Source organism: Pleurodeles waltl, chromosome 4_2 (genome assembly GCF_031143425.1).
Source record: "Pleurodeles waltl isolate 20211129_DDA chromosome 4_2, aPleWal1.hap1.20221129, whole genome shotgun sequence".
NCBI classification, from domain to species: Eukaryota; Metazoa; Chordata; class Amphibia; order Caudata; family Salamandridae; genus Pleurodeles; species Pleurodeles waltl.
Window position 1 is genome coordinate 41,340,671 of NC_090443.1, and position 989,233 is coordinate 42,329,903.

The 989,233-nt window shown below is 47.6% G+C and overlaps 3 protein-coding genes across 8 annotated transcripts; 1 reads left to right on the forward strand and 2 right to left on the reverse strand.

The window, feature by feature from the left end:
- Positions 1-4,716: 4,716 nt before the first annotated feature.
- COQ10A (coenzyme Q10A) lies at positions 4,717-203,197 on the reverse strand. 3 transcript variants are annotated; one of them, XM_069230554.1, is made up of 6 exons: positions 203,131-203,197; positions 179,117-179,262; positions 27,645-27,800; positions 27,238-27,430; positions 25,959-26,060; positions 4,717-6,431 (listed from the first exon to the last, which is right to left on the reverse strand). In XM_069230554.1, exons 2-6 carry the CDS (start codon positions 179,125-179,127, stop codon positions 6,264-6,266), a joined length of 630 nt encoding a protein of 209 aa, XP_069086655.1. In that variant the 5' UTR covers positions 179,128-179,262; positions 203,131-203,197; the 3' UTR covers positions 4,717-6,263. The 3 variants fall into 3 exon arrangements, with proteins under 3 accessions (XP_069086655.1, XP_069086653.1, XP_069086654.1); XM_069230552.1 differs by lacking the exons at positions 179,117-179,262; positions 203,131-203,197 and adding exons at positions 60,662-60,688; positions 117,356-117,593; XM_069230553.1 differs by lacking the exons at positions 179,117-179,262; positions 203,131-203,197 and adding an exon at positions 117,356-117,591.
- Positions 203,198-259,019: 55,822 nt separating this feature from the next.
- LOC138292149 (putative nuclease HARBI1) lies at positions 259,020-308,405 on the reverse strand. Its single transcript, XM_069230559.1, has 3 exons — positions 308,265-308,405; positions 259,869-260,250; positions 259,020-259,142 (listed from the first exon to the last, which is right to left on the reverse strand). The coding sequence occupies exons 1-3, from the start codon at positions 308,287-308,289 to the stop codon at positions 259,136-259,138; spliced, it is 414 nt and encodes a 137-aa protein (XP_069086660.1). The 5' UTR covers positions 308,290-308,405; the 3' UTR covers positions 259,020-259,135.
- ANKRD52 (ankyrin repeat domain 52) lies at positions 308,095-972,561 on the forward strand. Of its 4 annotated transcripts, none has more exons than XM_069230557.1 (28): positions 308,095-308,299; positions 355,035-355,118; positions 368,045-368,123; positions 369,070-369,140; positions 378,007-378,207; positions 378,410-378,497; positions 378,581-378,723; positions 380,267-380,479; positions 386,502-386,580; positions 387,838-387,952; positions 401,924-402,006; positions 402,111-402,228; positions 442,494-442,562; positions 501,983-502,123; positions 502,631-502,708; positions 503,422-503,533; positions 504,051-504,122; positions 526,861-527,062; positions 629,872-629,959; positions 659,043-659,160; positions 659,733-659,952; positions 660,668-660,755; positions 707,990-708,073; positions 708,380-708,525; positions 750,829-750,911; positions 833,320-833,402; positions 969,987-970,078; positions 971,211-972,561. In XM_069230557.1, the coding sequence occupies exons 1-28, from the start codon at positions 308,273-308,275 to the stop codon at positions 971,483-971,485; spliced, it is 3,252 nt and encodes a 1,083-aa protein (XP_069086658.1). In that variant the 5' UTR covers positions 308,095-308,272; the 3' UTR covers positions 971,486-972,561. The 4 variants fall into 4 exon arrangements, with proteins under 4 accessions (XP_069086658.1, XP_069086657.1, XP_069086656.1 ...); XM_069230556.1 differs by having other exon boundaries at positions 308,124-308,299; positions 971,241-972,561; XM_069230555.1 differs by lacking the exon at positions 308,095-308,299 and adding an exon at positions 308,522-308,722 and having other exon boundaries at positions 971,241-972,561.
- The last annotated feature ends 16,672 nt before the right edge of the window (positions 972,562-989,233 follow it).

The following is a 989,233-nucleotide window of genomic DNA, read 5'->3' on the forward strand; positions in this document are numbered from 1 at the left end:
ATTCGCTTCTGGAAATCTTTTGTAATAGTCCTTAATCAGGGGTCTCAAGTCAGTGACTAAAGAGATGGGCTCTGAAATAGTATCTTGCCCTGATCCCGGATGCTCTTCATAGGACCCTTTGTCCAGATACTGAGTCATATTGTGGAGACACAGCATGCTGCTGTGACGAGAAAGAATATTCTCCTTCTAGATAAGTAGAAGTATCCCTTTTAGGATCATACCCTTTCTCATCCGAATCCTGGCACTTTACTTTTAGCTGTGAAGGGCTTACACTGGAACAAAGAGTCCTTCATCTCCTGATTCTTCTATATCTAGTAAATGCAAAGGCAGAGGAGAAATATTAGTTAGGGATGTCAAGTCCGGTTTGAGATGCAGAGAAGACTGCTCTGCTGAAAGCGTATCAATTTTCTGTCTCGTCGACGAGGAGGTAGACTTCTTTGTGGAAACAGCCACTGAAAGCGTTGACGACGAAGATTTAAAAGTTGTCAACGATGGGATGTGCATCGTAGACTAGGTCATCTTCACAGGTGCGGTGGGCGATGCTGTCGACGTGGTTAGAGTGATCGTCATCACCGATGAGATTAGAAGTGATCGCATACGTACCACTGACGCTGCTGTCATTGACAACGGGTCCATGGACAATCTGAGTTTCGACGACAATGATTTTTCCTGGGAAGTGACAGTACAGATTAGGTGGAAGGCCTCTAGTGAGAAGAAACTGAGGACGATTCTTTATAAGAGGTACCAGATCTAGGTAGTTTTTCAGCAGACCATCTTTTTGGGTCTGGAAGAGCCCAAGTCGAAGAGCAGAGCTGCTGTGGCATTCAGCTGCGGCGAGTCCACCATGAGCAAGATTCTCAACAGATGTGCTACACCACTGCTATCATCTTTGTGAAGATATTGGGTGCCAATGTTAGTTCAAATGGGAGAATTACCAACTAGTAATCTGTGGAGCCTACCACAAACCACAAGTACCTCATGTGAATCTGCAGGATTGCTATGTGAAAGTACGTGTCTCCTAAAAGTTGAGAGACACCATCCAGTCTTTTGCTTCCAGCGCCAGATAAACCGAAGCCAGAAACAGAATCTTAAACTTCTCCTTGCACAAGTAAAAGTACAAGACCCTGAGGTCCAAGATCAGATGCGGACTTCTTTCCTACTTGGGAATCTCAAAGGACTGTGAGCAGCACTGCCAGATCTCCTGCTCCAAGACCAACTTCTCCACCTCTTTTTGCTGAAGTGCCCCCACCTCCTGTAAGAGAATTTAGGTGTGGTTTTGTGAATGGAGGGACTGAGGTGAGGTAATGGGGGCTCCGTTGAAAAGGAAAGGCATACCTCTTTTCTAAAATTTGTAGGACCCAGTGGTCCGTCGTAATGGCCTACGAGGTCTGCAGAAAAGACAACAACTTTTCCCCCAAAAGACTGCACATGATCCAGTAAGGGTAAAGCATGTTCCCAAGTGGTATGGGGGAGGATGAAGTGGAGAAAGGTTGCTGGACTTGTCTGCTGTGGTGCTTACCCCAGCCTCTATATTGGTTAGCCCGTTGGACGGGCTTGGAAGGTTAGCAGTGATGAAAGGGCAACCTTTTTTAATAGCCCCAAAACGTCCTGTATTCTCTGTGAAAGTTTTGAGCTGGAGACCCTAAGCCCAGTGACCGGGCTGTCACCCTGTATGTCTTAAATCTGTGCAGAAGAAAGACTGCTTTGTTGCCAAATGAGTGAAAGCCGACAAACGGCATACCCATCAGGCTAACTTGTACATCACCTTTAAGTCAAATGTATCCCCTTTGGGCAAACAAATAGCCTCTATCACAGAGTAATCGGTGACTAGGCCTGCCCTGAGGATTTGTCTGGCAGCATCTTGACCATTTCGGTGAAATGGAGATGGTAGGCTCAGCACCACCATGCCTGCCATACTCCAAACCATGCGGATGTACATAGGTATCAGGAATGTGGTGCTCATGGACTGCAGCACCATTCTCCCAGTCTAAAACAACTTGTTACCCATGGCCTCCAGTTTCTTGAACTCCTTATCTGGAGACAGTGGGAACTACTCCTGTGCTCTGTTTGGAGCGGAAGAAGTTTGGAGTACTTGCCGGCAGTATCTCAGTCGAACCCCCAAACGGAAGCAGGGGCCTGCAGATGCACCAGAGAGAACCACTGCGTTCCTGCACAGTGCCATCATGTTGGGCAGAAATTGCTCAGGATTGTCACCAGAGATTCTGAAAAGACCAGAGAGGGTGCTGGTATTGGAGCAGGGACTGGCACCGGATCTGGAATTGGAGCCAGGGCCGGGGTCAGCTAGGGACTAGAATCCATAAACTAGCTTATTAATAAATAAATGCTGACCATGACACGTGGTGCTCATCCAAGCTATTATAGCAGGCCTGGCGGAGTGGAGGTAATTTGTAGCATATTGTGAGCATCTGTTACACAATTGAGTCCAATAAAAGCATTTTATTCACTCATCCACAGGGGTGGCAATTCCTGGAATACTACGGAAATCCGTGAAAAAGTGATGGTTTTACTAGTTTGTTGAGAATTTTTGCCATATTGAAAGCAACCACTGTACAATGGCACTCTGTGACAGCCACAGCACATGTAACTCCTGTAACGCCGCCCCCTACACCATGGTGGTAATTCATTATATCTGACGCATGGCATGATGGTACCCACCCTAGCAAGATGCTGACCCCGAGTTAAGGTTGGGAATTATTAGCATATTGTTGGAAGCCACAATATGAAGATGCCAATGCATTCAAGTTCAAGCAGGCTTGGAGAAGAGCAAAGCCAGTGCAAGTAAGCATACGTGTACATCAGCATACTTGCTTACTCAATCCTCTCTCCAAAATTTAGGAGGGATAGTGTCTTTGCCCATACCCGGTTCAGGGAGAGGGTTAAGCAAGATTACACCTACTGCATTTGTAAATGATAGTTTCAACTGGAACAGTAAATTAGGGCCAAAATAGTCAAGTTGGTTGAAACTAGATTTCATTTGAACTGGTTAAACAAAACACCTCAGAAAGTCTGGTCAAAATGTGTTTTTTTATAGTTCTTTGAGATTTCTCACCTAGGCACTGATAGTCTAGTGTTAATCAATATAAATGGCAATTCTATTATAAAGAAATTCTAACAGGCAATGACTCACGCTTAAAAAAAAAAAAAAAAAAAATCGCTTGCCACGAAGGATCCCTCAGTCAACCTGACGGCACGACCATATTCACAGTTTGTGAACTGAAAGACGCCTGTGCTGAAAAACTATTATTATTGGGATTTAACACGGTTTTATTATTTGACTGAAATTATAAACAATTTAAGATGAGTGGCCCCAAAGAGAATCACTGTCCGAAGTGGCACTATTCCAAGCTGCTTCAGAATACACCACACGGTGGCATGCAAATCAATTTACTTAGAAGATAAACAAAACAATGTCCTCGCTCATCTACCAGGAACATCGTCCATAACCCATCATTTTCGAAGTCACCAGCACACAAAAAAATCCTTCCTGACAAATCTGCCAGCAGCGGCTTAAAAGGAAACAAATCAGCGCCGTGGTGGCATGTACAGAATCAAGCAATATTATATTTCTATTTAAAAACAGCATATTGAGCGCCATTGAATCAGCCAGGCCTGTGCAGGTTGTCTGTCACAGCTCCTAAAACCACCTCCATAGCTAATTTGGACTTAATATTGTTATGTTCATCCTATTTTATTCCTTTGCAAGTAAAAACAAAATAACTAGCATTTAGAGTGATATATATATTTTTTTTTTAACGGATGCAACTGTGGCAGCTACGAAACACAAGGGCTAGACCACTGCACACCTTTCTAGCATTCAGAGAGACTAGCTTTTACAAACTAACTTTAAACCCAAAAAATACATATTGGGTCTAGAAAGTGTTTTCTGCTAACGAACACAGGCAACAATATGGCTTAAAATGAGGCAACTGCACCCTTGTGTGACAAACAAGAGTCCATCTTCCAGAAGACCTAGGGGATGCTTGCATTACTGAGATATACGCTACATAACAGCAGCAGGATAGCACACAAGAACAGCTGAGGTGTCTTCTAATGAAGACTGATAAACGCATTCAAAGGCTAACTTAACGGAGCCCATTCTTGCACGATAAAGTTAGATGTTGATGACGTGGAGCATGTATGTGAGAAAAAGGGGGCTGTGCCGAATCGGGGCTCGGAGCTGCCAAGTGCATGCTGGGTGGACACGTACCACGGCTCTGCTCATGCATGAACTGGAGCGGCAGCAGCAGAGTGGGATCATGCTAGGTGTGTAGACGTGATGGGATACCTGCCCTATGCATGCACTGCTGAAGTGCATAAACAGTAAAGTCAGGTCTAAATACCGAATACTTCACACCCTCACTGTTGGAAATAATTGATGGCTAGAAAATCTGGCTGAAACCAACACTCCCTCTCTAACAGAAATATGGAGCCACGTCTTGTTAAAGTGTATACACTGGTGCCCTGAGTGAGTGCTAAAATGTCGCTGCAGCTGAAGTAAGACAGTCTTATTCGTCAAAGGAGATAGTTTGCCGAAGAAAGCTCTCCAAAGCATATTTTAGAGCAGATAGCTGGGTGTACAAGAGCACGTACATATATAAAGACAGATTCAGAAGAGTCAGGAAAGGTTTCTCCCTCATCCTCGTGGTGTGCAGGAATGAGAGACACAAATTAAAAAGTACAAAAGGTGAGAGGATCTCACGGGAGACAACCATATTTATTCTCAGTCCGGAGTGTGCAGCAGAGGTTGTGGCCACGGCCTCATTACAGCTTGCCTCTTCTGTGTGTACAGACACCGCCTTCTCATGCCCAAGGGTTTGCACAGCCCTCGCAACTTTCAAATTCCCTTAAAACAGTACCCCCGCCTTCTTCACTGCAGCATCTGGCTTTAGGTGCAGGATTTGTGCTCTGTTCCCATAATCTACGGCTCTGACCTCGTTGGCACATGTTTTGAAAGTCAGTTTTTTGGGCATTGACCCAGGATTCGTATACAATTGCAATTTCTTTATCCTATGCAAATGGCAACCAAATCGTTTGTCTTTATGCAGATGATATGCGCCAAAAGTAGAACGGCCCTTACAGTTTTTATGGAGAACCAACTCGCAACTCCCTTTACCTCAGGCCCCTTAGGAATCCATGCTGCTTGGTGTACTCATGCACAAGTGAAAGATTGATATTGCACTTTGTCAAACCATACTTCACTCCCCCGTGCAATTAGCATGCTTAGGCATTCTCTCAGGGTACCAGCCCTTAAATCTCTTTGGTTTCAGGCACCCATTCTATTGTCAAAGTCCTAGGAGCCTTGGGCTACAGGATTAACAAAATCCTGGATAACTCGCATACCCTTCAGTTGGAATATTTCAAGCGCTTGGCATACTTCGTGTTTTCGCTCCACTAATAAACAAGTGTACATACAGTCAACTGCTGAGCTAAATGGTACATCCCTCGTTTGTTTTTGTTCACCTTGGTTTCTAGACCCATAACCACCTATCCCTCCCCCACCACGCCAGTTGGATAGAGCCTCCTTGTTGCCTCTGCCACAGCTCTGTTAACGCTTGGCTTTTGAACGGTGAGTAAGCTCATAGTCCCTTCCCCCGCAGATGTCTCTGATGGTTCTTTCAATCCTCCATGCAGCTACATCCCCTGGTTGTCGAACCCACATGAGCACCTAGAGTCATAACATGACAGCATCTGGAAAATCCACTTGGTTGCATGATTTGGAGTTTACAACACACGTTAATTAATTAGTGGTCAGTCCTTCCTCCAGATAACCGCGCATGTTCAAAAAACCACACCCGGTGAGGAATGGTTTCTATAGGCAGAAACTGGGGTCGGCGTTCTTTCTTCAGTGCAATGCTGCACCTGATAAACATCGGTCCAAAGTGAACTAAATTCCAAGAGTGCATCTGGCTGTGCGCGGGTCTCAATCACGGGTTGAACACTTTATACCAATGCTGGTCCTTGGGGCTTTTGAGCAGGAACTGCAATGCGTTTGTGTTACAACTTCAGCAAGTCAGTGATGTGGGTTTCTCCACCAAGTGTACAACAGTTCACAAATCTGCATATAAATTATGTACTTTCATAACAACCAGAAGGGATAATCAAATAAATAATATTTTAAAAGTGGGTGCTCGCGCACCACCTTTCTCAGCTCGTATGTCCGTAAAGGTTTCCCTGCCCTCCCCGTTAATTATTGGACTCGGCCTTTGTTGACATGCTTTGGCAGCGTCCTTCGAGGCCTAACATCACGTCTGGTGCACCTCGTGGAACATCAGCTCACGCGGGATGTTGGTTTCCGGTCCAAACGTCTTGCCAGCACGCCGCTCAAAAGCAGCTACCATCTGCTTTACCACTTCGTCAAAGAAAACTGTGGCCAGCTGGGAGTGAAGCAGCGATCGGAACTCAAAAGAAATCTGAGGGGTGAGTAAGAGGAATGACACATTAGTGAAAGAGAAAAACACAATGCAAGCATAACAGGAGGTGGGGTCAGGAGAGAGACGCTCTCTCACAGGATCATGCACCTGCATCACTACCAATGTTAACTGGGCCTTTTGGACCAAGCCCCCTTTTCATCAATATTTTAGTTTTTTTTCTTTTCTCGCTCTCTCTCTCTCTCTCTATATATATACACACATATATATATATATATATATATATATATATATATATATATATATATATATATATATATATAGAAAATGTCACTTACCCAGTGTACATCTGTTCGTGGCATGAGACGCTGCAGATTCACATGCTGTGCACATCCCGCCATCTAGTGTTGGGCTCGGAGTGTTACAAGTTGTTTTTCTTCAAAGAAGTCTTTTCGAGTCACGAGATCGAGGGACTCCTCCCCTTTCGGCTCCACTGCACATGGGCGTCGACTCCATCTTAGATTGTTTTCCCCGCAGAGGGTGAGGTAGGAGTTGTGTATCTAGTAATAGTGCCCATGCAATGGAGTAAATATGTATGTACATAATGTGTTTAAAAGTGATATATTTACAAATTTACAAGTCTAATTTTTTCTCAACTTAAAACGGCTACAGGCTCCCGGGGAGGTGGGAGGGCGCATGTGAATCTGCAGCGTCTCATGCCACGAACAGATGTACACTGGGTAAGTGACATTTTCTGTTCGATGGCATGTGTAGCTGCAGATACACATGCTGTGCATAGACTAGTAAGCAGTTATCTCCCCAAAAGCGGTGGTTCAGCCTGTAGGAGTTGAAGTTGTTTGAAAAAGTCTGTAATACTGCTTGTCCTACTGTCGCTTGCTGTGTTAACACATCCACGCAGTAATGCTTGGTAAATGTATGAGGCATAGACCATGTGGCTGCCTTACAGATTTCAGTCATTGGTATGTTTCCTAGAAAGGCCATGGTAGCACCTTTCTTTCTAGTTGAGTGTGCCTTTGGTGTAATAGGCAGTCCTCTTTTTGCTTTTATATAACAGGTTTGAATACATTTAACTATCCATCTGGCAATGCCTTGTTTGGATATTGGATTCCCTGTATGAGGTTTTTGGAATGCAACAAACAGTTGTTTTGTTTTGCAAATTTGTTTTGTTCTATCTATGTAGTACATTAGTGCCCTTTTAATGTCTAATGTATGTAATGCTCTCTCAGCTACAGAATCTGGTTCTGGAAAGAATACTGGGAGTTCCACTGTTTGATTTAAGTGGAACGGTGATATGACCTTAGGTAAGAATTTAGGATTTGTTCGTAGAACTACTTTATGTTTATGTATCTGAATAAATGGTTCTTGTACAGTAAATGCTTGTATTTCACTTACTCTTCTGAGAGATGTGATAGCTAGCAGAAATGCTACTTTCCATGTTAAGTACTGTATCTCACATGAGTGCATGGGTTCAAAAGGTGGACCCATAAGTCGTGTTAAGACAATGTTGGGATTCCACGAAGGAACTGGTGGTGTTCTTGGTGGGATAATTCTTTTCAGACTCTCCATAAATGCTTTTATGACTGGGACCCTGAATAATGAAGTTAAGTGCGTAATTTGCAGATAAGCTGAAATTGCAGTGAGATGTATTTTTATGGATGAAAAAGCTAACTTTGACTTTTGTAAGTGTAGTCGGTAACTTACAATGTCTTTAGCAGATTCGTGTAATGGTTGAATGTGATTATTATGGCAGTAATAAACAAATCTTTTCCACTTATTTGCATAGCAATATCTTGTGGTTGGTTTTCTAGCTTGTTTTATGACCTCCATACATTCTTGTGTAAGGTCTAGATGCCCGAATTCTAAGATTTCAGGAGCCAAATTGCTAGATTCAGCGATGCTGGATTTGGGAGTCTGATCTGTTGTTTGTGTTGAGTTAACAGATCTGGTCTGTTTGGTAGTCTGATATGGGGCACTACTGAGAGGTCTAGTAGTGTTGTGTACCAAGGTTGTCGTGCCCAAGTTGGTGCTATTAGTATGAGTTTGAGTTTGTTTTGGCTCAATTTGTTTACTAGATATGGAAGGAGTGGGAGAGGGGGAAAAGCGTATGCAAATATCCCTGACCAATTCATCGATAACGCATTGCCCTGAGAGTGAGCCTGTGGGTACCTGGATGTGAAGTTTTGGCATTTTGCGTTTTCTTTTGTTGCAAATAGGTCTATTTGCGGTGTTCCCCACCTTTGGAAGTAAGTCTTTAGTATTTGGGGATGAATTTCCCATTCGTGGATCTGTTGATGATCCCGAGAGAGATTGTCTGCTAACTGGTTTTGAATTCCAGGTATGAATTGCGCTATTAGATGAATGTGGTTGTGAATCGCCCAATGCCATATTTTCTGTGCCAAGAGACACAACTGTGTCGAGTGTGTTCCTCCCTGTTTGTTCAGATAATACATCGTTGTCATGTTGTCTGTGGGTTATTATAGGTTGAAATGCTTTCAGCTCTAGAAATACTGCTAGGAGTTTTAAGTGATTTATGTGAAACTGTCTCTGCTGAGTGTCCCATTGTCCTTGGATGCTGTGTTGGTTGAGGTGTGCTCCCCACCCTATCATGGAGGCATCCGTTGTGATTACGTATTGAGGCACTGGGTCTTGGAAAGGCCGCCCTTTGTTTAAATTTATACTATTCCACCATTGAAGCGAGGTGTATGTTTGGCGGTCTATCAACACTAGATCTTGAAGTTGACCCTGTGCTTGTGATCATTGTGATGCTAGGCACTGTTGTAAGGGCCGCATTTGCAATCTTGCGTTTGGGACAATGGCTATGCATGAGGACATCATGCCTAGTAGTTTCATCACTAATTTTACTTGTACATTTTGATTTGGGTGCATGGCTTGTATTACGTTGTGAAATGCATGTACCCTTTGTGGACTTGGAGTGGCAATCCCTTCTGTTGTGTTGATTGTTGCTCCTAAGTATTGTTGTATCTGACACGGCTGTAGGTGTGATTTGTTGTAGTTGAGTGAGAAACCTAGCTTGTGAAGGGTTTCTATAACATACTTTGTGTGTTGTGAACACTGTTCTTGCGTATTGTTTTTGATTAACCAATCGTCTAGGTACGGGAACACATGTATTTGCTGCCTTCTGATATGAGCTGCCACCACTGCCAGGCATTTTGTAAAAACTCTTGGCGCTGTTGTTATCCCGAATGGCAAAACTTTGAACTGGTAATGTATTCCTTGGATTACAAACCTTAAGTACTTTCTGTGGGAAGGATGTATAGGTATATGGAAATACGCATCCTTGAGGTCTAGTGTTGTCATGTAGTCTTGTTGTTTGAGCAATGGGATCATGTCTTGCAGTGTCACCATGTGAAAGTGATCTGATTTTATGTATATGTTTAATGTTCTGAGATCTAGTATAGGTCTTAGAGTCTTGTCTTTTTTGGGTATGAGAAAGTACAGGGAGTAAACTCCTGTTCCTTTCTGATGAATTGGTACTAGCTCTATTGCCTCTTTTTGCAACAACGCTTGGACCTCCAGTTGTAAGAGATCCATGTGTTGTTTGGACATGTGTGTTTTCGGTGGGACATTTGGAGGGAATCGAAGAAATTCTATGCAATAACCATGCTGGATAATGGCTAGGACCCACGTGTCTGTTATTTCTTCCCAGTTGTTGTAGAAATTGGTTAGTCTCCCCCCCACTGGTGTCATGTGTTGGGGATTTGTGACGTTGAAGTCACTGTTTATTTTGTGGAGTTTTGGGGCTCTGGAACTTCCCTCTACTCTTTGGGAACTGTCCTCCTCTGTATTGTCCCCTAAAACTTCCCCGCTGATATTGACTTTGATAAGTGGGTCTTGTTTGTGAGGGTGAGGGTTCTGTGCTCTGTCCCCGAAACCCCCCTCGAAAATGTGTTTTCCGAAATGTGCCTCTGCTCTGTGGGGAGTAGAGTGTGCCCATGGCTTTGGCCGTATCTGTGTCCTTTTTAAGTTTTTCTATGGCAGTGTCCACCTCCGGCCCAAACAACTGCTGTCCGTTAAAGGGCATATTCAGGACTGCTTGTTGTATTTCCGGCTTGAATCCTGAGGTTCTTAGCCATGCGTGCCTTCGTATGGTCACTGCTGTATTTACAGTCCTAGCAGCTGTGTCAGCTGCATCCATTGCTGAACGTATCTGATTGTTTGTGATACTCTGGCCTTGCTCCACCACTTGTTGTGCTCTTTTTTGGAACTCTTTGGGCAGGTGTTCTATGAAATGTTGCATTTCGTCCCAATGAGCCCTATCATATCTCGTCAGCAATGCCTGTGAGTTGGCAATGCGCCATTGGTTGGCTGCCTGTGCCGCAACCCTTTTCCCCGCAGCGTCGAACTTGCGACTTTCTTTGTCTGGAGGTGGGGCATCTCCTGAGGTGTGCGAGTTCACCCTTTTACGAGCTGCCCCTACTACCACTTAGTCTGGTGTTAATTGCTGCGTGATGTACACAGGGTCTGTTGGTGGTGCTTTGTATTTTTTCTCCACCCTTGGAGTTATGGCCCTGCCTTTCACAGGCTCCTGAAACACTTGTTTGGAGTGTTTGAGCATTCCTGGTAACATAGGGAGACTCTGGTACTGGCTATGTGTAGACGACAGTGTATTAAAGAGAAAGTCATCCTCTATAGGTTCTGCGTGCAGTGTGACATTATGAAACGCAGCTGCTCTTGACACCACCTGTGTGTAGGCAGTGCTGTCCTCAGGTGGTGACGGTCTTGCTGGATAACAGTCGGGACTGTTATCAGGTACAGGCGCATCATAAAGATCCCATGCGTCGGGATCATCCTGACTCATCCCTGTGTGAGTTGGGGACTGCATCATTGGTGGAGTGGCTACTGGTGATAGTTGTGGTGAGCGTTGTGGAGATGGTGGCGGAGTCACTTGTCTTGCCACCTTTGCCTGTGGCTGCTTGTCTTTCTCTTGGAAGGCAAGTTTTCTTTTCATTCGTATTGGAGGGAGAGTACTGATCTTCCCTGTGTCATTTTGAATGTGGAGCCTTCTTTGAGTGTAATCTGGCTCCACTGCCTCTAGTTCCTGTTCGAATCTGTGTCCTTGCATCTGTGAGGACAGGCCCTGTTTCTCGGTGTAGGAACTCGATTTTGGTTCCGAGGCCAGATGTTTCGGTATGGAAACTTTTTCGGCAGTCTTTTTCGGCTCCGAAGACACTTTTTGAATTTTCTGCATACTGATCTCTCGATGCCGACTCAGTTCGGTGCCGCCCTCTCGGTGTCGAGATTGCTCTGACCCGGTGTCTCGGGGTCGAGTCTGCTCTGACCCGGTGTCTCGGGGTCGAGTCTGCTCTGACCCGGTGTCTCGACTGGAGTCGAATGACTTCGACACATGCATGCCCTTTTTCGGTGCCGATGGTCGGTCACCTATTTTTCGGGTTAAGCCATGGCCTTCTGGCGGTGGCGTCCCCTGGGCTTTAGCGTTTTTTCCGTGAGTTTTGTGTTGTGACGTCTTACTCACGGTTTTCGACGTCTGTTCGGGATCGACCTCGTCGGAGTCCGAATCCGCAATGGAGAAGGTTTCTTCCTCTTCCGCCAAGTGTCGTTGTCCTGTCGGTGCCGACGCCATTTGTAGTCTTCTTGCTCTTCGGTCTCTTAACTTCTTCCTCGACCGAAACGCTCGACAGGCCTCACAAGTATCCTCTTTGTGTTCTGGAGACAAACACAAATTACAGACCAGATGCTGATCTGTATAAGGATACTTGTTGTGACATTCGGGGCAGAAGCGGAATGGGGTCCGTTCCATTAGCCTTGAAGACGCACGTGGTCGGGCCAACCAGGCCCCGCCGGGGAATCGAAAACCCCGAAGGGCCACCGGAGCTCTTCCGAAATCGGTGTCGATCTGTTGTAACTAGCCCGATACCGAACGCAAACGATACCATCAAATTTTCTGAGATTTTAACTAACTTTCCGAACCGAGACGCGGAGCGAAAAGGAACACGTCCGAACCCGATGGCGGAAAGAAAACAATCTAAGATGGAGTCGACGCCCATGCGCAATGGAGCCGAAAGGGGAGGAGTCCCTCGATCTCGTGACTCGAAAAGACTTCTTCGAAGAAAAACAACTTGTAACACTCCGAGCCCAACACTAGATGGCGGGATGTGCACAGCATGTGTATCTGCAGCTACACATGCCATCGAACATATATATATATATATATATATATATATACATACATACATACACACACACATATACGCACAGGGGGCATAGGTGTTGTCACCATACACTACCAGTCTCATATGGAGTTCTGCGTCCAGAGACAGTCCAAGGGATTGGCAAAACAATACATGGTTTAAATCGCTAGTCACATGTATCAATCTCTATGACAGAAACAAACAGTGAAAAAGCGCTATCCCAACTAAAAGGCAGTGGAGCAAAGACACAACTTTTTACTCACCAAGTCCGCAAGGGCACAGAAAAACCCAGTTGCTACAGTGTATTGATAGTCAGGACTAAGTTAACATAGTAAGAGCGTTTTTGGCTTTGCTAATAACTTCGGTGCCGTTTGAGGAATCTTCACAAAACTTTCCAAAAACGAAGTTCACCTACCTCAGTTCCATCTTTAAAAGTTTCGGGATGATCCATCATGTGGGGGCCAAGAAAAATGGGGGTCCCAAAATACAATTTTCCCAACCAATTTCTACAGGGATATTTGAACTGAGCTTCAACCCAAATGGCTGAACGTAATGACACCAAATTTGGCAGAAAGCTGTCTCTTTACACAGAAAGTGTGCTTTTGGATTTTTGTAATCGGGTAATATTTGAAAAATTAAGGTTCAAAATTTATGTTGAAAAAGAAAACAAAGGTTTCAGTGACTGTATGGTTAGGTGAAAATGTCAGTTTAAAACCTACTGAAATTCTCCAGTTATTTCAAGTAACTATAACTTGTACCCTTTGTATGTGCCATTTATGACCGGACATATTACATCACTCATGACATATTCAATTACATTATTGATAATATCGATACAGCATCTGAAAATGACATAATTGAAAACAATACTGTGCATGGCAGGGTGCGAGAAAACTGAAATTTTCACTTAACTATGACATCACATTAAGCTTGAATTGGGATTTTATTAATTACACCACCCAGGTGGTTTCCCCCCAACAAACTTTTGGCAAGTTAAAATTGGTGAATTTATCCACACTGGACTAGGGGTGACAGCAGGAAGTGGGGGAGTGGGAGGTAGGAGGTATAGAAACATGCTGTATTACCACTTATTTCCAATTCAGAGGGGCGGAACTTGGTATGGTGCATATTACTGCACCTGGTAAATGGCACACCCTGCAGATTTAATAAGTGTAGGTTGCAGAATTCCTGCATAAAAGGAAAACTCGGAATGAGCCCCTGCACAGACCCTTTTAGAGGATCTATGGGCTAACTAATGCAATAGTGGACGCATGCTTTCCAATTAGGTGTGTGACAGACATGTGAGGTGGGTCTAGGATCCTCTCTCAGGACCTGCACACGCTCCTCCAGATGCTAAACAAATTCTAAAACCGCTGGTGCATATGCCTAAATTGATCTGGGTGTCTGAAAGGACTTTGATGCTGAATCAGAAGATCAGTGCCCAGCTGCAGTTTTTCTTGTGAATGTACACCCATCTTCAAAACTATAAAGTACCAAGACTGCCTTACCCACTATGGCGCTACTAGGATGAGGGTCAGTGACATTTGCCTCACTTTCCTCACCATATATGGGATAGAGGGAAGTGGAGGAAAAGCATAAGTAAATATTCCTGACGAGGCGATCTATAGCACAATGTCCAAGGACAGTGGATGGGGGTACCTGGAGGCAAAGTTTTGGCATTATAAGTTTTGAGTGGAGGTGAACTGATCAATAGTGAGAGTGCCCCGTTGGGTAAAATCCTTTTGAAAGACTTGGAGATTCATCGCTCACTCAGACTTCCTGATGCACCCAGCCCGGAAGGTCCACAAAGTAATTCTCTACGCCTGGCTTAAGCTCCCCTAGTAGCTGGATGTGGTGCCAAATAGCCCCGTGCCAGATGTCCTAGGCTAGTGCAGACAGCTGAGGAATGTGAATGTCCTCCATTTCTTGATGTAATGAATTGCTGTCATATTGTCCAGCTTTTTTGAAGGCTGTTTTGACTCATACAAGGCTTTAAAAAGCCAGAGAGCAATTCTGATTACCGTGTGTTTCAGGTAGTTGATATGGCAACTTTGTTGTTGTGTAGTCAGATAGAGAAGGGAGTAAACACTGTGGAGGAGTCACAATTATTTTTAATAAGTTCATTTCCTTCTCTGTTTTTATGTCTCCCCATTGCCAGATTCCGAGGTCCTTGCAATTCAGCTTCCTTCTAAAAACTGAGAGACTATAACTCTTCTGCTAGTTTATTGTTCTTTCCCGGTCTTTCCTTTTAAGTTCTTATCTGAAGCCACTGCAGTATTTCCGACCAAATTCATTTTTTGGTTCATATAAACCATCACATTTAGTTGCCAGATCGTCACTAAATTGGTCCTAAATAAGAGCAGGCAAGCTTTCTTCTCTTTTCATCATTAATGTAGGAATGATTAACAATCCTTCTGCCAGAGTGTCTATTCCTTCCCTATTACTAAGGTTGTGAACTGTGCCCCCTTTGAATATTCAGACTACAATATTAAAGATAATGATATCTTCAGCATGGTTTAACAAGCTCATAGCTTTCAAGCAACTCTTGAAAGCTTCTGAAAGAGGTTAGAGGCACTTCTATGATTCAGGTAAACAAGTAGAGTATAAATAATCCTCTAGGTATGAGAACTTGATCAAAGTTCTGAAAGTTCTCAATTTTTCTAATAGGATTCTTAATGCTCACAATTTGCAAAAAGAATTGTTTAAAATTATTAAAGCCTCCACAAAGGTCCCTTCAGCTATAGCTTTTCCCAGTGTTTCTGGAGAACTGCTCACTGACTTTGTCCCATCACTAAATTGGGCAAAATTAGAAATTACAAAGTCTCACTTATTCAACCTGTTCTAGGAGAGATGCCTGGCAACTTAATGGCTACCTCAGCACCCAAACGGTTGGAGTTCACTCATCACATTCCTCGTGAAGATATGGTATTGCTTATTAGCCAACGTAGATCAGGGTCATTCATATCATCTTGTTCTCCAAGCTATGTTTCTCTGACTATACCATGGTTTTGCCAGAGAAACATGGTTTTCCTCTCTACCTGATGGATTGGTTCCTGAAGATTTGAAAAAGGGTCCAATGGCACATTTGTTGGAAAAAACCTTTTCTCAATCATATGCCTCTGTCCCATTATTGTACTATATTTTTGGTTCTGGCCAAAAAAATTGGTATCTTGGTTTGCCAAAGAATTGATTCTTTCTAGAATCAGTTATCATCCGAGACGATTCCCAGATTGAGGTCCACTCCAACAGACGTACAGACTAGCCTTTATGGCTGTTTTGTTTGATCTGTGGTTGGCTGCAATGAAAACATCTCTTTCTTCGTTCCCAATTTTATTGGACATTTAATCCACATTCAACACCATCAATCATCACATCTTGCTTCCATAGTGACAGACTGGTATTGGTGGAACCACTCTTGGGTAGCGTTCATAATTTTTAAATATTAGATCTTAAGAAGTGTTATTGTCCTAACAGCCGTTGGTGCCAAAACAAATCAAATACGGTGTTCCCAAGGCAATATACTTCACTTGTTGCCTTGGGACTTTGATTCATTCTTCTGTGATAGAACTGTACACTTACAGTGACAATACTTAGCTCATTTATTAGCTGAGAGCCCCAGCTGTAAGCCTTTCGTCCATGCAGAACTGCTTATCAGCAGTTCTTGGATGAATCAGAAATAGCTCAAATTAACTATGACTAAAACATAGATCCCGATGGTGGATCCTAGAACTGCATCATTTCTGCAATCACCATGGATATCTACCTGCGACATCTGTTATTCTGTCTTTGACTCTGTCAAAACTCTTAGGGAAAAAACTGATGCTGTCCTTCAAATGCACACCCAAATTGGTTCAGTTATCTTGTCTTGCGCCATCCACCTTCAGCAGCTTCAAGCAATTTTGCCCTCTAACTCCTGAGAGCAATATTATGGTGGCCTCTAGACTGGGCTTTTGTAACAGTCCCTGTCTGAAGTCAAGAGTTGTTACACTGGCTGCAATCAATCCATAATCGGGCAGTTAGAATACAGAAGGACCTCCAGAAAATATACTTTTACTTCTAATATTTTAAAGGCCCTTCACTTGCTCCCCATACTTAAACGTGTAATCTTTAAGGTCTTTTACACTGTTCATCGTTCAATACAGGGCTCTTCACCTTCCATTTCCCAAAGACTTGTTTGCTTAACTCCAATTAGGACTCTTTACTCATACCCAAAAGCTTCATTACAATTATTACAGTCAGCATACTGAAAAAAGAAGCACCAGCTCTTGGCATGCATCACCCTCTGCTTGTTGGGGGGTATGCTTTCATTATAGCAGCATTTACTACCAAGCCTGAGAAAGCCTGAAGGTGAGACTTTTTGGGGTTTACAGTGAACCCTAGGCGTTGGAGCAGGGTTAGAGCAACCCAAGTACTTTCTAGGCACTGCTGTCCAGTGCTGCTCCTAATCAGTCAGTCATTGAGGTATGGGAAGACCCAGATGTCTACTCTGAGTAGATGTGTGGTCACCACCACCAGACACTTGGTGAAGTCCCTTGGAGCCATGGTGACTACGAAGGGTGGTACTTAATTTGATTGAGCTGGCAACTTACAGCAGACCAAAAGTTTTAATGATGGGTGGGAATGTGGAATTAGGCATCCTTGAGGTCTAACGCCTTCATGAAGTCTCCTTAGAGCAGCAGAGGGATAACGTCCTGCTGGGTGGTCGTATTCAAGTGCTCCAAGAGGATGTACCAATTCAGAGCCTTTCGGTCTAAGATGGGCTGGGGGAACAATCCTTCTTTTTAATGAGGAAGTACAGTGACTGAAAGCCATCGCCTCATTATTGTGAGGATACAGGCAGTTTTGGATGAGTGCTTGGAGCTCTTCCTCTGAAGGAAACAGAGGTGATCTTGTCTGAGGATGTGTTGGCATAGTGCTATGTTGGGAAGAGATGTGGAATTTTAAGCAGCAGTCCTGTTAAACTATTGCTAGCACCCACTGATCTCAGGTGATTTCCTCCCAGCTAGGGTGTAAGTCCTTTAGTCTCCCTTGACAAGTGTCGTATGATTGGGGGGTGAGGAGACATGAGCTAAGGAAACCAGCAGGAAATTGACAGAGCAAAACACCTAAATGGTTTATGGCAGACCTACAGGAACTCAAGCACTCCTGCAGATGACTGGAACGTAAATGGAGGAACAGCAAATCAACCGAAGGCCGCACAGCCTACAAGAATGCAGTCATCACGCACCACCAGAACATCAGAGCTACCAAAAAAGCCGCCATTCAAGCATGCCTCAACACCAGCACTCACAACAGCAAAAAGCTCTTTGCCATCATCAAAGAGTTCACAAACCTCGGGACAGACACCTCATCTATCAATCCATCCCTCTCAAGACCTCGGCAACGACCTCGCCAACTTCCTTCACTGAAAAATTCAGGACATTTACGAAGGATTCAGGAACCAAAACCCGCCAGCATCGTTCACCACCACGGTCCTTGCACCTCACCAGATCCTGAACTCCTGGACCCCCATTGTCAAAGAGGACACCCAAAGACTGATGAACTCCATCCACTAGGGAGCACCCTCGGATCCATGCCCTCATCATATCTTCAACCTGGACAGCACCACCATAGCACTGGAGCTCTGCCGAACTATTAACTGATCCTTCGAGACCGCCACCTTCCCATTAGAGTGGAAGCTCGCCAAGATCAAAACCACTGCCCAAGAAACCCACAGCGGAATCAAGGGAGCTGAAAAAGTACAGACCCAACTCTCTGCTCCCTTTCCCAGCCAAAGTAACGGAGAAAGCCGTCAACCAACAACTCACAAAATTACTTGACACACCAAATCCTAGACCCATCCCAATCCAGTTTCAGAAGCAACCAAAGCACTGAAACCGCACTTCTAGCAACCACTGACGACATACACATCATACTAGACCACAGAGGCATGGCCACACTCATCCTCCTCGACCTCTACACTGCTTATGACACTGTCTCCCACTCCACCCTCTGCAACAGACTACATGTTGCTGGCATCTGAGATAAAGCACTGGACTGGATCAGGTCCTTCCTCACCCGAAGTACACAGAGTGTCAGACTACCACAGTTCATGTCAGAACCCAAAGACACAAGCTGCGGAATGCCCCAAGGATCTTCACTCGGCCCGACAATTTTCAACATATGCATAGCCCTGCTTGCCAAGATCATCAGACAACACGGGCTAAACAGTCTCCTACGCCGACGATACCCAACTGATCCTCTCCCTGTCCAAGGACTCTGCAATGGCCAAGAGAAATGTCCACACAGGAAGAGAGCAGTCGTCGCCTGAATGGAAGCCAGCTGCCTCAAACTCCTCCTGGACAAGACAGAGATCCTCATAACTGGCTCCACCCCCTGCTGCCTGGATGAGTCCTGGTGGCTCACTGCACTGGGAAACGCCCCTGCAGACCATGTACGCAACCTGGGCATTATCCTGGACTCCTCTCTATCCATGACCTGCCAAGTCAACGCCGTCTCTTCGTCATGCTTCCACACTCCTGCGGATGATTTTCAAGTGGATTCAAGGAAGATAGTCACCCACGCCCTTGTCACTAGCAAACTGGACTATGGCAATGCACTCTATGCCAGCATCACCAGGAAACTTCAATCAAGACTACAAAGAATCCAGAATGCAGCAGCAAAACTCATCATGGACATCCACGACGTAGTCACATCTCCTCCCACCTCAGAGACCTACTCTGGCTCCCAGTCAACGAGCACATCACATACTAACTCTTGATCCATGCCTACAAGGCCCTGCACAACATAGGACTGGCATACTTCAACCACTGCCTCACATTCTACGTACCCAACAGACATCTACTTTCTTCCCAGTTCACCCTTGCAGCCGTCCAAGATCTGGAATAGCACAGCAGAAGGAAGATCTTTCACCTATCTAGCAGTCCAGACATGGAACACGTTACCTCTCAAGCTCAGTATGACTGCATCATTGAAACAGTTCAGGAAGAACCTCAAGACCTGGCTGTTCGACTGAGCCACACACCCATAAACAATACCTTGAGACCCTATGGGTGATTAGCCACTCTCTACAAATATCTGATTGATTGATTGATTGATGAGCGAGTCAGTGTGTAGGAGTAAAGGCTCATTTACCAGAGATGCCCCTGTCCTTGCCCTCAAAGTTTTGCCCCTGTAAACTCTCTCCATTAATATCCTCTTCCTGTCTGTGACTCATGAAAGGCGTGTTGCTGGCACTGGTAGGTTTGCGCCAGGCCAGACAGTGTGACCTTGTTCCTGCCCCTGGAAAGTCATCTATGAAAGATGCCCCTTGGAGGAGCAGACTGCAGGGTGCCCTTGGACTTAGAAAAAATCTGAAAGAATGCCGAAATTGCAAACATCTCATTCACTTGGAGTCCAAAGGGATGTTCCCTTTCGAAAGGGATACTGAGACGAGAAGCCGTGGGTGGCTGCAAAGCAGGATATTGGTGTTTAAGCTGTGAGAAGCAGTATCCACAGCATCACATGTGTAGCAGATGTTCAGTTTGGAAATAAGCCTTCCCTCAGCAACTAGTTCTTCCCCTCTCTTCTTGTATGTCTCAGGGAGAGGCAGGGAGGCTGCACAAGCGCCTCCATCTCCTGCCACTGAAACCTGTTGTATCACAACAGCAGATCAAAAAAATTGGAGAACTGAATGGCTGCACCAACTACTACATGCTTGGCAGTGGCATCAAGGCGCTTGCTCTCCTATGGGGGAGGGCGTCTTCTTTGCCTGAGTTGAGACCCAATTTCTTGCAATATGTACTACCAGTGAGTCTCGGGGATCTGACCTTGATATAAAGAAGGTTGATGGAAAAAGACAAACTTCTTCTCCACCCACATAATGACCACCTTACCCCTGAAAGTGTCTTCGAAGTTGCAGGCCTGGGAAAATCATAAATTTTTTTACTAGACCTGCAGGTCGAGTAGCTTGAACAATCTAATTGACCTAACTAATGTACTTGACCTATAAACGGGTCTCAAATTGTGTGATCCTATGCAAATATTGTATTTCACAGTCACCTTTTTCTTTATTCTCACATGAGTGCACCTTCAAATATGCAATTTCAGCATTTCTGCTGTAAAAAGCTACACTTTTGTTTGATTAAAAACACTAAACGTTTGCTCCATGTATAATACATCTAGCCCACATATAACATGATCCATGCATGACTTGCCCCTTAATTTACTAATAGCTTTGCCATCAGGGCAGGAGTGTTTCTCAGTTTAAGTGTAAACACTTGCTTTTAATATGTATATTACTAAAGCATGATGTGGTAGTGCACTGTCATTTACAGACAGTACATTTCCAAGAAATGTCCAAAAACCTTCCCACTAACTTGTAGCTTTATTGATAAAACTATATAGTGTATTAACAATAACCTGTGAAAATTAGGTTTCAGAAAAAATATCTAGCCATTTGCCCATCACCAAGTAAAGTGTTCTGACTTTCTTTCATCCTATTAAAATATTTTTTTAATCACACAAGTACAAAAAAAATGGTCTTTCACAGCTACTAAAATATATTTTGAAATGTTTGTTAAGTTGACTTAGTTATATAAATGTTGTGCGTTAGGAAAGACCTGATGCCCACAGCCTTTCACTTCACAAAATCCTGGAACTCTGCAGTCACAAGGAAAAGTATTTGCATTGCAAGAAGACAAACTGACTATTGACCCCGGTCTCTGAACACAGAGCAAATGTGACAAGAATAAGATTTAAAGGCATCTTAATTGCTAATTCAGTTTCTGTCTGAACAGAACACCTGTTCTTTGTCCAATCACCAGAAGGGGCGAGTAGGTTCTAAAAATAGCTCGACCTCATAAAAAATGACTTGCAATAGCAAGTGGTCGAGTAGGTTTTTCAAGCCCAGAGTTGACAGGGGTTGACGAATAGGTTGTTGAGCACAGGCAGGAATTAGGATGATGTGTTTAGTCTTGGAGGGTCTCCAACTAAATGACCTCCTCGCTCTGTTGGACATGTATGTATGTAGCTGTTATGGTGGTGGGCAGCTCTCTGAATGACTGCATGATATGCATGAGTATCAGCCAGCAAGCTGCGTTGGCTTGGCTCTGGATCATCCAGAAGGTCAATGCTGTAGTCACCCAGGGGTCGTCCCCATTCCTTGCCCCAACAGGCTGGCCATTAGAGTCTCCTTCCTACAGGAGCTGCCTGTGTCATAAAAGTAATGGACTGATCACTCAGGAGCATTTGGTGGAGGAGATGGTGCATATGGCTGTGGTAATGGTGAATGGCTTTGGTGATAGTGAATGCCTGGGTGCAGGAGACTGGGGAGGAGCGCTTGTTGCCTTGTTCTTATGCCTCTAGGGCACAAGGTGTGTTGGTGCATGAAAGGCAGGCTCATCCCTGAAAGTTAATCTGTTTCTTGGAAATCTAGGACAACGTAGTTGATGGCTTTCCTGGGGTGCAACTTAGGGATCTTGCTATTGTCTGAATGCCTAACAATAGCCATGTCTGTGTGGCGTAAAGTTCTTCTGTCAGTCTCTTCAGGATGGCAGCCTAAGTCCAGAAAGCACCCTCTGTGTCATTTTGGAAGATTTGGTGTGCTTCCAGCATGGGCAGGGACTGAGGATTGGTAAAGAGCAGCAACATTGGCTGGGAGCTTTTTCCGCTCTGACACCTTCTACTGATGCCAAACGGAGTACAAGGGCAGTGGTGGTTTGGAGGCACAGCCAGGACTGAGGCTCAACACGAGACTGCCACGGAAGCAGTGCTCAGCTTCAGCTTACGGGTGCTTAAATGAGCAGTGTTTGGCGCCCTTGCTTTACACTTCATTGGTACTTGCACCCTCAATATCTTCTTGGTGCATGGCCTTGCCCGTGTTGATGCTGGTGCGGAGTTTCTTCCTTGGAGGAGCTCCAGAACAAGGTCTCCTCCTCCTGAATACCATGCGTATCCTGTTCACCTAAGATGTCGGGCATCATCTCAGAGGATGTCTGCTGCTGCTCTTTTGAGTGCACTCGATGACTTTCTCTTCAGGACCTTAAGGTATTGTTACACTGTAAGGCGATGCAGAACTCACATCTCTCAGTATGGACAGGAGAGAGGCAGCGGTTGGAACAGCGTGCTGATCCACCTACAGATATTCTGCATTGCATGGCACCTTGGACACAATGGAAAGGGTTAGCAATCCATCACCCCCTCCTTCCTGTCTTTATTCTCAGAGGCGAGCTCTGCAGAGATTTAAAAAGACTTGACTGAGTCAGGGAGCCAGTCCCCACTATGACCAGACAAAGCAGTTGATAGAAGTAGAATGGTGTTCCCACTGGGAAGACTGTGGGATAGTTATGCGAGTCCCGGTCTCGAAGAGTCGAGCAGTTAGGCCATAAAATGTCACAAAGAGCACATTTATCTTGGAGCCGCTGCTGAACACATTTGAACCAAATGGCAGAAAAACAATAAAAGGTGGAGTTGATGCCCATGTACATTATGGACCAAGGGAGTCACAGCGTATACCATGACTTGAAGCTACTTTCAAGAAAAACAAGCTGTAATGTCTGAGCCCAACACAAGATGACAGGACTATGCAGAGCATGTGATTCTACAGCCACGCATGCTGCACACATGGAGATAATGTGCTTAGTTGCTTTCATTAGCCTAGACATTATGGAACCTAAAGATGTCATAATCTGCAAAATTGTAGATAAGGCTCCAATGAAATCTGTAACACTGAATGCCTAACACGGTGATGCAATAGATTTGCTCTTTGACAGAATCCCACTCTGGAATGTGATTGTACATGTTGGGTTTCTTTTGTTTTCACTACCAAAACTCCTTTAGAGGAAGAAGCTTCCTAATATGAAGAAAGTACCTGCTCAATATCAGTATTAAAGAAGAATGACTATCCATTTCCGGTAGTGTACATTGAGATGAAGGATCATTTGGATAGAAGTCCTCTGGTGTAAGTGCCCCATATCGGTTGACCTCAAGAAGGGAATACTTTCATCTATAAACTCCTGTGGATCTGGTAGAAGGTGAAGATCTTGACTGTGAATACGTTGGTAGCCATGGTTAGGTTAATGTCAGATAGGTCCTCAATATGATGAGTCCTAACCTTTGTGCAGGTGTTCTTAGAGATCATTGGGTCAGTCTTGAGGTTGACCACTTAAAGGAGAGTGGAAGGAATAACAGAAATCACACACACTTTGTCACTCCTAAATCACTCTTGTTTGGGATCAGGTAATAACAATATTCCCTGCAGTAAGGGAGCACAGCACTTCCCTGAATGAACCTTTTAAGAGTAATACCTTGTGTAATTCTCCTTTTGGCACAAAGAGTAACGCTGTCAGTCCTGGGGAGTAGTTCTGTTAATCTTCTGGCAAATTAAACATCCCTTCATTAAGCGTGAAATGCTCTGTCGCACCACACAGACCAAAAGGCTCCTTTTTTTGCTTTCCTCTTACAAGGAGACTCCATAAAATGTGAACAGACCCTGCTACAATTGGGAAAAGACACCAAATACCAGCTGAAATTGCAACTTTAAAAAGAAACTGAAAAGGTCATATTGTTGTCCATTATCAGACAGTACAATTGCAGGCTGTTTTTATATTTTTTTAAGACATCTGACTTTGTTTGATTGGAATAAATATATACACATACGTGTGTGTGTTATAGTTAGGTGGATATGTCAGTTTAAAAAAATCAATTTTCGTTATTTTTTTTTTTTAATGAAATTCACGAGTTACAGTTATCTCAAATAACTATAACTCGCTCCCAGCCAGTGCACAGCATGGGGTTGATTGCAGAGCCATGCCTGTGACCAGACATGGGCGTGCCCCCCCCCCCCCCCGCCATGTGTGGGCCAAGGTCCCACAGGCACCCCAACTCCCTGTTGCGCTCAGCTGCAGGTGTGAGGTTCGGTGCAGGGCCTCACTGTCTATCCTTCCATGGGCAGCAAACACCCTTTTATTTCTTTTTTGTGGTACTATGGTTTCGTGGATTCACATGGGGTGGGTGGGGCACATGGGCCAGGGGATTAGGGCACTTGACACTCCATCCTTTCGTGTTGTTTGTTAATTCATTTTAGGACAGAAGGACCAAGTCCCAAGAAGGCGGCTGCAACATTTTCCTCAGATTGCGGTCAACCAATGAGATTGCCCATTTTGATCTTGCGGTTTCTTCATGGAACTACATGTCACTATATACACATATACATTTTGAAAATTAATTTCTCAAAAACTACAAAACTGATATACACCAAATCACAAAAAGTACACTTTCTAAACTAATATCTAGCTTTCTGCCAGATTTGATGCAATTTTGTTCAGCAGTTTAGCAGTATTGAAAATTGCACTGGGAAAAGGTGCTTTGGGAACCCCCCCCTTTTCTCAGTCCCCGCTTGACAGAACATCCCAAAACATTCACAGGAAGGAGTTGAGGTCGGTGAGCCTTATTTGGAAAGTTTTGTGATGATTCATCAGACAGTGCCAAAGTTATTAGTAAACCAAAAAATCCAGTTTCCATGGAAACATTGTTCTAACTACAGCTACACAGTAGCAACAGCCACCATGTAATGCAAATATATACAGATATGAAATCATATGCTTGTTCATAGGAGCTTTCAGCAAGCCTTCTTCATCCATTGGTCTTTCATTGTGTCATTCACATTTCTTCTTCTGCCCACTATGCAGACAGTATGAGACAGAAGGCCAGCCCACGTCAGTCATTGATTAACTTCACTGTGACGGCACTCCACTCTTCCACAAGAAGCACATTAGTGACAGAGTACAATGGCAATGTGTGCTTTTTGAGATCAAAAAAATAATTTTGCTTTTACCCAAATGTTGTTCATGTTGGCAAGGGCCCGGCAGCCCATTCAACAATAAAGTTTTATAGATAGCATCACACAACATAACAAGCATTGGCAACGCCAAAAGTCTGTCTGCTAAACCCAGACTTCTTGGCTTTGCCAATGTTCGTTTTAAATGACAACTACCTAGAACACCCATATTTTTCTATTTTTCCAGAAAACTATATTTTCCTATTTTGGCTGAATATTTTTTCTAAGAAAGGATAATTCAGTTCAGACTGGATGGAGTTAAACAGATCAAAAAACTGGAAGATAGTTTTTTCAGCAAAAGTGCTCCATGTGGTAGCCGTGTTTAATGTGAAACACACTCAAAGAAGATCCATTATAGTGAATAGCACTGATAAAGTAGGAGCCACATCGGAGACCACGTGGGACACTTTGTCAATTAAATGTACTAGGCAACACAGGCCTCCAGTCTCGAACTGCCTCCAAAAAACGTGTGCGTCCACTCAACAGAAAAAGAACTATGGGCCGAAATAAAGTTAACTTCTAAGTGTTGGAAATGAGGCACTGCATGCACTGGCTACTTACTGAGAAATCTACTGTGCAAGTACGTGGATATCCGGGGATGCCAGGGCTGAAGCGCCAAACTGTTTCCAGGTGATTAAAGAGACGTCCGTCAGTGCAAACAGCCTGGGACAAAAAGTGAAAGCAATTCGAAACAAGGTTAACTAGGACAAAGGCAGAGCCTGCTTCCAGGCAGGCACCCAGTTATGTAATCTCAACACCCAACAAAAATATATTCAGTCTGTAGAAGGATCTTATATTAACAAGCACTGGAAAAGCTAACAGGTCTCGCCTATGCAAGAGATATTAGCTTTGCCAATATGTTTAAGCTATGCTGTACAGCGGTGTGGTTGATGTTCAGCATGGCTAAATGTTAGTGGAATAAAGAGGAGTGGGCGTGGAGTGCAGTAGAGTGGGATAGCAAAGAGTGTTGTAGAGTGAAGTGGCATAGAGTGAAATGTATTTGAGTGGGATAGAGGTGTATAGAGTGGCATACAGTGGATAAGAGTAGTGAGGACTGGCGTAGAGTGCTGCAGAGTATAGTCACATAGAGTGCAGTGGCAAGGAGTGAAGTGGCGTACAGTAGAATGGCAGAGAGTGCAGTGGCGTAGAGTGGATTGATGCAGAGTGGAGTGGCGTACTGCAGTGACGCAGAATAGTGGCAGTAGAGTGCAGCAGTGAAGAGAAGAGGGGTGTCGAGTTCAGTGGTGGAGAGTGTAGGGTTGCAGAGTAAAGTGTCATAGTATGTGATGGTTTAGAGTGGTGTTGAGGGCATTGGTGTACAGTACAGTGGTGCAGAGTAGAGTGCAATGGCGTAGAGTGCAGAAGTTTAGAGTAGAGGTACAGTGGCATACAGTGGAGAAGCATAGGGTGGAGTAGGGTTGCACAGAGTGGAGTAGGATGGAGAAGACTGCTTCAGGGTAGAGTGAAGTGGCGTAAGGTAGAATGGCGCAGGGTAGCATGCGCTAGCGATGAGTGTAACGGGATACAGTAAAGTGGTGCAGAGTAGATTAGAGTGGTGTACCATGGACTGGAGTAGAGTGCAGGGGCATAGAGTTGAGTGTTACAGAGTAAAGTGCATTGGCACAGAGTGTATTGGAATAAATTGCAGTGGTGTAGAGTGCAGAGTTACAGAGTGGCGTGAAGTGGAGTTGTGCAGAGTAGACTGGATTGGCCAAGACTGGAGTGGTGTAGAGTTCAGAGGCAAAGAGTACATTGGTGTAGAGTAGAGTGGCGCAGAGAGCGTTGGCATACAGTAGAGTAGAGGCATAGAGTGAAGTGGCATCCTCTTCTTGGAACATACCTTTACCAGATGCGGCCGGACTGTGGTGATGATTGAGGTATACCGCTCAACAATGGGGGGGAACCCCACCTCGAGTTGGGCTTTGGCATGTCCAGTACGCTTGGAGACAACTAATGATTTCTTGCACCATGGAACAAACTCTTTGTATGCATCCACATTGGAGACCACCTCGTACATCTCAGTCATGGAAAAGCTAGTGGAGAGTGGGGAAAAGAAAAATCTTAGAAATCAAGATAAAGATTTTTTTTTAAACTGACACTGGAGAGACAGGTTCAAGCTGCCCATCAACAGGTTTCCAAGCACTAGGGGTAGGTGAGTGCAAAAAGATGGGGAATGCTGACAGTATGAATGCAGACAGTATGAAAGAAATGCCAATAGTATGGGAAAATATGGTCAAGGCGGGTTACCCCATGATCCTCCTCTCAGAGTACTCCTTCCTCTTGTTGGTCAGTGGTCCTGTGAACCCAAGGAAGCTTCGGCTTTGTTGGATGGCGGGATCAAATTCTACATTGCAGACTGCTTGAGGACTTCTGGTCATCAGGATACCACAAGAGGAGAGGTACCTAGAGGAGAGGAGATGGGGGAGAATGAGTGCACTAGATAATAAATACAGTTGTGTAATTAATTTGTACAGCAAAAAACGTAAAACCTGTGGCCTGTAGTAAAGCACACGATCTTACTATATTTGGCCAAATCAGTATTCAGACAAATGTATTTAGAGACTGAACACTGCTATCATAGAAAAGGCCATGTTGTGAGCCAAGCACTAATGCACCATGTGTCAAATTTTAGAGATCAAGAAAATAAGAGAAAGGGAGATGCGTTTACCAGGTAAAGCTATGATAACTAGCAGGGGCTGGAGTCTCACGGTGAAAGGAAAGCATAACAGAGTTCTGGTGGCAGAGATGCAGGTCGCCCATGAGTACTAATTCCATCCACTTCTCCCTCTAAGGCCCAAACCATCTTCCAAAAGACTCTTCCTCCATACTTCATATCCTCTCACCACCCCCTTGCTTGTGGGGCCACAACCAGATTAAAAATTAATAAACGGAAAATAATCAATCTTGCAGGTTGTAATTTCTTATGCAAAGAAAAAGTTCCATAAACAACAGCATTTATCAAAGACCCGATATTCTCGCAAGAAACAAAGTACATCTACAACAAGCACTGCAATATCAATGTGTCTGGTTTGCAATGTAATGTATCCTGGTAATACATAAAAGTACCCTTATTCCATGCAAGTGACATTTTGAAAAGTAAATGACTAAAAACTACTTGCAGTGTGTAACCGTCTGCGTTGTGCCCTGCTACTATCAGGTTTAGTGCTCACTACAGTCATCTAAAGCATTATGTACACAGATGCTAAAAAACAGGAGTACTGTAAACCAGCAATTTGACTATGCACAGCTTGCAGGGAAATTGGCATTGTATAGTGACTAAACTCTGAAAACTCCTGGGGCTGGATTACAAAAACTGCGCAGGGGGGGCGCAATTGGCATGTGGCCCTTCCTATAAAATTGATCGTGTTGGTGCACATTTTGCACCAGCGCTCTCATGAGTGGGCATTCACTCCATCAGAAATAAAGGAACCCTTTCCCTCGGATCCTACATCGGTAATCTGGTACAGGGGCAAAGGGAAAGAAGCAGACAGGACGTGCACTTACTTTAAGAGGTGGCGCATAGTCACTGAGCCCCAACCCAACCCCTCCAACATGTGCTCCTTTGGAGGGGTTCACAGGCATCCAAAGGACAATCGAGGCATTTCCCTGCAGGCAGATGCAGTCACTTACCACACCCGCCTGTAGGGGGATCTTTGCCCGGCTTTGAAATGCAAGCAGGCTGCAGTCTGCACAATGAAAGGCAGACAAGCAGTTTGGTAACACGCTATTCCCAGTGCAGGAGAGTGTTTGTGCCAACTCTGGCGACAGCACATTTATTTTGGTATATCGCGGTGTCCCAGTCTGCGCCTGGCACAATAAGGGCACGTCGTGGTACAAAATGGTACATTGCACCTTATCAATAATATGGCGTCCTATGCCCACTACAGAGAAAAGTAAACAGACAAACAGCAGAAAGTACTTGGCAAGAATTTCTGGATTAGAGGAAAACAAAAGTGTGAGAAGACTCAAATTATTTACAGGCACTAACTGGAAGAGTAACAAAAGGGAAAGGAGATCCAATGCATTTAATGGAAGAGCTGTGTCTCTTGTGTTAAGCACTTTTACGTTGTGAGGGTTAAAAAAATGCTTCTGCTAAAATTATTTCGCAGAACTAACACTACTGATCCAACGTAACATTTTTGTTCCAGAGTTACTTTCATTAGAGTATAGAAATTCCTACAGGTTGAGAACCAAAGCAGAGTTCATTTTAGGGATGTGGCATAAACTGCTGTGGGCACTTTTCTTGTAGCTTTAATGTACTGTTGCTCCGCACTCCAGTGCCACTACGAAAAACCTAACGCATGTGTGCTAGAGAGGGGGGTGTTATAAGGCCCACTTCCGAGCTATACGAAGCTTGGGAACCAGCCGTGCCAACCCTACAAACACACTCTCCATTCTGGGGCCATCTAGGTCTTCCAATAGCACCAGCAGGACAGTCCATGGGGTATGCTTTAGTGTCTTGTCCAATACCAAGGACAGTTCATGCTCTATCTTCTGCCAACAGCAAGCCAGACCGGAACAGGACCAAAATACATCGATGGAATCTGCTCCTTGAGCTGCACAGTGAAATCAGGTGGGCTGGGGGAGCCTGCCAGCCCTGTGCAACCGTATGGGGGTCATGTTCGTGATGTGTAGATAACTAAGCTGAACCAGGCACAAGCGTGTGGATATGACTCGTTCACTGAAGGTCATAAGGGCCTTTCTCCAATCTGAATCATCCAGCCAGGCCTCCCATTTCTGTTTAGTTTAGGAAAGTGATGGGGTGAGGGTGAGGGGGGGGGGGAGGGGGCGTGTCAGAGAGAAAATGTATGCCGCAATTGAAGGTATTTGTGAAACTGGGTGTCAGATAGTTAGAACCCTTCCCATAGTTCCTGAAATGTCAATTTGTGGTTTCCAGCCCATACGTCGCCCACGTGGGTTATACCTATCTTGTCCCACTGAGAGAATCATCCAGTGCAGCAGACTGGCGCAGACATGTGACCTGCCGAGAGGAAAGGGGGAAGGGGCAGTTCTGTCAGTTTCAGAACCCAGCATGTAAGGTGCAGTGTGGCCCTGCAAGCCGAAAACACCACCTTCGTAATCTCCGGAAGGGAGCAGAGAACTAGGGGTCCCATAAAGTACAGCCAAAATCTTATCAAGACCCATAACAGTGAATTCAGCCATATATGCCGGATCATCCCAGCCCCAAAGTCATTAATGACTATTACAGGTGAGGTTAAGTAATAGCAGCGAAGATCTGCCGTTCCTAAGCCTCCATCATAGGGTGACAGTCGACAATTGGTCTGAGCAATGTGAGGATGTCCACCCACCTAAGGGAAAGTGCATATAGTAGAGTTCAAACTATGAAAAACAATGTTTAGGAAGTGGCAGAGGGAAATTCTGGAACACGAGAGGAACTGAGGTAGCACCACTTTTCTAGAGAGGGTCACTTATCCCATCAAGTGAAGATGGACAGTGCCATTTCTGAAGGTCCCATTTCATAGAAGTGAGATGGGAAGATAGGTTCAGGGTTCAAGTCATCTCCAGGAGCATTGAGACATAAATGCCCAGGTAATGGAAAAAAAGACTAAGGGGGTCATTCAGACCCCGGCGGGCGGCAGGAACCGCCGAATGACCGCGCGGCCATTCTGTGTTTCCCGCTGGGCTGGCGGGCGACCGCCAGAAGGCCGCCCGCCAGCCCAGCGGGAAACCCCTTCCCACGAGGACGCCAGCTCCGAATGGAGCCGGCATAGTGGGAAGGGTGCGACGGGTGCAGTTGCACCCGTCGCGAATTTCAGTGTCTGCAATGCAGACACTGAAATTCTATGTGGGGCCCGCTTACGGGGGCCCCTGCAGTGCCCATGCCATTGGCATGGGCACTGCAGGGGCCCCACGACACCCCTCACCGCCATCCTGTTCCTGGCGGTCGGAACCACCAGGAACAGGATGGCAGTGAGGGGGTCGGAATCCCCCATGGCGGCGCAGCATGCTGCGCCGCCATGGGGGATTCCTCAGGGCATCGGGAGACCGCCGGTTTTCCTGTTCTGACCGCGGCCAAACCGCCGCAATCAGAATGCCCTGCGGGGCACCGCCAGCCTGTTGGCGGTGCTCCCGCCAACGGGTCGGCATGACCCCCTAAGTATGGAGTTGGTAGTCAAGTCGCCTGTAACGCAGAAGTCAAGTATTTGAAAGCACCTCGGGCCCAAAAACTGCAGCTCCCCCAAGAAGAGGAGTACAGCATCAGCGTGTAGTGCTATTTGCTCTTCAGGGCGGAATCCCAGGCCCATTCCTGAATCCACGCATCACAGAGGATAATATGTACCAATGGTTCTATGGTAATGGCAAACAGGAGAGGGGAGAGAGGGCAGTCCTGTCAGGTGCCTCAACAGTTCGGAAAGGGGTCAGAGAGTGTCCGTTTTTTCTGAAGCTGTGCTGAGGTGAAAGTATAGAAGATTAGTGAGTTTAAGGAAATGAGGCCCCAAACAGCTCTCACAGGACTGTGCTCAGGAAGGACAAATCAACCGAGTCAAAGGACTTCTCAAAATCAATGAAAAGTAAGGCAGATGGGTGACTCAGCTGGCTTGCCTGACAAAGTGCAACTAGGACCATTTGAATACAATGGTGAGTGCCTCAAGCTGGCATAAAACGGCATTGGTCAAGGTGGACCAAATACAGCAGGGTACGCTGTAGTCGGTTAGGTAGCACTCTGGCAAATATTTTGTCAGTATTTATAAGGGAGATCGTCCAGTAAGCAGCACAGTTCTCTGAAGGGTGGCCCAATTTTTGTATCACCACAATGGTGGCCTTGTCAAGGTCCGGAGGGAAGGCACCTGTTGTTGTAGAGCCATTTTTGTGATGTCTGTGGGCACGTTATTTTAGCAACTAGGCCTGCTGCCTCTGCCCTTCAGCCTAGTAACATTTCATTCTATTCTTTTAGAACCTGCCAAATTTGTGATGATGTTTTATTTTCCTTTATCTTGCTGTCCTTTCACCTAAGAGTGTTTAATTTCTTACCACAACATTCTTTTCCCTCTGTGTTTTTTCCAAAGCTGCAAACGAGTAGGACTGTCGGCACAAGTGGTACACTGAATCTCTAACACTTCACAGTAACATATGTATTTTTATGTACGTGGGAACACTTTTCTCAGAATGCTATCTGCTTTATTATAAAAACATCTCTCTGTCCCATGCACGTTAGAGGGAGGTTCCAGTCAGATGACCATGACTGCAAGCTGTCTGACTTTGTTACAGCTGCTCACTGAGACAAACAGTTCCCTGGCCTACATGGAGATGGTGTCTCTATAGACAACAGGCTTCTCCGTTATTGTCATACTCCGGTATGGGGGGAGGGTGTCTTCCTGGGGGGCATCCTGGAGGGCAGATTAGGGGTTATCCTGTTTTGCTCTAACACAGAACATTAGTAGCATAGGTAGGAATCACATACATTGTGCATAGTGACAGTATAGTGAGACTTTTCTTGTGTTTCAATTTCCTTGTTTCCATTTAGCATCTAGTATAGTTCTTCATCCTAATTCCCACAATTTAGGTCATGCTGCTGCCCAAATCCAACAGCCTCATTGGTACAATGAGAGCCAACGGGACATGGCTCCCCCAATGTTTGGTCAGGCATTGATTTTCAGATCCTCCCCAGTATCTCAGTCTCACTACATGCTAAAGGCACCTCGATACTATATACGGAGAAGTCCATGGTATTGAGGATTTCTTCCTTAGCTAGATAGGTAGTACCTATTCGATGCTGTAGGTTGTTCAAGCTTGAACCTTAAAAGTAACAATCCCCATTTGGTGTTCTTATTTCTGAACAGGCATATCTACCATGGGGAACCCACAACGGGTGGTATTAGCAGTAAAACTGCGACCTCCCCTCACTGCTCACTTATTAGCTAATAGCCTTACAGCTCAGTGGGGTTCCGTTACATTTGTAGTTAAGCCTCACCCACCCAGCCTATAGAGCAGAAACATTTTATTCTTGGGTCAACTTTTTAGCAGCCGATGGGAACACTAATACATTTAATCATTATACACTTGCTGACATACCTGCACAACACAGGGCACACGCATATTTAGAGATACCTATATCTTTTCAAGATCATAATAATTGGCTTGATGGCGCCCATCATTTGTGTTTGTTTGCTTTTGTTGCCATAAGTGCGCCGGGTATGCCCAGACGTTGGTCCCGGGCTCACTGTGCCACTGGATTCAAGCTAGCCTGGCTGATGAAGGGTGATAACCTGAAACTGGTCCCAGGATGCTTGTTTCCGGTCCAGGGAGGACTTGGCCTGGCAGTTTGGGCTGGACTGTACCCATGGGGAACAGGGTCAAGACTGATTTGCATATGGCTGGGTCCAAACTGGGGTGGCATAGAGAGCAAAGAATTGATGGATTAAACCCAGATCTGTGAATGGGGTGAATAATTGATTGGTTCCGCATTCCGTTCATCATTTGTGCTTGTTTGCTTTTGATGGCGGTATATCCCACACAATACTACACATTAGCTTAGGTCCTCTGAACAATGATGGTCCTACCTGGTCTTTACTGGCCACATATACACCACATCCTCATGCAGACACACCTTGGCGGTAGCCGAGGTTCATCACTTGTACAATGAACTTGCAGCAATATATAGACTCATAGTATAGTTTATAATGCAAACATTAAATACCAACCCAGTACAAGCTGCCCCAGCACAACCACATGCAGTCACACCAGGTAATTATCCTGCGACTGTACATTAGATCCTGGGTAAGGTACCCGCCATAAGATTCCGTTTCGGTTAGCTAAAAAAATAAATGTGCTTGAAGAAGTATCTCCGCATACGGGACCCCAAAATAAACAGAACTCTCACTATGTGCTTGTCATTTGGGATGGTTCCCACAGTAGATAGCTGCACTATTCGGCGCACAGTATTTGCCAAGTTGTATACTACCGCGCACAGTACACCAACACTTGCCAATTTTCTGGAAGTGTTCAAATTCAAGATGAATACAGGACTGCCCTGGCCCTAGATCTGGGGGTGCAATTAATGGGCAATTTTGCCTCTGTGCCTTCAAAAATATTAAGTAGTTTTAAAGGGGAAGCAGTAGCACTAGTAGTGTGCATGCAGCTCAGGGGTGTTCTTGTACAGGATCAAGAACGCGAGCAGCCAAAGATTATCGCTGAGACCTACTGGAGTATTGGTTGGGATAGTCTGGGAGCCAGACCTAGTTAACCGCAATTACAGAATAAATCCAATAAGTATTCTACCAACCAAGCACCTGAGGGTTCTAAGAAACGCTCTGATAAACAAAACAAACACCCACAAAAGAAAGGGGAAAATTTCCGCCTTCGGAGACCCCTCCAAATCTCTATAATCTTAGAAACAGAGAGAATATAAAAACTCATGACAGTTATCAAAATACTGATACACGCCAAACTCGTTCCTTTCAGGACTTACGGGCTAAATGCAGTTAGAGAGGTGGGTGGTCAGAACAGCGAACTGAGTACATGAAACCGAGACAGGAGTCACCATGCTCGTCAGACGTTTCTGTTGAGAAAGAAGAGAAACTTCCCCAACAAAAACCTCAATTCAAAAAGAATGTGGCAGCGATTTCTTTGCAAAATGCCACTCAGGTTGAGAGCTTTACTAAAAGAACAGGAGGTGGGCACGGCAGAAGTCAAAATAAACCTTTTACTAGTAGAGACTGCGGACATGTGTGTCTCCACACCCAATAGGGTGTATAAACTAAAAATACAATTAGAAGGAAACATTGGGCGCACAATAGACGCTATCTTTGGGATCGCTTAGTTACCATTCATGATATTTTATTGGCCGAAAAAGATTGACCACCAGAATTTGTCCATAATCTCCATAAGTGGGAAGAGGTAATTGAACCCTCTTTCTCGTCCCTTGTTACAAGAGAGTTCAGGGAGGCTTGCGCCATTGATTGGGTGAAGGCACAGGAACCCACGTTAACTCGCAACCATGTAGAGTGGGATAAAGATTCTCCATACCATATAACACCAATTAGGTTCCAACCTCAACCCCAACTGCAAAACCCAATAAAGCATGAAGCTAGAGTACCCGTGAGGGAAATCCTCACACAGCTTGAGTACCAGGGCAATATTGAACTCTGTGTCTCACCAATGAACAACCAGTTGTTCCCCATAGCTAAACCAGACCATTCATATAGAATAGTCTTAGACTAAAGACATTTAAATAGTCATACACGCACATCTGCCATTCAAAATGCACACAGTACTGCACTTATTAACAATATAGTACGCAAAAAATACAAAACAACTTTTGATATTTCCAATGTTTTTTTTCTGCCAAAATATACACTTGAAAAAAAAGTTCTACAGACTCCCACAGGGGTAAAAAAAAAAACAGTCCACGATGGTTTTCAGCTCGTGTTACTTCATTTTTACACGACACTGACCCTCAGACACTGTCCCACTTAGATGATATCTACCTTACAAATTATGATTACGTTCAACATATAAGACAGGTGAGCTGCAGTGTTGTGGGATTTGCTGAAATGGGCTACAAATTTAATTTCAGAAAAATAAAAATAGCCTTCTTAAGTGTTCTATTTTGGGGATACAAATTATCAGATGAAGGCAAGAGCTTAGTGCACCAATTTCTAGAAAAATTGCACACAGCTGCAACCACCAAACATCATCAAAAAGTTCTAGTAATTGTTGGGCTTTTTAAACTTTGGCAGAACTTCCATTTCTGATGATGCACAATGCATTAAACCATTATGTAACCCAATACGTTCAGACTTCTCAAGTAAATATTGGACAGTTGAACACACGCATTCTCAGAGCATTGCAACAAGACATGATTGCAGCTAAACACTAACACACAAGAGACAAAACACATTTGGTCATCAGAGTAATTGCTGGTGCTATTGGCTTTACCTACGTAATGTTCAATGAGGTCAATATTGTCCCTACTGCAAACAAATCACATCTGTATTCCACAGCTGAACAATGTTTTGCTCCCACAGAAGAAGTTCTGACTGCTTTGCAGTAGGCCCTCATCAAAGGGAGACCTCTGGCCCAGGGAAAACGCATCATTGTTGTATCTCCAATCCCAGCCCTCAAGGCGGTCACAAAAGTCAGTGCCCCCAATGCCATGGCACTACATCTGAGTTGGATTCAATTGGCAATGTCTCTGACAGCCACTGATGTTGATGACCCTAAATTACAAACTCAAGAACTTCTCCAATATTAACTAGAATACCCAGTTCCAGCAAATGCATTGCCTATTGAACAATATCAAAGAAATTATGTACACTGGTGGCTCAGCTCAACCAGTAGTAGGCACCAAACACCAATACTCCGCCGCCTGTGCGGTTGTGAGTGGCCACATGAAGGATGGTGAATTTCATCCACAACATACCTACAAACAGACCTTAGGAAACTGCACTGCGCAATTAGCAGAGCTCTCGGCCCTGTTGATGGTACTAGAAAGCACAGATCCAGAACAGTTAATGGCACTGGAACACACAGATCCAGAACAGTTAACATGAATCGTGTGATTCGTACTACTGTGTCCCGTCCTTCAATGAATATCTGCGCTAGAATGGTTTCAGAGATTCAAAAGGCAACACCATCAAACACAGAAACCTGTGGGGTAAAGTAGCGGATCTGAAAGAAACGCTACCCAATATCCATGTAGTTCGTACATCGAGACATCAACGTGTTGTAATACAAGTTAAAAGTGATACCTTTTGGCTGATGAAGCGGCCAAATCAGCAGAAGCCACGACTTCTGTTGCTGCAATAACTAGTTCACGGACAAGGTTGGATGATGAAACATTGGCTGCTGTGAAAGCTTCAGCTGAAAGCAAGCCTATGCCAAAGGAATATCCTGCCAAGTATTCCTACTGCATACCTAGCCCAAACACTGCCCTAGTAACAATACCAGGGGTGGGTGATCGTGTGATCACCAACCAAGATCAAAGACCCGAGTGGATCAAAGTGTGGCAACTACTATTACAAGCACGTTACAGGTGGCAAGGTCTAGGTAAACAACCAAGCAGTATTTCCTTTGCTGTGATTTCGGTCTGCAAATAAAAGGGTCCACTGTCAAATGCTCACAGCAGACACCCCTCCTAATGTCCGACAAACCTCTACAATGTGTGTACCTAGACCACTGTGGTTTTTTGACACCTCATGGTGCATACAAATACATCCTAGTCGCGGTCGACTCATGCTCCCGATTTCTATGGGGATGGCCACAACGCTCATCTGACGCCCAAACTATTATTAAAGATTTGCAAGTCTTTATCGCAACATATGCAGTTGCGGCTTTCCCCTCGGACCAGGGCCCTGCTTTAGCCTCAAGGGCATTCAGGGACACCATGGCTTCATTAGGGGTCCAACTGTATTATTTGTCTTTGTATTATTCAGAGGGAAACAGCGTTGTGGAGCAAAAAAAAAAAAAAAAAACAGGACATGAAACAATCCCTAACAGCGAGAGTATTAGGCACGGATCGTAGCTGGCTTAACCACCAGTATGGAGTGCAGAGAGCACTTAATAATCTGCCCAGAAGGTCCATGGGAATGCGTACCCCAAATCAATATCTGTTTGGGACAGAAATGTATGTTCCAGATCTTGATGTCACAAAGGCGGCAAATACACCTTTTGACATAAATTAACGTGTCACTGTCTTGCAGGACTTACAACAGTTCTGCGACGACAACACATCTGCCAGTGCCACCTCCTTGGGAAAAAGGGATACACCAGTAACAGATGCCGGCTGGATTCCAAAAGTTGGGGATCTAGTGTGTGTGAAAAGATTGCTGTGAAAACAGTTTGGTCCTTCTTATCATGCATCAGTTCCAGTCCTGGGAATACATGGTACCAGAACTGTTATTCTACCACTGCTGCCTGGTTCTAAAGAAAACCGCTTTGTCTCCATCGACAATGTCAAGCTACACCATATGGCCGATCCTGCACAGCAGACCTAGAGGACTCCTGGATAGTCCCATACTCCCTCTCACTACAGACCAGGATGTTCCTCCACGGGTTTGAACAGCAACTGGCTCAAAATTACCTATTTAATTAGTTCATGGAACTATCTGTGGCTCTTACTAACTGTGCTTACCTTCCTTCTTTGTACTCAGTTTATTATCATCTTTTTCTTATTAATACATGGTCATTACCTTCCTGAACGCTCTACAGTTGAACTGGTGGATGGGGCCCTAAAACCACATTTTGTCTCCCATAAGGTCCGCAGAAATTTTACCCTAGCGAACATTTCAGCTATACCTATTCCTGATGGGATTGTTTGGGATAAAGTATCATTTGATATATATATATGGCCCGACAGAGGTCTTTCATATTCCATATGTTTTTAAGCTTTCAATGAATGATGTAACAACACCTGGAGTAGTTCCTGTTGATTGGGATGTAAAAACTGTTGATTCTATGTTATCTGAACTAGAGTATTTTACCTTATTTGAAAGTGAAGATGATTATCAAATCAAAGACAATTATGGAGATATGTTCTGTTATAATTATTATGGACATCATTTGATTCATAGAGCAAGTACCCCAAAGACTATTTTTTAATTACATACAATAGGAACACTGTCCAACTTCGCCAGTGGGGAGTTCTAAACATACTCTGAAAAGTTTGCATATTTCTGGGCACAATGTTAAAAATGCTAATTCGTATTATTTTAATTACCAATAATGGCAATGCACCATATTTTGACTGGCACAAAACAGATTTATTTGTATTCCTTTGTTTCCCGGTTGGCTACAGAAGGCTATGAATACTGGCTGAAATCAACTGACTTAAAGAGTGTATGGGGAACAAATATTTGGCAAATAAGGGAAAGGGAAGCTTTATTTAGATCATGCCTGATACCTTTTTCAAATTATATTTTTAAATGAAACTGTGCAACAGACAAGTTGTTTAGGCTTGGCAAAAATTAAGGAAATTAATGCACCCAGTATCCCTGCTAAATTCTATAAATGGCAAAAGTACATGAATGCAACTGAAGATCAGCTGAGGTGGGTCAAAAATGGTACACTTAATACATCACTTTCACATCACGGCCGGTGGTTATTGTGGCCAGTAGATACAAATGGTTGTCATGCGCGTTTTGTAAACTCCACGGGGTTTTAGAACGAATAGGCCAGACGCTCGCTATACGTCATCAGAACATTCGGGTATAGTAACAACATACAATGTAGAAAAACTATGTCAGCAATGGTTAAAAAGTTCCTCACTAGATGCTGTTAAAGAACACCTCAGTCTCCTGTCTTAACAACACAGACTTGCAGAATTTCCTGTTAGGCCCCAGAAGACAACGTAAAAAGAGCTTTTTATATGCAGTTTATAATGAAATTTGGAAAGTTTCCCAACAAGAAGCCACTGCCCGGTTAAGGCAAACAGATCAGGAAAATTTACAGACAGCATTAGCCGTTGTAGATAATGGGATTAACACCTTGTCTGACCGTATATACACTTTAAACAACAGTTTCACCTGCAATAGGCATCGTACAAAGTGACATGTAATTTTTACAACACTGACAGGGCCAGCATAGGTCCATTGTGCAGGTAGGATGGACACTACAAACATTGAAATCGGGTCATGTTCCCTGGCAACATGTCAGTGTGAAGGATATATCTTTTCAGCATTTGATTTGACACAACAGCAACAAATAATGGCTATGAAGGAAGAGACTTATGTTAAACATCGAAAAGTTAGAAAAGTTGCCTTTTACTGTGGCTGAAATACTACCTGCTGGATGGTTAATACACAGGGTTTTCAATCTGCCTCTTTCAACAATGCAATTCATAACCTGCTTAAAATACATTCCAGTGGGCAGATATGAGAGCCTAGGAGATAGTTCCATCCATGAGGTATGGAAGCTACCCTTTTTTGCACAAATGTCTCAATGGCATGAAAGAGGTCTTTCTTAGTGGCAGCAAATGCAAGACTTCTGTGAGCCATTCGATGGTTTGTAAGTAGTTGTCTTTGCACGGGGCATGAAATGCTTCAGCAGCAAATTTAGCTTGCTATCTGAAGGAAGTTCCGGTCCCCTTGATTAGACCAGCGTTCCAGGGGCTCTCTAATAGAAGCTCTGTGCTTCTTAATAGTGAGAGCTGTTGCGGAATGTGAGCTGGAATTGCTTATGTAGTTTTGGCCTCCCAAAATGTCACTTTTTGCGGTAACGTTCTCTCCCCCACCATCCCCCTCCCTCCACACAGGAAAGTAGCAGATTTTTGGCCTCACATTGCTACTTCAAATATGAATCTTAACACTTTGGTGAGCTTGTGGGATGAAATTTTAACTAGTCTAGTACTACAGGGATTGTACATTTCTTTAAGGATGCGGGTTCTGGTTTTGTTACCACTTTCTCCTCTATATTCGGCATAATACCTTCATCCTTACAGTTGATATTTCAGAGTATTTTCGGGGGATTTCCAATTACTTTGGCTATAATAGGAGGCATCTTGCTATTTTTTATTTGCAATGGCTGTCCCATCCCAACAAGGAGGATTGATGGTACCTCCACCAGCGCAACTGTGCCGGAAGCGCATGATGCAGTATTTTGGAACACCACTCCAGGAAGAACTGGAGTGTAACTGGTCTCTGTCATTCAGACCAGTTTCAGATTGTGTGCAGCCCGTGTTTTGAAGCCTCTGGTACCTTTTCGAATGTGCACTGGCTCATTACCAGACACGCGCATTGACGGTGCGTTTGCTATGGGAAGCCGTCTATGAGCTACTGTTCGCTGATCATGCAGCTCTTGCTTCAACATCTGGCACAACACGGAATGCTGCTGCCTCGGTTGGAGCTCAGGCTTTGTAACATGAGTGATCTTTGATTTTCCTTGGCACCGATTTGGTCACAATACCCCCTGCCGTGGAACATTTCCTTGCTTTAATTGGAGATTTTAAAAATGCCGCTGACTTAAGTTTGGCTTCAATGGCGCCACTGCTAAGATTTTCAAAATTGTCCACTCTTAAAACATGCTCAAAGTGTGTTTTGACTTGTCACTGTTGACATTTATGTATATATATTTTTAAGTATTGCCTTTTAGTTGCTTTAAACTTAGGAACTAGGCTGCTTTACCACTTCTGAACTGACAAGGGGAGAGTGTTGAGAGCCATGTTAGTGATGTCTGTGGGTACATTATTTTAGCAACTCGGACTGTTGCCTGTGCCCTTTTGACTAGTAACATTTCTTTTTATTCTATTCTTTTAGAATCAGACACACTTGTTGTGATGTTTTATTTTCCTTTATCTTGCTGTCCTATCGCCTATGACAGTTTACATTTCTTAGCACTACATTGTTTTCTGTTCTTTTTCCAAGGCAGCAATGCGATAGGATTTTTGGCACAAGCTGTACACTGCTTCTCTAACACTTCACAGAAACATACGTATTTTTACATGGGGACACTTTTGTCAGCACACTAGCTGGGGGGGGGGGAGGCACCACACACCCTAAAGGGCAGATTAGGGTTTGCCATGCTGTGCTCTAACATACAACATTAGTAGAGTAGGTAGGAATCACATATATCGTGCATAGTGACAGTATGGTGGGACTTTTCTTGTGTTTCACTTTCCTGGTCACCATTTTGCTTCTAGTATGTTTCATCATCCTAATTATTGCATCTCATGTTATTTTATCTAAGACGTAGCGGATTCAATACATTTTATTGAACCATTGCCTGCTTCCGTTCGTCTTTGCATGTGTGAGATGAATGTAACTCAAGACAAGTGTAAGGAAATGCCTCCTTGGCATGGTTGCCCCCTGACTTTTTGCCTTTGCTGATGCTATGTTTACAATTGAAAGTGTGCTGAGGCCTGCTAACCAGGCCCCAGCACCAGTGTTCTTTCCCTAACCTGTACTTTTGTATCCACAATTGGCAGACCCTGGCATCCAGATAAGTCCCTTGTAACTGGTACTTCTAGTACCAAGGGCCCTGATGCCAAGGAAGGTCTCTAAGGGCTGCAGCATGTCTTATGCCACCCTGGAGACCTCTCACTCAGCACAGACACACTGCTTACCAGCTTGTGTGTGCTAGTGAGAACAAAACGAGTAAGTCGACATGGCACTCCCCTCAGGGTGCCATGCCAGCCTCTCACTGCCTATGCAGTATAGGTAAGACACCCCTCTAGCAGGCCTTACAGCCCTAAGGCAGGGTGCACTATACCATAGGTGAGGGTACCAGTGCATGAGCATGGTGCCCCTACAGTGTCTAAACAAAACCTTAGACATTGTAAGTGCAGGGTAGCCATAAGAGTATATGGTCTGGGAGTCTGTCAAACACGAACTCCACAGCACCATAATGGCTACACTGAAAACTGGGAAGTTTGGTATCAAACTTCTCAGCACAATAAATGCACACTGATGCCAGTGTACATTTTATTGTAAAATGCACCACAGAGGGCACCTTAGAGGTGCCCCCTGAAACCTATCCGACTATCTGTGTAGGCTGACTGGTCCCAGCAGCCTGCCACACTAGAGACATGTTGCTGGCCCCATGGGGAGAGTGCCTTTGTCACTCTGAGGCCAGTAACAAAGCCTGCACTGGGTGGAGATGCTAACACCTCCCCCAGGCAGGAGCTGTAACACCTGGCGGTGAGCCTCAAAGGCTCACCCCTTTGTCACAGCCCAGCAGGGCACTCCAGCTTAGTGGAGTTGCCCGCCCCCTCCGGCCACGGCCCCCACTTTTGGCGGCAAGGCTGGAGGGAACAAAGAAAGCAACAAGGAGGAGTCACTGGCCAGTCAGGACAGCCCCTAAGGTGTCCTGAGCTGAAGTGACTCTAACTTTTAGAAATCCTCCATCTTGCAGATGGAGGATTCCCCCAATAGGGTTAGGATTGTGACCCCCTCCCCTTGGGAGGAGGCACAAAGAGGGTGTACCCACCCTCAGGGCTAGTAGCCATTGGCTACTAACCCCCCAGACCTAAACACGCCCTTAAATTTAGTATTTAAGGGCTACCCTGAACCCTAGAAAATTAGATTCCTGCAACTACAAGAAGAAGGACTGCCTAGCTGAAAAACCCCTGCAGAGGAAGACCAGAAGACGACAACTGCCTTGGCTCCAGAAACTCACCGGCCTGTCTCCTGCCTTCCAAAGATCCTGCTCCAGCGACGCCTTCCAAAGGGACCAGCGACCTCGACATCCTCTGAGGACTGCCCCTGCTTCGAAAAGACAAGAAACTCCCGAGGACAGCGGACCTGCTCCAAGAAAAGCTGCAACTTTGTTTCCAGCAGCTTTAAAGAACCCTGCAAGCTCCCCGCAAGAAGCGTGAGACTTGCAACACTGCACCCGGCGACCCCGACTCGGCTGGTGGCGATCCAACACCTCAGGAGGGACCCCAGGACTACTCTGATACTGTGAGTACCAAAACCTGTCCCCCCTGAGCCCCCACAGCGCCGCCTGCAGAGGGAATCCCGAGGCTTCCCCTGACCGCGACTCTTTGAATCCCAAGTCCCGACACCTGGGAGAGACCCTGCACCCGCAGCCCCCAGGACCTGAAGGACCGGACTTTCACTGGAGAAGTGACCCCCAGGAGTCCCTCTCCCTTGACCAAGTGGAGGTTTCCCCGAGGAACCCCCCCCTTGCCTGCCTGCAGCGCTGAAGAGATCCCTAGATCTCCCATTGACTTCCATTACAAACCCGACGCTTGTTTCTACACTGCACCCGGCCGCCCCCGCGCTGCTGAGGGTGAAATTTCTGTGTGGACTCGTGTCCCCCCCGGTGCCCTACAAAACCCCCCTGGTCTGCCCTCCGAAGACGCGGGTACTTACCTGCAAGCAGACCGGAACCGGGGCACCCCCTTCTCTCCATTCTAGCCTATGTGTTTTGGGCACCACTTTGAACTCTGCACCTGACCGGCCCTGAGCTGCTGGTGTGGTGACTTTGGGGTTGCTCTGAACCCCCAACGGTGGGCTACCTTGGACCAAGAACTAAGCCCTGTAAGTGTCTTACTTACCTGGTTAACCTAACAAATACTTACCTCCCCTAGGAACTGTGAAAATCGCACTAAGTGTCCACTTTTAAAACAGCTATTTGTGAATAACTTGAAAAGTATACATGCAATTTTGATGATTTGAAGTTCCTAAAGTACTTACCTGCAATACCTTTCGAATGAGATATTACATGTAGAATTTGAACCTGTGGTTCTTAAAATAAACTAAGAAAAGATATTTTTCTATATAAAAACCTATTGGCTGGATTTGTCTCTGAGTGTGTGTACCTCATTTATTGTCTATGTGTATGTACAACAAATGCTTAACACTACTCCTTGGATAAGCCTACTGCTCGACCACACTACCACAAAATAGAGCATTAGTATTATCTATTTTTACCACTATTTTACCTCTAAGGGGAACCCTTGGACTCTGTGCATGCTATTCCTTACTTTGAAATAGCACATACAGAGCCAACTTCCTACATTGGTGGATCAGCGGTGGGGTACAAGACTTTGCATTTGCTGGACTACTCAGCCAATACCTGATCACACGACAAATTCCAAAATTGTCATTAGAAATTGATTTTTGCAATTTGAAAAGTTTTCTAAATTCTTAAAAGACCTGCTAGGGCCTTGTGTTAGATCCTGTTTAGCATTTCTTTTAGAGTTTAAAAGTTTGTAAAAGTTTGAATTAGATTCTAGAACCAGTTGTAGATTCTTAAAAAGTATTCCAACTTTTACAAGCAAAATGTCTAGCACAGATGTGACTGTGGTGGAACTCGACACCACACCTTACCTCCATCTTAAGATGAGGGAGCTAAGGTCACTCTGTAAAATAAAGAAAATAACAATGGGCCCCAAACCTACCAAAATACAGCTCCAGGAGCTTTTGGCAGAGTTTGAAAAGGCCAACCCCTCTGAGGGTGGCAACTCAGAGGAAGAGGATAGTGACTTGGAGGACAATTCCCCCCTACCAGTCCTATCTAGGGAGAACAGGGTCCCTCAAACCCTGACTCCAAAAATAATAGTCAGAGATGCTGGTTCCCTCACAGGAGAGACCAACACCTCTGAAATCACTGAGGATAGCCCCAGTGAAGAGGACATCCAGTTAGCCAGGATGGCCAAAAGATTGGCTTTGGAAAGACAGATCCTAGCCATAGAGAGGGAAAGACAAGAGATGGGCCTAGGACCCATCAATGGTGGCAGCAACATAAATAGGGTCAGAGATTCTCCTGACATGTTGAAAATCCCTAAAGGGATTGTAACTAAATATGAAGATGGTGATGACATCACCAAATGGTTCACAGCTTTTGAGAGGGCTTGTGTAACCAGAAAAGTGAACAGATCTCACTGGGGTGCTCTCCTTTGGGAAATGTTCACAGGAAAGTGTAGGGATAGACTCCTCACACTCTCTGGACAAGATGCAGAATCTTATGACCTCATGAAGGGTACCCTGATTGAGGGCTTTGGATTCTCCACTGAGGAGTACAGGATTAGGTTCAGGGGGGCTCAAAAATCCTCGAGCCAGACCTGGGTTGACTTTGTTGACTACTCAGTGAAAACACTAGATGGTTGGATTCAAGGCAGTGGTGTAAGTAATTATGATGGGCTGTACAATTTATTTGTGAAAGAACACCTGTTAAGTAATTGTTTCAATGATAAACTGCATCAGCATCTGGTAGACCTAGGACCAATTTCTCCCCAAGAATTGGGAAAGAAGGCGGACCATTGGGTCAAGACAAGGGTGTCCAAGACTTCAACAGGGGGTGACCAAAAGAAAGGGGTCACAAAGACTCCCCAGCAGAAGGGTGATGAGACAACCAAAACTAAAAATAGTAAAGAGTCTTCTACAGGCCCCCAAAAACCTGCACAGGAGGGTGGGCCCAGAGCCTCTTCACAAAACAATGGGTACAAGGGTAAAAACTTTGATCCCAAAAAGGCCTGGTGTCATAGCTGTAAACAGCATGGACACCAAACTGGAGACAAGGCCTGTCCCAAGAAAGGTTCCACTCCAAACTCCCATCCAGGTAACACTGGTATGGCTAGTCTCCAAGTGGGATCAACAGTGTGCCCAGAGCAAATCAGGGTCCACACTGAAGCTACTCTAGTTTCTGAGGGTGGGGTGGATTTAGCCACACTAGCTGTCTGGCCGCCTAACATGCAAAAATACAGACAGCAACTCTTAATTAATGGGACTAGAATAGAGGGCCTGAGGGATACAGGTGCCAGTGTCACCATGGTGACAGAGAAACTGGTTTCCCCTGGCCAATACCTGACTGGAAAAACTTACACAGTCACCAACGCTGACAATCAGAGAAAAGTACATCCCATGGCAATGGTTACTTTAGAATGGGGAGGGGTCAATGGCCTGAAACAGGTGGTGGTCTCCTCAAATATCCCAGTAGACTGTCTGCTTGGAAATGACCTGGAGTCCTCAGCATGGGCTGAGGTAGAGCTAAAAACCCATGCAGCAATGCTGGGTATCCCTGAACTGGTGTGTGTGAAAACAAGAGCACAATGCAAGGCACAGGGTGAAAAAGTAGAGCTGGAGTCTGGAAAAATGGCCCAGCCTACCAAGAGAACAGGAAAGTCAGTTGGGAAACCAACTGCAACACAGCAAAAGAAAGGGAACCTCTCTTCTCAGGAAGAAGTTCTGCCCTCTGAGGGAACTGAGCCTTTGGAGCTTGAACCTTATCAGGTTGAGCTCTTAGGCCCAGGGGGACCCTCAAGGGAAGAGCTGTGTAAGGGACAAGAAACCTGTCCCTCTCTTGAAGGCCTTAGGCAGCAAGCTGCTGAAGAGTCCAAAGGCAAGAAAAATGGAACACATAGGGTCTATTGGGAAGATGGGCTCCTGTACACTGAGGCCAGAGACCCCAAACCTGGTGCCACTAGGAGAGTGGTAGTGCCTCAGCTGTTCAGAGAGTTCATCCTAACATTGGCCCATGACATTCCCCTTGCTGGACATTTGGGACAAACCAAGACGTGGGAGAGGTTAGTCAACCACTTCTACTGGCCCAATATGTCCAACATGGTTAAGGAGTTTTGCCTCTCCTGCCCCACCTGTCAAGCCAGTGGTAAGACAGGTGGGCATCCAAAGGCCCCCCTCATTCCACTTCCAGTGGTGGGGGTGCCCTTTGAAAGAGTGGGTGTGGACATAGTTGGTCCACTGGAACCTCCCACAGCCTCAGGAAATATGTATATCCTGGTAGTAGTGGATCATGCTACCCGGTATCCTGAAGCTATTCCCCTTAGGTCGACTACTGCCCCTGCAGTAGCCAAGGCCCTCATTGGTATCTTTACCAGAGTGGGTTTCCCTAAGGAGGTGGTGTCTGACAGAGGTACCAACTTCATGTCAGCATACCTAAAGCACATGTGGAATGAGTGTGGAGTGACTTATAAATTCACTACACCTTACCATCCACAAACTAATGGCTTAGTTGAGAGATTCAACAAGACATTAAAGGGCATGATCATGGGGCTCCCAGAAAAACTCAAAAGGAGATGGGATGTCCTCCTGCCATGTCTGCTTTTCGCTTACAGGGAGGTACCACAGAAGGGAGTAGGGTTCTCACCCTTTGAACTTCTGTTTGGTCATCCTGTAAGGGGACCACTTGCCCTTGTTAAAGAAGGCTGGGAGAGACCTCTCCATGAGCCTAAACAGGACATAGTGGACTATGTACTTGGCCTTCGCTCTAGAATGGCAGAGTACATGGAAAAGGCAACCAAAAACCTTGAGGCCAGCCAACAACTCCAGAAGTTTTGGTATGACCAAAAGGCTGCACTGGTTGAGTTCCAACCAGGGCAGAAAGTCTGGGTTCTGGAGCCTGTGGCTCCCAGGGCACTCCAGGACAAATGGAGTGGCCCTTACCCAGTACTAGAAAGGAAGAGTCAGGTCACCTACCTGGTGGACCTGGGCACAAGCAGGAGCCCCAAGAGGGTGATCCATGTGAACCGCCTTAAGCTCTTCCATGACAGAGCTGATGTGAATCTGTTGATGGTAACAGATGAGGATCAGGAGGCAGAGAGTGAACCTCTCCCTGATCTTCTGTCATCAGACCCAAAAGATGGCACAGTAGATGGAGTGATCTACTCAGACACCCTCTCTGGCCAACAGCAGGCTGATTGTAGGAGAGTCCTACAACAGTTTCCTGAGCTTTTCTCCCTAACCCCTGGTCAGACACACCTGTGTACCCATGATGTGGACACAGGAGACAGCATGCCTGTCAAGAACAAAATCTTCAGACAGTCTGACCATGTTAAGGAAAGCATCAAGATGGAAGTCCACAAGATGCTGGAATTGGGAGTGATTGAGCGCTCTGACAGCCCCTGGGCTAGCCCAGTGGTCTTAGTCCCCAAACCTCACACCAAAGATGGAAAGAAAGAGATGAGGTTTTGTGTGGACTACAGAGGGCTCAATTCTGTCACCAAGACAGATGCCCATCCAATTCCAAGAGCTGATGAGCTCATTGATAAGTTAGGTGCTGCCAAATTTCTAAGTACCTTTGACTTGACAGCAGGGTACTGGCAAATAAAAATGGCACCTGGAGCAAAAGAAAAGACAGCATTCTCCACACCTGATGGGCATTATCAGTTTACTGTTATGCCCTTTGGTTTAAAGAATGCCCCTGCCACCTTCCAAAGGTTGGTGAATCAAGTCCTTGCTGGCTTGGAGTCCTTTAGCACAGCTTATCTTGATGATATTGCTGTCTTTAGCTCCACCTGGCAGGATCACCTGGTCCACCTGAAGAAGGTTTTGAAGGCTCTGCAATCTGCAGGCCTCTCTATCAAGGCATCCAAATGCCAGATAGGGCAGGGAACTGTGGTTTACTTGGGCCACCTTGTAGGTGGAGGCCAAGTTCAGCCACTCCAACCCAAGATCCAGACCATTCTGGACTGGGTAGCTCCAAAAACCCAGACTCAAGTCAGGGCATTCCTTGGCTTGACTGGGTATTACAGGAGGTTTGTGAAGGGATATGGATCCATTGTGACAGCCCTCACTGAACTCACCTCCAAGAAAATGCCCAAGAAAGTGAACTGGACTGTGGAATGCCAACAGGCCTTTGACACCCTGAAACAGGCAATGTGCTCAGCACCAGTTCTCAAAGCTCCAGATTATTCTAAGCAGTTCATTGTGCAGACTGATGCCTCTGAACATGGGATAGGGGCAGTTTTGTCCCAAACAAATGATGATGGCCTTGACCAGCCTGTTGCTTTCATTAGCAGGAGGTTACTCCCCAGGGAGCAGCGTTGGAGTGCCATTGAGAGGGAGGCCTTTGCTGTGGTTTGGTCCCTGAAGAAGCTGAGACCATACCTCTTTGGGACTCACTTCCTAGTCCAAACTGACCACAGACCTCTCAAATGGCTGATGCAAATGAAAGGTGAAAATCCTAAACTGTTGAGGTGGTCCATCTCCCTACAGGGAATGGACTTTATAGTGGAACACAGACCTGGGACTGCCCATGCCAATGCAGATGGCCTTTCCAGGTTCTTCCACTTAGAAAATGAAGACTCTCTTGGGAAAGGTTAGTCTCATCCTCTTTCGTTTGGGGGGGGGTTGTGTAAGGAAATGCCTCCTTGGCATGGTTGCCCCCTGACTTTTTGCCTTTGCTGATGCTATGTTTACAATTGAAAGTGTGCTGAGGCCTGCTAACCAGGCCCCAGCACCAGTGTTCTTTCCCTAACCTGTACTTTTGTATCCACAATTGGCAGACCCTGGCATCCAGATAAGTCCCTTGTAACTGGTACTTCTAGTACCAAGGGCCCTGATGCCAAGGAAGGTCTCTAAGGGCTGCAGCATGTCTTATGCCACCCTGGAGACCTCTCACTCAGCACAGACACACTGCTTACCAGCTTGTGTGTGCTAGTGAGAACAAAACGAGTAAGTCGACATGGCACTCCCCTCAGGGTGCCATGCCAGCCTCTCACTGCCTATGCAGTATAGGTAAGACACCCCTCTAGCAGGCCTTACAGCCCTAAGGCAGGGTGCACTATACCATAGGTGAGGGTACCAGTGCATGAGCATGGTGCCCCTACAGTGTCTAAACAAAACCTTAGACATTGTAAGTGCAGGGTAGCCATAAGAGTATATGGTCTGGGAGTCTGTCAAACACGAACTCCACAGCACCATAATGGCTACACTGAAAACTGGGAAGTTTGGTATCAAACTTCTCAGCACAATAAATGCACACTGATGCCAGTGTACATTTTATTGTAAAATGCACCACAGAGGGCACCTTAGAGGTGCCCCCTGAAACCTATCCGACTATCTGTGTAGGCTGACTGGTCCCAGCAGCCTGCCACACTAGAGACATGTTGCTGGCCCCATGGGGAGAGTGCCTTTGTCACTCTGAGGCCAGTAACAAAGCCTGCACTGGGTGGAGATGCTAACACCTCCCCCAGGCAGGAGCTGTAACACCTGGCGGTGAGCCTCAAAGGCTCACCCCTTTGTCACAGCCCAGCAGGGCACTCCAGCTTAGTGGAGTTGCCCGCCCCCTCCGGCCACGGCCCCCACTTTTGGCGGCAAGGCTGGAGGGAACAAAGAAAGCAACAAGGAGGAGTCACTGGCCAGTCAGGACAGCCCCTAAGGTGTCCTGAGCTGAAGTGACTCTAACTTTTAGAAATCCTCCATCTTGCAGATGGAGGATTCCCCCAATAGGGTTAGGATTGTGACCCCCTCCCCTTGGGAGGAGGCACAAAGAGGGTGTACCCACCCTCAGGGCTAGTAGCCATTGGCTACTAACCCCCCAGACCTAAACACGCCCTTAAATTTAGTATTTAAGGGCTACCCTGAACCCTAGAAAATTAGATTCCTGCAACTACAAGAAGAAGGACTGCCTAGCTGAAAAACCCCTGCAGAGGAAGACCAGAAGACGACAACTGCCTTGGCTCCAGAAACTCACCGGCCTGTCTCCTGCCTTCCAAAGATCCTGCTCCAGCGACGCCTTCCAAAGGGACCAGCGACCTCGACATCCTCTGAGGACTGCCCCTGCTTCGAAAAGACAAGAAACTCCCGAGGACAGCGGACCTGCTCCAAGAAAAGCTGCAACTTTGTTTCCAGCAGCTTTAAAGAACCCTGCAAGCTCCCCGCAAGAAGCGTGAGACTTGCAACACTGCACCCGGCGACCCCGACTCGGCTGGTGGCGATCCAACACCTCAGGAGGGACCCCAGGACTACTCTGATACTGTGAGTACCAAAACCTGTCCCCCCTGAGCCCCCACAGCGCCGCCTGCAGAGGGAATCCCGAGGCTTCCCCTGACCGCGACTCTTTGAATCCCAAGTCCCGACACCTGGGAGAGACCCTGCACCCGCAGCCCCCAGGACCTGAAGGACCGGACTTTCACTGGAGAAGTGACCCCCAGGAGTCCCTCTCCCTTGACCAAGTGGAGGTTTCCCCGAGGAACCCCCCCCTTGCCTGCCTGCAGCGCTGAAGAGATCCCTAGATCTCCCATTGACTTCCATTACAAACCCGACGCTTGTTTCTACACTGCACCCGGCCGCCCCCGCGCTGCTGAGGGTGAAATTTCTGTGTGGACTCGTGTCCCCCCCGGTGCCCTACAAAACCCCCCTGGTCTGCCCTCCGAAGACGCGGGTACTTACCTGCAAGCAGACCGGAACCGGGGCACCCCCTTCTCTCCATTCTAGCCTATGTGTTTTGGGCACCACTTTGAACTCTGCACCTGACCGGCCCTGAGCTGCTGGTGTGGTGACTTTGGGGTTGCTCTGAACCCCCAACGGTGGGCTACCTTGGACCAAGAACTAAGCCCTGTAAGTGTCTTACTTACCTGGTTAACCTAACAAATACTTACCTCCCCTAGGAACTGTGAAAATCGCACTAAGTGTCCACTTTTAAAACAGCTATTTGTGAATAACTTGAAAAGTATACATGCAATTTTGATGATTTGAAGTTCCTAAAGTACTTACCTGCAATACCTTTCGAATGAGATATTACATGTAGAATTTGAACCTGTGGTTCTTAAAATAAACTAAGAAAAGATATTTTTCTATATAAAAACCTATTGGCTGGATTTGTCTCTGAGTGTGTGTACCTCATTTATTGTCTATGTGTATGTACAACAAATGCTTAACACTACTCCTTGGATAAGCCTACTGCTCGACCACACTACCACAAAATAGAGCATTAGTATTATCTATTTTTACCACTATTTTACCTCTAAGGGGAACCCTTGGACTCTGTGCATGCTATTCCTTACTTTGAAATAGCACATACAGAGCCAACTTCCTACAACAAGGATGAGAGCTGATCCACCACGATTTCCCAGAGTCATAATGTTATGCGCCCGGTTGCCACAAATCATCCCTGCTCTTGTTTTAGGTGCTGCTAGCTGGCGGTAAACAGATTAGGCCAACAGTTAACAAATCGTGTGGGATTGGACAATTCAGGTGATGCTGCTGCCCAAATCCAGCAGCCTCATTGGTACAATGACAGACAACACAAAACTGTCTCTGCCACAGCCTTGTACATAGCCAGAAGGTGAGGAATCTGAAGCTTTCAGAACCTCTAGTAATGCTCAACTGGAAACCCATTGGGGCGTGGAGTTTTGCCATATCTGAGAACACCTCTGTAATCCCCTTGGCTATGATGGCCTGAACCAATTCCTTAGTCAAGGAGCAAGGGATGGAGGGCAGTAGGATGTCGTCCTGTAACAGATGCGCCCGCGCCTTGTAGTAATCTGCAGCATTTACAATTTCAAAAGTAAGGACTATGGAGTGTCCCTCAGCTACCAGAATACACGGTATCAGTGTGGCAGCAACTCTCCAGTTGCCAGCCACTAGACTAGCTTCCCCAATTTATCACCAAATTCATAAACCCTCCAAGTTGATACCCTCCAGCACTGCCAGGACTCCTCCATAAAGATCTGCCTTGCTGTCAAACCTGACAGCTACCAGATTCCGCTCAAGTTCTGGGGTGCAGTCTGATCGGCTCTGAAGATCCAGAATAAATTTGAGCCTCCAGGTCTGTAATTCGTGTGAGCTTTTGTTTCTCTTGGCCATGGATGAACCCCTTAGCATGGCCCTGGATCGTAGGCTTGCTGGCCGTCTATAGCGTGCACGCCAACTGGACGGTACCTTGATTTTCTTTAAAGTAGGTTTGTATCTCAGAACTCACATGGGCCGAACAGTCCCCGTTGGGTGTGTATCACGAATTAAGGCACCGCATGGGACAGGGTCTGAACACCAATTGCACCATCAGAGGTGCATGATCGGAGAGATGCTGTGCAGCAGGATAATGGCTTTGGTTACCTGAAGGATATCCGTGGCACACATCCAAAGAAGGACAATATCGGCTACAGTACTGTGGGCTGCCGATGCATGGGTATAAGTACTGTCTTGTAGGTGCCATGTCCTCCATGTATCGCAAAGCCCCAGACAGTCCACCCATGCGGCAAGCATTCGGAAATGAGAGTGGCGTCCCGGACTCGGATGGTTCAATGAGTTACATCTGTATCGGGGACTGCATTTAAGCCTTCTCCCAGCACTGTGATGCCCAGTGCAAACATCAACAAAAGGGAGGATGTTTGCACATATTTTGTCTGTGTATTAAGTGCAGGTTTATGTAGTTGTGTGTATTATTAGGAGGTTCAAATCGTGAAAATTGCTTAGGCAGGGCAATTCGTGGGGTAAGCTTTAGTGTCTTGTCCAATACCAAGGACACTTCCTGCTCTATCTCCTGCCAATAGCAGGCAAGCAAGGGACAGGACCAAACAAAGAAATCTGCTCCTTGAGGTGCGCAGTGAAAGCAGGTAGGCAGGTGACCAGAGGTTTTGAAACCTTTTTGGTCACTGGCAGAAGCTCCAATCCTCGAGTATGTGTAAGTAAGAAATGCAGTCTAAATGTGGATCATCTGCAAAGTTCTTTTTAAGGTCACAACTTTTACAGGACTAAAAGCATGACCCTTTAGACTTAGCAGAAAGCCATGCATAGTAATATTAGAAGCACAGCAAATGCAGATGAAACCGTTCTGCCATTTCTCAACCACCCCGTGATCACTTCAGAGATAGAATGGGGTGTGGGGAAACCAAGGGAAAGAAATGAAAATGAACATTTGATTTGTGACAGAAGCATAAAATGAGACTACAGTTTCTACAGCTTGGAAAAGCAATAGAAAAATAGTGAGAAGAGAAGAGCTCCAGGAATGCCTTTCACAAAACTAGCAGTTGTGTGAAAAGTTGAATGGACAAGTGTGGCCTCGGGGGAAGAGAAGCTATTATCCTTTCCCCCTCACTGGCTGCAGCCTTAGCAAGAACAGTATTAAATGTGTGTATGTAACATTTTACGAGGCGTTCCCAGCCATATAAATGGAAATAATTCTAAGCATGGACAATCCAACACTGAAGAACAAGTGATACATATCCAAGCGATACTCACACGTGCTGTTCGCTGTGAGTAGTTCTGGAACAATCTCACGGTAACAATGTGCACAACAGGAAGAAAGGGGTTAACTGTGATGCCCTACGTTTGTAACCAATTAAACAAGAGTTTAAATCTCATAGCCACGGTCAACAAAAACAAGCATTTGCAATGCAATAAGTCTCACATTTGTGAGAGTTAGAGCTATTGGCGTTGTAAATGACAATATCTTTTACCTATGTGTTTTGGTTTGGAGTGTAGCAGCTGTATGCCAGGTGCCACAGCAACCCTCATAGGCCTGTCGCTGCAGGAAAGAGGACACAACAAGGCCGCCATTTTTGGAGTGTTTTTGCCTCATTACTACAGACAGGCTGTGATATTATACACAGGAGTTCAGAGGTTGATGAGTGATGGGGATGTGCTCTGCGCTTGTGATAGAGACTGTGGGGGGTATCTGAGGTGGGGCCTCTTCAAACAGGAAGCAGTGTTATTTGAGCACTGTTTTAGAAAGCTATTCCAGAAGTGGCATCTGCAAGGTCAAAGTAGCGGTGAGGGGACTGTGAAAGCCATGACACCAGTGAATTCTGAGAGGAGGAAGTGATGGAGTTTGCTCTACTTCTGTGCCCTATGATACGCTGCTCCTCTCACTGTGGCACACTGGTGTTAGCTTCTTTGTGTTACAGGGTTAGGAAAATGGCTGCCTCTACTAACTGAACTCTATTTGAAGAAGCCTGATATACATCCAAAGGCTAGATGTTTTTGCTATCAAGCTTGAGGCCGTGAAGTGCTTGGGTCCAGAGTCACGACTCCTTTCCCACCATTTTAGATACAACTTTCGCCATCTTCTTGCTTAGAACTAACCTATGTGCTTGGTTGGTGACCCTCCGGACGTTATCAAGAGCAGGTGCTATCGCCTATTGTTAAACTCTACTCAAGTCAGTTGGTTTATGCACCCACTGCAGTGGTCTTGACAGAACGAGAATTTCATAGATTACAATCCTGATATAGCCTTTTCACCTCTTCATCCCTGCAAGGTTGATGCAAATGAATTATAGCAATTTTGTTAAGAATGGCACCTGCTTTACAGCGCTATGAAATGGCAGAACCTGTATTACCAGGCGCTACAGAAAAAGAAAAAAAAAAACTAGTTATTCCCAGACTGCCCCAACACTCACCAAACAAAGAACCCTTGGGGATAGGATGTGGCGTAAGGGCCGGAGCTGCAGACTTTGGAGCTGGGGAACACGGTTCGAGTCTCGGCACTGGCTCAACATCCTGTGATTCTGGGCAAATCACTTAATCTCCCCTTACTACCAAAAAATTCATGTGTTCTTGTGTAATGTAACCAGTGCTCATGTGAAGCGATGTAATTAATACCTTTGTATCAAGTTTGCACTATATAAAACTGCAACAAAAAAAACAAATATAAAAGACCCCACAGAAATCACAAAGAAACAGCAAGATGCCCAAAAACAAGGAAGAGAACGAAACATACAGCCACGCACCGCAAAGCAGCGAGGCAAAAGAAACAAGCATTTGCAATGCAATAGGTCTAACATTTTCTTGAGTTAGAGGTATTGGCATTGTAAATTCATAACTGGACTTTTCTTGCCACATAAATTGGTCAACCCAGCCTCATAATTTGGTCTTTCCAGCCATATAATTCCAGTGGCCCAGCATTTAACTAAAGCACTTCCATTTACCTTCTTCCTCTATCTTAAAATGTATATAAATCATAAAAACCTTCAGAAATAAACTTTTGGCATTAGAGTGTAATGCTCAAAACACCATAACAAAAATATCATTTGGGACGGATCGGAGGGTAAAAGGAAATAGGGAGTTGGGAGTAAAGATGGAGAGGACAAGTGGCCTAGTAACAGTTCAAGGGTCCTGGAGTAAGAAATGAAAATGGTTGACTGGACTTTTGGTAGGAAAATAGAGCAGTAATTGGAGTTCAGTGAGGTCTGTAGGTCTCAGGCTCCGGTGCCACTGCACCTGTTGCTCCACTGATTATTAGGTCACAGGAGAGAAAGCGGATGGGGCAGAAAAAGAGAAGCGAAAGGAATACAACAGACAAATGGAAGAAAGAGAAGGGGTCACAATGAAATAAAGAAAGAAGGGAAAGAAAGAACGAGAAAATGAAAGCACAACGAAGAGAAAAAATAGAGCAAATGTGTGACACAAAAGAAAAAAGGGAAGGAACCTAGCGAACAAAAGATTAACTCTCTCCAGTTGCCATTTCATGCTGTAGAAGGGCGTACGAGTGAGTAGCTCTGGCTACAGAGGTTTGTTTTTCTCCAGACCAGGACCATAGCCATTTGGCTCCTCAATGGGGCTTCAAAGATTTGACTTTTCCAAACTCCATGTCATGTTAATATCCAGAAGCCTACCTCAATCAGCAAGATTTGGGAGGTATGGGACACAAATTTCTGAAAGGGTCAGATGGCAGAGTTTAGGAAGTATAGTTTCCATAAGGAACAAGGTCAGTAATGATTTGCATTAGGTGAGCCTCTGTCTAGAGTGGCACAGAGGACGAAAAACGATGAGTTGAAATCCTACGCGAGCAACTGCCACTGGTTGGTTTGGATGTTTGATTCCAGTAGTATTCCTGGAATCTTGAAACTGGCACAGCTTTCCATCGCTACTACTGCCACTGTTGGTTGGTGAATTCCAAAAACTAATACATTTGCAACCATTAAAAGAGTCCTTGTTTGGGTGCAGATTTACTACTTTTTGGGAAAACAGGCCACTACATACATTTAAGATACCGATCCAAAAAAACATGAGCGAATTAAAAACTTATTGAAATGCGAAGGATAAGAAAACCAGACACAAACGTAGCTGATCTGACTCAGAGACCCCAGGTGAAATATCAAAACAAGCACACATTTGAGGGATGTCACACTCCGAACAAACTTGCTGAAGCTACGCTCCTGCCTGTCCCACCTGGGACTGGTAGTTATTAATGGGAACCCGTGACTATGGTCATGTACAATATAACAGCCTGGAGTCCCTAGCCTCAGATCACCTATTTTAAATGTTTTTCCACTTTATGCATTCTTCTTTCTCTCTGGTACAAGAATCCTTGATTGTAGAGTTGTCAAAGCTGTGCATGTAGGCAGTGCTCCATGTATCTAGTCATCACTTTTTACAAATAGTTTAATCAAGTGATTGACACTTGGCTGGTAGAGCCAGTGCAAGAGCTGCGCCAGAACATTTGAGCTGAATATAGTGCAAATAAACAATATAAAAATATAATGCAATTGCTTCAAAATTCGACAAATGTTTTTCTTTACATGCACAAGTGTTTCACTTTTGTATATCACACTATATCACTGTATATAAAGACATTTATTAAAATTGAGAGTAGTTTTTAGAAACATTCATGGTTCACCCCCTCCCCACCCCTCTCAATGACAATGCCAGTAGTGATCTAAGAGGCAAGTCAATAGTCATGTAGACTTTAAACATGGCATAGATTTCCATTATAGATAGAGAAACATAGTCTATTAAATCAAACATAAGATGTGCTTGTACAGCGCACATCCAAAACTCAAGTATTTTGAAAGTGCGCTCATATGTAACAAGCACTTGCAATTGCAATGCAATAGGTCTTGCATTTGCCTGAGTTAGAGCTATTGGTATTGAAAATTCATAACTGGACTTTCCTTGCCACATAAATTGTTCAACCCGGTCTCAGAAATTTGTCTTTTCCTGCCATATAATTCCACTCGCCTGGGATATAACTAAAGCACTTCCATTTACCTTTTTCGTCTATCTACAGCAGAAATGAAAATGTTGCCGTTGAACATCCTAATTTGAATCTGTCATGTTAATTCCAATAGAATACAACTTTCACCATCCCACCATCAGAGATGTTGGCTGGGTAACAATTCCCCCCCCAAAAAAACACAAGACAGCAACAGAGGAGAAATAAACTACAAGGGTCACTCAAACACATCAAGAGTGTTCAAACAGTCATAGTGTAATAAGGGTGTTAAGTTTGCCTGAATCATGGTCATAACTGTAATAAGAAGATATTATTAAAACATATACAATTATCATCTAAACCTTTATCCAAAATAAACTTTTGGCATTAGACTTTAATGCTCAAAACAGCCTCTGGAGAGTACCATAACAAAAATATCGTTTGTAAGAAACAGTCATGTAACCATGTTGTTAGTCCCTAGAGGACATAATTCCATTAAAAAAAACAGGAGAAAGTAATGCATTGTAACCATAGAGTGTTATTAGGGCTCGCAGGTCTAATGCAATATTACAAACAAGGCATTTAAAACAAAAGTTCTAGCCATAAGAAAGCTTAAGATGCTGAATGTTGCGAGTGGTTATTAGTTGGGGGTCCCCACTAACCTAGTGTGGGGATCCAGAGATGATGTAGACAGATGAGCATTTTGAATGTGGCCCCATTGTCCTAGGACCACCACAGGCTGAATTATGAGCAAAAATATTTCGTAAAATTAATGCCCTGCAAAGCATTATGGGGCGAGTTTTCATGCCACAAATATTAAAGTAGGTTGACTGCAATGCTCAGAACAGCCCCTGGAGGACACCAATATGAAAACAGTATTTGTAAAATGAATGGTCATATAACTATATAGTTAGCCCCTAGAGAGCATAACCACTCAAAATGAAAATAGCAATAAATAACCATGTGCTTATTCCCTAGAGAACATAGTTCATTACACATTTTCAGGGGTAGCAGGCCTATAGCAATGATATTACAAACAGGGCCCTTAAAACATAAGCTATTCCCAGCTTTAAAACAAATGTTCGAGCAATGAGAGCTCTCAGAAAGACACTGAATGGTGGGAGGGGTTATTATTTTGGAGCCCCCACTAACAGTCCCGGAGATTATGGAGACAGAAAGGGCACATTGTGGTCAGTGTTTTAAAGGTGGTCCCATTGTCCTAGCACCACTACAGGCTGAGTTATGAGTAAAAATGTTTTGTAAAAGTAAAGCCCTGAAAAGCATTAGCATCTTTCCATGGCACAAATATTTTAGTATGTTATGACTGGAATGCTTAGATCAGCCCCTAGAGAACACCACAATGAAAATATGTTCGTAAGAAACATGGTCATGTAACTATATAGTTAGAACCTAGAGGGCATAACCACACAAAAAGAAAATGGCAATAAATAATGCAGTGAAACCATATATTTAGCCCCTAGAGGGCATAGTGCCTTAAATATTTTCAGAGGTAGCAAACCTACAGTGATGATATTACAAAAAAGGCCCTTAAAACACAAGATACTCCCAGCTGTAAAACAAATGCCACGAGAGTGCTTAAAAAGAAATTGAATCGTTGGAGGGGTTATTATTTTGGGGGCCCCACCAACCTAGTGTGAAGACCCAGAGATGATGCAGACAGAAAGTATGTTGTTGTGAACGTGTTGGTGGTGGTCTCATTGTCCTAGTACCATCACAGGCTGAGTTATGAACAACAATGTTTTGTAAAAGTAATGCCCTGCAAAGCATTATGGGGAGAATTCCCGCAAGTGCAGTGAACATTGTAGTATCGGTTCTCCCGCTGTGCCGGGAGAGCCACTTTCACTTTGAGGATTTCTGTTTTATGTAAAGCATTTACCAATTTCAATTGTTTTAAGGGGAGAGCCACAAGAAAGGACTGATAAGGTAACTGAACAATGTGACCAGCACTCCAATACTTCCAATCGAGTTCCCGCTGTTGTGCCTGTTCCAGCTGTGAGAACTATGGCCTCTATGCAGCAAGAAGGGGAGAGACAAAAGAAAAAAAAATAGTTTGCCCATGCTGTAGTATATCGGCAATTGTGCAATTATCCACGTAACAGGGATAGTCTGCAAGGCGGTAGCAAAACCACCCCAAGGCGGGATAAACGTAAAGCATTTATAGCAAGTGATTTTTGAAGGACAAGCCCACGAACAAGTGAAAATGATGGGTGTGGTTAAAAGCCCACAATACTTACAACAGGTCAAGCGCTTGCGCCCTCGTCCTAATAATAAAGAAAAAGGAGGCTCTGTGAATTTAAAATATTTGCCTAGGATCACAAATTTGGACAAGCAGACAAGTCAGTATTTGATTCCAGGTTATCTGTTTTCAAATTGTGAAATTCAGTTACCACATGGTTATCTCTCACTCTCCCCCAGTTTACATAAAGAGTCAGTTTTGTCTTTCATTCTTGGTCCAGGACAAGAAAAACTGACACGAACATAGCAGACCTCACTCACTGCCCCCAGATCCAAATACCAAGCCAAGAACGTATTTATTTGGGAGTGTCACTCCCCAAACACCCCGGTTCCCCCTAAAGCTATTCCCCAGTTTGTATCATTCAAAACCCTCCAATGTAACATATATAAATGTAAATTAGAGTATTTTGTTCACCTCATTTCGAAAGTGGGTGCATCAGACCCCAAAACGGAAAGGGGGCAAATCCACCTCAGTCAATCAGTAAGTTTTTCATTCACATATCTTTCAAAACTGCAACTCACTTGGGCTAACAAACTCACTTAGCAGAGGCTCACCTCTGCACTTCACTGACTGCACTTTTCCACAAACCAAATCAGACTTAGAAAGTGTGGAAATCATTTTCAAAGTTGTTCCATAATGTGAAAATGTGCTGCAGTGTCAAAACAGAGGAAAACTGTGTGCTAAGCATATAACAAAATAACAACAGCTACAACCCTGAAACGTTTGGTGTAAATCCTTCTAGTAGTTTGTCAGGGTTAGAAAGCAAGAGGTTGGTCCACCTGGAAATACTGAAGGTGTCTGCTGCAAATCTGCAATGCAGGACTCTGTGGGTCCCACCTTTTGAGTTTGCCAATGCTTTTTGTTCAGCTTCGTCAAAAGTTAAAAAGAAAAATATTGTATTGCCAATGCTGAACAACACTGAGCAAACACAAAAAAAAATTACAATGTATATACAAGAATACATCTCTGTGGCCACATATTCAACATAAGCCATGCTTTTTTCTGTAAATTATAAAAGCATAAATAAGTGTGTAAAAGTGCACTGTTTTGAAAAATGCATAGCAGCTGCAGGACCCACGAAAAAAGGAAATAAAAATAAACCCAACATGAGTGGGACAGACAGGGAGCAACGGTGAAACAGACTCGGTGGGGGAGGTGGGTAAGTAAATACACCTGAGCACTGAAAGTAAGTGGGAGCATGGAGAAAACAAGCAAAGCCAGCAGATCTCTTGGCTTTGGCAATGTGTTTTGTCATGTTGTACACCAGTGTGGCCTCTGTCCAGCATGGATAAATGTTAGTGTTGTGGAGTGTCATAGTGGAGTGGGGGGAGTAGAGTGTCACAGAGTGGATTTGCTAAAGTATAGTAGGAGGATTAGAGTGTCGTGGAGTTGAGTAAAGGGGAGTATAGTTCAATGGTAGAAAGATTTGTAAATGGAGTAGGGTGAAGTGGGTTGAGGTACTGGGGTGGTTTGGAGTAGAGTGGGTTGTAGTGAATTGAGGTGGATTGGAATAGAGTGGGGTGGTGTGGATTGGCGCAGAGAGGGGTGGACTGGATTGGGGTGGGGTGGACTGAAATGGGGTGAGGTGAATTGGATTTGGGTGGATTCGAGTGGGTATATTAGACTGAATTGGGGTGGGTGGCTTGTACTGGAGTGATAGGGCTGGGGTGGGGTGGACTGGATTGGGGTGGATTTGATTTACTGGATTGGAGTGAAATGGACTGGAGTTGGGTGGAATGGAGTGCAGGGGATCAGACTGGAATGGGGTGAATTTGAGTGGACTGGGGTGGATTGGATTGGGGTAAGGTGTCTTAGATTGGGGTGGGGTAGATTGGACTGGGCTGGATTGTGGTGGTGTGGGGCGATTTGGGATGGAGTGGGGCACACTGGGATGGAGTGGGACAGATTTTTTTGCATTGGTGTGGGTCAAATTGTAGTGGAGTAGACTGGAGAGAGGCAGACTGTATTAGGGTGGATTGGGTTGTGCGGAGTGGATTGGAGCAGGGCCAACTGAGATGGAGTGGGTGGAATGGGGTGAGGTAGATTGGATTAGAGTGAGGCGTATTGTTTTTAATTGGAGTAGGGCAGACTAGAAGGGGACAGATTGTTTTGGATTGGAGTGGGGCAGATTTTTCTGATTGAGGGGGCGAATCGGAGTGGGGTAGACTGTTCTGGGCTAAAGTGGGGCAGAATTGAGTGAGGCGGATTGGAATGGGGCATAATGTTTTGAATTGGAATGGGGCAGATTGTTTTGGATTGCAGTGGGGAAGACTGTTTTGGATTGAAGTGCAGCAGAGTGCAGTGGGGCAGATGGTTTTGGATTGGGCAGATAGGAGTGAGGCACATTGTACTGGACTGGAGTGGGGCATGTTTTGGATTGCAGTGGGGCAGATTGTTTTGTAGTGGTGTAGACTGTTTTGGGGTGGGGTAAATGGAGTGGGGCAGTTTAGACTGGGGTGGTTTGGGAGGATTGGAGTAGGGTGGGTTGATTGGTGCGGGCTGTATTGCAGTGGGGCAGATTGGGGTGTACTGCACGATTTATGTGTTAAAGCATCATTTCAGAAATTACACATTATAAGGAAACAATTTGCAATATTTACAAGATAATTGTTATCTTTAGAGAGCAGTGCCCACGAGCAAAACCAAAAAAAAAAAAAAACACAAGTGCAAAGTGAGAAAAGACGACTTGGCAAAATAAAAGGAAGTTTACTGTAGGAGGCTGGCTCGGTTTATGGTGTACAGCTATGGTGTGGCACTCTATATTGATTCCAGGCAAACTTTAGTGATAGTGTTTATGCAGTTTATAAAATTTACCACAACCGTTGCTAGAAAATGGATTACGTCCTTAAGCTCTTTTCGTACCACTACCTCCAAAGGAGGAGATTTAATTGGGACAATTCTTAGATGTTACTGTTGATTACATTCGTTGTTTTTTTGATTTTGTGTTGTATGTGATACAAATGATTTTTTTGTGTTTATGCGAGTCCTGATTGTTTGATATATAGGGACAGTTTGTCTTGTTGGTGATTCTCTTTGTCCTATGTTATTGTATAAAAATAAATTTGATAAAGAAATATTTTTTCCCAAGAAAGTATTCAGTACTTTTCTTGTTAGAAAATTGAAGTAATCTATCCCAGCCTTTTGACCAATATTTAATGCATATATGTTTCCTTACCCAGGTCAGGTAGGTTTTTTGGGTAAACCTCTTTTCATTGTTTGCTTGAGTTAGACTCATCAGCAGGAGGGCAGAACAGTGTCTGGGGTCAGCAGCAGCGTGGGTTGGCAGCACAGGCAGACTGAGGTATCCTCTAAGGAACCCCCAGAGTAGATGGGATCATGTAACTAGCACAGGAATCGGTGTAGTTAAATGATTCCAGCATGTTTGACACCAAACATGCCTAGGTTCTGAGAAGCCATTAAGTAGTTGGACCACTTGTGTTGACCAGTGTCCACTACATACCTTAAGATGGCTTCCCCGCACTTACAAAGCCCAAGGAATGAAGTCTGGGGTTTGTCCAGGGACCCCCGCTCATGCAGGGGTACCCTTACACTTAGGGACATGCACCCTATTGCATGTCCATAAGTGCCTACCATAAGGGTGACTTACAGTGTCCAAGTGCTGTGACTGTGATATAAAGGTAAGCCTTATATCTGAAGTGAAAGGTGCATGCACCATTTCACGCAGGCTGCAATGGCAGGCCTGCGGACAGTTTACATGGGCTCCCAGGATGGCATAATACATGCTTTAGCACAGGGGAGAGAGACCCCTGGTGCATCAATGCCCTGGGTACCTAAGTATCATAGGCTAGGGAATTACATGTGTACACCAGTATGGCAATTGTGGCTGTAAAATGTTTACCAGCAACCAAATTTAGAGGAGAGAAAATACAGGCATTGGGGTCCAGATTAGTAGGATACCAGTGTACTACAGTCTATTACACACTGACACCAGGCAAAAAGTGGGGGTAACTATGTCACAAGGATGCTACTTTCCTACATTCACTTTAAAAAAAAATGAAAGGAACGGAAATGATGCTAGGCCTGCAGCGATGAATTATGAGGTTGTAAAGCAGACTGCCACACAAGCCAAAAAATCATAAGCGACACATGGGCTCCAAGCCCTTTACTGTACATTACAGAGTCTCACAAGTGAGACAGACATGTGCTACTGCATGCACTCCAAGGCTCGACCCTAAAAATAGGGACAGAGAAAGCAACAATGGAGAACGTGGAGGCGTTAAAGTGAGGGAGAAGCACCACAGGGGTAGAAAGCAAGAAAAGATATGCACTCCTATGAACTGCTGAAAGAAAAGGCAAAAAAGTAATTTATTGACGTGGAAGGATGTAAATTATCCAATCAAAGGGAAGGTAAATAAGATTCCCTAGAGGCGAGGGGCAAACACAGGAATAGGAAGGAAAAAAACAAACATGGAAAAGGAAGCAAGCGAAACGCACATGAAAGCCAAACAAGCATAAGCAATATGCTGACCCAAAGTCCACTCAAAAGTATTAGTACTGTACACAGTAAGTTTTCAATAACAAACAGATAAAATATATCTGTACATAAGATCTAACAATAGCTATCTGGCTTAAATAAAAGTTGAGGTTACTGTTATCTATACTTTTAAGTTTGCAAGTGGATTAAGAAAAGCATTTTAAACAATTCAAACCTGATTGACCAAGAAGTTTTTGTTGTTTAGAAATCTAGAATATCGACTTGAAAATCGCAAAGGCCCAGACTGGCAGCAGATTAGCCAATTGTTTGTTTTCCATTGCAGTCAACATTATATAATTCTCGAAATGGCAAACGAGATAAAACAACCTATTTCTGTTTTTAAAAAAAGTCTGCATTGCAATGTCATTCAAATCTAACAAGAATAACTAGTGTGCACTTCTGCCCTTGAGAAAAAGCACAGCCTTGCACCGAGTAAATAACAAGCCACGTTATGTCCACTTTTCCAATGGAAAGTGACCTAGGAGTTAAAAATACCCGAGTGGTATACTGATAGTCTTGTGTATCTGTACAAAACACTGTGGCAATATATACAGGTCGGGACTGTGCAGAACAATATGGTCTATAACTGCACTAATGCTACAGCTCATTCAGTAAACGCACGATAGCCACTGGTTCAAAATTCAACCCTAAAGTCCTCGGCACAGTATCACAATCAGCTACAATGCCAAGAGGCCAGCGTCGGTGTAAGTAAAGGGGGCAAGTATGAGATTCGCACACCGGATTAGGATGCCCTAGTTATCCTGATCAAAGCACAAACAGGAGTTTGCACTAGGCTGGGTGAAATGTTAATTACGCCAGAGTAATTTTGCATTACTCTTGTGATGCAAAATTGCAGAATAATATGTGAATACTCCCGTTTGCCTAGCTTTGGGTAAAATGCCTACCCAAGAGCACAGGAACAGAGTGTGAGCTGCTGCTGACCGCTGTTGCTCCACTCCTGTTGCAGTTAGCACTAGTTTCTTCGTGCAAAATACATTCTCATCTCCATTTTGGATGTGAGGTTGCATTTAGCAAAAAAAAAAAAAGGGCTAAATAAAGGGTTAATTAAGCTCCTCGCGTGAACTAGAGAAATCTTGCCTGATTTTAATGTAATTACACTAGATCAAATTAAGTGAGTTACACCCTCCACTAATTTGTGCCTGAATCGAGATTACAAGATGTGTGCAAATGTTATACCTCGTGGTCCCCTCCCCACAAATTTAACCGGGGAGTAACAGGTCCAAAGTGTTTTGCTTGTGGGGGCGCGGAGAAACCAAGGGATCGTGGTTTTGGCGATCAGGTTGGAGGAAAATGTGCAGTAGTACTATGTGAGTCCACACTACGACCTGCAACATTCTAATTGCAGAGAATACTGTACCGGGAAAATACCACAGTATCTGCAAAGTGGTGTGAAAGTGCCTAAAAAAAAAAAAAAAGTCAATTAGAACGAGGCACACAGTGGGATTACAAGGAAATCAGAGTAGAAGAATGGACACTAAGGTAACAACAGTATTAGCTCCAACCTCCATATTACTCTCCACAACTAAAAATAGTTACTGTTCCTGTTCATGACAGCAACAAACCTAAGCAGAGGGAACCCTTGTGCAGCATTCCCCATTAACGAAAACAAGGCTCATTCCATTTTCTACAACATCTTTTAAAACAGCATGAAAGAGACTAGCACTGGTAAGAACTGATTCCTACTGCCCTCTACTGTTAGTACGACAAGAAAGTAGGTGTTGCCAGTCAGGAACCAGTTCTGGGTGTAACCAAGCAGCTGCATTGCAGGACGTCAAGCAGTCAGTAACAGTCCTCCAGCGGGTGGTGGATATCAGGATGGAATGGGATTCCTGTAGTCATGCTCTTCCGTGTCAGACAAGGGCACAACTGACAGACAGTGCACCACGTAGCCCAAGGGCGTACACTAACTAATACAAGCGGAAGGTGGTGGTGCCATGTGTATGGTATAAATGTGTGCCGATAAAAAGCAAACGGGTACTAGAGGGTCAATCACAATCCATTTAAATACAAACAAAGGTAGTGTGCCCCAAGTATGCCTAATTGTCAGGATGTATTACGACTAAGCATCAGCTGCTATTCAGAACATATCAAACATCTTCTGCAAAATGATTTTCCTGAAAATTCCTTCAAGTACTGAGAGTAAGAAAAATCCATCCTGCCTCCAGCGGGACTCCAAAAGATGTATTCGCACCCTGAGCACAATTATTTCCTTCCCATTCCCTGTGCACGACAGAGGCTAACCTTGGGACTTTTCTGTAAAAATGAATGAAGTGCTACACTTGCAATTAAATAACATGACAAGAATGGGAGTTCCCAACTACTACTCAGCACAACCGTAAACCAAACTCCTGGAAGGATGACGGATCACCCTCTCTTCAATTCGATGCTGATCTCCTGAGGTGGTGTGATTACATATGCAGTGTTGTTCCCCTGCTCCGTCTTGCTTTGTTCTACTTCCCTTATGTTCCTTCAAAATCCCTTAACACACACGAATGAAGAACAGAAATACGCCTAAATTTATAAACGCGAAGCAAGTCCTGAGTGCGGAGGTCTGCTTTTTAAAAAAACGCAAATATTCTGCCCCTTAAAGCAGTGCAGGTTTGATAGGATGCTGCAGGGTCTGTCTCGGGCCACTACCTCCTCGCCCACCCTGGTCAGGGTAAGAGGCCTGGCCCTGGCTCACGTGAATACTTAAAAAATAAAAAAAACATAACGACGGATATACACACCATCCTGTAGTTCCCGCAGTAAGTAGCGTGTAGCATTCTTTAAACTGTACGAGGCTTCATGAAAACCTGTGTGAAATTTCATCAGCATGTTCACTGAGGGTACAAAGAGGGTCCTCGTCAAAGGCCCCCTTTACACAGCCCTGGAGGGCGAGATGTGTTCTCTTGGGGGCTTCTACTAATAAACAAAGTCCGTGGCTCTGTACCCAAGCCTCAGATCCAGTTCAGACCTCTCTGCTCCTGCGCAAGGCAGAGAGCTTTTCTGAGCACTGGCCTCGGAAGGAATGTTTCGCAGCTCCAAGTCCCTCCGGGCCAGGGCGGAGTCCGCAGCAGTGCGCACGCGAGCTGTCTGCTGGGCCCCGACTGGCACAGTACTATCCTTTTCCAGTCTGTCTGCCTACAGGGCAACGCAGCTGAGATGGAATGCTCAAAGAATACCCTAGCTAAACTAATACTAAACACGCCTTGCTGCCGATTTGAGAAGCGCCTCAAGCATCAAGAGATCACATCCATGCGGATGCAGAGAGGAAAAAAATGATAGGAGAGGGTTTGGTGTGGACAAGGGGCCGACTGCTGCGGAGGCAGAGCGATAGTGTACACTGGGTACCCGCAATTAAACATCCATAGACGTCAGTTCAGCAAAATGCCAGGGGTAGCAGAAGTAACATCAGGCGTCCTTTGACCTCCACTTTCTCACAAACACATTAATACAAATTCACACTTACACACACACACGCGAACAAACACCCACAAGCACGCAAATAAAACAGCTATTGCACTATAAAATCTATTATATAGATTGCTCGTTGACCCTTGACTGATAATTAAAATAAACAAAAGCGGAAAAAAAGAAGGAAAAAAAAAAAATCACATTAGCCGACATGGAGGAAGCACTTAATAGGTATTTTCTCTGTGGCCTCTTTTGCTATTACTGGGAGGGCCAAAGGCCATGTTTGGGCAGGCCTGGCCCACCTGCTAGAACCAGGCCTGATATGCAGCAAAAAATGCAAATGTTACCATTTAGCCTCCTCATTTAAATCTGCCATGCTAATTCCAAAAGAACACCACTTTCACCACCCCACCATCAGAGTTGCTGGCTGGCTAACCCAATTCCCCCCAAAAGACACAAGACCGCCACAGAGGAGAAATAAACTAGAAGAGTAACCCAAACATATCAAGTGTCCAAATAGTCATAATGTAATAAGGATGTTAAGTTGGCCTGAATCATGGTCATAATTGTAATAATGACAGATTATTAAGACATATACAATTATCATATAAACTTTCAGATATAAACTGTTTGCATTAGACTATAGTGCTCAAAACAGCCCCTAGAGGGCACCATAACAAAAATATAATTTGTAAGAAACATAGGTGGTCATGTAACCATAATGTTAGCCCCTAGAGGGCATAACCGATAAAAAGTAATGCAGTGTAACCATACTGTTTGCCCCTATAAGGCGTTTTAAGGGCTAGCAGGCCTACTGCAAGGATATTACAAACAAGACCTTTAAAACAAAACTTCTCCCAGCACTAAAACTAAAGTTCTAGCAATGAGAAAGCTTGAAAGACACTGAATGGTGGGAGGGGTTATTATAGCCTTAGAACCCGCCGTAGCGGGCTCTACCGGCTATTAAAGGCCCGCTCCCGAGTTAAATGCCCGAGCCGAAGGCGAGGGCATTTAACAAGGGAAAGGGCCTTTAATAGCCGGTAGAGCCCGCTACGGCGGGTTCTAAGGCTATTAGAACATTCTGCCACTCAGGGCAGAATGTTCTCTTAAAAAAAACAAATTGTTCACGGAGCCCGAGGGGATTAGAATCCCCTCGGGCTCCGTGAGGCTTTGTTCACAGCTGCTGCTGTGAACAAAGCCCATTGGAATGTTGGCGCTGCGGGCTTTTACCGGCCAGTAAAAGCCCGCAGCACTCCATTGTTTTCAATGGAGCTGCCAACGTTCCAATGTTCTAATATCTTAGGGTCCACACTAACTCAGTGTGGGGACCCAGAGATGACAGACAGAAAGAGCGTTTTGAAGGTGGTCCCACTATCCCAGGACCACCACAGGCAGAGTTATAAGCAACATGTTTTGTGCCCAGCAAAGTATTATGGGGTGTGTTTTGTTGCCGCAAATATTATAGTATGTTGACTGCAAAGCTCAGAACAGCCCCTATAGAACACCACAATAAAAATAACATTTAGAAGAAACATGGTCATGTAATCATACAGTCAGCCCTTAAAGAGCATAACCACATGAAAAAAGAATGGGAGAAAGTAGTGCAGTACAACTATATAATTAGCTCCTAGAGGGCGTAGTGCATTACACATTTTGAAGGCTATCAGGCCTATTGCAAAGATTTTACAAACAAGGCCCATAAAACATAATTTCTCCCAGCTGTAAAACAAAAGCTCCAGCCATGAGAGAAATTAAAAATATAATGAATTGTGGTAGGGGTTATTATTTTGGAGTCCCCACTAACAGTGTGGGGACCCAAAGATGATGTAGACAAAAAGAGCACATTGTGGTCAATGTTTTGCAGGTACCACCATTGTCCTCGGACCACCACAGGCTGAGTTATGAGCACAAATGTTTTGTAAAAGTAATGCCCTGCAAAGCATTATGGGGCAAGTTTCCGTGCTACGAATATTTTAGTATGTTGATATGACATATATTTAGAACAGCCCCAACAGGACACCACAATGAAAATAGCATTTTTAAGAAACATGGTCATGTAACTATATAGGTAGCCCATAGAGGACATAACTACACAAAAAAGAAAATGGCAGAAAGTAATGCAGTGTATCTATATATTGAGCCCAGAGAGGGCACAGAGCATTACACATTTTCAGGGGTAGCACCCTTATAGCAATGATGTTACAAACAAGCTAATCCCAGCTGTAAAACAAAAATTCCAGCCATGAGAGCGCTTAGAGTGTCACTGAAAGGTGGGAGGGGTTATTATTTTGGGGTCCCCACTAACCTAAGGTGGCAGCACAGAGATGACCTAGACAGAAAGAGTGCATGGTGCTGTAAGTTTTGGTGGTGATCCGATTGTCCTAGAACTACCACAGGCTGAGTTATGAGCAAAAATGTTTTGTAAAAGTAATGCCCTGCAAAGCATTATGGGGCCAGTTTCCACGAGTGCAGTGAATATTGCAGTTTCGGCTCTCCCGCTGTGACGGGAGAGCCGCTTTCGCTTTGAGGATTTCTGTTTTACGTAAAGCATTTACCAATTTCAAGTGTTTTAAGGGGAGAGGCACAAGAAATGATTCTGGCTAGGTAACTGTGAACAATGTGACTAGTGCTCCAATACTGCCAAACGAGTTCACGTTGTTGTGCCCGTTTGCACTTTGAGCGCCATGGCCGCATGTAGCACGAAGGGGAGAGACAAAAGATAAAATAGTCAGCCCACGCTGAAGTATGTCGGCAATCGTGCAATAATCCAGGTAACAGGAGCAGTCTGCAAGGCGAGACAAAAACAGCCTCAGGGCGGGACAAACGTAAAGCATTTATATCAAGTGATTTTTGAAAAGCAAGCCCAGTAATGAATTAAAGTGATGGGCGTGGTTAAAAGCCCACATTATTTACAACAGGTTAAAGCGCTTGCGCGCTCGACATAATGAGAGAAACACTTTGCCTCTGCGCCATTTATGGATACGGGCACAGAGGGAAAATTTTATCATGAAGCGCATTGACTATGTGCTGCAAAAAGGTGGCACTGTCAGTGTGCCCTCTCATGGTAGCCCTATGGAAGGGGTAAAGGGAGTCCCATGGTGGACTCCTAGACATCCTCCTGCAAGGAGGTAGTCACCAACACCACCAGCCTGCAGGGCAATGTCTGTCCCCCTTTGAAGTACAGGCAGGTACTGCTTGCACAGTAAAAGAATGAGTGGCTGCTTCAGCAAGGTTGCGGTTGTCCTGAGCAACACATTGATGTAATAGGGTACACTGCCCGGTCTATACCAGGAGCACCTTGTTAAAGGTGGCACTGCACATGCCAGGACAGTGCACTATTACCATACTGTAGCCCCTGGTTAGCAGCTAGGAATTAAGAGCGGAGGAGCGAACAGGAAGTCTGTCGGAACCAATAAATAAGAGCCATGAGGTATTCCTGCACATGTGCCCTTAGGCACCATGACGTAGGCACACGTGTGTCACAATGTGGGGTGAGGGAACAACAGAGGAAAGAATGGGGCAGAAGTCAAAGTGGGCGGGATCGGAGGGGCACATTGTGCCCATTATTTTTCTGATTTATGAAAAACCCTTCCCCTACTTTTTGTAAAAAGACAACCGTCCTGGGCTTTCGCTGAAGTGTTATTCAGTGAGCCTCTTGTGCTTTAATACCGAAGCCGGACAGACAGCTGAAGAGCCTTTCTGCAAGGGCGCCTGCTTGCCTGAAAGAAATGCAAATATGCATGATCAGGTAATCTGCAAATGTAAAGGATGTTTGGGAGACAGTACGGGCTTTAATTGATCAGAATCGCTCAAAGCTTTGTGATGATAAAGATTTATTCCTTTTGAGTGGTAGTGCAAAGGAGTTAACAACGGAGTCGTGAAGTGTGTGCTTTTAACTGTAATTGTATTTATATAGCTTTATGTAGTGCATACTACCCCGAAGTGTTGAAGGGACAATTATGTAAAAAAAAAAAAAAATGCATTATCTACAGTCTGGGTATTATCTTAAACATTTTGGGCACTTTATAGCAGTTTATCTTATACTGTGTGCAATGCAAGTTTAAAATAATCACATATTCACATTGCTTTCTGTCAAAGGCTGTAATCTCGTTGCACTAAAAATACACACGTCACTATTTTCCACTGCACCCACCAAGATTTTGGACCAGATGTATCAAAGGTTTTTTACCCAATCTATGTCTATGGGAAAATGTGTTCAAACATATGGCCCTTAATTCTGTAGCTCTCTGGTTACACACCGACCTCTGCAGTGCATTACCTAATAGAGATTTCAGTTTTTTTTTAGTTTTATATGTAGCTAGCTATTGGTGGAAGACCCAAAAAAAAGTTACAGAAAATTCTGTCTTTTTTTTTTAGCCACACCTTTGACCACAACCCAATTGACTTCACCCCCATGCATGCAGCATCAGTTCCCATACTTTTTAGGTTGAGCATAGCAGCCCGCAAGGGCTGCTCTTCGACCTGTTGTCATCTACCCTGTGGGCTTTAACCACGCCCATCTCAGGCCCTTCACTTTCATTCATTCCTGGGCCTGCCTTTCAAAATCCCCTTGATTTTCAAGGTAAATGCTTTCTGTGTCCCGCCTTGAGGCTGCTTTCTTACGCCTTGCAGACTGACCCTGTTATATGGGTTACTGCACAATCGTCCAGATACCTTAGTGTGTCGCCCTTTTTTTTTTGTGCCTTGCTGCTTTGCTCTTCCTTGTTTTGAGCATGCCGTTGTTTCTTTGTATGGTTACACTGCATTATTTTGAGCCATTCTGTTTTCATGTTCATCATCATCATCATCATCATCTTTATTCGATCAATTGACCATAAAAGCAACATAAAACAGAAATAATAGATAGTACATAAATAGATAAATACAAATCTATAAATTAGTTTAAAACATTAAAACAATAATAAACTTGAATTACACATGAGACTCTAGAACTTCTCTATAAGAAAGGTGAAGCCTTAGGTTGCTTTTTGGAAATGACATCGTATACGCCAAGCTGTTACTAAATACTTGCTTACTGAAAGAATTACATCGGCTGAATTATGGCTTTTTAGAACCTGTAGAGCCAAGGAACAGTTCTTAAATCCCATAGTCCTGCAAGTATTGCGAATCCATTTTGATCGCGGAATCGCATAGGCTGGACAAAAGAACATAAAATGCTCAGTGGTTTGGAAAGTGCTGCCACAAGCAGGGCATATATCGGGATGATTGATCGGCCCCCACCTATGAGTCAGTGAAATCAAGGGCAGGGAGCCAAAAGGAAACCTTGCATATAAGCTTTTGCACTGCGAATCCGGTATAACATCCAGATAAGATTCAAACTTTGGAGACCATTTAAAATCAATAAAAGAATTGGTTAAGCGACCGTGAGATTTGCAAGTTATATTGTTGTCCCTGACATAAGACCAATAAGTTAACTTTAAAACATTTTAATGCTGTCTCTCTAGTTTGTGGGGATTTTCCCAATAGTCACCCAGACCCAACAACCGAAGCCGATAGGATCCAGGGAAAAGTATTAGCATTTTAATAGGTCGAGTAATGAGGTCTTATATATATCTAGTTCAGGGGTAATCCATAACCTAATCCAATAAAGGAGGGGTCTTAAAATAGCTATATCTGCTACTCGACTTAACCCCAAATCTAAGAATAATGGAAGCAGGGGTGTGGTGATTGGACATGCTATTAAGGACCTTGCAAAATTGTTTCCCCCTACGGTGATCTTGTTACAGTTAGAGGAACCCCATACTTCCGCTCCGTACAGGGCTGCACCTTGTGCCTTAGCTATATAGATATTTATTGCTGGGGAAACAACTTTTGTAGAGGTGCTTTGATAAAAACGCAGTATGATGAGGCTCTGTGTTGTAGGAGACCTGCACTTTTTATGATCTGCTCTTCCCATGATAGTTTACTAGTTAGCCTGATTCCCAGGTAGTCTATAGAGCTAACTTCCTTCAGGGGAACTCCGTCAATGTGAATGGAGCATTTTTTGCTGGGTCCTTTGGATAACACCATCAGTTTAGTTTTGTTAATATTGACCTCCAACCCATGATCACTACAGAATAGGTTAAACCGGTCAACAAGGATTTGCAGCCCCATTGGTGTCTTAGAAATGAGGAGCGAATCATCGGCGAAAAGCAGAATAGGGATTTTTTTGAGTATTCAGGGAGGGAGCATCATTCTGGCATATGGACACAGCCTTTACTACTTCATTAATAAATAAGGTAAATAGTAAGGGGGCTAGCACACAACCCTGACGAACTCCCCTTCTGATTGGAATCTGTTCTGTCAGTTCGCCTTGTTCGCCCCACCTCACTTGGGCATAAGTATTATCATGTAATCGTTTTAACAGGAGTAGTAGATCCTCTGGGACTCCCAATCTGCCCAGCACTTCCCACAGTTTGGCTCTTGGGACCAGATCAAAAGCGGATTGCAGGTCTATAAATACTACATATAGGCACTGCTTGGCAATAAGAACATATTTCCAATACGATATGGCCAATCGAAAGACCTGGTCTACCGTGCTAGTTTTAGCACGGAACCCTGCCTGTAAATGGGAAAGGATTTGGTGCTCCTCAACCCAACTGGTTAGCCTCTGTAAGATTTGTTTAGCGAAAATCTTTTGTAAGTTGTCTATAAGGCTAATTGGCCTGTAGTTAGCTGGAAGGTTAGCCTTTCCTTTTTTATAGATGGGTATAATTTCTGCCCCCTTCCATGTACCTGGGATTTGTCCCCCTGCAGCTATGCTATTTGAAATGGCATTAATATACCAGGACCAGATATTTGGTTCCGATCTATAAAGATCTCCAGGAAGATTGTCCGGTCCAGGTGCTTTGCCAGGTTTCAGGCTATTTATAGCCTCAAGGGTTTCTTCTACTTTGAAGATAAGGTAACCCTTGGGAACAAACTGGGCCCCCACTTGGAGGGCCGTGCTGGGGTTCAAATCCAACAGCTTTGGTGGGGAATGGACCACATTAGTGTCCATTAAGCCCTCTGGTAGGGCATAAAGGGTGGTAAAATGCTCTACCCAGCTTTCTGGTTGTATATGGTTGCTGGGGCACCTCCTACCTCCATTTTCTCTTTTAGACAGAAGTTCCCAAAATCGCTGGTTATTCTTCTCTCTAGAGGCATTTATCCTCCCACCGTTTTTTTGCATTGGACAGGGTTTCCTTGTATAGAGACCTAGCTTGTTTGATCTCCCCCTGGGAGCCAGACATTACTGCTGCTTTTAGCCCAGACTTAGCCTTTAAGCACCTCTCATCGAACCATCCCTTACGTGCCCCTTTCCCTTCGCATGGCTTTCTAAAAGAACCCCCGCAGCTGAATAGCCATGTTGTCGTGTATTTTAAGAAACAGAATATTCCCCACAGCCTGGTCTTCGTACTCAGCCAAACTGTTTAGAAAGATTTGGTATATTGCTCTAATGTGATAAGGATTGGACATCACTTTTGGCCAAGTAATCTTAGTGAATTTATTATTCCAGCATGGAGGCAGGGTTATTGTAACATGGTTATTAAGTGTTCTCCTAAACATTTCCCCAGAGAGGGTAAGAAGCAGGGGGAAGTGATCGCTATCACATCTCACTTCTACTTTCATGTCTGTCAAATGGGGCCACAACCTGACATCAACCAAAAAGTAGTCAATAGTACTTATAGACATGCCCCTTTTGCATGTTGGTGCGATGTTCATATCAGATGGAGTTCTACCATTACAGGCCCTAAGGCCATGTTTTAAACATAGTGTAGCTAATTGCATGGCCGACCGAGATTTTTTGCAAGGCCGAGTGGTGGATAATTGTGGGATCCCCCACAGCTCATCCTCTTCATCGGTTAAACCACTTGTGAGGGTAGAGGGTTCGAAGGTACAATTAAAATCTCCAGCTACAATTAAAATAGTCGAGGGGTGGAGGCTTTCTACAAATTCGGACAAAATAGCCAAGGTGTGGGACTCAGAGCTGCATGAAACCGATCGTATATAGGCATTAACAATAACAATTGATAAACTTCTTTTGAACGTAATGCACATGGCTTTTAGATCTGCAGAATCAATTTCCAGAAGCTTATAATCACACTGCAGATTCTTGTTAACAAGTAGTAACAGCCCACCTTTTGCCCGACCCATCCCCTTCTCTGGAGGTATAGCAGGAGCACTAAATGAGAGAAATCCATCTATATTGGTAACGTCCTCTGCCCAAGTTACCTAAAACAGCCATATATCTATATTTTTAATAAAGGAGGCCCATTCGCTATCGTCTAGTTTCTTTGCCAAGCCAGCAATGTTCCATGACATGAGATCTAACGTGCATTTGCCTTGGTTAATCACCATGGTTGTACAGCCAGCATCCACCGGGCCCAAGTCATTACTACAGATGTCTATTGATGGTACTTTATCATCCCCCGTTGGATGTAGGACCTTGGAGCGGGCCGTCGCATGAGTCACTGATTCAGTAGTCAGTCATACAGAATTAGGCAGCAACCCAGGATCAGTAGCTACCTTTCGTACAACACCTCCACGGGAATTATTTAAACCATCTAGTCCATCCGATCCCATGACTGGTCCAAAATTTTGTGGGTATATCATGAGTCTTATTCCCCCCCTAGTTGTTACATTATTCGAGTGGGTGCGAAAATCGAAATCCATTAATTGAGTCACCATGGTCTTATCTTCAAAATAAATAGTAATTATATCAAAATTGGTCCCTGGGATACTGCTTCTATTAGCCGATATTATATCAGAGCGGATAACAGAAAGACAACTTTGTCGGGAGCGTATCCAGTGTATGACTTTGTTAATCAAAGAGGCTTGGTTCTCAGCTGACCTTGGCGCTAGTTTTGGAACATTGGTCAAATAGATTTTGTTTGTTCCTTGACTTGTAAGCAAGTCCTGTTCTTTAATAACTATACTCTCAATATTGTTTTGGGAGGGAGTAATGTTGTTATAGGGGATTTTATATGGCCTGTTAGAGGATTGTGTAAAACTGTCCTCTTGGACGGTTTCCGGGAGGTCAGGTCCACTGGTCCTACTTCTGACTATCACCAGTTGAATTACTCGCCCAGATATCTTGACGATCTCCATGTCTGGGAGCATTTACAAGCCTCCTTCTGGGCCTCGGGTTGTCTTTATTAGAATCACAACGGTAGTCTTCCCTCTCTTGTGGAGTTGTCCCTCCTCTAATGGGGAGACAGAAATTAGCCCTTGACTCAGCCCCCTTTGTTGGGGCAGATGGTGAGAAAGCTTCATTCCCCCTGGTCTCCCCACAAACCTTGCAGATCCCTTCAGAAGCACAGTTATTTCCGTGCTGGTGCACAAGGTTGCTCTTCATAAGCTCTATTAATACTAAAACCAATCCCTTGACTTCATCGACTCTCTGGAGAACTGTAGCCAGGTTGTCTCTAGTAGCTGCAGGTTCATTGACTTCCGGCTCAGACTGGGAGATCAGTGGAAACACACTAGGACTGGATATTCCAACTACTGGCTTGGGCTTGGACACACTCGCAGACGCGGGCGAATCCTCTATCACTAACAATGGTTCAAAGCGGTTAGTACAAAGTAAGGTTGGTACCACCTTAATCACTGGGGTCAGCGGAAGAAGAGTGTGTGTGAGGTGCATCTGGGAGACCCCCTTGGGATACTGGAGGACTCACTATACTGTAAGTGGGTTTTGGGGTGGAGCCCCTACAGTTATGCGGGCCCCCAACCCCATCAACCTCTGTTGTAGTATCTACAGAATTCCTCGCCCCCTTCTTCTTAAATATCTCCGAGATTTTCCTATCCTCAGGGGGGCCTTTCTTTGAATTGTTTACCCCTGTAGTTGTTTGTGTACCTAACATAGACTCAACTTCTTTGACTAAGAGGTCTATTTCATCCAATGGGTTAGACCCATTGGGTGGGCCCAAATTCAAAGGCCTACTTGGGCGATTTTTCACTATTTTTGTACCCTCGGTTTGCGTTGGTAAATTTACAGCCTTCCTTTTCCCCATGTTAAGAAAATGCTCGTAAGATCGATAAATACAAAATACAAGGGGAAAAAATACAAAAAAGGAAAAATAGCTCCCTTACTTGTGTGTTGAATATCCTGCCACTGGAGTATCTGGCCCTGCCTGCCAAGCCTCTTCCGGGGAATAGCAGTGTCCCACTCGGTTGAATACTTGTTTAAAAACAGCCCTCCAGGTTATAACCTCCGGATACCAGCAGAAGAACTTGTGGGAGAGGATTGTTGCAATGCAGGATTTAAAGGGCTCCTGCCCTTGCCGCGATGTCGTTTCCTCCTTGGCCCCTAGGTGAGAGTAAGCGCGCGTCCCGCGAGGCGGGAGCGCTGTTCAGGATTTAAAGGGCAGTTTTCATGTCTTTATGCCCTCTAGGGCTAACTGTATGGTTACAGGACCATGTTTCTTACAAATGTTATTTTTATATTGGCGTCCTGTAGGGGTTGTTCTGAGCATTACAGACAAGATACTACAATATTCGCTGCACTCGGTTTGCAGGGCATTCCTTTTACAAAACATGTTTGCCCATAACTCACTGCACCTCCTGCTCTTTCTATCTAGGTCATCTCTGAGTGCCCACATTAGGTTGGGGGGACCCCAAAATAATAATATAAAAAACATAATAAATAATGGCAATATTTTCAGATTTTGCTGCAGAGAGAGGAAGAAGGTAAATGGAAGTGCTTTAGTTATATTCAAGGCCACTGGAATTATGTGGCAAAGAGGACCACAGTATGCAACAGGGTTGATCAATTTATGTGGAAAGAAAAGTCCAGTTATGCACTTACAACGCCAATAGCTCTGATTCAAGCAAATTCAAGACCTATTGCATTGCAAATGCTTATTTTTTAATGCACTTCGACCGCTTGGTGGGGGAGCAATAAAGGAAGGGGTGGAGGAGAAACAGTAAGTGGGCAGGGAGAAACAAGAAGCTAATTAAAAAAAAAGCTGATTTGGGATTCAGGTAAGCAGCACATGAGGAAAGGAGCAAGAAACATTCACTCTCTTGCAGTGCTGAAAGAAAAGGAAAACAAGTATTGGCAAAGCGAGAAGGTTCCGCCTTTGGCAACTACTGGCTTTGCAGTACAGCATTAGCAATATGCTGTGCAGGATGGCTGTAAGCTAAATAAATAAAAATATAAGTAAAAAAGCAAGCCAAAGTGGCATAATAACTGTCATTTTGTGGGAGTGAATGCATACGTGCCTACAAAATGACTTGGGTCCCATTATTATTTTTACATTTACAGATGAAACTGGATTGGTAAATTTATAAGTAAAAAGTAAACAATGAGACGCACCCCAAAAGTGTTTTGTTTTTTTAAAGGGAGAGGAGCAGACAGTAATTTGCTGTCTGTTCATCCCCAACCCCCTACAAAAAAACAGCAAAAATAAAACTAATTAAATGAAAAAAGGTGATAGGCATGGGCGTCAACTGAGGAGAGGGTAGAGAAGGAAGCAAAGGGTGGTAGGGACAAATAACGCAGAGGAAGAGCAACATGGGGTTAGGAGCACACAAGCAAGAAAGCAAACAAAGCTTTGGGGGGGGAGAAGAGTTTGGTGAGGGAAAAGCACACAAGGGAGCATAGAAAAGAAGTGAGACAGCAACAAGCAGCACGAGGGCAAGTATTTGGCAGGATGACAGAGAAGCAAATGAGGCAGAGAGCTGGAAAACACATGCACTCTCATGAAGTGCGTAAGCAAAAAAAGAAAAAAGGTAGTTCCCTAAAAGCGAGCAGTGGAAGAGTAGAAGCCAGTTAGAGAGACAGTAAAGAGGGTACTCTTTGCTGAAGGGGAGAACACAAAATGGACAAGCAAAGACAAAAAAAAGTCATTGACTAAGAAGCAGGTGAATGAGTAACAAAGTCAATTAATGGTAAGCAATGAGATGCTCCTAGGTTATTGATAAGAATGCAATAGGTTTTTTGCGAAGAGCCTGCTCTATCTCGTAAACTCAACCTAAAAAGTAGTTTGTTGAGTGTGAGTGGTGAAAGGATACAAATCATCCAATCAAGTGGATGGTAAATAAGCTGTATCCATGAGGAGCGGGCAAACACGAGAATAGGAAGGAAAGCCATTGAATAAGAAGCAAGCAAATAAGAGTGACAAAAAGCCAACCACTGACAAGCAATTTGCAAGCCCAAATCTTCCTGCGTGTTATGGTATGATCCAGAAGAACAAGTTACCTTCGGTAACACTTTTTCTGGTGGATACACTAGCTACCTGTGGATTCCTCACCTTATGAATTCTCCCAATGCACCAGCATTCAACTGAAAATCTTCTTCCCAGCTCTAAACGTCGATGAGGACGTCACAATTGCATGGCTCCACACGTGACTCAGTCTGACGTCACAGTGACAATAAGAGGTACTCGCCAGCGTGCCGATGTCAGTTTCACCCATTTTTTACGTGCCTTTGAGGCAAACAGCTGAAAACCGACCTCATAATAGCACAAATGAATACATACATAAAACCACATTGATGTAACACAAACATTTATATATAAAATTATCAAAACATAAATACACCTGTAATACAGAAGTCTTGGTATGACCAGACAGGCAATGGCGGTGCGGGTGGGACGGTGAGGAATCCACACGTAGTTAGTATATCCACCAGAAAAAGCATTACCGAAGGTAACTTGTTCTTCTGATGGATACAACTACCTGTGGATTCCTCACCGTACGAATAGAGTCCCAAAGCAATACCGCACCCAGAGGTGGGAGCCTGACCGGTCAAACCAAGAAATCCTGCAACACAGAACGTGCAAAATGTCCGTTCCTCCTAACTTCCGCGTCCAAGCAATAATGCTTCGCGAAAGTGTGGAGAAAAGCCCAAGTTGCTGCCTTGCAAATATCCACCACCGGAATACCTCTAGCCAGGGCCGAAGTGGCAGATTTAGCTCTGGTAGAATGGGCTCAAATACCCACAGGAGGAACCTTCTTTGCCAACGAGTAACAGATCTTAATGCAAAGAATAACCCACCTGGATAAAGTTCTTTTATGGACCGCTCTGCCCTTCCTCTTTCCTGTACAGGGAGTGCAGAATTATTAGGCAAGTTGTATTTTTGAGGATTAATTTTATTATTGAACAACAACCATGTTCTCAATGAACCCAAAAAACTCATTAATATCAAAGCTGAATATTTTTGGAAGTAGTTTTTAGTTTGTTTTTAGTTTTAGCTATGTTAGGGGGATATCTGTGTGTGCAGGTGACTATTACTGTGCATAATTATTAGGCAACTTAACAAAAAAAAATATATACCCATTTCAATTATTTATTATTACCAGTGAAACCAATATAACATCTCAACATTCACAAATATACATTTCTGACATTCAAAAACAAAACAAAAACAAATCAGTGACCAATATAGCCACCTTTCTTTGCAAGGACACTCAAAAGCCTGCCATGCATGGATTCGGTCAGTGTTTTGATCTGTTCACCATCAACATTGCGTGCAGCAGCAACCACAGCCTCCCAGACACTGTTCAGAGAGGTGTACTGTTTTCCCTCCTTGTAAATCTCACATTTGATGATGGACCACAGGTTCTCAATGGGGTTCAGATCAGGTGAACAAGGAGGCCATGTCATTAGATTTCCTTCTTTTATACCCTTTCTTGCCAGCCATGCTGTGGAGTACTTGGACGCGTGTGATGGAGCATTGTCCTGCATGAAAATCATGTTTTTCTTGAAGGATGCAGACTTCTTCCTGTACCACTGCTTGAAGAAGGTGTCTTCCAGGAACTGGCAGTAGGACTGGGAGTTGAGCTTGACTCCATCCTCAACCCGAAAAGGCCCCACAAGCTCATCTTTGATGATACCAGCCCAAACCAGTACTCCACCTCCACCTTGCTGGCGTCTGAGTCGGACTGGAGCTCTCTGCCCTTTACCAATCCATCCACGGGCCCATCCATCTGGCCCATCAAGACTCACTCTCATTTCATCAGTCCATAAAACCTTAGAAAAATCAGTCTTGAGATATTTCTTGGCCCAGTCTTGACGTTTCAGCTTGTGTGTCTTGTTCAGTGGTGGTCGTCTTTCAGCCTTTCTTACCTTGGCCATGTCTCTGAGTATTGCACACCTTGTGCTTTTGGGCACTCCAGTGATGTTGCAGCTCTGAAATATGGCCAAACTGGTGGCAAGTGGCATCGTGGCAGCTGCACGCTTGACTTCTCAGTTCATGGGCAGTTATTTTGCGCCTTGGTTTTTCCACACGCTTCTTGCGACCCTGTTGACTATTTTGAATGAAACGCTTGATTGTTCGATGATCACGCTTCAGAAGCTTTGCAATTTTAAGAGTGCTGCATCCCTCTGCAAGATATCTCACTATTTTTGACTTTTCTGAGCCTGTCAAGTCCTTCTTTTGACCCATTTTGCCAAAGGAAAGGAAGTTGCCTAATAATTATGCACACCTGATATAGGGTGTTGATGTCATTAGACCACACCCCTTCTCATTACAGAGATGCACATCACCTAATATGCTTAATTGGTAGTAGGCTTTCGAGCCTATACAGCTTGGAGTAAGACAACATGCATAAAGAGGATGATGTGGTCAAAATACTCATTTGCCTAATAATTCTGCACTCCCTGTATATCCAACGAAGAGTTGGTCCTCCAACCGAAAGTCCTTTGTTCTATCAATATAAAAACTGAGAGCCCTTTTGGGGTCTAAACGATGGAGTCTCTCTTCCTCCTTCGAAGGATGAGAAGGGTAAAAAGATGGAAGGGTAATAGATTGAACAGATGGAAAGTGACAACTTTAGGGAGAAAAGCCGCCCTGGTTTTCAGCTCCACTTTGTCAGGAAAAAAAATTAGTAAAGGGATGTTTAACATTAAGGGCCTGAAGTTCATTCACACCTAGCAGACGTAATAGCTATCAGGAAAACTGTCTTAAGGACTAATAACCTTAAAAGGACAAGAGTGCATGGGTTCAAATGGTGAACCCATTAAAAAAAAGTCAAAACCAGATTTAAGTCCCACTGAGGAATAAGAAACGGAGTGGGAGGAAATGTATTTGTTAAATCTTTCAAGAACCTAAGAACAATAAGTGATTTGAACAAGGAAGCTTGATCGGGAAGGCAAAGAAAGGCCAACAGTGCCGACAAATAGCCTTTGACAGTCGCAAATGCACAACCCTTCTGTGCTAAAGTTAGCGCAAACAGAACGTCAGACAGATGGGCCCTCAAAGGATCAATTTGTTTTTTTCCACACCAAGCCACGAATTTTGCCCACCTGCCAGCATAAAGAGTCTTAGTGGAGTGTCGCCTGGCCGATAAAAAAAAACATCCACTACCTCTGGTGGGATAGAGAAAGAACTCATACTGCCCCGCACAATCTCCAGGCATGAAGGTGAAGGCTCTGGAGGTGGGGGTGTAGAACCTGCCCCTGCAAGAGGAGATCTGCCCTGAGAGGGAGACGGAGCGGAGGGCACAGTGAGAGTTGGAGAAGGTCCATGTACCACACACTTCTCGGCCAATCCGGAGCTATTAAAATGACTTGAGCCCGATCTTGGTGAATCTTCCTCAGAACCCGAGGAATCAAGGGTTTGGAGGGGGAACGCGTAAAGCAACTGGTCGCACCAAGACATCTGAAACGCGTCCCCCAAAGCACATTGCACCGGATACTGCAGAACGACGGGCAGTGAGCATTCTCCCGAGTGGCAAATAGGTCTATCTGCGGAAAACCCCACATCCAAAAGATGTGAAGGACCAGGTCTGGATGGAGACGCCACTCGTGATCGGCCGGGCAATGCCAACTGAGACTGTCCGGACGTACGCTGAGAGCTCCGGCCAGATGATTTGCTACCAAGCAAATCCAATGGTCCTGAGCCCAGGACCAGAGCCACAGAGCCTCTCTGCAGAGAAGGTAGGACCCCACTCCTTCCTGCTTGTTGATGTAACACACTGTTGTAGTATTGTCCGTCAAGACTTGAACTGATGGACCGTAAAGGGACAGGAGGAAGGCCTTGAGAGCCAGACGTATCGCCCGCAATTCTAAAATATTGATATGAAAAGTCTGTTCCACTGGAGACCAAAGACCTTTGATCTCCAGGTCCCCCAGATGAGCTCCCCACCCTAGAGTGGAAGCATCCGTTATGACCGTGGCCACCGGAGGCGGTAGTGAAAACGGCCTTCCTTGGGAAAGGTTACCATCCACAGCCCACCATCGTAGATCGGCTGCAGCGTCTCTGGAGATCGATATCGACTCTTCGAGATCTCCTTTGTGTTGAAACCACTGCCTGCGGAGGCACCAATGAAGAGCCCTCATGTGCCAGCATGCATGAGTGACCAACATAATGCAAGAAGCAAACAGACCGAGCTGGACCTTGAGGACTGGAACAACTGCTCCATTTTGAAACATTGGAATCAACGCCTGAATGTCCTGAACCCGCTGAGGCGGAGAATAGGCCTGATTCAATGTGGTATACAGTACTTCCCCTATGAACAGGAGGCGCTGAGAGGGCTCCAGGTGAGACTTGGGCACGTTTATCAAAAAACCCAGACTGAACAACAACTGAGTTGTCGTTTGCAAATGATGCAGCATGAGCTCTGGGGACTTGGCTTTGATCAACCAATCGTCCACGTAAGAGAATACAGATATTCCCTTCCGCCTGAGACTTGCCGCAACCACCGCCATCACCTTCATGAAGACTCTAGGTGTTGAAGTAAGACCAAACGGAAGGACCGCAAACTGGTAGTGTTGCGACCCCACCACAAACCGGAGATACTTCCTGTGTGACTTAAGAATAAGGATATGAAAGTAAGCATCCTGCAAGTCAACAGACATGATCCAATCCTCTTTGTTCAACGCCAGAAGCACCTGCGCTAGAGTCAGCATCTTGAATTTCTCGTGTTTGAGGAACCAATTCAAAATCCTCAGATCCAGGATAGGTCTCAATCGACCATCCTTCTTAGCGATCAGGATATATCTTGAACAACAACCCTGACTCCTTTCCTGCTCTGGAACCAACTCCACTGCACCTTTTGATAACAGGATTTGAACCTCCTGCTGCATCAACAGGAGATGGTCTTCTGAACAAAACAAGGGACGGGGAGGAACTCCTGAAAAGGAAGAGCAAATCCTTTCCTCACAATATTTAGAACCCAGGAGTCTGATGTGGTTAACTCCCACTCGCGGACAAAAAGACGTAATCTTCCCCCTACAGGAGAGGTGTGGCTCAAAATGGGCAGAAAACTATGGCTGCTTCCCTTGTTGTTGTCCCCCAGAGAAAGAGGATGATGCAGGGTGCTGCTGGATGGCCCCTCTTGTCCGAACCCTCCCCCGCCCTCTAAAGGATCTACATGGGAGGCTGGCAGGCTGTTGGACTGGGGTCTCCCACAGTAAACAGCTCCACGTCCAAACCCCCTGAACTTCCCAAAGGACCTAACGTGGAAGACTGCAGACCCAAAGACTTTGCTGTGGCCCTACTGTCCTTAAAGTGCTCTAAGGCAGAGTCCGCTTTAGTGCCAAACAGCTTTTCCCCATCGAAAGGCAGGTCCAATAGAGTGGTCTGGACATCCGAAGAAAGGCCAGAGGACCTCAGCCACGCATGCCTCCTGGTAGCGATACAGGTACCCATCGCCCTGGCCACTGAGTCTGTAGAATCCAGACCAGACTGGATAATCTGCTTAGCCGCAGCTTGAGCGTCTGACAGGAGCTCACAGAATTGTCCTTGTATCTCCTGCAGCAAGTCTGGAACCATAGCTTTAGCCCTGTCCATCAGGGTGTGCACATATCTACGTAACACAAAGGTAGCATTTGCTGCTTTCAGGGCCATACTACAGGAAGAAAAGGTCTTCTTGGCCGACTGTTCCATTCTCTTGGACTCCCTGTCCGAAGGAATCACAGGGAAGGAGCCGGATGCAGAACGTGTGGAACATGAGGCCTGAACTACCAAACTCTCCAGGTGGGATGCTTTGACAAAAATCTCAGATCTCCAGGAGCCACCCTATACCGTCTTGCCACAGATCTGTTCACAGCTGGGGATGACACAGGCTTCATCCATACCTCTAAAATAAGCTCCGTAAGAGCATCATTAAATGGAAGCAAGGGTTCTGCTGATGCCGAAGAAGGATGCAGGACCTCGGTTAAAATATTCGTTTTAACCTCAGCAGCCGGCAACGGAAGATCCAAGAAATTTGCCCCTTCCTGACCACGGAATGGAAAGAGGCCGTTTCCTCTGTAAACTCCCCTGGAGATGAAAGATCCCACTCAGGGGAAGTGTCTTGCCCACTGGCAGAGTCTAGGCCTTGATAATCCCCCAAGGGCTCCGCAATCTCTCCTTCTTCCAGTAGCTGTCTTTGGTACTCCTGTTCCTCTAAAAGCCTCAGTGCTTTTCTGCCCGACCGCAACGTCGACAGAGTTAGCTGACGTCGATAACACCGGCTTCAAGTCTGAAAGACGCGGACCAGTAAAAGAAGGAGGCAGACTACGATCTAATCCGGATCCATCTGGTGCCGGAGCTGAGCTCATTGGTGCCGTGGACACCTGCGGCAACGTCATTGGCATCGACTGATGAGGCGATGTCATCGGTGCCGCAGGTCTATAAAGGCGAAGTCATCGGCGCTGAACCGGCACCCTCAGTCGGATAAAAGGGCATGAACGGCGCTGCCTTATAAGGGGCCGGGGAGCCTAATGTAAATGCCAAAGGACCCTTGGGACCAGTCGGTGCACCAGCAGGGGCCATAGCATTAAACATGGCATTTAAAATTGCCACAGGATCTGCTCCCGGAGCCGACAAGGCAGGATACTGCTGATCTTCATGCAGCACTTCACCGGCTGAGCATCCGAATCCTGCACCCCAGGCGAAAAGCGAGGACACCCTTGAGGCGCAACCACTTCGAAGACCGATGGCGCCAGAGAAGCCTGAGGGCTTTGAGGCTGTGGAGTCACCGTAGTACTAACCTCCCACGTTGCACGGCGCCATCTAGGTGGAGACCTGGACCTAGACTGTCTTCGAGCCGATCGACGCCGAGAGTCGAGGTGACGCCACTTTTTTGAAGAAGTGTGAGAAGACGATCTACGATGACTTCTGTGTCCTTTCTTCACCTTAGCCAAAAAGAGTTTGGCTTCGCTCTCCTTCAGCGCCTTCAGATTCATGCTTTCGCAGGACACACACTCCTTGATGTCATGCTCTGAACTTAAGCACCAAAGGCAATCATCGTGAGTGTCTGTAACCGACATGCGACCCCGCACTCCCGACAAGGCTTAAACCCCGACTTTCTAGGAGGAGACATTGTAACCAGAGACAAAAAGGAGAACACCTTCGAAACAGTAACAAGAGCTAAGAGAAAACTGTTAGCGTTGAAGGCACGGAAAAAAGGGAACCGACGTCAGCACGCCAGCGAGGACCTCTTATTGTCACGGTGACATCAGATGGAGGCGCGTGCGGAGCCGTGCAATTGTGACGTCCTCATCGATGTGGAGAGCTGGGAAGAAGATTTTCTGTTGAATGCTGGCGCATTGGAAGAATTCATAAGGTGAGGAATCAACAGGTAGTTGTATCCATCAGAACACATCTTTCAACAACAAACAGCAATAAGTTGTCTGTAGGGGAGACTTCAAAATGTAAGAATCTTCTTTGATCAGTAGTTGTCCTTTGTATAACACATATTCAGAGCTTAAACAGAAACTACTAAGATTCCATGCTGAAGAAAGTCTAACCACTTTTACACGCTAACTACTTCAATGAATTTACAACAGTCTTAGTTTTATCAAAGGTGGGCTACTGTAATATCATCTGGGAGGGCCTACGAACAATAATAATCATAATCACTGCGTTGTCTACACTTATTACACTTTATTTATTGCACCTCTTTTTTGAGTCAATCATTGCATGACAGCCATTATACGGACACTAAAGTTTTACTTGATTGATTCCATTACCTTAGGCTAAGTACGTAAGGTAATGTAGGAAATGAGTCCCACAGGACCACTGGTAAGTGTATTTTGATTTCCTTGGAAGGTTGTATTCTGGGTTAGTACATAAAATATCCTCAATTCAGCAATAGCATCTGCTATTTCAGAACTAACACCCACAAACTGCAAGCTAGTGTGCTGCTCATCACACAGACTGCCACTACACATAAATCAGCCGGTTCAGTAACATTCTCTGATATTTACCTGCTTCCTGACAAACCCAGCAGCAGTGTGACACTCCAAATAACATCTATGTTTACTACTAGTCATGCTGTCAACAGTAAACAAAACGCATGTTTATATTGCTGCCTTATTTACAGTTCATTTTTTAATCTTTGTATCCAGAAACACAAAATGACACATATGTTTTACAGTTTATCCATTTGCAAGTTCCACAAAAGATGTTTAAGCTGAAGCAAACTAAGCCTTCTAGTTCCTAGGCATTTTCTCAAAAGAGATTCCCCCTTAATCACAGAAACACTGTTCTCTGCATATAGCTGAGACACCACAGACGTGCTCTTTGTAGTAACATGTATCTATGAAAAAGTGCTTTTGGGGAGACTATTCTCATACAGTCTATCAAATGCAGCTATTATACCAATAACAGAAACAAATATTCCACTATTAATATTTTTTAAATGGTTTCAAAGAGATTTCTGGTATTATGCACATATTTCATAAGCATTGCTGACACTGGGGTTAGGCAAACTACCGTGTTCTAGACTTCCAAACCAAGTAAGGGCATTTTTAGGAAAGAAATAGAAAAATAAGATCACCATTCTTTCAAAGATTGCCATGGTAAATCATGCAAAAACCTATATATGTTATAACCGTGAGCATTGCATACACCTCTACAACACCCAAGGGCACTCTGACGTGTATAGTTAATGATGAAAAGGGAAAGGAAGGGTGCTGGGACTGGAAAACAGCAATACATTATTTAGGACTACTCTCCTCACATCTGTGCTGCTGCTAAAGAAAAAGAAGCACCGTAAATGATATACTTATCTAGGACACTTTGTGTGTACCTCTAAAAAGATCAGCTCAATCTCAATGCAAGCTTGATATTTTATGCACATTAGGAAGACTTTGATACGCACAGGAAACTAGAAACTCAAACAAAATAAGCACTGCTACAAGAAGGAGAAGTACTACTTCTGTGGAAACACACAACTTATGCCCAATCAAAACATGTACGTCTGTTCACCAAAATGTGGGTGGAGCCAAAGACTCTGTAGCACTTCTGAATGCTCTGTTTTACAGTGATCACATAAGATCTGGCAACAGCTGTGCAGAGAAGCCATGCCTACAAAAGCCTTTAGCACAACAATGTCTGAATGGGACCACTGCCCCCTTCCCAGGGAGGACCATTCCCACTCATGAATAGGCCCTCTCCTAAAACCAGTATCTCAGATATTGCTCTGACTGTTAATTTCCCCATTTGTCTAGAAGTCTCAGACTGAACAGTCCGAAACTGAATCCACCACCAAAAGGTCAGAACTGTAAGCAAAGTGACATGCTTTACCTCCATACTAAACTCTTTAAACAGAAATGCTTTAAAACATTAGGGCTGGGGGGATTTAGGATGGTGGGCGTGTCGACAGGGTGACAGACAGCCGAACATGGCAAATGCCTGAGGCTGGAGCTTCGGCCAGAGACCAGCATCCCTCCCCATTTATTAGCTCTGGTGGCGGCTCACCTTTGAAACCAGACCCTGCAGGAGGCAGTGACGCTGCCCACTACTCAGCCCCAGATCTGTGGTGCCTGAACAGAGCAGAGAGATAAGTGGTGAGGCAGTGGTGAAGAGGCTTAAGTGCAGCAGCACCTGCTAAGAGCATATGGGCTCCAGGACCGGAGCTGGGTACCCACCAACTATGAGGAGACCACACCCGGAGGAGCTGATGTTGATTCCTGCCCCCCCCCCCACCCAGGTGAATTAAAGGAAAGGGAAAGTGGTGCGGCTGTGGTATCATGGCTGTTTAGGACATAGTTGGGCCACCCTTGGCTACCACAGAGGGCCCTACAGCTCAGCCAAGGGCGGGCCTGAAAGTTATCTGCATTGAGTACACCAGCAAACAAACACTTAGCTGTAGCACTATGAGGTGAAAGCAGCGAGCGGGTGCACCTACGCAACTGCGACAGGCCCACCATATGGGAGCCAGTCTCACAGGGACCACTGATATAGGTTATTGCCTTGCTGGCACCGAGAAGAGTACTCCTCCCCGGCACTCTGGGCCATATAGAGATGTACATTAACCCCCGAGCTCGCAGCAGGACCCACTAAGCTGCACGGGTCGTCATGGCCAGAGCCCCCCTCTCAGCAGCTCTACAGCAGGAGCACAGACCACTGCACAGGGTGGGCCCCTGAGACCAGTGGCAAGAAAGACACCTCTATTAAGTCCATGCAACAGTAGGTCTCCACCTGCCGGCCAATGGGGAACTCCTCAAAATGGGTGGACCATCGAACAAACAATAGCGATCGGGATGCCTACCAGGCAGACTCAAATATAAACCAAGGACTTTCTCCTAGTGGCATTCCAAGACCTTAAGGATGAGATCCTTATGCTCAAGTCGGACTTCCGCAGCGACCTATAAGGAGATGCGCAGAAACGACTGATCTGGGCTCTAGAGTGGAAGTGGTGGAGAAGGATCCACAAGTACAGGTACACACAATAAAACTATTTCAGGATTTATTGCTGATCACTCCAGCTAAACGCAGATTCTTTAAGCTCATCACTGACTTTCTGTGGATGGTGGAAACAAGGGAGGACCACCCGGACACACAAATAACCCAGTGAGACTTTGACTACACTTCTCCCTGTGGATTTATGGTCTGAAACGGATATGACCCATGCAGGATCTTGCCCATCCTCACATGTCGGACTCTAGTTTTTGGCATTTGCTAGTTTTTGTTGTTTTTGTTTTGGTAATAGAGAGAGATATGACACCTCCCTATACAAGATGCATGTACAGACCCATACATGGTGCCAGGGACCCAGCTTATCTAGCCAGAACCACCAAATCACCATGACCATAACTCCCACTTTACGGGTTTTAACATATAATGTCTGGGACTTCAACAGCCCTAACAAAGAGGCTTAGTGTTCTGGGGGGATGGAAAAGCAGGAGGGCGGACATTTGCCGTCTTTAAGAGACATCCTTACTCAAAGGGGACCAACACTGACTAAGCTCTAGATCTTCTCACTCCTATGTCATGCCTCGGCCACTACCAAAACAGCAGGGGATGCAATTTTACCTAGCAACCCCACAAGATTCTGTGAGCAAAGGGTCCTGACTGATGACTCTGGGAGATAGCTGTTGTTACTGGGCAACTGAGAGGGCACCCCCATAGCAATAAGCAAAATATATTGCCTGAACACTGCCCATGAAGTGTTCTGAATACCCTTGGTACAAAAAGATAGCCGTAGCCACAGAACACTCTCTCTTAATTGGGTCGACCCCAGTTTCATCATGAACACTAACCTTAACAAGTCACACCAGAAGGAGGGAGGTAGGCCTGCCTTATGCCAGCAGGCAAAACTAACCTCCACAAACTGGGCCTGACTGATGCCTGGAGATACCAGCAGCTACTACTGACAGATTATTCCCATTACTCAGCAACTTATAACATCAATGCCAGAATTAAATATTTGTTGTTTGACCAGTGTTTGACCAGTGGCTACTGTCCCAAGTAAATTACATTTACCAGGAACCAATGGCACTCTTTGACCATGGTGCAATCCAGAGTTTCCTGTCCTGGCCTAGCACCAACCTGATGCATAAGCAGGGTGTCTGAAGACTGAATAACTCTCTCCTGAGGGACCTGGTGGTAGGCATGAGGTGACATCCCCCGTACAAGAGTACCGCAAATTCAATAATACAGGAGAGGAGAGCCCCTGAATTTTATGAGACCCTCTCAAAAAAGGTGGTGACAGGGGTGCTCATCAAAGAAGCTAGCCGACTTAAGCAGATGAGAGAGGTCAGGCTCCTCCAACTCAAAGATTAATTGCTCCGAGTGGATCACTTTCATAAATCCAACCCCTCTAAGAAATTATGGCGGAACCTTATCACATTCAATGGCCAAATACGCTCTCTGGAATACGACAAGGCCAAATACATCTTAGCCTGATCAGGTACCGGATTCTACGAGGGGGGGGGGGGAATAAGACAGCTTACCTCTTGGCGAACAAATTGCGTGCCCAGCGCACCAATGCTGTATCTGTGAAGTTCTGAATACAGCTGGCACCCTGTGCTCAGAGGAGGAGTAGGCGGACGCCTTCAATGAATTCTACAATGCACTGTATAAAGCAGACTACTCTGACACAGAGGTCCAGCATGCCTACAGAGTCTCTCACCCTACTACACTTCTCTGGCGATGACAGAGGCTTTAGATGGCCCATCTCAAAACCAGAGGTTGATGGTTATAAAACAACTGAAACTGGGAAGGGCCTCAGGCCCGAGGACCTTAACAGCTGTTTCTCATAAGAACTGTGCCTCACCGATAGCTCTGCTAATGAGATCTACAACCAAATTTCCCAGACCCGCAGAGTGCCCCAGATGATGGCGAAGGCCATGATAGGACTGATTGCCAAACCAAATAAAGACCCAACCCAATGCCAAAGGTACTGGACAATCTCACTTTTAAACATATACACCAAAATCATGGCTAAAATCCTGGCGATCCGCCTAGAGATCTACCTTCCCAATATGATCCACGCAGACCAGACAGGCTTTGTGTTGTCCAGATCTACCACTGACAGCCCCAAACGTGCCCTACATGTCATATCGGGTCTGGAAACACCATAGGGAAGAGGTTCTGCTTTTTCTCGATGCTGAGAAAGCTTTCAACTGGCCTATGCTGAGGGCTACGTTAGACAGTGCAGACTTTGATGTATGTTACCAGGTTTGGACTGAAGCGCTTTATGAATCCCCCTGGGCCAGAGTTAGCGTTAATGGTACCAAATCACAGATGATCGGGATCAAAAGGGCACCAGACAGAGTTGTCCACTTTCCACTCTGCTCTTCACCCTGTGTCTGGAGCCACTTCTTCAGAGGATTCAAGAGCATGAGGAAATCTAGGTAGTGCCTTTTCTCCAGTATACCTTCAAGGTAGCGGTCTGTATAGATGATTTCATCCTTTCTTTGATGGACCCGGCCCAATCTCTACAGAATCTTTTGCCACTACTGGCAGAACACAAGGCACTGGTAGGTCTTAAGGTTAATCTGGGGAAATCACTGGGCATGGTGGTGTCAGGGGGAGTGTGTTCCTCCACAAGCTTCAATGAGGGATCCCCATTTGAAGGACGCCTGACTCCCTTCCATACCTGAGGGTGAGTCTGACCCCAGATCTCTACACCTGCACAGGAACCAATATCAAACAAATATCGCTATCACTTAAAGCACTCACCTCATCATGGCGCCTTTGTGCCATTCTTTGGGTGAGGAGAATAGCCTATTTTAAAATGACGACCTCTCCCAAGATACTGTACATCTTCAAGGCCACCCCACTACTCCTGCAGAAGCCAGAAACAGAGCAACTGATTGACATTTGCAAATTCTTTATTGGGGCGGGAAAGCCACCTCAACTTAATTACATGACCAGTGGAAAAGCCCCTTTTTGCATTCAGACGTAACCAGAATTTGAAAAATAGATTGGTCCATACATATAGAGAGGATCGGCAAACTGGACAGTTGGGGTTAACTGATAATATAGTTAGAAGTAATTACAAATGTGACAATTGTAGTTGTTGTGATCAATGTTTAGAGAAAAAAGGCATTGAATACAAGGGAGTAAGTATTACCTCTAAAACCCTTAACAACTGCCAAAGTAAGAATGTGGTGTATTTGATTCTTTGCCCCTGCGGATTAGGATATGTGGGAGAGACGAGGCGTGAATCGCTTATGTGCACATAGATCCGCCATTCGAACTAAAAAGGTCAATGCACCTTTGGTGGAACATTTGATGAGAAGTGAACATTCAGAAACAGAATTTAAGTGGTTCATTATAGAGAAAATATTTCAGAAGAAGAGAGGTGGAAACTGTGAGCTACTTAGGAAAAAACGCGAATGGTGGTATATCACTAGGTTAGATACCATTGAATCTGGTTTAAACTGCAAAGAGGAATGATTCTGATTACGGTAAGGCTGTCTTGGATAGATCTGGATGGTCATGCATACTTTACCCCTTATTCTTAGTACTCAGGAGATGGCTGCCTACATATAGATTAGGGTGCATATACAGGCTCATGTGTAGACACAGAAAATATGTTTTAACAAGTGAGGTGGAGGTTTTTAGCCCTTTATATTCTGATCAGTGAGTTATCCTGTTCTGTATCATATATTAATTGTATAATTTTGGTATTGAGCTGCTCCTCCTTCTTTGATTAGTATAGTGCTATTGTGACATTTATATTATTGGTTTTATATTTTGTATATACATTCTTTTATATATTTACAGCAGAAATAAAACAATGGAGGGGGTGTGGGTCCCTTCTACATACGGATGTAGTAGATTAGTGAGGCGAGCGCTTTGTTGTAATTATTAGGTACCCTAAGATGGCGCTTTGGATAGACCAGTGAGGCGGGTGCCTTGTTGGAAGTATCCGGTCTTCCAATATGGTGCCGTTGTGGTGCCTCCAGTAACACTCGAGAGGCTAGCGTTCCGTGCGGTGCGGGCGGGAAGTGAATTTGATGGAACAGGAAGTGATTTCACTTCCCGTCCTACTCCGTCTGAAGTGAGCACTCGCTATAAATAGGCGGACGTTAGGTCAGCCTGGTTTCTTCATAAAATAAACGTTAAGCGGCAGTGAAAAGAAGAAGAAATTATAAAAACGCCGTCTTAAAGGTAAGGTTACGGAACCTGCTAGATTAGAAGGGGCCTTTGGGTCTTTCTTAGCATGTTTAGTTACATTATAGGACTACATAAAATGCGAGTAGTCGATACATGAGGATTAAGCAAACAGGTTTTTTGGTATAAGAATGTGATGTAGTGCAGTAGTAGGGCGATTTCTGATCTATAGTTTTATAAACACTGAGAGTACTGTGCAATTTTGTAATTTTAAATGTTTGATTCTCATTGTAGAAGTAAGGCTTGAACCAGTTGATTTATATTCAGTTCTGACCTAGTTATAGATTTGGAGTCCATGGTAAGTCTTAGGACTATGACCAGTGCATGCCATGAAACTAAAGATATCATGGATATGTGATAATATTAAAAACACTATTGAATTGCATGAGGGATATTTATAAACCTTATCTCTTTCTTACATCTAGTGTAACATCTTCTTTAAACCTGGTGTGCACCTATGGGTGAAAGACAGCATGGATGAATTTCCACCACTATGTGGGTCACCACATGTTGTTTGGGCCTTTGTTTAGTGATGAATAGTGGATTTATGGTCTTTTATTCTATTTATATAGAAATATACTTCATAAAGTCTGTGGATGTGAAGGAAAGTATCTATATGTATCAGTGTGGATGGTTTGAATTGACCTTTATGGAGGTGAGTGATGCGGACTGTCTCCATAGATAGTTTTTTATAAAAAATAAAATTTCATATGAAGGAAAAATCTTTTTTAGAAAGGTTTTTAATGTAAATTGGGGGTATATTCTGGGGGTAGTAAGTGTGGAGATATATACATATATTTTGAATTATGATACATTGACATTCATGTATATATACACACATGTATGTCGGCGTAATTATGTTCAGGGTCCGATATGGAAGGGGTTCAATGAAATCTCTATTTGTGATAATAAATATTAAAGGAATCTGGGTGGAATCTGGCGAATGAATTAGCTGTCTTGGGGAATGAATGGTGTATTTGGGGGTATGAAATGCGAAAGTATATATTTAGTTTATTGTGTTGTTATATGTAGGTTTTATCGAACCATCTTGGGGAGCATAATATATAGTCCTGAAGAAGGTGGTGAAAAAGCTTTGGAAGCCCATCGAAACGCGTCAACGCATTACCCTTACTGGACCCACAGAAGGAGGCTCTTATCGAATAAAGAGTGTTGATAATTATCGATAAGCCTATTCCTATCAATATTGGGACAGTTCTGTTTTATAGACTATTGTACATGTCTTGTGGTTGTCTCCCTTTTATTGAATTTTACTTGATGTTTATTTTGTGCTATTGATGTTTTAGTATTTATGTGGTTGTCTTGTCTTTGTATGATTTGGGATTTTACTTGGAATTTTATTAAAAACTTACCCTTGATTCCTTTGATTTTAAGCTGATCAATAGAGGGATTCATTGTTTGTATGAGTGAGGTGTGATTGGTTTGGTTTTCCCGTAGGGGACCACTTTATGATTTTACTGGGTATTTCACACCTTGCACCGGCAGCAGCCACAATACCCCTCACATATTTTGAGACACTTTTGTAAGGCCTAACCTCCTCATGACACTTGATCTCTCAAATACATGCTCCCTTGCTCCTTCAGGCTACTCAAACAGAACTCCCACAGGAAGGGTTGGAATGAATATCTGGGGGTGGCAGTGGATTACAAGCAATGGGGGCCATTCACATGCACAACAAACTTTGTCAAATACGCTCAGGGCCGAGAGGTACTCTATAAGATATTATATAGATGGCACTACATACCAGAGCAAATCCATATCATGGACAACAGCAAATCTAGGGTCTACTGGAGAGGATGTGGAGGGACAGGAACCATCTTCCGCACCATGTAATCTCACCCAAACCTGAAGGAGGAGGTACTGGGAGGAAGTCCTGGCTACTGTAGCAGACATTGAAGTGCTGGTCCTAACTAGTGACCCAGCATCAATCCTCCTGTGCCTACCCCAGGGGCAGATGTACTCCCATTATTAATGGCAAGGAAACTGAACCTCTCACATCCTGCTTGTGGGGGAAAAGGCCTTATTTCGAATACCATGATGTGGCTACAAAACATTTTGCTGCTTACAGCATGTGAAAAGATAGCACATGACCTCCAGGTTGCACCTGCAAATAGGCGAGAATATGGGACCCCATCCTTGAATACCTCAACCTAGATAAGAGAGACCATACATCTACGGGCCTTCAGACTGCTCTCCCACAGCAGCGCCGCTGTTATGGACGAACTCTGAATGAAGCTCTGTTAACGGTCACTGACTTATTCTCCTGAACTGAGAGTGGTGCTGAGGGGAGCGGCAGTAATAGTGACCTTTTCTGTTCTGGCGACCTTTTCATCTTAGTGTTGTATACCTTGAAAAGAGTAATAGAAATCACTAAAACATTGTCAAGAAATCAAGGATACAATACTTTATTTCGGCTATTGCCATAAAAGTAAATAAAACATTTTTAAAACAAGCATTTACAATGCAACGGGGCTCGCATTTGCTCGAGTTGGAGCTATCTGTGTTGTAAACTCCTAACTTTTCTTGCCACACAAATTAAAAGAAAAAAAACACAACGCGATCACGCTATGTAAAATGCAGCGCGATCGCACTGAAATTGAAAACGAAAAAACGGAGCGCAATCACGCTATGTAAACCCCAGCGCAATTGCGCTGCGGGTAAAATTAACAGATAAAGTAGTCCAGAAACCAGGCTCAAAACATCGAGCCTCGTATGTTTCTAGTAGTTTACCGATGCTGTGTAGGCGGTCTAAACACCAGAAAAGGCATGACGTATGCATGCCTTTCACAAATGAAAGCAAGCAGATTTTAAAAAGCAAGCCCAGGAACCAATGAAAGAGACTGACGTGCCCTGGGTGTGGTTTGAAGCCCAAAGAGAGATTACTTTATGGACGGAGCGCTTTGCGCTTGCCCATAAAAAACAGTAAATCATTAAAAGATAAAATCCATAAAACATGACAGACAAGTAACTAAGATAGCACAAAAGCATTTAGTCTAGCAGCATATAGAAGCAGCATCACACGAATAAAACAGAAGACCTCCAAGACATAATTCCATACAGTGGCATAAGCCAATAACCCCCTTAAAACACAACATAGAATTAACAAGAACTTAAAAACAGCAGGACACAACAACTCCCATGAACCTTGGTGACTATACAGGGAGTGCAGAATTATTAGGCAAGTTGTATTTTTGAGGATTAATTTTATTATTGAACAACAACCATGTTCTCAATGAACCCAAAAAACTCATTAATATCAAAGCTGAATATTTTTGGAAGTAGTTTTTAGTTTGTTTTTAGTTTTAGCTATGTTAGGGGGATATCTGTGTGTGCAGGTGACTATTACTGTGCATAATTATTAGGCAACTTAACAAAAAAAAATATATACCCATTTCAATTATTTATTATTACCAGTGAAACCAATATAACATCTCAACATTCACAAATATACATTTCTGACATTCAAAAACAAAACAAAAACAAATCAGTGACCAATATAGCCACCTTTCTTTGCAAGGACACTCAAAAGCCTGCCATCCATGGATTCTGTCAGTGTTTTGATCTGTTCACCATCAACATTGCGTGCAGCAGCAACCACAGCCTCCCAGACACTGTTCAGAGAGGTGTACTGTTTTCCCTCCTTGTAAATCTCACATTTGATGATGGACCACAGGTTCTCAATGGGGTTCAGATCAGGTGAACAAGGAGGCCATGTCATTAGATTTCCTTCTTTCATACCCTTTCTTGCCAGCCACGCTGTGGAGTACTTGGACGCGTGTGATGGAGCATTGTCCTGCATGAAAAACATGTTTTTCTTGAAGGATGCAGACTTCTTCCTGTACCACTGCTTGAAGAAGGTGTCTTCCAGGAACTGGCAGTAGGACTGGGAGTTGAGCTTGACTCCATCCTCAACCCGAAAAGGCCCCACAAGCTCATCTTTGATGATACCAGCCCAAACCAGTACTCCACCTCCACCTTGCTGGCGTCTGAGTCGGACTGGAGCTCTCTGCCCTTTACCAATCCAGCCACGGGCCCATCCATCTGGCCCATCAAGACTCACTCTCATTTCATCAGTCCATAAAACCTTAGAAAAATCAGTCTTGAGATATTTCTTGGCCCAGTCTTGACGTTTCAGCTTGTGTGTCTTGTTCAGTGGTGGTCGTCTTTCAGCCTTTCTTACCTTGGCCATGTCTCTGAGTATTGCACACCTTGTGCTTTTGGGCACTCCAGTGATGTTGCAGCTCTGAAATATGGCCAAACTGGTGGCAAGTGGCATCGTGGCAGCTGCACGCTTGACTTTTCTCAGTTCATGGGCAGTTATTTTGCGCCTTGGTTTTTCCACACGCTTCTTGCGACCCTGTTGACTATTTTGAATGAAACGCTTGATTGTTCGATGATCACGCTTCAGAAGCTTAGCAATTTTAAGAGTGCTGCATCCCTCTGCAAGATATCTCACTATTTTTGACTTTTCTGAGCCCGTCAAGTCCTTCTTTTGACCCATTTTGCCAAAGGAAAGGAAGTTGCCTAATAATTATGCACACCTGATATAGGGTGTTGATGTCATTAGACCACACCCCTTCTCATTACAGAGATGCACATCACCTAATATGCTTAATTGGTAGTAGGCTTTCGAGCCTATACAGCTTGGAGTAAGACAACATGCATAAAGAGGATGATGTGGTCAAAATACTCATTTGCCTAATAATTCTGCACTCCCTGTACACTATGGGTAGGTTGGGCAAGCACTTTATGTCTATGCCTCCACGTTGTTTATGAGAAAAAGGGAGACAGCATATACAATAGGTTGGGCACTATCTGCTTTGAATAACCTAGTAGCAAGTTTATAATACCCAAATTCTGGCAAACCAGCAAAATCCACTTCTTCCTGTATGCACTATAGTGCAGACAGAAAATACAGGACATGGTCTACTGTTACCCTGGCCACAGGACAGAAAGGACAGGTTGAATCTTGTTTGACATCAACAGTGGGGCGTTGCCACTTCACAGTAAAAGATCGGAGTCACAAGGTTACCACATGGAACTTAAAATAAAGAGATCTAGCGATCGGGGGGGGGCTCAATTGCATCCATATATTCTTCCAGACGATAGGTATCTTTATATTTCAGGAAGCTTAAAGATAAACTACCAACCCCCTCAGACCTGTGCAATTTACTATCTACATGCCTCCAATACAGCTCCTTGAGCATGGACTTAGAGACCCCACATAACATTCACGGATGTGCGCACAGATCCCCGCACCCAATTTCTTCAAGGCTGTGCCTAATGAACCGCAACCATGGAATCTTGGTGGCCCCTTGAAGTTTTAAAATCTCATCCAATCCCGCCCAAAAGGTAATAATTCATATGAGGACAAAATCTTCCTCCAGTATAATAATGGTCTAGGTCTAACGCTGGAAGTAAGAGAGAGAATGCCAAGATCTAATCTAAGTGGCACTAGTGGGGTACTAATAGGAAGATTATTAAGGAATTGGAGAAAACGAGTTTCCACCACTTCTAAATCATGAAAAAGTATTGTGCCCCCAGAGTTCCCCGCCAAACAGGCCTCCCCTGCGAAAGTCTGGAGATTATAGATTTGCAATGCATGCGTTATGGGGCGGAAGCTGGATCCCTTCCGAGCTCTCAGAATGCCACCAAAACAGTGTTCCAGGCGGAGTTTACTCTTCTGGATCTGGGATGTCCATCTAAAATGCTCATTAAGGGTAAGTCCCAGGTACTTAAAAGGTCCGAATCCTCTCTAGGTGAAAGCCATTAAGCACTGGGTTGGATCTTGCCATTTGGCAGGGGTTTAAAACCATGTATTTGGTTTTGTTAGGGTTGATCGCCAACACCTTCTGTGTGCGGAAAACACAGAACTGGTCCAACAGGTTTTGGATGCCCATTGGTGATTTAGAGACCAGCAAGGTGTCGTCTGCAAAAAGGAGTGCAGCATAGCATACATATTAGCTACCACAGGGCATCATGGTTACACAGTTCTAGGGTAGCTACCAGGTCATTAATATATAGCAAAAGCAGGGTAGGGGCCAGAACGCACCCCTGCCTCACTCCCAAGGACAATGAAATGGGGTCCCCAGCAGGGCCATATCTGATCTGCGCATAGTTGCTTATTTGAAGCCTCCTAAATATGTCAATCAAATATTTCAGGACCCCCATATTCACTTAAACTCCCCATAACTCCTCCCTGGGAACTAAATCAAAGGCTGACCTAAGGTCAGCAAAAATAACAGAGGCACCCACCCCCCAACGTAACATACTTTCAACAGATAAGTTGAATTTGGAGCATTTGATCAATAGTGCTTGTCCCAGTTCTGAATCCTGCTTAAAGAGGGGTCAGTGCTCCTACATCCTCAATCCAGTTTTGGAGTCTACTCAGCAAGATACAACTGAAAAGCTTCTGTGGGATGTCGATTAGGCCAGTGGTTCCCAACCTTTTGATTTCTGTGGACCCCCACTTTAACATTAATGGAACCCAGGGACCCCCATTGAATCATCATTGGAATCCAGGGACCACCGCCTGAGTCATTACTGGAAGCTGGGGACCTAGTTTGTCAATATTTGTTAATATTTTTTTATTTTCTTAGCAGTCGCGGACCCCCTTAGAAGGCTTCGCGGATCCCCAGGGGTCCCCGGACCACAGGTCGGGAACCACTGGATTAGGCTAATTGGATGATAGTCTGATGGGGCTGACCTAGGGCCCTTCTTATAGATTTCGGCCCCCGCACAAGACCGTGGCATGGCCGCCCCGTTCAAGATGTTATTAAAGAGAAGGTAAAAGTAAGGGCACCAGATCTCCCTTTCAGCTTTGAAAAAATCCCCAGGCACCTTGTCAAGCCCTGTCGCTTTCCCTGGTGTAATCCAATCATTATCCAGTTTTGCACAATTTTAGAACTTGGGTAAGGCAAGAAAATATTTTACCATCTAAAATAAAAGCATTAAATGAGTTTTAGCATGGCTGTGTTCAGGCTCCCCTGCTATTTAGGATGAGCATAGCAGCGTGCAAACGATGCTCTTTACAACCGCTTGTAATCTATTCTGTGGGCTTTAACCACGCCCATGACTTTCATTTGATCCTGGGCTTGCTTTTAAAAATTCCCCTGATTTTGTAGGGAAATGCTTTACGTTTGTCCCACCTTGAGGCAGTTTCGTTACATGAATTATTGAAGGGTTGGCGAGATACCTTAGTACAGCGCACTATTCTTAGGTTGAGCATAAGTGTTTGACCTTGTGGATAATGCTTATGGCTTAAAGCAATTCCATTTGTTGGTTGCAGTGTCCTTTAAAAATTCTGGCTTGCTTATAGTCAGTTCTGCCTTTTTCTCCCTCCTTTTTCTGTTTCAGAGCAGTGACCAACTACGGTATTATTCCACTTTGGTTTCTTTATCTGTTGCTGTGACAGACTATTTTTGTTATTTCTCTGGTGATCCCTTTTCACTGTGGGTTTTAGGCTGTTAGCTGCTTGCATTTTATTACACCATTCCGTTCCTCCCACCGCCTCCTACGTCACGGACATTTGTTTTGGCTTTATTCCAGTGCTATCCTTGTTAACCTGAGGCTCCTAAAATAAGCTCATTTTACAAAAGAAATACCTGACATTTTAGGTCAGTGCTCACAATAGCCACAACATGTCCTTTTTGGTAGAATGTAGCTAAACCTAGAAGCAATTATGAGAAACTTGCTTAGCCTCGCAGATTCTCTGTCTCTCTCCTGGGCCCCTCCCTGCTAGCACCCAGGACATGCACACAGGGCATTGCTCATCTCTCTTATTGGGGCCATAAATCTTCTTAGGCTGCTCTGCTATTGTTATCTTCATTAGAGCTTTGTTGAAATGTGAGGCAAGAACTCTTGCAAGACTTTTCATTCTGTTAAAATAAAAAGTAAATAATTTTCCAGCCTTATTTTCCAATTTCTGTTCAGACGTTTCTGATGTCAGCTGCCGCCAGTGACCACCAAAACATGGCAGAAGACAAAATTATGAGACAGGGTTGACCAATTTAAGTGGCAAGGAAGGTCCAGTTCTGAATTTACAATGCCAATAGCTCTAACTCAAGAAAATGTGAGACCTATTGCATTGCAAATGTTTGTTTTATTTTGCCTCGACACTTCGCGCTGCGTGGCCATATGCTGTTTCTCCCACTTCCTTGTTTTGGGCATGCCACAGTTTCTTTTCTATTTATTTCATTTTTTTTAAAGGTTCATAGAGTGCGAACTCAATTGGAGAAGCGATTTACATAAGTAAAAAGTTTCATATAGCGCAAATTCGTTCTAAGGAGCATTTTACATAACTACCACACATTTAGCAGCTGCAAATATACAAACTGGAGTAGTTACTACTGCAAAAAACACAGAAATCCTCAACATGGCTCTCCCGGCACAGCAGGAAGCAGGAGGGCAGATACCACAAAATTCACTGCACTTGGGGAAACTCGCCTCATAATGCTTTGAAGGCATTTCTTTTTCAAAACATTTTTGCTCATAACTCAGCCTGTGTTGGTCCTAAGACAATAGGCCCACCATCAAAACGTTCAGCACGACACGTTCTGTGTCATCTCTGGGTCCCTTCACCAGGTTGGGGGGGGGAGGAGGACACCTCAAAATAGTAACCTCTCCCCCAATTCAATGTCTTTGAAAGCTCTCTCGTGGCTGGAACTTTTGTTTTATACCTGGGAGTAATTTGTATTTTAAGGGTCTTGTTTGTATCAGTATTGCAGTAGGCCTACTAGGCCTCAAAATGTGTAAGGCACTACATATATAATTATACTGCATTATTTTCTGACAATCTGTTTTGGCCCTCTAGGGACTGACTATACGGTTACATGACCAGGGGCCATATGTACGAACACTTTTTCCCATAGACACAAAATGGGTAAAAACGTTTGCTACATCTGGCCCCAGGTTTCTTACAAATGCTATTTTTATTATTGTGTCCTCTAAGGATTGTTCTGAGCATTACAGTCAAGCTACTACAATATTAACTGCACTTGGGGAAAGTCGCCCCATAATGCTTTGCAGGGCATTTCTTTTTCAAAACCCGTTTGCCCATAGCTCAGCCTGTGTGGCCCTAGGACAATAGGACCACCACCAAAACATTCAGCATGACACTCTCTTTCTGTCTAGGTCATCTCTGGGTCCCCACACTAGGCTGGGTGGGGGCGGCAAAATAGTAACCCCTTCCACTATTCACTGTCTTTTTAAGCTCTGTCATGGCTGGAACTTTTGCTTTACAGCTGGGAGTAGTTTGTAATTAGAGGGCCTTCTTTGTAATAGTATTGCAGTAGGTGTGCTGGGCCTCCAAATTTGTAAGGCAATATGCCCTTTAAGGGCTACATATATGGTTACGGTGTCTCACTTTCTGCTATTCTGTTTTCATGTTATTGTGCCCTCCAGTGGCTAACTATATGGTTATATGATCATGTTTCTTACAAATGCGATTTTTATTAAGGTGTCCTCTGGGGGATGTACTGAGCATACAAAACGTTTTTGCCCATAACTCACTGCACAACATGCTCTGTCTAGGTCATATCTGGGTCCCTATAGTAGATTTGCGGGGGGCAAAATAATAATATAAATAGACTTCTCACATACTGGCATCTTTTACTTTACGAAAAAACTGCACCTCCCACCAAGCACAATTGCCTCAGAAAATGCTGCTACTCCTCTCAAGTTATCTAGACTGCCACTACTGCTTTCTCAGAAAATGGATTTCAAAACCGGTATGGAAAACTGTACTTTGTGTCATATACATTTTTTTTATTTTTTTTTTAAAGGCACATAATAGCCTTTACAATAAAAAAAACATTATTGTCATATCTGACTGAAAGTACATGCTGACAAAGCGAGATATTTCAATCTTCTCAACTAAAAGTGTCTAGCAAAGGTCCAGGAGGGGGGTGGAAGTGGGTGGGGGATCCATGCCTCAACTGCAGACCAACCACTGACACCTTAAATTAGTTTCCTGTAGTGTAGTTTATTCTTATGTCAATTTATCTTACTTGGATAGAGCGGACAAAGACCGTGCCCTCTTGGACCCATTGTGGACAGCCCAATTCGAAATCATGCGTTGCATGACAATACTGGTGATATGGTCGACAGACATCCAAATTTACAGTGGTTAGCCCTACATCATAAAGCCAGGAGAAAATGATAAAAATTCAACACTTCTGAATCTTGCTATGTTTCTGATTACGACAACTCTGCATTTCTGGTGAGGAGCCCAGAATGACAATAGCCTCATCAGACTATAAGACTTTCAGAGAATAGTTCTTCAAGCATGTTGTGGACATGACAGATTTACAGAGGTAGACTGGTCGTGAACAGATCAGAATACAGATCATCACTTAGTGCTGTTAGCAGCAGTGCCAGTGTATAGCAACAAGGATCTACCAGTGTCCCTAACCTCACACCCCTCGGCCTAACTTTACACTGCTCTTAAAGATCCTTTTATGACACAATGTCAGGCCCTTCTGAAGCGAGCTCTACACTGTCAGCGTGGTATCTGAACACAAGGTGCGGTCATACTGATTTTCAAAAACTATAGAAGGCCTTGCCCTTCTCAGTTTCCGAGTAGGCCGCAGAGAGTGGTACCCTTCATGTTACTCGACAGAACATGTTCTCATTTAGAGGCCTGTTTCGGCATCGGAGAAGCAGGATACTTACAGTGCAACCCCTAAAAGTCTCATCAGTTTTGAACTGATACGACTGCTGCGAAGTTTAAAGGACACACTGCTTTGGAAAGATTTTCTTAAAATGCTCATCACCCTGCATTATAGCCAGGTCTCCGGGCGCTAGAGGAAGCAGTCACTTCACTTGTCTAGGCTGACTTCTTCGCTGTTATGGCTGTAGTGTAGGTGACTTTTTCTCACCCATTTGCCTGTGCCTACATCCTCAATTTCACGCTTTACTACTTCTAGTGGGTAAAATGGTTAGCACGGATAGAACTTATGAGGCTCCGACAGGTTTCACCTTGATTTGTATGCTTATACTTTGTTACATTCTCAATTTGTTTGAATTTAGTGCACGTGCAGATTAAAATACTGCTTATTCATGCGTGTCTGGCCATCAATTTTAAGGGAAGACCTTGGCCTTCGGTCTGCTACCACTCAGACTGCAGATGTGACCCACTGTTCATTCTCAGTGCCAGACTCGCTTGGGTTGACTGCGGAAGTCTGCTACTGTGGTCACTGAAAAAGTTGAAACTGCAATTAAGATAAATTCAGACACTGACAATTCAGTGGAAATACCAGAGGCATGAGACCACTGGTTTATTAACTAGGTCCGCAAGAAGCAGCCCTATAGAGTGCACACATTCACAAACCAATGATCTGGGGCTGTTCCGTGAATCAGAAAATAATGAAGCATCATCTGACAAAACTCTAGTCTACACCACAATTAACTCGAATATTTTCGCGAGTCCTCCAATTGAAAGATTACACATCAACACATGCCCCAAAGAATGGGCTATTTGTGAATGAACCAGATAGAACTGCCAATTTACTCATATACGACCTGCAGGATAAAACTGATGTATTTTTACAAACATGGTCACCCTTCCTACCCAACTTGACGAAATAAGTCTACCCTACGACGGACCACAACCACCTAATTTATGCAAACAAAAGATTACCATCTCCCAATTAATTCATGTAATATTACCCTCAGCTATACTATATCCCCCCTTCCATTCCCTTGATAGAACCACCTCAACAATGATGTCTCATCAATGACGTCCTTTTCGACTACTCCCCCGCAGCTCAACTCAATTCTGCACAGATGCTTTATTTTTTCAACCACAACGCTCCCTTGCTTCCCCACCTCCTCTTCATCACCTCCAGTAAATTATCATCATCACCTTCCTCCCTACTGCTTAACAACATCACCTCGCCTATAATAGAATCTTGATTCTATTGGTGCCACCCTTACCCCCCTCAACCACCCCTTCCCCCTTTTTTTTCTTCTTCTTCTATACCCTTGCTCACCATCGCTACAGCCACCACTGTCATCACCACGATTATCATTGTCATCCTTTTTATTATTACTACTATTATCATAATGGGTGCTATTATCCTCATTGCCCCTCTCATCCATCCTTTCCTTCCCAGGATTAACCTCATTATCATCCTCTCCAGTGTTATTCAACTAAGTTGAACACCCCCTAATCATGGGAACATACCCCTTCTTAGCAATAGATCATCTCATCACCACTCTAACATATACCGTGAATTGCTTTCCTACACATTAGGATAGAACAACACACCTATCTCCGATCAACATTCCTTAATCGGAAGCTGCCCGAATTTATTACCCCCGCATCATTACTCACTGAATCTTTATAATCCCCTACGTGAAACTGCCCTCCTTGTGACCCCCTGAACTCATTAGAGGGGGGCTACTACTAGGGATAGAAACAAATAACCTCACAATGACCCAACTCCGTTAGAGATATAGACCATGTTAAGGAGAGATTATTAAACATTTGCTAAATACACCTATTAACATACTGGTACTGTAATACAGTAACTCTACGATATGGATATACCCGACACCTATGGCTATATCGTATATTGACAAAGTTTGAATACTCTCCAGATCTATACACCTTGACTGTTTGTTGATATGAGACCACTATGCTAACAATACTGGCTCCTAAATGTGAATATTAATGCTGGTTCAAACTGCTTTTTCGTTTGGTATATCTGTATACAATGACTGTAGACTGAAAAGATTGTATATTCCCAAAAAAAGAGGATTTTGTTTGCTTTATGTACATGACTAATGACACGAAATAACAATAATAAAAAATTACAACACAAAAAAAAAAAACTGCCAATTTACGTGTGTTAATTTTACATTTACAATGTATAGATATGGTTGCTGTGATTAACAGCACGAAGTTGCATCTTTTACTAAAACAATTAATTATTTAACAACGAGCACTGTATGAATGAGGGATGCATGTCAATGTATAGGAAGCATTGGATAAGGGGCTGTGATATATTGGGTTTACAATTAATGTCATTTACACAGTCTAATGAATTAGGTAAAACACAATATAAAGACTCACAAATACCCATACGAAAATCCCTTTTCAGTCAATAAAGTATTTTAGATTATACAATAAATGTGCGTGCCTCGGACACCATCGGAGTACAGGTGTTTTCCACACGACGTCCACATATTGAAACTGGACTAGTATTGACCTTTTACAAACCAAGTTGGTGTAATTAGCCCTTGGTCAGCTGTCCTTCCTAGAGAGCACTATATTTAGTTGCATTAACCGAGTACATGCAGGCAGGGGTGGATGTTCATGCCTTTGGTAGTGTAATCATCTAATTTTATATACCAACACGTCAATGACTTGCGTGCAAACTAAGAACCTCATACCGACAAAGTCTTGCTTTTATTATGACAATGTGGGTTTGTTTCTCTAGCAAAGCAGTATTAGTCTCGTTCAGACATACTAATGCATCTACTCCATTGTAGACCGCAGTCGACGATCAACAGAATACGATACTTCATGCACAGACTATAACAATTTTCAAAATGAACAACATTAATCAATTACTCGTCGAATTTTAAATCAATTGTAAAATATATGAAAGACCACTGTAAAACAGGCAAGAAAACAAGGAAGCTGAAACATATCAACCGAACATGCTCCCATATAATCCTGTTCAAAAGATGTATGCAAGACTAGGCCTAACTAAAAGAGTGAGAGGAGTATGTTGTCCACCTATACGTATAAATAAATCCATGCTAGGATTACTGTCAGGCATCCTTACAGCTACCAGTATATTCCGGTCATGGAAGCAACCTTCTGGCAGCTAACCAATTGTGTCATCAGACGTTATCGCCTACACCCAACAGACTGCCTATCAATAGGAACCTAAACACCTAGCAGAGAAACCGCTCAAAGAATTCCTTTCATGTCTATTAAACTAACAGTAGTACAGCAAAATCTTCACACCTGACACTTACTTCAAGAAACTAAAATACCATGTTGACTGCTACTTCCGAAACGAAACCACTAAGTAGACACCACCTCTCAGTAACCCAGAGAACCTTCAGGTTAAAAACACTAAAAAGAACTCCTGCACACCTGCCAACTAGCCACTTGGAAAGGTAACCCACCATATCCAGCAGAATACCACCTCAAAATGAGCACACATCTAACATATTGCTACTGATACTGGGAACACAATACAGCTAGCACATCTCCACCATGGAAGGAACACACAGCATAGCATCACCTTGGACGAAACACAACACCTAGCAGAATGAAACATTTGAGAGAAACATTAAACTGGTTAGACTGCCACGTCTAAAGATATCACTCCACTGCCTGTCAAATATTTAATTCCATCTTGTTCTTCTCCCACTGTTTATGTTAATTTTGAAGTACCCTGGTGTGCCTTCACTAAATGTTTGGCTTGGAAACACGACTAAAAATAAAATACAGGGACCTCAACAAACAGCAGATCCCACATCTCACGAACCACAAGGGCCAACAGATTGACATCTCAGAACGAACCCAAATGGTATGTTTCAGAGTTCCAAAGGTCTTATTATTTGTATTCTAGGGGCAGCCCTTGCTCGAGAAGATACCTGTTGCATACTTTCATGGCCAGACTGGTTGGTGACATATGTGATATTTGGTGTCCAAATTAATGCAACAGACCAGGCAGGGTGTGGTAGCGGTATCAACCTAGAATTACTGTTATTGGAGGACTTGGGAGATAAAGGGCATTTAAAAGTTGACCCACTCAGTCAAAGGATCCCCTTACGTATCTTTCATCTTGCGTGACAATGATAAAATACATTTAAAAGAAATTAGTTAAATCACCCACTCTAAATGTTCCAGAACGGTGAGCCTAATAGAGGATGCTTTGGGGTCTAAGAAGCTCACTGTAGATGCAGTGATGCATGTGGTAAACGCCTGTGTATGGTATTTCACAACAGTCTGGAAAGCTTTGGGAGGCGGGAGAAGTGCGTTTTTGCAATGGGAGAACGGAGAATGAGTTGACATTTTTAATAATGTATCTGTTTTTCACATTGCCATAATTTTCTGTTGTCATCATGAGACCCTATCCATTTGCAAAATTATAAAATGGTTGAAAGCACTTATCCCGGTTGTGTAATTAGCCATTTTGCTTGAAAAATCCAATAAAACTCTGAAAAGTAAAACATGACGGAGCCTAAAACTACCAGAAAGCCAACTCGGACTAGTCCCCCACCCATTCAGAAAAACCCTGAACACCTAAGCGGAGAAAAACCTCTGAAGAAAGGAGGCAGATGGCCACTTTATAGAGAACCACAATACAAAGCAGACCACCACCCAGACCAACTCTTCTACTACTTAGCAAGAACCCATACCATTTTACAGACAGCTAAATCTGAAGTACATTTTAAGATTGCCATCAGGTAGCAATCTCAGACACCTAGCAGACTTCTAGTTCTGAATGGTATACTTAACACCTACCAAACTACCATCACTGATAAAATTCAACCCCTCAAACTAAGAAGAAAAAAAAAACATCTCTAAAAATACAACTGACACCTGAAAGATTGCCGACCCTGACAGAATTCCCCTATATTTAGCAGATCAGCACATCTGCCAGTCTGCTGCAGAAATGGCCTTCTATATGTCCTTTGCGTGCCCTGTGCAACGATTTGATCTCCTCTTGCCTTGTTGCTAGTTACCAAAGGCCTTTTCAAAGTCTAGCTTGAAATACAAACAGCAGCCTAAACACAGGGCGCTGACAGCACAGTACACAGCAAGTCAGGCAAGTGCCAACAGGAAACTCCAGAGGGCCATGCGAGGACATTCTCAGCGCCCACAGCCCTGCAGACATTCTTACTGTGTGAGGATACCAGGACTGCCACTTCAAACAAAGCAGTGGACTCAAGAAGCATTCTCCCAAGTTGAAACTGAGCAACAGCCCCCTGCCCCTTTGTTAATCCCGAGGGGGAATGGAATTCTGCAACTATTAAGTGTACACATATTCATACATATTTATGATGCAATCGCCATTTACTCTCCGGGATTTCACTGTTAAAAAAAAAGAAGGACACAGAAATCCTCATTGGCACCTGCTGGCTAAGAAGAGGAAAGGTGACTGAGCTCGAGATGATCGCAGTGAGTTAGCTGATATTCACAGTCCAGTCAACTTGACGTGCCCCTCAGAGAAACTATGAAAATCACAAATCATGAAAAGAAGTTCAACACATTGAGAATGACAGGATGCAGAATCCAATTGACCATGTGCCACAAGAGGAACGACAGGGTGAGGCGGCTAGGAAACTAGATGAATTAAATCAATGCATTTATTTTGATTATTTTTGTAAAACAATATTGACACAATTGAAAATATGGGAAATCCTCTCCATCAAATGCAGGTCAATAAAAGTGAATAGACTGTAACTCTAAAATATCACACAGCCAAAAACAAGATTCCAACTGTCCATGTGCTCCAGTTCTTCTCTCGTTGCTACCACACTCTTTCCTCACACGTTTTAACCGTTCCACTTCCATTTCCCCAGACAGTACACTGTGCCCAGCCTGCTACCCCAGACCAACTGGTGGTCAGTAGGTACAGGTAGAGGCAGAATAAAAGGGTTGGGGAGAACTTAAGAACTTCATCCGTATCCTCATCTCCCGACCCGACCCCCGGACACTCCTATATCAATCCCCACTTAAAGCCTAATCTGGCAGTCACTGGGTAAAAAGCACCAAATACAGAGTGGCAAAAGTCTAAAAATAAAAACTAATCGACACAGATCAAACCACAAGCTCACTAGGGATAGAATTTCACAGTATTGTAACTTGGAAGTAGAGATACTGTCTCGCCTACAGAGACACTGCGCTACTACTTCTGTACATTCTATAAAGAAAAGTAAGTCTTCACAATAAAGCCGAAGGAAAGTACCTACAAGAAACAGCAGAGTGCAGCAAAACAAAAGTCCATGGACGTCACCATAAAATACACAGTGCATGAACTTTGGACAATTGTACATCCATACAGCTCTACACATGGCATGACCATTCTAGGACACCCGTGTCACGTATTCAAAATGTATAGTATTTGGCATTATACCATCGGCAGCACGTATTTAACTTACCAGTACTGTTCTCTGCACTTTACTACATAGACCCGGGACAAGAAAGGTAGCAGGTAAGACTGTCAATGGGATAGCAGGGATGTGGCAGGAAGGCAGTCACTCATCCACCACTCTCACAGGATATGTACAGCCATACCTCCAATTAAGCAAATCGCAGTCAGCTGAATAGAGTGAAAGCTGTACCGTGACTGTGCCAGCAGGCAGGGAATGGAGTACGAGCACCCCCCCCCCCCCCCCTTCGGACAACTGTCAGCTGGCCGGCAGGGTGTGGGCAGAGCTGTTAACTGGCAAGGCGGACGGTCCCCTCAGCCCCTGCCAACCCAGCCCTTCATCCTCTTGCAGCATAAAACTGCAAAGAACCACCAGAGCTACATTATTTCCTTTCTGGTGTTAAGTCAACAAGGTAGAACTGAACGTGCCCTATGTGACAATGCCAATATTTTCTAGCAAAATTTACTGGGCATCAAAGATGGAACAAGAGTTGTGATCTACACGTACTCACCGAAGTCTGTGAACTGGATGCAGCCTAAATACGTGTAAACAAGTTCACTGTCATGCAATTGAAGCTACGGCAAGGGAGGGGGCGCATCCTAGCAAAGTTACTAGATTCAAAACAAAAGGTGACAAGATGGGTGCCAAAGAAATCCGTGCACTGACTAGTGATCCTCAAATCATGCTTAGGTAATGCCGCTGATCCACAGGATAAAGCCCATAGCAATAGGCAGCTACTAAAAAAAAAAAAAAAGAGAGAATCGCGATTTAGAAACACTGGAGTGGTCTTGGCGTGATAGCTGCAGAACAATGCGGCAAAGTCATGGATCAGTGGTACTGAACAGCAGAGTCTATTAGGGTTCATCCACTTGTGATGTATAGCGAGGCTTGATCACAGAGCCTCAACATGTTCACATACAGAGACCGGCTGAAGGGAGAGCAAGAAGAACAATGCGCAGTACAAAATGTGAGCAAGAACAAGGTCGTGCTCTTTATTTATTAACGAAGCATCTTGACCAGAAAGGCATAGATGTTAGAACAAACAGCATTTAACAGAGAGGCAGGTTGTAAAGAGAGCCAGCGGTTGGAAGATTGGGTACAGCATGAGACATTATAAGGTTATTTCAACAGAAATATCCCTCAGCAGACCGAGAAGGTTCACGATAAACTCTGTGCAAGAATCAGTTTGTATTTAGGAAGAGGAGGAGACTCCATATTCAAGGCTTTGGCTTTAGGCGCTCGTTTTGAGGATGCTTAGACTGGTAGCACATTTAGAATAACAAGAAGCTTGAGTTGAAGAGTCCCTCAAGGGCAAAAGTTCATAATCTTGAAGACGTGTAAGGAATATTTACAAATGGTGGCTGTCCTTGGGTTTATTATAAAAGGGGAATAGACTGAGATGCCACGGCAAGCCAGGAGGGTCAATAGGTGGAAAAAGCAAGATTGTTGGATCTGAAGAGTAGAATGAAATCGAGTGTACTGTGAACAACTCTTTCTACTTGTGGATCTCAAAAACATATTTTAAGTTCTACTGCTGTCATGAACATGCTGTTTTAGGGCTCCGACTCACTAGGTTTCCTTAGCAGATGGCTATTCCCTTTGAGCTATACTCATTAAAATTTGGAAGATGTTATGAATCTGACAGACCTGCCAGAACATTTTTTGCTGAGAATAAATAAGGAGCCATATCATGGATCGCCCTAAATCATTTTACACAACACACTTAATAATTAAATAGTGCCCACTATGCGCTTACCAAATAGATATATGCATATATATTATTACCATAATAGGGGAAATCTAAGCAAGAGGGTATATTAATTGCCTGGGAAAATATGTACCTCAAACTTTAACACAATACTAACAAGTAAGTCTATTCTCTTCATCTGCCATTTGGAACGTGTGATTCTTTGCTGCCTGGTTGCTGGCCCATGCAGAAACACTGCCCATACCTGCTCCAGACCTGATGGTCATCAAGGTAATGTCCCTTTGGGCAGCACTTGGAGTCACTCCCCCAACACTGTAACTGAGGGGAGTTTATAAACCATTTGCCCCCACTGCAGGTGTATGCCGTTGTAGGGGCAAGGACCCTCAACTGAGGCATATTTTCAATTAGCCACCTTTGAGGCACACAGTGCTTTCATTCTAAGAATTAGAATCATTAGTGTATGTTGCATTTGAAACCTAATCGTGCAGAAACCGATTTCCTGCAAACATGCAGTAATAATTTGTATATTCAAGCTGTGATCAACAATGAGTGGTGTAGAAGCTGAAAGTTTTTGTCCATTCAGCCTAACCAACACGTGTGGAAGCGAAAGAGCATGCAGCAACATATACACAAATAAAACAGCATTCACTGTATTATTCAACAAAACAACGTTGTGTAACAAAGGGACATTCACAAGTATAGCAACACAAATCATGTACATTTATGTAAAGGCCTATACTGTATACTACTATTATCAAGAATAAATATAGGCCCATCACACCCCTTTTTGCAGAGGATGGAACAGAAGTACATATTTTCACCAACAGACTGAATTGGTACCTTTTCCCCAACCATTTCTGAGGGACTGGTCAGCATCAGCTGAAAAGACAGTCTGCATTGCTTGAAGCTTCCTACTTTACAAGGCTATGTCAAAAGATAAGCATCCTGATATGTCCACAGGTCGAGTTCAGCAAAAGACATTTGAAAAGTTGAAAAGCACAGGGGTGACGCAGTGTAAGGGTGCTTCCAGAGGTTGGCATAGTCAAGAGGTTTTTTTTGGATGGGGGGGCACGGATTTAGTTTAGGTCCATCTTATTGGGGATCCGACAATGTGTCACTGCAAGAGTCTTGGAAAAGAGGGTGGCGGTCAGAGGGTCTTAATCAGAAACAGTAGTCGGGGTTACAACAGAAGGCGGCCAATTTCACAGCAGAACTGAAACTCAACTATATTGGCAATACAGAGGGGAGACTAGAGTAATGAAGGAAAATAAAAAGGATATATTATGGTTTTCGAATCGATGAGCAAGGCAAAATAAAAGCCACAACATTGACAAAGTTCAAATAAAAGCAACATACAACCATTCAGTATCAGATGTCAGAGAGGCAGTCCATCATACAACTTTGTTATGGGCGAGCGCAAAGCGCTTCGTCCACTCTGTAATCTCTCTTTGGGCTTCAAACCACGCCCATGCCACGTCAGTCACTTACATTGGTTCATGGGCTTGCCTTTTAAAACCCGCTTGCTTTCATTTGTGAAAGGCTTGCATATGCCATGCCTTTTCTGGTGTTTAACCCAATTACACAGCACCGGTAAAGTACCAAAAACATACGAGGCTCGATGTTTTCAGTCTGGACTACTTTATCTCTTTATTTTCCACGCAGCACGATTGCGCTGCATTTTACATAGCGCGATCGCACTGCGTTTTTTTTTTGCTTTACAACGCTAATAGCTCAAACTCGAACAAATGCGAGACCCGTTGCAGTGAAAATGCTTGTTTTTTTTTTTTTGTTACTATCAATTTGTTGACGAAACTTCAAAAACCTAGAAGACAGGGCAAAGAGGTTGCATGCAGATAATGTGAGGAGGCCTAGGGCAGGGTCCTGGAAACACTTACAGATAATGAAGTAGACTTAGAGCTCTATCGCCAGGCAACAAAGTGAGATGAATTTTTAAAGTAGAACAGCTCCAACCATGGCTAAGGTAGATGTAGTAGTCACACGTATGTTTTGATCAATGGCAAAGTGTTTAAGTGGGATGTCTGTTGAATGGTACTCAATGGAGCACAAATTACGAAACTGACTGCACTGACAAAGTTGAGGTACTTGATTAGACGACATGCATTTTAAGAAGTTAAAGAAGGGGCATCAACGAATGAAGAACAAGGAGTGGGAAGCAGCTGAGGATTACCAACGTTTTCTTTTTACCGATGAAATGGGGCAATTATGGAGGTGAGGGTGGAACCACTGCTGATGAAATTGAGATGTTGAAGGGGGAAAGTGAGAAGACAGATCAATTTGGAGTTTAACAGAGAAGAAAGTAATAAAGTCGCATATTGAAACTGCCCATTTCTTAAGTCGGTATGCTTGAATAGAAAAGCTGTGTTTGGACCACATCAGATAAAAACGTCCTTTACTAGGTTTTATGCTAGACAGTTCGTGTTAATGGATACTTTTTCTAAATTAGTCCATTACTTTTATTTTAATGTGGGGATGATAAATGTATCTGGGTGATACTTGTGTAAAAATAACTCGTGTACAGGAGTTATTTTGTGCAAAAAAAGCCTATTTGGGTCATGTTGTGCAATAATTGTCCATATGTCAAAATCATTTTCTGGAGAAATGGTTCTTGCTTTTGTAGAAGTATGTGCAGACACACTGGGGAATCATTTTTTGTGTATAAAGGTAAGTTCTGTGTTTTATGGCGTGTAGAAACCAGATATACAGATAACTTATCTATAGAACCTTCAGATCTGTTTAACTTTCCCATAGAAACGTATATTCTCTGGGTCACTCCCTGTAAACACATCAATATACAGGGTTATGTGGTGTTCACTTTTCTTGACTAGATTTAACATCCTCAACTTCTTAAATTGGGCCGAATTGCACACCAAGGAGCACGGGTTTTCGGTGGTGTCTCGTGCCAATGTCAAAACCGATAACCTGGGAAAGTCTCTTTTGGGTCACTTTGTTAACGCTATGTGTAGGCATTCGCCTGGGTGTGCACAATGCAGGTCATTCTGGTGAAATCTGAGAATTTTCCACTTGAACTGAAAAAGGTAAGACAGGCATTTACATATCAAACGCCCTTCCTGAACTGCGCCAACCCACAGAATGCCGGTTCGAGCGCACATGCGCACTGCTACTCGCGCCTCTCCCCGGTCAGCTCACCTGATTGGTTGCTGCGCTCGGGTCTGGCAGCCGCCACCGCGGAGCCGTCGAAACGTGGCGAGCTCGATGAAGTCGCTGAGAGAGCGCGCACCTAGCTGGAGCCGCGTCCGTGCACCCAACGCCGCGGCCATAGCGTGAGAAAGAGGAGGGAACGCGTATCAGCCGCCTCCGAGCGCAGACTGACTGACCCAACTGGGGAGACACCGGTTCCAAAGCTGTCACTCAATCTACGTCACGTCGTTGCCATACCGACAGAAGCAACGTCATCTGTGACGATGTTGTGATATCAAGCTAGTAACCTTGGGGGAAGGGAAAGCGGCGACATAGACAGTGAAAGAGGACTTTCACTTAAACTCTATTTCATAAGGAGTTAGACATGTGAGTAGAAGGGGTTATTAGGCATTGAATAAAGTCGTGACCCGTAATGGTTTCCTCAAACACGTATCGATAAAGCCAACATATCCGTTTTCCAATGTGCTTTCCACTGATCGGTCAGTTTGTGCGTAGGATCGGAAGTGAATGAGAGCATTGACGGACGAGTGACTGAGTGCATGAGAGCTGGTATATATATATATATATATATATATATACATATACATATATATACCAAACGTCCTGTGTTTTTAAGGTTTTTCTTTTAATTGTGACCTCTTGTCCCCTTCTAACCGAACGTATGCACCACAGGGTGCCCATAGTCCTGCATTTTGGTTCCCTACCACTTTTGCCCCGTTCAAAAACCCTCACCATGTCAACCCTTTCCCGAACTGCAAAAACGGTAGCCATACGGAGGTAGGAGGGAAAACTTGCAGCACTGGAGGGGGGCTTGCGAAATGCCGCTTCAGGAGCAATTCAGCTATTGAAATGAAATGGTGCCTATAAAGAGCACTGAATGCATGAATGTAAACCATGCCTTTGTCCTGGGAACATGCCCTTTCTGTTGATTTCTTCTATTAAGGCCATTTCAGAATGATAAATTGTCAGCATTGAGGTTTGTTTAGGACCAATAAGTTTGTTATAAAGTAGAAAACTCAGTGGCGGATAGTGACCTTTAAAAGTGGTGGGGTGTAATATTTGACTCAAATTCCAAAGAGCTTCTTAAAGGGTTCTCTCACACCTTTTTGCACTAAATATACTGTCTCACTCTGACTCACTTAGTCTTACTAATTCATGTAGTCTCAGTCATTCTACTCGGGCCCACTCTGTCTCACCCATTCCCACTCATTCTCACTTAGTCTGAATTACTCAGGCTTACTGTGACTCAGTCTCACACACAGTAACACTCGGTTACACTCACTGTCATTCTCCCTCACTCACTCACATTCATTCTCACTCGGCCTTAAAGTCACTCATTCTTACTCAATCTGACTCATCCCTTCACTGATTGTCTCTCACTTTAACTCACACACATTCACACAGACATGCTCACAATGCTGCGATTTCACCAGATCTGACCAGTATCTCTGATGGCTGGCGCAAGCACCTTCATGCACCTGTGTCATCAGTCAAACAGTGTCACTAGCTGCCTCAGGTTATTGCTGGACCCGAAGAGGTCTGCATTTTATTTTTATTATATCAAGAGTGAATAAACTCTTGATACAATAAAAAATGGACCACAAAACAAGAAGGGTGTAGTGTAGCTGTGCTGTGGAGTCCATAAAGGAGAGCTGCCACTGGTCCAGGGACACCTATCCATCAAAGCAATCCATCCACCCACTTATCCATCCTTACACTTATCCATCTCCCGTTCATCCATCCATTCATCCTTCTCTCACCCATCCACCCTTTTGCTCCATCTATCTATTCTTTCACTCCATCCCACCATTCTCCCTTAGGCTCATCCATCTATCCAGCCTTTCATTCAGCCATCCATCCTTACACCCATCAATCTACCCTTCATCCAGTCCGTCCATACATCCCTCTATTTACCCTTTCACTCAGCCATCCATCCTTTCTCACTCATCCATCCATCAATTCACCCTTTCACCCATCCATCCTTTCATCCAGACATCCATTTACCCTGCCTTTCACTCATCCAATGTTTTACTAATCCATCATTATATGAATCCTTTCGCTCATCCATCCATAATTTCACTCCATCCATCCACTCATCTATCCACTCATTCATCCATCCTTTCACTCATTCTACCATCCATCTTTTCTCTTCATCCATCCATCCTCGCTATCCATCCTTCCATCCACCCTTTCATTCATATACCCTCCCTGCCTTTCGCTCTTCTATTCTTACTTCCATTTATCCATCCTCCATTTCATCCATCCATCCACCCATCCTTTCTTTCACTCACTCACCCTCCCAAGTTAATTATGAGACAGAAGAGGCCCATCAAGAACCCCATCCCACTGTAGCTGCTAAAGCTGGACAGACAGTCTCTCTTTGTCTCAGGCTTGCCCCACCCCCAGCCATTGAAATGGATGTAGTTTTTAAACTCTTCACAGGGCCACTGTTTTTGCACCCCACAAGCAACAGGATCAATTGCTTCCTAATTCAGCACTCCCTGTCCGATGATATTTCTGCTGTAGCTTGTGCCTGCAGGTCGAAGAAAACCTCGCCTTGCTGGTACTTGCACAGTAGGACATGTGCAAAGTTCACTAAAGTTTATCCAGGAGTGCATCTCCAGGCGTTGGATATCTTCGTCCCGGGCAGTCGCGGTCAGAGGGGGTCCTCGGGATTCCATCTGCAGGCATCGTCGTGGAGAGGTCAGCCATGGTGGACACTTGGTTGGAATCACCGGGGGATCCTCTCTGGATAGTTGGGCCACCTGGACACGGGCCGTGGGCATCGGGTGCAGAGTGGTTTAGGACTCACACTTCTGGAGTGCGGTGGGAGTCGTTTAGAAGCAGTTTCTTCTTCTTTCTTGTTGGACAGGTCTGTTTCCATGGGAGTTTTTTGGTCCTTTGTGATGCAGGCAGTCGTCTGGAGGCTTTTCAGGGGTCGCTGGACCTGCAGAACACGTCGCTCTTCTTTTGCAGCTTTTTGAAGCAGGAGACGGGCCGGTAGGGCTGGGGTCGAGTCAGTTGTTGTCTCCTTCTCTTCTCTGTAGGGTTGTCAGCTCAGCAGTCCTTCTTGCTGTGAGGTCATCAGGAATCTGATGAGCTGAGTTCAGGGAAGCCCTTAAATACTAAATTTAGAGGTGTTTTAGGGGTCAGGGGGCAGTAGCCAGTGGCTACTGTCCCTGAGGGTAACTACACCCTCCTTGTGCTCACTCCCTTTGGGGAGGAGGGCACATTCCTATCCCTATTGGTCCCTCTCCTCCAAACCAAGAAGGATGATTCTGCAAGGAGGGAGTCACCTCAGCTCTGGACACCTTAGGGGTGGTCCTGGCTGAGGTGGTGACTCCTCCTTGTTTCCCGAAGTTTCCCTCCGGACTTGCTGCCAAAAGTGGGGCTGTGTCCGGGGGGGGCATCTCCACTAGCTGGAGTGCCCTGGGGCAGTGTAACGCGAAGCCTTAGCCTTTGAGGCTCACCACCAGGTGTTAAACTTCCTGCAGGGGGCAAGTGTGAAGCACCTCCACTCAGGTCAGGCTTTGTTTCTGACCACAGAGTGCACAAAGGCACTCACCACATGTGGTCAGAAACTCATCTGAAAGTGGCAGGCTGGCACAGACCGGTCAGTCCTACACTAGCAGTTTGGCTAACATACAGGGGGCATCTCTAAGATGCCCTCTGTGTGCATTTTTGTAATAAATCCAACACTGGCATCCGAGTAGGTTTATTGTGCTGAGAAGTTTGATACTAAACTTCCCAGTATTCAGTGAGGCCATTATGGAGCTGTGGAGTTCGTGATGACAGACTCCCAGACCATATATTCAATACGGCTACTCTGCACTTACAATGCCTAAAAATTGACTTAGACACTGTAGGGGCATATTGCTCATGCAGCTATGCCCTCACCGATGGTATAGTGCACCCTGACCTATGCCACAGGCAGTGGTTTGTGGGCACGGCACCCTGAGGGGAGTGCCATGTCGCCTTTGTCTTTTCTCCCCACCAGCACACACAAGTTGCAAGGCAGTGTGCATGTACTGAGTGGGGGGTCCGTTAGGATGGCAAGGTACATGCTGCGTCTCTTAGAAACCTTTCCTGGCTACAGGGCCCTTGGTACCTTTTACAAGGGTCTTATCTGTATGCCATGGGCTGTGCCAATTGTGACAACAAAGGTACAGTTTTAGGGAAAGAACACTGGTGCTGGGACCTGGTTAGAAGAGGCCTTTACCTACACCGGCCTGTGCACATGTTGCAACAGACAGTTTCTTCACACAGAACAGGTGAAATTGTTGTTTTCTCCCACCCACTCTGCCTATACTCTGGACACCATATTTGGTGATTTACATCTCTTGGCACCCTCTTTGAGCGTGCCTGTGCCTTCTGCATTAGTTCAATCCTCAGGGTATTGCTGGTGTTTAACATGAGTTATGTTAGGGACCATGCATTCTTTTTTGTCAGGATGCTGTGGAGGAAGAATGGCCCCCAGAAGAACACTCTTTCCCTAAGCAGGCTTCTGTAGTTTAGTTGGAGAGACCAAATTTACAAATTTGTGACTTTAAGAAATTGGATTAATATTACGGTTGGGCGATTATCCACCTCAAGGAATAATCACAACCCTTGTCAGGGTGAACCGTCAAAATCATCAACCTGAGCTCCATCCCCTGGTAGCTATGGCACACAGTAGGAGGGCTTAACTTAGGACAATCTCTGAAGTATTTAAGCATTACCAAAACAGTAATTAAGTCAAAATGCAAAATAATAAGAATCCAAATTTGAATTAGAAAAATAGAGTAGAGTTTACTAAACAAAATGGCAAACATCTAATAAGGGGACCTGGAGGTATTCGTTTTTAAAGTTTTAAGTAGAAATAGTGCCATAGAGCACAAAGTCCGAGTGTTAATTAATGGTCATGGTAGACTAAGACCCAGGCGCAATTTGAGGCTAACAGCAATGGAACACAGGTCTAATACATTGAACCAGGTTTGTCCTGGCAAAGATTTTACCTTCTTACATTCTAAATGTGAAAGTGGACTGGAATTCTAGGTTTAAATGGGACACAAGGATTGGATGACCGATCACAGTGTCTTTCTAGCATTCATGAATCACTGGGGTCCTTGCAAGACAAATCTATTTGCGTCCAGATTTAACAATCAACTGGCGTAATATTTTAGTTAAAGGCTGGATCCCAGAGTGAGTGTAATGAATGTGTTTCTGCAGGTATGAGGAGGAACTCATATATATATATGTTCTCTCTTTTTGGCATGATAGCCGGTGTACGCAATCCACCTTTTTAAAGTGTCACCCTGTTTTTTTTGCCTATGCTGAAATCTATTTTTGTTGCCGCTTTTAGAACTATGTACATTTTATCCTTGCTAACCAATAGTAAAGTGATTGTGCACCCCCTTTTAAAGATGGTTGAATTGGTAAGCTTCTAAATGACATGTTTAACCTGTCTATAAGTTCCTACTGTATGGCACAAAATGTACCCTGTGCCTGGAAGTTAAATGAAATTAGTAGAGTGGACCACCTATTGTGCCATCCACTACAGTGGCAGTGCAAACATGGCTTTAGGCCTAACGTTGTAACTGATTGTAGCAGTGTAAAAACTGCATTTCGACCTGTCAAAACAAACTGCTTTGACAAGTCAAAACCTCCATTATAAATACTAATAAGTCACTCCTGTTTAGGCCTTGTAGCCCACAAGGCAGGATACATAGTACTTAAAAGTAGGACATGAGGAAATGTATTGTAAACATATCCTTACAATGATTAGCACCCGAAAGCTATTTCACTATGGTAAGGCTGGCAGGGCCATACAGAAACACTGGGAAGTGATATTAAATATTAATATGAGACCAGCTAGAAAAATAATGAATTAACCATTTTTAATAGTTATTACAAATCCCATCCAACTTTGGAGTCAGATTTTTAGTAAGTATTAAGGAAATGTAACTTTTAGAAAGTTATTTTTTTCCTGACTGACATTCCTGGATGCTGTCTTTCATTGGCTCTACAACGTCTCCCAGCAACTGATCAGCCTTGAATAGGTGTGAAATGATTATTAGAAGCAAACAATAGGCTGACCTGAATGGGCAGAGATTGCTCCTCTGACCTCTCAGAACCTGCAGTGTGGGCACTGTGGGCCTCCTTTTGACAGCACACTGTCAAATTTTGCTTAACATATCTGTTGAGCCACATATAACACTAGGAGCACACTTAAAAGGGAGAAAACAGGGTGTCAAAACAATTCTTGCATATCGCCTGACTGGTTACTTAAGCACCCTGATTTTGTTCTACCAGATTTCTATCTCTGGATTTACATATAACACTTGGGGCACACTTTCGCATGTTTGAGACTAGTGTTACTGAGAGAAAAGGATGAGAAGAACGAGTTACTTACCTTCGGTAACGACTTTTCTGGTGGATACATTAGCTACCTGTGGATTCCTCACCTAATGAATACTCCCATGGCGCCAGCATTCGACGGAAATCTTCTTCCTAGTCTCTGCACGTCGACGAGGACGTCACTCTAGCCCACGCGACGCCGTCTGACGTCATACAGGCAATAAGAGGTCCTCGACGACGTGCCGACGTCAGTACCAACATTTTTTACGTGCATGAGAACAACCACCCAATGCAATGAAAGAGCAAGGCAACATCCCATAACCTTGTAAAATACACAATATTGCAATGAATAGCTGTAAATTTAATATAACGAACAAATATATGCAAATCATGTATGTACACAAAGATATATACATATATATATATATATATACAGATAAATATACACAAGTATCCATATATACAACGTCTATTGCAACCTTGAAGACCAAGAGGAGCGCACTCAAGGATTACTTGGTAAGACCAGAAAGGCAACGGGGAGGCGGGTGGGACTGTGAGGAATCCACAGGTAGCTAATGTATCCACCAGAAAAGTCATTACCGAAGGTAAGTAACTCGTTCTTCTGATGGATACAACTACCTGTGGATTCCTCACCTAATGAATAGAGTCCCAAAGCAGTACCACGCCCGGTGGCGGGTGCCTAAATGGTCAAACCAAGAAATCCTGCAGCACTGACCGTGCAAAATGGCCGTCCCTTCTGACCTCAGAGTCCAAACAGTAATGTTTCGCAAAAGTGTGAAGGGACGACCAAGTTGCGGCCTTGCAGATGTCAACCACAGGAACACCTCTGGCCAAGGCCGAAGTGGCCGACTTAGCTCTGGTGGAATGAGCTCTAATGCCCTCAGGAGGGTCCTTCTTTGCCAAAGAGTAACAGATTTTAATGCAAAGAACCACCCACCTGGAGAGTGTTCTCTTGTAGACTGCCTTTCCTCTCCTCTTGCCCACGTACCCGATGAACAGCTGATCCTCCAGCCTGAAATCCTTTGTTCTATCAATAAAGAAGCTCAACGCCCTCTTTGGGTCCAGACGGTGCAGTCTTTCTTCCTCTTTAGAAGGATGAGGCGGAGGATAGAACGTGGACAAAGTAATTGTCTGAGCCAAATGGAAGGGTGAAACAACCTTCGGGAGGAAAGCAGCCTTGGTCCTCAACACCACCTTATCCCCATAAAAAGTTGTATAAGGGGGCTTTACCGATAAGGCCTGCAACTCACTCACTCTCCTTGCAGATGTTATAGCTACCAGGAAAACTGTTTTTATAACCAAATACCTTAAGGGGCAAGAATGCATAGGCTCAAAAGGGGACCCCATAAGGAAAGTCAGGACCAAGGACAAATCCCATTGCGGCATAACGAATGGTTTTGGAGGATATTTATTTAGAAGACCTTTCAAGAATCTGATAACAATAGGGGATTTAAATAACGATGGTTGGTCTGGAAGACAAATGAAGGCTGACAAGGCCGACAAATAACCCTTAATGGTAGCCACTGCACAACCTTTCTGTGCTAGAGACAGAGCAAAAGACAAAACGTCCGATAGATGAGCATGTAAGGGATCAATCTGCCTCTCTCCACACCACGCAACAAATTTAGACCACCTATTAGCGTAGATAGATTTAGTGGAGTGTCGCCTGGCCGCTAATATAACATCCACTACATCAGGCGGGAGAAAGAAGGAACTCAGGTTGCCCCGTTCAATCTCCAGGCATGTAGGTGCAGACTCTGGAGGTTGGGGTGTAAAACCTGCCCCTGCGACTGCGAGAGGAGGTCTGCCCTGAAAGGGAGACGGAGCGGAGGGCACATTGAGAGTTGGAGAAGGTCGGAGTACCACACCCTCCTTGGCCAGTCCGGAGCTATTAAGATGACTAGCGCCCGGTCTTGGCGAATCTTCCTCAATACTCGAGGAATCAAGGGTATGGGAGGAAACGCGTAAAGCAACTGGCCGCACCAGGTTATTTGAAACGCGTCCCCCAACGCTCCCTGCATCGGATACTGGAGGCTGCAGAATAACGGACAATGCACGTTCTCCAGAGTGGCAAAACAGATCTACCCGAGGAAACCCCCACCTTTGGAAGATCAAACGGGCTTGATCTGGATGGAGACGCCACTCGTGGTCTGCCGAGAATTGGCGACTGAGACCGTCCGCACGTACATTCAAGACCCCGGCCAGATGATTTGCTACCAAGCAAATCTGATGGTCCTTTGCCCAGGTCCATAGTCGAAGAGCTTCTCTGCAGAGAAGGTACGACCCTACTCCTCCCTGTTTGTTTATGTACCACATTGTGGTAGTATTGTCCGTCAGGACCTGTACCGACTGACCACGAAGGGAAGGGAGGAAGGCCTTGAGAGCCAGACGTACAGCCCGTAACTCTAACAGATTGATATGAAACATCTGCTCCTCTGGAGACCAAAGGCCTTTGATCTCCAGATCCCCCAGATGAGCTCCCCACCCTAGAGTGGAAGCATCCGTTATGACCGTGGCCACTGGTGGCGACTGCGCGAACGGCTTTCCTTGTGAAAGATTGTTGCTCGCAATCCACCACTTCAAGTCCACAGCAGCATCTCTGGAGATCTTGACAGCACCTTCTAGATCTCCTTTGTGTTGAGACCACTGCCTTCGGAGGCACCACTGAAGAGCCCTCATGTGCCAGCGAGCATGCGTGACCAACAGAATGCAGGAGGCAAACAGACCGAGCAGACGAAGGACCTTGAGGACTGGAACTACCGCTCCATTTCGAAACATTGGAACCAATTCCTGAATATCTTGAATCCGCTGAGGCGGAGGAAAGGCTCGACTCAATGTTGTATCCAGTACTGCCCCTATGAACAGGAGGCGCTGAGAGGGCTCCAGGTGAGATTTGGGCTCGTTCACCGAAAAACCCAGGTGGAACAACAACTGAGTCGTTGACTACAGATGATGCGACACAAGCTCCGGCGAGTTTGCTTTGATCAACCAGTCGTCCAAGTAAGGGAATACTGCTATCCCTTTCCTTCGGAGCTCTGCCGCAACCACCGACATCACATTCGTGAAAACTCGAGGTGCTGAAGTAAGACCAAACGGAAGGACCGCAAACTGATAGTGCTGCGATCCCACCATAAACCGGAGATACTTCCTGTGTGACTTGAGTATCGGGATATGAAAATAAGCATCCTGCAAGTCTACAGACACCATCCAATCTTCCTTGTTCAACGCCAAAAGCACCTGAGCTAGGGTCAGCATCTTGAACTTTTCCTGTTTGAGGAACCAATTCAAGATCCTCAGGTCCAGGATTGGCCTCAACCGACCATCCTTCTTGGGAATCAGGAAATACCTTGAGTAACAACCTCAACCCCTTTCCTGCTCTGGGACCAACTCTACCGCGCCCTTTGAAAGGAGGACTTGTACCTCCTGTTCTAGCAACAGGAGGTGTTCTTCTGAACAATAAGATGGGCGGGGCGGGATGAGGGGCGGGAACTCCCGAAAAGGAAGGGTGTAGCCTTTTCCCACAATACTGAGAACCCAAGTGTCCGTTGTAATAGTCTTCCACTTGCGGAGAAAATGCTGTAATCTTCCCCCTACAGGAGAGGAGTGAGTGGGAAATGGTGGAAGCCTAAGGCTGCTTTCCCTGCTGCACCCCTCCAGAGGACGAGGAAGAGGCAGAGTGCTGCTGAGAGGCTCCTCTGGTGCGGGCCCTCCCTCTCCCTCTGAAAGATCTATAGGGATGGGAAGAGGTAGGTTGCTGGAATCTCCCCCGAAAGGAAGAGGAGGAAGAGCCACGCCCAAATCCCCGAAACCTCCTGAAAATCCTGGAAGAGGAAGAAGGAGCTTGGAGTCCTAGCGATTTGGCTGTGGCCCTGCTCTCCTTAAAACGTTCCAAGGCCGAATCTGCCTTGGCGCCAAACAGCTTGTCCCCATCAAAAGGGAGATCCAATAGGGTTGACTGCACATCTGCAGAAAACCCCGAATTACGGAGCCAGGCCTGTCTCCTTGCCACCACAGTTGTGCCCATTGCTCTGGCCACCGAGTCGGTCGTGTCCAGCCCAGACTGAATAATCTGGGTCGCGGCAGCCTGGGCATCTGAAACAACACCCAAAAGACCCTGGGGAAGCTCCGTAAATGATGAGGAAATGTCATCCATAAGAGCATGAATATATCTCCTCAGGATACAAGTTGCGTTAGTGGCCTTCAACGCCAGACTGCAGGACGAAAAGATTTTCTTGGACTGCGCATCCAGTTTCTTCGAGTCCCTGTCCCCAGGCACCGTCGGGAAAGAACCAGGCGCTGATTTGGATGAACAGGAGGCCTGCACCACCAAGCTCTCCGGTGTAGGGTGCCTAGAAAGAAAGCCAGGGTCAGTTGGTGCAGCTCGATACCTCCTGGCTACGGCTCTATGAACCGCTGGGGAAGATACTGGTCTCTTCCACACCTCTAGCACCGGATCCAGCAAAGCGTCATTAAACGGCAATAGAGGCTCTGCCGCAGCTGAGGCCGGATGAAGCACCTCTGTCAGAAGGTTCTGTTTTGTCTCTGCCACCGGCAAAGGCAGGTCCAGAAAACTAGCTGCCTTCCGTACCACTGCGTGAAAGGAAGCAGCCTCCTCCGTGTATTCCCCTGGAGATGAAAGATCCCACTCAGGGGAAGTGTCCAGCCCACTGGCTGTATCTAGACCATGCAGTCCATCACCCGAGTCCTCTAGTTCTCCTTCTTCCAGGACTCGTTGGTACTCCTGCTCCTCTAATAAACGGAGAGCACGTCTCCTCGAATGAAGCCTCTGCTCGATACGCGGAGTCGACAAAGCCTCCGCCGAAGCCGAAGATCGGCGCCGATCTTCAGAAGCCACCGACGCCACGTCCGGCGCCACAGGTAGCTTCGGCGCCGATGAAAGAGCACTCGGAGCGGATGGACCCACCGGAGTCACAGGACGAAATCCGGACGACGGAATGGAAATCTCCGGGACCAATCCCTCCGAAGTCACCGGAGCGGCCACCGGTGCCGACACCTGCGCCGAGCCCACGTTCCCAAAAGGGAGAAAGGGCATAAAGGGTGCCGGCCGTAGAGGCGCAGGATCACCCAATGAAAAGGCCAAAGGGCCAGCCGGAGCACCCCCTGGAGCCATCTGTTGGAAGATGGTATACATCGCATTTAGGAATGCGGTACTATCGGCTCCAGGGGTGGGAAAAGCCGGATACTGGGGTGCCTGTATCGAAGGCGACCCCGACGCCGGCCTCGACGTCTGCGACGCCGGAGACAACACCAGAGGCTGCACCACTTCAATCACCGACGCCTGTCCAGGTGAAGTCGGTGACGCCGGAGAGGGCAACGGCGTCGATGGATGCGGCGTGACCGTGGGACTGACCTCCCAAGTCCTCCGGCGCCGATCCGAAGACCTGGAACGAGTCTCCTTGCATGAATGGCGCCGTGATTCTCTACGGCGCCGGGAGTCTCGATGACGCCGATGCCTTGGCGAAGAAGACTTCTTATGATGTTTTTCTTTCTTCGACTTCGCCATAAACAACTTCGCCTCACGTTCCTTGAGGGCCTTTGGATTCATGTGCTGGCATGAATCGCAAGTCGAGACGTCGTGGTCGGAGCTTAAACACCAAAGGCAGTCGGAGTGAGGATCCGTAACTGACATCTTGCCCCCACACTCACGACAAGGCTTAAAACCCGACTTTCTCTGCAACATTATTACTGCAGCGAAGGACTACGCAGCAAAAAATACACTGTAACCACGAAAGTAACAGTTGCTCCCTCGAAGATAACCGTTTCGAATGCACGGAAAAAAGGGAACTGACGTCGGCACGTCGTCGAGGACCTCTTATTGCCTGTATGACATCAGACGGCGTCGCGTGGGCTAGAGTGACGTCCTCGTCGACGTGCAGAGACTAGGAAGAAGATTTCCGTCGAATGCTGGCGCCATGGGAGTATTCATTAGGTGAGGAATCCACAGGTAGTTGTATCCATCAGAACTAAACCACCACGATTTCTCTGAGAAGTCACAATGTCATGCGCCTAATTGCCACAAATCGTCTCTGCTTCTTGGGCAAATGAGGTGGCCAGAAATGGGTTAGTCCAACAGTTGTCGCATGGTGTGGGATTGGACTCAGTTCCCCACAATTCAGGTGATGCTGCTATCCAAATCCAGCAGCCTCATTGGTACAATGAGAGCCAACGCAACGCAAATGCTGAATATCCCTGCTTTTGTCCTGCCAGACTCTGAGTTCAGTACCTGTTCCAAACTGGATTTTAGTGTAAAACACAAGGATTATCATACTATACTCCACCCAACCCCAACTTCACTGCCATAATTCCAGATATAGCTATTCATGAATTCTGTGAATGCCTTTATAGAATTCTTTTGCCCTTTAATTTTGATTTTACTGAGAGTAATAACATTATTCCTCATACTGGGCATTCAAATTTCCCTTTCTTAGCTTAGTTATCATATGCCAAATAGTCCTCAAACAGAGAACTTTGTTTGTAATGTTTCTTGCAAGGGTGCTATTGTAATTTCATTTTTTCCTCTCTGATTTCCAGTTTCATTTAGTTCCTGCAATATTCCTGAAGAGGACACTCAAGATGTTTGTATCAGTAGTCAAAAGGTTTTGCTACCACCTTTGTCATGTCGATTGCTATAAAATTCCAATTGGGTTCAACTGTTGTATTTGTTTTTTCCTTCATTATATCAGTATATAACCCCCCTCTATTATTCTGTTTCGGTTACGTACATTCTTTCATCCATTTTGTCTTGGAATTTGAGGCTACTAATCTGATCAACAACTATTTATTTTCTATCCTGTCATAACATGTCATTACACCAAGTATCGATCTGATAAAATCGTAGGTACCTCGCATTTTCAGAAATTTCGTATTAATCATAATCAAGGCATCTTACTTCATCTATAGCCTTTAAAACCTGATCAACCACCATTCTATAGTAAAAGTGCACAATGTAGATTTTCCTAGTAAGTTATGACAGAAAGTCTTAATTTTATTAAAGACACGGAGGTGAATATTATGCATTCTTTTCTTACTTTATTTGCAACAGCAGCAGTCAAGAACCACAGCTCCCAAAAGGCTTAGCAACAGGCTAGCCAATGGGAGCAAAAAAGTAGTCATGCGATAGACCAATAGGGAGTCACCACAGGCCATAGAGTACACCCTTGACTGCAAGCAGCCTTCTTTTCTTGTGTGAGCAGGTCAAACAGAGTCATGAAACAAAGGAAAAATCTGTCCTATAATTGCCAAAGTGAGAGTGAAGGAAAGAAAGTCTTGAACACAGGAAATAAGCCAGGCAAAACTTGGGGAAGAGCGAAGGTCTTGAGGGAGCAGGAATGGAGAATATTGATGTCCAACGTCGGCAGAGGCGGCTGTAGACAGACTGGAATCATCCAGATGAAGGAGGTAATGCTGGAGTCGCTGGGAGGGAAAGAAAAAAATATGTATTAGTAAAAATAGAGGCGGGATAATATTCGCCTCCGTGTCTTCAATAAAATTAAGACTTTCCATCATAACTTAATAGGAAAATCTACATTTTATGTCAAGACCGGAGGCTCTTATTATGCAAGTTTAAAGCTTGTCAATTACCAAAGAAGTTGCAGTTTTAACAGGTTTGCAGTAAAAAGTTCTAAAAACATTATCATTAGACCAATCGGCCGACCTGAGAATGTCCTCTAGACTGGAGCCCAAAGAAAAAGCTTTAGAAGCCATGGCTCCCCTGGAAGAATGGGCACCAAAGATGGAAATATCTATACCCGCTAAGGACATAACCCATTTAACCCAACGGGCTAATGTGGCTGAATAAACTGGTTTATGGGGCTTTTGAAAGGAAATAAAAAGTTGGTGGGAAGAGGACATTCTTAGGTTAAGAGTTGTTTTCTCATATTCCTTTAAACAGAGACCCACACAGAGTTTTGGTTTGTCAGGAAAAAAGGGGTAGAAGACAGAATAGAGATTGGTTTTGGTGCGTTTGGAAATTTGAAATAAAACACCCGTAGCCATGAATTGTCGGGAGAAAACGTCCAAAGATTTAACGTCAGAGACCCGTTTAATAGAGATTAAACACGACAACATTGTTAGTTTAGCAGAAAGCATTTTCAAGGAAAGGCCCGAATTATCCAGCCAAGCGAGAAACAGATTCAATATGAGAGATACATCCCAAATATAAGAGTATTTAGAAGCCGGAGGTTTCGACAATTTTACTCCCTTCAAAAGGCGACAGATTAAAGGATGTTCTCCGATTGGTTTGCCATTAATATAACAATGGTGCATGGAAATAGCTGATCTATAGAGATTTATAGTTCTATAAGACTTACCTGAACTTGCCTGGGCCGCTAAAAAGTTCGTGATTAAGTTTAGATCTGTTGAAAAGGGATTGGCACATTTTCCCACACACCAGGATGATCTGTAGGCCTTCTTTGTGCCAGGAGCCCAGGCGTTACTAATGAGTTCTGAAGCTTCTGCCGAAATTGGAGAGGTCTGTTGGGCAACCCCGAGACCCTCCAAGCTGAAAGGGTTAACTAATTGTTGAGAATTAGATTGTGGGGAGATCCGGATGGATCCAGTAGGAGAGAAGGGAACACTGGGAAAGGTAGAAGAAAATCTGTTGATAATTTGAGAAGAGGAGGGAACCAAACCTGGGACTGCCAGAAGGGAACCACGATGACCAGAGAAGCTTTTTGACGTCTGAGCTGGGCTAAAACCCTATTGATTAAAATGAAAGGAGGAAAGGCATAGTTGAGCGACTGGGACCAGTGCTGAAGAAAAGCGTCTGTAGACATAGCTAGAGGATCGGGACGCCAACTGAAAAAGAGCGGAAGCTGAGAATTGAGTCGAGACGCGAAGAGGTCTATGTGAGAGGGACCCCATTTCTTTAAGAGTTTTTGAAAGACTGACAGATGCAGTTTCCAATCGCTGGTATCCTTGAGATGACGGGAGTGCCAGTCCGCTATAGAATTCTGGGAGCCTGGAAGATATTCTGCTAGAAGGGAAAATTTGTGGGATAGACAGAACTCCCAAAGGCTCTTGGCTAGAACAGCAGAGGTCTGGATCTGGTGCCTCCAAGATGGTTTATGTAACGTACCGCGGAGATGTTGTCCATGCGAAGAAGAATAGAACACTGAGTCCTGTTTTTTGTAAAGCTTTGGATCACAAAGGAGCCTGCAAGAAGCTCTAAACAATTTATGTGCAAACTGGACTCCTCTGTGGACCATATACCGCCAGTCGATATTGGACCACAGCGGGTGCCCCAGCCCGTGAGACTTGCATCTGATTCTAAAACAAGATCGGGCACAGAGGGGAAGATAGATCTGCCGTTCCAGGCATCTAAATGGGATATCCACCATTGACTTTCCATCCAGGAATCAGCGTCCAGAGATATGAGGTCGGAAAAGGCAAGACCTTTGCGAAGGTGAAGGATTTTTAGGAGTTGAAGAGCACAGTAGTGAAGGGGGCCTGGAAAAATGGCCTGAATTGAGGAAGAAAGAAGACCTACCACTCTTGCAAGGGATTTGAGTGAAATTAGATCTTTTTGGAGCATTAGAGAAAGTTATTTTTTGATTGAAGAAACCTTTGAGGGAGGAAGATGGAGGGTGGCTGAAACGGAATCTATTTGAAACCCTAAAAACTCTATTTGTTGAGAAGGGACGACCTTGGATTTTTCGTGGTTTATGAGAAAACTGAGGTCGATGAAGAGCAAAGTTGTGGTGTGTAGGTCTGAAAGGAGAGAAGGCAGGTTCTGATGCATGATGAGAATGTCGTTGAGGTAAATTATGAGTCTGATACCTAGAGATCTGAGATGAGCCACTACCGGTTTCAACAGTTTTGTGAAACACCAGGGAGCAGAAGAAAGGCCGAAAGGAAGGGAGGAAAACTGATACGTTTTTGAGAGCCACTGGAATTGTAAGAATTTCCTGTGAGAAGTATGAATAGGAATAGTCAAATAAGCGTCCTGAAGGTCTAGACTGACTAGCCAGTCGTTTTGAAGTAAAATGTCCCTGAGGTGGAGTATAGTTTCCATTTTGAAATGGCGATATACTACGAATTAGTTGAATGATTTTAGATTGATTACTGGCCTTAGTTTCTTGTTCTTTTTGTGAACCAGAAAGAGGGAACTGGTGGATCCCAACAGATCGGGAAGTGAGGGTTGGAGAGCGTTTTTGTCTAAGAGCGACTGAACCTCTGAAGTAATAAGAGAGGACATCAGGAGAGAGAATTTTGGAAAAGGAGGAGGAAGAGACTGAAAAGGAGGGGAATAAAGTTCGATGTGATAACCCTGAACAGTGTTTAGAATCCAAGGGTCTGAGGAAATTAACCACCACCATTTTGGGAGGAAATATTGTAAACGTCCTCCCACGGGAAGGCCAGAAAACCGGCTTACCTTGTGAATTATTGGATCTGGAATGACGTTGTCCACGATTGCGGAAGCCTCTGGTCCTTTGAGGGTAGAATTGTGGTTTGTACTCTTGGTTATAAGAGTTGAAGGAGCCTCTTGTACCTTGGTTTCGGTAAGTGCGGCCGGTAAAGCGGCTCCTGCCTCTACCGGCCCGTGCATAAACACGTTGATTGAATACCTTTTACATGGATTGTTGAGCTTTGTCAAGCGAAGAAAAAGTAGAGACATAACGACTGAGGTCTTTGATGAAAGAATCACCAAAAAGCTTTCAGTCGGCCTGAATGCCGGGATCCAGGGAGGCTAGGTTAGCCAGCTTAGGGTCCATCTTTAGTGAAAGACCTTTCCTTCTTTCGTGAATGATCGCCGAGTTGGCGTTTCCTAGGAGACAGAAAGCTCTTTGGATCCAGAGGGAAAGGTCTGAAGGGTTGATAGACGAATCATCCAGTCTGGCTGATTCCGCCAGATCGAAAATACGGGCAAGAGGACCCACCACGTCCAAAAGCTTGTCCTGGCAATTCATCCAGGCCTTGTCAACCCCTTCACGGGGATCCTTACCAAATTTGGTGAAGAAAGTTATCAGGGACTGATCTATAGAGGGGGTGGCGGTAATGTTGGAAGCTAGGGAAGGCCTTGGGCACTCCAATCTAAGTTTTGCACAAGTTTGCTTGTCCAAAGGGAGATGAAGACGGGACAAAATATATTCTCCCACATGAGCAGAAGGAAGCCACTCAGTAGAATTGGGGTGATGGATCAGAGTGGGGTCAAACATTGGAACACCATCGGAATCGACAATGTTGGATGAAGCACCGGTGAGAGAAAGTTTGAGACGGTTAGGTGGAGGAGAGGAGGTTGAAAAATTATCATTAGGAATGTCAGAATTATATAAATCGTCCATGTCATCGTCATCTGTGTCCAAAATATGAGAAATAATTATCTTTTTTTGCACGTCATCAGAATTTTTAAATTTAAATTTGCATTTGGAATGAAGGGTAGAGGAAGAGTTAAGATTTTTTTTTTATGTATTCCCCTCCTTAACAGGAGGCCTTGGAGGAACCAAGTCCTCAATCTGTTGTGAGGCAACCTCACTGTTCATTTCAGCGCCTTTAGAAGGTCTATTTATAGACTGCTTTTGTTTTCTGCTGTCCCCCGCAGAATGGGCCAGAGAATTGGACACCATGGACTTAACAGTATTTTCAATATTTTTCAAAAGATTTTCCATGGAAGCTTGTAAAGCATGTTTTACCGATGACTGAATAAAAATATTCAAATCTTGCTTAAAAACCTCCTCGTCCTCATTTAATTCAGGCATGACAGGAGAACTGTCTGAATCCATATAGCCAAAATGAAAAAGGGGGAAAAAATAATATTTTTTGTGGAATCATTAGGGAAGGTTCCCTGTGCCAAATTGTAAAAACGCTGAGGAAAAAACCCTTGGCTAGAAAAGGGTTAACTAGGAGAGACTCCTAGGCAGGAGAAAACACTCCCCTGAGGGTTGGGGCTATGAGCACCACAGGCCGGGAAAGGAAACGCGGAAGAGACGAGAGGCAGCGCCCCCAAATGAGGCTGGAATTACCGCAGAGGAGCGATGCGGTCAAAAGGCAATAATTTAGGGCAGAACGCGCTCCGAGGGAAGTCCTAAGGAAACGGAGCGGTAAAGGATTCCTCCGAGGAAGGCTGTAAAAGAACGCGCATCGGTTAGGAACAGAGGCAGAGAGTCGTGCGCAAGCGGAACGCCTGGCGAGGGGGGTGTGCATTGTAAAACGGGAAACAGCGTTGGGAATGAAACGCTTCAATGAAAAAACACAAAAGTGAAATATTTAACAAAAATATCCAATAATAGACAATAATGCAATAACATAGATATGAAGAGAAATAATGAGAGTACTTATCTTGACTGCGAGCAGCAAGAAAAGAGGGCTGCTTGCAGTCAAGGGTGTACTCTATGGCCTGTGGTGACTCCCTATTGGTCCAGTGCATGACTACTTTTTTGCTCCCATTGGCTAGCCTGTTGCTAAGCCTTTTGGGAGCTGTGGTTCTTGACTGCTGCTGTTGTAAATAAAGTAAGAAAATAATGCATAATATTGCATTTGGCCAATCAATTGCCGGCTCCAGACCATTTGGAAGAGGCTAGAAAAATATCTCCAGTCTTTATTTTCCTGAAGGATGGACAGGATTTTAGAGTGCTTTTGAGGGAAACTATGTTCAAGTTCAGAAAATATATCTACAAATTGGAGTGAGGATGTTTCTTTTACACACCCAACATGGCCTAAGTCTCTTCCTACCATTCTTAAAGCTCCCTTTTGATTACCTAGCTGAATATCCTACTTCTCTCCCTTAACAAGTTTATTTTATTCTCCAGTTAATTTACTTGGATTTGATTCTATTTCCTTGGTCACTTGAACACTTTTATTTTTTGTTTCTTTTTGCTTTTCCAGATAATCATCCTTGATTTACACATCCATCAAAATAGAGGAGTTATTTCCACATTTACAACATCTGAATTTATGTTTATCACAGTCGAAAGGCTATCTGCCAGAGGATTAAGATTTGGTGTCTCCTCCGACCCTTTTGAGCAGGTCTTATTCCCGAAGTTATTATCAAAGCGGATCAATATCTAGATATTTTTTTCTAATTTTCATTTTCCTCCTTTTCTTAATTCTGGAACAACCAATTTATAATAGTTTTTATTAAATATAGACTTTACAGCCTTAGAATATTTATTCTTGTCTTTATGACTTGTATTAACATTGTCATCTGTGTCATGTTTATCCAGGTCGATATTCTGGTGATTATCATTATAAATATTAGTATCCTTAATAATCTCACTAACATTCTTATATATGTAATTATATTTAGTAACCTCTTTTATCGTAGCATTTTCACTCTCTTCCCTCAAGATCTCTTTTTGAGCCATTTTAACAAATCCTTTAGGGCTATGAGAATTATCTTCACTATGTACTTGACATTTCGTCACAACTATTACCATTTCCTTTTTTCAAGAGCATCACCTGGATGTCTTTTAGATTTTAGTTCCAATAATTGCTGTAGAGTATCTCTGACAGTATCCATAATATGGTATAATATACTGCAAGAAAGAGGTGACAAACCAAGGGTTCTATATCTCTGGGACAAAGCTTTAAATTATTTGATCTGAAGTCGAAACATATACGTGGCCAGAGTGACGCAATACTATACGAATGTAACATGATGTAATGTTGCAATATGTATATATATGAGCGTGTCACATAATATGACTTGGATAATATGAATATGGTTGTACCAATTAAATGCCTAAAAATACGAACAAAGAGAGTTGAAAAAAAAACATATATGTGCACTATGCCCCTAATCTAATAAAGGTAATAGAACAATGTGTAAGGTGATAGGTTAGTGAGAACACCAATTTAAGAACAGTCCAGTATTATTCTTGATTTTCTCTCTATCATAGTAATTTTTAGTTTGGTCAATTCTATAAAGGGACTATACAGAAAAAAAGAAAGGGGAACCTTTCTTTCTTTTACTTTTTTTTGTACGCGGCCTTTACAAAATTTACAAAACTAAGAATTGCAGTAATAAAGAAAAAAACAAGATGGAATTGGAAACAAAATAACTTCTTACCAAAACTGCTCCAGTGAAGAATACTGAACTCATCTTAAATTATCGTACTGACTAAACTATAAATATATAAGTTGTTCAATATTATGGTCTGAATCTTTCACCACTCACATTAGAAGAGTCATGATGGATTCCAATATACTTCTAATTGCGAACATCACTGATGACCCTAGTTTTGAGTTGATTTAAGTGTGAGAAGATTGCTTCCTGTTCCCAATCTCTTTTCCTTGTGGACATAGTTTCTTCCATTCAGATACTATACGTCCTTGTTCACTCAGAGAGGTCAGCCATATACGGTAAGGAAAACTATCCTTGTTTTGCTGGTAACTTATTGCGAATAACCAGATTCTTGTTTCCAACAAAGATTAGACTAGATGTTGCTTTAGCATTGAACAAAAGAGCAATTCCAGCTGGCCCTTTTGATCTAAGTCACCTAAATTGTTTCTAAGATTGATTTATCACTAACTATATTGTAGTCAAAAAATGTTCTCTTCATTTACAACATCTTCTTTACATTGTGGTTTATCCACTAAATTGTTATCATACACTTCCCCCAATTTTCCCCCTATTTCAATTTCTTCATCATCTTTATATATGTCCTTTTCGCCAGGTTCATACTGTTCATGAAATAACTTTGGCCCTCATTATGACATTGGCGGTAAGTGCCACTTACTGCCATGCTGACTGCCCCCAACATACCACGACCGTGGCGGCATATCGCTACCCGTATTATGACCCACACATAGAAATCCGCCACTATACAGACACACACACAAGTCCGCCAGACCAAAGGTCAGTGATAAACTGGTGGTACCAAAACCCACACCGTTACGCCAACAAAACTACGCCCAGAGCATTATGACCCACGAATGACCGCAGCGGACATTCAACCGCGGTAAACCATTGGCGGTACATACCGCCGCGCTCAAAATACCCACACACTAACAAAACACCACCACTTTGGTCAATACAAACTACACACACCTGACACACATACATACACCACACACCACTATAAAACACCCACCCACATTACCCACAACCCTTTACCACTACAAACAATTTACAACAGAGAGAGAGGCACACCAGGAGCACCCACAGAACCAGAGCCACAGAACACCATCACCTATACACCATCCACGCACCTCACAGCACACACCTCAACACATCACCCCACACACTCTACATCCATGGCACTACAAAGACACCCCAGGTTTTCAGAGGAGGAGCTAAGGTCATGGTGGAGGAAATCATCTGGGTAGATCCACAGCTATTCGGATCACAGGTGCAGCAAACATCCATTGCAAGGAAGATGGAGCTATGGAGGAGGATCGTGGACAGGGTCAATGCCATGGGACAGCACCCCAGAACAAGGGATGACATCAGGAAGAGGTGGAACGACGTACTGGGTAAGGTGCGTTCCGTGGTTGCAAGACACCAGATAGCTGTACAGAGGACTGGCGGTGGACCCCCACCTCCTCCCCCACAACTAACAACATGGGAGGAGCAAGTCTTGGCAATCATGCATCCTGAGGGCCTGGCAGGAGTAGCAGGAGGACTTGTCTCTGGTAAGTCAAATCTTTAGTACTTTCACCCCCCTACCTGCATACCATCACATACACCCACCCCTACCCTCACCTCCATCACCCCACCACCTCACATACACCCCACCATCACAACCCACCCATCCCAGTACCCAGCAGTGCATGCAACAACAATGAATGGACACCACTCACAGCCCTGCATGGACACCCATCACCACAGCATGCACAGTAGTGACAATCACTTAGCCAACCAAATAACAACTCACACAAGCCAAAGCTGCCTTTGTAATAACAACCATAGAGAGAAACATACCCATGCACAAGATGTCACACGCAGAAACAATAACAGTGCATTTACAGCCCCACAGGACCCCCACACAAAGTCGCCGGAGAGGAGGTGCCAGAAACATCCAGTCCCCCCATAGAAGAGGCCCAAAGTGATGACAGCATCTCTGTACGCCTGGATCAGGATGACCAACCTGGCCCATCAGGCACCTCTGGACAGTTGGTTACCCAGGCACAGTCCCATCCCACCACAGACCCTCCCCACTCAGGAAACACCAGCACAGCACCCACCCAGCGGGCCCATACCACTGTCCGCACGACACGTCAATCAGCAGTGTGTCCACCACTACAGGGACCCCAGGCAACCCCACAAACAGAGGACGATCAGGGACCTGGGGTCAGTGGCAGTGGGTACACGGTTCAGGGGACAGAGGCACAGGACAACAGGGAAGCTGGGAGGACTGCTGTGTGACAGGGGGAGGACAGGCCCAGGGAACCGACTCTCCACGAGGCACTCACCAACATCCTGGGAGCATACCACCATTCCCAGGAGACCATGGGCCAGATACTGGCCAAGTTGCAGGAGACGCAGCGGCTGCAGGAGGGACAGTACCTGGGGATCAGGGAGGACCTGAGGGACATCCAGACCACCCTAACCACCATTGCAGGGGTGCTGACAGACATGGCCAACACCATTAGGGAGGCAGTGGCAAACCAACTTGCCCCTGACACTAGCCACACCGATGAACAGCCTTCCACCTCCGCTGACGCTAGTGGACAGGAGGCCCAGCCACAGGGACAACAGGCCACCAGCACCCCACCCCCTGCAGAAGGAGAACCACCCCGTTAATGGACCCTGCGATGCAGGCAGAAGCCAGAGAACATTGCCAAGACCCTGCCAGGAAATAAGACTCTCCTGATTGTCACCCTTGTGTCCCACTCTGTCACCCTGTTCCTTGAACTGACATTGCTCCCCTTCCTGTGCCCCCTTGGACAATGCACCTGTGATACCAATAGACTGGACTCTATCCTCGACTTTCCTCCACCATCACCCAAGCCCTTTGCACATCCCCATTTATTTATCAGCACTGAAATAAACACCCTTGGAAAAAACAAGTATGGAGTATGTCAAATGATTTAAGGATGTAGTTGTTTAACAATCTGTAGACATTGCAAATAGACTGTACAATGATGTATACATAGTTATGACCTGTAATGTGCTGCAGTCAATACACCAGAAGCCACAGGAGGGCACAAATATCTGCAAATAGACATGTTAAAGGGTACAATAAGTGGCCTTTGTAGTGGGAACAGCAGCCAGCCAGAGAAAATTCACTTCACAAAACAGCAATGGAATGTGAGGTTACAGTGTCTAACCTGTGTGTCACTGGAGGTACTGTTGTATTATAGTTGTTCTGTTGTCCACATCCTCTTCCTCTGCCTCCTCTTCGTCACTGTCCACAGGCTTCACCGCTGCCATACGACAATCTCCAGCCTCATCCTCCTGCAGAAAAGGCACCTGGCGGATTAAGGCTAGGTTGTGCAACATGCAATGATGATCTGGCAGACCTCCTTGAGTGAGTAGCACAGGGATCCACCTGTCAGATGGAGGCACCTGAACCTGGCCTTCAGGAGGCCAAACGTGCGCTCAATGATCCTCCTTGTTCGCCCATGTGCCTCATTGTAACGTTCCTCTGCCCTTGTCCTCACTGGGGTCAGTAGCCATGAGAGGTTGGGATAACCAGTCACCTGCAAATATCAAGGGATACCTGTTCCAACCCCACACCCATATACCAACATACACATGGGCTCACCTATTAGCCACATCCGGGGCCTCTGGAGTTGAGCCATCACATATGGGATGCTGCTACTCCTCAGGATATAGGCATCATACACAGACCCAGGATACTTTGCATTCACATGGGAGATGTACTGGTCTGCCAGGCACACTATCTGCACATTCATAGAGTGAAAGTTCTTTCAATTCCTGTACACCTGTTCATTTCTCAGGTGGGGGGGGGGAGGCAATATGTGTACCATCAATAGCACCAATGATGTTGGGGATATGTCCCATTGCTTAGAAGTCAGCCTTCACTGTGGCCAAATCCTCCACCTGGGGGGAAAACAATGTAACTGTGCATGTTTCATCAGGTATGACAACACTCTGGTCAGCACGTTTGAGAACATAGGCTGTGACATCCCTCCTGCCATGGCCACTGTCGCTTGGAAGGAGCCACTTGCCAAGAAATGGAGCACTGACAGGACTTGCACAAGAGTGGGGATCCCAGTGGGGTGACGGATAGCTGAGATCAGGTCTGGCTCCAATTGGGCACACAGCTCTTGGATTGTGGCCCTATCAAGTCTGTAGGTGAGGGTAATGTGCCTGTCCTCCATTGTTGCCAGGTCCACCAGGGGTCTGTACGCAGGGGTATGTCTCCATCTCCTATTCATCCTCAGCAGTTGAGCTCTAGGATGAAAAACGGTGAGCAGATGGTCATATTCAAACATAACCTCAGAGTAAAATGCCTTGCATGTTCTGACAGAAACAGTATGTTAATGTATAGTCCCGTAAATGTGCCTATGTCTGCTGTGACGCAGTTAGGTGCCATGGCCTGTTCCCCCCCTGAAATGGCGGCTGCCTAACCTATGTGAAGGGACAAGTGGAAATGAGGTAATTCCGCTGACGTTGTGTGCCGTTGCGGGAGGCGGTTAAGGACCGCCTTGCAATACCTCATTGGTTATCATTGGGCCCTATGGGTTTCAGTAGCCAATGGTGATGTACGCCGGCGGTGACTACCTGACCTTCAACAGGAGAGGACCTACACTGCAAGTGCTGCTGTGACCCGTGTCTGGAAGCGACCATGGCTCGAGTGTTTGGGGAAAGGGCCCCTGCCTTCACTTCGGAGGAGTTGGAGAGTTTAGTGGATGGGGTCCTACCCCAGTACTGTTTACTTTATGGTCCACCAGACCAACAGGTGAGTACACTGTGAGCACGATGCATGGGGCATGAATGCATGGACTGCTGTGTGTGTAAGCCTTGTGTAAGGGGGGGTGGTGGCTGAGGGGTTCTGGGCAGAGTGCTGCATGTATGGTGGTCAATGTCTGTGCGTAAGGGGATGGCAGGGATATGGTGGGCCATGAGTGTAACAGGCCGGATGGTATGGCTGATCCCATTTCCTATTTATCATTGTCTGCAGGTCAGCACCCATCAGAAAAAGGGTATTTGGCGTGCCATCGCCAAGGACGTGCGGACCCTGGGGGTCTTTGACCGGCGGAGTACCCACTGTCGCAAACGGTGGGAGGACCTGCACCACTGGGCAAAGAAGAGGGCGGAGGCCCAGCTGGTGATGGCCTCCCAACGAGGAAGGGGTGCCCGTCGAACCCTGACCTCCCTGATGTTCTGCATCCTGGCGGTGGCCTATCCAGAGTTGGATGGGCGCTTGAATGCATCACAGCACCCTCAAGGGGGTGAGTACAGTTTCAGAATCAGAAAATTGCGCGTGGTGAGGTGTTAACAGGGTGGGGGATGTGAGCCTACGGGTGCCCCTAGGCCAGGACGAACATGGCAGGGTAGGTTCCATGTTGGGCAGGGTCTGATGCACTCCAGCCCCAATATGCTAGTGGGCATCTACTACTGGGCAGGGTCCTGTGGGTTTCAGGTCTGCTGCTATTGGCGTTAGGCATTGTAATCCATGGCCTGGTGACTAGCATTGTAACTGGTAGTGCATGGCCTAGTGCATAGGGCTGTTCCCTGTGTGTTGTGTACGCCAACGGTGGTGTTGTTGCTAGCATTGACCAAGTGTATCCTCTGTCTCTCCCCCCTTTTTGTTTTGTCACCCTGTCCTTGTGTGCATTAGCATCATCTGGCGGAGGAGCAGAGGCACCGGCGACAGAGGGAGCTGCGTCCCACTTGTCTCATGAAGCCGAATCCACTGACGGTGAGGGCACCAGTGGGACGGAGGGCGAGGGGAGCACCACGGTGGACACTGGAGAGGACAGTTCGGACAGCGACACCTCCTCCGATGGAAGCTCCCTGGTGGTGGCGGACACCTCTGTGGCCACCCCAATTACAGGTACAGCTACCCCCGTACCAGCACCGCCCTCCCAGCAGCCCCTCAGCATGTTTCCCGTGCCTGCTCACCCAGGAGGGTGGGCACCTCCTTCGCCACAGGCACCTCAGTCCCTGCCCCAGGCAGCCCTGCTGCCCTCAGTGAGGAGTCTATTGACCTCCTGCGATCCATCTCTGTTGGGCAGTCAACCATAGTGAATGCCACCCAGGATCTGGCAGGGCATTTGCAACAAACAAATGCATTCCTGGAGGGCATTCACTCTGGTGTGGCGGCCCTACAGAGATCATTCCAGGCTCTGGCCAACTCCCTGATGGCAGCCATTGTCCCTGTCTCTAGCATCCCCCTCCAACTTCCTCTACCCAGTCCCATTCCCCTCAACCCCAGCCTATCCCAAGCAAACCATCAGACCAGCATGCACCCAGATCAACACACAGAAGTGGCTCAGGCAAACACAAGCACCACACTTCATCCCACAGGCACTCACACAAGCACCATCCAGATGCAGACACACCAACATCTACTGCCTCCACAGAGTCCCCCTCCTCCTCCTCGTCCACCTTCTTCCCAGTAGCGTCTCCACTTACACCTGCATGCACTACATCCTCATCCACTACCCCCCTCCACATCACGCCTATCAGTACACGCCCCTCACTGGCAGTCACCACCCCCACATCCATGCACACATCCCGTGTCCTCTCCCACTGTGTCTGTGCCCCCCTCCTCCCAAAGTACACAAACGCAAGCACTCATACACCTCACATCCAGCCCATGCACCTGCCCCCAAACACTCCCAAACCTTCACCCTCGTCCAGCCCCAGTGTCCCTAAAAAACTTTTCCTCTCCACCCTTGACCTATTCCCTGCTCCCCCCCCCCCCTCGCCCCCTGTCCTTCACTTCGGGCCAGGGTGGTCAGGACCCAGGCTAGCACCTCAGCCACCCAGTCCAAGGCCACTGTCGTTTCTGCAGCCACTGCAGTTGTGAGAGGCTCTGAGAAGACATCTGTCTACACAGCCAGTGTGCCAGCACCAGCTGCCAAGGGCAAAAAAAGGGAGCACCAGCTGCCAAGGCAAGGATGCGCCACCAGCTGGCAAAAGCAAGGAGGCGCCACCAGCTGGCAAAGGCAAGAAGGGGCCACCAGCTGGCAAAGGCAAGAAGGGGCCACCAGCTGCCAAGGGCAATGACAAAGGCACAGATGCCGCAGGATGGATATGGAGCCTGGTGCTGGAGCAGCATCTGAGCAAACAACACCAGCCATGGCACTTCAGCCGTTCGAGGATGCAGGGGATGGGCTGGAGCCTCCCCCCACCAACGGCAGCACCGCCAGCAGCACCACTACCTGCACTGCCACCAGCACCACTGCTAGCAGTAGCAGCCCCAATGGGCAGCCGTCCAAGGATGCAGGGGAAGGGCTGGAGCCTCCCCCACCACAGGCAGCACCGCCAACAGCTCTGCCACCTGCACTGCCGCCAGCACTGCCACCTGTACCGCCACCAGCACCACTGCCAGCAGCAGCAGCCCAAGTGGGCAGCTGTCCAAGGCTGCAGGGTAAGGGCTGGAGCCTCCCCCCACCACTGGCAGCACCGCCGCCAGCACCGCCACTGCCACCACTGAGCAGCCGTCACTGCCACCGGGCAGTGTGTATTCGTGCCTCCATGGGCTGTAGTGCGTCCTGGCCCCTGCAAAAACTGTAGGTGTGACACCCAGGTGAGAGACTGTGACCTTGCACTCCCCAAGATCTGCATCACAGGGCACAAACCCCCCTCTAGAACCAGTGGAAGAAGGCATCCACTCACCCTCTCCTTGCCAGGATGAAGCACACTGTTCACAAAGCCCCCTCCAGAACCAGTGGAGAAGGCATCCACTTGAGAGACTGTAGCCCTACACTCCCCAGGACCAGGCAGTGGGCAGACCACCGACTAGAGAGACTGTGGCTTTGCACTCCCCAGGACCAAGCAGTGGGCAGACCATCCACTAGAGAGACTGTGGCTTGGCACTCCCCAGGACCAAGCAGTGGTCATACACCCACTAGAGAGACTGTGGCTTTGCACTTCCTAGGACAGAGTGATGGGCATGTGGCCCCCTCCAGGAGCAGTGGTGTTGTACCATCTTCCGGCTGTGGTGCTCCCCGTCGCCCTCCCCTTCCCCTGAGAAGCCTGTGTATTTTCGACCTGATGCCCCAGCAGTGTCCTCTCCGTATTGAGGCAGGAGTCAAGTGGGGCCTTGGCCTATGTGATATGGCCCTGTGGCCCACGGACATTATGGACTGGGAAGTGTCCCTCCATTTGTATATATTATAGATACTGTTTTGTGCTTTGAGGACATATTTCTAGAACTTTATATTATTACACTGACTTTACTCACTTCCTTTTGTCCTTGCGTTATTCCTGAGGGGTACGGGTGGATATGTAATGTTGTTGCATGTGTGTATGGTGTTGGGAGTGGGGGTGTTGTGTGTGTGTGTGTCACTCTCCTTTTCCTCCCCCAATCCCTTGTGTGCTAGGTGCGGTACTCACCGTGGTCGTCTTCGCCGCCATTGGTGTTCCTGGTGTAGGAGGAGGTAAACCAGCATGGGTAACACCTGTAGTTCGGGCTCCATGGCGTTGTGGTTCTTCCTTGAGTGTCCAGAGGTGAGTCGTTTCCGTTCTGTGTACTGTTTCCGCCGTGCTGTTGATGGCATTGGTACCGCCCCGGAAAAGCTGGCGGATTGGCTTCTTGTAATAGGGTGGGCGGTACATTGTCTTCTGCCTGGCTGTTGGCGGTTACTGCTGCGGTGCTTGTTGCTACCGCCGTGGCGATCGGTGTATTAAAGTGGCTGTCTGTGTTGGCGGTTTCCGTCGTGGTCATAATTCAATTTTTTTTTTTACCGCCGGCCTGTTGCCGGTATCACCGCCGCTTTATCAGCGACCGCCAGGGTTGTAATGAGGGCCTTAATCTTTACATCTAAGATCAGAGTCTTTGTGTGAATATATTTTGCTTTTATAATATGTTTAGTTGCTAGCACAAGGCTAGGTTTAGGGCAGGTCTTCATTAGCACTAAAACCTTCTCTTCGTCACCAATGCTCTGTGCATCGTTTCCTGATATTTCATTATCCTTTTATCTAACCACTATCCTTCATCCAATTTGATTTTCAACTTTTTATATGTATCTAGGATTAGACAATAATTTATTTCTCCTTTTATATTTTCTAAATTATCAGTATAATAAACCTTTTAATTCCTGTCTTTCTTTCTGTGTTGGATTTGTGTGGGAGGATTTGGTCATTATGTACAATATTGGAAATGCTTACAAGAATAGTCTCATTCTCCATTTTGGAGAGTTGTGAGTTGACCAGCTTGTTCTGCATCACTAAGCTTTCAGACATTATTATTTTACTTTTGATTCTGGCATTTTCTTTTCTACTTTATTTTTTTTATAATTGCTGACCTCCAGGTTCATAACAGATTTACTACTTCAGAAATAACCTTTCTCCTAGAGCTTCCTTCATTAGGAGAATCAACAGATACTCTCATTTTCCTAATATAAACATGGGTACTTGATCTCCTTAGTTTTTTTTTACCCATAGTAATCTTATTGCACGCTCACAGTGATAAAAAATATTTTTTAATTTAATCAAAGATGACGTTATAATATGAATGTAATAAAATGAATAGGTTCCCATTTCAGTCTTAAATTCTCTTATGTTCACTTTTACTGCAAGAAGTTGTGGTCCTTCACAACTTTGATATGCTTAGAACTTTGTAAACAATTCAGTTATAAAGTTCAAAATCAGTTCAATACCAAGTAATACTTCAGTGATTCATTTCAATTTAGTTCTTGTCACTCAATCTTCTCTCTTGCATCACTAGTAGATAATTTAAAAAAAAACATAGTAAAAGTAGAGATCCGAGTGACCAAATTGTATATTATGCCAGCTTATTAAATCTCCCTTGATAAAGCACTCATGAGTACTTGGACATCTCTCTTCTATTCAATGTGCAGATATTAATGTTCAGTATTTGTTTAGTGATTGTCACTGCTATAATGCTTTTAATAAATTCAAAACCAGTTTATCTCAGAGAAATGTAACTAAAAAGGCTGCCACCAAGTCCAGGACCAATTCCGATTTCATTTTGACCCAGACTCCTATTCCGTCTGTAGCTCCCAGGTAACCAACAAAAACCAGCGCCCAGCCTAAAGTACAGCTTCTGGAAAATCAACCTTTGCCAACACTGCAAACACTACTGTCACTGCACCACAAGTCACACTGAGCTGCTAAACTGCCAGGACTGGGTCCTATACCATGCACTTCTGCCTAGGATCCTCACAGCTGACTCCCGGCACCAACTACATAACACAGTTGCACTAACCCCCATCGACTCTTACCTACTTGTTTCAGGCACCAGATTGCAGCTCTCCGTGTGGATTTCTCCTACGTAAGTGTACACCGTTAGGTAGGCAGGGACTGGGGCAGGACTCACTGGCAATTTCGATCGCCCAAATCTCCATCAGTGTGATAGAGATGGGAGTGAGTAGGCACACAGTCGATTAAACAATATTACCAAGGAGGGCAAGCTGAAACAGCCTGGAGGGCCACGAGCACCGACAGCTTCTGATCACAAGTATAATCCTAGGTGCTTGGGCTTCACAACACTCTTTTTAGCCCTCCTATCACCTAGGGAAGGAGGCTGTGTCCAAAATCAAGTTGGGTTAGGACTGGTTTATAACATGCAGCTGCACGTCACATATAACATGTTGCTGGTCTCCAAGTCTTCCGAGCCCCGCATTGTGCCACTGGTCCTGAACGCGATCCTACTGCTCGGCGTTGCAAAAAAGAGACTGTTTGAGCATGCAGCTCCTCCTCCTGCATCACACTCGCACATAACAGAACAGCTTGCATTTGCTTTCTCATATAACAAAACCTTTATGTTTGAAAACTCCATATCCTATGTGAGGAAATAGTTGTGTGACGTGCACAAGTAATGGGTCCATGTTCATGCTTTCACTGGGAACCAAACACATGATTGTAGCGCTTGACTCTCAGTGTAGCGAATTAGAGCAGACCAAGGTCTACTCAAAGGAAATGGTGTGGCTGGTGATCGCCATTCGCTGGTATGCAAACACTCCATAAATAATTTAACTACCACACTTGGAACGCTCCAGTCCCTTTAAGGTACATCAGTATTATCTTAATATGCAAAACTCTTAGATATTTGTGGGCTGTAAAAAGACCGCAATTTTTATTCAAGCATGCATGATTTCAAATGCAAATGTTAGTTATCAACTTTAGTGAGCTTCAAAGCTAAATTAGTAACATTAGCCACTCAATTCATAAATTATTGCAACAAGGTCAAAAATCAATCATAAGTGACAGGCCATCAACATTATACATTTGCTGTTGGGTCATAACCATAAAGGTGACATATCTCAGTCCAGTCCTAACATCTACTTGGCCTGTTTTCTGCCTCTTTCCTTGTTAGGCAATCATACATGCCGCTTGAGGAGATCTCCTTGGCGGATTGTTGGTTTTGTCCTTGTTTGAGTGAGGGGGGGTAGCCTGTTTTGTTTAGGCTCAACTCGCTACCATGTTTTGTGTCTGTGCCCTGCCGTCCATCCAGCGGGTCTGGGCTGCGAGTGCTGTGCTCCACATACTCCCCCAGCTGGCCACGTTCACCCTGCCGTAAGGCATCCCCAGGTGAGTGACCCACTGTTTTGGCCCACCGCCTTATTAGGTGGGCCTTAATACCAAGAATTCTTCCCCTTTCTTTCCGCCAGCATTGCAACAACTGCTGACTACCTGGCGTGGGAGGATGGGTTTCTGTTGATGTATTGCGCGCTGTCCCCGGTCTTCCTGCATGCAACTCCTGGTGGGGTGCAGTGCTCCTTAAACCCCGTGAAAACCCCCTCAGTCCACTTTTCTGCCCCCTTATTAGGGGATTTAAACCAATACCTATTCTCCCATTTGCCCCCATAACTTGTTGCCGCTTTTGGCGCTCAAGGGGGGGGGGGTTTGAAGGAAGTGAGATGTAGGTGCCATTCCTTTTGAAGTGCCTATCGGCGGCCAACAGGCCGGTCAAAACGGTTCTTTCGAGTCCCAGGTGGCCGTTAAGGCCCTGGCCCTCTATGCCCCCTTTGGGGCGGCCTCTGCCCATCCAGTCTGTGTTTTTTCCTTAAAAAAGGACAAGTACATTAATGGCACACACAAACACTGCTTAATTCTATGCAGTAATTTACAAATCTACATAAGGTTGGTGGAAATAGTTTTTTTTCAACATTACATTTGATGTAACAAATCACAGTACCCCCCTCCCTTGTACAATACAGCACATAACCATATGAGGGTGTCACCTTACATCAGGTCAGAGTTAGCACACTTCAAGACCAGAGTCACATGTCATAATATCTCATTCTATCACTGACTTCAGTAACCATAATTCCTCTGCAATTATTAAGAATAATAAAACATTGCAGCCTTTTCGGAATAAGCACTATTGCCAGCAATAACAACATCTTTAAAGCATTGTAAATAATATATTTACATAAAGCATTTTAATAACATTGTGAATAATACTTTTAAATAAAGCATATTATCAAACATAAAGCACCTGTGTCTCTTTTAAAAACCTTAAGATCGCCGGGGGCTTGACAAGCAACAAGATGGCTGCGAGTTAATTCGGTTCCCGCGGCCACAACGCAATCCTACATAATCCTACAGCCGAACTAAGACTTTGCACCCCCAAAAAAGGCACAATTGATGTCTCTGAAGTGCTGCAACATGATAGGGAGCTGAGTTTGCAGTTGAAAGCGTGGCAGATGAGCGGTGGCGGAGACGCGTCCTGTGGAGGAGGAGACTAGCCGGCCGCCCGCAGTGGCTTGGCAGCCTCTGCTGGATGGGCTTCCGCCAAGACTGGGATGCAGCGTGAATCAGAGGACTGCCTAGACTGAGGAGGAAAGTCGGGTGGGCGTGTGGGCTATGACCGCTGGCAGGTGTTGCTGGGTGGCAGAATAGGCGCAGAGACCTGGCGTGGTTGCGGCCTACGCATTTGCGGCGTACCCAGTTGGAGACGGTGGTGAGTGCACTGGAGGCTGACTAGCGTTGCTGCTGCTCCGTTGCCCAGCCACCTCCAACACCCCCCACCCACCCAGTCGGAAGCATTCGAGAGGTGCAGGTCTTACGCACTCCCTCAGCGCTGTGAGCCCGACGGTGGCTTGGGCCATGGGGAGCCTGGGCGGCCCTCCTTGGCAGGGATAGCCTGGGGGAGGCGATTGGTTAATTGCCCTGTTGGCTGTAGGACCTGCAGCGAGCGCTGGTGGCGTCGACGGGGGGGTGCGGACTGAGACGCTTGGAGCAATACGAGCTACGCCCAGATGTAGATGAGGAGTCCCCTGCTCCACGGATTGCAAGATGGGGAAGACAGATAAATTGCAGACTAAGCTGCAGTTTGAGGCACAGAAGACACCTAGAAGCAAAGACTGGCGCAGAGAAGAGCTGGGAGCAGTCTTGGAAGACCAGGAGTCAGATGCTGAACCTGAGCTGCATCATATCCTAGCGACAATGGAGAGCAGCTTAGCTACGATCAACGGTAAAATCGACTCACTATCCTACAGGATGGATAGAATGACTGAACGACTGGATAACCAGGTGGAGCTTGTGGATGAGGCTGAACGCAGAATCTCTGCGGTAGAGGACAAATGTAACAATGTGTCACAGGCGCAAACGCAGGCGGACAGGACAGTGGCTGCGCTGCGGGCGAAGGTTGAGGATCTCGAAGCCCGCTCTCGCAGAAGCAACATACGAGTGGTGGGCATAACAGAATCGACAGCTATCGACAATATGGAACTTTTCGTGGAGGGGCTCCGGATTAGACTACTAGACGGGAGACTTTTTCAGACTTTTTTTGTAGTGAAACGCACCCACTGCTCATTGACGTCCAAGCCGCCCCCGGGATCGCCCCCTCGTCAGGTGATAGCCAAGCTACTCAATTATAGGGATTGCGATGCGGCCCTACAGAAAGCACAATAACTTAAGACATTGCAGTATGAATGGTCGGACATTTCCCTATGCCCGGACTTCACCCAACAGGTACAGGAGGCTAGAAGATTGTTTGTGTCTTTGAAACGCCTTCTCCAAGAACTTAATTTGGAATATCGCATGCTTTATCCAGCAAAAGTCAGAGTCACAGTGGATGGTAAATCGATGCTGTTCACTGACCACAAGCAGCTACAATAATTTCTTAAATGAAGAGACGCTTCTGGCGAGCAATAAAGTACCCAGGCCCCTATGCCTTAGGGGGCACACGATCATGGATCTGGCAGATTTGAAGTTAGGTGCTTTGAAATGTGCCTTCATTTGGAACGGTATGCAATTGCACTGATTCTGATTCGCTTTCAAGTAACTATATGAAATATAAGTAATTTATGGAACTATAGAGTATCAGGTTACGCTGAGTATATAAGACTTAAGGTATAACACAATTTGTTATAGCCGCAAAAGAGATTGGTCACAAGTGGGGTGCAATAACACACTATTATTAAGGGATACTGTTGTCCAATTAATCTAGGGCTGTTAATGCGGTGTACAGCGGCATACAGGAGGGCTTCTGTAAACACTGCTAGGCAACATCTGCCCTTGTGTGTACTCCACGGAGTTTGTTTACATAAATTGGGGGGGGGATGGGGGGGATTGGGAAGGATTGTATAACATTCGATATGCCAGTTGTGGGTTTGCTTGTTGTGGGAGGGGGGTGGGTGATTGGTGGTGTTTTGTAATTTAACTTTGTTTTCTCCATACGATTATGGTTGACACTATGCCAGACATCGAGGAGACCATCACAACACGCACACACTCCACATGGCGAGGGTTGAATCAGAACAGGGTACTACCACTTCACGCATGTCCTCTAAGCTTCTGAGTGAAATGTTAGGAGCCTCAATGACTACAGAAAGGTGAGGGCAGTTGTCACATATCTTAAATGCAGTCAAGTGGACATAGCAGTTCTGCAAGAAACACATCGAGCTCCCAACAGCCCGGTGCTTACCACTCGTAGACTACAGGGCAGTTTTGTGGCAGCAGGATTTAACTCGCACTCCGGCAGGGTTCTGATAGGGACTAGCAGACATTCAGGGGTACGGATCCAGGAACTCGCCTGGGACACAAATGGCAGGTGTATTATTGTCCGCTGTACAAGTAAGGACTTAAAATTCATCATAATCGGTATTTATGGCCCAAATTATGACAACCCCCTTTTCTATAGGGACCTGTCAACATTACTGGCAAGATGGGGCGGGGGCACACCACAAACTTGAGGTGGCGATTTTAACTGCATCTTGAACCCGGCGGGCCCCTTCGGCGACTACCCGTGCATTGCATATAATTGCAGCAGAAATGGGATTGACGGATGTATGGCGATATAGATACCCCACATTAGGCGGCTACACACATTATTCAGCAGTTCACAATATACATACACAAATACATTACTGGCTAGTGTCCAGAAACTTAGTCCCTAGAATATACTGATTGTGTAACGATGTGTTAGAAATGGGGTCTCTAGATGGGCAGTCCGTTTGCACCCTGTCCAAGTAGGGACCCTCACTCTAGTCAGGATAAGGGAGATACCCGCTCAGATAACCCCTGCTCACCCCCTTGGTAGCTTGGCATGAGCAGTCAGGCTTTTCTCAGAAGCAATGTGTAAAGCATTTGCACATAACACACAGTAATAAGTGAAAACACTACAAAAGGACACCACACCAGTTTTAGAAAAATAGGCAATATTTATCTATAGAAAACAAGACCAAATGCGATAAAAATCCAACATACAGTAAGAAAAATATGAATTCTGCAAGATGTACTTAACAATACAGTTCCTTGAAGTCGATAACTCCACCTGGGGCTATCACGGCGCCGTGAACAACAAAACCAAAAGTTCAGGCTGGCCTCTGCATCGTGGGCCAGCTGTGGTGTCGGGAAGACCCACAAACGGTGCCTTGGATTCGCAGGGTGACGTGATCCTCGCGGTGAGCTCCAGAGAGCGGCGTTGGTTCTGGAGTCGGTGCAGGAGTTGTCGGGCCCTTAAAGTCACGCACCTCGGGGATCGAACTCTGGGTTGATGAAATCAGATGCGCTGGGGGGGATGGCGTCGGGGCTGCGGTGCGAAGCTGGACGATGCAATGTGCGGTGCCCACAGGCCATGGTGCAGGCAACGGCTCGGTGACGGCGTCCAGTGGCGTCGGTGAGACCAGGGCTGCGGTGTGAAGCGGGGCAGTGCAATGTGCGGTGTCCACAGGTCACGGTGCAGGCAGCGGCGTCGTTGTTGCGGAAGCGCTGTCATCTGTAGGCCCAAGCCAGCGGTGCGGGACGGGACGGTGCTTCGTGACCCTCACGAGCGGTGTCCACAGGCCACGGTGCAGGCAAGGATGCCTGGTGATAACACTGGAGCCGATGGTGCTGGCGTCAGTGGACCGGGACTGCGGCGCGGGACGGGACGGTGCTTCGCGCTCCTCACGAGCGGTGTCCACAGGCCACGGTGCAGGCAGCGGCGCCGGTGTCAGCAGGAGCGACGTCGTCGGGAATGCCCAGGCTGCAGTGTGAGCGCAGGTGATGCCGGAGTGCGGGGCCCACAGGTTGCAGTGCGAGCAGCGGCTCGGTGAATCGTCCGATGACGGTGTCGGTGAGACCAGGGTCATGGTGCGAAGCGGGGCAATGCGACTCCGTGCGGCGGCAGCAGGTCACGGTGCAGGCCAGCGGCATCGTTGGCGGCGTCGCAGTGGTTTCTCCTCTTGGACAGCACAAAACACACAGATCCCAGTGCTGCAGGTCGAGGAAACTGAAGTCTTTGGTGTCCCTGAGACTTCCAACAGGAGGCAAGCTCTACTCCAAGCCCTTGGAGAATTTTCTCAAGCAGGACATACAGCAAAGTTCACCCTTTGCACTCTTTTCAGGCAGAAGCAGCAACTGCAGGCCAGTCCAGCAAAGCAACACAGCAAAGGGACAGTACTCCTCCTTCAGCTCTTCAGCTCTTCTCCTGGACAGAAGTTCCTCTTGATTCCTGAAAGATTCTAAAAATCTGGGGTTTTGGGTCTGCTTCTTATACCCAGTTCTGCCTTTGAAGTTTGCAAACTTCAAAGCAAAGTCTCAAGTGTTTGCAAGATCCTTCCTTGTCCAGGCCAGGCCCCAGACACTCACCAGGGGGTCTGAGACGGCATTGTGTGAGGGGAGGCACAGTCCTTTCAGGTGCGAGTGACCACTCCTCCCCTCCAGCACAGATGGCTAATCAAGATATGCAGGCTACACCCCAGCCCCCTTTGTGTCACTGTCTAGAGGAGAGGTGTGAACAGCCCAACTGTCAAACTGACCCAGACAGGGAATCCACAAACAGGCAGAGTCACAGAATGGATTAAGCAAGAAAATGCCTACTTTCTAAAAGTGGCATTTTCAAACGCACAATCTTAAAATCAACTTTACTAAAAGATGTATTTTTAAATTGTGAGCTCAGAGACCTAAACTCCACATGTCCATCCACACCGAAAGGGAATCTACACTTTAATCAGATTTAAAGGTAGCCCCCATGTTAACCTATGAGAGGGACAGGCCTTGCAACAGTGAAAAACGAATTTAGCAATATTTCACTGTCAGGACATATCAAACCCATTACTATATGTCCTACCTTAACCATACACTGCACCCTGCCCTTGGGGCTACCTAGGGCCTACCTTAGGGGTGCCTTACATGTAAGAAAAGGGAAGGTTTAGGCTGGGCAAGTGGGTACACTTGCCAAGTCGAAGTTACAGTCAAAACTGCACACTCAGACACTGCAGTGGCAGGTCTGAGACATGATTACAGAGCTACTTATGTGGGTGGCACAACCAGTGCTGCAGGCCCACTAGTAGCATTTGATTAACAGGCCCTGGGCACCTCTAGTGCACTTTACTAGGGACTTACCAGTAAATCAAATATGCCAATCATGGATAAATCAATCAACAGTACAATTTCTAGAGGGAGCAGTTGCACTTTAGCCCTGATTAGCAGTGGTAAAGTGCGCAGAGACAATAAACCAGCAAAAACAGACCTGAAAAAATAGGAGGAAGAAGGCAAAAATTTTGGGGATAACCCTGCAAAAAGGGCCATTTCCAACACGATGCCTAGAATGCTTTCAGATCACTCACCAGTGCTGGTAACGCTAGAAACATGGAGGCAAGGTTGGCCCATTTATGTGGCTGTTTCCACCCTATTCACTACTAGACACAGGATTCAAACACGATTTAAAACAGGCAATAGAGGAATATTTTCATAATAACATAGCGGTGCGGTCAGTCACCAAATTCAGCGTAGTTTGGGAGGCATTTAAGGTATTCATCAGAGGAGTCACAATAGCTATGCATGCAGGGGTCCTGAAATCTATACGGGAAAGGTTACGTCGGTTAGAGGAGGAAATAGCCAAATTAGAAAGGGAACACCTTAGAACAGCAGATGCAATAACACTGGGTCAGATTAAGGATAACGTCTCTGAATACTGTGATACTGCTCAAGCTGAAGTGAAACACATGGGCAAATATGGAGTAGCTCGTACTTATGGAGAAGGGGAACGCCCTAGGGCGGTGTTAGCGGCCCTGATGAGACCTAACAGAGACTTGGAGGTGGTTCTGGAAGAGGAGACAGCAGAGGGACAATGTATCAATGACTCTCAGAGAGTTCTAAATAGATTCAAAAACTACTACAGGGAACTACACACCACTAAGAGAGCACATATTGATTCAGGCATTATAGATTATTTAGCTAGTATCACGATGACATGGCTAACTAACGAAGATAGAGAGCACCTTATGTCTCTGCAGCAAACGGCCGAGATTCAAAAAGTGCTTCTTATTCCTCAGTTGCAAACTTTGTTTAGTGAGATCGCTACTGATGCTATTATGCCATCAACTATGAGGGAAGCTTTGATTGTCACACTGCTCAAACCTGTAAATCTCCTCAGCACTGCTCATCTTATAGGCCCCTATCTTTGCTAAATGTAGACATCAAAATTTACGCTAAAATCCTTGCAAAGAGGCTGGCACCCCTTCTTCCCCGACTGATCGGTCAAGAACAGTCGGGCTTTGTCCCAGGTTGCTCCCTCACAATGAATCTCAGGACAATTTTTCGTACACTGCAACAAATGGATCTGGCGGTCCAGGCAGTTGCGGTATTCCTAGACGCAGAAAAAGCTTTTGACCCTGTAGAATGGAATTTCATGTTTGCGGTGCTGTGACACATTGGAGTGGGAGATGTGTTTCTACAAATGGTGAGGACCCTTTACACTAAACCTATGGCCCGGGCTAGGGTTAACGGCACTGTATCCAACACTATAGAAATAACGAGGGGAACGCAACAGGGATGTCCCTTGTCTCCTCTGCTCTATGCCCTAGTGGCAGAACCACTAGCATGCGCCATACGCGAATACCACGAAAATAGAGGTATCTGCTTCCCTGGATACACTTTGGCGATTTCCACTTATGCGGATGACACTTTGTTGTATATACGAGACCCAGAGCACACCTCTTGCCCTCCACGAGATAGTCCTATTTGGAGATTACTCTTGGTTAAAGGTAAATTGGAGCAAGTCACTAATCTTCCTTCTCACACCTGCCATGACCCCGGTACAGATAGATTTCCCACTTGAGTGGATGGAGGATCCCGTCCGATACTTGGGGAGTCGGCTGTATGCTGATCCATCAGTGGCTTTATTGGGGAATTATGGCAGAGCGATACAAAGGTTGTCAGAGGCAGTAGATAGGTGGAGCAGACTCCCACTTTCCCAATTGTGACGTATAGCCCTCATGAAAATGGTGGTCCTGCCGAGATTTCTTTTCCTTTTCCTCAACATTCCTATACTGCTCTCCAAAACAATATTTAGGATGCTGAGATCACTGCTGATTGGATTGGCCTGGGCGGGAAAACAACCCAGAGTCAGATGGGATGTGCTCACGTTATCATATGAGCTTGGGGGATTAGATTTACTACGAAATCGTGCTGGCAATGATGATGCATAGTTGGATACATGGGCCACATGATGCCCAGTGTGCATATATTGAGTATGACATTTCACAGCCACACCAACTACCACAGCAATTGTTCATTCCCCCCAAGAGACGACACAGGGTTATAGACTCAGTGAACACCACGGTACACACTTGGCATAAACTACTGGCCAGGCAGGCACTTCCTCTGTTATACTCCACTCAGGCAAAGATAGAGTGGTGTAGTTGATTCCGCTGAGCCACGATAAAGGTGCAATGGAAGACAATCAGAAAGCTTGGACTTAATGAAGTGAGTGAGTTTTTTCAAGATGGTAGAATGCTTACTTGGGAAGAGTGTGTTGCAGACATAGAGGTGAAGACCCCACTTATGGAATATCAATATTAAAGAGCTAGACATGCCTTTCATGAGATAGTCGGAGACGATTTTACCGAGCCCCCCGAGCTGCCTGCTCTCACTTGTGTGATACAAAGAACATCGGGAAAAAATTGGTGACTAGACTGTATGCTCTTGCACAAGAGGCACGGAAACCTGGGGTACTAAAGGCCAGATTAGATTGGCAGAGGGATATGTCCCACACATTATCTGATGAGCAATGGCACTACTGTTGCTTGAAGACCCGTACTATCTCCTTAAACGGGAGGCATAGATTGATCCACTTTAAATATCTTAATAGAGTTTATTACACCCCCGCCAGGCTAAGGAAATATGGACTCGGAGACTCCGCTGAGTGCCAAGATGTAAATAGAGGAGATGGACTTCCTGCATATGGCCTGTGTCTGCCCAGGCATCTAAAAGCTCTGGTCAAAGGTAATCGCTGAATTGGAGCGGATCGCGGGTATAAGGCTCAGGTCTGCACCACTGTTGGCATTGCTAGGCTACGACAGATGTGGCAAAGGAGGTCAGGAAGCCAGTTGCTATGGATTTGCTGTTGGCAAAGCGCTGTGTGGCGAGGCAGTGGGATCAGGGACCACTCCCTACAATGAGCGAATGGCATCGGGATATGACTATTGTAATACCCAGACTGATACGCACAATGAACTCTCTCCGCCCAAACAACTACTGGGGACCATATCAAATTAATTTAATTGGTAAAGTGACAGGGGAGACAGAAGGCGACATTTCGGAGAAACTACCATGAGCATTAATTCAAGTCACCTCTGTTGCACATGAGGGGATCCGGGAGGGGGTCATGGGGAGGTGGAGGATGACTAAGGATGCCAAAAATGAGATGGATTAAGGTACCTTGCTAAACTGTGGATGTGTAATAACATGGTATGTACGATTCTTTGCCTGTAAAATACTGAGACACTCTGGATGGGATTGCCATAAAGCATTGTAATCAATGTACTAACTGCTGACATATGAGTTATATGTGGAAGATTTGTTACTTATATCCTGTAATTGGAATTATGGTTGGAATTGCAAATAAAATTCAACTAACAAAAAAAAAAAACAACCTTAAAAAGGTCACCTAAAATGCAGCCGTAGAGTTCACGCCTAGAGCCTGTTACACTCAGCGCTGTAGAGCAAAAGTTCCAGCCTTGGCAGTGCCTAAAACTGAAAAAAAGCCTTGGGTGGTCATCCTTTTGTTGACTATTTCAACTTAAGGTCTGTCCCTTACGTGAATTTCCTTGGGAGGGAGCTGCTGCATTACTGCAGGCCCTCATACACTCTCTTTACATTGTTGGTGGTGCACCTGCCATCCCGGTGTTACCACATTGCACAGAATTATGAACTGAGCAAAGCTCCGCAAGGCATTATGTGGTGCTCCCTCTGGGGAGCGTGAATATTTAATTAGCGGCTCCGGGCGCTTCTTTTGCTGTTGCTGCGTGGTCTCACGCAACACAGATTTCCTTTTCTTTGCTTATTTCCTTGGGGGGCCTGGTCCCACCTAGGAACCCCACATGCCTTTCTTTTGTTGGGGGCAGCTGAACTTTATTTACATTTCTTATGAGTGCATTTTAGGAACACTGTTTTCTTTACATTTGTTAATACAACTTTACATACTTTTTTTATTTAATCAAATGTTATTGTTTTAATTTTGCAGCAGTTATACAGTCTTATCATATGCTGCACAGCAACAGAAGGAAGAGGGGAGGAACACATCCCCATACACTGCTGATGGAACCAGTTGCGATATATCATAATGAAGCGCACAAAAGAGATATACATCTGTACAGATCAGTATGTGGTCATATCCGTGTGACCAATACATTTTAGTTACTTTTGTAACTTGTTACTTACTACTTTGATTTATACCATGTTAAGTCTGAAGTGCATTTCCTACTTGGGATGTGATACCATTATATTTTTTACATTTCATTTCTGTTAGGTAGAGCTCTGTCACTATTGTGCCATGTGCTTCACCTCCGGAAATACTCCATTCTGTTTGGGTGACAGGAAATCTTTCAAGGATTAGCAACCCCTGTTTGCTCAGTGGAGTGGCAAACACTGAAGTGGCGTAGGTTGGAGTTGCATACAGTGTAATAGCATAGAGTGGAATGGTGTAGAGTGGAGTTTTGTATAGGGTAATAGTGTAAAGTGGAGTGCTGTACAGTATAGTGGCATAGATTGTAATAGCGTATAGTGGAGTAGTGTACAGTGGAGTGGTGTAGACTGAAGTATCGCACAGTGGAGTGGGATAAAGTGTAGTAGCGTACAATTGAGTGCCGTATATTGGAGTGGGGTCTAATGGAATAGCATAGAATGAAGAGGTGTCGAGTGGAGTGCCATACTCTGAAGTGGAGTAGCCTATAGTCGAGTGGCAAACAGAGGAATAGAGTAGATTGGAGTGTTGCGAAGTGGAGTAGCATACTGTGGAATAAAGTAGTATGGAGTGTTGTAGAGTGGACTGGCATACAGTGAAACAGTGTAGAGTACAGTGAAATGGCACAGAATGGAATAGCATATAGTAGAGTACTATCCAGTGGAGTGGCATAGACTGGAGTAGCGCAGAGTGAAGGTGCGTACAGTGTAATGGTATAGAGTGGCACAGAGTGGAGTCTCGTACAGTGGAGAAGTGTAGAATCAAGTGACGTACAGTGGCATGGTGTTGAGTGGAGTTGCATAGAGTGGAGTGATGTACACTGGAGTGAGGTATACTGGAATACCATAGAGTGGAGTGGTGTGTGGTGTACCGGCGTACAATGATTGGTGTACGGCTGTATGTGAAATTTATCAGAAAATTTTGACTATGGTGTGCAGGGTAACACAAAACAGCGAACTGCACTGCCTTGCGTTTCTCCAGATTTACCATCAATGCAGGGCCATGCATAGTGGCCTTGAATTGCTATGTAAATCTGACTTAAGTATTGCATTGCCCATGCAACAGTAAGTGTGGCACAAGGGTACAGCAATACAATAACAAAGCTAGGCCTTAGTTATATTTTAGGCCATGGTATACCATGGTAACTTTGCAGCATACCGTGGTACATGGCGATGACAAGACAGTTTATAATTGGGTAATGACTGTTTTTAGCAAATGAAAAGACAGTCATATTGTGTTTACTGCACTTGGGCTGTGTTCTCTGTTAGGGTCTTAGATGTAGGCAGGTAGTAGGTTTTATTGTAGTTCCCTACCTATTACCACTTTATTAAACTGTTAGTAAGCAGGGAAATGTATTTATATTTTTTACATAATTTAAAATAATTTTAAGCAGCACTGCACTAGTACCTAGCATGTACCATATTTTTTAGAAAATTGTTTAGGTATTTCGGTTGTACTCTAGACTTTATTTTACACAATTAAATATGTTAGCATTGTAAATACACTGTACTACACTCTGGGGGTCATTACAACATTGGCGGTAAAAGCCGCTTACCGCCGTGCAGAAGACCGCCAACACACCGCCGCGGCTGCGGAATTCCGCCACAGCTATTATGACCCACATCTCGGAATCTGACAAAAGTCAGACACCCACACAAGTCCGCCACACCAAAGGTCAGTGATAAACTGGCGAAAACAAATCCGACACCGTCACGCCAACAGAAATACGCCCACATTATCACAACACACGAATCCACGCGGCGGTCTTTCAACCGCAGTATTCCATTGGCGGTACACACCGCCGCGCTCAAAATACACACACTCTTACAAAACACAACTACATTGGACAATTCGAAATACACACACCTGATACACATACACACACCACTCCCACACACCCAATACAATATAAAACACACACCCACAAACCCCTACGACCACAATTACAGAGAGAAGGCCAGAGAGAGACACCACCATCAACAAACTAGCATCCACAGGCACATAACACCATCACCCACACAACTTCCACGCACCTCACACAACACACCACTACATATCACCAAACTTATCACAACACACACCACCCCACACATCACCCACACCACCCCATGGCACGGCAAAGACACCCCAGGTTCTCGGAGGAGGAGCTCAGGGTCATGGTGGAGGAAATCGTCCGGGTAGAGCCACAGCTGTTTGGATCACAGGTGCAGCACACCTCAATTGCAAGGAAGATGGAGCTATGGAGAAGAATAGTCGACAGGGTCAACGCAGTGGGACAACACCCAAGAAATCGGGAGGACATCAGGAAGAGGTGGAAAGACCTACGGGGGAAGGTGCGTTCCGTGGTCTCAAGACACCACCAGGCGGTTCAGCGGACTGGCGGCGGACCCCCACCTCCTCCCCCACAACTAACAACATGGGAGGAGCAGGTCTTGCCGATTCTGCATCCTGAGGGCCTCGCAGGAGTCGGTGGAGGAATGGACTCTGGTAAGACAAATCTTAACTATTACATCCCCCACCCTACCTGCATGCTATCACATACCCCCACCCTCGCCCCCACCCCTGTCACTCCAACTCCTCACAAATGTACCGCTATCACAAACCACACATCCCAACACCAAGCCCTGCATGCAACAACAACGCATGGACACCCATCACTAAAGCATGCCCACTGCACATACCCATACAACCCCCTAAACCATCATCACACAAGCTCACACACAGCAATGCCAGCACTGGGGTACACGGTCACCCACCCATTGCACACCATGACACACACAGATGTAATAATCATGCCTTTCCACCCCTGCAGGACCACTACCCAACGTCACCAGACAGGAGGGTCCAGACATGTCCACTCCACCCACAGAAGAGGCCCACAGTGATGACAGCAGCTCTGTCCACCTGGATCTAGATGACCAGCCCGGACCATCGTGGGCCTCAGAACAGTCGGTTCCCCTCACAGAGGCACAGGCCACCACAGACCTTCCCCCCTCTGGAAACACCAGCACAGCACCCACCCAGCGGGCCCATACCTCCGTCCCCAGGACACGTCAATCAGCTGTGTGTCCACCACTACAGGGAACCCAGGATAACCCACCACCCCAACAACAACAGGGACCTGGGGGCAGTGGCAGTGGGCACATGGTCCAGGGGACGGAGGCCCAGGAACACAGGGGAACTGGGACGGCTGCTGTGCGACAGGGGGCAGACAGGCCAAGGGAACCCACTCTCCACAAGGCCCTCTCCTCCATCATGGGAGCCTACCACCACTCCCAGGAGACGATGGCAACGGTACTGGCCAAGTTTCAGGAGACCCAGCGCATGCAGGAGGAACAGTATTTGGGGTTCAGGGAGGAACTCAGAACTATCAGCTCCGCCCTGGGCACCATCGTAGGGGTGCTGAAGGAAGTACTCAACACCAGGAGGGACACTGTGGCACTACAAGGGGCCCCTGACACTAGCATGGACAATGAACTGCCCGGCGCTAGTGGACAGGAGGCACCGCCACAGGACCACCACACCAGCACACCACCCCCTGCCGACGGAGAACCACCCTGCAAACGGTCCCTGAGATCCAGGAACAAGACAGAGCACGATGCCAAGACCCCGCCAAGAAATGAGACCACCCTGATTGTCATCCCACTGTCCCACTTTGTCACCCTGTCCATATTGAAACTGCCCCAGCTCCACTTCCTATGCCCATATGGGCAATGCACCTGTGAGACTAATAGACTGGACTCTGCCATGGACACTCCTCCGCCATCACCCCTCACCATTTAACTTCCCCCTCCAATATTTTGTATTGAAATAAACACACCTAAAGCACCAAAAGTTCTGGAGTCTGTCTGTGATTTCGAAATCGTGTATTTGCAATTACAGTGACAAAATGTTCATGAAATAGCAATGTCAACATACCTATGTCACACAGCTCTAGTCCATGAGGAATCTAAGCAGATGACACACGTTGGGACCCACACCTGTGAAACCGTAAGGGAAAGTGACAACTCAGTGACCATACACTGGGTGAAATCGACAGACAGGATAGAGGTAGAAGTGTTAAAGTACATGTAGTAGGCAGGAATGTATTCTCACCTGTGTTTCACTGGAAATATTGCTGGATGACTGAGTCCCTGTTCTGCATGTCTTCTTCCTCTGCTTCCTCCTCATCACTGTCCACAGGCTCCACAGCTGCCACAACACCGCCATCTGGACCATCCTCCTGCAGAAAAGGCACCTGGCATCGCAAAGCCAAGTTGTGAAGCATACAGCAGGCCACGATGATCTGGCACACCTTCTTTGGTGAGTAGAATAGGGATCCACCTGTCATATGCAGACACCTGAACCTGGCCTTCAGGAGCCTGAAGGTCCGCTCGATCCCCTCCTAGTTCGACCATGTGCCTCATTGTAGCGTTTCTCAGCCCTTGTCCTAGGATTCCTCACTGGGGTCAGTAGCCATGACAGGTTGGGGTAACCAGAGTCACCTAATAGCCACACACGGTGCCTCTGGAGTTGACCCATCACATAAGGGATGCTGCTACTCCGCAGGATGTAGGCGTCATGCACTGAGCCAGGGAACATGGCATTCACATGGGAGATGTACTGGTCGGCCAAACATACCATCTGTACATTCATGGAATGATAACTCTTCCGGTTCCTGTACACCTGTTCACTCCTGTGGGGGGGGACCAAAGCCACATGGGTCCCATCAATGGCACCTATGATGTTGGGGATATGTCCCAGGGCATAGAAGTCACCTTTCACTGTTGGCAAATCCTACACCTAAGGGAAAACGATGTAACTCCACATGTGTTTCAGCAGGGCAGACAACACTCTGGACAATACGTTGGAAAACATAGGCTGGGACATCCCTAATGCCATGGCCACAGTTGTCTGAAAAGACCCACTAGCAAGGAAATGGAGCAATGATAGCACCTGCACTTGAGGGGGGATTCCTGTGGGATGGCTGATTGCTGACATCAGGTCTGGCTCCAACTGGGTACACAGTTCCTGGATTGTGGCACGGTCAAACCTGTAGGTGATAATCAAATTTCTTTCCTCCATTGTCTACAGGTCCACCAGCGGTCGGTACACCGGAGGATTCCGCCATCTCCTCACATGTCCCAGCGGACGGTGCCTATGAAGGACAACAGCGACCACAGAGTCAAACAACTCAGAGGTATGTACCCACAGTCTACACAGAACACCATTCATACCCAAAATGTGGCCTGTATGTGTGTTGAGACTAGGCCTAGGTATGTGTGACGCAGTTGGTAATTAGGCCATGTGGGCCCCTGAAATGGCAGCTGCCTGACCTCTAAAGTGGGACAATGGGATGTGAGGTAACTGCGCTGGCCTTGTACACCGTCGCGGTAGGCGGTCGGAGACCGCGGCGCAATTCTGCATTGGTTAACATTGGACCCTATGGGTCCCAGGAGCCAATGACAATGTACGCCGGCGGTGATGGTACGCACCGCCGCGGACGTGACCGCCATTTCCTATCTGTTGAATCACTCGATACATGATCTTCGACAGGAGAGGACCAACACTGCAAGTGCTGCTGTGACCTCGGTCTGGAAGAGACAATGGCTCGTGCGTCTGGGGAAAGGGCCCCTGCCTTCACTGCGGAGGAGTTGGAGAAGCTCGTCGATGGGGTCCTCCCCCAGTACACGCTACTCTACGGTCCTCCAGAGCAACAGGTAAGTACACTGGGAGCATGTTGTATGGGCTATGCCTGTGTGGAGAGAGCTGGTTGTAAGAAGGAAGGGGGCAGAGTGCTGCGTGCATGAAAGACGGTGGGTGCATGTGCCACATGGCAAGGTTAGGGATGGGGGCCACTCACTTTGACGGCGCAGTTAGTAATGACTTCTCTTCTTCCCCTGTACATTTCATGTAGGTCAGCGCCCACCAGAAGAAGGATATTTGGCGTGCCATCGCCAAGGACGTCCGGACCCTGGGGGTCCACCACAGACGGAGCACCCACTGCCGAAAAAGATGGGAGGACATTCGCCGCTGGAGCAAGAAGACGGCGGAGGCTCAGCTGGGAGACGTGCCCGTCGAACCATGACCCCCCTGATGTTCAGGATCCTGGCGGTGGCCTACCCTGAGTTGGATGGGCGCTTGAGGGCATCACAGCAGACACAAGGGGGTGAGTACACTCTCATTCAGCTGACTTTGCGTGCAGTGGGGGTGTCTGGGTGGGGGAGGAGGGCTGTGGGTTTCCCTAGGCCAGGGCGAGTTCCGTAGCCTAGGCCCCTCCGTAAGGCATGGCCCTGTGGCCCCCCACCCCACCTCTGTAGAGTGCCAAGTACAGCTTTTCATGCCCCTGTGTCATCTATGTGTGCATATGTCGTCCACAGCCTTGTAGGCCATTTCCCAGGATATAAACTGTAGAGCCCAACAGCGCGACGTAGTGCAGGGGGCTTCTGTGTCTGTCTTGTCCGCCAAAGGTAGCGGTAATCCATGCACTCAAAATGTCTTTCTTCTGTCTCCCCCCCCCCCCTTTTTGTGGTCTCCCTGTTCTTGTGTGCATTAGCATCATCAGGTGGAGGAGCAGTGGCACCGGAGCACGAGGGAGCTGCATCCCACATGGCCATGGAGGGCCACACTACGGACTCAGAATACACCAGTGGGACGGGGGGCGAGGGGAGCACCACGGCGGGGACAGGAGCTGAAACCAGCGACACAGACTTGTCCTCCAATGGGAGCTCCCTTGTGGTGGCGGCAACATCTGTGCCCCCCACTTCTACAGGTACAGCTGCCACCCCCCCTACCATCACCGCCCTCCCAGCAGCCCCTCAGCCTTCGCCCGTGCCCGCTCACCCAGGAGGGTGGGCATCACCTTCGCCCCAGGCACCTCAGCCCCTGCCCCTGTCACCCCTGCTGCCCTCAGTGAGGAGGCCATTGACCTCCTCAGGTCACTCACTGTTGGGCAGTCTACCATTTTGAATGCCATCCAGGGTGTAGAAAGGCAGTTGCAACAAACTATTGCATTCCTGGAGGGCATTCATTCTGGTCAGGCGGCCCTTCACCGATCCTTTCAAACTCTGGCCTCAGCACTGATGGCAGCCATTGTCCCTGTGTCTAGCCTCCCCCTCCAACTTCCTCCACCTAGGCCCAATCCCCTGTACCTCTGCCTATGCCAAGCACACCATCAGACCAGCCTGCACACACCTCACCACACAAGGGAAGCTCAGGCAAACATAAGCACCACACATCCCACAGGCACTCACGCAAGCATCACACACATACAGACACACCAACATCCACTGCCTCCACTGGGTCCCCCTCCTCGTCGTCTCCCTCCTCCCTCCCAGTCTCGTCTAAACTCACACCTGCATGCACTACCTCTACAGCCACTACGTCCCGCACCAGCACACCCACCAGCACACCCCGCTCATGTGCAGTCACCACCCCACTACCATTCACACGTCCCCTGTGTCCTCTCCCAGTGTGTCTGTGACGTCCCCTCCCAAGGTACACAAACGCAGGCACACACCCACCCAACAGCCATCCACCTCACGACAGCCTCCAGCGCATGCACCTGCACCCAAAGCCACAAAACGTACACCTCCTACAACCACCACCTCTTCCTCCACTCCCAAACCACCTCCAGCTACCCGTCCCAGTGTGTCCAAACAACTTTTCCAGTCCACCCTTAACCTATTTCCCCCCACCCCCGTCCAACTCATAGGTCCCGAACTAGCACCTCAGCCACAACATCTCCGGGACCAGTGGTGCCTGTTGTCACAGGTATGTGGAGTGCACCGGCCACCAGGCCAGCCAGTGTGGCACGGAGCCACAGCACAGCCAGTCCCCCCCCTATGAAGCACCAGAAGTTGGCCAGTGCCCGGCGGGAGAGGGGGAAGACTCCAGCCACCCAAGCTGCTCCCAGGGGTCCCGGTGGGAGTGTGGACTCAGCTGTGACTCCTCCCAAGGTGGTGAAGGGCCACAAGAAACCCTGCAAGTCTGGGAGGAGCAGCACGCCGGAGAAGACCGCCATAATCCCCGCTGCCCAGGAGGGACCCGCCAGCCCCATCATCCCCGCTTGCCAGGAGGGCCCCGCCAGCCCCATCGTCGCTGCAGCCCAGGAGGGCCCCGCCAGCCCCATCGTCGCTGCTGCCCAGGAGGGCCCCGCCAGCCACAGCCCAGCTGACCAATGAAGGACCGCCAGCCCCAGCCCAGCTGGCCAATGAAGGACCGCCAACTCAAGTACCGCTGCACAGGGCAAGGACCGCTGCACAGGGCAAGCACCGCTGAACAGGACAAGGACCGCCAACTCAAGCACCGCTGAGCAGGGCAAGCACCGCTGAACAGGGCAAGGACCGCCAACTCAAGCACCGCTGAACAGGGCAAGGACCGCCAACTCAAGCACCGCTGAACAGGGCAACGACCGCCAACTCAAGCACTGCTGAACAGGGCAAGCACTGCTGAACAGGGCAAGGACTGCCAACTCAAGCACCGCTGAACAGGGCAAGCACCGCTGAACAGGCCAAGGACCGCCAACTCAAGCACCGCTGAACAGGGCAAGGACCGCCAACTCAAGCACCGCTAGCCCATGAACGGCAGGGGCACTGACGCAACTGGGACCGTCACGGGGTGAGTGATGCACCCTGGGCACCAGTCCCCCTCCAGAACCAGTGGAGACATGCATCCACTACCTCAGTCCTTGGCAGGATGAAGCACTCTGGGCACCAGTCCCTCTCCAGAACCAGTGGATTATCACATCCACTACCTCAGTCCTTGGCAGGATGAAGCACTCTGGGCACCAGTCCCCCTCCAGAACCAGTGGAGACTGTTATCAACTTGAGAGACTGTGGCTTTGCACTCCCCAGGATGCAGCAGTGGGCAACCCACCCACTGTATAGACTTGAGAGACTGTGGCTTTGCACTCCCCAGGATGCAGCAGTGGGCAACCCACCCACTGTAGAGATTTGAGAGACTGTGGCTTTGCACTCCCCAGGATAAAGCAGTGGGCAAACCACCCACTGTATAGACTTGAGAGACTGTGGCTTTGCACTTCCCCATGATGCAGCAGTGGGCAACCCACCCATTGTAGAGACTTGAGAGACTGTGGCTTTGCACTCCCCAGGATAAAGCAGTGGGCAAACCACCCACTGTATAGACTTGAGAGACTGTGGCTTTGCACTCCCCAGGATACATCAATGGGCATGGAGCCCACTCGTGGATCTGGCATTGTGCACTCATCCGGCTGAGGTGCCCCCCCTTGCCTTCCCCCTGAGGTGTCTGTTGTATTTCTATCTGATGCCCCTGCAGTGTTCTCTCGGTTTTGATCTGGTATCGTGTGTGGGCCTCGCCCATGCAGTGTGGGCCCAGTGGTCCACGGACTATGAATGGTGCAATATCTGGACTACTAATCTTGGTGTATATTTTGTTAATAGTGTATATATGTTTATTTTTGCTTACTGAATTTTGATATATTACAATGGTTCCACTCATTTCCTTTTGTCTTTGCATTCTTCCGGGGGGGTTGGGGGGTGTAACTATAATGTATAGATATGTATTAGTGTGTGTGTTGTAGTGGGTGGGGGTGTTGCGTGTGTGTGTCCCTGTTTTTCCCCTCCCCCTCCCCTGTGTCGTAGGTGCAGTATTCACTGTGGTCTTCGCCGCCGGCGTTGGTGCTCCTGGTACAGGAGCAAGAAGACTATCGCAGGGAGGATTTGGAGTTCCGGGTCCATGGTGTCCTCCTTCCTCGTGGAGTGTGTAGAGGTGAGCGTTTTCCCTTCGAAATTCCTGTTTCCGCCGTGTTTTTATCCACGGTGTATCCGCCCCGGAAAAGGTGGCGGATTTGCCTGTCATAATAGTGTGGGCGGTACATTGTCCTCCGCCTGTCTGTTGACGGTGACCGCCGCGCTGTTTGTTTGTACTGCCGTGGCGGTCGGAGTGTTAAAGTGGCTGTCTTTGTTGGCGGTTTCCGCCACGGTCGTAATTGCAAAATGTTTACCGCCGGCCTGCTGGCGGTCTTACCGCCGCTTTAACACCGTCCGCCAGGGTTGTAATGACCACCTATATTTGTGAAATATAGTGTAATACAGTGTTTTCTTTCAATTGTTAAAGATTATTTTTAACAAAAGATTTAAGGACCCCTGTTCCTCCTAGTACGTTCTGCGGTACTCTGTAACATTTTTTTTAAATATATAGCAACTTATAATTTTTTTCCCTACCTATAACCAGTTTACTAAAGTGATAATAGGTAGGTAAAATATAAAACCTAATACTTGCCTATATTTAAAGCCATAAGCCAGAACACTGGCAAAATGGCCTTAAAACAACATGGCCACCTTAAACTTTTGTAAAGGCAGTCATTATCCAATCAGATAATGACTTGTCATCACCAAGTACTGCAGTACTTTCACAAAGGTTTGCAAAATTCACCGAAAGTTCAGTTGTCACAGATATCACTAAGTTTAAATGCCTTATGTCCTGAAAAATATTTACCATACGTACCTACAGTACCCAAAAAGGATGATGTGTGAACCATAATGTATAATCCTGCCAAATTTCATGTAAATTTGTTCAGCTGTTTTTGTGCTACGTCAAATACAAAAGTCTATGAAAAATGCATTGGTGAAAAAAACAGTTTTGGGAACCCTCCCCCCCTTTCATCTTTGCATCCCCTTAATGATACATCACAAAAATTTACATTATTACAAAATGCCTCAAATTCTGTATGTCTGGAAAGTTTTGTGGTGATTTGGCAAATGGGTGGAAAATTATGAGGGAGCAAAAATCTGAGGAATTCCTATCTTTGGGAATCCTAAGTATATCTTTAGAGTGACAATAACAAATGGGATTTAATGGGATTTCTTTCTTTTTATCTGTTGCTTTGGTTAAGTATTTGTTTATTGATTTAAATAATCATGTGACCATAAATGTGCCTTTTAGTTGTTTGTATATTAACTGTGAAACTTTACACATGCAGTCTAGATTATTTTTTGAGCTTCCTTGCTACTTTTAGTAGGATTGTCGTACACAGGGAAAGTGAATGAAAGTCAATCGTTGTTATAAAAATTCAGATTTTTTTTTTCTTTTTTTTCCTCGTAACCAATTATATTGTCCTTCATATAGCAATTTGTGTAGCTCACTGCTATGTCACTTTCCCATTTTGTGGCATAGAAGTGCTTAAGAAAGATGTTTTTTGTTTGGCTTGTTAGGCACAGTATTGTGTTGTGAGCCACAGACCATGCAAAGAAAATGTATGTAGATTAGGATGTATTCTATTTGTATTACAGGGATATGGAATTCCTATCGGGACATATTGTTTGGGGTCAAGGGCAACAAGTTTTCATGTTTATTTTGTCCTTGGGACAAGTAGGCCCAACCCCCTGCAGCACAAACTCTTTTGCTGCCAGTTTACAAAGAAGGGAACTGTCTGCAGTGAAGGTAATATGTATGTCCATATGTTAATGATGTTCGAACTTGTATTTATGGTTCATTACTTAAAAGCCTTCATTATTAGGGTGGGCGCCGTAAATAAACGTTTTAAGGTCACACTGCAATACTGACAGTAGTTCTAGTAAAAAAAAAAAAGTGCACAACCATTTAAAACTTTAACAGTATGAGGCTTAGTAAAATTCTCCCAGAATGCTCTCTGATTAGATGCAAATGTTTGCAGAAGCTTGTGAGCAAGAGTGATGCAAGTAGGGAAAAAAGTGCTTCGCTACAATTAAATTTTAGGTGCTATTTCTTTGAAGCGTCATTTATTAAAATGTGTTGGTGATAGTATTTAAAAAAATATTCCTAATGGAAAATCAGTGTAACGATTTTCAACACGATTTTGGGAAGCAAGAAAATAAATAAGCTCTGGCAAAGCTAAGCGATCCGACATTTTTTTCTGAGTCTTTTGGCTTCGTCAATGAGTGTCTTGTTTTGACATGGCTTTTGTAACACTTTATTGTTGTGGTAGCTTCCAGGCCCTCACCATTGTATCAAACACTGGCAAAAAGAAAAAAAAGGTTTTTGGTCTCAAAAAGCACACATTGCAACCAGTGTTGTAATAAAGGCCCAGTAGCCCCCCTCCAGGGGGCTCCCTCAGCACAGCATCTGCCCTGAGTGGGTTTGGAGGGCAGGGGGCCTCCATGTTCTTTGCAGGGGGGCCCCTGCAGTTCCGTTACCCCACTGATTGCCACAGTAGTTCCTGGCACTGAACAAAACTACTTTGTGTGCCAATATGCTCCTTGTGGAAGAGCAGAATGTGCTCATCTACAGTAAAGCCAGCCTACAGGGCGAGAAATAGAAGTTTAATAAAAACAAAATGTCTTTGTTAACGCCAGACCTAATTATGGACCCAATTCTTAAAGAAATTCACAAAAGTGCACCCATTGTATACGTCTTTGAATTAGTGGCTTTTCATGAATTCACAAGAGCTTATAGAAGTAGACCAGGAAATCGTACCCCTAGAAAATATTTGTGAACTGTACTTTAGCACAAACAAATACACATGTGTAGATTTGCTTGTGTGAAAATCTATTGAGCGTTTACAAGTTCACTTTTACTCCATCCACTTTTTTTCCCCACCCTGGAAGAACTTCTACTTCTGCCATTGTCAGGAGTAAATTTCCAGCGTTTCTCATTATGGGAAAAGGTTAGAGAAGAGCTGGTGAAAATTCTTAAAACATGCAAGTAAGTAGGTTTGCAAGCTCAAAGGCAAACCAGTCCTGGGACTGTTGCTTACTGCTTCCTCCAGCCCCAGTATGTAGATCTGCGGAAAGGTGGCAAAATAAGGAAATTGCTAAAGTAGGGACTGAAATTGCAAGTATTCAAGTCCTACTATAGTAGTAGCCCTGGCATAATCAGAGAGGCTATTATCAGAGCTCTTACATAATGAGATTGCTGCCATAATTTGTCGCCGCACTACATGGCACCAAAGGGACAAGTAGATGTTTTTACAGGACAAGTAGATTTTAAAAAACAACCTGTCCCATGGACAAGTAGATATTTCATTAAATTCCACATCCCTGAATTATTACTTAATTGGTTTCCATTAGCATGTGGCCATAAATGGGTCTTTCAGTTGTTAGTGTAGCAAATCTGAAATTTTACATATGCAGTCTAGTTTATTTTTTAGTCTTTCTTACTAATTTTATTAGTACAGTGCTAAACAGATACCACTATGTTTTTGGCCCTTATAACTTTATAACCACTTCATAACATCACTTGCAATAGCAAAAAGGATAATCTACATAGTCTAATATACATTGCCGTGAAATTTCATTGCAATCCGTTCAGCTGGTTTGCCGCATTGTGCAATACATAAAATCTTTGTAAAATGCACTGGGGTCAAAACCTGTTTTGGGACCCTCCTTTTTTCTTTGCATCCCCTTGACCAAAGGCAGCAACACTTTCCATCATCTGCAAGTGTAACAGGGGCAAAAGGTCTGGAAAGTTTTGTGGCAATCTGTAAAATAGGTGTAAAGTTAGTAAGGGGCAAAAATCCAAGGAATTCCTATCTCCGGTAACCCTAACCATAATTACAGAGTGGCTACTGCCACTCTACAATTCATAAGTTTGTGTGTGTATATATGTGCGTGTTTCTGTTTACATACATATATGTATATTTTCACAAAAATAAGTATAGTTGGGGATATTACATCACAACCACAACACATTTAAACTACACAAACATTAAACATACCGTAGTTATAGTTTCCTTTTTTCAAGCTCTGCTTATACATTTATATAATGATACTATGGTCCATATTCAAACATTACATATAACATTACATATATACAATGAAGATTTGGAGCCGCTGCTCAGGGAGTTGCAGCTCCTGCTGGCTCTTTTCCCCACACTGAGGGGAAGTCACAAGGCCGCCGCTCGCATCCACTTGGCACAGCTGTTGTCTTTCCCAAAGCATCACCTTCCATGAGTAGCATGTCTGGAGCCCCACAAGGCCTCCTGGACTGCTACCTTCTCTCTCTTGGGGCAACCAGGTTCAGTGAAGCCTCCAGCATCTGCGTCTGGTAGCCCCTGCTCTGTTTCCTCAGCCCAGATCACGGTGGTGAATTGACAAAGTAGGGGCAGGACAGGGCATGCTTGCCTGTGGTCCCTCCCTTCTCCTTCCCAATTGTTCCTCACGGGGGAGGGGAGCTTTACAATGGAACTAGGGGTGCTCACCCCGCACTCCACAGAAAGCTGTTCGTAGTGCTCACCAGGTGCTGCGTAAAAACATACGGGACCTCCGGCAGCATCCACCTCACATTGGTGCAATTATGTTGAAAGTGCTTTTTCACGCGCTGACCAGTCCTAGGCCAAGAAGCAGAGCTCCTGGAAAGACACCAAAGGGGGGGCACAAACAGAACTATAACTATGGTAATGTTAGATTTTATAGCTGTAAAGTAGTAGTAGTAGTATAGGAAGCAGGTTGTATAAAGAAAATAGGCAGCAGTATGTGCTTTTTTGGTGTTTTGGCAGTACTGTGGTACTTCTGATACGAAGGATGGTTTGTATTTTGGCTCATTTCTGCTGTAGTTTTGAGCTGATCAGAACTTACACAGGTCTACTGCTGCTTCTGCTTTGTTGGTGGAGATTTTGAGGACATGGCTGTAGGAGGTGAACCTGCTGCTGTTGCTCAACATGCATTAAAGGAGGAAGAGAAGGCTATTGCAATGGAGGAGCAGGAGCTTAGGCACTGGAAGTAGCTCAAGGAGTCAGTTGTGTGACAGTTCTCTATTCCACAGGGGAGAAGAAAGTCAACATCCGACAGGTGACTTGTTGCTTGTGCAATAAAGTCATCTCGTGAGGAACAAGACAGCAGTAATTCCTTGGGAAAACAAGTATGAGGAAGCACCTGAGTGCCATGCATGCCACCTGTTTAGCGTGGGCAGTAAGGAGACGAGAGTTTGATTGATCCTAACTGGAGGAGGGAATTTCTGTGACACCTGAGAATGTTCCACTGCCTGTTATACCTTCCAGTTCCGGCGTGTAGGAAAGTACCATCTTGCCTGGCATGTTACCCCCATTTTCACTGTATGTATGTTTGTTTTTCCCTATGTGTCACTGGGATCCTGCTAGGCAGGCCCCCAGTGCTCATAATGTATGCCCTGTATGTGTTCCCTGTGTAGTGCCTAACTGTATCACTGAGGCTCTGCTAACCAGAACCTCAGTGTTTATGCTTTCTCTGCTTTTTAAAATTGTCACTGCAGGCTAGTGACTAATTTTACCAATTCACATTGGCACACTGGAACACCCTTATAATTCCCTTGTATATGGTACCTAGGTACCCAGGGTATTGGGGTTCCAGGAGATCCCTATGGGCTGCAGCATTTCTTTTGCCACCCATAGGGAGCTCAGACAATTCTTACACAGGACTGCCACTGCAGCCTGAGTGAAATAACGTCCATGTTATTTCACAGCCATTTTTCACTGCACATAGTAACTTATAAGTCACCTATATGTCTAACCCTCACTTGGTGAAGGTTAGGTGCCAAGTTACTTAGTGTGTGGGCACCCTGGCACTAGCCAAGGTGCCCCCACATTGTTCAGGGCAAATTCCCCAGACTTTGTGAGTGCGGGGACACCATTACACGCGTGGACTACATATAGGTCACTACCTATATGTAGCGTCACAATGGTAACTCCGAACATGGCCATGTAACATGTCTAGGATCATGGAATTGTCACCCCAATACACCCCAATACCATTCTGGTATTGGGGGGACAATTCCATGCATCCCCGGGTCTCTAGCACAGAACCCGGGTACTGCCAAACTGCCTTTCCGGGGTCTCCACTGCAGCTGCTGCTGCTAACCCCTCAGACAGGTTTCTGCCCCCCTGGGGCGTGGGCAGCCTGGTCCCAGGAAGGCAGAACAAAGGATTTCCTCTGAGAGAGGGTGTTACACCCTCTCCCTTTGGAAATAGGTGTGAAGGGCTGGGAAGGAGTAGCCTCCCCCAGCCTCTGGAAATGCTTTGATGGGCACAGATGGTGCCCATCTCTGCATAAGCCAGTCTACACCGGTTCAGGGATCCCTCAGCCCTGCTCTGGCACGAAACTGGACAAAGGAAAGGGGAGTAACCAATCCCCTGACCAGCACCTCCCAGGGGAGGTGCCCAGAGCTCCTCCAGTGTGTCCCAGACCTCTGCCATCTTGGATACAGAGCTGTTGGGGCACAATGGATAGCTCTGAGTGGCCAGTGCCAGCAGGTGACGTCAGAGACCCCCTCTGATAGGTGCTTACCTTTCTCAGTAGCCAATCCTCCTTTTTGGGCTATTTAGGGTCTCTCCTCTGGGCTATTCCTCAGATAACGAATGCAAGAGCTCACCAGAGTTCCTCTGCACTTCCCTCTTCGACTTCTGCCAAGGATCGACAGCTGACTGCTCAAGGACGCCTGCAAAACCGCAACAAAGTAGCAAGACGACTACCAGCAACATTGTAGCGCCTCATCCTGCCGGCTTGCTCGACTGTTTCCTGGTGGTGCATGCTCTGAGGGCTGTCTGCCTTCACCCTGCACTGGAAGCCAAGAAGAAATCTCCCGTGGGTCGACAGAATCTTCCCCCTGCCAACGCAGGCACCAAACTTCTGCATCACCGGACCTCTGGGTCCCCTCTCATCCTGACCAGAGTGGTCCCTGGAACACAGGAGCTGGGTCCAAGTGTCTCCCACAGTCCAGTGGCCCTTCTGTCCAAATTTGGTGGAGGTAAGTCCTTGCCTCCCCACACCAGACAGTAATCCTGTGTACTGCGTGATCTGCAGCTGCTCCGGCTTCTGTGCCCTTTTCCAAGGATTCCTTTGTGCACAGCCTAGCTTGGGTCCCCAGCACTCCGTCCTGCATTGCCCAACTCGCTGAGTTGGACTCCGACGTCGTGGGACCCTCCTTTGTGACTCTGAGTCGACCGCTGTCCTCAGATCTTCTAAGTGCCTGTTCCGGTACTTCTGCGGGTGCTGCCTGCTTCTGCAGGGGCTCTCTGAGTTGCTGAGCGCCCCCTCTATCTCCTCCTCCTTCCACCCGGAGGAAGCCCTTTTACACCTTCATCCGGGGTTTAGTGGGCTACTGCCCCCCCCAGGACACTTGCGTGACTCTTGGACTTGGTCCCCTTCCTTTACAGGTCCCCAGGTCCAGGAATCCGTCTTCAGTGTTTTGCTGGTGGTTGTGGTTCTTGCAGAATCCCCTATCTTGACTATACTGTCTTTCTGGAGTAGTAGGGTAACTTTACTCCTACTTTTCAGGGTTTTAGGGTGGGGTATCTTGGACACCCTTACTGTTTTCTCACAGTCCCAGCGACCCTCTACAACCTACACTAGGCCTGGGGTCCATTCGTGGTTCGCATTCCACTTTTGGAGTATATGGTTTGTGTTGCCCCTAGGCCTATTTCTACCTATTGCATTCTATTGTGATTCTACATTGTTTGCACTACTTGTCTTACTGTTACTTACCTGTTTTGGGTTTGTGTACATATAATTTGTGTATATTACTTACCTCCTAAGTGAGGGTATCCTCTGAGATACTTTTGGCATATTGTCACTAAAATAAAGTACCTTTATTTTTAGTAACTCTGAGTATTGTGTTTTCTTGTTATATAGTGCTATATGATATAAGTGGTATAGTAGGAGCTTTGCATGTCTCCTAGTTCAGCCTAAGCTGCTTTGCCATAGCTACCTCTATCAGCCTAAGCTGCTAGAAACACCTCTATTCTACTAATAAGAAATAACTGGACCTGGCACAAGGTGTAAGTACCACAAGGTACCCACTATAAGCCCGGCCAGCATCCTACACGGCATGCTGACTCAGCCATGACCACAAGGGGGTACTTCAGCTCCATCCACCATTCCAGCACCTGGGTCACAAGCTGCTGTCAAGAGGCTCCGGCAACAATGCAATATTGTAGATTCCTATGTGGGGACTGCTACTTACTGTCTTTACTGCCAAACAGTTATCATCACAGGGGAGAGTGACATGTATCCACCACAAGCTGGTCACTGCTCACCACTGTATTCCTCAAAACCTATAGTATTTTTGTTTCGGAGCTGGTTTCATGGTGCCCTGTTGGATTAACCTACAGTTTATGGACAAACACAAATAAAAAACAAAAAAAACACAAAACAACAACAACAAAAAGTTCTGTCTAGAACTATTTTGAAAATCTGTATAATAAAGAGCTGGGTATTATCACTAACTTTGAACTTACAGGTAGTGGTAGTAATATGCAATCAAACAGTAAAGGAGAAGGTAAGTGAATTGTAAATCTCATAAGGTATGTACTTATATTATGTTAATATTATTGTTACTTTCTAAAGAAACAAAGTGTACACATATACATGATTTATCATTCACAGATATAAAAACAAACATGTTTTATTTACTGTGGGTCAGACTGTAGTAACTGGAAAGTCACTAATGTATGCTAATCCTTTATCACCCACCAGGGTGCAGAATAGCATTACATTTTGTTCATCATGAAACACTAGGGGAAAACACAAATCAAATGAATTGTGAAAAAGCCAATATAATACTGTGCTTGTTTAACTGTGCGCTCCACTGTAATTGGTAAGGCTGTTCTTAAAACTAACTACATTTCTTACCTTAAGCAACAGATTTCCTCACAAGTCATTAACCATGCTAGGTCACGTAAAGATGTATCTTTTGTAGGTAGTATGTAGTATACATAGTCCATATTTTCAGATCCTGTTTCATGTGTTCTGTTACATTTTTCACCTTTTTCTCTGACCCAACAACGAACTGATGCATAACTTCATAGCAACACCCTTCACTGTTTACAGATAGTACCCAATTAGAATATGCAATGGTAACCTTCTCCATGAAAGTATGGTTCAGTACTGGATGTGTGTCTATACCAACCTCCAAATATGTTAGAGAAGTTTAACTAATTCAAAGTTCTTTTGGCTTACATATAGTTTATAGCTAAAAATTAAATGTGTGAGTGTTTCCATGTGATTCATTGTTAAAATAAATTATTTTCCTTTCATAGCAAAGGCTTTTTCTACAAACAACCGAACATATATCATTTATCTTTAGGTTTTGCAGTATGGTTTTTGCAACTAGGAACACTTTTTAATAAATTACCAAATACTCTGTTTGTAAACTGTTCACAGATAATATTTCTAATGGCCTCCTCCTTGTACAGATGTAAACAACGAACATTTCAATTGTTTGTTTTTATAGTTGTGTAGGTTAGAGATAGTAGCCTTTGTGGCAGGCAGAAGCGTATTATAAGTACAAACAAATGTCTTACTTTACAAGCATGCAAAGGTATTCTTGCCATTGTCCTTTTTACATCATCCACTTTGTCCTTTTTGAGGTGTGGTAAGTTTTTCTCAAATATATTTTCATTTTTTTGCTGATAATTTTTTGAAGGCATTGCAGTAACAATAGTTGTCCCTGTACATAAAAGGGGAAAAAAGGCAACAGCACTATTAGTAATAACTCCAGGATAGTATAACTCAAACAATAAACATAGGAAATGTTCTTTCTAATAAATATTATAGCACTTTTTAAAATTTACCTTCCATCCAAGGAAACAGTATTATTCTTTTCCTAACAATAAAAGAAAAAGGAAATAACTGTATCTCAAGGCTTTACTTGAACTACAGTTCTAGTAGAGCAATACAACAAATATAAATACTGTTTGCATAAGTCTAGTAATATTGTGCTATGCTTTTTGCCTACTGCTAAATGTAATGCAATAGCAGTTTCTGTTACATCCACATTTTGTTTTTAACAAGCCATAATTTTGAGTATTTTTCTCATGTGGTTACATTTAGTCTTGGTTTCACAGCAGTTTTCTACCAACCACCAAATACATAGCAAATCATTGGTGGATCACCCTTCTAATGCTATAGTCTATTGGTTTACATAGTCATATGACCTTAAATTGTTATGAAATAGCTGCAGCTACTCCATAGTGTGTTTAAAGTTTATAGTCTAGTCTTTTAGGAATGAATATGCTTCTCTAGTACTGTTTGGGCTATGTTACCAGCCCAATCTCAAATACAATAAATCGGACGGTTTATTTCATAACTATCATATATTACATATAAGGTGATTCTCCAGTGCGTCAATGTTTTGTTTTACTACATTCACTCACTGTTTATTGGAGGTTTTTGGTAGTGTTGAAGAAACATAGTTTGTGTGTGGATTATTAAACACAGCTGTATCTTTTGGGCTAGAGAGTATGCCAAGAAGAGAGGAATTGAACATAATTTGAGTATGGCAAATGGTGAGATCACATGGGTGGCTGAAAGAGGTTTAAGTTGGAGTAACATCCTACCTCTTATTTAATCTTTAAGTAATTGTGAGCATCCCCATTTCCTAATTATTAATTGCAGAGGAAATTATATTGGTCACCTTACTGTTGACCAATACTGTACAAATTGAAATAGAGATGAAAGCTACTTTCAACTCTCTAATGAATTTATTTCCTCACACCCATTTTATATATTCTGATATTTGCCAAAGGATTAAATGGAAGTACTTAGTTGAGAAAGCAGCAAAGTATGAAAAACCCTGAAAACTGTTTCTGCCTTCCTAAGATATCACATCATGTCTTCCATATATCACCTGAACATTGTTTTCCAATTCTTACGATTATCATGCAGATGGTGTACATTTTACCACAACTGGCTATAACATCTTTATTTATAACATCCACCAACTCCTATTAAAGCACACATAAATCCAAAATATTATTTTGGAATGAAAGAGTCTGTGACGTTTTTTGCGCTACGAGAAATTCAAACGTCAATGCAAAATGCATTGGATTTCAACTCCATTTTGGGACTGCTCCCTTTTTTTTGCACCCCGTTGGCGAATAGCCACTAAACTTTCAGGACTCCAAAAATGAAACAGGGCTGCCGGTTTGCATCGTTTTGTGGATATACGTTAAATGGGTGCAAAGTTATTAACAGGCAAAAATACCAAAAATACCTATCTCTGGTCACCCTAACTATAACTACAGAGTGGCTACCACCACTCTGTAATATATAATATAGATAGATAGATAGTGTTAGAAATTGAGTTTCTAGTTGGCTAGGGTATGCACCTCAGCCAGGCAGAACCCACCCCTCGGGGCAAGTCAATTACACACCAAAGATAACCTGTGCTCACCCCCTGGTAGCTTTGCACAGAGTGTAGGAAGGTAGATTTTTTGTAGCCTTGTTACCCTCACTTTTGGCCTGTTTGTGAGTATATTTCAGGGTGATTTCACTGTCTCACTAGGATCCTGCTAGCCAGGGCCCAGTGCTCATAGTGGAAACCCTATGTTGTCAGTGTGTTTGTTATGTGTCACTGGGATCCTGCTAGCCAGGACCCCAGTGCTCATAAGTTTGTTGCCTGTATGTGTTCCCTGTGCGGTGCCTAACTGTATCACTGAGGCTCTGCTAACCAGAACCTCAGTGTTTATGCTCTCTCTGCTTTCTAAATGTGTCACTGCAGGCTAGTGACTAAATTTACCAATTCTCATTGGCACACTGGTACACACATATAATTCCCTTGTATATGGTACTTAGGTACTCAGGGTATTGGGGGTTCCAGGAGATCCCTATGGGCTGCAGCATTTCTTTTTCTACTCATAGGGAGCTCAGACAATTCTTATACAGGCCTGCCACTGCAGCGTGAGTGAAATAACGTCCACGTTATTTCACAGCCATTTTTCACTGCACATAAGTAACTTATAAGTCACCTATATGTCTAACCTTCACCTGGTGAAGGTTGGGTGCCAAGTTACTTAGTGTGTGGGCACCAGCCAAGGTGCCCCCACATCGTTCAGGGCAAATTCCCCGAGCTTTGTGAGTGCGGGGACACGATTACACGTGTGCACTATACATAGGTCACTACCTATGTATAGCGTCACAATGGTAACTCCGAACATGGCCATGTAACATGTCTAAGATCATGAAATTGTCACCCCAATACCATTCTGGTATTGGGGGGACAATTCTATGATCCCCCGTGTCTCTAGCACAGAACCCGGGTACTGCCAAACTGCCTTTCCGGGGTTTCCACTGCAGCTGCTGCTGCTGCCAACCCCTCAGACAGGTTTCTGCCCTCCTGCGGTCCAGGCAGCCCTGGCCCAGGAAGGCAGAACAAAGGATTTCCTCTGAGAGAGGGTGTTACACCCTCTCCCTTTGGAAATAGGTGTGAAGGGCTGGGGAGGAGTAGCCTCCCCCAGCCGCTGGAAATGCTTTGATGGGCACAGATGGTGCCCATCTCTACATAAGTCAGTCTACACCGGTTCAGGGATCCCCAGCCCTGCTCTGGCGTGAAACTGGACAAAGGAAAGGGGAGTGACCACTCCCCTGACCAGTACCTCCCAGGGGAGGTGCCCAGAGCTCCTCCAGTGTGTCCCAGACCTCTGCCATCTTGGAATCAGAGGTGTTGGGGGCACACTGGACTGCTCTGAGTGGCCAGTGCCAGCAGGTGACATCAGAGACTCCTGATAGGCTCTTACCTTTCTTGGTAGCCAATCTTCCTTTCTTGGTAGCCAAACCTCCTTTTCTGGCTATTTAGGGTCTCTGCTTTTTGGAATTCTTCAGATAACGAATGCAAGAGCTCACCAGAGTTCCTCTGCATCGCCCTCTTCGACTTCTAACAAGGATCGACCACTGACTGCTCCAGGACTCCTGCAAAACCGCATCAAAGTAGCAAGACGACTACCAGCAACATTGTAGCGCCTCATCCTGCCAGCTTGCTCGACTGTTTCCTGGTGGTGCATGCTCTGAGGGTCGACTGCCTTCACCCTGCACCAGAAGCACAGAAGAAATCTCCCGTGGGTCGACGGAATCTTCCCCCTGCTAACGCAGGCAACAAAAGACTGTATCACTGGTCTTCTGTGTCCCCTCTCATCCTGACGAGTTTGGTCCCTGGAACACAGGAACTCTACCCAAGTGACTCCCACAGTCCAGTGGCCCTCTAGTCCAAGTTTGGGGGAGGTAAGTCCTTGCCTCCCCACGCTGGACTGCAAACCTGTGTACTGCGTGTTTTGCAGCTGCTCCGGCTTCTGTGCACTCTTCCAGGATTTCCTTCATGCTCAGCCTAGCCTGGTTCCCCAGCACTCCGTCCTGCAGTGCTCAACCCGCTGAGTTGGCCTCCGACGTCGTGGGACCCTCTTTTGTAACTCTGCGTGGACTCCGGTTCACAAATCTTCCAAGTGCCTGTTCAAGTACTTCTGCGGGTGCTGCCTGCTTCTGTGAGGGCTCTCTGTGTTGCTGAGCACCCCCTCTGTCTCCTCCTCCAAGGGGCGACATCCTGGTCCTTCCTGGTCCTCAGCAGCACCCAAAAACCTCTACCGCAACCCTTGCAGCTAGCAAGGCTTGTTTGTGGTATTTCGGCATGGGAACACTTCTGCAACCTTCATCGCGATGTGGGACATCTTCCTTCCAAAGGAGAAGTTCCTAGTCCTCTTTGTTCTTGCAGAAATCCAAGCTTCTTCCATCCGGAGGCAGCTTCCTTGCACCTTCATCCGGGGTTTCCTGGGCTCCTGCCCCCCCTGGACACTGTCACGACTATTGGACTTGGTCCCCTTGCCTGTCCTCAGGTCTGGAAATCCGTTGTCAGTGCACTGCTGGTGTTTGTTGTTCTTGCAGAATGCCCCTATCATGACTATTGTGCTCTCTTGGGGTACTAGGTGTACTTTACTCCTACTTTTCAAGGTCTTGGGGTGGGGTATCTTGGACACCATGACTGTTTTCTTACAATCCCAGCGACCCTCTACAAGCTCCCATAGGTCTGGGGTCCATTTGTGATTCGCATTCCACTTTTGGAGTATATGGTTTGTGTTGCCCCTAGACCTATGCTTGCCTATTGCAACCTATTGTAATTCTACACTGTTTGCATTACTTTTCTGACTCTTACTTACCTATTTGTGGTTTGTGTACATATAACTTGTGTATATTACTTACCTTCTTACTGAGGGTACTCACTGAGATACTTGTGGCATATTGTCATAAAAATAAAGTACCTTTATTTTTAGTAACTCTGGGTATTGTGTTTTCTTATGATATTGTGCATATGATATAAGTGGCATAGTAGGAGCTTTGCATGTCTCCTAGTTCAGCCTAAGCTGCTTTGCCATAGCTACCTTCGATCAGCCTAAGCTGCTAGAAACACCTCTATTCTACTAAAAAGGGATAACTGGACCTGGCACAAGGTGTAAGTACCTTTGGTACCCACTACAAGCCAGGTCAGCCTCCTACACAGAGGAGTCAGGCTTATCCTCAGAGGACATGTGTAAAGCGTTTGCACAACACACACACACACATCAGTGACACAATAAATAAACCACAAAGACACTTCACAAGTTATGTAAAAATAAACTGTATTTGCAAAATAATCATAGACCACACAACATAAATCAGTATTACTTTGCTAAGCGTGTTGTTGCCAAATCATCATCACCAAGAGTGTAAATAAAAAACATTGTACACGTCATGAACATGACCCCAGCCCCAGTGCACCATAGGCAGAGCGTGAGAATATTCACAGTATGATATATCCCATTACATCAGACCTGCAAACTCCATAGAAATACCGAGGGCAAAAGACACAGGGGCAAACTGAAGATTATGCGGTCATCACCAACAGCGCACTCTAAACGAAACTCATAGCATGTCTGCACTTCCTTCACAGAGTTTATGGTGGGAACAAAACCCACCCCTTCAATTATATGTGCTCTTGTCACCATAATTACGGTAATCTTCACACAGGAAAGCGGTCCGTTCCTCTAACAGGGGCCGCAACTGCAGAGAATACCTCCCAGCTGGGTGAGTCCCCGGCAAGAGAATGATGGAGGAGACCCTCCCTGGGCTTCCCCAGACAAGACTCCTGTAAGAAGGCCGCTGCCCGCGAAGATGCGGCGCCGTGGCTCAGGGAGTTGCAGCTCCATCCGGCTCCTTCTTCCCACACTGAGGGGAAGACACAGGCAGCCACCCCCATCAGTGCGCAACAGCTGCTGTCTTTCCCAAAGCATCACCTTCCAGGAGTAGCACTTCTAGAGCCCTCCAGGGCCTCGTGGACTGCTGCCTTCTCTCCTTTCTGGCGGCCTGGTTCAGTGAAGCCTCCGGCATCTGCGGGCGCAAGCTGGCTGCTCTGCTTCTCTCGGCCTGGGACATGGTGGTAAACTGACAAAGTAGGGCTCCTGCGTGTGCCCTGTGGGCATACGATAGGGTGTGCTTGCCCACAGTCCCTCGCTTCACACTGGAACCAGGGGCACTCATCTTGCGATCCACAGAAAGCTGTTTGCAGTGCTCATCACGCGCTGGGTGAAAAGATCTGGACCTCCGGCAGCATTCACCTTACACTGGTGCGATTATGATGAAAGCGTTCTTCACACGCTGGGAAGACATAAGCCAAGGGGCAGGAAACAGGGCTCCTGGAGAGACACTCAAGGGAGCACAAAAAGAAGGGGTGGGCAGGCCAGCACACAACAAGAGGTTCAAGTGGCGGTTCCTCCTAGCTGCCCCACAGTACCTTGGCAGTCCAGAGTCAGGGGACAGGCTGGCAGCAGGGCAACATACAGAAAAGCAATCTAAATGAGTCCTTTTGACCACCCAGCAGACACCAGGCAGCAGGACAACAAACAGAAACAATCCAAATATGTCTTTTGTGCAGTCCAGCAGTCCCTTGGCAGAGGTTTGGTCCCAGTTCCAAGAGTGCTCTAAAACTCAGGGGGCAGAGACCCTCTACTTAAACTCAAAAGTGCCTTTTTTCAGGAGGTCTTCAAAAGAGCCCCTTCAAGTGAAGCACAACACCCTTTCAACGCAGTCCTTTCTCTAGGCATCAGTAGGGGGTTAACCAGTCCATTGTGTGAGGGCAGGATGCAGGCTATTCACATGTAAGGTGTGAACGACCCTCCCTCTCCCCAGCCCAGGAAGACTATCAGTATGCAGATGCCTCTTCTGTCACACCCAGCCCCTCCTGTGTTATGGCTGTTCGAAAGTATGCACCAAGTGGAGCTGTCACTCTGCCCGAGATGTGGATTGAAGTCAGGCTGCAAAGCACTAGAGATATAAGCACAGAGAAATGCCTACTTTCTAAAAGTGGTGTTTCTAAAATAGTAATGTACAATCTACCTACATCAGTAAGTAGGATTTCTCACTACCATTCCAAACATTATAAACATGGCCACGCTACTCCTTATAGATCAGAAGATACCGCATAGACATATGCCAGGGCATTTCCAATGCCATCCTATGAGATAAGCAACACTCTTAGTAGTGAGAAACTAAATAGGCTGTTTGTCACTACTAGGGCATGTAGTACATAAAGACATAAGTCCTACCTTTTATATACACAGCACCCTGCCCATAGGGCTATCCTAACTTAGGGGTGACTTAGGTGTAGTAAAAAGGAAGTTTAGGCCTTGGCAAGTAGTTTGACTTGCCAAGTCAATGTGGCAGTAAACTGTGCATGCAAGCCCTGCAGTGGCACGCCTGAGAAATGTTTGAAAGGCTACTTCTGTGGGTAGCACAATCTGCGCTGTAGGCCCACTAGTAGCATTTAATTTACAGGTCCTGGGTATATGTCATACCCCTTTACAACAGACTTACTTGTAAATTAAATAAGCCAGACAGGCGTTAGCCAATTATACAAAATTGTAGGGAAGAGAGCACATGCACTTTAGCATTGATTAGATGTGTTAGAGTGCCCAGAGTCCTAAAACCAACAAAACACACACTAAAAAGCTTAGTGACAAAAAAGTCTAGCTGCAATACTTAAAATTATTGTGCAATGAAACATGTATTTTTTATTTTTATATATATATATATATATATATATATATATATATATATATATATATGGATGTTGCTGGGCACTGTGTAATTACTGCTTGATAGAAGATGATTTGGATGGAAATGTACTTCAAAAACCTCTCAAAGATATTGTGAGGGAGGAAAGATCATAAATAAGTGGTTTATTATTCACTCCGACTAATATTTGGTCAATAATATACTAAAAAGGATTGATGGAGGCGTGGCCACGCCAGCGACTAAGATGGCCGCTTGGTGCTGAAGCTCTGGCGGACCCAACCCTTGAACCAGATCTGATGGGTCTGCTGTTGGTGGCTCCAACTGCTGCAACTTACCTTTCAATACCTGGGCTCTAGGGAGGCAGCCTTCCCCTACATCCCAGAGGCTGCCGAGGCATGAACGAGGGGCACGCATTCAAGCACCGCCTTGCACTTTGAAGGACCCTTGGCGATATATATATCATATCCAGTGTTTGGGCACATGGGACACAGGCTATGTCCCATGTTGTGTTTTCACTTTTATCTGCACCAAAACACACAGCCTGCAATGGCAGCCTGTCATGTGCTTGGGTCCCTTAGGGTGGCACAATTCGTGCTGCAGTCCTTAGGGATCCTCTTTAGTATACTAGGTACCAGGGGTACCATTTACTAAAGACTTATAGAGGGTACTAAAGGTTTAGCCAACTGGGGAAACAACTGTGCAGTTTGGGGGAAAGGGATCTGGCATTGGGGATCTGGTTAACAGGAACACAGTGCTCTTTCAGTTGAAATTACAACAAATACCATGCAAAAAGTGGGGGTTAACCATGCCAAAAGGAGTGCTTTCCTACATCCCCCCCCCCAACCTAAGAGGATGAAACTAATCTTTCCCAAGGGAGTCTTCATCTTCTAAGTGGAAGAACCCGGAGAGGCCATCTGCATTGGTGTGGTCAGTCCCAGGTCTATGTTGCACTAAAATGTCCATTCCCTGTAGCGATATAGACCACCTTAACATTTTGGGGTTTTCACTTTTCATCTGCTTAAGCCTTTTGAGAGGCATGTGGTCAGTTTGAACAAGGAAATGAGAACCAAGCAAGTATGCCCTCAGCTTCTTTGGGGACCAACCCACAGCAAAGACTTCCCTCTCAATGGCACTCCAACGCTGCTCTCTGCGGAGTAACTGCCTACTAATGAAAGCAACAGGTTGGTCATGGCCATCATCATTGATTTGGGACAGGACTGCTCCTATCCCATGTTCAGAGGCATCTGTCTGCACTATGAACTGCTTGGTGTAATCTGGGACTTTTAGAACAGGTGCTGAACACATTGCTTCTATCAGGGTGTTAAAGGGGTGTTAAAGGCCCTTTGACAGCTCACTGTCCAGTTTACTTTCTTAGGCATCTTTCTGGAGGTCAGTTCTGTGAGAGGTGCCACAATGTTGCCATATCCTTTCATGAACCTCCGGTAGTACCCAGTCAAGCGAAGGAATGCCCTGACCTGGGTCTGGGTTGTAGGAGCTACCCAGACCAGAATTGATGGATCTTGGGTTTTAGTGGTTGAACTTGGCCTCCACCTACAAGGTCACCCAAGTATACAACCTGGCCCTGCCCTATCTGGCACTTGCTTACCTTGATAGTGAGGCCTGCACTTTTCAGAACCTCTAGGACCTTGCCAAGGTAGATCAATCAATCAGGGAATTTGTAAAGCGCACTACTCACCCTTGAGGGTCTCAAGGCGATGAGGAGGGGAGGGGGGCTGCCACTGCTCGAACAGCCAAGTCTTGAGATGTTTCCTGAAGGTGAGCAGGTCACTGGTCTGGTGCAGGTGGGTTGGAAGAGTGTTCCACGTGTTGGCGGCGGAGTGCAAGAATGATCTGCCGCCGGTGGTTGTTCTGCGGATGCGTGGGTCGGTGGCGAGGGCAAGGTCGGCGGAGCGAAGCTGTGGGGTCGCAGTGTAGAAGGAGAGCCGTCTGTTGAGGTATTCTGGTCTGGTGTTGTGCAGTGCCTTATGAGGGTGGGTGAGGAGTATGAAGGTGATTCTCTTGTTGACGGGGAGCCAATGCAGGTCTCTCAGGTGGGCTGTGATGTGGCAGTAGCGGGTGATGTCCAGGATGAGGCGTGCCGAAGCGTTCTGGATGCGTTGCAGTCTTTTCTGGAGTTTGGCTATGCTTCCTGCTTAGAGGGCATTGACGTAGTCCAGTTTGCTGCTTACAAGGGCTTGGGTGACTGTTCTTCTGGTTTCAGTGGGGATCCATTTGTAGATCTTCCAAGGCATGCGGAGGGTGTTGAAGCAGGAGGAGATGGCGTTAACTTGCTGGGTCATAGATAGTGAAGAGTCCAGGATGAATCCCAAGTTGCGTGCGTTGTCGGAGGTTGTCGGTGCGGTTACCAGTGTGGCATGCCGCCAGGAGTTGTCCCATGCAGAGTGGGTGGAGCCGAAGATGAGGGCCTCAGTTTGAGGCAGCTGTTCTTCATCCACTCAGCGATGGCCTTCGTTCCTTCGTGGAGGTTGGTCTTGGCGGTGTCCTTGGTGCGGGAGAGAATCAGCTGGGTGTCATCGGTGTATGAGATTACGTTGAGGTTGTGAGATCGGGCAATGTTAGCGAGCGGAGCCATGTAGACGTTGAAGAGGGTCGGGCTGAGGGATGAACCCTGGGGTACGCAGCAGATGATTTTGGTGGCTTCAGTGCGGAATGGAGGGAGGCAGACTCTCTGAGTTCTGCCGGTGAGAAAGGAGGTGATCCAGTCCAGGGCTCTGCCGTGGATTCCTGCATCACTGAGGCGTGTGCGTAGGGTGTGGTGGCAGACAGTGACGAACGTGGCTGAGAGGTCCAGGAGAATGAGGGCCACGGTTTCGCCACTGTCCATTATGCTTCTGATGTTGTCGGTGGCGGCGATGAAGGTAGTTTCGGTGCTGTGGTTGCTGCGGAATCTGGATTGGGATGGGTCCAGAGTGCTGTTCTCCTCGAGGAAACGGGTCAGTTGTTGACAAGTTTCTCTATGACTTTCGCCGGGAAGGGGAGCAGGGAGATAGGCCGGAAGTTCTTGAAGTCCTTTGGGTCTGCCTTAGGTTTCTTGAGGAGGGTTTTGATCTCAGCGTGTTTCCAGCTCTCCGGGAAGGTGGCGTACTCAAAGGAACTGTTGATGATCTTCCGGGGTTGGGATGCGATGACGGATCCTGCTTTGTTGAAGATGTGTTGAGGGCAGGGGTCTGATGGTGAGCATGGTGTTCATGATTTCAATGGTGGTGTTGTCGTTGAAGTGGGTCGAGGAGAGCAGGAGGCTGGTGGGTGGTGAGTCTGTGGTGTAGGTGGTTGACAGGGGGTCTGAGTGCTGAAGCTGTCATGGATGTCTGAGATCTTGCAGTGGAAGAAGGTGGCTAGGGAATCGCAGTGATCTTGTGATGGCGGAATGTCGTTGACATTGGAGCTGGGTTTGGAGAGCTCCTTCACGATGTTGAAGCGCTCCTTGTGGCTGTGTGCGTGGTTCTTGATGCATTCCTTGGAGGCGGTTCTCTTGGCGGTTCGGATGAGTTGGTCATGTCTGCGGATGGCGTTTTTGAAGGCTGTGTGGTTGTCCAGTGTCTGATCTTGGTGCCACTTTTCGAATCTTCGGCATGTTTGCTTAGATTCTTGGAGGTCGGCGGTGAACCAGAAGGCCTTTCTGACGGTGCGTCTGTTGGAAGGATTTTTGACCTGGGTGAGAGCGTTGGCACAGTCGTCAATCCATTGCCTGAGGTTGCAGGCTGCTGTGTCAATGTCGGTGGTGTCGGTTGGTGGGTCCGGGAGGGGGTAGTGATCAGTTGGTCTTCGGTGACCTTGTTCCATCGGCAGTGGGGAATCCGTTGCGGGTGATGGTGTGTTTTGGGTTTCTCGAAGGAGAAGTGGATGCAGCGGTGGTCGGTCCAGTAGAGTTTGGTGGTGTAGCTGAAGGAGACGTGTTTGCTGGTGGAGAAAATGGGGTCGAGTGTGTGTCCTGCAGAGTGGGTGGGTGTCATGACGAGCTATTTCAGGCCGAGGTTGGAAAGGTTGTCGAGCAGGGTGGTAGAGTTGTTATCGTTGGTGTTCTCGAGTTGGAAGTTCAAGTCCCCAAGGAGTATGTAGTCTGTGGATGCAAGAGTGTGCGTGCTGATGACATCAGTGATGGGGTCGCTGAACTGCTGTCAGGGCCGGGGGGGTCTGTAAACGAGGGTCCCTCGGAAGGTGGTGTTTGGGTCGGTGTGGATGTGGAAGTGCAGGTGTTCAGCGGTGCTGAGGGTGTCTTCGGTGCTGGTCGTGATCCTGAGGGTGTTCTTGTGGATGATGGCGATACCTCCTCCTGGTTTGTTGGAGCGGTCCCTGTGGGTGATCTTGTAGCCGTCCGGGATGGCTATGATGATGTCTGGCACTGAGGAGGGGTTCATCCAGGTCTCGGTCAGGAAGGCGACGTCTGGGGAAGCTGAGTCGAGTAGATTCCAAAGTTTGACGGCAGGTTTGTGGACGGAGCGGGTGTTGAGTAGGAAGCATCTGAGATGGTTGCGGCCTGCCTTGGCAGGTGGGTCATTGGCGTGAAGGCTGGTGAAGGTGCAGTTCCAGTAGGAGAAGGGTCTGCAGGTGAGCTGTAGGGTGGCTTGATGGCAGGCGAATGAGCGGCCGGTGTTGAGGGCGTGGAGGGTGGTGGCGTCTAATGAAGACGGGTGTAGTGGCAGTGGGGGGGCGAGAGCCAGGGGTTCGATGCTGGGCTCACTCCAGGCGCGGACGGGCGCAGGCGGGCTTGCCTCTGCGGCTCCCATTAAAAAGGGGGGGTGAGATATGACAGCTGGGAGGCGGGGCAAAACGGCGGGTAAAAAGGAAGCAGGGCAGCAGGAGTGCAGCTCAAGAGAGAGGAGGGGGCGGGGCAGCAGGGGCAGCAGCGGCAGGGGAGAGAAAGAAGGGGGAGAGAGAGCGAGAGTGGAGAGAAAAGCGCAGGAGTAAAGCAAAGTCAAAAAGAGCACAGAGGAGAGCGAATGGCAAAAAGGGGCACAAGGGGGCAGACACAGAAGAGAGAGCACACAGAGAGCGAAGCAGAGAAAAGGAGGAGAGAGGCAGCCTAGTAGGAAAGCAGAGCTCTCTGACTAGACACCAGGGATGAGGCGCAGACAGAAGCCTGCAGGTGGAGGATGGCCTCAAACTCCTGACACGGGTCAGGAGTTCAGAGGAACGAGGGCTCTACTCAGCAGGTGGAGCTACGGGAGGTAGAGCAGTTCAATGACCAGGTCAGATCAGATGATTCTGCCGGGTATTTCTCAATACAGCAATATCATCAAGATATGCTGCACTAAAGTCTTCTAACCCAGCAAGGACTTTATTCCCCAACCTTTGGAAGGTGGCAGGGGCATTCTTCAATCCAAAGGGTATAACAGTAAACTGATAATGCCCATCAGGAGTGGAGAATACAGATTTCTCCTTTGGTCCAGGAGTCAGACCTACCTGCCAATACCCTGATGTGAGATCAAAAGTACTGAGATATTTGGCTGCCTCTGACCTGTCAATCAGTTCATCAGCCCTAGGAATTGTGTGTGCATCTCTTTTGGTCTCATCATTGAGGTCCCTATAGCCCACTCAAAACCTCATTTCTTTCCTTCCACCGTGGGAATGAGGCTTGGGGACTAAGAAAGCTGGGCTGGCCCAGGGGCTTTCAAAGTGCTCAATGACTCCCAATTCCAGCATTCTGCTGTCTGCAGCTTTGATGCTGTCTTTGACACAATTAGACTGTCTTTAAATTTTATTTTTGACAGGTAAGCTGTGCCCAGTGCCCACATCATGTGTACACCAGGTAGTCTGACCAGCTGACTAGGGGTTAAAGACAAGAGCTCAGCATTTTGCTGCAAGACTTGCTTGCAGTCAGTCTGTTGTTCGTCAGTAAGGGTGTCTGAAAAGACCACTCCTTCCACTGAGCTATCTTTTGGGTTGCTGGAGAGGAGATAAGGGAGATGTTCACTCTCAGCTTCCTGTCCCTCATCAGTGAACATGAGCATGGTCATCTCAGCTCTGTCGTGATAAGGTATAAATCAACTGACATAGATAACTATTTTGGGGTGCCTGCAAGAGCCAAAGTCCACCAGGTAGGTGACTTCCCCTTTTCTCTCTAGGATAGGGTAGGGTCCACTCATTTGTCTTGGAGGGCCCTAGGAGCCACAGGCTCAAAAACCCACACCTTCTTCCCTGGTTGGAACTCCACCAGTGCAGCCTTTTGGTCATACCAGAGTTTCTGGAGCTCTTGGTTGGCCTCAAGGTTTTTAGATGTGTTTTCCATGTACTCAGCCATTTTGGAGTGAAGGCCAAGTACATAGTCCACAATATGCTGTTTGGGTTCTCTGAGAGGTCTCTCTCATCCCTTCTTCACAAGACAAAGTGATCCCCTTAGAGAATGCCCAAACAGAAGTTCAAAGGAGGAAAAACCTACTTCCTTCTGTGGCACTTCCCTGTAAGTGAAAAGCAGGCATGGAAGTAAAACACTCCTAAGTTTTTCAGGGAGTCCACCAATCATACATTTCAGTGTCTTGTTGAATCTCTCAACAAGGCCACTGGTTTCTTGCTGATATGGGGTAGTGAACTTATAGGTCACACCACATTGAGCCCATGTCTTTCAGGGAGCCAGACAGGAAGTTTGTACCTCTGACTGACACCACCTCCTTTGGAAAGCCCACTCGGGTAAAGATACCAATGAGGGCCCCAGCTACTACAGGGGTAGTAGTAGTCCACGGGTGAATTGCTTCAGGATACCTGGTTGCATGATCCACTACAACCAGTATGAATCTGTTTCCTGATGCAATTGGCGGGCGAGTAGAGCGACAATGTCAATCCCTACCCTTTCAAAGGGAATTCCAACCAATGGAAGTGAAATTAAGGGGGCCTTTGGGTGGCCACCACTCTAGCCACTGGTGTGACAGGTGGCACAGGAGTTACAAAATCCCTTCACCTTCTGGGACATACCTGGCAAGTAGAAGTGGTTCACCAACCTACTCCATGTTTTAGCCTGGCCAAGATGCCCAGCTAGGGGGATTCCATGGGCCAAAGTGAGGAGAAACTCTCTAAACTCCTGAGGCACTACCACTCCTAGTGGCACCAGGTTTGGGGTCTCTGGCCTCAGTGAAAATTAGTCCCTCCTCCCAATAGGTCCTGTGATAGCCACTGATATCTTTCTTCTCCTGATCAGCAGCTTGTTGTCTCAGGCCTTCAAAAGTGGGATAGCTCCTCCTCTGCCCCTGGCACAGATGCTCCCTAGAGGGCCCCCTGGGCCCAGGAGCTCTGCCATGTAAGGCCCAAGTCACTGGGCCTCAGTTCCCTCTGGGGCTTACAGGTCATCTCCCTGAGGAGAGGGGACCTGATCTGGCATCTGTTTTGAAGCTTGTTTCCCAAACTTCCTGCCCTTTCTCTTGGTAGGTTGGGCCATTAGTCCAGACTCCAACTCTACTTTTTCACCCTGGGCTTTGCTTTGTGCTCTGGGTTTGATGCACACCCAACATAGCTGCATGGGACATTCATTTACACCAGATCATTGCCCAGCAGACATTGTACAGGGAATGCAGGAGATACCACCACCTTCTTCTGGCCAGTAACCCCACCCTATTCTAAAGATACCATCACCATGGGATGCACCTTAGCTTGATTAAAAGCATGGAAGACTGTATCTGTCTCACAAGTCAAGTACTGATCTGAGGACACCAGTTGCTCAGCCACCATGGTGACACTAGCACCAGTGTCTCTCACTGCTCCAACCCTAATCCCATTAACTTGGGGCTGTTGTCTGTATCTCTCCAAGTTACCAGGCCAGACAGCCAGGGCAGCTACATCTACCCTATCGTCTGAGACTAAAGTTGCCTCAGTAGGCTCACTGACATGGTCAGGGCTTACCTGGAATCCCATCTGGAGACTTACCACTGCATGTATTACGGATGCACTAGAGGCATTCTTTTTGTGGGGACAGGTAGGGTCTCCAGTTTGGTGTCCAAGAGCATTGCAGCCATGGCACCAAGCCTTTTTGGAAACCCTTTTTTTCCTTTTGTACCCACCCTGGAATTCTGAAGAGTCTTGAGCCCACCCTCCTGTTTAGGTTTTTGCAGGGTTTTAGAAGACTCTTTGCTTTTATCGTTGTTCCGGTTACCCTCTTTCCCTTTAGAGGGGCTTTCTGGCCTCGTTTTTGTGGTCTCCCCCACCAGTGGATGTTTTACTCAACCTTGTCTTGACCCAGTGGTCTGCCTTCTTCCACAACTCATGAGGAGAAAGTGGACCTAGGTCTACCAGGTACTGATGTAACGTCTCTTGAATACAATTACTCAACAGATGCTCTTTCATCAATAAAATGTAAAGCTCCCCATAATCATACACATTGTTAACTGTTAATCAGCCACCTAGTGTCTTCACTGAAAAGTCCACAAAATCTACCCAGGACTGACTCTGGGTTTTTCGAGTTTCCCTGAATCTGATTCTGTACTCTTCAAGAGTAAGCCCAAAGCCCTCAATAAGGGTGTCCTTCATGAGGTCATAGGACCTACCATCTGCCTTGTTCAGTGTCAGGGGTCTATCCCTGCACTTTCCTGAGAATATTTCCCAAAGGAGAGAGACCAAGTGCTGTTTCCTAAACTGTCTGGAAACACAGGTCCTCTCAAAGGCAGTGAACCACTTGGTGATATCATCATCACCCTCATATATGGGGACAGTCCCTTTGGGGATTTTAGGATCAGAGTACCCTACTCTGCCCATAGTTAAACAGTTGCTGCAACCATTCATGGGTGCTAAACCTATTTCAGCTCTTTCCCTGTCTATTGCCTGTATCCTGTCCTCCATGGCAATTCTTTGAGCCAATCTTTCTAAAAGAATCTCTTCTTCAGAGACTTTGAAGGACTTGAGCCAGCTCTAGACACCTTGGGGTGTCTGAGAGGTGCAGGAACCTCTCTGTCAAGTGGTTGGGGGGCCATGCTCCTCCTCCTCACTCAATCTGCCCTGATCCTCAGTGTTGGTGACCTCGTCAGTAGGATGGGACTGCTCATACTCTGCCACTAGCTTTCAGAGCTTTTCAGTGGTAGGGTTTGAGCCAGTTTTGATCCGGTACCCTTTGCAGAGGGTCCTTAACTGCTTATGAGAACGTTGGTGTTAAGGGGTAAGGTCGAACTCCTTATCCACACCCTCTGGGGTACTCATTATTGTACTAAAGTTGGAACCTTTTTTGGAGCTAGAAAACAATTCCTAACAGATTTTATAATCCTAACTAAAGTATATATATATTTTTGTAACTATTAAAATTACAGGGACCTAACCAGAGCCCTAACGGTTACTTTTAAGAATTTGGAAAAAATAAGCGATACAAAAATGCAATTTACCTAAAGGCAATTTTTGGATTTATTTGTGTAGTCATTTATTGACCAAGTGGTATCAGCAAACGCAAAGTCGCAGATCCTACCGCTGCCACCAATGTAGGAAGCTGGCTCTCTATACGGTGCACTAAAAAGAAGTACACCATGCAGAGAGTCCAGTGAATCTCCAATTGATATGCAGAAGCAAAAGTAGATAGTATTAACACTCTATTTTGTGGTAGTGTGGACGAGCAACTAGGCTTATCACTGGGTAGTGATAAGCATTTGTTGTACTCACAGAGTCATTAAATGAGAGACACACTCAAAGAATAAATCAGAGATCAATTTAGAAAAATAACATTTCTTTTTATATATATTTTAAACCCAAGAACTTTGTTATAAGGTAAGTACGTTTTTAAGCGCAAATTCTTTTCACTTGCAGAAATGGAGAGTTCTTCAATGTTAACCTATAGGAAGCAAACACATTCAGCAAACAAGCACTTTACAATGACTGACGGGACCAATCTTGTAGACTCAAGGTAAATACTGGGCAAGGGTTAGGACCACACCAATAGGTCACTCCGGGCAGCCGGGTGCAGAGGTGTAGTACGGCGTCAGGTGCCCAATGTATTTCAATGAGGATTGGTCTCTGTGGATTTAGGCAGCAGGCTCTGGGTGGGGGCCTGTTGGGGACAACTAACCAGTAAGACACAAACGTGGGGTTCTCGGGGACGTAGATGCACATTGGTCCTCTTCACTAGGGCCCTGTGGCGACGGATGTAGGGGTGTCCTTTGGTGCCTGGTTTCTTTGTCCAGGAGCTCTCGTGGCTGTGGGGTCTGAGGCTACAGGTGTCATCGTCGAGTCCAGGAGGGGTGAAACCACAGTGGACTCGAGCTCAGGAGTGCTGGGGGACTTCGTTGATACCAGAGGTCCACTTCAACTAGTTCAGCAGCGACGGGTGCAGTGGTTGCTTGAGGTGTCAGGTTTCTCTCACCACAGAAGCCGCGGGAGAGGGGGTCTGCGTGCAGAGGCTGCAGGCTACTTCAGGGAGTCTAGGAGGGGTGAATGTCCATCCTGTCTGGAGGAGGTGGCAACCACCCAGTGCAGGCTTTTGTCTCTGAACCCCAAGAGCGCTGGCTCTCACCTTAGGGGGTCAGAAACGTGGCTAAGGTGGCTGAACTGCTCAGGACCAGTCAGTCGACACACCAGAAGCTGGTAGGTTTTCAGGGGGCACTTCTAAGGTGCCCTCTGGGTGCTTGAATTGTTGAACCAAACACTGGCATCAGTGTGGGTTCACCAATACTAGATGTTTGATACCAAACATCCCTATGTTCAGTGAAGCCATCATGTAGCTGGGGAACTCGTAACCAGCACATGTATTGGCAATGGCTTCCCTGCTCACTTACTATGTCTGAAAATCGACAAAGACATAGCAGGGGAATATCTGTCCATGCAGATATTCCCTCACATGTAATATAATGCACCCTGCCTTTGGGCTGTAAGTCCTGCTAGAGGGGTGACTTAAATATATGACATGCAGTGTTAGGGGACAAGGCAGACAGGCTGTATCATGTGTTTTCACTTTTGTCCACACCAAGACACACAGCCTGCAATGGCAGTCTGTCATGTGCTTGGTGAGGAGTCCTTACGGTGGCACAATTTGAGCTGCAGTCCTTAGGGACCCTCTTTAGTGCCCTAGGTACCATGGGTACCATTTACTAGGGACTTGTAGAGGGTGCAAAAGGTTTAGCCAATTGGGGAAACAACTTTGCAGTTTTTGGGAAAGAGATCTGGCATTGGAGATCTGGTTATCAGGAACCCAGTGCACTTTGTTGAATTTACATCAGATGCCAGGCAAAAAGTGGGGGCTAACCATGCCGAGAAGGCTGCTTTCCTACACCAGGCACCTCTGCACCAGCTCAGTGTACTACTGCATCGCCCCTCTCCTTTGCAGTGGGGGCAACACCTGGTAGCACAGCGCAAAGAGTTGGCACTGAACTGACCCAGAGTCCCCCCTAGAGTGGGCAGCAACCAGAACAAGCCACACCTGCAAACTTGCTGTCCATCTGGGGACTATACGCTAAAGAAGACAGGCAATACCTTTGGGCCCAACGAGCCTACACTGTTGTTGGGTTCGCGCAGGGATAGCTGTTCTGTGCCTGCCTCTGTGCGGGGTGACCCTAAACAATGCAAGTTACCCTTCGAGAAGCTTAAAGTAGCCAATGGCTCGTGGGCAGCACCAGTTATGGAGAGTGGCGCCACGGGGGAGCCTCGGACCGGACAGTTGACAGGTATGGATTCGATCATAGCTGAATGTAGGTGGACTTTCGAGCAATTGATGCACGATTTGATATACTCATTTGGACGGAATGTGGGAGCGCGTTGACAGGCAGAACACTCGGCTGGAAAGGCCCAGAGGAATGCATATCCAGGCTGCAGGATACCACTGCATCAACAGTGAAAAGACTAGATAATTTGGAATCACGACTCAAGACAGTAGCCATCTAAAATGAAGACCTGGAGGCCAGGGGGGCGTTGTAATAATATTTCTATCTTGAAAGTAGCGGAAACAACAAACACAGGCCACCTTGATCTGTTTGTTGAAAGACTACTCTCTGAAATGTTGGGACGTCCAAACTTTACATCCACCTTTAGAGTAGAACAAGTTCAATAGATCTCTCGGTCCGCGCCCTGCACCGGCTACTTCACTGCGACTGATCGTCAGCCGTCTTCTCAATTTCAGTGACTGCAACTCAGAGCTACAGTTGGCACGTGAAATGGTCTGTAGTTTCCCTTTTCTCTGACTTCACTATGGTAGTCCACGAAGCCCAGCCCAAATTAATATAAACTAAAGCTGCACTGCTCAAGTTAGGCCTCCGCTACGGCATGCTGTACCCAGCTCACCTTCGAGTGGATGTCGATGGCAAGGCCTGCTTCTTTGACACTCCAACGGCTACCCTGGTGTTTTACAAGCAACGCCCCAAAGATCTACATCTCCTGGACACAGAGCACTGGACCACTGCCCACTGGACTTGCAGATTGCTGCCAGCATGGACCTATTCACCCGAATTGAGTTGCTTCCCTATTGCATACAAACACCTATGATCTACACAAATTTCCTAGACTGATCTGTTGAACACTACCACCTACCTTTACCATTACTATTTCAAAGACGCTTCAAACATTGGGGGTTATTACAACTTTGGAGGAGGTGTAAATCCGTCCCAAAAGTGACTGTAAAGTGACGGATATACCACCAGCTGTATTACGAGTTCCATAGGATATAATGGACTCGTAATACGGCTGGTGGTATATCCGTCACTTTACCGTCACTTTTGGGACGGATTAACACCTCCTCCAAAATTGTAATAACCCCCATAATGTTCAAATATGACTCTTCTACATTCTTAAACAATGTTGGGCAATCCTGCAAATAGGGCCATCTGCTGCAGCGTTGCTACTCCACCGAGGTTTATACCACGCCAAGCTCTAGGGGATGTTTTTGTTACTCTCTTGGGATTCACTTGGCATGTTCTAGCCACGTGTGGGCGGGGGGAGGTAAGATTGTATCTGTTAGCATGTTTGTTTTTGTCTTAATAATTTTGTCCACTACAGCATTCATGTACCATACATAACGCAACCCCCATTCGCCTATAACCATAGATGACGGACAAACACATTAATGGGAAACCTACTGTGGACATCACCTTACTATACTGGAATATTCGGGGCTTCAACAATCCAGGCAAGGGTTAGTAAGTCCTACAATATTCAAACAGACAGGGCGTACAGATAGCCTTCTTACAGGAGACACATCTGCCGTCCAATTCCGTGAACATAATTTGCAACTGCATGCAGTCCACACTGCTATTTTTCTAGCTACAGCACTTATTCATAGGTAGCCTGCACGTTGAATCATAAAAACTTAGCTTTTCACCCCTCTGCCAACTATGCTGACAAAGGGGGCAGATACATATTGGTGGAAGGTTCTCTAGCGAGACAGCGCATATTACTAGTCAATGTCTACATCCCAAACACTGACCAACCAATGGCCTGGATAAGAGCGAATGGCGTATAACCGCTTCCTTTGCAGTCATCAGGGGAACTTGTCAAGGGTGCCCTCTGTGACCGATGCTTTTCAATGTAGCGATAGACCCACTCATACGACACCTGCAGGAGAGGCACTTACACCGGGGATTGCAGTTTAAGCCAGGCCCACTTCTAATTTCACTTTACGCTGATGACATATTATTATTTGTATGGCACCCTGCCAAAAACTTGGCACAATCATCTGCAAGATTGTTAGATAATGTGTTTTTCCGGCCTGCGCGTTAACTGGGCTGAGTCCGAGTTATTTCCACTTACAGATGCATCAACTCCAGTGCATTGCGAGTCCCTTCTGGCATGGTGCGATGGCCCCACCCGATACCTGGGTATTTACATACACCGAGACAGAGAGCAAGTTGTACGCCTAAATTATGGTCTGGCGGATTATGGTCGGGCGGTGGACAGATTGACTGTCCAATAGAACAATGGATTCGCCTTCCGCTATCTATGGCAGAATTATAAAAATGGTGGTACTGCCCCACTTTTTGTATCATTTCCTGAACGTTTCCATCCCACTCACCAACTCTTTTTTTCAACACTGAGGAGCATATTGCTACGGCTTATATGGGCAGATAGACAGCCCTGACTCAGATGGGATACCTTAATACACCCATATGAGCGCAGATGGTTTGGTGTTCCCTGCCTACATTTGTATCATCTGGTCATGCACTGCCAGTTTGCTCGTCATTGGTACGACACAGATATACGTCTTCCCTACTCCAAACCCCAAAAAGACATAGCGTCCCAACACCATTGCAGGCCCTGCTGCCTCCAGGTCTACCATGAGATCCAACACATATACAAACCCTATCCACAACCAGTTGGGCATGCAGAAAGGGGGCTCGGATCCTGTGCAGGAGAACTCTATGGTCCCCTTTAATACCACGGGCGAACAATCTAAGGCTTCCCATTACCGGAGAGAAGTTGCTCCAATGCATGATAACAAAATATGCTCTACACACATTTGGTGTTCTCTTCCCAGAAGGACATATGTTTTCCTGTACAGAAGACAAAAAGTTTCAAATAGCCACCCACATGGACCACTTCGTGCTCCGACGGCTTCATAGTGCGCCCACGTCCCTTCTTATCCACTAGCCTCAGATGAATTCACACCGCTAACACTTGTGATTACTGATAGCGAGGGAAGCAGATTAGTCTCCAAATTATATCACTCTTGCTTAGACTTCTTACAGCCACGCAACTCCAAACTCATAGATGCATGGGAAGCAGATTTAGAACATCCTTTAACTGATAAGATTTGGTTTGCTTGCTGTGCACAGACACACCACATCGCCTTTCATCTTCGCCACAAGCTCATACACTATAAGTTCCTATGAAGAGAACATGTCACTCCTGTTGCATTGGCACAAATAAACCCTACACGATCCTCTGAGTGCCCAAAATGTTGCACTGCTGAGGCAGAATTTGCCTATCTGACAAGGACATGTAGTAGTATTGCATATATATAGGCCCTGATGACACGCGACAAATGTAGATGTACCTGGTGCTTCTCTGTGTGCTCCGGTCTCCTTATGGGGAGGGTCCGCTACTTCTCTCATATCCATATTCCATATTGCGTGTAAATGTTCCTACAAGCTACCCATTCAAAAAAACAATGGAAATAGGGCTGACAAGGGGTAGAGTCCTGTGGGCTACTTCTCTCAGTCTTTCCTCAATGACGCTCCGGCCTCCTTCCGTAATTCCTCCTGGAATTAAAGAGACCTTTAATGTGCACAGAGGATGCTCTTCTTGCCTTCCTTCAGAGTGTGCTTCCACCCCACCCCAAGAGTGTTAGCAAAACACATTTCCTGTCAGGGGATGCAGTGCTCACCTCTCCTAGCTTTTCCAGGACCTGTTTTTACAAAACTGAATCCACATACCTCTGTGTTATGTGACATACACTTGCATGCCAATATCTCAACACACAAGTTTCACACTCTGTCTGGTGCTACACTGCATACAGCCCAGAGAAGAGTTAAGTACACAGCCACAGGACTTTATATGAGAGGTCAGTAGGCATCACACCAGTGACACAGGTAAAGAGGCATGTTCACACTACTGATGACTATTTAACACAGAATGGGTATGCTTCCACCACCGTGCTCATGTCACTTAACTTCCAGTAGCCCTCTACTACTCTAAGGGTAGTTCAGTGGTGCGCCTCTTTCGGTCTGACAAGAACTAATTTCCATGAGACAGGCCTTAGTCGCACACATGGATGGACCATTACCAAAAATAATTGCCAGGGTTCCAAATATCCATGCAACTCGGGCACAAAGGGCAGGGGTGCATGTCGGTCACAATGCAGGGGACTTTCACATCCCAACAAATACTCTTGAAGTCAATAATGTAGTGCTGGGGAATTGTGGCAGCTCTGTACTATAACATGCAAGTGCCGGTGTAGTTTAATAATCGGAGGGGGGGGGGTGACAGGTAAACGGCCTGGAGTACACGAGGGGAACGGGCGGAGGAGGCCCGGCCCGGCTCTAAAGTCCCCCAGGAGGACTGCTAAAGGAACAACAGCGGTATGAGTCCGCGAGCGGGCTGACATCAGGGAAATGAAAGAAAAGACGGACGAGGAGAACACGGAGGACGCCAGGACGAAAGGGAAAAGAAAGAGACCGGACGAGGAAGTCAAGAAGGGACGCAACGGAGAGGCGTCGCTGAAGGTACAGCGAAAAGCCTCAACGGGAGAAACGAGACCCCCACGCAGTAAGGCAGAAAGACCCAGGGAGACGCGAAGGGGCCAGCTGTGTCTCAGGCGGGACATGGCTCGGTCAGGTACGTGATCGCTTACGCGGTCAAATACACCCACTATTGAGGAGGGTGGGGAGTGCAGGAGTAAAGGTGTGGAGGGGCAAAAGCCTACCTGAGTAGACCACGGAGGCCTACTCTATTTCCCAAGTGCACATAAACTCATGAGAGGCCCACTATACACGAGAGCCACCTGGAGGCGAAGATAGAACCGAGTGGAAGAAGGGGCACAAAACGGTGACAGTACACAAATTGTGGTGGCACATAACGAACCCCTCATCAGCACAACCCTTCCCTCTTTGCATGCCTGATTAATAAATGATATAAAAATTAGACAGGACACTTATCTGACCCAAACGTTTTCTTCTCTTTTCTGCTCCCGGAGCCTGCCCGTCGCTCGTTGCAGAGAACTGAAGAACCTGAAAAAGAAGAGCCACATAAATTTGGAAAATACAAATAAAGGGAAATGACTAGCCAAGAGAAAAAAGGGGAAAAAGTCCCAGACAATTATGTTCAGAGATTCTGTGAGAACATCAGAATAAAGAGTATTGTTGGCTATAGATTGCCTCCTAGCTGTACTGAATCTATAAATATAGTATAGCACTGTGTCCTTTTAAACACGACCCTATCACAGGGTGCTGATTACTTTATAAATGAGGCAGTAGAAAATGATTAAATCTTCTGTGGACTTTAATACTCCTCTTTGCTATGGATAGTTTTTGCTTCTTTGAAGTATTGTCTTTCGTATTTGAATCACATCTTTTTTTGATTGGGGCACTCACTAAGTGATGTGTGGGTTTTTCTATTACTACTTCTACTGTGGGATCTTGCTTCATTGAACTGCTGTGCTTGCGGTTTGGTGCTCCTGAGCTATTTGACATGCTTACTGTCTGTTTCGTTTGAGGACCTTGTATATCACTTTTAGTCTGATGGCAGATGCTAAAAAGGGATCTAATTCGAACCATGTCTCTGGCCCTTCTGAATGGTCTGGGAGGCTTGTGTTGAGGAACACGCATTCTAAAAGGAGGTGGACAACCATAACTCTTACTCCTCATATTCTCTCTTCCTTCCAAGGTCTTCTGCCAATTCCCATATGTAGGTCTCTCTTAATCTGGGCATTCCTGCTGGTCCTATGCATATGCCTGTGGCCTTTATGACTTCTTTGCAGCGTCAAACTCTGATTAAGGCCACTGTGCAGGCAGTTCTGTATATATGGTTGCCTGTCCTGTCTCCTTTTCTGCATTGATCTCTAAAGACCCTAAATATAAAGGGATCCACCTGTGCTGGCTGAAGAGGTTGAAAATGATGTGGATTATGATTCTTTGTTCTAATATATGTAGGTAGAAGGGTTTTCCGAGGTAATGGCTCACATTCAGGATAACCTAGGGCTTAGGGAAGTAACTGCAGCCTCTACTTGAGAGGCTCCTCTGCAGCAGGCTGTGATGCTTTCAGTGGGTACAGCTGGTATAAGACCCTGGCCTCACTCACTCGTACAGCTTTTGTTCAATGAACCAGAATTAGTTAGTGGTGCCAGAGACACTGGTTGTTCCTAGAGCCTAGCAAAAGAATGTCCCCTCCTGGAGTTTGGGGAACAATTTCCTGTTGCCTTAAACATGGACTCCATTTTGCCTCACCTTCCGGAGTTTGTGACTGTGTTACCCTCTATGATCCTGTGGACAAGAAAACTGCACTCGACTTAAAGATGGTTCATTGCTCTGCCCTGCTATCACTAAAAACTGGCATCTATCCTGATTATACCTGATAGTGGCTATGGAGGAGGATGAGGACTGGACTCTCTTCTAGAGTTGATGAAGAAGCTGCTGCCCCTGTCTTCTGTTGTAGTGCTGTAAAAGCTGCAGGTCTAAAGGATGTGTTGGCAGTGGCTGGCCATAGACAATTTTGGTTAAAAGCCTGGGAGGAGGGGATTCTGAAAAAACTTTGCTTCTCAGACTTACTTTTTTGGGTCAAACACTTTTTTGTCTAAAGGATGCCAAGTTAACAATGCCCTTTCATCCAAATCTTTCAGTAGTGTTCTGGAAGCATTATATTCACAAAAATCAGTGTGCACAGCATTTTGCTTCTACAGGTAGATTCCACTTATGTTTCAAAGGCTGTTTTAGGGGCTCCCACCAGACGTCTAGTGGTCACTCTCCCATCTTGCAAAGCAGGAGCTAGTTTGCCTTTATAAACCCTCATCAGCTGAATCCTGGACAGTTATTGTGCTAACAGTTGCAAGCTGTCCCCCAGCATTCATTCATGTTTAGGATGACTTTAAAAAAAAATGTGTGGATGTTTGAAGGGAGGCGCAACGGCTACTCCTAAGCTTTTGTGGCAGTTCTTCTGGATTCAGGGAGTCTCTGGACTCACATCAGTAAGAAGCCTTATAGAAGAGTGTGATGGACCTTTTTGAGGGAAGAAGCGATCATTCCTGTCCCAATTGAGGAATACCTTCCTACCAGGTGTACTCACACCTTTCTAGTCCACGAGACTAAGGGAACCTTTTGGCCAATCAATCTAAACAGAGTAGACCTTTTTATCAGGAATGTCATGTTTCTGATGGCACTTCTTCAGAAGATCATAACTGTAGTTTCCTCTGGCTGTTTGCTGCTTTTCATATACGCAAAAGACGCTTATTTTCCAGTACAGATTCATCCAAGGCATCGGAAACTCTTAAAGTGTGCCGTCCCATCAGGGTTCTTCCAGTTCCTTCCCTTTAGATTACATTTTGCCCAAGAGTCTCCACGAAAGTCCTACTTCCATTAGTAGGTCTTGTTAACCTGAAACAGGGTTCAGCTGTATCTATACTTAGATTATTAGGTGGTGAATGCATACTCTCCTGCACACACAGATATGGTGTGCAGGCTGCTCCAGTCTTTCAGGTAATCTTGCCAGCCGAGGGAGTCCATTGATGACCCGTTCAATAACTGTGAAGGGTGTGTATTTCTTCCCACTGACAAGGCTGTGAAACTCCAAGACTGAAATCTACTCAGAATGGAATTGGCTCTGATCCATCAGTGACAACATTTGCAAGCATATATCAGGAATATTTTAGAGCATTAGTATCCACTGTCTCAGGCCTTTGATTTCCGTATTCCTGTGATTCCTTACAGTGATTACTACTATAAATCTATCTCCATTTGACGGGTCACATTCAGTACCTCTAGACCTGACAGCCAACGCCAGATACAGGACATGTGGTGCCACTGAGTCCAACAAGCCTTCCAGTTGGACAAAACTGAAGACAGTCTGGCTAGGGTGCAGTCCTTTGTGGGCACGAAGAAGTCCAAACTACTTTTTGGTCAGATGGACAATCAATAAATCTAAATCCACAGGCAGGTGCAGTGGCGGGCACCACGCATCACGCCTCCCTCCTAGGTGCGTTTGGCACATCCCTGTTGAAGTGGGCAGAGTCACACTTTCACTCACTTGATCCAGGCCCCTTACTTAATAGCGGTGGAGAATGTGCAAGCAAATCCACTGAGTTGAATTTTTCCATCCTTTATGAAGTTCCCTTTCAGTCTGAAGGTCTTTCAAGATCAAGAATCATTTGGGGATTCCATGGGTTTATTTGTTTGATGATCTGCCATCAGAATTTGTTCAAAAGAAAAAGTGACAGGCGCACAGGAGTGCGTTCTTTCCAGTGACCTAAGCCGCACTTATTTGCCTTTCCTCATTTAATCTTCTGCCTGTGGTTCTTCACAAGATCCTGAAGGAGGTGCCCTTTGTAATTCTGGTGGCTCACTTCTAGCCTTACATGTCCTGGTTCCTCCTTCTGCAACTGTTGGCAGTCAGACCTGCATGGTCTCTTTCCATGTCTCTCCTACCAATCCGGTGGGCAGTCCTGTCCTTTAGCCAGTTGTTACATTTACGGTTGATGGCTCGGGGAGTAAATGGGTAGAGATTTTGATAATGAGCATGTCTAAGGGGCACCCTGCTGCTGTTTAAGTGTCTTTCTATGCTTTGAGTGTTGTGACAACACTGAAGGTCTTTCTGTTCTTGCTGTGATACTTGTAATATGCCTTAGTTTGCTTACAATCAATTGAAGATTTGCATTTTTTTCAAAATGATTTTGAGATGAAGTTGCCTACCTCTTATTTGTGTGTCCAGCCAGGCGCCATCTGTGTATTTACTGAGCACTGGAGTTGTGTCTTCAATTGAGGTTTATGATTTGTGGCTATTGAGAGTGTTTGAGTGGGCGCATACTGGGGCTTATTCTTTGGTTCTATCTTGGGATCTTCCCATGGTCCTTGGGAGTCCTGACATGCACATTTTGAAACATTAGAGGAGGTAATCCAAAACATTTCACCTGCAAGGTGGCATTTTTCATGGCTATTACATCTACCAGAAGGTTGATGGAAATATGGGAGTTTTATGTAGGAAGCTTTATTTGAGATTTTTCTCTGAGTGTTAATGTTAAGGTTGTCTCCTGTCAGACTAAAATGTTGCCTCAGTTTCACCTTTCTGAGGGCATAATTTTCACTAATTTGGGTTGTGAGATGATTGGCCAACGTGGTCAATTAGTTTTTTCTTTGGATGTTGATTATACGCTGCATCGAACCTGGTGGGACTCCAAGTCCCAGGCTCCCTTTCATTCCGCCCCTCACCTGGGGCCACTTGAATGTTAACACAGGCGCTATAAAGCGCACCGCACGTCACCGCTGTTGGTTCCTGCATCGAGCCTGGTGGGACTCCAAGTCCCAGGCTCCCTTTCCTGCTGCCCCTCACCTGGGGCCACTTGAAGTTTAACGCGGGCGCTATAAAGCGCACCGCGCATCACGGCTGCGCGGGATGTGCCCGGGCAAAGCCCGGGCCAAGGGCGGGCCCGTCCGTGCCCGTCAGAGACCGAAGGAGGCCGGGCTGGGCCCCCCCTCTGGGCTCTAAGGTACGGCGTCAGGCTACCTAGTGCTGGACATTATTTGAAAATCTTCTTTTTACATCGTTTTGTAGTCTAATTCTCTAATGGGGAAGCACAAGGCGAAAGGCAGCCCTGCATTGGGCTCCGTAAAATCTAAAATACCTAAAACAAATAAGGCCATGCTACCCCACACTAAGGGGGTCATTCTGACCTCGGCGGTAAAAGGCCCTTACCGCCAGTCAGAAGTCCGCCATTCTACCGCCGCGGCCGCGGTAACCCGCCACAGTCATTCTGACCTCCAACTGTGAAACCGCCAAAAACCCGACATCCACGGAAGGCCGCCTCATCAGCGGGCAGCGATAAACTGGAGATGACCAAACCTCCACCGCCACGCCAACACAAACACGCCCATGCCATTCTGACCCACGAATCCACGCGGCGGTCTTTTAACCGCTGTATTCTATTGGCGGTACACACCGCCGCAGTCAAAATACACACACTCTTACAAAACACAGCCACATTGGACAATTTGAAATACACACACCTGAAACACATACACACACCACTCCCACACATCCAATCAACTATAAAACACACACCCACATCACCCACAAGCCCCCACTACCAGAAATTCTGAGAGAAGGCAAGAGAGAGAGAGAGAGAGCACAGCTATCGATAACCCCAACACACAGAGGAACACAACATCATCACCCACACCACATCTACGCACACATCACCACGCACATAACCACAAACACCACCCCACACCTCATCCACACCACCCCATGGCACCCCAAAGACACCCCAGGTTCTCGGACCAAGAACTCAGGGTCATGGTGGAGGAAATAATTAGGGTAGAGCCCCAACTCTTCGGCACACAGGTGCAACACACCACAATAGCCAGGATGGCAGAGCTATGGCAAAGGATCGTAGACAGGGTCAACGCTGTGGGACAGCATCCCGGAAATCGGGAAGACATCTGAAATCGATGGAACGACCTACGGGGGAAGGTGCGCTCGATGGTGTCAAGACACAACATCGCTGTGCAGAAGACTGGCGGCGGACCCCCACCCACTCCACCCCAATTCACAGCATGGGAGCAAGAGGTAGTAAACATCCTGCATCCTGATGGCCTCGCTGGAGTACCCGGAGGAATGGACTCTGGTAAGTCGATTCTCAACTACTTCACCCCCCCCAGCATGCCAAACCTCACCAGCACAACCCACCCTAAACAACACCAACCCCTGAATGCCAACACAAACCCTAGACACCCATCACCTATGCATGACCACTGCACATACCCATCCCCCCCCCCAACCACCCTCACAACACCTCCCACAAGGGAATGCCAGCACTGGTGGACAAGGGCACTCACAAAATGCACGCCATGGCACACACATAAGCAATAACCATACTCTTTTACCCCTGCAGGGCCCGAACGCCAACACACCGCCACGGAGGGTCCGATTTGTCCATCCCACCCCCAGAACAGGCCCCCAGTGAGGACAGCAGCTCTGTCGACCTAGAACCTGATGACCAGCCCGGACCATCGGGGACCTCTGGACAGTCGGTTCCCCACACACAGATACAGGCCACAGCAGACCCAACCCCCTCTGGGAATATCAGCACAGCCCCCACCCAGCAGGCCCATGCCTCTGTCTCCAGGACGCGTCAATTAGCGGTGTGTCCGCCACTACAGGGCACCCAGGCTGACCCAACACCTCAACAACAACAGGGACCTGGGGGCAGTGGTAGTGGGCACACCGTCCAGGGGACAGAGGCCCAGGGAAACAGGGCAACTGGGAGGGCTGCAGTGCGACGGGGGGGGGGACAGGCCCAGGGAACCGACTCTCCAAGAGGCCCTCACCACCATCATGGGAGCATACCACCACTCCCAGGAGACGATGGCGACGGTACTGGCCAGGTTCACGGAGATCCAGGCACAGCAGGAGGAACGCTACATGGGGTTCAGCAATGAACTCAGGAATATCGCTACCGCTATGGGGACCATAGTCCAGGCCCTCAACCGGATAGAAAACACATTGCGGAACCATGTGGCACCCCAAAGGGCCCCTGTCACTAGCCAGGACCAGGAACAGCCTACCACCTCCGCCGGCGCTAGTGGACAGGAGGCCCCACCACAACGACAGGCCACCAGAACCCCACCTCCCTCTGAAGAACAACCACCCCGCAAGCGGAACCTGAGATCTCACAGGAAGACAGAGTAGGATGCCAAGACCCCCGCCAGCCTAAGATACCCCCTGATGTCATCCCACTGTCCCACATTGTCACCCTGTCCAACCTTAAACAGCCCCTGCTCCATCCTTCCACAGGCATATGGACAATGCACCTGTGAAACTGAGAACTGGACTCTGCCATGGACATTACTCCACCCCCACCCATCACCGTTTTAATATCATGTACCAATATCTAGCACTATAAATAAATCTCTCATTGCACTGAAATCATTCAGGAGTCAGCCTGTATTTTTTACAAATGTATTACACATTACTGTTCAATAATGTTCAGTCAATTTGTGATGACAACATACCGATGTCAATAAGCTTTAGTCCATGGGCTAACCAAGCAGAAGTCACGCAGTGGGTCATACAGCACTGAAAAGGGAAGGGAACATCAAAAATCAGTTAAAAAGAACTGTGGGGAAATACACAAAGTAGAGATGCAGGAGGCTTTAAGTAAATGTTAAATGGCGTGGGTGATTCTTACCTGTGTGCTACTGAAAATACTGTTGGATAACTGTGTCCCTGTTGTCTGTGTCGTCCCGTCGTCTTCCTCCTCTTCACTCTCCACAGGCTCCACAGCTGCTACAACACCACCATCTGGACCATCCTCCTGCAGGAAAGGCACCTGCCGTCGCAATGCTAGATTGTGCAGCATACAGCAGGCCACGATGATCTGGCACACCTTCTTTGGTGAGTACATCAGGGATCCACCTGTCATATGCAGGCACCTAAACCTGGCCTTCAGAAGGCCGAAGGTTCTTTCTATGATCCTCCTAGTTCGACCATGGGCCTCATTGTACCGTTCCTCTGCCCTGGTCCGGGGATTCCTCACTGGGGTCAATAGCCCAGGCAGGTTGGGGTAACCAGAGTCACCAATTAGCCACACACGTTGTCTCTGTAGCTGTTCCATCACATAAGGGATGCTGCTATTACGCATAACATACGCGTCATGCACTGACCCAGGGAACTTGGCATTTACATGGGAGATGTACTGGTCAGCCAAACAGACCACCTGCACATTCATAGAATGGTAATTTTTCCTGTTTCTGTACACCTGCTCATCGTCTTTTGGGGGTACTAAAGCCACATGGGTCCCATCAATGGCACCAATGATGTTGGGGATATGTCCAAGGGCATAGAAATCACCCTTCACAGTGGCCAAATCAGCCTCCTCAGGGAAAACAATGTAGCTCCGCATGTGTTTCATCAGGGCAGACAACACTCTGGACAAAATCTTAGAAAACATAGGCTGAGACATTCCAGATGACATGGCCACTGTTGTCTGGAATGAGCCACTTGCCAAAAAATGGAGGACTGACAGAACCTGCACTAGAGGGGGAATTCCTGTGGGTTGGCGGATGGGGGACATCAGGGCTGGCTCCAGCTGGGCACACAGTTCATGTATAGTGGCACGGTCAAGTCGGTAACGTAGTATGATATGGCGTTCTTCCATTGTCGACAGGTCCACCAGCGGTCGGTACACGCGAGGATTCATCCTTCTCCTCGCAAGTCCCAGCGGACGGTGCCTAGGAAGGACAACATGGAGTATGGAGTCAAGCAAATCACAGGTACGTTCACCACAGCTTGCATAGCACACGGTTATCTATGTATTGAAAGGCGTGTATGTGTGGCAATGCAAGGCCTAGGCCTGTGTGACGCAGTTGAAATTAAGCCATGTGGGCCCTTGAAATGGCGGCTGCCTGACCTGTGAAGTGGGACAATGGGATGTGAGGTCAATGCGCTGGCGTGGCACACCGTGGCGGTAGGCGGTCGAAGACCGCTGTACGAAGACGCATTGGTTGACATTGAAGCCTATGGGTTTCAGGAGCCAATGAGGATGTGCGCCGGCGGTCGCGGTACGCACCGCCGCGGTACGCACCGCAAGAGGTGGGAGGACATCCGCCGCGGGACCAGGAAGACCGCCGAGTCACTGCTGGGGATGGCCTCTCAACCTAGGAGGGGTGCCAGTCGTACCCTGACCCCCCTGATGTCCCGGATCCTGGCGGTGGCCTACCCTGATTTGGATGGGCGCTTGAGGACATCACAGCAGACACAAGGGGGTGAGTATCAGCACATTCTGCTATCTATATGCGCAGTGGAGGCGTCTGGGTGGGGGAGGAGGGTTGTGGGTGACATTAGGCCAGGGCGCTTTCTGTAGTGTAGTCCTCTCCTTTAGGCATGGCCCTGTGCCCCCGCCCCCCACCTCTGTAGGGTGCCAAGTACAGCTATCCATGGTCCTGCATCATCCATGTGTGTATTTGTTGTGCATAGACCTGTAGGCCTGGTCACAAGTACTGAGTAGTATACCCCGATTGCGCAGCGTAGTGCATGAGGCTCCTGTGTCTGTCCTCTCCGCCAACGGTGTTGACATTGCATGCACTCAACCTGTATTTTTTTTCTCCCCCCACCCTTTTTCTTAATCTTCTTAATCTTCTTGTGCATGTGTGCATTAGCATCATCAGGCGGAGGAGAATTGGCATCGGAGCACGAGGGAGCTGCAACTCACAAGGACCCGGTGGGCCGTGGTACAGACACCGAGGGCACCAGTGACACGGAGGGCGAGGGGAGCACCACAACGGGGACCGGTGGTGACACCAGCGACACCGACACGTCCTCGGATGGGAGCTCCCTAGCGGTGGCGGCAACATCCGGGCCCCCCGCCTCAACAGATACAGCCGCCACCCAGCGCACCAGCCCCGCCCTCCCAGCAGCCCCTCAGCCTACGCTCCGTGCCCGCTCGCCCAAGAAGGCGGGCGTCTCCTTTGCCCCAGGCACCTCAGCCCCTGACCCTGTTACCCCTGCTGCCCTCAGTGAGGAGGTCATTGACCTCCTTCAGACCATCATTGTTGGGCAGACTACCCTTTTGAATGCCATCCAGGGGGTAGAAAGGGAGGTGCATCGGAGCAATGCCTACCTGGAGGGCATTCATTCGGGTCAGGCTGCCCATCAACGATCGTTCAATGCTCTGGCCTCAGCACTGACGGCAGCCATTGTCCCTGTTTCCAGCCTCCCTCTTCTAACTGCCTCCACCCTGTCTCTGTCTCCTGTTCCTCAGCCTATCCCATCCACACCATCAGACCAGCCTGCACACACCTCAACACCCAAGGGCCGCTCATCCTGACACAAGCACCACAGATCCCACAAACACTCACCCAAGCAACACCCAGATGCAGACATGCCAACAGTCACTACCACCTCTGTGTCCCCCTCCTCCTCGTCTCCCTCCTCCCTCCCTGTGACGTCTACACTCACACCTGCATGCACACCACCATCAGCCAGTGCTTCCATCACCACCACACCCTCCAGTTCAGTCCGCACACGTGCAGTCACCACCCCCACTGCCATTTACACGTCCCGTGTCCTCTCCCACTGTGTCGGTCACCCCCTCTTCCAAGACACACAAACGCAGGCAGCCACCCACCCAACAGCCATCCACCTCACGACAGCTTACGTCACAATCACCTGCACCCAAACACAGCACACCTGACTCTCCTACAACCACATCCTCTTCCTCCACTCCCATCACCACTACTCCCACCCTTTACCTTGGTCCTAAAAAACTTTACCTCTCCAATCTTAACCTCTTTCCCTCCCCTGACCCACCCCCTCCATCTGCTAAGAGTCCCAAGAGCACCTCAGCCACCACCAGCCCAGCTACAAGTGTCACTGTAGTGCATGGGTTCTGGAGTCCACCCTTTGGCAGCAGTGACACATCTGTCAGCAGCAAGGGGACAGCCAGCCCCCCCCCTGGCAAGAGGACCCGGAAACTCAAGGGCCGCCGTGAGAAGACTGACACGGCTGCCCCCAAGGACCAAAGTTCGCCCACTTCACCTGCCACAACATCCAGGGGAGGCAAGGCCCAGAGAGCCTCATCTAAGGAGCGAAAGGGCAGCAGGGCGGAGAAGTCAGCCAGCAGGAGCGCAGAGCAGGAGGGCCCCACAAGCCCAATCCCGGGTGTAAGGGAGGACACCCAAGGGCCCAGGACTCCGTCACCGAAGGGTCCAGCAACTGCACGGTCGGAGGGCGACTGAGCAGGGAGTCCAGGCCAGGTCTGGCTCCCTTGAATTACTGGACAAGCACCGCTGAACAGGGCCCCGCCGTGCAGAAAAGCTCCGCTGAACAGGGCCCCGCCGTGCAGAAGAGCACCTCTGAACAGGGCCCCGCCGTGCAGAAGAGCACCGCTGAACAGGGCCCCGCCGTGCAGAAGAGCACCGCTGAACAGTGCCCCGCCGTGCAGAAGAGCACCGCTGAACAGGGCCCCGCCGTGCAGAAGAGCACCGCTGAACAGGGCCCCGCCGTGCAGAAGAGCACCGCTGAACAGGGCCCCGCCGTCTCAAGCACCGCTGAACAGGGCCCCGCCGTGCAGAAGAGCACCGCTGAACAGGGCCCGCCGTCTCAAGCACCGCTCCGCTGGGCCCCGCCGTCTCAAGCACCGCTCCGGTGGGCCCCGCCGTCTCAAGCACCGCTCCGCTGGGCCCTTCCTGTCAAGCACCGCTCCGCTGGGCCCCGCCGTCTCAAGCACCGCTCCGCTGGGCCCTTCCTGTCAGGCACCGCTCCGCTGGGCCCCGCCTTCTCAAGCACCGCTCCGCTGGGCCCTTCCTGTCAAGCACCGCTCCGCTGGGCCCCGCCGTCTCAAGCACCGCTCCGCTGGGCCCTTCCTGTCAAGCACCGCTCCGCTGGGCCCCGCCGTCTCAAGCACCGCTCCGCTGGGCCCTTCCTGTCAAGCACTGCTCCGCTGGGCCCCGCCGTCTCAAGCACCGCTCCGCTGGGCCCCGCCGTCTCAAGCACCGCTCCGCTGGGCCCCGCCGTCTCAAGCACCGCTCCGCTGGGCCCTTCCTGTCAAGCACCGCTCCACTGGGCCCTTCCTGTCAAGCACCGCTCCACTGGGCCCCGCCGTCTCAAGCACCGCTCCGCTGGGCCCCGCCGTCTCAAGCACCGCTCCGCTGGGCCCCGCCGTCTCAAGCACCGCTCCGCTGGGGCCTTCCTGTCAGGCACCGCTCCGCTGGGCCCCGCCGTCTCAAGCACCGCTCCGCTGGGCCCTTCCTGTCAAGCTGCGCTCCGCTGGGCCCCGCCGTCTCAAGCACCGCTGGCACAATGACAGTGCCGGTTCTGTGTCGAGCTACTGTTCACGGTTCACTGTGCCCACCATGCCTCCTCCATGACCAGTGGTCTCTGTAATCCACCTGATGGACTGTGGCTTTGCACTCCCCAGGATTGTACAGTGGGCAACCCACCCACTGTAGAGACATTGAGAGACTGTGGCTTTGCACTCCCCAGGATTGTACAGTGGGCAAACCACCCACTGTAGAGACATTGAGAGACTGTGGCTTTGCACTCCCCAGGATGGCACAGTGGGCATGGTGGCCCCTTCGTGGATCTGGCGTCGTGGACTCATGTGGCTGTGGTGCCCCCCCTTCCCTTCCCCCTGAGGTGCCTGTAGTTTTATCATCAGATGCCCCAGCAGTGTTCTCTCCAACGGACTCAGGTCTCCTGTGTGGGCTTTGCCCTTGTGTTGATGCACTTTGGCCCACGGACACTTGGCATTTCGTTAAATGTGCAGGACTAATTGCCTCGGTTTATCGATTGCACAAAATATTTATTTTCTTTTGTATTATTTTTATTGCTATTTGACCATGACTTAACAGAGGCTATTTTTTACATAAATTTTGTTTCTCTATTTAATTATGTCTTTGCATTTTTCCGGGGGGTTTGGGTGGTGTCACTGTGACTTGTTGCTCTGCATTGGTGTGTACGTAGTTTGGGGGGGTGGGGGTCGCATATGTGTGTGCCGTAACCTTTCCTCCTCCCCCCTCCCCTGTGTCGTAGGTGCAGTACTCACCGTTGTCGTCTGCGCCGGCGTTCGTACTCGTGGTAGATGAGCAGGTAGACGAGAGCAGGTAGGATGTTTAATTCGGGTTCCATGCTGTCCAGGTTCCTCATGGAGTGTGTATATGTGAGCGTTTTCCCGTTCGTAGTCTGTTTCCGCCGTGTTTTTATCGGCGGGGCTCCCGCCCCGGAAAAGGTGGCGGATTGGTGAGTTGTGATAGGGTGGGCGGTACATTGTCTGCCGCCTGTCTGTTGGCGGTGACCGCCAACCTGTTTGTTTGTCCCGCCGTGGCGGTCGGAGTGTTAAAGTGGCGGGCTGTGTTGGCGGTTCCCGCCAGGGTCAGAATTCCATTTTTTGGACCGCCGGCCTGTTGGCGGGTTGGCCGCCGCTTTATCACCGACCGCCAGGATTAGAATCACCCCCTAAGTGTGTTGCTAAGGAAATTGACGACTTGATTGAAGAGGTGGAACAGATTTTAAATAATAAGGAGAGAGTTTGACGAAAGGAGCCGAAAACCGGTACTCTTATTCCGTTTCTAACTTCAAGATCGCATAATGCTCCCAATTCGCAAACCGCTACTTCTCTGCTAGCCTCCCAAGGCTCTACTCAAACCGCCAGTTCCCCTACTCTCTTTGCATCCCATATCGAACCAGAAGCATTAAAAGCCAACGCAACGAATTTCACAATTCCCTGCACTAACCGTTTTTCTCCCTTGGCCCACCAAGATCTGGAAAATCCTCGATTAACTCACATGACTTTGTCACATACGGAGAGCGTTCCCCTGCAAGACGACTTGTTAGCACTGGTGTCTAGCCTCAAGAGCGAAGTAGGCGAGCTGAAATCTTTATTGCTTGAAATTACCACTCTTCTCAAAAGCAAACATTTCCTCCTTACCTGTGAGCCTAAGCCAAATCCTGTGACAACTAAACATCCGCCTGTAAAAGGAGTTTTGTCAACTGGGCCCCCGCCACCGCCAGCAAGTGCAGCAGGCCCTATGGAAAGGCAGTGTCTCTACAGCCGGCATGTGTCCCCTTCCGAAAGTAACACTTCTCTTTCCTCTAACGTTCTTTTTAAATGGGATACCACAAAAGCTTTTTGTCGGAATCCATATTCAACTAACAACAACTATATACATATGCGTAACGTTCCATCTTTGCCTCCAAACACACGGAAAGACAAAGCATCACTTGCTAACAAGGTCTTGCACTGGCTGAGACATGTCAGAGGCTGTGGCTCAGTTATCCAAGATGATATTCTATCTGCCGAACGAGTAATTGGCCTACCTGGTAGCTCGGACTTCATAAAACTAAATTTTAAAAATCCCCATCTGGTAACAGGTCTTCTAGATATGGAAGCACGTAACACAAATAGGAAGCCTTCTGCTATCTTTCTCAGCAATAGCCGCCCTCCTGCTGGTCACATGCAGCGGAATCCTTCTTCCAGAACAGCCAATTTGGCTCCGAGCCGTTCTGAAGTCTATCAAGATTCCAGGCCATCAGGCCTTCAGGTTTTCAAAGGCACACCATCTGATTCAGCTCCTACGACTAGCGCTGGTCCTGTTCCCAGTGGCCCAACACCATGCGAACTTGATTTCCAGGGGGCTACCTCTGACATTGATTGACTATGTCTTCCTAACTTTTGCACTTCCATTTTTAGCCCAGACCCACCGGTTACAGGTCCTTTACTCAATTTACCCAGTCTAGGTGTCGTACCATCTCTGGAATCACAATTTGATATTACTAATAATTCTACAAATTCACCTCCAGTAGAGCTCATTGATAGCCATCTCCCAGATGACACTCTTAGTAAATTAAGTTGTTCCACTGCTCAGGAGACAGCAAAATTTCTGTCCTGGAATGTGGCTGGCATCTATGGCAAACTCGCTGACACTGAGTGGGGGGCATATGTTGAACATTTTAATGTCTGTATGTTTCAGGAAACTTGGGCAACTCATTGCACGTATAGACAGGGGTTTAGCTCCTTTTTTAAACCAGCTAAGCCATCCTTAGCAGGTAGGGCAGTAGGGGGCTTATGCACCTGGGTAAAATCGACAGAGGTGGGAGGAATTAAGGAGGTATATGTAGATTCCCCAGATATCTTGGCCATTGCTATTCAACCAATCTCAGGCTCCCCTGTTCTCTGTATAAATATCTGTAATAGGCTGGGTCCTTCCAACCACCGTTCAACTACTATTGAACTATTGAATATTTTAATCCCGGACCTCCGTTTAAAATACCATATTATAATAGCATGGAATTTTAATGTTCAATTTGAATTAAACTCAGACCTCATAGAGGTTATGCAGCCTGAAGACAGCATATGGAATATTCCTCCCCATCCCATACAACAAAATTCACATAAACCTTGTGTTAGGGCTACGCAGATAATAGACCTTATGATACTCCATGGTCTTCGTCTTGGTAATGGCCGCTTTCCAGCTGATACTCCTGCCAGACCAACTTTTTTCAGGGGCTCATATAGTAATAAACTGGATTACATTCTCCTTGATTTAAGAGTTTGGCACCACATATTAGATGTGGAAGTGGGTAATCCACATACCAGCGACCACGCCCCTCTCCAGATTATGTATAAGAGATCTTTTTTAGTAGGAGCTGTATTTTCTTCTGCTCCTTCTGGTGACATGGAGTTGTCTAGCAATAGGCGTACGGTAAGATGGGACTCCTTTCAGAGATTGAATAAGCTTCAAGTTAAACTGTGTGCTCTGATTTCTACTCACCAGTTATTCGACGATAGCCTTATATTTGCCCCATCTGAAGTTACGTCTTTACACTCGGTCCTCTTTGCAACCCTGAAAGATCTGTTTTCTAAATGTGTGAGGCCATCGACTAACTTCTGTGCCCAACCCTGCAACAAATGCTTCAACAAGAGGTGTAGAGAGGCTAAAAATACCTTGGTTAATGTGTTAAGGACAAAAGACAGACTAGGAATTATTAATGCTAGGCGCCATTATGTTTCTATATGTAATAAGAGCAAACATGAGTATGAAGAGGGGCTTTGGAGAGAATTATTTGAGGCAGCTAGGGTCCACGACTCCAAACGGTTCTTGCTTCTGGTCTCTCGTAGCGATCAGAACCGAGCACCTTATCTGGAGTCCCATATTTCTCCTGATGCTTGGCTTTCCCATTTTAAGGAACTGTATGGCTCCCCACTGGCCTGCGAAGTACCAGGTTTGGAAGAGTTGACAGCATCTCACTCGCCTATGTCCTCTTTGCCTCCCTTCACACTGAATGAAACTGCGCTGGCCATTACTGCTCAAAAAGCAGCGAAGGCCCCAGGGTCGGATGGGATCCCCTCAGATATGTTTAAAGCGGACCAGAACATCTGGAGTCCGTATATTAATAGGCTTTCTAACGCCATTCTGACTACTAGATCCTACCCTGACTCATGGAAAGAGGCAATTACCGTGCCCATCTACAAGAAGGGAGAGAGGAATTCCCTGTGAAACTATAGACCTTTCAGCCTTCTCGATAATCTTCAAAAAATATTCTGCCATCAATTGTTGAACAGACTGAGGAAATGGATAGTGGAAAACCAAATCCTAAGTCACCTCCAAGCGGGCTTCAGGGAAAAAGTCAGTACAATAGACCAGATTTTCCATTTTATCTCCATTAAATGGAAAGTTGTCGATGTGGACTCAGGTCATCTATTTGTAGCATTTGTCGATTTAAAATCAGCTTTCGATTTAGTACCCCGCTACAAACTGTGGGAGGTCTTGACTAAACTGGGAGTCCCCTGCTCTATTTTAAATATCATTAGAGATCTTTATACTGGTAACCATGCCAGAATTAGATGGGGTCAGCAAGGCGAATTAACTGAAGAATTTCCTACTGTTCGTGGCGTGAGACAAGGCTGTGTACTCGCCCCTACCTTATTCCTTCTATTTATAAATGCATGCATTCCCTATCTTATGGAGTGTTCAAATGATGCCCCCAAAATCGAGGGCAGAAGGTTCCCTGCCTCCTATTTGCCGATGATACCTTGCTGATATCCCAAACAGCTACAGGCCTTTCAACCTTGCTTTCTAGGTTCATGGATTTCCGTAATGACCATGGCCTGGAAATCAATCGACTAAAAACTAAATGCATGGTGTTTGGGGACAAAAAAGGCAGGATGCGGCGACCTATTTACCTAGAGGGTGCCGCGCTGGAAAGAGTTGGTGATTTCGACTATCTAGGTCTGAAACTAGAAGATTCACATAAGTGGCATTCTCATCTCCAGAAAGCAAACCTCCGCTTGAAACAACGGGCGAGTGATATCGTAAGATTTGGAGCTAGGTCTCCTATCTTCGCCATGACGCCTGCTATTGAAATTTATAAATCGCAAGCAAGGGGGGGGGTCCTTTATGGAGCTGAATTGTGGGGCCATTGCAGTCTAGACGATTTGACAAGGGTGGAAAACTCTTTTTTAAGGTCGTTGTTAAGAGTTCCCCCCAGTACCCCAATACTTCCTATTCGAATGGATCTAAATATGCCTCCCATTAGCCAGATCACCGCTCTCAGGCCCCTGTTGTTTTGGATTCGCCTATGGTCACTAGATTCTCTTACTCCCTATAGATGCAGGCTAGCTAATCTGACGGTTAACAACATTAGTCCAAAAATTAAGTGGTGTGCGTACGTAGAACGTACCTTTGTACTACTTGGTCTGGGGTCATACTGGAAGGATCCGTCATCTATTCCAAAAAATGCAACACAGACTCTGAAGGATGCATTTTGGCTCAATGTTCAACTTACACAATTGTCTGCAGTCTCATCATCATCTATGACTGGCAGCTTTCTAAAAATCAAATGCCACTATGAAACTGAGCAATATATGGACACAGTACTTTCTCCACGTGCATTGTATACCAGATTTAGGATAGGTTCTCTTCCTTTGCGCATCCTGACACACAAATGGACTAATACTAGTTGTACTTCTAAGATGTGTCCGATGGGCTGTGCTAGGGAAGAATCCATAACCCATGTCCTCTTTCAATGTTCTGCATACCATAAACAAAGGGCTCGTTGGATTATTCCATTATGTAGGAAAATGGGTTTTAGGAACTGTCTATTGGCTCTGAGAGTTCTTAAATCTGACCCTTCTGTTTTAGTGGCTTGTTGTTTGGCAAAATATTTAGATTCTATTTGGCATCGCAGATTGAATATGCTTAAAAAAATAGGGGAAATTTTAACAATAGACTTTGGGAGTGGCCACTGATGAACTCACTTGTGAATTTTAATGTATGTATTTATTAATCTTTTATTGTTCAATGAATTTTTTATGTCCATATATTCTTTTACTTTTTAAATAGAAATGTTTTATTCTTATTTTATCTGTTGTGTCTAGTTAGGTATGTATCTGACTCCTGATACCTATTATGGAAAATCCTGCACTTTTGCACGATCCCATAATATGGTATGAATTTTTAGAGGGAAAAAGTTTATGTTCAAAGTTTTTTATGTAGTTTAACATTTTACTTCTGAGGATTTTTATACATAGCTTGTTGTTTTGTAAAATTATGACTTTGCGATTTGTGGTGCGCTTTTATGGTATTTATCTTTACCGAAATAAAGCTAACGAACAAACGATTATACGCTTTATTTACAACAGAAGCATTTTATAAAATGGTTGCTTCTTTTGTCTTTTTTCCTTTGACTTGGGTCACATATGTCTTCTGTTCCTGCTACTAGTGGCTAGATATGTTTTGCAGTTGCCTCTGCTTAAGCTGCTTTGGGGGTTCCCCTTCCCTTTTCTGTTCAAGGACTATCTAGAAAGGAATGGCAGCCAATTGCCCGACTGCAAGGTAGTGTTCATGATTGATATTTTAGGACAGCTACTGAGGCTTCCCCGCACATTTATTTATCACTATAAAACTGATGTGTCTTCAGCTTCCCTTGGGCCTGTTGTGTTGGGTGTAGCTTCTACCTCTCCTCAGTAGGAAATGTTTGCTTTTTGAAAATATTTCTTTAAACTGCATTAAACTTTATGTGACATGCCCTCTCTATATGACTCTTGCATGTATGATTTCTGGACACCTGTTTTGTGATTGCTACATCCTCAAAGTGATGAATGAAATGAAGAACAGTGGACAAGGGAGTAATGCACGGATTACTTACTGGTGATCTTTGTTACACCAAGTTCTATGCTTCCTTATCACAATCCTAGACACCTCTAGTTCTCTCAGGAGGAGGGGGGTATCCACTGGTCAGGTTTTTATTAGGGTTTGCTATATACAGTAGCTAATATAGGTGAAGGTCTCATTAAAGATGAGGCGCCAAGTGGGTGAAGTTTACAAGGGCTTTATTCTCTCTGCTTTTTTAAATGTTTCATGCACGGAAGATAGAACCTCCTTAGTGAGGACTGTGACAAGGAGTGAAAAAGATTATTAGCAAATAATCCTTAAATGTACCACCAGCTCTTACATCGGCAAAACAAGAGCCACTATAATTGACCTAAGCTTTTCATAGGCCCCGTGCCAAAATGGCACAAATAATGTTTTGGCACATTTTAGCAATACCGTATGAAACGTTCCATATACCTAATAAACTAGGTTATAATTTAGGTATAGAAATAATTTTGTTTGCTAAAAGGAAGGTGTGGTGTCCTGGTTTATAATGTGCATTTTTTCTCTTTTGTCCAGGGTTTATCTACGCTGTTGTAATATACCTGAAGATGTTAATACTGTGACCTTCTGACTGCGATGGAACACATTGTCACCTAGTTTGTGAAGAACTGCATTGTTCAGAATATGACTTCAGTGTCCTTAGTAGTAGATTGTAGTCTTCAATGCACAAAAAAAGAATTAGAGGGTCATTCTGACCCTGGCGGCCGGTGGCCGCCAGGGCCACCGACCACGGGAGCACCGCCAACAGGCTGGCGGTGCTCCAACGAGCATTCTGACCGCGGCGGTTCAGCCGCGGTCAGAAGCGGAAAGTCAGCGGTCTCCCGCTGACTTTCCGCTGCTCGTTTGAACCCTCCATGGCTGCTGCGCGCGCTCCGCAGCCATGAGGATTCTGACCCCCCCTACCGCCATCCTGTTCATGGCGGGAAAGCCGCCATGAACAGGATGGCGGTAGGGGGGGTCGCGGGGCCCCTGGGGGCCCCTGCCGTGCCCATGCCAATGGCATGGGCACGGCAGGGGCCCCCGTAAGAGGGCCCCGCAAAGTATTTCAGTGTCTGCCTTGCAGACACTGAAATACGCGACGGGTGCCACTGCACCCGTCGCACCTTCCCACTCCGCCGGCTCGATTACGAGCCGGCATCCTCGTGGGAAGGTCGTTTTCCCCTGGGCTGGCGGGCGGTTTTTCAGCAACCGCCCGCCAGCCCAGGGGAAAACTCGTAATACCCGCCGCGGTCTTTTGACCGCGGCGCGGTATTTTGGAGGGCGGCATCCTGGCGGGCGGCCTCCGCCGCCCGCCAGGGTCATAATGAGGCCCTTAGTGTCGGGGATCAAGAGCTACTCAAGAGGGGCACATCCGACTGCTTCAGTGGGCGCCACCAACAGTCTTCATTTCTTGCACCAGACCAGCCTGCAAGCGGTCACTGTTGGGAAACATTTAAAGTAGCTGGGTTCAAATACCTACCACGAATAGGACCATGAGAGTGAAATGAGCGAGCCAGACATTTTAGGACGCCCGGTGGACTTGTCCACTGAGAGCTATTTGAAGAAAAATAATATTGCCAAATGGTAAATCTTAAGTTCAATTTTCACATACATGGACCAAAAAGCCAGAGGTTCCGAAGGAACACTGATAAAAATATTCCAATAATTTTGTGATATGCCAAGGGTTATGAGGGTTACCCTTCTGGGACAGTCTATGAAAAACAGGGAGGTACAAAAAGGCATTTCCACACAATGTCCCTCTGAAATAGAGCAGTGGTTCCCAACCTGTGGTCCGGGGACCCCTGGGGGTCCGCAAAGCCTCCTCAGGGGGTCTGCAAATGCTTAGAAAATGAAATAATATTTAACAGTTTCGGTCCCCAGTTTTTAGTAATGACTTAGTGGGGGGTAGCTGGATTCTAATAATGATTCAGTGGGGGTCCCCGGGTTCCAGTAGTGATAAAATGGGGTTCCACAGAAGTCAAAAGGTTGGGAACCACTGAAATAGAGTAAGAGCTACGAATATTACAGGCAGTTAAAAAATTGTATTATAGAATTTCACTGACCTATTGTTTATATAAATACATATGTCACCTTTCTTCACTTTGTTTTTACTTTCCGCCCCTTTCAAGTAGATTCCAAGAATCTGTTTGGAAGTTGTAGACTGGACAAATTAAGGCCCTCATTACAACATTGGCGGGCGGCAACCGCCGCCCGCCAAGTTGTAACCGCCATGCGGCCGCCAATGCGGCCACACTCCCGCAGTGCCCATTATGACATCCCCGCCGGCCCAGCGGGGATGTGGGCGCAACATGGGAGCCGATTTAGTGTTACCGGTTTAGTGTTAGCACATCGACACCGAAGAAAGAAGCGCTCCGGTGGCCCTTCGAGGCTTCCACTCTCCAGCGGGGCCTGGTCGGCCCGACCGCGTCCATCTTCAAACCTCATGGACCGGGCCCCCTTCCGCTTCTGCCCCAACTGCCACGCAAAGTATCCTTATACAGACCAACACTTGGTCTGTAATCTGTGTTTATCCCCAGAACACAGGGAGGATACTTGCGAGGCCTGTCGGGCATTTCGATCCAAGAAAACACTACGAGATCGAAGAGCTCGAAGACTCCAGATGGTGTCGACACCGGCCGAGCAGATCGATGTTGAGGAAGAGGAGAGGTTCTCCATTCAAGATTCGGACTCGGACGAGTCCGAAAGTGAGCAGCCGAAGAAGCAGCAAGAAACTGTGAGTAAACCAGCCCCGGCAAAGACTCACTCAAAGATAATGAAGACCAAGGGGATGCCACCGCCAACAGGCCATGGCTTAACCCAAAAACACAGTGACCAAACATCGGCACCAAAAAAGGCCTCCCAGCAGCCGAAGACATCCGACTCCGGTCGAGATACCGGCTCCGAGATAGAGTTCGGCACCCCTAAAGTCAAGAAGGTTTCTTCGGAGCCGAAAAAGACTGTACAAAAAGCTTCGGTGCCGAAACATGCAGCCTCGGAGCCGAAACCAGGCTCCTATACAGAAGAGCAAGGTCTTTCAACTCAGTTGCAAGGGCACAGATTTGAACAAGAACTGGGCATGGGAGAGCCAGACCATACCCAGAGGAGGTTGCATATACAAAAGGACACAGGGAAATTTCAAACTCTTCCTCCAATAAAATCAAGAGGAAGTTCGCATTCCATGAGACGGAAATGCAGCCAAAAGCGAAAGTGGCTAAAGAGAAAACACCACCAAGGTTCTCGCCACAGCAATCTCCATTACATTCGCCACAACTGTCCCCGGTAGCAACGCCACCAATGATGCAGTCGCCGACACACACGGGGATGACCCAAGATGACCCGGATGCATGGGACTTGTATGATGCACCGGTCTCAGACAATAGTCCCGATTGCTACCCGGCAAGGCCGTCACCACCTGAGGACATTTCATAATGTAGTAATGCATGCAGAGCCCATAGAGGACGACTTTTTGTTCAACACCTTGTCATCTACTCACAGCTCATACCAAAGCTTGCCAATGCTGCCAGGCATGTTAAAACACGCCAAACAAGTGTTCCAGGACCCAGTAAAAGGCAGAGCCATCACGCCTAGGGTGGAGAAGAAATATAAACCTCCCCCAACGGACCCTGTGTTTATCACTCAACAATTAACTCCTGATTCGGTGGTAGTGGGAGCAGCCCGAAAGAGGGCAAACTCCCAATCCTCAGGAGACGCACCACCGCCCGACAAGGAAAGTCGGAAATTCGATGCAGCAGGCAAGAGGGTGGCAGCACAGGCAGCCAATCAATGGCGGATTGCCAATTCTCAGCCTCTACTGGCTCGATACGACAGGGCACATTGGGGTGAAATGCAACATCTCATTCAACACCTTCCCAAAGAGTACCAAAAACGTGCCCAACAGGTTGTTGAGGAAGGTCAAACTATTTCTAACAACCAAATAAGGTCGGCTATGGACTCAGCAGACACGGCGGCAAGGACAGTGACCACTGCAGTAACCATTCGTAGGCACGCATGGTTACTGAGCTCAGGATTTAAGCCAGAAATCCGGCAGGCTGTGCTGAATATGCCGTTCAACCAACAACAATTGTTTGGGCCGGAGGTCGATACGGCAATTGAAAAACTCAAAAAAGACACGGACACAGCCAAAGCCATGGGCGCGCTCTACTCCCCACAGAGCAGAGGCACTTTTAGAAAGCCGCACTTTAGGGGGGGGTTCGTTCCCAAACCACAGAGCCTTCCACCTCACAAGTCAGACCCACATATCAGGGCCAGTATCAGAGAGGAGGTTTTCGAGGACAATATAGGGGTGGACAATTCCCTAAACCAAGAGGGAAATTCCAGAGCCCAAAAACCCCACAAACCAAACAGTGACTTCAATGTCACAAACCCCCACCACTCAACACCAGTAGGGGGGAGACTTACCGCATATTACCACAACTGGGAACACATAACTACGGACGCATGGGTCCTAGCCATTATCCAACATGGTTATTGCATAGAATTCCTACAATTGCCACCAGATGTGCCTCCAAGAGCACACAATATGTCCAAACAACACTTAGCCCTGTTACAACTAGAAGTCCAAGCATTGTTACAAAAACAAGCACTAGAACTAGTGCCCAACCATCAAAAAGGAACAGGTGTCTACTCCCTGTATTTCCTAATTCCAAAGAAAGACAAAACTCTGAGACCCATATTAAACCTCAGAACACTGAATCTTTACATCAAATCAGATCACTTTCACATGGTGACACTTCAAGACGTGATTTCCTTGCTCAAAAAACAAGACTACATGTCAACATTAGATCTCAAGGATGCTTATTTCCACATACCCATACATCCTTCCCACAGGAAATACTTAAGGTTTGTAATTCAAGGCGTGCATTACCAGTTCAAAGTGTTACCATTCGGGATAACAACAGCCCCAAGGGTATTCACAAAATGCCTTGCAGTAGTAGCCGCTCACATCGGGAGACAGCACATGCACGTATTCCCTTACTTAGACGATTGGTTAATAAAAACCAGCACTCAGAAACAGCGTCTTCTACACACACACAATACGTCATAGAAACCCTACACAAACTAGGGTTCTCTATAAACTACCAAAAATCACATCTACAACCGTGCCAAATACAACAATATTTAGGAGCAACAATCGACACACAAAAGGCGATTGCCACTCCAAGTCCACAAAGAGTACAAGCCTTCCAAAATATAATGTCAAACATATACCCAAACCAGCACTATCAAGTAAGGTTTGTAATGAAACTTCTATGCATGATGTCTTCATGCATAGCCATTGTCCCAAACGCAAGACTACACATGCGGCGCTTACAACAGTGCCTAGCAACACATTGGACACAAGCACAGGGTCAACTTCAAGATCTAGTGTTGATAGACCGCCAAACACACCTCTCGCTTCAATGGTGGAATCCTATTAATTTAAACAAAGGGCGGCCATTCCAAGACCCAGTGCCTCAATACATAATCACAACAGATGCTTCTTTCATGGGGTGGGGAGCACACCTCAACCAGCACAGTATACAGGGACAATGGGATGTTCAGCAAAAACAACTGCATATAAATCATTTAGAACTGTTAGCAGTGTTTCTAGCATTGAAAGCATTTCAACCACGAATAGCCCACAAACACATTCTTGTCAAAACAGACAACATGACAACAATGTATTACCTAAACAAACAAGGAGGGACACACTCATCACAACTGTCTCTTAGCACAAAAGATTTGGCATTGGGCGATTCACAATCACATTCGCCTAACAGCACAATACATCCCCGGGATTCAAAACCAGTTGGCCGACAATCTCAGTCGAGATCACCAACAAACGCACGAATGGGAAATTCATCCCCAGATACTACAAACTTACTTTCTACACTGGGGAACACCAGAAATAGACCTCTTCGCAACAAAAGAAAATGCAAAATGCCAAGACTTCGCGTCCAGGTATCCACACCCTCAGTCCAAGGGCAATGCGTTATGGATGAGTTGGTCAGGGATATTTGCTTACGCTTTTCCCCCTCTCCCACTCCTTCCTTATCTGGTAAACAAATTGAGTCAAAACAGACTCAAACTAATACTAATAGCACCAACCTGGGCTCGCCAACCATGGTACACAACACTACTACACCTGTCAGTAGTACCTCATGTCAAACTACCAAACAGACCAGATCTGTTAACTCAACACAAACAACAGATCAGACACCCGAATCCAGCATCGCTCAATCTAGCAAACTGGCTCCTGAAGTCTTAGAATTTGGACATTTAGACCTTACACAAGAATGTATGGAGGTCATTAAACAAGCTAGAAAACCTACTTCAAGACATTGTTACGCAAACAAATGGAAAAGATTTGTTTATTACTGCCATAATAATCAAATTCAACCACTACATGCTTCCGCAAAAAACATTGTAAGCTACTTATTACACTTACAAAAATCTAAACTGGCATTTTCTTCTATTAAAATACATCTCACAGCAATATCTGCCTATCTGCAGATTGCACATTCAACTTAACTTTTTAGAATCCCAGTCATCAAAGCATTTATGGAGGGTTTAAAAAGAATCATACCCCCGAGAACACCACCAGTTCCCCCATGGAACCTCAATATTGTATTAACACGACTCATGGGTCCACCATTTGAACCCATGCACTCTTGTGAGATGCAATACTTAACCTGGAAAGTAGCCTTCCTAATAGTTATCACATCTCTTAGAAGAGTAAGTGAAATACAGGCATTTACTATACAAGAACCCTTTATACAAATACATAAACATAAAGTGGTTCTCCGTACAAATCCCAAATTCTTACCAAAAGTTATATCCCCGTTCCACCTAAACCAAACAGTGGAACTCCCAGTCTTTTTTCCACAACCAGACTCAGTAGCCGAAAGAGCCTTACATACATTAGACATTAAAAGAGCACTGATGTATTACATTGATTGTAGGAGGCTGGACTGGCTTGTAGTGAGTACCAAGGGGTACTTACACCTTGCACCAGGCCCAGGTATCCCTTATTAGTGTATAGGGTGTGTAGCAGCTTAGGCTGATAGATAATGGTAGCTTAGCAGAGCAGCTTAGGCTGAACTAGGAGACGAGTGAAGCTCCTACAGTACCACTAGTGTCATATGCACAATATCATAAGAAAACACAATACACAGATATACTAAAAATAAAGGTACTTTATTTTTATGACAATATGCCAAAAGCATCTCAGTGAGTACCCTCAGTGTGAGGATAGCAAATATACACAAGATATATGTACACAATAACAAAAATATGCAGTATAGTATTAGAAAACAGTGCAAACAATGTATAGTTACAATAGGATGCAATGGGGACACATAGGGATAGGGGCAACACGAACCATATACTCCAAAAGTGGAATGCGAACCACGAATGGACCCCAAACCTATGTAACCTTGTAGAGGGTCGCTGGGACTGTAAGAAAACAGTGAGGGTTAGAAAAATAGCTCACCCCAAGACCCTGAAAAGTGAGTGCAAAGTGCACTAAAGTTCCCTAAAGAGCACAGAAGTCGTGATAGGGGAATTCTGCAGGAAAGACACAAACCAGCAATGCAACAACGATGGATTTCCAAACGAGGGTACCTGTGGAACAAGGGGACCAAGTCCAAAAGTCACAAGCAAGTAGGAGATGGGCAGATGCCCAGGAAATGCCAGCTGTGGGTGCAAAGAAGCTGCTACTGGACAGTAGAAGCTGAGGATTCTGCAGGAACGACAAGGGCTAGAAACTTCCCCTTTGGAGGATGGATGCCCCACGCCGTGGAGAGTCGTGCAGAAGTGTTTTCCTGAAGAAAGACCGCAAACAAGCCTTGCTAGCTGCAAGTCGTGCGGTTAGGGTTTTTGAATGCTGCTGTGGCCCAGGAGGGACCAGGATGTTGCCAATTGCGTCAGGGGACAGAGGGGGCACCCAGCAGGACGAGGAGCCCTCTCAGGAGCAGGCAGCACCCGCAGAAGTGCCGGAACAGGCACTACGAAGACGAGTGAAACGGTGCTCACCCAAAGTTACGCAAAGGAGTCCCACGTCGCCGGAGGACAACTCAGGAGGTCGTGCAATGCAGGTTAGAGTGCTGTGGACCCAGGCTTGGCTGTGCACAAAGGATTTCTGCCAGAAGTGCACAGAGGCCGGAGTAGCTGCAAAAGTCGCGGTTCCCAGCAATGCAGTCTGGCGTGGGGAGGCAAGGACTTACCTCCACCAAACTTGGACTGAAGAGTCACTGGACTGTGGGAGTCACTTGGACAGAGTTGCTGGATTCAAGGGACCTCGCTCGTCGTGCTGAGAGGAGACCCAGGGGACTGGTGATGCAGTTCTTTGGTGCCTGCGGTTGCAGGGGGACGATTCCGTCGACCCACGGGAGATTTCTTCGGAGCTTCTAGTGCAGAGAGGAGGCAGACTACCCCCACAGCATGCACCACCAGGAAAACAGTCGAGAAGGCGGCAGGATCAGCGTTACAGAGTTGCAGTAGTTGTCTTCGCTACTTTGTTGCAGTTTTGCAGGCTTCCAGCGTGGTCAGCAGTCGATTCCTTGGCAGAAGGTGAAGAGAGAGATGCAGAGGAACTCTGATGAGCTCTTGCATTCGTTATCTAAGGAAATCCCCAAAGCAGAGACCCTAAATAGCCAGAAAAGAGGGTTTGGCTACTTAGGAGAGAAGATAGGCTAGCAACACCTGAAGGAGCCTATCAGAAGGAGTCTCTGACGTCACCTGCTGGCCCTGGCCACTCAGAGCAGTCCAGTGTGCCAGCAGCACCTCTGTTTCCAAGATGGCAGAGGTCTGGAGCACACTGGAGGAGCTCTGGGCACCTTCCAGGGGAGGTGCAGGTCAGGGGAGTGGTCACTCCCCTTTCCTTTGTCCAGTTTCGCGCCAGAGCAGGGCTGAGGGGTCCCTGAACCGGCGTAGACTGACTTATGCAGAAATGGGCACCATGTGTGGCCATGAAAGCATTTCCAGAGGCTGGGGGAGGCTACTCCTCCTCTGCCTTAACACCATTTTCCAAAGGGAGAGGGTGTAACACCCTCTCTCTGAGGAAGTCCTTTGTTCTGCCTTCCTGGGCCAAGCCTGGCTGGACCCCAGGAGGGCAGAAACCTGTCTGAGGGGTTGGCAGCAGCAGCAGCTGCAGTGATACCCCTGAAAAGGCAGTTTGGCAGTACCCGGGTCTGTGCTAGAGACCCGTGGGATCATGGGATTGTGCCAACAATGCCAGGATGGCATAGAGGGGGCAATTCCATGATCTTAGACATGTTACATGGCCATATTCGGAGTTACCATTGTGAAGCTACACATAGGTAGTGACCTATGTGTAGTGCACGCGTGTAATGGTGTCCCCGCACTCACAAAGTCCGGGGAATTTGCCCTGAACAATGTGGGGGCACCTTGGCTAGTGCCAGGGTGCCCACACACTAAGTAACTTAGCACCCAACCTTTACCAGGTAAAGGTTAGACATATAGGTGACTTATAAGTTACTTAAGTGCAGTGGTAAATGGCTGTGAAATAACGTGGACGTTATTTCACTCAGGCTGCAGTGGCAGGCCTGTGTAAGAATTGTCTGAGCTCCCTATGGGTGGCAAAAGAAATGCTGCAGCCCATAGGGATCTCCTGGAACCCCAATACCCTGGGTACCTCAGTACTATATACTAGGGAATTATAAGGGTGTTCCAGTATGCCAATGTAAATTGGTAAAATTGGTCACTAGCCTGTTAGTAACAAAATGAAAGAAATGAGAGAGCATAACCACTGAGGTTCTGGTTAGCAGAGCCTCAGTGAGACAGTTAGGCACCACACAGGGAACACATACATATAGGCCACAAACTTATGAGCACTGGGGTCCTGGTTAGCAGGGTCCCAGTGACGCATAACAAACATACTGAAAACATAGGGTTTTCACTATGAGCACTGGGCCCTGGCTAGCAGGATCCCAGTGAGACAGTGAAAACACCGTGACATACACTCACAAAAAGGCCAAAAGTGGGGGTAACAAGGCTAGAAAGAGGCTACTTTCTCACCCCCCCCCCCCAAATGAAGGACAATAAGGCTAACCTTGGCCAGTTGAGACTTTATTGTCTAAGTCAGTGGTCCCGAAACTTTTTTTACCCGTGGCTCCCTTGACCTATTGGCAGTTGGCTGCGGCTCCCCACTGTGTTATTTTTGTTTTAGGGAGTGGGGTAGAGGGGTGGGGGTCTTATAAGCCCGCCCTCTGGAGTTCTTCCATTTTGTTCCCTCAAAAATTCTTGGTAGAAACTATGAAGGTATTATAATCATAGATGTAGCAAAATAAAAATAATCTAACAGTTGTTTAATAAGAAAAAACATTTCATTGGTTAAGACAGAAACAACGCTCTTCAGCACTGTGGTCTGCATAATGATTTTCTTTAAAACTATTATTTTGTTCCTTAAAAATTGCCTCCAGCACAGGGAGCTCTCCTTCAAGTCATTCTAGTTGTCAAGGAGCCACTTTTGATATATAATAATTCAGCTCCACTAATCAGCACTACTATATTTCACTTTCAAGTACTTTACTAAAGTACTTTACTAAAGGTACCAGCAGCCACCATTATCTTAACTCTGCTTCTGTCCCTTCTAGTGTCTGATGGAGTCTTTGCACTCTCCTGTCTCAGACCTCAGTATTTGTCTGCAGTCTCTGATTCCTTCTCACTACTGTCGTGTGTCACAGTCCCTGTCAATTCAGTTCTTATTATGGTACAAAACTCCGATGGAGGTCCACATAACACCATATCAAAAAAGTAAAAACACATTTATGCATTAAACATGTTGCATACTATCATAGTTATAAGAACTTTTTCCTACACTACAAAAGATATTAAAAAGTCTTCCCACCAACTAACATTAACAAGACTAAAAACAGTGCCCTTCAGGATTACATAAAATATATTATTAAAACAATACCACAATTTCCTTAAAAGTGACACCGTAAACATACTTAAGTCCAACACATGCCTCTGTTTTTATTTCTGCATTGCTCATAGTTTGTGTTAACTGTTCTGACAGATAGGAGCAATTCCTGTGCTATTTTGCATGTTGCACTGCCATCTAGTGGTACTAGAGGGAGTTTCAGCTTAGCAAAACATGTTTGAAAGCCAGCTTGAAAAACGAAAGAAATTACACTCGGAATATTTAGGTCGTGGCGCCCCTGGGTAGTTTTGGAGGCGCACCAGGGTGCCACGGCGCACAGATTGGGAACCTCTGGTCTAAGTGGTGATAAGTAGAGAGTAGCTCTGCAATAGACTGGTTACTCCCTTTATCATCCACTATATGGTTACTTCCCTGTGGGGATGTAAACCACCCTGTTTGAAGTTTTTTAGCTAAGCAACAATGTGAAGATGTATTTTCTGAGTTTCTATCAGTAAGTTTTAGTTTAGAGCAGTGGGAATTGTCCACTGAACCTATTTGTAGTGATGGAAATGTCAGACAGGGATGCTGTTTCTCTTGAGTTGGAGCAGGGCAGGGATGCTGTCCTATGAGCTCCACACTAGGGCAGGGATGCTGTCCTAAGTGTTGTGAGGCAGTGCAGAGTTTCTGCACTAAAGTTTCTCTGGGAGGGTTGGAGGGATGCTCCATGTTAACTAAAATGGTGCTCTTTTTCTCACCAATGTTAGTTATCCCACAGAGAGGTACTTCTACCTCAGGGAGTACAGCTTTGCCAGCTGATGCTTCCCTTGGAACAGGTGCCACTCCAGGAGAGGTTTCTCCCACCACAGGAATGGTATCCTGAATGGCAGGGTGGTTAGGGGATACTGTGATACCCATTTTACCTGTTGATGGAGAGGGATCCTGAGTTTTCAGGCCTTCTCTCCTTTGCTTTTTCATTTCAGTAGAAATGAGAGGGAACAATTCCTCTGGGGTGCCCAGCATGGCTGCATGGGCATAAAACTCTACATCAGCCCAACCTGAGGCCTCTAGGTCATTACATAAGAGACAGTCTACAGGTAAGCTAGGTGATACCACCACCTGCTTAGGGCCAGTAACTCCACCCCAACTAAACTGAATTATAGCTAAGGGAAGAAACTTAGTGGAGTTATGGACATCAATAATTGTATACTGTTGTCCAATGATGTGTTGTTCAGGAGCCACTAGGTTTTCAGTCACCAAAGTGATACTGGAACCTGTGTCCCTGTAGGCCAAGGCCTCAACACCATTTATTGAAACTGTCTGCCTGTACTTATCCATTGTAAGGGGACAAGCAGCCAGTGTGGCAAGGCCAATGCCACTAGGTGTGACAGAAACTGTCTTGGGACTGACTACCCCAGTTTCTATTATGGACCCATAAGTGAACCCAACTACACCCTTAACTTGACTGTTGCCAGCAGTCCCACCACTAGTACCACTACTGCTAGGGGCACTAGAGCTTGATGTATTAGTGGTGGTAGGCTCAGGGGGTTTACCTGGACAGGACTTATCCCCTGGCCTATGGCCTCTGTTTTTACACACAAAGCACCAAGGCTTTTTAATGTGTGCAGGTTGAGAAGAAGAGGAAGAATTTGTTTTATCCCCACCCTCTGAAGAGTGTTTAAGATTTGAAGTGGGATCTTTGGTTTTACCCTTATCCCCATGCTTATCTTGAGATTTTTCACCATCTTTCTTCTTGCCATCCTTGTCACCACCTGTATGAACTTTTCTGTTCACTCTTGTTCTTACCCATTTGTCTGCCTTCTTTCCCAATTCTTGGGGAGAGGTCAGATCTGAGTCCACCAGGTACTGGTGCAACAAATCAGACACACAGTTATTAAGTATATGCTCTCTCAGGATTAAGTTATACAGGCTTTCATAATCAGTAACTTTACTGCCATGTAACCACCCCTCCAAGGCCTTCACTGAATGGTCAACAAAGTCTACCCAGTCTTGTGAAGACTCCTTTTTGGTTTCTCTGAACTTCATCCTGTACTGTTCAGTGGTTAAGCCATAACCATCTAGGAGTGCATTCTTAAGAACTGCAAAATTATTGGCATCACTTTCTTTCACAGTAAGGAGCCTATCCGTACCCTTTCCACTAAATGATAGCCATAGGATAGCAGCCCACTGCCTTTGAGGGACTTCCTGTACAACACAGGCCCTCTCAAGTGCAGCAAACCACTTGTTAATGTCATCCCCCTCCTTATAAGGGGGAACTATCTTGTGCAGATTCCTAGAATCATGCTCTTTTGCAGGATGACTATGGGGAATACTGCTGCTGCCACCATGGGTTTCTAAACCCAATTTCTGTCTTTCTCTTTCCACCTCTAAGGACTGCCTATCCAAATCCAGCTGTTGCTTCTTGAGCTTCAGTCTGGTTTGTTCCACTCTCAATCTATTGAGCTCCCTTTCTAACACTCTGTCATCAGGGTGGGTGGGTGAGGCATGTCTAGAGACAGAAGTATGCTGAGATTGTACAGAAGGAGACCTGGCCCTAACAGATGGCACCCTAATAGCTTGACTAACAGAAACAGCACTTCTACTATGATGAGAAGGGATACTCTTACTGTGATGTGAGACAACACTATCAGTATGGTGTGACTCTACATCAGTACCAGCTATGCTAGGTGGCTTGCTAGGGGGCAGGCTTGGAAGTTTCCCTCCCACATCTTTTGCTAGGGGTGCCCCAGAATCAGAGTGGGAACCATCAGCTAACTTTTCAACAGGAGTGCCAGCTTTGGCCTTATCCTGTTCAACAAGCATATTCACCAACAGTTCTCTAGGGGGATTCTTCCCTACACTTAAACCTCTTTCTATGCAGAGACTCCTTGCTACTTTCCAGCTAAGGTGATCATAAGCAAGTTTGGACAGATCAACAGTTTGGCCTGTGCCAGACATTTTAGAAAGTGTTTAAGTGATAGAAAAAGGAAGAAAAAGCTTTTCAGAACTTTTGTAAAGACAGAGAAAAAACTTTTTTAACTTTTTAAGAACTTTTTAGAAAGTTTGAGGTACTTTTCAGCACTTTAGAAAAGAAGTGAGAAAAGAAATGCAAAACTTTTTGGTTAGGTGTACATACACTGAACTTGTTTTGTATATTTTTCTCTTATGAAAAGTACAATGACAAAAGTGGTAAGTAGTTACAAAGTACTTATCCCACCGCTGCACAACCAATGTAGGAGGCTGGACTGGCTTGTAGTGAGTACCAAGGGGTACTTACACCTTGCACCAGGCCCAGGTATCCCTTATTAGTGTATAGGGTGTCTAGCAGCTTAGGCTGATAGATAATGGTAGCTTAGCAGAGCAGCTTAGGCTGAACTAGGAGACGAGTGAAGCTCCTACAGTACCACTAGTGTCATATGCACAATATCGTAAGAAAACACAATACACAGATATATTAAAAATAAAGGTACTTTATTTTTATGACAATATGCCAAAAGTATCTCAGTGAGTACTCTCAGTGTGAGGATAGCAAATATACACAAGATATATGTACACAATACCAAAAATATGCAGTATAGTATTAGAAAACAGTGCAAACAATGTATAGTTACAATAGGATGTAATGGGGACACATAGGGATAGGGGCAACACAAACCATATACTCCAAAAGTGGAATGCGAACCACGAATGGACCCCAAACCTATGTGACCTTGTAGAGGGTCGCTGGGACTGTAAGAAAACAGTGAGGGTTAGAAAAATAGCCCACCCCAAGACCCTGAAAAGTGAGTGCAAAGTGCACTAAAGTTCCCCAAAGAGCACAGAAGTCGTGATAGGGGAATTCTGCAGGAAAGACACAAACCAGCAATGCAACAACGATGGATTTCCAAACGAGGGTACCTGTGGAACAAGGGGACCAAGTCCAAAAGTCACAAGCAAGTCGGAGATGGGCAGATGCCCAGGAAATGCCAGCTGTGGGTGCAAAGAAGCTGCTACTGGACAGTAGAAGCTGAGGATTCTGCAGGAACGACAAGGGCTAGAAACTTCCCCTTTGGAGGATAGATGCCCCACGCCATGGAGAGTCGTGCAGAAGTGTTTTCCTGAAGAAAGACCGCAAACAAGCCTTGCTAGCTGCAAGTCGTGCGGTTAGGGTTTTTGGATGCTGCTGTGGCCCAGGAGGGACCAGGATGTCGCCAATTGCGTCAGGGGACAGAGGGGGCGCCCAGCAGGACGAGGAGCCCTCTCAGGAGCAGGCAGCACCCGCAGAAGTGCCGGAACAGGCACTACGAAGAGGAGTGAAACGGTGCTCACCCAAAGTTACACAAAGGAGTCCCACGTTGCCGGAGGACAACTCAGGAGGTCGTGCAATGCAGGTTAGAGTGCCGTGGACCCAGGCTTGGCTGTGCACAAAGGATTTCCACCGGAAGTGCACAGAGGCCGGAGTAGCTGCAAAAGTCGCGGTTCCCAGCAATGCAGTCTGGCGTGGGGAGGCAAGGACTTACCTCCACCAAACTTGGACTGAAATGTCACTGGACTGTGGGAGTCACTTCGACAGAGTTGTTGGATTCAAGGGACCTCGCTCGTCGTGCTGAGAGGAGACCCAGGGGACCGGTGATGCAGTTCTTTAGTGCCTGCGGTTGCAGGGGGACGATTCCGTCGACCCACGGGAGATTTCTTCGGAGCTTCTAGTGCAGAGAGAACAGTCGAGAAGGCGGCAGGATCAGCGTTACAGAGTTGCAGTAGTCGTCTTCGCTACTTTGTTGCAGTTTTGCAGGCTTCCAGCGCGGTCAGCAGTCGATTCCTTGGCAGAAGGTGAAGAGAGAGATGCAGAGGAACTCTGATGAGCTCTTGGATTCGTTATCTAAGGAAATCCCCAAAGCAGAGACCCTAAATAGCCAGAAAAGAGGGTTTGGCTACTTAGGAGAGAAGATAGGCTAGCAACACCTGAAGGAGCCTATCAGAAGGAGTCTCTGACGTCACCTGCTGGCCCTGGCCACTCAGAGCAGTCCAGTGTGCCAGCAGCACCTCTGTTTCCAAGATGGCAGAGGTCTGGAGCACACTGGAGGAGCTCTGGGCACCTCCCAGGGGAGGTGCAGGTCAGGGGAGTGGTCACTCCCCTTTCCTTTGTCCAGTTTCGCGCCAGAGCAGGGCTGAGGGGTCCCTGAACCGGCGTAGACTGGCTTATGCAGAAATCGGCACCATGTGTGCCCATGAAAGCATTTCCAGAGGCTGGGGGAGGCTACTCCTCCCCTGCCTTAACACCATTTTCCAAAGGGAGAGGGTGTAACACCCTCTCTCTGAGGAAGTCCTTTGTTCTGCCTTCCTGGGCCAAGCCTGGCTGGACCCCAGGAGGGCAGAAACCTGTCTGAGGGGTTGGCAGCAGCAGCAGCTGCAGTGAAACCCCTGAAAAGGCAGTTTGGCAGTACCTGGGTCTGTGCTAGAGACCCGTGGGATCATGGGATTGTGCCAACAATGCCAGTATGGCATAGAGGGGGCAATTCCATGATCTTAGACATGTTACATGGCCATATTCGGAGTTACCATTGTGAAGCTACACATAGGTAGTGACCTATATGTAGTGCACGCGTGTAATGGTGTCCCCGCACTCACAAAGTCCGGGGAATTTGCCCTGAACAATGTGGGGGCACCTTGGCTAGTGCCAGGGTGCCCACACACTAAGTAACTTAGCACCCAACCTTTACCAGGTAAAGGTTAGACATATAGGTGACTTATAAGTTACTTAAGTGCAGTGGTAAATGGCTGTGAAATAACGTGGACGTTATTTCACTCAGGCTGCAGTGGCAGGCCTGTGTAAGAATTGTCAGAGTTCCCTATGGGTGGCAAAAGAAATGCTGCAGCCCATAGGGATCTTCTGGAACCCCAATACCCTGGGTACCTCAGTACCATATACTAGGGAATTATAAGGGTGTTCCAGTATGCCAATGTAAATTGGTAAAATTGGTCACTAGCCTGTTAGTGACAATTTGAAAGAAATGAGAGAGCATAACCACTGAGGTTCTGGTTAGCAGAGCCTCAGTGAGACAGTTAGGCACCACACAGGGAACACATACATATAGGCCACAAACTTATGAGCACTGGGGTCCTGGCTAGCAGGGTCCCAGTGACACATAACAAACATACTGAAAACATAGGGTTTTCACTATGAGCACTGGGCCCTGGCTAGCAGGATCCCAGTGAGACAGTGAAAACACCCTGACATACACTCACAAACAGGCCAAAAGTGGGGGTAACAAGGCTAGAAAGAGGCTACTTTCTCACATTGATAGAACAAAATAGTTTCGCAAAACAAAACAATTGTTCGTAGCCTTCCAAAAACCTCATGCAGGAAATCCAATATCCAAACAAGGCATTGTCAGATGGATAGTGAAATGTATTCAGATCTGCTATATCAAAGCAAAAAGAGATCTACCTATTATGCCAAAGGCGCACTCCTCTAGGAAGAAAGGCGCCACAATGGCTTTTCTAGGAAATATACCTATGACAGAAATCTGTAAGGCAGCCACATGGTCTACGCTTCATACATTCACAAAACATTACTGTGTAGATGTGTTAACAACACAACAAGCCACAGTAGGACAGGCTGTACTACGAACATTATTTCAGACAACTTCAACTCCTACAGGCTAAGCCACCGCTTTTGGGGAGATAACTGCTTACTAGTCTATGCACAGCATGTGTATCTGCAGCTACACATGCTATCGAACGGAAAATGTCACTTACCCAGTGTAAATCTGATCGTGGCATGAGACGCTGCAGATTCACATGCGCCCTCCCGCCTCCCCGGGAGCCTGTAGCCATTTTAAGTTGAATAAAACCTGTAAATTTGTAAATTTTGTAAATACTTACTAGTTTTATACACATTATGTACATACATACTTACTCCATTGCATGGGCACCTTTACTATATACACAACTCCTACCTCACCCTCTGCGGGGAAAACAATCTGAGATGGAGCCGACGCCCATGCGCAATGGAGCCAAAAGGGAGGAGTCCCTCGGTCTCGTGACTCGAAAAGACTTCTTCGAAGAAAAACAACTTGTAACACTCCGAGCCCAACACTAGATGGCAGGATAATGCACAGCATGTGAATCTGCAGCGTCTCATGCCACAAACAGATGTACACTGGGTAAGTGACATTTTCCATATACACACACACACACACACACACACACACACACACATACATATTGAAATTATAAATGCATTTATATAGAGCTTACGATCCATGACAAGGCAATTAATTGCTTTTGCAGTGAGTAGCACGCTACCCCAAAACCCATGCTTTGTAATTAGTAGGTAGGGGTTAGGGTAAGGGTGTTTTTAGGGTTTAGGGGTGAGTAAGGGAATATGGTGGTAAGGGTCTTTTAGGGTTTAGGAGTGGTTCAGGGAATATGGTGGTAAAGGTGTTTTTAGGGTTTAGGGATGAGTAAGGGAATATGGTAGTAAAGCTGTTTTGGGGTTTAGGGGTGGGTAAGTGTATAGGGTGGTAACAGTGTTTTAGGGTTTAGGGGTGGGTAAGAGCATAGGGTAGTAAGGGTGTTTTTAGGGTTTCGGGGTGCATAAGGGCATGGGAGTAAGGGTGTTCTTAGGGTTTAGCGGTGGGTAAGGGCATGAGGTGGTAAGGGAGTTTTTAGGGTTCAGGGGTGGGTAAGGGTATAGGGTGGTAAGGGTATTTTTAGGGTTTAGGGGTGCATATAGGTGGTATATTTTTTATAATAATTAAAAAAGGAGGGTTTGAGGGTCTCCCCCCAATTAAACATTATATAGGGCCCGGGGATCCCACAGGGCCCAACGTTAATATATTTATTTTCTGTGGGTAGGGGGCCACATGGCCTCCCTTCCCGGGCTGATCTTGGCCCCAGAGACCCCATCCTACGCGGCCCTGCGTTAATATATATATGTTTTTTGGGGGGGAGGGGATCTGTGGAAGCTTCTCCCTGGGCTGATCTTGGCCCTGGGGACCTCATCCCCCAGGGCCTGGCCATTTCACCTTGGTGCCCCCCAAGGCACCCAGTCAAAATGGTTGGGGAACACGGGGAGCCTGAAGGCCTTCGGGGTCCCAGCCGCCTCCCTGTCTCCTGCAGGAGCTGGCATTGATAAAGATGCAGCTCCTTCTCTGTGACAGCAATAGTTTCCTCTATTTTCCTGCCTTCATGTCTGCAGGCAGGGAAACAAGGGAATTCTCGGATTCCAGCAAGTGGGAGCTGTTGGACAGCTCTCACTTGCTGGAACCGGAGTGTTGGCTCTGACTTGATAGGAGCTGTCAAAGCTCCCACCAAGTCAGAGCAAATAGCTACGTCCTGGGGGTGGGCACATTATTGGCTCCACAAGGCCACCTCCAACATTTCAATTAGCCCCGCGGAGGTAGCGGTCCCCGAGGCTGCATGGGGGATAGGCGGGCCCCCGCATTTCATTCTAACTTCAGCCTGAGGAGGTGGACGACTCCACAGCTGCGAGGGAGGGGGCAGAGGCCCCCTGCTCTTTAATTGAATATGTGCCCCGAGAAGGTGGTGGTCCCCGGAGCTGTGGGAGGGGGGAATGGGTGGCCTCCGCATTTAATACTGTATTTGCCCTCGGGGAGGTGGTGGTCCCCGGGGCTGCCGGGGGTGCGGTCCCCCCCCCACATTTAATTTTATGTTAGCCCCGGGAAGGTGGCAGTCCCACATTTAATACTGTGTTTGACCCTAGTGAGGTGGTGGCCCCTGGGGCTGCAGGGGGATTGGGTGGCCTCCGCATTTAATACTGTGTTTGGCCCCGGGGAGGTGGCGGTCCCTGGGGCATTCAAAATTTCAATGCCCACGTGACCTGGCCCACCTGAGGACTATTTACAAAACGAGCACGCTTTCTGGACCAAGAGCTACCTTTCTGCCAAATTTGGTGTAATTGCGTCTAGTGGTAGGGTGCTGTTCCTGTTCAAAATCCCTATGGAAAAATGCATGGGGAAAATCATTTTGGGACCTTTCTTTTCTTTTTTCTCTGCCCCCGCTTGATGGATCACCTCAAAACTTTCCAGACAGCAGGTGACGGAAGCTTTGTATTTTTGGGGAAACTTTTGTGAAGATTCATCAAACGGCACCAAAGTTATTAGCATAACAAAAAACACTTTTTCAATAGAAACTAGGTCCTAACTATAATTAGCTAGTTTGATCACCACTAGGTAATTACTAGGCTCCCTGGGCCCAAACACAGTATTAAATGCAGGAGGGCTCCCCGCTCCCCCCCACCAAGCAGTCAACACAGAATGAAATGCGAAGAGCTGCTGGTCCCCCGCAGCCCCAGGGACCACCACCTTCCCGGGGCCAAACACAGAATTAAATGTGGGGGCACCCAGCACCCGCAACCCAAGGGACCGCCACCTCCATGGGGCTAACATAAAATTAAATGCAGGGGTGCAGGGGGCCAGGTGGCCCCCTGCAGCCCCAGGCACCGCCACCTTCTCGGGCTGAATTTAAATAAGATAAAGGGTCTTTTGCGGATCCCCTGCCCTGGGGACCACCATCCCCCGGGGCTAATTGAAATGTTGGAAGGGGGCCAGCCCTCTTTGGGAGCCAATAATGCCCCCGGGGCCCGCCACCCCCCCAGGGACAGCTCCTGCTACAAAGCTGTTTGCTCTGACTTAGCAGGAGCTTTGACAGCTCCCACCAAGACAGAGCAAACACTCCAGTTCCAGCAAGTGAGAGCTGTCAAACAGGGGAGCCCACTGGGACCGCCAGCCACCACCTGCAGTCCCCAACCATTTTGACAGGATGCCCTGGGAGGCATCCAGGTGACATGGCTGGGCCCAAGGGGATTGGGTCTCCAGGGCTGAGATCGGCCTGGGGAGGGGGGGGCCGCATGGTGCCCCTATCCCCCAAATAAAATAAAATGTTCTAGGTTGGGCCCTGGGGGATGTCATCAGTGATGTCACTGACCATGTCATGAGTGATGTAATATGTGAGGTCATAAGCAGCGCATTGAGCTGAGATAACTATAACTGCTGAATTTCACTGGTTTTGTACATGTGAACTGTGAGCCTAACTATAACATCGCAGTAACCTTTGTTTTTTCCAGTGAATTTCCATGTTTTTTTAAATGTAAAGTAATTTTCATTACTGTACGTTAATCCAACCACTGCCGAGCAGCGGGAGTTGGCTGCAGGGTCTGGGCTGCAGCCAGGCCCTGCAGCCAACCCCCAATAACCACCCAATCACGCTCCACGCATGGCCTGTCTCTCTGGGTGTAAGAATAGGTGTTAGAGGGTGCATCTGGGTGTGAGAGTGTCTGTTTATGTCTGTAATTGGGTGCCTGAGTGGGTCTGTGAGTGGGTGCATGAGGGTCTGAGTGGGGCTGTGAATGGGTGCACAAGAGTGTGAGTGGGTGCGTGACGGTCTGAGTGGGTCTGTGAGTGGGTGCATAAGAGTCTGAGTGGGTGTGAGTGGGAGAAAGAGATTGAAAGATAAATTGAGAGAGAAAGAGAGTGAGAGTGATAGAGAGTTTTTTAGGCTTTGATGAATGAGAAACTTAGAATGAGATATTTCTGGATAAATTGAAAAGAAAAATATATTTGTCAATTATAAAGAGTGAGATTGCCTTTCAGTATGAACCTTAAACTTTTGAAGTTTAAAAGAAATTAATGAGGAAAATGACCACAGGCACACCTGGAGTAGAACTCTCAACTTTCAGTGCGAGGGTCTGTGACCTTAACCGTTAGGCCATAGGTGACTCCTTACTTTGATGCTTCCAGACATGCCTATGACAGTGAACCCATGTATGTGACTGGAAAGAAACATGAATGTTCCATCACTAGGAATGTTTAACAGTAAAAACACTAAAAAAATAAAACAGACACACTGCCAAGCAATACTAGAATTAGAACCTTCAGCCTGAGTGACAGCACAATACCTTGACCATTAGGCCAGAAGTGACTCTGTTCTGCTCTGCATCCAAACGTAACTCTAACATTCTTATCAAACATTTTCCTAGTCTGACTTTTTGGAGTCATTGTATGGAGAGACCATTGTAATGACAATCTCTTTCCCTCTTTCTCTTCCACCACCTTATGGGATGGAAGAGAGAGGGAAGACCATGGGGGGAGCCTGAAGGCCCCGCGGTCCTAGCTGGCTCCTCACGTCCTGCGGGAGCCAGCATTTTATTGCAGCTCCCTGCTTGCGCATATTTGCATACAGGGAAACAGATGAAGTGTTTGCTCTGACTTGGCAGGACATAGCAGGAGCCTGCCTTGGGGGGTGGTGGTCCCAAGGGCCATTATTGGCTTCACAAGGGGGGCCCCATGGCCCCCCTGCAACGCAATCTAGCCCTGGGGATGTGGTGGTCCCTGGGTCTCCGCAACGGATTCCTTTCATTCTTTTATTGTAGCCCTAGGGAGGTGATGGTCTGTGGGGGGGTCCGCGCTCCCTGCCTGCATTGTATTTGATTAAAGCCCGGGGAGGTGGTGGTCCCCCGGGCTTCATGGAGCACACACCCCGCATATATTTCTTTAAATGCCCGGGGAGGTGGCGTTCACCTGGGCTGCGAGGGGGCTGGTGGCCCCCCACCTTTATTTACTTAGATGCCCCAGAGTGGTGGTGGTCTGCAGGGCTGTTGGGGGGGGGCATGTGTGCCCTCGCATTATATTTGTTTAAAGGCCCGGGGATGTGGAGGTCCCCTGAGCTGTGGGGGGGGCTGTATGGCCCCCCCTCCCAGCATCCATTTTCTTTAAAGCCCCAGGGAGGTGGCGGTCCATGGGGCTGCGGGGGGTGGTGGGGGTGGTACCCAGAATATCTTTGGCCCTGGGGAGGTAGTGGTCCCTGGGGCTGCAGGGGGCCAGGCCCCCCCAAACCCCACATTCAAAATGTCAATGCCCTCGGGACCTGGCACATCTTTGTGAAATTGTGGCAAACTTTTTTTTTTAAATATGTTTTTTACCCCAAGGGAGTTCCTCTAGGACCCTAGCACCAGAGCTAAGGGGTCAGGACGATTCTACCCTGGCCCCTTCTCTTATTTTTTTTACTTTTTCTGAGGAACTTTGCTGAAGCAGAGTCCCAAAATGGCTGCCAACACTTCCTAGTTTGAAGTGTTGGCAGCCAATCAGAGCACTACAGCTTTGTGCATGAGGTCTTATTATTTGCAAAGTTGTCAGGGAGGATCCACAGCCCTAGATGTACAAATGTATTTTCCCTTTAAATCTCAGAAACTACTGAACTGAATTACACCAAATAACCAAAAGCAAAATCTACATACCAACTGGTAGCCTTTGCTTTTACCCTCCTTTTTTCTTGGCTCCTGCTTGATGGATTACCCTGAAACATCCATACGCAACAAGGATCACCAACACACTTTTCTGGAAACGTTCATGAAGATTTGTCAAACGGTGCCAAAGATATAGACAAGTCAAAAAATGCTTTTTCTATGGAAACATGATTCTAACTATAACTACTTACTGTCGACCGCCAGTATATTAAAGTGCCTTTTTTTACATGGTCACCCCCCTCAGCTTTTTGCCTGGTTTCTGGTGCAAGTTCGACTAAAAGTGCACTGGGTCCCTGCTAAACAGGTCCCCAGTGCAAGATCTCTTTCCCTAAAACGTTTTTTTCCCAATTGGCAAACGTTTAGCTACCACTATAAGTTCCTACTACATGGTACCCCTGGAACCTAGGGCATGGGGTACTAAAGGAAGGCCCCTGAGGGCTGCAGCATGAATTGTCCACCCTCAGGGACCCCCTAACTAAGCGCACACAGTGCTGCTTTCACAGGCTGCTTGTCTTGGTGCAGAACTGAAGTGACAACACAACATGGCACACAGCCTGTATGCCCTGTCCCCTTTACACTGCATGCAATATATGTAAGTCACCCCTCTACAGGCCTTCCAGCCCTAAAGGCAGGGTGCATTATATTACATATGAGGGCATACCTGCATGAGCAGATATGCCCCTGCTATGTCTTTGTTGATTCTCAGATATAGTAAGTGAACAGTGAAGCCATTTTAAGTACATGTGCTTGACATTGGTCATTATGAGTTCCCCAGCTACATGATAGCTTCACTGACAATAGGGATGTTTGGTATCAAACATCTCATATTAATAATAAACCCTCACTGAATCCAGTGATGGATTTATGAATACATGCTCTCAGAGGGAACCTTAGGGTGCCCTCCTGAAAACCTACCAACTCCTAGCGTGGGCACTGACTGGTGACTGGTCAAAACCTGTACAACCACCTTAGACAGAGTTCTGGCCCCCTGAGGTGAGAGACAGTGCCTTCGAGGGCTCAGAACAAAGGCCCCTCTGGGCAGACGTGTGACCTCCCCTCCCAGGTAGGAAGCTTCAAAGGCCTTGCTGCCATTAAAATGCGACCCAGAAATCTCCAAATGTTGGAGGGGGCCGAGCCCCAGTCCCTGATCCCAATTTTGGCAGCAGGACTGGAGGAAAAATTTGTTAAATTAGGAGGAGTGCCCACTTCATGCCAGTCCCACCCCTAGCGTGGATGAGCTGAGGTGGACCCTACTTTTTAAATTCCTCCATCTTGTGTGGAAGGAATTAGGCCAAAAGGGTTAGGGCTATGCCCACTTACCAAAGGAAGGGTGTAGTCACTCTAAAGGGGAGTAGGTCATTGGCTACCACCTGGCACTCCCTGCAATGCCCCAGAATTCAGTATCTAGGTGGTACCCCTGGACCCTAGAATCAGATTCCTGTCAACCTAAGAAGATCCGGACAACACAGAAGTCGCTCAGCAGATTAAACTGAAGACACCAACTGACTTGGCCCCATCCCTATCGGCCTGTCTGCAGCCATCAAAGAACTGGCACCCAGAAGACGACTTGTCCTGCAGCCCAGTGACCTCCAAAGCCTTGGGAGGACTGCCTGCCTTCAATAAAGACTAAAAACTCCTGTGGACACCGGGCCTGTCCAAAACAAACCATCTCTCAGAAAGAAGTCTGCCTGAGGAACTGCCTAACCACTGCCTGGAACCACCCTTGCACCCAATGCCCCCAACCCAAGTTCAAGTGGCCCACCAGTCAAGTGCTTCTGACCACGCATCCACCGTGGGCTGACCCCTGCCGGCCTACACATTGACATCTGCAGCCTAAATCCGAGGACTCCCCCTGACCGTAACCAGCCCGGTAAACGGTTTCTGATGCCAAAAGACACACCTGAACCGGGAGCCCCTGGGCCTCGGGGAGCTGGACCATCAGTGCCCCTACAACCTGTGGCATCTCTTCTTACTTGGGCAACTTTGGGTTGATCTCACCCGGCCTCCTGAACATAGCCTGCAGCCTGTTTCTGAAAGTGATCTCCTACTTTGAGTAACATTGGGCGCCTGACGCTGTGTTGGCACTCTGCACCCAGCCGCCTCTGTGCCGCTGAGGGTGTAAGTTTTGTGCTGCCTTGTGGCCCCCCTTGTACTTGCCTCAACTCCAGGACATCGACCCCTGACTCTCTTTACTCACCTGTGAACAGCGCTTCAGCGGATACACCCTGTCTCTACAAGATAGCATTGGGCGACTGACACTGTGTTGGCACTCTGCACCCGGCCCCCCTCTGTCCCGCTGAGGGTGTAGGTTTGGTGCTGCCTTGTGGCCCCCACCCATGGTGCTCGCCTCTTCCCCCAGAGACCAACCTCTGACAATGCTTGTACTTACCTGAGAGCAGCACGTCTTCACTCACCCCCCAGTCTCCACTGATTAACAATGGCCACCCGACTCCGACTTTGACCTCTACACCCAGCCACCCCTGTGCCACTGTGGGTGCACTCTTGGTACCAACCTGAACCTTGCCCGGTGCTTTTCTAAAACCCTGAAGACTGGGATTGTAAGTTGTGTACTTACCTGTGAAACTGCATTCTTGTTTTCCTCCTATAGGTTAACACTGAAGTCTTTGAAAATTGCACCGCTGATTTTTGAAACAGCAAAGTATTTTTAACTTAAAAACTGCCTACCTTATAACTAAGTTCTTTGGTTCAAAGCATATATAAAAGCAACTGTTATTTTTCAAAATTAGTCTCAAATTTATTCCTTTTTGTGTGTCTCATTTATTTTCTCAGTGAGTACAACAAATGTTTAACATGACTCCTTGATAGCCTAAGTGCTCACCCACACTAACACAAAAGGAGCCGTAGACCTATCGATTTCTGCCTCTGCAAGCTTTTGGGGATCCTCTGGACTCTGCACAGTGTGCTTCATTTTAGTGCACTATATAGAGAGCCAACTTCCTACATTGGTGGAACAGCGTCGGGGTCTGTTACTTAACATGTGCTGATACCACTTGGTAAATAAGTGACTACATGAGTAAATCCAAAAATTGCCTTTAGTTAAGTTGCATTTTTTTAACTGGCTATTATTATAAATTCCTAAAAGTAACAGTTAGGGCTTTGGTTGGGCCCCTGTAGCTTAACAGTAAAACTTAAAAACTTACTTCAGTTAGGACTGAAAAAATGTGGGTTAGGATTTTTTCTCCAACTGCAAAAGGTCCCCACTTTAGTAAAATAATGAATACCTCAGAGGATAGGGTGGTGGAGCTCAACGCCACCTCTTTCCTCCAGCTTTCCACAAGCAGCTAAGGGCCCTCTGTAAAGGGTACATAATTAAAACAGGCTCAAACCCTCCCAGTGCATGGCTCCAGGAGCTACTGGCAGAGTATGACCAGGCGCATCCTTCTGATAAAGCCACTGATCTTGTAACTCAGGTTCAGGACAACTCAAGTGTGGAGGGAGAAAGGGACCATCCTAAACTTGAAATAGAGGTACCTGTACCCCAGGTATCTAGGACACCTCCCTCTAGTGAGGACGGATCAGGTTCCTCAATGTACAGAGATATAATTTCTGAGGAAGATGCCCTCTTAGGGAGGTTAGCTAAAAGACTGGACCTGGAACACAGGATCTTAGACAGAGAAAGGGAAAGCGCAGAAATGGGTTTAGCACCCATGAATGGAAACAGTCATATCATAACTAGGGACAGAGTAAAGCACAGTGACCCTAAAATCCCCAAAGGGATTGTCCTAAAAAATGAGGAGGGTGATGACATCACCAAGCGGTTAACAGCCTATGAGAAGGTCTGTGTTTCCGGAAAACTTAAGAAAGAGTACTAGGGAACTCTCCTTTGGGACGGGTTCTCAGGAAAGTGTAGAGATAGACCCCTCAGACTGAATGAGGCAGATACAATCTCCTATGATCTCATGAAGGCTACCCCGACTGAGGGATTTGGATTGACTCCAGAGGAGTACAGAATTAAATTCAGGGAGACCTGAAAAATCCAGAGTCAGTCCTTGGTTGATTTTGTGGACTTCTCAGTGAAAATTCTAGGTGGCTGGTTAAAAGGTGACAATGTGCATGAGTAAGAAGTGCTTTACAATCCACTTATGAAGAGCATCTGTTGAGTAATTGTGTTCAAGATAAGTTGCACCAGTACCTGGTAGACCTAGGTCCACTTTCTCCGCAAGAGTTGGGGAAGAAGGCAGACCACTGGATCAAAACAAGGGTGACCAAGACTTACACTGGAGGAGGGACCACAAGAAAAAGGCTAAAAAGCCCCCTCAAGGGAAAGAGGGTAACCAAAACAAGGGCAAACACAAAGGCGGTCATTCTGACCGCGGCGGGCGGCAGTAGCCGCCCGCCATGCGGTTACCGCCATTTGGCCGCTCCGCGGTCAAAAGACCGCGGCGGCCATTCTGGCTTTCCCGCTGGGCCGGCGGGCGCCCGCCAAAGGAGCGCCCGCCGGCCCAGCGGGAAGGCCCAGCATGAAAGGCCCTGCAATATAGAAGCCGGCTCCGAATGGAGCCGGCGGTGTTTCAGGGGTGCGACGGGTGCAGTTGCACCCGTCGCGATTTTCACTGTCTGCTCAGCAGACAGTGAAAATCATGCTGGGGCCCTGTTAGGGGGCCCCTGCACTGCCCATGCCAGTGGCATGGGCAGTGCAGGGGCCCCCAGGGGCCCCACGACACCCGTTCCCGCCATCCTGTTCCTGGCGGTAAAAACCGCCAGAAACAGGATGGCGGGAAGGGGGTCAGAATCTCCATGGCGGCGCTGCAAGCAGCGCCGCCATAGAGATTCAGCCCAGCCAGAGGTAATCCGGCGGGAAACCGCCGGATCCCCTTTTCTGACTGAATGGGCAGGAAAGCACCGCCAGCCTGTTGGCGGTGCTTTCCGTCGGTCACGGCCCTGGCGGTTTTTACCGCCAGGGTCGGAATGACCCCCAAAGTGTCTTCTAAAGGCCCCCAAAAACCTGCACATGAGGGTGGGCCCGAGACTATTCGCACCCCAAGGGTGGGTACTAGGGGAAACTTTGGGATCTCAGAAAGGCTTGGTGCTTTAACTGCAGAACCAATCACACCAAACTGGAGATCTTAGCCATCCTATCAAAAAGAATTCCTCCTGTGCACTTGCAGTAAATGCAGTGGTACGTCTCCAGATGGAATTCCAAGTAGGCCCTGACCATGTCAGTGAGCTTACTGAGGCAACTTTAGTCTCAGAGGGTGGGGTAGATGTAGCTGCACTGGCTGTGTGGCCCAGTAGTCTGGAAAAGAACAGACAACAGCCTTATATAAATGGGGTTCATGTTGAAGCACTGAGAGACACTGGTGCCAGTGTCACCATGGTGGCTGAGCAACTGGTGTCCTCAGACCAGTATTTACCTGGAGATACACATACTGTCCTACACGCTGACAATCAAGCTAAGGTCCATCCCATGGCAATGGTCTCTTTATAATGGGGAGGGGTTACTGGCCAAAAGAAGGTAGTGGTATCTCCTGCTATACCTGTCCAATGTCTGCTACGAAATGATCTGGAGTCCTCAGCATGGGTTGAGGTAGAAAGAAAGACCCATGCAGCTATGCTGGGTATCCCTGAGTGGATTTGCATCAAAACCCAAGCACAGAGCAAAGAACAGGGTGAAAAGGTAGAGTTGGAGCCTGGAATAATGGCCCAACCTACCAAGAGAAAAGGCAAGAAGACTGGGGAACTAGCTTCCAAACAGATCACAGAGCAGAATCTCACTCCTCAGAGAGAAGACCTAACTGCCCCAGAGGGAACTAAGCCTCAGGGGCTTGGGCCTTACTCAGCAGAGCTCCTAGGACCAGGGGGACCTTCTGGGGAAGGTCTGAGCCAGAGACAACACACCTGTCCCACTCTTGAAGGTGTGAGGCAGCAGGCTGTTGCACAAGAAAAAAGATGATGTTAGTCGGAAAGGGGATCCTGTATACTGAGGCCAGAGACCTTAAACCTGGTGACACCAGGAGACTAATGGTGCCTTAGCAATGCAGAGAGTTACTCCTAACATTGGCCCATGAATCACTTTAGCTGGGCACCTTGGCCAGACAAAAACCTGGAGTCTGTTGGAAAACCACTTTTACTGGCAAGGCATGTCCCAGAAAGTAAAGGAGTTTTGCAACTCCTGTGCCACCTGTCAGGCCAGTGGCAAGACAGCTGGACTACCAAAGGCCCCCTTAATTCTACTTCCAGTGGTTGGGGTTCCCTTTGAAAGTGTTGGGATTAACATTGTTGGTCCCCTTGACCCTCCAACAGCATCAGGGAACAGATTTATACTGGTGGTAGTGGATCATGCCACCAGGTACCCTGAAGCAATTCCACTAAGGACTACTATTGCCCCTGCAGTAACCAGGATCCTCATTGGTATTTTTAGCAGAGTGGGTTTTCCTAAGGAGGTGGTACCAACTTCATGTCTGGCAACACTTCATAGAAGTGCCACAGAAGGTAGTGGGTTTCTCCCTCATATGAACTTTTGTTTGGGCAACCTATTAGGGGACCACTCTGCCTTGTGAAGAAAGGATGGGGGAGACCTCCCAGAGAGCCCAAGCAGGACATGGTGGATTATGTGCTTGGCCTTCTTTCAAGGATGGCTGAGTACATGAAAAAAGCAAACAAAAACCTTGAGGCCAGCCAAGAGTTCTGGAAGCTCTGGTCTAACCAAAAAGCTGCACTGGTTGTATACCAACTTGGGCAGAAGGTGTGAGTGTTGGAGCCTGTGGCCCCTACGGCCCTCCAAGACAAGTGGACCCTACTCCATCCTAGAAAAGAAAGGGGAAGTCACCCACCTGGTGGACTTTGGCAGTTGCAGGAATCCCAAAAAGGTAATTCATGTAAATCGCATGAAACCCTACCATGACAGAGCTGAGCTAGCCATGCTCATGGTCACAGATGAGAGACAGGAAATTGAGAGTGAGCCTCTCCCTGTTCTCCTCTCCAGCAATCCCAAAGATGACTCAGTTGAGGGAGTATTCTTTTTAGACGCCCTCTCTGACCAGCACAGAGTGACTGCAGGCAGTTCTTGCACAAGTCTGCCGAACTATTCTCCTTGACCCCTAGCAGAACTACCTGGTGTACCATGATGTGGACCATGGAGACAGTTTACCTGAGAAAAACAAAATATACAGACAATCCGACAATGTCCAGGAGAGCATCAAAGCCGAAGTCAACAAGATGCTGGAATTGGGGTCATTGAGCACTCAGAGAGCCCCGGGGCCATCCCACTCGTGCTAATTCCCAAATCTCGTTCCCAGGGTTGAAGGAAAGAGATGAGTCTGTGTGGACTATAGGGGTCTCAATGCAGTGACCAAGACAGATGCCCAACTAATTTTAAGAGCGGATGAACTCACTGACAGATTGGGAACAGCCAAGTATCTGAGTACTTTTGATCTCATATCAGATAGGCCTGACTCCAGAAGCAAAAGAAAGGTCTGCATTCTCCACTCCACTCCAGATGGGCATTATCAGTTCACTGTTATGCCTTTTGGTCTGAAGAATGCTTCTGCCACCTTCCAGAGGTTGATGAATAAAGCCCTTTCTGGGTTAGACTTTGGTGCAGCAAGTCTAGATAGTATTGCTGTCTTCAGCTCTACCTGGCAGGATCACCTGATCCATCTCAGAAAGGTCCTTAAGGCTCTGAAAAGTGTAGGCCTCACTATCAAGGCACGCAGATGACAGATAGGAGAGATCAGGTTATATACTTGGGACAACTGCTAAGTTCACCCACTCCAATCCAAGATCCAGACAGTTGTGTACTAAGACGCGCCAACAGCCCAGACCCAAGTCAGGGCATTTCTTGGCTTGATTGGGTATTACAGAAGATTTATGAAGGGCTATGGCACCATTGCAGCACACCTCATAGACCTCGGATCCCAAAAGATTTCCAAAAAGGTATACTGATAGTCAGTTGTCAAAAGGCCTTTGACACCCTGAAAGAAGCAATGTGCTCTGCACCTGTTCTAAAAGCTCCGGAATAATCTAAGCAGTTCATTGTCCAGAGAGATACCTCTGAGCATGGGTTAGGAGCAGTCCTATCCCAACTCAATAATTATGGCCATGATCAACCTGCTGCTTCCATTAGGAGGAGGTTAACTGCCCGAGAGCAGCGTTGGAGTGCCATTGAGAGGGAAGCATTCGCTGTGGTTTGGTCCCTGAAGAAGCTGAGATCATACGTGTTTGGGTCTCACTTCCTTCTTCAAACTGACCACAGGTCTCTCAGATGGCTAAGCAAATAAAAGGTGAAAACCCCAAACTGTTAAGGTAGTCCATCTCTCTACAGGGAATGGTCTTTACCGTGGAACACAGACCTGTGACTGACCACGCCATTGCAGACGGCCTTTCCAGGGTTTTCCACTTAGAAGAAGAAGACTCGCCTGGGAAGTGTTAGTTTCATCCTCTTTCATTTGGGAGGGGGTCCCTAAGTGCACACAATGCTGCTTTTGCAAGCTGCGTGTCTTGGTGCAAAACTAAAGTAAAAATATGAAATGGCAAACAGGTGCCCTGCCTCCTTTACTCTGCATGCAATATATGTAATTCACCACTCTAGCAGGCCTTAAGGCAGGGTGCATTATATTACATGTGAGGGCATACCTGCATGAGCAGATACGTCCATGCCATGCTTCATCAATTCTCAGAAATAATTTAAGTACATGTGCTGGACACTGGTCATTAAGATTACCTCAGCTACATGATGGCTTCACTGACAACAGGGTTGTTGGTATCAAACATCTTCTGTTAATAAACCCTCACTGAATCCAATGATATATTTATTAATTAATAGATGCTCTCAGCCCTCCTGAAAACCTACCAACTACTAGTGTGGGCACTGACTGGTCAAAACCCGTACAGCCACCTTAGACAGAGTTCTGTCCCCCTGAGGTGATAGCCAGTGCTCTCCAGGGCTCAGGGCTCAGAGCAAAGACCTGCTCTGGCCAGAGGTGTGACCTCCTCTCCTTGGCAAGATGGACATTCCGGGGTGGGAGCTTCAAAGGCCTTGCCTCCTTTGAAATGCGACCCAGGCCTCTCCAAATGTTGGAGGAGGCCGACCCCCAGTTCCTGACCCCATGTTTGGTGGCATGACTGGCTAGAAAATTAGTTAAATTAGGAGAAAGTTTCAAATGAGGCTGCCAGGTAGTGGGATCTGAACCCCAAACTATGTCTTGGCTGGATGGGAAAGGCTGGAGGATGCTAATTGATGATAGGGAGAATGGTGAAATTGCGGAAGGGATGAAAGGTGAAATATGATCAGAAAAAAGAAGATTTTTAGAAGCGAGGAAGATAATCATGGATATGGTGAATTCATAGTCACTGCTAAAGAAGTAATTGTCAAATTCCAGATACTCAATGGGCTTATGTGGAATGGTGATAATAGTGGGTAAGGATACTTCTCTTTGACTGTGACATTAATTGGGGGTGAGATCCCATTTCTGTGTACAGTTTTTCAAAATAGAGAACTGATGCATAAACATGTTCTTGTGGCATATTACTCCAATGAAAACAAAGTTTACAAAATGTATGTATGAAAATACAGGAGGGAAATGTTGGAGGAAATGTGGCCAAGATGGGGAAACTTTGCACATGTGGTTCTCAACACTACAGACCTTTTGAATTAAATACTAAGGCCCTCATTTCAACCTTGGCGGTCGGAGGAGCCGCCGGCCCAGTGGGGATGTCGGCCGTAACATTGCAGCCGGCTCCTAATGGAGCCGGCGGCAATGTGGCAGTGAGGCGGGTGCAGCAGCACCCGTCACGCTTTTCACTGTCTTTTCACGTCTGCATCGCGATGGGGCTGTGCCTGGGGGCCCCTTCACTGCCCATGCCAAGTGCATGGGCAGTGCAGGGGCCCTGCGACTCCCCTTACCGCCAGCCTTTCCATAGCGGTGTCTACCGCCATGGACAGGCTGGCGGTAAGGGGAGTCAAAATCCCCAGGCAAGTACTGCAAGCAGCGCTGCCCAGGCAGATTCTCACTGTCGGGACATCCATGGTGGTAAACCGCCGGTCCCGGCGGTGTGACCATGGCGCTACCGCCGCAGTCATAATATGGCGATTCGTACCACCAGCCTGTTGGCGGTACAAACGCCACTTTTTTGTAATGAGGCCCTAAGTCATGTAAGGAGCATTCAGGGTTGCCCACTCCATACCGATCCAGGAATGATCATATTTAACTGCACCCTACTGAGATCCAAAGACTGACCAGAGTTGATTGGAGACTTGGGGCCACATGTACGAAGCTAATGAATTCCGAATCAGAAATAGCGACTCCTTGCGAATCGCTATTTCCGACTCGCAAAACGGGATTGTAGGAAGTTGGCTCTGTATGTGCTATTTCAAAGTAAGGAATAGCATGCACAGAGTCCAAGGGTTCCCCTTAGAGGTAAAATAGTGGTAAAAAGAGATAATACTAATGCTCTATTTTGTGGTAGTGTGGTCGAGCAGTAGGCTTATCCAAGGAGTAGTGTTAAGCATTTGTTGTACATACACATAGACAATAAATGAGGTACACACACTCAGAGACAAATCCAGCCAATAGGTTTTGTATAGAAAAATATATTTTCTTAGTTTATTTTAAGAACCACAGGTTCAAATTTAACATGTAATATCTTGTTTGAAAGGTATTGCAGGTAAGTACATTAGGAACTTTGAATCATTTCAATTGCATGTATACTTTTCAAGTTATTCACAAATAGCTATTTCAAAAGTGGACACAGTGCAATTTTCACAGTTCCTGGGGGAGGTAAGTTTTTGTTAGTTTTACCAGGTAAGTAAGACACTTACAGGGTTCAGTTCTTGGTCCAAGGTAGCCCACCGTTGGGGTTTCAGAGCAACCCCAAAGTTACCACAGCAGCAGCTCAGGGCCGGTCAGGTGCAGAGTTCAAAGTGGTGCCCAAAACGCATAGGCTGCAATGGAGAGAAGGGGGTGCCCCGTTCCAGTCTGCCAGCAGGTAAGTACCCGCGTCTTCGGAGGGCAGACCAGGGGGGTTTTGTAGGGCACCGGGGGACACACAAGCCCACACAGAAATTTCACCCTCAGCGGCGCGGGGGAGGCCGGGTGCAGTGTTAGAACAAGCGTCGGGTTCGCAATGGAAGTCAATGAGAGATCAAGGGATCTCTACAACGCTGCAGGCAGGCAAGGGGGGGCTTCCTCGGGGAAACCTCCACTTGGGCAAGGGAGAGGGACTCCTGGGGGTCACTTCTGCAGTGAAAGTCCGGTCCTTCAGGTCCTGGGGGCTGCGGGTGCAGGGTCTTTTCCAGGCGTCGGGACTTAGGTTTCAGAGAGTCGCGGTCAGGGGAAGCCTCGGGATTCCCTCTGCAGGCGGCGCTGTGGGGGCTCAGGGGGGACAGGTTTTGGTACTCACAGTCGTAGAGTAGTCCGGGGGTCCTCCCTGAGGTGTTGGTTCTCCACCAGCCGAGTCGGGGTCGCCGGGTGCAGTGTTGCAAGTCTCACGCTTCTTGCGGGGAGATTGCAGGGTTCTTTAAAGCTGCTCCTTTGGATAAAGTTGCAGTCTTTTTGGAGCAGGTCCGCTGTCCTCGGGAGTTTCTTGTCGTCGTCGAAGCAGGGCAGTCCTCAGAGGATTCAGAGGTCGCTGGTCCCTTTGGAAGGCGTCGCTGGAGCAGAGTTCTTTGGAAGGCAGGAGACAGGCCGGTGAGTTTCTGGAGCCAAGGCAGTTGTTGTCTTCTGGTCTTCCTCTGCAGGGGTTTTCAGCTAGGCAGTCCTTCTTGTTGTTGCAGGAATCTAATTTCTAGGTTCAGGGAGAGCCCTTAAATACTAAAGTTAAGGGCGTGTTTAGGTCTGGGGGGTTAGTAGCCAATGGCTTCTAGCCCTGAGGGTGGGTACACCCTCTTTGTGCCTCCTCCCAAGGAGAGGGGGGTCACATCCCTAATCCTATTGGGGGAATCCTCCATCTGCAAGATGGAGGATTTCTAAAAGTTAGAGTCACCTCAGCTCAGGACACCTTAGGGGCTGTCCTGACTGGCCAGTGACTCCTCCTTGTTGCTTTCTTTGTTCCCTCCAGCCTTGCCGCCAAAAGTGGGGGCCGTGGCCGGAGGGGGCGGGCAACTCCACTAAGCTGGAGTGCCCTGCTGGGCTGTGACAAAGGGGTGAGCCTTTGAGGCTCACCGCCAGGTGTTACAGCTCCTGCCTGGGGGAGGTGTTAGCATCTCCACCCAGTGCAGGCTTTGTTACTGGCCTCAGAGTGACAAAGGCACTCTCCTCATGGGGCCAGCAACATGTCTCTAGTGTGGCAGGCTGCTGGAACCAGTCAGCCTACACAGATAGTCGGTTAAGTTTCAGGGGGCACCTCTAAGGTGCCCTCTGTGGTGTATTTTACAATAAAATGGACACTGGCATCAGTGTGCATTTATTGTGCTGAGAAGTTTGATACCAAACTTCCCAGTTTTCAGTGTAGCCATTATGGTGCTGTGGAGTTCGTGTAAAACAGACTCCCAGACCATATACTCTTATGGCTACCCTGCACTTACAATGTCTAAGGTTTTGCTTAGACACTGTAGGGGCACAGTGCTCATGCACTGGTACCCTCACCTATGGTATAGTGCACCCTGCCTTAGGGCTGTAAGGCCTGCTAGAGGGGTGTCTTACCTATACTGCATAGGCAGTGAGAGGCTGGCATGGCACCCTGAGGGGAGTGCCATGTCGACTTACTCATTTTGTTCTCACTAGCACACACAAGCTGGTAAGCAGTGTGTCTGTGCTGAGTGAGGGGTCTCTTAGGGTGGCATAATACATGCTGCAGCCCTTAGAGACCTTCCCTGGCATCAGGGCCCTTGGTACCAGAGGTACCAGTTACAAGGGACTTATCTGGATGCCAGGGTGTGCCAATTGTGGAATCAAAAGTACAGGTTAGGGAAAGAACACTGGTGCTGGGGCCTGGTTTGCAGGCCTCAGCACACTTTCAATTCAAAACATAGCATCAGCAAAGGCAAAAAGTCAGGGGGTAACCGTGCCAAGGAGGCATTTCCTTACAGGGATGTATGTAGAAATCGCAATACCATTTTGCGGTACGGTGCGGAGTCGCAACGCAATTTGCGATATCGCAAATTGCACAAGGGTGTGGTCCGGAGTCGCAAATTGCGACTGGCTCGCAAATTGCACGCAGGTGCAAGGTGAAAACACACTTCCTGGTTCTGAGTGATGACATCAGAACCAGGAAGTACCCCCATGGAACAGAGAGGAGCTTACCCAGCACAGACAGCAGAGGCTCACCCAGCTGAGAGGAGCAACTACAGCCATGTCAGCTCAGGACAAGGACATACCCACTGCTGGGAGGAAGAGAAACTTAAGTTTTCAGAAAAGGAGCTGGAGGTCCTGACTGAGGAGTGCTGCCTGTACCATGATGTCTTGTTTGGCAAGGCATCAATGAGTGTCCCTGACACACAAAAGAAGATCTGGCAGGACATCCCGAGTAAAATCAATGCGATTGGAGTCAGCCATCGCACCATCGATGAGGTCCGCAAAAGGTGGTACGACTTCAGGTCCAGGACCAAAGAAAGGGTGGCAGAGTGGATGAGGGAGGTGCACGGAACTGGAGGAGGACCATCAACAGTACCACCTTCTACAGCCATTGAGAGCATGGTGGAGACCACTCCGGAGCCAGAGGCTGTGGTAGGAATCGGAGACCTGGACAGTTCTGCACCGGGAACATCCAAAAGTAAGTAGCAAAAATCACTTATTTACACCACTCAATGCACCATGCACACAACCACAGTACACAAAAGCATGCATCCTCCAGAGTTGCTCCATCCCTATATTGCAACCTACAGAACAATGCATTATGGGCAATGTAGTACAGTAGTCCAACTTTTGATGAATATTTATTGTGATACACCAAACATATGAGAGTCACTGACAGTGTATCCCCTGTGTCCCACAGGCCTCCCACAATTATCCACCAATGACCCTACTGTGCAGGGAGAAGAATCTGCCACAGCAGACGAGGCAGCCAGTGTAACAGCAGGGGAGTGCATGACTACACCACTTGTCCACCATGCACGTGAGACCACTGAGGACACAGATATCGATCTTGAGATAGGCAACCTGACACTGGGGCCACAGATGAGAGGGAGTCGGCCACATAGGTCCGCTGGGTCTGGGCAGAGATGGCAACATCAAACACAGTCAGCAGGTGAGGAGGATGTCACAGGTGAACAGTTTCTAGGACTGGAGGCACCCTTACTGAGCAGTCACCGCCTGCAAAATAAACATATGCGGGTTATGAACAGGAACCTGCACAGACTGCAACAGACCCTCTCACAGGGTTTTGCCAATGCTGACACCCAATTCACTGCCATGAACAACAACATGGCAAACCTCACCACCTCCATCAACGTCTTGGTCAGGGAAAAGGTGGCAGATAGGGCCCATGCAAGGCGCAGAGAGCGCAACACTGCTGCCCGTTTGGACCGACTGAGTCAGTCGATTGGCTGCCTTGCAACCACTACTACCTGCCTGTAAAGGTGCACCGTAAAGCTACAGGTGGAACCTGGGCATTTTGCTGGTGATGTAGCAAGGGGACTAGGGCGCATCAGTTATGCAGTGGACCTAATAGAGACCACCCAGGCAGCAAGGGGCATTGGCGATGCCCCTCAGGATAGTGAGGACATCTCCAGCGTGAGCAGTGTTTCAGCCTCAGATGCACGCATCCTGTGGAGTAGCAGTGCCTGCCAAGGATCAGGGGACCAACCAGGATTGGGCCATGGTGGCCGTAGTCGCAGGAGGGTGTGATATACTTATTCTGGGATTTGCCTGAGGCACATGATGTAAATGTGTCAGACATTACATTTTGCTTTTTTCTTGCTGTTGAGATGTCAAAAGTTCATTATTACACTGCTGACATTAAAGGGATTTTATTTTTGTACTGCACAACCTGGTTATGTGTGTCTTACATTTGTGCGTGTTGTCACGGTTGCCACGTACCTGCCAAAGTAGTGAGTTGCAATGTGGTCCCGTCTCTGTCTGCCCTCCAGTGCGATGCTACTACCCCCAGGCTGTCGGTGTGGTAGCTCTTGCTCCTCATCCTCCGAATCTGTGTCGTCAAAGGTGAGATGTAGCCCACGTCTGGTGGCGATGTTGTGTAGGATGGCACATGTTGCCACGATCTTGCATGCAGTCTCTGGGGCATATTGGAGTGCCCCTCCACTTTTGTGCAGGCATCGGAAACGTGATTTCAACAAGCCAAAGGTCCTCTCACTGACAGTTCTGGTCCGGCGATGTCCTATGTTGTAGCGCCTCTCATTCTGATTGGCAGATGTTAGGTATGTGGTGAGTATCCATGGCCTCAGAGCATATGTACTGTCTCCTGTGTGACAAAAGAGCAGATATGAGCATGGTGTCACATGGTTATGCAGTGACATGTATTTAAGACATCAGAGTGTACTACACAGTACCAAACTCCCCAAGTTCTAGGCGTCGGTGTATCCCACTGTGCCTGAATATGTATGCATCATGTGTACTCCCTGGAAATTTAGCCACTATGTCAGTAATGACATTATGGGCATCACATACCACCAGGATGTTTAGTGAGTGGGTACATTTCCTATTGTGGAACACATATTCCAGATTTGCTGGTGGGCAAATTGGTATATGTGTCCCGTCCACACACCCTATTACATAGGGGAAGTTAGCAATTCTGTAGAAGTCCAACTTGGTGCTGTTAATTTCCGCCTCATTCCTGGGAAAGTATTTATATCTGGACATGTGTGCGAGTATGGCATCTAGGAACCGTCTAAAGAATCGTGACAGGGCACTTTAGGACACCCCACCAGCAACAGCAATCACCCCCTGGTAGCTACCCGAGGCCAAGAGGTGCAGTGAGCAGAGCACTTGCACATGTGTGGGGATAGAGCAGCTGTGCATTGTCTGGCGTTCTAGCTGAGGTTTCAGCAGTTCAATAATCTCTAAGATAACTGCTCTGCTCAGTCTGTATTTATCATAAATCTCTTCATCAGTTTGTTGAAATAGTGTCTGCCTGGTTTGGTATATCCTCTCCTGTCTCTGCCTCCTCCTCCTCTGCTGGGCAGCCTGGATTCTCCTCCTCCATGCTATCACGTATAGTGCAGCCATTTTGAGAAACCCTGATGCCTTCTGGGTCTGCTTTTCAACTTTGGTTCTGGTTAGTACCTGTTTAGAATCAGTGCTAATCTGGGTGTGCAAAACAGGCTTTTTGCTACTACTCGCAATTTGCGACTGCCTTGTGCATACGGTCTGCGACTCGCAATTTGCGATTTCTTAATTGCGAGTCGCAATTCTAAGTCTCAATTTTTGCGAGTCGGTAATGGGTCGCATCACTATTTGGGACTCCGAAATGGCATTGGAACATTCCATTCCACATTTTTTGCAAGGTCGCAAATAGCGCTGCGACCGATTTGCGACTCACAAAACTTTCGTACATGTGGCCCTTGGAGACTTGTGAAAAATATGATTTTGACAACCAAACAGTAGATAGCCCAGAAGTGGAAAACTAAAGACATACTGAAAACTCGGAATGGGCTTGTAAATTGTGGTGACTGCTGCCAATGAAAAAGTTGACTTGGGACTTAAACAATCAAGGATGAAATTAGGGAAACTGGAAGCCATTGCTTGTTTATTGTCCTGGTGTGGTCACCAGCCCTAGCATGCCTGAGGTTGCTGAAGTTGTTAAGGCTAGGTATATGTAACTACAGCTAAGCGTATAGAGATATGATGTTTACTAAAAGAGTAGGCTGAAACGATGATGTAGCCCATTGAAGACTTTTTCTGCACTCCTTGGACAATATTGGTGGCAGATCCTAAAATAGGTAGGGTGGGTGGGAAAGAGAGGTAGGCCAAGTGATAAACTGAACATTTCACTGTAGTTAATGGGATTTTTACTGATGGCATATTCATGGAGGGTAATTTAAAAAAAATCAAGAAAAAAACCTTTGAAGGAAAAAAAAGCGGTTGTCAATATATTCAGATCTTATTGAGGTTGTGGAGGTGTTTGGTTGGTTGGGTGGGTGGGTCATACCACAAATACATCCATAGTGATGCAGAATACTTTGACTACTGTGGGTCTGTGGCATGTAATATCATGGTACCACATGGCATTGGTTCTGCCCCTAACTAGATGCCCCAGACATCTGCCATTCTTTCCTCTCTTGGATTTGAAGACAGTGATGAAATAGAGAAACCGGTAAAGATGGCAGCTTTGTGTTTAAGGGTCGGAGGGCCATTGCTGGAAATGGATCTGCTAAGAGTTCTTTCTTCCACGTTGGGTCTGCTCCAGAAGCACCTCTTTAGAGAAGCTGGCATCTTAGAGAAGCATGGACATTTCGATAAAGTGGTCTAGTTGTATGGCCTCATTGTATATTTGAGGAATTATGCAGATGCCATGAGGCACTTCCTGATACAGAATATTGTTTTGTGGCAATTCCTCTGAAGTGCGAAAGTTGAAGATGTTGAAAATGCACTCCAAACACTAAGAGAGTTGTGTCATTTGCTCCTGCTTTGTTTGCATTCAGAGGAATTTCATATATTGGTATTGGCAGCCAATATCCCTTTCTCTCCTTGTTCCAGGCATACAACAAGGTAAATACTGAATTACTACTGGTGACTGAGTGCAGTAATTCTGCTGGATCTCACTTCATGGATTTTAATAGGGATCAATATTTGAACTAGAAATACATGGCCTTTGTGAAAGTAATAGATTGAACTGTTGTGGATAACGTAGGTGTGTTGCAAAGCTCCAAGAACCTTTTTCTTACTGCTGTATTAAGTTTATTCTATGAGTAATGAAAAGAATGGATGACTAGGGTTATCTGTCTTTAAAGACTATCAGGAGATCCTTGATCTACCATAATTGTTTCTTATGTGTGATAGGAAGGATAAAATCAATGATCTATCTATGACTGAATGATCTATCATGGCCTATCTTTACAATGTGAGCACTTTTCTTGTTGACAGAGACAGAAACAAATCAGTCAGGGAAAGATCAAGAATCAAGAGTTAGTATAGTCAGAGAATCGATTTACCAAGGAGAGATAGACAACAGCACCTTAATGTAGGCTTTAGTACAGGTAGTTCCTGTTTTCCTACATATAGGTGAAGGGCAGCTGTGGTTCAGCACTTTTCCTCCAAAGACCATCTGTTATTTTTCTTCAAATAACAAAATCTTGTAGGATTAGAACATTAGGAACTGCTGGATAAAAAGCTTGTGCAGCTGGGAGGTGCTGAGGCCATGTTGGAATATGGAGCTGTGTCCGTGGGGCAACATAATAAGAGAGCCTGGTAATTTATCATACTGGCTGTGTGACTTCCAGTAATATTAATTTCATCTATGTGATGGGATGCCCCAACAACATTTATGGACCCTTTTGACCTTGGTTGGACCTTGCTGTCCTTGATCTACCTTTTGGACATTTTGTAGTGACATACAGGTCTGGTTGCTACTTTCTTGTCCTGAGGAAGATCCTGTTTAAATTATTTCATGTGGTCATGATATTGACTAATTGGTCTCAGTTGTTTGTGCTTTTGGTGACCAATGCAATCGATATCTGAAAAATAATTTCTGAATTTGATTCTGTTTGTCCGTTTGATTACGACATTTATTTATGTGTTAATGCAATTATGCTTTCTGCTTTATTTTGTTTTTCACTGTATTTGGACTTCCACTGCGCTATCACTTTTAGCACCTATTCTTTCATAGGAACTGTAACTGCTTTATATGTATATGGGTGCATATACATGTCCAACCAATGTGCAATCAATGACAAAGGATTTACATTTTTTAATTCATGAATCTGTAGCACATTGCTTGTGTTAGCAGCGGCGTTATGTCAGGTAGCCCCTGCAGTAGCATCAAATATTTCCCGCAAGGGATTCCTCTGGAACTGTTCCCTCGTGTGTGGATGAAAAGCCAGGTCACTTTACCAAAGTTCAGAAGGCAGCAGATTCACATTTAAGCATTCTGAAATGTGTGGAGGCCCAGACTGGAAAAGAGCCACTGCTGAATCTAATCTTTCTAAAACTGAATTTTCAGGATTGCTTAGTAGACTGAGAACTTGGTATTTCATACAATTTGTGATACAAAGTCATTCTAACATAAGCGGGTAACAGCAATTAAATATTCTTTCAGTGGTACCTCATTACAGCGCTCTACTGCTAAAGTCATATTTTCATATTTTTTTCCCAAGGAGAGCTATTCATGTCATCTCATTGAAGTGTTCATCCTTAACTGTTACTAACAAAAAGATGCATACATAATAACTTTTCTGCATATTACACACATTAGGTCAACTTCCTCACAGCGCCCTAGCCTGCTGCTAACAAGTGACAGGATTCGAGCAAGCTTGTACACAACCAAGGATCAAAGATCAAAGAAGATGACCCAATGTTTTATAAGAACATTCATGGCTTGCTTGTTCTAGTAGGAAATATTTCCATATTCAGTGGTTCTAAATGATTCAGAGACTCACTCTTTACATGGGCATCCTACGGTCAGAACTAGACCCCATGAGTCTCCAGTGGCTTTTAGACTCTTTTTAGGAACAGCAAAAGATTTAAACTCAAAAACCTAACTATCCTACACACAAATAATGTCATTTTTATTTATAATTTAAATTTACATTTTATTGACATTTCTAAATTATTTTTCTGCTAATTTAGAAACTTATCTAGTGCTTGTATTGAACCAATCCTAATATCAGATCATTTCATTTAGTAACTGCAAAATGAATTGTAGGAAAACTTTATTAAATAGTGGAGAAATTAATTCAGAGATTGTGCTTGTGGAGTAAAATTAGGATAAAATGCTTAGTATTTTTAATGATTATGAGATGCATCTCTGGTACCACAGTGGATGTCTTTTAAAGTAATCATGGGCCAGATGTACAAGGCATTTTAACAGCTGCAAAAAATAAAATTCAGCATTTGCGACTGTTCAAATGCTTTTTTTTATGAATTAATTACATTTTTGGGGTCCTAACAGGGATTTTGAATGGATACCTATTGAGTATCTGAAACGTTCATGTTGTAGGCATTCCTTCCTAATATTGAATCAGACCCCAGCAGGCCACCATTCCTGTGATTTCCAACGTAGTGACTCGCAATTTGCAACCTACCTCATTATTATTCATGAAGTAGATCTGATTCTGATTCAATACAATATGCATGTTTAAGAACCAACCTATTAGTACATAGGTTGGTTCTTAAAAATATATGCTGGTCTCAAAAATCTTAGTCTTAATTTGCAACCAGTATTTTGCGACCAGATATTGGTACATCTGGCCCCATAAGTCTTACTTATTATATTTATTAAATCATTATATACACAGCCATTTCTATTTGCATTTTGTGGTTTGAACCTATCCTTGTTTCCCTGAGGGAAAGTTCCACATTTATCGCAAGTCTGATTAATGTAATTCGATGCTGAATAAGAGGACTAGTTATCAAGTATCCAATGAAAAAGCTGAGGAAAACCTCCAGGTGAATATGTCAAGAAAGTGTTTAACCAATTATGAATACATCTGAAAGAATAGAGTACAGGTTGGTTTAATAACGAGTGAAAAATGGTCTTGTCCTCAAAAGAAGTTGCAGGTTAGTTTAATAACAAGTAAAAAACGGCCTTGTTGTCAAAATAAGTTGCTAATGATTTAAAATCTGCCTACAGTCACTGTAAGGAAAGGGCTCCCTGTTGCAATTACCCCCCACTTTTTGCCTGATACTGATGCTGACTTGACTGAGAAATGTGCTGGGACCCTGCTACCCAGGCCCCAGCACCAGTGTTCTTTCACCTAAAATGTACCATTGTCTCCACAATTGGCACAACCCTGGCACCCAGGTAAAGTCCCTTGTAACTGGTACCCTGGTACCAAGGGCCCTGATGCCAGGGAAGGTCTCTAAGGGCTGCAGCATGTCTTATGCCACCCTAGGGACCCCTCACTCAGCACAGACACACTGCTTGCCAGTTTGTGTGTGCTGGTGGGGAGAAAATGACTAAGTCGACATGGCACTCCCCTCAGGGTGCCATGCCAACCTCACACTGCCTATGGCATAGGTAAGTCACCCCTCTAACAGGCCTTGCAGCCCTAAGGTAGGGTGCACTCTACCACAGGTGAGGGCATAGGTGCATGAGCACTATGCCCCTACAGTGTCTAAGCAAAACCTTAGACATTGGAAGTGCAGGGTAGCCATAAGAGTATATGGTCTGGGAGTCTGTCAAAAACGAACTCCACAGCTCCATAATGGCTACACTGAATACTGTGAGGTTTAGTATCAAACTTCTCAGAATAATAAACCCACACTGATGCCGGTGTTGGATTTATAACAAAATGCACACAGAGGGCATCTTAGAGATGCCCCCTGTATTTTACCCAATTGTTCAGTGCAGGACTGACTGCTCTGTGCCAGCCTGCTGCTGAGAGACGAGTTTCTGACCCCATTTGGTGAGGGCCTTTGTGCTCTCTGAGGACAGAAACATAAAACGTCCCTGGCTCGACTTGTGGAGAACAAACACCACAGGGAGGACTCCCCGGCGACTACGAGACCGTGAGTAGCCAGAGTTGACCCCCCTGATCCCCCACAGCGACGCCTGCAGAGGGAATCCCGAGGCTCCCCCTGACCACGACTACCTGCTTCAAAGACCCGACGCCTGGTAAAGACTCTGCACCCGCAGCCCCCAGGACCTGAAGGATCCGACCTCCAGTGCAGGAGCGACCCCCAGGTGGCCCTCTCCCTTGCCCAGGTGGTGGCTACCCCGAGGAGCCCCCCCCCCCCTTGCCTGCCTGCATCACTGAAGAGACCCCTTGGTCTCCCATTGATTTCTATTGCGAACCCGACGCTTGTTTGCACACTGCACCCGGCCGCCCCCGTGCCGCTGAGGGTGTACTTTCTGTGCTGACTTGTGTCCCCCCCGGTGACCTACAAAACCCCCCTGGTCTGCCCTCCGAAGACGCGGGTACTTACCTGCTGGCAGACTGGAGCCGGGGCACCCCCTTCTCCATTGAAGCCTATGCGTTTTGGGCACCACTTTGACCTCTGCACCTGACCGGCCCTGAGCTGCTGGTGTGGTAACCTTGGGGTTGCTCTGAACCCCCAGCGGTGGGCTACCTTGGACCCAAACTTGAACCCCGTAGGTTGTTTACTTACCTGCAAAAACTAACAAACACTTACCTCCCCCAGGAACTGTTGAAAATTGCACTGTCTAGTTTTAAAATAGCTATATGTCATTTATGTGAAAACTGTATATGCTATTTTGCTAATTCAAAGTTTCTAAAGTTCCTACATGAAATACCTTTCATTTGAAGTATTACGTGTAAATCTTGAACCTGTGGTTCTTAAAATAAACTAAGAAAATATATTTTTCTATACAAAAACCTATTGGCCTGGAATTGTCTCTGAGTGTGTGTTCCTCATTTATTGCCTGTGTGTGTGTACAACAAATGCTTAACACTACTCCTCTGATAAGCCTACTGCTCAACCACACTACCACAAAATAGAGCATTAGAATTATCTCTTTTTGCCATTATCGTACCTCTAAGGGGAACCCTTGGACTCTGTGCATACTATTCCTTACTTTAAAATAGTGCATACAGAGCCAACTTCCTACTTATGGGGCCAAAATAATGCTGGGTAAGGAAACAGCTTTCTACAACCGAATTCAAACAAGGGCCTACTAAACAGTGTTCCAGATCCCATGTTCAGTCTCTCCAGCTCAGGTACGCTTAGAATTTGGTCTGAAAAACTACAAGCAGCAGAGTAAATGTGCGTATATTTAATCGGAGACTGTGAGCAGCAGAGACTGGTACCATCAATATGCTGGATTGAAATTGAGGAGCTGCATTGTAATGATAAAGGCTCATGGGGTCACCACCTAAACATTTCCATAAAGGATCTAAGCTTGCAAGATGCATGGGACATGAGCCTGGGTAAAGTGGAGTTTTACCGGAGGGCAAACGCTTCCACTCGGTTACTGTCTTTAATTACTGATACAAATGCGCTCTCTACAAGACGACATGCCTGGACCATATTATCATCATACAAAACTTTACGGGCTTAGGAAAATCTAGCAGTACCCTTCACTCAGTCATTGAAACATCAATTTATGCTACTGCGTTTTGGAATAATGGAAACCAAAGACATGGTCCTTTCATGGAGACAGCAATCACAGTCACAATCTTGTTGCCTTTGTGGGTATAAACAAGTCACTTGTCCATGTTTTTTTAGTGTGTGTCCGGCACTGTCAGAATATAGGACAAAGTACCTGAAATACATTCTTAGGTCACTGAACATACGTTTGTGTAGGCTGGCCATTATTAGCTGGTTAAGTGGTATCGCAATCCCGTTTTCTTTTCGGGGTACTAAATTAATGGTCCAGTCCCACAAAGAAATTACGAAAATAGCGAGTAGGTAGAAAATAGATAACAACTGAATGGCACAGTTGCTGTAAAGATTTACGGGTCCACGTTAATGAGTACTCAAATGGTAAACCTTGGTATATTGGGTGGACGGAGAAAACAAGGCCTATTTTTAGACTTGAAGGGTTAGCGTGCACTATGGGGGAGTCTTAAGCCATTTAGATTGACAAACAAGTTTTAACATGTTTTACTTGTCTTTTTGAACTTGATTGTGTTTTACGTTAGTAATTAGGATGCACTGTCACTTTGTCTATGGCTGCAAGTGAGAGCTCGAACTTAAGACCCCATTTTTAGCCTAATATTTTAAGAAAAAGACTTCGTATTATGACAAGCCGAAATGGTAACCTTTTTATACTGTGCGTAAACAAATGCTAAAAAAAAAAGTCTGTATTAACTATTGCGGACTGTTTTTATATTGTGTGTACTTAAAGTTTAACTTAAGAGCATATTTGAGTGATTATAAGGCACGACTATGTGATTAGTATTGGTTTTAATTAACTTTGCTAATAAACTTATTATTACAATAAAGGATTTAAAACGTGTTCATTATAAATTATGTGCAACACATTAATAAGGCCATATTATTTCCAGCCAACGGTTCATTACCTGACTTATGGGATAGGAAATTAGATTCAGACCACTCTCACGGAAATTAGGGTAAAATCTAGCTTTTTATAATACTTTACAAATTTTAAGGGGTCATCTTAATTGAAACGCTATTTGATTGCCACCACAACATGGCAAGAAGGCCCCACAAACAGATAAATGTTGTAAGGTAACTGCAATATCTGGACATCAACAATAGCCTGTTAAGCAGGCTATCATCCTGTTCCTGCTTTTCCAGTAGTTAAGTGGCCCTTTCTATTGCTCCTTTCTTGGCCCTTAACCTGTCATACATCAACCGCATTTTTATGTTGTTTTATATTTTACCTCAACAGTTAACACCAATTTGCATAATGTAATAATTTATCTTTAGGTCAATGCTCCTGCTTATCCTGAGAAGGTGCATTTTTTTTAACCATCAGAACCCCTTCCTGGCCTTAGGGATCCCAAACTCTGTTGGCACGTCTAACTTAAGCCCACCAGCATGTGTCTAACCTTGGAAAACTGGACCATCTTCATATGGTAGCATCCCTTTCCTTGCTATGCACCTATGGCAGTGCACCTCCTCAGATGCCAGGGTCGATGCACCACGTAACCTTGCGAATGCTTTGTTTTAAGCAGGGAAAGAAACTGACTCTGCATGTTCACCCATCTTGTTCGCCATACAAATTTTGAGCTAGTCAGACTAAGGCCCATTCCACAGCAGCTTCCAGCTTGAAGAATCTGCAACAGAGTCTGACAAGCTACCGGGAATGCCTGCCATAGTCTATAGGATTACTTCTCTCTCCTAAGGATAAAGGTATGATTTCACAATTATGCAGGATAACCGTTTTGAGCAGTAAAAAAGCCATTTCTGGTGTTATTGTGAAAACGGAAGTACTATCCTGCCTTCTCTTTCGGTAGCCTTTAAAAAAGGATTACTGAAAGGTAAGATATCAAGACGGCAGCAGGCTTATGGCCGAGGAGGCACTTGTAGATTGTAACTTTACATATTTCTTATTTGGTGAAAGCTCTTACGTATCTTTCTCAATAAAAGTTCTCATTATCTTTATATTTAATTTATATCATTGAGTAAGCCATTCATACCTTCTAGTAAGCCTACTTAGGCTCTTGCTCCCTTCCCACTAACTTCTGTAGACCTTTCTTCAATACTTCATCAAATATATAGCATTTGATTCATGTTTTATAAAATGCCACTACCTACTAACAGACTGTACACCAAAAGGGCACAACTAAATCCCCTGTGTCCTCTGACAAGCTTATACTTACAAGATTCATGAAAGTAGGAATTACTTTATTTTCATTCCCAGGGTGGCCAGGTTAAGATCTTATTGTGTAATATGTATGGTAAGCTTCTGTTTTCTATTTAGGATTAGACCTACAACCAATGGCCGGTGGATATGAAAAACGATTGCAAGGAACCAAACAGAATGCTTTCTAGTACCTGTACCTTAACGTTACTGCAGAGCCTGCTCATCATCCCCCACTCGCGTGGGCCAACCTGTCAACTTAACGCTTTGTCTGTCATCGCAGTCGGGCATTTGTCTGAACTAGTCAAGCGCAGAACGCGTAAGTAGCGCGGGCATGTCAGCTTCCTGAATTCATCAGAGAGGTAGGAAATACAGGGGCCCATATTTTATCAAAAGTGGGCAGAGATCCCGTAGCTTCTGCAGTCAGTTTTTCCATTCCCAGTATGTCCGATAACTTATGTAGCCAGTCAGTGTGTGAGGGAATCACCTCGGTACCCCATAGGGCTAAAGGCAGCTGTTTAGCTGCTCCGATCGCCGGTGTGATGGCTCTAACATTCTGGCTTTGAGAGGGTATGTGTGCAGGCTCGAGAGCCCTAGTAATATGTAGCTGGGGAAACGTGGTATGGTTGTGTAATATATTTCATCGATTGTGTTCAGCATGTTGTCCCAAAAGGGGAGTAGTGTGGGCATTGCCATAAAATGTGAGTGAGTGTACCAAACGGTGCACACTCCCGCCAGCAACGATCTGAGGTGCCCTTCCGCCATCCGGCAACCCGTGCTGGTGTAAAATACCAATCATGCGCTATTTTCAAGAGTAATTCTTTGGTGTTCATGTTGCGGGCTGTTACTCGTGCTCGGTGTAACACATCTCGGCATTCCTTGTCTGTAAAGGAATGGCCACATTCGGCTTCCCACCTACGCCTCCCAGATGTCTGGGGCAGGTTTGGCGGCACAGTCAGGAAGCCATAAACATCTGAGATAAGCCTCCTATCAGTCATACATGTTAGCAACCAGCGTTCAAAGGGGAGGAGGGGTCTACTCGCATGGGGACGCATTGTCGGAGATAGCACCCAGTGTCGGATCGCCAAGAACTGCCAGTAAGCTTCCTGCGGGAGGCCTTATGCCTCTCAGAGCTGAGGGAAATCCATAATCCCCTGAGCGTCAAATAGATCTCCAATTCTTTTACAATTGGAGTCCTACCAAATCTTAAATGAGGACCCCGTGAGTGCCAGGGGGAAGTCTCGATTGCTGATAATCTGCGTTTGCGGGCACATGGGCGAGGACAGGGCCTTATGTGTCTGCACTTTGTCCTATACCTCTGTTGTGGCTCGCAAAACCGGGGATACATAGACCCCTGAGGGCGGTGCGCCCGCAGGAGCCAGGGGACCTTCCAGATATGTTGTCCTCAACAGCCTGATCAATAAAGCACCAGTGCTTCTCAGTGCTCATGCTGGACCACTCCACCAGATAATGCAACTGACCAGCTTGATAGTACCCAGCCAGGTAAGGGACTCCCAACCCCCACTCCAACTGTGGCAAGTAGGCCTGCTCTCTCACCATTCTCGCCCTTTTCCCAGCCCAGGTGAATTCCCATCAGCCTCTGTATAGTATCTAGTACCCTAGACGGGGGATGTAGTGGCAGGGTCTGCATAATGAACAGCACTTTGGGTAGGAGCATCATCTTCACTGCCACGATACGGCCCAGCCACGAGAGGCCCTAACCCTTCAACCTAGCCAAGGCCCCACGGGCTTCACTCAGCAAGGAGGCATAGTTACATTCCGCTATAGTGGCTGGTGTAGTGCGGATTTGTAAGCCTAAGTATTGCACTTCTTGTTTGGCCCAAATAAATGGTAAGAGGGGTTGCAGTGCTTCCTCTTCTGTCTCTGGCACTGTCAAGTTAAGATTAGAAGATTTAGACAGATTAGCATTGGAACCTGCCACCCTGCCAAAAGCCCGCAGTTCATCTAACACTGCTAAAAGCGATCTCTTTGGTTGTGTCAGGTAGAGTGGGGCATCATCAGCATATAGTGCTATTTTATGACATCTACCCCCCATCAGGATACCACTGATGCCCTGGTTTTGCCGTATGTGTTCCACAAAGGGTTCCATATATAAGGCATGCAGCAGTAGTGACAGTGGGCAACCCTGCCTTGTCCCCCTGGCAATAGGAAAGGAATCTGAGAGGCTGCCATTAACGCTCACCCTGGCCTGAGGGAGGCTATATTTACTCCGCACCCATTTGCAGAATCTCGGTCCCGAGCCACACCGGGAAGGACCAAAAACAAAGTCCCAGTGGACTTCTCCGCTTCGATAGAGACTAGTATTGATGGGATATTGGCCCGCTGCGCTTTTTCTAAAAGATGACAAAGCGTCTTGGTATTGTTAGCACATGTTCTCAGGAATAAACCCAGTCTGATCCGGGTCTATCCATTCCTGCATTTGGGGGGTGAGCCTATTCGCCAAAATGCCAGTAAAAAGTTTGCCATATACATTCAACAACGTAATCTGCCGGTATGACACACATAGGGTAGGGTCCTTGCCAGGATTCGGGATAACCGTAATCATGCCCTTCTGCATCGACTGGGGAAGCGATCCCTTAGAGGTAAAGCCATTAAATAGCCATGCCAACACTGGGGCCAAAAGTTCCCCAAAAGTTTATAGAACTCGGCCCCAAGCCCATCCTGGACCACTGTGCCTTGCCCGTGCAGAGGCGCTCTATGGCCATTAAGACTTCAATAGGGGTGATATCCCTGTCCAAAACATTGGCTGTTACTTTGAGATTTGGGGCCAGGATACTGTATCTAGGTATCTCGCTATTGCCCCAGCTTCTAGTCGCTCTGCTGATAAGAGGGAGGCATAAAAGTCCTCGAACTCCTTCAGGATCAACTCCCCATCGTTAGTGACGTTGCTTTTCTGTGTCCGAATTGAATTTACCCGGCGTTGTGCCCCTGTGCACGCAGCTGATATGCCAAGAGTCATCCCACCTTATTCACCCCTACATAGTACATTTGCTTGGTGCGCAGGAGGGTGTGTCTAGGGCTTTCAATTGTTTACGATTCACAACAAGTTGTCATTTCACTTCCTTTGCGCCCATTACCCCATGTTGCCCCTCCAGTTATTTTATCCTGGCCTCTAATTGCTGATGCTTCTCCTTCAGGAATGCGTTAGCGCATGCCGCATTGGCCCCTGACCACTGCTTTCTAAGCCTCCCAGACCACTGCCACCGAGGTCTCCGGTGTATTGTTAATGCTCAAGTAGGATTTAATTGTATCCATTATTTCTGTGCGCACCTCGGCGCCTGCAAGTAGTTAATATTTAACCGCTAAAACTGAATTTTTCTGCTTGGGGTCGGTAGTGTGAGTCATAGTGAGATCGGAGCATGGTCGGACAAGGACGCCATTCCACTCTCTGGTTGTGTGATTGTGTGCAGGAGGCCCGAGGTGGCCAGGAAGAGGTCAAGTCTGTCATACGTCTGATGTGCAGCTCAGAAGAATGCCTCTAAGAGTTGGGTTGTGTGCTCGCGAAACATCCGTTAGTCCACCCTCTTCCAGCCAGTTTCGAAAGCCCACAGAATAGGTCCCTGTCTGTCCATATCGCTGCGCTGATCTGTCCATGAGAGTGTCGGGGACTATATTAAGGTCTCCCCCTATGAGAATGTCCTTGTCTGAAGTAACCAGCACCCACCCAATGGCTTCTCTTAGAAACTCCTCTTGATGCTCCTTGGGGCCATAAATACAAGCTACCGTAATTTTATACCCATGTATGTCTACGCATAAGGAAATAAGCCTCCCGGTCATCTCAGCTTGGATGCCAATCACTTTCCCTAGGAAATGTGTAGCTAATAATATCGCCCCCCCTGCCTGTTTCCCAAGACCTGATGAGTGATACTGTCTGTCAAACCATCGCGATCTCAGCTTCTTCCAGTCTGCTCTCATTTCGTCAGGTGCGACTCTTGACTCAGACATAAATCACCTTTGTTTCCTGAGCATCGATGGCAAGGCTTGCCTCTTCACCGGAGAATTGAGGCCTCTGACATTGAGACTAATTAAATTAACCAACATGCATACTGGGGAAGTTAAAGTGTGTGGGACCTCAGGAGTCCAGACTGCATCTGAATGAGCCGGTTACTAATGGTGCCAGAGGTAGCACCAGGAAATAAGGCACTGAGAGTGTAATCAACCTAACAACAAATAAAACTGTTAAACCAGTATAAACAAAACTAGTCCCCTGCCCGGGAACCACGTAAAGGCCCTCGGGGGGTACATCTGAATGTACCAAGTCATTCTCCTTTCAGCTGCCGTTCTCTGTGTTGGGAGCTCCGCCGTCATTTCTCTCCATTCTCCTCCCTCCAGCTGCCACATGCCGCCCCCACCATCCGGCGGTTTGCGCCTAGGAAGCTAGTCTATGGGATAGGGCGGGCATGGTCTCCATCGTTGATTCCCCCCCAGTTATGCCTGTCCCAGAAGGCACAAGGGATCTTGTCCTGTTCCGGGTACGCCTTCTTGGTGCTGTAAGCGGCCCAGCAGGTCTGCCCCCTCCTTCCTACTTTCCTTCTCAGATGTTTTTTGGGGTTTCCTCTTTCATTGTTGAGCTATGCGACCATGATTCCCAGGCTTCGCCCAGGAGGTCTGGCCCGGGCCCCCAAGAGGAGGCTCACTCTGCCCCAAGTCCATGTCTGGGAGAGATTTCGCCTCCTCCAGCGTGCGATTAGTGCGCATCTCATTCTGCCAAACAGTATGTAGATGGAAGGGATGGCCCCACCTATAGCGAATTCCTCTCTCCTGAAGACTGGCCGAAACAGTTCGCATAGCACGACAGCGCTGTAGTGTCCGCGAGGAAAGATCCTGGTACAAATATATTTTGTGGCCCTCAAAGTCGATGGCGTTCAAGTCACGTACGCTGTTAAAATTTGCTCCTTCTGTTTGTAGTAATGAAGGCATGTGAGTACATCCTGCGGTTGACCCGGGGTCTGGGACGGGTGCCCAGTCCTGTGTGTGCGGTCCAGTATTATCTCCTGATCCCTAAGCGCCAGTGCAACCTTTCGGAACAGGCAGTTCACAAAGTCCTCAGAGGCCCTGCTGTTGCCTCTGCTGGCACTCCTCTAATGTGGATGTTGGAGCGCTGGGACCTATTCTCCAAATCTTCAAGTCTATATTGCAAGTCCCAGTTACTTTCTTGGAGGGTGATAATTTCCTGTCTGTGGTGGTATAGTTCTTCCTCTTGAGTGTCACATGTGCGCTTCACTGTGTTGACCCGCTAACCCAACTCGGGCGACCTTTCCTTTTAGCTCCTTTGATAGCGGTGGCAAGCTTCTGTCCAAGGGTGGCAAGATCTTAGCAGAGCACCCCAAATAGTTGCTCGATAAAAGCTTTCATTATAGGGGTGGTATCTTCTTCCCCCATTTCGCCACTGCTGGCCCCCCTGGGATCCGCCCCTACCCTGCGGGTGAGTTCCTGTTTTTGGTTGGGGTTTTTGAAAAAAGGTCTTTCAGGCTACCTTCTTACTTGCCATATCTTTGTGTCACCATTGCCTTCCAGTGAGGGGGGCACCTCCTGCGACTGAGTCGGTGCGCTCTCTCATAGAACACCCAAGCGGTTCCGCAAGGACAAGGATCTGTCAACACTATCTTCTGGACCCTGTCTCCAGGCCTCCAGCTCGTTGCTGTCAGTGAGAGTCACCTGTTATCCCTACCGCCCTGTGCAAGTTGTAGTCATCTTCTTAAGCTCTAGAATCACTTTCTAAGGGAGAGGGCCACCAGCCCGGCCGTTTCCCCAAACTTCCTATAAAGCAGCAGCCATCCACCTCTTCATCCACAGGTTGGTCTTTGCTGTGCTCTCCACCTACCTACAATGTAGGTCATGCTCCGCTGCTCGTCTCCTCGCTTTAGGCGTGCTCCTCTGGGCCTCACCCACCTCGGGCTCTCCTCTTTGATCTGGGGGAGCATCATCGCACCACTTATATCCACCAGCGGGAATGCTCTCCTATCGCCCAGTTCACAGCCGTGTTATCGATGCTCACGGCCTCCAGTCACCGCGCTCACGCTGCACCTGCAGGAGGAGGTGGGGAGTCTCCAAGCCTCCCCCTGTTGTTGCTGGTCCAGATCTTGGTGCCCCCGCAGCCCGGCACCACCCTCCGTCCATCCAGCTGGTCTTTCTGTGGACAGCTCCGCTGCTGCCATCTTGTCTGTGCCTCATCGGCTTCTTCTGGGTCCACCACGCACCTCTCTGTCTGTTACTGGGACTCCAAGTGGGCTAATCTGAGCCCTGAGTGTCTCCTGCAGTCCCCTGCCGGAACATCGGGCACCTACGTGACTCCAGACGCTCCCGGCCTAATTCTGACGGCGAAGCTCCGCAATGGTGCTCCGCCATCTTGACTCCGTCCCCCTGTTTTCTATTTACCAGACATTTTGCTGGCTTTGTGAATCCAATATAGATACTTTATAAGTACGCATTTTGAATAAAGTCGGTGCTAGGAACATTGAAGGGGCGTTACAAAAAGCAACCGTATTGAACCTCCCTTTTTTATTGGCATTTAGTTTAACTATGTGTGTTTTCCAAACAGCAAACAGTCGTACAAACCTAAGATATTACAATATGTATTAAAATGTAGAACCATACCTAAGTCCAGCACCAATAATGAACTAGTTTATCAGACCTAGTCAATCTGCTATATAATGATTAGTCATCATCTAAAAACTACTGAACAAAATTATTTGACTTCATGATGTCAGTCAGAACTAATTCAGTATGACTCATTTTGCGGCTACTAAATTCTTTCAGTGCCTCCATGCTGGGTTTAAATATGGATCAAATGTTTCTGTTATTTTACACCCACAATATGTTTTCATACTGAAATTTAGACCCCAGTTATATACGTACCTGCAGTCATTGGCCAACTCCACCCCTTGAATGATTCTGCATTCTGATATGTGGATATACATCTATGTATTGCAATAACTACAAAGATTATTTATTGAATTATCAGTGCCTATATAGCCTCACTTGTGGGGTCCCTGGGAAGTAAGCGGTTATTGGGCAGTGCCTTGTGTGTGGCATGCCATTTACCACCGTTATCTGAGGCCGACAACTACTATAGCAAATAAATTAACCAAGTTACTTCTTTTACCTACTCGAATCAGCATAGGCAGTTGTGTCCTAGTGTTGTAAGAAGATGGGATTAGAAAGTCAGATACAGCATGATAGAGTAAAGAACATTCAGTAAGCTCAAGGTCCAGCAGGTGCTTTATCTTTGACAAAGAATAGGACTTCTATTTATAGATAAGTTAAAAGAATAGTTGAAAGTATAATGCACCAAGTATACTACAAGGCTCTACAATCTTGTGTTGCTGAAATATGACCCCATATATTTTATGGTACTTATGGAGGTATGCTAGGTGTTGCTGTAAACTGGTATCCTCACAGAGCCTGTGTTCTGCAGAGCAGATGCTGAGCCTGCTCTTCTACAGGACCTGACACTACAATCCTTTGTGGCTGAAATATGACCCCAAACATTTTATCAATATTACATGATAAACGCAAGATTTGTTTGACATGTGGCCTTCATGGCAATGCCATTTTATAGGGAAACGTTTCAGGGATTCTTGGATGTTTTTAGAAATCCTCAGATTATCTACTTTTTCTTATGTCCAGCCAGCTGATACAACACAGACAAACAAGAACAGTGTTAAAAATTAAGTAGAATGTCAGACCATTGCCAAATTTCACTGTTATACTAGATGCAGAGTGGGAAACATCAATGGGTTTGTGCATGTGTGGTTGAGTTTCTCCACAAAAACAGTGAAAAATGCAAAACGTCAAACGCCACTGACCATAATCGAGCAGGTTCACACACAGCCTCCAAAGAGGTTTGTGATACTAACAAACACCTGGTGTCTAGGTTTAAGGAGCTACCAAAAAATATATATTTAGCATTCCTGTGCGCTGGTAATAGCCACTGGAAGGAGGGGTGTTATACCTCTAACTGGTCCAAGATATTTGAAAAGAGACTGGGTACAGCTTGTGGGTGCTCAAATAACAGTTGCATGTGATATCGAAATGCAGGGGCCGAAATCTTGTAATTGGCCTAACACAGTCCCCATGGCCCTCATTTTGACCCTGGTAGTCTCCTGACCACCAGGGCCACGGTGGCGGTTTCATGGCCAACAGGCCGGTGGTGAAGACCACCACATTCTGAGTGTGCCGGGTTGGCCTCTACCAACCCACCACATCCCCACTAAAACCGCCAGGGCGGTTGGAGCCACCGGGCCGGAGATGAGCATCTATGACCCGGCGGTCCACAGAAGACCGCCAGCGGTATTTTGAGCCGGCTTTCCACCCGGGTTTTCACAGCGGTAGCACAGCCATGAAAACTCTGGCGGAAAGGCTATCGATGACAGGGAATTTCTTCCCTGTCACCGGCAGACGACTCTCCCCCCACACCCACCCCTCCCCTTCAAGCACAATACCAACCCCCCTCCATACCAAGACCCTCCTCCCCCCTTAAGGTACAGCGCCCCCCTCCCCTGCCCCCTTAAGGTACAGCGCCCCCCGCGGAATACATGCACACAGACACCCACACGCATCATCCATACTCATTCACCTACACTTATATAAACGCATTCACTCACACGCATCCATACACACATTCAACTCAGCACTCATACTCGCATTCAACCACGCATGCACACACCCATACAAACATGCATACACACACCCATAGAAACATTCATACACACACGCAGACACCCACTCACACACGCACACACAACACCTCCCCCCCCCCACCCCCCCACCCCTCCCCACTGTCAGACACTCGACTTACCTTGTCCAGGGAGGAGGTTGTCTGGCAGGGAACGGGAGCAGGCGCTTCCACCACCGGCAGCGCCTCGCCATCAGGACACCGTCATGCCATATTAATGCACATAATACAGCGGGTGGAGTCCTTCTGGCGGGCAGGGCCGGTGGTGGAACTACCAATGCGCCTCCGCCCGCCACCACGACTACTGCAGGATTTCCGCCAAAAATGTGGTCGTAATAAGCGTAGGTCTGCACAACCTTTCTTTTGTCTTCTTGGTCAGAGCTTTGCACTTCTCTCTCTGGGTATTCCAGCTACCTCTTTTTCCAAGTTAGAGCACAACAGTACAGTTTATAATAGACTTTGAGGCTTGTTCACAGCCCATGTGCAAATCCCGGATTCAGGAGGCTTATATTAATCCTAGATTGGGGGCAATGTTGGGCAGCCATTGCCAATTAAATTAGAAACCTCATTTAAAAAAATCAAAAGCAAGGAGGCTGCATGGATCTGCCGCCTAAGTAACGAGGAACTGGGTCATAACACTGATTAGGATTTCCACTACTTTTTATGAATCATATTTTTATGATTCCTAAACATGGGCCAGTGACATACCTTGTGTGGGAATGCATCATAACATCGCTGATGAATTATATGATTTTCTATGAGAAAAGATATGACCCTTGGTGCAGGTCGGGAATTTAGATCTCTTTGTATCGGCTATAACTATAAGATTTAAGGGTTAAGGGTTATGATTTGCCTAGGGTATCTCCTCTTGAACATTGTCATCTTTTTTTATGTCATCTTTTTGATGTGGGTCAAGAAATTGCCAGAGTTGACAGGAGCGAAGTTGTTGAGAGTATGTTGGATGAATTCCAATTTCTTTGTTCTTTGCTACTTTTTCTGAGAAAATACAATGTTTTATGGTGAACATGGAATTATTTGCAGAGACATTTAATTGGTGACTATTATGGAATGTGAAGATTCCATGTGGTATTATGTTTTGGTGGGCACGTTTTCCAGTTCCCAGGTGGCCGACACAGCCCTGCAACTGGCTAGAGGACCATGTTACTCTCAGCTGGATATATTTTAGAGATATCTCTGATGCACAGATCAGTGCCTCACTGAAGAGACTATTTAATTCCAAGATGGCCGACACAATCGATAACTGCAGGTGGACGTCAGGATTTTGATGATGTCTTGTATAAACATGATTATTATCTTATAGTCGATACAGATGAGGCGATTTGCTGCACTTATCTTTAGACTGTTTAGAGATGGTTCAGTAGTGTAAACATGGGCTTAATCTGAGATTTCAGTTCATTTCAAGAGAGCCGACACAGCCGATATTTATAGGAAGAGGACATAACTAATTAAGAAAGCGAAAAGGGAGTAAAAAACTCTTTGTTTGTATCTGGTCAGGTAAACATGGGCATCTGGGGAGGGCGAAATTCTTAATGATCAATATATATGGCTTTGACTATGATTTTTTATTATGTTTTGTATAAACATGGTTATTATTCTTCAGTCGATATGGGTGAAGCTAATGTGTTACATTTATCTTTAGATTGTATGGAGATGGTCCAGAATTGTAAATACGGGCTCAATCTGAGATTTCAGTTTATTTCAAAATAGTCGACACGGATGGCATTCATAAATTATGGTCTGGACTAGTCAAGAAAATAAAAATGGCGGAAAGACTTTTGGTCTTCATCCGGCCCAGTACCTTTGGGCATCGGATGCCAGAATTCCTGAGGATTAAGGTGTATGACTGTGAACTCTTAGTACAGGAGTTTTTGTGACTATGGTTATAGTGAAATTGTGACTAACGCTGCACACTGCTCACGATGTGACATGATTAGTGCATGGGTGAAATATGTTTGTATGGCATTGTAGTCGGTTCTAAGATAGCCGGCGCAAACCTTACCGGGACCCGCGCTGCTAGTAAATAACATTTAAGTAATGGGCAGACTAGAGTTGTATCTAATCCTGTGGGGCAGTGGTTCCCAACCTGTGGGCCGGGGACCCCTGGGGGTCCGCAAAGCCTCCTCAGGGGGTCCGCGGCTGCTTAAAACATTTAATAATATTAGGTCCCAGCTATCAGTAATGACTCCTCGGGGGTCCCCGTGTTCCAATAATGATTTAGTGGGGGTCCCTGGGCTCCACTATTGATAAAATGGGGGTCCACAGAAGTCAAAAGGTTGGGAACCACTGCTTTGGGGTATTTGTTGCAGGTTAAATATGAGGCAATATTTACATTCTGGTTTCCTGACTGTCTTACCTCGCTAGCGGGGACGGAAACGGGTGTACGCAGCTTGCGGCAAAAATTGGAGTAAGCATTGGGTTGCTCTGAATATGGCCCTTTTGGCAATTGCAATTGATACACTCTTCATGCTGTATGGGTGTTTTATTTGGGGACATGCTCTCTTTACGTGGGGGACCCTTGTGAGTGTGATTCTTTATACAAAATATTTGCCCACCTATTTTATGGTTGTTTCTTTGCCCGCGTCTCCCTCCCCTAAGTCTCTCATGTCCATCGTGATTTGGAAAGGGCTTGACAGTCTCTGTTTCACTCACCTGCAGCATGTTCATAATTATGCTCACTCACTGGGGTCTTTTATGTCTTTTTCTTTCATTTATTTCTTGGCTTTATTCGGGCATATATGTGGGGCTCATAGCCCGGTACCAGTTGTGGGGGCATCGAAATGTCGTATTATTGATGGCTTTTGTTCCACTCACCCATTGCGTTCTGTTTTTGGGGGCTTGTTAGCCATTTGCATGGGTATTGTAATGCAGTATGTTTACAATTATGCCAAGAGATATGACATTAGCCTGGATATTAGGAGAATATTTATTTTTGATAGCCTTCCCTTTCTTGTATAATTAGGTGCCACTTTGGGGCAAATTGACCCTTTCCACTCACCTGATGGGTTCTATCTGTGGCAATCTCTACAATGTATTTATTAAGCTTTTTTGGGGCCTATGTGTGGTGCCGGTTGCCTTGTACTGGGTATGGGGGCATTGTGATGTTGTATACTTGAAATCTCCTATTCCACTTATTTTTAGGGGTCTGGTTGCGGATTTCTTAGCCATTTGCAGTAGCATTGAAATGCAGCATGTTTATAATTATATCCAGAAATCTGGCATTAGTCTTGAAATCAATAGAATGTTCACTTGTCATCCTCCTTTTATGTACACCTAAGTGCCCCTATTGGACAAAATAGGTCCGCATCTAACCCGTAATTATTATATTTTTGCATTACTATCTTTGCATAGTTATCGTGATGGCTAAGGATAAATTGATGAAGGGAACCCATTAGGGTCATAAATCAAGCCCACTATATGTATCTGACTTGGAGAAATATTCATTTCTAGTGTGGTACGCACTAATGTGGTTGTCATTATATTTTTTTCTTTCTTCTTTGCCGGTTGTTTTAAGGGTTAACATTAATATGTGTGGATTACACTGAATGTTAAGGACAGTATCTTTGGAGAAACACCTAAGGGACAAGTCCCTAAGTGAGCTTGTCCACTATTCTGTTGTTTTTTGTTCATTGTCTCTTCCCCTTTTTTCAGTCACTGTAATCTAAGAATTTCTGTTTGTAGTCATTTAGCTGACTTATGATGGAATTTATTGGAGGTATTTGTTTAGTGTAACATCTTTTTATTTTAAATTCAACAAGCAGCAGGATAACAAATACATGTATTCATGAATATAATCATTTTGAAACCAACACTTCTGCGTCTATGATGATCACCCTCACGTCCTACCGCTTCCCACATAACACCCATATTGACGTTTCCCTCAGGGGTCTCCTTCCGCAATGCGGAGTTCAGTGGCAGTAGCACCGGTGCTTCCTCTATAAATGTTCCACTTACCCCCTTATCCTTTCCCATTTTTGGGGGGCAGCCCTGGCTTTCGTAAAGCACTTTCTTGGCCACTATGCACCAGTACATATTCCTTTCCTAGTCTGTGAGAAGAGGAGCTGTCACAGCCCGCCAAAGGCGTGCTATGTTACATTTGGCAATCACCATACCCAAAGTTAGCCAGATCTGTTCCATGTGATTAAGGTCTGTAGCCTCCCACACATTTAGAAGGCACAGCTTGGCAGATGTTGACATAACTACACTGCATCAGTGTCCCAACATTCCCTCAGGCGCTGAAGTGTATCAGGTGAGCTATGAATCAGCTTCTGGTACATGAGGCATGTTGCTCTGCAGTTTATATGGTCTTCTAGCATCATAGCATCCAGGGCAGAAGACTTATGGAGGACCCGCCCCCCCACGAATCGCTGCTTGGAGGGCATGACATACCTGCAAATAACGAAAGGTTTCTAAGGCTGACAATTCATACTGTCTTAGCATATCTGGGAATGGGATCACCCTGCCCTGAGCTCAGAGGTCCCCCACCCGAGAGAGAGACCCAGAAGGTCCCATTTATCGAAACCTGGCTGGGTCCCTAGAGTGCCCGATCTCTCAGAGTCCTACAATGACATGGCTTGTGTGATTGTTTCGCTCCAGCCCAGTTTTTGGAGTGTATTGTGCCAGATCTCAACCATGAGTGCTGTGGGCCCCATGAAGGTTTGGTGACTTGGGTTGGTGTAGAGAGCACGCAAATAACCCAGTGGTTGTTGGATTAGGCGGTCCATATGGGACGCTGGCTCGTTGTCTGGTTGATTAACCCATTGGTTAATAACCTTAAGTTGAGTCGCCCAGTAATATTTCTGGATATCCGGCAAACGTATTGGGAGTATTAAGTAAACTGGCTTACAATGTTTTAATTAACATATACAAAGGATTAGGATGTTATGATGTACACATTATACTTTGAAGTATGTGTTGAATAGTCCCTCTGGACTTGTAATTGAAAGTCTTGGGTATTATCAATTTTCATTCACAGAAACCGTAAGAATAACCTATGTATGTGGACCACTATTCTTATGTGTCTATAGGCGTATGTCACTTATATTTTTTATTTTTGGGCATATGCCTTCTTTAAAGTGTGGTTGTTGCTGTCCTTGGATAAAGCACTGTATTGTTTATCATACATGTATAAACTCTTGTATTGTTGTTATATTTGATGCATTTAAGGTTTTATATACATGGTATGCAATGTCTCATTATGTGTGTATTTGTATGGTATCTGTATCTATTAAATTACAGCCCTGAAGAAGTCTTTTTGAGGAAAAAAACACGTTGGCTGTTTCCAGTGTAAATGTGTGACGATTTTAAGAAAATAAAATAAAGAGAAGAATCTCACAAGCTTACATATTTGATTGGGACTTTATGTGCTGTTACTTTTGATGTGGTGCACCTCTCTATTTTATATTGTTGTTTTAGCCCTCTCACCTTGGCAGCAGGTGTTTGCAGTGAGTGCACACAACCAGACATTTGAAGGTTAAAAATTTACAATTTTGGGGCGTGGCTACGGACGTCAAGATGGCGGTCGCACTCTAAGAGTGCTCTGGACCCCTCCGTCATCCGTCCGAAACCAGCCACTAAACAGAACTTCTTTAAACCCCATCCGAAAGGGGGGGGGTTGCCTTGGTGCCTCTCGGAGCCGGCCGGCTTGAATCCAGAGATCCGGGGTGCCGTGGAGACCTAGAAAGGGGCCGGCCCGAAGACCGGGCCGTGCCTTGGAGGGGAGTCGCCTGATACTCTGGCCTGGAGCGCGAGACCCCGAGCGGACGTTGCTGCACGAGAGCCGCCGGAGCCGCGGAAGTGCAGCGGGGGAGGCCTCCCCTGGATCCTCGGAGGGAGAGACGCGGCTGAACTCGTCCAGGCGGATGCCGAGTGGAGCCGGAACGGTGAGGCTCCGTGGCCGTTTGGCCCTGGGGGTGTCCGGGTCCTCGGCGCCTGGAGGGACGGGTACCGCTTGAGGAGACGTTGCCCCGAGGGGGGAGGCGGAGGTGGCTGCGCCCTTGGTGCCGGCGCGGCCCGCGAGGACGACACCCAGATAATAAGAGATGGAGGGAGCCGTGCCCTCGGAGCCGCGGCCCCCGGAGTCCCAGAGAAAGCTGGCGAGGTGATGCGGCTGGACCGACCGAGAGTGGGTCGCAGATGAGGGTCTCTCCCTGACTAGGAGCACCGTCGGCCCGCCACTTGAACAGTGGGGCATCTGGAGCGCGCCCGCCTCCCCGTGGTGACCAGAAATGAGGAACTGAGGAGCAGTGAAGGTGAAGAAGCGACGAGGAGCGGTGAGGGGAAACTGTGGTCTGCAAATGGTACCGCTTCAGTGAGTGATTCACCAACCAGAATTAATCCCGACTCGGCTGGAGAGACATTGGGAGCATCGGAGGACTCCCCGCCCCCCACTCAATGACTGAAACAAAAGAGACCTGAACGTTGGAGGGGGTCGTCAACGGACCTGTATCCAGGTGAGATAATAGCCTCCGGAGATCTGCCGCATAACTCGTTGAGAGTACAGCGGCAGCATTGGGGAGACCTGAAGAGAGGCAGTGGGGCCCTAGAAACCTGCCGCCCCCCCTTGGCCCTTGATCCGGAGGGAGAGGGACCCCCATTGGTCAATCTGACCCCGAGGTCACAGTGAACTGGCACAACTGACTCAATTTCCTCTGGGAGATATCTGGAGGTCAGGGGGCCCCCCCTGGTGGAGGCTGCCTGCTCCTTGACCCCATGGTGGATCAGACTTGGCTCGGAGCCGACACACCCAGACCTCAACCCAACAGGGGTGTGGGCACACCAGCCTTGCACCTCGATCGCCATGGGTAAAGACAGAGCTTCCAAGCAGGCACAGCCATCCCAGTAGAGAATAGATCAATTTACCACGCCGGCAGCTTCCCGGTCCGGGGGCTACGCTCCACCCACAGATCAGAACGCAGAAGGGGTCAACACTATCCTACTTGCAATCCAAACCTCACAACGAGCAGTGGAATCAAAAATTGGAGAGGTGAGAGAAGAGATGGGGCTCGTGAGGCAAGACCTTAGAAATGCAGTGGGCCGAATTACGAAAGTGGAGACCCGAGTCTCACAGACGGAAGACGACCTAACAGAATTGAGATCCAAGGTGGCCCAACTGCAAACGCGAACTGGAGAACTCCATCGCAGAGCTGAAGATGCTGAGAACCGCTCCAGACGCAACAATCTGCGCTTCGTTGGTGTACCGGAGGGAGCCGAGGATGGAAAGCCGCCGACTTTCTGGAAAACTGGATTAAATCCTGGATGCCGGAGAACTCTCTATCATCATGGTTTGCGATAGAGCGAGCGCACAGGGCCCTGACTCTGCGGCCTCCACCGGGGGGTCCCCGACGGCCCATGATTGCACGTTTCTTCAACTTTAAAGACCGCGATGCCGTCCTCGGGGAGGCTAGACGCTCCCCTGGCCTCCACTGGGACAATCAAAGGATCCTGGTCTTCCCGGATTACACCCGTGAAGTCCAAACTAAACGGCGATCATACGAGCAAGTGAAACAGAAGTTGAGAGCGATGCAACTCTCCTACATGCTCCTCTTCCCAGCTCGCCTTAAGGTAATCCTGGCCGGCAAGGCACACTTTTTTTAAACACCCGAAGAGGCGTGGGACTGGCTGACGGCGGACGGCTTGAGGAACCGCCGAGGCCCAACCGGTCCGCAGGAGAATTCCCATTCGACAAGAACAGTCACACGAGTGGATACGCGCAGGAGCCGAAAACGCACCAGATCTAGGCGAGGGGGACTCAGAGGCTCCAACACCCAACCGGAGGGGGACTCCCACTCTGCACGAGATCCTCCAACGGGCGGTCTGCCCGGGGGACCAAGTCACAGAAGAGATAAAGATTGACGATCGCCTGAGCCAGTCCCCTGACCTTGCCTGAAGGGGACTCCGCCTATGTCGGGCTCCGGATCGCTGAGACCGGCCGATGGCGCCAGGCGCCGCCACCACACAACTGTAACAAGGTCAAGTTGATGTTGATTCTCCGTTATACTCTTTGGCGATTTCACTAAGGAGGGGGGGTTTCTCACTATCGTATTGTAATTGATCCGACATACAGGAGGGGTCCATCACTCCACTCAATGACAGTCTACATGGCTGTATTGCCCCGGTTGGGCCTTAGGGCGACAGATGCTTCGAGGGTGGAAGTATGGGGTGGGGGGAGGTTGGGGTGTTTAAAGCTCACGTTCGAGCTTAGTGTAGTGTTTATGATAAGTTATTGTAGTATTACCAACATATATCGTACAGGTCCTTTTCAAGCAGCGCATCTACCGACAGGCCCTGAATCGAAGCCCAATTTCCACCACACAGACATGGTACAAACAGCCCCCCACTGACAAAGATTCTGTCATGGAACGTTAATGGCCTCTTAGATAAAATAAAAAGATCAGCAGTGTTTAGTACATTGCGCAGATACTCCCCCTCAGTGGTTCTCCTACAGGAGACACATCTACTTGGAACTAAGTGCCCCATGCTGGCGCGGGGGGGTTTGATAGGGTGTTTCACGCAGGCTTCACAAGAGGCTCTAGGGGGGTGGCCATTCTACTCCATCGCTCTCTACCCATAGTAGTTGCCTCCACTAAATCAGACCCACAGGGTAGATTTGTAACGGTGACCGGTACACTACACAGCTCAACGGTTAACTACATATGTGCATACGCCCCCCCAGCCGGCTTCGATACCTTCTTACTAAGCCTCCGCCGAACTCTCATTGCCCTCCCGCAAGGGCTTACACTTGTTGGAGGTGATTTTAACGCTGTCCTAGACCCTAAATTAGATGTATCCGGGCCCATCTCCTCCGTCCGAACCGGGAGAGCATCCAATTTAAACGGTTGGACGACAGAATTGGGACTATGTGAGGTGTGGAGGACATGGCACCCCAGGGCACGGCAATACACACACACACATCGGCAGCTCACCACTCTCAGGCAAGAATTGACCTGGTGTTTATGCCTGCGCTAGATGTCTCCAGGGTTACCGGTGCTGAGATACTCCCCCGGGGAGTCTCAGACCACTCCCCAGTACAGATCCGATTGGGAAGCGCGTCCCCCTATCAGCGCCCCACGTGGCGCATGAATACATGGTACTTGCAAAACAAGGACTATACTCTTGAATTAAGAGACCACCTCACCCAATTTTTCAATCACAGCATGGGGTCCGTACGGTCCCCAGGCACGGTCTGGGCAGCATGTAAAGCCACGCTTAGAGGCTACGCCAAACACCGAATACGTACCCGTGAGAGAGCCCGGGACCAACAAGTAACAGAACTGGAGGCTAAAGCCCTGGCATTGGAACGGTCCACGACCACTGCTACATCTGCCTCAGCCTTAAGACGTCTAACGGCGATTAGAGAAGAGATAAAGCAACTGGTGCTTGAAGCCGCAAAGCATGCCTGGAGAGCATCGGCAGCTCGTGTGTATGGCTGGGGGGATAAGAACGGCAAACTCCTCCACTGGTTGGTCACGTGCCCACTAGCCAACAGAGTTATCCCTGAGATCACGAGTGAGACGGGCTCGATAGGGAGAACCCCCAATGAAATTGTAGGGAGCTTCGCCTCCTACTACACCCAATTATACGCGGTGCGTCACCGTCCAACAGCTGAAATGGAGTCTCCCCTCCTGGAAGACATTACTCTCCCCAGTATTCCACAGGCAACCAGGGTAAAAATGGATGAAACCATAACCCTGGCCGAAATCGCAACAGCCGTAGCCGGCCTGGCGACAAATAAGACGCCCGGACCAGACGGTTTTCCGGCTGAACTCTAAAATAAATGCGGTGACATATTAGGCCCTCACCTACTCAGCATGCTCAATGAAGCAGAGGAAAACGGCCACTTCCCCACTGGAATAGACCAAGCCACAATAGTGGTGATCCCAAAGACCCAACCCCCCTCGCGTGACCCCTCAGCCTATAGACCAATCTCCTTGCTCAATGCCGAGATTAAGATATTTTCAACCCTACTCGCTACAAGACTGAAAGCGGTGCTCCCCACACTGATACATCCAGATCAATGTGGCTTTATGCCCGCTCGTAGCACCAGACACTGTATTAGGAGGCTACAAGTCGCACTGGCTCAGCGCGGCACCCTGACTGGGTCCCCCCTTGCCCTCCTCCTAGTAGATTTTGAGAAAGCCTTCGATACAGTGGACTGGTGTAGGAAGTTGGCTCTGTATGTGCTATTTCAAAGTAAGGAATAGCATGCACAGAGTCCAAGGGTTCCCCTTAGAGGTAAAATAGTGGTAAAAATAGATAATACTAATGCTCTATTTTGTGGTAGTGTGGTCGAGCAGTAGGCTTATCCAAGGAGTAGTGTTAAGCATTTGTTGTACATACACATAGACAATAAATGAGGTACACACACTCAGAGACAAATCCAGCCAATAGGTTTTGTTAGAGAAAAATATCTTTTCTTAGTTTATTTTAAGAACCACAGGTTCAAATTTAACATGTAATATCTTGTTTGAAAGGTATTGCAGGTAAGTACATTAGGAACTTTGAATCATTTCAATTGCATGTATACTTTTCAAGTTATTCACAAATAGCTATTTCAAAAGTGGACACAGTGCAATTTTCACAGTTCCTGGGGGAGGTAAGTTTTTGTTAGTTTTACCAGGTAAGTAAGACACTTACAGGGTTCAGTTCTTGGTCCAAGGTAGCCCACCGTTGGGGGTTCAGAGCAACCCCAAAGTTACCACACCAGCAGCTCAGGGCCGGTCAGGTGCAGAGTTCAAAGTGGTGCCCAAAACGCATAGGCTAGAATAGAGAGAAGGGGGTGCCCCGGTTCCGGTCTGCTTGCAGATAAGTACTCACGTCTTCGGAGGGCAGACCAGGGGGGTTTTGTAGGGCACCGGGGGGGACACAAGCCCACACAGAAATTTCACCCTCAGCGGCGCGGGGGCGGCCGGGTGCAGTGTCAGAACAAGCGTCGGGTTCGCAATGTTAGTCAATGAGAGATCAAGGGATCTCTTCAGCGCTGCAGGCAGGCAAGGAAGGGCTTCCTCGGGGAAACCTCCACTTGGGCAAGGGAGAGGGACTCCTGGGGGTCACTTCTGCAGTGAAAGTCCGGTCCTTCAGGTCCTGGGGGCTGCGGGTGCAGGGTCTTTTCCAGGCGTCGGGACTTAGGTTTCAGAGAGTCGCGGTCAGGGGAAGCCTCGGGATTCCCTCTGCAGGCGGCGCTGTGGGGGCTCAGGGGGGACAGGTTTTGGTACTCACAGTCGTAGAGTAGTCCGGGGGTCCTCCCTGAGGTGTTGGTTCTCCACCAGCCGAGTCGGGGTCGCCGGGTGCAGTGTTGCAAGTCTCACGCTTCTTGCGGGGAGATTGCAGGGTTCTTTAAAGCTGCTTCTTGAAACAAAGTTGCAGTCTTTTTGGAGCAGGTCCGCTGTCCTCGGGAGTTTCTTGTCGTCGTCGAAGCAGGGCAGTCCTCAGAGGATTCAGAGGTCGCTGGTCCCTTTGGAAGGCGTCGCTGGAGCAGAGTTCTTTGGAAGGCAGGAGACAGGCCGGTGAGTTTCTGGAGCCAAGGCAGTTGTTGTCTTCTGGTCTTCCTCCGCAGGGGTTTTCAGCTAGGCAGTCCTTCTTCTTGTTGTTGCAGGAATCTAATTTTCTAGGGTTCAGGGTAGCCCTTAAATACTAAATTTAAGGGCGTGTTTAGGTCTGGGGGGTTAGTAGCCAATGGCTACTAGCCCTGAGAGTGGGTACACCCTCTTTGTGCCTCCTCCCAAGGAGAGGGGGTCACAATCCTAACCCTATTGGGGGAATCCTCCATCTGCAAGATGGAGGATTTCTAAAAGTTAGAGTCACCTCAGCTCAGGACACCTTAGGGGCTGTCCTGACTGGCCAGTGACTCCTCCTTGTTATTCTCATTATTTTCTCCGGCCTTGCCGCCAAAAGTGGGGGCCGGGGCCGGAGGGGGCGGGCAACTCCACTAGCTGGAGTGTCCTGCGGTGCTGTGACAAAGGGGTGAGCCTTTGAGGCTCACCGCCAGGTGTTACAGCTCCTGCCTGGGGGAGGTGTTAGCATCTCCACCCAGTGCAGGCTTTGTTACTGGCCTCAGAGTGACAAAGGCACTCTCCCCATGGGGCCAGCAACATGTCTCTAGTGTGGCCGGCTGCTGGAACTAGTCAGCCCACACAGACAGTCGGTTAAGTTTCAGGGGGCACCTCTAAGGTGCCCTCTGGGGTGTATTTTGCAATAAAATGTACACTGGCATCAGTGTGCATTTATTGTGCTGAGAAGTTTGATACCAAACTTCCCAGTTTTCAGTGTAGCCATTATGGTGCTGTGGAGTTCGTGTTTAACAAACTCCCAGACCATATACTCTTATGGCTACCCTGCACTTACAATGTCTAAGGTTTTGTTTAGACACTGTAGGGGTACCCTGCTCATGCACTGGTACCCTCACCTATGGTATAGTGCACCCTGCCTTAGGGCTGTAAGGCCTGCTAGAGGGGTGACTGACCTATACTTGCATAGGCAGTGAGAGGCTGGCATGGCACCCTGAGCGGAGTGCCATGTCGACTTACTCGTTTTGTTCTCACTAGCACATACAAGCTGGTAAGCAGTGTGTCTGTGCTGAGTGAGAGGTCTCCAGGGTGGCATAAGACATGCTGCAGCCCTTAGAGACCTTCCTTGGCATCAGGGCCCTTGGTACTAGAAGTACCAGTTACAAGGGACTTATCTGGATGCCAGGGTCTGCCAATTGTGGATACAAAAGTACAGGTTAGGGAAAGAACACTGGTACTGGGGCCTGGTTAGCAGGCCTCAGCACACTTTCAATTGTAAACATAGCATCAGCAAAGGCAAAAAGTCAGGGGGCAACCATGCCAAGGAGGCATTTCCTTACACAACCCCCCCCAAACGAAAGAGGATGAGACTAACCTTTCCCAAGAGAGTCTTCATGTTCTAAGTGGAAGAACCTGGAAAGGCCATCTGCATTGGCATGGGCAGTCCCAGGTCTGTGTTCCACTATAAAGTCCATTCCCTGTAGGGAGATGGACCACCTCAACAGTTTAGGATTTTCACCTTTCATTTGCATCAGCCATTTGAGAGGTCTGTGGTCAGTTTGAACTAGGAAGTGAGTCCCAAAGAGGTATGGTCTCAGCTTCTTCAGGGACCAAACCACAGCAAAGGCCTCCCTCTCAATGGCACTCCAACGCTGCTCCCTGGGGAGTAACCTCCTGCTAATGAAAGCAACAGGCTGGTCAAGGCCATCATCATTTGTTTGGGACAAAACTGCCCCTATCCCATGTTCAGAGGCATCTGTCTGCACAATGAACTGCTTAGAATAATCTGGAGCTTTTAGAACTGGTGCTGAGCACATTGCTTGTTTCAGGGTGTCAAAGGCCTGTTGGCATTCCACAGTCCAGTTCACTTTCTTGGGCATTTTCTTGGAGGTGAGTTCAGTGAGGGCTGTCACAATGGATCCATATCCCTTCACAAACCTCCTGTAATACCCAGTCAAGCCAAGGAATGCCCTGACTTGAGTCTGGGTTTTTGGAGCTACCCAGTCCAGAATAGTCTGGATCTTGGGTTGGAGTGGCTGAACTTGGCCTCCACCTACAAGGTGGCCCAAGTAAACCACAGTTCCCTGCCCTATCTGGCATTTGGATGCCTTGATAGAGAGGCCTGCAGATTGCAGAGCCTTCAAAACCTTCTTCAGGTGGACCAGGTGATCCTGCCAGGTGGAGCTAAAGACAGCAATATCATCAAGATAAGCTGTGCTAAAGGACTCCAAGCCAGCAAGGACTTGATTCACCAACCTTTGGAAGGTGGCAGGGGCATTCTTTAAACCAAAGGGCATAACAGTAAACTGATAATGCCCATCAGGTGTGGAGAATGCTGTTTTCTCTTTTGCTCCAGGTGCCATTTTTATTTGCCAGTACCCTGCTGTCAAGTCAAAGGTACTTAAGAATTTGGCAGCACCTAATTTATCTATGAGCTCATCAGCTCTAGGAATTGGATGAGCATCTGTCTTGGTGACAGAGTTGAGCCCTCTGTAGTCCACACAAAACCTCATCTCTTTCTTTCCATCTTTGGTGTGAGGTTTGGGGACTAAGACCACTGGGCTAGCCCAGGGGCTGTCAGAGCGCTCAATTACTCCCAATTCCAGCATCTTGTGGACTTCCACCTTGATGCTTTCCTTAACATGGTCAGACTGTCTAAAAATTTTGTTTTTGACAGGCATGCTGTCTCCTGTGTCCACATCATGGGTACACAGGTGTGTCTGACCAGGGGTTAGGGAGAAGAGTTCAGGAAACTGTTGTAGGACTCTCCTACAATCAGCTTGCTGTTGGCCAGAGAGGGTGTCTGAGTAGATCACTCCATCTACTGAGCCATCTTTTGGGTCTGATGACAGAAGATCAGGGAGAGGTTCACTCTCTGCCTCCTGATCCTCATCTGTTACCATCAACAGATTTACATCAGCCCTGTCATGGAAGAGCTTAAGGCGGTTCACATGGATCACCCTCTTGGGGCTCCTGCTTGTGCCCAGCTCCACCAATTAGGTGACCTGACTCTTCCTTTCTAGCACTGGGTAAGGGCCACTCCATTTGTCCTGGAGTGCCCTGGGAGCCACAGGCTCCAGAACCCAGACTTTCTGCCCTGGTTGGAACTCAACCATTGCAGCCTTTTGGTCATACCAAAACTTCTGGAGCTGTTGGCTGGCCTCAAGGTTTTTGGTTGCCTTTTCCATGTACTCTGCCATTCTAGAGCGAAGGCCAAGTACATAGTCCACTATGTCTTGTTTAGGCTCATGAAGAGGTCTCTCCCAGCCTTCTTTAACAAGAGCAAGTGGTCCCCTTACAGGGTGGCCAAACAGAAGTTCAAAGGGTGAGAATCCTACTCCCTTCTGTGGCACCTCTCTGTAAGCAAAAAGCAGACATGGCAAGAGGACATCCCATCTCCTTTTGAGTTTTTCTGGGAGCCCCATGATCATGCCTTTTAATGTCTTGTTGAATCTCTCAACTAAGCCATTAGTTTGTGGATGGTATGGTGTAGTGAATTTGTAAGTCACTCCACACTCATTCCACATGTGTTTTAGGTATGCTGACATGAAGTTGGTACCTCTGTCAGACACCACCTCCTTAGGGAAACCCACTCTGGTAAAGATACCAATGAGGGCCTTGGCTACTGCAGGGGCAGTAGTCGACCTAAGGGGAATAGCTTCAGGATACCTAGTAGCATGATCCACTACTACTAGGATGTACATATTTCCTGAGGCTGTGGGAGGTTCCAGTGGACCAACTATGTCCACACCCACTCTTTCAAAGGGGACCCCCACCACTGGAAGTGGAATGAGGGGGGCCTTTGGGTGCCCACCTGTCTTACCACTGGATTGACAGGTGGGGCAGGAGAGGCAAAACTCCTTAACCTTCTGGGACATATTGGGCCAGTAGAAGTGGTTGACTAACCTCTCCCACGTCTTGGTTTGTCCCAAATGCCCAGCAAGGGGAATATCATGGGCTAAGGTCAGAATAAACTCTCTGAACGTCTGAGGCACTACCACTCTCCTAGTGGCACCAGGTTTGGGGTCTCTGGCCTCAGTGTACAGGAGTCCATCTTCCCAATAGACCCTATGTGTTCCATTTTTCTTGCCCTTGGACTCTTCAGCAGCTTGCTGCCTAAGGCCTTCAAGAGAGGGACAGGTTTCTTGTCCCTTACACAGCTCCTCCCTTGAGGGTCCCCCTGGGCCTAAGAGCTCAACCTGATAAGGTTCAAGCTCCAAAGGCTCAGTTCCCTCAGAGGGCAGAACTTCTTCCTGAGAAGAGAGGTTCTCTTTTTCTGACTGTGTTGCAGTTGGTTTCCCAACTGACTTTCCTTTTCTCTTGGTAGGCTGGGCCATTTTTCCAGACTCCAGCTCTACTTTTTCACCCTGTGCCTTGCATTGTGCTCTTGTTTTTACACACACCAGTTCAGGGATACCCAGCATGGCTGCATGGGTTTTTAGTTCTACCTCAGCCCATGCTGAGGACTCCAGGTCATTTCCAAGCAGACAGTCTACTGGGATGTTTGAGGAGACCACCACCTGTTTCAGGCCATTGACCCCTCCCCATTCTAAAGTTACCATTGCCATGGGATGTGCTTTAGTTTGATTGTCAGCATTGGTGACTGTATAAGTTTTTCCAGTCAGGTATTGGCCAGGGGAAACCAGTTTCTCTTTCACCATGGTGACACTGGCACCTGTATCCCTCAGGCCCTCTACACTTGTCCCATTAATAAAGAGCTGCTGCCTGTATTTTTGCATGTTAGGCGGCCAGGCAGCTAGTGTGGCTAAATCCACCCCACCCTCAGAGACTAGAGTAGCTTCAGTGTGGACCCTGATTTGCTCTGGGCACACTGTTGATCCCACTTGGAGACTAGCCATTCCAGTGTTACCTGGATTGGAGTTTGGAGTGGAACTTTTCTTGGGACAGGCCTTGTCTCCAGTTTGGTGTCCAGACTGACTACAGTTTCGACACCAGGCCTTTTTGGGATCAAAGTTTTTACCCTTGTACCCAGGATTGTTTTGTGAAGAGGCTCTGGGCCCACCCTCCTGTGCAGGTTTTTGGGGGCCTGTAGAAGACTCTTTACTATTTTTATTTTTGGCTGTCTCACCACCTTTCCCCTGGGGAGGTTTTGTGACCCCTTTCTTTTGGTCACCCCCTGTGGAAGTTTTGGACACGCTAGTCTTGACCCAATGGTCCGCCTTCTTTCCCAATTCTTGGGGAGAAATTGGTCCTAGGTCTACCAGATGCTGATGCAGTTTATCATTGAAACAATTACTTAACAGGTGTTCTTTCACAAATAAATTGTACAGCCCATCATAATTACTTACACCACTGCCTTGAATCCAACCATCTAGTGTTTTTACTGAGTAGTCTACAAAGTCAACCCAGGTCTGGCTCGAGGATTTTTGAGCCCCCCTGAATCTAATCCTATACTCCTCAGTGGAGAATCCAAAGCCCTCAATCAGGGTACCCTTCATGAGGTCATAAGATTCTGCATCTTTTCCAGAGAGTGTGAGGAGTCTATCCCTACACTTTCCTGTGAACATTTCCCAAAGGAGAGCACCCCAGTGAGATCTGTTCACTTTTCTGGTTACACAAGCCCTCTCAAAAGCTGTGAACCATTTGGTGATGTCATCACCATCTTCATATTTAGTTACAATCCCTTTAGGGATTTTCAACATGTCAGGAGAATCTCTGACCCTATTTATGTTGCTGCCACCATTGATGGGTCCTAGGCCCATCTCTTGTCTTTCCCTCTCTATGGCTAGGATCTGTCTTTCCAAAGCCAATCTTTTGGCCATCCTGGCTAACTGGATGTCCTCTTCACTGGAGTTATCCTCAGTGATTTCAGAGTTGTTGGTCCCTCCTGTGAGGGAACCAGCATCTCTGACTATTATTTGTGGAGTCAGGGCTTGAGTAGCCCTGCTCTCCCTAAGTAGGACTGGAGGGGGGGAATTTCCCTCCAAGTCACTATCTTCATCCTCTGAGTTGCCACCCTCAGAGGGGTTGGCCTTTTCAAACTCTGCCAAAAGCTCCTGGAGCTGTACTTTGGTAGGTTTGGGGCCCATTGCTATTTTCTTTAGTTTACAGAGTGACCTTAGCTCTCTCATCTGTAGATGGAGGTAAGGTGTGGTGTTGAGTTCCACCCCAGCCACATCTGTGAAAGACATTTTGCTTCTAAAAGTTGGAATACTTTTTAAGAATCTAAAACTGGTTCTAGAATCTAATTCAAACTTTTACAAACTTTTAAACTCTAAAAAGAAATGCTAACAGGGACTAACACAAGGCCCTAGCAGGACTTTAAAGAATTTAGAAAACTTTTCAAATTGCAAAAATCAATTTCTAATGACAATTTTGGAATTTGTCGTGTGATCAGGTATTGGCTGAGTAGTCCAGCAAATGCAAAGTCTTGTACCCCACCGCTGATCCACCAATGTAGGAAGTTGGCTCTGTATGTGCTATTTCAAAGTAAGGAATAACATGCACAGAGTCCAAGGGTTCCCCTTAGAGGTAAAATAGTGGTAAAAATAGATAATACTAATGCTCTATTTTGTGGTAGTGTGGTCGAGCAGTAGGCTTATCCAAGGAGTAGTGTTAAGCATTTGTTGTACATACACATAGACAATAAATGAGGTACACACACTCGGAGACAAATCCAGCCAATAGGTTTTGTTAGAGAAAAATATCTTTTCTTAGTTTATTTTAAGAACCACAGGTTCAAATTTAACATGTAATATCTTGTTTGAAAGGTATTGCAGGTAAGTACATTAGGAACTTTGAATCATTTCAATTGCATGTATACTTTTCAAGTTATTCACAAATAGCTATTTCAAAAGTGGACACAGTGCAATTTTCACAGTTCCTGGGGGAGGTAAGTTTTTGTTAGTTTTACCAGGTAAGTAAGACACTTACAGGGTTCAGTTCTTGGTCCAAGGTAGCCCACCGTTGGGGGTTCAGAGCAACCCCAAAGTTACCACACCAGCAGCTCAGGGCCGGTCAGGTGCAGAGTTCAAAGTGGTGCCCAAAACGCATAGGCTAGAATGGAGAGAAGGGGGTGCCCCGGTTCCGGTCTGCTTGCAGATAAGTACCCGCGTCTTCGGAGGGCAGACCAGGGGGGTTTTGTAGGGCACCGGGGGGGACACAAGCCCACACAGAAATTTCACCCTCAGCGGCGCGGGGGCGGCCGGGTGCAGTGTCAGAACAAGCGTCGGGTTCGCAATGTTAGTCAATGAGAGATCAAGGGATCTCTTCAGCGCTGCAGGCAGGCAAGGAAGGGCTTCCTCGGGGAAACCTCCACTTGGGCAAGGGACTCCTGGGGGTCACTTCTGCAGTGAAAGTCCGGTCCTTCAGGTCCTGGGGGCTGCGGGTGCAGGGTCTTTTCCAGGCGTCGGGACTTAGGTTTCAGAGAGTCGCGGTCAGGGGAAGCCTCGGGATTCCCTCTGCAGGCGGCGCTGTGGGGGCTCAGGGGGGACAGGTTTTGGTACTCACAGTCGTAGAGTAGTCTGGGGGTCCTCCCTGAGGTGTTGGTTCTCCACCAGCCGAGTCGGGTCGCCGGGTGCAGTGTTGCAAGTCTCACGCTTCTTGCGGGGAGATTGCAGGGTTCTTTAAAGCTGCTTCTTGAAACAAAGTTGCAGTCTTTTTGGAGCAGGTCCGCTGTCCTCGGGAGTTTCTTGTCGTCGTCGAAGCAGGGCAGTCCTCAGAGGATTCAGAGGTCGCTGGTCCCTTTGGAAGGCGTCGCTGGAGCAGAGTTCTTTGGAAGGCAGGAGACAGGCCGGTGAGTTTCTGGAGCCAAGGCAGTTGTTGTCTTCTGGTCTTCCTCCGCAGGGGTTTTCAGCTAGGCAGTCCTTCTTCTTGTTGTTGCAGGAATCTAATTTTCTAGGGTTCAGGGTAGCCCTTAAATACTAAATTTAAGGGCGTGTTTAGGTCTGGGGGGTTAGTAGCCAATGGCTACTAGCCCTGAGAGTGGGTACACCCTCTTTGTGCCTCCTCCCAAGGGGAGGGGGTCACAATCCTAACCCTATTGGGGGAATCCTCCATCTGCAAGATGGAGGATTTCTAAAAGTTAGAGTCACCTCAGCTCAGGACACCTTAGGGGCTGTCCTGACAGGCCAGTGACTCCTCCTTGTTATTCTCATTATTTTCTCCGGCCTTGCCGCCAAAAGTGGGGGCCGGGGCCGGAGGGGGCGGGCAACTCCACTAGCTGGAGTGTCCTGCGGTGCTGTGACAAAGGGGTGAGCCTTTGAGGCTCACCGCCAGGTGTTACAGCTCCTGCCTGGGGGAGGTGTTAGCATCTCCACCCAGTGCAGGCTTTGTTACTGGCCTCAGAGTGACAAAGGCACTCTCCCCATGGGGCCAGCAACATGTCTCTAGTGTGTCAGGCTGCTGGAACTAGTCAGCCCACACAGACAGTCGGTTAAGTTTCAGGGGGCACCTCTAAGGTGCCCTCTGGGGTGTATTTTGCAATATAATGTACACTGGCATCAGTGTGCATTTATTGTGCTGAGAAGTTTGATACCAAACTTCCCAGTTTTCAGTGTAGCCATTATGGTGCTGTGGAGTTCGTGTTTAACAAACTCCCAGACCATATACTCTTATGGCTACCCTGCACTTACAATGTCTAAGGTTTTGTTTAGACACTGTAGGGGTACCCTGCTCATGCACTGGTACCCTCACCTATGGTATAGTGCACCCTGCCTTAGGGCTGTAAGGCCTGCTAGAGGGGTGACTGACCTATACTTGCATAGGCAGTGAGAGGCTGGCATGGCACCCTGAGGGGAGTGCCATGTCGACTTACTCGTTTTGTTCTCACTAGCACATACAAGCTGGTAAGCAGTGTGTCTGTGCTGAGGGAGAGGTCTCCAGGGTGGCATAAGACATGCTGCAGCCCTTAGAGACCTTCCTTGGCATCAGGGCCCTTGGTACTAGAAGTACCAGTTACAAGGGACTTATCTGGATGCCAGGGTCTGCCAATTGTGGATACAAAAGTACAGGTTAGGGAAAGAACACTGGTACTGGGGCCTGGTTAGCAGGCCTCAGCACACTTTCAATTGTAAACATAGCATCAGCAAAGGCAAAAAGTCTGGGGGCAACCATGCCAAGGAGGCATTTCCTTACAACTGGTCATATCTGGAACAAGTTCTGAGAAAGAACGGATTTGGACCCAAATTCTGAGGTCTAGTAAAGCTACTTTACTCTAACCCAACTGCCCGTATCCTGGTGAACGGAGTGATCTCAGACCCCTTCCCTATCCGTCGCGGAACCCGTCAGGGGTGTCCGTTGTCGCCGCTGCTCTTCGCCCTTGCGATCGAGCCGCTGGCCACAATGTTGAGAGAAGACCCATTAGTAACGGGATGGGCGTGGCCCACGAGCCCGGAAGACCGGATAGCTCTGTATGCGGATGACGTCCTTATTTACCTTTCCAACCCAGCGGCAAGTGGCCCACGTGTACTAGAACTCTTGGACCTCTTCTCGCAGGCCTCCGGCCTAACACTAAATCCCAGCAAATCCATATTGATACCCTTACACCCCTCCAGAGAATGCATAAGCTGGCAAGCAAACATACCAATCAGCCGAAACAGCTTTAAATATTTAGGGGTGCATATAACCCTGCTCCCTGAGCTAACATGGGAACTCAACATCACACCACTCATCAAAAAGTCCAAAAAAGATCTTCAACGTTGGCGGAATTTACCACTCAACACGCTGGGCAGAGTCGCACTGTACAAGATGATGATACTCCCCAGCTTCCTATACCAGTTGCAGAACTCCCCACACCCAATCCCTCGGAAATGGTTCAACGAGATTGAGACAACTGCACGCCAATTTCTGTGGCACGGTTCTCGACCCAAACTATCCCTCGCCACATGTCAAAGAGACATCTGTGAAGGGGGATTTGGGATGTCTAATATATATTTTTACTACCTGGCCATGCGCCTACTGGTGGTTAACGATTGGATGTCGGGAGGCTGGACCGACCCGGCATATAGGTTAGAACTCCAGGCGATTGGGTACAATGGAGTCTTCACAGCTCTATACGGGGAGTGATTTCACAGACCATCCCCGAGATTACCAGAATGGTGCTGGCGGGGTGGCGAGCGGCACAGAAGGTCACGGGGTGGTGGCCCCGGCTAACACAGCAAACCCCTCTTTGGCATGGGGGATGGCTGAGGGAAGTCTCCGCACTAGAGGGATTCCGTAAGTGGGACGCCATAGGAATATCTACACTGGGTGACATTTGGGGTGACTCACAAATCCGATCCTTCGGGGAACTTCAGAAAGTATACTCTCTAAATAATACACAATTTCACAAGTACCTACAGCTTAGACATGCTCTATTAGTACACTTAAAACCAGGGGACAGCGTACCAGAATACAGTCCACTCGAGGCGAAGGTCATGATGGGACACCTAAACAAAGGAGGGATCTCCCAGATCTACTGTGCTATCCTGGCAAACACGTCCCCCCCTTGAGAAGCTACGTCAGAAATGGGAGGGATGGGTGGGAGTTATAGAAGATGTAGACTGGAGAGAAGCTCTAGCAGCCCCCCAAACACTGGCTATATCTACACGTTTCCAGTTACTGCAAACCCTTTACTTACACTCAGCCTATCTCACCCCCAAACGACTTCACCTGGCTAGTCTTCGCCCTACAGACGAATGCCCCTGATGCTCCCGTCCTGGAGGCGACTTCTTTCACATGACTTGGGCTTGTCCAAATATAGAGTCATACTGGGGGTCAATATTGGAGGAGATCTCTGAGGTCTTGCAAACTAAGATAGAGATGTCCCTGATACCACTTTTATTAGGGGCCATGGGCGAGATGGGCCTGAGCAGGGCGAATCGAATCTTCCTGGGAATGGCTTGCATGGTTGCAAAAAGAGACATCATGTCAGAGTGGAAAGCCGTAAAGGCGCAGACCCTCGCCAAGTGGAGACGAGGAATGGACTGGTGTGCAAGATGTGAAAAACTAGTGTACGAGGTGAGGGGGTGCCCAGACAAATACAATAGAGTGTGGGGGAACTGGGAGAGTTCGCTCGACACTTGATATAATAGATGTCTCCACTAACACCTGAAGATATTGCCTATCGGGAGGGAGGTAGCCTAGTCAAATAGCTATGATCCTTGGGCATCAAGAATAGGAGAGTTAAACCTACAATGTACGAGGTGATGGAGACGACGCTGAACTCATTCAACCAGCACAACAGTAGAGACCACATACCGTGTGCTGTGGTGGTGGGTTCATACTTAAACTAAAATTTTCATTTCACATCTCGTGGAACTCACAAAGGTCCCATGACCAAAAGGATGAACGACTCAGATGCGACACATGACATAACTCACTATGGGCGCCAGGATGTCGGTATTTGTTTTAGTATCGGTACAAGTAATTGTAATTGTTGGTATAGTGTGTATGTACCTCTTTCCCTTTTTTTTTTTTTTTGTGTTTTGTTACTGTTCTTTCTATTCAAAATAAATAAAAATCGTTATAAAAAAAAAATTACAATTTTTGGAACATGGGTTAGGTGTGGTATTCTATAGTCCGCTGCCTCCTCTTTACACTATATTAACAAAAAATCAAGTGCTCTTCCAGTAAAGGGGGAGTTCCTTTGATAGGCTTTGAGATATTTTTTGAGGAATCCACTCAACTGTCATTTGCACCCACTGCTAGGACAGTTTTTGCGCACATGCATTACGATTTTACAAAGATTAAGATTCAGGGTTTACGTCATTTGGATTTTCGTCCCATTCTGTTACTCTGTTATGTTCAAACCATGTGATCAAGGCTGACAGGGGTGTTTCTGTGTCAGCTACAGCACGAGGGTAAAATGGAAGCCCCCGGGGACCGGAGTTGGTGTGGTTGGGTCCTGACGTCAGGACCGAGGAAATAAAGTTGCTGGAGTGTTGGTGCGAAAGCAGTAGTTAACCGAACAAAGTGTGTGGTGTACTTATTGACCCAGATGTTTTCCCCCAGGTTGAACAAAATCAGCTGTCCGTTACTCCCTCGCACATAACAAATTGGCGATGAGGGTGTGCAACGGACCTAGCTCGTACCTGCCCTGGCGACCTGTACGCAGTGCCTGCAGCCTGCGAGAACACGCTGAGTCGAGCGGGCGGCTCCAGCAGCTTGTGATTCCGGCAAAGGCCGGGCTGGAGAGTCACGCAATCGCGCACCGGCATTCCGTTTGGCCTTCCGACTGGTGTTCGTCGGAGGCGGCGTAAGCGGCTGGTGCGTCTTTTGCCGCAGGAGGCAAGCGGACCGGAGAGGATGGCGCGCGCACAGAGCCGACAGCACCATCAAACGGTGAGTCGGCGATCCAGAGCGGGGAACAGGCCACGCCCAGAACAGTTTATTTACGACGTCCTGCTTGCAACCAGCTGGTCGGAGTCAAAGTAAAAGACTCCTATTTTACGTGACACAACGGCAAGGGAAGATTATTCCAATTCTACAAAAAAAAAAGTGAGCCTCATAAGTCTCATTTCCTACGCTGCACTGACATCAAAGGGAACACTTAAGTTGTCTGTGTCACCACAATTACCTAGTCTCTTGGTAGACGCTAACGCACATAACAATGGCCACATTTCCAGCGCTTGAGCCTTTGCTGGTGGAAGGGCACCCATCAGCTCAGGCAGCAAAATGGAAGTCTTGGGTAGAGCGCCTAGAAAATTACTTTGCAGCAATGGCGCTGGACCTCGACCAGCGACGACCCATGCTCCTACACGTGGGCAGGACGGCAATCCACAAGATTAGCAAGGCGGTGGTTGAAGAGGGACCGCCGTTCACATATCTAACTCTCAAAAAAGCAATCACAGCTCATTTTGAACCCCTGGCCAATCCAGACTATGAGCGTTTTCTGCTCAGGCAAGCAAGACAACTACTGGAGGAATCAGAAGACGTCTTCTATGCGCGATTGAGAGAACTGGCCAGCACGTGCACCTTGCCTGACCCTGCGGATGAAATAAGAGCGCAATTCATTCAAGGGTGCCATTCCACCAAGTTAAGGGAACACATACTACAAATTCCAGGCATGACAATGGCAGACATGTTGACTATGGGTCGATCAAAGGAGCTATCCAAAGTACGGGCGGCACACATGGAATCTGCGCTTGCACAGTCCTTCAAGGTAGAACCAGTAAATGCCATCACATCTGCGGCCACAGTAAGAAAAAAAAGACAAACCGAAGTCTACCAGCACGAGTCGCTCCTGCTACATGTGTGGAGGGTCCTACCCACACCAAGGCAAATGTCCAGCGTTAGGAAAACAATGCACTAACTGTCGGAAGCTCAATCATTTTGTCAAGGTGTGCCATTCCACAGCAAGGCCCAAGGGAGAAAGACCCAAAACAATGCACACCGCGAAAACAATTCAACAACAAGAGGACACCACAGACATGGATGATGATGATGAGCCAGAAGGAACGGTATACATTATTCATGCAACTGAACCAGACAGTCGGATTAGGAAGAAAATTCCCAAGTGCAAAATACGGGTAGCAGGTCATCAGGTGACTGCACTCATCGATACGGGGCCCTCAATAAACATACTGGCTCAATCCGCATTCAGCCAACTACCAAATCGCCCCCAACTTCGTCATACATCAGTGCAAGTGTTTGCATTTGGATCTGCCACGCCCATTCCACTGGCCGGGGTGTTCACCACGGACGTCACACATGAAGACACAACCACCTGGGCAAAAATATATGTGATAAAAATAGGCACAGGAATGCTACTCAGTTGCCGCACAGCGGAAGAGCTAAAGTTGGTGGTGTTTGCATTCAGTATACATCTAGGGGCACTGGAGTGCCTGGAAGAAGAGTACGCTGATCTGTTCAAAGGGATTGAGTGTCTGAAAGATCGTCAGGTAAAACTACACATTGATAAAACTATCGAACCAGTGGCCCTCAAACACAGACGCATAGCATTTCACCTTTGACCCCAGGTGGAAGCGGAGCTACGGAAGCTAGCAGAGGCTGACATTATTGAGAAAGTGGAAGGACCAACGCCATGGGTGTCACCGATTGTGGTCACATGCAAACCAAAACAACCTGGCGAAGTGCGTATCTGTGTTGATATGAGGCTACCAAATGTGGCTATCCGGAGGGAACGTCATCTCACCCCCATGGTGGATGATATTGTAGCGGAAGTCAGTGGCTCAAGTTGGTTCTCGAAAATGGACCTCCGTGCAGGCTATCATCAGCTGATGTTGGCACCGGAATCCAGAGCCATAATGACATTCTTCACCCACGTTGGGCTAAGAAGGTACCGGCGTTTGAGTTTTGGGATCGCCAGCGCCGTAGAAGTATTTCAAGACACTATTCGAGGGGTGCTGGCTGGTCTGGAGGGTGTCATCAATGTGAGCGATGACATCCTAGTGCACGCTCCCACAGTTGAAGTGCACTTAAAGAGACTTTGTGCTGTGTTCCACATGCTGCACCTAAATGGTTTAGCGCTACACAGAGAAAAATGTGAATTCTTGAGACAAGACATTGCATTTTTCGGGTATCACTTTTCAGAAAAAGGAGTTCGGCCTGATCCCGAGAAAGTGGTTGATATCAAATCGGCACCCACATCTGTCACAGGAGTCCGCAGTTTCTTGGGTATGGTAATGTACTGTGGAAGGTTCATTCCAAATCTGACCTCCCTCACGACTCCTCTGAGAGAGGTCACCAAGACCCACACCACGTGGGAATGGAGCACGATACGAGAGACTGCATTTCAAGCAACCAAGCAAGCGCTATCGGCAGACACCACGTTAGTTTATTTTGACCCTGCCAAAGACACAGAACTGTCGATGCCAGTCCCGTGGGGCTGCGGGCTGTCCTGTCACAAAAGGGTGATGATGGCGAATGGGCACCGGTGGCGTATGCTAGCAGAGCATTAACAATGATGGAGAGACGCTATTCCCATATTGAAAAAGAAGCGTTAGCTGTACACTGGGGATGTCGTCATTTTCATCTGTACATATATGGTCATCCTATTGTTGTATCCACGGACCACAAGCCACTGATACCTTTATTCAGTAAAATGGGGTCTCAACCTCCACCCCAAATATAAAAATGTATTCTCCAGCTGCAGGGATACCAACTTTCTGCGGTGTACAGACCGGGTGCACAAAACCCAGCTGACTACCTCTCAAGACATGCCAGACCAGTCAAGACTTGGGAGGAAGATGAGGCTGAAGCAGTTGAGGAATACGTGAGGCTGGTGGTGGAAAGATCCAGGCCACTGCCGATGTCACTGAAAGAGATACAAGAGGCCACCAGGATGGATGAGGCCTTGCAACTGGCAATGTCGTGTGTTCGTGATGGTAGGTGGCATCTGTTGAAACAGAATTCGTCTCTCAGAACGACAGAAGCCAGTGCAACACTGCAGTCAGTGTTCGACACAAACTGGCAGTCTCCTCCGAGGATTGTCTCTTGCGGGGCAGTCGTTCTATCAGGAGATGGTGAAGACAAAGGCAAGGTTGCGAAGTAAGGTATGGTTTCCTGATTTGGATGCCTGTGTGGAACAGACCATACAGCACTGTCATGTGTGTCAAACCCTGAGCCCAGCGGAACCTCCATCGCCCATCATCACAGAGCCGATTCCCTCTACTCTGTGGCAAAGGGCCAGTCAGATCTAGGCAGTTTGCCCGACAGACGACACATGCTAGTTTTCATTGATGTTTTTTCAAAATACCCCGAGGTGGGAGTTCTGGAATCCACCATCACACAGAGAGTGATACCATGTCTGGAGAAAATAATGGCTACCCATGGGATCCTGCAAGAATTGAGAACAGACAATGGTCCCCCTTTTTCAAGTCACGAGTTTGCCTCCTACCTAGTTTCGCATGCCATTCATCACAGAAAGATCACTCCCGGTGGCCCCAAGCCAACGGGGAAGTGGAATGATTTGTGAGGACATTAAACAAGGTGCTGAGGATTGAAGTAGCCCAGGGTAGGAACATGGAGTGTGCCATTTTTGAATTTCTAAGGGAATACCGTCTGACGCCACACTGCACGACGGGAGTGGCCCCTAGTGTGGTTTGTATGCGCAGGAAAGTAAGAGACACGATTCCTCATGTGAGCATTCCCACTCCGCTCCAAGATCATGTGGCTATCTGGCTATGCCATCGCAAAATACAGAATGATCGAATGTCTCAGAAGAGACGAGCTCGCATCAGAGACCTACAAGTAGGAGAATTGGTGCTGATGAAGAATCGACATCCGGGGGGGAAATTCAGACTTTCGTTTGAGCCCATTCCATGGACCGTTGTCCGAGTAAAGGGCACATTGGTGACGGTGAACAGAGGTACTGAAGTGGTAACGAGAAATGTTTCCTGGTTTAAGCGATACTATCGAAATGAGCTGGATCAGGGGTCACCTGAAATGTCAGAGTGTGGTGTCGGTAATGAGGAGGAGGGGGAAATGCCTTTTCCTGTCAATGATGAATCCTTACCTGGTCCTGACAGATCCTCCACGGAAGCCCAGGATGTGCTGGGGGCAATTCCGAACCGTGATCATGATTCTGATGCTCGTGGAACAAACTCAAATGTTTCCCTTACGGATTCTACAACAGATGCAGCACTTCGAAAAGGAATGGGCCGATATGATCTACGTCCCCAGCCTTCTGCCATCATAAAGCTCAAGGACTATGTATGTTCATAACTGTGAACTCCTGGTAGAGCTCATACAGGTTTAATGGTAATTGTGTTTTTTGTTTCCATTGTTGGGGAAGTGACACCAGCGCATGTGTTGACAACTAGTTCGGTTTCGCGTTTGTTTATTTTATTTTGAGTTAAGGAGGAATGTTATGTTCAAACCATATGATCAAGGCTGACAGGGGTGCTTCTGTATCAGCTACAGCACGAGGGTAAAAGGGAAACCCCCAGGGGCCGGACTTTGTGTGGTTGGGTCCTGACGTCAGGACCGAGGAAATAAAGGTGCCGGAGTGTTGGCGCGAAGGCAGTAGTTAACCGAACAAAGTGTGTGGTGTACTTATTGACCCAGACGTTTCCCCCCAGGTTGAACAAAATCTGCTGTCCGTTACTCCCTCGCACATAACATTACTCTAGGTTTAGTTTTTGATCCTGAACTTCACCGCTATGGAATAGGATTAAGGAGATGACACCATCAAAAGCTGTAGTATTAGTTCTATTACCTGGTTTAAAAAATATTGTGATGATGCCATAAAATAGACGGTGTAGTTTTTCTTACATTGTTTTATTGCTGGGGTAAAAATTACGTAAGAGTTTATTCTAATCCCAAATAAAGCCTACAGATCCCACAGACCCCTAGTGCCACTCAAGAAGAATGATTTATACATGTTTTCTAAAATACCACCTTTTTGCATACAAGCTTCGTAGTTATTGCTTGACATACTCGCCCAGTTCTATGCTTTAAACAATAAACTTTGCAATCTAAGGCTTGTTTCGTATTTGGCGTCATATTGTTTTCATTCTGAGCCATTCGGCATCGGCTACGGACCTGGGCTTTCCCATGGGAATGCTGCTGTTAAAGGTTATGAACACAGTTGGGCGGAAAACGGCAAAACAAAATACAAGGAAAATAACAGAAAACACGAAACGCAAAGGAAACCGGTGGATATAGTGTCATGGAAGCATTACTTCTCGCAGCAAGTGTACTTTACCTCTGAACACTACGTTTGGCTCGTCACGCTAGGAAAGTATTTTTGTTTTGTGTATTTGAAGCTGGCGTGCCTGCGCTCCCCCGGCTTTCCGGAGGGGGCGCTGGGTTGGCTCTTCGTGCAGTCTCACCAGCTCTCCGGCGGGGGCGCTCCCATTCCTCCCCCCACACGGCCCCCGCACTTCCCGCGGATCTCGGAGCTGGCCTGTATCCCTCCCTGCCCGGGGCTAGCTGCCCCCCATGCCGCGCGCCTCATGCTGACTCACCCCGGGAAATGGGGATCCTCGGCATCACTGACCAGGTAGGACGCTCTCGGCTCCGGCGGGAGAACTACGCAAGCCCGGTGATGCAGCGCGGCCTACTGCGTCTGCGGGGAGCGGAGCCAGGCGATGGAGGCGGCAGACGGGGCCTTGCGCTGAAGGGGAAGGCGCAGTGGGCTGCGGAGCAGGCCCGGAGGGGCAGGGGCTGCACCGAAGGTTATTGTGGGAGGGGATGTTACCCCGGACGTGGAAAGGGTGCTCTTGCCGCAGGCTTATTCCCGGCGCAGGAGGCTCTCTATCCCGCCCCTGTGTTTCGCTGGGTTGCACGAGCTGGAAAGGCGACTGTGAAACCCGGGCAGACCTAGAGAGAAGTGGGGGAGAGGAGCCCACGGCGGCGGGCAACGTGCGGGGGTGTGACGCGTTCGATGGCCCCCATGACAGCGGGTACAGGAGGCACCGAGCGGGTACATGGCTTCGCACGGCGGGGGGAGGGGCAGAGGTCCCTGTGCAGTGGCTTATACTGCCGGGTACAAGGGTCTTAGTGGCAGGAGGGGTGCGCTTCGATGGAGGTGGCGGAGGCCCCGGTACAGAGCACATATACCGGTACATAGTAGCAGGGCCCGGTACAAGGTGCATGAAGAACACAGGACGGTATCATATGTACCATCAAAGACGTATTGGGTCTGGTACAGGGTGCACGGGTTCCGGTGCCGCAGAGACTGGAGTGGGGCTGAGCTCCTGGTACAAAGCTTGGTACACCATCTGCCACAAGGTATTTTAGGAGAGAAAGGCTCCATTTGTACACGCTTCACCAGACGGGCCTAATACTTGGGGCAAAGGACTGGTCCAAGGGAGACACGGTTATCTGTGCTACAAGGTGCACATATAGGGCCAGGGTCCAGTGGTACAAGGGTCATTGCTTTGATGACAAATGGTAGTGAATAGATACAGATGACATTCTGTTCTTTTAAAGGGTGGCAGCATATAAGGGTCGCTAGGATTGTCAGGTGAGTGCACAGCAGCAGTGGGTCCGGCTTGTTTTATTTTGGTTTTGTACAGTGTACTGTTGACCACAAACCGGCATCCTGGTACAGGGGTGTGGAATTGAATAAAATACCTACTTCTCCATGGGACAGGTTGCTTCTTAAATATGTTTCTCCTGTTTAAAAAAAAAAAAATCTACTTGTCCCTTTGGTGCCATGTACTGCAGCAACAAATTATGGCAGCAGTCTTATTATGTAAGAGCTCTGATAATAGCCTCTCTGATTATGCCAGGGCTACTACTATAATAGGACATGAATACTTGGAATTTAAATCCCTATTATAGCAGTTTTCTTATTTTGCCAACTTTCCATAGATCTACATACTTAGGCTGGAGGAAGCAGTAAGCAATAGTTTCAGGGATGAAATGCCTTTCATTCTGCAAACCTACTAACTTACATGTTTTAAGAATTTTCACCAGCTGTTCTCTAATCTTTTCTCATAATTAGAAAGTTTGGAAATTTACCCCTGACAATGGCAGAAGTAGAAGTTCTTCCAGGGTTGGGAAAAAAGTGGTTGGAGGGAAAGTGAACTTGTAAACCCTCAATAGATTTTCAAATGAGCAAATATACACATGTATATCTGATCGTGCTAAAATACACAGTTAACAAATATTTTCTAGGAGTACGATTTCCTTGTCTACTTCTGTAGGTTCTGGTGCCTTCATTAAGGCCACTATTTCAAAGACATTTACCCTGGGTGCACTTTTGTGACTTTTTTTTTTTTTTTTTAAAGAATTGGGTCCCTAATTAGGTCTGGCATTACAAGACGTTTTGATTTAATTAAACAACTATTTCTCTCTTCACTCAAATTGACACACAGAGTAGTTTTGTTCAGTGCCCGGAACTACTGTGGCAATCAGTGGTGTAATGAACATGGAGGGCCCACCCTCCAGACTCACTGCTGGTCTGAGGGAGCCCCGGGGGGCTGCAAGGCCTTTGTTACACAGCTGATGGCAATGTGTGCTTTTTGAGACCTAACAATTTTTTTTGTGCCAGTGTTTGTCACAAGCATGAGGGCCTGCAAGCTCCCACAACAATAAAGTGTTACAAAAGCCATGTCAAAACAAGACACACATTGACGAAACCAAAAGACTCACAAAAATGACGGATCAGTTGGCTTTGCCAGTGCTTGTTTATTTTCATGCTTCCCATAATCTTGTTGAAAATGGTTGCACTTATTTTCCATTAGAAATATTTTTTTGAAATGCTAGCATGCATCAACACATTTTATTAAATGACTCTTCAAAGAAATAGCACCTAAAATGTCATTGTAGCGAAGCGTTTTTTTTCCTACTTGCATTTGTTTTGTTGAACATTTTATTCTGAAAGCAAAGAATCATCACACTTGCCTACAAGCTTCTGCAAACATTTGCATCTAATCAGAGAGCATTCTGGGAGCATTATACTTAGCCTCATATTGTTAAACGTTTGAAACGTGTACACTTTTTTTTTGTTTTTTTTACTGGAACCACTGTCAGTAGTGTAATGTGACCTTAATCATTTATTTACAGCGCTCACCCTTATAACGAAGGCTTTTCATTAATGAACCACAAATAAAAATTGGAAAAACATTGACATATGGACACACATTAACTCCACTGCAGACAGTTTCCATCTTTGTAAACTGGCAGCCAAAGGGTTTGTGCTGCAGGGGGTTGGTCCTACTAATAAACACGAAAACCTGTTGCCCACAACATATTGTTGCATACAATATGTCTGGGGCATCATAGGAATTCCACCTTCCTGCTGGTACTAGAATTGTACAGAGTTAATCTGGAACTAGTAGGCAAAACCAGTTATTTGGTGAAAAAAACAAATTTCAGTTTTTTTTTCCTGAAAATTGTTTCAGGCACTAAGCTTCGCAGTTTCACTGGAAGAGTGTTCCATAGAGTAGGAGCCAGAAAGCGAAAGAAGCACCCACCTTGAACGGCTTTTCTTATCTGGGGATCACAAGAGGTTTTTTGTAGGGATATTTGAGATCATGGGCAAGGCTCAGCTTCACAGACCCTTGTTTTTTTTTTTTTTTTTGTGGAAACAAATGCCCATCAGACCTTGAATTGTGAGCGCTTTGGAGTGGGAAAACAGAGGAGAGGTGGCAATTGTCTGAAGCTATAATGACGGTACAGAATATTGTAGCGAAAACTAACAGTGGCACTCTAGGTTACCTGCAGATGGTTTAGGAGGAATTTCGATTGGAAAAGATAAAGGGATGTTCCTGTAGCGAAGGCAGGAAGTTTTCAGAGCATGGATCGATGTCTTACAGGCAGGAACTGGCAATAAAGGTAGAACTTCTCTAAGTGACCTATGCAGGGTAGAGAGGGGGCAACCACTGTAGAGATCTGGATGGAGAAAGAACATTTGTCCTCAAATCAGACTGCTACGTTGTTTTTTTTTATTACTGAAGATTTTCATGAGCTCATCCGGTCACCTACTCGATGACTAGGTATGGGCAGAGAGGTAGAATTCCTGTAGCCTGTCGCCCAGGACATATTGTTCTGAGTCGAGGGCAACACGTTTTCATGTCTATTATGTCTTTGAGACAAGTAGGCCCAACGTCCTGCAGTACAAACCCCTTGACTGCCTGTTAACAGTACATTACGGGTTTGGGAAGGGTATTGTCTGCAGTTAAGGTAATTTTTGTGTTCAGATGTCAGTGCTGTTCGAACTTGTATCTATGGCTCATCATTGTAAAGCCATTATTATTAGGGTGAGTGATCTAAAGAAATGTAAGATTCAGACTACATTACTGACGGGTTCCAGTATTTAACATTTATACACACATTTGCAAAGTTTAACACTATGAGGCTACGTATAATGCTCCCGTAATGCTCTCTTATTAGATGTAAATATTTGTAGAATCTTGAAAGCAAGATTGAGGATTATTTGCTTTCAAAATAAGTTGTTCACACAAAAAATGCAACTAGAAAAAAACGTGTTTCGAAAATGTAGATACAATTACTTTGACGCATTTTATAGTAAAATGTGTTGATGCATGCTGGTCTTTCCAAAACACCTTCCTAATGGAAAATCAGGGTTACAAGTTTTAGCAGGATTATGGAAAACATTAAAATTAACAAACACTGGCAAAGCTAAAAGGTCTGACATTGGTGGTCAGACTTTTGGTTTTGTCAATGCATGTCTTGTTTTATCACGGTCTTTGTGCCACTTTATAGCTGTAAGCGCTGCCGACCCTTCACCGTTACAATAAAAATTGGCCAAAAAAAAAAAAATGTTCTAAAAAAGCACACATTGGCACAGCGTTCCTGGCACTGAATAAAGCTATTTTGTGTGCTGATATGCTCTTTATGTAAGAGCTAAATGCTGTTGCTCACAGTGAAGATAGTCTATAGATTGAATAGAGATTGAGAAAGATAGAATTTTGATTAAAAACAAAAGGTCTTGGTTAATGCCAAACGTAAGTAGGGGCGCAATTCTTACGGTCACAAAGGTTCACCCAGGTTAGTGCAGATTTTCGGCTCCCATGAATTTGCAATAATTTACAGAAGTAGTCCAGGAAGTCCTACTCCTACAAAATATTGGTAAACTGCATTTTAGCAGAATGTATATTTGCTAATGCGAAAATCTGTTGAGATTTTACAATTTCACTTTCCTTCCAACCACTTTTTTTTCCCAACCCTGGAAGAAATTTTCTCTCTTCCCCATGTCTGGAGTAAATTTCCAACCCTTCTCAGTATGGGATAAGTTTAGAGAAGAGCTGATGATAACCTCTAAAACATGCAAGTTAATATGTTTGCACAGACTCAAAAAGGCATTCCAACCCTGAAACTAATAGTTAGCAGTACATCCAGCCCCGATATGTCGATCTGCGGAAATGTGGAAATTTAAGTGAATTGCTAGTTTTCAAAAATTACTATAGTATGAGCCCAGGTATTTTCAGAGAGGCTTTAATCAGATCTCCTGTATAAAGAAATTGCTGCAATAAATTGTCACTTAACTATGTGGCATGAAAGGGACAAGTGGATTTTTTTTTTTTAAACAGGGAAAGTAAATTTATGAAGCAACCTGTACAAGTAGATATTTTATTAAATTCCACACCCCTGCATGGGACATGGGTCCAGAAAGAAGTACCTCAGTATTTTTCCAGGTTACTTTAAGACAGCTTTTGGTCATCCAGGTAGCCCCCATCTTCATGGGATCTTAAACGTAAGTCTGGCTTGTTATTATTATTGTAGATAGATACAGTAAGCTGAATATCATCCACACCGGACAACATTTCCAGTCCAAAAGGTTGGGGAACATCAGCGGAATGGGGGATATAGATATTAAAAATAGCTGTGCTGAGAGGAGACTGAGGAACACCACGAAGGAGCAGAGCTGAGTCAGTTCAGCGTTGAGAGAGCGAGAAACACCCTGGCATCAGGGCTAGAAAAATCATAAAAATGTTACTAGAACTGCAGGTCGAGTAACTTAAATAATCTGTTTCACCTAACTGTAATGTACTTGAACCGTAAACGGGTCTCAAATTGTGTGATCCTAGGCAAATAGTTTAGAGTCGCCTTTTTCTTAATTCTCACATATGATTGCACCTTCAAATATGTGAGCTCAGCATTTCTGCAGTACAAAAACTATTTTGTTTGATTAAGTAGACTAAAGTTTGCTGCATGCATCACAAGGGTCTAGCCCACATAACCTAGGACTTCTTTTAGTTTACTAACACCATTGCCATCAGAGCAGGAGTGTTTCGCAGTTTGTTTAAGCACTCAGTTTAAAAACATATATTACTAAACCATGATGTGGTAACATATTGTCATTTACACACAGTAACTTTCCTAGACATTTCCAAAAACCTCTCCACTAACTTGCAGCTTTACTGATAAAAATATATAGTGTATTACCTATCTGTGAAAATTGGGTTTCAGAAAACATAACCTTTGCACATCAACATGTAAAGTATTCTGATTTGTTTTCATCCTATTTAAATATTTTTTAATCACACAGAAATATAAAAAAGGGCTTTCACAACTACTGAAATATATTTTGAAATGTTTGCACAGTTGACTTAGTCATTTAAATGTTGTGCTTTAGGAAAAACCTGACACCCTATATCCTTATATGTTACAAGTAAGCAGTAGGTCACACAGTTCACCTTACAAAGTCCTGGAACTCTGCAGTCAGAAGGAAAATTAATTTTAAGAAAAACTGACTTTTGACCTCTCTGTGAACACAGACCAAATATGATATAAGAACAAGATTTAAAGGCATCTTTTATTGCCCCTCCACTTTTCAACTGAGCAGAACACCTGTTCAGAGTCAACTTGCCAGAAGGGACGAGTAAGTATTAAATATACCTCAACCTGATCAAATAAGACTTGCCAGTTCGAGTGGTCGAGTGGATTTTTCGAGCCCTGGGCATCTATTTGACAGAAAGGATGCAAACCATTTAAGGCATGACTGTCATATGCCAAGATGTGATAGAGGTATAAAAGGATTAGCCTGCTGTGCCTCGCTGTTCAAGATTCCTTATTGGAGACTGTAAGGAAATGCCTCCTTGCCATGGTTACCCCCCTGACTTTTTGCCTTTGCTGATGCTATGTTTTGGGTTGAAAGTGTGCTGAGGCCTGCTAACCAGGTCCCAGCACCAGTGTTCTTTCCCTAACCTGTACTTTTGATTCCACAATTGGCACACCCTGCCATCCAGGTAGGTCCCTTGTAACTGGTACCTCTGGTACCAAGGGCCCTGATGCCAGGGAAGGTTTCTAAGGGCTGCAGCATATCTTATGCCACCCTAGGGATCCCTCACTCAGCACAGACACACTGCTTGCCAGCTTGTGTGTGCTGATGAGAACAAAACGAGTAAGTCGACATGGCACTCCCCTCAGGGTGCCATGCCAACCTCACACTGCCTATGTAGTATAGATAAGTCACCCCTCTAGTAGGCCTTACAGCCCTAAGGCAGGGTGCACTATACCATAGGTGAGGGCACCAGTGCATGAGCACTGTGCCCCTACAGTGTCTAAGCCAAACCTTAGACATTGTAAGTGCAGGATAGCCATAAGAGTATATGGTCTGGGAGTCTGTCAAACACGGACTCCACAGCACCATAATGGCTACACTGAAAACTGGGAAGTTTGGTATCAAACTTCTCAGCACAATAAATGCACACTGATGCCAGTGTACATTTTATTGTAAAATACACCCCAGAGGGCACCTTAGAGGTGCCCCCTGAAACCTAATCCAACTACCCGTGTAGGCTGACTGGTTCCAGCAGCCTGCCACACTCGAGACATGTTGCTGGCCACATGGGGAGAGTGCCTTTGTCACTCTGTGGCCTGTAACAAAGCCTGCACTGGGTGGAGATGCTATCACCTCCCCCAGGCAGGAGCTGTAACACCTGGCGGTGAGCCTCAAAGGCTTACCCCCTTTGTTCCAGCACCGCAGGGCACTCCAGCTAGTGGAGTTGCCCGCCCCCTCCGGCCACGCCCCCACTTTTGGCGGCAAGGCCGGAGGAGATAATGAGAATAACAAGGAGGAGTCACTGGCCAGTCAGGACAGCCCCTAAGGTGTCCTGATCTGAAGTGACTAACTTTTAGAAATCCTCCATCTTGCAGATGGAGGATTCCCCCAATAGGGATAGGAATGTGACCCCCTCCCCTTGGGAGGAGGCACAAAGAGGGTGTACCCACCCTCAGGGCTAGTAGCCATTGGCTACTAACCCCCCAGACCTAAACACGCCCTTAAATTTAGTATTTAAGGGCTTCCCTGAACCTAAGAATTTAGATTCCTGCAACTTACAGAAGAAGACTGCTGAGCTGAAAAACCCCTGCAGAAGAAGAAAGAAGACACCAACTGCTTTGGCCCCAGTCCTACTGGCCTGTCTCCTGTCTTCTAAAGAAACCTGCTCCAGCGACGCTTTCCCCAGGACCAGCGACCTCTGAATCCTCAGAGGACTGCCCTGCTTCAAGAGGAACCAGAAACTCCAGAGGACAGCGGCCCTGTTCCAAAAAGACTGCAACTTTGTTTCAGAGGAGCAGATTTAAAGACCCCTGCAAATCCCCGGAAGAAGCGTGAGACTTGCCACACTGCACCCGGCGACCCCGACTTGACTGGTGGAGAACCAGCACCTCAGGGAAGACCCTCCGGCGACTCCGAGACCGTGAGTAACCAAAGTTGTCCCCCCCTGAGCCCCCACAGCGACGCCTGCAGAGGGAATCCCGAGGCTCCCCCTGACCGCGACTGCCTGACTCTAAAATCCCGACGTCTGGAAAAGACCCTGCACCCGCAGCCCCCAGCACCTGAAGGATCGGAACTTCAGTGCAGGAGTGACCCCCAGGAGGCCCTCTCCCTTGCCCAGGTGGTGGCTACCCCGAGGAGCCCCCCCCCCTTGCCTGCCTGCACCGCTGAAGAGACCCCTTGGTCTCCCATTGATTTACATTGCGAACCCGACGCTTGTTTGCACACTGCACCCGGCCGCCCCAGTGCCGCTGAGGGTGTACTTTTTGTGTGAGCTTGTGTCCCTCCTGGTGCCCTACAAAACCCCCCTGGTCTGCCCCCCGAAGACGCGGGTACTTACCTGCTGGCAGACTGGAACCGGGGCATCCCCTTCTTTCCATTGAAGCCTATGCGCTTTGGGCACCACTTTGAACTCTGCACTTGACCGGCCCTGAGCTGCTGGTGTGGTGACTTTGGGATTGCTCTGAACCCCCAACAGTGGGCTACCTTGGACCCCAATTTGAACCCCGTAGGTGGTTTACTTACCTGCAAGAACTAACATTACTTTACCTCCCCCAGGCACTGTGAAAATTGCACTGTCTACTTTTAAAACAGCTAAATGTGTTTTATGTAAAAAGTATATATGCTATTGTGATTATTCAAAGTTCCTAAAGTACTTACCTGCAATACCTTTCAAATGAGATATTACATGTAGAATTTGAACCTGTGGTTCTTAAAATAAACTAAGAAAATATATTTTTCTATAACAAAACCTATTGGCTGGATTTGTCTCTGAGTGTGTGTTCCTCATTTATTGCCTGTGTGTATGTACAACAAATGCTTAACACTACTCCTTTGATAAGCCTACTGCTCGACCACACTACCACAAAATAGAGCATTAGTATTATCTCTTTTTGCCACTATCTTACCTCTAGGGGGAACCCTTGGACTCTGTGCATGCTATTCCTTACTTTGAAATAGTGCATACAGAGCCAACTTCCTACATTGGTGGATCAGCGGTGGGGTACAAGACTTTGCATTTGCTGCACTACTCAGCCAATACCTGATCACACAACAAATTCCAAAAATTGTCATTAGAAATTGATTTTTGCAATTTAAACTATTTTTCTAAATTCTTAACAGTCCTGCTAGGGCCTTGTGTTAGTCCCTGTTTAGCATTTCCTTTTAGAGTTTAAAAGTTTTGTGAAAGTTTGAATTATAACCTAGAACTAGTTTTAGATTCTTAAAAAGTATTCCAACTTTTAGAAGCATAATGTCTAGTACAGAGATGAATGTGGTGGAACTCGACACCACCCCTTACCTCCATCTTAAGACGAGGGAGCTAAGGTCACTCTGTAAAATAAAGAAAATAACAATGGGCCCCAGACCTTCCAAACTACAGCTCCAGGAGCTTTTGGCAGAGTTTGAAAAGGCCAACCCCTCTGAGGATGGCAACACAGAGGATGAAGATAGTGACTTGGAGGAAAATTCCCCCCTACCAGTCCTAACTAGGGAGAACAGGGCCTCTCAAGCCCTGTCTCCAAACATAATAGTCAGAGATGCTAGTTCCCTCACAGGAGGGACCAACCTCTCTGAAATCACTGAGGATAATCCCAGTGAAGAGGACATCCAGTTAGCCAGGATGACCAAAAGATTGGCTTTGGAAAGACAGATCCTAGCCATAGAAAGGGAAAGACAAGAGATGGGCCTAGGACCCATCAATGGTGGCAGCAACATAACTAGGGTCAGAGATTCTCCTGACATGTTGAAAATCCCTAAAGGGATTGTAACTAAATATGGAGATGGTGATGACATCACCAAATGGTTCATAGCTTTTGAGAGGGCTTGTGTAACCAGAAAAGTGAACAAATCTCACTGGGGTGCTCTCCTTTGGGAAATGTTCACTGGAAAGTGTAGGGATAGACTCCTCACACTCTCTGGAAAAGATGCAGAATCTTATGACCTCATGAAGGGAACCCTGATTGAGGGCTTTGGATTCTCCACTGAGGAGTATAGGATTAGATTCAGGGGGGCTCAAAAATCCTCGAGCCAGACCTGGGTTGATTTTGTATACTACTCCGTGAAAACACTGGATGGTTGGATTCAAGGCAGTGGTGTAAATAATTATGATGGGCTGTAAAATTTATTTGTGAAAGAACACCTGTTAAGTAATTGTTTCAATGATAAACTGCATCAGCATCTGGTAGACCTAGGACCAATTTCTCCCCAAGAATTGGGAAAGAAGGCGGACCATTGGGTCAAGACTAGGGTGACCAAGACTTCCACAGGGGGTGACCAAAAGAAAGGGATCACAAAGCCTCCCCAGGGGAAGAGTGTTGAGACATCCAAAAACAAAAATAGTAAAGAGTCTTCTACAGGCCCCCAAAAACCTGCACAGGAGGGCGGGCCCAGAGCCTCTTCACAAACCAATTTTGGGTACAAGGGTAAAAACTTTGATCCCAAAAAGGCCTGGTGTCGTAGCTGTAATCACCCTGGACACCAAACTGGAGACAAGGCCTGTCCCAAGAAAAGTACCACTTCCAACTCCACTCCAGCTAAAACTGGAATGGCCAGTCTCCAAGTGGGATCAACAGTGTGCCCAGAGCAAATCAGGTGTCACACTGAAGCTACATTAGTCTCTGAGGGTGGGGTGGATTTAGCCACACTGGCTGCCTGGCCTCCTAACATGCAAAAATACAGGCAGCAGCTCTTAATTGATGGGACAAGTGTAGAAGGCCTGAGGGATACAGGTGCCAGTGTCACCATGGTGACAGAGAAACTGGTTTCCCCTGGTCAATACCTGGCTGGACAAACTTATCCAGTCACCAACGCTGACAATCAGACTAAAGTACATCCCATGGCTATGGTAACTTTAGAGTGGGGAGGGGTCAATGGCCTGAAACAGGTGGTGGTCTCCTCAAATATCCCAGTAGACTGTTTGCTTGGAAATGACCTGGAGTCCTCAGCATGGGCTGAGGTAGAACTGAAAACCCATGCAGCCATGCTGGGTATCCCTGAACTGGTGTGTGTCAAGACAAGGGCACAGTGCAAGGCTCAGGGTGAAAAAGTAGAGCTGGAGTCTGGAAAAAGGGCCCAGCCTACCCAGAGAAAAGGAAAGTCAGCTGGGAAATCAGCTGCAACACAACAACAGAAAGAGAACCTCCCTTCTCAGGAAGAAGTTCTGCCCTCTGAGGGAACTGAGCCTATGGGGTTAGAACCTTATCAGGTTGAGCTCTTAGGCCCAGGGGGACCCTCAAGGGAGCAGTTGTGTAAGGGGCAAGAAACCTGTCCCTCTCTTGAAGGCCTTAGGCAGCAAGCTGCTGAAGAGTCCAATGGCAAGAAAAATGGAACACATAGGGTCTATTGGGAAGATGGGCTCCTGTACACTGAGGCAAGAGATCCCAAACCTGGTGCCACTAGGAGAGTGGTAGTGCCTCATGAGTTCAGAGAGTTCATACTGACCTTGGCCCATGATATTCCCCTTGCTGGGCATTTGGGACAAATCAAGACGTGGGAGAGACTAGTCAACCACTTCCACTGGCCCAATATGTCCCAGAAAGTTCAGGAGTTTTGTGTCTCCTGTACCACCTGTCAAGCCAGTGGTAAGACAGGTGGACATCCAAAGGCCCCCCTCATTCCACTTCCATTGGTGGGGGTCCCCTTTGAAAGAGTGGGTGTGGACATAGTGGGTCCACTTGAACCTCCCACAGCCTCAGGAAATATGTACATCCTAGTAGTAGTGGATCATGCTACTAGGTATCCTGAAGCTATTCCCCTTAGGTCGACTACTGCCCCTGCAGTAGCCAAGGCCCTCGTTGGTATCTTTACCAGAGTGGGCTTCCCTAAGGAGGTGGTGTCTGACAGAGGTACCAACTTCATGTCAGCATACCTGAAACATGTGGAATGAGTGTGGAGTGACTTATAAATTCACTACACCCTACCATCCACAAACTAATGGCCTTGTTGAGAGATTCAACAAGACATTAAAGGGCATGATCATGGGTGTAGGAAGTTGGCTCTGTATGTGCTATTTCAAAGTAAGGAATAGCATGCACAGAGTCCAAGGGTTCCCCTTAGAGGTAAAATAGTGGTAAAAATAGATAATACTAATGCTCTATTTTGTGGTAGTGTGGTCGAGCAGTAGGCTTATCCAAGGAGTAGTGTTAAGCATTTGTTGTACATACACATAGACAATAAATGAGGTACACACACTCAGAGACAAATCCAGCCAATAGGTTTTTATATAGAAAAATATCTTTTCTTAGTTTATTTTAAGAACCACAGGTTCAAATTCTACATGTAATATCTCATTCGAAAGGTATTGCAGGTAAGTACTTTAGGAACTTTAAATCACAAAAATTGCATGTATACTTTTCAAGTTATGGACAAATAGCTGTTTTAAAAGTGGACACTTAGTGCAATTTTCACAGTTCCTAGGGGAGGTAAGTTTTGGTTAGTTTTACCAGGTAAGTAAGACACTTACAGGGTTCAGTTCTTGGTCCAAGGTAGCCCACCGTTGGGGGTTCAGAGCAACCCCAAAGTCACCACACCAGCAGCTCAGGGCCGGTCAGGTGCAGAGTTCAAAGTGGTGCCCAAAACACATAGGCTAGAATGGAGAGAAGGGGGTGCCCCGGTTCCGGTCTGCTTGCAGGTAAGTACCCGCGTCTTCGGAGGGCAGACCAGGGGGGTTTTGTAGGGCACCGGGGGGGACACAAGTCCACACAGAAATTTCACCCTCAGCAGCGCGGGGGCGGCCGGGTGCAGTGTAGAAACAAGCGTCGGGTTCGCAATGTTAGTCTATGAGAGATCTCGGGATCTCTTCAGCGCTGCAGGCAGGCAAGGGGGGGGTTCCTCGGGGAAACCTCCACTTGGTCAAGGGAGAGGGACTCCTGGGGGTCACTCCTTCAGTGAAAGTCCGGTCCTTCAGGTCCTGGGGGCTGCGGGTGCAGGGTCTCTCCCAGGTGTCGGGACTTAGGATTCAAAGAGTCGCGGTCAGGGGAAGCCTCGGGATTCCCTCTGCAGGCGGCGCTGTGGGGGCTCAGGGGGGACAGGTTTTTGTACTCACAGTCTTAGAGTAGTCCTGGGGTCCCTCCTGAGGTGTTGGCTCGCCACCAGCCGAGTCGGGGTCGCCGGGTGCAGTGTTGCAAGTCTCACGCTTCTTGCGGGGAGCTTGCAGGGTTCTTTAAAGCTGCTGGAAACAAAGTTGCAGCTTTTCTTGGAGCAGGTCCGCTGTCCTCGGGAGTTTCTTGTCTTTTCGAAGCCGGGGCAGTCCTCAGAGGATGTCGAGGTCGCTGGTCCCTTTGGAAGGCGTCGCTGGAGCAGGATCTTTGGAAGGCAGGAGACAGGCCGGTGAGTTTCTGGAGCCAAGGCAGTTGTCGTCTTCTGGTCTTCCTCTGCAGGGGTTTTCAGCTAGGCAGTCCTTCTTCTTGTAGTTGCAGGAATCTAATTTTCTAGGGTTCAGGGTAGCCCTTAAATACTAAATTTAAGGGCGTGTTTAGGTCTGGGGGGTTAGTAGCCAATGGCTACTAGCCCTGAGAGTGGGTACACCCTCTTTGTGCCTCCTCCCAAGGGGAGGGGGTCACAATCCTAACCCTATTGGGGGAATCCTCCATCTGCAAGATGGAGGATTTCTAAAAGTTAGTCACTTCAGCTCAGGACACCTTAGGGGCTGTCCTGACTGGCCAGTGACTCCTCCTTGTTTTTCTCATTATTTTCTCCGGCCTTGCCGCCAAAAGTGGGGCCTGGCCGGAGGGGGCGGGCAACTCCACTAGCTGGAGTGTCCTGCTGGGTTGGCACAAAGGAGGTGAGCCTTTGAGGCTCACCGCCAGGTGTGACAATTCCTGCCTGGGGGAGGTGTTAGCATCTCCACCCAGTGCAGGCTTTGTTACTGGCCTCAGAGTGACAAAGGCACTCTCCCCATGGGGCCAGCAACATGTCTCGGTTTGTGGCAGGCTGCTAAAACTAGTCAGCCTACACAGATAGTCGGTTAAGTTTCAGGGGGCACCTCTAAGGTGCCCTCTGGGGTGTATTTTACAATAAAATGTACACTGGCATCAGTGTGCATTTATTGTGCTGAGAAGTTTGATACCAAACTTCCCAGTTTTCAGTGTAGCCATTATGGTGCTGTGGAGTTCGTGTTTGACAAACTCCCAGACCATATACTCTTATGGCTACCCTGCACTTACAATGTCTAAGGTTTTGTTTAGACACTGTAGGGGTACCATGCTCATGCACTGGTACCCTCACCTATGGTATAGTGCACCCTGCCTTAGGGCTGTAAGGCCTGCTAGAGGGGTGGCTTACCTATACTGCATAGGCAGTGAGAGGCTGGCATGGCACCCTGAGGGGAGTGCCATGTCGACTTACTCGTTTTGTCCTCACTAGCACACACAAGCTGGCAAGCAGTGTGTCTGTGCTGAGTGAGAGGTCTCCAGGGTGGCATAAGACATGCTGCAGCCCTTAGAGACCTTCCTTGGCATCAGGGCCCTTGGTACTAGAAGTACCAGTTACAAGGGACTTATCTGGATGCCAGGGTCTGCCAATTGTGGATACAAAAGTACAGGTTAGGGAAAGAACACTGGTGCTGGGGCCTGGTTAGCAGGCCTCAGCACACTTTCAATTGTAAACATAGCATCAGCAAAGGCAAAAAGTCAGGGGGCAACCATGCCAAGGAGGCATTTCCTTACACAACCCCCCCCCCCCCAAACGAAAGAGGATGAGACTAACCTTTCCCAAGAGAGTCTTCATTTTCTAAGTGGAAGAACCTGGAAAGGCCATCTGCATTGGCATGGGCAGTCCCAGGTCTGTGTTCCACTATAAAGTCCATTCCCTGTAGGGAGATGGACCACCTCAACAGTTTAGGATTTTCACCTTTCATTTGCATCAGCCAATTGAGAGGTCTGTGGTCAGTTTGAACTAGGAAGTGAGTCCCAAAGAGGTATGGTCTCAGCTTCTTCAGGGACCAAACCACAGCAAAGGCCTCCCTCTCAATGGCACTCCAACGCTGCTCCCTGGGGAGTAACCTCCTGCTAATGAAAGCAACAGGCTGGTCAAGGCCATCATCATTTGTTTGGGACAAAACTGTCCCTATCCCATGTTCAGAGGCATCAGTCTGCACAATGAACTGCTTAGAATAATCTGGAGCTTTTAGAACTGGTGCTGAGCACATTGCTTGTTTCAGGGTGTCAAAGGCCTGTTGGCATTCCACAGTCCAGTTCACTTTCTTGGGCATTTTCTTGGAGGTGAGTTCAGTGAGGGCTGTCACAATGGATCCATATCCCTTCACAAACCTCCTGTAATACCCAGTCAAGCCAAGGAATGCCCTGACTTGAGTCTGGGTTTTTGGAGCTACCCAGTCCAGAATAGTCTGGATCTTGGGTTGGAGTGGCTGAACTTGGCCTCCACCTACAAGGTGGCCCAAGTAAACCACAGTTCCCTGCCCTATCTGGCATTTGGATGCCTTGATAGAGAGGCCTGCAGATTGCAGAGCCTTCAAAACCTTCTTCAGGTGGACCAGGTGATCCTGCCAGGTGGAGCTAAAGACAGCAATATCATCAAGATAAGCTGTGCTAAAGGACTCCAAGCCAGCAAGGACTTGATTCACCAACCTTTGGAAGGTGGCAGGGGCATTCTTTAAACCAAAGGGCATAACAGTAAACTGATAATGCCCATCAGGTGTGGAGAATGCTGTTTTCTCTTTTGCTCCAGGTGCCATTTTTATTTGCCAGTACCCTGCTGTCAAGTCAAAGGTACTTAAGAATTTGGCAGCACCTAATTTGTCTATGAGCTCATCAGCTCTTGGAATTGGATGAGCATCTGTCTTGGTGACAGAATTGAGCCCTCTGTAGTCCACACAAAACCTCATCTCTTTCTTTCCATCTTTGGTGTGAGGTTTGGGGACTAAGACCACTGGGCTAGCCCAGGGGCTGTCAGAGCGCTCAATTACTCCCAATTCCAGCATCTTGTGGACTTCCACCTTGATGCTTTCCTTAACATGGTCAGACTGTCTAAAGATTTTGTTTTTGACAGGCATGCTGTCTCCTGTGTCCACATCATGGGTACACAGGTGTGTCTGACCAGGGGTTAAGGAGAAGAGTTCAGGAAACTGTTGTAGGACTCTCCTACAATCAGCTTGCTGTTGGCCAGAGAGGGTGTCTGAGTAGATCACTCCATCTACTGTGCCATCTTTTGGGTCTGATGACAGAAGATCAGGGAGAGGTTCACTCTCTGCCTCCTGATCCTCATCTGTTACCATCAACAGATTCACATCAGCCCTGTCATGGAAGAGCTTAAGGCGGTTCACATGGATCACCCTCTTGGGGCTCCTGCTTGTGCCCAGGTCCACCAGGTAGGTGACCTGACTCTTCCTTTCTAGCACTGGGTAAGGGCCACTCCATTTGTCCTGGAGTGCCCTGGGAGCCACAGGCTCCAGAACCCAGACTTTCTGCCCTGGTTGGAACTCAACCAGTGCAGCCTTTTGGTCATACCAAAACTTCTGGAGCTGTTGGCTGGCCTCAAGGTTTTTGGTTGCCTTTTCCATGTACTCTGCCATTCTAGAGCGAAGGCCAAGTACATAGTCCACTATGTCCTGTTTAGGCTCATGGAGAGGTCTCTCCCAGCCTTCTTTAACAAGGGCAAGTGGTCCCCTTACAGGATGACCAAACAGAAGTTCAAAGGGTGAGAATCCTACTCCCTTCTGTGGCACCTCTCTGTAAGCGAAAAGCAGACATGGCAAGAGGACATCCCATCTCCTTTTGAGTTTTTCTGGGAGCCCCATGATCATGCCTTTTAATGTCTTGTTGAATCTCTCAACCAAGCCATTAGTTTGTGGATGGTATGGTGTAGTGAATTTATAAGTCACTCCACACTCATTCCACATGTGCTTTAGGTATGCTGACATGAAGTTGGTACCTCTGTCAGACACCACCTCCTTAGGGAAACCCACTCTGGTAAAGATACCAATGAGGGCCTTGGCTACTGCAGGGGCAGTAGTCGACCTAAGGGGAATAGCTTCAGGATACCTGGTAGCATGATCCACTACTACCAGGATATACATATTTCCTGAGGCTGTGGGAGGTTCTAGTGGACCAACTATGTCCACACCCACTCTTTCAAAGGGAACCCCCACCACTGGAAGTGGAATGAGGGGGGCCTTTGGATGCCCACCTGTCTTACCACTGGCTTGACAGGTGGGGCAGGAGAGGCAAAACTCCTTAACCATGTTGGACATATTGGGCCAGTAGAAGTGGTTGACTAACCTCTCCCACGTCTTGGTTTGTCCCAAATGTCCAGCAAGGGGAATGTCATGGGCCAATGTTAGGATGAACTTCCTGAACAGCTGAGGCACTACCACTCTCCTAGTGGCACCAGGTTTGGGGTCTCTGGCCTCAGTGTACAGGAGCCCATCTTCCCAATAGACCCTGTGTGTTCCATTTTTCTTGCCTTTGGACTCTTCAGCAGCTTGCTGCCTAAGGCCTTCAAGAGAGGGACAGGTTTCTTGTCCCTTACACAGCTCCTCCCTTGAGGGTCCCCCTGGGCCCAAGAGCTCAACCTGGTAAGGTTCAAGCTCCAAAGGCTCAGTTCCCTCAGAGGGCAGAACTTCTTCCTGGGAAGAGAGGTTCCCTTTCTTTTGCTGTGTTGCAGTTGGTTTCCCAACTGCCTTTCCTGTTCTCTTGGTAGGCTGGGCCATTCTTCCAGACTCCAGCTCTACTTGTTCACCCTGTGCCTTGCATTGTGCTCTTGTTTTCACACACACCAGTTCAGGGATACCCAGCATTGCTGCATGGGTTTTTAGTTCTACCTCAGCCCATGCTGAGGACTCCAGGTCATTTCCAAGCAGACAGTCCACTGGGATATTTGAGGAGACCACCACCTGTTTCAGGCCATTGACCCCTCCCCATTCTAAAGTAACCATTGCCATGGGATGTACTTTTTTCTGATTGTCAGCGTTGGTGACTGTGTAAGTTTTTCCAGTCAGGTATTGGCCAGGGGAAACCAGTTTCTCTGTCACCATGGTGACACTGGCACCTGTATCCCTCAGGCCCTCTATTCTAGTCCCATTAATTAAGAGTTGCTGTCTGTATTTTTGCATGTTAGGCGGCCAGACAGCTAGTGTGGCTAAATCCACCCCACCCTCAGAAACTAGAGTAGCTTCAGTGTGGACCCTGATTTGCTCTGGACACACTGTTGATCCCACTTGGAGACTAGCCATACCAGTGTTACCTGGATGGGAGTTTGGAGTGGAACCTTTCTTGGGACAGGCCTTGTCTCCAGTTTGGTGTCCATGCTGTTTACAGCTATGACACCAGGCCTTTTTGGGATCAAAGTTTTTACCCTTGTACCCATTGTTTTGTGAAGAGGCTCTGGGCCCACCCTCCTGTGCAGGTTTTTGGGGGCCTGTAGAAGACTCTTTACTATTTTTAGTTTTGGTTGTCTCATCACCCTTCCCCTGGGGAGTCTTTGTGACCCCTTTCTTTTGGTCACCCCCTGTTGAAGTCTTGGACACCCTTGTCTTGACCCAATGGTCCGCCTTCTTTCCCAATTCTTGGGGAGAAATTGGTCCTAGGTCTACCAGATGCTGATGCAGTTTATCATTGAAACAATTACTTAACAGGTGTTCTTTCACAAATAAATTGTACAGCCCATCATAATTACTTACACCACTGCCTTGAATCCAACCATCTAGTGTTTTCACTGAGTAGTCAACAAAGTCAACCCAGGTCTGGCTCGAGGATTTTTGAGCCCCCCTGAACCTAATCCTGTACTCCTCAGTGGAGAATCCAAAGCCCTCAATCAGGGTACCCTTCATGAGGTCATAAGATTCTGCATCTTTTCCAGAGAGTGTGAGGAGTCTATCCCTACACTTTCCAGTGAACATTTCCCAAAGGAGAGCACCCCAGTGAGATCTGTTCACTTTTCTGGTTACACAAGCCCTCTCAAAAGCTGTGAACCACTTGGTGATGTCATCACCATCTTCATATTTTGTCACAATCCCTTTGGGGATTTTTAACATGTCAGGAGAATCTCTGACCCTATTTATATTGCTGCCACCATTGATGGGTCCTAGGCCCATCTCTTGTCTTTCCCTTTCTATGGCTAGGAGCTGTCTCTCTAAAGCCAATCTTTTGGCCATCCTGGCTAACAGGAGGTCATCTTCACTGAGAGCATCCTCAGTGATTTCAGAAATGTGGGACCCTCCTGTGAGGGACTCACTATTTCTGACTAACAAAGTTGGAGACAGGACTTGAGGGGTCCTGTTCTCCCTATTTAGGACTGGAGGAGGGACATTGGCCTCCAAGTCACTAATTTCTTCCTCTGTGATGTCATCATCAGAGGGGTTGGCTTTTTCAAACTCTGCCAACAGCTCCTGGAGCTGAATTTTGGTAGGTCTGGAGCCAATGGTTATTTTTTTGATATTACAGAGAGACCTTAGCTCCCTCATCTTAAGATGGAGGTAAGGTGTGGTGTCGAGTTCCACCACCTGCATCTCTGTATCAGACATTAGTTTGCTAAAAGTTGGAAGACTTTTTAAAGAATCTAAAACTGTTTCTAGAATCTAATTTCAAACTTTTAACACACTTTTAAACTCTAAAAGACAATGCTAAACAGGGACTTAACACACAAGGCCCTAGCAGGACTTTTAAGAATTTTGAAAAATTTCAAATTGCAAAAATCAATTTCTAATGACAATTTTGGAATTTGTCGTGTGATCAGGTATTGGCTGAGTAGTCCAGCAAATGCAAAGTCTTGTACCCCACCGCTGATCCACCAATGTAGGAAGTTGGCTCTGTATGTGCTATTTCAAAGTAAGGAATAGCATGCACAGAGTCCAAGGGTTCCCCTTAGAGGTAAAATAGTGGTAAAAATAGATAATACTAATGCTCTATTTTGTGGTAGTGTGGTCGAGCAGTAGGCTTATCCAAGGAGTAGTGTTAAGCATTTGTTGTACATACACATAGACAATAAATGAGGTACACACACTCGGAGACAAATCCAGCCAATAGGTTTTTATATAGAAAAATATCTTTTCTTAGTTTATTTTAAGAACCACAGGTTCAAATTCTACATGTAATATCTCATTCGAAAGGTATTGCAGGTAAGTACTTTAGGAACTTTAAATCACAAAAATTGCATGTATACTTTTCAAGTTATGGACAAATAGCTGTTTTAAAAGTGGACACTTAGTGCAATTTTCACAGTTCCCAGGGGAGGTAAGTTTTGGTTAGTTTTACCAGGTAAGTAAGACACTTACAGGGTTCAGTTCTTGGTCCAAGGTAGCCCACCGTTGGGGGTTCAGAGCAACCCCAAAGTCACCACACCAGCAGCTCAGGGCCGGTCAGGTGCAGAGTTCAAAGTGGTGCCCAAAACACATAGGCTAGAATGGAGAGAAGGGGGTGCCCTGGTTCCGGTCTGCTTGCAGGTAAGTACCCGCGTCTTCGGAGGGCAGACCAGGGGGGTTTTGTAGGGCACCGGGGGGGACACAAGTCCACACAGAAATTTCACCCTCAGCAGCGCGGGGGCGGCCGGGTGCAGTGTAGAAACAAGCGTCGGGTTCGCAATGTTAGTCTATGAGAGATCTCGGGATCTCTTCAGCGCTGCAGGCAGGCAAGGGGGGGGTTCCTCGGGGAAACCTCCACTTGGTCAAGGGAGAGGGACTCCTGGGGGTCACTCCTTCAGTGAAAGTCCGGTCCTTCAGGTCCTGGGGGCTGCGGGTGCAGGGTCTCTCCCAGGTGTCGGGACTTAGGATTCAAAGAGTCGCGGTCAGGGGAAGCCTCGGGATTCCCTCTGCAGGCGGCGCTGTGGGGGCTCAGGGGGGACAGGTTTTTGTACTCACAGTCTTAGAGTATTCCTGGGGTCCCTCCTGAGGTGTTGGCTCGCCACCAGCCGAGTCGGGGTCGCCGGGTGCAGTGTTGCAAGTCTCACGCTTCTTGCGGGGAGCTTGCAGGGTTCTTTAAAGCTGCTGGAAACAAAGTTGCAGCTTTTCTTGGAGCAGGTCCGCTGTCCTCGGGAGTTTCTTGTCTTTTCGAAGCCGGGGCAGTCCTCAGAGGATGTCGAGGTCGCTGGTCCCTTTGGAAGGCGTCGCTGGAGCAGGATCTTTGGAAGGCAGGAGACAGGCCGGTGAGTTTCTGGAGCCAAGGCAGTTGTCGTCTTCTGGTCTTCCTCTGCAGGGGTTTTCAGCTAGGCAGTCCTTCTTCTTGTAGTTGCAGGAATCTAATTTTCTAGGGTTCAGGGTAGCCCTTAAATACTAAATTTAAGGGCGTGTTTAGGTCTGGGGGGTTAGTAGCCAATGGCTACTAGCCCTGAGGGTGGGTACACCCTCTTTGTGCCTCCTCCCAAGGGGAGGGGGTCACAGTCCTAACCCTATTGGGGGAATCCTCCATCTGCAAGATGGAGGATTTCTAAAAGTTAGAGTCACTTCAGCTCAGGACACCTTAGGGGCTGTCCTGACTGGCCAGTGACTCCTCCTTGTTTTTCTCATTATTTTCTCCGGCCTTGCCGCCAAAAGTGGGGCCTGGCCGGAGGGGGCGGGCAACTCCACTAGCTGGAGTGTCCTGCTGGGTTGGCACAAAGGAGGTGAGCCTTTGAGGCTCACCGCCAGGTGTGACAATTCCTGCCTGGGGGAGGTGTTAGCATCTCCACCCAGTGCAGGCTTTGTTACCGGCCTCAGAGTGACAAAGGCACTCTCCCCATGGGGCCAGCAACATGTCTCGGTTTGTGGCAGGCTGCTAAAACTAGTCAGCCTACACAGATAGTCGGTTAAGTTTCAGGGGGCACCTCTAAGGTGCCCTCTGGGGTGTATTTTACAATAAAATGTACACTGGCATCAGTGTGCATTTATTGTGCTGAGAAGTTTGATACCAAACTTCCCAGTTTTCAGTGTAGCCATTATGGTGCTGTGGAGTTCGTGTTTGACAAACTCCCAGACCATATACTCTTATGGCTACCCTGCACTTACAATGTCTAAGGTTTTGTTTAGACACTGTAGGGGTACCATGCTCATGCACTGGTACCCTCACCTATGGTATAGTGCACCCTGCCTTAGGGCTGTAAGGCCTGCTAGAGGGGTGTCTTACCTATACTGCATAGGCAGTGAGAGGCTGGCATGGCACCCTGAGGGGAGTGCCATGTCGACTTACTCGTTTTGTCCTCACTAGCACACACAAGCTGGCAAGCAGTATGTCTGTGCTGAGTGAGAGGTCTCCAGGGTGGCATAAGACATGCTGCAGCCCTTAGAGACCTTCCTTGGCATCAGGGCCCTTGGTACTAGAAGTACCAGTTACAAGGGACTTATCTGGATGCCAGGGTCTGCCAATTGTGGATACAAAAGTACAGGTTAGGGAAAGAACACTGGTGCTGGGGCCTGGTTAGCAGGCCTCAGCACACTTTCAATTGTAAACATAGCATCAGCAAAGGCAAAAAGTCAGGGGGCAACCATGCCAAGGAGGCATTTCCTTACAATGGGGCTCCCAGAAAAACTCAAAAGGAGATGGGATGTCCTCTTGCCATGTCTGCTTTTCGCTTACAGAGAGGTGCCTCAGAAGGGAGTAGGATTCTCACCCTTTGAACTTCTGTTTGGCCACCCTGTAAGGGTCTTGTGAAAGAAGGCTGGGAGAGACCTCTTCATGAGCCTAAACAAGACATAGTGGACTATGTACTTGGCCTTCGCTCAAGGATGGCAGAGTACATGGAAAAGGGAAGTAAAAACCTTGAGGCCAGCCAACAGCTCCAGAAGTTTTGGTATGACCAAAAGGCTGCACTGGTTGAATTTCAACCAGGGCAGAAAGTCTGGGTTTTGGAGCCTGTGGCTCCCAGGGCACTTCAGGACAAATGGAGTGGCCCTTACCCAGTGCTAGAGAGTAAGAGTCAGGTCACCTACCTGGTGGACCTGGGCACAAGCAGGAGCCCCAAGAGGGTGATCCATGTGAACCGCCTTAAGCTCTTCCATGACAGGGCTGATGTGAATCTGTTAATGGTAACAGATGAGGATCAGGAAGCTGAGAGTGAGCCTCTCCCTGATCTTCTGTCATCAAACCCTAATGATGGCTCAGTAAATGGAGTGATCTATTCAGACACCCTCTCTGGCCAATAGCAATCTGACTGTAGGAAAGTCCTGCAGCAGTTTGCTGAGCTCTTTTCCTTAACCCCTGGTCAGACCCACCTGTGTACCCATGATGTGGACACAGGAGACAGCATGCCTGTCAAAAACAAAATCTTCAGACAGTCTGATCAAGTTAAGGAAAGCATCAAGGTGGAAGTCCACAAGATGCTGGAATTGGGAGTAATTGAGCACTCTGACAGCCCCTGGGCTAGCCCAGTGGTCTTAGTCCCCAAACCTCACACCAAAGATGGAAAGAGAGAGATGAGGTTTTGTGTGGACTACAGAGGACTTAATTCTGTCACCAAGACAGATGCCCATCCCATTCCTAGAGCCGATGAACTGATAGACAAATTAGGTGCTGCCAAATTCTTAAGTACCTTTGACTTAACAGCAGGGTACTGGCAAATCAAAATGGCAGCTGGAGCAAAAGAAAAGACAGCATTCTCCACACCTGATGGGCATTATCAGTTCACTGTTATGCCCTTTGGTTTAAAGAATGCCCCTGCCACCTTCCAAAGGTTGGTGAATCAAGTCCTTGCTGGCTTGGAGTCCTTTAGTGCAGCTTATCTTGACGATATTGCTGTCTTTAGCTCCAACTGGCAGGATCACCTGGTCCACCTGAAGAAGGTTTTGAAGGCTCTGCAATCTGCAGGCCTCTCTATCAAGGCATCCAAATGCCAGATAGGGCAGGGAACTGTGGTTTACTTGGGACACCTTGTAGGTGGAGGCCAAGTTCAGCCACTCCAGCCTAAGATCCAGACTATTCTGGACTGGGCAGGTCCAAAAACCCAGACTCAAGTCAGGGCATTCCTTGGCTTGACTGGGTACTATAGGAGGTTTGTGAAGGGATATGGATCCATTGTGACAGCCCTCACAGAACTTACCTCCAAGAAAATGCCCAAGAAGGTAAACTGGACTGTAGAATGCCAACAGGCCTTTGACACCCTAAAACAAGCAATGTGCACAGCACCAGTTCTAAAAGCTCCAGATTACTCCAAGCAGTTCATTGTGCAAACGGATGCCTCTGAACATGGGATAGGGGCAGTTTTGTCCCAAACAAATGATGATGGCCTTGACCAGTCTGTTGCTTTCATTAGCAGGAGGTTACTCCCCAGGGAGCAGTGTTGGAGTGCCATTGAGAGGGAGGTCTTTGCTGTGGTTTGGTCCCTGAAGAAGCTGAGACCATACCTCTTTGGTACTTACTTCCTAGTTCAAACTGACCACAGACCTCTCAGATGGCTGATGCAAATGAAAGGTGAAAATCCAAAACTGTTGAGGTGGTCCATCTCCCTACAGGGAATGGACTTTATAGTGGAACACAGACCTGGGACTGCCCATGGCAACGCAGATGGCCTTTCCAGGTTCTTCCACTTAGAAAATGAAGACTCTCTTGGGAAAGGTTAGTCTCATCCTCTTTCGTTGGGGGGGGGGGGGGGGGGGGGGGGTTGTGTAAGGAAATGCCTCCTTGGCATGGTTACCCCCTGACTTTTTGCCTTTGCTGATGCTATGTTTTGGGTTGAAAGTGTGCCGAAGCCTGCTAACCAGGCCCCAGCACCAGTGTTCTTTCCCTAACCTGTACTTTTGATTCCACAATTGGCACACTCTGGCATCCAGGTAAGTCCCTTGTAACTGGTACCTCTGGTACCAAGGGCCCTGATGCCAGGGAAGGTTTCTAAGGGCTGCAGCATATCTTATGCCACCCTAGGGATCCCTCACTCAGCACAGACACACTGCTTGCCAGCTTGTGTGTGCTGATGAGAACAAAACGAGTAAGTCAACATGGCACTCCCCTCAGGGTGCCATGCCAACCTCACACTGCCTATGCAGTATAGATAAGTCACCCTTCTAGTAGGCCTTACAGCCCTAAGGCAAGGTGCACTATACCATAGGTGAGGGCACCAGTGCATGAGCACTGTGCCCCTACAGTGTCTAAGCCAAACCTTAGACATTGTAAGTGCAGGATAGCCATAAGAGTATATGGTCTGGGAGTCTGTCAAACACAGACTCCACAGCACCATAATGGCTACACTGAAAACTGGGAAGTTTGGTATCAAACTTCTCAGCACAATAAATGCACACTGATGCCAGTGTACATTTTATTGTAAAATACACCCCAGAGGGCACCTTAGAGGTGCCCCCTGAAACCTAATCCAACTACCCGTGTAGGCTGATTGGTTCTAGCAGCCTGCCACACTCGAGACATGTTGCTGGCCACATGGGGAGAGTGCCTTTGTCACTCTGTGGCCTGTAACAAAGCCTGCACTGGGTGGAGATGCTATCACCTCCCCCAGGCAGGAGCTGTAACACCTGGCGGTGAGTCTCAAAGGCTTACCCCCTTTGTTCCAGCACCGCAGGGCACTCCAGCTAGTGGAGTTGCCCGCCCACTCCGGCCACGGCCCCACTTTTGGCGGCAAGGCCGGAGGAGATAATGAGAATAACAAAGAGGAGTCACTGGCCAGTCAGGACAGCCCCTAAGGTGTCCTGATCTGAAGTGACTCTAACTTGTAGAAATCCTCCATCTTGCAGATGGAGGATTCCCCCAATAGGGATAGGAATGTGACCCCCTCCCCTTGGGAGGAGGCACAAAGAGGGTGTACCCACCCTCAGGGCTAGTAGCCATTGGCTACTAACCCCCCAGACCTAAACACGCCCTTAAATTTAGTATTTAAGGGCTTCCCTGAACCTAAAAATTTAGATTCCTGTAACTTACAGAAGAAGAGGACTGCTGAGCTGAAAAACCCCTGCAGAAGAAGAAAGAAGACACCAACTGCTTTGGCCCCAGTCCTACCGGCCTGTCTCCTGTCTTCTAAAGAAACCTGCTCCAGCGACGCCTTCCCCAGGACCAGTGACCTCTGAATCCTCAGAGGACTGCCCTGCTTCAAGAGGAACCAGAAACTCCCGAGGACAGCGGCCCTGTTCCAAAAAGACTGCAACTTTGTTTCAGAGGAGCAGATTTAAAGACCCCTGCAGATCCCCGCAAGAAGCTTGAGACTTGCCACACTGCACCCGGCGACCCCGCCGACTGGTGGAGAACCAACACCTCAGGGAGGACCCTCCGGCGACTCTGAGACCGTGAGTAACCAAAGTTGTCCCCCCTGAGCCCCCACAGCGACGCCTGCAGAGGGAATCACGAGACTCCCCCTGACCGCGACTGCCTGACTCTAAAATCCCGACGGCTGGAAAAGACCCTGCACCCGCAGCCCCCAGCACCTGAAGGATCGGAACTTCAGTGCAGGAGTGACCCCCAGGAGGCCCTCTCCCTTGCCCAGGTGGTGGCTACCTCGAGGAGCCCCCCCCTTGCCTGCCTGCACCGCTGAAGAGACCCCTTGGTCTCCCATTGATTTACATTGCGAACCCGACGCTTGTTTGCACACTGCACCCGGCCGCCCCAGTGCGCTGTGGGTGTACTTTTTGTGTGAGCTTGTCCCTCCCGGTACCCTACAAAGCCCCGCTGGTCTGCCCCCCGAAGACGCGGGTACTTACCTGCTGGCAGACTGGAACCAGGGCATCCCCTTCTTTCCATTGAAGCCTATGCGTTTTGGGCACCACTTTGAACTCTGCACTTGACCGGCCCTGAGTTGCTGGTGTGGTGACTTTGGGGTTGCTCTGAACCCCCCAACGGTGGGCTACCTTGGACCCCAATTTGAACCCCGTAGGTGGTTTACTTACCTGCAAGAACTAACATTACTTTACCTCCCCCAGGAACTGTGAAAATTGCACTGTGTCCACTTTTAAAACAGCTAAATGTGTTTTATGTAAAAAGTATATATGCTATTGTGATTATTCAAAGTTCCTAAAGTACTTACCTGCAATACCTTTCAAATGAGATATTACATGTAGAATTTGAACCTGTGGTTCTTAAAATAAACTAAGAAAATATATTTTTCTATAACAAAACCTATTGGCCTGGATTTGTCTCTGAGTGTGTGTTCCTCATTTATTGCCTGTGTGTATGTACAACAAATGCTTAACACTACTCCTTTGATAAGCCTACTGCTCGACCACACTACCACAAAATAGAGCATTAGTATTATCTCTTTTTGCCACTATCTTACCTCTAAGGGGAACCCTTGGACTCTGTGCATACTATTCCTTACTTTGAAATAGTGCATACAGAGCCAACTTCCTACAGAGACTGCGAGCAAAGCCGTTTGAGTGTTGGACGAAGGTTGGAATTCTGATTGGTAAAGGCTGAGTAGTCAGTTGAATTTCAAGTAACCCAAAAGCTGCGAGTTAAGGAATTTCTCCTTCATTTTTACTGGGAAAGGGAGGAGAGAAATGGGTCAGAAGTTAGAAGAAATGTTCTCTTGAGGAGAAGGTAATGGTAGCTTTCCAGACAGTGGGCACTGTAGTAGTCCGTATCAATAGATTAGTTAGTGCAGTCAGATATAGAAAGATTAAGGGCGCAACACTTTTAGAGATAGAAAGAGGGCAGTCGTCTAATGGGGAGCGAGATTTGATGGCAACAAGGTGTAGGTCTCAGTGACTGTGATCAATGCAACGTTCAACAGAGACAAATCATTAGTTGAATAGACACTCCCAGTGTATATTTACTGACCAACATGTGTCAAAACTGGAATATATTTCAGCAATCTTCTATTGAAAAAGTAGGCTGAACTGTTAGAGATTTTCAAAGACCGACAAATTGTGTAGTTGTTGACTTTGGGCTCTAGAAGAATTGAACCTCGGAGAATATATCTTTGGGTGAATAGGGGCAGATTTAATCTTGTCTACTACATAGGCCGTACTAGCTGTACCAATAGCATATTGATATGACTTAATGGTGGACTTATAAGTAAATGTAGCAGTCTTTGTGGGTGGGTCCCCACTTGAGTTCAAGCGCTTCGCACTGCCATTTCAGGAAGCACAGGTTATCATGCCAGGGGCCAGATAGACTTTTTCTGTCTGACCTTCTTGAATTATGTGAGACCACTGCTATGAGTGACATGCTAATGCATGTGTTGAAGACTTCTGCAGAAGCAGATGGCTCTGTGGAGTTATTAGGAAAGCACTGTTGAGTGCTGTAAAGAAATGGCTCCCTGTTGCAGTTACCCCCCACTTTTTGCCTGATACTGATGCTGCCTTGACTGAGAAGTGTGCTGGGACCCTGCTAACCAGGCCCCAGCCCCAGTGTTCCTTCACCTAAAATGTACCATTGTATCCACAATTGGCACACCCTGGCATTCAGATAAGTCCCTTGTAACTGGTACTTCTAGTACCAAGGGCCCTGATGCCAAGAAAGGTCTCTAAGGGCTGCAGCATGTCTTATGCCACCCTAGAGACCCCTCACTCAGCACAGACACACTGCTTACAAGCCTGTGTGTGCTGGTGAGAACAAAATGAGTAAGTCGACATGGCACTCCCCTCAGGGTGCCATGCCAGCCTCTCACTGCCTATGCAGTATAGGTAAGACACCCCTCTAGCAGGCCTTACAGCCCTAAGGCAGGGTGCACTATACCATAGGTGAGGGTACCAGTGCATGAGCACTGTGCCCCTACAGTGTCTAAGCAAAACCTTAGACATTGTAAGTGCAGGGTAGCCATAAGAGTATATGGTCTGGGAGTCTGTTTTACACGAACTCCACAGCACCATAATGGCTACACTGAAAACTGGGAAGTTTGGTATCAAACTTCTCAGCACAATAAATGCACACTGATGCCAGTGTACATTTTATTGTAAAATACACCACAGAGGGCACCTTAGAGGTGCCCCCTGAAACTTAACCAACTAGCTGTGTAGGCTGACTGGTTCCAGCAGCCTGCCACACTAGAGACATGTTGCTGGCCCCATGGGGAGAGTGCCTTTGTCACTCTGAGGCCAGTAACAAAGCCTGCACTGGGTGGAGATGCTAACACCTCCCCCAGGCAGGAGCTGTGACACCTGGCGGTGAGCCTCAAAGGCTCACCCCTTTGTCACAGCCCAGCAGGACACTCCAGCTTAGTGGAGTTGCCCGCCCCCTCCGGCCACAGCCCCCACTTTTGGCGGCAAGGCTGGAGGGAACAAAGAAAGCAACAAGGAGGAGTCACTGACCAGTCAGGACAGCCCCTAGGGTGTCCTGAGCTGAGGTGACTCTGACTTTTAGAAATCCTCCATCTTGCAGATGGAGGATTCCCCCAATAGGGTTAGGATTGTGTCCCCCTCCCCTTGGGAGGAGGCACAAAGAGGGTGTACCCACCCTCAGGGCTAGTAGCCATTGGCTACTAACCCCCCAGACCTAAACACGCCCTTAAATTTAGTATTTAAGGGCTACCCTGAACCCTAGAAAATTAGATTCCTGCAACTACAAGAAGAAGGACTGCCTAGCTGAAAAACCCCTGCAGAGGAAGACCAGAAGACGACAACTGCCTTGGCTCCAGAAACTCACCGGCCTGTCTCCTGCCTTCCAAAGATCCTGCTCCAGCGACGCCTTCCGAAGGGACCAGCGACCTCGACATCCTCTGAGGACTGCCCCTGCTTCGAAAAGACAAGAAACTCCCGAGGACAGCGGACCTGCTCCAAGAAAAGCTGCAACTTTGTTTCCAGCAGCTTTAAAGAACCCTGCAAGCTCCCCGCAAGAAGCGTGAGACTTGCAACACTGCACCCGGCGACCCCGACTCGGCTGGTGGAGATCCGACGCCTCAGGAGGGACCCCAGGACTACTCTGATACTGTGAGTACCAAAACCTGTCCCCCCTGAGCCCCCACAGCGCCGCCTGCAGAGGGAATCCCGAGGCTTCCCCTGACCGCGACTCCTTGAATCCAAAGTCCCGACACCTGGGAGAGACCCTGCACCCGCAGCCCCCAGGACCTGAAGGACCGGACTTTCACTGGAGGAGTGACCCCCAGGAGTCCCTCTCCCTTGACCAAGTGGAGGTTTCCCCGAGGAACCCCCCCCTTGCCTGCCTGCAGCGCTGAAGAGATCCCTAGATCTCCCATTGACTTCCATTACAAACCCGACGCTTGTTTCTACACTGCACCCGGCCGCCCCCGCGCCGCTGAGGGTGAAATTTCTGTGTGGACTTGTGTCCCCCCCGGTGCCCTACAAAACCCCCCTGGTCTGCCCTCCGAAGACGCGGGTACTTACCTGCAAGCAGACCGGAACCGGGGCACCCCCTTCTCTCCATTCTAGCCTATGTGTTTTGGGCACCACTTTGGACTCTGCACCTGACCGGCCCTGAGCTGCTGGTGTGGTGACTTTGGGGTTGCTCTGAACCCCCAACGGTGGGCTACCTTGGACCAAGAACTGAGCCCTGTAAGTGTCTTACTTACCTGGTTAATCTAACAAATACTTACCTCCCCTAGGAACTGTGAAAATTGCACTAAGTGTCCACTTTTAAAACAGCTATTTGTCAATAACTTGAAAAGTATACATGCAATTTTGATGATTTGAAGTTCCTAAAGTACTTACCTGCAATACCTTTCGAATGAGATATTACATGTAGAATTTGAACCTGTGGTTCTTAAAATAAACTAAGAAAAGATATTTTTCTATATAAAAACCTATTGGCTGGATTTGTCTCTGAGTGTGTGTACCTCATTTATTGTCTTGTGTATGTACAACAAATGCTTAACACTACTCCTTGGATAAGCCTACTGCTCGACCACACTACCACAAAATAGAGCATTAGTATTATCTATTTTTACCACTATTTTACCTCTAAGGGGAACCCTTGGACTCTGTGCATGCTATTCCTTACTTTGAAATAGCACATACAGAGCCAACTTCCTACATTGGTGGATCAGCGGTGGGGTACAAGACTTTGCATTTGCTGGACTACTCAGCCAATACCTGATCACACGACAAATTCCAAAATTGTCATTAGAAATTGATTTTTGCAATTTGAAAAGTTTTCTAAATTCTTAAAAGACCTGCTAGGGCCTTGTGTTAGATCCTGTTTAGCATTTCTTTTAGAGTTTAAAAAGTTGTTAAAAGTTTGAATTAGATTCTAGAACCAGTTTTAGTTTCTTAAAAAGTATTCCAACTTTTAGAAGCATAATGTCTAGCACAGATGTGAATGTGGTGGAACTCGACACCACACCTTACCTCCATCTACAGATGAGAGAGCTAAGGTCACTCTGTAAACTAAAGAAAATAGCAATGGGCCCCAAACCTACCAAAGTACAGCTCCAGGAGCTTTTGGCAGAGTTTGAAAAGGCCAACCCCTCTGAGGATGGCAACTCAGAGGATGAAGATAGTGACTTGGAGGGAAATTCCCCCCCTCCAGTCCTACTTAGGGAGAGCAGGGCTTCTCAAGCCCTGACTCCACAAATAATAGTCAGAGATGCTGGTTCCCTCACAGGAGGGACCAACAACTCTGAAATCACTGAGGATAACTCCAGTGAAGAGGACATCCAGTTAGCCAGGATGGCCAAAAGATTGGCTTTGGAAAGACAGATCCTAGCCATAGAGAGGGAAAGACAAGAGATGGGCCTAGGACCCATCAATGGTGGCAGCAATATAAATAGGGTCAGAGATTCTCCTGACATGTTGAAAATCCCCAAAGGGATTGTAACTAAATATGAAGATGGTGATGACATCACCAAATGGTTCACAGCTTTTGAGAGGGCTTGTGTAACCAGAAAAGTAAACAGATCTCACTGGGGTGCTCTCCTTTGGGAAATGTTCACTGGAAAGTGTAGGGATAGACTCCTCACACTCTCTGGAAAAGATGCAGAATCTTATGACCTCATGAAGGGTACCCTGATTGAGGGCTTTGGATTCTCCACTGAGGAGTATAGAATTAGATTCAGGGGGGCTCAAAAATCCTCGAGCCAGACCTGGGTTGATTTTGTAGACTACTCAGTAAAAACACTAGATGGTTGGTTAACTGGAAATGAAGTGTGTGACTATGTTGGGCTTTATAATTTGTTTATGAAAGAACACATTTTAAGTAACTGCTTCAATGAAAAGTTGCATCAGTATCTGGTAGACCTAGGTCCAATTTCTCCCCAAGAATTGGGAAAGAAGGCAGACCACTGGGTCAAGACTAGGGTAACCAAAACTTCCACTGGGGGTGACCAAAAGAAAGGGGTTACAAAAACTCCCCAGGAGAAAGTGGGTGACACTAGAAACAAAGAAAAAGAGTCCTCTGTAGGCCCCCAAAAACCAGAACAGGTGGGTGGGCCCCAAGACACAACCCAAAACAAAGGTGGGTACCAGGGTAAGAACTGGGATGCCACTAAGGCATGGTGCCACAACTGTAAACAGTCTGGGCACCACACCAAGGACACTTCTTGTCCCAAAAACAAACCCCAGAACAAAATTCCAGGGGTAACCAGTGTAGCCATTGGAGATGACTCCTCAGATGAGGAGGTCTTCATAGCTTTCAACTGGAAAATGGGCCCAACAGGTGAGTTGGAGATTCCAGAGGGAAGTAGACACTTCCACCACCTACAGGTGAATGGAATCCCAGCCACTGCCCTGAGAGACACTTGTGCCAGTCACACTATTGTGCATGACAGGCTGGTGCTCTCAAACCAGTACATCCCAGGTGAGATGGCCAGAGTAAGAGTTAGCCCAGACAGGGTCACTAATAGGCCTGTGGCTCTTGTGCCCATAGAAGTGGGTGGAACTTTTAGCTGGAGAAGGGTGGTAGTCAGTACAGACCTCCCCCTTGATTGTCTCCTTGGAAATGACTACCCAGAGGTTAGTCAGAGCCTAAGAGAAGAACTGGTCCAGGGCCAGTCCTCTCCCAAGGATTCTGGAGTGCCTGCCTCTGCAGTAAATGCAAGTAGGCCCCAGAGGAAAAAGAAAAGGAAACAGAGTAGGAAAGGTGGACAACCTTTAGCCAAGGTTCCAGCAAGCCAAGGAGATTCTGCTCCAGTAGGGGAGAACTCCAAAAATGGCTCTGATAAAGTCCAACCTGACCCACAAGAAGTCCTGGCTAGTCAGGCAACTGTTAAGCCTGAGTGGGTGGCTCCTCAGCTAACAGAAGAAAGAGTGGAAGAAGGGTGTTTACTACAAGATGTGGTAACCCCCCACTCTAATACAGCAGACAGGCACCCTGAACCCAAAGAAGCCTGTAACTTAGCCCCTTCCCTTGTAGGTGAAGAGCTAAAGGTGTGGTTCTGGGCACTGACAGCTGTCAGTGGCCTCTGCTGGGTGTTAGCCTTTATGGCTGCACTATCCTTGGCATGGTGGTCTGACCCCATGCCAAATAACAAGTTAGGCCCCCTGACCCTGTTGGTCATGGTGGGGTTACTCCAGCTCTGGGTAACCTCTTTGGGTAAGCTAGGGGTGACCCTGGCTAAGATAAGATTAGCAGAGGTGGATACCTCTGACCTCAAAATAGAGAGAATGGGTGAAGACATAAAAAGCACAGACAAGAGGCAGTTCAGACTAGGTCCTATCACTGTGGAAGTGGGTCAGTTCCCCAGAGGGAATGACCTGAACAGGAGGATGTAAGGCAGAGTAGGCCCTGCAACAAACCAGCCATTTCCTCTACTCTTCCTCGCCTGACAGACTAGGAAGACTCTTCCAGCGTTGGCTGAGTCTCCTGGCCTGTGGGCTGGGGGGGGCTTGTGTAAAGAAATGGCTCCCTGTTGCAGTTACCCCCCACTTTTTGCCTGATACTGATGCTGCCTTGACTGAGAAGTGTGCTGGGACCCTGCTAACCAGGCCCCAGCCCCAGTGTTCCTTCACCTAAAATGTACCATTGTATCCACAATTGGCACACCCTGGCATTCAGATAAGTCCCTTGTAACTGGTACTTCTAGTACCAAGGGCCCTGATGCCAAGAAAGGTCTCTAAGGGCTGCAGCATGTCTTATGCCACCCTAGAGACCCCTCACTCAGCACAGACACACTGCTTACAAGCCTGTGTGTGCTGGTGAGAACAAAATGAGTAAGTCGACATGGCACTCCCCTCAGGGTGCCATGCCAGCCTCTCACTGCCTATGCAGTATAGGTAAGACACCCCTCTAGCAGGCCTTACAGCCCTAAGGCAGGGTGCACTATACCATAGGTGAGGGTACCAGTGCATGAGCACTGTGCCCCTACAGTGTCTAAGCAAAACCTTAGACATTGTAAGTGCAGGGTAGCCATAAGAGTATATGGTCTGGGAGTCTGTTTTACACGAACTCCACAGCACCATAATGGCTACACTGAAAACTGGGAAGTTTGGTATCAAACTTCTCAGCACAATAAATGCACACTGATGCCAGTGTACATTTTATTGTAAAATACACCACAGAGGGCACCTTAGAGGTGCCCCCTGAAACTTAACCAACTAGCTGTGTAGGCTGACTGGTTCCAGCAGCCTGCCACACTAGAGACATGTTGCTGGCCCCATGGGGAGAGTGCCTTTGTCACTCTGAGGCCAGTAACAAAGCCTGCACTGGGTGGAGATGCTAACACCTCCCCCAGGCAGGAGCTGTGACACCTGGCGGTGAGCCTCAAAGGCTCACCCCTTTGTCACAGCCCAGCAGGACACTCCAGCTTAGTGGAGTTGCCCGCCCCCTCCGGCCACAGCCCCCACTTTTGGCGGCAAGGCTGGAGGGAACAAAGAAAGCAACAAGGAGGAGTCACTGACCAGTCAGGACAGCCCCTAGGGTGTCCTGAGCTGAGGTGACTCTGACTTTTAGAAATCCTCCATCTTGCAGATGGAGGATTCCCCCAATAGGGTTAGGATTGTGTCCCCCTCCCCTTGGGAGGAGGCACAAAGAGGGTGTACCCACCCTCAGGGCTAGTAGCCATTGGCTACTAACCCCCCAGACCTAAACACGCCCTTAAATTTAGTATTTAAGGGCTACCCTGAACCCTAGAAAATTAGATTCCTGCAACTACAAGAAGAAGGACTGCCTAGCTGAAAAACCCCTGCAGAGGAAGACCAGAAGACGACAACTGCCTTGGCTCCAGAAACTCACCGGCCTGTCTCCTGCCTTCCAAAGATCCTGCTCCAGCGACGCCTTCCGAAGGGACCAGCGACCTCGACATCCTCTGAGGACTGCCCCTGCTTCGAAAAGACAAGAAACTCCCGAGGACAGCGGACCTGCTCCAAGAAAAGCTGCAACTTTGTTTCCAGCAGCTTTAAAGAACCCTGCAAGCTCCCCGCAAGAAGCGTGAGACTTGCAACACTGCACCCGGCGACCCCGACTCGGCTGGTGGAGATCCGACGCCTCAGGAGGGACCCCAGGACTACTCTGATACTGTGAGTACCAAAACCTGTCCCCCCTGAGCCCCCACAGCGCCGCCTGCAGAGGGAATCCCGAGGCTTCCCCTGACCGCGACTCCTTGAATCCAAAGTCCCGACACCTGGGAGAGACCCTGCACCCGCAGCCCCCAGGACCTGAAGGACCGGACTTTCACTGGAGGAGTGACCCCCAGGAGTCCCTCTCCCTTGACCAAGTGGAGGTTTCCCCGAGGAACCCCCCCCTTGCCTGCCTGCAGCGCTGAAGAGATCCCTAGATCTCCCATTGACTTCCATTACAAACCCGACGCTTGTTTCTACACTGCACCCGGCCGCCCCCGCGCCGCTGAGGGTGAAATTTCTGTGTGGACTTGTGTCCCCCCCGGTGCCCTACAAAACCCCCCTGGTCTGCCCTCCGAAGACGCGGGTACTTACCTGCAAGCAGACCGGAACCGGGGCACCCCCTTCTCTCCATTCTAGCCTATGTGTTTTGGGCACCACTTTGGACTCTGCACCTGACCGGCCCTGAGCTGCTGGTGTGGTGACTTTGGGGTTGCTCTGAACCCCCAACGGTGGGCTACCTTGGACCAAGAACTGAGCCCTGTAAGTGTCTTACTTACCTGGTTAATCTAACAAATACTTACCTCCCCTAGGAACTGTGAAAATTGCACTAAGTGTCCACTTTTAAAACAGCTATTTGTCAATAACTTGAAAAGTATACATGCAATTTTGATGATTTGAAGTTCCTAAAGTACTTACCTGCAATACCTTTCGAATGAGATATTACATGTAGAATTTGAACCTGTGGTTCTTAAAATAAACTAAGAAAAGATATTTTTCTATATAAAAACCTATTGGCTGGATTTGTCTCTGAGTGTGTGTACCTCATTTATTGTCTTGTGTATGTACAACAAATGCTTAACACTACTCCTTGGATAAGCCTACTGCTCGACCACACTACCACAAAATAGAGCATTAGTATTATCTATTTTTACCACTATTTTACCTCTAAGGGGAACCCTTGGACTCTGTGCATGCTATTCCTTACTTTGAAATAGCACATACAGAGCCAACTTCCTACAAGTGCCTTGATGATATGGATATTTAGGCCAAGATTTCTTTGTAAAAAGGGAAGGTAGAGGAGCCTTAGTATGAGACTGAAGTTCAAAGGAGAAAGGTACTGCATTGTGATCCGACCACAGCAGGGGGATAATGTCATTGTCTCCTAAATGGAAAAATTAAGAGTGCTTCTGTATAAACAGAGCAAGAACTTTGTTTAATCAATGCTGAAATTGGCTTTCGGACCTAGTAGTCATTAAATGGTGCTCCTGAGAATATGAAAGTGCTATTGATTTGTAAAGATAACAGTAAACGCTTTACCCCAGGTAGGGAAAGGCAACGGAGAAGGTTCAGTTACTTCTATAGTGGAATCTAAAAATAATAGTAAGCCCCCCGCACCCCCCACTACTGGGTTTGTTGGGACAGTCAGTGTAGCGAAACCTTTGGGAATGACTGTTCCTTTGTTCTGGCCAGAGGATGAGTTCATCCACGTTTCAGTTAAGAAAAGGGCATCTGTGCTGTGCCCTTTTAAAAACCCATAAGTCAAGACTGTGATGCGGTACAGATCTAACATTAATTTGATAGCGTTTGAGAGAAGACTGAGGGGTGTTGATTAACAGCAAACATTTAGTGTGATTAGAGTTTGGGCTCTGAACTATGAAGTCACATGTTTTACAGATGAAAGGACCAGTGATAGCAGTCGGGTTGAAAAGTTACATGCTTGGAGAATTACCTGAATTATTAAGATTATGTAGTATGGAGAAGTATGTTAAATGTGAAGACAAGTCCCTCAAAGCACAATCAGGCTTGATATTCAAAGGCCCCAATTTTGTAACATGATTCTAAGAGGAAAACTCTAGATTACTGATTTACGTTAGTGGTTGTAGAAAATGGCATGAACGGGTATGGTGGTTGCCAGCTCTGGGGCAAAGGGCCCCACAAAGCAATCATAACTTGTGGGCATAAGAGTGGCCAACACTTGTGAGAACACATAGTTTTCAGGCTTTGTATGTGTAGTGACGGGTTAGTGTAGGCGGGAGCTGGTCGGGACCCACCAGCTCATATTGTTTGTTTCTGTGTTATTTTTCGTTCATCCATGTCACTTTTTTTTGCATTATCAGTTTGCGAAGCTGCACTGGGGAACAGTTCCAGAGACTGCATGGGCTGGTTCTGTAAACTGTCCTTTGGAACTAACCTCTGAGAAGAAGATGGGGTGCACGGACCGGCTTTGGAACTGATTTAGCGGTTGCACAGACTGGTTTTGGCAACTGATTCCCAAAGGTGGCATGGGCTGACTGCCAGCTGAATCTAGATGCTGCATGAATCTGGCAACTGACCCTTATTTGGCACTAGACATTACTTCTGTTGGGCACAGCTTATCAGTAGAGTTGCTCATGAAAATGGTACAGGTGGGTATGGGCTAATTGCACCGTCAAAAGCTTGAAACTGCCATTAACTGCAAGGTGCGGACAGATTATTCGTTGCCTAGGGGTTGAACATGCCCACTTTCTGGGACTTAGTTTCTTTGCATTTGTATAACATGCGCATGCCAGTGGTGTGGCCATTCTACTCTGTTGCGTCTGTGGTTTGTGCTTTGCAGCATGGGTCCTTCTAAAGTTACATGATGGACATGAGGTATTCTTGGCAGGTGGCATAAGAACTGGGTGGCGGATGTCCAGGCGGTATGTAGCACGTTTTATGTTACTGTTTGTTCCAACAGCCTCCCATGTCCTCAGATGGCCCTAAGAGAGAGAGCTGACATCATGTGCTGGGGTCTTTGCCAAGCAGTGTATTGATAGTGGAATAGCTGAAAGACTTGCAAATTCAGCCATCTCTGTGTTGTGAAACTCTCAAAATAAAAGTATTGCAACAGCTGTTTCACAGTGGCTGGCAGCAATTTTTAATTCACAAGTGCAGAACCCTCCCCAAGCCAACACTCTTAGATACCCAAGTCTCTAAAAGATTAGTAGATTATTACAATGTTCATTTTTGTGTCCATTGTAGTTACGTTGTCTGGGTTAGTACATCTAAGTGAAGCCAAGCACACTTATCATGTAGTTTCTACCTTTAATCAACTACCTGCTGTTACTTCCCTCGATATGCTACTGATCTTAATAATGCACAACAAAGAGTATTACCCATTTGTACTGATCGGGTTAAGTCATTAACATATATATCAAATTATCTTCCTTGGGTGGGGGGTGGGATCTTACTTTTTAAGAAGATACCTAAATAATCTAGACATTCAGAGGACAGATTGTGAAAGGGGCTATCAGCAAGTGCTCCATGTACTTATCGAACGTATTATCTTTCTCATAGTTAATGAGAGAAGAAAGGTGATGTTGGAAAACTATACATTTCTGATAAAGTATACCAAATTCTGAATTCAGCCGGGGGGTTATTTCATTTGTGAAGATCCCTCAAGGTTTTCCCAAAGAAACAACCCGGTGAAATAAAAAAAAATAATGAAATGAGCAGGAAAAAAGATATTTGTAAGAACAACTTAATCTGTAACTTCTTGTCTCGATGTCTGATTTACAAAAGCAATATACCGTTACATCCACTAGACCCTTTTGTTGGTGGGGATATTTAGGATTTGTAGGTTGTCCAAGAACCCGCGGTATGTTCTACTATTCTGTGTTTCAACATGTCTCCTGATAAAAATGGTACCTCACTTGTGTGGCTGAGCCTAGCCCTTAGACCATTCACCCTAAAGTGTGTCCTCGACGACATATTTTACCCAGCAGAAGAGATTTTTTTTTTAAAATTTATTTATTTATACAATGTGGGTAGCTGCAGATTTTGGGCCCTAACTCAGCTGCCACCCAGAAAAACTTACCATACCATGAAATTTCTGAAAACGAATCACCTGGTGGTATCCAGTGTGATGTGACTTGTGAGGGTCTAATGTTTTTGTATTTTTTACCCAGAAGTCCTTGCAAAACTCACAGTGCCTAAAACACACATTTTCCATGCGTGTCTTTGAGGGCAAGTTCTGGAATCTGCGGGAGTCACAAGTTTCCTACCACCCAGCATTCCTTGAATCTCCCGATAAAGATGGCGTCTCAGTTGTTTAGGTGGGCCTAGTGCCTGCGACAGGAAAAGCCCCAAATCTGACACTAATAGATCACATTTTTCCACCCACAAAATAGCCTTTTTCTGCAATGTTTATGGCTGTGGAGTTTGCCCTTACTCAGCCGGCACCCTGGGAATCCTACCTAACCTGTACATTTCTGAAAACTAGACACCTAGGCTAGTCGAGGGTAGGATGGCTGTTGACAGTTTATTATTATTATTATAATATTTTTAAAATATTTTTTTTAGCCCTGAAGCTCCTGGAAAGCTCAAATTTAGTTTACAAGGGACATTTCCTCATATTTCTAGGAGGGAAAATTCTGAAATCTGCTGGGTGCCACAAATATCCTACCACCCAGCTTTCCCCCAAAGTATCCCCATAAAAATGGTGCCTTTCTTGTGTGGGTGGGTCGACTGGCTGCAACAGGAAAGTGGCAGAACTCAACATGGACGCATCAAGTTTTTTTCCACTGCAAATACTCTTTATTGTAATTTGTTCAACCGTGGATTTTGGGCCCTAGCTCAGCTAAAACCCAGGAAAACCTACCAAACCTGATCATTTCTGAAAACTAGACACCTGGAGCAATGCAGGAGTGCATGACTTGAGTGTCTCCCACAAGGTTTTGCCTGGAGCAGATCCCTGCTTGAGGATTGTGTGCCCAGTGTGATTCCCAAGTTGGGATCCACTTGAGAAAGGCAGCACTGGAAATGGGAGATTGTCCCATTTCCAACATTACCTCTTCCATGAGGGTGACTGGTACTCTGGGGCAAAGTTACGCTTCCCCCTCAAACCAGCACCGATGAGAGTTGAAAGTAGATTTCACCTTTAACTGTGACATCATCGCACTGTATATGCTGGTGTTGCAGCAAAAAAAAAAAAAAAAATCAAACTGTGGAAGACATTCCTAATGTTCCGGCTTAGACCTTGAGAAAGATAATGCTTCTGATCAAGAAAATCAAGCCATTTTCTTTTTCAGTGCGGAGGATGACCTGTTAACATCCTCACCTCTACAGAGGTAGTGCTGAGGATGTCAGTGGGTTGTCCTCGCCATTTGAGAGGTTAGTCAGTTTGGTGCGTCGGACGTCTGGGAGCTGTCAAATGCTGCAGTCCTCATGTATGTCAGACGGCTCTCGGCCGTCCATGCACATGGCACTTGAAATCCCTCTGGTGTGGGCACCAGAGGGATTTCTTTTACAAAGAAACAGCCTCGATAGCTGAGGTAGAACTTCCCAAACTCCTGACACTGTTTCTTTGTTTTAATTGAAATGACGATCAGCGTGCATGGTGCGCTGACATAATTTAAATGAAAACGAAAGTGAAATGAGACGATCTGTTCCACTCCCCAAAGAAATGGCAGTCTTTCGGGGCAGTAGCCACTAATGAAGCCCACTAGGCACCAGGTTTTCTTTTTTCTTTTTTTTTTCGTGTAGGTGTTGGGGGCAGCCCAGTATGGATATGGCAATGCCCCCCACCCTAAAAAGAAAATGGGCACAATCTCTGTGCCCAGGAAGGGGAAGGGGTCAGAAAGCCTACTTAGGTACCAGGGACTATTAGGAGTGGGGGCTGCCCAGAATGGGCATGGCAATACCCCCAACACCCAAAATGGGCACAGTCTTTCTGCTCCCAACCCTGCTGACTAAAGCACCTCACCCAATGGCAAGGAAAAGGAGAGTTGTCTCTTGGGTGTTGATTGCAAATATGGGCTAGCAGAGCTTGGCTAACACCCAATATTGTCCCACTTGAGCGGCTGCACTTTTGAGGTTTCGCCTACAGCGCGCCTGCGCGGTCAGCTGAAGCTGTTGTGAAAAGAAAGTTTAAAAACAGGCTTGGAGCCCACCCCATACTTAACTTTACTTACTTGGTTGGCTCCCAAGCAGCTCTCATTTCCTTTCTTCTCATTGGTCACTGCTCCTCCTGCTTCCACTTTCTGTTCTTCCCTTTCGGTCGTCCATGGAGTTTGGATGAAATACAGTTTCCTGTCTATGCGGCCAGTATCCTTTCACTATTGCTTCTCAATAGTGCTTGTTTTTGCAGACTCTCTCTACCCCCCTATCTCGCGTGCTCATTGCTTTCCCCTGTCTCTTCAACTCCCTCCCACTTTGTCGTTGCTATGCATTTTTTTGTTTTACTATGGCGCAAACTTGACTCAAAGGTATGGGAGCGCTGCATAGTTCTTTTTCAGCCACTCACCTTGCCACTGTTGTTTCCCACCCTCCTCCCTCTTGCTCCTTTTTATTTGTTATTTCATTTGCAGAAGCTTTATATAGTGCACACTGGTCCCGAAGTTATTTGAGCACTTTACATAAGCAATATTTACTTCACACAAGGACACGTTCTTTTTTATTTTTAGTAACAGGGAGTTTAAGTGATTTCCTCCGGATCTCTGTATGTTGATTCATTGGCGAGACTCAAATCTGGTTGTCCACTACTGCAGGCGGCAGTTCTGGCTGTAATCCCACATCTCTTTTAAAACACATTACCAAGCCAAATAGCTTGTCCAGAGCTATTTGACTTTCTTAATGTTTTTTAAAAGTCGCACTGCGGCTCGGGCTACCAATGCTAGTTGGTAGGAATTTTGTGGATTCCTGCAGATTCCAGAAGTTTCCATCACAGAAATGTTAGGAAAATCTATGATTTTAGGAGAAGTTTGAGGTTTGCCGGGCATTCTGGGTAAGAAAACCTAATGGGATCCATGCAAGTCACACTGTCTTGGATTCCCCTAGGTGTTTAGTTTAAAAAAATGTACAGGTGTTCTAGGTTTCCCAAGGTGCTGGCTGAGCTAGGGTCCAAAATCTAGAGCTAACCACATCAGAAAAATATGGTCAGTTTTGGGTGGAAAAATGCGCGGCATATATGTTGTGTTTTGGGGTGTTTACTGTTGCGGGCACTAGGTCTACCCATACAAGTGAGGTACCATTTTTATAGGGAGACTTCGGGGAATATCTGATGGAAGGAAGTCTGTGGCTCCCCACAGTTTCCAGAACTTTCCATTGCAGAAATGTGAGGAAAATGTTGAAGTTTGCAAGGCATTCTGGGTAACAGAACTTGGTGCGAGCCACACTAGTCACCTCATCCTGGATTCCGGTAGGTGTCAAGTTTTCAAAAATGTACAACTTTGCTAGGTTTCCCTAGGTGCTGGCTGAGCTAGAGCCCAAAATCCATAGCTAGGCACACTGGGTCAGTTTTTAGTGGAAAAATGTGCTGTGTCCACATTGGGTTTTGAGACGTTTCCTGTCGCGGGCACTAGGCCTAGCCACACAAGTGAGGTGCCATTTTTATCGGGAGACTTAGTGGAACACAGAATAGTAGAACAAGTGTAATTACAAATTGTCTTTCTCTGAATTTGCACCTTCCAACTGTAAGACAGTGTGTAACAAAGAACTCACTTTGAGAAATGCCCCCTAATTTACATGCTAGTATGGGCATCCAAAAATTCAGAGATGTGCAAATAACCACTGCTTTTAAACACCAAATCTTGTTCCCATTTCTGAAATACGTAAGTTTCCTTGATACCTGTTTTTCACTGTTTATATTTTACCAAATGAATTACTGTATGCCCTGTGCACAATGAACAACCATTGCAAGGTGCAGCTCAGTTATTGGCTCTGAGTACCTATGGCTTTTGGTGACCCTACAACCCTTATATATCCCTGCAACCAGAAGGGTCCAGCGGACGTAACAGTATATTGCTTTTGAAAATCTATCATAGTTAGAAGTTACAGATCAAAACGTAGACACAAATGGCTGTTTTTTGCAATTTTTATTTTTTATTTCAGTTGTTACTTTGTATAAGAAAACCTTGAAGGATCAACACAAATGACCCCTTGCTAAATTCAGAATTTTGTCTATTTTTTTCAGAAATGTATAGCTTTCCGGGATCCACCATTGGTTTCACATCCATTTCTACCACTAACTGGAAGGAGCTTGAAAGCACAAAAAAATGGGAAAATGGGCAATGTCCCAGTAAAATGCCAAAACTGTGTTAAAAAATTGTTTTTCTGATTCAAGTCTGCCTGTTTCTCAAAGCTGGGACAATGGTCATTTGTGCACCGCAAACCCCTCGTTGATGCTATTTGCAGGTGAAAAACAGACTTTCTTCTACAGCACTTTTTTCCCATTTTTCCCAAAAACCCAACATTTAGCTGTATTTTGACTAATTTCTCGGTCCCCTCCAGCGAAATCCACAAACCCCTGGTACATTTAGGATCCCAAGGGTGTTGGGGGAAAAAAGGACATAAATTTGGTGTGGTTAGCTTATGTGGACAAAAAGTTATGGAGGCCTAAACTCGAACTACCCCACATAGCCAAAAAAAGGGCCTGGTGGGGGGGCTAGCAGCAAAAGGGTTGAAGGTTTTTGTTTGCTTTTATTTAGTTTACTTATTTATTTTATAAATTAAGTGTAGCCCACTTGGGCAACACTGCTGCAGTTTCCCATCCTTAGGCATATTATTATCTGGTCAGCTTAGTTAGGTTGCATTCTTTCAGGGAGATGTCACATTGCACAACAGATTTCAGAATGTGGAATCTGGAGGATTCTTTGTGATTGCTTTAAACCTTCTTTACCGGCTAAAGATTGACTTCAGTGAGTTACAATGGCATTTTAAGATTTTTTTAATTTTTTATTTTAATCTGGTCTCTTATCTAGTATCTCTTTCCTCCCTGAAGCTTTGCCATACATGTTCTCTAAAAATAAATATAAAAACCATGCAATACAATGCTGTATTCATACAAAGAAGGGTTTTTTTGCAGCCATGTATCAGAAATTTATTTTTTGTTATTTTTGTGATCCTGGACATACATTCCAGCTATCCGTTTTCATCTCTTAACAGATGAGGAGACACATAAAAACTCTTGGCCAGTTAGATATAGACAGTTGAACATGGACATGGAGATAAGAAGACACATAGACTAAGAGGGTACACTAGAGAAGGTAAACACAAATGCTGACCTACAGGGCGTCACATGAACCACAACTGGGAGGCAAAACCTCTGGACTAGGAAGGCAGCAGAAGATGCGGCAAGGAGAACATGTATACTGGGTGAGGGAAACCTGAGCAATTGTACTGGAACAAAGGCACCCGAACCTCGAGAGATGTGACCACCAGAAAAACGGGCTTGAACACTGGGGACGAAACTGGGAAATGTAAAACAAGGGCTGATAAAACAAGGATGCTGGGATAACAAAGACAAGTACCCTGGGACTGCAAAAAGACCAACACAAGTGGGATGGAGGGCAACGGTAGGAGGGAATACTATAACCAAGTTAGGACTTCGATTCTTAGAGACGGATATCAGGAGGAGATATGGGAGAGGGGGTGCCAGTGTGTAGCCCTCAAGAAGTACTAGGTGAACATATGTTTTTTTTTTTTTAATCCCTCGTTTACATTTCCTCTGTGTTCAAAATGTGAGCACTTCAATGAACAGCTTATTTAACCCAAAAAAACAACACTGACACAAGGGCAGGAAGACCTGAAGTAGGGTAGTGGGATAGAAATGCACTTTCACCGAGAAACCAGGCACTGGCAATAACACTGGGACAAGTGACACACACATACTGGGGCCCCTACACACATGTTGCTGTTTAAGGTCACAAGAGCGAAACCACCAGTGATTGTTTTTCCCTAGAGAAATTCGCAGTTAGCAGTTGATGCTGTGCAAATAAGACAGCCACCTACACCAAGATGTTAAGTAAATGGCAGATATGTATTATTGGATGAAATCTTTCACGTAACGTAAAAAAAAAAACAATCTTCAAGTGTCAGCTTCTGTGTACAGGTTTGTATCCTTGGTAGGCTGGCAAAACATTTTCTTCTTAACTGAATGATCGATCACCACTGAGCTGGGATAACAGCAACTGTTGTTATAATAGGTGCCTTTATCCAAGCTCAATACATTTGTTAAAGGCCCTTGAGAAAACAGTCTGTGCACTGTTAAAGTGGTTAGTGTATTATAAGAGGTAACTAAAGAAGCAGTGAGGTTGCAGGTGGACCACGTTGAGCCTGGTCTGGGAAAAGGAGAGACATTTGAAGGTGGAAGCTGTACAACTTTAAATGCTGAATCAATCATTCAGTTGCGTCAGTTTAAAAGTAATTTTTTTTAACAAAAGAAGTTCTGACTTCCCAAAACACCGAATGCTCCCATTTCTTATCTACTCTGTCCTTTTATTTTTGTAGGTTTTTTTTTCCCACCCACAAGCCTTCATCTTTATTGTTTTGGGCACACATTGATGGTTTTGTTGAAGGCATTCCTACTTTGGAGGGTCTGTGCACCTTCTCAGATGGGATAAAAATCTGGATATAGGTGGCCCACCTGCCCTTTGTAGTCTGATGTACACTGTAAAGGGTTTTGAGATGTCACTTTTTGGAACTGATTATAAGCGAAGAACCTGTTAATAGTAGGTGACAGGTGAACAAAATCTGTTGTAAGTGCAAAACGAATACAATTTACCTATAAACCTTTTTACTGTATCACAAGAGAGGAAAGTTGCTTTGGGGGAAGGAAGGGAGGTAAATAAATACATTGATGGTTGGTGTATCTGGCTGAGGTAGGGAGAGAAATTTGTGCTTTTTGTCCGTACCTGATGCTTCGGTGTAGTTGTGTTTCGTAAAGAAGTCAATACTGGTTAGGTGTGCATAAATATTGTTTGGGCATTTGGGAGATCTTTGTAAAAGTAGGCAAGTGTCGTTGGCATCACGTTCTTAGCTTCAAATTGTATAATTGTTTCGTTTTTTAAGTATGTAACACGGGCACATTTTTGTGTAGGAACTTTTTATTTCCTGGCTTAGTCTGTAGTGTAAATGAGAAGCTCTGGCGTCATATAGTTTCCCAGGTGGTGTAAGAGGGTCAATGTCACATTGGACGTAACTTTCGACTACTTTCAGGAACAGCTTTTGTCAACATTATAGGTTAAGATGTTAGCTGAGTTCTGTATCCACGGCTATGTTTTGTAACTTGTCTTGAGCTCAAGGTGGTCAAATGAAATATATGCAGCTTTTTCAGCTCTTTCAAGGAGCTTCAGTCAATAAAGGCTGGCACTACTCAAGAGTGTTGGTTGTGTCTCCACAAGCACAAGAAGGAAAGTGGGTGTTTTCCACCATCTAAGCTGCCATTTTAGCATGAGCAAACCCCAAAGAAAATCCTGGAACGTTCTTTGCAAGCCTTTAATTTTTGTATTAAATTGTAGATTTATCCTAGCTTCTTTAACTGTTTTTGGTCTCTTTCGGCAGCCGCCTCTGGTCCAAGCAATATTTAACAGAGATGTAGAAGAAGTCCAACTGTTGCTCAGCCAGAAGGAGAACATCAATGTGCTGGTGAGTTCATGTTTTTATGATCTAAAATCATCATGTAACAGTTTGATTCTGCATTTCTAAGCTAATGTTTCTCCATACAGCCAAGAGCCAGTTTGTGCATGCAGATGTTATCTTGTGTCTGCAAGGGCACACTTGTGCACATTAATGTTATCCAGTGTCATAAAGATTCATGCAAATGTCACCCTATACCAGCAAGAGTATGCTTGGCTGAAGCTACTGTCACCCTGTACCAGCAAGGGTCAACTTGTCCAAGGTAATGGTATTCTGTACCATTAACTGTCCTTGTTTCCTAACTAATGACCTATATGCCAGCAAGAGCTTTCTTGGCCACTTTAATGTTATCCTGTACAGCAAGAGTACTCTTGTCTACACTAATTTTGTGTGTCCATCAGCATGATCCCTCTTTTTGAAGCTAAGGTTACCATGTAGCAGCAAAAGTATGTTTTTTTTTTTTTTTTTGCGATTGCCCTCCTCTGCCAACAAGAAGCCGCTTGTGAAGTTACTGTTCTGTTATGTGTATTTATAGAGTGCACCATCACCGTAAAGGTATCCTGGCGATGTGCTGGTTGTGTGTGCCTAGCCCTGCCTGATGTAGATTGGTTAATTGAAAATCTAGGTCTTCAGCTTCTTGCTGAGTTCAAGAAAAGAGGAGGAGTCTCTGACCTGGAATGGGAGGTTGTTCCATGTTTTAGGAAAAACGTAAGAGGATGTCCATCCCCTTGATCTGCTTCTGTGTACATGTGGGATGTGTGCGAGTAGGAGTCCGGCAGAGCAGAGGTGGCTGGTGGAAGAAGATGCGACTGCTCAGGTAGGTGGGGCCGAAGTTATGTAGTGCCCTGAGTGTGTGTTGTGAGAGGACTATAAAATAAGCATGTTTGTGTATAGGGAGCCAGTGGAACTCACTCAGGTGTGATCTGGATAGTTTGGGGAAGGTTGAGAATGAGCCTGGCTGACTCGTTCTTGATAATTGTAGTTTTATGGTGAGTTGCTTGGTGATTCTGGTGTAGAGGGTGTTACTGTAGACCAACTTACTGTTAACTAGGGCATTAGTGATGATATTTCTGGTGTTGCTTCGGAGCCATTTGAAGATCTTCCTCTGCGCCTTCAAGTTGTGTAAACTGAATGCTTTGACAGCCTTGACTTCTGCGGTCATGTCCAGTTTGCTTTTGATTATGATTCTGAGGTTCCTGGTGTTAGTGCAAAGTATGAGTTTGAATTAAGCTGCCCACAAGTTGGAGTCCCATGGCGAGATGTTCTTGCCGAAGATCACTACTTCTCTCTTGTTGGTGTTGAATTTTAGACAGTTGGCTTTCTTTACTGATTTCGGTCATGCAGGTGGTGAACTTGTTTCTTTTGCTTTTGATCTTTTCTATGAGGGAAAGTAACATTGCCCAGAGGGATTATACACGCATTGACGAGGGTGGGACTGAACAATGAACTTTGAAGCACTCTGCAGATGAGTTTGTGGGCTTCCAAGGAGTAAGGTGCCAGACTGGTAGCTTGTCTTCTGTCTGTTAAGAAAGGGCAGATCTAGCGGAGAGTGGGGCTTTGGGTGCCAATCTCACGCTGGCGCCTGATTAAGATAGAATGCGAGTCTGTGTCTAGTGCTGCAGAGAGGTCCAGAACAATGAGGGCTGCTGTGTGTTCTCTTCCAAGAATCATGCAGATGTAATCTGTGGCAGCGATGAGTGCTCTTTATGGACTTGGGTTGAGCCTGAATCTGGACTGTGTGACATTGAGGAGCTGATGATTTCGGAGGAGGTCGCTGAGGTTTCAGTTGCATGTATGGTTTTTCTTCATACCTTGGCTGAACATAGTAGGAGGGAGATGAGTCTGTAGTTGGTAAGCATTGCAGGTCCAGCGGATGGTTCCTTGAGCAGGGCTTGATGGCATATTTCCAGGTATCTAGGAATGTGGCCGAGCACATGGAAGCATTGAGTATAGGTGTTAGTGCTTCACTGATTGGTATGAGTCTTTTGATGGAGTGGTGGGGCAGTGGGCAGTCATGGTAGCTGTAATGATGGCAAGCCAAACTTAAGGGTTTGTTGATGAGGTCTAATTGAAAGTTGAAGTTGCAGTATGAGGAGGTGATTTTGTTGTAGAAGAATTCAGAGAGCTTGTTGTAAAGGCCTTGAAAGAGGTTGATGTTGCTAGCAGTGACCGGAGACAGTGAAATCTTTGATGGTGAAGATTTCCTTGCAGCTGTTTGTGCCAGTCTCAGTGTGGTCTGCAAGAGCTGCGTACTTGGTGTTCTGTATCTGCTGGATGTAGCGTCTTAGGGTAGATTTGAAGATGTCTTTAGATGTAGTGCCTTGACTTGTTCTCCATTTGCTTGCAGTGGTGTTATTCAGCCTAAGTTCCTCTGTGTACCAGCTAGCATGAGGTTTAACTCTTGCCTTTGGGTTGTGCTTTAGGGGAACCAGAATATGTTGGCACATAAAGTAATCCAGCTGTTTAGATTCTCGATGACTTTTGGCAAGTTGCTGGTGTGCTCTGGCCAGTGCACGGGGAGAGGGCAGAAGCCCAGTCCTGTTCTGTGATGCCTTTCCAGCTGCGGCGGGTTGGTCGGATGGTGGTAGATCTGTGGTGGTGCAGGATAGGTATGCTGAAACTGATAAGGTGTGGTCCATCCAGGTCATAGTTACTACCACTTGTCGACTGTGATATTCCTGAATTAGGAGAAAAGGTTTCTGTACTGTGCAGGGGGAAGGACCAGGTTTTCTAAAAAGGCCGTAGAGTTTGGGTCGGTGAGGTCTTCTAGGTGAAACTTAAGGTAGGACAGGAGAGTGAAGGTGCTGGTGTTGATGATGAGGGATGCGCTGTAGTCCATGATGTTGCTGGTGATATTGGTGGAGCGCCCGGTGGTCTGTATAGAAGGGTTCCAGCTATGGAGAAGTTGGCTGTGATACATATCTTGAATGTGAGGTGTTTCGTGTAGCTGGTCAGGTTGTTTGTTTGGATTGTGCAGCTTATGGTGCCTTTGAATATGATGGTAACTTCACATCTGGTCTTGTGCTGATGGTCTTGTGTGGCAATATTGTAACCAGCAGAGATGGTTGCAATGATGTTTGGGTTTAGCCATGTTTCCTTAAGGAGGAGCAGGTGCAGACAGTGGTCATGCAGTAAGTCCCATATCTGTGTCGTGTTTTGTGAGGGAGTGTTAAGGAGCATGCATGTGAGTGTAGTGTGTTGTATGGGTAGTGGTTGATCAGTGTGAACGGGTGGCTGGTTTGTGAGAGTGGCGCTGATAGGTTCTGTTGGTGCTGGAGCAATGAATGTAGGGTGTGGCAGAGAGCATGAGAACGTACACAAGGACCATGTAAATGTTGCCTCAGTGTTATGTGGTGTGGCTTGGCAACAGTGCGTCAATCGGCGGCTGGGGTTGACAGCGTGAAGGAGCATAGCAGATTAATGGTGAGTAGGGGGGACGGGGATTCCTGGCACTGGACCGAGTGCAGGCGCAGGCGAGCTTGCCTTTAGCGTGCCTTCAGAATGCCAGAGGCACACCAGCTGCGCATCCTGCCTGCAGCCTCCATTTATTAGGTCCGGGGGGGGGGGGGGGCATAAGAGGTACTGAGTGCAGGGGGTGGTTTGTGGTGTGCAGATGAATTGTGGGAAATTGTCCTTTTGCTTGGCTTCTTTTAAAGATTGTTTTGGCAGGAGGCTAGAGATGTCACTGTGGAGATGGATGATGGGAAAATATACTGTATCCTGTACCAATAAGTGTCCACTTGTCTAAGCTAATGATATTGTGTACTAGCAGGAGTCCTCTTGCCAAAGTTAATGGCACCCTGTACCAGCAAGAGTCCATATGCCCAAATTAATTCGTAGTGTACCAGTAAGAGTCCTCTCGTAAAAGCTGATGGTATCTTGTGCCAGACAAGCCAGCTTGTTTATGCCTATGTCACCTTGTACCAGTAAAAGCTTTCTTATGCTATATTATCTCTGATACTGTCATGTTCCAGCAAGGGCTTGCTTGTCCACTCTTAAGTTTTCTTGTCCCAGGAAGTAGAGGTGGGTGAGCGCTGAAAGCTCGAACCAAGCCCAAGCCTGAAACCTGGCTATGGCCCAGCTTAAGGTCCCATTGGAACCTCAATCCCATGACAAGCCAAGCTTTTGTGGCTTCTGCCCTACCACCCTCTGTCCTACTGAGGATGTGGTGCTTTGGTCAGAGCTATCAACTTTGAAACTGGCCTACACCTAGCAGTGTGGAAGGGAAGGAAATAATATATTGGAATACTTTTAGTGCCCACCAAGATTGGAGGGAGAGGATAGTAACCACCATTCCTCCCAAGGAACTGCATCAGAGGTTGGACCTGGGAGGGCTTTATGACTCTCCAATTAAACTCCTATCTTGGAATGCAGCAGGTCTGAGATCTAAAACAAACAACCCAGAATATGCTATACATATCCTGATATCTAGGAGTCTTTTGAAGAGGCTAAGCAGCAATACTATTCCAAGAAAAATTCTGCAGCATGGAATTGCTCAAAATTAATATTTAAAATCTTGAAGAAGGCGAGTAATTTCTAGCACATCTAGTCAAGACTAAACCCCAGATGCACCTGCTAGGATCCAGAGATACTGTGTGCAGAAGCTTGAGTCTCTGCTGGACTGCGTCTTCACAACCACATCTGGCCATTGCCTACGTTGAAAATCGATAGTCCATTGCCAACATTTTCCATTGAATGATGCTGTGAGCACATTAATAGTAGTTTTCAGGTTGAAACACGTTTCTTCTCCAGACTTTGACTATATCATAGGGAGTCAGAAAGGCATCTAGCACCAAGAGTGACCTTTGCTTCTCACTCAGAATGAAAAACTGTGTGGTTCATTTCTCAGTGACAGCCAAAGTGATTAACACCACTTTGTAGAAAAACATTTCCCAAATGTTAAAAACAACCTTACATCATGCTGTTACGAAAGTTATCCCTAATTTGGCATACCTTGCATGCTTTGGCCCAGTTTCTCGAGTCCCCTTCTCAAAACTCATGAAGAAAGAAGTGAAACTACAGATCAATGAAAGGACATTACTCTTTGGGGAACAAATTGACTGGTGCTAGACCTGGCAGAGGTAACAACCCTGTATGTCTTGAAGTCAGAGAGCAGTTACTTTTCCTTGAAGATAGGGGTTCAGTAACCACACTAGTGCTGTTGGTCAGTCTTAAACATGATATTTTGCTTGAAGGCTAGCTGAAGTGCTGAACTGTAATACTCCCCAGCTTCTCTGCAATATTGTTTTAACATCAGGAGGCAAACAGTGTGTGCCTTAGTGCTGCTGATGGAGGGAAAAAGTTTCATATTTATGTAGGTTTAACTCCCATTATGGGTCACCTCGTTGAAGGCACCAGAACACACAGTCTACAAGTGGAGGCTCTTCATAACTGAATGAAAGACAGTTAGCCAACCCCTTACTTTTACAAAAAGAAGGGCAGAGCAGAAACTTTGTTGGATACTAGTGTGGTGGTCATCTCTATTACAAAGAAAGTGAAATCGTGTTTTGTTTTTTTAAAAATCTTTTGACTATCAGGTAACAGTGTGGCCAATCAGGGGTGTGGAATATCTAGTTGTCCATGGGACAGGCTGCTTCATAAATCTACTTATCCTATAAAAAATCTACTTGTCCCTTTGGTGCCATGTAGTGCAGCGACAAATTATGACAACAGTCTCATTATTTAAGAGCTCTGATAATAGCCTCTCTGATTATACCCGAGCTAATACTATAGTAGGGGGTGAATACTAGCAATTTCAATCCCTGCTATAGCAATTTCCTTATTTTGCCATCTTTCTGCAGATCTACATACTTGGGCTGGTGGAAGCAGTAAGCAATAGTTCCAGGTCTGGAATGCCTTTTGAGTCTCTGCAAACTTACTAACTCGCATGTTTTAAGGATTTTCACCAGCACTTCTCTAATCTTTTTCCATACAGAGAAAAGTTGCAAATTTACTCCTAACGAGGACTGAGGCAGACGTTCTTCCAGTGGTTGGGAAAAAGGTGGTGGAGGGAAAGCGAACTTGGAAACACACCATAGATTTTTGCATAAGTAAATCTACACATGTACATATGCTCCTGCTAAAATACGGTTCACAAATATTTTCTTGCGGTATGATATCCTGGTCTACTTCTGTAAATTCTTATGAATTCATGAAAACCACTAATGCAAAGACATACACCATGGGTGTACTTTTGTGACTTTATTTAAGAATTTTGCCTCTAATTAGGTCTGACGTTAACCAAGACATTTTGTTTTTATCAAAATTCTATTTCTCGCTATCTGTCGACGGGCTTTACTGTGAGTGATAGTCTTCTCCTCTTCCACAAGGAGCATATTGGCACACAGAGTAGTTTTGTTCAATGCCAGGAACTACTGTGGCTATTTGTGTTTTTGGAGATCCCAATTTTTTTTTTTGCTTTGCTTTTTGCCAATGTTTGTTACCATGTCGAGGGATTGGCTGCTCCCACAACAGTAACGTTTTACAAAAGCTATGTCAAAACAAGGCACACATTGACAAATCCAAAAGACTGATCACCAATGTCGGCTCAGTTGATTTTGCCAGTGCTTGTTTAGTTGCGTGTTTCCCATAATCTTGTTGAAAATAGTTACACTGATTTTCTATTATGAATATTTTTGGAAAATACTAGCATGCATCAACACATTTTACTAGATGGTGCTTCAAAGAAACAGTACCTAAAATTTCCCAGTAGCAAATGTTTTTTTTGTTTTTTGCTTTTTTTTTTTTTCCTGAACATTTCCTCGTGAAAGGAGATCATCAATCTTTCTTACAAGCTTCTGAAAACCTGTGCATCTAATCAGAGAGCATTCTGGGAGCATTATGCATAACTTCATATTGTTAAACTTTTCCAATGTGTGTGTACACTTTTTTGTTGGTTCCACTGTCAGTAGTGCAGTGTGACCGTGTGACCTTACAATGTTTATTTAGATCACTCATCCCAATAATAAAGGCTTTGCATTAATGAACCATAAATACAGATTTGAACAGCATTAACATAAGGACACAGATATTACCTCCACTGCAGACAGTTTCCTTCCCTGTAAACTGGAAGCCAAAGGGTTTGTGCTGTAGGGGATTGGGCCTATTTGTCCCAAGGACAAAATAAACATGAAAACATGTCCTTGATCCCAAAAAATATCTCCTGGGCGTCGGGCTATAGGAATTTTCCACCCCTGGGCTACTATATTCAGTTGCTGGTCATACTCTACCTTAGAAGAAAAAGCTTGGAAACTATTGCCTACTTTACCACAGGCTAACAAATTGACTGCTACAAAAGGATATTTACTTGGATGTCAGTAAAAAAAAAAGCTCACCCTGCTTCAGAAGATTCCAATCTAAGCAGCCCATACAATGATTGTGTTTCCAACCCTCTGGAAGAAAGCTGCTAAGTGGCTACATCAATTGAAGCCGAATGGCAACTGGTATTAAACATTCTGCATTTTTAATGTTAATGAATGGAGGGAGTGGACTTCAGTGGGCAATGAAAACTGATTGCTTCTTGCCTTCTGGACTGCCTTTGCAATATATGCATTTGATGCCCTTGGGCGTATGTTTTTCATAAAAGGATTTGTGTTGAAAAAGTTCTATTTGGATTTCTCAGTTTTCACTCTAGATGTTGACCATAATAGATTTTTCTGCCATTGAGCATTGTCACAGGGAAACATGCAGGTATTTTTTGTAGGCAAGTTTGAACAAACAATGAGAAGCGCTTCTTTTTAAGGCACTTAAGCAGTTTTGTTATTTTTAAGTGTTATGTATAACAGGCATTACCATCACCAGCTGGAATGACACTACGTTTCTTAACCTCCAGTGAATGGAAGGCTGAGTTAACCATGCTGAGGTTGTGACCTGCAAATTACACTGGGTTCTTATTACAGCAGTTGCCCGGGGGTGCAACTGGCATTTTCGCCTGCTTTGTGCACCCCTGGGGCACTTTGGTCTTACTGAAGGGGCTGCAGACACTCTTGCAGCCTCTTATGTAATACAGATAGCACTGGTGCACATGTAGCGCCAGTGCAATTGAGGGAAGGCTTTCCCTCATTTGCATGGGGGCGTGGTCCCATGCAAATAAGGGAATCTCTTAGCCTCTCACCTGTGCCGTATTACCAACCTGGGTGCAGAGGCAAACATACCTTTAGGAGGCACATCGAAAGTCCTGAGCTCATGTGCAATGACCAAACAACGTACACAGTTAATGCGGGTTCCCTCCCTTCCTAATAAGGCTGCTCGCCCCCACTAACTCCTAATAGAATACTTTGGGATTGCGTAGCAAGCTCTGTCCACTGATCATGGAACCCCTGGACTCTTAGCACAATATATCTCATCTCATTTGGATCTATCATATAAAGAGCCAGCTCCCTACACCTATGGTCTCGCCAACATTTCAATCGGCGGGTTGACCGCCAAGGCGGCAGACTGAAAACCGGTGGCAGAACAAATACTGACAACATCTAAGTCGGGCCCTAAGTTGCTTGGCTGGTTGTGAACTATGTTCATGTCAAGTTCAACAGCTGTACTTGTATTAGATGTTATAGGTGGTCATTTAAAAAGTATGTAAAGTTATTGACAATTTTGTAGAGGCATGTAGAAGAACATTTATATTTGGTCCAGGCAGCTGGAGAAGGTTAGTTGTGATTTACAAGAACAGTGTCAATAACTGGTGTCTGCCATGGCACAACAATAATACTCAGGATAAAACTTGTAGAAATTTTGCTGAAGACCTTTGAAATAAGGAAATATTTTTGGAAATTAAAAACACAGTTGTTAGGAATGGAGTTATGTGGTTGGCTAGGGAATGCACCTCAGCCAGGCAGAGCCTACCACTCTAGTCAGGGCAAGAGAGCTACACACCCAAGATAACCTCTGCTCACCCCCTTGGTAGCTTGGCAAGAGCAGTCAGGCTTATCCCTGAGGCAATGTGTAAGGCGCTGGTGGGGATAAAATGACTAAGTCGACATGGCACTCCCCTCAGAGTGCCATGCCAGCCTCACACTGCCTGTGGCATAGGTAAGTCACCCCTCTAGCAGGCCTTACAGCCCTAAGGCAGGGTGCACTTTACCACAGGTGAGGGCATGTGTGCATGAGCACTATGCTCCTACAGTGTCTAAGCAACACCTTAGGCATTGTAAGTGCAGGGTAGCCATAAAGAGCATATGGCCTGGGAGTTTGTCAAACACGAACTCCACAGTTCCATAATGGCTACACTGAAATCTGGGAAGTTTGGTATCAAACGTCTCAGCACAATAAATGCACACTGATGCCAGTGTGGAATTTATTGTAAAAAGCACCCGGAGGGCATCTTAGAGATGCTCCCTAAATACCAGTCTGACTCCTAGTGCTAGGCTGACCAGTTTCTGCCAGCCTGCCACAACCAGACGAGTTTCTGGGCACATGGGTAGAGTGCCTTTGTCACTCTGTGGCCAGGAACAAAGCCTGTACTGGGTGCAGGAACTGTAACACCTGGTGGTGAGCCTCAAAGGCTCATGCCTTTTGTTACAGCACCCCAGGGCATCCCAGCTAGTGGAGATGCCCGCTCCTCTGGCCACTGCCCCCACTTTTGGCACCAAGGCTGGAGGAGATAATGAGAAAAACAAGGAGTCGTCACCCACCAGTCAGGACAGCCCCTAAGGTGCCCTGAGCTGAGGTGACCCCTGCATTTAGAAATCCTCCATCTTGGTTTTGGAGGATTCCCCCAATAGGATTAGGGATGTCCCCCCCCCCCTCCCCTCCCCTCGGGGAGGAGGCACACAGAGGGTGTAGCCACCCTCCAGGACAGTAGCCATTGGCTACTGCCCTCCTGATCTAAACACACTCCTAAATCTAGTATTAAAGGGGCGACCCAGAACCCAGGAAATCAGATTCCTACTCAAAGAAGGACTGCTGACCTGAAAGCCCTGCAGAGACGGCGGAGACAACAACTACTTTGGCCCCAGCCCTTCCGGCCTGTCTCCAGACTCAAAGAATCTGCACAGCGACGCAGCCGACAGGGACCATCGACCTCTGAAGCCTCAGAGGACTGCTCTGAACCCGAAGGACCAAGACACTCCGTGAACAGCGGCACTGTTCAAAAACAGCAACAACTTTGCAACTTTCTGACAACTTTCAAAGAACTCGCTCTTACCGCCGTAAGCGTGAGACTTCACACTCTGCACCCAACGCCCCCTGCTCGAGCTGCAGAGAACCAACACTACAGGGAGGACTCCCAGGCGACTGCGACCTCGTGAGTAACCTGAGATGACCCCCCTGAAGCCCCACAGCGACGCATGCAGAGAGGATCCAGAGGCTCCCCCTGACCACTGCCTGGAACAGAGAACCCGACACCTGGACCAAGCACTGCACCCGCAGCCCACAGGACCAGAAGAAACCAAACTCCAGTGCAGGAGTGACCATCAGGTGACCCTCTGCCTAACCCAGGCGGTGGCTGGCCCGAGAAGCCTCCCTGTGCCCTGCCTGCACCTCTAGTGTGACCCCCGGTTCCCTCCATTGATTCCTATTGAAAACCTGACACCTGCTTTGCACATTGCACCCGGCCGCTGAGGGTGTATTTGGTGTGTCTACTTGCGTCCCCTCCCACCCCCCATGCTCTACAAAACCCCCCTGGTCTGCCCTCCGAAGACGCAGGTACTTACCTGTTGGCAGACTGGAACCGGAGCACCCCTGTTCTCCATAAGTGCCTATGTGTTTTGGACCCTCCTTTGACCTCTGCACCTGACCGGCCCTGTTTGCTGGTGCGGTGACTTTGGTGTTGCCTTGAACCCACAACGGTGGGCTGCCTATGCCCAGGCACTTGAACTTGTAAGTGCCCTACTTTCCTGAAAAACTAACCAATACTTACCCCCCCCCCCCCCCACGAACTGTTGATGTTGCACTGTGTCCACGTTTAAAATAGCTTATAGACATTTTAACTAAAACTGTGTATGTTACTGCTCTAATTCAAAGTTCCTTACTTACCTGTGTGGAGTACCTTCCTTGCATTTTAAGTATTTACTTCCAATCTTGAATCTTGTGGTTCTAAAATAAATTAAGAAAATATATTTTTCTCTATAAAAACTATTTGCCTGGAGTAAGTCTTTGAGTGTGTGTTCCTCATTTATTGCCTGTGTGTGTACAACAAATGCTTAACACTACCCTGTGATAAGCCTGCTGCTCGACCACACTACCACAAAATAGAGCATTAGAATTATCTAATTTTGCCACTATCTTAATTCTAAGGGGAACCCTTGGACTCTGTGCACACTATCTCTTACTTTGAGTTAGTATATACAGAGCCAACTTCCTACGCATATATTTAACCATGAGTAAATATACATTTGTTAAACAGGCTTAAAGAGTATGTGTATAATTTATTATTATAAAAATAGTAACTAAACCTATTTCTTAAAAAACTATACATATCTAGAATATACACATAATCAGATTATAAATATTTTCAACACAGGCATATGGAGTCCATTGCTGTTTGTATATGGTGGTTATGAAGGAAATAGCCAATTCTTCAGTAGTGTTCTGAGACAAGATAGTTATCCGTAGTCTTCTATATGGGGGTAATGAATTCCATAGTTTGGCTGCTTAAACAGAGACGGATATACCACCTATTATCTTTTTCTTGTATGGTGGTGTTTTAAGGCGGGGTGCCAATCTTGAGTAGAGGTTTCTATGTTGAATGTATTTAGTTATTTTGTTTCTGATGAAAAGCGTGCCTGTTCCATGTATATCTTTGTGAGTGATACAAAGCAGCTTGAAGGTGGATCTTCTGGCAATGGGTAACCAGTGCAGTGCTTTCAAGGCAGGTGAGATGTGGGCTTGTGACTTTACATGTAATAATAGACCGGCAGTTGAGTTCTGAATACACTGTCGTTTTTTCATAATAGATGGAGATGATCCATGGTAGAGGCCATTGGCATAGGCAAATTTAGATAGTACGAGAGAGATTGTAGTCTGCACCTTGTGTGAAAATCTGAGGTGGGGGAAGATGCGTTGCAGAGTCTTCAAGGTGATGAAGCTTGATTGTGCTCATTTTTCCACTTGTCCATTCGTTGTTAACTTGGAGTCCATGGTAATTTCAAGATTTATTACTTTCTTGGATACTTGAGGAGGTGGCCCCAGATCGTCAGGCCAGGCGCACAGTGGGTCCTAATTTTCCCAGTCTCCACATGTGAGTGTTTTCAGTTTTGGAAGCATTCAGTTTGAGATGGCTCCAAGTCATCCACTGATCAACGGCTCTAAGGGAACTGAAAATTTGTGAGTTTTCAATGTTTTTGGGGCATTCCAATTTAAGTAGTATTTGTGTCTCATCTGTGCATAGTTGTAGCATGCGAGTTGAAAATCATTGATGAATTCGGTAATGACATCATGTAGATCTTGAAAAGAACAGGTGAGATGTTTGATCCTTGGGGGACCCCTGCTTTTGTCATGGTCAACAGTATCAAAGGCACCTGAGAGATCTAAGAGAAGTAGTGCAGCAACTCCAATGCAGTTGACTGTGTTTGACCAGGCGTTGAAGGAACTTGGTTGAGCAGAGCCATGACGATGGACCGTGTAGGGAAAGGAAGCTGATGGTGAAGGGGCACGGTGATTGGTTTCATAGGTGAGTCCAAATGTCTTCGCTAAAGTGTGGTAAGCTTGAGACACAGTAAAACTCATTTTTGTCGGAGACAGATAGGAATAAAATGGTGATCTAGAGATCCAGAGCATTTTAAATGATAACATTCTAAATCAGTGAAAGATTTCGGAGGTAAAGGCAGTGGTTTCTCCATTGTTATTCCATCATCTTCGCAAGTGATTGTTTAGAGGACCCAATTTCAGAGCCTTCTGTTTTGCATTGGTCTGTCTCATTAGCCTCTTTATGTAATTTTAGCACAAATCACACTGACATTGACCCACCCCCCACCCCCGTCTGTCCCTTTTCTTTTTAGGACCAAGACCGGCGGACCCCACTGCATGCTGCTGCCTATCTGGGTGATGTCTTCATCATCGAGCTCTTGATATTATCAGGTGAGGACTGTTGCTAAAAAGGCCAGTGTTGCTATTCAGTGCTTAACTTGTGAACAAATGAGTGCTGGTGCCCAAGCACTGCTTAGAAGTTGTGACTGACGCAATTAAGTATCACCGATTACCAAGGCTGCACAGCCTTCAGTCCACCTCAGACCTCTTTAATCCACTTCCAGACACTTCCTGTCCCTTAATCTCACTCTTGCATGTTCATGCTTTTTCCCTTTGAGGTAGTTTTTCCTTTGTCCTTATTTTTCCATTTCTGTTTTTCCCTTTATTTCTCTTGATAAATATCGGATGAGGAAAAATAGGTGCCGGTCCTTAAAAATGAGTGTCGGTGAACCCCACTGGCACAAATAAAGCACTGTTTTAATTTGTCACTAGGTATCTTTCAGATTTTACATTGACATTTGTCTCCCAATGTATTCACTTTCAATAGTGAGAGTTGTGCCAGACAGCAGGTAAGCAACCACAAGTTAGAATGCCCCATATCTGCTCTTGCAGTGCAATTGATCAAAATTTCAGAGAGACGTCAGGGTGTAGGAGATTGAAGGCCCACCTTATAGCACCTCTGGATGATAAACAGGGAGAGTAGGCAAGCTAGCATTTAGCTTCTATAGCATTTATAGGGCTTGGTTGTTGTGTCCTGAAGGCTAAGCCAAAATGAAGGCCATAGGAAGGCCCCAGTCTTACAATGCCCCTGACTGATAGTCTGCTAAAGGTTAATGAAGCTAACTTTTGCTTCCAAGGTACCTGACTGTCCTGGCACAGGAGATTTGATGTTCATACTTCCACTGAGGTAGGAATTATATGTGTCAGTCTTTGCAGAGGGTTTCTTACTTAACATAATGACTCTTGATTCTTATCTATCTAATGTTGAGTTTTGGGAGGAAGGGAAATATTTCATGCTTCATGCAATTTCTTGTGTTCCTACTTTCCTCTGTCGCAGGTGCTAATGTTAACGCCAAGGATGCTGTGTGGCTCACCCCCTTACATCGTGCTGCAGCGTGCCGTCATGAGGTAAGGTCTAGTGTCAGTAAGCCTTTGGTCCTTAAAGGTACAGATGATTTCAACTGGCTTTTCCATTTAATTTTGGCAGCCATTTAAATTAGTCTCTGGTTTTTAGTTAGCTGCTCCAACTCCATTGTGCACTGATGATTATTTTGCAAAGGTCTTGTGTAAAGAAATGGCTCCCTGTTGCAGTTACCCCCCACTTTTTGCCTGATACTGATGCTGACTTGACTGAGAAGAGTGCTGGGACCCTGCTAACCAGGCCCCAGCACCAGTGTTCCTTCACCTAAAATGTACCATTGTATCCACAATTGGCACACCCTGGCATTCAGATAAGACCCTTGTAACTGGTACTTCTAGTACCAAGGGCCCTGATGCCAAGGAAGGTCTCTAAGGGCTGCAGCATGTCTTATGCCACCCTAGAGACCCCTCACTCAGCACAGACACACTGCTTACAAGCCTGTGTGTGCTAGTGAGAACAAAATGAGTAAGTCGACATGGCACTCCCCTCAGGGTGCCATGCCAGCCTCTCACTGCCTATGCAGTATAGGTAAGACACCCCTCTAGCAGGCCTTACAGCCCTAAGGCAGGGTGCACTATACCATAGGTGAGGGTACCAGTGCATGAGCACTGTGCCCCTACAGTGTCTAAACAAAACCTTAGACATTGTAAGTGCAGGGTAGCCATAAGAGTATATGGTCTGGGAGTCTGTTTTACACGAACTCCACAGCACCATAATGGCTACACTGAAAACTGGGAAGTTTGGTATCAAACTTCTCAGCACAATAAATGCACACTGATGCCAGTGTACATTTTATTGCAAAACACACCCCAGAGGGCACCTTAGAGGTGCCCCCTGAAACTTAACCGACTGTCTGTGTAGGCTGACTAGTTCCAGCAGCCTGCCACACCAGAGACATGTTGCTGGCCCCATGGGGAGAGTGCCTTTGTCACTCTGAGGCCAGTAACAAAGCCTGCACTGGGTGGAGATGCAAACACCTCCCCCAGGCAGGAGCTGTAACACCTGGCGGTGAGCCTCAAAGGCTCACCCCTTTGTCACAGCCCAGCAGGGCACTGCAGCTTAGTGGAGTTGCCCGCCCCCTCCGGCCACGGCCCCCACTTTTGGCGGCAAGGCTGGAGGGAACAAAGAAAGCAACAAGGAGGAGTCACTGGCCAGTCAGGACAGCCCCTAAGGTGTCCTGAGCTGAAGTGACTCCAACTTTTAGAAATCCTCCATCTTGCAGATGGAGGATTCCCCCAATAGGGTTAGGACTGTGACCCCCTCCCCTTGGGAGGAGGCACAAAGAGGGTGTAGCCACCCTCAGGGCTAGTAGCCATTGGCTACTAACCCCCCAGACCTAAACACGCCCTTAAATTTAGTATTTAAGGGCTACCCTGAACCCTAGAAAATTAGATTCCTGCAACTACAAGAAGAAGGACTGCCTAGCTGAAAAACCCTGCAGAGGAAGACCAGAAGACAACAACTGCCTTGGCTCCAGAAACTCACCGGCCTGTCTCCTGCCTTCCAAAGAACTCTGCTCCAGCGACGCCTTCCAAAGGGACCAGCGACCTCTGAATCCTCTGAGGACTGCCCTGCTTCGACGACGACAAGAAACTCCCGAGGACAGCGGACCTGCTCCAAAAAGACTGCAACTTTGTTTCAAGAAGCAGCTTTAAAGAACCCTGCAACTCCCCGCAAGAAGCGTGAGACTTGCAACACTGCACCCGGCGACCCCGACTCGGCTGGTGGAGAACCAACACCTCAGGGAGGACCCCCGGACTACTCTACGACTGTGAGTACCAAAACCTGTCCCCCCTGAGCCCCCACAGCGCCGCCTGCAGAGGGAATCCCGAGGCTTCCCCTGACCGCGACTCTCTGAAACCTAAGTCCCGACGCCTGGAAAAGACCCTGCACCCGCAGCCCCCAGGACCTGAAGGACCGGACTTTCACTGGAGAAGTGACCCCCAGGAGTCCCTCTCCCTTGCCCAAGTGGAGGTTTCCCCGAGGAAGCCCCCCCTTGCCTGCCTGCAGCGCTGAAGAGATCCCTTGATCTCCCATTGACTTCCATTACAAACCCGACGCTTGTTTCTACACTGCACCCGGCCGCCCCCGCGCCGCTGAGGGTGAAATTTCTGTGTGGACTTGTGTCCCCCCCGGTGCCCTACAAAACCCCCCTGGTCTGCCCTCCGAAGACGCGGGTACTTACCTGCAAGCAGACCGGAACCGGGGCACCCCCTTCTCTCCATTCTAGCCTATGTGTTTTGGGCACCACTTTGAACTCTGCACCTGACCGGCCCTGAGCTGCTGGTGTGGTGACTTTGGGGTTGCTCTGAACCCCCAACGGTGGGCTACCTTGGACCAAGAACTGAGCCCTGTAAGTGTCTTACTTACCTGGTTAATCTAACAAATACTTACCTCCCCTAGGAACTGTGAAAATTGCACTAAGTGTCCACTTTTAAAACAGCTATTTGTCAATAACTTGAAAAGTATACATGCAATTTTGATGATTTGAAGTTCCTAAAGTACTTACCTGCAATACCTTTCGAATGAGATATTACATGTAGAATTTGAACCTGTGGTTCTTAAAATAAACTAAGAAAAGATATTTTTCTATACAAAAACCTATTGGCTGGATTTGTCTCTGAGTGTGTGTACCTCATTTATTGTCTATGTGTATGTACAACAAATGCTTAACACTACTCCTTGGATAAGCCTACTGCTCGACCACACTACCACAAAATAGAGCATTAGTATTATCTATTTTTACCACTATTTTACCTCTAAGGGGAACCCTTGGACTCTGTGCATGCTATTCCTTACTTTGAAATAGCACATACAGAGCCAACTTCCTACATTGGTGGATCAGCGGTGGGGTACAAGACTTTGCATTTGCTGGACTACTCAGCCAATACCTGATCACACGACAAATTCCAAAATTGTCATTAGAAATTGATTTTTTGCAATTTGAAAAGTTTTCTAAATTCTTAAAAGACCTGCTAGGGCCTTGTGTTAGATCCTGTTTAGCATTTCTTTTAGAGTTTAAAAGTTTGTAAAAGTTTGAATTAGATTCTAGAACCAGTTGTAGATTCTTAAAAAGTATTCCAACTTTTAGAAGCAAAATGTCTAGCACAGATGTGACTGTGGTGGAACTCGACACCACACCTTACCTCCATCTTAAGATGAGGGAGCTAAGGTCACTCTGTAAAATAAAGAAAATAACAATGGGCCCCAAACCTACCAAAATACAGCTCCAGGAGCTTTTGGCAGAGTTTGAAAAGGCCAACCCCTCTGAGGGTGGCAACTCAGAGGAAGAGGATAGTGACCAGGAGGAAAATTCCCCCCTACCAGTCCTATCTAGGGAGAACAGGGTCCCTCAAACCCTGACTCCAAAAATAATAGTCAGAGATGCTGGTTCCCTCACAGGAGAGACCAACACCTCTGAAATCACTGAGGATAACTCCAGTGAAGATGACCCCCTGTTAGCCAGGATGGTCAAAAGATTGGCTTTGGAAAAGCAGCTCCTAGCCATAGAAAGGGAAAGAAAAGAGATGGGCCTAGGTCCCATCGATGGTGGCAGCAACTTAAATAGGGTCAGAGATTCTCCTGACATCCTAAAAATCCCCAAAGGGATTGTAACAAAATATGAAGATGGTGATGACATCACCAAATGGTTCACAGCTTTTGAGAGGGCTTGTGTAACCAGAAAAGTAAACAGATCTCACTGGGGTGCTCTCCTTTGGGAAATGTTCACTGGAAAGTGTAGGGATAGACTCCTCACACTCTCTGGAAAAGATGCAGAATCTTATGACCTCATGAAGGGTACCCTGATTGAGGGCTTTGGATTCTCCACTGAGGAGTATAGAATTAGATTCAGGGGGGCTCAAAAATCCTCGAGCCAGACCTGGGTTGATTTTGTAGACTACTCAGTAAAAACACTAGATGGTTGGTTAACTGGAAATGAAGTGTGTGACTATGTTGGGCTTTATAATTTGTTTATGAAAGAACACATTCTAAGTAACTGCTTCAATGAAAAGTTGCATCAGTATCTGGTAGACCTAGGTCCAATTTCTCCCCAAGAATTGGGAAAGAAGGCAGACCACTGGGTCAAGACTAGGGTAACCAAAACTTCCACTGGGGGTGACCAAAAGAAAGGGGTTACAAAAACTCCCCAGGAGAAAGTGGGTGACACTAGAAACAAAGAAAAAGAGTCCTCTGTAGGCCCCCAAAAACCAGAACAGGTGGGTGGGCCCCAAGACACAACCCAAAACAAAGGTGGGTACCAGGGTAAGAACTGGGATGCCACTAAGGCATGGTGCCACAACTGTAAACAGTCTGGGCACCACACCAAGGACACTTCTTGTCCCAAAAACAAACCCCAGAACAAAATTCCAGGGGTAACCAGTGTAGCCATGGGAGATGACTCCTCAGATGAGGAGGTCTTCATAGCCTTCAACTGGAAACAGGGCCCAACAGGTGAGTTGGAGATTCCAGAGGGAAGTAGACACTTCCACCACCTACTGGTGAATGGAATCCCAACCACTGCCCTGAGAGACACTTGTGCCAGTCACACTATTGTGCATGACAGGCTGGTGCTCTCAAACCAGTACATCCCAGGTGAGACTGCCAGGGTAAGAGTTAGCCTAGACAGGGTCACTAAGAGGCCTGTGGCTTTAGTGCCCATAGAAGTGGGTGGCACTCTTAGCTGGAGAAGGGTAGTAGTCAGTACAGACCTCCCCCTTGATTGTCTCCTTGGAAATGACTACCCAGAGGTTAGTCAGAGCCCAAGAGGGGAACTGGTCCAGTGCCAGTCCTCTCCCAAGGATTCTGGAAGTCCTGCCTCTGCAGTAAATGCAAGCAGGCCCCAGAAGAAGAAGAAAAGAAAACAGAGTAGGAAGGGTGGACAACCTTTAGCCAAGGTTACAGCAAGCCAAGGAGATTCTGCTCCAGTAGGGGAGAACTCCAAAAATGGCCCTGATAAAGTCCAACCTGACCCACAAGAAGTCCTGGCTAGTCAGGCAACTGTTAAACCTGAGTGGGTGGCTCCTCAGCTAACAGAAGAAAGAGTGGAAGAAGGGTGTTTACTACAAGATGTGGTAACCCCCCACTCTAATACAGCAGACAGGCAACCTGAACCCAAAGAGGCCTGTAACTTAGCCCCTTCCCTTTTAGGTGAAGAGCTAAAGGTGTGGTTCTGGGCACTGACAGCTGTCAGTGGCCTCTGCTGGGTGTTAGCCTTTATGGCTGCACTATCCTTAGCATGGTGGTCTGACCCCATGCCAAATAGCAAGTTAGGCCCCCTGACCCTATTAGTCATGGTGGGGTTACTCCAGCTCTGGGTAACCTCTCTGGGTAAGCTAGGGGTAACCCTGGCCAAGATAAGGTTAGCAGAGGAGGATACCTCTAAGACCAAAATAGAAAGAATGGGTGGAGACATTGAAGAGGCAGACAAGAGGCAATTCAGACTAGGTCCTATCACTGTGGAAGTAGGTCAGTTCCCCAAAGGGAATGACCTGAACAGAAGGATGTAAGGCAGAGTAGGCCCTGCAACTAACCAGCCTATTTCTCCTACTCTTCCTCGCCTGACAGACTAGGAAGACTCTCCCAGCTTGGGCTGAGTCTCCTGGCCTGTGGGCTGGGGGGGGCTTGTGTAAAGAAATGGCTCCCTGTTGCAGTTACCCCCCACTTTTTGCCTGATACTGATGCTGACTTGACTGAGAAGAGTGCTGGGACCCTGCTAACCAGGCCCCAGCACCAGTGTTCCTTCACCTAAAATGTACCATTGTATCCACAATTGGCACACCCTGGCATTCAGATAAGACCCTTGTAACTGGTACTTCTAGGACCAAGGGCCCTGATGCCAAGGAAGGTCTCTAAGGGCTGCAGCATGTCTTATGCCACCCTAGAGACCCCTCACTCAGCACAGACACACTGCTTACAAGCCTGTGTGTGCTAGTGAGAACAAAATGAGTAAGTCGACATGGCACTCCCCTCAGGGTGCCATGCCAGCCTCTCACTGCCTATGCAGTATAGGTAAGACACCCCTCTAGCAGGCCTTACAGCCCTAAGGCAGGGTGCACTATACCATAGGTGAGGGTACCAGTGCATGAGCACTGTGCCCCTACAGTGTCTAAACAAAACCTTAGACATTGTAAGTGCAGGGTAGCCATAAGAGTATATGGTCTGGGAGTCTGTTTTACACGAACTCCACAGCACCATAATGGCTACACTGAAAACTGGGAAGTTTGGTATCAAACTTCTCAGCACAATAAATGCACACTGATGCCAGTGTACATTTTATTGCAAAACACACCCCAGAGGGCACCTTAGAGGTGCCCCCTGAAACTTAACCGACTGTCTGTGTAGGCTGACTAGTTCCAGCAGCCTGCCACACCAGAGACATGTTGCTGGCCCCATGGGGAGAGTGCCTTTGTCACTCTGAGGCCAGTAACAAAGCCTGCACTGGGTGGAGATGCAAACACCTCCCCCAGGCAGGAGCTGTAACACCTGGCGGTGAGCCTCAAAGGCTCACCCCTTTGTCACAGCCCAGCAGGGCACTGCAGCTTAGTGGAGTTGCCCGCCCCCTCCGGCCACGGCCCCCACTTTTGGCGGCAAGGCTGGAGGGAACAAAGAAAGCAACAAGGAGGAGTCACTGGCCAGTCAGGACAGCCCCTAAGGTGTCCTGAGCTGAAGTGACTCCAACTTTTAGAAATCCTCCATCTTGCAGATGGAGGATTCCCCCAATAGGGTTAGGACTGTGACCCCCTCCCCTTGGGAGGAGGCACAAAGAGGGTGTAGCCACCCTCAGGGCTAGTAGCCATTGGCTACTAACCCCCCAGACCTAAACACGCCCTTAAATTTAGTATTTAAGGGCTACCCTGAACCCTAGAAAATTAGATTCCTGCAACTACAAGAAGAAGGACTGCCTAGCTGAAAAACCCTGCAGAGGAAGACCAGAAGACAACAACTGCCTTGGCTCCAGAAACTCACCGGCCTGTCTCCTGCCTTCCAAAGAACTCTGCTCCAGCGACGCCTTCCAAAGGGACCAGCGACCTCTGAATCCTCTGAGGACTGCCCTGCTTCGACGACGACAAGAAACTCCCGAGGACAGCGGACCTGCTCCAAAAAGACTGCAACTTTGTTTCAAGAAGCAGCTTTAAAGAACCCTGCAACTCCCCGCAAGAAGCGTGAGACTTGCAACACTGCACCCGGCGACCCCGACTCGGCTGGTGGAGAACCAACACCTCAGGGAGGACCCCCGGACTACTCTACGACTGTGAGTACCAAAACCTGTCCCCCCTGAGCCCCCACAGCGCCGCCTGCAGAGGGAATCCCGAGGCTTCCCCTGACCGCGACTCTCTGAAACCTAAGTCCCGACGCCTGGAAAAGACCCTGCACCCGCAGCCCCCAGGACCTGAAGGACCGGACTTTCACTGGAGAAGTGACCCCCAGGAGTCCCTCTCCCTTGCCCAAGTGGAGGTTTCCCCGAGGAAGCCCCCCCTTGCCTGCCTGCAGCGCTGAAGAGATCCCTTGATCTCCCATTGACTTCCATTACAAACCCGACGCTTGTTTCTACACTGCACCCGGCCGCCCCCGCGCCGCTGAGGGTGAAATTTCTGTGTGGACTTGTGTCCCCCCCGGTGCCCTACAAAACCCCCCTGGTCTGCCCTCCGAAGACGCGGGTACTTACCTGCAAGCAGACCGGAACCGGGGCACCCCCTTCTCTCCATTCTAGCCTATGTGTTTTGGGCACCACTTTGAACTCTGCACCTGACCGGCCCTGAGCTGCTGGTGTGGTGACTTTGGGGTTGCTCTGAACCCCCAACGGTGGGCTACCTTGGACCAAGAACTGAGCCCTGTAAGTGTCTTACTTACCTGGTTAATCTAACAAATACTTACCTCCCCTAGGAACTGTGAAAATTGCACTAAGTGTCCACTTTTAAAACAGCTATTTGTCAATAACTTGAAAAGTATACATGCAATTTTGATGATTTGAAGTTCCTAAAGTACTTACCTGCAATACCTTTCGAATGAGATATTACATGTAGAATTTGAACCTGTGGTTCTTAAAATAAACTAAGAAAAGATATTTTTCTATACAAAAACCTATTGGCTGGATTTGTCTCTGAGTGTGTGTACCTCATTTATTGTCTATGTGTATGTACAACAAATGCTTAACACTACTCCTTGGATAAGCCTACTGCTCGACCACACTACCACAAAATAGAGCATTAGTATTATCTATTTTTACCACTATTTTACCTCTAAGGGGAACCCTTGGACTCTGTGCATGCTATTCCTTACTTTGAAATAGCACATACAGAGCCAACTTCCTACATCTTGTAACTGTAACATTGCCTTAGGCCCCACAGTTCCCAAAGCCATGTAGCATGTCATCCCAACTTGGAGCAGATGGCACTTTTGTGCTTTCATTTAGTTTTTTGGTGGTGAAAACTAGAATGCACTTGAATTTTATGGATGTGTTTGGCTTAGATTAAAGTACTCTCAAGTTTAAATTGTGTCCTGATGCGCACACACACAAAGGCAGGGCCTCAACAGTTTTGAATATGGTATTTTCAGCTAAAGCAAAGGAGGCTCTTTGGGTGAGACCGTGAATGGGATCTTTTATGAAGGCAGGGGCACAAGGTTTCGAGTAGAAGGCAGACAGCTGTTCCCATTGAGACTGTGAGCAAGATTTGCCACTGTGCAAGATTTGCTAGGTTTGCGTTGGATGTGTTTTCTTTAAGGCTCTTTCTCTCTTTTTTTTTTCTTAAATGGTGTACAGATTTCACTTGTTGTAATGGGTGTAAAATTGCACATTTATGATAAGATCATAACTCTAGCCATTGCATGCTCTCCTTTTCTTTGCTTCTACAGAAGGCTGTTCATTTTCTCCTCAAGCACTCAGCAGATGCCAATGCCCGCGATAAGTACTGGCAGACGCCACTGCACGTCGCTGCTGCTAACCGCTCGACCAAGTGCGTGGAGGCACTGATCCCCCTTGTAAATAGCATTAGCGTGGGGGATCGCACTGGTCGCACTGCACTTCACCATGCAGTGCACAGTGGGCATATGGAGGTGAGAATGGGTTTTAAGATAATCTCAATTCTGTGTTAATCTGAGCAAACGCTTGTTCTGGTTGCAACTTCTTCCTTTTGTAGGTGGTGTACCGGCCTAACCTTCTGATGAGCCAGTGGGGGGGGTTTGCTCGGTGAGGAGGGTTTTGGCCTTGCGTTGAGCGCATGTTGAAATGACTCTTATGCTCTTTCTTCTTATCCAGATGGTTGTCCTACTGTTGAACAAAGGGGCCAACCTGAACATATGTGATAAGAAGGACCGGCAGCCAATACATTGGGCATCTTTCCAAGGTGAGCTAATGCCAACCACTTTCATGAACATATATAATGTTATTGTATGCCACTGGTTGACCTGTCCCCTGTTTTACCTTCAGGCCACTTGGAAATTGTGAAGCTGTTAATCTCTCGTGGGGCCGATGCAATGGCTAAGGACAAGAAGGCATACACCCCACTGCATGCCTCGGCAGCTAGTGGCCAGGTGGAGATTGTAAAGTACCTGTTGAAACTGGGAGTGGAGGTGAGATTGGCCAGCTTTCAAAACCCTTTGTTTCTGAACAGCTTTAAGTCTCAGACCTGTTTAATGTTTCGAGGCAACAGAAAGTATGAAAGGGGCAATTTGCGGACCTGCAAACAATAGCAGAAGTGGGCAAGGACAAATTAATGTCTGACTTCTAATAAGATGTTCTGTTCTGGGGGGAATTTCTTTTGGGCTCCCACCAATGTAAGTAGTTTGAAAAATGGGCCTTGTTGGCCAGTGAACATGTTTATTTAGCTTAAAGACCAGAAATAATCTTAAATCACCCTTCTATAATGCGCAGAATTGCTAGTCATGACTGTAGATGCACTGGCCTCTCTGTCATATACTTTGTATTTAAACACAGTGGTTGGAATGCAGATCCACACCCTGCATGCAAATTGGTGTAGATCATTTTACCTCTGTTCACAGCAGACATGATAATCTGAACTCTCCTAAAGGGGAGTTGTGTACCTCTCATTTTAGCTGATTTGTGCCTTTTTGTGGATAATGTGTTAAAACAATCTCCACCATACTCCCCCGGTCCCATCAGTGAGCTGTATGCCTGCCAGGAGTGCCTTAATTGTGCCACTTTAGAACAGCCTATGTGACTGCTTCCTGGCCTAAACTGTTTCACAGTAATTTCTCCCTGGTTGTTCTATAAACCTTTAGTTGTGTTAATCTGCATGCTGTAGGAAATTCAAATGTGCAAAGGTTTCTTAATTTCCATTCCCAGATGTTTGTGCCTGGCAAGATTTTCACCCATGGTTTTAAGGTGGCACCCTTTATTGAAGGATATCACTTGAAGCCTTTTGTTGCACCTGCTCTTCCAGGAGTAGACTATATAAACCTTATATCATGAATAGTCCACAAACATGAACATTAGTAGAGAGCCAAATATTATATTTTTTATTGACTGCTAAAACACATTTCAGTGTGGTGTTACACAAAAATGATCTTTGGATGTGACATTATGTCAGCTTTACATCACATGGCATTGTGTGTGCAGCATGCATCTTGCAGGATAAAACCGCACGTTTGCCTCCTGTTTGTTATTTCTTTCATTTGTGGCTCTTTCACTCACTGTATCTTTTTTCAGGTTTCCTCAAACCCGCTGCATAGTGGCGATCCTATGACCCTGCTTTTCACCTTGCTGCTGTGTTTACCTTTCACGTGCACCCTCTTGTGATACCATTCACTTTTAATATGGACCACTACCATTCCTCTCGCCTAAGCGATATCCATGCAACCTCTGCGTCACTTGTGTCATCTGACGGTTTCTGTATGTTGCAGTATTTTGTTTTAGATGGTGTTGCATCCAGCTGTGAGCTGTAAATGCAGCAGCCACAGCAGGGTTGTTCGCCCCTCTGTTTCTAACCCTGTTCATCCGATCCTTCTTGCTGTGGTTTCCCACTCTTGGTTCTGGCTGCTGCAAGCCTTTATCTGAGCTGAAAACCCTTTGGGACTGTGAAGAAAATGTACTCTAGACTTTTTTTTAACTGATTCTTGATATGTTCTGGGCCTGCTTTTCCTCTCTGTTTTCTAGATTGATGAGCCCAACTCATTTGGCAATACAGCACTTCACATAGCCTGTTACATGGGCCAGGACGCAGTGGCCAATGAGCTGGTGAACTATGGCGCCAATGTCAACCAACCTAATGAGAAGGGCTTCACCCCTTTGCACTTTGCAGCCGTCTCGACCAACGGGGCCCTCTGCTTAGAGCTCCTGGTGAACAATGGCGCTGACGTCAACTTTCAGGTATCAGTACTTGGGTCTGTAAATTGGGCAGGGGAATCTACCTTCACTGTTAGTTCAGGGTTAGAAGCAACTTTAGTCTCTAATACGTTGATAATATCCCAGCGTAAGCTTTGAGTTTGAAAGAGATGCCACATAACCCAGTTCCATTTTTATTTCCAGTACAGAACAAAATTCTCTGTTCTTTCTGGAACACACAATGTTTCACATAATATTAGTTTCTCTGTTGTTTTTTAACTTAAGTACTAGTATTTTTTTTCAAATATATCAGCCAGGTGCTTGATCAGCATGCTCTTCCTAGTGCTCTGTTAAAATATTATTTTTCTTAGAATCTGTAGTCATTCTTTCACTAAGTCTTTATCATATGTGGTCTGTACTTCGTACCTATAAGTTTAGGCATTAGATTTAAGTTGAAGGTAATTGATAAAAACGTAGTAGTTTAGGCGGTATAGTGGTTTATAAGAATACTGAAACCTCCATCATCTGTTTCATCTTACCTTAAGTTATAATCTCCCCATAGAGGAAAAATCATGTATAATTTGTTGGCTGACTGTTCTTTTGTAGGAAAATGAAGTATCCTCCCCCACACAGCTAAAAAGCAGACCAAAGTTTCAGAGATACCTCTGCTCCATTATGGAGAAGTGCTCATACTTTTTATGTCTTTTATATAAATTTTTTCCCAGTAAACGTTACCATCAACATCTTATTTTCACAAAGTATTTTGTGAAAGTGATTAAACACTTTACATGTAAAATAATTAATACAATTATAAAATGTAGGCACATATTTAGAAAAATATAGCACAAGAACAATTTAGTTTACATTCTAGCACACTTGTTTTTAACCCACATGCTCCTTACAAGTGATTAAGATTTTCTGCAAAGTTTCATGAATTATGCTACTCCTTTAGATGTTAAGAGGTAAATTAGTATGTACAATAATAATACTGATGTAGCCATTTATTCCATGATCATGCATCTGTCACTTTTGGCCTGCAATATGGGGTATTAGCCCCTAATTGTACAGCTGTATAAAGTTATTAATCATCTAGCTAATGGAACAAAAGTGGTGAGTTCAATGCCTAGGTTTATAGAATTCCATCATCTTAGTTAATAGTTCCTCTTTAGTATGATTACATTCATTTTAGGTTATTGCAATGCACATTTTTCATGTATTCTATAAATGACAGCTAGATTGTACATACAAGTGTGAAAGAAGAATATCTAATTAGGAACTCAAAAATAAAAGGGAATAGATGTATTCCGTCACCAAGGAAGCTTTGTTTGTTGACTGATGGCGATGTAGGAAAGTACCCTCTTTTAGGCATGGTTACTCCATTTTTTGCCTGCTGTCAGTGTGTTTTGACTGGTTTCACTGCGATTCTGCTAACCAGGACCTCGGAGATTGAGCTCTATCCCTTTAAATTTGGTTACTTAGGACTTTGCACACCCCACCATTGGCATACTGGTGCCCCCATGTAAGTCCATAATATATGGTACTCATGTACCATTGGGGCACCAAGGGTTCCCCGTGGGCTGCAGCATAGCCACCCATGGGAGCCCATGCAAAATGTGTCTGCAGGCCTGCCAGTCAACCTGCGTGAAAAGGTGCATGCATCCTTTCACTACAGGTCACTGCACCAGGTCACTGCATGTCACCCCTATGGTAGCCCCTCCTAGCCCAGAGGCCAGGTTCCTGTGTGTGAGGGCACCCCTGCATGGGCAGAGGTGCCCCTACGAACTCCAGCTCCATTACACTGGACTTCTTAAGTGCGGGTAAGCCATTTTATAAGCCATTTTACCCGTGAACTGGACACAGGTCACTATCTGTGTACAGCTACATAATGGTAACTCCAAACCTGGGCATGTTTGATATCAAACATGTTGGAATCATACCCCAGTACTGTTGCCAGTATTGGCTGTATGATTCCATGCACTCCGGGGCCTACTTAGAGGACCCCAGCTTTGTTCCTCCTAGTCTTCTGGGGTTTTTCGGGCAGCCTGCGCTGCTGCCGACCCCCCAGACTGCTTGACCAGCGCAAGCACAGTAAGGCAGAACAAAGGATTTCCTATGAGAGAGGGAGGTAACACCCTTTCCCTTGGAAATGGGTGTTACATCGGTTGTGAGGGGTAACCTCCCCAAGCCACCAGTATGCTTTGAAGGACACATTTGGTGCCCTCCTTGCCTAAACTGATTTGCACCAGTCCAGGGACCCCTGGTCCCTGCTCTGGCTCGAAACTGGACAATGGAAAGGGGAGTGACTACTTCCCTGTCCATCACACGCCAGAAGTGGTGCCCAGAGCTCCTCCAGGTGTCTACTTGATTGTGCCATCTTAAATTCAAGATGGGCAGAGGCCCCTGGGAGCAACTGAGTGGCCAGGTCAGGTAGGTGATCTCACGGCCCCCTCCTGCTAGGTGGTCATCCTGCTAGGTGACCAATCCCACTTCCTGGGATATTTAGAGTCTTCCCTCTTGGGTGGGTCCTCAGATTCGATGTGCAAGTTTTCAGCAGGACTTCTCTGCATCATTTACTTCGTCTTCTAGCCACTGGGGCTGCATCTGGACCCACCAGGAACTGACAATCTGCAACTTCTGCAATGATTCCGCTCTGCTCCTTCCAGCAACTGCAACATTTCCCCAGCTGTGCATCCTTTGAGGGTGACGAGTCTTCAACCTGCACAAGAAGTTAGAAGGAATCTCCCTTGGATTGAAGGAGTCCCTCCCCTGCATCCGCAGGCAGCAACTGGAACAATGACTGGCTGTGTGGATCGTCTCTCCTCTGGAGTTGTGTGGCTCCTGCATCACAGTTGGTGGTCTGGAGTGGTCCCCTTGGTCCTTTCTACCAGCTGTCCAACTTGGGAGACAGTAAGTCCTTGCCTTTCCTTCCAGGACAGTACCCCTGTGCACCTTGACTCTTGCCACTACCATGGCTTGTTTGCTCCTCCACCAAGGGATTTTCAGGCTCCGTGTAGCCCTGGCCCTCAGCACTTCTTCCTGCAATGCACAGTCTCCTTCCTGCTGCTCCAGCGACGTGGGACACTTCTTCAGGTGTGCTGAGTGGGCGTCACTGCGACTTCTGTGCCTGCTGCCCATGGGCTGCCTGTGGGGTCTGCCTCCTCTTCTTGTGACTCTCCCAGCTGCTGAGGGTCAACTCCCCTCCTTGAGTCCCCTGGACCTTACTGGTCTTCTTCAACCTTGCAAAATCTTCTTCTCCGACTCTTGCACTTGCCAAGGCTTTTTGGTGGTATTCCAGCAATATTGACCGACTGCATCACGACCGTCGACATGGGGACATCACTTACATCATTTCTGGAACTCCTCTTCAGCTCCTGTGCTGCACTGCTGACCACCTTCGTCCACCGTTGACCTGGACCTGCATCCATAGAACGTTGGGTAATGGCTCCTTCCACAACAGGACACTTCATCACGAACTAGACTTGGTCCTCTCCTTTCTAGGTCGTCTTCTGTCAGGAATCCACCTTTGAGTTCCTCCAGTCTTGTCTGGGTCTTGCACAATCCTTTTCCAAAGTCCTGTTGGTTTTGGGGAAAACCAGGTACTTACCTCTGCTCTCCTGGTCACTGGGGGTCACTCTGGTGTTCACCTCTTGGGGTTCCCAGTTCTTTCGACTCCCCTCTAACAATTCCACATCCTTTGGTGGGGGACTGCCTTTCACATTCCACTTTTCTAGTATATGGTTTGGCCCTCCCTTAGGGCCCTCGCTATTCGCTATTGCTTTTACCAATACACATTGCTTTCTATGCTATTTACTGATTTCTAAGGTGTATATATTACTGTATTTACTTACCTCCAGTTGGGGTATTGCCTATATAGTATTTTAGTATTTGTGTTACTAAAATAAAGTACCTTTATTTTTGTAACACTGAGTGGGTCTTTCATGTGTGTAAGTGCTGTGTGACTACAGTGGTATTACATAAGCTTTGCATGTCTCCTAGATAAGTCATGGCTGCTCATCCACTGCTACCTCTTGAGAGCCCTGGCTTCGTAGACACTGCCTACACTTCATAATAGGGTATACCTGGACCTGGTATAGGGTGACAACACCATAGGTGTCCACCAGTCCAGAATCCTACAAGTGAGTCTTGCCACTCTTATTTTCAATCGTAGGTTCCGATTGGCCCTTGTCAGGTAACTTCCGATAAAATGCATATCAAATTTTACTAACCATATATTAGCGGAACGACATTCAGAAAAGTGACTTGCAACAGAATGCCAAGGATTTATCTAGGCAAAGCTTTCTCAGATGTTCTGCAACATATCTTTAACAGTTTGATAATCATTATTACTTTATACAATAGCTACATGTAAATGTTGCAGCGTAGACCACAAATTGTACATGCCAATATGGCACTTCACACAATTGCATTACAAATGTTTGATAATCCAAACACTGAGTGCGGCTGCAGCGATCTCCTTATGTAAGAACATTTGAGGAGTGTTACTGTCATTGTTTGACTCTTGCTCTAGGCAAGACTGCTGATTTAGGGATGACAGCATATTTGTATGTAGGTAACTAGGCCAGTCCTTCAACAAGTTGCAACTGTCAGCCCAACCCTCCTGGCTCACAAGCAGTACCTCACCAAAAATCCCTAACAGTAATAGATTTGTGGCAGTCTTTATGCATGGACTCAAAAGTGCAACATCTCAGGGAGGTCGTGGTTAAATGGCGATTACCCTTTTCTCACATGAGCAACTTGTTTCGTTCACACACAGGCAATGAAAGAGATGCAGTAAAGTTTTCAATATGTTTTATTAACAAGACTACAATCTATTGTAGCTTGCATGGGCTGCAATGACTAGGATACTGAACAAAGTAAGAAACAGAATGGTAAAAACAAGTGTCAGGAATACAAAGACCCCCACCATCTTGCAATAACATTTAATATGAAATAGATGTGAAATGGGACCTACTACCCTAACATGGTGAACCTAATCTCTAACCTACAGAGAGCTAGGTTTGTTAAACCTAATCTACCAGTACCATGTCCAAGAGGAGAGCCCCCCCCAATCCGTGTTACCTTGGAATGAGGTCTCTAGATCAGACTCCGTGGGGACACAAAGACTGGGTCTGCATCAAGGTGGTGTGTAGCACAGATAGCATTGAAGGCATCTGGTAGGAATCCCTCTGATTATCTTGTCTGCATGAGATGTATTTATATAGATCTTGTAGGACCCTGATGCAGGTATGTTCCCAAACAATAGATAAGGCATACTTGGGGCGGCAGTTACATAAACAATTCTCTGACAAGGTACACTATGTTACTGTCACACGAAAGTGAGAAAGTACATGATGTAAATACCTACGTATCTCATTTATCTTTGACACTGATAGTGACGCCTTTGCACTGTGGCACTGATAACGTGAAACTAAAACATCTTTCTAACTATAAACATGACAGTCATCTTGGAAGAAATAATTAAATAAATGTCCTAAAACAGAGCAGGCTAAGTAGGTTAAAAGTCACTAGGTGACTGGGGGCCAAAGGCCTGCAAGCCAAAGGCTAAGCTAAACTCCTGATTCCCATTAAAACTAAATAGGATCCACTACATTGCCCAACAGTGTGATGCATGTGTTCCTGGGAGAAAGTGAAGTTTCTGCTTTTTTGTATTGGGAAACAGTGGAGAGACTTACTTTCTGTTAATGCTAATGTTTTTGTAAAGTGCCCTAAGCTTCCTATACTGATCACTGTATAATCTGTTGTAATAGGTACGTCATTTGTGTCACATATTTTTTGTCTTTGCAAATGACACATAGTTTAACTGCCATTCAAAAAAATTGAAATTGGTATCCTGCATGGTTTTCGGCTCTAAAAGAGAATGGATAATTTTTAGGCAAACTTAGGCTTGTAACATAATACTTAAAAAGTAATGGTTCTCAATTTATATCACAATATCTCGGTCATAGGTGATACCATTATCTGCTCATGTGCTAAGGCAGAGGCATATGCTGAAACATATGCTGCTGCCACTCCTTCATCTAAGTTGGCTGACACTTTGCTTCCACAGAGTAAAGAAGGGAAGAGTCCGCTGCACATGGCTGCCATCCACGGAAGGTTTACACGTTCTCAGATCCTCATACAGAATGGTATGTAGCTTTACATTGCTGCTATTTTCTAGACTCTTGCAACTTCCTCCTCAGAAGCACTCCGTGCCAGGCGGGATGCCTGCAAAGCACAACAGTGCCACAGCACCGCACCGCATACAGGTCCATGCACTTTGTGTTGAATAAAAAATATGGCCGTGTTATGAATGGCCTTATTGCAGTCCCACTGTCCAGCAGGGCTTTCCAGCAGAGCTGTGAATATGACAGTACTTGAAGATAGCCGGACTCCCAGTTAAAATAATTTTTCTGTGGTGTACTGTGAATTAAATGAGAAGGACTTATTAAAGGTGAATTGACCAGCAGTGTCACACTACAGGCACTTTTCCCTATCGCCGATCTTGGCAGAAGAATAGATATGGTACAAGAGGGAAGCCTGGCTTTAGATAAAAGTGGGGTGCACTACTAGGTTTGGGGATGAGCGACATACCCCATCCCCAAGGTGTAGGAGGTGGTAGGAATGGGAGAAAAGGCGAGGTATTCCTACAGGGGCAAGGTCCGCCTTATCTGCTTCCTCTCAGAAGTGAATGGTCCATCCCGAATTTTTTTTTTTCCCCCTTCTTTTTTTAATTATGTGAAAATATATTTCAGAAAAACAAATGCTCACCTGAAAAGACAGCCAATCTACATACATTATGTAAGCAAATTGTGCAGTATTTTCACTGTGCAGGAGAGCAACGCAGGTGGATCAATATCTACAAGCCGGTGAGGGGGGGGGGGCACACTTGGTGGGGGGGGGGGCGGGGCTCCCCCTTGCGGGGGACTACTAAAGAGTGAAATTGAGAAGCCCCACCATATGGGTGGCAGACAGATGTCACTGCAGTTTGGAAAAGCAGGAGGAAATCTACCAGAGGGGAATAGTACAGGTGAACTTTCAGGCAGCATTCACCCACATTCAATCCTTTTTTTATCCTCTTTTGTAAGGTTGTATTTAATTTACAAATATGAAATATTACTGAAATAATTCAGAAATATGACATTTTTGAGTAACTCTACATGCTGCCAGTCGCGGCCTCTCGACCAATGTCTATAGATTGGCAGGATGGGCTGTTTTTAATTATTTCAGTTGACTTTCATCCAGAAAACAGTTACAACACAATCCTAGGTCAACTGAGGTCACAATCTGCAGACAACAATGTCATCCAGGATCTAACAATGGTGTTTGGAAGTGCGAGTAGGACTCGCCGGAGAGCTAATGGTCGAAACACCTTGTTTAGAAAGATCATTTTTTTTCTTCTGCAGGTGGGGAGATCGACTGTGCCGACAAGTATGGCAACACACCTCTCCACGTTGCTGCTAGATACGGCCATGAGCTGCTCATAAGCACTTTGATGACGAATGGTGCTGACACTGCAAGGTGAGAATGGGGATTGATTTTAGTGCCTTTGAGCCTGGCTTCGTTCATTTGCCACTCTTAAAATGTTATTTTGTGACTTAATGTCTAGCAGAGCACTTTCACAAGTGTCTTTATTAACTGGCACATACCACCTTGATTGTTCAGTGCGCTGCATCCTCAGCTCATATTATAAAAAATACTGTTTTTGTGGTGAGACTGAGATCAAGATTTTCCAACTATCAGTACTTGGAACAGTGAGACTGCTGAGCAAGAGAGTCTCTGTTCTCAGTTGCCATTTTTTGTGCTCGAAGAAATTGTAGGAAGTTGGCTCTGTATGCACTATTTCAAAGTAAGGAATAGTATGCACAGAGTCCAAGGGTTCCCCTTAGAGGTAAGATAGTGGCAAAAAGAGATAATACTAATGCTCTATTTTGTGGTAGTGTGGTCAAGCAATAGGCTTATCAAAGGAGTAGTGTTCAGCATTTGTTGTACATACACAACCAATAAATGAGGAACACACACTCGGAGACAATTCCAGGCCAATAGGTTTTTGTATAGAAAAATATATTTTCTTAGTTTATTTTAAGAACCATAGGTTCAAGATTTACATGTAATACTTCAAATGAAAGGTATTGCAGGTAAGTACTTTAGGAACTTTGAATGATCAAAATAGCATATACAGTTTTCACATAAATCACATATAGCTATTTTAAAACTAGACACTTAGTGCAATTTTCAACAGTTCCTGGGGGGAGTAAGAGTTTGTTAGTTTTTGCAGGTAAGTAAACCACCTACGGGGTTCAAGTTTGGGTCCAAGGTAGCCCACCATTGGGGGTTCAGAGCAACCACAAAGTTACCACACCAGCAGCTCAGGGCCGGTCAGGTGCAGAGATCAAAGTGGTGCCCAAAACGCATAGGCTTCAATGGAGAAGGGGGGTTCCCCGGTTCCAGTCTGCCAGCAGGTAAGCACCCGCGTCTTCGGAGGGCAGACCAGGGGGGTTTTGTAGAGCACCGGGGGGGACACAAGTCAGCACAGAAAGTACACCCTCAGCGGCACAGGGGCGGCCGGGTGCAGTGTGCAAACACGCGTCGGGGTTTCAATGGGAGGCCAAGGGGTCTCTTCAGCGATGCAGGCAAGGGGGGGTGCTCCTCGGGTAGCCACCACCTGGGCAAGGGAGAGGGCCTACTGGGGGTCACTCCTGCACTGGAGTTCGGATCCTTCAGGTCCTGGGGGCTGCGGGTGCAGAGTCTTTACCAGGCGTCGGGATCTGAGAAGCAGGCAGTCGCGGTCAGGGAGAGCCTCGGGATTCCCTCTGCAGGCGTCGCTGTGGGGGCTCAGGGGGGGCAGCTCTGGCTACTCACGGTCTCGCAGTCGCCGGGGAGTCCTCCCTGAAGTGATTGTTCTCCACAAGTCGAGCCGGGGGCGTCGGGTGCAGTGTGTCAAGTCTCACGCTTCCGGCGGGAAACGCAAGTTGTTTCAAAGTTGCTTCTTTGTTTCAAAGTTGCAGTCATTGGTGAACAGGGCCGCTGTCCTCGGGCGTTCTTGGTCCTTCTAGAGCAGGGCATTCCTCTGAAGATTCAGAGGTCGCTGGTCCCTGGGGAAAGCGTCGCTGGAGCAGTGTCTTTAGAAGTGGGGAGACAGGCCGGTAGAGCTGGGGCCAAAGCAGTTGGTGTCTCCGTCTTCTCTGCAGGGTTTTTCTGCTTAGCAGACCTCTTCTTCTTAGGTTGCAGGAATCTGAGTTCCTAGGTTCTGAGGAGCCCTTAAATACTAAATTTAAGGGCGTGTGTAAGGAAATGCCTCCTTGGCATGGTTGCCCCCTGACTTTTTGCCTTTGCTGATGCTATGTTTACAATTGAAAGTGTGCTGAGGCCTGCTAACCAGGCCCCAGCACCAGTGTTCTTTCCCTAACCTGTACTTTTGTATCCACAATTGGCAGACCCTGGCATCCAGATAAGTCCCTTGTAACTGGTACTTCTAGTACCAAGGGCCCTGATGCCAAGGAAGGTCTCTAAGGGCTGCAGCATGTCTTATGCCACCCTGGAGACCTCTCACTCAGCACAGACACACTGCTTGCCAGCTTGTGTGTGCTAGTGAGGACAAAACGAGTAAGTCGACATGGCACTCCCCTCAGGGTGCCATGCCAGCCTCTCACTGCCTATGCAGTATAGGTAAGACACCCCTCTAGCAGGCCTTACAGCCCTAAGGCAGGGTGCACTATACCATAGGTGAGGGTACCAGTGCATGAGCATGGTACCCCTACAGTGTCTAAACAAAACCTTAGACATTGTAAGTGCAGGGTAGCCATAAGAGTATATGGTCTGGGAGTTTGTCAAACACGAACTCCACAGCACCATAATGGCTACACTGAAAACTGGGAAGTTTGGTATCAAACTTCTCAGCACAATAAATGCACACTGATGCCAGTGTACATTTTATTGTAAAATACACCACAGAGGGCACCTTAGAGGTGCCCCCTGAAACTTAACCGACTATCTGTGTAGGCTGACTAGTTTTAGCAGCCTGCCACAAACCGAGACATGTTGCTGGCCCCATGGGGAGAGTGCCTTTGTCACTCTGAGGCCAGTAACAAAGCCTGCACTGGGTGGAGATGCTAACACCTCCCCCAGGCAGGAATTGTCACACCTGGCGGTGAGCCTCAAAGGCTCACCTCCTTTGTGCCAACCCAGCAGGACACTCCAGCTAGTGGAGTTGCCCGCCCCCTCCGGCCAGGCCCCACTTTTGGCGGCAAGGCCGGAGAAGATAATGAGAAAAACAAGGAGTCACTGACCAGTCAGGACAGCCCCTAAGGTGTCCTGAGCTGAAGTGACTCTAACTTTTAGAAATCCTCCATCTTGCAGATGGAGGATTCCCCCAATAGGGTTAGGATTGTGACCCCCTCCCCTTGGGAGGAGGCACAAAGAGGGTGTACCCACCCTCAGGGCTAGTAGCCATTGGCTACTAACCCCCCAGACCTAAACACGCCCTTAAATTTAGTATTTAAGGGCTACCCTGAACCCTAGAAAATTTGATTCCTGCAACTTCAAGAAGAAGGACTGCCTAGCTGAAAACCCCTGCAGCGGAAGACCAGAAGACGACAACTGCCTTGGCTCCAGAAACTCACCGGCCTGTCTCCTACCTTCCAAAGATCCTGCTCCAGCGACGCCTTCCAAAGGGACCAGCGACCTCGACATCCTCTGAGGACTGCCCCTGCTTCGAAAAGACAAGAAACTCCCGAGGACAGCGGACCTGCTCCAAGAAAAGCTGCAACTTTGTTTCCAGCAGCTTTAAAGAACCCTGCAAGCTCCCCGCAAGAAGCGTGAGACTTGCAACACTGCACCCGGCGACCCCGACTCGGCTGGTGGAGATCCGACACCTCAGGAGGGACCCCAGGACTACTCTGATACTGTGAGTACCAAAACCTGTCCCCCCTGAGCCCCCACAGCGCCGCCTGCAGAGGGAATCCCGAGGCTTCCCCTGACCGCGACTCTTGGAATCCAAAATCCCGACACCTGGGAGAGACCCTGCACCCGCAGCCCCCAGGACCTGAAGGACCGGACTTTCACTGGAGAAGTGACCCCCAGGAGTCCCTCTCCCTTGCCCAAGTGGAGGTTTCCCCGAGGAACCCCCCCCCTTGCCTACCTGCAGCGCTGAAGAGATCCTGAGATCTTCCATTACGAACCCGACGCTTGTTTCTACACTGCACCCGGCCGCCCCCGCGCCGCTGAGGGTGAAATTTCTGTGTGGGCTTGTGTCCCCCCCGGTGCCCTACAAAACCCCCCTGGTCTGCCCTCCGAAGACGCGGGTACTTACCTGCAAGCAGACCGGAACCGGGGCACCCCCTTCTCTCCATTCTAGCCTATGTGTTTTGGGCACCACTTTGAACTCTGCACCTGACCGGCCCTGAGCTGCTGGTGTGGTGACTTTGGGGTTGCTCTGAACCCCCAACGGTGGGCTACCTTGGACCAAGAACTAAGCCCTGTAGGTGTCTTACTTACCTGGTTAACCTAACAAATACTTACCTCCCCTAGGAACTGTGAAAATTGCACTAAGTGTCCACTTTTAAAACAGCTATTTGTGAATAACTTGAAAAGTATACATGCAATTTTGATGATTTGAAGTTCCTAAAGTACTTACCTGCAATACCTTTCGAATGAGATATTACATGTAGAATTTGAACCTGTGGTTCTTAAAATAAACTAAGAAAAGATATTTTTCTATACAAAAACCTATTGGCTGGATTTGTCTCTGAGTGTGTGTACCTCATTTATTGTCTATGTGTATGTACAACAAATGCTTAACACTACTCCTTGGATAAGCCTATTGCTCGACCACACTACCACAAAATAGAGCATTAGTATTATCTCTTTTTACCACTATTTTACCTCTAAGGGGAACCCTTGGACTCTGTGCATGCTATTCCTTACTTTGAAATAGCACATACAGAGCCAACTTCCTACATTGGTGGATCAGCGGTGGGGTACAAGACTTTGCATTTGCTGGACTACTCAGCCAATACCTGATCACACGACAAATTCCAAAATTGTCATTAGAAATTCATTTTTGCAATTTGAAAGTTTTCTAAATTCTTAAAAGTCCTGCTAGGGCCTTGTGTGTTAAGTCCCTGTTTAGCATTGTCTTTTTAGAGTTTAAAAGTTTGTTAAAAGTTTTGAATTAGATTCTAGAAACAGTTTTAGATTCTTAAAAAAGTATTCCAACTCTTAGCAGAATAATGTCTGATACAGAGATGCAGGTGGTGGAACTCGACACCACACCTTACCTCCATCTTAAGATGAGGGAGCTAAGGTCTCTCTGTAATATCAAAAAAATAACCATTGGCTCCAGACCTACCAAAATTCAGCTCCAGGAGCTGTTGGCAGAGTTTGAAAAAGCCAACCCCTCTGATGATGACCTCACAGAGGAAGAAATTAGTGACTTGGAGGCCAATGTCCCTCCTCCAGTCCTAAATAGGGAGAACAGGACCCCTCAAGTCCTGTCTCCAACTGTGTTAGTCAGAAATAGTGAGTCCCTCACAGGAGGGTCCCACATTTCTGAAATCACTGAGGATGCTCTCAGTGAAGATGACCTCCTGTTAGCCAGGATGGCCAAAAGATTGGCTTTAGAGAGACAGCTCCTAGCCATAGAAAGGGAAAGACAAGAGATGGGCCTAGGACCCATCAATGGTGGCAGCAACATAAATAGGGTCAGAGATTCTCCTGACATGTTGAAAATCCCTAAAGGGATTGTAACTAAATATGAAGATGGTGATGACATCACCAAATGGTTCACAGCTTTTGAGAGGGCTTGTGTAACCAGAAAAGTGAACAGATCTCACTGGGGTGCTCTCCTTTGGGAAATGTTCACTGGAAAGTGTAGGGATAGACTCCTCACACTCTCTGGAAAAGATGCAGAATCTTATGACCTCATGAAGGGTACCCTGATTGAGGGCTTTGGATTCTCCACTGAGGAATACAGGATTAGGTTCAGGGGGGCTCAAAAATCCTCGAGCCAGACCTGGGTTGACTTTGTTGACTACTCAGTGAAAACACTAGATGGTTGGATTCAAGGCAGTGGTGTAAGTAATTATGATGGGCTGTACAATTTATTTGTGAAGGAACACCTATTGAGTAATTGTTTCAATGATAAACTGCATCAGCATCTGGTAGACCTAGGCCCAATTTCTCCCCAAGAATTGGGAAAGAAGGCGGACCATTGGGTCAAGACAAGGGTGTCCAAGACTTCAACAGGGGGTGACCAAAAGAAAGGGGTCACAAAGACTCCCCAGGGGAAGGGTGATGAGACAACCAAAACTAAAAATAGTAAAGAGTCTTCTACAGGCCCCCAAAAACCTGCACAGGAGGGTGGGCCCAGAGCCTCTTCACAGAACAATGGGTACAAGGGTAAAAACTTTGATCCCAAAAAGGCCTGGTGTCATAGCTGTAAACAGCATGGACACCAAACTGGAGACAAGGCCTGTCCCAAGAAAGGTTCCACTCCAAACTCCCATCCAGGTAACACTGGTATGGCTAGTCTCCAAGTGGGATCAACAGTGTGCCCAGAGCAAATCAGGGTCCACACTGAAGCTACTCTAGTTTCTGAGGGTGGGGTGGATTTAGCCACACTAGCTGTCTGGCCGCCTAACATGCAAAAATACAGACAGCAACTCTTAATTAATGGGACTAGAATAGAGGGCCTGAGGGATACAGGTGCCAGTGTCACCATGGTGACAGAGAAACTGGTTTCCCCTGGCCAATACCTGACTGGAAAAACTTACACAGTCACCAACGCTGACAATCAGAGAAAAGTACATCCCATGGCAATGGTTACTTTAGAATGGGGAGGGGTCAATGGCCTGAAACAGGTGGTGGTCTCCTCAAATATCCCAGTGGACTGTCTGCTTGGAAATGACCTGGAGTCCTCAGCATGGGCTGAGGTAGAACTAAAAACCCATGCAGCAATGCTGGGTATCCCTGAACTGGTGTGTGTGAAAACAAGAGCACAATGCAAGGCACAGGGTGAACAAGTAGAGCTGGAGTCTGGAAGAATGGCCCAGCCTACCAAGAGAACAGGAAAGTCAGTTGGGAAACCAACTACAACACAGCAAAAGAAAGGGAACCTCTCTTCTCAGGAAGAAGTTCTGCCCTCTGAGGGAACTGAGCCTTTGGAGCTTGAACCTTATCAGGTTGAGCTCTTAGGCCCAGGGGGACCCTCAAGGGAGGAGCTGTGTAAGGGACAAGAAACCTGTCCCTCTCTTGAAGGCCTTAGGCAGCAAGCTGCTGAAGAGTCCAAAGGCAAGAAAACTGGAACGCATAGGGTCTATTGGGAAGATGGACTCCTGTACACTGAGGCCAGAGACCCCAAACCTGGTGCCACTAGGAGAGTGGTAGTGCCTCAGCTGTTCAGGAAGTTCATCCTAACATTGGCCCATGACATTCCCCTTGCTGGACATTTGGGACAAACCAAGACGTGGGAGAGGTTAGTCAACCACTTCTACTGGCCCAATATGTCCAACATGGTTAAGGAGTTTTGCCTCTCCTGCCCCACCTGTCAAGCCAGTGGTAAGACAGGTGGACATCCAAAGGCCCCCCTCATTCCACTTCCAGTGGTGGGGGTTCCCTTTGAAAGAGTGGGTGTGGACATAGTTGGTCCACTGGAACCTCCCACAGCCTCAGGAAATATGTATATCCTGGTAGTAGTGGATCATGCTACCAGGTATCCTGAAGCTATTCCCCTTAGGTCGACTACTGCCCCTGCAGTAGCCAAGGCCCTCATTGGTATCTTTACCAGAGTGGGTTTCCCTAAGGAGGTGGTGTCTGACAGAGGTACCAACTTCATGTCAGCATACCTAAAGCACATGTGGAATGAGTGTGGGGTGACTTATAAATTCACTACACCATACCATCCACAAACTAATGGCTTAGTTGAGAGATTCAACAAGACATTAAAGGGCATGATCATGGGGCTCCCAGAAAAACTCAAAAGGAGATGGGATGTCCTCTTGCCATGCCTGCTTTTCGCTTACAGAGAGGTGCCACAGAAGGGAGTAGGATTCTCACCCTTTGAACTTCTGTTTGGTCATCCTGTAAGGGGACCACTTGCCCTTGTTAAAGAAGGCTGGGAGAGACCTCTCCATGAGCCTAAACAGGACATAGTGGACTATGTACTTGGCCTTCGCTCTAGAATGGCAGAGTACATGGAAAAGGCAACCAAAAACCTTGAGGCCAGCCAACAGCTCCAGAAGTTTTGGTATGACCAAAAGGCTGCACTGGTTGAGTTCCAACCAGGGCAGAAAGTCTGGGTTCTGGAGCCTGTGGCTCCCAGGGCACTCCAGGACAAATGGAGTGGCCCTTACCCAGTACTAGAAAGGAAGAGTCAGGTCACCTACCTGGTGGACCTGGGCACAAGCAGGAGCCCCAAGAGGGTGATCCATGTGAACCGCCTTAAGCTCTTCCATGACAGGGCTGATGTGAATCTGTTGATGGTAACAGATGAGGATCAGGAGGCAGAGAGTGAACCTCTCCCTGATCTTCTGTCATCAGACCCAAAAGATGGCACAGTAGATGGAGTGATCTACTCAGACACCCTCTCTGGCCAACAGCAAGCTGATTGTAGGAGAGTCCTACAACAGTTTCCTGAACTCTTCTCCTTAACCCCTGGTCAGACACACCTGTGTACCCATGATGTGGACACAGGAGACAGCATGCCTGTCAAAAACAAAATCTTTAGACAGTCTGACCATGTTAAGGAAAGCATCAAGGTGGAAGTCCACAAGATGCTGGAATTGGGAGTAATTGAGCGCTCTGACAGCCCCTGGGCTAGCCCAGTGGTCTTAGTCCCCAAACCTCACACCAAAGATGGAAAGAAAGAGATGAGGTTTTGTGTGGACTACAGGGGGCTCAATTCTGTCACCAAGACAGATGCTCATCCAATTCCTAGAGCTGATGAGCTCATAGATAAATTAGGTGCTGCCAAATTCTTAAGTACCTTTGACTTGACAGCAGGGTACTGGCAAATAAAAATGGCACCTGGAGCAAAAGAGAAAACAGCATTCTCCACACCTGATGGGCATTATCAGTTTACTGTTATGCCCTTTGGTTTAAAGAATGCCCCTGCCACCTTCCAAAGGTTGGTGAATCAAGTCCTTGCTGGCTTGGAGTCCTTTAGCACAGCTTATCTTGATGATATTGCTGTCTTTAGCTCCACCTGGCAGGATCACCTGGTCCACCTGAAGAAGGTTTTGAAGGCTCTGCAATCTGCAGGCCTCTCTATCAAGGCATCCAAATGCCAGATAGGGCAGGGAACTGTGGTTTACTTGGGCCACCTTGTAGGTGGAGGCCAAGTTCAGCCACTCCAACCCAAGATCCAGACTATTCTGGACTGGGTAGCTCCAAAAACCCAGACTCAAGTCAGGGCATTCCTTGGCTTGACTGGGTATTACAGGAGGTTTGTGAAGGGATATGGATCCATTGTGACAGCCCTCACTGAACTCACCTCCAAGAAAATGCCCAAGAAAGTGAACTGGACTGTGGAATGCCAACAGGCCTTTGACACCCTGAAACAGGCAATGTGCTCAGCACCAGTTCTAAAAGCTCCAGATTATTCTAAGCAGTTCATTGTGCAGACTGATGCCTCTGAACATGGGATAGGGGCAGTTTTGTCCCAAACAAATGATGATGGCCTTGACCAGCCTGTTGCTTTCATTAGCAGGAGGTTACTCCCCAGGGAGCAGCGTTGGAGTGCCATTGAGAGGGAGGCCTTTGCTGTGGTTTGGTCCCTGAAGAAGCTGAGACCATACCTCTTTGGGACTCACTTCCTAGTTCAAACTGACCACAGACCTCTCAAATGGCTGATGCAAATGAAAGGTGAAAATCCTAATCTGTTGAGGTGGTCCATCTCCCTACAGGGAATGGACTTTATAGTGGAACACAGACCTGGGACTGCCCATGCCAATGCAGATGGCCTTTCCAGGTTCTTCCACTTAGAAAATGAAGACTCTCTTGGGAAAGGTTAGTCTCATCCTCTTTCGTTTGGGGGGGGGTTGTGTAAGGAAATGCCTCCTTGGCATGGTTGCCCCCTGACTTTTTGCCTTTGCTGATGCTATGTTTACAATTGAAAGTGTGCTGAGGCCTGCTAACCAGGCCCCAGCACCAGTGTTCTTTCCCTAACCTGTACTTTTGTATCCACAATTGGCAGACCCTGGCATCCAGATAAGTCCCTTGTAACTGGTACTTCTAGTACCAAGGGCCCTGATGCCAAGGAAGGTCTCTAAGGGCTGCAGCATGTCTTATGCCACCCTGGAGACCTCTCACTCAGCACAGACATACTGCTTGCCAGCTTGTGTGTGCTAGTGAGGACAAAACGAGTAAGTCGACATGGCACTCCCCTCAGGGTGCCATGCCAGCCTCTCACTGCCTATGCAGTATAGGTAAGACACCCCTCTAGCAGGCCTTACAGCCCTAAGGCAGGGTGCACTATACCATAGGTGAGGGTACCAGTGCATGAGCATGGTACCCCTACAGTGTCTAAACAAAACCTTAGACATTGTAAGTGCAGGGTAGCCATAAGAGTATATGGTCTGGGAGTTTGTCAAACACGAACTCCACAGCACCATAATGGCTACACTGAAAACTGGGAAGTTTGGTATCAAACTTCTCAGCACAATAAATGCACACTGATGCCAGTGTACATTTTATTGTAAAATACACCACAGAGGGCACCTTAGAGGTGCCCCCTGAAACTTAACCGACTATCTGTGTAGGCTGACTAGTTTTAGCAGCCTGCCACAAACCGAGACATGTTGCTGGCCCCATGGGGAGAGTGCCTTTGTCACTCTGAGGCCAGTAACAAAGCCTGCACTGGGTGGAGATGCTAACACCTCCCCCAGGCAGGAATTGTCACACCTGGCGGTGAGCCTCAAAGGCTCACCTCCTTTGTGCCAACCCAGCAGGACACTCCAGCTAGTGGAGTTGCCCGCCCCCTCCGGCCAGGCCCCACTTTTGGCGGCAAGGCCGGAGAAGATAATGAGAAAAACAAGGAGGAGTCACTGACCAGTCAGGACAGCCCCTAAGGTGTCCTGAGCTGAAGTGACTCTAACTTTTAGAAATCCTCCATCTTGCAGATGGAGGATTCCCCCAATAGGGTTAGGATTGTGACCCCCTCCCCTTGGGAGGAGGCACAAAGAGGGTGTACCCACCCTCAGGTCTAGTAGCCATTGGCTACTAACCCCCCAGACCTAAACACGCCCTTAAATTTAGTATTTAAGGGCTACCCTGAACCCTAGAAAATTAGATTCCTGCAACTACAAGAAGAAGGACTGCCTAGCTGAAAACCCCTGCAGCGGAAGACCAGAAGACGACAACTGCCTTGGCTCCAGAAACTCACCGGCCTGTCTCCTACCTTCCAAAGATCCTGCTCCAGCGACGCCTTCCAAAGGGACCAGCGACCTCGACATCCTCTGAGGACTGCCCCTGCTTCGAAAAGACAAGAAACTCCCGAGGACAGCGGACCTGCTCCAAGAAAAGCTGCAACTTTGTTTCCAGCAGCTTTAAAGAACCCTGCAAGCTCCCCGCAAGAAGCGTGAGACTTGCAACACTGCACCCGGCGACCCCGACTCGGCTGGTGGAGATCCGACACCTCAGGAGGGACCCCAGGACTACTCTGATACTGTGAGTACCAAAACCTGTCCCCCCTGAGCCCCCACAGCGCCGCCTGCAGAGGGAATCCCGAGGCTTCCCCTGACCGCGACTCTTGGAATCCAAAATCCCGACACCTGGGAGAGACCCTGCACCCGCAGCCCCCAGGACCTGAAGAAGTGACCCCCAGGAGTCCCTCTCCCTTGCCCAAGTGGAGGTTTCCCCGAGGAACCCCCCCCCCCTTGCCTACCTGCAGCGCTGAAGAGATCCCGAGATCTCCCATTGACTTCCATTACGAACCCGACGCTTGTTTCTACACTGCACCCGGCCGCCCCCGCGCCGCTGAGGGTGAAATTTCTGTGTGGGCTTGTGTCCCCCCCGGTGCCCTACAAAACCCCCCTGGTCTGCCCTCCGAAGACGCGGGTACTTACCTGCAAGCAGACCGGAACCGGGGCACCCCCTTCTCTCCATTCTAGCCTATGTGTTTTGGGCACCACTTTGAACTCTGCACCTGACCGGCCCTGAGCTGCTGGTGTGGTGACTTTGGGGTTGCTCTGAACCCCCAACGGTGGGCTACCTTGGACCAAGAACTAAGCCCTGTAAGTGTCTTACTTACCTGGTTAACCTAACAAATACTTACCTCCCCTAGGAACTGTGAAAATTGCACTAAGTGTCCACTTTTAAAACAGCTATTTGTGAATAACTTGAAAAGTATACATGCAATTTTGATGATTTGAAGTTCCTAAAGTACTTACCTGCAATACCTTTCGAATGAGATATTACATGTAGAATTTGAACCTGTGGTTCTTAAAATAAACTAAGAAAAGATATTTTTCTATACAAAAACCTATTGGCTGGATTTGTCTCTGAGTGTGTGTACCTCATTTATTGTCTATGTGTATGTACAACAAATGCTTAACACTACTCCTTGGATAAGCCTATTGCTCGACCACACTACCAAAAAATAGAGCATTAGTATTATCTCTTTTTACCACTATTTTACCTCTAAGGGGAACCCTTGGACTCTGTGCATGCTATTCCTTACTTTGAAATAGCACATACAGAGCCAACTTCCTACAGCGTGTTTAGGTCTGGGGGGGTTAGTAGCCAATGGCTACTAGCCTTGAGGGTGGGTACACCCTCTTTGTGCCTCCTCCCAAGGGGCGGGGGGGCACATTCCTATCCCTATTGGGGGAATCCTCCATCTGCAAGATGGAGGATTTCTAAAAGTCAGTCACCTGAGGGGCTGTCCTGACTGGCCAGTGACTCCTCCTTGTTTTTCTCATTATCTCCTCCGGCCTTGCTGCCAAAAGTGGGGCCGTGGCCAGAGGGGGCAGGCAACTCCACTAGCTGGAGTGCCCTGTGGTGCTGTAACAAAGGGGGTGAGCCTTTGAGGCTCACCGCCAGGTGTTACAGTTCCTGCAGGGGGAGGTGTGAAGCACCTCCACCCAGTACAGGCTTTGTTACTAGCCACAGAGTGACAAAGGCACTCTCCCCATGTGGCCAGCAACATGTCTGGTGTGTGGCAGGCTGCTAGAACTAGTCAGCCTACACGGATAGTCGGTTAAGGTTTCAGGGGGCACCTCTAAGGTGCCCTCTGAGGTGTATGTTACAATAAAATGTACACTGGCATCAGTGTGCATTTATTGTGCTGAGAAGTTTGATACCAAACTTCACAGTTTTCAGTGTAGCCATTATGGTGCTGTGGAGTTCGTGCATGACAGACTCCAGGCCATATGTTCTTATGGCTACCCTGCACTTACAATGTCTAAGGTTTTGCTTAGACACTGTAGGGGCATAGTGCTCATGCACTTATGCCCTCACCTATGGTATAGTGGACCCTGCCTTAGGGCTGTAAGGGCTGCTAGAGGGGTGACTTATCTATACTGCATAGGCAGTGTGAGGTTGGCATGGCACCCTGAGGGGAGTGCCATGTCGACTTACTCGTTTTGTCCTCACTAGCACACACAAGCTGGCAAGCAGTGTGTCTGTGCTGAGTGAGGGGTCCCCAGGGTGGCATAAGACATGCTGCAGCCCTTAGAGACCTTCCTTGGCATCAGGGCCCTTGGTACCAGGGGTACCAGTTACAAGGGACTTACCTGGATGCCAGGGTGTGCCAATTGTGGAAACAAAAGTACAGGTTAGGGAAAGAACACTGGTGCTCGGGCCTGGTTAGCAGGCCTCAGCCCACTTTCAAATCAAAACTTAGCATCAGCAAAGGCAAACAGTCAGGGGGTAACCATGCCAAGGAGGCATTTCATTACAGAAATGTTAAGAACAACTTTTTAAGTACATTGCGGTTTTTAAAGTATTCCAGGTTACAAGGCAGCATTCCCCTTCACCCCCTCTAAGTGACTGAAGAAGGCATGAAAGGTGCTTTGTGGCCTTCTTTCTTACATAGGCCATTCTTTTGGTTTGTTATTGTGCTTCATTGTTCTTACTTCCTGTCCTTTGTATTTTTCCACCTGTTAGGTTTCCATATTCCCACTGCTCTTCCAATTCCTCAGTCTTTTATAGCAGATTAATGAATTGCTGTTTCTTGGGTAACTAATTAAATGTTTTTCTTTAAAAACTGTATTTCTTCTTAATAGTTTGTAGGGGTATTTTTGGCTGATTTTTAGCATACAGCACATAATTCATTTATAAGATGATGCGTCAGTCTGAAAATGAAATATTTTTTGTTGATTTACCAATTTGTCAGGAGATGGTTACTTTATGTGAGCACTGATGCAGGATAAGTGAAGGGTGTTTTTTGATGTGTATTTATTGGAACTCTAGCAGCAAGTTGGTGGTTTTTACAGCAGCTGCATGAAAGTTTGTATGAAATGAGGCCTGCCTTACATCGATCTCTTTATCTCTCAGGCGTGGCATCCAGGGCATGTTTCCCCTGCATTTGGCTGTTCTTTTTGGGTTTTCAGATTGCTGTCGTAAGTTACTTTCCTCAGGTGAGTGGTATCTACATCGTGTTTCTTACAAGCCAGTTTGCGCTTCTTTGCTATGCCGATGGCCCATTGTCAACTTCTTTCCTTTTGGCCTCTTTCTTGCACAGGTCAGTTGTACAGTATAGTTTCGTCGCTGAGCAACGAGCATGTTCTGTCGGCAGGCTTCGACATCAACACAGCTGACAACCTCGGCAGAACCTGCCTGCATGCTGCTGCTTCTGGAGGGTAAGCTCTCTGTCATCTTAGATACCATCTGCTGCACTGTATTCTAATCACGTCCTAATAGAGAAGGGGAGCCAGAGCTAACCATGTGTTCGATGGCATCTGTCGCTGTAGATACGCATGTTTTGCATAGCTCGCCATCTGGTGTTGGGCCGGAGTGTTACAAGTTGTTTTTCTTCGAAGAAGTCTTTCGAGTCACGGGACCGAGTGACTCCTCCTTTTGTCTCCATTGCGCATGGGCGTCGACTCCATCTTCGATTGTTTTTTTTCCGCCATCGGGTTCGGACGTGTTCCTGTCGCTCCGAGTTTCGGAACGGAAAGATAGCTAATTTCGGAAGATTTTCGTCGGTATTGTTGCGTTCGGGGTCGGCGTAGTTAGATTCAACACCGCGTCTAAGATCGAAGAGCTCCGGTGCCCTTCGGGGTAATTTTTTTGATCCCCCGTCGGGGCCTGGTCGGCCCGACCGCGTGCAGAAGAACGCCGATGGAACGGACCCCGTTCCGTTTCTGTCCCAAATGCCACAATAAATACCCCTATACAGACCAACACTTGGTCTGCAACCTGTGCCTGTCACCTGAGCACAGTGAAGACACCTGCGAGGCCTGTCGTGCGTTCCGGTCCCGAAAAACTCTCCGAGACCGTCGAGCCAGAAGACTTCAGATGGCGTCCGCGCCGACAGCCCACCGGGAGTTCGAGGAACAAGAAGAGGAGGGAACCTTTTCGATCCAAGAATCGGACTCCGAAGGATTCGACGATACACAAACCGTGAGTAAGACGTCGAAAACCACTCAGAAGAAGATTTACAAGGCCCAGGGGACGCCACTGCCACCAGGCCATGGCTCGACCCATAAATTCGGTGACCGACCGTCGGCACCGAAAAAGGCCCAAACAGTGCCGAGATCGTCCGACTCCGGTCGAGACACCGGCACGCAGCCTTCTCGGGACCGAGAAAGTGCTGGAGACAAGCATCGACACCGAGATACCGGTGTAGACACGGCTCGACGCCGAGACAGCGGCACCGAAGAAGATCGACGCCGAGAGGTTTCGGCCCCGAAAAAGAAAAGTCACCTCGGAGCCGAAAAAAGATGCAGACAGGGTTTCGGTGCCAAAACAAACTGCAACCAACCCAGTTTCAGGCTCTTATACAGAAGAGCACTCGCTAACCTCCCAAATGCAAAAGCATAGGTTTGAGGAAGAACTACACTCAACGGATGTAGACCATACGCAAAAGCGTATTTTCATACAGCAGGGGACAGGAAAAATAAGCACCCTTCCCCCTATTAGAAGAAAGAGAAGATTGGAGTTCCAAACTGAACAAACACCACAAACAAAAGTGGTGAAAAAAGTTACCCCACCACCCTCTCCTCCACCTGTGATTAACGTCTCACCAGCACAAACTCCATCACATTCCCCAGCTCACACCACCATGAGCCAGGGTGACCAAGATCAAGACGCATGGGACTTATACGACGCCCCAGTGTCAGATAACAGTCCGGAGGCATACCCTACGAAGCCATCTCCACCAGAGGACAGCACTGCGTATTCTCAAGTGGTGGCTAGAGCAGCACAATTTCACAATGTAAGCCTCCACTCAGAACAGGTCGAGGATGACTTTTAAACACACTCTCCTCCACCCACAGCTCCTACCAAAGCCTGCCTATGCTCCCTGGTATGCTCCGGCACGCAAAAGAAATCTTTAAGGAGCCGGTCAAAAGTAGGGCAATCACACCAAGAGTGGAAAAAAAGTATAAGGCGCCTCCTACAGACCCGGCTTTCATCACTACACAGCTGCCACCAGACTCTGTCGTTGTAGGAGCAGCTAGGAAAAGGGCCAACTCCCACACATCTGGAGATGCACCACCCCCAGATAAAGAAAGCCGCAAGTTCGATGCAGCTGGTAAAAGAGTCGCAGCACAAGCTGCAAACCAGTGGCGCATCGCTAACTCCCAGGCACTACTTGCGCGCTATGACAGAGCCCATTGGGATGAGATGCAACATCTCATTGACCATCTGCCCAAGGACCTACAAAATAGGGCAAAACAAGTGGTTGAGGAGGGACAGACCATTTCCAACAACCAAATCCGCTCCTCCATGGACGCTGCAGATACAGCTGCACGGACAATTAATACATCTGTAACTATCAGAAGGCATGCATGGCTCCGAACGTCTGGATTTAAACCAGAGATTCAGCAAGCAGTTCTCAATATGCCTTTTAACGAAAAAGAACTGTTCGGTCCAGAAGTGGACACAGCGATTGAGAAACTCAAAAAAGACACGGACACTGCTAAAGCCATGGGTGCACTCTACTCCCCGCAGAGCAGAGGGAATTACAGCACATTCCGTAAAACACCCTTTAGAGGGGGGTTTCGGGGTCAGAGCACACAAGCCAGCACCTCACAGGCAACACCGTTCAGTTACCAGGGACAGTACAGAGGAGGTTTTCGGGGACAATATAGAGGAGGGCAATTCCCTAGGAATAGAGGAAAATTTCAAAGCCCCAAAACCCCTACTACTAAGCAGTGACTCACATGTCACTCACCCCCTCCACACAACACCAGTGGGGGGAAGAATAAGTCATTATTACAAAGCATGGGAGAAAATCACTACAGACACTTGGGTTCTAGCAATTATCCAACATGGTTATTGCATAGAATTTCTACAATTCCCTCCAAACATACCACCAAAAGCACAAAATTTGACAAAACATCATTCCAATCTCCTGGAGATAGAAGTGCAGGCACTATTGCAAAAGAATGCAATCGAATTAGTGCCAAACACACAAATAAACACAGGAGTTTACTCACTGTACTTTCTGATACCAAAGAAGGACAAAACGCTGAGACCAATCCTAGACCTCAGAATAGTGAACACATTCATCAAATCAGACCACTTTCACATGGTCACACTACAAGAAGTATTACCATTGCTAAAACTACACGACTACATGTCAACTTTAGACCTCAAGGACGCGTATTTCCATATACCAATACACCCATCGCACAGGAAATACCTAAGGTTTGTATTCAAAGGAATACATTACCAATTCAAGGTACTGCCTTTCGGATTAACAACCGCACCAAGAGTCTTTACCAAATGTCTAGCGGTAGTCGCTGCACACATCAGAAGGCAGCAAATACATGTGTTCCCATATCTAGACGACTGGCTAATCAAGGCCCATTCGTTAATAGAGTGCTCAAATCACACAAATCAGATCATACAAACCCTCTTCAAACTAGGGTTCACCGTCAACTTCACGAAATCCAACAATACCTAGGAGCCATAATAGACACAACAAAAGGAGTAGCCACTCCAAGTCCCCAAAGAATTCAAAATTTCAACACCATCATACAACGCATGTATCCAACACAAAAGATACAAGCAAAGATGATATTACAACTCCTAGGCATGATGTCTTCATGCATAGCCATTGTCCCAAACGCAAGACTGCACATGAGGCCCTTACAACAGTGCCTAGCATCACAGTGGTCTCAAGCACAGGGTCATCTTCTAGATCTGGTGTTAATAGACCGCCAAACTTACCTCTTGCTTCTGTGGTGGAACAACATAAATTTAAACAAAGGGCGGCCTTTCCAAGACCCAGTGCCACAATACATAATAACAACAGATGCTTCCATGACAGGGTGGGGAGCACACCTCGATCAACACAGCATACAAGGACAATGGAACGTACATCAAACAAAACTGCATATAAATCACCTAGAACTTCTAGCAGTTTTTCAAGCACTAAAAGCTTTCCAACCAATAATAGTTCACAAATACATTCTCGTCAAGACAGACAACATGACAACAATGTATTATCTAAACAAGCAAGGGGGGACACACTCCACGCAGTTAAGCCTGCTAGCACAAAAAATTTGGCGTTGGGCAATTCACAACCAAATTCGCCTAATAGCACAATTTATACCAGGGATCCAAAATCAACTCGCAGACAACCTCTCTCGAGATCACCAACAGGTCCACGAATGGGAAATTCACCCCTAAATTCTGAACACCTATTTAAAACTCTGGGGAACACCTCAAATAGACTTGTTTGCGACGAAGGAGAACGCAAAATGCCAACACTTCGCATCCAGATACCCACCAAACAGTCCCAAGGCAATGCCCTATGGATGAACGGGTCAGGGATATTTGCTTACGCTTTTCCTCCTCTCCCTCTCCTTCCTTACCTAGTAAACAAACTCAGTCAAAACAAACTCAAACTCATACTAATAGCACCAACTTGGGCAAGGCAACCCTGGTACACAACGCTGCTAGACCTATCAGTAGTACCCTACATCAAATTGCCCAACAGGCCAGATCTGTTGACACAACACAACCAAAAGATCAGACACCCAGATCCAGCATCGCTGAATCTAGCAATCTGGCTCCTGAGATCCTAGAATTCGGGCACTTACAACTTACCCAAGAATGTATGGAAGTCATAAAGCAAGCCAGAAGGCCATCCACCAGGCACTGCTATGCAAGTAAATGGAAGAGGTTTGTTTGCTACTGCCATATTAATCAAATACAACCATTACACACAACTCCAGAACATGTAGTGGGTTACTTGCTTCACTTACAAAAATCTAACCTGGCTTTCTCTTCCATTAAAATACACCTTGCAGCAATATCTGCATACCTGCAGACTACCTATTCAACTTCCCTATATAAGATACCAGTCATTAAAGCATTCATGGAGGGCCTTAGGAGAATTATACCACCAAGAACACCACCTGTTCCTTCATGGAACCTAAATGTTGTCCTAACTAGACTTATGAATCCACCTTTTGAACCCATGCACTCCTGCGAAATACAGTTCCTAACCTGGAAGGTTGCATTTCTCATCGCCATTACTTCCCTAAGAAGAGTAAGCGAGATTCAGGCGTTTACAATACAAGAACTGTAGGAAGTTGGCTCTGTATGTGCTATTTCAAAGTAAGGAATAGCATGCACAGAGTCCAAGGGTTCCCCTTAGAGGTAAAATAGTGGTAAAAATAGATAATACTAATGCTCTATTTTGTGGTAGTGTGGTCGAGCAGTAGGCTTATCCAAGGAGTAGTGTTAAGCATTTGTTGTACATACACATAGACAATAAATGAGGTACACACACTCAGAGACAAATCCAGCCAATAGGTTTTGTTATAGAAAAATATCTTTTCTTAGTTTATTTTAAGAACCACAGGTTCAAATTTAACATGTAATATCTTGTTTGAAAGGTATTGCAGGTAAGTACATTAGGAACTTTGAATCATTTCAATTGCATGTATACTTTTCAAGTTATTGACAAATAGCTATTTCAAAAGTGGACACAGTGCAATTTTCACAGTTCCTGGGGGAGGTAAGTTTTTGGTTAGTTTTACCAGGTAAGTAAGACACTTACAGGGTTCAGTTCTTGGTCCAAGGTAGCCCACCGTTGGGGGTTCAGAGCAACCCCAAAGTCACCACACCAGCAGCTCAGGGCCGGTCAGGTGCAGAGTTCAAAGTGGTGCCCAAAACGCATAGGCTAGAATGGAGAGAAGGGGGTGCCCCGGTTCCGGTCTGCTTGCAGGTAAGTACCCGCGTCTTCGGAGGGCAGACCAGGGGGGTTTTGTAGGGCACCGGGGGGGACACAAGCCCACACAGAAATTTCACCCTCAGCGGCGCGGGGGCGGCCGGGTGCAGTGTTAGAACAAGCGTCGGGTTCGCAATGTTAGTCAATGAGAGATCAAGGGATCTCTTCAGCGCTGCAGGCAGGCAAGGGGGGGCTTCCTCGGGGAAACCTCCACTTGGGCAAGGGAGAGGGACTCCTGGGGGTCACTTCTGCAGTGAAAGTCCGGTCCTTCAGGTCCTGGGGGCTGCGGGTGCAGGGTCTTTTCCAGGCGTCGGGACTTAGGTTTCAGAGAGTCGCGGTCAGGGGAAGCCTCGGGATTCCCTCTGCAGGCGGCGCTGTGGGGGCTCAGGGGGGGGACAGGTTTTGGTACTCACAGTCGTAGAGTAGTCCGGGGGTCCTCCCTGAGGTGTTGGTTCTCCACCAGCCGAGTCGGGGTCGCCGGGTGCAGTGTTGCAAGTCTCACGCTTCTTGCGGGGAGATTGCAGGGTCTTTAAAGCTGCTCCTTGAAACAAAGTTGCAGTCTTTTTGGAGCAGGTCCGCTGTCCTCGGGAGTTTCTTGTCTTTTTCGAAGCAGGGCAGTCCTCGGAGGATTCAGAGGTCGCTGGTCCCTTGGAAGGCGTCGCTGGAGCAGAGTTCTTTGGAAGGCAGGAGACAGGCCGGTGAGTTTCTGGAGCCAAGGCAGTTGTCGTCTTCTGGTCTTCCTCTGCAGGGGTTTTTCAGCTAGGCAGTCCTTCTTCTTGTAGTTTGCAGGAATCTAATTTTCTAGGGTTCAGGGTAGCCCTTAAATACTAAATTTAAGGGCGTGTTTAGGTCTGGGGGGTTAGTAGCCAATGGCTACTAGCCCTGAGGGTGAGTACACCCTCTTTGTGCCTCCTCCCAAGGGGAGGGGGTCACAATCCTAACCCTATTGGGGGAATCCTCCATCTGCAAGATGGAGGATTTCTAAAAGTTAGAGTCACCTCAGTTCAGGACACCTTAGGGGCTGTCCTGACTGGCCAGTGACTCCTCCTTGTTATTCTCATTATTTTCTCCGGCCTTGCCGCCAAAAGTGGGGGCCGGGCCGGAGGGGGCGGGCAACTCCACTAGCTGGAGTGTCCTGCGGTGCTGTGACAAAGGGGTGAGCCTTTGAGGCTCACCGCCAGGTGTTACAGCTCCTGCCTGGGGGAGGTGTTAGCATCTCCACCCAGTGCAGGCTTTGTTACTGGCCTCAGAGTGACAAAGGCACTCTCCCCATGGGGCCAGCAACATGTCTCTAGTGTGGCAGGCTGCTGGAACTAGTCAGCCTACACAGATAGTCGGTTAAGTTTCAGGGGGCACCTCTAAGGTGCCCTCTGTGGTGTATTTTGCAATAAAATGTACACTGGCATCAGTGTGCATTTATTGTGCTGAGAAGTTTGATACCAAACTTCCCAGTTTTCAGTGTAGCCATTATGGTGCTGTGGAGTTCGTGTTTGACAAACTCCCAGACCATATACTCTTATGGCTACCCTGCACTTACAATGTCTAAGGTTTTGTTTAGACACTGTAGGGGTACCATGCTCATGCACTGGTACCCTCACCTATGGTATAGTGCACCCTGCCTTAGGGCTGTAAGGCCTGCTAGAGGGGTGACTGACCTATACTTGCATAGGCAGTGAGAGGCTGGCATGGCACCCTGAGGGGAGTGCCATGTCGACTTACTCGTTTTGTTCTCACTAGCACACACAAGCTGGCAAGCAGTGTGTCTGTGCTGAGTGAGAGGTCTCCAGGGTGGCATAAGACATGCTGCAGCCCTTAGAGACCTTCCTTGGCATCAGGGCCCTTGGTACTAGAAGTACCAGTTACAAGGGACTTATCTGGATGCCAGGGTCTGCCAATTGTGGATACAAAAGTACAGGTTAGGGAAAGAACACTGGTGCTGGGGCCTGGTTAGCAGGCCTCAGCACACTTTCAATTGTAAACATAGCATCAGCAAAGGCAAAAAGTCAGGGGGCAACCATGCCAAGGAGGCATTTCCTTACAGGAACCTTTTATACAACTACACAAGAATAAGGTCGTCCTAAGGACTAATCCTAAATTTTTGCCAAAGGTTATTTCACCGTTCCATCTAAATCAAACAGTGGAACTTCCAGTGTTCTTTCCACAGCCAGATACCGTAGCTGAAAGGGCACTACATACATTAGATGTCAAAAGAGCATTAATGTATTACATTGACAGAACAAAGAACATCAGAAAGACTAAACAACTATTTATTGCATTTCAAAAACCTCATGCAGGAAACCCAATATCAAAACAAGGTATAGCCAGATGGATAGTTAAATGCATCCAAATCTGCTACCTTAAAGCTAAACGACAGCTGCCCATTACACCAAGGGCACACTCAACCAGAAAGAAAGGTGCTACCATGGCCTTTCTAGGAAACATCCCAATGCAAGAAATATGTAAGGCAGCCACATGGTCTACGCCTCACACATTCACCAAGCACTACTGTGTAGATGTGTTATCCGCACAACAAGCCACAGTAGGTCAAGCCGTATTAAGAACATTATTTCAAACTACTTCCACTCCTACAGGCTGAGCCACCACTTTTGGGGAGATAACTGCTTACTAGTCTATGGAAAACATGCGTATCTACAGCGACAGATGCCATTGAACTGAAAATGTCACTTACCCAGTGTACATCTGTTCGTGGCATCAGTCGCTGTAGATTGGCATGTGCCCACCCGCCTCCCCGGGAGCCTGTAGCAGTTTGGAAGTTATCTTCAACTATTTGTATATGTATCATCTCAACCTTAAATAGGTACATACTTAGTCAATCCATTGCATGGGCACTATTACTACAATTCAACTCCTACCTCACCCTCTGCGGGGAAAAACAATCGAAGATGGAGTCGACGCCCATGCGCAATGGAGACAAAAGGAGGAGTCACTCGGTCCCGTGACTCGAAAGACTTCTTCGAAGAAAAACAACTTGTAACACTCCGGCCCAACACCAGATGGCGAGCTATGCAAAACATGCGAATCTACAGCGACTGATGCCACGAACAGATGTACACTGGGTAAGTGACATTTTCATTTCCACTTGTGACATTGGAAGGAAGGACCACAGCAGTCCTACTCTAGCCCAACCATAGTCCTTTATCTAAAAACAGACTACCCCTATCCATCACTGATATGTGTGGGCTGAAAACACTTTACTTGCCTTAGACCTAGTTTCACTGTCCACTGCTGTAGGAAACTGGCCCTTTATATGGTACATCAATACCGTGAAAAGGGTCAAGGGTTCCCCAGTGAGTGGACAGGGGCTTTCTATGCAATCCCAAAGTGCTGTATTTGGAGGTAGTGTGGTCGAGCAGCCTTGGGCTTAACACAGGACTGTAGGACGTCCCCAAATACACACACAAAAGTCAATAAATGAGACACACGACTCAAAAAGGAGATCCACACCAATTTATAAAAGTAGTAAATATCTTTATATATATATATATGCTTGGGCATCAGAGACAAATCGTTCAGGTAAGTACATTTTTAAATAGGAATTCTTTTCACTTTAGAAAGTGGACACTTATTGCAATTCTGAGTTCTTCAGTGTTATCCCATGAGAGGAAGAACAAGGTCTGCAAACCTGTAGAGTACAGCTACTTACAAGACCAATCTCCAGAAGTTAAAGTGGGTAAGGTCCAAGGCAGTGGTAGCATGGTAGCAGTACACCACCACCACCAGCGGGGCGGGGCGGGGCGGGATGCAGGGTGCGGTGGGATGCAGGGTGCAAAACAGTGTTAGGTGCCCAATGCGTTTCAGTGGAGATTGGTCACTGTCAGGCCTAACCTACAGTGGGGCTCAGGCCTCACGAGGCTCCGGCACAGATAAGCACCTTTAGTCCTTTTTTCCACAGCTCAGGGGTGATGGGTTCAGAGGTGTCTTTAGCTGTTAGGTTTTCTTTACCAGAGCAGAAGTGGTGGGGTGGCGGGTGGGGGGATGGAGCTGTGTGCAGAGGCTGCAGGCACAGTGAGTCCAGAAGGGGATAGACCACGAAGGACTTGGACTCTGCAGGGCTGGGGAACATTGTTGGCCACAGTGGTCCACTTCCACTCGGTTTGGAGCCCAGGGGGGTGGTTGCAGTTGTGGCTTTAGGGGTCAGATTTTAGCAGTTCGGGGCTTCAGAGTTTCTTCTTTGGAGTTTGCTGAAGAACAGGTCCGCGGTCCACGGGAGGTCTCCAGGCTTTTTCGAAGGCCGGCAGTCCTCCCGGGTTCTGGAGACACAGCTGCAGGACAAGGCGACTTTGGTGCAGATTCCGCAGAGGAATGGAGACAGCCCGGCGGGGTTGATACCAGATTAGCTTCTGCTTTTCTCCTCTTATGATTTTGTGGCTCTTTAGGGTCCTTGGTGGTCTTAGGTCGTCTGGATCTGCCTCTCTGGTGCCAGGGACTCCCCTGAATACTAAAGTTAGGGGTGTTAGGGGTGTTGAGGGTATTAGCCAATGGGCTACTGACCTTTGGGTTCACTAAGCCCCCTATATGACCACTTCCTGTGGGAAGTGGGTATAACCTGGTCCCAGATTTTCTAGGTATGCCATCTCAAAGATGGCTACCTCTGAAAAATTGTCTTCACTTCGGCTTAGCCCACCTTAGGGGTGGTACTGGCTTCTATGGGGCATGCCTACCTGACTAGCTAACTTTCCCACAAGTGCAGGTGCTAAGGGGCTCTCGACAAGGGGGTCGGCTACCTTTCCTGTGAGGGGAAGCCTAGATTTGCATTTCAAAGGCAGCAGCCCTTTGAGGCTTGCCGCCTTAGGAACGCTAATCAGCAGGCCCTCTTGTATGAATAGGTGTTATACTCTCTTCCTGGACTGGCTTTTATTCTGGGCCTGCTGAGAGCAGAAGGGTCTCGCCCTAGGGAGCTAGAACCAGATCTCGGGTGACAGGCTGGCAGAAACCAGTCATCAAGCACACCAGAGACTGGAAGGGTTTCAGGGGGCACCTCTAAGGTGCCCTATGGGTGCATGTATTCATAAATCCATCACTGTGAATGGGCTTATCAATACGAGATGTTTGATATCAAACATCCCTGTCTTCAGTGAAGCCATCATGTTGCTGGGGAACTTGAATTGACCTGTGTCCAGCACATGCATTTAAAATGGCTGCCCTGGCCACATACTATGTTTGAGAATTGACAAAGACATAGCAGGGGCATATCTGCAGATATCTTGCAGCTATGTCCTCACTTGTAACATAATGCACCCTGCCTTAGGGCTGTAAGGCCTGCTGTAGGGGTGACTTACATATATTGCATGCAGTATTAGGGGACATGGCACACAAGCTGTGTGTCATGTTGTGTTTTCACTTTTGTCTGCAACAAGAAAAGCAGCCTGCAATGGCAGCCTGTCATGTGCCTGGTGAGGGGTCCTTTAGGGTGGCACAATTTGTGCAGCAGCAGACCTTAGGTACCCTCTTTAGAACCTCAGGCTCTTGGTACCAGGGGTACCATTTACTAGGGTCTTACAGAGGGTGCTAAAGGTTTTGTTGATCTACAGTTTTGGGGGAAAGATCACTGGCACTGGGGACCTGGTTGGCAGGGGCCCAGTGCACTTCAGTCAAAGGTGCATCAAATACCAGGCAAAAGGGGAGAGGTGTTTGGGGGGGGGGGAGGGGATTATTTGGGAGATCTTAGTAGTAAAATTATGTTTGTGGTGAGTCAAAGGAGGGATAAAGAAGGGAAGAGTTTACAAACGGTTATCAGGGAAATAATAGTAGTAAAATGAATTTTGGGTTAAGTCAGATGAGGTAAGAGCCAGGAAAGGGTTATTTGGGAGATCATAGTAGTACAGTGATGTTTGGGAGGAGCCATAGTGAAGGTAGGAGATGTATTTATAGCAGTATAGGATGTGATATAGATCCGTACATTGGAGAGAGTTTGAAGGCTTTAAAAAAATAAATTCTACAGTAAGAGTGAGATAATAAATATATAGATACATAACTTTATAGAAAGGTATACACATATCCGAAAATGTTATTATAAATCCCCATAAGTGCATGTATGGACAAATAGTTAGAAACTCAGACTTTAAGGCGTTGCTGTTCATAAAGTTAATTTGTGTATTTGTATTGGTGTTTTTTTGTTTTTTTTTAGTATGCATTTTGGTTTATTTATATTCATTTTCATTTTAGATTCTCCCCAATATTTCCATAGTGAAGTATTTATAGATAAAATCAAATAACGGAAGTGTAAACTATGCAGTGACCTATATACATGTTAAGCAGACTTGTAAGAATATCTATATATTTCTAAAACATAACTGGTATGTACATTGTACAAACCAATGCATATATCTAAATACATACACATAATCTTATTGTACATGTTTACATACACAGGCATATGGTGTACATTTGTGTTGTGAGTGTGGTGACACGTAGAAAAGAGCTAACTCTTGAGTAGTCTTCTGAAGATAAATAGTTTTCTGTCAGTCTTATGTTTGGGGTTAATTAATTCCATAGTTTGGCTGCTTGAACAGAGAGAAAGGTATCACCCATGGTTTATTTCTTGTATGATGGGGTTTTGAGGCGAGGTGCCAATCCGGAGCTGCTGTTACTTTGTTGTATGTATTAGGTGATTGTATTCCTGATGGGTCCTGTATCAAGTGTTGCTTTGTTGGTGTTAAAAAGCAGCTTGAAGGTGGATCTTCCATCAACCGGTAATCAGTGTAAGGCCCTCAAAGCAGCAGAGATGTGGGCTTGTGGCTTTACGTGTAGGACTAGTCTGGAAGAAGAGTTTTGTATTTGTTTTAGTCTTTTCATTGTAGATAAAAGTGATCCATGGTGGTGGCCATTGGCGTAATCCAGGTTAGACAGTACAAGAGATGGCAGCTTGGACGTTATGGGTAAATCCTTGGTGAGGTAAAATGCGTCACAGAGTTTTCATGTTAATGAAGCTTGATCTTGCTAACTGATCCTTCTGGACATTCATTGATAGGTAGGAGTCTTTGGTAATTCCAAGGTTTCTTACTTCCTTGGATACTTAAGAAGATGGTCCTAGGTCATCAGGCCAGGTGCAGAGTTGATCATAATTTTTCCAATCGCCATATGTGAGTATTTCAGTTTTGGACACATTCAATTTGAGATGGCTTGGTCATCCACTGATCAACAGCTCTAAGGCAATTGAAGATTTTTGTGTTTCTGATGTCTTTGGGGCTTTCCAGTTGAAGTAGTATTTGTGTGTCATCTGCATAGTTATAGCATGTGAAATGAAATCATTGCCGGTAATGACTTAATATAGATGTTAAAAACATAGATGAGATGTTAGAGCCTTGAGGGACCCCTGCTTTTGTTAAGTATGGTTTGGTTGAGAATGCAGAAGTATGGGTGACATTTATTCCGATTGAAGGTAGAATGTGATCCATTCGAGAGTAGTCCTCTCTATGCTGGCTTCGTAGAATCTTTGGATTAGAATATCATGATCACCTGTTTGAAGGATGCTTAATTTTCCCAGGGCAGTAGTGCAGCGACCCCCGTTCCGGTCTACTGTGGTCATCCCAAATGCTAATGAGGGCACATTTTGTTCCTCTTCCTGGATGGAATCCTGTTAGCAAGTCAGAAAGTATGGATGTGGGAAAGTGCCTCTTTTTGACATGGTTACCACCCACGTTTTGCCTGGTACATGATGTGATTTTGACTGAAAGTGCTCTGGGTTCCTGCTAACCAGGGTCCCAGTGCCAGAACTCCTTCCTAGAAGTTCAGTTGTTTCCCCAATTGGCAAAACCTTTAGCACCCTCTGTAAAAGTCCCTAGTAAATGGTACCCCTGGTACCTAGGGCCTGGGGTACTAAAGGAGGTCCCTAAAAGCTGCAGCATGGATTGTGCCACCCTAAGGGACCTCTCACCAAACATATGAGAGGCTGCCATTGTAGGCTGCACATCTTGATGCAGTCAAAAATGATAACACAACATGGCACACAGCCTGTGCGCCATGTACCCTAACACTGCATGCAATATATGTAAGTCGCCCCTCTAGTAGGCCTTACAGCTCTAAGGCAGAGTGCATTATATTACATGTGAAGGTATATCTATGTGAGCTGATATGCCCTTCTATGTCTTTGTCAATTCTCAGACATAGTAATACGAGTCCCCCAGTTACATGATGGCTTCACTGACGATTGGGATGTTTGATATCAAACAGCTCGTATTGGTGAACCAGCACTGATGCCAGTGTTGGATTTACCAGTAGATGCACTCGGAGAGCACCTTAGAGGTGCCTCCTGAAACCCTACCAGCCTCAGGTGTGCTTAAGGATTGGTTTCTTCCAGCTTGGCAGCCGAGATACCATCCTGGACCCCTAGGGTGAGAGCCTCCTGCTCTCAGGAGGCCCAGAACAAAAGCCTGTCCGGGAAAAGGGTGTAAAACCCTCGCCCGCACAATGACCTGCTAATTAGTCTTCCTAAGGCGGCAAACCTCAAACGGCTGCTGCCTTTAAAATGCAAATCTGTCTCCCCTCACAGGCAAGGAAGCCTCCCTCCTTGTCCTTAGCCCAGTTGGCACCTGGATAGGTAGGAAAATTAGCTAATCAGGTAGGTGTGCCACCTCCAGGCTAGTACCACCCTTAAGGTGAACTCCATGCGAGGTGGGCACGAATTTCAGAAGTAGCCATGTAGGAAGTTGGCTCTGTATGTGCTATTTCAAAGTAAGGAATAGCATGCACAGAGTCCAAGGGTTCCCCTTAGAGGTAAGATAGTGGCAAAAAGAGATAATACTAATGCTCTATTTTGTGGTAGTGTGGTCGAGCAGTAGGCTTATCAAAGGAGTAGTGTTTAAGCATTTGTTGTACATACACACAGGCAATAAATGAGGAACACACACTCAGAGACAAATCCAGCCAATAGGTTTTGGTATAGAAAAATATATGTTTGATGGCATATGTTGCTGCAGATACACATGTTTAGCACAGTCCGCTGCCTGGTGTTGGGCTCGGAGTATTACAAGTTGTTTTTCTTCGAAGAAGTCTTTTTTGGTCACTGGACCGAAGGACTCCTCCCTCTTCGGCTCCATTGCGCATGGGCGTCGACTCCATCTTAGATTGTTTTTTTCCGCTGTCGGGTTCGGACGTATTCCTTTTCGCTCCGTGTTTCGGTTCGGAAAGTTAGTCAGAATCTCGGAAGAAAGCGTCGGTATTGTTCCGTTCGGTATCAGGATAGTTAGGTACATCGACACCGATCATCGGAAGACTTTGGGGTAGCTTCGATCCCCCATCGGGGCCTGGTCGGCCCGACCGCGTGCGACATCGAAGCCGATGGAACGGACCCCGTTCCGTTTCTGCCCAAAATGTCACAGTAAGTATCCTTATACAGATCAGCACTTGGTCTGTAACTTGTGCTTGTCCCCCGAGCACAAGGAGGATACCTGTGAGGCCTGTCGAGCCTTCCGGTCCAGAAAAACACTCCGGGACCGAAGAGCCAGGCGTCTACAAATGGCGTCCACGCCGACAAAACAACGTTTCGACGACGAAGAGGAAACATTCTCGGTTCCGGACTCAGAATCCGGAGACTCCGACGTCGAACAACAACAAACAGTGAGTAAGACGTCGAAAACAAAAACCATCGAAAAAACAAAAGCCCAGGGGACGCCACTGCCAACAGGCCATGGCTCGACCCATAAAACCGGCGAGCCATCGAAGGCGCTGAAAAAGGGCACGCCCATAGTGAAGACACCCGACTCCGGTCGAGGGACCGCCATGGAGCAACCTCGGAGCCGAGATAGCGCCTCCGAGAAGCAAAAACAAGATGCCGGCACCGAAAAACATCGGCACCGAGACACACTGCCGAAAGCCACAAAAATTCAGTCGGTACCGAAGCCGAAAAAAGATTCTCTCTCGGCGCCGAAAAGTTCCACACCTCCTTCCTACACAGAGGAACAAGGGATAAGTGGCCAGATGCACAGATTTGGACAAGAGCTCCAAAGTGTAGAATCAGACTACACACAAAAGAGACTGTACATCCAACAAGACACAGGGAAGATATCAACTCTTCCCCCAATAATGAGAAAAAGAAGGATCGGATTTCTCAAGGATGACGCACAACCACAAGCCAAAGTGGTTAAAAAAGTCACGTCTCCGCCCTCTCCACCACAACAGGCATCGCCGGAACAAACTCCGCCACAAATGCACTCACCAGCGCAAACTACTGTAAGTCAAGATAATCAGGATCAAGACGCTTGGGACCTATACGACACCCCAGTGCCGGACAATGATCCCGATTCATACCCCACAAAGCCGTCACCGCCAGAGGACAGTACCTCATACTCGCAACTATTGGCTAGGGCAGCAGAATTCCACAATGTCCAACTGCATTCCGATCCTATAGAGGATGATTTTTTATTTAACACCCTCTCGGCTACACATAGCCAATATCAATGTCTCCCAATGCTACCAGGGATGTTACGGCACGCAAAACAAATTTTTGAAGAGCCCGTAAAATCAAGAGCCATCACCCCAAGGGTGGATAAGAAATACAAACCACCACCCACAGACCCAGTGTTTATTACTTCGCAGTTACCACCTGACTCCGTAGTAGTAGGGGCAGCTCGCAAAAGAGCAAATTCCCATACATCTGGCGACGCCCCACCTCCGGACAAAGAAAGCCGAAAATTTGATGCGGCAGGAAAAAGATTAGCATCACAGGCAGCCAACCAGTGGCGCATCGCAAATTCTCAAGCGCTGCTAGCCCGATATGACCGCGCACACTGGGATGAGATGCAACTTCTCATAGACCATCTTCCCCAGGAATACCAAAAAAGGGCGCAGCAAATAGTTGAAGAGGGACAAACGATCTCAAACAATCAAATCCGCTCTTCAATGGACGCAGCCGATACTGCAGCGAGAACAGTCAACACTGCTGTCACCATAAGGAGACACGCTTGGCTCCGCACTTCAGGGTTCAAACCTGAAATCCAGCAGGCTGTCCTTAATATGCCCTTCAACGAGAAACAACTTTTTGGGCCTGAAGTGGACACAGCCATTGAAAAACTTAAAAAGGACACAGACACGGCCAAAGCCATGGGCGCACTCTACTCCCCGCAGAGCAGAGGCTCTTTTAGAAAAACTCCATTTAGAGGGGGGTTTCGTGGCCAACCCACAGACACCACAAGCCAACAAACAAGAACCACACCATATCAGGGTTCATTCCAAAGGGGAGGTTTCAGGGGATATAGAGGGGGTCAATTCCCAAGGAGTAGGGGAAGATTCCAGACTCCAAAAACACCTCCACCTAAACAGTGACTTTCAAGTCACACAACCCCTTCACTCAACACCAGTGGGGGGAAGACTAAGCCAATTCTACCAATCTTGGCAGCAGATTACAACAGACAATTGGGTATTAGCAATAATCCAACATGGCTATTGCATAGAATTCCACAAATTCCCACCAAACATCCCTCCAAAAACACGCAAAATGTCACCACAACATTTAGAACTTTTAGGACTAGAGGTTCAAGCACTACTGCAAAAGGATGCAATAGAGTTGGTACCAGTACAACAAAAAAACACAGGAGTTTACTCCCTGTACTTTCTAATTCCAAAAAAAGACAAAACATTAAGACCAATATTAGATCTCAGGACACTAAATACCTACATCATATCGGACCACTTTCACATGGTCACACTACAAGACATCATTCCACTGCTCAAACAGCAAGATTACATGACCACATTAGACCTAAAAGATGCGTACTTTCATATACCGATACACCCTTCTCACAGAAAGTACCTAAGGTTCGTATTCAAAGGAATACATTACCAATTCAAGGTGTTGCCATTCGGAATAACAACTGCACCAAGAGTATTCACAAAATGTCTAGCAGTAGTAGCAGCACATATCAGGAGACAACAAATACATGTGTTTCCTTACCTAGACAATTGGCTAATCAAGACCAACACAGTAAAAAAGTGCACAAACAACACCACATATGTCATACAAACCCTTCACAAACTGGGTTTCTCCATCAACTATACAAAGTCACACCTCGAACCGTGTCAGACACAACAATATCTAGGGGCAACCATCAACACATCAAAAGGAATTGCCACTCCAAGTCCACAAAGAGTTCAAGCATTCCACAAGGTAATAAGTGCTATGTTTCCAAACCAAAAGATACAAGCAAAACTAGTGCTAAAACTTCTAGGCATGATGTCATCATGCATAGCCATTGTCCCAAACGCAAGACTACACATGCGACCCTTACAACAGTGCCTAGCATCACAATGGTCACAAGCACAGCGTCAACTTCTAGATCTGGTGTTGGTAGACCGCCAAACATACCTCTCGCTTCTATGGTGGAACAGCAACAATTTAAACAAAGGGCGGACATTTCAGGACCCAGTGCCTCAATACGTTATAACAACAGATGCTTCCATGACAGGGTGGGGAGCACACCTCAATCACCACAGCATTCAAGGACAATGGGACGTACACCAAACAAAATTTCATATAAATTACCTAGAACTGTTAGCAGTATTTCTAGCGTTAAAAGCCTTTCAACCCATAATAACACACAAATACATTCTTGTCAAAACAGACAACATGACAACAATGTATTACTTAAACAAACAAGGAGGAACACACTCAACACAATTGTCTCCTAACACAAAAAATATGGCAATGGGCGATTCACAACCACATTCGCCTAATAGCACAATTTATTCCAGGGATCCAAAACCAACTAGCAGACAACCTTTCGCGAGATCACCAACAAGTCCACGAATGGGAAATTCACCCCCAAGTTCTGAACAATTACTTTCAAATTTGGGGAACACCCCAGATAGATTTGTTCGCAACAAAAGAAAACGCAAAATGCCAAAACTTTGCATCCAGGTACCCACACCGCGAATCACAAGGCAATGCTCTATGGATGAGTTGGTCAGGGATATTTGCATACGCTTTTCCCCCTCTCCCTCTCCTTCCATATCTAGTAAACAAATTGAGTCAAAACCAACTCAAACTCATACTGATAGCACCCACATAGGCAAGACAACCTTGGTATACAACTCTACTAGACCTTTCACTAGTACCGCATGTCAAACTACCCAACAGACCAGATCTGTTAACACAACACAAACAACAGATCAGGCATCCAAACCCAGCATCATTGAATCTAGCAATTTGGCTCCTGAAATCCTAGAATTCGGACACTTAGACCTCACACAAGAATGTATGGAGGTCATAAGACAAGCTAGAAAAGCTTCCACTAGACACTGCTATGCATCTAAGTGGAAAAGATTTGTTTGCTACTGCCATACCAATCAAATCCAACCATTGCATGCCTCTACAAAGGACATAGTGGGATATTTACTACATTTGCAAAAAGTAAACCTTGCTTTTTCATCTATAAAAATACACCTCGCAGCAATATCTGCTTACCTACAAACTACTCATTCATCGTCTCTATTTAGAATACCAGTTATTAAAGCATTCATGAAAGGGCTAAAAAGAATTATACCACCAAGAACACCACCAGTTCCTTCATGGAACCTTAACATCGTCTTAACAAGACTCATGGGTCCACCTTTAGAACCCATGCATTCCTGTGAAATGCAATATCTAACGTGGAAAGTCGCATTTCTCATTGCAATCACATCCCTCAGAAGAGTAAGTGAAATACAGGCATTTACCATACAAGAACCATTTATTCAAATACACAAAAATAAAATAGTTCTAAGAACAAATCCAAAATTTCTACCAAAAGTAATCTCACCATTCCATTTAAATCAAACAGTAGAATTACCAGTGTTCTTCCCACAACCAGATTCCGTGGCTGAAAGGGCACTACATACATTAGACATCAAAAGAGCACTAATGTACTACATTGACAGAACAAAGCTAATCAGGAAAACAAAACAACTGTTCATAGCTTTTCAAAAACCACACATAGGAAATCCAATCTCTAAACAAGGCATTGCTAGATGGATAGTCAGATGTATTCAAACATGCTATCTTAAAGCCAAGAGAGAATTGCCTATTACACCAAAGGCACACTCAACCAGAAAGAAAGGTGCTACAATGGCCTTTCTAGGAAACATTCCTATGAACGAAATATGTAAGGCTGCAACCTGGTCTACGCCTCATACATTTACTAAACACTACTGTGTAGATGTACTAAATGCACAACAAGCTACAGTAGGCCAAGCTGTACTAAGAACATTATTCCAAACTACTTCAACTCCTACAGGCTAAACCACCGCTTTTAGGGGAGGTAACTGCTTTATAGTCTGCTAAACATGTGTATCTGCAGCAACATATGCCATCGAACTGAAAATGTCACTTACCCAGTGTACATCTGTTCGTGGCATTAGTCGCTGCAGATTCACATGTGCCCTCCCGCCTCCCCGGGAAGCCTGTAGCCGTTTAGAAGTAAATCTTAAATCTTAAACATTTGTACATTTGTAAATAATTATTATAAACTTTTTATGTACATACGTATTCACTCCATTGCATGGGCACTATTTATAGCAAACAACTCCAGCCTCACCCTCTGCGGGGAAAACAATCTAAGATGGAGTCGACGCCCATGCGCAATGGAGCCGAAGAGGGAGGAGTCCTTCGGTCCCGTGACCAAAAAAGACTTCTTCGAAGAAAAACAACTTGTAATACTCCGAGCCCAACACCAGGCAGCGGACTGTGCTAAACATGTGAATCTGCAGCGACTAATGCCACGAACAGATGTACACTGGGTAAGTGACATTTTCATTTCTTAGTTTATTTTAAGAACCACAGGTTCAAATTCTACATGTAATATCTCATTTGAAAGGTATTGCAGGTAAGTACTTTAGGAACTTTGAATCATTACATTAGCAATTATACTTTTTACATAAAACACAAATAGCTGTTTTAAAAGTGGACACAGTGCAATTTTCACAGTTCCTGGGGGAGGTAAAGTAATGTTAGTTTTAACAGGTAAGTAAGTCACTTACAGGTTTCAGTTTTGGGTCCAAGGTAGCCCACCGTTGGGGGTTCAGAGCAACCCCAAAGTTATCACACCAGCAGCTCAGGGACGGTCAGGTGCAAAGGTCAAAGAGGTGCCCAAACCACATAGGCTTCAATGGAGAGAAGGGGGTGCCCCGGTTCCAGTCTGCCAGCAGGTAAGTACCCGCGTCTTCGGAGGGCAGACCAGGGGGGTTTTGTAGGGCACCGGGGGGGACACGAGTCAGCACAAAAAGTACACCCTCAGCAGCACAGGGGCGGCCGGGTGCAGTGTGGGAACACGCGTCTGGTTTCCAATAGTTTCCTATGGGAGACCAAGGGGTCTCTTCAGCGATGCAGGCAAGGGGGGGAGCTCCTCGGGGTAGCCACCACCTGGGCAAGGGAGAGGGCCTCCTGGGGGTCACTCCTGCACCGGAGTTCCGTTCCTTCAGGTGCTGGGGGCTGCAGGTGCAGGGTCTTTTCTAGCCGTCGGGAAATGGAGTTCAGGCAGTCGCGGTCAGGGGGAGCCTCGGGATTCCCTCTGCAGGCGTCGCTGTGGGGGCTCAGGGGGGACAACTTTGGTTACTCACAGTCTTGGAGTCGCCGGAGGGTCCTCCCTGAGGTGTTGGTTCTCCACTAGGCGAGTCGGGGTCGCCGGGTGCAGTGTTGCAAGTCTCACGCTTCTTGCGGGGAGTTGCAGGGGTCTTTAAATCTGCTCCTTGAAACAAAGTTGCAGTTCTTTTGGAGCAGTGCCGCTGTCCTCTGGAGTTTCTTGTCTTTCTTGAAGCAGGGCAGTCCTCAGAGGATTCAGAGGTCGCTGGTCCCTTGGAAAGCGTCGCTGGAGCAGGTTTCTTTGGAAGGCAGGAGACCGGCCGGTGAGTCTGGGGCCAAAGCAGTTGGTGTCTTCTGTTCTTCCTCTGCAGGGGTTTTTGAGCTCAGCAGTCCTCTTCTTGTAGTTTCAGGAATCTAAATTCTTAGGTTCAGGGAAGTCCTTAAATACTAAATTTAAGGGCGTGTTTAGGTCTGGGGGGTTAGTAGCCAATGGCTACTAGCCCTGAGGGTGGGTACACCCTCTTTGTGCCTCCTCCCAAGGGGAGGGGGTCACATTCCTATCCCTATTGGGGGAATCCTCCTTCTACAAGATGGAGGATTTCTAAAAGTCAGAGTCACCTCAGCTCAGGACACCTTAGGGGCTGTCCTGACTGGTCAGTGACTCCTCCTTGTTTTTCTCATTATCTCTCCTGGACTTGCCGCCAAAAGTGGGGGCTGTGTCCAGGGGGCGGGCATCTCCACTAGCTGGAGTGCCCTGGGGCATTGTAACACGAAGCTTGAGCCTTTGAAGCTCACTGCTAGGTGTTACAGTTCCTGCAGGGGGGAGGTGTGAAGCACCTCCACCCAGAGCAGGCTTTGTTTCTGTCCTCAGAGAGCACAAAGGCTCTCACCGCAATGAGGTCAGAAACTTGTCTCTCAGCAGCAGGCTGGCACAGACCAGTCAGTCCTGCACCGAACAATTGGGTAAAATACAGGGGGTATCTCCAAGATGCCCTCTGTGTGCATTTTTTAATAAATCCAACACTGGCATCAGTGTGGGTTTATTATTCTGAGAAGTTTGATACCAAACTTCCCAGTTTTCAGTGTAGCCATTATGGAGCTGTGGAGTTCGTTTTTGACAGACTCCCAGCCCATATACTCTTATGGCTACCCTGCACTTACAATGTCTAAGGTTTTGCTTAGACACTGTAGGGGCATAGTGCTCATGCACATATGCCCTCACCTGTGGTATAGTGCACCCTGCCTTAGGGCTGTAAGGCCTGCTAGAGGGGTGACTTACCTATGCCACAGGCAGTGTGAGGTTGGCATGGCACCCTGAGGGGAGTGCAATGTCGACTTAGTCATTTTCTCCCCACCAGCACACACAAGCTGGCAAGCAGTGTGTCTGTGCTGAGTGAGGGGTCCCTAGGGTGGCATAAGACATGCTGCAGCCCTTAGAGACCTTCCCTGGCATCAGGGCCCTTGGTACCAGTTACAAGGGAGTTACCTAGGTGCCAGGGTTGTGCCAATTGTGGAAACAATGGTACATTTTAGGGGAAAGAACACTGGTGCTGGGGCCTGGTTAGCAGGGTCCCAGCACACTTCAGTCAAGTCAGCATCAGTATCAGGCAAAAAGTGGGGGGTAACTGCAACAGGGAGCCATTTCTTTACAAGCCATCTTTGTGATAGCATACTTGGGGATTCTGGACAGGATTATGCCCACTTCCCACAGGACCAATTACAAATGGACCTTTCCTGGGTAAACTGATAGAAAGAGCAGCATTCGCCCAGATGTCACAATTCATTGAAGACAACTCCATACTTTCAGACTACCAAACTGGATTCTGCCCAGGAAGAGGCACGGAAACGGCACTCTGAGCAATCTGGGATGATCTTAAAAACACAGTCTACCGCAAAGGAGTTGCTGCACTACTTCTATTAGACCTCTCAGCTGCCTTTGATAATGTTGACCATGACACCCAAACTCAAAGACTCCAAAAAGCCGACATAGAAGGGACTGCGCGTGACTGGATTACATCCTACCTTCAAAACAGAACCAATATTATCTATTCTTCCCCCTTCTCGTCCAAACCCTATCTCACAAAAGCAGGGGTCCCCCAAGGATCAATCATCTCACCTATGCGTTTCAACATCTACATGATGTCATAACCAGAATTGAACAATGATTTTCAGATAACATGCTTACACCTCTGCAAATGACGCACAAATACTACTTAAATTGGAAAGCCCCAAAGACATTGAAAACTCACATATTTTCAGTTCCCTCAGAGCCGTTGATCAGTGGATGACTTGGAGCCATCTTAAACTGAATGCTTCCAAAAGTAAAACATTCACATGTGGAGACTGGACAAATTATGACCAGCTGTGCGCCTGCCCTGATGATCTGGGACCACCTCCTCAAGTATCGAAGGAAGTTAAAAATCTTGGAATTACCATGGACTCCAATTTAGCAATGAATGGCAAAGTGGAAAAATTAACACAATCCAGCTTCATCACCTTGAAGACTCTGCAACGCATCTTCCCCCACCTCAGATTTCCACACAAGGTGCAGGCTACAATCTCTCTTGAACTATCTAAACTGGCCTATGCCAATGGCCTCTACTATGGATCATCTCTATCATGAAAAAACTACAACGTGTTCAGAACTCAACTGCCAGGCTACTATTGCATGTAAAGCCACAAGCCCACATCTCCCCTGCCTTGAGAGCACTACACTGGTTACCCATTGCCAGAAGATCCACCTTTAAGCTGTTTTGTATCACTCACAAAGCTATACATGGAACAGGCCTGCTTTTCATCAGAAACAAAATAACCAAATACATTCAACCTAGAAACCTGTGCTCAAGATTGGCACCCCGCCTTAAAAAAAACACCATAAAAGATAATAGGTGGTATATCCTTCTCTGTTCAAGCAGCCAAACTATGGAATTCATTACCCCCAAATATAAGATCCACGGATAACTATCTTGTCTTCAGAAGACTACTCAAGGGTTGGCTATTTCCTTCATAACCATCAAACCCAAACAGCAATGGACTGCATATGCCTATGTTGATAAATATTTATAATCTTATTATGTGTATATTCAAGATATGTATAGTTCTTTACGACATATGTGTAGTTACTAATTTCATAATAATAAATTATACACATACTCTTTAAGCCTGTTTAACAAATGTATATTTACTCGTGGTTAAATATATATGTGTGAATGCGTATGTGTGCGTGTGTATATACATACCTATGTGTATATTATTCTATGCCTAATATGTTCATAGGCCATTGTATAGCTCCTAGATAAGTTGTTATATTACATACTTATGAATACCTGCTCTCTTTTTTTATATCGCAATGAGCAAATGTCATCTTAACTATTTAACAGCAAGCATTTCGCTATTGAAAAATTGAGGAAAAATAAATGAATGTAAGAAAGGTACACTTATTAACTTCAAATATTACACATCTTGAAAGTCTGTGTTTATACAATACAACTGTACTTCTCATATTATGCCCATTATTATATCCCTTTTCACATATTTTCCCTTACTATGTATTTACATATCTATTTATTGATTACTCTAGTCCAACTATATTAGAGAAAAAAATAAAATTAAATAAAGTTAAAAAAATAATTAATTCAATAATGAATAAAAAGTTAAATAAAATGTACTCTCCCATAAGCTTTACTCTGTCGCCCCTTCACCCTATATCTCTATCTATCCTCCATCCCCACTCTGACTCATCTCAAACCCATTCTACTACTTTGATCTTCAAATAACCCTGCCTAAGCTCCTCCGTCCTCAAACTCATCTTGCTCACCCAAACCTCAGTTTACTACTATGATCTCCCAAGCAACACTTGTAAATTCTCCTTCATGTATTTCACCTTTGACTCCTCCAAACCCTCTTCTGCTACTATGATCTCCCGAACCCCTTTCCACAGACTCCTCCCTCCTCCATCTCTCCTTTACTCATCCCAGGCCTCTTCCTATTACTATAAACTCCCAATTAACACTTCTGATTTGCCGAAAAGCGCTTTGACGCCTTGTCAGGGGTAGTAAGTGCGATATAAATACAATTACAATTATAATATGGGGGGGGGTAGTGACCCCAAGGGTCAGTAGCCCATTGGCTACTCTCCTACACACCACTAATGCCCCTAAATGCAGTATTTAGGAGAGCCCCTGACCCTAGAGAAGCAGATCCCTCTAATCTGAAGATAAACACCCCAGAGATGCAAAAGCGAGAACTGAAGACCGGTGACGGACTCTGCTCCAATCCTGCCAGCCTCCCTGCTAACTTTGACAATCGTGCCAAAGCCACGTCGTCCTTCAGCTGCTGGGACTTCCAAAAGACGAGAAAGACTGCCTGCCTTCACTACAGCACTAGGGAACTCCCGTGGGGTAGCGGAGCCGCTCCCCTGCATCCTTGCAGGCACCTAAGAACCGCTGAGGGGACTTTGGAATGCCAACACCACTGCCGGACAGCACCACTGCACCTTAGCCTCCTAGCACACTTTGAAGTGGGCCAGTGGTGCCAGCCTGGTCCCCTGCCTCTCCAGAGACAAGGTCCCTCATGGGTTTTCCCCATTGCGACCTTCACTAAGCCTGCCCTAAACTGCCATCACCACAGGTGATGGCAACCATGACAGAACAATGCACCTGGACGCCCTTGAACGACAAGAAGAGGACCACCAGTGTCTCCGCATCCCCTAGACTTGAGCCCCCTTCTTGATTCACCCAGACTGGTCCACCAGTCCTTGCCTGCAGCCTATTTCTGTGGGCCCCACTCCATTGTGACTGGTGACAGACACCCAACAGTCCAAGGACCTTTCTCACCCAGCCGTCCCAATCTGAGGAGAAGAGGACCCCTGTCGTTATAAACCCCCCCTCTCCAAGCATCACAAGACCGGAGACCACTCGGTGGCTCACCCAAACCGGACACATGGTCCTAACCTACAGTCTCTTTTTGCGGTGACCGGTCTCCATTGGAACGCAGTGCTGTTTTTCGCTCAGCTTCTGCCTGCCCCTTTGCCGCTGAGGGTGTGTGTACTGGTGGTGCTGCCTAGGACCTTGCCCAATACTCACCTTAACTCCTGGAGATTGGTCTTGTAAGTCGCTTTACGCTACCTGTTTGCAGAACTTGTTTTTCCTCTCATAAGATAACATTGCAGAACTCAGAAATTGCACTGCCTCCACTTTGTAAATTGAAAAGAATTCCTATTTAAAAACGTACTTATCTAAACTATTTTTCTCTGATACCTAAGTATATATAAAGATACTCGCTATTTTTATAAATTGGTGTGGATCTCCTGCTTGAGTCGTGTCTCATTTATTGACTATTGTGTATATTTGTCTTGCACTCCTCTGTTAAGCCTAATGCTGCTCAACACACTACCCCTAAATAGAGCACTTTGGTATTGCACAGGAATCCCTGTCCACTCACTGGGGAAGCCCTGGACCCTTTAGTTGGTATTCACATACCACATAAAAGGCCAGCTTTAGACAATGGAGTAATCTTCAATGAATTGTGACATCTAGGTAAATGCTGCTTTTTCTATTAGTTTTTCCAAGAAAGGTCCATTTGTAAGTCGTCTGCAGTTATTTGGGTCATGTGGGTCCAGGTTTTTGTTCCTTTAATAATGGGTGTATGTATAATGTTTCATAGAGGGGAATATTACTGAAGTTAAAAAATTATGATGATTGTTCTGACCAGTGTGGGAGCAGAGGTAGCTAAAATAATTTTCTTGAAGATTTGTGGTGGAAAAGGGTCAGAAGGGCAACCAGCTGGCCTGCTTGTTTTGACAAGGTAAATAAATTAACCTTCTGATAGTTGTTTGAAGGAATGTAGGGGCTGGGTTAGTCTACCCTGGGAGGGGGTCGTTGGAAATGGATGCGGTGCTAATGGTTTGCTATGTTTTAAATATGAGCCAACATGTCTGCTTTGGTTGTGTAATAACTTGCCTGTTTGTCAATACATTCTTGAGAAATGGAATTAGTTCCTCCTGTGCATTTAGGTATATGAAATTCAGTGGCAATTTTGTGAAATTCTTTATGTGCACATTTAACATTTTGAATTATGTTCTAATGGTATCCTTTTTAGCTTTTTTGGTTGTTGGCTTGTATATTCTGTTAAGGTTGTGTAGGTGGAGTTTCTCTTGATTATTTGTTTTGACCCAGGTGGATTGCGGCCTTGCAGTTTGTTTTCTTTTCTTTCTTTTTTTCAGTTCTACATTCATACAAGGGGCCTGTTTTCTTTTGAACTGTTTTATAGTCCTTGGTAGTATTAGGATATCAAATGTTTTTTGGTGCTACTCATAGAGGCTTTGAACTAAATGTATTGTGACCAGATCTGTGTTGAATGTTAGCTGTGTTTTCAAAATTGAGTTTATTCCACACTCGCTATGTAGTTGCATGTAAAGTGGCTTTAAGTGTGGTCATTTATGGTGTTGTGTTGGAAAGCTGGTGGTCTGACCATGTGACTGGAGTAATCCTTTGAAAGGTAACTAGTTCTGTATTTGCAAAAATGGCATCTAGGATGTCCTGAGCGATATGTATGGGATTGTGGATGATCTGATGTAGGTTCAGTGTGTTTAGGCCAGTGATGATAGTTTTTGGATGTGACATATTGGGTTTGTAAACCATATGTATAGGTGACCAAGATGCATAGGTTTGAGTGTAGTGTCATACGGTTTGAAACTGTGTCTGGAAACGTGTTTGGGATTGCTGCTTTGATAGGTAGTGGCCTGGAAAGATGGAGGAAGTTACAGAAGGAAGTTGGTGTAGGGTTACATCTGGTGATGAGGGTCTCACAACCTTGTTTGGAAGTGTTGTGAGATTTTATTGTTTCCTTGAGTATAACTGCTAGTCCACCCCTTTTGCCAATGCGCTTTTGTGTGGCAGTTTGATAGCCTGGAGGAACGGCTTCATGCAGCACTGGAGCCATGTCATCTCCCAACCGTGATTTAGTTATAAAGATTAAGTCAAGTTTTGTGTCAGTGAGTAGATCGTAGATGTGATGCTTGTTTTTAGAGAGTCATTGAGCATTTATTAGTAGGCAGTCTAGAGATTGTGTTTTGGTGGTGGTGTGACTTTTTCTGTAAGAGTGAGTAGTATTAGTTGAACTTGTAACAGGTGTATTATTTGTTTTGGTATTAGCTGTACCAGGATAGCAATAGTGTTGTTTGTCTGTATCGTACTCCTGGTCCAGCAAGCTTAGAAGGCATTTTGTTGGGTCTGTGTGTATAGATTGTGGAGGTAGTGGTTGAGAGAGAGTTGTTGGGCGTTTCTGGTTTTTGTAGAGCAATCTTGTTGTGTAACAGACTAGGAGATGCAAAGTTGTGAAGAGTGGTTTGTTGTTTATCTAGTTTGCGTCTCTTTAAGGTGGGAGGTGTATGGATTAGGGATGGTGGTGGAGCATGTAAGTTATGTTTTAAAGCTCTAAATGGTGCAATGGATGGGAGGCGGGTGAATGCGTGTGGCTGTGTTGAGGTGTTTGTGGTAGATGTTGATGAATATAGAAAATGTGGGAGTGCAGTTGGTTTAGGATCTGTATTTGTGTAGTCATAATGGTGTGAGTGGGTGTTTGTTTCTATTTTGTGACTGAATATATTAGGAAATTAGGTGTGAGATTTTGATGTGCTTCTCTTAATTTTGTTCATGGGGTCATTACCCCTATGTGTTTGTTGATGCAGCAGATTAGGTGTGCACATTTTATTTGTGACACTGGATGAGCAGAGATTTTGGGGAGGTGAGGATCAAAGCATTGGTGCTGTATGCCTGCATTAGGATGATATGCCTAGTTGCACATGCAGTATCTGCAGAAGCTCCACACCTTCTCTAGTCCACCTGTTTGAGCACTGGGGAGTCTGAATCTACTTGTGATTTTCACTGCATTCCGCTGTGAGCAGTGCAGCCTGTGTCTGCATTGGCACTTCACGATCCTTAGTCTTGCAGCTTCAACACTGGAATGACCTTACATCTGCATGTGTTACAGTGCCAGTATTAAAGGTCCAGACAGCCTTAATCTCACATACAAAATTTAAACTGAAATGAGCGCAATTTGTCTAGGCCAACAGTGACACAATTGAAATAACCCCAGTGGCATGGGTGCTGCAGTGTCCGTATTAGGAGGCTCACACCAGACCTAACTACACCAGCAGTTTCTGCACAGCAACAATGTACATCCTCATCTGTGTAGTATCAGCAATGGTGTGATTTCACGTACCCTTACCCTGCCAGTACTAGTCCTGAACTGCATTGTCAACACTGCTGTAAGGAAATGCCTCCTTGGCATGGTTGCCCCCTGACTTTTTGCCTTTGCTGATGCTATGTTTACAATTGAAAGTGTGCTGAGGCCTGCTAACCAGGCCCCAGCACCAGTGTTCTTTCCCTAACCTGTACTTTTGTATCCACAATTGGCAGACCCTGGCATCCAGATAAGTCCCTTGTAACTGGTACTTCTAGTACCAAGGGCCCTGATGCCAAGGAAGGTCTCTAAGGGCTGCAGCATGTCTTATGCCACCCTGGAGACCTCTCACTCAGCACAGACACACTGCTTGCCAGCTTGTGTGTGCTAGTGAGGACAAAACGAGTAAGTCGACATGGCACTCCCCTCAGGGTGCCATGCCAGCCTCTCACTGCCTATGCAGTATAGGTAAGCCACCCCTCTAGCAGGCCTTACAGCCCTAAGGCAGGGTGCACTATACCATGGGTGAGGGTACCAGTGCATGAGCATGGTACCCCTACAGTGTCTAAACAAAACCTTAGACATTGTAAGTGCAGGGTAGCCATAAGAGTATATGGTCTGGGAGTCTGTCAAACACGAACTCCACAGCACCATAATGGCTACACTGAAAACTGGGAAGTTTGGTATCAAACTTCTCAGCACAATAAATGCACACTGATGCCAGTGTACATTTTATTGTAAAATACACCACAGAGGGCACCTTAGAGGTGCCCCCTGAAACTTAACCGACTATCTGTGTAGGCTGACTAGTTTTAGCAGCCTGCCACAAACCGAGACATGTTGCTGGCCCCATGGGGAGAGTGCCTTTGTCACTCTGAGGCCAGTAACAAAGCCTGCACAGGGTGGAGATGCTAACACCTCCCCCAGGCAGGAATTGTCACACCTGGCGGTGAGCCTCAAAGGCTCACCTCCTTTGTGCCAACCCAGCAGGACACTCCAGCTAGTGGAGTTGCCCGCCCCCTCCGGCCAGGCCCCACTTTTGGCGGCAAGGCCGGAGAAAATAATGAGAAAAACAAGGAGGAGTCACTGGCCAGTCAGGACAGCCCCTAAGGTGTCCTGAGCTGAGGTGACTCTAACTTTTAGAAATCCTCCATCTTGCAGATGGAGGATTCCCCCCATTAGGGTTAGGATTGTGTCCCCCTCCCCTTGGGAGGAGGCACAAAGAGGGTGTACCCACCCTCAGGGCTAGTAGCCATTGGCTACTAACCCCCCAGACCTAAACACGCCCTTAAATTTAGTATTTAAGAGCTACCCTGAACCCTAGAAAATTAGATTCCTGCAACTACAAGAAGAAGGACTGCCCAGCTGAAAACCCCTGCAGCGGAAGACCAGAAGACGACAACTGCCTTGGCTCCAGAAACTCACCGGCCTGTCTCCTGCCTTCCAAAGATCCTGCTCCAGCGACGCCTTCCAAAGGGACCAGCGACCTCGACATCCTCTGAGGACTGCCCCTGCTTCGAAAAGACAAGAAACTCCCGAGGACAGCGGACCTGCTCCAAGAAAAGCTGCAACTTTGTTTCCAGCTGCGTTAAAGAACCCTGCAAGCTCCCCGCAAGAAGCGTGAGACTTGCAACACTGCACCCGGCGACCCCGACTCGGCTGGGGGCGATCCAACACCTCAGGAGGGACCCCAGGACTACTCTGATACTGTGAGTACCAAAACCTGTCCCCCCTGAGCCCCCACAGCGCCGCCTGCAGAGGGAATCCCGAGGCTTCCCCTGACCGCGACTCTTTGAACCTAAAGTCCCGACGCCTGGGAGAGACCCTGCACCCGCAGCCCCCAGGACCTGAAGGACCGGACTTTCACTGGAGGAGTGACCCCCAGGAGTCCCTCTCCCTCGCCCAAGTGGAGGTTTCCCCGAGGAATCCCCCCCTTGCCTGCCTGCAGCGCTGAAGAGATCCCGAGATCTCTCATAGACTAACATTGCAAACCCGACGCCTGTTTCTACACTGCACCCGGCCGCCCCCGCGCTGCTGAGGGTGAAATTTCTGTGTGGACTTGTGTCCCCCCCGGTGCCCTACAAAACCCCCCTGGTCTGCCCTCCGAAGACGCGGGTACTTACCTGCAAGCAGACCGGAACCGGGGCACCCCCTTCTCTCCATTCTAGCCTATGTGTTTTGGGCACCACTTTGAACTCTGCACCTGACCGGCCCTGAGCTGCTGGTGTGGTGACTTTGGGGTTGCTCTGAACCCCCAACGGTGGGCTACCTTGGACCAAGAACTAAGCCCTGTAAGTGTCTTACTTACCTGGTTAACCTAACAAAAACTTACCTCCCCTAGGAACTGTGAAAATTGCACTAAGTGTCCACTTTTAAAACAGCTATTTGTGAATAACTTGAAAAGTATACATGCAATTTTGATGATTTGAAGTTCCTAAAGTACTTACCTGCAATACCTTTCGAATGAGATATTACATGTAGAATTTGAACCTGTGGTTCTTAAAATAAACTAAGAAAATATATTTTTCTATATAAAAACCTATTGGCTGGATTTGTCTCTGAGTGTGTGTACCTCATTTATTGTCTATGTGTATGTACAACAAATGCTTAACACTACTCCTTGGATAAGCCTACTGCTCGACCACACTACCACAAAATAGAGCATTGGTATTATCTCTTTTTGCCACTATCTTACCTCTAAGGGGAACCCTTGGACTCTGTGCAGGCTATTCCTTACTTTGAAATAGCACATACAGAGCCAACTTCCTACATTGGTGGATCAGCGGTGGGGTACAAGACTTTGCATTTGCTGGACTACTCAGCCAATACCTGATCACACGACAAATTCCAAAATTGTCATTAGAAATTCATTTTTGCAATTTGAAATTTTTCTAAATTCTTAAAAGTCCTGCTAGGGCCTTGTGTGTTAAGTCCCTGTTTAGCATTGTCTTTTAGAGTTTAAAAGTTTGTTAAAAGTTTGAAATTAGATTCTAGAAACAGTTTTAGATTCTTTAAAAAGTATTCCAACTCTTAGCAGAATAATGTCTGATACAGAGATGAATGTGGTGGAACTCGACACCACACCTTACCTCCATCTTAAGATGAGGGAGCTAAGGTCTCTCTGTAATATAAAGAAAATAACCATTGGCTCCAGACCTACCAAAATTCAGCTCCAGGAGCTGTTGGCAGAGTTTGAAAAAGCCAACCCCTCTGATGATGACATCACAGAGGAAGAAATTAGTGACTTGGAGGCCAATGTCCCTCCTCCAGTCCTAAATAGGGAGAACAGGACCCCTCAAGTCCTGTCTCCAACTGTGTTAGTCAGAAATAGTGAGTCCCTCACAGGAGGGTCCCACATTTCTGAAATCACTGAGGATGCTCTCAGTGAAGATGACCTCCTGTTAGCCAGGATGGCCAAAAGATTGGCTTTAGAGAGACAGCTCCTAGCCATAGAAAGGGAAAGACAAGAGATGGGCCTAGGACCCATCAATGGTGGCAGCAATATAAATAGGGTCAGAGATTCTCCTGACATGTTAAAAATCCCCAAAGGGATTGTGACAAAATTTGAAGATGGTGATGACATCACCAAGTGGTTCACAGCTTTTGAGAGGGCTTGTGTAACCAGAAAAGTGAACAGATCTCACTGGGGTGCTCTCCTTTGGGAAATGTTCACTGGAAAGTGTAGGGATAGACTCCTCACACTCTCTGGAAAAGATGCAGAATCTTATGACCTCATGAAGGGTACCCTGATTGAGGGCTTTGGATTCTCCACTGAGGAGTACAGGATTAGGTTCAGGGGGGCTCAAAAATCCTCGAGCCAGACCTGGGTTGACTTTGTTGACTACTCAGTGAAAACACTAGATGGTTGGATTCAAGGCAGTGGTGTAAGTAATTATGATGGGCTGTACAATTTATTTGTGAAAGAACACCTGTTAAGTAATTGTTTCAATGATAAACTGCATCAGCATCTGGTAGACCTAGGACCAATTTCTCCCCAAGAATTGGGAAAGAAGGCGGACCATTGGGTCAAGACAAGGGTGTCCAAGACTTCAACAGGGGGTGACCAAAAGAAAGGGGTCACCAAGACTCCCCAGGGGAAGGGTGATGAGACAACCAAAACTAAAAATAGTAAAGAATCTTCTACAGGCCCCCAAAAACCTGCACAGGAGGGTGGGCCCAGAGCCTCTTCACAAAACAATGGGTACAAGGGTAAAAACTTTGATCCCAAAAAGGCCTGGTGTCATAGCTGTAAACAGCATGGACACCAAACTGGAGACAAGGCCTGTCCCAAGAAAGGTTCCACTCCAAACTCCCATCCAGGTAACACTGGTATGGCTAGTCTCCAAGTGGGATCAACAGTGTGCCCAGAGCAAATCAGGGTCCACACTGAAGCTACTCTAGTTTCTGAGGGTGGGGTGGATTTAGCCACACTAGCTGTCTGGCCGCCTAACATGCAAAAATACAGACAGCAACTCTTAATTAATGGGACTAGAATAGAGGGCCTGAGGGATACAGGTGCCAGTGTCACCATGGTGACAGAGAAACTGGTTTCCCCTGGCCAATACCTGACTGGAAAAACTTACACAGTCACCAACGCTGACAATCAGAAAAAAGTACATCCCATGGCAATGGTTACTTTAGAATGGGGAGGGGTCAATGGCCTGAAACAGGTGGTGGTCTCCTCAAATATCCCAGTGGACTGTCTGCTTGGAAATGACCTGGAGTCCTCAGCATGGGCTGAGGTAGAACTAAAAACCCATGCAGCAATGCTGGGTATCCCTGAACTGGTGTGTGTGAAAACAAGAGCACAATGCAAGGCACAGGGTGAACAAGTAGAGCTGGAGTCTGGAAGAATGGCCCAGCCTACCAAGAGGAAAGGAAAGTCAGTTGGGAAACCAACTGCAACACAGCAAAAGAAAGGGAACCTCTCTTCTCAGGAAGAAGTTCTGCCCTCTGAGGGAACTGAGCCTTTGGAGCTTGAACCTTACCAGGTTGAGCTCTTAGGCCCAGGGGGACCCTCAAGGGAGGAGCTGTGTAAGGGACAAGAAACCTGTCCCTCTCTTGAAGGCCTTAGGCAGCAAGCTGCTGAAGAGTCCAAAGGCAAGAAAAATGGAACGCATAGGGTCTATTGGGAAGATGGACTCCTGTACACTGAGGCCAGAGACCCCAAACCTGGTGCCACTAGGAGAGTGGTAGTGCCTCAGCTGTTCAGAGAGTTCATCCTAACATTGGCCCATGACATTCCCCTTGCTGGACATTTGGGACAAACCAAGACGTGGGAGAGGTTAGTCAACCACTTCTACTGGCCCAATATGTCCAACATGGTTAAGGAGTTTTGCCTCTCCTGCCCCACCTGTCAAGCCAGTGGTAAGACAGGTGGGCATCCAAAGGCCCCCCTCATTCCACTTCCAGTGGTGGGGGTTCCCTTTGAAAGAGTGGGTGTGGACATAGTTGGTCCACTAGAACCTCCCACAGCCTCAGGAAATATGTATATCCTGGTAGTAGTGGATCATGCTACCAGGTATCCTGAAGCTATTCCCCTTAGGTCGACTACTGCCCCTGCAGTAGCCAAGGCCCTCATTGGTATCTTTACCAGAGTGGGTTTCCCTAAGGAGGTGGTGTCTGACAGAGGTACCAACTTCATGTCAGCATACCTAAAGCACATGTGGAATGAGTGTGGAGTGACTTATAAATTCACTACACCATACCATCCACAAACTAATGGCTTGGTGGAGAGATTCAACAAGACATTAAAAGGCATGATCATGGGGCTCCCAGAAAAGCTCAAAAGGAGATGGGATGTCCTCTTGCCATGTCTGCTTTTCGCTTACAGAGAGGTGCCACAGAAGGGAGTAGGATTCTCACCCTTTGAACTTCTGTTTGGTCATCCTGTAAGGGGACCACTTGCTCTTGTTAAAGAAGGCTGGGAGAGACCTCTCCATGAGCCAAAACAAGACATAGTGGACTATGTACTTGGCCTTCGCTCTAGAATGGCAGAGTACATGGAAAAGGCAACCAAAAACCTTGAGGCCAGCCAACAGCTCCAGAAGTTTTGGTATGACCAAAAGGCTGCACTGGTTGAGTTCCAACCAGGGCAGAAAGTCTGGGTTCTGGAGCCTGTGGCTCCCAGGGCACTCCAGGACAAATGGAGTGGCCCTTACCCAGTACTAGAAAGGAAGAGTCAGGTCACCTACTTGGTGGACCTGGGCACAAGCAGGAGCCCCAAGAGGGTGATCCATGTGAACCGCCTTAAGCTCTTCCATGACAGGGCTGATGTGAATCTGTTGATGGTAACAGATGAGGATCAGGAGGCAGAGAGTGAACCTCTCCCTGATCTTCTGTCATCAGACCCAAAAGATGGCACAGTAGATGGAGTGATCTACTCAGACACCCTCTCTGGCCAACAGCAAGCCGATTGTAGGAGAGTCCTACAACAGTTTCCTGAACTCTTCTCCTTAACCCCTGGTCAGACACACCTGTGTACCCATGATGTGGACACAGGAGACAGCATGCCTGTCAAAAACAAAATCTTTAGACAGTCTGACCATGTTAAGGAAAGCATCAAGGTGGAAGTCCACAAGATGCTGGAATTGGGAGTAATTGAGCGCTCTGACAGCCCCTGGGCTAGCCCAGTGGTCTTAGTCCCCAAACCTCACACCAAAGATGGAAAGAAAGAGATGAGGTTTTGTGTGGACTACAGAGGGCTCAACTCTGTCACCAAGACAGATGCTCATCCAATTCCTAGAGCTGATGAGCTCATAGACAAATTAGGTGCTGCCAAATTCTTAAGTACCTTTGACTTGACAGCAGGGTACTGGCAAATAAAAATGGCACCTGGAGCAAAAGAGAAAACAGCATTCTCCACACCTGATGGGCATTACCAGTTTACTGTTATGCCCTTTGGTTTAAAGAATGCCCCTGCCACCTTCCAAAGGTTGGTGAATCAAGTCCTTGCTGGCTTGGAGTCCTTTAGCACAGCTTATCTTGATGATATTGCTGTCTTTAGCTCCACCTGGCAGGATCACCTGGTCCACCTGAAGAAGGTTTTGAAGGCTCTGCAATCTGCAGGCCTCTCTATCAAGGCATCCAAATGCCAGATAGGGCAGGGAACTGTGGTTTACTTGGGCCACCTTGTAGGTGGAGGCCAAGTTCAGCCACTCCAACCCAAGATCCAGACTATTCTGGACTGGGTAGCTCCAAAAACCCAGACTCAAGTCAGGGCATTCCTTGGCTTGACTGGGTATTACAGGAGGTTTGTGAAGGGATATGGATCCCTTGTGACAGCCCTCACTGAACTCACCTCCAAGAAAATGCCCAAGAAAGTGAACTGGACTGTGGAATGCCAACAGGCCTTTGACACCCTGAAACAAGCAATGTGCTCAGCACCAGTTCTAAAAGCTCCAGATTATTCTAAGCAGTTCATTGTGCAGACTGATGCCTCTGAACATGGGATAGGGGCAGTTTTGTCCCAAACAAATGATGATGGCCTTGACCAGCCTGTTGCTTTCATTAGCAGGAGGTTACTCCCCAGGGAGCAGCGTTGGAGTGCCATTGAGAGGGAGGCCTTTGCTGTGGTTTGGTCCCTGAAGAAGCTGAGACCATACCTCTTTGGGACTCACTTCCTAGTTCAAACTGACCACAGACCTCTCAAATGGCTGATGCAAATGAAAGGTGAAAATCCTAAACTGTTGAGGTGGTCCATCTCCCTACAGGGAATGGACTTTATAGTGGAACACAGACCTGGGACTGCCCATGCCAATGCAGATGGCCTTTCCAGGTTCTTCCACTTAGAAAATGAAGACTCTCTTGGGAAAGGTTAGTCTCATCCTCTTTCGTTTGGGGGGGGGTTGTGTAAGGAAATGCCTCCTTGGCATGGTTGCCCCCTGACTTTTTGCCTTTGCTGATGCTATGTTTACAATTGAAAGTGTGCTGAGGCCTGCTAACCAGGCCCCAGCACCAGTGTTCTTTCCCTAACCTGTACTTTTGTATCCACAATTGGCAGACCCTGGCATCCAGATAAGTCCCTTGTAACTGGTACTTCTAGTACCAAGGGCCCTGATGCCAAGGAAGGTCTCTAAGGGCTGCAGCATGTCTTATGCCACCCTGGAGACCTCTCACTCAGCACAGACACACTGCTTGCCAGCTTGTGTGTGCTAGTGAGGACAAAACGAGTAAGTCGACATGGCACTCCCCTCAGGGTGCCATGCCAGCCTCTCACTGCCTATGCAGTATAGGTAAGCCACCCCTCTAGCAGGCCTTACAGCCCTAAGGCAGGGTGCACTATACCATAGGTGAGGGTACCAGTGCATGAGCATGGTACCCCTACAGTGTCTAAACAAAACCTTAGACATTGTAAGTGCAGGGTAGCCATAAGAGTATATGGTCTGGGAGTCTGTCAAACACGAACTCCACAGCACCATAATGGCTACACTGAAAACTGGGAAGTTTGGTATCAAACTTCTCAGCACAATAAATGCACACTGATGCCAGTGTACATTTTATTGTAAAATACACCACAGAGGGCACCTTAGAGGTGCCCCCTGAAACTTAACCGACTATCTGTGTAGGCTGACTAGTTTTAGCAGCCTGCCACAAACCGAGACATGTTGCTGGCCCCATGGGGAGAGTGCCTTTGTCACTCTGAGGCCAGTAACAAAGCCTGCACTGGGTGGAGATGCTAACACCTCCCCCAGGCAGGAATTGTCACACCTGGCGGTGAGCCTCAAAGGCTCACCTCCTTTGTGCCAACCCAGCAGGACACTCCAGCTAGTGGAGTTGCCCGCCCCCTCCGGCCAGGCCCCACTTTTGGCGGCAAGGCCGGAGAAAATAATGAGAAAAACAAGGAGGAGTCACTGGCCAGTCAGGACAGCCCCTAAGGTGTCCTGAGCTGAGGTGACTCTAACTTTTAGAAATCCTCCATCTTGCAGATGGAGGATTCCCCCAATAGGGTTAGGATTGTGTCCCCCTCCCCTTGGGAGGAGGCACAAAGAGGGTGTACCCACCCTCGGGGCTAGTAGCCATTGGCTACTAACCCCCCAGACCTAAACACGCCCTTAAATTTAGTATTTAAGAGCTACCCTGAACCCTAGAAAATTAGATTCCTGCAACTACAAGAAGAAGGACTGCCCAGCTGAAAACCCCTGCAGCGGAAGACCAGAAGACGACAACTGCCTTGGCTCCAGAAACTCACCGGCCTGTCTCCTGCCTTCCAAAGATCCTGCTCCAGCGACGCCTTCCAAAGGGACCAGCGACCTCGACATCCTCTGAGGACTGCCCCTGCTTCGAAAAGACAAGAAACTCCCGAGGACAGCGGACCTGCTCCAAGAAAAGCTGCAACTTTGTTTCCAGCAGCGTTAAAGAACCCTGCAAGCTCCCCGCAAGAAGCGTGAGACTTGCAACACTGCACCCGGCGACCCCGACTCGGCTGGGGGCGATCCAACACCTCAGGAGGGACCCCAGGACTACTCTGATACTGTGAGTACCAAAACCTGTCCCCCCTGAGCCCCCACAGCGCCGCCTGCAGAGGGAATCCCGAGGCTTCCCCTGACCGCGACTCTTTGAACCTAAAGTCCCGACGCCTGGGAGAGACCCTGCACCCGCAGCCCCCAGGACCTGAAGGACCGGACTTTCACTGGAGGAGTGACCCCCAGGAGTCCCTCTCCCTCGCCCAAGTGGAGGTTTCCCCGAGGAATCCCCCCCTTGCCTGCCTGCAGCGCTGAAGAGATCCCGAGATCTCTCATAGACTAACATTGCAAACCCGACGCCTGTTTCTACACTGCACCCGGCCGCCCCCGCGCTGCTGAGGGTGAAATTTCTCTGTGGACTTGTGTCCCCCCCGGTGCCCTACAAAAACCCCCTGGTCTGCCCTCCGAAGACGCGGGTACTTACCTGCAAGCAGACCGGAACCGGGGCACCCCCTTCTCTCCATTCTAGCCTATGTGTTCTGGGCACCACTTTGAACTCTGCACCTGACCGGCCCTGAGCTGCTGGTGTGGTGACTTTGGGGTTGCTCTGAACCCCCAACGGTGGGCTACCTTGGACCAAGAACTAAGCCCTGTAAGTGTCTTACTTACCTGGTTAACCTAACAAAAACTTACCTCCCCTAGGAACTGTGAAAATTGCACTAAGTGTCCACTTTTAAAACAGCTATTTGTGAATAACTTGAAAAGTATACATGCAATTTTGATGATTTGAAGTTCCTAAAGTACTTACCTGCAATACCTTTCGAATGAGATATTACATGTAGAATTTGAACCTGTGGTTCTTAAAATAAACTAAGAAAAGATATTTTTCTATATAAAAACCTATTGGCTGGATTTGTCTCTGAGTGTGTGTACCTCATTTATTGTCTATGTGTATGTACAACAAATGCTTAACACTACTCCTTGGATAAGCCTACTGCTCGACCACACTACCACAAAATAGAGCATTGGTATTATCTCTTTTTGCCACTATCTTACCTCTAAGGGGAACCCTTGGACTCTGTGCAGGCTATTCCTTACTTTGAAATAGCACATACAGAGCCAACTTCCTACAACTGCACTTTGTAATTCCTCATTCCTGTGTCAGCATTAGGTTTTCATCAACTTTGGTCTTGTTCTGTTGTCAGCACTGGAAACACAACACTACCTCTAGTTTGGGCTTTCAGTGTTGACCGCAGATGGGCAGCACCTCTCATAGTCATGCAGTCTTAGAACTGAAAGAGACGTGCCACCTCTATTCCTTCTATGCAGTGTCAGCACTGCAGTCTGATTCTCAAGTGTTCTATCCCACAGTTTCAGCACAGGAAAGCCTGCATATCCCAAATAGAAAGCTTATGATTTCTGCATTGGACCATACTACCTAGCGCCCTTCAGTATCCGCTCTGGAAGGACTGCACAGCGCCTGGTTCTATCTGCAGTGACTGTTTAAAAGAAGGCATCATACACACTTACTAAGGTTTCCAATGTAGTTCTGGGGCATCTACTAGTTTGTTTCCATCCAGATTCAATGTGGACTAACTTTGTCTGTGTGTATTCTAGGAACGTTGAATGTCTTAATTTGCTGTTGAGCAGTGGTGCGGATTTGAGGAGACGTGATAAGTTTGGGAGGTAAGTCTGAATTTCAGCTTCTTGGGTCCTTAGTGTTGATTTGTATTGGTGTTTTTAAGTAGTAGCATGCTTGTGTGTTAAAGTGTTTGTGCCAACCATTTGTTAATGAGATACTTAGGACTAAAGCTACTTGAAACAAATTGCCTTTTGGACACATTATACCTCTGTTCAGTCAGCACATGGATTCAGCAGTTCTCTTCTCAGGAAAAAGTCTCTTTCAGTTGTATGATGCCAGACAGAAAACATCTTGCCTGAGTCCTTGGTCGTTGAAAAGTGGGGCCCTGACATCAGAATAGTTGTTGCAGTCATTTAGGGAGAGCTTTTTTCTCCAGCACTGAATCTTTCATACATTACAATTCTTGAATGTTCCCCATGGCAAGACGAGTAATCTTCGACAGACCATGTTATACTAGTGAACAATAAAAATAAACTAAACATTAAAAACAGCTGTAGAATAAATGTAGTCTGTTCACCTCATTTATGACCTGAGCTCTGACCAGTCTGATGCAGCAGCGTTGAGCGCTCCTTCCCTCAGTGGCTCCAGTTGTCCGTTTTCAGCCTCCCATCAGTGTGAGGGAATCCTCTGGAGTTTTGCATCAAAATTGCATTTTTTTCTTGAATGTTGCCAATTTCCTGGACTCTTCTGCGTCTCACAGAGCAGCAGCTCTAGCCTTCTGTTATGTCTGTTACTAAGCACCAGCAAACAAATTACACAATGGCTGAAAAACCCTCCAAACAGTCTGACTCCAAAAAATGCAATGTGTGGCAAGAGGAATATTTAGATTGAAGACAAGCACACTGTGATTTTGGTGTCTTAACCCATATAACGGTCCAAATACCTGTGACGGCTGTGTCGCAACCTCTTAGAAGTATGACAGAAACCAGAGATTGGCCATGGCATTCCTAGAGGAAGAAAACCTACTGCTTCAAGCTCTACCCCAGTCCCTGAAAAGAGAGAATAAGCCTGAATATCAAAAGTTCTATATGTGGAACACTGTAGATGGCACCAATTGCCCACACTGCTCTTGTTAGTTGCAGGGGGTATCCAATTGACCCCATGTCTGTTGCATAGCCTTCACAAGTTTGTATATTTTCATGTGCCAACTATTTTTCAAATTCTCTAACTAATGGTCTCTCAATTAAGCATTACTCTGCAGACTCCTGAGATTCTCCTTCTGGAATCTATAATTTAATAGAAAGGCGAAAAAGAGACTGACTGGGTATGGCAGTTTTTAGTCCAGATGAGTATTAGAAACATCATGTAGGAACCTAAAATAAGATTTGTTGATTATGACACACATGATGGAGATGAAAACTTTCATTTGGATAATTTTCTGCAGAACAAGTCTTTTTCCTGCATTCACCTCCGTGCCTGAGACAAGCTTATGATATAGTGTATAAGCCTCACCCTGCCCCATGATACAAATTCCAATAGATTTGTTAACGTCTTTGTCAGGTATGATTAAAGCATTTGCAGAACATTGTTTGCCTTAGTTTGTCAAACCTTAGATGCCGCAACCACTGCAGACACTTCAAAAATACCAGTAGCCGTCCAGTCACATAGTCCTATCAGTTCCTCACACACTTTTATATCTCTTGTGCCTCAAAGGAGGAAGACGATTAGGGCAACCAGCAAGGTGGTGGTGATGATGATGATGATGATGCTGTGGTTAATAACAATGGTAAGGATATCCTACAATATAATGATATTGCAAGATGACTAGCAAGAATAACCCAGGTTCTTCCCTTGCCCTTTTATGAAGCCAGAAAGGGCAGGGCCAGAGTTTTTGCAGAAATACTTGTATTCAGACTACATAGCTGTAGGAAGTTGGCTCTGTATGTGCTATTTCAAAGTAAGGAATAGCATGCACAGAGTCCAAGGGTTCCCCTTAGAGGTAAAATAGTGGTAAAAAGAGATAATACTAATGCTCTATTTTGTGGTAGTGTGGTCGAGCAGTAGGCTTATCCAAGGAGTAGTGTTAAGCATTTGTTGTACATACACATAGACAATAAATGAGGTACACACACTCAGAGACAAATCCAGCCAATAGGTTTTGTATAGAAAAATATATTTTCTTAGTTTATTTTAAGAACCACAGGTTCAAATTTAACATGTAATATCTTGTTTGAAAGGTATTGCAGGTAAGTACATTAGGAACTTTGAATCATTTCAATTGCATGTATACTTTGCAAGTTATTCACAAATAGCTATTTTAAAAGTGGACACTTAGTGCAATTTTCACAGTTCCTGGGGGAGGTAAGTTTTTGTTAGTTTTACCAGGTAAGTAAGACACTTACAGGGTTCAGTTCTTGGTCCAAGGTAGCCCACCGTTGGGGGTTCAGAGCAACCCCAAAGTTACCACACCAGCAGCTCAGGGCCGGTCAGGTGCAGAGTTCAAAGTGGTGCCCAAAACGCATAGGCTTCAATGGAGAGAAGGGGGTGCCCCGGTTCCAGTCTGCCAGCAGGTAAGTACCCGCGTCTTCGGAGGGCAGACCAGGGGGGTTTTGTAGGGCACCGGGGGGGACACAAGCCCACACAGAAATTTCACCCTCAGCGGCGCGGGGGCTGCCGGGTGCAGTGTTAGAACAAGCATCGGGTTCGCAATGGAAGTCAATGAGAGATCAAGGGATCTCTTCAGCGCTGCAGGCAGGTAAGGGGGGCTTCCTCGGGGAAACCTCCACTTGGGCAAGGGAGAGGGACTCCTGGGGGTCACTTCTGCAGTGAAAGTCCAGTCCTTCAGGTCCTGGGGGCTGCGGGTGCAGGGTCTTTTCCAGGCGTCGGGACTTAGGTTTCAGAGAGTCGCGGTCAGGGGAAGCCTCGGGATTCCCTCTGCAGGCGGCGCTGTGGGGGATCAGGGGGGACAGGTTTTGGTACTCACAGTCGTAGAGTAGTCCGGGGGTCCTCCCTGAGGAGTTGGTTCTCCACCAGCCGAGTCGGGGTCGCCGGGTGCAGTGTTGCAAGTCTCACACTTCTTGCGGGGAGATTGCAGGGTTCTTTAAAGCTGCTCCTTTGGATAAAGTTGCAGTCTTTTTGGAGCAGGTCCGCTGTCCTCTGGAGTTTCTTGTCGTCGTCGGAGCAGGGCAGTCCTCAGAGGATTCAGAGGTCGCTGGCCCCTTTGGAAGGCGTCGCTGGAGCAGAGTTCTTTGGAAGGCAGGAGACAGGCCGGTGAGTTTCTGGAGCCAAGGTGTAGGAAGTTGGCTCTGTATGTGCTATTTCAAAGAAAGGAATAGCATGCACAGAGTCCAAGGGTTCCCCTTAGAGGTAAAATAGTGGTAAAAATAGATAATACTAATGCTCTATTTTGTGGTAGTGTGGTCGAGCAGTAGGCTTATCCAAGGAGTAGTGTTAAGCATTTGTTGTACATACACATAGACAATAAATGAGGTACACACACTCAGAGACAAATCCAGCCAATAGGTTTTTATATAGAAAAATATCTTTTCTTAGTTTATTTTAAGAACCACAGGTTCAAATTCTACATGTAATATCTCATTCGAAAGGTATTGCAGGTAAGTACTTTAGGAACTTCAAATCATCAAAATTGCATGTATACTTTTCAAGTTATTCACAAATAGCTGTTTTAAAAGTGGACACTTAGTGCAATTTTCACAGTTCCTAGGGGAGGTAAGTATTTGTTAGGTTAACCAGGTAAGTAAGACACTTACAGGGCTTAGTTCTTGGTCCAAGGTAGCCCACCGTTGGGGGTTCAGAGCAACCCCAAAGTCACCACACCAGCAGCTCAGGGCCGGTCAGGTGCAGAGTTCAAAGTGGTGCCCAAAACACATAGGCTAGAATGGAGAGAAGGGGGTGCCCCGGTTCCGGTCTGCTTGCAGGTAAGTACCCGCGTCTTCGGAGGGCAGACCAGGGGGGTTTTGTAGGGCACCGGGGGGGACACAAGTCCACACAGAAATTTCACCCTCAGCAGCGCGGGGGCGGCCGGGTGCAGTGTAGAAACAAGCGTCGGGTTTGTAATGGAAGTCAATGGGAGATCTAGGGATCTCTTCAGCGCTGCAGGCAGGCAAGGGGGGGGTTCCTCGGGGAAACCTCCACTTGGTCAAGGGAGAGGGACTCCTGGGGGTCACTCCTCCAGTGAAAGTCCGGTCCTTCAGGTCCTGGGGGCTGCGGGTGCAGGGTCTCTCCCAGGTGTCGGGACTTAGGATTCAAAGAGTCGCGGTCAGGGGAAGCCTCGGGATTCCCTCTGCAGGCGGCGCTGTGGGGGCTCAGGGGGGACAGGTTTTTGTACTCACAGTCTTAGAGTAGTCCTGGGGTCCCTCCTGAGGTGTTGGATCGCCACCAGCCGAGTCGGGGTCGCCGGGTGCAGTGTTGCAAGTCTCACGCTTCTTGCGGGGAGCTTGCAGGGTTCTTTAAAGCTGCTGGAAACAAAGTTGCAGCTTTTCTTGGAGCAGGTCCGCTGTCCTCGGGAGTTTCTTGTCCTTTCGAAGCAGGGGCAGTCCTCAGAGGATGTCGAGGTCGCTGGTCCCTTTGGAAGGCGTCGCTGGAGCAGGATCTTTGGAAGGCAGGAGACAGGCCGGTGAGTTTCTGGAGCCAAGGCAGTTGTCGTCTTCTGGTCTTCCTCTGCAGGGGTTTTCAGCTAGGCAGTCCTTCTTCTTGTAGTTGCAGGAATCTAATTTTCTAGGGTTCAGGGTAGCCCTTAAATACTAAATTTAAGGGCGTGTTTAGGTCTGGGGGGTTAGTAGCCAATGGCTACTAGCCCTGAGGGTGGGTACACCCTCTTTGTGCCTCCTCCCAAGGGGAGGGGGTCACAATCCTAACCCTATTGGGGGAATCCTCCATCTGCAAGATGGAGGATTTCTAAAAGTCAGAGTCACCTCAGCTCAGGACACCTTAGGGGCTGTCCTGACTGGCCAGTGACTCCTCCTTGTAGCTTTCTTTGTTCCCTCCAGCCTTGCCGCCAAAAGTGGGGGCCGTGGCCGGAGGGGGCGGGCAACTCCACTAAGCTGGAGTGCCCTGCTGGGCTGTGACAAAGGGGTGAGCCTTTGAGGCTCACCGCCAGGTGTCACAGCTCCTGCCTGGGGGAGGTGTTAGCATCTCCACCCAGTGCAGGCTTTGTTACTGGCCTCAGAGTGACAAAGGCACTCTCCCCATGGGGCCAGCAACATGTCTCTAGTGTGGCAGGCTGCTGGAACCAGTCAGCCTACACAGATAGTCGGTTAAGTTTCAGGGGGCACCTCTAAGGTGCCCTCTGTGGTGTATTTTACAATAAAATGTACACTGGCATCAGTGTGCATTTATTGTGCTGAGAAGTTTGATACCAAACTTCCCAGTTTTCAGTGTAGCCATTATGGTGCTGTGGAGTTCGTGTAAAACAGACTCCCAGACCATATACTCTTATGGCTACCCTGCACTTACAATGTCTAAGGTTTTGCTTAGACACTGTAGGGGCACAGTGCTCATGCACTGGTACCCTCACCTATGGTATAGTGCACCCTGCCTTAGGGCTGTAAGGCCTGCTAGAGGGGTGTCTTACCTATACTGCATAGGCAGTGAGAGGCTGGCATGGCACCCTGAGGGGAGTGCCATGTCGACTTACTCATTTTGTTCTCACTAGCACACACAAGCTGGTAAGCAGTGTGTCTGTGCTTAGTGAGGGGTCTCTAGGGTGGCATAATACATGCTGCAGCCCTTAGAGACCTTCCCTGGCATCAGGGCCCTTGGTACCAGAGGTACCAGTTACAAGGGACTTATCTGTATGCCAGGGTGTGCCAATTGTGGAATCAAAAGTACAGGTTAGGGAAAGAATACTGGTGCTGGGGCCTGGTTAGCAGGGTCCCAGCACACTTCTCAGTCAAGTCAGCATCAGTATCAGGCAAAAAGTGGGGGGTAACTGCAACAGGGAGCCATTTCTTTACACAAGCCCCCCCCAGCCCACAGGCCAGGAGACTCAGCCAAAGCTGGGAGAGTCTTCCTAGTCTGTCAGGCGAGGAAGAGTAGAGGAAATAGGCTGGTTTGTTGCAGGGCCTACTCTGCCTTACATCCCCCTGTTCAGGTCATTCCCTCTGGGGAACTGACCCACTTCCACAGTGATAGGACCTAGTCTGAACTGCCTCTTGTCTGTGCTTTTTATGTCTTCACCCATTCTCTCTATTTTGGGGTTCGAGGTATCCACCTCTGCTAATCTTATCTTAGCCAGGGTCACCCCTAGCTTACCCAAAGAGGTTACCCAGAGCTGGAGTAACCCCACCATGACCAACAGGGTCAGGGGGCCTAACTTGCTATTTGGCATGGGGTCAGACCACCATGCCAAGGATAATGCAGCCATAAAGGCTAACACCCAGCAGAGGCCACTGACAGCTATCAGGGCCCAGAACCACACCTTTAGCTCTTCACCTACAAGGGAAGGGGCTAAGTGTAAAGAAATGGCTCCCTGTTGCAGTTACCCCCCACTTTTTGCCTGATACTGATGCTGACTTGACTGAGAAGTGTGCTGGGACCCTGCTAACCAGGCCCCAGCACCAGTGTTCTTTCACCTAAAATGTACCATTGTTTCCACAATTGGCACAACCCTGGCACCTAGGTAAGTCCCTTGTAACTGGTACCCCTGGTACCAAGGGCCCTGATGCCAGGGAAGGTCTCTAAGGGCTGCAGCATGTCTTATGCCACCCTAGGGACCCCTCACTCAGCACAGACACACTGCTTGCCAGCTTGTGTGTGCTGATGGGGAGAAAATGACTAAGTCGACATGGCACTCCCCTCAGGGTGCCATGCCAACCTCCCACTGCCTGTGGCATAGGTAAGTCGCCCCTCTAGTAGGCCTTACAGCCCTAAGGCAGGGTGCACTATACCACAGGTGAGGGCATATGTGCATGAGCACTATGCCCCTACAGTGTCTAAGCAAAACCTTAGACATTGTAAGTGCAGGGTAGCCATAAGAGTATATGGGCTGGGAGTCTGTCAAAAACGAACTCCACAGCTCCATAATGGCTACACTGAATACTGGGAAGTTTAGTATCAAACTTCTCAGAATAATAAACCCACACCGATGCCAGTGTTGGATTTATTAAAAAATGCACACAGAGGGCATCTTAGAGATACCCCCTGTATTTTACCCAATTGTTCAGTGCAGGACTGACTGGTCTGTGCCAGCCTGCCTCTGAGAGACGAGTGTCTGACCTCATGCGGTGAGAGCCTTTGTGCTCTCTGAGGACAGAAACAAAGCCTGCTCTGGGTGGAGGTGCTTCACACCTCCCCCCTGCAGGAACTGTAACACCTAGCAGTGAGCTTCAAAGGCTCAAGCTTCGTGTTACAATGCCCCAGGGCACTCCAGCTAGTGGAGATGCCCGCCTCCTGGACCCAGCCCCCACTTTTGGCGGCAAGTCCAGGAGAGATAATGAGAAAAACAAGGAGGAGTCACTGGCCAGTCAGGACAGCCCCTAAGGTGTCCTGAGCTGAGGTGCCTCTGACTTTTAGAAATCCTCCATCTTGAAGAAGGAGGATTCCCCCAATAGGGATAGGAATGTGACCCCCTCCCCTTGGGAGGAGGCACAAAGAGGGTGTACCCTGCCTCGGGGCTAGTAGCCATTGGCTACTAACCCCCCAGACCTAAACACGCCCTTAAATTTAGTATTTAAGGGCTTCCCTGAACCTAAGAATTTAGATTCCTGCAACAAGAAGAAGAAGGACTGCCTAGCTGAAAACCCCTGCAGAGGAAGACCAGAAGACAACAACTGCCTTGGCTCCAGAAACTCACCGGCCTGTCTCCTGCCTTCCAAAGAACTCTGCTCCAGCGACGCCTTCCAAAGGGACCAGCGACCTCTGAATCCTCTGAGGACTGCCCTGCTTCGACGACGACAAGAAACTCCAGAGGACAGAGGACCTGCTCCAAAAAGACTGCAACTTTATCCAAAGGAGCAGCTTTAAAGAACCCTGCAATCTCCCCGCAAGAAGCGTGAGACTTGCAACACTGCACCCGGCGACCCCGACTCGGCTGGTGGAGAACCAACACCTCAGGGAGGACCCCCGGACTACTCTACGACTGTGAGTACCAAAACCTATCCCCCCTGAGCCCCCACAGCGCCGCCTGCAGAGGGAATCCCGAGGCTTCCCCTGACCGCTACTCTCTGAAACCTAAGTCCCGACGCCTGGAAAAGACCCTGCACCCGCAGCCCCCAGGACCTGAAGGACTGGACTTTCACTGCAGAAGTGACCCCCAGGAGTCCCTCTCCCTTGCCCAAGTGGAGGTTTCCCCGAGGAAGCCCCCCCTTGCCTGCCTGCAGCGCTGAAGAGATCCCTTGATCTCTCATTGACTTCCATTGCGAACCCGACGCTTGTTCTAACACTGCACCCGGCCGCCCCCGCGCCGCTGAGGGTGAAATTTCTGTGTGGGCTTGTGTCCCCCCCGGTGCCCTACAAAACCCCCCTGGTCTGCCCCCCGAAGACGCGGGTACTTACCTGCTGGCAGACTTGAACCGGGGCACCCCCTTCTCTCCATTGGAGCCTATGCGTTTTGGGCACCACTTTGAACTCTGCACCTGACCGGCCCTGAGCTGCTGGTGTGGTAACTTTGGGGTTGCTCTGAACCCCCAACGGTGGGCTACCTTGGACCAAGAACTGAACCCTGTAAGTGTCGTACTTACCTGGTAAAACTAACAAAAACTTACCTCCCCCAGGAACTGTGAAAATTGCACTGTGTCCACTTTTGAAATAGCTATTTGTGAATAACTTGAAAAGTATACATGCAATTGAAATGATTCAAAGTTCCTAATGTACTTACCTGCAATACCTTTCAAACAAGATATTACATGTTAAATTTGAACCTGTGGTTCTTAAAATAAACTAAGAAAAGATATGTTCGATGGCATCTGTCGCTGTAGATACGCATGTTCTGCAATAGCTCGCCATCTGGTGTTGGGCCGGAGTGTTACAAGTTGTTTTTCTTCGAAGAAGTCTTTCGAGTCACGGGACCGAGTGACTCCTCCTTTTGTCTCCATTGCGCATGGGCGTCGACTCCATCTTCGATTGTTTTTTTTCCGCCATCGGGTTCGGACGTGTTCCTGTCTCTCCGAGTTTCGGAACGGAAAAAATAGTTAATTTCGGAAGATTTTCGTCGGTATTGTTGCGTTCGGGATCGGCGTACTTAGATTCCACACCGCATCGAAGATCGAAGAGCTCCGGTGCCCTTCGGGGTAGTTTTTCGATCCTCCGTCGGGGCCTGGTCGGCCCGACCGCGTGCTGAAGAACGCCGATGGAACGGACCCCGTTCCGTTTCTGCCCAAATGCCACAATAAATACCCCTACACAGACCAACACTTGGTCTGCAACCTGTGCCTGTCACCTGAGCACAGCGAAGACACCTGCGAGGCCTGTTGTGCGTTCCGGTCCCGAAAAACACTCCGAGACCGTCGAGCCAGAAGACTTCAAATGGCGTCCGCACCGACAGCCCAACGGGAGTTCGAGGAACAAGAAGAGGAAGGTACCTTCTCGATCCAAGACTCAGACTCCGAAGGATTCGACGATACACAAACCGTGAGTAAGACGTCGAAAACCACACAAAGAAACATTTACAAGGCCCAGGGGACGCCACTGCCACCAGGCCATGACTCGACCCATAAATTCGGTGACCGACCGTTGGCACCGAAAAAGGCCCAAACAGTGCCGAGATCGTCCGACTCCGGTCGAGACACCGGCACGCAGCCTTCTCGGGACCGAGAAAGTGCTGGAGACAAGCCTCGACACCGAGATGCCGGTGTGGACACGGCTCGACGCCGAGACAGCGGCACCGAAACAGATCGACGCCGAGAGGTTTCGGCCCCGAAAAGGAAAAAAGTCACCTCGGAGCCGAAAAAACACGCAGACAAAGTTTCGATGCCGAAACAAACTGCAAGCGACCCAGCTTCAGGCTCTTATACAGCAGAGCACTCGCTAACCTCCCAAATGCAAAAGCATAGGTTTGAGGAAGAGCTACAAGCAACTGATGTGGACCATACGCAAAAGCGTATCTTCATTCAGCAGGGGACAGGAAAAATAAGCACCCTTCCCCCCATTAGGAGAAAGAGAAGGTTGGAGTTCCAGACGGAACAAGCACCACAACCAAAAGTGGTGAAAAGAGTTACACCACCACCCTCTCCTCCGCCCGTGATTAACGTTTCACCAGCACAAACGCCATCACACTCCCCAGCTCACACCACCATGAGCCAGGGTGACCAAGATCAGGACGCATGGGACCTATACGACGCCCCAGTGTCAGATAACAGCCCGGAGGCATACCCTACAAAACCATCTCCACCAGAAGACAGCACCGCGTACTCTCAGGTGGTGGCTAGAGCAGCACAATTTCACAACGTAAGCCTCCACTCAGAACAGGTCGAGGATGATTTCTTGTTCAACACACTCTCCTCCACCCACAGCTCCTACCAAAGCCTGCCTATGCTCCCTGGTATGCTCCGGCACGCAAAAGACTTATTTAAGGACCCGGTCAAAAGTAGGGCAATCACACCAAGGGTGGAAAAAAAGTATAAGCCGCCTCCTACGGACCCGGTTTTCATCACAACACAGCTGCCACCAGACTCTGTTGTTGTAGGAGCAGCTAGGAAAAGGGCCAACTCTCACACATCTGGAGATGCACCACCCCCAGATAAAGAAAGCCGCAAGTTCGATGCAGCTGGTAAGAGAGTCGCAGCACAAGCTGCAAACCAGTGGCGCATCGCGAACTCCCAGGCACTACTTGCGCGCTATGACAGAGCCCACTGGGACGAGATGCAACATCTCATTGAACATCTGCCCAAAGACTTCCAAAATAGGGCAAAACAAGTGGTTGAGGAGGGACAGACCATCTCCAACAACCAGATACGTTCCTCCATGGACGCTGCAGATACAGCTGCACGGACAATTAATACATCTGTAACTATCAGAAGGCATGCATGGCTCCGAACGTCTGGATTTAAACCAGAGATTCAACAAGCAGTTCTCAATATGCCTTTTAATGAAAAAGAACTGTTCGGTCCAGAAGTGGACACAGCGATTGAGAAACTCAAAAAAGATACGGACACTGCCAAAGCCATGGGCGCACTCTACTCCCCGCAGAGCAGAGGGAATTACAGCACATTCCGTAAAACGCCCTTTCGAGGGGGGTTTCGGGGTCAAAGCACACAAGCCAGCACCTCACAAGCAACACCGTCCACTTACCAGGGACAGTATAGAGTAGGTTTTCGGGGACAATATAGAGGAGGGCAATTCCCTAGAAATAGAGGGAGATTTCAAAGCCCCAAAACCCCTACTACTAAACAATGACTCACATGTCACTCACCCCCTCCACACAACACCAGTGGGGGGAAGAATAGGTCATTATTACAAAGCATGGGAGGAAATCACTACACACTTGGGTTCTAGCAATTATCCAACATGGTTATTGCATAGAATTTCTACAATTCCCTCCAAACATACCACCAAAAGCACAAAATTTAACAACACACCATTCCAATCTCCTGGAGATAGAAGTGCAGGCACTATTGCAAAAGAATGCAATCGAATTAGTGCCAAACACACAAATAAACACAGGAGTTTACTCACTGTACTTTCTGATACCAAAGAAGGACAAAACGCTGAGACCAATCCTAGACCTCAGAGTAGTGAACACTTTCATCAAATCAGACCACTTCCACATGGTCACACTACAAGAAGTATTGCCATTGCTAAAACTGCACGACTACATGGCAACTTTAGACCTCAAGGATGCTTATTTCCATATACCAATACACCCATCGCACAGGAAATACCTAAGGTTTGTATTCAAAGGAATACATTACCAATTCAAGGTACTGCCTTTCGGATTAACAACCGCACCAAGAGTCTTTACCAAATGTCTAGCAGTAGTCGCAGCACACATAAGAAGGCAGCAAATACATGTGTTCCCATATCTAGACGACTGGCTAATCAAGGCCCATTCGTTAATAGAGTGCTCAAATCACACAAATCATATCATACAAACCCTCTTCAAACTAGGGTTCACCGTCAATTTCACAAAATCCAAAATTCTGCCACGCAAGGTACAACAATACCTGGGAGCCATAATAGACACATCAAAAGGAGTAGCCACTCCAAGTCCACAAAGAATTCAAAATTTCAACACCATCATACAACGCATGTATCCAACACAAAAGATACAGGCAAAGATGGTATTACAACTCCTAGGCATGATGTCATCATGCATAGCCATTGTCCCAAACGCAAGACTGCACATGAGGCCCTTACAACAATGCCTAGCATCACAGTGGTCTCAAGCACAGGGTCACCTCCTAGATCTGGTGTTAATAGACCGCCAAACTTACCTCTCGCTTCTGTGGTGGAACAACATAAATTTAAACAAGGGGCGGCCTTTCCAAGACCCAGTGCCACAATACGTAATAACAATAGATGCTTCCATGACAGGGTGGGGAGCACACCTCAATCAACACAGCATACAAGGACAATGGAACGTACATCAAACAAAACTGCATATCAATCACCTAGAACTTCTAGCAGTTTTTCAAGCACTAAAAGCTTTCCAACCAATAATAGTTCACAAATACATTCTCGTTAAACAGACAACATGACAACAATGTATTATCTAAACAAGCAGGGAGGGACGCACTCCACGCAGTTAAGCCTGCTAGCACAAAAAATTTGGCATTGGGCAATTCACAACCAAATTCGCCTAATTGCACAGTTTATACCAGGGATACAAAATCAACTCGCAGACAATCTCTCTCGAGATCACCAACAGGTCCACGAATGGGAAATTCACCCCCAAATACTGAACACTTATTTCAAACTCTGGGGAACACCTCAGATAGACTTGTTTGCGACAAGGGAGAACGCAAAATGCCAAAACTTCGCATCCAGATACCCACACAAACAATCCCAAGGCAATGCCCTATGGATGAACTGGTCAGGGATATTTGCTTACGCTTTTCCTCCTCTCCCTCTCCTTCCTTACCTGGTAAACAAACTCAGTCAAAGCAAACTCAAACTCATATTGATAGCACCAACTTGGGCAAGGCAACCCTGGTACACAACGCTGCTAGACCTATCAGTGGTACCCTGCATCAAATTGCCCAACAGGCCAGATCTGTTGACACAGCACAACCAAAAGATCAGACACCCAGATCCAGCATCGCTGAATCTAGCAATCTTGCTCCTGAAATCCTAGAATTCGGGCACTTACAACTTACCCAAGAATGTATGGAAGTCATAAAACAAGCAAGAAGGCCATCCACCAGGCACTGCTATGCAAGTAAATGGAAGAGGTTTGTTTGCTACTGCCATATTAATCAAATACAACCATTACACACAACTCCAGAACATGTAGTGGGTTACTTGCTTCACTTACAAAAATCTAACCTAGCTTTCTCTTCCATTAAGATTCACCTTGCAGCAATATCTGCATACCTGCAGACTACCTATTCAACTTCCCTATATAAAATACCAGTCATTAAAGCATTCATGGAGGGCCTTAGGAGAATTATACCACCAAGAACACTACCTGTTCCTTCATGGAACCTAAATGTTGTCCTAACTAGACTTATGGGTCCACCTTTTGAACCCATGCACTCCTGCGACATACAGTTCCTAACCTGGAAGGTGGCATTTCTCATCGCCATTACTTCCCTGAGAAGAGTAAGCGAGATTCAGGCGTTTACTATACAGGAACCTTTTATACAACTACACAAAAATAAAGTCGTCCTAAGGACCAATCCTAAATTTTTGCCAAAGGTTATTTCACCGTTCCATCTAAATCAAACAGTGGAACTTCCAGTGTTCTTTCCACAGCCAGATACCGTAGCTGAAAGGGCACTACATACATTAGATGTCAAAAGAGCATTAATGTATTACATTGACAGAACAAAGAACATCAGAAAGACTAAACAACTCTTTATTGCATTTCAAAAACCTCATGCAGGAAACCCAATTTCAAAACAAGGTATAGCCAGATGGATAGTTAAATGCATCCAAATCTGCTACCTTAAAGCTAAACGACAGCTGCCCATTACACCAAGGGCACACTCAACCAGAAAGAAAGGTGCTACCATGGCCTTTCTAGGAAACATCCCAATGCAAGAAATATGTAAGGCAGCCACATGGTCTACGCCTCACACATTCACCAAGCACTACTGTGTAGACGTGTTATCCGCACAACAAGCCACAGTAGGTCAAGCTGTATTAAGGACATTATTTCAGACTACTTCCACTCCTACAGGCTGATCCACCGCTTTTGGGGAAATAACTGCTTACTAGTCTATGCAGAACATGCGTATCTACAGCGACAGATGCCATCGAACTGAAAATGTCACTTACCCAGTGTACATCTGTTCGTGGCATCAGTCGCAGTAGATTCGCATGTGCCCACCCGCCTCCCCGGGAGCCTGTAGCAGTTTGGAAGTTACCTTCAATTATTTATATATGTATCATCTCAACCTTAAATAGGTGCATACTTAGTCACTCCATTGCATGGGCACTATTACTACAATTCAACTCCTACCTCACCCTCTGCGGGGAAAAACAATCGAAGATGGAGTCGACGCCCATGCGCAATGGAGACAAAAGGAGGAGTCACTCGGTCCCGTGACTCGAAAGACTTCTTCGAAGAAAAACAACTTGTAACACTCCGGCCCAACACCAGATGGCGAGCTATTGCAGAACATGCGAATCTACTGCGACTGATGCCACGAACAGATGTACACTGGGTAAGTGACATTTTCATTTTCTCTAACAAAACCTATTGGCTGGATTTGTCTCTGAGTGTGTGTACCTCATTTATTGTCTATGTGTATGTACAACAAATGCTTAACACTACTCCTTGGATAAGCCTACTGCTCGACCACACTACCACAAAATAGAGCATTAGTATTATCTCTTTTTACCACTATTTTACCTCTAAGGGGAACCCTTGGACTCTGTGCATGCTATTCCTCACTTTGAAATAGCACATACAGAGCCAACTTCCTACACTAAGTTACAGGCTTCTTTGGGTTCAGGGTGCCTGTCTGCTGTATTAGAGTGGGGGGTTACCACATCTTGTAGTAAACACCCTTCTTCCACTCTTTCTTCTGTTAGCTGAGGAGCCACCCACTCAGGCTTATCAGTTGCCTGACTAGCCAGGACTTCTTGTGGGTCAGGTTGGACTTTATCAGAGCCACTTTTGGAGTTCTCCCCTACTGGAGCAGAATCTCCTTGGCTTGCTGGAACCTTGGCTAAAGGTTGTCCACCTTTCCTACTCTGTTTCCTTCTCTTTTTCTTCTGGGGCCTACTTGCATTTACTGCAGAGGCAGGCACTCCAGAATCCTTGGGAGAGGACTGGCACTGGACCAGTTCCTCTCTTAGGCTCTGACTAACCTCTGGGTAGTCATTTCCAAGGAGACAATCAAGGGGGAGGTCTGTACTGACTACCACCCTTCTCCAGCTAAAAGTCCCACCCACTTCTATGGGCACAAAAGCCACAGGCCTATCAGTGACCCTGTCTGGGCTAACTCTTACTCTGGCCATCTCACCTGGGATGTACTGGTTTGAGAACACCAGCCTGTCATGCACAATAGTGTGACTGGCACAAGTGTCTCTCAGGGCAGTGGCTGGGATTCCATTCACCAGTAGGTGGTGGAAGTGTCTACTTCCCTCTGTAATCTCCAACTCACCTGTTGGGCCCTTTTTCCAGTTGAAGGCTATGAAGACCTCCTCATCTGAGGAGTCATCCCCAATGGCTACACTGGTCACCCCTGGGATTTTGCTAGGGGGTTTGTTTTTGGGACAAGAAGTGTCCTTGGTGTGGTGCCCTGTCTGTTTACAGTTATGGCACCATGCCTTAGTGGCATCCCAGCTCTTACCCTGGTACCCACCTGTAGGAAGTTGGCTCTGTATGTGCTATTTCAAAGTAAGGAATAGCATGCACAGAGTCCAAGGGTTCCCCTTAGAGGTAAAATAGTGGTAAAAATGGATAATACTAATGCTCTATTTTGTGGTAGTGTGGTCGAGCAGTAGGCTTATCCAAGGAGTAGTGTTAAGCATTTGTTGTACATACACATAGACAATAAATGAGGTACACACACTCAGAGACAAATCCAGCCAATAGGTTTTTATATAGAAAAATATCTTTTCTTAGTTTATTTTAAGAACCACAGGTTCAAATTCTACATGTAATATCTCATTCGAAAGGTATTAAGTAAGTACTTTAGGAACTTCAAATCATCAAAATTGCATGTATACTTTTCAAGTTATTCACAAATAGCTGTTTTAAAAGTGGACACTTAGTGCAATTTTCAAAGTTCCTAGGGGAGGTAAGTATTTGTTAGGTTAACCAGGTAAGTAAGACACTTACAGGGCTTAGTTCTTGGTCCAAGGTAGCCCACCGTTGGGGGTTCAGAGCAACCCCAAAGTCACCACACCAGCAGCTCAGGGCCGGTCAGGTGCAGAGTTCAAAGTGGTGCCCAAAACACATAGGCTAGAATGGAGAGAAGGGGGTGCCCCGGTTCCGGTCTGCTTGCAGGTAAGTACCCGCGTCTTCGGAGGGCAGACCAGGGGGGTTTTGTAGGGCACCGGGGGGGACACAAGCCCACACAGAAATTTCACCCTCAGCAGCGCGGGGGCGGCCGGGTGCAGTGTAGAAACAAGCGTCGGGTTTGTAATGGAAGTCAATGGGAGATCTAGGGATCTCTTCAGCGCTGCAGGCAGGCAAGGGGGGGGTTCCTCGGGGAAACCTCCACTTGATCAAGGGAGAGGGACTCCTGGGGGTCACTCCTCCAGTGAAAGTCCGGTCCTTCAGGTCCTGGGGGCTGCGGGTGCAGGGTCTCTCCCAGGTGTCGGGACTTAGGATTCAAAGAGTCGCGGTCAGGGGAAGCCTCGGGATTCCCTCTGCAGGCGGCGCTGTGGGGGTTCAGGGGGGACAGGTTTTTGTACTCACAGTCTTAGAGTAGTCCTGGGGTCCCTCCTGAGGTGTTGGATCGCCACCAGCCGAGTCGGGGTCGCCGGGTGCAGTGTTGCGAGTCTCACGCTTCTTGCGGGGAGATTGCAGGGTTCTTTAAAGCTGCTCCTTTGGATAAAGTTGCAGTCTTTTTGGAGCAGGTCCGCTGTCCTCGGGAGTTTCTTGTCGTCGTCGAAGCAGGGCAGTCCTCAGAGGATTCAGAGGTCGCTGGTCCCTTTGGAAGGCGTCGCTGGAGCAGAGTTCTTTGGAAGGCAGGAGACAGGCCGGTGAGTTTCTGGAGCCAAGGCAGTTGTTGTCTTCTGGTCTTCCTCTGCAGGGGTTTTCAGCTAGGCAGTCCTTCTTGTTGTTGTTGCAGGAATCTAAAATCTTAGGTTCAGGGAAGCCCTTAAATACTCAATTTAAGGGCGTGTTTAGGTCTGGGGGGTTAGTAGCCAATGGCTACTAGCCCTGAGGGTGGGTACACCCTCTTTGTGCCTCCTCCCAAGGGGAGGGGGTAACATCCCTAATCCTATTGGGGAATCCTCCATCTGCAAGATGGAGGATTTCTAAAAGTTAAGAGTCACTTCAGCTCAGGACACCTTAGGGGCTGTCCTGACTGGCCAGTGACTCCTCCTTGTTGTTCTCATTATTTTCTCCGGCCTTGCCGCCAAAAGTGGGTGCCGTGGCCGGAGGGGGCGGGCAACTCCACTAGCTGGAGTGTCCTGCGGTGCTGGCACAAAGGGGTGAGCCTTTGAGGCTCACCGCCAGGTGTGACAGCTCCTGCCTGGGGGAGGTGTTAGCATCTCCACCCAGTGCAGGCTTTGTTACTGGCCTCAGAGTGACAAAGGCACTCTCCCCATGGGGCCAGCAACATGTCTCGGTTGTGGCAGGCTGCTGGAACCAGTCAGCCTACACAGATAGTCGGTTAAGGTTTCAGGGGGCACCTCTAAGGTGCCCTCTGGGGTGTATTTCACAATAAAATGTACACTGGCATCGGTGTGCATTTATTGTGCTGAGAAGTTTGATACCAAACTTCCCAGTTTTCAGTGTAGCCATTATGGTGCTGTGGAGTTCGTGTAAAACAGACTCCCAGACCATATACTCTTATGGCTACCCTGCACTTACAATGTCTAAGGTTTTGCTTAGACACTCTAGGGGCACAGTGCTCATGCACTGGTGCCCTCACCTATGGTGTAGTGCACCCTGCATTAAGGCTGTAAGGCCTACTAGAGGGGTGACTTATCTACACCTGCATAGGCAGTGAGAGGCTGGCATGGCACCCTGAGGGGAGTGCCATGTCGACTTACTCGTTTTGTTCTCATCAGCACACACAAGCTGGAAAGCAGTGTGTCTGTGCTGAGTGAGGGGTCTCCAGGGTGGCATAAGACATGCTGCAGCCCTTAGAGACTTTCCTTGGCATCAGGGCCCTTGGTACTAGGGGTACCATTTACAAGGGACTTATCTGGATGCCAGGGTGTGCCAATTGTGGATACAAAAGTACAGGTTAGGGAAAGAACACTGGTGCTGGGGCCTGGTTAGCAGGCCTCAGCACACTTTCAATTCAAAACATAGCATCAGCAAAGGCTAAAAGTCAGGGGGCAATCATGCCAAGGAGGCATTTCCTTACATGTAGGTACTCCTATTTCTTGGGTATTGTTAGGGAAGGGTCTCTCTCCGTCCTTCCTCTTGTCTGCTGGTTTCCTCAGGGACCACTGGGAAGGGTCCTGAATTCCACAAACTCCAACCACTACTCCCTGTTTTAGCCTATGGGACCACTGTGTGGCTAACTACCTTGCACCTGGTCGCTAGGGACACTTAGGAACTAATTATGAGATTGGTGGCAAATGCCATCTACCGCCACGGCGACGGCCGGCAACATACCGTCGCTGTGGCTACCGACAGTCCATTCCATTATGACCGTAGCCGGAATTCCGGCGACGGTCATGACAGCGGTAAAGTGGCGCTGCTGCCAGCAGGAGCGCCATGCCAGCAAAACCCTGCTTAGCGTATCATGTTCCATGATATGGCCTGGTGGTGTTTTGCTGCCGGATACTGCTGCTGGCAGCAGTGCCGCGTCCAGTCTCCTGCCAGAGGACCCCCTGCAAGCAGGTAAGTTGTGTTCTCCGACAGAAAATGGGGGTGGGGGGGGGGGGGGGGGGGGAGGGATGGTGTTGTTGGGGGGGGGGGAGGTGTGCGACTGTGTATGAATGCATGCATGTAACACGTCTGTGCCTGGATTTACGTTTGAGAGTTTTGCAGTGAGTATGTGTAGGAAGTTGGCTCTGTATGTGCTATTTCAAAGTAAGGAATAGCATGCACAGAGTCCAAGGGTTCCCCTTAGAGGTAAAATAGTGGTAAAAATAGATAATACTAATTGTAAGGAAATGCCTCCTTGGCATGGTTGCCCCCTGACTTTTTGCCTTTGCTGATGCTATGTTTACAATTGAAAGTGTGCTGAGGCCTGCTAACCAGGCCCCAGCACCAGTGTTCTTTCCCTAACCTGTACTTTTGTATCCACAATTGGCAGACCCTGGCATCCAGATAAGTCCCTTGTAACTGGTACTTCTAGTACCAAGGGCCCTGATGCCAAGGAAGGTCTCTAAGGGCTGCAGCATGTCTTATGCCACCCTGGAGACCTCTCACTCAGCACAGACACACTGCTTGCCAGCTTGTGTGTGCTAGTGAGGACAAAACGAGTAAGTCGACATGGCACTCCCCTCAGGGTGCCATGCCAGCCTCTCACTGCCTATGCAGTATAGGTAAGACACCCCTCTAGCAGGCCTTACAGCCCTAAGGCAGGGTGCACTATACCATAGGTGAGGGTACCAGTGCATGAGCATGGTACCCCTACAGTGTCTAAATAAAACCTTAGACATTGTAAGTGCAGGGTAGCCATAAGAGTATATGGTCTGGGAGTCTGTCAAACACGAACTCCACAGCACCATAATGGCTACACTGAAAACTGGGAAGTTTGGTATCAAACTTCTCAGCACAATAAATGCACACTGATGCCAGTGTACATTTTATTGTAAAATACACCACAGAGGGCACCTTAGAGGTGCCCCCTGAAACTTAACCGACTATCTGTGTAGGCTGACTAGTTTTAGCAGCCTGCCACAAACCGAGACATGTTGCTGGCCCCATGGGGAGAGTGCCTTTGTCACTCTGAGGCCAGTAACAAAGCCTGCACTGGGTGGAGATGCTAACACCTCTCCCAGGCAGGAATTGTCACACCTGGCGGTGAGCCTCAAAGGCTCACCTCCTTTGTGCCAACCCAGCAGGACACTCCAGCTAGTGGAGTTGCCCGCCCCCTCCGGCCAGGCCCCACTTTTGGCGGCAAGGCCGGAGAAAATAATGAGAATAACAAGGAGGAGTCACTGGCCAGTCAGGACAGCCCCTAAGGTGTCCTGAGCTGAGGTGACTCTAACTTTTAGAAATCCTCCATCTTGCAGATGGAGGATTCCCCCAATAGGGTTAGGATTGTGACCCCCTCCCCTTGGGAGGAGGCACAAAGAGGGTGTACCCACCCTCAGGGCTAGTAGCCATTGGCTACTAACCCCCCAGACCTAAACACGCCCTTAAATTTAGTATTTAAGGGCTACCCTGAACCCTAGAAAATTAGATTCCTGCAACAAGAAGAAGGACTGCCCAGCTGAAAACCCCTGCAGCGGAAGACCAGAAGACGACAACTGCCTTGGCTCCAGAAACTCACCGGCCTGTCTCCTGCCTTCCAAAGATCCTGCTCCAGCGACGCCTTCCGAAGGGACCAGCGACCTCGACATCCTCTGAGGACTGCCCCTGCTTCGAAAAGACAAGAAACTCCCGAGGACAGCGGACCTGCTCCAAGAAAAGCTGCAACTTTGTTTCCAGCAACTTTAAAGATCCCTGCAAGCTCCCCGCAAGAAGCGTGAGACTTGCAACACTGCACCCGGCGACCCCGACTCGACTGGTGGCGATCCAACACCTCAGGAGGGACCCCAGGACTACTCTGATACTGTGAGTACCAAAACCTGTCCCCCCTGAGCCCCCACAGCGCCGCCTGCAGAGGGAATCCCGAGGCTTCCCCTGACCGCGACTCTTTCGAACCTAAAGTCCCGACACCTGGGAGAGACCCTGCACCCGCAGCCCCCAGGACCTGAAGGACCGGACTTTCACTGGAGAAGTGACCCCCAGGAGTCCCTCTCCCTTGCCCAAGTGGAGGTTTCCCCGAGGAACCCCCCCCTTGCCTGCCTGCAGCGCTGAAGAGATCCCGAGATCTCTCATAGACTAACCTTGCCAACCCGACGCTTGTTTCTACACTGCACCCGGCCGCCCCCGCGCCGCTGAGGGTGAAATTTCTGTGTGGACTTGTGTCCCCCCCGGTGCCCTACAAAACCCCCCTGGTCTGCCCTCCGAAGACGCGAGTACTTACCTGCAAGCAGACCGGAACCGGGGCACCCCCTTCTCTCCATTCTAGCCTATGTGTTTTGGGCACCACTTTGGACTCTGCACCTGACCGGCCCTGAGCTACTGGTGTGGTGACTTTGGGGTTGCTCTGAACCCCCAACGGTGGGCTACCTTGGACCAAGAACTGAACCCTGTAAGTGTCTTACTTACCTGGTAAAACTAATCAAAACTTACCTCCCCTAGGAACTGTGAAAATTGCACTAAGTGTCCACTTTTAAAACAGCTATTTGTCAATAACTTGAAAAGTATACATGCAATTTTGATGATTTGAAGTTCCTAAAGTACTTACCTGCAATACCTTTCGAATGAGATATTACATGTAGAATTTGAACCTGTGGTTCTTAAAATAAACTAAGAAAAGATATTTTTCTATATAAAAACCTATTGGCTGGATTTGTCTCTGAGTGTGTGTACCTCATTTATTGTCTTGTGTATGTGCAACAAATGCTTAACACTACTCCTTGGATAAGCCTACTGCTCGACCACACTACCACAAAATAGAGCATTAGTATTATCTATTTTTACCACTATTTTACCTCTAAGGGGAACCCTTGGACTCTGTGCATGCTATTCCTTACTTTGAAATAGCACATACAGAGCCAACTTCCTACATTGGTGGCAGCGGTGGGATACAAGACTTTGCATTTGCTGGACTACTCAGCCAATACCTGATCACACGACAAATTCCAAAATTGTCATTAGGAATTGATTTTTGCAATTTGAAAAGTTTTCTAAATTCTTAAAAGACCTGCTAGGGCCTTGTGTTAGATCCTGTTTAGCATTTCTTTTAGAGTTTAAAAGTTTGTTAAAAGTTTGAATTAGATTCTAGAACCAGTTTTAGTTTCTTAAAAAGTATTCCAACTTTTAGAAGCATAATGTCTAGCACAGATGTGAATGTGGTGGAACTCGACACCACACCTTACCTCCATCTACAGATGAGAGAGCTAAGGTCACTCTGTAAACTAAAGAAAATAGCAATGGGCCCCAAACCTACCAAAGTACAGCTCCAGGAGCTTTTGGCAGAGTTTGAAAAGGCCAACCCCTCTGAGGATGGCAACTCAGAGGAAGAGGATAGTGACTTGGAGGACAATTCCCCCCTACCAGTCCTATCTAGGGAGAACAGGGTCCCTCAAACCCTGACTCCTAAAATAATAGTCAGAGATGCTGGTTCCCTCACAGGAGAGACCAACACCTCTGAAATCACTGAGGATAGCCCCAGTGAAGAGGACATCCAGTTAGCCAGGATGGCCAAAAGATTGGCTTTGGAAAGACAGATCCTAGCCATAGAGAGGGAAAGACAAGAGATGGGCCTAGGACCCATCAATGGTGGCAGCAACATAAATAGGGTCAGAGATTCTCCTGACATGTTGAAAATCCCCAAAGGGATTGTAACTAAATATGAAGATGGTGATGACATCACCAAATGGTTCACAGCTTTTGAGAGGGCTTGTGTAACCAGAAAAGTGAACAGATCTCACTGGGGTGCTCTCCTTTGGGAAATGTTCACAGGAAAGTGTAGGGATAGACTCCTCACACTCTCTGGACAAGATGCAGAATCTTATGACCTCATGAAGGGTACCCTGATTGAGGGCTTTGGATTCTCCACTGAGGAGTACAGGATTAGGTTCAGGGGGGCTCAAAAATCCTCGAGCCAGACCTGGGTTGACTTTGTTGACTACTCAGTGAAAACACTAGATGGTTGGATTCAAGGCAGTGGTGTAAGTAATTATGATGGGCTGTACAATTTATTTGTGAAAGAACACCTGTTAAGTAATTGTTTCAATGATAAACTGCATCAGCATCTGGTAGACCTAGGACCAATTTCTCCCCAAGAATTGGGAAAGAAGGCGGACCATTGGGTCAAGACAAGGGTGTCCAAGACTTCAACAGGGGGTGACCAAAAGAAAGGGGTCACAAAGACTCCCCAGCAGAAGGGTGATGAGACAACCAAAACTAAAAATAGTAAAGAGTCTTCTACAGGCCCCCAAAAACCTGCACAGGAGGGTGGGCCCAGAGCCTCTTCACAAAACAATGGGTACAAGGGTAAAAACTTTGATCCCAAAAAGGCCTGGTGTCATAGCTGTAAACAGCATGGACACCAAACTGGAGACAAGGCCTGTCCCAAGAAAGGTTCCACTCCAAACTCCCATCCAGGTAACACTGGTATGGCTAGTCTCCAAGTGGGATCAACAGTGTGCCCAGAGCAAATCAGGGTCCACACTGAAGCTACTCTAGTTTCTGAGGGTGGGGTGGATTTAGCCACACTAGCTGTCTGGCCGCCTAACATGCAAAAATACAGACAGCAACTCTTAATTAATGGGACTAGAATAGAGGGCCTGAGGGATACAGGTGCCAGTGTCACCATGGTGACAGAGAAACTGGTTTCCCCTGGCCAATACCTGACGGGAAAAACTTACACAGTCACCAACGCTGACAATCAGAGAAAAGTACATCCCATGGCAATGGTTACTTTAGAATGGGGAGGGGTCAATGGCCTGAAACAGGTGGTGGTCTCCTCAAATATCCCAGTGGACTGTCTGCTTGGAAATGACCTGGAGTCCTCAGCATGGGCTGAGGTAGAACTAAAAACCCATGCAGCAATGCTGGGTATCCCTGAACTGGTGTGTGTGAAAACAAGAGCACAATGCAAGGCACAGGGTGAACAAGTAGAGCTGGAGTCTGGAAGAATGGCCCAGCCTACCAAGAGGAAAGGAAAGTCAGTTGGGAAACCAACTGCAACACAGCAAAAGAAAGGGAACCTCTCTTCTCAGGAAGATGTTCTGCCCTCTGAGGGAACTGAGCCTTTGGAGCTTGAACCTTACCAGGTTGAGCTCTTAGGCCCAGGGGGACCCTCAAGGGAAGAGCTGTGTAAGGGACAAGAAACCTGTCCCTCTCTTGAAGGCCTTAGGCAGCAAGCTGCTGAAGAGTCCAAAGGCAAGAAAAATGGAACACATAGGGTCTATTGGGAAGATGGGCTCCTGTACACTGAGGCCAGAGACCCCAAACCTGGTGCCACTAGGAGAGTGGTAGTGCCTCAGCTGTTCAGAGAGTTCATCCTAACATTGGCCCATGACATTCCCCTTGCTGGACATTTGGGACAAACCAAGACGTGGGAGAGGTTAGTCAACCACTTCTACTGGCCCAATATGTCCAACATGGTTAAGGAGTTTTGCCTCTCCTGCCCCACCTGTCAAGCCAGTGGTAAGACAGGTGGGCATCCAAAGGCCCCCCTCATTCCACTTCCAGTGGTGGGGGTGCCCTTTGAAAGAGTGGGTGTGGACATAGTTGGTCCACTGGAACCTCCCACAGCCTCAGGAAATATGTATATCCTGGTAGTAGTGGATCATGCTACCAGGTATCCTGAAGCTATTCCCCTTAGGTCGACTACTGCCCCTGCAGTAGCCAAGGCCCTCATTGGTATCTTTACCAGAGTGGGTTTCCCTAAGGAGGTGGTGTCTGACAGAGGTACCAACTTCATGTCAGCATACCTAAAGCACATGTGGAATGAGTGTGGAGTGACTTATAAATTCACTACCCCATACCATCCACAAACTAATGGCTTGGTTGAGAGATTCAACAAGACATTAAAAGGCATGATCATGGGGCTCCCAGAAAAACTCAAAAGGAGATGGGATGTCCTCCTGCCATGTCTGCTTTTCGCTTACAGGGAGGTACCACAGAAGGGAGTAGGGTTCTCACCCTTTGAACTTCTGTTTGGTCATCCTGTAAGGGGACCACTTGCCCTTGTTAAAGAAGGCTGGGAGAGACCTCTCCATGAGCCTAAACAGGACATAGTGGACTATGTACTTGGCCTTCGCTCTAGAATGGCAGAGTACATGGAAAAGGCAACCAAAAACCTTGAGGCCAGCCAACAGCTCCAGAAGTTTTGGTATGACCAAAAGGCTGCACTGGTTGAGTTCCAACCAGGGCAGAAAGTCTGGGTTCTGGAGCCTGTGGCTCCCAGGGCACTCCAGGACAAATGGAGTGGCCCTTACCCAGTACTAGAGAGGAAGAGTCAGGTCACCTACTTGGTGGACCTGGGCACAAGCAGGAGCCCCAAGAGGGTGATCCATGTAAACCGCCTTAAGCTCTTCCACGACAGGGCTGATGTCAATCTGTTGATGGTAACAGATGAGGATCAGGAGGCAGAGAGTGAACCTCTCCCTGATCTTCTGTCATCAGACCCAAAAGATGGTACAGTAGATGGAGTGATCTACTCAGACACCCTCTCTGGCCAACAGCAAGCTGATTGTAGGAGAGTCCTACAACAGTTTCCTGAACTCTTCTCCTTAACCCCTGGTCAGACACACCTGTGTACCCATGAGGTGGACACAGGAGACAGCATGCCTGTCAAGAACAAAATCTTTAGACAGTCTGACCATGTTAAGGAAAGCATCAAGGTGGAAGTCCACAAGATGCTGGAATTGGGAGTAATTGAGCGCTCTGACAGCCCCTGGGCTAGCCCAGTGGTCTTAGTCCCCAAACCTCACACCAAAGATGGAAAGAAAGAGATGAGGTTTTGTGTGGACTACAGAGGGCTCAATTCTGTCACCAAGACAGATGCCCATCCAATTCCAAGAGCTGATGAGCTCATTGACAAATTAGGTGCTGCCAAATTTCTAAGTACCTTTGACTTGACAGCAGGGTACTGGCAAATAAAAATGGCACCTGGAGCAAAAGAAAAGACAGCATTCTCCACACCTGATGGGCATTATCAGTTTACTGTTATGCCCTTTGGTTTAAAGAATGCCCCTGCCACCTTCCAAAGGTTGGTGAATCAAGTCCTTGCTGGCTTGGAGTCCTTTAGCACAGCTTATCTTGATGATATTGCTGTCTTTAGCTCAACCTGGCAGGATCACCTGGTCCACCTGAGGAAGGTTTTGAAGGCTCTGCAATCTGCAGGCCTCTCTATCAAGGCATCCAAATGCCAGATAGGGCAGGGAACTGTGGTTTACTTGGGACACCTTGTAGGTGGAGGCCAAGTTCAGCCACTCCAACCCAAGATCCAGACCATTCTGGACTGGGTAGCTCCAAAAACCCAGACTCAAGTCAGGGCATTCCTTGGCTTGACTGGGTATTACAGGAGGTTTGTGAAGGGATATGGATCCATTGTGGCAGCCCTCACTGAACTCACCTCCAAGAAGATGCCCAAGAAAGTAAACTGGACTGTGGAATGCCAACAGGCCTTTGACACCCTGAAACAGGCAATGTGCTCAGCACCAGTTCTCAAAGCTCCAGATTATTCTAAGCAGTTCATTGTGCAGACTGATGCCTCTGAACATGGGATAGGGGCAGTTTTGTCCCAAACAAATGATGATGGCCTTGACCAGCCTGTTGCTTTCATTAGCAGGAGGTTACTCCCCAGGGAGCAGCGTTGGAGTGCCATTGAGAGGGAGGCCTTTGCTGTGGTTTGGTCCCTGAAGAAGCTGAGACCATACCTCTTTGGGACTCACTTCCTAGTTCAAACTGACCACAGACCTCTCAAATGGCTGATGCAAATGAAAGGTGAAAATCCTAAACTGTTGAGGTGGTCCATCTCCCTACAGGGAATGGACTTTATAGTGGAACACAGACCTGGGACTGCCCATGCCAATGCAGATGGCCTTTCCAGGTTCTTCCACTTAGAAAATGAAGACTCTCTTGGGAAAGGTTAGTCTCATCCTCTTTCGTTTGGGGGGGGGTTGTGTAAGGAAATGCCTCCTTGGCATGGTTGCCCCCTGACTTTTTGCCTTTGCTGATGCTATGTTTACAATTGAAAGTGTGCTGAGGCCTGCTAACCAGGCCCCAGCACCAGTGTTCTTTCCCTAACCTGTACTTTTGTATCCACAATTGGCAGACCCTGGCATCCAGATAAGTCCCTTGTAACTGGTACTTCTAGTACCAAGGGCCCTGATGCCAAGGAAGGTCTCTAAGGGCTGCAGCATGTCTTATGCCACCCTGGAGACCTCTCACTCAGCACAGACACACTGCTTGCCAGCTTGTGTGTGCTAGTGAGGACAAAACGAGTAAGTCGACATGGCACTCCCCTCAGGGTGCCATGCCAGCCTCTCACTGCCTATGCAGTATAGGTAAGACACCCCTCTAGCAGGCCTTACAGCCCTAAGGCAGGGTGCACTATACCATAGGTGAGGGTACCAGTGCATGAGCATGGTACCCCTACAGTGTCTAAATAAAACCTTAGACATTGTAAGTGCAGGGTAGCCATAAGAGTATATGGTCTGGGAGTCTGTCAAACACGAACTCCACAGCACCATAATGGCTACACTGAAAACTGGGAAGTTTGGTATCAAACTTCTCAGCACAATAAATGCACACTGATGCCAGTGTACATTTTATTGTAAAATACACCACAGAGGGCACCTTAGAGGTGCCCCCTGAAACTTAACCGACTATCTGTGTAGGCTGACTAGTTTTAGCAGCCTGCCACAAACCGAGACATGTTGCTGGCCCCATGGGGAGAGTGCCTTTGTCACTCTGAGGCCAGTAACAAAGCCTGCACTGGGTGGAGATGCTAACACCTCTCCCAGGCAGGAATTGTCACACCTGGCGGTGAGCCTCAAAGGCTCACCTCCTTTGTGCCAACCCAGCAGGACACTCCAGCTAGTGGAGTTGCCCGCCCCCTCCGGCCAGGCCCCACTTTTGGCGGCAAGGCCGGAGAAAATAATGAGAATAACAAGGAGGAGTCACTGGCCAGTCAGGACAGCCCCTAAGGTGTCCTGAGCTGAGGTGACTCTAACTTTTAGAAATCCTCCATCTTGCAGATGGAGGATTCCCCCAATAGGGTTAGGATTGTGACCCCCTCCCCTTGGGAGGAGGCACAAAGAGGGTGTACCCACCCTCAGGGCTAGTAGCCATTGGCTACTAACCCCCCAGACCTAAACACGCCCTTAAATTTAGTATTTAAGGGCTACCCTGAACCCTAGAAAATTAGATTCCTGCAACAAGAAGAAGGACTGCCCAGCTGAAAACCCCTGCAGCGGAAGACCAGAAGACGACAACTGCCTTGGCTCCAGAAACTCACCGGCCTGTCTCCTGCCTTCCAAAGATCCTGCTCCAGCGACGCCTTCCGAAGGGACCAGCGACCTCGACATCCTCTGAGGACTGCCCCTGCTTCGAAAAGACAAGAAACTCCCGAGGACAGCGGACCTGCTCCAAGAAAAGCTGCAACTTTGTTTCCAGCAACTTTAAAGATCCCTGCAAGCTCCCCGCAAGAAGCGTGAGACTTGCAACACTGCACCCGGCGACCCCGACTCGACTGGTGGCGATCCAACACCTCAGGAGGGACCCCAGGACTACTCTGATACTGTGAGTACCAAAACCTGTCCCCCCTGAGCCCCCACAGCGCCGCCTGCAGAGGGAATCCCGAGGCTTCCCCTGACCGCGACTCTTTCGAACCTAAAGTCCCGACACCTGGGAGAGACCCTGCACCCGCAGCCCCCAGGACCTGAAGGACCGGACTTTCACTGGAGAAGTGACCCCCAGGAGTCCCTCTCCCTTGCCCAAGTGGAGGTTTCCCCGAGGAACCCCCCCCTTGCCTGCCTGCAGCGCTGAAGAGATCCCGAGATCTCTCATAGACTAACCTTGCCAACCCGACGCTTGTTTCTACACTGCACCCGGCCGCCCCCGCGCCGCTGAGGGTGAAATTTCTGTGTGGACTTGTGTCCCCCCCGGTGCCCTACAAAACCCCCCTGGTCTGCCCTCCGAAGACGCGAGTACTTACCTGCAAGCAGACCGGAACCGGGGCACCCCCTTCTCTCCATTCTAGCCTATGTGTTTTGGGCACCACTTTGGACTCTGCACCTGACCGGCCCTGAGCTACTGGTGTGGTGACTTTGGGGTTGCTCTGAACCCCCAACGGTGGGCTACCTTGGACCAAGAACTGAACCCTGTAAGTGTCTTACTTACCTGGTAAAACTAATCAAAACTTACCTCCCCTAGGAACTGTGAAAATTGCACTAAGTGTCCACTTTTAAAACAGCTATTTGTCAATAACTTGAAAAGTATACATGCAATTTTGATGATTTGAAGTTCCTAAAGTACTTACCTGCAATACCTTTCGAATGAGATATTACATGTAGAATTTGAACCTGTGGTTCTTAAAATAAACTAAGAAAAGATATTTTTCTATATAAAAACCTATTGGCTGGATTTGTCTCTGAGTGTGTGTACCTCATTTATTGTCTTGTGTATGTGCAACAAATGCTTAACACTACTCCTTGGATAAGCCTACTGCTCGACCACACTACCACAAAATAGAGCATTAGTATTATCTATTTTTACCACTATTTTACCTCTAAGGGGAACCCTTGGACTCTGTGCATGCTATTCCTTACTTTGAAATAGCACATACAGAGCCAACTTCCTACACTAATGCTCTATTTTGTGGTAGTGTGGTCGAGCAGTAGGCTTATCCAAGGAGTAGTGTTAAGCATTTGTTGTACATACACATAGACAATAAATGAGGTACACACACTCAGAGACAAATCCAGCCAATAGGTTTTGTTATAGAAAAATATCTTTTCTTAGTTTATTTTAAGAACCACAGGTTCAAATTTAACATGTAATATCTTGTTGGAAAGGTATTGCAGGTAAGTACATTAGGAACTTTGAATCATTTCAATTGCATGTATACTTTTCAAGTTATTCACAAATAGCTATTTCAAAAGTGGACACTTAGTGCAATTTTCACAGTTCCTGGGGGAGGTAAGTTTTTGTTAGTTTTACCAGGTAAGTAAGACACTTACAGGGTTCAGTTCTTGGTCCAAGGTAGCCCACCGTTGGGGGTTCAGAGCAACCCCAAAGTCACCACACCAGCAGCTCAGGGCCGGTCAGGTGCAGAGTTCAAAGTGGTGCCCAAAACGCATAGGCTAGAATGGAGAGAAGGGGGTGCCCCGGTTCCGGTCTGCTTGCAGGTAAGTACCCGCGTCTTCGGAGGGCAGACCAGGGGGGTTTTGTAGGGCACCGGGGGGGACACAAGCCCACACAGAAATTTCACCCTCAGCAGCGCGGGGGCGGCCGGGTGCATTGTAGAAACAAGCGTCGGGTTTGCAATGTTAGTCTATGAGGGATCAACGGATCTCTTCAGCGCTGCAGGCAGGCAAGGGGGGGCTTCCTCGGGGAAACCTCCACTTGGGCAAGGGAGAGGGACTCCTGGGGGTCACTTCTCCAGTGAAAGTCCGGTCCTTCAGGTCCTGGGGGCTGCGGGTGCAGGGTCTTTTCCAGGCGTCGGGACTTAGGTTTCAGAGAGTCGCGGTCAGGGGAAGCCTCGGGATTCCCTCTGCAGGCGGCGCTGTGGGGGCTCAGGGGGGACAGGTTTTGGTACTCACAGTCGGAGAGTAGTCCGGGGGTCCTCCCTGAGGTGTTGGTTCTCCACCAGCCGAGTCGGGGTCGCCGGGTGCAGTGTTGCAAGTCTCACGCTTCTTGCGGGGAGTTGCAGGGTTCTTTAAAGCTGCTTCTTGAAACAAAGTCGCAGTCTTTTTGGAGCAGGTCCGCTGTCCTCGGGAGTTTCTTGTCGTCGAAGCAGGGCAGTCCTCAGAGGATTCAGAGGTCGCTGGTCCCTTTGGAAGGCGTCGCTGGAGCAGAGTTCTTTGGAAGGCAGGAGACAGGCCGGTGAGTTTCTGGAGCCAAGGCAGTTGTTGTCTTCTGGTCTTCCTCTGCAGGGGTTTTCAGCTGGCCAGTCCTTCTTCTTGTTGTCGCAGGAATCTGATTTTCTAGGGTTCAGGGTAGCCCTTAAATACAAAATTTAAGGGCGTGTTTAGGTCTGGGGGGATAGTAGCCAATGGCTACTAGCCCTGAGGGTGGGTACACCCTCTTTGTGCCTCCTCCCAAGGGGAGGGGGTCACAATCCTAACCCTATTGGGGGAATCCTCCATCTGCAAGATGGAGGATTTCTAAAAGTTAGTCACCTCAGCTCAGGACACCTTAGGGGCTGTCCTGACTGGCCAGTGACTCCTCCTTGTTTTTCTCATTATTTTCTCCGGCCTTGCCGCCAAAAGTGGGGGCCGGGCCGGAGGGGGCGGGCAACTCCACTAGCTGGAGTGTCCTGCGGTGCTGTGACAAAGGGGTGAGCCTTTGAGGCTCACCGCCAGGTGTTACAGCTCCTGTCTGGGGGAGGTGTTAGCATCTCCACCCAGTGCAGGCTTTGTTACTGGCCTCAGAGTGACAAAGGCACTCTCCCCATGGGGCCAGCAACATGTCTCTAGTGTGGCAGGCTGCTGGAACTAGTCAGCCTACACAGATAGTCGGTTAAGTTTCAGGGGGCACCTCTAAGGTGCCCTCTGGGGTGTATTTTGCAATAAAATGTACACTGGCATCAGTGTGGATTTATTGTGCTGAGAAGTTTGATACCAAACTTCCCAGTTTTCAGTGTAGCCATTATGGTGCTGTGGAGTTCGTGTTTGACAAACTCCCAGACCATATACTCTTATGGCTACCCTGCACTTACAATGTCTAAGGTTTTGTTTAGACACTGTAGGGGTACCATGCTCATGCACTGGTACCCTCACCTATGGTATAGTGCACCCTGCCTTAGGGCTGTAAGGCCTGCTAGAGGGGTGACTGACCTATACTTGCATAGGCAGTGAGAGGCTGGCATGGCACCCTGAGGGGAGTGCCATGTCGACTTACTCGTTTTGTTCTCACTAGCACACACAAGCTGGCAAGCAGTGTGTCTGTGCTGAGTGAGAGGTCTCCAGGGTGGCATAAGACATGCTGCAGCCCTTAGAGACCTTCCTTGGCATCAGGGCCCTTGGTACTAGAAGTACCAGTTACAAGGGACTTATCTGTATGCCAGGGTCTGCCAATTGTGGATACAAAAGTACAGGTTAGGGAAAGAACACTGGTGCTGGGGCCTGGTTAGCAGGCCTCAGCACACTTTCAATTGTAAACATAGCATCAGCAAAGGCAAAAAGTCAGGGGGCAACCATGCCAAGGAGGCATTTCCTTACAGTATGTATGTATGTATGCATGCATGCATGCGTGGGTGAATGTGTGTATGCAAGTGTGTATGGGTGTGTATGTATGTGTGTATATGTGAGGAGGGGGGTCTGGAAGGGGAGGATTCTGGGGAGGGGGAGAGGTGCGGGAGAAACCCCTATCAGTGCCAGTGTGGAATTCCCTGGCACTCATAGTGCCTGCCGCCATGGTTTCCGTTGCAGTACAGAAACCATGGCGGTGGGCGGGGTCATAATGCCATGGGCGGCCTAGTGACAGCTGCAGGGCTGGAGACTGAAGTCCCCAGCCCGGCGGTCGTTACCGTTGTGCCGATGGGTGTGTTGACTTGGCGGTTTGGCTTTGGCCAAACTGTCAATGTCATTATAGTGGTGGTAGGTACCGCCAGCCTGTTGGCGGTAATAACTCCACTATAGCACCGACATCCGGGGTCATAATGACCCCCTTAGTGTAGTGGTATTCCTATCTACCCCTAGCTAACTACCACACTTACCTTGGTTGGGCTCACTGTTTCACATTCTACTTTCTTAATATATGGTTTACCCCCTCCCCGATTTCTCCCTCCCCCCCCCCCCCGCACCCCACCCTCCCCTCCAATAGAGCAATGTGTATTTTTATGCTATTTTTGTTGTATATTTTGTGTATACACTGTGTGTATCCAGAGGGAGATATACCAATGCTAGTTTAGTAGTAGTGCCTCTGTTGAAGTTCGTCAACATGTAGATAAGTTTTTGCAGCAGTGATGTTCTGGCTGAACACAACAAGCCATGCTTGCAACTGCTGTTGGTACCCCAGATATTTGTGCAAGAAGGCTCTGGGCAGGCTCAGCGTCTTGAAGACTGGAGGAGTCAACAGGTCTGCACTCCTCGACACTCTGGATCCTCTTCCTGGCAGAATGCTTCCTCAGTAGACCCGATAGTCAGCCAAACGAGAAACTGTAAAGTCCCAGAAGTGTCTCCTCCCAAGGTAAATGCTGGCTGGATAACAAAGTGCTGGCAAGCTTCTGAAACTTTTGATTAGTTGGGTCTTTCCAGTTGTCTGGACTGGAGCAGATAGGCATGGTTTGGCCCCAATGTCCTCAGCTAGTCCACGGTTCTTGCGCTGCTCTGCTCTTCTTTGTCATCCTTCTTCTTTTGTCAGTCGAATCTGAGTTCCTGGTGTCGGGGGCCACCTAAATACTCAATTTAGGGGGTTTTAGGGGAGTGTAGGGTAGTCTCCAGTGGTCTCTTCACCACTGTGTCGACTGCACCCACTATATGATCACTTCCTGTGGGGAGTGGGCATAACCTTGTCACTGTGTTCCTAAGTCCACCAAAGCCAAGAACTCTTCCTTGGTGGAGCACATGAGGCAGCCCACCTTAGGGGTGGGACTAGCCCGGTGGTTCAAGCTGCCTACTTTCATAGCTAATTTCCCACCTGTCCTACTCCCCAATGGGCCTTTGGGCAGGGGGTGGCATCTCCAAGGTCTGGAGGAAGCTGGGGTCGCATATCCAAGGCAGCAGGGACTTCGAAGTCCCTGGCCTTGGTATGCAGGTTAATCAGCCATCCTGCTGGAGAAGAGCACCTTCCTCCGGATCAGGCATTGTTTCTGGCCTCAGAAAGCGTGGCATCTCACCTCCAGGGGGTCAGAAACTCATCTGTGGTGATAGTCCGGTCAATACCAGTCAGCCATCACAGTAGAGGACTAGTAGGCTTTCAGGGGGCACCTCTAAGGTGCCCTCTGGGTGCATGTCATAATAAATCCAGTACTGGCATCAGTATGGATTTATTAAGATGAGGTGTTTGATACCTGTAAGGAAATGCCTCCTTGGCATGGTTACCCCCTGACTTTTTGCCTTTGCTGATGCTATGTTTTGAATTGAAAGTGTGCTGAGGCCTGCTAACCAGGCCCCAGCACCAGTGTTCTTTCCCTAACCTGTACTTTTGATTCCACAATTGGCACACCCTGGCACCCAGATAAGTCCCTTGTAACTGGTACCTCTGGTACCAAGGGCCCTGATGCCAGGGAAGGTCTCTAAGGGCTGCAGCATGTATTATGCCACCCTGGAGACCCCTCACTCAGCACAGACACACTGCTTACCAGCTTGTGTGTGCTAGTGAGAACAAAATGAGTAAGTCGACATGGCACTCCCCTCAGGGTGCCATGCCAGCCTCTCACTGCCTATGCAGTATAGGTAAGACACCCCTCTAGCAGGCCTTGCAGCCCTAAGGCAGGGTGCACTATACCATAGGTGAGGGTACCAGTGCATGAGCACTGTGCCCCTACAGTGTTTAAGCAAAACCTTAGACATTGTAAGTGCAGGGTAGCCATAAGAGTATATGGTCTGGGAGTCTGTTTTACACGAACTCCACAGCGCCTTAATGGCTACACTGAAAACTGGGAAGTTTGGTATCAAACTTCTCAGCACAATAAATGCACACTGATGCCAGTGTACATTTTATTGTAAAATACACCACAGAGGGCACCTTAGAGGTGCCCCCTGAAACCTAACCGACTATCTGTATAGGCTGACTGGTTCCAGCAGCCTGCCACACTAGAGACATGTTGCTGGCCCCATGGGGAGAGTGCCTTTGTCACTCTGAGGCCAGTAACAAAGCCTGCACTGGGTGGAGATGCTAACACCTCCCCCAGGCAGGAGCTGTAACACCTGGCGGTGAGCCTCAAAGGCTCACCCCTTTGTCACAGCACAGCAGGGCACTCCAGCTTAGTGGAGTTGCCCGCCCCCTCCGGCCACGGCCCCCACTTTTGGCGGCAAGGCTGGAGGGAACAAAGAAAGCAACAAGGAGGAGTCACTGGCCAGTCAGGACAGCCCCTAAGGTGTCCTGAGCTGAAGTGACTCTAACTTTTAGAAATCCTCCATCTTGCAGATGGAGGATTCCCCCAATAGGATTAGGGATGTGACCCCCTCCCCTTGGGAGGAGGCACAAAGAGGGTGTACTCACCCTCAGGGCTAGTAGCCATTGGTTACTAACCCCCCAGACCTAAACACGCCCTTAAATTTAGTATTTAAGGGCTCTCCCTGAACCTAGAAATTAGATTCCTGCAACTACAAGAAGGACTGCCGAGCTGACAAAGCCCTGCAGAGGAAGAACAGAAGACACCAACTGCCTTGGCCCCAGACTTACCGGCCTGTCTCCTGCCTTCCAAAAAAACCTGCTCCAGCGACGCTTTCCAAGGGACCAGCGACCTCTGAATCCTCTGAGGACTGCCCTGCTTCGAAAAAGACAAGAAACTCCCAAGGACAGCGGCCCTGCTCCAAAAGAACTGCAACTTTGTTACAAGGAGCAGATTTAAAGACCCCTGCAACTCCCCGCAAGAAGCGTGAGACTTGCAACACTGCACCCGGCGACCCCGACTCGACTGGTGGAGAACAACCAACTCAGGGAGGACCCTCCGGCGACTCTACGACTGTGAGTAACCAAAGTTGTCCCCCCTGAGCCCCCACAGCGACGCCTGCAGAGGGAATCCCCAGGCTCCCCCTGACCGCGACTGTCTGAACTCCATTTCCCGACGGCTGGAAAAGACCCTGCACCCGCAGCCCCCAGCCCCTAAAGAAACGGAACTTCTGTGCAGGAGTGACCCCCAGGAGGCCCTCTCCCTTGCCCAGGTGGTGGCTACCCCGAGGAGCCCCCCCCTTGCCTGCCTGCATCGCTGAAGAGACCCCTTGGTCTCCCATTGAAAACTGAAGGAAACCCGACGCTTGTTTGCACACTGCACCCGGCCGCCCCCGCGCTGCTGAGGGTGTACTTTCTGTGCTATCTTGTGTCCCCCCCCGGTGCCCTACAAAACCCCCCTGGTCTGCCCTCCGAAGACGCGGGTACTTACCTGCTGGCAGACTGGAACCGGGGCACCCCCTTCTCTCCATTATAGCCTATGTGTTTTGGGCACCTCTTTGACCTTTGCACCTGACCGGCCCTGAGCTGCTGGTGTGATAACTTTGGGTTGCTCTGAACCCCCAACGGTGGGCTACCTTGGACCAAAAACTCAAACCTGTAAGTGACTTACTTACCTGTGAAAACTAACAATAACTTACCTCCCCCAGGAACTGTGAAAATTGCACTGTGTCCACTTTTAAAACAGCTTATTGTGTTTTATGTAAAAAGTATACATGCTAAAGTAATGATTCAAAGTTCCTAGAGTACTTACCTGCAATACCTTTCAAAAGAGCTATTACATGTAAAATTTGAACCTGTGGTTCTTAAAATAAACTAAGAAAATATATTTTTCTATAACAAAACCTATTGGCTGGATTTGTCTGAGTGTGTGTACCTCATTTATTGTCTATGTGTATGTACAACAAATGCTTAACACTACTCCTTGGATAAGCCTACTGCTCGACCACACTACCACAAAATAGAGCATTAGTATTATCTCTTTTTACCACTATTTTACCTCTAAGGGGAACCCTTGGACTCTGTGCATGCTATTCCTTAATTTGAAATAGCACATACAGAGCCAACTTCCTACATTGGTGGATCAGCGGTGGGGTACAAGACTTTGCATTTGCTGGACTACTCAGCCAATACCTGATCACACGACAAATTCCAAAATTGTCATTAGAAATTGATTTTTGCAATTTGAAAAGTTTTCTAAATTCTTTAAAGTCCTGCTAGGGCCTTGTGTTAGTCCCTGTTAGCATTTCTTTTAGAGTTTAAAAGTTTGTAAAAGTTTGAATTAGATTCTAGAACTAGTTTTAGATTCTTAAAAGCATTCCAACTTTTAGAAGAATAATGTCTAGTACAGAGATGAATGTGGTGGAACTCGACACCACACCTTACCTCCATCTCCAGATGAAAGAGCTAAGGTCACTCTGTAACATAAGAAAAATAACAATGGGCTCCAGACCTACCAAAGTACAGCTCCAGGAGCTGTTGGCAGAGTATGATAGAGCCAACCCCTCTGTGGATAACACAGAGGAGGATGATAGTGAACTGGAGGAAGAATCCCCTCCACCAGTCCTATCTAGGGAGAACAGGGCTTCTCAAGCCCTGACTCCAAAAATAATAGTCAGAGATACTGGCTCCCTCACAGGAGGGTCCAGCCTCTCTGAAATCACTGAGGATAACTCCAGTGAAGAGGACATCCAGTTAGCCAGGATGGCCAAAAGATTGGCTTTGGAAAAACAGATCCTAGCCATAGAAAGGGAAAGACAAGAGATGGGCCTAGGACCCATCAATGGTGGCAGCAACATAAATAGGGTCAGAGATTCTCCTGACATGTTGAAAATCCCCAAAGGGATTGTAACTAAATATGAAGATGGTGATGACATCACCAAATGGTTCACAGCTTTTGAGAGGGCTTGTGAAACCAGAAAAGTGAACAAATCTCACTGGGGTGCTCTCCTTTGGGAAATGTTCACAGGAAAGTGTAGGGATAGACTCCTCACACTCTCTAAAAAAGATGCAGAATCTTATGACCTCATGAAGGGTACCCTGATTGAGGGCTTTGGATTCTCCACTGAGGAGTATAGGATTAGATTCAGGGGGGCTCAAAAATCCTCGAGCCAGACCTGGATTGACTTTGTCGACTACCCAGTAAAAACACTAGATGGTTGGATTCAAGGCAATGGTGTAAATGATTATGATGGGCTGTACAATTTATTTGTGAAAGAACACCTATTAAGTAATTGTTTCAATGATAAACTGCATCAGCATCTGGTGGACCTAGGACCGATTTCTCCCCAAGAATTGGGAAAGAAGGCGGACCATTGGGTGAAGACTAGGGTGTCCAAAACTTCCACAGGGGGTGACCAAAAGAAAGGGGTCACAAAACCTCCCCAGGGGAAAGGTGGTGAGACAGCCAAAAACAAAGATAGTAAAGAGTCTTCTACAGGCCCCCAAAAACCTGCACAGGAGGGTGGGCCCAGAGCCTCTTCACAAAACAATTCTGGGTACAAGGGTAAAAACTTTGATCCCAAAAAGGCCTGGTGTCGTAACTGTAGTCAGTCTGGACACCAAACTGGAGACAAGGCCTGTCCCAAGAAAGATACCACTTCTAACTCCACTCCAGCTAAAACTGGAATGGCCAGTCTCCAAGTGGGATCAACAGTGTTCCCAGAGCAAATCAGCTGTCACACTGAAGCTACATTAGTCTCTGAGGGTGGGGTGGATTTAGCCACACTGGCTGCCTGGCCCCCTAACATGCAACAATACAGGCAGCAGCTCTTAATTAATGGGACAAGTGTAGAGGGCCTGAGGGATACAGGTGCCAGTGTCACCATGGTGACAGAGAAACTGGTTTCCCCTGGCCAATACCTGACTGGACAAACCTATCCAGTCACCAATGCTGACAATCAGACTAAAGTACATCCCATGGCAATGGTAACTTTAGAGTGGGGAGGGGTCAATGGCCTGAAACAGGTGGTGGTCTCCTCAAATATCCCAGTAGACTGTTTGCTTGGAAACGACCTGGAGTCCTCAGCATGGGCTGAGGTAGAACTGAAAACCCATGCAGCCATGCTGGGTATCCCTGAACTGTTGTGTGTCAAGACTAGGGCACAGTGCAAGGCACAGGGTGAAAAAGTAGAGCTGGAGTCTGGAAAAATGGCCCAGCCTACCAAGAGGAAAGGAAAGTCAGCTGGGAAACCAGCTGCAACACAACACCAAAAAGAGAACCTCTCTTCTCAGGAAGAAGTTCTGCCCTCTGAGGGAACTGAGCCTATGGAGCTGGAACCTTATCAGGTTGAGCTCTTAGGCCCAGGGGGACCCTCAAGGGAAGAGTTGTGTAAGGGACAAGAAACCTGTCCCTCTCTTGAAGGCCTTAGGCAGCAAGCTGCTGAAGAGTCCAAAGGCAAGAAAAATGGAACACATAGGGTCTATTGGGAAGATGGACTCCTGTACACTGAGGCAAGAGATCCCAAACCTGGTGCCACTAGGAGAGTGGTAGTGCCTCAGAGTTTCAGAGAGTTTATCCTGACCTTAGCCCATGATATTCCCCTTGCTGGGCATTTGGGACAAACCAAGACGTGGGAGAGGTTAGTCAACCACTTCTACTGGCCCAATATGTCCCAGAAGGTTAAGGAGTTTTGCCTCTCCTGCCCCACCTGTCAAGCCAATGGTAAGACAGGTGGGCACCCAAAGGCCCCCCTCATTCCACTTCCAGTGGTGGGGTTCCCCTTTGAAAGAGTGGGTGTGGACATAGTTGGTCCACTAGAACCTCCCACAGCCTCAGGAAATATGTATATCCTAGTAGTAGTGGATCATGCTACTAGGTATCCTGAAGCTATTCCCCTTAGGTCGACTACTGCCCCGGCAGTAGCCAAGGCCCTCATTGGTATCTTTACCAGGGTGGGCTTCCCTAAGGAGGTGGTGTCTGACAGAGGTACCAACTTCATGTCAGCATACCTAAAACACATGTGGAATGAGTGTGGAGTGACTTATAAGTTCACTACACCATATCATCCACAAACTAATGGCCTTGTTGAGAGATTCAACAAGACATTAAAGGGCATGATCATGGGGCTCCCAGAAAAACTCAAAAGGAGATGGGATGTCCTCCTGCCATGTCTGCTTTTCGCTTACAGAGAGGTGCCTCAGAAGGGAGTAGGATTCTCACCCTTTGAACTTCTGTTTGGCCACCCTGTAAGGGGACCACTTGCTCTTGTAAAAGAAGGCTGGGAGAGACCTCTTCATGAGCCTAAACAAGACATAGTGGACTATGTACTTGGCCTTCGCTCAAATATGGCAGAGTACATGGAAAAGGCAAGTAAAAACCTTGAGGCCAGCCAACAACTCCAGAAGTTGTGGTATGACCAAAAGGCTGAACTGGTTGAATTTCAACCAGGGCAGAAAGTCTGGGTTCTGGAGCCTGTGGCTCCCAGGGCACTCCAGGACAAATGGAGTGGCCCTTACCCAGTACTAGAAAGGAAGAGTCAGGTCACCTACCTGGTGGACCTGGGCACAAGCAAAAGCCCCAAGAGGGTGATCCATGTGAACCGCCTTAAGCTCTTCCATGACAGGGCTGATGTAAATCTGTTGATGGTAACAGATGAGGACCAGGAAGCTGAGAGTGAACCTCTCCCTGATCTCCTCTCATCAGACCCTAAAGATGGCTCAGTGGATGGAGTGATCTACTCAGACACCCTCTCTAGCCAACAGCAGTCTGACTGTAGGAAGGTCATGCAGCAGTTTGCTGAACTCTTTTCCCTAACCCCTGGTCAGACACACCTGTGTACCCATGATGTGGACACAGGAGACAGCATGCCTGTCAAAAACAAAATATTTAGACAGTCTGACCAAGTTAAGGAAAGCATCAAGGTGGAAGTCCACAAGATGCTGGAATTGGGAGTAATTGAGTACTCTCACAGCCCCTGGGCTAGCCCAGTGGTCTTAGTCCCCAAACCTCACACCAAAGAAGGAAAGAGAGAGATGAGGTTTTGTGTGGACTACAGAGGTCTCAACTCTGTCACCAAGACAGATGCTCATCCCATTCCTAGAGCTGATGAGCTAATAGACAAATTAGGGGCTGCCAAATTCTTTAGTACCTTTGACTTAACAGCAGGGTACTTGCAAATCAAAATGGCCCCTGGAGCAAAAGAAAAGACAGCATTCTCCACACCTGATGGGCATTATCAGTTCACTGTTATGCCCTTTGGTTTAAAGAATGCCCCTGCCACCTTCCAAAGGTTGGTGAATCAAGTCCTTGCTGGGTTGGAATCCTTTAGTGCACCTTATCATGATGATATTGCTGTCTTCAGCTCCACCTGGCAGGATCACCTGGTCCACCTGAAGAAGGTTTTGAAGGCCCTGCAATCTGCAGGCCTCTCTATCAAGGCATCCAAATGCCAGATAGGGCAGGGAACTGTGGTTTACTTGGGACACCTTGTAGGTGGAGGCCAAGTTCAGCCACTCCAGCCTAAGATCCAGACTATTCTGGACTGGGCAGCTCCAAAAACCCAGACTCAAGTCAGGGCATTCCTTGGCTTGACTGGGTACTATAGGAGGTTTGTGAAGGGATATGGATCCATTGTGACAGCCCTCACAGAACTCACCTCCAAGAAAATGCCCAAGAAAGTAAACTGGACTGTAGAATGCCAACAGGCCTTTGACACCCTGAAGCAAGCTACGTGCACAGCACCAGTTCTAAAAGCTCCAGATTACTCCAAGCAATTCATTGTGCAAACAGATGCCTCTGAACATGGGATAGGGGCAGTTTTGTCCCAAACAAATGATGATGGCCTTGGCCAGCCTGTTGCTTTCATTAGCAGGAGGTTACTCCCCAGGGAGCAGCGTTGGAGTGCCATTGAGAGGGAGGCCTTTGCTGTGGTTTGGTCCCTGAAGAAGCTGAGACCATACCTCTTTGGTACTCACTTCCTAGTTCAGACTGACCACAGACCTCTCAGATGGCTGATGCAAATGAAAGGTGAAAATCCAAAACTGTTGAGGTGGTCCATCTCCCTACAGGGAATGGACTTTATAGTGGAACACAGACCTGGGACTGCCCATGCCAATGCAGATGGCCTTTCCAGGTTCTTCCACTTAGAAAATGAAGACTCTCTTGGGAAAGGTTAGTCTCATCCTCTTTCGTTTGGGGGGGGTTGTGTAAGGAAATGCCTCATTGGCATGGTTACCCCCTGACTTTTTGCCTTTGCTGATGCTATGTTTTGAATTGAAAGTGTGCTGAGGCCTGCTAACCAGGCCCCAGCACCAGTGTTCTTTCCCTAACCTGTACTTTTGATTCCACAATTGGCACACCCTGGCACCCAGATAAGTCCCTTGTAACTGGTACCTCTGGTACCAAGGGCCCTGATGCCAGGGAAGGTCTCTAAGGGCTGCAGCATGTATTATGCCACCCTGGAGACCCCTCACTCAGCACAGACACACTGCTTACCAGCTTGTGTGTGCTAGTGAGAACAAAATGAGTAAGTCGACATGGCACTCCCCTCAGGGTGCCATGCCAGCCTCTCACTGCCTATGCAGTATAGGTAAGACACCCCTCTAGCAGGCCTTACAGCCCTAAGGCAGGGTGCACTATACCATAGGTGAGGGTACCAGTGCATGAGCACTGTACCCCTACAGTGTCTAAGCAAAACCTTAGACATTGTAAGTGCAGGGTAGCCATAAGAGTATATGGTCTGGGAGTCTGTTTTACACGAACTCCACAGCGCCATAATGGCTACACTGAAAACTGGGAAGTTTGGTATCAAACTTCTCAGCACAATAAATGCACACTGATGCCAGTGTACATTTTATTGTAAAATACACCACAGAGGGCACCTTAGAGGTGCCCCCTGAAACCTAACCGACTATCTGTATAGGCTGACTGGTTCCAGCAGCCTGCCACACTAGAGACATGTTGCTGGCCCCATGGGGAGAGTGCCTTTGTCACTCTGAGGCCAGTAACAAAGCCTGCACTGGGTGGAGATGCTAACACCTCCCCCAGGCAGGAGCTGTAACACCTGGCGGTGAGCCTCAAAGGCTCACCCCTTTGTTCCAGCACAGCAGGGCAGCGCCCCCTCCGGCCACGGCCCCCACTTTTGGCGGCAAGGCCGGAGAAAATAATGAGAACAACAAGGAGGAGTCACTGGCCAGTCAGGACAAGCCCCTAAGGTGTCCTGAGCTGAAGTGTGTAGGAAGTTGGCTCTGTATGTGCTATTTCAAAGTAAGGAATAGCATGCACAGAGTCCAAGGGTTCCCCTTAGAGGTAAAATAGTGGTAAAAATAGATAATACTAATGCTCTATTTTGTGGTAGTGTGGTCGAGCAGTAGGCTTATCCAAGGAGTAGTGTTAAGCATTTGTTGTACATACACATAGACAATAAATGAGGTACACACACTCAGAGACAAATCCAGCCAATAGGTTTTTGTATAGAAAAATATCTTTTCTTAGTTTATTTTTAGAACCACAGGTTCAAATTCTACATGTAATATCTCATTCGAAAGGTATTGCAGGTAAGTACTTTAGGAACTTTAAATCATAAAAATTGCATGTATACTTTTCAAGTTATTGACAAATAGCTGTTTTAAAAGTGGACACTTAGTGCAATTTTCACAGTTCCTAGGGGAGGTAAGTTTTTGTTAATTTTACCAGGTAAGTAAGACACTTACAGGGTTCAGTTCTTGGTCCAAGGTAGCCCACCGTTGGGGGTTCAGAGCAACCCCAAAGTCACCACACCAGCAGCTCAGGGCCGGTCAGGTGCAGAGTTCAAAGTGGTGCCCAAAACACATAGGCTAGAATGGAGAGAAGGGGGTGCCCCGGTTCCGGTCTGCTTGCAGGTAAGTACCCGCGTCTTCGGAGGGCAGACCAGGGGGGGTTTTGTAGGGCACCGGGGGGGACACAAGCCCACACAGAAATTTCACCCTCAGCAGCGCGGGGGCGGCCGGGTGCAGTGTAGAAACAAGCGTCGGGTTCGCAATGTTAGTCTATGAGAGATCTCGGGATCTCTTCAGCGCTGCAGGCAGGCAAGGGGGGGGGTTCCTCGGGGAAACCTCCACTTGGGCAAGGGAGAGGGACTCCTGGGGGTCACTTCTCCAGTGAAAGTCCGGTCCTTCAGGTCCTGGGGGCTGCGGGTGCAGGGTCTCTCCCAGGCGTCGGGACTTTGGATTCAAAGAGTCGCGGTCAGGGGAAGCCTCGGGATTTCCTCTGCAGGCGGCGCTGTGGGGGCTCAGGGGGGACAGGTTTTGGTACTCACAGTATCAGAGTAGTCCTGGGGTCCCTCCTGAGGTGTTGGATCTCCACCAGCCGAGTCGGGGTCGCCGGGTGCAGTGTTGCAAGTCTCACGCTTCTTGCGGGGAGCTTGCAGGGTTCTTTCAAGCTGCTGGAAACAAAGTTGCAGCCTTTCTTGGAGCAGGTCCGCTGTCCTCGGGAGTTTCTTGTCTTTTCGAAGCAGGGGCAGTCCTCAGAGGATGTCGAGGTCGCTGGTCCCTTTGGAAGGCGTCGCTGGAGCAGGATCTTTGGAAGGCAGGAGACAGGCCGGTGAGTTTCTGGAGCCAAGGCAGTAGTCGTCTTCTGGTCTTCCTCTGCAGGGGTTTTCAGGTAGGCAGTCCTTCTTCTTGTAGTTGCAGGAATCTAATTTTCTAGGGTTCAGGGTAGCCCTTAAATACTAAATTTAAGGGCGCGTTTAGGTCTGGGGGGTTAGTAGCCAATGGCTTCTAGCCCTGAGGGTGGGTACACCCTCTTTGTGCCTCCTCCCAAGGGGAGGGGGGTCACAATCCTAACCCTATTGGGGGAATCCTCCATCTGCAAGATGGAGGATTTCTAAAAGTCAGAGTCACCTCAGCTCAGGACACCTTAGGGGCTGTCCTGACTGGCCAGTGACTCCTCCTTGTTGCTTTTTTTGTTCCCTCCAGCCTTGCCGCCAAAAGTGGGGGCCGTGGCCGGAGGGGGCGGGCAACTCCACTAAGCTGGAGTGCCCTGCTGGGCTGTGACAAAGGGGTGAGCCTTTGAGGCTCACCGCCAGGTGTTACAGCTCCTGCCTGGGGGAGGTGTTAGCATCTCCACCCAGTGCAGGCTTTGTTACTGGCCTCAGAGTGACAAAGGCACTCTCCCCATGGGGCCAGCAACATGTCTCTAGTGTGGCAGGCTGCTGGAACCAGTCAGCCTACACAGATAGGTGGTTAAGTTTCAGGGGGCACCTCTAAGGTGCTGTAAGGAAATGCCTCCTTGGCATGGTTGCCCCCTGACTTTTTGCCTTTGCTGATGCTATGTTTACAATTGAAAGTGTGCTGAGGCCTGCTAACCAGGCCCCAGCACCAGTGTTCTTTCCCTAACCTGTACTTTTGTATCCACAATTGGCAGACCCTGGCATCCAGATAAGTCCCTTGTAACTGGTACTTCTAGTACCAAGGGCCCTGATGCCAAGGAAGGTCTCTAAGGGCTGCAGCATGTCTTATGCCACCCTGGAGACCCCTCACTCAGCACAGACACACTGCTTGCCAGCTTGTGTGTGCTAGTGAGGACAAAACGAGTAAGTCGACATGGCACTCCCCTCAGGGTGCCATGCCAGCCTCTCACTGCCTATGCAGTATAGGTAAGACACCCCTCTAGCAGGCCTTACAGCCCTAAGGCAGGGTGCACTATACCATAGGTGAGGGTACCAGTGCATGAGCATGGTACCCCTACAGTGTCTAAACAAAACCTTAGACATTGTAAGTGCAGGGTAGCCATAAGAGTATATGGTCTGGGAGTCTGTCAAACACGAACTCCACAGCACCATAATGGCTACCCTGAAAACTGGGAAGTTTGGTATCAAACTTCTCAGCACAATAAATGCACACTGTTGCCAGTGTACATTTTATTGTAAAATGCACCACAGAGGGCACCTTAGAGGTGCCCCCTGAAACCTATCCGACTATCTGTGTAGGCTGACTGGTCCCAGCAGCCTGCCACACTAGAGACATCATGCTGGCCCCATGGGGAGAGTGCCTTTGTCACTCTGAGGCCAGTAACAAAGCCTGCACTGGGTGGAGATGCTAACACCTCCCCCAAGCAGGAGCTGTAACACCTGGCGGTGAGCCTCAAAGGCTCACCCCTTTGTCACAGCCCAGCAGGGCACTCCAGCTTAGTGGAGTTGCCCGCCCCCTCCGGCCACGGCCCCCACTTTTGGCGGCAAGGCTGGAGGGAACAAAGAAAGCAACAAGGAGGAGTCACTGGCCAGTCAGGACAGCCCCTAAGGTGTCCTGAGCTGAAGTGACTCTAACTTTTAGAAATCCTCCATCTTGCAGATGGAGGATTCCCCCAATAGGGTTAGGATTGTGACCCCCTCCCCTTGGGAGGAGGCACAAAGAGGGTGTACCCACCCTCAGGGCTAGTAGCCATTGGCTACTAACCCCCCAGACCTAAACACGCCCTTAAATTTAGTATTTAAGGGCTACCCTGAACCCTAGAAAATTAGATTCCTGCAACTACAAGAAGAAGGACTGCCTAGCTGAAAACCCCTGCAGAGGAAGACCAGAAGACGACAACTGCCTTGGCTCCAGAAACTCACCGGCCTGTCTCCTGCCTTCCAAAGATCCTGCTCCAGCGACGCCTTCCAAAGGGACCAGCGACCTCGACATCCTCTGAGGACTGCCCCTGCTTCGAAAAGACAAGAAACTCCCGAGGACAGCGGACCTGCTCCAAGAAAAGCTGCAACTTTGTTTCCAGCAGCTTTAAAGAACCCTGCAAGCTCCCCGCAAGAAGCGTGAGACTTGCAACACTGCACCCGGCGACCCCGACTCGGCTGGTGGCGATCCAACACCTCAGGAGGGACCCCAGGACTACTCTAAGACTGTGAGTACAAAAACCTGTCCCCCCTGAGCCCCCACAGCGCCGCCTGCAGAGGGAATCCCGAGGCTTCCCCTGACCGCGACTCTTTGAATCCTAAGTCCCAACACCTGGGAGAGACCCTGCACCCGCAGCCCCCAGGACCTGAAGGACCGGACTTTCACTGGAGGAGTGACCCCCAGGAGTCCCTCTCCCTTGACCAAGTGGAGGTTTCCCCGAGGAACCCCCCCCTTGCCTGCCTGCAGCGCTGAAGAGATCCCTAGATCTCCCATTGACTTCCATTACAAACCCGACGCTTGTTCCTACACTGCACCCGGCCGCCCCCGCGCTGCTGAGGGTGAAATTTCTGTGTGGACTTGTGTCCCCCCCGGTGCCCTACAAAACCCCCCTGGTCTGCCCTCCGAAGACGCGGGTACTTACCTGCAAGCAGACCGGAACCGGGGCACCCCCTTCTCTCCATTCTAGCCTATGTGTTTTGGGCACCACTTTGAACTCTGCACCTGACCGGCCCTGAGCTGCTGGTGTGGTGACTTTGGGGTTGCTCTGAACCCCCAACGGTGGGCTACCTTGGACCAAGAACTGAACCCTGTAAGTGTCTTACTTACCTGGTAAAACTAACAAATACTTACCTCCCCTAGGAACTGTGAAAATTGCACTAAGTGTCCACTTTTAAAACAGCTATTTGTGAATAACTTGAAAAGTATACATGCAATTTTTATGATTTAAAGTTCCTAAAGTACTTACCTGCAATACCTTTCAAATGAGCTATTACATGTAGAATTTGAACCTGTGGTTCTTAAAATAAACTAAGAAAAGATATTTTTCTATATAAAAACCTATTGGCTGGATTTGTCTCTGAGTGTGTGTACCTCATTTATTGTCTATGTGTATGTACAACAAATGCTTAACACTACTCCTTGGATAAGCCTACTGCTCGACCACACTACCACAAAATAGAGCATTAGTATTATCTATTTTTACCACTATTTTACCTCTAAGGGGAACCCTTGGACTCTGTGCATGCTATTCCTTACTTTGAAATAGCACATACAGAGCCAACTTCCTACAGGTGCCCTCTGTGGTGTATTTTACAATAAAATGTACACTGGCATCAGTGTGCATTTATTGTGCTGAGAAGTTTGATACCAAACTTCCCAGTTTTCAGTGTAGCCATTATGGTGCTGTGGAGTTCGTGTAAAACAGACTCCCAGACCATATACTCTTATGGCTACCCTGCACTTACAATGTCTAAGGTTTTGCTTAGACACTGTAGGGGCACAGTGCTCATGCACTGGTACCCTCACCTATGGTATAGTGCACCCTGCCATAGGGCTGTAAGGCCTGCTAGAGGGGTGTCTTATCTATACTGCATAGGCAGTGAGAGGCTGGCATGGCACCCTGAGGGGAGTGCCATGTCGACTTACTCATTTTGTTCTCACTAGCACACACAGGCTTGTAAGCAGTGTGGCTGTGCTGAGTGAGGGGTCTCTAGGGTGGCATAATGCATGCTGCAGCCCTTAGAGACCTTCCCTGGCATCAGGGCCCTTGGTACCAGAGGTACCAGTTACAAGGGACTTATCTGGATGCCAGGGTGTGCCAATTGTGGGATCAATGGTACATTTTAGGTGAAAGAACACTGGTGCTGGGGCCTGGTTAGCAGGGTCCCAGCACACTTCTCAGTCAAGTCAGCATCAGTATCAGGCAAAAAGTGGGGGGTAACTGCAACAGGGAGTCATTTCTTTACACAAGCCCCCCCCCCAGCCCACAGGCCAGGAGACTCAGCCCAAGCTGGGAGAGTCTTCCTAGTCTGTCAGGCGAGGAAGAGTAGGAGAAATAGGCTGGTTAGTTGCAGGGCCTACTCTGCCTTACATCCTTCTGTTCAGGTCATTCCCTTTGGGGAACTGACCTACTTCCACAGTGATAGGACCTAGTCTGAATTGCCTCTTGTCTGCCTCTTCAATGTCTCCACCCATTCTTTCTATTTTGGTCTTAGAGGTATCCACCTCTGCTAACCTTATCTTGGCCAGGGTTACCCCTAGCTTACCCAGAGAGGTTACCCAGAGCTGGAGTAACCCCACCATGACCAATAGGGTCAGGGGGCCTAACTTGCTATTTGGCATGGGGTCAGACCACCATGCTAAGGATAGTGCAGCCAGAAAGGCTAACACCCAGCAGAGGCCACTGACAGCTGTCAGTGCCCAGAACCACACCTTTAGCTCTTCACCTAAAAGGGAAGGGGCTAAGTTATAGGCCTCTTTGGGTTCAGGTTGCCTGTCTGCTGTATTAGAGTGGGGGGTTACCACATCTTGTAGTAAACACCCTTCTTCCACTCTTTCTTCTGTTAGCTGAGGAGCCACCCACTCAGGTTTAACAGTTGCCTGACTAGCCAGGACTTCTTGTGGGTCAGGTTGGACTTTATCAGGGCCATTTTTGGAGTTCTCCCCTACTGGAGCAGAATCTCCTTGGCTTGCTGTAACCTTGGCTAAAGGTTGTCCACCCTTCCTACTCTGTTTTCTTTTCTTCTTCTTCTGGGGCCTGCTGGCATTTACTGCAGAGGCAGGACTTCCAGAATCCTTGGGAGAGGACTGGCACTGGACCAGTTCCTCTCTTGGGCTCTGACTAACCTCTGGGTAGTCATTTCCAAGGAGACAATCAAGGGGGAGGTCTGTACTGACTACTACCCTTCTCCAGCTAAGAGTGCCACCCACTTCTATGGGTACTAAAGCCACAGGCCTCTTAGTGACCCTGTCTAGGCTAACTCTTACCCTGGCAGTCTCACCTGGGATGTACTGGTTTGAGAGCACCAGCCTGTCATGCACAATAGTGTGACTGGCACAAGTGTCTCTCAGGGCAGTGGTTGGGATGCCATTCACCAGTAGGTGGTGGAAGTGTCTACTTCCCTCTGGAATCTCCAACTCACCTGTTGGGCCCTGTTTCCAGTTGAAGGCTATGAAGACCTCCTCATCTGAGGAGTCATCTCCCATGGCTACACTGGTTACCCCTGGAATCTTGTTCTGGGGTTTGTTTTTGGGACAAGAAGTGTCCTTGGTGTGGTGCCCAGACTGTTTACAGTTGTGGCACCATGCCTTAGTGGCATCCCAGTTCTTACCCTGGTACCCACCCTTGTTTTGGGTTGTGTCTTGGGGCCCACCCACCTGTTCTGGTTTTTGGGGGCCTACAGAGGACTCTTTTTCTTTGTTTCTAGTGTCACCCACTTTCTCCTGGGGAGTTTTTGTAACCCCTTTCTTTTGGTCACCCCCAGTGGAAGTTTTGGTTACCCTAGTCTTGACCCAGTGGTCTGCCTTCTTTCCCAATTCTTGGGGAGAAATTGGACCTAGGTCTACCAGATACTGATGCAACTTTTCATTGAAGCAGTTACTTAAAATGTGTTCTTTCATAAACAAATTATAAAGCCCAACATAGTCACACACTTCATTTCCAGTTAACCAACCATCTAGTGTTTTTACTGAGTAGTCTACAAAATCAACCCAGGTCTGGCTCGAGGATTTTTGAGCCCCCCTGAATCTAATTCTATACTCCTCAGTGGAGAATCCAAAGCCCTCAATCAGGGTACCCTTCATGAGGTCATAAGATTCTGCATCTTTTCCAGAGAGTGTGAGGAGTCTATCCCTACACTTTCCAGTGAACATTTCCCAAAGGAGAGCACCCCAGTGAGATCTGTTTACTTTTCTGGTTACACAAGCCCTCTCAAAAGCTGTGAACCATTTGGTGATGTCATCACCATCTTCATATTTAGTTACAATCCCTTTGGGGATTTTTAGGATGTCAGGAGAATCTCTGACCCTATTTAAGTTGCTGCCACCATCGATGGGACCTAGGCCCATCTCTTTTCTTTCCCTTTCTATGGCTAGGAGCTGCTTTTCCAAAGCCAATCTTTTGACCATCCTGGCTAACAGGGGGTCATCTTCACTGGAGTTATCCTCAGTGATTTCAGAGGTGTTGGTCTCTCCTGTGAGGGAACCAGCATCTCTGACTATTATTTTTGGAGTCAGGGTTTGAGGGACCCTGTTCTCCCTAGATAGGACTGGTAGGGGGGAATTTTCCTCCAAGTCACTATCCTCTTCCTCTGAGTTGCCACCCTCAGAGGGGTTGGCCTTTTCAAACTCTGCCAAAAGCTCCTGGAGCTGTATTTTGGTAGGTTTGGGGCCCATTGTTATTTTCTTTATTTTACAGAGTGACCTTAGCTCCCTCATTTTGAGATGGAGGTAAGGTGTGGTGTCGAGTTCCACCACAGTCACATCTGTGCTAGACATTTTGCTTCTAAAAGTTGGAATACTTTTTAGGAATCTAAAACTGGTTCTAGAATCTAATTCAAACTTTTACAAACTTTTAAACTCTAAAAGAAATGCTAAACAGGATCTAACACAAGGCCCTAGCAGGTCTTTTAAGAATTTAGAAAACTTTTCAAATTGCAAAAAATCAATTTCTAATGACAATTTTGGAATTTGTCGTGTGATCAGGTATTGGCTGAGTAGTCCAGCAAATGCAAAGTCTTGTACCCCACCGCTGATCTACCAATGTAGGAAGTTGGCTCTGTATGTGCTATTTCAAAGTAAGGAATAGCATGCACAGAGTCCAAGGGTTCCCCTTAGAGGTAAAATAGTGGTAAAAATAGATAATACTAATGCTCTATTTTGTGGTAGTGTGGTCGAGCAGTAGGCTTATCCAAGGAGTAGTGTTAAGCATTTGTTGTACATACACATAGACAATAAATGAGGTACACACACTCAGAGACAAATCCAGCCAATAGGTTTTTGTATAGAAAAATATATTTTCTTAGTTTATTTTAAGAACCACAGGTTCAAATTCTACATGTAATATCTCATTCGAAAGGTATTGCAGGTAAGTACTTTAGGAACTTTAAATCATAAAAATTGCATGTATACTTTTCAAGTTATTGACAAATAGCTGTTTTAAAAGTGGACACTTAGTGCAATTTTCACAGTTCCTGGGGGAGGTAAGTTTTTGTTAATTTTACCAGGTAAGTAAGACACTTACAGGGTTCAGTTCTTGGTCCAAGGTAGCCCACCGTTGGGGGTTCAGAGCAACCCCAAAGTCACCACACCAGCAGCTCAGGGCCGGTCAGGTGCAGAGTTCAAAGTGGTGCCCAAAACACATAGGCTAGAATGGAGAGAAGGGGGTGCCCCGGTTCCAGTCTGCTTGCAGGTAAGTACCCGCGTCTTCGGAGGGCAGACCAGGGGGGGTTTTGTAGGGCATCGGGGGGGACACAAGCCCACACAGAAATTTCACCCTCAGCAGCGCGGGGGCGGCCGGGTGCAGTGTAGAAACAAGCGTCGGGTTCGCAATGTTAGTCTATGAGAGATCTCGGGATCTCTTCAGCGCTGCAGGCAGGCAAGGGGGGGGTTCCTCGGGGAAACCTCCACTTGGGCAAGGGAGAGGGACTCCTGGGGGTCACTTCTCCAGTGAAAGTCCGGTCCTTCAGGTCCTGGGGGCTGCGGGTGCAGGGTCTCTCCCAGGCGTCGGGACTTTGGATTCAAAGAGTCGCGGTCAGGGGAAGCCTCGGGATTCCCTCTGCAGGCGGCGCTGTGGGGGCTCAGGGGGGACAGGTTTTGGTACTCACAGTATCAGAGTAGTCCTGGGGTCCCTCCTGAGGTGTTGGATCTCCACCAGCCGAGTCGGGGTCGCCGGGTGCAGTGTTGCAAGTCTCACGCTTCTTGCGGGGAGCTTGCAGGGTTCTTTCAAGCTGCTGGAAACAAAGTTGCAGCCTTTCTTGGAGCAGGTCCGCTTGTGAAAAGTATAAATGCTACTGTAATTATTCAAAGTTCCAAAAGTACTTACCTGCAATACCTTTCAAATGAGATATTACATGTAGAATTTGAACCGGTGGTTCTTAAAATAAACTAAGAAAATATATTTTTCTATAACAAAACCTATTGGCTGGATTTGTCTCTGAGTGTGTGTTCCTCATTTATTGCCTGTGTGTATGTACAACAAATGCTTAACACTACTCCTTTGATAAGCCTACTGCTCGACCACACTACCACAAAATAGAGCATTAGTATTATCTCTTTTTGCCACTATCTTACCTCTAAGGGGAACCCTTGGACTCTGTGCCTACTATTCCTTACTTTGAAATAGTGCATACAGAGCCAATTTCCTACACTGGGTGTTCGGTCCGACTGAACCAACAAGTGGGCTCAAGTCTTACGAGGCTTGGGGGATGTAGGAACACCAGTGGTCTTTTTGTCCACAGTCTGGGGTGCCCGGGTGCAGAGGAATGTTGGACTGTCTGGTTTCTGTCACCGGTGGCAGTTGCAGTAGGGGGGGGGGGGGGCTTACAGAAAGAGGCTGCAGGTGTGGACTGGGGGCCAGTCCAACTGAACCAACAAGTGGGCTCCGCTCTCACAAACCTCAGGACGTAGGGACACCAGTGGTCCTCTTCTCCGTGGTCTAGGGCGGCTGGGTGCAGAAGTGCAGTGGGCATTGGGTTTCTGTCACGGTAGAGGGGGCCTGCAGAAAGGGGCTGCAGGTGGCGACTGGGAGTGTAGTCTTCCTAAACCAAAGAGTGGGCTCAGCTCAGAGGGCCTCAGGACTCTGTGGGCACCATTGACTCCCTCAGTCTCAGGCCGCTGGGCTCTGGTGCAGAGGTGCTTTCAGGTGTTGAGTTGCGGTGGTCAGAGACTGGCTCTGGGTCCTGGTACCCTAGAGAAGGGAAATGGGGCAGTGGGCCACTCTGCTGAGTGATCTTGTAGATCCTGACATTCCTCTAGGGTAGGTCTGCTTTGGGTGTTTTGGAGTGCGGATTGGACCACCAATAAGCCTTGGTTGGTGTAAGAGGGCCAGTACCTCAGGTATAGGTGCAGGGAGTCTCCGGGTGATGGGCAGCATCTCAGGATTTAGGTGGAGTGGTGGGGCTGGTCTAGGCTCCAGACAGCCTTCTCCTGGCTCGTTGATCTCTCGGAGGGCCTGATGACCAACGGGGCATAGTACCAGACCTTACAAGAGATGCCTGTAGATGCATGGAAGCAGCTCCTCTGCTCCAAGGGAGTTTCTTCTGGGTATTTGCAAAGCACGTTTCAGATCTCCGGGTTTCTTGGAGTCTGCACAACGGCAGGACTACTCTGTTTCTCCATGAGTGCTGGGTGCAGCAGGCAAACTGGCAGGGTTGTTGCCTTGTCAGGCATGCTCCTCAGTCTCCCATTAGCATTCTTCTTATGTCCACTCCTTTTGTTTCTGTCAAAATCTGAAGCCCTGGTGTCGGGGAAATCCATTAAATACTTTATTTAGGGGCATTAAGGAGAGTGAGGGGTTGTAAAAAGTGGGCTACTTACCCATGAGGTCACTACGCCCCTAGATGACTACTTTAAAAAAAAAAAATAATTACAATTTTCTACGGTTTACAAAAAAAATGAGACAAATAATGCATTACAGCATTTCATGACCAAAAGTATGCTTATTATGGCATCACATCTGTATTACTAGAACCATAGTCCATTGGCTAGCACACGTCCCACCTCCCCCCTCAGCCAGTACCATGAATAGTGACGTGCGTGGGAATCTCCGTGGTGCTCCAGTGCCTTTTCACATAGATGTTTACACTAATACAAAACTTACACCAAGCACCCAGTGAGACATTACTTAAGTCTTAGTTCCCACACATAGCTATTCTAGTTATCACTTTCAGACTCACCCGTCTCTTTGCCAATCAAATATGTTTGATATGGGCCCCAGTAGTTCCATGGGCGGTTCTGTGGTGGGGATAAGTGTAGGAAGTTGGCTCTGTATATACTATCTCAAAGTGAGAGATGGTGTGCACAGAGTCCAAGGGTTCCCCTTAGAGGTTGATAGTGGCAAAATTAGATAATTCTAATGCTCTATTTTGTGGTAGTGTGGTCGAGCAGTAGGCTTATCAGAGTGTAGTGTTAAGGGCTCACTCCCCTGCGCCGACAGCACCACCTTGCTGCGCCGCTTCCCCCTGCCCACGCGACCGATCGCAGGTTCGAAGCCCCCCCCTCCCCCTCCTCATCCCTGGTGTCCAGCGACGCAACGCTGGTAAGTGCTCTACCCTGTGCATTATGTTTCTGCTATTGCGCCTACCCACTGTTTGACCAGATCTCTTTACCTTCTGTCTTCCGCTGTACTCTATTTTGTGCATTGTGTCTGTTATTGTGCCTTCCCACTGTTTCTGACCAGAACAACCACACTACCCGCAACAACCTCAGCTATCTGCTACTAAACACCCGGTCCCTACACAAACATGCCATAGAACTCTGGGACCTCATCACATCACACTCACCGACAGTCTTCCTCACAGAAACATGGACAAACCTCACATCCAAACCAGACATAGCCATAGCCACCCCGGAGGGCTACAAACTCCAACGCAAAGACCGCCTCAACAAACCAGGAGGCGGCATCGCCATCCTTCACAGAGACACCATCAAGGTCACCACCAACACCCTCGACACCCTCAACAACGCAGAACACATGCACTTCCTCATCCACATTAACAACACCACCACCCTCTGAGGCACACTCATATACAGACCCCCAGGACCACGCCCCCCCATTCTGTGACACCATCGTTGACACCATCAGCACGCACGCTCTCACCTCCACAGACTACATACTCCTCGGCGACTTCAACTTCCACCTGGAAAACCCTCACGACCACAACTCCTCCCTCCTGGACAACCTCACCAACCTAGGACTCAAATAACTGGTCACAGCCCCCACCCACTTGGCTGGACACACACTAGACGCAATTTTCACCTCAAGCCAACACGTCGCCTACACCCACACCACCAAACTCCAATGGACAGATCACCAGTGCGTCCACTTCTCCTGCAACAAACCACCCACACACACCAACACACCACCCCTACCGCATGTGGGACAAGATCCCCACTGAGCTCCTGAACTCCCAACTGACACAATCCGACCACCAACATAACCGACCCCAACACCGCCGCACACAACCTCAACAAATGGATCACCACCTGTGCCGACGATCTCGCGCCCCTCAGAAAAAACATCACCACCCGCAATATCAAGAACGCCCCATGGTTCACCACTGAACTCCACGAGTCCAAATGCAAATGCCGCAAAGCAGAGAGAACCTGGAGACAAGAACCCACCACCACCAACTTCGCCACCCTCAAAACCACCACACGCATCCATCACCAACTCATACGCACCGCCAAAAGAACACACAAGGAATGCATTGACAACAGCTCCCAAAGCAGCAAAGAACTCTTTACCATCATCAAAGAGCTCTCCAAACCCAAAGCCAGCAACTGAGACCCCACGCATACACAAACCCTCTGCAACTCCCTCTCAAATCACTTCCATCGCAAAATCCTGGACATACACAACAGCTTCACACCACACACACCCTCCACACGCACCCTCCATCCACCCAACACAAACCCCCCCCCAACTTACTCACCACCTGGGCCCCCACCACCGACGAAGAAACTGAAAACACAATGAACTCCATTCACTTTGGCTCCCCCTCCGACCCATGCCCCCACCAAATATACAACAGAGCCAGCCCCGCCATCGCCCCCATACTCCGAGCCACAATCAACACCTCATTTGTAACCGCCACCTTCCCAGACCTCTGGAAACATGCAGAAGTCACCGCGCTCCTCAAAAAACCCAAAGCCGACCCAGACGACCTCTCCAACTACCGCCCCATCTCCCTCCTCCCATTCCCAGCCATGGTCACGGAAAAAATAGTCAACTCCCACCTATCCCACTTCCTCGAGACAAACCACACACTCGACCCCTCCCAATCTGGGTTCCGCAAGAACCACAGCACAGAAACCGCTCTCATTGCATGCACCGACGAAATCAGATCCAGAGTCGACATGGGCGAGACTGTAGCACTCATACTCCAGCCTTTGACACTGTCTGCCACCACACACTCCGCACACGCCTTCACGACGCCGGAATAAGACACAAAGCCCTGGACTGGCTCACCACCTTCCTCACCGACAGAACCCAAAATGTCTGTCTCCCCCCTTTCCAATCCCCCGCCCCAAAATCACCTGCGGAGTTCCACAAGGCTCCTCCCTCAGCCCCACACTCTTTAACATCTACATGACCCCACTAGCCAACATCGTCAAACCCCACGGCATCACCACCCTCTCATACGCTGATGACACTCAACTCATCTTCTCCCTCACCCGCGACCCCAACAACGCCAAATCCAACCTACACACTGCACTCCTCGACACCGCTGCCTGGATGACAGCCAACCACCTTAAACTCAACTCCAACAAAGTGTCACACACCTGCCACAGCAGACTTTGTTCCTGTCCTCCCAAGAGCAAAAGCTCTCACCCCTGGAGGTCAGAAACTTGTCCTTTGGAGGCAGACTAGTGGGAAAATAGTCACCACACCAGTAGTTGGTAGGTTTCTCAAGGGGCATGTATTAATGGTGCATGTATTAATAAATACATGCCAGAGGTGGTCCCTGAAACCTCCTAGTCCTCTAGTGTGGTGACTACTGGTATTGACCAGCCTTCCACCACAGACCAGTTTCTGACCCCCCTGCTCTCCGAGTTCAGAAAGAATTCCTGCTCTGGCACGAGGTGTTATCATCTCTGCCAACACGGTGGCTAGTAAACCTGCATACAAAGGCCAGGGACTTCAAAGACTGCAATAAATGTTTAACACTATCCTCTGATAAGACTAATTGCTCGCCCACACTCCCACAAAAGGAGAGCTTTTAGGGTTATTACTTTAACCCCTGACAGACAATAAGGGTCGCCCTGAACTATCTTCATGGTGACCCCTTACACTGGTACACCACATAGATAGGTGGCTTCGTATAAGATCATCCAACGGATTGCTCATTTAAAAAAATAAAAAAAAGGCTTTGTTCTATCACCAAGCTCTGTTTTATTATCTTTCAAATTTGCAGTTAATCCAGCAGGCATTATATATTTCAGTTTGAAATTCCAGAATAAGCTTTGCTAAACGTATGTAGATTATAGATACTTCACAAGGCACTCCTAGTGTAAAATGACTTACAACACGATCTTAGAGGAGAGATAAGAAAACCCATTAAAATAACTTTAAAACCGCCTGGTTGGTAAGAATAGGGGAGACACTTGAAGGTTAGGTTCTGAGGGGGTCCTATAAACCTCCACGGTCAATAGGACCATTGAATATGCTGAGCAACTCTTCCCTTGTCATTAAAGCACTGGTTTGCAAAGGAGTCCTATGCTAGCTGACTATCACGCTGTTACTAAGTTTAACATAGATTGATCAATCAAAGGGCCTTATGAAGGCCTTACACCAGAGGTTTTCAAACTTTTTAATGCTGTGGGCCGCCCCCCTACCAACCCCACCCCGGGGGAAAAAAACATCTGGTCCCCATCAGCAGAATTTTTCACAATTATTCTGATAAGTTGGCAATGTTTAAATATGTATTGGCATATTTAAACATTGCAGTTAAGTTCTGTTACCTTTTTTAAAAATATAATAGATTATTTTCTGCTTAAAACAAAACATATGCATAATTATTCTTTTGGCCAGAGCGCCCCCCTCCCCCTCTGTTTAAAGCCCCCTGCCTGCAGACAACCAGCATTGCCAACTCAGTACTATGCCTTTAAAATAATCCTGGAATCTTTGATGTGGAAGAAAAGTATGGGATCCTTCTGGCTCATTGGACACAACCAGAAAGAACTACTACAATAAGAGCTATAACGAAAGTGATGTTCAGGGGAGTAACAATCCCTCTGATACTGACAGTGTTTTCTTCTACACTAAAATGTACTCCAGCTGTGTTAGTGATGCTGTGCACACTACTGTCGGTAAAGCTATTGATTTGTGTTTCTGTTTCAGAATTCAACTGGTTGTAACATTAGAAACAACCAGTTTAGCATAAACTTACAGTGAAATAAATAGCGCCAGCTGCGAATGAAAGTTTTTTTTTGGGGGGGGGGCTATCTTTTCAGATGAAGGCTGTCACATTGATGTAAAAATCACCAATAGCAACGTTCATATATTGTGTGTTGTGTTGCCTTTTAAAGATCTTGCTGATATAGATTGTGACCAAGTATATTCCTGAAGCACACAGGGCTCTAATGAGTCAAATTTGTGTCAGACCCCCAGGGGTGTCCTTAGATTGGGCTGTGATGAAGGAGCCAGATAATTCTTTGGCAGTGAAGCATTTTAAGGTGTGCTTTGACAAATAAGAGGCCCATGTAATACTTTGACTGTGGACACGTATACAGTATGTATTGACGAAGAAAGCCTCATTATATCCTGTAACAGTTAGCCCTTTTAATTTAAGCTTTTATGAAGCAGACCCCAAATGATGATGATGCAGAGGCTTTTAAAGTTAGGATTTGTCACAAGATTGCACAGGACCTCCTTTGACAAACTACCTTTTTCAGGTTTGGATTTGATGAAGAAGATCCCAAATGAACCTTTGGCAGTACACCCTTTTAGGTTTGTTTTGACAAAGGAGATCCCCCATTTTTTCCTCAGGATTTCACTTTGACAAAGAACCCTTTTAAGTTTGGCTTTGATGATGGAGATCACCTGTAATCTTTTGGCTGCTGGCCCCTTTAAATCTGAAGTTGAAGATTGTCATGTAATCTTAAGTAATAGTTGGCCCTTTACAACTAAAGCTTTGATGAAGAAGTTGGAACATAATCTAATTTTGGATTAGCACTCATTTTAGGTTGGCGTTAATGAAGATCACATGCAATCCTGAGTCATTTAGCCCTTTCAGCTGTAGCTTTGATGACGCATACCCCTTATTCCATTACAGACTTTGATGATGAAGAAGGTTTTGTGTAATCCTCTGATGGTGGGCTCTTTAGGTTAGGCTTTAATGAAGGAGGTTCATGTAGCTCTATGCCAAGAATCTCTATTTGCTTTGGGTCTTGCTATTTTTTGTGATTTTAATATGCTGTTCACTTCTGTCCCTGCAGGACTCCATTGCACTACGCAGCTGCTAACGGGAGCTATCAGTGTACAGTGACACTGGTCACTGCCGGAGCCAGTATTAACGAGGTGGACAGTAAAGGCTGTTCGCCATTACACTACTCTGCTGCATCAGATACTTACAGAAGGTAGGAGTTTTAGGTATCATTGTTGTGTTCACAGTTTCTAATTCTGAGTGGATGTGTTGCAAACAAAGTGATAGAAACTAGTTTCCCTGTTTCTGTGGGCTTTCAGTTTCTTGAATACTGCTTGAAGAGCTGAAGAATCTCCTTAATCATGAAAGCACCCCCCCCTTCTCTCAGATCAATAGATGAAACTAGACTGGTGCTGATTTGAGTATTGTTATTTAAGCCGATTTGCATTATTTAATCTAAGCATGTTGATAAGCAGCAAAGCTTAAAGCAACATAGTTCTTCAACCAATAATTATCTAGAGGAGAGTAAAGACAAAAGGATCTAAACTTGATGTGCAAAGATTTCTTGCAGTTGTTAAACTGGCCTGATGAACACGTGCAGCAATCAGTAATTTTGTGCAGCTGTAGCGAGGAATGCATCATATGTGAGCTTGCATTGAGTAGCATTGTCTTACCCTCTACCCATTACTTGTATTTCTAATAAAGATCTTTTACCTCTCAGAGCCGAGGTCCAGTCAGCAAATGGTCATGAGTCAGACGAAGAGATGCTAAAAGAATCTCGGCAGAAGGAGGCCTTTTTGTGAGTGCTTGTGTGCGAACATCGTTCTCCATTTATCTGCATTATTAGGAAACTATGCACCCTAAATTCCTCCAACCCCACTGTTACCTTTGTCATACGGGTGTAAACATCAGTAAATAGCTCATTTTTGGGAACATGCTTGAGATTATGAGGTACCGCAGCAGTGGGGAAGGCTGAAAAGAAAACTTCTTTATACTACAGGACATTATTGGGGCAAGTTTGTTTTAGCCAAAGTTTGAGAAGCATATCAAATTGCTGGTACAGAAACACTGCTAAAGTAGACATTTCCCCGAACTTGAAAGGAATGTCTCTGCTTGGGGTATTATGCGTGTACATAATTTTCACTAACTAGGGTTCTGTTTTTTAATGGTAAAATGTATCAACCAGATACTCCTGTTCAGTTGTGTGGTTTGGAGCTCCAGGTGGGAGTTGAAATCAGGATGAGGGTCTATAAATAAGAGATGTGAGTGACAAAAGAGAACATAGTTCTTTCAAACATAGTATATTGTTCAGTGAAATTAGCTTCTACAGAGCAGGGATAGGGTCTCAGCTTCTCTGAAACGAGTCTTAGTGTTAAGTTTGAGTGATTGCCTAATTCCGATTTCCCTGATTTGACATTGCTGAAAACGTTCATTGTTATGTCTGAAAATCGTGATTGTCTGCTGGATCTCATATGCTGGTGCACGTCTGATACCACTTTGTTCTGTCTGCAGTTGTTTAGAGTTTTTGCTGGACAATGGTGCTGACCCTTCCCTCCGAGACAAGCAGGGATACACTGCGGTACACTATGCAGCTGCCTATGGAAACAGACAGAACCTTGAACTGGTAAGTGCTTCCTTACTCTCGAACATGAGTGTTTGAATCTGAAACTGTTGCCATTGCAATATTAGTCCCAGACCTGGTGCATCTATGCAACCTGCTGTCAAACACACCCTAACACCCACCAGGAATTCTCAGTCGCTCGGTCATGGACCTTGCGTCATCTTCGAGTACTGTTCCAAGCATACCCCATTTGTACAGCAGCAATAGAAATGCAGCCGTGCTCCAGTGACAGTCCTAAGTAGCAGGCACAACAATTACACTTATATTTGGCTCCTCAGCAGTCATCTCTACTAAGTGTTTTGCTGTTATAAATGTGTACCTGCAACTGCTTTCTGACTTTAGTTGTGTTGTTGATTTCTAAAGATACAATATTCACCTACCAAATGCCTACTTTCAGAGAAGTTCCTTTGTCCTTGTCTCCCACTGTTGCTTCCTTCTTCAACAACGTGACATGCAGTCTAAGAGCCTCATTGTTTCAGGTTCCTTGAGGGTTCACAGTGTTCATTATCTATCTTTTCAGCTCCTGGAAATGTCCTTTAACTGTTTGGAGGATGTGGAAAGCACCATTCCAGTCAGCCCACTGCACTTAGCTGTGAGTATAAGCAACTCGGTCTGTGAGCGGTTGATGGTAGTGAGAGAGAGCCTACTCCTCACAACTTCCTCTTCTGAAGTGCACCCAGTGTTGGTGATTGTAGGAATCTGGTCTGGTGTGTGATGGATACTGTAAGGAAATGCCTCCTTGGCATGGTTACCCCCTGACTTTTTGCCTTTGCTGATGCTATGTTTTGAATTGAAAGTGTGCTGAGGCCTGCTAACCAGGCCCTAGCACCAGTGTTCTTTCCCTAACCTGTACTTTTGATTCCACAATTGGCACACCCTGGCACCCAGATAAGTCCCTTGTAACTGGTACCTCTGGTACCAAGGGCCCTGATGCCAGGGAAGGTCTCTAAGGGCTGCAGCATATATTATGCCACCCTAGAGACCCCTCACCCAGCACAGACACACTGCTTACCATCTTGTGTGTGCTAGTGAGAACAAAATGAGTAAGTCGACATGGCACTCCCCTCAGGGTGCCATGCCAGCCTCTCACTGCCTATGCAGTATAGGTAAGACACCCCTCTAGCAGGCCTTACAGCCCTAAGGCAGGGTGCACTATACCATAGGTGAGGGTACCAGTGCATGAGCACTGTGCCCCTACAGTGTCTAAGCAAAACCTTAGACATTGTAAGTGCAGGGTAGCCATAAGAGTATATGGTCTGGGAGTCTGTTTTACACGAACTCCACAGCACCATAATGGCTACACTGAAAACTGGGAAGTTTGGTATCAAACTTCTCAGCACAATAAATGCACACTGATGCCAGTGTACATTTTATTGTAAAATACACCACAGAGGGCACCTTAGAGGTGCCCCCTGAAACTTAACCGACTATCTGTGTAGGCTGACTGGTTCCAGCAGCCTGCCACACTAGAGACATGTTGCTGGCCCCATGGGGAGAGTGCCTTTGTCACTCTGAGGCCAGTAACAAAGCCTGCACTGGGTGGAGATGCTAACACCTCCCCCAGGCAGGAGCTGTAACACCTGGCGGTGAGCCTCAAAGGCTCACCCCTTTGTCACAGCACCGCAGGACACTCCAGCTAGTGGAGTTGCCCGCCCCCTCCGGCCCCGGCCCCCACTTTTGGCGGCAAGGCCGGAGAAAATAATGAGAATAACAAGGAGTCGTCACTGGCCAGTCAGGACAGCCCCTAAGGTGTCCTGAGCTGAGGTGACTCTAACTTTTAGAAATCCTCCATCTTGCAGATGGAGGATTCCCCCAATAGGATTAGGGATGTGACCCCCTCCCCTTGGGAGGAGGCACAAAGAGGGTGTACCCACCCTCAGGGCTAGTAGCCATTGGCTACTAACCCCCCAGACCTAAACACGCCCTTAAATTTAGTATTTAAGGGCTCTCCCTGAACCTAGAAATTAGATTCCTGCAACAACAAGAAGGAGGACTGCCTAGCTGAAAACCCCTGCAGAGGAAGACCAGAAGACAACAACTGCCTTGGCTCCAGAAACTCACCGGCCTGTCTCCTGCCTTCCAAAGAACTCTGCTCCAGCGACGCCTTCCAAAGGGACCAGCGACCTCTGAATCCTCTGAGGACTGCCCTGCTTCGACAACGACAAGAAACTCCCGAGGACAGCGGACCTGATCCAAAAAGACTGCAACTTTATCCAAAGGAGCAGCTTTAAAGAACCCTGCAATCTCCCCGCAAGAAGCGTGAGACTTGCAACACTGCACCCGGCGACCCCGATCCGGCTGGTGGAGAACCAACACCTCAGGGAGGACCCCCGGACTACTCTACGACTGTGAGTACCAAAACCTGTCCCCCCTGAGCCCCCACAGCGCCGCCTGCAGAGGGAATCCCGAGGCTTCCCCTGACCGCGACTCTCTGAAACCTAAGTCCCGACGCCTGGAAAAGACCCTGCACCCGCAGCCCCCAGGACCTGAAGGACCGGACTTTCACTGCAGAAGTGACCCCCAGGAGTCCCTCTCCCTTGCCCATGTGGAGGTTTCCCCGAGGAAGCCCCCCCTTGCCTGCCTGCAGCGCTGAAGAGATCCCTTGATCTCTCATTGACTTCCATTGCGAACCCGACGCTTGTTCTAACACTGCACCCGGCCGCCCCCGCGCCGCTGAGGGTGAAATTTCTGTGTGGGCTTGTGTCCCCCCCGGTGCCCTACAAAACCCCCCTGGTCTGCCCTCCGAAGACGCGGGTACTTACCTGCTGGCAGACTGGAACCGGGGCACCCCCTTCTCTCCATTGAAGCCTATGCGTTTTGGGGCACCACTTTGAACTCTGCACCTGACCGGCCCTGAGCTGCTGGTGTGGTAACTTTGGGGTTGCTCTGAACCCCCAACGGTGGGCTACCTTGGACCAAGAACTGAACCCTGTAAGTGTCTTACTTACCTGGTAAAAATAACAAAAACTTACCTCCCCCAGGAACTGTGAAAATTGCAGTAAGTGTCCACTTTTAAAATAGCTATTTGTGAATAACTTGAAAAGTATACATGCAATTGAAATGATTCAAAGTTCCTAATGTACTTACCTGCAATACCTTTCAAACAAGATATTACATGTTAAATTTGAACCTGTGGTTCTTAAAATAAACTAAGAAAAGATATTTTTCTATACAAAACCTATTGGCTGGATTTGTCTCTGAGTGTGTGTACCTCATTTATTGTCTATGTGTATGTACAACAAATGCTTAACACTACTCCTTGGATAAGCCTACTGCTCGACCACACTACTACAAAATAGAGCATTAGTATTATCTCTTTTTACCACTATTTTACCTCTAAGGGGAACCCTTGGACTCTGTGCATGCTATTCCTTACTTTGAAATAGCACATACAGAGCCAACTTCCTACATTGGTGGATCAGCGGTGGGGTACAAGACTTTGCATTTGCTGGACTACTCAGCCAATACCTGATCACACGACAAATTCCAAAATTGTCATTAGAAATTGATTTTTGCAATTTGAAAAGTTTTCTAAATTCTTAAAAGTCCTGCTAGGGCCTTGTGTTAGTCCCTGTTAGCATTTTCTTTTAGAGTTTAAAAGTTTGGTAAAAGTTTGAATTAGAACCTAGAACTAGTTTTAGTTTCTTAAAAAGTATTCCAACTTTTAGAAGCATAATGTCTAATACAGATGTGAATGTGGTGGAACTCGACACCACACCTTACCTCCATCTACAGATGAGAGAGCTAAGGTCACTCTGTAAACTAAAGAAAATAGCAATGGGCTCCAGACCTTCCAAACTACAGCTCCAGGAGCTGTTGGCAGAGTTTGAAAGAGCCAACCCCTCTGAGGATGGCAACACAGAGGATGATGATAGTGACTTGGAGGGTGATTCCCCCCCACCAGTCCTATCTAGGGAGAACAGGGCTTCTCAAGCCCTGACTCCACAAATAATAGTCAGAGATGCTGGTTCCCTCACAGGAGGGACCAACAACTCTGAAATCACTGAGGATAACTCCAGTGAAGAGGACATCCAGTTAGCCAGGATGGCCAAAAGATTGGCTTTGGAAAGACAGATCCTAGCCATAGAAAGGGAAAGACAAGAGATGGGCCTAGGACCCATCAATGGTGCCAGCAACATAACTAGGGTCAGAGATTCTCCTGACATGTTGAAAATCCCCAAAGGGATTGTAACTAAATATGAAGATGGTGATGACATCACCAAATGGTTCACAGCTTTTAAGAGGGCTTGTGAAACCAGAAAAGTGAACAAATCTCACTGGGGTGCTCTCCTTTGGGAAATGTTCACAGGAAAGTGTAGGGATAGACTCCTCACACTCTCTAAAAAAGATGCAGAATCTTATGACCTCATGAAGGGTACCCTGATTGAGGGCTTTTGATTCTCCACTGAGGAGTATAGGATTAGATTCAGGGGGGCTCAAAAATCCTCGAGCCAGACCTGGGTTGACTTTGTAGACTACTCAGTAAAAACACTAGATGGTTGGATTCAAGGAAATGGTGTAAATGATTATGATGGGCTGTACAATTTATTTGTGAAAGAACACCTATTAAGTAATTGTTTCAATGATAAACTGCATCAGCATCTGGTGGACCTAGGACCAATTTCTCCCCAAGAATTGGGAAAGAAGGCGGACCATTGGGTCAAGACTAGGGTGTCCAAAACTTCCACAGGGGGTGACCAAAAGAAAGGGGTCACAAAACCTCCCCAGGGGAAGGGTGGTAAGACAGCCAAAAATAAAAATAGTAAAGAGTCTTCTACAGGCCCCCAAAAACCTGCACAGGAGGGTGGGCCCAGAGCCTCTTCACAAAACAATCCTGGGTACAAGGGTAAAAACTTTGATCCCAAGAAGGCCTGGTGTCGAAACTGGAGACAAGGCCTGTCCCAAGAAAAGTTCCACTCCAAACTCCAATCCAGGTAACACTGGAATGGCTAGTCTCCAAGTGGGATCAACAGTGTGCCCAGAGCAAATCAGGGTCCACACTGAAGCTACTCTAGTCTCTGAGGGTGGGGTGGATTTAGCCACACTAGCTGCCTGGCCGCCTAACATGCAAAAATACAGGCAGCAGCTCTTTATTAATGGGACAAGTGTAGAGGGCCTGAGGGATACAGGTGCCAGTGTCACCATGGTGACAGAGAAACTGGTTTCCCCTGGCCAATACCTGACTGGAAAAACCTATACAGTCACCAACGCTGACAATCAGACTAAAGCACATCCCATGGCAATAGTAACTTTAGAATGGGGAGGGGTCAATGGCCTGAAACAGGTGGTGGTCTCCTCAAACATCCCAGTAGACTGTCTGCTTGGAAATGACCTGGAGTCCTCAGCATGGGCTGAGGTAGAACTAAAAACCCATGCAGCCATGCTGGGTATCCCTGAACTGGTGTGTGTAAAAACAAGAGCACAATGCAAGGCACAGGGTGAAAAAGTAGAGCTGGAGTCTGGAAGAAAGGCCCAGCCTACCAAGAGAAAAGGAAAGTCAGTTGGGAAACCAACTGCAACACAGTCAGAGAAAGAGAACCTCTCTTCTCAGGAAGAAGTTCTGCCCTCTGAGGGAACTGAGCCTTTGGAGCTTGAACCTGATCAGGTTGAGCTCTTAGGCCCAGGGGGACCCTCAAGGGAGGAGCTGTGTAAGGGACAAGAAACCTGTCCCTCTCTTGAAGGCCTTAGGCAGCAAGCTGCTGAAGAGTCCAAGGGCAAGAAAAATGGAACACATAGGGTCTATTGGGAAGATGGACTCCTGTACACTGAGGCCAGAGACCCCAAACCTGGTGCCACTAGGAGAGTGGTAGTGCCTCAGTCGTTCAGAGAGTTTATTCTGACCTTAGCCCATGATATTCCCCTTGCTGGGCATGTGGGACAAACCAAGACTTGGGAGAGGTTAGTCAACCACTTCTACTGGCCCAATATGTCCCACAAGGTTAAGGAGTTTTGCCTCTCCTGCCCCACCTGTCAAGCCAGTGGTAAGACAGGTGGGCATCCAAAGGCCCCCCTCATTCCACTTCCAGTGGTGGGGGTCCCCTTTGAAAGAGTGGGTGTGGACATAGTTGGTCCACTAGAACCTCCCACAGCCTCAGGAAATATGTATATCCTAGTAGTAGTGGATCATGCTACTAGGTATCCTGAAGCTATTCCCCTTAGGTCGACTACTGCCCCTGCAGTAGCCAAGGCCCTCATTGGTATCTTTACCAGAGTGGGTTTCCCTAAGGAGGTGGTGTCTGACAGAGGTACCAACTTCATGTCAGCATACCTAAAACACGTGTGGGGTGACTTACAAATTCACTACACCATACCATCCACAAACTAATGGCTTAGTTGAGAGATTCAACAAGACATTAAAAGGCATGATCATGGGGCTCCCAGAAAAGCTCAAAAGGAGATGGGATGTCCTCTTGCCATGTCTGCTTTTCGCTTACAGAGAGGTGCCACAGAAGGGAGTAGGATTCTCACCCTTTGAACTTCTGTTTGGCCACCCTGTAAGGGGACCACTTGCTCTTGTTAAAGAAGGCTGGGAGAGACCTCTTCATGAGCCTAAACAGGACATAGTGGACTATGTACTTGGCCTTCGCTCTAGAATGGCAGAGTACATGGAAAAGGCAAGCAAAAACCTTGAGGCCAGCCAACAGCTCCAGAAGTTTTGGTATGACCAAAAGGCTGCAATGGTTGAGTTCCAACCAGGGCAGAAAGTCTGGGTTCTGGAGCCTGTGGCTCCCAGGGCACTTCAGGACAAATGGAGTGGCCCTTACCCAGTGCTAGAAAGGAAGAGTCAGGTCACCTACCTGGTGGACCTGGGCACAAGCAGGAGCCCCAAGAGGGTGATCCATGTGAACCGCCTTAAGCTCTTCCATGACAGGGCTGATGTAAATCTGTTGATGGTAACAGATGAGGATCAGGAGGCAGAGAGTGAACCTCTCCCTGATCTTCTGTCATCAGACCCAAAAGATGGCTCAGTAGATGGAGTGATCTACTCAGACACCCTCTCTGGCCAACAGCAAGCTGATTGTAGGAGAGTCCTACAACAGTTTCCTGAACTCTTCTCCCTAACCCCTGGTCAGACACACCTGTGTACCCATGGTGTGGACACAGGAGACAGCATGCCTGTCAAAAACAAAATTTTTAGACAGTCTGACCATGTTAAGGAAAGCATCAAGGTGGAAGTCCACAAGATGCTGGAATTGGGAGTAATTGAGCGCTCTGACAGCCCCTGGGCTAGCCCAGTGGTCTTAGTCCCCAAACCTCACACCAAAGATGGAAAGAAAGAGATGAGGTTTTGTGTGGACTACAGAGGGCTCAACTCTGTCACCAAGACAGACGCCCATCCAATTCCTAGAGCTGATGAGCTCATAGACAAATTAGGTGCTGCCAAATTCTTAAGTACCTTTGACTTGACAGCAGGGTACTGGCAAATAAAAATGGCACCTGGAGCAAAAGAGAAAACAGCATTCTCCACACCTGATGGGCATTATCAGTTTACTGTTATGCCCTTTGGTTTAAAGAATGCCCCTGCCACCTTCCAAAGGTTGGTGAATCAAGTCCTTGCTGGTTTGGAGTCCTTTAGCACAGCTTATCTTGATGATATTGCTGTCTTTAGCTCCACCTGGCAGGATCACCTGGTCCACCTGAAGAAGGTTTTGAAGGCTCTGCAATCTGCAGGCCTCTCTATCAAGGCATCCAAATGCCAGATAGGGCAGGGAACTGTGGTTTACTTGGGCCACCTTGTAGGTGGAGGCCAAGTTCAGCCACTCCAACCCAAGATCCAGACTATTCTGGACTGGGTAGCTCCAAAAACCCAGACTCAAGTCAGGGCATTCCTTGGCTTGACTGGGTATTACAGGAGGTTTGTGAAGGGATATGGATCCATTGTGACAGCCCTCACTGAACTCACCTCCAAGAAAATGCCCAAGAAAGTGAACTGGACTGTGGAATGCCAACAGGCCTTTGACACCCTGAAACAAGCAATGTGCTCAGCACCAATTCTAAAAGCTCCAGATTATTCTAAGCAGTTCATTGTGCAGACAGATGCCTCTGAACATGGGATAGGGGCAGTTTTGTCCCAAACAAATGATGATGGCCTTGACCAGCCTGTTGCTTTCATTAGCAGGAGGTTACTCCCCAGGGAGCAGCGTTGGAGTGCTATTGAGAGGGAGGCCTTTGCTGTGGTTTGGTCCCTGAAGAAGTTGAGACCATACCTCTTTGGTACTCACTTCCTAGTTCAGACTGACCACAGACCTCTCAGATGGCTGATGCAAATGAAAGGTGAAAATCCAAAACTGTTGAGGTGGTCCATCTCCCTACAGGGAATGGACTTTATAGTGGAACACAGACCTGGGACTGCCCATGGCAACGCAGATGGCCTTTCCAGGTTCTTCCACTTAGAAAATGAAGACTCTCATGGGAAAGGTTAGTCTCATCCTCTTTCGTTTGGGGGGGGGGTTGTGTAAGGAAATGCCTCCTTGGCATGGTTACCCCCTGACTTTTTGCCTTTGCTGATGCTATGTTTTGAATTGAAAGTGTGCTGAGGCCTGCTAACCAGGCCCCAGCACCAGTGTTCTTTCCCTAACCTGTACTTTTGATTCCACAATTGGCACACCCTGGCACCCAGATAAGTCCCTTGTAACTGGTACCTCTGGTACCAAGGGCCCTGATGCCAGGGAAGGTCTCTAAGGGCTGCAGCATATATTATGCCACCCTAGAGACCCCTCACCCAGCACAGACACACTGCTTACCAGCTTGTGTGTGCTAGTGAGAACAAAATGAGTAAGTCGACATGGCACTCCCCTCAGGGTGCCATGCCAGCCTCTCACTGCCTATGCAGTATAGGTAAGACACCCCTCTAGCAGGCCTTACAGCCCTAAGGCAGGGTGCACTATACCATAGGTGAGGGTACCAGTGCATGAGTACTGTGCCCCTACAGTGTCTAAGCAAAACCTTAGACATTGTAAGTGCAGGGTAGCCATAAGAGTATATGGTCTGGGAGTCTGTTTTACACGAACTCCACAGCACCATAATGGCTACACTGAAAACTGGGAAGTTTGGTATCAAACTTCTCAGCACAATAAATGCACACTGATGCCAGTGTACATTTTATTGTAAAATACACCACAGAGGGCACCTTAGAGGTGCCCCCTGAAACTTAACCGACTATCTGTGTAGGCTGACTGGTTCCAGCAGCCTGCCACACTAGAGACATGTTGCTGGCCCCATGGGGAGAGTGCCTTTGTCACTCTGAGGCCAGTAACAAAGCCTGCACTGGGTGGAGATGCTAACACCTCCCCCAGGCAGGAGCTGTAACACCTGGCGGTGAGCCTCAAAGGCTCACCCCTTTGTCACAGCACCGCAGGACACTCCAGCTAGTGGAGTTGCCCGCCCCCTCCGGCCCCGGCCCCCACTTTTGGCGGCAAGGCCGGAGAAAATAATGAGAATAACAAGGAGGAGTCACTGGCCAGTCAGGACAGCCCCTAAGGTGTCCTGAGCTGAGGTGACTCTAACTTTTAGAAATCCTCCATCTTGCAGATGGAGGATTCCCCCAATAGGATTAGGGATGTGACCCCCTCTCCTTGGGAGGAGGCACAAAGAGGGTGTACCCACCCTCAGGGCTAGTAGCCATTGGCTACTAACCCCCCAGACCTAAACACGCCCTTAAATTTAGTATTTAAGGGCTCTCCCTGAACCTAGAAACTAGATTCCTGCAACAACAAGAAGGACTGCCTAGCTGAAAACCCCTGCAGAGGAAGACCAGAAGACAACAACTGCCTTGGCTCCAGAAACTCACCGGCCTGTCTCCTGCCTTTCAAAGAACTCTGCTCCAGCGACGCCTTCCAAAGGGACCAGCGACCTCTGAATCCTCTGAGGACTGCCCTGCTTCGACGACGACAAGAAACTCCCGAGGACAGCGGACCTGCTCCAAAAAGACTGCAACTTTATCCAAAGGAGCAGCTTTAAAGAACCCTGCAATCTCCCCGCAAGAAGCGTGAGACTTGCAACACTGCACCCGGCGACCCCGACTCGGCTGGTGGAGAACCAACACCTCAGGGAGGACCCCCGGACTACTCTACGACTGTGAGTACCAAAACCTGTCCCCCCTGAGCCCCCACAGCGCCGCCTGCAGAGGGAATCCCGAGGCTTCCCCTGACCGCGACTCTCTGAAACCTAAGTCCCGACGCCTGGAAAAGACCCTGCACCCGCAGCCCCCAGGACCTGAAGGACCGGACTTTCACTGCAGAAGTGACCCCCAGGAGTCCCTCTCCCTTGCCCAAGTGGAGGTTTCCCCGAGGAAGCCCCCCCTTGCCTGCCTGCAGCGCTGAAGAGATCCCTTGATCTCTCATTGACTTCCATTGCGAACCCGACGCTTGTTCTAACACTGCACCCGGCCGCCCCCGCGCCGCTGAGGGTGAAATTTCTGTGTGGGCTTGTGTCCCCCCCGGTGCCCTACAAAACCCCCCTGGTCTGCCCTCCGAAGACGCGGGTACTTACCTGCTGGCAGACTGGAACCGGGGCACCCCCTTCTCTCCATTGAAGCCTATGCGTTTTGGGGCACCACTTTGAACTCTGCACCTGACTGGCCCTGAGCTGCTGGTGTGGTAACTTTGGGGTTGCTCTGAACCCCCAACGGTGGGCTACCTTGGACCAAGAACTGAACCCTGTAAGTGTCTTACTTACCTGGTAAAACTAACAAAAACTTACCTCCCCCAGGAACTGTGAAAATTGCAGTAAGTGTCCACTTTTAAAATAGCTATTTGTGAATAACTTGAAAAGTATACATGCAATTGAAATGATTCAAAGTTCCTAATGTACTTACCTGCAATACCTTTCAAACAAGATATTACATGTTAAATTTGAACCTGTGGTTCTTAAAATAAACTAAGAAAAGATATTTTTCTATACAAAACCTATTGGCTGGATTTGTCTCTGAGTGTGTGTACCTCATTTATTGTCTGTGTATGTACAACAAATGCTTAACACTACTCCTTGGATAAGCCTACTGCTCGACCACACTACCACAAAATAGAGCATTAGTATTATCTCTTTTTACCACTATTTTACCTCTAAGGGGAACCCTTGGACTCTGTGCATGCTATTCCTTACTTTGAAATAGCACATACAGAGCCAACTTCCTACAGATACCATTGGTACTAACACCTTATACCAGGTCCAGGTATCCCCTCTTGGTGAAGTGTAGGCAGTGTCTAGAAGCCAGGCTCTCTAGAGGTTGCTTTGGATGAGCAGGCAAGGCTTATCTAGGAGACGTGCAAAGCTCTGCAATACCACTATAGTCACACAGCACTTACACACAAAAGAAAACACTCAATGTTATGAAAATAAAGGCTCTTTATAATAGTAACACAGTATTAAAACACTAGTGAGGCAATAGGAGGTAAATAACACACTATATATGTACAGTAGCAGTCAGAAGCATAAAAAGCAATATAAAACTATGAAAAGAAATAGGCAATAATGAAGCTCGGGGGCAGGGGTTGGGGGTTTGGAATCAAATGTCGGGTCCCCACCCAAGGACGTGGAATTGGTAGAGGGGAGCTTGGGGAGCTAAGAACCAGAGTGCCCCACCCCTACTCCAGCGACCAGGAAGAAAGAGGTAAGTTACTGGGGTTTTTTCCCAACCCACCAAAAGAGGCAAGGATATTGCAACATCCAGACAAGACTGCAAGAAACCAGCGGTGGATTCCTTAAAAGGAAGACCTGAAGAAGAATGGGACCAAGTCCAGTTTACGTTGGAGTGTCCGGTCGTGGTAGGAGCCACTACCCACCTGTCTGTGGATGCAGGTGTTTGTCTCACCATCAACCAAGACGATCAGCAATGCAGCCCTGGAGTTAGTGAAGAGTTTCTGGAGGATGCAGTTGAAGTCCCACGCCGGATGAAGGATTGCAGTCAGCCTGTGGTGTGGAAAGACCACTGTAAGGAAATGCCTCCTTGGCATGGTTACCCCCTGATTTTTTTGCCTTTGCTGATTCTATGTTTTGAATTGAACGTGTGCTGAGGCCTGCTAACCAGGCCCCAGCACCAGTGTTCTTTCCCTAACATGTACTTTTGATTCCACAATTGGCACACCCTGGCATCCAGGTAAGTCCCTTGTAACTGGTACCTCTGGTACCAAGGGCCCTGATGCCAGGGAAGGTTTCTAAGGGCTGCAGCATATCTTATGCCACCCTAGGGATCCCTCACTCAGCACAGACACACTGCTTGCCAGCTTGTGTGTGCTGGTGGAGAGAAAATGACTAAGTCGACATGGCACTCCCCTCAGGGTGCCATGCCAACCTCACACTGCCTATGCAGTATAGATAAGTCACCCCTCTAGTAGGCCTTACAGCCCTAAGGCAGGATGCACTATACCATAGGTGAGGGCACCAGTGCATGAGGACTGTGCCCCTACAGTGTCTAAGCCAAACCTTACACATTGTAAGTGCAGGGTAGCCATAAGAGTATATGGTCTGGGAGTCTGTCAAACACGGACTCCACAGCACCATAATGGCTACACTGAAAACTGGGAAGTTTGGTATCCAACTTCTCAGCACAATAAATGCACACTGATGCCAGTGTACACTTTATTGTAAAATACACCCCAGAGGGCACCTTAGAGGTGCCCCCTGAAACCTAATCCAACTACCCGTGTAGGCTGACTGGTTCTAGCAACCTGCCACACTCGAGACATGTTACTGGCCACATGGGGAGAGTGCCTTTGTCACTCTGTGGCCTGTAACAAAGCCTGCACTGGGTGGAGATGCTATCACCTCCCCCAGGCAGGAGCTGTAACACCTGGCGGTGAGCCTCAAAGGCTCACCCCTTTGTGCCAGCACCGCAGGACACTCCAGCTAGTGGAGTTGCCCGCCCCCTCCGGCCACGGCCCCCACTTTTGGCGGCAAAGCCGGAGAAAATGAGAATAACAAGGAGGAGTCACTGGCCAGTCAGGACAGCCCCTAAGGTGTCCTGAGCTGAAGTGACTCTAACTTTTAGAAATCCTCCAACTTGCAGATGGAGGATTCCCCCAATAGGGATAGGAATGTGACCCCCTCCCCTTGGGAGGAGGCACAAAGAGGGCGTACCCACCCTCAGGGCTAGTATCCATTGGCTACTAACCCCCCAGACCTAAACATGCCCTTAAATTTAGTATTTAAGGGCTCCCCTGAACCTAAGAATTTAGATTCCTGCAACTTACCGAAGACTGCTGAGCTGAAAACCCCTGCAGAAGAAGAAAGAAGACACCAACTGCTTTGGCCCCAGTCCTACCGGCCTGTCTCCTGCCTTCTAAAGAAACCTGCTCCAGTGACGCTTTCTCCAGGACCAGCGACCTCTGAATCCTCAGAGGACTGCCCTGCTTCAAGAGGAACAAGAATCTCCCGAGGACAGCGGCCCTGTTCCAAAAAGACTGCAACTTTGTTTCAGAGGAGCAGATTTAAAGACCCCTGCAATCCCCGCAAGAAGCGTGAGACTTGCAACACTGCACCTGGCGACCCCGACTCAACTGGTGGAGAACCAACACCTCAGGGAGGACCCTCCGGCGACTCCGAGACTGTGAGTAACCAAAGTTGTCCCCCCTGAGCCCCCACATCGACGCCTGCAGAGGGAATCCCCAGGCTCCCCCTGACCGTGACTGCCTGACTCTAAAATCCCGACGGCTGGAAAAGACCCTGCACCCGCAGCCCCCAGCACCTGAAGGATCGGAACTCCAGTGCAGGAGTGACCCCCAGGAGGCCCTCTCCCTTGCCCAGGTGGTGGCTACCCCGAGGAGCCCCCCCTTGCCTGCCTGCACCGCTGAAGAGACCCCTTGGTCTCCCATTGACTCCCATTGGAAACCCGACGCTTGTTTGCACACTGCACCCGGCCGCCCCCGCGCTGCTGAGGGTGTACTTTTTGTGTGGACTTGTGTCCCCCCCGGTGCCCTACAAAACCCCCCTGGTCTGCCCTCCGAAGACGCGGGTACTTACCTGCTGGCAGACTGGAACCGGGGCACCCCCTTCTCTCCATTGAAGCCTATGCGTTTTGGGCACCACTTTGAACTCTGCACCTGACCGGCCCTGAGCTGCTGGTGTGGTAACTTTGGCGTTGCTCTGAACCCTCAACGGTGGGCTACCTTGGACCCCAATCTTAACCCCGTAGGTGGTTTACTTACCTGCAAAACCTAACAATACTTTACCTCCCCCAGGAACTGTGAAAATTGCACTGTGTCCACTTTTAAAACAGCTAAATGTGTTTTATGTAAAAAGTATATATGCTACTGTAATTATTCAAAGTTCCTAAAGTACTTACCCGCAATACCTTCCAAATGAGATATTACATGTAGAATTTGAACCTGTGGTTCTTAAAATAAACTAAGAAAAGATATTTTTCTATAACAAAAACCTATTGGCCTGGAATTGTCTCTGAGTGTGTGTTCCTCATTTATTGCCTGTGTGTATGTACAACAAATGCTTAACACTACTCCTTTGATAAGCCTACTGCTCGACCACACTACCGCAAAATAGAGCATTAGTATTATCTCTTTTTGCCACTATCTTACCTCTAAGGGGAACCCTTGGACTCTGTGCATACTATTCCTTACTTTGAAATAGTGCATACAGAGCCAACTTCCTACATTGGTGGATCAGCGGTGGGGTACAAGACTTTGCATTTGCTGGACTACTCAGCCAATACCGGATCACACAACTAAATTCCCAAAATTGTCATTAGAAACTGATTTTTGAAATTTGAGATATTTTTCTAAATTTTTAAAAGTTCTGCTAGGGCCTTGTTAGTCCCTGTTAGCATTTCTTTTAGAGTTTAAAAGTTTTGTGAAAGTTTGAATGAAGTTCTAGAGATAGTTTTAGATTCTTAAAAAATATTCCAACTTTTTGAAACATAATGTCTAATGCAGAAGAGAATGTGTTGGCACTCGACCTCACACCTTACCCCCATCTTAAAATAAGGGAGCTAAGGTCTCTCTGCAAAATAAAGAAAATACCAGTTGGCATAAGCCCTTCCAAAGTACAGCTCCAGGAGCTGCTGGCAGGGTTTGAAAAAGCCAACCCCTCTGAGGATGACCTCCCAGAGGATGAAGCTAGTGACTTGGAGGAGAATTCCCCCCCTCCAGTCCTACCTAGGGAGATCAGGGCCCCTCAAGCCCTGACTCCAACTGTGATAGTCAGAGATGCTGCTTCCCTCACAGGAGGGTCCAGCACCTCTGTAATCACTGAGGATAGCCTCAGTGAAGATGACCTCCTGCTAGCCAGGATGGTCAAAAGATTGGCTTTAGAGAGACAGCTCCTAGCCATAGAAAGGGAAAGACAAGAGATGGGTTTTGGTCCCATCAATGGTGGCAGCAACATAAATAGGGTCAGAGATTCTCCTGACATGTTGAAAATCCCAAAAGGGATTGTAACTAAATATGAAGATGGTGATGACATCACCAAATGGTACACAGCTTTTGAGAGGGCTTGTGCAACCAGAAAAGTAAACAGATCTCACTGGGGTGCTCTCCTTTGGGAAATGTTCACTGGAAAGTGTAGGGATAGACTCCTCACACTCCCTGGTAAAGATGCAGAATCTTATGACCTCATGAAGGCTACCCTGATTGAGGGCTTTGGATTCTCCACTGAGGAGTACAGGATTAGGTTCAGGGGGGCTCAAAAATCCTCGAGCCAGACCTGGGTTGATTTTGTGGACTACTCAGTGAAAACACTGGATGGTTGGGTAACTGGAAATTAAGTGCATGACTATGTTGGGCTTTATAATTTGTTTATTGTAGGAAGTTGGCTCTGTATGTGCTATTTCAAAGTAAGGAATAGCATGCACAGAGTCCAAGGGTTCCCCTTAGAGGTAAAATAGTGGTAAAAATAGATAATACTAATGCTCTATTTTGTGGTAGAGTGGTCGAGCAGTAGGCTTATCCAAGGAGTAGTGTTAAGCATTTGTTGTACATACACATAGACAATAAATGAGGTACACACACTCAGAGACAAATCCAGCCAATAGGTTTTGTTATAGAAAAATATCTTTTCTTAGTTTATTTTAAGAACCACAGGTTCAAATTTAACATGTAATATCTTGTTTGAAAGGTATTGCAGGTAAGTACATTAGGAACTTTGAATCATTTCAATTGCATGTATACTTTTCAAGTTATTCACAAATAGCTATTTCAAAAGTGGACACAGTGCAATTTTCACAGTTCCTGGGGGAGGTAAGTTTTTGTTAGTTTTACCAGGTAAGTAAGACACTTACAGGGTTCAGTTCTTGGTCCAAGGTAGCCCACCGTTGGGGGTTCAGAGCAACCCCAAAGTCACCACACCAGCAGCTCAGGGCCGGTCAGGTGCAGAGTTCAAAGCGGTGCCCAAAACGCATAGGCTAGAATGGAGAGAAGGGGGTGCCCCGGTTCCGGTCTGCTTGCAGGTAAGTACCCGCGTCTTCGGAGGGCAGACCAGGGGGGTTTTGTAGGGCACCGGGGGGGACACAAGCCCACACAGAAATTTCACCCTCAGCAGCGCGGGGGCGGCCGGGTGCAGTGTAGAAACAAGCGTCGGGTTTGCAATGTTAGTCAATGAGAGATCAAGGGATCTCTTTAGCGCTGCAGGCAGGCAAGGGGGGGCTTCCTCGGGGAAACCTCCACTTGGGCAAGGGAAAGGGACTCCTGGGGGTCACTTCTCCAGTGAAAGTCCGGTCCTTCAGGTCCTGGGGGCTGCGGGTGCAGGGTCTGTTCCAGGCGTCGGGACTTAGGTTTCAGAGAGTCGCGGTCAGGGGAAGCCTCGGGATTCCCTCTGCAGGCGGCGCTGTGGGGGCTCAGGGGGGACAGGTTTTGGTACTCACAGTCGTAGAGTAGTCCGGGGGTCCTCCCTGAGGTGTTGGTTCTCCACCAGCCGAGTCGGGGTCGCCGGGTGCAGTGTTGCAAGTCTCACGCTTCTTGCGGGGAGTTGCAGGGTTCTTTTAAGCTGCTTCTTGAAACAAAGTTGCAGTCTTTTTGGAGCAGGTCCGCTGTCCTCGGGAGTTTCTTGTCTTTTTCGAAGCAGGGCAGTCCTCAGAGGAGTCAGAGGTCGCTGGTCCCTTGGAAGGCGTCGCTGGAGCAGAGTTCTTTGGAAGGCAGGAGACAGGCCGGTGAGTTTCTGGAGCCAAGGCAGTTGTTGTCTTCTGGTCTTCCTCTGCAGGGGTTTTTAGCTGGGCAGTCCTTCTTCTTGTTGTTGCAGGAATCTAATTTTCTAGGGTTCAGGGTAGCCCTTAAATACTAAATTTAAGGGCGTGTTTAGGTCTGGGGGGTTAGTAGCCAATGGCTACTAGCCCTGAGGGTGGGTACACCCTCTTTGTGCCTCCTCCCAAGGGGAGGGGGTCACAATCCTAACCCTATTGGGGTAATCCTCCATCTGCAAGATGGAGGATTTCTAAAAGTTAGAGTCACTTCAGCTCAGGACACCTTAGGGGCTGTCCTGACTGGCCAGTGACTCCTCCTTGTTGCTTTCTTTGTTCCCTCCAGCCTTGCCGCCAAAAGTGGGGGCCGTGGCCGGAGGGGGCGGGCAACTCCACTAAGCTGGAGTGCCCTGCTGGGCTGTGACAAAGGGGTGAGCCTTTGAGGCTCACCGCCAGGTGTCACAGCTCCTGCCTGGGGGAGGTGTTAGCATCTCCACCCAGTGCAGGCTTTGTTACTGGCCTCAGAGTGACAAAGGCACTCTCCCCATGGGGCCAGCAACATGTCTCTAGTGTGGCAGGCTGCTGGAACTAGTCAGCCTACACAGACAGTCGGTTAAGTTTCAGGGGGCACCTCTAAGGTGCCCTCTGTGGTGTATTTTACAATAAAATGTACACTGGCATCAGTGTGCATTTATTGTGCTGAGAAGTTTGATACCAAACTTCCCAGTTTTCAGTGTAGCCATTATGGTGCTGTGGAGTTCGTGTTTGACAAACCCCCAGACCATATACTCTTATGGCTACCCTGCACTTACAATGTCTAAGGTTTTGTTTAGACACTGTAGGGGTACCATGCTCATGCACTGGTACCCTCACCTATGGTATAGTGCACCCTGCCTTTAGGGCTGTAAGGCCTGCTAGAGGGGTGTCTTACCTATACTGCATAGGCAGTGAGAGGCTGGCATGGCACCCTGAGGGGAGTGCCATGTCGACTTACTTGTTTTGTCCTCACTAGCACACACAAGCTGGCAAGCAGTGTGTCTGTGCTGAGTGAGAGGTCTCCAGGGTGGCATAAGACATGCTGCAGCCCTTAGAGACCTTCCTTGGCATCAGGGCCCTTGGTACTAGAAGTACCAGTTACAAGGGACTTATCTGGATGCCAGGGTCTGCCAATTGTGGATACAAAAGTACAGGTTAGGGAAAGAACACTGGTGCTGGGGCCTGGTTAGCAGGCCTCAGCACACTTTCAATTGTAAACATAGCATCAGCAAAGGCAAAAAGTCAGGGGGCAACCATGCCAAGGAGGCATTTCCTTACATTTATGAAAGAACACATTTTAAGTAACTGCTTCAATGAAAAGTTGCATCAGTATCTGGTAGACCTAGGTCCAATTTCTCCCCAAGAATTGGGAAAGAAGGCAGACCACTGGGTCAAGACTAGGGTAACCAAAACTTCCACTGGGGGTGACCAAAAGAAAGGGGTTACAAAGCCTCCCCAGGAGAAAGTGGGTGACACTAGAAATAAAGAAAGAGTCCTCTGTAGGCCCCCAAAAACCAGACCAGGTGGGTGGGCCCGAGACACAACCCAAAACAAAGGTTGGTACCAGGGTAAGAACTGGGATGCCACTAAGGCATGGTGCCATAACTGTAGACAGACAGGGCACCACACCAAGGACGCTTCTTGTCCCAAAAACAAACCCCCTAGCAAATTCCCAGGGGTGACCAGTGTAGCCATTGGGGATGACTCCTCAGAAGAGGAGGTCTTCATAGCCTTCAACTGGAAAAAGGGCCCTACAGGTGAGTTGGAGATGCCAGAGGGAAGTAGACACTTCCACCACCTACTGGTGAATGGAATCCCAGCCACTGGCCTGAGAGAGACTTGTGCCAGTCACACTATTGTGCATGACAGGCTGGTGTTCTCCAACCAGTACATCCCAGGTGAGACTGCCAGAGTAAGAGTTAGCCCAGACAGGGTCACTAATAGGCCTGTGGCTGTTGTACCCATAGAAGTGGGTGGGACTTTTAGCTGGAGAAGGGTGGTAGTCAGTACAGACCTCCCCCTTGATTGTCTCCTTGGAAATGACTACCCAGAGGTTAGTCAGAGCCCAATAGAGGGACGAGTCCAGTGCCAGTCCTCTCCCAAGGATTCTGGAGGTTCTGCCTCTGCAGTAACTGCAAGGAGGCCCGAGAAGAAAAAGAAAACAGTGTAGGAAGGGTGGACAACCTTTAGCCAAGGTTCCAGCAAGCCAAGGAGATTCTGCCCCAGTAGGGGAGAACTCCAAAAGTGGCACTGGTAAAGTCCAACCTGACCCACAAGAAGTCCTGGCTAGTCAGGCAACTGTTAAGCCTGAGTGGGTGGCTCCTCAGCTAACAGAAGAAAGAATGGAAGAAGGGTGTTTACTACAAGATGTGGTAACCCCCCACTCTAATACAGCAGACAGGCACCTTGAAACCAATGAAGCCTGTAACTTAGCCCCTTCCCTTGTAGGTGAAGAGCTAAATGTGTGGTTCTGGGCACTGACAGCTGTCAGTGGCCTCTGCTCGGTGTTAGCCTTTATGGCTGCACTATCCTTGGCATGGTGGTCTGACCCCATGCCAAATAGCAAGTTAGGCCCCCTGACCCTGTTGGTCATGGTGGGGTTACTCCAGCTCTGGGTAACCTCTTTGGGTAAGCTAGGGGTGACCCTGGCTAAGATAAGATTAGCAGAGGTGGATACCTCTAACCCCAAAATAGAGAGAATGGGTGGAGACATTAAAGACACAGACAAGAGGCAATTCAGACTAGGTCCTATCACTGTGGAAGTGGGTCAGTTCCCCAGAGGGAATGACCTGAACAGGAGGATGTAAGGCAGAGTAGGCCCTGCAACAAACCAGCCTATTTCCTCTACTCTTCCTCGCCTGACAGACTAGGAAGACTCTCCCAGCTTTGGCTGAGTCTCCTGGCCTGTGGGCTGGGGGGGGCTTGTGTAAAGAAATGGCTCCCTGTTGCAGTTACCCCCCAGTTACCCTAGGGACCCCTCACTCAGCACAGACACACTGCTTGCCAGCTTTTGTGTGCTGGTGGGGAGAAAATGACTAAGTCGACATTGCACTCCCCTCAGGGTGCCATGCCAACCTCACACTGCCTGTGGCATAGGTAAGTCACCCCTCTAGCAGGCCTTACAGCCCTAAGGCAGGGTGCACTATAAAACAGGTGAGGGCATAGGTGCAAGAGCACTATGCCCCTACAGTGTCTAAGCAAAACCTTAGACATTGTAAGTGCAGGGTAGCCATAAGAGTATATGGTCTGGGAGTCTGTCAAAAACGAACTCCACAGCTCCATAATGGCTACACTGAATACTGGGAAGTTTAGTATCAAACTTCTCAGAATAATAAACCCACACTGATGCCAGTGTTGGATTTATTAAAAAATGCACACAGAGGGCATCTTAGAGATGCCCCCTGTATTTTACCCAATTGTTCAGTGCAGGACTGACTGGTCTGTGCTGTGACGAGTTTCTGACCCCATGTGGTGAGGGCCTTTATGCTCTCTGAGGACAGAAACAAAAGCTTGCTCTGGGTGGAGCTGCTTCACACCTCCCCCCTGCGGGAACTGTAACACCTAGCAGTGAGCCTCAAAGGCTCAGGCTTCGTGTTACAATGCCCCAGGGCATTCCAGCTAGTGGAGATGCCCGCCCCCTGGACACAGCCCACACTTTTGGCGGCAAATCCAAGGGAGATAATGAGAAAAACAAGGAGTCGTCACTGGCCAGTCAGGACAGCCCCTAAGGTGTCCTGAGCGGAGGTGACTCTAACTTTTAGAAATCCTCCATCTTGCAGATGGAGGATTCCCCCAATGGGAATAGGGATGTGCCCCCCTCCCCTCAGGGAAGAGGCACAAAGAGGGTGTAGCCACCCTAAAGGACAGTAGCCATTGGCTACTGCCCTCCCAGACCTAAACACACCCCTAAATTCAGTATTTAGGGGCTCCCCAGAACCTAGGAACTCCGATTCCTGCAACCTAAGAAGAAGAGGACTGCTAAGCTGAAAAACCCTGCAGAAAAGACTGAGACACCAACTGCTTTGGCCCCAGCTCTACCGGCCTGTCTCCCCACTTCTAAAGACACTGCTCCAGCGACGCTCTCCCCAGGGACCAGCGACCTCTGAATCCTCAGAGGACTGCCCTGCTCTAGAAGGACCAAGAACTCCTGAGGACAGCGGCTCTGTTCACCCAAGACTGCAACTTTGTTACAAAGGAGCAACTTTAAAACAACCTGCGTTTCCCGCCGGAAGCGTGAGACTTGCTACTCTGCACCCGACGCCCCCGGCTCGACTTGTGGAGAACAAACACTTCAGGGAGGACTCCCCGGCGACTGCGAGACCGTGAGTAGCCAGTGTTGAGCCCCCACAGCGACGCCTACAGAGGGAATCCCGAGGCTCCCCCTGACCGAGACTGCCTGCTCTCAGATCCCGGCGCCTGGTAAAGACTCTGCACCCGCAGCCCCCAGGACCTGAAGGATCCGAACTCAAGTGCAGGAGTGACCCCCAGGAGGCTCTCTCCCTTGCCCAGGTGGTGGCTACCCCGGGGAGCACCCCCCTTGCCTGCCTGCCTGCATCGCTGAAGAGACCCCTTGGTCTCGCATTGAAACCTATTGAAATCCGACGCGTGTTTGCACACTGCACCCGGCCGCCCCCGTGCTGCTGAGGGTGTACTTTCTGTGTGGACTTGTGTCCCCTCCGGTGTCCTACAAAACCCCCCTGGTCTGCCCTCCGAAGACGCGGGTACTTACCTGCTAGCAGACTGGAACCGGGGCACCCCCTTCTCCATTGAAGCCTATGCGTTTTGGGCACCACTTTGACGTCTGCACCTGACCGGCCCTGAGCTGCTGGTGTGGTAACTTTGGGGTTGCTCTGAACCCCCAACGGTGGGCTACCTTGGACCCAAACTTGAACCCCGTAGGTGGTTTACTTACCTGCAAGAACTAACAAACTCTTACTCCCCCTAGGAACTGTGAAAATTGCACTAAGTGTCTAGTTTTAAAATAGCTATATGTGATTTATGTGAAGACTGTATGCTATTTTGATTATTCAAAGTTCCTAAAGGACCTACCTGCAATACCTTTCATTTAAAGTATTACATGTAAAATTTGAACCTGTGGTTCTTAAAATAAACTAAGAAAATATATTTTTCTATACAAAAACCTATTGGTCTGGAATTGTCTCTGAGTGTGTGTTCCTCATTTATTGCTTGTGTGTGTACAACAAATGCTTAACACTACTCCTTTGATAAGCCTACTGCTCGACCACACTACCACAAAATAGAGCATTAGTATTATCTCGTTTTGCCACTATCTTACCTCTGAGGGGAACCCTTGGACTCTGTGCATACTATTCCTTACTTTGAAATAGTGCATACAGAGCCAACTTCTTACAGTGGTGTTGCATTTTTTGTGCATGGTTCTTCTCTCCTTGACTGTAAGCATTCTAAACACTGTCAACGTCAAAAGATACATTCCCAATTATTGGCTGATGCAAAAAAGTATCTGACCGAATTTTATCACTCTCCTAAGAAAACTTGAAATTCTTGATCAAATATTTCATCCTTAAATTAAAAGTAGGTTGTGGGTTACTTAGTCACTTAACTGCTGAGAATCTGTCACTTTTGTTTTAATGCCCCATGTTGTCATGATAGTCATACTGTCAATACCATTGGACATAAAATGTATATATTAATAATTTTTGTACCAGGAAACTACATGTCAAAGCTGAAGAACTCTGTTGTATTTTTTATGGCATGAGTTAGTGCTATTATATCTTTTGTGAATGGTAAACTGTTGGATTTATGAACATTTTGAACTGTAAGTGCATTAGAGTTTCTGTGGCTGTATATATAACACAAAAAGATGTATTGATGAACATTTTGAGAATATAGTGGACACCTTGTTTGTTGAAAATCAGATGAAAGCCCTATGCTTAAATTCAGTTCTGCATATATTTTCATATTATTGGCTTACAATTTCAGGACACCTGTTTATATATACGTAGGTGAGTGTGGGGGCTTGATTCCCAGGAGTTGAATGTTTCTTGTGTGCATCTTATTTATTTTTTTAAACACTTTTTTATCTCCACTCTGTAAATTTCTATAATGTGCATTACTTCCTTGCTTTGAGCCCGGAGCATGTAAAGTTTATGATGCATGTGAAGTTCAACTTCTCATTTCTTTCTGGATTCAGGCCTACAACGGTCACTGTGAAGCTCTGAAGACCCTCGCTGAGACCCTGGTGAACCTAGATGTGCGGGATCACAAGGGCCGCACCGCTCTCTACCTCGCCACGGAGAGGGGCTCCACAGAGTGTGTGGAGGTGCTTACCAGCCATGGTGCATCTGCTCTAGTGAAGGAGAGGAAAAGGAAATGGACACCATTGCATGCAGCTGGTGAGTGGAATCACTATCATTCTGCAAGTTGTAGAGAAACTTGGGTGTAACCGATCTAGCTATAATAACACAAGATGGAGTGAGATGTTGAGTTTGCACAGGTTTATTAGCCTTGAGTGGAAGACTGCAAATGGCTTTCAGGATGTTTGCTACCATATGACACAAGTCTGAAACTGAAGCGTAATATAAGGAAACTTACCAGCATTGGGTTGGGAAGAGCAGCTGGATGTGAGCGAGCCTTTTGGTATCACTACAGTAGTTGAGGGTAGCTTAATATGAGTAAGATTGCTAGAATCAGATTTAGTATGAGAAGACCACTTTATTCAAGAAAGTCGCTAATGCTGCAGGATAGGGAGGGAGCAGGTGACTGTGAGTGGGCCCTGCAGTATTTCTAAAGTAGAAGGGTGTGGGGGTGTTGGGGTGGGGGGGCAAAGCAGTAGGGCAGAGTTCTTTCTGCTGTAGGCTGAGGTAAATAGGAAAAGTTGATAGAAAGGGGCCCATTTATAATAGATGTAGGAAGTTGGCTCTGTATATGCTATTTCAAAGTAAGGAATAGCATGCACAGAGTCCAAGGGTTCCCCTTAGAGGTAAAATAGTGGTAAAAATAGATAATACTAATGCTCTATTTTGTGGTAGTGTGGTCGAGCAGTAGGCTTATCCAAGGAGTAGTGTTAAGCATTTGTTGTACATACACCTAGACAATAAATGAGGTACACACACTCAGAGACAAATCCAGCCAATAGGTTTTTATATAGAAAAATATCTTTTCTTAGTTTATTTTAAGAACCACAGGTTCAAATTCTACATGTAATAGCTCATTTGAAAGGTATTGCAGGTAAGTACTTTAGGAACTTTAAATCATAAAAATTGCATGTATACTTTTCAGGTTATTCACAAATAGCTGTTTTAAAAGTGGACACTTAGTGCAATTTTCACAGTTCCTAGGGGAGGTAAGTATTGGTTAGTTTTACCAGGTAAGTAAGACACTTACAGGGTTCAGTTCTTGGTCCAAGGTAGCCCACCGTTGGGGGTTCAGAGCAACCCCAAAGTCACCACACCAGCAGCTCAGGGCCGGTCAGGTGCAGAGTTCAAAGTGGTGCCCAAAACACATAGGCTAGAATGGAGAGAAGGGGGTGCCCCGGTTCCGGTCTGCTTGCAGGTAAGTACCCGCGTCTTCGGAGGGCAGACCAGGGGGGTTTTGTAGGGCACCGGGGGGGACACAAGTCCACACAGAAATTTCACCCTCAGCAGCGCGGGGGCGGCCGGGTGCAGTGTAGAAACAAGCGTCGGGTTTGTAATGGAAGTCAATGGGAGATCTAGGGATCTCTTCAGCGCTGCTGGCAGGCAAGGGGGGGGTTCCTCGGGGAAACCTCCACTTGGGCAAGGGAGAGGGACTCCTGGGGGTCACTCCTCCAGTGAAAGTCCGGTCCTTCAGGTCCTGGGGGCTGCGGGTGCAGGGTCTCTCCCAGGTGTCGGGACTTAGGATTCAAAGAGTCGCGGTCAGGGGAAGCCTCGGGATTCCCTCTGCAGGCGGCGCTGTGGGGGCTCAGGGGGGACAGGTTTTGGTACTCACAGTATCAGAGTAGTCCTGGGGTCCCTCCTGAGGCGTCGGATCTCCACCAGCCGAGTCGGGGTCGCCGGGTGCAGTGTTGCAAGTCTCACGCCTTTTGCGGGGAGCTTGCAGGGTTCTTTAAAGCTGCTGGAAACAAAGTTGCAGCTTTTCTTGGAGCAGGTCCGCTGTCCTCGGGAGTTTCTTGTCTTTTCGAAGCAGGGGCAGTCCTCAGAGGATGTCGAGGTCGCTGGTCCCTTTGGAAGGCGTCGCTGGTGCAGGATCTTTGGAAGGCAGGAGACAGGCCGGTGAGTTTCTGGAGCCAAGGCAGTAGTCGTCTTCTGGTCTTCCTCTGCAGGGGTTTCAGCTAGGCAGTCCTTCTTCTTGTAGTTGCAGGAATCTAATTTTCTAGGGTTCAGGGTAGCCCTTAAATACTAAATTTAAGGGCGTGTTTAGGTCTGGGGGGTTAGTAGCCAATGGCTACTAGCCCTGAGGGTGGGTACACCCTCTTTGTGCCTCCTCCCAAGGGGAGGGGGTCACAATCCTAACCCTATTGGGGGAATCCTCCATCTGCAAGATGGAGGATTTCTAAAAGTTAGAGTCACTTCAGCTCAGGACACCTTAGGGGCTGTCCTGACTGGCCAGCGACTCCTCCTTGTTGCTTTCTTTGTTCCCTCCAGCCTTGCCGCCAAAAGTGGGGGCCGTGGCCGGAGGGGGCGGGCAACTCCACTAAGCTGGAGTGCCCTGCTGGGCTGTGACAAAGGGGTGAGCCTTTGAGGCTCACCGCCAGGTGTTACAGCTCCTGCCTGGGGGAGGTGTTAGCATCTCCACCCAGTGCAGGCTTTGTTACTGGCCTCAGAGTGACAAAGGCACTCTCCCCATGGGGCCAGCAACATGTCTCTAGTGTGGCAGGCTGCTGGAACCAGTCAGCCTACACAGATAGTTGGTTAAGTTTCAGGGGGCACCTCTAAGGTGCCCTCTGTGGTGTATTTTACAATAAAATGTACACTGGCATCAGTGTGCATTTATTGTGCTGAGAAGTTTGATACCAAACTTCCCAGTTTTCAGTGTAGCCATTATGGTGCTGTGGAGTTCGTGTTTGACAAACTCCCAGACCATATACTCTTATGGCTACCCTGCACTTACAATGTCTAAGGTTTTGTTTAGACACTGTAGGGGTACCATGCTCATGCACTGGTACCCTCACCCATGGTATAGTGCACCCTGCCTTAGGGCTGTAAGGCCTGCTAGAGGGGTGTCTTACCTATACTGCATAGGCAGTGAGAGGCTGGCATGGCACCCTGAGGGGAGTGCCATGTCGACTTACTCGTTTTGTTCTCACTAGCACACACAAGCTGGCAAGCAGTGTGTCTGTGCTGAGTGAGAGGTCTCCAGGGTGGCATAAGACATGCTGCAGCCCTTAGAGACCTTCCTTGGCATCAGGGCCCTTGGTACTAGAAGTACCAGTTACAAGGGACTTATCTGGATGCCAGGGTCTGCCAATTGTGGATACAAAAGTACAGGTTAGGGAAAGAACACTGGTGCTGGGGCCTGGTTAGCAGGCCTCAGCACACTTTCAATTGTAAACATAGCATCAGCAAAGGCAAAAAGTCAGGGGGCAACCATGCCAAGGAGGCATTTCCTTACACAACCCCCCCCCAAACGAAAGAGGATGAGACTAACCTTTCCCAAGAGAGTCTTCATTTTCTAAGTGGAAGAACCTGGAAAGGCCATCTGCATTGGCATGGGCAGTCCCAGGTCTGTGTTCCACTATAAAGTCCATTCCCTGTAGGGAGATGGACCACCTCAACAGTTTAGGATTTTCACCTTTCATTTGCATTAGCCATTTGAGAGGTCTGTGGTCAGTTTGAACTAGGAAGTGAGTCCCAAAGAGGTATGGCCTCAGCTTCTTCAGGGACCAAACCACAGCAAAGGCCTCCCTCTCAATGGCACTCCAACGCTGCTCCCTGGGGAGTAACCTCCTGCTAATGAAAGCAACAGGCTGGTCAAGGCCATCATCATTTGTTTGGGACAAAACTGCCCCTATCCCATGTTCAGAGGCATCAGTCTGCACAATGAACTGCTTAGAATAATCTGGAGCTTTGAGAACTGGTGCTGAGCACATTGCCTGTTTCAGGGTGTCAAAGGCCTGTTGGCATTCCACAGTCCAGTTTACTTTCTTGGGCATTTTCTTGGAGGTGAGTTCAGTGAGGGCTGTCACAATGGATCCATATCCCTTCACAAACCTCCTGTAATACCCAGTCAAGCCAAGGAATGCCCTGACTTGAGTCTGGGTTTTTGGAGCTACCCAGTCCAGAATGGTCTGGATCTTGGGTTGGAGTGGCTGAACTTGGCCTCCACCTACAAGGTGGCCCAAGTAAACCACAGTTCCCTGCCCTATCTGGCATTTGGATGCCTTGATAGAGAGGCCTGCAGATTGCAGAGCCTTCAAAACCTTCTTCAGGTGGACCAGGTGATCCTGCCAGGTGGAGCTAAAGACAGCAATATCATCAAGATAAGCTGTGCTAAAGGACTCCAAGCCAGCAAGGACTTGATTCACCAACCTTTGGAAGGTGGCAGGGGCATTCTTTAAACCAAAGGGCATAACAGTAAACTGATAATGCCCATCAGGTGTGGAGAATGCTGTCTTTTCTTTTGCTCCAGGTGCCATTTTTATTTGCCAGTACCCTGCTGTCAAGTCAAAGGTACTTAGAAATTTGGCAGCACCTAACTTATCAATGAGCTCATCAGCTCTTGGAATTGGATGGGCATCTGTCTTGGTGACAGAGTTGAGCCCTCTGTAGTCCACACAAAACCTCATCTCTTTCTTTCCATCTTTGGTGTGAGGTTTGGGGACTAAGACCACTGGGCTAGCCCAGGGGCTGTCAGAGCGCTCAATCACTCCCAATTCCAGCATCTTGTGGACTTCCATCTTGATGCTTTCCTTAACATGGTCAGACTGTCTGAAGATTTTGTTCTTGACAGGCATGCTGTCTCCTGTGTCCACATCATGGGTACACAGGTGTGTCTGACCAGGGGTTAGGGAGAAAAGCTCAGGAAACTGTTGTAGGACTCTCCTACAATCAGCCTGCTGTTGGCCAGAGAGGGTGTCTGAGTAGATCACTCCATCTACTGTGCCATCTTTTGGGTCTGATGACAGAAGATCAGGGAGAGGTTCACTCTCTGCCTCCTGATCCTCATCTGTTACCATCAACAGATTCACATCAGCTCTGTCATGGAAGAGCTTAAGGCGGTTCACATGGATCACCCTCTTGGGGCTCCTGCTTGTGCCCAGGTCCACCAGGTAGGTGACCTGACTCTTCCTTTCTAGCACTGGGTAAGGGCCACTCCATTTGTCCTGGAGTGCCCTGGGAGCCACAGGCTCCAGAACCCAGACTTTCTGCCCTGGTTGGAACTCAACCAGTGCAGCCTTTTGGTCATACCAAAACTTCTGGAGTTGTTGGCTGGCCTCAAGGTTTTTGGTTGCCTTTTCCATGTACTCTGCCATTCTAGAGCGAAGGCCAAGTACATAGTCCACTATGTCCTGTTTAGGCTCATGGAGAGGTCTCTCCCAGCCTTCTTTAACAAGGGCAAGTGGTCCCCTTACAGGATGACCAAACAGAAGTTCAAAGGGTGAGAACCCTACTCCCTTCTGTGGTACCTCCCTGTAAGCGAAAAGCAGACATGGCAGGAGGACATCCCATCTCCTTTTGAGTTTTTCTGGGAGCCCCATGATCATGCCCTTTAATGTCTTGTTGAATCTCTCAACTAAGCCATTAGTTTGTGGATGGTAAGGTGTAGTGAATTTATAAGTCACTCCACACTCATTCCACATGTGCTTTAGGTATGCTGACATGAAGTTGGTACCTCTGTCAGACACCACCTCCTTAGGGAAACCCACTCTGGTAAAGATACCAATGAGGGCCTTGGCTACTGCAGGGGCAGTAGTCGACCTAAGGGGAATAGCTTCAGGATACCTGGTAGCATGATCCACTACTACCAGGATATACATATTTCCTGAGGCTGTGGGAGGTTCCAGTGGACCAACTATGTCCACACCCACTCTTTCAAAGGGCACCCCCACCACTGGAAGTGGAATGAGGGGGGCCTTTGGATGCCCACCTGTCTTACCACTGGCTTGACAGGTGGGGCAGGAGAGGCAAAACTCCTTAACCATGTTGGACATATTGGGCCAGTAGAAGTGGTTGACTAACCTCTCCCACGTCTTGGTTTGTCCCAAATGTCCAGCAAGGGGAATGTCATGGGCCAATGTTAGGATGAACTCTCTGAACAGCTGAGGCACTACCACTCTCCTAGTGGCACCAGGTTTGGGGTCTCTGGCCTCAGTGTACAGGAGCCCATCTTCCCAATAGACCCTGTGTGTTCCATTTTTCTTGCCTTTGGACTCTTCAGCAGCTTGCTGCCTAAGGCCTTCAAGAGAGGGACAGGTTTCTTGTCCCTTACACAGCTCTTCCCTTGAGGGTCCCCCTGGGCCTAAGAGCTCAACCTGATAAGGTTCAAGCTCCAAAGGCTCAGTTCCCTCAGAGGGCAGAACTTCTTCCTGAGAAGAGAGGTTCCCTTTCTTTTGCTGTGTTGCAGTTGGTTTCCCAACTGACTTTCCTGTTCTCTTGGTAGGCTGGGCCATTTTTCCAGACTCCAGCTCTACTTTTTCACCCTGTGCCTTGCATTGTGCTCTTGTTTTCACACACACCAGTTCAGGGATACCCAGCATTGCTGCATGGGTTTTTAGCTCTACCTCAGCCCATGCTGAGGACTCCAGGTCATTTCCAAGCAGACAGTCCACTGGGATATTTGAGGAGACCACCACCTGTTTCAGGCCATTGACCCCTCCCCATTCTAAAGTAACCATTGCCATGGGATGTACTTTTCTCTGATTGTCAGCGTTGGTGACTGTGTAAGTTTTTCCAGTCAGGTATTGGCCAGGGGAAACCAGTTTCTCTGTCACCATGGTGACACTGGCACCTGTATCCCTCAGGCCCTCTATTCTAGTCCCATTAATTAAGAGTTGCTGTCTGTATTTTTGCATGTTAGGCGGCCAGACAGCTAGTGTGGCTAAATCCACCCCACCCTCAGAAACTAGAGTAGCTTCAGTGTGGACCCTGATTTGCTCGGGGCACACTGTTGATCCCACTTGGAGACTAGCCATACCAGTGTTACCTGGATGGGAGTTTGGAGTGGAACCTTTCTTGGGACAGGCCTTGTCTCCAGTTTGGTGTCCATGCTGTTTACAGCTATGACACCAGGCCTTTTTGGGATCAAAGTTTTTACCCTTGTACCCATTGTTTTGTGAAGAGGCTCTGGGCCCACCCTCCTGTGCAGGTTTTTGGGGGCCTGTAGAAGGCTCTTTACTATTTTTAGTTTTGGTTGTCTCATCACCCTTCCCCTGGGGAGTCTTTGTGACCCCTTTCTTTTGGTCACCCCCTGTTGAAGTCTTGGACACCCTTGTCTTGACCCAATGGTCCGCCTTCTTTCCCAATTCTTGGGGAGAAATTGGTCCTAGGTCTACCAGATGCTGATGCAGTTTATCATTGAAACAATTACTTAACAGGTGTTCTTTCACAAATAAATTGTACAGCCCATCATAATTACTTACACCACTGCCTTGAATCCAACCATCTAGTGTTTTCACTGAGTAGTCTACAAAGTCAACCCAGGTCTGGCTCGAGGATTTTTGAGCCCCCCTGAATCTAATCCTATACTCCTCAGTGGAGAATCCAAAGCCCTCAATCAGGGTACCCTTCATGAGGTCATAAGATTCTGCATCTTGTCCAGAGAGTGTGAGGAGTCTATCCCTACACTTTCCTGTGAACATTTCCCAAAGGAGAGCACCCCAGTGAGATCTGTTCACTTTTCTGGTTACACAAGCCCTCTCAAAAGCTGTGAACCATTTGGTGATGTCATCACCATCTTCATATTTAGTTACAATCCCTTTAGGGATTTTCAACATGTCAGGAGAATCTCTGACCCTATTTATGTTGCTGCCACCATTGATGGGTCCTAGGCCCATCTCTTGTCTTTCCCTCTCTATGGCTAGGATCTGCCTTTCCAAAGCCAATCTTTTGGCCATCCTGGCTAACTGGATGTCCTCTTCACTGGAGTTATCCTCAGTGATTTCAGAGTTGTTGGTCCCTCCTGTGAGGGAACCAGCATCTCTGACTATTATTTGTGGAGTCAGAGCTTGAGAAGCCCTGCTCTCCCTAAGTAGGACTGGAGGGGGGGAATTTCCCTCCAAGTCACTATCTTCATCCTCTGAGTTGCCATCCTCAGAGGGGTTGGCCTTTTCAAACTCTGCCAAAAGCTCCTGGAGCTGTACTTTGGTAGGTTTGGGGCCCATTGCTATTTTCTTTAGTTTACAGAGTGACCTTAGCTCTCTCATCTGTAGATGGAGGTAAGGTGTGGTGTCGAGTTCCACCACAGTCACATCTGTGCTAGACATTTTGCTTCTAAAAGTTGGAATACTTTTTAAGAATCTAAAACTGGTTCTAGAATCTAATTCAAACTTTTACAAACTTTTACACTCTAAAAGAAATGCTAAACAGGATCTAACACAAGGCCCTAGCAGGTCTTTTAAGAATTTAGAAAACTTTTCAAATTGCAAAAATCAATTTCTAATGACAATTTTGGAATTTGTCGTGTGATCAGGTATTGGCTGAGTAGTCCAGCAAATGCAAAGTCTTGTACCCCACCGCTGATCCACCAATGTAGGAAGTTGGCTCTGTATGTGCTATTTCAAAGTAAGGAATAGCATGCACAGAGTCCAAGGGTTCCCCTTAGAGGTAAAATAGTGGTAAAAATAGATAATACTAATGCTCTATTTTGTGGTAGTGTGGTCGAGCAGTAGGCTTATCCAAGGAGTAGTGTTAAGCATTTGTTGTACATACACCTAGACAATAAATGAGGTACACACACTCAGAGACAAATCCAGCCAATAGGTTTTTATATAGAAAAATATCTTTTCTTAGTTTATTTTAAGAACCACAGGTTCAAATTCTACATGTAATAGCTCATTTGAAAGGTATTGCAGGTAAGTACTTTAGGAACTTTAAATCATAAAAATTGCATGTATACTTTTCAGGTTATTCACAAATAGCTGTTTTAAAAGTGGACACTTAGTGCAATTTTCACAGTTCCTAGGGGAGGTAAGTATTGGTTAGTTTTACCAGGTAAGTAAGACACTTACAGGGTTCAGTTCTTGGTCCAAGGTAGCCCACCGTTGGGGGTTCAGAGCAACCCCAAAGTCACCACACCAGCAGCTCAGGGCCGGTCAGGTGCAGAGTTCAAAGTGGTGCCCAAAACACATAGGCTAGAATGGAGAGAAGGGGGTGCCCCGGTTCCGGTCTGCTTGCAGGTAAGTACCCGCGTCTTCGGAGGGCAGACCAGGGGGGTTTTGTAGGGCACCGGGGGGGACACAAGTCCACACAGAAATTTCACCCTCAGCAGCGCGGGGGCGGCCGGGTGCAGTGTAGAAACAAGCGTCGGGTTTGTAATGGAAGTCAATGGGAGATCTAGGGATCTCTTCAGCGCTGCTGGCAGGCAAGGGGGGGGTTCCTCGGGGAAACCTCCACTTGGGCAAGGGAGAGGGACTCCTGGGGGTCACTCCTCCAGTGAAAGTCCGGTCCTTCAGGTCCTGGGGGCTGCGGGTGCAGGGTCTCTCCCAGGTGTCGGGACTTAGGATTCAAAGAGTCGCGGTCAGGGGAAGCCTCGGGATTCCCTCTGCAGGCGGCGCTGTGGGGGCTCAGGGGGGACAGGTTTTGGTACTCACAGTATCAGAGTAGTCCTGGGGTCCCTCCTGAGGCGTCGGATCTCCACCAGCCGAGTCGGGGTCGCCGGGTGCAGTGTTGCAAGTCTCACGCCTTTTGCGGGGAGCTTGCAGGGTTCTTTAAAGCTGCTGGAAACAAAGTTGCAGCTTTTCTTGGAGCAGGTCCGCTGTCCTCGGGAGTTTCTTGTCTTTTCGAAGCAGGGGCAGTCCTCAGAGGATGTCGAGGTCGCTGGTCCCTTTGGAAGGCGTCGCTGGTGCAGGATCTTTGGAAGGCAGGAGACAGGCCGGTGAGTTTCTGGAGCCAAGGCAGTAGTCGTCTTCTGGTCTTCCTCTGCAGGGGTTTCAGCTAGGCAGTCCTTCTTCTTGTAGTTGCAGGAATCTAATTTTCTAGGGTTCAGGGTAGCCCTTAAATACTAAATTTAAGGGCGTGTTTAGGTCTGGGGGGTTAGTAGCCAATGGCTACTAGCCCTGAGGGTGGGTACACCCTCTTTGTGCCTCCTCCCAAGGGGAGGGGGTCACAATCCTAACCCTATTGGGGGAATCCTCCATCTGCAAGATGGAGGATTTCTAAAAGTTAGAGTCACTTCAGCTCAGGACACCTTAGGGGCTGTCCTGACTGGCCAGCGACTCCTCCTTGTTGCTTTCTTTGTTCCCTCCAGCCTTGCCGCCAAAAGTGGGGGCCGTGGCCGGAGGGGGCGGGCAACTCCACTAAGCTGGAGTGCCCTGCTGGGCTGTGACAAAGGGGTGAGCCTTTGAGGCTCACCGCCAGGTGTTACAGCTCCTGCCTGGGGGAGGTGTTAGCATCTCCACCCAGTGCAGGCTTTGTTACTGGCCTCAGAGTGACAAAGGCACTCTCCCCATGGGGCCAGCAACATGTCTCTAGTGTGGCAGGCTGCTGGAACCAGTCAGCCTACACAGATAGTTGGTTAAGTTTCAGGGGGCACCTCTAAGGTGCCCTCTGTGGTGTATTTTACAATAAAATGTACACTGGCATCAGTGTGCATTTATTGTGCTGAGAAGTTTGATACCAAACTTCCCAGTTTTCAGTGTAGCCATTATGGTGCTGTGGAGTTCGTGTTTGACAAACTCCCAGACCATATACTCTTATGGCTACCCTGCACTTACAATGTCTAAGGTTTTGTTTAGACACTGTAGGGGTACCATGCTCATGCACTGGTACCCTCACCCATGGTATAGTGCACCCTGCCTTAGGGCTGTAAGGCCTGCTAGAGGGGTGTCTTACCTATACTGCATAGGCAGTGAGAGGCTGGCATGGCACCCTGAGGGGAGTGCCATGTCGACTTACTCGTTTTGTTCTCACTAGCACACACAAGCTGGCAAGCAGTGTGTCTGTGCTGAGTGAGAGGTCTCCAGGGTGGCATAAGACATGCTGCAGCCCTTAGAGACCTTCCTTGGCATCAGGGCCCTTGGTACTAGAAGTACCAGTTACAAGGGACTTATCTGGATGCCAGGGTCTGCCAATTGTGGATACAAAAGTACAGGTTAGGGAAAGAACACTGGTGCTGGGGCCTGGTTAGCAGGCCTCAGCACACTTTCAATTGTAAACATAGCATCAGCAAAGGCAAAAAGTCAGGGGGCAACCATGCCAAGGAGGCATTTCCTTACAATAGAACACTGTGAATATGTAATACAACAACCACAAACAGATTACAGTAGTACAGGAATGCCTGCAGATAGAAAAAGAGTACATATATTTAGTTGCTGTGAAGGGAGAAATATTCATATGGTAAAGATATTAGTTGTGAAAACAAATTTAATTGGTAGGGATTGTCGAAATATATTTTTTTAATCCATTACATGGCTGTGCAAATGACAGTGAATCTACCAGTTTTCAGCTGCCTATCGCAGTCAAAAAAAGGATGAACTGCAGGCAAGAACACCACAAATGCTGGGTTGGTGGTGGGGCCGCTAAGTTTTCAGACCTTTTCGGCTTTATATCCACCCTCATTTCATAGTTTGACTATGGAGCAGCAGTTTAGCCTAATTTTGCTCTGAAGCTGAACCGAAGGAAACCACAGATTTCACCAAATTGCTTTCTTGTGAATTCTTTGACTAAACTGTAGGAAGTTGGCTCTGTATGTGCTATTTCAAAGTAAGGAATAGCATGCACAGAGTCCAAGGGTTCCCCTTAGAGGTAAAATAGTGGTAAAAATAGATAATACTAATGCTCTATTGTGTGGTAGTGTGGTCGAGCAGTAGGCTTATCCAAGGAGTAGTGTTAAGCATTTGTTGTACATACACATAGACAATAAATGAGGTACACACACTCAGAGACAAATCCAGCCAATAGGTTTTTATATAGAAAAATATCTTTTCTTAGTTTATTTTAAGAACCACAGGTTCAAATTCTACATGTAATAGCTCATTCGAAAGGTATTGCAGGTAAGTACTTTAGGAACTTCAAATCATCAAAATTGCATGTATACTTTTCAAGTTATTGACAAATAGCTGTTTTAAAAGTGGACACAGTGCAATTTTCACAGTTCCTAGGGGAGGTAAGTATTTGTTAGTTTTACCAGGTAAGTAAGACACTTACAGGGTTCAGTTCTTGGTCCAAGGTAGCCCACCGTTGGGGGTTCAGAGCAACCCCAAAGTCACCACACCAGCAGCTCAGGGCCGGTCAGGTGCAGAGTTCAAAGTGGTGCCCAAAACACATAGGCTAGAATGGAGAGAAGGGGGTGCCCCGGTTCCGGTCTGCTTGCAGGTAAGTACCCGCGTCTTCGGAGGGCAGACCAGGGGGGTTTTGTAGGGCACCGGGGGGGACACAAGTCCACACAGAAATTTCACCCTCAGCGGCGCGGGGGCGGCCGGGTGCAGTGTAGAAACAAGCGTCGGGTTCGCAATGTTAGTCTATGAGAGATCTCGGGATCTCTTCAGCGCTGCAGGCAGGCAAGGGGGGGATTCCTCGGGGAACCCTCCACTTGGGCGAGGGAGAGGGACTCCTGGGGGTCGCTTCTCCAGTGAAAGTCCGGTCCTTCAGGTCCTGGGGGCTGCGGGTGCAGGGTCTCTCCCAGGTGTCGGGACTTAGGTTTCAGAGAGTCGCGGTCAGGGGAAGCCTCGGGATTCCCTCTGCAGGCGGCGCTGTGGGGGCTCAGGGGGGACAGGTTTTGGTACTCACAGTATCAGAGTAGTCCTGGGGTCCCTCCTGAGGTGTCGGATCTCCACCAGCCGAGTCGGGGTCGCCGGGTGCAGTGTTGCAAGTCTCACGCTTCTTGCGGGGAGCTTGCAGGGTTCTTTAAAGCTGCTGGAAACAAAGTTGCAGCTTTTCTTGGAGCAGGTCCGCTGTCCTCGGGAGTTTCTTGTCTTTTCGAAGCAGGGGCAGTCCTCAGAGGATGTCGAGGTCGCTGGTCCCTTCGGAAGGCGTCGCTGGAGCAGGATCTTTGGAAGGCAGGAGACAGGCCGGTGAGTTTCTGGAGCCAAGGCAGTTGTCGTCTTCTGGTCTTCCGCTGCAGGGGTTTTCAGCTGGGCAGTCCTTCTTCTTGTAGTTGCAGGAATCTAATTTTCTAGGGTTCAGGGTAGCCCTTAAATACTAAATTTAAGGGCGTGTTTAGGTCTGGGGGGTTAGTAGCCAATGGCTACTAGCCCTGAGGGTGGGTACACCCTCTTTGTGCCTCCTCCCAAGGGGAGGGGGTCACAATCCTAACCCTATTGGGGGGAATCCTCCATCTGCAAGATGGAGGATTTCTAAAAGTTAGAGTCACCTCAGCTCAGGACACCTTAGGGGCTGTCCTGACTGGCCAGTGACTCCTCCTTGTTATTCTCATTATTTTCTCCGGCCTTGCCGCCAAAAGTGGGGCCTGGCCGGAGGGGGCGGGCAACTCCACTAGCTGGAGTGTCCTGCTGGGTTGGCACAAAGGAGGTGAGCCTTTGAGGCTCACCGCCAGGTGTGACAATTCCTGCCTGGGAGAGGTGTTAGCATCTCCACCCAGTGCAGGTTTTGTTACTGGCCTCAGAGTGACAAAGGCACTCTCCCCATGGGGCCAGCAACATGTCTCGGTTTGTGGCAGGCTGCTAGAACTAGTCAGCCTACACAGATAGTCGGTTAAGTTTCAGGGGGCACCTCTAAGGTGCCCTCTGTGGTGTATTTTACAATAAAATGTACACTGGCATCAGTGTGCATTTATTGTGCTGAGAAGTTTGATACCAAACTTCCCAGTTTTCAGTGTAGCCATTATGGTGCTGTGGAGTTCGTGTTTGACAGACTCCCAGACCATATACTCTTATGGCTACCCTGCACTTACAATGTCTAAGGTTTTGTTTAGACACTGTAGGGGTACCATGCTCATGCACTGGTACCCTCACCTATGGTATAGTGCACCCTGCCTTAGGGCTGTAAGGCCTGCTAGAGGGGTGTCTTACCTATACTGCATAGGCAGTGAGAGGCTGGCATGGCACCCTGAGGGGAGTGCCATGTCGACTTACTCGTTTTGTCCTCACTAGCACACACAAGCTGGTAAGCAGTGTGTCTGTGCTGAGTGAGAGGTCTCCAGGGTGGCATAAGACATGCTGCAGCCCTTAGAGACCTTCCTTGGCATCAGGGCCCTTGGTACTAGAGGTACCAGTTACAAGGGACTTATCTGGATGCCAGGGTCTGCCAATTGTGGATACAAAAGTACAGGTTAGGGAAAGAACACTGGTGCTGGGGCCTGGTTAGCAGGCCTCAGCACACTTTCAATTGTAAACATAGCATCAGCAAAGGCAAAAAGTCAGGGGGCAACCATGCCAAGGAGGCATTTCCTTACACAACCCCCCCCCAAACGAAAGAGGATGAGACTAACCTTTCCCAAGAGAGTCTTCATTTTCTAAGTGGAAGAACCTGGAAAGGCCATCTGCATTGGCATGGGCAGTCCCAGGTCTGTGTTCCACTATAAAGTCCATTCCCTGTAGGGAGATGGACCACCTCAACAGTTTAGGATTTTCACCTTTCATTTGCATCAGCCATTTGAGAGGTCTGTGGTCGGTTTGAACTAGGAAGTGAGTCCCAAAGAGGTATGGTCTCAGCTTCTTCAGGGACCAAACCACAGCAAAGGCCTCCCTCTCAATGGCACTCCAACGCTGCTCCCTGGGGAGCAACCTCCTGCTAATGAAAGCAACAGGCTGGTCAAGGCCATCATCATTTGTTTGGGACAAAACTGCCCCTATCCCATGTTCAGAGGCATCAGTCTGCACAATGAACTGCTTAGAATAATCTGGAGCTTTGAGAACTGGTGCTGAGCACATTGCTTGTTTCAGGGTGTCAAAGGCCTGTTGGCAGTCCACAGTCCAGTTCACTTTCTTGGGCATTTTCTTGGAGGTGAGCTCAGTGAGGGCTGTCACAATGGATCCATATCCCTTCACAAACCTCCTGTAGTACCCAGTCAAGCCAAGGAATGCCCTGACTTGAGTCTGGGTTTTTGGAGCTACCCAGTCCAGAATAGTCTGGATCTTGGGTTGGAGTGGCTGAACTTGGCCTCCACCTACAAGGTGTCCCAAGTAAACCACAGTTCCCTGCCCTATCTGGCATTTGGATGCCTTGATAGAGAGGCCTGCAGATTGCAGAGCCTTCAAAACCTTCCTCAGGTGGACCAGGTGATCCTGCCAGGTGGAGCTAAAGACAGCAATATCATCAAGATAAGCTGTGCTAAAGGACTCCAAGCCAGCAAGGACTTGATTCACCAACCTTTGGAAGGTGGCAGGGGCATTCTTTAAACCAAAGGGCATAACAGTAAACTGATAATGCCCATCAGGTGTGGAGAATGCTGTCTTTTCTTTTGCTCCAGGTGCCATTTTTATTTGCCAGTACCCTGCTGTCAAGTCAAAGGTACTTAGAAATTTGGCAGCACCTAATTTATCAATGAGCTCATCAGCTCTTGGAATTGGATGAGCATCTGTCTTGCTGACAGAATTGAGCCCTCTGTAGTCCACACAAAACCTCATCTCTTTCTTTCCATCTTTGGTGTGAGGTTTGGGGACTAAGACCACTGGGCTAGCCCAGGGGCTGTCAGAGCGCTCAATGACTCCCAATTCCAGCATCTTGTGGACTTCCACCTTGATGCTTTCTTTAACATGGTCAGATTGTCTAAAGATTTTGTTCTTGACAGGCATGCTGTCTCCTGTGTCCACATCATGGGTACACAGGTGTGTCTGACCCGGGGTTAAGGAGAAGAGTTCAGGAAACTGTTGTAGGACTCTCCTACAATCAGCTTGCTGTTGGCCAGAGAGGGTGTCTGAGTAGATCACTCCATCTACTGTACCATCTTTTGGGTCTGATGACAGAAGATCAGGGAGAGGTTCACTCTCTGCCTCCTGATCCTCATCTGTTACCATCAACAGATTGACATCAGCCCTGTCGTGGAAGAGCTTAAGGCGGTTTACATGGATCACCCTTTTGGGGCTCCTGCTTGTGCCCAGGTCCACCAAGTAGGTGACCTGACTCTTCCTCTCTAGTACTGGGTAAGGGCCACTCCATTTGTCCTGGAGTGCCCTGGGAGCCACAGGCTCCAGAACCCAGACTTTCTGCCCTGGTTGGAACTCAACTAGTGCAGCCTTTTGGTCATACCAAAACTTCTGGAGCTGTTGGCTGGCCTCAAGGTTTTTGGTTGCCTTTTCCATGTACTCTGCCATTCTAGAGCGAAGGCCAAGTACATAGTCCACTATGTCCTGTTTAGGCTCATGGAGAGGTCTCTCCCAGCCTTCTTTAACAAGGGCAAGTGGTCCCCTTACAGGATGACCAAACAGAAGTTCAAAGGGTGAGAACCCTACTCCCTTCTGTGGTACCTCCCTGTAAGCGAAAAGCAGACATGGCAGGAGGACATCCCATCTCCTTTTGAGTTTTTCTGGGAGCCCCATGATCATGCCTTTTAATGTCTTGTTGAATCTCTCAACTAAGCCATTAGTTTGTGGATGGTAAGGTGTAGTGAATTTATAAGTCACTCCACACTCATTCCACATGTGCTTTAGGTATGCTGACATGAAGTTGGTACCTCTGTCAGACACCACCTCCTTAGGGAAACCCACTCTGGTAAAGATACCAATGAGGGCCTTGGCTACTGCAGGGGCAGTAGTCGACCTAAGGGGAATAGCTTCAGGATACCTGGTAGCATGATCCACTACTACCAGGATATACATATTTCCTGAGGCTGTGGGAGGTTCTAGTGGACCAACAATGTCCACACCCACTCTTTCAAAGGGCACCCCCACCACTGGAAGTGGAATGAGGGGGGCCTTTGGATGCCCACCTGTCTTACCACTGGCTTGACAGGTGGGGCAGGAGAGGCAAAACTCCTTAACCATGTTGGACATATTGGGCCAGTAGAAGTGGTTGACTAACCTCTCCCACGTCTTGGTTTGTCCCAAATGTCCAGCAAGGGGAATGTCATGGGCCAATGTTAGGATGAACTTCCTGAACAGCTGAGGCACTACCACTCTCCTAGTGGCACCAGGTTTGGGGTCTCTGGCCTCAGAGTACAGGAGTCCATCTTCCCAATAGACCCTATGTGTTCCATTTTTCTTGCCCTTGGACTCTTCAGCAGCTTGCTGCCTAAGGCCTTCAAGAGAGGGACAGGTTTCTTGTCCCTTACACAGCTCCTCCCTTGAGGGTCCCCCTGGGCCTAAGAGCTCAACCTGATAAGGTTCAAGCTCCAAAGGCTCAGTTCCCTCAGAGGGCAGAACTTCTTCCTGAGAAGAGAGGTTCCCTTTCTTTTGCTGTGTTGCAGTTGGTTTCCCAACTGACTTTCCTGTTCTCTTGGTAGGCTGGGCCATTTTTCCAGACTCCAGCTCTACTTTTTCACCCTGTGCCTTGCACTGTGCTCTTGTTTTCACACACACCAGTTCAGGGATACCCAGCATTGCTGCATGGGTTTTTAGCTCTACCTCAGCCCATGCTGAGGACTCCAGGTCATTTCCAAGCAGACAGTCCACTGGGATATTTGAGGAGACCACCACCTGTTTCAGGCCATTGACCCCTCCCCATTCTAAAGTAACCATTGCCATGGGATGTACTTTTCTCTGATTGTCAGCGTTGGTGACTGTGTAAGTTTTTCCAGTCAGGTATTGGCCAGGGGAAACCAGTTTCTCTGTCACCATGGTGACACTGGCACCTGTATCCCTCAGGCCCTCTATTCTAGTCCCATTAATTAAGAGTTGCTGTCTGTATTTTTGCATGTTAGGCGGCCAGACAGCTAGTGTGGCTAAATCCACCCCACCCTCAGAAACTAGAGTAGCTTCAGTGTGGACCCTGATTTGCTCGGGGCACACTGTTGATCCCACTTGGAGACTAGCCATACCAGTGTTACCTGGATGGGAGTTTGGAGTGGAACCTTTCTTGGGACAGGCCTTGTCTCCAGTTTGGTGTCCATGCTGTTTACAGCTATGACACCAGGCCTTTTTGGGATCAAAGTTTTTACCCTTGTACCCATTGTTTTGTGAAGAGGCTCTGGGCCCACCCTCCTGTGCAGGTTTTTGGGGGCCTGTAGAAGGCTCTTTACTATTTTTAGTTTTGGTTGTCTCATCACCCTTCCCCTGGGGAGTCTTTGTGACCCCTTTCTTTTGGTCACCCCCTGTTGAAGTCTTGGACACCCTTGTCTTGACCCAATGGTCCGCCTTCTTTCCCAATTCTTGGGGAGAAATTGGTCCTAGGTCTACCAGATGCTGATGCAGTTTATCATTGAAACAATTACTTAACAGGTGTTCTTTCACAAATAAATTGTACAGCCCATCATAATTACTTACACCACTGCCTTGAATCCAACCATCTAGTGTTTTCACTGAGTAGTCTACAAAGTCAACCCAGGTCTGGCTCGAGGATTTTTGAGCCCCCCTGAATCTAATCCTATACTCCTCAGTGGAGAATCCAAAGCCCTCAATCAGGGTACCCTTCATGAGGTCATAAGATTCTGCATCTTGTCCAGAGAGTGTGAGGAGTCTATCCCTACACTTTCCTGTGAACATTTCCCAAAGGAGAGCACCCCAGTGAGATCTGTTCACTTTTCTGGTTACACAAGCCCTCTCAAAAGCTGTGAACCATTTGGTGATGTCATCACCATCTTCATATTTAGTTACAATCCCTTTAGGGATTTTCAACATGTCAGGAGAATCTCTGACCCTATTTATGTTGCTGCCACCATTGATGGGTCCTAGGCCCATCTCTTGTCTTTCCCTCTCTATGGCTAGGATCTGCCTTTCCAAAGCCAATCTTTTGGCCATCCTGGCTAACTGGATGTCCTCTTCACTGGAGTTATCCTCAGTGATTTCAGAGTTGTTGGTCCCTCCTGTGAGGGAACCAGCATCTCTGACTATTATTTGTGGAGTCAGGGCTTGAGAAGCCCTGCTCTCCCTAAGTAGGACTGGAGGGGGGGAATTTCCCTCCAAGTCACTATCTTCATCCTCTGAGTTGCCATCCTCAGAGGGGTTGGCCTTTTCAAACTCTGCCAAAAGCTCCTGGAGCTGTACTTTGGTAGGTTTGGGGCCCATTGCTATTTTCTTTAGTTTACAGAGTGACCTTAGCTCTCTCATCTGTAGATGGAGGTAAGGTGTGGTGTCGAGTTCCACCACAGTCACATCTGTGCTAGACATTTTGCTTCTAAAAGTTGGAATACTTTTTAAGAATCTAAAACTGGTTCTAGAATCTAATTCAAACTTTTACAAACTTTTACACTCTAAAAGAAATGCTAAACAGGATCTAACACAAGGCCCTAGCAGGTCTTTTAAGAATTTAGAAAACTTTTCAAATTGCAAAAATCAATTTCTAATGACAATTTTGGAATTTGTCGTGTGATCAGGTATTGGCTGAGTAGTCCAGCAAATGCAAAGTCTTGTACCCCACCGCTGATCCACCAATGTAGGAAGTTGGCTCTGTATGTGCTATTTCAAAGTAAGGAATAGCATGCACAGAGTCCAAGGGTTCCCCTTAGAGGTAAAATAGTGGTAAAAATAGATAATACTAATGCTCTATTTTGTGGTAGTGTGGTCGAGCAGTAGGCTTATCCAAGGAGTAGTGTTAAGCATTTGTTGTACATACACCTAGACAATAAATGAGGTACACACACTCAGAGACAAATCCAGCCAATAGGTTTTTATATAGAAAAATATCTTTTCTTAGTTTATTTTAAGAACCACAGGTTCAAATTCTACATGTAATAGCTCATTTGAAAGGTATTGCAGGTAAGTACTTTAGGAACTTTAAATCATAAAAATTGCATGTATACTTTTCAGGTTATTCACAAATAGCTGTTTTAAAAGTGGACACTTAGTGCAATTTTCACAGTTCCTAGGGGAGGTAAGTATTGGTTAGTTTTACCAGGTAAGTAAGACACTTACAGGGTTCAGTTCTTGGTCCAAGGTAGCCCACCGTTGGGGGTTCAGAGCAACCCCAAAGTCACCACACCAGCAGCTCAGGGCCGGTCAGGTGCAGAGTTCAAAGTGGTGCCCAAAACACATAGGCTAGAATGGAGAGAAGGGGGTGCCCCGGTTCCGGTCTGCTTGCAGGTAAGTACCCGCGTCTTCGGAGGGCAGACCAGGGGGGTTTTGTAGGGCACCGGGGGGGACACAAGTCCACACAGAAATTTCACCCTCAGCAGCGCGGGGGCGGCCGGGTGCAGTGTAGAAACAAGCGTCGGGTTTGTAATGGAAGTCAATGGGAGATCTAGGGATCTCTTCAGCGCTGCTGGCAGGCAAGGGGGGGGTTCCTCGGGGAAACCTCCACTTGGGCAAGGGAGAGGGACTCCTGGGGGTCACTCCTCCAGTGAAAGTCCGGTCCTTCAGGTCCTGGGGGCTGCGGGTGCAGGGTCTCTCCCAGGTGTCGGGACTTAGGATTCAAAGAGTCGCGGTCAGGGGAAGCCTCGGGATTCCCTCTGCAGGCGGCGCTGTGGGGGCTCAGGGGGGACAGGTTTTGGTACTCACAGTATCAGAGTAGTCCTGGGGTCCCTCCTGAGGCGTCGGATCTCCACCAGCCGAGTCGGGGTCGCCGGGTGCAGTGTTGCAAGTCTCACGCCTTTTGCGGGGAGCTTGCAGGGTTCTTTAAAGCTGCTGGAAACAAAGTTGCAGCTTTTCTTGGAGCAGGTCCGCTGTCCTCGGGAGTTTCTTGTCTTTTCGAAGCAGGGGCAGTCCTCAGAGGATGTCGAGGTCGCTGGTCCCTTTGGAAGGCGTCGCTGGTGCAGGATCTTTGGAAGGCAGGAGACAGGCCGGTGAGTTTCTGGAGCCAAGGCAGTAGTCGTCTTCTGGTCTTCCTCTGCAGGGGTTTCAGCTAGGCAGTCCTTCTTCTTGTAGTTGCAGGAATCTAATTTTCTAGGGTTCAGGGTAGCCCTTAAATACTAAATTTAAGGGCGTGTTTAGGTCTGGGGGGTTAGTAGCCAATGGCTACTAGCCCTGAGGGTGGGTACACCCTCTTTGTGCCTCCTCCCAAGGGGAGGGGGTCACAATCCTAACCCTATTGGGGGAATCCTCCATCTGCAAGATGGAGGATTTCTAAAAGTTAGAGTCACTTCAGCTCAGGACACCTTAGGGGCTGTCCTGACTGGCCAGCGACTCCTCCTTGTTGCTTTCTTTGTTCCCTCCAGCCTTGCCGCCAAAAGTGGGGGCCGTGGCCGGAGGGGGCGGGCAACTCCACTAAGCTGGAGTGCCCTGCTGGGCTGTGACAAAGGGGTGAGCCTTTGAGGCTCACCGCCAGGTGTTACAGCTCCTGCCTGGGGGAGGTGTTAGCATCTCCACCCAGTGCAGGCTTTGTTACTGGCCTCAGAGTGACAAAGGCACTCTCCCCATGGGGCCAGCAACATGTCTCTAGTGTGGCAGGCTGCTGGAACCAGTCAGCCTACACAGATAGTTGGTTAAGTTTCAGGGGGCACCTCTAAGGTGCCCTCTGTGGTGTATTTTACAATAAAATGTACACTGGCATCAGTGTGCATTTATTGTGCTGAGAAGTTTGATACCAAACTTCCCAGTTTTCAGTGTAGCCATTATGGTGCTGTGGAGTTCGTGTTTGACAAACTCCCAGACCATATACTCTTATGGCTACCCTGCACTTACAATGTCTAAGGTTTTGTTTAGACACTGTAGGGGTACCATGCTCATGCACTGGTACCCTCACCCATGGTATAGTGCACCCTGCCTTAGGGCTGTAAGGCCTGCTAGAGGGGTGTCTTACCTATACTGCATAGGCAGTGAGAGGCTGGCATGGCACCCTGAGGGGAGTGCCATGTCGACTTACTCGTTTTGTTCTCACTAGCACACACAAGCTGGCAAGCAGTGTGTCTGTGCTGAGTGAGAGGTCTCCAGGGTGGCATAAGACATGCTGCAGCCCTTAGAGACCTTCCTTGGCATCAGGGCCCTTGGTACTAGAAGTACCAGTTACAAGGGACTTATCTGGATGCCAGGGTCTGCCAATTGTGGATACAAAAGTACAGGTTAGGGAAAGAACACTGGTGCTGGGGCCTGGTTAGCAGGCCTCAGCACACTTTCAATTGTAAACATAGCATCAGCAAAGGCAAAAAGTCAGGGGGCAACCATGCCAAGGAGGCATTTCCTTACAATAGAACACTGTGAATATGTAATACAACAACCACAAACAGATTACAGTAGTACAGGAATGCCTGCAGATAGAAAAAGAGTACATATATTTAGTTGCTGTGAAGGGAGAAATATTCATATGGTAAAGATATTAGTTGTGAAAACAAATTTAATTGGTAGGGATTGTCGAAATATATTTTTTTAATCCATTACATGGCTGTGCAAATGACAGTGAATCTACCAGTTTTCAGCTGCCTATCGCAGTCAAAAAAAGGATGAACTGCAGGCAAGAACACCACAAATGCTGGGTTGGTGGTGGGGCCGCTAAGTTTTCAGACCTTTTCGGCTTTATATCCACCCTCATTTCATAGTTTGACTATGGAGCAGCAGTTTAGCCTAATTTTGCTCTGAAGCTGAACCGAAGGAAACCACAGATTTCACCAAATTGCTTTCTTGTGAATTCTTTGACTAAACTGTAGGAAGTTGGCTCTGTATGTGCTATTTCAAAGTAAGGAATAGCATGCACAGAGTCCAAGGGTTCCCCTTAGAGGTAAAATAGTGGTAAAAATAGATAATACTAATGCTCTATTGTGTGGTAGTGTGGTCGAGCAGTAGGCTTATCCAAGGAGTAGTGTTAAGCATTTGTTGTACATACACATAGACAATAAATGAGGTACACACACTCAGAGACAAATCCAGCCAATAGGTTTTTATATAGAAAAATATCTTTTCTTAGTTTATTTTAAGAACCACAGGTTCAAATTCTACATGTAATAGCTCATTCGAAAGGTATTGCAGGTAAGTACTTTAGGAACTTCAAATCATCAAAATTGCATGTATACTTTTCAAGTTATTGACAAATAGCTGTTTTAAAAGTGGACACAGTGCAATTTTCACAGTTCCTAGGGGAGGTAAGTATTTGTTAGTTTTACCAGGTAAGTAAGACACTTACAGGGTTCAGTTCTTGGTCCAAGGTAGCCCACCGTTGGGGGTTCAGAGCAACCCCAAAGTCACCACACCAGCAGCTCAGGGCCGGTCAGGTGCAGAGTTCAAAGTGGTGCCCAAAACACATAGGCTAGAATGGAGAGAAGGGGGTGCCCCGGTTCCGGTCTGCTTGCAGGTAAGTACCCGCGTCTTCGGAGGGCAGACCAGGGGGGTTTTGTAGGGCACCGGGGGGGACACAAGTCCACACAGAAATTTCACCCTCAGCGGCGCGGGGGCGGCCGGGTGCAGTGTAGAAACAAGCGTCGGGTTCGCAATGTTAGTCTATGAGAGATCTCGGGATCTCTTCAGCGCTGCAGGCAGGCAAGGGGGGGATTCCTCGGGGAACCCTCCACTTGGGCGAGGGAGAGGGACTCCTGGGGGTCGCTTCTCCAGTGAAAGTCCGGTCCTTCAGGTCCTGGGGGCTGCGGGTGCAGGGTCTCTCCCAGGTGTCGGGACTTAGGTTTCAGAGAGTCGCGGTCAGGGGAAGCCTCGGGATTCCCTCTGCAGGCGGCGCTGTGGGGGCTCAGGGGGGACAGGTTTTGGTACTCACAGTATCAGAGTAGTCCTGGGGTCCCTCCTGAGGTGTCGGATCTCCACCAGCCGAGTCGGGGTCGCCGGGTGCAGTGTTGCAAGTCTCACGCTTCTTGCGGGGAGCTTGCAGGGTTCTTTAAAGCTGCTGGAAACAAAGTTGCAGCTTTTCTTGGAGCAGGTCCGCTGTCCTCGGGAGTTTCTTGTCTTTTCGAAGCAGGGGCAGTCCTCAGAGGATGTCGAGGTCGCTGGTCCCTTCGGAAGGCGTCGCTGGAGCAGGATCTTTGGAAGGCAGGAGACAGGCCGGTGAGTTTCTGGAGCCAAGGCAGTTGTCGTCTTCTGGTCTTCCGCTGCAGGGGTTTTCAGCTGGGCAGTCCTTCTTCTTGTAGTTGCAGGAATCTAATTTTCTAGGGTTCAGGGTAGCCCTTAAATACTAAATTTAAGGGCGTGTTTAGGTCTGGGGGGTTAGTAGCCAATGGCTACTAGCCCTGAGGGTGGGTACACCCTCTTTGTGCCTCCTCCCAAGGGGAGGGGGTCACAATCCTAACCCTATTGGGGGGAATCCTCCATCTGCAAGATGGAGGATTTCTAAAAGTTAGAGTCACCTCAGCTCAGGACACCTTAGGGGCTGTCCTGACTGGCCAGTGACTCCTCCTTGTTATTCTCATTATTTTCTCCGGCCTTGCCGCCAAAAGTGGGGCCTGGCCGGAGGGGGCGGGCAACTCCACTAGCTGGAGTGTCCTGCTGGGTTGGCACAAAGGAGGTGAGCCTTTGAGGCTCACCGCCAGGTGTGACAATTCCTGCCTGGGAGAGGTGTTAGCATCTCCACCCAGTGCAGGTTTTGTTACTGGCCTCAGAGTGACAAAGGCACTCTCCCCATGGGGCCAGCAACATGTCTCGGTTTGTGGCAGGCTGCTAGAACTAGTCAGCCTACACAGATAGTCGGTTAAGTTTCAGGGGGCACCTCTAAGGTGCCCTCTGTGGTGTATTTTACAATAAAATGTACACTGGCATCAGTGTGCATTTATTGTGCTGAGAAGTTTGATACCAAACTTCCCAGTTTTCAGTGTAGCCATTATGGTGCTGTGGAGTTCGTGTTTGACAGACTCCCAGACCATATACTCTTATGGCTACCCTGCACTTACAATGTCTAAGGTTTTGTTTAGACACTGTAGGGGTACCATGCTCATGCACTGGTACCCTCACCTATGGTATAGTGCACCCTGCCTTAGGGCTGTAAGGCCTGCTAGAGGGGTGTCTTACCTATACTGCATAGGCAGTGAGAGGCTGGCATGGCACCCTGAGGGGAGTGCCATGTCGACTTACTCGTTTTGTCCTCACTAGCACACACAAGCTGGTAAGCAGTGTGTCTGTGCTGAGTGAGAGGTCTCCAGGGTGGCATAAGACATGCTGCAGCCCTTAGAGACCTTCCTTGGCATCAGGGCCCTTGGTACTAGAGGTACCAGTTACAAGGGACTTATCTGGATGCCAGGGTCTGCCAATTGTGGATACAAAAGTACAGGTTAGGGAAAGAACACTGGTGCTGGGGCCTGGTTAGCAGGCCTCAGCACACTTTCAATTGTAAACATAGCATCAGCAAAGGCAAAAAGTCAGGGGGCAACCATGCCAAGGAGGCATTTCCTTACACAACCCCCCCCCAAACGAAAGAGGATGAGACTAACCTTTCCCAAGAGAGTCTTCATTTTCTAAGTGGAAGAACCTGGAAAGGCCATCTGCATTGGCATGGGCAGTCCCAGGTCTGTGTTCCACTATAAAGTCCATTCCCTGTAGGGAGATGGACCACCTCAACAGTTTAGGATTTTCACCTTTCATTTGCATCAGCCATTTGAGAGGTCTGTGGTCGGTTTGAACTAGGAAGTGAGTCCCAAAGAGGTATGGTCTCAGCTTCTTCAGGGACCAAACCACAGCAAAGGCCTCCCTCTCAATGGCACTCCAACGCTGCTCCCTGGGGAGCAACCTCCTGCTAATGAAAGCAACAGGCTGGTCAAGGCCATCATCATTTGTTTGGGACAAAACTGCCCCTATCCCATGTTCAGAGGCATCAGTCTGCACAATGAACTGCTTAGAATAATCTGGAGCTTTGAGAACTGGTGCTGAGCACATTGCTTGTTTCAGGGTGTCAAAGGCCTGTTGGCAGTCCACAGTCCAGTTCACTTTCTTGGGCATTTTCTTGGAGGTGAGCTCAGTGAGGGCTGTCACAATGGATCCATATCCCTTCACAAACCTCCTGTAGTACCCAGTCAAGCCAAGGAATGCCCTGACTTGAGTCTGGGTTTTTGGAGCTACCCAGTCCAGAATAGTCTGGATCTTGGGTTGGAGTGGCTGAACTTGGCCTCCACCTACAAGGTGTCCCAAGTAAACCACAGTTCCCTGCCCTATCTGGCATTTGGATGCCTTGATAGAGAGGCCTGCAGATTGCAGAGCCTTCAAAACCTTCCTCAGGTGGACCAGGTGATCCTGCCAGGTGGAGCTAAAGACAGCAATATCATCAAGATAAGCTGTGCTAAAGGACTCCAAGCCAGCAAGGACTTGATTCACCAACCTTTGGAAGGTGGCAGGGGCATTCTTTAAACCAAAGGGCATAACAGTAAACTGATAATGCCCATCAGGTGTGGAGAATGCTGTCTTTTCTTTTGCTCCAGGTGCCATTTTTATTTGCCAGTACCCTGCTGTCAAGTCAAAGGTACTTAGAAATTTGGCAGCACCTAATTTATCAATGAGCTCATCAGCTCTTGGAATTGGATGAGCATCTGTCTTGCTGACAGAATTGAGCCCTCTGTAGTCCACACAAAACCTCATCTCTTTCTTTCCATCTTTGGTGTGAGGTTTGGGGACTAAGACCACTGGGCTAGCCCAGGGGCTGTCAGAGCGCTCAATGACTCCCAATTCCAGCATCTTGTGGACTTCCACCTTGATGCTTTCTTTAACATGGTCAGATTGTCTAAAGATTTTGTTCTTGACAGGCATGCTGTCTCCTGTGTCCACATCATGGGTACACAGGTGTGTCTGACCCGGGGTTAAGGAGAAGAGTTCAGGAAACTGTTGTAGGACTCTCCTACAATCAGCTTGCTGTTGGCCAGAGAGGGTGTCTGAGTAGATCACTCCATCTACTGTACCATCTTTTGGGTCTGATGACAGAAGATCAGGGAGAGGTTCACTCTCTGCCTCCTGATCCTCATCTGTTACCATCAACAGATTGACATCAGCCCTGTCGTGGAAGAGCTTAAGGCGGTTTACATGGATCACCCTTTTGGGGCTCCTGCTTGTGCCCAGGTCCACCAAGTAGGTGACCTGACTCTTCCTCTCTAGTACTGGGTAAGGGCCACTCCATTTGTCCTGGAGTGCCCTGGGAGCCACAGGCTCCAGAACCCAGACTTTCTGCCCTGGTTGGAACTCAACTAGTGCAGCCTTTTGGTCATACCAAAACTTCTGGAGCTGTTGGCTGGCCTCAAGGTTTTTGGTTGCCTTTTCCATGTACTCTGCCATTCTAGAGCGAAGGCCAAGTACATAGTCCACTATGTCCTGTTTAGGCTCATGGAGAGGTCTCTCCCAGCCTTCTTTAACAAGGGCAAGTGGTCCCCTTACAGGATGACCAAACAGAAGTTCAAAGGGTGAGAACCCTACTCCCTTCTGTGGTACCTCCCTGTAAGCGAAAAGCAGACATGGCAGGAGGACATCCCATCTCCTTTTGAGTTTTTCTGGGAGCCCCATGATCATGCCTTTTAATGTCTTGTTGAATCTCTCAACTAAGCCATTAGTTTGTGGATGGTAAGGTGTAGTGAATTTATAAGTCACTCCACACTCATTCCACATGTGCTTTAGGTATGCTGACATGAAGTTGGTACCTCTGTCAGACACCACCTCCTTAGGGAAACCCACTCTGGTAAAGATACCAATGAGGGCCTTGGCTACTGCAGGGGCAGTAGTCGACCTAAGGGGAATAGCTTCAGGATACCTGGTAGCATGATCCACTACTACCAGGATATACATATTTCCTGAGGCTGTGGGAGGTTCTAGTGGACCAACAATGTCCACACCCACTCTTTCAAAGGGCACCCCCACCACTGGAAGTGGAATGAGGGGGGCCTTTGGATGCCCACCTGTCTTACCACTGGCTTGACAGGTGGGGCAGGAGAGGCAAAACTCCTTAACCATGTTGGACATATTGGGCCAGTAGAAGTGGTTGACTAACCTCTCCCACGTCTTGGTTTGTCCCAAATGTCCAGCAAGGGGAATGTCATGGGCCAATGTTAGGATGAACTTCCTGAACAGCTGAGGCACTACCACTCTCCTAGTGGCACCAGGTTTGGGGTCTCTGGCCTCAGAGTACAGGAGTCCATCTTCCCAATAGACCCTATGTGTTCCATTTTTCTTGCCCTTGGACTCTTCAGCAGCTTGCTGCCTAAGGCCTTCAAGAGAGGGACAGGTTTCTTGTCCCTTACACAGCTCCTCCCTTGAGGGTCCCCCTGGGCCTAAGAGCTCAACCTGATAAGGTTCAAGCTCCAAAGGCTCAGTTCCCTCAGAGGGCAGAACTTCTTCCTGAGAAGAGAGGTTCCCTTTCTTTTGCTGTGTTGCAGTTGGTTTCCCAACTGACTTTCCTGTTCTCTTGGTAGGCTGGGCCATTTTTCCAGACTCCAGCTCTACTTTTTCACCCTGTGCCTTGCACTGTGCTCTTGTTTTCACACACACCAGTTCAGGGATACCCAGCATTGCTGCATGGGTTTTTAGCTCTACCTCAGCCCATGCTGAGGACTCCAGGTCATTTCCAAGCAGACAGTCCACTGGGATATTTGAGGAGACCACCACCTGTTTCAGGCCATTGACCCCTCCCCATTCTAAAGTAACCATTGCCATGGGATGTACTTTTCTCTGATTGTCAGCGTTGGTGACTGTGTAAGTTTTTCCAGTCAGGTATTGGCCAGGGGAAACCAGTTTCTCTGTCACCATGGTGACACTGGCACCTGTATCCCTCAGGCCCTCTATTCTAGTCCCATTAATTAAGAGTTGCTGTCTGTATTTTTGCATGTTAGGCGGCCAGACAGCTAGTGTGGCTAAATCCACCCCACCCTCAGAAACTAGAGTAGCTTCAGTGTGGACCCTGATTTGCTCTGGGCACACTGTTGATCCCACTTGGAGACTAGCCATACCAGTGTTACCTGGATGGGAGTTTGGAGTGGAACCTTTCTTGGGACAGGCCTTGTCTCCAGTTTGGTGTCCATGCTGTTTACAGCTATGACACCAGGCCTTTTTGGGATCAAAGTTTTTACCCTTGTACCCATTGTTTTGTGAAGAGGCTCTGGGCCCACCCTCCTGTGCAGGTTTTTGGGGGCCTGTAGAAGACTCTTTACTATTTTTAGTTTTGGTTGTCTCATCACCCTTCTGCTGGGGAGTCTTTGTGACCCCTTTCTTTTGGTCACCCCCTGTTGAAGTCTTGGACACCCTTGTCTTGACCCAATGGTCCGCCTTCTTTCCCAATTCTTGGGGAGAAATTGGTCCTAGGTCTACCAGATGCTGATGCAGTTTATCATTGAAACAATTACTTAACAGGTGTTCTTTCACAAATAAATTGTACAGCCCATCATAATTACTTACACCACTGCCTTGAATCCAACCATCTAGTGTTTTCACTGAGTAGTCAACAAAGTCAACCCAGGTCTGGCTCGAGGATTTTTGAGCCCCCCTGAACCTAATCCTGTACTCCTCAGTGGAGAATCCAAAGCCCTCAATCAGGGTACCCTTCATGAGGTCATAAGATTCTGCATCTTGTCCAGAGAGTGTGAGGAGTCTATCCCTACACTTTCCTGTGAACATTTCCCAAAGGAGAGCACCCCAGTGAGATCTGTTCACTTTTCTGGTTACACAAGCCCTCTCAAAAGCTGTGAACCATTTGGTGATGTCATCACCATCTTCATATTTAGTTACAATCCCTTTAGGGATTTTCAACATGTCAGGAGAATCTCTGACCCTATTTATGTTGCTGCCACCATTGATGGGTCCTAGGCCCATCTCTTGTCTTTCCCTCTCTATGGCTAGGATCTGTCTTTCCAAAGCCAATCTTTTGGCCATCCTGGCTAACTGGATGTCCTCTTCACTGGGGTTATCCTCAGTGATTTCAGAGGTGTTGGTCTCTCCTGTGAGGGAACCAGCATCTCTGACTATTATTTTTGGAGTCAGGGTTTGAGGGACCCTGTTCTCCCTAGATAGGACTGGTAGGGGGGAATTTTCCTCCTGGTAACTATCCTCTTCCTCTGAGTTGCCACCCTCAGAGGGGTTGGCCTTGTCAAACTCTGCCAAAAGCTCCTGGAGCTGTATTTTGGTAGGTTTGGGGCCCATTGTTATTTTCTTTATTTTACAGAGTGACCTTAGCTCCCTCATCTTAAGATGGAGGTAAGGTGTGGTGTCGAGTTCCACCACAGTCACATCTGTGCTAGACATTTTGCTTCTAAAAGTTGGAATACTTTTTAAGAATCTACAACTGGTTCTAGAATCTAATTCAAACTTTTACAAACTTTTAAACTCTAAAAGAAATGCTAAACAGGATCTAACACAAGGCCCTAGCAGGTCTTTTAAGAATTTAGAAAACTTTTCAAATTGCAAAAATCAATTTCTAATGACAATTTTGGAATTTGTCGTGTGATCAGGTATTGGCTGAGTAGTCCAGCAAATGCAAAGTCTTGTACCCCACCGCTGATCCACCAATGTAGGAAGTTGGCTCTGTATGTGCTATTTCAAAGTAAGGAATAGCATGCACAGAGTCCAAGGGTTCCCCTTAGAGGTAAAATAGTGGTAAAAATAGATAATACTAATGCTCTATTGTGTGGTAGTGTGGTCGAGCAGTAGGCTTATCCAAGGAGTAGTGTTAAGCATTTGTTGTACATACACATAGACAATAAATGAGGTACACACACTCAGAGACAAATCCAGCCAATAGGTTTTTATATAGAAAAATATCTTTTCTTAGTTTATTTTAAGAACCACAGGTTCAAATTCTACATGTAATAGCTCATTCGAAAGGTATTGCAGGTAAGTACTTTAGGAACTTCAAATCATCAAAATTGCATGTATACTTTTCAAGTTATTGACAAATAGCTGTTTTAAAAGTGGACACTTAGTGCAATTTTCACAGTTCCTAGGGGAGGTAAGTATTTGTTAGTTTTACCAGGTAAGTAAGACACTTACAGGGTTCAGTTCTTGGTCCAAGGTTGCCCACCGTTGGGGGTTCAGAGCAACCCCAAAGTCACCACACCAGCAGCTCAGGGCCGGTCAGGTGCAGAGTTCAAAGTGGTGCCCAAAACACATAGGCTAGAATGGAGAGAAGGGGGTGCCCCGGTTCCGGTCTGCTTGCAGGTAAGTACCCGCGTCTTCGGAGGGCAGACCAGGGGGGTTTTGTAGGGCACCGGGGGGGACACAAGTCCACACAGAAATTTCACCCTCAGCGGCGCGGGGGCGGCCGGGTGCAGTGTAGAAACAAGCGTCGGGTTCGCAATGTTAGTCTATGAGAGATCTCGGGATCTCTTCAGCGCTGCAGGCAGGCAAGGGGGGGATTCCTCGGGGAACCCTCCACTTGGGCGAGGGAGAGGGACTCCTGGGGGTCGCTTCTCCAGTGAAAGTCCGGTCCTTCAGGTCCTGGGGGCTGCGGGTGCAGGGTCTCTCCCAGGTGTCGGGACTTAGGTTTCAGAGAGTCGCGGTCAGGGGAAGCCTCGGGATTCCCTCTGCAGGCGGCGCTGTGGGGGCTCAGGGGGGACAGGTTTTGGTACTCACAGTATCAGAGTAGTCCTGGGGTCCCTCCTGAGGTGTCGGATCTCCACCAGCCGAGTCGGGGTCGCCGGGTGCAGTGTTGCAAGTCTCACGCTTCTTGCGGGGAGCTTGCAGGGTTCTTTAAAGCTGCTGGAAACAAAGTTGCAGCTTTTCTTGGAGCAGGTCCGCTGTCCTCGGGAGTTTCTTGTCTTTTCGAAGCAGGGGCAGTCCTCAGAGGATGTCGAGGTCGCTGGTCCCTTCGGAAGGCGTCGCTGGAGCAGGATCTTTGGAAGGCAGGAGACAGGCCGGTGAGTTTCTGGAGCCAAGGCAGTTGTCGTCTTCTGGTCTTCCGCTGCAGGGGTTTTCAGCTGGGCAGTCCTTCTTCTTGTAGTTGCAGGAATCTAATTTTCTAGGGTTCAGGGTAGCCCTTAAATACTAAATTTAAGGGCGTGTTTAGGTCTGGGGGGTTAGTAGCCAATGGCTACTAGCCCTGAGGGTGGGTACACCCTCTTTGTGCCTCCTCCCAAGGGGAGGGGGTCACAATCCTAACCCTATTGGGGGAATCCTCCATCTGCAAGATGGAGGATTTCTAAAAGTTAGAGTCACCTCAGCTCAGGACACCTTAGGGGCTGTCCTGACTGGCCAGTGACTCCTCCTTGTTATTCTCATTATTTTCTCCGGCCTTGCCGCCAAAAGTGGGGCCTGGCCGGAGGGGGCGGGCAACTCCACTAGCTGGAGTGTCCTGCTGGGTTGGCACAAAGGAGGTGAGCCTTTGAGGCTCACCGCCAGGTGTGACAATTCCTGCCTGGGAGAGGTGTTAGCATCTCCACCCAGTGCAGGCTTTGTTACTGGCCTCAGAGTGACAAAGGCACTCTCCCCATGGGGCCAGCAACATGTCTCGGTTTGTGGCAGGCTGCTAGAACTAGTCAGCCTACACAGATAGTCGGTTAAGTTTCAGGGGGCACCTCTAAGGTGCCCTCTGTGGTGTATTTTACAATAAAATGTACACTGGCATCAGTGTGCATTTATTGTGCTGAGAAGTTTGATACCAAACTTCCCAGTTTTCAGTGTAGCCATTATGGTGCTGTGGAGTTCGTGTTTGACAGACTCCCAGACCATATACTCTTATGGCTACCCTGCACTTACAATGTCTAAGGTTTTGTTTAGACACTGTAGGGGTACCATGCTCATGCACTGGTACCCTCACCTATGGTATAGTGCACCCTGCCTTAGGGCTGTAAGGCCTGCTAGAGGGGTGTCTTACCTATACTGCATAGGCAGTGAGAGGCTGGCATGGCACCCTGAGGGGAGTGCCATGTCGACTTACTCGTTTTGTCCTCACTAGCACACACAAGCTGGTAAGCAGTGTGTCTGTGCTGAGTGAGAGGTCTCCAGGGTGGCATAAGACATGCTGCAGCCCTTAGAGACCTTCCTTGGCATCAGGGCCCTTGGTACTAGAGGTACCAGTTACAAGGGACTTATCTGGATGCCAGGGTCTGCCAATTGTGGATACAAAAGTACAGGTTAGGGAAAGAACACTGGTGCTGGGGCCTGGTTAGCAGGCCTCAGCACACTTTCAATTGTAAACATAGCATCAGCAAAGGCAAAAAGTCAGGGGGCAACCATGCCAAGGAGGCATTTCCTTACATAAACCATACGTTCGGTGGCATGTGTAGCTGCAGATACACATGCTGTGCATAGTCCGCCGTCTGGTGTTGGGCTCGGAGTGTTACAAGTTGTTTTTCTTCGAAGAAGTCTTTTCGAGTCACAAGACCGAGGGACTCCTCCCACTTCGGTTCCATTGCGCATGGGCGTCGACTCCATCTTAGATTGTTTTCTTTCCGCCGTCGGGTTCGGACGTGTTCCTTTTCGCTCCGTGTTTCGGGTCGGAAAGTTAGTCAGAATCGCGGAAAAAAACGTCAGTATTGTTTCGTTCGGTATCGGGTTAGTTACAACAAATCGACACCGAATCTTGAAGAGCTCCGGTAGCCCTTTGGGGTAATTTCGATCATCCGTCGGGGCCTGGTCGGCCCGACCGCGTGCAACATCGAGACTGATGGAACGGACCCCGTTCCGATTCTGTCCTAAATGCCATAATAAATATCCTTATACGGATCAACATTTGGTCTGTAACTTGTGCCTGTCCCCCGAGCACAAGGAGGATACGTGTGAAGCCTGTCGTGCGTTTAGGTTGAGAAAAACGCTCAGAGACCGAAGAGCCAGGAGGTTGCAGATGGCGTCCACGCAAAAAACACAAGAAAAAACTGACAAAGCCCAGGGGACGCCACCGCCAACAGGCCATGGCTTAACCCGGAAAGTAGGTGACCGTCCATCGGCACCGAAAAAGGGCGAGCTGCTGTCGAAGTCATCCGACTCCGGTCGGGATACCGGCACGCAGCAATCTCGGGACCGAGAGAGTGACGCAGAAAAAATTCGACACCGACACAGCGGGACCGAAGTTGGTCGGCACCGAGAAGGCACGACGCCGAAAAGAAAAAAGATCTTGTCGGAGCCGAAAAAATCCAGAGACGCGGTTTTGGTGCCGAAACACCCGGCAACCGAACCGAAAACTAGTTCCTACTCAGAGGAACAGGGACTGTCCTCCCAACTAAAGAAACACAGATTTGAGGAGGAATTACAAACAATAGAGCCAGATCACACGCAAAAGCGGATCTTTATTCAAAAGGATACAGGGAAGATTAGCACTCTTCCCCCAATCAAAAGAAAGAGGAAACTTGACTTCCAGCAAGGAGACAGGCAACCACAAGCAAAGGTTGTAAAGAAGGTAACTCCACCACCCTCTCCACCACCATCAACTCATGCATCACCGGCACAAACTCCACCATTAACACACTCAGCAGCTCATACCACAATGAGCCAGTGTAAGGAAATGCCTCCTTGGCATGGTTGCCCCCTGACTTTTTGCCTTTGCTGATGCTATGTTTACAATTGAAAGTGTGCTGAGGCCTGCTAACCAGGCCCCAGCACCAGTGTTCTTTCCCTAACCAGTACTTTTGTATCCACAGTTGGCAGACCCTGGCATCCAGATAAGTCCCTTGTAACTGGTACTTCTAGTACCAAGGGCCCTGATGCCAAGGAAGGTCTCTAAGGGCTGCAGCATGTCTTATGCCACCCTGGAGACCTCTCACTCAGCACAGACACACTGCTTGCCAGCTTGTGTGTGCTAGTGAGAACAAAACGCGTAAGTCGACATGGCACCCCCCTCAGGGTGCCATGCCAGCCTCTCACTGCCTATGCAAGTATAGGTCAGTCACCCCTCTAGCAGGCCTTACAGCCCTAAGGCAGGGTGCACTATACCATAGGTGAGGGTACCAGTGCATGAGCATGGTACCCCTACAGTGTCTAAACAAAACCTTAGACATTGTAAGTGCAGGGTAGCCATAAGAGTATATGGTCTGGGAGTTTGTCAAACACGAACTCCACAGCACCATAATGGCTACACTGAAAACTGGGAAGTTTGGTATCAAACTTCTCAGCACAATAAATGCACACTGATGCCAGTGTACATTTTATTGCAAAATACACCCCAGAGGGCACCTTAGAGGTGCCCCCTGAAACTTAACCGACTGTCTGTGTAGGCTGACTAGTTCCAGCAGCCTGCCACACTAGAGACATGTTGCTGGCCTCATGGGGACAGTGCCTTTGTCACTCTGAGGCCAGTAACAAAGCCTGCACTGGGTGGAGATGCTAACACCTCCCCCAGGCAGGAGCTGTAACACCTGGCGGTGAGCCTCAAAGGCTCACCCCTTTGTCACAGCACCACAGGACACTCCAGCTAGTGGAGTTGCCCGCCCCCTCCGGCCCCGGCCCCCACTTTTGGCGGCAAGGCCGGAGAAAATAATGAGAATAACAAGGAGGAGTCACTGGCCAGTCAGGACAGCCCCTAAGGTGTCCTGAGCTGAGGTGACTCTAACTTTTAGAAATCCTCCATCTTGCAGATGGAGGATTCCCCCAATAGGGTTAGGATTGTGACCCCCTCCCCTTGGGAGGAGGCACAAAGAGGGTGTACCCACCCTCAGGGCTAGTAGCCATTGGCTACTAACCCCCCCAGACCTAAACACGCCCTTAAATTTAGTATTTAAGGGCTACCCTGAACCCTAGAAAATTAGATTCCTGCAACAACAAGAAGAAGGACTGCCTAGCTGAAAACCCCTGCAGAGGAAGACCAGAAGACAACAACTGCCTTGGCTCCAGAAACTCACCGGCCTGTCTCCTGCCTTCCAAAGAACTCTGCTCCAGCGACGCCTTCCAAAGGGACCAGCGACCTCTGAATCCTCTGAGGACTGCCCTGCTTCGACGACGACAAGAAACTCCCGAGGACAGCGGACCTGCTCCAAAAAGACTGCAACTTTATCCAAAGGAGCAGCTTTAAAGAACCCTGCAATCTCCCCGCAAGAAGCGTGAGACTTGCAACACTGCACCCGGCGACCCCGACTCGGCTGGTGGAGAACCAACACCTCCGGGAGGACACCCGGACTACTCTACGACTGTGAGTACCAAAACCTGTCCCCCCCTGAGCCCTCACAGCGCCGCCTGCAGAGGGAATCCCAAGGCTTCCCCTGACCGCGACTCTCTGAAACCTAAGTCCCGACGCCTGGAAAAGACCCTGCACCCGCAGCCCCCAGGACCTGAAGGACCGGACTTTCACTGCAGACGTGACCCCCAGGAGGCCCTCTCCCTTGCCCAAGTGGAGGTTTCCCTGAGGAAGCCCCCCCTTGCCTGCCTGCAGCGCTAAAGAGATCCCTTGATCTCTCATTGACTTCCATTGCGAACCCGACGCTTGTTCTAACACTGCACCCGGCCGCCCTCGCGCCGCTGAGGGTGAAATTTCTGTGTGGGCTTGTGTCCCCCCCCCGGTGCCCTACAAAACCCCCCTGGTCTGCCCTCCGAAGACGCGGGTACTTACCTGCAAGCAGACCGGAACCAGGGCACCCCCTTCTCTCCATTGAAGCCTATGCGTTTTGGGCACCGCTTTGAACTCTGCACCTGACCGGCCCTGAGCTGCTGGTGTGGTGACTTTGGGGTTGCTCTGAACCCCCAACGGTGGGCTACCTTGGACCAAGAACTGAACCCTGTAAGTGTCTTACTTACCTGGTAAAACTAACAAAAACTTACCTCCCCCAGGAACTGTGAAAATTGCACTAAGTGTCCACTTTTGAAATAGCTATTTGTGAATAACTTGAAAAGTATACATGCAATTGAAATGATTCAAAGTTCCTAATGTACTTACCTGCAATACCTTTCAAACAAGATATTACATGTTAAATTTGAACCTGTGGTTCTTAAAATAAACTAAGAAAATATATTTTTCTATAACAAAACCTATTGGCTGGATTTGTCTCTGAGTGTGTGTACCTCATATATTGTCTATGTGTATGTACAACAGATGCTTAACACTACTCCTTGGATAAGCCTACTGCTCGACCACACTACCACAAAATAGAGCATTAGTATTATCTATTTTTACCACTATTTTACCTCTAAGGGGAACCCTTGGACTCTGTGCATGCTATTCCTTACTTTGAAATAGCACATACAGAGCCAACGTCCTACAGCCAGGATGATCCGGATGCATGGGACCTCTACGACGCTCCAGTATCGGACAATAGCCCGGAGTCGTACCCAACTAAACCGTCACCACCTGAGGACAGTACTTCATATGCACAGGTGGTAGCTAGGGCAGCCGAATTCCATAATGTCTCGCTACATTCGGAGCCTATTGAGGATGACTTCCTCTTTAACACCCTGTCCTCCACCCATAGCAATTATCAAAGCCTTCTCATGCTTCCAGGAATGCTAAGGCACTCGAAACAGATATTTCAGGAGCCAGTTAAAAGCAGAGCCATAACTCCAAGGGTGGAGAAAAAATACAAGGCTCCGCCCACAGACCCTGTTTTTCTTACATCACAACTGACACCAGACTCAGTAGTTGTGGGTGCAGCTCGTAAGAGAGCCAACTCGCATACATCAGGCGACGCACCGCCTCCGGACAAGGAGAGCCGCAAATTTGATGCAGCGGGAAAAAGGGTTGCAGCGCAAGCGGCAAATCAGTGGCGCATCGCCAACTCGCAAGCACTCCTGGCGAGATACGACAGGGCTCATTGGGATGAGATGCAATATCTCATCGAACACCTCCCCAAAGAGCTCCAAAAACGTGCGCAACAAGTGGTGGAAGAGGGACAAAGTATCTCGAACAATCAGATACGGTCTTCCATGGATGCAGCAGATACAGCTGCAAGGACAATAAATACTGCAGTCACAATAAGAAGGCACGCATGGCTGCGCACATCTGGGTTCAAACCCGAAATACAACAGGCTGTGCTCAATATGCCGTTTAATGAACAGCAATTGTTTGGGCCAGAGGTCGACACTGCAATCGAAAAATTAAAAAAGGACACTGTAAGGAAATGCCTCCTTGGCATGGTTGCCCCCTGACTTTTTGCCTTTGCTGATGCTATGTTTACAATTGAAAGTGTGCTGAGGCCTGCTAACCAGGCCCCAGCACCAGTGTTCTTTCCCTAACCTGTACTTTTGTATCCACAATTGGCAGACCCTGGCATCCAGATAAGTCCCTTGTAACTGGTACTTCTAGTACCAAGGGCCCTGATGCCAAGGAAGGTCTCTAAGGGCTGCAGCATGTCTTATGCCACCCTGGAGACCCCTCACTCAGCACAGACACCCTGCTTGCCAGCTTGTGTGTGCTAGTGAGGACAAAACGAGTAAGTCGACATGGCACTCCCCTCAGGGTGCCATGCCAGCCTCTCACTGCCTATGCAGTATAGGTAAGACACCCCTCTAGCAGGCCTTACAGCCCTAAGGCAGGGTGCACTATACCATAGGTGAGGGTACCAGTGCATGAGCATGGTACCCCTGCAGTGTCTAAACAAAACCTTAGACATTGTAAGTGCAGGGTAGCCATAAGAGTATATGGTCTGGGAGTTTGTCAAACACGAACTCCACAGCACCATAATGGCTACACTGAAAACTGGGAAGTTTGGTATCAAACTTCTCAGCACAATAAATGCACACTGATGCCAGTGTACATTTTATTGTAAAATACACCACAGAGGGCACCTTAGAGGTGCCCCCTGAAACCTATCCGACTATCTGTGTAGGCTGACTGGTTCCAGCAGCCTGCCACACTAGAGACATGTTGCTGGCCCCATGGGGAGAGTGCCTTTGTCACTCTGAGGCCAGTAACAAAGCCTGCACTGGGTGGAGATGCTAACACCTCCCCCAGGCAGGAGCTGTAACACCTGGCGGTGAGCCTCAAAGGCTCACCCCTTTGTCACAGCCCAGCAGGGCACTCCAGCTTAGTGGAGTTGCCCGCCCCCTCCGGCCACGGCCCCCACTTTTGGCGGCAAGGCTGGAGGGAACAAAGAAAGCAACAAGGAGGAGTCACTGGCCAGTCAGGACAGCCCCTAAGGTGTCCTGAGCTGAGGTGACTCTAACTTTTAGAAATCCTCCATCTTGCAGATGGAGGATTCCCCCAATAGGGTTAGGATTGTGACCCCCTCCCCTTGGGAGGAGGCACAAAGAGGGTGTACCCACCCTCAGGGCTAGTAGCCATTGGCTACTAACCCCCCAGACCTAAACACGCCCTTAAATTTAGTATTTAAGGGCTACCCTGAACCCTAGAAAATTAGATTCCTGCAACTACAAGAAGAAGGACTGCCTAGCTGAAAAACCCCTGCAGAGGAAGACCAGAAGACGACAACTGCCTTGGCTCCAGAAACTCACCGGCCTGTCTCCTGCCTTCCAAAGATCCTGCTCCAGCGACGCCTTCCAAAGGGACCAGCGACCTCGACATCCTCTGAGGACTGCCCCTGCTTCGAAAAGACAAGAAACTCCCGAGGACAGCGGACCTGCTCCAAGAAAAGCTGCAACTTTGTTTCCAGCAGCTTTAAAGAACCCTGCAAGCTCCCCGCAAAAGGCGTGAGACTTGCAACACTGCACCCGGCGACCCCGACTCGGCTGGTGGCGATCCAACACCTCAGGAGGGACCCCAGGACTACTCTAAGACTGTGAGTACAAAAACCTGTCCCCCCTGAGCCCCCACAGCGCCGCCTGCAGAGGGAATCCCGAGGCTTCCCCTGACCGCGACTCTTTGAATCCAAAGTCCCGACACCTGGGAGAGACCCTGCACCCGCAGCCCCCAGGACCTGAAGGACCGGACTTTCACTGGAGGAGTGACCCCCAGGAGTCCCTCTCCCTTGCCCAAGTGGAGGTTTCCCCGAGGAACCCCCCCCTTGCCTGCCTGCAGCGCTGAAGAGATCCCTAGATCTCCCATTGACTTCCATTACAAACCCGACGCTTGTTTCTACACTGCACCCGGCCGCCCCCGCGCTGCTGAGGGTGAAATTTCTGTGTGGGCTTGTGTCCCCCCCGGTGCCCTACAAAACCCCCCTGGTCTGCCCTCCGAAGACGCGGGTACTTACCTGCAAGCAGACCGGAACCGGGGCACCCCCTTCTCTCCATTCTAGCCTATGTGTTTTGGGCACCACTTTGAACTCTGCACCTGACCGGCCCTGAGCTGCTGGTGTGGTGACTTTGGGGTTGCTCTGAACCCCCAACGGTGGGCTACCTTGGACCAAGAACTGAACCCTGTAAGTGTCTTACTTACCTGGTAAAACTAACAAATACTTACCTCCCCTAGGAACTGTGAAAATTGCACTAAGTGTCCACTTTTAAAACAGCTATTTGTGAATAACTTGAAAAGTATACATGCAATTTTGATGATTTGAAGTTCCTAAAGTACTTACCTGCAATACCTTTCGAATTAGCTATTACATGTAGAATTTGAACCTGTGGTTCTTAAAATAAACTAAGAAAAGATATTTTTCTATATAAAAACCTATTGGCTGGATTTGTCTCTGAGTGTGTGTACCTCATTTATTGTCTATGTGTATGTACAACAAATGCTTAACACTACTCCTTGGATAAGCCTACTGCTCGACCACACTACCACAAAATAGAGCATTAGTATTATCTATTTTTACCACTATTTTACCTCTAAGGGGAACCCTTGGACTCTGTGCATGCTATTCCTTACTTTGAAATAGCACATACAGAGCCAACTTCCTACATTGGTGGATCAGCGGTGGGGTACAAGACTTTGCATTTGCTGGACTACTCAGCCAATACCTGATCACACGACAAATTCCAAAATCGTCATTAGAAATTGATTTTTGCAATTTGAAAAGTTTTCTAAATTCTTAAAAGACCTGCTAGGGCCTTGTGTTAGATCCTGTTTAGCATTTCTTTTAGAGTTTAAAAGTTTGTTAAAAGTTTGAATTAGATTCTAGAACCAGTTTTAGTTTCTTAAAAAGTATTCCAACTTTTAGAAGCATAATGTCTAGCACAGATGTGAATGTGGTGGAACTCGACACCACACCTTACCTCCATCTACAGATGAGAGAGCTAAGGTCACTCTGTAAACTAAAGAAAATAGCAATGGGCCCCAAACCTACCAAAGTACAGCTCCAGGAGCTTTTGGCAGAGTTTGAAAAGGCCAACCCCTCTGAGGATGGCAACTCAGAGGATGAAGATAGTGACTTGGAGGGAAATTCCCCCCCTCCAGTCCTACTTAGGGAGAGCAGGGCTTCTCAAGCCCTGACTCCACAAATAATAGTCAGAGATGCTAGTTCCCTCACAGGAGGGACCAACAACTCTGAAATCACTGAGGATAACTCCAGTGAAGAGGACATCCAGTTAGCCAGGATGGCCAAAAGATTGGCTTTGGAAAGACAGATCCTAGCCATAGAGAGGGAAAGACAAGAGATGGGCCTAGGACCCATCAATGGTGGCAGCAACATAAATAGGGTCAGAGATTCTCCTGACATGTTGAAAATCCCCAAAGGGATTGTAACTAAATATGAAGATGGTGATGACATCACCAAATGGTTCACAGCTTTTGAGAGGGCTTGTGTAACCAGAAAAGTGAACAGATCTCACTGGGGGGCTCTCCTTTGGGAAATGTTCACAGGAAAGTGTAGGGATAGACTCCTCACACTCTCTGGACAAGATGCAGAATCTTATGACCTCATGAAGGGTACCCTGATTGAGGGCTTTGGATTCTCCACTGAGGAGTACAGGATTAGGTTCAGGGGGGCTCAAAAATCCTCGAGCCAGACCTGGGTTGACTTTGTTGACTACTCAGTGAAAACACTAGATGGTTGGATTCAAGGCAGTGGTGTAAGTAATTATGATGGGCTGTACAATTTATTTGTGAAAGAACACCTGTTAAGTAATTGTTTCAATGATAAACTGCATCAGCATCTGGTAGACCTAGGACCAATTTCTCCCCAAGAATTGGGAAAGAAGGCGGACCATTGGGTCAAGACAAGGGTGTCCAAGACTTCAACAGGGGGTGACCAAAAGAAAGGGGTCACAAAGACTCCCCAGCAGAAGGGTGATGAGACAACCAAAACTAAAAATAGTAAAGAGTCTTCTACAGGCCCCCAAAAACCTGCACAGGAGGGTGGGCCCAGAGCCTCTTCACAAAACAATGGGTACAAGGGTAAAAACTTTGATCCCAAAAAGGCCTGGTGTCATAGCTGTAAACAGCATGGACACCAAACTGGAGACAAGGCCTGTCCCAAGAAAGGTTCCACTCCAAACTCCCATCCAGGTAACACTGGTATGGCTAGTCTCCAAGTGGGATCAACAGTGTGCCCAGAGCAAATCAGGGTCCACACTGAAGCTACTCTAGTTTCTGAGGGTGGGGTGGATTTAGCCACACTAGCTGTCTGGCCGCCTAACATGCAAAAATACAGACAGCAACTCTTAATTAATGGGACTAGAATAGAGGGCCTGAGGGATACAGGTGCCAGTGTCACCATGGTGACAGAGAAACTGGTTTCCCCTGGCCAATACCTGACTGGAAAAACTTACACAGTCACCAACGCTGACAATCAGAGAAAAGTACATCCCATGGCAATGGTTACTTTAGAATGGGGAGGGGTCAATGGCCTGAAACAGGTGGTGGTCTCCTCAAATATCCCAGTGGACTGTCTGCTTGGAAATGACCTGGAGTCCTCAGCATGGGCTGAGGTAGAACTAAAAACCCATGCAGCAATGCTGGGTATCCCTGAACTGGTGTGTGTGAAAACAAGAGCACAGTGCAAGGCACAGGGTGAACAAGTAGAGCTGGAGTCTGGAAGAATGGCCCAGCCTACCAAGAGAAAAGGAAAGTCAGTTGGGAAACCAACTGCAACACAGCAAAAGAAAGGGAACCTCTCTTCTCAGGAAGAAGTTCTGCCCTCTGAGGGAACTGAGCCTTTGGAGCTTGAACCTTATCAGGTTGAGCTCTTTGGCCCAGGGGGACCCTCAAGGGATGAGCTGTGTAAGGGACAAGAAACCTGCCCCTCTCTTGAAGGCCTTAGGCAGCAAGCTGCTGAAGAGTCCAAAGGCAAGAAAAATGGAACACATAGGGTCTATTGGGAAGATGGGCTCCTGTACACTGAGGCCAGAGACCCCAAACCTGGTGCCACTAGGAGAGTGGTAGTGCCTCAGCTGTTCAGAGAGTTCATCCTAACATTGGCCCATGACATTCCCCTTGCTGGACATTTGGGACAAACCAAGACGTGGGAGAGGTTAGTCAACCACTTCTACTGGCCCAATATGTCCAACATGGTTAAGGAGTTTTGCCTCTCCTGCCCCACCTGTCAAGCCAGTGGTAAGACAGGTGGGCATCCAAAGGCCCCACTCATTCCACTTCCTGTGGTGGGGGTGCCCTTTGAAAGAGTGGGTGTGGACATAGTTGGTCCACTGGAACCTCCCACAGCCTCAGGAAATATGTATATCCTGGTAGTAGTGGATCATGCTACCAGGTATCCTGAAGCTATTCCCCTTAGGTCGACTACTGCCCCTGCAGTAGCCAAGGCCCTCATTGGTATCTTTACCAGAGTGGGTTTCCCTAAGGAGGTGGTATCTGACAGAGGTACCAACTTCATGTCAGCATACCTAAAGCACATGTGGAATGAGTGTGGAGTGACTTATAAATTCACTACACCTTACCATCCACAAACTAATGGCTTAGTTGAGAGATTCAACAAGACATTAAAGGGCATGATCATGGGGCTCCCAGAAAAACTCAAAAGGAGATGGGATGTCCTCCTGCCATGTCTGCTTTTCGCTTACAGGGAGGTACCACAGAAGGGAGTAGGGTTCTCACCCTTTGAACTTCTGTTTGGTCATCCTGTAAGGGGACCACTTGCCCTTGTTAAAGAAGGCTGGGAGAGACCTCTCCATGAGCCTAAACAGGACATAGTGGACTATGTACTTGGCCTTCGCTCTAGAATGGCAGAGTACATGGAAAAGGCAACCAAAAACCTTGAGGCCAGCCAACAACTCCAGAAGTTTTGGTATGACCAAAAGGCTGCACTGGTTGAGTTCCAACCAGGGCAGAAAGTCTGGGTTCTGGAGCCTGTGGCTCCCAGGGCACTCCAGGACAAATGGAGTGGCCCTTACCCAGTACTAGAAAGGAAGAGTCAGGTCACCTACCTGGTGGACCTGGGCACAAGCAGGAGCCCCAAGAGGGTGATCCATGTGAACCGCCTGAAGCTCTTCCATGACAGAGCTGATGTGAATCTGTTGATGGTAACAGATGAGGATCAGGAGGCAGAGAGTGAACCTCTCCCTGATCTTCTGTCATCAGACCCAAAAGATGGCACAGTAGATGGAGTGATCTACTCAGACACCCTCTCTGGCCAACAGCAGGCTGATTGTAGGAGAGTCCTACAACAGTTTCCTGAGCTTTTCTCCCTAACCCCTGGTCAGACACCCCTGTGTACCCATGATGTGGACACAGGGGACAGCATGCCTGTCGAGAACAAAATCTTCAGACAGTCTGACCATGTTAAGGAAAGCATCAAGATGGAAGTCCACAAGATGCTGGAATTGGGAGTGATTGAGCGCTCTGACAGCCCCTGGGCTAGCCCAGTGGTCTTAGTCCCCAAACCTCACACCAAAGATGGAAAGAAAGAGATGAGGTTTTGTGTGGACTACAGAGGGCTCAACTCTGTCACTAAGACAGATGCCCATCCAATTCCAAGAGCTGATGAGCTCATTGATAAGTTAGGTGCTGCCAAATTTCTAAGTACCTTTGACTTGACAGCAGGGTACTGGCAAATAAAAATGGCACCTGGAGCAAAAGAAAAGACAGCATTCTCCACACCTGATGGGCATTATCAGTTTACTGTTATGCCCTTTGGTTTAAAGAATGCCCCTGCCACCTTCCAAAGGTTGGTGAATCAAGTCCTTGCTGGCTTGGAGTCCTTTAGCACAGCTTATCTTGATGATATTGCTGTCTTTAGCTCCACCTGGCAGGATCACCTGGTCCACCTGAGGAAGGTTTTGAAGGCTCTGCAATCTGCAGGCCTCTCTATCAAGGCATCCAAATGCCAGATAGGGCAGGGAACTGTGGTTTACTTGGGACACCTTGTAGGTGGAGGCCAAGTTCAGCCACTCCAACCCAAGATCCAGACCATTCTGGACTGGGTAGCTCCAAAAACCCAGACTCAAGTCAGGGCCTTCCTTGGCTTGACTGGGTATTACAGGAGGTTTGTGAAGGGATATGGATCCATTGTGACAGCCCTCACTGAACTCACCTCCAAGAAAATACCCAAGAAAGTAAACTGGACTGTGGAATGCCAACAGGCCTTTGACACCCTGAAACAGGCAATGTGCTCAGCACCAGTTCTCAAAGCTCCAGATTATTCTAAGCAGTTCATTGTGCAGACTGATGCCTCTGAACATGGGATAGGGGCAGTTTTGTCCCAAACAAATGATGATGGCCTTGACCAGCCTGTTGCTTTCATTAGCAGGAGGTTACTCCCCAGGGAGCAGCGTTGGAGTGCCATTGAGAGGGAGGCCTTTGCTGTGGTTTGGTCCCTGAAGAAGCTGAGACCATACCTCTTTGGGACTCACTTCCTAGTTCAAACTGACCACAGACCTCTCAAATGGCTGATGCAAATGAAAGGTGAAAATCCTAAACTGTTGAGGTGGTCCATCTCCCTACAGGGAATGGACTTTATAGTGGAACACAGACCTGGGACTGCCCATGCCAATGCAGATGGCCTTTCCAGGTTCTTCCACTTAGAAAATGAAGACTCTCTTGGGAAAGGTTAGTCTCATCCTCTTTCGTTTGGGGGGGGGGTTGTGTAAGGAAATGCCTCCTTGGCATGGTTGCCCCCTGACTTTTTGCCTTTGCTGATGCTATGTTTACAATTGAAAGTGTGCTGAGGCCTGCTAACCAGGCCCCAGCACCAGTGTTCTTTCCCTAACCTGTACTTTTGTATCCACAATTGGCAGACCCTGGCATCCAGATAAGTCCCTTGTAACTGGTACTTCTAGTACCAAGGGCCCTGATGCCAAGGAAGGTCTCTAAGGGCTGCAGCATGTCTTATGCCACCCTGGAGACCTCTCACTCAGCACAGACACACTGCTTACCAGCTTGTGTGTGCTAGTGAGGACAAAACGAGTAAGTCGACATGGCACTCCCCTCAGGGTGCCATGCCAGCCTCTCACTGCCTATGCAGTATAGGTAAGACACCCCTCTAGCAGGCCTTACAGCCCTAAGGCAGGGTGCACTATACCATAGGTGAGGGTACCAGTGCATGAGCATGGTACCCCTACAGTGTCTAAACAAAACCTTAGACATTGTAAGTGCAGGGTAGCCATAAGAGTATATGGTCTGGGAGTCTGTCAAACACGAACTCCACAGCACCATAATGGCTACACTGAAAACTGGGAAGTTTGGTATCAAACTTCTCAGCACAATAAATGCACACTGATGCCAGTGTACATTTTATTGTAAAATGCACCACAGAGGGCACCTTAGAGGTGCCCCCTGAAACCTATCCGACTATCTGTGTAGGCTGACTGGTTCCAGCAGCCTGCCACACTAGAGACATGTTGCTGGCCCCATGGGGAGAGTGCCTTTGTCACTCTGAGGCCAGTAACAAAGCCTGCACTGGGTGGAGATGCTAACACCTCCCCCAGGCAGGAGCTGTGACACCTGGCGGTGAGCCTCAAAGGCTCACCCCTTTGTCACAGCCCAGCAGGGCACTCCAGCTTAGTGGAGTTGCCCGCCCCCTCCGGCCACGGCCCCCACTTTTGGCGGCAAGGCTGGAGGGAACAAAGAAAGCAACAAGGAGGAGTCACTGGCCAGTCAGGACAGCCCCTAAGGTGTCCTGAGCTGAAGTGACTCTAACTTTTAGAAATCCTCCATCTTACAGATGGAGGATTCCCCCAATAGGATTAGGGATGTGACCCCCTCCCCTTGGGAGGAGGCACAAAGAGGGTGTACCCACCCTCAGGGCTAGTAGCCATTGGCTACTAACCCCCCAGACCTAAACACGCCCTTAAATTTAGTATTTAAGGGCTACCCTGAACCCTAGAAAATTAGATTCCTGCAACTACAAGAAGAAGGACTGCCTAGCTGAAACCCCTGCAGAGGAAGACCAGAAGACGACTACTGCCTTGGCTCCAGAAACTCACCGGCCTGTCTCCTGCCTTCCAAAGATCCTGCACCAGCGACGCCTTCCAAAGGGACCAGCGACCTCGACATCCTCTGAGGACTGCCCCTGCTTCGAAAAGACAAGAAACTCCCGAGGACAGCGGACCTGCTCCAAGAAAAGCTGCAACTTTGTTTCCCGCAGCTTTAAAGAACCCTGCAAGCTCCCCGCAAAAGGCGTGAGACTTGCAACACTGCACCCGGCGACCCCGACTCGGCTGGTGGCGATCCAACACCTCAGGAGGGACCCCAGGACTACTCTAAGACTGTGAGTACAAAAACCTGTCCCCCCTGAGCCCCCACAGCGCCGCCTGCAGAGGGAATCCCGAGGCTTCCCCTGACCGCGACTCTTTTGAATCCTAAGTCCCGACACCTGGGAGAGACCCTGCACCCGCAGCCCCCAGGACCTGAAGGACCGGACTTTCACTGGAGGAGTGACCCCCAGGAGTCCCTCTCCCTTGACCAAGTGGAGGTTTCCCCGAGGAACCCCCCCCCTTGCCTGCCTGCAGCGCTGAAGAGATCCCTAGATCTCCCATTGACTTCCATTACAAACCCGACGCTTGTTTCTACACTGCGCCCGGCCGCCCCCGCGCTGCTGAGGGTGAAATTTCTGTGTGGGCTTGTGTCCCCCCCGGTGCCCTACAAAACCCCCCTGGTCTGCCCTCCGAAGACGCGGGTACTTACCTGCAAACAGACCGGAACCGGGGCACCCCCTTCTCTCCATTCTAGCCTATGTGTTTTGGGCACCACTTTGAACTCTGCACCTGACCGGCCCTGAGCTGCTGGTGTGGTGACTTTGGGGTTGCTCTGAACCCCCAACGGTGGGCTACCTTGGACCAGGAACTGAACCCTGTAAGTGTCTTACTTACCTGGTAAAACTAACAAATACTTACCTCCCCTAGGAACTGTGAAAATTGCACTAAGTGTCCACTTTTAAAACAGCTATTTGTGAATAACTTGAAAAGTATACATGCAATTTTTATGATTTAAAGTTCCTAAAGTACTTACCTGCAATACCTTTCAAATGAGCTATTACATGTAGAATTTGAACCTGTGGTTCTTAAAATAAACTAAGAAAAGATATTTTTCTATATAAAAACCTATTGGCTGGATTTGTCTCTGAGTGTGTGTACCTCATTTATTGTCTATGTGTACGTACAACAAATGCTTAACACTACTCCTTGGATAAGCCTACTGCTCGACCACACTACCACAAAATAGAGCATTAGTATTATCTATTTTTACCACTATTTTACCTCTAAGGGGAACCCTTGGACTCTGTGCATGCTATTCCTTACTTTGAAATAGCACATACAGAGCCAACTTCCTACACAAGGGACTTATCTGGATGCCAGGGTGTGCCAATTGTGGAATCAAAAGTACAGGTTAGGGAAAGAACACTGGTGCTGGGGCCTGGTTAGCAGGCCTCAGCACACTTTAAATTCAAAACATAGCATCAGCAAAGGCAAAAAGTCAGGGGGTAACCATGCCAAGGAGGCATTTCCTTACACATGGTCACATTACAAGACGTAATCCCACTGCTCAAACAGCAAGACTACATGACCACATTAGATCTAAAAGATGCGTATTTCCATATACCAATACATCCTTCGCACAGGAAATACCTAAGGTTCGTATTCAAGGGAATACATTACCAATTCAAAGTGTTGCCATTCGGAATAACAACTGCGCCAAGAGTCTTTACAAAATGCCTAGCAGTAGTAGCTGCACATATCAGAAGGCAGCAAATACACGTGTTCCCTTACTTAGACGATTGGTTAATCAAGACCAACACGCTAACAAAGTGTTCACATCACACAAATTATGTTATACAAATCCTTCACAAGCTGGGTTTCTCCATCAACTATGCAAAGTCACACCTTTTGCCGTGTCAAACACAGCAATACTTAGGAGCGACTATCAACACAACAAAAGGGATAGCCACTCCAAGTCCACAAAGAGTTCAAACATTTCTCAAGTTAATACAGGCCATGTATCCAACACAAAAGATACAAACAAAAATGGTATTAAAACTCCTAGGCATGATGTCTTCATGCATAGCAATTGTCCCATACGCAAGGTTGCACATGCGGCCCTTACAACAGTGCCTAGCATCACAATGGTCACAGGCACAGGGTCACCTTCTAGATCTGGTGTTGATAGACCGCCAAACATACATCTCGCTTCTATGGTGGAACAGTACAAATTTAAACAAAGGGCGGCCTTTCCAAGACCCAGTGCCAACATTCGTTATAACAACAGATGCTTCCATGACAGGGTGGGGAGCACACCTCAATCAACACAGCATCCAAGGACAATGGGACATACATCAAAGGAAGTTTCACATAAATCACTTAGAACTGTTAGCAATATTTCTAGCGTTGAAAGCATTCCAACCCATGATAACCCACAAATACATTCTTGTCAAAACAGACAACATGACGACAATGTATTATTTAAACAAACGGGGGGGGACACACTCGACACAGTTGTGCCTCCTAACACAAAAAATATGGCATTGGGCAATTCACAACCATATTCGCCTAATAGCACAATTTATTCCAGGGATCCAGAACCATCTAGCAGACAATCTCTCTCGGGATCACCAACAAGTCCACGAATGGGAAATTCACCCCCAAATACTGAACACTTACTTTCAAATTTGGGGAACACCTCAAATAGATCTATTCGCAACAAAAGAAAACGCAAAATGCCAAAACTTCGCATCCAGGTACCCACACAGGTACTCCCAAGGCAATGCTCTATGGATGAATTGGTCATGGATATTTGCGTACGCTTTTCCCCCTCTCCCTCTCCTTCCATATCTAGTAAACAGATTGAGTCAAAACAAACTCAAGCTCATACGAATAGCACCAACATGGGTAAGACAACCTTGGTATACGACACTACTAGACCTGTCAGTAGTACCTCATGTCAAACTACCCAACAGACCAGATCTGTTAACACAACACAATCAACAGATCAGGCATCCAAACCCAGCATCGCTGAATCTAGCAATTTGGCTCCTGAAATCCTAGAATTTGGACACTTAGACCTCACACAAGAATGTATGGAGGTCATAAAACAAGCTAGAAAACCTTCCACTAGACACTGCTATGCAAGTAAATGGAAAAGATTTGTTTGTTACTGCCATAATAATCAAATTCATCCATTGCATGCGTCTCCAAAAGATGTAGTAGGATATTTACTACATTTGCAAAAATCCAATCTAGCTTTCTCTTCCATAAAAATACATCTCGCCGCAATATCTGCTTACCTGCAGATTACTCATTCAACTTCCCTGTTTAGAATACCTGTCATTAAAGCGTTTATGGAAGGCCTAAAGAGAATTATACCACCAAGGACACCACCTGTTCCTTCATGGAACCTCAACATTGTCTTAACAAGGCTCATGGGTCCACCTTTCGAACCCATGCATTCTTGTGAAATGCAATACTTAACGTGGAAAGTTGCATTTCTCATTGCCATCACATCTCTAAGAAGAGTAAGTGAAATACAGGCGTTTACCATACAAGAACCATTTATTCAAATACACAAAAATAAAGTCGTTTTAAGAACAAATCCAAAATTCTTACCAAAGGTTATCTCACCGTTCCACTTAAATCAAACAGTAGAATTACCAGTGTTCTTCCCACAGCCAGATTCAATAGCTGAAAAAGCACTACATACATTAGACATCAAAAGAGCACTAATGTACTACATTGACAGAACAAAAGTAATTAGAAAGACAAAACAACTATTTATTGCCTTTCAAAAACCTCATACAGGAAATCCAATTTCAAAACAAGGTATTGCCAGATGGATAGTTAGGTGCATCCAAACCTGCTATCTTAAAGCAAAGAGAGAGCTGCCTATTACACCAAAGGCACACTCAACCAGAAAGAAAGGTGCTACTATGGCCTTTCTAGGAAATATTCCAATGAACGAAATATGTAAGGCAGCAACCTGGTCTACGCCTCATACATTTACTAAACACTACTGTGTAGATGTGTTATCTGCACAACAAGCCACAGTAGGGCAAGCCGTACTAAGAACTTTTATTTCAAACTACTTCCACTCCTACAGAATGAACCACCGCTTTTGGGGAGATAACTGCTTACTAGTCTATGCACAGCATGTGTATCTGCAGCTACACATGCCACCGAACGGAAAATGTCACTTACCCAGTGTACATCTGTTCGTGGCATTAGTCGCTGCAGATTCACATGCGTCCACCCGCCTCCCCGGAAGCCTGTAGCCGTTTGGAAGTATATCTTCAACATTTGTACATTTGTAAATATATTACTTTAACCTTCATTTGGTACATACGTATTCATTCCATTGCATGGGCACTATTACTAGCATACACAACTCCTACCTCACCCTCTGCGGGGAAAACAATCTAAGATGGAGTCGACGCCCATGCGCAATGGAACCGAAGTGGGAGGAGTCCCTCGGTCTCGTGACTCGAAAAGACTTCTTCGAAGAAAAACAACTTGTAACACTCCGAGCCCAACACCAGACGGCGGACTATGCATAGCATGTGAATCTGCAGCGACTAATGCCACAAACAGATGTACACTGGGTAAGTGACATTTTCCTTATTGATGTTCGACTTCCAGACTTACGTTGGAAGTTTCTTAGTGAAAGTGTCCTCCTAAAACATCATCTAACTAGGGATTCAGATTTGCCACCCAATGTTCAGTTGCTTTTGCAATTTTCAAGAATAATTCTAGGTGCTTTGCTGTGTTTGTGCAAAAGTCCTGAGTGTCTAGAGCTCTTCTGTGTCATTGGAAAAAGGTGTTTGTGCCCCCTCTCATGTAATTTTGGTAAAACATAAGTGTAGAAAATAGGGGTCTGGTTGCCTGGTTTTCGATGCAAGTTTCACTGAAGTGCCCTGGTTTTCGGCTAACCTGGGCTCCAGTACCAGACATCCTTCCCAAAACAACATGCGTTTAGAAATTCTGTCAGTCCCTAGTAAGTGATACCTTTGGTACCTAGGGCATAGGTACTAAAGGGGGTCCCCTAAGAGCTGCAGCATAACTTGGGCCAACCTAAGGGACCCCTCACCAAGCACATGACTGGCTGCCATTGCAGGCCGGCTGGCTTGGTGCGGACCAAAGTGAAACATGACATGGCACACAGCCTGTGTGCCATGTCCCCTAATACTGCATGCAATATATGTAAGTCATCCCTCTAGCAGGCCTTACTGCCCTAGAGTAGGGTGCATTATATTACATGTGAGGGCATAGTAACACAAGCAGATATGCCCCTGCTATGTCTTTGTCGATTCTCAGACATAGTGAGTTACCAGGGTGGACATTTTAAATACATGTGCTGGACACTGGCCAATACAAGCTTCCCAGCTACATGGCTTCATGGAAACTAGGGATGTTTGGTATCAGACATCTCGTTTTAGTAAACTCTCACTGATTCTAGTGATGGATTTATTAATAGATGCACTCGGATGGCACCTTAGAGGTGCTCCCTGAAAAACCTACCAACTGCTGGTGTGCTTACTGATTGGTTTCCACAAGTCTGCCACCAACAGACACGTTTCTGACCCCCAAGGGTGGGAGCCTTGGCACTTGTGTGGCAAGGAACAAAGTCTGCTCTGGCAGGGGGGGGTTACACACCCCTCCCAAAAGTATAACCTTCAGATCTGACACACACTGCCTTGGAACGCAGATTGGTGGGTGTAAGGAAATGCCTCCTTGGCATGGTTACCCCCTGACTTTTTGCCTTTGCTGATGCTATGTTTTGAATTGAAAGTGTGCTGAGGCCTGCTAACCAGGCCCCAGCACCAGTGTTCTTTCCCTAACCTGTACTTTTGTATCCACAATTGGCACACCCTGGCATCCAGATAAGTCCCTTGTAAATGGTACCCCTGGTACCAAGGGCCCTGATGCCAAGGAAGGTCTCTAAGGGCTGCAGCATGTCTTATGCCACCCTGGAGACCCCTCACTCAGCACAGACACACTGCTTACCAGCTTGTGTGTGCTGGTGAGAACAAAACGAGTAAGTCGACATGGCACTCCCCTCAGGGTGCCATGCCAGCCTCTCACTGCCTATGCAGTATAGGTAAGACACCCCTCTAGCAGGCCTTACAGCCCTAAGGCAGGGTGCACTATACCATAGGTGAGGGCACCAGTGCATGAGCACTGTGCCCCTACAGTGTCTAAGCAATACCTTAGACATTGTAAGTGCAGGGTAGCTGTAAAGAAATGGCTCCCTGTTGCAGTTACCCCCCACTTTTTGCCTGATACTGATGCTGACTTGACTGAGAAGTGTGCTGGGACCCTGCTAACCAGGCCCCAGCACCAGTGTTCTTTCACCTAAAATGTACCATTGTTTCCACAATTGGCACAACCCTGGCACCTAGGTAAGTCCCTTGTAACTGGTACCCCTGGTACCAAGGGCCCTGATGCCAGGGAAGGTCTCTAAGGGCTGCAGCATGTCTTATGCCACCCTAGGGACCCCTCACTCAGCACAGACACACTGCTTGCCAGCTTGTGTGTGCTGATGGGGAGAAAATGACTAAGTCGACATGGCACTCCCCTCAGGGTGCCATGCCAACCTCCCACTGCCTGTGGCATAGGTAAGTCACCCCTCTAGTAGGCCTTACAGCCCTAAGGCAGGGTGCACTATACCACAGGTGAGGGCATATGTGCATGAGCACTATGCCCCTACAGTGTCTAAGCAAAACCTTAGACATTGTAAGTGCAGGGTAGCCATAAGAGTATATGGGCTGGGAGTCTGTCAAAAACGAACTCCACAGCTCCATAATGGCTACACTGAATACTGGGAAGTTTAGTATCAAACTTCTCAGAATAATAAACCCACACTGATGCCAGTGTTGGATTTATTAAAAAATGCACACAGAGGGCATCTTAGAGATACCCACTGTATTTTACCCAATTGTTCAGTGCAGGACTGACTGGTCTGTGCCAGCCTGCTGCTGAGAGACGAGTGTCTGACCTCATGCGGTGAGAGCCTTTGTGCTCTCTGAGGACAGAAACAAAGCCTGCTCTGGGTGGAGGTGCTTCACACCTCCCCCCTGCAGGAACTGTAACACCTAGCAGTGAGCTTCAAAGGCTCAAGCTTCGTGTTACAATGCCCCAGGGCACTCCAGCTAGTGGAGATGCCCGCCTCCTGGACCCAGCCCCCACTTTTGGCGGCAAGTCCAGGAGAGATAATGAGAAAAACAAGGAGGAGTCACTGGCCAGTCAGGACAAGCCCCTAAGGTGTCCTGAGCTGAGGTTACTCTGACTTTTAGAAATCCTCCATCTTGTAGAAGGAGGATTCCCCCAATAGGGATAGGAATGTGACCCCCTCCCCTTGGGAGGAGGCACAAAGAGGGTGTACCCACCCTCAGGGCTAGTAGCCATTGGCTACTAACCCCCAGACCTAAACACGCCCTTAAATTTAGTATTTAAGGGCTTCCCTGAACCTAAGAATTTAGATTCCTGCAACAACAAGAAGAAGAACTGCCTAGCTGAAAACCCCTGCAGAGGAAGACCAGGGGACAACAACTGCCTTGGCTCCAGAAACTCACCGGCCTGTCTCCTGCCTTCCAAAGAACTCTGCTCCAGCGACGCCTTCCAAAGGGACCAGTGACCTCTGAATCCTCTGAGGACTGCCCTGCTTCGACGACGACAAGAAACTCCCGAGGACAGCGGACCTGCTCCAAAAAGACTGCAACTTTATCCAGAGGAGCAGCTTTAAAGAACCCTGCAATCTCCCCGCAAGAAGCGTGAGACTTGCAACACTGCACCCGGCGACCCCGACTCGGCTGGTGGAGGACCCCCGGACTACTCTATGACTGTGAGTACCAAAACCTGTCCCCCCTGAGCCCCCACAGCGCCGCCTGCAGAGGGAATCCCGAGGCTTCCCCTGACCGCGACTCTCTGAAACCTAAGTCCCGACGCCTGGAAAAGACCCTGCACCCGCAGCCCCCAGGACCTGAAGGACCGGACTTTCACTGCAGAAGTGACCCCCAGGAGTCCCTCTCCCTTGCCCAAGTGGAGGTTTCCCCGAGGAAGCCCCCCCTTGCCTGCCTGCAGCGCTGAAGAGATCCCTTGATCTCTCATTGACTTCCATTGCAAACCCGACGCTTGTTCTAACACTGCACCCGGCCGCCCCCGCGCCGCTGAGGGTGAAATTTCTGTGTGGGCTTGTGTCCCCCCCGGTGCCCTACAAAACCCCCCTGGTCTGCCCTCCGAAGACGCGGGTACTTACCTTCTGGCAGACTGGAACCGGGGCACCCCCTTCTCTCCATTGAAGCCTATGCGTTTTGGGCACCACTTTGAACTCTGCACCTGACCGGCCCTGAGCTGCTGGTGTGGTAACTTTGGGGTTGCTCTGAACCCCCAACGGTGGGCTACCTTGGACCAAGAACTGAACCCTGTAAGTGTCTTACTTACCTGGTAAAACTAACAAAAACTTACCTCCCCCAGGAACTGTGAAAATTGCACTGTGTCCACTTTTAAAATAGCTATTTGTGAATAACTTGAAAAGTATACATGCAATTGAAAGGATTCAAAGATCCTAATGTACTTACCTGCAATACCTTTCAAACAAGATATTACATGTTAAATTTGAACCTGTGGTTCTTAAAATAAACTAAGAAAATATATTTTTCTATACAAAACCTATTGGCTGGATTTGTCTCTGAGTGTGTGTACCTCATTTATTGTCTATGTGTATGTACAACAAATGCTTAACACTACTCCGTGGATAAGCCTACTGCTCGACCACACTACCACAAAATAGAGCATTAGTATTATCTATTTTTACCACTATTTTACCTCTAAGGGGAACCCTTGGACTCTGTGCATGCTATTCCTTACTTTGAAATAGCACATACAGAGCCAACTTCCTACATTGGTGGATCAGCGGTGGGGTACAAGACTTTGCATTTGCTGGACTACTCAGCCAATACCTGATCACACGACAAATTCCAAAATTGTCATTAGAAATTGATTTTTGCAATTTGAAAAGTTTTCTAAATTCTTAAAAGACCTGCTAGGGCCTTGTGTTAGATCCTGTTTAGCATTTCTTTTAGAGTTTAAAAGTTTGGTAAAAGTTTGAATTAGATTCTAGAACTAGTTTTAGATTCTTAAAAAGTATTCCAACTTTTAGAAGCATAATGTCTAGCACAGATGTGAATGTGGTGGAACTCGACACCACACCTTACTTCCATCTCCAGATGAGAGAGCTAAGGTCACTCTGTAACATAAGAAAAATAACAATGGGCTCCAGACCTACCAAAGCACAGCTCCAGGAGCTGTTGGCAGAGTATGATAGAGCCAACCCCTCTGTGGATAACACAGAGGAGGATGATAGTGACTTGGAGGTTGATTCCCCACCACCAGTCCTATCTAGGGAGAACAGGGCCTCTCAAGCCCTGACTCCAAAAATAATAGTCAGAGATGCTGGCTCCCTCACAGGAGGGTCCAGCCTCTCTGAAATCACTGAGGATAACTCCAGTGAAGAGGACATCCAGTTAGCCAGGATGGCCAAAAGATTGGCTTTGGAAAAACAGATCCTAGCCATAGAAAGGGAAAGACAAGAGATGGGCCTATGACCCATCAATGGTGGCAGCAACATAACTAGGGTCAGAGATTCTCCTGACATGTTGAAAATCCCCAAAGGGATTGTAACTAAATTTGAAGATGGTGATGACATCACCAAATGGTTCACAGCTTTTGAGAGGGCTTGTGAAACCAGAAAAGTGAACAAATCTCACTGGGGTGCTCTCCTTTGGGAAATGTTCACAGGAAAGTGTAGGGATAGACTCCTCACACTCTCTAAAAAAGATGCAGAATCTTATGACCTCATGAAGGCTACCCTGATTGAGGGCTTTGGATTCTCCACTGAGGAGTATAGAATTAGATTCAGGGGGGCTCAAAAATCCTCGAGCCAGACCTGGGTTGATTTTGTAGACTACTCAGTGAAAACACTGGATGGTTGGGTAACTGGAAATGAAGTGCATGACTATGTTGGGCTTTATAATTTGTTTATGAAAGAACACATTTTAAGTAACTGCTTCAATGAAAAGTTGCATCAGTGTCTGGTAGACCTAGGACCAATTTCTCCCCAAGAATTGGGAAAGAAGGCAGACCACTGGGTCAAGACTAGGGTAACCAAAACTTCCACTGGGGGTGACCAAAAGAAAGGGGTTACATAGCCTCTCCAGGAGAAAGTGGGTGACACTAGAAACAAAGAAAAAGAGTCCCCTGTAGGCCCCCAAAAACCAGACCAGGTGGGTGGGCCCAGAGACACAACCCAAAACAAAGGTGGGTACCAGGGTAAGAGCTGGGATGCCACTAAGGCATGGTGCCATAACTGTAAACAGACAGGCACCACACCAAGGACACTTCTTGTCCCAAAAACAAACCCCCTAGCAAAATCCCAGGGGTGACCAGTGTAGCCATTGGGGATGACTCCTCAGAGGAGGAGGTCTTCATAGCCTTCAACTGGAAAAAGGGCCCAACAGGTGAGTTGGAGATTCCAGAGGGAAGTAGACACTTCCACCACCTACTGGTGAATGGAATCCCAGCCACTGCCCTGAGAGAGACTTGTGCCAGTCACACTATTGTGCATGACAGGCTGGTGTTCTCAAACCAGTACATCCCAGGTGAGATGGCCAGAGTAAGAGTTAGCCCAGACAGGGTCACTGATAGGCCTGTGGCTTTTGTGCCCATAGAAGTGGGTGGGACTTTTAGCTGGAGAAGGGTGGTAGTCAGTACAGACCTCCCCCTTGATTGTCTCCTTGGAAATGACTACCCAGAGGTTAGTCAGAGCCCAAGAGAGGAACTGGTCCAGTGCCAGTCCTCTCCCAAGGATTCTGGAGTGCCTGCCTCTGCAGTAAATGCAAGTAGGCCCCAGAAGAAAAAGAAAAGGAAACAGAGTAGGAAAGGTGGACAACCTTTAGCCAAGGTTCCAGCAAGCCAAGGAGATTCTGCTCCAGTAGGGGAGAACTCCAAAAGTGGCTCTGATAAAGTCCAACCTGACCCACAAGAAGTCCTGGCTAGTCAGGCAACTGTTAAGCCTGAGTGGGTGGCTCCTCAGCTAACAGAAGAAAGAGTGGAAGAAGGGTGTTTACTACAAGATGTGGTAACCCCCCACTCTAATACAGCAGACAGGCACCCTGAACCCAAAGAAGCCTGTAACTTAGCCCCTTCCCTTGTAGGTGAAGAGCTAAAGGTGTGGTTCTGGGCACTGATAGCTGTCAGTGGCCTCTGCTGGGTGTTAGCCTTTATGGCTGCACTATCCTTGGCATGGTGGTCTGACCCCATGCCAAATAGCAAGTTAGGCCCCCTGACCCTGTTGGTCATGGTGGGGTTACTCCAGCTCTGGGTAACCTCTTTGGGTAAGCTAGGGGTGACCCTGGCTAAGATAAGATTAGCAGAGGTGGATACCTCTAACCCCAAAATAGAGAGAATGGGTGAAGACATAAAAAGCACAGACAAGAGGCAGTTCAGACTAGGTCCTATCACTGTGGAAGTGGGTCAGTTCCCCAGAGGGAATGACCTGAACAGGAGGATGTAAGGCAGAGTAGGCCCTGCAACAAACCAGCCTATTTCCTCTACTCTTCCTCGCCTGACAGACTAGGAAGACTCTCCCAGCTTTGGCTGAGTCTCCTGGCCTGTGGGCTGGGGGGGGCTTGTGTAAAGAAATGGCTCCCTGTTGCAGTTACCCCCCACTTTTTGCCTGATACTGATGCTGACTTGACTGAGAAGTGTGCTGGGACCCTGCTAACCAGGCCCCAGCACCAGTGTTCTTTCACCTAAAATGTACCATTGTTTCCACAATTGGCACAACCCTGGCACCTAGGTAAGTCCCTTGTAACTGGTACCCCTGGTACCAAGGGCCCTGATGCCAGGGAAGGTCTCTAAGGGCTGCAGCATGTCTTATGCCACCCTAGGGACCCCTCACTCAGCACAGAAACACTGCTTGCCAGCTTGTGTGTGCTGATGGGGAGAAAATGACTAAGTCGACATGGCACTCCCCTCAGGGTGCCATGCCAACCTCCCACTGCCTGTGGCATAGGTAAGTCACCCCTCTAGTAGGCCTTACAGCCCTAAGGCAGGGTGCACTATACCACAGGTGAGGGCATATGTGCATGAGCACTATGCCCCTACCGTGTCTAAGCAAAACCTTAGACATTGTAAGTGCAGGGTAGCCATAAGAGTATATGGGCTGGGAGTCTGTCAAAAACGAACTCCACAGCTCCATAATGGCTACACTGAATACTGGGAAGTTTAGTATCAAACTTCTCAGAATAATAAACCCACACTGATGCCAGTGTTGGATTTATTAAAAAATGCACACAGAGGGCATCTTAGAGATACCCCCTGTATTTTACCCAATTGTTCAGTGCAGGACTAACTGGTCTGTGCCAGCCTGCTGCTGAGAGACGAGTGTCTGACCTCATGCGGTGAGAGCCTTTGTGCTCTCTGAGGACAGAAACAAAGCCTGCTCTGGGTGGAGGTGCTTCACACCTCCCCCCTGCAGGAACTGTAACACCTAGCAGTGAGCTTCAAAGGCTCAAGCTTCGTGTTACAATGCCCCAGGGCACTCCAGCTAGTGGAGATGCCCGCCTCCTGGACCCAGCCCCCACTTTTGGCGGCAAGTCCAGGAGAGATAATGAGAAAAACAAGGAGGAGTCACTGGCCAGTCAGGACAGCCCCTAAGGTGTCCTGAGCTGAGGTTACTCTGACTTTTAGAAATCCTCCATCTTGTAGAAGGAGGATTCCCCCAATAGGGATAGGAATGTGACCCCCTCCCCTTGGGAGGAGGCACAAAGAGGGTGTACCCACCCTCAGGGCTAGTAGCCATTGGCTACTAACCCCCCAGACCTAAACACGCCCTTAAATTTAGTATTTAAGGGCTTCCCTGAACCTAAGAATTTAGATTCCTGCAACAACAACAAGAAGGACTGCCTAGCTGAAAACCCCTGCAGAGTAAGACCAGGGGACAACAACTGCCTTGGCTCCAGAAACTCACCGGCCTGTCTCCTGCCTTCCAAAGAACTCTGCTCCAGCGACGCCTTCCAAAGGGACCAGCGACCTCTGAATCCTCTGAGGACTGCCCTGCTTCGACGACGACAAGAAACTCCCGAGGACAGCGGATCTGCTCCAAAAAGACTGCAACTTTATCCAAAGGAGCAGCTTTAAAGAACCCTGCAATCTTCCTGCAAGAAGCGTGAGACTTGCAAAACTGCACCCGGCGACCCCGACTCGGCTGGTGGAGAACCAACACCTCAGGGAGGACCCCCGGACTACTCTACGACTGTGAGTACCAAAACCTGTCCCCCCTGAGCCCCCACAGCGCCGCCTGCAGAGGGAATCCCGAGGCTTCCCCTGACCGCGACTCTCTGAAACCTAAGTCCCGACGCCTGGAAAAGACCCTGCACCCGCAGCCCCCAGGACCTGAAGGACCGGACTTTCACTGCAGAAGTGACCCCCAGGAGTCCCTCTCCCTTGCCCAAGTGGAGGTTTCCCCGAGGAAGCCCCCCCTTGCCTGCCTGCAGCGCTGAAGAGATCCCTTGATCTCTCATTGACTTCCATTGCGAACCCGACGCTTGTTCTAACACTGCATCCGGCCGCCCCCGCGCCGCTGAAGGTGAAATTTCTGTGTGGGCTTGTGTCCCCCCCCGGTGCCCTACAAAACCCCCCTGGTCTGCCCTCCGAAGACGCGGGTACTTACCTGCTGGCAGACTGGAACCGGGGCACCCCCTTCTCTCCATTGAAGCCTATGCGTTTTGGGCACCACTTTGAACTCTGCACCTGACCGGCCCTGAGCTGCTGGTGTGGTAACTTTGGGGTTGCTCTGAACCCCCAACGGTGGGCTACCTTGGACCAAGAACTGAACCCTGTAAGTGTCGTACTTACCTGGTAAAACTAACAAAAACTTACCTCCCCCAGGAACTGTGAAAATTGCACTGTGTCCACTTTTAAAATAGCTATTTGTGAATAACTTGAAAAGTATACATGCAATTGAAAGGATTCAAAGTTCCTAATGTACTTACCTGCAATACCTTTCAAACAAGATATTACATGTTAAATTTGAACCTGTGGTTCTTAAAATAAACTAAGAAAATATATTTTTCTATACAAAACCTATTGGCTGGATTTGTCTCTGAGTGTGTGTACCTCATTTATTGTCTATGTGTATGTACAACAAATGCTTAACACTACTCCGTGGATAAGCCTACTGCTCGACCACACTACCACAAAATAGAGCATTAGTATTATCTATTTTTACCACTATTTTACCTCTAAGGGGAACACTTGGACTCTGTGCATGCTATTCCTTACTTTGAAATAGCACATACAGAGCCAACTTCCTACAGTAGCCATAAGAGTATATGGTCTGGGAGTCTGTTTTACACGAACTCCACAGCTCCATGATGGCTACACTGAAAACTGGGAAGTTTGGTATCAAACTTTTCAGCACAATAAATGCACACTGATGCCAGTGTACATTTTATTGTAAAATACACCCCAGAGGGCACCTTAGAGGTGCCCCCTGAAACCTTAACCGACTATCTGTGTAGGCTGACTGGTTCCAGCAGCCTGCCACAACCGAGACATGTTGCTGGCCCCATGGGGAGAGTGCCTTTGTGTAGGAAGTTGGCTCTGTATGTGCTATCTCAAAGTAAGGGATAGCATGCACAGAGTCCAAGGGTTCCCCTTAGAGGTAAAATAGTGGTAAAAAGAGATAATACTAATGCTCTATTTTGTGGTAGTGTGGTCGAGCAGTAGGCTTATCCAAGGAGTAGTGTTTAAGCATTTGTTGTACATACACATAGACAATAAATGAGGTACACACACTCAGAGACAAATCCAGCCAATAGGTTTTTGTTATAGAAAAATATATTTTCTTAGTTTATTTTAAGAACCACAGGTTCAAATTTTACATGTAATAGCTCTTTTGAAAGGTATTGCAGGTAAGTACTCTATGAACTTTGAATCATTACTTTAGCATGTATACTTTTTACATAAAACACAATAAGCTGTTTTAAAAGTGGACACTTAGTGCAATTTTCACAGTTCCTGGGGGAGGTAAGTTATTGTTAGTTTCAACAGGTAAGTAAGGCACTTACAGGTTTCAGTTTTAGGTCCAAGGTAGCCCACCGTTGGGGGTTCAGCGCAACCCCAAAGTTATCACACCAGCAGCTCAGGGCCGGTCAGGTGCAAAGGTCAAAGAGGTGCCCAAAAACACATAGGCTATAATGGAGAGAAGGGGGTGCCCCGGTTCCAGTCTGCCAGCAGGTAAGTACCCGCGTCTTCGGAGGGCAGACCAGGGGGGTTTTGTAGGGCACCGGTGGGGACACAAAGTAGCACAGAAAGTACACCCTCAGCAGCGCGGGGGCGGCCGGGTGCAGTGTGCAAACACGCGTCGGGTTTCCAATAGTTTCCTATGGGAGACCAAGGGGTCTCTTCAGCGATGCAGGCAAGGGGGGGGCTCCTCGGGGTAGCCACCACCTGGGCAAGGGAGAGGGCCTCCTGGGGGTCACTCCTGCACAGAAGTTCCGTTTCTTTAGGGGCTGGGGGCTGCGGGTGCAGGGTCTTTTCCAGCCGTCGGGAAATGGAGTTCAGACAGTCGCGGTCAGGGGGAGCCTGGGGATTCCCTCTGCAGGCGTCGCTGTGGGGGCTCAGGGGGGACAACTTTGGTTACTCACAGGCGTAGAGTCGCCGGAGGGTCCTCCCTGAGTTGGTTGTTCTCCACCAGTCGAGTCGGGGTCGCCGGGTGCAGTGTTGCAAGTCTCACGCTTCTTGCGGGGAGTTGCAGGGGTCTTTAAATCTGCTCCTTGTAACAAAGTTGCAGTTCTTTTGGAGCAGTGCCGCTGTCCTCTGGAGTTTCTTGTCTTTTTCGAAGCAGGGCAGTCCTCAGAGGATTCAGAGGTCGCTGGTCCCTTGGAAAGCGTCGCTGGAGCGGGTTCTTTGGAAGGCAGGAGACAGGCCGGTAAGTCTGGGGCCAAGGCAGTTGGTGTCTTCTGTTCTTCCTCTGCAGGGGTTTGTCAGCTCGGCAGTCCTTCTTCTTGTAGTTGCAGGAATCTAAAATCTTAGGTTCAGGGAAGCCCTTAAATACTAAATTTAAGGGCGTGTTTAGGTCTGGGGGGTTAGTAGCCAATGGCTACTAGCACTGAGGGTGGGTACACCCTCTTTTTGCCTCCTCCCAAGGGGAGGGGGTCACATCCCTAATCCTATTGGGGGAATCCTCCATCTGCAAGATGGAGGATTTCTAAAAGTTAGAGTCACCTCAGCTCAGGACACCTTAGGGGCTGTCCTGACTGGCCAGTGACTCCTCCTTGTTATTCTCATTATTTTCTCCGGCCTTGCCGCCAAAAGTGGGGGCCGGGGCCGGAGGGGGCGGGCAACTCCACTAGCTGGAGTGTCCTGCGGTGCTGTGACAAAGGGGTGAGCCTTTGAGGCTCACCGCCAGGTGTTACAGCTCCTGCCTGGGGGAGGTGTTAGCATCTCCACCCAGTGCAGGCTTTGTTACTGGCCTCAGAGTGACAAAGGCACTCTCCCCATGGGGCCAGCAACATGTCTCTAGTGTGGCAGGCTGCTGGAACCAGTCAGCCTACACAGATAGTCGGTTAAGTTCCAGGGGGCACCTCTAAGGTGCCCTCTGTGGTGTATTTTACAATAAAATGTACACTGGCATCAGTGTGCATTTATTGTGCTGAGAAGTTTGATACCAAACTTCCCAGTTTTCAGTGTAGCCATTATGGTGCTGTGGAGTTCGTGTAAAACAGACTCCCAGACCCTATTCTCTTATGGCTACCCTGCACTTACAATGTCTAAGGTTTTGCTTAGACACTGTAGGGGCACAGTGCTCATGCACTGGTACCCTCACCTATGGTATAGTGCACCCTGCCTTAGGGCTGTAAGGCCTGCTAGAGGGGTGTCTTACCTATACTGCATAGGCAGTGAGAGGCTGGCATGGCACCCTGAGGGGAGTGCCATGTCGACTTACTCGTTTTGTCCTCACTAGCACACACAAGCTGGCAAGCAGTGTGTCTGTGCTGAGTGAGAGGTCTCCAGGGTGGCATAATACATGCTGCAGCCCTTAGAGACCTTCCCTGGCATCAGGGCCCTTGGTACCAGTTACAAGGGACTTATCTGGATGCCAGGGTGTGCCAATTGTGGAATCAAAAGTACAGGTTAGGGAAAGAACACTGGTGCTGGGGCCTGGTTAGCAGACCTCCGCACACTTTCAATTCAAAACATAGCATCAGCAAAGGCAAAAAGTCGGGGTAACCATGCCAAGGAGGCATTTCCTTACACTTTGTCACTCTGAGGCCAGTAACAAAGCCTGCGCTGGGTGGAGATGCTAACACCTCCCCCAGGCAGGAGCTGTCACACCTGGCGGTGAGCCTCAAAGGCTCACCCCTTTGTGCCAGCACCGCAGGACACTCCAGCTAGTGGAGTTGCCCGCCCCCTCCGGCCACGGCCCCCACTTTTGGCGGCAAGGCCAGAGAAAATGAGAATAACAAGGAGGAGTCACTGGCCAGTCAGGACAGCCCCTAAGGGGTCCTGAGCTGAAGGGACTCTAACTTTTAGAAATCCTCCATCTTGCAGATGGAGGATTCCCCAATAGGATTAGGGATGTGACCCCCTCCCCTTGGGAGGAGGCACAAAGAGGGTGTACCCACCCTCAGGGCTAGTAGCCATTGGCTACTAACCCCCAGACCTAAACACACCCTTAAATTTAGTATTTAAGGGCTTCCCTGAACCTAAAACTTTAGATTCCTGCAACTTACAAGAAGAAGAGGACTGCTGAGCTGAAAGACCCCTGTAGAGGAAGAAAAGAAGACACCAACTGCTTTGGCCCCAGACTTACCGGCCTGTCTCCTGCCTTCCAAAGAAACCTGCTCCAGCGACGCTTTCCCCAGGACCAGCGACCTCTGAATCCTCAGGGGACTGCCCTGCTTCAAGAAAGACAAGAAACTCCCGAGGACAGCGGCATTGCTCCAAAAGAACTGCAACTTTGTTACAGAGGAGCAGATTTAAAGACCCCTGCAATCCCCGCTAGAAGTGTGAGACTTGCAACACTGCACCCGGCGACCCTGACTCGACTGGTGGAGAAACAACACCTCAGGGAGGACCCTCCGGCGACTCCGAGACCGTGAGTAACCAAAGTTGTCCCCCCTGAGCCCCCACAGCGACGCCTGCAGAGGGAATCCCGAGGCTCCCCCTGACCGCGACTGCCTGAACCTAAAGTCCCGACGGCTGGAAAAGACCCAGCACCTGAAGGAACGGACCTTCTGTGCAGGAGTGACCCCCAGGAGGCCCTCTCCCTTGCCCAGGTGGTGGCTACCCCGAGGAGCCCCCCCCTTGCCTGCCTGCACCGCTGAAGAGACCCCTTGGTCTCCCATTGAAACCTACAGAGAACCCAACGCTTGTTTATATACTGCACCCCGCCGCCCCCGCGCTGCTGAGGGTGTACTTTTTGTGCTAACTTGTGTCCCCCCCGGTGCCCTACAAAATCTCCCTGGTCTGCCCTCCGAAGACGCGGGTACTTACCTGCTGGCAGACCGGAACCGGGGCACCCCCTTCTCTCCATCGAAACCTATGTGTTTTGGGCACCTCTTTGACCTCTGCACCTGACCGGCCCTGAGCTGCTGGTGTGGTAACTTTGGGGTTGCTCTGAACCCCCAACGGTGGGCTACCTTAGACCCAAACCTGAGACTTGTAAGTGATTTACTTACCTGCTAAAACTAACAATAACTTACCTCCCCCAGGAACTGTAAAAATTGCACTAAGTGTCCACTTGTAAAACAGCTATTTGTGTTTTATGTGAAAAGTATATATGCTACTGTAATTATTCAAAGTTCCTAAAGTACTTACCTGCAATACCTTTCAAATGAGATATTACATGTAGAATTTGAACCTGTGGTTCTTAAAATAAACTAAGAAAATATATTTTTCTATAACAAAACCTATTGGCTGGATTTGTCTCTGAGTGTGTGTTCCTCATTTATTGCCTGTGTGTATGTACAACAAATGCTTAACACTACTCCTTTGATAAGCCTACTGCTCGACCACACTACCACAAAATAGAGCATTAGTATTATCTCTTTTTGCCACTATCTTACCTCTAAGAGGAACCCTTGGACTCTGTGCATACTATTCCTTACTTTGAAATAGTGCATACAGAGCCAACTTCCTACATGTCCCTGGTGCTGACGGGGCTAGCCACCAAGCCCTTGGAGTCCCTTCTTCAGTCCTGGCACAAGTGGATCCTTTTTCCACAAGTGGCCGCTGCAGGGGCAGTCCTCTTTGCGAGTCCCTTGGCTTGAGCAGATGCAGTCCAATCTTTAGCGCAGCCTTTTTTTTTTTTCTTGGTCCAGGAAGCAGCAAGCTAAGTCTTTCTAAAGTTCTTGGCACAAGTAGCCCTTTTCTTCGATGAGTGGACGCAGCAGGAACAGTTCTCTTTACCAGTTCCTTGAGTTTAGCAGGTGCAGTCCTTCCTTGGTGCATCCTCACTTGCTGGGTCCAGCAAGCAGCAGTCTTCTGTTTTCTTGGCAGTCCAGCAGTGATCTGAAGACTGGGTCTGCAGTGCTACTTTGATACCATTTTGTTTGCGGAAGGGAAGGACACTAGCCAGTGGCGCAGTAGTTCCCACAATACTACCCTTCCCACTTTACTTCGCTTGCTGAAGGCTTTGCCACAAGACAATCCCAGGATACCCCTTTCTACTCTAAACCAAGATGGTGTAAGCCTTCGTCCCATGTGAGATGCCCGAGGCACACCCCTGGTGTCTACCCATCATAATGTTCCCTCCTCCTGGGAAATAGGTTTGATAACTGTTTTTCCCCCTCTGGAGGAGATACCATCCTGTCTGCCTACACAAGAGTGGTCAAGTGAAGGTGGGAAATCCCTTTGCTTCACTTAGGGGGTAGTCACTTTGAAGCTGGGCCATCTGTGGCCACTGCCTGGTAGTAATCCTGTTGAAGGATGTCACTCCTCCATTTTTCAGCAGTTCTTTGTTCCCCATTCCTGAGAGCGTTCCACACTACCTAGAAGGAGAGCAGCATATTGTCTCGGGTTACAGCTGGGAAAAGGCTGTAGGAAGCTGGTTCTGTATATACTTACCAAGGTAAGTTATAGTGTGTACAGAGTCCAGTGGATCTTCAGATGCTTTACAGAGGCTAAAGTAGATAATACTAATGTTCTCTTTAGTTGTAGTGTGGTCGAGTAGTTAGGCTTATCAGAGGATAGTACTAAGCATTTGCTGTACACACACAGTCACGAAATGAGGCACATACTAAATGACTAACTCCAGGCCAAGGTTTTCTGTGTCAAAAATATACTTTGTTAGTTAATTTTTAAAACCAAAAGGATCTTAGTTGCAGTTAAGTACAGTTTCAATAATGTATCACTTGCAGTTATCAAGTGCACTTTGTTTAGAATTCACAGACAAAACAGTTTACAGGTAAGCAATACTTTTCAATTTAAAAAGTAGACACAGTGCAGTTTCCAATAGAAAGCAATGCAGTCCTAGGGGAGGAAAAGTAACAACACAATTTGCAGGTAAGTACTCGACTTAACCCACAAAGACTGGAATTGTGAGGTCTCCACAGGGCAAAGTTTAGGAAGGCACCAAGGGTGCACCACCAGCAACACAGGCCAGACGGGGTGCAGAGGTAAAAATTTGGTGTTGGGCGCCCAATGGAATCCTATGGAGACTGGGGGCACTCAGAAGAAAACAGCTTGCATATAAGTGCCCGTGACTCCAGGGCATTGACCTGGGGGGTTTAGATCAGCACCCTTTTGGGAGGGGAGGGGGGACACAGGTCAGCACCAAACACACACCCTCAGCCACACTGGGGCAGCAGGGTGCAGGTAGCAAACACAGCATTGGGCGCCCAGTGCCTTTCAGTGAGGGAACCCCGGGGGTCACAAAAGTGCTGCATGCTTGGTCCAGGAAGTTGGCTGAAGAATACCAGGGGGCTTGACAGATAAGTAGGAGAGCCCACTGGACATTGCTGGACAGTCAGTTGAGTTCCCAAAGGCCAGGGGGCTGTGGGTGCAGGGGTGGGTACCTTTTAGGCATTGGGAAATCTTCACCTGAGCCGGTCAAGGGGGTCCTCTGTATTTAGGCTGCAGGTGGTGTCATGTTGGTCAGGAGGGGTCAACCCAGGGCGGACTCGAGGTCTGAATCGCCTGGAGACCTTCTCTGGACCGGTGGGCCATCTGTACATGTGTCGTGGGCATCGGGGGCAGTGTGTTCAGGGCCTGTGGATCTGGGGTGGTTCTGGAGTCGTTTTGGGAGATTTCTTTGCAGACAGAGCCGCTGTCCTCAGGAGATCTTGGTCCTTGGATGTTCAAGCAGTCCTCTGGGGGTTTGTAGAGGTTGCTTGTCCTGCAGGATGTGTTGCCTTTTCGTAGCAGGAGTCTTGCAGCTGCAGACAAGCAGGTAGGGTTGCGGCCAAGTCATTTGTTGTCTGGAGTCTTCTCTGCTGGTGCGGCTCTTCAGTCCTTATTTTCAGGTCATCAGGAATCTAAAGAGCAGGGTTTAGGGGTGCCCCTAAACACTAGATTTAGGGATGCCACATGGGGTCTACACCCCTAAATCTTGATTGTGGATACACCCTTCCTGTCCCCTCTCCCTTTAGGAAGGGGGGGCACATTCCTAACCCTATAGGCTATCCTCCTCCAAAACAATTTGGAGGATTCTGCAAGGAAAGACTCACCTCCGCTCTGGGCACACCAGGGGTGGTCCTTGCTGAGGTGGGCACTCCTCCTTGTGTTTACTAATTTTTCCACCGGACCTGCTGCCAGAAGTGGGGCTAGGTTGGGGGGGGGGGGAGGGGGGGTAGGTATCTCCACTAGCTGAAGTGCCCTGGGTCAGTGTAACAAAAGGCAGGAGCCTTTAAGGCTCTCTGCCAGGTGTTGCAGTTCCTGTAGGGGGGGACGTGTGAAGCACCTCCACCCAGAGCAGACTTTGTCCCTGACCTCCAGAGAGCACAAAGGCTTTCACGCCATGGGGTGAGAAACTTGTCTGTTAGTGGCAGGCTGGCACAGGCCTGTCAGCCTCACACTAGAGGGTTGGGTGAAATACAGGGGAAATCCAAAAGGTGCACTTCCCTATAAAGGCTACCAAAGATTTAGGCAACAAAGTGCTGACATTCTGAAGTCACTTTTCTGTTAAAAGTCACCTTAACTCCGATGTCAGCAATGAGTCTGTTTAACATAATGATGAATTTGATACATTGGAGTAATATTTTTGGTGGTCCCAAACGGAAGTTAGCAGTGGGTAGTGAAACTCCATGTTGATCGATGAACCCATCAGCCTGGCTGCAGTGAAAAACCCAATTTCATGTTTTCACTGTCCAGGAATGTTAAGCACAATAGAAATATGCCCTTCTTTTTAATTTTCTTTTTTTGTAAACCCATTTTTTTGAGTTTTTAGCACATAAATAATCAACAGCCATTTTTGTTTCATTATTGACTTTTGTTTCAAGGATATGTAGCTGATATAAAATAGTCATTTACCCAACTTGCACTCTAACCCCCACCCCCTCCTTCCCAAGAGCCGTTCCCCGGTTTTGCGTCGATATCTTTGTGAAAAACCCTGATTAGCAGTGTCCCCTTGCCAGCTATCGGGTCACAGATACTATCAGCATGTTCATGTCATGACTGTGGCAGCTAGTTTGTGACCTCCTTACTGCAGCCACATCGTTAGGCTATATTAGCTAAGTGTAGAAAGCTTGCTCTCTATATGGTGTACTAAAAAGAAGTACACCGTGCGGAGAGTCCAGTGAATCCCCAGTTGGTTCACAAAGGCAAATGTACATAGGACTAATGCTCTATTTTTGTGGTAGTGTGGGTGAGCAATGTGGCTTATCAGAGGATAGTGCTAAGCGTTTGTTTTACTCACTGAGGCAATAAATGAGACACACACTCAAAGAATAAATCCAAGACCACATTAGAAAAATAACACTTTTTTTTTTAATGTTTCAAACCCAAGAACTTCGTAATCAGGTAAGTACTTTTTGAAGCATAACTACTTTTTACATTAAAAAATCAACACAGTGTAATTCTCAGAGTTCCTCAATGTTAACCTATGGAGGAAGACAAGGTTTAGCAAACTCAGTGTTAACAATGACTTACGAGGCATATCTCAGAGAGTGAAGATAAGTGCTGGGCACTGATCAGACCCACACTAGTTGGTCAGTCCAGGCAGCCAGGTACAGGCATTGTACAGTAAGGCATCGGGTGCCCGATGGTTTTCGATGGGAGTTGATCCTCAGGACAAACAGACTGCAGGCTGAGGCTAGGATGCTAGTCAGGACAAAAAGCAGTTAGGTTGTAGACTTGAGGTGCTTGGGGAAGAACTTGAGGTTCTTGTCGAAGGAGGTGCACCTTTTGGCCCTTTTCTCAAGGACCCAGTGTAGGAAAGTCCCCTGTTTCTGGCATAGGTACCCCCAATTTTTGTCCGTTGTCAGTGTGTTTGACTGTGTTCACTGGGATCCTGCTAACCAGTACCCCAGTGACTGTGCTCTCTCCCTTTAAATTTGGTTACTTGGACCACACACCCCCACATTTACCATACTGGTTCCCCCTTTGTAATTCCCTAGTATTTGGTACCCAAGGCATTGGGGCACCAGAGGTTCACCATGGGCTGCAGCATGTATTACGCCACCCATGGGATGCCCATTCTGCAGACCTGCCATTGCAGCCTGCGTGAAAGGGTGCATGCACCCTTATCGCTACAGGTCACTGCAGGTCACCCCTATGGTAGTCCCTCCTAGCCCAGAGGGCAGGGTGCAAGTACCTGTATGTGCCCCCACAAACTCCAGCTCCATTTTCATGGAAGTTGCGAGTGCGGGGACGCCATTTTCCGCGTGTACTGGACATAGGTCACTATATATGTCCAGCTGCAAAATGGTAACTCCTAACCTAGGCATGTTTGGTATCAAACATGTCGGAATCATACCCCCAATACTGTTGTCAGTATTGGAAGTATGATTCCATGCACCCTGGGGGCTCCTTAGAGGACCCCCAGCATTGCTTCTACAAGCCTTCTGGGGATTTCTGTGCAGCCCAAGCTGCTGCCAACCCTCAGACAGGTTTCTGTCCTCCTCCTGCTGCTTGAAGAGCCCAAGCCCAGAAAGGAAGAACAAAGGATTTCCTTTGGTAGAGGTGGGTAATACCCTCTCCCTTTTGGAAATAGGTGTTGCATGGCTTGGGAGGGGAAGCCTCCCCCGCCACTGGTATGCTTTGAAGGGCACATTTGGTGCCCTCTTTGCATAAACCACTTTGGAACCTCTAGTCACTGCTCTGGCGCAAAACTGGACAATGAAAAGGGGAGTGACCACTCCTTTGTCCATTACCACCGCAGGGGTGGTGCTCAGAGCTCCTCCAGAGGGTCCCTTGATTCTGCCATCTTGAATCTAAATGTGGGCAGAGGCCTCTGGGAGCATGTGAGTGTCCAGGTCAGGCAGGTGACGTCAGAGCCCCCTCCTTATAGGTGTTCACCTGGCTAGGTGACCATTCAGGACTATTTAGGGTCTCCCTCTTGGGTGGGTCCCTAGATTCAGCTTGCAAAATTCCACCAGGACTCCTCCTCAACCTGTACTTCGACTTCTAGCTACTGGAACTGCGACTGGACCCTCCAGAAACCAACAGTCTGCATCCACGCCACGATGAAGACTCTGCTTCCAACATTGTTTCCACGGCTCCTTACAGCTTCTGCAACATTTCCCTGTCAGTGCATCCTTCTAAGGCGGCAAGTCTTCAGTCCGCGCGAGAAGGAAGAAGGGAATCTCCCTTGGAGTGAAGGAGTCCCTCCCCTGCAACTGCTGGCAAATCTTGCAACAATGACCCACTGCGTGGATCTCCTCTCATCCTGAACTGAGTGGTTCCTGCATCACGGGTGGTGGTCCGGAGTAGTCCTCTTGCCCACTCTGCCAGCTGTGCAACTTTAGTGGAGGTAAGCCTTTGCCTTCCCACGCAGGACAGCACCTGTCTCTTGCGGCTGCCAAGGCTTGTTTGCACCTCCCCCAAGAGTTCTTCAGGCGACGTGTAGCTCCAGCCCCTAGCACTCCATCCTTCAAAGCACAGCCTCCTGTGTGGTTCTCCGGCAGCGTGGGATCCTCTTTTGTAGTGCTGCATGGGCTCCTTCGGTGACTCCTGTGTCTCAGTCCTGTGGGACTCCTGTGGGTGCTGCCTCCGCTCCTGTGGTGTCTCTGCGACGCTGAGGATCCCTTGTAACTCCTCCTGGGTTGAGTCTGCCTGGGCCTTGCTGGTCCCCAGCAGCACCTCTTTTCCACTTACCGCGAGTTTGCCTTTGCCAAAGCTTGTTGGTGGAAATCCTACACCAACACCCACCTGCAATCTTTCTTCCAGCGTAGGACATCTTCTGCATCCATCAGGAACTCTTCTCAGGCTTCTGGGCTGCAGTGCTGACCTGTTCTTCAGTAGCGTCGACCAACTCCTGCATCCACAGCTGAGTGGGTAGTACCTCCTACTCGAGTCCACTGTGACTCTTGGACTTGGTCCCCTCTCTCCACAGGTCTTCTTTCTTCAGGAATCCACTGCTGGTTTTCTTGCAGTCTTCTCTGGGTGTCTTTTTCTTCTTTTCCTCCTTTTGGGTGGTTTGGGGAAAGCCAAGTGTTTTACTCCTGCATTCCTGGTCGCTGAGGGCATTCTGTGTTACTTACCTTTGTGGGTTTCTGGTACCCCCAGCTCCCCTCTACACAGTTTACTTCCCTAGGTGGGGGTACTTTGTTCACATTTCATTTTTTTTTTAGTATATGGTTTGTCCCCGCCCTAGGGTCACTACTGGTTTTCTAACCTTTTCTATGCCTATTTCTGTTTGCTAGTGTATTACCTACCTCCTAAGGGTGGGTCACCTGTCTAGTATTTTGTGGTGATTTGTTCCAAAAATAAAGTACCTTTATTTTTGTACAACTGAGTGTTTTCTTCCACGTGTGTGTAAGTGCTGTGTTACTACAGTGGTATTGCATGAGCTTTGCATGTCTCCCAGATAAGCCTTGGCTGCTCATCCACATCTACCTCTAGAGAGCCTGGCTTCTAGACACTGCCTACAATTCACTAAGAGGGGATACCTGGACCTGGTATAAGGTGTAAGTACCACAGGTACCCACCACACACTAGGCCAGCTTTCTGCACCCTGTGACAGAAACGCAACACCTTAGGACTCCTCTTCACCCGCCGTCTCAGCCCAAGGAGTAGAGGACCAAAGTTGTCCCCGAGCATCGTGAAATTCTGAGCCCCCATGTTGATTCCGCCAAACTGGCCCGCAGTTCCAGCTTGCAGCCTTCCTGTGACCGGACCGATCCTCATTGACTAAAGCGTGGCACCCAATGCTAAATTCCATCTCTGCACCCAGCCGCCCCAGTGTTGCCCGAGGAGGCTTGTTGGTGTTGCCTGGGACCCTACGCAGTACTTTAAGACTGGAAGATTGGGTCCTGTAAATGACTGTAATGTACCTGTATTTAGTATATGCTTTTCCTCCCTAGCATAACCTTACTGCTTAAGAAATTAAACTCTGTTGACTTTTCAAACCTGTTAAAATTTCTAAGTCGAAACATTTACCTGATCGTGTTGAAACTGGTGCCTAAAATGTTATAAATATGTGTTATTTTTTTATAAATTGGTGTGGATCTCCTTCTTGAGTCCTGTGTGCCATTTATTGACTGTGTGCGTGCAGCAGATTTGTAACACTCCTCTCTGATAAGCCTAAGGCTGCTCGACCACACTGCCCCCTAAGAGAGCACACAGGAAATTCTAGAGCAAGCCCCTGTGCACTTATAAGGGATACCAGGACTCTATGCACATTATTCCTCTGTTAGGTATACTATATGAAGAGCCAGCATCCCACACCTTTCCTACAGGTTCCCTTTTGAGTATTTTTTTTTTTTTGCTGAACAGTATGTTTCAAAGGTGGCCCAATAGTGGAGTTCCTACAGTATGTTCATATGATATATCCCTCCACACCTAAACCCATTATGGCTCTAGAGTTCTTTATACATCACAAAACATTATGGCACCCTTCTTTAGAGGACCCTCCCCCGCCAATCCTTTTTAGAAGTAAAACTAGCAGCTTCTGTAACATAACTACATGGTCACTGTTGCTTTGTCAGGTGCATTTTAATGGAGCACAATTATTTTTTCCGAGATTTCCATCACTGCCATATCTGTGCTCCACCTCAGTGGTACTGTACTGTCTCCCCGCCCCCACCATTTCTTCAGGCCATTTTCTGTTCTTTTGAACATTGTAGTATTTATGAAGCAGAGTGTCCAGCATGGGTGGGTTCACCCCGGATTTCCAGATTAGTCAAAGCCTGTAAATGAGTTTCATTTAAATTCGTCACATTTAAATGTATCCTTATGAATATCCTGAAAATCCTGGATGTATCCAACTCTTCTGGAGCTATTAGTTCTAAACAAAAAATAGTACGGTTGCCCTGAAAACTACATGTTCATAGCGTGTGTAGCTGTAGCTACATATCCTTCAGCATAGCTGTGCCACCTAGTGTTGGACTGGAATGTGTGCAACTTGTTTTTCTTCGAAGAAGTCTTTTGAGTCACGAGATATAGTGACTCCTCCTGTGACTTGTATTGCGTATGGGCATCGTCTCTATTGTTAGACAGTTTTCTTTCCGCTGTCTGGTTCGGACGTGTTACCGATCTGGCTCCGTTCATTGCCTTGTTGGATTCCTACGGTCTGTATCCTATCCCATTGACACTAGCAATCTGCTTCGGGTTCCTCTAGTTGCGACTCCCATTGGGATTGCTGACTGGTTCCATTTGACGCCCCTCTTGGGGCCCCCTGCCTGTTCTGGGGCTTTCTAGCTTGTCTACAGTTACTTCCTCTCCAAGAATGAACACTCTGATGGAAAGGACTCCTCTTCAATACCTCCCTCGGTGTCACTCCTAGTTTGCTTGGACCGACCACCACCAGGTCTGCAACTTCTGCCTTTCACTGGGGCACAACTAGGCCGCCTGTTCTGCCTGCCACATGTTCGACTAGAAAAGGATGTAAAGGTATCGGCATGGCCCGCTACTCACTTTGCGTAAAATAATGCACACACAAGATGTTAACACATATACTGGGATGAGATGGAAGAGCTTCTCCAGCACCACCCAGAGCAATATAGATAGAGAAGCCACAGGCCCGTCTTGGAATGCGAAATAATTTCCAACACAACCATCGGGTGTGCCCTTAATGCAGCTGATCCTGCAGACTCCTTTTCTCTTACTGCCTGCCCACACTACGCCTGTGGGTTGGGGGGGTGTTGGGATTTCTCCCACAGTGGAAATAAATCACCTCCAACCAGTGGGCCCTCTCCATCCTAAAGCAGGGTTACTGGTTAGAGCTCACTGAATCCCCACCAAGCATTCCCTGGCCCCTATAAACACATACTCTCCCTGGAACATCAGTGACTACTTCAAGAGGAGGATAGAGGTGCTCATCTTCAAGGGCACAATAGAGCTTGTCCCGCAACACCAGTGTAGCTAACAGGTTTACTCCCAGTACTTTCTTTTTCCCAAGAAATACTGGTCCCTCAGGCCTATATTGGATGTCAGGCCGCTCAACGAGTACATCCTGTCAGTGCACTTCGATATATGGACAACACAACAGGACACTATCCTTCTGCTGCAAAAAGACAACTTTGTGACCACCCTTGAAGGATGCCTATTTCACATTCCAATCCACCCTGCTGTCCACTACTACCTGCGGTTCATAGTAAGTAGTCAGCATTTTCAGTTCAAAGTCCTACCCTTTGGGGTAATTATTGCCCCTGGGGTGTTTACAAAATGGCTTCCAGTAGTAGCTGCTCATCTCAGACAGAACGCCACGCGTGTTCCCTTACTTGGACAACTGGCTGAGCAAGAGCGCAGACAACAACGGTGTCTTTGTGCACACCGTAGTCTTCTTACAGGATCTAAAGTATACCATTAATACTGTCCAGACCCATGTTCAGCCCCTTCAGATCCAGCCATCACTGGGGGCTGTTCTCAATGCAATCACCAGGAAAGCTTTTCCCGGCCAGGCAAGGGTCCAAGCATTCCAGCAGTTACTGCTTCTTTTTCAGCTCAATTACCATCTAACAGTCAGAACTGTCATACACCTCTAGCATGATGGTCTCTTGTATTGCCTTTGTCCCCCATGGAAGATTACACATGTGCCCCCTACCAGAGTGTCTGCCAGCAAAATGGTCACAAGTGGAGGGTCACTGGGATGATGTAGTGTGCCAGCACCCATCGCTGTTTGCAGTAGTGGAACGGAAAGTCTGTTGCCTGGGTGGCCCTTTCTAGACCTAGTTCCAAAGGTACCCATCACAACAAACTCATCTCTCACCAGCTGGGGGCTCATTTGCAAAACCACCTCATCAACAGTGCTTCCAGATAAGTTACTTGGAGGTGATGACTGTTCAGATAGCACTCGACCTTTTTCTGCCAGGTAGCCCTCAACAGGACAGGCAACATGATAGCCATGTTTTAACATCTAGAAACAAGGGGGCATACGTTCTTAGCTGGTGTCAGCGCTAGTGCAAAGCATCTGGCATCCACCACAACATACACCTAATAGCACAGTACCTTCCAGGAGTGGATAACGACTTTGCAGACCTGCACAGCAGGATGCAGCAGAAAGTTCACAAGTGGGAACTGCACTTGCAAGTCCTACTCCCATCTTTGGGATTTCCCAGACGTAGACCTTTTCGCACCTGAAAACACCAAATGCCAAAGCTTCCCCTCCAGGGTTCCCACACCCCATAGTCCATGGGCAACGTACAATGGATGAACTGTTGAGAGATATTTGCCTACACTTTTCTGTCTCGCTCTCTCCTTCCCTATGTAGTTCAGAAACCTCTCTCGCCCTCATCTTGGTGGCTCCAACCTGGACCAGACAACCCTGGTTCACCACCCTTCTCCACCTGTTGGTGTAGGAAGCTGAGTTCTGGTAGCAGTACGCCCCCCCTACCCAAATACACACACACACACTTTTTGTCTGTGTTTTTATGTAGCTTTGACTGAAGTATACTGGGTTCCTGCTACCCAGGTCCCCAGTGCTAGTGTTCTTTCCCCAAAAGAAGACACCTGGTCACATGAACCCCAAGTGACCAGGTAGCACCCTTGTAAGTTCCTAATAAGTGGTACCTCTAGTGCCTAGATACTGCAGAGGGTCCCTAAGGGCTGAAGAACAATTTGTCACGCTAAGGGACCCAGCACCAAACTCAAGCAGACTGCCGTTGCAGGCTGTGTGACAAGGTGCTCCCTAAAAATGAAAACACTACATGACAAACAGCCTGTGGGCCGTGTCCCCTAAACCACAGCGTGTAATATTTGTAAGTCACCCCTACAGCAGGCCTTACAGCCCTAAGGCAGGGTGCTTTATATTACATGTGAGGTCATAACTGCAAGAGCAGATATACTCATGCTAAGTATTTGTTTATTCTTAAACATAGTAAGTAAGCAGGAAAGCCATCATTAAGTACATGTGCTGGAAACTAGTCAGTACGTGTTCCCCAGCTATATGATGGTTTCACTGAAAATAGGGATGTTTGGTATCAAACATCTTCAGTTAATGAACCCTCACTGATTCTACGTATGGAGTTATTAATACATGCACCCAGAGGTGTCCCCTGAAAACCTACCAACTGCTGGTGAGCTCACAGACTTGTTCAAACCAGTCTGCCACGAAGAGATAGAAACTGGCCCCAGGGGTGAGAGCCTTTGCTTTCTGGAGGTCAGAAACAAAGCCTGCTCAAACAAACCCCCCCCACCCCCCAAACCAACAGGATGATTTGCATTCCAAGGCAGCAGGCTTCATAGACGCCTACTGCCTTTGGTATGCAGAACTGGCTCCTCTCAACACGAACCCTAACTCCAGGAGGTTGGTCCAATAAGTCACTGTACTATACCTGTATGCAGTGCTTGTTCTTCCTCCATAGGATAACATTACCACGTCCGAAAAATGAAAGTGTCAAATTTTGCAAAATCTTTAAAAAAAAATCCATAGCTCAAAAAATGCTCACCTGATTCTGGTTATCTTGGTGTCTAAATGTATATGAAAGCATGTTATTTTCATAAATTGGCATTGTATTTCTTTGAGTGTGTGTCTCACTTAATGTATGAGTGTGTGCCATACATGGTTAGCACTGCCCTCTGATATGCCTAACTGCTTGACCACACTACCCAAAAATAGAGCATTTGAGATGTCATTTGTGCCTTTGTGATACCTCTAGGGATTTCTTCGAAGCTTTGAAAAGCCTACCTCCTTTTAGTCCACTATATAAAGAGCCAGCTTCTTGCAGTATGTAGTTCCCGTGAGAAACTTCCCAGCTGGCCAGACGTCCTAACGCAGAATCAAAGAATGTATGGGCATCCCAACCTCAGGCAGCTCAATCTTGCCTTTTAGCGGTTACCTCAGTCGGCCTCCAGAATACATATCTAGCCTAAATGAGGCCCATAGGCCCACCACGCAGGGCTGTTATTTGGCCAAATTGAAAATGTAGGAAGTTGGCTCTGTATGTGCTATTTCAAAGTAAGGAATAGTATGCACAGAGTCCAAGGGTTCCCCTTAGAGGTAAGTGTAGGAAGTTGGCTCTGTATGCACTATTTCAAAGTAAGGAATAGTATGCACAGAGTCCAAGGGTTCCCCTTAGAGGTAAGATAGTGGCAAAAATAGATAATACTAATGCTCTATTTTGTGGTAGTGTGGTCGAGCAGTAGGCTTATCAAAGGAGTAGTGTTAAGCATTTGTTGTACATACACACCGGCAATAAATGAGGAACACACACTCAGAGACAAATCCAGCCAATAGGTTTTGTTATAGAAAAATATATTTTCTTAGTTTATTTTAAGAACCACAGGTTCAAATTCTACATGTAATATCTCATTTGAAAGGTATTGCAGGTAAGTACTTTAGGAACTTTGAATAATTACAGTAGCATATATACTTTTCACATAAAACACAAATACCTGTTTTAAAAGTGGACACAGTGCAATTTTCACAGTTCCTGGGGGAGGTAAGTTATTATTAGGTTTCACAGGTAAGTAAGTCACTTACAGGTTTCAGTTTTTGGTCCAAGGTAGCCCACCGTTGGGGGTTCAGAGCAACCCCAAAGTTACCACACCAGCAGCTCGGGGCCGGTCAGGTGCAGAGGTCAAAGAGGTGCCCAAAACACATAGGCTTCAATGGAGAGAAGGGGGTGCCCCGGTTCCAGTCTGCCAGCAGGTAAGTACCCGCGTCTTCGGAGGGCAGACCAGGGGGGTTTGTAGGGCACCGGATGGGACACAAGTCAGCACAAAAAGTACACCCTCAGCAGCGCGGGGGCGGCCGGGTGCAGTGTGCAAACACGCGTCGGGTTTTCAATGGTTTTCAATGAGAGATCAAGGGATCTCTTCAGCGTTGCAGGCAGGCAAGGGGGGGGCTCCTCGGGGTAGCCACCACCTGGGCAAGGGAGAGGGCCTCCTGGGGGTCACTCCTGCATAGGAGTTCCGTTCCTTTAGGTGCTGGGGGCTGCGGGTGCAGGGTCTTTTCCAGCTGTCGGGAAATGGAGTTCAGGCAGTCGCGGTCAGTGGGAGCCTCGGGATTCCCTCTGCAGGCGTCACTGTGGGGGCTCAGGGGGGACAACTTTGGTTACTCACGGTCTCGGAGTCGCCGGAGGGTCCTCCCTGAGGTGTTGGTTCTCCACCAGTCGAGTCGGGGTCGCCGGGTGCAGTGTTGCAAGTCTCACGCTTTTTCCGGGGAGTTGCAGGGGTCTTTAAATCTGCTCCTTTGAAACAAAGTTGCAGTTCTTTTGGAGCAGTGCCGCTGTCCTCGGGAGTTTCTTGTCTTTCTTGAAGCAGGGCAGTCCTCAGAGGATTCAGAGGTCGCTGGTCCCTTGGAAAGCGTCGCTGGTCCCTTGGAAAGCGTCGCTGGAGCAGGTTTCTTTGGAAGGCAGGAGACAGGCCGGTAAGTCTGGGGCCAAAGCAGTTGGTGTCTTCTGTTCTTCCTCTGCAGGGGTTTTTCAGCTCAGCAGTCTTCTTCTTCTTGTAGTTTCAGGAATCTAAAGTTTTAGGTTCAGGGAAGCCCTTAAATACTAAATTTAAGGGCGTGTTTAGGTCTGGGGGGTTAGTAGCCAATGGCTACTAGCCCTGAGGGTGGGTACACCCTCTTTGTGCCTCCTCCCAAGGGGAGGGGGTCACATCCCTAATCCTATTGGGGAATCCTCCATCTGCAAGATGGAGGATTTCTAAAAGTTAGAGTCACTTCAGCTCAGGACACCTTAGGGGCTGTCCTGACTGGCCAGTGACTCCTCCTTGTTATTCTCATTATTTTCTCCGGCCTTGCCGCCAAAAGTGGGACCTGGCCAGAGGGGGCGGGCAACTCCACTAGCTGGAGTGTCCTGCTGGGTTGGCACAAAGGAGGTGAGCCTTTGAGGCTCACCGCCAGGTGTGACAATTCCTGCCTGGGGGAGGTGTTAGCATCTCCACCCAGTGCAGGCTTTGTTACTGGCCTCAGAGTGACAAAGGCACTCTCCCCATGGGGCCAGCAACATGTCTCGGTTTGTGGCAGGCTGCTAAAACTAGTCAGCCTACACAGATAGTCGGTTAAGTTTCAGGGGGCACCTCTAAGGTGCCCTCTGGGGTGTATTTTACAATAAAATGTACACTGGCATCAGTGTGCATTTATTATGCTGAGAAGTTTGATACCAAACTTCCCAGTTTTCAGTGTAGCCATTATGGTGCTGTGGAGTTCGTGTTTGACAGACTCCCAGACCATATACTCTTATGGCTACCCTGCACTTACAATGTCTAAGGTTTTGTTTAGGCACTGTAGGGGTACCATGCTCATGCACTGGTACCCTCACCTATGGTATAGTGCACCCTGCCTTAGGGCTGTAAGGCCTGCTAGAGGGGTGTCTTACCTATACTGCATAGGCAGTGAGAGGCTGGCATGGCACCCTGAGGGGAGTGCCATGTCGACTTACTCGTTTTGTCCTCACTAGCACACACAAGCTGGCAAGCAGTGTGTCTGTGCTGAGTGAGAGGTCTCCAGGGTGGCATAAGACATGCTGCAGCCCTTAGAGACCTTCCTTGGCATCCGGGCCCTTGGTACTAGAGGTACCAGTTACAAGGGACTTATCTGGATGCCAGGGTGTGCCAATTGTGGATACAAAAGTACAGGTTAGGGAAAGAACACTGGTGCTGGGGCCTGGTTAGCAGGCCTCAGCACACTTTCAATACAAAACATAGCATCAGCAAAGGCAAAAAGTCAGGGGGTAACCATGCCAAGGAGGCATTTCCTTACAGAAAAGGTTTGTCCACTAATGCCTCCCCAAACACATTGATCCACGGACACCAAGGGGGTGATTCTAACCCCGGCGGTCTTAGACCGCCGGGGCCAGGGTTGGCGGGAGCACCGCCGACAGACCGGCGGTGCCCCGCAGGGCATTCTGACCGCGGCGCTTTGGCCGCGGTCAGTGCAGGAAAACCGGCGGTCTCCCGCCGGTTTTCCGCTGCCCGTTGGAATCCTCCAAGGCGGCGCAGCTTGCTGCGCCGCCGAGGGGATTCCGACCCCCCCTACCGCCATCCAGTTCCCGGCGGTCCGCCCGCTGGGAACCGGATGGCGGTAGGGGGGGTCGCGGGGCCCCTGGGGGCCCCTGCAGTGCCCATGCCACTGGCATGGGCACTGCAGGGGCCCCCGTAAGAGGGCCCCTAAATGTATTTCACTGTCTGCTGCGCAGACAGTGAAATACGCGACGGGTGCAACTGCACCCGTCGCACAGCTTCCACTCCGCCGGCTCGATTCCGAGCCGGCTTCATCGTGGAAGCCTCTTTCCCGCTGGGCTGGCGGGCGGCCTGAAGGCGGCCGCCCGCCAGCCCAGCGGGAATGTCAGAATTACCGCCGCGGTCTTTCGACCGCGGAACGGTAACCTGACGGCGGGACTTTGGCGGGCGGCCTCCGCCGCCCACCAAGGTCAGGATGAGGGCCCAAATGTCCACGAGATAACTTGTTACCTATTTCACATTCAAACCTCTGATCTTGCCTACACTTCCATCTGTCCACACTTGTCTGCAGTGGCAGCTTATGTACAAAAAAAGGAACTCTTCTTTATTCTGAGTACCCGTCATCAAAAACTTCATGGAAGGACTCAAGTGAGTTATTTTACCCAGGGTGCCCCTTGGCGCCTATGTGGAACCTCAATATAGTCCACCCTTGCCCCCTCAAGTTCAGATTAAGGTTGTGTTCCTCCTTGCCATTACATCTTCAAGGTGACTAAGCGAACTACAAGCTTTTACATTGGAAGAACTTTTCTTCCAAAAACAGAACGCCCGATTCATCCTTAGGTCTAACTCATAGTTCATCCCCAAGGTGGTATTTCCTTTCCACTTTAATCAGACCTTTGAGCTTCTGGCAGAAATATAATAGGTGAGAAATGAGTGTGTGTTAGGGACTAACCTGTTGATGTGAGTGCAGCAAATAGGACACAGACTTTGAGCAGAAAGCTCTGATACAAGAGCAAGCTTAGAAAATGGCCCCTTTGCATGCAAATATAAGAATTTTGTGATCTGTTAATGTGCCTCTTGAATGATAGCAGTCTGTAGTTCCTTTGTTAAATAGACTGATGAAGACAGCTGAAATGCTGCATTTGTCTCTAATAGTGTCCTCTGACAGCAGTCTGCAATGGAGCTGCGCCCTCGATTCAAAACATAGCATCAGCAAAGGCAAAAAGTCAGGGGGTAACCATGCCAAGGAGGCATTTCCTTACACAACCCCCCCCCCCCCAAACGAAAGAGGATGAGACTAACCTTTCCCAAGAGAATCTTCATTTTCTAAGTGGAAGAACCTGGAAAGGCCATCTGCATTGGCATGGGCAGTCCCAGGTCTGTGTTCCACTATAAAGTCCATTCCCTGTAGGGAGATGGACCACCTCAACAGTTTTGGATTTTCACCTTTCATTTGCATCAGCCATCTGAGAGGTCTGTGGTCAGTCTGAATTAGGAAGTGAGTACCAAAGAGGTATGGTCTCAGCTTCTTCAGGGACCAAACCACAGCAAAGACCTCCCTCTCAATGGCACTCCAACGCTGCTCCCTGGGGAGTAACCTCCTGCTAATGAAAGCAACAGGCTGGTCAAGGCCATCATCATTTGTTTGGGACAAAACTGCCCCTATCCCATGTTCAGAGGCATCTGTTTGCACAATGAATTGCTTGGAGTAATCTGGAGCTTTTAGAACTGGTGCTGTGCACATAGCTTGCTTCAGGGTGTCAAAGGCCTGTTGGCATTCTACAGTCCAGTTTACTTTCTTGGGCATTTTCTTGGAGGTGAGTTCTGTGAGGGCTGTCACTATTGATCCATATCCCTTCACAAACCTCCTATAGTACCCAGTCAAGCCAAGGAATGCCCTGACTTGAGTCTGGGTTTTTGGAGCTGCCCAGTCCAGAATAGTCTGGATCTTAGGCTGGAGTGGCTGAACTTGGCCTCCACCTACAAGGTGTCCCAAGTAAACCACAGTTCCCTGCCCTATCTGGCATTTGGATGCCTTGATAGAGAGGCCTGCTGATTGCAGAGCCTTCAAAACCTTCTTCAGGTGGACCAGGTGATCCTGCCAGTTGGAGCTAAAGACAGCAATATCATCAAGATAAGCTGCACTAAAGGACTCCAACCCAGCAAGGACTTGATTCACCAACCTTTGGAAGGTGGCAGGGGCATTCTTTAAACCAAAGGGCATAACAGTAAACTGATAATGCCCATCAGGTGTGGAGAATGCTGTTTTCTCTTTTGCTCCAGGTGCCATTTTGATTTGCCAGTACCCTGCTGTTAAGTCAAAGGTACTTAAGAATTTGGCAGCACCTAATTTGTCAATCAGCTCGTCAGCCCTAGGAATGGGATGGGCGTCTGTCTTGTAGTCCACACAAAATCTCATCTCTCTCTTTCCATCTTTGGGTTGAGGTTTGGGGACTAAGACCACTGGGCTAGCCCAGGGGCTGTCCGAGTACTCAATTACTCCCAATTCCAGCATCTTGTGGACTTCCACCTTGATGCTTTCCTTAACTTGATCAGACTGTCTGAAGATTTTGTTTTTGACAGGCATGCTGTCCCCTGTGTCCACATCATGGGTACACAGGTGTGTCTGACCAGGGGTTAGGGAAAAGAGCTCAGCAAACTGTTGTAGGACCTTCCTACAGTCAGCTTGCTGTTGGCCAGAGAGGGTGTCTGAATAGATCACTCCATCCACTGAGCCATCTTTAGGGTCTGATGAGAGGAGATCAGGGAGAGGCTCACTCTCAGCTTCCTGGTCCTCATCTGTTACCATCAACAGATTCACATCAGCCCTGTCATGGAAGAGCTTAAGGCGGTTCACATGGATCACCCTCTTGGGGCTCCTGCTTGTGCCCAGGTCCACCAGGTAGGTGACCTGACTCTTCCTCTCTAGTACTGGGTAAGGGCCACTCCATTTGTCCTGAAGTGCCCTGGGAGCCACAGGCTCCAGAACCCAGACTTTCTGCCCTGGTTGAAATTCAACCAGTGCAGCCTTTTGGTCATACCAAAACTTCTGGAGTTGTTGGCTGGCCTCAAGGTTTTTACTTGCCTTTTCCATGTACTCTGCCATCCTTGAGCGAAGGCCAAGTACATAGTCCACTATGTCTTGTTTAGGCTCATGAAGAGGTCTCTCCCAGCCTTCTTTAACAAGAGCAAGTGGTCCCCTTACAGGGTGGCCAAACAGAAGTTCAAAGGGTGAGAACCCTACTCCCTTCTGAGGCACCTCTCTGTAAGCGAAAAGCAGACATGGCAGGAGGACATCCCATCTCCTTTTGAGTTTCTCTGGGAGCCCCATGATCATGCCCTTTAATGTCTTGTTGAATCTCTCAACAAGGCCATTAGTTTGTGGATGATATGGTGTAGTGAACTTATAAGTCACTTGTAGGAAGTTGGCTCTGTATGTGCTATTTCAAAGTAAGGAATAGCATGCACAGAGTCCAAGGGTTCCCCTTAGAGGTAAAATAGTGGTAAAAAGAGATAATGCTAATGCTCTATTTTGTGGTAGTGTGGTCGAGCAGTAGGCTTATCCAAGGAGTAGTGTTAAGCATTTGTTGTACATACACATAGACAATAAATGAGGTACACACACTCCGAGACAAATCCAGCCAATAGGTTTTGTTATAGAAAAATATCTTTTCTTAGTTTATTTTAAGAACCACAGGTTCAAATTTAACATGTAATATCTTGTTTGAAAGGTATTGCAGGTAAGTACATTAGGAACTTTGAATCATTTCAATTGCATGTATACTTTTCAAGTTATTCACAAATAGCTACTTTAAAAGTGGACACTTAGTGCAATTTTCACAGTTCCTGGGGGAGGTAAGTTTTTGTTAGTTTTACCAGGTAAGTAAGGCACTTACAGGGTTCAGTTCTTGGTCCAAGGTAGCCCACCGTTGGGGGTTCAGAGCCACCCCAAAGTTACCACACCAGCAGCTCAGGGCCGGTCAGGTGCAGAGTTCAAAGTGGTGCCCAAAACGCATAGGCTAGAATGGAGAGAAGGGGGTGCCCCGGTTCCGGTCTGCTTGCAGGTAAGTACCCGCGTCTTCGGAGGGCAGACCAGGGGGGTTTTGTAGGGCACCGGGGGGGGGGACAAGCCCACACAGAAATTTCACCCTCAGCGGCGCGGGGGCGGCCGGGTGCAGTGTTAGAACAAGCGTCGGGTTTGCAATGTAAGTCAATGGGAGATCAAGGGATCTCTTCAGCGCTGCAGGCAGGCAAGGGGGGGCTTCCTCGGGGAAACCTCCACTTGGGCAAGGGAGAGGGACTCCTGGGGGTCACTTCTGCAGTGAAAGTCCGGTCCTTCAGGTCCTGGGGGCTGCGGGTGCAGGGTCTTTTCCAGGCGTCGGGACTTAGGTTTCAGAGAGTCGCGGTCAGGGGAAGCCTCGGGATTCCCTCTGCCGGCGGCGCTGTGGGGGCTCAGGGGGGACAGGTTTTGGTACTCACAGTCGTAGAGTAGTCCGGGGGTCCTCCCTGAGGTGTTGGTTCTCCACCAGCCGAGTCGGGGTCGCCGGGTGCAGTGTTGCAAGTCTCACGCTTCTTGCGGGGAGTTGCAGGGTTCTATAAAGCTGCTTCTTGAAACAAAGTTGCAGTCTTTTTGGAGCAGGTCCGCTGTCCTCGGGAGTTTCTTGTCGTCGTCGAAGCAGGGCAGTCCTCAGAGGATTCAGAGGTCGCTGGTCCCTTTGGAAGGCGTCGCTGGAGCAGAGTTCTTTGGAAGGCAGGAGACAGGCCGGTGAGTTTCTGGAGCCAAGGCAGTTGTTGTCTTCTGGTCTTCCTCTGCAGGGGTTTTCAGCTGGGCAGTCCTTCTTCTTGTTGTTGCAGGAATCTGATTTTCTAGGGTTCAGGGTAGCCCTTAAATACTAAATTTAAGGGCGTGTTTAGGTCTGGGGGGTTAGTAGCCAATGGCTACTAGCCCTGAGGGTGGATACACCCTCTTTGTGCCTCCTCCCAAGGGGAGGGGGTCACAATCCTAACCCTATTGGGGGAATCCTCCATCTGCAAGATGGAGGATTTCTAAAAGTTAGTCACCTCAGCTCAGGACACCTTAGGGGCTGTCCTGACTGGCCAGTGACTCCTCCTTGTTGTTCTCATTATTTTCTCCGGCCTTGCCGCCAAAAGTGGGGGCCGGGGCCGGAGGGGGCGGGCAACTCCACTAGCTGGAGTGTCCTGCGGTGCTGTGACAAAGGGGTGAGCCTTTGAGGCTCACCGCCAGGTGTTACAGCTCCTGCCTGGGGGAGGTGTTAGCATCTCCACCCAGTGCAGGCTTTGTTACTGGCCTCAGAGTGACAAAGGCAGGGGGCCAGCAACATGTCTCTAGTGTGGCAGGCTGCTGGAACTAGTCAGCCTACACAGATAGTCGGTTAAGTTTCAGGGGGCACCTCTAAGGTGCCCTCTGGGGTGTAGTTTGCAATAAAATGTACACTGGCATCAGTGTGCATTTATTGTGCTGAGAAGTTTGATACCAAACTTCCCAGTTTTCAGTGTAGCCATTATGGTGCTGTGGAGTTCGTGTAAAACAGACTCCCAGACCATATACTCTTATGGCTACCCTGCACTTACAATGTCTAAGGTTTTGCTTAGACACTGTAGGGGTACAGTGCTCATGCACTGGTACCCTCACCTATGGTATAGTGCACCCTGCCTTAGGGCTGTAAGGCCTGCTAGAGGGGTGTCTTACCTATACTGCATAGGCAGTGAGAGGCTGGCATGGCACCCTGAGGGGAGTGCCATGTCGACTTACTCGTTTTGTCCTCACTAGCACACACAAGCTGGCAAGCAGTGTGTCTGTGCTGAGTGAGAGGTCTCCAGGGTGGCATAAGACATGCTGCAGCCCTTAGAGACCTTCCTTGGCATCAGGGCCCTTGGTACTAGAAGTACCAGTTACAAGGGACTTATCTGGATGCCAGGGTCTGCCAATTGTGGATACAAAAGTACAGGTTAGGGAAAGAACACTGGTGCTGGGGCCTGGTTAGCAGGCCTCAGCACACTTTCAATTGTAAACATAGCATCAGCAAAGGCAAAAATTCAGGGGGCAACCATGCCAAGGAGGCATTTCCTTACATCACTCCACACTCATTCCACATGTGTTTTAGGTATGCTGACATGAAGTTGGTACCTCTGTCAGACACCACCTCCTTAGGGAAGCCCACTCTGGTAAAGATAGCAATGAGGACCTTGGCTACTGTAGGGGCAGAAGTCGACCTAAGGGGAATAGCTTCAGGATACCTAGTAGAATGATCCACTACTACTAGGATGTACATATTTCCTGAGGCTGTGGGAGGTTCAAGTGGACCCACTATGTCCACACCCACTCTTTCAAAGGGGACCCCCACCACTGGAAGTGGAATGAGGGGGGCCTTTGGATGTCCACCTGTCTTACCACTGGCTTGACAGGTGGGACAGGAGATGCAAAACTCCTTAACCTTCTGGGACATGTTGGGCAAGTAGAAGTGGTTGACTAACCTCTCCCACATATTGGTTTGTCCCAAATGCCCAGCAAGGGGAATATCATGGGCTAAGGTCAGAATAAACTCTCTGAACGCCTGAGGCACTACCACTCCTAGTGGCACCAGGTTTGGGATCTCTTGCCTCAGTGTACAGGAGTCCATCTTCCCAATAGACCCTATGTGTTCCATTTTTCTTGCCTTTGGACTCTTCAGCAGCTTGCTGCCTAAGGCCTTCAAGAGAGGGACAGGTTTCTTGTCCCTTACACAACTCTTCCCTTGAGGGTCCCCCTGGGTCTAAGAGCTCAACCTGATAAGGTTCCAGCTCCATAGGCTCAGTTCCCTCAGAGGGCAGAACTTCTTCCTTAGAAGAGAGGTTCTCTTTTTCTTGTTGTGTTGCAGCTGGTTTCCCAGCTGACTTTCCTTTCCTCTTGGTAGGCTGGGCCTCTCTTCCAGACTCCAGCTCTACTTTTTCACCCTGTGCCTTGCACTGTGCCCTTGTCTTGACACACACCAGTTCAGGGATACCCAGCATGGCTGCATGGGTTTTCAGTTCTACCTCAGCCCATGCTGAGGACTCCAGGTCATTTCCAAGCAAACAGTCTACTGTGATATTTGAGGAGACCACCACCTGTTTCAGGCCATTGACCCCTCCCCACTCTAAAGTTACCATAGCCATGGGATGTACTTTAGTCTGATTGTCAGCGTTGGTGACTGGATAAGTTTGTCCAGCCAGGTATTGGCCAGGGGAAACCAGTGTTCGATGGCATATGTTGCTGCAGATACACATGTTTGGCACAGTCCGCTGCCTGGTGTTGGGCTCGGAGTATTACAAGTTGTTTTTCTTCGAAGAAGTCTTTTTGGTCACGGACCGAAGGACTCCTCCCTCTTTGGCTCCATTGCGCATGGGCGTCGACTCCATCTTAGATTGTTTTTTTCCGCTGTCGGGTTCGGACGTATTACTTTTCGCTCCGTGTTTCGGTTCGGAAAGTTAGTCAGAATCTCGGAAGAAAGCGTCGGTATTGTTCCGTTCGGTATCGGGATAGTTAGGTACATCGACACCGATCATCGGAAGACTTTGGGGCAGTTTCGATCCCCCATCGGGGCCTGGTCGGCCCGACCGCGTGCGACATCGAAGCCGATGGAACGGACCCCGTTTCGTTTCTGCCCAAAATGTCACAGTAAGTATCCTTATACAGATCAGCACTTGGTCTGTAACTTGTGCTTGTCCCCCGAGCACAAGGAGGATACCTGTGAAGCCTGTCGAGCCTTCCGGTCCAGAAAAACACTCCGGGACCGAAGAGCCAGGCGTCACCAAATGGCGTCCACGTCGACAAAACAACGTTTCGACGACGAAGAGGAAACATTCTCGGTTCCGGAATCAGAATCCGGAGACTCCGACGTCGAACAACAGCAACAAACTGTGAGTAAGACGTCGAAAAGTAAATCCATCGACAAACCGAAAGCCCAGGGGACGCCACTGCCAACAGGCCATGGCTCGACCCATAAATCAGGCGACCCGTCGAAGGGGCCGAAAAAGGGCACGCCCATAGCGAAGACACCCGGCTCCGGTCGAGGGACCGCCATGGAGCAACCTCGGAGCCGAGAAAGCGGCTCCGAGAGACAAAAACAAGATACCGGCACCGAAAAACATCGGCACCGAGAATCCATGCCGAAAGGAACAAAAATTCTGTCGGTGCCGAAACCGAAAAAAGATTCTCTCTCGGCGCCGAAAAATACCACACCTTCATCCTACTCAGAGGAACAAGGACTAAGTGGCCAAATGCACAAATTTGGACAAGAGCTCCAAAGTGTAGAATCGGACTACACACAAAAGAGACTGTGCATCCAGCAAGATACAGGGAAGATATCAACCCTTCCCCCAATCATGAGGAAAAGAAGGATCGGACTTCCAAAGGATGACACACAACCACAAGCCAAAGTGGTTAAAAAAGTCACGCCTCCGCCCTCTCCTCCACAGGCATCGCCGGCACAAACACCGCCACAAATGCACTCACCAGCGCAAACTACCATAAGTCATGACGATCAGGATCAAGACGCTTGGGACCTGTATGACACCCCAGTGCCGGACAATGATCCCGAGTCATACCCCACAAAGCCGTCACCGCCAGAGGACAGTACCTCATACTCGCAACTGGTGGCTAGGGCTGCAGACTTCCACAATGTCCAACTGCATTCCGATCCTATAGAGGATGACTTCTTGTTTAACACCCTCTCGGCTACACATAGCCAATATCAATGTCTCCCAATGCTACCAGGGATGTTACGACACGCAAAACAAATTTTTGAGGAGCCCGTAAAATCAAGAGCCATCACCCCAAGGGTGGATAAGAAATACAAACCACCACCCACAGACCCAGTGTTTATTACTTCGCAGTTACCACCCGACTCTGTGGTAGTAGGGGCAGCTCGCAAAAGAGCAAATTCACATACATCTGGTGACGCCCCACCTCCGGACAAAGAAAGCCGAAAATTTGACGTGGCAGGGAAAAGAGTGGCGTCACAGGCAGCCAACCAGTGGCGCATCGCAAATTCACAAGCGCTGCTGGCCAGATATGACCGCGCACACTGGGACGAGATGCAACTTCTCGTAGACCATCTTCCCCAGGAATACCAAAAAAGGGCGCAGCAAATAGTGGAAGAGGGACAAACGATCTCAAACAATCAAATCCGCTCTTCACTAGACGCAGCCGATACTGCAGCAAGAACAGTCAACACTGCTGTCACCATAAGGAGACACGCTTGGCTACGCACTTCAGGCTTCAAACCTGAAATCCAGCAGGCTGTCCTTAATATGCCCTTCAACGAGAAACAACTGTTTGGCTCGGAAGTGGATACAGCCATTGAAAAACTTAAAAAGGACACAGACACGGCCAAAGCCATGGGCGCACTCTACTCCCCGCAGAGCAGAGGCTCTTTCAGAAAAAATCCATTTAGAGGGGGGTTTCGTGGCCAACCCACAGACACCACCAGCCAACAATCAAGAACCACACCATATCAGGGTTCCTTCCAAAGGGGAGGTTTCAGGGGATATCGGGGGGGTCAATTCCCAAGGAGTAGGGGAAGATTCCAGACTCCAAAAACACCTCCACCTAAACAGTGACTTTCAAGTCACGCAACCCCTTCACTCAACACCAGTGGGGGGAAGACTAAGCCAATTCTACCAATCTTGGCAACAGATTACAACAGACAATTGGGTATTAGCAATAATCCAACATGGCTATTGCATAGAATTCCACAACTTCCCACCGAACATCCCCCCCAAAACACGCAAAATGTCACAACATCATTTAGAACTTTTAGGACTAGAAGTTCAAGCACTACTGCAAAAGGATGCAATAGAATTAGTACCAGTACAACAAAAAAACACAGGAGTTTACTCCCTGTACTTTCTAATTCCAAAAAGAGACGAAACATTGAGACCAATATTAGATCTCAGGACACTAAATACCTACATCATATCGGACCATTTTCACATGGTCACACTACAAGACATCATTCCACTGCTCAAACAGCAAGATTACATGACCACATTAGACCTAAAGGATGCGTACTTTCATATACCAATACACCCTTCTCACAGAAAGTACCTACGGTTTGTATTCAAAGGAATACATTACCAATTCAAGGTGTTGCCATTCGGAATAACAACTGCACCAAGAGTGTTCACAAAATGTCTAGCAGTAGTAGCAGCACACATCAGGAGACAACAGATACATGTGTTCCCTTACCTAGACGACTGGCTAATCAAAACCAACACAGTAAAAAAATGCGCAAACGACACCACCTTTGTCATACAAACCCTTCACAAACTGGGGTTTTCCATCAACTACACAAAATCACACCTAGAACCGTGTCAAACACAACAATATCTAGGAGCAACCCTCAACACATCAAAAGGAATTGCCACTCCAAGTCCACAAAGAGTGCAGGCATTCCACAAGCTAATAAGTACTATGTTTCCAAACCAAAAGATACAAGCAAAATTTGCGCTAAAACTTCTAGGCATGATGTCATCATGCATAGCCATTGTCCCAAACGCAAGACTACACATGCGACCCTTACAACAGTGTCTAGCATCACAATGGTCACAGGCACAGGGTCAACTTCAAAATCTGGTGTTGGTAGACCGCCAAACATACCTCTCGCTTCTATGGTGGAACAGCAAAAATTTAAACAAAGGGCGGACATTTCAGGACCCAGTGCCTCAATACGTTATAACAACAGATGCTTCCATGACAGGGTGGGGAGCACACCTCAATCACCACAGCATTCAAGGCCAATGGGATATACACGAAACAAAATTTCATATCAATTACCTAGAACTGTTGGCAGTATTTCTAGCGTTAAAAGCCTTCCAACCCATAATAACACACAAATACATTCTTGTCAAAACAGACAACATGACAACAATGTATTATCTAAACAAACAAGGAGGAACACACTCAACACAATTGTGCCTCCTAACACGAAAAATTTGGCAGTGGGCGATTCACAACAACATTCGCCTAATAGCACAATTTATTCCAGGAATAAAAAACCAACTAGCAGACAACCTTTCGCGAGACCACCAACAAGTCCACGAATGGGAAATTCACCCCCAAGTTCTGAACAAGTACTTTCAAATTTGGGGAACACCCCAGATAGATTTGTTCGCAACAAGAGAAAACTCAAAATGCCAAAACTTTGCATCCAGGTACCCACACCGCGAATCACAAGGCAATGCTCTATGGATGAATTGGTCAGGGATATTTGCGTACGCTTTTCCCCCTCTCCCTCTCCTTCCATATCTAGTAAACAAGTTAAGTCAAAACCAACTCAAACTCATACTGATAGCACCCACATGGGCAAGACAACCTTGGTATACAACTCTACTAGACCTTTCACTAGTACCGCATGTCAAACTACCCAACAGGCCAGATCTGTTAACACAACACAAACAACAGATCAGACATCCAAACCCAGCATCATTGAATCTGGCAATTTGGCTCCTGAGATCCTAGAATTCGGACACTTGGACCTCACACAAGAATGCATGGAGGTCATAAAACAAGCTAGAAAACCTTCCACTAGACACTGCTATGCATCTAAGTGGAAAAGATTTGTTTACTACTGCCATGCCAATCAAATACAACCAGTACATGCCTCTACTAAAGACATAGTAGGATACTTACTACATTTGCAAAAAGCAAATCTCGCTTTTTCATCTATAAAAATACACCTCGCAGCTATATCTGCTTACCTACAAACTACTCATTCATCCTCTCTATTTAGAATACCAGTTATTAAAGCATTCATGGAAGGGCTAAAAAGAATTATACCACCAAGAACACCACCAGTTCCTTCATGGAATCTTAACATCGTCTTAACAAGACTCATGGGTCCCCCTTTCGAACCCATGCATTCCTGTGAAATGCAATATCTAACCTGGAAGGTCGCATTTCTCATTGCAATCACATCCCTCAGAAGAGTAAGTGAAATACAGGCATTTACCATACAAGAACCATTTATTCAAATACACAACAATAAAATAGTTCTACGAACAAATCCAAAATTTCTGCCAAAAGTAATCTCACCATTCCATTTAAATCAAACAGTAGAATTGCCAGTGTTCTTCCCACAACCAAATTCTGTGGCTAAAGGGCACTACATACATTAGACATCAAAAGAGCACTAATGTATTACATTGACAGAACAAAGCTAATCAGGAAAACAAAACAACTGTTCATAGCTTTTCAAAAACCACACATAGGAAATCCAATCTCTAAACAAGGCATTGCTAGATGGATAGTCAGATGCATTCAAACATGCTATCTTAAAGCCAAAAGAGAATTGCCTATTACACCAAAGGCACACTCAACCAGAAAGAAAGGTGCTACAATAGCCTTTCTAGGAAACATTCCTATGAGCGAAATATGTAAGGCTGCAACCTGGTCTACGCCTCATACGTTTACTAAACACTACTGTGTAGACGTACTAAATGCACAACAAGCTACAGTGGGCCAAGCTGTACTAAGAACATTATTCCAAACTACTTCAACTCCTACAGGCTAAACCACCGCTTTTAGGGGAGGTAACTGCTTTATAGTCTATGCCAAACATGTGTATCTGCAGCAACATATGCCATCGAACTGAAAATGTCACTTACCCAGTGTACATCTGTTCGTGGCATTAGTCGCTGCAGATTCACATGTACCCTCCCACCTCCCCGGGAAGCCTGTAGCCGTTTAGAAGTAGATCATAAACCTTAAACATTTGAACATTTGTAAAAAATTATTAGAAACTCTTATCATACATACATATTCACTCCATTGCATGGGCACTATTTATACCAAACAACTCCATCCTCACCCTCTGCGGGGAAAACAATCTAAGATGGAGTCGACGCCCATGCGCAATGGAGCCAAAGAGGGAGGAGTCCTTCGGTCCCGTGACCAAAAAGACTTCTTCGAAGAAAAACAACTTGTAATACTCCGAGCCCAACACCAGGCAGCGGACTGTGCCAAACATGTGAATCTGCAGCGACTAATGCCACGAACAGATGTACACTGGGTAAGTGACATTTTCATTCTCTGTCACCATAATGACACTGGCACCTGTATCCCTCAGGCCCTCTACACTTGTCCCATTAATTAAGAGCTGCTGCCTGTATTTTTGCATGTTAGGGGGCCAGGCAGCCAGTGTGGCTAAATCCACCCCACCCTCAGAGACTAATGTAGCTTCAGTGTGACACCTGATTTGCTCTGGGCACACTGTTGATCCCACTTGGAGACTAGCCATTCCAGTGTTAGCTGGAGTGGAGTTTGAAGTGGTATTTTTCCTGGGACAGGCCTTGTCTCCAGTTTGGTGTCCAGACTGACTACAGCTACGACACCAGGCCTTTTTGGGATCAATGTTTTTACCCTTGTACCCAGAATTGTTTTGTGAAGAGGCTCTGGGCCCACCCTCCTGTGCAGGTTTTTGGGGGCCTGTAGAAGACTCTTTACTATTTTTGTTTTTGGCTCTCTCACCACCTTTCCCCTGGGGAGGTTTTGTGACCCCTTTCTTTTGGTCACCCCCTGTGGAAGTTTTGGACACCCTAGTCTTGACCCAATGGTCCGGCTTCTTTCCCAATTCTTGGGGAGAAATTGGTCCTAGGTCTACCAGATGCTGATGCAGTTTGTCATTGAAACAATTACTTAACAGGTGTTCTTTCACAAATAAATTGTACAGCCCATCATAATTACTTACACCACTGCCTTGAATCCAACCATGTAGTGTTTTTACTGAGTAGTCTACAAAGTCAACCCAGGTCTGGCTCGAGGATTTTTGAGCCCCCCTGAATCTAATCCTATACTCCTCAGTGGAGAATCCAAAGCCCTCAATCAGGGTACCCTTCATGAGGTCATAAGATTCTGCATCTTGTCCAGAGAGTGTGAGGAGTCTATCCCTACACTTTCCTGTGAACAATTCCCAAAGGAGAGCACCCCAGTGAGATTTGTTCACTTTTCTGGTTACACAAGCCCTCTCAAAAGCTGTGAACCATTTGGTGATGTCATCACCATCTTCATATTTAGTTACAATCCCTTTAGGGATTTTCAACATGTCAGGGGAATCTCTGACCCTATTTATGTTGCTGCCACCATTGATGGGTCCTAGGCCCATCTCTTGTCTTTCCCTTTCTATGGCTAGGATCTGTCTTTCCAAAGCCAATCTTTTGGCCATCCTGGCTAACTGGATGTCCTCTTCACTGGAGTTATCCTCAGTGATTTCAGAGAGGTTGGTCCCTCCTGTGAGGGAACCAGCATCTCTGACTATGATTTGTGGAGTCAGGGCTTGAGAGGCCCTGTTCTCCCTAGATAGGACAGGTGGGGGGGGAATCACCCTCCAAGTCACTATACTCATCCTCTGTGTTGCCATCCTCAGAGGGGTTGGCTCTTTCAAACTCTGCCAACAGCTCCTGGAGCTGTAGTTTGGAAGGTCTGGAGCCCAAAGTTATTTTCTTTAGTTTACAGAGTGACCTTAGCTCTCTCATCTGTAGATGGAGGTAAGGTGTGGTGTCGAGTTCCACCACATTCACATCTGTATTAGACATTATGGGGGTCATTCCAGCCTTGGCGGGAGCCGCCCGCCAAGCGGGAACCGCCAGAAGACCGTACCGCGGTCAAAAGACCGCAGCGGTCATTCTGGGTTTCCCACTGGGCTGGCGGGCGACCGCCAAAAGGCCGCCCGCCAGCCCAGTGGGAAACACCCTTCCACGATGAAGCCGGCTCCGAATGGAGCCGGCGGAGTGGAAGGGGTGCGACGGGTGCAGTAGCACCCGTCGCGAATTTGTGTCTGCTAAGCAGACACTGAAATTCAAAGTGGGGCCCCACGACACCCCATACCGCCATCCTGTTCCTGGCGGCCGAAACCGCCAGGAACAGGATGGCGGTATGGGGGTCGGAATCCCCATGGTGGCGAAGCAAGCTGCGCCACCATGGAGGATTCCCATGGGCAGCGGAAAGTCGGTGGTACACCGCCGACTTTCCATTTCTGGCCGCGGCGGTACCCAAAGGAGCACCGCCAGCCTGTTGGCGGTGCTCCCGCGGACCCCGACCCTGGCGGTTTTTACCGCCAGGGTCGGAATCACCCCCTATGTTTCTAAAAGTTGGAATATTTTTTAAGAAACTAAAACTAGTTCTAGGATCTAATTCAAACTTTGACCAAACTTTTAAACTCTAAAAGGAAATGCTAACAGGGACTAACACAAGGCCCTAGCAGGACTTTTAAGAATTTAGAAAAATTTCAAATTGCAAAAATCAATTTCTAATGAAAATTTTTGGAATTTGTCGTGTGATCAGGTATTGGCTGAGTAGTCCAGCAAATGCAAAGTCTTGTACCCCACCGCTGATCCACCAATGTAGGAAGTTGGCTCTGTATGCACTATTTCAAAGTAAGGAATAGTATGCACAGAGTCCAAGGGTTCCCCTTAGAGGTAAGTGTAGGAAGTTGGCTCTGTATGCACTATTTCAAAGTAAGGAATAGTATGCACAGAGTCCAAGGGTTCCCCTTAGAGGTAAGATAGTGGCAAAAAGAGATAATACTAATGCTCTATTTTGTGGTAGTGTGGTCGAGCAGTAGGCTTATCAAAGGAGTAGTGTTAAGCATTTGTTGTACATACACACAGGCAATAAATGAGGAACACACACTCAGAGACAAATCCAGCCAATAGGTTTTGTTATAGAAAAATATATTTTCTTAGTTTATTTTAAGAACCACAGGTTCAAATTCTACATGTAATATCTCATTTGAAAGGTATTGCAGGTAAGTACTTTAGGAACATTGAATAATTACAGTAGCATATATACTTTTCACATAAAACACAAATCGCTGTTTTAAAAGTGGACACAGTGCAATTTTCACAGTTCCTGGGGGAGGTAAGTTATTGTTAGGTTTCACAGGTAAGTAAGTCACTTACAGGTTTCAGTTTTGGTCCAAGGTAGCCCACTGTTGGTGGTTCAGAGCAACCCCAAAGTTACCACACCAGCAGCTCAGGGCCGGTCAGGTGCAGAGGTCAAAGAGGTGCCCAAAACACATAGGCTTCAATGGAGAGAAGGGGGTGCCCCGGTTCCAGTCTGCCAGCAGGTAAGTACCCGCGTCTTCGGAGGGCAGACCAGGGGGGTTTGTAGGGCACCGGGGGGGGACACAAGTCAGCACAAAAAGTACACCCTCAGCAGCGCGGGGGCGGCCGGGTGCAGTGTGCAAACACGCGTCGGGTTTTCAATGGTTTTCAATGAGAGATCAAGGGATCTCTTCAGCGTTGCAGGCAAGGGGGGAAGCTCCTCGGGGTAGCCACCACCTGGGCAAGGGAGAGGGCCTCCTGGGGGTCACTCCTGCACAGGAGTTCCGTTCCTTTAGGTGCTGGGGGCTGCGGGTGCAGGGTCTTTTCCAGCCGTCGAGAAATGGAGTTCAGGCAGTCGCGGTCAGGGGGAGCCTCGGGATTCCCTCTGCAGGCGCCGCTGTGGGGGCTCAGGGGGGACAACTTTGGTTACTCACGGACTCGGAGTCGCCGGAGGGTCCTCCCTGAGGTGTTGGTTCTCCACCAGTCGAGTCGGGGTCGCCGTGTGCAGTGTTGCAAGTCTCACGCTTCTTGCGGGGAGTTGCAGGGGTCTTTAAATCTGCTCCTTTGAAACAAAGTTGCAGTTCTTTTGGAGCAGTGCCACTGTCCTCGAGAGTTTCTTGTCTTTCTTGAAGCAGGGCAGTCCTCAGAGGATTCAGAGGTCGCTGGTCCCTTGGAAAGCGTCGCTGGAGCAGGTTTCTTTGGAAGGCAGGAGACAGGCCGGTAAATCTGGGGCCAAAGCAGTTGGTGTCTTCTGTTCTTCCTCTGCAGGGGTTTGTCAGCTCAGCAGTCCTTCTTCTTGTTAGTTGCAGGAATCTAAATCTTTAGGTTCAGGGAAGCCCTTAAATACTAAATTTAAGGGCGTGTTTAGGTCTGGGGGGGTTAGTAGCCAATGGCTACTAGCCCTGAGGGTGGGTACACCCTCTTTGTGCCTCCTCCCAAGGGGAGGGGGTCACATCCCTAATCCTATTGGGGAATCCTCCATCTGCAAGATGGAGGATTTCTAAAAGTTAGAGTCACTTCAGCTCAGGACACCTTAGGGGCTGTCCTGACTGGCCAGTGACTCCTCCTTGTTATTCTCATTATTTCCCCCGGCCTTGCCGCCAAAAGTGGGGCCTTGGCCGGAGGGGGCGGGCAACTCCACTAGCTGGAGTTCCCTGCGGTGCTGGCACAAAGGGGTGAGCCTTTGAGGCTCACCGCCAGGTGTGACAGCTCCTGCCTGGGAGAGGTGTTAGCATCTCCACCCAGTGCAGGCTTTGTTACTGGCCTCAGAGTGACAAAGGCACTCTCCCCATAGGGCCAGCAACATGTCTCGGTTGTGGCAGGCTGCTGGAACCAGTCAGCCTACACAGATAGTCGGTTAAGGTTTCAGGGGGCACCTCTAAGGTGCCCTCTGGGGTGTATTTTACAATCAAATGTACACTGGCATCGGTGTGCATTTATTGTGCTGAGAAGTTTGATACCAAACTTCCCAGTTTTCAGTGTAGCCATTATGGTGCTGTGGAGTTCGTGTTTGACAGACTCCCAGACCATATACTCTTATGGCTACCCTGCACGTACAATGTCTAAGGTTTTGTTTAGACACTGTAGGGGCACAGTGCTCATGCACTGGTGCCCTCACCTATGGTATAGTGCACCCTGCCTTAGGGCTGTAAGGCCTGCTAGAGGGGTGACTTATCTACACCTGCATAGGCAGTGAGAGGCTGGCATGGCACCCTGAGGGGAGTGCCATGTCGACTTACTCGTTTTGTTCTCACCAGCACACACAAGCTGGCAAGCAGTGTGTCTGTGCTGAGTGAGGGGTCTCCAGGGTGGCGTAAGACATGCTGCAGCCCTTAGAGACCTTCCTTGGCATCAGGGCCCTTGGTACCAGGGGTACCATTTACAAGGGACTTATCTGGATGCCAGGGTGTGCCAATTGTGGATACAAAAGTACAGGTTAGGGAGAGAACACTGGTGCTGGTGCCTGGTTAGCAGGCCTCAGCACACTTTCAATTCAAAACATAGGATCAGCGAAGGCAAAACGTCAGGGGGTAACCATGCCAAGGAGGCATTTCCTTACAGAAAAGGTTTGTCCACTAATGCCTCCCCAAACACATTGATCCACGGACACCAAATGTCCACGAGATAACTTGTTACTGTAGGAAGTTGGCTCTGTATGTGCTATTTCAAAGTAAGGAATAGCATGCACAGAGTCCAAGGGTTCCCCTTAGAGGTAAAATAGTGGTAAAAAGAGATAATACTAATGCTCTATTTTGTGGTAGTGTGGTCGAGCAGTAGGCTTATCCAAGGAGTAGTGTTAAGCATTTGTTGTACATACACATAGACAATAAATGAGGTACACACACTCAGAGACAAATCCAGCCAATAGGTTTTGTATAGAAAAATATCTTTTCTTAGTTTATTTTAAGAACCACAGGTTCAAATTTAACATGTAATATCTTGTTTGAAAGGTATTGCAGGTAAGTACATTAGGAACTTTGAATCATTTCAATTGCATGTATACTTTTCAAGTTATTGACAAATAGCTACTTTAAAAGTGGACACAGTTCACAGTTCCTGGGGGAGGTAAGTTTTTGTTAGTTTTACCAGGTAAGTAAGACACTTACAGGGTTCAGTTCTTGGTCCAAGGTAGCCCACCGTTGGGGGTTCAGAGCAACCCCAAAGTCACCACACCAGCAGCTCAGGGCCGGTCAGGTGCAGAGTTCAAAGTGGTGCCCCAAAACGCATAGGCTAGAATGGAGAGAAGGGGGTGCCCCGGTTCCGGTCTGCTTGCAGGTAAGTACCCGCGTCTTCGGAGGGCAGACCAGGGGGGTTTTGTAGGGCACCGGGGGACACACAAGCCCACACAGAAATTTCACCCTCAGCAGCGCGGGGGCGGCCGGGTGCAGTGTAGAAACAAGCGTCGGGTTTGCAATGTTAGTCTATGAGAGATCAACGGATCTCTTCAGCGCTGCAGGCAGGCAAGGGGGGGCTTCCTCGGGGAAACCTCCACTTGGGCAAGGGAGAGGGACTCCTGGGGGTCACTTCTCCAGTGAAAGTCCGGTCCTTCAGGTCCTGGGGGCTGCGGGTGCAGGGTCTTTTCCAGGCGTCAGGACTTAGGTTTCAGAGAGTCGCGGTCAGGGGAAGCCTCGGGATTCCCTCTGCAGGCGGCGCTGTGGGGGCTCAGGGGGGACAGGGTTTGGTACTCACAGTCGGAGAGTAGTCCGGGGGTCCTCCATGAGGTGTTGGTTCTCCACCAGCCAAGTCGGGGTCGCCGGGTGCAGTGTTGCAAGTCTCACGCTTCTTGCGGGGAGTTGCAGGGGTCTTTAAAGCTGCTCCTTGAAACAAAGTTGCAGTCTTTTTGGAGCAGGTCCGCTGTCCTCTGGAGTTTCTTGTCGTCGTCGAAGCAGGGCAGTCCTCAGAGGATTCAGAGGTCGCTGGTCCCTTTGGAAGGCGTCGCTGGAGCAGAGTTCTTTGGAAGGCAGGAGACAGGCCGGTGAATTTCTGGAGCCAAGGCAGTTGTTGTCTTCTGGTCTTCCTCTGCAGGGGTTTTCAGCTGGGCAGTCCTTCTTCTTGTTGTTGCAGGAATCTAATTTTCTAGGGTTCAGGGTAGCCTTAAATACTAATTTTAAGGGCGTGTTTAGGTCTGGGGGTTAGTAGCCAATGGCTACTAGCCCTGAGGGTGGGTACACCCTCTTTGTGCTTCCTCCCAAGGGGAGGGGGTCACAATCCTAACCCTATTGGGGGAATCCTCCATCTGCAAGATGGAGGATTTCTAAAAGTTAGAGTCACCTCAGCTCAGGACACCTTAGGGGCTGTCCTGACTGGCCAGTGACTCCTCCTTGTTGCTTTCTTTGTTCCCTCCAGCCTTGCCGCCAAAAGTGGGGGCCGTGGCCGGAGGGGGCGGGCAACTCCACTAAGCTGGAGTGCCCTGCTGGGCTGTGACAAAGGGGTGAGCCTTTGAGGCTCACCGCCAGGTGTCACAGCTCCTGCCTGGGGGAGGTGTTAGCATCTCCACCCAGTGCAGGCTTTGTTACTGGCCTCAGAGTGACAAAGGCACTCTCCCCATGGGGCCAGCAACATGTCTCTAGTGTGGCAGGCTGCTGGAACTAGTCAGCCTACACAGACAGTCGGTTAAGTTTCAGGGGGCACCTCTAAGGTGCCCTCTGGGGTGTATTTTGCAATAAAATGTACACTGGCATCAGTGTGCATTTATTGTGCTGAGAAGTTTGATACCAAACTTCCCAGTTTTCAGTGTAGCCATTATGGTGCTGTGGAGTTCGTGTTTGACAGACTCCCAGACCATATATTCTTATGGCTACCCTGCACTTACAATGTCTAAGGTTTTGTTTAGACACTGTAGGGGTACCATGCTCATGCACTGGTACCCTCACCTATGGTATAGTGCACCCTGCCTTAGGGCTGTAAGGCCTGCTAGAGGGGTGTCTTACCTATACTGCATAGGCAGTGAGGGGCTGGCATGGCACCCTGAGGGGAGTGCCATGTCGACTTACTCGTTTTGTCCTCACTAGCACACACAAGCTGGCAAGCAGTGTGTCTGTGCTGAGTGAGAGGTCTCCAGGGTGGCATAAGACATGCTGCAGCCCTTAGAGACCTTCCTTGGCATCAGGGCCCTTGGTACTAGAAGTACCAGTTACAAGGGACTTATCTGGATGCCAGGGTCTGCCAATTGTGGATACAAAAGTACAGGTTAGGGAAAGAACACTGGTGCTGGGGCCTGGTTAGCAGGCCTCCGCACACTTTCAATTGTAAACATAGCATCAGCAAAGGCAAAAAGTCAGGGGGCAACCATGCCAAGGAGGCATTTCCTTACAGTTACCTATTTCACATTCAAACCTCTGATCTTGCCTACACTTCCATCTGTCCACACTTGTCTGCAGTGGCAGCTTATGTACAAAAAAGGGAACTCTTCTTTATTCTGAGTACCCGTCATCAAAGACTTCATGGAAGGACTCAAGTAAGTTATTTTACCCAGGGTGCCCCTTGGCTCCTATGTGGAACCTCGATATAGTCCACCCTTGCCCCCTCAAGTTCAGGTTAAGGTTGTGTTCCTCCTTGCCATTACATCTTCAAGGTGACTAAGCGAACTACAAGCTTTTACATTGGAAGAACTTTTCTTCCAAAAACAGAACGCCCGATTCATCCTTAGGTCTAACTCATAGTTCATCCCCAAGGTGGTATCTCCTTTCCACTTTAATCAGACCTTTGAGCTTCTGGCAGAAATATTCTTGGTGAGAAATGAGTGTGTGTTAGGGACTAACCTGTTGATGTGAGTGCAGCAAATAGGACACAGACTTTGAGCAGAAAGCTCTGATACAAGAGCAAGTTTAGAAAATGGCCCCTTTGCATGCAAATATAAGAATTTTGTGATCTGTTACTGTGCCTCTTGAATGATAGCAGTCGGTAGTTCCTTTGTTAAATAGACTGATGAAGACAGCTGAAATGCTGCATTTGTCTCTAATAGTGTCCTCTGACAGCAGTCTGCAATGGAGCTGCGCCCTCGATGTACTCTTTTTATATTATGTCTTTGTCTTTGGTAATACACAGCTGGCTTTGATGTGTCCCCTTTCTCTAATATCATTCTTGTTTCCCTGATAGCTGCATATGGAAACACAGACTCCCTACATCTGTTGATTGATAGCGGAGATCGTATGGACACCACAGACGTGACGGATGCCCACGGCCAGTAAGTTTTCTACCTTTTTGTAGGTGAAGGTTGCGGAAGTCTGAATGTTTCTAGGTTTACCTGCTACAGTATGTACTACACAGAACCTCTTGTACAACAAAATTTGGTCATATGTCACAAGGTGAGGACAGTTTTACTGTATGTCCAGTATGAAAAGAAGCTCACCACTAATATAGAGTCTGGGTTTGGTACCAGTGGTGCATCAAATGTCAGGCTTCCTGATGAGGAGACCACTGGACCATGATCCTTGTTTCTTGTACAATTAAAGGATGGGTGTAAGGAAATGCCTCCTTGGCATGGTTACCCCCTGACTTTTTGCCTTTGCTGATGCTATGTTTACAATTGAAAGTGTGCTGAGGCCTGCTAACCAGGCCCCAGCACCAGTGTTCTTTCCCTAACCTGTACTTTTGTATCCACGATTGGCAGACCCTGGCATCCAGATAAGTCCCTTGTAACTGGTACTTCTAGTACCAAGGGCCCTGATGCCAAGGAAGGTCTCTAAGGGCTGCAGCATGTCTTATGCCACCCTAGAGACCCCTCACTCAGCACAGACACACTGCTTACCAGCTTGTGTGTGCTAGTGAGAACAAAATGAGTAAGTCGACATGGCACTCCCCTCAGGGTGCCATGCCAGCCTCTCACTGCCTATGCAGTATAGGTAAGACACCCCTCTAGCAGGCCTTACAGCCCTAAGGCAGGGTGCACTATACCATAGGTGAGGGTACCAGTGCATGAGCATGGTACCCCTACAGTGTCTAAACAAAACCTTAGACATTGTAAGTGCAGGGTAGCCATAAGAGTATATGGTCTGGGAGTTTGTCAAACACGAACTCCACAGCACCATAATGGCTACACTGAAAACTGGGAAGTTTGGTATCAAACTTCTCAGCACAATAAATGCACACTGATGCCAGTGTACATTTTATTATAAAATGCACCCCAGAGGGCACCTTAGAGGTGCCCCCTGAAACTTAACCGACTATCTGTGTAGGCTGACTAGTTTTAGCAGCCTGCCACAAACCGAGACATGTTGCTGGCCCCATGGGGAGAGTGCCTTTGTCACTCTGAGGCCAGTAACAAAGCCTGCACTGGGTGGAGATGCTAACACCTCCCCCAGGCAGGAATTGTCACACCTGGCGGTGAGCCTCAAAGGCTCACCTCCTTTGTGCCAACCCAGCAGGACACTCCAGCTAGTGGAGTTGCCCGCCCCCTCCGGCCAGGCCCCACTTTTGGCGGCAAGGCCGGAGAAAATAATGAGAAAAACAAGGAGGAGTCACTGGCCAGTCAGGACAGCCCCTAAGGTGTCCTGAGCTGAAGTGACTCTAACTTTTAGAAATCCTCCATCTTGCAGATGGAGGATTCCCCCAATAGGGTTAGGATTGTGACCCCCTCCCCTTGGGAGGAGGCACAAAGAGGGTGTACCCACCCTCAGGGCTAGTAGCCATTGGCTACTAACCCCCCAGACCTAAACACGCCCTTAAATTTAGTATTTAAGGGCTACCCTGAACCCTAGAAAATTAGATTCCTGCAACTACAAGAAGAAGGACTGCCTAGCTGAAAACCCCTGCAGCGGAGGACCAGAAGACGACAACTGCCTTGGCTCCAGAAACTCACCGGCCTGTCTCCTGCCTTCCAAAGATCCTGCTCCAGCGACGCCTTCCAAAGGGACCAGCGACCTCGACATCCTCTGAGGACTGCCCCTGCTTCGAAAAGACAAGAAACTCCCGAGGACAGCGGACCTGCTCCAAGAAAGGCTGCAACTTTGTTTCCAGCAGCCTTGAAAGAACCCTGCAAGCTCCCCGCAAGAAGCGTGAGACTTGCAACACTGCACCCGGCGACCCCGACTCGGCTGGTGGAGAGCCAACACCTCAGGAGGGACCCCAGGACTACTCTGATACTGTGAGTACCAAAACCTGTCCCCCCTGAGCCCCCACAGCGCCGCCTGCAGAGGGAATCCCGAGGCTTCCCCTGATCGCGACTCTTTGAATCCAAAGTCCCGACGCCTGGGAGAGACCCTGCACCCGCAGCCCCCAGGACCTGAAGGACCGGACTTTCACTGGAGAAGTGACCCCCAGGAGTCCCTCTCCCTTGCCCAAGTGGAGGTTTCCCCGAGGAACCCCCCCCTTGCCTGCCTGCAGCGCTGAAGAGATCCCGAGATCTCTCATAGACTAACATTGCGAACCCGACGCCTGTTTCTACACTGCACCCGGCCGGCCCAGCGCCGCTGAGGGTGAAATTTCTGTGTGGGCTTGTGTCCCCCCCGGTGCCCTACAAAACCCCTCTGGTCTGCCCTCCGAAGACGCGGGTACTTACCTGCAAGCAGACCGGAACCGGGGCACCCCCTTCTCTCCATTCTAGCCTATGTGTTTTGGGCACCACTTTGAACTCTGCACCTGACCGGCCCTGAGCTGCTGGTGTGGTGACTTTGGGGTTGCTCTGAACCCCCAACGGTGGGCTACCTTGGACCAAGAACTGAACCCTGTAAGTGTCTTACTTACCTGGTAAAACTAACCAAAACTTACCTCCCCTAGGAACTGTGAAAATTGCACTAAGTGTCCACTTTTAAAACAGCTATTTGTCAATAACTTGTAAAGTATACATGCAATTTTTATGCTTTAAAGTTCCTAAAGTACTTACCTGCAATACCTTTCGAATGAGATATTACATGTAGAATTTGAACCTGTGGTTCTTAAAATAAACTAAGAAAATATATTTTTTCTATACAAAAACCTATTGGCTGGATTTGTCTCTGAGTGTGTGTACCTCATTTATTGCCTATGTGTATGTACAACAAATGCTTAACACTACTCGGATAAGCCTACTGCTCGACCACACTACCACAAAATAGAGCATTAGTATTATCTCTTTTTGCCACTATCTTACCTCTAAGGGGAACCCTTGGACTCTGTGCATACTATTCCTTACTTTGAAATAGTGCATACAGAGCCAACTTCCTACAGTGTGTGTACCTCATTTATTGTCTATGTGTATGTACAACAAATGCTTAACACTACTCCTTGGATGAGCCTACTGCTCGACCACACTACCACAAAATAGAGCATTAGTATTATCTCTTTTTGCCACTATCTTACCTCTAAGGGGAACCCTTGGACTCTGTGCATACTATTCCTTACTTTGAAATAGTGCATACAGAGCCAACTTTCTACATTGGTGGATCAGCGGTGGGGTACAAGACTTTGCATTTGCTGGACTACTCAGCCAATACCTGATCACACGACAAATTCCAAAAATTGTCATTAGAAATTGATTTTTGCAATTTGAAATTTTTCTAAATTCTTTAAAGTCCTGCTAGGGCCTTGTGTTAGTCCCTGTTAGCATTGCTTTTAGAAGTTTAAAAGTTTGGTAAAAGTTTGAATTAGATTCTAGAACTAGTTTTAGTTTCTTAAAAAGTATTCCAACTTTTAGAAGAATACTGTCTAGTACAGATATGAATGTGGTGGAACTCGACACCACACCTTACCTCCATCTCCAGATGAAAGAGCTAAGGTCACTCTGTACAATAAGAAAAATAACAATGGGCTCCAGACCTACCAAACTACAGCTCCAGGAGCTGTTGGCAGAGTATGATAGAGCCAACCCCTCTGTGGATGGCAACACAGAGGATGATGATAGTGACTTGGAGGGTGATTCCCCCCACCAGTCCTATCTAGGGAGAACAGGGCTTCTCAAGCCCTGACTCCAACAATAATAGTCAGAGATGCTGGCTCCCTCACAGGAGGGACCAGCACCTCTGAAATCACTGAGGATAACTCCAGTGAAGAGGACATCCAGTTAGCCAGGATGGCCAAAAGATTGGCTTTGGAAAGACAGATCCTAGCCATAGAAAGGGAAAGACAGGAGATGGGCCTAGGACCCATCAATGGTGGCAGCAACATAAATAGGGTCAGAGATTCTCCTGACATGTTGAAAATCCCCAAAGGGATTGTAACAAAATATGAAGATGGTGATGACATCACCAAATGGTTCACAGCTTTTGAGAGGGCTTGTGTAACCAGAAAAGTGAACAAATCTCACTGGGGTGCTCTCCTTTGGGAAATGTTCACAGGAAAGTGTAGGGATAGACTCCTCACACTCTCTGGAAAAGATGCAGAATCTTATGACCTCATGAAGGGTACCCTGATTGAGGGCTTTGGATTCTCCACTGAGGAGTATAGGATTAGATTCAGGGGGGCTCAAAAATCCTCGAGCCAGACCTGGGTTGACTTTGTAGACTACTCAGTAAAAACACTAGATGGTTGGATTCAAGGCAGTGGTGTAAGTGATTATGATGGGCTGTACAATTTATTTGTGAAAGAACACCTGTTAAGTAATTGTTTCAATGATAAACTGCATCAGCATCTGGTGGACCTATGACCAATTTCTCCCCAAGAATTGGGAAAGAAGGCGGACCATTGGGTCAAGACTAGGGTGTCCAAAACTTCCACAGGGGGTGACCAAAAGAAAGGGGTCACAAAACCTCCCATGGGGAAAGGTGGTGAGACAGCCAAAAACAAAAATAGTAGAGTCTTCTACAGGCCCCCAAAAACCTGCACAGGAGGGTGGGCCCAGAGCCTCTTCACAAAACAATTCTGGGTACAAGGGTAAAAACTTTGATCCCAAAAAGGCCTGGTGTCGTAGCTGTAGTCAGTCTGGACACCAAACTGGAGACAAGGCCTGTCCCAAGAAAGATACCACTTCTAACTCCCATCCAGCTAAAACTGGAATGGCCAGTCTCCAAGTGGGATCAACAGTGTGCCCAGAGCAAATCAGGTGTCACACTGAAGCTACATTAGTCTCTGAGGGTGGGGTGGATTTAGCCACACTGGCTGCCTGGCCCCCTAACATGCAAAAATACAGGCAGCAGCTCTTAATTAATGGGACAAGTGTAGAGGGCCTGAGGTATACAGGTGCCAGTGTCACCATGGTGACAGAGAAACTGGTTTCCCCTGGCCAATACCTGACTGGACAAACTTATCCAGTCACCAATGCTGACAATCAAACTAAAGTACATCCCATGGCAATGGTAACTTTAGAGTGGGGAGGGGTCAATGGCCTGAAACAGGTGGTGGTCTCCTCAAATATCCCAGTAGACTGTTTGCTTGGAAACGACCTGGAGTCCTCAGCATGGGCTGAGGTAGAACTAAAAACCCATGCAGCCATGCTGGGTATCCCTGAACTGGTGTGTGTCAAGACTAGGGCACAGTGCAAGGCACAGGGTGAAAAAGTAGAGCTGGAGTCTGGAAAAATGGCCCAGCCTACCAAGAGGAAAGGAAAGTCAGCTGGGAAACCAGCTGCAACACAACACCAAAAAGAGAACCTCTCTTCTCAGGAAGAAGTTCTGCCCTCTGAGGGAACTGAGCCTATGGAACTGGAACCTTACAAGGTTGAGCTCTTAGGCCCAGGGGGACCCTCAAGGGAAGAGTTGTGTAAGGGACAAGAAACCTGTCCCTCTCTTGAAGGCCTTAGGCAGCAAGCTGCTGAAGAGTCCAAAGGCAAGAAAAATGGAACACATAGGGTCTATTGGGAAGATAGACTCCTGTACACTGAGGCAAGAGATCCCAAACCTGGTGCCACTAGGAGAGTGGTAGTGCCTCAGAGTTTCAGAGAGTTTATCCTGACCTTAGCCCATGATATTCCCCTTGCTGGGCATTTGGGACAAACCAAGACGTGGGAGAGGTTAGTCAACCACTTCTACTGGCCCAATATGTCCCAGAAGGTTAAGGAGTTTTGCCTCTCCTGCCCCACCTGTCAAGCCAGTGGTAAGACAGGTGGGCATCCAAAGGCCCCCCTCATTCCACTTCCAGTGGTGGGGGTCCCCTTTGAAAGAGTGGGTGTGGGCATAGTTGGTCCACTAGAACCTCCCACAGCCTCAGGAAATATGTACATCCTAGTAGTAGTGGATCATTGTAAGGAAATGCCTCCTTGGCATGGTTGCCCCCTGACTTTTTGCCTTTGCTGATGCTATGTTTACAATTGAAAGTGTGCTGAGGCCTGCTAACCAGGCCCCAGCACCAGTGTTCTTTCCCTAACCTGTACTTTTGTATCCACAATTGGCAGACCCTGGCATCCAGATAAGTCCCTTGTAACTGGTACCTCTAGTACCAAGGGCCCTGATGCCAAGGAAGGTCTCTAAGGGCTGCAGCATGTCTTATGCCACCCTGGAGACCTCTCACTCAGCACAGACACACTGCTTGCCAGCTTGTGTGTGCTAGTGAGGACAAAACGAGTAAGTCGACATGGCACTCCCCTCAGGGTGCCATGCCAGCCTCTCACTGCCTATGCAGTATAGGTAAGACACCCCTCTAGCAGGCCTTACAGCCCTAAGGCAGGGTGCACTATACCATAGGTGAGGGTACCAGTGCATGAGCATGGTACCCCTACAGTGCCTAAACAAAACCTTAGACATTGTAAGTGCAGGGTAGCCATAAGAGTATATGGTCTGGGAGTCTGTCAAACACGAACTCCACAGCACCATAATGGCTACACTGAAAACTGGGAAGTTTGGTATCAAACTTCTCAGCACAATAAATGCACACTGATGCCAGTGTACATTTTATTGTAAAATACACCCCAGAGGGCACCTTAGAGGTGCCCCCTGAAACTTAACCGACTATCTGTGTAGGCTGACTAGTTTTAGCAGCCTGCCACAAACCGAGACATGTTGCTGGCCCCATGGGGAGAGTGCCTTTGTCACTCTGAGGCCAGTAACAAAGCCTGCACTGGGTGGAGATGCTAACACCTCCCCCAGGCAGGAATTGTCACACCTGGCGGTGAGCCTCAAAGGCTCACCTCCTTTGTGCCAACCCAGCAGGACACTCCAGCTAGTGGAGTTGCCCGCCCCCTCCGGCCAGGCCCCACTTTTGGCGGCAAGGCCGGAGAAAATAATGAGAAAAACAAGGAGGAGTCACTGGCCAGTCAGGACAGCCCCTAAGGTGTCCTGAGCTGAAGTGACTCTAACTTTTAGAAATCCTCCATCTTGCAGATGGAGGATTCCCCCAATAGGGTTAGGATTGTGACCCCCTCCCCTTGGGAGGAGGCACAAAGAGGGTGTACCCACCCTCAGGGCTAGTAGCCATTGGCTACTAACCCCCCAGACCTAAACACGCCCTTAAATTTAGTATTTAAGGGCTACCCTGAACCCTAGAAAATTAGATTCCTGCAACAACAAGAAGAAGGACTGCCTAGCTGAAAACCCCTGCAGAGGAAGACCAGAAGACGACAACTGCCTTGGCTCCAGAAACTCACCGGCCTGTCTCCTGCCTTCCAAAGATCCTGCTCCAGCGACGCCTTCCAAAGGGACCAGCGACCTCGACATCCTCTGAGGACTGCCCCTGCTTCGAAAAGACAAGAAACTCCCGAGGACAGCGGACCTGCTCCAAGAAAAGCTGCAACTTTGTTTCCAGCAGCTTTAAAGATCCCTGCAAGCTCCCCGCAAGAAGCGTGAGACTTGCAACACTGCACCCGGCGACCCCGACTCGGCTGGTGGCGATCCAACACCTCAGGAGGGACCCCAGGACTACTCTAAGACTGTGAGTACAAAAACCTGTCCCCCCTGAGCCCCCACAGCGCCGCCTGCAGAGGGAATCCCGAGGCTTCCCCTGACCGCGACTCTTTGAATCCTAAGTCCCGACACCTGGGAGAGACCCTGCACCCGCAGCCCCCAGGACCTGAAGGACCGGACTTTCACTGGAGAAGTGACCCCCAGGAGTCCCTCTCCCTTGCCCAAGTGGAGGTTTCCCCGAGGAATCCCCCCCTTGCCTGCCTGCAGCGCTGAAGAGATCCCGAGATCTCTCATAGACTAACATTGCGAACCCGACGCCTGTTTCTACACTGCACCCGGCCGCCCCCGCGCTGCTGAGGGTGAAATTTCTATGTGGACTTGTGTCCCCCCCGGTGCCCTACAAAACCCCCCTGGTCTGCCCTCCGAGGACGCGGGTACTTACCTGCAAGCAGACCGGAACCGGGGCACCCCCTTCTCTCCATTCTAGCCTATGTGTTTTGGGCACCACTTTGAACTCTGCACCTGACCGGCCCTGAGCTGCTGGTGTGGTGACTTTGGGGTTGCTCTGAACCCCCAACGGTGGGCTACCTTGGACCAAGAACTGAACCCTGTAAGTGTCTTACTTACCTGGTTAACCTAACAAATACTTACCTCCCCTAGGAACTGTGAATAACTTGAAAAGTATACATGCAATTTTGATGATTTGATGTTCCTACAGTACTTACCTGCAATACCTTTCGAATGAGATATTACATGTAGAATTTGAACCTGTGGTTCTTAAAATAAACTAAGAAAAGATATTTTTCTATATAAAAACCTATTGGCTGGATTTGTCTCTGAGTGTGTGTACCTCATTTATTGTCTACGTGTATGTACAACAAATGCTTAACACTACTCCTTGGATAAGCCTACTGCTCGACCACACTACCACAAAATAGAGCATTAGTATTATCTATTTTTACCACTATTTTACCTCTAAGGGGAACCCTTGGACTCTGTGCATGCTATTCCTTACTTTGAAATAGCACATACAGAGCCAACTTCCTACAATCATGCTACTAGGTATCCTGAAGCTATTCCCCTTAGGTCAACTACTGCCCCTGCAGTAGCCAAGGCCCTCATTGGTATATTTACCAGAGTGGGCTTCTGTAGGAAGTTGGCTCTGTATGTGCTATTTCAAAGTAAGGAATAGCATGCACAGAGTCCAAGGGTTCCCCTTAGAGGTAAAATAGTGGTAAAAATAGATAATACTAATGCTCTATTTTGTGGTAGTGTGGTCGAGCAGTAGGCTTATCCAAGGAGTAGTGTTAAGCATTTGTTGTACATACACGTAGACAATAAATGAGGTACACACACTCAGAGACAAATCCAGCCAATAGGTTTTGTTATAGAAAAATATCTTTTCTTAGTTTATTTTAAGAACCACAGGTTCAAATTTAACATGTAATATCTTGTTTGAAAGGTATTGCAGGTAAGTACATTAGGAACTTTGAATCATTTCAATTGCATGTATACTTTTCAAGTTATTCACAAATAGCTATTTTAAAAGTGGACACTTAGTGCAATTTTCACAGTTCCTGGGGGAGGTAAGTTTTTGTTAGTTTTACCAGGTAAGTAAGACACTTACAGGGTTCAGTTCTTGGTCCAAGGTAGCCCACCGTTGGGGGTTCAGAGCAACCCCAAAGTCACCACACCAGCAGCTCAGGGCCGGTCAGGTGCAGAGTTCAAAGTGGTGCCCAAAACGCATAGGCTAGAATGGAGAGAAGGGGGTGCCCCGGTTCCGGTCTGCTTGCAGGTAAGTACCCGCGTCTTCGGAGGGCAGACCAGGGGGGTTTTGTAGGGCACCGGGGGGGACACAAGCCCACACAGAAATTTCACCCTCAGCGGCGCGGGGGCGGCCGGGTGCAGTGTAAGAACAAGCGTCGGGTTCGCAATGTTAGTCAATGAGAGATCAAGGGATCTCTTCAGCGCTGCAGGCAGGCAAGGGGGGGCTTCCTCGGGGAAACCTCCACTTGGGCAAGGGAGAGGGATTCCTGGGGGTCACTTCTGCAGTGAAAGTCCGGTCCTTCAGGTCCTGGGGGCTGCGGGTGCAGGGTCTTTTCCAGGCGTCGGGACTTAGGTTTCAGAGAGTCGCGGTCAGGGGAAGCCTCAGGATTCCCTCTGCAGGCGGCGCTGTGGGGGCTCAGGGGGGACAGGTTTTGGTACTCACAGTTGTAGAGTAGTCCGGGGGTCCTCCCTGAGGTGTTGGTTCTCCACCAGCCGAGTCGGGGTCGCCGGGTGCAGTGTTGCAAGTCTCACGCTTCTTGCGGGGAGTTGCAGGGTTCTTTAAAGCTGCTCCTTGAAACCAAGTTGCAGTCTTTTTGGAGCAGGTCCGCTGTCCTCGGGAGTTTCTTGTCGTCGTCGAAGCAGGGCAGTCCTCAGAGGATTCAGAGGTCGCTGGTCCCTTTGGAAGGCGTCGCTGGAGCAGAGTTCTTTGGAAGGCAGGAGACAGGCCGGTGAGTTTCTGGAGCCAAGGCAGTTGTTGTCTTCTGGTCTTCCTCTGCAGGGGTTTTCAGCTGGGCAGTCCTTCTTCTTGTTGTTGCAGGAATCTAATTTTCTAGGGTTCAGGGTAGCCCTTAAATACTAAATTTAAGGGCGTGTTTAGGTCTGGGGGGTTAGTAGCCAATGGCTACTAGCCCTGAGAGTGGGTACACCCTCTTTGTGCCTCCTCCCAAGGGGAGGGGGTCACAATCCTAACCCTATTGGGGGAATCCTCCATCTGCAAGATGGAGGATTTCTAAAAGTTAGAGTCACCTCAGCTCAGGACACCTTAGGGGCTGTCCTGACTGGCCAGTGACTCCTCCTTGTTATTCTCATTATTTTCTCCGGCCTTGCCGCCAAAAGTGGGGGCCGGGGCCGGAGGGGGCGGGCAACTCCACTAGCTGGAGTGTCCTGCGGTGCTGTGACAAAGGGGTGAGCCTTTGAGGCTCACCGCCAGGTGTTACAGCTCCTGCCTGGGGGAGGTGTTAGCATCTCCACCCAGTGCAGGCTTTGTTACTGGCCTCAGAGTGACAAAGGCACTCTCCCATGGGGCCAGCAACATGTCTCTAGTGTGGCAGGCTGCTGGAACTAGTCAGCCTACACAGACAGTCGGTTAAGTTTCAGGGGGCACCTCTAAGGTGCCCTCTGGGGTGTATTTTGCAATAAAATGTACACTGGCATCAGTGTGCATTTATTGTGCTGAGAAATTTGATACCAAACTTCCCAGTTTTCAGTGTAGCCATTATGGTGCTGTGGAGTTCGTGCAAAACAGACTCCCAGACCATATACTCTTATGGCTACCCTGCACTTACAATGTCTAAGGTTTTGTTTAGACACTGTAGGGGTACCATGCTCATGCACTGGTACCCTCACCTATGGTATAGTGCACCCTGCCTTAGGGCTGTAAGGCCTGCTAGAGGGGTGACTGACCTATACTGCATAGGCAGTGAGAGGCTGGCATGGCACCCTGAGGGGAGTGCCATGTCGACTTACTCGTTTTGTTCTCACTAGCACACACAAGCTGGCAAGCAGTGTGTCTGTGCTGAGTGAGAGGTCTCCAGGGTGGCATAAGACATGCTGCAGCCCTTAGAGACCTTCCTTGGCATCAGGGCCCTTGGTACTAGAAGTACCAGTTACAAGGGACTTATCTGGATGCCAGGGTCTGCCAATTGTGGATACAAAAGTACAGGTTAGGGAAAGAACACTGGTGCTGGGGCCTGGTTAGCAGGCCTCAGCACACTTTCAATTGTAAACATAGCATCAGCAAAGGCAAAAAGTCAGGGGGCAACCATGCCAAGGAGGCATTTCCTTACAGCTTCCCTAAGGAGGTGGTGTCTGACAGAGGTACCAACTTCATGTCAGCATACCTAAAACACATGTGGAATGAGTGTGGAGTGACTTATAAATTCACTACACCATATCATCCACAAACTAATGGCCTTGTTGAGAGATTCAACAAGACATTAAAGGGCATGATCATGGGGCTCCCAGAGAAACTCAAAAGGAGATGGGATGTCCTCTTGCCATGTCTGCTTTTCGCTTACAGAGAGGTGGCTCAGAAGGGAGTAGGATTCTCACCCTTTGAACTTCTGTTTGGCCACCCTGTAAGGGGACCACTTGCTCTTGTTAAAGAAGGCTGGGAGAGACCTCTTCATGAGCCTAAACAAGACATAGTGAACTATGTACTTGGCCTTCGCTCAAGAATGGCAGAGTACATGGAAAAGGCAAGTAAAAACCTTGAGGCCAGCCAACAACTCCAGAAGTTGTGGTATGACCAAAAGGCTGCACTGGTTGAATTTCAACCAGGGCAGAAAGTCTGGGTTCTGGAGCCTGTGGCTCCCAGGGCACTCCAGGACAAATGGAGTGGCCCTTACCCAGTACTAGAAAGGAAGAGTCAGGTCACCTACCTGGTGGACCTGGGCACAAGCAGGAGCCCCAAGAGGGTGATCCATGTAAACCGCCTTAAGCTCTTCCATGACAGGGCTGATGTAAATCTGTTGATGGTAACAGATGAGGACCAGGAAGCTGAGAGTGAGCCTCTCCCTGATCTCCTCTCATCAGACCCTAAAGATGGCTTAGTAGATGGAGTGATCTACTCAGACACCCTCTTTAGCCAACAGCAGTCTGACTGTAGGAAGGTCCTGCAGCAGTTTGCTGAACTCTTTTCCCTAACCCCTGGTCAGACACACCTGTGTACCCATGATGTGGACACAGGAGACAGCATGCCTGTCAAAAACAAAATATTTAGACAGTCTGACCAAGTTAAGGAAAGCATCAAGGTGGAAGTCCACAAGATGCTGGAATTGGGAGTAATTGAATACTCTGACAGCCCCTGGGCTAGCCCAGTGGTCTTAGTCCCCAAACCTCACACCAACGAAGGAAAGAGAGAGATGAGGTTTTGTGTGGACTACAGAGGTCTCAACTCTGTCACCAAGACAGATGCTCATCCCATTCCTAGAGCTGATGAGCTAATAGACAAATTAGGGGCTGCCAAATTCTTAAGTACCTTTGACTTAACAGCAGGGTACTGGCAAATCAAAATGGCCCCTGGAGCAAAAGAAAAGACAGCATTCTCCACACCTGATGGGCATTATCAGTTCACTGTTATGCCCTTTGGTTTAAAGAATGCCCCTGCCACCTTCCAAAGGTTGGTGAATCAAGTCCTTGCTGGGTTGGAATCCTTTAGTGCAGCTTATCTTGATGATATTGCTGTCTTCAGCTCCACCTGGCAGGATCACCTGGTCCACCTGAAGAAGGTTTTGAAGGCCCTGCAATATGCAGGCCTCTCTATCAAGGCATCCAAATGCCAGATAGGGCAGGGAACTGTGGTTTACTTGGGACACCTTGTAGGTGGAGGCCAAGTTCAGCCACTCCAGCCTAAGATCCAGACTATTCTGGACTGGGCAGCTCCAAAAACCCAGACTCAAGTCAGGGCATTCCTTGGCTTGACTGGGTACTATAGGAGGTTTGTGAAGGGATATGGATCCATTGTGACAGCCCTCACAGAACTCACCTCCAAGAAAATGCCCAAGAAAGTAAACTGGACTGTAGAATGCCAACAGGCCTTTGACACCCTGAAGCAAGCTATGTGCACAGCACCAGTTCTAAAAGCTCCAGATTACTCCAAGCAATTCTTTGTGCAAACGGATGCCTCTGAACATGGGATAGGGGCAGTTTTGTCCCAAACAAATGATGATGGCCTTGACCAGCCTGTTGCTTTCATTAGCAGGAGGTTACTCCCCAGGGAGCAGCGTTGGAGTGCCATTGAGAGGGAGGCCTTTGCTGTGGTTTGGTCCCTGAAGAAGTTGAGACCATACCTCTTTGGTACTCACTTCCTAGTTCAGACTGACCACAGACCTCTCAGATGGCTGATGGAAATGAAAGGTGAAAATCCCAAACTGTTGAGGTGGTCCATCTCCCTACAGGGAATGGACTTTATAGTGGAACACAGACCTGGGACTGCCCATGCCAATGCAGATGGCCTTTACAGGTTCTTCCACTTAGAAAATGAAGACTCTCTTGGGAAAGGTTAGTCTCATCCTCTTTCGTTTGGGGGGGGGTTGTGTAAGGAAATGCCTCCTTGGCATGGTTACCCCCTGACTTTTTGCCTTTGCTGATGCTATGTTTTGAATTGAAAGTGTACTGAGGCCTGCTAACCAGGCCCCAGCACCAGTGTTCTTTCCCTAACCTGTACTTTTGATTCCACAATTGGCACACCCTGGCACCCAGATAAGTCCCTTGTAACTGGTACCCCTGGTACCAAGGGCCCTGATGCCAGGGAAGGTCTCTAAGGGCTCCAGCATGTCTCATGCCACCCTAGAGACCCCTCACTCAGCACAGACACACTGCTTACCAGCTTGTGTGTGCTAGTGAGAACAAAATGAGTAAGTCGACATGGCACTCCCCTCAGGGTGCCATGCCAGCCTCTCACTGCCTATGCAGTATAGGTAAGACACCCCTCTAGCAGGCCTTACAGCCCTAAGGCAGGGTGCACTATACCATAGGTGAGGGCACCAGTGCATGAGCACTGTGCCCCTACAGTGTCTAAGCAAAACCTTAGACATTGTAAGTGCAGGGTAGCCATAAGAGTATATGGTCTGGGAGTCTGTCAGACACGAACTCCACAGCACCATAATGGCTACACTGAAAACTGGGAAGTTTGGTATCAAACTTCTCAGCACAATAAATGCACACTGATGCCAGTGTACATTTTATTGTAAAAGACACCACAGAGGGCACCTTAGAGGTGCCCCCTGAAACCTAACCGACTATCTGTGTAGGCTGACTGGTTCCAGCAGCCTGCCACACTAGAGACATATTGCTGGTCCCATGGGGAGAGTGCCTTTGTCACTCTGAGGCCAGTAACAAAGCCTGCACTGGGTGGAGATGCTAACACCTCCCCCAGGCAGGAGCTGTAACACCTGGCGGTGAGCCTCAAAGGCTCACCCCTTTGTCACAGCACCGCAGGACACTCCAGCTTAGTGGAGTTGCCCGCCCCCTCCGGCCACGGCCCCCACTTTTGGCGGCAAGGCTGGAGGAAACAAAGAAAACAACAAGGAGGAGTCACTGGCCAGTCAGGACAGCCCCTAAGGTGTCCTGAGCTGAGGTGACTCTAACTTTTAGAAATCCTCCATCTTGCAGATGGAGGATTCCCCCAATAGGATTAGGGATGTGACCCCCTCCCCTTGGGAGGAGCACAAAGAGGGTGTACCCACCCTCAGGGCTAGTAGCCATTGGCTACTAACCCCCCAGACCTAAACACGCCCTTAAATTTAGTATTTAAGGGCTTCCCTGAACCTAAAGATTTAGATTCCTGCAACTAACAAGAAGAAGGACTGCTGAGCTGACAAACCCCTGCAGAGGAAGAACAGAAGACACCAACTGCCTTGGCCCCAGACTTACCGGCCTGTCTCCTGCCTTCCAAAGAAACCTGCTCCAGCGACTCTTTCCAAGGGACCAGCGACCTCTGAATCCTCTGAGGACTGCCCTGCTTCGAAAAAGACAAGAAACTCCCGAGAACAGCGGCACTGCTCCAAAAGAACTGCAACTTTGTTACAAGGAGCAGATTTAAAGACCCCTGCAACTCCCCGCAAGAAGCGTGAGACTTGCAACACTGCACCCGGCGACCCCGACTCGACTGGTGGAGAACAACCAACTCAGGGAGGACCCTCCGGCGACTCTACGACTGTGAGTAACCAAAGTTGTCCCCCCTGAGCCCCCACAGCGACGCCTGCAGAGGGAATCCCCAGGCTCCCCCCGACCGCGACTGTCTGAACTCCATTTCCCGACGGCTGGGAAAGACCCTGCACCCGCAGCCCCCAGCCCCTAAAGAAACGGAACTTCTGTGCAGGAGTGACCCCCAGGAGGCCCTCTCCCTTGCCCAGGTGGTGGCTACCCCGAGGAGCCCCCCCCTTGCCTGCCTGCGACGCTGAAGAGATCCCTTGATCTCTCATTGACTTCCATTGAAAACCCGACGCGTGTTTGCACACTGCACCCGGCCGCCCCGCGCTGCTGAGGGTGTACCTTTTGTGCTAATTTGTGTCCCCCCCGGTGCCCTACAAAACCCCCCTGGTCTGCCCTCCGAAGACGCGGGTACTTACCTGCTGGCAGACTGGAACCGGGGCACCCCCTTCTCTCCATTGCAGCCTATGCGTTTTGGGCACCACTTTGAACTCTGCACCTGACCGGCCCTGAGCTGCTGGTGTGATAACTTTGGGGTTGCTCTGAACCCCCAACGGTGGGCTACCTTGGACCAAAAACTGAAACCTGTAAGTGACTTACTTACCTGTGAAAATTAACAATAACTTACCTCCCCCAGGAACTGTGAAAATTGCACTGTGTCCACTTTTAAAACGGCTTATTGTGTTTTATGTAAAAAGTATACATGCTAAAGTAATGATTCAAAGTTCCTAGAGTACTTACCTGCAATACCTTTCAAATGAGCTATTACATGTAAAATTTGAACCTGTGGTTCTTAAAATAAACTAAGAAAAGATATTTTTCTATAACAAAACCTATTGGCTGGATTTGTCTCTTTGTGTGTGTACCTCATTTATTGTCTATGTGTATGTACAACAAATGCTTAACACTACTCCTTGGATAAGCCTACTGCTCGACCACACTACCACAAAATAGAGCATTAGTATTATCTCTTTTTGCCACTATCTTACCTCTAAGGGGAACCCTTGGACTCTGTGCATACTATTCCTTACTTTGAAATAGTGCATACAGAGCCAACTTTCTACAATGGGCCTGTCACAAAAAGTGAAATCAATGCACTGTCTCTTTCTTCTAACAAAAAAATAATTGCCTAGTCATTAATAACCACAGTTCCTTGAGTTGTGGTCCGAGACCCTGCCATAGCATCCACTGTGCAGACAGTGGCATTTTATAAATCACTGAAAGGCTTAAATCACATAGTTGGAGCATGAAGGTCGCTTGGCTAGGGCTGTGATCTAAATAGCTGGGTTTGAAAGGATTATTTTTTGCTACTTTTAGGACAGAAGTACATCTGTCAGAAGTGCTTTAAGTATGATGGGTTTTATATTCTACAAGGTAATCCAACATTCAAACTAGAGACACTGCTTCACGTCAGTCCAGAAAATCTTAATTTATTTTATGTGTGATAGAATGGTATAGAGAAACAGCCAGAATTGATTTGCCATTTAATTCCAGTGGTCTCAAATTCAAATCAGTTCATACATTATCAATTGCACTATTAACCTGTAGGCATATATGTGAATATCAATCAAAAATGCCAAGGCAAAATAAATTTATCAGGGCTAAGAGGGCTGTGACTGGTCTTGTAATTGTACTACTACTTATTAGAGTGTCTTATGTTTTCTAAACAATACATTTGGCCTGGTTTACTCTCCAACAATCTTAGAAGGAAGGTTTAGATTTAGGGATTGAGATGTCGATAAAATGTTCCAGCCTAAGAATAAACAAGTTTCCACAATAGTGGAGGTGTCATTTCCAATATCTGCTGTTTTCTCTACTTGATTGATTAGTAGGTAGCCACGTGTCCTTTTGCACACCTGTGAAGTATCCCTGCCTTAAGTTTTTAATACTTTTTTAGTGTATCTTGTTCATGGAAACACAATATACCCCTAGCTTAGAATGTAAATTACTAGAAAATAAAAATAACATAATGTATTTTCTGAGAACCAAAATATTTAAAAACACATTTAGTGAAAAACCAAGTCGATAGAAATATCTTTGTAGTCCTTGTTTCCCCAGAATACATGTGGCAGAACGAACCTTTTCGGTTTAAGTCTGTCATTAGGCTTGCTTTCTACTTTTGTGGTTCTCTGATTAGTTGGCAATTTAGCACCAAGAGACTTCAGAGTGGTAGTGTACTTTAGAAATCCTAAAAATTATTAAACCCTCGTTTTTACAGTAATACCAAATTGTGTGAGGAAGGAGCCCACACAGAAAGGTTAAAAAAAAAAGTGAAGAGCATATGAGGCAGCAGAATAAAACATTTAAAAAATGGCTGAAAGAGGTGGGGGTGAATGCCCAATATATATTTAGGTGGAGGCAGGATGAGAAGGGAGGGAGAAGGAACGAGAATGGGTAAAAAAAAAAAGTAGAGGTAAGGGATTTGGGGCCAGATGTAGGAAGCCTTTTGACGTCGCAAACTGCGAAAAACGCTGTTCGCGGCGTGCAAAAGGCCTAACGCGATGCACAACCTCAAATTGCGAGTCGGTACCGACTCGCAATTTGAGGCTGCGACTCGCAAATAGAAAGGGGTGTTCCCTTCCTATTTGCGATCGCATCGCCATGCTGAGTTGCTTTGTGACCGCGAATGCGGTCGCAAACCAACTCGCAGTTACCACCCACTTGAAGTGGGTGGTAACTCATCCGCAAAAGGGAAGGGGTCCCATGGGACCCCTTCCCCTTTGTGAATGCCAAAACGAATGTTTTTTCAGAGCAGGCACTGGTCCTATGGACCACTGCCTACTCTGAAAAAACCGAAACCAAATGGTTTCGGAAGTTTTTCTTTTTGCAGCTTGTTTTCCTTTAAAGAAAACGGGCTGCAAAAAGAAAAAAAAACTGCTTTATTAAAAAAGCAGTCACAGACATGGAGGTCTGCTGTCTCCAGCAGGCCACCATGCCTGTGAGTGCATGGACTCACTATGAGGTCGCAAACTGCGACACACCTCATTAATATTCATGAGGTGGGTCTTTGCGACCCCATAGCGAGTCGCAGACGGTGTCTGAGGCACCTTTCTGCATTTGGTTTTGCGAGTTGGAATTTGCGAGTCGGTATGACTCGCAAATTGCAAGTCGCAAAATTCTACTTACCTACATCTGGCCCTTGGTGGCATAACCCTTACGGACCACCAGTTAAAAAAAACGGGCATTTGCAATTTAATACATCTTGCATTTACATGATTTGTGTCCTGGGTGCCTACTTTTTCTTAATAAAAGAGAAAAATAGACTGTGCATTTGATCGCATCATTTTACATTAATTCCTTATTGGTTCAGTTCTTGGTTTTTGAATATTGCAGAATGCTTTGTCGTCACCTTTTGAGGCCCCCGAGACAACTGATCTCTGCTCCAGAGTTGTGACCTTTATCATGGGTTGTACAGTTTAAGCCTGAACGATTTTTCATAGAAACAACATAAAAATATATTTATTTAAAAACAATATTCGTAAAGGCAGGGTTTGGTCGCTGTAGTGCAGGCTATGTTTCACTCTGCAATCAATATGCAATCTTTTAGACTCGGGCTGCCCTAATACGTGTGATTAGTTCTTGTAATATATGAATTACAAATATAGATTTTTTTTTTGTGTGTGTATATTTGGAAAAAAAAAAAACACAGAATTTCGTCAAGAGGCCTGACTCCATTCCCTTGAAAGGTTTACAAAATTGAGTCCAAATTTCTCAAAGTTTGAGGGCTCGAATCAGGACTGCTGACAGCGACCGTGCTCTTGAATAGGGAATGCAGTTTTTTCAGTATGGTTGAATAAAGTTTTTTCTAGCTAAATGTGTGTTTATATTTACATTTTGTATCCTCAAGCCTTTCTGAAAGTCTGCACTCTGGAACCCAGGTTCAGAATCTTTTGATTAAAACTATATACAGCATTGTGCCTGGCATACGGTTTGCGCAAAAGTAGCATTTTTTCTTAAACTGAGACACCTCCACTTCCAGCTTCATAAAAGACACTGGCATAACTGGTGCATTACAGGAATATTACCCAGGTGTGGGGATGAGGGAAGCGGTGTAGGAAAATGGCTCCCTGTTGCAGTTACCCCCCACTTTTTGCCTGATATTGATGCTAACTTGACTGAGAAGTGTGCTGGGATCCTGCTAACCAGGCCCCAGCACCAGTGTTCTTTCACTTAAAAATGTACCATTGTTCCACAGTTGGTACATCCCTGGCACACAGATAAGTCCCTTGTAAAAGGTACCAGTGGTACCAAGGGCCCTGTGACCAAGGAAGGTCCCTAAGGGCTGCAGCATATGTTGTGCCACCTTAAGGGACCCCCCACCTAACACATGCACACTGCCATTGCAGATTGTGTGTGTTGGTGGGGAGAAAAAGGTAAAGTCGACATGGCATCCCCCTCAGGATGCCATGCACACACAATGCTGCCTGTGGCATAGGTAAGTCACCCCTCTAGCAGGCCTTACAGCTCTAAAGCAGGGAGCACTATACAGGTGAGGGCATAGCTAGCTGCATGAGCAATATGCCCCTACACTGTCTAAGTCTATTCTTAGACATTATAAAATGTGACCATATTAATTATATGGTCTGGGAGTTTGTGAAAACGAACTCCACAGCTCCATAATGGCTACACTGATTACTGGGAAGTTTGGTATCAAACTTATCAGAATAATAACCCACACCGATGCCAGTGTTGGATGTATTCAAATAAAATGAAACAACCCAACTTCATGATAAGGGTTCCGAAATACCAAAATCCTAAGACACTAAATACAAAACTAGCCACAAAAATAACCGAAAAGGCCAAAAACAATCCTTCACATAAAACAAATAAGCAAATAGTACACTTTATTAGTTAATACATAAAATATATATACTTTATATAGTCAGACAATAGAAAAAATGAAAGAGAAAACATAGTGCTGGATTTATTACCGCATGCATACACAGGGCATCTTAGAAGATGCCCCCTGTATTTTACCCAATCCTTCAGTGCAGGACTGACTGGTCTGTGCCAGCCTGCCACTGAGACGAGTTTCTGCCCCCCCCTAGGGTGAGAGCCTTTGTGCTCTCTGAGGACAGAAACAAAGCCTGCACTGGGTGGAGGTGCTTCTCACCTCCCCCTGCAGGAACTGTGACACCCGGTGGTGAGCCTCAAAGGCTCATACCTTTAGTTACAGCACCCCAGGGCATCCCAGCTAGTGGGGATGCCCGCCCCTCCGGCCACTGCCCCCACTTTTGGTGGCAAGGCTGCAGGAGATAATGAAATAAACAAGGAGTCATCATCCACCAGTCAGGACAGCCCCTAAGGTGCCAAAGCTGAGGTAACCCCATGCCTTAAGAAATCCTCCAACTTGAGATTGTAGGATTCCCCCATTAGGATTAGGGATGTGTCCCCTCCCCTCAGGGGAGCCACCCTCATTGGCTACTGCCCTCATGACCTAAAAACACCCCTAAATCTAGTATTTAGGGGCGACCCAGAAAATCAGATTCCTGCAACCTACAACAAGAAGGACTGCTGACCTGAAAGCCCTGCAGAGACGACAGACGACAACTGACTTGGCCCCAGCCCTACCGGCCTGTCTCCAGACTCAAAGAACCTGCACAGCGACGCAGCCGACACGGAAGTGACCTCTGAAGCCTCAGAGGACTGCTCTGAACCCAAAGGACCAAGAAACTTCCCAGAAAAGCAGCACTGTTCAAAAACAGCAACAACTTTGCAACTTTCAAAGACTTTGCTCTTCCCGCTGGAAGCGTGAGACTTCACACTCTGCACCCGATGTCCCCGGCTCGAGCTCCAGCGAACCAACACTACAGGGAGGACTCCCAGGTGACTGCGACCTTGTGAGTAACCTGAGACTACCCCTCTGGGCCCCCGCAGCGACACATGCACAGAGAATTCAGAGGCTCCCCCTGACCGCCACTGCCTGTAACAAGGAACCTGCCTCCTGGACCAAGCACTGCACCCACAGCCCCCAGGACCACAAGGAACCGAAATCCAGGGCAGGAGTGACCATCAGGCGACCCTCTGCCTAGCCCAGTCGGTGGCTTGCCAGAGAAGCCCCCCTGTGCCCTGCCTGCACCGCTATAGTTATCCCCGGGTCCCGCCATTGATTTATATTACAAACCCGGCGCCTGCTTTGCACACTGCACCCGGCCACCCCTGTGTCGCTGAGGGGGTGTGTTGTGTGCCGACTTGTCCCCCCCCCCAGTGCTCTACAAAACCCCCCTGGTCTGCCCTCCCAAGACGCAGGTACTTACCTGTTGGCAGACTGGAACCGGAGCACCCTTGTTCTTCATAGGCGTCTGTGTTTTGGGCCCTCCTTTGACCTCTGCACCTGACCGGCCCTGTGTTGCTGGTGAGGTGACTTTGGGGTTGCCTTGAACCCCCAACGGTGGGCTGCCTATGCCCAGGAACTTGAGCTTGTAAGTGCCTTACTTATCTGAAAAACTAACCATTACTTACCTCCCCCAGGAACTGTTGATTTTTGCACTGTGTCCACTTTTAAAATAGCTTATTGAAATTGTAACTAAAACTGTGTATGTTACTGCTCTAATTCAAAGTTCCTTACTTACCTGTGTGGAGTACCTTACATTTTATGTATATACTTTGAATCTTGTGGATCTAAAATAAATTAAGAAAATATATGTTCAATGGCATCTGTCGCTGTAGATACGCATGTTTTGCATAGCTCGCCATCTGGTGTTGGGCCGGAGTGTTACAAGTTGTTTTTCTTCGAAGAAGTCTTTCGAGTCACGGGACCGAGTGACTCCTCCTTTTGTCTCCATTGCGCATGGGCGTCGACTCCATCTTCGATTGTTTTTTTTCCGCCATCGGGTTCGGACGTGTTCCTGTCGCTCCGAGTTTCGGAACGGAAAGATAGCTAATTTCGGAAGATTTTCGTCGGTATTGTTGCGTTCGGGATCGGCGTAGTTAGATTCAACACCGCGTCTAAGATCGAAGAGCTCCGGTGCCCTTCGGGGTAATTTTTTCGATTCCCCCGTCGGGGCCTGGTCGGCCCGACCGCGTGCAGAAGAACGCCGATGGAACGGACCCCGTTCCGTTTCTGTCCCAAATGCCACAATAAATACCCCTATACAGACCAACACTTGGTCTGCAACCTGTGCCTGTCACCTGAGCACAGTGAAGACACCTGCGAGGCCTGTCGTGCGTTCCGGTCCCGAAAAACACTCCGAGACCGTCGAGCCAGAAGACTTAAGATGGCGTCCGCGCCGACAGCCCACCGGGAGTTCGAGGAACAAGAAGAGGAGGGAACCTTTTCGATCCAAGAATCGGACTCCGAAGGATTCGACGATCCACAAACCGTGAGTAAGACGTCGAAAACCACTCAGAAGAAGATTTACAAGGCCCAGGGGACGCCACTGCCACCAGGCCATGGCTCGACCCATAAATTCGGTGACCGACCGTCGGCACCGAAAAAGGCCCAAACAGTGCCGAGATCGTCCGACTCCGGTCGAGACACCGGCACGCAGCCTTCTCGGGACCGAGAAAGTGCTGGAGACAAGCATCGACGCCGAGATACCGGTGTAGACACGGCTCGACGCCGAGACAGCGGCACCGAAGAAGAAAAAAGTCACCTCGGAGCCGAAAAAAGATGCAGACAGGGTTTCGGTGCCAAAACAAACTGCAACCGACCCAGTTTCAGGCTCTTATACAGAAGAGCACTCGCTAACCTCCCAAATGCAAAAGCATAGGTTTGAGGAAGAGCTACACTCAACTGATGTAGACCATACGCAAAAGCGTATTTTCATACAGCAGGGGACAGGAAAAATAAGCACCCTTCCCCCTATTAGAAGAAAGAGAAGATTGGAGTTCCAAACTGAACAAACACCACAAACAAAAGTGGTGAAAAAAGTTACTCCACCACCCTCTCCTCCACCTGTGATTAACGTCTCACCAGCACAAACTCCATCACATTCCCCAGCTCACACCACCATGAGCCAGGGTGACCAAGATCAAGACGCATGGGACTTATACGACGCCCCAGTGTCAGATAACAGTCCGGAGGCATACCCTACGAAGCCATCTCCACCAGAGGACAGCACTGCGTATTCTCAAGTGGTGGCTAGAGCAGCACAATTTCACAATGTAAGCCTCCACTCAGAACAGGTCGAGGATGACTTTTTATTCAACACACTCTCCTCCACCCACAGCTCCTACCAAAGCCTGCCTATGCTCCCTGGTATGCTCCGGCACGCAAAAGAAATCTTTAAGGAGCCGGTCAAAAGTAGGGCAATCACACCAAGAGTGGAAAAAAAGTATAAGGCGCCTCCTACAGTCCCGGCTTTCATCACTACACAGCTGCCACCAGACTCTGTCGTTGTAGGAGCAGCTAGGAAAAGGGCCAACTCCCACACATCTGGAGATGCACCACCCCCAGATAAAGAAAGCCGCAAGTTCGATGCAGCTGGTAAGAGAGTCGCAGCACAAGCTGCAAACCAGTGGCGCATCGCTAACTCCCAGGCACTACTTGCGCGCTATGACAGAGCCCATTGGGATGAGATGCAACATCTCATTGACCATCTGCCCAAGGACCTACAAAATAGGGCAAAACAAGTGGTTGAGGAGGGACAGACCATTTCCAACAACCAAATCCGCTCCTCCATGGATGCTGCAGATACAGCTGCACGGACAATTAATACATCTGTAACTATCAGAAGGCATGCATGGCTCCGAACGTCTGGATTTAAACCAGAGATTCAGCAAGCAGTTCTCAATATGCCTTTTAACGAAAAAGAACTGTTCGGTCCAGAAGTGGACACAGCGATTGAGAAACTCAAAAAAGACACGGACACTGCTAAAGCCATGGGTGCACTCTACTCCCCGCAGAGCAGAGGGAATTACAGCACATTCCGTAAAACACCCTTTAGAGGGGGGTTTCGGGGTCAGAGCACACAAGCCAGCACCTCACAGGCAACACCGTCCAGTTACCAGGGACAGTACAGAGGAGGTTTTCGGGGACAATATAGAGGAGGGCAATTCCCTAGGAATAGAGGAAAATTTCAAAGCCCCAAAACCCCTACTACTAAGCAGTGACTCACATGTCACTCACCCCCTCCACACAACACCAGTGGGGGGAAGAATAAGTCATTATTACAAAGCATGGGAGAAAATCACTACAGACACTTGGGTTCTAGCAATTATCCAACATGGTTATTGCATAGAATTTCTACAATTCCCTCCAAACATACCACCAAAAGCACAAAATTTGACAAAACATCATTCCAATCTCCTGGAGATAGAAGTGCAGGCACTATTGCAAAAGAATGCAATCGAATTAGTGCCAAACACACAAATAAACACAGGAGTTTACTCACTGTACTTTCTGATACCAAAGAAGGACAAAACGCTGAGACCAATCCTAGACCTCAGAATAGTGAACACATTCATCAAATCAGACCACTTTCACATGGTCACACTACAAGAAGTATTACCATTGCTAAAACTACACGACTACATGACAACTTTAGACCTCAAGGACGCGTATTTCCATATACCAATACACCCATCGCACAGGAAATACCTAAGGTTTGTATTCAAAGGAATACATTACCAATTCAAGGTACTGCCTTTCGGATTAACAACCGCACCAAGAGTCTTTACCAAATGTCTAGCAGTAGTCGCTGCACACATCAGAAGGCAGCAAATACATGTGTTCCCATATCTAGACGACTGGCTAATCAAGGCCCATTCGTTAATAGAGTGCTCAAATAACACAAATCAGATCATACAAACCCTCTTCAAACTAGGGTTCACCGTCAACTTCACGAAATCCAACATTCTGCCGTGCAAGGTACAACAATACCTAGGAGCCATAATAGACACAACAAAAGGAGTAGCCACTCCAAGTCCCCAAAGAATTCAAAATTTCAACACCATCATACAACGCATGTATCCAACACAAAAGATACAAGCAAAGATGATATTACAACTCCTAGGCATGATGTCTTCATGCATAGCCATTGTCCCAAACGCAAGACTGCACATGAGGCCCTTACAACAGTGCCTAGCATCACAGTGGTCTCAAGCACAGGGTCATCTTCTAGATCTGGTGTTAATAGACCGCCAAACTTACCTCTCGCTTCTGTGGTGGAACAACATAAATTTAAACAAAGGGCGGCCTTTCCAAGACCCAGTGCCACAATACGTAATAACAGATGCTTCCATGACAGGGTGGGGAGCACACCTCGATCAACACAGCATACAAGGACAATGGAACGTACATCAAACAAAACTGCATATAAATCACCTAAAACTTCTAGCAGTTTTTCAAGCACTAAAAGCTTTCCAACCAATAATAGTTCACAAATACATTCTCGTCAAGACAGACAACATGACAACAATGTATTATCTAAACAAGCAAGGGGGGACGCACTCCACGCAGTTAAGCCTGCTAGCACAAAAAATTTGGCGTTGGGTAATTCACAACCAAATTCGCCTAATAGCACAATTTATACCAGGGATCCAAAATCAACTCGCAGACAATCTCTCTCGAGATCACCAACAGGTCCACGAATGGGAAATTCACCCCCAAATTCTGAACACCTATTTCAAACTCTGGGGAACACCTCAAATAGACTTGTTTGCGACGAAGGAGAACGCAAAATGCCAAAACTTTGCATCCAGATACCCACACAAACAGTCCCAAGGCAATGCCCTATGGATGAACTGGTCAGGGATATTTGCTTACGCTTTTCCTCCTCTCCCTCTCCTTCCTTACCTGGTAAACAAACTCAGTCAAAACAAACTCAAACTCATATTAATAGCACCAACTTGGGCAAGGCAACCCTGGTACACAACGCTGCTAGACCTATCAGTAGTACCCTACATCAAATTGCCTAACAGGCCAGATCTGTTGACACAACACAACCAAAAGATCAGACACCCAGATCCAGCATAGCTGAATCTAGCAATCTGGCTCCTGAAATCCTAGAATTCGGGCACTTACAACTTACCCAAGAATGTATGGAAGTCATAAAGCAAGCCAGAAGGCCATCCACCAGGCACTGCTATGCAAGTAAATGGAAGAGGTTTGTTTGCTACTGCCATATTAATCAAATACAACCATTACACACAACTCCAGAACATGTAGTGGGTTACTTGCTTCACTTACAAAAATCTAACCTGGCTTTCTCTTCCATTAAAATACACCTTGCAGCAATATCTGCATACCTGCAGACTACCTATTCAACTTCCCTATATAAATACCAGTCATTAAAGCATTCATGGAGGGCCTTAGGAGAATTATACCACCAAGAACACCACCTGTTCCTTCATGGAACCTAAATGTTGTCCTAACTAGACTTATGGGTCCACCTTTTGAACCCATGCACTCCTGCGAAATACAGTTCCTAACCTGGAAGGTTGCATTTCTCATCGCCATTACTTCCCTAAGAAGAGTAAGCGAGATTCAGGCGTTTACAATACAAGAACCTTTTATACAACTACACAAGAATAAGGTCGTCCTAAGGACTAATCCTAAATTTTTGCCAAAGGTTATTTCACCGTTCCATCTAAATCAAACAGTGGAACTTCCAGTGTTCTTTCCACAACCAGATACCGTAGCTGAAAGGGCACTACATACATTAGATGTCAAAAGAGCATTAATGTATTACATTGACAGAACAAAGAACATCAGAAAGACTAAACAACTATTTATTGCATTTCAAAAACCTCATGCAGGAAACCTCATGCAGGAAACCCAATATCAAAACAAGGTATAGCCAGATGGATAGTTAAATGCATCCAAATCTGCTACCTTAAAGCTAAACGACAGCTGCCCATTACACCAAGGGCACACTCAACCAGAAAGAAAGGTGCTACCATGGCCTTTCTAGGAAACATCCCAATGCAAGAAATATGTAAGGCAGCCACATGGTCTACGCCTCACACATTCACCAAGCACTACTGTGTAGACGTGTTATCCGCACAACAAGCCACAGTAGGTCAAGCCGTATTAAGAACATTATTTCAAACTACTTCCACTCCTACAGGCTGAGCCACCGCTTTTGGGGAGATAACTGCGTACTAGTCTATGCAAAACATGCGTATCTGCCATCGAACTGAAAATGTCACTTACCCAGTGTACATCTGTTCGTGGCATCAGTCGCTGTAGATTCGCATGTGCCCACCCGCCTCCCCGGGAGCCTGTAGCAGTTTGGAAGTTACCTTCAACTATTTGTATATGTATCATCTCAACCTTAAATAGGTACATACTTAGTCACTCCATTGCATGGGCACTATTACTACAATTCAACTCCTACCTCACCCTCTGCGGGGAAAAACAATCGAAGATGGAGTCGTGGAGTCGACGCCCATGCGCAATGGAGACAAAAGGAGGAGTCACTCGGTCCCGTGACTCAAAAGACTTCTTCGAAGAAAAACAACTTGTAACACTCCGGCCCAACACCAGATGGCGAGCTATGCAAAACATGCGAATCTACAGCGACTGATGCCACGAACAGATGTACACTGGGTAAGTGACATTTTCATTTCCTACCTCTAAGGGGAACCCTTGTACTCTGTGCACACTCTCTTACTTTGAGATAGTATATACAGAGCCAACTTCCTACAAGCAGCTACCTTTTCAGACTGCAGTGCTCCTGTGTTTTCAGCACTCTTATAGCAAGCAGTGTTGTGGGAGAGGTGAGGGGGCAGCACCACACACAAGCTTACAAGTCTGGCAAAAGGCTGAGAGAAGCCTAAGTTAACCGAGAATACCTCTGATCGAGTTCACGCGATATGAAACTTCAAAGCGCAGTGGCAGCCATAGAGCACGAAGGGGACAGAAAAAAGTAAAGCGCCCACACTAATGTATATGGGCGATCGTGCAATAATCCATGTAACAGGGTCAGTCTGCAAGATGTAACAAAACAGCCTCAAGGTGGGACAAGCGTAAAGCATTTACCACCAAAATTAAAGGATTTTTGAAAGGCAGCGCCAGGAACGAATGAAAGTGATGGGCATGGTTAAAGCCCACAGAACAGATTCCAACATATCGAACAGAGCACCGCTTGGGTGCTGCTATGCTCAACCTAAAAATTAAAAAAAAGTGAAACCCCACCCAGTTACAGGCACTGGAATACAGTACAATACTTGCAAGAGGAAAAGAGACTTTGAAAATCGATTTATGCAAACCTTATAGGAAAACTGTCCGAAATAATCCCTTTTCAAAATCTGTGACATTTACATCTTAGAAAAGGTACATAAAATAAGATTTCTGGAAAAATACGTTTTCTGACTTGTCTTACAAATGGTGCATGCCATTCATCTTGAAAATGCTAATCAAATAGGATGAAATGGTTTCTCAGAATTGGTATTCTGTGAAGTTGGTTTTCAATTAAATCCTATACAGTCACTAGGCCACCCAATAGAAATATATAATTTATTTTGTGTCAACGAGATTTTACTTGTGCTATCACTTTGCGCCACCAAACCTATCAAAGTTGACTGGGGTCAGACCTCTCTTGCTCTTTATCTGCTGAGCATCCATTCTCTTCACAGAAACCAGCAATGCTGAACTATTCCACACATCATTTAAACAACACTTTATACGAAACTTGTAACAGCACAGCAAGTTGCCTTGTGTGTTGTCTACCAATACTTTTTAAACCTCATTGATTGAATATAGGCTTTCTTGGAAAAAAGGAAGGAACCGATCCTTCTAGGTCATTCAGAGAGTTAGGGTATAAGAAGCATTAATCTGCTCCCTGGCCATTGGTTTAGGTGTCATGGCTGCTGCAGATTGAATTTGAACTTGACTTTTGAGTAAAGATTCCTGTTATTTTCCTGGTCTTCAGTGATAGTGTTTTAAAAGCTTTGTTGCCAACCTTTATTACTCACTTCATCATTCTTTCTCAAAAGGACTCCTCTGATGCTGGCGGTCATGAATGGGCATGTAGATTGTGCCCACCTATTGCTGGAGAAGGGAGCCACTGCAGATGCTGCAGACAAGAGGGGCAGGACCACCCTTCATCGCGGGGTAAGTAAGCATGAGTTGACCGATTTTATTTGGCTTTGTTGACCCAGTCTTACTTTGTTTCCCCAATCTGCACTAAAGGCAGGAGTATATATTCTGGTAAACCCACACGGCATAGCGTATGGATTCTCAACTCAGAAGTTGAATTCCACATTGGATCTGCTATGCAATATTTCTGGAGTATTCTTTCTGCATCAGTTGCTGTGAGCTGGACAGAGTTAAATCTGCTCCTCTGGACAGAAGGCACTGACTTATGAGTGTGTTTAATACTTGGTGGTGTTCTCATGTAACTCTTGATGAATGGATTTACACACTGAGCTTCCATTTCTTCTGCGGTAGGAGCACACGATCTGGAGACTGATGGTTATCATTGGTTTTGTAGCATTTGGCTCTTTCGGTGACTGCGGCTCTGACGATTTGAATGTCCCTCACTGCTTGTTTGCATTTGTGTAGCATATCAGTTCATCAGACCATATGTTTTTAAAAACTGATGATTGTTGCAGGGCTAGTACTGTAAACTACCTGTTTCTGCTTGAGGCCATTACACACTGGGTGCTCTTGTTTGTGGTCCACAGGCGATGACAGGCTGCGAAGATTGTGTAGGTGGGCTGCTGGACCACGACGCCTTTGTACTGTGCAGGGACTTCAAGGGACGGACTCCAATCCACTTTGCAGCAGCCTGTGGCCACACTGATGTCTTGAGGATGCTGCTGCAAGCTGCCATCTCCACAGACCCCCTTGACGCTGTGGTGGACTACAGCGGATACACACCAATGCACTGGGCTGCTTACAACGGTAAGGCTGAGTTTATCTGTAGGCTTCAGATTCCAGAATGCAATTTTATGTTCTGGGAGACAAGTTCATCTGTTCTCTTTGCTGGACTCTTATGTCATAACTTCCCCCTTCTTCTGTTCTTCGTCATCTGACTGATTAGTGGTATTCTCAGCATGCATCAGTTCTTTTTGATCTCCTTCTGTCATCCTGTAGGGTTGCACCTGCTGATAAACTTCCCTCACTATTGGTATTCCACAGCTGTGCAACAGATGAGGGCAGGTGATGTTTCCTGCTATTGCTTGTTGCAGCATTCAGTAAATTTCCATGTTTCTCTTTTCCCTTATGGCACTGGCACTCCATTTAACTACATCAAGGTTTTGCAAATATAACTTTTTGTTGAATTTGTGAGTGACTAATTGTTAACAGAATTACTTTGCGTTTATGTAGAGTAAACATTTTATTTTGCTTGTCCCTTCAAAAACTATACGTTTGTGTATGGCTTTTATTTCTGAGCACCTTTTTCTTTTAGGGTTATTTAACCAAAATGCTCAAACAGTAGGCATGCCTACTTTTTAGTGTTACTTTCATGTTTCACAAATCAACCGTAACTGTGATGCTACTGTGCCAATTTAGACACAAAGATACATTGGATGGCTCAGCATTCATGGGCAAAATGAAAGATGGTTTAAACATATGCCTTTTCTTGCTTATACCACAATATTTTTTAATTTTTCAGGGCACGAAGATTGTTTGGAGATGTTACTTGAACACAATCAGTTTGCCTACCTGGAAGGAAACCCTTTTACCCCATTGCACTGTGCAGTGTGAGTAGTCGCCTCTCTTCAGCTGTATAGCATCTAAATTCCGAAGGTTTAAGAGAATAAGGGGAGTGTACATTGTATTTGTTTTTATTTTAAACTGAAAATTGCATTCAAATAATCTTAGGCAGCATTGCACCTTCCTCTGGAACTCTAATACCTATGCGCCAGTGCAGAAATGTTACCCCTGTGGGTCGTGACAAATGGATATACTGTGTTATTTATACCACCACACCATTTGGAAATCGGTAGCACTTTGCATTTTATGAGTAATAGTTTTGTTAGGCAACAAGTGGCATATGCAGTAAGTTTGAAATGAAAATAACCCATAACGTTAACAAAGGCAGTCCCAGAGCATATATTTTTTTCTAGAAATTCTGGAAGTGGTAACAATTTATTTTGGTGGTGTATAGCTGAAGTTGGAATGCCGACTCCCCTGTCTAAATGTGGACCTTGGGGTTGGTGAGGGGCAGTTGGTGGAGGCTGTTAATGAGATGTTGCTGAGGTCCTAAACAGAATGGGTGCAGACAGGATGTATGTTTTGCACAGTGGTAAATACTGCACTTCTGCAACTTGTAACAACAAATTTTCTCTGCTATGGGATTCTTTCAATACAAATTCTCTGCATGTGTTTGGGGCACTTCTAAATGTGTTTGTATAAAATACATTGAATAAATGAATCTTCTAATCATGTTTTTCCTCGTAAAGCCATGTATTATTCCAAAGTGTCAACATTAGACTTTATTAAGCATGTTGTCTCCTAATTGCTTTTCAGAAAATCATTTGTGCTTTTTATCAGGGCATCTTTGAGCACGACCATTAATCATTCAAGAATTTTAGACAACATTTATATCCAGAAATATCTTGACATTTTGAACATACAATGTAGGAAGCTTGCTCTTTATATAGTATACCAAAAAGAGGTATGCTGTGTAAAGAGTCCAGGTATCCCTTTAGAAGTGGACAAGGCTTTCTTTAAAAATCCAAAGTGCTCTATTTGTGGTAGGTGTGGTCGAGCAGCTTAGGCTAATTAAAGGGGATTGTGAGACATTTGCTGCATACAGTCATTCAGTAAATGGCACACACACACATTCATTAAGGAGATCCACACCAATTTAGAAAAATAACACCATTATATATATTGTTTTAACACCAATAACTTAGTTCTTGGGTAAGTACTTTTTTAAGTTAGCAGTTTTTAAGTATAGAGCAAATACACGTGCATTGACGTTAATGCAGTAATGTTATCCTGTGGGAAAAGAAGCATATACTGCATACAGGTACTTGGCAACAATTTGCAGGACTGTTCTTCTGGAGTTAAGTTAAGTATAGGGAAAAGGTCCAAGGCAGCACCACCTCGATAGGCTTTGGGCATACAGGTGCAGATATGATTTTCAGTGTCAGATGCCCTAATGTTATTCTGTGGGAAAGAAACATATGCTGCATACGAGTCCTTGGCAACAACTTACAGCGCTGTTCTTCTGGAGCTGAGGTAAGTATGGGGGAAAGTCCAAGGCAGCACCAACAGGTCACTTTGAGAGGCACTGGGGCATTTGGGCAAAGAGGTGCTTTACAGCGTTGGACTGAGTGACCAGTCCGGCTTAACCCATGGTGAGGGTCTTGTGGGCCTTGGGCAGGCAAACACACTGTCCCTCCACAGCAACTTGGGCTGGGGGGCGCATGTGTAGTGGTGCTTGGTCAGACAGGGGCACGACTCCTCACAGTTCTTGGTTCCTGCTCAAAAGAGACTGCTGGCAGAGACTTGGGGACTGATCTGGCCAAACACATGGTGTGGTTCAGCTCTGGAGGGTCTCAGGACCTTGTTGGCCCATTTTGACTCGGGCTTGGGGGCTCAGGTGCAGTGGTGCTTTTTGGTGTCCGGTTTTTGATGGTCCGGGGCCCTCACGGTTCTTCTTGGGTGCCTGCAGGGTAGTAGCTCCACTACTCCACTGAAGATGCTGTTAGTTCTTTCAAGTACTGGCAGTCCTTCCAGGATTTTGGAGGCAGAGCAACTAAAGGACGATTCGGCTTTGGCGCAGTTGTTGAGGACAGCAGGCAGGCTGGCAGCGTTGGAACCAAGTCAGTTGCTGCTCCTCAATTCTTGCTTTTCGTAGCTCTTCAGTGTCCTCCTTTTTAAGTCGGTAGAATCTGGGTTCCTGGTGTTAGCAGGCCACCTAAATAGCCAGTGAACTACTTACTTTTAGTGTCACTGTGTGGGGAGTGGGCATAACCCTATCACAGAGTTCCTAATTTCACTACACACGAGGTGGTGGAATTCTCCTTTTGGTGTTCACTTCAGGAAGACCACCCTAGAGGTGTGAGTGACTGGCAAAGTAACACTCCTCCTGACTATCTAATTTCTTGCCAGCCCTGGTGCCAAATGGGCCTCAAGGCAGGGGGTTGCCTCTCCCAGGTCTGGGGTAAACTGTGTTTGCGTATCAAAGGTGGCAGGGACTTGGAAGTCGCGGGTCTTGGTATACAGATTTATTGGCCATCCTTCTAGAGGAGGTGATAACACCTCATGCCAGAGCAGGCATTGTTTCTGACCTCAGAGAGCGTGGCTCTCTCCTCTAGGGGGTGAGAAACTCATCTGTGGTGGCAAGCTGATCTATACCAGTCAGCCAGTACAGTAGAAGGGAAGTAGGGTTTGAGGAGGCACATCTAATGTGCCCTCTGGGTACTTGTCATAATTCAATACTAGCATCAGTATACGTTTATTAAGACGCGGTGTTTCATGCCTTGGGGCTCCAATGCCTGCGGTAGGTGGTGACTTATTTACATATAGCCCATGGTGTGTCTTTGATATGGCACACTGGAGTGTGCCATCTCATGTTTTCAAACATGGTTTGCACCATGCCATGCAGCCTGTAATGGCAGTCTGTGTAATCTTGTGTGTAGGTCCTTTGGGATGGCATAAGACATGCTTCAGCCCTTAGGAACCCTCTTTAGTACCCATGCCCTATGTGCCAGGGCTACCATTTAGTAGGAACTCAAAGGGGTGCTAAAGTCCATGCCAGTTTGGTTACAATTAGACTTTGTCGAGTAAATTATCATAGATGTAATACAATAACTATTTTCATATTTTCACGAGTGCCTGACAATTATATAAACCTATTCACTTTTTATGATCATTGTATACTTGACAGGTGAATATCACAATTCATGAAGTGCCATACGAAGCCAAATATTCCTTGTCTGAATTTACATTAGGCCCTGTTCTTTACAATTAAAACACAAAACCTCACAATGTTCATTTGTGTAAAGAAATGGCTCCCTGTTGCAGTTACCCCCCACTTTTTGCCTGATACTGATGCTGACTTGACTGAGAAGTGTGCTGGGACCCTGCTAACCAGGCCCCAGCACCAGTGTTCCTTCACCTAAAATGTACCATTGTATCCACAATTGGCACACCCTGGCATTCAGATAAGTCCCTTGTAACTGGTACTTCTAGTACCAAGGGCCCTGATGCCAAGAAAGGTCTCTAAGGGCTGCAGCATGTCTTATGCCACCCTAGAGACCCCTCACTCAGCGCAGACACACTGCTTACAAGCCTGTGTGTGCTAGTGAGAACAAAATGAGTAAGTCGACATGGCACTCCCCTCAGGGTGCCATGCCAGCCTCTCACTGCCTAGGCAGTATAGGTAAGACACCCCTCTAGCAGGCCTTACAGCCCTAAGGCAGGGTGCACTATACCATAGGTGAGGGTACCAGTGCATGAGCACTGTGCCCCTACAGTGTCTAAACAAAACCTTAGACATTGTAAGTGCAGGGTAGCCATAAGAGTATATGGTCTGGGAGTCTGTCAAACACGAACTCCACAGCACCATAATGGCTACACTGAAAACTGGGAAGTTTGGTATCAAACTTCTCAGCACAATAAATGCACACTGATGCCAGTGTACATTTTATTGTAAAATACACCCCAGAGGGCACCTTAGAGGTGCCCCCTGAAACTTAACCGACTATCTGTGTAGGCTGACTAGTTTTAGCAGCCTGCCACAAACCGAGACATGTTGCTGGCCCCATGGGGAGAGTGCCTTTGTCACTCTGAGGCCAGTAACAAAGCCTGCACTGGGTGGAGATGCTAACACCTCTCCCAGGCAGGAATTGTCACACCTGGCGGTGAGCCTCAAAGGCTCACCTCCTTTGTGCCAACCCAGCAGGACACTCCAGCTAGTGGAGTTGCCCGCCCCCTCCGGCCAGGACCCACTTTTGGCGGCAAGGCCGGAGAAAATAATGAGAATAACAAGGAGGAGTCACTGGCCAGTCAGGACAGCCCCTAAGGTGTCCTGAGCTGAGGTGACTCTAACTTTTAGAAATCCTCCATCTTGCAGATGGAGGATTCCCCCAATAGGGTTAGGATTGTGACCCCCTCCCCTTGGGAGGAGGCACAAAGAGGGTGTACCCACCCTCAGGGCTAGTAGCCATTGGCTACTAACCCCCCAGACCTAAACACGCCCTTAAATTTAGTATTTAAGGGCTACCCTGAACCCTAGAAAATTAGATTCCTGCAACAAGAAGAAGGACTGCCCAGCTGAAAACCCCTGCAGCGGAAGACCAGAAGACGACAACTGCCTTGGCTCCAGAAACTCACCGGCCTGTCTCCTGCCTTCCAAAGATCCTGCTCCAGCGACGCCTTCCGAAGGGACCAGCGACCTCGACATCCTCTGAGGACTGCCCCTGCTTCGAAAAGACAAGAAACTCCCGCGGACCTGCTCCAAGAAAAGCTGCAACTTTGTTTCCAGCAGCTTTAAAGAACCCTGCAAGCTCCCCGCAAGAAGCGTGAGACTTGCAACACTGCACCCGGCGACCCCGACTCGGCTGGTGGAGACCCGACACCTCAGGAGGGACCCCAGGACTACTCTGATACTGTGAGTACCAAAACCTGTCCCCCCTGAGCCCCCACAGCGCCGCCTGCAGAGGGAATCCCGAGGCTTCCCCTGACCGCGACTCTTTGAACCTAAAGTCCCGACGCCTGGGAGAGACCCTGCACCCGCAGCCCCCAGGACCTGAAGGACCGGACTTTCACTGGAGAAGTGACCCCCAGGAGTCCCTCTCCCTTGCCCAAGTGGAGGTTTCCCCGAGGAACCCCCCCCTTGCCTGCCTGCAGCGCTGAAGAGATCCCGAGATCTCTCATAGACTAACATTGCGAACCCGACGCTTGTTTCTACACTGCACCCGGCCGCCCCCGCGCCGCTGAGGGTGAAATTTCTGTGTGGACTCGTGTCCCCCCCGGTGCCCTACAAAACCCCCCTGGTCTGCCCTCCGAAGACGCGGGTACTTACCTGCAAGCAGACCGGAACCGGGGCACCCCCTTCTCTCCATTCTAGCCTATGTGTTTTGGGCACCACTTTGAACTCTGCACCTGACCGGCCCTGAGCTGCTGGTGTGGTGACTTTGGGGTTGCTCTGAACCCCCAACGGTGGGCTACCTTGGACCAAGAACTGAACCCTGTAAGTGTCTTACTTACCTGGTAAAACTAATCAAAACTTACCTCCCCTAGGAACTGTGAAAATTGCACTAAGTGTCCACTTTTAAAACAGCTATTTGTGAATAACTTGAAAAGTATACATGCAATTTTGATGATCTGAAGTTCCTAAAGTACTTACCTGCAATACCTTTCGAATGAGATATTACATGTAGAATTTGAACCTGTGGTTCTTAAAATAAACTAAGAAAAGATATTTTTCTATAACAAAACCTATTGGCTGGATTTGTCTCTGAGTGTGTGTACCTCATTTATTGTCTATGTGTATGTACAACAAATGCTTAACACTACTCCTTGGATAAGCCTACTGCTCGACCACACTACCACAAAATAGAGCATTAGTATTATCTATTTTTACCACTATTTTACCTCTAAGGGGAACCCTTGGACTCTGTGCATGCTATTCCTTACTTTGAAATAGCACATACAGAGCCAACTTCCTACATTGGTGGATCAGCGGTGGGGTACAAGACTTTGCATTTGCTGGACTACTCAGCCAATACCTGATCACACGACAAATTCCAAAATTGTCATTAGAAATTGATTTTTGCAATTTGAAAAGTTTTCTAAATTCTTAAAAGACCTGCTAGGGCCTTGTGTTAGATCCTGTTTAGCATTTCTTTTAGAGTTTAAAAGTCTGTAAAAGTTTGAATTAGATTCTAGAACCAGTTTTAGTTTCTTAAAAAGTATTCCAACTTTTAGAAGCATAATGTCTAGCACAGATGTGAATGTGGTGGAACTCGACACCACACCTTACCTCCATCTTAAGATGAGGGAGCTAAGGTCACTCTGTAAAATAAAGAAAATAACAATGGGCCCCAAACCTACCAAAATACAGCTCCAGGAGCATTTGGCAGAGTTTGAAAAGGCCAACCCCTCTGAGGGTGGCAACTCAGAGGAAGAGGATAGTGACTGGGAGGACAATTCCCCCCTACCAGTCCTATCTAGGGAGAACAGGGTCCCTCAAACCCTGACTCCAAAAATAATAGTCAGAGATGCTGGTTCCCTCACAGGAGAGACCAACACCTCTGAAATCACTAAGGATAACCCCAGTGAAGAGGACATCCAGTTAGCCAGGATGGCCAAAAGATTGGCTTTGGAAAAGCAGCTCCTAGCCATAGAAAGGGAAAGAAAAGAGATGGGCCTAGGTCCCATCAATGGTGGCAGCAACTTAAATAGGGTCAGAGATTCTCCTGACATCCTAAAAATCCCCAAAGGGATTGTAACAAAATATGAAGATGGTGATGACATCACCAAATGGTTCACAGCTTTTGAGAGGGCTTGTGTAACCAGAAAAGTAAACAGATCTCACTGGGGTGCTCTCCTTTGGGAAATGTTCACTGGAAAGTGTAGGGATAGACTCCTCACACTCTCTGGAAAAGATGCAGAATCTTATGACCTCATGAAGGGTACCCTGATTGAGGGCTTTGGATTCTCCACTGAGGAGTATAGAATTAGGTTCAGGGGGGCTCAAAAATCCTCGAGCCAGACCTGGGTTGATTTTGTAGACTACTCAGTAAAAACACTAGATGGTTGGTTAACTGGAAATGAAGTGTGTGACTATGTTGGGCTTTATAATTTGTTTATGAAAGAACACATTTTAAGTAACTGCTTCAATGAAAAGTTGCATCAGTATCTGGTAGACCTAGGTCCAATTTCTCCCCAAGAATTGGGAAAGAAGGCAGACCACTGGGTCAAGACTAGGGTAACCAAAACTTCCACTGGGGGTGACCAAAAGAAAGGGGTTACAAAAACTCCTCAGGAGAAAGTGGGTGACACTAGAAACAAAGAAAAAGAGTCCTCTGTAGGCCCCCAAAAACCAGAACAGGTGGGTGGGCCCCAAGACACAACCCAAAACAAAGGTGGGTACCAGGGTAAGAACTGGGATGCCACTAAGGCATGGTGCCACAACTGTAAACAGTCTGGGCACCACACCAAGGACACTTCTTGTCCCAAAAACAAACCCCAGAACAAAATTCCAGGGGTAACCAGTGTAGCCATGGGAGATGACTCCTCAGATGAGGAGGTCTTCATAGCCTTCAACTGGAAACAGGGCCCAACAGGTGAGTTGGAGATTCCAGAGGGAAGTAGACACTTCCACCACCTACTGGTGAATGGAATCCCAACCACTGCCCTGAGAGACACTTGTGCCAGTCACACTATTGTGCATGACAGGCTGGTGCTCTCAAACCAGTACATCCCAGGTGAGACTGCCAGGGTAAGAGTTAGCCTAGACAGGGTCACTAAGAGGCCTGTGGCTTTAGTACCCATAGAAGTGGGTGGCACTCTTAGCTGGAGAAGGGTAGTAGTCAGTACAGACCTCCCCCTTGATTGTCTCCTTGGAAATGACTACCCAGAGGTTAGTCAGAGCCCAAGAGAGGAACTGGTCCAGTGCCAGTCCTCTCCCAAGGATTCTGGAAGTCCTGCCTCTGCAGTAAATGCAAGCAGGCCCCAGAAGAAGAAAAAAAGAAAACAGAGTAGGAAGGGTGGACAACCTTTAGCCAAGGTTACAGCAAGCCAAGGAGATTCTGCTCCAGTAGGGGAGAACTCCAAAAATGGCTCTGGTAAAGTCCAACCTGACCCACAAGAAGTCCTGGCTAGTCAGGCAACTGTTAAGCCTGAGTGGGTGGCTCCTCAGCTAACAGAAGAAAGAGTGGAAGAAGGGTGTTTACTACAAGATGTGGTAACCCCCCACTCTAATACAGCAGACAGGCACCCTGAACCCAAAGAAGTCTGTAACTTAGCCCCTTCCCTTGTAGGTGAAGAGCTAAGGGTGTGGTTCTGGGCACTGACAGCTGTCAGTGGCCTCTGCTGGGTGTTAGCCTTTATGGCTGCACTATCCTTGGCATGGTGGTCTGACCCCCTGCCAAATAACAAGTTAGGCCCCCTGACCCTGTTGGTCATGGTGGGGTTACTCCAGCTCTGGGTAACCTCTTTGGGTAAGCTAGGGGTGACCCTGGCTAAGATAAGATTAGCAGAGGTGGATACCTCTGACCTCAAAATAGAGAGAATGGGTGAAGACATAAAAAGCACAGACAAGAGGCAGTTCAGACTAGGTCCTATCACTGTGGAAGTGGGTCAGTTCCCCAGAGGGAATGACCTGAACAGGAGGATGTAAGGCAGAGTAGGCCCTGCAACAAACCAGCCATTTCCTCTACTCTTCCTCGCCTGACAGACTAGGAAGACTCTTCCAGCGTTGGCTGAGTCTCCTGGCCTGTGGGCTGGGGGGGGCTTGTGTAAAGAAATGGCTCCCTGTTGCAGTTACCCCCCACTTTTTGCCTGATACTGATGCTGACTTGACTGAGAAGTGTGCTGGGACCCTGCTAACCAGGCCCCAGCACCAGTGTTCCTTCACCTAAAATGTACCATTGTATCCACAATTGGCACACCCTGGCATTCAGATAAGTCCCTTGTAACTGGTACTTCTAGTACCAAGGGCCCTGATGCCAAGAAAGGTCTCTAAGGGCTGCAGCATGTCTTATGCCACCCTAGAGACCCCTCACTCAGCGCAGACACACTGCTTACAAGCCTGTGTGTGCTAGTGAGAACAAAATGAGTAAGTCGACATGGCACTCCCCTCAGGGTGCCATGCCAGCCTCTCACTGCCTAGGCAGTATAGGTAAGACACCCCTCTAGCAGGCCTTACAGCCCTAAGGCAGGGTGCACTATACCATAGGTGAGGGTACCAGTGCATGAGCACTGTGCCCCTACAGTGTCTAAACAAAACCTTAGACATTGTAAGTGCAGGGTAGCCATAAGAGTATATGGTCTGGGAGTCTGTCAAACACGAACTCCACAGCACCATAATGGCTACACTGAAAACTGGGAAGTTTGGTATCAAACTTCTCAGCACAATAAATGCACACTGATGCCAGTGTACATTTTATTGTAAAATACACCCCAGAGGGCACCTTAGAGGTGCCCCCTGAAACTTAACCGACTATCTGTGTAGGCTGACTAGTTTTAGCAGCCTGCCACAAACCGAGACATGTTGCTGGCCCCATGGGGAGAGTGCCTTTGTCACTCTGAGGCCAGTAACAAAGCCTGCACTGGGTGGAGATGCTAACACCTCTCCCAGGCAGGAATTGTCACACCTGGCGGTGAGCCTCAAAGGCTCACCTCCTTTGTGCCAACCCAGCAGGACACTCCAGCTAGTGGAGTTGCCCGCCCCCTCCGGCCAGGACCCACTTTTGGCGGCAAGGCCGGAGAAAATAATGAGAATAACAAGGAGGAGTCACTGGCCAGTCAGGACAGCCCCTAAGGTGTCCTGAGCTGAGGTGACTCTAACTTTTAGAAATCCTCCATCTTGCAGATGGAGGATTCCCCCAATAGGGTTAGGATTGTGACCCCCTCCCCTTGGGAGGAGGCACAAAGAGGGTGTACCCACCCTCAGGGCTAGTAGCCATTGGCTACTAACCCCCCAGACCTAAACACGCCCTTAAATTTAGTATTTAAGGGCTACCCTGAACCCTAGAAAATTAGATTCCTGCAACAAGAAGAAGGACTGCCCAGCTGAAAACCCCTGCAGCGGAAGACCAGAAGACGACAACTGCCTTGGCTCCAGAAACTCACCGGCCTGTCTCCTGCCTTCCAAAGATCCTGCTCCAGCGACGCCTTCCGAAGGGACCAGCGACCTCGACATCCTCTGAGGACTGCCCCTGCTTCGAAAAGACAAGAAACTCCCGAGGACAGCGGACCTGCTCCAAGAAAAGCTGCAACTTTGTTTCCAGCAGCTTTAAAGAACCCTGCAAGCTCCCCGCAAGAAGCGTGAGACTTGCAACACTGCACCCGGCGACCCCGACTCGGCTGGTGGAGACCCGACACCTCAGGAGGGACCCCAGGACTACTCTGATACTGTGAGTACCAAAACCTGTCCCCCCTGAGCCCCCACAGCGCCGCCTGCAGAGGGAATCCCGAGGCTTCCCCTGACCGCGACTCTTTGAACCTAAAGTCCCGACGCCTGGGAGAGACCCTGCACCCGCAGCCCCCAGGACCTGAAGGACCGGACTTTCACTGGAGAAGTGACCCCCAGGAGTCCCTCTCCCTTGCCCAAGTGGAGGTTTCCCCGAGGAACCCCCCCCTTGCCTGCCTGCAGCGCTGAAGAGATCCCGAGATCTCTCATAGACTAACATTGCGAACCCGACGCTTGTTTCTACACTGCACCCGGCCGCCCCCGCGCCGCTGAGGGTGAAATGTCTGTGTGGACTCGTGTCCCCCCCGGTGCCCTACAAAACCCCCCTGGTCTGCCCTCCGAAGACGCGGGTACTTACCTGCAAGCAGACCGGAACCGGGGCACCCCCTTCTCTCCATTCTAGCCTATGTGTTTTGGGCACCACTTTGAACTCTGCACCTGACCGGCCCTGAGCTGCTGGTGTGGTGACTTTGGGGTTGCTCTGAACCCCCAACGGTGGGCTACCTTGGACCAAGAACTGAACCCTGTAAGTGTCTTACTTACCTGGTAAAACTAATCAAAACTTACCTCCCCTAGGAACTGTGAAAATTGCACTAAGTGTCCACTTTTAAAACAGCTATTTGTGAATAACTTGAAAAGTATACATGCAATTTTGATGATCTGAAGTTCCTAAAGTACTTACCTGCAATACCTTTCGAATGAGATATTACATGTAGAATTTGAACCTGTGGTTCTTAAAATAAACTAAGAAAAGATATTTTTCTATAACAAAACCTATTGGCTGGATTTGTCTCTGAGTGTGTGTACCTCATTTATTGTCTATGTGTATGTACAACAAATGCTTAACACTACTCCTTGGATAAGCCTACTGCTCGACCACACTACCACAAAATAGAGCATTAGTATTATCTATTTTTACCACTATTTTACCTCTAAGGGGAACCCTTGGACTCTGTGCATGCTATTCCTTACTTTGAAATAGCACATACAGAGCCAACTTCCTACAATATGGTTTTCAGTTGCTCCGGCGTTAATGAATCAAGTGAACTCCCTGATCATGTTGAGCAAAGCCAGCATGTTGGCACTGTAAGTAAGTTTGGAATAATTCATGGCTAGTGAGGGAAATCGTAATCATAAGTGGGTTTGATGGAGTTCGTCCTTTGCCAGCCTTAATAGGATCCCTCCTATTATATGATGCAACATTAGATTGAGTAGAACAAAATATTCTTATAAAAGGCAATGCTTTCCTAACTTTATTTTCAATTTTTTAATTGTAGGAAGTTGGCTCTGTATGCACTATTTCAAAGTAAGGAATAGTATGCACAGAGTCCAAGGGTTCCCCTTAGAGGTAAGATAGTGGCAAAAAGAGATAATACTAATGCTCTATTTTGTGGTAGTGTGGTCGAGCAGTAGGCTTATCAAAGGAGTAGTGTTAAGCATTTGTTGTACATACACACAGGCAATAAATGAGGAACACACACTCGGAGACAAATCCAGCCAATAGGTTTTTTTTATAGAAAAATATCTTTTCTTAGTTTATTTTAAGAACCACAGGTTCAAATTTTACATGTAATATCTCATTTGAAAGGTATTGCAGGTAAGTACATTAGGAACTTTGAATCATTACTTTAGCATGTATACTTTTTACATAAAACACAATAAGCTGTTTTAAAAGTGGACACTTAGTGCAATTTTCACAGTTCCTGGGGGAGGTAAGTTTTTGTTAGTTTTGTCAGGTAAGTAAATCACTTACAAGTCTCAGGTTTGGGTCCAAGGTAGCCCACCGTTGGGGGTTCAGAGCAACCCCAAAGTTACCACACCAGCAGCTCAGGGCCGGTCAGGTGCAGAGGTCAAAGAGGTGCCCAAAACACATAGGCTTCAATGGAGTGAAGGGGGTGCCCCGGTTCCAGTCTGCCAGCAGGTAAGTACCCGCGTCTTCGGAGGGCAGACCAGGGGGGTTTTGTAGGGCACCGGGGGGGACACAAGTCAGCACAGAAAGTACACCCTCAGCAGCGCGGGGGCGGCCGGGTGCAGTGTGCAAACACGCGTCGGGTTCACAATGGTTGTCAATGAGAGATCAAGGGATCTCTTCAGCGTTGCAGGCAGGCAAGGGGGGGGGCTCCTCGGGGTAGCCACCACCTGGGCAAGGGAGAGGGCTTCCTGGGGGTCACTCCTGCACCGAAGTTCCGTTCCTTTAGGTGCTGGGGGCTGCGGGTGCAGGGTCTTTTCCAGCCGTTGGGAAATGGAGTTCAGACAGTCGCGGTCAGGGGGAGCCTGGGGATTCCCTCTGCAGGTGTCGCTGTGGGGGCTCAGGGGGGACAACTTTGGTTACTCAGTCGTAGAGTCGCCGGAGGGTCCTCCCTGAGTTGTTTGCTCTCCACCAGTCGAGTCGGGGTCGCCGGGTGCAGTGTTGCAAGTCTCACGCTTCTTGCGGGGAGTTGCAGGGGTCTTTAAATCTGCTCCTTGTAACAAAGTTGCAGTTCTTTTGGAGCAGTGCCGCTGTCCTCGGGAGTTTCTTGTCTTTTTCGAAGCAGGGCAGTCCTCAGAGGTTTCAGAGGTCGCTGGTCCCTTGGAAAGCGTCGCTGGAGCAGGTTTCTTTGGAAGGCAGGAGACAGGCCGGTAAGTCTGGGGCCAAGGCAGTTGGTGTCTTCTGTTCTTCCTCTGCAGGGGTTTGTCAGCTCAGCAGTCCTTCTTCTTGTTAGTTGCAGGAATCTAAAGTTTTAGGTTCAGGGGAGCCCTTAAATACTAAATTTAAGGGCGTGTTTAGGTCTGGGGGGTTAGTAGCCAATGGCTACTAGCCCTGAGGGTGAGTACACCCTCTTTGTGCCTCCTCCCAAGGGGAGGGGGGTCACATCCTTAATCCTATTGGGGGAATCCTCCATCTGCAAGATGGAGGATTTCTAAAAGTTAGTCACTTCAGCTCAGGACACCTTAGGGGCTGTCCTGACTGGCCAGTGACTCCTCCTTGTTGTTCTTTGTTTCCTCCAGCCTTGCCGCCAAAAGTGGGGGCCGTGGCCGGAGGGGGCGGGCAACTCCACTAAGCTGGAGTGTCCTGCGGTGCTGTGACAAAGGGGTGAGCCTTTGAGGCTCACCGCCAGGTGTTACAGTTCCTGCCTGGGGGAGGTGTTAGCATCTCCACCCAGTGCAGGCTTTGTTACTGGTCTCAGAGTGACAAAGGCACTCTCCCCATGGGGCCAGCAACATGTCTCTAGTGAGGCAGGCTGCTGGAACCAGTCAGCCTACACAGATAGTCGGTTAGGTTTCAGGGGGCACCTCTAAGGTGCCCTCTGGGGTGTATTTTACAATAAAATGTACACTGGCATCAGTGTGCATTTATTGTGCTGAGAAGTTTGATACCAAACTTCCCAGTTTTCAGTGTAGCCATTATGGTGCTGTGGACTTACAATGTCTAAGGTTTGTCTTAGACACTGTAGGGGCACAGTGCTCATGCACTGGTGCCCTCACCTATGGTATAGTGCACCCTGCCTTAGGGCTGTAAGGCCTGCTAGAGGGGGGTCTTACCTATACTGCATAGGCAGTGAGAGGCTGGCATGGCACCCTGAGGGGAGTGCCATGTCGACTTACTCATTTTGTTCTCACTAGCACACACAAGCTGGTAAGCAGTGTGTCTGTGCTGAGTGAGGGGTCTCTAGGGTGGCATAAGGCATGCTGCAGCCCTTAGAGACCTTCCCTGGCATCAGGGCCCTTGGTACCAGAGGTACCAGTTACAAGGGACTTATCTGGATGCCAGGGTGTGCCAATTGTGGAATCAAAAGTACAGGTTAGGGAAAGAACACTGGTGCTGGGGCCTGGTTAGCAGGCCTCAGCACACTTTCAATTCAAAACATAGCATCAGCAAAGGCAAAAAGTCAGGGGGTAACCATGCCAAGGAGGCATTTCCTTACATTGATGAACTAATTTTTTATTATTTTTGTTCATAATATTTGGTGCACGTGTTTCTGTTTCTACACAATGGAAGCAATCTTACACCACAACATTACACTCATAGTTACAGTCAACCATTGTTTTTAGGCCCATAGCCACTTGCCCCAAATCTTAGTATGTTTCTGTGGGTAGCCCCTTGCTTCATAGGTCGGCTGTTCCATCTTGGCACACCAGTCCAACCCCTTCCACCATTTGGCCAGAGAGTGAGTTTGAGGGGATTTTCATTTGCAGGCGATGTCCCTCTTGGCAACCATGATCACACCATGGACTACCTAGGTCTTCCAATTTGACAAGTAAACATACCTTCAGGGTTAGGTCCACTGACCTTTTCATGACCCACAAGAGCGTTCTTTCAACGCCTCACAAGAACCCTGTTATCCGGGGGACAAGAACATACCACATGAAAAACATCTGAGCAGTGAAAACAGGTAGGTTGGGGAATTTCCCCTGCAAGCAGCCATCACTTGGAGTGAAGTAGGTGGTGTGTAGGTAGTGTAATAACTTTATGTTCGATGGCATATGTTGCTGCAGATACACATGTTTGGCACAGTCCGCTGCCTGGTGTTGGGCTCGGAGTATTACAAGTTGTTTTTCTTCGAAGAAGTCTTTTTGGTCACGGGACCGAAGGACTCCTCCCTCTTCGGCTCCATTGCGCATGGGCGTCGACTCCATCTTAGATTGTTTTTTTCCGCTGTCGGGTTTGGACGTATTCCTTTTCGCTCCGTGTTTCGGTTCGGAAAGTTAGTCAGAATCTCGGAAGAAAGCGTCGGTATTGTTCCGTTCGGTATCGGGATAGTTAGGTACATCGACACCGATCATCGGAAGACTTTGGGGTAGCTTCGATTCCCCCATCGGGGCCTGGTCGGCCCGACCGCGTGCTACATCGAAGCCGATGGAACGGACCCCGTTCCGTTTCTGCCCAAAATGTCACAGTAAGTATCCTTATACAGATCAGCACTTGGTCTGTAACTTGTGCTTGTCCCCCGAGCACAAGGAGGATACCTGTGAGGCCTGTCGAGCCTTCCGGTCCAGAAAAACACTCCGGGACCGAAGAGCCAGGCGTCTACAAATGGCGTCCACGCCGACAAAACAACGTTTCGACGACGAAGAGGAAACATTCTCGGTTCCGGAATCAGAATCCGGAGACTCCGACGTCGAACAACAGCAACAAACTGTGAGTAAGACGTCGAAAAGTAAAACCATCGACAAAACGAAAGCCCAGGGGACGCCACTGCCAACAGGCCATGGCTCGACCCATAAAACAGGCGACCCGTCGAAGGCGCCGAAAAAGGGCACGCCCATAGCGAAGACACCCGACTCCGGTCGAGGGACCGCCATGGAGCAACCTCGGAGCCGAGAAAGCGGCTCCGAGAGACAAAGACAAGATACCGGCACCGAAAAACATCGGCACCGAGAATCCATGCCGAAAGGAACAAAAATTCTGTCGGTGCCGAAACCGAAAAAAGATTCTCTCTCGGCGCCGAAAAATACCACACCTTCATCCTACTCAGAGGAACAAGGAATAAGTGGCCAGATGCACAGATTTGGACAAGAGCTCCAAAGTGTAGAATCAGACTACACACAAAAGAGACTGTACATCCAGCAAGACACAGGGAAGATATCAACCCTTCCCCCAATAATGAGGAAAAGAAGGATCAGTCTCCTCAAGGATGACGCACAACCACAAGCCAAAGTGGTAAAAAAAGTCAAGCCTCCACCCTCTCCACTACAACAGGCATCGCCGGCACAAACACCGCCACAAATGCACTCACCAGCGCAAACTACCATAAGTCAAGATGATCAGGATCAAGACGCTTGGGACCTATACGACACCCCAGTGCCGGACAATGATCCCGAGTCATACCCCACAAAGCCGTCACCGCCAGAGGACAGTACCTCATACTCACAACTGGTGGCTAGGGCTGCAGAATTCCACAATGTCCAACTGCATTCAGATCCTATAGAGGATGATTTTTTATTTAACACCCTCTCGGCTACACATAGCCAATATCAATGTCTCCCAATGCTACCGGGGATGTTACGGCACGCAAAACAAATTTTTGAAGAGCCCGTAAAATCAAGAGCCATCACCCCAAGGGTGGATAAAAAATACAAACCACCACCCACAGATCCAGTGTTTATTACTTCGCAGTTACCACCTGACTCCGTAGTAGTAGGGGCAGCTCGCAAAAGAGCAAATTCCCATACATCTGGTGACGCCCCACCTCCGGACAAAGAAAGCAGAAAATTTGATGCGGCAGGGAAAAGAGTAGCATCACAGGCAGCCAACCAGTGGCGCATCGCAAATTCTCAAGCGCTGCTGGCCAGATATGACCGCGCTCACTGGGATGAGATGCAACTTCTCGTAGACCATCTTCCCCAAGAATACCAAAAAAGGGCGCAGCAAATAGTTGAAGAGGGACAAACGATCTCAAACAATCAAATCCGCTCTTCACTGGACGCAGCCGATACTGCAGCGAGAACAGTCAACACTGCTGTCACCATAAGGAGACACGCTTGGCTCCGCACTTCAGGCTTCAAACCTGAAATCCAGCAGGCTGTCCTTAATATGCCTGTAGGAAGTTGGCTCTGTATGTGCTATTTCAAAGTAAGGAATAGCATGCACAGAGTCCAAGGGTTCCCCTTAGAGGTAAAATAGTGGTAAAAATAGATAATACTAATGCTCTATTTTGTGGTAGTGTGGTCGAGCAGTAGGCTTATCCAAGGAGTAGTGTTAAGCATTTGTTGTACATACACATAGACAATAAATGAGGTACACACACTCAGAGACAAATCCAGCCAATAGGTTTTTATATAGAAAAATATCTTTTCTTAGTTTATTTTAAGAACCACAGGTTCAAATTCTACATGTAATATCTCATTCGAAAGGTATTGCAGGTAAGTACTTTAGGAACTTCAAATCATCAAAATTGCATGTATACTTTTCAAGTTATTGACAAATAGCTGTTTTAAAAGTGGACACTGTAGGAAGTTGGCTCTGTATGTGCTATTTCAAAGTAAGGAATAGCATGCACAGAGTCCAAGGGTTCCCCTTAGAGGTAAAATAGTGGTAAAAATAGATAATACTAATGCTCTATTTTGTGGTAGTGTGGTCGAGCAGTAGGCTTATCCAAGGAGTAGTGTTAAGCATTTGTTGTACATACACATAGACAATAAATGAGGTACACACACTCAGAGACAAATCCAGCCAATAGGTTTTTATATAGAAAAATATCTTTTCTTAGTTTATTTTAAGAACCACAGGTTCAAGTTCTACATGTAATAGCTCATTCGAAAGGTATTGCAGGTAAGTACTTTAGGAACTTCAAATCATCAAAATTGCATGTATACTTTTCAAGTTATTGACAAATAGCTGTTTTAAAAGTGGACACAGTGCAATTTTCACAGTTCCTAGGGGAGGTAAGTATTTGTTAGTTTTACCAGGTAAGTAAGACACTTACAGGGTTCAGTTCTTGGTCCAAGATAGCCCACCGTTGGGGGTTCAGAGCAACCCCAAAGTCACCACACCAGCAGCTCAGGGCCGGTCAGGTGCAGAGTTCAAAGTGGTGCCCAAAACACATAGGCTAGAATGGAGAGAAGGGGGTGCCCCGGTTCCGGTCTGCTTGCAGGTAAGTACCCGCGTCTTCGGAGGGCAGACCAGGGGGGTTTTGTAGGGCACCGGGGGGGACACAAGTCCACACAGAAATTTCACCCTCAGCGGCGCGGGGGCGGCCGGGTGCAGTGTAGAAACAAGCGTCGGGTTCGCAATGTTAGTCTATGAGAGATCTCGGGATCTCTTCAGCGCTGCAGGCAGGCAAGGGGGGGGTTCCTCGGGGAAACCTCCACTTGGGCAAGGGAGAGGGACTCCTGGGGGTCACTTCTCCAGTGAAAGTCCGGTCCTTCAGGTCCTGGGGGCTGCGGGTGCAGGGTCTCTCCCAGGCGTCGGGACTTTAGATTCAAAGAGTCGCGGTCAGGGGAAGCCTCGGGATTCCCTCTGCAGGCGGCGCTGTGGGGGCTCAGGGGGGACAGGTTTTGGTACTCACAGTATCAGAGTAGTCCTGGGGTCCCTCCTGAGGTGTCGGGTCTCCACCAGCCGAGTCGGGGTCGCCGGGTGCAGTGTTGCAAGTCTCACGCTTCTTGCGGGGAGCTTGCAGGGTTCTTTAAAGCTGCTGGAAACAAAGTTGCAGCTTTTCTTGGAGCAGGTCCGCTGTCCTCGGGAGTTTCTTGTCTTTTCGAAGCAGGGGCAGTCCTCAGAGGATGTCGAGGTCGCTGGTCCCTTTGGAAGGCGTCGCTGGAGCAGGATCTTTGGAAGGCAGGAGACAGGCCGGTGAGTTTCTGGAGCCAAGGCAGTTGTCGTCTTCTGGTCTTCCTCTGCAGGGGTTTTCAGCTAGGCAGTCCTTCTTCTTGTAGTTGCAGGAATCTAATTTTCTAGGGTTCAGGGTAGCCCTTAAATACTAAATTTAAGGGCGTGTTTCGGTCTGGGGGGTTAGTAGCCAATGGCTACTAGCCCTGAGGGTGGGTACACCCTCTTTGTGCCTCCTCCCAAGGGGAGGGGGTCACAATCCTAACCCTATTGGGGGAATCCTCCATCTGCAAGATGGAGGATTTCTAAAAGTTAGAGTCACCTCAGCTCAGGACACCTTAGGGGCTGTCCTGACTGGCCAGTGACTCCTCCTTGTTTTTCTCATTATTTTCTCCGGCCTTGCCGCCAAAAGTGGGGCCTGGCCGGAGGGGGCGGGCAACTCCACTAGCTGGAGTGTCCTGCTGGGTTGGCACAACGGAGGTGAGCCTTTGAGGCTCACCGCCAGGTGTGACAATTCCTGCCTGGGGGAGGTGTTAGCATCTCCACCCAGTGCAGGCTTTGTTACTGGCCTCAGAGTGACAAAGGCACTCTCCCCATGGGGCCAGCAACATGTCTCGGTTTGTGGCAGGCTGCTAAAACTAGTCAGCCTACACAGATAGTCGGTTAAGTTTCAGGGGGCACCTCTAAGGTGCCCTCTGGGGTGTATTTTGCAATAAAATGTACACTGGCATCAGTGTGCATTTATTGTGCTGAGAAGTTTGATACCAAACTTCCCAGTTTTCAGTGTAGCCATTATGGTGCTGTGGAGTTCGTGTTTGACAGACTCCCAGACCATATACTCTTATGGCTACCCTGCACTTACAATGTCTAAGGTTTTGTTTAGACACTGTAGGGGTACCATGCTCATGCACTGGTACCCTCACCTATGGTATAGTGCACCCTGCCTTAGGGCTGTAAGGCCTGCTAGAGGGGTGTCTTACCTATACTGCATAGGCAGTGAGAGGCTGGCATGGCACCCTGAGGGGAGTGCCATGTCGACTTACTCATTTTGTTCTCACTAGCACACACAGGCTTGTAAGCAGTGTGTCTGTGCTGAGTGAGGGGTCTCTAGGGTGGCATAAGACATGCTGCAGCCCTTAGAGACCTTCCTTGGCATCAGGGCCCTTGGTACTAGAAGTACCAGTTACAAGGGACTTATCTGAATGCCAGGGTGTGCCAATTGTGGATACAATGGTACATTTTAGGTGAAGGAACACTGGTGCTGGGGCCTGGTTAGCAGGGTCCCAGCACTCTTCTCAGTCAAGTCAGCATCAGTATCAGGCAAAAAGTGGGGGGTAACTGCAACAGGGAGCCATTTCTTTACACAAGCCCCCCCCCAGCCCACAGGCCAGGAGACTCAGCCCAAGCTGGGAGAGTCTTCCTAGTCTGTCAGGCGAGGAAGAGTAGGAGAAATAGGCTGGTTAGTTGCAGGGCCTACTCTGCCTTACATCCTTCTGTTCAGGTCATTCCCTTTGGGGAACTGACCCACTTCCACAGTGATAGGACCTAGTCTGAATTGCCTCTTGTCTGCTTCTTCAATGTCTCCACCCATTCTTTTTATTTTGGGTTTAGAGGTATCCACCTCTGCTAATCTTATCTTAGCCAGGGTCATCCCTAGCTTACCCAAAGAGGTTACCCAGAGCTGGAGTAACCCCACCATGACCAACAGGGTCAGGGGGCCTAACTTGCTATTTGGCATGGGGTCTGACCACCATGCCAAGGATAGTGCAGCCACAAAGGCTAACACCCAGCAGAGGCCACTGACAGCTGTCAGTGCCCAGAACCACACCTTTAGCTCTTCACCTAAAAGGGAAGGGGCTAAGTTACAGGCTTCTTTGGGTTCAGGTTGCCTGTCTGCTGTATTGGAGTGGGGGGTTACCACATCTTGTAGTAAACACCCTTCTTCCACTCTTTCTTCTGTTAGCTGAGGAGCCACCCACTCAGGTTTAACAGTTGCCTGACTAGCCAGGACTTCTTGTGGGTCAGGTTGGACTTTATCAGGGCCATTTTTGGAGTTCTCCCCTACTGGAGCAGAATCTCCTTGGCTTGCTGTAACCTTGGCTAAAGGTTGTCCACCCTTCCTACTCTGTTTTCTTTTCTTCTTCTTCTGGGGCCTGCTTGCATTTACTGCAGAGGCAGGACTTCCAGAGTCCTTGGGAGAGGACTGGCACTGGACCAGGTTCTCTCTTGGGCTCTGACTAACCTCTGGGTAGTCATTTCCAAGGAGACAATCAAGGGGGAGGTCTGTACTGACTACTACCCTTCTCCAGCTAAGAGTGCCACCCACTTCTATGGGCACTAAAGCCACAGGCCTCTTAGTGACCCTGTCTAGGCTAACTCTTACCCTGGCAGTCTCACCTGGGATGTACTGGTTTGAGAGCACCAGCCTGTCATGCACAATAGTGTGACTGGCACAAGTGTCTCTCAGGGCAGTGGTTGGGATTCCATTCACCAGTAGGTGGTGGAAGTGTCTACTTCCCTCTGGAATCTCCAACTCACCTGTTGGGCCCTGTTTCCAGTTGAAGGCTATGAAGACCTCCTCATCTGAAGAGTCATCTCCCATGGCTACACTGGTTACCCCTGGAATCTTGTTCTGGGGTTTGTTTTTGGGACAAGAAGTGTCCTTGGTGTGGTGCCCAGACTGTTTACAGTTGTGGCACCATGCCTTAGTGGCATCCCAGTTCTTACCCTGGTACCCACCTTTGTTTTGGGTTGTGTCTTGGGGCCCACCCACCTGTTCTGGTTTTTGGGGGCCTACAGAGGACTCTTTTTCTTTGTTTCTAGTGTCACCCACTTTCTCCTGGGGAGTTTTTGTAACCCCTTTCTTTTGGTCACCCCCAGTGGAAGTTTTGGTTACCCTAGTCTTGACCCAGTGGTCTGCCTTCTTTCCCAATTCTTGGGGAGAAATTGGACCTAGGTCTACCAGATACTGATGCAACTTTTCATTGAAGCAGTTACTTAAAATGTGTTCTTTCATAAACAAATTATAAAGCCCAACATAGTCACACACTTCATTTCCAGTTAACCAACCATCTAGTGTTTTTACTGAGTAGTCTACAAAATCAACCCAGGTCTGGCTCGAGGATTTTTGAGCCCCCCTGAATCTAATTCTATACTCCTCAGTGGAGAATCCAAAGCCCTCAATCAGGGTACCCTTCATGAGGTCATAAGATTCTGCATCTTTTCCAGAGAGTGTGAGGAGTCTATCCCTACACTTTCCAGTGAACATTTCCCAAAGGAGAGCCCCCCAGTGAGATCTGTTTACTTTTCTGGTTACACAAGCCCTCTCAAAAGCTGTGAACCATTTGGTGATGTCATCACCATCTTCATATTTTGTTACAATCCCTTTGGGGATTTTTAGGATATCAGGAGAATCTCTGACCCTATTTAAGTTGCTGCCACCATCGATGGGACCTAGGCCCATCTCTTTTCTTTCCCTTTCTATGGCTAGGAGCTGCTTTTCCAAAGCCAATCTTTTGACCATCCTGGCTAACAGGGGGTCATCTTCACTGGAGTTATCCTCAGTGATTTCAGAGGTGTTGGTCTCTCCTGTGAGGGAACCAGCATCTCTGACTATTATTTTTGGAGTCAGGGTTTGAGGGACCCTGTTCTCCCTAGATAGGACTGGTAGGGGGGAATTGTCCTCCAAGTCACTATCCTCTTCCTCTGAGTTGCCACCCTCAGAGGGGTTGGCCTTTTCAAACTCTGCCAAAAGCTCCTGGAGCTGTATTTTGGTAGGTTTGGGGCCCATTGTTATTTTCTTTAGTTTACAGAGTGACCTTAGCTCTCTCATCTGTAGATGGAGGTAAGGTGTGGTGTCGAGTTCCACCACATTCACATCTGTGCTAGACATTATGCTTCTAAAAGTTGGAATACTTTTTAAGAAACTAAAACTGATTCTAGAATCTAATTCAAACTTTTAACAAACTTTTAAACTCTAAAAGAAATGCTAAACAGGATCTAACACAAGGCCCTAGCAGGTCTTTTAAGAATTTAGAAAACTTTTCAAATTGCAAAAATCAATTTCTAATGACAATTTTGGAATTTGTCGTGTGATCAGGTATTGGCTGAGTAGTCCAGCAAATGCAAAGTCTTGTACCCCACCGCTGATCCACCAATGTAGGAAGTTGGCTCTGTATGTGCTATTTCAAAGTAAGGAATAGCATGCACAGAGTCCAAGGGTTCCCCTTAGAGGTAAAATAGTGGTAAAAATAGATAATACTAATGCTCTATTTTGTGGTAGTGTGGTCGAGCAGTAGGCTTATCCAAGGAGTAGTGTTAAGCATTTGTTGTACATACACATAGACAATAAATGAGGTACACACACTCAGAGACAAATCCAGCCAATAGGTTTTTATATAGAAAAATATCTTTTCTTAGTTTATTTTAAGAACCACAGGTTCAAGTTCTACATGTAATAGCTCATTCGAAAGGTATTGCAGGTAAGTACTTTAGGAACTTCAAATCATCAAAATTGCATGTATACTTTTCAAGTTATTGACAAATAGCTGTTTTAAAAGTGGACACTTAGTGCAATTTTCACAGTTCCTAGGGGAGGTAAGTATTTGTTAGTTTTACCAGGTAAGTAAGACACTTACAGGGTTCAGTTCTTGGTCCAAGATAGCCCACCGTTGGGGGTTCAGAGCAACCCCAAAGTCACCACACCAGCAGCTCAGGGCCGGTCAGGTGCAGAGTTCAAAGTGGTGCCCAAAACACATAGGCTAGAATGGAGAGAAGGGGGTGCCCCGGTTCCGGTCTGCTTGCAGGTAAGTACCCGCGTCTTCGGAGGGCAGACCAGGGGGGTTTTGTAGGGCACCGGGGGGGACACAAGTCCACACAGAAATTTCACCCTCAGCGGCGCGGGGGCGGCCGGTTGCAGTGTAGAAACAAGCGTCGGGTTCGCAATGTTAGTCTATGAGAGATCTCGGGATCTCTTCAGCGCTGCAGGCAGGCAAGGGGGGGGTTCCTCGGGGAAACCTCCACTTGGGCAAGGGAGAGGGACTCCTGGGGGTCACTTCTCCAGTGAAAGTCCGGTCCTTCAGGTCCTGGGGGCTGCGGGTGCAGGGTCTCTCCCAGGCGTCGGGACTTTAGATTCAAAGAGTCGCGGTCAGGGGAAGCCTCGGGATTCCCTCTGCAGGCGGCGCTGTGGGGGCTCAGGGGGGACAGGTTTTGGTACTCACAGTATCAGAGTAGTCCTGGGGTCCCTCCTGAGGTGTCGGGTCTCCACCAGCCGAGTCGGGGTCGCCGGGTGCAGTGTTGCAAGTCTCACGCTTCTTGCGGGGAGCTTGCAGGGTTCTTTAAAGCTGCTGGAAACAAAGTTGCAGCTTTTCTTGGAGCAGGTCCGCTGTCCTCGGGAGTTTCTTGTCTTTTCGAAGCAGGGGCAGTCCTCAGAGGATGTCGAGGTCGCTGGTCCCTTTGGAAGGCGTCGCTGGAGCAGGATCTTTGGAAGGCAGGAGACAGGCCGGTGAGTTTCTGGAGCCAAGGCAGTTGTCGTCTTCTGGTCTTCCTCTGCAGGGGTTTTCAGCTAGGCAGTCCTTCTTCTTGTAGTTGCAGGAATCTAATTTTCTAGGGTTCAGGGTAGCCCTTAAATACTAAATTTAAGGGCGTGTTTCGGTCTGGGGGGTTAGTAGCCAATGGCTACTAGCCCTGAGGGTGGGTACACCCTCTTTGTGCCTCCTCCCAAGGGGAGGGGGTCACAATCCTAACCCTATTGGGGGAATCCTCCATCTGCAAGATGGAGGATTTCTAAAAGTTAGAGTCACCTCAGCTCAGGACACCTTAGGGGCTGTCCTGACTGGCCAGTGACTCCTCCTTGTTTTTCTCATTATTTTCTCCGGCCTTGCCGCCAAAAGTGGGGCCTGGCCGGAGGGGGCGGGCAACTCCACTAGCTGGAGTGTCCTGCTGGGTTGGCACAAAGGAGGTGAGCCTTTGAGGCTCACCGCCAGGTGTGACAATTCCTGCCTGGGGGAGGTGTTAGCATCTCCACCCAGTGCAGGCTTTGTTACTGGCCTCAGAGTGACAAAGGCACTCTCCCCATGGGGCCAGCAACATGTCTCGGTTTGTGGCAGGCTGCTAAAACTAGTCAGCCTACACAGATAGTCGGTTAAGTTTCAGGGGGCACCTCTAAGGTGCCCTCTGGGGTGTATTTTGCAATAAAATGTACACTGGCATCAGTGTGCATTTATTGTGCTGAGAAGTTTGATACCAAACTTCCCAGTTTTCAGTGTAGCCATTATGGTGCTGTGGAGTTCGTGTTTGACAGACTCCCAGACCATATACTCTTATGGCTACCCTGCACTTACAATGTCTAAGGTTTTGTTTAGACACTGTAGGGGTACCATGCTCATGCACTGGTACCCTCACCTATGGTATAGTGCACCCTGCCTTAGGGCTGTAAGGCCTGCTAGAGGGGTGTCTTACCTATACTGCATAGGCAGTGAGAGGCTGGCATGGCACCCTGAGGGGAGTGCCATGTCGACTTACTCATTTTGTTCTCACTAGCACACACAGGCTTGTAAGCAGTGTGTCTGTGCTGAGTGAGGGGTCTCTAGGGTGGCATAAGACATGCTGCAGCCCTTAGAGACCTTCCTTGGCATCAGGGCCCTTGGTACTAGAAGTACCAGTTACAAGGGACTTATCTGAATGCCAGGGTGTGCCAATTGTGGATACAATGGTACATTTTAGGTGAAGGAACACTGGTGCTGGGGCCTGGTTAGCAGGGTCCCAGCACTCTTCTCAGTCAAGTCAGCATCAGTATCAGGCAAAAAGTGGGGGGTAACTGCAACAGGGAGCCATTTCTTTACAGACACTTAGTGCAATTTTCACAGTTCCTAGGGGAGGTAAGTATTTGTTAGGTTAACCAGGTAAGTAAGACACTTACAGGGCTTAGTTCTTGGTCCAAGGTAGCCCACCGTTGGGGGTTCAGAGCAACCCCAAAGTCACCACACCAGCAGCTCAGGGCCGGTCAGGTGCAGAGTTCAAAGTGGTGCCCAAAACACATAGGCTAGAATGGAGAGAAGGGGGTGCCCCGGTTCCGGTCTGCTTGCAGGTAAGTACCCGCGTCTTCGGAGGGCAGACCAGGGGGGTTTTGTAGGGCACCGGGGGGGACACAAGTCCACACAGAGATTTCACCCTCAGCAGCGCGGGGGCGGCCGGGTGCAGTGTAGAAACAAGCGTCGGGTTTTCAATGTTAGTCTATGAGAGATCTCGGGATCTCTTCAGCGCTGCAGGCAGGCAAGGGGGGGATTCCTCGGGGAAACCTCCACTTGGGCGAGGGAGAGGGACTCCTGGGGGTCACTCCTCCAGTGAAAGTCCGGTCCTTCAGGTCCTGGGGGCTGCGGGTGCAGGGTCTCTCCCAGGCGTCGGGACATTAGGTTCAAAGAGTCGCGGTCAGGGGAAGCCTCGGGATTCCCTCTGCAGGCGGCGCTGTGGGGGCTCAGGGGGGACAGGTTTTGGTACTCACAGTATCAGAGTAGTCCTGGGGTCCCTCCTGAGGTGTTGGATCGCCACCAGCCGAGTCGGGGTCGCCGGGTGCAGTGTGGCAAGTCTCACGCTTCTTGCGGGGAGCTTGCAGGGTTCTTTAAAGCTGCTGGAAACAAAGTTGCAGCTTTTCTTGGAGCAGGTCCGCTGTCCTCGGGAGTTTCTTGTCTTTTCGAAGCAGGGGCAGTCCTCAGAGGATGTCGAGGTCGCTGGTCCCTTTGGAAGGCGTCGCTGGAGCAGGATCTTTGGAAGGCAGGAGACAGGCCGGTGAGTTTCTGGAGCCAAGGCAGTTGTCGTCTTCTGGTCTTCCGCTGCAGGGGTTTTCAGCTGGGCAGTCCTTCTTCTTGTAGTTGCAGGAATCTAATTTTCTAGGGTTCAGGGTAGCCCTTAAATACTAAATTTAAGGGCGTGTTTAGGTCTGGGGGGTTAGTAGCCAATGGCTACTAGCCCTGAGGGTGGGTACACCCTCTTTGTGCCTCCTCCCAAGGGGAGGGGGTCACAATCCTAACCCTATTGGGGGAATCCTCCATCTGCAAGATGGAGGATTTCTAAAAGTTAGAGTCACCTCAGCTCAGGACACCTTAGGGGCTGTCCTGACTGGCCAGTGACTCCTCCTTGTTATTCTCATTATTTTCTCCGGCCTTGCCGCCAAAAGTGGGGCCTGGCCGGAGGGGGCGGGCAACTCCACTAGTTGGAGTGTCCTGCTGGGTTGGCACAAAGGAGGTGAGCCTTTGAGGCTCACCGCCAGGTGTGACAATTCCTGCCTGGGAGAGGTGTTAGCATCTCCACCCAGTGCAGGCTTTGTTACTGGCCTCAGAGTGACAAAGGCACTCTCCCCATGGGGCCAGCAACATGTCTCGGTTTGTGGCAGGCTGCTAAAACTAGTCAGCCTACACAGATAGTCGGTCAAGTTTCAGGGGGCACCTCTAAGGTGCCCTCTGTGGTGTATTTTACAATAAAATGTACACTGGCATCAGTGTGCATTTATTGTGCTGAGAAGTTTGATACCAAACTTCCCAGTTTTCAGTGTAGCCATTATGGTGCTGTGGAGTTCGTGTTTGACAGACTCCCAGACCATATACTCTTATGGCTACCCTGCACTTACAATGTCTAAGGTTTTGGTTAGACACTGTAGGGGTACCATGCTCATGCACTGGTACCCTCACCCATGGTATAGTGCACCCTGCCTTAGGGCTGTAAGGCCTGCTAGAGGGGTGTCTTACCTATACTGCATAGGCAGTGAGAGGCTGGCATGGCACCCTGAGGGGAGTGCCATGTCGACTTACTCGTTTTGTCCTCACTAGCACACACAAGCTGGTAAGCAGTGTGTCTGTGCTGAGTGAGAGGTCTCCAGGGTGGCATAAGACATGCTGCAGCCCTTAGAGACCTTCCTTGGCATCAGGGCCCTTGGTACTAGAAGTACCAGTTACAAGGGACTTATCTGGATGCCAGGGTCTGCCAATTGTGGATACAAAAGTACAGGTTAGGGAAAGAACACTGGTGCTGGGGCCTGGTTAGCAGGCCTCAGCACACTTTCAATGGTAAACCTAGCATCAGCAAAGGCAAAAAGTCAGGGGGCAACCATGCCAAGGAGGCATTTCCTTACACAACCCCCCCCCAAACGAAAGAGGATGAGACTAACCTTTCCCAAGAGAGTCTTCATTTTCTAAGTGGAAGAACCTGGAAAGGCCATCTGCATTGGCATGGGCAGTCCCAGGTCTGTGTTCCACTATAAAGTCCATTCCCTGTAGGGAGATGGACCACCTCAACAGTTTAGGATTTTCACCTTTCATTTGCATCAGCCATTTGAGAGGTCTGTGGTCAGTTTGAACTAGGAAGTGAGTCCCAAAGAGGTATGGTCTCAGCTTCTTCAGGGACCAAACCACAGCAAAGGCCTCCCTCTCAATGGCACTCCAACGCTGCTCCCTGGGGAGTAACCTCCTGCTAATGAAAGCAACAGGCTGGTCAAGGCCATTATCATTTGTTTGGGACAAAACTGCCCCTATCCCATGTTCAGAGGCATCAGTCTGCACAATGAACTGCTTAGAATAATCTGGAGCTTTTAGAACTGGTGCTGAGCACATTGCCTGTTTCAGGGTGTCAAAGGCCTGTTGGCATTCCACAGTCCAGTTTACTTTCTTGGGCATTTTCTTGGAGGTGAGTTCAGTGAGGGCTGTCACAATGGATCCATATCCCTTCACAAACCTCCTGTAATACCCAGTCAAGCCAAGGAATGCCCTGACTTGAGTCTGGGTTTTTGGAGCTACCCAGTCCAGAATAGTCTGGATCTTGGGTTGGAGTGGCTGAACTTGGCCTCCACCTACAAGGTGTCCCAAGTAAACCACAGTTCCCTGCCCTATCTGGCATTTGGATGCCTTGATAGAGAGGCCTGCAGATTGCAGAGCCTTCAAAACCTTCTTCAGGTGGACCAGGTGATCCTGCCAGGTGGAGCTAAAGACAGCAATATCATCAAGATAAGCTGTGCTAAAGGACTCCAAGCCAGCAAGGACTTGATTCACCAACCTTTGGAAGGTGGCAGGGGCATTCTTTAAACCAAAGGGCATAACAGTAAACTGATAATGCCCATCAGGTGTGGAGAATGCTGTCTTTTCTTTTGCTCCAGGTGCCATTTTTATTTGCCAGTACCCTGCTGTCAAGTCAAAGGTACTTAGAAATTTGGCAGCACCTAATTTATCAATGAGCTCATCAGCTCTTGGAATTGGATGAGCATCTGTCTTGGTGACAGAATTGAGCCCTCTGTAGTCCACACAAAACCTCATCTCTTTCTTTCCATCTTTGGTGTGAGGTTTGGGGACTAAGACCACTGGGCTAGCCCAGGGACTGTCAGAGCGCTCAATAACTCCCAATTCCAGCATCTTGTGGACTTCCACCTTGATGCTTTCCTTAACATGGTCAGACTGTCTAAAGATTTTGTTCTTGACAGGCATGCTGTCTCCTGTGTCCACATCATGGGTACACAGGTGTGTCTGACCAGGGGTTAAGGAGAAGAGTTCAGGAAACTGTTGTAGGACTCTCCTACAATCAGCTTGCTGTTGGCCAGAGAGGGTGTCTGAGTAGATCACTCCATCTACTGTGCCATCTTTCGGGTCTGATGACAGAAGATCAGGGAGAGGTTCACTCTCTGCCTCCTGATCCTCATCTGTTACCATCAACAGATTGACATCAGCCCTGTCATGGAAGAGCTTAAGGCGGTTCACATGGATCACCCTCTTGGGGCTCCTGCTTGTGCCCAGGTCCACCAGGTAGGTGACCTGACTCTTCCTTTCTAGTACTGGGTAAGGGCCACTCCATTTGTCCTGGAGTGCCCTGGGAGCCACAGGCTCCAGAACCCAGACTTTCTGCCCTGGTTGGAACTCAACCAGTGCAGCCTTTTGGTCATACCAAAACTTCTGGAGCTGTTGGCTGGCCTCAAGGTTTTTGGTTGCCTTTTCCATGTACTCTGCCATTCTAGAGCGAAGGCCAAGTACATAGTCCACTATGTCCTGTTTAGGCTCATGGAGAGGTCTCTCCCAGCCTTCTTTAACAAGGGCAAGTGGTCCCCTTACAGGATGACCAAACAGAAGTTCAAAGGGTGAGAATCCTACTCCCTTCTGTGGCACCTCTCTGTAAGCGAAAAGCAGGCATGGCAAGAGGACATCCCATCTCCTTTTGAGTTTTTCTGGGAGCCCCATGATCATGCCTTTTAATGTCTTGTTGAATCTCTCAACCAAGCCATTAGTTTGTGGATGGTATGGTGTAGTGAATTTATAAGTCACTCCACACTCATTCCACATGTGCTTTAGGTATGCTGACATGAAGTTGGTACCTCTGTCAGACACCACCTCCTTAGGGAAACCCACTCTGGTAAAGATACCAATGAGGGCCTTGGCTACTGCAGGGGCAGTAGTCGACCTAAGGGGAATAGCTTCAGGATACCTGGTAGCATGATCCACTACTACCAGGATATACATATTTCCTGAGGCTGTGGGAGGTTCTAGTGGACCAACTATGTCCACACCCACTCTTTCAAAGGGAACCCCCACCACTGGAAGTGGAATGAGGGGGGCCTTTGGATGCCCACCTGTCTTACCACTGGCTTGACAGGTGGGGCAGGAGAGGCAAAACTCCTTAACCATGTTGGACATATTGGGCCAGTAGAAGTGGTTGACTAACCTCTCCCACGTCTTGGTTTGTCCCAAATGTCCAGCAAGGGGAATGTCATGGGCCAATGTTAGGATGAACTCTCTGAACAGCTGAGGCACTACCACTCTCCTAGTGGCACCAGGTTTGGGGTCTCTGGCCTCAGTGTACAGGAGTCCATCTTCCCAATAGACCCTATGGGTTCCAGTTTTCTTGCCCTTGGACTCTTCAGCAGCTTGCTGCCTAAGGCCTTCAAGAGAGGGACAGGTTTCTTGTCCCTTACACAGCTCCTCCCTTGAGGGTCCCCCTGGGCCCAAGAGCTCAACCTGGTAAGGTTCAAGCTCCAAAGGCTCAGTTCCCTCAGAGGGCAGAACTTCTTCCTGAGAAGAGAGGTTCCCTTTCTTTTGCTGTGTTGCAGTTGGTTTCCCAACTGACTTTCCTGTTCTCTTGGTAGGCTGGGCCATTTTTCCAGACTCCAGCTCTACTTTTTCACCCTGTGCCTTGCATTGTGCTCTTGTTTTCACACACACCAATTCAGGGATACCCAGCATTGCTGCATGGGTTTTTAGTTCTACCTCAGCCCATGCTGAGGACTCCAGGTCATTTCCAAGCAGACAGTCCACTGGGATATTTGAGGAGACCACCACCTGTTTCAGGCCATTGACCCCTCCCCATTCTAAAGTAACCATTGCCATGGGATGTACTTTTCTCTGATTGTCAGCGTTGGTGACTGTGTAAGTTTTTCCAGTCAGGTATTGGCCAGGGGAAACCAGTTTCTCTGTCACCATGGTGACACTGGCACCTGTATCCCTCAGGCCCTCTATTCTAGTCCCATTAATTAAGAGTTGCTGTCTGTATTTTTGCATGTTAGGCGGCCAGACAGCTAGTGTGGCTAAATCCACCCCACCCTCAGAAACTAGAGTAGCTTCAGTGTGGACCCTGATTTGCTCTGGGCACACTGTTGATCCCACTTGGAGACTAGCCATACCAGTGTTACCTGGATGGGAGTTTGGAGTGGAACCTTTCTTGGGACAGGCCTTGTCTCCAGTTTGGTGTCCATGCTGTTTACAGCTATGACACCAGGCCTTTTTGGGATCAAAGTTTTTACCCTTGTACCCATTGTTTTGTGAAGAGGCTCTGGGCCCACCCTCCTGTGTAGGTTTTTGGGGGCCTGTAGAAGACTCTTTACTATTTTTAGTTTTGGTTGTCTCATCACCCTTCCCCTGGGGAGTCTTTGTGACCCCTTTCTTTTGGTCACCCCCTGTTGAAGTCTTGGACACCCTTGTCTTGACCCAATGGTCCGCCTTCTTTCCCAATTCTTGGGGAGAAATTGGTCCTAGGTCTACCAGATGCTGATGCAGTTTATCATTGAAACAATTACTTAACAGGTGTTCCTTCACAAATAAATTGTACAGCCCATCATAATTACTTACACCACTGCCTTGAATCCAACCATCTAGTGTTTTCACTGAGTAGTCAACAAAGTCAACCCAGGTCTGGCTCGAGGATTTTTGAGCCCCCCTGAACCTAATCCTGTACTCCTCAGTGGAGAATCCAAAGCCCTCAATCAGGGTACCCTTCATGAGGTCATAAGATTCTGCATCTTGTCCAGAGAGTGTGAGGAGTCTATCCCTACACTTTCCTGTGAACATTTCCCAAAGGAGAGCACCCCAGTAAGATCTGTTCACTTTTCTGGTTACACAAGCCCTCTCAAAAGCTGTGAACCATTTGGTGATGTCATCACCATCTTCATATTTAGTTACAATCCCTTTGGGGATTTTCAACATGTCAGGAGAATCTCTGACCCTATTTATGTTGCTGCCACCATTGATGGGTCCTAGGCCCATCTCTTGTCTTTCCCTCTCTATGGCTAGGATCTGTCTTTCCAAAGCCAATCCTTTGGCCATCCTGGCTAACTGGATGTCCTCTTCACTGGGGCTATCCTCAGTGATTTCAGAGGTGTTGGTCTCTCCTGTGAGGGAACCAGCATCTCTGACTATTATTTTTGGAGTCAGGGTTTGAGGGACCCTGTTCTCCCTAGATAGGACTGGTAGGGGGGAATTTTCCTCCAAGTCACTATCCTCTTCCTCTGAGTTGCCACCCTCAGAGGGGTTGGCCTTTTCAAACTCTGCCAAAAGCTCCTGGAGCTGTATTTTGGTAGGTTTGGGGCCCATTGTTATTTTCTTTATTTTACAGAGTGACCTTAGCTCCCTCATCTTAAGATGGAGGTAAGGTGTGGTGTCGAGTTCCACCACAGTCACATCTGTGCTAGACATTTTGCTTCTAAAAGTTGGAATACTTTTTAAGAATCTACAACTGGTTCTAGAATCTAATTCAAACTTTTACAAACTTTTAAACTCTAAAAGAAATGCTAAACAGGATCTAACACAAGGCCCTAGCAGGTCTTTTAAGAATTTAGAAAACTTTTCAAATTGCAAAAATCAATTTCTAATGACAATTTTGGAATTTGTCGTGTGATCAGGTATTGGCTGAGTAGTCCAGCAAATGCAAAGTCTTGTACCCCACCGCTGATCCACCAATGTAGGAAGTTGGCTCTGTATGTGCTATTTCAAAGTAAGGAATAGCATGCACAGAGTCCAAGGGTTCCCCTTAGAGGTAAAATAGTGGTAAAAATAGATAATACTAATGCTCTATTTTGTGGTAGTGTGGTCGAGCAGTAGGCTTATCCAAGGAGTAGTGTTAAGCATTTGTTGTACATACACATAGACAATAAATGAGGTACACACACTCAGAGACAAATCCAGCCAATAGGTTTTTATATAGAAAAATATCTTTTCTTAGTTTATTTTAAGAACCACAGGTTCAAATTCTACATGTAATATCTCATTCGAAAGGTATTGCAGGTAAGTACTTTAGGAACTTCAAATCATCAAAATTGCATGTATACTTTTCAAGTTATTGACAAATAGCTGTTTTAAAAGTGGACACTTAGTGCAATTTTCACAGTTCCTAGGGGAGGTAAGTATTTGTTAGGTTAACCAGGTAAGTAAGACACTTACAGGGCTTAGTTCTTGGTCCAAGGTAGCCCACCGTTGGGGGTTCAGAGCAACCCCAAAGTCACCACACCAGCAGCTCAGGGCCGGTCAGGTGCAGAGTTCAAAGTGGTGCCCAAAACACATAGGCTAGAATGGAGAGAAGGGGGTGCCCCGGTTCCGGTCTGCTTGCAGGTAAGTACCCGCGTCTTCGGAGGGCAGACCAGGGGGGTTTTGTAGGGCACCGGGGGGGACACAAGTCCACACAGAGATTTCACCCTCAGCAGCGCGGGGGCGGCCGGGTGCAGTGTAGAAACAAGCGTCGGGTTTTCAATGTTAGTCTATGAGAGATCTCGGGATCTCTTCAGCGCTGCAGGCAGGCAAGGGGGGGATTCCTCGGGGAAACCTCCACTTGGGCGAGGGAGAGGGACTCCTGGGGGTCACTCCTCCAGTGAAAGTCCGGTCCTTCAGGTCCTGGGGGCTGCGGGTGCAGGGTCTCTCCCAGGCGTCGGGACTTTAGGTTCAAAGAGTCGCGGTCAGGGGAAGCCTCGGGATTCCCTCTGCAGGCGGCGCTGTGGGGGCTCAGGGGGGACAGGTTTTGGTACTCACAGTATCAGAGTAGTCCTGGGGTCCCTCCTGAGGTGTTGGATCGCCACCAGCCGAGTCGGGGTCGCCGGGTGCAGTGTGGCAAGTCTCACGCTTCTTGCGGGGAGCTTGCAGGGTTCTTTAAAGCTGCTGGAAACAAAGTTGCAGCTTTTCTTGGAGCAGGTCCGCTGTCCTCGGGAGTTTCTTGTCTTTTCGAAGCAGGGGCAGTCCTCAGAGGATGTCGAGGTCGCTGGTCCCTTTGGAAGGCGTCGCTGGAGCAGGATCTTTGGAAGGCAGGAGACAGGCCGGTGAGTTTCTGGAGCCAAGGCAGTTGTCGTCTTCTGGTCTTCCGCTGCAGGGGTTTTCAGCTGGGCAGTCCTTCTTCTTGTAGTTGCAGGAATCTAATTTTCTAGGGTTCAGGGTAGCCCTTAAATACTAAATTTAAGGGCGTGTTTAGGTCTGGGGGGTTAGTAGCCAATGGCTACTAGCCCTGAGGGTGGGTACACCCTCTTTGTGCCTCCTCCCAAGGGGAGGGGGTCACAATCCTAACCCTATTGGGGGAATCCTCCATCTGCAAGATGGAGGATTTCTAAAAGTTAGAGTCACCTCAGCTCAGGACACCTTAGGGGCTGTCCTGACTGGCCAGTGACTCCTCCTTGTTATTCTCATTATTTTCTCCGGCCTTGCCGCCAAAAGTGGGGCCTGGCCGGAGGGGGCGGGCAACTCCACTAGTTGGAGTGTCCTGCTGGGTTGGCACAAAGGAGGTGAGCCTTTGAGGCTCACCGCCAGGTGTGACAATTCCTGCCTGGGAGAGGTGTTAGCATCTCCACCCAGTGCAGGCTTTGTTACTGGCCTCAGAGTGACAAAGGCACTCTCCCCATGGGGCCAGCAACATGTCTCGGTTTGTGGCAGGCTGCTAAAACTAGTCAGCCTACACAGATAGTCGGTCAAGTTTCAGGGGGCACCTCTAAGGTGCCCTCTGTGGTGTATTTTACAATAAAATGTACACTGGCATCAGTTTGCATTTATTGTGCTGAGAAGTTTGATACCAAACTTCCCAGTTTTCAGTGTAGCCATTATGGTGCTGTGGAGTTCGTGTTTGACAGACTCCCAGACCATATACTCTTATGTCTACCCTGCACTTACAATGTCTAAGGTTTTGGTTAGACACTGTAGGGGTACCATGCTCATGCACTGGTACCCTCACCCATGGTATAGTGCACCCTGCCTTAGGGCTGTAAGGCCTGCTAGAGGGGTGTCTTACCTATACTGCATAGGCAGTGAGAGGCTGGCATGGCACCCTGAGGGGAGTGCCATGTCGACTTACTCGTTTTGTCCTCACTAGCACACACAAGCTGGTAAGCAGTGTGTCTGTGCTGAGTGAGAGGTCTCCAGGGTGGCATAAGACATGCTGCAGCCCTTAGAGACCTTCCTTGGCATCAGGGCCCTTGGTACTAGAAGTACCAGTTACAAGGGACTTATCTGGATGCCAGGGTCTGCCAATTGTGGATACAAAAGTACAGGTTAGGGAAAGAACACTGGTGCTGGGGCCTGGTTAGCAGGCCTCAGCACACTTTCAATGGTAAACCTAGCATCAGCAAAGGCAAAAAGTCAGGGGGCAACCATGCCAAGGAGGCATTTCCTTACAATGCCCTTCAACGAAAAACAACTTTTTGGCCCTGAAGTGGATACAGCCATTGAAAAACTTAAAAAGGACACAGACACGGCCAAGGCCATGGGCGCACTCTACTCCCCGCAGAGCAGAGGCTCTTTCAGAAAAACTCCATTTAGAGGGGGGTTTCGTGGCCAACCCACAGACACCACCAGCCAACAAACAAGAACCACACCATATCAGGGTTCCTTCCAAAGGGGAGGTTTCAGGGGATATAGGGGGGGTCAATTCCCAAGGAGTAGGGGAAGATTCCAGACTCCAAAAACACCTCCACCTAAACAGTGACTTTCAAGTCACGCAACCCCTTCACTCAACACCACTGGGGGGAAGACTAAGCCAATTCTACCAATCTTGGCAACAGATTACAACAGACAATTGGGTATTAGCAATAATCCAACATGGCTATTGCATAGAATTCCACAACTTCCCACCAAACATCCCCCCCAAAACACGCAAAATGTCACCACAACATTTAGAACTTTTAGGACTAGAAGTTCAAGCACTACTGCAAAAGGATGCAATAGAGTTAGTACCAGTACAACAAAAAAACACAGGAGTTTACTCCCTGTACTTTCTAATTCCAAAAAAAGACAAAACATTAAGACCAATATTAGATCTCAGGACACTAAATACCTACATCATATCGGACCATTTTCACATGGTCACACTACAAGACATCATTCCACTGCTCAAACAGCAAGATTACATGACCACATTAGACCTAAAGGATGCGTACTTTCATATACCAATACACCCTTCTCACAGAAAGTACCTACGGTTCGTATTCAAAGGAATACATTACCAATTCAAGGTGTTGCCATTCGGAATAACAACTGCACCAAGAGTGTTCACAAAATGTCTAGCAGTAGTAGCAGCACACATCAGGAGACAACAGATACATGTGTTCCCTTACCTAGACGATTGGCTAATCAAGACCAACACAGTAAAAAAATGCGCAAACAACACCACATTTGTCATACAAACCCTTCACAAACTGGAGTTTTCCATCAACTATACAAAATCACACCTAGAACCGTGTCAAACACAACAATATCTAGGAGCAACCATCAACACATCAAAAGGAATTGCCACTCCAAGTCCACAAAGAGTGCAGGCATTCCACAAGGTAATAAGTGCTATGTTTCCAAACCAAAAGATACAAGCAAAATTTGTGCTAAAACTTCTAGGCATGATGTCATCATGCATAGCCATTGTCCCAAACGCAAGACTACACATGCGACCCTTACAACAGTGTCTAGCATCACAATGGTCACAGGCACAGGGTCAACTTCAAGATCTGGTGTTGGTAGACCGCCAAACATACCTCTCGCTTCTATGGTGGAACAGCAAAAATTTAAACAAAGGGCGGACATTTCAGGACCCAGTGCCTCAATACGTTATAACAACAGATGCTTCCATGACAGGGTGGGGAGCACACCTCAATCACCACAGCATTCAAGGACAATGGGATATACACGAAACAAAATTTCATATCAATTACCTAGAACTGTTAGCAGTATTTCTAGCATTAAAAGCCTTCCAACCCATAATAACACACAAATACATTCTTGTCAAAACAGACAACATGACAACAATGTATTATTTAAACAAACAAGGAGGAACACACTCAACACAATTGTGCCTCCTAACACAAAAAATATGGCAGTGGGCGATTCACAACAACATTCGCCTAATAGCACAATTTATTCCAGGAATACAAAACCAACTAGCAGACAACCTTTCGCGAGACCACCAACAAGTCCACGAATGGGAAATTCACCCCCAAGTTCTGAACAAGTACTTTCAAATTTGGGGAACACCCCAGATAGATTTGTTCGCAACAAAACAAAACTCAAAATGCCAAAACTTCGCATCCAGGTACCCACACCGCAAATCACAAGGCAATGCTCTATGGATGAGTTGGTCAGGGATATTTGCGTACGCTTTTCCCCCTCTCCCTCTCCTTCCATATCTAGTAAACAAGTTGAGTCAAAACCAACTCAAACTCATACTGATAGCACCCACATGGGCAAGACAACCTTGGTATACAACTCTACTAGACCTTTCACTAGTACCGCATGTCAAACTACCCAACAGGCCAGATCTGTTAACACAACACAAACAACAGATCAGGCATCCAAACCCAGCATCATTGAATCTGGCAATTTAGCTCCTGAAATCCTAGAATTCGGACACTTAGACCTCACACAAGAATGCATGGAGGTCATAAAACAAGCTAGAAAACCTTCCACTAGACACTGCTATGCATCTAAGTGGAAAAGATTTGTTTACTACTGCCATGCCAATCAAATACAACCATTACATGCCTCTACTAAAGACATAGTAGGATACTTACTACATTTGCAAAAAGCAAATCTCGCTTTTTCATCTATAAAAATACACCTCGCAGCAATATCTGCTTACCTACAAACTACTCATTCATCGTCTCTATTTAGAATACCAGTTATTAAAGCATTCATGGAAGGGCTAAAAAGAATTATACCACCAAGAACACCACCAGTTCCTTCATGGAATCTTAACATCGTCTTAACAAGACTCATGGGTCCACCTTTCGAACCCATGCATTCCTGTGAAATGCAATATCTAACCTGGAAGGTCGCATTTCTCATTGCAATCACATCCCTCAGAAGAGTAAGTGAAATACAGGCATTTACCATACAAGAACCATTTATTCAAATACACAACAATAAAATAGTTCTAAGAACAAATCCAAAATTTCTGCCAAAGGTACTCACCATTCCATTTAAATCAAACAGTAGAATTGCCAGTGTTCTTCCCACAACCAAATTCTGTGGCTGAAAGGGCACTACATACATTAGACATCAAAAGAGCACTAATGTATTACATTGACAGAACAAAGCTAATCAGGAAAACAAAACAACTGTTCATAGCTTTTCAAAAACCACACATAGGAAATCCAATCTCTAAACAAGGCATTGCTAGATGGATAGTCAGATGTATTCAAACATGCTATCTTAAAGCCAAAAGAGAATTGCCTATTACACCAAAGGCACACTCAACCAGAAAGAAAGGTGCTACAATGGCCTTTCTAGGAAACATTCCTATGAGCGAAATATGTAAGGCTGCAACCTGGTCTACGCCTCATACGTTTACTAAACACTACTGTGTAGACGTACTAAATGCACAACAAGCTACAGTGGGCCAAGCTGTACTAAGAACATTATTCCAAACTACTTCAACTCCTACAGGCTAAACCACCGCTTTTAGGGGAGGTAACTGCTTTATAGTCTATGCCAAACATGTGTATCTGCAGCAACATATGCCATCGAACTGAAAATGTCACTTACCCAGTGTACATCTGTTCGTGGCATTAGTCGCTGCAGATTCACATGTACCCTCCCACCTCCCCGGGAAGCCTGTAGCCGTTTAGAAGTAGATCATAAATCTTAAACATCTGAACATTTGTAAATAATTATTATAAACTCTTAACGTACATACATATTCACTCCATTGCATGGGCACTATTTATACCAAACAACTCCATCCTCACCCTCTGCGGGGAAAACAATCTAAGATGGAGTCGTCGCCCATGCGCAATGGAGCCGAAGAGGGAGGAGTCCTTCGGTCCCGTGACCAAAAAGACTTCTTCGAAGAAAAACAACTTGTAATACTCCGAGCCCAACACCAGGCAGCGGACTGTGCCAAACATGTGAATCTGCAGCGACTAATGCCACGAACAGATGTACACTGGGTAAGTGACATTTTCATTTTCCGTTTAGGAAAAATGCATGCAGTCAAACAAATGTAGTATATTTGAGTGCAAGTGTAAGGAAATGCCTCCTTGGCATGGTTGCCCCCTGACTTTTTGCCTTTGCTGATGCTATGTTTACAATTGAAAGTGTGCTGAGGCCTGCTAACCAGGCCCCAGCACCAGTGTTCTTTCCCTAACCTGTACTTTTGTATCCACAATTGGCAGACCCTGGCATCCAGATAAGTCCCTTGTAACTGGTACTTCTAGTACCAAGGGCCCTGATGCCAAGGAAGGTCTCTAAGGGCTGCAGCATGTCTTATGCCACCCTGGAGACCTCTCACTCAGCACAGACACACTGCTTGCCAGCTTGTGTGTGCTAGTGAGGACAAAACGAGTAAGTCGACATGGCACTCCCCTCAGGGTGCCATGCCAGCCTCTCACTGCCTATGCAGTATAGGTAAGACACCCCTCTAGCAGGCCTTACAGCCCTAAGGCAGGGTGCACTATACCATAGGTGAGGGTACCAGTGCATGAGCATGGTACCCCTACAGTGTCTAAACAAAACCTTAGACATTGTAAGTGCAGGGTAGCCATAAGAGTATATGGTCTGGGAGTCTGTCAAACACGAACTCCACAGCACCATAATGGCTACACTGAAAACTGGGAAGTTTGGTATCAAACTTCTCAGCACAATAAATGCACACTGATGCCAGTGTACATTTTATTGCAAAATACACCCCAGAGGGCACCTTAGAGGTGCCCCCTGAAACTTAACCGACTGTCTGTGTAGGCTGACTAGTTCCAGCAGCCTGCCACACTAGAGACCTGTTGCTGGCCCCATGGGGAGAGTGCCTTTGTCACTCTGAGGCCAGTAACAAAGCCTGCACTGGGTGGAGATGCGAACACCTCCCCCAGGCAGGAGCTGTAACACCTGGCGGTGAGCCTCAAAGGCTCACCCCTTTGTCACAGCCCAGCAGGGCACTCCAGCTTAGTGGAGTTGCCCGCCCCCTCCGGCCACGGCCCCCACTTTTAGCGGCAAGGCTGGAGGGAACAAAGAAAGCAACAAGGAGGAGTCACTGGCCAGTCAGGACAGCCCCTAAGGTGTCCTGAGCTGAAGTGACTCTAACTTTTAGAAATCCTCCATCTTGCAGACGGAGGATTCCCCCAATAGGGTTAGGATTGTGACCCCCTCCCCTTGGGAGGAGGCACAAAGAGGGTGTACCCACCCTCAGGGCTAGTAGCCATTGGCTACTAACCCCCCAGACCTAAACACGCCCTTAAATTTAGTATTTAAGGGCTACCCTGAACCCTAGAAAATTAGATTCCTGCGACAACAAGAAGAAGGACTGCCCAGCTGAAAACCCCTGCAGAGGAAGACCAGAAGACAACAACTGCCTTGGCTCCAGAAACTCACCGGCCTGTCTCCTGCCTTCCAAAGAACTCTGCTCCAGCGACGCCTTCCAAAGGGACCAGCGACCTCTGAATCCTCTGAGGACTGCCCTGCTTCGACGACGACAAGAAACTCCCGAGGACAGCGGACCTGCTCCAAAAAGACTGCAACTTTGTTTCAAGGAGCAGCTTTAAAGACCCTGCAATCTCCCCGCAAGAAGCGTGAGACTTGCAACACTGCACCCGGCGACCCCGACTCGGCTGGTGGAGAACCAACACTTCAGGGAGGACCCCCGGACTACTCTACGACTGTGAGTACCAAAACCTGTCCCCCCTGAGCCCCCACAGCGCCGCCTGCAGAGGGAATCCCGAGGCTTCCCCTGACCGCGACTCTCTGAAACCTAAGTCCCGACGCCTGGAAAAGACCCTGCACCCGCAGCCCCCAGGACCTGAAGGACCGGACTTTCACTGGAGAAGTGACCCCCAGGAGTCCCTCTCCCTTGCCCAAGTGGAGGTTTCCCCGAGGAAGCCCCCCCTTGCCTGCCTGCAGCGCTGAAGAGATCCGTTGATCTCTCATAGACTAACATTGCAAACCCAACGCTTGTTTCTACACTGCACCCGGCCGCCCCCGCGCTGCTGAGGGTGAAATTTCTGTGTGGGCTTGTGTCCCCCCCGGTGCCCTACAAAACCCCCCTGGTCTGCCCTCCGAAGACGCGGGTACTTACCTGCAAGCAGACCGGAACCGGGGCACCCCCTTCTCTCCATTCTAGCCTATGCGTTTTGGGCACCACTTTGAACTCTGCACCTGACCGGCCCTGAGCTGCTGGTGTGGTGACTTTGGGGTTGCCCTGAACCCCCAACGGTGGGCTACCTTGGACCAAGAACTGAACCCTGTAAGTGTCTTACTTACCTGGTAAAACTAACCAAAACTTACCTCCCCCAGGAACTGTGAAAATTGCACTAAGTGTCTGTAAGGAAATGCCTCCTTGGCATGGTTGCCCCCTGACTTTTTGCCTTTGCTGATGCTATGTTTACAATTGAAAGTGTGCTGAGGCCTGCTAACCAGGCCCCAGCACCAGTGTTCTTTCCCTAACCTGTACTTTTGTATCCACAATTGGCAGACCCTGGCATCCAGATAAGTCCCTTGTAACTGGTACTTCTAGTACCAAGGGCCCTGATGCCAAGGAAGGTCTCTAAGGGCTGCAGCATGTCTTATGCCACCCTGGAGACCTCTCACTCAGCACAGACACACTGCTTGCCAGCTTGTGTGTGCTAGTGAGGACAAAACGAGTAAGTCGACATGGCACTCCCCTCAGGGTGCCATGCCAGCCTCTCACTGCCTATGCAGTATAGGTAAGACACCCCTCTAGCAGGCCTTACAGCCCTAAGGCAGGGTGCACTATACCATAGGTGAGGGTACCAGTGCATGAGCATGGTACCCCTACAGTGTCTAAACAAAACCTTAGACATTGTAAGTGCAGGGTAGCCATAAGAGTATATGGTCTGGGAGTCTGTCAAACACGAACTCCACAACACCATAATGGCTACACTGAAAACTGGGAAGTTTGGTATCAAACTTCTCAGCACAATAAATGCACACTGATGCCAGTGTACATTTTATTGTAAAATACACCACAGAGGGCACCTTAGAGGTGCCCCCTGAAACTTAACCGACTGTCTGTGTAGGCTGACTAGTTCCAGCAGCCTGCCACACCAGAGACATGTTGCTGGCCCCATGGGGAGAGTGCCTTTGTCACTCTGAGGCCAGTAACAAAGCCTGCACTGGGTGGAGATGCTAACACCTCCCCCAGGCAGGAGCTGTAACACCTGGCGGTGAGCCTCAAAGGCTCACCCCTTTGTCACAGCCCAGCAGGGCACTCCAGCTTAGTGGAGTTGCCCGCCCCCTCCGGCCACGGCCCCCACTTTTGGCGGCAAGGCTGGAGGGAACAAAGAAAGCAACAAGGAGGAGTCACTGGCCAGTCAGGACAGCCCCTAAGGTGTCCTGAGCTGAAGTGACTCTAACTTTTAGAAATCCTCCATCTTGCAGATGGAGGATTCCCCCAATAGGGTTAGGATTGTGACCCCCTCCCCTTGGGAGGAGGCACAAAGAGGGTGTACCCACCCTCAGGGCTAGTAGCCATTGGCTACTAACCCCCCAGACCTAAACACGCCCTTAAATTTAGTATTTAAGGGCTACCCTGAACCCTAGAAAATTAGATTCCTGCAACTACAAGAAGAAGGACTGCCTAGCTGAAAACCCCTGCAGAGGAAGACCAGAAGACGACAACTGCCTTGGCTCCAGAAACTCACCGGCCTGTCTCCTGCCTTCCAAAGATCCTGCTCCAGCGACGCCTTCCAAAGGGACCAGCGACCTCGACATCCTCTGAGGACTGCCCCTGCTTCGAAAAGACAAGAAACTCCCGAGGACAGCGGACCTGCTCCAAGAAAGGCTGCAACTTTGTTTCCAGCAGCCTTGAAAGAACCCTGCAAGCTCCCCGCAAGAAGCGTGAGACTTGCACCACTGCACCCGGCGACCCCGACTCGGCTGGTGGAGATCCGACATCTCAGGAGGGACCCCAGGACTACTCTGATACTGTGAGTACCAAAACCTGTCCCCCCTGAGCCCCCACAGCGCCGCCTGCAGAGGGAATCCCGAGGCTTCCCCTGACCGCGACTCTTTGAATCCTAAGTCCCGACGCCTGGGAGAGACCCTGCACCCGCAGCCCCCAGGACCTGAAGGACCGGACTTTCACTGGAGAAGTGACCCCCAGGAGTCCCTCTCCCTTGCCCAAGTGGAGGTTTCCCCGAGGAACCCCCCCCTTGCCTGCCTGCAGCGCTGAAGAGATCCCGAGATCTCTCATAGACTAACATTGCGAACCCGACGCTTGTTTCTACACTGCACCCGGCCGCCCCCGCGCTGCTGAGGGTGAAATTTCTGTGTGGGCTTGTGTCCCCCCCGGTGCCCTACAAAACCCCCCTGGTCTGCCCTCCGAAGACGCGGGTACTTACCTGCAAGCAGACCGGAACCGGGGCACCCCCTTCTCTCCATTCTAGCCTATGTGTTTTGGGCACCACTTCGAACTCTGCACCTGACCGGCCCTGAGCTGCTGGTGTGGTGACTTTGGGGTTGCTCTGAACCCCCAACGGTGGGCTACCTTGGACCAAGAACTGAACCCTGTAAGTGTCCTACTTACCTGGTTAACCTAACAAATACTTACCTCCCCTAGGAACTGTGAAAATTGCACTGTGTCCACTTTTAAAACAGCTATTTGTCAATAACTTGAAAAGTATACATGCAATTTTTATGATTTGAAGTTCCTAAAGTACTTACCTGCAATACCTTTCGAATGAGATATTACATGTAGAATTTGAACCTGTGGTTCTTAAAATAAACTAAGAAAAGATATTTTTCTATACAAAAACCTATTGGCTGGATTTGTCTCTGAGTGTGTGTACCTCATTTATTGTCTATGTGTATGTACAACAAATGCTTAACACTACTCCTTGGATAAGCCTACTGCTCGACCACACTACCACAAAATAGAGCATTAGTATTATCTATTTTTACCACTATTTTACCTCTAAGGGGAACCCTTGGACTCTGTGCATGCTATTCCTTACTTTGAAATAGCACATACAGAGCCAACTTCCTACAGCAAGTACGTTTGTTTTTACCACCTGTAGGAAGCTGCCTCTGTATATACTTTATCAAAGTGAGATATAGGTTGCACAGAGTCCAGGGGTTCCTCAGAGACCTAACAGAGGCCAAAGTAGATAATACTAATGCTCTCTTTTACGGTAGTGTGGTCGAGCAGTTAGTCTTATCAAAGGACAGTGCAAAGCATTTATTGTGTACACAGAAAATAGAAGCAGCACACACTCAATTAATTAACCTCAGACCAATGTTTTTTATATATCACATTTTTCTTTATTTTGAGAACCACAAAATTCAAGTTGCAGGTAAGCACTGTAAAAGTTTTGTATTTCACACAGGCATCAACAGTTCTTTGCTTGAAATAGGTGAGTAATAAAGTTTTTTGAATTATTGCAATAATCTGTTTTTAGTACAATTTAGTACTTAGTACAATTTTCACAAACAGTTCCTAGGAGGAAGAAAGGTTAGGTCGCTTTACAGGTAAGTTCAACACTTCCAGTTTGTCTCCGGGTTTTAGAAAGTCCACCGGTTGGGTTCAAGTTAACCCCAAACACCCACCACCAGCAGCATGGGGCCGGCCGGGTGCAGAGGTCAAAGTTGAGCAAATTTAACGTGGGATCCTATGGAAACAGAAGGTACGTGGAATCGGGCCTATCTGCAGGTAAGTACCCGCAGCTTGGAGGGCAGTCCAGGGGGGATTAGAAGAGCATTGGAGGAGCCACAAGTAGACACCAAACACACATCCTCAGCGGCACAGGGGCGGCCGGGTGCAGGGTGCACACAGGACGGGTTTCCAATGCTGGTCTGTGAGGAAAGCCCAGGGGAAACTCGGAGGCTGCAGGCGAGGGCCAGAGAGGTGTCTCGGACACACCACCAGTAAGACAGGAAGGAGGACCGCCTGCTGAACGTTGAGGCACTGGGGGTCGGTTTCTCCAAGGCCTGGGGACTGCGGGTGCAGTGTATTCTTAGGCGTCCGATATCTTCCTCCGGAGCTTTGCAGGCAGGGTGTTTTAGGGATTCCCTCTGCAGGCATCGTGGAGGGGTAGAGAGGTCAACCGAAGGTGGGCACTTGCTTGTAATCGCCTGAGGACCCTTTCTTGCTGGGTGCACCTGGACATGGACCGTGGGCGTCTGGTGCACAGGGGTCGAGACTCATGCATCCGGAGTGAGGTGGGAGTCCTTGGTTGTTAGTACCTTTAGACAGAGCAGTTGTCCTCAGGAGTTCTTGGTCTTTTTTGAAGCAGGGCAGTCCTGGAGTTGGGAAGAGGTCGCTGGTCCTGCTGGACACGTTGCTGGTCTTTTGCAGGTTTTTTGAAGCAGGAGACAGACCGGTAGGGCTAGGGGCCAAAGCAGTTGTCGTCTTCCTTCTTCTCTGCTGAGGGTTTCAACTTAGCAGTCCTTCTCCTTCCTTTAGGTCGCCAGGAATCTGGTGAGCTGGGTTCAGGGAAGCCCTTAAATACAAGATTTAGGGGCATTAGAGGGGTCAGAGGGTGGCTACACCCTCCTTGTGTCCACTCTCTTTGGGGAGGGGGGGAACATTCTTATCCCTATTGGTCCCTGTCCTCCAAACCAAGATGGAGGATTCTGCAGGGAGTGGGTCACGTCAGCTCTGGACACCTTAGGGGTGGTCCCAGCTGAAGTGGTCGCTCCTCCTTGTTTTTCTTAAGTTTCCCGCTGAACTGGCAGCAAAAAGCAGGGGCTTGTCTGGGGGGGGGTGGGGGGGGGGCATCTCCATTAGCTGGAGTGCCCTGAGGCACTGTAACACGAGGCCTGAGCCTTTGAGGCTCACTGCCAGGTGTTACATTTCCTGCAGGGGGGGGAGGTGTGAAGCACCTCCACCCAGAGCAGGTTTTGTTTCCGGCCTCAGAGATCACAAAGGCTGTCACCCCATGGGGTCAGAAACTTGCTGGAAGTGGCATGCTGGCACAGACCAGTCAGTCCTACACTAGAGGATTGGGTAGAATACAGGGGGCATCTCTAAGATGCCCTTTGCGTGCATTTTTTAAATAAATCCCGCACTGGCATCAGTGGGGGTTTATTGTCCTGAGAAGTTTGATACCAACCTTCCCAGTATTCAGTGTAGCCATTATGGAACTGTGGAGTTCATAATGACAAACTCCCAGACCATATACTTAATATGGCCACACTTCATTTACAATGTCTAAGAATGGACTTAGACAGTGTAGGGGCATATTGCTCATGTAGCTGTGCCCTCACCTGTGGTATTGTGCACCCTGTCTTAGGGCTGTAAGGCCTGCTAGAGAGGTGACGTACCTATGCCACAGGCAATGTTTTGTGGGCAAGGCACCCTGAGGGGGATGCCATGTCGACTTTGCCTTTTTCTCCCCACCAACACACACAATCTGCAATGGCAATGTGCATGTGTTAGGTGAGGGGTCCCTTAGGGTGGCACAACACATACTGCAGCACTTAGGGACCCTCCCTGGTCACAGGGCCCTTGGTACGACTGGTACCTTTTACAAGGGACTTATCTGTGTGCCAATTGTGGAAACAATGGTCCATTGTTAGGGAAAGAACACTGGTGATGGGGCCTGGATAGCAGGGTCCCAGCACACACTGTCAAGTCAGCATCAATATCAGGCAAAAAGTGGAGGGGGTGCCAGTTTCCCACACTGCCTTTTTGAAATAGAATAGCGACAGGGAAAATGTAGCTTTGAATTTAGACTGTACTTATGGCCAGGAACAAGGCTGCATGCTAAACTATTTTCAGACCTTGAAAGTGTGGAAGACTTGAGCCTGCCTTGCCAATATTTAAACTTGCGACCTTCTGAACACTGTAGAGATGGCGTGTATTAACTCACTGAGCAAGTCTTTTGCTCTCTCTCCTCTGTCTTGCTTCAGCGTGATCACTTCCCCTTTCATATTTGTCCTGTCTTTTTATTTTAGAATCAACAGCCAGGACAGTACATCGGAAATGCTGGTAGATGCCATGGGTGCCAAGATTATCAATAGCAGAGATGCCAAAGGAAGGTAACTGACAAACATCTATTCCTTTAAAATATAGCAACTGGTTGGTGATTGAGTTGCACAAAATGTGTATGGTGTGAATTAGCCTCATTCTGTAAAGAGCTGCAGGTTTCTGGTGAATATTAGTCCTACTAGGCTAGTTTTGCTTTTTCACATGAAGTGTTACATATTGCCTCTCATGTCCTTGTAATTTGGATCAGAAGAGCAGTTTTGCTGTAGTCCTTTATAATTTTTTGGCTTGTGTCAATTCTGTGCCTCTGTAACTCACACTTTACACACCTCTCTCTATCCCTCAACCATTCCGTGCAGGACCCCACTTCACGCCGCTGCCTTCGCAGATAACATCCATGGTTTACAGCTGCTTCTGCGCCACCAGGCCGAGGTAAACACCATCGACCAATCAGGAAAGACACCGCTCATGATGGCGGCAGAGAATGGGCAGACTGCGGCAGTAGGTAGGTTTACAAGGAAATGTTGGCATTTGGGTCTATTCATTTTAATATATTGCATGTTTCTCATTCCTCTTCCCCTGTGTCTTCTGCTCTCTAGCGTGGTTCCCCTTTTTTCACTACAGGGTTTTAAAATTCTATGATAATTTAGCTGACACTGCAAGCAGAGCCTAAGGCTGCATTACAAATCTGGGCATGACTGAGAGGGAAAATCTGGAGTGGTCTTTGAAAGGGAGGAAAACTAAGAGACTGATATAGGTTGAAAACGAGAGATATTGGAAAGTGACAAAGCTGCAAGCCCCTCCTTGACAGACAGAGCAAAGTGTAACTCCCTGGGCAGGGGAGCATGCTGCATAGTTCAATATGTACATTTGTAAGGACCTCTGGGACTCTATCAAATCATGTATTTTCTTTCTTTATCACTATATTCAAATACCAACAGTTCAGTGATGTTTAGGGCTGTGGTTCTTCACCTTTTGCCTTTATGTGGACACCCACTTAATCATTGCTGGATTCTGGGGACACCCCTCAAAATCATCATTAGAATTTGGAGACCTCCTCACTGACTCAGTAGTGTAAGCCAGGGACCTGGCCTAAGCAATTTCAATGGCGTGAACTGCTAAACAATTCATAAAACTACTGGTGCAAGCATTCATCAGACATGCAAATGTTTAGAAATGGGGTCTCTAGTTAGCAGTGGTTTGCACCCTGTCTGAGTAGAGACCCTCTTTCTAGTCAGCGCAAGAGAGTCACACAGCTAAGATAACCCCTGCTCTCACTCCCTTTGTAGCTTGGCTCAAGCAGTCAGGCTTATTGCAGAGGCAATGTGTAAAGTATTTGTGTGTGTGTGTGTAAGGAAATGCCTCCTTGGCATGGTTACCCCCTGACTTTTTGCCTTTGCTGATGCTATGTTTTGATTTGAAAGTGTGCTGAGGCCTGCTAACCAGGCCCCAGCACCAGTGTTCTTTCCCTAACCTGTACTTTTGTTTACACAATTGGCACACCCTGGCATCCAGGTAAGTCCCTTGTAACTGGTACCCCTGGTACCAAGGGCCCTGATGCCAGGGAAGGTCCCTAAGGGCTGCAGCATATCTTATGCCACCCTGGGGATCCCTCACTCAGCACAGACACACTGCTTGCCAGCTTGTGTGTGCTGGTGAGGACAAATCGAGTAAGTCGACATGGCACTCCCCTCAGGGTGCCATGCCAACCTCACACTGCCTATGCAGTATAGATAAGTCACCCCTCTAGCAGCCTTACAGCCCTAAGGCAGGGTGCACTATACCATGGGTGAGGGCACCAGTGCATGAGCACTGTGCCCCTACAGTGTCTAAGCCAAACCTTAGACATTGTAAGTGCAGGTTAGCCATAAGAGTATATGGTCTGGAAGTCTGTCAAACACGAACTCCACAGCACCGTAATGGCTACACTGAAAACTGGGAAGTTTGGTGTAGGAAGTTGGCTCTGTATGCACTATTTCAAAGTAAGGAATAGTATGCACAGAGTCCAAGGGTTCCGCTTAGAGGTAAGATAGTGGCAAAAAGAGATAATACTAATGCTCTATTTTGTGGTAGTGTGGTCGAGCAGTAGGCTTATCCAAGGAGTAGTGTTAAGCATTTGTTGTACATACACATAGACAATAAATGAGGTACACACACTCAGAGACAAATCCAGCCAATAGGTTTTGTTATAGAAAAATATATTTTCTTAGTTTATTTTAAGAACCACAGGTTCAAATTTTACACGTAATAGCTCATTTGAAAGGTATTGCAGGTAAGTACTCTAGGAACTTTGAATCATTACTTTAGCATGTATACTTTTTACATAAAACACAATAAGCTGTTTTAAAAGTGGACACAGTGCAATTTTCACAGTTCCTGGGGGAGGTAAGTTATTATTAGTTTCAACAGGTAAGTAAGTCACTTACAGGTTTTAGTTTTTGGTCCAAGGTAGCCCACCGTTGGGGGTTCAGAGCAACCCCAAAGTTATCACACCAGCAGCTCAGGGCCGGTCAGGTGCAAAGGTCAAAGAGGTGCCCAAAACACATAGGCTTCAATGGAGAGAAGGGGGTGCCCCGGTTCCAGTCTGCCAGCAGGTAAGTACCCGCGTCATCGGAGGGCAGACCAGGGGGGTTTTGTAGGGCACCGGGGGGGACACAAGTCCACACAGGAAGTACACCCTCAGCAGCGCGGGGGCGGCCGGGTGCAGTGTGCAAACAAGCGTCGGGTTTCCTTTAGTTTTCAATGGGAGACCAAGGGGTCTCTTCAGCGATGCAGGCAAGGGGGGGGGGGGCTCCTCGGGGTAGCCACCACCTGGGCAAGGGAGAGGGCCTCCTGGGGGTCACTCCTGCACAGAAGTTCCGTTTCTTTAGGGGCTGGGAGCTGCGGGTGCAGGGTCTTTCCCAGCCGTCGGGAAATGGAGTTCAGACAGTCGCTGTCAGGGGGAGCCTGGGGATTCCCTCTGCAGGCGTCGCTGTGGGGGCTCAGGGGGGACAACTTTGGTTACTCAGTCGTAGAGTCGCCGGAGGGTCCTCCCTGAGTTGGTTGTTCTCCACCAGTCGAGTCGGGGTCGCCGGGTGCAGTGTTGCAAGTCTCACGCTTCTTGCGGGAGTTGCAGGGGTCTTTAAATCTGCTCCTTGTAACAAAGTTGCAGTTCTTTTGGAGCAGTGCCGCTGTCCTCGGGAGTTTCTTGTCTTTTTCGAAGCAGGGCAGTCCTCAGAGGATTCAGAGGTCGCTGGTCCCTTGGAAAGCGTCGCTGGAGCAGGTTTCTTTGGAAGGCAGGAGACAGGCCGGTGAGTCTGGGGCCAAGGCAGTTGGTGTCTTCTGTTCTTCCTCTGCAGGGGTTTGTCAGCTCAGCAGTCCTTCTTCTTGTTAGTTGCAGGAATCTAAATTCTTAGGTTCAGGGAAGCCCTTAAATACTAAATTTAAGGGCGTGTTTAGGTCTGGGGGATTAGTAGCCAATGGCTACTAGCCCTGAGGGTGGGTACACCCTCTTTGTGCCTCCTCCCAAGGGGAGGGGGTCACATTCCTATCCCTATTGGGGGAATCCTCCTTCTACAAGATGGAGGATTTCTAAAAGTCAGAGTCATCTCAGCTCAGGACACCTTAGGGGCTGTCCTGACTGGCCAGTGACGACTCCTTGTTATCTCCATTATTTCTCCTGGACTTGCCGCCCAAAGTGGGGGCTGTGTCCAGGGGGCGGGCATCTCCACTAGCTGGAGTGCCCTGGGGCACTGTAACACGAAGCTTGAGCCTTTGAAGCTCACTGCTAGGTGTTACAGTTCCTGCAGGGGGGGAGGTGTGAAGCACCTCCACCCAGAGCAGGCTTTGTTTCTGTCCTCAGAGAGCACAAAGGCTCTCACCGCATGAGGTCAGACACTCGTCTCTCAGCAGCAGGCTGGCACAGACCAGTCAGTCCTGCACTGAACAATTGGGTAAAATACAGGGGGTATCTCTAAGATGCCCTCTGTGTGCATTTTTTAATAAATCCAACACTGGCATCAGTGTGGGTTTATTATTCTGAGAAGTTTGATACCAAACTTCCCAGTATTCAGTGTAGCCATTATGGAGCTGTGGAGTTCGTTTTTGACAGACTCCCAGACCATATACTCTTATGGCTACCCTGCACTTACAATGTCTAAGGTTTTGCTTAGACACTGTAGGGGCATAGTGCTCATGCACTGGTGCCCTCACCTATGGTATAGTGCACCCTGCCTTAGGGCTGCAAGGCCTACTAGAGGGGTGACTTATCTATACTGCATAGGCAGTGTGAGGTTGGCATGGCACCCTGAGGGGAGTGCCATGTCGACTTAGTCATTTTCTCCCCACCAGCACACACAAGCTGGCAAGCAGTGTGTCTGTGCTGAGTGAGGGGTCCCTAGGGTGGCATAAGACATGCTGCAGCCCTTAGAGACCTTCCCTGGCATCAGGGCCCTTGGTACCCGGGGTACCAGTTACAAGGGACTTACCTGGATGCCAGGGGTGTGCCAATTGTGGAGACAATGGTACATTTTAGGTGAAAGAACACTGGTGCTGGGGCCTGGTTAGCAGGGTCCCAGCACACTTCTCAGTCAAGTCAGCATCAGTATCAGGCAAAAAGTGGGGGGTAACTGCAACAGGGAGCCATTTCTTTACACAAGCCCCCCCCAGCCCACAGGCCAGGAGACTCAGCCAAAGCTGGGAGAGTCTTCCTAGTCTGTCAGGCGAGGAAGAGTAGAGGAAATAGGCTGGTTTGTTGCAGGGCCTACTCTGCCTTACATCCTCCTGTCCAGGTCATTCCCTCTGGGGAACTGACCCACTTCCACAGTGATAGGACCTAATCTGAACTGCCTCTTGTCTGTGCTTTTAATGTCTTCACCCATTCTCTCTATTTTGGGGTTAGAGGTATCCACCTCTGCTAATCTTGTCTTAGCCAGGGTCACCCCTAGCTTACCCAAAGAGGTTACCCAGAGCTGGAGTAACCCCACCATGACCAACAGGGTCAGGGGGCCTAACTTGCTATTTGGCATGGGGTCTGACCACCATGCCAAGGATAGTGCAGCCATAAAGGCTAACACCCAGCAGAGGCCACTGACAGCTGTCAGTGCCCAGAACCACACCTTTAGCTCTTCACCTACAAGGGAAGGGGCTAAGTTACAGGCTTCTTTGGGTTCAGGGTGCCTGTCTGCTGTATTAGAGTGGGGGGTTACCACATCTTGTAGTAAACACCCTTCTTCCACTCTTTCTTCTGTTAGCTGAGGAGCCACCCACTCAGGTTTAACAGTTGCCTGACTAGCCAGGACTTCTTGTGGGTCAGGTTGGACTTTATCAGAGCCACTTTTGGAGTTCTCCCCTACTGTAGCAGAATCTCCCTGGCTTGCTGGAACCTTGGCTAAAGGTTGTCCACCTTTCCTACTCTGTTTTCTTTTATTTTTCTTCTGGGGCCTACTTGCAGTTACTGCAGGGGTAGCACCTCCAGAATTCTTGGGAGAGGACTGGCACTTGACCAGTTTCTCTCTTGGGCTCTGACTAACCTCTGGGTAGTCATTTCCAAGGAGACAATCAAGGGGGAGGTCTGTGCTGACTACCACCCTTCTCCAGCTAAAAGTCCCACCCACTTCTATGGGCACAAAAGCCACAGGCCTATCAGTGACCCTGTCTGGGCTAACTCTTACTCTGGCAGTCTCACCTGGGATGTACTGGTTTGAGAACACCAGCCTGTCATGCACAATAGTGTGACTGGCACAAGTGTCTCTCAGGGCAGTGGCTGGGATTCCATTCACCAGTAGGTGGTGGAAGTGTCTACTTCCCTCTGGAATATCCAACTCACCTGTTGGGCCCTTTTTCCAGTTGAAGGCTATGAAGACCTCCTCATCTGAGGAGTCATCCCCAATGGCTACACTGGTCACCCCTGGGATTTTGCTAGGGGGTTTGTTTTTGGGACAAGAAGTGTCATTGGTGTGGTGCCCTGTCTGTCTACAGTTTTGGCACCATGCCTTAGTGGCATCCCAGTTCTTACCCTGGTACCCACCTTTGTTTTGGGTTGTGTCTCGGGGCCCACCCACCTGGTCTGGTTTTTGGGGGCCTACAGAGGGCTCTTTTTCTTTATTTCTAGTGTCACCCACTTTCTCCTGGGGAGGCTTTGTAACCCCTTTCTTTTGGTCACCCCCAGTGGAAGTTTTGGTTACCCTAGTCTTGACCCAGTGGTCTGCCTTCTTTCCCAATTCTTGGGGAGAAATTGGACCTAGGTCTACCAGATACTGATGCAACTTTTCATTGAAGCAGTTACTTAAAATGTGTTCTTTCATAAACAAATTATAAAGCCCAACATAGTCATGCACTTCATTTCCAGTTACCCAACCATCCAGTGTTTTCACTGAGTAGTCAACAAAATCAACCCAGGTCTGGCTCGAGGATTTTTGAGCCCCCCTGAACCTAATCCTGTACTCCTCAGTGGAGAATCCAAAGCCCTCAATCAGGGTTCCCTTTGTGAAGTCATAAGATTCTGCATCTTTTCCAGAGAGTTTGAGGAGTCTATCCCTACACTTTCCAGTGAACATTTCCCAAAGGAGAGCACCCCAGTGAGATCTGTTTACTTTTCTGGTTGCACAAGCCCTCTCAAAAGCTGTGAACCATTTGGTGATGTCATCACCATCTTCATATTTAGTTACAATCCCTTTAGGGATTTTCAACATGTCAGGAGAATCTCTGACCCTATTTATGTTGCTGCCACCATTTATGGGTCCTAGGCCCATCTCTTGTCTTTCCCTTTCTATGGCTAGGATCTGTCTTTCCAAAGCCAATCTTTTGGCCATCCTGGCTAACTGGATGTCCTCTTCACTGGAGTTATCCTCAGTGATTTCAGAGAGGTTGGTCCCTCCTGTGAGGGAACCAGCATCTCTGACTATGATTTGTGGAGTCAGGGCTTGAGAGGCCCTGTCTTCCCTAGATAGGACTGGTAGGGGGGAATCACCCTCCAAGTCACTATACTCATCCTCTGAGTTGCCATCCTCAGAGGGGTTGGCTCTTTCAAACTCTGCCAACAGCTCCAGGAGCTGTAGTTTGGAAGGTCTGGAGCCCATTGCTATTTTCTTTAGTTTACAGAGTGACCTTAGCTCTCTCATCTGTAGATGGAGGTAAGGTGTGGTGTCGAGTTCCACCACATTCACATCTGTATTAGACAGTTCGATGGCATCTGTCGCTGTAGATACGCATGTTTTGCATAGCTCGCCATCTGGTGTTGGGTCGGAGTGTTACAAGTTGTTTTTCTTCGAAGAAGTCTTTCGAGTCACGGGACCGAGTGACTCCTCCTTTTGTCTCCATTGCGCATGGGCGTCGACTCCATCTTCGATTGTTTTTTTTCCGCCATCGGGTTCGGACGTGTTCCTGTCGCTCCGAGTTTCGGAACGGAAAAACAGCTAAATTTCGGAAGATTTTCGTCGGTATTGTTGCGTTCGGGATCGGCGTAGTTAGAATCAACACCGCATCGAAGATCGAAGAGCTCCGGAGCCCTTCGGGGTAGTTTTCGATCCCCCGCCGGGGCCTGCTCGGCCCGACCGCGTGTAGAAGAACGCCGATGGAACGGACCCCGTTCCGTTTCTGTCTCAAATGCCACAACAAATACCCCTATACAGACCAACACTTGGTCTGTAACCTGTGCCTGTCACCTGAGCACAGTGAAGACACTTGCGAGGCCTGTCGTGCGTTCCGGTCCCGAAAAACAGTCCGAGACCGTCGAGCCAGAAGACTTCAAATGGCGTCCACGCCGACAGCCCACCGAGAGTTCGAGATACAAGAAGAGGAAGAAACCTTTTCGATACACGAATCGGACTCCGAGGAATTCGACGATCCACGAACCGTGAGTAAGACGTCGAAAACCACTCATAAGAAGATTGTCAAGGCCCAGGGGACGCCACTGCCACCAGGCCATGGCTCCACCCATAAATTCGGTGACCGACCGTCGGCACCGAAAAAGGCCCAAACAGTGCCGAGACCGTCCGACTCCGGTCGAGACACCGGCACGCAGCCTTCTCGGGACCGAGAAAGTGCTGGAGACATACATCGACACCGAGATAGCGGTGTAGACACGGCTCGATGCCGAGACAGCGGCACCGACGAAGATCGACGCCGAGATGTTTCGACTCCGAAAAAGAAAAAAGTCACCTTGGAGCCGAAAAAAGATGCAGACAGGGTTTCGGTGCCAAAACAACCTTCAACCGACCCAGTTTCAGGCTCTTATACAGAAGAGCAATCAATGACCTCCCAAATGCGAAAGCATAGGTTTGAGCAATCCACCGATGTAGACCATACGCAGAAACGTATTTTTATACAGCAGGGGACAGGAAAGATAAGCACCCTTCCCCCTATTAGGAGAGAGAGAAGACTGGAATTTCAAACTGACCAAACACCACAAACAAAAATGGTGAAAAAGGTTACTCCGCCACCCTCTCCTCCACCTATAATTCACGTCTCACCAGCACAAACTCCATCACATTCCCCGGCTCACACCACCATGAGCCAAGGTGACCAGGATCAGGACGCATGGGACTTATACGACGCCCCTGTGTCAGATAACAGTCCGGAGGCATACCCTACAAAGCCATCACCACCAGAAGACAGTACTGCATATTCTCAGGTGGTGGCTAGAGCAGCACAATTCCACAATGTAAGCCTCCACTCAGAACAAGTCGAGGATGACTTTCTATTCAACACCCTCTCCGCCACCCACAGCTCCTACCAAAGCCTGCCTATGCTCCCTGGTATGCTTCGGCACGCAAAAGACATCTTTAAGGAGCCGGTCAAAAGTAGGGCAATCACCCCAAGGGTGGAAAAAAAGTATAAAGCGCCTCCTACAGACCCTATTTTCATCACTACACAGCTGCCACCAGATTCTGTCGTTGTAGGAGCAGCTAGGAAAAGGGCCAACTCCCACACATCTGGGGATGCACCACCCCCAGATAAGGAAAGCCGCAAGTTCGATGCAGCTGGAAAGAGAGTCGCAGCACAAGCTGCAAACCAGTGGCGCATCGCTAACTCTCAGGCACTACTTGCGCGCTATGACAGAGCCCATTGGGATGAGATGCAACATCTCATTGAACATCTACACAAAGACCTACAAAAGAGGGCAAAGCAAGTGGTTGAGGAAGGACAGAACATTTCAAACAACCAGATACGCTCCTCCATGGATGCAGCAGACACAGCTGCAAGAACAATAAATACATCTGTGACCATCAGAAGGCATGCATGGCTACGAACGTCTGGGTTTAAACCAGAGATTCAGCAGGCAGTTCTCAATATGCCATTCAACGAAAAAGAACTGTTCGGTCCAGAAGTGGACACGGCGATTGAGAAACGTAAAAAAGACACGGACACTGCTAAAGCCATGGGCGCACTCTACTCCCCGCAGAGCAGAGGAAATTACAGCACCTTCCGCAAAACACCCTTTAGAGGGGGGTTTCGGGGTCAGGCCACACAAGCCAGTACCTCACAGGCAACAACATCCAGTTACCAGGGACAGTACAGGGGAGGCTTTCGGGGCCAATATAGAGGAGGGCAATTCCCTAAGAATAGGGGAAAATTTCAAAGCCCCAAAACCCCTACAACTAAGCAGGGACTCACATGTCACTCACCCCCTCCACACAACACCAGTGGGGGGAAGAATAGGTCATTATTACAAAGCATGGGAGGAAATCACTACAGACACTTGGGTTCTAGCAATTATCCAAAATGGTTATTGCATAGAATTTCTACAATTCCCTCCAAACATACCACCGAGAGCACAAAATTTATCAAAACATCATTCCGAGCTCCTGGAGATAGAAGTTCAAGCACTATTGCAAAAGAATGCAATCGAGTTAGTAACAAACACACAAATAAACACAGGTGTTTATTCACTGTACTTCTTAATACCAAAGAAGGACAAAACACTAAGACCAATCCTAGACCTAAGAATACTAAACACATACATCAAATCAGACCACTTTCACATGGTCACACTACAAGAAGTGTTACCATTTGTAAGGAAATGCCTCCTTGGCATGGTTGCCCCCTGACTTTTTGCCTTTGCTGATGCTATGTTTACAATTGAAAGTGTGCTGAGGCCTGCTAACCAGGCCCCAGCACCAGTGTTCTTTCCCTAACCTGTACTTTTGTATCCACAATTGGCAGACCCTGGCATCCAGATAAGTCCCTTGTAACTGGTACTTCTAGTACCAAGGGCCCTGATGCCAAGGAAGGTCTCTAAGGGCTGCAGCATGTCTTATGCCACCCTGGAGACCTCTCACTCAGCACAGACACACTGCCTACCAGCTTGTGTGTGCTAGTGAGGACAAAACGAGTAAGTCGACATGGCACTCCCCTCAGGGTGCCATGCCAGCCTCTCACTGCCTATGCAGTATAGATAAGACACCCCTCTAGCAGGCCTTACAGCCCTAAGGCAGGGTGCACTATACCATAGGTGAGGGTACCAGTGCATGAGCATGGTACCCCTACAGTGTCTAAACAAAACCTTAGGCATTGTAAGTGCAGGGTAGCCATAAGAGTATATGGTCTGGGAGTCTGTCAAACACGAACTCCACAGCACCATAATGGCTACACTGAAAACTGGGAAGTTTGGTATCAAACTTCTCAGCACAATAAATGCACACTGATGCCAGTGTACATTTTATTGTAAAATACACCCCAGAGGGCACCTTAGAGGTGCCCCCTGAAACTTAACCGACTATCTGTGTAGGCTGACTAGTTTTAGCAGCCTGCCACAAACCGAGACATGTTGCTGGCCCCATGGGGAGAGTGCCTTTGTCACTCTGAGGCCAGTAACAAAGCCTGCACTGGGTGGAGATGCTAACACCTCTCCCAGGCAGGAATTGTCACACCTGGCGGTGAGCCTCAAAGGCTCACCTCCTTTGTGCCAACCCAGCAGGACACTCCAGCTAGTGGAGTTGCCCGCCCCCTCCGGCCAGGCCCCACTTTTGGCGGCAAGGCCGGAGAAAATAATGAGAATAACAAGGAGGAGTCACTGGCCAGTCAGGACAGCCCCTAAGGTGTCCTGAGCTGAGGTGACTCTAACTTTTAGAAATCCTCCATCTTGCAGATGGAGGATTCCCCCAATAGGGTTAGGATTGTGACCCCCTCCCCTTGGGAGGAGGCACAAAGAGGGTGTACCCACCCTCAGGGCTAGTAGCCATTGGCTACTAACCCCCCAGACCTAAACACGCCCTTAAATTTAGTATTTAAGGGCTACCCTGAACCCTAGAAAATTAGATTCCTGCAACAAGAAGAAGGACTGCCCAGCTGAAAACCCCTGCAGCGGAAGACCAGAAGACGACAACTGCCTTGGCTCCAGAAACTCACCGGCCTGTCTCCTGCCTTCCAAAGATCCTGCTCCAGCGACGCCTTCCGAAGGGACCAGCGACCTCGACATCCTCTGAGGACTGCCCCTGCTTCGAAAAGACAAGAAACTCCCGAGGACAGCGGACCTGCTCCAAGAAAAGCTGCAACTTTGTTTCCAGCAGCTTTAAAGAACCCTGCAAGCTCCCCGCAAGAAGCGTGAGACTTGCAACACTGCACCCGGCGACCCCGACTCGGCTGGTGGCGATCCAACACCTCAGGAGGGACCCCAGGACTACTCTGATACTGTGAGTACCAAAACCTGGCCCCCCTGAGCCCCCACAGCGCCGCCTGCAGAGGGAATCCCGAGGCTTCCCCTGACCGCGACTCTTGGAATCCCAAGTCCCGACGCCTGGGAGAGACCCTGCACCCGCAGCCCCCAGGACCTGAAGGACCGGACTTTCACTGGAGAAGTGACCCCCAGGAGTCCCTCTCCCTTGCCCAAGTGGAGGTTTCCCCGAGGAATCCCCCCCTTGCCTGCCTGCAGCGCTGAAGAGATCCCGAGATCTCTCATAGACTAACATTGAAAACCCGACGCTTGTTTCTACACTGCACCCGGCCGCCCCCGCGCCGCTGAGGGTGAAATTTCTGTGTGGACTTGTGTCCCCCCCGGTGCCCTACAAAACCCCCCTGGTCTGCCCTCCGAAGACGCGGGTACTTACCTGCAAGCAGACCGGAACCGGGGCACCCCCTTCTCTCCATTCTAGCCTATGTGTTTTGGGCACCACTTTGAACTCTGTACCTGACCGGCCCTGAGCTGCTGGTGTGGTGACTTTGGGGTTGCTCTGAACCCCCAACGGTGGGCTACCTTGGACCAAGAACTGAACCCTGTAAGTGTCTTACTTACCTGGTAAAACTAACAAATACTTACCTCCCCTAGGAACTGTGAAAATTGCACTAAGTGTCCACTTTTAAAACAGCTATTTGTGAATAACTTGAAAAGTATACATGCAATTTTGATGATTTGAAGTTCCTAAAGTACTTACCTGCAATACCTTTCGAATGAGATATTACATGTGGAATTTGAACCTGTGGTTCTTAAAATAAACTAAGAAAAGATATTTTTCTATACAAAAACCTATTGGCTGGATTTGTCTCTGAGTGTGTGTACCTCATTTATTGTCTATGTGTATGTACAACAAATGCTTAACACTACTCCTTGGATAAGCCTACTGCTCGACCACACTACCACAAAATAGAGCATTAGTATTATCTCTTTTTACCACTATTTTACCTCTAAGGGGAACCCTTGGACTCTGTGCATGCTATTCCTTACTTTGAAATAGCACATACAGAGACAACTTCCTACATTGGTGGATCAGCGGTGGGGTACAAGACTTTGCATTTGCTGGACTACTCAGCCAATACCTGATCACACGACAAATTCCAAAATTGTCATTAGAAATTGATTTTTGCAATTTGAAAAGTTTTCTAAATTCTTAAAAGACCTGCTAGGGCCTTGTGTTAGATCCTGTTTAGCATTTCTTTTAGAGTTTAAAAGTTTGTAAAAGTTTGAATTAGATTCTAGAACCAGTTTTAGTTTCTTAAAAAGTATTCCAACTTTTAGAAGCATAATGTCTAGCACAGATGTGAATGTGGTGGAACTCGACACCACACCTTTCCTCCATCTACAGATGAGAGAGCTAAGGTCACTCTGTAAACTAAAGAAAATAGCAATGGGCCCCAAACCTACCAAAGTACAGCTCCAGGAGCTTTTGGCAGAGTTTGAAAAGGCCAACCCCTCTGAGGATGGCAACTCAGAGGATGAAGATAGTGACTTGGAGGGAAATTCCCCCCCTCCAGTCCTACTTAGGGAGAGCAGGGCTTCTCAAGCCCTGACTCCACAAATAATAGTCAGGGATGCTGGTTCCCTCACAGGAGGGACCAACAACTCTGAAATCACTGAGGATAACTCCAGTGAAGAGGACATCCAGTTAGCCAGGATGGCCAAAAGGTTGGCTTTGGAAAGACAGATCCTAGCCATAGAGAGGGAAAGACAAGAGATGGGCCTAGGACCCATCAATGGTGGCAGCAACATAAATAGGGTCAGAGATTCTCCTGACATGTTGAAAATCCCCAAAGGGATTGTAACTAAATATGAAGATGGTGATGACATCACCAAATGGTTCACAGCTTTTGAGAGGGCTTGTGTAACCAGAAAAGTGAACAGATCTCACTGGGGTGCTCTCCTTTGGGAAATGTTCACAGGAAAGTGTAGGGATAGACTCCTCACACTCTCTGGACAAGATGCAGAATCTTATGACCTCATGAAGGGTACCCTGATTGAGGGCTTTGGATTCTCCACTGAGGAGTACAGGATTAGGTTCAGGGGGGCTCAAAAATCCTCGAGCCAGACCTGGGTTGACTTTGTTGACTACTCAGTGAAAACACTAGATGGTTGGATTCAAGGCAGTGGTGTAAGTAATTATGATGGGCTGTACAATTTATTTGTGAAAGAACACCTGTTAAGTAATTGTTTCAATGATAAACTGCATCAGCATCTGGTAGACCTAGGACCAATTTCTCCCCAAGAATTGGGAAAGAAGGCGGACCATTGGGTCAAGACAAGGGTGTCCAAGACTTCAACAGGGGGTGACCAAAAGAAAGGGGTCACAAAGACTCCCCAGCAGAAGGGTGATGAGACAACCAAAACTAAAAATAGTAAAGAGTCTTCTACAGGCCCCCAAAAACCTGCACAGGAGGGTGGGCCCAGAGCCTCTTCACAAAACAATGGGTACAAGGGTAAAAACTTTGATCCCAAAAAGGCCTGGTGTCATAGCTGTAAACAGCATGGACACCAAACTGGAGACAAGGCCTGTCCCAAGAAAGGTTCCACTCCAAACTCCCATCCAGGTAACACTGGTATGGCTAGTCTCCAAGTGGGATCAACAGTGTGCCCAGAGCAAATCAGGGTCCACACTGAAGCTACTCTAGTTTCTGAGGGTGGGGTGGATTTAGCCACACTAGCTGTCTGGCCGCCTAACATGCAAAAATACAGACAGCAACTCTTAATTAATGGGACTAGAATAGAGGGCCTGAGGGATACAGGTGCCAGTGTCACCATGGTGACAGAGAAACTGGTTTCCCCTGGCCAATACCTGACTGGAAAAACTTACACAGTCACCAACGCTGACAATCAGAGAAAAGTACATCCCATGGCAATGGTTACTTTAGAATGGGGAGGGGTCAATGGCCTGAAACAGGTGGTGGTCTCCTCAAATATCCCAGTGGACTGTCTGCTTGGAAATGACCTGGAGTCCTCAGCATGGGCTGAGGTAGAGCTAAAAACCCATGCAGCAATGCTGGGTATCCCTGAACTGGTGTGTGTGAAAACAAGAGCACAATGCAAGGCACAGGGTGAAAAAGTAGAGCTGGAGTCTGGAAAAATGGCCCAGCCTACCAAGAGAACAGGAAAGTCAGTTGGGAAACCAACTGCAACACAGCAAAAGAAAGGGAACCTCTCTTCTCAGGAAGAAGTTCTGCCCTCTGAGGGAACTGAGCCTTTGGGGCTTGAACCTTATCAGGTTGAGCTCTTAGGCCCAGGGGGACCCTCAAGGGAGGAGCTGTGTAAGGGACAAGAAACCTGTCCCTCTCTTGAAGGCCTTAGGCAGCAAGCTGCTGAAGAGTCCAAGGGCAAGAAAAATGGAACACATAGGGTCTATTGGGAAGATGGACTCCTGTACACTGAGGCCAGAGACCCCAAACCTGGTGCCACTAGGAGAGTGGTAGTGCCTCAGCTGTTCAGAGAGTTCATCCTAACATTGGCCCATGACATTCCCCTTGCTGGACATTTGGGACAAACCAAGACGTGGGAGAGGTTAGTCAACCACTTCTACTGGCCCAATATGTCCAACATGGTTAAGGAGTTTTGCCTCTCCTGCCCAACCTGTCAAGCCAGTGGTAAGACAGGTGGGCATCCAAAGGCCCCCCTCATTCCACTTCCAGTGGTGGGGGTTCCCTTTGAAAGAGTGGGTGTGGACATAGTTGGTCCACTGGAACCTCCCACAGCCTCAGGAAATATGTATATCCTGGTAGTAGTGGATCATGCTACCAGGTATCCTGAAGCTATTCCCCTTAGGTCAACTACTGCCCCTGCAGTAGCCAAGGCCCTCATTGGTATCTTTACCAGAGTGGGTTTCCCTAAGGAGGTGGTGTCTGACAGAGGTACCAACTTCATGTCAGCATACCTAAAGCACATGTGGAATGAGTGTGGAGTGACTTGTAAATTCACTACACCTTACCATCCACAAACTAATGGCTTAGTTGAGAGGTTCAACAAGACATTAAAAGGCATGATCATGGGGCTCCCAGAAAAACTCAAAAGGAGATGGGATGTCCTCCTGCCATGTCTGCTTTTCGCTTACAGGGAGGTACCACAGAAGGGAGTAGGGTTCTCACCCTTTGAACTTCTGTTTGGTCATCCTGTAAGGGGACCACTTGCCCTTGTTAAAGAAGGCTGGGAGAGACCTCTCCATGAGCCTAAACAGGACATAGTGGACTATGTACTTGGCCTTCGCTCTAGAATGGCAGAGTACATGGAAAAGGCAACCAAAAACCTTGAGGCCAGCCAACAGCTCCAGAAGTTTTGGTATGACCAAAAGGCTGCACTGGTTGAGTTCCAACCAGGGCAGAAAGTCTGGGTTCTGGAGCCTGTGGCTCCCAGGGCACTCCAGGACAAATGGAGTGGCCCTTACCCAGTACTAGAGAGGAAGAGTCAGGTCACCTACTTGGTGGACCTGGGCACAAGCAGGAGCCCCAAAAGGGTGATCCATGTAAACCGCCTTAAGCTCTTCCACGACAGGGCTGATGTCAATCTGTTGATGGTAACAGATGAGGATCAGGAGGCAGAGAGTGAACCTCTCCCTGATCTTCTGTCATCAGACCCAAAAGATGGTACAGTAGATGGAGTGATCTACTCAGACACCCTCTCTGGCCAACAGCAAGCTGATTGTAGGAGAGTCCTACAACAGTTTCCTGAACTCTTCTCCTTAACCCCTGGTCAGACACACCTGTGTACCCATGATGTGGACACAGGAGACAGCATGCCTGTCAAGAACAAAATCTTTAGACAGTCTGACCATGTTAAGGAAAGCATCAAGGTGGAAGTCCACAAGATGCTGGAATTGGGAGTCATTGAGCGCTCTGACAGCCCCTGGGCTAGCCCAGTGGTCTTAGTCCCCAAACCTCACACCACAGATGGAAAGAAAGAGATGAGGTTTTGTGTGGACTACAGAGGGCTCAATTCTGTCACCAAGACAGATGCTCATCCAATTCCAAGAGCTGATGAGCTCATTGATAAATTAGGTGCTGCCAAATTTCTAAGTACCTTTGACTTGACAGCAGGGTACTGGCAAATAAAAATGGCACCTGGAGCAAAAGAAAAGACAGCATTCTCCACACCTGATGGGCATTATCAGTTTACTGTTATGCCCTTTGGTTTAAAGAATGCCCCTGCCACCTTCCAAAGGTTGGTGAATCAAGTCCTTGCTGGCTTGGAGTCCTTTAGCACAGCTTATCTTGATGATATTGCTGTCTTTAGCTCCACCTGGCAGGATCACCTGGTCCACCTGAGGAAGGTTTTGAAGGCTCTGCAATCTGCAGGCCTCTCTATCAAGGCATCCAAATGCCAGATAGGGCAGGGAACTGTGGTTTACTTGGGACACCTTGTAGGTGGAGGCCAAGTTCAGCCACTCCAACCCAAGATCCAGACTATTCTGGACTGGGTAGCTCCAAAAACCCAGACTCAAGTCAGGGCATTCCTTGGCTTGACTGGGTACTACAGGAGGTTTGTGAAGGGATATGGATCCATTGTGACAGCCCTCACTGAGCTCACCTCCAAGAAAATGCCCAAGAAAGTGAACTGGACTGTGGACTGCCAACAGGCCTTTGACACCCTGAAACAGGCAATGTGCTCAGCACCAGTTCTCAAAGCTCCAGATTATTCTAAGCAGTTCATTGTGCAGACTGATGCCTCTGAACATGGGATAGGGGCAGTTTTGTCCCAAACAAATGATGATGGCCTTGACCAGCCTGTTGCTTTCATTAGCAGGAGGTTACTCCCCAGGGAGCAGCGTTGGAGTGCCATTGAGAGGGAGGCCTTTGCTGTGGTTTGGTCCCTGAAGAAGCTGAGACCATACCTCTTTGGGACTCACTTCCTAGTTCAAACTGACCACAGACCTCTCAAATGGCTGATGCAAATGAAAGGTGAAAATCCTAAACTGTTGAGGTGGTCCATCTCCCTACAGGGAATGGACTTTATAGTGGAACACAGACCTGGGACTGCCCATGCCAATGCAGATGGCCTTTCCAGGTTCTTCCACTTAGAAAATGAAGACTCTCTTGGGAAAGGTTAGTCTCATCCTCTTTCGTTTGGGGGGGGGTTGTGTAAGGAAATGCCTCCTTGGCATGGTTGCCCCCTGACTTTTTGCCTTTGCTGATGCTATGTTTACAATTGAAAGTGTGCTGAGGCCTGCTAACCAGGCCCCAGCACCAGTGTTCTTTCCCTAACCTGTACTTTTGTATCCACAATTGGCAGACCCTGGCATCCAGATAAGTCCCTTGTAACTGGTACTTCTAGTACCAAGGGCCCTGATGCCAAGGAAGGTCTCTAAGGGCTGCAGCATGTCTTATGCCACCCTGGAGACCTCTCACTCAGCACAGACACACTGCCTACCAGCTTGTGTGTGCTAGTGAGGACAAAACGAGTAAGTCGACATGGCACTCCCCTCAGGGTGCCATGCCAGCCTCTCACTGCCTATGCAGTATAGATAAGACACCCCTCTAGCAGGCCTTACAGCCCTAAGGCAGGGTGCACTATACCATAGGTGAGGGTACCAGTGCATGAGCATGGTACCCCTACAGTGTCTAAACAAAACCTTAGGCATTGTAAGTGCAGGGTAGCCATAAGAGTATATGGTCTGGGAGTCTGTCAAACACGAACTCCACAGCACCATAATGGCTACACTGAAAACTGGGAAGTTTGGTATCAAACTTCTCAGCACAATAAATGCACACTGATGCCAGTGTACATTTTATTGTAAAATACACCCCAGAGGGCACCTTAGAGGTGCCCCCTGAAACTTAACCGACTATCTGTGTAGGCTGACTAGTTTTAGCAGCCTGCCACAAACCGAGACATGTTGCTGGCCCCATGGGGAGAGTGCCTTTGTCACTCTGAGGCCAGTAACAAAGCCTGCACTGGGTGGAGATGCTAACACCTCTCCCAGGCAGGAATTGTCACACCTGGCGGTGAGCCTCAAAGGCTCACCTCCTTTGTGCCAACCCAGCAGGACACTCCAGCTAGTGGAGTTGCCCGCCCCCTCCGGCCAGGCCCCACTTTTGGCGGCAAGGCCGGAGAAAATAATGAGAATAACAAGGAGGAGTCACTGGCCAGTCAGGACAGCCCCTAAGGTGTCCTGAGCTGAGGTGACTCTAACTTTTAGAAATCCTCCATCTTGCAGATGGAGGATTCCCCCAATAGGGTTAGGATTGTGACCCCCTCCCCTTGGGAGGAGGCACAAAGAGGGTGTACCCACCCTCAGGGCTAGTAGCCATTGGCTACTAACCCCCCAGACCTAAACACGCCCTTAAATTTAGTATTTAAGGGCTACCCTGAACCCTAGAAAATTAGATTCCTGCAACAAGAAGAAGGACTGCCCAGCTGAAAACCCCTGCAGCGGAAGACCAGAAGACGACAACTGCCTTGGCTCCAGAAACTCACCGGCCTGTCTCCTGCCTTCCAAAGATCCTGCTCCAGCGACGCCTTCCGAAGGGACCAGCGACCTCGACATCCTCTGAGGACTGCCCCTGCTTCGAAAAGACAAGAAACTCCCGAGGACAGCGGACCTGCTCCAAGAAAAGCTGCAACTTTGTTTCCAGCAGCTTTAAAGAACCCTGCAAGCTCCCCGCAAGAAGCGTGAGACTTGCAACACTGCACCCGGCGACCCCGACTCGGCTGGTGGCGATCCAACACCTCAGGAGGGACCCCAGGACTACTCTGATACTGTGAGTACCAAAACCTGGCCCCCCTGAGCCCCCACAGCGCCGCCTGCAGAGGGAATCCCGAGGCTTCCCCTGACCGCGACTCTTGGAATCCCAAGTCCCGACGCCTGGGAGAGACCCTGCACCCGCAGCCCCCAGGACCTGAAGGACCGGACTTTCACTGGAGAAGTGACCCCCAGGAGTCCCTCTCCCTTGCCCAAGTGGAGGTTTCCCCGAGGAATCCCCCCCCTTGCCTGCCTGCAGCGCTGAAGAGATCCCGAGATCTCTCATAGACTAACATTGAAAACCCGACGCTTGTTTCTACACTGCACCCGGCCGCCCCCGCGCCGCTGAGGGTGAAATTTCTGTGTGGACTTGTGTCCCCCCCGGTGCCCTACAAAACCCCCCTGGTCTGCCCTCCGAAGACGCGGGTACTTACCTGCAAGCAGACCGGAACCGGGGCACCCCCTTCTCTCCATTCTAGCCTATGTGTTTTGGGCACCACTTTGAACTCTGCACCTGACCGGCCCTGAGCTGCTGGTGTGGTGACTTTGGGGTTGCTCTGAACCCCCAACGGTGGGCTACCTTGGACCAAGAACTGAACCCTGTAAGTGTCTTACTTACCTGGTAAAACTAACAAATACTTACCTCCCCTAGGAACTGTGAAAATTGCACTAAGTGTCCACTTTTAAAACAGCTATTTGTGAATAACTTGAAAAGTATACATGCAATTTTGATGATTTGAAGTTCCTAAAGTACTTACCTGCAATACCTTTCGAATGAGATATTACATGTGGAATTTGAACCTGTGGTTCTTAAAATAAACTAAGAAAAGATATTTTTCTATACAAAAACCTATTGGCTGGATTTGTCTCTGAGTGTGTGTACCTCATTTATTGTCTATGTGTATGTACAACAAATGCTTAACACTACTCCTTGGATAAGCCTACTGCTCGACCACACTACCACAAAATAGAGCATTAGTATTATCTCTTTTTACCACTATTTTACCTCTAAGGGGAACCCTTGGACTCTGTGCATGCTATTCCTTACTTTGAAATAGCACATACAGAGACAACTTCCTACACCATTGCTGAAACTACACGACTACATGACAACATTAGACCTCAAAGACTCGTATTTCCATATACCAATACATCCATCGCACAGGAAATACCTAAGGTTTGTATTCAAAGGAATACACTACCAATTCAAGGTACTGCCTTTCGGTTTAACAACCGCACCAAGAGTCTTTACCAAATGTCTAGCAGTAGTCGCTGCACACATCAGAAGGCAGCAAATACATGTATTCCCGTATCTAGACGACTGGCTAATCAAGACCCATTCGTTAATAACGTGCTCACACCACACAAATCAAATCATACAAACCCTCTACAAACTAGGGTTCACAGTCAACTTCGCAAAATCCAACATTCTGCCATGCAAGGTACAACAATACCTAGGAGCCATAATAAACACAACAATAGGAGTAGCCACTCCAAGTCCACAAAGAATTCAAAATTTCAACAACATCATACAACGCATGTATCCAACACAAAGAATACAAGCAAAGATGATATTACAACTCCTAGGCATGATGTCTTCATGCATAGCCATTGTCCCAAACGCAAGACTGCACATGAGGCCCTTACAACAGTGCCTAGCATCACAGTGGTCACAAGCACAGGGTCACCTTATAGATCTGGTGTTAATAGACCGCCAAACTTACCTCTCGCTTCTATGGTGGAACAATATAAATTTAAACAAAGGGCGGACATTTCAGGACCCAGTGCCTCAATACGTTATAACAACAGATGCTTCCATGACAGGGTGGGGAGCACACCTCAATCACCACAGCATTCAAGGACAATGGGATATACACGAAACAAAATTTCATATCAATTACCTAGAACTGTTAGCAGTATTTCTAGCGTTAAAAGCCTTCCAACCCATAATAACACACAAATACATTCTTGTCAAAACAGACAACATGACAACAATGTATTATTTAAACAAACAAGGAGGAACACACTCAACACAATTGTGCCTCCTAACACAAAAAATTTGGCAGTGGGCGATTCACAACAACATTCGCCTAATAGCACAATTTATTCCAGGAATACAAAACCAACTAGCAGACAACCTTTCGCGAGACCACCAACAAGTCCACGAATGGGAAATTCACCCCCAAGTTCTGAACAAGTACTTTCAAATTTGGGGAACACCCCAGATAGATTTGTTCGCAACAAAAGAAAACTCAAAATGCCAAAACTTCGCATCCAGGTACCCACACCGCGAATCACAAGGCAATGCTCTATGGATGAGTTGGTCAGGGATATTTGCGTACGCTTTTCCCCCTCTCCCTCTCCTTCCATATCTAGTAAACAAGTTGAGTCAAAACCAACTCAAACTCATACTGATAGCACCCACATGGGCAAGACAACCTTGGTATACAACTCTACTAGACCTTTCACTAGTACCGCATGTCAAACTACCCAACAGGCCAGATCTGTTAACACAACACAAACAACAGATCAGGCATCCAAACCCAGCATCATTGAATCTGGCAATTTGGCTCCTGAAATCCTAGAATTCGGACACTTAGACCTCACACAAGAATGCATGGAGGTCATAAAACAAGCTAGAAAACCTTCCACTAGACACTGCTATGCATCTAAGTGGAAAAGATTTGTTTACTACTGCCATGCCAATCAAATACAACCATTACATGCCTCTACTAAAGACATAGTAGGATACTTACTACATTTGCAAAAAGCAAATCTCGCTTTTTCATCTATAAAAATACACCTCGCAGCAATATCTGCTTACCTACAAACTACTCATTCATCGTCTCTATTTAGAATACCAGTTATTAAAGCATTCATGGAAGGGCTAAAAAGAATTATACCACCAAGAACACCACCAGTTCCTTCATGGAATCTTAACATCGTCTTAACAAGACTCATGGGTCCACCTTTCGAACCCATGCATTCCTGTGAAATGCAATATCTAACCTGGAAGGTCGCATTTCTCATTGCAATCACATCCCTCAGAAGAGTAAGTGAAATACAGGCATTTACCATACAAGAACCATTTATTCAAATACACAACAATAAAATAGTTCTAAGAACAAATCCAAAATTTCTGCCAAAAGTAATCTCACCATTCCATTTAAATCAAACAGTAGAATTGCCAGTGTTCTTCCCACAACCAAATTCTGTGGCTGAAAGGGCACTACATACATTAGACATCAAAAGAGCACTAATGTATTACATTGACAGAACAAAGCTAATCAGGAAAACAAAACAACTGTTCATAGCTTTTCAAAAACCACACATAGGAAATCCAATCTCTAAACAAGGCATTGCTAGATGGATAGTCAGATGCATTCAAACATGCTATCTTAAAGCCAAAAGAGAATTGCCTATTACACCAAAGGCACACTCAACCAGAAAGAAAGGTGCTACAATGGCCTTTCTAGGAAACATTCCTATGAGCGAAATATGTAAGGCTGCAACCTGGTCTACGCCTCATACGTTTACTAAACACTACTGTGTAGACGTACTAAATGCACAACAAGCTACAGTGGGCCAAGCTGTACTAAGAACATTATTCCAAACTACTTCAACTCCTACAGGCTAAACCACCGCTTTTAGGGGAGGTAACTGCTTTATAGTCTATGCCAAACATGTGTATCTGCAGCAACATATGCCATCGAACTGAAAATGTCACTTACCCAGTGTACATCTGTTCGTGGCATTAGTCGCTGCAGATTCACATGTACCCTCCCACCTCCCCGGGAAGCCTGTAGCCGTTTAGAAGTAGATCATAAATCTTAAACATCTGAACATTTGTAAATAATTATTAGAAACTCTTAACGTACATACATATTCACTCCATTGCATGGTGTAGGAGGTTGGCTCTGTATGTGCTATTTCAAAGTAAGGAATAGCATGCACAGAGTCCAAGGGTTCCCCTTAGAGGTAAAATAGTGGTAAAAATAGATAATACTAATGCTCTATCTTGTGGTAGTGTGGTCGAGCAGTAGGCTTATCCAAGGAGTAGTGTTAAGCATTTGTTGTACATACACATAGACAATAAATGAGGTACACACACTCAGAGACAAATCCAGCCAATAGGTTTTGTTATAGAAAAATATCTTTTCTTAGTTTATTTTAAGAACCACAGGTTCAAATTTAACATGTAATATCTTGTTTGAAAGGTATTGCAGGTAAGTACATTAGGAACTTTGAATCATTTCAATTGCATGTATACTTTTCAAGTTATTCACAAATAGCTACTTTAAAAGTGGACACTTAGTGCAATTTTCACAGTTCCTGGGGGAGGTAAGTTTTTGTTAGTTTTACCAGGTAAGTAAGACACTTACAGGGTTCAGTTCTTGGTCCAAGGTAGCCCACCGTTGGGGGTTCAGAGCAACCCCAAAGTTACCACACCAGCAGCTCAGGGCCGGTCAGGTGCAGAGTTCAAAGTGGTGCCCAAAACGCATAGGCTAGAATGGAGAGAAGGGGGTGCCCCGGTTCCGGTCTGCTTGCAGGTAAGTACCCGCGTCTTCGAAGGGCAGACCAGGGGGGTTTTGTAGGGCACCGGGGGGGACACAAGCCCACACAGAAATTTCACCCTCAGCAGCGCGGGGGCGGCCGGGTGCAGTGTAGAAACAAGCGTCGGGTTTGCAATGTTAGTCTATGAGAGATCAACGGATCTCTTCAGCGCTGCAGGCAGGCAAGGGGGGGCTTCCTCGGGGAAACCTCCACTTGGGCAAGGGAGAGGGACTCCTGGGGGTCACTTCTCCAGTGAAAGTCCGGTCCTTCAGGTCCTGGGGGCTGCGGGTGCAGGGTCTTTTCCAGGCGTCGGGACTTAGGTTTCAGAGAGTCGCGGTCAGGGGAAGCCTCGGGATTCCCTCTGCAGGCGGCGCTGTGGGGGCTCAGGGGGGACAGGTTTTGGTACTCACAGTCGTAGAGTAGTCCAGGGGTCCTCCCTGAGGTGTTGGTTCTCCACCAGCCGAGTCGGGGTCGCCGGGTGCAGTGTTGCAAGTCTCACGCTTCTTGCGGGGAGTTGCAGGGTTCTTTAAAGCTGCTTCTGGAAACAAAGTTGCAGTCTTTTTGGAGCAGGTCCGCTGTCCTCGGGAGTTTCTTGTCTTTTTCGAAGCAGGGCAGTCCTCAGAGGATTCAGAGGTCGCTGGTCCCTTGGAAGGCGTCGCTGGAGCAGAGTTCTTTGGAAGGCAGGAGACAGGCCGGTGAGTTTCTGGAGCCAAGGCAGTTGTCGTCTTCTGGTCTTCCTCTGCAGGGGTTTTCAGCTAGGCAGTCCTTCTTCTTGTAGTTGCAGGAATCTAATTTTCTAGGGTTCAGGGTAGCCCTTAAATACTAAATTTAAGGGCGTGTTTAGGTCTGGGGGGTTAGTAGCCAATGGCTACTAGCCCTGAGGGTGGGTACACCCTCTTTGTGCCTCCTCCCAAGGGGAGGGGGTCACAATCCTAACCCTATTGGGGGAATCCTCCATCTGCAAGATGGAGGATTTCTAAAAGTTAGAGTCACCTCAGCTCAGGACACCTTAGGGGCTGTCCTGATTGGCCAGTGACTCCTCCTTGTTGCTTTCTTTGTTCCCTCCAGCCTTGCCGCCAAAAGTGGGGGCCGTGGCCGGAGGGGGCGGGCAACTCCACTAAGCTGGAGTGCCCTGCTGGGCTGTGACAAAGGGGTGACCCTTTGAGGCTCACCGCCAGGTGTTACAGCTCCTCCCTTGGGGGAGGTGTTAGCATCTCCACCCAGTGCAGGCTTTGTTACTGGCCTCAGAGTGACAAAGGCACTCTCCCCATGGGGCCAGCAACATGTCTCTAGTGTGGCAGGCTGCTGGAACTAGTCAGCCTACACAGACAGTCGGTTAAGTTTCAGGGGGCACCTCTAAGGTGCCCTCTGGGGTGTATTTTGCAATAAAATGTACACTGGCATCAGTGTGCATTTATTGTGCTGAGAAGTTTGATACCAAACTTCCCAGTTTTCAGTGTAGCCATTATGGTGCTGTGGAGTTCGTGTTTGACAGACTCCCAGACCATATACTCTTATGGCTACCCTGCACTTACAATGTCTAAGGTTTTGGTTAGACACTGTAGGGGTACCATGCTCATGCACTGGTACCCTCACCTATGGTATAGTGCACCCTGCCTTAGGGCTGTAAGGCCTGCTAGAGGGGTGTCTTACCTATACTGCATAGGCAGTGAGAGGCTGGCATGGCACCCTGAGGGGAGTGCCATGTCGACTTACTCGTTTTGTCCTCACTAGCACACACAAGCTGGCAAGCAGTGTGTCTGTGCTGAGTGAGAGGTCTCCAGGGTGGCATAAGACATGCTGCAGCCCTTAGAGACCTTCCTTGGCATCAGGGCCCTTGGTACTAGAAGTACCAGTTACAAGGGACTTATCTGGATGCCAGGGTCTGCCAATTGTGGATACAAAAGTACAGGTTAGGGAAAGAACACTGGTGCTGGGGCCTGGTTAGCAGGCCTCAGCACACTTTCAATTGTAAACATAGCATCAGCAAAGGCAAAAAAGTCAGGGGGCAACCATGCCAAGGAGGCATTTCCTTACACATGGGCACTATTTATACCAAACAACTCCATCCTCACCCTCTGCGGGGAAAACAATCTAAGATGGAGTCGACGCCCATGCGCAATGGAGCCGAGGAGGGAGGAGTCCTTCGGTCCCGTGACCAAAAAGACTTCTTCGAAGAAAAACAACTTGTAATACTCCGAGCCCAACACCAGGCAGCGGACTGTGCCAAACATGTGAATCTGCAGCGACTAATGCCACGAACAGATGTACACTGGGTAAGTGACATTTTCATTTCAGGAGCCAGTTAAAAGCAGAGCCATAACTCCAAGGGTGGAGAAAAAATACAAGGTTCCGCCCACAGACCCTGTTTTTATTACATCACAACTGACACCAGACTCAGTAGTTGTGGGGGCAGCTCGTAAGAGAGCCAACTCGCATACATCAGGCGACGCACCACCTCCGGACAAGGAGAGCCGCAAATTTGATGCAGCAGGAAAAAGGGTTGCAGCACAAGCGGCAAATCAGTGGCGCATCGCCAACTCGCAAGCACTCCTGGCGAGATACGACAGGGCTCATTGGGATGAGATGCAACATCTCATCGAACACCTCCCCAAAGAGTTCCAAAAACGAGCGCAACAGGTGGTGGAAGAGGGACAAAGTATCTCGAACAATCAGATACGGTCTTCTATGGATGCAGCGGATACAGCTGCAAGGACAATAAATACTGCAGTCATGATAAGGAGGCACGCATGGCTGCGCACATCTGGGTTCAAACCCGAAATACAACAGGCTGTGCTCAATATGCCGTTTAATGAACAGCAATTGTTTGGGCCGGAGGTCGACACTGCAATTGAAAAATTAAAAAAGGACACCGATACAGCCAAAGCCATGGGCGCACTCTACTCCCCGCAGGGCAGAGGCACATTTGGCACATTTCGTAAAACAACTTTTAGGGGAGGGTTTCGAGGTCAACCCACAGAAACCAGCACCTCACAAACAAGACCACCTACCTACCATGGACAATATCAAAGGGGAGGTTTTCGGGGACAATACAGAGGGGGCCAATTCCCAAGAAACCGGGGAAAATTTCAAGGTCCCAAAACCCCTCAAAATAAACAGTGACTCACAAGTCACACAACCCCTTCACACAACACCAGTGGGGGGAAGACTAAGCCAGTTCTACAAATCTTGGGAGGAAATAACAACAGACACTTGGGTCTTAGCAATTATCCAACATGGTTATTGCATAGAATTTCTCCAACTCCCTCCAAACGTCCCACCGAAAACACACAATATGTCAAAACAGCATATAGACCTTCTAGGACTAGAAGTTCAAGCATTACTGCAAAAGGACGCAATAGAACTAGTACCACGTCAACAAAAGAACACAGGAGTTTACTCACTGTACTTTCTAATACCAAAAAAAGACAAAACTCTAAGACCAATACTAGATCTCAGAACACTAAACACCTACATCAAATCAGACCACTTTCACATGGTCACATTACAAGACGTAATCCCACTGCTCAAACAGCAAGACTACATGACAACATTAGATCTAAAAGATGCGTATTTCCATATACCGATACATCCTTCGCACAGGAAATACCTAAGATCTATTTGCAACAAAAGAAAACGCAAAATGCCAAAACTTCGCATCCAGGTACCCACACAGGTACTCCCAAGGCAATGCTCTATGGATGAATTGGTCAGGGATATTTGCGTACGCTTTTCCCCCTCTCCCTCTCCTTCCATATCTAGTAAACAGATTGAGTCAAAACAAACTCAAACTCATACAAATAGCACCAACATGGGCAAGACAACCTTGGTATACGACACTACTAGACCTGTCAGTAGTACCTGATGTCAAACTACCCAACAGACCAGATCTGTTAACACAACACAAACAACGGATCAGGCATCCAAACCCAGCATCACTGAATCTAGCAATTTGACTCCTGAAATCCTAGAATTTGGACACTTAGACCTCACACAAGAATGTATGGAGGTCATAAAACAAGCTAGAAAACCTTCCACTAGACACTGCTATGCAAGTAAATGGAAAAGATTTGTTTATTACTGCCATAATGATCAAATTCATCCATTGCATGCGTCTCCAAAAGATGTAGTAGGATATTTACTACATTTGCAAAAATGCAATCTAGCTTTCTCTTCCATAAAGATAAATCTCGCCGCAATATCTGCTTACCTGCAGATTACTCATTCAACTTCCCTGTTTAGAATACCTGTCATTAAAGCGTTTATGGAAGGCCTAAAGAGAATTATAACACCAAGGACACCACCTGTTCCTTCATGGAACCTCAACATTGTCTTAACAAGGCTCATGGGTCCACCTTTCGAACCCATGCATTCTTGTGAAATGCAATACTTAACGTGGAAAGTTGCATTTCTCATTGCCATCACATCTCTAAGAAGAGTAAGTGAAATACAGGCGTTTACCATACAAGAACCATTTATTCAAATACACAAAAATAAAGTAGTTCTAAGAACAAATCCAAAATTCTTACCAAAGGTTATCTCGCCGTTCCACTTAAATCAAACAGTAGAATTACCAGTGTTCTTCCCACAGCCAGATTCAATAGCTGAAAGAGCACTACATACATTAGACATCAAAAGACTAATGTACTACATTGACAGAACAAAAGAAAGACAAAACAACTATTTATTGCCTTTCAAAAACCTCATACAGGAAATCCAATTTCAAAACAAGGTATTGCCAGGTGGATAGTTAGGTGCATCCAAACCTGCTATCTTAAAGCAAAGAGAGAGCTGCCTATTACACCAAAGGCACACTCAACCAGAAAGAAAGGTGCTACTATGGCCTTTCTAGGAAATATTCCAATGAACGAAATATGTAAGGCAGCAACATGGTCTACACCTCATACATTTACTAAACACTACTGTGTAGATGTGTTATCTGCACAACAAGCCACAGTAGGGCAAGCAGTACTAAGAACTTTATTTCAAATTACTTCCACTCCTACAGGCTGAACCACCGCTTTTGGGGAGATAACTGCTTACTAGTCTATGCACAGCATGTGTTTCTGCAGCTACACATGCCACCGAACGGAAAATGTCACTTACCCAGTGTACATCTGTTCGTGGCATTAGTCGCTGCAGATTCACATGCGCCCACCCGCCTCCCCGGGAGCCTGTAGCCGTTTGGAAGTATATCTTCAACATTTGTACATTTGTAAATATATTACTTTAACCTTCATTTGGTACATACGTATTCATTCCATTGCATGGGCACTATTACTAGCATACACAACTCCTACCTCACCCTCTGCGGGGAAAACAATCTAAGATGGAGTCGACGCCCATGCGCAATGGAACCGAAGTGGGAGGAGTCCCTCGGTCTCGTGACTCGAAAAGACTTCTTCGAAGAAAAACAACTTGTAACACTCCGAGCCCAACACCAGACGGCGGACTATGCACAGCATGTGAATCTGCAGCGACTAATGCCACGAACAGATGTACACTGGGTAAGTGACATTTTCCTTTTCTATACAAAAACCTATTGGTGTGGAATTGTCTGAGTGTGTGTTCCTCATTTATTGCTTGTGTGTGTACAACAAATGCTTAACACTACTCCTTTGATAAGCCTACTGCTCGACCACACTACCACAAAATAGAGAATTAGTATTATCTCTTTTTGCCACTATCTTACCTCTAAGGGGAACCCTTGGACTCTGTGCATGCTATTCCTTACTTTGAAATAGTGCATACAGAGCCAACTTCCTACAGTGTGTACACACACACACCCACTTTGGAAAAATAGCCAATATTTATTTGAGTAAAACAAGACCAACACAACAAAAATCCAACATTCACAAATAAAGATACAAATGTTTAAATATTAAATGTAGTATAGCTCTTTGAAACACAGTAGTTCCAACTGGGGCTGTCACGACATCTTGACGAGTCATCTCCTATTCTCTGACACCACTCGTGAGGGAGTGCGGGCCGGTCAGGAAGTCGCACACACCTCGTTTACCGTCACTCAGAAAACGATGAGGAAACCAAGGTGTTGCATGGAGTTGGGAAGGTGAGGTGTCGCTGGAGCGACGTTGGTTCCTTACTGTCAACGGAGAGATGAGGCATTGGTTCCTTAGTGCTAGGCAGGGAGGTGAGGCATTGGTCCCTTAAGGTTGCAGGAGAGGTGATGCGGTGAGGCGTTGGTCCCTTACGACAAGGCTGGGTCTATGGATCCAGCAGGTCAAGACGTGAGGCGTCGACTTGGTGGTGTTGCGATCAAATCAAAGGGCCACAGGTACTGTGGTGGAGTTTGAGTCGGGTGCCACGAACGTCAGTGACGCAGAGCTCTGGACTCACACTGTTGGGGGATTTCAGAGGTGCTACAGTGGCATCGGGCCTGTTGTGGAGGTTGCAGTCATTGCGGGGAACACAGCTCTGGTGCAGGCAGCGCTATGGTGTCAGAGCGGCAATGGTCCTGAATTAGTTATGTATGTAGATGCACTCGTTTCTTTGGCACCACTTAGCAAGTCAGGACTCTCAGCAAGAGAACCCAGGCGTTGGCAGGTGAAGTCTTTGATGTCCCTTAACAGGAGGCAAGCTCAGTCCAAGCCGTTGGAGAAGCTCTGAAAGCAGAGTCCAGTGCTTTCACTCCCAGGATAGAAGCAGCAAGCAGCTGGCCAGCAAAGCAACAGGCAGAGCAGCAGTCCCTCCTACAGCATCCAGCTCTTCTTCCTGGAAGACTTTCCTCAGCCCAGAAAGATCCTAACTATGCGGTGCCAGAGGCCGAGTACTTATTCCCATTTATGTCTGTCAAGTAGGTAAACTTAAAAAAGAAGTCTTTGTAGTGCACAAGGCCCTGCCTTTCCCTGCTCTGGCCCCCAGACACACTCAAGGGAGTTAGAGACTGCTTTGTATGAGGACAGACAGAGCCCTATTCAGATGTGTCAGCTCTTCCTACCACTCTAGCTCCAGGAGACCCATCACCATGGTGATGGGCCATCAGGATATGCAGGGCACACTTCAGCTCACTTTTTGTGGCTGTCTAGAATGAATGCACAAACAGCCCAACTGTCATCCAGACCCAGACGTGTATTCAGTAGACAGGCAGAGGCACAGAATGGTTAAGCAAGTATATACCCACTTTCTAGAAGTGGCCTTTTCAAACTCTCAGTTCAAAAACCAACTTCACCAAAAGATGTATTTTTATTATTGAGTTTAGAGAGCCCAAATTGTATATCTCTATCTGCTCCCAATGGGAAATTTAAAACTTAAAAGATATTTCAAGGCAATCCCCATGTTACCCTATGGGAGAGATAGGTGTTGCAATAGTGAAAACCGAATTTAGCAGTATTTCACTTTTAGGTCATATAAAACAAACCAGTACATGTCCTACCTTTTAAATACACTGCACCCTGTCCATGGGGCTGACCTGGGCCTACGTTAAGGGTGATGTACATGTAGTAAAATGGAAAGTTTGGGCCTGGTAAGTGGGTGCACTTGCCAGGTCGAACTGGCAGTTAAAACTGCACACACAGACACTTCAATGGCAGGCCTGAGCCATGGCAAAGGGCTACTGAGTGGGTGGCACAATCAGTGCTGTAGGCCCACTAGCAGCCTCTTATTTACAGGCCCTTGGCACACGCATTGCACTATACTAGGGACTTACTAGTAAATCAGATTTGCCAATCATGGATAAACCAGTCACCAGTACAATTTAGAAAGAGAGCATGTGCACTTTAGCAATAGTTAGCAGTGGCAAAGAGCCCAGAGTCCCAAAGCCAACAAAAACAGATCAGAAAAAATAGGAGGAAGAAGGAAAAACATTTGGGGATAACCCTTCAAAAAGGGCCAGGTCCAACACAAATGTTGAAATAATTTATTTAATTCACAAAAAAATAAAAAAACAAGTCAAAATTGCATTTTTTAAATGTTGGAGTTTTTCTACATTCAGTTGATGCCACCCATTGTCCATATTATGTATGTGTGATGCACTTGCATTGCTAAAACAGATCAGTCTAAGGATACCAACCTATTTTTTGCTTCCAATTTCAAATTCCTTCACATTTACAGTAGAGTTTCAATTTTACATTTTTATTTTTCATTTATATATATATGTTCGATGGCATGTGTAGCTGCAGATACACATTGTAAAGAAATGGCTCGCTGTTGCAGTTACCCCCCACTTTTTGCCTGATACTGATGCTGACTTGACTGAGAAGTGTGCTGGGACCCTGCTAACCAGGCCCCAGCACCAGTGTTCTTTCACCTAAAATGTACCATTGTTTCCACAATTGGCACAACCCTGGCACCTAGGTAAGTCCCTTGTAACTGGTACCCCTGGTACCAAGGGCCCTGATGCCAGGGAAGGTCTCTAAGGGCTGCAGCATGTCTTATGCCACCCTAGGGACCCCTCACTCAGCACAGACACACTGCTTGCCAGCTTGTGTGTGCTGATGGGGAGAAAATGACTAAGTCGACATGGCACTCCCCTCAGGGTGCCATGCCAACCTCCCACTGCCTGTGGCATAGGTAAGTCACCCCTCTAGTAGGCCTTACAGCCCTAAGGCAGGGTGCACTATACCACAGGTGAGGGCATATGTGCATGAGCACTATGCCCCTACAGTGTCTAAGCAAAACCTTAGACATTGTAAGTGCAGGGTAGCCATAAGAGTATATGGACTGGGAGTCTGTCAAACACGAACTCCACAGCTCCATAATGGCTACACTGAATACTGGGAAGTTTGGTATCAAACTTCTCAGAATAATAAACCCACACTGATGCCAGTGTTGGATTTATTATAAAATGCACACAGAGGGCATCTTAGAGATACCCCCTGTATTTTACCCAATTGTTCAGTGCAGGACTGACTGGTCTGTGCCAGCCTGCTGCTGAGAGACGAGTGTCTGACCTCATGCGGTGAGAGCCTTTGTGCTCTCTGAGGACAGAAACAAAGCCTGCTCTGGGTGGAGGTGCTTCACACCTCCCCCCTGCAGGAACTGAAACACCTAGCAGTGAGCTTCAAAGGCTCAAGCTTCGTGTTACAATGCCCCAGGGCACTCCAGCTAGTGGAGATGCCTGCCCCCCTGGACACAGCCCCCACTTTTGGCGGCAAGTCCAGAAGAGATAATGAGAAAAACAAGGAGGAGTCACTGGCCAGTCAGGACAGCCCCTAAGGTGTCCTGAGCTGAGGTGTCTCTGACTTTTAGAAATCCTCCATCTTGTAGAAGGAGGATTCCCCCAATAGGGATAGGAATGTGACCCCCCTCCCCTTGGGAGGAGGCACAAAGAGGGTGTACCCACCCTCAGGGCTAGTAGCCATTGGCTACTAACCCCCCAGACCTAAACACGCCCTTAAATTTAGTATTTAAGGGCTCCCCTGAACCTAAGAATTTAGATTCCTGCAACTTGCCTGAAGAAGAAGGACTGCTGAGCTGAAAAACCCCTGCAGAGGAAGAACAGAAGACACCAACTGCCTTGGCCCCAGACTTACCGGCCTGTCTCCTGCCTTCCAAAGAAACCTGCTCCAGCGACGCTTTCCAAGGGACCAGCGACCTCTGAATCCTCTGAGGACTGCCCTGCTTCAAGAAAGACTAGAAACTCCCGAGGACAGCGGCCCTGCTCCAAAAGAACTGCAACTTTGTTTCAAGTAGCAGATTTAAAGACCCCTGCAACTCCCCGCAAGAAGCGTGAGACTTGCAACACTGCACCCGGCGACCCCGACTCGACTGGTGGAGAAGCAACGCTTCAGGGAGGACCCTCCGGCGACTCTACGACTGTGAGTAACCAAAGTTGTCCCCCCTGAGCCCCCACAGCGACGCCTGCAGAGGGAATCCCCAGGCTCCCCCTGACCGCGACTGTCTGAACTCCATTTCCCGACGGCTGGAAAAGACCCTGCACCCGCAGCCCCCAGCACCTGAAGGACCGGAACTTCTGTGCAGGAGTGACCCCCAGGAGGCCCTCTCCCTTGCCCAGGTGGTGGCTACCCCGAGGAGCCCCCCCCCTTGCCTGCCTGCAACGCTGAAGAGATCCCTTGATCTCTCATTGAAAACCATTGTGAACCCGACGCGTGTTTGCACACTGCACCCGGCCGCCCCCGCGCTGCTGAGGGTGTACTTTCTGTGCTGACTTGTGTCCCCCCCGGTGCCCTACAAAACCCCCCTGGTCTGCCCTCCGAAGACGCGGGTACTTACCTGCTGGCAGACTGGAACCGGGGCACCCCCTTCTCTCCATTGAAGCCTATGTGTTTTGGGCACCTCTTTGACCTTTGCACCTGACCGGCCCTGAGCTGCTGGTGTGGTAACTTTGGGGTTGCTCTGAACCCCCAACGGTGGGCTACCTTGGACCAAAAACTGAAACCTGTAAGTGATTTACTTACCTGACAAAACTAACAAAAACTTACCTCCCCCAGGAACTGTGAAAATTGCACTGTCCACTTTTAAAACAGCTTATTGTGTTTTATGTAAAAAGTATACATGCTAAAGTAATGATTCAAAGTTCCTAGAGTACTTACCTGCAATACCTTTCAAATGAGATATTACATGTAAAATTTGAACCTGTGGTTCTTAAAATAAACTAAGAAAATATATTTTTCTATAACAAAACCTATTGGCTGGATTTGTCTCTGAGTGTGTGTTCCTCATTTATTGCCTGTGTGTATGTACAACAAATGCTTAACACTACTCCTTTGATAAGCCTACTGCTCGACCACACTACCACAAAATAGAGCATTAGTATTATCTCTTTTTGCCACTATCTTACCTCTAAGGGGAACCCTTGGACTCTGTGCATGCTATTCCTTACTTTGAAATAGCACATACAGAGCCAACTTCCTACACACATATATATATATTCTGTTTTATATTATTTAATTTTCTAGGCAGTTGTTGACCCACTGCATAGACTCTGGGACCCCCGGGGCTTCCCAGCCCACAGGTTAAGAACCACTGCTCTAGGCTTTTTTTTTCTTTCACTGAGACCTGACACAGTGTTCCCAGCACTGTGATGTGCAGTAGATCTGTTCTGTATGACTGCCACATGTGACAGTCTTGCATGGTCTACAACCCTTTCGTCAGCCTTAGGTGCTGCTGGAGTTTTGCCCTCCTGATGGTCAGTTACAAACTGATGGGATCCGAAGGCAATGAAGAAATATTGTCCAGTGTTTACACTGCTCTGAAAGTGGTCTGGATGAGGACGGAAGAATCCTCAAATGTTTGCCATAAAAAGACCTTAGGGAGACCTGGGGCATGAATCACAAAGGTAAAGTTAGACTTTTGGTCTAAGTTTGGACCAAAAGTCTAAGTTTACCACTTTTCGGTATTCACAAAGGTAAGTTGCGAGTAGTATCTTAACTTCTGCACTCGGGCGGAGATTCTGACCCGAATGCAGAGATTCCACCCTAGTGTGGAGATCGCACCCCTAGTGTGGACGTAAAGATACTACTTGTAGCTTACCTTTGTCAATACCAAAAAGTCGCAAACTTAGACTTACGTCTGTGAATCGGACCCAAGACTCTGGTTGGGATGCACTTTTTAGATGGGGAGATTCAGAGGTCTTTGTTGGCCCACTCTCTTTGAGGGACTCTCACTGACCTTGTCAGCACAAGGAGATCTAGGGCATCACCTTTATTCCATCTCCAACTTGGACATCATAATCATAGACTGTCTGAGATTACATTTGGACCAAGCAAATACATATGAGGCTCGGGAAGTGCAGGGGTCTCTTTGCCCCTGGAAGACAGGGTGCATTATATTGCATGTGAGGGCCTATCCGCACAAGCAGATATACCTTCTATGTCCTTGTCGATTCTTGGACATAGTGAGGGAACAGGTAAGCCATTTTAAGTACATGTGCTGGACACTGGTCATTACGAGTTCGCCAGCTACATGATGGCTTCACTGAGACAAGGGATGTTTGGTATTAAACATCTCGTATTAATAAGCCCTCACTAATGCCAGTGACTGGTTTATTAATACATACACTCAGAGGGGCACCTTAGAGATGTTGAGTTTGTGGGATCCAACAATCTCAATGGGGGGGGGGGGGGTGACAAAGTGAGGCTGAGGGATGAACCTTGGGGTATGCTGAAAATGATGCTGTTTGCTGCGGAGGTTAAAGGGGGTAATTGGACGCTCTGAGTGCATGCTGTCAGAAAGGAGTTGACCCATTTGAGGGTGTTGTTTTGTATTCCGATGCTGTGGAGTCTGTTGATGAGGGTATGGAGGGAGATGGTGTCAAATGCAGCTGATCGGTTGAGGAGGATCAGGGCGGCGGTGCCTCTGACCTGTGGAGAAGCGTACTGAAGGTGCCCCCACCTCCTCGCAAATCCCAAGATTAGAACCTAGTTGTTGGTTCCCCCAGACTGGATCCCCAGTCCTCACTTGCAGCATCTTTTTGACCCGACCTAACATTGGGCCCTTGACACCGTACTTCACCTCTTAACCCCGCTGCCCCAGTGCTGCCCAGTGAGACCTGTTGGTGTGGTTCTGACCATTGCCCAGTACTTAACTACAGTCCGGAGATTGGCCCTGTAAGTCGCTAAACTGTACCTAATTTGTCATGTTTGATTTCCTCCATAGGACTGCAATGCAGGTTACAGTTTTTTAAAGTCAACAGTGCAATCTTTGAAAAGATTTTTCTTACAAACGTACTTACCTGAACAAACTGATACTTTTGCTAAAATATATATAAAGATAGTTATTTTTAGAAATTGGTGTGGATCTTATTCGTGTGTTGTGTGTCTCACTTATTAAATGTGTGTATTTGCAAGTGTCTCACACTCCTCTCTGTTGTGTCTAAGGCTGTTGCCCACACTACATCTTAGTAGAACATTTTGGAATTGCATAGCAAACTCTGTCCACTGGTAAGGAAACCCCTGGACTCTTTGCACGTTATAGGTCATTTTGATGTATCATTTAAAGAGACAACTTCCTACACCTATGTCCTGCAGACGGTCCCCAAGAGCTGCAGCACAGCTTGAACCACTCTAAGGGACCCAGGACGAACCTCATGCAAACCTACCATTGCAATCTGCGTGATTAGGTGCTCTCAAAAGTGAAAACGCAACATGGCACACCAAATGAGTACAATGTCCCCTAAACACTGTTGTAATATTTGTACGTCACCCCTATAGCAGGCCTTCCTGCCCTAAAGAAGGGTGCATTATATTACATGTGTGGACATATCTGCAAGCGCCTGAGACTAGGGATGTTTGGTATCCAACATCTCAAATTAATAAACCATCAGTGATGGATTTATTAATATATGCACCCAGAGGGCAGCTTGGAGGTGCCCCCTGAAATCCTACGTACTACTGGCGGGCTCACTGACTAGTTCTAGCCAGCCTGGCACCAACAGACGAAGTTCTGACCCCCCCAAGTGTTGAAAGCCTTTGCTCTCTGGAGGTCGGAGACAAAGACTGCTCTGAAAGAGGTGTTAAAACACCCCTAAATACAGGATAACTCATAAAGCTGCATTGCAAGGCAGGGGAGCTTCAAAGAAGCCCACAGCTTATGTATGCAGACCTGGCCTTCGTCAGAGACAGATGATGACCCACACTGCCCCAGAGCCCATCTGTCACCTGGGCAGGTGGGAAAATTAGCTATGCAGGAGGCATGTTGCATTTCCAGGCTGGGCCCACCCCTAGGCTGACCAGCTTGAAATGATCACAGCCTTAGAAATTGTGCCATCATATGTGTGGTGGAATTGGGAATTTTAGGATAGGGTGATGCCTGCTCCCCAAAGGAAGTAGTCATCTAGGGAGTGTAGTGACCCCAGGGGTAAGTAGCCAATTGGCTATGGCTACTACCCTTCAGTCCCCTTAACGCCTCTGAATTGAGTATTTAGCACCCCCCCCCGATAACACGATGCTGGTTTGCTGGACTGTAAAAGAAGATGGACCAGAAGAGTCGTGAAAAGCAAGAATTGAGGAGCAGCAACTGACTTGGTCTCAACCCTACCGGCCTGCCTGCTGTCCTCAACAAATGCGCCAAAGACAACTCATCCTGCAGCTGTTCTGCCTCCAAAAGCTTGGGAGGACAGCCAGCATTTCGAGAAATAACCAGGATCCTCCTTTGAGTAGTAGAGCTGCTTCTCTGCACCCTGCAAGGCACTAAAGAAGACCTGTGAGGTCTCCGGGCTGCCAAGATCCGACACCAGACAGGTCCACTGCACCCATGACCCCTAGCCTGATTTGAAGTGGGCCAACAGTGCCAGAGCGGTCCCAAGGCCCTCTAGAGGGAAAACCCACAATCTTTTTGCAGGCCTCCTCAATCCATGAGTATTCCCAGCCCAGAACACAACACTACTGCACCCAAGCCACACAGCTCGAGGAGAAGTGGACCACCGGTGTCCCTACATGCCTGAGAATATCAAGGGTCGAGCCCCCCTGTGGGTTACCCCTGACTGGCTGCACAGTCCCTGCTTGCAGCCTCTTTCTGACTGGACCAACCGCCATTGAAATGAATGGGATACCTGATGCCATAACACACCTCTGCACCCGGATGCCCCAGACCCCCCAAGGTGAACTGTTGGTGTGGCCTTGGACCTTGCCCCATACTCACCTCAAGTCCAGAAGAACAGTCCTGTAGGTCGTTGCTAAGTGCCCAAATGCAGTACGTGTTTCTTTTCCCACAGGATAACATTAGGGCACCCAACAGTGAAAAGCACCTCTGCAGCCTGACGCCCCAGTGCCTCCCGAAGTGACCTGTTGGTGCTGTCTCAGACCTTGCCCCATACTTGTTAACTCCAAAAGATGGGTCCTGTAAGTCGCTGCTAAGTACCCTTATGCAGTATGTTTTTCCCCCATACGGATATCACCTACAGCTCCAAAAATTGCAGTGTCAACTTTTGAAAACTGTAAAAATTAATAACTCAAAGTACTCACCCGATTACAGTGATCTTGGTATCAAAAATTATGTAAAAGTATGTGGCATTTTTATAAATTGGTGTTTGATTTCTTTGAGAGTGTCTCCTTACTTCCTTTGTGTGTGCAATACATGGTTAGCATTACCCTCTGAAATGCCTAACCGCTCGCCCACACTACCACAAAAGAGAGCATTTGGGGTGTTATTTGTGGCTCTAATTCCTCCGGGGTTTGCTTAGACTCTTTACACAAGTACCGCCTTTTGGTCCACTAAATAAAGAGCCAACTTCCTACAGCAGATCCTTTTCCGTCCAAGCAGCCAAACGAATTAATTACCCTAAAACATAAGATCCAGGGATAAGTGTTTTATCTTCTGAAGACGGTGTGGTGAGCACCTACGGTGTTATTACCTTATACAAGGCCCAGGTATCCCCTATTAGTGAAGTGTAGGCAGTGTCTAGAAGGCCAGAGCTCTCTAGAGGTAGCTGTGGATTATTAGCCAAGACTTTTCTATTAGACATGCAACGTTCATGCAACACCACTACAGTCACACGCACTTCCACACATAAAAGAACCACACAGTGTTACAAAAATAAAGGCACTTTATTATGGTAACACAAATACTAAAATACTGTATAGACAATACCCCAAATGGAGGTTAATAATCACACTATTATATACACATTAGAAATCTGTAATTAGCATAGAAAGCAATAGGCATTGGCAATTGCAAATAGTGAGGGCCCTAGGGAAGGGCCAAACTATATACAAAAAAAAGTGGAATCAGTAGAAGAAGCTGGAGGAACTAGGGACCCCAAGAGGTACGTACCAGTGTGACCCTTATGAACAGGAGAGCAGAGGTAAGTACCTAGTTTTCCCCAAAGCCAACAGGAGGACCTTGGAAAAAGATTGTGCAAGACCCGACCAAGACTTGAAGAACCCAAAGGTGGACCCTGACAGAAGAGAACCTGCAGAGGAAGGGGTCCAAGTCCACTTCATGATGGAGTGTCCGGTTCTGGCAGGAGCCACTACCCACCCTTCTGTGGATGAAGGACCAGGTCGATTTTGGACGAAGGTCAGGAGTGCAGCACAGGAGCACAAGAGGAGTACCAGGAGTGATGCAAGTGACGTCCCACGTAGGCTGGCGTGATGCAGTCTGTGCTGGAATACCACCAAGAAGCCTTGGCAAATGCAAGATTATGAGAAGGGTTTGCAAGGTTGAAGAGGACCAGCAAGGTCCAGGGGACTCCGGGGTGACCCTCTGCAGCTGGGAGAGTCACAAGAAGAGGAGGCAGCCCCCCTGGAAACACACTGGCAGCAGGCACAGGAGTCGTGGTGAGGTCCACTCGGCACAGTTGGAGTGTCCCACGTCACTGGAGCAGCAGGCAGGGGACTGTGCATTGCAGGAAGAGGTGCTGGAGGCCAGGGCTACACGGAGCCTGAAGATCACTTGGAAGAGGAACAAAACAGTCTTGGTAGCTGCAAGAGTCGCGGTGCACTGGGGTACTGTCCTAAAAGGAGAGGCAAGGGCTTACTTTCTCCCAAGTTGGACAACTGGTAGAGAGGACCACCACCTGTGATGCAGGATCCACGCAGCTCCGTCGGAGAGAAGATACACGCAGACGGTCGTCGTTGCAGTTGGTGACTGCAGATGCAGGGGAGTGACTCCTCACTCCGAAGGAGATTCCGCCTTACTTCTAGTGCAGACTGAAGACCCGTCACCCTCAGAGGATGCACAGCCAGGGAAATGTTGCAGCTGCTGAAAGGAGCCGGCGAAACAGTGTTGCAGAGCGGAGTCATCGCTGAAGTTGCCGATTGTTGGTTTCCGGAGGGTCCAGTTGCCATCCCAGTGTCCAGAAGATGAAGTAAACGATGCAGAGGAGTCCTGGTGGAATCTTGCACGTCGAATCTGAGAACCCACCCAAGAGGAAGACCCTATATAGCCTAGGAAGGGGTATTGATCACTTAGCAGGGTGACCACCTATCAGCAGGGGGCTGTGATGTCACCTACCTGGCCACGCAGATTCTCCCAGGGGCCTCTGGCTACCTTGGATTCAAGACAGCAGAATCAAGTGGAAGCGCTCTGGGCACCACCCTTGGGGTGGTGCTGGACAAGGGGAGTGGTCACTCTCCTTCCATTGTCCAGTTTCACACCAGAGATCCTTTGACTTTTGCAAACCGGTTTATGCAAGGAGGGCACCAAATGTGCCCTTCAGAGCATACCGGTGGCTTGGGGAGGCTACCCCTCCCAAGCCATGTAACACCTATTTGCAAGGGAGAGGGTGCACAGGAAATCCTTTGTTCTGCCTTTTTCTGCATGAGCTGGTCAAGCTGCAGGAGGGCAAAAACCTGCCTGAGGGGTGGCAGCAACGCAGGCTACCCGGAAAACCCACGAAGACTAGGATTAGCAATGCTGTGTGTCCTGTAAGGAGCCACCAGAGTGCATGGAATCAACAGTATTGGGGTAGGATTCCAAAATGTTTGATACCAAACATGCCCAGGTTCGGAGTTACCATTATATAGCTGGACACATGTAGTGATGTGTCAAGTACATAGGTAAAATGGCTTCCCCACACTTACTAAGTCCAGTGTAATATAGCTGGAGTTGGTAGGGGCGCCTCTGCTCATGCAGGGGTGCCCTCACACACAGGTACCTTCACCCTGCCCTCTGGCCTAGGAGGGCCTACCATAGCGGTGACTTACAGTGACCTGGCGCTGTGACCTGTAGTGGAAGGGTGCATGCACCTTTTAATGCAGACTGCAATGGCAGGTCTGCAGACATATTTTGCCTGTGTTCGTTCCCATGGGTGGCATAATACATGCTGCAGCCCATTGGGAACCCCTGGTGCCCCAATGCCCCTGGGTTCCTAGGTTCCATATACTAGTGACTTATATGGGGGCACCAAGATGCCAATTGTGGAGTGTGCGAAGTCCTAACCAACCAAATTTAGAGGGAGAGAGCACAGTCACTGGGGCCCTGGTTAGCAGGATCCCAGTGAATAAAGTCTAAACACAATGACAGCAGGCAAAAAGTGGGGCATAACCAGGCCAAAAAGGGGGTGCTTTCCTCCACTACTCTAAGAGATGGCTCTTTCCTACATAACCACCGTACTCACACTAAAGTTTAAATTGTATATAGGCCACTGCATAGTTTTCATATGTTATTTGAATACATGTTTACGGGTCTCTGTTTTATTTATCTTTAATAATGTTAATAGTATAACTATTTTTTCTACATGTGCTTCACTATTTAAATATTAAAGAAAATATAAAATTAAATAAATTAGTTTTAGAAAGTCACAAATAAATTAGCTTAAAGTACAGCAACACTTGAAATACTGCTTTAAATCTCAATATATTCTCTTCCTTATACATGTATACCCTCTCTATGTAGTTATGTTTCTATATATTTATTACTTTACTCCTACTGTTGAAGGGGGAAAAACCTTTTTAACTTTATCCCGTGCACTACTCTATCTCATCTTATACCTCTCTGAATATATCCTCTGCTTTCACTCTCCGACTCTTCCCAAACCTCATTCTACTAGTATGATCTCCAAAATAACCCTTTCTAGACTCTTCCCTACTTGGATCACCCAGTTCTCATTTTACTACTAGGATCTCCCAAACAAACGTTTTGAGATTCTTCCTTCCTCTATCCCCCCTTTAATTTGTCCCAAACTTCATTTTACTAGTCTGATCTCCCTAATCCATTTCTGGAGACTCTTCCCTCCTCCTCCTCTCCTTTTACTCATCCCAGACCTCACCTTACTACGATGATCTCCCAAACAACACTTTCTAGACTCTTACCTCCATTATCCTATTCAATCCAACAAACAGGCACCACTCGAATTAACTCCTATTTCCCTATGCTAATCCACCACTAATTCTTTTTGCATTCCCATGATAGCATGCTACTTGCTGAAAAGCCTTTCTATGCCTCGTCAGGGGTTGTAAGCGTTATATAAACACGATTACAATATTGTTCCAATGCTATGCTATCTTCTGTGTCCTTGATCACATGTTCTTGTGTTTATTTTACAGAGTTCCTGCTGTTCCGAGCAAAGGCAGATTTGTCTGTGCTTGATGTCAACAAGAACACAGCACTTCACTTGGCCTGTAGCAAGGTAGGATGCTGGCACCTGCTGTGCAGAAAGCATTCACTGCATGGATAATCCTATGATCCCTCCCTCACAATGGCTCGGGGAATGGGGTTGTGTCCATTTGACTTCACCTTGGAAGAAGCGTTTTGGGGAGCTGGAGAGGAGGTGGTGAAAAACACCAAACCTTTGTTGCATCCTGGCTTTAAAAAATTGTTTTGGTGGATACTTCCACCTGTAGAACAACCTCAGGTAGCAAATTTGATTCATAAACTTCAGAGCGCTCACTGCACCGGTAGGGGGCTCTGACTTCAGAACAGCAATGGAAGTGGCATCAGGTAACATCACCAAAGGCAGTTCCCTTTTTTTCTATGACTTTGACGCGGATCTGGAGCTATGGACTCTCTAAGAAGCTCTTTTCCCTCTACAAAGTGGAGTGTCATATCCTCCCCCCTTAAAAGTTGATGTTTAAGCTGTGTAGGGAATGCGAGGGAGAGATGTCCGTCATGGACCCCTCACACTGTTTGCCTCTAGTGCCTAGTGTTTGACAATGACTCCCGGGCTTATTCTTGTCGTAGGACTCCCATTGTAATAACAAGACTGCTGCATTTTGGGTGGCAGCTCCACTGAGCATTAGGGGAAGGGGACTGAGTTAAAATCCCACACCGTGTGACAGCTAGCGGCCTAACCCTTCCGGCTACCTTGCAGCACCTCAGCAGTACCAGAGGTAAAAGTGATTTGTGGCAGCCTATCGCATAACACTTGGACTCCTCAGGAAAGTCATGGTAGAACAGATCGTACCCCTTTTTCTCAGTTAGTCAGGTATCATGCATGCAAAGACACAACAGAAGCAGGATCTTGGTTTAGTAAGTTTTTTTTTTTTTTTTTTTTTTTTTAAGCATCTGCGTTTTTTGTGAAAGGCATGGATTGCGATTATGAGGATAATGAGAAACAGCGTTATTACAGCAGTGACCAGCAAAGTGAAACACAAGAGTCTCATCTTGTAACAATAGAGTGTCTAGCATCCCTGCCTACACTACAAAGTTTCTACATGAGAGCAAATAGCTGTGATAGCCTTATTCTGCCCTTCTGGTCCCAGGAAGGAAGCCCAACCCCCATACCTGTGTTGAGAGGTAAGGAAGAGTTCTGTTAGTTTACTGGTAGTCCTTACACCTAGACGGAGAGGAAGCGCAGGGTTTCGGCAGAAACTGTGACGACGTGCAGTGTGAGATGGCAAGCTGGCTGGAATATCTCTAAGTTGGTGGGGGAAGCATGTTTTTTAATAAAAAACAGCTGTTTGTTCTGAGAACTGCGGCTGACATAACAGCACAGTTTTTCTGTGTAGGGCAGACTTTGTACTCTATGGTCCGGCAATACCCAGTAAACTATTGTGTGCAGCCTTGGAGTGAGCAGGATGAACTGTTCTGCAAAGAATTGAATAACATATTAGGCTTGGAAGGACAGCTAATAAAAATAATAAAACGTTGCCGCTAAAATAATAATAAAAGGAATACAATGAAAAGTTACTAGGTGAGAGGGCAGAAGCCTCAGAGCCAAGCTAAAATGAATGTGCCTACATAAAGGCTAAAATAACCTCACAACACCCTCCCCATTATCAGTTTGAGAGTGCCAAGTTCTGTAACAATATAACCTACTGCTAGAATCACTATGCCTACAATAATTCGTATTAAAAGCAAGTTACAAATATGCATAAAAGGAGATACAAATTGTCCATGTTGACAGGCAGGACAGACCAAAATCAAGCCAAATTTAAAAGGTCAATATTTAGAAGTTTGATTAAAGAAAACATCCCATCAGATTAATGCCAAATGTCAACAATAAACATGATCTTTTAGAAAATTGCCAATGTCACCAAGGGTAGTTGAATCAAGGAAAGATCCCACTCCAGCAGGTGAAGAATTTCAGGTCGCTGACAAGGAAAGTGAGTGAGCACTCATGTTCCCGTGCCTCAGTCATAGCTCTGGCTGAGGCAGCAGCATCCTCCGCAGTACCAGGCATTGTATCACCAGGTGGCATTTAATCCACAGAGAGTGGCTCATAAGAAGCTTCTTGTGGCAATCACAATCTCAATGTGCAAGTCTGGTAATGAGCCCTCATCAAGAACATCAACAGATCAGTGTGTCCAAAGAAGGTACCCGCTGCATAGCAAGACACACTTCCGGTGTGTTTAAATGGGTACCACAAACATTGAAAGACAGACTGCACCCAATTCAAAACTGTTCTGAATGATAGAGACCAGTTGGACTCCAGTTCATCCAGGTGTGGTGCTCTGAAATACTGCATCATGCGTTCATGGCACAATTGGGCACCTTGTTGAAATGAGGCAGCCATTGTGAATGAAAAACAGCACCATGCCGCCTATTAATGCCAAAGTAATAGAGATTCCCCCCAAAACGCCCTAACAAATAGAGTGTATGACTGAAGGTATTATGCCAAATATAGAGAAGAAGGTGCTGACAAAACCAGAACCGACAGCCTTAAAGAAATGTTCAATTCCAGTGGTGTTAGGTGCATTAAAAATGTAAGTTATGTGTTCAGCGAAATGTCTTAGAAAATTTGTATTTAAAAGGGACTGTATCTCTGCGGATGACCTTGCCGCTTGAAGGGCATAGGTCTTGCGGACAGATCTGAGCACCACGTGTTTTTGAAACAAAAGAGCTTTCAGTCTGCTCAGCTTGTCAAAATTTACATTTGAAGTAGCAATATGAGGCTATACTTCTGCTACCTTTATTTCTTACTTGAGGAGAAAATGTACATTTCCTCAACAAGTTACAATTTGAGAGACCAAAACTATGTAGGCAATTCTGGCTTTCATTTCACAACAGCTTTCTCTGTTCAGTACCACATAATTCCTGTTTGAGAGCACTTCATATAACAAGCTAAATTTGCTGCTGAATCATTACATGCGCCGTGCATGGACAGCTGTTTACAAATCATCTAATGACTTGGAGAAGTCTTGCATTCGTTCTCGCTAAGAAAGACCTCTTTCATGCCATGGAAACATTTGTATGTAAAAGGAAGCTCCCACGCCTCATGGATGTAACTGTCTCCTAGCTTTTCAGATCTACCTACAGGAATGTGCTTCAAACGCAAGGTGAACTGAAATGTTGAAATGGGCAGACTAATAACCCTGTGTCTTAACTAAACTGCCACAGTGAAAGGCAACTTTTCTAACTTTTCGATGTGAAACATAATATAAGTAGCTTCATTCTTACTCATCATTTGTTGCTCTCACGTCAAGTTGAACGCAGAAAACAGGTCCCTGGAGCTGACATGTTGCCAGGGTACGCAACCACCTTTCAGAATTTGTAATGTCCAACCTAACTGTATAGTGGACCCAGGTTAACTCTGTCCATGGTGTAAAAATGACATATTTTATAATGTTGATTGCAGATGAAACAGTATTGTTTAGGGTCTAAATGGGGTTGGACAAGGTGTTCATACGATTATGTACAATGGCTAGAACTTACTGTAGGTTTTCCTGATCTATTTTCCTCAACCGAGCGGTGGCTTCTTTTTGCGAAAGTTTCCAAATATCATTGTTGATTACATAAAAATAACACAATACTATTACAATACAATATAAGAAGCGCTTTGTGCGTGGTTTTCTAGGACCTGACAAGCAATCTTGTAAGTCTGTGTTTTCTGACAGGATACTAAGGTGTTCTTTAACGGTTGTTATTGTGGAAGATTTCAACCAATGTTGACATAGTCTGATATTGTCACCACATAGAGCGTGGGCAAACTGTCATGTTATGTAACAAGGGTCCGGTTGGCTCTCTCTAACCGCATGTGGAGTTTACAAAACACGCATGACAACCTTTTATGTCCACTGGCCGCAATAACCACCTGTTTGTACCTGAAAGTGTTGAGTTAAATGTTCCATTCTGTACCCACCGTAGAGCTGTTCTTCAGTGACATTTAAAATCTTATGCCATTTGTCAAAATTTGTCTGGTGTCGGAACACTGGGCGCTTTTAGTTCCCGAATATTTGCCATGCCTAAACAACTCGTTTGTTGTACAGTTTCATTTAAAAATATAATAATTTGCAATGGAATAAGGCATGCTTTAAACAAAGCTTCCCATCCCTTTTTTTTGCCAATCTCTAGTTCTCTTCCCCTGCCCCCGCGCACACACACACTCTTTAAGTCAATCGATTTCAAACAATACTTAAAACCTTCAATAGCCAACTGGGAAACAAAGAAATCAGAATAAATTAACTCAATGTCTGTTAACAAGACATTCTTCAGTTCCATAGGATGCAGTTTAAAATAATACCACTAAGCCTTTCTAACATCATGCCTAGGAAAATATTCAATCTTTTCTACATGTGTTTTAGAAAACCCCAATGGCGGAGTTAAACAATGTTCCCATTGTGTGTAATTGTAAACCGTTCCTGGGATGCTGGCTTTAGGTATAAAGTAGTGTCCGAAATTAAAGTAACAGAACATTTCCCCATTATATGCTGTTGTTTGCTAAACATCTTCACCTTGAAACACAGTATAGTATTCATTTTGAATAATTTCCATCACCCGAATATATCAAAAATAACTTTATCCCAAAAAATCCCATCAGGAATCTGAGTAGCTGAATTGTTCTCCAGAGAAGAGTGAGGAAAGGCTTCAAAACCTCATCGATCAGTTCAACAGCTGATCGTTCAGGAAGATAATGGCCATGCATCAACAAAAAGAAAAAAATGACAAAAACTGTCCAAGGAAAGAAGGCAAGCACAGTTAACAGGACCATATGTAACTCCATGGACGAATCAGACAGTTAGTTTTAAGCTAATTGAATAGCTTACATGCTCTTGATACAGGTGCAGTTGAAGATGCTGAAGAATTTTGTTAAAAAGCATTGTTGATGTCAGCAAAATATCCAGAAGCTGATTGTTCAAATACTGGAGCCGGTGTTGGAGAAGAACTAGCAAATGTGTCCATTGGTGGTTCATAACAAACAATTCCAACAGTTTGTGTTAAATTAGAGTAATATAGCTCAGACCATTGGACATTTTGTGTTGCAGATGTAGTGACAGGTACAAATGAAAGTTAATTTTGATGGCATGTGTGGCTGTAGCTACTCATGCTTTGAATAAGTCCACCATCTAATGTTGAGTCCGGAGTGTTGAAAGTTGTTTTTGTAGAAAGAATCTTTTCGAGTCACGAGATTGAGTGACTCCTCTCGGTGATACTGCGCATGGGCATAGAGTCCTTTTTTAGATTTTCTCTCTGCCGTCAGGTTCAGACGTCTGCTCCTTTCACTCCAGTTTTCCTCGCCTCAGTCTATTCCGAACTGTTCTTTTCTGTCTTTACTTCAGCAACGGTATTGTAATTTGAATGCATTTTCTCTACCTAAGATAGTTGGGCTGAATTTCTGCACCGGTAGTTGGCTCATCGCCCTTCGGAACACCAAGGCAGTCTCGGGCCTACGCCTCCACGTGGTGTTGAGATATGCAGGGCTGATGGAACAGACTTCATTTCAGTTTTGCCCTCGATGCCATTTGAAATTCCTACACACCACTCAACTTCTGGTGTGTAACTTGTGTCTCTCCCCGGACAATAAAGAAGAAAGCTGTGACACCTGCCGGTCCTTTCAATCCAAGAAGACCCTCCATGACCGAAGAGCACATCGATTGGAGGTAACGTTGAAAACACCAGACAACACTCCTGATATTTTTTGGGAAGAAATTGCTCACTAGGAGCTGGAACAGGAGGAGGCCTTCTCAATCGAAGATTTGGAGTTGGATGTCCAATCTGACACTGAAAGCCAGCCTCTTACCTCAGCGCAACCTGTGAGTACATCTGCCCTGACTCCCTATACAAAGACTTCAAAGAAGTTCACAAAAGCAGGTCACCAGACCGCCAGTGCCTTTAGGCCATGTTCGGATCAGAAAGATACCTTCGATGTCCCGCCTCGGCACTGAATATAGCCAAGACTAATGTCTTTGGCATCGACCTCTGGCTTCGGAACATTCCATACAGTCTCGGGATCAAGGAGACCCGTTGATCTGAGCGTTTTGGCACTGAGCAAAAAGCCCTCCACATCAGCTTCAAAGCTAACTGCTTCGACACAAGATTCCGATAATGAAAACTTTGGAACTTAAGGCAGTATCTTCCGAAGTCTCCAGTCCCTCCTCAGAAGCAGCCTCACCAGTGGAGCCCATTTTAGAGATAATGGACGCTCGTCAGTGCCAGCTCCATATTAAGAGAGGAACAGGAAGAATAATTACGTTTGATGGCATCTGTCGCTGTAGATACGCATGTTTTGCATAGCTCGCCATCTGGTGTTGGGCCGGAGTGTTACAAGTTGTTTTTCTTCGAAGAAGTCTTTCGAGTCACGGGACCGAGTGACTCCTCCTTTTGTCTCCATTGCGCATGGGCGTCGACTCCATCTTCGATTGTTTTTTTTCCGCCATCGGGTTCGGACGTGTTCCTGTCGCTCCGAGTTTCGGAACGGAAAGATAGCTAATTTCGGAAGATTTTCGTCGGTATTGTTGCGTTCGGGATCGGCGTAGTTAGATTCAACACCGCATCGAAGATCGAAGAGCTCCGGTGCCCTTCGGGGTAGTTTTTCGATCCCCCGTCGGGGCCTAGTCGGCCCGACCGCGTGCAGAAGAACGCCGATGGAACGGACCCCGTTCTGTTTCTGTCCCAAATGCCACAATAAATACCCCTATACAGACCAACACTTGGTCTGTAACCTGTGCCTGTCACCTGAGCACAGTGAAGACACTTGCGAGGCCTGTCGTGCGTTCCGGTCCCGAAAAACACTCCGAGACCGTTGAGCCAAAAGACTTCAGATGGCGTCCGCGCCGACAGCCCACCGGGAGTTCGAGGAACAAGAAGAGGAGGGAACCTTTTCGATCCAAGAATCGGACTCCGAAGGATTCGACGATCCACAAACCGTGAGTAAGACGTCGAAAGCCACTCAGAAGAAGATTTACAAGGCCCAGGGGACGCCACTGCCACCAGGCCATGGCTCGACCCATAAATTCGGTGACCGACCGTCGGCACCGAAAAAGGCCCAAACAGTGGCGAGATCGTCCGACTCCGGTCGAGACACCGGCACGCAGCCTTCTCGGGACCGAGAAAGTGCTGGAGACAAGCATCGACTCCGAGATACCGGTGTAGACACGGCTCGACGCCGAGACAGCGGCACCGAAGAAGATCGACGCCGAGGGGTTTCGGCCCCGAAAAAGAAAAAAGTCACCTCGGAGCCGAAAAAAGATGCAGACAGGGTTTCGGTGCCAAAACAAACTGCAACCGACCCAGTTTCAGGCTCTTATACAGAAGAGCACTCGCTAACCTCCCAAATGCAAAAGCATAGGTTTGAGGAAGAGCTACACTCAACTGATGTAGACCATACGCAAAAGCGTATTTTCATACAGCAGGGGACAGGAAAAATAAGCACCCTTCCCCCTATTAGAAGAAAGAGAAGATTGGAGTTCCAAACTGAACAGACACCACAAACAAAAGTGGTGAAAAAAGTTACCCCACCACCCTCTCCTCCACCTGTGATTAACCTCACCAGCACAAACTCCATCACATTCCCCAGCTCACACCACCATGAGCCAGGGTGACCAAGATCAAGACGCATGGGACTTATACGACGCCCCAGTGTCAGATAACAGTCCGGAGGCATACCCTACGAAGCCATCTCCACCAGAGGACAGCACTGCGTATTCTCAAGTGGTGGCTAGAGCAGCACAATTTCACAATGTAAGCCTCCACTCAGAACAGGTCGAGGATGACTTTTTATTCAACACACTCTCCTCCACCCACAGCTCCTACCAAAGCCTGCCTATGCTCCCTGGTATGCTCCGGCACGCAAAAGAAATCTTTAAGGAGCCGGTCAAAAGCAGGGCAATCACACCAAGAGTGGAAAAAAAGTATAAGGCGCCTCCTACAGACCCGGCTTTCATCACTACACAGCTGCCACCAGACTCTGTCGTTGTAGGAGCAGCTAGGAAAAGGGCCAACTCCCACACATCTGGAGATGCACCACCCCCAGATAAAGAAAGCCGCAAGTTCGATGCAGCTGGTAAGAGAGTCGCAGCACAAGCTGCAAACCAGTGGCGCATCGCGAACTCCCAGGCACTACTTGCGTGCTATGACAGAGCCCATTGGGATGAGATGCAACATCTCATTGACCATCTGCCCAAGGACCTACAAAATAGGGCAAAACAAGTGGTTGAGGAGGGACAGACCATTTCCAACAACCAGATCCGCTCCTCCATGGACGCTGCAGATACAGCTGCACGGACAATTAATACATCTGTAACTATCAGAAGGCATGCATGGCTCCGAACGTCTGGATTTAAACCAGAGATTCAGCAAGCAGTTCTCAATATGCCTTTTAACGAAAAAGAACTGTTCGGTCCAGAAGTGGACACAGCGATTGAGAAGCTCAAAAAAGACACGGACACTGCTAAAGCCATGGGCGCACTCTACTCCCCGCAGAGCAGAGGGAATTACAGCACATTCCGTAAAACACCCTTTAGAGGGGGGTTTCGGGGTCAGAGCACACAAGCCAGCACCTCACAGGCAACACCGTCCAGTTACCAGGGACAGTACAGAGGAGGTTTTCGGGGACAATATAGAGGAGGGCAATTCCCTAGGAATAGAGGAAAATTTCAAAGCCCCAAAACCCCTACTACTAAGCAGTGACTCACATGTCACTCATCCCCTCCACACAACACCAGTGGGGGGAAGAATAAGTCATTATTACAAAGCATGGGAGGAAATCACTACAGACACTTGGGTTCTAGCAATTATCCAACATGGTTATTGCATAGAATTTCTACAATTCCCTCCAAACATACCACCAAAAGCACAAAATTTGACAAAACATCATTCCAATCTCCTGGAGATAGAAGTGCAGGCACTATTGCAAAAGAATGCAATCGAATTAGTGCCAAACACACAAATAAACACAGGGGTTTACTCACTGTACTTTCTGATACCAAAGAAGGACAAAACGCTGAGACCAATCCTAGACCTCAGAATAGTGAACACATTCATCAAATCAGACCATTTTCACATGGTCACACTACAAGAAGTATTACCATTGCTAAAACTACACGACTACATGTCAACTTTAGACCTCAAGGACGCGTATTTCCATATACCAATACACCCATCGCACAGGAAATACCTAAGGTTTGTATTCAAAGGAATACATTACCAATTCAAGGTACTGCCTTTCGGATTAACAACCGCACCAAGAGTCTTTACCAAATGTCTAGCGGTAGTCGCTGCACACATCAGAAGGCAGCAAATACATGTGTTCCCATATCTAGACGACTGGCTAATCAAGGCCTGTAAAGAAATGGCTCCCTGTTGCAGTTACCCCCCACTTTTTGCCTGATACTGATGCTGACTTGACTGAGAAGAGTGCTGGGACCCTGCTAACCAGGCCCCAGCACCAGTGTTCCTTCACCTAAAATGTACCATTGTATCCACAATTGGCACACCCTGGCATTCAGATAAGTCCCTTGTAACTGGTACTTCTAGTACCCAGGGCCCTGATGCCAAGGAAGGTCTCTAAGGGCTGCAGCATGTCTTATGCCACCCTAGGGACCCCTCACTCAGCACAGACACACTGCTTACAAGCCTGTGTGTGCTAGTGAGAACAAAATGAGTAAGTCGACATGGCACTCCCCTCAGGGTGCCATGCCAGCCTCTCACTGCCTATGCAGTATAGGTAAGACACCCCTCTAGCAGGCCTTACAGCCCTAAGGCAGGGTGCACTATACCATAGGTGAGGGTACCAGTGCATGAGCATGGTACCCCTACAGTGTCTAAACAAAACCTTAGACATTGTAAGTGCAGGGTAGCCATAAGAGTATATGGTCTGGGAGTCTGTCAAACACGAACTCCACAGCACCATAATGGCTACACTGAAAACTGGGAAGTTTGGTATCAAACTTCTCAGCACAATAAATGCACACTGATGCCAGTGTACATTTTATTGTAAAATACACCACAGAGGGCACCTTAGAGGTGCCCCCTGAAACTTAACCGACTGTCTGTGTAGGCTGACTAGTTCCAGCAGCCTGCCACACTAGAGACATGTTGCTGGCCCCATGGGGAGAGTGCCTTTGTCACTCTGAGGCCAGTAACAAAGCCTGCACTGGGTGGAGATGCTAACACCTCCCCCAGGCAGGAGCTGTAACACCTGGCGGTGAGCCTCAAAGGCTCACCCCTTTGTCACAGCCCAGCAGGGCACTCCAGCTTAGTGGAGTTGCCCGCCCCCTCCGGCCACGGCCCCCACTTTTGGCGGCAAGGCTGGAGGGAACAAAGAAAGCAACAAGGAGGAGTCACTGGCCAGTCAGGACAGCCCCTAAGGTGTCCTGAGCTGAAGTGACTCTAACTTTTAGAAATCCTCCATCTTGCAGATGGAGGATTCCCCCAATAGGGTTAGGATTGTGACTCCCTCCCCTTGGGAGGAGGCACAAAGAGGGTGTACCCACCCTCAGGGCTAGTAGCCATTGGCTACTAACCCCCCAGACCTAAACACGCCCTTAAATTTAGTATTTAAGGGCTACCCTGAACCCTAGAAAATTAGATTCCTGCAACAAGAAGAAGGACTGCCCAGCTGAAAACCCCTGCAGCGGAAGACCAGAAGACGACAACTGCCTTGGCTCCAGAAACTCACCGGCCTGTCTCCTGCCTTCCAAAGATCCTGCTCCAGCGACGCCTTCCGAAGGGACCAGCGACCTCGACATCCTCTGAGGACTGCCCCTGCTTCGAAAAGACCAGAAACTCCCGAGGACAGCGGACCTGCTCCAAGAAAAGCTGCAACTTTGTTTCCAGCAGCTTTAAAGAACCCTGCAAGCTCCCCGCAAGAAGCGTGAGACTTGCAACACTGCACCCGGCGACCCCGACTCGGCTGGTGGCGATCCAACACCTCAGGAGGGACCCCAGGACTACTCTGATACTGTGAGTACCAAAACCTGTCCCCCCTGAGCCCCCACAGCGCCGCCTGCAGAGGGAATCCCGAGGCTTCCCCTGACCGCGACTCTTGGAATCCCAAGTCCCGACGCCTGGGAGAGACCCTGCACCCGCAGCCCCCAGGACCTGAAGGACCGGACTTTCACTGGAGAAGTGACCCCCAGGAGTCCCTCTCCCTTGCCCAAGTGGAGGTTTCCCCGAGGAATCCCCCCCTTGCCTGCCTGCAGCGCTGAAGAGATCCCGAGATCTCTCATAGACTAACATTGAAAACCCGACGCTTGTTTCTACACTGCACCCGGCCGCCCCCGCGCCGCTGAGGGTGAAATTTCTGGGTGGACTTGTGTCCCCCCCGGTGCCCTACAAAACCCCCCTGGTCTGCCCTCCGAAGACGCGGGTACTTACCTGCAAGCAGACCGGAACCGGGGCACCCCCTTCTCTCCATTCTAGCCTATGTGTTTTGGGCACCACTTTGAACTCTGCACCTGACCGGCCCTGAGCTGCTGGTGTGGTGACTTTGGGGTTGCTCTGAACCCCCAACGGTGGGCTACCTTGGACCAAGAACTGAACCCTGTAAGTGTCTTACTTACCTGGTAAAACTAACAAATACTTACCTCCCCTAGGAACTGTGAAAATTGCACTAAGTGTCCACTTTTAAAACAGCTATTTGTGAATAACTTGAAAAGTATACATGCAATTTTGATGATTTGAAGTTCCTAAAGTACTTACCTGCAATACCTTTCGAATGAGATATTACATGTGGAATTTGAACCTGTGGTTCTTAAAATAAACTAAGAAAAGATATTTTTCTATACAAAAACCTATTGGCTGGATTTGTCTCTGAGTGTGTGTACCTCATTTATTGTCTATGTGTATGTACAACAAATGCTTAACACTACTCCTTGGATAAGCCTACTGCTCGACCACACTACCACAAAATAGAGCATTAGTATTATCTATTTTTACCACTATTTTACCTCTAAGGGGAACCCTTGGACTCTGTGCATGCTATTCCTTACTTTGAAATAGCACATACAGAGCCAACTTCCTACATTGGTGGATCAGCGGTGGGGTACAAAACTTTGCATTTGCTGGACTACTCAGCCAATACCTGATCACACGACAAATTCCAAAATTGTCATTAGAAATTGATTTTTGCAATTTGAAAAGTTTTCTAAATTCTTAAAAGACCTGCTAGGGCCTTGTGTTAGATCCTGTTTAGCATTTCTTTTAGAGTTTAAAAGTTTGTAAAAGTTTGAATTAGATTCTAGAACCAGTTGTAGATTCTTAAAAAGTATTCCAACTTTTAGAAGCAAAATGTCTAGCACAGATGTGACTGTGGTGGAACTCGACACCACACCTTACCTCCATCTTAAGATGAGGGAGCTAAGGTCACTCTGTAAAATAAAGAAAATAACAATGGGCCCCAAACCTACCAAAATACAGCTCCAGGAGCTTTTGGCAGAGTTTGAAAAGGCCAACCCCTCTGAGGGTGGCAACTCAGAGGAAGAGGATAGTGACTTGGAGGAAAATTCCCCCCTACCAGTCCTATCTAGGGAGAACAGGGTCCCTCAAACCCTGACTCCTAAAATAATAGTCAGAGATGCTGGTTCCCTCACAGGAGAGACCAACACCTCTGAAATCACTGAGGATAGCCTCAGTGAAGATGACCCCCTGTTAGCCAGGATGGTCAAAAGATTGGCTTTGGAAAAGCAGCTCCTAGCCATAGAAAGGGAAAGAAAAGAGATGGGCCTAGGTCCCATCGATGGTGGCAGCAACTTAAATAGGGTCAGAGATTCTCCTGACATCCTAAAAATCCCCAAAGGGATTGTAACAAAATATGAAGATGGTGATGACATCACCAAATGGTTCACAGCTTTTGAGAGGGCTTGTGTAACCAGAAAAGTAAACAGATCTCACTGGGGTGCTCTCCTTTGGGAAATGTTCACTGGAAAGTGTAGGGATAGACTCCTCACACTCTCTGGAAAAGATGCAGAATCTTATGACCTCATGAAGGGTACCCTGATTGAGGGCTTTGGATTCTCCACTGAGGAGTATAGAATTAGATTCAGGGGGGCTCAAAAATCCTCGAGCCAGACCTGGGTTGACTTTGTAGACTACTCAGTAAAAACACTAGATGGTTGGTTAACTGGAAATGAAGTGTGTGACTATGTTGGGCTTTATAATTTGTTTATGAAAGAACACATTTTAAGTAACTGCTTCAATGAAAAGTTGCATCAGTATCTGGTAGACCTAGGTCCAATTTCTCCCCAAGAATTGGGAAAGAAGGCAGACCACTGGGTCAAGACTAGGGTAACCAAAACTTCCACTGGGGGTGACCAAAAGAAAGGGGTTACAAAAACTCCCCAGGAGAAAGTGGGTGACACTAGAAATAAAGAAAAAGAGTCCTCTGTAGGCCCCCAAAAACCAGAACAGGTGGGTGGGCCCCAAGACACAACCCAAAACAAAGGTGGGTACCAGGGTAAGAACTGGGATGCCACTAAGGCATGGTGCCACAACTGTAAACAGTCTGGGCACCACACCAAGGACACTTCTTGTCCCAAAAACAAACCCCAGAACAAAATTCCAGGGGTAACCAGTGTAGCCATGGGAGATGACTCCTCAGATGAGGAGGTCTTCATAGCCTTCAACTGGAAACAGGGCCCAACAGGTGAGTTGGAGATTCCAGAGGGAAGTAGACACTTCCACCACCTACTGGTGAATGGAATCCCAACCACTGCCCTGAGAGACACTTGTGCCAGTCACACTATTGTGCATGACAGGCTGGTGCTCTCAAACCAGTACATCCCAGGTGAGACTGCCAGAGTAAGAGTTAGCCTAGACAGGGTCACTAAGAGGCCTGTGGCTTTAGTGCCCATAGAAGTGGGTGGCACTCTTAGCTGGAGAAGGGTAGTAGTCAGTACAGACCTCCCCCTTGATTGTCTCCTTGGAAATGACTACCCAGAGGTTAGTCAGAGCCCAAGAGAGGAACTGGTCCAGTGCCAGTCCTCTCCCAAGGATTCTGGAAGTCCTGCCTCTGCAGTAAATGCAAGCAGGCCCCAGAAGAAGAAGAAAAGAAAACAGAGTAGGAAGGGTGGACAACCTTTAGCCAAGGTTACAGCAAGCCAAGGAGATTCTGCTCCAGTAGGGGAGAACTCCAAAAATGGCCCTGATAAAGTCCAACCTGACCCACAAGAAGTCCTGGCTAGTCAGGCAACTGTTAAACCTGAGTGGGTGGCTCCTCAGCTAACAGAAGAAAGAGTGGAAGAAGGGTGTTTACTACAAGATGTGGTAACCCCCCACTCTAATACAGCAGACAGGCAACCTGAACCCAAAGAGGCCTGTAACTTAGCCCCTTCCCTTTTAGGTGAAGAGCTAAAGGTGTGGTTCTGGGCACTGACAGCTGTCAGTGGCCTCTGCTGGGTGTTAGCCTTTATGGCTGCACTATCCTTAGCATGGTGGTCTGACCCCATGCCAAATAGCAAGTTAGGCCCCCTGACCCTATTGGTCATGGTGGGGTTACTCCAGCTCTGGGTAACCTCTCTGGGTAAGCTAGGGGTAACCCTGGCCAAGATAAGGTTAGCAGAGGTGGATACCTCTAAGACCAAAATAGAAAGAATGGGTGGAGACATTGAAGAGGCAGACAAGAGGCAATTCAGACTAGGTCCTATCACTGTGGAAGTAGGTCAGTTCCCCAAAGGGAATGACCTGAACAGAAGGATGTAAGGCAGAGTAGGCCCTGCAACTAACAAGCCTATTTCTCCTACTCTTCCTCGCCTGACAGACTAGGAAGACTCTCCCAGCTTGGGCTGAGTCTCCTGGCCTGTGGGCTGGGGGGGGCTTGTGTAAAGAAATGGCTCCCTGTTGCAGTTACCCCCCACTTTTTGCCTGATACTGATGCTGACTTGACTGAGAAGAGTGCTGGGACCCTGCTAACCAGGCCCCAGCACCAGTGTTCCTTCACCTAAAATGTACCATTGTATCCACAATTGGCACACCCTGGCATTCAGATAAGTCCCTTGTAACTGGTACTTCTAGTACCCAGGGCCCTGATGCCAAGGAAGGTCTCTAAGGGCTGCAGCATGTCTTATGCCACCCTAGGGACCCCTCACTCAGCACAGACACACTGCTTACAAGCCTGTGTGTGCTAGTGAGAACAAAATGAGTAAGTCGACATGGCACTCCCCTCAGGGTGCCATGCCAGCCTCTCACTGCCTATGCAGTATAGGTAAGACACCCCTCTAGCAGGCCTTACAGCCCTAAGGCAGGGTGCACTATACCATAGGTGAGGGTACCAGTGCATGAGCATGGTACCCCTACAGTGTCTAAACAAAACCTTAGACATTGTAAGTGCAGGGTAGCCATAAGAGTATATGGTCTGGGAGTCTGTCAAACACGAACTCCACAGCACCATAATGGCTACACTGAAAACTGGGAAGTTTGGTATCAAACTTCTCAGCACAATAAATGCACACTGATGCCAGTGTACATTTTATTGTAAAATACACCACAGAGGGCACCTTAGAGGTGCCCCCTGAAACTTAACCGACTGTCTGTGTAGGCTGACTAGTTCCAGCAGCCTGCCACACTAGAGACATGTTGCTGGCCCCATGGGGAGAGTGCCTTTGTCACTCTGAGGCCAGTAACAAAGCCTGCACTGGGTGGAGATGCTAACACCTCCCCCAGGCAGGAGCTGTAACACCTGGCGGTGAGCCTCAAAGGCTCACCCCTTTGTCACAGCCCAGCAGGGCACTCCAGCTTAGTGGAGTTGCCCGCCCCCTCCGGCCACGGCCCCCACTTTTGGCGGCAAGGCTGGAGGGAACAAAGAAAGCAACAAGGAGGAGTCACTGGCCAGTCAGGACAGCCCCTAAGGTGTCCTGAGCTGAAGTGACTCTAACTTTTAGAAATCCTCCATCTTGCAGATGGAGGATTCCCCCAATAGGGTTAGGATTGTGACCCCCTCCCCTTGGGAGGAGGCACAAAGAGGGTGTACCCACCCTCAGGGCTAGTAGCCATTGGCTACTAACCCCCCAGACCTAAACACGCCCTTAAATTTAGTATTTAAGGGCTACCCTGAACCCTAGAAAATTAGATTCCTGCAACAAGAAGAAGGACTGCCCAGCTGAAAACCCCTGCAGCGGAAGACCAGAAGACGACAACTGCCTTGGCTCCAGAAACTCACCGGCCTGTCTCCTGCCTTCCAAAGATCCTGCTCCAGCGACGCCTTCCGAAGGGACCAGCGACCTCGACATCCTCTGAGGACTGCCCCTGCTTCGAAAAGACCAGAAACTCCCGAGGACAGCGGACCTGCTCCAAGAAAAGCTGCAACTTTGTTTCCAGCAGCTTTAAAGAACCCTGCAAGCTCCCCGCAAGAAGCGTGAGACTTGCAACACTGCACCCGGCGACCCCGACTCGGCTGGTGGCGATCCAACACCTCAGGAGGGACCCCAGGACTACTCTGATACTGTGAGTACCAAAACCTGTCCCCCCTGAGCCCCCACAGCGCCGCCTGCAGAGGGAATCCCGAGGCTTCCCCTGACCGCGACTCTTGGAATCCCAAGTCCCGACGCCTGGGAGAGACCCTGCACCCGCAGCCCCCAGGACCTGAAGGACCGGACTCTCACTGGAGAAGTGACCCCCAGGAGTCCCTCTCCCTTGCCCAAGTGGAGGTTTCCCCGAGGAATCCCCCCCTTGCCTGCCTGCAGCGCTGAAGAGATCCCGAGATCTCTCATAGACTAACATTGAAAACCCGACGCTTGTTTCTACACTGCACCCGGCCGCCCCCGCGCCGCTGAGGGTGAAATTTCTGGGTGGACTTGTGTCCCCCCCGGTGCCCTACAAAACCCCCCTGGTCTGCCCTCCGAAGACGCGGGTACTTACCTGCAAGCAGACCGGAACCGGGGCACCCCCTTCTCTCCATTCTAGCCTATGTGTTTTGGGCACCACTTTGAACTCTGCACCTGACCGGCCCTGAGCTGCTGGTGTGGTGACTTTGGGGTTGCTCTGAACCCCCAACGGTGGGCTACCTTGGACCAAGAACTGAACCCTGTAAGTGTCTTACTTACCTGGTAAAACTAACAAATACTTACCTCCCCTAGGAACTGTGAAAATTGCACTAAGTGTCCACTTTTAAAACAGCTATTTGTGAATAACTTGAAAAGTATACATGCAATTTTGATGATTTGAAGTTCCTAAAGTACTTACCTGCAATACCTTTCGAATGAGATATTACATGTGGAATTTGAACCTGTGGTTCTTAAAATAAACTAAGAAAAGATATTTTTCTATACAAAAACCTATTGGCTGGATTTGTCTCTGAGTGTGTGTACCTCATTTATTGTCTATGTGTATGTACAACAAATGCTTAACACTACTCCTTGGATAAGCCTACTGCTCGACCACACTACCACAAAATAGAGCATTAGTATTATCTATTTTTACCACTATTTTACCTCTAAGGGGAACCCTTGGACTCTGTGCATGCTATTCCTTACTTTGAAATAGCACATACAGAGCCAACTTCCTACAAGGCCCATTCGTTAATAGAGTGCTCAAATCACACAAATCAGATCATACAAACCCTCTTCAAACTAGGGTTCACCGTCAACTTCACAAAATCCAACATTCTGCCGTGCAAGGTACAACAATACCTAGGAGCCATAATAGAGACAACAAAAGGAGTAGCCACTCCAAGTCCCCAAAGAATTCAAAATTTCAACACCATCATACAACGCATGTATCCAACACAAAAGATACAAGCAAAGATGGTATTACAACTCCTAGGCATGATGTCTTCATGCATAGCCATTGTCCCAAACGCAAGACTGCACATGAGGCCCTTACAACAGTGCCTAGCATCACAGTGGTCTCAAGCACAGGGTCATCTTCTAGATCTGGTGTTAATAGACCGCCAAACTTACCTCTCGCTTCTGTGGTGGAACAACATAAATTTAAACAAAGGGCGGCCTTTCCAAGACCCAGTGGCACAATACGTAATAACAACAGATGCTTCCATGACAGGGTGGGGAGCACACCTCGATCACCACAGCATACAAGGACAATGGAACGTACATCAAACAAGACTGCATATAAATCACCTAGAACTTCTAGCAGTTTTTCAAGCACTAAAAGCTTTCCAACCAATAATAGTTCACAAATACATTCTCGTCAAGACAGACAACATGACAACAATGTATTATCTAAACAAGCAAGGGGGGACGCACTCCACGCAGTTAAGCCTGCTAGCACAAAAAAATTGGCGTTGGGCAATTCACAACCAAATTCGCCTAATAGCACAATTTATACCAGGGATCCAAAATCAACTCGCAGACAATCTCTCCGAGATCACCAACAGGTCCACGAATGGGAAATTCACCCCCAAATTCTGAACACCTATTTCAAACTCTGGGGAACACCTCAAATAGACTTGTTTGCGACGAAGGAGAACGCAAAATGCCAAAACTTCGCATCCAGATACCCACACAAACAGTCCCAAGGCAATGCCCTATGGATGAACTGGTCAGGGATATTTGCTTACGCTTTTCCTCCTCTCCCTCTCCTTCCTTACCTGGTAAACAAACTCAGTCAAAACAAACTCAAACTCATATTAATAGCACCAACTTGGGCAAGGCAACCCTGGTACACAATGCTGCTAGACCTATCAGTAGTACCCCACATCAAATTGCCCAACAGGCCAGATCTGTTGACACAACACCACCAAAAGATCAGACACCCAGATCCAGCATCGCTGAATCTAGCAATCTGGCTCCTGAAATCCTAGAATTCGGGCACTTACAACTTACCCAAGAATGTATGGAAGTCCTAAAGCAAGCCAGAAGGCCATCCACCAGGCACTGCTATGCAAGTAAATGGAAGAGGTTTGTTTGCTACTGCCATATTAATCAAATACAACCATTACACACAACTCCAGAACATGTAGTGGGTTACTTGCTTCACTTACAAAAATCTAACCTGGCTTTCTCTTCCATTAAAATACACCTTGCAGCAATATCTGCATACCTGCAGACTACCTATTCAACTTCCCTATATAAGATACCAGTCATTAAAGCATTCATGGAGGGCCTTAGGAGAATTATACCACCAAGAACACCACCTGTTCCTTCATGGAACCTAAATGTTGTCCTAACTAGACTTATGGGTCCACCTTTTGAACCCATGCACTCCTGCGAAATACAGTTCCTAACCTGGAAGGTTGCATTTCTCATCGCCATTACTTCCCTAAGAAGAGTAAGCGAGATTCAGGCGTTTACAATACAAGAACCTTTTATACAACTACACAAGAATAAGGTCGTCCTAAGGACTAATCCTAAATTTTTGCCAAAGGTTATTTCAGCGTTCAATCTAAATCAAACAGTGGAACTTCCAGTGTTCTTTCCACAGCCAGATACCGTAGCTGAAAGGGCACTACATACATTAGATGTCAAAAGAGCATTGATGTATTACATTGACAGAACAAAGAACATCAGAAAGACTAAACAACTATTTATTGCATTTCAAAAACCTCATGCAGGAAACCCAATATCAAAACAAGGTATAGCCAGATGGATAGTTAAATGCATCCAAATCTGCTACCTTAAAGCTAAACGACAGCTGCCCATTACACCAAGGGCACACTCAACCAGAAAGAAAGGTGCTACCATGGCCTTTCTAGGAAACATCCCAATGCAAGAAATATGTAAGGCAGCCACATGGTCTACGCCTCACACATTCACCAAGCACTACTGTGTAGACGTGTTATCCGCACAACAAGCCACAGTAGGTCAAGCCGTATTAAGAACATTATTTCAAACTACTTCCACTCCTACAGGCTGAGCCACCGCTTTTGGGGAGATAACTGCTTACTAGTCTATGCAAAACATTCGTATCTACAGCGACAGATGCCATCGAACTGAAAATGTCACTTACCCAGTGTACATCTGTTCGTGGCATCAGTCGCTGTAGATTCGCATGTGCCCACCCGCCTCCCCGGGAGCCTGTAGCAGTTCGGAAGTTACCTTCAACTATTTGTATATATATCATCTCAACCTTAAATAGGTACATACTTAGTCAATCCATTGCATGGGCACTATTACTACAATTCAACTCCTACCTCACCCTCTGCGGGGAAAAACAATCGAAGATGGAGTCGACGCCCATGCGCAATGGAGACAAAAGGAGGAGTCACTCGGTCCCGTGACTCGAAAGACTTCTTCGAAGAAAAACAACTTGTAACACTCCGGCCCAACACCAGATGGCGAGCTATGCAAAACATGCGAATCTACAGCGACTGATGCCACGAACAGATGTACACTGGGTAAGTGACATTTTCATTCCTACCCATTCCAATCAAGAGGAAGGTTACATTTCAAGAGGCCTTAGACACTGTTCCTTCACCTAAAAGTCTCCATGGACAAGACTCCACTTTGACCCCAGCCTTCTCCACCATACTCTCCTGTGCTTCCTTCTACCCTTCCACCACCTCCCCAATCACCTACCACCAATTACTGAGCCACAATTTTCTCCACAAGGTTCACCACCACCTCATGGAGATGATTTAGGGGGCATGCCACTGGACATTGACCCATGGGATTCCTATGATTCAGATCCCATTCTACCAAATGACCGTGATCTATATTCAGCACGTCCATCACCTCCTGAAGACTCAACATCATATCAGCAGGTCATAGCGCGGGCAGCTGCATACCACAATGTCCAAATGTAATCTGACCCTGTTGAAGAAGATTTTCTCTTTGATACAATAGCTGCTAGTCATAAAGAAAGTTCGTTTTTACCTATGCTACCTGGCATGCTTAGACATGCCACTGAAATTTTTAAAGAACCTGTTAGGTCTAGAGTTATCACCCCAATGGCAGATAAAAGATATAAAACATAACCTACAGACCCTGTATTTATACGTCCAAAAATACCTCCTGACTCCATTGTAGTCAGCACAGCACGAAAACATACTAACAGCTAATCAGCAGGAGATACACCTCCTCCTGATAAGGAGAGCAAAAAACTGGATGCAGCGGAGAAAGGCTGTCTGCACAAGCTGCCAATCATTGGCGTATCGCCAATTCCCAGGCACTCCTAGCATGGTACTACAGAGCCCACTTGGACAAAATGGAGGATCTTCTTCAGTATCTCCCAGAGAAAAATCAATAAAGGGCACAGGAGATAGTTTCTTAGGATCAGTGTAAGGAAATGCCTCCTTGGCATGGTTGCCCCCTGACTTTTTGCCTTTGCTGATGCTATGTTTACAATTGAAAGTGTGCTGAGGCCTGCTAACCAGGCCCCAGCACCAGTGTTCTTTCCCTAACCTGTACTTTTGTATCCACAATTGGCAGACCCTGGCATCCAGATAAGTCCCTTGTACCTGGTACTTCTAGTACCAAGGGCCCTGACGCCAAGGAAGGTCTCTAAGGGCTGCAGCATGTCTTATGCCACCCTGGAGACCTCTCACTCAGCACAGACACACTGCTTGCCAGCTTGTGTGTGCTAGTGAGAACAAAACGAGTAAGTCGACATGGCACTCCCCTCAGGGTGCCATGCCAGCCTCTCACTGCCTATGCAGTATAGGTAAGACACCCCTCTAGCAGGCCTTAAAGCCCTAAGGCAGGGTGCACTATACCATAGGTGAGGGTACCAGTGCATGAGCATGGTACCTCTACAGTGTCTAAACAAAACCTTAGACATTGTAAGTGCAGGGTAGCCATAAGAGTATATGGTCTGGGAGTCTGTCAAACACGAACTCCACAGCACCATAATGGCTACACTGAAAACTGGGAAGTTTGGTATCAAACTTCTCAGCACAATAAATGCACACTGATGCCAGTGTACATTTTATTGTAAAATACACCCCAGAGGGCACCTTAGAGGTGCCCCCTGAAACTTAACCGACTATCTGTGTAGGCTGACTAGTTTTAGCAGCCTGCCACAAACCGAGACATGTTGCTGGCCCCATGGGGAGAGTGCCTTTGTCACTCTGAGGCCAGTAACAAAGCCTGCACTGGGTGGAGATGCTAACACCTCCCCCAGGCAGGAATTGTCACACCTGGCGGTGAGCCTCAAAGGCTCACCTCCTTTGTGCCAACCCAGCAGGACACTCCAGCTAGTGGAGTTGGCCGCCCCCTCCGGCCAGGCCCCACTTTTGGCGGCAAGGCCGGAGAAAATAATGAGAAAAACAAGGAGGAGTCACTGGCCAGTCAGGACAGCCCCTAAGGTGTCCTGAGCTGAGGTGACTCTGACTTTTAGAAATCCTCCATCTTGCAGATGGAGGATTCCCCCAATAGGGTTAGGATTGTGACCCCCTCCCCTTGGGAGGAGGCACAAAGAGGGTGTACCCACCCTCAGGGCTAGTAGCCATTGGCTACTAACCCCCCAGACCTAAACACGCCCTTAAATTTAGTATTTAAGGGCTACCCTGAACCCTAGAAAATTAGATTCCTGCAACTACAAGAAGAAGGACTGCCCAGCTGAAAACCCCTGCAGCGGAAGACCAGAAGACGACAACTGCCTTGGCTCCAGAAACTCACCGGCCTGTCTCCTGCCTTCCAAAGATCCTGCTCCAGCGACGCCTTCCAAAGGGACCAGCGACCTCGACATCCTCTGAGGACTGCCCCTGCTTCGAAAAGACAAGAAACTCCCGAGGACAGCGGACCTGCTCCAAGAAAAGCTGCAACTTTGTTTCCAGCAACTTTAAAGAACCCTGCAAGCTCCCCGCAAGAAGCGTGAGACTTGCAACACTGCACCCGGCGACCCCGACTCGGCTGGTGGCGATCCAACACCTCAGGAGGGACCCCAGGACTACTCTGATACTGTGAGTACCAAAACCTGTCCCCCCTGAGCCCCCACAGCGCCGCCTGCAGAGGGAATCCCGAGGCTTCCCCTGACCGCGACTCTTTGAACCTAAAGTCCCGACGCCTGGGAGAGACCCTGCACCCGCAGCCCCCAGGACCTGAAGGACCAGACTTTCACTGGAGAAGTGACCCCCAGGAGTCCCTCTCCCTTGCCCAAGTGGAGGTTTCCCCGAGGAATCCCCCCCTTGCCTGCCTGCAGCGCTGAAGAGATCCCGAGATCTCTCATAGACTAACATTGAAAACCCGACGCTTGTTTCTACACTGCACCCGGCCGCCCCCGCGCTGCTGAGGGTGAAATTTCTGTGTGGACTTGTGTCCCCCCCGGTGCCCTACAAAACCCCCCTGGTCTGCCCTCCGAAGACGCGGGTACTTACCTGCAAGCAGACCGGAACCGGGGCACCCCCTTCTCTCCATTCTAGCCTATGTGTTTTGGGCACCACTTTGAACTCTGCACCTGACCGGCCCTGAGCTGCTGGTGTGGTGACTTTGGGGTTGCTCTGAACCCCCAACGGTGGGCTACCTTGGACCAAGAACTAAGCCCTGTAAGTGTCTTACTTACCTGGTCAACCTAACAAATACTTACCTCCCCTAGGAACTGTGAAAATTGCACTAAGTGTCCACTTTTAAAACAGCTATTTGTGAATAACTTGAAAAGTATACATGCAATTTTGATGATTTGAAGTTCCTAAAGTACTTACCTGCAATACCTTTCGAATGAGATATTACATGTAGAATTTGAACCTGTGGTTCTTAAAATAAACTAAGAAAAGATATTTTTCTATATAAAAACCTATTGGCTGGATTTGTCTCTGAGTGTGTGTACCTCATTTATTGTCTATGTGTATGTACAACAAATGCTTAACACTACTCCTTGGATAAGCCTACTGCTCAACCACACTACCACAAAATAGAGCATTAGTATTATCTCTTTTTGCCACTATCTTACCTCTAAGGGGAACCCTTGGACTCTGTGCATGCTATTCCTTACTTTGAAATAGCACATACAGAGCCAACTTCCTACAATCAGACTGTCTCAAACAACTCCATCAGGTGTGCAGTTGATGCTGCAGACACCGCAGCACGTGGTATTAATACCAGCATTATAATCAGCAGACCTGCTTGGCTTAGATGTTCAGGGTTCAAGCCAGAAATTCAGATGGCAGTTCGCAGCATGCCCTGCGACAGGGAACACTTGCTTGGTCAAGAATTGAACAACAAAGAAGCTCCAAAAAGAAGCTGACACAGCAAAGGCTATGGGGGCATTACTCACCACACCACAACGGGGTCATTTTCGTCGCCCCCAATTCAGGAGAGGCTTCAAACCATCTTCTACTGAGCTTTCCACCTCTCAAAGCAAGCAAGGCGCTCATTTCTGTAGTAGAGGTTTCATAAGAGGTTCATAGAGACGCATGTAACAAAGGCAGAGGAAAGGCATCCGCCTCTAGAGGATCTGGATCCACTGCATGCCAGACTACCTACACCTTCCACAAGCTCACACCTCTCCAGCAGAGGGAAGACTAAACGATTTCTACCCATAATGGTCCAATATCACCACAGATCAGTTGGTTCTCTCAATTGTCCAATATGGTTACTGTCTGGAGCTCGTTTCCACCCCACCAAACATTCCCCTTTGCACTCCCAAACACCCACAAGACCATCTTCCTCTTCTGAAAGAAGGGGTACAATCTCTTCTTGTCAAAGGGGCAATAGAACCAGTTCCCCTCTTACAGCAAGGGTTAGGAGTATACTCCCTATACTTCCTAATACCAAAGGAGGATGAGTTACTCAGATCGATTCTAGATCTCAGACCACTCAACCTAAAAATTCTATCAGAGCATTTCCATATGGTCACTCTCCAAGATGTCATTCCACTGTTACAACAAGGCGACTTTATGACAGCTTTAAATCTGAAAGACGCATAATTTCATATTCCCGTTCATCCAGCACAACACAAGTACCTCAGATTTGTAACTGCGGGGAAACACTATCAATTTAGGATTTTACAATTCAGGGTGATAACTGCCCCCAGGAATTCACAAAATGTCTAACAGTAGTGGCAGCATACTTCAGACGACAATGCATCCATGTCTTCCCCTACTTGGATGACTGGCTCATCAAAGCCAGTACAAGCCAACAATGTCAGCATCACACTCAAATCACAATACAGGTCCTTCATACTCTGGAATTCACGATCAACTTTCTCAAATCCCATCTCCACCCTTTACAGGGACAGCCTTACCGAGGGGCAATTCTCAATGCTCAATCAGGGCTAGCATATTTAACTTGAATTCAGACTTTCCCAACTACAGGAAAACCACACATACACAGAGGACAGTGACGCAACTACTAGGGATGATGGCCTCCTGCATTGCCATTGTTCCCCATGCCAGACTACACGTGTCCCTTACAGCAGTGTCTATCTCATCAGTGGTCTTAGTCACAGGGTCATCTCTAAGATATAGTGTTGTTGGACCGCAAGACTCCTCGCTCTCTGAAATGGTGGAATTCCACCAACCTCCCCAAAGGGCAGCTCTTTCAGGACACAGTGCCTCAAATCACTCTCACTACAAATGCATCCCAGACAGGTTGAGTAGCTCACCTCAACAACCTCACAAACAAGGTATATGGGATCCCATTCAACGAGCTTCCTACATCAATTACTTGGAGTTTGTAGGAAGTTGGCTCTGTATGCACTATTTCAAAGTAAGAAATAGTATGCACAGAGTCCAAGGGTTCCCCTTAGAGGTAAGATAGTGGGAAAAAGAGATAATACTAATGCTCTATTTTGTGGTAGTGTGGTCAAGCAGTAGGCTTATCAAAGGAGTAGTGTTAAGCATTTGTTGTACGCACATAAGCAATAAATGAGGAACACACACTGAGACAATTCCAGGCCAGTAGGTTTTTGTATAGAAAAATATATTTTCTTAGTTTATTTTAAGAACCACAGGTTCACATTTTACATGTAATACTTCAAATGAAAGGTATTGCAGGTAGGTACTTTAGGAACTTTGAATAATCAAAATAGCATACACAGTTTTCATATAAATCACATATAGCTATTTTAAAACTAGACACAGTGCAATTTTCACAGTTCCTAGGGGGCGTAAGAGTTTGTTAGTTTTTGCAAGTAAGTAAACCACCTACGAGGTTCAAGTTTGGGTCCAAGGTAGCCCACCGTTGGGGGTTCAGAGCAACCCCAAAGTTACCACACCAGCAGCTCAGAGCCGGTCAGGTGCAGAGGTCAAAGTGGTGCCCAAAACGCATAGGCTTCAATGGAGAAGGGGGTGCCCCGGTTCCAGTCTGCCAGCAGGTAAGTACCCGCGTCTTCGGAGGGCAGACCAGGGGGGTTTTGTAGGGCACCGGGGGGGGGACACAAGTTAGCACAGAAAGTACACCCTCAACAGCACGGGGCGGCCGGGTGCAGTGTGCAAACACACGTCGGGTTTGTAATTGAAATCAATGGGAGACCAAGGGGTCTCTTCAGCGATGCAGGCAAGGGGGGGGCTCGTCGGGGTAGCCACCACCTGGGCAAGGGAGAGGGCCTCCTGGGGGTCACTCCTGCACTGGAGTTCGTATCCTTCAGGTCCTGGGGGCTGCGGGTGCAGAGTCATTACCAGGCGTCTGGATCAGAGGAGCAGGCAGTCGCGAACAGGGGGAGCCTTGGGATTCCCTCTGCAGGTGTCGCTGTGGGGGCTCAGGGGGGGGGGGCAACTCGGGCTACTCACGGTCTTGTAGTCCCCGGGGAGTCCTCCCTGAAGTGATTGTTCTCTTCCAGGGGATCCTCATCAATAGTCATAAACATTGAATATTCCCGCCCTTGTGCGGGGACCCCGGAGCATATATATATAAAATACATACATATTATCATGTGTAAAACAGCAATGCAGGCTATAATCATAAATAGGCTAAAATGCTTTATTTCTATGCAAGTGGTTTTTTTTTTTTTTTTTTATATTATAAAATCACAATAGATCATAAATATCTACCTAAGCCCCAAAAACTGGACTTAGGGAAGTAAACAGCAGTAAATATCAGAGAAAAATAGAAAAAGACACATTGAAAAACAATGAAGCATTCTTAGCCAATAGGCTGCATGCAGGTTAACACAGGAGAACCATAAAAACTTTGGCACCGTGCCTTTAAGACCCTGAGCACCTCCAGTATCCCACCATGCCTCAGGGGTGAAGGGAAGGTGACAGTTGGTTCACAGTTAGGTCAGTTCTTTTTTCCGGCTTCTTCTGAGAGGATCCTGGAGCATTGAGCTCTCAGTTTTTTCTGAGGTTTTTCTTCAGAAAAATTCCTAAAAATAGTGTTTTTCCTGTTTACTCGACAAATAACATCTTTTGTCTGAGTTTGGCAGTCTTTTCTGACAGAAAATGCCATCTCTTTTTGTAAAATGTCCTTCTTGTGGGAAGAAGAAAGCCCAGTCAGACCCACACTCTCTGTGTATTGTCTGCCTGCCACAGAGTCACTGTCCTGACACCTGCAAGTATTGTAAGAAGATGTCGAGGAGGACTCTCAAAGACAGAGAGAAAATCAGGCTACATGGGCTTCAGGAGAGGAAAAAGTCAACATCCTCTTAACTTCCCAAACCTACAACAGAAGGAATGGCCAGATCGACGTCGACAGGTAGGATTGTGCCTGTTAGTTCTCCATCGACGTCATCGGCGCCACCGTCTCACCGGCATAGATCGCCGTCGACGGTGACCAGACCGACGTCGAGGGACAAAGCGTCGAAGCATGGACAGCACAGGGGTACATCTCCGTCGACGGCAGGCCGCCGTTCGGCATCGAGCCATCTCCGGCGCTCCCGTTCGCCGTCGAGAACATCTCGCCCCTTGGCGTCGAAGGACACGACGCCAAAAACACCACGACGGCATGAACATCCGCCGTCGACCACTCGCCACTCAACGTCGAGACACACGACGGTGAGTAGGTCCAGGTCCCGCGATCGGCGTCAAGACATTCAACGTCGAGGCCTTCGACGTCAAGACCTTCGACGTCGAGAACAGACCAGCCATCGCAACTTTCGACGTCGAGGATGCAATCGACGTCGACACAACCTTCAGCTGTGTCACAGGCAGTAGAGCCAGCGGAAAAAGCTCCCTCACCGGTGGTCTCTATACGGAGTGCATCATCCCATTCTAGAGCGGGCTCATCGGGGCATGTTTCTCCCATCACTCTATCACCTAGATGGTTAGAGAGCCTCAATAGACCGGCAGCATCCCCGGATTCCCAATACTCTAGGATGTATTCTCCTACTGCCTCATTGCCTAGAACGCCATCGCCTACAGCTAGAGCAGGACGGGCTCGTTCTGCTTCTCGTCAGCCGACCACAAGACCTGCACACTCTGCTACAGCTTCTCGTAGCAGGTCTCGTTCCCGAAGGAGAACCAGGTCGCGAACACCACACAGAAGATCACCTTCTTGGTCTTCTTCAGGATCGTCTGTTGGGCGCTACTCCCCCACACTGACAGATTCTCCACCTGCTAGGATCTCACCGGTGGATGATATCACCACTTTTAATGAGGTTCTTTTAAGGGGAGCGCAGAAACTAAATATTGAGGTACCGGAGCCGGCCACCTCATCCTCGGTTATCTTTGAGACCCTACAACACAGATCAGTCTCGAGAAAACTGCTGCCACTAGTACCGGGTTTGCTGCAACCTACTATGGACACCTTTCTGACTCCAGCCACTCTCAAGTCTGCCCCGGCTAGGATTCAAAACAAGTACAAAGCTCCGGAGCAAGATCCTTTATTCCTGCGGAAGGATCCGCCACTGGACTCTGTTATTTTAGCCGCAGCCAGAAAAACACACTCTGTGGCATCATCTTCCATAGTCCCCCCGGATAAGGAGAGCAGACACCTAGACTCCTGGGGGAGAAAGATGTGCGGTACGGCGGCATCTGCTATGAAGGTCTCCAGCGCCTCAGCACTTCTGGGCAGATATGACCGCTCTCTGTGGGACTCACTCCACAGATTTACAGAAAAGTTGCCCAGGGAAGATAGACAGGACTTCCAAGAAATCTTGCAGGAAGGGGGCCTAGTATCTAACCAGGTCATCAGCGCGGCGGCGGACGGGGCGGATTTGGCTGCGCATGGGTATGCGCACGGAATCTGCGCTAGGAGGTCTTCCTGGCTACGGCTCACGGGTCTGAAACAGGAAGCACAGCAACGCATTTTAAACCTTCCATTCAGCGGGAATTCGTTGTTCGGTACCCACGCGGATGAAGAGATGGCCCGAATGAAAACGGAGGTGGACACTGAGGGCAGTGGGTCTGGAACGTAAGAAAGACTTCAGGCGGAGGTACAGGCCGTACGACAGACGACCATTCCAGCAGAGGGTTCAAACCCCTCACTGGTCTCAGAGGCCACAACAACGACAGGGACGTCCCCTGTTTCAGGCACGTAGACCCACAAGAGACCGAGGGGCAAGTAGACCTCAACAGTCTACAGCAAAGACACCAACAAAGCAATGAAGCATTGCTTCCCTCAACACTGTGCACCACTCCGGTGGGGGGAAGTATTACGCATCATCTTCACGAGTGGCACTCCATCACAAGAGACAAATGGGTGCTCAATATTGTCGAACATGGCTATTCTCTCCTTTTCAAAAAACCTCCGCCACACTTGCCGCCAGCAAGATGTTTTCCTTCTCATCTCAGCCTGCTACGCAAGGAAGTTCTTGCACTCCTACAAAAGAAAGCGGTAGAAAAGGTTCCTCCGGCACAAAAAGGAAAAGGGGTGTACTCCCGTTACTTTCTGGTGGCGAAAAAAGGTCAACAGGGCATCTTCAGGCCAATTCTGGACCTACGGCTCCTGAACAAATACATAAGAAAACAGAAGTTCAGGATGCTAGCCCTTCACCAGATTGTTCCGCAACTGCATCAGGGAGACTGGATGTGCTCCATCGACCTACAGGATGCATATTTTCACATCCCATTAGCATCCAAACATCGGAAATTCTTACGTTTCCAGATAGCGTCACAGCACTACCAATTCAGAGTCCTACCATTCGGCCTGAAGTCTGCACCCCGAGTCTTTTCAAAATGTGTAGCAGTGGTAGCGGCACATCTTCGAAGGCAAAAAATATTCGTCTACCCCTACCTGGACGACTGGCTATTGAAGGCTTCCTCTCCGGATCAGGCGAGAAAACATCGAGACATTGTACTAAGAACTTTCGAGTCTCTAGGTCTTCAAATCAACCACAACAAGTCAACCTTGATTCCAACACAAAACGTCCACTACCTGGGAGCTATACTAAACACAGAGCTCCAAAGAGTGTATCCTTCGGAGGAACGACTTTTATCAATCCACAGGAAGTGTCAACAACTATTAACAGCCGATGCACCTACTGCTCGTCAGGTGACATCGCTTCTGGGCTCCATGGCTTCATGCATCTTCATAGTCCCGAATGCCATGCTACACATGAGGCCCCTTCAGGAGGCATTAGAGAACAACTGGAGCCAAAAGACTGGTCGCTGGGAGGACAGAGTACGACTACCAACAGCGGCTTTTCAATCACTACAATGGTGGATGCACAGACCTCACCTGTCGATAGGTTCTCCGTTTCACCAGACAATTCCAGCCGACACTCTGGTAACGGATGCGTCTCTTCAGGGTTGGGGTGCTCATCTGGGTTCCTTCCAAGCTCAGGGTCTGTGGTCCGACAAGGAAAAGAACTATCACATAAATCTACTGGAGCTCAGAGCGGTCCATCTGGCTCTCAAATCTTTCTCTCCATTGGTTCAGGGTAAATCTCTCCTAATTCAGACAGACAATACAACCACAATGTATTACCTGAACAAACAGGGGGGAACAAGATCACTACCTCTGTCTCGAGAGTCCCAAACGATATGGCATTGGCTCCTGGCCAGGGGAATGTCTATCACAGCGGTACACCTGCCAGGTCAGCAAAACGTAGAGGCAGATTTCCTGAGCAGACATCTAGAAGACGCGCACGACTGGGTCCTACACGACGAAGTCGTCGAGGACATCTTCGGTCAATGGGGTCGACCCCAGTTGGATCTCTTTGCAGACGAAGCAAACAAGAAATGCCCAGACTTCGCATCCAGGTTCTGCCGTCCGGGATCTCAAGGGAATGCCCTGTTGATCAACTGGACAGGGATATTTCTCTACGCCTTTCCACCGATTCCCCTCATACCGGCAGTAATCAACAAACTTTACAACTCCAGAACCAGAATGATTCTGATAGCACCACAATGGCCCCGCCAATTCTGGTACACGGATCTACTCAACTTATCGGAAAAACCTCACAGGAGGTTGCCGTGCAGACCTGATCTCCTGAGCAGAATGGAAGGCAGAATCCTACATCCCAACCTTCCCTCTCTGAGCTTGACAGCATGGCTCCTGAATTCCTACAGTATGGGCACCTAGGGCTGTCACAGGAGTGCATGAACATCTTGAAAGAGTCAAAACGACCTTCCACGAGGCGTTCTTACGCTTTTAAGTGGAAGAGATTTTACATCTGGTGCTCTCAACAAGGTATAAATCCCATACGAGCTCAGGAGGATGTCATACTGTCCTATTTGCTTCATCTGGCGAAGTCTGGTCTGCAGGTATCTTCTATTAAGGTTCATTTGTCTGCAATTACAGCGTATCGTAAGTCGCCTTCTCAGGAATCCTTCTTTACGATACCTGTAGTCAAGGATTTTTTAGAAGGCTTGATGTAGGAAGTTGGCTCTGTATGTGCTATTTCAAAGTAAGGAATAGCATGCACAGAGTCCAAGGGTTCCCCTTAGAGGTAAAATAGTGGTAAAAAGAGATAATACTAATGCTCTATTTTGTGGTAGTGTGGTCGAGCAGTAGGCTTATCCAAGGAGTAGTGTTAAGCATTTGTTGTACATACACACAGACAATAAATGAGGTACACACACTCAGAGACAAATCCAGCCAATAGGTTTTGTTATAGAAAAATATCTTTTCTTGGTTTATTTTAAGAACCACAGGTTCAAATTTAACATGTAATATCTTGTTTGAAAGGTATTGCATGTAAGTACATTAGGAACTTTGAATCATTTCAATTGCATGTATACTTTTCAAGTTATTCACAAATAGCTATTTCAAAAGTGGACACTTAGTGCAATTTTCACAGTTCCTGGGGGAGGTAAGTTTTTGTTAGTTTTACCAGGTAAGTAAGACACTTACAGGGTTCAGTTCTTGGTCCAAGGTAGCCCACCGTTGGGGGTTCAGAGCAACCCCAAAGTCACCACACCAGCAGCTCAGGGCCGTTCAGGTGCAGAGTTCAAAGTGGTGCCCAAAACGCATAGGCTAGAATGGAGAGAAGGGGGTGCCCCGGTTCCGGTCTGCTTGCAGGTAAGTACCCGCGTCTTCGGAGGGCAGACCAGGGGGGTTTTGTAGGGCACCGGGGGGGACACAAGCCCACACAGAAATTTCACCCTCAGCAGCGCAGGGGCGGCCGGGTGCAGTGTAGAAACAAGCGTCGGGTTTTCAATGTTAGTCTATGAGAGATCAACGGATCTCTTCAGCGCTGCAGGCAGGCAAGGGGGGGCTTCCTCGGGGAAACCTCCACTTGGGCAAGGGAGAGGGACTCCTGGGGGTCACTTCTGCAGTGAAAGTCCGGTCCTTCAGGTCCTGGGGGCTGCGGGTGCAGGGTCTTTTCCAGGCGTCAGGACTTAGGTTTCAGAGAGTCGCGGTCAGGGGAAGCCTCGGGATTCCCTCTACAGGCGGCGCTGTGGGGGCTCAGGGGGGACAGGTTTTGGTACTCAGTCGTAGAGTAGTCCGGGGGTCCTCCCTGAGGTGTTGGTTCTCCACCAGCCGAGTCGGGGTCGCCGGGTGCAGTGTTGCAAGTCTCACGCTTCTTGCGGGGAGTTGCAGGGTTCTTTAAAGCTGCTTCTTGAGACAAAGTTGCAGTCTTTTTGGAGCAGGTCCGCTGTCCTCGGGAGTTTCTTGTCGTCGTCGAAGCAGGGCAGTCCTCAGAGGATTCAGAGGTCGCTGGTCCCTTTGGAAGGCGTCGCTGGAGCAGAGTTCTTTGGAAGGCAGGAGACAGGCCGGTGAGTTTCTGGAGCCAAGGCAGTTGTTGTCTTCTGGTCTTCCTCTGCAGGGGTTTTCAGCTGGGCAGTCCTTCTTCTTGTTGTTGCAGGAATCTAATTTTCTAGGGTTCAGGGTAGCCCTTAAATACTAAATTTAAGGGCGTGTTTAGGTCTGGGGGGTTAGTAGCCAATGGCTACTAGCCCTGAGGGTGGGTACACCCTCTTTGTGCCTCCTCCCAAGGGGAGGGGGACACAATCCTAACCCTATTGGGGGAATCCTCCATCTGCAAGATGGAGGATTTCTAAAAGTTAGTCACCTCAGCTCAGGACACCTTAGGGGCTGTCCTGACTGGCCAGTGACTCCTCCTTGTTGCTTTCTTTGTTCCCTCCAGCCTTGCCGCCAAAAGTGGGGGCCGTGGCCGGAGGGGGCGGGCAACTCCACTAAGCTGGAGTGCCCTGCTGGGCTGTGACAAAGGGGTGAGCCTTTGAGGCTCACCGCCAGGTGTCACAGCTCCTGCCTGGGGGAGGTGTTAGCATCTCCACCCAGTGCAGGCTTTGTTACTGGCCTCAGAGTGACAAAGGCACTCTCCCCATGGGGCCAGCAACATGTCTCTAGTGTGGCAGGCTGCTGGAACTAGTCAGCCTACACAGACAGTCGGTTAAGTTTCAGGGGGCACCTCTAAGGTGCCCTCTGGGGTGTATTTTGCAATAAAATGTACACTGGCATCAGTGTGCATTTATTGTGCTGAGAAGTTTGATACCAAACTTCCCAGTTTTCAGTGTAGCCATTATGGTGCTGTGGAGTTCGTGTTTGACAGACTCCCAGACCATATACTCTTATGGCTACCCTGCACTTACAATGTCTAAGGTTTTGCTTAGACACTGTAGGGGTACAGTGCTCATGCACTGGTACCCTCACCTATGGTATAGTGCACCCTGCCTTAGGGCTGTAAGGCCTGCTAGAGGGGTGACTGACCTATACTTGCATAGGCAGTGAGAGGCTGGCATGGCACCCTGAGGGGAGTGCCATGTCGACTTACTCGTTTTGTTCTCACTAGCACACACAAGCTGGCAAGCAGTGTGTCTGTGCTGAGTGAGAGGTCTCCAGGGTGGCATAAGACATGCTGCAGCCCTTAGAGACCTTCCTTGGCATCAGGGCCCTTGGTACTAGGAGTACCAGTTACAAGGGACTTATCTGGATGCCAGGGTCTGCCAATTGTGGATACAAAAGTACAGGTTAGGGAAAGAACACTGGTGCTGGGGCCTGGTTAGCAGGCCTCAGCACACTTTCAATTGTAAACATAGCATCAGCAAAGGCAAAAAGTCAGGGGGCAACCATGCCAAGGAGGCATTTCCTTACACAACCCCCCCCCCCAAACGAAAGAGGATGAGACTAACCTTTCCCAAGAGAGTCTTCATTTTCTAAGTGGAAGAACCTGGAAAGGCCATCTGCATTGGCATGGGCAGTCCCAGGTCTGTGTTCCACTATAAAGTCCATTCCCTGTAGGGAGATGGACCACCTCAACAGTTTAGGATTTTCACCTTTCATTTGCATCAGCCATTTGAGAGGTCTGTGGTCAGTTTGAACTAGGAAGTGAGTCCCAAAGAGGTATGGTCTCAGCTTCTTCAGGGACCAAACCACAGCAAAGGCCTCCCTCTCAATGGCACTCCAACGCTGCTCCCTGGGGAGTAACCTCCTGCTAATGAAAGCAACAGGCTGGTCAAGGCCATCATCATTTGTTTGGGACAAAACTGCCCCTATCCCATGTTCAGAGGCATCTGTCTGCACAATGAACTGCTTAGAATAATCTGGAGCTTTTAGAACTGGTGCTGAGCACATTGCTTGTTTCAGGGTGTCAAAGGCCTGTTGGCATTCCACAGTCCAGTTCACTTTCTTGGGCATTTTCTTGGAGGTGAGTTCAGTGAGGGCTGTCACAATGGATCCATATCCCTTCACAAACCTCCTGTAATACCCAGTCAAGCCAAGGAATGCCCTGACTTGAGTCTGGGTTTTTGGAGCTACCCAGTCCAGAATAGTCTGGATCTTGGGTTGGAGTGGCTGAACTTGGCCTCCACCTACAAGGTGGCCCAGGTAAACCACAGTTCCCTGCCCTATCTGGCATTTGGATGCCTTGATAGAGAGGCCTGCAGATTGCAGAGCCTTCAAAACCTTCTTCAGGTGGACCAGGTGATCCTGCCAGGTGGAGCTAAAGACAGCAATATCATCAAGATAAGCTGTGCTAAAGGACTCCAAGCCAGCAAGGACTTGATTCACCAACCTTTGGAAGGTGGCAGGGGCATTCTTTAAACCAAAGGGCATAACAGTAAACTGATAATGCCCATCAGGTGTGGAGAATGCTGTTTTCTCTTTTGCTCCAGGTGCCATTTTTATTTGCCAGTACCCTGCTGTCAAGTCAAAGGTACTTAAGAATTTGGCAGCACCTAATTTATCTATGAGCTCATCAGCTCTGGGAATTGGATGAGCATCTGTCTTGGTGACAGAATTGAGCCCTCTGTAATCCACACAAAACCTCATCTCTTTCTTTCCATCTTTGGTGTGAGGTTTGGGGACTAAGACCACTGGGCTAGCCCAGGGGCTGTCAGAGCGCTCAATTACTCCCAATTCTAGCATCTTGTGGACTTCCACCTTGATGCTTTCCTTAACATGGTCAGACTGTCTAAAGATTTTGTTTTTGACAGGCATGCTGTCTCCTGTGTCCACATCATGGGTACACAGGTGTGTCTGACCAGGGGTTAAGGAGAAGAGTTCAGGAAACTGTTGTAGGACTCTCCTACAATCAGCTTGCTGTTGGCCAGAGAGGGTGTCTGAGTAGATCACTCCATCTACTGAGCCATCTTTTGGGTCTGATGACAGAAGATCAGGGAGAGGTTCACTCTCTGCCTCCTGATCCTCATCTGTTACCATCAACAGATTCACATCAGCCCTGTCATGGAAGAGCTTAAGGCGGTTCACATGGATCACCCTCTTGGGGCTCCTGCTTGTGCCCAGGTCCACCAGGTAGGTGACCTGACTCTTCCTTTCTAGCACTGGGTAAGGGCCACTCCATTTGTCCTGGAGTGCCCTGGGAGCCACAGGCTCCAGAACCCAGACTTTCTGCCCTGGTTGGAACTCAACCAGTGCAGCCTTTTGGTCATACCAAAACTTCTGGAGCTGTTGGCTGGCCTCAAGGTTTTTGGTTGCCTTTTCCATGTACTCTGCCATTCTAGAGCGAAGGCCAAGTACATAGTCCACTATGTCTTGTTTAGGCTCATGAAGAGGTCTCTCCCAGCCTTCTTTAACAAGAGCAAGTGGTCCCCTTACAGGGTGGCCAAACAGAAGTTCAAAGGGTGAGAATCCTACTCCCTTCTGTGGCACCTCTCTGTAAGCAAAAAGCAGACATGGCAAGAGGACATCCCATCTCCTTTTGAGTTTTTCTGGGAGCCCCATGATCATGCCTTTTAATGTCTTGTTGAATCTCTCAACTAAGCCATTAGTTTGTGGATGGTATGGTGTAGTGAATTTGTAAGTCACTCCACACTCATTCCACATGTGTTTTAGGTATGCTGACATGAAGTTGGTACCTCTGTCAGACACCACCTCCTTAGGGAAACCCACTCTGGTAAAGATACCAATGAGGGCCTTGGCTACTGCAGGGGCAGTAGTCGACCTAAGGGGAATAGCTTCAGGATACCTAGTAGCATGATCCACTACTACTAGGATGTACATATTTCCTGAGGCTGTGGGAGGTTCCAGTGGACCAACTATGTCCACACCCACTCTTTCAAAGGGGACCCCCACCACTGGAAGTGGAATGAGGGGGGCCTTTGGGTGCCCACCTGTCTTACCACTGGATTGACAGGTGGGGCAGGAGAGGCAAAACTCCTTAACCATCTGGGACATATTGGGCCAGTAGAAGTGGTTGACTAACCTCTCCCACGTCTTGGTTTGTCCCAAATGCCCAGCAAGGGGAATATCATGGGCTAAGGTCAGAATAAACTCTCTGAACGACTGAGGCACTACCACTCTCCTAGTGGCACCAGGTTTGGGGTCTCTGGCCTCAGTGTACAGGAGTCCATCTTCCCAATAGACCCTATGTGTTCCACTTTTCTTGCCCTTGGACTCTTCAGCAGCTTGCTGCCTAAGGCCTTCAAGAGAGGGACAGGTTTCTTGTCCCTTACACAGCTCCTCCCTTGAGGGTCCCCCTGGGCCTAAGAGCTCAACCTGATAAGGTTCAAGCTCCAAAGGCTCAGTTCCCTCAGAGGGCAGAACTTCTTCCTGAGAAGAGAGGTTCTCTTTTTCTGACTGTGTTGCAGTTGGTTTCCCAACTGACTTTCCTTTTCTCTTGGTAGGCTGGGCCATTTTTCCAGACTCCAGCTCTACTTTTTCACCCTGTGCCTTGCATTGTGCTCTTGTTTTTACACACACCAGTTCAGGGATACCCAGCATGGCTGCATGGGTTTTTAGTTCTACCTCAGCCCATGCTGAGGACTCCAGGTCATTTCCAAGCAGACAGTCTACTGGGATGTTTGAGGAGACCACCACCTGTTTCAGGCCATTGACCCCTCCCCATTCTAAAGTTACCATTGCCATGGGATGTGCTTTAGTTTGATTGTCAGCATTGGTGACTGTGTAAGTTTTTCCAGTCAGGTATTGGCCAGGGGAAACAGTTTCTCTGTCACCATGGTGACACTGGCACCTGTATCCCTCAGGCCCTCTACACTTGTCCCATTAATAAAGAGCTGCTGCCTGTATTTTTGCATGTTAGGCGGCCAGGCAGCTAGTGTGGCTAAATCCACCCCACCCTCAGAGACTAGAGTAGCTTCAGTGTGGACCCTGATTTGCTCTGGGCACACTGTTGATCCCACTTGGAGACTAGCCATTCCAGTGTTACCTGGATTGGAGTTTGGAGTGGAACTTTTCTTGGGACAGGCCTTGTCTCCAGTTTGGTGTCCAGACTGACTACAGTTTCGACACCAGGCCTTTTTGGGATCAAAGTTTTTACCCTTGTACCCAGGATTGGTTTGTGAAGAGGCTCTGGGCCCACCCTCCTGTGCAGGTTTTTGGGGGCCTGTAGAAGACTCTTTACTATTTTTATTTTTGGCTGTCTCACCACCTTTCCCCTGGGGAGGTTTTGTGACCCCTTTCTTTTGGTCACCCCCTGTGGAAGTTTTGGACACCCTAGTCTTGACCCAATGGTCCGCCTTCTTTCCCAATTCTTGGGGAGAAATTGGTCCTACGTCTACCAGATGCTGATGCAGTTTATCATTGAAACAATTACTTAACAGGTGTTCTTTCACAAATAAATTGTACAGCCCATCATAATTACTTACACCACTGCCTTGAATCCAACCATCTAGTGTTTTTACTGAGTAGTCTACAAAGTCAACCCAGGTCTGGCTCGAGGATTTTTGAGCCCCCCTGAATCTAATCCTATACTCCTCAGTGGAGAATCCAAAGCCCTCAATCAGGGTACCCTTCATGAGGTCATAAGATTCTGCATCTTGTCCAGAGAGTGTGAGGAGTCTATCCCTACACTTTCCTGTGAACATTTCCCAAAGGAGAGCACCCCAGTGAGATCTGTTCACTTTTCTGGTTACACAAGCCCTCTCAAAAGCTGTGAACCATTTGGTGATGTCATCATCATCTTCATATTTAGTTACAATCCCTTTAGGGATTTTCAACATGTCAGGAGAATCTCTGACCCTATTTATGTTGCTGCCACCATTGATGGGTCCTAGGCCCATCTCTTGTCTTTCCCTCTCTATGGCTAGGATCTGTCTTTCCAAAGCCAATCTTTTGGCCATCCTGGCTAACTGGATGTCCTCTTCACTGGGGCTATCCTCAGTGATTTCAGAGGTGTTGGTCTCTCCTGTGAGGGAACCAGCATCTCTGACTATTATTTTAGGAGTCAGGGTTTGAGGGACCCTGTTCTCCCTAGATAGGATTGGTAGGGGGGAATTGTCCTCCAAGTCACTATCCTCTTCCTCTGAGTTGCCACCCTCAGAGGGGTTGGCCTTTTCAAACTCTGCCAAAAGCTCCTGGAGCTGTATTTTGGTAGGTTTGGGGCCCATTGTTATTTTCTTTATTTTACAGAGTGACCTTAGCTCCCTCATCTTAAGATGGAGGTAAGGTGTGGTGTCGAGTTCCACCACAGTCACATCTGTGCTAGACATTTTGCTTCTAAAAGTTGGAATACTTTTTAAGAATCTACAACTGGTTCTAGAATCTAATTCAAACTTTTACAAACTTTTAAACTCTAAAAGAAATGCTAAACAGGATCTAACACAAGGCCCTAGCAGGTCTTTTAAGAATTTAGAAAACTTTTCAAATTGCAAAAATCAATTTCTAATGACAATTTTGGAATTTGTCGTGTGATCAGGTATTGGCTGAGTAGTCCAGCAAATGCAAAGTCTTGTACCCCACCGCTGATCCACCAATGTAGGAAGTTGGCTCTGTATGTGCTATTTCAAAGTAAGGAATAGCATGCACAGAGTCCAAGGGTTCCCCTTAGAGGTAAAATAGTGGTAAAAAGAGATAATACTAATGCTCTATTTTGTGGTAGTGTGGTCGAGCAGTAGGCTTATCCAAGGAGTAGTGTTAAGCATTTGTTGTACATACACACAGACAATAAATGAGGTACACACACTCAGAGACAAATCCAGCCAATAGGTTTTGTTATAGAAAAATATCTTTTCTTAGTTTATTTTAAGAACCACAGGTTCAAATTTAACATGTAATATCTTGTTTGAAAGGTATTGCAGGTAAGTACATTAGGAACTTTGAATCATTTCAATTGCATGTATACTTTTCAAGTTATTCACAAATAGCTATTTCAAAAGTGGACACTTAGTGCAATTTTCACAGTTCCTGGGGGAGGTAAGTTTTTGTTAGTTTTACCAGGTAAGTAAGACACTTACAGGGTTCAGTTCTTGGTCCAAGGTAGCCCACCGTTGGGGGTTCAGAGCAACCCCAAAGTCACCACACCAGCAACTCAGGGCCGGTCAGGTGCAGAGTTCAAAGTGGTGCCCAAAACGCATAGGCTAGAATGGAGAGAAGGGGGTACCCCGGTTCCGGTCTGCTTGCAGGTAAGCACCCGCGTCTTCGGAGGGCAGACCAGGGGGGTTTTGTAGGGCACCGGGGGGGACACAAGCCCACACAGAAATTTCACCCTCAGCAGCGCGGGGGCGGCCGGGTGCAGTGTAGAAACAAGCGTCGGGTTTTCAATGTTAGTCTATGAGAGATCAACGGATCTCTTCAGCGCTGCAGGCAGGCAAGGGGGGGCTTCCTCTGGGAAACCTCCACTTGGGCAAGGGAGAGGGACTCCTGGGGGTCACTTCTGCAGTGAAAGTCCGGTCCTTCAGGTCCTGGGGGCTGCGGGTGCAGGGTCTTTTCCAGGCGTCTGGACTTAGGTTTCAGAGAGTCGCGGTCAGGGGAAGCCTCGGGATTCCCTCTACAGGCGGCGCTGTGGGGGCTCAGGGGGGACAGGTTTTGGTACTCACAGTCGTAGAGTAGTCCGGGGGTCCTCCCTGAGGTGTTGGTTCTCCACCAGCCGAGTCGGGGTCGCCGGGTGCAGTGTTGCAAGTCTCACGCTTCTTGCGGGGAGTTGCAGGGTTCTTTAAAGCTGCTTCTTGAGACAAAGTTGCAGTCTTTTTGGAGCAGGTCCGCTGTCCTCGGGAGTTTCTTGTCGTCGTCGAAGCAGGGCAGTCCTCAGAGGATTCAGAGGTCGCTGGTCCCTTTGGAAGGCGTCGCTGGAGCAGAGTTCTTTGGAAGGCAGGAGACAGGCCGGTGAGTTTCTGGAGCCAAGGCAGTTGTTGTCTTCTGGTCTTCCTCTGCAGGGGTTTTCAGCTGGGCAGTCCTTCTTCTTGTTGTTGCAGGAATCTAATTTTCTAGGGTTCAGGGTAGCCCTTAAATACTAAATTTAAGGGCGTGTTTAGGTCTGGGGGGTTAGTAGCCAATGGCTACTAGCCCTGAGGGTGGGTACACCCTCTTTGTGCCTCCTCCCAAGGGGAGGGGGACACAATCCTAACCCTATTGGGGGAATCCTCCATCTGCAAGATGGAGGATTTCTAAAAGTCAGAGTCACCTCAGCTCAGGACACCTTAGGGGCTGTCCTGACTGGCCAGTGACTCCTCCTTGTTGCTTTCTTTGTTCCCTCCAGCCTTGCCGCCAAAAGTGGGGGCCGTGGCCGGAGGGGGCAGGCAACTCCACTAAGCTGGAGTGCCCTGCTGGGCTGTGACAAAGGGGTGAGCCTTTGAGGCTCACCGCCAGGTGTCACAGCTCCTGCCTGGGGGAGGTGTTAGCATCTCCACCCAGTGCAGGCTTTGTTACTGTCCTCAGAGTGACAAAGGCACTCTCCCCATGGGGCCAGCAACATGTCTCTAGTGTGGCAGGCTGCTGGAACTAGTCAGCCTACACAGACAGTCGGTTAAGTTTCAGGGGCCACCTCTAAGGTGCCCTCTGGGGTGTATTTTGCAATAAAATGTACACTGGCATCAGTGTGCATTTATTGTGCTGAGAAGTTTGATACCAAACTTCCCAGTTTTCAGTGTAGCCATTATGGTGCTGTGGAGTTCGTGTTTGACAGACTCCCAGACCATATACTCTTATGACTACCCTGCACTTACAATGTCTAAGGTTTTGCTTAGACACTGTAGGGGTACAGTGCTCATGCACTGGTACCCTCACCTATGGTATAGTGCACCCTGCCTTAGGGCTGTAAGGCCTGCTAGAGGGGTGACTGACCTATACTTGCATAGGCAGTGAGAGGCTGGCATGGCACCCTGAGGGGAGTGCCATGTCGACTTACTCGTTTTGTTCTCACTAGCACACACAAGCTGGCAAGCAGTGTGTCTGTGCTGAGTGAGAGGTCTCCAGAGTGGCATAAGACATGCTGCAGCCCTTAGAGACCTTCCTTGGCATCAGGGCCCTTGGTACTAGGAGTACCAGTTACAAGGGACTTATCTGGATGCCAGGGTCTGCCAATTGTGGATACAAAAGTACAGGTTAGGGAAAGAACACTGGTGCTGGGGCCTGGTTAGCAGGCCTCAGCACACTTTCAATTGTAAACATAGCATCAGCAAAGGCAAAAAGTCAGGGGGCAACCATGCCAAGGAGGCATTTCCTTACACTTGAAAAAGGTTTTTCCTCCCATTCGGAGACCTTCTCCTCCATGGGAACTGAATGTAGTCCTGTCAAAACTTATGGGCCCTCCCTTTGAACCTATCCACAAGGCCTCTTTACAGCACCTTACGTGGAAGACGGCTTTTTTGGTGGCCATTACTTCAGCGAGGAGGGTCAGCGAAATTCAGGCTCTGTCTTGCAGAGAACCGTACACGGTTTTTCACGATAATAGAGTGGTTCTGCGAACTCACCCATCTTTCCTTCCGAAGGTGGTGTCAGAATTCCATATCAATCAGACTATATCTTTACCGACTTTCTTTCCCAATCCGGAGACTCCGGCTGAGAAAGCATTGCATTCTTTAGACTTAAAAAGAGTGCTGAAATTCTATTTGGACAAAACAAAACCGATTAGACATTCTAACCATTTGTTTCTGAATTATGGTCATTTAAGAACAGGAGAGGCAGCGTCTAAACGAACGATATCAAGATGGATTGTGTCTTGTATTGTTAACACTTACCAACTGGCTAATAAGCAATTACTGGCTAGGCCAAAAGCGCATTCCACAAGGGGAAAAGCGGCTACTGCTGCCCTCCTTAACAATGTACCAATTTCCGAGATTTGTAAGGCTGCTACATGGAAGTCTGTGCATACCTTTACTAAGCATTACTGTTTAGACTCGGATGCAAGAGCGGATGCCCAGGTGGGGCAGGCCTCTCTTAGAAATCTATTTGCATGAATATGTATTCTTTCCTGCACTTCTTTCGGACAGTCCGCAGAGTTTAGGGATGGGCTTGCTAATCTATTCAATGTTTATGACTATTGATGAGGATCCCCTGGAAGAGAAGGATTAGTTACTTACCTGTAAATCCTAGTTCTCTTCCAGGGGTATCCTCATCAAAGTCATAAACAACCCACCCTCCTCCCCGGACTTAAGTCTCCTAGAAGTGCAGGACAGATTATCTTTCTGATCAGTTACACAGATTGTCACCGTAAAAAAGTACTGACCTAACTGTGAACCAACTGTCACCTTCCATTCACCCCTGAGGCATGGTGGGATACTGGAGGTGCTCAGGGTCTTAAAGGCACGGTGCCAACGTTTTTATGGTTCTCCTGTGTTAACCTGCATGCAGCCTATTGGCTAAGAATGCTTCATTGTTTTTCAATGTGTTTTTTTCTATTTTTCTCTGATATTTACTGCTGTTTACTTCCCTAAGTCCAGTTTTTGGGGCTTAGGTAGATATTTATGATCTATTGTGATTTTATAATATAAAAAAAAAAAAAAAAAAAACTTGCATAGAAATAAAGCATTTTAGCCTATTTATGATTATAGCCTGCATTGCTGTTTTACACATGATAATATGTATGTATTTTATATATATATGCTCCGGGGTCCCCGCACAAGGGCGGGAATATTCAATGTTTATGACTTTGATGAGGATACCCCTGGAAGAGAACTAGGATTTACAGGTAAGTAACTAATTCTTCTCCACAAGTCGAGCCTGGGGCGTCGGGTGCAGAGTGGCAAGTCTCACGCTTCCGGCGGGAAACGCAAGTTGTTTCAAAGTTGCTGCTTTGTTTCAAAGTTGCAGTCTTTGGTGAACAGGGCCGCTGTCCTCTGGAGTTCTTGGTCCTTCTAGAGCAGGGCAGTCCTCTGAGGATTCAGAGGTCGCTGGTCCCTGGGGAAAGCGTCGCTGGAGCAGTGTCTTTAGAAGTGGGGAGACAGGCCGGTAGGGCTGGGGCCAAAGCAGTTGGTGTCTCCGTCTTCTCTGCAGGATTTTTCAGCTTAGCAGTGTAGGAAGTTGGCTCTGTATGTGCTATTTCAAAGTAAGGAATAGCATGCACAGAGTCCAAGGGTTCCCCTTAGAGGTAAAATAGTGGTAAAAATAGATAATACTAATGCTCTATTTTGTGGTAGTGTGGTCGAGCAGTAGGCTTATCCAAGGAGTAGTGTTGAGCATTTGTTGTACATACACATAGACAATAAATGAGGTACACACACTCAGAGACAAATCCAGCCAATAGGTTTTTGTATAGAAAAATATCTTTTCTTAGTTTATTTTAGGAACCACAGGTTCAAATTCTACATGTAATATCTCATTCGAAAGGTATTGCAGGTAAGTACTTTAGGAACTTCAAATCATCAAAATTGCATGTATACTTTTCAAGTTATTCACAAATAGCTGTTTTAAAAGTGGACACTTAGTGCAATTTTCACAGTTCCTAGGGGAGGTAAGTATTTGTTAGGTTAACCAGGTAAGTAAGACACTTACAGGGCTTAGTTCTTGGTCCAAGGTAGCCCACCGTTGGGGGTTCAGAGCAACCCCAAAGTCACCACACCAGCAGCTCAGGGCCGGTCAGGTGCAGAGTTCAAAGTGGTGCCCAAAACACATAGGCTAGAATGGAGAGGAGGGGGTGCCCCGGTTCCGGTCTGCTTGCAGGTAAGTACCCGCGTCTTCGGAGGGCAGACCAGGGGTTTTTTTTAGGGCACCGGGGGGGACACAAGCCCACACAGAAATTTCACCCTCAGCAGCGCGGGGGCGGCCGGGTGCAGTGTAGAAACAAGCGTCGGGTTTGTAATGGAAGTCAATGGGAGATCTAGGGATCTCTTCAGCGCTGCAGGCAGGCAAGGGGGGGGTTCCTCGGGGAAACCTCCACTTGGTCAAGGGAGAGGGACTCCTGGGGGTCACTCCTCCAGTGAAAGTCCGGTCCTTCAGGTCCTGGGGGCTGCGGGTGCAGGGTCTCTCCCAGGTGTCGGGACTTAGGATTCAAAGAGTCGCGGTCAGGGGAAGCCTCGGGATTCCCTCTGCAGGCGGCGCTGTGGGGGCTCAGGGGGGACAGGTTTTTGTACTCACAGTCTTAGAGTAGTCCTGGGGTCCCTCCTGAGGTGTTGGATCGCCACCAGCCGAGTCGGGGTCGCCGGGTGCAGTGTTGCAAGTCTCACGCTTCTTGCGGGGAGCTTGCAGGGTTCTTTAAAGCTGCTGGAAACAAAGTTGCAGCTTTTCTTGGAGCAGGTCCGCTGTCCTCGGGAGTTTCTTGTCTTTTCGAAGCAGGGGCAGTCCTCAGAGGATGTCGAGGTCGCTGGTCCCTTTGGAAGGCGTCGCTGGAGCAGGATCTTTGGAAGGCAGGAGACAGGCCGGTGAGTTTCTGGAGCCAAGGCAGTTGTCGTCTTCTGGTCTTCCTCTGCAGGGGTTTTCAGCTAGGCAGTCCTTCTTCTTGTAGTTGCAGGAATCTAATTTTCTAGGGTTCAGGGCAGCCCTTAAATACTAAATTTAAGGGCGTGTTTAGGTCTGGGGGGTTAGTAGCCAATGGCTACTAGCCCTGAGGGTGGGTACACCCTCTTTGTGCCTCCTCCCAAGGGGAGGGGGTCACAATCCTAACCCTATTGGGGGAATCCTCCATCTGCAAGATGGAGGATTTCTAAAAGTCAGAGTCACCTCAGCTCAGGACACCTTAGGGGCTGTCCTGACTGGCCAGTGACTCCTCCTTGTTGCTTTCTTTGTTCCCTCCAGCCTTGCCGCCAAAAGTGGGGGCCGTGGCCGGAGGGGGCGGGCAACTCCACTAAGCTGGAGTGCCCTGCTGGGCTGTGACAAAGGGGTGAGCCTTTGAGGCTCACCGCCAGGTGTCACAGCTCCTGCCTGGGGGAGGTGTTAGCATCTCCACCCAGTGCAGGCTTTGTTACTGGCCTCAGAGTGACAAAGGCACTCTCCCCATGGGGCCAGCAACATGTCTCTGGTGTGGCAGGCTGCTGGAACTAGTCAGCCTACACAGACAGTCGGTTAAGTTTCAGGGGGCACCTCTAAGGTGCCCTCTGTGGTGTATTTTACAATAAAATGTACACTGGCATCAGTGTGCATTTATTGTGCTGAGAAGTTTGATACCAAACTTCCCAGTTTTCAGTGTAGCCATTATGGTGCTGTGGAGTTCGTGTTTGACAGACTCCCAGACCATATACTCTTATGGCTACCCTGCACTTACAATGTCTAAGGTTTTGTTTAGACACTGTAGGGGTACCATGCTCATGCACTGGTACCCTCACCTATGGTATAGTGCACCCTGCCTTAGGGCTGTAAGGCCTGCTAGAGGGGTGTCTTACCTATACTGCATAGGCAGTGAGAGGCTGGCATGGCACCCTGAGGGGAGTGCCATGTCGACTTACTCGTTTTGTTCTCACTAGCACACACAAGCTGGCAAGCAGTGTGTCTGTGCTGAGTGAGAGGTCTCCAGGGTGGCATAAGACATGCTGCAGCCCTTAGAGACCTTCCTTGGCATCAGGGCCCTTGGTACTAGAAGTACCAGTTACAAGGGACTTATCTGGATGCCAGGGTCTGCCAATTGTGGATACAAAAGTACAGGTTAGGGAAAGAACACTGGTGCTGGGGCCTGGTTAGCAGGCCTCAGCACACTTTCAATTGTAAACATAGCATCAGCAAAGGCAAAAAGTCAGGGGGCAACCATGCCAAGGAGGCATTTCCTTACAAGCAGTCCTCTTCTTCTTAGGTTTCAGTAATCTGAGTTCCTAGGTTCTGGGGAGCCCTTAAATACTAAATTTAAGGGCGTGTTTAGGTCTGGGGGGTTAGTAGCCAATGGCTACTAGCCCTGAGGGTGGGTACACCCTCTTTGTGCCTCCTCCCAAGGGGAGGGGGTCACATTCCTATCCCTATTGGGGGAATCCTTCATCTGCAAGATGGAGGATTTCTGAAAGTCAGAGTCACCTCAGCTCAGGACACCTTAGGGGCTGTCCTGACAGGCCAGTGACTCCTCCTTGTTTTTCTCATTATCTCCTCCGGCCTTGCCGCCAAAAGTGGGGCCGTGGCCGGAGGGGGGCGGGCAACTCCACTAGCTGGAATGCCCTGGGGTGCTGTAACAAAGGGGGTGAGCCTTTGAGGCTCACCGCCAGGTGTTACAGTTCCTGCAAGGGGGAGGTGATAAGCATCTCCACCCAGTACAGGCTTTGTTACTAGCCACAGAGTGACAAAGGCACTCTCCCCATGTGGCCAGCAACATGTCTCGAGTGTGGCAGGCTGCTAAAACCAGTCAGCCTACACGGGTAGTTGGTTAAGGTTTCAGGGGGCACCTCTAAGGTGCCCTCTGGGGTGTATGTTACAATAAAATGTACACTGGCATCAGTGTGCATTTATTGTGCTGAGAAGTTTGATACCAAACTTCCCAGTTTTCAGTGTAGCCATTATGGTGCTGTGGAGTTCGTGCATGACAGACTCCCAGACCATATACTCTTATGGCTACTCTGCACTTACAATGTCTAAGGTTTTGCTTAGACACTGTAGGGGCACAGTGCTCATGCACTGGTGCCCTCACCTATGGTATAGCGCACCCTGCCTTAGGGCTGTAAGGCCTACTAGAGGGGTGACTTATCTATACTGCATAGGCAGTGTGAGGTTGGCATGGCACCCTGAGGGGAGTGGCATGTCGACTTACTCGTTTTGTCCTCACTAGCACACACAAGCTGGCAAGCAGTGTGTCTGTGCTGAGTGAGGGGTCCCCAGGGTGGCATAAGACATGCTGCATCCCTTAGAGACATTCCCTGGCATCAGGGCCCTTGGTACCAGGGGTACCAGTTACAAGGGACTTACCTGGATGCCAGGGTGTGCCAATTGTGAAAACATAAGTACAGGTTAGGGAAAGAACACTGGTGCTGGGGCCTGGTTAGCAGGCCTCAGCACACTTTCAAATCAAAACTTAGCATCAGCAAAGGCAAAAAGTCAGGGGGTAACCATGCCAAGGAGGCATTTCCTTACAGAGTTGCATGCAGTTTTTCTAGCAACCAAAGCCTTTCTAACACAACTTTCCCACAAAGTGGTTCTAGTCCATATACACAACATGTAGGAAGTTGGCTCTGTATGCACTATTTCAAAGTAAGGAATAGTATGCACAGAGTCCAAGGGTTCCCCTTAGAGGTAAGATAGTGGCAAAAAGAGATAATACTAATGCTCTATTTTGTGGTAGTGTGGTCGAGCAGTAGGCTTATCAAAGGAGTAGTGTTAAGCATTTGTTGTACATACGCAATCAATAAATGAGGAACACACACTCAGACACTTCCAGGCCAATAGGTTTTTGTATAGAAAAATATATGTTCGGTGGCATGTGTAGCTGCAGATACACATGTTGTGCATAGTCCGCCGTCTGGTGTTGGGTCGGAGTGTTACAAGTTGTTTTTGTTCGAAGAAGTCTTTTCGAGTCCTGAGACCGAGGGACTCCTCCTCCTTTGTTCCTTTGCGCATGGGCGTCGACTCCATGTTAGATTGTTTTTTTTCCGCAATCGGGTTCGGACGTGTTCCTTTTCGCTCTGGGTTTCGGGACGGAAAGATAGTCTTAACTTCGGAAAACTACGTCGGTATTGTTTCGCTCGGTATCGGGTAAGAATAGAATCGACACCGAATTGTGAAGAGCTCCGGTAGCCCTTTGGGGTAATTTCGATCCCCCGTCGGGGCCTGGTCGGCCCGACCGCGTGTAACATCGACACTGATGGAACGGACCCCGTTCCGATTCTGTCCTAAATGCCACGATAAATATCCATATACAGACCAACATTTGGTCTGTAACTTGTGCCTGTCGCCCGAGCATAAGGAAGAAACGTGTGAGGCCTGTCGTGCGTTTCGGTCCCGAAAAACGCTCCGTGACCGGCGAGCCAGAAGATTGCAAATGGCGTCCACGCCGACAGGACACCAAGAGTTCGAGGGACAAGGAGAAGAAGAGGAAGCCTTCTCCATCCATGAATCGGACTCGGAGGAATTCGACGTCGAAGAAACCGTGAGTAAGACGTCGAAGCAAGCACCACACAAGAAAACAGACAAGGCCCAGGGGACGCCACTGCCAACAGGCCATGGCTCAACCCATAAAGTAGGTGACCGTCCATCGGCACCGAAAAAGGCCGAACTGGTGCCGAGATCGTCCGACTCGGGTCGAGACACAGGCACGCAGCAATCTCGGGACTGAGAAAGTGCTGCCGAAAAAGATCGACGCCGAGACAGCGGAACCGAAGCTGCTCGACGCAGAGACAGCGGCACCGAGGAAGATCGACACCGAGAAAGCTCGACGCCGAAAAAGAAAAAATTCTCCTCGGAGCCGAAAACAAGCAGAGACACAGTTTCGGTGCCAAAACGACCAGCAACCGAACCAACTGCCAGCTCATATACAGAGGAACAATCACTGTCCTCTCAAATGCGCAAACACAGATTTGAAGAAGAGTTACAGACCACTGATGTAGACCACACACAAAAGCGGATCTTCATACAAAGTGGGACAGGGAAGATCAGCACTCTTCCCCCAATCAGGAGAAAAAGGAGACTCGAGTTCCAAACACAAGAACAAACACCACAAAAAATGGTGAAGAAGGTAACTCCGCCACCCTCTCCTCCACCTGTAACTCACACATCACCGGCACAGACTCCGTCACATTCACCGGCTCATACCACCATGAGCCAAGACGACCAGGGCGCTTGGGACCTATACGACGCCCCAGTATCAGACAATAGTCCTGAGTCGTACCCTACCAAGCCCTCACCACCTGAGGACAGCACAGCGTATGCACAGGTGGTAGCTAGGGCAGCAGAATTCCATAACGTGTCGTTACACGCAGAACCTGTCGAGGATGACTTCCTTTTCAACACCCTCTCCTCCACCCATAGCTCCTACCAAAGCCTACCTATGCTTCCAGGAATGCTAAGGCACGCAAAGCAGATCTTCAAAGAACCTGTCAAAAGTAGAGCGATTACTCCAAGGGTGGAGAAAAAATATAAAGCACCGCCCACGGACCCTGCTTTTATCACCTCACAACTGTCACCAGATTCAGTCGTGGTAGGGGCAGCTCGCAAGAGAGCCAACTCGCACACATCAGGCGATGCACCACCTCCAGATAAAGAGAGCCGCAAGTTCGACGCAGCTGGGAAAAGGGTCGCAGTACAAGCTGCAAACCAGTGGCGCATCGCGAACTCTCAGGCGCTCCTAGCGCGATATGATAGAGCCCATTGGGACGAGATGCAGCATCTCATCGAGCATCTACCCAAAGAATTTCAAAAACGGGCAGAACAAGTGGTTGAGGAGGGACAAAACATCTCCAATAACCAAATACGCTCCTCTATGGACGCAGCGGACACAGCGGCAAGAACAATAAATACTGCAGTAACCATAAGAAGGCACGCATGGTTGCGCACATCTGGCTTTAAACCGGAAATACAGCAAGCGGTGCTCAATATGCCGTTCAATGAACAACAATTGTTTGGACCCGAAGTGGACACGGCAATTGAGAAATTGAAAAAGGACACGGACACAGCCAAGGCCATGGGCGCACTCTATTCCCCGCAGGGCAGAGGCACTTTTGGCACCTTCTGCAAAACAACCTTCAGAGGGGGGTTTCGGGGTCAAGCCACACAAGCCAGCACCTCACAATCTACACCGTCTACCTACCAGGGACAGTACCAAAGGGGAGGCTTTCGGGGCCAGTATAGAGGAGGACAATTCCCTAGAAACCGGGGAAAATTTCAAAGTCCAAAAACCCCTCCAACCAAACAGTGACTCACAAGTCACTCAACCCCTTCACACAACACCAGTGGGGGGAAGACTAAGTCAGTTTTACAAATCTTGGGAGGAGATAACAACAGACACTTGGGTCTTAGCAATTATCCGACATGGTTATTGCATAGAATTTCTCCAACTCCCTCCAAATGTCCCACCAAAAACACAGAATATGTCAAAACAACATCTAGACCTTCTAGAACTAGAAGTTCAAGCATTACTGCAAAAGGACGCAATAGAATTGGTACCATGTACACAAAAAACACGGGAGTTTACTCACTGTACTTTCTAATACCAAAAAAGGACAAAACACTGAGACCAATCCTAGATCTCAGAACACTAAACACCTACATCAAATCGGAACACTTTCACATGGTCACGCTACAAGACGTGTTACCACTGCTAAAGCAACAAGACTACATGACAACCTTAGATCTAAAGGACGCGTATTTCCACATACCGATACATCCCTCGCACAGGAAATACCTAAGGTTCGTATTCAAAGGAATACATTACCAATTCAAAGTGTTGCCGTTCGGTATAACAACCGCACCAAGAGTATTTACAAAATGCCTGGCAGTAGTAGCTGCACACATCAGAAGGCAGCAAATACACGTATTCCCGTACCTAGACGATTGGCTAATCAAGACCAACACCACACGGATTATGTCATACAAACCCTCTACAAACTCGGTTTCTCCATCAACTATACAAAATCTCACATTCTGCCGTGCAAAACACAGCAATACTTAGGAGCAACAATCAACACAACAAAGGGAATAGCCACTCCAAGTCCACAAAGGGTTCAAAATGTTCACAAGGTTATACAAGCCATGTATCCAACACAAAAAATACAGGCAAAGATGGTATTAAAACTCCTAGGCATGATGTCCTCATGCATAGCCATTGTCCCAAACGCAAGACTGCACATGAGGCCCTTACAACAGTGCCTAGCATCACAATGGTCACATGCACAGGGTCACCTTCTAGATCTGGTGTTGATAGACCGCCAAACATACATCTCGCTTCTATGGTGGAACAGTATAAATTTAAACAAGGGGCGGCCTTTCCAAGACCCAGTGCCACAATACGTGATAACAACAGATGCTTCCATGACAGGGTGGGGAGCACACCTCAATCAACACAGCATCCAAGGACAATGGGACGTACATCAAACAAAGCTGCATATAAATCACCTCGAATTGTTAGCAGTATTCCTAGCATTGAAAGCATTTCAACCCATCATAACCCACAAATACATTCTTGTCAAAACAGACAACATGACAACAATGTATTATCTAAACAAACAGGGGGGAACACACTCGACACAGCTGTGCCTCCTGGCACAAAAGATATGGCAATGGGCAATTCAGAACCACATTCGCCTAATAGCACAATTTATTCCAGGGATCCAAAATCAACTAGCAGACAATCTCTCTCGAGATCACCAACAGGTCCACGAATGGGAGATTCACCCCCAAATTCTAAACACTTAATTCAAGATTTGGGGGACACCTCAAATAGACCTATTTGCAACAAAGGAGAACGCAAAATGCCAAAACTTCGCATCCAGGTACCCACACAGGCAGTCTCAAGGCAATGCTCTATGGATGAACTGGTCAGGGATATTTGCGTACGCTTTTCCCCCTCTCCCTCTCCTTCCATATCTAGTAAACAAATTGAGTCAAAACAAACTCAAACTCATACTAATAGCACCCACATGGGCAAGACAACCTTGGTACACAACACTACTAGACCTGTCAGTAGTACCCCATGTCAGGTTGCCCAACAGACCAGATCTGTTAACACAACACAAACAACAGATCAGGCATCCAAACCCAGCATCGCTGAATCTAGCAATCTGGCTCCTGAGATCCTAGAATTCGGACATTTAAACCTCACCCAAGAATGTATGGAAGTCATAAAACAAGCTAGGAGACCATCCACTAGACACTGCTATGCAAGCAAATGGAAAAGATTTGTTTGCTACTGCCATAATAATCAAGTTAAACCATTACATGCATCTCCAAAGGATATAGTGGGATACTTGCTACATTTACAAAAATCAAATCTAGCCTTCTCTTCCATAAAGATACACCTCGCAGCAATATCTGCATACCTGCAAATTACCCATTCAACTTCACTATTTAGGATACCTGTCATTAAAGCATTTATCGAAGGCCTGAAAAGAATTATACCACCAAGAACACCACCTGTTCCTTCATGGAACCTCAACATCGTCTTAACAAGACTCATGGGCCCACCTTTTGAACCCATGCACTCTTGCGAAATGCAATTCTTAACGTGGAAGGTTGCATTTCTCATTGCCATCACATCTCTAAGAAGAGTAAGTGAAATTCAGGCGTTTACTATACAAGAACCTTTTATTCAAATACACAAAAATAAGGTGGTCCTAAGAACCAATCCAAAATTTTTACCAAAAGTTATTTCACCGTTCCACTTAAATCAAACGGTAGAACTACCAGTGTTCTTCCCACAGCCAGACTCAGTAGCTGAAAGGGCACTACATACATTAGACATCAGAAGAGCACTAATGTACTACATTGACAGAACAAAAGAAATTAGGAAAACAAAACAACTGTTTATTGCATTTCAAAAACCTCATACAGGAAACCCAATATCAAAACAGGGTATAGCCAGATGGATAGTTAAGTGCATCCAAACCTGCTACCTTAAAGCAAAGAGAGAACTGCCCATTACACCAAGGGCACATTCAACCAGAAAGAAAGGTGCTACCATGGCCTTCCTAGGAAACATTCCAATGAACGAGATATGTAAGGCAGCCACATGGTCTACGCCTCACACATTTACTAAGCACTACTGTGTAGACGTGCTATCCGCACAACAAGCCACAGTAGGTCAAGCCGTACTAAGAACTTTATTTCAGACTACTTCCACTCCTACAGGCTGAGCCACCGCTTTTGGGGAGTGTAGGAAGTTGGCTCTGTATGTGCTATTTCAAAGTAAGGAATAGCATGCACAGAGTCCAAGGGTTCCCCTTAGAGGTAAAATAGTGGTAAAAAGAGATAATACTAATGCTCTATTTTGTGGTAGTGTGGTCGAGCAGTAGGCTTATCCAAGGAGTAGTGTTAAGCATTTGTTGTACATACACATAGACAATAAATGAGGTACACACACTCAGAGACAAATCCAGCCAATAGGTTTTTATATAGAAAAATATCTTTTCTTAGTTTATTTTAAGAACCACAGGTTCAAATTCTACATGTAATATCTCATTCGAAAGGTATTGCAGGTAAGTACTTTAGGAACTTCAAATCATCAAAATTGCATGTATACTTTTCAAGTTATTCACAAATAGCTGTTTTAAAAGTGGACACTTAGTGCAATTTTCACAGTTCCTAGGGGAGGTAAGTATTTGTTAGTTTTACCAGGTAAGTAAGACACTTACAGGGTTCAGTTCTTGGTCCAAGGTAGCCCACCGTTGGGGGTTCAGAGCAACCCCAAAGTCACCACACCAGCAGCTCAGGGCCGGTCAGGTGCAGAGTTCAAAGTGGTGCCCAAAACACATAGGCTAGAATGGAGAGAAGGGGGTGCCCCGGTTCCGGTCTGCTTGCAGGTAAGTACCCGCGTCTTCGGAGGGCAGACCAGGGGGGTTTTGTAGGGCACCGGGGGGGACACAAGTCCACACAGAAATTTCACCCTCAGCGGCGCGGGGGCGGCCGGGTGCAGTGTAGAAACAAGCGTCGGGTTTTCAATGTTAGTCTATGAGAGATCTCGGGATCTCTTCAGCGCTGCAGGCAGGCAAGGGGGGGATTCCTCGGGGAAACCTCCACTTGGGCAAGGGAGAGGGACTCCTGGGGGTCACTTCTCCAGTGAAAGTCCGGTCCTTCAGGTCCTGGGGGCTGCGGGTGCAGGGTCTCTCCCAGGCGTCGGGACTTGGGATTCCAAGAGTCGCGGTCAGGGGAAGCCTCGGGATTCCCTCTGCAGGCGGCGCTGTGGGGGCTCAGGGGGGACAGGTTTTGGTACTCACAGTATCAGAGTAGTCCTGGGGTCCCTCCTGAGGTGTTGGATCGCCACCAGCCGAGTCGGGGTCGCCGGGTGCAGTGTTGCAAGTCTCACGCTTCTTGCGGGGAGCTTGCAGGGTTCTTTAAAGCTGCTGGAAACAAAGTTGCAGCTTTTCTTGGAGCAGGTCCGCTGTCCTCGGGAGTTTCTGGTCTTTTCGAAGCAGGGGCAGTCCTCAGAGGATGTCGAGGTCGCTGGTCCCTTCGGAAGGCGTCGCTGGAGCAGGATCTTTGGAAGGCAGGAGACAGGCCGGTGAGTTTCTGGAGCCAAGGCAGTTGTCGTCTTCTGGTCTTCCGCTGCAGGGGTTTTCAGCTGGGCAGTCCTTCTTCTTGTTGCAGGAATCTAATTTTCTAGGGTTCAGGGTAGCCCTTAAATACTAAATTTAAGGGCGTGTTTAGGTCTGGGGGGTTAGTAGCCAATGGCTACTAGCCCTGAGGGTGGGTACACCCTCTTTGTGCCTCCTCCCAAGGGGAGGGGGTCACAATCCTAACCCTATTGGGGGAATCCTCCATCTGCAAGATGGAGGATTTCTAAAAGTTAGAGTCACCTCAGCCCAGGACACCTTAGGGGCTGTCCTGACTGGCCAGTGACTCCTCCTTGTTATTCTCATTATTTTCTCCGGCCTTGCCGCCAAAAGTGGGGCCTGGCCGGAGGGGGCGGGCAACTCCACTAGCTGGAGTGTCCTGCTGGGTTGGCACAAAGGAGGTGAGCCTTTGAGGCTCACCGCCAGGTGTGACAATTCCTGCCTGGGAGAGGTGTTAGCATCTCCACCCAGTGCAGGCTTTGTTACTGGCCTCAGAGTGACAAAGGCACTCTCCCCATGGGGCCAGCAACATGTCTCGGTTTGTGGCAGGCTGCTAAAACTAGTCAGCCTACACAGATAGTCGGTTAAGTTTCAGGGGGCACCTCTAAGGTGCCCTCTGGGGTGTATTTTACAATAAAATGTACACTGGCATCAGTGTGCATTTATTGTGCTGAGAAGTTTGATACCAAACTTCCCAGTTTCCAGTGTAGCCATTATGGTGCTGTGGAGTTCGTGTTTGACAGACTCCCAGACCATATACTCTTATGGCTACCCTGCACTTACAATGCCTAAGGTTTTGTTTAGACACTGTAGGGGTACCATGCTCATGCACTGGTACCCTCACCTATGGTATAGTGCACCCTGCCTTAGGGCTGTAAGGCCTGCTAGAGGGGTGTCTTATCTATACTGCATAGGCAGTGAGAGGCTGGCATGGCACCCTGAGGGGAGTGCCATGTCGACTTACTCGTTTTGTCCTCACTAGCACACACAAGCTGGTAGGCAGTGTGTCTGTGCTGAGTGAGAGGTCTCCAGGGTGGCATAAGACATGCTGCAGCCCTTAGAGACCTTCCTTGGCATCAGGGCCCTTGGTACTAGAAGTACCAGTTACAAGGGACTTATCTGGATGCCAGGGTCTGCCAATTGTGGATACAAAAGTACAGGTTAGGGAAAGAACACTGGTGCTGGGGCCTGGTTAGCAGGCCTCAGCACACTTTCAATTGTAAACATAGCATCAGCAAAGGCAAAAAGTCAGGGGGCAACCATGCCAAGGAGGCATTTCCTTACACAACCCCCCCCCCAAACGAAAGAGGATGAGACTAACCTTTCCCAAGAGAGTCTTCATTTTCTAAGTGGAAGAACCTGGAAAGGCCATCTGCATTGGCATGGGCAGTCCCAGGTCTGTGTTCCACTATAAAGTCCATTCCCTGTAGGGAGATGGACCACCTCAACAGTTTAGGATTTTCACCTTTCATTTGCATCAGCCATTTGAGAGGTCTGTGGTCAGTTTGAACTAGGAAGTGAGTCCCAAAGAGGTATGGTCTCAGCTTCTTCAGGGACCAAACCACAGCAAAGGCCTCCCTCTCAATGGCACTCCAACGCTGCTCCCTGGGGAGTAACCTCCTGCTAATGAAAGCAACAGGCTGGTCAAGGCCATCATGATTTGTTTGGGACAAAACTGCCCCTATCCCATGTTCAGAGGCATCAGTCTGCACAATGAACTGCTTAGAATAATCTGGAGCTTTGAGAACTGGTGCTGAGCACATTGCCTGTTTCAGGGTGTCAAAGGCCTGTTGGCAGTCCACAGTCCAGTTCACTTTCTTGGGCATTTTCTTGGAGGTGAGCTCAGTGAGGGCTGTCACAATGGATCCATATCCCTTCACAAACCTCCTGTAGTACCCAGTCAAGCCAAGGAATGCCCTGACTTGAGTCTGGGTTTTTGGAGCTACCCAGTCCAGAATAGTCTGGATCTTGGGTTGGAGTGGCTGAACTTGGCCTCCACCTACAAGGTGTCCCAAGTAAACCACAGTTCCCTGCCCTATCTGGCATTTGGATGCCTTGATAGAGAGGCCTGCAGATTGCAGAGCCTTCAAAACCTTCCTCAGGTGGACCAGGTGATCCTGCCAGGTGGAGCTAAAGACAGCAATATCATCAAGATAAGCTGTGCTAAAGGACTCCAAGCCAGCAAGGACTTGATTCACCAACCTTTGGAAGGTGGCAGGGGCATTCTTTAAACCAAAGGGCATAACAGTAAACTGATAATGCCCATCAGGTGTGGAGAATGCTGTCTTTTCTTTTGCTCCAGGTGCCATTTTTATTTGCCAGTACCCTGCTGTCAAGTCAAAGGTACTTAGAAATTTGGCAGCACCTAATTTATCAATGAGCTCATCAGCTCTTGGAATTGGATGAGCATCTGTCTTGGTGACAGAATTGAGCCCTCTGTAGTCCACACAAAACCTCATCTCTTTCTTTCCATCTGTGGTGTGAGGTTTGGGGACTAAGACCACTGGGCTAGCCCAGGGGCTGTCAGAGCGCTCAATGACTCCCAATTCCAGCATCTTGTGGACTTCCACCTTGATGCTTTCCTTAACATGGTCAGACTGTCTAAAGATTTTGTTCTTGACAGGCATGCTGTCTCCTGTGTCCACATCATGGGTACACAGGTGTGTCTGACCAGGGGTTAAGGAGAAGAGTTCAGGAAACTGTTGTAGGACTCTCCTACAATCAGCTTGCTGTTGGCCAGAGAGGGTGTCTGAGTAGATCACTCCATCTACTGTACCATCTTTTGGGTCTGATGACAGAAGATCAGGGAGAGGTTCACTCTCTGCCTCCTGATCCTCATCTGTTACCATCAACAGATTGACATCAGCCCTGTCGTGGAAGAGCTTAAGGCGGTTTACATGGATCACCCTTTTGGGGCTCCTGCTTGTGCCCAGGTCCACCAAGTAGGTGACCTGACTCTTCCTCTCTAGTACTGGGTAAGGGCCACTCCATTTGTCCTGGAGTGCCCTGGGAGCCACAGGCTCCAGAACCCAGACTTTCTGCCCTGGTTGGAACTCAACCAGTGCAGCCTTTTGGTCATACCAAAACTTCTGGAGCTGTTGGCTGGCCTCAAGGTTTTTGGTTGCCTTTTCCATGTACTCTGCCATTCTAGAGCGAAGGCCAAGTACATAGTCCACTATGTCCTGTTTAGGCTCATGGAGAGGTCTCTCCCAGCCTTCTTTAACAAGGGCAAGTGGTCCCCTTACAGGATGACCAAACAGAAGTTCAAAGGGTGAGAACCCTACTCCCTTCTGGGGTACCTCCCTGTAAGCGAAAAGCAGACATGGCAGGAGGACATCCCATCTCCTTTTGAGTTTTTCTGGGAGCCCCATGATCATGCCTTTTAATGTCTTGTTGAATCTCTCAACTAAGCCATTAGTTTGTGGATGGTAAGGTGTAGTGAATTTATAAGTCACTCCACACTCATTCCACATGTGCTTTAGGTATGCTGACATGAAGTTGGTACCTCTGTCAGACACCACCTCCTTAGGGAAACCCACTCTGGTAAAGATACCAATGAGGGCCTTGGCTACTGCAGGGGCAGTAGTTGACCTAAGGGGAATAGCTTCAGGATACCTGGTAGCATGATCCACTACTACCAGGATATACATATTTCCTGAGGCTGTGGGAGGTTCCAGTGGACCAACTATGTCCACACCCACTCTTTCAAAGGGAACCCCCACCACTGGAAGTGGAATGAGGGGGGCCTTTGGATGCCCACCTGTCTTACCACTGGCTTGACAGGTGGGGCAGGAGAGGCAAAACTCCTTAACCATGTTGGACATATTGGGCCAGTAGAAGTGGTTGACTAACCTCTCCCACGTCTTGGTTTGTCCCAAATGTCCAGCAAGGGGAATGTCATGGGCCAATGTTAGGATGAACTCTCTGAACAGCTGAGGCACTACCACTCTCCTAGTGGCACCAGGTTTGGGGTCTCTGGCCTCAGTGTACAGGAGTCCATCTTCCCAATAGACCCTATGTGTTCCATTTTTCTTGCCCTTGGACTCTTCAGCAGCTTGCTGCCTAAGGCCTTCAAGAGAGGGACAGGTTTCTTGTCCCTTACACAGCTCCTCCCTTGAGGGTCCCCCTGGGCCTAAGAGCTCAACCTGATAAGGTTCAAGCCCCAAAGGCTCAGTTCCCTCAGAGGGCAGAACTTCTTCCTGAGAAGAGAGGTTCCCTTTCTTTTGCTGTGTTGCAGTTGGTTTCCCAACTGACTTTCCTGTTCTCTTGGTAGGCTGGGCCATTTTTCCAGACTCCAGCTCTACTTTTTCACCCTGTGCCTTGCATTGTGCTCTTGTTTTCACACACACCAGTTCAGGGATACCCAGCATTGCTGCATGGGTTTTTAGCTCTACCTCAGCCCATGCTGAGGACTCCAGGTCATTTCCAAGCAGACAGTCCACTGGGATATTTGAGGAGACCACCACCTGTTTCAGGCCATTGACCCCTCCCCATTCTAAAGTAACCATTGCCATGGGATGTACTTTTCTCTGATTGTCAGCGTTGGTGACTGTGTAAGTTTTTCCAGTCAGGTATTGGCCAGGGGAAACCAGTTTCTCTGTCACCATGGTGACACTGGCACCTGTATCCCTCAGGCCCTCTATTCTAGTCCCATTAATTAAGAGTTGCTGTCTGTATTTTTGCATGTTAGGCGGCCAGACAGCTAGTGTGGCTAAATCCACCCCACCCTCAGAAACTAGAGTAGCTTCAGTGTGGACCCTGATTTGCTCTGGGCACACTGTTGATCCCACTTGGAGACTAGCCATACCAGTGTTACCTGGATGGGAGTTTGGAGTGGAACCTTTCTTGGGACAGGCCTTGTCTCCAGTTTGGTGTCCATGCTGTTTACAGCTATGACACCAGGCCTTTTTGGGATCAAAGTTTTTACCCTTGTACCCATTGTTTTGTGAAGAGGCTCTGGGCCCACCCTCCTGTGCAGGTTTTTGGGGGCCTGTAGAAGACTCTTTACTATTTTTAGTTTTGGTTGTCTCATCACCCTTCTGCTGGGGAGTCTTTGTGACCCCTTTCTTTTGGTCACCCCCTGTTGAAGTCTTGGACACCCTTGTCTTGACCCAATGGTCCGCCTTCTTTCCCAATTCTTGGGGAGAAATTGGTCCTAGGTCTACCAGATGCTGATGCAGTTTATCATTGAAACAATTACTTAACAGGTGTTCTTTCACAAATAAATTGTACAGCCCATCATAATTACTTACACCACTGCCTTGAATCCAACCATCTAGTGTTTTCACTGAGTAGTCAACAAAGTCAACCCAGGTCTGGCTCGAGGATTTTTGAGCCCCCCTGAACCTAATCCTGTACTCCTCAGTGGAGAATCCAAAGCCCTCAATCAGGGTACCCTTCATGAGGTCATAAGATTCTGCATCTTGTCCAGAGAGTGTGAGGAGTCTATCCCTACACTTTCCTGTGAACATTTCCCAAAGGAGAGCACCCCAGTGAGATCTGTTCACTTTTCTGGTTACACAAGCCCTCTCAAAAGCTGTGAACCATTTGGTGATGTCATCACCATCTTCGTATTTAGTTACAATCCCTTTGGGGATTTTCAACATGTCAGGAGAATCTCTGACCCTATTTATGTTGCTGCCACCATTGATGGGTCCTAGGCCCATCTCTTGTCTTTCCCTCTCTATGGCTAGGATCTGTCTTTCCAAAGCCAACCTTTTGGCCATCCTGGCTAACTGGATGTCCTCTTCACTGGAGTTATCCTCAGTGATTTCAGAGTTGTTGGTCCCTCCTGTGAGGGAACCAGCATCCCTGACTATTATTTGTGGAGTCAGGGCTTGAGAAGCCCTGCTCTCCCTAAGTAGGACTGGAGGGGGGGAATTTCCCTCCAAGTCACTATCTTCATCCTCTGAGTTGCCATCCTCAGAGGGGTTGGCCTTTTCAAACTCTGCCAAAAGCTCCTGGAGCTGTACTTTGGTAGGTTTGGGGCCCATTGCTATTTTCTTTAGTTTACAGAGTGACCTTAGCTCTCTCATCTGTAGATGGAGGTAAGGTGTGGTGTCGAGTTCCACCACATTCACATCTGTGCTAGACATTATGCTTCTAAAAGTTGGAATACTTTTTAAGAAACTAAAACTGGTTCTAGAATCTAATTCAAACTTTTACAAACTTTTAAACTCTAAAAGAAATGCTAAACAGGATCTAACACAAGGCCCTAGCAGGTCTTTTAAGAATTTAGAAAACTTTTCAAATTGCAAAAATCAATTTCTAATGACAATTTTGGAATTTGTTGTGTGATCAGGTATTGGCTGAGTAGTCCAGCAAATGCAAAGTCTTGTACCCCACCGCTGATCCACCAATGTAGGAAGTTGGCTCTGTATGTGCTATTTCAAAGTAAGGAATAGCATGCACAGAGTCCAAGGGTTCCCCTTAGAGGTAAAATAGTGGTAAAAAGAGATAATACTAATGCTCTATTTTGTGGTAGTGTGGTCGAGCAGTAGGCTTATCCAAGGAGTAGTGTTAAGCATTTGTTGTACATACACATAGACAATAAATGAGGTACACACACTCAGAGACAAATCCAGCCAATAGGTTTTTATATAGAAAAATATCTTTTCTTAGTTTATTTTAAGAACCACAGGTTCAAATTCTACATGTAATATCTCATTCGAAAGGTATTGCAGGTAAGTACTTTAGGAACTTCAAATCATCAAAATTGCATGTATACTTTTCAAGTTATTCACAAATAGCTGTTTTAAAAGTGGACACTTAGTGCAATTTTCACAGTTCCTAGGGGAGGTAAGTATTTGTTAGTTTTACCAGGTAAGTAAGACACTTACAGGGTTCAGTTCTTGGTCCAAGGTAGCCCACCGTTGGGGGTTCAGAGCAACCCCAAAGTCACCACACCAGCAGCTCAGGGCCGGTCAGGTGCAGAGTTCAAAGTGGTGCCCAAAACACATAGGCTAGAATGGAGAGAAGGGGGTGCCCCGGTTCCGGTCTGCTTGCAGGTAAGTACCCGCGTCTTCGGAGGGCAGACCAGGGGGGTTTTGTAGGGCACCGGGGGGGACACAAGTCCACACAGAAATTTCACCCTCAGCGGCGCGGGGGCGGCCGGGTGCAGTGTAGAAACAAGCGTCGGGTTTTCAATGTTAGTCTATGAGAGATCTCGGGATCTCTTCAGCGCTGCAGGCAGGCAAGGGGGGGATTCCTCGGGGAAACCTCCACTTGGGCAAGGGAGAGGGACTCCTGGGGGTCACTTCTCCAGTGAAAGTCCGGTCCTTCAGGTCCTGGGGGCTGCGGGTGCAGGGTCTCTCCCAGGCGTCGGGACTTGGGATTCCAAGAGTCGCGGTCAGGGGAAGCCTCGGGATTCCCTCTGCAGGCGGCGCTGTGGGGGCTCAGGGGGGACAGGTTTTGGTACTCACAGTATCAGAGTAGTCCTGGGGTCCCTCCTGAGGTGTTGGATCGCCACCAGCCGAGTCGGGGTCGCCGGGTGCAGTGTTGCAAGTCTCACGCTTCTTGCGGGGAGCTTGCAGGGTTCTTTAAAGCTGCTGGAAACAAAGTTGCAGCTTTTCTTGGAGCAGGTCCGCTGTCCTCGGGAGTTTCTGGTCTTTTCGAAGCAGGGGCAGTCCTCAGAGGATGTCGAGGTCGCTGGTCCCTTCGGAAGGCGTCGCTGGAGCAGGATCTTTGGAAGGCAGGAGACAGGCCGGTGAGTTTCTGGAGCCAAGGCAGTTGTCGTCTTCTGGTCTTCCGCTGCAGGGGTTTTCAGCTGGGCAGTCCTTCTTCTTGTTGCAGGAATCTAATTTTCTAGGGTTCAGGGTAGCCCTTAAATACTAAATTTAAGGGCGTGTTTAGGTCTGGGGGGTTAGTAGCCAATGGCTACTAGCCCTGAGGGTGGGTACACCCTCTTTGTGCCTCCTCCCAAGGGGAGGGGGTCACAATCCTAACCCTATTGGGGGAATCCTCCATCTGCAAGATGGAGGATTTCTAAAAGTTAGAGTCACCTCAGCCCAGGACACCTTAGGGGCTGTCCTGACTGGCCAGTGACTCCTCCTTGTTATTCTCATTATTTTCTCCGGCCTTGCCGCCAAAAGTGGGGCCTGGCCGGAGGGGGCGGGCAACTCCACTAGCTGGAGTGTCCTGCTGGGTTGGCACAAAGGAGGTGAGCCTTTGAGGCTCACCGCCAGGTGTGACAATTCCTGCCTGGGAGAGGTGTTAGCATCTCCACCCAGTGCAGGCTTTGTTACTGGCCTCAGAGTGACAAAGGCACTCTCCCCATGGGGCCAGCAACATGTCTCGGTTTGTGGCAGGCTGCTAAAACTAGTCAGCCTACACAGATAGTCGGTTAAGTTTCAGGGGGCACCTCTAAGGTGCCCTCTGGGGTGTATTTTACAATAAAATGTACACTGGCATCAGTGTGCATTTATTGTGCTGAGAAGTTTGATACCAAACTTCCCAGTTTCCAGTGTAGCCATTATGGTGCTGTGGAGTTCGTGTTTGACAGACTCCCAGACCATATACTCTTATGGCTACCCTGCACTTACAATGCCTAAGGTTTTGTTTAGACACTGTAGGGGTACCATGCTCATGCACTGGTACCCTCACCTATGGTATAGTGCACCCTGCCTTAGGGCTGTAAGGCCTGCTAGAGGGGTGTCTTATCTATACTGCATAGGCAGTGAGAGGCTGGCATGGCACCCTGAGGGGAGTGCCATGTCGACTTACTCGTTTTGTCCTCACTAGCACACACAAGCTGGTAGGCAGTGTGTCTGTGCTGAGTGAGAGGTCTCCAGGGTGGCATAAGACATGCTGCAGCCCTTAGAGACCTTCCTTGGCATCAGGGCCCTTGGTACTAGAAGTACCAGTTACAAGGGACTTATCTGGATGCCAGGGTCTGCCAATTGTGGATACAAAAGTACAGGTTAGGGAAAGAACACTGGTGCTGGGGCCTGGTTAGCAGGCCTCAGCACACTTTCAATTGTAAACATAGCATCAGCAAAGGCAAAAAGTCAGGGGGCAACCATGCCAAGGAGGCATTTCCTTACAGGGAGATAACTGCTTACTAGTCTATGCACAACATGTGTATCTGCAGCTACACATGCCACCGAACGGAAAATGTCACTTACCCAGTGTACATCTGTTCGTGGCATTAGTCGCTGCAGATTCACATGTGCCCACCCGCCTCCCCGGGAGCCTGTAGCCGTTTGGAAGTTATCTTCAACATTTGTACATTTGTAAATATATTACTTAAACCTTAGTTGGTACATACTTATTGTAAGGAAATGCCTCCTTGGCATGGTTGCCCCCTGACTTTTTGCCTTTGCTGATGCTATGTTTACAATTGAAAGTGTGCTGAGGCCTGCTAACCAGGCCCCAGCACCAGTGTTCTTTCCCTAACCTGTACTTTTGTATCCACAATTGGCAGACCCTGGCATCCAGATAAGTCCCTTGTAACTGGTACTTCTAGTACCAAGGGCCCTGATGCCAAGGAAGGTCTCTAAGGGCTGCAGCATGTCTTATGCCACCCTGGAGACCTCTCACTCAGCACAGACACACTGCTTACCAGCTTGTGTGTGCTAGTGAGGACAAAACGAGTAAGTCGACATGGCACTCCCCTCAGGGTGCCATGCCAGCCTCTCACTGCCTATGCAGTATAGGTAAGACACCCCTCTAGCAGGCCTTACAGCCCTAAGGCAGGGTGCACTATACCATAGGTGAGGGTACCAGTGCATGAGCATGGTACCCCTACAGTGTCTAAACAAAACCTTAGACATTGTAAGTGCAGGGTAGCCATAAGAGTATATGGTCTGGGAGTCTGTCAAACACGAACTCCACAGCACCATAATGGCTACACTGAAAACTGGGAAGTTTGGTATCAAACTTCTCAGCACAATAAATGCACACTGATGCCAGTGTACATTTTATTGTAAAATACACCACAGAGGGCACCTTAGAGGTGCCCCCTGAAACTTAACCGACTATCTGTGTAGGCTGACTAGTTTTAGCAGCCTGCCACGAACCGAGACATGTTGCTGGCCCCATGGGGAGAGTGCCTTTGTCACTCTGAGGCCAGTAACAAAGCCTGCACTGGGTGGAGATGCTAACACCTCCCCCAGGCAGGAATTGTCACACCTGGCGGTGAGCCTCAAAGGCTCACCTCCTTTGTGCCAACCCAGCAGGACACTCCAGCTAGTGGAGTTGCCCGCCCCCTCCGGCCAGGCCCCACTTTTGGCGGCAAGGCCGGAGAAAATAATGAGAAAAACAAGGAGTCACTGGCCAGTCAGGACAGCCCCTAAGGTGTCCTGAGCTGAGGTGACTCTGACTTTTAGAAATCCTCCATCTTGCAGATGGAGGATTCCCCCAATAGGGCTAGGATTGTGACCCCCTCCCCTTGGGAGGAGGCACAAAGAGGGTGTACCCACCCTCAGGGCTAGTAGCCATTGGCTACTAACCCCCCAGACCTAAACACGCCCTTAAATTTAGTATTTAAGGGCTACCCTGAACCCTAGAAAATTAGATTCCTGCAACTACAAGAAGGACTGCCCAGCTGAAAACCCCTGCAGCGGAAGACCAGAAGACGACAACTGCCTTGGCTCCAGAAACTCACCGGCCTGTCTCCTGCCTTCCAAAGATCCTGCTCCAGCGACGCCTTCCAAAGGGACCAGCGACCTCGACATCCTCTGAGGACTGCCCCTGCTTCGAAAAGACAAGAAACTCCCGAGGACAGCGGACCTGCTCCAAGAAAAGCTGCAACTTTGTTTCCAGCAACTTTAAAGAACCCTGCAAGCTCCCCGCAAGAAGCGTGAGACTTGCAACACTGCACCCGGCGACCCCGACTCGGCTGGTGGAGATCCGACACCTCAGGCGGGACCCCAGGACTACTCTGATACTGTGAGTACCAAAACCTGTCCCCCCTGAGCCCCCACAGCGCCGCCTGCAGAGGGAATCCCGAGGCTTCCCCTGACCGCGACTCTTTGAACCTAAAGTCCCGACGCCTGGGAGAGACCCTGCACCCGCAGCCCCCAGGACCTGAAGGACCGGACTTTCACTGGAGGAGTGACCCCCAGGAGTCCCTCTCCCTTGACCAAGTGGAGGTTTCCCCGAGGAACCCCCCCCTTGCCTGCCTGCAGCGCTGAAGAGATCCCTAGATCTCCCATTGACTTCCATTACAAGCCCGACGCTTGTTTCTACACTGCACCCGGCCGCCCCCGCGCTGCTGAGGGTGAAATTTCTGTGTGGGCTTGTGTCCCCTCCGGTGCCCTACAAAACCCCCCTGGTCTGCCCTCCAAAGACGCGGGTACTTACCTGCAAGCAGACCGGAACCGGGGCACCCCCTTCTCTCCATTCTAGCCTATGTGTTTTGGGCACCGCTTTGAACTCTGCACCTGACCGGCCCTGAGCTGCTGGTGTGGTGACTTTGGGGTTGCTCTGAACCCCCAACGGTGGGCTACCTTGGACCAAGAACTAAGCCCTGTAAGTGTCTTACTTACCTGGTTAACCTAACAAATACTTACCTCCCCTAGGAACTGTGAAAATTGCACTAAGTGTCCACTTTTAAAACAGCTATTTGTGAATAACTTGAAAAGTATACATGCAATTTTGATGATTTGAAGTTCCTAAAGTACTTACCTGCAATACCTTTCGAATGAGATATTACATGTAGAATTTGAACCTGTGGTTCTTAAAATAAACTAAGAAAAGATATTTTTCTATACCAAACCTATTGGCTGGATTTGTCTCTGAGTGTGTGTACCTCATTTATTGTCTATGTGTATGTACAACAAATGCTTAACACTACTCCTTGGATAAGCCTACTGCTCGACCACACTACCACAAAATAGAGCATTAGTATTATCTATTTTTACCACTATTTTACCTCTAAGGGGAACCCTTGGACTCTGTGCATGCTATTCCTTACTTTGAAATAGCACATACAGAGCCAACTTCCTACATTGGTGGATCAGCGGTGGGGTACAAGACTTTGCATTTGCTGGACTACTCAGCCAATACCTGATCACACGACAAATTCCAAAATTGTCATTAGAAATTCATTTTTGCAATTTGAAATTTTTCTAAATTCTTAAAAGTCCTGCTAGGGCCTTGTGTGTTAAGTCCCTGTTTAGCATTGTCTTTTAGAGTTTAAAAGTTTGTTAAAAGTTTGAAATTAGATTCTAGAAACAGTTTTAGATTCTTTAAAAAGTATTCCAACTCTTAGCAGAATAATGTCTGATACAGAGATGCAGGTGGTGGAACTCGACACCACACCTTACCTCCATCTTAAGATGAGGGAGCTAAGGTCTCTCTGTAATATAAAGAAAATAACCATTGGCTCCAGACCTACCAAAATTCAGCTCCAGGAGCTGTTGGCAGAGTTTGAAAAAGCCAACCCCTCTGATGATGACATCACAGAGGAAGAAATTAGTGACTTGGAGGCCAATGTCCCTCCTCCAGTCCTAAATAGGGAGAACAGGACCCCTCAAGTCCTGTCTCCAACTGTGTTAGTCAGAAATAGTGAGTCCCTCACAGGAGGGTCCCACATTTCTGAAATCACTGAGGATGCTCTCAGTGAAGATGACCTCCTGTTAGCCAGGATGGCCAAAAGATTGGCTTTAGAGAGACAGCTCCTAGCCATAGAAAGGGAAAGACAAGAGATGGGCCTAGGACCCATCAATGGTGGCAGCAATATAAATAGGGTCAGAGATTCTCCTGACATGTTAAAAATCCCCAAAGGGATTGTGACAAAATATGAAGATGGTGATGACATCACCAAATGGTTCACAGCTTTTGAGAGGGCTTGTGTAACCAGAAAAGTGAACAGATCTCACTGGGGTGCTCTCCTTTGGGAAATGTTCACTGGAAAGTGTAGGGATAGACTCCTCACACTCTCTGGAAAAGATGCAGAATCTTATGACCTCATGAAGGGTACCCTGATTGAGGGCTTTGGATTCTCCACTGAGGAGTACAGGATTAGGTTCAGGGGGGCTCAAAAATCCTCGAGCCAGACCTGGGTTGACTTTGTTGACTACTCAGTGAAAACACTAGATGGTTGGATTCAAGGCAGTGGTGTAAGTAATTATGATGGGCTGTACAATTTATTTGTGAAAGAACACCTATTGAGTAATTGTTTCAATGATAAACTGCATCAGCATCTGGTAGACCTAGGACCAATTTCTCCCCAAGAATTGGGAAAGAAGGCGGACCATTGGGTCAAGACAAGGGTGTCCAAGACTTCAACAGGGGGTGACCAAAAGAAAGGGGTCACAAAGACTCCCCAGGGGAAGGGTAATGAGACAACCAAAACTAAAAATAGTAAAGAGTCTTCTACAGGCCCCCAAAAACCTGCACATGAGGGTGGGCCCAGAGCCTCTTCACAAAACAATGGGTACAAGGGTAAAAACTTTGATCCCAAAAAGGCCTGGTGTCATAGCTGTAAACAGCATGGACACCAAACTGGAGACAAGGCCTGTCCCAAGAAAGGTTCCACTCCAAACTCCCATCCAGGTAACACTGGTATGGCTAGTCTCCAAGTGGGATCAACAGTGTGCCCAGAGCAAATCAGGGTCCACACTGAAGCTACTCTAGTTTCTGAGGGTGGGGTGGATTTAGCCACACTAGCTGTCTGGCCGCCTAACATGCAAAAATACAGACAGCAACTCTTAATTAATGGGACTAGAATAGAGGGCCTGAGGGATACAGGTGCCAGTGTCACCATGGTGACAGAGAAACTGGTTTCCCCTGGCCAATACCTGACTGGAAAAACTTACACAGTCACCAACGCTGACAATCAGAGAAAAGTACATCCCATGGCAATGGTTACTTTAGAATGGGGAGGGGTCAATGGCCTGAAACAGGTGGTGGTCTCCTCAAATATCCCAGTGGACTGTCTGCTTGGAAATGACCTGGAGTCCTCAGCATGGGCTGAGGTAGAACTAAAAACCCATGCAGCAATGCTGGGTATCCCTGAACTGGTGTGTGTGAAAACAAGAGCACAATGCAAGGCACAGGGTGAACAAGTAGAGCTGGAGTCTGGAAGAATGGCCCAGCCTACCAAGAGAACAGGAAAGTCAGCTGGGAAACCAACTGCAACACAGCAAAAGAAAGGGAACCTCTCTTCTCAGGAAGAAGTTCTGCCCTCTGAGGGAACTGAGCCTTTGGAGCTTGAACCTTATCAGGTTGAGCTCTTAGGCCCAGGGGGACCCTCAAGGGAGGAGCTGTGTAAGGGACAAGAAACCTGTCCCTCTCTTGAAGGCCTTAGGCAGCAAGCTGCTGAAGAGTCCAAAGGCAAGAAAAATGGAATGCATAGGGTCTATTGGGAAGATGGACTCCTGTACACTGAGGCCAGAGACCCCAAACCTGGTGCCACTAGGAGAGTGGTAGTGCCTCAGCTGTTCAGGAAGTTCATCCTAACATTGGCCCATGACATTCCCCTTGCTGGACATTTGGGACAAACCAAGACGTGGGAGAGGTTAGTCAACCACTTCTACTGGCCCAATATGTCCAACATGGTTAAGGAGTTTTGCCTCTCCTGCCCCACCTGTCAAGCCAGTGGTAAGACAGGTGGGCATCCAAAGGCCCCCCTCATTCCACTTCCAGTGGTGGGGGTTCCCTTTGAAAGAGTGGGTGTGGACATAGTTGGTCCACTGGAACCTCCCACAGCCTCAGGAAATATGTGTTCGATGGCATCTGTCGCTGTAGATACGCATGTTCTGCAATAGCTCGCCATCTGGTGTTGGGCCGGAGTGTTACAAGTTGTTTTTCTTCGAAGAAGTCTTTCGAGTCACGGGACCGAGTGACTCCTCCTTTTGTCTCCATTGCGCATGGGCGTCGACTCCATCTTCGATTGTTTTTTTTCCGCCATCGGGTTCGGACGTGTTCCTGTCGCTCCGAGTTTCGGAACAGAAAAAATAGTTAATTTCGGAAGATTTTCGTCGGTATTGTTGCGTTCGGGATCGGCGTACTTAGATTCAACACCGCATCGAAGATCGAAGAGCTCCGGTGCCCTTCGGGGTAGTTTTTCGATCCTCCGTCGGGGCCTGGTCGGCCCGACCGCGTGCTGAAGAACGCCGATGGAACGGACCCCGTTCCGTTTCTGCCCCAAATGCCACAATAAATACCCCTACACAGACCAACACTTGGTCTGCAACCTGTGCCTGTCACCTGAGCACAGCGAAGACACCTGCGAGGCCTGTCGTGCGTTCCGGTCCCGAAAAACACTCCGAGACCGTCGAGCCAGAAGACTTCAAATGGCGTCCGCACCGACAGCCCGACGGGAGTTCGAGGAACAGGAAGAGGAAGGTACCTTCTCGATCCAAGACTCAGACTCCGAAGGATTCGACGATACACAAACCGTGAGTAAGACGTCGAAAACCACACAAAGAAACATTTACAAGGCCCAGGGGACGCCACTGCCACCAGGCCATGGCTCAACCCATAAAATCGGTGACCGACCGTCGGCACCGAAAAAGGCCCAAACAGTGCCGAGATCGTCCGACTCCGGTCGAGACACCGGCACGCAGCCTTCTCGGGACCGAGAAAGTGCTGGAGACAAGCCTCGACACCGAGATGCCGGTGTGGACACGGCTCGACGCCGAGACAGCGGCACCGAAACAGATCGACGCCGAGAGGTTTCGGCCCCGAAAAGGAAAAAAGTCACCTCGGAGCCGAAAAAACACGCAGACAAAGTTTCGATGCCGAAACAAACTGCAAGCGACCCAGCTTCAGGCTCTTATACAGAAGAGCACTCGCTAACCTCCCAAATGCAGAAGCATAGGTTTGAGGAAGAGCTACAAGCAACTGATGCGGACCATACGCAAAAGCGTATCTTCATTCAGCAGGGGACAGGAAAAATAAGCACCCTTCCCCCCATTAGGAGAAAGAGAAGGTTGGAGTTCCAGACGGAACAAGCACCACAACCAAAAGTGGTGAAAAGAGTTACACCACCACCCTCTCCTCCGCCCGTGATTAACGTTTCACCAGCACAAACGCCATCACACTCCCCAGCTCACACCACCATGAGCCAGGGTGACCAAGACCAGGACGCATGGGACCTATACGACGCCCCAGTGTCAGATAACAGCCCAGAGGCATACCCTACAAAACCATCTCCACCAGAAGACAGCACCGCGTACTCTCAGGTGGTGGCTAGAGCAGCACAATTTCACAACGTAAGCCTCCACTCAGAACAGGTCGAGGATGATTTCTTGTTCAACACACTCTCCTCCACCCACATCTCCTACCAAAGCCTGCCTATGCTCCCTGGTATGCTCCGGCACGCAAAAGACATATTTAAGGACCCGGTCAAAAGTAGGGCAATCACACCAAGGGTGGAAAAAAAGTATAAGCCGCCTCCTACGGACCCGGCTTTCATCACAACACAGCTGCCACCAGACTCTGTTGTTGTAGGAGCAGCTAGGAAAAGGGCCAACTCTCACACATCTGGAGATGCACCACCCCCAGATAAAGAAAGCCGCAAGTTTGATGCAGCTGGTAAGAGAGTCGCAGCACAAGCTGCAAACCAGTGGCGCATCGCGAACTCCCAGGCACTACTTGCGCGCTATGACAGAGCCCACTGGGACGAGATGCAACATCTCATTGAACATCTGCCCAAAGACTTCCAAAATAGGGCAAAACAAGTGGTTGAGGAGGGACAGGCCATCTCCAACAACCAGATCCGCTCCTCCATGGACGCTGCAGATACAGCTGCACGGACAATTAATACATCTGTAACTATCAGAAGGCATGCATGGCTCCGAACGTCTGGATTTAAACCAGAGATTCAACAAGCAGTTCTCAATATGCCTTTTAATGAAAAAGAACTGTTCGGTCCAGAAGTGGACACAGCGATTGAGAAACTCAAAAAAGATACGGACACTGCCAAAGCCATGGGCGCACTCTACTCCCCGCAGAGCAGAGGGAATTACAGCTCATTCCGTAAAACGCCCTTTCGAGGGGGGTTTCGGGGTCAAAGCACACAAGCCAGCACCTCACAAGCCACACCGTCCAGTTACCAAGGACAGTATAGAGGAGGTTTTCGGGGACAATATAGAGGAGGGCAATTCCCTAGAAATAGAGGAAGATTCCAAAGCCCCAAAACCCCTACTACTAAACAGTGACTCACATGTCACTCACCCCCTCCACACAACACCAGTGGGGGGACGAATAGGTCATTATTACAGAGCATGGGAGAAAATCACTACAGACACTTGGGTTCTAGCAATTATCCAACATGGTTACTGCATAGAATTTCTACAGTTCCCTCCAAACATACCACCAAAAGCACAAAATTTAACAACACACCATTCCAATCTCCTAGAGATAGAAGTGCAGGCACTATTGCAAAAGAATGCAATCGAATTAGTGCCAAACACACAAATAAACACAGGAGTTTACTCACTGTACTTTCTGATACCAAAGAAGGACAAAACACTGAGACCAATCCTAGACCTCAGAGTAGTCAACACTTTCATCAAATCAGACCACTTCCACATGGTCACACTACAAGAAGTATTGCCATTGCTAAAGCTGCACGACTACATGGCAACTTTAGACCTCAAGGATGCTTATTTCCATATACCAATACACCCATCGCACAGGAAATACCTAAGGTTTGTATTCAAAGGAATACATTACCAATTCAAGGTACTGCCTTTCGGATTAACAACCGCACCAAGAGTCTTTACCAAATGTCTAGCGGTAGTCGCTGCACACATCAGAAGACAGCAAATACATGTGTTCCCATATCTAGACGACTGGCTAATCAAGGCCCATTCGTTAATAGAGTGCTCAAATCACACAAATCATATCATACAAACCCTCTTCAAACTAGGGTTCACCGTCAATTTCACAAAATCCAAAATTCTGCCACGCAAGGTACAACAATACCTGGGAGCCATAATAGACACATCAAAAGGAGTAGCCACTCCAAGTCCACAAAGAATTCAAAATTTCAACACCATCATACAACGCATGTATCCAACACAAAAGATACAAGCAAAGATGGTATTACAACTCCTAGGCATGATGTCATCATGCATAGCCATTGTCCCAAACGCAAGACTGCACATGAGGCCCTTACAACAATGCCTAGCATCACAGTGGTCTCAAGCACAGGGTCACCTTCTAGATCTGGTGTTAATAGACCGCCAAACTTACCTCTCGCTTCTGTGGTGGAACAACATAAATTTAAACAAGGGGCGGCCTTTCCAAGACCCAGTGCCACAATACGTAATAACAACAGATGCTTCCATGACAGGGTGGGGAGCACACCTCGATCAACACAGCATACAAGGACAATGGAACGTACATCAAACAAAACTGCATATCAATCACCTAGAACTTCTTGCAGTTTTTCAAGCACTAAAAGCTTTCCAACCAATAATAGTTCACAAATACATTCTCGTCAAAACAGACAACATGACAACAATGTATTATCTAAACAAGCAGGGAGGGACGCACTCCACGCAGTTAAGCCTGTTAGCACAAAAAATTTGGCATTGGGCAATTCACAACCAAATTCGCCTAATTGCACAGTTTATACCAGGGATACAAAATCAACTCGCAGACAATCTCTCTCGAGATCACCAACAGGTCCACGAATGGGAAATTCACCCCCAAATACTGAACACTTATTTCAAACTCTGGGGAACACCTCAGATAGACTTGTTTGCGACAAGGGAGAACGCAAAATGCCAAAACTTCGCATCCAGATACCCACACAAACAATCCCAAGGCAATGCCCTATGGATGAACTGGTCAGGGATATTTGCTTACGCTTTTCCTCCTCTCCCTCTCCTTCCTTACCTGGTAAACAAACTCAGTCAAAGCAAACTCAAACTCATATTGATAGCACCAACTTGGGCAAGGCAACCCTGGTACACAACGCTGCTAGACCTATCAGTGGTACCCTGCATCAAATTGCCCAACAGGCCAGATCTGTTGACACAGCACAACCAAAAGATCAGACACCCAGATCCAGCATCGCTGAATCTAGCAATCTGGCTCCTGAAATCCTAGAATTCGGGCACTTACAACTTACCCAAGAATGTATGGAAGTCATAAAACAAGCAAGAAGGCCATCCACCAGGCACTGCTATGCAAGTAAATGGAAGAGGTTTGTTTGCTACTGCCATATTAATCAAATACAACCTTTACACACAACTCCAGAACATGTAGTGGGTTACTTGCTTCACTTACAAAAATCTAACCTAGCTTTCTCTTCCATTAAGATTCACCTTGCAGCAATATCTGCATACCTGCAGACTACCTATTCAACTTCCCTATATAAAATACCAGTCATTAAAGCATTCATGGAGGGCCTTAGGAGAATTATACCACCAAGAACACTACCTGTTCCTTCATGGAACCTAAATGTTGTCCTAACTAGACTTATGGGTCCACCTTTTGAACCCATGCACTCCTGCGACATACAGTTCCTAACCTGGAAGGTGGCATTTCTCATCGCCATTACTTCCCTGAGAAGAGTAAGCGAGATTCAGGCGTTTACTATACAGGAACCTTTTATACAACTACACAAAAATAAAGTCGTCCTAAGGACCAATCCTAAATTTTTGCCAAAGGTTATTTCACCGTTCCATCTAAATCAAACAGTGGAACTTCCGGTGTTCTTTCCACAGCCAGATACCGTAGCTGAAAGGGCACTACATACATTAGATGTCAAAAGAGCATTAATGTATTACATTGACAGAACAAAGAACATCAGAAAGACTAAACAACTCTTTATTGCATTTCAAAAACCTCATGCAGGAAACCCAATTTCAAAACAAGGTATAGCCAGATGGATAGTTAAATGCATCCAAATCTGCTACCTTAAAGCTAAACGACAGCTGCCCATTACACCAAGGGCACACTCAACCAGAAAGAAAGGTGCTACCATGGCCTTTCTAGGAAACATCCCAATGCAAGAAATATGTAAGGCAGCCACATGGTCTACGCCTCACACATTCACCAAGCACTACTGTGTAGACGTGTTATCCGCACAACAAGCCACAGTAGGTCAAGCTGTATTAAGGACATTATTTCAGACTACTTCCACTCCTACAGGCTGATCCACCGCTTTTGGGGAAATAACTGCTTACTAGTCTATTGCAGAACATGCGTATCTACAGCGACAGATGCCATCGAACTGAAAATGTCACTTACCCAGTGTACATCTGTTCGTGGCATCAGTCGCAGTAGATTCGCATGTGCCCACCCGCCTCCCCGGGAGCCTGTAGCAGTTTGGAAGTTACCTTCAATTATTTATATATGTATCATCTCAACCTTAAATAAGTGCATACTTAGTCACTCCATTGCATGGGCACTATTACTACAATTCAACTCCTACCTCACCCTCTGCGGGGAAAAACAATCGAAGATGGAGTCGACGCCCATGCGCAATGGAGACAAAAGGAGGAGTCACTCGGTCCCGTGACTCGAAAGACTTCTTCGAAGAAAAACAACTTGTAACACTCCGGCCCAACACCAGATGGCGAGCTATTGCAGAACATGCGAATCTACTGCGACTGATGCCACGAACAGATGTACACTGGGTAAGTGACATTTTCAATATCCTGGTAGTAGTGGATCATGCTACCAGGTATCCTGAAGCTATTCCCCTTAGGTCGACTACTGCCCCTGCAGTAGCCAAGGCCCTCATTGGTATCTTTACCAGAGTGGGTTTCCCTAAGGAGGTGGTGTCTGACAGAGGTACCAACTTCATGTCAGCATACCTAAAGCACATGTGGAATGAGTGTGGAGTGACTTATAAATTCACTACACCATACCATCCACAAACTAATGGCTTGGTTGAGAGATTCAACAAGACATTAAAAGGCATGATCATGGGGCTCCCAGAAAAGCTCAAAAGGAGATGGGATGTCCTCTTGCCATGTCTGCTTTTCGCTTACAGAGAGGTGCCACAGAAGGGAGTAGGATTCTCACCCTTTGAACTTCTGTTTGGTCATCCTGTAAGGGGACCAATTGCCCTTGTTAAAGAAGGCTGGGAGAGACCTCTCCATGAGCCTAAACAGGACATAGTGGACTATGTACTTGGCCTTCGCTCTAGAATGGCAGAGTACATGGAAAAGGCAACCAAAAACCTTGAGGCCAGCCAACAGCTCCAGAAGTTTTGGTATGACCAAAAGGCTGCACTGGTTGAGTTCCAACCAGGGCAGAAAGTCTGGGTCCTGGAGCCTGTGGCTCCCAGGGCACTCCAGGACAAATGGAGTGGCCCTTACCCAGTACTAGAAAGGAAGAGTCAGGTCACCTACCTGGTGGACCTGGGCACAAGCAGGAGCCCCAAGAGGGTGATCCATGTAAACCGCCTTAAGCTCTTCCACGACAGGGCTGATGTCAATCTGTTGATGGTAACAGATGAGGATCAGGAGGCAGAGAGTGAACCTCTCCCTGATCTTCTGTCATCAGACCCAAAAGATGGCACAGTAGATGGAGTGATCTACTCAGACACCCTCTCTGGCCAACAGCAAGCTGATTGTAGGAGAGTCCTACAACAGTTTCCTGAACTCTTCTCCTTAACCCCTGGTCAGACACACCTGTGTACCCATGATGTGAACACAGGAGACAGCATGCCTGTCAAGAACAAAATCTTTAGACAATCTGACCATGTTAAGGAAAGCATCAAGGTGGAAGTCCACAAGATGCTGGAATTGGGAGTAATTGAGCGCTCTGACAGCCCCTGGGCTAGCCCAGTGGTCTTAGTCCCCAAACCTCACACCAAAGATGGAAAGAAAGAGATGAGGTTTTGTGTGGACTACAGAGGGCTCAACTCTGTCACCAAGACAGATGCTCATCCAATTCCAAGAGCTGATGAGCTCATAGATAAATTAGGTGCTGCCAAATTCTTAAGTACCTTTGACTTGACAGCAGGGTACTGGCAAATAAAAATGGCACCTGGAGCAAAAGAGAAAACAGCATTCTCCACACCTGATGGGCATTATCAGTTTACTGTTATGCCCTTTGGTTTAAAGAATGCCCCTGCCACCTTCCAAAGGTTGGTGAATCAAGTCCTTGCTGGCTTGGAGTCCTTTAGCACAGCTTATTTGATGATATTGCTGTCTTTAGCTCCACCTGGCAGGATCACCTGGTCCACCTGAAGAAGGTTTTGAAGGCTCTGCAATCTGCAGGCCTCTCTATCAAGGCATCCAAATGCCAGATAGGGCAGGGAACTGTGGTTTACTTGGGCCACCTTGTAGGTGGAGGCCAAGTTCAGCCACTCCAACCCAAGATCCAGACTATTCTGGACTGGGTAGCTCCAAAAACCCAGACTCAAGTCAGGGCATTCCTTGGCTTGACTGGGTATTACAGGAGGTTTGTGAAGGGATATGGATCCATTGTGACAGCCCTCACTGAACTCACCTCCAAGAAAATGCCCAAGAAAGTGAACTGGACTGTAGAATGCCAACAGGCCTTTGACACCCTGAAACAAGCAATGTGCTCAGCACCAGTTCTAAAAGCTCCAGATTATTCTAAGCAGTTCATGGTGCAGACTGATGCCTCTGAGCATGGGATAGGGGCAGTTTTGTCCCAAACAAATGATGATGGCCTTGACCAGCCTGTTGCTTTCATTAGCAGGAGGTTACTCCCCAGGGAGCAGCGTTGGAGTGCCATTGAGAGGGAGGCCTTTGCTGTGGTTTGGTCCCTGAAGAAGCTGAGACCATACCTCTTTGGGACTCACTTCCTAGTTCAAACTGACCACAGACCTCTCAAATGGCTGATGCAAATGAAAGGTGAAAATCCTAAACTGTTGAGGTGGTCCATCTCCCTACAGGGAATGGACTTTATAGTGGAACACAGACCTGGGACTGCCCATGCCAATGCAGATGGCCTTTCCAGGTTCTTCCACTTAGAAAATGAAGACTCTCTTGGGAAAGGTTAGTCTCATCCTCTTTCGTTTGGGGGGGGGTTGTGTAAGGAAATGCCTCCTTGGCATGGTTGCCCCCTGACTTTTTGCCTTTGCTGATGCTATGTTTACAATTGAAAGTGTGCTGAGGCCTGCTAACCAGGCCCCAGCACCAGTGTTCTTTCCCTAACCTGTACTTTTGTATCCACAATTGGCAGACCCTGGCATCCAGATAAGTCCCTTGTAACTGGTACTTCTAGTACCAAGGGCCCTGATGCCAAGGAAGGTCTCTAAGGGCTGCAGCATGTCTTATGCCACCCTGGAGACCTCTCACTCAGCACAGACACACTGCTTACCAGCTTGTGTGTGCTAGTGAGGACAAAACGAGTAAGTCGACATGGCACTCCCCTCAGGGTGCCATGCCAGCCTCTCACTGCCTATGCAGTATAGGTAAGACACCCCTCTAGCAGGCCTTACAGCCCTAAGGCAGGGTGCACTATACCATAGGTGAGGGTACCAGTGCATGAGCATGGTACCCCTACAGTGTCTAAACAAAACCTTAGACATTGTAAGTGCAGGGTAGCCATAAGAGTATATGGTCTGGGAGTCTGTCAAACACGAACTCCACAGCACCATAATGGCTACACTGAAAACTGGGAAGTTTGGTATCAAACTTCTCAGCACAATAAATGCACACTGATGCCAGTGTACATTTTATTGTAAAATACACCACAGAGGGCACCTTAGAGGTGCCCCCTGAAACTTAACCGACTGTCTGTGTAGGCTGACTAGTTTTAGCAGCCTGCCACGAACCGAGACATGTTGCTGGCCCCATGGGGAGAGTGCCTTTGTCACTCTGAGGCCAGTAACAAAGCCTGCACTGGGTGGAGATGCTAACACCTCCCCCAGGCAGGAATTGTCACACCTGGCGGTGAGCCTCAAAGGCTCACCTCCTTTGTGCCAACCCAGCAGGACACTCCAGCTAGTGGAGTTGCCCGCCCCCTCCGGCCAGGCCCCACTTTTGGCGGCAAGGCCGGAGAAAATAATGAGAAAAACAAGGAGGAGTCACTGGCCAGTCAGGACAGCCCCTAAGGTGTCCTGAGCTGAGGTGACTCTGACTTTTAGAAATCCTCCATCTTGCAGATGGAGGATTCCCCCAATAGGGCTAGGATTGTGACCCCCTCCCCTTGGGAGGAGGCACAAAGAGGGTGTACCCACCCTCAGGGCTAGTAGCCATTGGCTACTAACCCCCCAGACCTAAACACGCCCTTAAATTTAGTATTTAAGGGCTACCCTGAACCCTAGAAAATTAGATTCCTGCAACTACAAGAAGAAGGACTGCCCAGCTGAAAACCCCTGCAGCGGAAGACCAGAAGACGACAACTGCCTTGGCTCCAGAAACTCACCGGCCTGTCTCCTGCCTTCCAAAGATCCTGCTCCAGCGACGCCTTCCAAAGGGACCAGCGACCTCGACATCCTCTGAGGACTGCCCCTGCTTCGAAAAGACAAGAAACTCCCGAGGACAGCGGACCTGCTCCAAGAAAAGCTGCAACTTTGTTTCCAGCAACTTTAAAGAACCCTGCAAGCTCCCCGCAAGAAGCGTGAGACTTGCAACACTGCACCCGGCGACCCCGACTCGGCTGGTGGAGATCCGACACCTCAGGCGGGACCCCAGGACTACTCTGATACTGTGAGTACCAAAACCTGTCCCCCCTGAGCCCCCACAGCGCCGCCTGCAGAGGGAATCCCGAGGCTTCCCCTGACCGCGACTCTTTGAACCTAAAGTCCCGACGCCTGGGAGAGACCCTGCACCCGCAGCCCCCAGGACCTGAAGGACCGGACTTTCACTGGAGGAGTGACCCCCAGGAGTCCCTCTCCCTTGACCAAGTGGAGGTTTCCCCGAGGAACCCCCCCCTTGCCTGCCTGCAGCGCTGAAGAGATCCCTAGATCTCCCATTGACTTCCATTACAAGCCCGACGCTTGTTTCTACACTGCACCCGGCCGCCCCCGCGCTGCTGAGGGTGAAATTTCTGTGTGGGCTTGTGTCCCCTCAGGTGCCTTACAAAACCCCCCTGGTCTGCCCTCCGAAGACGCGGGTACTTACCTGCAAGCAGACCGGAACCGGGGCACCCCTTTCTCTCCATTCTAGCCTATGTGTTTTGGGCACCGCTTTGAACTCTGCACCTGACCGGCCCTGAGCTGCTGGTGTGGTGACTTTGGGGTTGCTCTGAACCCCCAACGGTGGGCTACCTTGGACCAAGAACTAAGCCCTGTAAGTGTCTTACTTACCTGGTTAACCTAACAAATACTTACCTCCCCTAGGAACTGTGAAAATTGCACTAAGTGTCCACTTTTAAAACAGCTATTTGTGAATAACTTGAAAAGTATACATGCAATTTTGATGATTTGAAGTTCCTAAAGTACTTACCTGCAATACCTTTCGAATGAGATATTACATGTAGAATTTGAACCTGTGGTTCTTAAAATAAACTAAGAAAAGATATTTTTCTATACAAAACCTATTGGCTGGATTTGTCTCTGAGTGTGTGTACCTCATTTATTGTCTATGTGTATGTACAACAAATGCTTAACACTACTCCTTGGATAAGCCTACTGCTCGACCACACTACCACAAAATAGAGCATTAGTATTATCTATTTTTACCACTATTTTACCTCTAAGGGGAACCCTTGGACTCTGTGCATGCTATTCCTTACTTTGAAATAGCACATACAGAGCCAACTTCCTACACTTATTCATTCCATTGCATGGGCACTATTACTAACATACACAACTCCTACCTCACCCTCTGCGGGGAAAACAATCTAACATGGAGTCGACGCCCATGCGCAATGGAACAAAGGAGGAGGAGTCCCTCGGTCTCGGGACTCGAAAAGACTTCTTCGAACAAAAACAACTTGTAACACTCCGACCCAACACCAGACGGCAGACTATGCACAACATGTGAATCTGCAGCAACTAATGCCACAAACAGATGTACACTGGGTAAGTGACATTTTCCTTTCTTAGTTTATTTTAAGAACCACAGGTTCAAGATTTACATGTAATACTTGAAATGAAAGGTATTGCAGGTAGGTATTTTAGGAACTTTGAATTAGCAAAATAGCATATACAGTTTTCATATAAATCACATATAGCTATTTTAAAACTAGACAGGGCAATTTTCAACAGTTCCTGGGGGGGAGTAAGAGTTTGTTAGTTTGTTAGTCAGGTCCTGGGGGATGCGGGTGCAGTGTCCCTACCAGGCGTCTGGTTCTGAGAAGCAGGCAGTCGCGGTCAAGGGGAGCCTCGGAATTCCCTCTGCAGGCGTCGCTGTGGGGGCTCAAGGGGGGGGGGGGACTCTGGCTACTCACGGACTCAGTCGCCGGGGAGTCCTCCCTGAAGTGTTTGTTCTCCACAAGTCGAGCCGGGGGCGTGTTAAGCCCCTCCACCCAGAGCAGGCTTTTGTTTCTGTCCTCAGAGATCACAAAGGCCCTCACCACATGGGGTCAGAAACTCGTCTCTCAGCAGCAGGCTGGCACAGACCAGTCAGTCCTGCACTGAACAATTGGGTAAAATACAGGGGGTATCTCTAAGATGCCCTCTGTGTGCATTTTTCAATAAATCCAACACTGGCATCAGTGTGGGTTTATTATTCTGAGAAGTTTGGTACCAAACTTCCCAGTATTCAGTGTAGCCATTATGGAGCTGTGGAGTTCTTTTTTGACAGACTCCCAGACCATATACTCTTATGGCTACCCTGCACTTACAATGTCTAAGGTTTTGCTTAGACACTGTAGGGGCATAGTGCTCATGCACCTATGCCCTCACCTTTGGTATAGTGCACCCTGCCTTAGGGCTGTAAGGCCTGTTAGAGGGGTGACTTACCTATGCCATAGGCAGTGTGAGGTTGGCATGGCACCCTGAGGGGAGTGCCATGTCGACTTAGTCATTTTCTCCCCACCAGCACACACAATCTGGCAAGCAGTGTGTCTGTGCTGAGTGAGAGGTCCCTAGGGTGGCATAAGACATGCTGCAGCCCTTAGAGATCTTCCCTGGCATCAGGGCCCTTGGTACCAGGGGTACCAGTTACAAGGGACTTACCTGGGTGCCAGGGTTGTGCCAATTGTGGAATCAAAAGTACAGGTTAGGGAAAGAACACTGGTGCTGGGGCCTGGTTAGCAGGCCTCAGCACACTTTCAAATCAAAACTTAGCATCAGCAAAGGCAAAAAGTCAGGGGGTAACCATGCCAAGGAGGCATTTCCTTACAGTTACCGTCCTGCAAGGACAGGCAAAGACTCACCCCCTCCAAAGTTGGACAGCTAGTAAAGGGGTGCAAAGCATGTGTTTCTACAGCCACACACGCCATCGCACAGATAGTTACCTAAGGTAAGTACCTTTTTCTTCAAAACTTTTCAAAAAGATGCCAAACACTTTATAGAAATGTAACCCTGACAAGGCAGAGTTCATACTTTTTTGCTACCACCTGGAATTTACATGTAGCCATAACTGGTTATTGGAAATGCACTTCGCTGACTTCTTCTCTACTCTAGCCCCTGGTATAAAGTCTCTAGGTATCTGGCTCTAACCCCCATCTCTTAGTTTTACCACACATCTTTCAGATCGTAACCCTCACTTGAGTGAATTAAGCTGTGTTCACAAGACTCAGAATATGTGGGCTTTAGCGTCATGTTTGATTTTCTGTCTTAGTTTATAACTTCTATATCTGTCTGTGCTTCTAGGGCCATGAAAAGTGTGCCTTGCTGATACTGGGAGAGACCCAAGACCTTGGCCTTATCAATGCAACCAACAGCTCGCTGCAGATGTGAGTATTTGAGCAGTAGATTTATAGTATACTTTTTTGGTGTGATAATCGTTCGTTTTTTTTTTTTTTCTGCTTTGGATATTTCATAAATTCACACTCCATGTCACTGAAGTGGGAATCCCTCTGTAACTTAACAATATCAGTACAAGGCACTGCCTGCTTGCGTGGCCTCAAAGCCATGTGTCTTTAATCGCATATCTACCTCATTGAAAAAGAATCAAACTTCAGCCAATGACGTGAGAGTGCAGTCCACCTCTCCCAAATGTCATCACACATCAGATTTCCTCAGTACATCATGTGAAAGGGAATTTCTGAGTTTTGCTCTCACTTCACAGTAGGTATGTGCTTCATTTCCACTGAAATACTCAATTTAAAATCCCTAGATGTTTGTAGATGCAGATTCTTTCCACCGCTACCTTTAGGTTAGGGTAAACAGGTATACATATGGAAAATTAAAAAATTAGCCTCCTTAGGGCTTGTGACTGCTGTGGGGGAAATGTGGGTTTTCACAGATGATCTGCAAGTGTAAAGACTATAAGATCTACAAAATATGTTCAGATAAAGCTCTCCTTGATTATGAGGGGAGGCTTCTGAGATGGATGTTTGAAAAATAAGGCTGCTGGGCATATCTCCTTAGAGAAAGAGTCTGAGGTAAGCTCTCCTATGTCCGGAGAGAACAAAATAAATCTAAAAGAAAACTAGGTTCAGCTGAGGCATCAAAAACTAAATTCAAGAGGCAAATAATACTCTCCCCAGGCACACCCCAAACCTTTTCATCTCAATTACTCAACACAGCATTTAAAAGAAGATAAATAATATAATAACTGCCAAAATGGTCTGTATGAATTTTTTTAATGAAAACTGTGAGGAACATTCAATGATGAGGGGACCAGTAAATCTGATACAGGATCTACGCCATATGATGGGGGGCTATTATACAAGATTTCCATCAGGTACACTGACACAACCTACCCAACAGTAATCTTTCACATCTCAGAACAGATACCTGATGCTCCAAGAACAGAAGTTGTTGAGACTCCACAGCCTCCAACTCCGCACCAGCAGAGCAAGCAAGCGCTTTTCAAGTTTTCCTTAAGAACCGGTGATGAGCAGTACATAAATGTGGAGGAGGGAGAGTTGCGTAACATGGACAGTCTAAGGCGTAATGAATGCTGCAACTATATTCTCCCAGTAAGACAGCCAATGGCACCCACAGCAGTAGATTTGCCACCAAATGACATCAGTAATTTTCACAGTTTGGTGGAAAGATCTGCAGAAATATTTGATTTGCCTGACTCTGTCAGAGAGAATGACTGCTTTTTATATAACTTTAAAGAGCCAGCGAGAAAATCTGTAAAAGGATTCCTCTAAGAGACGTTGTTAAGCTCATGAAAATTCCAACTATAGTAGCTGCTTTAGCACCTAGGCTGGAGAAGAAATCTAAAATTTCAGAAGACTTATCAGCTTGCTTCCTTGGGCACCCAAAAGCAGACTTTGTCATCATGAATGCTCATCAATATAGAATGAGAAATCCAACACTACCGTTAGTGACACCATCAGATAGAGAAGGGTGGTGAATGGATATGCCTGTTGAAAGATGTTCCTCTACAGCAGCAATGTCAGTTAGGGTGGCTAATACATGTAGATTCGACAGGCAGTGAGCCCCATACCTAGACCTACTACCAGAAGAAAAGAAACAAAAATGATTCTTCAGGAAGGAGAAAAGGCATCTATAATGCTTATTGATTTGGATATGGACATGGCAAATACTGGCTTTTGATAAATTACTGGAGCTGCTGTCTAACAAAGGTAAGATTAGTTGAGCACCATTTCGTCCACAGCTGAAGTTCAAATTGGAATTATGAACATGCCATTTGTTGGGCCATCATTGTTCAGCAAACACGTGGAAGATGCTCTCCAAAACATTAAATTAGACGTGGATATGGCAAGATTGCTAAGAACATTACAGCAACAAAGAACTCAATCCTTTTGTTGGGGCATAGGAACATCATATCCATATTTTGGGGTTGAATCCTCTAACAGATAGCCATTATACCAACCTGAGCCATATGTACAGTGTTACAGGTCACAATCATACATACAGCTGCACTCCTAAGCCTGGCATCTAAATCCATAGAGGAGGACAAACAAAGAATCAGGATAGTCAATGCTCTTGACAACTTACAGGCACCGGATTCCATATTCCAGGTAGCCTGTCCTCACTATCAGCTTTGTGTACTCCCTTTCTTCTTCCAGTCTGCTTTCAGGATATCTACCAAGTGAAGTCACAAGTTGCAGCTCACCTTTGACATCTAGGTCACAAGGTATATACTTACCTAGACAATTGGCTGGTGCCTCTACAGAAAACCTAACTACAACATCTGTAGACTTTTTTAGATCGTTAAGACTCGCCATCAGCGAATCAATCCTCTCTAGAACCAGCCCAGTAGCGTAACTTTTTTAAATGAGTAATAGCTAAGATGAAAGCAAAAGCTGTCCCACCAAAGGCTCATATTAGGCAGATGCCCAAAATCCTGTTGACACCAAAAGGCTCCTCAAAGCCAAACGCGAAGTTGACCTTGAGGCCTCCTCGATGCCTAGAGACGAGCACGTTGATTCTCTGATCCTCAAGAGATTCCAACAAGAATTAGATGCCATACAGAAATGTCTGTCTATCCACACAGTTGCAGGCAAAATCATGGCAAACCCGCCTGCAGGAAGGTCACTCTTTTTGGCACGGTTAACCCCACTTTTTGCTTGTTTATCAATGTGTTTAGACTTTTTCCACTGGGATCCTGCTAATTAGGGCCCCAGTGATTGTGCTCTTTCTTCTAAATTTGGTTGCTTTGGTACCCTATGTACCCTACAATTGGCAGACTGGTGTACCCCTGTAAGTCCCTATTATATGGTACTTGGATACCTAGGGCATATGTACACCAGGGGTCCCAATGGGCTGCAGCATGCATTATGCCACCCTTAGGAGCCCATGCAAACTGTGTTCTAATGCCCTGACATTGCAGCCTGCATGAAAAGGGTCATGCACCCGTTCACTACTGGTCACTGCACGAGGTCACTGTACGTCACGCCTGCGGAAGGCCCTCCTAACCCAGAGGCCAGGGTGCAGGTCCCTGTGTGAGAAGGCACCCCTGCAAGAGCATGGGTACCCTTACAAACTCCAGTTCTAATGCACTGGACTTCATAAGTGCGGGGAAGTAATGTTACCCGTTTACTGGTCATAGGCCACTGTGGTCCAGCTACATAATGGTAACTCCGAACCTAGGCATATTTGGTATCAAACATGTAGGAATCATACCACACTACTAATGCCAGTATTGGTGGCATAATTCCATGCACTCTGGGGCCCCTTAGAGCCCCCCCCCACCCCCAGTATTGCATCTACGATTCCAGGGTTGGCGGGCAGCTCACGCTGCTGCAGCCCCTCAGACAGGTTTCTGCCCTCCTGCTGCTTGACCAGCTCAAGCAGGGGAAGGCAGAACAAAGGAGTTCCTGTAGGAGAGGGGAGCATCACCCTCTTCCTTGGAAATAAGTGTTACAAGGCTGGGGAAGGGTAACCTGCCCACGCCATCGACTTGCTTTGACGGGCACATTTGGTGCCCTCTATGCATAAACCGGTTTGCACCAGTTCAGGGACCCCCGGTCCCTTCTCTGGTGCAAAACCTCATAAAGGAAAGGGGAGTGATCACACCCCTCTCCATCACTGCCCCAGGGGTGGTGCCCAGAGCTCTTCCAGGTGGCCACTTGATTGTGCCATCTTGGAAACAAGATGTGCAGAGGCCCCTGGGAGCATCTGTATGGTCAGGACTGGTGACTGACGTCAGTGACCCCCTCTGATAGGTGGTCACTGTGCAGTGTGACCAAGCACCCTTTTTGGGCTATTTAGGGACTCCCTTACAGGTGGGTCCCCAGATTTGGCGTGCAAGACTCCACCAGAACTCCTCTGCATCAACCTCTTCTACTCCTGGCCACCAGAACTGCTGTTTGATTTCACAGGAACAAAGCAAGCCTGCAACTCACAGGACATCCTCACGTTGCAACATTGTTTCTTCGGGCTCCTTCCATTAATTGCAATATTTTCATGGCTGTGCATCCTCTGGGGTTGGCAAAACTTCAGCTGCACCAAAGAAGTAAGAAGGAATCTCCCCTGGAGTGAAGGAGTCACTCCCCTGCATCTGCAGGCACATAAGGCAACAACGTCCGGCTGCTGGGATCTGCTCTCCACAGAAACTGCGTGGGTCCTCCAACATGCGTGGTGGTCCTGAGTGGTCCTCTTGGTCCTCTCTGTCTATTTTGGGAGACTGTGAGCCCTTGCCGTTCCTTGCAGGACAGAGTACCCCTGTGCACTACGACTCTTGCAGCAACCAAGGCTTGTTGACTCCTGTGCCAAAGGATCTTCAGGCTCCAAGTAGCCCCAGCCACCAGCACTTCATCCTTGCAAGGACAGTCTCTCCTCTGCTGCTCCAGTGATGTGGGACTCCTCTCCAGGTGTGCCGACTGGGCCTCACTGCAGCTTACTGTGCTTGCTGCCAGTGGGTTACCTGTGGGGGCTGCGACTGCTTCTGCTGGGTCTCCCGACTGCTGAGGGTCAGCCCAGACTCCCTTCCAAGGGTAGAGTCCGCTGGACCTTGCTAGCCCTCTTCTTTGCTGCAAGTCCTCTACTGCCCTGATTGGCATTTGCTAAGGCTTGTTGGTGGTCCTCCTGACCACAGACCAGCTGCGGACTGGCGTGGGACAGCTGCATGACTCCAAGGACCTTCTGGGCTTCACAGCTGATCTTCATCTTCCCTCATCAACCCCTATCTTCATCCACAGAAGGATGACTAGTGGCTCCTGCTCCACCTGGACAATCCTGTGTGGACTGTATTCTGTCCCCTTCTCTTACAGGTCCTTTTTTATGGAATCCACCGTTGGGTTCCACTGAACTGGTCCTGGTCTTGCAGTCTTGCTTTTCCAAGTCCCCTTGTTATTCTTTGCGACGACCAGGTAAATTACCTCTTCTCTCCTTGTCACTGGGGGTCACCTAGGTACTCACCTCTTGGGGTCCTAATTCCTCCCAGCTAACTATTCCACACCTTTGGGTGGGGGACCTAACTTTGCATTCCGCTATTCTAGTATATGGTTTGGCCCCCTATAGGGCCCTAACCATTTTCTGCAATTTCTTGTCAATGCTTGTTTTTCTATGCTAATTCCTAATACTTACAGTGTACTACGTGTACTTAACTCCAGTTGAGGGACTGCCTATAAGTAATCTAGTTCAGTGTTTATGTAATAAAGTACCTTTTTCTTTTGCAACACTGTGTGGTTCCTTTCATGTGTGATAAGTTGCTGTGTGACTGCAGTGGTATTGAAAATGCTTTACATTCCTCCTAGATACGTCTTGGCTGCTCACCACAGTTACCACTAGAGAGCCCTGGCTTCCTAGACACTATCTAACTAACTAATAGGGGTTGCCTGGATCTGGTATAATTTGCAAACACCATAGGTGTTCACCACACAACAAGCCAGCATCCTACACTGCCTCGGCGGGGATATCATCTTCCAGGTTCCCCTCCCCTGAGCCAGCACCGAAGAATTGCGTAACACATCCACCATACCTCTTTCTCTACCACACAGCACACCTCTATTTCCACCACCATCATGCATGTGCACACCACATGCCTATGACAGAGGGGGTCCTCTCTTTTGTACACTATGCCAGGTAGTTCCAATAGCCCCCATTAACCCTTCTGATCACCCTTCAGTCGAGCGCTCCACTAATGATTCCTGGGATTACTATAATGTGGATCCTCCAGATGATCCTGGTCTAGACCACTACCCATTGACGGCCTCCGTGCTTGACAAAACCATGGCATAATATGATTAATTCAGACGGCTGGAGTGTATCACAATATGGTCATTGTAGGAAGCTGGCCTGGTGTGGGGTGGGTACCCAAGGTGCTTACACCTTATACGAGGTCCAGGTATCCCCTCTTAGTGAAGTGTAGGCAGTGTCAAGAAGCCGGGCTCTCTAGAGGTAGCTGTGGATGAGCCGCCATGGCTTATCTATGAGACATGCAAAGCTCGTGCAACACCACTGTAGTCACACAGCACTTACACACATGAAGGAAAACACTCAGTTGTACACAAATAAAGGTACTTTATTTTTGGCACAGATTATCACAAATCACTAGACAGGTGACTCACCCTTAGGAGGTAAGTAATACACTAAATATATACACAAAAAATCTGAAATAGGCATAGAAAAGGTTAGAAAACAGTAATAACCAGTTCGATGGCATATGTTGCTGCAGATACACATGTTTGGCACAGTCCGCTGCCTGGTGTTGGGCTCGGAGTATTACAAGTTGTTTTTCTTCGAAGAAGTCTTTTTGGTCACGGGACCGAAGGACTCCTCCCTCTTCGGCTCCATTGCGCATGGGCGTCGACTCCATCTTAGATTGTTTTTTTTCCGCTGTCGGGTTCGGACGTATTCCTTTTCGCTCCGTGTTTCGGTTCGGAAAGTTAGTCAGAATCTCGGAAGAAAGCGTCGGTATTGTTCCGTTCGGTATCGGGATAGTTAGGTACATCGACACCGATCATCGGAAGACTTTGGGGTAGCTTCGATTCCCCCATCGGGGCCTGGTCGGCCCGACCGCGTGCGACATCGAAGCCGATGGAACGGACCACGTTCCGTTTCTGCCCAAAATGTCACAGTAAGTATCCTTATACAGATCAGCACTTGGTCTGTAACTTGTGCTTGTCCCCCGAGCACAAGGAGGATACCTGTGAGGCCTGTGGAGCCTTCCGGTCCAGAAAAACACTCCGGGACCGAAGAGCCAGGCGTCTACAAATGGCGTCCACGCCGACAAAACAACGTTTCGACGACGAAGAGGAAACATTCTCGGTTCCGGAATCAGAATCCGGAGACTCCGACGTCGAACAACAGCAACAAACTGTGAGTAAGACGTCGAAAAGTAAAACCGTCGAGAAGACAAAAGCCCAGGGGACGCCACTGCCAACAGGCCATGGCTCGACCCATAAAACAGGCGACCCGTCGAAGGCGCCGAAAAAGGGCACGCCCATAGCGAAGACACCCGACTCCGGTCGAGGGACCGCCATGGAGCAACCTCGGAGCCGAGAAAGCGGCTCCGAGAGACAAAGACAAGATACCGGCACCGAAAAACATCGGCACCGAGAATCCATGCCGAAAGGAACAAAAATTCTGTCGGTGCCGAAACCGAAAAAAGATTCTCTCTCGGCGCCGAAAAATACCACACCTTCATCCTACTCAGAGGAACAAGGAATAAGTGGCCAGATGCACAGATTTGGACAAGAGCTCCAAAGTGTAGAATCAGACTACACACAAAAGAGACTGTACATCCAGCAAGACACGGAAGATATCAACCCTTCCCCCAATAATGAGGAAAAGAAGGATCAGTCTCCTCAAGGATGACGCACAACCACAAGCCAAAGTGGTAAAAAAAGTCACGCCTCCGCCCTCTCCACTACAACAGGCATCGCCGGCACAAACACCGCCACAAATGCACTCACCAGCGCAAACTACCATAAGTCAAGATGATCAGGATCAAGACGCTTGGGACCTATACGACACCCCAGTGCCGGACAATGATCCAGATTCATACCCCACAAAGCCGTCACCGCCAGAGGACAGTACCTCATACTCACAACTGGTGGCTAGGGCTGCAGAATTCCACAATGTCCAACTGCATTCAGATCCTATAGAGGATGATTTTTTATTTAACACCCTCTCGGCTACACATAGCCAATATCAATGTCTCCCAATGCTACCGGGGATGTTACGGCACGCAAAACAAATTTTTGAAGAGCCCGTAAAATCAAGAGCCATCACCCCAAGGGTGGATAAAAAATACAAACCACCACCCACAGATCCAGTGTTTATTACTTCGCAGTTACCACCTGACTCCGTAGTAGTAGGGGCAGCTCGCAAAAGAGCAAATTCCCATACATCTGGTGACGCCCCACCTCCGGACAAAGAAAGCAGAAAATTTGATGCGGCAGGGAAAAGAGTAGCATCACAGGCAGCCAACCAGTGGCGCATCGCAAATTCTCAAGCGCTGCTGGCCAGATATGACCGCGCTCACTGGGATGAGATGCAACTTCTCGTAGACCATCTTCCCCAAGAATACCAAAAAAGGGCGCAGCAAATAGTTGAAGAGGGACAAACGATCTCAAACAATCAAATCCGCTCTTCACTGGACGCAGCCGATACTGCAGCGAGAACAGTCAACACTGCTGTCACCATAAGGAGACACGCTTGGCTCCGCACTTCAGGCTTCAAACCTGAAATCCAGCAGGCTGTCCTTAATATGCCCTTCAACGAAAAACAACTTTTTGGCCCTGAAGTGGATACAGCCATTGAAAAACTTAAAAAGGACACAGACACGGCCAAGGCCATGGGCGCACTCTACTCCCCGCAGAGCAGAGGCTCTTTCAGAAAAACTCCATTTAGAGGGGGGTTTCGTGGCCAACCCACAGACACCACCAGCCAACAAACAAGAACCACACCATATCAGGGTTCCTTCCAAAGGGGAGGTTTCAGGGGATATAGGGGGGGTCAATTCCCAAGGAGTAGGGGAAGATTCCAGACTCCAAAAACACCTCCACCTAAACAGTGACTTTCAAGTCACGCAACCCCTTCACTCAACACCAGTGGGGGGAAGACTAAGCCAATTCTACCAATCTTGGCAACAGATTACAACAGACAATTGGGTATTAGCAATAATCCAACATGGCTATTGCATAGAATTCCACAACTTCCCACCAAACATCCCCCCCAAAACACGCAAAATGTCACCACAACATTTAGAACTTTTAGGACTAGAAGTTCAAGCACTACTGCAAAAGGATGCAATAGAGTTAGTACCAGTACAACAAAAAAACACAGGAGTTTACTCCCTGTACTTTCTAATTCCAAAAAAAGACAAAACATTAAGACCAATATTAGATCTCAGGACACTAAATACCTACATCATATCGGACCATTTTCACATGGTCACACTACAAGACATCATTCCACTGCTCAAACAGCAAGATTACATGACCACATTAGACCTAAAGGATGCGTACTTTCATATACCAATACACCCTTCTCACAGAAAGTACCTACGGTTCGTATTCAAAGGAATACATTACCAATTCAAGGTGTTGCCATTCGGAATAACAACTGCACCAAGAGTGTTCACAAAATGTCTAGCAGTAGTAGCAGCACACATCAGGAGACAACAGATACATGTGTTCCCTTACCTAGACGATTGGCTAATCAAGACCAACACAGTAAAAAAATGCGCAAACGACACCACATTTGTCATACAAACCCTTCACAAACTAGGGTTTTCCATCAACTATACAAAATCACACCTAGAACCGTGTCAAACACAACAATATCTAGGAGCAACCATCAACACATCAAAAGGAATTGCCACTCCAAGTCCACAAAGAGTGCAGTCATTCCACAAGGTAATAAGTGCTATGTTTCCAAACCAAAAGATACAAGCAAAATTTGTGCTAAAACTTCTAGGCATGATGTCATCATGCATAGCCATTGTCCCAAACGCAAGACTACACATGCGACCCTTACAACAGTGTCTAGCATCACAATGGTCACAGGCACAAGGTCAACTTCAAGATCTGGTGTTGGTAGACCGCCAAACATACCTCTCGCTTCTATGGTGGAACAGCAAAAATTTAAACAAAGGGCGGACATTTCAGGACCCAGTGCCTCAATACGTATAACAACAGATGCTTCCATGACAGGGTGGGGAGCACACCTCAATCACCACAGCATTCAAGGACAATGGGATATACACGAAACAAAATTTCATATCAATTACCTAGAACTGTTAGCAGTATTTCTAGCATTAAAAGCCTTCCAACCCATAATAACACACAAATACATTCTTGTCAAAACAGACAACATGACAACAATGTATTATTTAAACAAACAAGGAGGAACACACTCAACACAATTGTGCCGCCTAACACAAAAAATTTGGCAGTGGGCGATTCACAACAACATTCGCCTAATAGCACAATTTATTCCAGGAATACAAAACCAACTAGCAGACAACCTTTCGCGAGACCACCAACAAGTCCACGAATGGGAAATTCACCCCCAAGTTCTGAACAATTACTTTCAAATTTGGGGAACACCCCAGATAGTTTTGTTCGCAACAAAAGAAAACTCAAAATGCCAAAACTTCGCATCCAGGTACCCACACCGCGAATCACAAGGCAATGCTCTATGGATGAGTTGGTCAGGGATATTTGCGTACGCTTTTCCCCCTCTCCCTCTCCTTCCATATCTAGTAAACAAGTTGAGTCAAAACCAACTCAAACTCGTACTGATAGCACCCACATGGGCAAGACAACCTTGGTATACAACTCTACTAGACCTTTCACTAGTACCGCATGTCAAACTACCCAACAGGCCAGATCTGTTAACACAACACAAACAACAGATCAGGCATCCAAACCCAGCATCATTGAATCTGGCAATTTGGCTCCTGAAATCCTAGAATTCGGACACTTAGACCTCACACAAGAATGCATGGAGGTCATAAAACAAGCTAGAAAACCTTCCACTAGACACTGCTATGCATCTAAGTGGAAAAGATTTGTTTACTACTGCCATGCCAATCAAATACAACCATTACATGCCTCTACTAAAGACATAGTAGGATACTTACTACATTTGCAAAAAGCAAATCTCGCTTTTTCATCTATAAAAATACACCTCGCAGCAATATCTGCTTACCTACAAACTACTCATTCATCGTCTCTATTTAGAATACCAGTTATTAAAGCATTCATGGAAGGGCTAAAAAGAATTATACCACCAAGAACACCACCAGTTCCTTCATGGAATCTTAACATCGTCTTAACAAGACTCATGGGTCCACCTTTCGAACCCATGCATTCCTGTGAAATGCAATATCTAACCTGGAAGGTCGCATTTCTCATTGCAATCACATCCCTCAGAAGAGTAAGTGAAATACAGGCATTTACCATACAAGAACCATTTATTCAAATACACAACAATAAAATAGTTCTAAGAACAAATCCAAAATTTCTGCCAAAGGTAATCTCACCATTCCATTTAAATCAAACAGTAGAATTGCCAGTGTTCTTCCCACAACCAAATTCTGTGGCTGAAAGGGCACTACATACATTAGACATCAAAAGAGCACTAATGTATTACATTGACAGAACAAAGCTAATCAGGAAAACAAAACAACTGTTCATAGCTTTTCAAAAACCACACATAGGAAATCCAATCTCTAAACAAGGCATTGCTAGATGGATAGTCAGATGTATTCAAACATGCTATCTTAAAGCCAAAAGAGAATTGCCTATTACACCAAAGGCACACTCAACCAGAAAGAAAGGTGCTACAATGGCCTTTCTAGGAAACATTCCTATGAGCGAAATATGTAAGGCTGCAACCTGGTCTACGCCTCATACGTTTACTAAACACTACTGTGTAGACGTACTAAATGCACAACAAGCTACAGTGGGCCAAGCTGTACTAAGAACATTATTCCAAACTACTTCAACTCCTACAGGCTAAACCACCGCTTTTAGGGGAGGTAACTGCTTTATAGTCTATGCCAAACATGTGTATCTGCAGCAACATATGCCATCGAACTGAAAATGTCACTTACCCAGTGTACATCTGTTCGTGGCATTAGTCGCTGCAGATTCACATGTACCCTCCCACCTCCCCGGGAAGCCTGTAGCCGTTTAGAAGTAGATCATAAATCTTAAACATCTGAACATTTGTAAATAATTATTATAAACTCTTAACGTACATACATATTCACTCCATTGCATGGGCACTATTTATACCAAACAACTCCATCCTCACCCTCTGCGGGGAAAACAATCTAAGATGGAGTCGACGCCCATGCGCAATGGAGCCGAAGAGGGAGGAGTCCTTCGGTCCCGTGACCAAAAAGACTTCTTCGAAGAAAAACAACTTGTAATACTCCGAGCCCAACACCAGGCAGCGGACTGTGCCAAACATGTGAATCTGCAGCGACTAATGCCACGAACAGATGTACACTGGGTAAGTGACATTTTCATTACTGAACACAGGGGGGGCACAAACCATATACTAAAAAATGGAATGCAAACAAGGTACCCCCACCAAGGTAAGTAAAATGTGTAGAGGGGGGCTGGGGATGTTAGAAAATCACAAAGGTGAGTACCACAGTACCCCCCAGTGACCAGGAATGCAGGAGTAAAACACTGGATTTTCCTCAAACCACCCAGAAGGAGGAAAAGAAGAAAAAAAAGACACCCAGAGAAAACTTCAAGAAAACCAGTGGTGGATTCCTGAAGAAAGACGACCTGTGGAGAGAGGGGGGCCAAGTCCAAGAGTCACAGTGGAGTCCAAGAGGAGCACGAGGTACTACCCACCTAACTGTGGATGCAGGAGTTGGTTGACGGTTCTGAAGAACAGGTCAGCGCTGCAGCTCAGGAGACGGTGAAGAGTTCCAGATGAATGCAGATGATGTCCCACGCTGGAAGGAAGATTGCAGACTGGTGTCGGTACAGGATTTCCACCAACAAGCCTTGGCAAAGGCAGACTCACTGTTAGTGGAAAAGAGGTGCTGCCGCAGACAAGCAAGACCCAAGAGGACTCAACCCAGGAGGGGGAGTCACAGGGGACCCTCGGTGTCGCACAGAGTCCACAGGAGCAGAGGCAGCGCCCACAGGACAGGGCTACAGAAGCCATAGAAGAAGCCCACGCAGCACTTCAAAAGTGGATCCCACGCTGCAAGAGAACCATGCAAGAGGCTGGGATTTGCAGGAAGGAGTGCTAGAGACTGTAGCTACACGTTGCCTGAAGATCCCTTGGAAGATATGCAAACAAGCCTTGGTAGCTGCAAGAGACGCAGTACACGGGGTGCTGTCCTGCGTGGGAAGGCAAAGACTTGCCTCTTCCAAAGTTGGACAGCTAGCAGAGAGCCCCAAGAGGACTACTCCGGACCACCACCCGTGATGCAGGATCCATGCAGCTCAGCAGGAGAGGTGATCCAGGAAGCCAGTCGCTTTTTTGAGGTGCCTGCGGTAGCAGGAAAGTGACTCCTTCACTCCAAGAGAGATTCCTTCTTCTTCTTGTGCAGGATGAAGAGTTGCAGTCTTCTGAGGGTGCACTGCGAGGAAACTGTTGCAAAGCTGATTGGAATTCTGGATACAATGTTGCAGAGGTGTCGTCCTCATTGATTTGCAGGTTCCTGGAGGGTCCAGTTGCGGTTCCGGAGGCCCAGAAGTTGAAGTAAAGGTGGCAGAGGAGTCCTGCTGGAATCTATCAAGCCGAGTCTGAGGACCCACCCAAGAGAGAGACCCTAAATAGCCTTGAAAGGGGGATTAGTCACCCAACCAAGGAAGCACCTATCAGGAGGGGGGCTCTGATGTCCCCTGCCTGGCCTGGTCACTCGGATGCTCCCAGAGTTCCCTGCCAACCTTAGAATCAAGATGGCAGAACCCTGGGACCCTCTGGAGGAGCTCTGGGCACCACCCCTAGAGTGGTGATGGACTGGGGAATGGTCACTCCCCTTTCCATTGTCCAGTTTCACACCAGAGCAGGTACTAGGGGTCCCTGAGCCTGTGTGGACTGGTTTATGCACAGAGGGCACCAAATGTGCCCTTTAAAACAAACTAGTGGCTTGGGGAGTCACACCTATTTCCCAAACCAGTTACACCTATTTCCAAAGGTAGAGGGTGTTACCTCCCTCTCCCAAAGGAAATCCTTTGCTCTGCCTTCCTGGGCTTGATCAGATCAAGCAGCAGGAGTGCAGAAACCTGTCTGAGGGGTGGCAGCAGCTGGGCTGCCTGAAAAATCCTTTAAGACTGGTGGTAACAATGCTGGGGGGGGTCCTCTATGGAGATTCCAGAGTGCATGGAATCATACTTCCAATACTTGCAATAGTATTAGGGTATGATTCTGACATGTTTGACACCAAACATGCCCAGGTTCTGAGTTACCATTATGTAGTTGGACATAGGTAGTGACTTATGTCTAGTACATATATAAAATGGCGTCCCCACACTCATGAAGTCCAGTAAAATGGTGTTCGAGTTTGTGGGGGTACCTCTGCTAGTTCAGGAGTGCCCTCACACACAAGGTACCTGCACCCTGCCCTCTGGGCTGAGAGGGCCTACCATAGGGGTGACTTAGTGACCTGATGCAATGACCTGTAGTGAAACTAGGTGCATGCACCCGGTTCACGCAGACTGCAATGGCAGGCCTGCAGAACCCTTTGCATGGGCTCCCGATGGGTGTCAGAATAACTGCTGCAGCCCGTAGCAATCCCCTGGAACCCAAATGCCCTGCATACCTAGGTACCATATACAAGGGACTTACATTGGGGGAACAGTATGCCAATTGTGGGAAGAAAAATGTACAATTTAGAGGAGAGAGCAAAACTACTGGGGTCCTGGTTAGCAGGAACCCAGTAGACACAGCCAAACATACTGACAACAGACAGAAAACGGGGGTAACCATGCCAAGAAAGAGTGCACTTTCCTACAGTCCTGTATGTCACACAGGAGGAGGACAACATCTTGTGGAGGTCTTGTCAAAGTCTGAATATACCGTTCAGTTCCTACCCATGCTTAAGGACATACTAGAATATGCCCAGGACAATTTTAAGCAGCTATTCAAAGCAAGATTATTGACCCATCGGACAAGAAGAAGTTCAAACCTTCTCGTAGCAGCCCATCGTACATTAAGTGTAAGGTTCGAACCAACTGGTGGTTCAGAGAGCGAAACGATTGATGTCAACATGCAAGATGGTGTCAGTTGCAACAGCGACCCTTTCACATATAGCCAATTCAGTAGTCTGTCAAGTTATAATATGGTGCAGTGGTAGGGAAATACAAGAGCTCCTTAAATATCTCCCAGGGTAGTAATGGAAAACAGGGGTTGGGTGTCGAGGGCAGAGTATATGAGGGCAAAGTCATCTCTATTGCCAGCATTTGCTGTGCATCAGATGTGTCAAGCACAGCCTCTAGCAGCATCAGTACAAGTGCAACTCTATAGGCACCATCCCTGGCTCCATGTCTCCAGGTACAAGCCCGAGGGCTTGCCCCATCAAGGGAGCATTACCTACTCTCTCTACTTTCTTATCCCAAAGAAGGACCGTTCTCTCAGGCTAAACATTTGACCTGAGGCCTGAAACCGCTACATCCTATCACAACATTTCATATGACTACTTTGCAGTATCTTATTCCCCTTCTTCAGTGGGTAAATTTAATAATGGTCCTCATTCTGAAGGATGCCGATTTCTACATTGGCACCCCACCCTGCTCATTGACAGTATTTTCACTTTGTGGTAAGTGGACAACACTACCAATTCAAAATAGCTTCAAGGGCATTTATAAAGTGCCTGGCAGTGGTGGCTGCACATTTGCAAAGGCAGGGCATTCACACCTTCCCCTGGCTGATAAAGAGCAATACCAACCTGCAGTGTTTAGCACACACTCAGACCGCGGTGTCCCTGTGCCACAGCCTTGGCTTCACCATTAACGCTACCGAGGCCCACCTACAGCTTTTACAAATGCAACCCTTCCATATTCAACGCTATCATGGGGAGAGCTAACCCCGGTTAATAGTCAGAGCATTTCAGTAGCTGAGTTTTCTTTCTCGGCCTCATCATCAGCTCACAGTGCAGACTGTCATGCACCTTCCAGAAATGATGGCCTCCTGCTTCGCCATTGTTCCACACGCAAGGCTTCACATGCCCACTCCAAGAGTGCCTCTCAATCCAGTGGTCCCAAGCAGTGGGTTACTGGTAAGCTCTAGTTTTGGCGCGGACCAAAGCACACCGCTCTCAGCAGTGGCGGAATAGCAAAAACTTGCTGTAAGGAAGGCATTTTTCTGACCCAGTACCACAAGTGACCATTACCACAAATGACTCTCTCACAGACTAGGGCGCACACCTCCACAGCATGACTGTAGAGAGAATGTGGTCTTCGCAAAAACAGTTTACAGATCAACTCCTTGGAGCTGTTAGCCGTTCCCTTAGCTGTAAAAGTCTTGTTCTAAGTTATTCGCTGCCTAGTGGTCCTCATCTACACAGACAACATGACCACCATGTACTACCTACAATTGCAAGGGGACACGCCCCTCGGCTGTCTCACTTAGCCCATGGTATTCAACATTGAGAACTCCACCGCAACATGCACCTCATCGTGAACCATCTCCATGCTTTACAGACCAGCCCAAGCTCAGCAGGTTGCATTAACAAGCATACAACAATGGGGCACCTCACAGACCTGCTTGCTACCCGAAAAAGCCCAACATTTCCAAATTCTCCAGGTACCCACAGTCAGTGGGCAGTGTACTATGGATGAATTGGCCGGATATATTTGCTTACATTTTTCCACCTCCTCCCACTGCTTTATACATGATAAAGAATCTCAGGCAGATATCACTAATCCTCATTCCGTTAGCACCAACTTGGCCCAGACAAAGCTTGTATACCACCTTTCTGGAGATGTCTGTCAACACTTGCAAGAGACTCACACTCAGGCCGAACCTTGTTACCCTAAGGTAAGGTTGAGTATGGCATCTGGATGGCAGACAGCTGAACCTTGCAATTTGCCACCTGAGACCCTATAACTCTGGTACTTCTATCTCCCCCATGAATTTATGTCCTTCTTAAAAGAAGCCTGGCTTCCCACATCTCAGGCATGTTATGTGGCGATATTGAAAAGTTTTGTTCACCACTGTAGTTTCGAAAACCTGGACCCTCTGAAGCCTTCTGTACAGGATATTATTGCCTACCTTTAGCATTTGCAGTACGTAGGCCTTGACTACACCTCCATTCATTGACACTTAGCTGCCTTCGCATCCTCCATGCAGAATAGGTAACACTCGTCCCTCTTTAAAGTTCTGGCCATTAAGGTCTTCATGGAGGGTTTCAAGACACTGATACACCTTCTTGCCCCAATGTGGAATCTCACCATAGTTCCTACTATGCTCATTAAACCACCATTTAAATCCATATAGTCATGCCCAACCCCTTTTCCAGTTCTATACTGTAAGGTGGCCTTTCTGGTGGTTATTAACTCTTCTAGGCGCAATAGCGGTCCCTTTCCAGGAACCCTTCTTCCAAGTCAAGAAGGACAGAGTTGTTCTTAGAACCAATCTCAAGTTTCTCCCTATGGTGGTATCACCCTTTCACCTTAATCACACCATAGAGTTCCTAGTGTTTTTCCTGCAACTTGACTGTTGAGGATGGAGCACTTGACACATTGGAAGTCAGAAGAGCTCTTATCTACTACATTGACGGAATCAAGCCATTCTGTAAATCGGATCAACCCTTTGTCTTCTTTTTCGAAGCCTCGAAGAGGGCATCCCATGTCCAAAGTAGGCATAGCTAGTTGGACAGTTAAATGTATTCAAACTTATCGTACATAAAGCAAAGAGGTTTATACTTTCTCCATCCAATGTGCACTCCACCCACACGAAATGAGTGACCATGGCTTTTCTAGGAAATATCTCACTAGTGGGTATTTGTAAAGCTACCAACTGGTCAACACCACACTCTGTACCAAGCGTTATTGTGTGGATATCTTGACCTGCCAAACGGCCGTGGTAGGTCAGACGCTCTTAAGGACCTTATTTAAGACATTTGTATCATCCATATTCTAGCCACTGCTTCTGGAGGGCATTGCTTTATAGTTTATACTCCGCACATGTATTTACAGCAATGCATGCTACAAACAGAAAATAATACCCTGTAAGCATCTGTTCCTAACTTGTAGTGCTGTTGATAGATAGATATATGTTCGGTGGCATGTGTAGCTGCAGATACACATGCTGTGCACATCCCGCCATCTGGTGTTGGGCTCGGAGTGTTACAAGTTGTTTTTCTTCGAAGAAGTCTTTTCGAGTCACGAGACCTAGGGACTCCTCCCATTTCGGCTCCATTGCGCATGGGCGTCGACTCCATCTTAGATTGTTTTTTTTTCCGCCATCGGGTTCGGACGTGTTCCTTTTCGCTCCGTGTTTCGGGTCAGAAAGTTAGTTAGAATCTCGGAAAAAACGTCAGTATTGTTTGCATTCGGTATCGGGTTAGTTACAACAGATCGACACTGACTTTTGAAGAGCTCCGGTGGCCCTTTGGGGTTTTTTCGATCCCCCGTCGGGGCCTGGTCTGCCCGGCCACGTGTCTCTTCAAGGTTGATGGAACGGACCCCATTCCGCTTCTGCCCAAAATGCCATAACAAGTATCCATATACAGATCAGCATCTGGTCTGTAACTTGTGTTTGTCGCCGGAACACAAGGAAGATACTTGTGAAGCCTGTCGAGCGTTTCGGTCCAGGAAGACACTAAGAGACCGAAGAGCAAGGAGACTGCAAATGGCGTCGGCGCCGACAGGACAAGAGCGTTTCGAGGAGGAGGAAGAAACATTCTCCATCCAGGAATCTGACTCGGATGAGATCGATCCCGAAGAAACGCCAAAAACCGTGAGTAAGACGTCGAAACACAAAACTCACGAAAAAACCACTAAAGCCCAGGGGACGCCACCGCCAACAGGCCATGGCTTAACCCGAAAAATAGGTGACCGATCATCGGCACCGAAAAAGGGCACGCTGGGGGCGAAGTCATCCGACTCCGGTCGAGATACCACCACACAGCAATCTCGGGCTCGAGATAGTGGCTCCGAGCAGGTTCGGCACCGAGATAGCGGCACCGAAATGGGTTGGCACCGAGAGACCATGACGCCGAAAGTAAAGAAGGGTTCGTCGGAACCGAAAAAAGCAGCTGAAAAGGTTTCGATACCGAAACATCCGGCCTCGGAACCGAAAACAAGTTCCTACACTGAGGAACAAGGACTGTCCACACAAATGAAGACACATAGATTTGGACAGGAATTGGAAACAATAGAGCCAGACTATACACAAAGAAGGCTCCATATCCAAAAAGAAACCGGGAAGATCAGTACTCTCCCTCCGATTAAAATGAAATGCAAACTTGCCTTTCAGGAAAAAGACAAGCAGCCACAGGCAAAGGTGGCTAAACAAGTAACCCCGCCACCATCTCCACAATGCTCTCCGCAACCATCACCGGTAGCCACTCCACCAATGATGCAATCCCCAACTCATACAGGAATGAGTCAAGATGACCCTGATGCATGGGACCTTTATGACTCACCAGTGTCAGATAATAGTCCTGAATGTTATCCAGCTAGACCGTCGCCGCCAGAGGATAGTACAGCCTACGCACAGGTGGTGTCGAGAGCAGCGGCATTTCATAATGTCAGCCTGCATGCTGAGCCCATTGAAGACGACTTTCTTTTTAACACACTGTCGTCCACACACAGCCAATATCAAAGTCTTCCTATGTGTAAAGAAATGGCTCCCTGTTGCAGTTACCCCCCCACTTTTTGCCTGATACTGATGCTGACTTGACTGAGAAGTGTGCTGGGACCCTGCTAACCAGGCCCCAGCACCAGTGTTCCTTCACCTAAAATGTACCATTGTACCCACAATTGGCACCCCCTGGCATTCAGATAAGTCCCTTGTAACTGGTACTTCTAGTACCAAGGGCCCTGATGCCAAGGAAGGTCTCTAAGGGCTGCAGCATGTCTTATGCCACCCTAGAGACCCCTCACTCAGCACAGACACACTGCTTACAAGCCTGTGTGTGCTAGTGAGAACAAAATGAGTAAGTCGACATGGCACTCCCCTCAGGGTGCCATGCCAGCCTCTCACTGCCTATGCAGTATAGGTAAGACACCCCTCTAGCAGGCCTTACAGCCCTAAGGCAGGGTGCACTATACCATAGGTGAGGGTACCAGTGCATGAGCATGGTACCCCTACAGTGTCTAAACAAAACCTTAGACATTGTAAGTGCAGGGTAGCCATAAGAGTATATGGTCTGGGAGTCTGTCAAACACGAACTCCACAGCACCATAATGGCTACACTGAAAACTGGGAAGTTTGGTATCAAACTTCTCAGCACAATAAATGCACACTGATGCCAGTGTACATTTTATTGTAAAATACACCCCAGAGGGCACCTTAGAGGTGCCCCCTGAAACTTAACCGACTATCTGTGTAGGCTGACTAGTTTTAGCAGCCTGCCACAAACCGAGACATGTTGCTGGCCCCATGGGGAGAGTGCCTTTGTCACTCTGAGGCCAGTAACAAAGCCTGCACTGGGTGGAGATGCTAACACCTCCCCCAGGCAGGAATTGTCACACCTGGCGGTGAGCCTCAAAGGCTCACCTCCTTTGTGCCAACCCAGCAGGACACTCCAGCTAGTGGAGTTGCCCGCCCCCTCCGGCCAGGCCCAACTTTTGGCGGCAAGGCCGGAGAAAATAATGAGAAAAACAAGGAGGAGTCACTGGCCAGTCAGGACAGCCCCTAAGGTGTCCTGAGCTGAGGTGACTCTGACTTTTAGAAATCCTCCATCTTGCAGATGGAGGATTCCCCCAATAGGGTTAGGATTGTGACCCCCTCCCCTTGGGAGGAGGCACAAAGAGGGTGTACCCACCCTCAGGGCTAGTAGCCATTGGCTACTAACCCCCCAGACCTAAACACGCCCTTAAATTTAGTATTTAAGGGCTACCCTGAACCCTAGAAAATTAGATTCCTGCAACTACAAGAAGAAGGACTGCCCAGCTGAAAACCCCTGCAGCGGAAGACCAGAAGACGACAACTGCCTTGGCCCCAGAAACTCACCGGCCTGTCTCCTGCCTTCCAAAGATCCTGCTCCAGCGACGCCTTCCGAAGGGACCAGCGACCTCGACATCCTCTGAGGACTGCCCCTGCTTCGAAAAGACAAGAAACTCCCGAGGACAGCGGACCTGCTCCAAGAAACGCTGCAACTTTGTTTCCAGCAGCTTTAAAGAACCCTGCAAGCTCCCCGCAAGAAGCGTGAGACTTGCAACACTGCACCCGGCGACCCCGACTCGGCTGGTGGCGATCCAACACCTCAGGAGGGACCCCAGGACTACTCTAAGACTGTGAGTACAAAAACCTGTCCCCCCTGAGCCCCCACAGCGCCGCCTGCAGAGGGAATCCCGAGGCTTCCCCTGACCGCGACTCTTTGAACCTAAAGTCCCGACGCCTGGGAGAGACCCTGCACCCGCAGCCCCCAGGACCTGAAGGACCGGACTTTCACTGGAGAAGTGACCCCCAGGAGTCCCTCTCCCTTGCCCAAGTGGAGGTTTCCCCGAGGAATCCCCCCCTTGCCTGCCTGCAGCGCTGAAGAGATCCCGAGATCTCTCATAGACTAACATTGCGAACCCGACGCTTGTTTCTACACTGCACCCGGCCGCCCCCGCGCCGCTGAGGGTGAAATTTCTGTGTGGATTTGTGTCCCCCCCGGTGCCCTACAAAACCCCCCTGGTCTGCCCTCCGAAGACGCGGGTACTTACCTGCAAGCAGACCGGAACCGGAGCACCCCCTTCTCTCCATTCTAGCCTATGCGTTTTGGGCACCACTTTGAACTCTGCACCTGACCGGCCCTGAGCTGCTGGTGTGGTGACTTTGGGGTTGCTCTGAACCCCCAACGGTGGGCTACCTTGGACCAAGAACTAAGCCCTGTAAGTGTCTTACTTACCTGGTTAACCTAACAAATACTTACCTCCCCTAGGAACTGTGAAAATTGCACTAAGTGTCCACTTTTAAAACAGCTATTTGTGAATAACTTGAAAAGTATACATGCAATTTTGATGATTTGAAGTTCCTAAAGTACTTACCTGCAATACCTTTCGAATGAGATATTACATGTAGAATTTGAACCTGTGGTTCTTAAAATAAACTAAGAAAAGATATTTTTCTATATAAAAACCTATTGGCTGGATTTGTCTCTGAGTGTGTGTACCTCATTTATTGTCTATGTGTATGTACAACAAATGCTTAACACTACTCCTTGGATAAGCCTATTGCTCGACCACACTACCACAAAATAGAGCATTAGTATTATCTATTTTTACCACTATTTTACCTCTAAGGGGAACCCTTGGACTCTGTGCATGCTATTCCTTACTTTGAAATAGCACATACAGAGCCAACTTCCTACATTGGTGGATCAGCGGTGGGGTACAAGACTTTGCATTTGCTGGACTACTCAGCCAATACCTGATCACACGACAAATTCCAAAATTGTCATTAGAAATTGATTTTTGCAATTTGAAAAGTTTTCTAAATTCTTAAAAGACCTGCTAGGGCCTTGTGTTAGATCCTGTTTAGCATTTCTTTTAGAGTTTAAAAGTTTGTAAAAGTTTGAATTAGATTCTAGAACCAGTTGTAGATTCTTAAAAAGTATTCCAACTTTTAGAAGCAAAATGTCTAGCACAGATGTGACTGTGGTGGAACTCGACACCACACCTTACCTCCATCTTAAGATGAGGGAGCTAAGGTCACTCTGTAAAATAAAGAAAATAACAATGGGCCCCAAACCTACCAAAATACAGCTCCAGGAGCTTTTGGCAGAGTTTGAAAAGGCCAACCCCTCTGAGGGTGGCAACTCAGAGGAAGAGGATAGTGACTTGGAGGACAATTCCCCCCTACCAATCCTATCTAGGGAGAACAGGGTCCCTCAAACCCTGACTCCAAAAATAATAGTCAGAGATGCTGGTTCCCTCACAGGAGAGACCAACACCTCTGAAATCACTGAGGATAGCCCCAGTGAAGAGGACATCCAGTTAGCCAGGATGGCCAAAAGATTGGCTTTGGAAAGACAGATCCTAGCCATAGAAAGGGAAAGAAAAGAGATGGGCCTAGGTCCCATCAATGGTGGCAGCAACTTAAATAGGGTCAGAGATTCTCCTGACATCCTAAAAATCCCCAAAGGGATTGTAACAAAATATGAAGATGGTGATGACATCACCAAATGGTTCACAGCTTTTGAGAGGGCTTGTGTAACCAGAAAAGTGAACAGATCTCACTGGGGTGCTCTCCTTTGGGAAATGTTCACTGGAAAGTGTAGGGATAGACTCCTCACACTCTCTGGAAAAGATGCAGAATCTTATGACCTCATGAAGGGTACCCTGATTGAGGGCTTTGGATTCTCCACTGAGGAGTATAGAATTAGGTTCAGGGGGGCTCAAAAATCCTCGAGCCAGACCTGGGTTGATTTTGTAGACTACTCAGTAAAAACACTAGATGGTTGGTTAACTGGAAATGAAGTGTGTGACTATGTTGGGCTTTATAATTTGTTTATGAAAGAACACATTTTAAGTAACTGCTTCAATGAAAAGTTGCATCAGTATCTGGTAGACCTAGGTCCAATTTCTCCCCAAGAATTGGGAAAGAAGGCAGACCACTGGGTCAAGACTAGGGTAACCAAAACTTCCACTGGGGGTGACCAAAAGAAAGGGGTTACAAAAACTCCCCAGGAGAAAGTGGGTAACACTAGAAACCAAGAAAAAGAGTCCTCTGTAGGCCCCCAAAAACCAGAACAGGTGGGTGGGCCCCAGGACACAACCCAAAACAAAGGTGGGTACCAGGGTAAGAACTGGGATGCCACTAAGGCATGGTGCCACAACTGTAAACAGTCTGGGCACCACACCAAGGACACTTCTTGTCCCAAAAACAAACCCCAGAACAAAATTCCTGGGGTAACCAGTGTAGCCATGGGAGATGACTCCTCAGATGAGGAGGTCTTCCTAGCCTTCAACTGGAAACAGGGCCCAACAGGTGAGTTGGAGATTCCAGAGGGAAGCAGACACTTCCACCACCTACTGGTGAATGGAATCCCAACCACTGCCCTGAGAGACACTTGTGCCAGTCACACTATTGTGCATGACAGGCTGGTGCTCTCAAACCAGTACATCCCAGGTGAGACTGCCAGGGTAAGAGTTAGCCTAGACAGGGTCACTAAGAGGCCTGTGGCTTTAGTGCCCATAGAAGTGGGTGGCACTCTTAGCTGGAGAAGGGTAGTAGTCAGTACAGACCTCCCCCTTGATTGTCTCCTTGGAAATGACTACCCAGAGGTTAGTCAGAGCTCAAGAGAGGAACTGGTCCAGTGCCAGTCCTCTCCCAAGGATTCTGGAAGTCCTGCCTCTGCAGTAAATGCAAGCAGGCCCCAGAAGAAGAAGAAAAGAAAACAGAGTAGGAAGGGTGGACAACCTTTAGCCAAGGTTACAGCAAGCCAAGGAGATTCTGCTCCAGTAGGGGAGAACTCCAAAAATGGCCCTGATAAAGTCCAACCTGACCCACAAGAAGTCCTGGCTAGTCAGGCAACTGTTAACCCTGAGTGGGTGGCTCCTCAGCTAACAGAAGAAAGAGTGGAAGAAGGGTGTTTACTACAAGATGTGGTAACCCCCCACTCCAACACAGCAGACAGGCAACCTGAACCCAAAGAAGCCTGTAACTTAGCCCCTTCCCTTTTAGGTGAAGAGCTAAAGGTGTGGTTCTGGGCACTGACAGCTGTCAGTGGCCTCTGCTGGGTGTTAGCCTTTGTGGCTGCACTATCCTTGGCATGGTGGTCAGACCCCATGCCAAATAGCAAGTTAGGCCCCCTGACCCTGTTGGTCATGGTGGGGTTACTCCAGCTCTGGGTAACCTCTTTGGGTAAGCTAGGGATGACCCTGGCTAAGATAAGATTAGCAGAGGTGGATACCTCTAAACCCAAAATAAAAAGAATGGGTGGAGACATTGAAGAAGCAGACAAGAGGCAATTCAGACTAGGTCCTATCACTGTGGAAGTGGGTCAGTTCCCCAAAGGGAATGACCTGAACAGAAGGATGTAAGGCAGAGTAGGCCCTGCAACTAACCAGCCTATTTCTCCTACTCTTCCTCGCCTGACAGACTAGGAAGACTCTCCCAGCTTGGGCTGAGTCTCCTGGCCTGTGGGCTGGGGGGGGCTTGTGTAAAGAAATGGCTCCCTGTTGCAGTTACCCCCCCACTTTTTGCCTGATACTGATGCTGACTTGACTGAGAAGTGTGCTGGGACCCTGCTAACCAGGCCCCAGCACCAGTGTTCCTTCACCTAAAATGTACCATTGTACCCACAATTGGCACCCCCTGGCATTCAGATAAGTCCCTTGTAACTGGTACTTCTAGTACCAAGGGCCCTGATGCCAAGGAAGGTCTCTAAGGGCTGCAGCATGTCTTATGCCACCCTAGAGACCCCTCACTCAGCACAGACACACTGCTTACAAGCCTGTGTGTGCTAGTGAGAACAAAATGAGTAAGTCGACATGGCACTCCCCTCAGGGTGCCATGCCAGCCTCTCACTGCCTATGCAGTATAGGTAAGACACCCCTCTAGCAGGCCTTACAGCCCTAAGGCAGGGTGCACTATACCATAGGTGAGGGTACCAGTGCATGAGCATGGTACCCCTACAGTGTCTAAACAAAACCTTAGACATTGTAAGTGCAGGGTAGCCATAAGAGTATATGGTCTGGGAGTCTGTCAAACACGAACTCCACAGCACCATAATGGCTACACTGAAAACTGGGAAGTTTGGTATCAAACTTCTCAGCACAATAAATGCACACTGATGCCAGTGTACATTTTATTGTAAAATACACCCCAGAGGGCACCTTAGAGGTGCCCCCTGAAACTTAACCGACTATCTGTGTAGGCTGACTAGTTTTAGCAGCCTGCCACAAACCGAGACATGTTGCTGGCCCCATGGGGAGAGTGCCTTTGTCACTCTGAGGCCAGTAACAAAGCCTGCACTGGGTGGAGATGCTAACACCTCCCCCAGGCAGGAATTGTCACACCTGGCGGTGAGCCTCAAAGGCTCACCTCCTTTGTGCCAACCCAGCAGGACACTCCAGCTAGTGGAGTTGCCCGCCCCCTCCGGCCAGGCCCAACTTTTGGCGGCAAGGCCGGAGAAAATAATGAGAAAAACAAGGAGGAGTCACTGGCCAGTCAGGACAGCCCCTAAGGTGTCCTGAGCTGAGGTGACTCTGACTTTTAGAAATCCTCCATCTTGCAGATGGAGGATTCCCCCAATAGGGTTAGGATTGTGACCCCCTCCCCTTGGGAGGAGGCACAAAGAGGGTGTACCCACCCTCAGGGCTAGTAGCCATTGGCTACTAACCCCCCAGACCTAAACACGCCCTTAAATTTAGTATTTAAGGGCTACCCTGAACCCTAGAAAATTTGATTCCTGCAACTACAAGAAGAAGGACTGCCCAGCTGAAAACCCCTGCAGCGGAAGACCAGAAGACGACAACTGCCTTGGCCCCAGAAACTCACCGGCCTGTCTCCTGCCTTCCAAAGATCCTGCTCCAGCGACGCCTTCCGAAGGGACCAGCGACCTCGACATCCTCTGAGGACTGCCCCTGCTTCGAAAAGACAAGAAACTCCCGAGGACAGCGGACCTGCTCCAAGAAACGCTGCAACTTTGTTTCCAGCAGCTTTAAAGAACCCTGCAAGCTCCCCGCAAGAAGCGTGAGACTTGCAACACTGCACCCGGCGACCCCGACTCGGCTGGTGGCGATCCAACACCTCAGGAGGGACCCCAGGACTACTCTAAGACTGTGAGTACAAAAACCTGTCCCCCCTGAGCCCCCACAGCGCCGCCTGCAGAGGGAATCCCGAGGCTTCCCCTGACCGCGACTCTTTGAACCTAAAGTCCCGACGCCTGGGAGAGACCCTGCACCCGCAGCCCCCAGGACCTGAAGGACCGGACTTTCACTGGAGAAGTGACCCCCAGGAGTCCCTCTCCCTTGCCCAAGTGGAGGTTTCCCCGAGGAATCCCCCCCTTGCCTGCCTGCAGCGCTGAAGAGATCCCGAGATCTCTCATAGACTAACATTGCGAACCCGACGCTTGTTTCTACACTGCACCCGGCCGCCCCCGCGCCGCTGAGGGTGAAATTTCTGTGTGGATTTGTGTCCCCCCCGGTGCCCTACAAAACCCCCCTGGTCTGCCCTCCGAAGACGCGGGTACTTACCTGCAAGCAGACCGGAACCGGAGCACCCCCTTCTCTCCATTCTAGCCTATGCGTTTTGGGCACCACTTTGAACTCTGCACCTGACCGGCCCTGAGCTGCTGGTGTGGTGACTTTGGGGTTGCTCTGAACCCCCAACGGTGGGCTACCTTGGACCAAGAACTAAGCCCTGTAAGTGTCTTACTTACCTGGTTAACCTAACAAATACTTACCTCCCCTAGGAACTGTGAAAATTGCACTAAGTGTCCACTTTTAAAACAGCTATTTGTGAATAACTTGAAAAGTATACATGCAATTTTGATGATTTGAAGTTCCTAAAGTACTTACCTGCAATACCTTTCGAATGAGATATTACATGTAGAATTTGAACCTGTGGTTCTTAAAATAAACTAAGAAAAGATATTTTTCTATATAAAAACCTATTGGCTGGATTTGTCTCTGAGTGTGTGTACCTCATTTATTGTCTATGTGTATGTACAACAAATGCTTAACACTACTCCTTGGATAAGCCTATTGCTCGACCACACTACCACAAAATAGAGCATTAGTATTATCTATTTTTACCACTATTTTACCTCTAAGGGGAACCCTTGGACTCTGTGCATGCTATTCCTTACTTTGAAATAGCACATACAGAGCCAACTTCCTACACTATGCTACCCGGAATGCTAAAACACTCCAAACAAGTGTTTGAAGAGCCTGTAAAAGGAAGGGCCATAACTCCAAGAGTGGAGAAAAAATATAAACCGCCACCAACAGACCCCGTGTACATCACACAACAGCTAACACCAGACTCAGTTGTAGTAGGGGCAGCGCGCAAAAGAGCGAACTCACATACTTCAGGAGATGCACCACCTCCAGATAAAGAAAGTAGAAAATTCGACGCAGCAGGCAAAAGGGTGGCGGCACAGGCAGCAAACCAGTGGCGTATTGCCAATTCACAGGCTTTGTTAGCCAGATACGATGGGGCCCATTGGGACGAAATGCAACACTTTATAGAACATTTGCCCAAGGAGTTCCAAAAGAGAGCGCAGCAGGTAGTAGAAGGACGACAGAGTATCTCCAACAAATAGATACGGTCAGCAATGGATGCTGCAGACACAGCTGCTAGAACTGTCAACACAGCAGTAACAATAAAGAGACATGCATGGCTGCGTACATCAGGATTTAAACCAGAAATACAGCAAGCTGTGCTGAATATGCCATTCAACGGACAGCAGTTGTTTGGGCCGGAGGTGGACACTGCGATCGAAAAACTTAAAAAAGACACTGACACGGCCAAACCATGGGCGCACTCTACTCCCCACAGGGCAGAGGCACATTTTGAAAAATACAGTTTAGAGGGTGGTTTCGAGGACAAAGCACAGAACCCACAACCTCACAAACAAGACCCACTTACCAGAGCCAGTATCAGCGGGGAAGTTTTCGGGGACAATATAGAGGGGGACAATTCCAAAAGAATAGAGGAAGGTTCCAAAGTCCCAAAACTCCTCAAAACAAGCAGTGACTTCCAAGTCACACATCCCCAACACATAACATTCGGTCGACTCCATCTTAGATTGTTTTTTTTCCGCCATCGGGTTCAGACGTGTTCCTTTTCGCTCCGTGTTTCGGTTCGGAAAGATAGTTAGAATCTCGGAAAATTCGACGGTATTGTTTGCGTTCGGTATCGGGTTAGTAACAACAGATCGACACTGACTTTTTAAGAGCTCCGGTGGCCCTTCGGGGTTTTTTCGGTCCCCGTCGGGGCCTGGTCGGCCCGACGACGTGTCTCTTCAAGGCTGATGGAATGGACCCCATTCCGCTTCTGCCCCAAATGCCACAACAAGTATCCGTATACAGGTCAGCACCTGGTCTGTAACTTGTGTTTGTCTCCAGAACACAAAGAAGATACTTGTGAAGCCTGTCGAGCGTTTCGGTCCAGGAAGACACTAAGAGACCGAAGAGCAAGAAGACTGCAAATGGCGTCAACGCCGACAGGACAAACACACTTGGAGGAGGAAGAAGAAACCTTCTCCATCCAGGACTCGGACTCGGAAGAACTCGATCCCGAAGAGACGCCTAAAACCGTGAGTAAGACGTCGACACACAAAACTCACGAGAAGACCACAAAAGCCCAGGGGACGCCACCGCCAGCAGGCCATGGCTTAACCCGAAAAATGGGATCTGCACTGAAAAAGGGCACGCATGTGTCGAAGTCATCCAAGTCCGGTCGAGATACCGGCACACAGCAAACTCGAGCCCGAGACAGCGGGACCGACAAGTTCGACACTGAGAGAGCGGCACCGAAACAAGTCGGCACCGAGAGACCGGAACCGGGACGACGAAAATAAAGAAGGTGTCGTCGGAGCCGAAAAAGGCTACCAAAAAGGTTTCCATTCCGAAATATCCAGCCTCGGAACCGTAATCAGGTTCCTTCACAGAGGAACAGGGACTGTCCTCCCAAATGCAAGGACATAAGTTCGGACAAGAACTACAGTCAATGGAGCCAGACTACACTCAGAGAAGGCTCCACATCCAAAAGGACACAGGGAAGATAAGTACTCTTCCCCCAATTAGGATGAAAAGAAGACTTGCCTTTCAAGAAAAGGACAAACAGCCACAGGCAAAGGTGGCAAAACAAACACCGCCACCATCCCCACCACCATCAACGCACACATCACCGGTAGCCACTCCACCACTGATGCAATCCCCAACTCATACTGGAATGAGTCAGGATGATCCCGACGCATGGGATCTTTATGATGCGCCAGTGTCAGATAACAGCCCAGACTGTTACCCGGCGAGGCCGTCGCCACCTGAGGACAGTACAGCTTATACACAGGTGGTGTCAAGAGCAGCTGCATTTCATAACGTCACCTTGCACGCAGAACCTATTGAGGATGACGTTTTGTTTAATACACTATCCTCAACTCATAGCCAATACCAAAGCTTACCTATGCTACCCGAAATGCTAAAACACTCCAAACAGGTGTTTCAGGAGCCTGTGAAGGGCAGGGCCATAACTCCAAGAATAGAAAAAAAGTACAAGCCACCGCCAACAGACCCTGTATATATCACGCAGCAATTAACACCAGACTCTGTGGTAGTAGGGGCAGCTCGCAAAAGAGCAAACTCTCACACCTCAGGAGACGCACCACCTCCAGACAAGGAGAGTCGCAAGTTCGACGCTGCGGGAGAAGGGTTGCAGCACAAGCTGCCAACCAATGGCGTATTGCCAACTCACAGGCACTGCTGACAAGATATGATAGGTCTCATTGGGACGAAATGCAACATTTCATTGAACACTTACCCAAGGAGTTCCAGAAGAGGGCACAAGTGGTGGAGGAAGGACAAAGTATCTCAAATAATCAGATACGGTCAGCAATGGATGCAGCAGATACAGCTGCTAGAACAGTAAATACAGCAGTAACCATAAGGAGACACGCATGGTTGCGTACGTCAGGATTCAAGCCTGAAATACAACAAGCCGTGCTTAATATGCCTTTTAACGGACAGCAGTTGTTTGGGCCGGAGGTGGACACTGCTATCGAAAAACTTAAAAAAGACACTGATACGGCCAAAGCCATGGGCGCACTCTACTCCCCACAGAGCAGAGGCACATTTTGCAAAACGCAGTTTAGAGGGGGGTTTCGAGGACAAACTACAGAACCCACAACCTCACAAACAAGGCCCACTTATCAGAGCCAATGAGCCAATATCAGCGGGGAAGTTTTCGGGGACAATATAGAAGGGGACAATTCCAAAAGAGTAGAGGGAAGTTCCAAAGTCCCAAAACTCCTCAAAACAAGCAGTGACTTCCACGTCACAAATCCCCAACACCTAACACCTGTGGGGGGAAGACTAACCAAGTTTTACAAACATTGGGAGGAAATAACAACAGACACTTGGGTCCTAGCAATTATCCAGCATGGTTATTGCATAGAATGTCTCAAATTCCCTCCAAACGTCCCACCGAAAACACACAATATGTCAAAACAACACATGGATCTTCTAGGACTAGAGGTCCAAGCGTTGCTACAAAAAGGAGCAATATAATTAGTACCAATTCAACAGAAAGGAACAGGAGTTTACTGTAGGAAGTTGGCTCTGTATGTGCTATTTCAAAGTAAGGAATAGCATGCACAGAGTCCAAGGGTTCCCCTTAGAGGTAAAATAGTGGTAAAAAGAGATAATACTAATGCTCTATTTTGTGGTAGTGTGGTCGAGCAGTAGGCTTATCCAAGGAGTAGTGTTAAGCATTTGTTGTACATACACATAGACAATAAATGAGGTACACACACTCAGAGACAAATCCAGCCAATAGGTTTTGTTATAGGAAAATATCTTTTCTTAGTTTATTTTAAGAACCACAGGTTCAAATTTAACATGTAATATCTTGTTTGAAAGGTATTGCAGGTAAGTACATTAGGAACTTTGAATCATTTCAATTGCATGTATACTTTTCAAGTTATTGACAAATAGCTATTTCAAAAGTGGACACAGTGCAATTTTCACAGTTCCTGGGGGAGGTAAGTTTTTGTTAGTTTTACCAGGTAAGTAAGACACTTACAGGGTTCAGTTCTTGGTCCAAGGTAGCCCACCGTTGGGGGTTCAGAGCAACCCCAAAGTTACCACACCAGCAGCTCAGGGCCGGTCAGGTGCAGAGTTCAAAGTGGTGCCCAAAACGCATAGGCTTCAATGGAGAGAAGGGGGTGCCCCGGTTCCGGTCTGCTTGCAGGTAAGTACCCGCGTCTTCGGAGGGCAGACCAGGGGGGTTTTGTAGGGCACCGGGGGGGACACAAGCCCACACAGAAATTTCACCCTCAGCAGCGCGGGGGCGGCCGGGTGCAGTGTAGAAACAAGCGTCGGGTTCGCAATGTAAGTCAATGAGAGATCAAGGGATCTCTTTAGCGCTGCAGGCAGGCAAGGGGGGGCTTCCTCGGGGAAACCTCCACTTGGGCAAGGGAGAGGGACTCCTGGGGGTCACTTCTGCAGTGAAAGTCCGGTCCTTCAGCTCCTGGGGGCTGCGGGTGCAGGGTCTTTTCCAGGCGTCGGGACTTAGGTTTCAGAGAGTCGCGGTCAGGGGAAGCCTCGGGATTCCCTCTGCAGGCGGCGCTGTGGGGGCTCAGGGGGGACAGGTTTTGGTACTCACTGTCGTAGAGTAGTCCGGGGGTCCTCCCTGAGGTGTTGGTTCTCCACCAGCCGAGTCGGGGTCGCCGGGTGCAGTGTTGCAAGTCTCACGCTTCTTGCGGGGAGTTGCAGGGTTCTTTAAAGCTGCTTCTTGAAACAAAGTTGCAGTCTTTTTGGAGCAGGTCCGCTGTCCTCGGGAGTTTCTTGTCGTCGTCGAAGCAGGGCAGTCCTCAGAGGATTCAGAGGTCGCTGGTCCCTTTGGAAGGCGTCGCTGGAGCAGAGTTCTTTGGAAGGCAGGAGACAGGCCGGTGAGTTTCTGGAGCCAAGGCAGTTGTTGTCTTCTGGTCTTCCTCTGCAGGGGTTTTCAGCTGGGCAGTCCTTCTTGTTGTTGTTGCAGGAATCTAGTTTCTAGGTTCAGGGAGAGCCCTTAAATACTAAATTTAAGGGCGTGTTTAGGTCTGGGGGGTTAGTAGCCAATGGCTACTAGCCCTGAGGGTGGGTACACCCTCTTTGTGCCTCCTCCCAAGGGGAGGGGGTCACATTCCTATCCCTATTGGGGGAATCCTCCTTCTTCAAGATGGAGGATTTCTAAAAGTCAGAGGCACCTCAGCTCAGGACACCTTAGGGGCTGTCCTGACTGGCCAGTGACTCCTCCTTGTTTTTCTCATTATCTCTCCTGGACTTGCCGCCAAAAGTGGGGGCTGGGTCCAGGAGGCGGGCATCTCCACTAGCTGGAGTGCCCTGGGGCATTGTAACACGAAGCTTGAGCCTTTGAAGCTCACTGCTAGGTGTTACAGTTCCTGCAGGGGGGAGGTGTGAAGCACCTCCACCCAGAGCAGGCTTTGTTTCTGTCCTCAGAGAGCACAAAGGCTCTCACCGCATGAGGTCAGACACTCGTCTCTCAGCAGCAGGCTGGCACAGACCAGTCAGTCCTGCACTGAACAATTGGGTAAAATACAGGGGGTATCTCTAAGATGCCCTCTGTGTGCATTTTTTAATAAATCCAACACTGGCATCAGTGTGGGTTTATTATTCTGAGAAGTTTGATACTAAACTTCCCAGTATTCAGTGTAGCCATTATGGAGCTGTGGAGTTCGTTTTTGGACAGACTCCCAGCCCATATACTCTTATGGCTACCCTGCACTTACAATGTCTAAGGTTTTGCTTAGACACAGTAGGGGCATAGTGCTCATGCACATATGCCCTCACCTGTGGTATAGTGCACCCTGCCTTAGGGCTGTAAGGCCTACTAGAGGGGTGACTTACCTATGCCACAGGCAGTGGGAGGTTGGCATGGCACCCTGAGGGGAGTGCCATGTCGACTTAGTCATTTTCTCCCCATCAGCACACACAAGCTGGCAAGCAGTGTGTCTGTGCTGAGTGAGGGGTCCCTAGGGTGGCATAAGACATGCTGCAGCCCTTAGAGACCTTCCCTGGCATCAGGGCCCTTGGTACCAGTTACAAGGGACTTACCTAGGTGCCAGGGTTGTGCCAATTGTGGAAACAATGGTACATTTTAGGTGAAAGAACACTGGTGCTGGGGCCTGGTTAGCAGGGTCCCAGCACACTTCTCAGTCAAGTCAGCATCAGTATCAGGCAAAAAGTGGGGGGTAACTGCAACAGGGAGCCATTTCTTTACATTTACTCTCTGTACTTTCTCATACCCAAAAAGGACAAGACTCTAAGACCCATATTAGATCTCAGAACATTAAATACCTGTAGGAAGTTGGCTCTGTATGTGCTATTTCAAAGTAAGGAATAGCATGCACAGAGTCCAAGGGTTCCCCTTAGAGGTAAAATAGTGGTAAAAATAGATAATACTAATGCTCTATTTTGTGGTAGTGTGGTTGAGCAGTAGGCTTATCCAAGGAGTAGTGTTAAGCATTTGTTGTACATACACATAGACAATAAATGAGGTACACACACTCAGAGACAAATCCAGCCAATAGGTTTTTATATAGAAAAATATCTTTTCTTAGTTTATTTTAAGAACCACAGGTTCAAATTCTACATGAAATATCTCATTCGAAAGGTATTGCAGGTAAGTACTTTAGGAACTTCAAATCATCAAAATTGCATGTATACTTTTCAAGTTATTCACAAATAGCTGTTTTAAAAGTGGACACTTAGTGCAATTTTCACAGTTCCTAGGGGAGGTAAGTATTTGTTAGGTTAACCAGGTAAGTAAGACACTTACAGGGCTTAGTTCTTGGTCCAAGGTAGCCCACCGTTGGGGGTTCAGAGCAACCCCAAAGTCACCACACCAGCAGCTCAGGGCCGGTCAGGTGCAGAGTTCAAAGTGGTGCCCAAAACACATAGGCTAGAATGGAGAGAAGGGGGTGCCCCGGTTCCGGTCTGCTTGCAGGTAAGTACCCGCGTCTTCGGAGGGCAGACCAGGGGGGTTTTGTAGGGCACCGGGGGGGACACAAGCCCACACAGAAATTTCACCCTCAGCAGCGCGGGGGCGGCCGGGTGCAGTGTAGAAACAAGCGTCGGGTTTGTAATGGAAGTCAATGGGAGATCTAGGGATCTCTTCAGCGCTGCAGGCAGGCAAGGGGGGGGTTCCTCGGGGAAACCTCCACTTGGTCAAGGGAGAGGGACTCCTGGGGGTCACTCCTCCAGTGAAAGTCCGGTCCTTCAGGTCCTGGGGGCTGCGGGTGCAGGGTCTCTCCCAGGTGTCGGGACTTAGGATTCAAAGAGTCGCGGTCAGGGGAAGCCTCGGGATTCCCTCTGCAGGCGGCGCTGTGGGGGCTCAGGGGGGACAGGTTTTTGTACTCACAGTCTTAGAGTAGTCCTGGGGTCCCTCCTGAGGTGTTGGATCGCCACCAGCCGAGTCGGGGTCGCCGGGTGCAGTGTTGCAAGTCTCACGCTTCTTGCGGGGAGCTTGCAGGGTTCTTTAAAGCTGCTGGAAACAAAGTTGCAGCTTTTCTTGGAGCAGGTCCGCTGTCCTCAGGAGTTTCTTGTCTTTTCGAAGCAGGGGCAGTCCTCAGAGGATGTCGAGGTCGCTGGTCCCTTGGAAGGCGTCGCTGGAGCAGAGTTCTTTGGAAGGCAGGAGACAGGCCGGTGAGTTTCTGGAGCCAAGGCAGTTGTCGTCTTCTGGTCTTCCTCTGCAGGGGTTTTCAGCTAGGCAGTCCTTCTTCTTGTAGTTGCAGGAATCTAATTTTCTAGGGTTCAGGGTAGCCCTTAAATACTAAATTTAAGGGCGTGTTTAGGTCTGGGGGGTTAGTAGCCAATGGCTACTAGCCCTGAGGGTGGGTACACCCTCTTTGTGCCTCCTCCCAAGGGGAGGGGGTCACAATCCTAACCCTATTGGGGGAATCCTCCATCTGCAAGATGGAGGATTTCTAAAAGTTAGAGTCACTTCAGCTCAGGACACCTTAGGGGCTGTCCTGACTGGCCAGTGACTCCTCCTTGTTGCTTTCTTTGTTCCCTCCAGCCTTGCCGCCAAAAGTGGGGGCCGTGGCCGGAGGGGGCGGGCAACTCCACTAAGCTGGAGTGCCCTGCTGGGCTGTGACAAAGGGGTGAGCCTTTGAGGCTCACCGCCAGGTGTCACAGCTCCTGCCTGGGGGAGGTGTTAGCATCTCCACCCAGTGCAGGCTTTGTTACTGGCCTCAGAGTGACAAAGGCACTCTCCCCATGGGGCCAGCAACATGTCTCCAGTGTGGCAGGCTGCTGGAACTAGTCAGCCTACACAGATAGTCGGTTAAGTTTCAGGGGGCACCTCTAAGGTGCCCTCTGTGGTGTATTTTACAATAAAATGTACACTGGCATCAGTGTGCATTTATTGTGCTGAGAAGTTTGATACCAAACTTCCCAGTTTTCAGTGTAGCCATTATGGTGCTGTGGAGTTCGTGTTTGACAAACTCCCAGACCATATACTCTTATGGCTACCCTGCACTTACAATGTCTAAGGTTTTGTTTAGCCACTGTAGGGGTACCATGCTCATGCACTGGTACCCTCACCTATGGTATAGTGCACCCTGCCTTAGGGCTGTAAGGCCTGCTAGAGGGGTGTCTTACCTATACTGCATAGGCAGTGAGAGGCTGGCATGGCACCCTGAGGGGAGTGCCATGTCGACTTACTCGTTTTGTCCTCACTAGCACACACAAGCTGGCAAGCAGTGTGTCTGTGCTGAGTGAGAGGTCTCCAGGGTGGCATAAGACATGCTGCAGCCCTTAGAGACCTTCCTTGGCATCAGGACCCTTGGTACTAGAAGTACCAGTTACAAGGGACTTATCTGGATGCCAGGGTCTGCCAATTGTGGATACAAAAGTACAGGTTAGGGAAAGAACACTGGTGCTGGGGCCTGGTTAGCAGGCCTCAGCACACTTTCAATTGTAAACATAGCATCAGCAAAGGCAAAAAGTCAGGGGGCAACCATGCCAAGGAGGCATTTCCTTACAATACCTTCATCAAATCAGATCACTTTCACATGGTGACATTACAGGACGTAATCCCACTGCTCAAACAACAAGACTACATGACAACACTAGACCTAAAGGATGCATACTTCCATATACCGATACATCCTTCACACAGAAAGTACTTAAGGTTTGTATTCCAAGGGGTACATTACCAATTCAAAGTGTTGCCATTCGGGATAACAACTGCGCCAAGAGTTTTTACAAAATGCCTGGCAGTAGTAGCTGCTCATATCAGAAGGCAGCAAATACATGTGTTCCCGTACCTAGACGATTGGTTAATCAAAACCAACACGCAAGAACGGTGTTCACAACACACAAAGTATGTCATAGAAACCCTCCACAAACTAGGTTTCTCACTCAACTACACAAAGTCACACCTTCAGATGTGTCAAACACAGCAATACTTAGGGGCGACAATCAACACAATAAAAGGGATTGACACTTCAAGTCCGCAAAGGGAACAGGCATTTCACAATGTAATACAGGCCATGTATCCAAAACAAAAGATACAAGTCAAAATGGTGATGAAACTACTAGGCATGATGTCCTCATGCATAGCCATTGTCCCAAACGCAAGATTGCACATAGTGCCCTTACAACAGTGCCTAGCATCACAATGGTCACAGGCACAGGGTCAACTTCTAGATCTAATGTTGATAGACCGCCAAACATACACCTCACTTCAATGGTGGAACAATATAAATTTAAACCAAGGGCGGCCTTTCCAAGACCCAGTGCCTCAATACGTAATAACGACAGATGCCTCCATGATAGGGTGGGGAGCACACCTCAACCAACACAGCATCCAAGGACAATGGGACACTCAGCAGAAACAGTTTCACATAAATCACTTAGAACTACTGGCAGTGTTTCTAGCTTTGAAAGCATTTCAACCTATAATAACACACAAACACATTCTTGTCAAAACAGACAACATGACAACGATGTATTATCTGAACAAACAAGGAGGAACACACTCAACACGGTTGTGTCTCCTGGCACAAAGAATATGGCATTGGGCGATTCACAACCGCATTCACCTAATAGCACAGTATATTCCAGGGATTCAGAATCAGTTAGCAGACAATCTCTCTCAGGATCACCAGCAGATCCACGAATGGGAGATTCACCCCCAAATAATAAACACCTACTTCCAAAGATGGGGAACACCACAAATAGACCTATTTGCTACAAAAGAAAACGCAAAATGCCAAAACTTCCCATCCAGATACCCACAGGATCAGTCCCAGGGCAATGCATTATGGATGAGTTGGTCAGGGATATTTGCATACACTTTTCCCCCTCTCCTTCCATATCTGGTAAACAAATTGAGTCAAAACAAACTCAAACTCATACTAATAGCACCAACTTGGGCAAGACAACCCTGGTATACAACGCTACTAGACCTCTCAGTAGTGCCTCATGTCAAACTACCAAAAAAAACAGATCTGTTAACCCAACACAAACAACAGATCAGACACCCAAATCCAACATCGCTTATAATTCGGACATCTGGACCTCACACAAGAATGTATGGAGGTCATAAAACAAGCTAGGAAACCAACCACAAGACATTGCTATGCAAATAAGTGGAAAAGATTTGTTTATTACTGCCATAATAAACAAATACAACCCTTACACGCATCTGCTAAACACATCGTCCGCTACCTACTGCTCTTACAAAAGTCAAAGCTAGCTTTTTCATCTATTAAAATTCATCTCACCGCTATTTCAGCTTATCTGCAAATTACGCATTCAACATCACTATTTAGGATCCCAGTCATAAAGGCTTTTATGGAGGGTCTGAAAAGGATTATCCCACCAAGAACACCACCAGTTCCTTCGTGGAACCTCAACATCGTATTAACACGACTCATGGGTCCACCATTTTAACCCATGCACTCATGTGAGATACAGTACTTAACATGGAAAGTAGCCTTTCTAATAGCTATCACATCTCTCAGAAGAGTAAGTGAAATACAAGCCTTTACCATACAAGAACCCTTTATACAGATACACAAACATAGTCGTTCTACGCACAAATCCTAAAGTCATATCACAGTTCCACTTAAATCAAACAGTGGAACTCCCAGTGTTCTTCCCAGAACCAGATTCTGTAGCTGAGAGAGCATTACATACAGTAGACATCAAAAGGGCACAAATGTTCTACATTGATAGAACCAAACAAATTTGCAAAACAAAACAATTGTTTGTTGCTTTCCATTATCCTGCTATCTAGTGTTGGGCTTGGAGTGTTACAAGTTGTTTTTCTTCGAAGAAGTCTTTTTGAGTCACAAGACCGAGGGACTCCTCCCTTTCGGCTCCATTGCGCATGGGCGTCGACTCCATCTTAGATTGTTTTCTTTCCGCCATCGGGCTCGGACGTGTTCCTCTTCGCTCCATATTTCAAATCGGGAAAGTTAGCTAAATCTCGAAAATTCTGCGGTATTGTTCGCGCTCGGTACCGGTTTAGTGTTAGCGTATTCACACCGACAGTAGAAGTGTTCCGGCGGCCCTTCGGGGCTTCCGCTCTTCAGCGGTTCCGGTCGGCCCGACCGCATCCATCGACAAAACTAATGGACCGGACCCCCTTCCGCTTTTTTCCAAAGTGCCACTCGAAGTATCCCTATACAGACCAACACTTGGTCTGTAATCTGTGTTTATCACCAGAACACAGGGAGGATACTTGTGAGGCCTGTCGGGCGTTTCGATCAAAAAAGACCCTACGTGATCGAAGAGCGAGAAGACTTAAAATGGCGTCGACACCGAGAGAACAACTCGACGTCGAAGAGGAGGAAAGAATTTCCATCCAGGGGACGGACTCTGACGAATCTGAAAGCGAACGACCCACGACGGTGCAGAAAACAGTGAGTAAAACTGTCCCGTCCAAAACTCACACAAAGATCGTAAAGGCCAAGGGGATGCCACCGCCAGCAGGCCATGGCTTAACCCATCGAAAAGGAGACCAAACATCGGCACCGAAAAAGGCCAAAGAATTGCCGAAGACATCCGACTCCGGTTGAGATTCAGGCACCGAATGATCTCGGCACCGAGAGTTCGACTCACCCAAGGTGAGAAAAGTAATGTCGGAACCGAAAAAAACTTTCTCGGAAGAATCGGTACCGAAAAAAGCGGCTGCAGAGCCGAAAAGAAGCTCTTACACAGAAGAGCAAGGACTTTCCAGCCAAATGCAAAAACACAGATTTGAGCAGGAAATAGGTATGGGGGAACCAGACCATACGCAAAGGAGGTTGCATATCCAGAAAGAGACTGGAAAAATACAAACTCTTCCTCCAATCAAAACCAAAAGAAAGCTGGCATTTCAAGAGTCAGAAATGCAGCCAAAGGCGAAAGTGGCCAGAGATAAAATCCCACCACCAAGGTTTTCGCCACAACCTTCCCCACTACACTCACCACAGCTGTCCCCGGTAACACCTCCAATGCAGTCACCTACACATACAGGGATGACACAGGATGATCCGGATGCATGGGACTTATATGATGCTCCAGTATCAGACAACAGCCCAGATTGTTACCCAACAAGGCCATCACCTCCAGAGGAGAGTACTGCATATACGCAGGTACTATCAAGGGCAGCTACGTTCCACAATGTAGCAATGCATTCAGAGCCAATAGAGGATGATTTCCTGTTCAACACCTTGGCATCTACCCACACTGCCTACCAGAGTCTGCCAATGCTCCCGGGCATGCTCAAGCACGCAAAACAGGTATTCCAGGAGCCAGTGAAAGGAAGGGCTATCATGCCTAGGGTGGAGACAAAATACAAGCCACCCCCAACGGACCCGGTGTTTATAACACAGCAACTTACACCTGACTCTGTGGTTGTAGGAGCAGCAAGAAAGAGGGCAAACTCTCAATCATCAGGAGACGCTCCACTGCCTGACAAAGAGAGTAGGAAGTTTGATGCAGCGGGCAAACGAGTGGCAGCACAGGCAGCTAATCAATGGCGGATCGCAAACTCGAAAGCCCTACTGGCTCGCTACGATAGGGCACACTGGGACAAGATGCAACATATTATACAGCACTTGCCCAAAGAACACCAGAAACGTGCCCAACAGGTTGTGGAAGAAGGACAAGCAATATCCAACAACCAAATAAGGTCCGCATTAGACTTGGCAGACACAGCAGCATGAACAGTCAACACTGCGGTAACCATTCGCAGGCATGCATGGTTACAAAGCTTAGGATTCAAGCCAGAAATCCAACAAGCTGTGTTAAACATGCCTTTTAACCAAGAACAATTGTTTGGGCCGGAGGTGGACACAGCAATTGAAAAATTAAAGGAGGACATGGACACGGCCAAAGCCATGGGTGTGCTCTACTCCCCACAAAGCAGAGGCACATTTAGAAAGCCACAATTTAGAGGGGGGTTTCGTATGCAAACACCAGAGCCTTCCACCTCGCAAACCAGACCCACCTATCAGGGACAATACCAGAGAGGAGGGTTTCGAGGCTCATATAGGGGTGGACAATTCCCAAGAGCAAGGGGAAAATTCCAAACACCTAAGACAAGTCCAACCAAACAGTGACTTCAATGTCACAAAACCCCAACACTTAACACCAGTGGGTGGGGAGACTTACTGCATACTACCAAAACTGGACACACACAACTACGGACGCATGGGTCCTAGCCATTATCCAACATGGTTATTGCATAGAATTTATGAATTTCTGGCCAGATGTGCCCACCAAGGGCACACAATATGTCCAAACAACACTTAGACCTGTTACACCTAGAAGTCCAAGCATTGTTACAAAAACGAGCAATAGAGTTAGTACCCAACCATCAGAAAGGAACAGGTGTCTACTCATTATATTTCCTAATTCTAAAGAAAGACAAAACGTTAAGACCCATATTAGACCTCAGAACGCTGAATCTTCATCAAGTCGGATCACTTCCACATGGTAACACTTCAAGACGTGGTTCCCTTACTAAAAAAAGAGGACTACATGTCAACGTTATATCTCAAAGATGAAAATACTTAAGGTTTGTAATCCACGGCGTGCATTATCAATTCAAGGTGTTACCGTTCGGGATAACAGCCCCAAGGGTATTAAAATGCCTTGCAGTAGTAGCCGCTCACATAAGGAGACAGCACATGCAGGTATTCCCATATGTAGACGACTGGTTAATAAAAACCAGCACTCAACAACAGTGCCTTCTTCACACGCAATACGTTATAGAAACTCTACACAAACTAGGGTTTTCTATAAATTACAAGAAATCACATCTGCAGCCATCCCAAATACAACAATACTTGGGAGCAACACTCAACACACAAAAAGGGATTGCCACTCCAAGTCCACAAAGGGTACAAGCGTTCCAGAATATAAGATTAAACATACAGTGTAGGAAGTTGGCTCTGTATGCACTATTTCAAAGTAAGGAATAGTATGCACAGAGTCCAAGGGTTCCTCTTAGAGGTAAGATAGTGGCAAAAAGAGATAATTCTAATGCTCTATTTTGTGGTAGTGTGGTCGAGCAGTAGGCTTATCAGAGGAGTAGTGTTAAGCATTTGTTGTACACACTCAGGCAATAAATGAGGAACACACACTCAGAGACAATTCCAGGCCAATAGGTTTTTGTATAGAAAAATATATTTTCTTAGTTTATTTTAAGAACCACAGGTTCAAGATTTACAAGTAATACTTCAAATGAAAGGTATTTCAGGTAGGTACTTTAGGAACTTTGAATTAGCAAAATAGCATATACAGTTTTCACATAAATGACATATAGCTATTTTAAAACTAGACAGTGCAATTTTCAACAGTTCCTGGGGGAGGTAAGTGTTTGTTAGTTTTTGCAGGTAAGTAAACCACCTACAGGGTTCACGTTTGGGTCCAAGGTAGCCCACCGTTGGGGGTTCAGAGCAACCCCAAAGTTACCACACCAGCAGCTCAGGGTCGGTCAGGTGCAGAGGTCAAAGTGGTGCCCAAAATGCATAGGCTTCAATGGAGAAGGGGGTGCCCCGGTTCCAGTCTGCCAGCAGGTAAGTACCCGCGTCTTCGGAGGGCAGACCAGGGGGGTTTTGTAGGGCACCAGGGGGGGGAGGGACACAAGTCCACACAGAAAGTACACCCTCAGCGGCACGGGGGCGGCCGGGTGCAGTGTGCAAACAAGCGTCGGGTTTTCAATAGAAATCAATGGGAGACCTAGGGGTCTCTTCAGCGATGCAGGCAGGCGAGGGGGGGGGCTCCTCGGGGTAGCCACCACCTGGGCAAGGGAGAGGGCCACCTGGGGGTCGCTCCTGCACTGGAGATCGGATCCTTCAGGTCCTGGGGGCTGCGGATGCAGAGTCTACCAGGCGTCGGGTCTTTGAAGCAGGCAGTCGCGGTCAGGGGGAGCCTTGGGATTCCCTCTGCAGGTGTCGCTGTGGGGGCTCAGGGGGGTCAACTCTGGATACTCACGGTCTCGTAGTCGCCGGGGAGTCCTCCCTGTGGTGTTTGTTCTCCACAAGTCGAGCCGGGGGCGTTGGGTGCAGAGTGCAAAGTCTCACGCTTCCGGCGGGAAACGTGTGTTGTTGCAAAGTTGCTTCTTTGTTGCAAAGTTGCAGTCTTTGTGGAACAGAGCCGCTGTCCTCAGGAGTTCTTGGTCCTTCTAGATGCAGGGTAGTCCTCTGAGGCTTCAGAGGTTGCTGGATCCTGAGAACGCGTCCCTGGAGCAGTGTCTTTAGAAGTGGGGAGACAGGCCGGTAGAGCTGGGGCCAAAGCAGTTGGTGTCTCCGTCTTCTCTGCAGGTTTTTCAGTTCAGCAGTCCTCTTCTTCTTAGGTTGCAGGAATCTAGCTTCCTAGGTTTGGGGGCCCCTAAATACTCAATTTAGGGGTGTGTTTAGGTCTGGGGGGTTAGTAGCCAATGGCGACTAGCCCTGAGGGTGGCTACACCATCTTTGTGCCTCCTCCCTGAGGGGAGGGGGGCGCATCCCTAATCCTATTGGGGGAATCCTCCATCTGCAAGATGGAGGATTTCTAAAAGTCAGAGTCACCTCAGCTCAGGACACCTTAGGGGCTGTCCTGACTGGCCAGTGACGACTCCTTGTTTTTCTCATTATCTCTCCTGGATTTGCCGCCAAAAGTGGGGGCTGTGTCCAGGGGGCGGGCATCTCCACTAGCTGGAGTGCCCTGGGGCATTGTAACACGAAGCCTGAGCCTTTGAGGCTCACTGCTAGGTGTTACAGTTCCTGCAGGGGGGAGGTGTGAAGCACCTCCACCCAGAGCAGGCTTTTGTTTCTGTCCTCAGAAAGCACAAAGGCCTTCACCACATGGGGTCAGAAACTCGTCTCTCAGCAGCAGGCTGGCACAGACTAGTCAGTCCTGCACTGAACAATTGGGTAAAATACAGGGGGCATCTCTAAGATGCCCTCTGTGTGCATTTTTTAATAAATCCAACACTGGCATCAGTGTGGGTTTATTATTCTGAGAGGTTTGATACCAAACTTCCCAGTATTCAGTGTAGCCGTTATGGAGCTGTGGAGTTCGTGCATGACAGACTCCCAGACCATATACTCTTATGGCTACCCTGCACTTACAATGTCTAAGGTTTTGCTTAGACACTGTAGGGGCATAGTGCTCATGCACCTATGCCCTCACCTGTGGTATAGTGCACCCTGCCTTAGGGCTGTAAGGCCTGCTAGAGGGGTGACTTATCTATGCCATAGGCAGTGTGAGTTTGGCATGGCACCCTGAGGGGAGTGCCATGCCGACTTAGTCATTTTCTCCCCACCAGCACACACAAGCTGGCAAGCAGTGTGTCTGTGCTGAGTGATGGGTCCCTAGGGTGGCATAAGACATGCTGCAGCCCTTAGAGACCTTCCCTGGCATCAGAGCCCTTGGTACCAGGGGTACCAGTTACAAGGGACTTACCTGGGTGCCAGGGTTGTGGTAATTGTGGAGACAATGGTACATTTTAGGTGAAAGAACACTGGTGCTGGGGCCTGGTTAGCAGGGTCCCAGCACACTTCTCAGTCAAGTCAGCATCAGGCAAAAAGTGGGGGGTAACTGCAACAGGGAGCCATTTCTTTACACACAGCCAAACCAACACTACCAAGTAGGGTTTGTAATGAAACTTCTAGGCATGATGTCTTCATGCATAGCCGTTGTCCCAAACGCGAGATTACACATGCAGCCCTTACAACAGTGCCTAACAAAACAATGGACACAAGCACAGGGTCAACTCCAAAATCTAGTGTTGGTAGACCGCCAGACACACTTCTCGCTTCAATGGTGGAACCCTATAAATTTAAACCAAGGGCGGCCATTCCAAGACCCAGTGCCTCAAGACGTGATCACAACAGATGCTTCCATGATGGGGTGGGGAGCACACCTCAACCAGCACAGCATACAGGGACAATCAACAAAAACAACTGCACATAAATCATTTAGAACTGTTGGCAGTGTTTCTAGCATTAAAAGCATTTCAACCACTGATAGCCGACAAACACATTCTTGTCAAAACCAACAACCTGACGACAATGTATTACCTCAACAAACAAGGAGGGACACACTTGTCACAACTGTGTCTCTTAGCACAGAAAATTTGGCATTGGGCAATTCACAATCACATTCGCCTAATAGCACAATACATCCCAGGCATTCAGAACCAGTTGGCCGACAATCTCAGTCGAGATCACCAACAAACACACTGTAGGAAGTTGGCTCTGTATGTGCTATTTCAAAGTAAGGAATAGCATGCACAGAGTCCAAGGGTTCCCCTTAGAGGTAAAATAGTGGTAAAAAATAGATAATACTAATGCTCTATTTTGTGGTAGTGTGGTCGAGCAGTAGGCTTATCCAAGGAGTAGTGTTAAGCATTTGTTGTACATACACCAGACAATAAATGAGGTACACACACTCAGAGACAAATCCAGCCAATAGGTTTTTATATAGAAAAATATATTTTCTTAGTTTATTTTAAGAACCACAGGTTCAAATTCTACATGTAATATCTCATTCGAAAGGTATTGCAGGTAAGTACTTTAGGAACTTCAAATCATCAAAATTGCATGTATACTTTTCAAGTTATTGACAAATAGCTGTTTTAAAAGTGGACACTTAGTGCAATTTTCACAGTTCCTGGGGGAGGTAAGTTTTTGTTAGTTTTACCAGGTAAGTAGGACACTTACAGGGTTCAGTTCTTGGTCCAAGGTAGCCCACCGTTGGGGGTTCAGAGCAACCCCAAAGTTACCACACCAGCAGCTCAGGGCCGGTCAGGTGCAGAGTTCAAAGCGGTGCCCAAAACGCATAGGCTAGAATGGAGAGAAGGGGGTGCCCCGGTTCCGGTCTGCTTGCAGGTAAGTACCCGCGTCTTCGGAGGGCAGACCAGGGGGGTTTTGTAGGGCACCGGGGGGGGACACAAGCCCACACAGGAATTTCACCCTCAGCGGCGCGGGGGCGGCCGGGTGCAGTGTAGAAACAAGCGTCGGGTTCGCAATGTTAGTCTATGAGAGATCTCGGGATCTCTTCAGCGCTGCAGGCAGGCAAGGGGGGGATTCCTCGGGGAAACCTCCACTTGGGCAAGGGAGAGGGTCTCCTGGGGGTCACTTCTCCAGTGAAAGTCCGGTCCTTCAGGTCCTGGGGGCTGCGGGTGCAGGGTCTCTCCCAGGCGTCGGGACTTTAGGTTCAAAGAGTCGCGGTCAGGGGAAGCCTCGGGATTCCCTCTGCAGGCGGCGCTGTGGGGGCTCAGGGGGGACAGGTTTTGGTACTCACAGTATCAGAGTAGTCCTGGGGTCCCTCCTGAGGTGTTGGATCGCCACCAGCCGAGTCGGGGTCGCCGGGTGCAGTGTTGCAAGTCTCACGCTTCTTGCGGGGAGCTTGCAGGGTTCTTTAAAGCTGCTGGAAACAAAGTTGCAGCTTTTCTTGGAGCAGGTCCGCTGTCCTCGGGAGTTTCTTGTCTTTTCGAAGCAGGGGCAGTCCTCAGAGGATGTCGAGGTCGCTGGTCCCTTTGGAAGGCGTCGCTGGAGCAGGATCTTTGGAAGGCAGGAGACAGGCCGGTGAGTTTCTGGAGCCAAGGCAGTTGTCGTCTTCTGGTCTTCCTCTGCAGGGGTTTTCAGCTAGGCAGTCCTTCTTCTTGTAGTTGCAGGAATCTAATTTTCTAGGGTTCAGGGTAGCCCTTAAATACTAAATTTAAGGGCGTGTTTCGGTCTGGGGGGTTAGTAGCCAATGGCTACTAGCCCTGAGGGTGGGTACACCCTCTTTGTGCCTCCTCCCAAGGGGAGGGGGTCACAATCCTAACCCTATTGGGGGAATCCTCCATCTGCAAGATGGAGGATTTCTAAAAGTTAGAGTCACCTCAGCTCAGGACACCTTAGGGGCTGTCCTGACTGGCCAGTGACTCCTCCTTGTTTTTCTCATTATTTTCTCCGGCCTTGCCGCCAAAAGTGGGGCCTGGCCGGAGGGGGCGGGCAACTCCACTAGCTGGAGTGTCCTGCTGGGTTGGCACAAAGGAGGTGAGCCTTTGCGGCTCACCGCCAGGTGTGACAATTCCTGCCTGGGGGAGGTGTTAGCATCTCCACCCAGTGCAGGCTTTGTTACTGGCCTCAGAGTGACAAAGGCACTCTCCCCATGGGGCCAGCAACATGTCTCGGTTTGTGGCAGGCTGCTAAAACTAGTCAGCCTACACAGATAGTCGGTTAAGTTTCAGGGGGCACCTCTAAGGTGCCCTCTGGGGTGTATTTTGCAATAAAATGTACACTGGCATCAGTGTGCATTTATTGTGCTGAGAAGTTTGATACCAAACTTCCCAGTTTTCAGTGTAGCCATTATGGTGCTGTGGAGTTCGTGTAAAACAGACTCCCAGACCATATACTCTTATGGCTACCCTGCACTTACAATGTCTAAGGTTTTGTTTAGACACTGTAGGGGCACAGTGCTCATGCACTGGTACCCTCACCTATGGTATAGTGCACCCTGCCTTAGGGCTGTAAGGCCTGCTAGAGGGGTGTCTTACCTATACTGCATAGGCAGTGAGAGGCTGGCATGGCACCCTGAGGGGAGTGCCATGTCGACTTACTCATTTTGTTCTCACTAGCACACACAGGCTTGTAAGCAGTGTGTCTGTGCTGAGTGAGGGGTCTCTAGGGTGGCATAAGACATGCTGCAGCCCTTAGAGACCTTCCTTGGCATCAGGGCCCTTGGTACTAGAAGTACCAGTTACAAGGGACTTATCTGAATGCCAGGGTGTGCCAATTGTGGATACAATGGTACATTTTAGGTGAAGGAACACTGGTGCTGGGGCCTGGTTAGCAGGGTCCCAGCACTCTTCTCAGTCAAGTCAGCATCAGTATCAGGCAAAAAGTGGGGGGTAACTGCAACAGGGAGCCATTTCTTTACACAAGCCCCCCCCCCAGCCCACAGGCCAGGAGACTCAGCCCAAGCTGGGAGAGTCTTCCTAGTCTGTCAGGCGAGGAAGAGTAGGAGAAATAGGCTGGTTAGTTGCAGGGCCTACTCTGCCTTACATCCTTCTGTTCAGGTCATTCCCTTTGGGGAACTGACCCACTTCCACAGTGATAGGACCTAGTCTGAATTGCCTCTTGTCTGCTTCTTCAATGTCTCCACCCATTCTTTTTATCTTGGGTTTAGAGGTATCCACCTCTGCTAATCTTATCTTAGCCAGGGTCATCCCTAGCTTACCCAAAGAGGTTACCCAGAGCTGGAGTAACCCCACCATGACCAACAGGGTCAGGGGGCCTAACTTGCTATTTGGCATGGGGTCTGACCACCATGCCAAGGATAGTGCAGCCACAAAGGCTAACACCCAGCAGAGGCCACTGACAGCTGTCAGTGCCCAGAACCACACCTTTAGCTCTTCACCTAAAAGGGAAGGGGCTAAGTTACAGGCTTCTTTGGGTTCAGGTTGCCTGTCTGCTGTATTGGAGTGGGGGGTTACCACATCTTGTAGTAAACACCCTTCTTCCACTCTTTCTTCTGTTAGCTGAGGAGCCACCCACTCAGGTTTAACAGTTGCCTGACTAGCCAGGACTTCTTGTGGGTCAGGTTGGACTTTATCAGGGCCATTTTTGGAGTTCTCCCCTACTGGAGCAGAATCTCCTTGGCTTGCTGTAACCTTGGCTAAAGGTTGTCCACCCTTCCTACTCTGTTTTCTTTTCTTCTTCTTCTGGGGCCTGCTTGCATTTACTGCAGAGGCAGGACTTCCAGAGTCCTTGGGAGAGGACTGGCACTGGACCAGGTTCTCTCTTGGGCTCTGACTAACCTCTGGGTAGTCATTTCCAAGGAGACAATCAAGGGGGAGGTCTGTACTGACTACTACCCTTCTCCAGCTAAGAGTGCCACCCACTTCTATGGGCACTAAAGCCACAGGCCTCTTAGTGACCCTGTCTAGGCTAACTCTTACCCTGGCAGTCTCACCTGGGATGTACTGGTTTGAGAGCACCAGCCTGTCATGCACAATAGTGTGACTGGCACAAGTGTCTCTCAGGGCAGTGGTTGGGATTCCATTCACCAGTAGGTGGTGGAAGTGTCTACTTCCCTCTGGAATCTCCAACTCACCTGTTGGGCCCTGTTTCTAGTTGAAGGCTATGAAGACCTCCTCATCTGAGGAGTCATCTCCCATGGCTACACTGGTTACCCCTGGAATCTTGTTCTGGGGTTTGTTTTTGGGACAAGAAGTGTCCTTGGTGTGGTGCCCAGACTGTTTACAGTTGTGGCACCATGCCTTAGTGGCATCCCAGTTCTTACCCTGGTACCCACCTTTGTTTTGGGTTGTGTCTTGGGGCCCACCCACCTGTTCTGGTTTTTGGGGGCCTACAGAGGACTCTTTTTCTTTGTTTCTAGTGTCACCCACTTTCTCCTGGGGAGTTTTTGTAACCCCTTTCTTTTGGTCACCCCCAGTGGAAGTTTTGGTTACCCTAGTCTTGACCCAGTGGTCTGCCTTCTTTCCCAATTCTTGGGGAGAAATTGGACCTAGGTCTACCAGATACTGATGCAACTTTTCATTGAAGCAGTTACTTAAAATGTGTTCTTTCATAAACAAATTATAAAGCCCAACATAGTCACACACTTCATTTCCAGTTAACCAACCATCTAGTGTTTTTACTGAGTAGTCTACAAAATCAACCCAGGTCTGGCTCGAGGATTTTTGAGCCCCCCTGAATCTAATTCTATACTCCTCAGTGGAGAATCCAAAGCCCTCAATCAGGGTACCCTTCATGAGGTCATAAGATTCTGCATCTTTTCCAGAGAGTGTGAGGAGTCTATCCCTACACTTTCCAGTGAACATTTCCCAAAGGAGAGCCCCCCAGTGAGATCTGTTTACTTTTCTGGTTACACAAGCCCTCTCAAAAGCTGTGAACCATTTGGTGATGTCATCACCATCTTCATATTTTGTTACAATCCCTTTGGGGATTTTTAGGATATCAGGAGAATCTCTGACCCTATTTAAGTTGCTGCCACCATCGATGGGACCTAGGCCCATCTCTTTTCTTTCCCTTTCTATGGCTAGGAGCTGCTTTTCCAAAGCCAATCTTTTGACCATCCTGGCTAACAGGGGGTCATCTTCACTGGAGTTATCCTCAGTGATTTCAGAGGTGTTGGTCTCTCCTGTGAGGGAACCAGCATCTCTGACTATTATTTTTGGAGTCAGGGTTTGAGGGACCCTGTTCTCCCTAGATAGGACTGGTAGGGGGGAATTGTCCTCCAAGTCACTATCCTCTTCCTCTGAGTTGCCACCCTCAGAGGGGTTGGCCTTTTCAAACTCTGCCAAAAGCTCCTGGAGCTGTATTTTGGTAGGTTTGGGGCCCATTGTTATTTTCTTTAGTTTACAGAGTGACCTTAGCTCTCTCATCTGTAGATGGAGGTAAGGTGTGGTGTCGAGTTCCACCACATTCACATCTGTGCTAGACATTATGCTTCTAAAAGTTGGAATACTTTTTAAGAAACTAAAACTGATTCTAGAATCTAATTCAAACTTTTAACAAACTTTTAAACTCTAAAAGAAATGCTAAACAGGATCTAACACAAGGCCCTAGCAGGTCTTTTAAGAATTTAGAAAACTTTTCAAATTGCAAAAATCAATTTCTAATGACAATTTTGGAATTTGTCGTGTGATCAGGTATTGGCTGAGTAGTCCAGCAAATGCAAAGTCTTGTACCCCACCGCTGATCCACCAATGTAGGAAGTTGGCTCTGTATGTGCTATTTCAAAGTAAGGAATAGCATGCACAGAGTCCAAGGGTTCCCCTTAGAGGTAAAATAGTGGTAAAAAATAGATAATACTAATGCTCTATTTTGTGGTAGTGTGGTCGAGCAGTAGGCTTATCCAAGGAGTAGTGTTAAGCATTTGTTGTACATACACCAGACAATAAATGAGGTACACACACTCAGAGACAAATCCAGCCAATAGGTTTTTATATAGAAAAATATCTTTTCTTAGTTTATTTTAAGAACCACAGGTTCAAATTCTACATGTAATATCTCATTCGAAAGGTATTGCAGGTAAGTACTTTAGGAACTTCAAATCATCAAAATTGCATGTATACTTTTCAAGTTATTGACAAATAGCTGTTTTAAAAGTGGACACTTAGTGCAATTTTCACAGTTCCTGGGGGAGGTAAGTTTTTGTTAGTTTTACCAGGTAAGTAGGACACTTACAGGGTTCAGTTCTTGGTCCAAGGTAGCCCACCGTTGGGGGTTCAGAGCAACCCCAAAGTTACCACACCAGCAGCTCAGGGCCGGTCAGGTGCAGAGTTCAAAGCGGTGCCCAAAACGCATAGGCTAGAATGGAGAGAAGGGGGTGCCCCGGTTCCGGTCTGCTTGCAGGTAAGTACCCGCGTCTTCGGAGGGCAGACCAGGGGGGTTTTGTAGGGCACCGGGGGGGGACACAAGCCCACACAGGAATTTCACCCTCAGCGGCGCGGGGGCGGCCGGGTGCAGTGTAGAAACAAGCGTCGGGTTCGCAATGTTAGTCTATGAGAGATCTCGGGATCTCTTCAGCGCTGCAGGCAGGCAAGGGGGGGATTCCTCGGGGAAACCTCCACTTGGGCAAGGGAGAGGGTCTCCTGGGGGTCACTTCTCCAGTGAAAGTCCGGTCCTTCAGGTCCTGGGGGCTGCGGGTGCAGGGTCTCTCCCAGGCGTCGGGACTTTAGGTTCAAAGAGTCGCGGTCAGGGGAAGCCTCGGGATTCCCTCTGCAGGCGGCGCTGTGGGGGCTCAGGGGGGACAGGTTTTGGTACTCACAGTATCAGAGTAGTCCTGGGGTCCCTCCTGAGGTGTTGGATCGCCACCAGCCGAGTCGGGGTCGCCGGGTGCAGTGTTGCAAGTCTCACGCTTCTTGCGGGGAGCTTGCAGGGTTCTTTAAAGCTGCTGGAAACAAAGTTGCAGCTTTTCTTGGAGCAGGTCCGCTGTCCTCGGGAGTTTCTTGTCTTTTCGAAGCAGGGGCAGTCCTCAGAGGATGTCGAGGTCGCTGGTCCCTTTGGAAGGCGTCGCTGGAGCAGGATCTTTGGAAGGCAGGAGACAGGCCGGTGAGTTTCTGGAGCCAAGGCAGTTGTCGTCTTCTGGTCTTCCTCTGCAGGGGTTTTCAGCTAGGCAGTCCTTCTTCTTGTAGTTGCAGGAATCTAATTTTCTAGGGTTCAGGGTAGCCCTTAAATACTAAATTTAAGGGCGTGTTTCGGTCTGGGGGGTTAGTAGCCAATGGCTACTAGCCCTGAGGGTGGGTACACCCTCTTTGTGCCTCCTCCCAAGGGGAGGGGGTCACAATCCTAACCCTATTGGGGGAATCCTCCATCTGCAAGATGGAGGATTTCTAAAAGTTAGAGTCACCTCAGCTCAGGACACCTTAGGGGCTGTCCTGACTGGCCAGTGACTCCTCCTTGTTTTTCTCATTATTTTCTCCGGCCTTGCCGCCAAAAGTGGGGCCTGGCCGGAGGGGGCGGGCAACTCCACTAGCTGGAGTGTCCTGCTGGGTTGGCACAAAGGAGGTGAGCCTTTGCGGCTCACCGCCAGGTGTGACAATTCCTGCCTGGGGGAGGTGTTAGCATCTCCACCCAGTGCAGGCTTTGTTACTGGCCTCAGAGTGACAAAGGCACTCTCCCCATGGGGCCAGCAACATGTCTCGGTTTGTGGCAGGCTGCTAAAACTAGTCAGCCTACACAGATAGTCGGTTAAGTTTCAGGGGGCACCTCTAAGGTGCCCTCTGGGGTGTATTTTGCAATAAAATGTACACTGGCATCAGTGTGCATTTATTGTGCTGAGAAGTTTGATACCAAACTTCCCAGTTTTCAGTGTAGCCATTATGGTGCTGTGGAGTTCGTGTAAAACAGACTCCCAGACCATATACTCTTATGGCTACCCTGCACTTACAATGTCTAAGGTTTTGTTTAGACACTGTAGGGGCACAGTGCTCATGCACTGGTACCCTCACCTATGGTATAGTGCACCCTGCCTTAGGGCTGTAAGGCCTGCTAGAGGGGTGTCTTACCTATACTGCATAGGCAGTGAGAGGCTGGCATGGCACCCTGAGGGGAGTGCCATGTCGACTTACTCATTTTGTTCTCACTAGCACACACAGGCTTGTAAGCAGTGTGTCTGTGCTGAGTGAGGGGTCTCTAGGGTGGCATAAGACATGCTGCAGCCCTTAGAGACCTTCCTTGGCATCAGGGCCCTTGGTACTAGAAGTACCAGTTACAAGGGACTTATCTGAATGCCAGGGTGTGCCAATTGTGGATACAATGGTACATTTTAGGTGAAGGAACACTGGTGCTGGGGCCTGGTTAGCAGGGTCCCAGCACTCTTCTCAGTCAAGTCAGCATCAGTATCAGGCAAAAAGTGGGGGGTAACTGCAACAGGGAGCCATTTCTTTACACACACGAATGGGAAATTCATCCCCAGATCCTACAAGATTACTTTCTACGCTGGGGTACACCAAAAATAGACCTATTCGCAACAAAAGAAAACGCAAAATGCCAAAACTTCGCATCCAGGTACCCACACCCTCAGTCCAAGGGCAATGCGTTATGGATCAGTTGGTCAGGGATATTTGCTTTTTTCCCCCTCTCCCACTCATTCCTTATGTGGTAAACAAACTAAGTCAAAACAAACTCAAACTAATACTTATAGCACCAACCTGGGCTCGCCAACCGTGGTACACAACACTGCTAGATTTATCAGTAGTACCTCACATCAAATTACCAAACAGGCCAGATCTGTTAACGCAACACAAACAACAGATCAGACACCCAAATCCAGCATTCTGGCTCCTGAAATCTTAGAATTTGGACATTTAGACCTTACACAAGAATGTATGGAGGTCATTAAACAAGCTAGAAAACCCACTACAAGACATTGTTACGCAAACAAATGGAAAAGATTTGTTTACTACTGCCACACTAATCAAATTCAACCAGTACATGCTTCTGCAAAGGACATTGTAGGCTACTTATTACACTTACAAAAGTCTAAGCTAGCATTCTCTTCAATTAAAATACATCTCACAGCAATATCTGCCTATCTGCAGATTAAACATTCAACATCGCTTTTTAGAATCCCAGTCATCAAAGCATTTATGGAGAGACTAAAAAGAATCATACCCCCAAGAACACCACCAGTACCTTCGTGGAACCTTACTATTGTATTAACACGACTCATGGGACCACCATTCAAACCCATGCACTCATGTGAGATGCAATACTTAGCTATTAGAAAGGCCACTTTCCAAGTTATCACATCACTTAGAAGAGTAAGTGAGATACAAGCATTTACTATACAACAACCCTTTATACAAATACATAAACATAAAGTGGCTCTCCGTACAAATCCCAAATTCTTAACAAAAGTCATATCGCCGTTCCATCTAAACCAAACAGTGGAACTCCCAGTCTTCTTTCCACAACCAGACTCAGTAGCCGAAAGAGCCGTACATACATTAGACATAAAGAGAGCACTAATGTATTACATTGACAGGACAAAACAATTTCGTAAAACAAAACAATTGTTTGTAGCCTTCCAAAAACCTCATGCAGGTAATCCTATATCCAAACAAGGCATTGCCAGATGGATAATTAAATGTATTCAAACTTGCTATATCAAAGCAAAAAGAGATCTACCTATTACACCAAAAGCGCATTCCACTAGGAAAAAAGGCGCCACAATGGCTTTTCTGGGGAATACACCTATGATTGAAATTTGTAAGGCAGCCACCTGGTCTACGCCTCATACATTCACGAAGCATTACTGTGTAGATGTGTTAACAACACAACAATCCACAGTAGGACAGGCTGTATTAAGAACATTATTTCAAACAACTTCAACTCTTACAGGCTAAGCCACCGCTTTTTAGGGGAGGTTACTGCTTATTAGTCTATGCACAGCATGTGTATCTGCGGCTACACATGCCACCAAATGGAAAATGTCACTTACCCAGTGTACATCTGTTCGTGGCATGAGACGCTGCAGATTCACATGCGCCCTCCCACCTCCCCGGAAGCCTGTAGCCGTTGTTAGTTGAATAAGATTTGTAAATTTGTAAATAAATATTATTTTAATACACATTATGTACATACACACCTACTCCATTGAATGGGCACATCTAGTACAGGGAGTGCAGAATTTAGGCAAGTTGTATTTTTGAGGATTAATTTTATTATTGAACAACAACCATGTTCTCAATGAACCCAAAAAACTCATTAATATCAAAGCTGAATATTATTGGAAGTAGTTTTTAGTTTGTTTTTAGTTTTAGCTATGTTAGGGGGATATCTGTGTGTGCAGGTGACTATTACTGTGCATAATTATTAGGCAACTTAACAAAAAACAAATATATACCCATTTCAATTATTTATTATTACCACTGAAACCAATATAACATCTCAACATTCACAAATATACATTTCTGACATTCAAAAACAAAACAAAAACAAATCAGTGACCAATATAGCCACCTTTCTTTGCAAGGACACTCAAAAGCCTGCCATCCATGGATTCTGTCAGTGTTTTGATCTGTTCACCATCAACATTGCGTGCAGCAGCAACCACAGCCTCCCAGACACTGTTCAGAGAGGTGTACTGTTTTCCCTCCTTGTAAATCTCACATTTGATGATGGACCACAGGTTCTCAATGGGGTTCAGATCAGGTGAACAAGGAGGCCATGTCATTAGATTTCCTTCTTTTATACCCTTTCTTGCCAGCCACGCTGTGGAGTACTTGGACGCGTGTGATGGAGCATTGTTCTGCATAAAAATCATGTTTTTCTTGAAGTATGCAGACTTCTTCCTGTACCACTGCTTGAAGAAGGTGTCTTCCAGGAACTGGCAGTAGGACTGGGAGTTGAGCTTGACTCCATCCTCAACCCGAAAAGGCCCCACAAGCTCATCTTTGATGATACCAGCCCAAACCAGTACTCCACCTCCACCTTGCTGGCGTCTGAGTCGGACTGGAGCTCTCTGCCCTTTACCAATCCAGCCACGGGCCCATCCATCTGGCCCATCAAGACTCACTCTCATTTCATCAGTCCATAAAACCTTAGAAAAATCAGTCTTGAGATATTTCTTGGCCCAGTCTTGACGTTTCAGCTTGTGTGTCTTGTTCAGTGGTGGTCGTCTTTCAGCCTTTCTTACCTTGGCCATGTCTCTGAGTATTGCACACCTTGTGCTTTTGGGCACTCCAGTGATGTTGCAGCTCTGAAATATGGCCAAACTGGTGGCAAGTGGCATCGTGGCAGCTGCACGCTTGACTTTTCTCAGTTCATGGGCAGTTATTTTGCGCCTTGGTTTTTCCACGCGCTTCTTGCGACCCTGTTGACTATTTTGAATGAAACGCTTGATTGTTCGATGATCACGCTTCAGAAGCTTTGCAATTTTAAGAGTGCTGCATCCCTCTGCAAGATATCTCACTATTTTTGACTTTTCTGAGCCTGTCAAGTCCTTCTTTTGACCCATTTTGCCAAAGGAAAGGAAGTTGCCTAATAATTATGCACACCTGATATAGGGTGTTGTTGTCATTAGACCACACCCCTTCTCATTACAGAGATGCACATCACCTAATATGCTTAATTGGTAGTAGGCTTTCGAGCCTATACAGCTTGGAGTAAGACAACATGCATAAAGAGGATGATGTGGTCAAAATACTCATTTGCCTAATAATTCTGCACTCCCTGTATACTATCAACTCCTACCTCACCCTCAGCGGGGAAAACAATTTAAGATGGAGTCAACGCCCATGCGCAATGGAGCCGAAAGGGAGGAGTCCCTCGGTCTCGTGACTCGAAAAGACTTATTCAAAGAAAAACAACTTATAACACTCTGAGCCCAGCACTAGATGGCAGGATAATGCACAGTCTCGGTCTTGTTCATAGTTTACAAAAAACACCTTCCCATAAGTCTCCATTTATACTATTATTTTCCTACTACCACCCAAGTGCATTGTGGGACATATAGTCCCCTAAAAAACTAACGGCCAAGAAATGTGAACAACCCAAACCCATTTTTGTTTCTTTTTTTAAAAGGCAATTTCAGCATTTAGCTTTATATCTAAAATTATACATACAGAGATTCATAACAATCATTTTTCATGTGTGCAAGCAAAAAAATTTTTCTCAAAACCTGAAATGGTAGTTATAATATTTGGTTTATGTGAGGGATATTCGGTATTAATTATATATAGTACATTATAAAAAGGTACATCTTTAAAAAAAAGTCAGTCTACTCTGTATAGTAACAATAGTTATCAGTGAAAGATATTGGCTTTTATTTCATATAACTCTTATCTCTATATATGACAACCTCTATACACATAGCATTCTCCTTACTGCGTGTGAGTGGAATTTCATTTCTATGTCCTCGGCCTTCCTTGATAATCTGATAGCCATGATACCAATTTCACATAGCCACTTAGTACCTATTCCCCTGACGTTATCACTCTCTGTACCTGTTTATTCCCCACAGTGACCCAAATTATAGATCTTATTGTTTGTAACTACAACATCATTTTCATAATAAATGATAATGAAGGTTCGGTGGCATGTGTAGCTGCAGATACACATGCTGTGCATAGTCCGCCGTCTGGTGTTGGGCTCGGAGTGTTACAAGTTGTTTTTCTTCGAAGAAGTCTTTTCGAGTCACGAGACCGAGGGACTCCTCCCACCTCGGTTCCATTGCGCATGGGCGTCGACTCCATTTTAGATTGTTTTCTTTCCGCCGTCGGGTTCAGACGTGTTCCTTTTCGCTCCGTGTTTCGGGTCGGAAAGTTAGTCAGAATCTCGGAAACATTTGTCGGTATTGTTTCGTTCGGTATCGGGTTAGTTAGAACAAATCGACACCGAATCTTGAAGAGCTCCGGTAGCCCTTCGGAGTAATTTCGAACATCCGTCGGGCCTAGTCGGCCCGACCGCGTGCAACATCGAGACTGATGGAACGGACCCCGTTCCGATTCTGTCCTAAATGCCATAATAAATATCCTTATACGGATCAACATTTGGTCTGTAACTTGTGCCTGTCCCCCGAGCACAAGGAGGATACGTGCGAAGCCTGTCGCGCGTTTCGGTCGAGAAAAACGCTCAGAGACCGAAGAGCCAGGAGGTTGCAGATGGCGTCCACGCCGACAGGACAACAACGGTTCGAGGAGGAGGAAGAAGAAACTTTCTCCATCCACGAGTCGGATTCCGAAGAATTCGACGTCGAAGAACAACCAACCGTGAGTAAGACGTCGAAACAAAAATCACACGAAAAGACTGACACAGCCCAGGGGACGCCACCGCCAACAGGCCATGGCTTAACCCGGAAAGTAGGTGACCGTCCATCGGCACCGAAAAAGGGCGAGCTGCTGTCGAAGTCATCCGACTCCGGTCGAGATACAGGCACGCAGCAATCTCGGGACCGAGAGAGTGACGCAGAAATAATTCGGCACCGAAGTTGGTCGGCACCGAGAGGGCACGACGCCGAAAAGAAAAAAGATCTTGTCGGAGCCGAAAAAATCCAGAGACACGGTTTCGGTGCCGAAACAACCGGCAACCGAACCGAAAGCTGGTTCCTACTCAGAGGAACAGGGACTGTCCTCTCAACTAAAAAAACACAGATTTGAGGAAGAATTACAAACAATTGAGCCAGATCACACGCAAAAGCGGATCTTTATTCAAAAGGATACAGGGAAGATTAGCACTCTTCCCCCAATCAAAAGGAAAAGGAAACTTGACTTCCAGCAAGGAGACAAGCAACCACAAGCAAAGGTGGTAAAGAAGGTAACTCCACCACCCTCTCCACCACCATCAACTCATGCATCACCAGCACAAACTCCACCATTAACACACTCACCAGCTCATACCACAATGAGCCAGGATGATCAGGATGCATGGGACCTCTACGACGCTCCAGTATCGGACAATAGCCCGGAGTCGTACCCAACTAAACCGTCACCACCTGAGGACAGTACATCATATGCACAGGTGGTAGCTAGGGCAGCCGAATTCCATAATGTCTCGCTACATTCGGAGCCTATTGAGGATGACTTCCTCTTTAGCACCCTGTCCTCCACCCATAGCCATTATCAAAGCCTTCCCATGCTTCCAGGAATGCTAAGACACTCGAAACAAATATTTCAAGAGCCAGTTAAAAGCAGAGCCATAACTCCAAGGGTGGAGAAAAAATACAAGGCTCTGCCCACAGACCCTGTTTTTATTACATCACAACTGACACCAGACTCAGTAGTTGTGGGGGCAGCTCGTAAAAGAGCCAACTCGCATACATCAGGCGACGCACCACCTCCGGACAAGGAGAGCCGCAAATTTGATGCAGCGGGAAAAAGGGTTGCAGCACAAGCGGCAAATCAGTGGCGCATCGCCAACTCGCAAGCACTCCTGGCGAGATACGACAGGGCTCATTGGGATGAGATGCAACATCTCATCGAACACCTCCCAAAGAGTTCCAAAAACGAGCGCAACAGGTGGTGGAAGAAGGACAAAGTATCTCGAACAATCAGATACGGTCTTCCATGGATGCAGCGGATACAGCTGCAAGGACAATAAATACTGCAGTCACGATAAGGAGGCACGCATGGCTGCGCACATCTGGGTTCAAACCCGAAATACAACAGGCTGTGCTCAATATGCCGTTTAATGAACAGCAATTGTTTGGGCCGGAGGTCGACACTGCAATTGAAAAATTAAAAAAGGACACCGATACAGCCAAAGCCATGGGCGCACTCTACTCCCCGCAGGGCAGAGGCACATTTGGCACATTTCGTAAAACAACTTTTAGGGGAGGGTTTCGAGGTCAACCCACAGAAACCAGCACCTCACAAACAAGACCACCTACCTACCAGGGACAATATCAAAGGGGAGGTTTTCGGGGACAATACAAAGGGGGCCAAATCCCAAGAAACCGGTGAAAATGTCAAGGTCCCAAAACCCCTCAAAATAAACAGTGACTCACAAGTCACACAACCCCTTCACACAACACCAGTGGGGGGAAGACTAAGCCAGTTCTACAAATCTTGGGAGGAAATAACAACAGGCACTTGGGTCTTAGCAATTATCCAACATGGTTATTGCATAGAATTTCTCCAACTCCCTCCAAACGTCCCACCGAAAACACACAATATGTCAAAACAGCATATAGACCTTCTAGGACTAGAAGTTCAAGCATTACTGCAAAAGGACGCAATAGAACTAGTACCACGTCAACAAAAGAACACAGGAGTTTACTCACTGTACTTTCTAATACCAAAAAAAGACAAAACTCTAAGACCAATACTAGATCTCAGAACACTAAACACCTACATCAAATCAGACCACTTTCACATGGTCACATTACAAGACGTAATCCCACTGCTCAAACAGCAAGACTACATGACAACATTAGATCTAAAAGATGCGTATTTCCATATACCGATACATCCTTCGCACAGGAAATACCTAAGGTTCGTATTCAAGGGAATACATTACCAATTCAAAGTGTTGCCATTCGGAATAACAACTGCGCCAAGAGTCTTTACAAAATGCCTAGCAGTAGTAGCTGCACATATCAGAAGGCAGCAAATACACGTGTTCCCTTACTTAGACGATTGGTTAATCAAGACCAACACGCTAACAAAGTGTTCACATCACACAAATTATGTTATACAAATCCTTCACAAGCTGGGTTTCTCCATCAACTATGCAAAGTCACACCTTTTGCCGTGTCAAACACAGCAATACTTAGGAGCGACAATCAACACAACAAAAGGGATAGCCACACCAAGTCCACAAAGGGTTCAAACATTTCACAAGTTAATACAGGCCATGTATCCAAGACAAAAGATACAAGCAAAAATAGTATTAAAACTCCTAGGCATGATGTCTTCATGCATAGCCATTGTCCCATACGTAAGGTTGCACATGCGGCCCTTACAACAGTGCCTAGCATCACAATGGTCACAGGCACAGGGTCAACTTCTAGATCTGGTGTTGATAGACCGCCAAACATACATCTTGCTTCTATGGTGGAACAGTACAAATTTAAACAAAGGGCGGCCTTTCCAAGACCCAATGCCAACATACGTTATAACAGCGGATGCTTCCATGACAGGGTGGGGAGCACACCTCAATCAACACAGCATCCAAGTACAATGGGACATACATCAAAGAAAGTTTCACATAAATCACTTAGAACTGTTAGCAGTATTTCTAGCGTTGAAAGCATCCCAACCCATGATAACCCACAAATACATCGTCGTCATGTTGTCTGTTTTGACAAGAATGTATTATTTAAACAAACAGGGGGGGACACACTCGACACAGTTGTGTCTCCTAACACAAAAAATATGGCATTGGGCAATTCACAACCATATTCGCCTAATAGCACAATTTATTCCAGGGATCCAGAACCAACTAGCAGACAATCTCTCTCGGGATCACCAACAAATCCACGAATGGGAAATTCACCCCAAAATACTGAACACTTACTTTCAAATTTGGGGAACACCTCAAATAGATCTATTTGCAACAAAAGAAAACGCAAAATGCCAAAACTTCGCATCCAGGTACCCACACAGGTACTCCCAAGGCAATGCTCTATGGATGAATTGGTCAGGGATATTTGCGTACGCTTTTCCCCCTCTCCCTCTCCTTCCATATCTAGTAAACAAATTGAGTCAATACAAACTCAAACTCATACTAATCGCACCAACATGGGCAAGACAACCTCGGTATACAACACTACTAGACCTGTCAGTAGTACCTCATGTCAAACTACCCAACAGACCAGATCTGTTAACACAACACAAACAACAGATCAGGCATCCAAACCCAGCATCGCTGAATCTAGCAATTTGGCTCCTGAAATCCTAGAATTTGGACACTTAGACCTCACACAAGAATGTATGGAGGTCATAAAACAAGCTAGAAAACCTTCCACTAGACACTGCTATGCAAGTAAATGGAAAAGATTTGTTTATTACTGCCATAAAGATCAAATTCATCCATTGCATGCGTCTCCAAAAGATGTAGTAGGATATTTACTACATTTGCAAAAATCCAATCTAGCTTTCTCTTCCATAAAGATACATCTCGCCGCAATATCTGCTTACCTGCAGATTACTCATTCAACTTCCCTGTTTAGAATACCTGTCATTAAAGCGTTTATGGAAGGCCTAAAGAGAATTATACCACCAAGGACACCACCTGTTCCTTCATGGAACCTCAACATTGTCTTAACAAGGCTCATGGGTCCACCTTTCGAACCCATGCATTCTTGTGAAATGCAATACTTAACGTGGAAAGTTGCATTTCTCATTGCCATCACATCTTTAAGAAGAGTAAGTGAAATACAGGCGTTTACCATACAAGAACCATTTATTCAAATACACAAGAATAAAGTAGTTCTAAGAACAAATCCAAAATTCTTACCAAAGGTTATCTCACCGTTCCACTTAAATCAAACAGTAGAATTACCAGTGTTCTTCCCACAGCCAGATTCAATAGCTGAAAGAGCACTACATACATTAGACATCAAAAGAGCACTAATGTACTACATTGACAGAACAAAAGTAATTAGAAAGACAAAACAACTATTTATTGCCTTTCAAAAACCTCATACAGGAAATCCAATTTCAAAACAAGGTATTGCCAGATGGATAGTTAGGTGCATCCAAACCTGCTATCTTAAAGCAAAGAGACAGCTGCCTATTACACCAAAGGCACACTCAACCAGAAAGAAAGGTGCTACTATGGCCTTTCTAGGAAATATTCCAATGAACGAAATATGTAAGGCAGCAACATGGTCTACGCCTCATACATTTACTAAACACTACTGTGTAGATGTGTTATCTGCACAACAAGCCACAGTAGGGCAAGCCGTACTAAGAACTTTATTTCAAACTACTTCCACTCCTACAGGCTGAACCACCGCTTTTGGGGAGATACACATGCTGTGCATAGACTAGTAAGCAGTTATCTGCAGCTACACATGCCCCCGAACGGAAAATGTCACTTACCCAGTGTACATCTGTTCGTGGCATTAGTCGCTGCAGATTCACATGCGCCCACCCGCCTCCCCGGGAGCCTGTAGCCGTTTGGAAGTATATCTTCAACATTTGTACATTTGTAAATATATTACTTTAACCTTCATTTGGTACATACGTATTCATTCCATTGCATGGGCACTATTACTAGCATACACAATTCCTACCTCACCCTCTGCGGGGAAAACAATCTAAAATGGAGTCGACGCCCATGCGCAATGGAACCGAGTTGGGAGGAGTCCCTCGGTCTCGTGACTCGAAAAGACTTCTTCGAAGAAAAACAACTTGTAACACTCCGAGCCCAACACCAGACGGCGGACTATGCACAGCATGTGAATCTGCAGCGACTAATGCCACGAACAGATGTACACTGGGTAAGTGACATTTTCCTTCTTCGTCAGCATTGAGTCCCCTCATGGCCTTGGTTTCAAGCTGTATTATTAGTCGTGATTCCAAGGATTGATCTATACAAATTTGTACGTAAACTAAAACTGGCCAAATGTTTCTCTAAACAAACATCCGGAGAACAACCACAAGATGAACGAAGCATGCCATCGATCAATTTAATTATTGACCAGATGTACCTTTTAATAATGTACTATATATGATTAATACCAAATATCCCTCACATGAACCAAATATTATAACTACCATTTCAGGTTTTGAGAAAACATATTTTTTGCTTGGACATATGTGAAAAATGATTGTTATGAATCTCTATATATATAATTTTAAATATAAAGCTAAATGCTGAAATTGCTTTTTTTTAAAAGAAACAAAGATGGGTTTGGGTTGTTCACATTTCTTGGCCGTTAAGTTTTTCAGGGGACTATATGTCCCACAATGCACTTGGGTGCATATTTTAGTAGGAAAATAACAGTATAAATGGAGACTTATGGGAAGGTGTTTTTTGTAAACTGTGAACAAGACCGAGAGGTTGAAACACACTGGTGGTGTCTTTTTGTAAATTCTTTAGATATAAGAAATTAAACTCCTGGAGTGCAACAAATCAATTGTTTTATAATTGTTTGTTTTGGAAATTATATATATATATATTTCTTTCTCACTCTCTCTCTCTCGTCTTTTTCATACCTCTTGCGTACTGTAGTTCATTGCACTTCACTCACCTTTCTTATGTTGGTGTTCCAGGCATACTCGCACATGCTGTGTGAAAGCAATTTAACATACAGTTGAAGCTCTTGTGCAAGGTACACCAAGAGGAATCAGCACACCATATCTCTTGACTTGAGACTTATTTAAAAAAAAACAACTTGCAAAACATCCAAGCCCAACACCAGATCTTAGAAGTGGGTTAAGCAGCACATACTTTGAACAAATACTTTCAGGTGGAGTCGTATTTTTCTTTTACACAAGCAGGCATCTACAACCAAGGTCATGGGAGAGTGCCCCTTAGATTGAATGCTACACTTATCCACCACATCCCATTCTGCCCAAAGTAATTGCCAAAATGAAACCAGAACCCTGCTGACTGATTCTAATGGCACCCATCTGGCTGTGGCAATAATGGTTTGTGGACTTTGTTTATGGCAGTGACATCACCCATTCTGCTTGGGGTGAACGCAGAGCTAGTTTTGAGGTGTTGGGGCCAAATCTTTCATTTAAACCCACAATCTGAGGTTAACGGCTTGGCTCCTAAAGTCATTGAATTCCTCTACATAGATATCCCAGAAGATTGCAAAAACATTCATGAGCAGTGCTCAACTTTATCTACTAACAAAACCTATAATGCCAAGTGGAAGAGGTTTTGTGTCTGATGTTCTTCCAGAAGCTTACAGCCATTCCAGATCCAGGCCCACCAGATTTTACCCTACTTTTAGGAACTTGCTATATCATGATTAAAAGCTGCTTCAGTTAATGTTAATGCAGCAATTTCACAGTGAAGATAATCTCACAAATAAATACATCCATATTATTGGATAGAATCATCAAAGTATTCCTGTAGGGGTCTATTCACAGTATTTCCACCATCTAGTGCTCTATTCGTAACTCAAGAATTGAACGGAGTACTTTCCCAATTATTGCCTGAGCCATTTGAACTTTTATTCAAGTTCATTAAAATATCTTAGGAGGAAGAAAATGTTTATTGGCCATACCATTGACAAAAAGAGTGAGATTCAAGCTCTTACAATCACAATACATTACTTACAATTTACGACGGATAGGGTTCATCTTAGTACTAATCCGAATGCCATATTGAATGTTCCAGATGAATATCATCTGAATGAGCTTGTAATCGTCAAAGTTTTTTTTCCAGAAATCTTTGCAACTCACCAGAGAGAACATTGCAAATGCTTGATGTCTGAAGGTGTCTCAAATTCTTTTTGGACAGAACTAAGCAATTCAGAGAATCAAACCAACTGCTAGTCTCCTTCCCCAATCCTTGCAAAGGATTTCAGGTCTCAAATCATAGAATTTCTAGACGGGTCACTGCAACAATCGCTCTATGCCATGTGAAAGTGGGAATACTGCTCACTGGAATAGTCCAAGCCCACTCCACTAGAAGTGTGACAACATAGCGTTTCTGGGAGGTGTACCTCTTATGGATATTTCCAAGCAGCAACATGAAAAAACAGGCATGCCTTCACAAAGCACTGCTGCTTGGAAGCAGTAACGGACAGTGACATACTGGTGGGGCAGGGGAGGCATTTTTACGCTGCTGGGGCCTATCTTTTTTTATCCCACCTTCTTCTTGATGTTTATGTATTTGTTTGACAATACCTTGCCCCCCAAGTGTCAGTGTTATTTCTGTGAGATTATGGCTCATTCAACTTAAATATCTCCACCATATCTTAAACCCCATTGGCTGTGGCAGGCTCATGAACTCCCTGATCCCAAATGCTTCTGTTGCTTTGAAGACCATGGGAAATTCTTCCATATGGTGTAGGGTTGCCCAGTTATAACAACGTACTGGCAAAAGATTTTCAACTCCCTTTTGAGAGTTCTTGGGGCAATGCACCCATTGTCGAGAATTGCACTCATATCTTTGAAGATCTGGCCGATTACCTTGGGGACCACTCCCTTGTGGGGACTGGAACGGTTATAATGAAAAGAGACCTTGCCAAGCACTAGAACTTTGCAGGTCCTTCTTCCTTATCTGAATGACGCTCTGGAATGGACTGGTGCGCTAAATAGGATGAGCCTGTTTACGCTGCGAGCAATGTCCTCAGGAGCATGTTAAAATCTGGGGGAAGTGGTGGGCTTAATTTGTCCCAGAATAGATGGTATTCCAAATTATAAGGTATACTGCATATGGAAGCGTAGACGGTTATGTTGTGACAGCATTGTCCATGTTGTCTTGCTTTGTTTTTGAAGAACAAAATTTGATATAAAAAAATTGGCACTACAGCTTGCTATTCTGATCCAAACATGAATCTGTGAAAGATCCAGTGCTCAAGAAGAAAAAAGCTTGTTTCCTATAAATGTAATTCTCCAGTGTTGGTATCTTTCATAGAGTGACATGTGGCCCACCCTCTTCCCCCAAATAGTATCTCATCGCATGTGGATGGGTCCGGATTTATCTACTATTTAACCTCCTAAAAATTATTTTGTCTGTTCTCTATCTCTACTTTTGTTTTTGTTTGTTGTTGAGCGCTGACAGTGTTTTGTTGTGACATTGTCACACTTCCTCCGGATGTCTCCACCACAGTTCCCCATCTTCAGATTCTTTTTTTTCACCGTTGGGTCAGGATGTTTTTCATGGAGATGTCTCCAGTTTAATGAGGAACTTCGAAGAATTATGAGAAAATCGGGAAGAGTAGAAGACAGTTAAAGAAAAAACAACATTGCAGAACACATCAAGTGAGTACGAGGAGTTTTTTTTGGTGTTTTTTTTCCACCAACGGATCGCCGAGAATGCCCGAACTAGGGGCTCCCCGCGTGGCGTGATGGAAAAGACTGTGTTTCAATTTCAAAGAATGACACACCATACATTGCGAGGGAAAAAATCACCACTATCTTTAAAAGATCTGGGCATTTCCAGCGACAATGATGAAGATATTGCCGAGGAAGACATTGCTGAGGAAGACTTCAGAAGGTGATAGGGATATTGTGGAGAAGGTGTCTGTTCTCTATCTCTACTTTTGTTTTTGTTTGTTGTTGAGCGCTGACAGTGTTTTGTTGTGACATTGTCACACTTCCTCCGGATGTCTCCACCACAGTTCCCCATCTTCAGATTCTTTTTTTTCACCGTTGGGTCAGGATGTTTTTCATGGAGATGTCTCCAGTTTAATGAGGAACTTCGAAGAATTATGAGAAAATCGGGAAGAGTAGAAGACAGTTAAAGAAAAAACAACATTGCAGAACACATGAAGTGAGTACGAGGAGTTTTTTTTGGTGTTTTTTTTCCACCAACGGATCGCCGAGAATGCCCGAACTAGGGGCTCCCCGCGTGGCGTGATGGAAAAGACTGTGTTTCAATTTGAAAGAATGACACACCATACATTGCGAGGGAAAAAATCACCACTATCTTTAAAAGATCTGGGCATTTCCAGCAACAATGATGAAGATATTGCTGAGGAAGACATTGCTGAGGAAGACTTCAGAAGGTGATAGGGATATTGTGGAGAAAGGATAGGAGTTGCCAAAGAAGAGCCGCAAGGAGGTAAGAGAACCTCACACCTCTACTAAATCTCATGAATCAAAAACATCAGACTCTGAAAATCAAAAAGCCTTGGGTTCATATCGCTCGCCATCCTCAGGCAAAACCCACCAAAGAGATTCTCAGAGCCCTCGAAGGGTTGTCTGGTGGAGATAAAGGCTCAAAAAAGCAAGAAAGGGAAGGCGAAAGATGCTTCATCCCCATTCAAGACTGTTGAGACGCACACAAGCTATTGAAGCGCACAGCCAGAGAAGACTGTGAAAGAAACGTTGACGTTGAAAAGAAAACACTTCACAACAAGCCCCAAAGTCAGGGTGTCTGAAATGGAAATTAAAAGGAGGAAGCTCGAGGCCGAAATGGCCGCACTCATCCAGAAGAAGGAATTTGACAAAAGCCTCAAAGCCTTCACAATACCTTAGAAAACTTAGACGTCGAAAGAACTCCATGAACAGGAGGTGGATGAAATTCACCCCCTCACACCAGAGCCTCAATAAGAGGAAGATGAGATATATTATGAGGAGGAGGAAGACCAAGGTTATTTTCAGCCTTCAGAAGGAGGAGAGTATGGGGGAAAGTCAATGGGAAGACCTAGCAGAAGAACCCCCCGAAGAGAAGTGCAGGAGGCTGGCCTGGCTTATAGTGGGTACCTTGTGGTACTTACACCCTGTGCCAGGTCCAGTTATCCCTTACTAGTAGAATAGAGGTGTTTCTAGCAGCTTAGGCTGATAGAAGGTAGCTATGGCAAAGCAGCTTAGGCTGAACTAAGAGACATGCAAAGCTCCTATTATACCACTTATATCATATAGCACAATATCATAAGAAAACACAACACTCAGAGTTACTAAAAAATAAAGGTACTTTATTTTTATGACCATGCCAAAAGTATCTCAGTGAGTACCCTCAGTTAGAAGGTAAGTAATATACACAAGTCATATGTACACAAACCCAAAACAGGTAGGTAATAGTAAGAAAAGTAATGCAAACAGTGTAGAATTACAATAGGATGCAATAGGTGAACATAGGTCTGGGGCAACACAAACCATATACTCCAAAAGTGGAATGCGAATCACGAATGGGCCCCAGACCTATGGGAGCTTGTAGAGGGTCGCTGGGACTGTAAGAAAACAGTCAGGGTGTCCAAGATACCCCACCCCGAGACCCTGAAAAGTAGGAGTAAAGTACCCCTACTACACCAATAGGACACAATAGTCGTGATAGGGGGATTCTGCAAGAACCACAAACGCCAGCAAAGCACTGAAGATGGATTCCTGGACCTGAGGACCTGCAAGGCAAGGGGACCAAGTCCAAGAGTCGCAATAGTGTCCAGGGGGAGCAGGAGCCCAGGAAACCCCGGATGAAGGTGCAAGAAGGCTGCCTCTGGGTGGAAGAAGCTAAGGATTCTGCAACAACGAAAAGGGCTAGGAACGTCTCCTTTGGATGGAAGATGTCCCACGGCGTGCTGAAGGTTGCAGAAGTGTTCCTACGCAGAAGTACCGCAAACAAGCTTTGCTAGCTGCAAGGGTCGCGTAGAGGTTTTTGGGTGCTGCTGGGGACCAGGAAGGACCAGGATGTCACCCCTTGGACGAGGAGACAGAGGGGGCGCTCAGCAACTTAGAGAGCCCCCACAGAAGCAGGCAGCACCCGCAGAAGTACCGGAGCAGGCACTTAAAAGATTTGTGAACTGGAGCTTGCTCAGAGTCACAAAGGATGGTCCCACGACGTTGGAATCCAACTCAGAGGGTTGAGCACTGCAGGACGGAGTGCTGGGGACTGTAAAGAAATGGCTCCCTGTTGCAGTTACCCCCCACTTTTTGCCTGATACTGATGCTGACTTGACTGAGAAGTGTGCTGGGACCCTGCTAACCAGGCCCCAGCACCAGTGTTCTTTCACCTAAAATGTACCATTGATTCCACAATTGGCACACCCTGGCCTCCAGATAAGTCCCTTGTAACTGGTACCTCTGGTACCAAGGGCCCTGATGCCAGGGAAGGTCTCTAAGGGCTGCAGCATGTATTATGCCACCCTAGAGACCCCTCACTCAGCACAGACACACTGCTTACCAGCTTGTGTGTGCTAGTGAGAACAAACTGAGTAAGTCGACATGGCACTCCCCTCAGGGTGCCATGCCAGCCTCTCACTGCCTATGCAGTATAGGTAAGACACCCCTCTAGCAGGCCTTACAGCCCTAAGGCAGGGTGCACTATACCATAGGTGAGGGCACCAGTGCATGAGCACTGTGCCCCTACAGTGTCTAAGCAAAACCTTAGACATTGTAAGTGCAGGGTAGCCATAAGAGTATATGGTCTGGGAGTCTGTCAAACACGAACTCCACAGCACCATAATGGCTACACTGAAAACTGGGAAGTTTGGTATCAAACTTCTCAGCACAATAAATGCACACTGATGCCAGTGTACATTTTATTGTAAAATACACCACAGAGGGCACCTTAGAGGTGCCCCCTGAAACTTAACCGACTATCTGTGTAGGCTGACTGGTTCCAGCAGCCTGCCACACTAGAGACATGTTGCTGGCCCCATGGGGAGAGTGCCTTTGTCACTCTGAGGCCAGTAACAAAGCCTGCACTGGTTGGAGATGCTAACACCTCCCCCAGGCAGGAGCTGTAACACCTGGCGGTGAGCCTCAAAGGCTCACCCCTTTGTCACAGCACCGCAGGACACTCCAGCTAGTGGAGTTGCCCGGCCCCGGCCCCCACTTTTGGCGGCAAGGCCGGAGAAAATAATGAGAATAACAAGGAGGAGTCACTGGCCAGTCAGGACAGCCCCTAAGGTGTCCTGAGCTGAGGTGACTCTGACTTTTAGAAATCCTCCATCTTGCAGATGGAGGATTCCCCCAATAGGATTAGGGATGTGACCCCCTCCCCTTGGGAGGAGGCACAAAGAGGGTGTACCCACCCTCAGGGCTAGTAGCCATTGGCTACTAACCCCCCAGACCTAAACACGCCCTTAAATTTAGTATTTAAGGGCTTCCCTGAACCTAAAGAGTTAGATTCCTGCAACTACAAGAAGAAGGACTGCCGAGCTGACAAACCCCTGCAGAGGAAGAACAGAAGACACCAACTGCCTTGGCCCCAGACTTACCGGCCTGTCTCCTGCCTTCCAAAGAAACCTGCTCCAGCGACGCTTTCCAAGGGACCAGCGACCTCTGAATCCTCTGAGGACTGCCCTGCTTCGAAAAAGACAAGAAACTCCCGAGGACAGCGGCACTGCTCCAAAAGAACTGCAACTTTGTTACAAGGAGCAGATTTAAAGACCCCTGCAATTCCCCGCAAGAAGCGTGAGACTTGCAACACTGCACCCGGCGACCCCGACTCGACTGGTGGAGAACAACCAACTCAGGGAGGACCCTCCGGCGACTCTACGACTGTGAGTAACCAAAGTTGTCCCCCCTGAGCCCCCACAGCGACGCCTGCAGAGGGAATCCCCAGGCTCCCCCTGACCGCGACTGTCTGAACTCCATTTCCCGACGGCTGGAAAAGACCCTGCACCCGCAGCCCCCAGCCCCTAAAGAAACGGAACTTCTGTGCAGGAGTGACCCCCAGGAGGCCCTCTCCCTTGCCCAGGTGGTGGCTACCCCGAGGAGTCCCCCCCCTTGCCTGCCTGCATCGCTGAAGAGACCCCTTGGTCTCCCATTGAAAACTGAAGGAAACCCGACGCATGTTTGCACACTGCACCCGGCCGCCCCCGCGCTGCTGAGGGTGTACTTTCTGTGCTACTTTGTGTCCCCCCCGGTGCCCTCCAAAACCCCCCTGGTCTGCCCTCCGAAGACGCGGGTACTTACCTGCAGGCAGACTGGAACCGGGGCACCCCCTTCTCTCCATTATAGCCTATGTGTTTTGGGCACCTCTTTGACCTTTGCACCTGACCGGCCCTGAGCTGCTGGTGTGATAACTTTGGGGTTGCTCTGAACCCCCAACGGTGGGCTACCTTGGACCAAAAACTGAGAACTGTAAGTGACTTACTTACCTGTGAAAACTAACAATAACTTACCTCCCCCAGGAACTGTGAAAATTGCACTGTGTCCACTTTTAAAACAGCTTATTGTGTTTTATGTGAAAAGTATATATGCTAAAGTAATGATTCAAAGTTCCTAGAGTACTTACCTGCAATACCTTTCAAACAAGATATTACATGTAAAATTTGAACCTGTGGTTCTTAAAATAAACTAAGAAAAGATATTTTTCTATAACGAAACCTATTGGCTGGATTTGTCTCTGAGTGTGTGTACCTCATTTATTGTCTATGTGTATGTACAACAAATGCTTAACACTACTCCTTGGATAAGCCTACTGCTCGACCACACTACCACAAAATAGAGCATTAGTATTATCTCTTTTTACCACTATTTTACCTCTAAGGGGAACCCTTGGACTCTGTGCATGCTATTCCTTACTTTGAAATAGCACATACAGAGCCAACTTCCTACAGGGACCCAGGCTAAGCTGTGCACAAAGGAATCCTTGGAGAAGTACACAGAAGCCGGAGCATCTGCAAATCACGCAGTACACAGGTTTGCAGTCTAGCGTGGGGAGGCAAGGACTTACCTCCACCAAACTTCGACTGAAGGATCACTGGACTGTGAGGGTCACTTGGATATAGCTCCTGTGTTCCAGGGACCACGCTTGTCAGGATGAGAGGGGACCCAGAGAGCCGGTGATGCAGTCTTTTGGTGCCTGCATTAGCAGGGGGAAGATTCCGTCGACCCACTGGAGATTTCTTCTTGGCTTCCAGTGCAGGGTGAAGGCAGACAGCCCCCAGACCATGCACCACCAGGAAACAGTTGAGAAAGGCGGCAGGATGAGGCGCTACAATGTTGCTGGTAATCGTCTTGCTACTTGGTTGCGGTTTTGCAGGTGTCCTGGAGCAGTCAGCAGTTTATCCTTGGCAGAAGTCAAAGAGGGAAGTGCAGAGGAACTCTGGTGAGCTCTTGCATTCGTTATCTGAAGAATACCCCAGAGGAGAGACCCTAAATAGCCAGAAAAGGAGGTTTGGCTACCAAGAAAGGAGGTTTGGCTACCAAGAAAGGTAAGAGCCTATCAGAGGGGGGGTCTCTGACGTCACCTGCTGGCACTGGCCACTCAGAGCAGTCCAGTGTGCCCCCAACACCTCTGTTTCCAAGATGGCAGAGGTCTGAGACACACTGTACGAGCTCTGGGCACCTCCCCTGGGAGGTACTGGTCAGGGCAGTGGTCACTCCCCTTTCCTTTGTCCAGTTTCGCGCCAGAGCATGGCTGGGGGATCCCTGAACCGGTGTAGACTGGCTTATGCATGGTGCCCATCAAAGCATTTCGAGAGGCTAGGGGAGGCTACTCCTCCCCAGCCCTTCACACCTATTTCCAAAGGGAAAGGGTGTAACACCCTCTCCCAGAGGAAATCCTTTGTTCTGCCTTCCTGGGCTGGGGCAGCCCAGACCCCAGGAGGGCAGAATCCTGTCTGAGGGGTTGGCAGCAGCTGAAGTGGAAACCCCGGAAAGGCAGTTTGGCAGTACCCGGGTTCTGTGCTAGAGACTCGGGGGGGGGGGGGGTCATGGAATTGTCCCCCCAATACCAGAATGGTATTGGGGTGACAATTCCATGATCTTCGACATGTTACATGGCCATGATCGGTGTTAGCATTGTGTGACGCCATACATAGGTAGTGACCTATGTATAGTGCACGCGTTTAATGGTGTCCCCGCACTCACAAAGTCTGGGGAAATTGCACTGACAACATAGGGTTTTCACTATGAGCACTGGGCCCTGGCTAGCAGGATCCCAGTGAGACAGTAAAAACATCCTGACATATACTCATAAACAGGCCAAAAGTGGGGGTAACAAGCCTAGAAATAGGCTACCTTCCTACAAGAAGGTCGAGTCATACCCATCAAAACTAACCCCACCAAATGACTTAAGAATGTACAATCTGTTTATAAAAATTGTGGCTGACCAGTTTAACGACCAGTTGCAGGAAGACAAACCCCAGTTGTGCTTTCTTCGCGAAACACTACTACCTACACAAACAAAAAATCAATATCTGCCTATGCTTCCTAGTGTATTAGACCAGGGCAGGGAAGCATTTAAAGAACCAGTTCAAGGATCCACCTTTTATAAAGGGAACCATTCCAGCCGGACTCTTTAATCACGTCAATAGCAAGAAAAAGAGCAAATGTTCCTTTAACCACAGGCCCACCCCCAGACAAAGAGAGCAAAAAGATGGAGCTTATGGGGAGAAGACTAGAACGCAGTGCAGCAAACCAGTAGCACATTGCTAATTCAGATGCTCTTTTAAATAGACACACTCATCAGCACTGTGTCAAGCTTCTACCTTTTCCGCAGAAGTGAAATGGACACAATGCTTTTCCCAGCTTCCCTGTGGAGCAGGCAGACAATATAATAACATCTGCCCCACTGGGACGAAAAGACGAACCTTGACCAGACCAACTTCTTCTGGTTACTAGACCTTTCTGAAATATAACACAACTTATAGTATTACCAGTTATACATGAACAATTATCATGATATTCAAAACTAATCACATTATATACCTTATTTCCCTTCACCTTTCTTGTAGGGACTGGTACCGGAGGACCGGTGCAAGAAGTGTGCAACTTCTAAAGGAAACAGAACTCATGAGATTATGACTGATAAGCAACACATTAATGCATAATACTATACATATGACCATAGAACATACCTGTTCTTTATATTATGAGAATGTACCCCAGTTCTTAATATGTCATGGCTCCAGTATGTTTAACTCTTATAAGTCATGTGTTTTTCCTGAAAACTGGGCACATGAGTAATATTGTTGAACATTTCCTGACTGAACTGTTTGGCAGGGACTCCTTTACTTCCTCATTTGCAGTGAAGAGAGCGCACCGATTCTTGGGACCCCGATCAGAGCGCGAATACAGAACTACCGAGACTGCGATGATGCTCTGGCAGGCCCACAATAAGGCTCCACTGCAGTATCAGGGAATGACCATCGCTCTACCCAGATTTCAACCAACTTTTCAAGGAGGATAGATTTAAATATGCTGGTTAAGAACCTACTGCAGTGAGCTTGTCTGCGTTATGGGATACTTTATCCTGCACGTTTGCGTATCAAACTAAATGGCAAGCACCATGTCTTTAAATTCCCAGCGTAGGCATCCCTTTTTCTTTAGCAGCAGAGGCTCGACCAGTCCAGTGCTGGCCGCTGCCCCTCGCAGGGTTCCCTGGGATGCTCTTCTGCAGCGTTGCAGGACTCCTTGCCAGAGTGAGACATTCTGCACTGGACATCAATCAGCTGTTTCTGAGCTAGGTCCACTTGCTCTGACAGACCTGCCTGAGCTGCTTCTCATTCACCCTTTGTTATCGCAGGCGGACTTTCATTGACTGGTGTTTCCTAATCATCCTTTCACATGGCGACACAAGTCCCCTCTTGCTGGGGCGTTGCTGCATCCCCTAGGTGTACTCTGCCTTTTTCTTTGTTATGTTGCTGTTGAGTTTGGGGATTTCATCAAGGATTTTATTTCTCTCTGGTGTGGCTGGGGGGATGGATGTGGATAATGTTACTCTTGATGTTTTATCTGTTCTGCTCCTGCTAGTTCTGAAGTCTGCAACGCGATAGTGGAGTATTTCACTCTCAATGCAGGCACTGTTCCTAAACATGCAACACACTGGAACGCCTTCAAGGCTTAAAGCAGAGGGGTATGCATTGCTAAGCATGCTGGAGTACTTCGCTTTATCAGGGAAGAACTTGCTCGCAATGAGAATTGGTTTCAAGTGCTTGATCAGCAGGCTATATTGGCTTCCCACACCCTATGTTTCCCTACTGAGCGCCTCCTTGTTGAGGGAATTTTGCTAGGCCGCTGACCGTGAGGTGCTGTAGCTCAGAAAATATGCCATGGTTAGGCATTATGGGAAGGGTGATCAACCTGGTCACACACTTACATGCCTACTCCGCCCCTCATATCAGTCCTCTTATGTCACTATTCTCAAGATGGAGCCCTGGGAGATGGCCACAGGCACCCCCAGGTTATCCACTTTCATAACATACTACAAATCATTATACCGGACACGCACATCCGCAACTGTGTCTGAACTTACTGTTTATTTATCAGAGGTGGCTATGGTATGGTTTGAAACTGGCCAACAGCAATTCCTGGCCTCGTCCATCAGTGCTGAGGAGGTTTCACAGACGATTGACTCTCTTGGCAGTACTAATGCCCCTGGATCTGACGGCTTCACGGGGACCTTTTACAAGGCGTACAAGGAAATTCTTGTCCCACATCTCGTTGAGGTCAATGCTTATTCCCATGATCAATCAGGACTTGTGCCACACTGATCCACCTGCACTAATTTGCGTCTGGTTTTTGCCGTCCTTAATTTGATCTCTCCAGAACTTCCAGCAACTGCTGTTTTGCTTGATGCAGAAAAGGCATTTGACTTCCTTGAGTGGCCCATTTTTTTTGCCATCCTACACAAATTGGGCATGCCTTGCAGTTTCCGCAACCTTATAGCACTGCTCTTTGTGTCCCCATTAGCTCGGATCCAGGTTAACAGGGCACTGTGTGATGCATTTTTTATTACTTCAGTATTGGAATTTTCATAGATTCACATGCTTGAATACTTCCCCGTCGTCGAGACAGGAGTCCAAGGTGGAATATATAACCTAGGCCTGAAAATGTACATATACAATACATGGTCTAGGCCTCTATAGAATAACCTATCCTAGTTGTTTTATAAAAAAAAAAAAAAGACCCAAACTCAAATTTGAACCAATCAGATTGCCTCACCCCTTAGAACCTCCTGTGAGGAGCTGCCTTTCCTCAGATTTTCCACCGCATGTTGTGCTGAGGAGTATCCTTTGAGATCTGCTCAATATTTTCTCTCAGAAAATCTACTACTTCAGTTTTAGGACATTTCTTTTCTTCTCTGGTGCTTCAAACTAGCTGCCATTTCAGGGACACCAAGGAAAGGCCTTTGTAGATCCTGTGCCTCTTGCTTGAAGAAAAGATTATATGTTGGTGATCCGCATGAGGACTGCATTTACTGCCTATATCCCAGCCACAAAACAAAGTACTGCAAAATATGTAGAAAATTCTCTACAAAGATTTTGAAAGACAGAGAGGGTCGCCTGCTGTTGTGGCTTCAGAGAGGTAAGACTGGACACTCGGCATCTGATGAGGACAGTGCCTCCTCCTCTATTTCTGCTCCTAAAACACCTGTGAAGAGAAAGCAGGAGGGCTCGGATATTCAAGAGCCACCTAAGAAAATGGCGCAAAAATCAGCAGGGACATCTGCTAAAAGTCCTAGCTTTCCACAGAGGAAGAAAGCAGTCACAGAAACCCTCAAAAAATCATTAAAAAAGGACTGCTTCTGAACCGGCTACTCTACCTCCTAAGGTTCTCCACAAGTTTAAGAAGCCAAGTTTAGCACAGTCGACGACACCATCGTCGATGGTACTCTCGTCGACGGCTATTTCATCACTGACGCTGGTTGCAGTAATTCTTTCCGTGTCAGATCCTCGACGACGACGCTATCATCCTCGTCGACGGGACGTCCCATTTCATCAACGCTACTCTCGTCGATGACACTCCTGTCAACAATCGATCTCACGGCGACGCTCCTGTCGACGGTGCCTCCGTCGACGACGCCCTCGTCCACGACACCTCTGTCGACGACGCTCCCGTCGACCATACTATCGTCGTCAACGTTGCCATTGTATCACTCTGCGGGGCGTACTCCTCTCAAGAGGCTATCCAAGACTCATTTGACACAGTCTGTCACATCACAAAGCCAAGGTGTCAAGGCTTTTGCCATCTAGGTTTTTAGATGACGACAATGATGAGGAATCACATCAGGACGCATTGTTTGGAGTTGCTAGGAGTCCTTCCCAGTTGCATGTTAAATGTCAGGTGAACTCTGATGATGACTCCTATTATGATCAGCATTATTATGATCCAGTCCCACAGCAACAACAAGGAATAGTGTGCTTGCCTTCTGGTCTTCTTTCCGACCTACAGGCCATGCTGGCAGATTATAGGGAGCGCTTTCATCCTCAGTTGGCAAAAGATCCTACACCAGTAGTGACTGCACCATGTACTCCAGTACCTTTACCAGTTCTTCCTGCTGCGCCGCAAATTCCTCCTCAAGCTCCACAGAGTCCTCAAGTCCAAGCCTCTTCGGACGAAGCGGCTGAAGAAGTTCTTTCAGACCAGGATGAATGGCATGATTACGTACTCCCAGCACCCCCTTTACTGGAGCCAGCGACAATTGAATCCCCTCCAGGGGATATTGGCTATTTTCGCAATCTGTTAGAAAAAGCGGCTGCGCATTTTGAGCTCCAAATGCCATCCACACAGCAGGATTGCTTTTTATATGACTTTAAGGAGCAGCATAGGAAATTAGTCAGAGCAATCCTGTAGGAAGTTGGCTCTGTATGTGCTATTTCAAAGTAAGGAATAGCATGCACAGAGTCCAAGGGTTCCCCTTAGAGGTAAAATAGTGGTAAAAGAGATAATACTAATGCTCTATTTTGTGGTAGTGTGGTCGAGCAGTAGGCTTATCCAAGGAGTAGTGTTAAGCATTTGTTGTAAATACACATAGACAATAAATGAGGTACACACACTCGGAGACAAATCCAGCCAATAGGTTTTGTTATAGAAAAATATCTTTTCTTAGTTTATTTTAAGAACCACAGGTTCAAATTTTACATGTAATATCTCATTTGAAAGGTATTGCAGGTAAGTACTCTAGGAACTTTGAATCATTTCATTAGCATGTATACTTTTCACATAAAACACAATAAGCTGTTTTAAAAGTGGACACTTAGTGCAATTTTCACAGTTCCTGGGGGAGGTAAGTTATTGTTAATTTTCACAGGTAAGTAAGTCACAGGTTTTAGTTTTTGGTCCAAGGTAGCCCACCGTTGGGGGTTCAGAGCAACCCCAAAGTTATCACACCAGCAGCTCAGGGCCGGTCAGGTGCAAAGGTCAAAGAGGTGCCCAAAACACATAGGCTATAATGGAGAGAAGGGGGTGCCCCGGTTCCAGTCTGCCAGCAGGTAAGTACCCGCGTCTTCGGAGGGCAGACCAGGGGGGTTTTGTAGGGCACCGGGGGGGACACAAGTCCACGCAGAAAGTACACCCTCAGCAGCGCGGGGGCGGCCGGGTGCAGTGTGCAAACAAGTGTCTGGTTTCCTTCAGTTTTCAATGGGAGACCAAGGGGTCTCTTCAGCGATGCAGGCAAGGGGGGGGCTCCTCGGGGTAGCCACCACCTGGGCAAGGGAGAGGGCCTCCTGGGGGTCACTCCTGCACAGAAGTTCCGTTTCTTTAGGGGCTGGGGGCTGCGGGTGCAGGGTCTTTTCCAGCCGTCGGGAAATGGAGTTCAGACAGTCGCGGTCAGGGGGAGCCTGGGGATTCCCTCTGCAGGCGTCGCTGTGGGGGCTCAGGGGGGACAACTTTGGTTACTCACAGTCGTAGAGTCGCCGGAGGGTCCTCCCTGAGTTGGTTGTTCTCCACCAGTCGAGTCGGGGTCGCCGGGTGCAGTGTTGCAAGTCTCACGCTTCTTGCGGGGAGTTGCAGGGGTCTTTAAATCTGCTCCTTGTAACAAAGTTGCAGTTCTTTTGGAGCAGTGCCGCTGTCCTCGGGAGTTTCTTGTCTTTTTCGAAGCAGGGCAGTCCTCAGAGGATTCAGAGGTCGCTGGTCCCTTGGAAAGCGTCGCTGGAGCAGGGTTCTTTGGAAGGCAGGAGACAGGCCGGTAAGTCTGGGGCCAAGGCAGTTGGTGTCTTCTGTTCTTCCTCTGCAGGGGTTTTTCAGCTCAGCAGTCCTTCTTGTAGTTGCAGGAATCTAAATCTTTAGGTTCAGGGGAGCCCTTAAATACTAAATTTAAGGGCGTGTTTAGGTCTGGGGGGTTAGTAGCCAATGGCTACTAGCCCTGAGGGTGAGTACACCCTCTTTGTGCCTCCTCCCAAGGGGAGGGGGTCACATCCCTAATCCTATTGGGGGAATCCTCCATCTGCAAGATGGAGGATTTCTAAAAGTTAGTCACTTCAGCTCAGGACACCCTAGGGGCTGTCCTGACTGGCCAGTGACTCCTCCTTGTTGCTTTCTTTGTTTCCTCCAGCCTTGCCACCAAAAGTGGGGGCCGTGGCCGGAGGGGGCGGGCAACTCCACTAAGCTGGAGTGCCCTGCTGTGCTGTGACAAAGGGGTGAGCCTTTGAGGCTCACCGCCAGGTGTTACAGCTCCTGCCTGGGGGAGGTGTTAGCATCTCCACCCAGTGCAGGCTTTGTTACTGGCCTCAGAGTGACAAAGGCACTCTCCCCATGGGGCCAGCAACATGTCTCTAGTGTGGCAGGCTGCTGGAACTAGTCAGCCTACACAGATAGTCGGTTAAGTTTCAGGGGGCACCTCTAAGGTGCCGTCTGTGGTGTATTTTACAATAAAATGTACACTGGCATCAGTGTGCATTTATTGTGCTGAGAAGTTTGATACCAAACTTCCCAGTTTTCAGTGTAGCCATTATGGTGCTGTGGAGTTCGTGTAAAACAGACTCCTAGACCATATACTCTTATGGCTACCCTGCACTTACAATGTCTAAGGTATTGCTTAGACACTGTAGGGGCACAGTGCTCATGCACTGGTGCCCTCACCTATGGTATAGTGCACCCTGCCTTAGGGCTGTAAGGCCTACTAGAGAGGTGACTTATCTATACCTGCATAGGCAGTGAGAGGCTGGCATGGCACCCTGAGGGGAGTGCCATGTCGACTTACTCGTTTTGTTCTCACCAGCACACACAAGCTGGCAAGCAGTGTGTCTGTGCTGAGTGAGGGGTCTCTAGGGTGGCATAATACATGCTGCAGCCCTTAGAGACCTTCCCTGGCATCAGGGCCCTTGGTACCAGAGGTACCAGTTACAAGGGACTTATCTGGATGCCAGGGTGTGCCAATTGTGGAATCAAAAGTACAGGTTAGGGAAAGAACACTGGTGCTGGGGCCTGGTTAGCAGGCCTCAGCACACTTTCAATTCAAAACATAGCATCAGCAAAGGCAAAAAGTCAGGGGGTAACCATGCCAAGGAGGCATTTCCTTACACCCCCCCCCCCCCCCCCCCCAAACGAAAGAGGATGAGACTAACCTTTCCCAAGAGAGTCTTCATTTTCTAAGTAGAAGAACCTGGAAAGGCCATCTGCATTGGCATGGGCAGTCCCAGGTCTGTGTTCCACTATAAAGTCCATTCCCTGTAGGGAGATGGACCACCTCAACAGTTTTGGATTTTCACCTTTCATTTGCATCAGCCATGTAGGAAGTTGGCTCTGTATGTGCTATTTCAAAGTAAGGAATAGCATGCACAGAGTCCAAGGGTTCCCCTTAGAGGTAAAATAGTGGTAAAAATAGATAATACTAATGCTCTATTTTGTGGTAGTGTGGTCGAGCAGTAGGCTTATCCAAGGAGTAGTGTTAAGCATTTGTTGTACATACACATAGACAATAAATGAGGTACACACACTCAGAGACAAATCCAGTCAATAGGTTTTGTTATAGAAAAATATCTTTTCTTAGTTTATTTTAAGAACCACAGGTTCAAATTCTACATGTAATATCTCATTCGAAAGGTATTGCAGGTAAGTACTTTAGGAACTTTAAATCATAAAAATTGCATGTATACTTTTCAAGTTATTGACAAATAGCTGTTTTAAAAGTGGACACTTAGTGCAATTTTCACAGTTCCTAGGGGAGGTAAGTATTTGTTAGGTTAACCAGGTAAGTAGGACACTTACAGGGCTTAGTTCTTGGTTCAAAGTAGCCCACCGTTGGGGGTTCAGAGCAACCCCAAAGTTACCACACCAGCAGCTCAGGGCCGGTCAGGTGCAGAGTTCAAAGTGGTGCCCAAAACACATAGGCTAGAATGGAGAGAAGGGGGTGCCCCGGTTCCGGTCTGCTTGCAGGTAAGTACCCACGTCTTCGGAGGGCAGACCAGGGGGGTTTTGTAGGGCACCGGGGGGGACACAAGCCCACACAGAAATTTCACCCTCAGCAGCGCGGGGGCGGCCGGGTGCAGTGTAGAAACAGGCGTCGGGTTCGCGATGTTAGTCTATGAGAGATCTCGGGATCTCTTCAGCGCTGCAGGCAGGCAAGGGGGGGATTCCTCGGGGAAACCTCCACTTGGGCAAGGGAGAGGGACTCCTGGGGGTCACTTCTCCAGTGAAAGTCCGGTCCTTCAGGTCCTGGGGGCTGCGGGTGCAGGGTCTCTCCCAGGCGTCGGGACTTTGGATTCAAAGAGTCGCGGTCAGGGGAAGCCTCGGGATTCCCTCTGCAGGCGGCGCTGTGGGGGCTCAGGGGGGACAGGTTTTGGTACTCACAGTATCAGAGTAGTCCTGGGGTCCCTCCTGAGGTGTTGGATCTCCACCAGCCGAGTCGGGGTCGCCGGGTGCAGTGTTGCAAGTCTCACGCTTCTTGCGGGGAGCTTGCAGGGTTCTTTCAGGGCTGCTGGAAACAAAGTTGCAGCCTTTCTTGGAGCAGGTCCGCTGTCCTCGGGAGTTTCTTGTCTTTTCGAAGCAGGGGCAGTCCTCAGAGGATGTCGAGGTCGCTGGTCCCTTTGGAAGGCGTCGCTGGAGCAGGATCTTTGGAAGGCAGGAGACAGGCCGGTGAGTTTCTGGAGCCAAGGCAGTTGTCGTCTTCTGGTCTTCCTCTGCAGGGGTTTTCAGCTAGGCAGTCCTTCTTCTTGTAGTTTGCAGGAATCTAATTTTCTAGGGTTCAGGGTAGCCCTTAAATTCTAAATTTAAGGGCGTGTTTAGGTCTGGGGGGTTAGTAGCCAATGGCTACTAGCCCTGAGGGTGGGTACACCCTCTTTGTGCCTCCTCCCAAGGGGAGGGGGTCACAATCCTAACCCTATTGGGGGAATCCTCCATCTGCAAGATGGAGGATTTCTAAAAGTCAGAGTCACCTCAGCTCAGGACACCTTAGGGGCTGTCCTGACTGGCCAGTGACTCCTCCTTGTTGCTTTCTTTGTTCCCTCCAGCCTTGCCGCCAAAAGTGGGGGCCGTGGCCGGAGGGGGCGGGCAACTCCACTAAGCTGGAGTGCCCTGCTGGGCTGTGACAAAGGGGTGAGCCTTTGAGGCTCACCGCCAGGTGTCACAGCTCCTGCCTGGGGGAGGTGTTAGCATCTCCACCCAGTGCAGGCTTTGTTACTGGCCTCAGAGTGACAAAGGCACTCTCCCCATGGGGCCAGCAACATGTCTCTGGTGTGGCAGGCTGCTGGAACTAGTCAGCCTACACAGACAGTCGGTTAAGTTTCAGGGGGCACCTCTAAGGTGCCCTCTGTGGTGTATTTTACAATAAAATGTACACTGGCATCAGTGTGCATTTATTGTGCTGAGAAGTTTGATACCAAACTTCCCAGTTTTCAGTGTAGCCATTATGGTGCTGTGGAGTTCGTGTTTGACAGACTCCCAGACCATATACTCTTATGGCTACCCTGCACTTACAATGTCTAAGGTTTTGTTTAGACACTGTAGGGGTACCATGCTCATGCACTGGTACCCTCACCTATGGTATAGTGCACCCTGCCTTAGGGCTGTAAGGCCTGCTAGAGGGGTGTCTTACCTATACTGCATAGGCAGTGAGAGGCTGGCATGGCACCCTGAGGGGAGTGCCATGTCGACTTACTCGTTTTGTCCTCACTAGCACACACAAGCTGGCAAGCAGTGTGTCTGTGCTGAGTGAGAGGTCTCCAGGGTGGCATAAGACATGCTGCAGCCCTTAGAGACCTTCCTTGGCATCAGGGCCCTTGGTACTAGAAGTACCAGTTACAAGGGACTTATCTGGATGCCAGGGTCTGCCAATTGTGGATACAAAAGTACAGGTTAGGGAAAGAACACTGGTGCTGGGGCCTGGTTAGCAGGCCTCAGCACACTTTCAATTGTAAACATAGCATCAGCAAAGGCAAAAAGTCAGGGGGCAACCATGCCAAGGAGGCATTTCCTTACAAGCCATCTGAGAGGTCTGTGGTCAGTCTGAACTAGGAAGTGAGTACCAAAGAGATATGGTCTCAGCTTCTTCAGGGACCAAACCACAGCAAAGGCCTCCCTCTCAATGGCACTCCAACGCTGCTCCCTGGGGAGTAACCTCCTGCTAATGAAAACAACAGGCTGGTCAAGGCCATCATCATTTGTTTGGGACAAAACTGCCCCTATCCCATGTTCAGAGGCATCTGTTTGCACAATGAATTGCTTGGAGTAATCTGGAGCTTTTAGAACTGGTGCTGTGCACATAGCTTGCTTCAGGGTGTCAAAGGCCTGTTGGCATTCTACAGTCCAGTTTACCTTCTTGGGCATTTTCTTGGAGGTGAGTTCTGTGAGGGCTGTCACAATGGATCCATATCCCTTCACAAACCTCCTATAGTACCCAGTCAAGCCAAGGAATGCCCTGACTTGAGTCTGGGTTTTTGGAGCTACCCAGTCCAGAATAGTCTGGATCTTGGGTTGGAGTGGCTGAACTTGGCCTCCACCTACAAGGTGTCCCAAGTAAACCACAGTTCCCTGCCCTATCTGGCATTTGGATGCCTTGATAGAGAGGCCTGCAGATTGCAGAGCCTTCAAAACCTTCTTCAGGTGGACCAAGTGATCCTGCCAGGTGGAGCTGAAGACAGCAATATCATCAAGATAAGCTGCACTACAGGATTCCAGCCCAGCAAGGACTTGATTCACCAACCTTTGGAAGGTGGCAGGGGCCTTCTTTAAACCAAAGGGCATAACAGTGAACTGATAATGCCCATCAGGTGTGGAGAATGCTGTCTTTTCTTTTGCTCCAGGGGCCATTTTGATTTGCCAGTACCCTGCTGTTAAGTCAAAGGTACTTAAGAATTTGGCAGCCCCTAATTTGTCTGAGCTCATCAGCTCTAGGAATGGGATGGGCATCTGTCTTAGTGACAGAATTAAGACCTCTGTAGTCCACACAAAACCTCATCTCTCTCTTTCAATCTTTGGTGTGAGGTTTGGGGACTAAGACCACTGGGCTAGCCCAGGGGCTGTCAGAGTGCTCTATTACTCCCAATTCCAGCATCTTGTGGACTTCCACCTTGATGCTTTCCTTAACTTGGTCAGACTGTCTAAATATTTTGTTTTTGACAGGCATGCTGTCTCCTGTGTCCACATCATGGGTACACAGGTGTGTCTGACCAGGGGTTAGGGAAAAGAGGTCAGCAAACTGTTGTAGGACCTTCCTACAGTCAGCTTGCTGTTGGCCAGAGAGGGTGTCTGAGTAGATCACTCCATCCACTGAGCCATCTTTAGGGTCTGATGAGAGGAGATCAGGGAGAGGCTCACTCTCAGCTTCCTGGTCCTCATCTGTTACCATCAACAGATTTACATCAGCCATGTCATGGAAGAGCTTAAGGCGGTTCACATGGATCACCCTCTTGGGGCTCCTGCTTGTGCCCAGGTCCACCAGGTAGGTGACCTGACTCTTCCTCTCTAGTACTGGGTAAGGGCCACTCCATTTGTCCTGAAGTGCCCTGGGAGCCACAGGCTCCAGAACCCAGACCTTCTGTCCTGGTTGGAACTCAACCAGTGCAGCCTTTTGGTCATACCACATCTTCTGGAGTTGTTGGCTGGCCTCAAGGTTTTTACTTGCCTTTTCCATGTACTCTGCCATTCTTGAGCGAAGGCCAAGTACATAGTCCACTATGTCTTGTTTAGGCTCATGAAGAGGTCTCTCCCAGCCTTCTTTAACAAGAGCAAGTGGTCCCCTTACAGGGTGGCCAAACAGAAGTTCAAAGGGTGAGAACCCTACTCCCTTCTGAGGCACCTCTCTGTAAGCGAAAAGCAGACATGGCAGGAGGACATCCCATCTCCTTTTGAGTTTTTCTGGGAGCCCCATGATCATGCCCTTTAATGTCTTGTTGAATCTCTCAACAAGGCCATTAGTTTGTGGATGATATGGTGTAGTGAATTTATAAGTCACTCCACACTCATTCCACATGTGTTTTAGGTAAGCTGACATGAAGTTGGTACATCTGTCAGAAACCCCCTCCTTAGGGAAGCCCACTCTGGTAAAGATACCAATGAGGGCCTTGGCTACTGCAGGGGCAGTAGTCGACCTAAGGGGAATAGCTTCAGGATACCTAGTAGCATGATCCACTACTACTAGGATGTACATATTTCCTGAGGCTGTGGGAGGTTCTAGTGGACCAACTATGTCCACACCCACTCTTTCAAAGGGGACCCCACCACTGGAAGTGGAATGAGGGGGGCCTTTGGGTGCCCACCTGTCTTACCACTGGCTTGACAGGTGGGGCAGGAGAGGCAAAACTCCTTAACCTTCTGGGACATATTGGGCCAGTAGAAGTGGTTGACTAACCTCTCCCACGTCTTGGTTTGTCCCAAATGCCCAGCAAGGGGAATATCATGGGCTAAGGTCAGAATAAACTCTCTGAAACCCTGAGGCACTACCACTCTCCTAGTGGCACCAGGTTTGGGATCTCTTGCCTCAGTGTACAGGAGTCCATCTTCCCAATAGACCCTATGTGTTCCATTTTTCTTGCCTTTGGACTCTTCAGCAGCTTGCTGCCTAAGGCCTTCAAGAGAGGGACAGGTTTCTTGTCCCTTACACAACTCTTCCCTTGAGGGTCCCCCTGGGCCTAAGAGCTCAACCTGATAAGGTTCCAGTTCCATAGGCTCAGTTCCCTCAGAGGGCAGAACTTCTTCCTGAGAAGAGAGGTTCTCTTTTTGGTGTTGTTGCAGCTGGTTTCCCAGCTGACTTTCCTTTTCTCTTGGTAGGCTGGGCCATTTTTCCAGACTCCAGCTCTACTTTTTCACCCTGTGCCTTGCACTGTGCCCTTGTCTTGACACACACCAGTTCAGGGATACCCTGCATGGCTGCATGGGTTTTCAGTTCTACCTCAGCCCATGCTGAGGACTCCAGGTCGTTTCCAAGCAAACAGTCTACTGGGATATTTGAGGAGACCACCACCTGTTTCAGGCCATTGACCCCTCCCCACTCTAAAGTTACCATTGCCATGGGATGTACTTTAGTTTGATTGTCAACATTGGTGACTGGATATGTTTGTCTAGTCAGGTATTGGCCAGGGGAAACCAGTTTCTCTGTCACCATGGTGACACTGGCACCTGTATCCCTCAGGCCCTCTACACTTGTCCCATTAATTAAGAGCTGCTGCCTGTATTTTTGCATGTTAGGGGGCCAGGCAGCCAGTGTGGCTAAATCCACCCCACCCTCAGAGACTAATGTAGCTTCAGTGTGACACCTGATTTGCTCTGGGCACACTGTTGATCCCACTTGGAGACTGGCCATTCCAGTTTTAGCTGGATGGGAGTTAGAAGTGGTATCTTTCTTGGGACAGGCCTTGTCTCCAGTTTGGTGTCCAGACTGACTACAGCTACGACACCAGGCCTTTTTGGGATCAAAGTTTTTACCCTTGTACCCAGAATTGTTTTGTGAAGAGGCTCTGGGCCCACCCTCCTGTGCAGGTTTTTGGGGGCCTGTAGAAGACTCTTTACTATTTTTGTTTTTGGCTGTCTCACCACCTTTCCCCTGGGGAGGTTTTGTGACCCCTTTCTTTTGGTCACCCCCTGTGGAAGTTTTGGACACCCTAGTCTTGACCCAATGGTCCGCCTTCTTTCCCAATTCTTGGGGAGAAATTGGTCCTAGGTCCACCAGATGCTGATGCAGTTTATCATTGAAACAATTACTTAATAGGTGTTTGTAGGAAGTTGGCTCTGTATGTGCTATTTCAAAGTAAGGAATAGCATGCACAGAGTCCAAGGGTTCCCCTTAGAGGTAAAATAGTGGTAAAAATAGATAATACTAATGCTCTATTTTGTGGTAGTGTGGTCGAGCAGTAGGCTTATCCAAGGAGTAGTGTTAAGCATTTGTTGTACATACACATAGACAATAAATGAGGTACACACACTCAGAGACAAATCCAGCCAATAGGTTTTTATATAGAAAAATATCTTTTCTTAGTTTATTTTAAGAACCACAGGTTCAAATTCTACATGTAATATCTCATTTGAAAGGTATTGCAGGTAAGTACTTTAGGAACTTTAAATCATAAAAATTGCATGTATACTTTTCAAGTTATTGACAAATAGCTGTTTTAAAAGTGGACACTTAGTGCAATTTTCACAGTTCCTAGGGGAGGTAAGTATTTGTTAGGTTAACCAGGTAAGTAAGACACTTACAGGGCTTAGTTCTTGGTCCAAGGTAGCCCACCGTTGGGGGTTCAGAGCAACCCCAAAGTCACCACACCAGCAGCTCAGGGCCGGTCAGGTGCAGAGTTCAAAGTGGTGCCCAAAACACATAGGCTAGAATGGAGAGAAGGGGGTGCCCCGGTTCCGGTCTGCTTGCAGGTAAGTACCCGCGTCTTCGGAGGGTAGACCAGGGGGGTTTTGTAGGGCACCGGGGGGGACACAAGCCCACACAGAAATTTCACCCTCAGCAGCGCGGGGGCGGCCGGGTGCAGTGTAGAAACAAGCGTCGGGTTTGTAATGGAAGTCAATGGGAGATCTAGGGATCTCTTCAGCGCTGCAGGCAGGCAAGGGGGGGGTTCCTCGGGGAAACCTCCACTTGGTCAAGGGAGAGGGACTCCTGGGGGTCACTCCTCCAGTGAGAGTCCGGTCCTTCAGGTCCTGGGGGCTGCGGGTGCAGGGTCTCTCCCAGGTGTCGGGACTTAGGATTCAAAGAGTCGCGGTCAGGGGAAGCCTCGGGATTCCCTCTGCAGGCGGCGCTGTGGGGGCTCAGGGGGGACAGGTTTTTGTACTCACAGTCTTAGAGTAGTCCTGGGGTCCCTCCTGAGGTGTTGGATCGCCACCAACCGAGTCGGGGTCGCCGGGTGCAGTGTTGCAAGTCTCACGCTTCTTGCGGGGAGCTTGCAGGGTTCTTTAAAGCTGCTGGAAACAAAGTTGCAGCTTTTCTTGGAGCAGGTCCGCTGTCCTCGGGAGTTTCTTGTCTTTTCGAAGCAGGGGCAGTCCTCAGAGGATGTCGAGGTCGCTGGTCCCTTTGGAAGGCGTCGCTGGAGCAGGATCTTTGGAAGGCAGGAGACAGGCCGGTGAGTTTCTGGAGCCAAGGCAGTTGTCGTCTTCTGGTCTTCCTCTGCAGGGGTTTTTCAGCTAGGCAGTCCTTCTTCTTGTAGTTGCAGGAATCTAATTTTCTAGGGTTCAGGGTAGCCCTTAAATACTAAATTTAAGGGCGTGTTTAGGTCTGGGGGGTTAGTAGCCAATGGGTACACCCTCTTTGTGCCTCCTCCCAAGGGGAGGGGGTCACAATCCTAACCCTATTGGGGGAATCCTCCATCTGCAAGATGGAGGATTTCTAAAAGTTAGAGTCACTTCAGCTCAGGACACCTTAGGGGCTGTCCTGACTGGCCAGTGACTCCTCCTTGTTGCTTTCTTTGTTCCCTCCAGCCTTGCCGCCAAAAGTGGGGGCCGTGGCCGGAGGGGGCGGGCAACTCCACTAAGCTGGAGTGCCCTGCTGTGCTGTGACAAAGGGGTGAGCCTTTGAGGCTCACCGCCAGGTGTTACAGCTCCTGCCTGGGGGAGGTGTTAGCATCTCCACCCAGTGCAGGCTTTGTTACTGGCCTCAGAGTGACAAAGGCACTCTCCCCATGGGGCCAGCAACATGTCTCTGGTGTGGCAGGCTGCTGGAACTAGTCAGCCTACACAGACAGTCGGTTAAGTTTCAGGGGGCACCTCTAAGGTGCCCTCTGTGGTGTATTTTACAATAAAATGTACACTGGCATCAGTGTGCATTTATTGTGCTGAGAAGTTTGATACCAAACTTCCCAGTTTTCAGTGTAGCCATTATGGTGCTGTGGAGTTCGTGTTTGACAGACTCCCAGACCATATACTCTTATGGCTACCCTGCACTTACAATGTCTAAGGTTTTGTTTAGACACTGTAGGGGTACCATGCTCATGCACTGGTACCCTCACCTATGGTATAGTGCACCCTGCCTTAGGGCTGTAAGGCCTGCTAGAGGGGTGTCTTACCTATACTGCATAGGCAGTGAGAGGCTGGCATGGCACCCTGAGGGGAGTGCCATGTCGACTTACTCGTTTTGTCCTCACTAGCACACACAAGCTGGCAAGCAGTGTGTCTGTGCTGAGTGAGAGGTCTCCAGGGTGGCATAAGACATGCTGCAGCCCTTAGAGACCTTCCTTGGCATCAGGGCCCTTGGTACTAGAAGTACCAGTTACAAGGGACTTATCTGGATGCCAGGGTCTGCCAATTGTGGATACAAAAGTACAGGTTAGGGAAAGAACACTGGTGCTGGGGCCTGGTTAGCAGGCCTCAGCACACTTTCAATTGTAAACATAGCATCAGCAAAGGCAAAAAGTCAGGGGGCAACCCTGCCAAGGAGGCATTTCCTTACACAACCCCCCCCCCCCCCCCCCCAAACGAAAGAGGATGAGACTAACCTTTCCCAAGAGAGTCTTCATTTTCTAAGTGGAAGAACCTGGAAAGGCCATCTGCATTGGCATGGGCAGTCCCAGGTCTGTGTTCCACTACAAAGTCCATTCCCTGTAGGGAGATGGACCACCTCAACAGTTTAGGATTTTCACCTTTCATTTGCATCAGCCATTTGAGAGGTCTGTGGTCAGTTTGAACTAGGAAGTGAGTCCCAAAGAGGTATGGTCTCAGCTTCTTCAGGGACCAAACCACAGCAAAGGCCTCCCTCTCAATGGCACTCCAACGCTGCTCCCTGGGGAGTAACCTCCTGCTAATGAAAGCAACAGGCTGGTCAAGGCCATCATCATTTGTTTGGGACAAAACTGCCCCTATCCCATGTTCAGAGGCATCAGTCTGCACAATGAACTGCTTAGAATAATCTGGAGCTTTTAGAACTGGTGCTGAGCACATTGCTTGTTTCAGGGTGTCAAAGGCCTGTTGGCATTCCACAGTCCAGTTCACTTTCTTGGGCATTTTCTTGGAGGTGAGTTCAGTGAGGGCTGTCCCAATGGATCCATATCCCTTCACAAACCTCCTGTAATACCCAGTCAAGCCAAGGAATGCCCTGACTTGAGTCTGGGTTTTTGGAGCTACCCAGTCCAGAATAGTCTGGATCTTGGGTTGGAGTGGCTGAACTTGGCCTCCACCTACAAGGTGGCCCAAGTAAACCACAGTTCCCTGCCCTATCTGGCATTTGGATGCCTTGATAGAGAGGCCTGCAGATTGCAGAGCCTTCAAAACCTTCTTCAGGTGGACCAGGTGATCCTGCCAGGTGGAGCTAAAGACAGCAATATCATCAAGATAAGCTGTGCTAAAGGACTCCAAGCCAGCAAGGACTTGATTCACCAACCTTTGGAAGGTGGCAGGGGCATTCTTTAAACCAAAGGGCATAACAGTAAACTGATAATGCCCATCAGGTGTGGAGAATGCTGTTTTCTCTTTTGCTCCAGGTGCCATTTTTATTTGCCAGTACCCTGCTGTCAAGTCAAAGGTACTTAAGTATTTGGCAGCACCTAATTTGTCTATGAGCTCATCAGCTCTTGGAATTGGATGAGCATCTGTCTTGGTGACAGAATTGAGCCCTCTGTAGTCCACACAAAACCTCATCTCTTTCTTTCCATCTTTGGTGTGAGGTTTGGGGACTAAGACCACTGGGCTAGCCCAGGGGCTGTCAGAGCGCTCAATTACTCCCAATTCCAGCATCTTGTGGACTTCCACCTTGATGCTTTCCTTAACATGGTCAGACTGTCTAAAGATTTTGTTTTTGACAGGCATGCTGTCTCCTGTGTCCACATCATGGGTACACAGGTGTGTCTGACCAGGGGTTAAGGAGAAGAGTTCAGGAAACTGTTGTAGGACTCTCCTACAATCAGCTTGCTGTTGGCCAGAGAGGGTGTCTGAGTAGATCACTCCATCTACTGTGCCATCTTTTGGGTCTGATGACAGAAGATCAGGGAGAGGTTCACTCTCTGCCTCCTGATCCTCATCTGTTACCATCAACAGATTCACATCAGCCCTGTCATGGAAGAGCTTAAGGCGGTTCACATGGATCACCCTCTTGGGGCTCCTGCTTGTGCCCAGGTCCACCAGGTAGGTGACCTGACTCTTCCTTTCTAGCACTGGGTAAGGGCCACTCCATTTGTCCTGGAGTGCCCTGGGAGCCACAGGCTCCAGAACCCAGACTTTCTGCCCTGGTTGGAACTCAACCAGTGCAGCCTTTTGGTCATACCAAAACTTCTGGAGCTGTTGGCTGGCCTCAAGGTTTTTTGTTGCCTTTTCCATGTACTCTGCCATTCTAGAGCGAAGGCCAAGTACATAGTCCACTATGTCCTGTTTAGGCTCATGGAGAGGTCTCTCCCAGCCTTCTTTAACAAGGGCAAGTGGTCCCCTTACAGGATGACCAAACAGAAGTTCAAAGGGTTAGAATCCTACTCCCTTCTGTGGCACCTCTCTGTAAGCGAAAAGCAGACATGGCAAGAGGACATCCCATCTCCTTTTGAGTTTTTCTGGGAGCCCCATGATCATGCCTTTTAATGTCTTGTTGATTCTCTCAACCAAGCCATTAGTTTGTGGATGGTATGGTGTAGTGAATTTATAAGTCACTACACACTCATTCCACATGTGCTTTAGGTATGCTGACATGAAGTTGGTACCTCTGTCAGACACCACCTCCTTAGGGAAACCCACTCTGGTAAAGATACCAATGAGGGCCTTGGCTACTGCAGGGGCAGTAGTCGACCTAAGGGGAATAGCTTCAGGATACCTGGTAGCATGATCCACTACTACCAGGATATACATATGTTCGATGGCATCTGTCGCTGTAGATACGCATGTTCTGCAATAGCTCGCCATCTGGTGTTGGGCCGGAGTGTTACAAGTTGTTTTTCTTCGAAGAAGTCTTTCGAGTCACGGGACCGAGTGACTCCTCCTTTTGTCTCCATTGCGCATGGGCGTCGACTCCATCTTCGATTGTTTTTTTTCCGCCATCGGGTTCGGACGTGTTCCTGTCGCTCCGAGTTTCGGAACGGAAAATTAGCTAATTTCGGAAGATTTTCGTCGGTATTGTTGCGTTCGGGATCGGCGTACTTAGATTCCACACCGCATCGAAGATCGAAGAGCTCCGGTGTCCTTCGGGGTAGTTTTTCGATCCTCCGTCGGGGCCTGGTCGGCCCGACCGCGTGCTGAAGAACGCCGATGGAACGGACCCCGTTCCGTTTCTGCCCCAAATGCCACAATAAATACCCCTACACAGACCAACACTTGGTCTGCAACCTGTGCCTGTCACCTGAGCACAGCGAAGACACCTGCGAGGCCTGTCGTGCGTTCCGGTCCCGAAAAACACTCCGAGACCGTCGAGCCAGAAGACTCCAAATGGCGTCCGCACCGACAGCCCAACGGGAGTTCGAGGAACAGGAAGAAGAAGGTACCTTCTCGATCCAAGACTCAGACTCCGAAGGATTCGACGATACACAAACCGTGAGTAAGACGTCGAAAACCACACAAAGAAACATTTACAAGGCCCAGGGGACGCCACTGCCATCCGGCCATGGCTCAACCCATAAATTCGGTGACCGACCGTCGGCACCGAAAAAGGCCCAAACAGTGCCAAGATCGTCCGACTCCGGTCGAGACACCGGCACGCAGCCTTCTCGGGACCGAGAAAGTGCTGGAGACAAGCCTCGACACCGAGATGCCGGTGTGGACACGGCTCGACGCCGAGACAGCGGCACCGAAACAGATCGACGCCGAGAGGTTTCGGCCCCGAAAAGGAAAAAAGTCACCTCGGAGCCGAAAAAACACGCAGACAAAGTTTCGATGCCGAAACAAACTGCAAGCGACCCAGCTTCAGGCTCTTATACAGAAGAGCACTCGCTAACCTCCCAAATGCAAAAGCATAGGTTTGAGGAAGAGCTACAAGCAACTGATGTGGACCATACACAAAAGCGTATCTTTATTCAGCAGGGGACAGGAAAAATAAGCACCCTTCCCCCCATTAGGAGAAAGAGAAGGTTGGAGTTCCAGACGGAACAAGCACCACAACCAAAAGTGGTGAAAAGAGTTACACCACCGCCCTCTCCTCCGCCCGTGATTAACATTTCAACAGCACAAACTCCATCACACTCCCCAGCTCACACCACCATGAGCCAGGGTGACCAAGATCAGGACGCATGGGACCTATACGACGCCCCAGTGTCAGATAACAGCCCGGAGGCATACCCTACAAAGCCATCTCCACCAGAAGACAGCACCGCGTACTCTCAGGTGGTGGCTAGAGCAGCACAATTTCACAACGTAAGCCTCCACTCAGAACAGGTCGAGGATGATTTCTTGTTCAACACACTCTCCTCCACCCACAGCTCATACCAAAGCCTGCCTATGCTCCCTGGTATGCTCCGGCACGCAAAAGACATATTTAAGGAGCCGGTCAAAAGTAGGGCAATCACACCAAGGGTAGAAAAAAAGTACAAGCCGCCTCCTACGGACCCGGTTTTCATCACTACACAGCTGCCACCAGACTCTGTTGTTGTAGGAGCAGCTAGGAAAAGGGCCAACTCTCACACATCTGGAGATGCACCACCCCCAGATAAAAAAAGCCGCAAGTTCGATGCAGCTGGTAAAAGAGTTGCAGCACAAGCTGCAAACCAGTGGCGCATCGCGAACTCCCAGGCACTACTTGCGCGCTATGACAGAGCCCACTGGGACGAGATGCAACATCTCATTGAACATCTGCCCAAGGACTTACAAAATAGGGCAAAACAGGTGGTTGAGGAGGGACAGGCCATTTCCAACAACCAGATCCGCTCCTCCATGGACGCTGCAGATACAGCTGCACGGACAATTAATACATCTGTAACTATCAGAAGGCATGCATGGCTCCGAACGTCTGGATTTAAACCAGAGATTCAACAAGCAGTTCTCAATATGCCTTTTAATGAAAAAGAACTGTTCGGTCCAGAAGTGGACACAGCGATTGAGAAACTCAAAAAAGATACGGACACTGCCAAAGCCATGGGCGCACTCTACTCCCCGCAGAGCAGAGGGAATTACAGCACATTCCGTAAAACGCCCTTTCGAGGGGGGTTTCGGGGTCAAAGCACACAAGCCAGCACCTCACAAGCAACACCGTCCACTTACCAGGGACAGTATAGAGGAGGTTTTCGGGGACAATATAGAGGAGGGCAATTCCCTAGAAATAGAGGGAGATTTCAAAGCCCCAAAACCCCTACTACTAAACAATGACTCACATGTCACTCACCCCCTCCACACAACACCAGTGGGGGGAAGAATAGGTCATTATTACAAAGCATGGGAGGAAATCACTACAGACACTTGGGTTCTAGCAATTATCCAACATGGTTATTGCATAGAATTTCTACAATTCCCTCCAAACATACCACCAAAAGCACAAAATTTAACAACACACCATTCCAATCTCCTGGAGATAGAAGTGCAGGCACTATTGCAAAAGAATGCAATCGAATTAGTGCCAAACACACAAATAAACACAGGAGTTTACTCACTGTACTTTCTGATACCAAAGAAGGACAAAACGCTGAGACCAATCCTAGACCTCAGAGTAGTGAACACTTTCATCAAATCAGACCACTTCCACATGGTCACACTACAAGAAGTATTGCCATTGCTAAAAATACACGACTACATGGCAACTTTAGACCTCAAGGATGCTTATTTCCATATACCAATACACCCATCGCACAGGAAATACCTAAGGTTTGTATTCAAAGGAATACATTACCAATTCAAGGTACTGCCTTTCGGATTAACAACCGCACCAAGAGTCTTTACCAAATGTCTAGCGGTAGTCGCTGCACACATAAAAAGGCAGCAAATACATGTGTTCCCATATTTGGACGACTGGCTAATCAAGGCCCATTCGGTCAGACAGTGCTCAAATCACACAAATCAGATCATACAAACCCTCTTCAAACTCGGGTTCACCGTCAACTTTACAAAATCCAACATTCTGCCGCGCAAGGTACAACAATACCTAGGAGCCATAATAGACACATCAAAGGGAGTAGCCACTCCAAGTCCACAAAGAATTCTAAATTTCAACACCATCATACAACGCATGTATCCAACACAAAAGATACAGGCAAAGATGGTATTACAACTCCTAGGCATGATGTCATCATGCATAGCCATTGTCCCAAACGCACGACTGCACATGAGGCCCTTACAACAATGCCTAGCATCACAGTGGTCTCAAGCACAGGGTCACCTTCTAGATCTGGTGTTAATAGACCGCCAAACTTATCTCTCGCTTCTGTGGTGGAACAACATAAATTTAAACAAGGGGCGGCCTTTCCAAGACCCAGTGCCACAATACGTAATAACAACAGATGCTTCCATGACAGGGTGGGGAGCACACCTCGATCAACACAGCATACAAGGACAATGGAACGTACATCAAACAAAACTGCATATCAATCACCTAGAACTTCTAGCAGTTTTTCAAGCACTAAAAGCTTTCCAACCAATAATAGTTCACAAATACATTCTCGTCAAAACAGACAACATGACAACAATGTATTATCTAAACAAGCAGGGAGGGACGCACTCCACGCAGTTAAGCCTGCTAGCACAGAAAATTTGGCATTGGGCAATTCACAACCAAATTCGCCTAATTGCACAGTTTATACCAGGGATCCAAAATCAACTCGCAGACAATCTCTCTCGAGATCACCAACAGGTCCACGAATGGGAAATTCACCCCCAAATTCTGAACACTTATTTCAAACTCTGGGGAACACCTCAGATAGACTTGTTTGCGACAAGGGAGAACGCAAAATGTCAAAACTTCGCATCCAGATACCCACACAAACAATCCCAAGGCAATGCCCTATGGATGAACTGGTCAGGGATATTTGCTTACGCTTTTCCTCCTCTCCCTCTCCTTCCTTACCTGGTAAACAAACTCAGTCAAAGCAAACTCAAACTCATATTGATAGCACCAACTTGGGCAAGGCAACCCTGGTACACAACGCTGCTAGACCTATCAGTGGTACCCTGCATCAAATTGCCCAACAGGCCAGATCTGTTGACACAGCACAACCAAAAGATCAGACACCCAGATCCAGCATCGCTGAATCTAGCAATCTGGCTCCTGAAATCCTAGAATTCGGGCACTTACAACTTACCCAAGAATGTATGGAAGTCATAAAACAAGCCAGAAGGCCATCCACCAGGCACTGCTATGCAAGTAAATGGAAGAGGTTTGTTTGCTACTGCCATATTAATCAAATACAACCATTACACACAACTCCAGAACATGTAGTGGGTTACTTGCTTCACTTACAAAAATCTAACCTAGCTTTCTCTTCCATTAAGATTCACCTTGCAGCAATATCTGCATACCTGCAGACTACCTATTCAACTTCCCTATATAAGATACCAGTCATTAAAGCATTCATGGAGGGCCTTAGGAGAATTATACCACCAAGAACACTACCTGTTCCTTCATGGAACCTAAATGTTGTCTTAACTAGACTTATGGGTCCACCTTTTGAACCCATGCACTCCTGCGAAATACAGTTCCTAACCTGGAAGGTGGCATTTCTCATCGCCATTACTTCCCTAAGAAGAGTAAGCGAGATTCAGGCGTTTACAATACAGGAACCTTTTATACAACTACACAAAAATAAAGTCGTCCTAAGGACCAATCCTAAATTTTTGCCAAAGGTTATTTCACCGTTCCATCTAAATCAAACAGTGGAACTACCAGTGTTCTTTCCACAGCCAGATACCGTAGCTGAAAGGGCACTACATACATTAGATGTCAAAAGAGCATTGATGTATTACATTGACAGAACAAAAAACATCAGAAAGACTAAACAACTCTTTATTGCCTTTCAAAAACCTCACGCAGGAAACCCAATTTCAAAACAAGGTATAGCCAGATGGATAGTTAAATGCATCCAAATCTGCTACCTTAAAGCTAAACGACAGCTGCCCATTACACCAAGGGCACACTCAACCAGAAAGAAAGGTGCTACCATGGCCTTTCTAGGAAACATCCCAATGCAAGAAATATGTAAGGCAGCCACATGGTCTACGCCTCACACATTCACCAAGCACTACTGTGTAGACGTGTTATCCGCACAACAAGCCACAGTAGGTCAAGCCGTATTAAGGACATTATTTCAGACTACTTCCACTCCTACAGGCTGATCCACCGCTTTTGGGGAAATAACTGCTTACTAGTCTATGCAGAACATGCGTATCTACAGCGACAGATGCCATCGAACTGAAAATGTCACTTACCCAGTGTACATCTGTTCGTGGCATCAGTCGCAGTAGATTCGCATGTGCCCACCCTCCTCCCCGGGAGCCTGTAGCAGTTTGGAAGTTACCTCCATTTATTTATATATGTATCATCTCAACCTTAAATACGTGCATACTTAGTCACTCCATTGCATGGGCACTATTACTACAATTCAACTCCTACCTCACCCTCTGCGGGGAAAAACAATCGAAGATGGAGTCGACGCCCATGCGCAATGGAGACAAAAGGAGGAGTCACTCGGTCCCGTGACTCGAAAGACTTCTTCGAAGAAAAACAACTTGTAACACTCCGGCCCAACACCAGATGGCGAGCTATTGCAGAACATGCGAATCTACTGCGACTGATGCCACGAACAGATGTACACTGGGTAAGTGACATTTTCATTCCTGAGGCTGTGGGAGGTTCTAGTGGACCAACTATGTCCACACCCACTCTTTCAAAGGGAACCCCCACCACTGGAAGTGGAATGAGGGGGGCCTTTGGATGCCCACCTGTCTTACCACTGGCTTGACAGGTGGGGCAGGAGAGGCAAAACTCCTTAACCATGTTGGACATATTGGGCCAGTAGAAGTGGTTGACTAACCTCTCCCACGTCTTGGTTTGTCCCAAATGTCCAGCAAGGGGAATGTCATGGGCCAATGTTAGGATGAACTTCCTGAACAGCTGAGGCACTACCACTCTCCTAGTGGCACCAGGTTTGGGGTCTCTGGCCTCAGTGTACAGGAGTCCATCTTCCCAATAGACCCTATGTGTTCCATTTTTCTTGCCTTTGGACTCTTCAGCAGCTTCCTGCCTAAGGCCTTCAAGAGAGGGACAGGTTTCTTGTCCCTTACACAGCTCCTCCCTTGAGGGTCCCCCTGGGCCCAAGAGCTCAACCTGGTAAGGTTCAAGCTCCAAAGGCTCAGTTCCCTCAGAGGGCAGAACTTCTTCCTGAGAAGAGAGGTTCCCTTTCTTTTGCTGTGTTGCAGTTGGTTTCCCAACTGACTTTCCTGTTCTCTTGGTAGGCTGGGCCATTCTTCCAGACTCCAGCTCTACTTGTTCACCCTGTGCCTTGCATTGTGCTCTTGTTTTCACACACACCAGTTCAGGGATACCCAGCATTGCTGCATGGGTTTTTAGTTCTACCTCAGCCCATGCTGAGGACTCCAGGTCATTTCCAAGCAGACAGTCCACTGGGATATTTGAGGAGACCACCACCTGTTTCAGGCCATTGACCCCTCCCCATTCTAAAGTAACCATTGCCATGGGATGTACTTTTCTCTGATTGTCAGCGTTGGTGACTGTGTAAGTTTTTCCAGTCAGGTATTGGCCAGGGGAAACCAGTTTCTCTGTCACCATGGTGACACTGGCACCTGTATCCCTCAGGCCCTCTATTCTAGTCCCATTAATTAAGAGTTGCTGTCTGTATTTTTGCATGTTAGGCGGCCAGACAGCTAGTGTGGCTAAATCCACCCCACCCTCAGAAACTAGAGTAGCTTCAGTGTGGACCCTGATTTGCTCTGGGCACACTGTTGATCCCACTTGGAGACTAGCCATACCAGTGTTACCTGGATGGGAGTTTGGAGTGGAACCTTTCTTGGGACAGGCCTTGTCTCCAGTTTGGTGTCCATGCTGTTTACAGCTATGACACCAGGCCTTTTTGGGATCAAAGTTTTTACCCTTGTACCCATTGTTTTGTGAAGAGGCTCTGGGCCCACCCTCCTGTGCAGGTTTTTGGGGGCCTGTAGAAGACTCTTTACTATTTTTAGTTTTGGTTGTCTCATCACCCTTCCCCTGGGGAGTCTTTGTGACCCCTTTCTTTTGGTCACCCCCTGTTGAAGTCTTGGACACCCTTGTCTTGACCCAATGGTCCGCCTTCTTTCCCAATTCTTGGGGAGAAATTGGTCCTAGGTCTACCAGATGCTGATGCAGTTTATCATTGAAACAATTACTTAACAGGTGTTCTTTCACAAATAAATTGTACAGCCCATCATAATTACTTACACCACTGCCTTGAATCCAACCATCTAGTGTTTTCACTGAGTAGTCAACAAAGTCAACCCAGGTCTGGCTCGAGGATTTTTGAGCCCCCCTGAACCTAATCCTGTACTCCTCAGTGGAGAATCCAAAGCCCTCAATCAGGGTACCCTTCATGAGGTCATAAGATTCTGCATCTTTTCCAGAGAGTGTGAGGAGTCTATCCCTACACTTTCCAGTGAACATTTCCCAAAGGAGAGCACCCCAGTGAGATCTGTTCACTTTTCTGGTTACACAAGCCCTCTCAAAAGCTGTGAACCATTTGGTGATGTCATCACCATCTTCATATTTTGTCACAATCCCTTTGGGGATTTTTAACATGTCAGGAGAATCTCTGACCCTATTTATATTGCTGCCACCATTGATGGGTCCTAGGCCCATCTCTTGTCTTTCCCTTTCTATGGCTAGGAGCTGTCTCTCTAAAGCCAATCTTTTGGCCATCCTGGCTAACAGGAGGTCATCTTCACTGAGAGCATCCTCAGTGATTTCAGAAATGTGGGACCCTCCTGTGAGGGACTCACTATTTCTGACTAACACAGTTGGAGACAGGACTTGAGGGGTCCTGTTCTCCCTATTTAGGACTGGAGGAGGGACATTGGCCTCCAAGTCACTAATTTCTTCCTCTGTGATGTCATCATCAGAGGGGTTGGCTTTTTCAAACTCTGCCAACAGCTCCTGGAGCTGAATTTTGGTAGGTCTGGAGCCAATGGTTATTTTTTTGATATTACAGAGAGACCTTAGCTCCCTCATCTTAAGATGGAGGTAAGGTGTGGTGTCGAGTTCCACCACATTCATCTCTGTATCAGACATTATTTTGCTAAAAGTTGGAAGACTTTTTAAAGAATCTAAAACTGTTTCTAGAATCTAATTTCAAACTTCTAACAAACTTTTAAACTCTAAAAGACGATGCTAAACAGGGACTTAACACACAAGGCCCTAGCAGGACTTTTAAGAATTTAGAAAAATTTCAAATTGCAAAAATGAATTTCTAATGACAATTTTGGAATTTGTCGTGTGATCAGGTATTGTATGAGTAGTCCAGCAAATGCAAAGTCTTGTACCCCACCGCTGATCCACCAATGTAGGAAGTTGGCTCTGTATGTGCTATTTCAAAGTAAGGAATAGCATGCACAGAGTCCAAGGGTTCCCCTTAGAGGTAAAATAGTGGTAAAAATAGATAATACTAATGCTCTATTTTGTGGTAGTGTGGTCGAGCAGTAGGCTTATCCAAGGAGTAGTGTTAAGCATTTGTTGTACATACACATAGACAATAAATGAGGTACACACACTCAGAGACAAATCCAGCCAATAGGTTTTTATATAGAAAAATATATTTTCTTAGTTTATTTTAAGAACCACAGGTTCAAATTCTACATGTAATATCTCATTTGAAAGGTATTGCAGGTAAGTACTTTAGGAACTTTAAATCATAAAAATTGCATGTATACTTTTCAAGTTATTGACAAATAGCTGTTTTAAAAGTGGACAGTGCAATTTTCACAGTTCCTAGGGGAGGTAAGTATTTGTTAGGTTAACCAGGTAAGTAAGACACTTACAGGGCTTAGTTCTTGGTCCAAGGTAGCCCACCGTTGGGGGTTCAGAGCAACCCCAAAGTCACCACACCAGCAGCTCAGGGCCGGTCAGGTGCAGAGTTCAAAGTGGTGCCCAAAACACATAGGCTAGAATGGAGAGAAGGGGGTGCCCCGGTTCCGGTCTGCTTGCAGGTAAGTACCCGCGTCTTCGGAGGGTAGACCAGGGGGGTTTTGTAGGGCACCGGGGGGGACACAAGCCCACACAGAAATTTCACCCTCAGCAGCGCGGGGGCGGCCGGGTGCAGTGTAGAAACAAGCGTCGGGTTTGTAATGGAAGTCAATGGGAGATCTAGGGATCTCTTCAGCGCTGCAGGCAGGCAAGGGGGGGGTTCCTCGGGGAAACCTCCACTTGGTCAAGGGAGAGGGACTCCTGGGGGTCACTCCTCCAGTGAGAGTCCGGTCCTTCAGGTCCTGGGGGCTGCGGGTGCAGGGTCTCTCCCAGGTGTCGGGACTTAGGATTCAAAGAGTCGCGGTCAGGGGAAGCCTCGGGATTCCCTCTGCAGGCGGCGCTGTGGGGGCTCAGGGGGGACAGGTTTTTGTACTCACAGTCTTAGAGTAGTCCTGGGGTCCCTCCTGAGGTGTTAGATCGCCACCAACCGAGTCGGGGTCGCCGGGTGCAGTGTTGCAAGTCTCACGCTTCTTGCGGGGAGCTTGCAGGGTTCTTTAAAGCTGCTGGAAACAAAGTTGCAGCTTTTCTTGGAGCAGGTCCGCTGTCCTCGGGAGTTTCTTGTCTTTTCGAAGCAGGGGCAGTCCTCAGAGGACGTCGAGGTCGCTGGTCCCTTTGGAAGGCGTCGCTGGAGCAGGATCTTTGGAAGGCAGGAGACAGGCCGGTGAGTTTCTGGAGCCAAGGCAGTTGTCGTCTTCTGGTCTTCCTCTGCAGGGGTTTTTCAGCTAGGCACTCCTTCTTCTTGTAGTTGCAGGAATCTAATTTTCTAGGGTTCAGGGTAGCCCTTAAATACTAAATTTAAGGGCGTGTTTAGGTCTGGGGGGTTAGTAGCCAATGGCTACTAGCCCTGAGGGTGGGTACACCCTCTTTGTGCCTCCTCCCAAGGGGAGGGGGTCACAATCCTAACCCTATTGGGGGAATCCTCCATCTGCAAGATGGAGGATTTCTAAAAGTTAGAGTCACTTCAGCTCAGGACACCTTAGGGGCTGTCCTGACTGGCCAGTGACTCCTCCTTGTTGCTTTCTTTGTTCCCTCCAGCCTTGCCGCCAAAAGTGGGGGCCGTGGCCGGAGGGGGCGGGCAACTCCACTAAGCTGGAGTGCCCTGCTGGGCTGTGACAAAGGGGTGAGCCTTTGAGGCTCACCGCCAGGTGTTACAGCTCCTGCCTGGGGGAGGTGTTAGCATCTCCACCCAGTGCAGGCTTTGTTACTGGCCTCAGAGTGACAAAGGCACTCTCCCCATGGGGCCAGCAACATGTCTCTGGTGTGGCAGGCTGCTGGAACTAGTCAGCCTACACAGACAGTCGGTTAAGTTTCAGGGGGCACCTCTAAGGTGCCCTCTGTGGTGTATTTTACAATAAAATGTACACTGGCATCAGTGTGCATTTATTGTGCTGAGAAGTTTGATACCAAACTTCCCAGTTTTCAGTGTAGCCATTATGGTGCTGTGGAGTTCGTGTTTGACAGACTCCCAGACCATATACTCTTATGGCTACCCTGCACTTACAATGTCTAAGGTTTTGTTTAGACACTGTAGGGGTACCATGCTCATGCACTGGTACCCTCACCTATGGTATAGTGCACCCTGCCTTAGGGCTGTAAGGCCTGCTAGAGGGGTGTCTTACCTATACTGCATAGGCAGTGAGAGGCTGGCATGGCACCCTGAGGGGAGTGCCATGTCGACTTACTCGTTTTGTCCTCACTAGCACACACAAGCTGGCAAGCAGTGTGTCTGTGCTGAGTGAGAGGTCTCCAGGGTGGCATAAGACATGCTGCAGCCCTTAGAGACCTTCCTTGGCATCAGGGCCCTTGGTACTAGAAGTACCAGTTACAAGGGACTTATCTGGATGCCAGGGTCTGCCAATTGTGGATACAAAAGTACAGGTTAGGGAAAGAACACTGGTGCTGGGGCCTGGTTAGCAGGCCTCAGCACACTTTCAATTGTAAACATAGCATCAGCAAAGGCAAAAAGTCAGGGGGCAACCCTGCCAAGGAGGCATTTCCTTACAGTGTTCTTTCACAAATAAATTGTACAGCCCATCATAATCATTTACACCATTGCCTTGAATCCAACCATCTAGTGTTTTTACTGAGTAGTCTACAAAGTCAACCCAGGTCTGGCTCGAGGATTTTTGAGCCCCCCTGAATCTAATCCTATACTCCTCAGTGGAGAATCCAAAGCCCTCAATCAGGGTACCCTTCATGAGGTCATAAGATTCTGCATCTTTTTTAGAGAGTGTGAGGAGTCTATCCCTACACTTTCCTGTGAACATTTCCCAAAGGAGAGCACCCCAGTGAGATTTGTTCACTTTTCTGGTTTCACAAGCCCTCTCAAAAGCTGTGAACCATTTGGTGATGTCATCACCATCTTCATATTTTGTTACAATCCCTTTGGGGATTTTCAACATGTCAGGAGAATCTCTGACCCTAGTTATGTTGCTGCCACCATTGATGGGTCCTAGGCCCATCTCTTGTCTTTCCCTTTCTATGGCTAGGATCTGTTTTTCCAAAGCCAATCTTTTGGTCATCCTGGCTAACTGGATGTCCTCTTCACTGGAGTTATCCTCAGTGATTTCAGAGAGGCTGGACCCTCCTGTGAGGGAGCCAGCATCTCTGACTATTATTTTTGGAGTCAGGGCTTGAGAAGCTCTGTTCTCCCTAGATAGGACTGGTGGGGGGGAATCACCCTCCAAGTCACTATCATCATCCTCTGTGTTGCCATCCACAGAGGGGTTGGCTCTATCATACTCTGCCAACAGCTCCTGGAGCTGTAGTTTGGTAGGTCTGGAGCCCATTGTTATTTTTCTTATTGTACAGAGTGACCTTAGCTCTTTCATCTGGAGATGGAGGTAAGGTGTGGTGTCGAGTTCCACCACATTCATATCTGTATTAGACATTATTTTTATAAAAGTTGGAATGCTTTTTAAGAATCTAAAACTATTTCTAGAATCTAATTCAAACTTTTAACAAACTTTTAAACTCTAAAAGAAATGCTAACAGGGACTAACACAAGGCCCTAGCAGGACTTTAAAGAATTTAGAAAACTTTTCAAATTGCAAAAATCAATTTCTAATTACAATTTTTGGAATTTGTCGTGTGATCAGGTATTGGCTGAGTAGTCCAGCAAATGCAAAGTCTTGTACCCCACCGCTGATCCACCAATGTAGGAAGTTGGCTCTGTAGGTGCTATTTCAAAGTAAGGAATAGCATGCACAGAGTCCAAGGGTTCCCCTTAGAGGTAAAATAGTGGTAAAAGAGATAATACTAATGCTCTATTTTGTGGTAGTGTGGTCGAGCAGTAGGCTTATCCAAGGAGTAGTGTTAAGCATTTGTTGTACATACACATAGACAATAAATGAGGTACACACACTCAGAGACAAATCCAGCCAATAGGTTTTGTTATAGAAAAATATCTTTTCTTAGTTTATTTTAAGAACCACAGGTTCAAATTTTACATGTAATATCTCATTTGAAAGGTATTGCAGTTAAGTACTCTAGGAACTTTGAATCATTTCATTAGCATGTATACTTTTCACATAAAACACAATAAGCTGTTTTAAAAGTGGACACTTAGTGCAATGTTCACAGTTCCTGGGGGAGGTAAGTTATTGTTAATTTTCACAGGTAAGTAAGTCACTTACAGGTTTTAGTTTTTGGTCCAAGGTAGCCCACCGTTGGGGGTTCAGAGCAACCCCAAAGTTATCACACCAGCAGCTCAGGGCCGGTCAGGTGCAAAGGTCAAAGAGGTGCCCAAAACACATATTCTATAATGGAGAGAAGGGGGTGCCCCGGTTCCAGTCTGCCAGCAGATAAGTACCCGCGTCTTCGGAGGGCAGACCAGGGGGGTTTTGTAGGGCACCGGGGGGGACACAAGTCCACACAGAAAGTACACCCTCAGCAGCGGGGGGGCGGCCGGGTGCAGTGTGCAAACAAGTGTCTGGTTTCCTTCAGTTTTCAATGGGAGACCAAGGGGTCTCTTCAGCGATGCAGGCAAGGGGGGGGCTCCTCGGGGTAGCCACCACCTGGGCAAGGGAGAGGGCCTCCTGGGGGTCACTCCTGCACAGAAGTTCCGTTTCTTTAGGGGCTGGGGGCTGCGGGTGCAGGGTCTTTTCCAGCCGTCGGGAAATGGAGTTCAGACAGTCGCGGTCAGGGGGAGCCTGGGGATTCCCTCTGCAGGCGTCGCTGTGGGGGCTCAGGGGGGACAACTTTGGTTACTCACAGTCGTAGAGTCGCCGGAGGGTCCTCCCTGAGTTGGTTGTTCTCCACCAGTCGAGTCGGGGTCGCTGGGTGCAGTGTTGCAAGTCTCACGCTTCTTGCGGGGAGTTGCAGGGGTCTTTAAATCTGCTCCTTGTAACAAAGTTGCAGTTCTTTTGGAGCAGTGCTGCTGTCCTCGGGAGTTTCTTGTCTTTTTCGAAGCAGGGCAGTCCTCAGAGGATTCAGAGGTCGCTGGTCCCTTGGAAAGCGTCGCTGGAGCAGGGTTCTTTGGAAGGCAGGAGACAGGCCGGTAAGTCTGGGGCCAAGGCAGTTGGTGTCTTCTGTTCTTCCTCTGCAGGGGTTTTTCAGCTCAGCAGTCCTTCTTCTGGTAGTTGCAGGAATCTAAATCTTTAGGTTCAGGGAAGCCCTTAAATACTAAATTTAAGGGCGTGTTTAGGTCTGGGGGGTTAGTAGCCAATGGCTACTAGCCCTGAGGGTGAGTACACCCTCTTTGTGCCTCCTCCCAAGGGGAGGGGGTCACATCCCTAATCCTATTGGGGGAATCCTCCATCTGCAAGATGGAGGATTTCTAAAAGTTAGTCACTTCAGCTCAGGACACCCTAGGGGCTGTCCTGACTGGCCAGTGACTCCTCCTTGTTGCTTTCTTTGTTTCCTCCAGCCTTGCCGCCAAAAGTGGGGGCCGTGGCCGGAGGGGGCGGGCAACTCCACTAAGCTGGAGTGCCCTGCTGTGCTGTGACAAAGGGGTGAGCCTTTGAGGCTCACCGCCAGGTGTTACAGCTCCTACCTGGGGGAGGTGTTAGCATCTCCACCCAGTGCAGGCTTTGTTACTGGCCTCAGAGTGACAAAGGCACTCTCCCCATGGGGCCAGCAACATGTCTCTAGTGTGGCAGGCTGCTGGAACCAGTCAGCCTACACAGATAGTCGGTTAAGTTTCAGGGGGCACCTCTAAGGTGCCCTCTGTGGTGTATTTTACAATAAAATGTACACTGGCATCAGTGTGCATTTATTGTGCTGAGAAGTTTGATACCAAACTTCCCAGTTTTCAGTGTAGCCATTATGGTGCTGTGGAGTTCGTGTAAAACAGACTCCCAGACCATATACTCTTATGGCTACCCTGCACTTACAATGTCTAAGGTATTGCTTAGACACTGTAGGGGCACAGTGCTCATGCACTGGTGCCCTCACCTATGGTATAGTGCACCCTGCCTTAGGGCTGTAAGGCCTACTAGAGGGGTGACTTATCTATACCTGCATAGGCAGTGAGAGGCTGGCATGGCACCCTGAGGGGAGTGCCATGTCGACTTACTCGTTTTGTTCTCACCAGCACACACAAGCTGGCAAGCAGTGTGTCTGTGCTGAGTGAGGGGTCTCCAGGGTGGCATAAGACATGCTGCAGCCCTTAGAGACCTCCCCTGGCACCAGAGGTACCAGTTACAAGGGACTTATCTGGATGCCAGGGTGTGCCAATTGTGGAATCAAAAGTACAGGTTAGGGAAAGAACACTGGTGCTGGGGCCTGGTTAGCAGGCCTCAGCACACTTTCAATTCAAAACATAGCATCAGCAAAGGCAAAAAGTCAGGGGGTAACCATGCCAAGGAGGCATTTCCTTACAAATCCCTATAATAGACCATGTATGGATACAGAGATGAAAGATTATGTGGAACCCAGCAACGGTGCCAGCGGTATTGCCAAAGCGGGGCAAGAAATATGAAGCGACAGAGGACGCCCCTGCTTGCCTGGTGGGTCATCCAAAACCAGATTCAGTGGTTTCTCAGGCTGCCCAACGACGCTCCAGAAACCCTTCAGCACCTCTATCTGCACCTCCAGACAAAGATGGTAGGCGCCTCGACAACATTGGTAAAAGATTTTCTTCTATGTCTGCCATTGTGGTCCGTGCCGCAAACTCCCTGGCGCTCCTGGGCAGATATGAAAGGCAGCTATGGTCGGATGTTTCACACTCTGTCGACGATCTTCCAGATTCCAGCAGGTCAGAAGCAAGAAAGATCCTCATGGAGGGTCAACGCACATCTGCAGAGGTTATTGACTGTGCTTTGGACATTGCCGCTATGGGGTTTCGGCTGTTGGCTGGTTCAGCTGTTCTAAGGCGCCAAGGGTGGCTTAAGGCCACAAATTTTAGACCAGATGTCTGAACCATGATCCTTGACCTCCCTTACGATGGACAAGACCTGTTTGGTAAACATGTGGACGATGCTCTTCAAGCAATTAAAACAGATACGGATACTGCCAGGTCCTTAGGATCACTGCAGTATAAGCGCACACCCTTTCGAGGAGCCAGGGGTAGAGGACACTCTTCCTTTCGAGGTGGCTACCAATCTTTCAGGTACCCAAACTATTCCTCCCAGTACCAATCTTCCAGACCCCAATACCACCAGAGACAACCTCTGGCTGTGGCATACAGCAGACCTCCTCCTAGAGGGAAGTTGGGGAGACAATCTAAGGACACCTCCTGCAGGCAATGACCGCCTCCAGGGGCCGGCTTCCTCTCCTTCTTTGACACATCACCTGCAACGTTGGCTCAGATCACAAACAACAAGTGGGTTCTGGACCTGATAACTTATGGTGATCTGCTAGAGTTCACTTGCATGCCCCCGAGACTCCGCCTTCACGAGAACATCAACATCATCTGCATCTTCTCCTTCTGGAAATAGATGTCATGTTATCCAAAGGGGCGATATAGGTAGTCAAAAGGGAAGCGGTTTCTATTCTCGCCTCTTCCTCATCAGGAAGAAGTCTTGTGTTCGATGGCATCTGTCGCTGTAGATACGCATGTTCTGCAATAGCTCGCCATCTGGTGTTGGGCCGGAGTGTTACAAGTTGTTTTTCTTCGAAGAAGTCTTTCCAGTCACGGGACCGAGTGACTCCTCCTTTTGTCTCCATTGCGCATGGGCGTCGACTCCATCTTCGATTGTTTTTTTTCCGCCATCGGGTTCGGACGTGTTCCTGTCGCTCCGAGTTTCGGAACAGAAAAAATAGTTAATTTCGGAAGATTTTCGTCGGTATTGTTGCGTTCGGGATCGGCGTACTTAGATTCAACACCGCATCGAAGATCGAAGAGCTCCGGTGCCCTTCGGGGTAGTTTTTCGATCCTCCGTCGGGGCCTGGTCGGCCCGACCGCGTGCTGAAGAACGCCGATGGAACGGACCCCGTTCCGTTTCTGCCCCAAATGCCACAATAAATACCCCTACACAGACCAACACTTGGTCTGCAACCTGTGCCTGTCACCTGAGCACAGCGAAGACACCTGCGAGGCCTGTCGTGCGTTCCGGTCCCGAAAAACACTCCGAGACCGTCGAGCCAGAAGACTTCAAATGGCGTCCGCACCGACAGCCCGACGGGAGTTCGAGGAACAGGAAGAGGAAGGTACCTTCTCGATCCAAGACTCAGACTCCGAAGGATTCGACGATACACAAACCGTGAGTAAGACGTCGAAAACCACACAAAGAAACATTTACAAGGCCCAGGGGACGCCACTGCCACCAGGCCATGGCTCAACCCATAAAATCGGTGACCGACCGTCGGCACCGAAAAAGGCCCAAACAGTGCCGAGATCGTCCGACTCCGGTCGAGACACCGGCACGCAGCCTTCTCGGGACCGAGAAAGTGCTGGAGACAAGCCTCGACACCGAGATGCCGGTGTGGACACGGCTCGACGCCGAGACAGCGGCACCGAAACAGATCGACGCCGAGAGGTTTCGGCCCCGAAAAGGAAAAAAGTCACCTCGGAGCCGAAAAAACACGCAGACAAAGTTTCGATGCCGAAACAAACTGCAAGCGACCCAGCTTCAGGCTCTTATACAGAAGAGCACTCGCTAACCTCCCAAATGCAGAAGCATAGGTTTGAGGAAGAGCTACAAGCAACTGATGCGGACCATACGCAAAAGCGTATCTTCATTCAGCAGGGGACAGGAAAAATAAGCACCCTTCCCCCCATTAGGAGAAAGAGAAGGTTGGAGTTCCAGACGGAACAAGCACCACAACCAAAAGTGGTGAAAAGAGTTACACCACCACCCTCTCCTCCGCCCGTGATTAACGTTTCACCAGCACAAACGCCATCACACTCCCCAGCTCACACCACCATGAGCCAGGGTGACCAAGACCAGGACGCATGGGACCTATACGACGCCCCAGTGTCAGATAACAGCCCAGAGGCATACCCTACAAAACCATCTCCACCAGAAGACAGCACCGCGTACTCTCAGGTGGTGGCTAGAGCAGCACAATTTCACAACGTAAGCCTCCACTCAGAACAGGTCGAGGATGATTTCTTGTTCAACACACTCTCCTCCACCCACAGCTCCTACCAAAGCCTGCCTATGCTCCCTGGTATGCTCCGGCACGCAAAAGACATATTTAAGGACCCGGTCAAAAGTAGGGCAATCACACCAAGGGTGGAAAAAAAGTATAAGCCGCCTCCTACGGACCCGGCTTTCATCACAACACAGCTGCCACCAGACTCTGTTGTTGTAGGAGCAGCTAGGAAAAGGGCCAACTCTCACACATCTGGAGATGCACCACCCCCAGATAAAGAAAGCCGCAAGTTTGATGCAGCTGGTAAGAGAGTCGCAGCACAAGCTGCAAACCAGTGGCGCATCGCGAACTCCCAGGCACTACTTGCGCGCTATGACAGAGCCCACTGGGACGAGATGCAACATCTCATTGAACATCTGCCCAAAGACTTCCAAAATAGGGCAAAACAAGTGGTTGAGGAGGGACAGGCCATCTCCAACAACCAGATCCGCTCCTCCATGGACGCTGCAGATACAGCTGCACGGACAATTAATACATCTGTAACTATCAGAAGGCATGCATGGCTCCGAACGTCTGGATTTAAACCAGAGATTCAACAAGCAGTTCTCAATATGCCTTTTAATGAAAAAGAACTGTTCGGTCCAGAAGTGGACACAGCGATTGAGAAACTCAAAAAAGATACGGACACTGCCAAAGCCATGGGCGCACTCTACTCCCCGCAGAGCAGAGGGAATTACAGCTCATTCCGTAAAACGCCCTTTCGAGGGGGGTTTCGGGGTCAAAGCACACAAGCCAGCACCTCACAAGCCACACCGTCCAGTTACCAAGGACAGTATAGAGGAGGTTTTCGGGGACAATATAGAGGAGGGCAATTCCCTAGAAATAGAGGAAGATTCCAAAGCCCCAAAACCCCTACTACTAAACAGTGACTCACATGTCACTCACCCCCTCCACACAACACCAGTGGGGGGACGAATAGGTCATTATTACAGAGCATGGGAGAAAATCACTACAGACACTTGGGTTCTAGCAATTATCCAACATGGTTACTGCATAGAATTTCTACAGTTCCCTCCAAACATACCACCAAAAGCACAAAATTTAACAACACACCATTCCAATCTCCTAGAGATAGAAGTGCAGGCACTATTGCAAAAGAATGCAATCGAATTAGTGCCAAACACACAAATAAACACAGGAGTTTACTCACTGTACTTTCTGATACCAAAGAAGGACAAAACACTGAGACCAATCCTAGACCTCAGAGTAGTCAACACTTTCATCAAATCAGACCACTTCCACATGGTCACACTACAAGAAGTATTGCCATTGCTAAAGCTGCACGACTACATGGCAACTTTAGACCTCAAGGATGCTTATTTCCATATACCAATACACCCATCGCACAGGAAATACCTAAGGTTTGTATTCAAAGGAATACATTACCAATTCAAGGTACTGCCTTTCGGATTAACAACCGCACCAAGAGTCTTTACCAAATGTCTAGCGGTAGTCGCTGCACACATCAGAAGACAGCAAATACATGTGTTCCCATATCTAGACGACTGGCTAATCAAGGCCCATTCGTTAATAGAGTGCTCAAATCACACAAATCATATCATACAAACCCTCTTCAAACTAGGGTTCACCGTCAATTTCACAAAATCCAAAATTCTGCCACGCAAGGTACAACAATACCTGGGAGCCATAATAGACACATCAAAAGGAGTAGCCACTCCAAGTCCACAAAGAATTCAAAATTTCAACACCATCATACAACGCATGTATCCAACACAAAAGATACAAGCAAAGATGGTATTACAACTCCTAGGCATGATGTCATCATGCATAGCCATTGTCCCAAACGCAAGACTGCACATGAGGCCCTTACAACAATGCCTAGCATCACAGTGGTCTCAAGCACAGGGTCACCTTCTAGATCTGGTGTTAATAGACCGCCAAACTTACCTCTCGCTTCTGTGGTGGAACAACATAAATTTAAACAAGGGGCGGCCTTTCCAAGACCCAGTGCCACAATACGTAATAACAACAGATGCTTCCATGACAGGGTGGGGAGCACACCTCGATCAACACAGCATACAAGGACAATGGAACGTACATCAAACAAAACTGCATATCAATCACCTAGAACTTCTTGCAGTTTTTCAAGCACTAAAAGCTTTCCAACCAATAATAGTTCACAAATACATTCTCGTCAAAACAGACAACATGACAACAATGTATTATCTAAACAAGCAGGGAGGGACGCACTCCACGCAGTTAAGCCTGTTAGCACAAAAAATTTGGCATTGGGCAATTCACAACCAAATTCGCCTAATTGCACAGTTTATACCAGGGATACAAAATCAACTCGCAGACAATCTCTCTCGAGATCACCAACAGGTCCACGAATGGGAAATTCACCCCCAAATACTGAACACTTATTTCAAACTCTGGGGAACACCTCAGATAGACTTGTTTGCGACAAGGGAGAACGCAAAATGCCAAAACTTCGCATCCAGATACCCACACAAACAATCCCAAGGCAATGCCCTATGGATGAACTGGTCAGGGATATTTGCTTACGCTTTTCCTCCTCTCCCTCTCCTTCCTTACCTGGTAAACAAACTCAGTCAAAGCAAACTCAAACTCATATTGATAGCACCAACTTGGGCAAGGCAACCCTGGTACACAACGCTGCTAGACCTATCAGTGGTACCCTGCATCAAATTGCCCAACAGGCCAGATCTGTTGACACAGCACAACCAAAAGATCAGACACCCAGATCCAGCATCGCTGAATCTAGCAATCTGGCTCCTGAAATCCTAGAATTCGGGCACTTACAACTTACCCAAGAATGTATGGAAGTCATAAAACAAGCAAGAAGGCCATCCACCAGGCACTGCTATGCAAGTAAATGGAAGAGGTTTGTTTGCTACTGCCATATTAATCAAATACAACCTTTACACACAACTCCAGAACATGTAGTGGGTTACTTGCTTCACTTACAAAAATCTAACCTAGCTTTCTCTTCCATTAAGATTCACCTTGCAGCAATATCTGCATACCTGCAGACTACCTATTCAACTTCCCTATATAAAATACCAGTCATTAAAGCATTCATGGAGGGCCTTAGGAGAATTATACCACCAAGAACACTACCTGTTCCTTCATGGAACCTAAATGTTGTCCTAACTAGACTTATGGGTCCACCTTTTGAACCCATGCACTCCTGCGACATACAGTTCCTAACCTGGAAGGTGGCATTTCTCATCGCCATTACTTCCCTGAGAAGAGTAAGCGAGATTCAGGCGTTTACTATACAGGAACCTTTTATACAACTACACAAAAATAAAGTCGTCCTAAGGACCAATCCTAAATTTTTGCCAAAGGTTATTTCACCGTTCCATCTAAATCAAACAGTGGAACTTCCGGTGTTCTTTCCACAGCCAGATACCGTAGCTGAAAGGGCACTACATACATTAGATGTCAAAAGAGCATTAATGTATTACATTGACAGAACAAAGAACATCAGAAAGACTAAACAACTCTTTATTGCATTTCAAAAACCTCATGCAGGAAACCCAATTTCAAAACAAGGTATAGCCAGATGGATAGTTAAATGCATCCAAATCTGCTACCTTAAAGCTAAACGACAGCTGCCCATTACACCAAGGGCACACTCAACCAGAAAGAAAGGTGCTACCATGGCCTTTCTAGGAAACATCCCAATGCAAGAAATATGTAAGGCAGCCACATGGTCTACGCCTCACACATTCACCAAGCACTACTGTGTAGACGTGTTATCCGCACAACAAGCCACAGTAGGTCAAGCTGTATTAAGGACATTATTTCAGACTACTTCCACTCCTACAGGCTGATCCACCGCTTTTGGGGAAATAACTGCTTACTAGTCTATTGCAGAACATGCGTATCTACAGCGACAGATGCCATCGAACTGAAAATGTCACTTACCCAGTGTACATCTGTTCGTGGCATCAGTCGCAGTAGATTCGCATGTGCCCACCCGCCTCCCCGGGAGCCTGTAGCAGTTTGGAAGTTACCTTCAATTATTTATATATGTATCATCTCAACCTTAAATAAGTGCATACTTAGTCACTCCATTGCATGGGCACTATTACTACAATTCAACTCCTACCTCACCCTCTGCGGGGAAAAACAATCGAAGATGGAGTCGACGCCCATGCGCAATGGAGACAAAAGGAGGAGTCACTCGGTCCCGTGACTCGAAAGACTTCTTCGAAGAAAAACAACTTGTAACACTCCGGCCCAACACCAGATGGCGAGCTATTGCAGAACATGCGAATCTACTGCGACTGATGCCACGAACAGATGTACACTGGGTAAGTGACATTTTCATTGTGGAGACCCATTCTGGATCTGAGGCAGCTCAACAAATATCTAAAGAAGCAATCCTTCCGCATGGTGACATTGAAGAATGGTCTGCAGCTTCTCAACAGAGGGGATGTAAGGAAATGCCTCCTTGGCATGGTTGCCCCCTGACTTTTTGCCTTTGCTGATGCTATGTTTACAATTGAAAGTGTGCTGAGGCCTGCTAACCAGGCCCCAGCACCAGTGTTCTTTCCCTAAACCTGTACTTTTGTATCCACAATTGGCAGACCCTGGCATCCAGATAAGTCCCTTGTAACTGGTACTTCTAGTACCAAGGGCCCTGATGCCAAGGAAGGTCGCTAAGGGCTGCAGCATGTCTTATGCCACCCTGGAGACCTCTCACTCAGCACAGACACACTGCTTGCCAGCTTGTGTGTGCTAGTGAGGACAAAACGAGTAAGTCGACATGGCACTCCCCTCAGGGTGCCATGCCAGCCTCTCACTGCCTATGCAGTATAGGTAAGACACCCCTCTAGCAGGCCTTACAGCCCTAAGGCAGGGTGCACTATACCATAGGTGAGGGTACCAGTGCATGAGCATGGTACCCCTACAGTGTCTAAACAAAACCTTAGACATTGTAAGTGCAGGGTAGCCATAAGAGTATATGGTCTGGGAGTCTGTCAAACACGAACTCCACAGCACCATAATGGCTACACTGAAAACTGGGAAGTTTGGTATCAAACTTCTCAGCACAATAAATGCACACTGATGCCAGTGTACATTTTATTGCAAAATACACCCCAGAGGGCACCTTAGAGGTGCCCCCTGAAACTTAACCGACTGTCTGTGTAGGCTGACTAGTTCCAGCAGCCTGCCACACCAGAGACATGTTGCTGGCCCCATGGGGAGAGTGCCTTTGTCACTCTGAGGCCAGTAACAAAGCCTGCACTGGGTGGAGATGCTAACACCTCCCCCAGGCAGGAGCTGTAACACCTGGCGGTGAGCCTCAAAGGCTCACCCCTTTGTCACAGCCCAGCAGGGCACTCCAGCTTAGTGGAGTTGCCCGCCCCCTCCGGCCACGGCCCCCACTTTTGGCGGCAAGGCTGGAGGGAACAAAGAAAGCAACAAGGAGGAGTCACTGGCCAGTCAGGACAGCCCCTAAGGTGTCCTGAGCTGAGGTGACTCTGACTTTTAGAAATCCTCCATCTTGCAGATGGAGGATTCCCCCAATAGGGTTAGGATTGTGACCCCCTCCCCTTGGGAGGAGGCACAAAGAGGGTGTACCCACCCTCAGGGCTAGTAGCCATTGGCTACTAACCCCCCAGACCTAAACACGCCCTTAAATTTAGTATTTAAGGGCTACCCTGAACCCTAGAAAATTAGATTCCTGCAACTACAAGAAGAAGGACTGCCTAGCTGAAAACCCCTGCAGAGGAAGACCAGAAGACGACAACTGCCTTGGCTCCAGAAACTCACCGGCCTGTCTCCTGCCTTCCAAAGATCCTGCTCCAGCGACGCCTTCCAAAGGGACCAGCGACCTCGACATCCTCTGAGGACTGCCCCTACTTCGAAAAGACAAGAAACTCCCGAGGACAGCGGACCTGCTCCAAGAAAGGCTGCAACTTTGTTTCCAGCAGCTTTGAAAGAACCCTGCAAGCTCCCCGCAAGAAGCGTGAGACTTGCAACACTGCACCCGGCGACCCCGACTCGGCTGGTGGAGATCCAACACCTCAGGAGGGACCCCAGGACTACTCTGATACTGTGAGTACCAAAACCTGTCCCCCCTGAGCCCCCACAGCGCCGCCTGCAGAGGGAATCCCGAGGCTTCCCCTGACCGTGACTCTTTGAATCCAAAGTCCCGGCGCCTGGGAGAGACCCTGCACCCGCAGCCCCCAGGACCTGAAGGACCGGACTTTCACTGGAGAAGTGACCCCCAGGAGTCCCTCTCCCTTACCCAAGTGGAGGTTTCCCCGAGGAATCCCCCCCTTGCCTGCCTGCAGCGCTGAAGAGATCCCGAGATCTCTCATAGACTAACATTGCGAACCCGACGCTTGTTTCTACACTGCACCCGGCCGCCCCCGCGCTGCTGAGGGTGAAATTCCTGTGTGGGCTTGTGTCCCCCCCGGTGCCCTACAAAACCCCCCTTGTCTGCCCTCCGAAGACACGGGTACTTACCTGCTGGCAGACTGGAACCGGGGCACCCCCTTCTCCATTGAAGCCTATGCGTTTTGGGCACCACGTTGAACTCTGCACCTGACCGGCCCTGAGCTGCTGGTGTGGTGACTTTGGGGTTGCTCTGAACCCCCAACGGTGGGCTACCTTGGACCAAGAACTGAACCCTGTAAGTGTCTTACTTACCTGGTTAACCTAACAAATACTTACCTCCCCTAGGAACTGTGAAAATTGCACTGTGTCCACTTTTAAAACAGCTATTTGTCAATAACTTGAAAAGTATACATGCAATTTTTATGATTTAAAGTTCCTAAAGTACTTACCTGCAATACCTTTCGAATGAGATATTACATGTAGAATTTGAACCTGTGGTTCTTAAAATAAACTAAGAAAAGATATTTTTCTATACAAAAACCTATTGGCTGGATTTGTCTCTGAGTGTGTGTACCTCATTTATTGTCTATGTGTATGTACAACAAATGCTTAACACTACTCCTTGGATAAGCCTACTGCTCGACCACACTACCACAAAATAGAGCATTAGTATTATCTATTTTTACCACTATTTTACCTCTAAGGGGAACCCTTGGACTCTGTGCATGCTATTCCTTACTTTGAAATAGCACATACAGAGCCAACTTCCTACATTGGTGGATCAGCGGTGGGGTACAAGACTTTGCATTTGCTGGACTACTCAGCCAATACCTGATCACACGACAAATTCCAAAATTGTCATTAGAAATAGATTTTTGCAATTTGAAAAGTTTTCTAAATTCTTAAAAGACCTGCTAGGGCCTTGTGTTAGATCCTGTTTAGCATTTCTTTTTAGAGTTTAAAAGTTTGTAAAAGTTTGAATTAGATTCTAGAACCAGTTGTAGATTCTTAAAAAGTATTCCAACTTTTAGAAGCAAAATGTCTAGCACAGATGTGACTGTGGTGGAACTCGACACCACACCTTACCTCCATCTTAAGATGAGGGAGCTAAGGTCACTCTGTAAAATAAAGAAAATAGCAATGGGCCCCAAACCTACCAAAATACAGCTCCAGGAGCTTTTGGCAGAGTTTGAAAAGGCCAACCCCTCTGAGGGTGGCAACTCAGAGGAAGAGGATAGTGACTTGGAGGAAAATTCCCCCCTACCAGTCCTATCTAGGGAGAACAGGGTCCCTCAAACCCTGACTCCAAAAATAATAGTCAGAGATGCTGGTTCCCTCACAGGAGAGACCAACACCTCTGAAATCACTGAGGATAACCCCAGTGAAGAGGACATCCAGTTAGCCAGGATGGCCAAAAGATTGGCTTTGGAAAGACAGATCCTAGCCATAGAGAGGGAAAGACAAGAGATGGGCCTAGGACCCATCAATGGTGGCAGCAACATAAATAGGGTCAGAGATTCTCCTGACATGTTGAAAATCCCTAAAGGGATTGTAACTAAATATGAAGATGGTGATGACATCACCAAATGGTTCACAGCTTTTGAGAGGGCTTGTGTAACCAGAAAAGTGAACAGATCTCACTGGGGTGCTCTCCTTTGGGAAATGTTCACAGGAAAGTGTAGGGATAGACTCCTCACACTCTCTGGACAAGATGCAGAATCTTATGACCTCATGAAGGGTACCCTGATTGAGGGCTTTGGATTCTCCACTGAGGAGTATAGGATTAGATTCAGGGGGGCTCAAAAATCCTCGAGCCAGACCTGGGTTGACTTTGTAGACTACTCAGTGAAAACACTAGATGGTTGGATTCAAGGCAGTGGTGTAAGTAATTATGATGGGCTGTACAATTTATTTGTGAAAGAACACCTATTGAGTAATTGTTTCAATGATAAACTGCATCAGCATCTGGTAGACCTAGGACCAATTTCTCCCCAAGAATTGGGAAAGAAGGCGGACCATTGGGTCAAGACAAGGGTGTCCAAGACTTCAACAGGGGGTGACCAAAAGAAAGGGGTCACAAAGACTCCCCAGGGGAAGGGTGATGAGACAACCAAAACTAAAAATAGTAAAGAGTCTTCTACAGGCCCCCAAAAACCTGCACAGGAGGGTGGGCCCAGAGCCTCTTCACAAAACAATGGGTACAAGGGTAAAAACTTTGATCCCAAAAAGGCCTGGTGTCATAGCTGTAAACAGCATGGACACCAAACTGGAGACAAGGCCTGTCCCAAGAAAGGTTCCACTCCAAACTCCCATCCAGGTAACACTGGTATGGCTAGTCTCCAAGTGGGATCAACAGTGTGCCCAGAGCAAATCAGGGTCCACACTGAAGCTACTCTAGTTTCTGAGGGTGGGGTGGATTTAGCCACACTAGCTGTCTGGCCGCCTAACATGCAAAAATACAGACAGCAACTCTTAATTAATGGGACTAGAATAGAGGGCCTGAGGGATACAGGTGCCAGTGTCACCATGGTGACAGAGAAACTGGTTTCCCCTGGCCAATACCTGACTGGAAAAACTTACACAGTCACCAACGCTGACAATCAGAGAAAAGTACATCCCATGGCAATGGTTACTTTAGAATGGGGAGGGGGTCAATGGCCTGAAACAGGTGGTGGTCTCCTCAAATATCCCAGTGGACTGTCTGCTTGTAAATGACCTGGAGTCCTCAGCATGGGCTGAGGTAGAACTAAAAACCCATGCAGCAATGCTGGGTATCCCTGAACTGGTGTGTGTGAAAACAAGAGCACAATGCAAGGCACAGGGTGAACAAGTAGAGCTGGAGTCTGGAAGAATGGCCCAGCCTACCAAGAGGAAAGGAAAGTCAGTTGGGAAACCAACTGCAACACAGCAAAAGAAAGGGAACCTCTCTTCTCAGGAAGAAGTTCTGCCCTCTGAGGGAACTGAGCCTTTGGAGCTTGAACCTTATCAGGTTGAGCTCTTAGGCCCAGGGGGACCCTCAAGGGAGGAGCTGTGTAAGGGACAAGAAACCTGTCCCTCTCTTGAAGGCCTTAGGCAGCAAGCTGCTGAAGAGTCCAAGGGCAAGAAAAATGGAACACATAGGGTCTATTGGGAAGATGGACTCCTGTACACTGAGGCCAGAGACCCCAAACCTGGTGCCACTAGGAGAGTGGTGGTGCCTCAGCTGTTCAGAGAGTTCATCCTAACATTGGCCCATGACATTCCCCTTGCTGGACATTTGGGACAAACCAAGACGTGGGAGAGGCTAGTCAACCACTTCTACTGGCCCAATATGTCCAACATGGTTAAGGAGTTTTGCCTCTCCTGCCCCACCTGTCAAGCCAGTGGTAAGACAGGTGGGCATCCAAAGGCCCCCCTCATTCCACTTCCAGTGGTGGGGGTTCCCTTTGAAAGAGTGGGTGTGGACATAGTTGGTCCACTAGAACCTCCCACAGCCTCAGGAAATATGTGTTCGATGGCATATGTTGCTGCAGATACACATGTTTGGCACAGTCCGCTGCCTGGTGTTGGGCTCGGAGTATTACAAGTTGTTTTTCTTCGAAGAAGTCTTTTTGGTCACGGGACCGAAGGACTCCTCCCTCTTTGGCTCCATTGCGCATGGGCGTCGACTCCATCTTAGATTGTTTTTTTCCGCTGTCGGGTTCGGACGTATTCCTTTTCGCTCCGTGTTTCGGGTCGGAAAGTTAGTCAGAATCTCGGAAGAAAGCGTCGGTATTGTTCCGTTCGGTATCGGGATAGTTAGGTACATCGACACCGATCATCGGAAGACTTTGGGGCAGTTTCGATCCCCCATCGGGGCCTGGTCGGCCCGACCGCGTGCGACATCGAAGCCGATGGAACGGACCCCGTTTCGTTTCTGCCCAAAATGTCACAGTAAGTATCCTTATACAGATCAGCACTTGGTCTGTAACTTGTGCTTGTCCCCCGAGCACAAGGAGGATACCTGTGAAGCCTGTCGAGCCTTCCGGTCCAGAAAAACACTCCGGGACCGAAGAGCCAGGCGTCACCAAATGGCGTCCACGTCGACAAAACAACGTTTCGACGACGAAGAGGAAACATTCTCGGTTCCGGAATCAGAATCCGGAGACTCCGACGTCGAACAACAGCAACAAACTTGTGAGTAAGACGTCGAAAAGTAAATCCATCGACAAACCGAAAGCCCAGGGGACGCCACTGCCAACAGGCCATGGCTCGACCCATAAATCAGGCGACCCGTCGAAGGGGCCGAAAAAGGGCACGCCCATAGCGAAGACACCCGACTCCGGTCGAGGGACCGCCATGGAGCAACCTCGGAGCCGAGAAAGCGGCTCCGAGAGACAAAAACAAGATACCGGCACCGAAAAACATCGGCACCGAGAATCCATGCCGAAAGGAACAAAAATTCTGTTGGTGCCGAAACCGAAAAAAGATTCTCTCTCGGCGCCGAAAAATACCACACCTTCATCCTACTCAGAGGAACAAGGACTAAGTGGCCAAATGCACAAATTTGGACAAGAGCTCCAAAGTGTAGAATCGGACTACACACAAAAGAGACTGTGCATCCAGCAAGATACAGGGAAGATATCAACCCTTCCCCCAATCATGAGGAAAAGAAGGATCGGACTTCCAAAGGATGACACACAACCACAAGCCAAAGTGGTTAAAAAAGTCACGCCTCCGCCCTCTCCACCACAGGCATCGCCGGCACAAACACCGCCACAAATGCACTCACCAGCGCAAACTACCATAAGTCATGACGATCAGGATCAAGACGCTTGGGACCTGTATGACACCCCAGTGCCGGACAATGATCCCGAGTCATACCCCACAAAGCCGTCACCGCCAGAGGACAGTACCTCATACTCGCAACTGGTGGCTAGGGCTGCAGACTTCCACAATGTCCAACTGCATTCCGATCCTATAGAGGATGATTTCTTATTTAACACCCTCTCGGCTACACATAGCCAATATCAATGTCTCCCAATGCTACCAGGGATGTTACGGCACGCAAAACAAATTTTTGAGGAGCCCGTAAAATCAAGAGCCATCACCCCAAGGGTGGATAAGAAATACAAACCACCACCCACAGACCCAGTGTTTATTACTTCGCAGTTACCACCCGACTCTGTGTAAGTAGGGGCAGCTCGCAAAAGAGCAAATTCACATACATCTGGCGACGCCCCACCTCCGGACAAAGAAAGCCGAAAATTTGACGCGGCAGGGAAAAGAGTGGCATCACAGGCAGCCAACCAGTGGCGCATCGCAAATTCACAAGCGCTGCTGGCCAGATATGACCGCGCACACTGGGACGAGATGCAACTTCTCGTAGACCATCTTCCCCAGGAATACCAAAAAAGGGCGCAGCAAATAGTGGAAGAGGGACAAACGATCTCAAACAATCAAATCCGCTCTTCACTAGACGCAGCTGATACTGCAGCAAGAACAGTCAACACTGCTGTCACCATAAGGAGACACGCTTGGCTACGCACTTCAGGCTTCAAACCTGAAATCCAGCAGGCTGTCCTTAATATGCCCTTCAACGAGAAACAACTGTTTGGCTCGGAAGTGGATACAGCCATTGAAAAACTTAAAAAGGACACAGACACGGCCAAGGCCATGGGCGCACTCTACTCCCCGCAGAGCAGAGGCTCTTTCAGAAAAACTCCATTTAGAGGGGGGTTTCGTGGCCAACCCACAGACACCACCAGCCAACAATCAGGAACCACACCATATCAGGGTTCCTTCCAAAGGGGAGGTTTCAGGGGATATCGGGGGGGTCAATTCCCAAGGAGTAGGGGAAGATTCCAGACTCCAAAAACACCTCCACCTAAACAGTGACTTTCAAGTCACGCAACCCCTTCACTCAACACCAGTGGGGGGGAAGACTAAGCCAATTCTACCAATCTTGGCAACAGATTACAACAGACAATTGGGTATTAGCAATAATCCAACATGGCTATTGCATAGAATTCCACAACTTCCCACCAAACATCCCCCCCAAAACACGCAAAATGTCACAACAACATTTAGAACTTTTAGGACTAGAAGTTCAAGCACTACTGCAAAAGGATGCAATAGAATTAGTACCAGTACAACAAAAAAACACAGGAGTTTACTCCCTGTACTTTCTAATTCCAAAAAGAGACGAAACATTGAGACCAATATTAGATCTCAGGACACTAAATACCTACATCATATCGGACCATTTTCACATGGTCACACTACAAGACATCATTCCACTGCTCAAACAGCAAGATTACATGACCACATTAGACCTAAAGGATGCGTACTTTCATATACCAATACACCCTTCTCACAGAAAGTACCTACGGTTCGTATTCAAAGGAATACATTACCAATTCAAGGTGTTGCCATTCGGAATAACAACTGCACCAAGAGTGTTCACAAAATGTCTAGCAGTAGTAGCAGCACACATCAGGAGACAACAGATACATGTGTTCCCTTACCTAGACGACTGGCTAATCAAAACCAACACAGTAAAAAAATGCGCAAACGACACCACTTTTGTCATACAAACCCTTCACAAACTGGGGTTTTCCATCAACTACACAAAATCACACCTAGAACCGTGTCAAACACAACAATATCTAGGAGCAACCATCAACACATCAAAAGGAATTGCCACTCCAAGTCCACAAAGAGTGCAGGCATTCCACAAGCTAATAAGTGCTATGTTTCCAAACCAAAAGATACAAGCAAAATTTGCGCTAAAACTTCTAGGCATGATGTCATCATGCATAGCCATTGTCCCAAACGCAAGACTACACATGCGACCCTTACAACAGTGTCTAGCATCACAATGGTCACAGGCACAGGGTCAACTTCAAAATCTGGTGTTGGTAGACCGCCAAACATACCTCTCGCTTCTATGGTGGAACAGCAAAAATGTAAACAAAGGGCGGACATTTCAGGACCCAGTGCCTCAATACGTTATAACAACAGATGCTTCCATGACAGGGTGGGGAGCACACCTCAATCACCACAGCATTCAAGGACAATGGGATATACACGAAACAAAATTTCATATCAATTACCTAGAACTGTTAGCAGTATTTCTAGCGTTAAAAGCCTTCCAACCCATAATAACACACAAATACATTCTTGTCAAAACAGACAACATGACAACAATGTATTATTTAAACAAACAAGGAGGAACACACTCAACACAATTGTGCCTCCTAACACAAAAAATTTGGCAGTGGGCGATTCACAACAACATTCGCCTAATAGCACAATTTATTCCAGGAATACAAAACCAACTAGCAGACAACCTTTCGCGAGACCACCAACAAGTCCACGAATGGGAAATTCACCCCCAAGTTCTGAACAAGTACTTTCAAATTTGGGGAACACCCCAGATAGATTTGTTCGCAACAAGAGAAAACTCAAAATGCCAAAACTTCGCATCCAGGTACCCACACCGCGAATCACAAGGCAATGCTCTATGGATGAATTGGTCAGGGATATTTGCGTACGCTTTTCCCCCTCTCCCTCTCCTTCCATATCTAGTAAACAAGTTAAGTCAAAACCAACTCAAACTCATACTGATAGCACCCACATGGGCAAGACAACCTTGGTATACAACTCTACTAGACCTTTCACTAGTACCGCATGTCAAACTACCCAACAGGCCAGATCTGTTAACACAACACAAACAACAGATCAGACATCCAAACCCAGCATCATTGAATCTGGCAATTTGGCTCCTGAAATCCTAGAATTCGGACACTTGGACCTCACACAAGAATGCATGGAGGTCATAAAACAAGCTAGAAAACCTTCCACTAGACACTGCTATGCATCTAAGTGGAAAAGATTTGTTTACTACTGCCATGCCAATCAAATACAACCAGTACATGCCTCTACTAAAGACATAGTAGGATACTTACTACATTTGCAAAAAGCAAATCTCGCTTTTTCATCTATAAAAATACACCTCGCAGCTATATCTGCTTACCTACAAACTACTCATTCATCGTCTCTATTTAGAATACCAGTTATTAAAGCATTCATGGAAGGGCTAAAAAGAATTATACCACCAAGAACACCACCAGTTCCTTCATGGAATCTTAACATCGTCTTAACAAGACTCATGGGTCCCCCTTTCGAACCCATGCATTCCTGTGAAATGCAATATCTAACCTGGAAGGTCGCATTTCTCATTGCAATCACATCCCTCAGAAGAGTAAGTGAAATACAGGCATTTACCATACAAGAACCATTTATTCAAATACACAACAATAAAATAGTTCTAAGAACAAATCCAAAATTTCAGCCAAAAGTAATCTCACCATTCCATTTAAATCAAACAGTAGAATTGCCAGTGTTCTTCCCACAACCAAATTCTGTGGCTGAAAGGGCACTACATACATTAGACATCAAAAGAGCACTAATGTATTACATTGACAGAACAAAGCTAATCAGGAAAACAAAACAACTGTTCATAGCTTTTCAAAAACCACACATAGGAAATCCAATCTCTAAACAAGGCATTGCTAGATGGATAGTCAGATGCATTCAAACATGCTATCTTAAAGCCAAAAGAGAATTGCCTATTACACCAAAGGCACACTCAACCAGAAAGAAAGGTGCTACAATGGCCTTTCTAGGAAACATTCCTATGAGCGAAATATGTAAGGCTGCATCCTGGTCTACGCCTCATACGTTTACTAAACACTACTGTGTAGACGTACTAAATGCACAACAAGCTACAGTGGGCCAAGCTGTACTAAGAACATTATTCCAAACTACTTCAACTCCTACAGGCTAAACCACCGCTTTTAGGGGAGGTAACTGCTTTATAGTCTATGCCAAACATGTGTATCTGCAGCAACATATGCCATCGAACTGAAAATGTCACTTACCCAGTGTACATCTGTTCGTGGCATTAGTCGCTGCAGATTCACATGTACCCTCCCACCTCCCCGGGAAGCCTGTAGCCGTTTAGAAGTAGATCATAAACCTTAAACATTTGAACATTTGTAAATAATTATTAGAAACTCTTATCATACATACATATTCACTCCATTGCATGGGCACTATTTATACCAAACAACTCCATCCTCACCCTCTGCGGGGAAAACAATCTAAGATGGAGTCGACGCCCATGCGCAATGGAGCCAAAGACGGAGGAGTCCTTCGGTCCCGTGACCAAAAAGACTTCTTCGAAGAAAAACAACTTGTAATACTCCGAGCCCAACACCAGGCAGCGGACTGTGCCAAACATGTGAATCTGCAGCGACTAATGCCACGAACAGATGTACACTGGGTAAGTGACATTTTCAATATCCTGGTAGTAGTGGATCATGCTACCAGGTATCCTGAAGCTATTCCCCTTAGGTCGACTACTGCCCCTGCAGTAGCCAAGGCCCTCATTGGTATCTTTACCAGAGTGGGTTTTCCTAAGGAGGTGGTGTCTGACAGAGGTACCAACTTCATGTCAGCATACCTGAAACATATGTGGAATGAGTGTGGAGTGACTTATAAATTCACTACACCTTACCATCCACAAACTAATGGCTTAGTTGAGAGATTCAACAAGACATTAAAGGGCATGATCATGGGGCTCCCAGAAAAGCTCAAAAGGAGATGGGATGTCCTCTTGCCATGTCTGCTTTTCGCTTACAGAGAGGTGCCACAGAAGGGAGTAGGATTCTCACCCTTTGAACTTCTGTTTGGTCATCCTGTAAGGGGACCACTTGCTCTTGTTAAAGAAGGCTGGGAGAGACCTCTTCATGAGCCTAAACAAGACATAGTGGACTATGTACTTGGCCTTCGCTCTAGAATGGCAGAGTACATGGAAAAGGCAACCAAAAACCTTGAGGCCAGCCAACAGCTCCAGAAGTTTTGGTATGACCAAAAGGCTGCACTGGTTGAGTTCCAACCAGGGCAGAAAGTCTGGGTTCTGGAGCCTGTGGCTCCCAGGGCACTCCAGGAAAAATGGAGTGGCCCTTACCCAGTGCTAGAAAGGAAGAGTCAGGTCACCTACCTGGTGGACCTGGGCACAAGCAGGAGCCCCAAGAGGGTGATCCATGTGAACCGCCTTAAGCTCTTCCATGACAGGGCTGAGGTGAATCTGTTGATGGTAACAGATGAGGATCAGGAGGCAGAGAGTGAACCTCTCCCTGATCTTCTGTCATCAGACCCAAAAGATGGCACAGTAGATGGAGTGATCTACTCAGACACCCTCTCTGGCCAACAGCAAGCTGATTGTAGGAGAGTCCTACAACAGTTTCCTGAACTCTTCTCCTTAACCCCTGGTCAGACACACCTGTGTACCCATGATGTGGACACAGGAGACAGCATGCCTGTCAAAAACAAAATCTTTAGACAGTCTGACCATGTTAAGGAAAGCATCAAGGTGGAAGTCCACAAGATGCTGGAATTGGGAGTAATTGAGCGCTCTGACAGCCCCTGGGCTAGCCCAGTGGTCTTAGTCCCCAAACCTCACACCAAAGATGGAAAGAAAGAGATGAGGTTTTGTGTGGACTACAGGGGGCTCAATTCTGTCACCAAGACAGATGCTCATCCAATTCCAAGAGCTGATGAGCTCATAGATAAATTAGGTGCTGCCAAATACTTAAGTACCTTTGACTTGACAGCAGGGTACTGGCAAATAAAAATGGCACCTGGAGCAAAAGAGAAAACAGCATTCTCCACACCTGATGGGCATTATCAGTTTACTGTTATGCCCTTTGGTTTAAAGAATGCCCCTGCCACCATCCAAAGGTTGGTGAATCAAGTCCTTGCTGGCTTGGAGTCCTTTAGCACAGCTTATCTTGATGATATTGCTGTCTTCAGCTCCACCTGGCAGGATCACCTGGTCCACCTGAAGAAGGTTTTGAAGGCTCTGCAATCTGCAGGCCTCTCTATCAAGGCATCCAAATGCCAGATAGGGCAGGGAACTGTGGTTTACTTGGGCCACCTTGTAGGTGGAGGCCAAGTTCAGCCACTCCAACCCAAGATCCAGACTATTCTGGACTGGGTAGCTCCAAAAACCCAGACTCAAGTCAGGGCATTCCTTGGCTTGACTGGGTATTACAGGAGGTTTGTGAAGGGATATGGATCCATTGTGACAGCCCTCACTGAACTCACCTCCAAGAAAATGCCCAAGAAAGTGAACTGGACTGTGGAATGCCAACAGGCCTTTGACACCCTGAAACAAGCAATGTGCTCAGCACCAGTTCTAAAAGCTCCAGATTATTCTAAGCAGTTCATTGTGCAGACTGATGCCTCTGAACATGGGATAGGGGCAGTTTTGTCCCAAACAAATGATGATGGCCTTGACCAGCCTGTTGCTTTCATTAGCAGGAGGTTACTCCCCAGGGAGCAGCGTTGGAGTGCCATTGAGAGGGAGGCCTTTGCTGTGGTTTGGTCCCTGAAGAAGCTGAGACCATACCTCTTTGGGACTCACTTCCTAGTTCAAACTGACCACAGACCTCTCAAATGGCTGATGCAAATGAAAGGTGAAAATCCTAAACTGTTGAGGTGGTCCATCTCCCTACAGGGAATGGACTTTATAGTGGAACACAGACCTGGGACTGCCCATGCCAATGCAGATGGCCTTTCCAGGTTCTTCCACTTAGAAAATGAAGACTCTCTTGGGAAAGGTTAGTCTCATCCTCTTTCGTTTGGGGGGGGGTTGTGTAAGGAAATGCCTCCTTGGCATGGTTGCCCCCTGACTTTTTGCCTTTGCTGATGCTATGTTTACAATTGAAAGTGTGCTGAGGCCTGCTAACCAGGCCCCAGCACCAGTGTTCTTTCCCTAAACCTGTACTTTTGTATCCACAATTGGCAGACCCTGGCATCCAGATAAGTCCCTTGTAACTGGTACTTCTAGTACCAAGGGCCCTGATGCCAAGGAAGGTCGCTAAGGGCTGCAGCATGTCTTATGCCACCCTGGAGACCTCTCACTCAGCACAGACACACTGCTTGCCAGCTTGTGTGTGCTAGTGAGGACAAAACGAGTAAGTCGACATGGCACTCCCCTCAGGGTGCCATGCCAGCCTCTCACTGCCTATGCAGTATAGGTAAGACACCCCTCTAGCAGGCCTTACAGCCCTAAGGCAGGGTGCACTATACCATAGGTGAGGGTACCAGTGCATGAGCATGGTACCCCTACAGTGTCTAAACAAAACCTTAGACATTGTAAGTGCAAGGTAGCCATAAGAGTATATGGTCTGGGAGTCTGTCAAACACGAACTCCACAGCACCATAATGGCTACACTGAAAACTGGGAAGTTTGGTATCAAACTTCTCAGCACAATAAATGCACACTGATGCCAGTGTACATTTTATTGCAAAATACACCCCAGAGGGCACCTTAGAGGTGCCCCCTGAAACTTAACCGACTGTCTGTGTAGGCTGACTAGTTCCAGCAGCCTGCCACACCAGAGACATGTTGCTGGCCCCATGGGGAGAGTGCCTTTGTCACTCTGAGGCCAGTAACAAAGCCTGCACTGGGTGGAGATGCTAACACCTCCCCCAGGCAGGAGCTGTAAAACCTGGCGGTGAGCCTCAAAGGCTCACCCCTTTGTCACAGCCCAGCAGGGCACTCCATCTTAGTGGAGTTGCCCGCCCCCTCCGGCCACGGCCCCCACTTTTGGCGGCAAGGCTGGAGGGAACAAAGAAAGCAACAAGGAGGAGTCACTGGCCAGTCAGGACAGCCCCTAAGGTGTCCTGAGCTGAGGTGACTCTGACTTTTAGAAATCCTCCATCTTGCAGATGGAGGATTCCCCCAATAGGGTTAGGATTGTGACCCCCTCCCCTTGGGAGGAGGCACAAAGAGGGTGTACCCACCCTCAGGGCTAGTAGCCATTGGCTACTAACCCCCCAGACCTAAACACGCCCTTAAATTTAGTATTTAAGGGCTACCCTGAACCCTAGAAAATTAGATTCCTGCAACTACAAGAAGAAGGACTACCTAGCTGAAAACCCCTGCAGAGGAAGACCAGAAGACGACAACTGCCTTGGCTCCAGAAACTCACCGGCCTGTCTCCTGCCTTCCAAAGATCCTGCTCCAGCGACGCCTTCCAAAGGGACCAGCGACCTCGACATCCTCTGAGGACTGCCCCTACTTCGAAAAGACAAGAAACTCCCGAGGACAGCGGACCTGCTCCAAGAAAGGCTGCAACTTTGTTTCCAGCAGCTTTGAAAGAACCCTGCAAGCTCCCCGCAAGAAGCGTGAGACTTGCAACACTGCACCCGGCGACCCCGACTCGGCTGGTGGAGATCCAACACCTCAGGAGGGACCCCAGGACTACTCTGATACTGTGAGTACCAAAACCTGTCCCCCCTGAGCCCCCACAGCGCCGCCTGCAGAGGGAATCCCGAGGCTTCCCCTGACCGCGACTCTTTGAATCCAAAGTCCCGACGCCTGGGAGAGACCCTGCACCCGCAGCCCCCAGGACCTGAAGGACCGGACTTTCACTGGAGAAGTGACCCCCAGGAGTCCCTCTCCCTTACCCAAGTGGAGGTTTCCCCGAGGAATCCCCCCCTTGCCTGCCTGCAGCGCTGAAGAGATCCCGAGATCTCTCATAGACTAACATTGCGAACCCGACGCTTGTTTCTACACTGCACCCGGCCGCCCCCGCGCTGCTGAGGGTGAAATTCCTGTGTGGGCTTGTGTCCCCCCCGGTGCCCTACAAAACCCCCCTGGTCTGCCCTCCGAAGACGCAGGTACTTACCTGCTGGCAGACTGGAACCGGGGCACCCCCTTCTCCATTGAAGCCTATGCGTTTTGGGCACCACGTTGAACTCTGCACCTGACCGGCCCTGAGCTGCTGGTGTGGTGACTTTGGGGTTGCTCTGAACCCCCAACGGTGGGCTACCTTGGACCAAGAACTGAACCCTGTAAGTGTCTTACTTACCTGGTTAACCTAACAAATACTTACCTCCCCTAGGAACTGTGAAAATTGCACTAAGTGTCCACTTTTAAAACAGCTATTTGTCAATAACTTGAAAAGTATACATGCAATTTTTATGATTTAAAGTTCCTAAAGTACTTACCTGCAATACCTTTCGAATGAGATATTACATGTAGAATTTGAACCTGTGGTTCTTAAAATAAACTAAGAAAAGATATTTTTCTATACAAAAACCTATTGGCTGGATTTGTCTCTGAGTGTGTGTACCTCATTTACTGTCTATGTGTATGTACAACAAATGCTTAACACTACTCCTTGGATAAGCCTACTGCTCGACCACACTACCACAAAATAGAGCATTAGTATTATCTATTTTTACCACTATTTTACCTCTAAGGGGAACCCTTGGACTCTGTGCATGCTATTCCTTACTTTGAAATAGCACATACAGAGCCAACTTCCTACAGGGGATTTCATGGTTTCCCTAGATCTGCAGGATGCCTACTTCCACATACTCATTCACCCCAAGCACAAAAAATTCTTAAGATTCATGGTAGCCAGCCGACACTTTCAATTCAAAGTTCTACCCTTCAGACTCAAATCTGCTCCCCGGATTGTCACAAAATGCTTAGCCCCTGTTGCAGCATATCTGAGGCATTTCAAACACCAGATATTCTCATATCTGAACAACTGGTTACTGAAGGATCCAGACATCTACACTCTACGCCACTCTCTCAAGACCACGTTATGCCTATTCCATCAACTAGGTCTCACTCTCAATAGAGACGAGTCCCATCTTCAGCCTACCAGAAGAATAGTTTTCCTGTGAGCTATACTGGACCCTACTCAAGTAAAGGCATTCCCAGCGGAAGAACGACAAATCAGACTTGTCACCCTAGCACATGCAATTCAAAAAAGAGTTTCTTTCAGTTTGAAAATTCAAATCGTTACTGGGGATGATGTCCTCCTGTATCAGTCTAGTTTCCCACTGTCGCCTTTGGATGCTTCCTCTTCAAGAAAAGCTCGACAAACAGTGGAAACAGATGCAAGGTTCCTTCGGGGATAACATACAGATAACAGCAAGGATCATTGACTCCCTCGATTGGTGATCAACACCGACAAACATCTCCAAAGGTTTCGGATTCTTAGCTCAGGTCCCATTGTTTAAGATAACAACGGGTACTTCGATGGAGGGATGGGGGTGCATGCCTTCAGGATCTGCAGGTGGCCCCCCTCTCATGCTACTCTCCACACCAACCGCTTCGAGCTCAGGCTTGTACCTGGTATTGCAGGCTTTTCTGCCAAGAATCCATGGCTCTTCGGTGCTTGTCCGAAACGGACAATACGACCACCATGCACTACATCAACAAACAAAGAGGAACTCAGTCTCATTTACTGTCCACAGAAGCGCAAACCATTTGGACCGGATGCATTCAACACTCAGTGCACATACGAGCAGAAAATCTTCCGGGAGTGAGCAACACCACAGCAGACACACTTAAGCAGGCTCAACACATCTTCCCACAAGTGGGGGCTGAATCTGGGGACGCTGGACACAATATTTCTCAGGTGGGGAAAACCAAACCTGGACCTCTTCGACATCCCAGAACGCGAAATGCTGGTTTTATGCAAGCTGGCATCACCAACCAGGGTTGTGGGGAAATGCCCTTTGGATAGCATGGTCAGGGTTTTATGCTTACGCTTTTCCCCTGATACCTCTTCTTCCGTGGGTAATCAGCAAGATCAAATCGGAACCCTGCCAGACAATCCTAATTGCTCCAGCCTGGCCACGTCAACCGTGCTACACAGAACTTCTGTTGCTGTCCTCGTGTCCTCCCATCAGGTTAGCACCTATACCGGAGCTACTAACCATCAGCAAGGGCCAAGTGAGGCATCCGGATCCCAAGTCTCTCAAATTATGTGTATGGATCCTGAGTTCAATGAGTTCGGCCATTTGAATATTCCTGTTGACTGCCAAACCATTTTAGCTAACGCACGTGCTTATAGCGCTAGTAAAACGTACAAATTAAAATGGAAACTGTTTCGTTTACGGTGTGCCCCAAATGGCATTCATCAAGCAATTCATGAAAGGACTGTTCCAATCTTTTCCTCCAGTCAAAGCACCGCCTCCAGCTTGGCAGCTAAATACAGTCCTGTGTCAACTAATGAAGGAACCATTCGAGCCCATTCATAAGTCAGACATTAAGTATTTCACCTGGAAGGTAGCGCTCCTCTTGGCTTTAACATCTGCTCGTAGAGTAAGCGAGATCCAAGCATTTACCATTCAGGAACCCCTCGTGAGGTTTGCGGACGATAAAGTCATCCTGCGTACAAACCCTAAGTTTATCCCCAAAGTGCTGTCAGACTTCCATATTAATGAGCCAGTAGTGCTAAGCACTTTCTTTCCACGGCCTCAGACTGGGGCAGAAAGATCGCTGCATTCCCTTGACGTCAAGCGGTGCCTTAAATTCTGTCTGCAGCGAACATCCTCGATCCGGAAATCAAATCAACTATTTGTGGCGTTTAGTGCGTCCAGAAGAGGGCATCCTGTTACTAAACAGACTATTGCTAGATGGATCTCAAGCGCAATAGCCTTTTGCCATCAAAGGGCTGGTCGACCCTTGGATGCCAGAGTATGTGCGCATTCTACCAGGGCAGTCTCTACATCATGTGTGCTCTTCTCTGGGGTGTCACTGCCGGACATCTGTCGAGCAGCCATGTGGAGAATGACACACGCCTTCACAGAGCATTACTGTCCGGATGCTGAGGCGCTCCAAGATGCAGCGGTGGGTCAAGCAGTCCTTAGACATTTGTTCCAAAAAGGTGAGCTGTTTGTTTTCCCACCATCCGCTTCTCATATATCACATTTTCTGTTCAATATTAACGTACCTTTCACGCATATTAATTTGTTTCAGAAGGTTAACTTTTGTTGCTTTGCATTTACCTGTCTAATGTGAATTATATCTTATGAGATGAACATTGTCAGTACAGAAAATGTGTTGGATACTGCTTGCTACCCTTATTCAAGCATGTGAATCTATGAAAGTTCCAATACTGGAGTAAGAAATATGTTACCTGTAACTGTAGCTCTCCAGTATTGGAAGCTATCATAGATTAACATGCGGCCCACCCGCCTCCCCGGGGAAGCTCACCTTCTCTCTTTTCTCGGTGTTCTTTATTATTATAGCACTTATGCTCAGAAAATTGGAGGGAAGGCTACTCCTCATAGGAGGTTCTAAGGGGTGAGGCAATCTGATTGGTTCAAATTTGAGTTTGGGTCTATTTTATGAAAGACTATGATAGGTTATTCTGTTGAGGCCTAGACCATGTATTGTATATGTACATTTTCAGGCCTAGGTTATATATTCCACCGGGGACTCCCATCTTGACGACAGGGAAGTATTCAAGCATGTGAATCTATGAAAGCTTCCAATACTGGAGAACTACAGTTACAGGTAAGTAACTTCTTTTTTATCTTGCAGCACCTGCCAGGGATGCCAACTCTTCCCTCTTATTTATCATTTGCATGGACCCCTTGGCGCACCGTTTCCAGGATCTGCATTGGGGACTCTGTTTTCGCCATGGCCCCCTCATCCCTTTCCTCTATGCGGACGACATTCTGCTCTTTGTAAGGGACACAGTTGACAACCTTGCCCCACTGGTGGAGGATGTGGTCCGCTTTGGTGTTATTTCGGGCATGTCCATTAACTGGAACAAGTCTGAGATATTTCCTCTTACTGATGCCACAGTACCTTGTCGCTTTGCTTACCCATTGATCTGGAGAGACTATTCCTGAAAATACCTTGGTATACACCTTCACAGGTGCAGTGGTGAGTTGGTTCGGCGGAATTATGGTCCGGTGGTTGATAACCTTGCCATGCAAGTGGAGCGATAGATAACCCTACTCTACCACTGTCCCTTGCCGGGAGAGTTGCCATTATGGATGGATATTGATTTTTAAATCAATATGTATCTTCAACCCAGCACCCACAATAAAGGAAAACAGCTTTAAAATCAATGCATAGTGTGTGAATCCTGAAAAGATTCATGCTGCAAAACAAAATGTTTCTTACGTGTAGGTGCAGTTTTGCAGCTTGAAAATTTTCTGGATTCACATGCGACCCACCCACCTCTACCAGTAAGATGGAGAGAAATAAAAAAATGTTCGATGGCATCTGTCGCTGTAGATACACATGTTCTGCATAGCTCGCCATCTGGTGTTGGAAGATGGCGAACTCGGGCAGAGACATCCAGAGGAAGTGCGACTACGTCACAACAAAACACCAAATGGTGCTTCCGTCAACAACCTACAACAACAAAACAATGGTAAAGGGCGGACAAAACATTTTTAGAAGGTGAAATAGTAGATAATCCAAACCCAATCACTAGTTGGCGGATCCAGAAAATCTTCAAGATGCAAAACCACACCTAATATGTAAGAAACGTTTTGTTTCCATCCTTGTGCTAGAAATCCTAGGTGTGACAACTTCTGGAAGGGGTAAAGCAGACTACATTCTCACTTCATTGGCTGCTGTTTGGTTCTTTTCCTTTGAATTGGATGATATTCTAATAAAGGGTCACTGTTCTGAGGCCTTGTGGGCAGGTAGTGCCTTGTACGGCTAGAGTTTGAGTAGCTCCCACTTCGACTACAGAATTGTTCAAACATGTGAATCTATAAAAGATACCAATGCTGGAGAACTAAAGGTTTGTTGCATGTGGTACTGTAGACCTGCACATGCTATACATATTCCTACCATCAGTGTTGGGCTTGGACACTTGCAAATTATTTTTCTTCAAAGCAGCCTTTCGAATCACAAGGTATATAGTTAATCCTTGCTTAGCAGGTAGTGTGCATGGGCACCGACTCCATGTTGCATTTTTTTTCTCTGAGTGTGATGTAGGTGTATTGCAAAAGGTAATTAAGTAGTAAAGAAAATAGAACTGTGATCAGAACCACATGCTTCTGGGGAAGAGGGTGGGCGCATGTGAATGTACAGCACTACAGAGGTTTACAGGACAAATAATATTTTCCATCCATAGCATGTATTGCTGTAGATATACATGCTCTGCATGGGCTATAAAGTAGTACCCCCTACAAGTGGTGGCTAGCATGTGGATGATGCAGATGTCTAAAGTAAAGTCATTAGGACCGTCTGGCCAACCATAGCCTGTTTTCTAGCGAGGACGTCCACACAGTAGTATTTGGTAATAATTTGTGGGGTTGACGAGGTTGCTGTTTTACACATATACACTAGGGAGTTGTTCCCTAGGAAGGCCATAGTTGCAGCGTTCTTTCGTGCCATGTGCACCCTGGGTGTAACAGGCTCTCTTGGCTTTTGTGGTAACAGGTTTGAATACATGTAACTATCCATCTAGCAATACATGCTTTGAATACAAGATGATCCTTAAAAGGCTTTGTGAAGGACACAAAGAGTTGGTCTGACCTATGGAAAGGCTTTGTCATGTCATTGTAATACATGAGAACGTGTTTAACTTCTAGAGTGTGAAGTGCTGAAGGATTCTTGTAATGTGAGTGATTGCAGTTCGCTAACATGTCTGAGAGATGCAATTAACTACAAAAGCCACTTTCCAGGAGAGGTACTGGGGAGGGCAAGTAATCCTGTAGGTAATCTCCAAACTGTATTTTTTTAAGACCAGCATGATGAGATGATCTACCTGCTGACTATCTACCATGTAGGTGGGTTTTGCAGTAAAGGCGCCCTGTGCCCCAGCTTCTGCAAGGAGCCAGGACTTGAATCGAACAAGGGGTGCATACACACACCAGATCGCTTTGATATAGCTGTACAGTTTAGAGACTGATTTTTTTTCAGTCTGGTAGAACAGATGAAATGGGGTTGCACGATTTGAACTTCTTTAGAAGATGGAACAGTTTTGATGGAATAATAGACGTGAGACTGAATACACAAGCCTTTTTCCAGCAGTACACAAGTATATTTTGCTTCTTTGACAAAAGTGAATGTTATGCTGCTTTTTATGGTGATGTGTGCAGAATGAACAATAGCCACTGGGGTTCACAAGGTTTGAACTTTGAAGAACCTGGAGGGCAAGCTAGTGTTTGTTGTAGAACAGTGTGGTTCAGGTCTTTCATGTCCAAGATGAACCAGCACATGAGTAGTTTCATCAATATTTTGGTGGACCGAAGCCATATGTTTTCATGTTATTTCTCCAAGTTGGATTCCAATTATTGCCTTCTACTTCATACTTAGCCTTTGTCTTGTCCTCCACTGCAGGCCGCTGCACATAGCTGCTCGGAATGGCCTCGCCACTGTAGTCCAAGCCCTGCTGAGCAGAGGCGCCACCGTACTGGCTGTGGATGAAGAAGGTGAGCATGGGATTTAGGGCAGTTTTGCAGGTCTGAAAAGCTTAGATTATGGCCTCGATTATGATTGCGCTATTCCACGCTACCGTTGTCGTTGTAAAACACACAATAGTGCACCCACAGAAACTGGAAAACAATGCATATTACACAACATTCCCTGTTGCATGACTGGAGAAAGCACTCATCCCCCATCCACTGCCCTGCAAATTGACGTCCATTCTTGCAAAATTGCATGTCTATTCTCAGCAAACTCACCTGCCCGCCCCTTTTTAACGCACATGTTCAGACCAACAGCAATCTGGCCTATTCATACTTGTGTACTGCCCTTCCTAGGTCGATGAACTGCCCTTTCCCATCTCTGCAACATGACCTGTATGTCCCTCCAGAGCTCCCTGCATGTGAGAACATTTCATAAATGAATTTCGTTTTTTCAGCCAACTTGTACAACAATGCTGATGGGCCTTCTCCCCCTTTTCAGGAAATCTTAAAATGCTCAGTTCCTGAAAACTCACCATCGCACCTGGCATGCCCCTTCTACAACTCAAAAACCTTTGCACCCCTTCCAAATAGCCTCCGTACAATTTGTACATTAGAGCAGTCGCGGAGAGACCCTTCAGCGCATGTGTTTGGCCGGCCAAACCTAAATGCGCAGTGAGGGGGAGACCACTCCTTCCCCACGCACTCCCCAAATACCCCCCTTCCCTCCCCCCACCCACATTGCTCGTCGCCCCCGTGGCCCTGCCCCTTTTCCAAAAACGATTATAAACACTGTTTATTATCATTTTGGGGGGAAAAGGTTTGGAGGTGGTGGGTGCGACGCTCCTCCGCCCTTATGGAGGAGCCGCCCCTGCATTGGAGCACATACTCTTCAGGCTGACGTGCACCTACTCACTGCCAATACTAGTTGTTTGTCAGCTAGCACCCCTGGACAGGGAATCACTTGCTCAGCCCATTTGTTAGTTACCTACACAGCCCAGTCGTTCTTCACTGCCAAACACTAATCTTAGCAAACACGGACCCTCACTGTGCAAAGGGTGTGGGTGGATGCGTGCAGGCCATTGGTGGAGGGCGGGTGGGGGGGGTTAGGGAACCCATGCCGGGGCGTTGTATAAAATATTTTCTGTCTTGGTTCCAGATTTCTTTGACAGGTTCGTTCTGGTTTCAGGTCACACGCCAGCCTTGGCCTGCGCCCCCAACAAGGACGTAGCTGACTGCCTGGCCCTAATCCTGTCCACCATGAAGCCTTTCCCACCAAAAGACGCCATCAGCCCTTTCAGCTTCAACCTACTTAAAAACTGCGGCATTGCAGCCAAGACGGCAGTCTGCGGTTCCCTGCCCAATGGCAACTCATGCCCGTACACCACTGAGCGCCACACTGCCATCGGCTTGGATGGCTGTTACTCCGAATAACCCAGGCCGATGGGTGATCTGATATCTTTAATCTATTTATTCAGAGGTTCTATAATATTGGGGCACTTTAAAGGAGAACAAGACCAGGCGGGATCGGAGGGCACTCTGGGCCAGCACCTGGCACCAAATGACAGGCCCCCCAGGGTCGCCCTCTGCTCCAGAGGGCACTGCCAGGGTCTGGAATCTTTAGGAGGAGCAGCGATCACCTCCCGTACCCCTTCACCCAAGAAAGCTTGCTTTGCACTGATGATGCCGGTAGTGTTTTATTATTCGGTTTTATCTCGTTTAAGGGACAGCGGACCAGTATTGCATTCTGAACTGAATGCAGACAGCTTTTACTTCAAAGCTTCCTCGGGCCTCCAACCCACCCCTACCCCGTGTTTTGTTTTTAGTGGTAAATGAATGGTTTCGGACTCCGCTTTTTGCAGGAGCGGTCGTTGGATTGAAAAGCGTGATTTCATTTCACGTGGCCCTTTTATCCTGCTTCTAAAGATTTCCAGGTGGGCATGGCAGTGCCTTCGAGGAGGTGGCGGGAGGGGTTTTCTCACGTTGCACTGGCTCTCCCTAATAGCATGGGCTCTCCGTGGCCTCTGCTATATGATGCAGTATCAAACAGCCTTAACTTTAAATAAGTTGTGTTCCCTAATCTTCCAGTGTTGCCTTTCCCCTTTCAACCCTGGCAACACCCCTCTTCCCCTGTGGCCCCCACCCGCACAATCGTACCGGGCTTTCATTGCCGGGTGCTTGGTAGTGCAAATTTGCACTTCGTGGGTCAGATGAAATATTGTCGTGGTCTGGGGAGTGGTGAGATTGAGGTGTTAATGGGTGACGTTTTCTTCTCCCTCCACCTGAACGTGCTGGACTGTGGGCCGCAGCGGCCTCCGAGCAAGTGCCACTGCTAATGGTTTGAATGGGCTCCGTTTTCATGGACCTTGTTTCTGTGTATGTATGTTTCAGTGTGTATGTGTGGTTCTGTGTATATGACTATTCTAAGACGAACACTTGACATACTCCTAACTACTGTACGCTGACACTAAAGTTAAATCCTGAAGGCAGCTCTAAATGTCCTTATATGCAAAAAACGAAAAAAGAAAAAAAAAAACACATACAGGTGCTGCTGCTAGCCAATGGTGGCCCGTGACCTGACCTCCCAACATGCACTGCTGCAACATTCCTCCCCGGCCAGGCACTTTACGGGGCTTAATTTCCACCCCAGTCCCTACCCTTCCACCCATGCAGGAGCCATGAAGCCTCCCCCTTATGACTTCTCATTTCCTCGCTTATGCTCTTCCTGTGCGTGGTATTACCCAGGCAGAAAAGTCAGGGTTAAATGGTGCTTATTTTTTGTTTACTGTTTTAAATATGAATTTTAGCTTGAAATAGTTACCCAAATAGGGGACTTTTCTGTTTTTAGTTCAAAGTGCACTTCAAAGTCCTAATTTACAATCATTTAGTCGGTATTATTTTAATTCGCGCTCAAGCACCTACTGTGTCTGGTGGCAGCATGTTAGTTAAATAAAATATAGAGGAACCAATGTATGGTCTGCATTCAGATATCACAGTGTATATTCCTGCCAAAAACTGAAGGCAGTACAGCCCTGCACTCGATTTGTTACCTGTAGTTTTCTGTTCTAATAGGACAAGATCTATCGTAAAAAGATATAAACGTTATGCCTTTCACTGGCTGACATTCCAGCTCCAAAATAGGAAAAAAATCGGGAAATCATTTTGCCTCTTGCAGTTAAAAAAAAAAAATAATAATAATAACTGGGCTAGTCAAATAATGAAAAATTTGATGTAATCGCTTCGGCTGTTGAATTGGGGGTGGGCGCTCAAATAAATTTGTGGCGTTGTACAGTGCTTTTTGTTTCCTTTGGACAGCTGAACATTTGTCTGTGCTCAAGGTGAGCACCAAAATTGTCCCAAATTTCTCCAGCCACTGCTTTATTAAGAAACCACAAAAACGGTTCTTACAAAGGCCTAAGAAAAAGCCTGGTCCCCTATACAGCTGAAAGCCCTTCCTAAAAGGCGTCAGTCTCCCCTGGGCTGGCTCTTCCGCACCCACCTTTTTTGCAAACAAATTTAGACAAAAATGTAAGAATTGTATGGCCATCTGCCCTCCTTGAATTGCAGTCACGTTTCATTAGTAAAGTTGCATCCAAGGGTTAGTTGTTGGCGAATTATTGCCTGGGAATTGTTTTATGGGCACCTTAGTTGCTACACCAATTAGGTCCATGGAACACGTGCTGTGTGAACCCTGTACTACGGTTGTGTTTGCTGTGCCAATATATTTTAACTTCTTGCCCCAGGAGGTCATCTAACCACGAAAGTGCTTTTTCAACTGATCTTTTCCCACAAGATGACGGCCAGTTGTCACAGTCAATAAGAAACGTATTTAAAACTTTCAAATGCCTATATGAAGTACACTGCAACTAAATGGTAAAACTCAAGAGCTGGAATGTGAGGAGAAAAGCCTGACTTTGGGCATTAAGAGTGGACTTGGGCTCCACTCCTGGTCCCAAGAGTGCGTCTCCTTTCGTTGTCATCCCCAAGAAGGTATTTTATTTTAGGGTAGGGGATCTCTTCTTTGGGTGCTGGCCAAGAGAAGACGATGGCATGACAATGTATACTGCTTCCTTTTTGCCTGACGCATTTCAATGCTTTGATATTACCTGCCATCTTTCTGGCTCAGTAAGGACACAAGACGTGCCTACACCCATGGCAAGCCAGAAAGGTGTGATAGCCTTTTTGCTGGCACCCGATGAAGACATTATACTTGTCCCACCCATCAATGCCAGTTATCGTGAGATTAATTCCAATTATTTCAACCACCCCCTAAAAGCTGATCTGCCATCAGCTGTTTTGTGGTGCGAGGAGTGCTGAAATTCAACCTGTTCACCACGAAATGCACTTTCTCTTTCACAGCACATACATCTGTTTCTCTTGCAAAGGAAGAAGTGTTAACTTCTGTCACCAGGCTATACCTCAGCGCAGGTTGTTGGACAGCAGTTCAACAGACCAGCGCAGAAACTGGAAGAATTGTTTTTTTTTCATTACAAAGAGACATGTTTACATTGTTTTACAAACTTTGCATACAAGTGATGTCATCTGCCTTTTATTTTTTTTCCTCTGATTACTTCGTTTTGTGGATCCAGTCGCCTTTGTAGCTGATATCCCAGCCTAGACAAACTGCTGCTCTTTTTTAAGATGCACAGGGCCTCACAATTTTTGTCTGAGTTACCTTATGTATTTGAGTAGAGGTTGCACTTCCGCCATTGTACACACTAGTACGTAATTGTTGCAAGCAATAGAAGCCTTCCATTAACATAGAAGGCTTTTAATCTAACATTTCACAAGAATGTGCCTTGACATGCTCATGCTGGGCTATACACCTATAAAGCTTTCGGCTACAGTGAGCGTTCCCTGTGGCCCATGATCTGGTACATCGTTATTCCTAGATGAATTCTGGAGCTTTGGGGCTGTCCTCTGCAGACAGATTTCTTTTTGCATGCACTATTAGTCCAAGACTTTTTGATCCTTTTGAGATAGTATGCAACATTTCCTGCATTTTTTAACTTCCCAAGAACTTCCTTGAGCTTTCTGCAGGTCTGTCCTTGTACCACTTTACACATGGATGTATGAGCCTGCCTGGCTCCTCTTTTTGAGCTCAGATTCCCCTTTGTTTTAAACTGATGGCAGCTGCCAACAAGCCTGGAACATTGCAGTATCCATTTTATGACTTTCCACAGGCATCTGTGAGGAAGATTAAGATATCTGCAGGTGTTTATGGACAGCTCCTGACTCCTGTAAAGTCAAATCTTCAGCACCGGAAGTAGACTGACTGACAGAAAATGAGCCCAGTAACATCGAATCCTCTCTTAACCAGTGACTTTAGACCACAGCATTACTTCAGACTACCTAGTACCAGGTTCAAACATTTCATGCAATATAAAACTCTTGTAAATGGGGATTCCCCGCCCCTTTGTTACCCAGCTGTAGACCCTGCACATCTACATGTGGCTCTTGGAATCAGCTGGAGGTAGACTGTTTTACCTTATTGCTTTGCTATCAGTATGTAGGGAGTGTGCACTTCTAAGCTATTCGTGTGAGGTATTTGTTAGGTCAGTAAGGAATGTATCAAATGCTTTGTAGCTTTTAGTTATTTCTTTGTCAATGAGAAGAAATGAGACAATCAATGAGCAACTCAAGGGTGTGGAGTTTTCTTTTATATGCTCTTTTGCTTTTTGCCTCGTCCTAGCCCTTTCCTTTCATTTCCTGACCTCTCATGGGGTGGTTTGTTGACAGCAGTTTCCATGTGCAGGGACTGGTACAGGCCACCTCGGCTCTTTCCCACCCACCACCCCCCAAAAAAAAAAAAAAAAAAACTTTAAAAAAATAGACACTTGTCTTGTTCTCCTTTCAGTGCTTTGTTGAAGTCTTGACAATTTTAAGTAATAATCTTGAGTGGTTTTGGTAATAATGCATTATTTCAAAAGTTGGGTGTTCAGATTTCCCTAGTGCATTGAAGAATTAAAAAAAAAAACAAAGGCTGGGAGAATGTTCCTCGTTGGCAACCCCCTCAAGGGTACCCTTTGCTTGTCTTTTGAAATACGCAATGAAGTCTGCTCCATGAAGTATCGGTTTATTTAAAGCTTTCTTCCCTAAAATACAAACTCGTTATACCAAAGTTTACCTCCAAGCAGATGTTGGTCGTCCAACCGGCCTCACCCCGTCCTGCTCCCCCGTTTGGTAAGGACTCTGTTATGAGCAGAAACGGGTGAAGGTTCTCCCAGCCTCCGATCCAAAGCACTTGCTTCAGTAATAAGCACTTTTTTTTGTTAACTTGCGGCATGAGGGTTGTTCCCTTTTGGAAAGTCCCTCCCCATGGAGAGGGGGAACCTGAGCAGCATGGCGGCAAATGGATGTGAGTTCTGAGAACTCCTTCCGGTTCTCTGTTCCCTGCCCGCCCTCTTTGGGGAAACAGGATAGAAAGGGAAGTTTCTGATACAGCACAAATGAATAACATTTCAAAGGAAAAGGTGTTAAGGGCGCTGCCACGGTTAATCCAAGAAGGACGAATTGCCGTACTGGCAACTCCACTGAGCCATAAATTTGCTGATGTTCAACTGAATGTATTGTCTTCTGGGCGCCCCCCAGTGTTTCCAATGCGATTGTCACTTTTTTCAGTTCCAGGCATAGCCAAGGTTTTTTTGTTTTAAAGCAGTGCTTCTGGTTCTCCTGTCAGGGGTAGAAAGGCTCAAACAGTATAGCAGACATTGGTATTTCCCCCTGGCTAATTCTGGTGTCAGTGTGTGGGCCAGAAGCACTGCGCGGGGTAGCAAGTGTATATTACTTGTTGAGGGTGGTAGGGATTAGAGTTTGCACACTTTGAAGGGGGCTGTTGTGGGGTCAGTACTGTATAGATGTGCGTTTATGTATGGTATAATCTTGCCTGCATAGGTCTGCATATATTTGCACTTGTACAGAAACTTCAGCGGGGGGCCTGTTTGTGTGCTGCGTCTCTGCCCCCAGAAGTCTGGGTGTTGGCCAATGTCCAATCTGGATCATAACAATGACCCAAGTCACAGCAAACACAAATAAATATAAAGTGAAAGTCATTAAAAAAAACGGGGACTCAAAACATAGACAAAAATGACAAACCTTGTTTTGGGGTCCTTGAGCTTTCATCTATGATCTCGTGTTTTATACCAGGCTTTGCCGCCTTCCGCTGCTATGGAACTGTAGCTGGCTGAGATTATACATATATATGGCACACATTTACTTACCAATTTAGAGCATTTCAGACCATGCGGAATAATATTAACAGCAAAATATTTGAAATCAACCGTGCTTATTATTATTATTTTTTTTGAGTAGCAAGCGGTTTTACCATTTCCAATTTGGAAGAAATCACCCCCCAGTCCCTTTTTTTTCGGTACACGTAAAAACTCTCCTGAAGGAGCTGAAGGTTTAGACTGGCTGTTAATCCAGCCACTCTGGCTTCACGACTGGTAATACAAGTTGTAGGCAGAAAAAACTTGTATCTGATAGGCCTTTAACACACCAAAGGAGCAATCTGCTCTGCTACTGGGCACTAAAGTTTACCTTGCCAGTCTGTTTCCCTTTTGTGTCATGCATGCAATACTTGGAATTTTGTACAGAATGGCAGTTAGATGAAATTGCAGTAACTTCCAGGTGACAAGCAAACTCATTCCCTTTAGGTCACGAAGCTATTGTCTAGGTACTTAATTTTGGGTCTGTGCACATATTGGGTGAGGGTTGTGTATGTGCATGAGAGACCTTTTATTATGTTTGCCCTTTGTTCTGAGTTGGGCTGGGTGATCCTCCCTCTCTTATTACTACTGTACACGGTACACACCATGATTGTTCTAGGTATTGTCTTTGGGGTACAGTGGTACAACCCACCACCTCTTTAGAGGACACTCATGTCCCAGAGTGAACCTAGTAAGGTTGTGTAGGTTGCTTGTGACGGTCAAAGCCGCTTCCAGGGCAAAGGAAACAATAGCCTTATGTAAACCATGTTAGCTTGTTTCAGCTGCAGATGGCAACAGTTTACACACTGTATGGAGGTATTAGGAGTACTTTCTATGTGTTTTCATGTAATTAATCTAATTGAGCAGCGAGAACCAAGAGAAGTCGTAGAGGCTGCAGAACCACATTTTCAGGCCCATGTGTTCGTCCTTGTGCTCTGCTGGTATTATGCGATGCTGTCACAAGTACTTCTCCAAGCCCGGATCTCCAATCTGTGAATGGTGTAAGCTCATTGGATGCTTTTTCCCCTGCAGCTCATTGGAAGCTCTTCTTCTGCTCATAAAAGCAGCGTCCTTTAAATAGACATATTCTCCTGTCCTCAAGATGCAGCTGTTAGCCAGCCAAAAGGTCTCAAGAGCAGGCCTTTTACAGCGTGGTTCTTCAGGGGGTTAGAGCACAACATAAGCACACCCTCTTATATGAGCTGTAATTCTACTTCAGATAAATAGCTCAATTTACATGATTGATTAGTCGTGCTTGCCAAATTGAGGCTTGGTTTTTGGACACACACAGAGACTGTAGGAACATTGTGGCGTCTTGGAAGTTTGGGTAATGTGTACACCTTTGATTAACAGAAACATCTAATTTCATAAGAGACTGAACAGTTTGTGAGTGCTATCCCTTGGTGAAGGGGTGTGTTGTCAGAGAAGAGATGCTTTTCTCAAGGACATCTCAAGGGTCTGGCTGGCAGCTGCTTTAACTGTACTTAGTTGGGAGCAGGCTCGATGTATCCATAAGCACGTAATCATAGCAGCTGATTCTGTGAAGCAGAATGATTTATATTGGATGTGCAGCAGACCGCACCTGATTGATTGCATTTCAGCACTTCAGTTGCTTCATTTCACGACTTGTCTGTTTGAAGCTAAAATTGACCTTAATGCATACTTTACTTCACAATCTAATGCTTCTCAAAAAGCATCACAATCATTGCACGAAAGATGTAGGGGCTCAAACGTCCTGTCCTTTTCTTTACGTGGAAGTAAGTTGCTCCGTAACCCAATAGGACGTGTGGTTTGGCCAGTTTGTTCCTTCATGAGAAGCCATGCGAGGATGCTTTAAGTGTGTTTTGGTGGCTCAGACCTTGTGAGAAAAGCTTGGTGCTTTTTGTGTTTGTCCAAAGCTATGTTTGTCAGGTACTCTATTTTAGCTTTTGGGCCTTGTGCCTATTTCCTTAGGGACTTTTCTGGGTTTGAGCATGAATTTCGGCTACTTTCTCACTAGTTTTGGGGAATTTGTTGGAGTGGATTACTGCCAGATTGTCTTCTACCAAACCACAACACCGAAATCAAGCCCGAAGTGGCAATGTCATCTGTCTTAAAGCTTGTTTAGTCTGGTTCCTTGGTGCTGATAAATTTCATACTGGTTTTAAAGTATCAGGTTCAAGTTTCTTAGGAAAAACCCAGAACTAAATTTTGAGGAGTTATTGCCTATTTCGGAAGCAATAGCAAGCTATGTTGTCAAATATGAAGAAACGTTTTACAAGATTAAGATACCCCCTGTAAAGTTTAGAGTCTTAATGTCTACTTCCAATCTATTAATGAAGGCAAAAGGAAAACACAGGGTAGAAACTAACAAACGCAGTTGTGTATGTGGCATGTAGAAATCTGCCATGTGCTGGGTGGCCATGGTGTGCTGTGAAGCCTGCTGCTTGGTTACGGATGACAAATAACATTGCCGACTGGCCTCAGGAACTATAGCCTTTCACACTGAGTGAATGGTTTGTATCGGAATAGCGAGCAGACGGTTGTCCCCTAGACTAGCCATATTCCCAGCACCGCTGCAAATCTGTCACCCCGATGGAATGGGGATCCCATAGACCAGGCACTTCTTTTACAACAGAGCCTGTCTGATTCTAGAGGCACTCTTGGTGGCTGTTTAGTGATCTTAGTACACCCCGGTAACAATCCCATTGATAAACATGGTACTGTTTGACCAGCCGTTCTTCCGTTCTTGCAGCAGTGATGACTCGTCAACGAAGTGGTAACATTGCACTTTTGAAGCAATTTTTTTAAACAAATCTAAAAGCAATACCTAATAGGGACTAGTAAGCTGGGGAGGCACCTGGGCCACAGAACTGACTGTCCCAGCTAGCCGCAGGGGGAGCCTCTGCCTCTCGTTCCTGACGCCTTCTGCAGCAGCTACACTACTTGAAGGTACTACCGAGAAGACATGGTTCGATTATATTTGAGATTTTCATGGTGTCTTGAAGTACACATTGTAAATAGGAGACTATTTTAGAAATTCGTTCCACTTACCTTGGGGTAGAGGCTTGTTTGCATGCGGAGAGACTGTGGGCGCAAGGTTGATGGGGGTGCAGAAAAGTGGGCACCACCCCGAAAACTGCGTCAGATATTTGTGCCCCCACGTATCCCACACCCTTGCTGTCATACCTTTGTCTCTCGACTCCAGTGTTAACCCTGTTGTTTTGTGCTGATAATATATACGTTTTAAGGAGTGATAAATTAGTTGTTGGATGTTTCTTTGTTTTTGTTGTAAATAATGCAATCATTCCAAAATATTGAAGATGGCGGGCAGCTCACGAGTTCTGCCTTACTGAGGGGGCCGCGAAAGGCTAAATTTACTGTTTGCACTGTTTTCAAATGAGTAAAAAGGATTTTGCCTTGCGCGTCTAGCAACTTCTGTGGGAAATCTGCAGGCTGTTTCTACTACACAATGGTCCTTTATGGGCGGTTCCTGTGTGCAGAAGGGTTTTCTTGCTGTTAGTACCTGGTTAAAGTGCACCTTTGGCACGTGCACACCATATGCAGAAAGTAGGTCCAGAACACAGATGTTTGAGGGCAGCACAAGGGAGAAAAACTATTTGGGACGCTGTTTCTAAAATGGCTGACGTATAGAGGATCGAAAGCATGCAAAAGCTGCACCCAGGCTTGCTTCGGCTTTTGGATTCATAACCCTCTGTATCTCCTACAGTCGAGTAGCATTTAGGACACAGCCAAAATAAACCATAATCGATTTTCTTCCGCCTCCAAATTAGCTATGCAAGTCAGCACCCGTTTTGAATGTGCTTTCCCAGAATGCCTCGCATGTCTTTTATTTAAGAATTCTTCGAGTACTCTACCACAGAGCAATCACAGTAAAAACAGTTGCCCACATTGCTGCTGTGGTTTTCCATAAAAATCTTTGATTCAGAATTGGAGCAAACAGCTCCGGAACACCCTATAGTGGTCACTGCTTAATGTACCAGATCTTCACGATTGGGTAAGTGTTTTATTAGTCCTTGACCTACTTGTGTCGACGTCTAGGAGTCGAGCAAAAAGAGACTGCAAAAGTGTCTCTACAAGATCACATTTTAGGAAGGCGCCAGGACATGTTGAACTGGTAGTGCAATTGTCCGTCAATCTCTCAGTACAATGGTCCAAGTCAGTTAATGGCTAGTGAAGATTGTAAAAACTTTGCCAAACTACCTCACTGACTGTATTCAGTGCCGCTTGTTAAGTTTTTTTTATAGCTCTTTATTTTGTATTTTTGTTTTGTACTAGCCAATAAAGTCTTGTGGATACAAAGTGGGACATTAAAAAAAAAAAAAAGTCCACTGTATCAGTGATAGCTTTAGCACACTAAACAATGGAAGTTGAAAGGATCATGGTTTCTACACTCTAGTAGTGAAGAGAATGAGACTGCCCTAGCACAGAGTTTTACAGAATGTAATGTATTTTTTTTTCTATCCGCTGTGACCAATAGGAAGAGAGTTTCCCGGACAACTAAAATACCAGTTTATATTTATTTTATTATTCTTTTTATTTTAATTTGGTGCCATCCACACTCACAGAAGCCTAAGACAAGCCTATGGTGCATGGGCATGTCTGTGCAATAGCTTCATATTCCTAGCAGACTGGGTAACTTCTGAATGATTTTTTTTTTATTTTTTTTTATTAACAGCAACTGCTGTTAACTGTTCTTACGATTGCAACTAATTTTCTACAGTAGATGTGCGAGCTGTGTGCAAGCTTGATTAAGCTTCTGGGAAAGCACTCCTAAAACAGGTGATGTTTTCACTGGTTCATCTATCTAAATATCGAAGTTTAAAAAAAAATGGCCTGTTATTGATACTAGCACACCATGCACATGTGCAAAAATGCACGTGCTCCTCCCAGAAATGTTATTTTCCAATGAAGGCCTCCGGAAAGCCTTCTGGGAAAACTGGGGAGAGGGGGGGTATGGAATTGGCTGGTGTGCAGAAGTAATATGCTACCATCGGATCTTCCCTTGTTCTCAGTCCTTCTGCCAGTAAGTATACTATGCCAAAAGTACATCACTGCCACTGGTTGGCTGCTTAGTAAGCAGCAAAATGCCTCGTCGCATGTTAAATAAAAGGACCAGTTGTATTTATTTTATAGTTTTCAGAACCTCTCGTAGTCTGGCTGCTTAGCTTTTCTGCTCTGGTGTGTGATGGAAGGACAAAATTAATATGGGACTTGCCACCTATAGGACAGCCCAAGCTGCGTGCTCACACTTGCCTTATGCAGGGACAGGAATCCAGAATCTGCTCTGAGAAGTGGCCCATTTTGCACAAATCAGCATTCTCCTCAATTTGTTTTGGTTCTGAGTTTGCTTGTTAGGCTAGCCTGAGACGCTCTCATTTGCCATGCTGCATGTTGACGAATACAAAGCTTGAATCCTGTTCATACATTATGTTTTCATATCAAGTGATTATAGAGTCGGGGGGAGCTATAGACGTACCATGTGTACAAAGTACTGAATTTAAAATTGCACTATACTCGATAGCAGTGTGCCAGTTTTAGTATCTTTTTTCTTGTTCAATGAAATTGTGAAATTACTTTCATTCTGCCTCCTTTAAAAAAATAAAAGGTAACAAAACATAAAAAGAAAACAAAACTGTTTTAAAGGTGTAATGCGTCTTGTTCTTCAGGCCAGTCTGAGTAATGGCAGAGAAATTATACATATTTTAAACCAAATTCTGTTAACGTGCAGCATGTTAATTAGCTTAAATGCATTTACCATAAGGAATTATGTAGTTTAGTTTTCTCTTTAACCCGAAGCTCTTGGATAACAGATTGTAAAGTCGTTACTCAACAGAATTCATACGTTTACGTTTTTCTATCCAAAACTCCAAATGGTGCTTCCAGCTTTACTTTGAATACTGTCACTACGTCTAGTTATCATGCACCAGCTCAGGAGCAAAATGTCATCACCTCAATTTTACGTCGTCCTAGGAAAAAGCCTGACTCATTAACAGAACATCATTTTCTCTGGGGCATTTTTTATACCATGTAATGGGCCGAGCAACAATATTCATGCAAACTAGGTGCTTATTACCTTCATAAAGTATTTTTTCTCTTCCACCTGGTGGCAGATGACTTATTGTTTTAACGGCACATCCATTTGTGATGTGCAATCATGGGAAGCTGGCAAGGACAAGTTTCCCAGATCAGAAAAAATACTATTGTGTCCAAATAATACTACTTGGTCATGTAATCAAAGTAAGATCCTTTTAGTTGCTGGATGGCTATGTCACTGTTCCCAGTTTTGGCCAGTATTTTAAAGCAGTCCTTCCTCCTTAAATGTCAGCCTTGTGTAGATAATATTCAGAGCTCTTGCTGCCACGCTGAGATGCATTAGGGAGTGAGATGCAGCACTGTAGAGTTCATGTCTGGATGTAACCTGCAAATATGGCGCTGTCAACAGCGTGAAAACTCCCAGCCAAGGCACATTATTTTGAAGGTTTTTGGTATTTCATTTAATGGCAGATGCCTGTACGTTTTAATTCAGTATCAACGGTCAGAAATGGTTTCCTCTAAATTCTGCTTTGCCTCATGTGTCATGTACTGTAATTTTAGAAAGAGTACGGGTTAACTACTCGGCTGAGCAGTGAGGCAGCTTCAGTTATTTACCTGGCTCTGTTAGGTAGATGCATTGACACAGTTGCTCCGAGTCTGTTTCTGCATCATGGGTGAGCCTTTTTTTATTATTTATTTTAAATCATTATGTCATTTAGCAACTACAGTTTATTTACATGGCCTAGTTGCGAAGAAGAAACTTAAATGCTCCAATCGCCTCCATATTTGCTGTTCCCTGCTGCAGTCTGTTTTGCCAGATCTTGATCTTGCAATTTTTTCATTCATCTTCAAAAAACCTCTCTTTCAGTTCTTGCGCTTCCTCAATATAGGATTTGGCTGGACATCACCACTTTAATTGTTCTATCTTGACGGGTTTGAAAATGGTGCTGGTTAAAGGATAATGTGATAACTAGCATGTCAGTTTATTGATGCATTTAACAATGCGGTGAGGCATGAGTACTCTTTCCAGTTAATTTTACAGAACCCGCAGAATTGAAGCTTTGTTCAAGTGGAAACCCGCTGCAACAGTGGCTTCTTCCAGATATATAAACAATTGCACTTTCAAAAATCTTCCTGCCTATGCACGTCATACATGTAAAAGTCACTAAACTGCTTCAGAACTGATCACAGGGATCATAATGTCAGTGAAATAATTTGTGATTTTAAATATATATATGTACTGCTTTCCTCTTCTGTCTCGGCAACAACAAAGATTCGAACCCTGTTTCACTAATGAATGTTTACAGATAACATCCCTCACCCTTTGGTATTATGGGATTTACCGTTTTAATTGAGAGTGGTTCTTGGATACCCCTCTTTTAAGAGACTGATATGGCAGCCTTGTTTTCCAATTGGAAAAAGAAAGGTGTAGGCATTACTGATATAGTTCTAGCATCCTGCCCAGAGAAGAAGTCTTGTTCTTCAATGGCTCATATATGAAGTTCATAAGTACTTAAAATAACTCTATTGCATTCTGTTGGCATGTTTCTGCTGCTGCACTTGTTTGGAAGTCATGTTGTAAACTTCTGTGCAACCTCAGGGCCCTTCACACAGTTGTGTGCTGATATGTGATATTTCAGGAATTACTCCCTTCTTGGTTCTGTCTCACACCTACAGCTTCTAAAACTTTACTTTTCAGTTGGTGAGCGAGGATCTGTTCCACCTTTTATTAACCAGGTAGGAGTTCTAGTTGCTCAGTCATAAACTTATGAGCAGGAAATGGCTTGTTTTCAAGCTAAACAGTTTTAATCAGGGTGTAATTCCAATAAAAGTAAATCATAAAGTACGCTTTGCTAAGAGTTTGTGCAGTAGAGACAGGACTGTGGCTTCCTCTGGCAGTCAATAGAGTAGGAGTTAGAGACAGCTTCCTGTTGCCCCTCTGTATCTTGCAAGCAGAAGTGGCGTTGTCACATGCCCCATCTTGCAACACTATTATCTTCTATGTATACTACATGTGTGAGTAAGGTGTCTCTCCTGGCACATACCACCAGTGAGAGGCCTTGTCACACTCATAGTGATTCAGTAATGCCCAAGATTCACCACTGATGAGATTCAATAAACCCAAAAGCGATGAATGCTTTTCTTGGGCCAAGGACAAGCACTAGCAATTAAACTCCTCGATTTCCAGACTGAAAGCATTTTGTGATCCAAGTGTTTCCCAAGTTAACAATGTCCATCTGTAAACTGACTTGCTCGTTTCCCAAGAAAAAGGTTTGTAGCTGGAGCTTGTCATTCATGATTTCTACCTGTGATTGGACTTTGTGGCTTCCTCAGAATGAGGTTTTGTGTGATAGATGCATATCCGTGGTCAAGCGATATGGAAAAGGGAGAGAACCATCACATCAGTAGCAGATGTGCAGCAGTGATTGTAGTTCTATAAATAAATACATTCTACGTTTCAGTAATGAGTCCGTGATGGACCTCACCTCTTCTGGAAAAAATGTTTGTACCTGCAATTGCACTACAATGCCAAGAGTAATGTCACTGACTGACACCCTCACTGCCTTCTCAGACCAGTAGTGTGCCTATCTACATCACTTGTAAACAATATCAGGGTCTTGCCCGAGTCATGGAAGTGTTTTGTTGCGGCTTCGTACAAAGTAGAGCAGAGCAGTAGTACCTAGTTAGTTTTCCACAAATGACAAGGTCAGAGTATTCCCATCACTTTCCATGTAGTTGTTGATCATCATCAACTGAAGTCCTTGAGGGCAGTTTTTCAGTATGACTGGAACTCTTGCGTAGACTGATTATGTGGTACGTTGCTGAGGCTGCGCATGGGTACTTGTTGAGCACCGGATAAGAATGGCTGTTTGCTTGGGTAAAGGACAGCCAGTTAATATACTGGTAGTACATGTTATCTACTTGCTATAGAGACCAGTGTAGTGTGCATGAGTGTATAGAACTAGATTTAGTGTTTGCGATTATGAGTTCATACTTGAGCACAATGGTCAGTGGAAGGACGCACACTGCACCTTTTGTTTACCTGCATTTCTCCAGTTACCTCATGAAAGTGCAATTTGCTTTAAACAATATTTGATGTTAAATTGTTCTCACAATGCACTTAATGTGAACCTTCTAGCATTTTCCCAACTCTGCTGCCAGTCCATCGTTAGACTAATTCATGTGCTGCTGCAAAAAAAGAAAAGCCTGGTTTGATAGCCTTTTGTTTGCAAAGTTTCGTGTAGAGGTACCTGCAAGAACGACCCTCTCTGCAAGAATTGTGATGAGCAAATTCTGAAGGAGATGCACGGGAATGGAGCATTCGTACCTGGGCATAGAACATTTGCCATCTCTGAGCGAGAGTCACTGGGAGTACTTGTTCTCTTTGGTTATAAACTTGCCACTTGTTGAAAGGAAAGTTATGGGTCCCTCCTCCAATAAGCCTTGCTGCTTCCATTCTACTCGAGTGGCTGGTGATTGTTCATAGTTACTATAATAATCCAATGGACTGGCCAGCTACCAAACCTGCTAGCAAATGGTCTTGGCTTTTTATCGTCAATTTGCAGACACACCCCTGTCAAGCTTAGATTGGATGAGCTTTGGGTGCATGTGATGCATTCCTTTATTAATCTTGTTGAAAATCCATCCTGGACCAGGCTTAGCTTCGATTGATGTCAGGGCGCCTGATGGGGGAAATAGGCATTCCATTTTGTGCCTATGGCAAATATATTTTGCAGTCTGGCACTGAGTGGAGAATTTTCAGTTCACTGATGCAGCAGAAGATATAACTAAGTAGGGGTGATTACAGCAAATACAAATGAGAACATTCTGCCTGGTATAGAGATTTCCATTTAACTAAGGGCTTCCAAGTGAAGCATTGGCATTGTAAATTTCCTTGCATACGATTGAGTGAAATAGCAGCACATGCGTACATCTGGTCGTATATTCTCTTCCCGCTCACCAGGGAGGCTGCTCTTTGCCATTAAGCCGAAAGAGCACTCTGCTGGTCTTGTGTTCTAGATTTGTTAGAGGACTGTGGTCTTCTGTGACTTCCGACCCATCACTGTACTAGGGGTTGCTTCCGTGCCTGACCACCCCATGGTGGATGCTCTAAAAGGATGCTGTGCACCACTGGTAGGGTTCTGAAGCTTTGCATAACATTTTCAGGTATTTTGTTGTAGCATTGCCTCAATCAGCAATCACTGTTTTTAACAGGCCTTCTCTCCCCAGAGCCGAGAGATGGGTTTTCAGGTTTCTGAAGAGATGGAAGAACATTGTTACAAATTTATTTAGTTTTTCTCCGATTTAGTATTTAATGACTGCTTTTTGTGAATGTGAGTTTTTTTCTCTCTGCACTGCAATGTTTACACCTCTACCTCTTGCAATAATTATGACTTCTCACACAGAACCACCAGATTGAACACTTTTGGGAACAAATTGTAAATGTAGCAAAAATCAATATATATGTATAAAAAAAATAAAACATTTTAATGAGTTTTGCACGCTGGAAGAGCCTCTGGCTTGTTTTTGCAGCATCACCTACCTCCTTGGTGCGGGACCTGGGCAGGCTTGTGTCCTTTCTTCACAGCCATGGGCTGTGACCTTGTTGATGGGGTAGTGAACTTACAGCAGCATGGCAGGTTCTTTCATGGCCCCATCGACTTCCATTTGCACACTGATGTCCTTCTGTGCACTTCAAAAGTAAGCATGTGTCAATCAGATGGTAAACCCTGAAAATGACTTCTGAAGGGGACTCCACTAAATATTGGACTAGGAAGTGCAATCTACTCACCTGGTTATTCTCTCCTAGCAGACGGCCATTGTGTGACCTTAGTTTTCTAATCATTTCAGTCACTTCAGATTATGCTTATTTTGGATTCTCGTAAGTGCAGTCCCCCAAATAATAACCCCTTGAGCCTGATCTGAATTTAGTTGTGCGAATAATACCGCATGTGGCCTAGAAATGTTCCTGATTATAACCCACAGCACTTAACACCCATATTTCCATTTATTTGTGACACAGTAGTGTAATGTACTTCTTTATTTTTGCAGTATTCATATGGATTTCTAAAACATATTTGTCCACAAATCGTCTTGGCTCATCTGTACTTGACAGGAGTGTTGTATGAGGCTGATGTGACGTTTAACTGGTTTGGGTGGAGTAGGGCGTGGTTAGGAATGTTGTTTAACCGCTTGTTTCCTTATGTCTGGCATCATCGCACTTATCAAAGTAATACAAATTTATATATTTTAAATGCTCGGGGTTTTCTCAGTATGTACAAGACCATCATATGCAAGTGTGGACCTTTGTGCACCCAGACTGTACAACAAATCTAGTCAGTTATTGATTTTTTTTTTTTTTTTTTTTTAATGTCTGGTGTGCTGCGTTGATGGGATTTTGCAGCAAGTGCAAAGCTTTCTTTTTAAAAATTGAAAACTATTTGATTTGAGCAGCAAGAAGCCTAAAAACTGTGTGCCAAACTTCAGGGCATTTTCAACCCACATTTATTCCTAACTGTTTCGTCTCCCAACAAATTAAAGTACAAAAAAGAAAGGAATACTTTACAGAGCTATTAGCATATATTCATTGTAATATCCCTTTGACCCCACTTAACCACAGTTTTTTTTTTTAGGTCTTATCCTTTCAGATCTAGGACTATAAGATACACAGAGGTCTGTGTGTCCCCCTCCCATGAAGTCATTTCTTTGGTTTACGAAAATATTTGTGACATTGCTGTCTGGAAAATAGCCAAAACAAGCCACATCGGCATTTAAAATGGGGGATGGTGTCAGGGTGGGCAAGGCAAAGGGAATCTTTGTTAGATTGATCAGTCACGTGATTGTTTTATAGATATTTTCTTTTAAAGAATTGCAAAATATAAAAGGGGTTTTACATGTTATATGGCCGTTCAGATCCTTAAGACATGAGAACCAGTCC

Coding starts and splice junctions, on each gene's coding strand:
- COQ10A (XM_069230552.1), bottom strand. CDS start 117,486: ATGGCCGCGGCGTTGGGTGCACGGACGCGGCTCCAGCTAGGTGCGCGC. Junction 60,689..117,355: donor CGAGCGCAGCAACCAATCAG/GTGAGCTGACCG, acceptor CTTTATTATTAG/GACGAGGGCGCAAGCGCTTG. Junction 27,801..60,661: donor GCGCAAGCGCTTGACCTGTT/GTAAGTATTGTG, acceptor CCTCTCCTCTAG/GTACCTCTCCTCTTGTGGTA.
- ANKRD52 (XM_069230557.1), top strand. CDS start 308,273: ATGGGGATCCTCGGCATCACTGACCAG. Junction 502,709..503,421: donor CGGCAGAAGGAGGCCTTTTT/GTGAGTGCTTGT, acceptor TTCTGTCTGCAG/TTGTTTAGAGTTTTTGCTGG. Junction 629,960..659,042: donor GTGACGGATGCCCACGGCCA/GTAAGTTTTCTA, acceptor CTTTCTCAAAAG/GACTCCTCTGATGCTGGCGG.
- LOC138292149 (XM_069230559.1), bottom strand. CDS start 308,289: ATGCCGAGGATCCCCATTTCCCGGG. Junction 260,251..308,264: donor GAGGATCCCCATTTCCCGGG/GTGAGTCAGCAT, acceptor TTTGTCACACAG/GAGACAGTACATATGCTCTG.